Raw genomic sequence first — 1,007,547 nt, 5'->3', positions numbered from 1 at the left:
CTGTATTGCAGAAATAGAAAACCAATCCTAAAACTTACATCAAAGAGCGAGGGACATATAATAGCCAAGACAATTCTGAAAAAGAACAAGCTGGAGGGCTCACAATTCTCAATTTCAAAACTTACTTCGAAGCTACCGTAATTGAGGAGGCTCTGTCTGGAGCATGCCCATGCCTTTCTTCAAGTAAATCCATTAGAGACATGGACAGTAGATTAGTGGTTACCAGGGACTGGGGAAAGAAAAGAATGGAGAATGACTGCTAACAGGCATGGGATTCCTTTTGGGGATAATAAACATATTCTAGAATTAGATGGCGATGATGGTTGTACAACCTTGTGAATATACTAAGAACCACTGAATTGGACACCTTAAAATGGTGAATTATGGTATGTGAATTATATCTTAAAAAATCAATAAAATACAATAAAAATAAAGAACACTTATGTCAAAAACAAACATCAACAAAAAAGATTTATGATATCTTTTGCAATGTCAAAGCAGGAAAGGATCTTAAATATCTTTTGGTCTTCTGGTCTACTTTGATCATTACATTTTTTTTTCTTTTATTGATTTCAAAGAGAGGGGAAGAAAGGGAGAAAGAGAGAGAGAGAAACATCAATGTGAGAGAGAAATTCTATTGGTTACCTCCTGCACGTGCCCCAACCGGGGACCCAACCCACAACCAAACCCATGACCCTGGCATGTGTCCTGACTGGGAATTGAAGCCACAATCTTTTGGTCTGCAGGATGATGCCTGACCAGCTGAGCCACACCAGCCAGGGCCACCTTGATAATTTTAGAGAGAAGGAAATTGAGAACAAGAGGAAGGAAGTGACTTTTAAAAAGCAACACAGCTGGTCAGCTGCCGGGTGAGTATGGGTGTCGAGAACCTCTGCTACCAGTACACTGCTTTTCCTTTTTTTCTAAATTCTTTAACGTGTATGAAAAATTTCAATTGTACACAAAAATAGAGCAAATAGCATAAGCTCCCTGTATCTCTAACCCAGCTTTAATAATTCTTAGCACAGCCCTGGCAGGTGTGGCTCAGTGGATTGAGTGCTGGCCTGTGAACGGAAAGGTTATTGGTTAGATTCCCTGTCAGGGCACATGCCTGGATTGTAGACCAGGTCCACAGTTGGGGGATGCAAGAAGCAACTGATGAGTGTATCTCTTGCACATCGATGTTTCTCTCCTTCTCTTTCTCCCTCTCTTCCTCCCTCTCTTCCTCTTTCTCTTAAAATAAATAAATAAAATCTTTTTAAAAAATTAAAAATACATAGACTAAAAACAAATTGCAAAACAACATGAACATAAAAATGAGATTGCTTTGAAATAAAAAGGAAAACTGCTCATAGCATGGGGAGGGAGAGGGAGTGGGACTCAGAGGGTGGTTACAGGGATTTTTAGCTACATTCATAAGATTTTATTCCTTTGGAGGAAAAGAGATAAGGTACATATGACAAAAGTATAACAGTTAAAAATCTTGGACTGGGAGAATAGAGATGTGATATTATTTGTGTTTTTTATATTATTATCTGTGCTTACATTTTTAAAAAAATCTTATAAAGTTCTGAAAATTATATATATATTTTTAAGGAGAATTAAGGAGTCTGAAGAGATATTTATAATTTTGGCCTCATGTCATCTATGTTATATAAATAGTCCCCACTGAGATATGAATTTTATTGGAGCTATGCACCTGCTCCCCTGGAGGGACACCCATTGTTTCTGTTCTCCATTCTCTCATTTGTAGATTCTGACAAAATTGATCCAGATTATCTTGTCCTCACAGGTTTAACTCCAGAATAGGATTCAGGTCATTTAGAAAGGAACATTCTATTTGAAGTAAAATCCAAGTTAATATCTTAAATTAAGGAGAAATGTTTATCTACCATTTATATTTTGATATTTATCATATTAATATTGTCATAGTAGTAGGAGTGGATTCTGTTTGAGATGTGTAGGTTTGTGGGCAAGGGTGTAGTCAAATATTAAGTAGACCAAAGGAACTGAAGAAACAGACTCAGCTGCACAGGCTGGGCCTAAAAAAGGGCGTCCAGGGATTATGGCAAGTTCAACCATAAGCAGGGAAAACGTCAGCCCTGAGGACAAAGGACAAAGAGTTATTGGCAACTGTAGACAGTAACTGGGCTAAGAGTGTTAGTCATTGGGTGAGGTTAAAGGTAAGGCTGTGGCAACAGTGTAATAGCTGATGATCTGATCATTTATATCAGAATCCCAACTGGTAAACAGAACCAACATTCTGGGAGAGGGATTTGGTAATGACTAGTCCAGGTGATATGACTACATTCTAGGAGCTTAGGAGAGGTTTTAGCATTGGTCAGGACTTGTCTGTTTCCTAATCATAGAAACCCAACTCATATAACTGGGAGACAATGACTTCAGATGCAATGGGATCCAAGGCTTTAAATGATGTACTCAGATCTTTTTCACTTACCACCTGTGTTAGTCAGGTTTGCTATAATCATACTGTGTAACAAGTAGCCCCACAATCTCAATGTTATGTAGCAAGTAACCTCAAAATCTCAATAGCCTATAACATTTATTTCAGGCTTATAGGTCCACAGAATGGCTATGTTGAAGCTAATGTGGAATGGGCTTGCCTAGGCTCAGCTGGACTCACATATCTGCTTCGTGTCTTCATCCTGGGACCAGAGCAGAAGATGAACGGTTTCTCAGGGCCTAGTCTTTTAGTGGCAAATGGCAAAAGGTCCAAAATGGTTGGGGGAAATTCTTAAGGTCATTTTTATGCACAGTCCATTGGTCAAAGTAAGTCATATGGCCAAGTCCAAAGACAATGAGAAGGTCTATAAACTCCATTTGCTCTGGTGGGAGGCCCTGCGAAGTCACTTGGCAAAAAGATTGATAATAGATGACTGATTGGTAGATTGATAGTTAGATGGATCTCTCCATATACAAAATTTCAGAGAGACAATGAAAAGTTGGAAGCAATAATCCAATCCAACATACTATCTCTGAACTTTGCTTGTCTCTGCTTGGCTTTAACCTGTATGCGGGCTCTGTTGCCAAGGGCAAGATGGCTATTAGCTGTCCCTGTCTCACTTTCTCCAAGCTTAGCAGCCTGAATGGACAGAGATCATTTTTCCAGGTAGCTACAGTTAAAAAAAAAAAAAAGTCTTAGAATGGCTTTGATTGGTCTGGCATGGTATAGAACTATGCCTATCCCTGAACTAGCCACCACAATCAGGAAGGACAGAACCCTCTCACTGGCCAGGTTAGGTCACATACCCACACTTCATGATGTAGGGGTTAAGAGGGAGAGGTGGTCAACCTTGAGAGCCTCACCAGGATCACATAAAACTAGTGAGGGCTGCTTGAAGGAACCAGCACTTGGCAGACATAAGCACTACTCAATAGGAAACTGGAAGCCTAGATGAGGAAACAGCAAAAACCCAGCCCTTGTGTGTCAACATGAAAGAACTATGGAGGGGACAGCAGGCACCAGGGAACAAGAGTGACAAGAATGACAAGAGCTGTCGATGAAGTAAGAAATGTCCAAGCCTTGCACAATCTATTGGTCTACTGTAGGAAAATTTTGTAAGAGTGTATCCAGTCAAACAAGGGATATGCCTGGGAGCAAGATCTCAACAGACTGAGAAAAATGCTTCTAATAAATGACAGTTTGCATCTTGGATGCATTTGGAATTAAGGTGGGAATGTAGGGACGATTACATGAAGGTGGGAGAAAGCAAAGCGGGGAGCCAGTCACAGTACAGTATAAGCTTTTACGGGTTCTCTTGAAGGTGGTCACCTTTAGAAGGAAGGGGCCTGAAAAGAGGCAATTCAAAGAGGCATTAACCTGGATGCACAGAAACTTAAGGCAAAGGTAAGCCTTTTACTACCAAAGAAGCTAGACCTATGCCTGGGGCTTGGCTGCCCACCAAGACCTGCCCAGTTAGGAATGTGTGATCAGATGACCCTGTGAGGTCATTTTCCATAGAACCCCTTTTATCATCCATACAGCAGTGGGACTTAGGCTGAAGTTCCTGTGTACTTCTTATCCCTACACTTGATCTTAGCCAAAAGGCCAAGAGGCCATGTGCTTTTTATTCTTATCATGGATCTGGGATGGGCCTGGTGGAGACCTGGAGCTCTAGGAACATTCAACTTTACAATCTGGAAAAGATAATGGAGAACATATGGATAATGTAAGGAGAACAAAGTCTTTTCAGCTGTCTTAGTAAACTTAAAATGTTTTTTAAAAGGTAAAAAAGTAAGTGCGTACAAATCTCAGGGAAAAGCTATGCTGCTCCAACTTCAAGATTAAGACATTGGTGCTGGTCAAGAACTACAGGGTAAAATGAGCTCTGCACTTACCAAGAGTGACTATAGTGAGGACAACGTGGCTGACTTTTCACCAGGCAGCAGGTATACTGGCCTTGTGTAAACTCATGACTCAGAACTCTGTACTAGGTGTTGTCTGATAACAACTTCATATTGAAAAAATATATATTTTTTAAAAAGAGGGAAAAAAATAAACCCTGGCTGGGAAGCTCAGTTGGTTAGAACATCGTTCAATATGCCAAGGTTGTGTGTTCGACCTCCAGTCAGGGTACACACAAGAATCAACCATGGGTGGAGGACATAAGGGGAACACATGGTAATGGGGAAAAAAATAATGAAAAATAAATTTAAAAAGTAAAAGAATCAACTAATGGCCCTGGCCAGTGTGGCTCGGTTGGAGAGTCATCCTGCAACCCAAAAGTTGCAGATGTGATTCCTAAGTTAGAACACATGCAGAGATTGGGGGGTTCAACCCCTGGCTGGGGCGCATACTGGAGGCAACCCATTGATGTTTCGCTCATACATCATTGTTTCTCTCTCTCCCTTCTTTTTTCTCTAAAAAAAGCAATGAAGAAGTGTTCTGAGGTGAGGGTTAAAAAAAGAAAGAAAAGAATCAACCAATGAATGCATAAATAAGTGAAACAACAAATCAGTGTTTCTCTCTCTCTCCTTCCTTCCCTTTCTTTCTCTAAAATCAATTTAAAAAAGAAAAAAAGAACGATAACTTAGTTGAAGTGAAGTCATTTCAAATAAGATGTAAATAATACGATCTCTTAAAATAGTGGAATGAAGTCTAAACCTGTAGTGATTTTTAAGGTACATGCTCTGTAAATGCATGGTGAGTGAATGAACTAATTGTTGGGATTTCCTCCATTGACCATTTTTTTGGAAGACCTTTACCCTAAGGTGAAAGAGGCCATGATAAAAACAGAGGAGAATGAATAAGGGGGAGAGGGTGCTGTGTGGAGAATTACATGCAGTGAAAACACAAAAGCAGGCACTGATAAAGCTGAAAGCAAGTGAAGAGGTGATAACACAGTTCTTCCAAGGTGAAGAACACTTTCCTACAGACAGGGTCTCCAAGGCAAACTGTAAAAGGCCCAAGCCGACCCCTGGGTTCCTGTCCTGTCATGATTCCTTCTCCCTCTTTTGGGGAGCTGGTTCCCTTCCACCCTCAAATTCTCAGCCCTCAGAGGGATGTGATATTAGCACTTGACTCTCCAAGTTCTTCCAGGAAGAGGGTCAGATTTCAGTGTGGGAGAAGCCAAATATGACTTCTGGCCTGTGTTTTTGGAGACATCTAAGACTCCAGGATGAGCCCTGTGTTTTCTGTTAACACCAGAAAAAATGAGATGTGCTGAGGGGTTCTTTGGTCTGTGAAAACAAAAGGTCGTGATGTTTCTGGCAATTTATTAGAGGTTGTTTTAAGGGTGACACAAAGGGTGGTACAAATAAAAAAATAGTGTGTCAAGGATTCAAATTGTACCCAATTGTTGTAATAGTCCACTTCTCCCCGACCGTCCTCCCAAGCCTCCTATTTACCAGCTGAATAGACTGCAGCAGAAGTAAAAGATCTTTTAGACGAGGATCAAGTCAGATTGGGAATATTTTAGGTAGGCTGCCCAATCAGCATTTGGTGTTTCCATTTCTATGCCATCTGGGTTGGATGGCAGTGACGTTTTCATGAACTTAGGCCTGGTGCTGATCCAGTGGCGATGAGTGGGAGGCCCGAGGCCCAGAGGGCAGGCCTTTTGGGAACACCAGAGGCGCCCTGTCATGGGTGGAGGCCTGACAATGGGGTGACATGCCTCAGGACACTTTGGCTCCCACTTGGACAGTTAATTCAAAAATGAAAGCAGATTTATGTGGGCTGATCAGCACTGGGGCAAGCAGGGATTGGGCCATCAATACAGAAAAGTTACAAAACCAGTGTCTGGCTGGTGTAAGCGACAACATTATCTCTTTCAGATACCAGATTCCCTTTGCCCTAGTTTTGTTGAAAGTCCAAAGACAGGACTCTGCATACAGCCCAGAACTTGAGATAGCCGCTCACACATATTATGAAACTGTCTTTGAACAGAAGTTCAGTTTAGGGCACTGGTGAAAAGGTCAGAGCGGTGAAATGCCATCCACCCGGTCTTTAGCAAGGGGTGCAGCTTTGCATGGAAGGAGTGTGCGTATGGGGCACGGGCGGCGGTGGTCTCACAGTTGCAGCTTTTCTCCTGGCAGCCTTTGCAGAAAACAGGACTGTGTTTGTTGGACATTTTCACCTTGTGGAAAGGAAACCTGAGTACAACTCCCTTCCTTTCTCTCTTAAGGGTTGTTTTTAGTTTGATTTTGTTGTTGTTACATATATATATTTGTGTTCTCATGTTATATTATGTTGCGTTATGTATGTTCGTTAGTAATGTTGTATGTGTACATATACCTATATATGAATGTCAAAGTTGTATTTCACACTCTTGGCAGAAAATTTATAGGGAAAAAATAAAAGAGGGTTTGGTTAAACATCATGAGGCAATAATAAGACCTGTGAAGTCTTGTACCTGTAAATGTCCAGTTAAAGGATTTAGGCTTGTCAGGATAGTCATTCAGCTGTGTGGGTAACTTTTTTAAAAAATTGTGGTAGCCCTGGCTGGTGTGGCTCAGTGGATTGAGCACCGGCCTGTGAGCTTAAAGGTTACTGGTTCTATTCCCAGTCAGGGCACATGCCTGGGTTGCAGGCCAGGTCCCCAGTAGGAGGTGCGCGAGAAGCAACCACACATTGATGTTTCTCTCCCTCCCTTTCTCCCTTCCTTCCCCTCTCTTTAAAAAAAAGAATAAAAATAAAATCTTTAAAAAACTGTGGTAAAGTATACCTAACATAAGATTTACCATTTTAATCATTTCGAAGTGTCTATAGTTCCATGGCATTAAGTGCACTCACACTGCTGTGCAACCATCACCACCTCCCGCTGAAGCTCTGTCCCATTAAACACTCACTTGCCACCTGCATCCCACCTCAGCCCCTGGCAACCACTGCTCTATTTTCTGTCTCCCTGAATTAGACTATTCTAGGGACCTCAAAGAAGTGGCATCACATAGTATCTGTCCTTTTGTGAATGCTTTATTTCACTTAGTATAATGTCTTCAAGGTTCATGCATGTTGTTAAGATTTTTTTAGTCTGTCCTCTGTCGATTGAACTGTTTGTTTTTATTTTCTTTCTGAGGACTCTGACACTGAAGGCAGGAGGACGATCTGAAATGTTGCCTGGCCATGGGGCTCCCTTCTCATCACCTTAAAATATACTTATCTTTGCCACACTGGATACTTTTCAGTTTTTTTCCTGCCTTGTTCACTACAGAATCCGTATGTTATGAGCTGCTCCCAGCTCTCAGCACGGCCAGCAATGTCCGGGTGGAGAGTGCTGTCTCTTTCTCTCTGTCCCCCACCCTCTCGCCTCAAACAAAGATTCAGAAAAACCAAAAGCAGCCCTTTCCACTGCTCCGAGGAACAGGAGGTGCTCCTGACCCAGAGGGCAGGCCTGTACTTACCTCCCTCTCTGAGCACAGCAGGCTTTTAACACAGGCTTCTTGTTTGCTCTACATAATCATTACTTTTAAGTACTACATTCAAATGGTTAAAAACATACTCAGTAAAAATGTGCATCTCCCCCCACCCTTGACCCCACCTCAGGTCCCCCTTCCAGCAGTCAGCCACCGTCACCTCATCTCTCTTTCCAGAGACAGTTCACATGTAAACAAGCACCCTGGCGCCTTTTCCCACAAAAGATCTGATCTTATACCACTGAATTGTACTGTGCTTGTTGGAAAAATACAGAAAAGTAAGAGCATATTATACAAAGTTCCCACCACCCAGAACTGGTAAGAACAGTTTAGCCATAGCTGTTTCTTTTTCTTACATAAAAGAAGTAAACTGTTACAGATAAAGTTCAAATATTCTGTGACCTTCACAGCCCATCCTATTTCCCTCCTATCCCCAGAAGTGAGCACCATAATGAACTTGCTGTATCCTTTCAGACCACATGCATATATGTGTCTTAGGACAATCTATAGAAAAATCTATAGAATTGTTTTGTGTGACTTTTCATTTTATATAATGGCCATGTTTAATATTTATTCCCTCTATTGACAGGCATTTAGACTCTTTCAGACTTTTACTCCTCACATAATGCTGTAGGAAATTTCTTGCACGCACACTTTTGCACATATGTGAGTGTATGTGTAAGATCATTTTGGAGAAGTGGGTTCATTGGATCAAAGGACATGCACATTTTAAATTCTTATAGACTGTTCTAAAGAAGTGGTGCAGTTTTTGCTCCCACTAGCAACGTGTGGAGTGCGTACTTTCCCTATCCTCTCCCACACAGTTGTTTGTCAAAAGTGTTCATTTTTACTTACTTAATAGGTGAAAAATTATCTCTTATAGTTTGGGTTTATATTTCTTTTCTTTTAAATGGAGGTAAACTCTTTTTTGTATGTTTGAAAGTCAAGTGTAGTTTGTATGTAATGAAAATCAGCTATTCGTCATGGTATTGTGCTGAAATAGTTCCCCAGTTAATTGCTTATCTTTGGTCTTAGCTCTTTTTGCCATGTAGAAATTTTAAATTTGTATACAGTCAACTTCATCAAGAATAATGCTTTGAAGTGATAATGCACTTACTACTTTTTCTTCCTTCTCTTTCTCTCCTACCTTTCCACTTCTCCCAGATACCAAAATTAATCTGGTACCATAATTAATCTGATAATATTCTAACCCAAATCATATCTCATATTTCTGGGCCTTGGGTCAGATCAACAGCCAGAAGTGACCTGGAGTTAATCCAGGTGAACCCTGGAAGTTCAGCACAACTGCAGAGGCTCCAGGAGACCTTGAATCACCTTTTCCCCATGTGCATTTACGGGGTGTCCTCCATCAGTACTGGCAAGCACTGGGACTCCCTTCAGCTTGGGCGCGCTCCGTGGCCCCGCGGCCTACCTGGCTTCCCTCTGCCCCAGCCTGGCCCGCCCCTCGGAGGTGTTGCTGCAGGGTTGGCACAGAGGAGCTGGGACCATGGTGACCTTCACTTCTTTTTTATTTTTATTTTTTTACAGCTCTTTAAAATATTCCCTACCAGGCCCTAGCTGCTGTGGCTCAGTGGATTGAGTGCCAGCCTGTGAACCAAAAGGTCGCCAGTTCAATTCCAAGTCAGGACACATGCCTGGGTTGCAGGCTGGGTCCCCAGTTGGGGATGTGCAAGAGGCAACCAATCAATGTTTCTTTCACACATCCATGTTTCTCTCCCTCTTTTTCCCTCCCTTCCCCTTTCTCTATAAATAAATAAATAAAATCTTAAAATACTCCCCACCAGGGCCAGGTTTCTCCTTGTCAGGGAAGGGAAAGGGAGAAAATGAGACTGAACTTTACAGTGTCAGTTTGGAATTGGAATATAGTCATCAGCGTAAACTCACGATTCCCAATACCTAGAGAACGATCTAGAGATCAATGTAGAGATCAGATGTATGGGTGTGTGTGTGTGTGAAAATGTGAGTTTGCTCTTGTGTATTCTTTAAATGTTTCACACACGCATCCTTCCCCCACCCCATTCACTGAGCCATCCTCCAGGAGGCGTAAGGGCCGGGGCAGGGGGGGAGTGGAGGCCACCTGCCGGGGACCCATTTGCTGCATCGGTTTCTTCCCCAGGTCTCCTGGCCCTTGTACTGCCTTTCTAGATTGGTATTCCTGCATCTCTTTAGCACTGCAAATACACTCCTCTTGTACTTTGCTTTCTTAACTTCAAAGATTCTTCTAGTTCTTTGTATTCATCAGTAGGCACAGAGGGAAATAGACCAAAGGCCCCACATGTACATTGTAAACCTGGTCCTGGGCAAGGCAAGGGTAAAGAAGAAGACACAGTTCCTATCCTTAAAGAGCTAGTGATTTAAGAGGCTAAACAGATATGCAGACAACTCTACTGCTGTGGTGAAGGAAGCTCGTGGACTTATGAACAAAACAGCATGTCAGGCACCTCCTGGAATTCTCTCTTCTCCATACTGAGGGATCTCAGGGAGGAAGAGTAAAGTTATGGACAGGTTTGGAGAGCGGGGAGAAATTCATGGCACCTCGCACGGCTGAGCTAGAGCAGAGCAGGCTCAGTGAAGAAGACGTCAGGGGTGGGGGATGGGAAAGGGACTGCAGAGGGGTGGGGACAGCGAAGGGGCAGGGTGGTGAAGACCGCTGAGGTCAGGACGCCTGCATATCTCATGGGGAGAATTGGCCCAGGTGTGCGACTTTCTCCAGCAAACTTTGCACAGGAGAAAAGGAGAGAGGAATCAGACAGCAGGACTGGGGAGGAGGGAACCCTTCGAGGCCATGACCACTTAAGCACTTTGCGTATGCAAAAGCTGTGTGAACAGTGCCAGATACTGCTAATGTCCTGTGGGGGTCCAGAGTCAGGTTGCTCCCTAGCTCTGAGAAGGCTTTTTTTTCCTGGTGGGAGAGAAAGTGCACTTCCTAAGGGGCTGGATTCTGCCAGCTTTACCCTTGCTAACTCATGAGTTGCTAGGCGTGGCTCTCTTAAACAGGAGGTCCAGGGAAAAGGGGATTTGAGGAGCTAGCAGGGTGGAGTTGAAAGGACTGGTCCCTGTATGGGAGAGAAGAAAATGAGGGTATGAGAGGGCAGACAGGTCGGGAAAGGGGGCGATGAGGCCCGGGGCAGGATGGCACAGCAGGGGAGGAGGGATGGGGCCTGAGGTTGGAGAAGAGACCTAGGCTTTGGTGCTGCCAAATAAAGAAATGAGGTGATGACAAGTTCCAAGGATGTGGCCATCCTGAGGAGTTGTTGATATGGCCTAGTTTGCTGTCATGGGATGGTCTAAGAGGACATGGTAGAGCGTGTGTCAATCCCCCAGTGCCTTTGCAGAGGGGCCTCTCGGTGACAGCAGCCAAGACGGGAGAGTCCTCTGGCCGGAGGGCTTGCCGAGCGAGCGAGGTCTGTAAGGGCTGCGCAGGCAGACGGGAGAGGGCCACCGCACGGACTGAGGTTCACGCCAGAGGTTTTTGAACTCAGTGACCTTGTTGGGTAAAATCCAGAGCTGAGATCAAAGGAGGGAGTGAGAGTGTTTTAGGAAAAGTCATCTAAAGCTCGGGGAGGCTGCATTTTCCTGGAGTCTTCTGGGTGCTTCCCCTAGAGCCGGAGCTGGATCTTCCATGACGTGAGGGCAGCTGAAGCTTCAGGCCTGAAAGGCCCTAGCCATCATTTTGTATTTGTCCTTTCACACAGTGTCACAATCCCTGATTGTGTGACCTTCGGGCCCCACGAAAGCTTACTCTAACTCTGCCTAGAACTCTACCAGTTGGGAACCTGGGAGGACCTCAGGTTTTATGAGTAAGTCTCGGGTCGTAATGTACAACACGATGGCTATTGTCAGCACTGCTGCATCCCAAAAACTCTCCTCACAAGGAAAAATACATTTTTCTGTTTCTTTTTGTGTCTACATGAAGTGATGGGTGTTAACTAAACTTATTATGGCAAGCATCACACAACAGATGTAAGTCAGGTTATTATGCTGCACACCTTGAATTTATAAGTGCTGTACTGTATGTCAGTTATATCTCAACACAGAAAATTAAGTAAATGAATAAATAAATTACTTCTCTACATGCAATGCAAAAAAAACCCTCAGTGTTTTGATTTCCAAACAATTTCCCTACCCCTGCATTGTTAAAAAATGGGAAGGAACAATGGTGAGTGTTCCACCTGGGAGCAAATTTTATTTTTTATCCTTACTCAAGTATTTATTCATTGATTTTTAGAGAGAGAGAAAAGGTGGGGGGGGGAGAGAGAGAGAGAAACATTGATGTGAGAGAGTAATATCCATCAGTTGCCTCCTGTATGCACCCCGATTGGGGATCGGACCTGCAACCTGGGTATGTGCCCTGATTAGGGATTGAAACTGCAACCTTCTGGTGTGCAGGGTGATGTTCCAGTCAACTGAACCACTCAACCAGGGCTGGGAGCAAATTTGTGAAACATTTTTGGCCCTGATAATATCTGCAGGTGTATTGCTATGACCTTAGTAGAGGACACGCTTATCGAATATTCTTTAGCTCAGAGTAATGGTTGAGTGGCATTGGCAGCACCTGTGACAGTCACATGCACGGGGTGTGTGTCCCTTGTGTGTTCCTAGCAAACACTGGGACTTGAGTTTTGCAGCACCTCCCATTCTGTAGGGGTGACACCCTATCTCCTCCCTCTCCTGGAAACTGTGACTGCCCAGTAGCTGTTACTTGTACAGAATGTCCCCAATTTATGAATGGGCATTGTTCTCAGAAAGAGATTTGTAAGCCCATTGTTTAGAATTGGAAGGCATTTTCCCTGATAAACAAGGGTATGTTTAATCTTTAGTTCTTTAAAACCTAAAAGAACTTCTTGTGTCCCTTAAATCAAAGACTGTACAGTGAGAACAGAAACCCCACTCTGGGTAGTAAGCACCTGTCCCTCAGAAAATGCCTTCCAACTTCTAACTTGAGACCCTGGGAACCTCCCCTGGTCACAGACCCTCCGTTGGGCCTTCCCCAACACACAGCCTTCAGTGTGGCTGCCACAGTGTGGGTAGAGATCAGTGAGGAGAAAGACCGTGGGCCAGCCAGCCCCGGGGAGGGCAGGCGGACCCCAGGAACCCTGCAGGATCTCGCTCCCTCCGCCTCATCCGAGCGCCAGGACTCGGCCTCCTTCCTTTATGCTTCTAGTCAAGGATTCTTTGCTCTTTTGAAGTTTCCTGAGGTCACTGTACCCCAGAAACAATGGCAAACAAACGGGATGTTTTAAAATTGGGTCCTTTTTGAAGAAGAATGGAATTTTTCAGTTAATGGACCTCTGAGGAAAGACCAAGAGTGGACCTAGGGAAGGGTGGTGGGTTTCCAGGTATACAAAGGCCAAACAAATCCAGGCTAGAGTCACTGTGTTTGTAGCTGGCTTTAATAAAGAGATGATTCCCAAGATTTTATATGTGATAATCTTGTACTTTTTTTAAAAAAAATGTTTTCTTTGATCTTACCTTGATATAAGCTCAATGAATCTATATCAATATCTCAGTCTTTTAAAGGTTTATGTTTTACAAATGGCTTTTATATCTATTATATTATCTGCTTTATTGTTAAGGAAACTGCCTGAGTTGGTTGGAAAACCAGGCCATTTGCACCAAATCTGTGTCCTTGTTGATGTTTTGTCAAGGTTGGTTAATTCCCTACAGGGAGGCAGGACTCACAGAGTCCTGGAGCTAAAAATGAGTCTCCAGGGAATGTCTGGTTTTCTCCCTGTCTCCAGACTCCTCGGAATTATCCTCAACATCTAAATGCCTCTTATGTTCTTAATCTTCTCTAGGGAATGAAATCTGTAACTCTCAGTTGCCTGTCCTGGTGACAAATAGCCTCTCTCTGATTAAAAAGATGGCTTTATTTCCACCTTAGTTCTTTTTGTTACCAAAAAAAAAGTTATTTGGCAAAGAAAGTGTTTTTTTTACTACTTCGTTAGGAAAACACAATAAGGGGCTTTGAAAACAATGGCCCAGCTGGTCATTACTGGGTCAGTTCAAAACAGTCCACAGCACAACTGAAATAATAAGTAGTGCAAGACTGGGAGTGTACACACTTTCCATATTCCTTCCTCGTCTACGGCAGCCAAGCCTCACAAAAGCCCCGAGGGCTGGCAGAGCTGGCATCAGCGCCAGGCTGCGAGGCAAGCTAAAGCTTGAAAGGCCAGAGTTTCATCCAAGGCTTGAGCAGATCAACAACAGGGCTGGACTAGAATTCTGGTCTCTGATCCTGGAATTTAAAAGCCATGTCTCTACGCCCACCAAAAAGTCATGTTGAGTTCTTAATTCAGTGGCCTGAATTCAGGGCTGCTGCAGGCAGCAACAGAGATGCGCCCTGGGGACTTTCCTCATAGAAAGGCTGGTCCTGGGTCAAAGCCAGCAGAGTGTCGACTGTGCTGTTGCTGGCCTTGCCCTGCTTAGCTTGTGTGGGAACCAGCAACGTTCAGAGGCTTCTGTTCTCCATTAGGTCTGTCCAGATGTGCAGGTAATCCGTGTGTGTGTGTGTGTGTGTGTGTGTTTTAAAGATTTTATTTTCAGAGAGAGGAGAAGGGAGGGAGAGAAACATTGATGTGTGATATAAACATCAAGTGGTTGCCTCTTGTTCCCCCACAAATGGAGACCTGGCCTGCAACCCGGGCATGTTCTCTGACGGGGAATCGAACCAGCGACTTTTCAGTTCCCAGGTTGGTACTCAGGCCTCTGAGCCACACTAGCCAGGGCACAATCCGTAAGGTTTTGTACAATCTGAGTGCAATGCCTATTTTTTAAAAATATTTTTATTTTCTTCTCTCTTTCTCTCTTTCTTTCTCTCTTTCTTCTTTTTTTGCAATGCCACTCTTGATGCACACTGTGTTTTGTGCATCTGTCCAAAGCTAGAGAAAACAAAGACATAGGCCAAGCTTAGGGGTCAGGTTTGCTCCCCCCGCCCCCTAGAAAAAAGTAACCTACTCACCTAATCTTATAATGTGGTGCAACTGACCCAGTGAAAATTAGAATCAGGCCCAAGAAGCTACATTTGTACATCTTCTTATGTAGTAAATTTGGGGAGAGACTGTAGTGATATAGTCTCCTGGGAGACTCTAATGTAAGACAGTTTACCACTCTCTCTCCTAGATTCAATCTTGAGTGTGTAGACATTAACAATTTACTCCAAATCCCACCCTCAGACCTCTTAACAGCTGGTGCCCTGGTCTTGAGATAGGCTAGTAAGCCAGGACAGGTGGAATAGGGAAACTGAGACTTAGTTAAAAGGCCACGCAGTGTATAGCCATCTAGTAAATAGCAAAACACTATCTTTCCTAACCAAAGACACTTAAGAGTTAATGGTTCACACTTCCCCTCCCCAGCCTAAGGGTAAATAGCTTAAATCACCTTACTCAGGCAGGTAGGTAGCAGAAATCCCTTTAGGTCCATTTGTGCCAGACAGTACCAAGGACAGATGAAGGTTAGGGAATAAATCTCACTTTGGAGCATCAGCATAAAGCTGATGAATATTCTATTGAGATCACCCCCAAGACTTCCCCTAGACCGCCTCCCCCAAACCCCAGCCTTTTGAACCCTCCAGTCAGAGGGCCCAGAGCACACTCTCCCTCTGGGGAACACCCCCACACCTCCCTTCCCCCACAGGCAGGCGCCTCCTCAACTCTAAGGGTCCCCACAAGACTCGCCACTAGGGAAGCAATGGACAACATCAGCTCCTCCTGGGCTAACCCCTGCCCCTGACTCCAAGGCCTCCCATTTCTCTGACTTCCCAGGGAGCCAAAGCAGCCCTGCCCAGGCTCTCTCCTGATACCGCTTCCTGCCAAGCCCTTCCTGGTTTCACTGTCCCCAGCTTTAGTAAACATACTCTCAATCAAAATCACTTAGACTCACGTTGTGGAATTTTTCCTGCACAAAGTCAAGAACCCACATGCTACTGGCTGGCCAGAGGCAGATCTGCCCCAGGCCCAGTTCCTGTCTCTCAACAGTCACTCTTACCTGAAGCCCAACTCTTCCTGCAAACAGCCATCTCACTGCATGGAAAGCTTAATGTAGTCAGATGCACTGCTAGTAACCTATGAGCAATTCCCAAACCTAGCTTCTGAGCAGATTCATCCAAGGCATTTTTATTTTATTTTATTATTTTATTTTTAGTTGATATGAGAGAGAGAGAGAGAGAGAGAGAGAGAGAGAGAGAGAGAGATTTGCTATTCTACTTCTTTATGCATTCATTAGTTGCTTCTTATATGTGCCCTGACTAGGGATCAAACCCACATCCTTGGTGTATTGAGATGATGCTCTGACCAACTGAGCTCCCTGACCAGGGCCCAAGGCATCTTCAAAAACACAGATTCCCAGGCCCCACCCCAGACTCACTCAATCAGCACCTCTAGCTCTGGGTCCTGTAAGTCTGAATTTCCAAAGCTCCCCCGGTGATTTTAATTCAGCCAGATCGAGGGCAAGCAATTAAAGATGCGATGAGGACCTGGCTGGTGTGGCTCTGTGGATTGAGCGCTGGCCTGCGAACCAAAGGGTTGACAGTTCGATTCCCAGTCAGGGCACATGCCTGGGTTGCAGGCCAGGTTCCTAGTAGGGGGTGTACAAGAGGCAGCCACACATTGATGTTTCTCTCCTTCTCTTTCTCCCTACCTTCCCCTCTCTCTCTAAAAATAAATAAATGAAATCTTTAATAAATAAATAAATAAATAAATAAGGGATTTGTACTATATATGTCATACCTTTATAAAAAAAGAATAAATCAGGAAAATAATTTTTTTTAAAAAATGCAATGAACTCCCTCCTTACCAGTCCCACCAAAAGCGGGGGAAAACTGCTACTCTCACCATTTGCACACATTAGAGCACCACTTCAGACTCAGACTCAGCTGTAATCCAAGCTCTACTAAATACCCACCTCAGGCTTCCTCTCCCACACATATGAACACCATCTTGCTTTGACTTGCGTTCCTTTCTCTCTGAGCAGATAGAGAATGAGGAGCCCCCAAAGCTGCTCATCGCACAGCTCTAACACCTTACCCACCCCACTCTTGCTCTGAACCAGGAAGCCCAGGGGAGAGCTCTGAGGTAGGCAGCAGGAGCTGCTGGTCCTGCTCTTGGACTCTCAGTGGGCACACCCCGGGAAATGGGAGTCATAATACCTGCCTCCACTTCTTGTTTCCGGACACTTTAGTTCCTCATTCCAGGGCAACATGCAACTTCCATGCCCCATGGGACATTTCTGCCAGAAGAATTGGCTGCTTACTAACTGGGGAAAAGAATTCATGGAGAGATACTTAACTCCTCCAAAGTTCTTGAGATACAAGGGAATTCCAACAGCCAGGTATTCAGAGGGCCAGAAAGCCAACATTCCCAGTCTTGAGACCTCAGATGACCTTCTCAGAGGGAAGAAATGCTGCTCTGGCCCTGGGGGAAGAAGTCCTCACTCAGGAACTGTGTGACTTCCTCTTCTTACTCTCCTTTCTCACCAGCCTAATTCCACAGGTCCAGGGAGGGGCAAGCGATTAGAAACCTACCCCCTACCTCAGAGCTCTCTCTAATAAGTGAAGGAGGAGTATTTTGGAAAAAAAAAAAAAAGAGAGGTTTATTTTTTTTTTTGGGGGGGGGTTTTTTAAGCACCAGATTCAGGGTGGGGCAGTCCATCCTTATCCTTCTCATTGCTTAGGCCCTGACATCTAAAACCTTCCCATAGCTCATCGATGTAGCTCATTCCTTTCCTGCCAAGAGTCCATCTTTACCACTTCCTGCCAGTTGCCTTGGTTCTTTCTCCAAGTGCCATTGTGTCTGGCCTAGTCTGAGGATTTCAGTCCTTATGCTGTTAGTTACATCACCAAGAACAAATTAAAATTTTCAGAGAATAAAAAAAAGTAAAAAATAAAAAAATAAAAAAGAAAAAATCCAACTCTCCTGTGTAAAAGAACTACCATGTAGCAGCTCTTTAACTCATAGTGAATTGGAGTGAGCCACCCGGTCAGTCCCATAGTCCCAGGCATGGAGATCCCCAAGCTCAGCATTCCAGGAGTTCTCACTTTGCTTCAACATGTATGTCAGTATACTCTCTTCACTTTGCACATAATTTTCTGTGTCATTAGTCCTGTATACTTTGTCCTTTTACCTTAGATTCAGAATCACCAAATTCCCTCTGCCACCTATGTGCCCCTTTCAAGAGAAATTTCCCTAATCATTCTTCTCATTCAAAATTCATGGCGGCAACGTGGGGAAGATTATTTACACATCTTGAGGCTTAGAAGGAAATGGGAACCTTTTGTTTCAGGTGGCTAGAGCCTATAATTACCTGGAAATCCACTGAGAAAGAGCTCTGGAATAAGCATCAATTACCAGCTGTGTGAGTCAAATGCCATTCCTTAACCTCTCTGAGTCTTAGTTTTACCATCTGTGATATGCAGATAATAATGCCAACCTTGCAGGAGAACTGAGAGAATTATATAGTATAACATGCAAAGCAGCTGGTGTATAGTAAGCACTTGATAAATGGTAGCTATAATTATCTCCACCTGTACAAGGATAACCTTCAAGCATGCAAAGTATCCACTGCCTGGAAACTATTTAAGAGCAGGGAATAAACCATGGTTAATCACATACCTAGTGTGCAGTCACTTCCTAGCCCATACTCCATTGTCATCATTGAGGTCTCAGTGGACCTTGTTGAGCAGGACAAGGCATTCTTACCGGCACACCCTTTCACACTCAATATTTTAAAAATAAGTAAAATCAAACCAAACCAAACGGAAAAGAAAACACTGGCCTAACTCTTCCCAAATTTTCCAAATGAAACTCATATAACTCTGCTGCTGCTCAGATTCTGTTTCTGCTATCAATCCGCAAGGACCCCACTGCCCAGCTTTTGAACTGCGGTGTGAGCCAGACATCCGGCTACAATTGATGAAACAGCGACACCGTGTGGCCATACAGAACCACAGCCCAGGCCAGAGCAGGCGCAGACTGAAGAGCAGTCAGGTCGTCAGGTCCCATCCGTTAGAAAATAATTAACGAGGAAAGGAACAAAGCACCTTTCAATTGTGAATAGAATTACTTCCCACTTTACAAGTGTGTCCCTCTTGTCCACAGCCTAAGGTTTGAAGGCTGGATAGCTTGTGTTTCAAATCAAAAAGGACAGAAGGCGGCTAGCCACAGGGCATATGTAAAGTTTAAAACATTTGCAGCATTGTTCTCCAGGAGCTGTGGAAAATTTACAGAAAAATATTAGCAATCCTTATCCTGCTCAGATATTTCTTGGGATGTACTCAGACCTTTAAAAACTAAGAAAGCTACAAAGGAAGCAATTAATATTGTAGTTATACTGTCAAAGGGAAGATAACTTTGGATCATTAACAGGAATCATTGGTCCTTCAAATAGAGCTCAGTATAAAAAAATATTACTAAATCTGTACAATGGATGTCAGCCAGGAGTGGTCACTGAGTTTAGTCTAGTCATCTGTTAAGTAACTTGACTCCCTTAATACTATCAGACAAATGGGTATTTATCTCATCCCTGAAGTTATTTAGGAAACAGAGGGCTCCCTCTTCACACTAGTGAGCTCAGGTGTTTATCTCTTGAGAAAAGTCTCACGATTTGTCCCATAATTATGCATTTTCACAGATTAAAGACTACTTCTCACCAGCATTTCCAGGGGGAATTCTTAGGAGACCTTCATGCACAATAATAAACTGGATTATGTGTTCTCTGATCTAACCGTCAGCAGAGAAATCGATGACAGAGCAGCTCCTCCTACCTCCACGAATCCTTAAACCCGTCCGCTTCACTGACGTGAACCACTGTAAGGTCTTGGGCTGGTGGAGAGAGCCCTGGCCCGGGGGCTCCTCCTTGGGAATTTGGAACAAGGATCAGGAGAGATTCTGAGTCACTTCCAAGTTAGAACTGTAGCCTCTTAACTCTGAAGCTGCTCGCTGCTCTGTTTCCTACCATGAAGAGCTGAGGAAGCTGGTCTGCAGAGACACAGAGGGAAGCCAACTACAGAGAAGAGAGAGGAACGGGGTGAGCAAGGCAGAGGTGTTTCGGTCAGTTCCTGGAGACCCTGAGGTCTAAGAGACTCTCCCAGACCCTTATAATACCTCCGTCCTTTTAAGCTGGCTCAAACCGATTCCTGTTACTTGGAAATTTGAGATGACAAAGTTAGTCTCCTTATCCTGCAATTCCCTCATCTGTTCAGTGAGAATCATTAGTCATTCATTCAGCAAATATTTATTGAATACTTTCTCTGTGCTTGGCACTGTTTTAGGTTCTGGGAGACATAGCTGGGAACAAAAGAGATTTTTTAAAAATTCTTTGCTTTTTGAAACTTCTACTAAAAAGGCCTCTTTTTAGTAGATATATGAAATGAAGTAGACATATGAGAGGAGACATAACTTCAAATCAGGCACCAGGTAAAGGGCTAGTTGACCCAGAAAACAGCGTAAGCGCCAGGTCTTACAAGATGTAATAGAGAGCCAGAGCGACTTAAAACAGTACACAGTCCTTTTGACTTTAAAATAACATTGGGTTAAAAGGCTGGACTTTCTATAGCGTCTTTTTTTTTTTTACATCTTGGTGCAACCGCTGAGGGCCCCCTCTGATAGTTTGCTGGTAGGCGCCACACTTAGGCCAACTCTCCTGGTCCTGCAGTCTCCCACCTGCTTGGGCTGAGAACACCTTTGAGTCTATTCAGTTATCACAGGGAGCAACAGATAATGCACAAGAGTGACAAATAAATTAAATCCACAGATAATTTTAAAATCTAATTTTAGCCACCCCTCCCCCACTCAGTTATTTGTTAGTACTACTTAGGAAGCCTGAATTGACTGATTTGGTTTTATTTTTCATTGCTGCCTCTGGTAGACTGCAAGTGAACCAAGTGAAGACCAAAAGGCAGGGAGCAGGAGGGAGAAAGCAGAGAATATGGATAACCTGCATGATGAACACCCAAACTCTCACACAATCTAGAAAATTAACTGTGTGAGGACTCAGTCTTTCCTATTGTCTGGCCCTTATACCTGGGCTAAAACCTTCTTACTTTGGGAAAATTACCCATAGTTCTTTTTTAAAATCAGGAATGAAAGCACCCTTTATTTCCTTTATTTATTGTATTGGTAGAAATACAATGCAGATGTTTTTTTAAAGATTTTATTTATTTATTTTTAGAGAGTGGGGAAGGGAAGGAGAAAGGGAGAGAAACATTGATGCATGAGAGATACATCTATCAGTTGCCTCTTGCACACCCTAACTGGGGACCTGGCCCACAACCCAGGCATGTGCCCTGACTGGGAATCGAACCAGCAACCTTTCGGCTCATAGGCCGGCACTCAATCCACTGAGTCACACCAGCCAGGGCCAGAGATTCTTATATAATAAAGGACCAACCATAATACTTAACACTCTCAGCTCAAGTGGCCCTTCTCAGCTCCCCAGTACTCCTTCTCGAGATATGAAGCTTGTCATCATTAGCCAACCAGAGGGCAGGGATTTCCAATAAAGATAGACAATCCACGTTCTGCAGCATCTCAGCCAGAAGCGTTGACAGTTATTTTATATATTTTACATATTGCATGCCTCAAGTACCTCTCCATCTCCCCTCCAAAGTTAATGAAAAACATTTGTTCCTGTGCGCATGGGTGTGCATTAATGTATGTGCACACACCCACACCCGCTTCACGTGCGCACGCACACACATATACAGAGGGTCTCCCAAAATACATGTAACCAGTTCAGTGGAGGCTGGCAATGCATCAGAGCCTGTTTGAAGACAGAAATGACTATTTTTCTCTTACTCTTTCAGGATGGTGTGGCTCTCTGCCCAAGAAATAGGCTTCTTTCTTGATATACTACTGCTGCCCTAAAACCTCTATATTATGGAGCAATCTCAACGAAAGATGTCTTGCTAGTTCTTGGAACTCCAGGGGATGACAAAGTTAAATAATAAAATAATGATTTAAGCCCTGGCTGGGTAGCTCATTTGGTAAGAGCATTGTCCCAGTATACGAAGGTTGAGGGTTTGATCCCTGTCAGGGCACATAGAAAAAATAATCAATGAATGAAAAACAAATCAACAAGAAATCACTTTTTCTCTCTCTCTCCCCCTTATTATTATTATAATGATATAATAATAATAAATGATTTAAGATAGGAAGCAGGGCAGAATTTCAGAAGCAATAACTAATTTTGGGTATTAATACAAGCAGTAAGCTTTGTTTTCACATCAAAGAATGAATAGTGGTTGACTACTGAGTTCTGCAAATTAGGGTTTCTAATGCAAGTTCCCGAGACTTTCGTCAGAATGCCTTTGTGAAGAGGCCTGCCCTGATCTTAACTCTGGTTGTGACTGCCTTCCTATCCTCTCTTCTGCTCTTAGATGGAGACAGTCAGGCATACCTTTCTCCTAACTTTATCTTGAAGACAAGGTGAATACACTCAGACAAACAGCTAAGCAAATATTGTCTTACTATAGCCCTAATGGATCTGTAGGCTCCCCATACCAGTCCCAGGCAGAGGACAGAGGTGGAACATCCCTGGGCAAGTCAGTTCTGCTGCGCCAGAAGCCCTTTCCCTTCTTACCAGAAAGGCTCCCTGGAATTGCCAGGACTGCTTGGTCCAGGCATCACATCCAATGCAATGATCTTTCAATTAGACTACATGTTAACAAAAGTACATGTTAGGTCCTAGGGAATCCTACACAGGGTGGCCCAGAGCCTCGGGCTGGGCCTCAGGACCTGGCTGCCTGCCTCCTTATTGATCTTCAGCTCACTCCAATGACAATAGATTCAGTGTGGTCTTTGGACCACCAGCATGTTGTCACCGGTCCTTGTTAAAGGTGCAGACAATAGTCCCTGCTCCACTCCAGGCCAACTGAACAAAAATTTCTGGTGTTGGAGACCTAGGGACTCTGCATTTGTATAGCACCCTAAGGTTTGAGCACACTACTCAAGATTTGGAGGTCCTTACCTGGCCACCGAGTAGCTGGAGATCTGTCGCACACCCCCCTGCTCTGACATTCGATGGTCCTGGGTAGAGCTCATTTTTTTAGGTTGGTCTCCATATTCTCCAGCCACATTCCTACTGCATTACCACTCACTTCACAGACAACTGCCAGTTCACTGGGATTTAACAAGCGTGTGACAGTAAGTATAACTTCATCCCAAGCTACTTTGAAAATTAAGTATTTCCTACCCCTCACTGTCAGCAGATGCAACAATCACATTGGTATTTGAACATATGACTTGCTCCCCATGCCAGAAAGACACATTCAATATCTACCCCATCCCCTTGCCATGACTCTGCAGGAAGACCCCAACATAATAGGGATGGCCCGTCTTCCTTCACAAACACAGAAGTCACTTTTTAGGATTGTGGACAAGTCACTCTCAACTGATTTCCTATAGTTTCTAAGGATGAATTGGATTTCAGCCCTTAAACACTTTGAGCACCTGAGCGGAGGTAAGGTAACTTTCCCTCTTCTCCTTGCCTCTTCATGCGATGTGGCAAAGAGCAACAATGCCAGCCAGTGTTTCAGAACCCATATTATCACTGTTGATCTGTGGGGCCTGTTAGTTTATTTGGTTAAATGCTAATGAAGGCAAGGATGTGGTTTTGACCTTTTGCAGTCCAGCTGACTTCAAGCACCTTCTTTCATGGACCACCCGTCTTGAAAGTGTTGACCAAAAGAGTCTGAGTAACAGTGTGAAGAACAGTTACTGGTAAAATAACCCTACATTTGATATTCTTTGATGTCAAGTCAGAAGGTTCCTCTTTAGATACTAAAGATACAAGTAGTATATATGGCCATGGATACACTCAGGCAGAATAATCTCTTTTAGATTATTTTGCAGGATTATTTTTTCATTATAACTCACATTAATTCCATAGTTCCATTACTTTCCCAGAAATAAACTTCTAAAACAAAACGGGTGTCTTTATGTGGTTACTGGCTCACCTGAAGCCTGGTCACTCCAGTGCAGCCTGGATCAATCTCTCTCCCGGGAACTCCTTCCTCCTTTCCTGGGATCTACCCTCCCTGGACCCCCAGCTCTGCCTTATGCTGTCTCTCCGGCCGCAGCTACTGGAGTCCAGAACTGGAGCTGGCGATATCCAGAGCCCTGCAGGGAGCACCCCTATCACCTGGGCTTTTCCAAGGACCCAGGACACACACCACGGTTAGCTTAGTAGGCAGTAAGTGGAAGAAGAATGGAAAGGGAAGGTAAATGTGAGCTTTAAACTGAAATCTCCTAATTCTTTTGTTCATAATAGCAATATTAAATAGCTACCACTTAGTGAGTTTTTAATCTTCACCTGAAGATATGTTTACTGACTTTAGAGAGAGAAGAAGGGAGGAAGAGAGAGACAGAAACATCGATGTGAGAGAGAAACATCAATCAGTTGCCTCTCATACACGCCCCAGCCGGGGGGTCAAACCCACAACTTTCTGGTGTACGGGATGACGCTCCAACCAACTGAGCCACTGGCCAGGGCCATCTATAGAGTATTTAACTAGTGTTAGCCCTTAAGGACAGCACTTAAATGTATTACCTTATTCAATTCTCATAACATCGTCCTGTTCCTGTCTCTGATCACCAAATTAGAGCTCTGAAAAGTCTCTGTTTCCTTACCCTCTTCCACATGTATACCATGTATCAGGGTTCTAAGGATTAGGTCAAAATAAGAGGATACTCATAAAAGATAATCATGTGTCCAAATAAGGAAAGGGAGAGAAACTTCAATGAAGGGTATTTAATGTCAGAGAGAAGCTGTACATCTGGGGCAGAGGTGAAGAGACCATGCCAGGCCAGCTGAGCCTGCCCTAGCTACGCATCCTGTCATGCATGAGGCCTCCGCTGAAGGAGGAAGTGACAGCAGCAGCATCTCAAGGTTCCCCTCCCTGGGTGGGAGCACAGTGCAACGTTCACTCAGTCCAGTCATGCGCCCGGCTTTCTGCAGCTCAGGCATAAATATTCGGTTCGTGTCTTTTCTAACATGTCAGGCCAAATGGCCTCCTTTCCTCCTGGTGCAGGGAACTTGTGGCAGGAGCTAGTGAACTGTGGAAGGACCGTAATTCTCACTGGAAAGACAGACCAGGGAGGTGTGGGTCCTTTTGGAGTCACAGGTCAGAGATGACACCGGGCCACTCCTCATGTCTGCAAGTACGCACACAAATAAGAAGGTAGGAAAGCACTGGCCCTTTCACAGAACCCGTCAATACTCTGGGCAAGGCCCTGGAGATTTCAAGGTTTAAGCTGAGTTCCTGCTGCCTTCCATGGGCCTCCTGGCCCAAAGGCCGAGGTCACGGTCTAGTCGTCTACCTAACAAAGACTCTCAGACTTCCAGACAAAATCGTCTTCTCCATCTAACCTCCACCTCTCTCCTGAAGGGATAATGGATAGACAGCAAATATTCCCAAGTCCCTACATCCTGAGAGTGGCCACTGGAGAAAGGGAAGAAAGACCTTTGTCCTACCCACTGAGAGTTGAGAACCAGCAAAGTCCAGTCCTCAAAGATCTTTAGTGTCTCTTAAATAAGCTTTTCCTTTCCATTTTCTTCATTTAATTATCATCCATCTATTCATTTATACAAATATAAAATATATTTATATAGATTTATATAATATAATCTTCTGTGAGGCAGAGTGGAGAGGAAGCCAGGGGCATGGCCCCGGCTATTTGCAGACGTGCTGGTCGACAACCTCCGTGCACTTCCTGCACTTGACGAAGCAGCACCAGTGGAACTTGCAGTGGCAGCGCTCCACCTGGACGCTCTTGAACTGGTCATAGCCACGGCCGCAGCACATGAGCTCGCAGCCATCCATGCCCTCCGAGGTCTTGTTGCAGAGGCGGCCCTGGGTGCCCAGGGAGCCTGTGGTCTCGTTGCGCAGGCAGTAGTCAGGGCTGGGGTCCACGTACACCAGGTCCTCGGGGGTGGGCTGGTTGAAGCGGCTGTTGACCAGCTCCAGCTTGCCCTTGCGGGTGATGCGCATGGCGGCGGCGCTGTCATACTTCTCCTTCAGCTGGTCCCCTACCTTGCGGAACTCAGCCAGCTGGAGCCAGCAGGTCTTGAGGCTGCAGGACCCAGAGACGCCGTGGCATTTGCAGGCTACATCTGCCATCTTATACACAGCCTGGGGGAGGAGAAAGAAGGAAATAAGAAGGAGAGCCCCTGATGGAATATGTCAAGACGGTGGCTAGAGGACCACAAGCCAAGTATAGAAGAGGGATGATCAGGGAGGAGGAGGAGTTTTTCAATTAAAACAAAGATCTTTCCAGGATTTGCAGTTGCTCAGACTCACAGCAAACAGGGGAGCCCTAGGAAGACACACGCTGGCAAGGCATCCAGTAGTCTGACTCACCATGAGGGTGACACAGGGTGCTTGCATGTCCTATTTTACTCACTTCTTATTGCTTGAAATTTGTCACAATAAATTTCTATCTTGATCAAAAAAAAAAAACAAAACCCCAAATAAAAACTAACAAAATGCATCCAGCTTTCATATGATGTGGAGCACCAGGCAGAAAACAGAATCCAGTCAAGTTATAATCCTGTAACAGAAACTGCTGGAAGGGCACTGGCTAGCCAAAGCTCTCCCAACCCTTCCACATGCCCGAAGAATTTAATGGTCATTTAACTTAAGTAAATAAATAAATATTTAAAAATAAGAATAATAAAGAATCCAATGGTCATTAATGCTACAGAGTCATCAGGAGCCTCACCATAGGCCACATCGTCTCTGACTCCCCTGGGAGAGGAGGTGGCAGTGGAGGGAAAGGAGCATGGCCCGTGCAGGAGAACAGCAAGGTGCTGGGTCTGCCTATAGGGGCAATGCATTAGAAATCGAATCTAGCTTCCCTTGCTGCTTGAAGATCGGTAGCCATCATGAATGACACAGTGACTATCCGGACCAGGAAGTTCATGACCAACAGACTACTTCAACGGAAACAAATGGTCATTGATGTTCTTTACCCTGGCAAGGCAACAATACCCAAGACAGAAATTCGGGAAAAACTAGCCAAAATGTATAAGACCACACCAGATGTCATCTTTGTATTTGGATTCAGAACCCATTTTGGTGGTGGCAAGACAACTGGCTTTGGCATGATTTATGATTCCTTGGATTATGCAAAGAAAAATGAACCCAAGCACAGACTCGCAATGCATGGCCTATATGAGAAGAAGAAGACCTCAAGAAAACGGAGAACGGAACGCAAGAACAGAATGAAGAAAGTCAGGGGGACTGCAAAGGCCAATGTTGGTGCTGGCAAAAAGAAGGAGTAAGGATTCTTCAGTGACTTATCTGTGGTGATAATGCAGATTTTTCATGAGAGGATTAATAAACTAAGAATTTTTATGTGAAAAAAAAAAAAAAAGAAATCGAATCTACCCTGGAAGCCACTGAACCACAAACAATGTAGAGTGGATTTGAAGTTGGGTTATCCAAATCAAAATCTAACAGGTCACTGAGGCTCTCTGGAACTTCAATATGTTTTCCATTATGAAATAGTGGGAATAATTCCATATCAGAAAAAAGATGAGAAAGAGTGCACAATAGTAATATGATGATGTACCTGCAGTGATATCTGCATAGTGCTGAATAAAGACACAATCTGGGGCATCTTAAAAAGAAATATGAGAAAAACCCTTGAGAAATGAGTCCCTGCTCAATTGGCAACAGTAACTGTAGCATAGGGAGTTGTTCTGTGATGGGCTTGCACTTTTACCCTGCCATCTGCACCCTGGGCCTGCTACTGGAGTGATTTGACATGATGCATCAGTATGCTTTCATTGGAAAGCACTTTGTAAACCGCTTGTGATCTATTCTTTTTTTTTTTTTTTTAAGATTTTATTTATTTTTATAGAGAGGGTAAGGGAGGGAGTAAAAGGGGGAGAGAAACATCAATGTGTAAGAGGTGCGTCAATTGGTTGCCTCTTGCACACCCCCAACTGGGGACCTGGCCCGCAACCCAGGCATGCGCCCTGACTGGGAATCAAACTGGCAACCTTTAGGTTTACAGGCTGGTACTCAGTCAACTGAGCCACACCAGCCAGGGCAGGAAATAAATTTTAGTAAAACAAATCCAAGAGGAACAGTGTCAATGATCCTATTTAGACATTCATTACATCCTTCCTCTAGGAAGGAAGACATTGTAGAAACATAGTACTTGTATTTTAAAATATTTCACTATTGATAATATATGTTTCTCCTGTAGGAGAAGGGGGAGGGGGATATCCCAATTTTTGGCCCTTTCTGACTTATCTAAGAAAAAGAAGATCAGAAGTATGAACAGTAAAATGACAACAAACCCACAACTATCAACAACTGAACCTAGAAACAATGACAAACTAAACAAACAACTAAAACAGGAACAAAATCACAGAAATGGAGATCACATGGAAGATTATCAGTGGGGAGGGGGAGGGGGAGGGGAGAGAATGGGGGGAAAGGTACAGGGAATAAGAAGCATAAATGGTAGGTACAAAATAAACAGGGGGAGGTTAAGGATAGTATAGGAAATGGAGAAGCCAAAGAACTTATATGTACGACCCACGGACATGAACTAAGGGTCGGGGGGAATGCTGGTAGGGGGATGCAGGGCAGAGGGGAATAAAGGGGAGAAAAAAATGGGACAACTGTAATAGCATAATAAATAAAATATACTTTTTAAAAAAATAATTTTTGGCCCTTTCTGATAACTGAAAAAGCAGTACAATGTTTTTAAAAATGTTTTAAATTCTACATCTTGCCCCTGGCAAAGCCCTCTCTAAGTCCTCTTCACTTCTACCTAACGGTGTGATTTAGCTTGGTAACTGACAGGAATGTCACAGGATTAGGCATCTTAAAAAAAAAAAAAAAGATTTTATTTATTTATTTTTAAAGAGAGGGGAAGGGAGGTAGAAAAAGGGAGAGAACATCGATGTGAGAGAAACATTGATTGGTTGCCTCTTGCATGTGCCCAGCTCAGGACTAAACCCACAACCCAGGCATGCGCCCTGACTGGGAATTGACTGGTGACATTTCACTTTGCAGAACCATGCTCAACCAACTGACTAGGGCAGATTAGGCCGTTTTTAACTGGAAAATGCTTGGAAGCCTTTGAGTGACCAGGTAGTATCAATCCACTGCCCTTGCTGTCCATATCTAAAATTGAGTTACTAGAGACTCTTAAAGGCCAAGAGAAATTTCTTGTAAAATACATTCAAGATTTACACTGTGGTCAAGATGTCAAATCCTAGATATTCAGTTAAAAAAAAAATCTGTTCGTAAAATACCTGGTCAGGGAATTTTCCATCCCTGCTACCATTTAGTTTTTTCTGTGGAACTTTTTGTGTAGGTGTGAGGAGGTGACAGGTGAATATCTCTAGCCTCAGAAATGACTGATGGCTGAGGCCTGTTCCTTGGGAACAGTGTAAAAAACAGAGGGACAAGAATTCCCAACCCAGGGGATCCAAGATGGTGGTGGAATAGGTGGATGTACACTCACCTCCTCCTGGGATCAAACTGGAATTACAATTAAAATATAGAGCAAGCAAACTGAATAACCAACTGAAGACTAGCTGAAGAGGGGTCTTATAACCAAGGATTGACAGAAGAAGTCACAGGGAAACTGGTAGGAAGGATGGAGACACACAAAGGGCTGGCCTCGCTCTTGTAAGTGGCAGCTGAGTTTCTGGGAGGATATCTCAGCTGTGGGGGTTCCACCTGAGAAGTGTGGGGTCGCAGCTCCAAGCTGAGCTCTCCAGCCCAGAGCACCAGAGCTGGGAAGAGGCACCCACATAACATGTGGCTGTAAAAATCTGTCTGCCAGGAAGAGACAGGAGCCTACTAGAGACACAGGTACATTTTGAAAGGGCCAACACACAAAATCTCATTTGCAGCCACTCACCCTGGGCTCTGGTAGAGGGAGTTCAGAGCAGTCTACAGTCCTGTGAGGAGATACTGGGGTTTGTGGTTCTGGGGAGAGAGCTGAAGGGACAGCTACCAGAATTCCTATGCTGAGTCCCTCACTCACACTGTAGTCACTATCTTTCTTGTGTGGCGCACTCCTCTTCCTGTAGAATGAGCTTGGAGGAAAGCAATAGCTCCACCATATGGACTCCCTCTCACTGCATCCTGTGGAGCTTGCACCATGCTGAGGAGTCAGTAGCCAGGGCTGGGATGTAGAGGTCTGGGCAGACTCAGAGGGTATAAGTGACTAAGTTGGTGGCTTTGAAGTAGGGACCATTCCCACCATTTTCTCATGAACTGACCAGTGCTTCTTCCTCACGAATATCTGATTGCCCCTCTCTCCAGGCTCCCAGTGGCCCAAATCTCCCAGCTGCTGCCAGTTCCACCCTGCCAAGATCTGAGCACAATCTGGAACTGACTGAGTTGTGCATCTCTGGGACAGGGGCCAATCCTGTTACATTTTCCCAAGTCTTACCAGCATCCCCCCAACCAGAGCTCCCCTAACCCCACCTTCCCAACTCTCAGCAACCATGCCCAGCTGAGACTGGACTCCTGGCAGGATCTGGGACAGACTGAGTTGTGGGGTTCTAGGCTGGCGGCTGTTTTCCCTTGTACACCTGACTGGTGCAGAGCCCTCCCTTCACATAGTCAAATCTTGGTCTGTTTGGGTCTGACAAACTCTGCTAGCCTCACCCTGATGACTCCTTAAAACCCTAACCAACCACAAAGGTGTGCAAGCACCTAGAAGGTAGCAGCTTAACTTAGTATACCTGGAGACATTGGCTCAGTGGCCTCAGACCTAGCATTGGCACTGAGTTTGAACCTGTATCAATCTGGTGAACACACTCGCCTCCTACCTGGTGACTCACTTAGAAACTACCTTGTGCAACTTGAGTACCACCAGAGGCTTTTTTGGTGACTGAGCCAAACAGGCAGCTGGCAGACAGGGGCAGGTGGAGGTGGAGCTCAGGGTGCCTTGGAACTTATCATGGCCTTCCCCTGGGCCCAGTGCTGGTAAAAACCAGACTTGGTGAGCAGCTTGGTCCTTACTGCACACATGCAGACCCAGCAGAGGCAGCGACAAACTGGACTGCTGTGTAGGACTCCAAGCCGGATGCCCAGAGCCAGCCACAGGCAGTATGTGATATAGGTTACACCAGAGTCCCTCCCAACAGGCCCCAGAACCAATATTCCCAGTGGCCAGCTTCAGACAATCTAAGAGCAGTATACAATAAGATTCACAAGTGGCACATCCAAAGGGAGATCTAGGCAGGCCCCAGATGTTAAGCACCTGCACAGCAGCTCATACAATATGGTCTGGGTTGATACTTATAGCCAGCTAGCCTGAGGGTATAACCCATGCACAAATGGGTCAATAGCAGTCAAAACCCAATTACAATAGGAGGGCCCACCTAATCCACACAAGGGTCATTCTTGGAGTATCCAGCTCAGGTGATCAAGTAGACTGCACCACTGGGTCCCACAGGACACCTACTACATAAGGTAACTCTACCAAGAATAGAAATCATAATAGATCTACCTAATACAGAGAAACAAATACAAGAGGCAACCAAACTTGGGAGATCAAAAAACATACCCCAAATGAAAGAACAGGAGAAATCTAAGGGGGAAAAAAAAAAAAAAACAGGAGAAGAAAAAGAACTAAATGAAATGGAGGCAAGCAATTCATCATATACACAGTTAAAAAAATGGTTATAAGGATGCTGAAGGTACTTAGTGAGAACTACAAAAGCATGAAAAAGGACATAGAAACCATGAAAAAGAACCAGTCAGAAATGAAGACTACAGTATCTGAAATGAAGAATACACTAAAGGAATAAAGAGTAGGTTGGATGAAGCAGAGGATTGATCAGATTTTTGGACTAGGTAGCAGAAAACACACAATCAGAACTGCAAAAAGAAAAAAAAATTAAAAACTGAGGATAGTTTAAGGGACCTTTGGGACAACACAAAGTGTAACAACATCTGCATCACTGATGTACCAGAACTAGAAGAGAGAGAGCTAAGGACTGAGAATGCATTTAAAGAAAAAAAAAAATGACAGAAAACTCCCTTGACATGGAGAAGGAGAAAGACATACAAGTCCAGGAAGTTCACAGGTCCCAAACAAGATAAACCCAAAAAGGCCCATACCACAACACATCAAAATTAAAAATGCAAATGTTAAAGACAAAGAAAGGATCTTAAAAGCAGCAAAAGAAAGACAGTTACATACAAGGGAGCTCCTATAATGAGCTATTTCTCAACAGAAACATTTCAGGCTGGAAAGGACTGGAATGAAATATTCAAAGTGATGAAAAGCAGGACCTACAACTAACACTGCTTTACCCAGCAAGGCTATCATTTAAAATTGACGGAGAAATAAAGAGCTCCCCAGACAAGAAAAAGCTAAAGGATTTTGTTGCCACAAAATCAGTATTATAAAAAATGTTATAGGGTCATAATGGTGGCAAAGGTAAACACAGCTTAACTCTTCACAAAACCATATGGAAATTACAACAAAAACTTCTGGCCAAGATGGAGGCATATGTAGATACACTTTGCCTCCTCACACAACCAAAAGAAAGACAACAACAAATTTAAAAAGAAAAACAATCAGAACTGCCATAAAATTGAACTGTATGGAAGTCTGACAACTGAGGAGTTAAAGAAGAAACATTCATCCAGACTGGTAGGAGGGGCAGAGACGGACAGCTGGGGAGTAGAGGACATTTAGTGAGGCAGCGGCTGGAGGACCAGGCACACGAAGTGGCTGGCAGACCAGCAGTCCAACATTTGTGTGTGGATAAACCAGGAGAAACAGCTGAAGAACGAGACAGACAAGTGCAGTCCACGGTTCAAGTACAGGAAAAGAAAATCTCAAAACCTCTGGAGGTAAAAACCTGTGGGGGATGCGGTAGCAGGAGAAACTCCCAGCCTCACAGGAGAGTTTGTTGGAGAGACTCACAGGGTCCTAGAATGTACACAAACCCACCTACCCAGGAATCAGCACTAGAAGGACACAATTTGCTTGTGGGTAGAGTGGAGAAGTGACTGAAAGCTGGCAGAGAGCCAAGTGTGTGGCATTGTTTCCTCTCAGACCCCTCCCCTATATACAGCATCACAACACAATGACCTGGGTTGCCCTGCCCTGGCGAATACCTAAGGCTCCACACCCCAATGTAACAGGCACACCAAGACAAAGAAATACAGCCCAAATGAAAGAACAGATCAAAGCTCCAAGAATAGAACTAAGTGATGAAGAGTTAGCCAATGTATCAGATGCACAGTTCAAAACACTGGTAATCAGGACACTCACTGAATTGGTTGAGTATGGTCACAAAATGGAGGAAAAAGTGAAGGCTATGCAAAGTGAAGTAAAGGAAAATATACTGGGAACCAACATGAAAGAGAAAGAAAACGGGACTCAAATCAATGATTTGGAGCAGAAGGAAGAGATAAACATTCAACCAGAACAGAATAAAGAAACAAGAATTCAAAAAAAGGAAGATAGGAACATCCAAGACAACTTTAAACATCCCAACATCCAAATCATAGGGGTGCCGGAAGGAGAAGAGGAAGAGCAAGACATTGAAAACTTATTTGAAAAAGTAATGGAGAACGTCCCCAATCTGGCCAAGGAAATAGACTTTCAGGAGATCCAGGAAGCTCAGAGAGTCCCAAAGAAGTTGGACCCAAGGAAGCACACACCAAGGCACATCATAATTACATTACCCAAGAGTAAAGATAAGGAATCTAAAAAGCAGCAAGAGAAAAGGAGACAGTTACCTACAAAGGAGATAAGACTATCACATGATTTCTCAAAAGAAACCTTGCAGGCAAAAGGGGCTGGAAAGGAGTATTCAAAGTCATGAAAGGCAAGGACCTACACCCAAGATTCCTCTATCCAGCAAAGCTATCATTTAGAGGGGAAGGGCAGGTAAAGTGCTTCCCAGATAAGGTCACGTTAAAGGAATTCATCATCACCAAGCCCTTATTATATGAAATGTTAAAGGGACTTATCTAGGAAAAAGATAAAAAACTATGAACAGTAAAAAGACAACAAAATCACAATTATCAACAACTGAACCTAAAAAAACCCCAAAACATAAACAAACTAAGCAAACAACTAGAGCAGGAACAGAATTACAGAAATGGAGATCAGAGGGGAGGGAAAGGAGGGAGAATGGGGGAAAAGGTACAGGGAATAAGAAGCATAAATAGTAGGTATAACATAGACAGGGGAGATTAAGAATATAGTATAGGCAACGGAGAAGTCAAAGAACTTATATGTGCAACCCATGGACATGAACTAAAGAGCAGGGGAGTGCTGGTGGGATGAGGAGTGCAGGGCGGAAAGGGATAACAGAGAGAAAAAAATAGGACAGCTGTAATAGCATAATCAATAAAATAGATTAAAAAAATAAAAACAAAATTACAACTAAACTATAGAACAACCATCATTCAGAACTGTCAGAAATCGAGCTGAATGGATATTCTACAACTACAGAATTAAAGAAGAAACCACATCGAGACTAGTAGGAGGAGTGGAGATGCAGAATGGGCTGGTCCCACACCCACATGTAGCAAACAAAAATCAGGAGGGATATTTCAGGAGTGAGGAATCCCAGCCACACACTAGGCCCGCCAGCCCAGGGTTCCAGCGCAAGGAAGGTAAACCCATAACTTCTGGCTGTAAAAACCAGCATGTGTTTAGGCTGTGGAAGACAAGAAACTGCTGGAATCCCAGGCAGTTCCTCTTAAAGGACCCACGCACAGACATATTTGGACTCACTCCCTCTGAGCTCCAGTACTGGGGCAGAAGATTGAAAAGCTTCAGAGACATACAGGAAAGAACTGAATTGTTAGGCATCAGGGCGACAGCTGTGCGGGGGGGGGACAGTTTTCTCCCAGACAAAAGGCCATTGTTCATTTTCTGAGCCCTCACCCCATAGAGCCAGCAGCCAGGCACCATATCTGAGACTCTATCAACCTGTGCCCACCCTAGTGGTTCACTGAGGCCCTGCCCCACCTGACTTTGAAGCCCACCCAAGCTGTTTCCAGTGGCTTTTCATGTGAATGGCTTGTCTTGGCCCAAGCTTCAGATTTACCTAAATTCTCTAAAACAAGCAGCATTTGGCTTCAGCAAGCCCTGTACCTCTCGCTAAGTTGCTCCAAGCTCAGCACTAGTAGCAGCCGGCCTTGGTTCACAGCTTGGTCTCTCCAGGGCACCTCCAAGCCTAAAACAAGTAGCAGCCCCCTGCAGGTCACTTTGTACTTAATGCTCTGTGACTCTGGTCAGAGCATAGGTGGTGACTGCCCTTGGATGTGCCAATAGCAATCAAAGCTCAACTACAAGAGGAGAGTGTTAAGAGCCCACACAGTGGGTGCACCTTGAGTAGCCAGCTTGGGTAATAGAGGAGGCTGTGCCACTGGATCTACAGGATACCTACTACATTAAGCCATTCTATCAAACCTGATAGAATGGAGACATAGCAGCTCTACCTATACATAGAAACAAACACAGGGAGGTTGTCAAAATGAGCAGACAAGGAAACATGGCCCAAATGAAAACACAGAACAAAACATCGGAAAAAGAAATAAACAGAATGGAGAAAAGAAATCTCTCAGAGTTCAAAACACTGGTCATAAGGATGCTCAAGGAACTTAGTAAGGACCTCAACAGCATAAAAAAGATCCAGTCAGGAACAAAGGATATACTAACTGAAATAAAGAACGATTTACAGGGAAACAAAAGTAGAGTGGATGAAGCTAAGAATCAAATCACTGACTTGGAACATAATAAGCAAAAAACAACCAATCAGAACAGCAAATGACAAAAATCCTCCCCTCCCCAAAGAAAGAGGGTAGTTTAAGGAGCCTCTGGGACAACTTCAAGTGTTCTAACATTTACATCATAGAAATGCCAAAAGGAGAAGAGAAAGCACAAGAAATTGGAAAGCTATTTGAAAAAATGACAGATAACTTCCCTAACTTGTTGAAGGAAATAGACACACAAGTCCAGGAAGCACAGAGAGTTCCAAACAAGATGGATTCAAAAAGGCCTATTCCAAGACACATCATAATTAAAATGCCAAAGGTTAAAGATAAAGAGAATACTAAAAGCAGCAAGAGAAAAGCAGTTAGTTACCTACAAGGGAGTCCCGACACAACTGTGAGCTGACTTCTCAAAAGAAACTTTGCAGCCTAGAAGGGATTGACAAGAAATATTCAAAGTAATAATAAGCAAGTAACCTTCAACTAAGATTACTCTAACCAGCAAAGCTATTGTTTAGAATTGAAGAGCAGATAAAGAGTTTTCCAGACAAGAAAAAGCTAAAGGAGTTCATCATCACCAAACCAGTATTATATGAAATGTTAAAGGGTCTTCTTTAGGAGAAGATAAAAAATATGAATAACAAAATGACGATGAATACATATCTATCAACAATTGAATCTAAAAAACAAAATAAACAAGAAGAACAGAAACAGAATGACAGAGAGAACATTTGGAAGGTTGCCAGATGGGAGGGGTGTTGGGGGGATGGTTGAAAAAGGTGAAGGGATTAAGAAGTACAAATTGGTAGTTACAGGATAGTCATGAGGATGTAAAGTGCAGCATAGGGAATAGTACTCTATTCCAAAGAACATATATGCAAATAAACAATCTAACTTTACACTTAAAGGAACTAGAAAAAGAACAACAAACAAAGCCTAAAGTTAATAGAAGAAAGGAAATAATAAAGATCAGAGCAGAAATAAACAAAATGGAATCTAAAAAAATATAAAAGATCAATGAAACCAAGACCTGGTTCTTTGAAAAGATAAACAAGATAGACAATGCTTTAACCAGACTCATCAAGAAAAAAAGACAGTGACCCAAATAAATAAAATAAGAATGAAAGAGAAGTAACAACTGACATCAAAGAAATACAAAGGATTGTAAGAAAATATTACAAACAACTATAGGTCAACAAATTAAATAAACTAGATGAAATGGGTAAATTCTTAGAAATATACATTCTTCCAGAAGTCAATCAGGAAGAATAAAAAAAAATCTAATAGACAGATTACAACTAATAAAATTGAAGCAGTAATCAAAAAACTCCTAACAAACAAAAGTCCTGGACAGAATGGCTTCACAGGTAAATTTTACCAAACATTCAAAGAACTAACACCTCTTTTTCTCAAGCCATTCAAAAAACTCAAGAGGAGGAAAGATTCCCAAGCTCATTTTATGAGGCCAGCATTATTCTAACTCTAAAACCAGATAAAGACACTACAAAGAAAGAAAGTTATAGGCCAATACCCTTGATAAACATAGATTCTAAAATCTTCAACAAAATATTAACAAACCGAATCTAGCAATACATTAAAAAGGTCACACAACACAATCAAGTGGGATTTATTCTAGGGATGCAAAGTTGGTACAATATCCACAAATCAACAAATGTGATATACCATATAAACAAAATGAAGAGATAAAATTATGAGTATATCAGCCGTGGCTGGTGTGACTTGGTTGGAGCATCGTACTGCAAATGGAAAGGCTGCTGGTTTGGTTCCTGGTCAGGGCACATACCTAGGTTGTGCATTTGGTCCCCAGTTGGGGCACATGAGAGGCAATTGATCAATGTTTCTCTCTCACATTGATGCTTCTCTCCCTCTCTCTATCTCCTTCCCTTCCCCTATCTCTAAAATCAGTAAGCATGTCTTCAGGTGAGGATTAAAAAGTTATGATCATATCAATAGATGCAGAAAAAGCATTTGATAAAATCCAGCACTCATTTATGATAAAAAAAACAACAACAAAACTCTCAGCAAAGTGGGAATAGAGAGAACAAAGCTTAACGTAATAAATGCCATTATGAGAAATCTTCAGCCAACATCATACAAATGGGCGAAAACTAAGAGTTTCCCTTAAGCTTAGGAACAGGCCAGGATGTCCACTTTCACCACTCTTATTCAACACAGTACCAGAAGTCCTAGCCATAGCAATCAGATGAGAAGAAGAAATAAAAGGCAGCCAAATTGAAAAGAAAGAAGTAAAACTGTCATTATTTGCAGATGACATGATACAGTATATACAGAATCCTAAAGATTCCACCAAAAAACTACTAGAACTAATCATGGAATTCAATAAAGTAGCAGGATACAAAATAAATACCTAGAAATCAGTTGTATTTATGTACACCAATAATAACTACCAGAAAGGGAAGCTAAGAAAACAATCCCATTTATAATTGCATCAAAAAATATCTAGGAATAAATTTAACCAAGAATGTAAAAGACTTGTTCTCAGAAAATTATAAGACATTGAAGAAAGAACTTGAAGAAGATACAAATAAGTGGGAGCATATACCATGTTCATGGATAGGAAGAATTTACATCATTAAAATGTCCATACTACCCAAAGCAATCTATAGATTCAATGCAATTTTTATCAAGATACCAATGACGTATTTCACATAACTAGAACAAATAATCCAAAAATTTATATGGAACCAAAAAAGATTCTGAATAGCCACAGCAATCTTGAGAAGGAAAAACAAAATTGGAGGAATCATGCTACCTGGTATCAAACTATACTACAGGGTCATAGTAATCAAAACAGAATGATCCCAGCATAAAAACAGACATACAGATCAATAGAACAGAATAGAGAGCCCAGAAATAAACCCATGCCTATATGGTCAATATTTGACACAGGAGGCAAAAGCATACAATGGGGTAAAGATAGTCTATTTAATTAATAGTGTTGGGAAAATTAAACTGATATGGGTGAAAAAAATGAAATTAGGCCATCTCCTTACACAAGAAAAACTTAAATGGATTAAAGACAAATGTTATACTCAAAACCATAAAAATCCTAGAAAAAAACAGGCAGTAAAATTGTGGACATTTCTCACCGCAATATTTTTTCTGATATATCTCCTCAGGTGAGGGAAACAGAAGAAAAAACAATGGGACCATCAATAAAATGAAAAGACAATTGTGGACATTTCTCATTGCAATATTTTTTCTGATATATCTCCTCAGCTAAGAGAAACAAAAGAAAAAACAATGGGACCATCAATAAAATGAAAAGATAATGGAAGAACATATTCACCAAAGATACACCTGATAAGAGCTTAATATCCAGAATTTATAAAGAACTTACAAAACCCAACACCAAAAAAAGCAAACAATCTGATTTAAAAAAATGGGCCAGGGACCTGAATAGATACTTCTCCAAAGAGGACATACAGATGGTCAATAGATGTATGAAAAGATTATCAATGTCACTAATTATCAGAAAAATGCAAATTACAACCACAGTGAGATACCACCTCACACTTGTCAGAATGGCTATCAACAAACAACAAGTGCTGGCCAGGATGTAGAGAAAAGAAAACGCTTGTGCACTGTTGGTGGGAATGCAGACTGGTGCAGCCACTGTGGAAAGCATATGGAGTTACTTCAAAAAATTAAAAATGGAACTGCTTTATGACCCAGCAATTCCACTTCTAGGAATATACCAGAGAAACACAAAACACTAATTCAAAAAAATATATGCACCCCCATGTTCATTGCAGCATTATTCATAATCTCCAAGATACGGAAGCAGCGCAGGTGTCCGTCAGTAAATGAGTGGATCAAAAAGCTGTGGCACATTTATAAAATGGAATGCTACTCAGCTCTAAAATGTATGCAATCTTACCCTTTGTGACAGCATGGATGGACCTGGAGAACATAATGCAAGGTGAAATAAGCCAGTCAGAGAAAGAGAGGTACCATCTGAGTTCACTCACATGTTGAATCTAATGAACAAAATAAACTGACAAAAAAAATAGAAATAGGCTCATAGATAGAGAACAGACTGACAGCAGGGAGGAGGGTTGCGGGGCTGGGTGAATATAGTGAAGGGAGGGAAAGAAGGGAGGGAGGGAGGGAGGGGGCAAAAAGGAAAGATAGAAGGAAGGAGGGAGGGAGGAAGAGAACTCATAGACACAGACAGCAGTGTGGTGACTGACTACCAGAGAGAAAGGCGGGTGGGAGGGGTAGAAGAGGGTATGGAGGGATAAATGGTGATGGAAGGAGACTGGACTAGGCGTGGTGAACACACAGTACGATATACAGATGATGTATTACAGAGTTGTAAACCTGGAACCTATATAATCTTATTATCCAATGTTACTCCAAAAAATTCAATTAAAAAGAAAAAGAATTCCCAACAGGGAGCAGACAGAGGCAAAGGGAGAGAGATGAAGGACCACAGAAGAGGTGCGGAACTGGAGGAGAGGAGCCAAAGACAGGGAGACAGACAGGGGAAGGAGTGTAAGTGACAGCGGATGCCAGATGTGGCAGATGGAAAGGAAGGGGCTGCCAAGATAAGGGCCCAGTACAAACAAACAAACAATTAAGGGCAATAAACTGAGGAGCCTGCCAAAGTGGGGTCAAGACTGTGACTGAAATGGGGCCCAGATTAGGATGATGCCTAGTCACCTCCACATCTGTCACAATGCCCCAGAGACAGCTCAGAACAGCTCAGAGACAGGAAACAGCCCTCCATGAATTTGACCTCTGGCTAGGAGGCAATATGGGAATATTCGTCTAAATATGCACATGCACGCACCCATGTAAAACGCAGGGAGAATTGCTGCAAAGAAGCATACATGGTGGTCCCTGTCCTCCGAAACCTGCAGCGCCTGAGATGAGGTAGAATACGCTATACCTCAGGAAAATTATAAATGCTCTACTGCAGTTCGGAGCAGAGGCTACTACTATGGGGGATGGGAAAGATTTGAAAGAGTGGATGGTATTACACTGGGATCTTGAAAAATGGATACAACTTTGGCATTCAGAAGATAAAGTGAAGATCTTAACGTTTTTCATCACTCTCTCTCCAGGTGCTGTTAAACACCCAAAGGCTGCCCAAGGGACTGCTAAACAGAAAGGAAGTCCAGGAGATTGAGGCAGCCCCACAGAAGCCCTAAGAGTGGACAGTTGCCTAGGAGAGTTCTAGTCTCTCTGCCCCAGTTGATACCATAACACGCATAGTTCAGAGCATCGACCACTATCTCTCACACCATCACAGATCGATCTCACCTACCATATACCCGTATGTGGCCAAAAAAAAAAACTGGCCTCAGGATAGGTGACAGATAATGAAGGCAATGGGCAAGTGCCCAATTCTAATTTCTACTTCATGCCACACTATTGGTGATGCTACATTGACACAAGTGTACCATGCTCTACCAAGCCAGTGTCACAAGATCCATGTGAAACACATTTCCAATCCCATTTGTTTGCTATATACTCCTATGAAACCTGACTTATTTTTAAATTGATATACAAACACATTTTTAGACATATATTCATATTCCATTACCAAATCACCAATGAACCAACATTAAATGTCTGGATTTATTTCTCCTCAAGAAAACTCTGCTCTCATTTTTTTAATTAGTTTGTCTCTGCTCTCACCGAAGTACATGGCCTGGGCCCCCAATCCAGCTGATTTGGCACAGACCTGAATGTGAACAACACCCCCAAAAAGCAGTCTGAGAGAGGTCTGTGGTCCCCTGACCCTTTGTCAGGAGAGTGTCCCACCACTCAGCACTCAGACCTCAGACCGCCCTACAGGGAGACCTGAACGCAGGTCCACACGCCCCACCCCCACTGGCTATACTGAGCGAGTCTCCCACTGTCCTTGGGCAGAGGCCTCGCAGGGCAGCAAAGGAAAGAGGAGTCCGCAGCATGTGCCCAGAGGCGGGGTCTTCATGAACAAGGAGCAGGCAGAGCAGGAATGTGCTCCCCAGGACACCATGAAGGGAACCTAACGCTGGCGCCTAGGTATGCTCGGCACATGCAGTGAAGTAAGCTCACCTCAAAAGCTCCAGTTTAGTTTCTGTGGAAAATGAGGCTCAGAGGTCATCATACCTTACAGGTGATCAGTGAGACTGTCTACTTGAGCCTTCAAAGAATGGTTTGTCCTTCACACTTCCGCTTATGTTTATAACTCCTAACACACAAGTGTGTTTGTCATTACACCTAAATGAGCACTTGGAATGGGTTTCTGGACTGTGAAACAGCAGCTCTTAGATCAGCCCTGCTTCAGCCTGAGCCTTTAAGAAATCATAAACCCTCGGCTAATTCTAACCGCCTAAACTTCCAATCATTGTATCTGTTCAAATTACAAAGGATGGGTAGTCAAGACATGAAATCCACTCCTTATGTTTGAAACTCTGATCATAAGCCTGCAACTAAGCTGTATAGGGGACAGATGACCTGCAGAGAAATTAATAAGGTTAAAAAAATGACAAGTGCATGTGTCTGTTGGGAAATGGACCCTTTTGAAAGGGATTAGTTCAATAATGTGGGCATCTAGGTCAACAGTTGTAGGTAAAAATCTCCCTAAGCAGGCCCACCTCTTCCATGGCCGGGTCTCGGCTCAGAGCTCAGCCCAGGGACAGCCCAGTTCTTCTGCGGTGTGTGGGGAGAGGTGGGGGTGGGGCCAGCTCACCCTTCGACCCGCTTCATTGTTCTGCAGGTTCATGAGCACCCGGCCCTGCTCCTCCGATCCCTTGGCAAAGTTCTTCTCCCGCTCCCGAGCGTCCACAAACTCCTTAGCAAACCGGTAGCCGTACTCCACGTTGTCCCCACAGCCGCCCCACAGCCAGTCACGGGGCAGGTCCTTGGGCCGGGCTGTCCTGCTGCAGCCACATGTGGAGAGCTCACCCTCTCGGCAGGCCCGGCTGATGGCATTCACCACCCCGGCGGCACTCACGGCATAGGTGAAGGCCGTCTCGCGGCTCCCTGCAAGACAAGGCAAGACTAGTGGTGAAGGTCTCCTCTCAAGTGGAGGCCTTCCTTCCCTCTGCTTCCTCCAGACGCATGCTGCCGTAGCCTCAGCCATAACACTCGCAGGAGGGGAACGAGGGTCAGGAGGAGCACCTTTCACTTCCCATGGCTCCAGTGATTCGAAACTTCTTTTGATGACGAGCTGAAATTTGCCTCCTCTGCCCTAAAGACGTACCAAATACAGGGACTCCCTCCAGCCCTGGCTTAGACTAACATCCATTCCAGAGACATTTACATGACTGCTCGATTCCTAGGAGGCAGACCTAAAGGCAGGGGAGAGTGGACACTAAGGAATCTAGAAAACACGTGAAACCAACAAAATGAGACTGACTAGAAATGTGGGACCAAGAACAGGACGCTATCTTCTCAAACATCTCTCCCTCACAGATGTCAATTTTGCACCACTCCATGAACCCCACATCTGTATTTTTATTCCTGCCATTATCTAGCTAGATAGTGGCAGAGACCAGGAGTAGGAAGTGAACTACAGTTACAACATTCGGAATCAACCAGGCTGTCTTCCTGTCTTTCATAGAGTCCACACTGCCTCTCGACTCCACAGCATTGGGAACCGCATCTCTGGGACACTCAGCAGGGTCTCTCCAAATATCTACATCATTTCTAGCATTTCCTCTATTGCTGTGGAGGAGCCACTTCAAAACTCACATGAGGTATGCTCTAGTTCAATAAAAAGGTTTATAAAAAATAATACTAAGCCGCTGGGGAAATGCAAATCAAAATCAAAATGAGACGCCACTTTACATGCATGCGTATGCCTATCATCAAAAAGAAAACTACTAATAAGTTGAGGAGGATACAGAAAAACCAGAACCCTCATGTACTGCTGGTAGGAATGTTCAACGGTGCAGCTGCTTTGGGAACAGTCTGGCAGCTCCTCAAAAGGTCAGACACAGAATTACCACATGACCCTGCAATTCCACTCCTAAAAATATATCCAAGATAAATGAAAACATTTGTCCACACAAAAACTTATATGTGAATATTCCTTGTGGCATTATTTGTAATAGCCAAAAAGTAGAAACAACTCACATTGTCCATCAGCAGCTGACTAGGTAAACAAAAGGCGGCGTTATCAATACAATGGGATATTATTCAACCATAAAAAGTAATAAAGTACATATACATGCTACAACATGGATGAACCTTGAAATTATTATGCTAAGTGCTTCAACTTGGCATTTTGTATCTATATTGAACCTGATAGAAAATGATCCTGTTTACATGAAAAACATGTTCAGAATATGCAAATGCATAAAGACACATCACTGGTTACCTAGGGTTTGTGGAGGAAGGGGAATGAATGGAGAGCGACCGCTAATAGATATGCAATTTCTTTACAGGCTTTTGGAATTAGATAGCAGTGCTAGTTGCAGGATCTTGTGAATATACACCAAACTGTACACGACTAAATAGTGAGTTGTATGGTACATGAATTATATTTCAATAAAGCTGTTATAAGAAACAATAAGTAATACTCCTACGGACTCAGGTATTGAAGGGAGTGGTTCTTGGCAGGAAACTGGGAGTCAGCACTGAGCTCAGAAGAGACGCCCCACAATTCTGTCTCGGCAGGTGGCGAGGGAAGCGGTCCGCAATCATTAATAGGCCTGGAGTGATCTCACACCTTAGCCTACTTTTTGATTACCTATCTAGTCATGACAGAGTAAAGTTTGCAGCCAGGCCACAATGGGAAATCAGTTTTTCTGAGTTAACCAGGGGTCAGCTTCTGGTCCGCTGTGGACTGGGAGCAGCCCAAGAAAAACCCAGATGGTACAGAAGTCGCACTCATAATTCAGCCGTCAGGCTTAACATTTGGGTCAGTGCTGAACCACCGCCAGAGACCAGGGTGTCTATCTGGTCTAGGCGAGGCAGACGATGAGTGTGAGCTCCCAAGACAGTCAGCTGGTTAAGAGGCTCTTGGGGAGGAGGGAGTCTTGCCTGAGAAATCTTCCTGAAATGGGGCCTCGGCCCCCTGACCTGGCATCCTGGGGCAGGAAGGCCTCTCTGAAGCCACAGCCAAGAGCCACATTCCATCCACTGCGAGCACTCCTTTTACAACATTCCTCGGGGAGGTGGGTTGGGTTCTCAAGGCAACCCATTCCATCTTTTTTTAATGACTCTAATCACCAGAACATTCTCGTATTAAGCTGAAATAGGCCTCCCTATAACTTCTGCCTGCTGGAAATACACTATCTAATCCCTTTTCCATATGATAGCCTTTCAGTATTTGAAAACAACTAATATGCCTTTCATGTGTTCTTTTTCCAAGCTACATATGTCTGATTTCTTCTTCCTTTCTTTAGCAAACATGTTTTTCAGAACGGAATCACCCCTCTCAGAACTGCCTTTTAAAATAGCGCACTTACAGCTGAGTATATCGCAGACATTATGTGCTGTGATGGTCCTTGCCTATCAGCTTGGTTTGGGATCCGTCCCCGAGTGAATTAGCTGCCTCTTGCGGTCCTCCTGCCTCTCTGGGCCAGACACTCCATTAGGTCCTGAGTGCAGGGGGCTCTGCCTTCACGGGCTGCATTTGGGCACGTACGGGCTGCCAGTGCTACTCTCGGCCGGCAGGAGATAACCTGGGGCCTCAGAATGGACCGGCAATGCGCAGCGGGGGGAAGAGTCTCCATATGTGAAACAATTCAAAGTGGAAACTCAAACCACCTCAAGGAAAAAGGCTAGTAAACCAGCAGCGACTGGAGCTACTAGAGAGACCTTACTCTAGTAGGACAACAGGAAACAGCAGGGCAGTATCATGCCCTCCCCGTCCCAGCTACCAGGAGGGTGCCTCCATGCTCCTCTGGGTGGAGACTGGGGGAAGTACCAGTGGCTCCCTCTGAGCTGCTCAGCTGCTCTTTGGTGGTGGACCTTTGTAGCCACTTCCAAGAAGGAAGGAATCTTTTGGAAGTCGCACGGAAGATAGCAGTGAGAGGACTCACCGGGAGCTATCTGGGCTCAGGGGGAGGAATGGAGGACAGCTTCCCAGGTAGCATAAGCCTGCAGGGAAGCTACAAAAAGGAACAGTGAAAATGAGACAAAAAGGAGGGCTCCGTTTGTAACAGAATAGGGTACAGAATAGAGTCTGCTTTCGCAAGTCCTTCTACCATGCAAAGCTGTACCCAGCGGAGTTTCTATTCCTGACAACGCTTTTCTTTCTAAAGTAAAGCCGCATTCACTGGCCTTCACTCAAACAAAATAACACATGGAAAGGATCTAGCCAACATCGGCCATACATTAGGTTACTCCCTTAAAGTGACTAGGGGGTGCCTCTCTCTACACCTGGGCCATCCGTGTGTCCTCACTGGAAACCAGGGGCAGAGGGTGCTGCTGACCTAGACTTTTACCAGGAAGAAGGGACAGATACTAGGTATATTTGAGAAGAATTGATAAGTTATCATCAAATCCCATTTAACCCTCAAGTCTATTTGTCTGGGAAAGTTGCCCAGTAAGACTGTCATGGGAACACATGAGCATTCCTTTTTTAGATCTTGATTGACACTGAAGGAAGAAAGAATGAGATTCGAAGTGTGCTTTCCCCTGATCCTTACTTCGCAATACAGGGCAGGCGAGCCAGGGGAAAGAGGTCAGGAGAGGGAGGGAACCTTCCAAGTACCCACGATAGAGGGGAACGGGATCTCAAGTCTTAACTCCCCTGCTGCTAAAATCATCCTTGGGGAAAATCGCTGCCTTGGGTAACTCCAGAACGTCTTTTGAGGGGAAGCCGTTGTGAGGGAATGTGTGACAGGGACTTCAGGGCTCTGACACCTTCCTTTTATGGCCCTGGGGATAAGACCCAGTAGAATAGGGCCGGATTTCTCAATTTCTTGCCAGAAAGAAGAGAATTACATTTCAAAAGGACCTAAAACAATTAGACCCCAGATCACACCTCCATCTAAGCAGCAGAGCAGCCAAAGAATCCTAGACCAGGAGTGGGACAGGGGATAGAACAGGAATCTGGGAAGAGGTGGCCCTCTCTCTTTCGTCCTCAGTCTGGCCCCTTCCCCCACTTTCACACACACCCCCTTTCAAATGAAAAAGCCAGGCCTTGGTCTGGGTTAGGTTAATGACAACTATCACCAATTTGGCCCAAAGTTCCTCTCTCTCTCAGGGTCCAAGTGGAAGAGGCAAAAAGCCTGCAGACACCCAGGCAAGGCTCTCCAAGGAGGACCTGGTGCTGAGCGAAACAAAGGGCCCCGGGCGGTGGGCGGGTTTCCTCCTTCACTAACTCCGCTCAGAGGGTCCAGGCCCTTCCCAGGGTGAGTCGCTCAGGCTGCCCCAGACAGGGTTAGGCAGGAAGCAGAGGGCTAGCTGAGCCCTGCGCTGTGCGGCTCACACGTCAGCTGAGGCTCTGCTGCCTGTGCACCTCCCTTCCCTCCTTGAAGGCCAATTCCAAGCCCTGAGAGAACCCACCTGGACACTCAGGTGGGCTCTCTCTGCCCCCGTCCAGAGAGAACATGCTTGCACCCAGGCCAGGTGAGCACAGCTCCTTCAGCCAAGCCATGCCTGGTGGCCGCTTACCTATCTGCATGACCCTCCCAAAGACAGACGTGTCGTCCACCGTGCTGCAGTTCCATCGCCTCTGCCGGAACTGGTACTGGCACTCCTTGATGCCCATCTTGGCTCCCTCCCCTATGTAGACCATGTGCTCCTGGTACAACTGGCACAGCTTTCTCTGGCCAGGGGAGAGCCCGGGAAGCTGGCTGCACAGAGGCTGGGCACCGATGATGAACATCTCAGGTCTCTGCACCGGGTTCATAGCTAATGACCTACAGCAGCGATTCAGAAAAGGGAAAGGAGTGAGCGCATGCCTGTGTGCAGCAGCAAGTCATTCATTTAACACATTTACTGAGTGCTTTCTGTGAATAAGGCCCTGCACTAAGGGCTTGGAAAAGGAAATTGGGGAAACTGAGGCACCGACATAGGTGACATGGGAGATGTCAGCTGCCTGAGACAGACTTGAGCTTCAAGATCCAGAGCGATCAGAGAGGGACAGCTCTTACAGCTGGGGAGAAGCTGGTCCTTAAACGGTGCGGGGCAGGAGGAGGACACGCCAGACAGGGCGGGCTGTGCACTTGGGCAGAGGGTGGAAGGGACCGAGCCTCAACAGGAGAGCACGTGGCTTAATCACGGAGTGGGAGTGACTCGTTCCCTTTGGCCCAAGTGCAGAATATGTGATGGAAAGCAATAAATTCCCTTCAATAGAACTTCCCCTTATGCCTCTAAAGTCAAATCCAGTTTACATACATCGTACTATATTCTAAATGTTTTCTCTTCCGTATCTGACCCACAACCCCCCTAACCCACCCTTCAACAGTTCAAGGGCGCTCTCCCTTTTGCTCATCATCCACCAGATAGAATAAAGTGTTAAGTTAGATGAGAAAGCTGTATGTTTGCCATCTGAGTAAAAATGTGATCAGGGCACAGAGCAGGTGGTGAGTGCCTACCATTTCCATGTTGACTTGGCAATGACAATAGTCTCAGAAACAAAAAGAACCACACACGGTCCTGCAAATCCCTCATCTGGTCTTCAGACTTATAAAGTGGGAACGCTACTCTCCTTAGCCCCATCAGCAAAAACAAAAACAAAACAAAACAAAACAAAAAACAATAGTCTTACCCATCTAATAGCAACAAAAGAGATATTTCTAACCACCCACGGGGATGGAGGAAGAGCCAGGACAAGGGGAATGCAGACAGCATCAGAGAAAAAGACAAATGAACTGATCCTTTATCCTGTGGAACGTTTACCGCTAGGGGCATGAGAGAGGAAACGGACCGTCCTAGTTTTCCTGGGATAACAGAGGTACTTAGGATTCCTATGAATAAAGGAATGATCACGTCCCACGGTGACCTTATCCACATTTCAATTACCAAAGGAGGCGTAGGTTGTAGAGTAGGACTTCAGCCCCTCTCACTCACCACCAGGAGCTGGCTTCGGCAGGAAGCTGAGCCCAGCTGGAGAGCAGCGCAGCGGCGAGCAGCAGCAGGCCGGGCATGGTCGGCCTCAGCCCTCCCCAGTGCCCTGGGAAGGCCCCAGGGACAGCCGGCTTCCAAAGCTGGGCTCCCTGAGAAAACAGAAATGGAGGGAGAATCAATGTGGAAATGCAACAGACCGGGGAGGTCCAGGAGAAAAGGGAGCGAGCTCTGGGATGGATAACATCACTTTCTGCTCTTGCAAGGAAACTCAGCCTCTTTCCAGCCTCCATCTCCTCATGCTCATCCTCTCCCCACAGAATGCCTCGATGTCTCTGACCCCAAACTGAAGCCCCTACTCGGGGCCTGATTCCAAAGGAAACAATGAGCTGAGAAACTAGAGGAGAGAAATGAAATCGTTTCAAGAACAGAGCATGCTCTATGCAGAATTTAGGAAGAGCTTTGGCTCTTGCAACGCACACCCGCCCTTCCTGAAGGGAGAACCATCCCGTCGCCATTCCCTTTACCTCGCACTCCAGCCACAGGTGGATCTCTCTGACCACCAGGCTCTCTTGCGGGGCTAAAAACACAGTTGGTGAGTTGGCTTGATCCACAGGCCAAACACGGGTCTTCCTTCTCAGTCCGTACGCTCTTACTCTAAACAAGTTTTCTAAATCCCAACCTTGTTCACCAGAAATAACAGGGAGAAGGTGAGGACTTTTCTCTTTCTCAAGGCAACTTCTCTGAGAAATGTAGAAGCCCACAGCAAACTGGGGCTCCTAAAGCTCTGGAGGCCGGGCGTGCCTTCCCGGGGGGCGCTCATCCCCTCCCTGGCACCGGGGTACCTCCAGCTCCTCATCTGCAACTCTTGCCTCAAACATCTGTGCTGAGGACTCCTCTTCCAGAACAATCCCTTCCTTCTCTCGTAGCAGGAGAGCCTCCCGCATCTTTGCCTCCAGCTGTTTCTAACTACCGCCTACGTCTACATCCCCAGTGAACACCTTTTCTGGAGCCCTTGAAAACAGAATATCCTGCTGCTGGATCCTGGAGCAAGTCTATAAAAACACGCCCCTCCGGCTCACCCTCACCTCGTCTCTCAGCTTCCATCAAGGGTGTGTGACCCCTCGGCCCCAGTGAGTCTTGTCCCAACAGCCCGTTACAACCTCCAACCTTACACAGGCAAACACACGCGCGCACAACGCCCCACCCCCATCTCACCACGCAGTTCTGGGGCGCCGGGCTCTCAGGCAGGGGGTGGCAGGTGCTTTGAGTCATCAGCCTGGCAGATATTTTTTGCCTTGGGGCCACCAAGAGAGGAAGGTGGCCTGAGCGGGATCCAGGGAAGCTGGGCCACAGCCTGTCCCCACCCCCTTTTGGTTTTTCTCCGAGAGGTCTTAGCTGGGGCGAGGCCATCAACAGGCAGGTGTGTGGGGTCGGCAGAGGGCAGATCAAAGAAGAAACTTGCTCCTTCCCCTTTGTCATGCAGAACCAGCTCGGAAATGATCCGGTCTCTAGCCCAGCGGACTAACAGCTCCCCACACTCTACTTCCCTAACAGACCTCCCCTCCTTTAAAGGATGCCCCCTCCCCCTCTAACCTCTACCCCCCATAAATCCTCCCCGTCCCTCAGGGCAGGAGGTCTGTGAATGCACCGACTGGAACCGAGAGAGATGGAGCAGAGATAGGGCTGGCACCAGAAGCTAATGGCTTTATGGAGGGGAGGGGGCCGGGTCCAAAGTAGGGAAGAGAGAGGAAAAGCTTCAAAGAGTTTCCTTGTCCAAACATCCTCAGCTCCACCTACCAGTCCTTCTTGGGGAAGCAGAGTCAGAGCTGCCTCTACTCCTGGTGGCCCTCCGCCCTCCCACCCGCACGGCCATCCCCCCCACCATGCCGCCTGCCAACGCCCTGCTCCCACCAACACTCATCCTCACACATTTCCATGCCAGGTAGCTGGTGACGCTTCTTATCCCCACTGGTTCCCCCTCACACCGGTGTCTGTCACTTTTGTCACACCCTCTCACCAGGCCTCTGAAATCTCTGGCTCTGCAAGCCCTGGGTGCAACAGAGGCCACGCTGGGGGCCACTGTTTCTGAGCCAAGGACAGGAGTCAGTGCCAGCTAACGGTCACTGTGTCTTTGACGCCACAGCGCCAGGCTTTCCCGCTAGCTGAGGCCGAGCTCCCCCAGAGCTGCTAATCCCGCCCCACTGTGCTTTATAGGCTGAGACAGGATCAATCCCTGCAGCCGTTCCCACCACTCTGTGCTTTCCATCAAACTCTCAGTTCATTAAAAAAGATATTTTTAAAACTTAAAAAAAAAAGACGGTAGCACGAGCAGTGGCTTCTTTCTCTGGCTTCCAGATGTGAGCCACCCCTCTGAGCGGTCCCAGAACCACCGCCCGCATTTACATTCTTTGGTTTCCTCATGCAGGACTTGGGGGAGAAAGGTGAATGCGGGTGATTGGTTTCATTGGTTAGTGTGGGCAGAATGGAAACTCCTCGCCTCAGCCGGACTGGGGAGGAAGGAAACTGTGTGGGTACTGATGGTTTGGTCCTAATGAGTAGGACACATCTGAAGCCCTGTTCGTGTGTCACTGGCGAGTTTTACAGCAGGTCTCAACCACGGCAGACTGTTCTTTGTGTAAGAAGAATGACCTAGTAATCACCCAAAAGGCAGGGAGTGGGATTTCTCTCTGCTGCCTAGGTAATAACTAGAGATTTGCCCCCAAAACTAAATGGCTTCCCTTTCCGATGAGAGCTGTCATTTCAGACACACCAAACACAGTTAAGTATGAGCAAGTCCAGGGTCTCTCGTTCTTGGTAGTGACTGGGAGGTTGCAGGGAGCGGGGGATGCTGCGTTCTCCACCAGGACCCGCCAGAGGGCCAGGAGGGGCTGGCCAGACGCATCTGCTCACTTCCTCGTTCGGTCATCCATTTGTTCAATAAATTCAGTAATCCCATGTGCATCAGGGGCCTCATACATCCCAGTTACTGCTGCTCTAAGTGCCAGGGACACGGCAATGAACAAAGAAACATAAAACTGATCCTTGCACGAGGCAGAGTATAGGGACGCTGACCTCCTACCGAGTTCAAAATTTTTGTGTAACTTGATGACTCATAGCCTGCTGTTAACCAGAGGTGTCACCAAGAACACAGCCAATTAACACACATATTTTATATGTCACATGTATTATATGCTGTATTCTTATGATAAAATAAAGAAAAGAAAATTTTATTAAAATCATAAGGAGGCCTGACCAGTGTGGCTCAGTTGGTCGGATGTCGTCCTGCAAAGCAAGAGGCTTCTGGTTCAATTCCTGGTCAGAGTACATGCCTGGGAGGCGGGCCAGGTCCCCAGTTGGGCGGTGTGCAAGAGGCAACCGATGGATGTTTCTCTCTTACATCGATGTTTCTCTCCCTCTCATTCTCCCCCTCTTCCCTTCTATTTAAATAAATAAATAAAATCTTTTTAAAAATCATGAGAAAATGCATTTACAGTATTTAATGAAAAAAATCTGTGTATAAGTGAACCTGTGCAGTTCAAACCCATACTGTTCAGGGGTCAACTGTACATAATATGTTAGGTCCAGTGAATATTATGAGAAAAAAATCAAGCAGGGACAGAGATCAAGAACAAGAACGAACTAAATGAACTAGCAAGCAAAACAGAAATAGACTCATAGATACAGAGAAGAGACTGATAGCTGTCAGAGGGGAGGGGGAATTGGGAGGCTGTGGAAAAGGTGAAGGGATTAAGCGAAAAACAAACAAACTCATAGACACAGACAACAGTATGGTGATTACAGAGAAAAAAGGAGTAGGAGAGGTAGAAGAGGCAAAAGGGGATAAATGGTGGTGAAAAGAGACTTGACTTTGGGTGGTGAACCCACAAATACAATACACAGATGATGTTCTATAGAACTGTACACCTGAAACCTATAAAATTTTATTAACTAATGTCACCCCCAATATTTCTTCTCCAGTGATCAAGAGTTTCCTAAAAACACAAACTTACTTGTTCTATTTTCCATCTATGTCCCATGTGTCTAGTTTAGTTATACTAGGCAGTAATAAATGGCTCTGGGTTGATAACCAGTGACAATACCTAATATCAGTGAACATTTATTGAGCACCTACCACATGCACTGAACCAAGTGCTTTACATCCACTTCCCTCATTTACTCTTCACCAAAATTCTATGTGGTATATGCTGTTATTATCCTCACTTTAAATATGGGGAAACTAAGGTGTAAAGACGTTAAGTAGCTTCCTCAGACAGCAACTGAATGGTAGACCCTGGCTTGGAATCCAGATCTCTCCGCTCTTCCCCAATACAGGTGACTGCATCACATATTTGGTCATTCCTGCTTGTCCCTGGAACATAACATGCTCTCTGCTTTGCTTTTCCTCTTTTTGCCATTGCCCTAATGCTAGGGCTGTGAATAGTAAGACAGTAAATCAGATAACAACATTCTGATTTATAGGAAGTAGCACAAAAAGTAATGTTTATTTTTAAAAAACCAGGCTGACTGTAAAGTCATTAGTATAAACACAAACACCGTGCACGCACACTGCAGAGCCTTTTTTGGTGGGGGAAAGCCAGACTTCTCCCAACCAACATGATGACAGGCTGCTTAAAGCTGGAGAAATTACAATACAACAGTTTTAGTGAGTTGGTGTTTATGTTTTTCAAAGGTTCCCCGCCTCCACAAGGATGAAGTCAAACCCCATTACCGCATTATACAAGGCCTTTCAAAATCTGACCCTGCCAACCTTTCCATCCTGTTCCGTTTTCACTCTGTGCTCCAGCCCCCCAAACTGCCTGTATTACACTTCCATACTTACGCCCGACACCTGAGTGCCCTGCTGACTTCTGGGAATGGTTTCCCCTCTCTCTGTACAAAACAGGCTCCTTTGTCCTTGAGGACCCACCCTCAAAGACACCTTCCTCGAGCATCCAATCCAAAGCAGACACCGCCCCCATCATCCTCTTCCTGGCTTCTTGCATGTTTTTGTCATAACATTTACTGTAATAGGGCATAATTTGGCATGTTTGTGTTTCTGTTTCTTCCTTCAAAAGCTCCACTAATGGTCTTGTTCACTATTTTCTCCCAGTGACTGGGATAATGTCCAAGGGTACCTAGTAGATGCTCAATAAATATTTGTTGATTGAAAAAAGAGAATAGCCCTCTTTGGCTCTCCAGGATATAGGGGACAGGCCACTGAGGTCAGCCTCCCATGGAGACAAAGGAGTCCTTTTGGCTTCCACATGGCCCTACCCAATGACTGGCATACAAGGTGCTTTGACTGATGTATCCCCTTATTTGAGAATTTACTCTCAGCTGTTGATTGAGATTTTGGAGATTCCAGGTGCCAGCTCTGTCTCTACCTTTTCTTCAGAGACATGAGTACCATTCAACTTCTAATTCTGCTTATTATATAATAACGTGAAGATGCCAAAGACGTTGCTCCTTGAGGTGGTTTGGTCTAGCTGGGGAAATGGAAAACCTGCTCTGAAACGCGGGACACATGAAGTACCTGAGGGGCCCAAGGGAGTGATCATAGTCAGGATGTGGGATTGGAATAGGGCCTTGAAGAATGTGTAAGCTTTAAATAGGAGGAAAAGAGCAAGAAAGATTTCACATAAAGATGTGGTTTGGTCAAAAAGAGAAAATTTTGAGGTGCTTTTGGAAGAGTAGGAGAGATATTACAATACGTAAAGGAGGACTTTGAGAATTTCCAGTGTTCTCAGAATCATTCCTGTCATTAATTTTATGTAGCCCCTCTGAAATCTGATATTGAATTCTCACTGAGCATTCAATATCAACCGTCCAGAAAAACTCCGGTGATCATATGCTTATAGTTTCCAGGGGTATCACTGCAGGAATGGGACTCAGAGGATCAGCCACCTTTTGAGCATGAAAGGATGGTTGAGTAAATCTTCCTAGTCAGCCAAGAAATATAGAAGTTAAGATGCTGATTGATTATACTCTTTCCTCACAATCCTGCTTATTCTCTGTGCTCCAATCTCTTCTTGATCCAGGACTAATATCTTGGTGTCATTTTTGACCCTTTCCCCTCTTTTACCCTCCATGTCGAATCAATTGTTAAGGCCTCTTCACTGTGTCTCCGTAATATTTTAAAAATTTACTCCCTACTTGCCATTCCTACTGCCATACTCTGAGCTATACAAGAGCGTGCTAATTGCCCTTTTCTCCCTCCAACAAATTGCATCTTTTGTTCCATTCTCATCTATTGAATGATTGAATGAATTCTTTCCATACTCTTTTCTAATTTCCAAGGTAACAACCCACTACCAGGTTTCTCAAAGTATGGTCCCCAGACTAACAGTATCGGTATCACTTGGAAACTGATCAGACAAACAGATTCTCTCAAGGTCCTCCTAGACCTACTCCATCTGAAACTCTGAGGGTGGTGTTTAGCAATCTGTTTTAACAAGTCTTCTGAATCATTCTGATGTCCACAGAAACTTGAAAAACACTGTCATAAAGCCATCTATAGAATGTTATGAATTAAAGCACTAAATCTTTCAAGTACGTATATGAATGTTAATGGAAAATTTCTATATACCAACGTCTAAAGCCAGTGGTTCCCTCCCTGGGGGCTAAAGACTTCTGGGGGCCATAGAAGCACAAAATGGATACAGATAAAGCACCCTCTCTAGAACGAATAAACATGTCTACCTACTTCTACTCTGGTGCCCTACATGTACACAGACCCTTGTAATTAATAAAACACTAACTCATTTAAAAGTGCTACTGATGATTGTTGGCAATGGTTGCACAACTCTAGGAATATATTAAACAGTTGAATTGTATGTTATATGAGTTGTATCTCAGTAAAGCTGTTACATTTTTTTTAAGAAGCGTTCCTGATGATGCAGCCATTCCACCATCCTGGAGAACTGACCGTGCACAACAGAACAGCAGTGCCGTTCACACCCTCACGCTGGAAACAATCCGTCTACCACAGATGGGCTGATTCACTGTGATACAGAAATACAATGGAACAGTAGGCAGTAATGAAAAGGAGGGACCACAGTGACATGCAACAGCATGCATGGGTCATACAAGCATAATGTTAAGAATAGGCAAGTCACAAAATATAAGTTATGATTCTATTTGCAGCAAAATTGTACTGTTTAGGGATCCATATGTAAGTGGTTGAGCCATAAAGAAGAGGAAGGAAGTGTTTACTGTAGGTGTCAGGATAGCGGTTTCCTCACAGGTGGAAGAGGGGACTGTGAGGAGGATGGGGCTCGAAGGAATTCCCGGAGTGCCAGCCGTGTTGTATTCCTTAGTCTGGGTAACGGGTATGTGTGGCTTCCCTTTGAAACAGTTTACGAACTTGTGCATACATGTTCTATAAGCTTTGGGTGTGTTACGTTACACAACAAAAAGCATATAAAATGAGAAGAAGTCTCATTCATACCTAATGGTTTCGGGGGGATCTTTTTTTTAATATATATTTTATTGACTATGCTATTACAGCTGTCCCATTTTTTCTCCCCTTTATTCCCCTCCGCCCTGCACCCCGCCTTCCACCAGCCCTTAGTTCATGTCCATGGGTCATACATATAAGGTCTTTGGCTTCTCCATTTCCTATACTATCCTTAACCTCCCCCTGCCTATTGTGTACCTACTATTTATTCTGCTTATTCCCTATAACTTTTCCCTCATTCTCCCCTTCCTCCTCCCTTCTGATCTCAATTTCTGTGATTCTGTTCCTGTTTTAGTTGTTTGCTTAGTTTTTGGGGTTTTTTTTAGGTTCAGTTGTTGATAATTGTGAGTTTGCTGTCATTGTACTGTTCATAGTTTTTTATTGTTTTCTTTTTTCTTAGATACGTCCCTTTAACATTTCCTATAATAAGGGCTTGATGATGATGAACTCCTTTAACGTGACCTTATCTGAGAAGCACGTTACCTGCCCTCGCATTCTAAATGATAGCTTTGCTGGATAGAGTCATCTTGGGTATAGGTCCTTGCCTTTCATGACTTTGAATACTTCTTTCCAGCCCCTTTTGTCTGCAAGGTTTCTTTTGAGAAATCATGTGATAGTCTTTTCTCCTTTATAGGTAACTGTCTCCTTTTCTCTTGCTGCTTTTAAGATTCCTTATCTTTACTCTTGGGTAATGGAATTATGATGCGCCTTGGTGTTTGCTTCCTTGGGTCCAACTTCATTGGGACTCTCTGAGCTTCCTGGATCTCCTGAAAGTCTATTTCCTTGGCCAGATTGGGGAAGTTCTCCTTCATTATTTTTTCAAATAAGTTTTCAATGTCTTGCTCTTCCTCTTCTCCTTCTGGCACCCCTGTGATTCAGATGTTGGAATGTTTAAAGTTGTCCCAGAGGTTTCTAAGCTTATCTTCATTTTTTTGAATTCATGTTTTTTCATTCTGTTCTGGTTGAATGTTTATCTCTTCTTTCTGCTCCAAATCATTGATTTGAGTCCTGGTTTCTTTCTCTTTACTGTTGGTTCCCTGTATATTTTCCTTTACTTCACTTTGCATAGCCTTCACTTTTTCCTCCATTTTGCAACCATACTCAACCAATTCAGTGAGTGTCCTGATTACCAGTGTTTTGAACTGTGCATCTGATAGGTTGGCTTTCTCCTCATTGCCTAGTTCTATTTTTGGAGCTTTCATCTGTTTTTTCATCTGGGCCATATTTCTTTGTCTCAGCATGCCTGCTACCTTGGAAGGGGCAGAGCCTTAGGTATTCGCCAGGGTGGGGCAACCCACATTGGTGGAGTTGTGATGCTGTATGTGGGGGAGGGGTCTGAAGGGGAACAATGCTGCTTACTTGGCTCCCTGCCCACAAGCAAGTTGGGCCCTTCCAGTGCTGATTCCTGGGTGGGTGGGTTTGTACGTGTTCTAGGACCCCGTGGATCTCTCCAACGAACTCTCATGTGAGGCTGAGAGTTTCTCCCACTACCGCAAACCTCACAGGTTTTTTACAGCCAGAGGTTTTAAGGCTTTCTTTTCCCTCACTAGAACTGTGAGTTCTGCGGTCTGTCTCGCTCCCCCGCTGCTCCTTCCGGTTTATCCACACACAGATATGGGACTCCCTGGTCCACCAACTGCCACCTCACCCACCTGGTGCACCAGCCACACCTTGCTACATGTCCTCTCCACCCCGGCTGCCCATCTCTGCCCCTCCTACCAGTCTGGATGAACGCTTCCTCTTCAACTCCTTGGTTGTCAGACTTCCATACAGATCGATTTTCTGGCAATTCTGGTTGTTTTTTGTTTTTAAATTTGTTTTGTCCTCCTTCTGGTTGTGCAAGGAGGCAAAGTGTATCTACCTATGCCTCCATCTTGGCTGGAAGTCTCTGAGGGGATCTTTATATATTTCTTCAGTGGAAAGTACAACTATAGTCTCACAGGGCACGTGCCCTTTTGCAGGGGCTGGAAAAAGGGCCCTCACACCCAAAAAGAAACCCCTACCTTCAACACATGTTGGAAAAGTTAGGTACAGAGACAGCCGCATGGTATAACTACTTGAGAGAAGGTGGGGCTGGCAGGGAGTGCGGGGGTTCACTGCAAACCACACAGGAACTTACAGGGAGCTTGAGGCCCAGATTAACTATATGTGAAGCAGCAGCTGCCAGGACCATGCAGCTCAGTGTTTTGCTTCCTCTCTCTCACACCAGGAAATGAGGATCTGGCAAAACCACCTTCTGTCCCTCTTTCTTTCTCTCTCTTTTTTTTTTTTTTGTCAATTATTACTATTTTGTCCAGCTGTTTCTCTTACATGAATATTTTCAGATACTTTTCTTCCTTAAAAATATGTTTTTAAGTAGTGACCAAAGATTAATGCAATGATGTACCAGAAAATTTCATAACCTCTTAAAAGAATCCCCAGATGCTCACCTTTCTTCTCAGCTCAATTACCGCAGCCTTTCCCTGCCAGCCTTAATTATTTCTCCCAAGGGCTTCTCTCTGTCCCTAGGTCTCTCCAGTGCTTCCTTCCCAGCTTTGCTCACTGAATCCTCTTAGCCTGAAGGCACAACACTCCTTTGTGTGTCTACTTTCTGACAGCTGGTGAAGATGAAATTCAAAAGTGGGCTTTTGGAGGGAGTATCCCAGCTTCCACTACAGCCCTTACCTCCCAAATAGCCAGCGTCTCCTCTTGTGGTTTTCCAGCTTGATGAAGTAACAATGCCTTGGGGGCAGGGTGGGGGATGGAGGAGTGAGGAGATTTTAATTCTGGCCCTCAAGAAAGAGGCAAAATCACCCTTTCTCAGAAGTGTGTCTGTCATTCACAGTGATAAATTTCCCACGATTTGGGAAGAGGAGAGCAAAGCAGACCCAATCACAGCGCATGCTGGGAAGGACCCAGAAATAGATCCGGAGACCTCCACACTGAAGCCTAGTTCTAGATGTTTCAGACGAAAGTGACTCCCAAGCCTCCAGCTCCTTCCTAGCATCTTGAGAAGTGGCTGACTCACACTCTGCTAAACAAACCCCACAGAGCTGGCAGACCAAGTCCCCGAGGCTCCAGGTCCCTGGTGGTTCCCAGAAGTGGCAGATCCAGCATGACTCCTGATATTTGCAAAAGCACAGTTTTCTCCCTGGGTCCCAAGCAAAATGCCATTGGAAGTCTTATTCTATGCAGAAGATAAAAAAGAGGGATTTTTTTCCTTCTCCTGAATCCTGATAAATTAAAATACTTTCAAAAGATGCTTTAGGGAAAAAAAGGCAGAAACTTAGGGTTACAGACCAGTGTTTTGCAGGGGATTGCAGAGCAGAGGGAAAGCTGTCCGGGTGCTCTCACCTTTCTCAGAGTAACTGTTTCCACTGGGTCTGGTACTGTGGGGAAAGACATTTACCTGGGCAAAGGCCCCCCACTTCCGCAAATTCCCTGGTGTGAGAGAGTGAATAAATGAAATTCCGAATCCCTATCACAGGCAAGTTGATAACCTCTCTCTATGCCATGGGCTAATTAGAATAACAATGTATCTTGTGCTACCAAGCAAATGTGTTCCTGTGTTTGCAAACTGAAGCATTTTTTTTTTCAAGGACCTGAGGAAATCTTACTATTTAAAAAAAGCAGAGATCACCAACTGGTAGACACCAAATCTCAGTGGTTAACACAATGTTTTAAAAATTTTAGAATATAAATGCCTTGGTGGGTGGGAGAGGAAGAGCTCCTTAATTTCCCAAATCCCTTCTGCTCTCTACTGCATTTCCCCTGGCTGCTTGATGTGTTTATTTTGCTTTGTCCAAAGGCTTTTAAGTACAATACCTCACTCTGTTATTTAAAGAAAACTTAATATGGGCATTTTATATTATAATTAACATTACATCTATAATGGTCATTTTACTATCTGAATAATCACCCTGAACTATTTATAAATCTGGATTTGCACATGCAGGGTTTTCTAAAAGCAGTGAGACTAATTCTTCTTTTTTTTCTAGAACAATTCTGTAATTCCATCCCAGGAACCAGGTTTGGTTGACAGTCATTGCCTCACCTTATTCTAGCGTTCGTGCTTTCTTGAAATCTATTAAAGCTGCCAACCATCTGCTTCCAAAATTGGTGATTTCCATTAGGAAAAATGGGATAGTTATTTCATTTTTATAAACCCGTGGGAGGTGCCTATGGCTGTGAAAGGAACAGCAGAAGCAGCAGCTCTGGATCCACAGATGTCCTGAGTATTGACTGCCAGAGGCTGTCCTTTAGCTATCATCAGTCAGGTGCACCTGGGAAAGTGGCAAAGAATGACTGTGGCCACATGGGCCCCCGTGGCGCCGTGGGAAAGGAGAGAGTGCAAGCTAATTCTCCCTGTAACTTACTGCGCATGCAGAAACCACATCTGGTTTTTTTACTTGGAGGGAGACACTTGTACCTCTGAGTTATGTGCATCTCTATTTGCTGTCTCTAGCTGTTGCCCCTCAGTTTCACACTGATCCTCCGACTGTGCAAGAGTTCCGAAACCCTCAGAGAGAGAGAGAATGCCAAGGAGCTTTCTAATGAAAACCATAGGCAGAAAGAAGTCCAGCCCTCTCAGGCACAAGCCCACTTCCTTCCTCGCAGATGAGAACATTCAAAACCAAGCTGGCTCCCTTTTCATCTCTCCCTCATCAGTGCTAAGACACTCCCATTTCCTTTACCAAGGCTACTCACTGCCAGCTGCCTACAGACCAGGTAGATTTGTGGGTCTTGCAGGTTCTGATTTGGGGGATTAAATAACTTTTGTGACTGCCTCAGGAAGAAGCACGATCACCAAATTCAGGCCTGGGCAGGTTAAAGAGGCATTTGGTTCTCTCCTGAGATTCTTTTGTTTCTTTTATGGATCTGCCAGGCCTCTTTTCACAGCGCTCCCAGCACTGTTGCGAAATTGCTCCCAGGGCTGCTGGCTTTCCCAGCAAAGGCTGGAGGGAATGATGGGGCCAAGCCTGCCGCAGGCACTGCCTCCAGAAGGGGGTCTGGGAAAATGAAGGGAACACACAGATGGCCCCTGCCAGCACCTCGCATTCAGCAGCCGCTCAATAAATGTTAAATGTTCATCACTTAACAAATATTTATCATAGGCCTACTGAGCAGCTAGCACTCTATAGGAGATTACAATAAATTAATATGATGTTATTCTCCCAGGAGCTCAGTGTCTCTGTGCTCTCCAATAGGATAGCAGCCACTGGCCACATATGACTATTTAAGTTTTAAATGAATTAAAATTAAATATTTAGCTCTGGCTGGTGGGGCTCAGTGGACTGAGCACCAGCCTGCACACCAAAGGGTTGCCAGTTTGATTCCCAGTCAGAGCACATGCCTGTGTTGCAGGCCTAGTCCCCCCCGCCCCCGCCAGAAGGGGGCGCATGAGAGGCAACCACACATTGATGTTCTCTTCCTCTTTCTCCCTTCCTTTCCCTCTCTAAAGATAAATAAAATCTTTTTTAAAAAATTAAATATTTAGTTCCTTGGGAGCAGTGGCCACATCTCAATAGATATGTGTGTCTAGTGGCTATTGTTTTGGACAACACAGATTATAAACATTTCCATTATCACAGACAATTTATACATGGTGTTGGTCCAGAGTGGAAACCAAACAAGAAAACAAATCATGACTCACTCAAAACCAAAAGTACCATTTGAAATCTGTTGTTAAGTTTGGTGTAATAAGCATGGTAAGAGAGGTAACATGTAAAATACTATGGGCACTTGAGTAAGAGCAACTAACTCTGGAAGCCATGGTCCAGAATAAACACCCCATCTATGAGCCAGAAAATAAACATTTTCTATTCCAATGACAACCTCATTAGGAAAAAGCAGACACCGTAACGAAGTTGGGAGTAATTTCCCATTATCAGATATAAATCGGTAGCAATTTTATAATTGCAACTCAGGGTAAAATTTGTTTTTAAGCATAAGCTTCTTAAATGAATCAGTGACAGGATGGTCTATTTTCTTTCTAGTATTCTTTTTTTAATTAAAAAATTTTCTTCCCTTTTCATTGAATTTATTGGGGTGACAATACTTAACAAAATTCTACAGGTTTCAGGTGCACAACTTTACAACACGTCATCTGTACACCGTACTGTGTGTTCACCACCCCGGGTCAAGTCTCCACCCATCACCACTTATGCCCCCAGGCCCTCCTCCACCTCCACCCTCCCCTGCAATCACCTACTACTGCCTGTGTCCGTGAGTTTTTGCTCTAATTCAAGTCAATAAATATTATTGAGCATCTACTAGGTCTTATTCAAAGCCAAGTATGAGAAATTCTTATGATCTTGTAGGGGTGAGGCAAACGTGTATGAGATTACAATATTTAGCAGAGTGATAGGTTATAACGAAGGTACCAATTGCTATTCAATTGTTATCCAAAGAATTATAATCCAGTTATTAGTCCTAAGAAAGACTAATTAATTCCAAAGGAGGAGATGCTTCATAATGAAGGTGGTATTTGGACTTGCTCGAAAGAAGACAGGTAGGATCCCCACTGAGGGATACGGGAGGGCGAGGCCCCTCGACTGGGTAAAGGTACAGCAGCCTGAACACACACAACACATTTTGAGAATGACAAGACCATCATATAACAATCTATTTCATGTCCAAAATTCAATTGCAGAAAACAGAGAGAGAGAGAGAGAGAGAGAGAGAGAGAGAGAGAACACCAAAGCCAAAATTCAAAGAAAAATAAAAGTCATTGAATCTGGGTGAAGTAGGATCTCTTCATGGAAGACCTTGAGGCCCCGCCCAGGAATCTGGGCTTCATTCTGCAACCTGCAGGAACCACGCAAGGCATTTAAACAGGAGAGAGGCATCATCAGATCTGCATTCAGGAAAACTGCTTATAGTTGGCTGGCAAGAAAGAGGATGGAGTGTAGATAGCGAGAGGCTACAGCTTGGGAACCCAGCTGGGAAACCTAAGCCAGTAGAAACACAGAAAGGGGCAGAACCAGAACACTGTCAGCTGGGTGGAAAGGCGGAGAGGAGGTGTGGTCTGTGCACTAAGCAGCCATGGGAATGACAAATGTTAGCAGTGGGAACCAGCCACCAGCACAGGCCTTCAACTCACTTGCCTTGGTCACTACTGAACTGAAATAAAGAATACTGGTGGCAGTATATCTGCATGTGGCCTTGGGGAGAGCCATTATTTTTGTGCTCATGTCCAAGGCTGCACTGGGTGGTTGGAGCAGGTTTGACCTTCATGCGATCTGGCTATCTTGCAAACACCTGCCATTGATTGGAAAGAGTCGCCACTACTGAAAAAAAGAACAGCTGGACGTATACATACCACCTGGGATGAGTCAGCAGAAATACACTCATTAAATATAACAAAGATATATAGTTAACAGTAGAAATTATTAGTAATAGCTTCTGCATTCCTGGGTATATATGTATTTGTCCAAGGATTACTTCACCCTCATCTGATGTCTTTCCACTTTCGACCACCAAAGCGACTTGTGGCTGAGCTCTCTCCATAGTCGCTGCATTTTCCAGCCTCTGTTGCACTAAGAGGTAGTCCTCTGAGTGAGTTCTTCCTAGTGGAATGTTAGAGGAAATGATGTCTGCAACTTCTAGGCCTGGCCCATAAAAACCTCCAAGAAGCAGTCATCCATGCTCCCTCTCTGTGTTTCCGCTTGATGCAGGGCAGAATGGAAGCTTTCAAAGCGAGAGCTAAAGAGTAAAACAGAAGGAGCCCAGGTCCCAGAATCGCCACTTGGAGAACTGCCTGCCCGTAAGGAACATGTATTTTGGTTTTTACGTGGGCTGGTTTTAGAGCCAATTTACACTTCAGTGTTTATTAACTAGTACAAACTCTTACAATCCTTATTCTACTCTATATAAGGTTCATCTGTATATTTAAAACCTTTTAGACTGTAAACAACTTATTTTTCTTTGTAGTTGCTCAGGAAGTGGTTTCTAATTAAGACTATCAAAGGACTTCAGTTGTGGGCAAACTGCTATCCTTCTTAAAAATATAGGGTCTGGCAAAAACGATACCCACTTTTTTTTTTTTTTTTACAAAATTGTAAGCAAGTAATTCTGTAATATAATAATATCACACTCAAGTGCACCATGTGACATTTTAGGTGAAATGTTCAAATTAAAACTATAAATTATGACACCCCTATTATTACCCTACCAACCACACTGGAGCAGGCGTTCCTTCTGCCACACCCTGTGTGTCGAGGTGTCCAGCCACTCAGTCACATGAGGACAGAGTAGATGAAGAAACACTGCCTGAATTCCCATTCTTGGAGGACTCTGATAGAAAGGCTGTAAGGCACAAATGTCTTGAGGTATTAAAAAGAAAGTTCAATCCCATATGAAGCTGTTTGTCTATGGCAAGATCTAACTAACAGTGCATCACATTCTATTAATGCAGGTTCAGCTCTTCACAACTGTATATAACTTCTGTAGGCCCCTCATTTTTCTATTAATGAATGAAGGGCTGAACCACAAAATCTCCTAGTCTTTTGCATTTCTAACATCTCTGGCATCTATCTATTGATTAGTCAACCAATTCAGTTAAACTGGCTCATTAAATTTATTGGGCAATTTATTACTCTTTTAAAATAAATTATTTTTTTTAAAATTTCCAACCTTTAATGAAAGTAAAGCCTAATAAAACACTAAGCTAAGCTTCAGTTTTACATGACAAAAGTTAATCAAGATGTTTGGATAGTATCATTTAAAAAAGTCTTTTCTCATGATAAGTTAAAAAATGCTCTCATTTTACACTGCATTTCTTCAATTATTAGTGAGGGCATACACTTTTAGATGTTAATTAGTCATATGTATTTCCTCTTTCATGGGTCATTTAGTTTAAGATTAGAACATTGCAGTAGGGTCACCGAAGGGGGTATTACTGCCTGCATCTTTCAGCCAGTGGCCAACTAAAGGGGGCCAACGTGTCTTGCCCAGAACCGTCACCAGCTCAGCTGACGGAACTGTAGGACTCCTGCCATTGGCTCAGCTCTCTGCCTCCCAAAGTATGCCTGCCTTTCATGATGTGTTAACTTCAGTGGAATACAAGTGGCTGCAAGCATAGCATTGTGGGGTTCCATATTTATTCTCTTTCTGTGACAGCCGCATCCAATTTTCTCAGTTGAGAAGTCAAAGGGGTCACACCACCCAGGACCTGGAAATCCAGCTGGGCTATTTGAGCCTCTTTCGCCTTTTGCATGAACAAAGATTCTACAGAGGGGCCCTAAACAAACAACGCTGTTAATGATGTGTGAGGCAGATAGGTCCTCAAACTCAACTGGCCAGGGACACACTGGCTTTGCCTGGTTAACTCCAGAGCAAAAACTTGTTTTCACCAAAGAAACCCTGTAACTAGATACGCGCTGAAGTCACACGGAGGGTGACTTCCAAACTTAACCATGCTCTGTGGCCACAGCGCTGTCCTGACTTTACCCTCTGTGTTTAGGTGACAGTGCATGTGAGTGATTCAAAAGTTGGAAAAAACCAGCTCTCTCCTGCCATCTGGGTTCTATCAGCAAAATCAAACAACGCTATTTATTTCAAAGCATTTAGACATTTAGTTTGAAAAATAAATTTAAAAAACTGACAGGGACAGAGGGGAGGGGGTTTGGGGCTGGGTGAGAAAGGGGAAGGGGTTAAAAATAATACAATAAGTTAAATTAAAAATTGACAAGGAAATTTTAATGAGGATTGTCTGCAAAAAAAAAAAAAAAAAAAAAATTCCCATAGCCAGTTCCCCCCACTTTAAACCAAGGCAACATTTGCAGGAGCACGGCCGGTGCGCAGCCACTGGAACAGAGTAAGGGAGGAGCGCTCCTGCTTTCCTGCGAAAGGTCCTCGTCCTGTGGATGCCACTCCCTGGGATGAGTAATAGGCAAAGACAGCTGGATCGGAAGCTCCCACACACCGCAAGCAAATGTGTGTGGATGGTGTACAGCATCACCATGGTTTCCTTGTCTTCCTGGCTGCATACGAGAAGCTTCATTTTTTCTCCTCCCTATGAGCACAGCCGCTGCACACAGAAAGCCCACACTATGGGTGGCGGCCCCAGATGAAAGCAAGAACAGGAATGTGAAAGCGCATCCCAATGACAATTTCCAGCTAAAAATGACCAGTCTCTTAGGAAAATTTTGGTGGTAAAATATATTCATGTTTGTGCTGACAGAAACCACACACCCAACCCTAAAAGCCAATATCAACAACCAAAAAGTCAATGGAAAACAGCACAGCATTACACAGCAAGTATAATGTGACCTAATGTGGTTCAGTAGGGAACAGCATGGAATGATGTGCAGCAAATGATAAAATTACTGCATTTTTGCTTAAGAAAACATTCTCAAAGACTGAGGCAAACACAGAAATGTCTGTGTGTTTTCTATCCCAGCTCCTGCCCAATCCCAGGTTGCTTTCATGACAGATTCACCAATCTAGTCTTTTTTAAAAACTTCCTTTCCCCCTTTCTCTCCCACTCTACTCCCCACACCCATTACATACTAACCAAACAAAAGTGACCCGAATTAAAGTTGAAATTTATTGAGTGCTGACTGCATACACCGGACAGAAGGATGGTGGAGGGCAGAGGCCTGTAGGCGAAAAATAGCAAAGAGAGGCAAATCCTCGCCTCACTGCTAGCCCAGCAGTGGGAGCAGCCAGGCCAGGGGCGGCCAGGGGCAGAGTGCTGAAAGGTGGGGCCAAGTTCTCATCCCTGCTAGAGTCTGGGCAGCAGCTGCTGAAGAATCTCTACCTGTTTGGTTAGCCTGTTGAATAAACAGAACTTGTGATCATTGTATGCACAGAGGTAAACTTTCCTTGACCCATTAAAACCCCTCTGTCTTAAACAAACAAACAATTTTTTTTAAAATTCTCACCGGAGAACATTTTTTCATTGTTTTTAGAGAGGGAGGAAGGGAGAGAGAGAGACATCCATGTGAGAGAGAAACATTGATTGGTTGCCTCCCATTCACGCCTGGACCAGAAATCGTACACGCCTAGACCAGGGATCAAACCCACAACCTAGGTATGTGCCCTGACCAAGAATCAAACCTGCAACCCTTTGGTTAAGGGATTACGCTCCAACTAACTGAGCCACACCGGCCAGGGCCAAACAACTTTTTTACTGGAAAAACCATACACGGGGTAAAATGCACAAATATTAAATATCCAGCTTGATGAATTTTCATATGCAGGCATGGGCAAAAGTAGGTTTACAGTTGTATGTGAAACACAGAGTGTATTCTTATATTATTACTTATTAATTATTGTATTATTTATTTGTATTACAACTGTAAAGCCATTTTTGCCCACCCCTGTACGCATACGCCCAGGAAGCCACCAGCCAGATCAAGTACCCTCTAACCATGAAGCCAACCAAACTGATGAGCTGCAGAGAAAGGCAGGAACAGAATTTCAATTGCCTTGGATCTTTAATATGCCTTTCAAAAGTTGTCTTATTGTTGTTGTTGATTTTATTTTGATGTTGAGAAAGAGTTTACTCTTTCGTGGGGGAGGGAGGAGGTCCACTCAAGTAGGATCTGGGAAACATTCTCCTAGCAGGAGCAGGAGCCCTCATTCAGGATAGAATTTTCTAACATTTAAGAGATGTTTTAAGAATAAACATTCAGCCTTCAACCTACTGTTGCCATATATTTGCGTCTTTATGTTTAGGAACAAAGTGTGAAGCAGTTTAACTTTTATATGCAATCTGGATACTTGGTCTTGCATAACATCACAAACTTAACTCCCTCCAACTTTTTTTTTTCTTTGTGAGCCATATCTTTTCCAGGGTAGCACAACAATGGTAACAATGTTATTTTTAGGTCTTCCTCTTCCAGCTTTGTCTTAGAATTTAAATGAACAGGATAAAACCATTTTCTTTTAAAGAAGCAACCTTCCACTGGAATGTCACAAGTTTTTACAACATCAAATACCTGACTCTTTATTTAGTCAGGGGCACTGACCTCCTTTCCCTTAGATCGTTAAATAAAAAAATGTCAACAGCCTACAAAACAATAGCCCAGGAATCTGGTGTGAATGAATCAAAATTACACTTTTTTTTTTTTGCCAGATCAGCAAAAAAAAAATTTTTGGCATGCTGCAGACTTTCAGTAATTAGTTTATGTGTGCTGTGAGTTGAAAAAGGTTGAAAATTGCTGTTTCAAAGAAAAACAAACGAAAAACAAAACAAACCTGTTTGCAATATGATCCATGCATTGGAATTGAACAGACAGCTCTCTCTGAGATTCACATATAATTTAAGATGATAATGTTAACCATGTGATTCTTTGTTGGTCAATGATTAAGAAATGCTCAAATTTTAGGCACTTCCTATTTTATACCACAGAACATAGAAAAATATTAGTTATCATATTGATTCATGTAGTAGCCACAACTTTCTATCAGTTCGTAACACCGTACAGGGTGTTAGAATAAAGGCCATGTTTACATTGAACATCGTGACGGTCAGGATATTAAGTGTAGCATCAGGAAGCAAACGTACGCTGTCTACAGCGAGGCGATGCAGATGAAGGCATGCTGCCGAGGAAATCGCAGCGCAGGCTCTACCAGCTATGGTCACTTCTTAGTTTATATATTATTTTTCAAACGCTACCAACCTTTTTAAATTTAGAGACATGAAATCAGGAAAATAGAGCACTGAGATCCCATTTTGGAATGGATCCCAAAGATTCTGTTTTCCATTTTCCTGTGAAAGTGTCTCACGGCACTTTCACAGTCACTAACATGCCTGGGTGACACACGTAATCACGCTATTTAACATGTCTACTTCTTCTCCCTTATTGCTGTTATATCAATTACTAATCACTTAGTAGCATAAGTGATCAAATCTCTGTGTACTTCTATCAATGTCTGATTACCTTTCCAATCGCATGAGTTTTATTGACACGCCAAGTACAGTGGGAAGCCTGAAGGAGGGCATTCAAAGATGCTATGTGGGTCACAGGAAAGATGCACTCAATCTCGATTGTTCCCAGGACCCTGAGAAAGTCAATTCTTTATTTTATGTCTTATTTTCTCTACTTGTATACAAAAAAACCCCACCCAAATCAGCATTGTCATTAAGTGTCTATGCCAAGCTCTCAAAGCTTTAAAGAGGTGTCACCTAAGTACTAAGTTCTGTTACTATGCCAAAATGTTGAGAACTCCAGTTTAGTTTCTGTCAACCAGCTAAATCAAAGATTCGTGATGGTTAAAACAGCAGGCATTGATTACTTAAGTTACTTGGACTTTTTACACTTAAATGTAAATGAAGTTTAAGCATAAAAAAGTAAACAACAAACAAAGAACCTCACTAAATGCTAGGTCTCCAGATTGAGACAAGTGGTTCCAACTTTACAAAAAACATGAACAGAATTTGGTAATGTTTTCATGTCCCTCCCACCAGGGAGAAAAGCCAGTGCTTGGTATGTGCTATTGATTATCTTTGGGAATAACTGGTATTCAGGAAAGTAGCAGTATCACAACCTATAAAAATTGATTCTGTCTCATAACCATCTTTTCTGGAGTGTGAAGAGTTAACAGTAGCAAGGCTGGGACTTTGCTTCTTGACCCCTTGAGATTCTGGCTTTTTTTTTTTTAAACCATTAACCCTATATTATCCTCCTGGCAGAAAAAGGGAACCCAGCTGTGAACTCTGCCAACGGGGCCAGCCCCTAATACTCCTCTGGGTCTGGCGTTATGTAAGAAATGTAAATGCTCGGTTCATCCAAATAGGAGTTTCCAGCAAGGCCTGGTTCAGCGTCAGAACCTTTTCAAAGAGGGAATAACCTAGTAAAGCATTAGACAGCAGAGTCCCAGGCCTGATTTGGAGTTACAAACAAGTTCTGAGTAAGAATCATCTTGATCCCCTCCTTTCCTTTTGAATATTTATCAGGATATGACAAACTTATGAAGATCTTGCTAAAAATGACCTTTGCCAGCAGAAAGAACACAGACTCAGGCTATGGAGAAGCAGTCCCTAGCTGTCCACTCCGGGGTAGTGAAAGTTTGGAATTTAGTCAGCCTTTGTTATTCACAGTCTTTGCCTATTTCCTTTGGAAAAGGGAACCGAAACTGGTTAAAAATATTCCTTCTCCACCCGCACTCCAGCCCTCAGTACTGAAGCTCTGGAGAGTTCTAATGTGTTAACGGTCCCGCCCCATAAGTGCTATATAAAATGGCACTCAATAAAAACTGATATGCAGGCACAGCAGTTGAAACATCTTCCTTCCTCTCCCTCTTTCCAAATGTTCTGCCTTTTCTGCTTCCTCTTCTTCTCTCCCAAAAGTATTAGTATTTTGGTAGCACTCTTCCCTCTCTTAGGATCCTGTTTCTCTCTTCTTGCCTTCAGCCAGACTCTCTCCTCAGCGCGGCCTCTGCTAGCCAACTTCTCCCTGAGGTTCTGCTCATTGCCTCTCGTGGGAAGAGAGGTCATTGACACCAAGGGCGGGTTGTTTTAGGGATAAAGGGCAAAGGGGGAAGTAACCACTAGAGGGTGACATAATTACACACAAGCACATTCCTTTGGGACCCTGTAAGGCCTGAGCCAGCCAGGCCTCCAGCGCTGGGCCTGGAGGCATAAAGTGAATCGGCCGCGTATCTACCCCCAGTGTGCACACTCACAGCCTCTCCCGTACTGTCTCTCCCCGCTACACCCACACATAAATACTACTTTGTATTATGTTCCAGAGACTAATACTGTAAATAATGCTGCAATGAACACAGTGGTACACATATTTTTCTGAGTTATTTTCTGAGTTTTCTGATTTGCTGACCTACTTTGGTCAGCAAATCAACCAGGGCCTTCAAATGTTTCCAATGAAAGCCACATCTCACCAGGGTCCAATACTGCTCATCGTACAGTGACTCTCATTCACTGTTTGTATGTTCGGGTTTTTTTAGGGGGGGGATGAGGGGGAAGAAGGGGCAGTGTTGTAGGTTTGTTTTGTTTTGTTTTTTGTAGTTTTTGAAAGCGGATTTATCTTTTTAATTTTATTTTAAATTCTTTTAATTTTTCAATTACAGGTGACATTTAATATTATATTAGTCTCAAGTGTACAGCATGGTGCTTAGTCATTTATATAACTTAGGGAGTGTTTCCCCAATAAGTCTAGCACCCACCTGGCACCTTACATTGTTATTACAGTATTATTGACTATAATCTCTATGCTGATTTACCTCCCTGTGTCTATTTTGTAACTGCCAATTTGTACTTCTTAATCCCTTCACCTTTTTCACCCAGACCCCCAAACCCCCTCCCATCTGGCAACCATCTGTTTGTTCCCTGTATCCATGAGTTTGTTTCTGTTTTGTTCATTTATTTTGTTTTCTAGATTCCACATATAAGTGAAACCATATGGTATTTGTCTTTATGTTATTCAACTTAGGATAATACCGTCTAGGTCTGTCCATGTTGTTACAAATGGCAACACTGCATCCTTTTTATTGCTGAGTAATAGTCCATAGTAGCTATGTACCACATCTTCTTTATCTAATCCTCTATCAGTGGACATTTAGGCTGCTTCCATATCTTAGGTACTGTAAATAATGCTGCAATGAACACAGTGGTGTATATATTTTTCTGAGTTAGTATTTTGGATTTCTTCAGATAAATACCCAGAAGTGAAATTGCTCGGTAAGTGAAATTGCTAGGGAGTTCTATTTTTAATTTTTTGAGGGACCTTCATACTGTTTTCCAAAGTTGTGGCACCAATTTGCAATCCCACCAACAGAACACCAGGGTACCATTATCTCCACATCATCTCCAATAATTATTTGTTGATTTACTAAGGATAACCATACTGACAGGTGTGGGTTATATCTCATTGTGGTTTTATTTGCATTTTTCTGATGATTAGTAACCTTGAGCATCTTTTCATATGTCTATCGGCCATCTGTATGTCCTCTTTGGAAAAACGTTTATCCAGGTCCTTCTACCCATCTTCTAATGGAATTGTTTGTTTTTTCGGGGTTAAGTTGTATGAGCTCTTTATATATTTTGGATATTAACCTCTTATCTGATATATCATTGGCAATACAAGGGACCCCCCAAAAAGAATTTATTTGTAAAAAATTATATATTTATTCTTACATGCTTAAACTTCAGTCACCTCCAAAGTACTCTCCATCTGATGCAATACTCGTACACCTATCAATACATTTATTCCAGAGACTTCTGGTCAAGACGGCGGTATAGGCAGACATGGCTCGCCTCTTCCCAAAATCACATCAAAATTACAAATAAAATATAGAGCAACCATCAAACAGAACCATCAGAAATTGAGTTGAATGAAAGTCTGAAAACTATGGAATTAAAGAAACCACATCCATCCAGACTGGTAGGAGGGGCAGAGATGCAGAATGGGCTAGTACCACACCCACAAGTGGTGGATAAAAATTTGGGAGGGATATCTCTGGAGTGATGAGTCCCAGCCCCACACCAGGCCCCCCAACCTAGGGTGCCAGTTTCCCTTTCTTAAATCCTCCCCCTGCAGAGCCACAGAGCCAGCAATCTGGTGCTATATCTGAGACTCCATCAACCTGGCTAACACTGTTTGACCCCCCTTGGAGATCTCCAGAAACTCTTCCCCACCCAATTTAGGAACCCACCCAAGCTGCTTTTCCATATGAATAGCTGGTCTTGGCTCAAGCTTCACAACTTCCTAAATCCTATCAAATAAGCAACAGCTGGCCTCAGTGAGCCCCAGACCCAGCACTAGCAGCAGCCACCTAGATTCACAGCTTTGCTTCACCAGAGAATATCCAAGCCCAGCATAAGTAGCAGCCATCTCAGATGGCTTAATAGCTCAGGCAGGGTGGCCCCATGCAAAAAACAGGTGGAGGCTGACCTTGGCCTGTACTACCTGGGAAGTCCCAGGGCCAGCACACCCAGTGGACAGCTACAGACTATGTCAGAGCACTATCACCCTACCCCTGCACAGCGGACCCTTCACAGAGGGCAGAGGTTGGTGGTCAGTGGTCACAGCCAAAACTTGCAGCTAATCGGCCTCAGTAAGTCCCCTCCCATTGATCTGCCAACAGCAACCAAGGCTCTACTACAAGAGGAGAATATACTCAGCCCACATCAAGGGCACATCTTGAGTACCCAGCTTGGGTGATCAGGGAGGCTATGCCACTGGACCCTACAGGACACCTACTACATTGGGCCACACTACAGAGATGCAGAGTCAAAGCCACTCTTATTAATACACAGAAACAAACACGGGGAAGCTGCCAAAACAAGGAGACAAAGAAACATGGCCCAAATCAAAGAACAGATCAAAACTCCAGAAAAAGAGTTAAATGAAATGAAGATAAGCAATCTATCAGACACAGAGTTCAAAACACTGGTGATAAGGATGCTCAAGGATTTTAGTGAGGACCTCAACAGCATAAAAAAGGTCCAGTCAGAAACAAAGGTTACACTAATTGAAATATAGAACAGTTTACAGGGAAACAAAAGTAGAGTGGATGAAACTGAGCATCAGATCAATGATTTGAAACATAAGGATGCAAAAAACAACCAATCAGAACGACAAGAAGAAAAAGGAATCCAGAAAAACAAGGATAGTGTGAGCAGGCCCTGGGACAACAAGTATTCCAACATTCAGATCACAGGGGTGCCAAAAGGAGAAGAGAAAGAGCAAGAAATTGGAATTCTATTTGGAAAAAGATAGTGAAAGAAAACTTTCCTAATTTGGTGAAGGAAATAGACATACAAGTCCAGGAAGCACAGAGAGTCCCAAACAAGTTGGACCCAAAGAGGCCCACACCAAGACACATTATACTTAAAATGCCAAAGATAAAAGATAAAGAGAAGATCTTAAAAGCAGCAAGAGAAAAGAAGTTAGCTATGTACAAGGGAGTTCCCATAAGACTGTCAGCTGATTTCTCAAAAGAAACTTTGCAGGCTAGAAAGGACTGGCAAGAAATATTCAAAGTCATGAAAAGCAGGGCCCTACAGCCAAAATTGCTTTACTTAGCAGAACTATCATTTAGAATGGAAGGGCAGATAAAGAGCTTCCCAGACAAGAAAAAACTAAAGGAGTTCATTATCACCAAGCCATAATTATATGAAATGTTAAAAGGACTTATTTAAGAAAAAGATCAAAACTATGAACAATAAAATAGCAAAAAATATATACCTATCAACAAATTGAATCTAGAACACAAAGTAAGCAAACAAGAAAAACAGGGAGAGCCCTGGCTGGTGTGGCTCAGTGGACTGAGTGCTAGCCTGCGAACCAAAGCGTTGCAGGTTCGATTCCCAATCAGAGCACATGCCTGGGTTGCAGGCCAGGTCCTCAGTAGGGGGCACGTGAGAGGGAACCACACATTGATGTTTCTCTCCCTCTTTCTCCTTCCTTTCTCCTCTGTCAAAAAATAAATAAAAAATAAAAGAATAACCAATAAACTTAATAATTATTATTTAAAAAAAAAAAGAACAGAGAGAGAATCATGGATACAGAGAGCGTGTTGATGGTTGCCCGATGGTAGGGATGTGTGATGAGATGGGTGAAGAGATTAAGGGATTAAGAAGTACTAATAGGTAGTTACAGAATAGCCATGGGGATGTAAATTACAGTAGAGGAAATGGAGTAGCCAAAAACTTATACACATGACCCATGGACGTGAACAATGGCGGGGTGATTGCCTGAGGGAGTGGGAGGTGCTGGGTGGAGTGTGGAAAAGGGGGAAAAATCAGGACGACTGTAATAGCATAATCAATAAAATATAATTTTTAAAAAAGGCATTTTCCCCTCACTCAAAACAGTTTTTGAACTTGTCGATTCTGATATCTTTTAGCGCTTCTATCGGGTTTTTTTGTTTCATCTCTTCTGCATTGGCAAAATGTTTCCCTCTGGAGACTTTTTTCATCCTGGGAAACTAGAAAACGTTTCTCAGGGCTAGATCAGGTGAATAAGGAGGGTGAGGCTTGGGGGTCATGCCATTTTGGTCAAAAACTGCTCAACACTCAGCTCAGTGTAGTCAGGTGCACTTGTAAATCACCCATCATGAAATAGCAAATCTGTTGAAAGAGTCTTGGAAAAAATTCACTGAAGTGGAATGCAGCCTCTCGCAACACCAGCCGGTACACTGACACAGATGGGTCCCTAGAACACTCACCTAGTAGATGAAGCTTGTACTAAGAGGGGTCCACCCTCCAGAAGATAATTCTGGGTTTTTGGGTCCCCCTCCTATTTTCTCCAATTCGGTAGGTTGTCTTTTTGTTTTGTTGGTTTCTTTTGCTGTGCAAAAATGTTTTAGTTTGATATAGTTTCATTTATTTTTTTCTTTTGTTCCACTTGCTCAAGGAGACATCCAAAAAATAGCAATAAAACCTATGTCAAAGAGTTTACTCTCTCTGTTTTCTCCTAGGAGTTTTATGGTTTTAGGTCTTACATTTAAGTCTTTCATCCATTTTGATTTTACACTTATTTATGGTGTAAGAAAGGGGTCCAAATTAATTTTTTTGCATGTATTTGTCCAGTGTTCCCAACACCATTTATTTAAGAAACTGGGTTTTTTTTTTAAGAAATGTAATCACTTTATTTATTTATTGATTTTTTTTTAGAGAGAGAGAAGATGGGGGGAGGGCAGAAAATATTAATTTGTTGTTCCACTTATTTATGCATTCATTTGTTTGATTCTTCTATGTGCCCTATCCAGGGATCAAACCTGCAACCTTGGCATGTCCGGACAATGCTCTAAACATAACTGAGCTACCCAGATAGAGCTGAAGAGACTGTCTTTTTCTCATTGTATATTCTTATCTCCTTTGTCAAAGAATAATTGACATATAAGCATGATTTTATTTCTAGGCTCTCTATTCCATTGCATTGATCTACATGCCTGCTCTTATGTCAGTACCATTTTGTTTTGATTAATTTGGCCTTGTAGTATAGTTTGATATCAGTAGCATGATATCTCCAACTTTGTTCTTCTTCCTCAAAATTGCCTTGGCTACTTGGGGTCTTTTGTGGTTCCATACAAATTTTTGTATTATTTGTTTTACTTCTGTGACAAGTGCCATAGGTATTTTAATAGGGATTGCATGGAATCTATAGATTGCTTTGGGTAGTATGGACATTTGAATGATGTTATTTCTTCCTATCCATGAGCATTCTACATGTTTCCATTTACTTGTATCTTCAATTTCTTTCTTCAATGTCTTAAAATTTCCTGAGTACAAGTCTTTTACCTCCTTGGTTAAATTCATTCCCAGTTTTTTTCCCCCGATACAATTGTAAATGGGATTGTTTTCTTAATTTCTTTTTCTAATAGTTCATTACTGGTGTGTAAAAATGCAACTGATTTCTGAATATTGATTTTGGACAATGTTACTTTACTAAATTTATTTATCAGTTCTAATAGGTTTTTTTGTGGAAGATTTAGGGTTCTCTATATATCATGCCATCTGCAAATAATGACAGTATTACTTCTTTTCCAATTTGGAAGCCTTTTTTAAAAATTGATTTTATTTGGGTTACATTGGTTAATAAAATTGTATAGGCTTAAGGGGTACAATTCTATAACACATCATCTGTATATATTGTATTGTGTGTTCACCACCCCAAGTCATGTGTATTTCCATCAATTTGGATGCCTTTCATTTCTTTTTCTTGTCTGACTGCTGTGGCTAGGGCTTCCAATACTATGTTAAAAAGAACCGATGAAAACGGACATCCTTGTCATCTTCCTGATCTTTTAATTTTTCATGATTGAGTATGATGTTGGCTCTGGGTTTGTCCACATGCAGAGGTATGTTCCCTCTATTTCTGCTTTGCTTAGAGTTTTTAATCAAAAATGGATGTTACATTTTGTCAAATGATTTCTATGCTATTCATATAATCATACAACTTGTATCCTTCATTTTGTTTATGTGGTGTATCACATAATTGATTGCAGATATTGAACCAACCTTGCATCCTAGGATAAATCCCGCATGATCATGACCTTTGTAATGCGTTGTTGAATTTGGTTTGCTAACATTTTGTTGAGGACTTTTGTATTTATGTTCATTAGGTATATAGGCCTATAATTTTCTTTTTTGGTAATGTCTTTGCCAGGTTTTGAATTAGGGTAATGCTAGCCTTGTAAAACAAGCTTGGGAGCCCTTCCCTCCTCTTCAATTCTTTTTTTTTTTTTTTTTTTTTGGAATAGTTGAGAAGGATGGTTACTAATTCTTCTTTGAGTATTTGGTAAAATTCACATGTAAAGCCATCTGGTCCAGGACTTTCTCTGTTACGCATTTTATAATGACTGATTCAATTTCCTTAGTAGTTATTGGTCTGTTCAGATTTTTGGTTTCTTCTTGATTCAGCCTTGAAATATTGCATATTTCTAGGAATTTATCCATTTCTTCTAGGTTTTCCAATTTGTTGGCATTATAATTGTTTGTACTTTTTTAAAAAAAATCCTTTGTATTCCTGTGGTGTCAGCTGTTACTTTTCCTCTTTCTGATTTTATTTATTTGCATTATCTCTTTTTTTTTGATGAGTTTGGTTACAGGTTTATCAATTTTGTTTATTTTTTCAAAGAATCAGCTCTTGGTTTCGTTGATCTTTCATACCATTTTTTAGATTCTATTTTGTTTATTTTTACTCTGATCTTTATTATGTTTTTGCTTCTACTCACTTTAGGCTTGCTTTGTTCTTTTCTAGTTCCTTTTGGTATAAGATTAGATTACTGATTTGATATTTTTCTTGTTTCTTCAGGTAGGCCTGTATTACTATGAAATTCCTCTTTGAACTGGTTTGGCTGTGTCTCATAGATTTTGAGTTGCTGTGTTATCATTTTTATTTGTCTCAAGGTATCTTTTTATTTCTTCTTTGATCTCACTGTTAACCCATTCATTGTTTAGTAGCACGTTACTTAGCCTCTATATATTTGTCTGTTTTCAGCTTTCTTCTTGTAATTGATTTCTACTTTCATTACCTGCAACTGCAGAGGATGCTTGATATGATTTCAATATTTTTACATTCGAGACTTGTTTTGTGGCATAACATATAGTTTATCCTGGAAAATGTTCCATGTACATTCAAAAATAAAGTATATTCCGCTACTTTGGGGTGAAATGTTCTAAAAATATCAACTAAATCTATGTGGTCTAATGTATCATTTAAGGCTGCTGTTTCCTTGTTGATTTTATGTCTGAATGACCTATCCAGTATGCCGACAGGGTGTTAAAGTCTTCTACTATTACTGTATTACTGTTGATCTCTCTCTTATATCTATCAAACTTTGCTTCATATATTTAGGTGCTCCTATACCGGATGTATAAAATTTACAAGGTTTATACTCTCTTGTTGGGTTGATCCGTTTATCATTATAGAATCCTCTTTTTGTCTCATTATACTTTTGTTTTAAAGTCTATTTTGTTTGATATAAGTATTGCTGCCACTGCTTTTTTGTTTGTTTTCATGTTCATGAAATTTACTTTTCCATCCCTTTACTTTCAGTCAGAGTGTGTGTCTTTAGATCTGAAGTGGGTCTCTTGTAGGCAGTATACATATGGGTCTTGTTTTCTTATCCATTCAGCCACCTGATGTCTTATGATTGAAGCACTTAAACCAGTTACATTTAAAGTAATTACTGATAGGTATGTAGCTACTGCTATTTTATTATTTGTATTTTTAATCTTTTTTCTCCCTTCTTTTTCTTAAAGATCACTGTTTAACATTTCTTATAATACTGGTTTGGTGATAATGAACCCCTAAAGCTTTTTCTTGTCTTGGAAGCTCTTTATCTGTCCATTGATTTTAAACGATAGCCTAGCTGGATAGAGCAATAGAGTGATCTTGATTGTAGATCCCTAATTTTAATCACTTTGAATATTTTGTGCCAATTCCTTCTGGCCTGCAAAGTTTCGGTTGAGAAATCAGCTGATGGTCTTATGGAAGCTCACTTGTAGGTAACTAACTGCTTTTCTCTTGCTGCTTTTAAGATTCTCTCTTTTCTCTACTTTTTGCATTTTAATTATGGTGTGTCTTGGTGTGGGCCTCTTTGAGTTCATCTTGTTTGAAACTCTCTGTGCTCCCTGGACTTGTATGTCTATTTCCTCTGCCAGGTGAGGGAACTTTTCAGTCATTATTTCTTCAAATAGGTTTTCAATTCCTTTTTCTCTCTCTTCTCCTTCTGGCACCTGTATGATGTGAATGTTGATACTCTTGATGACCCAGAGGTCCCTTAAACTATCCTAATTTTTACATTCTTTTCTCTTTTTGCTGTTCTAGTTGGGTGTTTTCAGCTAGCATGTCTACTAAATTACTATTTGATCTTCTGCTTCATATAATCTGCTGTTGATCCCATCTAATGTATTCTTCATTTCAGTTATTCTTCATTCTTGACTGGTTGGGATTTTTTTGGGGGGGGGGTTCTCTTTGTGGAAGTTCTCACTGAATTCCTCTATTCTTCCCCTTAAGTTCATTTAACATCCTTATAGTCAGTGTTTTGAACTCAGTATCTGGTAGCCTTCATTTTGTTTATTTTTCTGGAGTTTGGTCTGTTCTTCCCATTGGAACATGTTTCTTCATCTCCTCATTTTGGCAGCCTCTCTATGTTTGTTTCTATGTATTAGGCAGATCCACTATGTCTCCTAGTCTTGGTACAGTTGTCTTATATTGTAGGTGTTCTGTGGGGCCCAGTGGCTCAATCTCCCATGTCACCTAATCTGGGTCTTCTAGGGGTGCTCCTTGTGTGGGTTGTGTGTGCTCTTCTGTTTTAATTGCGCTTTAATTGCTCGTGACACATCGGTGGGTAGAAATGACCCTCAGGCTGACTGGGAGGATTGGCTGTGACTATGGCAGAGAAGCTGTTGTTCAGGAGTTGACCTCACAGAGCAGGATTTGCTTTAGTGGGGCTCTGCTATCTGCCAAGCGTACCCTTTGCTTGTGTTATTTGTGGTGTAAACTGGGTAGTGCTCTAGTATGCTGTGAAGCTGGCTACTAAGTGTGTTGGTTCTGTGGCCTCTTGGGAGGGGCTCCTGGTGTAGGCCAAGGTAAACCATTTTCTGTGCCCAGCCTAGGGCCACCTGGTAGGAGCTACAAAGTGATCTGTGGTTGGTAGCTGCTGATGCTGAGCTTGGAGATGCCTGGCAAAGGATTTGCTTCAAACCAAAGCCAGCTTCCAGTAGTGCCATGCTTGAGCTTGCTTAGCAAGAGGTACAGGGCTCACTGAGGCCAGCTGCTGCTTGTTTGGGGTCTGTGGACATTTAAGAGATTTTAGGAAAGTCACAGCATGGGCTAAGGCTGCCACTTGTGTATAAAAGGCTGCCACTGCTGAAAGAGGTTTGGACAAGTGTGCCACTTGGGTTGGGTGGGGTCTCAGGGAATCACCTGCAGGCTGGGGGGGTGAGAGAGCTCAACAAAAGAACAGTGGTACCTGACAGCACTTCCTTACAGGAGAGACCTGCTGCTCCTGCCCCCACCCTGAATCCAGACAATTCAGTTCTTCCCTGACATCCTTGGTGCTTTCTGAGCTCCTGCACATTTGCTGAAGCTTAGATTGAATGCTCATGAATCTGTGCTCAGGCCTTTTAGAGGACACCTGGGCCTCAAACAGTGCTCTGTTTCACCCAGGTGGAGACCCTGCTGATTTTCACAGGCAGATGTTGCAGGACTTTTCTTTGCAGCACTGGTGCTCTGGGCCAAGGGGTCCAGTGTGGGGTTGGGATCCCCTCCTTCTCAGGGAGACTCCTCAGCCAACATATCCCTCCCTATTTTTAAGCACCACATGCATTTGCAGGACAGCTCATATCCTTTCTACCAATCTCAACATAGCTTCTTCTCTATATCCTTAGTTATAAAAGTTCTGTTCAGCTAGTCTTCAAGTGTTCTCAAGGGTAGTCTTTTCAATATTTTAGTTATAATTTTGACATGGTTGAGAGACAAAGCAAGCACAGGATTTATTTACTCTGCCATCTTGACCAGAAGTCCTCTCATTCACTGTTCACCATTGCTTTCATAGACTGCTCTTGATGCGTGTCAATAGTAACTGCATCCTAGCAAGATGCAAAGCTAAACTTATATGTTTTCTGGGGCTTTTTAAAGAATTTTTATAAGAGATTATTTGGGCCAAACTGACAACATATGCCAGGGAGCAAGATCTTAAATGCTCCGCAGAATAACAGTTTTGCAGCTTCTTTTATGCATTTGAAATTAATGCGGTGATATAAGGAAGATTGGAGAAAGCAAGGCAGGAAATGAATTACAAGATTACCTACTCTTTTGAAGGTTAACAACCTCTTTGAGGGGTATTACTTCTGGATTTCAAAGGTGAGTTAACCTAGATTCACATGAAAAATGGACAGGACTGGGTTAAAAACTTTTATCGAAGAAGTTACAGTAGACTATGGAGTTCAAATTCCAGTTCAGCCATCTGTTCTTCCATTCAAGTTACTTCTCTTTCTATGCCACAGTTTCTTCTTCTGCAAAATGGAAACAGTAATGAAAACTTCATAGGTTGTGGGGATTAACTCTTGTGAAGAATAGATAAGTTCATGTATGTGAGGCCCTTGAAGGAATGTCTAACATTCAATAAGTATTAGCTATTTTCATTATGGTCAGGAGCTGCACTAGGCGGTTACACACATTACCCCATTCAATCCTCACCAAACTCACAAGATATGGAAATCACAAGTCCTGTTTTACAGACAAGAAAACTAAGGCTCCAACTCATAAAATAATTTATCCAACATCACAGAGCTAATAAGTGATAGAGTCAAGATTTTAACCCCAACAAAAAAGATGAACAAAAAATAGAGAGAAAGAGAAAAGATTATAACCCAGAATCTGTCTGGCTACAAACCTATGTCATTTCACTATATCACTGGGGGGAAAAATTCAGTCTTCATATCAGGGGAGCTTATGATCTAAAAGACAAAAGGAGGGGAAAGAAAACATAGTTTTTTTTTAATGTTACTTTTACCAAAAAGTGAGAGACTTTAAGTATAATTTAACAAAAGTTTTAAAGGAGGAAATGCCAGCCGGTGTGGCTCTGTTGGTTGGAGCGTTGTCCTGTGCACCAAAGGGCTGCAGGCTTAATCCTAGTCAGGGCACATGCCTGGCTTGCAGGTTCAGTCCCTGTCTGGAGAACATACAAGAGGCAATGATCAATGTTTCTCTCTCTCTCTCTCTCTCTCTCTCTCCCTGGAATCAATAAATATGTATAAATTAAAAAAAAAAAAAGCAGAAGGAAGAAAAGTGGATGTAGGAGGTTGTCCTAACGAGTGGTTCTTGGTGCTGGGGTCCCAAGTCAGCAGTGTCAGCATCGCTAGCTAGGAATGCAAATTCTCACGCCCAACCCCAGACTGTCAGACTGGAAATCCTTCAAAGTTGTTCCAATGCAAATGCAAGTTTGAGAACACCTGCTCTAAGCAAAGGAAAGTGTGAGAATTGGTAGTGAAAGCATAGATCGAAGGCAACAGGAGGGATGTTTGGCAGAAGAGGAGTTTGGGCCTAATTCTTGGTGACTGAAAGGAACATGCTCCTCTTCCTGATGTACAGAGGAGAAAATGAGGAGCAGAAAGGCAGACTGCTGGCTCTCAGCAAGAGATCACTTTCTTACGCTCTTGCACTTTTGCTGTTTCCGTGCCTTTAACCTGCACATTTCTTAAAAACAGGAAATAACGTTTAAAAAATGTTTAACTGTCAGAAAATGTATATTTGTATGATGTTGGGGGCATATCTCTGTGGGTTTTTTTCACATGATATTTATAAAAAAAACAAACAAACACAGAAACAACATTTATTAGGTTCCTACTATGTGTCAGGTTCTACATTTGGGCTTTCCTTAGGGATTTTTTTTTTTCCTCCATGAAATCTCATAACAAGAATTATTTTGGCCCTGGCAAGTTAGCTCAGTTGGTTAGAACATCATCTCAGTATGCCAAAGTTGCAGGTTTGATCCCTGGTCAGGGCAGGTACAAGAATCAACCAATGAGTGCATAAATAAGTGGAACAACAAATCGATCTCCCCCCCCCCCCACTTCTTTCTCTCTCTAAAAATTTATAAATTAAAAAAAATTTTTAAAGAATTATGTTGATTTTATAGATGAGGATATTGAAGCTCAAAGAATTTAAGCCACTTGCCATAGGTCAGGCAACTCTAATGGGAGATCTAAAGGTTCAAATGCACAATTCCAGACTCCAAGCGTGCTGTAAATTTAGTTCAGAATGCTGCCTTGGAAACAGACGTGGGCTAAGGAGCCCCCCGTCACAGACACACAAGGGAGATGCGCATGGAAGCCACCCCGCACCTGCACTTTCCCAGGGGCCGGGCAGAACCCTGAATGGCCCCCTTTCTCTGTCCCTGCCTGGATGTGTAACACCAACCTCTACTGTCAGACAGAAACGAATTGAGCAAATGAGAGAGACAGACAATTTTTTAAAAGGTTTTTTTCAAGGCAATTTTAGTTGTAAAACCAATAGCAAAGTCCAAATCATGAACTGAAATTTTCGAACTTCAGATACTGAATCCCTCTAGATAAATAAGAGTTAAAGTTTCCTTATTCTTGAAAAGAGAAAAACAAGAATTCATGAAAATGTGATTTTTAAAAATTAACCTAACTAACACCTCAATATGGAAGAACCATAACAATATGAGACAATATATTGTTGCTATTACTGCATTCTTATTTTCGTCTAAACAAGGAAAGAAAAACTTCAGCCCGCAGCCCGTTCTTTAAGTTTCAACCCTGTGATGACCTTCCACCCTTCAACACCTATTCAAATTCTAGGTTTCCTTGTGGTGATCCTTTAAATTAGTGATTTTCAACAGGTGTGCCTCAAGAATTTTTAAAACATGTAATACCTGACTATTTGCTCAAGGGCACAGACCTCTTTTCCCTTAGATTGTCAATTAAAAAATGACAACAGCCAACACAACAATAGCTATTCAGTGTGAGTGCCCTGTCTTCAACCATAAGTATTATAAGTGATATAATAGAGTTGCACCTTATTGGTCACGTTGCATAATAAGGTTCTGTCTGATTGGTTAATTCTTGGTAGCAGAAATCCGTATATACAAGTATAGGCATCTGATATTTTTAAAAAGTCACTTTGGAGCAAAAAGAGTAAGTAATTACTACTACTACTATTATTATCATTTCTAAATCAATCAAAATTATAACTAATTTTTGTCAGATTGGCAAAAAACATATTTTGGGGTATGCTGCACAATTTTAGTAATTAGTTTATGTTTGCTGCAAGAGAAAAAAAGTTGAAAATTGCTGCTCTAAACCAAAGCACTTTATTTCTATCACTCTGTGGGAACTCTCACAATAACAAATAAGGTCACTATAAGAAGGTGTTCGCTAGCTTATTGTGGGTCTTAAATCCTTAAAGGCAGAAACACAATCTTTAACATCTTTGTCTACTTCACAGCACAGAACAGTAAACAAGAATTGTATTAATATTTTTCAAATGACTGAATGATTGAAAACCCACCTTTTAAAATGTCCACTGCTGTGAAAATGGCTTCATTTACAACACCGCTTATTTTTTTAAATACTTTAATTTTTTTATCCTCACCTGAGAATATGTTTATTGATTTTAGAGAGAGAGGAAGGTCGCGGGATAGGGAGAGATAAGGAAACATCGATGTGACAGAGAAACGTTGATCTGTTGCCTCCTGCACATGCCCCAGCTGACGACTAAACCCACAACCTAGATTTCTGCCCTGACTGGGAATCGAACTGCAACCTTTTTGGTGAATACCAGGACAACACTCCAACCAACTGAGTTATCCAGCCAGGGCCAGCTTATTATTTTCTTTAGGGTTGTCATAGCTATCTGTTTTTTAACAAGTACCTAAGGTGCTTTTTGGTGTTAACAAAAAATAGCTGCTATTTGGGATTAATCTATCAAAGTACTTCTAATCTTTTGGTTGGATACCTGAAAATATGAAAAAACACATTGAAGTTAACACTCATAAGTTGCAAATTACAAATTTCCCACTTCCAGAATAAAAAGGAGGGGTGACCATTCATGTAGGGGTAATTATTAGACTTCTGGCCAAGATGGAGGTGACCATAGGGACACTTTGCTTCCCTGCACAACCAAAAGAAGAACAAACAACCTGTTTAAAAAAAAAAAAGAACCAGAACTGCCAGAAAATAGAACTGTATGGAACTCTAACAACTAAAGAGTTAAAGAAGAAACACTCATCCAGACTGAGACACAACGCATCAAGTGGGTTGCCCCACCCTGGTGAATACCTAAGGCTCTACCCCTTACAACGTAACAGGTGCACTGAGACAAAGAAATAGGGCCCAAATGAAAGAACAGATCAAAACTCCAAAAAAAGAACTAAGCGATAAAGAGACAGCCAATCTATCAGATACAGAGTTCAAAACATTGGTAATCAGGATGCTCACAGAAATGATTGAGTACGGATGCAAAATAAAGGAAGGAGTGAAGGCTATACAAAGTGAAAGAAAGAAAAATACACAGGGAACCAACAGTGAAGGGAAGAAAATGGGGACTCAAATCAATGATTTGGAACAGAAGGAAGAAATAAACATTCAACCAGAAGAGAATGAAGGAATGAGAATTAAAAAAAAAATGAGGGGAGGCAGAGGAACCTCTGGGACAACTTTAAGCATTCCAACATCCAGATCATAGGGGTGCCAGAAGGAAAAGAGGAAGAGCAAGAAATTGAAAACTTATTAGAAAAAAATAATGAAGGAACACTTCCCCAATCTGACAAAGGAAATAGATATGCAAGTCCAGGAAGTCAGAGAGTCCCAAGGAAGTCGGACCCAGGGAGGAACACACCAAGACACATCATAATTGAATTACCCACGATTAAAGATAAAGAGAAAATCTTAAAAGCAGCAAGAGAAAAGGAGACAGTTATCTACAAAGGAGTCCCCATAAGACTATCAGTTGATTTCTCAAAAGAAACCATACAGGCAAGAAAGGGCTGGAAAGAAGCATTCAAAGTCAAGGACCTACAAACATCCAAGAGTACTCTATCCAGTAAAGCTATCGTTTAGAACAGAAGGGCAGATAAAGTGCTTCCCAGATAAGGAAAAGTTCAAGGAGTTCAACATCACCAAACCCTTATTATATGAAATGTTAAAGGGACTTATCTAAGAAAAAGAAGATGATCAAAACTATGAATAGTAAAATGACAACAAACTCACAACCATCTACAACTGAGCCTAAAAAACAAAAACAAACTAAGCAAACAACTAGAATAGGAACAGAATCATAGAAACGGAGATCACATGGAGGGATATCAACAGGGAGGGGGAGGAGTGAGAATGGGGAAAAGGGTACAGGGAATAAGATACATAATTGGTAGGTACAAAATACACAGGGGGAGGTTAAGAACAGCATAGGAAATGGAGCAAAGAACTTATATGTACAACCAAACGGACATGAACTAAGGTGGGGGAAATGCCTGAGGGAGGGTGAAGCAGGGCAGAGGGGGATAAAGAGGAGAAAATAAATGGGACAACTAATAGCATACTCAATAAAATGTACTTAAAAATAAAAATAATAAAAATAATCTGGGGGTTATTATTAATAGCACCCCTTCACTCTCATAACTTTTTCCAGTTTAAACAGTAAAATAAACAATAAAATATACAGTCATCCCAATGAGAGGCTCTAGCTACCCAGATTTCAAGCCCTTATTTTTAATGTAGTAAATAAAGCCCATGTTTACAGGATATAGCAAACTGACAGTTTGGGAAGAACACACAAATAATTAGAGGTTTTCTGGTAATTTGTTGATGTGAGATCAATTTTCACTTATTTTTCCTTTTTATTTACATCTTTATTTCAAAATGTTTTTTCTATTTAAATCTTTTCAGTTTTAAAAATTTTATTATTTAATTTTTCAATTATAGTTTACTGTCAGTATTATTTTCAGGTGCACAGCATAATGATTAGACCATCATACACTTTACAAAGTGTTCCCCCTGATATTTCCAGTACCTGCCTGGCCCCATACATAGTTATCACAATATTATTGACTATATTCCTAAAAGTTGTAGAACTTTTTCATTTTTGAGGTAAAATACATATAACATACAATTTATCGCCTAAACCATTTTTTAAGTGTGCAACTCAATAGTGTTAAATATATTCATGACACATCACCAAAACTTTTTCATCTTGCAAAAATGAAGCTCTAGGCCCAATAAACCACAATTCTCCCCTTTGCCACCCTCAGCCGCAGGGTGGCCACCATTCCACGCTCTGCTTCTATGACATTAACCACCCTAGGCACCTCATATAAATGAAATCATACAGTATTTGTCTTTTTGTGACTGGATTATTTCACTTAGCATAATTTCATGAAGGTTTATTCCTGCTGTAGCATGTGGCAGGAGCTCCTTCCTTCTTAAACTGAATAATATACCATTGCACAAGGGTGGGCAAAAGTAGGTTAAGTTACCAGGCATCATTACTTAAAAGATAAATCATAAGTTAGAATACAAAATAAGACAAATAATTAAATAATAATTAATACATAATAATATAGGAATAAACTATGTTTTGTGTACTCACAACTGTAAACCTACTTTTGCCCACCCCTGTATATTCCAAATTTGTTTATCCATTTATCGTATCAATGGACATTTGTGTTTCTTCCGACTCTTGGCTATTGTGACAGCGCTTCCATGAACACAGTGTACAAACAGCTCTTCAGGACTCTGTTTTCCTTTCTCTTGGGTATATATCCAAAAGTGGGATTGCTAAATTATATGGTACTTTTAATTTTTTGAGGAACTGCCACACTGTTTTCCACAGCGGCTGTACCATTTCACATTCACAACTGATACCAATTGGCACCAAGGTCCCAATTTCTCTACATTCTCACCAACCCTGGTTATTTTCTGTGTTATTAACAGTAGTCATTCTAATGGGTGTGAGGTGATATCTTATTGTGATTTTGGTTTGCATTTCCCTAACAATTACTGATTTTCAGCATTTTTTCATTTCCTTGTTGGACCTTTTTATATGTTCTTTGGAGAAATGTCTCTTCAAGTCCTTTGCCCATTTTAAATTAGGTTATTTGAGGGGTTTTTTGTTCCTGCTTAGTCTTCTATATGTGGTCAGTGAGTCAAGTTCCTCACTCTCTTTTATCTTTAACATTCTCTAATCAAGAGATGCCCCAAGATACTCTCCTGTTTTGAAATGCTAAGAATACAGACACCTTTGCTCTCAAGAATCTTGACATTGTAAAGGCACCATTTCATGAATCCGAGAACTCTTGGAGAAGTTTTGATATGTATGAAGTCTTCCATAAAGATATTATATTATTACCATTGTTCTCATTCATTTCAGTTTGACAACATTTACAGAGTACCTACTATATAGCATGCATTGCACCATGCATACGTTAGAATTAATATAAAACACAAAATATTTTAATTCCTTACCCACTAGCTAGACTCTGGGCCACAATTTTTGGATATATAATTGACCCTTAAACAATGTGGAGGCTGTGTTTGGCTTCAGAGAATTTTTTCTGAAGACTCTTTGAATGCGTTTGCCCATTTCATGACGCATGATTTACGAAGGCAACTGCCCACACCATGCTGAATGCTAAACAGTTTTTGACCAAAAACGGTATGACCCCCATACCCCACCCTCCTTATTCACCCTATCTTGTCCCGAGCAACTTTTTTCGCTTCCCCAGATGAAAAAAGTCCTCAAAGGGAAACCTTTTGCCGATGTGGAAGAGGTGAAACAAAAAACCAGCAGAAGCACTAAAAGACATCAAAATCAGCAAGTTCAAAAACTGTTTTGAGCAATGGAAAAAACATGTCGATAGCTGTATTGCATCAAATGGAAAGTACTTTGAAGGTGACTGAAGTTGAAACATGTAAGAATAAATACACCATTTTTTATAAATAAATTCCAGGTTTTCTGGGGTCCCCCCTCCTGTAGCCCCTCCTTATCCATGGGGTTGGGGGATGGGAATTGGTTCTAGGGCCCCCACAGGTCCCAAAATCTGAGGATGTTCAAGTCTCTTATATAAAATGGTACAGTACACACATACAGTTGGCATCATGTATTCCCAACTGCGAACCGAAAATACTGTTTCCGATCTGTGGTTGTTTGACTCCTCGGATGCAAAACCTGGGATTCAGGAGACTGGCTGTTTATTTATTGAAAACAAACAAACAAACAGAGTATATGTGGACACAAGCAGTTGAAACCCATGTTGTTCAAGGTCAACTGTATCTATTTTTGAATGAGGAGTTTAAAAAGCTGCAAATCTCTTTTGATCTTTTCTGCCAGATTGTCTCTCTCTGAATTAGGAAGTATATATCCTTAGGGAAGCCTGATCTTTGGGTGGGACCTTTCAATTTTCCCAGGCCCCGCCCCAGTGAAAAACCAGCCCTACCTAAAAATGTAATCTCTTTAAAATTCTTGGTAAAGTTTTGGAGTCTTCCTACACAAGTCTATCATTTTTGCTTCTAAACAGAAATTCATAGCTCATTCAGAAAGAATTTCATTCTGGTTGCAGGTTGTTGAATCATACAATCTCGACTTGTCCTTAACACATGCAGTAATCCACCGGACTTTCTCTGTTGGTATACATCTTTTCTATTCCATCAGAGTCTCTGATCCATAATAACGTTTGTCTGTTTTTGTGTCCCAAACCGAAGCCTAAACCAAAACCCCCAAGAAGCCACTGCATGTAAAAATATTCTTAATCTCTGGCCAGTGTTGGGAACAATGCATACTTCCAGGGCTGAGGCAGCAGGACTGACTCAGAGGAAACTGAGACCCAAAAAGAAGAGTCATTTCCTCAATAAAGTCACCAGGTCTCCAGACAGCGTAGGGCCCATTTGATGCCACACTTCTTTTTCCCCCACTAATGTTCATTTTCGTAGATGCTTCTTGATGTTTATTTTCCTACTTATTGAATGTGAAAGTAATCATATTGCTGCAAATCTTTGTATGTTTGAATGCCTTAAAAGGCTCTGTATTAATAAAATCCTAGAGTTCAACTCTAGAAAAAGTTTTGCTAGATCTGGGACAAGTGGGCCAACTTCTTTCTAGAGGAAGTACTTTCAGGCATATCTAAATGACCTTTTAAACTTGAGAACACAATCCTGTCTAGAGGTGGAAAAACCACTAAGGTCCTTCCCCTTAAGTCAGCCCTGTCTACAAATTCCCCTTCCCTCCCCAACCCCTGGTGTGGTCTAGCACTTTGTTTTGTGATCAGTAGGATTAAGGTGTTTTGGGCTGAGACCTTGACAGAAACACAAACACATCTACATCTATACAACAACAACAACCAAAAAAGTGACTTTCATGTAGAGTTCAAGGTAAAATTTCAGGCACAAGTGATTGAGACAACAATAAGCCTAGGTACACTCTAGGAAAAGAGTATTAGTCCAGGTACGCCCCAGAATTGTGAAACAATGCCACAGCACATCTGGAATCATCTGTATGACTAATTGTACAGTCTGTTATTACAGACAGGTTAGGAAAATCTATGGGCCTCACACCAAGTGTAACGTGGTAATGTAGCAAACTTGTAAGAATGTTCGCTTCTTCGTTTTCTTATTTAGGAAGAGAGGTGGAAGGGGTCTAAAATGCCTTATGCCTGTTAGTGATTCCCTGTGTACTTGGTCTAGGGCTGATTTCTTGGGCAAAAGAGAAGTGGTCAAAAGTTAACAATCTCATAGGCTGAATATGGAACCCATTCAAAATCTTGTTCAGGTCCTCAAAGGATCAGTAAAACCATTTTCCTTTTTGAGAATTAAATCAGGTAGTCTTATATCTTGTTGTGAGGACCCATAAATTCATAGAAATATAGAGGGTCATTTTCTGTGATTCAAAAATTCTTGGTTTGGGGTAGTTAACATGACTCTCTAAAGTCCTACCCTCTGCATGGGCATTGAAGACCAGGAGCCACATTTTAGAATAGGGCATTGCTGGGTTCGTAAAAACAGTTTCTAAACCAACAAACGATAGCTGGAGCACCTTAACCAAGTCCAATAGCCATCCTAGCTTATAAAGAAGTAAATTTGTGTTTGCACACACAAATATATTGACTATCAGCATAATTGGCCTACACAGTTTATGTACAGTTTAAAAGGCTGATGAGAAAGAAAAGATCATAAAACAAGGCTGCTGCCTTCTAAGTACAAAGCAGGCTGAGTAGGTGCCAGGGTATCGGTAGCACCCGGACAGTTCAGCAACAAGTGCAGAAATGGAGGGAAGCTTGGACGTATAAAGTACTGAGGGAGATACACTCACAGGGGTGTCTGGAAACACCCAGAACGTGCTAGAAGGAAGTAATAGCTAAGTCTCGAATGAGGACTAGAAAAGGTCAGTGTTAAACTAAGGTATGAATAAGTACATCTGAATTTTTTCATAATTTAGGGCAAAGCCTAGGAGAGAAAGGAATCGTAAACAACCCCAATTGGGAAGAACTGAGTGTGATAACAGAGACGTGTTAAGGGGCATTAGGGACAGTAAAAAAAAAAAAAAAAAAAAAAAAAAAGTCAGGGTGATGATTATTGAGTATTACAACTGGGAGGAGGGTCTTGCAGGGATAATAAAGGGTGAAGGGTGTGAAGTAAGGGTCAGGAATTGTCGGGGTAAACTATGGGAAAAGACTGTGCAGACGTCAGCAGCAAAGAAAAAGAGGACAGGGTTGGGGCGTGGCTCAGAAAGGGAATGGCTCAATAGTGGGCCTTGGGGTGAAAAGGAGAAGCGTGAGGAAGGGCTTTGCTGACAGCAGCTCTCAAACGGTGCCTACGGGGTTAAAACTCAGGGGCGGCGAGAAGAGGCCGAACTCGGTTTCCAGGGTAACGGCTCCGACAGTTCCGGCAGCGCAGGTTCGTACCACTGTGCCGCGCGCGGGGGGGGGCGGAGCGCGAAGGGAGGAGGGCCTAGCGAAGAAGCCTTGGAGCCGAGGGTACGTCCCGGACGCTACCAACCGCGCCGCCCGCCAGCTCGCCCCAGGGTCTGCGCCGAGCCGCGCTCCGGCCTCCTGGCCGCCGCGTCTTCCTTGCCCGGCTGGCAGCTTCCAACTGCCCGCGGACGGCGGGGGATTAGAAACCTGCGCCCGGTGGCCTGAGGTGGCCTCCCGGTCCCCCCGCCTGGGCGGCGGAGTGCGGGCGGCCCGGGCTGGGAGGTTTGAAAAGCGGGCGAGAGACAAAGGCAGCAGGAAGCCTCCACGGCGCCCGGAGCCCTTGTGCGCAGCCCCCGAGGCCCTTCGCGGCCCGCCGGACTGGAGCGGCGGCGGTGGCAGTGGCAGTGGCAGTGGCAGGAGGCGGAGGATGCGGCAGGGGGCGTGGGAGCGGCGGCGGCGCGGGCGGCGCGGCGCGGCCCGAGCGCGGCGTGGTTAGACCCCAGGCGGCGGCGGCCCTGCCGGCTCGGGAGTGAGTGAGGGGCGCCTACCCCGCCCGGGATGTGAGGACCGAGCGGAGCCCGGGGCGGGGGGAGGGAAGGGAAGGGAGGCGAAGCCGGCAGGAAGGAAGGAAGGACGGACGGACCAGGAGGAGGAGCGGCGGCGGCGGCCGGAGCCGGAAGGCGGGGAGGGGCCGTCCGTTGGGCCCCAGGCGGCGGCGGCGGCGGCCAGGGCCAACTGCTCTCGTCGCCTCCTCCCCCCGGCTCCGCGGAGGGGGGAGGAGGAAGATGGAGACCCACATCTCTTGCTTGTTCCCCGAGCTATTGGCCATGATCTTCGGCTACCTGGACGTCCGGGACAAGGGGCGCGCGGCGCAGGTGTGCACGGCCTGGCGGGACGCCGCCTACCACAAGTCTGTGTGGCGGGGGGTGGAGGCCAAGCTGCACCTGCGCCGGGCCAACCCGTCGCTGTTCCCCAGCCTGCAGGCCCGGGGCATCCGCCGGGTGCAGATCCTGAGCCTCCGCCGCAGCCTCAGCTACGTGATCCAGGGTATGGCCAACATCGAGAGCCTCAACCTGAGCGGCTGCTACAACCTCACCGACAACGGACTGGGCCACGCGTTTGTGCAGGAGATCAGCTCCCTGCGGGCCCTCAACCTGAGCCTCTGCAAGCAGATCACCGACAGCAGCCTGGGCCGCATAGCCCAGTACCTCAAGGGCCTGGAGGTGCTGGAGCTGGGGGGTTGCAGCAACATCACCAACACCGGCCTCCTGCTCATCGCCTGGGGCCTGCAGCGTCTCAAGAGCCTTAATCTTCGCAGCTGCCGCCACCTCTCGGATGTGGGCATCGGGCACCTAGCCGGCATGACGCGCAGCGCGGCGGAAGGCTGCCTGGGCCTGGAGCAACTCACGCTGCAGGACTGCCAGAAGCTCACCGATCTTTCTCTAAAGCACATCTCCCGAGGGCTGACGGGCCTGAGGCTCCTCAACCTCAGCTTCTGCGGCGGCATCTCGGACGCCGGCCTTTTGCACCTGTCGCACATGGGCAGCCTCCGCAGCCTTAACCTGCGTTCCTGCGACAACATCAGTGACACGGGCATCATGCATCTGGCTATGGGCAGCCTGCGCCTCTCAGGGCTGGATGTGTCGTTCTGTGACAAGGTAGGGGACCAGAGTCTGGCTTACATAGCGCAGGGGCTGGACGGCCTCAAGTCTCTCTCCCTCTGCTCCTGCCACATCAGCGATGATGGCATCAACCGCATGGTGCGGCAGATGCACGGGCTGCGCACGCTCAACATTGGGCAGTGTGTGCGCATCACCGACAAGGGCCTGGAGCTGATTGCTGAGCACCTGAGCCAGCTCACTGGCATAGACCTGTATGGCTGTACCCGAATCACCAAGCGCGGCCTGGAGCGCATCACGCAGCTGCCCTGCCTCAAGGTACTCAACCTGGGACTCTGGCAGATGACGGACAGTGAGAAGGTCAGGTGAGGGAGGCGGCACCAACTCCCCTTGTCCCGCCCTGTTCATCCTCCTCTCACCACCACCCTCCTTCCCCTCTCACTCCACATGCACACTTATACATAGATCATTGCAGTGGGTGAGATGGGACAGTGACACGGAGCCTCAGGCTTTTTTCCTCCTCCCTCCAGCATCCCTGCCCACTACATGCCCATTCATTGCTTCTGGGGTTCCTCTGCTACTCCTAACGTACTCCCTTCTCTTGTCCCTGAGGATGGGGAGAGGGACTCGGCTACTTACCCATCTACTTCTCCCCACTGGGGAATGGAGGGGCCAATTGAGCTACTGTATCCCCACTGCGTTGCATTTGAAAATGGGGGTGGGGGTGGGGAGTAACTAGTCCTTTCAACTCTGGGGAGTTGAGGAAAATGTCTGCCTTCACTTAAGCTTTCATTTGAATACTGTGATCTGGTTTTTATTTTGAAATGTATGAAAGCAAACCCAACTACAACGGCCTTTTCACCCTTCTTCCACTTTGTAACTAATCCCAGTCTCTTCTCATCACTTTTCTTTTTACAGTACTCTGCTGTTCATGCTCATTTCATTTTGATCGTCTTTTTTTTTTTTTTTTGGAAGAAATTTGAAATCATGGTCCTTTTTTTTCTGCTGAATATATTCTATATATTATATATATATAAATTTTATATTTATATATATATATATGTCTGGCTACCTCGTTTTAGTTTACTTTTTTCTCTGAAGCCCTGGAATTCTACAAGGGAGATATTTTGAGACTAAAACATTTTTGTGCCTAGACTGGAAAGATGCCCATTGGGTTTGTACGTCTTTTTTGTTTTGGCTTCTTCCCTAACCCTGTCCATCCAGTATGTCCCACTTCCACATTTTGGCTATACATAATTATTTTTCTCCTTGTCTATTGGGATTTGCAGGCCCAACCATGTTCCTAAATCTTGACTTAATTTATAGCACAAATGTGTGGGAGAAATGAGAGTTGAAGTGTTTTGTTTGTTTGAGATGCAGATTGTCTTGAAAATTATTATTATATATGCAAATTTGCTCTATCTGCACCCTCTTCCAAGTTTCCCCACAAAAAAGGTCACATAGTGAGGCTTCCTGTTGGAAGCAGAGGAGCAGAGTTGGCCTTCGGAGCCCCTGGGGCTGTAATGTGAAGGGAGGAGACAAATTCATGTCTTATCTCTGTTCTGTTAATAAAATGGGAATTTGTGGGTTTTAAAAAACTCTGTTTCTGAATGGAGGAGTAGATGACTTTATTTTGGTGGGGGTTGGGACTTGTGGCTTTCAAAAAATCGCTTTTCAGTAGGATGTATATTTTTGTTGGATTTTTTTTGTTTGTTTATTTTTTTAGACTCCTCCACAGCAACATTCGCGACCATGGCGTTAAAGAAACCCAGAGACCTTTATCAATTAATTGTACTGTTTGTGAATTTGTATAAATAATAACAAAGATCCTCTTAAAACGTTTATATTCTTACAGTAAAAGGTTAAACTGATATTTATATAATAAAAGAGGAAATATGAAGTATGTTTTTGAAAAAAAACAAAAACAAAACAAAACCTTGTTATCTGTGAATTATTTTGAAGACAGTGTGTGTTTGGGTACATGCCAAAGTCGGAGGTGCTGTTTGTGTGCTTTCAAGTAAAAGGAAATAGACTTCAGTGCATCCTGCGTGCTATGCGTAAGCTCACAGTTAAAATTTTATTCTGTATAAGGTTTACTACTAAATGTTTTGTTTTTAGAAATGTGGTTAGATAGGAGATTTATATAATTTTTGGTTTTCAACTGTCAAAAAAATGGAAATTTAAAGAAATTGAACAAAATGAAGCTTTTTTAAAAAACAGATCTGTAAGAGTCACAATTTCCCCAGGGTAGCCAATTTTCCTTTGGGTGGAAATGACATCTAGGGGTAATGTTCAAAATGCAAGTCATGAGATATGCAAGTGGGGAAGGAGGATAGGTTTCTTAACACTCTGAGTGGGTGTGGGGAGGATGTGAGACGGTGAAGGCTGGAAGGAATCGAAGCCATTGTTCAGGAAAGTTAAAAGAGGGCTGTCCTTGCTCCCGTGCTCGCTAGCTCAGTCATGCATACTGAATCTCACAGTGCGAGTGCGGGTCCTAGTGGGGAGGAGGGCAGTTCAGCCCCTCTTTTTAACATTCTCCTCCAGGCCTGGCTGTATTTGAGCACTTTCCTGGGGGATGGGGAGGTTGGCCAGGAGTTCTTGCACATTTGCATTTTAAGCACTTCCACTGCTGAGGGTGAGGGTTCTTAGACTGAATTTTGGGGCAGATAAACGAATGCCAACAATTCTAGCAAAGCATTCCCTTTGATAGACAATAACTAAAAAATCTGACACCCTGGGATGGGCTTTGGAAGAGTAAAACTGCTCAAACAGTGAAGTAATTCATATTCCTGGGTTCACACAGGTCTTTCATAGTTGCTTCTGAGATTTTTCTTTTTAAACAAAATAGTGATCCCAGCAACAGCTGATAAAGAGAGCAACTATGAATAGAGAGTATTATAATACTTCCCTGGATTGGCACCTCTTTCCAGGAAGAGAGCTAGAACCCAGGTTTCTCTTCGGGTAAGATTCTTTTGTACAATATCCCAAGCGTTCTGCTTGAGAATATCACAAAAGCTGCATTGTTCCTTTTTGGAGGGCTATCATAATTGGGTCTAATTGAGCCTGACACTAGATCCATCTTCCTTTTCTTTAGGGAAGGTGTGGATCTCTTTCTTTCTTCTTAGGTTACAGAACTTACTGCCTGGGGGGAAATGTGTGAATCCTAGTCAGCAGTAGGGACTCTGAATTAGGGTCAGCTTTCTAATTAAGCATTTGACACTATTACGCACGAAGGTTACACAAACTATAGGTTCTTAGACTGTTTTTCTTCTTCCAGGAGACTGCCTGGCTGTTGAGATTCAGTCAACAAAAATGTGAGCACCTCCTAAGCCCTAGGCTCCATGCTCCCTCTTCATTTTAATACCCAAAATAATCCAACTGGAACTGGAAGGATTTTATGCTTCTCTCTTCTGTTTGGTTTTTACTTTAAAGATTAAATACAACCTTGACTAAAGGTTAGTAAATTAGTGTTTGAAAGTTAAAGATCGTGGGCCCAGTGTCCTCATCCTGAACTGGGCATACTTAATATATCTGGAGCATCTCTGGAAGAGAGGAATAAACCACTTACTTCATCAGTCAAGGGTAACTCCTTGTCCCTCTACCTTTTTGGATAGACGGAGAAGAATATGTGTTGAGAACCTATGGTGTGCTTTGCATGGTACTTGTGAATTTTTCCTTTTAGTTCTCAAAGCAACCTGCTGAAACAGGTATCTTGTTTTCCAGATAAAGCATATTGCTCCCCTTAAGTCACCCCCGCCACTAGCTGAGGGGAGTCAGAACTCAAACCTGGTCCATTTCTAAAGTTCAGCTCCCTTCTGCTCTGTGAGAAGGTTCCGTTACTGATCACACCTTGGTTTCCAGCAGGGCAACCTCCCAGGTGTGGAAGCTGTGTTAAACAGTGTGGACAAGCTCATGCTGTACTTTAAAGGGCAGAGTGGTGGGTTCAATCTCCATCATACCTACAAACGTGGAAAACGCTTTTAAAGAATAGAAGCACTAAAGAAAATGAGTAGATACATAATTTGTGGGGGGTGCAAAAGTTAAAAGTCACTTCAGGGCAATTTTTAGAATAACAGAAAAAAACCTAGTTCAGGTATTTGCTGAAACTTCATAACTGAAAAACCAAAATAGGAAGTCTGTAAACTTTATCATCTAAAAGTAATAAACCTCAAGAGAAACCCTTTGGGTAGTAGTTTAGACAGGGCTCCACATACCTTTCTTTTCTAAGTCTCATTGGGCAAGAGCCCTGTAAGGTCTTTACTGAAAAGATTACTTATAAATGCAACTGTGGGGTTCAGATAGTTTCTCAGCCTCTGAGGACCATGGCAGGCCTCTAGCTAGGAGAGCTGGGCATCGTTGCGTAATTCTGCCTGCTGTGGACTCCTTCCTGCTGAATTCCTCACTCCTAAGGAGGGGGAGGTCCCACTTGATTGATTCCACATTTGGCAATAGTGACAAGGATGCCTGTCTAACTTACAGTATGTCCTTAAATAGTTAAGGACACTCAAGCTGATACTATTCTTTGATGATTTAAATCAAACAACAAGGATCTGAAAAAGCAAATGTTCCTTTTAATGGAGTTTCTTTTTAAAAGTAAGAGCTTTCTTTAATAAGGACATATGATATGTAAATTGAAGCCTGGCCTTTCCCCAAATGCTTCTGCTTCCTGCAGTGGTTACTAGATAGATGCTGGTCTTGGGATAGAAGTAAAAACATTTCACTTCGGGCTTAGAGAATTTGAATTCATGTTTTCCAAGGGGTAATGGCAGTGGCCTCCAGGGACTACTGTGTTTCCAAAGTATAAGAGCCTTTTGAGTAAAAGATCAGATTTGTGAAACAAAACCAAGACCTCACGTAGCTTCTGACAGTCCGCCCTTCCCAGACCCTGAAGGGAGAGCCTGTGGTCTCCGTTCTCAACTGCTCCGCTGTGGAAGGGAACTGTTGTTAGTCCTCCAGCAGTCACGCTCTCTGTTGTCATTCTCCTTCCTGCTTCAGATATTTCACAAAGTTAATTCTGTCCCTTTAGGAGAGGGCAGGACCTAAATTTTGTGCGACTGTGAACCCCTGAGGGTCAGGGGTGAGGCTTTTTGATTTAATAACTTGTATCATGGGTAAAGCACAGGATTTGAAATTGAAAAGCTACATTCAAACCTAAGCTGATGCTTAGACCACACATTTATCTCATTTTTGTCAATGGACTTGTCCAAAGATTAGGTAGCAAATAAAATTTTTTGAAGAAGTGAATATTAAACCGATGAGACAGTTACACTTGGATCAGTGCTATCAATGATTCAGACCTTACCGAAAGCAAATGCACAGCAGGACAAAGACCATATACTCTCAGGTCTGGGATAGAAAAGGGGTATTTCTAGGCAATTGATACACTTAAATGTCCACAGATGATCAGTTTCAGTCTTTTTCTCTTTTCCAGGGATTGCTCTGTTTCTGCCTAGTGGAGGTGCCTGTACCAACCCAGCACATTGGTACTATGTAAAGCCAGGCCTTCCAGCTAAGATGAGTGAGAAAGAAAGCTTGAGATCTTCACTGTGCAACACTAGAGTGAGGTGTGCTTAGCATCCCCCCAAATAAAGACAAGTTTTTATCATATCTTTTACTCTTCTACTTTGAAAGACAAGTGCCACATATTCTTGTACGTTTGGCTTTATTTGTGATAGTAGAAAGTAGTCTCAGTTACAAGGATGAGAAGAATGAGGTCTCCAGCAGCGAAGCAACCCAGGTGAGACAGCATCAGGTGAATTCTTCTAGGTGAACGTGGTCTGCTGGAAGAATTTAGTCCTAATACAGTGGTCAACTTCCCTTCTCAAAATCTTTATTTTTCCAAATATGGCAGATATTGTACATTTAATTTCATAAATGGCGAAAGAGGCTTGACCAGGTTGAGAAGATCCTGGCTAGGTGAAACAGAGCATCATAACCAGGGCTTCTCCAGACTAATGACCAGGTCAGAGAGTGATCACCGTGCAGACAGTTCTTGGATCTTTCCCTGGGACATTGCGAAGCACTGCCCTGAGCTCTTGCTTCAGAAAAGTGGTTAACCAGAGCACATTTTCTTTGGGAGTAAAATAAAACAAAACAAAAACCCCCAAACCTCCAAATGCTGAGAGTTATTACTATTTAATAAGCATTAAATTATGCAAACTCAAGAATATATTTTGCAAGCATTATATACATGGTTATTCAAGAAGCCAAAAAAACTAGTGCAAGTTGGCAAATGGGCCATAAGGTCCCCAAGTAGCTAGTAGCGTCAGATCTCATCTGTTATCTTCTGAGGACTTCAGCCAGTTTCCAAAAACACTTGCTTTGTCACAAATAGTAATGTTAAGTACAGACACTACAAGTCTGTGCTTGTAATAGCCTCGAACCTAAGAACTTATATTTACACATTTACAAATGTCTCACACAATCCTTTACTGAGGTAAAATCAGGTTGTGGGAACACTAGCTATTTTCATGCAAGGGTAAAAAGGCTAGACTTCACAGACGTTTTAGTTACAAATCCCTCTTGTCTAGAAGAGTAAAAGGGTCTAATTTGTTAATATCAGGCAGCCTCTTAGGTTTATTACTCCTCTATGTAATCCACACTCCAGAAACACCAGGCCCAGCACACAGCTGTCTGTCAATAATTACAACTCATATCATGGATCCAAGGTAATGGAATTAGACTGTGGGAAAATAGATGTTTGAGGCCAGATTTTTTTTTTTAAATAAATAGTGTGGAATTAATATGGCTTGGAAATCATTGTTTTCCTCCTCTAAAAAGAACATGAAAATGTTTACTAGAAACACTCATAATATTTATCCTTAGGAAATCTTTACCTCAGACTGGCATTTTTATGTACACATCTGTGTAAGAATAGCTGCCTGCTTCCAGTTTGCTTTTTTGAGAAGCGGTCTCTGAATATGGAGAAGCCAAGAAGAAAAAGTCCTGACATTCCTAAGAATCTTCAGTAAAATAACCAAAGCTAAAATTGGACAGATGAGTAAAGTGATGGAGGAATTACAACAGTTAAGCTCCTCAAATTTTTAATGTTCTTAGATGCCTTCCATTTCTACTTCAGTGTTTTAAACCTTAGCTTCATAGCTCAAAAGCCCACTGCTGTGAACTATCCTCCCCACCCCAAAAAGACCAGGAGGCGCGTCTTAAAAAAAAAAAAAAAAAGAAAATGATGAAGTTGAAATGACAATTTCTCAATTCTAGTTCATTCCAAAAGCTCAAATTTAGGCTGTTTAAGCAATCTGAAAAAAACAGTACAGCCAGGTTCTGTGGTCTCCCGAGCTTCATCAAACTTGCAACTTGTGTTGAAGACAGGAAACCAGGACTTCACAAATTCTGAGCCTGGAACAGAGATGACTGGCTCCGCCAGCCCTAGCTGCTGTCTGTGCACTTGAGCCAGATGCCCTGCCATTGTGCTCAGAGTCAAATGGTGACAATCAGAACAGCGTGCCCCAAAGGAAGGCAGCTGGCCTATCCTTTTCCCTCACATGTGGGGCTCATTTTCAGTGGAATCATAAGAACTGCAGAAATTCACCACAGTGAGCGCAGCACAGGATTTCAGCACACAGCCTCATCACTGCTTACTTTAGAAATAATGTGTACACATGCAAGTTAGGACATAGAGGTCAGGCACTGTATTGAAAGGCACGGGTGGAAAATCATTTTAGTCTCCTGGACTGTTCCTTAACCTTCCCCATTCTCCCTGAAAACAAAAAACCTCTCCGATCAACTCAAACACTTCACACTCCCAACTGCACTGCAGCTATGAATCAGTATCAGGGAAGCTAGAAGTCCCACCTTGTGTTTTTCTTTACCTCAAGGTTATTAAGATGATTTTAGGATCTACTGTAAGGGCGAAGTGTACAGTTAATGCAAAACTCTAAATATTTGTTTCCCAATATGGAAGATGGAAAGTGAAAAAAGTGAAAATTTATTTATTCACAAAGTTTGCAAGCCCTGCATTTTGTCAGCAGGTGGCAGCATTGCCTGTGAGTTGGCCATTTCCGGTGGGGAAGGACCCGCACCTTCCTTTCCTCTGACAAACGCCCTCTGATCACCTCCCACCCCTCTCCCGCCCTACACACACACCCAAAAAGGATTTCCCCAGGGTGTAAGAGTTGACAAAAGAGGAATTTCATGTTACCAAAAAGATGAACCAGAATTTTTAAAATATCAGTTAAACTACTCAAAGGAACCTAGGTGCCGAGCACTATGTTTCTGGAGCAAATTGAGAGATAACCTCATGGTTCCCAGGTTTAGCTAGCAGCTCTGCTTTTGGTGGCCGTGGGGATGAAACACCAACTTCCCTTTATCTTAAAGACCATCTCCTACAAATCCTGTTAGATTGCCATATTTGGGAAATGTGAGAGAACAAATGGGGGAAAATTTTACAATCATACATGGAGATAGAAATTTTAACAGCAAAAGTATGAGTTTATTACAAAAAAAAATAAAGTGTTGTCTGTGATGAAAAATTCAAGATCTTTTGAGAAAAAAAATTTAAAAAATTTTAAGAGTATATTTTCTTTAGAAAATTTAATATCTCTATTGCCCAGATGAAGCTATCTTCATAAAATCTAAAGCTGTCTATGAAACTGAAAATGATTAAGGGCCCTAATAAAGTAAGGTTGCTCATATTCCTAAAGTCTTCCTAACACAGACATTAGGAAGAGGCAGCAGAAATAACAACAAAGAGAAAGAACTTCTGAGCCACCTTGGCCAGATTCCATAAAATCCCACAATGAGGGACAGGCTGCGGGTAGGAAGGGCCTAGGGCCTCTGACCCTCTTGCAGCTCAGTAGTCTGTCCTCAGGGACTCAAAGCATGAATCTGAAAAGCAGCTGGTACAAACACGGAATAAAGAGGTGGAGGCGGGAATCCCCTGTGGCTCCTCTTGCAAGCTGTATTAGCTGGATGAGGCACAGCTCATTAGTTGTGTGATGCTAAGGTCATTTTTGGTTACAGAATGAGAGAAACGAAAGGCAAAGCTTCTGGAACTCAGGGCCCAGAGAAAAAGCAGATTACCGTTCCTGGCACCACCCATGAAGATCTTAAAAAGGCAGGCAATCTCCCTGGGTGCTTTCTGGACACCCTTGCTGAACTATGCCATTGTTAGTGACCACACCGAATGAATGCAGACTCGGGGGAAACCCAAATAAGGAAAAGAAGAGGTAAGAGAAAGAAAGAAATCATGTGTCTATCACTTCACACAAAGCTGAGGAGGAAAAAGCACAGGGCAGGCCGAGGAACCAGAGTGATAAAAGCACAGGACATGAAATTAAGCGAGGGGAAGTAGGAACTATTACCGACCAGCAGTTCCTAAAAGTGATCCGCAGGGTGAACCAGAAGGGTAGCTCTTTGATTTGTAGTCTCCAAGAACAGTTTTCCTGGGCTAGCACATGCCTTTAAGAAGATGGGCCCTCTGGTTGTTTGAATCTGACCTGAGACAAATTTCAACCAATAGACCACCAGGCTGGCCTGCAGTGAACCTGTGACTGAGGGACTGGATGGTTGGTGATGGCCCCACAGACCGAACATCCTGCTCAGGAATGTGAGCTGTACCGTCCCACCCTCCTCAGTCACCGGCGTCTCCAGTACCCTCCTGGCGTCAGAATGAATGTTGTGTTTGATCCCCTACCCCCTTTTCACAGGGAACAGGCTAGGACAACGTGTCTACAGGGAGAAACAGAAAGCACGTGTTTCCAGGGCCGGCTGCTGGGCGACATCCCTCACACAGGCTCCCTGGGCAGCAGCGGGCTCCGGGGGCCTCAGCACTGCCCACCGGCCCCTCACCCGCCCTGGCCAAGGGGATGTAACTGACAGCTCTTGTCATCACAGGAACACAGAGGCCCCATTTTGGGTGACGTTCCCCAAAGCCTCGCCCTAGAGCACAGTCACACATCCACACAGCCAGAATACTTCTTCGCAGACTGGGCAGCCACTGCTGCTGCGTCCCAACCTTCCTCTGTCCTCTTAGTCCCATCCCCACAAAAATAAAAGTGTCCACACAGGCATCCATTGGCTCTTGAAAGTAATCAGCATGGCCACTTCCCCGGTTCTTGATTTTCTATTGTCCCGTGTGTGGGGACTGCAGAGGGTTGGGGGCAGGGAGTGTTCCAAGTGACATGGATGCACATGACTGGTAATGAAGCAAGTCCTACGGCTTCTTTGCACACCACCGAGCAGGTGTCATGCATTACCTTGCAATTCTCCCTGACTTGGGTTGCCTCCACTTGATGGCCCCCAGGTGAAGCCCCGTGTACCATTCCCAAGCCCACTCGCTTCCACTCCTGTGTCCCTCGCACTTCTGTGCCTGCCAATAACTTGAGGAGAAACTAAGGCACTTGTGTGCGAGTGGCCGCAAACACCTTCCCACCCTTGCACTAGTGCCTAAAACAAGCCTGCTAATGCTAATCTACCCCTTCACTGGCAGCTCAACAGCTTTTTTCTCCTTTAAGCCCCTGATAATGGTTTTACTAAAATCCCTTTTTGATGGAAAAAAATCCCAGCTGGACATTTCAGGCCTCTGCACAATGTACAAGTCTGCAGGTCCTTCCCCTACCTCACAAAGGCCTCTAATCAAGTGGAAAATGTGCTGGAGGCCAGAGGTTTGGGTCTGCAATTACTTTTTGAGGGATTACTAAAGAAGAATAGGGGGCAGTGAGGGCCTCCCTCCCGCTTTGTCTTCCATTTGGTCCTGCTTTTAGATATACTGAGCCAGGGGTAGCTGCCTAGGTCTCCAGCACAGGAGCCATCCCCTCCTTCTCTGGTGGAAGGATGTCATCTTTGAACATCACTTCAAAAAGGTTTAGAGAGTTTGGAAGCAATATGCAGGTCCTATTCTGACCCTATTTAAGCCCTTATTTAGAAAACCGCTGTGGAAGGGGATCTTGTGTGTGGGGAGAACACTCATTCATTAACCTCTAACCCTGCTCTGTATGCAGAGGGGAGAGTCCATACCCTGCTAAGATTGAGAGCATTCCCTAGGTCTCCCCAGGCTGTGCAGGGCAAAAGGTCATGTTCCCAATCTTGCCAGATAGCCTTCGTCTTATTTGTACACATTGACCCTTCCCCTCAACACTGAGCAAATAAATACTTACGAAACTCCTAATGCAAAACATGGATAAAAACATAAAATGCGAACCATTTTTATTACCCTATTTGGAATCTTTGTTTAAAAATGTGCACTACAGGAAGGAGTCTGTCTTCTCCATCTATCATGAAGGACCTTCTTTGATGTCATTTTTACACAAATGTTCATGAAGGATTAACTGATAAAGATGAACACTTCAGGTTGGCCCTAAATTCTAATTCTCCTTTAGCATGGAGAGACTGCTCATCCTTCTAAACCTAGCTGGTTAGTGATGTATGCAAACACCCAGGAAAAAGGAAGTGATCACAAATTCCTAAACTCATTCTGGGATGATCAGGGATTAGGCAGATCAGCTCTGAAAGGTAAAAGTCAGTCTATATTTCAAAATAAATACCAGGCTGAATGATAATTTTCAGGTCCTTCCTTCAAAGTCCCTAAAATGCCTATGGCCAAAAATAAACAACCAAATGAACAAAAAAACCCCACAAAACCCCCAAAAGCCAACTGAAGTCTGCTTTCATCAGTATGGATACTTTATTGACATATTTGCCTTAATTTTTCAGTTCTCCCTCAGAAGAACCCTAAACAATTGAGAACTAGATGGAGAGAAGCCCAATTATTACATTTACCATATTACATTTAATACTTAATGCAGATATCATGCTAGTATTTTACTATGTTGACCTTCATACCTCTTTTGGTGTGTGCTACAGGAGGAGGGGACCCTACAGTTTCCCCAAAGAAAGCAAGCTGGGGGGAGTCCTCTTCCCCAATGATGACGGTCAGGTTTGCTGGCTGACTTCTGCTGGTCATCAAGGTGTTGTGACTGCCTTCTCCAGGAGTGAATAATCTCCCTACTTTAGATGAAGATGAACTTCTTTAGAGAGGTGAAGTGAGACATTCAAGAGCATCAAAGGAGACAGAGGACTGTCTCTAAGTGGAGCCTACAGGGCCTGACTTAAGATAAGTTTGCCTCGCAGGGAGGGTTGTTCCAGGCTTCTCTCCTGGGCCCCCTTCCTGACCCACTGCTCAGAATGTCCATGCACATTTGTGTGTGGCTTATCACCGTGATTTTGGTGTTCATCAATATTCTTATACTTCTCTGCTCTTTTAACAGACTACATTGAACAAAATACCAGTTGTTTTAGAAGTTGCTCTTCCTACCAACAACAATTAGGGGAAGAGTAAAATAGCAAATTAGCAATAATAATTTAATAAAATAGTGATAACAATGCATCTTGGATTTTTCAGAGCAGTGGAAAATTTAAATATTTTGGAATGTAAACATCTTTAAAACTCACTCCTACAGGCATCTAAAAACCAACTTCCTTAATTTCTATTCAAAAAACAAGATGAACATATTTAGAATTAACTATAAAGTATGGGCTTTCAAATGAAGAAAATTTTGTTAAAGGTCTAAAGTGAAAAAGAGATGATATCCTGAGGTCAAAATGGTATCAGTCCAAAGTTCATTGTGTCCAACTGGCATACCTGAAGTAGCTGGGAAATGCCCTTGAGTCCACAAGGAAGATATGCCATATTACGTCCCTAGGTAACACCAAATGGGGTCATGGACAGGCGGGAGTCTCACTTCTTGGTGGTATTTTTTTCAGTTCCTTCTCTCACACTCTTGATAACCAAAAGCTATACCTAACTCCTGCTCAGACTGTCTCTGCTGTATCGCTTCATATTCCAAAATTCTCCCTGTTCACTCATTATGTACGTACTTATCATCTGGGTTACCTGACTCTCTAAACCACCGTCCCCATGCCTAACAGTCTCACTTCAGCACCCGCGGACTCTACAGGAGCGGCTGCACTGCTCACTCTGGCTCTCTGCCTCCCCGCCCCCTCCGCCCGCCCTCCAGGTCCTCCGCTGGTACTGCCCCACCTTCCAGACTTGCGGTGGTCAGGTGAGTGATCATTGTCGTTACTGCGTCTGGTTGGCAATCTCGACACCACATTTTTAAAATACCGTTTTTACTAAGATATGCCTGCTTATTTAAGGCTGTCCTTAAAAGTGATGCATAATCCTTATTTTTTTTAATCCTCATTAAAAAGCAATTGCCCAGAATAAAAAAATTTGGATGAGGAAGCAAAACTGCCCATCAACCCTCCTGTAATGCCACTTCCCTCCCCGAGGACGGACCCAGGTGACAGTGGGCTGGATCCATGTGGGCCCAAGTCCAGCTTTCGGAGTGGCCAACAGTGGTGACAAATGCCTCCAATTTGGGTCTGATAGAGAATCTCATTATTGATTTGCATAAGATCTTGAAATTAAGCACTTGCCAGCACAGGTTAAGCCCTGAATGGATCTATGGTAATCAGAGAACATTAAGAGTATCTCCCCCCGATCTCCTGCGTAAGAATCCCTTAAAGTTCTTCTCTGGGAACCATTATGGGTTCATCTACACGGTGACCGTCAAGTGGCAGGACTGATAAAGCTTGTGCTTGGCTGTATCCATTTTTTAGTAAAGCACTAAAACTACTTTAAGAGCCTATAAAAATGTTAACAAATATTCCTTCTGACCAACCCATACAACACTCATCCACAAACACAAAATCCTGCTGGTTTATTGGGATTAACGGCTAACTAACAGTTACAATGCTAGAGTTTATGAATGACTTTTTAAAAGTGCAAATTAGTGTGGATTCAAGGCTGTCTTTCACTTAGTAAATATTTATTTGGCATCATTATAGGCTGGAGTCCTGTGCCAAGGGCTGGGGAGACAGAGTAACGTCTCACACCGCTTGCAGAGGTCTGCTCTCCCGAGGGGAGGAGAACGCAGTAGAGGTCCGCTGGGACCTGCTCCCAAACCACAGCCTGATTTATCTGTGCTGCAGCCTGTAATCTAGGTATGCCCATGGGAGTGTGTTCTACGTGTGCTTGTTAGGAAGAAAATAAAAGACAAGTTGGGGTTGCTGTTCTACTGAGTTCTCAGCACAGGAGGGAACTAGCCAGTGGTGGATGAGGAGGCCAAACCGAGGGTTAAATAAAAACGGAGCTAACCTCCCTCACTTCCCACTTCCCACTCTGCTGGGGGGTGACTCCCGCTCCTGTTCCACAGGAACGGTGCCTCTTGGTCTCTCCCCTACCTCCTCCCACCTGCTCTTGATGTCAGTTTCAACCTGACTTCATTCTTACAAAAATACTGAGTGAAGGGCCAAATGAGCACCTAATGGCTTGCACTGCCCGTACCCCACCCCCAGTCCCTGGAACGGTCACCTGCCTTTTGCCGCTCAGCTTAGCCTGCCTGGCCTTCATCAGCACAGCAGGAGCTAGAAAGTTTCCAAGGAGGGTCAAGCCAAACCAGGTACTTGACCTAAAAGATGACAGGGGTTCGCAAAAGTCGCTTTACAGCTGTGAGTATGCGAGTTTATTCTTGAATTACTATTTATTAATTATTGTATTATTCATTTGTATTAAAACCGTAAACCTGCTTTTACCCACCCCTGCTTCTGAATTATTTTCTGGTTCATCTCCAGTAATTGTTTTACTAGAGAAAGGGTCTGTGAAAAGAAAAGGAAATATTGAAGGTTTCCTCCTGCTGGTCAAAGCTAGTGAAATGTAAACAGAAAAAACCTGTTGGGCTGTCTTGAGGCACTGCACACAATCCGTCACGTGCTTCTCAGTGTTGGCACAAACACACGCGCCGGCAGCCTTCGCGGCAAGGGAAGTGCCCCTGTGCTGCTGCTTTAGGACAGGACCTTTTCTACCCAAGATCCTGCAAAGGAGAAAATTCGTGCCCAGCCTGCACACTGCTCTGTAATAATGCCCCAGGACCCAAGCACTGAGGTTCCCTAAAGCCCCTGCCCCAGAGACGGCAACCCCCTCATCACTCTTGCTCTAGCGGGCACGGAAACTGATCGCACACACTCCGCTCACTGTTCTCCTCCTGAGAAACCACCAGGTGCCTTCAGTCCGCTCCCACGACTGTCAGCCCCGGACACTGACAGAGCATGGACAGGCGCCAACCGCCACTCCAGGGGCAAGGATCGCAGCGCGCTGGGGCGGAGAGGGTGGATGGGGTCCCACGGAGCCCTGCTGAGCGTTAGGCAGAGTGGAGGCTGCAAGCACAGTGTCCGCACTGACCAGCGAGGAGGACTTCTTCCTCAGAAGACCCTGAACGCACAGTGTCAGCATTTATTCAAAGTACCATTAACATATTCAGGACAGAGACAGAGATATAGATAGGGAGTAAGGAAGGAAATGAAAGGAAAAAAAAAAAAAGGAAGGAAGGAAAGAAGGGGGAGAGGGAAATTTTTCTTTGTTCAACTTTAATCAGCATCTCCTGAGACACTGAACTACTTTTATCTCAAAGTGAAATAAAGAAACCCCAGGGAGCAAAGGAGGATAAAGCTGTGGGGGATGTTTAGTTTTATTTTAATAAAAGTTTTTTCTCCCTTTTTGCTTATCTGTCTATATATGTCCACAGGAAATATTATTCTTAGAGTCCAGAGTCTGTTCACATTTGTTTGTAGAGATTTTTAAAGAGCAAATAAAAGACAAGCAGAGAAACTTTTGATATGTACTGCTGTACTCAAACGATGTATTTAGACCTTTCCCATCCAGTTCAGGACCAATTTGTTCATCATTACTGGCCAAAATGTAGTTTTGAAATACACTCTTAAGCTCATCAAAGATGACTTGTAAAAGAAGATCCCCAACTTTTCCAATGAACTCCTACCAAAACCTTCCTGAGGGGCTGTGGCCAGACCATTTCCAGGGAAGGCAGGACCCTGCTGACTGCACGTTGGCATGACTGTGTCCCTAAAGCTTTCTGCCCACATCCAACCAGCAGCTCAGGCACAAGGCGGGACTGCAAGGCTTCGTGTGGTTTATTATCACCAATGCTCTGGGAAGAATCTTTGAGGTCCTGAATTTCAGATCCCACAGAAGAAGGTTCTAAAGACTCCTTTAGCTGCCCAGCAGGGTGGCTCTTGTCTGCCCTTAGCTGTACTCACTGTCCCTGCCTTCCAAGGCACTTCCTTTGCCATCAGCCTTAACTTACTCCAGCTCCTCACTCACACCACTGTTTCTCCAGATGGGTCTTCGGATGGCCTACAGAAGAGTCACCCGCGCGCCTGCTAAAAATGCATTTCGTGGTGGGCTCGGTGGGGGTGTAGTTCCCATACTCTCTACTCTTTCCCCAGAGATTCTTTTTCTAAAAATGTAATCAGATGATATTGCTATCCTGCTCAAAAACCTCCACTAGCTTCCTGTTGCACAAACATTCGAGTCCCATTTTCTTACAGGAGTGTACGCCTTCATTGTCCCCAGTTACTCATCCTCACTTCCTGCCAGTCCTCATCCTCCTAAAGTCCTGCCTCTGTTCTGATCACATATTGTGATATTGTGATTCTAGGCCTGTACCCTCAGGCCTAGAATGTTTTCCCCTCCCTGTTTGATTGGAGAATTTGTCCTTACCCTTCAAGGCCTGGCTCAAATCAACTCTGCAAAACTTTCTATTACTTGCTCTTCTGGTCTCTCCACACACGTTGTCTGAGGCTCTGATATCAGCGCTCTGGGCACTGTGCTGTGATGTTCTTGTGCTTGAATCCCTCTCCTTAGAAGGATCTCTTAGTCATGAGTGGTAAGGGTGGCCTTCATCTGACAAGTAAAAAAGTTTCTACTGGATGCTCTGCTCTGGTAAATAAAGCTTGCTTCCCGTCTCACAAAGCCTTGTACAGCCGTGTGTGTGAGAGAAATAATTACTAAATAATTTCCATGTGTGATGAGGATTTTGATTTTAAAAAAAGTACTTAGTACAGGTTGGGGGAGAGGAACCCAAATCAAGAGACCTAATTGGTCGAGGGTCAGAGACCACTTTCTTAGCACTGTTGCTTATACCCTGGGAAGCACTTCTGCACAAACATTCTTTTTAAAAATATTTTATTTATTTTCAGAGAGAGGGGAAAGGAGGGAGGAAGACAGGAAAAGAAACAAGATGTGCAAGAGAAACTGATCACTTGCCTCTTGCACGCACCCCCAACCCTGGGGATCCAGCCCACAACCTGGGCATGTTCCCTGACCAGGAGTCGAACCTGCCACCTTTCAGTCTACAGGCCTGCATTCAATCCACTGAGCCACACCAGCCAGGGCTGAACAAATTTTCTTAAGTGAAGTGTCATCCAAAGGCTGATCATCCTCAAATGTTCAGCCCAGACCTCTGGACCCACAGGCCCAACTATTAGACATCTCTTCTCTGTTTCCCTTCCAACACATCTAGAACTAAACACTTTTCCTCCCAAATCTACTCCACCTGCCCAAATAACTACAGCCAGGTTATATATGTCTGATTCCTCCCCTTTCCTCATTAAACCCTAGGCCCAACCAGCGGCCCTGTCAATTCTGCTTCCTAGGTTCCAAGTGCTTTGCCCGCTGTTCCTCCCCCCACGACTGCTCTAAGTCAATCCTCATCATTTTTAAGTTCCAAGACTGATTTTTCTAACATACAAATCTAATATATAAATCTTTCCCTTGGTCACAAGTCTCCAGTGGCTCCTTCTTGCCTCTGTGGTTCCTTCCTGGCACACTTTGTGCCCTCCTGTAGGGATGGGGCAGGACACCTGGACACGGTGGTCCAGTGTAAGTGTCTCTGTTAAGTACCAATGTGCTGAGAACTAAGGACAGCTGAGGTTGCCTGGTGCATCCTAGTAGCCAAAAAAGCCAAAAGTGTAATGAATAGTGTTTTGATCAGATCAAAATGGTCCTGCATTGAAAGAGGTACATTGTTTGCATTAAAATGGTCTCTGCATCAGACTGCAAAGTGGAAACTTTTCAGGAAAAGATACTCGCCATATTGAATATTTCATTTAAAAAAATTTTACTTATTTTTATAGAGAGAGTAAAGGAGGGAGCAAGAGAAGGAAACATCAATGTGTGAGAGAAACATCAGTTGATTGGTTGCTTCTTGCACACACCCCACCTGGGGACCAGCCTGCAACCCTGGCATGTGCCCTGATAGGGAATCGAACTGGTGGACCCTTCGCTTTGTTGCTTTGTGGGTAAATACTCAACCAACTGAGCCATGACAGTCAGGGCCTTAATGCATATTTTACTTTATATTTTTTAAAATATTGCTGTTTTTTATTTTTTTAAAGATTTTATTTATTTTTAGAGAGAGTGGGAAGGAGGGAGAAAGGGAGAAAAACATTGATGTGTGAGAGAAACATCCATTGGTTGCCTCTGACACGCTCCCAATTGGGGACCTGGCCTGCAACCTGGGCATGTGCCCTGACTGGGAACCGAACCAGTGACCTTTTGGTTTATGGGCGGGTGCTCAGTCAACTAAGCCACACCAGCCAGGGATATTCTGCATATTTTAAGTGAGAGCAGTTTGTTGTACTCTCAAGTTATATCTCAATGAAGTTGTTATAAAAAATGTTCCATCCACCAAAACTATTCAATGAATTTGCATACTCTCACCTAAAATGCTCTATCACTGCCTATCTGCCTGTAAATCTTCCTTTTTTCTTCACCACTCCATGAAGGCATTCCTTACTGACCTGGACAAATCTGGGGGCCATTTCTCTCATGGCCCACAGTGTTAGTCGTCTCTCCCCACCCTAGATGATGAGGTCTCTGAAACTCCCTTGGTAGATAAGGAACCTCAGACTTACAGAAATACTGGCATGGAGCAGTGAGATCTCAAGTTAGTAAAGTACAGGAACTGTCTTCATTTTGATAACCCCCGCATTCAGGAAAGTGCCTGATATATAGCAGGTGTTCAATGAAAATGTGAGGAAAAAGTGAAACAAAAGATACATACTCTCCACGTTAGACTCAAGTGATTCTTACTTGAAGAAGGCAAATGGAGCTATTAATAACAGCCCCAAATAGGGCAGGGTCATTTTGCACTAACTTAAGTGAGAAATCTATTAAAAAAACAGATTTATTAAAAAGGCACTCTTTGATAACTACTGTGTCCCAGTCCCAATTTTAAAGTCAAAGAAACAACATATATGATTAGAATGTTTCAAGTATCCATTTTTCAAATATTATGCACTTGATGAGCTATGTTGCTTAAGCTTTGCTGATTAAAAAGTGTCTTGTAACTCCTCCCATACAAAAACATGCTTTTGGAGATATACACAAGTGCAGCTAAAACTCTAAGCCATACACAGGATTCTAAAATAGTGATTGCAGGACTGTCTAGTCAAATGGTCATGGCAACAACTGATTTTTTTTTATTCTATTTTTTTGATTATGCTATTACAGTTGCCCTGATTTTTCCCCTTTTGTCCCCCTCCACCCAGCACCCCCACTCCCTCAGGCAAACCCCACCATTGTTCATGTCCACGGATCATGCGTATAAGCTCTTTGGATACTGCATTTCCTTTACAGTACTGTATATCCCCATGGGTATTCTATAACTACCTATTTGTACTTCTTAATCCCCTGACCTCTTGGCCTATTCTCTCACACCCCTTTCCCATCTGGCAACCATCAAAACGCTCTCCATATCCATAATTCTGCCTCTGTTCTACTTGTTTGCCTAGTTTGTGTTTTAGATTCAATTGTTGATAGACATGTATTTTTGCCATTTTATTGTTCATAGTTTTGAACTTTTTTTTCTTAAATAAGTCCCTTTAACATTTCATATAACAATGGTTTGGTGACTATCAACTCCTTTAGTGTTTTCTTGTCTGGAAAGCTTTTTAACTGCCCTTCAATCCTACATGAAATCTTTGCTGGGTAGAGCAGTCTTGGCTGTAGGTCCCCACTTTTCGTGACTTTGAATATTTCTTGCCAATCCCTTCTAGCCTGCAAGGTTTCTTTTGAGAAACCAGCTGACAGTCTTAAAGGAACTCTCCTGTAGGTAACTGAATTCTTTTCTCTTGCTGCTTTTAAAATTTTATCTTTATCTTTAACCTTTGGCATTTTAGTTATGATGTCTCTTTGTGTGGACCTCTTTCTGTCCAACTTGTTTGGGATTGTCTGTGCTTCCTGAACTTGTATGTCTATTTCCTTTACCAAACTAGAGAAGTTTTGTTTTTTTTTTTTCCAAATAGATTTCCAAGTTCTTCCTCCTTCTGGCACACCTATCATGTGAACGTTGGATCCCTTGAAGTTGTCCCAGAGGCTGCTTATACTGTCCTCATTTTTTGGATTCTTTTTTTTCTTTTTGTTCTGAATGGTTGTCTTTTGCTTCCTTATGTTCTAAACCATTGATTTGATTTTCTGTTTCATCCACTCTACTTTTGTTTCCCGTAAATTGTTCTATACTTCAATTAGTGCATTCTTTGTTTCTGACTGTACCTTTTTTATGCTGTTGAGGTCCTCACTAAGTTCCTTGAGCATCCTTATAAGCAGTGTTTTGAACTCTACATCTGAGAGATTGCTTATGTCCATTTCATTTAGCTCTTTTTTCTGGAGTTTTGATCTGTTCTTTCATTTGGGCCATGTTTCTTTGCCTCCTTGTTTTGGCAGCCTTCCTGTGTTTGTTTCTAAGTATTAGGGAGAGCTGTTTTGACTCTATGTCTTGGTAGTGTGGCTTAATGTAGTAGGTGTCCTGTAGGGTCCAGTGGCACAGTCTCCTCTATCACCAAAACTGGGTACTTGAGGTGTACCCTCCATGGGGGCTGAGCACACCCTCCTCCTGTAGTTGAGCCTTGGTTGCAGTTGGCAGATCAGTGGGAGGATTTACCCAGGCCAGTCAGCTGCAAGGACTGCCTATGACCACCGCCCACCAACCTCCACCCTCCGTGGAGGATCAGCTGTGCAGAGGCAGGGTGGTGGTGCTCCAGTGTGGCCTGTAGCTGTCCACTGGGTGTGCTGGCCCTGGGATTTCCCAGGTACTGCAGGCCAAGGTCAGCTTCCACCTGTGTTTTGCATGGGGCCACCCTGCCTGAGCTATTAAGCCATCTGAGATGGCCGCTACTTGTGCTGGGCTTGGATATTCTCTGGTGAAGCAAAGCTGTGAATCTAGGTGGCTGCTGCTAGCGCTGGGCCTGGGGCTCACTGAGGCCAGCAGTTGCTTATTTGATAGGATTTAGGAAGTTGTGAAGCCTGAGCCAAGACCATTGATATGGAAAAGCAGCTTGGGTGGGCCTGTAAATTGGCTGGGGTGGAGTCACTGGGGATCTCCAAGGTGAGTCAAACAGCTGGTTAGCCAGGTTGATGGAGTCTCAGATATGGCACCAGATTGCCAGCTATGGCTCTGCAGGGGAAAGGCTCAGAAAAGGGACAATGGCCTCGGCTCGCCTTCATGACAGACATTTCAGTTTCTCCCTGTATTATCACTGGTGCCTTTCAAGCTGCTACCCTGGTGCTGGAGCTCAGAAGTGAGTCTGAGTAGGTGAGTCCATATGTGGGTTTTTTAAAGGTAACTGCTTGGGGCTTGCAATCCCTGCTAGTGTTTGCAGCCAGAAGTTGTGGGGACTTATCTTCCCGGCACTGGAACTCTGGGCTCAGGCCATGATCACTCCTCCTTCATTACATACCACCACCACCTGGGAGACCACCAAAGGGATAAGCATCAAGAGAGACAGTGGAGAATACCATTTGGTCTTCATGCATATCATTGAAGACTTATTGAATATTTAGTGTATGCTCGGATGAAAACAGGCAAAAAATGGTAGAAAATGGGTTCTATCTTGTTTTGCTCATTTAGTCCCTGACCATCCCTTGCCTCATTTTTTCCTCTTGAAAAACCAGGTAAAATACTAGACTTAAGCCTCACTACTAGATCCAGGAAACAAGCATAGTGAATCATAAAGAGTGAAATAAATCTCAATTCAGCAAGTACGTTCTGCAGGTGTAGAGCCAGCAGTTGGCCGTTAGCCCAAATCCCCTCATTGCCACTGCTTCAGAGCACAGGAGCCCACCTTCCAACACCAGAGCCTGTATTTCTCTGTAAGCCCTTCCTGTTCGCCCTGATAGGAAGCCAACACCAGAATTAATGCTCCCTGGAACCACCCTCAGCCAATGACTGACAGGGTTTGGTATAGAGCCACTCCAGCCCTTGAAGCTGTGTTCTACCCTGGCTGAGGTCCCCAGGGTATTCAATCCCAGTAGCCCCCAGTGGTAACCAGCTTGGCAACCCACCCTTTATTGGCTACCTTCCCACTCCCTGACCAGTTGTTCCCTCACCTCGCAAATAATCTACATAAACCACTACCCTTTCTTCAACCTATAAAGGAAAGAAGAATGCAAAGGAGAAAAAAGATAAAGCAAGACAAAGAGACAGATGAATTCATGTTTTTGTTCCTTTGAGTTACATACAGTCTCCAGAAATACACATACATATGCATGTAAAGATAACACTGATTATGTTAGTATGTACCGATTATGTTAGTATGTATAGAAAGATGCATCCATCTTTTCCTTTTAGTTCTGTACAAATTTTAATATATTCTTTACACCCCAGTTATGAAAATGTTTTTAATATGATTATTATGATTACATTTTTAAATATAATTATTCTTGGTTCTTTCTTTTTAAAGATTTTATTTATTTATTTTTGGACAGAGGGGGAGGGAAGGAGAAAGAGAGGGAGAGAAACATCAATGCATGGTTGCCTCTCACGCACCCTCTTCTGGGGACCTGGCCCGCAACCCGGGCATGTGCCCTAACTGGGAATCAAATCCGCGACCCTTTGGTTTGCAGGCTGGTGCTCAATCCACTGAGCCACACCAGCCAGGCCTCTTAGTTATTCTTAGGGTCTTAGGACTATACTTTGTGTTGCTCAGCCCAAAGTGACCTCAAGGAAGCATGCTTTAATTATATATATGTATATATGTACTCATATGTATGTTCATATGTATACATAAAATGATATATATATATATACGTTCCCAAGAAAGCAAACAATGATTACACAGTGATAGCTAGACACACAAGGAATTCACAACTCCCTAGAGGCAATACATCTGGACGACCTGCCTAGCAAATCCCCCCTGAGATGTAGGAAGAGCTCCATATTTCATTCCCTGATCTTTGCCTGAAACAGTTTCAATCACTTGACAAATCATTATCATTCATTAATAATGCTTACTGAGTGTCCATATGTGAAAGAAATTCACTACACATTTCACAGATGCAATTTCTTTCCCCATGGAGTTTTTCATTTTAATGGGAACAATATCGAATATATATGACTTCCTTTTACATACTCTGTTTTGGTTTGTTGTTATTTGTTTTGTCTCTCTTTCTCTCTGTTCCAGAGGAATAATTTCCTAGTTTCATAAACTAAGTTGGATCATTTCACTTCCATGAGTCAGGAAACACTTTATGAAAGAATAAAGATCTAAAGTGGACTGGGGATAAGAGATGGAAGGAAGCTGAGTCGAGGCAAACTAAGCTGGCTGAGCCGTGACGGCTTCCCCTCGTCAGTGTGGAAGAAAACTCCTGGGGAAAACTACCTTCACCCTACACAGGGTAAAGGAAGAACCCCTGGGGACAAAAAGAGCACTCATCAGGAAGAGGTCAGACTGATAACAAGCAAATGTTAACCCATCATCACAGTTTTCATTGGTTCATCTCAAATTACCTTGTCAATTTGATGGGATCAAATTTCTCTAAGCCAGGGACTGAATTCATACCACAAGGCTTAGAAAGTCCAGACAGGTGGAATCTAATTTCCTAGTCCAAAGCTCTCTACTACGTCTGCCTTACCCCAGCTCTGATGGTCAAGGTGTTGGAGAGCTTTGTCTCTTTGGACTGTTCTAGAAACTTCTGCCTACGCCCAGACTTAGTCTGATAAGAATCCTCGCCCTACTGCCCAAAAGGACCTTCTGGCTTGTATTCTAGCTTAAGGGTCCTAAGGAATGAGCTTCCTGACATGCTGAACCTGGATGATTTGGGCTATGGGTACAGGGAGCTTCCCTAAAAACACCATCCAGTGGCATCGACAATTTGACGGGTAGCCCCTTATACTGAATCACAAAGGTTTAGAGGTAGTGATGTTCTAGTCCAGTGGTTTTAAATCTATTTTTTCAAAGAACTAGAACTCTTGTTTTCCCACTAAAAAGATATACTGAAGCAAAAGAAAAACATTTATGTAGCTGAAACTTGGGGAAAGGAAGGGACCACTACACAGGCCCCTAAGTAAGGACTGTCTAACGAAGTTCTGTCTTAAAAACCATTTATCTAGCTTAGTCCCTCCATGTTACGGGCACGCAGTTTCCTGATGCTTAATCCTTTGCTCTTTTTGCTATAACATCCTGTCTTTGAGAATCTATGCTGAACCTATGGAATTACGCATGGCAATATTAAGCCATTTTAAGCCACAAAAATTACTGACTCAATACTTTCATCAAAGACTCCTTCCTGTTCATTTCCTGAGAATGAGAAGTTTTTAGTTCTTTGTACCACATTAATTCCAATTGGTAATTTTGACTGCCTTTTGGCAGAAGTAATATAGTCAGATTCCATTAAACACATATTACTACAATAATAAAAAACCCTCAAACCCAGCTTATAGTCTACGTACTCCAGTAAGATTAATCAGCAAGAGTTTAGTATGGTACTAAAGTGTCTGGATAGTGTTTTAGATTTTACCATAAAAAGATTTTGTCTATATTGTATATATTGGCCTCATGTTGGTAGAGTCAGTAACTCAGTCAGTAGGTGGCTTCCAAGATCCTCGCCATATTATGAACTTCAACTCTATGACATACCACCCAGACCCTTGAGGACTTACTCCCACACTTCAAGCAGTTGCACCAGATAGTCAGATATGACATGTAATTTGTTATCCTGGCACAGAGAAGAGGACAAAGACTGGCAGCACGGCCCCCTGAGAGTGGGCTCTGTGACCCCAGCTTGGTCAGTAAGGACTCCTGGGTTATCCACAAGACCAGAGTTTTTATTAAACTAATTTTGTTCAAAAAGAAACTGCAAAATTCATTAATGCAAGCATTTTAGATCTTGCTTCCCGGCAACTATTGCCAGTTTTGGCTTAAATAAATTCTTATAAAAATTCCAAAAAATAAAAATAATTACATATGTTTAAAGCCTTTTAAAAGGAGGGAAGATAAGTAAGAATTTGAAAGAAATGCATGTACCTATTTGAAAAAATGAAGGAGAGGGTGGAAGTAGGTGTGGAAGGATGAGGTAGAGGTATCAGACTGTGAAAGCCTTTTGGGCGGGGGTGCCCGGTCCCTCTTACACATTCCCACACCCCCGAGACCGGAGGGAGGGGAGACGTTGAGGTTCAGAAAGGGTTGGTCACGGAAGGAACAGCCATGAAAAGGAGGCCACAGGAACGAGGAAATTGTGTCCATGGAGTATAAATTCAAGGCCAAGATCCAAGCAAAACATCAAATTGGAAAGGAAAAAAAAGTAACATTAACATTTCAGATGACAAAACTGAATCTCTCCCTCTGAGATGTGGCTACGCAGGTCTCCCTTTCATGCCCGACAACTAGAATCAGAGTCCTGTCATTTCTAGACACCGAGTCCCTAACATGTGACTCCTCTGGTACAGATGGAACCCACCTACTGTGCAAGTGGTCTGGGCAGGAGACTAGGCGGGTAGGGCCAACTCGCACCCCCTCCTCAGGTTTCTCAACCGTTAGTTCGCATTTGAAACCTGGTATTAGAGCAGTTCATGCTGGGACACTCTCTGAACTTTGCTTGACCTGTTCCTAGCACTAGTGCCCTGTGAAGGGAGAATTTTAATAGCACGGAAAACACAAGAGGAAGAGGATAAAATACTTGTAAAACTTTTGACACTATTGCATCTCACACACATAAGCATGCAAGTAGTAAGCGTGAAGCATGTTCTATAATATACACAATTAAACTTTCAATAGAACCACCTTTTACATTACCTCATGGAGCAGCAGGGCCAAGTTAGAGTTGAGAACCAAACTGAAGCCCCTGAACATTTGGGGTTTTTACGTACCCTTGTACTCTACATTAGTTTTAGAGTGACCCACAGCTTTCTGAACAGAACATGAAGAATGTATAAATTCTGCAGCAGTGTAGAAAGAGCTCCGGGGTTTAAAACTCAGTTATGCAAATTACTTGCTGTATAACCTTGACCAAGTTATCTAACTCCTAGTCCTCAGTTTCCTCATCGGTAAAATGGGAATATTGAAACCTACTTCATAGGGTTATGATTGGGGTAAATGAAATGGAGTGACCTATGTGTAGTACCTACTATAATGCATAGTATACAGTAGATGCTGCATTTATTCAACCAATATTAATTGAGCATCTTGCTATTTGCAAGGAACTATGCTAGGTGATGGAAATAAAAATTAGCAAAAATAGACTTGTACCTGTCCTCTTGCAGCTTTCAGCCTGGCCAGTTGTCTAGTGACTAAATAATAACACTCACTGCAAATCGCTTCTCTTGAGTGAAGCACACTGGTAGTCCTGCACAGGTTACAAAGATAGCAAGCAAGATACAGACTGTTCCTCAGCTGCTTAAATCTGGTTGAAAAGGTAAGAGAATTATGGCGCCAAATGGCTGTGCTATCCATTATGTGACCTTGGGCAAGTCATACAACACTTTTGGAGCTCAAGTTTCCCACAAGTAAAATAAGCAGGATGGATTGGATTAGTGGTTCTCAGTCATGGCCGTGTAGCAGAATCTCCTGGAGAAGCTTTCAAAAGTACAGATTCCGGGGCCTCACCCCAGACCTGCCGATCAGAATCTCCAAGTGTGGGGCTCAGGGGTCTGTTACAATTTTTAAGGTGTCCCTAAGTGGTCAAATGCAGACATCTTGGTCTTGGTCCATCTCCTAAGATCCCTTTTAACAGAAAAGTTCTGTGATAAATTACTGCAACACAGAGCCGAAGCCAAGCATGCCACAGAAAAGGCACCTGTCGAGTGCTAGGAGAGTTAGGGAATGGCAAGTGTCAGCTGGGGAGGTGGTATCATGGAAGTGGAACTTGAGCTGGGCCTTGGATGAGGGCTAAAATGTGAATTTGAGGAGACCGAGAAAGGGAACAGAATGGAAACTAGAAGCCAAATATTTCGCTTGAATGGGGATGATGGGACATGAGGTTGGCAAGGTAGATTGAGACTAACTTCATTATTTCCTCCCTTCCTCTCTCCCTCCCTCCCTCCCTCTCTCCCTCCCTTTCATTCATAATGGGAACATATTCAGAAATAGAGTTTTTATAGAGGTAATCACGTTAAAATGAGGTAATTAGGATGGGCCCTAATCCAATATAACTGATGTCCTTATAAAAAGGGGAAATTTGGACACAGACAGACATGCACAGAGGGAAGACACGGTGAAGAGACACAGGCCACTTGAGATGGAAGACTGGATGCAAGCCCAGGAACACCAAAGGCTGCCGGCAGCCCCCAGAAGCGAGGGCAGACGCTGGAAGAGATTCTCCCTCATGGCCTCAAAAGGAACCAGTCTCGTTGATGCCTTGATTTCAAGCTTCCAGCCTCCAGGACTGTGTAAGACAATCCATTTCAGTTGCTTTGAGCCCCCCAGTTTGTGGTACTTTGTAACTGCCGCCCTAGGAAACTAATCGGGAGTGTGATGGCAAAGGAAGTGGAGGCAAAAGGGCTGTTGGAGATTGTGTGTCAAAGGCCTGGCAGCTGATGTTCTGAATTACTTGACCAACCGGCTAATGACACGCCTGAAGCTGTGCCGGGCACATCTCATTTTAGTATCATCCAGTATCAGTATGTATTCGCTGAGTAATTAATGAGACATTTGGGATAAAAGGAGGAGTAAAGACGGATTCTTGGGGAGAAGGTGGGATGTGGGGGGAAGTGTAGGTTCCGTCTCAGACATGTGAGCTTCTCCAGAAAGATGAGGGGGGCCGACTGGGGCACAGTGTGCGCCAGAGATTACGTTTTAGGAACCATCCATACAGAGATAATAGGTTAGATGCCGTTAGAAAAATTATATAGAAAAAAAGAGAACCAAAGGCAGACGCACTGTAATTCAGGGTCTCAGAAAAGGACAGAGAAAGAGGAAAGGAAAACAAACAAGTCTGGTGGCACCGAAGACAGGAGGGACTTCCAGGAGGAGGAGGGCCTAGCTTCAACAGAAAAAGAAAGGGAGACACGAGTTTTGGCATGTTTCAAGTTCTTTTCTTTCTATGTAACAATAGTTTTTTTTTTAAACATAAATCAATGACAAGTCTTGAACAGTTTTAAATGGAGCAGCTTTTAAATTTCTTAAATGCAAGAAAAGCTTCAGGCAGAAAGAAGCGTTACTGTTAATCCCCAGTGTTTCACTACCAATCTTAACCTAAAAAGCTCCAAGAGTGTTGAATCAAGCAAATAATCTAGTAGTAAATGTTACCTCCCTAAAGTCACAGATAAAAAGGCTCAGAGCATAAAGAGTTGCAGCTCAATTTTACCTAGAAAATCAGGTTCACGTGAAGAGCTGGGTTCTGGTTCTTGGGCAAATATTCAAATCAAAGCATCAGCCAGCTCATCCACTTACTCATTCATTCAACACTTTCCTATTGGCTGGTACTGCAGCACAAGCACAAAGATAAATAAAGTCATCAAGGAGCGCACAGTCCAATGGAGAAGACAGAGAGACACATCATCAGGTAGTTTAAAAACATGTTAAAGACCCTAACTGGGCAAACTTTAAAAAACAATAATGTTGCACTGATGGCTGATTGGGTAAACAAATACGGTACACACAGACCATGACACATGGAGAGGCCAGGAGGACATTATACTAAATGAAATAAACCAGACACGAAGAAACAAATAGTGCGTGATTCCACTTATGTAAGATATACACTGAGGAGTCAAATCCACAGAGACAGAGAGTAGAATAGTGGTTGTCAGGGGCTGGGGGGAGGAGGGAGAAGATTGGGGAGTTAGGATTTAGGGGCACAGAGGTTCAGTGGAGGATAAGGAAGAAGTTCCGGAACGGGCAGCGGTGTGACGGCTTCACAACAATGTGCGTGGACCTGAAGCCACAGAACCACACACTTAAAAGTGGTTTCAATGGCAAATTTTATGCTATGAACATTTTATCAAAATAAAAAAGCCCAGTAAAGCTTGTGAACCTGCCCAGTAAGTGAATACGCCGGAGGTCTTCTTCCATGAGTCCCTGTGAGACCATAAAGCTCCTTCAGCTCAGTGAATGGCCAAGCTCTAATGCTACCAGATGCTACGTGGAAAAAGAAGTACTCTGCTTTCTACCGCCCAACCTGAGAGCCAGCAGCATCCCACAGACCTAAAGACTCATGGATGCCTTTGGACTGTGAATTTGTGTGTAACAGGTTCTTATTCTGCACAATTCGGGATCAAATGAAGCTTACACAGCATTCCAGGGGTTCAGGAGTTGCTGCCCATCATCGGGGAGAAAAAAGGACTCTCCCGGCCGGCTCCCTCCCTCTCACTGCCACAAAAGTGAAACTCCTAACACAGCCGTCTCGGGAAGAGACCAAACTCAGAGTGCAGCTAAGGACTCTGTCATTTCATTTAAATGGCATGTTACCATAACACTAACTATTAATACCGGTCTTAAAAGCTGGCGTTCTAAATTTTTTTTACTTAAAAAAATTTTTATTGTTTTATTACAGTTGTCTCAACTTTCCCGCCACCCCCTGTTGCTCTCTGCCACCCTGCCCCTCAACCCCCAGCCCCCTCAGTCAATCCCCACCACGTCTGCCATGTCCAGGGGGCACCTAAATTTTCTTTTAATACATAAAAAAGATATGGAGAAGTTAAGTGACTGACTCTATCAATAAGTTTATGGCAAATTCAAGTAAAGAAACCAGGTATAAGCTGCTACTGCAGAACATAAGACATATCAAAGTTTTTATTATAATTCATTAGCATTTGCATCTTTAAATATAACATTTGGGTTTTACTTTATTACATGTTCATGTCCAAAGATGTTAGAAAATGTGGCTAAGAAATGGGAAGAAACAGCATGTAAAACCCTATCACCTAGAGGGAACTACTAACACTTGAGCATACCATTTTTAGCTGGAACATGCCCTACGTTCATTTTTTAAAGTTCAACCCCTTATACAGGTATTTACCATCTCCCTCAGTACAAATGGCACCGTGGGGTCCAGAAGGAAGGCTCAGGTGGCTTTCCCAGCATCTCATAGCCTGTCAGGAGGGAAGTCGGAATTAGAATTCTACTCTCCTTGGTCACCTGAGCCTCTCTGCCACTCCAGGAACCATGTGGAGGACTGGATTCGTTGCCTACCACAGCCAGAGTCCTGGCTAAAAATACAGCCTCCTCTGAGATGGTTTCCGTTATTTAAATGTTTGAGAGCCAGCCAGAGCCTGGCCTGGGCATTGAGTGAACATCTGGGTGAGCGACTGGCCAGAGAACCACCCGGCAGCTGGAAGCCAGATGGGCACCGGGCCTCCTCAGCCAGCAAGGCTTCCGACCCCCACCCCCTCTCTGCATCTCTCCTTCAAAGCCTTACACTCCTTCTTTTGCCAGATCACAGCACTCCTTTGCACCCCTGTCCTCCTCACTTCCCCACTCTGGCCAGGATAATAATTTCTTCTGCCTTCCTTGTTCCTTTTTTCCTTGTCACATCTCTATTATCTTCCTTTTCCACTCTGCCTGCACCTGGAAGAATTTTTCCCTCTCTCGCTTGTCGGTCGGATGGTTTCCTCCGTGTCTCCTCAAAGTCCTTTCTCGCCGAAAGACTTCCATGGACTTGCCACTCTGAGGGCTTTCCTACAGCTTCCTCCGACCAGTCAGCCTCACCATAGAAGGGTCACTCATTTACCAGAGTCACCAAGACCAGTGCCGGGTCAAGCACTGTGCTGCTGCGGGCATGGGGATGAACGAATGGGAAGGGACCTCTGCCCTGAGGGCCTGAATCTGGTGAGGCGACAGCGGATACCAATAGTTGAAGAACTGTGCTAGGTTGCATGTTAGAATTGTAGTGTGTAAGTGGTCCTAAAAGCACTGAGGAGAAAGCAGCTTTGCCCAGGGAGGTCAGCGAGGTGGGAAGAAAGGGCCGTTCTGAGTGAATCTCGGTAAACTTGGTTGTCTCACGGGCACCCAGGAGGCACAGGGCACCGAGAACAGTGGGATGAGCATGTGCCAAGGCCCGCAGCCGGGCAGCTGGGCAGGACGGGCTTGGCACTCCACACGCAGGACAGCCACGGTGCGCGGCTCGTGGGTCCCTTGTGAAAGGGTCTGACACTGCTATGACTTCACCGGATTCTGTATCTAATTCTTTTTTCCAGTTGAGAAAGTTCAGAACAGATTTCCCTCGGCATCAATTCACAGCAGAGCTAAAGCCACGGCTGAATGCACGGTTCAGTCATCACAGTCTATGTAAGGTGAATAACCTCTGTGATTTGGAATCTCAGTACTTGCAAGTTTGCTCATCTACTAAACAGGACTAGGGATTAGCTCAGTGATTTGCTCTGACAAAGAGGGTTCCCTAGTCAAGCGAGTATGGGAAACACTCCTGCTCCTGAGGGATTTATGTTGCATATGAAATATATTAAAGTTCCATGGGGTTTTTTTTTAAGTGTTTAATTTGGGTTGAAACCAGCGTTTCTCAAACTTATTTGATCACTCAATCCTTTTTTCACCAAATACCTATTAACCTCCAGGGAGGAACACATGTTGGAAAGTGCTAGATTAGATGATTTCCAGCCTACCTTTCAGCCATTAGAATTCATTGCTCTATCGATTGAAAATAAGTCATTAAGCTGGAACCGGAGTAATCAAAATATAATTCAGTTCCATATATACTAACATTTATTCTAAGAAACAGGAAGTGGGACATGACTTTACAAAAGGGCGTGATGATGATGATGATGAGGGGTCAAGCGGGAGACCCAGAGGGCGAGAAGTGGGAAGGGAAACGCTGCGGAGAGCAGGGAGAAGACAGAGTCCTGGGAGGCAGAAAGGGGGCCGACAGATCAAGCCAGGAAAACTCAATCAGAAGTGCTGGGTCGGCCAAAAAGCCCATACAGTTTTTTTCCGTAAAATAAAACACACACTTTTCATTTTCACCAATAACTTCATTGATTTGGATATTTTGAGTATGTCGACAGTCTCCCGCATGGTATAATGTTGATTGCTCTCAATTAATGTGTCGATTTGATCGCTATCAACGTCAGCTGGTCTACCTGACCACAGAGCTTTGTCCGGCGAGAAATCTCCAGCATGAACTTTGAAAACCACTTCTGACACGTTCGATCAGTCACAGCACCTTCTCCATATACTGCACAAATCTTATTTTGCATTTCAGTTGCATTTTTACCTTTCTTGAAATAATAAAGCATAATATGCCAAAAATCTTGCTTAATTTCTTCCATCTTCAATATTAAAATGGCTACATAAAAATGCATCAATTTGGTAAGTTATTTTTTCTATAAAAACTCATTAAATTGAAAAATACATACTTCCTACATAACAGATACTGAAACATCTACACAACTTTTTCAACTTTCTTAACATACAAAAACATTACACAATGCAAAGAAATGCAGAGTGTATTATGAAGCCATGGATGCTCGTCTGAAGGTGCCTGGCAGCAATGGCTGAGATGATCAGGCTGCTAAATTATCTCCATAGGTTTGTTGAGCACATCGAAATATCTTTTCTCATGACATAAAGAAAAAAACAACAACAAAAGGTGCACTTGGTATGTTTTTTAAATACATGTTGATATGACAGCTGTCACAATACAGCCTAACAAAATCATTTGGAACGAAGTTAAAGACAACTAAGATCTACTTGAGCCATCGTACAGGAAAAAACCAAATAAACTTTTTGGCCAACCCAGTAAGTCAGGTAAGTTTGGAAAACATGAGGCAGTTTCACAAAAAATCTCTGGGCACCGAGAAAGGCTGAGACTGGGATCAGGAGGCCATGAGGAGATTAGCTTCTCCCAGTAAAAGAAACCCGTGTCCTCAGGGGCCGTGGCACGGGGAAGGAATCCTGACCACAGACAAACTACAAATAACAAGAGTCTAGTAAGAAAGCATAGCACGACTGCAGGAGAGGGAGAGGAAACATCAGATACCCTTGGGGTGAAAGGGAAGGGAAACAGAAAGGGCCAAAGAATACCTTAAAAGGCAGGAGCTGGTTATCTGCGATCTACTTAGTTGGAATAGTTACAGCTTCAACCCGTTCCCTCTATTCTCCATCCCTCCTCTTCCCGAGGCCTCTGGAACCTTGCTCACTAGCCAAACTCCTCTCTCAAGCCTCTTTTGCCCCTTTCTGACCTGCCTACAAGATTTCCCTGACTCTGCTACCCTCTCAAGTTACTGCCCAATTTCTATCCTTTCAAAGCCAAACTTCCTGAAAGACATGCCACAGTTACAACTTCCTGATTAGACTGGAACCCTCCAATGTGACATGTCCCAAAATGAATCCACCCACTTCCCCTTCAGTCCAGCCCCTAACTGAGTTACTCTCATGAGTGCCACAACCATGTTCCGGGAAGCCAGGCTGCTTTGGGAACAAGTCTGACAAAATCTACCTCTGTACTATCTCAGATCTATGCCACTCTTCCGGGTCTCACTGCACCAACCTGATCCTTATTACAGGGGCCTCCTAAACATCCTCCATCCTCTCATCCTGGGAGGACAAATCCTCGCACACAAGCCTCCTTGTCCTCTTCCTTCCTAGACATCAATTAAAAGACACAAACATGGATTAGAGCACTTCCCTGCTGATCCCAGACTTAGTCTCACAATTCTTCTTAACAAAGTATACAGTCCTAGGAGGCCATCAGCAGTCAACTTAAGTTGATACTCAAGGTGACACTCAAGCGTACACTTCATCACAGTTTAACTACTCGGAAATCTGAATGCAAATTCCAACGCCATCTGCCAAGCGAATTGCAATGACGCAGTGGTGCGGTCCTGATACCATGACTGCGTCGGAACGGCAAGAGCTTGGTCAGAGTTGTTCCTGTCGTTGTCACTTCAGCTGAGTAAGGCACTGCTGGTGCTACACACAGCAAGTTTAATTGCCATTTAAAACATTTGCAGGAGGATGACACCACGATTCAGCACTGAAATACAAAGTTCTTGGTACACAAAAAGGCATGGAAAGAGAATATAAATTTTACATTAGTAAACTAAATGTCATCAGAGGAATGATCAAAACTCCCTATGTTATTGAAAAACAATTACCAAAACCTTCATGGGACCTAAAAAAGGAAGCTACTCAGAGGCACGTGAAGCAGGGTTACTTCTTACTAAGATATGCTTATCATGGGACAGACAATTGCAACTGGAGGCAAGAGAAATGGACAAATACCTTGGAACAGATGAAAGAAATTGCAAAAAGAGGCTGGAATAAATCCATATGTTTCACAGGACAATCTTAAAGGCACTGTATCTTAAGCAATTGGCAGTGTTTTTCTTTCTTTACACATAGAAAATAAATGTATAGCATAAGACCAAAGACATTTTAGAATCAAAGAACTCTTGGTTCATGTCAGCTTTAACATCTCAGTAATTTTTTCATGGAGTCCTTGGCTTAAAAAAAAAAAAAATAAACCAAACACCACCCGGATAGTTCCATTTAGTAAGCTGTTAAGTCTCAACTACTTAGTAAGTATTAAAAGAAACCTGCGTGCTGAGGGGCCATGGGACTAGGAGGAAGGAATCCTGATCGATGACAAAGTACAACTTTGTAGCCATTTGAAAAGAAAAGATACACACAAACTGAAAGAAAAATATTCTTATTCCATTCTTAAATAACCTCACAATAACCCTTCAAGGTGAACTCATAACTCCCCTTTAGAGATGAGGAAGTTGAACCTCGGTAAGTTCAATGACTTTCCCGAGGTCTCAGAGCTAATACATGGTTCTGCTTCAGAAGATAGCGTTTTATGTAGTTTTTCTTTTTTGTATCTCCTGTAGAACATAAACTCCTTATAGGCAAGAACTATGCCTTAGTCCTGTGTGTATTCAGCAGATCCTATCACAGCATCTTGCCACAAAATAAAGAGCAAATAACTTGTTCTTGAATGAAATAATTTCTAACCAAGAACCCCTCTCATTGCAGCATCATTGGCATTTTTTAGTAGCTAACCCTGTGCTTGCCATATTGAAGGGAATGGTAAGGAAAAGGTACCAAAGGAAATGAAAAGAAGAACAGGTGATTGATTGTATGTATAGCCTGGACAGAGGTGGCCAAGAGCTGCCCAAGTGGTGCCCTCCTAGCCATCAGGGTGCCTGGGGACATCTCCCACTTACACTCCTGAGCAGTTCAGCCTCTGCAAAGTCTGAGGTGAGCGCCCAGCTCAGTTCTGGAGTGCCTGCCTGAACGCTCCTGAAAGGATGTGTGTCCTCAGCCACATAAGCTTGACAACCTTCACTGCAGACTGAGACACTGTGAACAACATGGGGTTAATCACATGTGTGAGAAACCACCTACCCCAACAGGCGAAGGCAGGTGCAAGGCTCCGGGACAGCCGGCAGCTCACCGTCGCGGCTTCAGAGCCAGCTCTGATGCCTGACTGTCCGCGGTGGCCGTTCTGGGCCTCTGCGCAGGTGACTGGTGAATTCACGTCAGTCCGTGGAAACACAAGTTTCCGTCACAGCAAGCACCACAGAGGTGCCTTTACGGTAGGAGCCCTGGCAGGACAACGCATTCAGTGGCTCCAGCTGTATTTCAGGGTACCCAGTGTGACTTGTGCTACAACAACAAAGCACAGTAAAATCCCAATCTGACACACTTAGCTATGGCCTGGGTGTGAGCCACGTTTCCCAGTTATCTGTCCTAAAAAGGGTTTTTATTTCTCCTCTGGAGAAAGATCACCTCAGAAGAAAGCGCAGAGTATGTTGGAGGGAAACGTCTCTCCACAGGAATTCACTTAATTCACTTCACCTTACATACCCTCCTCAATCCTGAACCTGAGGTATGCATATATGTTTAATATGGGGTGGCTGACAGAAAACGTGTCCCCAGGGAAGAGAGCACAGGAGAAACTCCATAAGGATTAAATGGATCTGCCGTGCTGAATGCTGACAAGTCTCTGCAGTGCTGAAATGACAGCCAGTTAAGAACACAGGATTCATAGATCTCCTGAGACCACAGACGTCATCCGGTGGAAGTTGCATGTGGGAAGAAAGCTTAGTAAACAGGACTGTACAGAGGCAATCCGGGGGCCTCACAGCCCCCTAGTTTGGAGACCTTGCACAGGCCTCAAGGGCGAAGTCCCCACATTCCTCGTCTCCTGGTCTTACTGCCCGTTCTGATGTGGGCAATTGGCTTACAAGGTGGCAAGTCCCTACCCTAACAGCGCTTCCTAGGATCCTTTGCATTTGGGCAAACAAGTGCAGTTTCAAGGTCTCTCACATCTATTACTTCACTTGGTCCTCACAACACCTCCCTGAAGTGGCAGGGCCCACATCAGCTCCCCAAGAAACTGTTACGAAGTGTAAGTACTGGCCCAAAATCAGACAGCAGTTCTCAAGTCCAGATCTCTCCAAGTCAGGACTCGTCTGCCTCATCTTTAATCCAAGACCTCAAAGCATTCTTAACACCACACAAATGGGCAAATGGCAGAATGAAGTGATTTGCCTGAGGTCACACACACATGCAAAGCATTATCATATTATCACCTGCTCTTGTAAAATGATTCCCATAAACTACAAGGTTGCTAGTTGATGGAAAGAACAGCCTGGCATGGAGACTTGACTCACCACCAATGCCAGACATGCCATTGAAATACGACTCCTAGAAATACTTTTCAGAATATTTAACAAGATGATAATATTCAGTTAGAATTTTGTGTCATCTCTAATTAGCTCCAATTATCTTAAGCAATATCATAAATACAAAACTAAATTAACTGCAATTCACATTTATTTGAAAGACATACACCATGTACTATCTTGGGAGAAGGAGAGAAAAGTTGTCACAACACATACACGTTTCGGTTCCAGAAAAGTTTACTTTTATTTTCAGACGGCTTCCATTCACACCCCTGAGCTTCTAAAATCATGCAAAGACACTACCGGCAAAAAGCTCAAGTTACTGTGGCATCTGAACATCCCTAAGACCCCTTACCTCTAACCCTAAGGCGCCTCACTCAGCCAGTGCCCCCCTGTAACAAGCCCCCTGCCAGATGGGGCTCTGATGCACAAGCCATCAGTCCCAGAGGAAAGTCCCGCAGCTTCTGAGTTCCTGGGACCCCGTCAACTAGTGACAATTACAGGATTTCCTACTTATTATACAATAAAATAACACTGAGTACTCCAAATATACAAAGATTTATAGTTTTATCAATTTATCATGGTTGGACTGGATTTTCTAAAGATGTTCATGTCACTTCCTCTATTGATAACTAACCAGGAAGCTTCAAGACCTATTAACAGGTTTCATACTTCCACCTTTAGTGGCCTAAAAAAATCATCCTGAAGTAAGTAACGCACAAAGCAGGAGAAAGTATTTGCAAATATGATAAGGTGAGATATAGTCACAATTCTTAGAACTCAGGAGACAGACAATCCAATTTTTAATTTTTATTTATTTTTTGCTGTATTGTTATTGTTATTTATTTTTAAATTTACTAAGTTTATTGGGGTGACCTTGATTCATAGGGCCATATAGATTTCAGGTGCACACGTCTATGATCCATGATCTGTATATGGCGTTGTGTGCCCACCACCCAAAGTGAAATCATCTTCCATCGCCCTATAACTGGCCCCCTTTACCCTTTACTACAGCCCATTTCCATTTTTCAAATGGGCAAAGGATGTGAGTAGAAGATATACAAGTGGTCAATAAGCACATGAAAAGATGCTCAGTATCATCAGACATTAGGAGAATCCAAGTCAAAACCACAAAGAAATCCTACTTCTTATACCTGCCTTAGCCGGCTCAGGCTGTCAAAACAATGTACCAGAGACTGGGTTGCTTAAACAAAGAAATTTATTTTCTCATAGTTCTAGAGGTTGGAAGTCCAAGATCAATGTGCAAATGTGGCTGAGTTCTGGTGAAGGCTCTCTACCTAGACTGTAGACAGCCAGCTTCTGTGTCCTCACCTGGCAGAGAGAGAAAGAGTGAACAGTCTCTCCAGTGTCTTGTAACAGTACTAATCCCATAATGAGGGCTCCACCCTCATGACCTCATCTAACCCTAATTACCTCCGAAACGTCCCATCTCCAAATACCACTACATTGGAAGTTAGGCTTCAACATGTGAATTTGCGGGGAGGCATACTTCAGTCCATAGCAATATCCATTAGGACGGCTATCACTAAAAAAGACAGATAATAACAAGAGTTGATGAAGACATGGAGAGACTGGAACTCTCATACACTGCTGGTAGCAGTGTAAAATGGCACAGCCGCTTTGGAAAACAGTCTTCCAGTTCCTCAGAAAGTGAAACAAAGGGTTCCCCAATAACCCAGCAATTCCACTCCTTAGTACCTGCATGAGAAAAATGAAAACATATTTCCACAGAAAAACTTGGACACAAGTGTTGATAGCATCATTATACATAATAGCCAAAACATAGAAACAACCCAAATGTCCGCCAACTGGTGAAAGAATAAAAAGTGGTATATTATTCAGCCATAAAAAGAAATAACATACTGACATATGCTTCCACATGAATTAACCTTGAAAGCATTATGCTAAGGAAAAGAAGCCAGTACAAAACTCCACAGATTATATGATTCCATTTTAATGAAATACTCAGAATAGGGAACTGCACAGAGACAGAAAGTAGATTAGTAGTTGCCTAGAACTTGTAGGGGTGTTGGGGGAAACTGAAGTAACTGCTAATGAATACAGGTTTCCTTTCTGGGGAGATGAAAATGTTTTAAAATTGACTGTGATGATAGTTGCACAACCGTGACTATACCAAAAACTACTGAATTATATATACATTTTAAATAGGTGAATTGTATGGCATGTGAATTAAATCTCAATATACCCTCATATATATAAAAATATAAGTGGTAGTTAACACCCCTGGAATCCAGTGGAGACATGCCTTAGGAGAAAAGATCATGCCCTGAGTAAAACTTCTTCTAGGCCCAACCCAATTAAATCTATAACCAAGCCCGAACAAGTTCTGCAGGAAAGATGGAGTTAGGGTTTGAGGCCAGCCAAATTAAAGTTTGTGCTTTCTACAGAGTGTCAAACTAAGCCTGCACCAGCACAAAGTGATCAGCCAGTAATTTAACTGTCTGCCAAAATAAGAACTAACAAACTCCAGAGAATGATAAAATCCAGAGTCTTTGAAATATATTATCACAATGCCCAATATTCAATGAAAAATCACTAGACAAAAAATAAACAGGAATAAGTTGAGGAAAAAAATCAAAATAAACTACATTTGACATGTCCTAGATGTTGAAGTTAGCTGACAAAGACTCTGAGGCAGTTATTATATGTAAGTCATTGAAGGAAAATATGTTCAAATAACTTAATAAAAATGTGGTCTTGCTCTGGCTAGGTAGCTCAGTCGGTTAGAGTGTTGTCTCAGCACACCAAGGTTGCAGGTTTGATTCCCCGATCAGGGAGCACACAGGAAGCAACCAATGAATGCATGGATGGGTGGGACAACAGAATCGATGTCTCTGTGTCTCTGTCCCCCTCTCTCTCTAAAAAAAAATGAAAAGAAAAAAGAAATCAATAAAAAAAAAATGGTCCTAATGTGAAAATAAAGGATCTCAGGGGATAAATAGAAACTATACAAAGAACCAAATGAAAATTTAAGACCCAAAGAGAATAACAAAATTGAAAAATTCACTGGATAATCTTAAAAGCAAACTGGAGATGGCAGAAGAAAGAGTTGGTGAACATTAAGACAAATCAATAAAAACTGCTGAATCTGAAGAACAGAGAGAAAAAAGAATTAAAGAAAAATGAACTAAATTTTAGGAACCTGAATGACAGTATCAATTAGCCTAATGTAAGTATAATAAACATATCAGGATATTTCACTTACATGTGGAATATAAATCAAAAAGTAAAAAACTAACAAAACCAACTCACAGATACAGACAACAAAAAGGTGGTTTCTCATGTGGAAGTGGAGTTGGGGGAGGCTGAAGTGGATAAAGGGGTCAGCTCTGTGGGAATAGACTCAGACTAGACTTTGGGTAGGGAAAACACAAATATCAAACTGTAATCTTGTACACCAGAAAATTAAATAATTAAATACTGTTATTAACCAATGTTACCCAGTACATTTTTTAAAAAAATCAGGATAAGAATGGGGCAGCAAACATATTTGAAGAAATTATGACCAAAAATTTCACAAATTTGATGAAAATCACTAACTTAGAGATCGAAGAAGCTCATGAGACTCTGAGAAGGATAAACATAAAAAGCAGCATGGCTCAGCACATCATAGTCAAACTGCTGGAAGATACAAATAAAATCTTGAAAGTAGGAGGATTGTGAGGATGGGGGTGGCATGGGGGTGGGACATTATATACAGGGAACAAAGATTTTTTTTAAAAGACAGCTGGCCCTGGCCAGGTACCGCAGTTGGTTAGAGCTTCGTTCCAATGCACCAAGGTTACGGTTCAATCCCTGGTCAGGGCACATACAAGAAACAACCAGTGAAGACATAAATAAATAGAACAACAAATCAATGTTTCTCTCTCTCTTTCTCCCTCTCTCTCCGCCTTGTTCTCTGTCTCTAAAAATCAATAAATAAAAGAAAAATTTAAAGACATCTGACTTCTCATCAAAAACTACAAAGGACAGAACACAATGAACAACACCTTTAAGTGTGGAAAGAAAAAAATGAATTTTACAGACAGCAAAAAAATCCTTCAAAAACAAGGATGAAATAGAGACACTTCAGGTGAACAAAAGTTGAGAGAAAAAGACCTGCACTATCAGAAACACTAAAGAGACATCCATTAGGCTGGAAACTTGGGTCTGTAGGAAAGAATGAAGAACACCTGAAATGGTAAAATAAATAGGAGTGTTAAGTATTGGGTTGGACAAAAAGTTAATTTAGTTTTTTCCATAGAAGGGCTCTAGTAGTACTTAGTTGTGTTTAACTTCATTAGAAACAATTTTGTCAGATTGCAGTGTGGTAGCTGTCATATCACCGTGCATTCTTACGAAACTTATCAAAATTGGTGAAGTTTTAGGCAGCCTCTTTAATACTGCAGATAGAAGAAGATATGCAACATTTTTGGCATATTATGCATTATTATTTCAAGAAAGGTGAAAACACATCTGAAAGGGAAAAAAAAGATGTGTGCAGTGCATGGCGAAGGTGCTGTGACTGGACTGAACTTGTCAAAGTTGTTTGCGAAGTTTCTTGGTACTACTGACATTTGGGCCCAATAACTCTGCTGTGGGGCTGTCTTATGCACTGGAAGATGTTTAGCAGCACCTCTGGCCTCTACCCACTAGACGCTGACTAATAGTGGGAGACGCCAACATACTCAAAACATCCAAATCAATAAAGTTATTGGTGAAAATGAAAAATGTGTATTCTATTGTACAGAAAAAACATAATGGATTTTTTTGCCCACCCAATATAAAAGACTTTTCTTTCTTCTCATAATTTACTTAAAGACAACTAACTGTTTAATGCAAAAGCACTACTATAAGAAGGGTTTATGGCATACGCAGAAGTAAAAGATATGACAATGTACTAAGACATGGCAGCAGGTAAATGGAACTGTCCTGTTTTAAGTTTATCTCACCTGTGAAGTATTGACTGTGAGAGGTACAGTTGACTCTAAAGAGATACTTTCATATACTGGTTAGTTAAGAATGTGTACAGTTAGCTCTAGAACAATAACAATGAAAATCAGGGAGGGGGGAATAAATGGAAAACAAATAGCCACATGATTGACTTAAACCAAACTACATAAAAATTACATTAACTGATCAAAACTTAACATCCCCAGCAGTTAAGAAACACCAGCATCAGGTACGCCCTAACATAATGCACCGAGAGGGACACAACATCACTTCTGTGGTATTCCTGCCAGAAATGCATACACAGGAGCTTAATCATGAGAAAACATCAGACAACTCAAACTGAGGGAGGAGCATTCGATACATGTACTCATCAAAAGTGTCAAGATCATGAAAAACAAAAGAAACACTGAGGAAGTGTCCCTGATTGGAGGAAACTAAGGAGACATGACAACTAAATGTAATGTGTGATACTGAATTGGATTTGGGACCAGAAAAAGACATTAAGTGAAAACTGGTGAAACTGGAATAAAATCTGTAAATTACTTAATACTGTTAAAAACGTTAACTTTCTGTTGTAAAATGTTAACATTAGGAGAAACTAAGTGAACGGTATACATACAGGAATTCTCTGAACCATTTTTGCAACTTTTCTGTAAGTCTAAAATGATTTCAAAGTAAAAAGTTAAAAAAATGGTATCAAATGTAAATAGACTAAACATCCTCATTAACAAACAGAGATTGTCATATTGACCAAAATTTAGAATACTCAAATGTCCATCAAAAGTGAATAAGCAAACTGTACCATATTCATTCAATACAACACTATTCAGCAATAAAAAGAAATGAACTACTAATACCTCAACAGCATGGAAAAATCTCACAGATACGCTGAGCCAGAGAAGCTGGACAACAAAGAACAAAGGGAAAGAAACTAAGAATTCAGGTATAATTCTGTTTATGTGAAATTCTAGGACAGACAAAACCAATCTGACATAAATTGGAAGAGCAGCCGCCTGAGTTGGGGGGTGTGGGAGGGGCACTCAGGAGCTGTGCGGGGGCCAGGGAAGTAGAAATACCTTGATGGGGGTTGTGGTTGCATGAGTGTAAAAATTTGTCCAAATTTATTGTACTATACACTTACAATTTTATTGTATGCAAGTTGTACTTCAATAAAGTTGATTAAAAAGAAAAAGCAAGTAACATCACCACCATTCAGCCATGTGAAAAAATAGAGGACAGAATATATGACATTTATGAGTTTTGACACCGCTAAGAATTTCCCTAACCCTCAAACGAAAACAGATTGTGCGAGCAAGTTCATGATATTTTTTCAGAAGCAGGCCTCCCAAGCTTTTAAGCATGAAAGTGAGGTGCTACCTAGGACTCTTCCTCAGCACGTGGGATGGTTGAGAGTGCATTGCAACAATGTGACTTGAAAGAAAATACTTAAAAACTGATAAGGTTTGACCAGGAGCCTCTTGATTTGGTTACAGTGTAACAAACTGTGCATTTGAAAATACAATGTGATTGAGATCAGATTACTGTTGAACTGACATGTTTGTGTAGCTTATTAATACCATGCTTAAGTATGAAAATAACACCAGTTCTATCCCTTCTTTCCAGACGTAACCAAGCTTTTCATTATGTCAGCAGAACCAGTCTCTAGATATTACACAGTAGAATTTTTGTTGTTTGGTTGTTGGTGTGGTTGTTTAGAAGCATAATTGAAGCAAACATCTACTGAGTACTCTCTATGCGCAAGACCCTGTTACATGCTTTCTGTGCGTTTCATTTAATCTTCACAATGGCTCCTAAAGGATTTTAACAGATGAGGAAACCGAGGTCAGGAGAGGTCAAGTAACTTGCTCCAGGTCACTCCCATGTGCTGGTCACTCTGCTGGTGAGTTTGGGGGCTGGGCCTGAGCTATAGCACCAATGGAGCTGCAGGACTTGATTTCTTAGGCATTGTGCATAAGAGATTAGACTTACTCTTTCATGATAAAGATATTTGTGCTAATGTTACTGATATTTTATCTGTTCTAATGCCAAGGCAGTAAACAGGAAAATATAAAATGGTGGGGGGGGGGGGGAAGCTCACACTCTAGCTATAGGACTTCTTCTTGATTCTTTTACATACTATTTCACTTCACCAAATAAGCTTCTATAATCTTTTCAAAAACTCTCGTATAAATACAGAAATAAAAAGACAAGTTCCAGGTACAAATCATTGTTGAGTCACCTGGGGCTGTGTTTTACCAGTGGATTTAAAAAGTCTCTGAGTCACATATCCATCCATTCTTCACACCCTACAAGCAGAAACCATGCCTGACATTGGTTATAAGCCATGGCAGCCACACTGTGAACCCATTTACAAATGAGGAAAGGGAGCCTTGCCCAAGTTCTATTTTGTCTAAGATCCCTGATTACAGGGACAGTGATCCTAGACTTGGGTTTCACAGGTGACTGAAGGGAGGGTGAGCATCCATCCTCACGGACTGGGCTCCAGGGTTCGCGGGACATCTGGTCTTTGCCTAGAATTTCCTATCTCAGTTTCAACTCAGACAACAGATGTTCAAATGAAGGTGCCACTCTAAATACTCTATTTTGCAAAACAACGGAAGTACATTTCCAAGGAAACACTATGGTAGGCTTCAGGAAATGACAACAGGTCATCTTAGTAAACAATAATCAATAACATTACCTTATTTCACTAAACTTAATATGCTACGAATTCTAAAATGCACCACTATTTTGCACCTAAGAAAGGAAAGTACTCCCAATTAGACAACAACACATTGATTTTAAGATGAATCCTGACCTCAGATATGTTAAAATGTGTCTCAGTATTGATGAAATATGGTAATTGAAGACCAGCTTTCTCCAAGTGGGGATTATAACCGTAGAAGTCACTAGCTCATTAATTTGTCAGTATCGCTGACTGGGATGAATGCTGGCTATTGGGACCGCTCATGGGGGGAGGTATGAAGATGCATAAACATCACTTCTGCCCCTCAGAACCCACCTCTCATACTGGATCCTGCCAGAAAAATTCCAAGGACCAGAAGCTGCTGAGCTTTTCACAGCTCTTTGGTAAAAGTAGCTGTCATATAAGTGAATTTCTGGGTCTCCTTTCTCTTCTCAATGTCAAACAAACCAAATTATAAAACCTTCAGTTCTTCTGGACCGCACTTTGAGCAGCTTGATATTTGGAGCATCAAGGTGACAATTTCCTGACACACTCATTTTTTTTCAGTGAAGAGTTAAAGAAGGGAGTGAACACTGAGTACGTACCATGTGCAGGAATTGTCCCAATTCAAGCAAATGATAACACTGAATTCTCAAAATAATCTTATGAGTTGGGCACTATTAACCCTGTTTAAAAGATGAAGAACTGTGAGCTCAGGAAAATAAATAGCCGTAGGCTGCATGCAGCTGGGTCAGGATTCAAACCCAAGTCCATTTGCCTCCAAGGGCCACATGCTTTCTACTGGACAGGGGACAGAGAGCATGGTGTGCAGAGGTTTTTAAAAACTTGGAACTGATGCTACACGAAACTGAAGTCTGGAGGGCTGATGTTGTACTTAAACTTGACAGTAAATAACAAAACCCCTTCTGCTGCAGGACACCTCACTCAATTTAGTTACCCATTTAATCAGTAGGATGGCTGTTCACTGCTCTGAGGCGATTCCCTGGTACAGCCCTAGCTGCTTATGGGGACTCACCTAAGATCTATCTGAGAAGACAGCCTAACCAGCCGCAGAAATAGGAGTAAAGATCAGATAGGAACTATGATAGAAGACAAAGTGCACAAAGGGCCCTCACAGTGAGTGTCCTCTGAACTATGATCGTCCATCAGGGAGCCAACTCCCTGCCATAGATCATTCTGACAAAGGTGATCAGGGAGGTGGCATCTGAGCTGTACCTTGAAGAACAGGTAGGTATGAAAAGGGAGAAAGGAAGGGGAAGGGGTCCTGAAAGGAGCAAATGTATGAGCCATCATTTGGAAGCAGGACTTCTGGTTTGGCTGCGATATGGGGAAGCAGGAGAGGAGTCTCAAAAGGTTGGTTAAGTTTTAAGATTTGGAAGGAGACCTCCAGTCAAGTTGGAGGCATAGGTAGACACGCTTCACCTCCTTGCACAACCACAGAGAGAATTACAACTATTTCTCAAAACAAAAACAACCAGAACCATCAGAAAACTGAGCTGCATGGAAGTCCAGCAACCAAGGACTTAAAGAAGCCATATTCATCGAGATAGGTAGGAGGGGAGAGTCACAGAGACAGGTGGAAAGGCACGGAGACGAGGTGTGGTGCAGAGAGGTAGCAGAGGCAGCAGCAGAATGGGTGGTCCCCCACCAGGCGGGATACCTTGGGAGTGAGTGATCCCAGCCCCAGGCCAGACCACATAGCCCAGGGTTCTGGTGCTGGGAAGATAAATCCCCACAACTTCTGGCTGTAAAAACTACTGGGGGTTGAGCCAGTAGAAACATGGAAGAAAATGCCAGATTTTCAGGAGAGTTCACATAAAGGGCCTGCACAGATGTAGAATGTAGGCAGGACCCACCCAACTGTGGGATTCACCACCAGGACAACAGCTAGAAGGGTATCAGTCAAATACAGGAAGTGGCTGAAATGACTGGAAATGGGGCAAGTGCTAGGCCAACCTCCAAAAGCCGGGCAGTGGCACTGTCCCCTCTCCAAACCCTCCCCCCACACAGAGCCACAAAGCAGTGAAGCAGCCTGTCCTGCCCCGGAGATTACCTATGGCTCCACCCCACACAATTTATAGGTGCCTTTTACAGAGAGTCAAAACAGCTCTACCTAATACACAGAAACAAACACAGGGAGGCTGCCGAATTGAGGAGACAAAGAAACATGGCACAAATGAAAGAAGAGAACAAAGCCCCAGGAAAAGAACTAAATGAAATGGAGATAACCAACCTATCAGATGCAGAGTTCAAAACACTGGTGATCAGCATGCTCAAAGAACTCACTGAGTACAGCAAAAACATAAGGGAAGAAATGCAGTTACACTAAATGAAATGAAAAATCTACAGGGAACCAACAGTGGAGAGGATAAAGCTGAGAACCAAATCAACAATAGGGAAAACAAGGAAAGAAAGAGCATTCAATCAGAAGAGCAGGAAGAAACAAGAATTCAAAAAAATGAGGATAAGCTTAGGAACCTCTGAGACAACATTAAACATACCAACAACCAAATAGTAGGAGTGCCAGAAGGAGAAGAGGAAGAACAAGAAACTGAAAACTTATTTGAAAAAATAATGAAAGAAAACTTCCCTAATTTCGTGAAGGAAATAGACATACAAGCCCAGGAAGCACAGAGAGCCCCAAACAAGTTGGCCCTAAAGAGGCCCACACCAAGACACATCATAATTAAAATGTAAAAGGTTAAAGATAAAGAGAGAATCTTAAAAGCAGCAAGAGAAAAGAAGAGTTACCCACAAAAGAGCTCCCATAAGATTGTCAGCTGATTTCTCAAAAGAAATTCTGCAGGTAAGAAGGGACTGGTAAGAAGTATTCAAAGTCATAAAAACAACCTAGATGACTCTATCCAGCAAAGCTATCATTTAGAATGGAAGGGCAAAGAAAGTGTTTCCTAGACAAAGTAAAGCCAAAGGAATTCATCATCACTAAGCCCTTATTAAATGAAATGTTAAAGGAACTTATTTAAGAAAAAGAAGAAGATCAAATCTATGGACATCAAAATGGCAACAAATTCACAATGATCAACAACTGAATCTAAAAATACAAACTAAGCAAACAACCAGAAGAGGAACAGAATCATAGATATGGAGATCATTAGAGGGGTTATCGGCTTGGAGGGGGAAGAGGAAGAATAGCGGAAAGGGTGCAGGGATTAAGAAGTGTACTTGGTAGGTACAGAATAGACAGAGGGATGTCAAGAATAGTATAGGAAATGGAAAAGCCAACAAACTTACATACACAACCCATAGACATGAACAATGGTCTGGGAGGACTGCTGGAGGGAAGGAGGGTACCAGACAGAGCGGGGCAAAGGAAGAAAAACTCGGACAACTGTAATAGCATAATCAATAAAATATATTTTAAAAAAAGATTTGGATGGGTACTGAACACCAGAGTAAAGATACCACATGAACTCAGTAGGGAAATGAGGAGTCACTCAAGCGTTTTGAGCAGGGGCAGGACCAAAACAGCAGCACGATCCGTGATTTGTCTGGGCGCAGGTGAGGGATGTCCTTCGGGGAGTAGGCTGGGGACAGCAGCTGGGGAGAAAGCTGAGGCCAAAATTCACTTCTGATGTATAACGGCACACACTCATACAGCAGCACAGAAATAAGATGAGAATTTCATAGCAATTCCAAAGGATTTAGGGGAAAATAAAATAAGGAAAGGTTGTCAGTATAAAATAGAGACACATTAAAACAGTAGTTCTTAACACGATGCAAGATAGCCTCCTGTGGGACATTTGACAATGCCTAGCAACTTTTTGGCTGTCATCACTGGTAGGCAGGTGCTACTGGCATCCAGTGGGTAGAGGTCAGGGATTTGGCCACATGCACAGAACAGCCTCCTGCAACAAAGAATTATTGGGTCCCAAGTAATAAACAGTGCCAAGATTTAGAAACACAGCCTTAGAACGGTAAGGAAATAAAAGTGGTAAAGATGTCGTACTCACCATGTGGCTCATGAACCCAAAAGGTAAAGAAACCGGTGGGACTGGCCCTGCCTAGACTACAACTACTTACCACATTGTCCATTCATTCCTTTAATCTACAATTTTGTGCACCTGCTATTCACCAGGCCCTGACAGGCACTAAAGATTGCCATCTTCATTACCCTCCAGAGGGAGACAAGCATCGAAGAAACACACGCACGGCCCTGACTGGTGTGGCTCAGTGGGTTGCGCATTGTTTCACAAACTGAAAAGTCGCCAGTTCCGTTCCCAGTCAGGGCACATGCTTGCGTTGTGGGCCGGGTCCCTGGTTGGGGGCGTGTGAGAGGCAACCGATCGATATTTCTCTTACACATTGATGTTTCTCTCCCTCTCTTTCTCCCTCCCTCCCTCCCCCTTTCTCAAAAATTAAATATTTGTTTTAAAAGAAACATACATGTGTTTGACAATGTATATGTGCTTGCACACAGATATGTAGAAAAGACTGAAATGGAGTACACCAAAATATCATCAATGAGTATCTCTCACTTTGAGTAATTTTTATTTTTCTTCATACTCTTCAATGAAAATATGAATGAACTGAAAAATGGAAAAAATGTAATGATTTTCAGTAAATGTGTCTTAATTTCAACCGTTAAATAAGTAGAGGTATGTAGTTGGCCATATGTCCTCACCAGCAGCCCAACCTCTGTAGTCTGGCGAGGCAGAAGGCAAGGACAGGGAGCCGACAGACCGGAGGACAGTCAGCCTCGTCTACCATTAGACTTGTCCATGTTGACACACATGTGCTGTCATTCATTCATTTAACTCCTTCACCCGCTATGTGTCAGGCATTGTTCCATGTGCTCCAGATACAGCAGTGAATAAAACAGACAAAAATCCCTATCCTCTTAGTTTTTATATTCTAGTAAGAGGAAGCTGACAAGAGAGCAAATAAGTAAAATATTTTTTAAAATGTGTATGTTCAATGGAGAAAAATAAACAGAGAAGAAGGCTCAGGAACAGGTGGGAGGGCGACAAGTAATACAGTGGAGCCCCAGAAGACCTGGCTGGGAGGACATTTGAGGAAAGGGGTGAAGAAGGGGCGCAGAGAGGAGGGGAGGGCAGAGAACAAGCAGGCGCCAACCGGCGGCAGAAGCGTGCCTGGGAGCTCACGGACAAGCAAGAGGCCAAGCTGCTAGAGTGAAGGACAGACTCAAAGAGGCCATGGAGGGAAGCAGCGGTCGGATCACCCAGGCCAGCAGGTACTCTCAGGGCTCCGCCTTCATCCTGCCCCAGACTGAAGGCTGTCAGAGGGCTCTGAAGCAAACAGCGGCCTGACAGATTTTAACAGAATCGCTGCAACTGACTAACGCAGGGAGACCAGTTAGGAGGCTGTTCCTATAATTTGGGAGGCAGCTTCTGGCAGAATGGGCCAGGAGAGGGGAGGGGGGCACAAGGGGAGAAGTGGCTAGGGCTCTGAGTTTCTTCCGAAAGTAGACTTAGCGAGATTCACTGGCGGACTGGATGTGGGCAGTGGAGGGAAGGAGGGAGGGACACCACAGGGTTTATGGCATGAGCAACCCGAAGGATGAGAACACTGTGCGAAGAGCAGGTTAGAGGGAAAGGTCAGAAGGTCAGGCTGGGATGCCTTTCAGATCTTCCGGAGAAGATGCTGCTTAAGCCACCTGAAGGGCCAAGGAGAGAAAAGGCACGAGATGAAAATGCGAGACTAGTGACAGTGTGGATGGTATTTACAGCCAACAGAGTGTATTAGAGGAGAAGGGGTTTAAGGAGAGAGAGAAGAGCAGGAAAGACACTGCCCGTGAAGAAGGGAGGCCACGGGAGCGAGGTGCCCGGGAAGCCACGGGAAGAACATGCCTCAAAGAGGAGGCAGAGGGGAGGTCTTCTCCTATCGGTTCTTTCCAGATTATATTCAACAAGACTTTACTGGATACTTGTGCTGGGGCAAACAGGGACCAAAGAGATGAGTTCCAGTAACTTCTAGATGGTGCCAGAAGTCTGAGAGGACAGCCAGGCAGTCGGGATGACTGTGCCTGGGATGCAAGGCACCAAGAACGAAGCTCTCGTGGAAACTCTAACCCAGTTTCTGCACCATCTCTCACTGGTCCGTCACGCATGAAAACTATCCTGCTGGTAATGGCGGCCAGAGGAACGCTCCAGGTCCTTCCGGCGCAGCCAAGGATCCGGCCTGAGCGACAGGCCACTTTGAGAGTGTTTAAGGAAAAAAGGGAGTGCCCCACTTTTCCCTTCCCTTCATGACAGCCAACCCTCAACATCTGTCCTCTCCCATCACCGGTCATTCCTCAAACGGGGACCCTCTATTAATGATCAAAATGACATCTACGCCTGACTGGATACAGTGGGTGTTCACGAGCGTCATTTCCCCCGGGACTGGCAAGCACATGCCGACACAGCAGTGGGTATGCTGTTACTGCCCCATCGAAAGCAGCCTGCGCGTTCAAACGCAGAGCGCGGCACGGCCAGGGGCCTGGGCGCTCTCACTGCCCTGTCTCCGGACCCCCTCCACAGTGCCAGAACAGCTAACACTTCGACAGCCCGGAGAAGTCCTGGACACGGTTTAGTACTTTACATACATGAACCCTCACCACCACTGTCTCACAGCAATCACATGCGAGAAGCATGAAATTACTGTGTGCATTTTACAAGTGAGGAACCCGAGGCACTGAGAGGTCAGGCCACCTGCCCTGGCTAAAGTCACAGAGCTGACTCCTGCGTGCGGGGATTCACACCCGCACCTGACTCTAAAGCCCTATTCTCTGTCCTTTCAGTTTCCTATGGCCTCTTTTCTCAGGGATTATCCTGATAGTATAATCGAGAAACCTCCTCCCATTCACCAGCTCCTGCTTCTGACTGTGAAATGGCATTTGCTAGGTCAAAACTTATATACAAAATCTCTTTAAAGGTTTGATTGCACTGATTGCACATCTTGTACCCGAAACAAGATGTATACAAAGTATTTAGTAAGTCATTTCTCAAATTTTCGTAGGAGAAACTAGGATATTTCTCAGTGAATATGGGTAAGATACACAATCTTAGAGATGAGTTTAGGAAGGGACTCAACTGTACTCCAAGCCCGTGCAGCAATGGAAATGTCCCATCCGCGCCAGTGTCTGCGAGGAAGGGAGCAAGGGGGGGGTGCGCGAACCCTGGCCCAGGCCCAGGGGCAGCCGCACGTGCAGGCACCCGGCAGTGGCAGAGCCCAGGCCCCAGGGCTGCTCTGCACTTGTCCCCTCAAAATCCAGCCCCGCTCTGAGGGCAGAGTAAGGCTCAGCAGCAAACAGGATCACCTTGGGCTAGAGTTAGTGTAGCTTTGTTACCATATTTTTTGCTTCCCCAGCAGGACTCAGAGCAAATTTACTGATTGAACATTCCAGATAATTCCAAAGTGACCTTTGGGGGCTCAGCTTTGTAGACCAAGAACTTTTAATCCACTGCCTTTTCCAACTTAAGCCGAGCTATCATTTTCCAGGCCTCAGGAAACCCACTCCTGACCCTTTATCAATTAGTCAGACAAGACTAACCTTTAAAGGGTGGGCATTTCTGGACTCAAGGAGGCTGTAGAGAAGAGAGGACTGGAAACTCGTTCAAGAACAACTCTGGGTGCCTCCCCCTGCACTCAGGCAGCAGCTCTGAAGTCACCCGAAGCTGGAGACAGAGCCTCCCCGTAATCCTCGGGCGGCTGGCTAACCACAGAGGCCCCTGCCAGGCCGGAGCCCAAAGCCAGGAGCACAACCTGAGCCTCCAGCTCAACCACAAACCCTGCCTGCGAGCCCACGATTTGTGAAACAGTAACTCTGTGAAAGCAGCAGGGCGAGAGCCGCGCCTCCACCCCTCTGGTGGGAACGCACCTCCTTTGGCTGGCTGCTTCCCCACCCCCAAGCCTGGTTCCCAGCAGAGGGATTTCCAAAACTGAGCCAGCTAAAGCTATTTAAAACGACAGAATGTGAGAACTGGAAGGGGCCTCTCGCACAGGCTAATGCGACGCCCTCACTTTATAGAAGAGATAACTGAGGCCCCAAGGAGACACTATAACGTGCCCCCGCACGCCCTTCCCGCTCTCCCTCCATTCCCCGCCTCACTACCCCCAAGCCTACCTGACAAACCCGCAAGAAAAGATGGTGATGCAAAGAACAGGACAGAAGGGAGGGTTAGGTTCTTTGGGGGTTTGGGGGTGCAAAAAGCAATTCTCAGGGAACACCCTGTGCCCCCCAGGGCTGCACTGCTGCCAGCCCTGGGCTCGCTCAGAGGGGACCCCAGAGCCCGGGCTGGGCGGGGCAGCGATGGCAGTTAGCAAGGCGGCCTGCGTCTAGGTTTCCTAAAACCTCATGCAGGGTGTACGGAGGGGTCAGGGGACAGTATTCCCCCAGTACCGGCCAGGTTCCAAATCACCCAGGAGGAGAAAGAGCTGGGAAGAAAGCCACGTGGGTGGAGAAGCAGGGAGGAGAGAGACCAACTTTAGAAAGTCTGGGAAGAGGGTTCGTGCAGCACAAAAAGGCCCAGCTGCAACCACAGGGGCAAAGACATCAGGAAATGCTGCCCAAGGAGCCAGCCCCGAGGCCAGACGGCCAGCCGGCGGGTCAGCTAGGATGGAGGGGGCGGAGGTTTAAATTTAGCCAGGTAAACAGAGCTGCTGGGTGGGGGTGGCCGGGTAGAAGCAGAGCAATCACCTGCTTTTTTCGCTGAAAGGGAAGTAGGGCCAGAACTGTACCCCCCAAAACAGCAGGTTGGCTTCCCAGGCTCCATCAACAGGGTTGCAGGGCAGTGAACAGTCTGCTCCACAGAAATGGGGAGAAGTTATTTTTACTTTAACAAATGGCTCACTTGCTCCGACTAAAAACTATCAGGCCTTTCATCTTTATCACAGTATTGATTCCCAACCCTTCTGCTGGATTTTTTCTGGACTCCTGGATACAATCTGAAGATACCCCATAGAAAGCCGGCCAAGGATGCCCTTAGGTGAGAGTGAGGAGCCCCTACATTCTCTCCTCACAAGGGGATTTTTACATCTATTGTTCTTATGAATCTTGAGAGACCTGAAGGAGTTACAAAAATCACCCCCACCACAACAAATTCTGAGGACTGTGTTCAGGTGTGGAGCTGGAACAAAGGCGGAGTCCGAAGACCTGTTAAGCAGATTAGGGACACAAATGACAGGCAGTCTGAAAGGGGGTAGGGAGAACAAAATCAGAACAGCCAAGAGAAAAGCTTTTGTGGACACGTTGGATTTTATTTCAGAGAAGGCAAGAAGTATTGCTTCACGAAAAAATGTCCTCTCCTGCTAGAGGTGCCAGGCCGTGGCAATCCAGAAACCAGCAGGACTATCCCAGGAGGTCAAATCAGAACAGGCTAGCCTGGTCTTCTGCCCTCTTGAAGAAGTGCAAATAAAAAAGTCTTCCAGCTGCCACTAGAGCAAGAGAAGGGTGAAATACACAGGTGAAGACAATCCCAGGTTTTTTCACTCACAGCATATGGCTCCCAGCAATTTGGCAATATCCCTTTAACTTAAACTTTGGGGATAGCAATTTTTTTAGAAAAGGGTTGTTTCAAGCCAAAGAGACACCCTTGGAGATAGTACAATCACCAAGTACACTAAAGAGAGAACTGGTTTTAGACACTCTGAGCAAACACCCTCCCTGCAACACACATCCTCCCTCACACATTCATACTCAAATACATGGGAAATTAGAGCCTGAGAAAGAAGGAAATCCATGGATGGAAAGGGCCAGCAAGCTCCTCCAAGGCTGGCTCCTGCTCCCCTGGCAGGCAGACCCCGCACACCCTCTGTCTGATTTTCTTTAGGAAAAGAAGGGGAGCTGTTGCTCTTGGCTGCCTTTAGCTATTTATCCACATATTGTCTCTCTAGGTCCCCCTGCTTCACTCCTTCCTACTCTGGTGGCAGCTCCAGCTGCGCCCTGGGCTGGGGGAGACCTGGCTTTGAGCTTGCCTCTTTGCCTGGGCTCCCGGGCCTGACAGCACCACGAGAGCCCAGCTGCATTGCTCCTCTCACAGCTGCGCAGAGATCTCAGCACACTGCCTTTCCTCCAGAGGAGCCCGGCAAACAACTTCTTGCTATTTATAACCACAGACCTTTTGTGTCACAGAGACAACAGACACTATTTTGAAAGGGAGGAAAACCACTGCTCAGCATTTCACCTTTCGTGGATCGCAGTGTTTGCCAGGACATACGTACGTGCGCGCGCACGCGCACACCTAGACAAGTGTGTGGGCACAAACTGGGGCCGGCACCCACTCGCCCAGACCTGGGATCCTGAGATTGGCAGTCTGGCCCCACGGGTGAATCAGAGCAACCGGAGCAGCTGGCACCCGGAGAGGGTCCTCAGGCTTTCTGCGGGGGTGCCCACTGCTCCCAGGGCCCCGCGGTCCCTGAGGGCCAGCCACGGAAGAGGTGCTCCTAAGCTTCTACCCATGTGTATGCAGGAATGCGGACATGTGGCCAGGAGTGTGGCCCTGCCCCACTGACCCAGCAGCGCCTGCACCCCACTGATGGCGCAACACAGAGGTCCCATCACATCTCTGTCAGGTGGGCACAGTCTTGGTGACTAAAACAGGTCAGGAGACTGGTGACATGATCCTGAGCCTTTCTCCTCCAGGTACCAGGCTGAAATTCTGACCAGGGTGGGAGTAACTGAAAGCTGTGACCAGTGTGGCCAGGTGGCAAAAGCCGTGAAGAAGGTGGGGGTGGGAGGATGGAGAGCAAGTCCCCCCCAGTCAGAGTTGGGAACCCCACCCGCCCAGGGAATGAGCAACCTCAGTTTTCTTCTCCGTAAACAGAACCAGTCAAGCCTCAAGCAAACTGAACGACCTCTCACAGCGATTTGAGGATGAAAATATCTAGGAAATCTGGCTCTGATTGAAGTGCACGGCCACCTATGCAAGAGGACCAACGAGAAAGTGGAGAAAAAGGTCATTTCCCCCTTTTCTCAGCGCAGGGACAGATGAGCGTTAAGGAGCGGAGAGGCAATGAAAGAAAACTGAAACCTCAGACCACCACTCAGGGCTTGACCTGCTCGGGGCTCAGGCAGGAATTCAGGCACCAAACTAACACTGCCCCGAGGGCTAAAATAATCCAGATGTAGTCCTCGCCGCGTCTGGCTGATGCGGGCGCGCACTTCAGGCGGAGCGTTCCAGCTGGGCCGGACCACGCCTGGGAAAGCGGGCCGGGAGGTCAGAGGGGCTCGCGCTCCCCGGACGGCCGCAGGCGGGACCCCGGGGAAGTCCCCGTGCACGCCGGCGGGCCGCACCGCCCCGGCCGCCTCCTCGGACGCCGGGAGCCACAAGCGCCCGAGCTGCCGGGGAGGGCGAGGCAGGTCTACCCGAGCTGCCCGCGCCCCGCGCCGCACACTGGCTGGAGGCGGACAGCGACCCCAGCTTTGTTCGAGGCCTGGGACGGGGGCTCCTCTTCCCTTTCCGCGCTCCCTACCCCACCTGACGGGGCTCGGCCGGCGCTGCGCACCCCACTTCCCCCAGCTCCAGCAGGTCGCCTCGCGGAGGGCTGGGCCCCGCTCCCCGGGCCCCCTCGTCCCCCCGCGCTCGCAGCCGCCGAGGGGGCGGGAACCGGAGGACTCTAGGAAGTTTCGGAGGCGGGAGCCGAGGAGGGGCGTCTCCGGGCGGCGAGTCTGGGGGCCGGGGGCCGGGGGCTGGGGAGGCGGCGGCCCGCGAGCGCCCCTTTCCCACAGCGGGCAGCGGGCGCCTACCTGCATGTCCCGCCGCTCGTCAGGCTCGCGGACTTCGGCTCCTCCAGCGACGGCTGCGCCGGGTCGTGCGGGCGCCGCGACGAACGGGGGCCGCTCCTCTCAGCGCGCGGGCCGCTCGGGCCGCCGCACCGGACTCTGCATCCGCGCCCGGGCGCTGCGCTCTGGGGTTCCCGCCGAGGCGTCTGCTGGAGCCCGGGTGCTGGGGCGACTTTGGCGGGAGGCGCGTTGCCTGGCCCCGGCGGCCGCGGCGCTGGGAGTCCCGCTCGCTCCTGCCTCCGGGAGGGCTCCCTCCCTGTCCGGCGCCCGGACCCCGCGCTCGGCCGGCGGCGAAGTCGAGTGCGGAGACCGCACCGCAATGAAGGGAGGCCTCGCGTCCTGAGCACCGGCTCGGGCCCCGCCGTCGGTCGTCGCTGGGCTGCACGCTCTTCTCCGGAGCGCGGGACCCCAAGAAGTTTCGGCCAAGTCGGCAGCGGACGGGCGGCGAACGGGCGGCGGCCGCGGCTCGGCTGGGAGTGCAGGGCGGGCGCCGGGCGAGCGGATCCCGGGCCCCGCCGCCTCCGCCCCCGCCCCGCCCCCGCGCCTCCTTTCCGCCCCCGGCCGCCGCACGGGCCCCGGCTCGCTCCTTCCCACCCGCGAGCCCGCGACCCCCCTCCCAGGGCTCCTTCCGGGCGCTGGGACCGTGACCTCCGCACCTGCCCCGCCGCCCAGCGGACGCTACTTCTCCCTCGGCCTCCGGGCCGGGCGGCCCGAGCCTTGACTGGGGTTCGGGTGGGGAGCCCCGCCCCCGAGGCCGCCGCCCAGCCCCCTCCCCGGCCCAGCGCACCCACTGCCTCCCGCTCCCGGAACTCGATCCGGTGCCCCGAGTGGACCCCCGGGGGCGACCAGCGCTCCCACCTCAGGGGCTGCGGAGCAGGAGGCCCTGAGAGGGGAGAGAGTTATAGTTACATCAAACTCTTACACGCGTTTTATCCTCCTTTGAATCCCCCCCAAAGCAGTAGAGTGTGATCTGTTATCTCCTCTTCAAGTCATTCCTCTCCCGGCCCTGGACCTTTTCCTACAGCACCCAGCAGAGAGATCTCTGGGACAGGAAATTTGATGGGGGTAGGGGGGCACACCAAGAAAAATGTTTCCAATGCCTTCCCTCATCACGTCTGTGACAGCTGTAGGGTTGAATTATTCACCTGGCTTTTGCGGCCCCATAGTCTCTTGAAAATATCAGTAGTCCAGTTTTTAGCCTTAGCTCAGACCAAAGCTTAAATACCTTTTTTGAAGTTCCCAAGTCCTGTTAGTATGTGCCTTATAACACCCCCGGGTGACCCTCCCAAGAGGGAGTTAGCCAAGGTGCCATGGCAGGCAGGCACTTGAACCCCGGCTCCTGGGCCCTGTTCCGTTCTCTGGTAACAGGGCGCCAACCAAGAGCAGCCAGCACTGTTTGAGGCCTGTCCTCCAGCTGCCTCTTCTTTTGAATTTTAAAACTCATCTCTTCCCTGAGTGAGTAGGAGGCTGCCTGGCTAAAGAAATTGCCTCTGAATGCAGTACAGGGGGCGGGGGGCTGGAGGGAACAATAGAAATAATGCCATGTTTTGCCTTTTCTTAATTAGTAACCAAACAAGACGCAGCCTTCTCCTTTCTGAGAGTGAGGGAAAAAGAGACCAGGAGCCCACCACATTGGGTTGGCAATAAGGAGCTATTGTCCTCCGGTTTTTACAATAAGGAAACTACAAGCTGTTTTAGCAAATACCAGACTAATTAGAGGGAAAAGCTTCCTTGGAATTGTGCTAGCTTGGGCCGGAGGTACACTATGACTTTCTCACCTCACAGTGAGCCCAGGTCCAAACCTTAAGTGAATGGTCTATAATTGCCCTCAGTGGGGAGGGGGGCTGCTTTCACCTAGGGGAGCTAGTTCAAGGCTTTATTTCTGGAGACAGATGAGACAAGGAGAAGAGCTGGCCTAAAGCAGGCATAAAGGCTTTGAATCCACTTTGTCAAATTAAAAGTATGCTCACTTCCTCTTCTCAGAATCAAGTGTGGGCTCTGAGGTTAAAGTCTTTGTGGGAGGTCAAGGAAAGGCCTTGTCCAGGAGGCCCCGGTCTTTCTGGAATGCAACCTGGGGGAATTTGAGCATTCACTCCATGCACGCATATATGGAGCCCGAAGCACACAGAGAGGACTGGGACTACCAGCTCTCGGGATGAATGAGTAGAGTTGGTGGGGAAAGCAGGCCCGGCTGCCTGCCACTACAAAAGCCAACACTCAGAGGCAGATGCTGATGTAAATAAAGTAAAGTGGTTTATATGCAGATGCCAGCCATCTGGAAGATGAAGGACTCAGGTCTCAAAGCCCATCTCCCTGGGAAGACGGGGGACTCTGGCCTCAAAGCCCATCTCCACCTCTCGGTGGAGGCAGAAATTTTCATAAGGAGGGAGAAGGGAACAGGAGAGAGAGATCAAGGGAGGGGGTTGCAAAATTCCCTACGTGTAAGCGAGCACAGCCCATTCTGATAAGGCAGGGGATGGCCTGGCTGCGTCAGCCTGGTTTAGTCATCCAGGCTTCACATCTCCCTGTCTTCCTGTCATCCTGGACCCGTGGCTGAAGGTCAGCAAACCTCCTGGAGCTGGAATGCTTGAAGGTGGGAGTCTGTATCTTTTGAAGTTAGTTCCTAGGATTCTTATACAAACAGGCTGTTTATCTACAAGCTACGTATTAGAGTCAGCACTTAGGGAAACAAGGTCAAAAGAATGGTGGGGTGGGTTACAAGTCCTCATGACAATTTTCCACCATTACATTGGGATGGGGGACAAATTTCTCATTTGTGGCCTAGAATGAGCGCAAGAAAGGACAACTTTGCTTGGTTTCCAGCTGACAACCTAGGAGAGCAGGTGACGGATGACAGCAATCTCAGCTGAATGTCCTGCACAGAGCCCTGCACCTCCCACCATCTCCATTCAAGATGAGTCAAAACTTGTCACCCAGGGAGGGAAACTAGTGCCCCCAGGAAAGGAGCTTGTGGCTGAGCAGCTGGGAAAACATCTGAATGAGGAGCCTTGGGCCAGCTTCCCAAGGGAAGCGGTGAGCGCCCATTGCTTGAGTCACTGAGCTGCTGGGGAGCCTGCAGCCGTCCCTGGAGGCACACGCTGGCGGGAATGAGGGAGGTATCACCATGTTTTGTCTGTGATTGCTGGGTGGGGTCTCTTGCCTTCTCCCCTCAAGAAAACATATCCCAACCTGGAATTTGTGGCTGAGACAAAGAAAGGAAAAACACGTATTTGGTCATTTGGACATTTGTGATGATTCCTGGTCTGTTTTTTGGAGACTCTGTTCCCCCTTTCTGGTCATGCCCTCCGAGCCACCAGCCACATTCAGAGGTCTCTTCCAAGCTAAAATGCTGAATAAAGATCCTGTCAGAAAGAATCAGAGAGAAACCAGCCTCCTTCATCTCCTTAGCTCTCCGTGGCCTCCCTGTGGGGGTACATCTAACACTGCCTTCCCACGCTGGGGCTGCGAATTTTTAGGGCGATTGTTCCCTTTCCCAGCCCAACACCCGGAGGAAGAGCTTCAGGTGGCACTGCTGTTCCAGAGCAAAGCACCCCTGTTTGGGGATAGTCCTCCATTCTGCCCCAATAGGCTTCTCTGGTCCTTTTCAAAAGGGTTATCTGGGGTGCACAGAAAGGTTCTTGGGGGAATGAGCTCGATGAGACTTTGAAGCCCAGAACGAGATGGAGAGGCAAAGCTAATAATCTTTTATCCCAAAATCATAACCTTTTATGCCAACAGTCACTTTACCTCTCTTGCCTGTGTTATTCAATGTGCGTTTCGCGCTGGTTATCTAGATGTTTTTCTAAAAACGAAGGCTTCAAAAACAGGTAGGTTATGACCCAAATATCCAAACGCTGTCCACAGATTACTCCCACAGACTCACAGTAGCTGAGACCATTTGAAACACCTGAATGAGGGGCATTCTAAAAGCTGAAAGCACAGGGTCGATAAGAAGGAAACTGCAGCTGACTTTGTAGGGAAAATCGTTTGCACCTAGAATCCAGCAGCTGAAGGAATCTGTATAAAGGCGGAAGAAGGGCTGAGCTATTGACAGTCTTAATACCTGATACTCGCAGAGAACTTAACCAGATTATAAATTACTTTTACATTTTTATCTTAATTGAGATCCATCAAGTGAGAATAGTCTTACTTGTCTCTCTGCATGCTCTCCTCTGATCAATTCCCCTCCAAAGAGAGGCGACTGCCCTCCGTGGAGGCGCTCTAGCGTGGGTACTGAGCAGGCGGTTCCGGGCCAGCCCACGGGGAACCCAGACTTGCTACCTTAGAGATCTTGGGCAAGACACTGATCTCTCTAAGGCTCAGTTTCCTCTTCGGAAGGGGGATGGTGGTAAGATAGCCTTCCTCGTGGGAATGTGAAAATGAAATAGGATAGTGCAGATGAAGAAACCAAGAATTGTCTTCCATATAGTGAGTACTCAATAAATATTAACGATGGTGTGATTATTATTAAATAGACATGACCTGGTTCTCCATTTTGACAGTCTAATATTACTCTCAGTCCTTGAACTCCTGGATTTTAACCCCATTTTTTTCTCCTATGAGAAGACAGAGCCGTAAGCAGTTCCTCGAACGAATCACTGCTTTACACATGTCTAGATGGAAGAAGCAGTTGCAGGTGTCACTGGACGCAGGCAAATCCAGGGTCCCCAGCTGGCAGGTGGGAAGGGCCCACCGCCCCGGCAGTGTCCCCTGTCGAGGTCCGAGAGAGAGAGATGGGGCAGGTCTGGCGAATGCGGCCCTGTTAATAAGCTGCTCCAGTGCTTGACTGAAAGATGAGTTGCTCTTTGGAATTGTCATCGACACAAAGAACTGCTTTCCTTTTGAGTCTCTAATGTCCCCATGTCCCTCCTGTTTGCCCTTCTCAACTTTGACTAAAGTCCTTCCATGTATTCTGTACTGAGGGACATTTCGGAGGAAACAGAGACAGGGTACCCATCCTCAAGGGCTCTGCTTTCACGGAGGCCCAGGGTTCGAGCAAATGGAAACATGCCCGTGTTCCCAAAAAGGGCAGATGCCCGTGTCTGCACCCCAGGTACCGAAGCCCTGCCAGCTCACAGCCTTCAGAACCCAGGTTGGAGGCCTGAACTCACAGCCTCCTCTTCCCAAGGGGCTCTTGACCTCGGGCCGGTCGCCTCCCTCTCTGGGCCACAGTGTCCTCACTGAACGAATCTGTGATTGACGCAAGGGGGAAATTGAGGAAGACGGATGTGTGGGTGGAAAACCATGAATTTGACTTCATATACATTTCGTCTGAGTGTCAGCGGGGGCATTCAAGCGTTGACAGCAAGAAACAGAGAACTGGAAGGGGGCTGGAGGTCAGGGTGGCCGGAGGGGCAGTTTCAGTGAAGTGAACCAACAACGCTGAAAGCCGGCTGGCCGGCCCGGAGTCCAGGCGGGAAAGGATGGTGAAGGACTGTGGGTAATCCCTGCATGTTTAACGGGAAAAAAAGAGTGGGGGGCTGAAGGAAGGGGAAAGGGCACGGGGGTCAAGTGATCAAGTGATGTGTTTTCCACGATAAGGGAGCCCTGGACACGCCTGAAAGCAGAAAGAAGAAAACTGAGGAGGGTGAGAAATTCCTGCTGTTAGAAAGGGATGGGAAAAGGCTGGGTGCAGAGAGGCCGGGAGCTAGGTGAGGGGTTCACATTCCAGAGCAAGAGACACCTCTCCTCTGTCCTCTCCAGAACCGGTTGGTTAGGAGAGTTAGGGTGACAGGGGAGGCCGAGGAGAGCGGGAGAGAAGAGGGCGGCAGGGCGCCTTTGCAGTGAGGAGCCCTCCCTGAGGAGCACTGACTTGCCCACATGGGAGACACCCCGGGGCTTCACGACCAGGGGGCATCTCAAGGTCATTTGATCTGAATTAGCTCCTTGGCACTGATGGGTAAATTGCTGTTTTATCAGAATCTCCCAGGAGGCAATGTTAAAAGCACAGAATCCCGGGCTGTGCCTCAGGTCTTCTAAATACGCACGGTTGTGGTCCGTAACTGTTGAGGCCGCACAGGCGATTCTGATCTTCAACGCTGTTTGAGTCCTGGCCACGAGGTTGCAAAGGTCCAGCATCCATCCAGCCTCCTAGGAGGGGAGTGACGCTCGCTCAGATGTACAGTGTAACCTGGAGAAGGCCAGGGCCCTCCTGGAAGCCCCACTGCATGTAGCTGTTAAGTCCCTCACGCTACACTGCAGTGGAGGTGGGAGGGCAGAGGGCGGGGAGACCCAGAATCTGCCTGGTTTTCCACCGGCCTGGTTCCTTACTCTACCTTGGCCTTGGCAAGAACCCCGTGCAGCGTGCTCGGCCTGAATAAGACTGGGCTCTGGGTTCTGCCTTTGCCATTGTGTTTGAGGGTTAACTTTTGCTCAGTGGTACTAATAAGGATGAGAAAGGAAATCTGCAGCTAATCCAAACATCTCAAGGTAAGTAATGGTTTGTCTCCTGACCTGTAATTATCAAAAGCGTTTATAAACTCCTGAATTCCTCTCTCTGAGTAGGGAGGCTTTGCCAGGCAGTTTCCTACCTGAAACGCCTCTTTGGCTTGAGGAAAACAATGCTTGTACCACAAGAGGCAAATGGTGACAAGTAAGCGTGTGAAATTGTTAAACATTAAGAATGCTAAATTTGCAGCATTTAACCCAACACCCTCCCTTGTTCTCTGAACTTTTCATTCTACATAGTTATGCAAGCATCCGGGTCCTAATACATAGTTAACTAGCACCCTGCATTAATCCCAGTAACAACGACTCAGAAAATTGCCATCAGCTGCAGTATCAATTAGATGCTACCATTTCTCCCTTCTGAGAAGACCTTCCTGAGACTTCATGCATTGCCCATAAGGACAGTGAGATAAGAAGGATGATTAAGAAAGAGACTGAAATAACACTCAGTATTTCCTTTACTTTCAGGATTCAAATATGGGCCTTAAACACCTTTGATGCATAGAGGAGAATGAGCAGAAAAATTCCTTTGGTTTTTATAGCCTCAGTAGTGTGCTGGAGGTGCTGACTTGCATTTCCCAAACCTGAGAAGGTGAGAGGGAGGTAAGGAGAGAACAGGCTAAGAGTTGATCTGCTCAGGGCGGGGAAAGGGCTGGTGACCTCGCCCTCATGCACCCGCTGCTGGCCTGCTTTATGCCCACACTCCTACCTCCCTTTTTAATTTTCTTTCTGCCTTTCTTGTATCCTGGTAACCATACCTGTATCCCCACCTGCATTTCATTCGGGGCGCTGCCATCTGTGGTGCATTTTATGCAGGAATTTCTGGAAACAAGAAAGCTACCAGATCCACAGCAGATGATGCTTCAGTGGTAGAATTCCAGGCCCCACAGCATCTGAGTGGAGGAGATATTTCGGGGCGCTGGGGTCGGAGGGGAAGCTGATGGAGCTGAGTCCGCCTTTGGATCTTACCGCCAGGCAGCTGCCTGCCTCCAGTCCCCTCCCGGAGGGGTGCTGCTCCTGCTCCCCGACCACCCCGGACAGCGGCAGGAGGCCCGGGGCTGCTTGCGTGGCTTCCTTAATTTCAGTGTCCGTCTAGGTTTGTAGAAAGTTTCAGGGACAGGGTCTCTAGAAGCTGACAGTGAAGGCCCAGGTAATCAAAACCTATCCCCAGTCCTCAGGATTTTTCCTCCCAGGGAGGGGTTCTGAGTGTCTGTGTTAAAGGTGCCTTCAACCTCAGTCACAGGATTCAAGCTTAGTGCCTCAGGCAAGCTTTCCAAAAAAGGCTCTAAGAGCTGACAAGGTTTGAAGGTACTAAAGCAAGAAATTGGAACTTGAAAATCCAGAGAATTCAAGATGCCTCTGTGTGTGTGCGTGTGCGTGTGTGTGTGTGTGTAAGATAACAGGTAAATAGAACTTGTCTGAGTACACTTAAAAGTTGATTGAACAACAACAACAACAACAAAAGAAAAGTAAAAAACAAAAGCAAAAAAAAAAAATGACTTCCTCTTAACAATTAAAGGATCAGAATAATCAGGACTTTAAAACCTTCCTTTGCACTTAGAGAACCCTCAGCATGACCCTGCTGGCCATGCTGGCTGATGACAGCGACCCAGGCAGGCAGAGGGTGCTCATTTGTTCCAAACACCGAGCACATAGGTATTTACAGAAGTCCAAGCACTGGCCTGAGAGCCTTCCATGTGTCCATGTGGCGGATGAGAAGAATTAAGCAGGCAGGTAGGCAGCTGGGCCACGGTGAGGAGAGGAAGAGAAGTTGGTCTCTGGGGAGCAGCTGTCTGTGAGTCGCCAGAAGGGGAGGGGGTCTAGGATTGAGATATTGGGTGTCTTGAGGAGGGGTAAGGAAAGGCAGGGAGGGTGTGCAGGGAGGCTTGCTCACCGCAGACCCCAAGGGCTAGAAGGGCCTGGGCTGAGCTTTCACCCCTCTTTGAATCGAAGGGTGTAATGTCAGCTTTGTCTTTGTCAGGGGGAGGGGAGGGTGCTGACAAGGCACCTCAGGGGTGGGGCCGCGGGGCTGCCCCTGCTGCGGGGAGGGTCCCAGCCCTGGGCTGCCAGGAGCCTGATGCGCCTTCTCCCACACAGGCTGCCTCACGCCCCAGCCCCCACTGCGACTGCTTCCAATCTCAGTGGGGCCACAGGGTGACTGGGAGCTGGTCGCAATAAAGTTTATACCTGTACGTTCAGCTGTTTTTAACAGCTGAACGTACAGATATAAACTTGGATCCTGGGGATGGCATCCTGGGTGTGCTGTCCTTTCTGTCAACCAAGTCCTTATCGCCAGGGCTGCTCCAGCAACTTGGGGAATTGCTTACCCTGTGGCTGTTTCTGTGACTCCCCGTTTGACCGCTTCTCTGCTCCTGAGGGCAGCTGAGAGAGAGAAGGAGGTGAAGTGCGTTCACCTGGTCCTTGTTCCCAACTTGGATAGGAGGAAGGAGATGGCCGGCTTCTTCCAAAGTAGGCTCCGCCCACCGCCTCCTCTCTCCTTTCTCTGGAGCAGTCCCTCTGGGTGTTCCAGGGCCTTCTACGCCGGGGCCCAGGCCCGGTGGTTGTGGTGGGGCTGATGGAACACCTGCTCCAGCAGAATCCAGCATTTGGTGGCACAGATTCTGGAGTCTGGCCCTCAGGGAAAGCTTTTGGATAGCAGTTTCCATGGTTATTAAATGAGGGCGCTTTGGCAATTGCGCAGTACCATATAAGTGTTAGTTTTTATATCTATTATATTGACATGTGGTGTGAGGAAGTATGTGGAAGGATACCTGCCTCGATTCAGGACTAACTTCTCCAGGAGAATGGTAATAACATCAGGACAGCGATAATAATAATAACCAATTCTGAGTGCTTAGGACGTGCTAAGGAATTTAATCCTCACAACATCTCTATGAGGCCGGCACAACTATTATCCCATTTTACACATGAGAAAACAGAGACCCGGTGAGGTCAAGTTCCCTACCCACAATTTTGCAGCTGGTGGGCCCAGGGCAGGCTTCACGCCTGTTCAGAAAAGCCCGTCTGGAGAGACACTGAGGAGAATCCCTGCAGCTGTTTAGGCCTAACTCTGCCCCAAATCACTACATATCCCCCATCTCCCTACCACTACCCTGGGACGGGGAGTTGACTCTGGCACTAATTCCATAAATACTGGAGAGGGAGAGTTGGGCTGCAGAACTAGACAGAAATGTTGGAAAGTAACATGCTTTTTACATGTAATTTGTTCAAGTTCACAATGAGGCAGGAAACCAATTTATCTAAGAATTGAAGAAAGGGTAATTCTTTGATTCTCACTTCAGTCTCTCACTCCCGAGGCCAGAGACACATTGCATTTAATAAAGCATTTTGAGGTGGTCCTTGGAACTCCTGGGAATAAGAACCCTAAAGTCTGCTCAAGCTGCGAATGGGTCACACCCGAGAAATGGCTTCTGGGAGAGTGGAAGGGCTGCTCTTTCCTTCACTACAATTTTCCTTCACCTTCACCTAGCAATTTCCTTTCTCACCTACACCGGACCGGAGGCTGCCGCTGAAGTCCAAGACCCCACCAAATCCCAGGGTGGAGAGCTCCCCCTAGTGGCCCAATGGACCCACTTGCTGATGGCCCCTAGGGTCTTGACAAAAGTGATCCAGAGTCTGGCATAAGAGAGAATGGGTCCACTTCTAGGTACATGCCCCAAAGAACGCAGATCAGGGACCCATGTTTATAGCAGCGCTATCGCAATAGACAATAAGGTAGAAACAACTCAAATGTCTGTTGACTGATGAATGGTGGACAAAATGAAGTATAAACATACAAGGGAACATTATTAAGTCTTAAAAAGAAATGAAATTCTGACACAAGCTACAGCATGGATGGATCCTGAAGGCTTGCTCAGTGAAATAAACCAGACATAGAAGGACAAATACTGTATGATTCCACGTGTACGAGGAATAGTCAAACTCAGAGAGAGAGAAAGCAGAGCATTGGTTGCCGGAGTGGGGGAAGAGGGAGTGGGCATTACTGTTTAAGGGGTAGAATTTTGGTCGGGGTGATGAAAAGCTCTGAAGACGGACGGTTGCACAGCGATGTGAGTGCACTTAACACTCTTGAACTGTACACTGAAAAATGGATAAAACGGTAAAATTTATGTTAGGCATATTTTACCACAATAAGAAAACAGAAAAAAGAGAAGAGGTGCTCATTCATTTTTGTGGAAGAAACACACATTTTTCCAGGTTCCTAAAAAAGAATTTTCCAAATCACTCAATTTATGCTGAAATTTCCTGGGCTTGTCTCAGCCTAGAATGAAATCGAGGGGGAGTACTCTCTTAAAATCCACTCAGTTTGGAAGAATAAAGTGGGAGAATTTTTGTACTTGATGTGAAAACTTACTATACAGGGTTGGGCAAAAGGCAGGTTTATAGTTGTTTGTATAGAAAATAATGCAATAATTTATAACCAATAATACAAGAATAAACTCTGTATTCTTCCTACTCGCAACTATAAAGCTGCAACTAGAGTAGTCAAGCCACTGTGGTCTTGGTGGACGGAGAGCTAGGTCAATGGCACAGAACAGAGAACCCAGAAACAGACCAATACAAATATGCTCAGCTGATTTTCGCCAAAAGCAGAAAAACAATTCAACAAAGCAAAAGTAGTTTTTCCAACAAATGGAGCTATAGCAATTGGATATCCATAGATTAAAAATGTGAATCTCAACCTAAATCTCATACTTGATACAAAAATTAATGTTTATCATTAACCACTAAGGACATACAGGTTAAAGCCACACCAAGATATTATTACTCACTATTAAAACAGGAAAAATGCAAGTAGTGACAACACCAAATGCTGGTGAGGATGTGGAGAAACCGTTTTCTCATACATTGCCAGTGGGGGTGTAAAACGGCACAGCCACTCTGGAAAAAGGCGCTTCTCTTACAATCCAGTAATCACACACCTGGGAATTTATCCCAGAAAAATAAAAACTTACGTTCACACAAACACTTTCATACCACTGTTCTATTTGTAATAGACCCAAATAGGAAATAACAGCTGAAGATTTAAACAAACAGTGGTATATTTTGACCATGGAGTACTACTCAGCAATTAAAAACAAAAACAAAAAAACCCAGCTATTGATACATGCAACAATTTGAATGAATCTCAAAGGCTCAAAGGTATTCTGCAGAGAAAAGCCAGTCTCAAAAGAGACATACTACATGACTCCAATTATATAACAGTCTTGAAATGACAAAATTATAGAGATGAAGAATAGATTAGTGGTTGTCAGAGGTTAGAGACAAGACAGGAGGGAGGGGAACCGGTGTGAGTATTAAGCGCAGGGAGAACTTCGTGGCAACGGATCAATTCTGTGTCTTGATGGACAAGAATCTATATATGCGATAGAATTGCAGGGACCTCCCTCTCCCCCACCCCCACCGCACAGACACAGAATAAACTGGTGAAACCTGAGTAAGGTCCACAGCTTGCACCATGTCAAGTTCCTGGTTTTGATATGTTCTGTAAGACGTAACTACTGGCAGAAAGCAGATGAAGGGGACCTCTCTGTACTACTTTTTGTAATATCTTGTGAATATATAATCATGAAAAAAAAAGCTAGGAAAAAACCCTTCAAGAGACAAGGAAGAAAAGGAAAGTCACGTATGGTGATTGCTGGGGGGAGGAGGGAGTAAGGGGAATAAATGGTAATGGGAAAAAAAATACAATAATGATTCAATTTAAAAAAAATAAATTTTTTGGCAGAAAGAAAGAAAGAAAGAAAGGAAGGGAAGGGAAGGGAAGGGAAGGGAAGGGAAGGGAAGGGAAGGGAAGGGAAGGAAAGGAAAGGAAAGGAAAGGAAAGGAAAGGAAAGGAAAGGAAAGGAAAGGAAAGGAAAGCTGGTGTCATGGAGCGTTTGCCCGGAGCCAGCTCTCTGCTGGGGTCATCTCGTGAACTGTGGCCCGTGGCCCTGTGGAGCACATGTTATCCCATTCCATGGACAAGAGACCAAGGCCCCAAGAGGCAGAATTGTGTTTCAGACCAAGTCTCTCTAACCTTAAAGCCTATTCTCTTCAGGAATAAATGGAATAAATGGTCAAGATTCTGCTTTGCCTGCCAAAGGTACCATCATCTCAGAGACAAGCCCTGTGCACTTCATTTCAGTCACTAGGAACTGAATGGTCCATCTCAGGTTGTCCTGTTTGATGTCATCCCTGTAAGCGTATCAGCACAAGCCCTGAAAGCTTAGGTCCTTCTTTAAAACCACTTTCTTATGTCACTCCTCTTCCTCCTCCACCCCTAAATCTAGGTGTTCATTGAATGAAAGCTAAATCCTTGGCTTGGTGCTGAAGCACTCACGGTCCTGCCCAATTACCTCCTTAAGAAATGTCCAGCGCCTCTTCCTCCTTCCCTCCATGTGAACTGTCTCCTGTGACTGAAATAGTTTATAGCCCCCACACTGCCTTTCAGCTCCCACCATCTTTAGCTCCCACCTATCCTTTCAGCGTTCTTAGCCCATGTAGCTTCTGTCTGTCTTTCCTGACCCAGCTTCACTGCCCACGAAGCCCGTCCTGACTACCCCAACACCTGGGGGCCCCGTGTTCCTCACACGCAAGAACCTAAGTCTCTGCCAGCACACGGTAGGCACTAGCAGGGGCTTACTGAGGAAGTGAATTCTGAACTTACCACATACAACCTTGTATTGATATTAAATATATATATTTCCATGTTAGTTTTACCTCTCTAACCAAATGGCAAGTTTCTTAGCTCACACTGTTTCATGTTCTCAGCAGCCCTTAGCCTAGTTTGTTGTTTTTGAAACAGCCACTAATAATGAGAGCTTATTTTCATATCCTCAGCTGGATGTCCGCCTTCACCCCTGGTCAGCTATTTGGCTGACCTCGCCTCAGACACACTTACTACCGGGGTTGCTGGTGGCTTGAAGACCAGCCACCACTGATTTTCTTCTTGCTTCTTTTCTTTGTGGAGAAGTTTGCATTGCAGTAGACCCATTCACCTACCTCTCTCCTCGGGATCAGTTCCTTCAGCAATTATAGCCTTCCTTGGGGGGCTGACTTGGCCTACGTCTGGAATGAACTCAGACGCCGGTGCTCATAGCCATGGTCATCTATCTCTCGGGATGAGCAAATTAGGAGGGAGCTACAGAGAGTGTAACTGAAGAAAAATTAGTTAGTGGCTGGGGAAAGGGCTGGGCTGTTGCTATGAGTGGGCCTGACCTCATTGCCTTTCATAACATCAGTCAGCGCTGAGGTTTTGAAGAGACACCACAGAGGGAGGAAGGTGTTTGTGAAACCCAGACGACTGGAAAATGAGCTTGTGTCAAAGACAGTAAGTAGGAGAAGCTGCCACTCCTTTCTACTCTCTCCTGCTTCTCAAAGGGCTCTAGGAACCCTCGTGAGACAGTAAGACATTGGGGTCATCTTCTCAAGGGGTGCCCTTCAGATGAAAGCTTTGGCCTGAGCCCTGGCGCTCAGGAGTTGCCCAGGACTCTGCCATCTAACCTCCCTCTCCAGGAAATCACTGCGAAGTCCATGCGAAGAGACTCTAGGGATGGATTCAGCCACATGTGTCAATGCCAAGGTCTCCAGGATCTCTCCCGCTCTCCGATCAGGCAGAATTAGATCCAGGACCACAACTCGGGAGAGAAAAGTGGCTTTGTAGAGAGAGGGAGGAAGAGAAAGGGAGCGGTGGCTGAACCTCCGTCTCTGCTCTCATTAGCTGAGTCAGATCTAGGGGGTCAGAAGGAACAGGCGAATTCCCTGCAGAGGTGTTGCCAAAGAGTACATTTCCATCCCCTTTACCACGGTGTAGACAGCTCTATTACTGATAACACCCCATTCCTGTACCAATACGGTGGCGTGCTAGCACAACCTGTGCGGAGCAAGCTTGGGAAATTCCCAGGTACTTGGGCCATTGTCCAGAATTGTGACAAAAGGAAAATTATGATATCCTCAGATTTCCCTCTAGGCCAAGGTCAGCAAATTATACCTCAGGGCTCACTGCATATTTTCCTATGGCCTGTAAGCTAAAAATGACTTCTACATTTGTAAGTGGCTGGAACATTTTTTTTAAAGAATATTTTACTACATGTGAAAATTATATGAAGTTCAAGTTTCAGGCTTACAAATAAAGTTTTATTGACACATACATTTGTTATATATTGCCTAGGGCTGCTTTAGGCCAGTTGAGCAGTTACCTGTGACTGCATGGGCGGCAAAGCCAAGATCAGCTCTGGCTACAAAATTTGCAGTACAAAATGAAAATGCGGGGCTTCTTGTTAAAAAAGAAATTATTAAGCATTCCACAATGGCACCAGTAGAGCATTAAACTAAATGTCGTAGTCCCTCTAAACCCAGGGTCCTGTGACTGTCTATGAATCTAGCCTTTATTAAAATACTTAATATCTGGTTCTTTACAGAAAAAGTTTGCCAACATATACTCTGGAGTTCAAACACCTACATTAAAACAAACAAGCAAGCAAGCAAGCAATTAACTCTGACTGGCATGGTTCAATGGGTTGAGCGTTGTCCCACACACCAAAAGGCCACTGGTTCAATTCCTGGTCAGGGCATGCGTCCGGGCTATGGGCCAGGTCCCCAGTTGGGGGCATGTGAGAGGCAACCAATCGATGTTTCTCTTACACATTGATATTTCTCTCCTTCTCTTTCTCCCTTCCTTTCCCTCTCTCTAAAAATAGATAAATAAAATCTTTAAAAAAAAATAAAACAATGTTAACCTCCAGCAAAAAATTTAGAGAAAATTATTAAAGTGTTTCTGGACACACTTTGAAAAGAAATTGTTGAACACCAGGATCCAATATGGGTTTCAATATGTTACTTTAGGGTAAGAAAAATATTATTTTGTATTTTCTCCTAAAACTCCTTAGATTTTACATATTGACTTTTAACTCCCCTGAATATTTGTTGTACAATGTGTGAAATAAGGATCTATTATTTGTTTTAGTTCAAGTAATAGCAGTGCATGCACCTTTTATGTTGAATAAGCCTTATTTTCCCCATTGATTAAAAATATCAATGTAATCATATATTACATTGTTAGATGGACATATACATTTGTTTCTAGAATGCTCATTTTATTTCATTGGTCTACTTGATTATTTCTGTGCTGGTGTCATGTTGTTTTAATTACTGAGGCTTTATAATGAATTTAAATTTTTTAATATTTCATAATGGACCTTGACATTTAAAAAAATAAGTAAATAAAATCAATCTGCATTTAAAAAAAAAAGAAAGAAAGAAGGAACTCCTATCTTTTGTGACAACATAGATGGAACTGGAGAATATTATGCTAAATGAAATAAGCCAGTTGGTGAAAGACAAATACCATATGATCTCACCTATAAGTGGAATCTATTCAACAAAATAAACTAACAAACAAAATAAACCACAGGCAAGGAAACATGGAGCAGACTGAAAGTGACCAGAGGGGATGGGGAAGGAGAACAATGGTGGAAAGAAGGGGAAGGAACTAAACAAAGAACATGTATGAATGACCCATGGACATGGACAACAGAGTGGGAACTGACTGTGGGAGAGGGGGGCGGGGTGGGATGGGTGGAGGCGGGCAAAGGGGGAAAAATTGAGACAACGGTAATAGAATAAACATGATTTAAAAATTTTAAAAAATTAGTCACTTTCTTTTGATTGGATTATCTGCTGTGGTGATAGGGGGACAGGGCAGGGGAGGGCAATGCTGTGGACATGCACACCAGTCCTTCAGTTTGGGTAGTCATCCCAAGTTCATGCCAAAATACCAGAGAAAACCTGTGACAGTCTCTTCATGCATTGAGTTAAAACTTAAAAGTATAAATGGACTTCTGGTCAAGATGGAGGCATAGATAAACATGTTTTTGCTCCCTTGCACAACTACAGAAAAAATTACAACTAAACTACAAAACAAATATCACCCAGAACTGTCAGAAAATTGAGCTGTATGGAAGTCTGAAAACCAAGGATTTAAAGAAGCCACATTCATCCTGATGGGCAGGAGGGGCAGGGATGCAGAGAGAGGTGGAGGGGCATGGAGAGGAAGCTGAACTGGTGGTCCCACATTCACATGTGGTGGAAAAAAACCAGGAGGAATTCCTCTAGGGTGAGAGATCCCAACCCAGACCACCCAGCAGCCCAGGGTTCTAGTGCCAGGAAGGTAAATCCCCATAACTTCGGGCTGTAAAAATGAGTGGGGGTTGGGACATGGAAGAAACTGCTGGATTATTAGGAGACCCCTCTGAAAGGGCCTTCATGGACTTGGACTTATGTACACCTACCACCTCTGGCATTCAGCACCAGGGCAACAGCTGGAAGAGCACAAGTGGCATATGGGGAGAAAGTGAAGTGACTGGAAACAGGGCCCAGTGCCAGGAGACAGCTTCCTCATAGGCAAACCTCCAGAAACCAGGCAGTGGCATTGTCTGCTCTCTGAGCCCTCCCCCAACAGAGGGCCACAAAGTGGTGAAATGGGTCTCCCTGCCCTGGAAATTAGCTAAGGCTCTGTCCAACACAATTTATAGGTCCCTTCTTCTATAATAAGCCACACTACTAAGATAGGGAGTCAAAGAACCTACCAAACAGAAACAAACACAGGGAGGCTGCCAAATTGAGGAGACAAAGAAACACGGCCCAAATGAAAGAACAGAATAAACCTCCAGAAAAAGAATTAAATGAAATGGAGATAACCAACCTATCAGATGCAGAGTTCAAAACACTGGTTATCAGGATGCTCAAAGAACTCATTGAGAATGGCAACAGTATAAAAAAGACACAGGCAGAAATGAAGGTTACATTAAGAGAAATAAAGAAAAATATACAGGAAACCAACAGTGGAGGGAATGAAGTTAAGAATCAAATCAATGATTTGGAACATAAGGAAGAAAAAAGCATTCAATCAGAATAGCAAGAGGAAAAAAGAATTAAAAAAAATGAAGATAGTGTAAGCAGCCTCTGGGACATCTCCAAAGGTGCCAACATCTGAATCACAGGGGTGCCAGAAGGAGAAGAGGAAGAACAAGAAACTGACAACTTATTTGAAAAAATGATGAAAGAAAACTTGCCAAATTTGCTGAAGGAAGTAGACGTACAGGACTAGGAAGCCCAGAGAGCCCCAAACAAGTTGGGCCCAAAGAGGACCACACCAAGATACATCATAATTAAAATACCAAAGATTAAAGATAAAGAGAGAATTTTAAAAGCAGCAAGAGAAAAACAGAGAGTTATGTACAAAGGAGTTCCCATAAAACTGTCAGCTGATTTCTCAAAAGAAACCTTACAGGCTAGAAGGGACTGGCAAGAAGTATTCAAAGACATGAAAAACAAGGACCTACAACCTAGATTACTGTACCCAGCAAAGCTATCATTTAGAATGGAAGGGCAGATAAAGTGCTTCCCAGATAAAGTAAAGCTAAAGGAGTTTGTCATCACCAAGCCATTATTTTTTATTTATATTTATTTTTAGAGAGAGGGGAGAGGAAAGAGAAAGAGAGGGAGAGAAATACTGATGTGTGAGAGAAACATCATTCAGTTGCCTCTCACATGCTCCCAACTGGGGACCTGGCCCACAACCCAAGCATATGCCCTGACTGGGAATTGAACCAGAGACCTTTGGGTCTGCAGACCAGTGCTCAGTCCACTGAGCCACACCAGCCAGGGCACCAAGATCCTATTATATGAAATGTTAAAGGGATGTATTTAAGAAAAAGATCATCAAAACTATGAACATTAAAATGGCAACAAATCCACAACTATCAACAACTAAATCTAAAAAAACAAACTAAGCCATCAAGCGGAACAGGAGCAGAATCATAGATATGGAAATCACTTGGACAGTTGTCAGCTGGGAGGGGGGAGGGGGAGAATGGGGGAAAAGGTGCAGGGCTTAAGAAGCATAAATTGTAGGTACAAAATAGACAGGGGGAGGTTAGGTATAGTATAGGAAATGGAGACGCCAAAGAACTTATAGGCACAACCCATGGACATGAACTAAGTGGGGGAATTGTTGGACGGAATGGCGGTACCGGCTGGAGGGAGGTGAAGGGGGAAAACTGGGACAACTATAATTGCATAATCAATAAAATATATTTTTTAAAAAAGTATAAATACTTTGTCTTCTTATTTTTAAGATACTGTGATAGCTCAGTTGAAAATCTATTCCATAAGCCTTATAGCTGGGTTGAAAAGTCATTTTCGAAAGCTATTTGGGCTTTTCCTCAAGCCATTACAGAGGCTGTGCATGAAGTAGAATAATTTTAGCCTCTTTGTCAGACACAGCCATTGAATTCGGTACCAAGGTAGGAAGCAGACAGAGTTCAAGGCTTCAAAATAGTGATTGGGTGAATTCCCACCAGACCCCCAAGATTCACGAATGCACTTGTAGCTGTGGCAATTTTAGAATCCAAGTGAACATTAGTCTGGAAGCTACATTGCAGTCATCTGCCATATCTGCTAGATGGCAACAGCTTATTAAATAAAATGAGATACGGCTTCCTTCAGAGGTCCCCATGAGGCATCCATTTCTAGATGGAGTAAACAGTATTGATCTTTGCTATTTCTGAGAGAACAGGATGATTCTTGCAGAGGTGGAAAGGGATGGGGGATGGGATCCTGGCCCCGCCCACATCTGGCCTCTAGTTCACTAACTCTGGGGTTGACCTTGGGATTGGCCCGTTCTTCACTGCCTCTGGGCAGGGAGGTTACCCTGGCTGCAGGGATGTTGTCAGGGCAAAGGCAGGAGAGAACTGGCTGCAGGGAGAAAACCCCAGCGGGCGGCTGTCTGATGCAGCTGGATCCAGGTTGGCCCAGCTCAGAGGTCCCGGGAGCCGTCCTGGAGGGAGCCCTGGGCTGGAGAGCAGGGAGCTGGGGCTGCCACGAAGTGGCTGTGAGATCTTAACCACATTGCTTAGTATTTCTAGACATCATTCTGCTTAAAATAAAGAGACAGGACGTGGTTGTTTTAAAGGTCCTTTCCGGTTCTAATCATCTATGAATCTATAAGGACATAAAAATTTGTTCAAAAATAGACCTGGCTGCCTTAGAGAGTGAGATGGGGAAGTTAGGGCAGCCCCCACTGCTCTCTCAGGATGCTCTTAATAGAAAGCAGCCTTTCTTTTCTTCTAATAGAAAGTGAATTTCTCAGGAGGTTTCTGCTCTGAACCAAACAAATCTAACCAAAGGTAGTTTGCTCGACCTCCTGTGCCCTATTCCAATTTGGAAAATAGAAGACACACTCAGGTGTACTTTTAGGGTAGATGGAAGGAGGTCAAAAGGGTGGCCAGACAGCCTGGGGCAGCAGGGGGCGGGGTGCTAACCTGGGCCAGGAGCAAAGGAGCAGGGAGGCCTGCGAAAGCCGGGGGCCAGGGAGCGGGGGGGGGGGGAGCGGGCTGGGGGAGCAGGGACCAGGCTGGGTCGGGCCTTGCTGCCAGGCCGAGGAGCCCGGGCTTTATCCTCTGCTGAAAGGAGCCTACGAGAGACTCTAGACTAAGGAGTGACAATAATCAAAGCAGTGCCCGAGACTGCAAGGATTTGGCATGAGAGTAGCCTTTAAACTATAAAACAGTTTTTATTGTGGTAAAAACTGCATAATATTTATAATTTTAACTATTTGCGAGTATACAATGCAGCGGCACTAAATGCATTCACAGTGTTGTATCACCAACACAGCAATCTACGTCTGAACTTTTTCATCATCCCCAACAAAAACTCTATTCTACATTCTGTCTGTATTTGTTATTTTAACATTAATTTTTATTGTGAAAAAAATTACATAACATCAAAGTTACCATTTTAATTATTTTTAAGTGTATGATTCAGTGGCATTACGTACATTCATAAGGTTGTGCAACCATCCCCACCGGCACCTCCAGAACTTTTTCATCAGCCCAAACTGAAACGCTGTCGCCATCAAACACCACCTCCCAGCCCTGCACCGTTCTCCTTTCTGTTTCTATGAATGGGCCCACTCTTGGTACCTCCTATAAGAAGAATCATACAATATTTGTCTTTTTGTGTCTGGCTTAATCACTTAATATAATGTCTTCAAGTTTCTTTCATGTTGTAGCATGGGTCAGAATCTCCTTTTTTAAGGTTGAATAATAGTCCATCATAAGTGTATTTTGTTTTATCCATTTCACCTATCGATAGATGCTTGGGTTGCTTCCACCTTTTACCTGCTATGAATAATGCTGCTATTAACGTGGGTGTATGAATAGCTCCTCGAGGCCCTTCCTTCCATTCCTTGGGTATATACACAAAAGAGGAATTGCAGATCCTATGGTGGTTCTAAGTTTAGTTTTTGGAGGAACCATCATACCATTTGGGGGCAGCCTTTGATAGAGCCCCGCACGCTATATCCAGGGGCGATACGGGAGGTTTGGGGAAGGCAGGGAGGGGGGACCGGGCTGGGGCCGGGCAGGCCTGGGCTCCCCGCGGCTGGCTGTGCGGCCACATCAGGGACATCCCACTCAGAGCCTCCGTTCCCTTCCCGTTCACTTACGGATCACATTTTATTGAACAGCTAGAATGCTCCAGCCACGTTTCTAAGCACAGGGATATAATGTTGATGAAACAGATGTGGGCTGCAGTCTCATTCAACATCTGTATAAAACGTGGACAGTGCTCCCCCATTACATATGTAAAGGGCTAGCTCAGTGTCTGACGCATCATAAGCACCTAATAAAGGACTCTCTCCATCCCTTTAACTCAGCAGCTGAATGATCAAGGATTCAGTATGTTCTCATATAAATAATGCCCTGTTGAAGTATTCATATAAATAACTCCCTTCTAATTCTCATTTTTAAAACTCAAAGAGGGCCACTGCAGAAAAAATAACAACAAATCCCAGGCTGCTTTGACAAGTCAGGGGAAGTGTATGTTTGAAGGGGGTGCGCAGTGAAGAAAGAGCAGCGGCTGGTGGGGGGGCGGGGAAGGTGGGGCTGGCGCCTGGGTTTGCTCCAGTAACGACAGCTACCCACAGGCAGCAGTGACTGACGCAAACCTGGAGACCAACACAGGTCAGCAAACCTCAAAGGCATCCCCAGAAAAGCTGGTGAGAGACACAGAGCATAAATAAAGGAGTCTGGGTCAGGACACTCCCCCACCAACCTGGCTCGGCCACCACAGCTGGGGTCTTGTGTCCTGGACCCCCAGACCAATTCCTCCCCAGCCTGTTGGGAACCGACCAGACCTTGAAACCGACTCTGGTGGGCACCCGCCTGAGCAGCTCTGGCCTGCGGGCCAGCGTGGGTCCCGGCTCCTGTGAGTCCTGATCTGGTTGCTACATGTGGAGAAGAGAAGATTTTTGTGGCAGGGTCTTTTTAAGCCAGGGTTTAATTTAAAGCCAAAGAGCCCAGTGTGTTACTCTGGAGTGTGTCCTCAGGAGTAAGCCAGGGTTGGTGGGGGGCGTGGAAGAGGAAGAGAGAAGGGTGGCTGGGGAAGGGCTTGACAGGCGTGGGGCTGGGGGAGCTGTCCCCACGGGGGTCGAGTGGCTCGCTTTGCTCAAGCGGCACCTCCCAGCTGTGCAGCCAAGTGTGAGCAGTGCCTGCAACCTGCGAGCCGCCTCGGGGTCTTGGCTTCATGCAAGGCCTGTAGCACGTGCCTCCCCTCTCTTTTCAGGAGGGAGGATTCAAAGACACTCCAGAAGGAAGTCATCACATTTCATCGAAGCCCTGGTTTGCAGACGCGTATCTCATCAAGAATATTTAATCGCTATTTACAGACACTTCTACCAACACATATATGTGGGAAATCATTCCAAGGGGATCAGCTGAAGTCCGGCCAGACCCACTTCCAGGCCTCAGAGCTTTGAAGGTCTCAGCGATTCTGGGCAACGGTCCCCCCTACTCCCAGGGGATTACACTCTGTAAGGATGTGGTAGCCAGTCCGAGTTGTGCTAATGATTTGTAACATCTTATTTTAAAAATTAATTAGTTAATTAATTTTAGAGAGATAGGAAGAGAGACAGACAGACAGACCGACCAATTTTGTTTGGTTCATCTATCCATATGCCCACTGGTCGATTCTAGCATGTGCCCTGACCAGGGATCGAACTCACAACCCTGGGGCATCAGGATGATGTTCCAGCCAACTGAGCTACCTGTCCAGGGCTGACTTTTAACACCTTATAATAAAACCAATACTTTTGCTAAGAAAGGAAAGATCAGTGGGTCTCCTGAAATTGTTCAACCACCACAGTCTTAACTAGCCAGAGAGAGAACGGCATGGCCGCGTGCCTGCGACCTGCTGCTCCCTGCTTTCCTCTAGGCACCATTGTTGTTTTTACATCCCAGCGGCTCCCTTGGGTCAAAGAGCTCTGAGGGGCCGGCTCAGGGAGGGAGGGCCTGTGTCGGGCGTGGAGTGGAATAGCGCCTCCCAGGGGCTGCAGCGCCCTGTGGAGATGGGCTCCTGTCCTTGGCAAGTTGTGTGAGGGAGGGCAGATGAGGTGTTTGCAAGTTCGATGATGTAAAAATCACAGCAGACCCTAGTGGTGCAAAAATGTCCTCGGGAATAGAAACAGATCAAGGACAGAAGCCGGGCCAGGTGTGAGTGAAGTGCCTGAGCTGAGCGGGTCACAGGGAAGATGGCATGGAGCTGAACTGTGGGTTGGAGGTGAGCGTGGTCCCCTCTGCACGGTGACAGCTCCTCCAGTTGGCCCCCTACCTTCTGATCCCGGTCTGAATCACAGTGCTTACTGTTGATTCACGTGTTCGTTCTGACTCCTCATCTGGATTTAGAGCTCCTTGCAAGCAGGGATCTTATTCATATTTCTTTGCCTTGTGAAATGCTGAGCGTGGTCCCTGCCTGCGGTGGAGGCAGTTAGTCTTTGGAGGAGAGGGTCGTCCTCAGGTTGGATGGAGAGGAGCCTCGCAGGTGAGTGGCCGGCGCTTCCCCCTTCTGCTCGTCTCTCGCATCCTACTCAGCGGACAACTTAGGCCAGAGTAGACACTGCCCTACCTTGCCATGAGTCTTTTAGGCAAAAATGAGGCTCTGTTTGTTTAGAAAATAGAATGAAGAAAGGTAGAAAAAAGAATCAGTAGTTTAAAGGCCTTACCTGGGCTCTGCTGTTTGGGGGTTAAGTCAGAATTTGGGGTGGGGATGGGGTGTTGGGGTCGGAGGGGCGGGGAGTGCGGGGGTGCCCCCCCTTCATAGGCCGATGCGGCCCCTCCTACCTGTTGTCTTCCATCACTTGATTCCTTCTGGATTAGCTCAGTGTAGCTTTACCCCAAAGACTGTCCAAGTTGGCAAGAGTAACACACTGGGCTGTTTGGCTTTTAATAAAGTTTATGATTTAAATCCTGTGCTCTTAACACCTTCTTTGCAAGCCTCAGAGGGAAACAAAAATGTTGAAGTTGTTTACTCATTTCCTTCATAACGTGGAGACCCTACCACTTGGCCGAAGCCCCTGTGTGTGTGTGTATTAATGTAGAGTTAGGTTGCACGGCTGCACGCACACAGGCGCACACACTCAGAGGGAGAGGAGGAGCCTTTAAAAACACTGGCTGCATTTCAGTCCCTGGCAAGCTCCCAAAACATCAAATGAGCCCTTCTGCATGAAGCTTTTCCTCTGAAGAACAAGTACCTGCATTAGATTCTGAGTTGTCCCTGCCTCACTAAGGTCAATGAGAAAAGGAAAGAGCCTTCTCAGAATTCTTAAGCGCCGCTGGAAGGAAATGAAAGTGCAAGGACGCCACAGGGACCAAGTGGGTTCTGGCACCGGAGAGAGTAGAGAAGGTCCGGGGCATCCTCAGACAGGATCCTGAGGCTCTGAGGCCAAACTCTGGTGGCTTCCCTCGAAGTCGTTGGCACAGGAAGGGCAGTCGGAGGGACCCGTGACATCAGGTCGTCCTGAGCGGGCTTGTTCCGATCTGTCCTACCCACAGGGGAAGTTCGGTTCATAGCAGATGTCTGTGCTAATGATACGTTGGGGACTTACATTTGTAGTGACATAGGCTAAAACTGGGCCAGCTGTGAAAAGTTTCCTGGAATACCAAGCTCAGGGGAAGCCAACCAGTGAGCAAATCAGTTTGAACCACTTGGTAAGTCATACCATAGGCATGAGCATGTGCCACTGGCGTGTAGGGAACCCAGAAGGAGTTAACAGATGTATTTCCTGCCCTCAGGGCACAGGTGGAAGAAGAGCAGGCCAGGGGGTTTGGGTGGAGGAAACAGAGATCAAAGTGTCCTCTCACTTCTGGGGTTGAGTGGGGATACCTCGGGCGCCTTTTGCAAGTTTTAGCCTGCGTACGAGGGCTCAGGGGTATTGGAGCCAGGGTTTGTTTGTACTCTGTGGCCTGAACTCCACAATGTGACTCCTGGCCAGAGTATCCATGTCGGGCTCCAGGCTCCCTGGGTCTCTTGTCACAGTGACTAACAGGCAGGGCAGACAAAGCCCGCATTCAGGAGCCCATCCCTGCGGGAGGGTAGCGCGGCCCCAGCCGATGAGGCAGGCACATTGGCATCTGGGTTTTTTCCTTCTAAAGCAGAAGCAACATGACTGTTGGCACCTGACTCCCCTGGGGGACGGGACTGCAGCCCAGGCCCAGAGGGCGGGCTCCCAGCGGGAGCCGGGAGGCCTGGAGGGGGCCTGGGAAAGGGGCCGAGGGAAGAGGTCAGCAATCCCTCCGCAGGGGACTGCCAGCTCTGGGCCTCAACGTCCCGACATGTGGACAGTTCCTGAGCTTAGGCAGGGTGCTAGACAGCAGGCAATGGCCCTCGGAGAGGCTCTGGGCAGAGTGCGACGCAAGGGATGGTCCCATTTTCGAGGCCTTGGGCAAAATAATGTGTGGATTCCCTCACAGGCCACCGGGACAGTCCAGCCCGCATATGGGGCGCGCTGCCCGGTGAGAGCTGACCCACACACAGACCGACTGGAGAGACAGCTGCCGGTGCCCCGGTGGCTGTCGTGGGGCCTGAAGCTTCCCTGCACCATCGCAGTTGCCTTCACTAAACACCTGTGAAGTGCGCAGTATGATATCTATTTTAAAAGTGAGAAAACTGAAGGTCAAAGTAGTCAAGGGAATTCTTCAAGGCCGCATAGCTCAGAAGCACCAAAGCCAGGGTGGGAACCCAGGCCTTTCAATTCCTGGCCCACCTGCCTTTATGCTCTAGGCCAAGGTTCCCACAGGTCAAGCCCTACTCTGCCCTGAAATGGAGAAGCTGGTCCTATGCCCATTCAGCGAGATAAGCACCTGTTCCCCAAACCGCCCGCAGCCTTCACGGAGGCTGTCTCTGGGTGAGGAGCCAGCGGAGCCTGGAGACAGGCAACCGAAGGCCGCACAGCCCTCAAGGCGGGGTGTTCTGTGGGGAGCTAGCAACGTGGGGACATCCAGCAATGAGCCGGCTGGTGAGAAAGGCTGACTGGCTTCCTGAGTTTTCTTCTCCCCTGAAGAGTCAGATGACTCCTAAAAGCTGCAGGGTCATGTTGACATCAATACTTGTAACAGAAACTGGATGCAACAACCTCCAGTCCCATATTCACCCTGGAGCCTGCCTTGTATTTGCAAGGTGCTGCCTAGTCCCTTTGGGTTTGCCGCGTACCTCGGCGCTGGCCCCGCTGCTGTGGGAGGGTGGCAGTGGCTGGGGCACCGTCACAGGGCTGTTCTTGGGCCTGGGTGTGTTTTTAGCACAAACACACAGGGAGGAGCCCAGGGACAACAAGCCATTAAAACGTGCACACAAGTCCAAGTTCAGATTGCAAACAGATGCCCTCCGAAGCCTCATTTCCGACAACTCCTAAGAACAAAATTGTAATAAAAAAAATTCAAGTTCAAGATGAACCAAACTGGAATCACCTCTGGAGTGTGAATCCCATCAGAGGTCAGAGACAGTTTCTTGGCATGGAAACTTTGCAGACATTTGATGGAGTTTTTCCTCACATGTCCAATTCTCCCTCTTAAAAGGAACCTGGCTCAGTTCTTCACGCTCACAAGCAAGGCTGAGGGGACTGAGTGTGGGGAAGGGGGAGCGTTAATTCAAGAAGGGAAAGATGGATGTCAGCGCTGTCATGGAGCAGTTGGAAGGAAGGCGTTGGTTTTGCAGGAAGACCAGCAAGAGGCTGTAGATGTCCCAGTCGCCCCGTGAACCACAGCTTATGGAAGAATAATAACTTTTTCCCGAGACAAAATGGCAAAGGGATGGTTGCAATGGATGGGGAAGGCTGATGTGGAATTACCAGGTGTTCAAGCCTCATTCCTTTCCCACCAAGGACCTGAGGAACTGAGAACGTTCATAGTGCCCCAGCGTCTGATTCTTGGGGAATAAATGGTGCCCAGAGCCCAACACAGCATGAACTCCCGATGTGACTCACATCTACCCTGCCGCACAAGCCAGGCTCCCTATTTCCCTCTTTCATCTGATACCTCCAGCCACCACCTGGCTTTGATGCCTCAAACCCTCCAAGGCTGGCAGAAGTCTCCTCAGGGTCCCAGATCACACATCAGCTTCCGGCCTGGCTTTGAGCCCTTCGACGGTGCTGTGAGCTAGCGAAAGGACTGGAGAGGAAGGTTTGGGAACAGACTCACCCAGGTTTGAAGCCCAGGTCCACTGCTTCCTGGCTGTGTGGTGTCCCTTGACAGACAGCTCCAGGCCAAGGCCTTTTCTTCACTCTCTGCAACAGCCCTCGGGAGCAGCAAGGCCGAAGACTTTGCAGAGCTGACACGCCCTGGCACTATTTTATTTTATTTTTTTATCTTATCTTACTTTATTTTTTTGATTAGCCTTGTACGGTGACTGTGGATAGGTCACTGGCCGTGCGGGTCATGCTCTCTCCCCCAAGCAGCCCTCCTGTCCGGAGCACTAGAGACCTCTCACAACATGGGCCCATCCAGCCTCCTTCGAGGCTGTCGTCCCCGTCCCCTTCGTGCTCTGAAGCAGACCAGTATTTGACCCGCGGACACAGGACTGTTTGCTAACCCGACACTCCCGTGTCCTTTCCTGCCTCCCTGACTCTGCTCAGGCTGTCCTGTCTGCCCCGCTCATCTTTGAGCTCCTGTGGCGAGCACTGCCTGCTCTGCTGCGCTCCCACTCGTTCTACCGGGATGAGTCCGCCCCTGGGGATGAGCTCCCCGAGAGGAGCGGCTGCAGTGGTGGGTCGAAGAGCGCATGCTCTGCAGAGGTGGGGCTTCCGTTCCAGCTCTGCCACTTCCTAGCTGTGCCACCTTGGAAAGCCGTTCAGCCACTTGTGCCTCATCCGTACGATGGGGATAATAGCACCTACCTCGTACGAGTGCCGTGAAGATAAGATGTGTGCAGTGTTGAGAACTGAACCTGGCACATGCTGGTATTATTTGCATGCCCAGCCCTGGTAACACAGGGGTGTGAATATTGAGAGTGCTGTGGTGGCAGTTTGTGAGTGTAGGTTGCTTGGCTCTGGGGCGGGTGGTGGGGAAAGGTTTATGTGTGGTGACTGAGCAAGTCCAATTGAAGGATGTGAATGTTACCTAGGAAAATTTCAAACACACACAGAAACATGGAGTAGTATAACGAACCCTGTGGACCCAGTGATCACCACCAATCATTATTGAGACTCCTGGTCAATCTTGTTCTATTTCCTGCTCCTTGCTCCCTCCCCAATACACATAGTGGATATTTTAAAGCAAATCGCAGTTGTGAAGAAAGCAATTCTATGCTTTACACTCTTAAAAGAGCTTTCAAGAAGGAAAAAAACAGCTATTTATTTTCCTCCTCCTATGGCTTGTGGCTTGTAAGCTAAATGACGGCGGCATCATTTTACAGAGGGAAAGGTTAGAGAGAGGTCGAGAGGTCAAGGGCAGCCAAGGGCCCCAGGATGCCAGGCCAGGGCTCTTCCCAGGACATCTGGGACAAACTAATCTTAATCAACTTTGAGCCAGCTTGAGATATCCCATCTCAAAAATCAAATAATAGCATCTTTTCCCAACTCAGAGAAAAAAAAAAATCAAGCTAATGAATGGAATTCTCAATGGCAAGTTCTCTCATATTTTCCTTAAACCTCATGGTCTCTGCATCCATTTTGTCTGCAGCTGAGTGCTGGTAGACCACAGAGTGAATAAACAAACAGTGGAAAAGATTAATGGAAAACCCTGGAAACAGCTGACCAGGGCAATCTGACAGCTTTCTGTGGACACATCTGCATGTGATTGTGATTATTTTGTAGTGGGGACTATACATGTTCTGCTGGTAAAATGGATCCTGCCTCGGGCTGAGATGATGAGCAGCACCAGGTTTGAGTCCTGCGTCTCCCAGGTGCCCTCCACCTGGTGGACTCCGGCTGCAGAGGGGAGGCGGGGCAGAGCCTGGCACTCACCTGGAGAGCCTGCCGGGGACTCCTGACACTCTAGCTAAGCGCCAATGCACAGTGGGTGACAGAATTTGCCAGGGAGGGGAGTGCAGCAAGCAGGTTGGTCCATTTCTGGGGCTGACACAGTAGTGAATCTAGCCAGGAAACAAGTTCTCATAACAAAAATTCCCCAGAATAATTTTTAAAAAATTTGACTTTTTTTTTTAAGGGATGAGAAAAGGGAAACATTGGTTTGTTGTTCTACTTATTTATGCATTTACTGGTTGACTCTTTTATGTGCCCCGACTGGGGATGGAACCCACAAACTTGGTGTATTGGGTCAACACTATAACCAACTGAGCTACCTGGCCAGGGCCCAGAAGGAGTTATTATTGAGCATCAGGCCAAAACAAACACCAACGCTGGGAACTGTTGAAGCACAGGTTCTCTTGGCTCCCTTTCACTGTTGGTATCCGCGCTTCTGTTGACTGATACCGCTCACCCATCCCAGAGTTAAAACATCAAAGTAAGAGCACACCCAGTGAAGCTCAAATCCCAGTTCTGAACAAAACCCTTTCAAGCTGTGACCTTCCCCACTGCTCTGCCATCTGAGCCTGAGCTGCAGCACGATCCCTCAGCGGTGGGCGCTCACTCTAAGATAGGACGCAGGCTGAGACCGGAAATGCGGAACCTGACTCAGGGTGCAGGTTGTAAAGAAGGAAGAAGGGAGGTGGACATTGACTTTCAAAGGCAATTAAGGGGGCTGCCAATCCGAGTTGAGGTGGGAACCTAAAGGAGGCTTCCTCTTCTCAGCGAGACCACCCAGCAAGGCCTGCCAGCGCACGGAGTGTGCCGTCAATGCCTCTGCCTCCCTCAGGGACCCGCACCGCTGGTTCTCAGGTGGCCAACCACTGGACTTGACCGCTTGGGGATGGCTGGTCTCTCCCTGCTTTTCCAGCATGTAAAGGCATATCTCACTTGAATTATCAAACTGGATGAGACTCAAAGAAAAACACAGCATAGAATTTTTAAATAATTTTATAATTTCCCAATGGATTTAGTTTGTGAATAAAAAAGAAAAAAATGAGCAAAGTGTTTACAATAATTATCAAGGCAAAATTGACTATAACACAATTTCTTTGTAGTGTCATTATCCTGTCAGTAACATGACCCAGCCACACCACACACACACACACACACACACGCGCGTGCACACACGCACACACGCACACACACACAGAGGAAGGCAGCGGGTGCATTTGCATCACAGAAACCACCATTGCGGCTGCTACTGTCACCAAAAGGAACTCAAGCTACAAGGAGTCAGTGACCAGTGCCCCCAGCTCCTCGCTGAAATGCAGCGCTTCTCTTCTGAAGCAGAAGGGTGGGAGCCCCAAGGAGACCCCAAGTCTCCATCCTGGACATCCTGGTGTGCGGGCAGGTTCGGGGCGAGTCCTGCACGGGGCAGGCAGGCCAGAGCGGGTGGTGTGCTGCCCCCAGGTGGGCCTCGCTGCACTGGAGGATGATGCAATACTGGTGTGGTATGGAAACAAGGGCTGGGCTCAGAGGGCAACTTGCTCTGGCCCAGGGTCTGATTCTCTGGCTTCAGCAAGGTTATGTCCTTTCCTGAACATGACATGTCAGGGGCCAAGACAGAAAGCCTGGGCCCAGGAGATCTGGGGTCTAAAAATCTTGAAGGGAAAGAATCTAGGACTGAAGCCAGAAGATCTGAGTATCATTCACTCCCCGGGACTGCAGGCTCTGGGCTGGCTGGCGCTTGGCCCATGTTAGATGGTCACTGGATGATATAGCACCAAGTGGGCAGGAAGGAGTTCTGTGGCCTGTAAGGGGCTGCTGCCAGGTGTGGGGCTTCATAGTGAAGCCCAGGTCACCACAGTATTAGGCACACTGAGCTTGGGCCAATGTGGGGGTGACAGCGGTAATGGGGTCATGAACTGAAACCTCTACCCAGAGGTCCTGAGGGTGCATAGGAGAGGTTGGCACAACCGGGGCTGAGCCCCAGATCCCCACTCCTTTCCTCAGCAGCTGTTGTCCAGCCAGGAGGTCACCTACCTGGACTGTGGTCCTTGCGCTTCCCAAGTGGCCAGCCCAGTGGCCACCTGAGCCAACTTGGGAGGAGAAGAGTTTAGTGGCCCCATAGCTTGAATTCCTTTAATATGATATTGGTTTGTATTTTTTTAAAACACAGCTCTTTAATTTTTCAGTTCTACAACTACTTTTTAATATCTTAATAATCTCAACAATGGACACAATGTAACTGCCCAAATTCTCTGAACCACACAGACAATATTGACAAGCAGAGAAACAGAAGAGGAGGTGGGATGGGACAAAACCCGTTCCCCTCAGGTCAGTCCCTAAAACCACCTCTCCTCCGACAGAGTCAGGAGGAGAAACACCTACATTAGGGTCACAGCACTCGCTAATACATTGGGAAAAAGTCAGGAGACACTTGGTTACAGTTTTGACACTAAAAAGTTTGGAAATAGTTTTTGCTTAAAAAGAGTATGTAAAGACAGCCATTTTGTTCAGAAGGATTTCCTTGTATGTTTTTTCTTGCCCAAGTATTCCCTTAGTTCACCTGGTGGAAAATTCTAGATTCTTTCAAAACATTTCTTTAAATGGTTCAAGTCACTGTCCTGAGAAGCCCAGGGACTGGCAGTGATGGATGGATGGGTGGCCTTTCAGGTTCTGCAAAGGGTGGCGAGCTGCCTGCATCCTCTTCTCATCTCTTTTCCCACAGTTCTGAACATTTGCAGGTGGGGAGATGAGGCGGGCGAAGCAGATGTGAAAGTTACTGATATTGCTGACACAGGGCCCACTAAAACTTAAGTGTCATGTGAGGGTCACATCCTGTGTGGTGACAAATTCCTTGATTTACTCTTTCCTCAAAGACCCTGAGGGTAGCCAATGGGCCTATGCCTAAGTAATGGGGTCAGACAGGAGGGTGGGGTGGCTCTGGGGTCAGCGGGACTCTCTAGCAGCAAATCCAGATGCCACTCATGGCCATCGACAGGGGAGGGGTTTATTTCCCGGTTGACTAAAACTCTGTGATGACGTCTCTTCCTTTTCTCTCTTTCACTCTTGAGGATGGGTGAGCTAATGAGCTCCTCGTGGAAAACCAAACACTTTCATTGCCAAAAAGGGCCATGTCACATTGCCCCTACCGACACCAAAGGTGGTCTTGAGTCCAGTTAGCCTTATTGGTATTTTTAAGCCCAAGTGTAAGAAAAAGAGAAAAGAACTTAGATCTTCTTTAGGTTGTAATGTATAAGGTCAAAGATTAGAATTGAGATGAATTGCAGGATTCCCATTCATATTTCGTAATATGTTAAAGCCCATTTAAAGTCTTTTCTATTTCAAATGGTATCCAATGTCCTTGTAAATCTCAATTCAGATACTTCATCAAGAACTCCATGAGTACCTGGGGTAGAGGTATATGAAAAGATGAAAGTCACATTGTATTTCTTTAGTCATGTGCTCCAGGTTGGATTGAGTGACCTTGTGAAACTCTGAATACCACAAGAAGGTCACAAAATGACAAGTCCTTGTGTGATAGGAATTGTGCATTTAGTTAATGCTAGCTCAATGAATGAGCTAAACTCAGTAAGATATTCTAAATGCTAGAAACTGTATTGACTTTGCCCCTGTAATGTAAATTCAGGTCATATTCACCATTAAGCTTTAGCTAGAGCCTATTTTCATCTAGGACTGGACAGTCCCCACATACTAGGAAGAATGAATGAGATCCCCCGCTATGGTTCATAGAGATCAGACAGATGATGTCTGGCCCCAGAAATTTTTCTTCTCAGCAGCACTTGTTTAGAGGACTTCCATAAAGTTTTAGAGAGAGAGCAATGGGGAGGGCTGAAATGAGAAGGGGAAGGAAGAAGGTGCAGTGAGAGTCACGCAACATGTGGGCAGGGGTGGCAGGAGTTGTATTTGAGGGTAAAGGCCGAATCGGCGGGACCCAGAAAGAGACCTGAGTGATGCCTTGTCAGACCAGCCAGACAACAGACAGCTGGTGCCAGGCCAGGCTACCCCTCTGGGCGTGGCCCCCTCTGCTTTCTCTGCTCTGCGGCAGTCCTGTGAAGGGTGCTATCATACTTCAGTTCTTTGCCTTATGGTATTTAAAGTGAGATTCTAATACTCCAGCCACAAAATACTGGGGGCTATCTACATGATTTATGGGCAGTGCAATAAATAAACAGAATTGAGGTAACTGACCGCAAATGATCACCAACTTAAAACCTAACCCCTGCACCCCCATTCTGGCCAGCCTTGCTATCAGGAAGCATCTCGGTAAGAAGTTTATGAGCAGAGTCCATTTAAACCTTTGATAAGGAACCCCCTACAACTTCTCACGGGGAGAGATCGTTTTAGAGCAGGGAGTCAGGACAGCTGGAGATCTGACCATGTGACTTAGTGAGACGGTCAAGGTTCGCTGGCGGGAAAGTACTGAACCGGTGGCTGTGACGTTACAGGCAGCATCAGATTCTTTTGGTTAGTAATTGGGAAAGGGCAAAGGAGAAAACGCAAGACAAAGACATTCAGCCGAGCAACTCTTCTCGGAAGATGTGAGCGCCTGGCCACAGAGGTGGTCAAAGGCCTAGATTTTGGTTCAGTGGCCTATGTCTTGGCGCCTGATGATGACTGCCATTGTCCACGCTTGGGAAAACCGCCCTTCAAAATGCCAATACCTCAAGTGGATTTGCAACTTTGGGGTCAATTTTCTGATTTGCAACATGGAGCTGGCCAAGTTTCATGAGGAGCACACAGATGTATCAGGAAAACACTGGCCACTATCACAGGCCCCTGAACAGTACACCCTTTCAGGGTAACAACATAAATGAAAACCCTCCATCACCAAACGGGGTCCTGCAGTCAAGGGAGTGACTCAGCTCCCAGCCCCGAAACTCATCAATTCCATTAGAGCGAGAAATGAGAAATGCTGTTTGTGAAAGACTGTTCTGGAAAAAGATACTTCTATTAAGATGGGGGAGGGGAAGGGGCCGCCTTTCACAGCTTTGACTTAAGCAGGTATGTCTCATAGACTCCTTTACACCTTTCCCTCACTGTTTTTCAAGGATGAGTGCCTAACAGTAGGCATTTCATAAATATTCTTTGAATGAAAGAATGGAGAAAGGAATGTGTGGGAGATGAGAAACATTCATTTCTGCCAGAAGGAGGTTCCAGGCAATGCATGAGGACAAGGTTCTAGGAGTGCAAATCATGAGGAAGGCTGCAAGAGTGGAAGGTGAGTCAGAGTTCAGTGAGCGCTGGGCTGCAAGAGCTTGAAGCACGGCGGGGGGAAGGCAGAAGCATGTTTTGCGGGGCTCAGGGGTGACGAGAGAGATGTTCAGGAGAAACCAGCCTGACCCCGAGGAATGCTCATCTATGGAAGCAGAGCTGGGGATGACAGTCCGCGTGTCAAACCCCTCTTCTCTTTCCATTAGATACATCATCTGACAAACTAAGTAAAAAGCCACAGGTCCTACACAAGAGGGACTAGGGGGAGAACTGCTTGCATTGCCCTCCTGTTAACTGGCTGAGGAGAGGGGCACGGCTGAGTGAGAAGGACAGGCTGGGGCATTAGTGTTCACGGGGCCACAGGGAGGCCTGCTTGCAGCTCGCCTGCCTGAAACACTGCAGATGAAAAGTAAACACAGAGACAGTAAAAAGAGGAGTTGGTTTTCTCTTTGTCCCTATTCCCTCTTTTCCCCTCTTTCTTTTTCTAATAATATCTCTGAGGTTTTTTTTATACCTTTTTAGGAGAAAGCACCTATTGTGATATTAGGACACTCAGCTCTCTTGTCCATGGGGAAGCATTCTCTCAGTATGTTGAGCTCCAAGCAGATTCCAGATTTAGTTCTCACATCAAGGGCAGAAGGTAAGAGGCTCCCTACTCCATGTCCCTCTGTGAGGGCAGAGCACCAGCTTCCAGAGTTCTTCACTGTTGACGACTAGATGGCAGTTCTTCACAGGGACTTGGCCGCTTACTCACCCAGGACATCAAAAAAATGAATGTAGAGAAAACATCCCAAGAAGAAAGGCAGAGTAAGGTGACAGACGTAGAAAGGTGCTGGAATCACACTTGCAGGACTAACCAAGGGAGGACAGAGTTCGTAGTGTTCGCACGGCACCTGTTCCTTGTAGCTCTCCTTCCTTGGCTCCTGGGTGCACTCTGTTGGGCTGCGGGGCTCGCCACTCTCCGTGGAGCAGGGTCAGGAGGACTCCTCCAATGCGTTGACCACCTGCTCCAGGATGTCGGGGCAGTGGTCTGCTATCTGCTGGAGAATGGCATTGGCAAACTCCTGCAGCTCTGCATTGTCCCGCTCAACTTTTTCTAACTCCTTTTGAAGCTGAAAGGGAAAGGAAAGATGGATTTCAGATCAAATAAAACAACACTATTTGCACTGAGTTAAGAATTCTTATTTATCAATAAAGAAATGACGTTTGCAATAACATGGATGAACCTGGAGGGCATTATGTGAAGTGAAGTAAGCCAGGCAGAGAAAGACAAGTGCTGCAAGGTATCACTTAAATGTGAAGTCTGAAAACAAAGAAAAAGCCAAACTCATGAAATCAAAGAGGAGAATAGTAGTTGCCAGTGTGCTGGGGAGTGGGAGAAATGGAGAGATGCTGCTAAAAGGGCACAGACTTTTGGATACAAGATGAATACAGTCTGAGGCTCTAAGGCTAAACAAGGTGACAATGTTGATTATACTGTACCGTATAATTGAAATTTGCTAAGAGAGTGTAACTCCAGTATTCTCATGAAGAAAAGAAGGAACTATGTGAGATAACGAATGTGCTACCTTGATAGTGCGAATCCTTTCGCAACGTATATGCATATCAAATCGTTGTGTTGAACGCTTTAAATACACTACACTTTCATTTGCCAATTACACCTCAACAAAGCTAAAGAAAAAGGAATGACAAAAGAGACACTCACTATGTCAGGCCTTCCTGTATCTAAATGAACAACCAGGAAAGTGTGAAAGTAAATATCAAATGTCTTTTCATGAGAATGAGGTCCAAGGCAGTTAGTGGCTCATCCAAGTCCCAAACACGGTAACTTGCAGAGCTGGGACGCCAACCCCGGGGCTCTCATTCGAGGGGAGCGTTCTCTCCCTGTGCCATACTGCCACGCATCGCATGGATGATCCCAGACAGGATCTTAATCTTGCATAATGGTCCTTGACCTAGGAAAACTTATGATTTGAAAGACTTCCCCTATTTCTATGTACCACTTTTATTCAGTGCATTAAACTACCCTACCGTAGGCCCGTTAATTTAGACATGAGGTAGTCTTTTGTTTGTTTAGGAGTAAGTATATTTCTAACTTCTTATTGTTCTAAACATCCTCTTAGACATTCCTCAGGTATTAAACCAACAATTATTAAGGGCCTGGATTTGGTTCTTGCCCTCAAGATCCATTTAGATTAATTAAAAAACCAAACATATAAACAGATAATTACAACCCAGGATGGTAAGGGCCATAATAACCAAGGCATGAACACATACTACAGGGTAGAGGTAAGAATGATGCTGTCGTCTTGGAGGAATCTAAGAAGATGTTACTAAAGGCAACATATGATTTGGATCTTGAGAGCTGAATAGGAGTTTGTCTGGGAGATCAAAGACAGCAGAGTCTTTCCAGAGGTGAAACAAGTACAGATACGTAGAGCTATGAAAGGGCTTGGCACAGATCTCGGGAGGAGTGAGGCATTCAGTATGGTGGGAGCATAGGGAGACAGTGGGTGGAGAATGACAGGAAATGAAGCTGAAGAGAGAGACTGGGGTCAGCCTATGTATGTGAAGAGAAGGGTTCAGATTTAATCTAGTTCAAACAAAAACAATAACAAAAGGAAGTACAAGAGGTTTTGAACAGTACAGAGACATGATCAGCTTCATTTTCTTAGAAGATAGCTATAAAGATAAAAACATGTGAGACTGAATGGAAAAAGAATGGTTCTGGGGGAGGAGAATTGTTACAAGCACAGGTGAAAGTTAAGGAGAGTTAAAACGAAGGTAGGGCCTGGGGACAGGGACAGGAGCAGCTGAATGTAAGACTTTCCAAAGGTGGGACTGATAAGAGGTGGAGTTACGTGACAGAGAATGGAGAATAATTTTGACAGTTCTAGCTGGGGATATTAGGCAAATAAAACTGAAAATACGGGATGCAGAGCAGGTTTCAGGGAAGGAGGGAAATTAAAAATTGAGTTTAAAGTGTGGTTAGGAACACAAGCTCCAGACAGTTAGGCTTCCTGGGTTTCAACGTCAGCTCTGCCAATTATTAGTTTGTATGACCTGGACCTCTCTGAGCCTGTTTCCTCATCTGTAAAATGGGGCAATAACATTTACAGGGTTGTTTTAAAGATTTAATGAGATGTTTCTATAAGGTGCAGTATAATGCCTGACACATAGAAAATACTTGATAAATGTTAGATGTTGTTATAGTTATCGTTACTGTTTCTAATTAATTCCGTAAGATTACCCAAAAGTCCATGTAGATTAAAAAGCAAAGAGAACCAAGTTCTAACTACAGTGCTGATAGACTCTAGAGGCTCTGAGCCAAGAACTAATATGCTGCTTCTTCAAATATATCAAAGAGCTAGGAACAGATTCAGTACCCTCCTTTCTGCTGACTATTGACTAAGATCAAGACATGCAGGGCTAACTTTAGACCACACTAAGTCTTGGTTAATAACAAGGCCTGGCTGTGTCGTATAAACATAAATCTCTGAAATGGGGAAACCAAGGAAGGCTGGTGCCTTGTCAATATAGCTGAGCAGAATATAATCCAGAAATACTGCTGTGTGGAAAGGCAAGTCTCTTCAGTGGAACTGAAGCCAGCCACTTAAAGTGAGTGAGGACAATGTCAGGCTGTATTGCTTCAGAGTATTCCCAGGAATATTCTGAATGACTTTGGTTTATATCCTGAGCCAGGTATCTGTACTTGACTCTCTACAAGTCACACATTTATTTTCCATGAAATATTTTAAAGTTTTATTTGGCTTCTGTTAAGTAAATTAAAAAGAAGTTACCAGTGGGTACATTTTATTTTAATAACACTTTTCAGGGTTTTTTTTTTTTTTTAAATTTAAGAAGTATTACATATGCATTGTAGAAAATTTGGATAAGAAAAGCACCAAGAAAAAAAACACAACATTAACATCAGGAGATAACCACTGCTATATATTTTGTCATATATCCTTTGAGGCTTTTATTATACATACATGTAATTTTGGAAACAAAATGGCAATGATATTACAGATTGATTTTGTTTTTACCTAAAAGTATACTATAGATATATTTCCAAATCAATTCCTAAAGACTCTTTTTGGAACTTGATAACTGATTCTAAAAATTATCCTGAGGTATAAATATATAAGAGGAGTCAAAAATATTTCAAAGAAAGAAAAATGACTTAGGACTTGTTCTACTGGATTATGAAACAGTACAAAAGTATATTAGTTAGAAGTATTATATTGATAAATTTTGATCAGTGGGATTTAGAATATGATCAGGAAACTTTAGAAATCAATGACTATTTTAGGTTGTCTGGGCCCAGTTGCATTTATATTCCTGCTCATACCATACATAAACATAAATTTCAAAGTGGCTCAATATCCAAATTTAAAAATTACGGTGTGAATACACATTCTTCTCAAGTGCACGTGGAATGTTCTCCAGGACAGATCATATGTTATACCACAAAACAAGTGTTCACAAATTTAAGAAGACTAAAATCTCATCATGCATCTATTCTGACCACAATGGTATGAAACTAGAAAGCAATTAAAAGAAGTGAACTAAAATAGTCACAAATATGTGGAGATTAAACAGTATGCAACTAAAAAACCATGTAGTTGAAGAAGAATAAAAAAAGAAGTAAAATACCTTGAGACAAATAAAAATTGAAATATTGTACAATCCACCAAAATTTATGGGATGCAGCAAAACAAGTTCTAAGAGGGAAGGTCGTAGAGATAAATGGGTACATTAAGAAAAGAAAAAGATTTCAAATATACAAAATAACTTCACACCTCAAGGAACTACAAAATGAAGAACAAACAAAGCCCAAAGTTAGTAGAAGGAAGGAAATAACAAAGATCAGAATGGAAGTAACTGGTTTAGAGACTAAAAAGATAATGGGAAAGATCAATAAAACTAACAGCTGTTTTTGAAAAGATAAACTAAATAGACAAACCTTTAGCTAGACTTACCAAGAAAAAAAAAAAAGACAGAAAGCTCAGATAAAATCAGAAATGAAAGAGATGTTATAACTGATAGCAAAGAAATACAAAGAATCATAAGAGATCACTATGAACAACTGTATGGTAACAAAATGGAAAACCTAGAAGTGGATAAATTCCTAGTAACATAAAACATACCAAGATTGCATCATGAAGTAATAGAAAATCTGAACAAATTGAACACACTACTAAGGAGACTGAATCAGGAATCACCTCCCAACAAACAAAACTCAGGACCAGATAGATGGCTTCGCAGGTGAATTCTACCCCACATTCAAAGAAGAATGAATACTAATCCTTCTCAAACTCTTCCAAAAAAAAAAGGAAGTGGAGGGTAAACTTCCAAACTCATCTTACAAGGCCAGCATTACCCTGATACCAAAAATAAACAAGGACACCATATGAAAAGAAAACTGCAGGCCAATATCCATGATAAACAGTAATGCAAAAATCCTTCAACAAAATATGAGTAAACCAATTCAACAATTCATTAAAAGGACCATACATACACCATAATCAAGTGGGATTTACTTCAGCAATACAAGGGTAGTTTAAAATCTGCAAACCAATACATGTGATATACCACATTAGAAAAGTGAAGGATAAAAATGTATGATCATCTCAATAAATGCAGAAAAAGCATTTGACCAAATTCAACATCCATTTATGATAAAAACTGTCATGGAAGTGGATATTATAGAGAAATGTACCTCAACATAATAAAGGCCATCTATGACATGCTCAAAGCTAGTGTCATACTCAATGGTGAAAGGCTGAAAAGAAAGCTTTCCTTTAAGATCAGGAGCAAGATAATGATGCCACTTTGTCACTATGATTCAACATATTATTAGAAGTCCTACCCAGAGCAATTAGACAAGAAAAAAAAAAAAAGGCATCCAAGTAGAAAGAGAAGTAAAACTGACAATATTTGCAGATGACATATTATATATAGAAAACTCTAAAGACTCTACAAAAAAACTGTTAAAATTCTTAAACAAAATCAATATATAAAAATCTGTTGTGTTTCTATATACAAAAAAAACAACAACTCAGAAAGACAGAGTAAGAAAGCAATCCCATTTATAATTGTATCAAAAGGAATAAAATATCTATGAATAAATTCAACCAAGGTGAATATTTCATCTTTCACAAGGTGAAAGACCTGTATACTAAAACTTCTAGGATGTTGATGAAAGAAGTTGAAGACATGAATAAATGAAAAGATCCCATGCTTATAGATTGAAATAATTAATATTATTAAAATGTCCATACTACCCAGAGCAATCTGCAGATTCAATGCAATCCCTATCAAAATCCCAATGGCATTTTTCACAGAAATAGAACAGTGCTAAAATTTTCATGAAACCATAAAAGACCTCAAATAATCCAAGAAATCTTGAGGAAGAGAAACAAAGCTGGAGACATCATGCTCCCTGGCTTCAAACTATATTATAAAGCAATAGTAATTATAATGGTAAGGTACTGGCATAAAAGTGGACACATAGGTCAATGAACCAGACTAGAGAGCCCATAAAGAAGCACTCACATATGTGGTCAATTAACTTATGACAAAGGAGTCAAGAATATGCAGTTGGGAAGGGATAGTCTGCCTCTTCAATAAAGGGTGTTAGGAAAACTGGACAGCCATGTGTGAAAGAATGAAACTGGACCACTATCTAATACCATACACAAATGTTAACTCAAAATGAATTAAAGACTTGAATGTAACACCTGAACTCTAAAATCTTCTAGAAGAAAATATAAGCAGTAAGCTCCTTGACATTGCTCTTGGTGATGATTTTTAGATTTGATGCTAAAAGCAAAGGAAACAAAAGCAAAAATGAACAAGTGGGACTACATCAAACTGAAAAGCTTTTGCACAGCAAAGGAACCAGTCCGAAAAGGCAACATTACTGAATGCAAAAAAAATCTGCGAATCAAATAACCCAAGGGGCTAATATAAAAAAAAAATATAAAGAACTTGTACAACTCAATGCTAACTACCCTCCCCCCCAAAACAATCTGATTAAAAAATGGGCACAGGATCTGAGTAGACATATTTCTGAAGAAGACATAAGGATGGCCGACAGGTACATGAGAAGTGGCTCACCATCACTAATCATCAGAGAAATGCAAATCAAAACCACAATAAGATATCAACTCATAACTGTTAGAGTGGCTATCATCAAAAAGACAAGAAATAACAAATGTTGCTAAAGATGTGGAGAAAAGGTAATACTCATGCACTGTTGGTGGGAATGTGAACTAGTACAGCATCTATGGAAAACAGTATAGAGGTTCCTCAAAAAATTAAAAATAGAACTACAATATGATCCATCAATTCTACTTCTGGATATTTATCCAAAGAAAATGAAAACATTAACTGAAAAAGATATATGCACCCCCATGCTCACTGCTCCACTATTTACAATAGCCAAGGATGGGAGCAACCTAAATGTCCACTGAAGGATGAATGGATAAAGAAAATGTGATATACATACATACATATATACATATACAAACACACAATGGAATACTATTTAAGCCTAAAAAAGAAGGAAATTCTGCCATTTGCAACAATATAGATAAAACTTAAGGGCATTATGCTAAGTGAAATAAGCCAGACAAAGACAAATATCATATGATCTCGCTTATATATGGAACCTAAAGAAAAACAACAATAAAAAACTCCAACAAACTAAAATCATGTAACAGATTGTTGATTTCCAGAGGTGAGGAGTGACAGGGTGGGGAAAAAGGATAAAGGGAGTCAAAGGTACTATTTCCAGTTATAAAAGAAATAAGTCCTGGGGATGTAATATATAGCACAGTGACTACAGTTAATAATACTGTATTGTATATTTGAAATATGCGAAGAGAGTAGATCTTAAAAGTTCTTGTCACAAGAAAAAAGGATGTGTAACTATGGGTGGCGAAGAATGAAAACTTGGCTTATGGTGGTGATCATTTGATATACAAATATCAAATCATTATGTTGTATACCTGAAACTAATATGATGGTGGTATATGTCAGTTATATCTCAATAAAAAGTTATTAAAATTGTATCATGAAAATATAGAAGCAAATTTAGGAACACTTTTTTATAATCTTGGGTTGGGGGACAGGTAAATGCTTTTTATTTTATATTTTGCAATAGACTGAATATTTGTATCCTTCGTCCCCTAGTATGTTGAAATCCAAATCTCAATGTGATGGTGTTTTAAGATGGGACCTTTGGGAGATAATTTGGTCATGAGAGTTAAACTTCCATGAATGAGAATAACGCCTTTATAAGAAGAATTTGGAGAGCTAGCTAGAGCTCTTTCCACCATGTGAGGATACAAGGAAAAGTAGGCACTCTGTACCCTGGCAGAAGGTCCTCACCAGAACCTGACCATGCCGGCATCATGATCTTGGACTTCCAGACTCCAGAATGGTGAGAAATAAATTTCTGTTGCTGATTAGCCACACAGTTTAAGGTATTTTGTTATGGAAGCTTGAATTGATGAAGACAGAGGGTAATATGTTTAAAGAAAGCTAAAAAGGGAAAAAAAAGGCAAATTTGACTGCATAGAAATTTAAAATGATTATATGGAGATAGAAGAGATATAACTTAAAATACAAGTGATGGCTTAAGGAACACTTATAATAAATAAGACAAAAAACAAAATGACCAAGGATTAATATCAATATATTATAAAAATGGTACTATAAGCCTAATATCCTAATAGAAAAATGACCAAAAGGTATGAACAAAAAACTCATGGAAGAAATACAAATCGCTGATAAGCACATAAAAATATGCAATTTCATTAAAAATTAAAGAAATACAAGTTAAACAAGATAGGGTTCTCACTCCCTCCTTATCACATTGGCAAAAGTTTCAAAGACCGTGAAAAATCAGTGTTGGTAAGATCTGGGGAAGTGAGTACTCTTTATACCACTACTGATGGGAATAGAGATTGGTACACAATATGGTCTTATCAACCAAATGTAATTGTATGTATCCTTTGGTCAAATAATTCCACTTTTAAGAGTATATTCTATAGAAATACCAGTAAGAAGTTCAAGAATGTATGCGTAAGTATGTTTGCCAAGGCAATTTGTGAGAGCAAAAATCTATTAACAAACTTAGTATCAAAAAAGGAGTGAGGGAGAACTTTATGCTTGGAGCTATATATAAAAAAAGTATGAAAGCAAAAACACAAAATTATTGAGTGGCTAGTTAGAGTGGATGGAAGGACGTTCAGTTTACTCTGTATACTTCCATATTGTTTAATACCAGAAGCACCATCAATTTTATGATAAGAAATATAAGTAAAAGTATGTGATATAAATATTCAAAGCTATCTGCATTTTTAAATGTGTAATTCTTGTATTTTAAGACACTGAGAAGGAACACATAGAAATGTATAAAATATTTACTCAAAATGTATTGACTGATTTGCCAATGAAAAGGAATGAAGTTTTGATACAAACTATACCTGCTATAACATGAACCATAAACATATTAGGTGAAATAAGCCAGTCACAAAGACCACATACTGTATGATTCCATGTTTATAAAAGGTCCAGACTAGGCAAATTCAGAGATAGAAAGTAGATTAGTGGTTGCCTAGGGCTGGGGAGAGATGGGATGATACGGAGTGACTACTACTGTGTATGGATTTCTTTTTGAAATGACGACAATGTTTGAAAATTTATTGTGGTGGTGGTTGCATAATTCAGAGAACATATTAAACCTACTGAATCATACACTTTAAATGGGTATATTGTACTGTATGTGAATTCTATCTCAATAAAACTGTAAAAAAGTAGTGACTGAATACTCCCTGCAAAACACTGAGTGGTAAATCAGAAAGGTGTAAAGCGCTACTGCCTAATCTGGGCCAAAAGGAGGAGGAGAAGGAATGTGGCAATTGATATGAGAGGCCAGAAAAAAGGGTCATGCCAAATGGAAAAGTAGTATGAGCTAATTAGGCATGAGGGAGGAAGTGCACTGGGTTGCTTATTGAAGCCCAGGTACACGGGAATTACTTGGTCTTGACAGAAGCAATACCAGCTTTCTGGGTGACAAAGGCCCTGGGCTGGCCAGGCCTGGGCACTGCCCCTCCGAGGACCCTCCACCCCAGTCCATTGCATGGCTGCCATGAAGCCACACCTAGGAACTGTGTTCCATTTCAGGCACCTCATTACCAGAAAAATGGATACAAACTGGAATAAGTTCAAAGAAAGGTGGCAGGCATGAGTAAGAAGCTGAAAGGATCCTTTTATGAGGCTGGATTAGAAGAACTAAACAGTAGACCTGACTAACTGAACACTAAGGGGAGGGAATGTGATTATTACCTACGAATGTCAGAAAGGTATAAACAAGAAGTGGGCAGAGTGATTAGCACTGAAGGAGGAAGTATAACTAAAGGTGCTGGAAAAAGATGAGGGGGACAAAAAGCCAGAGGAAGACCATAAGGCTATGCCTTTTCCAAGGTCTAATGAATGGTTTGCCTAGGAAAAGGTGTTTAAAAAAAAATAAAGGGATCAGAAGAATCAAAAAGTTTAGAGAAGGAAGTGTTCCTTCATTAACTGCAGTTGCTTTACATCTGGTAGGCCCTCCTCCGTTCCCCTGGGAGTCTGCACGGTTTGCATTTTATCTGAAAGCAGTATTAAATGTGGGCATCGCAGAGCACGGAGAGATTTTATTGGCACTTGATCCATTATAGGCTAAACTTTCCTGTCTTGAAAAAGAAATCTCAAAGATCAACCTTTCTTGTGAAACAGGAATTGCTTTTAAAATGAGGGCTTTTATTCTGACTTTGAAATGCAAAGCTTCAGTCATTCAGAAGTCAAAGGAGTACAGGAAAGCGTTGTTAAATCGTTTAAACCACTTAGGAAAGAAAGGTGGTGTGAACTAACCAAACTAAAATCTTACACAGCACAGGTGTGAAAACAAATCTTGAAACGCATTAGGACCTTGTTATTTTAAAGTATTTCATTAGCATGTGCATCACATGTAAAAAAAGGAAGTTTTTATATGGTTTCCATATGCAGCAGGTCCTATGGATAAATTGGTAAGGGTGTATTCCAGCTTCTGAAACTTAATCTACCAGATCTCCCTCAAGATATTCTCGTTCCCTCTCCCCTTTGCCCACTGCCCGATACACCCCTCCATGCCTGCCTATCCATCTCTCACCTCCTCTCCGAAGAAACGTCCATTTATACTCAACACTAAGCAAAGAATTTCCCCAAAGTACAAACATGTAATGTTTGGGATTTAATGAAAATGCTTATTATATCCTAGCTGCAATGAATTAAAATTCTCCTCCCTCTTTCCTTTCCTTGTTAAAGCTACAAATTCAAACTTAGTATATGTAAGACCCAGCGATCCAACAAGATCTTCCGTTTCCTACCCTCTGCTCTCTAATATTGGTAGGCAAATTCCAACACTGCAAGTAACTACAGTGAAAAATACTGTCTTACTTACTTTCTTAAAAACACTATGACTAGTGCAACACAAAAGTTTACACAATCCCTTCTCTGGATATGAACAATTTTCTGTGTATGTATTGAAAGCTTTGCATTAAAGACAAACAACAACACACTTAAAATCACTTCCGAAGTAAAATACTTTCCACTGAACTGCAAAACAAGTCTGTTCCCATGAATCCTGCAAGTTCCTTCTGTTATTTGTGCATTAAACTTCATATTTGAGCACCTTAGTTTCCTCCATATACAAAAGATCTACTATAAAATCTTCCTCAAGCCTCTTGGGCACCTTAAGATTTAGCGGAAAAACCCCTTTCCACTAAACCTTAATTTAAGATTCTCTGGAGGAAGGGACTACTGGAGTAACCAATGTACAGGTGTGTATCTCCATTATAGAAAATATAAAATAACATGCTGTGCTGAAAAAACAGGGATTTGAAAATGGGGATTGGAATGACCACAAGTGCACCAAGTCCGGCTGCTGCACACTTCCTGCCTGCGGGGTCTGGCGCTATAAGCGGCGAAGGGCACAACACTAATGGTGGCTCAGGGCCACTCGCTGTAGAAGCAACCAGTGATTCTGAGAAAACTATCTCAGGGAATGCAGCCACGAAACATCCTACCTCAAAATGTCCCACAACAGTGCATGACCCTCCCTCTCCGGGCCAACCTCAGCCACCCTTCCATGGCCCATCCCTTCAACGAACTCTGTTTCCAGTCCCTCCCCGCCCCCTCCCCCCTCCTTCCGCAGGGCTGCCAAGGGCACTCTCATTCTGAAAAGACCTTTTCCATCTATGTCTCCCACAAACGAGGACCAATTTTTCTCTTTCCTTTTCTATCAAGCATCTCAAGAGAACAGTCTCCATGTGCTGCCTGTTTCTCATTTCTGTCCTTAACATCTTTTAATTTTTGTCATTTCACCAAAATTGCTCTCTCAAATGGTTACTAAACTAAGATATCTACATGAAAACTATAACACAGTATTTGGAGAAATAAAAAATATGTTAGAGTTCACATATATTAATAAATCATATATTACCAGGCACATATCATATCATACATGTACCAGGCACATATATTAATAGTGCCTGAGTGGGCCCCCAGCCCTCATGCCTCTCACTAAGTGATCCAGGCCCAACACTAGCAGCTGCCAGCCTAGATTTACAACTTGGCTTCATCTGGGACTCTCCAAGCCCAGCACAAGTAACATCCATCTCAGGTTGCTTTAAAGCTCAGGCAGGATGGCGCCAGGCAGAACACAGGTGGGGACTGACTTCGTCCTGAACTACCTGGGAAGTGCCAGAGCCTGTGCACCCAGTGGAGAGCTACAGATCATTCTGGAGCATCACCACCACGTCCTTGCACAGCTGATCCTCCATGGAGGATGGTGGTCAGTGGTCACAGCCAGTCCTTGCAGCAATTAGGTCTGGTTAAATTCCTTCCATTGAGCTGCCAATAGCAATAAAGGGTCAACTACAAGAGAAGGGTGTACTCAGCCCACATGAAGGGTGCACCCTGAGTACCCACCTTGGGTGACTGGGGAGGCTTTGCCACTGGACCCTACAGAACACTTATTACATTGGGTCATAGCAGCTCTACCTAATACATAGAAACAAACACAGAGAGGATACCAAAAGCAGGGGACAAAGAAACATGGCCCAAATGAAGGAACAGAATAAATCTCCAGAAAAAGAACTAAACAAAATGGAGATAAAGCAATCTCTCAGCTGCAGACTTCAAATCACTGGTTATAAGGATGCTCAAGGAACTTAGTGAGGACCTCAACAGCATAAAAAAAATTCAGTCAGAAAAGAAGGATACACTAAGTAATATAAAGAACAATTTATAGCGAAACAAGAGTTGAGTGAATCAAATCAATGATTTGGAACATAAGGAAGAAAAAAACAACCAATCAGAACAAGGAGAAAAAACAATCCAAAAAAATGAGGATAGTGTAAGCAGCATCTGGGACAACTTTAAGCGTTCCAACATTCACATCATAGGAGTGCCAAAAGGAGAAGAGAATGAGCAAGAAATTGGAAATTTGAAAAAATAATGAAAGAAAACTTCCCTCATTTGGTGAAGGAAATAGACATGCAAGTCCAAGAAGCAGAGAGTACCAGACAAGATGGATGCAATGAGGCCATCTAAGACACAGTATAATTAAAATGCCAAAGGTTAAAGATAAAGAGAGAATCTTAGAAGCAGCAAGAGAAAACAAGTTAGTCCTAGCTGGTGTGGCTTAGCAGACTGAGCGTCGGCCTGCGAACCAAAGGGTCACTGGTTTGATTCCCAGTGTAGGGCACATGCCTGGGTTGTAGATCAGGTCCGCAACAGGGAGCATGAGAAATGCAACCATACATTGATGTTTCTCTCCTTTTCTCCCTCTCTTCCCCTCTCTAAAAATAATAAAATCTTAAGAAAAAAGAAAAAGAAGTTAGTTACCTACAAAGGAGTTCCCATAAGACTCAGCTGATTTCTCAAAAGAAACCTTGCGGGCTAGAAGAGATTGGCAAGAAATATTCAAAGTCATGAAAAGCAGGAACCCACAGCCAAGACTGCTCCACTCACCAAAGCGATCATTTAGTATTGAGGGGCAGATAAAGAGCTTCCTAGACAAGAAAAAACTAAAGCTCACCATCCCCAAACTATTTTTATATGAACTGTTAAAGGGACTTATTTAAGAAAAAGAAGATCAAACCTATGAACAATAAAGTGGCAATAAATACATATCTATCAACAACTGAATCTAGAAAACAAACTAAGCAAACCAGAAGAGCAGTAACAGAGATCATGGATACAGAGAGTGTTTTGATGGTCGCCAGGTGGGAGGGGAATATAGGGGAAAGCGTGAAGAGGTGAGGGGGATTAAGTACAAATAGGTATTTACAGAACAGCTATGAGCATGTAAAGTAGAGTATAAGATATGGAGTAGCCAAATAACTTATATGCATGACCCATGGACATGAACAATGGTAGAGGAATTGCCTGAGGGAGTGCGAGGTACTGGGGGAAAGGGGGCAAAAGCCAAAAAATTGGGACAACTGTAATAGCATAATCAATAAAATATAATTATAAAGAAAGTCAGGCCCTGGCTCGTGGGGCTCAGTGAACTGAGCACTGGCCTGAGAACCGAAGAGTCACTGGATTGATCCCCAGTTGGGACACGTGCCTGGGTTGTGGGCCTGGTCCCCAGCTGGGGCTGTGCGAAAGTCACATTGATGTTTCTCTCATTCTCTCTCCTTCCCTTTCTCTTGAACCAATCAATCGATCAGTCGATTAATCAATCTTAAAAAAAAAAGGCCAGCTGGCCATTGTCCCTTGTGGGGTGGAGTAGTGACTGGACAGGGGCATGACAAGACACTTCTGAGGTGCTGGTAAGGTTCTGCTTCCTTAGAACAGGTGTTCATGTTGAACTAGGTGCTCAACATGAGCATGCAAAAATTCGCCGAGTTGTGTACACATGATTTGTGCGCTTCGTGTATGCTTGTATACTTCAAAACTTCAATACCCCTCAAAACACAAACCTCAGTGTTTACCTAACAGCAGAATCCAATGGTCTTTACTCAGTCTTCATCCTACTTGAGCCCCTTCTGTGATATTTGTCCCTGATTAACACCCCCTTCTAAAATCGTCTCCCTTCTTGACTTTCTGGCTCTTCTCTGCCTGACTCTGTATTTCTTCTCTGTCCTGCTACTGCTCCTCTTCTTTCTGCCTCCTCCCACACATGTAAGGGATTGCTGAGGTCTGAGAGGTTTGTTCTTCTTCCTATACCCTGGGCTTGAATAACCTTGTCTATCTTAGCTTTATAAAGTGGTAATAATAATAGTGACTAACTTACCAGTCATTTGTTATGGACAAGGTATTGTCCCAAGTACTTTAGCACACTAACACATTTAATCCACTTTGCCAATTTAATTACTTCTGTTGAGGTGTGTTTTTTGAAATAAAACTTTTTATTTAGCACAGAAAATTCCACACATATAACAAAGAGAATAGTAAATATAATAACCCTTAAATGACCTAAACTTAACCATTATCAAGGCATGTCAATATAATTATAATGCTAATTCCCTTCTCTCCTGAGTGGCAGACTCACATTTTTCAAATGCCTGATAAACACTTCTTTGTGAATGTTGCACTTAAGGCATCAAATTATACTGTTTATACTATTTAATAAACTATTCCCTTAATAATTATCGCAAATAGTTTTTCATGTGATTAAATATTCTTCTAAAACACAATTCTCCTCTGAGATTCCATTACTGCTTGTTTCTGGCTATGCTTCTTTTGGTTTAGATTCTTTACTGCTGGTCACCTTCTGGTCACAACACTAAATACAAGCTCTCATATCCTAATATTTTTTTGCTGATTTCAATAGCTTCACAATCACTTCAACCCTGGTTTGTAAGAGCAATATTTCTAAAACAAGTTGGATTAGGTTCCCTCCTCTTCTTCCAATATCTTAAATGGTTTCCTTCTTATGAAATGGAGTCCAAATTTCTTCAGCATGGCAGCCACAATCTGGCAGCCCTATCATTCTTTTCTGATTTCCTCTCCTGGTATGTATCCTTGCTGTTCCCTGGCCTTAGCTTTTACTTCGATGCAGTTCTCTCTTCCTAGAATGTGGAGAGTCTTTCCTCCTACACACTTCTTGTTCCTGTTGTATTCGTCTTTCATGGCTGAGCTCAACTGCCCCTTTTCTCTGTGAAGCCTTTTCTGTTCAGAGGTGAATACTGCTAACGTATTAATTTTGTTTCATGTTTCAAGAGCTGGTTGTATGTTAATACCTCAACCCTTCTGCAAACTTCTTGATGAATTCTGTTTTATATACCAATGCTGGCTAGCAAAATACCCAACACAGAACAAAAAACTGAAAAACGACTAGTGAGTAAACTAAAGGAACAGATGCTAATCCTGGGAGGAAACACTGACAACTTTCCAAAGAACTTTACAAGATAAAAATTGAAGCATCTCCAAATCAAGACTGTCTCATGATGCAGACTTCATAGAGCACATAAACTATACACTGTAGAACCCTCCTTTGTTTAATGTTTCCAAAAGATGGAATAAAGGACAAGAACAGGATACCAAGGTGGCCTCTGGCAGGAATTTTCTGGCTTTGTCTGCTGAATGTTGTTATAATGTATTCTGTTCTTAGTAGCTATTCCAGCCCTCCCTGAACTCAGAGTAGTAATACGATTTCTAGAGGGCCCTGAGCCAAGAATCACAAATGTAACAGCAACTCAATCTGAATTGAGTTGCTAAAAGCAATGCACATTTGAAGTGTGTGCTGCAGAAGAAAAGAAAATACTTGAGCCTCTACCACTGTTCAGGGGAGAAATGGACAGAGATGATGTTATACAATCTCACACCCAGAAAAAGCACAGTTGTGAAAGGCTGGCTGTAAGGAAAACCACTTGTGCGCCCTTCCTGATTTCAGTGTTAGGATAACGGTTAGGGAACAGAGCTGATGGTGTGAAGAATGATAAGGAACATAGCCGGGTTGGATGGAGGAATGGAAGTATAGCTGAGGGATGGGCTGATTGAATCAGAGAAACTGCCCCAGAATGTTTACTGCTCAGCACAGGACTGATTTCACAATAGGTACTCCATAGCTGAGTGAGGGCATCAGGGAGAGCTAATAAAAATCTACAAAATACGAAAATCTTAAAAGAGAGAACATAGCCTTATTTCAAGGTAAACAATTCTCGAATCACATTCATGATTCATAAAACATGAGGTGTATAGATGGGTATAAAGAATAGATAGTTATGAGAGGTTACCGGATGAGTTCAGTTGTGGATAGCAGCAACTCAGATTAATTCCTTTCTGTAGAAAGTTTGGTGGTGGGCAAGAAATTATACAGAGATGATTAGTTTGATTTAAGCAGACAAGAACCTGAATTTGAACAGCTAGGTCCCAGGATGCACAGGCCATGAGGTCTGAGTTGAAAACTGCCATGATGATTGGAGCCTTTAGAGATGATGGGTCAAGCTGAAATGGTCCTTCTATCCTGTCCAGATCTGGGCTACAGCCCACATCAGCAGGCTGTTTAACTACAACTGCTTAGGAGATATGAAGACAAAATAACCTCTCAGTTTAGATTTTTAAATAACTAGTGGGGAAGGACTGAGGGAGGGAGAGGGGGGAGGTGGCAGGGGAAAGTGGTGGAGGGAAGGCAGAGACAAATGTATTTGGAAAAGTAAATAAATTAATTAAAAATAAATAAATAAATAGATTTTTTTAATAACTAGAATAAATGAAATATTTTGCAATAACACATGTTGACTAAAACAGCAAATATATAACTTAGGGGGTCAGAGTAGATATTTCTTGTCCAGTCATTTACTTTTCTACAGGTATTTGGGTCACTTGTTTACTGTGTAGAATGCCTCTAACATTTAGTATTATGGGAAACTGAAGTTACCCTTGAAGAATTTGTCCTGTGATTATTTCCCACAAATTGAGACGAATACTTCAAGTGTGAGCTTGCAGCTCGATTCTCCCTGCTTTCTAGGTCCCCACCCAGCTGCTTGTTGTGTGGAGCTGGAGGGAGCCGCACCACGGCCCTCTGGGCTCCGTGCAGTGCAGCTGGAAGTCGTAATGATCATGCGGTTGCCATTGGGCCTGCCCCTTCTTACTCCCCGACTTTGTAATGAACTCCTTTGCCAGGCAACATCTGAAATTTGTTTTTACAAGGAAAGGCTGTTGTTGCTTAAGCCAAAGGTAAATAGGATGTTATTGCTCTTCCTTGACTAATATTGAACAAAATATCATAATAAAAATAAAAGTTTAGCTCCATTCCACCAAGGGGGGGCTGTATATACATGATCCACAAAATTTCACTGCCGAACAGCATAATATTCCATAGTAAGCTCCTCAAGAGTCACTGGTGATATAAAGGAACTTCCTCTTTTCCTTCCTTTATGGCAGAAACATCAAGGTAGGAAAGAACCCTCAGTACTTCAGACTCTCAAAGAATGAAAGCCATAGAATTACTTACTTTCTAGTATTATCAAGAGCACTTTATGACTGGCATATAGTATACATAGCTCCCTAAATATTTATTGAATGAATGCTTGCCATATGCCTTAGGGGAGGTGAATTTTTAATGTCATATTGCCACATGTATTTTTACCTTTAGTTTTCAAAAGTTAAAAACAAAACAAAAACAAAATCAAGAGCTTCTCTGCTTTCCACCAACACACTGAAAATTCTGCGCTGTGATAATGACAACTCCCTGGTCCTGAAGGAAATCAAACAGTTAAGATTTTTAGTGAATCCTGATTAATACACAGCATGAAATAATTTCATTTTCTACATTAACCCCTTCCTACACAAAATGTCAAACCTGAAAGCAGGCCGTTCTGACATTCAGACTCATTAACCTGAAAGGGAGCAAACAGAACTACCAGTTCAATTCTCTGACCATACAAGTAAGACAGCTGAGGATTAAAGAGGTTAAGTGGCTTCTAGGGTGCAGACAGACAGAAGAAGTGTTTGCCTCAGGAAACCTTATGTATTATCCTTCAAGCCCACCCAGTGAGTGGTTAGGGAATCAAACTCTACTGTCTCCGGATATGCAAGTTCTCTGTAAAGAAAAAGAGTAAGTCTTCCTTGCCTCACAGGGAAGTTTTACAAGAAATCTAGTTTTGCTAGCTGACTACCAGACCTCTTAGAGTTGTCCTATCACTTGCTGCAGCTTATCATCCTTTTGAAGGTTAGAATCAGTCAGAATTTTGTGAAAGCCAACAACTGAGAAGAGGTCAAGTAATGCAGGTAAAAGTAGACAAACGACCTGAGGTCAGTGGCAATTTATGGGACTAGAACACATGCTTCTAACACCTGTCACTCCAAATTAATCTCCTTATGTATATCAGGAGCTGGAACCAGGCATGTACAATGGGTGTTAACAATCCAGTTTTAGACAGGTATCTGTACATAAACCAGCACCAACTTTTGCTTTCTAATGATTGTATTATGTATTGGCAGATGTCACCAACGAACTAATGCCTTGATTTCTAACTTACTTGTATGTCTAGACACTTCTAAATTGCTAGTTGCTTCCCTGCCTAAAGCATTCTTCCCTGGCTGAGATAATTTGGCTTTTTCTATGTGATAGTCTGTGCTTACAAGAACCTCCCAGTTTATCATCTTTCCTGAAAGATTATATCTTGACATAGGTAATAGGCCTTCTCTGAACAATCAATAGAAGGGAGCAGACTGAGAAGGAGTTTGGCAAGAAAACAGAAGACAGGACTACAAAAGGTAAGTGGGGACAGATACCTTACCTCCCAAAACCCAGTAGGAGACTTATATTGCTCTGATCGGCCTCCATACATTAAATCTCAAGAGCCATCTCTCATGTGAAAATGTTTCTGGAACACCAGTGGAACTGTGATGTAGCATGCCACTCAAAGAATGAGCCAATTGTGACTACAGTGATACCACTGTATTATATAATAGAAATTTGCTAAGAGTTGAACTTAAAAAAAAGGAAAATAATGAAAGGGTGCTCAGCATTACTAGCCATCAGAGAGACGCAAATTAAAACCACAATTAGACAGCACTTCGTATTAGTCAGAATGGCCATCATAAACAAAACAACAAACAACAAGTGCTGGTGAGGTTGTGGAGAAAAGGGAACTAGTCCACTGTTGGTGGGAATGCAGACTGGTGCAGCCACTGTGGAAAACAGTATGGAATTTCCCCAAAAAACTAAAAATGGAACTGCCTTTTGACCTGGCAATTCCGCTGCTGGTATTATACCCTAAGAATCATGAAACACCAGTTCAAAAGAATCTATGCACCCCAATGTTACAATAGCCACATGCTGGAAGCAACCTAAGTGCCCATCAGTAAATGAGTGGATCAAAAACTGTGGTACATTTACACTACGGAATACTATGCAGCAGAAAGAAAGAAAACCTACTCTTCACAACAGCATGGATGGAATTGGAGAGCATTATTCTATGTGAAATAAGTCAGGCTGTAAAAGACCAATAGCATATGATCTCACCTATAAGTGGAACCTGATCAACAAAACAAACAAGTGAGCAAAATAGAACCAGAGACATTGAAATAAAGAACAAACTGACAATAACCAGAGGAAAGGAAGAAGGCGGTAACAGAGGGAAAAAGGGGAAGGGTCATAAGGAACATGTATAAAGGGCACATGGACAAAGCCAAAAGGGGGTAGGATTGAGGGAGGGAGGTGGGGGTGGGTGTGGCAGGTGGGAGTGGTGACGGGGAAAATGGAGACAACTGTACCTTAATAACAATAAAAAAAATTTTATTTTTAAAAGGTAAATATGTTAGGTGATAAACATGTTAATTAACTCATGACAGGAATCTTTTCACAATGTATATGTATAATAAATCATCACACTGTACACTTTAAACATCTTCACTGCAGCTTATCATCCTTTTGCTTCAAAGAACTTAGTACGCATTTTTAGTATGGAGAGAAAAAAACTGCTCAAAAGTGAGGTAAAGATGAACTACTTTTCGGTGCACTCAGTAGTTACTTTTGAGGGTCTTTTTGTTTGGGAGAAACAGGCAAGTCAGGGGGAGCCCACAAAACTGAAATGAGAGTGAAGAGGCTTATCCTGGACGTTCCCACCACTCAATAGGAGTCAGAGTAGGCTCTGGTCTCAAATTCAAGGCGAATGTCCTGGTTTCTAAGGAGAGGCATTTACATTAACTGAGCCCAGAGGGACGGGGTGGGTAGGTGGGTTGGTGAAGCTCTCAGAGCCAGCTCTTGACAGAAGAGAAGGCAGGGATGTGGCCTTCGTGTGATGGGCAGCATATTTTTTGTCAATTATACCTCAGTAGAGCTGAAAACAAACAGACAGACAAACAAAAAACAAGCCCATCTGGGTGATGTGTTAGGATGAAGCATAGTCCTGAGGCACAGGGATGGATGGAATGGTCTCTACTAGGCTTTACCAGTCCAAAGATGTGTGAGGTAGGACTCAAGGCTTGAGAAAGTGAGAGTGTTAAAAACACAGAACCAGATTTCCCAGCTACGCAGAATTTTAATATGGTTGTCTAAGCTGATTTGGACATATCTCTTACAAAGCTATTAACTGATGTGAATAGACATTCAAATTAAGGGCCTGTCATTAGCAGAATGGAGACAAAATTTCCCTCTTTGCCAAAGGGATCCATCAGAACAGCGGCAGTGCTCTGGGAATCGCAGACACAGGCCAGCCAGCCAGCCCAACATATTTGGTTTGGCTCTCAGAAAGGAAAAGTGTCAAAGGGCAAAGGATGAAAAAAAAAAAAAAAAAAACCACAACAAAAACTAAACAACTTAAAGGAAATCTAATGCTGAAACTATCAGGGTGGTAAGAACAAGGCTCTGTTACAGCTGAAATTTGAGTGCTAAACCAGCACAAAGCCTAACCCATGTCCAGCTAATCTCTCTAACTAAGCAGGAAGTGAAGAGAAAGTTCCCTCCACCACAGTGGCACGTGCTCAATGCATGCTCATGGTCAGGACTGCCGTCTGCTGTTTCTAGCGCACAGTGTCCGATTCTAGGGCCAGTGTTACAGGAAGACTGCAAACAGTTCCACAGGTAACTATGGGTCTTGCTCTGACTGGCCCCACACATTAAATTTCAAAAGCCAGGAGCCATCTCTCATGTAAAAATGTTCTGGAACACCAATGGGACTGTGATGCAGCATGCTACTCAAAGAACAAGTCAACTGTGATTACAGTGATACCACTGTATTGTATAATTGAAATTTCCTAAATTCTTCTTTTGTTAGTACCAACCTGATACACTCCCTGGGTGGTGTCTCCTGACTCCCTGGTGAGATTACGAAATGGCCCGTTAGTGTGGTACAAGCTCCTGTCCCAGCAATTCAGAAGGAACAGAGAAGGGATGTCATTACTGACCACGGCTCTGGGGTCACACAGGCTGTTCTGAGAGATGCCCTAGGCACACACGACCGTCCATGGAGGACCATGTGATGAGGGGCAAGCACAATATGATGACTGACAAGATGTGCCTGATGTGGCTGATATGAAGAAAGTGGGGGGGGGGTCCTGATGTTGCACGCTACTGATTTTGGACTCTAAAAGGAAAGTGTGTAACGTGATTTGAAAGCTCTTGGGGAAGGTTGGGGTTGAAAGAAAAATATTCCCACAGCCCCCTAACTCTCAGAGCATCTCGTAGTCAGTGTTTATTTACTTAGGTGAAAGAGGGTGAGATTGTGACTCCAGGGACATTTCCAGTCCAGTCTGGCTTCGTGAATGCTTAAGACTCACTATGCTTGTCAGCAAAGTTCCCCCAGAAAGTATGGACAAACCCATAGCGTTTCAGGGCTCAAATGGCCTCACACAGCTATAGTTCCACATGGAAGGAATGTCCACCCCTAAGCTAGTATGTCTGGGAGGTTTCATCTAGCTTACTGAAGAGGGAGGTAGGCTCAACCTCAGAAATAGCCAAGTGAGAATGCAAGCTCTACATGGGCAAGAAAAGATGGAGATGCCATGGGTCACCGCACTGCACACATCTGAGGAAGTGATCCAAATGAACAGCCCCAGCAACGCCTGCATGAGGCGCTCTCTAGTGATGCCCGTGCCGGCAGGACGGCTGTATACCCAGTAGGGCTTCTGAGGTTCAACCGACAGTACAGGGAGCAAGAGGGAGGCTGGCAAAGCTTCAGCACTGAAGGAGGTTAGAGAAACTTAACACATCTTAAATTATGTATTATTCTCCTTTCTCCCCCAGAGAAAGTCACAGTGTTTGGCCAATACACTGTGCCCGGCACAGAAAAGCATCTTATCTGCCAGTGTCTATCACCAACACACACTCTGCTTGAGCTAGAAGGGAAGTGCCCTGCAGCATCCCGCGGATGATTTAGCATTGCTGCAGGAGAACAGTTACTACTAGAGCTCACTCTGCCGGGCTACAAGGATCTTCCTCCAAGGCATCTGCAAGGTGAAACAGTAGGAAAGGTAGGAAATGGAGGGAATGTCCAGTCCAACTCTGCCACTTAACTTTACCATCTTGGGCAAGTCACTTTCATGCTCTGGCCTCAGCTTATGTGCAAAAAAGAGAGATAAGAAGACATTCTCTAAATTCTTTTCAGGTTTTATAATCTTTGAATAAACAGAGCTCACTCTGGATTAAATAACATTAGAACAGGGACTTGGGCCAAGATGGAGGCATAGATAGATATACTTTACCTCCTTCCAAAACCAAAAGAAGGACAACAACAAATTTAAAAACAAAAAGTAACCAGAACTGCCAGAAAATCGAACTGCACGGAAGTCTGACAACCAAGAAGAAACAGTCATCCAGACCAGTAGGAGGGGTGGAGATGGGCAGCTGGGGTGGGGAGGACAGACAGCAAATTGGTGCCTGGAGGACCCACATTTGCGTGTGGATAAACTGGAGGAACAGCTAAGGAGTGAGACAGACTGTGCAACCCAGGGTTCTGGTGCAGGAAAAGACAGACTCAAAACCTCTGGAGGTAAAAACCTGTGGGGGTTGCGGTGGCAGGAGAGCTCCCAGCCTCACTGGAGAGCCAGTTGGAGAGACCCACAGGGGTCCTAGAATGTACACAAACCTTCCCACCCGGGAATCGGCACCAGAAGGGCCCAGTTTGCTTGCGGGTAGTGGGGGAAGTGACTGAAAGCCGGCTGAGAGCTGAGAAAGCGGCACTGTTCCTTCTCGGATCCCTTCCCCACATACAGCATCACAATGCAGCAACCTGGGTTGCCCTGCCCTGGCGAATACCTAAGACTCTGCCCCTCCCAACATCTAACAGGCATGCTGAGACAAAGAAATATGGCCCAAATGAAAGAACAGATTAAAGCTCCAAAAATAGAACTAAGCGATGAGGAGAAAGCCAACCTATCAGATGCACAGTTCGAAACACTGATAATCTGGATGCTCACTGAATTGGTTGAGTATGGTCATAAAATGGAGGAAAAAGTGAAGGCTACACAAAGTGAAATAAAGAAAAATATACAGGGAACCAACAGTAAAGGGAAGGAAACCAGGACTCAAATCAGTGATTTGGAGCAGAAGGAAGAGATAAACATTCAACCAGAACAGAATGAAGAAACAAGATTTCAAGAAAATGAAGAGAGACTTAGGAACCTCTGGGACAACTTTAAACATTCCAACATCCGAATCACAGGGGTGCCGGGAGGAGAAGAGGAAGAGCAAGAAATTGAAAACCTGTTAGAAAAAATATTGAAGAGAACTTCCCCAATCTGGCCAAGGAAATAGACTTCCAGGAGATCCAGGAAGCTCAGAGAATCCCAAAGAAGTTGGACCCAAGGAAGCAAACACCAAGGCAGATCATAATTACATTACCCAGGAATTAAGATAAGGAGAAAAATCTTAAAATCAGAAAGAGAAAAGGAGACAGTTACCTACAAAGGAGTTCCCATAAGACTATCAGCTGATTTCTCAAAAGAAACCTTGCAGGCAAGAAGGGGCTGGGGAAAAGTATTCAAAGTCTTGAAAGACAAGGACCTACATCCAAGGTTACTGTACCCAGCAAAGTTATCATTCAGAATGGAAGGGCAGATAACGTGCTTCCCAGAGAAGGTAAAGCTAAAGGAGTTCATCATTACATGAAATGTTAAAGGGACGTATTGAAGAAAAAGATCAAAAAGTATGAAGAGTAAAATGACAACAAACTCACAACTATCAACAATGGAACCTAAAACAAAATAAAACAAAAACAAACTAAGCAAACAACTAGAACAGGAACAGAATCATAGAAATGGAGATCAGAGTGGAGGGGGTGGGGGGAGAATGGGGGAAAAGGTACAGGGAATAAGCAGCATAAATAATAGGTACAAAATAGGCAGGGGGAGGTTAAGAATAGTATAGGAAATGGAGAAGCCAAAGAACTTTTATGTACAACCCATGGACATGAACTAGGGGTGGGGAGTGCCAGTGGGAGGTGTGGTGCAGGGTGAAGGGGAATAAAGGGGAGAAAAAAAATGGGACAACTGTAATAGCAAAATCAATAAAATAAATCCCCCCCCCCCCCCCCCCCCCCCCGCTCTCTCACAGTGATTGTCAACTGAGTGCCAGCAGGCTATTTCTAGATGGATTTGTCAGCTCTCAAGAGGCTTCCCGCTGCACCTTCTGTGTGCCTCACTATGGAGTGCTAGAGAAAAGTCAGTACTTTATTTTTGCCATGATTCCCTGCCTTCCTGTTAGTTGCATCCTGATACCCATCTGTGGTAAACTTACTTTTAGGAATAAATATATGCTGACTCAAATTTAGGCTAAAGACATGTAAAGGTTGATGTTATTTCCCATAGGCTCTAAACTCATCAAACAACAGGAGAATCAGAGAACTCTAAGGGTAATGAGCTTTATCATTAGGACTGGGGGACATTGAGGAAGAGATTAAGCTGGTTTTTAATCTGGCAGTTTTGTCAATTTTGGAACTCTTTCCCAGTCACTCACTGGTCTTATCATTCTAGTGTTCAGGTGCTGTACCTACATTTTAAAAGGCAGCACCTTAAAGAGATGCTTGATTCAAGGGAATAAATTGAACCACTGAAATTTGAGGCACATAGTCAGGAGCTTTATCAAATGTTTCATGCTCCTTTTGTTTTATTTATTTTTTACTATTTATTTACTTTTTTTAGACATAGGGGAAGGGAGGGAGAAAGACAGAGACAGAAACATCAATGCGTGGTTGCCTCTCTTGTGCCACCTACTGGGATCTGGCCTGCAACCCAGGCACGTGCCCTGACAGGGAATTGAACCAGTAATCCTTTGGTTTGCAGGCTGGTGCTCAATCCATTGAGCCACACCAGCTAGAGCTCATACTCCTTTTACACCACTACCATAGCATGCTTTTTGTTAAGTTGGCAAAAAAGTGTTAACGTCTGAAGTTTGGCTTAGGCTTTACATTAGAAAAGGGTAAGATTTTTTTAGTTTGATGACATTAAAACCACTACTCATCTTCAATGAGAATTCCATGAAAAATGCCATCAATGAAAACCAGATCTTTTGGGGGTACTCAGCATCACTGCAATTTACAGCAAGACTTGTTATCTGCAAGTGTTAAAATGAAAGGTTCCTTTCACCGGACAGCATATGCCGGGTAGGGGCATTTCTTTGTGCCTAGGTGGTCTTTTGTATAAAAGAGGTAGACAAAGCAGTATGACAGCATTTATATAGTGCAGGAGAACACCGCAATCTTATCTCCAGAAAATTCCTCATTTCACTCATTCACTAAACACTATGTCCGTTACACAGCTCTTTAAGAAAGGTCCAATTACTGAGTTCTTTTCACATAGTATTTGGGACTAAAGTAACCAGGCCCCACATCTCCCCTAAGGGAGTAAACTGTAATTATTGGGTGTGAATAACAGATTCTGCAGTTGTTTCTCCCATCCCCCATCATCAGTAGGGCCCTGGGATTTACTTGGAACGTAATTTCCAGAGTTTGTTTGGAAGTCAGTTGTTTGAAACCTTGAAACAATTACCTAAGTAGGAGCTGGGTTCCCAAGTAGGCCTCATGAGACTCTTCACCCATACGTGAGTTACGGGTTGAATCATGCCCCTTCCCTCAACTCTTAGGTTGACGCATTAACCCCCATAACCTCAGAATGTGGCTATATTTGAAGAAGTGATTTAAGGCGATTATTAAGATGAGACTGTACTAATGGGTTCTATTCCTATCTCAATAGTGTCCTTGTGAAGAAAAAATGTGGACACCAGAGAGACACCAGGGATGCATGTGCACGGAGGAAAGGCCACGTGAGGACACAGCAAGAAGGTGGCCATCTGTGGGCCAAGGAGAGCGGCCTCAGGGGGAACCTTGATCTGGGACTGCTAACTTCCAGAACTGTGAGAAGAGAAATTTGTGTTTTTAAGCCACCTAGCCTATGGTCCTTTGTTGTGGCAGCTTTGAAAACAAATACAATATTGTCACAGAACCTAACAACCATTCATAACACTTTATCTAGTGGAAGATGCCTTCTGAGTTCTAACTCCATACATCAGAAATACATCTTTGCTTGCTCCCGCGTCAAGGGAGTGTGTCCTAGTTCCGCCTTTTCTACAAAGCCCTGGGAGGAGCTCAGGGAGAAAACCTCATTTCTGTAGTAGTGGCCCCTGCAGCCGGATTTATTAAGAAGTGCTGGAGAGTCTCTTAGACACTTGGGATAACTAATAGCAACCATAGTTAGAATGCAGCTAGTGGCTGCTGTGGAGGCTGGGGCATTCAAGGAGCAGGGACTCTTCGGACTCGTTAATAATACAGGAAGGGAGACCGTGGCAGTATTTCTCCCAGATCTCTGGGGTCAGCAGGGCTTTAAGTTATGGGGCACAGGGGAGTCAGGTGGGAAGAGCTGTGCTGCCTTTGTATATGTAAACTGAAGACTGCTTATATTTCACAATACCCTTTTGATTTTACACCTGGGAAGTCATGCCTCACTGGGAGTGGGGTGGGGTCATACACTTTTTTTTTTTTTTTTAAGTTTATACATGTTTCCCTAGAGAATTACTATTGCACATAGTCACTGTTACTACAGGAGCTTTGTATTCTTCAGGGGTGCTGGGGCAAAACATTTTGTTGAGAGCCACCTGCATGTACCACACTAGATCCTGCCTATGAGAAATTTTTTTCTTTTTCTAGATTATTCCACTAAAACTTTTGTATAGAATTATATAGCTTGGAAGAAAACTAAGAACAATTTATTTCAAATGCTCTCACTAAACTGGAGAACTGTCAGTTCCGAGTTTCATGAGCTCCACTGGCTTTAAGTTAGCAGTTCTGACTCTGGTCATTTTTTTTTTTTTTTTTTTTGACATTCATAAGACTTAATTTTCTTCTTTGCTTAGATGGGAGAGCAAATTATCTCTGAAGTTGACATTGGAGAGGAGAGACCCATGTTTAATGTACTGAATTGTAGTAATTGTCGAGACTCATTAAAATTCCAAGGTGGTAAATAACTGCTCCTGCAGGAGCTCCAGGTAATCAAGAACGCTAACTTCCCTCTCCCATGGGAGCACTTTAAATATAAAAAATTACGTGCAAAAAGAGCAGCAAAAAATAAATACAAATAAAAAACAAAAAAAATCCTAGATCTCCATAAATGCAAAGTTTTGTTATTAAAAAACTCCACATTCATATTTTAGAACTCTAAAGAGTCCAGTACAAGACCAAGCTAATAAAAGACCAAAAAAATGTTCTTGCATTCATTGCTGCAAAGCCAAGGGCACAAGAGACCTGAATTCAGTGTTTTATGTTCAATCTTATTTAGTCCCAACAAGTTGGGGGGTAGACACCAGTCATCAAGTATCAAGAGCTGTCCCAGTCAAGAAGTAAAGACCTGTAGACAAAACAGAAATAGCAAAACCCCCCTTTTCTGAGACAGGTGAAGGAGAAAAATGGTTGGAGGGATCTTTTGTATCAAAAAAGGTTTGGTCTAGTTAGATCTCTTAATATTCTTTCTCTTTCCACAAATAAGATTATTTTACAGTTAGCAAAGAGTATGTAGTCTTGCCTGTATTTAAGCGTTATCTTTTTTGTGTACACCACAGGCTACTCTCACATCAGGAGTTAATTTCAATTAATACTTAATATCTGCATAATTTCAACTATGTAAAAGAGTTTCCTTCTCTCTATTTCCAAACCCTCATTTCCTCTTTCTTTACCCAATTCTTAGTTTTAGGGGATTTTTATCGAGAAGTAAGGGAGCAGCTTTGTGTCCTAGGGCCCAACTTAGTACCTTGTCTGCCCTGCTCACATTTGTGGTATCTGTCCAGCTCTTCTGTATCTTCCTCTTTTTTTTTGAACAAGCATTTCTTTACCATTTTTTCAACATGCAACTGGCAAGATACTCTGCTCTTTGCATAAAAGGGTTAATGGCAGCTTCCAGAGGAAGGGGAAAGGGCCAGACTGAGTGAGAGCAGAGAGGAGAGAAAAAAGTGAGGTTATTCCGTAGGGCTTTTCTTGTAAATTTGTTAGCATGCGCGCGCGCGCGCTCTCTCTCTCTCTCTCTCCCCTCCCCCCCCCCACCTCCCTCTCCCTCTCTCTCAAGCCCAGCCTGGTACAGACACACATTTATCTTCATGACTCTGCAGTTCTTTCTGCTGGATTGCTGGTCTTGCCCCTCATGGCCTCTCACACTCTGTTGTTCTTAGTTTTTTGACAAGAGTTCAACATCAGAGCTGAGGAAACAAGCTCAAACATCACAAAAAGAAGAAAACCAGATCAGAAACATTCAGGCTGGGAACCAGAACAAAGTTTGTTGCCCTACAAAGAACCATTCTTCTGTTTTCTTTCTTTTTTATTTTTTCTCCCTGCTTCCCCTTATCCCTTGCCCCCCAACAGCTCATATGTCCATTTGGCTCCCTTGTGCAGTACAACAATCTACAAATGCATTCAGGAGAGAAGAATGGAATGTCATGTCGTGACTCATGATTGATGCGTTCCCTGAGTGAGGGAGATGACTTTCAGGTTCTGTGCCCAGTTCTGCCCCAGCATTCACACCCTCTGTCTGGTTCACCACCTTGAAAAGACAGGGGTACAAGCCAAGGAGTGATTGATCAAAATCGAGAAAACAAATGGAAGGAATCCAAGGAGAGGACAAGGTCTGAGCCAAGTTTTGGAACAATACTTCCCTGAAAATTAAAAAATGGGACTGAGTGCTGGGAAAAAGGAGCTGGAATCCAAAGCCCCATGACCCACAGAACAGGCCAGCTGATACAAGTTCATTCCAGTGCGGTTGGCCCCTGATGGGAGGCTGGCATTCACGGTGGAAAAAAGAATTTGTACTCTAGGGAGATATTCCATTTTTAGTTTTTTAGCAGAATCTGCCCATCTGTCAAACTGCTTCAAAAAGTTCAAAAGGAGGCTGGTAGTGGGGTATGATTTCTTTCCATTTTGTTTTAAATTAAACTATCACTGACATACAGCAAAATGAACAGATTTTAAGCATACAATTTGATGCATTTTGATAAGTATTCTCAATATTCTTATCTCCATTTTCAGAAGAGGATGAAAATCTGAACCTCAGATTTACTGACTGAAATTTTTAACAACTTTTTGTTTTCAAATTTTAAACTTATAGAAAAGTTGTAAGAATACAAAAAACTCTCATACCCTTCTCCCAAATTGCTAACATTTTACTATCTTTGCCGTATCATTCATTTCTCTCTTGATATACAGATGTAGGTATGTGTATGTATACAAATTTATCTATCTTATCTATCTAATCTGTATCTATTGCTATATAACTTTCTATATATGTTCCCTAATTGTTAAATTAAGATTACATATTATTTGGCAGGAATACCTACCTGTGTTCTTCTCAATGCATATTATCAGGAAACACACAGTGTTGATTTGTCCTTTTACTGGTGATGTTAACATTAGTCACTTGGCTTAGATGGTATATTCCAAGTTTTACCAATGTAAATTAACTAAAAGAATTTTGTGCTAAATAATTGTGATATAATTTTTTTTTGTGAAGAGATACTTTCAAACTATGGAAATATCCTATTCTTCAACAAACTTTTGCCCGCTGGTTTTCACATTCACTGCCCAAACCAGTTATTATCTATGATGGATGCCAAAGAGTGATTCTCTAATTCCATCACTCCTTCTACATTGACTAGCTGGCATTCTATTATAGGACAGAGCTTTCCTTTCTTCCACATTTCTTTTTTCATTAATTCACTTCTTTATAACAGTACAGAGTCACATATTCCTATTTTATTTCTATTCTATTTTAATGGGTTATAGTCTGTTACCACTGTTATTTATTTTGCTGCTCAGATCTTCAGGATTTTGTCATTAGGAACCTCTGTGTCGTTCTGACATATCCTCAACATTTTTGGAATACTTTCCTACTTTCCAGTATATGATGTACTGGATTTATGCTGTACTGTGCCATATACAGCCCTATACTCAGCCATGTCTCCTGGAGCCATGATTCTTTTTGATGGAAAAATTACTGGCATATCTAGAAATTACTGATGTACCACTGCTCCTAGGTCCTCTCAGCAGATAAGGCTGGGAAATACATGTGTACATATGTATGCAGATGAACACACACATACATACATAGAGAAATCTAAATCAATCAATTAAAAACCACGAACCAATATCAATACCTGCAACAACAATCAAATATCATAGGGTTTGCCTTTACCTTTCTATACTTATCACACCCTTCTCCTACAGTGACAAATCTGGCTCTCATTATCCCCAATATACTTACTTATTCAACCTCCTTGTATGTAACCAATCTTGTCCTCATGTTTGACACCATCTTGGTCCTGGCTTACTAATTCCCCCATGCCAGATGAATTCTCAGCCCTGGCCATTATCAAAAATTCTGGCAATGTGGGTCAAATCTTTGGCCCCTGTCCACGAAACACATCAGGTGTGCTGGCAGAATCCTTGGTCCCAACAAATATATAGGCTCCAATCCTTGAATCCAGCTCTAGGCCAAATATTCCAATGATGCTGATCAAATCCTTAGTTTTTGTCCTGATAGTCATCTTGGTTACATCAGCCAAAGCCTTGGCTCTAGCCCCACTGACCATGCCCGCTGATTCTTCAGCCAAAATGAAGGGGAAGGGGTAAATTGGTTGACTGTATTTAAGAGGAACACAAAACGCCTACATACTAGAATCTGTCAGGAACTAAGTCCTTAAAACTACTACTACTTAACACAAAACTTTTGGTAAGGCTACTGATATTTAGGGTGTATTGCCTGAATACTTTCCAAAGGGTTGAAATTTATAACTTACATTAAATAACACCTTAGATATCTGAATGTTTGTGCAGCAATATTTAGGGCCACCTATAAAATGGTTTTTATCGAAATAAACTTTGGTACATTATTGAGATGTTAAAGAAAAAAAATAATCCTATGTAAGTCACTGTTGTATAATGGGAGGATGTTGAAGATGTTGCTTATAATTTGATTTTTACTATTTACTTATTTATTTATATTTTATTGATTATGCTATACGAGTTGTCAAAATTTTCCCCCTTTGTTCCCTCCACCCAGCACCCTACTCCCTCAGGCCACCCCCCATCATTTTTCATGTCTATGGGTCATGCATATACATTCTTTGGCTACTCCATTTCCTATGCTGTACTTTATATCCCATGGCTATTCTATAACTACCTATTTGTACTTCTTAATCCCCTCACCTCTTCACCCATTCCCCCACCTCTCCCTCCCATCTGGCAACCATTAAAACCCTCTCCATATTCATGATTCTCTCTGTCTCTGTTCTTCTTGTTTGCTTAGTTTGTTTTTGAGATTTAATTGTTGATATGTACTTATTGCCTTTTTATTGTTCATAGTTTTGATCTTCTTTTTCTCAAATAAGTCCCTTTAATATTTTATATAAGAATGGTTTGGGGATGATGAGCTCCCTTAGTTTTTTCTTGTCTGGGAAGCTCTTTATCTGCCCTTCAATTCTAAATGATAGCTTTGCTGGGTAGAGCAATCTTGGCTGTAGGTCCCTGCTTTTCATGACTTTGAATATTTCCTGCCAATCCTTTGTAGCCTGCAAAGTTTCTTTTGAGAAATCAGCTGACAGTCTTATGGGAACTCCCCTGTAGTTAACTAATTGCTTTTCTCTTGCTGCTTTTAAGATTCTCTCTTTATCTTTCACCTTTGGCATTTTAATTCTGATGTGTCTGGGAGTGAGTCTCTTTGCAAGCATCTTGTCTGGAACTCTCTGTGCTTCCTGGACTTGCACGTCTATTTCCTTCACCAAATGAGAGAAGTTTTCTTTCATTATTTTTCTCAAATAGATTTCCTATTTTTTGCTCTTTCTCTTCTCCTTCTGGCACCCACATTATGTGAATGCTGGAGGTGAGTCATGTTTACCTGTGTGCCATCTTGACTGGAAGGCCCAATTTGATTCTTTATAAGGAGCCATGGAGAAGAAATTGCTTTCATGGTCATTTCGATACATACAGAAAAAGCATCTGACAAAATACAACATCCTTTCATAATAAAAACACTCAACAAATTGGTACAGAAGGAACTTACTGCAACACACTGATCCATGTTACACACACTTGCAGCCAACACCATACTCAATGATAAAAGATTTAAAGCTTTCCCTCTAAGATCAGGAATAAGGCAAGGTATCCACTCTTACCACTCCTATCAACATGGTAGTTGAAGTCCTAGCCATAGCAATCAGGCAAGAAAATAAAATAAAAAGCCTCCAAATAGAAAGGGGAAAAGTAAAATTGTCTTTCCAGATAATATGGTTTTATATATAGAAAGTCCTGAAGACTCCACCAAAAAACTGCTAGGACTAATCCACAAATTCAGTAAAGTAGCAGGATACAAAATAAACATATAGAAAACAGTTTTGTTTCTATACACTAGAACAAAACATAGAAAAAGGTATAAAAGAAAATAATTCCATTCACCATAGTATCAAAACCAAAATACTTAGAAATAAATATAACCAAGTAGGTGAAGGATATGTTCACTGAAAACAAGACTTTGGTGAAAGAAACTGAAGAAGACGCAAACACACGAAAAGATATCTCAAGCCCATGGATTGGAAGAATAATGTTAAAATGTCCATGTTACCAAAAGCCATCTCTAGATTCAATGCAATTTCTATCAAAATTCCAATGGTATTTTTCACAGAAAGAGAAAGAAAACCCCTAAAATTTGCATGAAGCCACAAAAAAACCCCAAATAGTGAAAGTAATACTGAGGAAAAAAATAACAGAGCCTGAGGCATCATATTCCTGATTTTAAACTATACCACAAAGCTGTAGTAGTCAGAAACAATGGTACTGGCATAAAAATAGACCCATAAACCAATGAAACAGAATCTAGAGCTCAGAAATAAACCCTTTCATTTATGCTCATTTAATATTTGCAAAGGAAGTCAATGATGCTCAGTAAATGGTGTTGGAAAAATGGAAAGAATGTAGAAGAATTGAAATTGGACTCCAATCTTACATCATACATAAAAGTGAACTTGAAATAAATTAAAGAATTAAACAAAGACCTGAAACTGTAAAACTCCTAGGAGGAAACACAGGGAAAAAAAGCTTCCTGATATTAGTCTTGGCAATGATTTCTGGGTATGATACCAAAAGCACAAACAAAAGCAAAAATAAATTAACAGGGCCATACTCTGACAGATGTAGCTCAATTAGTTGGGTGTCATCCTACAGGGCAAGGTGTCACTGGTTCAATTCCTGGTTGGGGCATATGCCTGGGTTGTGGGTTCAGTCCCCAGTTGCGGTGCAACTGATTGATGTTTCTCTCTCACATCGATGTTTTTCTCCTCTTTCTCCCTACCCTTCTCTCTAAAAAGAAATAAAATCTTAAGAAAAATTAATAGTACCACATGAAGTTAAAAAGTTTCTTCACAGAAAAGAAACAACCAATAAAGTTAAAAGGTAACCTACAGAATGGAAGAAAATATTTGAAAACTATATATCCGGTAAGTAGTTAATATCTAAAATATATGTCAATAATAAAAACAAACAATCTGATTAGAAAAAATACTAATGGCCAGCAGGTACATAAAAAGGTGCTTAAAAAAAGGTGCTTAACATCACTGATCATCAGGGAAATGCAAATCAAAACCACAGTGAAATAGCAGCTCATATCTCTCATACCTCTCATGTTAGAAGAATGGCTATTATCAAGAAGATAAGAGATAACAACTGTTGGGGAAGAGAAGAGGGAACACTTGTTTGTACACTGTTGGTGATAATGTCAATTGACATAACCAGTATGCAACCAGTATGGAGATTCTTCAAAAAACTAAAAATAGAACTATCATATGATCCAGCAATCCCACTCTGAGTATTTATTTAAAGGAACTGAAATCAGGATCTTGTAAAGATACCCGCATTTCCATGTTCATCGCAGTATACTCACAATAGCCAAGATATGGAAACAATCTAAGTGTCCGTCAATGATGAACAGATGAAGAAGATATGGTACATATATAAACAGTGGAATATTATTCAGCCATGAGAAAGAACAAAATCCTGCTTTTGGGACAACTTGCATGAACACTGAGGGCATTATACTAAGTAAAATAAGTCAGATCAATGCTGTATGATATGACTTATATGTGAAATTTTAAAAAAATGCCTAACTCAGAGAAACAGGGAGTACTTTAAGTGGCGGTTTGTTGGGAACCGTCCTGTCTGGTTTCAGGGACTGTAGCCCCACTGACAGGTGAGACGGCCCCAAGGCTGGAAATAATCAAGGACGCCCTGGGAAAACAGGTCACTGAGGAGACAAAACCGGCCTCCCTGGCAAGGGTGCAGCCTCTGCCTCCCTCACATCACCCTGCTTGGCCCTGTGATGGTTGGTAGTCAATGATGGGTAAGATTCCTCAAGAAGAGGGGTGATGTAAGCCAGACACACCTGGTATGGCCAGCAGACAAGGACTTGGGGGATACGGCAAAAGGGCAAAAAGGCCTGCACCCCTCGGCTCGTCTTGGACGTGGCCAGAGTCCTCTTCATTCTATCTGAAAGAAGTCTCCTTATCTCTTGGTGGCTCTACCCTACTCGCCTGGCTCAGGCTTGAAACAATAGTAAAGGCAGGTACAGCCTTAAACTGGATCGGGCAGCTGCCAGGGGGAAATCAGGTCTAGAAGTAAGTTCCTGGAAGCATGATTTGTTCTCTCAAAAGCTATGATAACCAGCTCATACTGGGAAGGATATTTACATTATTCATAGAGCTTGACCTGAGGCAGATCTCTTGTGTTCCTTCAAGTGTTATCTATGATTTCTATCTGTTTTCTGTAAAAATAACCTTTTGACATTGATTCATAAGCTTTGCATCTATACCCCTGTGCATACAGTTCTCAGTAAAAGCCTTTGAACACAGGGGCTCGGGGTTCTCCACTAGAGGGAAGAGCCATGTCCCCTAACTTGGCAAACAGAGAAGTGTTTGCGATGACTCGTGTTTATTCCCCCCCATCCATGACAAGCCGGAGATGGGCTCTGCAGGATTCAGAGCCCCGCTCCCTCCTCAACTGGCTCCAAACAGTAACCCTCAGATCCAGGAGCCCCGTGTTCCACCGCAGTGCTCCCTGAGACAGTGGTTACCAGGAACTGGGGTGCTGGGGAAATAGAGAGACACTGGTCAAAGGGTGCAAGCTTCCCGTTTTAAGATCAACAAGTTCTGAAGCTCTAACATATAGAATAGTGATTATAGCTAGTAATACTGTATTATATACTTGACTGTTACTAAGGGAGTAGAACTTAAATGTTCTCACCATAAAAAAAGAAATGGTAATTATGTAATGGAATGGAAATGTTAGCTAATGCTATGGTAGTAATCACTTTATAATATATAAACGCATTAAATATACATAATATATACCTTAAATCTACTTAACTGTATGTTAATTATATCTCAGTAAAGCTGGAAAACAATTTTTTTCAGATCAGAGAACTAGAAATAGTCATGTTTTTGCTGAATTACTGGTTTGTTTTAATCTTGTAGAGCACTACAAATTCTATAACTAATCAAATTTCTTTCGACAGTGTCTGAGAGCTCTCCTGGATTCACCTTGTTTTTTTCTAACCTCCTTTCCCCTTGATTATTAGAATCAAGGAGTTGAGAATGGAGAAGGAAGAATTCTTTAGGAGATTCTGATATCCTTTATCCTCTCTGAGAAGCACTGCCCCAGAACTACTCACTCATTTTGGTGTATAGTAAGATTTAGAGCTGAGTTTCTGATTACTCACTCCATCATTCTGGGTCATGTTCCCCTTTAACCTTAAAGCTGACTGAGTATAAAATAGTGAATATAACTTCTAGTTATATGTAATAAATTAAAAGATATAATGTGAACTAGAAAAAATTATTTCAAAGAGATAAAATAATGGCTGTTCTTTATGTATACAAGACATTTAAAAACAAGCTGTCCTTGGCCATAATGTATCTGAAATGTGACTTGGTCCAGATTTATTTAGTTGGAAGTTTTTAAAAAGTTTTATTTTTCACTTACAATTTACCTTCAATATTATTTTGTATTAGTTTCAGGTGTACAGCATAGTGGTTAGATAATCCTATACTTTACAAACTGTTCCTATGACATTTCCAGTACCCACCTGGCACCACACATAGTCAGCACATTATTATGGACTATATTCCCAATTTGTACTTCATAATCTCTTCATCTTTTTTACCCAGTCCCCCCAACCCCTCTCCCCTGTGGCAACCATCAGTGTGTAGTTGTTGGAACTTGGCAAGGTTGCAGCTAGAGGTAAAAACGGTCTTATATTCATTACCTGAACAATAAATGCCATATTTGGCCACGTGTACTGTGCACTTTTTGCACAACTTTTTTAGGGAAAAATAAGCATGTGCATTATTCGTGGGAAGTACTAAGTCCCTATCTATATGAATGTTTTTTAATTCTTTTATTTATGTTTATGTGTTAAAAGTGTAATTCTTGTACCGTAATATGTTCAAAAATAAATGCTAAAATTCCTTTATAATAAATACGAAAACACGTATCTAAATATAAAAAAATAATTGAATTAAAAAATGGAAACAAAAGATTTTTTTCCTGAAAGTTTGGGCCAAAAACACAGGTGTGCATTATACACGGGAGCACATTCTACATGGCAAAATACAGTACTTAGTAAAGACTGGAGACAGGAAACCAAAAAAATAGGATACAAATACTTAAGGATTCAAAATATAATTTGTCTGTATCCACTCACCTGCAAACCAAAATACTTAAAAGTGCATACAATTAACTATAGGCACCCCAAATCAAATCTATTTAGTTAATGGTGACTATCTGGCTCTGGCCAGTGTAGGTAAAAATCACAATGCACAAAGTTTCTTCAAACTAAGATATATTTTGACTCAAGAACAATATTATGCTCCAAGTTAGTTACCACATTCACTTTATAACTGTATGAGCTATTGCTGTAGTTACAAACTGAAAAGTTGAAGTTTATGGCTGCAGGAAAATCATGTTATACAACACGGCAGAGTATGAATAAGAGGCATAGGAGACTTATAAATTTTCTTCACCTCATTCTAAAGTTGGGTACAATCACCTGGAGCAATGAGAAAGATTACATATATGAGTGTGGTCTTTCCAATATCTGCACCTGCAAATATCTGGAGTGTCCTACCTTGTTGCATCTTGCTAAAACTAAAAAACTGATATATAGCATATGTTCAGTATAATCTTTTAAAAACATACACAACATTTATGTTAATGTTGGACTTAATCTCCAGCCAAGATGGAGGTATAGGTAAATGCACTCTGCCTACTCACACAACCAAAAGAATGACAACAACAAATTTAAAAACAAAAAATAACTAGAACTGCCAGAAAATTGAACTGCATAGAAGTCTGACAACCAAGGAGCTAAAGAAGAAACATTCATCCAGACCAGTCGGAGGGGTGGAGACCAGCAGCCAGGGTGGACAGGACGTATGGCAAGGGGGTGCTGGAGGACCAGGCAGGTGAGGCAGTGGCTGGCAGACTGGGCGGTCCCACATTTGCATGCGGATAAACTGGGAAGAACAGCTGGGGAATGAGACAGACCATGAGATCCAGGATTCTGGTGTGGGGAAAAGAAAGTCTCAAAATTTCTGGCTATAAAAAACTGTGGGGGATGTGCCAGTGTGAGAAACTCCCAGCCTCACAGGAGAGTTTGTTGGGGAGATCTACAGGGTCCTAGAATGTACATAAACCCACCCACCTGGGCATCAGCACCAGAAGGGCCCAATTTGCTTGTGGGTAGCGGGGGAAGTGACTGAAAGCCGGCCAAGAGCTGAGCAAGCAGCATTGTTCCCTCTTGGACCCCTCTCCTACCTACAGCATCACAATGTAGCAACCTGGGTTGCTCCGCCCTGATGAATACCTAAGGGCTCACCCTTTCCAACATAACAGGTACACCGAGACAAAGAAATATGGCCTAAATAAAAGAAGAGATCAAAGCTCCAAAAATAGAACTAGGTGATGAAGAGATAGCCAGACTATCATATGCACATTTCAAAGCACAGGTAATCTGGATGCTCACTAAATTGGTTGAATATGGTTGTAAAATGGAGAAAAAAATGAGGGCTATGCAAAGTAAAATAAAGAAAAATATACAGGGAACCAACAGTGAAGGGAAGGAAACTGGGACTCAAATCAACAATCAGGAGGAGAAGGAAGAGATAAACATTCAATCAGAACAGAATGAAGAAACAAGATTTTGAGAAAATGAGGAGAGGCTTAGGAACCTCTGGGACAACTTTAAACCATCCAACATCCAAATCACGGGGATGCCAGGAGAAGAGGAAGAACAAGAAATTGAAAACTTGTTAGAAAAAATAACGAAGAGAACTTCCCCAATCTGGCCAAGGAAATAAGACTTCCAGGAGATCCAGGAAGCTCAGAGAATCCCAAAGAAGTTGGACCCAAGGAAGCACACACCAGGGCACATCATAATTACATTACCCAAGGTTAAAGATAAGGAGAGAATCTTAAAAGCAGCAAGAGAAAAGGAGACAGTTACCTACAAAGGAGTTACCATAAGACTATATCAGCTGATTTTTCAAAAAAAATCTTGCAAACAAGAAGGGGGTGGCAAAAAGTTTTCAAAGTCATGAAAGACAAGGACCTACATCCAAGGTTACTGTACTCTGCAAAGCTATCATTTAGAATGGAAGGGCAAGTAACGTGCTTCCCAGACAAGGTAATGTTGAAGGAGTTCATCATCACCAAGCCCTTATTATATGAAATGTTAAAGGGACTTATTGAAGAAAAAGAAGATCAAAAACCACGAGCAACAAACTCATAACTATCAACAATGGAATCTAAAAACAAATCAAACCAAAACCAAAACCAAACTAAACAAACAACTAGAACAGGAACAGAATCATAGAAATGGAGATCAGAGTGGAGGGGGTTGGGGGAGAATGGGGGAAAAGGTACAGGGAATAAGCAGCAGAAATAATAGGTACAAAATAGGCAGAGGGAGGTTAAGAATAGTACAGGAAATGGAGAAGCCAAAGAAGTTATATGTACGACCCATGGACATGAACTAAGGGAAGCGGGGAATGCTCGTGGGAGGGGCATTCAGGGAGGAGGGGAATAAAGGGAGAAAAAAATGGGACAACTGTAATGGTATAATCAATAAAATATATTAAAAATTTTTTTGTTAACCTCACTGTTATCACTCCCAGACACACCAGGACTCAATCCTTGAATGCTATGAAAATAACTACCGTATTTTTCCATGTATAATCTGCTCCTGTGTATAACGCACATCCATGGTTTTGTATGCATTATACAAGGATTATACCCATGTATAACATGCATCCTTATTTTTCCATAAAAAATTTGGGCAAAATAATGCACATTATACATAGCAAAATATGGTAAGTTTAAAAATTTAAAACCTCACATGTTCACATTTATACTGAAAGAAAATGCCATTTGTGAAAAGTTTTAGTTAAAAATTTCCCACAGTTTTCATGTAGCTTTAGAATACTCAACATAAGAACTGATAATTCCTTGGGTAGGTGTTGGGTCTTTGTTAGCAAGTGTCAATGCTAGTGTCAGGGAGACATTAAAAAAGGTTTCCTTCATGAGAGTTGTCAAGAGGGTGTGGTAAAGAAATGAAGGCATCTTATGCAGGAGGAGAGGGCAGAAGTGTAGGGTGAGAAACCTGAACCTGAAATTTTAATTATGAGCTATGATTCTGGAAGATAACAGACAGGTGTCAAATATGAGACTCTCCTGAAATAAACAGAGATGTTTAAATATAAAACTGAGTTTAATGCAAACTTTTTTCTCAGTACCAGATACTGTGTACTACTATGGTATTCTGCAATGACATCACCCCAATCTATTTCTTCAAAGAAAGCTTGTTTAGGCCTCCAGAACCATATGTAAAATTTTATAATTTTATATTTATCAACCATGTCTCTTCTTCCAATACAAGTGACCAGAGGGCCTGAGCTTAGTAAACAATCATGAACAAAAAGCATGAGTAGTATGATATGTTTCATACTGTTTCAAATTCATATCATATTAAGTATTCTATATTATTTATGGAAACAAATGTGCATTTAAAAAGGTGAAAATATGAACTGTAAAAATGCATACCAACTTAGGACAGTACTTGCTACTGCAGATGGAAAAGAAAAAAGGCAACTGAGAAGTGGTACTAAGAAGACTTTATATCAGTATTAATAATATCTGAAGCAGATATAACAAAATAATAATTGTCAAATCTTGAGTACAAAGGTGATGTTATCTTAATCTCTATACTTTTCCTGAGTATTTGAAATGTTTCATTAAAAAGTACAAATAGATAGTTATAGAACAGTCAAGGAGATGCAAAGTACAGGAAATGGAGTAGGAAAGAACTTATATGCATGACCCATGGACATGAACGATGATGTGGGGATTGTCTGAGAAAGTGGGAGGTACTAGAGGGAGTGGAGTAAAAGGGAAAAACTGGGACAACTGTAGTAGCATAATTGACAAATGCATATTATGTGAAAAATAGCAACTTTGGGTTTTCACAGAGGAAATATTCTTCTGAAATCCTCAGCAAAAAATTTTTGTGACTCCTAAAATATAAAATATTAAGATGGTTTTCTTGGATTACAATACAGATATAGAATGAAAGGAAGCTTGAAATTAAGAAAGCCCAGATATGACCAGAGATATAGGGTCAGAATTTTTCATGCTCAAGATTCTAGAATGAGGGAAAATTCCAAGGCTGATGTAGGGCCCATAATGCTGATTCTTAGTAAAATATTAACTGAAAATAATGATGGTGGTAATAGCAATAACAACTACAATTTACCTGCATTAATAATTCTCACAATATTGTGTCTATAGAAAGATGGAAGAACAGGTAGAAATTTTAAGAAAACTAAGATCAGCCCTAACTGGTGTGGCTCAGTGGACTGAGCACCGGCGTGCAAACCAAAGGGTCGCTGGTTCGATTCCCAGTCAGGGCACAAGCCTGGGTTGCAGGCCAGGTCCTTAGCAAGGGGTGCATGAAATGCAACCACACATTGATGTTTCTTTCCCTCTCTTTCTCCCTCCCTTTCCCTCTCTAAAAATAAATAAATAAAATCTTAAAAATAAAATAAAACTAAGATCAAACAGTCAGAAGTGGTAAAACAACACAAATTTACTTGAATATGACTCTAAAATGTGTGCCCTTCTCTCATACTCAAGCTGATACAAGTATTACACGGCACTATGTATATATGCCTGCCTGTCATTCATGCACTCGTCTATCAAGTTAACCCGATCAAAACTAATGTATCATACCCAAAGAAAATACCATAGAGTATAAAATTTTGGGGCACACTTATAAAACTCAAAAATTAAAATTCACTGCTATGAACTGATTTAAGAGTTTCCGCAAATGAAAAACAACAAAACACAAATCCAAGAGACTCAGAGATCCCAAACAGAATTTTAGCCCAAATATGAAAAACAAACATGACAAATTGGCACATTATTTTCAAATGGCTGAAAACAAAAGATAAAAATAAAATCCTGAGAGCAGTCAGAGAAAGAAGAAACATGACAGAGGGAAAAAAGAGATGGGGGGTAAGATGGAGGCAGAGTAGGAGGATCTATCTCACATAGTCTCCAAGAACCATATGGGAAATAAAAACAAAGAGGCGCATAGCCACCTAAAATAAACAACTGAAGGATACCTGAAGAGGAGACTTTTAATCAAGGACAGGAAGAGACCACGTTGAGATGAGTAGGAAGGGCGGGGACACAAAAGGGGCTTGCACCACAGGTGGCAGGGTGAGGTATAGTGCAGCTGGGGGATCTTCCCACTGAGAAGAGTGGAGCCTGAACCCCAGACCAGGCTCCTGAGCACCGAGTGCCAGTGCCAGGATGAGATGCCCACATAGTATCCAGCGGTTACTGCCTGACTGCAGGGTTTTTGTCTGTAGGAGAGAGACAGAGCTCTCTGGAGACAAAACCACTGCTTTATTTCAATGGGGCCAAAGCACAGGTTTGTTGTGTGCAGCCACTCATCTTGGGCTCAGGTGAACGGAGGGCGGTGGGGACTGGAGTCACCGGAGGAGAGTGTGGAGAGGGTGGCTTTGGGGAGAGATGTCAGGGAACAGCTGCTGGGCTGCCTGTGCCAAGACATACCTTGATACTGCAGCAGCCATTTTTCTTGAGAAAGGTAAGTCCCCGCCGAGGGGTAAAACAATTACCCTACCCTCTGGGAGACTGAATCCTCTAGAATTCTGCTCAATCACCTGCATCTTTCTTTTCCCTTTACTTTGCTCCACACTACATCTTAACTCCTGCTGTGGAGACAGCAATAGGCAGTCTCAGGGGGTATCAGAGACTGGCTTTAGGGCGTGGCCATTCCAAACATGTTTCTGGGAATCAGACCCATGTCTCTCCCTCACAGGAGAGCCACAGAAACACTCTCCCAGTTTCCGGCAGACCCAAACTCTAGGATCTAGAGGCACCACCCATTTTCCTGCTAGGAGTTCTGCCATGCCAAGTTCAGGAAAATAACCTGGGACAGACTCAGCCATGTGGCGCGGGGACAGGGAACAACCCACCATCTTCCCTGAAGTCTTATGGTACCTCCAATGTGAGATATAGGGGTCCAATCCTCCTGATTCTACCAGAGGCCCTCTCAGAAATAGTTGGGTCAGTGGCTAGACTAAAACTGACAGAAGGTCAGTAGGCAGAGGCAGGTGGAAGAGGATCCTATGGTACCTCTGGAGGATTGCTGACCTACCCCTGTACCCTGTGCTGAGAAAAGCAAGCCTGCAGTGCAGCAATGCCCATCCCTGGCACAGTCAAGCCTGAAAGAGACAGTCACGAACTTGGTGATGTGTAGATTCGAACCGGCTGCTGAGGGCTACATGGACATAATCTGACATTGGCTTATACCAGCTTCAGACAACATCAGAGCTCTATCAAAAGGAAGGACCCAGCAGACAAGTACTAAACTCTGCTGTGACAAAATCCACTTACATGGTTTTTACTATGTATAATGTGCACTTTTTTGAGGGAAAAATAAGGCTGAGTATTATGCATGGGTAGTACTAATTTCGTATGTATATAAATGTTTTTTATTCTTTTATTAATGCTTATGTATTAAAAGTGTAACTCTAGAAAGCTATAATGATATCTGTATGGAAAATAATACCCTGGAATAAGAATCAGTTTTGTTTCTAAATATGAATTAAAAAATTAAAATGAAAGATTTTTCCCCCTGAAAGTCTGGGCCAAAAACGTAGGTGTGCATTATACATGGGATCGCATTATACACTGCAAAATACAGTAGTTCTTTAATATTATTTTAATTTTTTTGAATAGCTTTTTTCTTTTTTTCATTTTCTTTTTTCTCTCAATTTTTCTTTCATATCTCTTGTGTTATTCTTCCCTTTTCTTACTCCATTTTTCTTTCCCTGTTTTTTAATTTTTTAATTTTTTTTTTACAGGCAATGCCCTCTTTCTATTCCTTACTCTTACTGCTTTTTCTTCTTTCTCTCCTCTCAGAACAATGTTTTCTTTCCTTTGGTCTTCTTGTATTCTTTTTTTTCTTTTACTATTCTACTTGTCTTTCCACTCTCATTAGTCTTTGCTCTTTTGTTGTTGATTTTGCTATTGTTTTGAGGGATCTTTTTTTTGGGTGTGTGTGTGTGTGTGTGTGTGTGTGTTGTGTTTTCTTCTCTCAGCAACTGTACAAAAGCATACAAGATGTGGTGGGGGTTGAACCTTTCAGTTAGCCAGCTGGAGGGAAGATCCCACTAATGAATGTGCCAACAACAGTCAAGATCCAAATACAACAGGGGAGCCCACACAACTCATACAAAGGACATTTCTAGAGCATCCAGCTCAGGGAATAAAGGAGAGGGCAACACTGAGTCTCACAGGACTCCTACCACTTAAGTCTACTTCATGAAGACAAGGAGTCAAAGCAGATGTATTGAATACATATATATAAACAAAAAGAGTCAGCTAAAATGGGGACAAGGAAACAACCCCCCAAAGAAAGAAAAACGAGAATCCCCAGAAAAAGAGCTAAATGAAATTGAGGCAAGTGATTTATCAGACATAAAGTTCAAAGTAATGGTTATAAGGATGCTCAAGGAACTTCGTGAGAACTACAAGTAACTTAGTAGAAATTACATAAGCATGAGAAAGAACATAGAAACTACAAGTAAGAATCAGCTGGAAATGAGGAATGCATACCTTAAGTAAAGAATACACTAGAAACAATTAAAAGCAGGTAGATGAAGCAGAGGACTGAATCAACGATTTAGAAGACAATGTAGAAAAAAACACCCAATCAGAGCAACAAAAAGAAAAAAGACTGAAAAAGAATGAGAATGGTGTAAGGGCACTTTTTGACAACATGAAACATTACAATATCCCCATCACATGGATACCAGAAGAAGCAGTGAACAAGGGAAAGAAAACATATTTGATGGAATAAAGACAGAAAACTTCCCTAACATGATAAAGGAAAAAGTCACACAAGTTCAGGAAGCACAGAGAATCCCAATCAATATAAACCCAAAGAGATCCATACCAAGACACACCATAAATAGAATGACAAAGTTTTTAAAGATAAAGAGATAATCTTAAAGGCAGCAAGAGAGAAACAGTCAGTTACCTACCAGGAATTACAATAATACTGTCAGCTGATTTCTCAACAGAAACACTTCTGGCAAGAAGGGATTGACATGAAGTATTCAAAGTAACAAAAAGCAAGGATTTGCAATCAAGATTTCTCTATTCAGCAAGACTACCATTTAAAATTGAAGGTGAAACAGAGAGCTTCTCAGGCAAAGGGGCTAAAGGAGTTCATCAACACCAAACCAGCATTGAAAGAGAGGTCAAAGGGACTGATTTAAGAAGAATACAGAGAGAGAGAGAGAGGAACATAGAGAATAGGAATATAATATCATTGAATAAATATCTATCAATAATAACCTTAAATGTGAATGGATTAAATGTTCCAATCAAAAGATATAGTTTAGCAGAATGGATAAGAAAACACAACTCAAGAGAAGTCAAGATGGCACTGGAGTGAGTGGAAGTCATATTGACCTTTACCTAGAACCAACTGGGAATTATAACTAAATTGTGGAGAAATTACCTGGAACAAACCACTGAACACTAGCAAGAGAGGACCTTATAACCTCGGACTGACAGAAGAATCACCTTTAGCACAACCTAACTGGTAAAGAGTGAGGAAGAGACTCGAGAAGGAGGACAGGGCACTTACGGGCGGCAGCACCAGAAGAATACTGAAATCACCCAGTTGGACCCTCCTGAGATGAGAAGGGTCTAAACCATAAGCGGGGACCTCCGGCCTACAGCACCAGAGCCCAAAAAGTACGAGATAACAGCCAGCTGTGAAAAGCAGCAGGCTTGCTCTCTGCTAGAGACAGGCGGCTGGAGACACAAAGAAGGGCCAACGCATACATTTTTATTTGCAACCACTTACCCTGGTCTCCAGCAAGGGCGGGGGCAGAGTGGGCTAGAGGCACACGAGGAGACTGGGGAAGGAGGCATTGGGGAGAGAATGGAGAGTAGCTGGTAGGATCTCAGTGCTGACTCATCCCCGATGCGGCAACAGCCATCTGCCTCAGGTATCCACTCCCCTGAGTGGCAACAGTATGAGAGGTCCTAATAAGCCCATCCACAGGAGGGACTCCGCCCCACCCTGTGGTGTTAAAGCTGGCCTGCTGAGTGCAGAGTGACAAGATTAACAGCTGAAGGAGACAGCCACAGACAGTAGATTCCTGGACGTCTCAAACAGACTGCCTAAGGTCAGACGGGGTCAACATCTGACATCATCAGAGGCAGATCCTGAAATAAAAACAGTGGTCTCCTACCATAGGAGTTCACACCACAAAGTCAGGAAATCAAGACAGATCAACTTAAGAAAAAGAAGCAAAAAAGAAGAGTCTCACAAAAAATGGGAAGACAAAGAAACACCCCCCAGTCGAAGGGAAAGGAGGAATCCCCAGAAAGAGAACTAAAGGAAATACGGACAAGTAAACTATCAGATATTGAGTTCCAAACAACAGTTCTAAGGAAGCTCAAAGAGCTCAGTGAGCTCAGAGAGAATTACCAAAAACTGCAGGAAAACTATGAGGAACTTACTGAAAACTGTATCAGCATGAAAAAGGACATAGAAACTATCAATAAGACACAAGAGGAAATGAGGAATACAATTTCTGAATTGAAGAACACAGTAGAAGGAATCAAAAGCAGGTTAGATGAAACAGAAGATCGAATCAGCGAGCTGGAGGACAGGGAGAAAAAAAGCTCCCAGAAAGCGCAAGAAAATGAAAAAAGACTAAAAAAAGATTGAAGAGGCATTTAGGGAAATGCAGGACAATCTGAAATATAATAATATCTGTATAGAAGGGATACCAGAAATAAAAGGAGGAAGAGAGAGAGAAATTGTTTGAAAAAGTAATAATGAAAAACTTCCCTATTTGAGGAGAGAAAAAGTCACAGAAGTCCATGAAGCACAGAAGGTCCCATTCAAGGAGAATCCAACAAGGCCCACTCCATGACACATCATCATTAAAATAGCAAATATCAAAGACAAACAGAGAATCCTAAAGGAAGCAACAGAGAAACAGGTAATAACATATATGGGAGTCCCAATATGGCTAGCAGCTGACTGCTCAACAGAAACACTACAAGCCAGAAGGGAATGGCAAGAAATATTCCAAGTCATGAAAAGCAAAGGCCTGGAACTAAGACTGCTCTACCTGGCAAGGCTCTCAATTAAAATGGAAGGCAAAATAAGGAGTTTCCTAGAAAAAAGAAGGCTAAAAGAATACTCCTCTGCCGTATCAGCATTGCAAAATATGCTAAAGGGACTGCTTTAAGAACATGAAGAAAAGAGTCTATGAATACCCAGTTCCTTTCACAGTCACTAATACTTGATATTAGCAATATTTTTAATACTTATTTATCTGATTGTGACAATGATGTGTTATTTTAATTGTACTTTATTATTTGTTGAAACAAAACATATTTTTGTATATTTCTTGCCTATTTCTATTATTTTTAAAAAGCTTTAAGTGACTTTTTGGTATTCTTTATACATTTATTGATTAAATGTTTGTAGAAATTTTTCCCTAAAAAAACCCCCCCAAAATATATTATATTGTTAGATATATATGTTTGTTTCTAGAATGCTCATTTTATTTCATTGATCTACTTGATTATTTCTGTGCTGGTGTCATGTTGTTTTAATTGCTGAGACCTTATAATGGATTTACATTTTTTAATATTTTATAATGGCTCTTGACATTTAAATAAATAAATAAAATCAATCTGCATTTAAAAGAAAGAAAGAAAGAAAGAAAGAAAGAAAGAAAGAAAGAAAGAAAGAAAGGAAGGAAGGAAGGAAGGAAGAAAGAAAAAGGAAACAACTCCTACCTTTTGCAACAACATGGGTGGAACTGGAGAATATTATGCTAAGTGAAATAAGTCAGTTGGTAAAAGACGAATACCATATGATCTCACCTATAAGTGGAATCTATTCAACGAAATAAACTAAGAAAATAAACCATAGGCTTGGAAACATGGAGCAGACTGAAAGTGATCAGAGGAGATGGGGAAGGAGGACAGTGGTGGAAATAAGGGGAAAGGACTAAACAAAGAACATGTATGAGTGACCGATGGGCATAGACAACAGAGTGGGAAATGATTGTGGGAAAGGGGGGTGGGGTGACGTGGGTGGAAGAGGGCAAAGGGGGAAAAACTGAGACAACTGTAATAGAATAAACATGACTTAAAAATAAATTAATTAAAACAAAACACAACTCACATATATGCTGTCTATAACAGACCCAACTCAGAACAAAAGATTTACACAAGCTGAAAGTGAAGGGATGGAAAAAATATTCCATGAAAATTGAGATGAAAAAAAGCTGGAAATGCAATACTTGTATTTGACAAAATAGACTTCAAAACAAAGGCCATAACAAGAGACAAAGAAAGTCACTCCGTAATACCAAAGGGATAAATCCAATAAGAGGATATAACTCTTGTAAACATATATGCACTCAAAATAAGGAACACTTAAATATATAACAATCTTGCTGGACTTTAATTAAGAGATTGACAGCAATACAGATGTTGTCGTGGATTTTAACACCCTACTGTCACCAATGGATAAATCTTCCAGACAAAAAATCAACAAGGAAACGGCAACTTTAAAGGACACACTAGTTTGAATAAATTTAATTGATATTTACAGAACATTCCACTGAAAAGCAGCAGAATACACATTCTTCTCAAGTGCACATGGATCATTCTCAATATAGACCGCATGGTAGGACATAAAATAGGTCTCAACAAATTCAAGAAAACTGAAATCATATCAAGCATTTTCTCGGACCATAATGGCATGAAACTGGAAAGGAACCTCAATAAAAACACTCAGAAACATTCAAATACAGGAGGTTAAATAGCATGCTATTAAATAATGAATGGATCAGTGAAATCAAGGAAGAAATCAAAAGTACCTGCAAACAAATGAATATTAACACATAACAACCCAAAACCTATGGAACACAGTGAAAGCACTTCTGAGAGGGAAGTTCATAGCATTACAGGCCTACCTCAAGATTAATGAAAAATCTCAAATAAACAATTTAATCCACACCAGAAGAACTAAAAAAAACAACCAGAAACAAAGCCCAGAGTGAGTAGAACAAGGGAGATTATCAAGATCAGAGCAGAAATAAATGACAGAGACTAAAAAAACAATTCAAAAGATCAATGAATCCAGGAGCTGGTTCTTTGAAAAGATAAACAAAATAGACAAAGCTTTAATGAGATTCATCAATAAAAAAAGAGAGAACTCAAATACATAAAATCAGAAATGAGAGAGGGGAAGGAACAACTGATACCACAGAAATACAAAGGGTTATAAGAAAATACTGTTAATAACTATATATCAAGAACATGGACAACCTGGGCAAAATGGATAATTTCTAGAAACATACAATCTTCCAAAATTGAATCAGGAAGAAGCAGAAAACCTAAATAGACTGATAACAACTAATGAAATTGAAGCAATAAAAAAAAAACAACCTCCTGGCACACAAAAGTCCTGGACCAGATGGTTTTACAGGAAAATATTACCAATCATTCAAAGAAATCCTAACATTTTTTCTTCTCAAACCATTGTAAAAAATCCAAGTAGAGGGGAAACTTCCAAGTTCTTTTTATGAGGTCAGTATTACCCTAATTCCATAAGCAGATAAAGACACAACAAATAAAGAAAAGTATAAACAGTAAAATCCTCAACAAAATATTAGTAAACTGGATACAGCAATGCATTAAAAAGAGATGCACCATGATCAAGTGGGATTTATCCCAAGGATGCAAGGTTGGTACAATACTCACAAATAAATAAACATGATACATCACATAAACAAAATGAAGATAAAAATCACATGAGCATATCAATAGGTGCGCAAAAAGCATTTCATAAAATACAGTACCCATTTATGATAAAAAGTCTCAGCAAAATGGGAATAGATGGATCATACCTCAACATAATAAAGGCCATATACAAAAAACCTACAGCCAACATTATACTCCATGGGCAAAACCTAAAAACATTTCCCTTAAAATCAGGAATAAGACAGGATGTCTGCTTTCACCACTCTTATTTAAATTAACATAGTACTGGAAGTCCTAGCCACAGTGATCAGACAAGAAGCAGAAGTAAAAAGCATCCCAATTAGAAAGGAGGAAGTAAAACTGTAATCATTCATAGATTACATGATATTGTATACAGAAAATCCTATAGGTTCCACCAAAAAAAACCCCCCCACAAAAAACCCCACCCCCAAAACTACTAGATCTAACAAATACATTCAGTAAAGTAGCAGGATACAAAATCAATACTCAGAAATTGATGGCATTTTTAATATAGCAATAATGAACTATCAGAAAGAGAAATTAAGAAAACAGTCCAATATACCTGTGAAAAAAAAAGGTACTTAGGAATAAATTGAACCAAGGAGGTAAAAGATCTGTACTCAGAATACTAAAGGGCACTGAAGAAAGAAAGTGGGGAAGATACAATTAAGTGGAAGAATATATCGTGTTCATGGACTGGAAGACTTAACATCATTAAAATGTTCATACTACCCAAAACTATCTGTGCCTTTTAAAATACCAATGGTATTTTTTACAGATCGAGAACAAATATTCTGAAAATTTATATGGAACCAAAGCAACCCTGAATAGCCTCAGCAATCTTGAGAAAAAACAAAGTTGGAGGGATCACAATACCTGATATCAAATTATACTACAAGGCCTCTGCCATCAAAACAGTCTGCTATTGGAATAAGAACATACACATAGATTAATGAAATAGAATAGAGAGCCCAGAAATAAACCCATGCCTTTATGGTCACTTAATATTTGACAAAGGAGGCAAGAGCATACACTAGAGTAAAAACAGTGTTTTCAATAAATGGTGTTGGTAGAACTCGATTAGTACTTGGAAAAAAATGAAACTAGACCACCAACTTATACCATACACCAGAATAAACTCAAAATGAATAAAGGACCTAAATATAAGTTGCAATGCCATAAAAATCCTGGAGGAAAACATAGGCACTAAAATTCAGATATCTTGTGTAGCAATAATTCTGCCAATACACATCCTAAGGTAAGGGAAATAAAAGAAAAAATAAACAAATGAGACTACATCAAATTAAAAATCTTATGCATAGCTAAATAAACCATCATCAAAATGAAAAGGGAACCCACTGTATGGGAGGACATATTTGCCAATAATACATTGGACAAGGGTTTGATCTCCAAAATATATAAGAACTCATACAACTCAACACTAGGAAGACAGACAATTCAATTAAAAAATGGGCAAAGGACCTGAATGGACACTTCTCCCAGGAGGAAATACAGATGGCTCACAGACATATGAAAAAGTGTTCAAATTACTAGCCATCGGAAAGCTGCAAACTAGAAACACAATGAGATATCACCTCACACCTGCCAAAATGGCTATCATTAATAAATCAACAAACAACAAGTGCTGGCAATGATGGGGAGAAAAGGGAATCCTAGTGCACTGCCGATGAAAATGCTGACTGGTGCAGCCACTGTGGAAAACAGTATGGAATTTCCTCAAGATATTAAGAATGGAGCTTCCTTTTGACCCAGCAATTCCACTTCTGGGAATATATCCTAAGAATCTCAAAACACTAATTCAAAAGAATATATGCATTCCTATGTTTATAGCAGTGCTATTTATAACAGCCAAGATTTGGAAACAGCCTAAATGCCCATCAGTAGATGGGTGGATAAAAAGCTGTCATACATTTACACAATCAAATACTATGCGGCAATAAAAAAGAAGGAATTCTTACCTTTTGCAACTGCATGGATGGAACTGGAGACTATCGTGCTAAGTGAAATAAACCAGTGAAAGACAAATATATGATCTCATTTATAAATGGAATCTAACGGACAAAATAAACTGATGAGAAAAACAGAATCAGAGGCATAGAAACATGGAACAGACTGACAGCTATATGAAGGTATGGCAGAGGTGGTGACTGACTGAAAGAAGGTGAAGGGAATAGTCAGAGAACATTTATGCATGACCCATGGGCATGGACAATACTGTGGGGATTGACTGTGGGAATGGGAGGGTGAGTTGGGTGCAGGGGGCAAAGGGGGAAAACTGGGATAACTGTAATGTATAAACAATAAAATATTTTTTAAAAAAGATAAATAGCAGATTTTTTTTACCAGAAACAATGGAAACCAGAAGAAAATGGAACAGCATCTTTAAAGTATTAAAAAACAAAAACGAACTGTCAACCTAGAATTCTGTACACAGAGAAGAGTATTTTTCAAAGTAAAGGTATATGGGAAGTTTGGGGGGAATGAAAGGATTGAGTAAAAAAAGAAAAAATGTATATTAGTTTACTAGGACTGTCATAACAAGCTACCATAGACTAGGGAGTTTATTGACAAGTATTTTCTTACAGTTCTGGAAGCTAGAAATTCAACATTAAAGTGTTGGTAGGGTTGATTTCTTTTGAGGCCTCTCTACTTGGCTTAAAGGTAATCGCCTTCTTGTTATGTCCTAACATTTTTTTTCCCCCTCTGTAAGCATGTACCCCTAGTGTCTCATGTATGCCCTAATCTTTTCTCATAGGGTCACCTGTCAGACTGGATTAGGCCCACACTACCAGTCTCATTTACAGGCCCTATCTCCAAATACAGTTATGTTCTAGAATTTAGGGCTTCAACATATGAATTTTCGTGGTCACAATTCAGCCTGTAACATCCCACACTCTAAAGCCCCCCAAATCATGTCCTTCTAACATGCAAAACACATTTAATCCCATCTCCAAAGCCCAAAAGTCTTAACCCATTCCAGCATCAACTCTAAATCCCAAATCTCATCTAAATATTATCTACATCAAATGTGGGAGAGTATCAAAGTGTGATTCATCCTGAGGCAAAATACCTTTCTAGATATGAACCTGTTGAAACCAAACAAGTTATCCACTTCTAAAATGTAATGGTTGGACAGAGTTAGGCCAGACATTTCCATTCCAAAAGGGAGAAATTGGAAAGAAGTGAAAGGGACCATGGGTTTCAAGCAGGTCTAAAACACAGAAGGGCAAATTCCATTAGCTTTTAAGGCTCAAGAATAATCCTCTTTTGTTGGATGCTCTATCCTCCAGGTTTTCTGGGGTGGCAGATCCAGCCCTTTGGCCCTCAGTGTCAGACTGGCCTATTGAAACAAGGAGGTAGCTCTACTCTCTGGAACCAAGGAAGAAGAGAGATAGTCTTGCACCCTAGACCTGTACCTCCTGAGCTGGTGGATATAGGCTGTATACAAGAAACTCACTTTAAAGACAGCTTAAAAGCAAATATATGGAAAAAGATTGACCAGGTACTCACTAATTTAAAAAGACATGTAATGGTTACATTAATATCAAAGTAGATTTCAGAGCATGGAATATTATCAGCTTTGAAGAGAGACATGACATAACGATAAAAGAGTCAATTCATCAACAGACATAACAATCTTTAACATGTATGCACTTAATAACAGAGCTTCAAAATATATAAAGCAAAAATTGATAAGGTAATAAAAATAAACAAATCCATAAATTTAGCTTGTATGGTAGCCAGTTTCTAAGAAGGCAAAGGAAACAAAACCACTCTGGGAAATCTTCAAAGTTAACTCCATTCAGGTTATATTTCTATAAGCCAGGCAGTTAGAGATTATAGGGTCATGACGCAGGATGGAGTCTAACTAGTTCCTGACATCAACAGATTATCTAAAGCTACTAAATGGCACTGAGGAAACTGTCTTGAGTCACCAAATAAATTATCAGTTAAGTATATATGAAGCATTCTCTGCAGGCATAGTACCATGCTAGGTACTTTAGAAATACAAGACATGGTTCTGGCAGTGAAGAAACTTATCTAGATGGAGAATTAAGAATCACAAATATAAAATACAAAATAATAAACTCACTAGAATAATAAAATGAAAGCACTCATTTAAGTTACTGAGCAGATAATAAGTACCTGGTACTAATTTTAAGATGAAAATGATCTGGTTCATGTCCTCAATAACAGAAAGTCCAGAATGGGAAGACAGACATGAAAACATGGAAGTCTAAATATTCTAGGTACTATAGAAGCCCTAAAAAAGGAGATGCACATTGAGCTTGGGGATTCAGGAACAGAATGCATGGAAAAAATTGTGTCTGAGGTGAGCTTAAAAACTCAGATTCTTACTTAGGCATTTTCTGGGGAGACAAGCTAGGGAAGGGCACTTCAGGCAGAAGGATCAGTATGAACAAAAGGACAGAAGCATAAAAGCTGTAAGTAGTTTAATAATTTAAAAAATTGTAAGCAGTTTAGTATGCTTCAAGGATAGGGTGGGAAGGGATGTGCATTTAGTCATTAGGACAAATGAAAGAAGGTTTTGTGTGGCATGATAAGGAACATGAACTTTATCGTATCTGCCTGCTTTCCTCTTCCTCTCTCTCATTCATTCAACAAATACTTATTGAGCAGATCCTACATCACAGGCACTGTTCTTAGTACAGAGTATACAGCACTGAAAAGGACAGACAAGGCTCTTGTCTTGTCCTCATGGGGTACCAGTTGAGGGAGCATGGTAGCAGTGAAATGCACCAGACATACAGAGTTGAATAACACAAATGTCAGCCACAGAAGTCTCTACATCTCCAAAAGAAAAATATAAACAGAACACACACACTCACACACAAAATAAACTACTATGCATATCTGGCAGTGATTCATATCTTATGTTTCCTGGGCTTCAAAAACTAAAGTCAAACCTTGATCTCAATACTTTCACAGGCAAATCATTTTGTATTATTAGAGGTCATTTTTCTCAATAGCCTAGTCCCTTAAATTTTTACTTGGGTCAAGGGGGCAGCATATTGGTTGGTTTCTCTAACAATCTTTAGCAGCCATGGAGAAGCTTGTAGAAGGTGGAGGTAGTTGCTGTATTCCTTTACAGATAAGCTAAGTTACCTGTTTACCAGGAAATCCTGTTGGAGATACTATTCCCCATATCTAAAGCAATAACTTCAGTAACTGAAACATATACTCAATCAAAGGGGAACATGAGGATATTATCACAATTTATGCATGTAAGGAAAATTGTCTTGAGAATCACAGTAGCTTGACTGTAACATAATGTGCAATGGCAAGTCATATTAATGAATTCCTGGTTTCATTCATTTTAAACTTTTGGAAAAATTCTTAGTTTGAAATTTTCTATCTTGGTCTCACCCTGAAGATAATTTTTCCCTTTGGAAAGTTAAGTCCATTCAGACATATTGAAAAACAGGACTGAGAATAAAAGTACTTTTTCCATTTCAAAGACAGCTGTTTACAAAGAAATAATTTAATGTTAATTAAATTTTGATACATCCCTATGTTAGTGTTTTAAGAAGCACTGTCTTTCTGCAAAATTTTGAAACAAAAGCTTCTAAAGTTAAAACCCATGATGCTCTGTTTCTGGTGGGCTTTCAGTTGCATGTTTCACTACATGGTTATTAATATCAAAAGGAGCTATTAGGATTCAATTTAGTTTTCTCTTTATACTTTTCCTCTTTCAAGAAGAGATAAAATTTCTACAGCAACATGCTAAATTTGAGAGGTATGCCTGATCTTTTCACATCAAATAAGTAAGGTGGATAACTAATTAGGCTGCTAAATATGTCTATTATTGGGCATGGGGAAGGAAGCACAGCTCTTAAGATTCCAGCTAGCATTTCTCCACCTGTGAGTTGTCACTGCTATATTTAACATCACATTATGAGAGGTTTTGTATTAAACACAAATTTCCTTCACATATTATGAGTAGCAAATAATGTTTTAACAAATAGGAAGTATTTGGCTGAAGAATAGTGTATAGCTTCAAAATACTGATGAAGAGTTTCAGTAAATTTACAAAACTTAAACTAAAAACAAAACGCGCTTAGAATTAATGTTTTAAGAACTGTTCTATTTATCTATTTTTAAGTGTTTATTCAATTTTTCTTTCTTTCACTTTGCATATCTGCTCTCCATCTTTATCTTCATTCTGTTTTCTCTTTCTTTAATTCATAGTTTTTGTGCCCTGGTTGGTGTGACTCAGTGTATTGAGTGCTGGCCTGCGAACTAAAGGGTTGCTGGTTCGATTCCCGGTCAGGGCAAATGCCTGGATTGTGGGCCAGGTCCCCAGTTGGGGATGCATGAGAGGCAACCACACATTGATGTTTCTCTCCTCTCTTTCTCCCTTTCTTGCCCTCTCTCTAAAAATAAAATCTTAAAGTAAATAAAGTTTTAAAATATTCAGATTTTGTCTCCAGATTAACCTTCTCATTTATTTATTGAACTAAAAAAAAAAAAATCACATTAAAAAAAGTAAACCAATGGAATTTAACAGGCAACGGTGATCAGAAAATACAGCATGGGGATGGTAACCTAAAGTAATGTATCTAATGGTTATTTTCTTAAAAACTTAGTATGTTGTAACCCATAGTTCCCTAGAGACAAGTAAAGATACATGCTATTGACTCGTCAGAAATCTCTTATCCAAGTATCCTTAACTCAGTCTTTCCTTCAGTGGCATAAGTATTAGTGGCCATCACTTCCATGATATAATGTATGGCATGTGAACAGACTGTCCTTAATCCTCTTCCATCTAAATTAGCCCTTTCTGACACTTCATCAAGTTATAATGAGGGAAGAATGAAGTAGCACTTCCTTTAAATGGTAATTCTTAATATCTGTTGAAGAACTAATCACTGCTAAGAATCTTGAATACGAGCACTAAATTCACCAAGGTAGCTCCTGTTATAACAACTTAAGTAGCAGTTGAATTTTAATAGGGTCTTATCAAAGTTCAAGTGACTTACCTGTTCCTGGGTCATCTTCTGCAGCTCATTCTCCCAAGTTGTCTGGTCATCGTCCAAGGTATAGGAAGCTGGTGGAGTGAGCCCACGAAGGATCAGGGGGTTTCGGTCATGGCAGAGGGCTGTCAGGTGTCCAATATACAATTTTAATTTGCTTCTATTTTGGTCAAGTTCTAAGAGGGGCTGGATGATCTGAGGTGAAAAAAAATGAGGAAAGTCAAGGTCAATCTGAAATGAGAAGTTCAAGTATCTTTATGCCTCCTAAGTCTAAGGAAACTGACCAAAGACTAAAGCTCTTCTAATGACTATTGACATCTTCAGGATCATAAAAAGAAACACGTACCTGCATGTTTACAGAGTCACACCCAATCACCATTCTGGGAGATGGGTAGGGGATGTTGGCTTAGTGTATCAGTATGAGACTAAGAGTTCCATACTTTGACAGGGGATTAAGCACAGGACTAACATTTATACAGGAATGACATTCCTGATAAAGACTCCAGTTACCTCACAATTTCTTTTCCAATCTATTTATGAGTAGGTTACAAAATACTGTTAGTGAAATTTGCTCCTCTGAAAACCTGGACAACATATACTTCATTTGTTCCTTCACCTCCTAGGATAGGAGAAAAATTCTCTCTCTGGAGAAGGGGCATGTTTTCTTTGGCCAAGAGATGTGATGAGTGAACTCATTACTAACCTGCTTCATCCTGGCTTAAGCTCCTCTCATTCATTTCATTTCACAGAGGCTATCTGATTTTCTTTTAAAACAGTGATTGATAAATCCTTATATAACACTGAATACCTGACTCATAGCCAAGGACTCTGAAATTCTCTCAGTTGTAACATTGGTTCTCTTTTTCCTGAATAGCAGTCCTGTTCTATTTTTTTTGAAATATTATATTCCCTTTGCCTTTGATGAACAACTATCCCTTTGACTACCTTTGGAAGCACGTTAAATGACAGATGACTTTTGCCCCAGAATTTCATTTAACAGCTCTCATGACAATACTCTGGTCAGGTACTTGGTAGTTGGTCAAAGCCTGGGGTGTCTGGGAACAGTTGGGTCAGATCTCATATCTCAGAACTGAAATGTTAGAGCAGCATCTGCTTGATACACAGCAGCTGTGAGAGCTGCAAAACATGGCCAAAATGCTGGCAATTCTCAAAATGTTCCCAGGGCTTGTAAAGCAGAGGTCTGCACCTGTTGCATGTCACTGGCTGGCATTTTTCATCATTATTACACCTCTGACCCACCTAATGAATAGGGAGCTCAATAATCTTACTTTCAACAGTGACACTGATTTCTCCCTGGCCTCCTCAGAGCACTGCTCCTGTTGCTTTCCTTTCTAAAAATTGTTTTAAAAAGAACATTATATACCTTCAAATTATGAAATCAATACATATTTTACTCTGAAAAACATGGGAAAACTATAAAATAAATAATAAAATAGCCTATAGGTATTTCATCAAGAATACCACCTGAGAACTTCTGGTCAAGATGGCAGCATAGATAAACACCTCGTTGCACAACCATATCAAAATTACAACTAAACTACAGAACAACCATCCTTCAGAACTGCCTGATACCTGGCTTAATGTAATTCCTAAACTATGGAATCAAAGAAGAAGCCACATCAGGACTGGCAGGAGGCGTGAAGAAGTGGAATGTACTGGTCCCACACCCAGGTATAGTGGATAAAAATGGGGAGAGAAATTTTGGCTGTGGAGGTCCTGTCTGGGGAGTGAGGGGTCCCAGCCCTACACCAGACCCCACAGCTCAGGATTCCAGTGCCAGGAAGAGAAATCTCCATAACTTCTGACTGTAAAAATCAGTGGGGATTGATGCTGAGGGAGACTGAGGGCCCCTGGAATCCCAGGCAGTTCCTCTTAAAGGGCCCATGCACAGACTTACTGGGACTCACTCATTCTGAGCTCTAGCCCTGGAGCAGTAGCTTGAAAGGCACCAGAGATGTACAAGGAGGACCTAAACTGTCCAGCATCAGGGCAAGAGCTGGGGTGGGGGCAGTTTTCTGCCAGAGAGAAGTGCTGGTAGAGGCCATTGTTCCTTTTCTGAAGCCCTCCTCCCCCAACAGAGCTGGCAGGCAGGTGCCATATCTGAAACTCCATCAACCTGGCTCACACTGTTTGCCCTGACCTGGTTCCCTGAGGCCCTGTCCTACCCAACTTTCAGGTCCACCCAAGCTGTCTGTGTGTTTTTTTTCACACAAATGGTCTGTACTGGCTCATGCTTCAGATTTTACTAAATCTCTCAAACAAGCAGCATCTGGCATCACTGTGCCCTGTACCTCTTGCTAAGTGGACATAGGCCTGGCACTAGCAGCAGCCCATCTTGGTTCACCGCTTGGCCTCACCTGGGCACCTCCTAGCCCAGCACAAGTAGCAACCATCTGCAGAATGCTTTGTAGCTCATGTCTGGTGGTCTTGGGCAGAACACAGGTGGCAGCTGACCCTGACTTGCACCTCCTGGAGGCCCCAGTGAACAGCTTCAGACCACATGAAAGTACCATGACCCAACTACCTCTGCAAGCAACACACTCAAGAGTACTGATGAAGTAATTCCTGTTCTGTGAGGTGGGCCTCTGTAGAGCTGATCCTCCACAGTGGTCAGAGGTCAGTGTTCACAACTGGTCCTTGCAGCTGATTGGCCTGGGAGCAAATACACCCTACTGATGTGCCAACAGCAATCAAGACTCAGCTACAACAGGACGGTGCACACAGCCCACACTGGGAGCACACCTTGAGGGCCCAGCTTGGGTGATTGGGCCACTGGATCCTATCAGACACCTACTACACATTAGGCTACTCTACCAAGCTTGGGAGATGTAGCCACTCTACCTCATAAATAGAAACAAATACAGGGAGGCTGCTAAAATGAGGAGGCAAAGAAACATGTTCCAAATGAAAGAAGAGAACTCCAGAAAAAGAACTAAACAAAATGGAGCCAAGCAATCTACTACATGTAGACTTCAAAACACTGATTACATGTCTACTCAATGAACTTATAACTTCAAAAAGTATAAAAATGGAACAGACAGAAATGAAGGAAACACTAACTGAAATCAAGAATAATTTACAGGGAATCAAAAGTAGAGTAGATGAAGCCAAGAATGGAATCAGTAATTTGGAATATAAGGAAGCAGAAAACAAACAGAACAGCAAAGAAAAAAAGAATCAAAAAAAAAAAAAAAAAGGACAGTGTAAGGAGCCTCTGGGACAACTTCAAGTGTACTGACATTTACATGATGGGGTGCTAGAAGGGGAAGGAAGTAAGGAATTTGAAAAAATAATGACAGAAAACTTTCCTAATTTGAAGGAAACAGACATACAAGTGCAGGAAGTGCAGAGAGTCACAAACAAGATGAACCCAAAGAGGTCCACACCAAGACACATTATAATTACAATGTAAAAAGTTAAAGACAAAGAATCTTAAAAGTAGCAAGAGAAAAGCAATTAGTTACCTATAAGGGAGTCCCCATAAGACTGTCAGCTGATTTCTCAACAGAAACTTTGCAGAAGGGATTGACAAGAAATATTCAAAGTGATGAAAAGCAAGGACCTACAGCCAAGATTGTTCTATCAAGCAAAGCTATCATTTATAATCAAAGGGCAGATAAAGAGCTTCCCAGACACAGTTCATCACCACCAAACTAGTACTATGTGAAATGTTAGAGGGTCTTCTTGAAGAGAAAAAGAGGATAAGAAACGTGAACAATTAAATGGCAATAAATACATATCTATCAGCAACTGACTCTGAAAAACAAAATATACAAGCAGAAAAACAACAAAAGAATAGCACCTGAAACATTTTAGTAATTTTCTTCCAAGTTTTTAAATAACTTAATCAACTTCTAATAGTATCAGACTTCACATTTACTTGGTATACTGTTTAATAATTCAATGTTATATTGTGAGTACTCTTCACAATGTTACATTATTACCGGAAATCATGACTTTTACAGTTGCTTTATAAATATATTACATTTTGTTTATTTCTAATACTATTTCTATGACATAATTAAAAGAAGAGCAAGGGCTTAGTGGCTTAAACAATCTTTAGCTTACTAAAAATATGAGAGTTCAGAGTTTAGGCCTACATATTATAATACAATACAGAAGTTAGAGTCTGACTAGACAAACTCGAGAAAGAATTAATTTAGCATTATTTTTTATTTTTTAATCTCTCATATATACAATTCTATAAGGGTAAAGGTTAAAACCTTAGGTGCTGGTGTGAAAAACTTGGGCTCTATAAGAGACCCACAATAAGCAGGCTCAAAGCACCAGCTCTGTGCTGGCATTTTTTACCTATGCTATGAGAGGCATATCAACACTGCCAATCACTGAAGGAAGACACTGGTTCAATAAAAGCAACAATTTGGAGAGTAGGAAATTGAACCGTTTTTCACAAACAATTTTAATCTGTCTCTCAAAAAATACTATTTTATTTCTGAAAGCAAATGCATACACTGTAGAAAATTCACAAAGAATTCCAAAGTATAATCTTTGAAGGCAATATTCTTTTAAATGCATGTATAATTTGCACTTCAATAACTAAACTGTCTAGTCCTGGTTCTACTACCACATCCTTCATGGCCTCCAACAGTGCTGCCCTATTTTAATTTCCTTTTTCTTTTCTTTTTCTTTTTAGCTTGGATTTCTCTATTTTTTTCACAGGCACATTGATAAAAAATGATAAATCACTTTTGAGATTTCCCCCAGGTTTGTGTAACTGATTCCCAGTCTGTGTGCACGCGCGCGTGTGTAGCTGTTACTACACCTGGGCTGCAAGGTTGAAAGATGAAAGAGATGGTTTAGGTAATTACTGTTTGAATTGGAAAACTGGCATAAAATAGTTTGACAAGTGAGGGAAGGAGGCAATGTGATAAATGGTAATAATCGAAAGGTCAAATTTCTCACAGTAAAGTGGAAAGACACAAGCTTTCTTCTCTTTGACTGAGGATGAAAAATAATTGACATTCTAGGTCCCTATCTTTAGTCAGGTGAATTTCAAGCTGATTTAAATGCATTTCATGCTGTAGTACTAATTGTTTAGAAAACACTATACTGTTTTGCACTGTAATTTTTCAAAGTCCAGTTGAAAAATTAAAAAATGATGGAATTTGAAATGTTTTTCTTAGGATAAAAACCTATTCTATGCAGTGGTCAAAATGTCTGTCCTTTCTCCTCATGTCAAAGAGAACTGCTTTTTAAAAAACAAAAACAAAAATCTATAGTTTACATTGTGAGAGTATAGGAAACTGTCCAACTAGCACAGTTCCTAAATCTACCCTTAAAAAAAATCACTCATGCCTCTCTGACAGGCCACATTTAACCATGTCAATCATGTGGGAAATGCCCTTATCTCTTCCCCTCACCCTCAATCTAACTTGGGGAGGCCACTTAGAAAAGAAATTGCATTTCCCACAAGGCAGGACTGCCACTGCCTAATCTCAAGAAGGAAGAGGGATACTTGTCAAGGAGAAAAGAGGATGCCTTACAGAATCTGTGTGTCTTCTGTCCACATACAACTTTAGTACATTGGCAAGGAGTCCTACCAAAAACAATCAGAAATATGGTCAAGCCACATTAGTTCTATAGCTTTGCAGAACTAAAGTTAAACAATGAACTTATTAACATATCCTCCACTTGTATCAAATATAATGTCACAATAGCCACATTCCCCCAATCCTATGTCTACCAAGTTGTTAAGGAAAAGAATTTAAATTATAAAAAGGGATAAGAGATTTTTGGTTAATGTACTAAGAGCTTTTTTTAAAAATTTTTTTGGCAAGGATTTCTTTGCTTATGCATTAGATCCTCAAAGGGGTTTTAAAGACCAGTATTAGATGACACATGGTGACAGAGGACACTGATCTTCTCAAAGTGTTTATTTTAACCTTCTTTTCTCTTAAGTAAGGTTTGGTGGCTAATGCCTTTTGAAGATAAATAAGCTGCTTCTGCATTGTCTGATACAGATTTAACTGGAAAATCTAAGTACCCCATTTATGTAGCCCATTCATCTATGAGATGTAAATATACTTTCTTAGAATATTTGCCTTCTCAATACCAGGATGGAATGGGCAGAGTCAAAAGCACCTAACAAGTTAATTATACGGCACGTTTTTCTCTTCCCACTCTACTGTTTCTGTATCACTTACTCTAAGTATAGGTTAGTTGGTTGCAACACATTCTAGGATCTCACTTTGGGAAGAATGGAATATCTGTATCACAAAGACTAGACTAACAGGTGCTGAAAATTATTTGGGACTTAAGGTATTTACCCTTGGGGTACTGATGTTTTATTGTTTGAAAGATGTTACTTCTTTTAAAGCTAACATTTACTGATCATCTATTGTATTCCTGGCAAATTATTTTTGTATTTTCTATGATTCTTCTGTGGTTAGCTCACTGCCCTCAACTGGCTACAAAATCTTTTTGTTTTTCTTTTCTGCAGTCTTCAGAGGCAAGTTCAACTGTCCACATAAAAACTGTATATATACTGTGTATATATATATATATATATATATATATACACAGTAACTATGGTAGTATTGACTTTTCATTGAGCTACCATTACACTTCTGTCCTCCAATGAAGGTACACCAAGAAAGTCCAGAACAATTAATATATAAACTTCCCAGAGACATTATTCTCTTAATGGTATTCTTGTCCAGAGGCCCTAACAGAGAGCTAAAGTCTAAAAAAGTAAAAAAAAGAGGCAAGAAAATAAAATTCATCAGTCCAGTCTCAGTCTTTTTCCTCTTAATAACTAAATTTATCTTCATGGTCAGTAACATATGTCAGGATGAGAAAGATGAAGCATAGTGTTAAATCTCTTCACAAAGGTTTAGAGCTTAAACGTTCTTGCTTAAATATAGCTATTTTGTAAAAGAATAGGATTCTTAAAAAAATAGTAAACCTTCATAAGATTTTTACTACACTGATCAGATATACTGGAAGTCAAATCACATATATTTAAACTGAAAAGTTACATAATTCACTTAACTAACATTTAGTGAATGCCACTGTACCATGCCATATCCAGATTTAGCTGATGGGAATATTAGAAATAAGATGTGGTCCTAAGTTACATTAAAAAAATCATGAAATAGTAGAACTAATATGTTGAGTGTATACCAGAATTAAAATGATAAACTCATGATTGCTTTAACTTTAATTTTGAAGTTTACTTGAAGTAGACATCTAAATTGCGAAGTAAACCTCTTTGCCTTGAGGTTTAGGCTTAGTCTGACTTAGTCTCATATATAAAGTTATGAAATTCAACAAGTTTTTTAATACTTAATGGGCTCTGAGATCCAACCTTTTAATCAGTCTCCCCACTTGAAGCATAAACAAAAGGATACTAATGGATTCCTCAATGTGTTTGGTGTTATGCTGCTTACTCCTTCTAATTCTAACAGGAAAAAATATATTTGAGAATAGTCCTTATTTTATACTTCTTTTGCAAGAGATACACTGGACAAAAACAGGCCTACCTAGTCAACACCCGAACAGTAACATAAAAAGAAGTCAAAACTTTGGACTAGGTTTTAAGGTACATCTATATTACCTCCAAAGAAGTCTGATTATTAACATTGAGAATCTGGAAAGTTTCAGTAGCTTTAGAGTGAGTTCAAGGGCTTAGCTAGAGAGCTACAGTTACGGAAAAAATTTTCTATTATAACACAGCTGTGTTTCTTTTAGGAATAGGTTTAAAAAAACCCTAAAATTTCAAAAAAATTAAAAGATAACCCAAAGTTAAAGGCAAGACACTTCAGAGCTCCAAATCCTAATCCCCATTTCAGAACTATTTTTCATGTATATCTATTTGACTCTCCAAACAAATTTTATAGAGTGTGACTGCCTTACATTTATCTTCCAAAACAGAAATAAAAATCGTGCAAAAAGAAAAAAATCTAGAATAATGTTACTTACGCTACAAATATTTACTAAATACTTAGAATATTAGTTCTATACTAAACAGAGTCCCTTCCTCAGCATCCCTTACACATGACTTACTATTATTACTTGTTTAGTTAATAAAATATTTGGACCAGGGAATCATTTAGGATCCATTAACTTTCTCATCCCCTTACCTATATTCTGGTGGCAAAGATTCTCTCTTTGATCAAATTTTAGACTTTTGTGTTCATCTCTATACTAATTCTAGCAAGAATTCTGCTACGTTGGCTTATCAAGAGTCTCTCATCCTCACCCTCACACACTACTGGTGGGACTGTAAATCGGTACAGCTACTACAGAAAACAGTATGGACATTCCTCAAAAAATTAAGAATAGAGTTACCATATGACCGAGCAATCCCTCTCTTGTGTATCTTTTTGAAAAGTTTGAAAACATTTATTTGTAAAGATACAAACACCCTTATGTTTGCTGCAGCCTTATTAATGGTGGCCAAAACAAGAAAACAACGAAAGTGTCCTTTGAATGATAATTGGATAAAGAAGAGAGGGAGGGGCAAGATGACAGAAAAGTGAATGGAAGTCACACTGACCTCCAACCAGGATGAATCTGGAATTACAATTGAATTGTGGAGAAATCACCTGGAACAAACAACTGATCAATAGCAAAAGAGAAGCCTTGTAACCTCGGACAGAGAGAAGAATCAGCTTTAGCACAAATGGACTGGTAAAAAGTGTGGTAGAGAATTGAGAAGGGTGGCTGGGTGCTCACAGGCAGCAGCACCAGAGTGATACGTAAACAGCCAGTTGAATCCACCTGAGAAGAGTGGGGTCTAAACCATAAGCAGGGACCCCCAGACTATAGCACCAGAGCCCAAAAGGTGCACAGGTAACAGCTAGCTGAGAAAAGCGACAGGGTTGCTCTCTGCCAGAGACGGGTGGCTGGAGACACAAAGAGCTGTTTAAAGGGCCAATGCATAAATTTTTATTTGCAGCCACTTACCCTGGGCTCCAGCAAGGGCAGGGGTAGAGTGGGCTAGGGTGGCCAAGGAAAAATGGGGAAAGGAGGCTTTGGGGAGAGAACTGAGAGAATAGCCTGGGGAGTGTCCCAGTGCTGACTCATCCCCCATATGGCAGCAGCCATTTTGCTCATGCAGACCACTCTCCTCTGTGGGCCAACAGCGTGAGAAGACACAATAGATCTGTCCCCAGGAGTAACTCTACCCCACCCTGTGGTGTCTAAGGCGGCCTGCTGAGTACAGAGCGACTAGATTAACAGCTGAAGGAGGCAGCCACAGACAGTAGATTCCTGGAAGTCTTGAAGAGACTGCCAAATGTCAGACAGGGTCAACACCTGACATCACCAGAGGCAGATCCAGAAAGAAAAACAGCGGTAAATACTAGAAACTATTGAGACAAAATCCACTGTGGTCTCCTCCATGATTTGCGATATTTTCTTTACTATATAGCTTTTTGACGTTTATTGCTGGTCCATCAAGTTTGTGCATATTAAATCATTAGATTTTATACTAATAGTTTATTTCTCTCCTTTCTTATAACAGTATTAATCTCTTTACAGCCTTATTAATACTGGTTCATTTGCTGTTGATAGTAAGATTGCAGCAGGTAGTTATTTTTGTGGATGTGGGTTTGTTTCCTAGACTTTGTGGTTTTGTTCTGGCAGCATCAGCACAAAAATACACAAGATATGGTGGACAGAATGACCCTCAGTTAACTGGCTGGAGGGTAGGAAGCACCAAAGAATGACCAAACAACAATCAAAACCCAATTATTTCCACAAAGCCAACATAAATGGCATAAAAGGCGTCCAAAGAGTAGCAAGTTTAGGAGATCAAGGAGATTGCACCACTGAATCTCTTTCCACAGAAGTTCACATCACAAAGCCAGGAAGTCAAGAGAGATCAATTTAAGGCACAGAAGCAAAAAAGAAGAGTCTCATATAAATAATGAGAAGACAAAGTTACACCCCCCCAAACGAAGGGACAGGAGGAATCCCCAGAAAGAGAAAGAAATGAAATAGAGGCAAGTGAACTATCAGATATTGAGTTCCAAACAATAGTTATAAGGAAGCTCAATTAGCTCAGTGAGCTCAGGGAGAATTACCAAAAACTACAAGGAAACTACAAGGAAACTACAAGGAACTCACTGAAAACTGTATCAGTATGAAAAAGGACATAAAAACTATCAAAAAGAGGCAAGAGGAAATGAAGAATACAATTTCTGAATTGAAGAACACAGTAGAAGGAATCAAAAGCAGGCTAGACAAAGCAGAGGATCGAATCAATGAGCTGGAGGATAACGTAGAAAAAAGCTCTTAGAGAGAGCAAAAAAATGAAAAAAGACTAAAAAAAAAAATGAAGAGGCATTGAGGGAAATGCAGGACAACGTGAAACATGATATCTGTATAAAAGAGATATGAAAAGGAGAAGAAGAGAAGCAAGGGTTAGAGAACCTGTTTGAAAAAGTAATGATGAAAAACTTCCCCAATTGGAGAAGAGAAAAAGTCACATAAGTCAAGGAAGCACAGAGGGTCCCATTCAAGAGGAACCCAAAGAGGCCCACTCCAAGTCAAATCATCATTAAAATGGCAAATATCAAAGACAAACAGACAATCCTAAAGGTGGCAAGAGAGAAAGAGGTAGTAACACATAAGTGGGCCCCAATATGGCTAGCAGCTGACTTCTCAACAGAAACACTGCAAGTCAGAAGGGAGTAGCAAGAAATATTCCAAGTCACAAAAAGAAAATGCCTGCAACCAAGACTGTTCTAACCGGCAAGGCTCTCAATGAAAATGGAGGGAAAAATAAGGAGTTTCCCAGACAAAAGATGGCTAAAAGAATACACCTCCATCAAACCAGCACTGCAAAATATGATAAAGGGCCTGCTTTAAGATGAAGAAAAAGAGTCTATGAATACCCAGGTCCTTTCACAGTTGCCAATACTTGTTATTACCAATATTTTTTAATACATATTAATCTAATTGTGACAATGATGTGCTATTTTAATTGTTCCTTTTTTATTTGTTGAAACTAAACCTATTTTTGTATATTTCTTGCCTATTTCTATTATTTTTAAAAAGCTTTAAATGACTTTTTGGTATTCTTTATCCATTTATTGATTTAATGTTTGTAGAATTTTTTTAAAAAACAAACCAAACCATTAACCCCTTTTCAGATGTGTTGAAAATATTTTCCTATTCTATTACTTGTCCTTTAACTTTTTTAATATGTATATTATTGTACCATCTTAAATGTTTAATATAGTCATATTGCTGATATTTTACTTGATAGCTTCTGGGTTTGAATATTTTATTTCAGGGTAAGAAAAATATCAGTTTGTATTTTCTCTTAAAACTCCTTAGTTTCTACATACTGATTTTAAACTCACCTGAATATTTCTTGTATAATGTGTGCAATAGGGCTCTATATTTATTTTATTTCAAGTAATAGTGGTCCATGCATCTTATTTGTTGAATAAGCTTTATTTTACCCATTGATTTGAAATATCAACTTAATCATATATTACATTGTTAGACAGATATATACATTAGTCTCTAGAATGTTCATTATATTTCATTGATCTACTTGATTTTTTCTGTGCTGGTGTCACGTTGGTTTAATTGCTGAGACTTTACAATGGTTTTAAGTTTTTTAATATTTTATAATTAACTTTGACATTTTAAAAAATAAATAAAATCCATCTGTATTTAAGAAATAAAGAGAAAAAAAGGAAGGGAGGGAAGGAGGGAGGGAGGGAACTCCTACCTTTTGCAACAACATGGATGGAACTGGAGAATATTAAGCTAAGTGAAATCAGCCAGTTGATGAAAGACAAGTATCATATGATCTCACCTATAAGTGGACTCTATTCAACAAACTAAACTAATGAACAAAATAAACCAGAGGCATGGAACCATAGAACAGACTGAATGTGATGAGAGGGGATGGGGAAAGAGGACAATGGGGGAAAGAAGAGTAAGGGACCAAAGACCATGTATGAATGACGCACGGACATGGACAACAGAGTGGGAACTGACCATAGGAATGGGGAGTTGGGGTGTGATGGATGAAGGGGGGTAAGGGGAAAAGCTGAGACAACTGTAATAGAATAAATATGATTTATAAATTTGAAAAAATTAAAAAATACAAAAAAATACCAATGATGTATTTCACAGATACAGAACAAACATTTCAAAAATTCATATGGAACCATAAACAACCCTGAATAGTGACAGAAATTTTGAGAAAGAAGAACAAAGTAGGAGGGATCACAAATCCTGACATCAAACTATATTACAAGGCCACTGTAATCAAAACAGTCTGGTACTGGCATCAGAACAGACTCATAGATCGATGGAACAGAATAGAGAGCCTAGAAATAAACTCATTTCTCGATGGTCAATTAATATTTGACAGAGGGTGCAGAAGCATTAAACAGAGTGAAAAACAGCCTCTTCAACAAACAGTGTTGGGAGAGCTGGACAGCTATATGCAAAAAAATGAAATTCGACCACCAACTTACGCCATACACAAAAATAAACTCAAGATAAATAAAAGACTTAAATATAAGTCGCAACACCATAAAAGTCCTAGAGGAAGACATAGGGAAGAAACTCTCAGCTATTCCACGCAGCAGTATTTTCACTAATATGTCCCCTAGAGTAAGGGACATAAAGGAAAGAATAAACAAATGGGACTTCATCAAAGTAAGAAGCTTCTGCACAGCTAAAGAAAATAACAGCAAAATGAAAAGGGAACCAACTGTATAGGAAAATACATTTTCCAATGATACCTCGGACAAGGGTTTGATCTCCAAAATATATAAAGAACTCATATGACTTTACTCTAGGAAGACAAACAATCCAATTAAAAAATGGGCAAAGGACCTGGACAGACACTTATGCAAGGGCCCAGAGACATATGAAAGGATGCTCAACATCATTAGCCATCAGAGAAATGTAAATTAAAACCACAATGCGATGCCACTTTACACAGGTCAGAATGGCCATCATAAACAAATCAACAAACAAGTGCTGGCGAGGTTGTGGAGAAAAGGGAACCCTTGTGCACTGTTGGTGGGAATGCAGACTGGTGGAGCCACTATGGAAAACAGTTTGAAATTTCCTCAGAAAGCTAAAAATGGAACTGCCTTTTGACCCAGCAATTCCACTGCTGGGATTATACCCTAAGAATCCCGGAATACCAATTCAAAAGAACCTATGCACCCCAATGTTCATAGCAGCACAATTTACAATAGCCAAGTGCTGGAAGCAACCTAAGTGCCCATCAATAAATGAGTGGATCAAAAAGCGATGGTGCATTTACACAATGGAATACTATGCAGCAGAAAGAAAGAGCTACTACCTTTCACAACAGTATAGATGGAACTGTAGAGCATTATGCTAAGTAAAATAAGCCAGGGAGTGAAAGACAAATACCATATGATCTCACCTATAAGTGGAACCTAATCAACAAAACAAACAAGCAAGCAAAATATAACCAGCAACACTGAAATAAAAAAACAAACTGATAGTAATGAGAAGGGAGGAGGGAGGGGGGATAACAGGGGAAGAGAAGGGGAAGGATCAAGTCAAGGAACATGTGTAAAAGACCTATGGACAAAGCCAAAGTGGAGAAGGATTGAGGGTGGGAGGCGGGGGTGTGTGGGGCAGGGGAAAGTGGTGGTGGGAAAATGGAGACAAATGTATTTGAACAATTAAAAAAAATAAGGTATATATATACAATTGAATGTGACTCAGCCATTAGATGAAATATTGTCACTTGTGACAAAATGGATGGATTCTGAGAATATCATGCTAAGCAAAGTAAGTCAGATGGAAAAAGTGAAGAACCATATGATTTCACTCAAATGAACACACAAAAACTCAGAGACACAGATAACAGTATGGTGGCTACCAGAGGGAAAGTGGGGTGAGGGAGGTAGAAAGGGTAAAGGGGGTTTTATATATATGGTGACAGAAGGAAACTTGACTTTGGGTCATGAGCACACAATGCTTATATAGATGATACAGAATTGTATACCTAAAACCTATATAATTTTATTAACCAATGTCACCCAATAAATTTAGTAAAATAAAAAAAACAAACCAAGAATATCCCATCCTTAATATTTGATCAAACTCAATGATAAGATTCTTTGTCCTCCACCATCTCCCAGGTGCTGTCTGATCACTCTGGCCTGTCTTAAGCAAGAATCCTGTGAGGTCTGTGTAACCAGAATCCCCCTCATCCCTGATATTTCCAGTTACCAAGTTTCTATCCAGTGACCTCCACCATGTTCCTCCACAATAAATTCTCACCTTCCCTTGTTGTATTTAGAGTTGAGCACAATTTCTCTCCCCCACACAAATCTCCCTTGCAGTGGTCCATACCCCTACCACAATGGTCCCAAATAAAGAAAGTCTGTCTTACTGTTCTTTAATAACTAATTAATATATATTTTTTCTTTAACACAGGGTAAAGGAGAGGAATAGTAAATACTCATTTACCAGGAGTTCAGGTCCAGGGACCTGTGGGTTGACAAGAGAAAAATTCTGAGATGTCCTAAATTAAATTACAGCAAGAGGGAGAGTGACAGACATAGACAAGAGTAGTTCTCGTTAATAGCTGTGGGCCAACTAACAATATAGGGCCTACATTACCAAATTCCATTCCTTGGAACTTTGAATCAACTTCCAAGGGGTCACCTATATTTTTTAAATTACATATTGGTTTCAGGTGTACAGAGTATTGGTTAGACAATCATATAGTTCACACAGTGTTCCCCTTGATACTTCCAGTATCCCAAGTGGCACCACAGATAGTTATCACAACATTGTTGATTATATTTACCATGTTTTACTTACTTCCCTGTGACTTTTTTGTAGCTACTAACTTGCGCTTCTTAGTTCTGTCACCACTTTCACCCCCTCCCATGTGGCAACTACCAGTTCTCTCTCTGTATCTATGAGTCTGTTTCAATTTTGTTTGTTCACTTATTTTGTTCTGCAGATTCCACATACAAGTGAAATCATATGACATTTGTCTTTCTCTGACTGACTTATTTCACTTGGCATAATACCCTCTAGGTCCACCAATGCTGTCTGTTGCAAAGGGTAAGATTTCATATTTTAAAATTATGTTGTGTATAGATAGCATAGCTTTTTTTACCCATTCATCTATTGATGGGCACTTGGGTTGTTTCCATAGTTTGGCTATTGTACAACAATACCCAACCAACTGAGCCATGCAGGCCAGGGCCATAGTTTGGCTATTGTAAATAATGCTGCAATGAATATAGGCGTGCATATATTCTCTTGAATTAGTGTTAACTCCCAAGGGGCAATCTAAAAAAAGTAATCAATCACCAGATACCACCACATCTTGCATATGCATGAACTTTCAGGACTTGCCCAGCACAAATCAACAGTAAATATTTGTTACTTAAGGACTGTGCACCTATCCTACAACTGCTCCCCCTCACCTTTTTTCCACCCTTTTATCTGTAGCCAACGCAAACTCTTCCAAAACAACTTATAAGTTTCTTCCCCAAAACATAGTGTATAGAAGAGTCCATGAACTCTGGGACAGAGGGCATGCTGCCTTCTTCATCTATCCCTGCTGTTGATGATTTAGACTGCACTCCCAGGTCCTGTCCTTTTCTGCCTAGCATTTGGCTCAATAAACCTTTTCTTTAAGAAAAGCTTTCTGCCATGAAATTTTTTTTAAACAAGGTCACTGAGAGGTATAGATGTTAATTAGAAATCTTACTGTAAACAGAAATACCTAGTTCTGAGAGTAACAACCAAAACTTTCAGACTTAAAGGGGCTTTATGGTTTGTTACAGTGCAGCTCTGTCTATGAAAATTATAAAAGGCTACAGGTTCTGAAATATCAAAAGAAGTGGGAATTGACATTAGCTGGCCAAGATGGAGGCATAGGCAGATACACTTTGCCTCCTCGCACAACCTAAAGGACAACAAATTTAAAAACAAAAAATAACTAGAACTTCCAGAAAATAGAACTGTATGGAAGTCCAACAACCAAGGACTTAGAGAAGAAACATTCATCCAGACTGGTAGAACGGGTGGAAACTGGGCAGCCAGAGTGGAGAGGACACATGGCAAGGTAGCAGCTGGAGGATTGGGCAGGCAAAGTGGCGGCTGGCAGACTGGGCAGTCCCAGGTTTGCATGTGGATAAACAGGAACAGCTGGGGAGCGAAACAGACCGCGCAATCCAGGGTTCCAGTGTGGGAAAAGAAAACCTCAAAACCTCTGGCTGTAAAAACCTGTGGGGGTTGTGGCGGTGGGAGAAAACTCCCAGCCTCACAGGAGAGTCCACTGGAGAGACTCACAGGGTCCTAGAATGTACACAAATCCACCCACCTGGGAATCAGCACCAGAAGGGTATTGGGAAGTGACTGAAAGCCAGTCGAGAACTCAGCAAGCAGCATTGTTCCCTCTTGGACCCCTCTGCCACACAGAGCGTCACAATGCAGCGACTTGGGTTGTCCTGCCCAGGCAGATACCTAAGGCTCTGCCCCTTACAATGTCACAGGGGCACAGACAAAGAAATATGGCCCAAATGAAAGAAAAGATCAAAGCTCCAAAAACAGAACTATGCAATGAAGAGACAGCCAACCTATCAGATGCACAGTTCAAAACACTGGTAATCTGGATGCTCACTGAATTGGTTGAGTATGGTCACAAAATGGAGAAAAAAGCAGAGGCTATGCAAAGTGAAATAAAGAAAAATATACAGTGAGCCAAGAGTGAAGAGAAGGAAACTGGGACTCAAATCAACGATTTGGAGAAGGAAGAGATAAACATTCGATGAGAACAGAATGAAGAAACAAGAATTCAAAAAAATGAGGAGAGGCTTAGGGACCTCTGAGACAACTTTAAACCATCCAACATCCGAATCATGGGGGTGAAAGAAAAAGAAGAGGAAGAGCGAAAAACTGGAAACTTATTTGAAAAAATAATGAAGAGAACTCCCCCAATCTGGCCAAGAAAATAGACTTTCAGGAGATTCAGAAAGCTCAGAGAGTCCCGAAGAAGGTGGACCCAAGGAAGCAAACACCAAGGCACATCATAATTACATTACCCAAGTTTAAAGATAAGGAGAGAATCTTAAAAGCAGCAAGAGAAAAGGAGACAGTTCCATACAAAGGAGTTCCCAGAAGACTATCAGCTGATTTCTCAAAAGAAACCTTACAGGCAAGAAGGAGCTGGCAAGAAATATTCAAAGTCATGAAAAGCAAGGACCTACATCCAGGATTACTCTATCCAGAGAAGCTATCATTTAGAATGGAAGTACAGATAAAGTGCTTTCCAGATAAGGTAAAGTTCAAGGAGTTCATCATTGCCAAGCCCTTATTCTATGAAATGTTAAATGGACTTACCTAAGGTAAAAAAGATAAAAAACTATGAACAGTAAAACAGAGGGGTGGGGAAGGGGCAAGAATGGGCAAAAAGGTACAGGGAATAAGCAGCATAAATAGTAGGTACAAAATAGGCAGGGGGATGGTAAGAACAGTTTAGCAAATGGAGAAGCCAAAGAACTTATATGTATAACCCATGGACATGAACTAAGTAGTGGGGGGAATGCTGGGGGGTAGGGTTGTATAGGGTGGAGGGGAAAAAAGGGGAGAAAAAAAGGGACAACTGTAATAGTATAATCAATAAAATATATATTAATAAAGTGGGAATCATTTAAAAAAATCATGGAGGATCATTTTCTCTTAGTTATACAACTCAGAAATCTGTTGTCAATTTATCTTGAAGCATACATTACCACTACAGCAAAACAGAACAAGAGAGTCCCAATTTCTTGATCCAGATAGGAAGAGAAAAGAATTCTGTACTCAAAGTTGTAAGGGGATAGGAAACAGGTTTAGAATAAAATAAATCTTGAAAATAAACAAATGGGACTACATCAAATTAAAAAGCTTCTATACGGCTAAAGAAACCATTATCAAAATGAAAAGGGAGCCCACTGTATGGAAGAACATACAGTGTTCTTCCAGGCAATGATATACCAGGCAAGGGTTTAATCTCCAAAATATATCAAGAACTCATACAACTTAACATCAGAAAGACAAACAACCCCATTAAAAAATGGGCAAAGGACCTGAATAGACACTTCTCCAAAAAGGACATACAAATGGCCAATGGACAGATGAAAAAATGCTCAACACCACTAGCCATCAGAGAGATGCAAATTAAAACTACAATGAGATATCACCTCACACCTGTTGGAATGGCTATCATTAATAAATCAACAAACCAACAAGAGCTGACGAAGATGTGAAGAAAAGGGAACCCTAGTGCACTGCTGGTGGGAATGCAGACTGGTGCAGCCACTGTGGAAAACAGTAAGGAATTTCCTCAAAAAATTAAAAATGGAGCTGCCTGTTGACCCTGTGATTCCACTGCTGGGCATATATCCTAAGAATCCTGAAACACCAATTCAAAAGAACTTATGCACCCCTATGTTCATAGCAGCATTATTTACAAAAGCCAAATGCTGAAAACAGCCCAAGTGTCCATCAGCAGAGTGGATTAAAAATGGTGGTACACATACACAATGGAATAGTACGCAGCAGAAAGAAAGAAGGAACTCCTACCCTTTGTGACAGCATGGATGGGACTGGAGAATATTATACTAAGTGAAATAAGCCAGTTGGCAAAAGACAAATACTGTATGATCTGACTTATAACTGGAATCTAAAGAACAAAATAAAGTAACGAGAAAAATAAAACCAGAGACATGGAGACATGGAACTGACTGATAGCTGTAGGAGGAGGGGGGAGAATGGTGGAAGGAATGGGGAGGAATTAGTCAAAGGACATGTATGAATGACCCATGGACATGGACGAGGGACAGGGGATTGACTGTGGGAGAGAGGGGTGGTCTGTGTGGAGGGGGGCAAAAGGGAAAAAAATTGGGACAACTGTAATAGAATAAACAAAAATTAAAGTAGAAAAAAAGGAAGAAGAAACTGGAAATAAAAAGAATAAAATAAACATTGAAATAGGAACTATTGAGCTGCTAACTGCATTTTGTCTACTTAAGTCTTCTTGCAGTGAAAACCTATCCTGTCTTATGCAGTATAATAAATACTACTCAAATGGACAGAAGTGTGTGTGTGGTGGGGGCTGCCCCCTGATGAGGGAAGGAAATTTCCTGCTGAGCCCATCTATTCATGTGCTCATGGAGGATATTAAGGCTCTAGCTATTTCAAATACTTGCTTTATTTAACACTTGAAGAGTTGTAAGGTATACAAAAATAAGATCATTAACCAACAAGGGGGCACACAAATATCTCCAGATAAAGATAGTGCAGTTACATGGAATTAAGTGCAGAGAATGCTATTATGAGGCGCAGAAGATATTACAAGCTAACCAAATAATGACACACATAGTACACACCCTGAAGGGATGGTCAGATGACAGACAGTGAGATAACTAGTATCAAGAAAGCCGCCCGCCCGACTAGATTCAGAACTGCGAGGAGCCGGTGTGCCAAAATTCTCCTTCCTTGCTCTAAGAACTAATAGAGATAGGAAAGCATCTTTGATTCAGTTCTTGGCTTGAGGCTTAGCTCTCCACAATAAATCATTTATTGTATTTTAATGAACACTGTAGGGATTACACACTAGTGTGTGTGTATAAAATAAAAAATAAAAATAAAAGTAAAATAAAATAATAGAATGACTTCCCTACTGTAAAGTTCCAGGGCTATGCACTTATGAGAAATTATAGGGGAGAAAGTCTGGCGTGGGGGCAAGAGGCAGAAGAGGAGAAAAGAGGTTAGTAAGCCAAATGAAGGCTGATGCTGAATTTAAAAGGAAAATCTTGGTAGGCAGTTGGCCACAGGCAAAATAAGGGCTTTCTGCTCCTTGCACGCCTGTGCACACACTCGAGTGCTGAAACTGGTAACTCACGATCCACTCTGATTCGCTGAGGTCTGATGCCTAAAGCAGCCCTGCTGTAACGGTGCGCTGCACTCAAGCACCACAGTACTTCTTGGTATTATTACATGTCTGTGAGACAGATGGAGCGGAAAGACAGCAACCTGCTTGTTGCCTCCTGGGCAAAACACAGTATCAACCTTACTACAGCACTTCATTTTCTTCTCTCTTTAAAGCAATGTACCAGTTGCACCGGGTGTGGAGAAGAAGGCCAGGTGGAGTTGCCCAGGGTAAACAAAAGGAACCTCCTAACCTTGACAGTATCTCAAAAAATAAGGAATAACATAACAGAGGATGTCAATCTAAGTTAGAGGGCTCCATCCACTGGCTCCTTCTAATAACCTATAGGAACAGATAGAAGAAAAGAGCCAAGTATGAGATGTGATAGCTTATCTGTAGAAGAGCTCCCAAAAAGAGGTCAGTCTCTGCAGGAGACTCTTCTGTGATTAGCAGTTATTTCAAGGTCAGGTTGAAGGTGTGTGCTTGCATGCTGTGTGTATACATGGAAGACTTGGAGAGTAAACAAAAGTATTTTGACATTAGTCATATTATCATTTCAACTCCGGTGTCAAATCAGACACAATAGATCATGCAGATATTTCAAAGTATACTACTGTGGCCACTGAGAGCCTCATTCTGTGTCTGAAACCTTTGGTAGACATGGCTCCTCATTCAATAGCACTTAACAAGAACGTGGCCTAAGAGGTTACTGGTGGGATGGAAAGAGAGTTTACCTATCACTTGGAATGCAGGGGGAAAATGGAAATGTACATGTAGCTATGTATGAACATCAGGAATGGGTACCTGTGCTATTTAGAGAAGAAAAATTACATATAGGGACTTGATCTCTTACTGTTGAAGTCGGAAACAGGAAAAAAATAGACAGGTCAGAAACATTTATGTTTGGGTATATATAAAATGCACATGCATATGGTTACAGTGACAAGGGGTGGGAGGGCAAGATGTGAGGGAGCATCTGAGTAGAGGGTCGTTAGCCATTATTTTCAGCTTAGAATTCTACAGAACTGAGAGCACAAAAGAGCCCCTCAAGAACTGAAACCATGTTAGGACAGGAGGCACAAAGGGTGTCTCCTTAACTTCCTCTCATTACTATGAATCTCAGGGAGCTGGCAGCCAATTCCAGGAAAGGCATTGGGTGTCTACCCCTATCCACCACAGCTTTGCTTTGTCTCTACACACTATTCTTCTTTTCCTTTCCTCTCTACCTCTTCTCTCTCCTCCTCACATACCCACGTGAAGAAACTTTATTTCCACTACACACACACACACACACACACACACACGCCCCCCCCCCCCCCCAAAAAAAAACCCTGTCATATGTCTGAGACTATAGGAGGGATCTTGGCTGCTCTGACTGAGTTGTCCTTCCTGGATTTATGTCTGCCACAGTCAATCAGGAAATCATATTTGAAAAGCAAATTCTTTATGAAATTTTTATATGCCATGAACAAATCCCATGGATTAACAATTTGCAGACATCACCCCCTTTTACCTTGGGAGTAATCAAGGCTTTGGGTGGGGAAAAAATATGTGAGAAAAACAAAAATGAGGAAGACTTTTTCCTACTCATTTCCTTTATTTGAGAATAAAATCTCCCATACAGTCAACAAATTAAACCTCCTCCTCCCCCATAACATACATTCTAACAGATATCACCATTTCTATATTACTAGTCATTGATACCTAAGGAAAGCTCTATTATTTGAGGATATAAAAGTGACTGTGACAAAACAGGCTCTGTACAGAAATACCAGAAATTCTCCAAGTTGTGACTGATGTTATATGTTGTAAGTAAACAGCCAGGGGATTCAGGATTAAATAACCTGGGCCATGCCAAGCCTTTTTGTGTACATATAGCCCAGTCTTTGGAAGAAGGACCCATGTGCCCTGATTCCCTCCATCTAACCCAGGGCTCCTCAGAAGCTAAAGGATGATCAAGTCTGAAGTGCAGTGACTCAGGAGAGCAGCTGCACTGGAATGAGAGAGACAGAATGGTCAGAAGGAGCGAAGCCTCGTGTTTTGACAAAGCTGACAGGTCCTGAGAGAGAACTAGCAAGTGGAAAAATAAGGTAGAGGCAGGCTGAGGGAGAAAGTTCCAAGGAACCAGAAATTGCCATACATCCAGACTGGAGCCTGTGAGGCTACAAGATCTGACAAAAAGTAGTTGCCTAGTATAGTTGTGAAATGTCCTGATAGTGGGAGGAGAAAAAGTTAAGTCTGTACAGAGTCTTTATAATTGTTTCATAAACCAGGTTCTAACCCTATGTTTCAGTACAAAGCTATCATACACAGACACCCACATCCAAATTTTGTAGCAGTTTTAGTGGGGAAATACAAAGAATCTCTTTTCAGGGAGTATACTGCTGGTATTATAGACTTTAACTGTGACCAAGAGGAAGAATAACTATCTCCATGCTTTAACTAATATGCCCAGATACATAAGCCACACAGTTTGGGGGATTCGTCTCATTTAGTTGTCTTGTGGGTTTCGGCTGCTGTAGTCCTCTTACATGTGAGATGCTACTGCTGACAAGAAATAGAAAGCCTTTCTTGGATTATCCACATTGCACAAAGCCTCTGCCATCTTATTCATCTAAGCACTAAGATCTCATGCTGTTTGGTCTGATACACTTCTGGTATTCATCTAATAAACCATCCACACGTCATTTCCCAGATGTACCTCTTCAAAGAGCACTGCAAAGTTATCCTAAGGTTGACACGTGTGTCTCAGACTATGTTGTGAGTTCAGTGCTGTACATTCAATATACCTGAAGATTTCATTAACATGTCCATCTCAAGGATCATATATTCTGCGCTCAAGAAAAAAGCATCAGGTTCACATGTTACTGAAAACACATATATGTGTACACACACAAATGCACACATGGTGTGGTCTGCTTGGCAGAGGCCAGGCTCTTCTGGAATTCCTGCATTTTCATGTCTCCTGGAGCAATTCCAACTTGTACCTTCTAGGAAAGCACAGTTGTTTGCCTGGCTGCTTGCCTTATGTGCTCTCATGTTAGTTACTTCCCTCATGAAAGTTTTTGTTAGTCAGCTATGGAATTAAATTAACTTAGGTAGGCGTCTGTGTCTCATGATCTTAACTAAAAATTTTATATTTGAATATTTCTATTGCAAAAGCTGCTATAGCCTCCCACATCTTACAGAGTGACATTTCAAGCAGACGCAGACATCTCTATTCTTTAGCGCCAGGGAAGGCAATGCGGCTGGCTGTGGCCACAGCCCTCACCATAAACATGCCCGACCCATTCAAATGCTGTAGGCATGAGCATACATGCCCTTCGCTAGTAATCACGTTAATTACTGGGCACCCAGTTTCAGAGGCTGTGATGAAAAAAGGCTTTTTACCCAGAGGCTGCCCTCAGCAGAGAAAGATTCGTATGATGTACATTATGTGCTATAAAATTCTTTGCATTGCCTTGATGGCTCTGTGAGGCAGTGCAGAACTACAGAGCAGTACAGGGCAGGAGTGAAGAGCATGGGCTTTAGAGACAGACTGCCTGGCTTAACTCCAGGGTCTGCAACATTCTAGCTGTGTTGCTAGTTACTTTTGGGACAGTGCATTTTATGGAATTGTAATAATCCGTTATATCTCCACATACTAAGCTTCTTCTATAATTATTAACTATTGTTATTTCCAAGAATCTGTTTCACCATCTGTAAAATGGGAATAATAATGTTCATCCTTGTGAGGATTTGAGTACATGTAAAAATACAAGTTAGCTGACATCTTAACCCTATCTTTATCCTTAACTTTATATTCAACGACTGTGGATGGTTAGATAATGGCATGGGAAGTAATGAGAAGAACAAAGAATTGGATAAGCAATACAACAGACCAGAGACTGATAAATTGTAGTCCATGGACCAAATCCAGCACTGCAAACTGAACAGTTTTCAAAGAGTGTGTGGTTCACAAAGTATAAAATATTTACTATTTGGACCTTTTCAAAAATGTTTGTCAATTCTTACAATAGACCAATTCCAGATAACAGGGTAACTATTATTTCTCACAATTTTCTCATAGATTAGTTAAAAATAAATAATTACTGTTTTATAAAAATTTAATTCATAATAAATGTTACTTGCATGCATAGCAATATCAACACAAAATAAAACACTGGTTAAACAGAAAACTGGATTTAGTAGTAGGCATAAAAAGAAAATTCACAGTTGCAGAAAGTTATAATCAGCAAAATTTCATATACACAAAAACCTGACAAATAAATCTTTAAAAATTTTACATATGGAAAAGAATTGATATTAAAGTGGCTTAATAAAATAAGAATACTGAAAAAATTGGATAATTTCAACTACATGTATGGGAAACTGATAAAGAAATTAATTGAATTAATTTAGTTTTAGCTCCAGGAAATATTCAGTGAAAATTCCTTGACACTGATTTAAATGTCTGTGAATAGGTGACATAATTCCATTGAGTCATACATTCTCAAACAAGTATAAAACACTAACTGGCTCAAAACAGCATCCTGTACTCATTTTGAGTAGAGAACATAAAAGATGTTAGACATTTTGGAGATCTTCGAGGTTGCTTACCGTCTTCTCCTTGACCCACTTTCTATATGAAAAATTTAAGGCACAGACTTGTAAATATGGTTAGGACAGAAGTTTCTTGCATCACAGCTTGCTGTTTTTCACCTTGACCAATTACAGACCATGCAGGCTTTGTTTCATTGCTTTTTATCTGAATAGTTCCTGTGGGCAAGTGAACTTTCTGAATTGTAAGTGGGCTTTCATATCGTGTTCTCTATTTTCTAAAACAAAGAAGACTAAAAACAATTTGGGACATTTGTAGAAGAGACAAAGCTTCTTGAGAGTGAATATATTCCCATTTCTTGAATACTTCTATTATTGTACCCACTTGGGCCAACAGTATTATTTTCCAGAACAAAGTAAGTAGCTTCTAACTGGCCTTGTTTCCACCCACCCTCCATGAACTGCAGTGGCATACTAAGGTCTCCATGATTACCTGCTGCTGACTACACCAGCCTTGTGACTTGTTGCCCCCAACCCTCACTCTGTGGTGGTTTTAAAATAAGTCTGCAAATTCTCTGACATTCCTCCCTTCAAAAAGTAGAGCCTAAGATACTCTGCTCCATTAAAAGTGGGATGGTCTCCGTGATGGCTTCTAAGGGAAAGAATGTGGTACAAGTGATGGTATGTAACTTCTGACTCTAGATCGGAAAAGACTTTAGGGCTTCCTCCTTGTTCTCGTCTCTTGAATCATTGATTTTTGTGGAATGTCCTTGTGACGCAGCCACTGCGTCACAAGGACATTCCGGCAGCCTTGTGGAGAGGATTGTAAGGTAAGAAATGGCAGGTTGTTGCCAACAGCCAGCATGAGCTGTGGGTGAGCATCTTAAAACTGGGTGCTCCATCCCCAGAACTGGGTAACTGCAGTCCCACCTGACAGCTTGTCTATAAGCGCATAAGAGACCTCAAGTAAGAACTAAGGATTAGTTAGTTGCAAAGCTTGCTCCTGAATTCCTACCCACAGAAACCACTGAGACAACAAAGGTTTATTGTTTTATCTTGCCAAGTTTCGGAGTAATGTGTTATGTAGAAACAGATAATTATTGACTATTCATAGTGAAATACTAAGATTATACCAAATTTGTTATTCTGCTTATGCTTCTGTATCTTTGCAAATGGTGTCTCTTTGTCTAAAATGGGACCTGCTTAGCAAATGCCTACTGCTCCTACGAGAGGCAGCTCATGTATCACCTCCTCTGTGACTCTCTTGTAGAGAACTGGGCTTTTCTATTGCATCTTTTACAGTGTTTTCTGTTGGACAAAATATGTTGTTTAGTATTTGTTTTGGGGTCTTGAGACAGGTATTTTAATCCATACATCTAATGCAGTGTAGGTAAGAGGTAGACTCCCAATAAATATTTTTTGAGTTAATTTTCTCATTTCAGTCAGTTTTTAAACCAAACAATAAAAGCATCAAACCACAATTGTCAATGATAAGGAGTGTAGAAAATGTGCTTTTCAGTTTGTTAAAACATAAATTTAGGGATAAACATCTTGGTTTGATTTCTGGAAGATATAACAATATGAATACTAGATTTTAAATAGCGACCCACCAACAAAAGGACTATGAGAATGTAAACTTTTAAGATGTATCATTTAATAACAAAATGCCCAAAGCAAAATATGAATAGCTTATTTTGTATTTACAGAAAAAGAAACCAAACCCAAGTCTAAGAGCTTTCTATGTTTGCCAAATCCCTTCTCATGCAAAAATTTGTGATTCCAGTCTTGAAATGGAGGAAGAATGGATGGTGTATATTCAGTGTTGACTCTCTTTCAATGAAAAGAAATGAAATCTTGCTAACATGTTGTTTGCCTTAAAAACTGAATTTTCACCAAAAAGAATCAGCCATCTGTTTTAAATATTTTAAAGACTAAGTCTCTATTTGTGCTCTGCTTTGATCTCCTAGGATAATAGGAAGACAGTGATACAGTCCAGCTACACCTCAATCAAGTGTGCTCATTTAATTTATCCCAGAAATGCTGGCTTCCAGAGCCAGCTGGAAACTTCAGCCTCATCATCCCAGGACCAGGAAGGAGGAGGAAGACACATCAAGGGAGAACAGCTCTTTTGTTTTGGTTGATGATGCTTTTTTGTGTCCAAGAAAATATTCCTTTAACCCAAAACAGATAGTAATCCTAAAGACAGAGAATATAGAAAATAACAAATTAGTGAAGAGCTGAGGACAAGTTAATGAAAGGAATACTGTAGAACTCTATTGTAACAATGTTATTGTTTAATAGTTAGATAAAATGTGAGTCAAATCATATAGTCCAGAACATAACTCTACAAAATAAAAATGTGATATAATAGGCGAGTGTTAAGCCTGTCTTCCAAAACTAGTATTAAAACAGGGTTCCATCATATAACTGAGGTCTGTGGGTAATGAACTTGATACATTCTAGAAGGTGCACTGGATACTGACTGGAGCTAAGATCTGTCTGGGAAAAGGATAAACGTGAATGGTGTCAGATTATAGGAAACTTTGTTAGGATACAGAGGAAATTAAAAGATTAAAAATAGCTACTACTAACACATAGAATTTTAATAAAATGCATAAAACTTTTCTTTAGGACAAAACTCACAAGTTTTTTTAAATAAAAACTTACTGAGCTCTGTGGGATCTCCATATTTTCAGATGACTGTGAAAAACAATCAAGTTGTGAAGAATTTTTTTGCACTAAGCACAAGAATATTTTTATTTTCCAGGAAAAGTGTCTAAATCATAACTAATACTGCAAGCAAGAGGAATAGCTCTTTCTCACATGACAAATGCTCATCATCACTAAGAAATAAACTCATGGATTTGAGAGCAAATGTTCCAGTGATGTTTAAAACACTATAATTTTCAGTCTAAAATAAATCAAGTGAGTCACAGGACAATGTCACCTTAAATCATTCAGCAGAAACTGCAAAAATGTAGGGTGTTCCTGTGGCACATTATAAATGCTATCTTAAAAATACATTAGGAGAAAGGTCTCTTCCACAAATTACTTACAACTGACTCAGGTGGCCTAAGAGGTCTTTGCCTCCACAGAGCGCATGTAATCACTGAGCCTGTCAAGAATCCCTTAGAACTACAGTGCAGAGGTGGTGTCTTCCGCTTCTTTCTATTGCCTGAAAATCACCTTCAGGTCAGAGGGAAAAATCACCTGCCACTATGGGGTGCTTCTTACAGGTAATTAGGTCTGACATTTGTGAATAACCTCTCAGGCCATGATACATTGGAGTGGTATCTATCTATATTGTTGCTCAGGCGGTACTGATGAATGTGGCAGTTTAAAAAAATACTTTTATTTTTTTTGGACCTGCATATTTATCTGTTTTGGAATGCAGTTGTTTCCTTATTGAGTTTCAAATATAAGACTCCTATAGTCACATCTCTCTCTCTCTCTCTCTCTCTCTCTCTGCTTTTAAAATAAAGAGTAGGTGAAAGAGAGTTTGAGATACTTCCTATTTTCCTCCCTACAACAGCCAGGCAGATAGTCTCTAACTGCTTTAAAAAAATCTTTAGAACCAAAAACAACTACTCTTTTCAAACTCTCATATGAATAAACTATTTTTTACAAAATAAGGTAACAGAATTATTGTATTCTATACTCTAAAAGGATGTTGGTATGGCTGAATCAGAAAATATCTTGAGACAAATAAAAATGGAAATGAATCATACCAAAATTTATGGGATGCAGCAAAAGCTGTTCTGAAGAGTTCATTGCTATAAATGCCTACCTCAAGAAACAAGAAAGAGCTCAAATAAACAACCTAACTCAAGTAACTAGAAAAAGAACAAACAAAGCCAAAATTTAGTAGAAGGAAGGAAATACCAAAGATTAGAGCAGAAATACATGAAAAAGAGACTAAAGAGACAGCAGGAAAAAACAATGAATTAAAAGCTGGTTATTTGAAAAGATAAAATTGACAAACCTTTAGCTAGTCTCACCAAGAGAAAAAGAGAAGATTCAAATAAATAAAATCAGAAATGAGAGAGATTTTACAACTGATACCATGAAAATACAAAAAATTATGAGAGACTACTATGCACAATTATATACCAACAAATTGGACAACTTAGAAGAAATGGGTAAATTCCTAAAAAGATACAACCTACCAAGACTGAATCATGATGAAATAGAGAATCTGTTCAAACCAATTACAAGTAAGGAGATTAAATCAGTAATAAAAAAAACTTCCAACTAACAAAAGTTCAGAACCAAAACTCATGGATGGATGGAAAAATCCACCATCACTGGTGGATTTTATCAAACATTCAAAGAAGAAGACAGACCAATCCTTCTCAAACTCTTACAAAAAACAGAGGTGAGCATGGAATGCTTCCAAATTATTTTACAAGGCAAGTATCACCCTGATACAAAAACCATACAAGGATGCCAGAAAAAAATTACAGGCTTATATCCCTGATGAACATACATGCAAAATTCATCAACAAAATATTAGCAAACCAACTTCAACAATACAGTGTAAAGATCATACACTACGATTAAGTAGGATTTATTCCAGGGGTGCAAAGATGGTTCAACATTGCAAATCAGTCAATGTGATACATATACCACATCATAAAAATAAAGGGTAAAAATATATGATTGTTTCAATAGATGCAGAAAAAACATTTGACAAAATTCAACATCCCTTTCTAATGAAATCTCTCAACAAAGGGAGATTTAGAGGGAACATACCACAACATAATAAAGGCCATATAGGACAAGTCCACAGCTAATGACTGTGAAAAGCTGAAAGTTTTTCCGGCTAAGGTAAGGAACAAGATAAGGATGCCCACTCTTGCCATTTATTCAACATAATATTAGCCTAGCCAGAACAATTAGGCAAGAAAAAGAAATAACAGGCATCCAAATTGGCAAAGAAGAAGTAAAAATGTCACTATTTGCAGAAGACATATTATATATAGAAAACTTAAAGACTCCATCAAATAACTGTTAGAGTAAGCAAATTCAGTAATGTTGCAGGTCAGGAAATCGATGTATAAAAATCTGTTATATTTCTATACACTAACAAGGCACTATCAGAAATAAGTTAAGAAAATAATCCCATTTAAAAATCATATCAAAAGAAATAAAATACCTAGAAAAACATTTAACCAAGTCATTATACAACTCAATAAAAGAAATTGAAAAAGACACAAAAATGGAAGGATATTTTGTGTTTGCAGATTGGAAACATTAATATTGTTAAAATGTCCATACTACCCAGAGCAATCTATAGATCAATTGCCATCCCTATCAAAATTCTAATGACATTTTTCACAGAAACAGAACAAAGAAATCCCCCTACAATTTGTATGGAACTATGAAAGCAATCTTGAAAAAGAAGCACTGAGCTAGTGGAATCGGGCTCCCTGATTTTAAACTACTGGGTTAGCCATAAAGACCATTTAGTTTTTCTCTAAAACAGAAGACACATTTTTCATTTTCATCAATAACTTTATTGATTTGGATATTTTGCATATGTCAGCTATCTCCCACATGGTATAACACTGGTTGTTTTCAATTAATGTCTCGATTTGACTGCTATCAACTTCAACTGCTCTACCCTACTATGGATCATTGTCCAGCATGAAATCAGTATGAAACTTTGCAAACCACTTTTGACACATTGGATCAGTCACAGCACCTTCTTCATACACTGAACAAATCTTTATTTTTGCATTTCAGTTGTGCTTTTTATCTTTCTTGAAAAAATACAGCATAATATGTTGAAAGTGTAGTGCATTTTCTTCCATCTTCAATATTAAAATAGCTACACAAAAATTCCCCAATTTTGATAAGTTTTTTAAAAAATGCATGCTGATATGACAGCTGTCACATACAGTCTAACAAAATTGTTTTGAATGAAGACAACTAAGCACTACTAGAGCCATCTTATGGAAAAAACCAAATGAACTTTTTGGCCAAACCAATATATTATAAAGCAATAGTAATTTAAAAGAATATAGTACTGGCATTAAAAGCAGACACAGAGAGAAACAGAACAGGGAGACCAGAAATAAATGCACACACATATGGTTAATTAATTTATGACAAAGGAGCCAAGAATATAGGATGCGGAAAGAAAAGTCTCTTCAATTATGGTGTTGGAAAAATTGGACAGCCACATGCAAAAGAATGAAACTGGACCACTATCTTATAGGTGGTAAGATCCTTGACACAGTTCTTGGAAATAATTCTTGAACATGACATTAAAAACAAAGGCAACAAAAGCAAAAGTAAACAGTAGGTCTACATTAAACTAAAAAGCTTTTGCGCAGCAAAAGGAAACCATCAACAAAATGAAAACATAACCTACCAAATGGGAGAAAATATTTTCAAATCATTTATATGATAAGGGTTTATATCTAAAATATATTAAAAAACTCACAGAATTCAACAGGCAATAAAACAAACTATTTGATATAAAAATAGGCAGAAGATCTGAATAGACATTTTTCCAAAGAAGATATACAGATGGACAACAAGTACATGAAAAAATGCTCTATATCACTAATCATCAGGGAAATGCAAATCAAAACCACAATGAGATTTCACCGCGTATCTGTAAGAATGGCTATTATCAAAAAGACAAGAAATAAGTGCTGGAGAAGATGTGGAGAAAATTTCACTATTGGTGGCACAGTCACTATAGAAATCAGTATGGAGATTCCTCAAAAAATTACAGCTACCCTATGATCCAGGAATTCCACTCGTATTTACCCATAGAAAACGACAACACTAAATCAAAAAGATAGACACACCCCCATGTTCATTGCAGTATTTAAAATAGCCACAGAAACAACCTAAGTATCCATTTGAGAAGTGGCTAAAGAAATTCTGACACACACACACACACACACACACACACACACACACACACACACACACATTTATACAATGGAATATTATTCAGTCATAAAAAATGAAACATAAATAGACCTTTGTGACAACATAAATGGACTTTGAGGACATTACACTAAGTTAAATAAATCAGACAGAGAAAGACAAATACCATATGACCTCCGAGCCTTGGCCTGGTGGCTCAGTTGGTTGAGTGTTGTCCTGTATACCAAAAAGAAAGGGTTTCATCCCTAGTTGGGGTGTGCATGAGAGGCGACCGATCAATGCTTCTCACATAGATGTTTCTCTCCCTCTCTTTCTTCCTCCCTTCCCCACTCACTAAAATCAATAAGCATGTCTTGAAGTGAGGATTAACCCCTCCCAAATAAACAACCCCCTTCCTAAAAAACAACACAACAAAAAAACACCCCAAGATCACAGATAAAGAGAAACACAGATTGGAGGTTGTCAGAGGCAGGAGTGGCAGGTGGGAGAAATGGATGAACTGTTTTTGTTTTTGTTTTTAAATTAAATAAATTGAATAATAATAAAAAGGAGAACATAACAGAATTGTTGTATTTTATACTTTAAAAGGGTGTTAGTAGTGGCTATTATCAAAAAGGAGATAGTGTTGCTGAGAATGAAGAAAAGGGAGCTCTTGTGCACTATTTGTGTAAATGTAAATGTAAACTGCATTTATGTAAGTGTAAATGTAAATGCAGCCACTATAGAAAACAGGTTCATCCAAAAATTAAAAGAACTATCAAATGATCCAGCAATTCCACTTTTAGGTATATATCAAAAGGAAAAAAAAAATCACTATCTCAAAAAGATATCTGCATCCCTACATTCACTACAGCAGGATTTACAATAGCTAAAACATAAAAACAACCTAAGTGTCCAATGATGGATGAACAGATAAAAAAATGTGGTACTTACAGACAATGGAATATTAATAGCCATAAAAATGAAATAAATGATGCTATTTGTGACAGCATGGAGGGACCTTGAAGGTATTAAGCCTAGTGAAGTGAGACAGAGAAAGACAAATACTGAATTATTTAATTTATATGAATTTAAAAAACTGAATTCATAGATACAGAAAACAGACTGATGGTTGCCAAAGGGGGAGGTTGGTGATATGAGGGAAAGGGACAAGAGGGTGCAAATTTCTAGTTATAAGATAAACTAAGTCCTGGAGATGTAATGTACAGCATGGTGACTATAATTAACAATACTGTATCATATATTTGAAAGTTGCTTATAGAGTAGATATTAAAAGTTCTCATGAGAAAAAAATGTAACTATGTGAGGTGATGGATGTTAACTGAACTTATTGTGGCAATCATTTGGCAGTAAATACAATATATCAAAACATTATGCTGTATACCTAATTCAAATACAATGTTGTATGTCAGTTATCTCTGAATGAAACAAGTATGGGGTGTTGCTATGTAGAGAAAGAACTCTGGTTTAAATAAATATCAGGAGAATAGTTTAAATGTAGCCAAAGTTAATTAAAGACATACATTTACAAATCTGTCCTTCATGGCATACTCCAACTCTTTTATTACCTCTCTATTAAGACCATCTTTCATTGTATGTACAATAAAATTATTATTTTTTCTTCATATCTACCTAGAGTGCCTCCTCACAATGTCATTATAACGTTGTTCTTGTTGTTTCTTCAATATTAAATATCAGAAGGCTAGGACCAATGCACAATTAATCTGGGAGGTAACTAACTTCCTAAAGTACTTTTTTATCCATAGCATCTCATCTTCTATAAGACATCTAAAATAAGAGAATTAAAAAGAAACACATATTTTGATATATAAAGGAAACAATCATATTATCTGGCAATTTGCCACTCTTATAATACTAGAAAGTCAATGTTCAATAAATATTCATTGAATGCCTATTACTGTGTTTTGCCATGTGTAATGTGCACTTTTTAGCCCAAATTTTTGAGGAAAAATGAGGATGTGCAATATACATGGGTATAATGATTACATACCATGGCTATAATAATGGGCATAATAATCCCACAAACAACACGCACAAAAATGTGGGTGCACATTATACATGGCAAAATATGCAGTATTTACCAGAGAACACTTAAAGTGACCTTTACTGTCACTTTGTACTGCTCCTTGTGAGGTAAGAATAATAAAGTAGATTTCCAGACAAAGAATATTTCAAGAAACAGAGGGATATTTCATAACGAAGAGAAGGTCAATTTATCAGTAGTACATAATAATCATAAACGGGTATGCAAATAATAACAGCTTTAAAATACACAAAGAGAAAATTGACAGAATTCAAAACACACGCAGAAAAATTTCAATTATACTTGAAGATTAACACTCCTCTCTCAGCAATTAACAGATTGGACCCCTCCACCCGAACCACAAAATTTTTTAGTAAAGTCATGGAAGACCTGAACTCTGTCAAGCATCTGGACCTTACTGATATTTATAGAACGCTATATGCAATAACTAAAGAATACCATTCCCTTCAAGAGGACATGGTATGTTTGCCAAGATGGACCATGCACAACTAAAATATAATCCTGTTCATGTTCATGTATGTGGGGGAGGCGCTTCCTGCTAAGGCATGCTGAGAAGTTTGTATGTTCTGTTAAAATAGACGAGGTAGGTTCACTTAGAAGAGGAGCCTGGAGAACAACATTCAACTATTGCCTGGACCCACATGCTTCATGATGACAAATACCTACCACTGTAGAACATGGAATGGGTAAAGAGAATTAGCACACCAGTTCTCTCAGCTTTAGCTTTGCCTGGCACGCAACATCCTATCTAGCCCATCAAGCTTTCTGATTGGTACTGTGTATTTCATGTTCTTACACATCCTCAGGATAAAGACATTTGGAAAGCTTCCCACCTTCACAGTATATGCCCCTTTTCACAACTTACCTCGTCATCCTTCTTGGCTGTGTTTGCTAGTGAGAGGTCTACACATGTCCCATCATTTTAAGAAGTATAACACCAAGACAGACTTTTCAAGGAGAACTGACTTGAAAAGAGTGAGATCACTAATAAGCATGGGCAGTGAATCCAGGGAGTGCAAGGGCACCAATACGTGTGAACTTATTAATCATAATTATTATTTTTTCCTAAGAAAAGGATTTCCTTAGTCAAACCTCCAGGGCATCAGATCAAAGGGAGATATTGCCACAGCTGGACTATGTTTTCCAGCCAATTGGCCTGGAAAGGAGAATCTAGACAGTGTCCTGGCAACTGTTTAACACAGCAGCAATCTGTAACTGACAGGGAAAGAATTCTTTAGGCTGACTTTTAAAAAAGTTTTCCTTTACTTCTCCTTATTTTTGAGTACAGTTTGAGAGTGATGTCAAAGTCCTAGGGGATATCCTTGGTAGGCACTCTAGAAGAATTAATGACCTTGAGATTTCAGACCATTCCTCTACAAATAGAAACAAAAGGTTTTAGTTCACAGTGCAGGTTGCTTTTTAAAAAAAGATTACATATTTGTATTTAATTATCATAAAAAGTATATCCCAAATTTACCGGCAGAGTACTTGGCCAATTTTCTATTTCCAGTTTCATGTAGGTCTCTCCAAACCTTACCAGGACACTGTAAAATCACACTAGATAGGATACTTCGTTAATAAAATCAAAACAGGAGAAATTTAGTTATGTGCCCTGGAAGTTCTCCCAAAATGTATTTAAAAATTATAAAAGTGACTATTAACATACAATGAGGAAAAAAAGCCACAAAACCCAAACCCTACTATGTCAGAAGCATAGCAAGACACACAGGAATCATGTGAAAATGAGAAACCAGACAGCACACAAAAAGATTTTATGAATTACAGAAAAACAAGATGTGAGAATGATTGTATAAAAAAAGAAAATGAGAGCAAACAAGCAAAAAAACATTTCTATAGTTAAGGAAAGCTGTTTCTCACCGTTCTGAACAAAATGGCTGAACTAAGATCATCTGATTGGCTATGCCCATATACCCTCCTCCTCATCCTATGGGGCAGGAGATGACAAAGGGAACAGTGCCCCAGAGCAGCATGGGAATGAAAAAGAATTGGTTAGTATTTAAAACAAAGACATAAGCATAAGTAGTAGGAGAAAATGGTCTCTAATTGCTTGCCTCTTTTTATATTAGATTCTAATTCCCGAAACTACCAAAATTAGTAATTAGTTTGTCCTTACACTTCCGTGCTTCCTATGTTTCCAAGATGCTGTCTCTGTCCCAGGGCTTATCTGGGCAAAATTATCAAGTTGGAGACTTTATTATTTGCCTTTTCTTTAGCCTTTCTCCATTTCTGTTTGCCTCCCACTAATACCCAGCATCCAACTTGTAGTTATTATCAAAACTTGTTTCAAGGAAAAGATCTAATACCCATATTGTATACACTGGCATAAATTTAATCCTAGGTATCCAGAAGCACGTGGAGAAAGCAAAATGACTTCTTGGGAGAAAAAGACTACTGACCTCAGGCAGAGAGCTCTCTATTTTGCATACACTAATGACTGGTTTGCCTAAGGTTTAGTAAAGGTCATCACACTCTGACTATACCTTCTGAATTTTAGAAAAGGAATTGCAGTTTAGATATTATTGCTGCTTTCATCTGTAATAATTCTTCTTCTCTTAACATCATGGCTCTATCATTTAGTGGAGATGTTTAGTGAGGGAGTTTCCCTTGACTTTTTGATCATATGGATGTAATTATTAAACTATTATTTTCCCCCCTCAGCTATACATTTTAAGATTGAGTGTGATGAAGATGTTGAAATCTGATTTTGGCAATGGGATATGAGGTAATCTGTTCACCACTCTCTCCCATCCATCATTTTCAACATCTTGAGAGTTCCCTTCTTTTAAAAAACTACAGTTGTATATGGTTCCCTTCAGACTCATCAATGCCTCTTTTGCATTGATGAGAAGTTGAAGGCAACAATTTTCCTTCAGAATGACATATACTGGAGGGATCCACCAAGGAAATGGAGTAAAGAAACTGTGTTTCAATTTTCATGTTTAATAGGTGATGAGCAGAGACTTTAAAATCTGCAATTACAGAATAGTTACCTCTACACAGTGTTGTGCCTCACTGAGCTCACAAGACTCTTATTTTTCTAATAAGGCATTATTTCTTTACTAAAAAAAGCAGGACAGTTACAAATTAGTATGCATCTCTGAAAAGATCAAGAATTTTTTTTTTCTCAACCTAATTCAAGAATTACCGTCCTCAAATCTCTTGAATACCTCCTCTTAAAACATCCAGAATAATCCACCACCTTCCTATACAGAAATTGAATTTGTGTTTTAAAAAATGTGAAGGAATTTTCAGAAACTGATTATTTTTATTTTTCTAACTTATGCCCAAGACTCCATAGCATTACAGTACACAATATATCAAAATTAAAGCATATTGGTTTTTTATAACACATTCAAGAGCAGACTTACCTGGTCTGGGGAGGGTTTATGATTGCTTTGATTGGAATGGGCAGATTTGAAGTGGTCATCCTCATAGTTGTCGGCCATTAGTTTCATTCGATTTTGCGTCTAAGAGGAAATGATCCATAAGGTTAAACTTAGATTAAAGTTCTATGACACTGCAAAGTAACGAATGTCTTAAGAAAGGATAAAACTAATCTTGTTTGAAATAAAATAAACAGGATTTCTGAGGATATTGGAAAAAAAGTGTTTAGACACAGTTATGGACTGAACTGTGTCCCCTCAAAATTCATTTTGGAGCGCTGGTCTCAATGTGACCATATATGGAGATAGTCTTTTGAAGATATTTAAGGTTAAATGAGATCACGGGCAGGGAGAGGGGTGGTTCTTAATCGGATAGGACTGTGGCCTTGTAAGCAGAGAGCTATCCCTCCCCTCCTTTTCTCTCTGCCCTGTGTAGACATAGTGAGAAGGCGTCTTCTCCAAGCCCAGAAGAGCGCTCTCTTCAGGAACTGATTCAGCTGGCACCCTGACCTTGGATTTCCTAGCCTCCAGAATTGTGAGAAAATAAATTTCTGTTGTGTAAGCCACCAACTCTATGGTATTTTGTTATGGCAGCCTGAGCAAACTAAGACAGGCACCTAAATTGGTACAGAAATTTAAGTGGGGAGAAGGAATAACCTTAAAGTCAGCACTTTAAGCACTACTTGTTTTTTTTTGTTTGTTTGTTTGTTTTTTTTTAAATAAAGACTGGATTACACTATACATAGGAGAGGACTTTGTCATTATTTTTTCACTTCATGATATACAAACCCATCTTTCCATGTTACTGTAAGAACTACTCATCCTTTTTAACAACTATTCCATTTTGGGGGGGAAGTTATGTAACACACAGACCATAAATATTAAGAAAAAAGTTATTAACTGTAAATGAAATGATTATATACCTAGAAAATCTTAGAAAATCAAGTGAGAAACTACTACAATGTATAATAAAGTTCAGTAATGTGATCATGTAACAGTGGGGAATTATAGCAGTAGAAAACTGTAACCTACCCCACCATTTTTGGCATTGTTTCTGTAAATGCTGACTCTAACATGTAGCTTATAGATGGACAGCATGTTTGTATAAGAATCCTAGGAACTAACTTCAAAATATACAGACTCCAACTTCAGGCACCCCAGCTCTGGGAGCTTTGCTGACCTTCAAACTTATGGCCAGGATGACAGGAAGTCAGGATAACTAAACCAGGGTAACGCACACCGGACCACCACTCCCCTTACCGGTATCTCATCTGCACACAGAGAACTTTTCAACCCCTTCTCTTGATCTCTCTGTCCTGTTCCCCTCTCCCATCTTATGAAAACCTTTGCCTCCACTCAGAAAGGTGGAGATGGGCTTAGAGATGATGGTACCCCGTCTTCCAGGCTGCTGGCGCCTGAATAAACAATGTTGCATTACACCAAAACCTGCCTCTTGAGTACTGGCTTTCAAAGTGGCAGGCAGCTGGACTTGCACTTGGTTACAATCAGACAGAAACTACGTGTAAAATATTCAATATCTTTTTTTAAACCATAAATATACAATTCGGGTTTTGAAAGTTAGTCAGAGATTCTGAAATCCTCTTCTTCAACCTGCGACTTGGAGAGAATTGTTACCATTACTTTCTCTTCTCAATGTTTGCCAAAAAAGGAGGACTAAATTGGTGATTCTATGTGACTGGTTAACTTAAGGCCTGAATACATGAAATGCACACACACACACGACCCCCCCAAAATCCTGGAATTTATTTATAAAAAATTGTGTATTAACGTGTTTAAACTTTGGTCACCTTCAAAGTATTCTCCATTTGATGCAATATACCTATCGAGACTTTTTTCCATCACTCAAAACAGTTTTTGAACTTGTTGATTTTGATGCCTTTTAGTGCTTCTGCCATTTTTTGTTTCATCTTTTTCACACTGGCAAAGCGTTTCCCTTTGAGGACTTTTTTTCATTGGGGAAACAAACAAAAAATGTCGCTTGGGGTAAGACTGGGTATATAGGAAGGGTGGGGCACAGGAGCCATGCCCTTTTTAGTCAAAACCTGCTGAATACTCAGTGGTGGTGTGGGTAGGAGTGCTCGTAAGTCACCCATCATGAAATGTGCAAATGTGTTGAGTCTTCCAAAAAATTTACTGAAGTGGGACACAGCCTCTCATAACAATCCCAACTGGTACACTAATACAATTGGGTTCTTAGAACACTCACTAGCAGGGAAGCCTGTATTACAAGGGGCTGCCCTCCAGAAGATAATTCTGTTTTTTGGGGTTCCCCTTCATATATTTTATATATTATAAATTAATATTTTATATATACATTCATATAACATTTTGGAAAATTCACTTTGCACAGCAAGCAATTCAGAAAATGCAGGATACACCACACATAAAAATCAAACAGCAAGATACAACATATATTGCATTAATAAAATATTGCTATAAGCTGAAGTTTTAAAAGCATTAAAAATAAACTTGCTAATATCATATGATTTAAAGGTTTCACTGTAGATAACCTGAAAAATAAAAATAAATCGCATGTAAATTCCTCTACTCAGTGACAATCATTGTTAATATTTAGGAGTGGCCATTCAGCCTCTTCCTATGAACATAAAAAGTGACATGCTTTTCTAGTTTATTCTATTTCTCCTACAATATAGTGATTTTAAAGTTACTATATCTTACAGTATATTTTGGTATCTGGTAGGACACGCTCTCCTTCCCCTCCACTAATTCTGCTTTAAATAAGATTTGGTACCCTCTATACATTTGCTTTACTAGATGAATTAAAAACATTTTGTCTAGTTCCATAGGAAACTTTACAGAGATTTCTCTCTGGTATTTTTTCATGTAATGATGCTTGTGTAAAAGCTTTAGAGCAAAATTGCCCAGATCTGAATTCTAGTTCTGCCTATCACCAGCTATTTAAGTTTGGACACCCTATTTAAATGCTGTGAGCTTCAGTATTCTCACCTTTAAAATGGGCATAACAACACTTTCTCCCCACAAGACCATTGTGAGGGTTAACCAATTAACCTAACACAAGAATTTAGAAAGCTACCTGGCAAAAAACAACACCCAACAAATTTTAGCTATCACCGTCATTAAAAACATTTTTGATGTTATTAAATATTATTCTAAAATATAATTTTAACTGGCTGCACAGTATTCAATTGAATGGATGTTTAATGAGTCCCATAGTGTTGGGTATTTAGTTCTTCATATTTTCACCTAATAATATATGCACATTTCTATGCCAGCTCTTCCCTCTACTATAAAATTAAAGCAAAGAAAATATGTATTAAAAATTATCTGTGATAGCAAATTTGTCTTCTGAGATAACTTACAGTGACCTTGAAAATATAAAGGATAATTTTTCTTACGTCTTGTGGTATTGTGTGACACATGGAAAGTCTTCTGCTAAGTAGCTCTTGGAAAAGGAGGAAGGAGAAAGGAAAGGGCAAAGCACTGTAACCAGAAAGTGAGCAAAACATCTGCATGTCACTCATTTGGTTAGGGAACTTTTCCATGTCAACTCTGATAAGAATGTGAAATGAGAGGATACTTGGCTAGTTATTTTCTTAGAACATGATGCACTTAATCTTTAATACCTGATAACTAGTGTAAGTTAAAAAAAACTTAAGAACTAATAAAGCACACACAAATTCCCCCTTTAAAGGCAGAATGCATTTTGAGTATTTCTTAGGAATGAATGTAAAAGCCTCCCAAAGAAATTGATCACATTAGACAGATAAGATCAAAGACTGCTCATCTGATCCATGTAAGAGAATGAAGAAATAATCATAAGAACTCCATTTTGAAAAGACACGAAGATTATCAGGTTTGGTGTTCCTAGGTCTGGTATTCAGGTATTCAGAAATTTTGTGTGAAGCCGGTTCTCTGTATAGTCATCAGGATTGAACACTAAATATCTGATGACTCACAGAGCCTTAGTATTACATTGTATACATGACTCTGCTCTTAAGGAGATCTTGTACTATGCTCTTATTAAGATAAGGTCAACAAAACAAGCAAAAAGGGATAATAAGTCCTTCATGTTTTTACTGATATGAAAGGTACTTTATATCCAAATATTTTCCCTCTTGAACCATGCCATGTGCATGTGCAGATAGCTGAACTCCCCTTGTTCCAATGACATAAAAAAAAAATAAGACTCTCGAGGAAAGGGGAAAAAAGAACTTGCTGAAATAACACTTCTTTAGTTGTAAATGCACATCTATGTATATAGGTGTAAATATCCTCAAAGAGAAAAAGGAGTTCACTGTTTATTCTGTTCATCTTTTCTCCTAAAACTAAGATGTCAATGCCCAAAGTGTTACAGAAACTATATTCCACAGAAAAATAGTACATGTTAGTATTAAAAGGTGTGAATTCTGATCAGAGCTACCTAGTTGATCATTAATCTTTGCTTTTTGGTTTGTGATAGTTCTATTAACTTACCTAAATAAGTTTTAGAAATAATTATATGGTGGGAATACAGATTGGTGCAGCCACTGTGGAAAGCAGTATGGAGATACCTCAAAAAGTAAAAATGGATCTGCCTTTTGACCCAGAGATCCCACTTCTGGGAATATATCAAAAGGAACCCAAAACACTAATTCGGCAGAACACAAGCACCCCTATGTTCACTGCAGTGTTATTTACAATTGTCAAGATATGGAAGCAGCCCAAGTGTCCATCAATAAATGAGTGGATAAAACAACTATGGGACATTTACACACTGGAATACTACTTGGCTATAAAAAAGAAGAGAGTTTTACCTTCTGCAAGAGTATAGATGGATCTGGAGAACTATGCTAAGTGAAATAAGCCAGTCAGAGAAGGACAAAAACCATATGATTTCACTCATATGTGGAATCTAATGTATAAACTGAGATAACAAGCAAAAATACAGACAGACTCATTGATGCAGGATGATAGCCATGGGGTGGGGAATAGAGGGTGGGGGGGATTGAGCAAAATGGAGAAAGGAGTCATGGACATGGACAACAGTGTATTGATTTCAGGGGGTGGGTGCAGGAGGTATAAGGGGACTAAATGGTAAAGGAAAAAATACAATAAAAATTTAAAAAATTATACTTACAAATATTCTGAGATATTTTAGAAAATGCATCAGAAATACATCTTGACCTTACTGATTTGAATTACTCCTGATGATAATATTATTTAAGCAAGTATTCAAATTATATCCACATATATTTGTTAAACCTTGAAAATAACTTTATTATAGTGAATTTTAACTATACTTTGTTCTATTGATATTTGATATACAAAATGAAAAAAACATAATCCCTATCAATTCTAGTGAGGTGAGTCAGATTCAGTATTAGTTATAAATTTAACAAAATCTCAATGTTACCTTTACTTAAAACTTTATGTCATAAAAAAATAAAAATTAGTCATTAATTATTCTTAAGTTGTTTCATGTGTTTGTCATTTTATACACATTGACTGAAGAGTTCCTTTCTAGCTTGGAAAGTTCCTTTTCCATCGGTTAGACAATGGAAGACTTGGGAGGAGCTCGTGAGAAGCAACATAGCAGGAAAGGGATGGCAACGGGATTAGAAGAAATAACTGCTGAATTTAGCCCAACAGCTGTCATGATCAGATTACCTTTACATCCCACCTTATTATCTCAACTGGAGTGTAAAATTTATAATAGAAGTGTGTCTTCTACTGATTTTTGTTTTGATTTTTAAATAAATCAGCTTGGTAGTTTAGTTTTGGTCCTGATGAGTACTTTTAGTTTACTGATGAAATCGTGAAACTTACTATCTTGCAAGTACTTTCTATGATAAAACCGTAAAGAATCTCAGCTGCAGCAATCCAAAGCTGACCAATTTTCCCCATAATTGCCATGTTATTTTTAAGAACTTTATTATTATTTTAAATATTTTTGAACATTTACCCAGTGTGAGAGTTTGTAACAGTAAAAGTAAGCCTACTTCCTAATCTTGACAGTTCCTCTACTAGGGGCTTACCGCAGTCACTACTCTCTTGCATGCATTTCCAAAGAGTTCCTGACATTCCATGGTTACATAAGTGTGTGCACACACATGCACACATACACTTTTCCCTCCAATAAATGGTAGCATACTCTAGTCACTATTCTGCACTATTTTTCCACCTAATTATATCTTGAATGGTCTTCTGTATCAGTAAATAAATGGCTGCCTCATTCTCTTTGCTGATGCACATTTAGGTTATTTCTAATATTTTTCTGTTAACAATGCTATAAAGAATAATTTTGCACATGTGAGAAACTGACTAATATCAATTGTCAAAACTAAGTATAATTATGTTATATATCACTCTTCCTCCAAATAACAGCTTTTCCATAATGTGAAAAACCTAAATTTGGTTGGTCATACAGCTGGAGTTGTTATAATATCCAGGTCCGTAAGATACACACCTGGTTTCACAGAAAAAAAGAGGGGTACAAATCTAAAGAACGTCCATATGTCTGGTGGACTTCTGATTTAAATAAAAAACAATGTGCAATGATGTCATTAAAAATGTATACAGTTGTTAGAAAAATTTATTCCTATTTGATATGGAAAGGTCAAACACATACAAATACACTACTGGTAATATTTCTGAAATTTATGGAAATAATAACATAAGTCCACATTATGTTTTCATTATTGGTAAACCACCTAAGAATTATAGTTGCAGGCTCTGTTTATGAGCCTATAAAAGGTTTCTTAATCCTTCAATAGAGACCTAAAGTGACATCAGGTTCAATCACTGTTAAAATTATTATACTTGTGACAAATAGGAATATGATAGAGGTAGTTTGTGAGGCTCCTTATGAATAAGAAGGTGTTCTTTTAAATTATTCTATTATTTCTTTTCCCTTGTTTCTTTTTATCAGTGTCACATCTTCATAATGAACATACACACACAGAGGACAGCATATGTCAAGTACATGACCATGCAGGGAGCACTGTGAGCTCCCCTTTCTATCCCCAGCTCTTCTTACCATTCATTCCAGGTATAACTCTCCATCTGTTTGGGTATTTTGTTTGTTTGTTTGTTTTTAGGTAAAGGGTTAGGATTAAGGATAGGGTTATAAGGTTGAGGTAGGTATAGGTTTACAGTTAGGTTTGAAGTTAAGTACATGGTTTTGGTTAGGGCTAGGGCTGTGGTTAGGTGTAAGATTAGGGCGAAGGTTAATATTAGTAGGGTTGAGGTTAGGTTAGGGTAAGGTTACCGTTAAGTTTAGGGTTAGGGTATTGGAGAAATTAGGTATAGGGTTAGAGTTAGAGTTAGAGTTGAAGTTGGTTTTAGGACGAGGGTTAGTTTTGAGGTTAGGAATTGGGTTGGAGTTACCATGAGGTTTAGGATTAGAATTGAAGTTAGACATAGGATTAAGGTTATGGTTAGGGTCCACCTGGTATTTTTTGTCTCCATGAATGTAGTCATTATTCATTGAGTTGCTCGATCTAAAAATCTCAGAATCATTCTTGACTTTTCCTTTTCCATTAATATCTACATCCAATCAAGCCACAGAGTCCTACTGAGTCTGTTTTCAAATATAGGGGTGAGCAAAATTAGGTTTACAGTTGTAAATACACAAAGTTTATTCCTGTATTATTATTTATTATTAACCTACCTTTTGCCCACCATTTTATTTCCCTTGTAAGTAGCTGCACCGTTTCACCTGTATTACCGCTGGTTTACTATTTTACTGCTTCTCTAAATTGTTATTACAGTTATCTTCCAATAGAAAATTTGATCTTGCCTTAAAAAATCCACTGACAGCAGGCAGCCACCACAATGAACAACATGGGAAGGCCCTTCCCTATCTGGCTAAATCCTACCATTACAGCCCCATTTTCTCCAGGCTTTTTGTAATATATTGAAATTACATTATCCTACTTTTCTCCCTCACTCTAAATCTAAATATTAAGCAATCCCTAAATTCTTAAGATAAACTGTACTTAGTAATAGTGTATATTTACACATTGCTGAAATTGCTAATATTTTATTTAGAATTTTTGCATCTACATTTGCAGATTATACGGGCTTCTGATTTTTTTATACTGTTTCCAGTTAGCATCAAAGTTATGTTAAACTCATGAAATGAGTCAGAGAACTTTCCTTTTATTGTATTTTTTGTAACAATTATTATAAGGTAGAAATTATTTGCTGTTTTATGGTTGGTGGAACTTCAAAAAACAACTAGGCTTTGTTTCTATCTACTGGTAGAAAAAAATTTTAAACTTAGGTTTCAAGGGGACCATTCTGCTGTGATAAATTACATAACTGGTATAAAGTTAATCTTATTTTCCTATGATTTTATTTTATTTTTTCAACTGTAAAATATTTGTTAAGAAATGCAGCTTCATTTCCTTCAAATGTAAGAGCTAACATGTAAAATGGTACAATACGTGAATGTTTCAAAAATATTTTAAATAATTCCTATTATATAAAATGTTTCAAAAACAAACTCTAACATAAAATCATTGTCTGATACAGATCTTTATGGCACGCTGAAAGAATGATCTATTTCTTTTTTAAAAATTTTAATTATTTTCTTATTGTGTTATTTCTCATTGCCATTTAGTCCCCTTTTACTCCACTCCCCCCTGCAATCACCACACTGTTGTTTTGTCTATGAGTCCTTTCTCCTTTTTGCTCAATCCCTCCACCCTCTCGCCACCACCATTAGCTGTCATCCTGCTATCTGAGCCTGTCTCTATTTTGCTTGTTAGTTCAGTTTGTTCACTAGATTCCCCATATGAGTGAAAACAAATGGTATTTGTCTTCTCTGACTGGCTTATTTCACTTAGCATAATGTTCTTCAGGTCCATCCATACGGTCACAAAGGGTAAAACTTTATTCTTCTTTACAGCTGAGTAGCATTCCATTGTGTCAACGCCCCATGCTTGTTTTACCCACTCCTCTACTGATGGACACTTGGGCTGCTTCCATTATCTTGGCGATTGTAAATAACACTGCAGTGAACATAGGGGTGCTTGTGTTTTGCTGAATTAGTGTTTTGGGTTTCTTTTGATATATTCCCAGAAGTGGGATCGCTGGATCAAAAGGCAAATCCATTTTTACTTTTTGAGGTATCTCCATACTGCTTTCCACAGTGGCTGCACCAATCTGCATTCCTACCAACAGGGCAAAGGGGTTTCCCTTTCTCCACATCCTTGCCAGCATTTGTTGTTTGTTGATTTATTGATGACACTCATTCTGACAGGTGTGAGATGACATCTCATCGTAGTTTTAATCTGTATTTCTCTGATGATTACTGATGTTTTGCATCTTTCATGTCTACTGACCACCTGTATGTCCTTTTTGGAGAAGTATCTAGTCAGGTCCTTTGCCCGTTTTTAAATTGGGTTGTTTGTATTTTGGTTTTGAGTTTTGTAAGTTCTTTATAAATTTTGGATATTAACCCCTTATCAGATGTATTGGCGAATATGTTCTCCCATTCTGTGCATTGTCTTTTTATATTGTGATGATTCCCTTTGCCGTGCAAAACCTTTTCAGTTTGATGTAGTCTCATTTATATTTCTTTTGTCTCCCTATTCAGGCGTGATAAATTACATAACTGGTATAAAGTTAATACTGTTTTCCCATGATTTTAAAAGTCTCTTTTGTAGTTGTAGATGTATTTCCTTTTCCTCTCCAAAGTACTGTTTATCTACTTCTGGTCTCTTTTTTCCTGAATAATCTGTCCTCCCATCTTTCATGTCCATTTGTACGTCTCCAAGAACCAACTTTTGATTTTGTTAATCTTCTCTGTGGTTTCTCTGTTTTCTGTTTTTATTTCCTTTTTTCTTTTTTTGAGGGGGTCAGGTTTACTGTCATGTTCTTTTTCTAATTTCTTGAGTGATGCTTAAGTCATTAATTGTCAGTCTTCTAATATGCATGTAAGGGTAAAAAAATTTTCCGTAAGAACTGCTTTAGCAGCATCCTACTAATTTTGATATATAGTGTTTTCAGTGTTCTAAATGTTCTCCAACTTCCCTTAGGCTTTATACTTTGACTTATGATGATATAAAAATGAGCTTAAAAATTTCCTAATGTACAGAATTAACTTGGTAAATTGTTTTTATTATTGACTTCTAAATTTACTACATTATATTCAAAGAACTTGGTCAGATTTGTATAAATTCATACTCATTGGTTGGGTTGTTGTAAGATTTAGTATGAGATCACTTTTTATAAATGCTTCATGTGTGCTTCCAAAGAATGCATATTTTCTTTTTTTAAGTGTTCAATTCTATAATACATCATCTGTATACTGTACTGTGTGTTCACTACCCTATAGAAATAGAATGCAGTTTCTAATTGTTGGTACAGAGATTTTTCTATATGTATCCATAGCTGAAGATTGTTAATTGTGTTTTTTTATATCCTTTTCTATTTTTCAACTGTTTGATCTGTTAAATTTCTCAATATAATTGTGAAATTTGTTTCCTTTTCTTTTTAAAAAATCCTTGCCTGAGGACATATTTATTGACTTTAGAGAGAGGGAGGAAGGGGTTGTGAGAGAGAGAGAGAGAGAGAGAGAGACATCAGTGTGAGAAAAAGATCAATCTGCTGCCTCTCGTATATACCTCGACCAGGCTTATAGGATAATGCTCCAACCAACTGAGTCACTCAGCCAGGGCTGAATTTCTTTTTTTAGGCTATGTTCTTGGGTCCACAGAGCTTTAAGTATATTATATCTTTCAGGTAAATTATTCCTTTTGTAATTATATAATTAATATTTTTATACCGAACATTGTTTTTCTGCTTTAAAGCTGATTTTGTAATAGTCATGAGCTCTATTGGCTTTCTTTTTTGTTAGTGTCTGCCCAGCATGTATTTCTAAAAACTTTTTACTTTTTCATACTGTATCATTTTGTTTTCAGTATGTTTCTCAAAACTACAATATTGACTCATTTATGCAACAATATTAGGTATCTGACATTGTTCTAGATGCTGTGATAAATAAAGTCCCTGCCCTCACTGAATTTACATTTTATAAAATATTGGACTTTTATAGAACATGAACTTAGAATAGCCTATAGCTAAATATTATATTTTTCCATTTGTCTTTAATGAAATTTAACCTATTTACACTTAAGGTATTGTTTGTATGGGAAAAAATGCAAGTTATGATTGTAATAATACAAGAATAAACTCTGTTTCATGTACTCACACCTGCAGACCTACTTTGGCCCATGTCTGTATTTAGCCGTATTTCTAACATTATTTTTGGTAATTACATACGTTTTTTTCCCACTACATCCATTTCCTGATATCTAGTAAATGGATCAACCAGTTTTTATTCAACCTTTCCCTTAATTTGAAGTTTTTTCTTCTATTTCTATTACATTGTTGATTACACGTAATATTTAGCATGGATAGATTGACAGTACAAAGTTATTAGATATCTATTCTCCTTCCTTTTCAATATAAAGACTTCATATAATATTCCAACTGGTCCCACTTAGCATTTACCGTTATCACTGTTTTAATCCTTCACCAAATTTATCATTGTTACTAAGTTAATGTTTATGCTCAATACTTATTTAGATTTGCCAATATATTCATTCTTCCCACCTACCAGCACCGCTTCTGGCATCTCACCTAATTTCTTATTGCTGAAGCAGTTTATTTTTAGTGAGTGAGCATAAATGATAAACTCTCTTAGTGCTTGTCTGAAAATATTATTTTGTTGATACTTTGGGTATAGAATTTTAGATTTGCAGTTATTTTTCTTCAATACTTTGAAGATATTTATTATCCAACCCTCTTAAGCCTTTTATTGATTCTATTGAATCTACTGACAAATTTTTGTGTTTTTGTAGGTAATGTTTTCTTGGCATGCTTGTACCACATCTTTCTCTTTAACGTTCGGCAGTTTCACTAAAACATTTCTATGTGTGAATATTGATCTTGTTCAAGACTTGCAGCGCTTTTTCAGTTTGAGATTAATGATTCATCAATACCAGAAATGTGTTTTCATCCATTCTAATATGCCTCTTCTGAATTTTCTCTATGATCTTTCTTAAAACTCCTATCAGATGAATGTTGCACCTTTTCATTCTATCTTAGATGTATCTTAATCTCTCAGATATTATACCCCATTTTAGCTCTTAGTGGTGATTTTGGATAATTTCTGTAGTTTTATCTTTCAAATCATTAATTCTCTTCTCAGATATGTTAATTTGTCCACTAAGTTTTTAACTGAATGGCTAGACTTTTTGTTTCATTTCATATTGTCTGACAAATCTACATTTACTTTTTAAATAGTCCATTTCTCCCTCAATCCTTACTATGTACCAAGCACTGTTCCAAGACCTTTAGGTAATACAATTAATTTAATCATCACGGCAACAATATGAAGTAGGTACCATGATCATTTCAGTTTTATAGATGAAGAAACTGGTGAACAGAAAGCCAAAATAATTTGGTACAGTTCACAGCGCTGGAACTCTAATACCATCTAGCTTCAGAGTCTGTATTATTTTTTATAAATAAAATAATATTTCATATTGAGAACTTCCAAACATACACAAAAGGAGGAACAGGAAGAACCCCCACATATCCACTTCTATCTTCAAAAACCATCAGTATGTTGATCTACTTGTTCCCTTTATCTTCCCCCTTTTCTTTATTTGCTGGGTTATTTCTTCCTTTTAATTAACTTTTATTTTGAGATAATTGTAGTTTTACCTGCAGTTTTAAGAAATAACACAAAAATAGCCAAAACATCCATGAAACAGAAAAACAAAGTTGGAGGACTCATACTTCCTGATTTTAAAAGTTACTCCAAAGCTTACGGTAATCAAGACAGCATGATATTGGCATAAGGATAGAAAAATAGATCAATGGAACAGAACCACAAGTCCAGAAACAAACTTTACAGGGGTACCAATACAATTTAATGGGGAAAAAAATACTCTTTTCAATTAATTGTGCTGGGAACAAAAGTGTACCCACATGCATAAAAATGATATTAGCCCTCTACCTTGCAACATATAAAAGAACTGCCCTAGAGAAAGAAAATTTCTGGGACTTCTGGTCAAGATGGTGGCGTAGGCAGATATGGCTCACCTCTTTGCACAACCACATCAAAATTAGAACTAAACTACAGAACAACCATCATTCAGACCCGTCAGAAATCAAGTTGAAGGGAAGCCCAACAACTATGGAATTAAAGAAACCACATCCATCCAGACTTGTAGGTGGGGTAAAGATGGGAAATGGGCTGATCCTTCACCCACATGTGCTGGATATTCGGTAGGGATATCTTGGGAATGAGGAATTCCAGCCCGACACCAGGTGCCCCAGCCCAGAATTCTAGGGCCAGGAAGATAAGTCTCCACAACTTCTGAATGCAAAGTCCAGCAGGGATTGAGTCAGTGGAAGAAACTTCTAGAGCTCCAAGCAGTTCCTCTTAAAGAAGCCACACTCAGACTTATTCCCTTGGAGCTCCAGCACTAGGGTAGCAGACTGAAAGGCAACAGTGGCATAAAGAGAGGAATTGAGGTGCCTGCCATCAAGGCAAGTGGAGGCCAATGTCCCTTTTCTAAACCCTCCCCCCACAGAGCTGGCAAGCAGATGCTGTTTCTAACTTCATCATCCTGGTTAACACTGTTTTACCTGCCTTGGGGATCTCCAGAGACTCGGCCCCACACAACTTATGGGCCCACCCTACCTGCTTTTCCAAATGAATGGCTAGTCTTGGCTCATGCTGCACAACTTCCTGAATCCTCCCAAACAAGCAACAGTTGGCTTCAGTGAGCCCCAGGCCCGAGACTAGCAACAGCCAGCTCAGATTCAAGCTTGGCTTCCCCTGGGAATTTCCAAGCCCAGCATAACTAGCAGCCATCTCAGATTGCTTTATAGCTCAGGCAGAGTGGCCCTGGGCAAAAACATGTGGGGGCTGACCTCGGTCTGCACTACCCAGGGAAACCCCAAGGCCAGCGCACTAAGTGGACAGCTATGGACCACTTCAGAGCACCACCACCCTGCCACTGCACAGCTAAACCTCTATGGAGAGCGGAGGTTGGTGGTTAGTGGTCACAGCAAGTCCTTGAAGCTGACTGCCCTGGGTAAATCCCTCCCATTGGTCTTCCAACTGCAACCAAGGCTCAATTACAACAGGAGGGTGTACTCAGCCCACATGAAGGGCATACCTTCATGTACCCATGAAGGTACATGAAGGTACCCATGAAGGGCTCGAGTACCCAGCTTGGGTGATAGGGGAGGCTGTGCCAATGGATCCTAAAGGACACCTACTACATTAGGCCACACTACCAAAACATAGAGTCAAAGCAGCTCTACCTAATACATAGAAACAAACACAGGGAGGCTGCCAAAATGACGAGACAAAGAAACATGGTCCAAATGAAAGAGCAGATCAAAACTCCATAAAAAGAGCTAAATTAAATGGAGATAAGCAATCTATCAGATGCAGAGTTCAAAACACTAGTTATAAGATGCTCAAGGAGCTTAGTGAGGACCTCAAGAGCATGAAAAAGATCCAGTCAGAAATGAAGGATATACCAGTTGAAATAAAAGGACAATTTACAGGGAAACAATAGCAGAGTGGATGAAGCCGAGAATCAAACCAATGACTTGGAACCTAAGGAAACGAAAACAAACAAACAAACAAAAACTAAAAAACCACAACCTATCAGAACAACAAGGAGAAAAAAGAATCCACAAAAATGAGGATAGGATAAGCATTCTCTGGGACAACTTCAAGAAGTCCAACATTCGCATCATAGGGCTGCAAGGAGGAGAAAAGAACAAGAAATTGGAAATCTACTTGAAAAAATAATGAAAGAAGATCTCCCTAATAGGGAATGAAGGAAATAGACACGCAAGTCCAGGAAGCACAGAGAGTTCCAGACAAGATGCTTGCAAAGAGACCCACTCCCAGACACATCAGAATTAAAATGCCAAAGGTTAAAGATAAGGAGAGAATCTTAAAAGCAGCAAGAGAAAAGCAATTAGTTAACTACAGGGGAGTTCCCATAAGACTGTCCGGTGATTTCTCAAAAGAAACTTTGCAGGCTACAAAGGATTGGCAGGAAATATTCAAAACCATGAAAAGCAGGGACCTACAGCCAAGATTGCTCTACCCAGCAAAGCTATCATTTAGAATCAAAGGGCAGATAAAGAGCTTCCCAGACAAGAAAAAACTATAGGAGCTCATCATCCCCAATCCATTCTTACATGAAATGTTGAAGGGACTTATTTAACAAAGAGATTAAAACTATGAACAATAAAATGGCAATAAATACATATCTATCGACAATTAAATCTCAAAAACAAACTAAGCAAACAAGAAGAACAGAGACAGAATCATGAATGTGGAGAGGGTTTTAACGGTTGCCAGATGGGAGGGAGAGGTGGGGGAATGGGTGAAGAGGTGAGGGGATTAGTAAGTACGAATAGGTAGCTACAGAATAGCCATGGGGATATAAAGTACAGTATAGGAAATGGAGGAGACAAAGAACTTATACGCATCACTCATGGACGTGAACAATGACAGGGGGATTGCCTGAGGGAGTGGGGACTGCTGGGTGGAGAGAGTCAAAGGGGAAAAAATCAGGACAACTGTAATTGCATAATCAATAACCTAGATTAAAACTTAATGTACCATTAAAAACTTCTCTTAAAGAAGTTTTGAGGGAATTTTATGTTTCCTTTTTATAAAATTGTGGTCCATGTGTGGAAAAGGAAAGAATGGCACTAACTCCAAATATACGTTAACTATAAACTGCACACACATATTCATGCACACTGAAGTATTTTTAAATAAACCCAGGGGATAGGAAAACATTTAGATTCTTACTGGAAACTATTCATACTAATAGCAACTGACATAAGGCCACATGCTGTAATACCACCTTTTCTTCCTAATCTGTGAGAATACATTATAAAAGGATGTTTCTGTATGTATGTGCTTGCATAGACTTTTATATGTGGTTAAATTGTTAAAATTGACATACAGTGATCAGTGCATTCTTGGTGTCTTCTCTATTCTCCAAGTTACTTCTTTTTTTGTATGTGGAATTGAGCTAAATAGCTTTTAGTCTTTTGTGTAAAGAGGGGACAAAAAGAAAAGTGACATTTATTAAAATCAGGCCTACGAAAAAGTTTAAATTATAGGAGAGCATCTTAAAGTTTAAATTACAGAAGAACATGTTAAATGATCTCATATTTTTATGGTTGTTTGATAAACTCAAGTATTTGAAAACTTTGATTTCTACAAATAAATAAGAAGCACCAGGCATACATAGATTGTAGTGAGAAAGAGATATCCATTAAGAGCCATTTAAAAGTTTAAACACTATACATATAATGCTATATCCCACCACAGACTCACCCACACACAAACATGAGAAAGATAGAGAGAAGATGGCGGCTTGTTTGGGGACATTAGGACCCAAACAATGACACAAATAAGTTTCCTGGATTTTCTTTTGCCTCTTATATCCAGATTTAGACCTGAGAAACTGGCGACCTGGAAATGACAAATCACAGATAACAAAAGCCTATGTTCTGCAGCCAAGAAGTCTAGAAAAGAAAGGGGCAGCCTAGCAAGATAGTACAGTTTTAGGGAATGATCACTCTACTCCAAAGACCACAGAAAAAAAACTGTGCCCCACTGCCGTCCATGGGAGCAAAGGTGAGCTGAAACTTCTACGGTCACTTCCCTTGTCCCCAGGGAAGGCTATTAGAGGAGGCCAAGGAGGGAGACATGGCTTTCATCCCCAGGTGGCAGTAACAAAGCCTCCCCTTCACAGTGTCAGTGGAGCCAGGGTGGCTCCTCCCCTGGGAATTGTCAGAGGAGTTGACAGAGAGTCAGGACTTCCACTATTATGCAGCAGTAAGGAGGCCACCCCTCACTCTCCACCCCATGGTGCCTGTGCAGGGATTCCTACCCCTCCCGGGCAGGGATACATCAGTGGAGACACACGGCATATAGGAACTCACACTTCTGTGTAGGAGTAACAGGGAGCCCTACACCTTGGGTGTCAACAGAGGCCAAGTGGGAAACCTTGACTTCTACCTTCACTGGGCAGTGATGAGGCAGCATCTTACTCTCCCTCTGCTGAAGTGTACCAAAGAAAACCAATTAAAATAGAAAGTTTAAACACAATTCAGAGTTGCATAATACAATACCCAAAATGTGTAGGCTTCAGAAAAAAAAGTACTCATCATACCCCAAACCAGGAAAATCTCAAATTGAATGAAAAAAGACAACTATGTTTAAAGGCACAGCCGGACTGAAAACATTCTTCTGGCCAGTAGGGTTAGGTACTTGGGAAACAGTTGATTAGCTATCAAAGCTACATTGTGCAGGGCAAGAAAAAGCCAGAAGGTGCTTCAGTTACTCCCTTCTCTATCATGTGGGTCCCTTCTCCACCATCAAGCCTTCTTTCATCTCCTTCCCATTCGTTCCTGGGACAGATGTAGTGAATCAAGAGGAGCTTAGAAGTGTAGGGCTGTGTGTTTTCTGAAGGGAGATCTCAACTCATATCAGCAGCAGCTTCTAGGAAGAAAACTTCTAGGTCAGGAGAGCCTACTTGGTCTCAGTTTCTGTAGAAATTTAACCATGGGTAAGCCATAACTGGGTTCATCTAATCACCCAAAACTCATGTCTCACTGTAGCTTTATTTTGGTGGCTAACTTCTATTTCTTGGAGAACTGACAATACCTGGATCTCCTAAGTATTTTCAGGTAGGTACTTTTGACTTTCCTTCCTGTTTTCAGGTTAAAAAAAATTCCTTGTTTGTCACACATGTAGCTCCTTCCCACTTAGGTTAATGATAATAATAAATATTAATTTTATCAACACATTGATTTATTAACAATATAAATGGACAATTATTTAATGTATAATTGATTTTTAAAAATTCTAACTTATGTCACTAGAGATTTTACTGTCCTAAAAATATATAGAAGTTTGTTGCCTGTGACTTTGGTGTTATATCCAAGAAATTACTCCCATATCCACAGTTGTGAAGCTTTAGTACTATGTCTTCTTCTAAGAGTTTTATGTTTTATATCTTACACTTAATTTCTTGATCTATTTTGAGCTGATTTTTGGATGTTGTGTTAAGAAAGGTACAATTTTATTCTTCTGCATGTGAATAGCCAGTTGTCCCAGTACCGTTTGTTGGAAAAACTGTCCTTTCCCATTGAATGGTCTTGGAACCCTTATCAAAAATCATTTGACCACTAAAAACACTTCCAGCCAAGATGGAGGCATAGGCAGATAGACTTTGCCTCTTTGCGCAACCAAAAGAAGGACAACAACAAATTTAAAAACAAAAAACAACCAGAACTGCCAGAAAATTGAACTGTAAGGAAGTCCAACAACCCAGGAGTTAAAGAAGAAACGTTCACCCAGATTGGTAGGAGGGGCAGAGAAGGGCAGCTGGCACAGAGAGGTGGCCAGGCAAGGCAGAGGCTGGAGGACAGGGCAGGAGAAACAGCAGCTGGCGCTCCCACATTTGCATGTGGAAAAGCTGGGAGGAACAACTGGGGACCTGGTTCAACCTAGGGTTCCAGCGTGGGAAAAGAAAGCCTCAAAACCTCTGGCTGTGGGGCCTGTGGTGGCAGGAGAAACTCCCAGCATCATAGGAGTGTTTGTTGGAAGGACCCACAGGGTCCTAGAATACACACAAACCCACTCACTCAGGAATCAGGACCAGAAGGGCTCAATTTGCTTGTGGGTAGAGGGGGGAAATGACTGAAAGCCTGCTGACAGCTGAGCAAGTGGCATTGTTCACTCTTGGACCCCTCTCCCACACAAAGTGACACAATGTGTGCTGCCCCACCCTGGGAAATACCTAAGGTTCTGCTCCTTACAATGTTAACAGTTGTGCCAAAACAAAGAAATATGGCCCAAATAAAAGAACAGACCAAAGCTCCAGAAAAAGAACTAAGCGATGAAGAGATAGCCAACCTATCAGATGCACAGTTCAAAACACTGGCAATCTGGATGCTCACAGAAATGGTTGAATAGGGTTGTAAAATAGAGGAAAAAGTGAAGGCTATGCAAAGTGAAATAAAGAAAAATATACAGGGAACCAACAGTAAAGGGAAGAAAACTGGGACTCAAATCAAATGATTAGGAGCAGAAGGAAGAAATAAATGTTCAACCAAAACAGAATGAAGCTTAGGAACCTCTGGGACAACTTTAAACATCCCAATATCCAAACCATAGGGGTGCCAGGAGGAGGATAGGAAGACCAAGAAATTGAAAACTTATCTGAAAAAATAAAGGAAAACTTCCCCAATCTGGCCAAAGAAATAGACTTTCAGGAAGTCCAGGAAGCTCAGAGGGTCCCAAAGAGGTTGGACCCAAGGAAGCACACACCAGGGCACATAATTACACTACCCAAGAATAACAATAAGGAGAGAATCTTAAAAGCAGCAAGAGAAAAGGAGACAGTTACCTACAAAGGAGTTCCCATAAGACTATCAGCTGACTTCTCAAAAGAAACCTTGCAGGCAAGATGGGGCTGGCGAGAAGTATTCAAAGTCATGAAAGACAAGGACCTACATCCAAGATTTCTCTATCCAGCAAAACTATCATTTAGAATGGAAGGGCAGATAAAGTGCTTCCCGGATAAGGTAAAGTTCAAGGAATTCATCATCGCCAAGCCTTTATTACATGAAATGTTAAAGGGACTTACGTAAGAAAAAGAAGATCAAAACGATGAATATTAAAATGACAATAAACTCACAACTATCAACAACTGAACTTAAAACAAAAACAAAAACAAAAAACCTAAGCAAACAATTAGAACAGGAACAGAATTACAGAAATGGAGATCACATGGAGAGTTGCCAGTGGGGAATTGGAGGGGTGAGAATGTAGGAAAAGGTATAGGAAATAAGAAGCATAAATGGTAGGTACAAAATAGCGGGAGATAACAAATAGTATAGGAAATGGAGAAACCAAAGAACTTACATGGTTGACCCAAGGACATGAACTAAGGGGAAGGGGAGATGTTGGTGAGAGGGGTGGTGCAGGGTGAGGGGGATAAAGGAGAGGAGAAAAATGAGACAACTGTAGTAGCATGATCAATAAAATATACTTAAAAAAAGAAACTAAAACAAAAACAAACAAAAAATCAGTTGACCATATATGCAAGGGCCTGATTCCGGGCCCTTCATTATAATCCTTTGGTCTACATGTCTGTCGTTATGCCAACAACATCGTTTTGATGATTGTAGCTTTGTAGTAACTTTTGAAATCAGAATATCTAAGTCCTTCAGATATGTTCTTTTTCAAGACTGTTTGGGCTATTTGGGGGTACACGTTAACAGTCCATATGAATTTTAGGATGGATTTTTTTTAAAAGCATGGGAATTGACTTTGGGAGCAGGGGGTGAGGTGGGTGGAGGAGGGCAAAAGCAGGAAAATCAGGACAACTGTAATAGAGTAACGATAACAAATTTAAAAAATGACAAAAAAAATGAGTGACCTAAAAAAATTTTAACAACTTTTGTGCTCACTTTATCAGAAATCAACTGTATTCCACTAAAATAATGAAATAAATTAAAAATTAAAAAAAGGATGGATTTTTTTTCCCCTGCAAAAAGCATCACTTGGATTTAAATGGAATTACACTGAATCTGTAGATTACTTTGGGTTACCAACAGTTAACAGTAGCTAACCCTTCAAATCCATGAACATGGGATATGCTTCAATTTATTTTTTATTTTTTTCCATTACCATTTATCTCCCTTATATTCTCTTTCATACCCACCTACTCCCTCACCCCACAATCACCACACTGTTGTCCATGTCCATGAACCCTTTTTCGTTTTTCTGCTTGACCCTTCCTCTCCCCAACTCCCCCTCCCCCACAGAGCTGTCATCCTGTTCTGTATGAGTCTGTCTCTATTTTGCTTGTTAGTTCAGTTCATTCATTATTTTCCACATATGAATGAAATCATATGGTATTTGTCTTTCTGCTTCCATCTACTTATGACTTTAATTTCTTTTAGCAGAGTTTTTGTAGTTTTCATTGTTCAAGTCTTTGCTCTCCTCGGTTAAGTTAATGCCTAAGTATTTTATTCTTTTTGATGCTTTTGTAAGTGGAGTTATTTTTGTAATTTCCTTTTCAGATTGTTCATTGTTTTGATAGAAAAATGCAATTAATTTTTGCATCTTGTTTTTGCACCCTGCTACTTTGCTGAAATCATTTCTTAATTCTAACAGCTTATTTTGTGGAGCTTTCGGGCTGTCTACATATTAGATCATATCATCTAGAAACACAGACTATTTTACTTCTTCCATTCCAATTTAGATGTCTTTCATTTCTTTTTCTTGCTTAAAAGCTCTGGCTAGAACTTTCAGCACTATGTTGAACAGAAGTGGTCAAAGCGCTTCTTTTGCTGATCTGTGAAGGAAAGCTTTCATTTCAGCCTTTTACCATTAAGTCTGTCCAGGAAGTATACAGCCATGTAATAGGAAAAAGAGACATTTATTGAAGAAGATACAAGAAACACTGAACGTAAGACAATGATGCCTCAGTCCCCTTCAAAGTGGGAGCCCTGAGACCTCCTACAGTTCTCCCAGCATCTCTTCCACTGTTCAAAACACTCTACAAAATCTTTTTTTGGAATTGCTATCAGTTGCCCCATTTTATTTCCTGCATCTCATTCAATGGTCTGAAACCTCTTCTCTTTCAAAGGTGATTTTAGTTTTGGGAAAAGCCAGAAGTTACAGGGTGCCAAATGTGGGCTGTAGGGGGGCTGCACCACCTGGGCGATTTGATATTTCACCAAAAAACTCTGCACTAGATGTGATGGGTGAGCGGTCACATTGTGGTGATGAAGCTGCCAGTCACCCGTTGCCCATAGCTGTAGTCATCATATCGCATCTCTCAACCAAGGAAGAACATTGAATTAATACTTCTTATTAATTGTTCAGCCTGAAGGGGTATGTATAATCATGATGGAAAACACTTTCCCAGTAAAAAAATTACAGTTAACATGATCTCAATCTTGCTGCAACTTTGCTATGCCTTCTTCGTGGAGAACCAGGTGACTTCAATTGGCATGACCCAGCCTTTGTTTCTGGATCATAGCCATAGACCCACGATTCACCTCTGGTTATAACCTTCTTAAGGAAATCTGGTTCACTGGTAGTGGTTTGAATCAAGTCATTAGCAAATGCAGCATAATGTTCCTTCTGCTCTGGCAGCAGAAGCTGCAGAATGAATTTTGCTGTGACCCATTTCATGCCTAGATCCTCTGTCAAAATCTCAGACACAGTAGTTTTTGGAATCCTCAGATCAGCTTCTAGTTCTTGCACTGTCAGTTACCAATCTTTGTTGATTCCAGCCCTTACACATTCAGTATTCTCAGGTATTCTGCGTCTTGCCAGCTTTCCAGAACATGGATCACTTTTAACTGATCCTCGACCACCTTTGAAGTATTTGTGCCACGCTTTTACTTTTCCTGCACTCATTACCTTATCCCTGAAAGCCTTCTGAATTATCCACATAGTTTCCGTGTAAGAACATTCAAGCTTAATACAAAATATGATGCAGATTCACTGCTCTATTCACTCAGTCATTTTGAACGTGATGGCCACACAGTACACATGCTCACTCAACGGCATCCACCACAGTGAAGTCGTCATTGTTCACGCATACGCATTCCAGTGCACTCTCCTTGGTTCCCATGTTACACTGATGTCACACAAACCATTCTTGTTATATTAACAATGTCTGGACTTTTTCTGGACATACCTTGTATGATGTTCGCTGTTTTTTTTTTTGGTTTTTTTTTTTTTTGGTATACGGCTCTTATTATGTCGAAGTAGTTTGTTTCTATTTGTATTTTGTTGAGAGTTGTTTTTTTTTTAAATCAAGAAAGGGTGTTGAATTTTGTCAAATACTTTTTATTCCTCAACTGAAATGGCTGTGCTTTTTCCCTTCATTCTGTAGATGTTGGGTCTTACATTGATTATTTTTGTAGGTTGAACTATCCTTGTATTCCAGAAATAAATCCCTCTTGGTCACAGTGTATAATCTTTTTACTATGCTGTTGAATTTTGAATGCTAGCATTTTGCTGAGGATTTTTGCATCAATGTTCATAAGGGATACAGGTCTGTATTTTTATTTTCTGATAATGTCTTTGTCTGCCTTTGGTATCAGTGAAATGCCGGCCTCACAGGAAGTATTCCCATGTCTTCAATTTTTGGAAAAGTTTGAGAAAGATAGGTATTAGCTCTTCTTTAAACATTTGGTAGAATCCAAGAATGAGGCTATCAGGTCCAGGGCTTTTCTTTGTTGGGAGATTTTTGATTGCTGATTCAGTCTCTTTCCTGGTTATTATAGGTCTACTCAGATTTTGTACTTTGAAATTTAGTCTTGGTAGGTTTTGTGTTTCCAGGAACTTGCCCATTTTTTCTAGATTATTCTTTTTTTTTTTTTTTTTTGGTGCCCAATTGTTCATAGTACTTTCTTATAATCCTTTTTATCTACAAAATCAGTACTAATGTCCCCACTTTCATTTCTGATTTTAGTAATTTGAGATTTTTTGATTTTAGTATTTGAGATTTTTCTTTTTCTTAGTCCATCTAGCTAAAGGATTATCAAGTTTGTTGACTTTTACAAAGAACCTAGTTTTGGTTTCATTAGTTTTCTTTACTGTTTTTCTACTCTCTGTTTATGTCTGCTGTAATCTTTATTATTTCCTTTCTTCTCCTGGTTTTGTGTTGTTTTGTTGTTGTTGTTGTTCTGCTTCTGTAAGCTGTAAAGTTAGGTTACTGATTTGAGATCTTTCTCGTTTTTTAATGTAAGCATTTATAGCTGCAAATTTCCTCCTTAGCGCTGCTTTCACTGTGTCCCATAGCTCTGATATATTTTAATTTTCATTCATTTCTAAGTGTTTTAGCATTTCCCTTGTGATTTTTCTTTGATCTATTAGATGTTTAAGTGTGTATTATTTAATTTTGACTATTTTGTACATTATCCAGTTTTACTTCTGTTATTAAGTTTATCCTATTGTGGTAAAAGAAGACACTCTGTATAATACATATCTTTTAAAAAATCTATTGAGACTTAATTTGTGGTCTATCCTAGAGAATGTCCCATACGTATAGGGGTAGAATGTGTATACTGTTGTTAGGTAGTGTTTTTATATATATAATCTAGCTGATTCACTGTGTTGTTTAAATCCTCTATTTTGTTACTTGTCTTCTGTCTTATTGTTGTTTTATCCATTATTGTTAGTGGAGTTTTGAACTCTCTCAACTATTATTGTAAAACTGTTTCTTTCTCCCTTCAATTCTGTCAGGTTTTGCTTAATATATTTTGATGGTCAGTAGGTATGTAAATATTTGTATTTGTTATAAGCATACTTTGTTTTATTAAACTTCACTTTATAGTGCTTTAAGATATAGCATTTCTTACAAATTGAAGGTTAATGGCAACCCTGTGTTAAATGAGTCTATCGATGCCATTTTTCCAACAGTATTTGCTCATTTCATGTTTCTGTGACACATTTTGGTAAGTCTCACAATATCTGTAATTAGTGATCTTTGATTTACTATTGTAACTATTTTGCAGTGCTGCAAACTCCACTCATACAGCACAGTGAACTTAATAAATGTGTGTTCTGACTGCTCCACCAACTGGAAGCTACACCATCTCTACCTCTCCTTGGGCTGCCCTAGTCCCTGAAAATCAGCAATACTGAAATTAGGCCAATTAATAATCCTACTATGGCCTCTAGGTGTTCAAGTGGAAGGAAGAGTCACACAGTTCTCACTTTAAATAAAAAAGCTAGGGATAACTAAGTTTAGTGAGGAAGGCACATCAAAGCTTTGACAGGCCAAAAGTCAGGCCCCTTGAGCTTGTAAACTAAGATGTGAATGCAAAGGGAAAGTTCTTGAAGGAAATTAAAAGTGCTATCCCAGTGAATACATGAATGATAAGAAAGCAAAATAGCTTTATTTCTGATATGGAGAAAGTTTTAGTGGTCTGGAAAGAAGATCAAACCAGCCACAACATTCCCTTAAGCCAAGTCCTAATCCAGAGCAAGGTCCTAACTCTCTTCAGTTCTGTTAAGGCTGAGTGAGGTGAGAAAGCTGCAGAAGAAAAGTCTGAGGCTAGCAGAGCTTGGCTTATGGTTTAAGAAAGAAGCCATCCCATGACATAAAAGTGCAAGGTGACACAAATTATCCAGAAACAGGATAATTAATGAAAGTGGCTACAGTAAATGACTGATTGTCATTGTAGATGAAATAGCCTTGTATTAGAAGAGGATGCCACCTAGGACTTTCATTGCTGCAGAGGATAACTCAATGCTTGGCTTCCAAGTTTCAAAGGACAGGCTGACTCTCTTATAAGGGACTAACACAGCTAGTGACTGTAAGCTGAAGCCAATGCTCATTTACCACACCAAAAATCCTAGAGCCCTTAAGAATTATGCTGAATCTATTCTGCCTGGGCTCTGTATATGGAACTACAAAGTCTGGATGACAGCACATCTGTTTACAACATGGCTTATTAATTATTTTAAGCAGTAGGTTGAGACCTACTGCTCAGGAAAAAAAGATTCCCTTCAAAATATTACTGCTCACTGACAATGCACTTGGTCACCCAAGGGCTTTGATGGAGATGTACAATGAGATTAATGTTTTCATGCCTGCTAACACAACATCTGTTCTGCAGCCCATGGATCAAAGAGTAATTTTAACTTTCAAGTCTCATTATTTAAGAAATAACATTTTATAAGACTACAGCTGCTGTACATAGTGATTCCTCTGATGGATCTGGGCAAAGTAAATTGAAAACCTTCTGGAAAGGATTTACCAACCTAGATGCCATTAAGAATATTCATGATTCATAGTAAGAGGTAGAAATATCAACATTAGCAGGAGTTTAGAAGAATCTGATTCCAACCCTCATGGATGATTCTGTAGGGTCTAACACTTTAGTGGAGAAAGTAACTGCAGATGAAGTGGAAATAGCAAGAACTAGAAGTGGAGCCTGAAGATGTGACTAAATTGCTGCAATCTCATGATAAATCTTTAATAGATGAGGAGTTGCTTCTTACAGATGTGCAAAGAAAGTGGTTTCTTGAGATGGAATCTACTCCTGGTGAAGATTCTGTAAAGACTGTGTACTTTCACTGGACTCAGGCCAATGAAGACTTCAGCTAGGCTCCTACATGTGTTTGATATAAGTCTTAATAGACAGTTTGGTATTGGTATTAGGTCTGCAATTTGGGTACACTTTTGAAGAACACATATGCATTTAAACATAGTACTATTAATTCAATCTTTGTATATTTCTAATGAATTGGCTAGTTAAAAACTAGGGAGTCCTGGAAAGTACACATTCAAAATTGTTTTCAGGAGAGCCCATAGTTTTAAGTTTGACCATTAGTAGCTTGCAACTTTATACAAAACCAGGAAAAACATCATATCTAATTCAAAATGCCCTATTCAGGAACATGATTGGATACGCCATAAACTTTAAGCATCCTTTACCTTAAAAACCAATTAGCACAAATATTGTTTTAGTACTAAAGCTCAACAATTTATATAGTAAACTGAAGTCTTATATTTTGTAAAACTTTTAAAATACAGGTGAAAAAAAACCCCTTGAATGTCAGGTATAACAGATGGTCATTCTTTGACTGTCATTATTTTCTAAGAGCTAATTTTTAATAACTTTCAGTCTTTAATCTTTATGAACTCTTTTTGAGAATGCAAATTTATTGGTTTTTAAAATTAGAAAATTCTTGAGTCCAAAAACTACTATAATAAATGCTGTATAATATTTTGGAGTCACATTTCCATATATCTATGTATGTGTATATAGATAGATAGATACATACATACATATATAAATATAATTTACTCATATTTCAAATTTGGCTGCCTAATAATCAGCTTATCTGATTTCAGATACTCTTTCAGTTCTGAATCAGAACTCTCTAACCCACAGCTATTCAATAATCTGGTCAACAACTTCTGAGATAATTGTTAAAATGAGAACACATAGTTTAATACAAGATGAGAAATAGATTTTCACCTGTCAAGATTATGAATTTTTAAAAATTAGCAGTAGTCTTTTACAGAAATTTATGTATTTTCACTATATTTTAAATAAGCATTGATTAAAGTACTCTTTATCATAAGAGAATTATGAGATCATTAAATATATGGCTGAAAGCCACTGAAATAGCTAACCTAAGCACATAATGATGGCGACACATTCTGGTGTAGTGATTAGTGGTGTTAACAACGAAGTGATATGCACTGTTCAGACACTTATGAGCAATGTCACTGGGCAAACTACTAACTCAGAATTTCCTCTGTAAAATGAGGATAACTACAAAGGATTATTGTAAAGATTAAATGAGTTAATTCAAGTAAAGCGCTCAAAATGAAGTTTAACTCAATAAAATGTTAGATATTATTATCTGTGAGATGACTAATGGTATGAAGAATATACTCTTTTCTAGAAAGTCATGTAGTAGTACACATGATTCAATTTGGTGATGTAAACTGCCCATATAAGGGGCACTCAATAACAGCTAATGTTGTACTTTATTTAATATTGTTCCTCTTGGCCTTGAGTGCAAATATCATTTAATTCCATATCACTTTTAATAAATATCCACATTAGTTCAAAAAAGACGAAAAGAGGCAAAGTAGGAGTATGTTCCGTGGAATGTATTTGTTTGAATAATTTCCATCAAGAGAAGTTTAGTGGGGAAAGGGAGAACCACCCTGAAACCAATCTTTCTAGATTTATATCTAATGGGATCCTCAGACCAAGGTCAATGGGCACAGGAAACACAGTTATAAATCATGGCACCTGAAAAACATAGAAAAAGCAGAAAAAACTCACCCCAGACACAGACGATAAATAGTACGGTGATTGTCGGAGGGGAAGAAGGGTGGGGGGAGGTGGTAGAGGACAAAGGCGGGATACATGGAAGCAGAAAGAGACTTGACTTTGGGTGGTGAGTGCACAATGCAGTATGCAGATCAAGTGTTATAGAGTTGTACACTTGAAACATGTATGGTTTTATTAACCAATGTCACCTCAATAAATTTAAAAAAAAGAAAAAAAGAAGAGGCAGAAATAGGAGGGGCACAAGCATAGGGGCAGGAAACTTAGGTTGATTTATTTGCATTGAGACAACTCAAGAGGGATCAGGAAACTCAAAAGATTTATAAATTCCCTGGGGCATCATAAAAGGCAGCAGTCTGACAACAGGAAGGGCAAGTTAGATTTGATGCTAGAAAAGAAGGGAAGAAAGAGTCTTATCGAATTTTTGTGAAGAATTTTCCTACATCTGGAACTGATGACAAAAAAGATGGAACAGATGGATGAAAGAAGACTGGGAGGAATCCAGATTTCCCCACATTTCCCAACCTCTGGACTTCACTTAACTCCAAGCAAGGAGAACTCATCAAAATACAATCTATTTCTTCATAGGATACAAAAAGGGTTTAAGGGGATAATAAGTAACCAGACTCTTCTTTGCAACTTCAAAATGAAATACTTGCTACTTTCATAGAATAAGCAAATTTCTATAGACAGATTTGAACAATACTTACATATGTGTTTGCTTATGCTTTATAATTGCTTCCTTTAAAACTATTCCTAATGTCAGCAATTAGCAGATAATTAACTATAGGTAAATATATCGATTAGTCAAAACCTGAAAAAAGAACTTTAGACCTCAAAATACAATATTATCTATCCATCCAATATTATAAATGAAGAAGATAAAACCCAGATAGGATAAATTAGGCAGCTTGTGGCCTGGTTTATACAAGAAAAGAAAAAAAGTGGCCAACACTCATATCAAGAGATTTGAAAGTAAAGAAGGTCTAAAAGTACAAACTTCCAGTTATAATAAGATAAATAAGTCACAGGAATGTAATGTTCAGCATGGTGACTATAGGTAATAGCAATGTATTGTATATTTAAAAGTTGCTAAAAGAATATATCTTTAAAGTTCTTATCATCAGAAAAAACTTTTAACTTTGTGTAGTGATGGATGGTAACTAGACTTATGGTGGTGATCATTTCATAATGTATCAAATCATTTTTGTACTCCTAAAACTAAAATAATGTTATAGGTCAGTTATAGCTCAACTAAAAAAAGAGGTTTATATAAAAATCTGGATTCTTGGGGGGAGGGATGGGTGCTTGGCTAACACAGGGCTTACATCTTGCATCATCACAAGCTAGAATTAAGGGTGACTGCCTCTACAGACATAGCATGTGGCCCCTACTTTATGATAGTTCTTTCTCTCCTATTGTCTTACATACTTCACTCACTTTATTTCTATCTGCCTGGCTCATGTAGCCTTAGTGTTAGGTGCTATAAGAAATGTGAATAGTATTTTGCAAACTGTGAAGAGATGTATATTAGTTGATGGTGATATTACTGCTCAAGATCATACACTCAGTTATCAACAGAGTTGGAGTTGGAGTTGGAGGTAGAGCTCAGGTCTCCTGACAGTCAGTTTAGTGCTATTTCTACTGTATCACACTGCTTCATACAAACCAGAAAACAAGCAACCAACAGTTACAGAATGGAAACTCCTATATTTGAAGAAACACACACACCAATGAGAATACTCTGGCTTAAAACAAGTAAAACTAACAACTGTGGTATATGGGAACAGTCTTTCTTTCCTCCTCCCATGTTTCAACTTATGCCCAAAGGAGGATGAATGTGTCCATGAAAAAAAGAAAAAAAGCACAGAACTGCTTTACTAATGATAAGGAAAATAACTGATTTCATGGCTAGAAAATTCAAAACTACAAAGATGAGTCTCGAAGTAAAGATGAAAGTAGGGATTAAGCTGAGGAAGTAGAGGCAATTCCAGAGTTGAGGACAGTAAGTGGAAAATGCTTTACATCCAACTCCTTTCAAATAAATCTGGATGCCATCAGCAGGAAGAATCTAGCTGATCTTAATGTCTGTATTGGTTTAGCGGAAGAAGTACATATAGTGAATATTTAATGCATAAAAATCTAGACTTGAGGGGAGATAGGATAATTAAAAAGATATTAACATTTGAATCTGACCAAGCCAATAAGGGCTGTTAAATAACTAAATACTGATTGAATTGTAATCTTATTCTGTCACCTTCTAAATACTGTAACCAGACAAAAGGTTTTCACCTTCTAGAGTCACAAAATAGTAGCCACTGTCAGAAGATAATGTCACAGAGGACAGCTGAGAGGGTGACATCTGTGTCTACGGCAAATACTGGAGAAAGCAGGCACTGTCAACTGCAGCATAAAAGGGCTCCCCAGCAATGCCCACATAAGAGTGTTCCCTGAGGAATGCCTGCTCCGTCAAGCAGAAGGTAGCTGGCAATACAAATGGGTGGTGAACAAATGGATGCTTGAATGCTCTCAAAGGCTGGTCTCATTATCAAGAATTTAAACTGCTTAGTGAGATGGATAAATGCCTATTAGATTGTACCTTCCACAAACAGCTTCTGTAGCACTCAAGCTACTTTAGCACTTGCTCCTTGTTTTCCCTTTGTTCACTAACAACTCAGGAGCTCTTTGTAGCTTTACTCATTACTATTTTCCTTTTACAGAATGAAAAATAGTTTTGCTGTTCGCTCTCCAATTTTAGATGTTACTTTTAAACTAGTTTTAATACTACAATGAATGGGTTCTTCCAGTTCCAGAATTGGTGACCAGGGCCCAGATCTGGAGAAAATAACTAAGCAAGCCACGTTACAAAGAGAGCTTAATAAGAGGTGGCAGAAAAATTAGTACTGTCCCTTAGTCCAATTCCTCAGCGTATGTCTTTTTTGGTTTGAGACTGGCATGAGGATGACAATAAGACTGATAGAATAAATCTTGATGTCATGGAGAGTATGAGGTCTGTATAGAAGGTATCCAGCCATGTAATATGAAAAATAGAGGCATTTATTGAAGAAGATACAAGATACAAGAAACATTGTACACAGGACAATGAGGCCTCAGTCCCCTTCATTGTAGGCACCTTAGAACCTCACACAGTTCTTTCAATTGCCAGCTGCCCTGGCGTATTTTCCTGAATCTCATTGATGGTCTGAAATCTTTTCAAAGGTTATTTTAGTTTTGGGAAAAGCCAGAAGTCACAGGGTACCAAATCTGGGCTGTAGGGGGGCTGAGTCACCTGAGTGATTTGATGGTTCACCAAGAAACTCTACATGAGACATGATGCATGAGCAGTCTCATTGTCATGATGAAACTGCCTGTCATCAGCTGTCCATAGCTGTGGGCTTCTGAATCATCCCAACTGTTTCTGTGGAGTAATGTTCAAGCTCAATGCAAAACTTGATGCAGATTTGTCGCTCTACTTGCTCAGTCATTTTGAATGCAACAGCCACACAGTACATATGCTCACTCAATGTGCCTACCGCCCCTACTGACTATTACAGTGAAGTCATCATTGTTCATGCATGTGCACTCCAGTCTACTCTCTTTGGCTGCCAGGTTACACTGATGCTGTGCAAACCGTCCTCATTATATTAACAATGGCTGAACTTTTTCCAGACAGACCTTGTATATATTCATGCAGAGAGGGTTCCCTTCGTCTAAGCTAAGTGAAAGAGCCTCAAAGAGAATGGAATCCTAAATCCTACAGTATTTAATCCTAAAGTTTGGGTGTGAGTACAAGAAAAGGAGGTTGGCACCAGGCATGTTGATATGCCTTGTGCTTATCTGAGGAGGAAGAAACACAATTGATGCAAGATGGCAGGATGGAGAAAGAAGCGCTGAGGTGCACGATATACTCTCACCATTGGGTATGGCAAGAATGGAGGAGTTTCCTGTGGGTCGAGTGACATTACAGAAAGCAACCAGGCTTGCTCTTTTGGTTCCTTGTTTCTAGGGGGTCAACGCTGGCCTGAGAGGCAGCAATTAGAGTAATGCAACAGTATCAGATGACCCTAAAACCAAAGGAGAAAGAAGGAGGAGGAATAAAAGAGAACATAACATTATCCCTTTTCTACTGTAGGCCCTGTGAGCTGAGGTAGGGAAGAGATGAAATGAGTTCTGCTTTGTTGTCTGACCTGCTTTCTGAGGTAATAGATTTAAATAATCTTTTGGAGTTTATTATAAATGTGAAATCATACAGTATGCACTTTTCTATGTCTGGAATCTTTGGTTCAGTGTTACTGAAACTCATCCACATTGTTGTGTATGTTTGGAGTTCACTGCTACTTACTGCTGAGCAGTATTCCACTGCATGTATATACCACAGTATATTTATTCATTCACTTGTTGTGGTACCCCAACCTTCAAGACGACCTGCAACCATCCCCATCTACCATTCCTCAATCATTGTGTTGTTCCCTCCCATACTGTGGAGGACTGGTCTATGTGATCAACAAAATAAGGTAGAGGTGCTGGAACAGCACTTCTGATACTACATTATAACGCACATTACAGCTTCCAACTTGGTGGCTCTCTCTCTCTCTCTTGACTCTCTTGCTAAGGGAGAAGCCAGCTGCCATGTCCTAAGAAACCCTCTAGAGAAACCTAAATGGCATGGAGCCAAGAGCTACATGAGTGAATTTTAAAGTGATTCCTGCAGCCCCAGTCAACTGTTCAGGTGACTGTAAATCTGGCCATGGGCCTGACTGTAAACTTGTAAGGGACCCTGACTCAGAGCAATGAGCTAAGCTGCCCCCAGGTTCCTGACTGTGTGAGATAAAATGATTTGAACTTGGCTTGCTTAGAATGAATATGAAAACAGCATTTTCTTTCATAGAAACTACAATTAAAAATAAAGAGAAAAAGTGTACCAATGTTGGAGCTAAACATGAGATAACATTTTGTTTTTGTAACCCTCTGTATGAACCAAAGGGAATTTACTGAACTTCCAAAAATTTATTCTACTTTGGACCATGAATAAGCATGAGAAATTTTAGTCCAAAGGATGATTTGGAAAGTTCCAGGTGCTCAGAATGGTTATGATAAAAGTGCCTTTTCAACCATTACTTCATTTAGCACATCAGGCTACTAAAATAGACAACAGCCTTCAATGCTATGAGAAAAAGACAGATGACGTATATGTGTTGAAAGGCGAGTCAAAGGCCAGCCATGTAACATAAAGGCCTAAAATCAAAGTAAGAAAGGCATTAACCTGTACATACATTCTATTCACTAAAAACAGGGGAGCAAAATAACCCCAAATAAAGGAAGCAAAGAGAACAAATCTGAATGAGATATGCGGACAGAGCCTTGACTACTGTCATTACCAGTAACCAGCATTTTAACAGGGATGAGGAAGTCTGAACGTATAAATGTGGCTTTACAGATGAATGAGTGTGACTACAGTAGCTACTGTAGCTAGACCACAGTACATGATTAATTCCTTGATATTACCTTCTGGGAGCTGGCATTACACTAATAATAATGTGATCCTAATAGGACATCTTGTTAGAAACTGATGACAGAATGCTTAACATTATAGATACCCAAAAGTATGTAAATAAAAGATGTGAGCTCTTCCTGATTTTATAAAAATCGTTTTAAAACTCAACTGAATTTTTGGTGTCAGTATCACCATAGATTTCTTGAGAGAGGTCTTATTACCTAATCAATGGGAATAGTTGTGATCCTGGAGGAGAAGGAGGCTACAGATGGTATAAACATTCACAGCTTTAATGCTGACAATACTTCTCATAATAAATTATGACTATGAGAAATTAATATTTGAGAAGGTTAAAGCCTAAAAAATTTTATGTGACATAATTCTGAAGAAGCCATTGATTTTTCAAATAGCCACCAATTAAAATTTTGAGCTTCTCATTATAAGATAATTGAATTATCTACTTATTTTCTTTAGACCTAACTTTACATTATCCTATTAGAGAAAGTAGAGCATTGGTGATGGAAGGAGACTGGGTTTGGGGTGGTGAACACAATACAATACAGAGATGATGTATTATAGAATTGTACACCTGAAACCTATATAATTTTATTAACCAATGTAACTCTGATACATTTTTTAAGAAGTAGAGCATTTGCCTATGGAACTCAAGAGTTGAAAAGTTCATAATGAATACCACCATCAAGCGCTAAGTTTCCAGGGTAATCTTTGATTAGGAAAGATTAGTATTTCAGAGGGGCTTACTTCAGATTATTTTTAATTAATTAATTTTTTAAAAAGACTTTCTTTATTTTTAGAGAGAGGGAAGAGAGGAGGAGAGAGAGAGAAAAAAAAATCAATATGTAAGAGAAACATTGACTGGTTGCCTCTTGCATGTGCACTGACCAGGGACTGAACCTGGACTGGGAATCAAACCAGTGACCTTTAGCTTTGTGGGATGACACCCAACCAACTGAGCCATGCTGGTCAGGGCTAATTTTTTAATTTTAATTCTTTTTTTAGAGTTTAAAGTGAAAGTTTATTACTGAAGCAGTGAGGCATAAAGTTACTCCACAGGCAGAGTAGCCCAGATTATTTTTTAAAAGTATAATGATTTTCTATTTTCTTTTCTCCATAAAGCAACTCATCCTGAAAAGCACTCAAATTAATGCAGTTGGAATCTCAAGTGGGTGGTCACTATTCTTTAAGAACAAGTGTTGAGCCAATATCCTGAAATGCCTATTCTGACTGGTTGCTCTCAGATAAAGACTGTAATTGCTCACTATATCGTGTATGTCATGTTCACAGGTGATAAAGGTTTAGCAGTATTAGAGTTGAAGTGGATAATTCTCTTAACCCCAGGTAAAGGTCAAGCAGATTGGCAAGGCAGGCTACTTCCTGGAGAGCAAGGTTAGAATATCTCTTCACTACCCATAGGTAGGGACCTAGGGGATCAAACTCTCCTCTGTAATCACTCTGAACTGGAACAGTCTCTATATACTCAGGGTGGTCAAAGCTTTTGGGAGGCTGGCTTCCAGCTAGCGGGTGCTTTTAGGAGTGATTTGCAGACTGCTCAAAGTAGACAGAATGTGAAGTGAAGCATTCCTGGGTGCATATTGTTTTTACCACAGCATGTTTAGTCCTGAGAGAGTACTGCCACCTCTAAACATAAAATAAGCTGAATTACGAGGGGGGACCCAAAGAAACCTGGAATTATCTTCTGGAGGGCAGGCCCCTTGTAGTACTGGCTTCCCCTGCTGGGTGAGTCTTTTAGGAACCCACCTATATCAGTGTACCAGCTGGTGGTGGTGTGAGAGGTTGAGTTCAGCTTCAGTGATTTTTTTTTAAAGACTCTTTCAACACGTTTGCTATTTCATAATGGGTGATTTACGAGCATACCTGCCTACATCGAGCTGAGTGTTCAGCAGGTTTTGACCAAAAATGTCATGACCCCTTGCCCCGCCCTCCCTATTCACTGGATCTCTCCCTGAGCGACTTTCCCCCCACCCCCCACAGATAAAAAATACCCTCAAAGGCAAACACTTTGCTGATATGGAAGAGGTGAAACAAAAAACGACAGAAGCACTAAAAGACATCAAAATCGACAAGTTCAGAAACTGTTTTGAGCAGTGGAAAAAACATCTCAAGTGGTGTATTGCATCAAATGGAGGGCACTTTGAAGCTGGCTGAAGGTTAAACATGTAAGAATAGATACTTTTTATAAATAAATTCCAGGGTTTTTGGGGTCTCCCTTCATATAATGTGAACATACTGGTTGGCGCCAACCATAACACATCTGGAGTTCATTTGATAACCTTTAGTTGTTTTGTTTTGTTTTTTTCACCAGCCCTGTCTCCTTTCTCTGATGCAGCCTCTGAAGTGCTGCTTTGCCATGAATGAGTCAGGGAGACAAGTCATCCTGGGGGTGTATGTGCGTAAGGAAACTGGGACCACCTCAGGGGTGATCTCCAAATCTGTGAACCCCCTGTTGCTTCACCTCTTTCTGACAATGGGAGTCACACATGAATGCCAACAGCCCATTAGGCAGTGACAGCTCCACACACTGGAGAGCCTGGCCAATGTTGACTGCTTCCTTGTTAGAAAATGGCCTTCAGACTGAGGCACATTCCAGCAATTCAAGGACTAGGAGCTTTATATTAAGATAGCATTGATGCCGCATCTTCTTTCCAAAAGAGGCTCTCCTTGTCGAAAAGTCAGTAAACACACTTAGAGAAATTAAAGAATCGAAATGTATTTGGCAAGACCAGTTCCTTCTGCTCACAACATCTTAGACACTTTTTTTTAAAAATTTACTCGAGTGACTTTGGATAATAAAATTAAATAGGTTTCAAATGTATAATTCTGACGCATCGTTTGTCTGTTGCGTTGTGTGCCCACCACCCACAATCCAATCTTCTTCCATCACCATATATTTGACTCCCTTTACCCTTTACAACTCTCTCCCTTCCCTCTGGTTTATGAATTTTTTTCGTTTTTTCTTCTGTTCATTTTTTGCTTTCAGTTTTATATTCTACCGATGAGTGATAGCATATGGTTCTTGACTTTTTTCAGTCTGCTTATTTTGCTTAGCATGATGCTGTCACAAATAAGATGTGGTACACATATAAAATGGAATATTACTCAGTCATGAGAAAAAAACTGAAATACTCCTTGACACATTTTGAGAGGGCAGATACGTAAAACTTTACATGGAAGGGAGACAGAAAAACACTGTTAGGAAGGGCTCCTAAGAACTACATCATTTTTCTTCATATATATATGTCACATCACTATAGAATATTCAAGGCATATAGTTAGATGTAAGATGTTGGGAATTTTTCAGCAATTCCTTTTTAACATTATAATCATGGATTAATTAATATTAATATTCACCTAATGAAAACATACAGTCTTGCAACCAAATAACCAAAAGCCACTGTGAATGAGATACAGTATTCTAGTCTGCTAGACATTTTTTTCTATTCTATTCTTAAGGTAGAGGGACCATGAACTCGTCAAATCATATGTCTGTATCTTCAGGCCTAACTACTACTTAAGAAAACTGATATTGCTAAATATATATACTCACAAACTAGTGATAGTCTTTCCTGCACAATAGCCTCCTATTTTATATTATCAGCTCCCCCTTCTATTAAGGTACAATTGACGAATATAAATTGTATGTATTTAAAGTGTACAGTGTGGTGTTTTAACACTAAATGTATACATTATGAAATGATTATCACCATGAAGCTGACATTTTCATCACCTAACATACTTACCATTTTTTTTGGTGTGGTGAGACCATGTAAGGTCTATCCTTCTAGCAAATTTCAAACATACAATACAGTATTATTAACTGTAGCCACCATGCTGTCCATTAGATCTCCAGAACTTTTTCATCTGTGTAACTGAAACTTTGTACCCTTTGACCAGCATCTCCCCATTGTCCCCACCCCTTGGTCAATGGCAGTGAGCACTGTACTCATATTATCAGCTTTGATAAACCAAATTTCAGTCTTGAACTACTGGAAAGATGTCTTTAATAATAAGCACATTCTTTCTGCTTTACTTAAACAGGCATCCAAATATTGGATGATGTTCTCTTCTTGTGAAAAATCACTTTAGGACATTGGAAAAGCTTTTTACACTTGTAAATGAGCAATGGGTTGGTTGTTTCTATTAGTCATCTATTAATACTATAGAAAAGGGACATCTTTTAGTATTTTCTCAGCAAAGGCAGCCATGTAAGTAAACATAAAGTCTATTTTTAAGCAGTTTTAATATTGGCCTACAAACAGAGAAAATATCTTCATTATGTAAATACGGTTTCTTGCTGATTTGGACATTACATATTATGCCAAAAATGCTATCAATTGATGACTGATCACCCAAAACAGAGAAGAAGAAATTCCTTCCCTTGAAAAACTCGTTCTTAGTCTGATTATTTCAGGCAGAAGAGCAACTGTGGGCAGTCGAAGTACACAGAAAACGTGACTGGGAATGCAAGGGGTGACACTGGAAGATGGGATGGTGGCCACCGCAAATCGTACGGCGACGGCCAGCGAAGAGCATTAACAATACAGAAGGGGACGCAGGTTTAAACATACATTTTTCTCCTTATTTTCAAAGAAGAATTTTCCCCCCAGTTTTTAAATTGTGGTAAAATAAACAACATAAAATTTACCATTTTACCCATTTTATTTTTAATCCTCACATGAGGACATGCCTACTGGTTTTAGAGACAGGGGAGGAGAGGGAGAAAGGGGAAGAGAAACATTGATTGATTGCCTCTTTTTCCCCGGGACAATGCTCCAACCAATTGATCCACACCAACCAGGGCCTATTTTATCCATTTTTAGTGTGCAAGTTCTGCCCATTAAGTATATTTACACTGTTGTGCAAACATCAAAGGACAAACTTAGCTTTTATTTTCACAGATAAAGGCCTTAAGAAATATTAATCATTAAATTTGGAAAAGGGCAAAACTGCTATTACCTTGAGAGTTTACCCAGCCCTGAATAACTGATAATCATATAAATAAAATACACTTATTACCTTTAGAGTTTACCCAGCCCTGAATAACTGATAATCATATAAATAAAATATACTTAGTGCCTTCTGTAGTAGGAATCTAACTGGCTATTAAAAAAATAAGCCTTTTTCATTTCAAATGGACAGAATTTCACTAATTTCATCCAATCATTGCACAAAGTTAAAGAAACACTCTCACAGAAGACTTGTGACATTTTCTAAACTAGTTCTCTTACCAAAAATACTCTGCTTTTCCTAGACATAGCCAGAGATTTGCAAAGATGACAACTCAGCTTATAAAGATTAACTATGCAGTATACAGTATATACACAATGCAATATACAGATAATGTATCATAGAGCTGTACACTTGCAACCTATATAATTGTATTAACCAATGTCATCCCAATAAACTTAATTTAAAAAAGGATACATGGAACAGACAGCTGTTAGAAGGTGGGAGGACTGGATGAAAGAAGGTGAAGGAATTAGCTAAAGAACATACATGCATGACACACAGACACAGAGAGCAGTGAGGTTATGGCCTGAAGGAAGCGGGAGGGCGGGGGCAGGGCCTGGGTGGAAGAGGGCAAAGAGGAGAAAAATGGAGACATCTGTAATAGTGTCAACAACAACCACAAAAAGACATAAAAGTCCAAAAAAAAAAAAAAAAGAAAATTAACTAGATACAAAGATCAGATGTCTGACATGAGACCCAAGACCTTAATATATAAGCTGGCAAGGACATGGGAGCTGGTCCCAGCGACCCTCCTGGCATTTAATTATACCTGCTGCTTGAGCTGCTGCACCAGACGATCCTTCTCCCGCTTTAGTGCAGCCACTTCCTCCTGAGTCTTTTTCTTAGAGGATGAAAGCTCCAAAAGAGCTATATTGGCATCTTTTTCACTAATGGCAGCCAGAAGAGCTTCTTGCCTGCAGAAGAAAGAAAATGCCAAGGCTTTCACTTAATCCTCAAACAATTCTTTGAAGTTCCTATTGTTATTATACCCATTTTATGGGTGATGAAACTAAGGCTTAGTGAGTTTACATAGCTTGCCCACATTTACACTTGAAGTAAAAAGGGTGCAGCCAGGAATCCCATTCAGGTTTTTCTTACTCTAAATATCTTTATCACGCGTTATACTGACATCTCAATAAAGAGTTCCTAGATGTAGTTAAATTTGAAAAGTAAACAAGGTTAATAATTTTTTTAAAGTAAGAACGATCTTGTCATCTATACACTTTATCCATTTAGCTCATTTTGATAACTATTCAGTTGCTTTCATGTAAAATAAGGCATTAGCGGAACTGAAAATATTTTTATGTATAGAGTGTACAACAAATTGTAAATGTTAGTAATAAGGATTCAGAAACTCAGCCCTCTGTTTCTGGGGAATTCTGAATGTCTATAATTCAATTCTTTTTATGTCATTAATGCAAATTAAATTTCCAGTCATGGCTTTTTTGGAAATGATTATGCACGCTTTGAAACAATAATTTAAACTTCACAGATTCCTTGTGGTTTAGCTAACTACTCTTTGGTTACTATCCAGAAGGAAGAGAAGGTGGGATTTAGTAGGGGGTGAACATGAGGAATTTATAAAATAATCAGAATGAAGTTGGTGAGCAATTAGTCTCATTGTCTAAAATGTGCTCCTCAATAGCTCATCTTTTATGTAAGTCATCTGTGAGAAGACAGATTTGATTTACAGGAACCATATAAGTGACCTAAGCTTATGACACAAGGAAATGAATCTGAGAATGCACTGCCCAAGTTTAACTTTGCTTCCGTCTTTGTTAAGATAATTATGCTTCAATAGCAGTCATATGGAAGAGTTTTAGTTTAGCCACAAACTGGAAGACTATCTTAATATTCTGAGAAGGATTTGTGTTCTGGATGGGTAGGTCTGGGGAACTCTGAACAAAAGGAGGCTGTAGATTAGTTTACATTATGGAAATGAAGATTTGTTTAATTAGACTTTGCTGTTAGAAGGGAAGAAGAGCCTCAACGATTTCAGTATAACTTTCCACTGTCTCCACACACTATATAATTCTAAGATATGGCAGATGGTGTATTCCATGAAGCTCCAGTCAACACCAAAGGGATAATGATGGTCTAAATATATCCACTGACCACTTGAAAAAAATATGTTAAGTGGTGAAATGAGCTTAAAGGTGAAGGAGTTCAAGATAGTGTCACTGTGCAGTTTCCTGTTGATTGCTATCATCTGTTCCTTTTTAGGAATCTCAAAGACTGACAAAGCTGAAATGAGAAATGTGCTTTCTCAATTAGGGTGCTGCATTTCTGTGCCCTGACAGAATTACAAATTAGCTGCAGGCAAACAAAAAATGAATAAAGATAGATTATTCTAATTCAGTTAGATTGAGCCACGAGCATTTTTGCTGGATGCAAGATACAAAGATGACGGGATCTCAGTTCCATTCTATGCTTCATAATATATAATAGTAAAAATTATTCTATATTGTTGAAACTTCTTGACTGAATTCCAAATTCTTTTATAAACGATATACCTGGCCAGCTAGTGTGGTACAGTTAATCTCTGGGGTAAAATGTCACATTCCCAAATAGCAACAGGTGACAATTCAGATTTTAAATTTTAAAATATAGGATGTAGCATGCGAGGCTGAGCTACAAAAGATATTATTGGAATAATGTCTTTTTAATAAGATATAATTTGAAGTCTTTTGTTTTATATACAATTCAAATAGAATTTTTATATCTATTTATCTTTTATTGAGCATTGATAATATACTTTGAACTGCACAGAATCATACTTTCTCTCCACACCCATGGCTTTCACCCTCTAAAAATCCCCTAATAGATGAACATACCACTGTCCTTCTCATTTTAAAGGTATAATCTTGACATTCATTTCTACATGTGTATGTGCCTAAAAGGGCAATTTATAGTCAAGAGAATAAAATGCTTTGATTACATATTGTACTTAAGGGTTAGGCAGTTAAACAGACATGAGTGGAGCAAGGACAATGGGCCAGGTACAGAAGGTCACCAGGGCGGAAAGCCCCAGGGCCTAGCAACAGGCGAAGTTGGGAAAATAAGGACCTTGCCCCCCAGCGTGACCTTTCCTTCTAGGGAACATCTGCTAGAGCACATCGCTGGTCATGCAGTAGACACCCTGATCTTTCACATTGCTGGTCATGTTTAGACCCTCCTCTGGCATGTGGCTAGTCATGTAGCAGACCCCCTTGAAGGAGGAACAAGGGGCTAAAGAGTGACCTCATTCAACTCCCACGAGAGCCCTTGTACGACCACTCCCTCAAGCGTTAACCCCTAGGGATATCACCTGGGCCTCAGTTGCGTTTCAGCTTCAGGCCCAGAGAAGCAGCAAACAGACAAGTGAGGATTCCAGGACCAGCTGCATTGACTAATTAGACCCCTGCCCTGGCAATGACCAATCAGTACAGTCCAGAACCCTAACAGGACACACCTGGAAAGCTGATGAATGTTCTATTGAGACCCTCCCCTTAAATCCCCACCTGTATAAGCCCTTAGGAAAGATCTAGCCTGGCTCTCTCCCTACAGAGCACACTCAAGCCTTTCCTCACCCCTTTCCTCCAGCTGTGTTTCTTGTGCCTCTCTCACAGTTTCAAGCGCTCTTTCCTTTGCGCTTGTTTCCTGAGCCTGTATCTTCTATGACTCACTTCTTCTACCTCTGTGACTTTCTAAATTGTCTCTTAAAGTTTGAGATTAGGTTCTGAATTCTTTCTTAGCCAGAACTTAAGTGCTGAGGTTGCTGCACCAAGGTATAACACCTGGTGCCATTTTCGCCGCCAGCACTTACACTCATGTAAACTCTAGGTGATGTCAGTAACTTTTATGGGTTTTTTAGCTTTTCTTTTGTTTTTGCAAAGAAATGGAGATAGTATTTTTTTTTTAATCCAAATTTTGGTAAATTTGAAATGGACATTGTAAGGGAGAACAATCTCTTGAAAAAAAAAAATAGCCACAGCCATGTAACTTTTGGGGAATAAGAAAAATTGTTGTTCCCTTAATACATCTGATAGAGAAGACCATGTGGTATAGTTGATCTTATGTGGTTAAGTGTTAAAGACAGCACTCAAAAGTATGTACATTAAAAAAATTTGTTAAGGACAGGTGGAATAGAATTCAGAGTGAAAAAAAGCAAATTGCAAAAAAAGAAAAAATCTTATTTTAGTAGCTACCTACTCTTAATTGCTTTTTTGAAAAAAGGTATTTTCTGATAAAATTCATATGCATTCATTGAAGAAAAACTGAAAGATACAGAACACTATGAAAAAAGAAAATAGGCCTGACCAGTGTGGATCAGTTGGCTGGGTGTACTCCTGCAAAGTAAAAGGTTGTCAGTTCGACTTCTGGTCGGGGCACATGCCTGGGTTGTGGGTTCAGTCCTGGTTGGGGCACGTATGAGAGGTAACTGATTGATGTCTTTCTCTCACATTGATGTTTCTCTCCCTCCCTTCCTCTCTCTCTAAAAATAAATAAATAAAAATTTAAAAAAAATAAAATACAAAATACCAGAAATAGTTCCTTTTTAAATCAGAGTCAATTGCTTGAGTACTGGAATTCACCTACTCTAATTCTAATACGGTTTGAAGAAAATGAACCTTGATGGGGATTAACAATTGACTTTCAGAAGTTTACCACATTCTGACTTCATTTCCCATGAGCCCTTAGGGAATAATACAAGCAAATAAAATACATGGATGCCACAAACCCAGAGCAACATAAAAACTGCAATGCTCCTCCCGTTAAATTACTCTCTTTGTTCTATTAGTTCTTTTCCTCAGTTAAAAAAAATTGAAAATGTGGACACAGAAACATTCAAAGTGATTAGAAACGCCCAAATGCATGACTAACATGCCATATTACCTGCATAATGAGTAGGTAGTAGCAAAAATCCAACTTTAAGCCATTAAAGTGGTCTATTCACTCCATTCTTGATGCTTTAAACTACCAGAACAGTTGAACCTGCCCTTTGACCTGCAAATTCTAATAGAATCAAGATGTCTCTAAAAGTATTCTGCTGTGGAATTTGAGCTTCAAGAAACAGTAAGACTGGGAAAAAAAGAAAACCCAACAAAGAAATAGTTACACCACCTTCTCAGTCCTCTTTCCCCTTCTGAGAAAATTTCAGAAATAGGAGGTAAATATCCAAAGCAAATGCAGCTCAAATTTTTTTTTTGATAATTCCTGAATTCCTGAGAACACCACATTAGCTTTCTATCACTAGTCAATAAGAGATATAATTAATGATGGAATGATGATGGTTAACAATTTAAGAGACACGTGTGTGTGTGTGTGTGTGTGTGTGTGTGTGTGTGTGTGTGTGTTTAACAGAAAGGTACTGGGTTGGCCAAAAACTTTAGTTTTTTTTCCTGTAAGACGGTTCTAGGACCACTTAGTTGTCGTTAACTTCATTTGAAACAATTCTGTTGGACTGTATTGTGACAGCTGTCATATCAGCATGCATTTAAAAAAAAAATCAAAATTGGTGAATTTTTGTGCAACCATTTTAATATTGAAGATGGAAGAAACTTCATAACATTTTGGTGTATTACACTTTTATTATTTAAAGAAAGGTAAAAATGCAACTGAAATGCCAAAAAAAAAAAAAAAAAAGATTTGTGCAGTTGTGCAGTGCCTGCAGGAGAAGGTGCTGTGCCTGATTGAACATGTCAAAGTGGCTTGTGAAGTTTCTTGGTACTATTGAAAAATTTGCCAAATAATTCTTGCCTGTGGGGCTGTCTTACGCATTGGAAGATGTTTAGTAGCACCCTTGGCTTCAACATACTCAAAATGTCCAAATCAATAGTTATTGGTGAAAATGAAAAATGTGTCTTTTATTTTATATAAAAAAACTAAAGAGACATTTTGGCCAAACCAATTAAGACATAAAAGAGTATGAATGAAAGGATGCTTCCAGGGTTTATTTTTCCCTCTTCCTCCAACTGGGTATCTTAAATTGAATGATTACATAATCATGTTTCACAAATTCCACAATCCTGAAAACATCCGTAAAGAGATCAGAAAAAAGAAGAATGAAATTAGTAGCTTTACATGCATTATTGTCATGGACATGTAATCAAAGTTTAATCTACTACAATTTTAAGATAAATTTAAAACTTCCAGTCAAGATGGCAGCCTAGGCAGACATGGCTTGCCTCTTCACACAACCACATCAAAATTACAACTAAAATATAGAACAACCGTCTCTCAGAACTGTCTGAAATCAAGTTGAATGGAAGTCTGACAACTATGGAAATAAAGAAACCACATCTACCTAACTGGCGGGAGAGGCGCAGGTGTGGAATGGGCTGGTCCCTCACCCATATGCGGAGAACAAAATTCAGGAGGGATATCTCCTGGCCCCACATCAGACTCCGCAGCCCAGGGTTCCAGTGCCAGGAAGATAAGCCCCCCACATCTGGCTGCAAAAAACACCAGGGATTGAGTCTGTGGAGGAAACTGCTGGAGCCACAGGCAGTTCCTCTTGAAGAAGCCACACAAGGACTCACCTACTCAGACTTATTTCCTCTGAGCTCCAGTACTAGGGTAGCAGCTTGAAAGGTGCGAGTGGTATACATACAGAAACTGAAGTGTTTGCCAACAAGGTGAGCAGAGGCCATTGTCCCTTTTCTAAACCCTTCCCCAGAGAGCCGGCAGGCTGGTGCCATACCTGAGACCCCATCAATCTGGTTAACAGTGTTTGACCTGCCTTGGAGATCCCCAGAGACTGGGCCCCATGCCACATACAGGCCCACCCAAGCTGCTTTTCCACATGAATGGCGGGTTTTGGCTCATGCTTCATAACTTCCTAAATCTTATCAAACAAGCAACAGCTGGCTTCAGTGAGCCCCAGGCCCAGCACAAGCAACAGCCTGCTCAGATTCACAGCTTGGCGTCTCCTGGGAATTTCCAAGCCCAGCATAACTAGCAGCCATCTCAGATTGCCTTACAGCTCAGGCAGGGTGGCCCTGGGAAAAACACAGGAAGGGACTGACCTCGGCCTGCACCACCCGGGAAACCCCAGGGCCAGTGCACCCAGTGGACAGGTACAGACCACGCTGGAGCATTGTCACTCTGCCTCTGAACAACTGATCCTTTATGGAGGATGGTGGTTGGTGGTCGGTCACAGCAAGTCCTTACAGCTGACTGGTCTGGGTAAATCCCTCCCACTGATTTTCCAACTGCAACCAAGGCTCAACTACAAGAGGAGGGTGTACTCAGCCCACAGGAAGGGCCCACCTTGAGTACCCAGCTTGGGTAATAGGGGAGGCTGTGACACTGGATCCTACAGGACACCTACTACATTAGCCCACTCTACCAAGACACAGAGTCAAAGCAGCTCTACCTAATACATGGAAACAAACACAGGGAGGCTGCCAAAATGAGGAGACAAAGAAACATGGCCTAAATGAAAGAACAGATCAACACTCCGTGAAAAGAGCTAAATCAAATGGAGATAAACAGTCTATCAGATGCAGAGTTCAAAACACTGCTTATAAGATGCTCAAGGAGCTTAGTGAGGACCTTAACAGCATGAAAAAGATCCAGTCAGAAACGAAGGGATACACCAACTGAATCTGATACAACGAAAGAATCTGATGTGTATTAAGGAATACACTGACATGAGAATGGATAGAAAAGTTATTTCAATATGGTCTATTTTTCAGAACTTCTTCAAAAGAATCAAAATTAACATAATAAAGGCAGATGCTGCTGGTTAGTTACAGCTCAGTAAATGAGGCCAATTGCACAAAATTTTGTGTGGAAATCTTATATTCAGTTTTTATCTTAACTTTTTCTGAAAAACAAAACAAAACAAAAAAACCATGAACATTTTTGATATATCAAACCCACTACAGATTACAGCTGCCTGCTTCCAAGAATGGCAAAAAACTGATGTTTGTATTTGTATGTGTTAGAAACAACAAAAGCCTGTATTTTCCCATTTGTTTAAAAAATATAAAAATACATGTTTTCCTTTGTTTAAAAAAATAAAAATTGTAATGTAATCTGAAAAGAAACAAAAAGCAGATCAGTGGCGGCCAGCGACTGGAGGTGAGGGCTGCAAAATAACTGGAAAAGGCCATGAGAGAACTTTCGAAATGTGTCACGGCTTGACTATGGTGGTGGTTACACAGTATAAACGTTTGTCAAAACTCACCATCTTGTACACTTTAAATGCATGCTTGTTATTGTGTGTACATTGTAACTCAAAAAAGTTATTTTTTAAATCTCCAGAAATCTGTCTCTCATTCAGTTATGCTGGACTAGGAAGTGGTGGTGGGAAGAGCTAAGAGCAGAGGGACTGAGCAGATGAGAAGGGTCCAAGGAGCACTGACAGGACGTGTGAATAATGGCAGGCTCGCTGGGGCCCTGATGCTCCTTACTAAGTCTAGTTCTAAACTAATGTATCACCAAGGCTTCAGTGCTGCTATATTGGATACAACTTAGAATTTCTGTGAACAATTTGCTGCTAAATGTTAAATGTCATTTATCGTGATATTGAAGATCTGTTCAAGAAACTGGAGGTGATATTCACAGGAGTTCCAATATTTGGTTAAATGTGAAATAAATATTCAATTATGGAAAAACCTGCCCAATCTCCTATAGGGACATAAGACAATGATACCCTGAAGTAAGAGCAATAGAATAAAGCCATTTAAAGATAAAAGGTCTAAACTAAAGAAAGAACCTCATGGGAAAAGAGAATGCCTTCCTTTCAAGAAATAATTGGAATCCAGCTCTACTTCCATGAATATTTTAAACAAAACTGAGCTTCCTTGACTTTAAACACGGGCATTCTTTCTATCTGCCACCTTCCCCGCCCCTACTCCCATGATTCATACAAAGAGTCATCTTAGTTTTATCCATTACTGTTCTGATTATTAGCTGATAAGTAAATGCCTTTCAACAACTATACCTTTAGTTTTTCTATGGATAGTCACTATCTTATAAATGCATTATGCAGTCTAATGTTCCAGAGTTTTGCTTTCCAGGAGGCACTTTCATAAAACAAATTTCATGAGAGATTTCCACTCCTGCTGGCTGGGATACAGTATGGTAGTGAGCCATCTTGGATTATGTGGGTAAGGCAAAGCAAAGAGGCAGGATGTCTCTGAACCCCTGATAACTTCATAGAGCAGAATTACAATACCAGTTTAACCCTTACATGAAAGAGACATAAGTTCATTTGTGGTTTACTCTATTATTTTTGTCAAAGCAGGTGAATGTATATCCAACCTAGTTTTAAATCTCCTTAGCATTTTGTATACATGAGGCAAAGTCTATGAAAAGTCTATAAATAGTAAAATACACAGTATAATTGAAATGTAAAAAACAGAGAAATTAAAGAGATCAAAATTAGCCTCAGAATACATTAAAAAAAGAAGCTAGAAGACAAAAGAATATCTTGTTAAGATAACGTCTGCTCATTTGGTATGCCATTTTACTTATTGGTTAGAATAAAATCCACTAAAAATTTACAGGATCCCTATTAATTTGTAAAATAATGGAACATCACAGCTTTCTTTAAAAGAAATCTAAACTATAAAATCAGTCAACTACCAAATTTATGTAAAATACACCTATATATATTCTCCACATTTGAGGATTCTAGTGATGTATCTTTTGTAATACCCAAATATGTAAAGACCATCATTCTTTCAATACATTATGCAGGGAGCTACAATTTATGGTGAAACACTCTACCAGAAAGGAAAACAATATTATTAATACAAGAGGCTTAGAATATACTCCCTGTACAGGCCCAGTTTATTAGAGTGAGTTGTCTCCATCTCTGGTTCAGAGTAGAAGTGATCCCCAGTTTCTACCTAAATGGTCGCCTATTTCCAGAGAAAACTCATACAACTAAAGAACATGTGTTTTATTTGATTGATTGTTCAGGCCCTCACCATGCTACAATTACTGATACTCATCTTAAAAGAAAAGAAAAAGCCTCCATGACACTACTTTCTCCTAAAGCTCCTATGCCTTTCTCTTCCCTTACCGGTCAGAAACTTTTTAGGCCTTTAATATAGTACGAATGACAGTTCTGAATTCCTGATTCCCAGATGGTAGAACAAAGACCCATAAGCTCCCTTCTCCACTATAAAATCACTCCCAAACAGCAGAGCAACAAACAAGCTCTATGTTTAATGATATAAATAGATTTATGTTGTAAGAAAAACTATAATATAAAAAGAGAAAATGGATAAGGAAATTCTTAGTACAAGAAAATCAATCCAAACTGCCTACTGAGGGAAATACCTATGAAAGAGAACTAGTTTCACCTGTGGAACACAAAAAGTGCTCAAGAACAATTAGGTTGGCCTTAGCAGGGTAGGTCAGTTGGTTAGAATGTTGTCCTGACCCACCAATGTTGCAGGTTCAATCCCTTGTCAGGGCACATACAAGAAGCAACCAATGAATGCTTTTCTTTTTCTCTGTAAAAATATCAGTAAATTAAAAAAAATAGGTCAATAGCTGTGGCAAGTTGTATAACTTACAAAAAAAAAAAATCAGACTTGCTTTACAAACAGTATTCTTAAACATAAAATAAATTATTAAAAATGGAAGGCTGTGTTTTACTCCTGACCAACTGAATTTGAATCTCAGCAGATGAGCATCTGTACTTTGAAGAAGCTCTCCAGGTAATTCTGAGACCCAGTACTTTATGGAAGATAAACTGATTTCAAAGACAAAGAGTAAGGTATTAGGTATTCCTGATTCTCCACATCCCTGCCAAAACTGGGTGTTTAGATTTGCATTTACTTCTCCTATTTCAATAAGTGATTATAAAACCTACTGATCCCACAGTAAAAATGATCATTTATTTTGAACTTTTAAAATTCTGATGATATTGCAGACACTCATAATATTGACTATTACTACACTTACAAATACCATGCAGAGATGACTTCTGTGGTGTTGGTCTAGCCAACAGATTGTTTGAAAAAAAGTTTAGGCAAGTATTTCAGAATGTATTCATAGGCAGATTTCCTCCTATCTTCAGGGCAAGGGCCATCACAAGACAGATGAATTTAGGATCTTCTGCTTTCTAAATCTCTGCCTTTAATAATAGCTGGCAAGCCAAGGGCATTTTTGTCGGGGATTTACTTAAATCCTATCAAAATCCCTAGAGAATATGTCTTAAACCCACTGATTTGTGTTGGAGGTCTGTGGGGAGAAACAGCTTAGCTTGAACTGCAAGAGATGAAGCTAAGTGGTGGGTCCATAATAACATCTGGGGATAATGTGTACAAAAAGATTTATACAGGCCTTTTCTTTCATTTTGTCATTACTATTTCACAATAGTATGTCCTTCCTGCCTCACATCTGACAGTATAATATGAACACAAAAATTTCAGAATACAAACCTCACTTATATGAAGATGTAGTCCCTTCAAAGTAAGGCACATCTGTCACTGTTATAACTCACACTTTTGGGCTATACCAGTGATTTTTAAATGATGTGCTGCAAGAATTTTTAAAACATTCAACACTTGACTATTTAGTTAGGAGCACTGAATTGTTTTCCCTTAGATTATCAAAGGAAAAAAAAATGACAAGAGCCAACACAGCAATAGCTGTCTGGTGTGAATGAATCAAAATTATACATATTTTTTTGTCAGACTGGCAAAAAATACATTTTTTTTGGCATGCCACAGAATTTTAGTAATTAGTTTATGTGTGCCATGAGATGAAAAAGGTTGAAAATCACTGGACTACACTATTTAATGTATCTTCTTTTCTTAGGAAGGCTATGTTTCCAAAGGAAAATAAAGTCTTCTTACATTATTTCTCAGAACTCAAACTCCAGAATACATCCATTTATTTAGATGTCTGTTTTAAGAATTATTGAATGCTTTAAGCAATTAATCTGCGTACTCTGTCACTGTCCCACTGTTTATATAACCTTTTCCAGTCATAGATGGATAATATGTCCATACCAGCTGTCCACACTGTGCTATTGGGGGCCTTTCTTGCCTTTTCTTTATCTTGCACTGCATTCCAAGTCTGTTTGCTATGATATATGTTAGAAGAATACCAATGGTATCATGACACTCAGTCTCCACTTTCTAGCACAATCAAGGGCTAAGTGTCTTGATTTCACAAAATAGCCAACATTATACCATACATCTAATGTTTGGAGATGTGGTACTCTGCTTGGAAAAAAAAATTAGACATTGTTCCAAAGAGCAAATATCCAAGATAGTCTTCAAGCTGTATATGAGGGATATGAAAGCTTTAGGGATGTACAGGCATGACTGTTGAGGTGTGCTGAGAGAGGACTCAGAACACCCGGGCTGCTGAGATCTTGACGGCCAAAATAGATAAAAACAAACTTTGTAATTTAGTACCTTCCTGTATCAATAATGATTCAACAATTCCATCATTCATTTGCTATCAGTTTGTTGGCAAAAATTATAAGAACTCCACTCCTACACAGGTTTAGAATGAAACACTGTTGCTATATTCTATAGAAATGGGCACGTGACCATGCTTGCATTTGTTAGATGAATTATTATTACTGTCAGCTGGGATGATCCCATATTCTCTGCATCCTCCCGTAGGCTGTAGCTGTTGGTCAAATGCCAGACATAATTTAGAAAGCATAATTACTCCACTTATTTTTCATGTGTATGTGTTATGGTTACAGTAGGTATAAAAGAATGGGAAATGCAGTTCTTCTCTAAAAGTGATTTAAAAAAAAAACTTGATGTTTTTCTGCATAGCAATATTATTATTTAATAAGAAAATATGATAAAAAATAGTAAAGTAATAACCATCACTGCCTGAGTCACACATATTTACTTCTCAAAGATACAGAAAAATGACAATTGAAAACATTATTTCAAGACAATTTTACTACATATAAACTAAGTTTTTAAAAAAACTTTAAAACTTTGCATAGTATGGAATACTACGCAGCAGAAAGGAAAAAAGAACTACTAAACTTCGCGACAGCATGGATGGAACTGGAGAGCATTATGCTAAGCGAAATAAGCCAGGGGGCGAAAGACAAATACCATATGATCTCACCTATAAGCGGAACCTAACCAACAATACAAAGATGCAAGGAAAATATGACTAGCAACGCTGAAAGGAAAATAAATCAACAGAGACAAGAGGGAAGGAGGGAGGGACGGGCAGGGAAAGGGAAGGGAAGGGGAAAGTCAAGGAACATATAGCAAGGACTCACGGACAAAACCAAAGGGGAAGAGCTGAGGGAAGGAAGGAGGGAGGGGGCAAGGGAAAGTGGTGGGGGGGAGGCAGAGACAAATGTATTTAAAAATAAATAAAGAAAGAAAGAAATAAATGAAGAAAGAAAGAAAAAAAGAAAGAAAGAAAGAAAGAAAGAAAAATAAAAAATAAAAATCACCACAAAAAGTACAAATACTTTTAAAGCAAAAAAAAAAGTATTTTAATAAGTAAAATAAAGATGTTAAAACTTTAGAAAATAACTGTTACTTCTTATATTTTGCATATAACCTCTGGAAATTTTCCTCCTTGACTGCGTATTTTACCTCTCTTAGAGCACCTCTATTTTGTCTCATGTTATAGCAAAGCACACATTTTTCATATTTCTGAAAGATGACCAATGGTATGGACTTTTATCATGTTCCCTTTCAATTCAGCCAATCTCTGACTCAGCTGAAGTGCCTAACTGGTGCCTCCCTTACAGTAGTAATTCCATTTTCCCAATTGCCATTCTCTGATCAGAACAAGAGTAATAAAGACAAGATAATTTTTCTTATTATTTCCGATTTGTTCCACAACCAAAATTTTCACCTGTAGGCACACAGTTATTCTCTCGGTCAGCATTTCTCAAAAGTTATTCCACAGAAGTATCGCAGGAGATGGTAACAAATGTCCCATGAAAAAAACATTTCCACGGTCAAATAGGAGGAACATTGGGCATAATTGCACACTGGTGTAAAACTTGTAAGAGCTTTTTATGGTACAGATTACACATGTTTCATAGGAGGCTGTGTTTTAAAGCCTAAACTACTGCCCACAGGCCAAATCTGGTCCACCACCTGTTCATGTACCTCTCACGAGAAAAGGATGGTTTTTATATTTTTAAATGGTTGGAAAAAAGGAAAAAAAAATTTATATTTTGTGACATTAAAAATACTATTTTGTTAAAATTACTTGAAATTCAAATTTCAGAGTCTCTAAATAACATTTCAACAGAACACGAACACATTCATTTGTTTATGTATTTTCTATGGCTGCTTTAGCACTACAACAGGAAATTTGAGAGCCTGTGACAGAGAATGAATGGTCCACAAAGTGCAATGTATTAACTGTCTGACGTTTTACAGAAAAAGTTTGCTAACCCTGTGATAAACCATTTTCCAAACTTAACCACGAAACACTACTTCCTCATTCTCTGGGTGGAACACCAATTCACAACTTGACATATACTAGTATTCCAAGAAAAGAGTTTGGAAAGTGGTGATTTAAGGCTAAGCCAATGGTTCCCTAAAAGAATGAATAAAAGAGTTTGAATGAAGTGAGTAAAAATTCACAATGATCAACACTTCCATCATAATTACTCTAGTGCCAGGTACTCTGCTAAGCACTTTACATGGATTAATTTAATCCTTACAACAACCTGAAGAAATTGAGAGGTCACGTATAGCAGGCAGTTGTATCGATGGGCCTGGAGCCAGGCCCTGAGATGTGGATTATGGAAATGATGAGCACAGAAGGTAGTTGAAATAACAGGAGTGCATGAGATCATCAAGATCAGAGGAGGAGCACACAGTAGTGGTAAAAAGAAAAGTCGATAAAGACCTTAGAGGGAATAGTCTTAGAGGTAGAAGGAAGGAGAGAATGGTATTTTGGAAGCCAGGGAAAGAAAGTTTTAAGAAACAAGAAGTAATCGAGTACTTTAAAGTGTTTGCAGATGAGTCAAGACAAAGCATGCAAAATTTCCATTGGATTTAAGCTTTTAGAATGCTACTTCGGGGAAGCAGTTTTAGTCCTGGGAGCAAAAGCCACATAGAAAAGCGTTAAGAAACAAACAGCAGTAAAAGAGTGGAGAGGGACCATAAATTAGTCCTTCCAGATGACGGAGAGCAAAACTAGAACCACAGACCCTAAGAACAGCAGAAGACCTTATGGATCATGGGTGGATTTAATCATTGCTTGATTTTGCTTTATCGCATTCCTATCAAGTTCCCCTCCAGCCTACTTTTAAACGCATTTTAAGACATGGTGCTCTGGCTATTGAAAAGCAGCGTATACTAGCTTTAATAACCTAATTCTTAGAATTACTTTTCTATTCCATTTGGCCACATTAAGATGTAATCAGTTTTTTACATGATCGTGAAAAAAAAAATTGGAAACGCTATTCTCTCCATAGTGTTAAACAATTATTTGCCAAATGAATGACCAAGGCACTGTGGCTTAATTTAGGTCTTCCCTAAGCCCAAGTAACTGAAAGTCTTACAGAGCCACACGATCTATAGGACCTGACATTTGATGGGCTGATTTGCTGATGAATTTCTAAGATAAGCAAATATGTCTAGATATTTTATTTAAAACAATCTGTAAGCTGTATCATGTGTGAGGTCTATTCTTAAAACCTCAGTTAAACAGAGTCAGCAAATGCTGGCCCATTTGTCTTGACTATTTTAGAGAACAAAGTAAAGCTTGAGAAATTAGTATAAAAAGTATAAGCAAGAAATGGGGAACTTCAATAGTTCTTTCATGATTAGACTGATAGGAAATTTAACAGGGGTTAAAACAGTACATTATTTGAGACTGCTCCTGCTTGACTCTGATGAGGCAAAATAAAATGACCTCCTGTGAATTGTGTAATAGCTGCCAAGGGTCTTAAAATGATCTTCTGATTGGCTAAGAGTTTCGATATCTTTTTGGTGGTAGTTCTCTGGCTCTCTCTGCAGAGCAGGAGTCATTAATGCACAATATCTCTGCTTCTACTGTAGCAAATTAAGGAAATTGAAAGCCTTTTCCGAAAGATAAAAAGCCCCCAACATGATATTATATCTTTTTTCTTCCTTTATTTTATTTATTGTATTTTTTGCATTACCATTTAGTCCCCTTATACAACTGCCCCCTGCAATCACCACATTGTTGTCCATGTGTCCCTCTTCCTTTATGCTCAATCTCTTCATTCCCTAACCTATACCCTCATAGCTGTCCTGCATCTAGTCAATCTCTATTTTGCTTCTTAGTTCAGTTTATTCATTAGATTCCACATATCAGTAAAATCACACAGTATTTTTCTTTCTCTGACTGGCCTGTTTCACTTAGCGTAACAATCTCCAGGTTCATCCATACTGTTGCAAAGGGTAAAATTTTCTTCTTTTTTACAGCCAAGTAGTATTCCATTGTGTAAATGTCCGATAATTGTTTTATCCCCTTATTTACTGAAGGGCACTTGGGCTGCTTCCATATCTTAGCAATTGTAAATAACACTGTATGGGGGCTTATGTTCTTTTGATTTAGAGTTTAGGGTTCCTTTGGATATATTCCCAGAGGTGGGGTTGCTGGGTAAGAAGGCAGATCCATTTTTAATATTTTGAGGTATCTCCATACTGTTCTCCACAGTGGCCGAACCAATCTGCATTCCCATCAACAGTGCAAAAGGGTTCCCCTTTCTCTATATCCTCACCAGCACTTGTTTGTTGATTTACTGATAGCCATTCTGACAGGTGTGAGATGATATTTCATTGGGGTTTTAATTTGCATTTCTCTGATGATTAGTGGTGTTGAGCATCTTTTCATATGTCTATTAGTCATGTGTATGTCCTCTTTGGAGAAGTGTCTATTCAGGTCCTTTGCCCACTTTTAAATTAAGTTGTTTGATTTTTTGGTGTTGAGTTTTGGAAATTCTTTATAAATTTTGGATATTAACTACTTATCAGATGTATTGGTCAGTATGTTCTGCCATTCTGTGGGTTTTTTTATTTTGGTATTTTCCCTTTTGATATTTTTCTTTGCTGTGCAAAAACTTTTTAGTTTGATGCAGTCCCATTTGTTTATTTTTTCTTTTGTTTCCCTTACCTGGGGAGATATATCCAAGAAAACACTGCTATGAGAAATGTTCAAGATTTTGCTGCCAATATTTCTGTCTAGGATTTTTACTGTTTTGGTTCTAACATTTAAGTCTTTGACCCATTTTGAATTTATTCTTGTGTGTGGTGTAGGAAGATGGTCTAGTTTCATTTTTCCAAACATATCTGTCCGATTTTCCCATCACCAATATTGAATAAACCATATATAGCCCATTGTATCTGCCTGCTTCCTCTGTGGAATATTGATAGACTATAAAGGTGTGGGTTTATTTCTGGGCTCTCTATTCTGTTCCATTGATCTACATGTCTGCTTTTATGCCAACACCATGCTGTTATGATCACTATGGCATTACAGTATAGTTTCATATAACGTAGAGTGATTCTTCCAACTTTGTTCTTCTTTCTCAGGATTGTCGTTGCTATGCGGGGCCTTCTGTGGATCCATATAAATTTTTGGAACAGTAGTTTTAGTTCTGTGAAATACATCACTGGAATCGTGATAGAAATTGCATTAAATCTACAGATTGCTTTGGGCAGTATGGACATTTTAATGATGTGAATTTTTTCTATCCATGAACACAGTATATGCTTTTACTTATTTGTATCTTCTTCAGTTTCTTTCTTCAGTGCCCTATAATTTTTTGAGTACAAGTCTTTTACATCCTTGATTAGGTTCATTCCTAGGTATTTTATTCTTGTTGAAGCAATTGTGAATGGGATTATTTTCTTTTTTCCTTTTTTAAAGTATATATTTTATTGATTATGCTATTACAGTTGTCCCATTTTTCCCTTCCCTTTATTCCCCTCCACCCTACACCACCCCAACTTCCCAGGATACCCCCATTTAGTTCATGTCCATGGGTCGCACATGTAAGTTCTTTGGCTTCTCCATTTCCTATACTATTCTTAACCTCCCCCTGCCTATTTTATACCTGTTATTTATGTGGCTTATTCCCTGTATGTTTTCCACCTCTTCCTCTTCCCCTTTCTTTTACTGTTCATAGTTTTGATCTTTTTCTTAGATAAGTTCTTTTAACATTTCATATAATAAGGGCTTGGTGATAATGAATTCCTTTAACTTGACCTTGTCTGGAAGTACTTTATCCACCCATCCATTCTAAATGATAACTTTCCTGGATAGAGTAACCTTGGATGTAGGTCCTTGTCCTTCATGGCTTTGAATACTTCTTGCCAGCCCCTTTTTGCATGCAAGGTTTCTTTTGAGAAAACAGCTGATAGTCTTAGGGGAACTCTTTGTAGGTAACTCCTTTTCTCTTGCTGCTTTTAAAATTCTCTCCTTATGTTTAACCATGGGTAACTTAATTGTGATGTGTCTTGGTGTGATCCTCCGTGAGTCCAACTTCTTTGGGACTCTCTGGGCTTCCTGAATCTCCTGGAAGTCTATTTCCTTGGACAGACTGGGGAAGTTCTCCTTCATTATTTTTTCAAATAAGTTTTCAGTTCTTGCTCTTTCTCTTCTCCTTCTGGCACCCCTACAATTTGGATATTGGAACATTTAAAGTTATCCCAGAGGTCCCTAAGCCTCTCCTCATTTTTCTGAAATCTCGTTTCTTCATTCTGTTCTCGTTGAATGTTTATCTCCTCCTTCTCCTCCAGATTGTTGATTTGAGTACCAGTTTCCTTCCCTCCATTGTTGGTTCCCTGTATATTTTTCTTCATATCACTTTGCATAGCCTTCACTTTTTTCTCCATTTTCTACCATACCCAACCAATTCAGCGAGCATCCAGGTTACCAGTGCTTTGAACTGTGCATCTGATAGTCTGGTTGTTTGTTCATTGCCTAGTTCTATTTTTGGAGTTTTGATCTGTTCTTTCATTTGGGCCATGCTTCTTCATCTCACGGTGCCTGCTACCTTGGAAGGGGCAGAGTCTTAGGTATTCACCAGGGTGGGGCAACCCAGATTGCTGTGTTGTGATGCTGTCTGTGTGGGAGGGGTCCAAGAGGGAATAATACTACTTGCTCAGCTTGGCCAGCTTTCAGTCACTTCCCCCCTCTACCCACAAGCAAACTGGGCCCTTCTGGTGCTGATTCCCAGGTGGGTGGGGTTTTGTTCATTCTAGGACCCTGTGGGTCTCTCCATCAGAATCTCCTGTGAGGCTGAGAGTTTCTCCTGCCACTGTAACCCCCACAGATTTTTACCTCGAGGTTTTGAGGCTTTCTTTTCCTGCACTGAAACCCTGGATGGTGCTGTCTGTCTCACTCCCCAGCTGTTCCTCCTGGTTTATTTGCATGCAAATGTGGGACCGCATGGTCCTCCAGCTGCCACCTTGCCACACATCCTCTTCACCCTGGCTGCCCATCTCCGCCCCTCCTACCAGTCTGGGTGAATGTTTTTTCTTTAGCTCCTTGGTTGTTGGACTTCAATACAGTTCAATTTTCTGGCAGTTCTGGTTATTATTTTTTTTAAATTTGTTGTTGTCCTTCTTGTGGTTCTGCAAGGAAGCAAAGTGTATCTATCTATGCCTCCATCTTGGCCAGAAGTTGGGATTATTTTCCTAATTTCCTTTTTTGTTAGTTCTTTGTTGGCATATGTAAATGCAACTCATTTCTGGATATTAATCTTGTATCCTCCTACTTTGCTGAACTCTTTTGTCAGTTCTAATAGTTTCTTGGTGGGATCTTTGGGGTTTTCTATGTAAGTATCATGTCATCTGCAAATAAAGACAGTTTTTCTTCTTCCTTTCCAATTTGGATGCCTGTAATAGTCTCCTTGTCTGACTGCTGTGGCTAGGAGTTCTAGTACTATGGTGAACAAGAGAGGTGAAAGCAGACATCCCTGTCTTTTTCCCAATCTTAAGGGTAATGCTTGTAGTTTTTGCTCATTAAGTATGATACTAGTCATGGGTTTGTCATATATGGCCTTTGTTATGGTTAGGTATGTTGCCTCTATTCATATTTTGCTGAGAGTTTTTTTTTTAATCATAAATTGGTGCTGGATTTTACAAATGCTTTTTCTGCATCTATTGATATGATCATGTGGTTTTTATCCTTTACTTTGTTTTTGTGGTGCATCACACATTGATTTGTGAATGTTGTACCAACCTTGCATTCTCACATAAATTCCACTTGATTACGGTATACGACCTTTCTGATGCACTGATGTATTCAGTTTGTGAATATTTCGTTGAGGATCAGGGATATTGACCTATAATTTTCTTTTATTATTGTCTTTATCTGGTTTTGGAATTAGGACAATGCTGTCTTTGTAAAATGAGCTTGGGAGCCTTCCCTCTTTGGAACAGTTGAGTAGGAGAGGTGTTATTTTTTTTCTCAGAATGTTTGGTGAAATTAACCTGAAAAGGCATCCATCCAGGGCTTTTGTACGTTAGGAGTTTCTTGATTACTGCTTCAACTTCACTAGGTGTAATCTATCTATACAGATTTTCTGATTCTTCCTGATTTAGTTTTTAAAAGTTCTCCCTTATATTCTTTTGGAAGATTGTATGTTTCTAGGAATTTATCCATTTCATCCAGGTTGTCCAGTTTGTTTGCATATAGTCATTCATAATCTCTTCTTACAAAACTTTGCATTTCATTGGTGTCAGTTCTTTTCTCCTCTTTCATGTCTGATTTTATTTATGTGGGTCCTCTCTATTTTGTTTTTTTTTTGGTGAGTCTAGTTAAAGGTTTGTAAATTTTATTTTTCTTTTCAAAGAACCATCTCTTGGATTCATTGATCTTTTGTATCCTTTTTTTTAGACTCTATTTCATTTATTTCTGCTTTGATCTTTATTATTTCCTTCCTTTTATTCACTTTGGGCTTTGCTTATTATTCTTTTTCAAGTTCCTTTAAGTATAGTTAGATTGTTTATTTGAGCTTTTCTTTCTCTCTCTCTCTCTTTTTTTGAGATAGGCCTGTAATGCCGTGAATTTCCCTCCTAAGATAGTTTCCCAATGTCTCACAGGTTTTGGATTGTTGTGTCCTCATTTTCATTTGTTTTAAGGTATCTTTTGATCTCTTCCTTGATCTCATTGTTTACCCATTCATCATTTAATTACATGCTATTTAGCTTCCATGTCTTTGTTTTTCAGTGTTCTTCTTGTGACTGATTTCTAGTTTCATGGCATCATGGTTGGAGAAGATGCTTGATATCATTTCAATCTTTCTAAATTTATTGAAACTTTTTTGAATCCTAACATGATCTCTATCCTAGAAAAGGTTCCATGTGCACTTGAAAAGTATGTATATTATGCTGCTTTGGGGTAGAACGTTCTGAAGATATCAATTAATCCATTTGATATAAGGTGTCAGTTAAGGCCACTGTCTGCTTGTTGATTCTCTGTCTGGGGGATCTATCTATTGAAGTCCATGGGCTATCAAAATTCCTGTATATGAACTATATTTCTGTTGATTTCCCCCTTTATGTCCATCAGGATTTGCTTTACATATTTAGGTGCTCCTATGTTGTGTGCATGTAAATGTTCATTAATGTTATATCCACTTGTTGGATTGTTCCCTTTATCATTATGCAGTGTCCCTCTTTGTCTCTTACTATAGCCTAGGTTTTAAAGTGTATTTTGTTGGATATAAGTATTGCTATCTCAGCATTTTTTTTCATTTGCATAAAATGTCTTTTTCCATCCTTTTACTTTTAGTCTGTGTGCATCTATTAATCTGAGGTGGGTCTGTTGGAGGCAGCATATATATGGGTCTCATTTTCTTATCTACTCAGCTATCCTGTCTTTTGTTTGGAAAATTTAGACCATTTATCTTTAAGGAGGTTATTGATAGATATGTAGCTATTGACATTTTACTGTTAGACTATTTTCCTCTGTTTTTTTTCCTCTTTTTTCTTCTTCTTCTTAAAGAAAGACCTTAAACGTGTTGCAGTACTTGTTTGCTCTTAATAGACTCCTTTAGCTTTTTCTTATCTGGAAGTTCCTTATTTTTCTTTTAATTTTAAATGATGGCCTTGATGGGTAAAGTAACCTTGGTTTTAGGTCTTTGCTTTTCATCACCATGAATATTTCATGCCACTCCCTTGTGGCCTGAAATGTTTCTGTTGAGTAGTCAGATGACAGTCTAATTGATGCTCCCTAGTAGGTAACTCCCTGCTTTTCTCTTACGGCTTTTAGGGTTCTCTCCTCGTCTTTAAGTCTTGCCATTTTAATTATGATGTGTCTTGGTGTATGCCTCCTTCAGTTCAACTTGTCTGGGGCTCTGTGAGTTTCTTGGACTTGTGTATCTTTTTCCTTTACCAAATAGGGGAAGTTTTTGGTCATTATTTCTTCAAATATGTTCTTGATCCCCTGCTCACGCTCTTCTCCTTCTGGTATTCCCATGATGTGGATGTTGTTATGCTTCATGATGTCCAAAATGTTTCTTAAGCTCTCCTCATTTTTAAAAATTCTTTTTACTTTTTGCTGCTCTGCCAGGGTGTTTTTTCATACCTTGTCTTCCAAATCACTGACTGGATCCTCTGCTTCATTTAACCTACTGTTTATTCCTTCTAGTGTTTCATTTATTTCAAGTATTGCATTCTTTATTTCTGACTGATTTTTTTAAATGGTTTCTCTGTCTTTTTTCATGCTGTTGAATATCTTATAGTCATTATTCTATCTGATAAATTGCTTGCCTCCAATTCATCTAGTTCTTCTTCTAGAGAATTCTCTTGTTCTTTCATTTGATGTCTACTTCTTTGTCTTCCCATTTTGGCCACTTCTTTGTATTTGTTTCTATGTATTAGGTGGATTTGCAAAATTTCTGGTGTTGGCCTTTATCAAATGCTGCTGGTGACTGGCCCTAGGCAACCTGTTTGGAGCTATCAGCGATCCACAGCTTGTGGCTCCCTCTGCTGGGCCTGTCTGTGTGCAGAAAGAAACAGACTGTGCAACAAGGCCGGCTTTTGCCAGCACTATGCCTGGGGGAGGGTCAACTAAAGTCTCAGAGCTCCCAGAGATCCACCTTAGTTGTTAAACTTAATCAGTGATAACGCCTCAAGCTGTACTCAATAGTCTGGCATAAGCTCCATAGGATGGGGCAGAGTAATTGCTGCAGGTGGGGCTATTGCTTCTCCTCAGGCTGATGCCACCTGGAGGGGAGTGCTCTGCCTGAGAAAGATGGCTTCTGCAGTATCAGGAATAACTCATAACAGGGGTCCTGGCAGTTATTCCCTCAGTTCTTTCCCCAGAGCCACCTGTCCCCCCTCTTCCAGAGCCTAGGGTAAATTGCTCCAAATGAAATTTTGTGCATTGGTACTTTAAGAGTCTCTCTTACTCTCCAGAACTCTCTTCAGACATCAGGTGGACAGGAACCTGGCTGCTTTTCACAGCTGGATGGTATCTGGGTTCCTTTCCTGGCTCTGGTGCTGTATGTTGGGGAACCCAGCTTGGGGTTCAGACCCCACATTTCTCACATAGAACCCCTGTGATGGCTGAAATATCCCTCCAGAACTTCAGCTGCCACACGTGGGAGCCCAGCCAGCCTTCTCACGCCTCCTCTGCACTCCCTATCAGTCACATTGTGAAGTGTTCTCTTTTGTCTGTCCTTGGTTATAAGGCTTCTCTCCAGCTAGTGTTCAGTTGGTTATTCAGGGTGATTTCTCTATAATTTAGTTGTAATTCCAGATAGGTTCTAGGAGGACATTGGCAAGCTTCTACTATACCTCTGCCATCTTGGGTCTCAGTATTATGTCTTAATGTATAAAGTCCATTATTTGATTTGTCCAAATACAGCTATGCATAATAAGATTGATTACTTCTCATATCCTATAATTTTATCAGAATTAGAACTAGAAGATCAGATTGAGAACACATACTTAAATGGCATTTAAGACTACATTTTAAAAGAAAAAGATATTTCATACTTAAAGTCGTCCTAAAGTAAATATATGTCTTGCATGAGGGATCATAAATGTAAGAAGTTTTGTTTTTATGCACTTTGAAAAACATAAAAAAAGAGAAAACAATGAAAAGAATAAAGTTAAAGCATGTGTTACAGTCTCTAAAAAGCTCCCAGATGATCTCTAATTACATGTATTATTTTAATTTTCACAAATTTCTGTGATGACTATGTGCCATGTGCCAGTATATTTGAGAATACATGCTTTAAGAGCCTAAGACTGAAGGTGTAAGAGAATGATAAATTACTTGGGAATCTACTGACAGATCTCAAATTGATATTTTCTGGATCACGGCAATAAATCTGAGGAACATTCTATTCTATTCAATAGTATATAGCCCGGGCTGGTGTGGCTCAGTGGATTCAGCGCTGGCCTATGAACCGAAGGGTCACTGGTTTGATTCACAGTCAGGGCACATGCCTAGGTTATGGGCCAGGTCCCCAGTAGGGGACACATGATAGGCAACCACACATTGATATTTCTCTCCCTTTCTCCCTCCCTTTTCCTCTGTCTAAAAATAAATGAATGAAATCTTTTTTAAAAGGTTAGTATATAAATTCACAAACTACACACAATGACATTCAAACCAGTCACAGTCTGGCTGCAATCCAAATTTTCCAGCCTAATGCTTTAGTCTTTTGGAAATTCTGATGTTCCCCAAATACATGCCTCATTTTTTGGTACCTTTTTAATCCTTTCCCCTTAAATGTAGTCTTCTAATCCCTCTTGCTCCTGCTGCTTCAGCTCAGTTCAGTGCACATTTAAATGTCTTTTGTATACAAAGGGCACACTAAGAATTGAGCCAAGATAACAACCCAGTCTTAAAATGTTATCCTGAGAAATCTCCTAGGTATCTGGAATGGAGTGGCATGATGAAGTTTTGTGATAGATGGAGCTTGCCAAGCTTTGAGAGCCCTGTAAGGCAATGAGGTGGATGAAGCCTTAGGTCTGCTGAAGCTCTGAGTAGAAACAGAGAATAGCAGTGTGTTGCACTGCATTAAAACTGGTGGCCCAAAGGATCTTTGTGCCTTTTCAGGCAGTATAAGCTAAGTAGCAATTTATCAACTGTTTAACCATATAAAAGAAAAGAAACTGGTTTTCTTCTAAAACGCTATTTGTAATTATTATATTTTGCTGTGTATAATGTGCATTTCCTCCCCCAAATTCTGGAGGGGAAAAACAAGGATGCACATTACACATGGGTATAATAATCCTGTGTATAATGCATACAAAGAGTAAATATGCATTGTACGTGGAAGTGCATTATACATGGCAAAATATGGTAATGCTTCTGAAACAGGAAAATAAACCCTCTCCAATTTGACTGGTTAATCATGTATATCTAGAAATTATTTTGCCCTACACTTCATTAATAATGCATCTCTATTACAACAAAAGAATAAAGAATTGTTTAATTTCTTTGAAACATACACAATTCTTTGTATTCTGGACACTTTTATTTAAAACAAACATGTACCGTTATTTTATAAAACATGTGTTTAAAAGTTTCAATTATCAACAGACTTAGAAGACAAGCTACAGACTGGGAGAAAATATTTGTGAAAGACACATCTGAAAAAGGACTATTATCTAAAATATGCAAAGACCTCCTAAAACTCAGTAATACAAAAATAAATAAAGGAGATACAATTATAAAGGAGACAAAAGGCCCAGACATCTCACCAGAGAAGATTTACATATAAAAAGATGTTTAACATCATATATCATTAGAATATTGAAAATTAAAACAATGAGAAACCACTATACACATAAGAATGGTCAAAATCCAAAACATAGACAACATGAAATGTTGACTAGAATAAAGGGGACTCTCAGTCACAGCTGGTAGAAATGCAAAGTGGTAGAGCCACTTTGGAAGACAGTTTGGCACTTTTTGCTCACAAAACTAAACATACTCTTTCCATTCAATCCAACAATCACACCCCTCAGTGTAAAACTGAATGAATTGAAAACATATATTCACACAAAACATTGACAAGGGGATTTGTAGCAACCTATTCACAAGTGCCAAAATTCAGAAATAATCAAGACCACCTTCAGTAAGTGAGTGGATAAATTTTGGTACACCTAGACAGTGGAATATTATTTGGTGCTGAGAAGAAATAATTTATAAAAGCATGGGAAGATGGCGGATAAACTTAAATGCATCTTACTAAGTGAAATAAGCCATTTTGAAGAGGCTATCCATACTGTATATTTCCAACTATGTAACATCCTGAAAAGGCAAAGTTATGATGGCAGTAAATAGATGAGTTGTTGCCAGGGGTTGGGGAGAGGGAGAGAAGAATAAGGAGAGCACAGAAGATTTTTAAAGTTGTGAAACTACTCTATATGATACTACAATGATGGACACGTGTCATTATACAGTGGTCAAAACCACAGAATGAACAAAGCTATGAGTGAACCCATATATAAACTATGGACTTTGGGTGATGACGATGTATCAGTGTACATTTATTGATTGTAATAAATGTACCACCCTAGTGCCCACAGTTAATTATGTGGGAAACTGTGCATGTATGGGGCAAGACAATATGTGAACTTTCTTTTTTCTGACCAGTTTTGCTGCAAACTTAAAACTGCTCTAAAAATAGTTAAATTAATGAAAGAAAAAATATTCAATAACTACAGTCACAGTTAAAAGTCTCTGTTGAGAGGGTGAATAGATAAGTCTGTAGACTGTGAAAAAATATTTACAAACCAAATACATAACAAAAGACAAAGTATTCAGGAAAAATACTCTCAAAATCCCATACTAAAAAATCAAATTAGAAATTGGGAAAAAGATGAAGATATAGTTCACTGTAAGAATATACAGACAGCAAATAAGCACATGAAAAGTTATCCAACATTCTGCCTCAGGGAAATTAAAATTAAAACCACATTGAGATATCACTATGTACCCATCAGAATGGCTAAAATTGTTCTTACTCACCTCCCTGAGGGCCAAGCTGGAATTACAATTAAAATATAGAGCAAACCCTTACAGGTGTGGCTTAGTTGGTCAGGTTTCATTCTGTGAAGCGAAAGGTAGCAGGTCTGATTTCTGGTCAAGGCACATGCATGGGTTGTGGGTCTGGCCCTTGGTTGGGGCATGTACTAGAGGCAACCAATTGATGTTTCTTTCTCTTTCTCTTTCTCTGTCCCTTCCCCTCTAAAAATAAATAAATAAAATCTTTTTAAAAATATAGAACAAGTAACCTAAATAACCAATTGAAGACCAGCTGAAGAGAATTCCTGTAACCAAGGGTTTACAGAAGCCACATCAAAACTGCTCCAAAGAGGTTGCCCAGGGCCAGTCACAGGCCGTGTCTGACATTGGTCTAAAGACACCCTCCCTAAAGATCCAGAATCAGCTTCAGACAACCTCAAAGCAGGACCCATTAGCTTCATAGGTGGTATATCCAAAGGGAGATCTCAGCAGACAATAGACAATGCTGAAGATAATTTAACTTCATGTAGTCAGCATCTGCAAAGCAGCTCATACACCAAGGTATGGGTCAATCCTCATAGCAAGCTAGCCTAAGGGTCCACCATCACACATAAACATGCCAACGGCAATCAAGAATCAATTACAATAGGAGGGCCATATAACCTACATAAGGGATATTCCTAGAGGACCCAGCTTAGGTGATCAAGGAGACTCTGTCACTGGACTCAACAGGATACCTACTACATAGGCCACCCTACCAAGACTGGGAGTCATAGGAGATCTACATAATATAGAGAAACACACACAAGGAGGCAGCCAAAATGGGAAGACAAAGATACAGGCCCCAAATGAACTTCAGTGAAAAGATAAGCATAAAACATTACATAGAAGCCATAAAAAAGAACCACTCAGAAAGGAAGAATACAATATCTGAAATAAAGAATACACTAGGAGGAATAAACAGCAGGGTGGATGAAGCAGAGGACTGACTCAGCAATTTAAAGACAAGGAAGCAGAAAACAATCAGAACAGCAAAATGAAAAAAGAATTTTAAAAAATCAAGATTGTTTAAGGGACCTCTGGGACAACATAGAGTGTAACAACATTGACATCATAGGGGGACTAGAAGGGGAAGTGAGAGAGCAATGACTTGAGAGCCTATTTGAAGAAATAAAGATGGAAAAACTTCCCTAATCTGGTGAAGGAAAAAAGAACACACAAATCCGGATAGTGCAGAGTCCCAAATAAAATAAACCCAAAGGTGCACACAACAAGATACATCATAATTAAGATGGCAAAGGTTAAAGATAGAGAGAGAATCTTAAAAGCAGCAAGAGAAAGACATCAAATTCATTATTTCCCTTGTGCAAGACAACATGTATTTACTCTAGAATAGGACTACTTTAAGTATGAAATATCCTTTTCTTTTAAAATGTAGTCTTAAATGCCATTTAAGCATGTGTTCTCAATCTGATCTCCTAGTTCTCATTCTGATAAAATGCTAGGATATGAGGAGCAATCAATGTTACTACATAGTGACATACAAGGGAGATGCTACTAAGAATGTCAGGTGATTTCTCAACAGAAACATTACAGGCCAGAAAGGACTGGCATGAAATATTCAGAGTGATGAAAAGCAAGGACCTACAACTAAGACTACTTTACACAGACAGACTTCATTTAAAATTGGAGGAGAAAAAGAGCTTCTCAGACAAGAAGTGTGAAAGGGAGAAGAAGAAGAAAGAAGGAGGAAGAAAAGGAGGAAGAAAAGGAGGAGGAGGAGGAGGGGAGGGGGAGGGGAGGGGAGAAAGAGGAGGAGGAGGAGGAATGAAGAAGGAGGAGGAGGAGGAGGAGGAGGAGGAGGAGAAGAAGAGAACCAAAGAGACATAGTTACAAAGAATAAAATGGCAATAAGTCTGTACTAATCAATTATCATTTTAAATTTAAATGTCTTAAATGCTCTAATCAAAAGACAGGGTAACTGAATGGATAAGAAAACCAGACACTTATACACACTGTCTACAAGAGACCCACCTCAGAACGAACGATACACACAGACTAAAATAAAAGAAATGGAAAACGCTATTTCATACCAATGAAAAAGAAAAATAAAACGGGGGTAGCAATATTTATACCAGACAAAATAGACTTCAGAACAAAGGCCACAACAAGAGAGAAAAAAGGACATTGCATCATGCTAAAAAGATCAGTCCAATAAGAGGATAAAACCCTTGTAAACATTTAAGCACTCAACACAGGAGCACCTAAAATGTAAAGCAAATCCCAGTGAACATAAAGGGAGAGACTGACAGTACCACAGTCATAGTAGTGGGTTTTAACATCCCATTTACCTCAATGGGTAGGTCTTCCAGAGAGAAAATCAACACGACGATGGCAGCCTTAAATGACAAACTAGATCAGGTGGATTTAATTGGTATCTTCAGAGCATTTCATCACAAAGCAGCAAAATATAAATTCTTTCCAAGTGCACATGGAACATTTTCTAGCATAGACCACATATTAGGATACAAAACAAGTCTCAATAAATTTAAGAAGACTGAAATTATATTAAGCATGTTCTCTGACCATAATGGTAAAAAACTAGAAATCACCCTGGCTGGTGTGACTCAGTGGATTGAGCACTGGCCTGTGAACCAAAGAGTCGTCGTATGATTCCCAGTCAGGGCACACGTCTGGATTGAGGGTCAGGTCCCCAGTAGGGGGTGCATGAGAGGCAACCACACATTGATGTTTCTCTCCATCTCTTTCTCTCTCCCTTCCCCTCTCCCTAAAAATAAAATAATTTTTCTTTAAAAAACTAGAAAACAGTAAGAAAAAAACACTGAAAACACAAAGGCACAAAGGCTAAATAACATGTTACTAAACAATAGTTAATAATGAGATCAACAAAGATTCAAAAGATACCTTGAAACAAATGGAAACGAGAATACAACAACCCAAAATGTATGGGACACAGCAAAAGAAGTCCTAGGGGGAAATTCATAGCATTACTGGCCTATCTCAAGAAACAAGAAAAATCTCAAATAAATTAACTTCACACTTTAAAGGAACTAGAGAAAAGAACAACCAAAAAAGCTCAAAGTGAGTAGAAGAAAGGAAATAAAGATCAGAGTAGAAATAAACAAAATAGAGTCTAAAAAACACAATGCATAAGATCAATAACCAGGAGTTGGTTTTCTGCAAAGATAAACAAGACTGACAAATCTTTAACCAGACTTACCAAGAAAAAAAAGAGGGAAAAACCCAAATAAATCAAATCAGAAACAAAAGAGAAGTAACAACTGACACACCCACACAAAAAAATACAAAAGATGGTAAGAAAATACTATGAACAACTATATGCCAACACATGGGACACTCTGGATGAAACAGATACATTCCTAGAGACATACAATCTTGTCAAAAGTGAATCAGGAAGAATAAGATAATCTAAATAGGCAGATTACAACTAGTAAAGCCAAATCAGCAATTAAAAAAAAACCAAAACAACTCCCAACAAACAGAAATCCTGGACTAGACTGCTTCACACGTGAATTTTACCTAACATTCAAAGAAGAACTAACACTTACTCTCTCAAACTATTCCAAAACGTTCAAGAGGAGGGAAGACTCCCAAGCTCATTTTATGAGACCAATTATTAGTCTAATTTCAAAACCAGACAGACACTACAAAGAAAAATAGTTAGTCCTGGTTGGCATGGCTCAGTTGGTTGGAGTGTCATTCCATAAACCGAAAGGTTGCAGGTTTGACCCCCAGTCAGGGCACATGGTTAGGTTCTGGGTTTGTGGGGGCCTGTATGAGAAACAACCAATTGATATTCTGTTCTCACATTGATGTTTCTCTCCCTCTCTCTTTCCTTCCTTTCTCCTCTCTCTAAAATCAATCATGCATGTTCTTGGGTGAGGATAAAAAAAAAAAAAAGAAAAGAAAAAAATTCTAGGCCAACATCTCTGATGAACATAGATGCTTAAGTCCTCAACAAAATATTAGCAAATCAGATCCAGCAATAGATTACAAAGATCATACACTATTATTAAGTGGGATTTATTCTGGGGATGCAAAGTTGGTACAATATCCATAAATAAAAAAATGTGGTACACTACATAAACAAAATGAAGGACAAAAACCACATGATCATATCAACAGATGCAGGAAAAGCATTTGATGAAATCCAGCACCCACTTATGATAAACCAATCAACAAAGTGCAAATAGAGGGAACATATCTCAATGTAATAAAGGCCATATATTGCAAATCCACAGCCAATATCATACCCAATAGGCAAAAACTAAAAAGTGTTTCCCTTGAGACTTGGGGGAGGTGGAGACAAGACAGAAAAGTCTGCTTTAACCACTTGTGTTCAACATAGTACTGGAAGTCCTAGCCACAGCAGTCAGATACGAAGAAATAAAAGGCATTTAAATTGAAAAAAACCACACCCATAAAACTGTCATTATTTGCAGATGACATGATATTGTACATAGAGAACCCTAAAGATTGAACCAAAATACTACAAGTGATAAATGAGTTCAACAAAGTGGTAAGATACAAAATAAATATCCATAAATCAGTCATATATACCAATAATGAACTATCAAAAAAGGAAATGAAGAAAACACCTATTTACAATTGCATGAAACAAAATAAAACACCTAGGAATAAATTTAACCAAGAATGCAAAAGATCTGTACTTGGAGGCTTAAAAGACACTGAAGAAAGGAACTGAAGAACATACAAATAGTTGAAATATATATTATGTTCATGGATAGAAAGAATTAACATCATTAAAATATCCATACTACCCAAAACAATCTATAGATTCAATGCAATTTCTATGAAGAGACCAATGGTGTATTCATGGAATGAGAACAAATATTCCAAAACATATGGAACTACAGGGCCCCAAATAGCCACAGCAATTGTGAGAGAGAGAAAAAAAAAAGATAGAATCATGCTACATGATATCAAACTATACTACAAGGCTATACTACCAAAACAGCATGGGACTGGCATAAAAAAAGACACAGAAATCCATGGAACAGAATAGAGAACACAGAAATAAATCCATGCCTTATAGTCAATTAATATTTGACAGGGGAGGTAAGAACATACAATGTGGTAAAAACAATCTATTTAATAACTGGTGTTAGGAAAACTGAAAAGATACATGCAAAAAAAATAATGAAACCAGACCACCTTCTACACCACACAAGAATAAATTAAAAATGGATTAAAGAATTAAATGGAAGAATCAATATCATAAAAATCTTAGAAAAAGACATAGGCAGTAAAATCTGGGACATTTCTTATAGCAATTTTTTTTTTCAGATATATCTCCTCAGGCAAGGTAAACAAAAAGTTAAAAATAAACAAACGGGACTACGTCAAACTAAAATGTTTTTACATAGCAAAGGAAACCATCAAGAAAATGAAAAGACAACACACTGAATGGAAGAACATATTCGCCAATGATACATCTGAAAAGGGGTTAATATCCAAAATTTATATAGAACTTATAAAACTCAACAAAAAACAAACAATCCAATTAAAAATGGGCAAAGGACATAGACAGACACTTTTCCAAAGAGGCCATACAGATGGCCAATAGAAATAGGAAAAGATGCTCAAGATCACTAATCATCAGAGAAATACAAATTAAAACCACACTGAGATATCACCCCACACTGTCAGAATGGCTATCATCAACAAATCAACAAACAACAATTACTGGCCAGGATGTAGAGAAAAGGGAACCCTTTGTTCACTGCTGGTAGGAATACAAATTGGTGGAGTCACTGTGGAAAGCAGTATGGAGTTGCCTCAAAAAATTAAAAATGAAACTGCCTTATGATGCAGTGATTTCATTTCTGGGAATATATCTTAAGAAATTTAAAACACTAATTTGAAAGAATATATACATCCATATATTCACTGCAGTATTTTTTACAATAGACAAGATTTGGAAGCATGCCAAGTGCCTATCGATATCTGAGTGGATAAAAGAGCCTTGATACATTTACACAGTGGAATATTACTGGGCCATTAAAAAGAAAGAAGTCTTACTTTTTGCAATAGCATGGAGCTGGAGAGCATTATGTCAAGTGAAATAAGCTAGTCAGAGACAGACAAGCACCATACGACTTTACTTATATGTGGAATTTAATGAACAAAATAAACTAACAAACAAAATAGAAATGAACTCATAGGTACAGAGAACAGACTGACAGCTACCAGTGGGGAGGCGGGTTGTGGGGCTAGGTGAAAAAGTTGAAGAGATTAAGCAAAACCAAACAAAAAAAACAACTCATAGGTATACCTTAATTACCAGAGGGAAAGCGAGTGGGGGGAGGTAAATGAGGGTAATGGGGATAAATAGTAATGGAAGGAGACTTTTCTTTGGGTGGTGAACACATGATGATGTATTATAGAACTGTATACCTGAAACCTATATAATTTTATTAACCAATGTCACACCAATAAATTCAATAAAAATTTTAAAATTAAAGAATTTCTAAAATAAAAATAGAGACAACATCAAATGTTGGCGAGAATGTGAAAAAATGGCATCTTCATATAATGCTGCTGGGAATATAACATGGTATTGACTGTCTAGAAAACAGTTTGGTACTTTCTTAAAATATTAAACATGCAACTGCCATATGACCTAGTAATTGTACACCTGGGCATTTATTACAGATATATAAAACTTTAAGCTCACACAAAAAACCTGAAGAAAAATGTACAGGAATGAACACTGATAGATACAACAATCTGGATGCCTCTCTAGATAACTATTCAGAAGGAAAAAATCTGAGATTACATCCTACATGTTTTCATTTATATAATACCCTGGAAATGACAAAATTATAGAAACGGAGGTCATATTAATGGTTGCCAAGAGATAAATACAGTATATGGGTGAGAGGGAAGAGGGTGTGTATATATAAAAGGGGATCTCTGTGGTGACAGAAATATTCTGTATCTAGACTATATCCTGGTAGTGATCTTGTAAAAATATTACATTTTGGTTTCGTAAGTTATCATTACTGGGGAACCTGCCTAAAGAGTACAGGAGATCTCCTGTATTATTTCCCACAACTGCGTATGAATCTACAATAATCTCAAAATAAAAATTTTAACTAACAGATACACTATTCAGATTAAAATGAAAAGGTAGAAGGTCCAGGATGTAGAATAATGCTGAACTTGCTGTCTTCCATAAGGAAAATAAACATACATGTATGTGTATATGACAAGGGCTGTCTGGAAAAAGTCCAGCCATTGTTAATATAATGAGAATGGTTTGCACAGCATCAATGTAACCTGGCAGCCAAGGAAAGTGGACTGCAATGAGCATGCGTTCAATAACAACTTCACTGTACTAGTCAGTGGGTGTGGTAGATGCAGTTGAGTGAGTATGTGTACTGTGTGTCTATCACATTCAAAATGACTGAGTGAATAGAGCAATGAATCTGCATCACATTTTGTGTTAAGCTTGAACATTTCTCCGTGAAAACTATCTGCATGATTCTGAAGGCCGCAGCTATGGACAACTGGTGATTGGCAGCTTCATCAAGGCAATGTGCCTGCTCATGCATCGCATCTCATGTAGAGTTTTTTTGGTGAAACATGAAATCACGCAGGTGACTCAGCCCCCTTTCAGCTCAGATTTGATGACCTGTAACTTCTGGCTTTCCAAAACTAAAATCACCTTTGAAAGGGGAAGACCATCAGTGAGATTCAGGAAAAATGCTGGAGCAGCTGATGGCAACTGAGAGAATTCTGTGAGGTCCCGAGGTGCCTACTTTGAAGGGGACTGAGGTGTCATTGTCCTCTGTATCCTATGTGTCCTGTGTGTCCTATGTTTCTTGTATCTTCTTCAGTAAATGTCTCTGTTTTTCATATTACATGGCTTCAAGACAGACCTTAGGTAGCAAAGAACAGCTTCCTGTGGAGAGCAGGAGTGTATATACATAAGAACAAAGAAATGAAAGTAAAAATTAAAGTCAAAGTCCAGATCCAAGTAAAGCATCATTGTGTGTATAAAGTTTGGAGTGAAGGTCAGGGTTATATTTATATTTATATATACATATATAGTGTTTTGTAACTGCTTTGTTCTTATATATATGGTTGTTATATTCTTTCAAGGTATGTATTGATTGAAAAAGCATATGAAATATATATTGATATGTTATCACAATAACATATATATTATATTCTTTCAATATATACTTTCAATAAATATAAATAGAAAGAACAAAGAGAAAGGAACCTAAACAAATGACTAGAGTAACACAGCAAATCACAGGGAATAGATCAAGAAAAGAAAAAAAAAATACAGGGTAACTATAAAACACAACCTAAAAACAATGAACAAAATGGTAATAAATACATACTTATCAATAACTACTTTTAATGTCAATGGGTTAAATACTTAAATAAAGACATATAAGGTGGCTAAGAGGATTAAAAAACATGACCTATCTGCCCGAGCTGGGTGGCTCAGCTGGTTGGAGCATAATACTGTACACAAAGGTTACAGGTTGGATCTCTGGTTCAGGGCATGTATGGAAGGCAACTGATAGATGTTTTGTCTCTCACAGTGATGTTTTTCTTTCTCCCTCACTTCATCTCTCTGTAAAATAAACATACCCTCGGGTGAGAATAAAAAAAAAATCCCAACATGATCCATCTATCCTCCTGTAAGTGAGCAGCTTACAGGAGACTCACTTCAAACTGAAGATGCACCCAGACTGAAATTTAAAGAGTGGAAATGATATTCTATGGAAAGAGAAACAAAAAAGGAAGGTGGAGTAGCAAAACTTGTATCAGAAAAAAATACACTTTACGACAAAAAATGTAAAAGGAAGACAAAGAAGGACACTACATAATGATGAAGGGGTCAATTCAAGAAGGGGATATAATAACAATTGTAGATATCTATATATCCAACAGAGGAGCACCTAAATAAATAAAGGAATTATTACTGGACATAAGGGAGAAATCTACATTAATACAACATAGTATGAGGTTTTAATACACTATTCATATACTGACTCCAGATAGAAAATTAGTAAGAGAATAATGTCACTTCAAATAAGATCAAATTAATAATCATTTATAGAACATTTCATCCCAAAGCTGCAGAATCCATATTTACTTTTCAAGTGCCCATGGAACATTTTCGTGGACAGATCATATATTACGTCACGAAATAAGCCTCAATAAATTCAAGAAGATTGAAATCATATCAAGCATCTAAATAACATGCTAATAAACAATCACTGGATCAAAGAGGAACTCAAAGAAATAAAAAACTATCTTGAAACAAATTTAAGAAAACACAACTTTTCTAAACTTATGAAATGTAGCAAAACCAGTACTGAGCGAGAAGTTCATAGATATATAGGCCTACCCCAAGAAACAAAAAAGTATCCCAAATAAACAATCTAACCACAGCTAAAGGAACTAGAGAAGAACAAACAAAACCCAAAGTAAACAGAAGATGGAAATGGTTAAGGTCACAGCAGAAATATACAAAACAGAAATTTAGAAATCAATAGAAAAGATCAATAAAACTAAGAGGTTTTTTGTTTTTTTTTTTTTAAAGAACAGATCAAGCACTCATTTATTTCTTGCTCATGCAAAGCCTAAAATGGCTGCCCTCATCAGTGGGCAGGTCTCCTATAAGCAACAACTCAGAGATCCAGCCTCCTTCCATGGTATGGCTCTGCCATCTTCAACACATGGCTTCCAAGTGTTGCTACTCTGCATCAAGCCATGGAAAAGGAAAACACCAAGAGCTGATTGTTTGAAAAGATAAGTAAAGTAGACAATACTTTAGCCAAACTCATCAAGAAAACAAGAGAGCCCAGATCTATGAAATCATAAATGAAAGAGAAGTTATAGTCAACACCAAAATAAATAAATAAATAAATAAATAAATAAATAAAAAGAACCATAAAAAAGTACTGTGAACAATTATAACCAACAAATTTTATAATCTAAAAGAATAAATTTCTAGAAGTATATAAATTCCAATACGGAAGAAATAAAGATCTAAACAGAAGAGTTAGTAGCAATAAAATTGAAGTAGAATAAAGAAAAAACTCACAACAAATTAAAGGACAGTATAAGATGGCTTCACAGGTGAATTCTACCAAACATTCACAGAATTAAAACCCTCCTTCTTAAACTATTTCAAAAAATTGAAGAGCAAGGAATGCTTCCGAACTTATTTTATGAAGCCAGCATTACCCTGATACCAAAACCAGACAGACACGACAAGAAAAGAATGTTACAGGTCAGTATCCTTGATGGACACAGATGTAAAAATTCTGAACACAATACTAGCAAACCAGACTCGACAATACATTAAAATGATATATGCCATGACCAAGTAAGATTCATCCCAGGGATGCAATGATGGTTCAACATCCGTAAATCAATCAACAAGATACATCACATTAACAAAACAAACTATAAAAACCCTATGATCATCTCGATAGATGCAGAGAAAGCATTTGACAAAATTCTGCATAATTTTGTAATAGAGCTCAACAAAGTGAATACAGACAAAACATATTTCAACATAATAAAGGCCCTTCATGACAGCCCACTACTAATGTCATATTCAATGGTGAAAAGGTGAAAGTCTTTCCTCTGAGATCAGGAACAAGCCAAGAATACCCTCTATTGCCACTTCTAGTCAACATAGTATTGGAAGTCCTAGACACAGCAATAAGAGAAGACAAAGAAATAAAAGGCATCCAATTTAGAAAGGAAGAAGTAAACACTCATGATTTGCAGATGACATGATATTGCAGATGACACTGAAGACTGTACCAAAAAAAATTATCAGAACTAATAATGGCATCAGTAAGTTGCAAGATATAAAATCAATATACAGAAATCTGTTGCTTTTCTGTACACCAATAATTAACAATCAGAAGACTAATTAAGAAAATGATCCCATTCACAACTGCATTAAAAATTATAAAATACCTGTGAGTTAACCAAAGAGGTGAAATCTGTACTCTAAAAACTATAAGACACTGAAGAAAGAAACTAAACCTAACACAAATAAATGGAAGGATATGCCTTGCTCATGGATCGGAAAGATTAATATTGTTAAAATGTCCTTATTATCTAAAGTAATATACAGATTCAATGCAATCCCTGTAAAAATATCAATGGTATTCTGAATTCAGAATCAGAACTAAACATAAAATTTATACACCAAAAGACCCTGAATAGTCAAAGCAATCTTGAGAAAGAACGAAGTGGTAGGGATCAAGCTTCCTGATATCAGGGGAGAATCAAGATGGCGGAAGAGTTAGTGGAAGTCACACTGACCTCCTCCCAGGACCAATCTGGAATTACAACTAAATAGTGGAGAAATCATCTGGAACAAACAACTGAACAACAGCGAAAGAGGAGACTTATAACCTCAGAGACAGAAGAATCAGCTCTGGTGCAATCTAACTGGGAGGGAGTGCAGTAGAGACTCGAGGAGATGGGCGGGGCACCCATGGGCAGCAGCAGCAGAAGGACATTGAAAGGGCCAGCTGGATCCCCCTGAGAAGAGTGGGGTCTAAACCAAAAACGGGGACCTCGAGCCTACAGCACCAGAGCCAAAAAAGTACACAGAAAACAACCAGCTGTGAAAAGCGGCAAGGTGGCTCTCTGCTAGAGACAGGCAGCTGGAGATGCAAAGAGCCTTCTAAAGGACCAACGCAAAATTTTTATTTGCAGCCACTTACCCTTGTCTCTGGCAAAGGTGGGAGCAGAGTGGGCTAGAGACACCTGAGGAGAGACTGGGGAAGGAGGCGTTGGGGACGGAACTGAGAGAGTAGCTGGTGGAATCTCAGTGATGACTCATCCCTGATGCAGCAGCAGGCATCTTGCTCAGGCAGAGACCACTCTCCCTGAGGGCAGCAGAGGTAGATGACCCAATAGCCCCACCCCCAGGTGGGATTCCACCCTGCCCAGCGCTGTCTGAGCTGCCTGCTGAGAGCAGAGTGGCAACCACAGGTAGTAGGTCCCTGGCTAAATGGGGAGCAGAGTGGTCTGGAGACACTTAAGGAGAGACTGGGGATGGAGGCCTTTGGGAGAAAGTAGTTGGCAGGATCCTAGTGCTGATTCCTCCCCCATATGGCAGCAGCCATCTTGCTCAGGCAGAGACCACTCCCCTGAGTAGAAGGAGCTTGAGAGGACACAATAACCCCATCCCCAGGAGGAACTTCACCCTGCCCTGAACTTCACCCTGCCCTCAGCTATTAATCTAGTCACCCTGCTTAGTAGGCTCTAAGCAGGCCTACTGAGTGCAGAGTGACTAGATTAATAGCTGAAGGAGATAGACACAGGCAGTACATTCCTGGAAGTCTTGAAGAGACTGCCTAAGGTCAGACAGGATCAACAGCTGACATCGTTAGAGGCAAATCCAGAAAGGGGGAAAAAAAAAAACCAGTTGTCTCCTACCGTAGAAGTTCACGCCACAAAGCCAGGAAATCAAGACAGATCAATTTAAGAAGCAGAAGCGAAAAAGAAGAGTCTCACAAATAAAGGGAAGACAAAGAAACAACCCTCACTTGAAGGGAAATGAAGAATCTCCACAAAAAAAACTAAATGAAATAGAGGCAAGTAAACTACCAGATACTGAGTTCCAAACAATGGTTATAAGGAAGCTCAATAAGCTCAGAGAGAATTACAAAACACCGCAGGGAAACTACAAGGATTTACTGCAAACTATATCAGCATGAAAAAGGACATAGAAACTATCAATAAGACACAAGAGGAAATGAAGAATACAATTTCCAAATTGAAGAACACAGTAGAAGGAATCAAAAGCAGGCTAGATGAAGCCGAGGATCGAATCAGCGAGCTGGAGGACAAGGTAGAAAAAAGCTCCCAGAAAGAGCAAGAAAATGAAAAAAGACTCAAAAAGAATGAAGAGGCGTTTAGGGACATGCAGGACAACCTGGAAAGTAAAAATATCTGTATAATAGGGATACCAGAAGGAGAAGAAGAGGAGGAGGAAGGGATAGAGAACCTGTTTGAAAAAGTAATGAGGGAGAACGTCCCTAATTGGAGGACAGAAAAAGTCACACAAGTCCAGGAAGCACAGAGGATCCCATTCAAGAGGAACCCAATGAGGCCCACTCCAAGACACATTATCATTAAAATGGCAAATATCACGGACAGACAGAGAATCCTAAAGGCAGCCAGGGAGAAGCAGGTAGTAACATACAAGGGAGCCCCAGTTCGTCTAGCAGCTGACTTCTCCACAGAATCACTACAGGCCAGAAGAGAATGGCAAGGAATATTCCAAGTAATGAAAAGCAAGGGCCTGCAACCAAGACTGCTCGACCCAGCAAGGCTCTCAATTCGAATGGAAGGCGAAATAAGGAGCTTCCCAGACAAAAGAAGGCTAAAAGAATACACCTCCACCAAATGAGCATGGCAAGATATGCTGAAGGGACTGCTTCAAGAAGATGAAGAAAAAGAGCCTATGAATACACAGTTCCTTTCACAGTTGAAAATGCTTGATATTACCAATATTTTTAATACTTACTAATCTGATTGTGACAATGATGTGTTAATTGTTCCTTTATTACCTGTTGAAACCAAACCTGTTTTTGTATTATTCCTGCCTGTTTCTATTATTTTTAAAAAGCTTTAAGTGACTTTTTCATATTCTTTACCCATTTTTTGATTAGATGTTTGTAAAATAATTTTTCCTAAGGGAAAAAAAAACTCTATTGAACCTTTTCTAGATGTGTTGCAAATACTTTCCTATTCTATTACTTGTCCTTTAACTTTTTTTATATGTATATTATTGTACCATCTTAAATGTTTAATATAGTCACATTGTCAATATTTTACTTTACAGGTTTTGGGTTTGAATATTTTACTTGAGGGTAAGAAAAATATTAGTTTGTGTTTTCTCCAAAAACTCCTTAGATTCTATATATTGATTTTTAACTCACCTGAATATTTGTTGTATAATGTGTGAAGTAGGGCTCTATTATTTGTTGTATTTCATGTAATAGTGATCCATGCACCTTATTTGTCGAATAAGCCTTATTTTCCCCACTGATTTGAAATATCAATTTTATCTTATATTACCTTGTTAGACAGATATATACATTTGTTTAGAATGCTCATTTTATTTCACTGATCTACTTGATTATTTCTGTGCTGGTGTCATGTTGTTTTAATTGCTGAGACTTTATAATGGATTTAAATTCTTTAATATTTTGTAATTGACTTTGACATTTCAAAAATAAATAAAATCAATCTGCATTTAAGAAAGAAAGAAAGAAAGCTCTTTATTTCTCCTACCTTTTAAACTCCTACCTTTTGCAACAACATGGATGGAACTGGAGAATATTATGCTAAGTGAAATAAGCCAGTTGGTGAAAGAAAACTACCATATGATCTCACCTCTAAGTGGAATCTATTCAACAAAATAAACTAACGAACAAAATAAACCACAGGGGACATGGAGGAAACTGAAAGTGACCACAGGGGATGGGGAAAGAGGACAATGGTGGAAAGAAGGGGAAGGGACTAGACAAAGAACATGTATGAATGACCCATGGACATGGACAACAGAGTGGAAATTGACTGTGGGAGCAGGGGGTGGGGGTGGGATGGGTGGAGGAGGGTAAAGGGGGAAAACTGAGACAACTGTAATAGAATGATGACTTAAAAATTAAAAGAAAAATAAAAACTTATCAAAAAAATGTTTCCTGATATCCAACTATATTATAAGGCTATAATAATCAAGACATTATGGTGCTGGCATAAAAAACAGAAATATAGTAAGTGGACTAGAATAGACAGCCCACTAATAACTCCTTGCTTATATGGTTAATTAATCTATGACAAGAGAAAGGCAAGGACATATAATGGGGTAAAGAAAGTCACTTCAATAAGTGGTTTGGCAAAATCGGACAGATACCTACAAAAAATTTTATTGGACCACTTTCGTACACCATATGCAAAACTAAACTTAAAGTGTATGAAAGACTTAAATGTTAGACCATAAAACTCCGAGATGAAACCATAATCAATGAACTCTTTGACACTGCTCTTGGCAATATCATTTAGGTTATATCTCCTTGAGCAAAGGAAGGAAACAAATACAAATGGGACTATTACCAAACTGAAAATTTTTTGCACAAAGAAGAAAATCGCTGATAAAACAAAAAGACAACCTACTGAAAAGAAGGGATTTACAAATGATATATAAGACAAAGGAATTATATCCAAAATATATAAAGAACTCATACAACTTAATACCAAAAGAAACCGCACCCAAGTTCATTTATATAATGGGCAGAGGACCTGAATAGACATTTGTGTCAAGAGGACATACAGAGGGCCGAGACAGCAAAAGATGTGCAACATCACTCATCATCAGGGAAATGCAAATTAAAAGCACAATGAGGTATCACTTCATAATGTAAGAACAGCTAGTATTTTTTAAAAATTTACTTATTTATTTTTTATTGTTCAAATACATTTGTTTCCATTTACCCACCACCACTTAGAATAACTAGTATTGATATATCAACAAATGTTTATGAAGATGTGAAGAAAAGGGAACCCTGGTACACTGTTGGTGGGACTGTAAATTAGTGCAGCTGCTATGTATAACAGCGAGGATATTCCTCAAAAAAATTAAAAATAGGGCTGCCATATGATCCATCAATCCATTTCTGGGTATTTATCCAAAGAAAACAGTAACACTAATTTGAAAAGATATATGCATCCCCATGTTCATTGCAGCATTACTAGGAATAGTCAAGCTATGGAAGCAACCTAAATGTTCATTAACAGATGAATGGATAAAGATGATGTGACTATATATATATATATAGCCCAGAAGGTATCGTCATGTAATATGAAAAATAGATATATTTATGGAAGAAGACACAAGAAATGTATATAGGACAATGATACCTCAGTCACCTTCAAAGTAGGCACCTTGGGACCTCACATGGTTCTCCCAATTACCAGCAGCTGTCCCATCATATTCCCTGAATCTCATTGATGGCCTGAAATCTCTCCCCTTTCAAAGATGATTTTAGTTTTGGGAAAAGCCAGAAGTCACAGGGTGCCAAACTGGGCTGTAGCGGGGCTGAGTCACGTGCGTGATTTGATGTTTCACCAAAAATCTCTGCATGAGATGTGATGCATGAGTTGGGTGAGTTGTCATGATGAAGCTGCGAATCACCAGTTGTCCATAGCTGCAGCTTTCAGAATCATCCAAATAGTTTCCATGGGGGAATGTTCCAGCTTAACACAAAATGTGATGCAGATTCATTGCTCTACTTGCTCAGCCATTTTAGATGCGATGGCCACACAGTACACATGCTCACTCAACAGTGTCTACCACTCCCACTGACTAGTACAGTGAAGTTGTCATTGTTCACTCATGCTCATTCCAGTTCACTTTTCTTGCCTGCTAGGTTACATTGATGTTGTAAAAACCATTCTTGTTATATTAACAATGGCTGAACTTTTCCAGACAGACTTTGATACATACACACACACAACACACAAAACCACAAACACACACATACACAATGGAATCTTAGTAATGAATCAACTAGAATAAACTCTTTCCAGTTGCTACAACATGAATGGACCTGAAGGGTATTATTCTAAGTGAAGTAAGTTAGAAAGACAAAGACCATATGATCTCATTTATATACGGAATTTAGAAAAGAAATGAATAAATGAAACATAACAGAAACACCTATAGATAGAACAAGCTAATGGTTGCCAAAAAGGGAGGGAGGGGTATGAAAAGTAAAAAAATATAATATGAAAAATATGTCGTCCATTTTGGTTCAATATTTGGCTACCCAGATAAATCCTAAGTGCAAATCTAACAGAATCTCTTTTTTAGTGCTGAGGAATCAAGTTCCAAAAGGTAGGCAGAAATCTAATCTTAGTGAAATACTGGCATCATAAACTTAGATACAAAAGAGGATGACTGATCATTGGCTTAGTAGTCCAATGCTGCAGTTTCCAAGCAACCCCCACCCCCCCGCAAAAAAAAAAAAGAGTTGCTTGAAAAAACATATGAGTAACAATCTAAAATATTCAAATCAATTCCACTTTAAAGATGTAAACACAAGAGAAAATATTAGGGACAACAGGACCAGACAGCATTTCAGAGCTATTTTTTAGATTTGTAAGTAAAGAAGCTGAGACTCAGTAGGCTAAAACACAGCACACAAAATATCCAAGGATACATTCCAAGGAGAATGCTGTACTTATAACCAGTTCTAAGACTGTAAATTCCTATAAAACAGGAAGAGATCTCTAGTATGTGAAATGAGCTGCAGCTTGCTCTGCCCCATCTCACTTTATGGATTTATGACAATTTTCCAGGTAAAGACCCATCCCATCCCAGAAACCATGTGTGGCTTGCATACTTGCCATTCCTACTATGGTATGGCATAAATAAATCAAGGGGCTTGGGTCAGGACAGCCAGCTTGTAAAGTGATTCATGGAGCGAGCAAAACCGTCCCCTAGGACTGTGTACTTTATTATAGTAAACCTCAGAACAAGATACAATTTCCTGACTCAAGAAGCAGCTTTTAAATCAGGACACCTGGACAGCCCTGGAATCACTTAAAAAATACAATAGGTCTCAATCCACCACGGTTTCTCAGTGTTGGCGTATTCTTGCTCCAGGCCTGTTCCTCTTAACACTAAATACTAAAATTTTCCCTTCTGAGTGAATTATTATTGTGACAGAACTATAGACTAAACTTAGATGAATCTCTTCCTTTTTTCTCCTTTGTCCGCTGATTTGCCTTGAATTTATTTACCCACTTAAGAAATAATGTTCTCCACTGTCAAATTTCCCTCTTAACCCTTCTCCCAGCCTTTAAAAGTCATAAACCAAGAAGAGCACGTTTTGGTGCCTAAAATAAAAAGCAAGGGCCAGTGAATCTCTAGGTAACTCAATAAGGAGCGTTAATAGGAGTGATTCTGGGTACAAAGATGCAAGGGCACTCCCTGGGCTTGAAGGCCTACCTTGTAATCAGTGTGATTTATGTAGACATTATCTCTATTCGAAACCATGACTGACCATTGTTCCACAGTCTTGTTTAGGAGAAGTGAAAATATAACCAGTTGTAAAGATTATGTGTTTGCTGAATTCCTAAGGGCTTTTTACATAAAGCTCTAAGTATAATCACCAAGCTATTTTTTATGCCCTGAGCAATCTGAATAAAATTCTTAGAGTGCTAAAACAAACTAAACCACATTCCTAGTTATCAAAAAGAAGTACTTTTAATCCAAGATACCAAACAGTTTTTAGCTAGACAAAAACCACTAATCTTAATCATTCTCACTTTGGATGTATTGAAGCCTCCATGCCACAGGCCAGTCACATACTAATACTGTTTTATGCTTCTTGGAGAATCTCTGGAGAGAAGGAAGTGTTGTAACTCTCTGTTATGACCATAGAACTACCTCCAATGCCCTGATCCTCTGGGGTACAAATGAGGCAAATTTACTTTTATTCAATAAAGACCTACTTGATTGCCCTCATTGGTTTGGCTCAGTTGGTTGGGCACTGTGTTTGGCATTGTCCTGCAAAGTGAAAGGTCACTTATTTGATTCCTGGTCAGGGCACATGCCTAGGTTGCAGGTTTGGTCTCGTATGAGGGAATGGGCACAAATGAGAGGCAACAGGTCGATGTTTCTCTCTCACATTCATGTTTCTCTCCCTCTCTTTCTCCCTCCCTTTCCCTCTCTCTAAAAAAAAGAAAGAAACAAAATCTTAAAAAAAAGACCTGCTTGATTAATCATTATGTTTTATGACTAAAAAGAGACACAAAAAAGCTGCAGTGCTTTACTTCATTCCTTGAAAATAAGAAACAGGCCAACAGAAAATATGGAGTCTAGCTCATTAGCTTCTTCACACCTTTCCAAGTCATTGAAATGAATGGAGTGTAGACAACCCAAGGTGTTAAAAAATGTGAGCATGGCAATTGGAGGTCAAGGTAAACTACAATAATTAAATCATAAACACTTAAAAGCTCAAAGCTTTCTTGTCAATTAAAAATAGAGGAAAGAAATGACTATGGGAATTCTCAGCAACTACAAACTACATTTGGATTACAATGTGATCTCTCATATATCTCAAGGGACACAGGTTTTTTAAAGTCCTGAGTAGAAAATCTTGTCATATTATATTGTAAGACATTTCCTTTTTTTTCTTAAGCTGATTCTTCATCATTGGCCATACCATCCAACAAGTTTTCCTAAAAAAAATTCAGTCACAAAAGTTCTTTACTTATATATATTAAAACTTTTGGAAACAACAGATGTAAACTTGTTTCTTCTTAATGACCTCTGTGGTGCACTTGCTGCATCTGTGTCTTCCTAGAACAGACATCCAAAATAGGAAGAGGCAGTGGCAGATCATTTACATTGGTCACAGAGTTGTTTCTCACTAGGAAAAGACAGAAACCTTTGCAGCCTGCCATTCAGTGGAAATAAAAACTGCAGACAGTACACCATAAAATGAATCACACTCAAGAATCAACTAGATGGAGGAATCTATGAGAAAATGGCATTTTAAAAAGTGTATATTTCTACATAAGGTTGAATTCTTATCCTGGCCGCACAAAGGATAGTTGTTGCTAATGTGAAAACTGGTACCAAATACAGAATTTATTTAGTATTTTGTAGTAAATACATTTTAAGGACCATCAAAATAGACACATTTAGGTTTTGTAGACTTTCTTTACACAGAAATTACCACATTATCTCAATTCACTTTTTCAAAGTGTTAATTTTGATTTGGGTGCACTTTAAATTGGCTAAATTAAGCGCACTTTGAGAAAGTACCTAGCACTAATATATATCTTACGATTTTGATGACATATTTCAAGATATGTCATATTTCATACATTTGTCTATGTATTGAAATATGTCATTAAAAAAACTGCACATTTACACGATAGAATACTATGCAGCAGAAAGAGCTACTACCCTATGCAACAGCATAGATGGAACTTGAGAGTATTATGTTAAGTGATACAAGCCAGGGGGTGAAAGACAAATATTATATGATCTCACCTGTAAGTGGAACCTAATCAATAAAACAAACAAGCAAGAAAAATATAACCAGCAACATTGGGGGAAAAAAACCCAAACTGACCGTAATGAGAGGGAAGGAGAGAGTGGGGTAATGGGGAAAAGAAGAGGAAGGATCAAATCCAGGAACATGTATAAAGGTCCCATGGACAAAGCCAAGTAGGGAAGGATTGAGGGTGGGAGGTGGGGGTGTGTGGGGCAGGGGAAAGCAGTGGTGGGAAAATGGAGACAAATGTATTTGAACAATTAAAAAAAAACTATTTGAAAAAAAAATAAAAGAAGATTGCCAACAGTGAGTCTTGACAAAGACAAATAAAGATGAGTAATTAGATTTGTCTCAATTCTATTACTATTTAAATACTGGAGTACAAAGTACTATCCTCAGCTGATCCTGACCCCAAGTCTAAAAAAACCAAAAAACAAAAACTTCAAAACCAGGGATGTGTAACCCGCAGTCCAGGATGGCTATGAATGTGTCTCAACACAAAATTGTAAATTGACTTAAAACCCTTTTTTTTTCCCTCATAAGTTTTCATTAGTATTTGTGAATTTAATGTGTGGCCCAGGACAACTCTCCTTCTTCCAGTCTGGCCCAGAGATGTCAAAAAGTTGGACATCCACCATCTATCAAATAAACAAATGTCACAACACACTCTATTTCTTATACACTACAGTAACTGCCAAACCACATTTGAACTGTGGATGAAGATTTCCTGGTATTTGCTATAGTAATAATCTCTCTCCAGTGTGGATTCTCTGGTGGTTAATAGCATCTGACCTCTGACTGACAATGTTGCCATACTCAGCCCATTTATATATAAGGTTTTTCTCAGGTGTGAACTCTGTGATAGTGAATAAGGTTGAAGCTCTGGCTGAAAGTGTTTCCACACTTCTTACAAATTTATGGTTTCTTTCCAATGTGACTTCACTGGTATCTGACGATATGTGAGCTGTGGACGAAGGCTTTCTCACAGTCACTCCATTCACAGGGTTTCTCCCCAGAATAAATGATATGATCTTTTACCACATCTGAATAGTGCTTAAAGCTCCTGTAGCAGGTGCTGCATTGATAAGGCACCCTTTCCAGTGCCCTTTGCCATCTGTTGCAGTGCCTGCGTTCAGGGTGATGCCTGACCTGCACAGACTGTTCTTATGGCCATTCTGCCCTCCAGTTTTCTCATACACAACTGGACCCAGAGGGGACTCTGAATCTCTCTCCAGTTTCCTCATTCCCACAAAGGTCTAGAAACCCCAGGGCCAGGGAGGCCCCTGGCACAGTATTTTCTCCATGGTGTTCCCCTTCTAAAGCCACCTGCTGGGGTGTCAACCTGTACTCTGGGCACCTTGCTCAGTAGCTGCAGCCGTGGAGCCAGAAACCTGGCCACCACTTGGTGCCTGTGCTAGGGAAGCTGTGCATGTGTCCATCAGGTGTCCCTCTCCATGGCATTCAGAAAACTAGACCTTGGCTCCCCTCCCTCCAGAAGCACCTGTTAGCTCTACTGTTGTCTTGCTCCACCAAGAACTAGCCCAGCACCTTCAACCAGTTCTCAAATGTCTGCAGCAAGGGCAGGTTTTCATATGGAAAACCCTTTTTTAATTAAATAAAAATTTTATTGTATTTTTTCATTACCATTTAGTACCCTTATAATCCCCTTCCCCCTGCGATCACCACATTGTTGTCCATGTCCATGAGTCCTTTTCCTTTTTGTTCAATTTGCACTGCACCCCCAACCCCAGCTGTCATGCTGCTATCTATGAGTTTGACTCTATTTTGCTTGTTAGTTCAGTTTGTTTATTAGATTCTACATGAGCAAAATCATATATTTGTCTTTCTCTGACTCACTTATTTCACTTAGTGTAATGTTCTCCAGGTCCATCCATACTGTTGCAAAGGGTGAAATTTTCTTTGTTTTTATAGCTGAATAGTATTCCATTGCGTAAATATCCCATAGCTGTTTTACCCACTCATCTACTGATGGACACTTGGGCTGTTTCCATATATTGGTGATTGCGGATAATGCTGCAATGAACACAGGGGTGCTTATGTTCTTTTGAATTAAGAGTTTAGGGTTCCTTTGGATATATTCCCAGAAGTAGGGTCACTGGGTCAAATGACAGATCCATTTTTAATTTTTTGAGTTGTCGCCATAGTGCTTTCCACAGTGGCTGCACCAATCTGCATTCTTGCCAACAGTGCAAAAGGGTTCCCCTTTCTTCATGTCTTCACCAGCACTTGTTGCTTGTTGATTTATTGATGATAACCATTCTGACAGGTGTAAGGAAAACCCTTTGGATGCTCTTCCAATGTTAGTGATTTCTATAGTTAAATACACAGCTAGACAGAAAGATGAACCTACTCTTGCTAGTCAAGTCCACTTCTCATCCAGACTACTTATTGTTAGAGAGTCTACCATGAAGGTAAGCTGGTAGTATGTAAAATCTAAGACTTTTAGATACATGTATAAAGAGAGAACATAAACATTTAATATGTAACATGAGCACTAGCTTATTAGAAATGATATTTTTAAAAATTGTATGAATAAAAGATTAAAGTTGTTTAAGGTTTAATGACATCCAGGGGCTGATAAACAGGAACAGGGTCAAATTTACCCTGCTGCCTAATTTTTTTTTAAATTTTTTGTATGATTATTATTATCATACATTTTAATTGTGGTAAAATATACACACATAAAGTTTATCACTTTACCATTTTATCAGTTTGTAATTCAATGGCATTAAGTACATTCACAATGTTGTACAATCACCTAAATATATTTAGAAATATTTTTTAATAGAAACTCTGTACCCATGAAACAAAAACTCTCTATTCCCCTATCCCTCAGTCCCTAATAACCTCTATTCTACTCTCTGTCTGTATGGATTTGCCTACTCTAAGTATCTCAGATAACATTTTTCCTTTTGTATCAGGCTAATTTCACTTAGCATAAGGTCCATCCACATTTTAACAAGTGTCAAAATTTCATTTCTTTTTAAGGCTTAATAATATTCCATTGTATGAACATATCACATTTTGTTTATCCCTTTCAGATGATGAACATCTGGGTTGTTTCCACATTTTGGCTATTGTGAATAATGCTGCTATAAACATTGGTGTACAAGTATCTTGTCTGAGTCCCTCCTGTCAATTCTTCTGGGTATATTCCAAGTTGTGCCACCTGTTTTTGCAAATAAAGGTGTATTGAATCACAGCCACCTGTACTTATTTACATATTGTCTATAGTTGTTTTTACATTACAATGACAAAGCTGTGTAGTTATGAGAGAGACTGTAAGTCCTATGAGTCCTAAAATATTTTCTATCTGGCCCCGTACAGAAAAAATTTTTTGACTCCTGTTACATTTCATTATAAGTACATGTGGGTGGGGTGACAAAGCAGCTCATTTTGTCTTATTAAGTTATGTGGGCTCTGTGTGTGGATGTGTGTTCAGGCACATATGTGTCTATTTTGAAGGGGGCAATGGGAAGTGAATCATTAGATCCTAATAATACTACCTTGAAAAATTATTCATATCTGTTTTCGCACCAAGTTAGGGTCACCATGCTAACTAACTAAATTAAAGCATTTAATTTAGGCTTTTCAAACTATACTTTGGGGCTTCACTAAGCTTTACATTTTGTGATTATAGATTAACTATAGTCCCTCATTTTTTCAGTGTTGCATTCTTCCTTGGCTTCTGTAAAAATCACACTTTCCTGGTTTACTATCTAATTCATACCATTTCTTTGCCTCCTTTGCTGGGTCCTTCCCCTCCCCATCACGTTCAACTCCCTAATGTTTATTGTTAGGCACTCCTCTCTTTTTACACTCTTATTCATTCCTTTTTGTTTGAGCTCCAGATCTACAGATAACTAATTGTCCATTGGACAGGCTTTTTTTTTTTTTTTTTAAGGTTTTACTTATTGATTTTTAGAGAGAGGGGAAGGAGGGACAAAGAAAGGGAGAGAAACATCATGTGTGAGCGAAACACTGACTGGTTGCCTCTTGCACGCCCCCAACTGGGGACCTGACTTGCAACCCAGGTATTTGCCCTGAGCAGGAATTGAACCACCAATCTTTTGGTTCATAGGCTAATGCTCAATCAACAAGCCACACCAGCCAGAGCAAGTTCTATCTTAATGTCTTACATCTTAAGAGGACCACATCAGCATATGCCTAAGAGACATCCTGAACTCCACTACTCCCTAACCCACCACATTCAATCAATAACCAATAAATTATGTCTTTTTTGCATTTCAAATATTTCTAAAAAAACCCCAACAACTCTTAAACGCATATAAAGTGTTTTATTTCAGGATCTCAACAGCTCTAGATTACTATAGTATGAATTAAAGAATTTTGTCCTTCACACCTCATTCCCCACAGCAGATCCATATATCTAAAATACAAATATGGGTATCACAAACAAGGTGGGAAAAAAGTAGGATTACAGTTGTGAGTATACAAAACAGTTTACTCCTATATTAGTATTTATTAATTATTGTACTATTTTCTGCATGGGCAACTATAGACTTACTTTTGCCTAATCCTGTATATGCTCAAAATATTTAATAGCCCCCAACATGGCCCCCAATGATCCCAATGATCCTCAGAGCCTGGTGATTCACGCCCTTTTCTAGCCTTTTTCTACGTTATACCAGTGCTGATCCGGTATAATGGAGATTAACAGAAGATGAATGAAGAGATGTATATCACTTCCAAGATTAGTTATAAAAGATATTCAACGCCCTCTCCCTTGGATCACTAGTTCTGTGGAAAGCCAGCTGCCATGCTGTGAGCTGCCCTACAGAGAGGCCCATTCAGTGAGGAAATGAGGCATCCTGCAAACAGCCATGTGAGTGAGCCATCAAACCATACCTAGCTCCTGAAGCCACGATACTGCTTCAGATGACTGCAGCCCCAGCTGATACCTTAATTGCAACCTTGTAAGAAGTCTTGGGCCTGAAGCACACAGCTAAGGCGTTACTGAATTCCCAACTATCAGGAATTGAGGAAATAATTGTTTTTACCTACTGAGTTTGGGGTAGTTTGTCATGTAGCAATAGATAACTAACATAGAGGATAAAGGCCAAATTCTTTAGAATCGTACATAAGGCCTTAGTACGTGAACTATGATTATAATTTTCTCTTCCATTATTCATTCTAATTTATGCTCCAATGTTACTAAATTTCTTGCAATTCTCCATGTCTTATCAGCTGCTATCCAGCTTTCAAAATCCTTTTCTGGTATCATGACCCCCTAGAAGCTGTACCTGGTAATCTTAAATTCTGTGCTACCTTTACATGTGGTACATTAAGGGCCAGCTACAGAGCACAGCTTGAGTTGATATGTGAATGGTTACAGTATGGCCACACACAAGTAGCTTTATGTATATGCTCTCATTTTTGACCTTGATCATGCTTTACTATATTTATGTATCTCTCTTGGTATCTATAATAGGTATTCAATAAACACCTGTTGAATAAACAGACTTGTGTTAAATTTTGGATATAATATTTCACAAACACTTAAAATGTACAACTTAAAAAAACAAGAATTGTGGACCCTGGCAGGTAGCTCAGTTCGTTAGAGTGTGATCCCAATACACCAAGGTTGTAGGTTTGATCCCTGTTCAGGGCACATAAGAATCAAGCAATGAAGACATAAATAAGTGGAACAACAAATCGATTTCTCTCTCTTTCTGTCTCTCTACCTACTCCTCTCTCTAAAAACAAAAACAAACAAGTATTTTACAGAACCTGCATTATAATTCTGATCTCTTGCTTTTAATTATTCTAACTCAAGATACAAAGTTTTCAACCTTAGAAAAGGGCTATAGAAATGTAGATAACATATTTTAGGCAATCCATATCCAAAACAAATTTTCTGTTTTAAAAGAGCAAAACGTGGATTTTAGATCCTGAACTTTAGACCAGTGTTTCTCAACCCTTTTTACACCATAGAACATAGAGAAAATGATACTATTTGCATAGGAAACTGAGATAAAAAGATGAGACTGCTCTTGGTCCATACCTGTAACAGTATTTTGTAGCACCCTGATTCATATATCTTGTATTCTCTTAGAATGTCTTTGAAATTAAATATAGCAATTTTACCTAAAGGTAGATTTCAGAATTTCTTTTCTAATACTCAGAAGAAATAAACAAAACACAGCAAAAGTCTGCAAAATACTCACCTGCAGAAACCACACAAGACAAAGGGCATAATCTCAACTTTAGCTGCAGGTAAGAAAATAAAAGAAATATTCTGGTGGGAAATAGAGAAGCTCTTAACTGTGTTCTAAACCTAGAAATAATACCAAGATCAGACATAAGGTTACAAAATTGTGAGAATTCTCATTAACCACCCCAAACTTGGAGGAAAAAAATGATTAAAAAAGTGAATTAACAGCTCAAGAAATTAAAATGAAGGGAACGATTTACCAATAGAAGCCTCAGTACAGGCAAGAAAAACAACCAGGAAATGCTGTTTTCTAGGGATTATAAAGAATTTTGCAAATGAACTGAACCTTACATCTACCACTATGAATAAATCACATTTTTCAAAATTGCAGAAGAAATAAAATGAGCCCAGGTAATCCTACAAAGGCTGTGCAAGGCCCTGGCTGAGCCAAGTCCCTTCTTGCTACATCCCGGAGGGTACAGAAGAGCAGACTGAAGTCAGTTGCCAGCCTTTACACTGTGTCTGGGAGGAGGGAGCAACCAGGTTTCAGAAAGGTGAGGGCAGGAAAAGAATCAGAGAATATTCACCCACTCTATATTAGGGGAAAAACATCCAATAATTTCATAGCCAGCTAAGTAATTCTTCAAGTATAATGTCAAAATAAACATTGTCAAGCATGCAAAAACAAAAAAACATTTTTTAAAAGAAAAATCCAGTGTCCATAAATCTTTCCTGAAAAAGCCAACTAAATATAAAAATCAATAAACCACAACAGAAGAGTCAAAGCAAAAAATTCAGAAAAGTAAAGAGAAAATGTGATGAAGGAGATGTGATAAGCACTAAATTTAAATGCAGAATGTAGACTATGTAAATTTGGGAATTACAGGTAAAAAACCAAATGTAAATGTTATAAAGTTTGGTGAAGCTTTTGAAATAAAAATGTATCTTTAAATACTGGTGAGAAAAAGTGTTAATTTCCTTATTTCTTAGAACATGGGATGAATTAATACTGATTACATGTTGGAAAACATAACCCTAATCTCAATCTTTTTTCTTATCCTTGAGAGGATATTTTAGGAATTCTTCTCCTATGAATAGTAAAGAAATATTCAACTGAACTCTCATTTGTTCCTTCTGTAAAGTCAAATTAACTTTAATGTTTATTGAAAATGTATGTCACAATCATCTAATTAATTTTCCCCTTATTCTTTTTTTGTAGATGTGCACAGAAATATGATAGGAATTAATACTCACCTATTACATATCATAATCACTTCCTAAGCAATTGATGTTTGGGCATTTTTTTTGTTTTTTGTTTTGCTTTCTTCTTTCTACTTTTTGCTATTGCTTAAATTGTTATAAAGAATAATAATTAATATCCTCTCACTTGAGGCATACTGTGAGGCATAAGAAAGAGCATGTGCTTTGGACTTCAACTTTATCATGTAATAACTCTGTTATGAGACAAGTTGCTTCTTGAACCTCATTTTCCTTATCTGTAAAATGGTGATATAAATGCCTAAACTTCCCAGTGGAGACAGTTTCAAATAATACACTTCTGCCACAGCTGTGAATCTGACACATGTTAGACACTTAACAAATGTCAGTTCTCCTAGAGAGCTCAGGCTGTGACAACAGAAATAGAAAGAGGAAACCCAATTATACTTTGGGCTTTATATTTCTCTCCAATTATATCTTCAACCTTTAGTTAAGAGTTAAATAGATACGAGGTTTCACTTCCTAAGATTAGTTTGGCGAAGGACTGCTTGCTTTGTTGCAATATGATGACCAAAATGTACCTGAAGGGATTTCACAATATAAATGTCCATATGGTTCCAGAGTCTTTCCTTTCCTCCTCTTAAGAGATCGATATCCTCTTGCCTCAAAGCAAAGAGAATGCTATATTTAAAGTATACTAAATATCCCCCCACTGAGATGTTGACAGAATCTACTGCACACTAGAAGTAAGGTTATGATTAACAAAGAAAACCAATCACCACAGGACTGGATCAGTTACCTTAAAAAACAAAACAAAACTATCCCTCCCCCAAACTGAACTTTCTCCCTGTTAGTCTCATAAACTATTTCAACATACTTATTTTTAAATAAAGATAAAAGTGTTTTTACATATGAAATCCATAATTTAAAAGATAAGCCCCAGAATATAGTTTATTTCAGTATATTATCATGTAGATTAGAAGCATTATTAAAGGTCATATAAAGAACATAACAGGAATTACATGATATGTTTATCTTTCCTAGTATTGTAAAGAATAAAATAAAAGTATCTGAGAACTTATTTGGAAGGGAGAGAATGAAGAAGATGCATGACATGTTCAGAGTGGGTAGAAAGAATAGCTGAGCGACTGATGAAAATGAGGAGGTGAGCACAGCTATACAATTTCCTAAAAAAAAGACTGAGTGTCAATACTAACCCAACTCTAAAGTTAAAAGACAATCTGCATCAAGGAAGAAATACCATGCAGTTTTTAGGTTAAATATAGTATTGCTGATGCAGCTTATTGGAATATGTTAAAGGAGCATGATGACCAAATGTTTTCATACCAAAATAAAAATGAGATGCAAAGATCCAAAACTGTAAAATACAAAGACTAATACCAAAGCTGCTATAAAATGAATGCCCCAAGAAATAGTTTTAAGTTGTTAATACAGATAAAAGGTTGAAACACTAGTAGCAACAAATGGTATTCTCTTTGCAGGGATGAAGTCTATGTTTGGGGGCGGGGGGGGAAAGGTCATTTACTTATGAAGCTTATTAGTGTAGAGCTCTGTTGATCTCATGCTGCCTACATGAGAAACCTGAAACCCACAACAGGGCTGTAGAGTCTGCCTAAAGTTCAGGTGCTCCTACTACTGTCTGTCAAAATAGGGACATTTTCTTAATAAACATTTCAAAGCTGCCTAGTGCCAGGACTGGTTAGTTCAGGGATGGAAAGAATTATAGACAGCATGAGTGACAGGTAAAAAGGCAGATACGTATATATTGGTATCTATTTCATTAAAGCTCTATGAATATACTTAATTCTTAAATCGAGAAAGCATTCCTGTCTGGACCCATGCAATGATTCCTTACTGGTCTTCTGTTCTAGTCTCTCCCCATTCCAATCCATCCTTTATAGAGCCATCATTATCTTCCAGAAATATGAATAGGATCATGTCACTTCCCTGTGCCCTAGCCTACAGAATAAAAACTGTTACTAGTAGCATACCAACACCCTTCCAACTTTATCCTTCAGAATTCACTTAGAATATTCCTTGCTCCAGTAGTACTAAACTTCTGAGAGTTCTTCAAATACATCTTAATATTTCATACCTGTGACTTTTTATCTTATATTTTCTCTATTAAGAATACTGTCAATGCTCTCTTCTCCTATTTTTCCTTTAAGAGATACAGCGAAAGGGTTCTATGAAGTCTGCCTTAACAATCCCAGGGTTCCTCTTTCTCTTTCACCTCCCAGTGAGCCCTTCTCATATGTCTTTTATATTATCACAGTACATTTGGATTTCCTGTTTTTCATGGCTTCCATTTATGAATTCCCAAAACAGACTAGTAACTGGCACAAACTATTTACCATTCTGTGAAATAAAAGAAGAAATTACTATACATATTTTTGTAAAGTTCGAATAAAGCTTTGAATTCCCTTCAGTGATTGAAAAACACACCTGACAACAGAATTACCTAAAGTATGCCAAGCTGACCTCAAAGCTTCAGATTCCTTGCATATTCAAAATATAAACCCTGGAAGTTTAGGAGAGAATGAAGATGGCAGCAGAGTGAATGGAAGTCATACTGACCTCCTCTCAGGACCATCTGGAATTACAACTAAATTGTGGGGAAATCACCTGGAATAAGCAACTGAAAAATACTGAGAGAGGAGCCTTATAACCTCAGACAGATGGAAGAATCAGCATTAGCACAACCTAACTGGCAAAAAGTGCGGTAGAGACTCGAGAAGTCAGGTGGGGTACCCACAGATGGCAGCACCAGAGGGACATTGATATGGTCAGTTGGATTCCCCTGAGAAGAGTGGGGTCTAAACGAAAAGCAGGGATCTCCAGTCTACAGCACCAGAACCCAAAAAGTACAGAGATAGCAACAAACTGTGAAAAGTGGTAGGATTGCTCTCTGCCAGAGACAGGCAGCAAGAGACACAAAGAGCCTTTTAAAGGGCCAACGCATAAATTTTTATTTGCAGCCACTCACCCCGCGCTCTGCCAAAGGTGGGGGCAGAGTGGGCTGGAGATGCCTGAGGAGAGACTGGGAAAGGAGGCTATGGGGAGAGAACTGAGACAGTAGCCAGTGGGATCCCGGTGCTGACACCTCCCCCATGCAGCAGCCATCTGGCTCAGGCAGACTGCTCACTCCCCTAAGCAGCAGCAGTGCGGGGGGACCCAATCACCACACTCCCAGAAGGGACTCTGTCCCACCCTGTGGTGCCTAAATCCGACTGCTGAGTGCACAGTGACTAGATTAATAGCTGAAGAAGACAGCCACAGGCAGTAGATTCCTGGAAGTCTTGAAGAGACTGCCTAAGGTCAGACAGGATCAACAGCTGACATCCTTAGAGGCAAATCCAGAAAGGGGAAAAAAAAAAACCAGTTGTCTCCTACCATAGAAGTTCACACCACAAAGCCAGGAAATCAAGACAGATCAATTTAAGAAACAGAAATGAAAAAGAAGAGTCTCACAAATAAGGGAAAGACAAAGAAACATCATTCAGTCAAAGGGAAAGGAGGAATCCCCACAAAGAGAAATAAATGAAATAAAGGCAAGTGAACTATCAGATACTGAGTTCAAAGCAATGGTTCTAAGGAAGCTCAATAAGCTCAGTGAGCTCAGAAAGAATTACAAAAAATTAAAGGGAGATTATGAAGAACTTACTGCAAACTCTATAAGCATGAAAAAGGACATAGAAACTATCAATAAGACACAAGAGGAAATGAAGAATACAATTTCCGAATTGAAGAACACAGTAGAAGGAATCAAAAGCAGGCTAGATGAAGCCGAGGATCGAATCAGCGAGCTGGAGGACAAGGTAGAAAAAAGCTCCCAGAAAGAGCAAGAAAATGAAAAAAGACTCAAAAAGAATGAAGAGGCGTTTAGGGACATGCAGGACAACCTGGAAAGTAAAAATATCTGTATAATAGGGATACCAGAAGGAGAAGAAGAGGAGGAGGAAGGGATAGAGAACCTGTTTGAAAAAGTAATGAGGGAGAACGTCCCTAATTGGAGGACAGAAAAAGTCACACAAGTCCAGGAAGCACAGAGGATCCCATTCAAGAGGAACCCAATGAGGCCCACTCCAAGACACATTATCATTAAAATGGCAAATATCACGGACAGACAGAGAATCCTAAAGGCAGCCAGGGAGAAGCAGGTAGTAACATACAAGGGAGCCCCAGTTCGTCTAGCAGCTGACTTCTCCACAGAATCACTACAGGCCAGAAGAGAATGGCAAGGAATATTCCAAGTAATGAAAAGCAAGGGCCTGCAACCAAGACTGCTCGACCCAGCAAGGCTCTCAATTCGAATGGAAGGCGAAATAAGGAGCTTCCCAGACAAAAGAAGGCTAAAAGAATACACCTCCACCAAATGAGCATGGCAAGATATGCTAAAGGGACTGCTTCAAGAAGATGAAGAAAAAGAGCCTATGAATACACAGTTCCTTTCACAGTTGAAAATGCTTGATATTACCAATATTTTTAATACTTACTAATCTGATTGTGACAATGATGTGTTAATTGTTCCTTTATTACCTGTTGAAAACAAACCTGTTTTTGTATTATTCCTGCCTGTTTCTATTATTTTTAAAAAGCTTTAAATGACTTTCTCATATTCTTTACCCATTTTTTGATTAGATGTTTGTAAAATAATTTTTCCTAAGGAAAAAAAAACTCTATTGAACCTTTTCTAGATGTGTTGCAAATACTTTCCTATTCTATTACTTGTCCTTTAACTTTTTTTATATGTATATTATTGTACCATCTTAAATGTTTAATATAGTCACATTGTCAATATTTTACTTTACAGGTTTTGGGTTTGAATATTTTACTTGAGGGTAAGAAAAATATTAGTTTGTGTTTTCTCCAAAAACTCCTTAGATTCTATATATTGATTTTTAACTCACCTGAATATTTGTTGTATAATGTGTGAAGTAGGGCTCTATTATTTGTTGTATTTCATGTAATAGTGATCCATGCACCTTATTTGTCGAATAAGCCTTATTTTCCCCACTGATTTGAAATATCAATTTTATCTTATATTACCTTGTTAGACAGATATATACATTTGTTTAGAATGCTCATTTTATTTCACTGATCTACTTGATTATTTCTGTGCTGGTGTCATGTTGTTTTAATTGCTGAGAATTTATAATGGATTTAAATTCTTTAATATTTTATAACAGATCTCAACATTTAAATAAATAAACAAATAAATAAATAAAATCTGCATTAAAAAAAAGAAAGGAGGATGGAACTCCTATCTTTTGCAACAACATGGATGGAACTGGAGAATATTATGCTAAGTGAAATAAGCCAGCTGGTGAAAGACAACTACCATATGACCTCACCTACAGGTGGAATCTATTCAACAAAATAAACTAATGAACAAAACAAACCATGGGCACAGATACATGGAACAGACTGAAAAATGATCAGAGGGGATGGGGAAGGAGGAATGACAATAGTGGAAAGAAGGGGAAGGGACTAGCCAAAGACCATGTATGAATGACCGACCCATGGACAAGAGTGTGGGAGCTGACTGCGGGTACGGGGGCGGGGGACACAGGATGGGTGGAGGAGGAGGGCAAAGGGGGTAACTCGAGGCAACTGTAATAGAATAAACATGATTTTAAAAAAATTAATAAAAGAAAAAATAGAAACCCTGGCACATGCCACAACTTGGCCATTTGCTAAATGATTTACGCCAGTCACAAAAAGATACATACTGCATGAGTCCACTTATATAAGGCATCTAATGTAGTGAAATTCATAGAAACAGAAAGTAGAATGGTTACCAGGGGCTGGGGGTGGGGGAAGGGAAAAAAGAAGAGTTGTTCTAGGCAGCATGAAATAGTTCTGGAGATCGGTTTTACATAAATGTAAACATATATAACCCTACAGAACTGCACATTTAAAAATAGTTAAGATCGAAAATTTTACGTTTTTTTATCTCAATAAAAATTGAATTAAAAAAAATGGAAGTTGAAAATACAAATACAATGCCTATGGAAGTAGATTCTAAAAAAATGCCTGACACATAGCAAACATTTCATAGTTTTAATGACAAAATGTGTTAAATAAAATTCTCTAGTAGAGAGTATGTATTTCAGGGATATAATATATATCTATTTCCTATAGTGTAGAATCAATGAAACTTCAAGGGAAAATAAAAATGTTAGTATCTACTGTTTTAAACCAACACATTTGTTTCTTTGAAGAACAGTAAAAACAGAGGTGGAATAAAATCACAATATACCACTGGAGTTAAAATAAAAGGAACTGGAAAACACCACAGTCTTAACAAAAGGGGACAAGAATATAATTCATGGTATATCACTCAGTGGAATATTTTATTACCATTAAAAATAATGATATAGGTCAACATTAGTTGATTTAGAAAGATGCACTTATTGCTAAGTGGAAAACACTTTATATGAAGATACAGAGGATGAAGTCTGAATATTCATTCATACAAATAATTAGATCTAGGTAGGATTGCGAGTTGCTTTCATTTCACTCTTTAAATATTTTTGAAATGTCTGAATTTTAGCGTATTAGCCAGCGTGCACTATTTTATAACAAGAAAAAAAAAAAAAACAAACACCCCAGACTTTCCACTTTGGTTCAAGTCCAATGTTTCCTTATTATTCTTCTAAAAGATTTATCAATTGTTAAAAGTGGGGCACTGAAGTACCCTGTTCTTACTGTACTATTTTCCCCTTCAGATCTGTTAATATTTACTTAACATACTTAGGTGCTCCTATATTGGGTGCATATATAATTACAACTGTTTTATCTTCTTGATAAATTGACCCCTTTACCACTACATAATGATCTGTTTGTATCTAGTTACTGTTTTTGGATAAAGTCTATTTTGTCTGATATAACTATAGCTGCTCTCATTTTGTTTCTACTTGCATGGAATATCTATTTTCATTCCTTAACAAGGAGTCTGTATGCTTCCTTAAAGCCGAAGTAAGTTGTTAGCAAGCAGCGTATTGCTGGGTTTCGTTATCTTATCTATTCAGCCATTCTGTATCTTTTGATTGGGGAATTCAATCCATTTATATTTAGAGTAATCACTGTAAGCAGGGACTTGCTAATGCCATTTTATTCATTGTTTTCTGGTTGCTTTGCAGTTCTCTTGTTCCATTTTCCCTCTCTTGCTGCCTTCCTTTGCGAGTCGATGATTTTCCATAGTAGTATGCTTTAATTTCTCTCTCTCTCTTTTGTGAATCTACTGTGTTTTTGCTTTATGATTATGGTGAGGCTTAAAGAAAACATAGAAAGATTTGTTTTAAGCTGCAACAAGTGAACTTTGATCACATATGAAAACTCTTATTCCAGACTTATGGGTTTGTTTTTTCATTTTTTAGCTGTTAATATCCATCATTACATTTTTTATGCAGCAGGGAATAATTTGAAGGCTTTTCTCCTGGAGAAGGTACTGAGCTTCCATGCTCTGAACTGACGCCCAGTCTTCTCCATGCTGAGATTCCTTCCCTCTACGGTTTCTGATAGCACATTTAACTTATTTTTATACCACGTATTCACTAACAAATTGCTGTATCTACAGTTATTTTTAATATACTTATCCTTTAATTTCAGAATTTTAGCACATATCAGAGTTAACATACTACCATATATATACAGTATTAAGAGTATTCTGAATTTGATTATATACCTTCTTTTATTAGTATGTTGTGTATGTTCATGTTACTAATTAGTATTCTTTCATTTTAGCTTGAAAAACTCCTTTCAGCACTTCTTGTAAGGTAGGTCTAGTGGAAATGGATTCTCATGGAGGTTCCCTTGTAAATAATAAACTTGTTTTCTCTTGTTGCTTCTAAGAGTCACCATTTGTTTTTGATTTTGACAGTTTTATTTTAAAGTTTCTTAGAGAGGATTTCCTTTTTAATTTTCAGTCTTTTTGAAATATAATTGACATACAACATTGTATAAGTTTAAGGTATACGGCCTAATGACTAGACATACATATACTCTGAAATGATTGTTGTGGTGAGTTTAGATTACATTCATCACCTCATATAGCACCAAAAATTTCTTTTCCTTGTGATGAACACTTTTAGGATATTCTCTTTGGAACTTTCATACTATATAGCAGTGTTAATTACAGTCATGTTACATATTACACCCCAGTACTTATTAATCTTATACCTGGAAATTTGAACCTTCTGACCACCTTCACCCAATTTCCCCATTCCCCAGACATTATACATATAAGTGAGATCAAAGAGCATTTGTCTTTCTCTGACTTATTTCATTTAGCATAATGACCTCAAAGGCCATCCACGTTCTCACAAATAGAAGGATTTCCTCCTTTTTATGACTAAGTGATACTTCACTGGATGTATCTACCACATTTTCTTTATCCATTAATCTACTGATGGACACTTAGATTATTTCCATATCTTGGCTACTGCCAATAATGTCACAATGAACATGGGGGTAAAGATACTTTTTAAAATAGTGATTTAATCTCCTTTGGATATACACCTGTAAGTGGACTTGCTAGATCCTATGGTAGTTCTATTTTTAATTTTTGGAGGAACCTACATACTGTTTTTCATAGTGGCTGCACCAATTTACATTCTCACCAGTGCGCAAGAATTCCCTTTACCCCACAAATCCTTGCCAACACATGTTATTGCTTGTCTTTCTGATGAATGCCACTGTAACAGACATGAGCTGGTATCTTATTATGGTTTTGATTTGCGTTTTCTTAATGATTTAGTGATGTTGAGCACCAATTTTTATTCCTGTTGGCTATCTGACTATCTGCTTTGAAAAAATGTCTATTCAGGTTTATAGCTCATTTAAAAAAAATATGTATTTCTAGAGAGATGGGAAAGGATGGAAGAAAAGAGGGAGCGAAACATCAATGTGTGAGGGAAACATCAACTGGTTGCTTCTCATATGCACCCTGACCAGAGACCGAACCCACGACCCAGGCATGTGCCGTGACTGGGTATCAAGCTGGCAACTTTTTGCTTTGTAGGACAACATCCAACGAATTGAGCCACACCAGTTAGGGATCTCTGCTCATTTTTAATTGGCTTAATTATTGGTTTTTGTTTTTGCTATTGAGTTGTATGACTTCTTTATATATTTTGGATATTAAACCCTTGTCAAATACATAATTTGCAAATATTTTCTCCCATTAAATTGCTTTTCATTTCATAGACGGTTTCCTTTATTGTACTGAAGCTTTTTGTTTGATGTAGTCCCACTTATTGATATTTGTTTTTAATTCTCACCCGAGAATATGTTTATTGATTTTAGATGGGGATAGGGACAGGGGAGAGAAATACTGATGTGAGAGAGAAACATGGACTGGTTTTCTTCTATATGCACCATGACTGGGGATCAAACTTGCAATCTTTTGGTGTACAGGATTACATTCCAACCAACTGAGTCACCTGGCAGGGCTGATTTGCTTCTATTGCCTTTGCTTTAGGTGTCAAATCCAAAAAATCATTACCAAGATGATGTCAAGTAGCTACCCCCTATATTTTCTTCTAGGGCTCTTCTAGTTTCAGGTCTTACTATCAAATCTTCAATGTATTTTGATTGCATGAATTATTCTGAATATCTAATATCTATTTGGAGTTGACTTTTGTACATGGCGTAAGGTTGTGGTTCAGTTTGATTCTTTTGCATGTGGCTGTCCAGTTTTCCCAACACCATTTATTGAAACTATCCTTTCTCCATGGAGTATTATTGGCTCTTTTGTCATAAATTAATTGACTATATATGCATGAGTTTACTTATGAGCTCTTGATTCTGTTCTATTGGCCTATACATCTGTTTTTATGCCAGTACCATAGTATTTGGATCAGTATAGCTTTATAATATAGTTTGAAATCAGAAAGTATGTCGTCTCCAGCTTTGTTCTTTCTCAGGATTGCTTTAGCTATTCAGGGTCTTTTGTGGTTACAAACGAATCTTAAGGCGTTTTTTTTTCCTACTTCTGTGGGGACCAAATATATGACGATGGGAGATGATTTGATTTTTGAAGGTGGGCACACAATGCAATATACATATAGATGATGTATCTTCATAGAAAAGTACACTTGAAACCTATCTGATCTTATTAATTAATATCACCCCAATAAAGTTAATTTCAAAAAAAAAAAAAAAGAAATGTACACTTCAAACCTAAAATAAATGCCATTGGAGTCTTGGTAGGATTATATTTATGCATTACATCTATGATAGCTTTGGATAGTATGGGCATTTAACAATATTAATTATTCTAGTCCATGAATACAGAATAGCTTCACATTTACTTGTCTTCCTCAATTCTTTTCTTCAATGTCTTAAAGCTTTCAGTGTAGAGATTGTTCATCTCACTGGTTAAAGTGTGTATCTTAAGTATTTTATTGTTTTAATGCTGTTGAAAATGGAGTGTTTTTTTAGTTTCCTTATCAGGTAATTTGTTGTTAATATACAGAAATACAAATTATTTTTGTATATTGATTTTGTATCCTGTAACTTTACTGAATCTGTTGATTAGGTTTAACCATTTTTTTAATGGTTTCTTTAGGATTTTCAATATATAAAATCATATCACCTACAAATAGAGACAGTTTTATTTCTTTCTAATTCTGATGCTTTCTATTTCTAGTCATTGTCTAACTGTTCTAGCTATGACTTCCAGTATTATGTGGAATAGGGAGGAGAAAATTTCTTTAGGTAACTTAGTTTAGTGACTTACGACCTTCATGAACTTGGATATACAAATCTCTCCCTAGATTGGATAAGTTCTCAGTTATTATTTCTTTAAATAAGCTTTCTGCTCCCTATCACTCTCTTCTCTTTTTGGAACTCCAATAACTTGCAAATTAATCTTTTTGATAGTATCTCATAGATCACATAGGCTTTCTTTATTCTTTTTTTATTTTTTAACTATATTTTATTGATTATGCTATTACAGTTGTCCCATTTTTTTTCTCTCTGCTTCATTCCCTTCTGTCCTGCACTCCCTCTCCCACCAGCATTCCCTTCCCCCCCTTAATTCACATCCATGGGTCATACATGTAAGTTCTTTGTCTTCTCCATTTCCTATGCTATTCTTAACTTCCCCCTGTCTATTTTGTATCTACCACTCATGCTACTTATTCCCTGTACCTTTTCCCCCATTCTCACCCCTCTCTGTCCCCGCTGATAATCCTCCATGTGATCTCCATTTCTGTAATTACATTCCTCTTCTAGTTGTTTGCTTAGTTTTTGTTTTTTTTATGTTCAGTTGATAGTTGAATTTATTATCATTTTACTGTTCATAGTTTTGATCTTCTTTTTCTTAGATAAGTCTCTTTAACTTCTCATATAATAAAAGCTTGGTGATGATGAACTCCTTGAATTTTACCTTATCTAGGAAGCACTTTATCTGCCCTTCCCTTCTAAATGATAGCTTTGCTGGATAGAGTAATCTTGGGTGTAAGTCCTTGTCTTTCATGACTTTAAATAGTTCTTCCCAGCCCCTTCTTGCATGCAAGGTTTCTTTGGAGAAATCAGCTGCTAGTCTTATGGGAACTCCTTTGTAGGTAACTGTCTCTTTTTCTCTTGCTGCTTTTAAGATTCTCCCCTTATCTTTAGTCTTGGTAATGCAATTATAATGTGTCTTGGTGTGTTCATATTTGGGCCCAACTTCTTTGGGACTCTCTGAGCTTCCTGGATCTCCTGGAAGTCTATTTCCTTCACTAGATTGAGGAAGTTTTCCGTCATTGTTTATTCAAATAAGTTTTCAATTTCTTGCTCTTTCTCTTCTGCTTCTGGCACACCTATGATTTGGATGCTGTGACGTTTAAAGTAGTCCCAGAGGTTCCTAAGTCTCTCTTCATTTTTTTGAATTCATACGTCTTCGTTCTGTTTCAGCTGGATGGTTATTTCTTCCTTTTGTTCCAAATGATGGATTTGGTCCAGTTTCATTACCTTCACTGTTGGTTCCCTGTATATTTTCCTTTACTTCACTTTTGATAGCCTTCATTTCTTCCTTCATTTTGGGAGTGAGCTCAATCAGCTCTGTGAGCATCCTGATTACCAGTGTTTTGAACTCCACACGAGATAGGTTGTCTATTTCCTTGTCCCTTAGTTCCTTTCTAGAGTTTTGTTCTGTTCTTTCATTTGGGTAGCCTTCATTTCTTCCTTCATTTTGGGAGTGAGCTCAATCAGCTCTGTGAGCATCCTGATTACCAGTGTTTTGAACTCCACAGGAGATAGGTTGTCTATTTCCTTGTCCCTTAGTTCCTTTCTAGAGTTTTGTTCTGTTCTTTCATTTGTTGTATTTTTTCAATTTTATTTCTAGATTTTCACTACTTCTGTATTTCAAATCTAAAATTATACTGTTCCCCTCTCCTAATCCATTCTGTCTTCATCCAGCCTATTCTTTTTCATGTCTCAAGTTTTAATTTTTCTCTGTTTTAGTCTGGTTTTCATTCCTCACTCTTAGAATTCCATACCTCTCTATCATCAAAATCACTTCCCTTTCCTCTACACACCTCTTAAGCTCTCGTTTCTTTTCTCCCTCTTATTCCCATCCCATCTATATTCATTTTAGCTCATCTGTTGATGATAGTGCTGTAGTGGATCCTTTTCTCTAATTTGGTTCCTATTTTTTAAAATTACTTATTTCTTTTTTTCCTTTTTCTTTCTCTCTCTCACTTTATTTTATGTACTTCTAAAATTTCTGTTTAAACCTTTACTATACACTTCCCTTCTCTTATTTCATTCTGTCTTTTTCATTCCCTTTATAAGATGTAATTTTTTTACTTTCTTTATGTTGCTCCAAGTCCCCCTACTCTTATTAGTGCTCCTTCCTCTACTCTCAAAATCATTTTTCTTTCAGTAGGTCACCTCATGCTCTCTCTCGCCTTTCTTATAATAGTCTTAATCTCTTTACACCCTTATTCATTTACTCATTCATTTGATGTTGATAGGGGGATTGCAGGTGGAAGTTATTTTTGAAGGGGTGGATTTTGTTTCCTGGGCTTTGCGGGTTTGTTCTGGTAGCACCTGCACAAGCGCATACAAGATGTGATGAGTGGAGTGACCCTCAGTCAACCAGCTGGAGAGAAAGACCCACAAAAGAATGACCCAACAACTTTTCAAACCCAATAATATCCAGAGAGCCAACATATATGGCATAAAGGGCATCCCAAGAGCATGAAGTTCAGAAGATCAAGGAGACTGCAGCACTGAATCACCCAGGTATCCTACCATAGAAGGTCACACCACAAAGACAGGGAGTCAAAGTAGATCAATTTAAGCAGCAGAAGCAAATAAGCAGAGTCTGCCCTAAAATTGAGAGACAAAGAAATAAACCCTAATCGAAAGGAAAGGAGGAATCACCAGAAAGAGTGCTACACGAAACAGAAGTAAGTAAACAATCAGACACTGAGTTCAAAACACTCGTTATAAGGAAGCTCAATGAGCTCAGTGAAAATTACAAAGAACTACAGGGAAGCTACAAGGAACTTACTGTGAACTGCACTAGCATGCAAAGGGACACAAGAACAATTACCAAAAGCCAGGGGGAAGAAGAATACAATTTCTGAATTGAAGAATACAGTAAAAGGAATCAAAAGCAGGCTAGATGAAGGAGAGGATTGAATCAGCAAGCTGGATAACAAGGTAGAAAAATCCCCAGAAAGAGCAAATAAAGGAGAAAAGACTCAAAAAGAATGAAGAGAGGTTAAGGGAAGTACAGGACAAAATGAAACATAATGATATCCATATAAAAGGGATAGCAGAAGGGGCAGAAGAGGAACAAGGGAAAGAAAACCAGTTTTAAAGGATAATGATGGAAAACTTCCCCAATTTGATAAGAAAAAAAGGCATAAAAGTCCAGGAAGCACAAAGGGTCCCATTCAAGATGAACCAAGGAGCCCTACTTCAAGACACATCATAATTAAAATGGTAAAATTCAAAGACAGAATCTTAAATGCAGCAAGGGAGAAACAATAAGTAACATAGAAGGGGGCTCTGATAAGACTAGCAGCTGACTTCTCAACAGAAACACTGCAAGTCAGAAGGGAATGGCAAAAGTATTGCAAGTAATGAAAAACAAAGGCCTGCAACAAAGACTGCTCTACCTAGCAAGGCTTTCATTTAAAATGGAAGGCAAAATAAGAGCTTTCCCAGACAAAAGAAGGCTAAAAGGATACACCTCCACCAAACTAGCATTGCAAAATATGCAAAAGGGACTGCTTTAAGAAGATGAAGGTATAGAGTGAGAGAAAGGAACACAAATACAAAGGGGAAAATGGCAATGAATATGTACCTATCAATAACAACCTTAAATGTAAATGGATTAAATGCTTCAGTCAAATGATATAAGGTACCTTGAATGGATAAGAAAACATGACCTGCACATTGCTGCCTACAGGAGATCTACCTCAGAACAAAAGACCTATGGAGACTGAAAGTGAAGGGTAGGAAGAAAATATTCCCAGCAAATGGACAGGAAAAAAAGCTAAGGTAGCAATACTTGTATTGACAAGAAAGATTTCAAAACAAGGCCATAAAAAGAGACCCAGAAGAACACTTCATAATACTCAGAGGTAGAGTCCATCAAGAAGACAAAAACATTGTAAACATATGCATCCAACATAGGAACACCCAAAAATATAAGAAAAATCTTGGAGGACTTCAAAACAGATATAGACAGCAACACACTTACAGTAGGGGATTTTAACACCCCAATGTCAACAACGGACTATCTTCTAAACAAAGAATCAACAAGAATATTGTGGCACTGAACGACGTGCTAGATCAAATGGACTTAACTGATATATATAGAACCTTTCACCCCAAAGAAGCAAAATACACATTCTTCTCAAGTGCATATCATATTCAAAGATAGAGGACATGACAGGACACAAAACAAGTCTCAACAAATTCAAGAAAACTGAAATCATATCAAGCATTTTTTCAGACCACAAGGGCTTGAAACTGGAAACCAACCTAAAGGAAAAAAATCAAAAACGGTCAAATTTATGGAGACTGGAAAACATGTTATTAAACAATGAATGGGTTAACAAAAAGATCAAGAAAGAAATCAAAAAGTTTCTGGAAACAAATGAAAATGAACACACAACAACCCGAAAGCTATGGGACACAGAGAAGGCAGTCCTGAGAGGGAAGTTCATATCAGAAAAGGCCTTCCTAAAAAAGATAGAAACATTTCAAACAAACGACATAACCCTACATCTACAAGAGCTTAAGGAATAACAACAAACAAAGCCCAGAGTGAGTACAAAGATGGAATTAATTGAGATCAGAGTAGAACTGAATTACATATACTAAAAGAAAATTCAAAGTATCAATAAATCCAGGAGCTGGTTCTTCAAAAAGATAAACAAAACTGACAAGTTTTAACCAGACTCATCAAGATAAAGAGAGGACCTGAATAAATAAAGTCAGAAATGAAAGAGAAGAAGTTAAAAATGACATCATAGAAATACAAAGGATGTAAGAAATTAATAGGAACAACTATATCCCAAGAAATTTGAAAACCTGGATAAAATGGACACATTTCTAGAAACATATAGTCTTCCAAAAATGAATCAAGAAGAAGCAGAAAGCCTGAACAGACCAATAACAACTACTGAAATTAAAGCAGTAATAAAAAAACTCCTGGCACTTAAAAAGCTCTGGACCAGATGGTTTCACAGGAGAATTTTATAGAACATTTAAGTAGGAGCTAACCCCTATCCTTCTCAGAGTATCCCCCAAAAATCCAAGAATAGAGAAGACTCCCAAACTCTTTTTATGAGGACAGCATCATCCTAATCCCCAAAACAGATAAAGACACAATAAAGAAAGAAAACTACAGGCCAATATTGCTGAAGAACATAGATGTAGAAATCCTCAACAAAATATTGGCAAACCACATCCAGCAATATATTAAAAAGACCATACACCATGATCAAGTGGGATTCATCCCAGGGATGCAAGGATGGTACAATATTCACAAACCAATAAACATAATACATCACATAAACAAAATGAAATACAAAATCACACGATCATATCAATAGATGCCGAAAAAGTACTTGGATAAGGAACAGCATCTATTTATAATCAAGCACTCAGCAAAATGGGAGTAGAGGGAGCATACCTCAACATAATAAAGGCCATATACAAGAAACCTAAAGCCAACATCATACTTAACAGGCAAAACTAAAAGCTTTCCCATTAAGATTAGGAACAAGACAAATGTGTCCGCTTTCACCACTTCTATTCAACATAGTATTGGCAGCCCTAGCCACAACAATCAGACAAGAAAAAGAAATAAAAGGCATCCAAATTCAAAAGGAGGAAGTAAAACTGTCATTGTTTGCAGATGACATGATAGTGTACAAAGAAAACCCCAGAGACTCCACCAAAAAACTACTTGACCTAATAAGTGAATTTGGTGAAACAGTGGGATACAAAGTCAATATTCAGAAATCAAAGGCATTTTGTACACCAAAAATGAGATATCAGAAGCAGAAATCAGGGGAAAAATCCCCTTTGCTATAGCAACAAGAATAATAAAGTACCTAGGAATAAACTTAACCAAGGAGGTAAAAGACCTGTACACAGAAAACTATACAACACTGAAGAAAGAAATTAAGGAAGACACAAATAAATGGAATCATATACTGTGTTCATGGATTGGAACAATTAACATCATCAAAACATCCATACTACCCAACGCAATTTAGAGATGCAACGCAATCTCTATTAAAATACCAATCACATATTTCACAGATACAGAACAAACATTTAAAAAATTTATATAGAACCATAAATGACCCCGAATAGCCGCAGCAATTTTGAGAAAGAAGAACAAAGTAGAAGGGATCGCAATACCTGAATCAAACTATATTACAAGGCCACTGTAATCAAGAGAGTCTGGTACTGGCATCAGAACAGACACATAGATCAATGGAACAGAATAAAGAGCCAGAAATAAACCCATGTCTCTAGGGTCAATTAATATTAGACAAAGGATGCAGAAGCATAAAATGGAGTAAAAATAGCCTCTTCAACAAATGATGTTGGGAGAGCTGGATAGCTACATGCAAAAAATTGAAATTTGATCACCAACTTACACCATACACAGACACACAAAAACTCAAGATAGATAAAAGACTTAAATATAAGTAACAACACCATAAAAGTCCTACAAGAGAACATAGACAGGAAACTCTCAGATATCCCACGCAGCAATATTTTCACCTATATGTCCCCTAGAGCAAGGGACATAAAGGAAAGAATAAACAAATGGGACTTCATCAAAAGAAGACGCTTCTGCACAGCTAAAGAAAACATCAGCAAAATGAAAAGAGAACCAACTGTATGGGAAAATATATTTGCCAGTGATACTTCAGACAGGGGTTTGATCTCCAAAATGTATAAATAACTCATGCAATTCCACTCCAGGAAGACAAACAATCCAATTAACAAACGAGCAAAGGACCTGAACAGACAGTTCTCCTAAGAGGACATACACAGGGCCCAGAGACATATCAACGGTTGCTCATCATCACTAGCCATCAGAGAAATGTAAATTAAAACTGCAATGAGATACCACTTCACACCGGTTAGAGTGGTCATCATAAATAAATCAACACCAAAGGGTGCTCGTGAGGTTGTAGAGAAAAGGGAACGCTAGTACACTGTTGGTGGGAATGCAGACTGGTGCAGGCACCTGGAAAACAGTTTGGAATTTCGTCAAAAAGCTAAAATTGGAACTGCCTTTTGACTCAGAGATTCCACTGCTGGGATTATACTCTAAGAATCCCAAAACATCAATTCAAAAGAACCTATGCACCCCAATGTTCGTAGCAGTGCAGTTTACAATAGTCAAGTGCTGGAAGCAACCTAACTGCCCATTAGTAAATGAGTGGATCAAAAACTATGGTACATTTACACAATGGAATACTATGCAGCAGAAAAAAGAAACAGCTACTACCCTTTGCGACACAATGGATGGAACTGGAGAGCATTATTCTAAGTGAAATAAGCCAGGTGGTGAAAGACAAATACCATATGATCTCACCTATAAGTGGAACCTAATCAGCAAAGCAAGCAGGCAAGGAAAATATGACCAGCAACATTAGAAGAAAGAAGAAACTGACAGGGACGGAAGGGAGGGAGGTGCGTAGCGGGGAAGGGAAGGGGAAGAGTCACATCAAGGAACAGGTGTGAAGGACACATGGATGAAGCCAAGTTGGGGAAGGATTGCAGGGGGGAGGAAGGGGTGAGTGGGGCAGGGGAAAGTGGGGGCCGGTAAATGGAGACGAATGTACTTGAAAAATTAAAAAAAAAGAAAGAAAGAAAAAATATATAAAAGGAGCATAATTGGTAGGAAAAAAATAGGAGGATGTTAAAAATAGGATAGGAATGGCAGAAGCTGAAGTTAATATGCACAATCCATGGACATGAACTAAGGGGTGGAGTATTGCTGGAGGGAAGGTGATTACCGGGCAGAGGAGGGTAAAGGGAAAAAAAAAATTGGGACTACTGCAACAGCATGATGAAGAAAATATACTTAAACATTTTTTTTAAAGATTAAGAAATAAGAAATGGGAGAAACACAGACAAGTTCATTAATTGTTCAAATCACGTAGCTAAAAAATGGCAGAGATTTTAACTCTTATTTTGTTCTGTACCTTTAAATATCAACTTTACCAGCAAGAATATGATTACTGAAAACAATTTAATCTGACAAACCTGTAGATCTGAGAATCAATTCATAGAAAATACTATTAATGGAGGAATTTTTCAATGTCTTCACAGTGATGCAGTTAGCAAAATCTAGACTGTGGGGTTAAGATTTTTTTTTTTTAAACAAATATACTGACAAGGTAAGAGATGGAGGGGAAAATTGAAAACAGATTTAAGAGACCTATAAGTCAACTGCAAATATGGACTAATTTGGATGCTGAGTTTAACAAACTATAAATAATCAAGAGTACAAACCATTTAAGAAACAACCTGGGCAAGGTAGAAAAGGGTAAAGGGGGGAAAAATGGTGATGGAAGTAGACTTGACTGGGGGTGGTGAACACAGAATACAATATACAGATGATGTGTTATAGAACTGGGCACTTGAAACTTACATGATTTTATTAACAGTACCATCCCAATAAAGTCAATAAAAAAAAGAGAAAAGAGTCACTGATTCAATGTCCCCCAACCCCGACAGAAACAATCTGGTAAGTGTTAACACTAACTTCAACTGAAATAAAGAACTACTGCTAATATTTTTTTTGCTGTGATAATACAACTGTTCCTGTTTTAAAAAAGCATTCTCATCTTTTAGAAATATATATGGAAAGATTTAGAATAAAATGATATGATTTCTATAATTTGCTTTCAAATAAAACAGATAGGGGAAGTGAGAATATAAATAAAATAAAATTAGCCGTAAGTTGATAATTATTGAAGATGAATGACAGGTAAATACAGAGGTTCACTGTTTTATTTATTCTACTTTTGATGATGTTTAAAATTTTCCATGTTGTGAACACTGAATCACATAAAATGTTATTATTACTTGAATTACAGACTGAGTATCACAAATTTAAAAACTATCTTATGCTTTCATTTGAGTGGCTTATTAAGAAAAATCAAGGAAACAACAACAAAAAGACCTAGCTGTCAAAGCAAAAGAAGAAATGGAGATCTTCTTGACTAATACCAGTTCATTATAGAAAAGTTTTCCTATTCTAAAGTAAAGAATTTTGGTTACAAGAATGTTTATAAAAGAAACATTGAGCAACACAGAGGGTAACATACAGCACAAAAATAATATTTATATTTTTATTACATATAATTGATTATTTTTAAATTTCAGAGACTTTCAAAACCCATCCATTTTTCGTGGGTGGTACTGTCCAGTAATTAATAAAAATTTTGCACATTTATATTGTTACCCGCTGTGTGGTTATAAAGTACACATGTTCGAGGGGCTGCCACCAATGAAGGCAGAGTATGTGAAGTGGGGATGGGGGCATGAGGAAGTAAGTACTTCACTGTGAAACCTGAAAAAAAAATGCTCAGTGGAAGTATAAACTCAATTTGGAATAATGGGAGATTCACCAGCATTCATAACTGAAAACAAAATGGGAAGATTTACTTTAAATATTGACATGATTTTAAATTGAGTTTAAGATTGTTAAAAAAAGATTTCCAGGAATCAAATAAACAGTATCTAATAATTAATTTTTGGATATCTAATTGGCATATTATATATATCAGATACTTTTTTAATGGGAGGAAAGTACATTTTTTCCCCCTGAATAAAATGTGTTTCTCTGAGTTAATTCTCTGCAACTAATTAATACACATGTGTGCCCTGACCAGCGTGGCTCAGTTGGTTGGGTGTCATCCCGCAAAGTGAAAGGTTACCAGTTGGCTTCCCAGTCAGGGCACATGCCTAGCTTGTGGGTTTGGTTCCCAGTTGGGGCACATATGAGAGGCAAATGACCAATGTTTCTCTCTCACATTGATGTTTCTCTCCCTTACCCCCTCTCTTTCCAAAAATAAATAAATAAATAAATAAATAAATAAATAAATAAGATCTTTTTAATTAACACACACACAAACTTTGTATTCAAGCCCTACTTTGCATGCTTCTTCATTTACTGAACTACTTAGCCCCAGTGACTGATAATAAGATCTCTGGTTTGCTATGTTGAGAGTAATATAACACATGAAACATAGTCTTCTTTGGTTTCTGTGACTGACAAGTTATAGTTCTAGAAAAACTTATTTTTCAATTACAGTTATATTCAGTATTTTGTATTAGTTTCAGGTGTACAGCAGAGTAGTTAAGACAGTCATATGTTTTACAAAGTGGTCCCCCCATTATTTCAAGTACTCACGTGGTACCGTACATATTTATGACAACGTTATTGACTATATTCCCTATGCCCTATTTTACTTCCCTGTGACTATTTTGTAACTACTAATTTGTACTCCTTAATTCCTTCCCCTTTTTCACCCAGACCCCTAATTCTTCTCCCCTCTAGCAACCATCAGTTTATTTTCTGTATCTATGAGTCTGTTTCTATTTTGTTTATTTTGCTCTTTGGATTCCACATATTAAATGAAATAATACAGTATTTGTCTTTCACTTCTGACAAGTACTCGGCAAAGTCTATCTGTTAGCCTCCTTGAATTGTATTCTACTAAAAAGTAAACTTCGGCAAGCTCTAGTGTGAGGCATGCTTAAATGCCTAGGTTCCTTTCTCACTTAGCCAGTAGGGTAGATTTTTGAGTTCATTATCACTTCATCAGTATGTCTGTCAGCTGCCAATGAGGAGAGAAGACTAAGCCACTCACTAACTCCTGGACTTTTTGACTTTTCTATAGTGAAAGTAAATTCATGACAGCTGGGTACTTTTTGAACCTACTATACACATTTACCCATTTTAATTTATTGGATCCATTAACCCAGCTAAGAATAAAAAATGACAAACACTAGATAGACCATTGTAAACAGGCAAATTCAAATACCCTCTTGTCAGGTCTAAGAGCAGGAAACTCAAGACGTGAGTTGAGGGGAGGCAATAGGACTGACCCACTTCTGATATAATGTGAGTAACAGCTTCAAGTCTGATAGCGATCCAGAGCTTAGAAGATAAAGCAGCAGAAGTGAAATCCTGGTAAAAGTGGTAAAGTATAGGAGGTAGAAATAGCTAACGATATAGGTCTCGCCATAAGAAGTAGTTTTGTGTTGCACATTTAAAGTAAGGAATAAGTATAGGTTTTTTATTTTGAGAAGACGAAAACAAAAATCAATCATTACTTCAAAGCAAAATATTTTTCCACTGTCTTTTCTATTTTGGAATATGGGTTCAATTCTTTAATTATTTTCTGGGAAATGGATAACATGTGGCCACAGTTAATTATCTACAATTAATCTGCTACACTTTGTACCCATACTCAGAAAAAAAAAACTATTTTAGAAATACTGAGGAAACAGATTTTAGATATAAAACATAAGACAATGTATTTTAGGTATGACTGTATTTTCATTGGACAAATACAGCATTTTGTTCCCAATGTTCACAATTATGCATGGAATAATAAGCTTTGAACTCTTTTTCTAATGGTGTGACAGCAAAAGAATCACAGACATTGACCATTTATTTACACCAAAATACAATTTTATTTATATGCATCTACCACACGTACATAAAAGTGCTTTGAGCACTCACAGTATGTAAGTGTAAGGAGTTGCTACTTTAAATATCTTACTTTGGCTGAGGGGAAAGCTCATACTCAAAGTGAAGGCAGAATACATGTAGCAACTGCAATGTTATACCTTTGGTTGTAAACTTGTTTTCCTGTCACCAGTTGCATAATACAAGTCGTTTACTTAAGTCTTTTGAATTTAAAATTAGAATTATTCAGGTTTCAGACACTATACACTTATACCCAACATTATGTGTTAAAAGTTGAATATTCATACTCTTCACAAAATATACAGCAACTTGGACTACCTTTTTAAAGATAGATTACTTTATAAATATAGTTCTTCCTATTGCAATGCTGAAGAAGCCTAGAAATAAGAAGAGAGATGGAAGAGAAAGGTCTCTCCATTCCTAGAGTTTTCTTTTTATCAATCCACTTTTAAGGCACACAACTCATTAATTTTTAATTGCCAAGACTAAGGAAAATCAGATGTGGGAAAGGAAGTGAAGATAATTGAATTAATACAGCAAAATCAAGCATAGCTGACTGTTCTAAAATAGACAAACTGAGGTTAGCAAACTGGAAAAACAAGTTAGAAGGGGGAAGGGATTAGTCAAAGAATAAGTATGAATGACCCACAGACATGGACAACAGTCAAGGGAGTGACTGTGGGAGCGGGGGTGGAGGGGAGGGCGGGGCGGAAGAGGGCAAAGGGGGAAAAACTGGGACAACTGTAACAGAATAACAATAAAATAAGAAAATATAAACATGCTCAAAATGACTACTGAGGCAAGTGATAGCAGATTTCAATAGGATATGAGTTCAGAATTGGAAAATTTTATTAGTTGAGAAGAGGTAAACTAAAAGAAACTGCTGAGAATTGTGGATTTATCATCAGAGAAGATGTTTATGCTAGTGCTCAATGCTCACCTTTCAGGAATGGAGTTAGTGTAAAGAATGCGTAATTCTTAGCAATTTCTGTAAGTACTACATTTTACAAAGATGGAAAAAATGGTCCAATAGTTTTTTTCTAACTGTAAATTGTATAGATGAGAATAAATGAATATAGCTGTTGCTTGTATAGGGGAAAGAATCCAGTGGCAATCCCAGTTGTCAGTAAACTGGCCTCCGACTCTACACATACCACTTAGCTATTCTGAATGCCAGTCTCCCTGAATGTAAAGCAAAAGAATGGAAAGGCAGAAAGTAAACCAACATGCACTGAGAGCCTACGATACACCATACATTCCTAGTTATTTTCACATGTTGATAATATTCATGTTATGCTTACAGCATTCTAGTGAGTTAGCTGTTAGTATGCTCATTTTCCTAAGTGATGAAAGTTGGTGCACACCTACAGAAAAGGCAGCAGAGCCAGGGTTTGTCTCCAGATGTTTGACTCTGAAAATATTAAAAGTATAGCCCATTGCCTCTCAAGCCTCAAAAGGTACCAGGAACCTTAATGCCCTATAGTTTTGCTGATGATGCCATCCCTATGGCCATGTGCTTACTCACGCTCTTTCTTTTGGCACTTTGTTCTAGTTCTCTGACAGGATCTCCCTGTCTCCATCACTATCCTGCCTCATCCACTCCCAATGGTGTGACCACAGTGACGTTCCTAAGACGTACAAAGTTGTTTTCACATCCTTGCATAATGGCTCAAAATATAGGGAAAATGCCAAAAATCTTTGGAAACATGTTAATGTCCTCCTAATGTACTTCTAACTTTCCCTCCTAATGCCATCATTCCAACCCACAATGAGCTTACTTGCTACCGCCCAAGCACATCTCTGCCTTTGGGAATGCTGAACGTTCTTCCTCTTTTGTACAGACAGGAAAATAAAGAAAAACCACCACCACCACCAACAAAAACACTTCCTCAGCTTTTAAATATAATGTGTCTCTACCAAGTAATTACCTCCATGCAGGTGGTTACCAGGCTGACCACCCAGAATGTATGCCCTCCTCTTTTCTATTGGCAAAATCTGAATCTTTAAGCTACAGCTCAATTGCCACTCATCTCCTCTTGTGATCTCCCAAGGAGCTGATTCTTCCTTTGAGCTCCCATATAGTATCTCATGCATACCTTTATGAAATAGTGTATTAGTTTTGAGCCTGTCTTCTCTGTTGTAAACTCTCAAGATTTCATTTACTTTTGTAATGTTCACCTCCCTCTTCACCTAGCAGTGTCAGCAAATAATAATTACTTAATTTAAGTCTGTTATATGAATTAGTCAATCTGAAAAGAGTAATGACTTCATCATCAGTAAACACAGGATGGGGCAAAAGTAGGTTTACAGTTGCTCATATTGAAAATACTACAATAATTCATAAGTAATAGTACAAGAATAAGCTGTTTTGTGTACTTAAAACTATAAGCCTACTTTTGTCCCACCCCGTATTATTCCTTCTTCACTGACAATGTAGTGGCCCATTTTGGGCACAAAATATATCAAACCACAAAGGTCAAAAATAATCTTGTTTAGGATGTTTGTATGTATGCTGCAAGGGAATGGGGAGGGAGAGCAAGAAAGAAAAGACAGTAGGAGGAGTGAAAAAGATAGTGTGGGGCTAGATTGTGCAGGATCTTACAAAGAGTTGAGACTTTATCCTGTAGGAGATGTGGTGCTACTGAAAGATTTTTTTAAGTTGGGAAATGACATTGCCATATTTACTTTGTGGAAAGATATTTAGCAGCAGCAAGAAAGTCTAAATCAAACGGTGGAAATAGGCTAAGACAGAGAATCAGTAGGCAGTTTAAATAGTTGAAGTGTGAGATGATGAGATACCTGAACTAAGGTAGCAAAGACGGAAGTAGGATGAAGTACAGGGGCAAGGAAAGTTAGGTGAGAGGAGAAATCATGGTTTTAATGGTTAGGAAATTGGATGGAGGCTAGTATCATTATTCAAGGTAGGAAATACAGGAGGCATAATAGATGGGCTGGTAGAAATAATGACTTGAGTTTTAGACACGTAAGTATTTAGAATTCCTACAGGACACAGTTAAAAATGTCAACCTGGCATATGAAAATGTAAGTCCAGAAAGCTTCACAATAAAAAGATTTAGAAGACAAAGATACACAGATGGAGGATGAAGCTGAAAAAAGGGAAAAAAATGACTATCATTACCTGACATTTATTAAGTACTTTTGATATGTCAGGCACCATTCTACAGGCATACATGCACTAATTCGTTACATCTTTATGCTATGAGGGGGGAATTTCTACTACTTTCATTTTAAGGGTGAGAAAACTGTGACAGGGAGTTAAAGTATAATCTTGCCAAGTTTACATGGTTGGAAATTGGTGGAGCTGGGATTTGAACCAAGCAGTATAGTTTCAGAGTTCTTCTCCCTTAACATAACCTTCAGGAAAGGCTACACAGAATGAACTTGTAGATAGGAGTTGTGAAAGGTCAGGATGGAAGGGAACACCAACACTTAAGGAGCAGAAACAGTTTATTTCCACAATATTTATTATTTCCTACATAATAATTAATATTGGGAGGTATAAAAATAAATAAGGAATAATTCACAGTCAAGTAGGGGAAACATTTACAAACAACTAACTAAAATACAGAATGATGATTCAACAAAAAGGGGCTACTATGATTAAAAGGAGTAGTTGAAGACAAAAGTATGAGAGCCAAGGTATCAGAACCTAAAAGGGAGGAAAAGAGTTTCAATGAAAAAAGGGGGAAGGTAATTAGTAGGGTAGCAAATACTTGCGGGGGTGCCTAACCTTTTGGTGTCTCTGGGCCACACTGGAAAAAGAAGAGCCGTCTTGTGCCACAAATTAAATACACAAACACTAATGAAACCTGATGAGCAATAAAAAGGCTTTAAGTAAGTTTACGATTTTGGGTTTAGCTGCATTCAAAGCCATCTTGGGCTGCATACGGCCTGTGGGCTGCGAGGTGGACACCCCTGCTTAGAGCATCCACCTAAAAAGTGAACCAAAAATATAATAGTTTGTTTCTTAACTTTGGTACATAAACAAATTCTGAAATTTCATATTGAAAAAGGTGGTGTCTCCAGTTACGTATTTCCCCCCAGGTACAGATGGGAAATTCCCATAATTCTAAATATGTCACATGACTAATTCAATTGTCAAATACTTTTAACTGTGTGAAATCTAAGTCTCTGACTGCATCAGGTAGGTAGATATCAATTCAAGTATATGAGTACAAGAACATTTAATCAATCACCTATTACAAACTTGGAAGTAGATGACTGATCACTTCTCCTAGCAGTAAAACAGAAAATGTCCTGATCATTGGTTCTAAGAGGATGAGCACTGCTGAACATGGTATGGAAAGAATCTCTTATTTCTAGGTACATATATGCCATTAATATGGGAGTGATCCCTAGTATTTTACTTAACGTTATCATTTGCACAACAGGAGAGAAATGTTTTGCACTGCATAGTGGGTGCAATGAATTCAATAAACTTATGCTAAAGAAGTAGGAAATGGTAAAAAAAAAAAGGCAAACATTTATTATATGAACACCCAAGTGTTATTTATAAAGGCTTCTAAAGCAACTGGACTTTCGTGGTATGTCACCAGAAACCATGGGTAAAAGATATTCTATTTGAACATGATGGAAATATTCATCAACAACAGAACTATCTTTAGAGGTCTCACATTTCTAGGAATAAAGCTGGTTTGCCTTTAAATTATACTCAGAAGTAAAACAGATAACTCAAAGCATAAACTGCATTTTCCATGCTGATGATTCAATACATAATCACTTAAATAAAAACACAATTGATAATAGGCTCCACACTGTACATAGGCAGCAGGAAACTAATACTTTTTATAAGAAATATCTGTGTTTCGGGAGAATCAAGATGGCAGAGGAGTGAGTGGAAGTAACGCTGACCTTCTCCCAGGACCAAGCTGGAATTACAACTAAATTGGGAAGAAATCACCTGGAATAAACAACTGAACAATAGCGAAAAAGGAGCCTTGTAACCTCAGAGACAGAACAATTGGCTTTAGTGCACTCTAACTGGTAAGGAGTGCAGTACAGACCTGAGAAGGCAGGCGGGGCGCCCATGGGTGTCAGCACGAGAAGGATATTGAAATGGCCAGTTGGATACCCCCTGAGGACAAGGGGGTCTAAACCAAAAGGGGGGATCTCTAGCCCACAGCAGCAGAGCCAAAAAAGTACACAGAAAACAGCCAGCTGTGAAAAGTGGCAAGGTTGCTCTCTGCCAGAGACAGGAAGCTGGAGACGCAAAGGACCAACGCAAAATTTTTATTTGCAGCCACTTACCCTAGTCTCTGGCAAAGGCAGGGGCAGAGTGGGCTACAGACGCCAGAGGAGAGACTGGGGAAGGAGGCTTTGGGGAGAGAACAGAGAGAGTAGTGAGTGGGATCTTGGTGCTGACTCATCTCCCATGTGGCAGCAGCCATCTTGTTCAGGGAGAGACCACTCCGCCTGAGTGGCACCAGCATAAAAGGACCCAACAGCCCCGCCCCCAGGTGGGATTCCACCCCGCCCTGTGCTGTCTAAGCCACTGGCTGAGTGCAGAGTGGTGGATCCCTGGCTAAAGGGGGTGCAGAGAGGTGTGGTGACACTTGAGAGATTGCAGAGGGAGGCTTTGGGGAGATAACAGAGAGAGCAGCCAGCGGGAACACCAAAAGGTTAGACACCCCCACAAGTATTTGCTACTCCTCCCAATTAGGGCAGCAGCGGAAGAGGACCCAATAACCCCACCCCCAGGAGAGACTCTGCCCTGCCCTGAGTTGTCTAAGGAAGCCTGCTGAGTGCACAGTGCATAGATTAACACCTGAAGGAGACAGCCACACACAGTAGATTCCTGGAAGTCTTGAACAGATTGCCTAAGTTCAGATGGGGTCAACATCTGACATCATCAGAGGCAGATCCAGAAAGTAAAAACAGCAGTCTCCTACCATAGAAGTTCACACCACAAAGTCAGGAAATCAAGACAGATCAACATAACAAGCAGAAGCAAAAGAGAAGAGTCTCACAAATAATAGGAAGACAAAGAAATGCCCCACTCAAAGGGAAAGGAGGAATCCCCAGAAAGAGAATTAAATGAAATAAAGGCAAGTAAACTATCAGATACTGAGTTCCAAACAACACTTCTAAGGAAGCTCAATGAGCTCAGTGAGCTCAGAGAGAATTACCAAAAACTACAGGTAAACAAGGAACTTACTGCAAACTATATCAACATGAAAAAGGACATAGAAACTATCAATAAGACACAAGAGGAAATGAAGAATACAATTTCTGATTTGAAGAACACAGTAGAAGGAATCAAAAGCAGGCTAGATGAAGCCGAGGATCGAATCAGCGAGCTGGAGGACAAGGTAGAAAAAAGCTCCCAGAAAGAGCAAGAAAATGAAAAAAGACTCAAAAAGCACAAACAGGTGTTGAAGAAAATGCAGGACAACCTGAAACGTAATAATATCTGTGTAATAGGGATACCAGAAGGAGAAGAGGAGGAGGAAGGGATAGAGAACCTGTTTGAAAAAGTAATGATGGAAAACTTCCCTACTTGGAGGAGATTAAAAGTCACACAGGTCAAGGAAGCACAGAGGGTCCCATTCAAGAGGAATCCAATGAGGCCTACTCCAAGACATATCATCATTAGAATGACAAATATCAAAGACAGAGAATCCTAAAGCAAGCAAGGGAGAAAGAGGTAGTAACATACAAGGGAGCCCCAGTTTGTCTAGCAGCTGACTTCTCCACAGAAACACTACAGGCCAGAAGAGAATGGCAAGAAATATTCCAAGCAATGAAAAGCAAAGGTCTGCAACCAAGACTGCTCTACCCAGCAAGGCTAAAAGCATACACCTCCACCAAACCAGCACTGCAAAATATGCTAAAGGGACTGCTTTAAGATGAAGAAAAAGTTTCTATGAATGCCTAGCTCCTTTCAGAGTTGTCAATACTTGATATTATCAATATTTTTAATACTCATTAATCTGATTGTGACAGTGATGTTATTTTAATTGTTCCTTTACTCTTTGTTGAAATTAAACCTGTCTTAGTATATTTCTTGCCTATTTCTATTATTAAAAAAAAAGCTTTAAATGACTTTTTGGTACTCTTTATCCATTTATTGATTAAAGGTTTGTAGAACTTTTTTCCCTAAAAAACCAAAACCAAAAACAAAAAAACCTTATTAACCATGTTTTCGATGTGTTGCAAATACTGTTCTATTCTATTCCTTGTCCTTTAACTTTTTTATATGTATATTACTATATAGTTAAATGTTTAAGATAGTCATATTGTCAATATTTACTTTGTAGTTTTTGGGTTTGAATATTTTACTTCAGATCATGAAAAATATTAGTTCTATTTTCTTCTAAAACTCCTTAGATTCTACATATTGATTTTTAACTCACCTGAATATTTCTTGTATAATGTGTGAAACAGAACTCTATATTTGTTTTGTTTCAATAGTGGTCCATGCACCTTATTTTACCTATTGATCTGAAATATCAACTGAATCATATATTATATTGTTAGACAGATATATACATTTGTCTCTAGAATGCATAACATTTCATTGATCTCCTTGATTATTTCTGTGTTGGTGTTATGTTGGTTTAATTGCTGAGACTTTATAATGGTTTTAAATTTTTTTAATATTTTATAATTAACTTTGACATTTAAAAAAATAAATAAAATCAATCTGCATTTAAGAAAGAAACAAAGAGAGAGAGAGAGAGAGAGAGAGAGAGATGGAACTCCTACCTTTTGCGACAACATGGATGGAACTGGAGAATATTATGCTAAGTGAAATAAGCCAGTTGATGAAAGACTAATACCATATGATCTCACCTGTAAGTGGACTCTATTCAACAAAATAAACTAACAAACAAAATAAACCACAGGCACGGAAACATGGAGCAGACTGAAAGTGTCCAGAGGGGATAGGGAATGAGGACAATGGTGGAAAGAAGGGGAAGGGACTAGACAAAGAACACGTATGAAAGACCCATGGACATGGGCAACAGAGTGGGGATTGACTGTGGGAGAGGGGGGTGGGGGTGGGATGGGTGAGGGGAGTAAAGGTATAAAAATTGAGACAACTGTAATAGAATAAACATGATTTATAAATAAAAAATAAATAAAGTAATATCCGTGTCTCATATCAGAATATATAGCAAAAGATACTGTAGTTTGAGATAAAGTTACATATATTCAATATTTGTAGCAAAGTAAAAGCCAATTGTTTTATAATAAGTGCTGGTGGAAAAAAGACTGAGAAAATAGGACTAAATCTAGCTTGACAATAGCAAGAGTAAAAGGCAATCAAGTGTAGTCAGTGCTCTTTATTCGTGGTAGCTATGGTCTATAAAGCCACTTAGAACTCTAAATTAGCAATATATTGAACCACTGCTCCTAAGGAAAAGTGCAAGGTTAGGTTCCTGCAAGCTTCTCATATTTTCATCAACCAATTAACACGTGTGTTTTTGTTTAAAGGTATCTCATTTAATATATACTGTTGATTCATTAACATTGAACTCATGGCCAGCAGCACTCTAACTCATACCTGAATGAAGTTTAATGGAAACTATTTTTTCTCTAAAGTACATCACAAGCTTTGTTTGCTTAGGAACACTAGACAACACTTTGGGCAAAAATGTGAAAATGATGGCCTGAAAAGACTATGAAAAGGACACTTGTTTACAGTGTGAGAGCTGAAACAAAAAAGTAAAACAGGAGTTGTTCAACCTCATCTGTTAATGTGTATGCAGGGCAAGTCAGAACGTTTTGCTACTCTGCTCATGTCCATGGATGTCTGTGAAATTGTCACCAGCACTGATTTTGGACTTACAAATACATTTTAGCAACTAGGTAAATTCGCAAATGTGGAACCCACAAACACTGAAGGTTGACTATACTTGTTACTCAACTATATTAAGTGAAACCAATTTTTATTTTCCGCCCCATTAATCAATCCTGCTTGCTACTGGGATAACTATGGTCTGACGGGGGCCACTACTTTTTGCTCAGTTTTTGTTTCTAGTTTGGAAAAGAGCAATATAGCTGCATATCAAGAAGCTAAACTAAACCTAGAACAAAATACCAGAGGCATTCACTATGCTTCAATCACAACATTATAACTTCTTGAATAAAAACCTGTGAAGAAAACTATGGATAAACTCAGTAAAGACTTGTTACTCAAATATATTAAGTGAAGACTGAGTTTATGATTGATCTGAACAAGAAATTAGAATTTATAATTCTCTATGAGCTCAGATTACCCTTTACAGGGTAAGAATTCTCTTTTGCCAGTTCTAAGATGAATTTCATTCCTAGTGGATTCCTGAGATGAAAAGGTACAGTTCTGATTCCGTTTGGTGTCAGTTTTCTCCCAGGAACTCTAAGAGCTTAATTTTACAATTTATGTGAATAGCTACCCTTGATTTCAAGTAGGTAACTTTGCTTCTGCAAGAATAAAAATGTGCTTAAAAGTAATATAAGGAGTGAAAGAATTTACTAAGTAGAGATATGGAAAAGTTACAGCTTAATAAATACTTTTTAAAGAGGTATTAAGAGTTCACTTTTCCATTAAAAAGACCTTCGAGTAAACACAGCTGCCGTAAGGAGCCTGAGAAATATAGGGCAAATTTTAAAAAATTACCATTTTAAGAATTACAGTGAGCATTATCTAATTTGTTACAACAGTGACGTTTCCCTCCCTCCCTCCATTCTTTCAAAAATCACTTTGCTGACATGTGCTAGAAAAGATAAAAATATGGTCTCAATAAATTCGTAATGTATTAGAAGAGATGCCATGAGGCAAATAAGAAACATAATGTAGTCTATTTTTAATATTCCCAAACTGGAAATAACCCAAATTTCTATCTATGGTTGAATGGATAAATAAACTGTATAGTTATATACTGGAATACTACCCAGCAACAAAAATAAATTAATTACAACTACATGTAGCAGTAGCATGTAGATGTGTAGCAGGGAGAGCTACACATCTAAGAGAAATATTTCTATGTGTGAAGAACATGATGGGGACACTGAAGAATTTTAAGTAGACTATTCAGCATACTTGGATTTTACATCAGTCACGATGGCAGGCAATGTGAATGAAGCACGTACCACAATGAAACAAGGCCACTGAGGGGGGAATTAAGAAAATCCAAGCAAAAATCATTACGAACGTACAAATTCTGGCAGTGGCAGTGATGAGCAAGTATATAGAACCCAAAGAACTTGGTGCCAAAATGACTATGAGCAGAAGGAGGAGTCAAAGATGATACCCAGTATCATTTTAGAAGAAGCAGGAGATATTTTCTTCTTTGTAATATATTTTTTGTGATATTAAAAAACTCTTTAAGGGTTAACTGAGTTTTGTAGCCATAGGAAAAATTCTAAAATAAAAATTGTAAAAGTTACCAGTAAGGTATTTTTGACCAGCTATAAATTGGACAGTTCTTATAGGCAGAATGGGAGATAACAGAAAACTGCAGATCTACTACATAATTGTGTATGTTGTAGCCCACATGTAGAAACTATTAGATAAGGCAGCCCATGTGCAGGCTGACCTTATAAGGACAACACCTGAAAACCACTGAAGTGTTACAACATCTTCAAAGAGTTAGAAATGCTGGTCACCAGAACTCGGGATAAACAAAGTGAAGAACACAGGAGTATCCACTAATACAGTGAAATAGGATACAAAATATGAAAATGATCTGCATGTAAAAAGTGTTATTAAAAGAGACTTTTCCCAGCAATATAGAATGCACTGTGTGTGTGTGTTACATGATTAGATAGTTAATGAATTTGAGCAAAGGGCATTTAAAGACTCACAGGAAAAAAGGGTAGATAGTGTATTAGCTTTAGAATAAGGTACAGCACTTCAGTATGCTTCTGAATATGAATTCTTATAATATTTCTAAGGAAGTCTAGGAGATAATCAGATTAATACCCTATTAAATCAATTTAAACCACCTAAAATCACTTTTTACTCTCTTAAGCAGTATATATAAAAAGAAGGGCTTTCATAGCTACATACTTATGTCAGCAAATAATTTATCTTTTATAATTGCTGATCATCTGAAGTGGCAAAGAGTGAACTGGGTAATCTGAAGCACACACAGGCATACTGATTCAAAGAAAAAAAAGATGGAAATGAAAGTACAAGATGCAGAATTTTAGGAAGAGCATAAAGGAAAAAAGAAAAAAAAAAGAAATAACTGCATGTAAGACCTCTCCAATTCTTTGGAGTTGGTGACCTAAGTTTAAGGCAACTTGGACAGCAATAGAAACCATTTGTTATTAACTTTCCAGTGGTCTTTCCTAATGTGACATCCTTAACAAAAAAAGTTTTATGATGTCTTTCAGGTAAAATGATTTGGGAGGTTAAACTAATGAAGTGAATCTGGAAGAAATACATATATTATAGTGATAGTATGGACTTGTCATTTTTTAAAAAGCTGAAAATTTTCTACTATGTGTATATACATCTCACTAACCCAAAATTTATCTCCATAGGAATTACCCAGAAAATATCACTGGTTAAACTGCAGTGGTTTATAAATAGATCAAGTTAACAAACACATACCAGTGCAAGACTGCAACCTATTTGCCTGATAATGTAATAAATCTGGCCTAAGCATTGCTTGTGTCCACCATAGCTTCGGAATAAAGTATTTTACTCACTGAAGCACTATAACAGGTCTGTTCTATGTGAGTGTTATCTGTATATGCCTATATATATATATGTATATGTATACATATACATATACGTATACATATACATATACATATAGTTCCCACACATGCTCAGTTGTCATTGTCTGGTAAAATAAAAGAAGTCACTGTCAGAAAATTAAGCCAGGGTAAAGATCTCCTTCCTAGTAAAACAAATGGTTCACTTCTGCCTCTGTATTCACATTTAAAGAGTGTGGAACAGATAACAGACATTCTGTGACTATGTTTAATACTTCTAAATACTACCCCTAAGGATTTCATATGACAGAAATAACTGTCAAGAAATCTAAAAAAAAATTTATAATGTATTCACATGCATCATGTGTTCACAACTGTGTTGTGCACTTTCCCACACAATTTCTCATTTAATTTTCACAACTCTACAAGACAAGCATTTACAGTTTTATTTACATATAAGGGAACTGAGATTCAGGATAAAATAGATGTTTATGCCTAAAGTCACGAAGAACACATTTAAATTTAGTAACTTGAAAGCTTGTGCCTTTAACCACTACATTCAAGAAATATTTAAATTATTTTATAGGCAATACATTCACATGGTTTAAAACTAAGAAATACTGAAAATTATGTATATATGTGTGTATATATGTATGTATGTTCAGTGAAAATGTGCCTCTGTTGTCTATCATTTTGTCCCCTTACTCAGATAATAATGTATTAAGTATGTGTGTGTCTGCCTATGTAATTCTTATGCCTCCTCCTTTTAAACATCGTAAAATACTATGCACTGTTTTCCATCTTGCAAAAAACTAGAATTACAGATGCATGTGCCATCTAACCCTACAAATTCACTTCTGGGACTTTATCCTACAGATATACTTACATACATGTGAAATACCTTTTATAGGTTATTATTATATTTATGAAATTTTTGTATTACTACAAATTTATTTTTGTAGCATTGTATATAAAATAGCTAAGTGACAGAAGTAACTTGAATGTCCACCAGTGGAGAAGTAATTAGATACAGTACTATGGAGTATCTTATTATTAGAGGAGAGAGTGAGTAATGATATGGAATATCACAAATATAAAAATAGATCAGCAAAATTTAAAAGACAGGTCATATATGGCATTCCCAAAAGTATGGGGAAATATATACTCTCATACACAGTTGGTGAATGCATATGTGATAGAGTCTTTTCTTAGAGCCATTTAGCCAACAAATATAAAAATAAAATATGCATTATGTTTTGATCCAGAAATCCCATTAAAGAATCTATCCTAGAGACTCATGTAAAAAGATGCAATTATAATAACACTCTTTGCAGTATTGTTTGTAATACTGCAAAATAGGGAATAATCTAAATGACCTTCAGCAGAGAAATGATTAAAAAATAATGTGATATCCACACAATGGAACATTTAACAGTTGTTAAATAGAATATATCAGATCTTTATGTTGATAGTTAAAATATAATTGCAGAACAATAAATCTAATGTTTTATATATATATAAAATCAGAAAAACAAAATGTTAAATGAAATGAAATAAAATGAAAACCCTCACCCTACATGAACAGACATACATATTCAATATGTTTTTCCATTTCTACCATAGTTTTGGCTACTTTGAAAATTCAAATTTATTATAAGAAATACATGATTTAAACATGCCAAGCGTATCTTTGTGATGGCCAAACATCTGAAAACAAGTCAGGTTATACATTTGAGGCCTTTATTTTCTAATAATAAACTCAACTCATAATGTTTCAGCAATGATATCAAAATGTAATATTAAGAAGCTAAATGGAAAGACAAAATCTGAAATAATACCTCATTACAATGAAGTCTTGCCATAAAATCCAAGTGATATATTTGGTAATATGAGTTTATGGGACTGTCTAGCTATTTATGTAAAGATACTAATTGGTAAATTACTTGAAAGAAAACAACACATATCCCATATAGCACCTAAAAACTGTTTTGCATACACAAAGGGTAGATAAGTAGCAAAAAGCAATATAAGAAACAAATTCTGTAATACAGTAACTCAATATGAGTCATGCGATATAGGTAATCACCTCTTTGGGAGCTTTTAAATCAGTAGCCAAATCAGAGATGGGGATGAGTGATTAAGAAAAATTCTACCGGTATGTAAAGCAAAGCAGAAACCTAACCAATAGAAGCAAATGATATCCTTACAGCATACATACAATAATATACACATACATAACATAAACAATATGGGGCGCATTAAATATCAAAATTCACTCTTAAATTATAACTTAGCATAGCTGGATAATATCACTGTCAACTTTTAACAACAGGCAATAAAACTGGCATTGACGACACAAAGGGACGAAAAATGAAGAACATGATCACTGCAGAATATAAAATAGCAGAAATAATACGACAGCTATCATAAAGCAAGAATCAGGAAGTTCAAATGTCAGGAACATGGAAAAAATATGGGCTGAAAGTTCTCTTCTTTGGGAACTTTTCCCCTTTTTTGTTGGGGATGACATATTCTGACACTTAATTACTCCCACAGAGGAAATGTTTTTCTATAAACTCTTCTTTAAAATTACAAAGAGCTGAGAACTACACAGTAAATTTTTGGCAGTTGAGCTTGGAGAGACTGTTGCTTAGAGCTGCTACACCCAAACACTAAGCTTCTCAGCAAACAGGGCCTGCTGTGGCCCGCAAACTAATCTCTGTGGAGGGCCCCGCTGAGAGACCCAAATGTTCTATAGCTAGTGCCAACACCCCTCTCAATGCTCTGAAGGTTCACTTGCAATTCTGCATAAATTGCCAGTTTCTTTTGGCTCCAGAGACAGCTTCACCTGCAGGGTTTCATTTTTCTGTTTGACACCTTAATGTTGATTTTCCTATATACTACAAAAGAGCCCTCTCCAGTGCTTCTCACACAATTACACAATCACTCCATTGTAACTCAGGAGAGGATTAATGATTGGGTTTTATTTGATTGTAGTTTTGATTAATCCTGACTTTGTTTAATTTGTGACCTTTGCTGGAATCCCAAGGGCTGGGAATTAGAGAACGCACACTGTACCACTGTTCGCTGAGCAGTTTCAGCTTGCCAATTTATTTCACGCCTCATTAGCCACAAAAGCTATGAAATTTTAGTCCAAAAACAGCTTCACAGTTTTTCAGGGTATGGGTACAAAATTCTGTATGAGCTTTTCATTCTGATTTAATTATAGTAAGCCAATAATTAAGTCTATCCTGGTTATGCCCATAGGGTTCTAATTTCAATTGGCAGGTATCTCAGTAAAATATTAAACCCAGGCAGCCATCATGATGCAGCTGTCTTGACTTCTCCAAGATTAGACTTAGTAGTTCTGAAAGGCTGAAGAAAACTCCAACATTTTACATTGCAAATAATTACAATATTTTTTGACAAATTTGTCTTTGGAATTAAAACCAAATCCATATGAATACATTTAACATAGTTTCTGTTAAAATCTTAAACATATCACATCATGGAAAAAATGTTGTAGTTTTTAATATTTACTACTTGAGAATCAAGTACTTGTAACATTTTTATAAGTAATTTATAATACATAACATTCTATATAAATGCTTACCCTTTGGAGTTTCCAGAATCAACAATTTATAAGAAACTGTAAAAGATACTCCTTTAGGCGATACTCAATTCTACTGACTAATTAAAAAGTTCATTAAAGAACAGAAAAATTATACATATAAATGTATACTGCTTCACTGATTTTTGATGTAGGCAAGGTTCAGAGCTTGGCATACGATCCAATGACTTAAATTCTGCATTGTCTCTTTTGTATCCTATTTCCAGTTTTTGTTAAAGTGGGGCTAGTACTTAATGACATTTCAAAGCAATTTTCATTTAAAAATCTCTTAGGTCGAGTCCCTCACTTTATTCAAATCTCTACTCAAATGCCACCATCCTGGATTAAGATGGTGGAAGAGTGCATGGGAGTCACGCTGACCTCCTCCCTCCAAGACCAAACTGCAATTGCGACTAAATAGTGGAGTAATCGCCTGGAAAACAATGGAACGATAGTGGGAGAGGAGCCTTGGAGCCGCGGACAGTGGATTCGACTCTCACACATCCCAACGGGTGAGAATTGCGGTAGAGGCTCGAGAGGGTGGGCTGGGTGCCCACAGGCACTGGCACCAGAGGGACATTGAAACGGCCAGTTAGCTCCCCCTGAGAAGAATGAGGTCTGAATCATAAACAGGGACCCCTAAACTACAGCAGCTAAAACCAAGAAAATACAGACAAAACGCAACTCCAAAAAGCTTAGGGGCACTCTCTACCAGAGACAGGTGGCTGGGGATGCAAAGAAACATTTAAAGGGCCAACACAAAAGTTGCAGTGGCAGCCACCCTCCTTGATCTCTGGGTAGAGGCGGCAGCAGGGTGGGCTGGTGCCTGGGAAAAGACTGGTGAGGAAAACTTTGTGAAGAGAACTGACACTGCGGCCGGTGGAGCCCCGGTGATAATGCACCTCCCACTCTGCAGTTACCATCTTGCTCAGGCATAAAGGAATCAATTAACCTGCCTTTTGTGCGCTCCGCACACAGCTTGTGCGTGTGTGAGCTGGGGGGCTGAGTGCAGACTGGCTGGGAGAGCCTTGAGGAGAGACTGGAGACGGAGGCGTTGGGGGAAGAATGGGAGGAGGAACCGGGGAGCCCCCACTCCCTCCCCGTTCTGTAGTCTCCATTGTGGGCTGCAAAGGCGCGCCCCCAAAGAGGCAGAAGAGGGGAGCACACAAACAAGATTGCCTGCGATTGAAACGCAGTCCGCGCAGGTGGTGGATCCTTGGCCAAAGGGGTCACAGAACTGCCCAGAGACCCCTGAGGAGAGACTGGAAACGGAAGCGTTGGGGAAAAAACGGGAGGAGGAACCAGGGAGTCCCGACTCCTCCTTGCCCTAGTCTCCATTGTGTGGGAAGAGGACACACCCCCAAAGAGCCAAAAGCCCTCCTCCTTGCCCTAGTCTCCATTGTGTGGGAAGAGGCCACACCCCCAAAGAGCCAAAAGCCAAAAAGCACACATAGACACACCAAAACCACTCAGTGCAGGCGCACACACTTGCGCCGAGTGGCCAGCGAGGGTTGGCGAGCATCTATGGGACCCACGCAGGCGGGTGAGGGCTCACGCCGGCTGGCAAGGCCTCCCACAGACTGGCACCGATATGGCCTGTGAGGGAGTGTGCAAAGCAGCGAGGGCAGGCATAAATTGATCCACCCCGCCCCCGATTGCAGAGCGGCTCACAGAATTAGTAGATCCCGGGCCGAAGGGGTCACAGAGCTGCCCAGAGTCCCAGGAGGAGAGACCAGAGACAGGATTAACCGGAGAGTCCTGGAGCTGACTTCCTCCCATTTCCGTAGTCTCCATTTGGCGAGGGCAAGCAATGTACCCAAAGAGCCAAAATTGGGGAAAACACACAATAGAAGACCCTAAACAGACCAGTGCCAGGGAGCCCGCTGGCCAGGGGGGCCAGACAAGTACGCGAGGTCGCGAATAAGCCCCCTGGTCTGGGGCAAGCATGCGCGAACCCAGGCAGGCGGGGGATCCTGCCCTGCCAGGGAGCGCGCTCAAGGAGCCTGTGTGAGAGTGCAGAGCGATCCCAAAAAAATAGTCCATCCCTGACCGAAGGGGTCACAAAGCTGCCCCAAGCAGGAGTCAGACACAGACAGTAGACTCCTGGAAGGCTCAAACAAATGACCCAAGGTCATATAGGGTCAACAACTAACATCATCAGAGCAGGCCCAGAAAGAAAAGTAAAGGGAAAAATAAATAAATACATAAATAAAAAGACCCACCTACTACCATAGAAGTTTAATCCACAAAGTCAGGAAATCTAGACAGCCCAATTGAAGCAGAAGCATAAATAAATAAATAAATAATTACTTAACAGACTCTCACAAAAATAGGAGAAAAAGAAGTTCCCCCCAAATGAGTGGAAAAGGGGTCTCCCCACAGAGAGAGCTAAATGAAATAGAGGCAAGGGAACTATCAGATATTGAATTCAAAACAATGGTTCTAAGGAAGCTCAATGAGCTCAGCCAGCTCAAAGATAACTATGAGAAACTGCAGAGAAACTATCAGGATCTTACAACAAACTATATCAACTAGGAAAAGGACATAGAAACTATCAAGAAGACACAAAAGGATATGAAGAATACCATTTCTGAATTGAAGAACACAGGAGAAGGAATCAAAAGCGGGCTGGATGAAGCCAAGGATCGAATGAGTGAGATGGAGGATACGGTAGAAAAAAGCTCCCAGAAAGAATAAGAAATGGAAAAACGACTCAAAAAGAATGAAGAGGCATTTAGGGAAATGCAGGACAACCTGAAATGCAATAATATCCGTATAATAGGGATACCAGAAGGAGAAGAGGAGGAGGAAAGGATAGAGAACCTGTTTGAAAAAGTAATGATGGAAAACTTCCCTAACTGGAGGAGAGAAAAAGTCACACAGGTCAAGGAAGCACAGAGGGTCCCATTCAAGAGGAATCCAATGAGGCCTACTCCAAGACATATCATCATTAGAATGGCAACTATCACAGACAAAGAGAGAATCCTCAAGGCAGCAAGGGAGAAGGAGAAAGTAACATACAAGGGGGCCCCAATACGCCTAGGAGCTGACTTCTCAACAGAAACACTACAAGCCAGAAGGGAATGGCAACAAATATTCCAAGTCATGAAAAGCAAGGGCCTACGGCCAAGGCTGCTCTACCCAGCAAGGCTCTCAATTAACATAGAAGGGGAAATATGGAGTTTCCCAGACAAGAGAAGGCTAAAAGAATACATCTCTACTAAACCAGCACTGCAAGATATGTTAAGGGGACTGGTTTAAGAAGATGAAGGAAAAGAATGAGAGAGAGAGGAACACAGGTGCAAAGAGAAAAGATGAGTAAGTTTCTATCAGTAATATCTCTCAATGTCAATGGACTAAATGCCCCAATCAAAAGACACAGGGTAGCTGAATGGATAAGAAAACATGACCCACACATATGCTGCCTACAAGAGACCCACCTCAGAGCAAGAGACCTACACAGATTGAAAGTAAAGGGATGGAAAAAAATATTCCAAGCAACTGGGCATGAGAAAAAGGCTGGGGTTGCCATACTTGTATCAGACAAAGTAGATTTCAAAACAAAGGCCATAAAGAGAGACCCAGAGGGGCACTTTATCATACTTAAAGGAGGAATCTATCAAGAAGACATCAACATTGTAAACTTATATGCTCCCAATATAGGAGCCCCCAAGTTTATAAGGAAATTGTTGGATGACTTCAAAAAAGATATAGACAGCAACACACTGATAGTAGGGGATTTCAACACCCCACTGTCAAAAATGGACAGATCTTCCAAACAAAACATTAATAAACACATTGTGGCGCTGAATGACACACTGAATCAAAGAGACTTAACTGACATATATAGAACCTTACATCCCAAAGAAGAAAAATACACATTCTTTTCAAATGCTCATGGCAGTTTTTCAAAGATAGACCACATGATAGGACACAAAGCAAACCTCAGCAAATTCAGGAAAATTGAAATAATACCAAACTTTTTCTCAGACCACAAGGGCTTGAAACTGGAAATCAACCTCAAAGAGAAACTTCAAAAACTTGCAAACTCATGGAGACTGAACAGTAGACTATTAAACAATGAATGGGTCAATAATGAGATAAGAGAAGGAATCAAAAAATTTCTGGAAACAAATGAAAATGAATAGACAACAGTCCAAAACCTATGGGACACAGCAAAGGCAGTCCTGAGAGGGAAGTTTATAGCAATACACGCTTACCTAAAAAAGATAGAAACATTTCAAATAAAAGACCTAACACTACAACTTCAAGAACTGCAGAAACAACAACAAGTAAATCCCAGAGCTAGTAGAAGGAAGGAAATAGTTAAGATTAGAGCAGAACTGAATGACATAGAGATGAAAAGAACAATTCAGAGGATCAACCAATCCAGAAGCTGGTTCTTTGAAAAGATAAATAAAATTGACAAGTCTTTAAGCACACTCATCAAGAAAAAAAGGGAGAGGACCCAAATTAATAATATCAGAAATGAAAGAGGAGAAATAACAACTGATACCACAGAAATACAAAGGATCGTCAGAAACTATTATGAACAATTATATGCCAAGAAATTCGAAAATCTAGATGAAATGGACAAATTTTTAGAAAAGTATAATCTTCCAACACTGAAGGAGGAAGAAACAGAAAGCTTGAACAGACCGGTAACAGCTGGGGAAATTGAAGCAGTCATCAAGAAACTCCGGGCACACAAAAGCCCAGGGCCGGACGGTTTCACAGGAGAATTTTACAAAACATTTAAGGAAGAGCTAACCCCTGTCCTTCTCAGACTATTCCAAAAAATCCAAGAGGACAGAAGACTCCCAGACTCTTTCTATGAGGCCAGCATCACCCTGATCCCAAAACCAGATAAAGACCCTACAAAGAAAGAAAACTACAGGCCAATTTCGCTGATGAACATAGATGTTAAAACCCTCAACAAAATATTGGCAAACCGCATCCAACAATATATTAAAAAGATTATCCACCATGATCTAGTGGGATTCATACCAGGCATGCAGGGATGGTTCAATATATGCAAATCAGTAAATGTGATACATCACATTAATAAAAGAAAAGACAAAAACCACATGATCATCTCGATAGATACAGAAAAAGCACTCGATAAGGTACAGCACCCATTTATGATGAAAACACTCAGCAAAATGGGAATAAATGGGGCATTCCTCAACGTAAAAAGGCCATATACGAAAAACCTACAGCCAACATCATACTCAACGGGCAAAAACTGAAAGCTTTCCCTCTAAGATCAGGAACACGACAAGGATGTCTGCTCTCACCGCTTCTTTTCAACATCGTATTGGAAGTCCTAGCCACAGTGGTCAGACAAGAGAAAGAGATAAAAGGCATCCAAATAGGAAAGGAGGAAGTAAAGCTATCATTGTTTGCAGATGACATGAGAGTGTACAGAAGAGAACCCTGTAGACTCTACCAAAAAACTCCTCAACCTAATAAGTGAATCTGGCAAAACAGCAGGATACAAAGTCAACATTCAGAAATCAAAGGCATTTTTGTACACCAGCAATGTAATAGAAGAAGAAGAAATCAGAAAAAAAATACCATTCGATACAGCAAGAAGAAAAATAAAGTACCTAGGAATAAATTTAACCAAAGAGGCAAAAGACCTGTATGCAGAAAACTATACAACACTGGAGAAAGAAATTAAGGAAGACACAAATAAATGGAAGCGTATACCGTGCTCATGGATTGGAAGAATTAATATCATCAAAATGTCCATACTACCCAAAGCAATTTATAGATTCAACGCAATCCCTATTAAGATACCAATGACATATTTCACAGAAATAGAACAGACATTTCAAAAATTTATATGGAACCATAAATGACCCCGAATAGCCACAGCAATTTTGAGAAAGAAAAACAAAGTAGGAGGGATCACAATACTGGACATCAAACTATACTACAAACCACTATACTCAAAACAATCTGGTACTGGCACAAGAACAGACCCATAGACCAGTGGAACAGAATAGAAAGCCCAGAAATAAGCCCAGGTCTCTATGAGCAACTAATATTTGACAAAGGGGGCAGAAGCATAAAATGGAGCAGTAATAGCCTCTTCAACAAATGGTGCTGGGAGAGCTGGACGGCTACATGCAAAAAATTGAAATTGGATCATCAGCTGACACCATACACAAAAGTAAACTCAAGATGGATAAAAGACTTAAGTATAAGTCGCAACACCATAAAAGTCCTAGAGGAGAGCATTGGCAGGAAACTCTCAGATATCCCACGTAGCAATCTTTTCACTGATATGTCTCCTAAAGCAAGGGACATAAAGGAAAGAATAAACAAGTGGGACCTCATCAAAATAAGAAGCTTCTGCACGGCTAAAAAAAACATCAGCAAAATGAAAAGGGAGCCAACCCTATGGGAAAATGTATTCGCTAATGATATATCAGATAGAGGTTTGATCTCCAAGATATATAAAGAACTCACTCGACTCCACTCCAAGAAGACAAACGATCCAATCAAAAAATGGGCAAAGGACCTGGGCAGACGCTTTTCCAAGGAGGAGATACAGAGGGCCCAGAGGCATTTGAAAGGATGCTCAGCATCACTAGCCATCAGAGAAATGCACATCAAAACCACCATGAGGTACCACCTCACACCGGTCAGAATGGCCATCAGAAACAGATCCACAAACAACAGGTGCTGATGAGGCTGTGCAGAAAAGGGAACCCTAGTACACTGTTGGTGGGAATGCGGACTGGTGCAGCCACTGTGGAAAGCAGTGTGGAATTTCCTCAAAAAGCTGAAAATGGAACTGCCTTTTGATCCAGTGATTCCCCTGCTGGGACTATACCCTAAGAACACCAAAACGCCAATACAAAAGAACCTATGCACCCCAATGTTCATAGCAGCACAATTGACAATAGCCAAGTGTTGGAAGCAACCTAAATGCCCATCAGTAGATGATTGGATCAAAAAGTAATGTACATATACACAATGGAATACTACGCAGCAGAAAGAAAAAAAGAGCTACTACACTTCGCGACAGCATGGATGGAACTCGAGAGTATTATGCTAAGCGAAATAAGCCAGGGGGCGAAAGACAAATACCATATGATTTCACCTATAAGTGGAACCTAACCAACAATACAAAGATGCAAGGAAAATAAGACCAGCAACATGGAAAGGAAAAGAAATCAACAGAGACAAGAGGGAAGGAGGGAGGGTGGGCGGGGAAAAGGAAGGGAAGGGGAAAGTCAAGGAACATATAGCAAGGACTCATGGACAAAACCAAAGGGGAAGAGCTGAGGGAGGAATGGAAGGAGGGAGCAAGGGAAAGTGGTGGGGGGTAGGCAGAGACAAATGTATTTGAAAAAATAAATTAAAAAAAGATATAAAAATCTCTTAGATTGAAAAGTTCTCCCAATATTTGTAATTATCTCATGTTTATCTAATTCAACAATTTTAAGTGACTTAGTTGAATCCTCCTTCCAAAATATCCAGCTTTAGTTTCACAGAAATATTTTTTCTTACAAGTATGTCATTTGTTTCATACAATAATAAAAACACAATTATAATATCAAGAATAATTGGAATAAACAAGTGTACGAACAAACAACTAATTTGTAGTAATTGTACAGCTCAATAGGTTAACTGGGATATATATTTGAGAGTGGTCTAATCACTCTTCTAGCATAATATTAGTCAGCATCTTTAGCAGAGTGAAAATAAAGCCTCAATTACTCTGGCAAGTAGGTTAAGGGGTTAAGGGGAGGTTGGTCAAAGGGCTTCTTTTGTATTTAACAGCAATGCTCAGTGAGCCTAAAACGGTCAATAGCATAAAAAAGATGTTTACCATGTCAAACTATGGATTTGTACTTTCAGAGATAATGTAATCGTTATCAGTTTTATAAAGTGCTGAGAAGTAGGAGCCATTCCTGTCTTTCTGAGCATTGCATTACACCATCTATCTCTTATCTTTCTCTGTCATTTCTCTGTCAGAATGTAGAACAGCACTAGAAAAGGAAAAAGTGAGAAGATAAATTTGGGAAGGGACACAGCTTCATATTTTAAAATCTTACATAAAAGTTTCTGAGTATATGTTGTTTACTGACTAAAATCCAATAGAGAAATAAAAGACAGAAACGAAGGCTTTTATGAAACGACCATTAGGCAAGTTTCATTTGAAAATACCTTATTGAGGTTTCACTTTAGGTAAAAAAGACAATACCAAAACAGACATATTAAAGTAAAAATAAACAAATGAACAAAGGAAACCATAAGAGTTATTTTATTTTTTAAAAGTTACATATTTGTATCTAATTATCCTCTAATACAATGCAAAAATATGCCATAAAAAGTTCATGACATATTTTCTTTGAAGGAAAAAGGTTTGACAGTAAATTTTATATTTCCTAGAAAGCTCCATGTCATTTAATTACTACATGAAAGCAAAAACTGGCTGGAGTTTAAAATATCTTGTATCAATTTACTGGATCAATTACTGTGCACCTGTCTAAATTTGGTTAAGAGAAGTTCCTTGAAGTAGAACTGCAGAGTGAAACGGTCTGCATATTTTTAAAGCTTTTGATAAATTTTGCCCAATTTCCCCACAGAAAGGTTTACTACTTTAGACTACTAAAGATACTGTAATGTTGAATTATCATACCTCTGTTACTGTTAGATGTTGAGAAGGGCATATTTTTAATTTAAATTTAATTTTCCTTTGTTGTAAGTGAGGCTTAGTATTGTTTATTGGCATTTGCATTTATATTTTTATGAACTGCTTGTTTATGTTCTCTGCCAACTTCTCCACTAGGACCAATGTTTTCATTTCACAGATGAAGAAATAAGAGACTCAGGAAGGTTAAATAACTTTGTTAAGGTTCTACAGTAAATTAATCGTATCTCTTAAGTTAAAATTTCATCTTTTTAATGCAATAGGTGTGTAGGTAGTACTGCTGAAATACTGCTATGCAGTAAATTTAGCATGTGAGCAAAGCAGGCTCACCACATTCTCCAGTCCATGAGCACCACCACAAAAAAAAAAAGACAAAAAAAAATTTTTTTTCAAGACTATCTGTTATTTTTGAAAAAAATACTGAAACAGCCATGGGAAAATTCAGAATGTTTCTGATCCTCTTTACAACACATTGTGTTCAATTTTTTAAAAAGTTTGAATTACATATGGGCTATAAGTAGTCTCTTTTCAGTGAGTGTTTAGTGTCACTGAAGGCCAGCTGAAAAATCTAATACGCTACGCAAAATGGAGTTATGTTATAGTATGTTTCAGAACAGGAGAGTTGTGGCAGACACTGCTAGTTGCTTGTTCACTATTCATTCCATCACTCTTGTTTACTAACAAAATCCGGATGTTGAAATGAAGAGTTCCTGCCCAGCTTAAAACATTTGATTTTCCAAGATCCCTTGTGACTAGCGTGGGGCGTGCTGCACAGTTCTGGTCAATGAGAAAGGAAACCTAGTGTGTGGGTCTTTGATAAAAGGGCTAGACTCAAGTTGGCAAAATATCTTTGGCATCTTTTATGTGGCTCTCCTCAGGGTCTGCAGTGTGCATGCAAGGCCTCAGTGCACAGCATTTTACAAGCATAAGGAGAAAATCCATACACTAAAGATACTGAAAAAGAGCCCAGATCCTTTTGGCATCATGGAACCACTAAACCTGCCCCACATTTCCTACCTCCACACCTTCTGTTATGTGAGAATAATAAAACCCTATTTTATTAATATGTTCTCATATTTTCTTGGAATAGGGGCATCATTTGGGTCTTCATTAAAATGAACAAAGACAATCATAAATTATATTGAAGAAACATGTCAAAAGTAATAATTAAAAAAATTATTCTAGCATTTCAATGTCAGAGTTGACAGAGTTAGGAAGACTGGTTGCAGTACCTAGAGATAACATGATAAATACTAAAATGGAAGTGATTGCAGTTGAAACAGAAAGAATACAAAAACTAAGAGACTACAAGTAAAATGTTTAAAAATAACTTATAAAAGTTAATGAACGAACTCATAAATATGGTAGACGATTCAAGCCTAAAAATGAATGTGATTTGACAGAGAGGTCATTATTTTAGGAGAAAGGAATCAACAAAAGTCAATATATTAAATATTTCTAAACAAAACAAAAAAACAAATAAGACTGCTTTATTTGTCTGAAAATAAGTACATTTTAAGAGTCATTGTCACCTCAGTGGGTTAGCAAACATACTACCTTCTTCAGGTATGCTTTCTAGTAACTGCTTTTGTTTTTTTAATCACCTTTCATGCCTAAGGCAAGAGTCAAGCTCAAGGTACTAAAGAGCATTCAGCAGCACTACATTCAGAATCGTACCCCTCTATGGAGTATGCAATCATATCCCTGATTACAGATAAACAGCCTCACTTACACCCATTATTGATGAGATAATAAAATAACCACATAGGAGAAAATGCACTGCTGGGAGAAGAAATTAGGTTATACAACCACTGAACTGACATGCAAAAGACAAAATGATATACCTTGGGGGGAAAAACGGTATACAGTTTTCAAACAATGCAATTATATATCTTAGGTAGCATAATAATAATTGGTGTAATTTCCCATAGTACAAAATCAATCATCTAAAGTCAATGGAAAATTTTTTATATTAATCAGACCTAATTAAATTCCGTATCATGCAGCTTTTGAAAACACTTATTTTTGGCTATAGATCCACAGGGAGAAAGAAAAGCATGGCTAGTTCAAGTGAAACAGCCAGAGGATTATTGATAACTCTACACAAAAAAGCAATTGCTCTTTTTTGAGGAAAAAAAAAAAGAATAGTGCTCTTAAATTTTCTGCCATAAATAAGAACCATTTCCAAGAATTTCTAGTCTAAAGTAAATTGTACCCAGAATCTTATATAGAAAAAGACACTGGTGTGTATGTGCATGTGTGTGTGTTGTTTGATGCTCACAGGCAACAAAAAGAAAGGTTCCCTTTAATAAGGCAACAATGGATCTATGTTAGAAGTGACAAAAAAAATTGTATTGGTCAATAATTTTCCTAGACATATCTGGTAACACCAAAGGCCAAAGGCACATTCTCTCTCTTGTAGTTCATAGGTCTTTCACACCTCCCAACTAGAGAAAAATAAAGATTCCTTACACTTGTCCATCCCATCTCTACTATTTTAGGCTGTTGTAATTGACTCTATTAACCAATAACCTCTGCCATATTAGACTTAAAATGACAGTAACCAACGTTTGACACACTATGTAGCTGAAAGCATTGAGTTTAAAGATATGATTAATTTCAAATAAAACCAGATAATTTTCATTGTGTTTCTTACAGAACAAAATATCAATGGAAAAATGAGACAGGAAATAAGAAACCATTCAAAAACAGTTCATCCAAGTCAACATATTATGTTAAATCAAAATTATAAAATTCAATCTCAAAGAAAGGCATAAGATTAAAGTTTAAGCAAATTATCTCAGGATTTATGCATAAAATTCTTGACTTGGGCTAATAGGCCTGCATGATGTAGGCATCTTGAATATATTTACCTCCTTTTCTGCACTTAGCCACACTAGCTTTCACTGAGGTCCTTGAATGAACTAAGCTCTTTACCACCATTGGACCTCTCTTTATGTCTATTTCCACTGATTGAAATGTTCTCCTCCTCTAATCCCTTACTGGCCTCCCTAGTCATATGGCACTTCTCATTCTTCGTGTCTTTTTTCTTTAAATCTAAATTGTAAAATAATTTATAATTTTGTTCAGCTTATTGAGATATTACTGATAGATAACATTAGTTTAAGGTGTACCACATAATTTGATACACGTATACCCTGCAAAATAATTACCACAATAAGGTTAGCTAACACCTCCATTGTGTCACATAATTACCATTTTTATTTTTAGTAATAACATTTAAGATAGACTTTCTTAACAACTTTCAAGTATATAACGGCACTGCTGTTTACATTCACCAAACTGCACCTTAGATTTCCTAGAGCTTGACTCATTTTACAGCTGAAGTTTGTACACTCTTACCAACATCTCCCCATTTCCAAAAGCCCAAGCCCATTGCAAACACCGTTCTGCTCTCATTTCTATTACTTCATCTTTTTTAGATTCCACAAAAAAAGTGAAAACCTACAGTATTTCTCTGTCTGACTTATTTCACTTAGTATAATGTCCTCAAGGCCTATCCATGCTATCATAAATGGAAATATTTCCTTCTTTTTCATGGCTGAATAATATTCCATGCGTACACACTTCCCCCAACCCAAAATTTTCTATATCCATTCATCTGCTGATGGACATATCAGTTGCTTCCATGTCCAAGCTACTGTGAATAATGATGCAAGGAACATAGGGTACAGATGTCTCTTCAAAAATAGTGATTTTTCCTTGGGATATATATGGTGAATTGGGATTACTGGATTATATGGTAGTTTTATTTTTAATATTTTTGAGGAAACTCCATAATATTTTCCACAGTGGCTGTACCAAATTACATTTCTACCAAAATACACAAGGATTCCCTTTTCTCCAGTATTTTTGATAACAGCTATTCTAACGAGTGTGAGATCATAACCTCATTGTGGTTTGATTTGCATTTCCCTATTTAGTGATTTTGAGCATCTTTACATTATCATGTAAGTCAGATTTTTTAATTTTTGTTACTGATTTATACAAATCTCTAATATGTTTGGGTATTAATCCCTTATCAAAATCCCTTATCAAAATATCAGATTTTCAGTATTTTCTCCCATTCTGTAGGTTCTTTTTTTTTTCCATTTTGTTGACTGCTTCTTTTGCTGTGCAGAAATATTTTAGTTTGATGTAGTCCCACTTCTATATTTTTGCTTTCACTGCTTGTGCTTTTGCTGCCATATTTAAAAAATCAGTGCCAAAACCAATGTCAAGGAGTTTTCACCCTAGGTTTTCTACAAGTAGTTTTACATTTTCAGGACTTACATTTAAGCCATTAATCCATTTCAAGCTAATTTTTTGTGAGTGGTGTAGGATACATGCCCAGTTTCATTCTTTACAAATGAATATCTAATTTTCCCAGCACCATTTATTAAAGAGACTCTCCTTTCCCCACTGAGTATTCTTGGCTCCTGTGTCAAATATTAGTTGACTGCAGTGGTTTATTTCTGGGCTCTCAATTCTGTTCCACTAATCTATGCCTGTTTTTATTCCAGTACCATATGTTTTTATTTTTAAATTGTATTTATTCTTTAGAGAGAGGGTAAGGGAGAGAGAAGGAGAGGGAGAGAAACATCAATGTGTGGTTGCCTCTCAGGTGTCTCCTACTGGGGGCCTGGCCGGAAACCCAGGCATGTGCCCCAACTGGGAATCGAACCAGTGACCCTTTGGTTTGCAGGCCGGCACTCAATCCACTGTGCCACACCAGCCAGGGCAGTACCATAATGTTTTGATTGCTATAACTTTGAAACATGAAATTGTGATGCCTCCAACTTTGATATCTTTTTTGGGGGATTGTTTTGGCTACTTGGGTACATTCATGTTCTTACTATTTTCATGAAAGATACCACTGGAGTCTTGACAGTGACTGTATTGAATCTATAGATGATTTGAGGTACTATGGACATTTTTAACAATGTTAATTCTTCCAATCCATGAACACAGGCATCTTTTCATTTATTTGTGTCTTCTTCAACTTCTTTCACCAATGATAAAATTTTCAGTGCATAGATCTTTCACCTCCTTGGCTAAATTTATTTCTAGATATTTTGTTATTTTTGATAGTACCATAAATGGGACTGTTTTCTTTATTTCTTTTACAGAGTATGCTCTTAGTGTACAAACAAGGGATTTTGTATGTTGAATTTTTACTGAATTTTTTTTTTATTCTAAGAGGTTTTCAGTGAACTCTTTAGGGTTTTCTATATATAACATCATATTACCTGCAAACAAAGACACTTTTACTTCTTTTCTGATTCGGATGCATTTTATTTCTTTCTTTTGCCTAATTATTCTGGTTAGGCCTTCCAGTACTATTAATAGGAGTCATGTAAGTGGGTACACTTGTCTTGTTCCTGATCCTAGTCAGAAAGCTTTCAACCTTTCACTGTTCAGTATAATGACAGTAATGGGTTTGGCATATGTGACCTTTTATTATGTTGAGGTACATTCTTTCTATACCTACTATGCTAAGAATTTTTATCATGAAAGGTTGCTGACTTTTGGCAAATGCTTCTTCTGCATCTATGAAAATGATATGGTTTTTATCTTCTATTTTACCAATGTGGCATATGACATTTGTTTTTTGTATATACTGAATCATCCTTGTATCCTAAGGATAAATGTACCCACTTTATCATGAGGTATGGTCCTTTCTAGAATTGTTGAATTAGGTTGGTTACTATTTTGTTGAGGAATTTCGCATCTATGTTCATCAGGGATACTGGACTATAATTTTTTTGTGGTTTCCTTAACTGGCTTTGGTATCTGAAAATTCTGGCCTTGTAAAATGAGTTTAGAAGTGTTTCCTCCTCTTCAGAATTTCTGGAAGTGTTTCAGAAGGATTGATGTTAATCCTTCTTTAAATGATTGATAAAATTCACTAGTGAATCCATCAGTCCTCAACTTTTATTTGTCGGGAAGTTTTTGCTTACCAATTCAATCACCTTATTCATCATTGGTCTGTTCAAATTTTCTATTTCTTCATGACTCAGTCTTTGTAGGTTGTATGTTTCTAAGAGTTGAACTATTCCAGGTTATCCAAATTGCTGGCATATAATTGTTCACAAAAAGCTCTTTGGATCTTGTGTTATTTTTGTAGTGTAAGTTGTTATATCTCCTCTTCTCAATTTTTATTTTGAGTCTTTTTTTTCCTTAAAGGCTTTTAAATGTTATTTCTTTTTGTTACCGTTTCAAAAATCTAGCATTTAGTTTAGTTGATCTTTCTATAGATTTTTTGGTCTATGTTTTGCTTATTTCTGCTTGTATCTTTGTAAAATTTGGGCTTAGTTTTTTTTTTCTCTATCTTTTAAGATATAAAATTAGGTTGTTTATTTTGCGATCTTTGTTTTTTAATGTAGGCATTTATCATTATAAAATTCCCTGTTAGAACTGCTTTAGGTGCATTCCATAAATTTTGGTACATTTTGTGTCCATTTTAGTTTGTTTCAAGATATTTTTTGATTAGCCTTTTGATTTTCATTTGTCCCATTGGTTGTTCAGAAGTTTGTTTTTTAATTTCCACAGATTTGTAAATTTTCCAGTTTTCCTTCTGTTGTTATTTAGTTCCATACCATTGAGACTGGAAAAGATACTTCATATGATTTCAACCTTCTTAAATTTATTAAGACCCATTTTGTGGCCCAACATATGACCTATCCTGGAGAATGTTCCATTTGCACATGAGAATGTATATTCTGTTGCAGTTGGATGAATGTTCTGCAAATATCTGTCAGGTCCATGTGATGTAACGTGCTGTTTCAGTCCAATGTTTCGTTATTGATTTTGCTGTCTGGATGCTATTTCCATTGCTGAAAGTGGGGTATTGAAGTTCCCTACTATTATTGTATTGCTGTCTGTTTCTCCCTTCAGATATCTGCCTTATAAATTTAGGGGCTCCTATGTTGGGTACACAAATGTTATATCCTCCTGATGAAGTGACCCTTCTATCATTTGTCATCTAATTAATTGCTTTCTGGTTGTTCTGTAGTTTCCCTGTTTCTTTCTTCCTATTTTGCTGCCTTTATGAACTGATTTTCTACAGTGGTATGCTTGGGTTCCCTTCTCATTATCTCCTGTGCATCTATTATAGGTTTTTGCTTTACAGTTATATTGAGACTTAGATAAAATGTCATATAGGTATAACAGTCTATTTTAAGCTGAAAACATAATTTTTGATTACATGTCAAAATTCTATCCTTTGGCTCTCTTACCCATGTTTTAATTTTTTTTACCTCTTAACTTACCTCTTTTTATTACTGTAGCTATTATCATTTTAATTACTTTTCTCCTTTAGAACATTAACCTAGAGTTAAGTGATTAATATACCACCATATTTCAGTATTAGAGTATTCTGAATTTAATTGTATACTTACATTTACTGGCATGCTTTATGTTTTCATACATTTCCAATGGTATTGATTAGCATTCTTTTGTTTCAGCCTGAAGGACTCTTTTCAGCATTTCATGTAAGGAAAGCCTAGTGGTGATGAACTCCCTCAGCTTTTGTTTGTTGAGGGAAGTCTTTATCCCTCCTTCATTCCTGAAAAACAACTTTGCCACATAAAATATTCTTTTTTTCTTTCAGCAGTTAAATATATCATCGCACTCTCTCTTGGCCTGCAGTTTTTGCTGAGAAATCCACTTACAGACTTTGAGGTTCTCTTACATATTTTAAGATTCTTTCTTTGTGTCTTTAATCTTAGACAATTTTATTATGAAGTGTCTTTGAGAAGGTAGCTTTGGGTTGAAATTTTGTGGTGACCTATTAGATTCATGAATGTAAATGTCCAAATATCTCTGCTTACTTGGGAAGTTCTCAGCCATTATATATTTAATAAGCTTTCTACTTCTTTCTCCTTCTCTGCTCCTTCTGGGAGTCCAATAATGCAGATTGTTTCTTTTAATGGTATCCCATAATTCACACAGAATTTTTCACTTTTTTTCAGTCATTTTTCCTTTTTGTCTCCTCTGACTGCATGATTTCAAATGACCTGTGTTATAACTAAGTAATTCTTTCTCTTCTTGGTTGAGTCTCCTGCTGAAGCTCTCTACTGCATTCTTCAACTCAACCAATATATTCAGCTCTAAGCTTTTTTTTATTGTTTCTATTTCTTTGTTGAAATTTTTATTTGTTTATGCATTATTTTCCTAATTTCATTTAGTTATCTGTGTTTTCTTGTAGTTCACGTAATTTCTTTAGGAGGATGGATTATTCTGAAATCTTTCTTAGACTTGCATTTCTTTAGGGCCAGTCCTTGAAGTTTTATCAGTTTCCTTTGGTGGAGTCATGTTTCCTTCATTATTCATGATCCTTTTAGCCTTATATTGTTATTTGTGTGTTTGAGGAAGTGGCCACCATTTTCAGTTTTTACAGACTAGCTTCTGCAGATGAGCCCCTTACCAAAGGGTTGGTCTGTGGTAGTCAGCTTTTGTGTTGGGCCTAGCTGGAGCTTGGGTTCACATGGGCTAAGTGGAAGCCTTGGGCCACAGGAGTCACCCATGGCCATGGGAGCCAGGACAGGGATGTGCCAGCAGCCTGCATTCATGGAAGCCCATCAGGAGCACTGGGTCACAGGAGCTGACTGGGGATGCAGAAGCTGGCCAGCACTGCAGCCTGGTTTTGCAGGAGCTTGAAGGAAGCACCTAAGGCTACAGGTATTGGTCAGGTGCTAGGGTGGACTGACTCTGGAGTACACACTGAAACTGCATGCATATTTTTTTCTTATTCCCACAGGGATGGTGTCTTATTCTGTGCTAGGCTGCCTGGGCTTGGGAGTAGTGTGAATCTATCTTTCCTACCCTCCTCAAAGTATTTTATTTCCATGCTTCATGCTCTAATATTTCACATGAATTCTTGGCTCCTCTGAAGGTATTCATATGCAGGGACAGTTGTTTAAATTGATGTTTCCAGCAGGGGCAAAAGTGCTAGAAATTCCTGTGCAATCATTTTACTGACACCACTCTCATTCCTCAGGTCTAAAATATTACTTCACAGCAAAGATTGCTGCAGGTTAGCCAGACTCCCTATTATATACTATCGTTTTTGTTAATTAGATATAATTAAATTATTATTTGCTTAATGTGTCCTCTCATCACTGAGGTATTAAATAGAAGGACTAAATATATCCTGTTATGTATCTATTTTGGCCTAGAGGTCATGAAAAATTTAATGACTGCCCTGGAACCAGAAAAGTTTGGGAACTTCTGCCCTACTTATAAATAAATGAACTTTTTAAAAGAAGTTACAAGATAAAATCTAGCATTTAAATTTGAGGAAATTTCAAACACTTTTTCGTTTTGTGCATGTGAAACAACATAAATGGCTTTTGTTTTTCATGAAAAATTCCTAACGTTAATATAAGTTAATATGAGCTCTCTTTTCTTTATCTCAGGTTTTTATCTGCTTCTAATCTGCTACAACACTCTGGGATCCAAGGGAAATTCGCCTATGAAGTAATCACAATTATTCATGCAAAAAAATAATCACTAAAAAAGAAAAAGAATCTCAACTGCAAAAATACTACCACTGAGTAGCCACTTACCTTTTATCCTACGTCTATCTCTGTCATAGTCTAGGACATTGCCCTACTTAATGGGCAAATACTGCTATTTTTGAAATAATAAAATAAGATCTTACATATGTACCATGAGTATTCACTCAAATGTGAGCACTGAGATTTATTTTGTGATATTTTGAACCATGTTGCCAGTATTCAGATGGGATTTACAGGTTAGTACTGTTCACAATATACTACATCTACAGTGAATGTCATATTTTCATTTGGTACTTTTTATTAGCTTACAGTTCAGTCGGTTCTAGTCAATTAAATATACAGTGCTAAGTTAAAAGCTCTATTTATAGTACTTCCTTAAGAAACTGAGATGAAGAGGAATACTACAGAGGATGTGACTCCTCTGACCTAAACAGCAAGTAAAAGATACTCAATTTTAAATAGAACATTTGGGCAGCATAAAGGAATCATCAACTTAGCCAAACTGTAATTGGTAACAAAAGGGGTGCTCTGGTATTAGTTTAAAATGAAAACTAAGCACAGCTCTGACACCTTCGTATGCTTTGAAAGTGAAAACAAAGATACAATTATTAGCAAAACGCAACGGGGAAGGATCCAAAGCTAAACAGTGGCAGAATGAGAAGGAGCTGCCATAGCAAAGAAACTCCTTCACACTAATGACACCCCAGAGGAAGAAGTCACTTCCTTTAAAACTCGATGTATAAATTCTTTCAGTCCAAAGTACTAAGAAACAATAAACACTCTAATTAACATTATTCTAGGGCCTGTAGACAACTTATCAAAGCATTCTGTTGAAAACCACAAATGTGGGGAAGGGGAAGAGGGGGTTGGGAAGGAAGAAGAAAATACATGATGACTCAACAGACCCATTTCACAAAGATCTTACTTCATGCAACATTTACTAAGTTGACTATTCCTTATTTATTCGCTCCAAATTAAGCGACTTCATTAACTTTCTTCAGGAAAAAAATTTAATTTATCCTTATTTTCAATCCAGAGGAGCTGGCATCTATTAAAATAGCTCTCATCTTAGTTATGAAAGAGAAGGGATACTAATGAACACTGGCATGTTATACAAATGGTCTCTAGAGTGGCTCTTGCTCTGGAGCCCATTGACACTTCCCCAAATGGTGATTGGGAAGAGGGTATTTGTCCAAATCATCTGCACATGAAACCTCCACAAAACAACCATGCCAAAATATTTCTATTGTTTGCATGTCATGGGTACATAAAAGGTTGTGTGTGTTGTGCAATTATTTGGATACTTTCTAACAGATGGAATAACAATAAAATGAGAGGAAAACACTCTTAATTACAACAGATCCAACTGAAACACAAGCATAACTCCTTTTATTGCACTTCACTTTTTGTGCTTCAGATATTTTATTTTATTTTTTTTTACAAACTAAAGGCAAGACACAGCACCAGCAAAAATATTATGACTTGCCTTATTGTGATACTTGCTTTGTTGTGATATTCACTTTATTGTAATACTTGCTTTATTGCAGTGGTCTGGAATGGAACTCACAATATCTCCACGCTATGCCTTTATGTGTATTTTCCCTGTTAAAGAAACTCTCAGATTAGGTGCTTTTCCACATCTGGAAATTATTGATAGCTTTGAACCTTATTACTTCATCACAGTAGGACTTCATCCCTAGCAAGAAGAGCTATAGAATCTACTTAATAATACAACAGTTTAATCCATCCCTTTGTGTCTTAGAATTTTAGTACTGAGGGTTTACTGCAAGTATAAAATATAAAAAAACAGACCTAGAATAAAATGAAATTTTCTCCAGCACAATTTTACATGGAGAGATGAAAATACATAAGCATAATATGACACTCTTATCTCTTCAGGAAATTAGTAGCCAAAAGGTACACTCTTCCAGTTTCTACTTCAGTATTAATGGGTTGAGCAATTCCTACCTGGAAAAAGTCCCTTTAATACCACCAGGTCTACTTCCCAGCAGTAAATTCCACTCCCAGGGTTGTCATGGCTCATTTAGATAGTACAGTGAGTTTCCTCTCTAAGTCTGCTCCTAGAGCTTACAGAATTTAAGATATAATGAGATATGAAGGTGTTTATCATGAGGTAAAATGGAACTCTGAGCCAAAGCAACAGGAGTTGGATGTCATGAGCAGTCTGAGAACAGAAACTTTTATTTTTCTTTCAAGCATACTGGAAAAATAAACTATTCTATAAAGTCTAGTAAAAATGAAACTATTCTATAAGGTTCAGTAAAGCAGAAATAGCTCTCCACCTTACGAAAATTTAAGAGAACAAAATAACATTTCAGAAATAGAGATGAAGAAGAGCAAACATATCTTTCATCCCTGCCCCTTGCTACCTTTCCACATAAAATTTTGGTTCAGGAGAGTTGTAATTTACCTAATCCCATAATAGATGGCATAAATTTTCCAAGAGAAACTCTAAAGTGTAGTAATCAAAATCCTTGTTATGGATTTTCAAGATTTCAGGAAGGAAAAGTAAAGGCCAACAAAAAATTAGGAAAGGAAAGAAAGAGAAGAAAACCCAACATACTAAAAATAAATTTGGTTTAAATCGGAACTTACATTTCTGAGAAATATTATGAACCAAGGTAACAACAACAACAACAACAAAAAAAACCCAAAACCCTCCCCTAATGTTCCAAACTCATGAAAAAAACTGCATTAAAATAGAAACCAACAGTTAAGTATGAAGCATGAGTTAAAGCAGAAGTGCCAATAATGGAGAGAGAACTCAGAGTCGAAGCACTGATGAGAGATTAAGTGGAAATGGCTCATGAGATGTTAAAAAAATGGGGTATAGGCCTTAATAGCTAAGGAGTAAGATGGAGATTTCAGGATTCAGGTTCAGGGGAAATAATAATCTATGTGTATGAAGCAAAAGAAATTCACAAAGTTGGGATCCATCTGTAAAATAGGGACCAAAAATACTCGCCTACCAACCCAATAGAGAAGTGAAGAATCGAGACCTAAGGTGAGGAAAGAATGACCTAGGAGAAATCACTGGTACATGACAGATACTCGGAATTCCAAGCACAGAAACCAACAGAAACTTACGTAACAATTGGTGAAACACACAGTTGAAACACACAGAAAAACTCCAAGTTGATCTGAAGAAATTAAACTCCCAAGGAAGGTAGCCCCACAGAAAGTGAACACATAAGCATTGATTATAAACCATATAAGAAAACAAATCCTCATAAAAAAAAAAGTTAAGAGTTACAAAAAAACAGATTCTAGTCAAGATGGCAGAGTAAGAAAATGCTGTGCTCACCCCCTCCCACAACTACATCAAAATTACACCTAAGTTATAGAACAATTATACTTTAGGACCACCTGAAGATTAACTGAACAAAACTCTTATAACTAAGGATATAAAGAAGAACCTATGTAGAGACTGAGAGGGGGAAGAAAGATGCCAAACAAGCTGGCCCCACACGTACATGTGGCGGTTAAGAATTGCAAGTGGAGGACTGGTCAAGATGGCAGCATAGGTAAATGCAGTACTCAGAACCTCTCATGACCACATCAAAATTACAACGAAGTTACAGAAAAACTGATTCATAACTGCCTGAAATTAAGCTGAAAAGAAATGCTACACTAAGGACATAAAGAGAAGCCACATCAAGACTAGTAGGATGGGTGAGGACACAGGAAGGGCAAAGATGCAGAACGGGCTGGTCCCACACCCATGTGTAGCAGTTTAAAATTGGGAGGGATGTCTTGGCTGTGAAGGCTCCCCCTAAGGAGTGTGAGGTCCAGGCCCACATTAGAACCCCCAGTCCAGGGTTCCGGTGCCAGGAAGAGATGTCCCCATAACTTCTAACTGTGAAAACCAACAGGGATTGTGGCTGAGTGCGCTGGAGGACTCCTGGAGTCCTAGATAATCCTATTAAAGGATCCCAGAATGGACTTACTCAGTCACTCATTCTGAGCTTCACCCTGAGGCAGCAGCTCAAGGGGCACAGGGTCATAAGGGGAGGAATGAATCATCTGGCTTTAGGGCAATGGCTGGAGGGGCAGCTTCCTCCCTGACAGAAGTGATGGTGGAGGCCATTGTTCCTTTGCTAAGCCCTTTCCCTCAGAGCCAGTAGGTGGTCGCCACATCTGGGTATTCATCAACCTGGCTAATGTTCGCCCAACCTTGGTCATGCCCCGAGACCCCACTCCACCCAACTTGTGGGCCCACCAAGCTGTTTCCAGTGGCTTTTCCATACAAATGACTTCTCTTGCCTCATGCTTCGGACTTCCATAAAATTTCTCAAACAAGCATCATTGGGCCTTGGCATGCCCTGCACCTCTTTACCTAGTGGCTTCAGGCCTGGCACTAGTAGCTGCTGGCCTTGGTTTGAAGCTTGGCCTCTCCTGGGAACTTCCAAGCCCAACACAAGAAGCAGCCATCTGCAGATTCCTCTGTAGCTCAAGCCGGTGGCCACGGGTAGTGGCTGACCTTGCACCCCCCAGGAGGCCCCAGTGCCAGAGTACATGGTGGACAGCTTCAGACCACGCAAGATTATCAAGATTATCACCCTACCACCTTGGTGAGCTTCATGCTCAGGGGTGGATGAGGCAGGCACCAAAGCCCTACTAAAGCAAGTCCTACTTTGTAGGGTCAATCACTGCACAGCAGCTCCTCCTTTGCAGTCACAGATGGTTATTGTAGCTGATGGCCCTGGGGGTCAATCTTCTCAGTGACATGACAACAGCAATTAAGGCTCAACTACAACAGGACAGTGCACATAGCCCTTACAGAGGATTCACCTGGAGCAACCAGCTTGGGTGGACAGGGATGCTGCACCTATAAGACACCTACTAAATAAGGTCACTCTACCAAGTGCAGGATATACAGTGGCTCTACCTAATACATAGAAACAAACACAAGGAAGCAGCCAAAACGAGACAAAGAAATAAGTCCCAAATGAAAGAATATGAGAAATCTCCAGAAAAATTACTAAATGAAATGGAGGCAAGCAAATTACCAGACACAGAGTTCAAAACAATGGTTATAAGGATGATGAAGGAACTTAGTGAAAACTTCAATAGCATAAAAAAGGACATGGAAACCATAAAAAAGAACAAGTCAGAAGTGATGAGGACGCTAACTGATGTGAAGAATAAATTACCAAGAATTATCAGTAGAGTAGAAGAAGCAGAAAAATGAATCAGTGATTTAGAATACAAAAAAGCAGAGAACACCCAAACAAAACAAACAAACAAAAAGAATTAAAAAAATGAGGGTAGTGTAAGGAGCCTCTGGGACAACTTAAAGCATATCAATATACATGTCACGGGGATGCCAGGAGGAGGGGATAGAGAGAGAGAAGAAAATTGAAAGCCTATTTGAAAAAGAATGATGAAAACACTCCCCTAACCTGGTGAAGGAAACAGATATACAAGCCCAGGAAGCACATAGAGTCCCAAACAAGATGAATCTAAAAAAGCCCACACCAAGATACATCATAATTAAAACGCAAAAAGTTAAAGACAAAGAGAGAATCTTAAAAGCAGAAAGATGAAAGTGGCTGGTTACCTGCAAGGGAGCTCCTGTAAGGCTGTCAGTTGATTTTTCTCAGAAACTTTGTTGGCCAGAAGGGATTGGCAAGAAATATTCAAAGTGATGTAGATCTTGGTTGGATCTACAACCAAAATCACTCTACTGAGCAAAGCTATCATTAGGAATTGAAGGACAGATAAAGAGCTTTCCATACAAGAAAAAGCTAAAGAAGTTCACTACGTATTACAAACCAAACCAGTATTAAATGAAATGTTAAAAGGTCTTCTTTAAAAAGAAGGCTAGATCAAAAAAATGAATAATAAATAGCCATAAAAAAAGAACAAAATTTTATCATTTACAATAGCAGCAATGGATCTAAAGTGTATTATGCTAAGTAAAATAAGTCTGTCATAGAAAGAGAAATACCATAGGACGTTACCTATATGTATCTAAAAAACAATATAAATGAACAAACAAAACAGAGAAAGACTCATTGATACAGAAAACAGACTGATGGTTGCCTGAGGGGTGAGGGGATGGGGACTGGGTGGAAAAGGTGAAAGGACTTAGAAGTGCAGATTCATAGTTATTGTACAAAATAGTTATGGAGATGTAATGTACAGCCTAGGAAATATAGTCAATAATACTGTAATTATGTATGGTGCTAGTTAGGTACTGTAAATATCAGGGAAACACTATAAAGTATATGATTGTCTAACCACCATGCTGTATACCTGAAAGTAATATGATTTTGAATGTCAATTATAACAGAAACTTTTTAAAAATTAAAAGGTTTATAACAAACAGTATACTTCACACTGTAAAATCTAGCCATAACTGAACTGGGTTAATGGGCATTTAAATAGATATAGCAGAAGCTTTCCTAACAGAATGCTATGTGTTAGACCCTCCGGATTAAATAATATCCCCTTTCCTCCTCCCAATAAATTAGATGATCTCCAAAGCACACTGAAATATAGCAACCAGAAGGCAATTTGACAAGACTCCATTGACAAGACTCCTACTATTAGTAGGCCTAATAGTTGGGTACTGGTCCATGGACTGGAGGTTGGGGACCCCTGTTCTAGATGATTTTGACATAGACCACTGAGGAGATTTTTGTTCTACTATACACCAGAACTTTAAAACAGTAATGAACTGGACACAGCAATAGCAAGTAGGTGAATGGAAATTACAGTAATAACAAGTAGGTGAATGAAAAACCGTACAGAGAGCCCAGAAACAAATTCAAGCACATATGGGAACTTACAAGCCTAACATTCACACTCCTACTTTCTTCCTTCCAACTTTTTTCATGTACCCACCCCGTCAACAGCACGATTCAAAGATAAAGACCCCATCTGCGGCCCTCAATGTAGATACTGATTAGTAAAAGACTGAAAAGGTAATTCCATTTTCTCTTCCCAATGACCTGACATGTGGCTCAGTCTGAAGGTTGAAGGAAAGCCTACTGTGGAGGAGGCAGGACAGAAGGATTTCTGAGAAAGACTTTCTTACATTTAAGAAAAAGAGACACAGGAATATCTGGAAATGGCGTCATCCTGATATCCTAAGGTAAAACCAATATACAGTCTAATACCAGTATGCTTGGTTAATGGATAATTTTAAACATTTGTACTGTAGTTGGACTTAATACCTCCTTTGCCTACCTTTTATAAGCTGTGTTTTCTCACTACAATGCAGCAATATTGTGAAATCAACACAGCAGACACCCCCCACTCCTGGTTTATGAAACAAAACCACCACACGCTGGAGAAAACAGGGATTAAGGAAAAAAAGCTCAGAAAACCAGAAGACTTTCATAATGTACAAGAAATTTCTATATATCAAAATTTGAATATAGTTAACTTGAGTCTTAGAAAAAAATTATCGCCTTCTATAATAACTGAAATTATACAATTCAAGTAATTTTGAAAAAATAAACATGGTAAATATAAGGAAAATAGAAGAAAATCAAAATAGAACAGAAGCTAAATAAGTAAAAGCAAATAGAGATAAACAAAATCCAAATCAGTCACCTTAAAAAAATACAGAATAGACAAAGTTCTACAACACTGAACAAACAACATAATAACAAAAAATAAAAGTTATAAAGCATATGGATAAAAACAAGGTAAAAATATAGTGTAGATTTTAAAAGTACCCACAAATCAGAAATAATAGCAATGGACTCTTAGGAAAGTAAGAAACAAACTTCTACTTTGTTAAGTCACAGAAAGCTTAGGGTGAGTTTTTTACAGTAGCTTGTGCTACTCTAATAAAATGAGTAAGGGGCAACAAGGGATGCAATAGCAAAATTTGTTTAAAAAAATAGCCTTTTTAATACACCAGCAATAAAAAGTTAGAAAAATTAACAGAAAAAATATTATTTGTGATAGCAGCAATTGAGGTATCTAAATGAATCTAGCATAGACATAAAAGAACTTTATGACAAAAAGGCTTAAGATATTAGGGAAGGTCATAAAAGAGAACGTAAATAAATTTCTAAATAAACAATGTTATAGATGACAAAAGTCACTACTGTAAAAACATCTAATTTTGCCTAAATTAGTCTTTAAAAAAAAAAATCAATGCAAATTCTTATCAAAGTCCCAGGAGGATTTTTTTAAAAAAGAAAGTAGTTGGAGTCATAAAATTTATAAGAGTTCTAGAGCATCAGTCCCAGCATTTTTTGTACCAGGGACCGGTTTTGTGGAAGATGATTTTTCCATGGATGTGGGGGGGGGGGGGGGGGGACAGTTTCAGGATGATTTAAACTCTTTATGTTCAAGCTCACCTCCTGCTGTGTGGCCCAATTCCTAGTAGGCCTAATAGTTGGGTACTGGTCCATGGACTGGAGGTTGGGGACCCCTGTTCTAGATGATTTTGACATAGACCACTGAGGAGATTTTTGTTCTACTATACACCAGAACTTTAAAACAGTAATGAACTGGGCACAGCAATAGCAAATAGGTGAATGGAAATTACAGTAATAACAAGTAGGTGAATGAAAAACCGTACAGAGAGCCCAGAAACAAATTCAAGCGCATATGGGAACTTACTGTATTATACAGGTGGTACTCCAACTGGCTTTCCATAGAGAAAAACTAAAATAAAAAAGTTTCTTAACACACCGCCAACATTTCAGATATATTAAAGACTTACATGTAGAAACAAAACTTTAACACATACAAAAACAATACTGTTAAAATACATTATCTCCTCTAGATTGTTTTATCAAAAGATGCATGCATCCCATTAATACTGGCCATTTGTTTATATTCACCTACAGAACCCAATGCTCTACAAAAATTGTGTGTATGTATAAGTCTATGAGCTCTGCGAAGTTAGGAGACATATATAATCTCAATGAGTATTTTATCCACAGTGTTTAGCAGTGCTGGAGCATGTAGTTAAGTCTAGAAACATGACATAAATAGTGTTAAATGCTTTAAACAAAGCAAAACAAAATAAAGGGCAAAATGTTGGGGGGACTAGTACTGACCGGAAGGATTTAGGCAGATTTCTTCATAGCGAATGTGATTTGGTATGAGCAATGAGAAGTGTAGAACCATAAAAGGAAGAATTATGGAGAAAACATTGACTGAATGCTTTGAGCAAATGCATGAAAGAGGGAGAATATAATGTAGGTTTAAACAGATGTTTCTGGAGAGTGGAGATAAGAAGTATAAAGCAAAATAAAGACAGAAACGTATCTAGGAGCAAAAATATTGAGGGTTGGTTGAGATATATGGCTTCTAAAGATTTCTGAACATAAGTGCAACATAATTAATTTATGTTCCCAGTGAAAGTAGTAAACTTATTTCCATTGAACTGGTTTGAAAAAAATGTTTTCTATATATATACTTGTATATTAGAAATGTCATGACAGTACTTTTATCCAGTTCATATTCAGTTTTGTGATCTGGATTATACTGATCTGTCCCAAAGGACGAAAAAAAGAAAATGAAAGCAGTAACACTTCTTTTTATTTCATGTTGTATTTCATGTTATGGGAGAGCAAACCATGGCATGAAATAAATATTTCTAATATCTACCTTTTAACATCAGAAAAGAAGTGACAATGAATAAAAATCTAGATTCTTTTTTTGAAAAGTTAATAAATAATGTGCATACAATCACCCTTTTATGAAAGAGTGATAGGATTTACAGTCTTATTTTTTTAAATCCTCACCTGAGGATGTGCTTATTGATATTAGTAGAAGAGGAAGGTGAGGGGAGCACATCAATGTGAGAGAGAAACATCAATTGATTGCCTCCCATAGGAGTCCTGAACAGGGATTGAACTTGCAACCTAGGTACGTGCGCTGACTGGGAATTGAACCTGCAACCTTTTAGTGTATGGGACGATGCTCCAACCGAGTCACCCTGCCAGGGCAGAACGATCCTGTTTTCACATTGTTGTTCTTTTTACAATTTTAACACCCAACTCCAGATTTTGACGATTGAATAAAGGCAGGTAATCCTGAGATTACAAATGTTTTATAAATGAACTAGGAAAATGCAAACACAAAGAAAATATAGACAACAAGCAAGAGAGTAAGATAAAAACAAGAAACAATGAAAGAAAAAGAAAGATGTAGCCAAAGACAAAGAAACACCAAAGGGACTACTACATTTTTGTAAAGCTTGAAAGACAACAAACAGGACACCATGGCCCTGATGAGGCAAATGTATTTTGGTAGGTTCATTCCAGATGTGTATGCTACCACCTGTGAAACTAAGTTTAATTTCAAGGTCAAAAGTGTCTGCTATCTTGGCTAGCAAACCACCTTGTTCTCTCTAACCAGAAAATGCATGGCCACAAACACACTGAGAAGAAATAACTTCATTCTGTATGGAAAATTACACCAATGTTAATAGGGTGTTATAAGAATGCATTAGGAAGAAAAGGTGAGGAATTTACTTTTAAAGTGCATAAAGTGCATAGCAAAGATATCCACTGCTAAAACAAAAGTTCATCTATTTTCCCTCTTGACAATAACTTATGTGTAAAACTGATGTGTATATCACAAATATTTTCTATAGCAACTAATCCTAAACAGGTATCTTTTATTTAATTTCCCAGAATATTAAGCCATAAAGAAAAGATGAACTTTTAGTCCGAATAATATTCAATCTATTTTGAAGATCTAACTTGTATAAAAGACAAAAAACATAAAGCCTATTTTTAAAAACCACTTATTTGGCTATATGTCCCCTCAGAATACTTACTATGAGGATGAAATAATTTAGTGTAATTCAAAAAATATTTACTGTCTGCCAGTGGACTATCCTAAGTGTTGAGAACAACAAAGCTGTCTCTGTTAATGAGGTGACTTCTGGACCCTACCCACGAGTGGGGGATAACTGCCATGAGAACCAATCACCTGATTAAAGGTTTGGAACTTTCTGTCACAACCTTGGATCTCTGGGAGGAAAGAGGAGCTGGAGACTGCATTCAATCAATAATTGCCAATGACTATGTAATAGAGCCTCCATAAAAAAACCCAGGAAGACTTCTCACTGTTGGCCTTTTTCAGGAGAGCTTTCATGTTAGGGAACCAGTAAGCTCCTTTGTTCAGGACCTTGTCTTACGTATCTCTTCATCTAACTGTTGATTCATATCCTTTAATATCCTTTTATAATAAACCAGTAATCCAGTAAGTAAAATGTTTCTCTGAGTTCTCTGAGCTGTTTTAGCAAATTAACTGAATACAAACCATATAGCAGTTGCAAAGAAGCAAAGACAAGAGCCTGGGCTCTGGGCTATCAAATGAGGTGAGTGTATGGGTATGAGGGTGGGGCAGTCTAGTAAGACTGAAACCTTAAGTGCGTAATGTGATGCTATCTTACAGCAGTGTCAGAATTGAGTCTTAGACACCCTGCTGATGTCTGAATATTGTTAATAGTGTAGGGAACTCTTCAAATCTTGGAAGTGGGTCAGGGAACTCCTAATTGTTGGGGACTCACAATGAGCAAATTTTGAATGTCAAAGCTCTAGAAAAAGATAAGAAAGCCTGCAAATAAATGAATGTAATACAATGGGCAAATCCAATACAGACACAGATTTAATAAAAATTTCACTATCATCAGAAAGTTCTATATAAAATCCTTTTCTCATAAATACCTGTCTTTTTCATTTTCATTTTGTGTTTTGCACAATTTTTTTAAAAAATAAATCTTTATTGTATTGTGTCCATTACCAACTAGTCCATTTATATTCTCCTCCTCTAGCAATCACCACACCGTTGTCCATGTCCATGAGTCCTTTTTCCTTTTTGCTCAATCCTCCCACCCCCTAACTGCTACCCACCCCCCAACTAGCTGTCATCTACTCTTCGTCTAGGAGTCTGTCTCTGTTTTGCTTGTTTGTTCAGTTTGTTTATTAGAGTTCACATATGAGTGAAATCATATGGTATTTGTCTTTCTCTGACTGGCTTATTTCACTTAGCATAATGTTCTCCAGGTCCATCCATATTGTAGCAAACGGTAAACTTCTTCTTTTTTATGGCCAAGTAAAATCGTATTGTGTAAATGTCCTGTAGTTCTTTTACCCACTCATCTACTGATGGACACTAGGGCTGCTTCCATATCTTGGCGACTATAAATAATGCTGCAATGCACACAGGGGTGCTTATGTTCTTTTGAATTAGTGTTTTGGGTTCCTTTGGATATATTTCTAGAAGTGGAATCACTGGGTCAAGAGGCAGATCCATTTTTAATATTTTGAGATATCTCCATACTGCTTTCCACAGTGGCTGAACTGATCTGCATTCCCACCAACAGTGTGCTAGGGTTTCCCTTTCGCCAAATCGTCACCAACACTTGTTGTCTGTTGATTTATGGATGATAGCCATTCTGACCTCATTTTGAGGTATGAGGTGGTATCTCATAGTGGTTTTAATTTGCATTTCTCTGGTGATTAGTGACGCTGAGCATCTTTTCATATGTCTATTGGCCCTCTGTATGTCCTCTTTGGAGAAATGTCTATTCAGGTCCTTTGCCCATTTTTTAACTGGGTTGTTTGGTGTTGTTTTGTTAAGTACTTTATAGATTTTGGATATTAACCCCTTATTAGATGTTTCAATGAATATGTCTCCCATTCTGTGGGTGTCTTTTTATTTTGATGTTTTCCTTTGCTGTGCAAAAAAACTTTTTAGTTTGATGTCCCGTTTATTTTTTATTTTGTTTCCCTTGCCTGGGGAGATATATCTGATAAAAAATTTCTACGAGCAATATCCAAGATTTTACTTCTAGGATTTTTAGAGTTTCGGGTCTCACATTTAAGTCTTTAATCCACTCTGAATTTATTCTTGTGTGTGGTGTATGAAGGTGGTCTAGTTTCATTTTTCTGCATGTATCTGTACAACTTTCCCAACACCATTTATTGAATAACCTATCTTTAGCCCATTGTATGTGCTTGCTTCCTCTGCCAAATATTAATTGGCTGTAAAGGTGTGGGCTTATTTCTGGGCTCTCTATTCTGTTCCATTGAACCACGTGTTGGCTTTTATGCCAGTACGAGGCTGTTTTGATTACCATGGCTGTGTAGTATAGTTTGATATCAGGTAGTGTGATTCCTCTAACTTTGTTTTTCCTTCTAAGGACTATTGTTGCTATGTGGGGCTTTCTGTGGTTCCATATACATTTTTGAAATATTTGTCCTAGTTCTGTGAAATACATTCCTGGAATCTGGACAGGAATTGCATAGAAACTATAGATTTGGGTAGTATGGACATTTTAATGATGTGAATTCTTCCTATTCATGAACACGGTATGTGCTTCCACTTATTTGTATCTTCTTCAATTTCTTTCTTCAGTGTCTTAAAATTTTCTGTGAACAGATCTTTTACATACTTAGATAGGTCTATTCCTAGGTATTTTATTCTTTTTGAAGCAACTGTGAACAAAATTGTTTTCTTAATTCCTCTGTTAGTTTGTTATTGGCATATAAAAATATAACTGATTTCTGGATATTAATTTTGTATCCTGCTACTTTGCTGAATTCATTTACCAGTTCTAGTAGTTTCTTGGTGGGATCTTTGGGGTTCTCTATGTCCAGTATCATGTCATCTGCAAATAAAGACAGTTTTACTTCTTCTTTTTCAATTTGTTAGATCATTCAGCTTTTTCTTGCTTTGTGAGATAGGCCTGTATGCTACGGATTTCCTTTTTAGAACTGCTTTCCCAGTGTTTCACAGATTTTGGATTGTTGTGTCCTTATTTTCATTTGTTTCAAGGTGTCTTTTGATTTCTTCCTCTATATCATTGGTGACCCATTCATTGTTTAATAATATACTATTTAGCTTCCTTGTCTTTGTGTGTTTTCCAGTGTTCTTCTTGTTGTTGATTTCTAGTTTCATAGCACTGTGGTCAGAGAAGATGCTTGATATGATTCTAATCTTCTTAAATTTATTGAGATTTGTTTTGTGTCCTACCATGTTGTGTATCCTAGAAAAGGTTCCAAGTGCACTTGAAAGGTATGTATATTCTGCTGCTTTGGGGTAAAACACTCTGATGATATCAATTACATCCACTTGATCTAGTGTGTCTTTTAAGGCTGCTGTATCCTTGTTGATTTTTTGCCTGGAAGAGCTATTCATTGAAGTCAATGGGGTGTTCAAATCCATAACTATGATGCCTATCTCTCCTTTTATGTTCATCAAGATTTGCTTTACATATTTATGTGCCCCTATATTGGGTGCATAAATGTTTACTAGGCTTATATTCTCTTGTTGGATTGTTTCCTTTATTATTATATAGTGTTCTTCTTTGTCTCTTACTATTGCCTTCATTTTAAAGTCTATTTTGTATAAGGACTGTTATTCCAGCTTTTTTTCCTTTTCCATTTGCATGAAATATCTTTTTCCAACTCTTTACTTTTAGTCTGTGTGTATCTTTCAATCTGAGATGGGTCTCTTGGAGGCAGCATATACGTAGACCTTATTTTGTTATCCATTTAACTACTCTATTATCTTTTGGCCAGAGCATTTAAGGCATTTACATTTAAGGTAATTACTGATAGATAAGTACATAGTGTTATTTTACTGTTACACTGTTTTCCTCTTTTATTTTTCTTCTTCTTCTTCTACTACTACTACTACTACTACTACTACTTAAAGCAAGCCCTTTGACATCTGTTATAGTACTGGTTGGGTGTTAGCAAACTCCTTTAGCTTTTTCTGGTCTGGGAAGCTCCTTATTTCTCCTTTGATTTTAAATGATAGCCTTGCAGGGTAAAGCAGCCTTGGTTTTATGTTCTGGCTTTTCATCACCTTGAATATTTCACACCACACCCTTGTGGCCTGAAATGTTTCTTTTGAGTAATCAGATGCCAGTCTAATTGATGCTCCCTTGTAGGCAATTACTTGCTTTTTCCTTGTGGCCTTTAGGATGCCCTCTGTGTCTTTAAGCCTTGCCATTTTAATTGTGATGTGTCTTGTAGCAGGCCTTTTTGGGTTCAACTTGTTTGGGATTCTCTGAGCTTCCTGGACTGGTGTGACTTCTTTCTTCACCAGATTAGAGAAGTTTTTAGTCATTATTTCTCCAAATAGTTTCTTGATCCCTTGCTTACTCTCTTCTCCTTCTGGTATTCCCATGATGCAGATGTTGTTACATTTCATGTTGTCCAAAATATTTCTTACTCTCTTCACTTATTATAATTCTTTTTTTCTTTTTGTTGCTCTGCTTGGATGTTTTTCATTACCTTTTCTTAAAAACACTGATTTTATCCCTTGCTTCATCTAATCTAATGTTTATTCCTTTCGGTGTATTATTTTCCTTTAAAGATTTTATTTGTTTATTTTTAGAGAGGGGGGAAAGGAGAGAGAAAGAAAGGAAGAGAAACATCAATCAGTTGCCCCTTCCATGCCCCCAGTTGGAGACCTGGCCCACAACTGAGGCATGTGCCCCAACCGGGAATCAAATCAGCAACTCTTTGGTGTGCAGTCCAGCTCTCAATTCACTGAGGCACACCAGCCACGGCCTCTAGTGTATTATTTATCTCAGATATTGCATTCTTTACTTCTAATTGGTACTTTTTTATGATTTCTATGTCTCTTCTCATGCTATTGAGTATGCTTATAATCATTACTCTAATCTCTCAGTCTAATAAACCGCTTGGCTCCATTTTATCTAGTTCTTCTGGAGAATTCTCTTGTTCTTTCATTTGGAGTCTTATTTCTTTATCCTCCCACTTTGGCTGCTTCTTTGTATTTTCCACCTTAGATATTAAATAATCAGTCATTAAACTGACCACTGTTAATGTAATCAAGCTGTAATCAGCAGTCCAGCTTAAGCACCATAGGGTGGAGCAGAGTAATTGTTGGGGGCAGGTCTATTGCTCCTCTTCAGGCTAATGCCACTTGGAGAGTGGTGCTGTGCCTGAGAAAGATGGCTTTTGCAGTATTGGGAATGACTCAGCAAAGGGATTGTGGTGGTTGTTCCTTCAGTTCTCTCCCCAGAGCCACTAGCCGCAGACTTTCCTCAAGCATCTCTAGTCCACTCTGCCTTCCCTCTGCAGGAGCCCAGAGTGTGACTGCAAATGAAATTTTGTGTGCTGGCCCTTTAAGAGGCTCTCCGAGTTTCCAGACGTTTCTCCCTGGCAGACAGAAACTCTGCTGCTTTTCACAGAGGGATGTTATCTAGGTTTCTTTCTGGCTGTGGTGCCCAGTTTGGGATTAAGACTCTACTTCTCAAGGGAAATTACTAGGCTGTTGAAATGTCCCCCCTGGAAGTTCAGCTCCCACCTGTGGGAGCCCAGCCAGCCCTCTCATGCCTCTTCCGCACTCCCTACCAGTCACACTGTGGTGAAATGGCTTCTCCCGTATGTCTGTAGTTATAAGACTTCTCTCCAGCTAGTGTTTAGTTGGTTATTCTGGATGACTTGCCTACAATTTAACTGAAATTCCAGATTGGTCCTGGGAGAAATTGTAGCTTCCACTTACTACTCCTCCATCTTGGATCGACCTTTCATTTTCTTAATGGGGTCTTTTGAAGAACAAGTTTTAATTTGATCAAGTCCAATTTATCAATTTTTTTCTTTTATGATTAGTGTATTTTGTGTACCACAAAATCTTTGGTTACTCCAAAGTTTACTGTTTTCTTCCAAAAGATTATGGTTTTATCTTTCTTGTTTAGGTCTATAATCCATTTGGAATTATTTTCTCCATATGGTATTGGGTCCTTACCTCATTTGTATCCTACAGACATCAGGTTGTACCGGCATCATTTACACTGAAAAGATGAGTGTTTCCTCATTTAATTACATTGGTAGTTTTGACCTTACATATGTGGGTCTATTTCTGTACTCTTTATTCTGCTCCATTATTTTATACGCCAATGTTCATGCCAATACCATATTTTTTTTATTACTGTCATTTTATAGCAAGACTTCAAATCAGATACTGTAAGTCTTCCAACTATGTCTCTTTTCAAAATTGCTTTAGTTCTGCTAGGTCCATTGTAATTCCACACACTTTTAAGATTCCAATTGGCCCTTTCTACAAAAATAAGCCCCTGTAATTTTGGCTGGGATTGTGTTGTAAATATAAATTAATGTGTATGTTTGTGTACAGGGGATAGATAGGCATCTTAATATTTGTTGAATTTAAATCAGAAACGAGGTATATCTCTATATTTGTTTAGATATGTTTTTAAATTTTTCTCTAAATTTTTTAATTTAGTAATGTTTTGTAGTTTTCATTATAGAGATCTACAACTTTTGTTAAATTTATTCCAGAGTACCTTATGCATTTTGATGTCACTGTAAATAATACTTTATAAAATTTCAGTTTCCATTTGCTTGTTGCTAATATATGGAAATGCAACTAATTTTTGTGTATTATCCTGCTTAGAAAATAATTTTTTTTGTAAATACAGACCATTTAACTATGACTTTTTGAATTTTATACTTTCTCTCCTTGAAATATAGCTTAACTAGGACCTTCAATATAATACTTAACAGACTGGTAAAATTGGACATTTTTATATCTTTTGCAATCACAGAGGGAAAGTATTTAAATGTAATTATTAGGTATGAAGTTAGCTATAAATTTTTCAAAAATTTTAAAATTTTTAAAAATCCAACAGCATATTGTAGAAGGGTGTACAATCTTTTGGCATCTCTGGGCCACACTGGAAGAAGAGCTGTCTTGGGCCACACATTAAATATACAAACACTAACGAAAACTGATGAGCAAAGAAAAAAGATTTTAAAAAAATTTACAATTTTGTGTTGGGCCGCATTAATAGCCATCCTGGGCCACATGCAGCTCATGGGCTGTGGATTGGAAACTCCTGTCAGTAGATTATACACTGCAAAGACTTTGTATTCTGTTATCTTCTTCTGGAAAGTAATGATTTTTAGTCTTGCAGGTAATTCACTTAACAGTTGATCTTGAACATGTGTAGGCTTTGGATTTATCCTTTGTTAGGGTGACCTGATGAAAGCTCAGGGTATTTCTCAGACCTCTCAATTCTATCACCTTTACAGACTTTACTGGAGCTTTAAGTTTTGTTAGGCTATGTCTATAGTAGGCTTTATTATAGGTCATGATCCGTACTCCTAAACCCTAGCTTTTCTGTTATCTTGGCAAAACATTTGAAGTTCTAACAAGGATTTTGCTACTCCAACCAGGCTGAAAGTCCTAATTCCCCTATACTGCTCTACCTCTAGTGTCACAAATCTACTTTCATCCCCGTACTAGCCAGTCTCTGCTAAGGCATGGGTAGTCTCATCCAGTGAATGAGCATCCTAATCTTGAGCCAAGAAGTCATGGATGTTTGACTCCCAGTTTATTTTCAATATATTGTTTATATATGCTACTTTACTCACTTATTTAGAACATTTACAACTACAGAATCAAAGGACCTGAGAAGGTTACCTAGTCAAAGAAACCACAGAAATCTTAGAGATTTAGAAAACCCTTTCATTTCAGAATGACAAGACTACAGACCTGAAAAATTAAGTGCAACTGGATTTTCAGTTGTATCATGTTTTTCAAATATCCGACCTCACCAATTTCAAAGTGTTTTCCTTACCACATTTCATTTGATCCTCAAAACCACCTCATAAGGTAAGTCTAAGTATTATTATCCCTTTTTTATAGGTAAGCAAACTGACGCAGAGTGTAAACATATTCTTAGCTACAAAAAGCATTTTATAACCCTCTTTTACTCAGGATCCTCTGATAAGAAAAGGTTATAATTAAACAGATGAATTACTATCTTCCACATCTAAGGCTTGAGGGAAGTTTTACCCATTTACAGAACAAGTAACTATCTTTTTGATATTCTTTGAAAAAACACTGAAAGAAAAATCCTGAAAGGAAAAGATTTTTAAAAAAATCACAAACCTGAAACACCTCTCATAGGTAGATTATTTAACAGCTTTTCTCACAATGGGTATTGCAATTAGTTTAAGGCAGTAGGTTATCTATCTGTAACAGTTAAACTTTTAACTGATTCATATGTACTTAGAAGAAAACACTAGGGTGAACCTACACCCCCAGCAGAGGAGACAATGAAAAGTAAGAAATAGTTCAGTAATCCCACTCCTTGCTTGTTTGGGAGAAGGGACAGCCAATATTCTTAATTTCATCCTGCACCGGTGAGAACATTCTTGCACACAAAACATATACTGAGGAAAATCAAGATGGCAGAGGAGTGACTGGAAGTCACACTGACCTCCTCCAAGGACGAACCTGGAATTACAACTAAATTGTGGAGAAATCACGTAGAACAAAGAACTGAACAACAGCGACAGAGGAGCCGTATGACCTTGAACAGACAGAAAAGTCAGCATTAGCACAAGCACTAGTAAGGAATGTGGTGGAGACCTGAAAAGGCTAGCTGGGTGCCCACGCACAGCAGCGTCAGAGGGATATTGAAACATCCAGTTGGATCCCAGTGAGAAGAGCAGGGTCTAAAACATAAGTGGGGACCTCCAGCCTACAGTACCAGAGCCCAAAAAGTACAGATAACTGCCAGCTGCAAAAAGCGGCAGGGCTGCTCTCTGCCAGAGAGAGGAGGCTGGAGATGCAAAGAGCCTTTTAAAGGGCCAACCCATACATTTTTATCTGCAGCCACTTACCCTGGTCTTCGGCAAAGGTGGGGCAGAGTGGTCGAAAGACACTTGAGGAGAGTCTGGAGACGGAGGTTTTGGGGAGAGAACAGAGAGAGTAGCCAGCGAGATCCCGGTGCTGACTCCTCCCACATAAGGCAGCAGCCATCTGGCTCAGGCAGATAACTCCCCTGAGCAGCAGCTATGTGAGAGAACCTGTTCCCAGGAGGGACTCTGCCCTGCCCTGTGGTGCCTAAACCTGATTGCTGAGTGCAGAGTGACTAGATTAACAAGCTGAAGAAGATATCAACAGCCAGGAGATTCCTGGAAGTCTCGAACAGACTGCCTAAGGTCAGACAGGATCAACATCTGACATCATCAGAGGCGGATCCAGAGAGAAAAAACAGCTGTCTCCTACCATAGAGGTTCAAACCACAAAGCCAGGAAATCAAGACAGATAAATTTAAGAAGCAGAAGCAAAAAGAAGAGGAGTCTCACAAATAATGGGAAGACAAAGAAACACCCCCCAGTAAAAGAGAAAGGAGGAATACCCACAAAGAGAAATAAATGAAAGAGAGGAAATTAAACTTTCAGATATTAAGTTCAAAGCATTGGTTCTAAGGAAGCTCAATGAGCTCAGTGAGCTCAGAGAGTTACAAAAAACTATAGGGAAACTACGGAGAACTTACTGCAAACTATATCAGTATGAAAAAGGAGGCATAACTATTGAGTTAACCAAGACTAGGGAGGAAATCCAAAAGTCCCAAGGGATAGCTGATTATATAATAGATAATACCAATTTTGCCTTATAATTTCAATTATGACTAGTCCCACTAGCGTTGTTTATTGCTATGCTGTACAGAATACCATTGTTCTTCTCTTTTCAATTCAAGTGTAGGGAATTTTTATATTAATTTATGTGATTTCCTACAAAACATTTAAACCTTAGAATTTTAGGTCACTGTGAAAAATGCTTTCAACTCTATCAATTGTCTAAAGGCATTTAGTGGAGTATAAATAAATGTGGCTTTACAAAAAGTACAGATGTTCTTATATTCTTACTAGGCTATAAGTCATATAATTATTTTCAATTTTGTGGTTAATTTGGAAGACTATTAAATCTGCAAATGTATTTTTCTTAATGCCAGAAACTCTACAATAAATTTTAAAATGAAATACTTCAGGATATCAAGAGATAAAATAATTTAAAATAAACTGTTTTAATTATTCAGGGTATAATAGATTGATCATCTAATTATTCCATCTCCAAATAGCCTGGACCATTTTCTATGGCTTTCTTAGTCCTAAGCATATTCTATTTTTCTCTCTTAATACGCAGTATTTTTCAAATGTCAGAATTCAGATTATATCACAGGACTCTTTTTAGTTACATATAAAAATTTATTTTGTTTTTGGGAAGTTAGATCTTTCCTTAGCCAAAAGGCACCTCTGGAGTACATAATTTAGCTCACAGAGGTTTAGGTTTTTCTGCCAACTTTAACAATGAAATGCTACTTACAAAACAGGTATGGATTCTCAATGAAGCTAAAGAACTCTTCTACCACTTCCCCTAACAAATCAGTTCTCAGAGCAGACAAATTCATAGTTTGATAAAAATTTATTCCAAGTGAAAAATTAGTCTTTTAAGCTTTATTTGTAATGCCAACATAGGGTGAGACTATAGTAGGAGTCTGAATGCAGAGCAGTAGAAAATGAGCTAGTACATCTAGGAATCTTAATAGTAAACTCATAATTTCAACTGACATTTAAAATTTTTTAAGGTTATTAGAGTTGTTGTTCATTATTTTTCCCCTTCTCCCATTCATCCTTTCTTTCTTACAGAAAGGGCTAACATAAAAAAGGAATAAAAAGGACTGAGTGGCCTAGATGGCGGCTGGCAGTCCCACAGTTCCATGCGGATAAACTGGGAGGAACAACAGGCGAGCGAGACAGACCACACAATCCAAGGTTCCAGTGTGGGAAAAGAAAGCCTCAAAATCTCAGGCTATAAAAACTTGTGGGGATTTTGACAGCAGGAGAAACTCTCAGTGTCACAGGAGTGTTTGTTGGAGAGACCCATGGGGTTCTAGAATGTACACAAACCCACCCACCTGGAAATCAGCACCAGAAGGGCCCAATTTGCTTGTGAGAAGTGGGGGAGGTGACTGAAAGCCAGATGAGCCGAGGAAGCAGCATCGTTCCCTCTCTGACCCCTCTGCCACATACAGCCCCACAATGCAGCAATGTGAGTTGCCCCGTCCTGGCAAATACCTAAGTCTCTGACCCTTACAATGTAACAAGTAGGCTGAGACAAAAGAAATATGGCCCAAATGAAAGCACAGATAAAAACTCCAAAAACAGAACTAAGCCACAGAGAGACAGCCAACCTAACAGTTGCAGAGTTCAAAATGCTGGTAATTAGGAAACTCACAGACATGGTTGAGTATGGCTGCAAAATGGAGGAAAAAGTGAAAGCTATGCAAAGTGGTATGAAGAAAGATATACAGGGAACAGTGAAGGGAAGGAAACTGGGACTCAAATAAATGATTTGGAGCAGAAGCAGGATATAAACATTCAGTCAGAACAGAATGAAGAAACAAGAATTCAAAAAAAATGAGGAGAGGCTTAGGAACCTCTGGGACAACTTTAAACATTCCAACATCTGAATCATAGGGGGGGCAGGGGGGAGGAGGGGGAGGGGGAGGGGAGGGGAGGAGGAGGAGAGCAAGACATTGAAAACTTGTTTGAAAAAATAACTGAAGGAGAACTTCCCCAATCTGGCCAAGGAAATAGACTTCCAGGAGATCCAGGAAGCTCAGAGAGTCCCAAAGAAGCTGGAACCAAGGAAGCACACACCAAAGCACATCATAATTCCATTACCAAGAGTAAAGACAAGGAGAGAATCTTAAAAGCAGCAAAAGAAAAGGAGAGAGTTACCTACAAAGGAGTTCCCATAAGACTATCAGCTGATTTCTCAAAAGAAACCTTGCAGGCAAGAAGGCGCTGGCAAGAAGTATTCAAAGTCATGAAAGGGAAGGACCTACATCCAAGATCACGCTATCCAGTAAAGCTATCATTGAGAATGTAAGGGCAGGTAAAGTGCTTCCCAGATAAGGTGATGTTAAAGGAGTACAGTATCACCAAGCTCATATTATATGAAATGTTAAAGGGACTTATCTAAAAAAAAAGATGATCAAAACTATGAATACTGAAATGACAACAAACTCATAACTATCAACAGATGAACCTAAACAAAAACAAAAACAAACTAAGCAAACAACTAGAACAGGACCGGAATTTCAGAAATGGAGATCACATGGAGGGTTATCAGTGGGGAGGGGGTGGGGGGAAAATGGGGGAAAAGGTATAGGGAACAAGAAGCATAAATGATAGGTACAAAGTAGACAGGGGGAGGAAGAAAAAATAGTAAAAAGTAAAAAAAAGGGGAATAAAATAAATAATGGCTAACAAGTCCACAGCATAAGGAAAAGAACCACCAATGTGGGAACTGCCAATAAAAATGTTCTTTCTCTTTGGAGCTAGCTAACCAACTCAAATGTTCCTACTGAACAACCGTGGGCAGACTACTGAAGTGAACAGTGTCACATCTTCCCAAACGCAAGGCCACCACTTATCTGTAACAGATACTTAATTATTAGGACATTCCTTTTGGTTTGACGAGGTTCAGGATTATTCTAAAAAACTAGACTATTCTATTGCTGTACTAAAGAATTTTCTGTACAAATGGGCCAACAGCCCCTTTCTTCAGGAAAACTTATTGTAGATTCAGATTCACCTACATGCATGTTTTGGTCTCTTTTGCACATTGTGTTGCCCTTGTATTTCTTCTTCATTTCAAATTTTCTCGTTATAATAAACAAGTCCTTTTATTTATTGAATTATCAATAATTAAACAATATAAATATTTAAAATATGATGGGTCCTGCCATGATTATAGAGTGTGGAATCCTGCTCTCATTGGTAATAGCCAAAAGTAAGATATTGTCTTTCTCCTTTTAAATTTTCCATAAATAATTTTGTTTTCCTACAAATCATCACCAGAAAATACTTATACAAAATAATAATACCTGCTATTAAGTGTTCCCTGTGCTAGGCACAGTTCTCAATTCTACATATTAATGATTTTTGTTTTATTGCCATGAAAACTTTATGAAGCAGGAATAATTATTATTACCATTTAAAAATGAGAAGACTGAGTCAGAGAGAGATTAAATGACTTGATGAAGTCACAGAGCTCATATATGACGGAGTTAGAATTCAGACTCTTATAGGAAGTAAGCTCTCAGTAGTTGCCATAAGTCATCAGAAGCATCAGAAGCAGGTATCATGGAGAACTACTTGGAGGGAGTAAACTCCTTACAAATTGACTTTGGAATGAAGTAAATGAAAAATTCCTGGGCAGATGATTAGCAAACTTGTTCAATATATGGAGTGGAGTCCCAACTATAGCAGAAAAATGTCTATTCCTTTGGTTAACTGCATACTGAAAAGGAATAGAAAGTTCACTGTATTAGAACCCACAACATGTTATTATTCACAGTGTTTTGTGTATATTCTGCTTAGGTTAACTGTACAGTTTTCAACTGAGGTTTTAGGATTGATTACTTTATATTTATTTGTACGGAAAACTTAAATCTACATTTAAGAAAAATAGGGGTTTTAATTTACTGCTGTAGATGAAAAGAGTAGAACAACTGTTGCTCCCCATGCTTGATGGAGAATTATGTGGGTTGTTTCACAGGGTATTTCAGACAGATCATTTGTTAAAAACCACCACTGTCTCAACAGATTAGGGATAGAGGATTAGGACAAAGTGCTGAGGTAATTTATTAACAGGAAGGTATTAAACAACCATGGTAAAATTGAAAATAAAAGACAAAAACAAGGGGAAATTTAAATTCAAATTAAAGGAAGGACTATTTTAAAAATTTAAGTTGATAAGAATACCATGATGCCACAACCATAAATCCTGAACAGTTGAAGAATGTGATATGTGATGTCAGAGTCAGGTTTTTACACTTCATTTTTAGAACTTTTGTTAATGTTTATTAAATTTCTATGTTACTTACATAAAATTCTTTATATATTTTAATTACTTATCCCATGCCTTATTGTATAAGTGCTTGATCCTACCAAAAATAGTTTTACTAATCATAGTATTTTTCAGAAATGTAATCTCCAACCTAAGTTGGCAAGGGAAGTTCATAATAAAGTTTAGTACTTTGATGCAAAAGACAAATTACACACAACTCCCTTTGCACGGTTTAAAGTCAAGCATTCTTTAAAAAAAAATATTTCATATTTTTTCAAAGTACTAATAATACAGGAAAATTCTTATACAAATTCACCACTATCTTGCTATAGTCATTTGAACTGAGTGGGAAAGATTTGACAAGTGAAGGCAAGATATTGATATCTAGGAAGACAGAACAAACAACACACACACACACACACACACACACACACACACACACACACACACACAGTTCCCTTAGCAGTACCAGTGTCTGCTTTAAAAAAAAAAACAACACACACATATGACACCTTGTTTTCCCCCAAATTATATCCACCTTTCTTCTATTTTCTTAATTCTTTTAAGCCTTTCTCAACTCCATCTTCTACCATGTTCTAGGAATGGTTTCCAGACCTCTTCAAATCAAATGATTTTATTCTTTATCACCTAAGAATTATCTCCAGTACTCCATCTCTAAAGTACCAAGCTTTGAATTTTACTACCAACGTCTTATACCTCTTTCATTAACTTGCTCCTAGAAGTTTATTTGCAAATTTTTTTTTCTCATGATGATACTAAGAACCCTAACTTCTCTGTATTCCCCCAGCATATCAATCTATTTCTGCTTCAAGTAATCATCACTTCCAACACCACATCATCTGTAATGCTTTGGTAAGAGGTTAGAATCTGTGAACCTTGCACTGTGGCCTAATAATCCACAAGCACAGGGGACACCATGACATGTGCTCAATTCTTAGGTGCCGTCATGATATCATAATGATGTACCATGAAAATTCACACTAAGGTATCAAGGCAAGATCCTCTGCTACCCTCTAATTCTGGTATTTAACATTTATCGATACTTCGAAGTAGCAAAAAAGATACTTCGAATGTTAGCTTAAAGCACTAGCTGGGCTGAGAAAAGTTTGTTTCCATTATGTCAGAGAGATTGCATATTATGCACTAATAGAAAGTGAGCAAGTGTTATGTGAGGTAAAAATTAATAGAGGAAGAACGCAGAAGAGGGACCACGGCTAAAAATCTGTGACAGAGATAAGAAGCTAGCATTATGAAGGAGAAAGAGTATCTCCTCTGAGAGAGAAGACAAAAACCAACAACAAAAACAGATAACTAATGAGGTAAAGGTAACTAAGGGATCCCAGGATAGACTTGGCTTCAGTAAAATGAGAATAAGATAATTAGTAAGGGTGAGGGTTGGGAATAGTAAAGGAGACAGTTCAACTGGACTGTCAAAGGAGATATGCTTATTTTAAAGAGAAAGATACCAGAATTTTTCAAAGTCACAGAGAAGAAAAAGAAGCATCTATTATGTACTACCAGATGTATATATGGTTTGCAACAGATTTTTATCTCAGGAAGCCACAAGATGTGGGGCAATTAGGAAAATAATGTACAGCAGAATTTTGCTAAAAGTAACAATTTTGTAAAAATTGGTGAGTATGGCAAAACGTTAATTGCTAAATATGGGAGACAGGTATATGAGGGTTTATAATGTGAGTCTCTCTACTTGTGCATAACTTTGGAAATGCTTATAATAAAAAAAATTCTTTAAAAATTGCTTAGCTATCATATGACCCTCAAGACCAAGAGTTATCTCAATAAGCTCAACAATTAGCCAAAACGTTCCAGAAGTTTTCAGAACTTTTAGAGATGCAACTGGATACAAATACATATACTCTAGAGGACTTTAAAATTCAATGAAGAGGAATAAAAAATAATTCTATTTGACCAGGATTGGTCACTAATTTATTCTGGGGAGTGAGAAATCCAAGTCAGCAGTAAAAAGGAGCTAAGTGTGTGAGAGCTAATAAACAGGTCCAGAAGAAGAAAGAAATGAAAAAAGTACTGCTATTAAGCACATGTATAAAGAGTAAGATTAAAACACTTACTTCATCTCCAGGACTTCCTCTAGGTGTTTCCTTCTTTCTGCCCGAAGATTGGTCAAATGAGTTTCCTTTTCTGCCAGAGACTGTTGAGTAGAGGACAGCTTTGCCTTCATGGACTCTAGTTCCTGCTTTACTTTTTCCATGGCCATCAGTAACTCCTCCACCTGTCAGAAGTAAGGGAAAGAGACAAACTGAACCTCTTGATCAGTTACAGTCAGAGGAAACTGTAACTGGGTCCAAAGAACTGAGTACACACACATGTCAAAACTTCTGTACACTGTCTGGATCAGACATATATATCAATAAGACACAGCAAAAAATGCAGTAAATTTCTGATCATCCCTCCACTATAATTCTTTTCAGTTTTGGTCAAATAGAACTTCTCTTTCTTTTTGATAAATGCAAGGACATATAAGTTCAGGAGGAACCCTTGGCCATACACAGTCCCTTTTAAGAAATTTATTTAGAAATGGCTCAGAAATTTCCATGGAAATAACAATATAACACAGGAAAACATATAAAGAACAAAATTGTAATTAATTTTTATAGAGGAATTTTGGGAAATGAAACAAACATGACAAATAACAGATTCAGTATAAACATAGATGATTTTTCTGTTTGCACCATTAAAAAGAATTTAAAAAAACATCTAGAATGCAATTAGATAATTTCTTGCTCTAAAGTCAGGAGATTTTTTTAAGAAAGGCAGGAATAAAAAACATATATGATTAGATAGGGTGGAGAGAGAATGCGTTAAGTAAAAAGACCTGGAAAAACACTGAGGAGACAAAAATAGAATGCTAAAACACGAAAAACTAAGAGGTAGTTATGTACCCTATAGTCATTTCCATTTACTCTGAGTGGATCCCAAATCAGATTTAAATAAACACGTTCATTCTAATTCAGAAGCAGAAAATAATGCTGCTAAAATATGTTAACAAAAAGTAACCTCGATGAGGTAATGAACCAAACAATTGCACCAACCATGAGTTTTTCAGGTTGCTGCTTACCAAGAAATAATTTTGGTGACAATAAACCTTTGAGAGGTAGAGGTAAGTGGAGGCAGAGATAGAGGGTCTGTCATTGATTGACTCCTACATAAAGCCAATTTGCATAACAGTAAAACAGAGCAGTCTGGAGACACAACTGCAGCATAACAAACCAGAGTTGCTGTTAACCTAATCAATGTCTCCGTGTTGATTGGTAACAGCTGCTGAACACTGATAATAAACAGATACATCTTGGTTTTTGGCACCTGAATTACTTTATTTTGTTTATCTTTTCAGAAGTGATCAAGTTAATGTTCTAGGCTGATAGCACCTTCAGTCCTAGCTGCTGTGTGAATATGTATTACCCAGATCTCAGCTATGTAGTCACATTAGCTGTATATGTATATGTATGTGTATGTGTATGTGTATGTGTGTGTATGTGTATGTGTGTGTGTGTATATTACTGTCTGTCCCCTTGAAACTGCCAATAGCGATGATTTAATTTTAACAGTTTAATTCATATAAAATCTTATCTAAAACTGAATTGAACTGCTCTGCAAAGGTATGTTCTTATGACACAAAATCAGTAATGGATAGTATCACTTATAAGAACTCTAATAAATGTGGGATGTGTCCATCTTTTATGAACTTATCTTAAAAATATGTCAAAATATCTCCCTCCCATCCTGTCTTTCACTACCCTAGGCAAGATGTGCTATCAATTTCTTATGTAACCTGGAGGAATATTTTGTACATATATAAGCAAGCATGTATAAATAACCTATTTCTCCCTTCTACACAAAAAGAAGCCCATTCTACACATATATAATATCTAAAGTTTTGGGTAAACATTTTACTGAAATATAAATACAAAAAAATACATAAATAATAAATGTACAACTTGAAGAATTTTCTCAAAACAAATACATATATGTAATCAACACAGACCAATAAACAGTACATGATCCAGTACCCCAGGAACGCCCCACATATCCTCTTTCCAGATAAAGAGTAGTTATTATTCTAATACTCCAGGGTAGTCTTGCCTATTTGTTTTAACTTTGTACAAATGAAATTACATAGTATAAAATTCTTTTCAGGGTTATGCCTGTGAGATTCATCCATGTTGTTGGGTATAATTATAGTTCTATAATTCTAATAACTGCATGATATTTCCAACTTTTATACTGCCTTCAATAGTAGATTGAATTAGTGGTCTCAATTAAATTATTCCTCTGTAGTACTAATAGATGTCCACACCACTGTCATGGCCTCATGATGGACAAAATACCCTAAATTTTGGCTTAGCTATGTGACTTGCTTTGAGCAATGGGATATTAGCAGATCAGAGAGAAGACGAGGCTCGCAATATGTGTGATTAGGTTGCATTTCCACCATTGCAAAAAAAATACTGAGTAGCTATTGCCTCTCAGGTGGGTCCTAGAATGAGCCGTGAGGATCACAGCTACCCTAGTCAGCAACCAAAGCACAGCCAAACATGCTAACCTTCCAATCTATGTGAATGAGAAATAAATGTTTATTTTATATATAGACACACACACATATATATGCATATATATAGCATATATGTGTGTGTGTCTATATATATTTATATTTACATATTCTCCAGAGAAAGAGAACCAAAAAGATATATCCTGAATACAGTGTATGTGTATGTGCCTACACATACAGTGCACAGATACACTGCATTCACTATACATCCTGTTGGTTCTGTTTCTCAGGAGAACCCTGATGAAAGAAAGAAAAGAAAGAAAGAAAAGAAAGAAAAGAAAGAAAAGAAAGAAAGAAAGAAAAATACACTAATGTTATACTAATATAATTATATTAATGTTATTACAATAAGTTAATATATAAAATATATTTTATAAGGAATTACATGTACTACATAAATATATAAAATATACTTTAATAATATGATTATGGAGGTTGACAAATGCCACGATCTGCAGAGTGAGTAGGTAAGCTCGAAACCCAAGGGAGCCAATGGTGTCATTCCAGTCCAAAGACTGGCAGGCGCAAGGCCCAGGAAGAGCCAATGTTTCAGGTCAAGTCCAAAGGCAGGCAAAAACTGGTGTCCCCGTTTGAACACAATCAGTCAGGATTTACTCTTACTCAGGAGAGGGGAATCATTTTTGTTCTATTCAGGCTTTCAACTGACTGGAGACTGAATAAAACAGGATGAGAGTCATCCACATTAGGAAGAGCAATCTGCTTCATTCAAGTCTGTGGATTTAAATGTTAATCTCACCCAAAGGCATCCTCACAAAAACACCCAGAACAGAGTTTGACTAGATATCTGGGCACCTGCGTGGTCCAGTCAAGTTGTCAAATAAAATTAACCATCACAATTCGCTATGTTCTTTTGTGATTGTAATACAATATTTGACTGAGAAGCTTTCAAAGAGTTTTAAGTATTATATTTCACATTTAGTCTTTAATCCACCTGGAAATGATTGTTGCTCATGGTGTGAGGTAGAGGTACAGTTTCAGTTTTCCCCACAGGGATATCCAATGTCTCGATACCATTTATTGAAAAGCCATTCTATCATCACCTTTGACATTTATCAATTTTGTTTCTGTACTTTTCTATTATGGTCTACTGGTTTGCCTAGTCCTGCACCAAAATCACACTGTCTTAATTGTTACAGCTTTATAAGGCTTGATATCTAAGATGCTTCTCTTAGCTGTTCTTGAATTTCTACAAAAAATATTTGTGTCTATCATGTTCCAGGCACTGTTCTAGAACAGTTCATGCAAAAGATATAGTTAGGACTTCAATATCTTTCAAAAATTTGTATAATTTTCTCCCTCAGCCGCTAATATTCTAATGATTTATTCTTAAGCACTTCATATGCTTTTTAAGTGTTATAGTAAATAATAACATTTTAAAAAAATTTTGTTTGGTGCAGATTAAAGAAGTGCAACTGATTTCTGTATATTGATGTTGCATCTAGTTGCCTTCTTAAATACTCTTATTTATTTATAGATTTTTTTTAATTTACTACACAGACAACCATAATATATCTGAATGATAGTTTTTTCTCTTTCTTTCCAATTTTTATAATATGTACCACTTTTATCTGACTTACTGCACAGCCTAAAATGATGATAGCATGAACTCTATTTCTGATTTGAAAGTAATGCTTAATAGCTTTATTCATAAATAAGTCCTTTATCAGGTTAAGGAAATGCCTTCTATCAGTAGCCAGTTAAGAATTTTTTAAATTATAGATTAATATAAATTTTTGTGCATATCATGAGATAATCATATGACTTTTCTCATATCATCTTTTGCTATGTTACATCATACTAGTAACTTACAACTTACTAGTCTTTTAATGATACCAATCTTAAAATCCTGGGATGAGCTAAACTTAAGAATATTTTTCTTTTTTATATGCATTCAGTTTTCTTAACTCTCACCAGAGGATATGTTTATTGATTTTTTATTTTTAAAGATTTATTTATTTTTAGAGAGAGAAAAGGCAGGGAGAAAGAGAGGGAGAGAAACATCAATGTCAGAGAGAAACATGAATTGATTGCTTCTTTCTTGCAGGTGCCCCAACCAGGAACTGAATTCACAACTCAGGCATGGGCCCTGACTGGGAATCGAACTGGTGACCTTTTGCTTTGCAGGACTATACTGAACCAACTGAGTCACAATGGTCAGGGCTACTGATTTCTTTTTATATAAGAGTGAGAGGAGCGGGGGGGATAAGGAGGGAGGAAGGGAGCGGAGGGTGGGAGGGGGGAGAGAGAGAGAAAGAGAGAGAGCGAGTGAAAGAAATATCTATATAGAGAGAAACACCGATTAGTTCCCTCCGGTATGTGCCCCAACCAGGATAAAAGCCACAACCTTTTTGTGTATGAGATGACGCTCTAACCAACTGAGTTATCTGGTCAGGGCAACACACACTAAGTCTTGATTGGCAATATTTTGTTTACAAATTTTGCATTTATATTCACAGTTGAGACAGACCTAAACCTTTCCTCTCCTCTATTAACTTTGCCAAGTTTTGATATGCAGTTACACTAGTCTTATAAAATACATTGTTGATTACGTGTTCCCTCTATTTTATTTTCTGAAATTGTTTGTTAGACTAAAATTATTTGTTCCTTGTATGTTTATTAAAAATCACCCTGGGCTTGAAGTTTGTGGGAAAAAAATTATTACAGACTCATTTTTTTCAGATTATCTTTTTCATAATTTGCTAGTTTTGCAAACTTCTATTTTTCTTGGCATTTGCTCATTTAAATTTCCAAAGGTGCTGGCAAAGATATCCTTGTATCTTTTTAATACCTGCAGGACTTACAGGTATGAACCCTTTATCATTCCAAAAATTGTTCCTGATGCCTTCTTTCTTTATCTTTTTTAGTGTCACAAAAGGCCGGTCAATTTTCTTAGTGTTTTCAAAGAACCAATTCTGGGCACTGTGTATACTTTTAAAAAAGGGCAAGGGTTAGCTGTCTATTTGATTTTCTACTTTGGGCTGCCAATATACAAAAAACCAATGTTCAAGTTCAACAGCTTATCAAGTGCTTACTTTTGCATTCTGTGTCTATTCCTCCCCTGACATGAGAATTTCTTAAATTCTTGCAAACTTATGAATGTATGTTTTATCAACTATTTTTAATTATTTCTGTGGTGAAGTTATTTTCCCAGCATCTAGTCTGCCATGTTTACAGACATGTTTTACCTTTCATTCCATTCTCTCATTTACATAATTTTGCCTATTAGTAAAATATAATTTTCTTAAAGGTTGCTTAATTTTCCCATCCATTTTAATGCCACTCCCTCAAGGTACTTCTACCTCGGATCATATTTACAGTTAAAATGCTCGAAAGCATTAGTATTTAGGGCGAGAATGCTGCCACAAACCATGATTTTCAACCAATCATCTGACTTGTACTCTGGCTCCAAGACAGAGAAACAGTTTCAGGTCAAACTGAAATACTTCACACTTTGTTACATTGCCACAACCCCGGAGAATACATCCCACTATCTCTGTTTGAATATCTATTCCTCTACACGCCTACCACACAGCAGTCGTTGTGTAGTTTTGGGTGTGCTACTGAGAAATGAAGGGAATGAAAGCTGAGTAAAAGAAGAGATAGATACCACACTAAACAATGAAGAAATTCTCCACAATTTAAAAATGTGCTTGAGGTCACAGTACAATTTTCAAAAGCATATGTCTTAAGACAAACCCCCCCCCCCAAAAAAAAAAACCAAAAACCAAAGAACAGGCCAGAGCTGGGACTCAAGTATGTAACTTAACTGCCTCCAGCAACATATTAAGGAGAAAACACAGGGCTTGATATTGAACAGTGCCAGCAGGACCAGATGGTTTGCTTAAATCAGAAACTAATAAACTTTTACTCAAAATAAGAAAGGAACAAATTATGACTTTACCACACACCCATCTTCCTTAAGAAAGCAAAGCAATCAGGAGCTTCAGGTGCTGGCAAAGGGTGCAACTTCAAATTTCCCACCTTCTTCTGTTCCACAACTGAGAGCAAAATACTTCTTGTAATTTCCAAGATGATTATAGAAAATCTTGTTATAGTTTCTTGGGAGATTAGGAGGCATAAATCTCCAAAGGAAGAAAACAATTGGATGAAAAAAGGAGTGGTATAAAGAAAACGTTATCTAGAGATTAAACATTCATAATATGTCATATTTTAATCTGAGAAGCCCACTATTTTCTCGACTTCAAGAAAATCCTAGATTAAAACTCACTCCATTTTACAATTACAAAAAAAAGTTACTAAGATTGAGGTGTGCAGCATTTTTGAAGTATCAGTGAGAACATACATATTATGTACATACCTGCACACACACATACATTTGACCATCCTCTTCTAACACACTCTTTTAGGTTGTCACAATCATTACTAACAAGAATTTGAATTTACAGAATTTCTAGCAGTTTCATGGTAGTATTTATACTAGAAATCTCTTCACTCCAATATGTACTTTTGGCCAATGTGTGGTAATTCTTTGACAAAATATATACCAACCGTATAGTACTTTATGAATATAGATTAGCTATAGCTATTTCAATAATAACAGTAATAGCAACTTACATTATATGAATTCTTTGTAGTGCTAAGTGCTTTACATGTATTGTCTCATTAAATCCTTACAATGATGCTATGAGGTACTATTATTTTCCTTTTTTTTTACAGAACATGAAACAATTTTAGAGTTTAAGTGCCATGATGAAAGTTTTACAGCCAGAATAAAGTGAGCTAGGATTCCAACCTAGACAGTCAGATGCCACTGTATTCACAGTTAATGCCACTTTGCTACAACATTACCAGTACTCAGAAAGTCTTAAAGCAGCATTCCACAAGTCTATCTAAAGAATCATTCTGGAGAGTGTTTCCATGCCCACTTTTGCATCTTTCCATCCTTCCTTTCTCTCCCTTCTCTCCTCCTTCAAAATATTTATTTCCTACCATGTACCGGGTAATATGTATTATGCACTAAGGGCACAACAGAAAGCAAAGCAGACATATTTCCCTATCCCTCTTGCGCTTACAGTCCATACAGAGATAGAGACATTAATTAATAAATTTCTTAAATATATAATTATAAATTGTGAATTTATGTAAGAAGTTACAGGATGACATAATATTAAGTAACATGAGGTTCTGATCTGTGTTTTGGAAGCCTAGACAGAGTTTCTCCAGGAAAGCCAAGGAGCCGATGTGGTGGAAAGGGGGATTCCAGCTTCAGGTCCCAGCATGTACAGCCCTGAAGCAGGAAAGCACATACCTACAAGAGAAGATAAAAAATGTCAAAGTATAACAATCCCTGAGAACAAAGGGAAGAAGGGGGCAAATGTGGCAGGAGAAGGAGGAAGGGAGCATATGTAGAAAGATCTTGTTGGATTTATTAGGGACTTTGGCTTTTATCCCAAAAGCAAAAGGAAAGTACCAAAGGGATCTGACTAAATAGTAGAGCAAGAGGATTCAGAATGTTAAAATCAGAATTGCTAAAATAATGGACGAAAGAATCTAAGCCAAACAGACAGGGAAGCAGAGAGGCTAACAGATTAGGATAGACCAAAAGGAACAAGTTCAAATGATGTAAAAACATGGTTGTAGTGGTAATACTTAAACCAGAAAAAAATTAAAATTATAGAAAATTCTGATTAGAGAGGAAGATGCTTAATGAGTGAAGCTGGAGGTAGACTAGATTACAACAAGGTCTACAATGACAGCTATGGAATGAAGAAAGTCAATGGAGGCAAATACCCTTGGTCAAAAAACTGAGACGACTAAGTAACAAATGGATTATCCATGTAGATTCAGAAGTCACTGAAATAACAGAAGTCTTTAATGAAAAGCTTCGATTCTATAGCTAAATGACATGAACCTTGAAGAAACAAGTATCCTTATAAAAATGTGACGGAATAATAAATGGCTTGAAAGTATAACAGTAAGCAAATATGTGAGCCCTACCTCAACTCTAAGTTCAGAAAAAATACTTATCACCAGAAAGGACTGTTGGAGTTTCCAGGGCAGGGGCTATATTACACTTCAGGCAAAGAAGGTGAAAGATGGTTTGAGAAGGAAATTAAACATGTTTGTGCCAGGCCCTGCCACAGAGTAGACGGATACTCAATGAATATTTGTTAAATTAATAAAAAAATGAAGATAGATGAATTTGTGAATTTTGGTCACTAGTAGAAATATGTTAAAGGGTTAAGACAAGTTGGAGAGCAGGGTTACGGCCAGAAAGTACTGAACAATATAGGGATGACGGCGCAGTAGAGCACAGATGATCGGGGTCCTGAAATCCAGAATGAGAGGCACAATGAAATTACCTCTACTAGGTTTTTTGAAGAGGGTGGGCCCTGGTCCCCTTGGATCATAACTTCAAAATAAATGAGATGCTATCAAAATAAGAAGTTAAAATTTTTATTTTTTCTTTTGGTCCCAATTTACATGATTTGACTTACATAATAGCACTGATTATAATTTTCTATCCTACTCATTGAAAATAAAATATTCTATGTGATTCTTGAGGTAACATAATGAAAAAAGATACCATCAACTTTAGCAGTATATTAAACTCAGGAAGTGTCAGGTACTATTATTGCTATCTTTTACTCCTGATTTTATGAAGGAGCAGAAGTCACAGACATAGTGCTGAAGAAGAAACCATAGAAACCTGTATTTCCACAATTCAGCTTTGGGAGTCACTAGGTTTTTCCTTTTTTTTTTTACATACTGTTGCATTTCTCCAATAAGTCAACACTGCTAAAGGTTTTGTGAGAACAAATAAAATCCATAAATGACACTTTAAATAATGAATGTGCTCCATGGGTGAGGAATTTATAAAATGTTTTTACCATCTCTCAAAATATGGTCGACATTCCCATGGGACACTTAACAATGCTGTATATGCGTATAATAGAATCCAGTTTGTAAGTAGTCACACAGTTAAGACTGACCGTAGATGCAGTAAATTCATACTGATTGGCTGCATTCCTTCTCTGGCAACCACCTTTAAGTTTCCAGTAATACTATGCTGTGGTAACAAACTTCCAGCTGAAGAGAAATTTTAAGAGTGGAAACACGACAATGTGAAAAAGAATTGCTTCTTTTGCAAGCCACCTCAATTTTCCTCTTTAAAAAAAATCAACTCAGAGAACATGGTGGATAAATGCTATAATAAGCATTCACCATTCCTAGGTGAAGCCTGAAAAATCAGATATCAAAAAAAATGTACATACACACATTCAAAGCAAAGCAAACATCCCCCTGCTGCTCTGACTCTCATGTCACTGACGCTGGGAAGGGGCCTTAAGAAAGGCCAGTGTTTATCTCACTGCCAACTCTATTTAGGCAATTTTTTAGTAACATAATATCAAAACTAAAAATCTGAGTTAAAACACTGAAAACTATTTTTAGAAGATTGTTACTTGATTAATGTCTCCTATAATTTATTTTTAGCAACAAGCAGGCTGTACCAGAATCAAGTAAAACAAAAATTAGTAATTTCCTGGGTCCACATAAACTCCATGGTTCCTCTCTAACTCTTGGAAGAAGTAATCTAAATAACATCACTCTTTTCTTTCTTTACTGTTGTAAAAAGAAGATGTGGCAATCATCATTTTATACTCTTCTTCATCTGGGTCTGAGACCTCTTTATATTCCATTAGGGTTTGTGAGAAATGAGTAATTCAGTAAAAGAAATACAAATAGAGGTGGACTGACAAGGCTGTCCCTGAACTTTGAGCTCTGGTAAGTTCTCTTCTGGAAAAAAATGTGGTTGTTTTTTTTTTGTTTTTTTTTTTTTACTGCATTGCTAGGAAGTCAGGAAAACAGGATAAAAAGTATGTGGTAGGAGGGCTGTAGAAGTTGTCCAGGTTTGGAAAAAATTTTCTTTCTTAAAATTTTTCACATGGAAAAAACATTAATTCCATTTTATTAGAGAAAACAGCAATCCCCTCAACTAGTGTAAAGTCACCAACAGAGGACAGAGCATTTAGGGCTTGAGCCCTTTTTCTAAAATCAGATGAATGATTTAAATAAAACAGCTTCATATTGTGTCCTTCAGTTTTCAACAATAAAAATAGAAGTTCACTGCCATTTTAATGAAAAATTTTAATCCTCATTTGCATTACTGAAAAATAAATCAAACAGTTAGCTAGAAGTAAACAGAATGACATTTCATTAATTAGAGATACTTTTTTTGTGGACAAAACATTATTTCAATAGAATCCCTGGAAAATGGTTACCAAGAAAATATTGGTAAATGAAATGATGGTTATTCGACCTCATCAAAAGCTAACTATTAGCTAAAAGAGAAAAGTAAAAGGGTGGAATTAAATCTCTGGCATTCCAAGAATACCAAGAGGGAACTCATAAGCACCATTTGAGCATGCGTGTGCGCGCACACACACACACGCAAGATTATTGTGGCTACAATAGTAAGGCTCAACATTTGTATACTGCCGTTAGAGCCTACCAAAGACAGTTGTGGGGATAACTTGCTCTACACCGATGAAGCTATAGAGCCCTAGAAAGAAGACAGAATTAACCCTGGCTGGTTTGGCTCAGTGGGTTGAGCCCTAGCCTGTGAACCAAAGGGTCTGGGTTTGATCCCTAGTCAGAGCACATGCCCGGGTTGTGGAGCAGGCCCTCAGTAGGGGGTGTTTGAGAGGCAACCACACATTGTTGTTTTTCCCCCTCTCTTTCTCCCTTCCTCCCCATCTAAAATAAATAAATAAATAAATAATTCTTCAAAAAAAAAAAAAGAAAGAAAGAAAAAGAGTACAGAACTTACCCTAAATCAACTAGTAAACAGAAGAAATAGAATCCACACCACTTAAACTGCTGGATCAATGCACTTTATAGTAACACTTATTGCTTCTTTATTCATTAAAGAGGGTGGAGATATGAGGAAGGGATAAATGAGTGCCAAAATAGAGCTTTGGACATGCCACACACAAAAACTATCTGTTGTGTAGGATAAATCCTGCTGTGCGAATTTCTCTAGGAAAATATGTTTCACTGAAAACATCCAAGAAGGTGCAGCCAAGTAGAACATAAACTGCATATAAAAATCAGTGGGAAGCCATCTGGCTCTCAAGATTTCACCTTCAGCCATATCTTGGATGACTGCCTCTATCGTCAATAACTTGGTTTATCAAACTTCTCAGTAGGAGATAACAAAGTAAGGGCCAAAAACCCCAAGAACTCATTACAAGCAAACTAAATATCATCTGTTATAGATCTGCCACAGAGATTCCAAGAGTACTTCCCAGTGCAACAGTGGTTATTCAGTTTAGACAGAAGTATATAAACATGTCTACTTTGAAAACCAGTATCTACAGACTGGCACTCATGTCTGTGGTTCAATTTTAGTGCCAAGGTTTTATTTCTTTTCCTCTGTAGTTAATTTTTTCACTTCATAACTTCTGAAAACATAGACATAGTTCCTTTGTTGACTGGAACAACTGTACTAGAACAACAATAAAATAAAAAATAAAATAAATAAAATAAAATAAAAATAACAAAATAAAATTAAATTAAATAAATAAAGGAAAAACATCAAGCCAAAAATTGGAAACATAGGTGTTTCCGGAACTTCCAGGACAATATAACCATGCACTTTTTTATCAAAAAATTTTCAAGAGGAAGAAACTATGATAACCAAAAAGACAAACACAAATGCATTAAACTACTCATGTATAGAGAGATTCCTTTTGGTCATATCATCATCACATGTAGTTATTTCCTGGGGGCTTCAGTTTTCCTTCACAATTTTTTAAGTTGTTGTCTACTGACCCCATCTGGTAAAATTATAGAGGGAGTTATTATACTGGCTAAAGCTTCTCCCAAGTCAACTTTTTAATTTTATGTAAGGAAAAGTTTTTAAGAAATAAGGGAATAGGAGATCATGGCAAAAGAATCTAAGGATTCTTAGCTTTTTATTCTTACACAATACATAGGATGAGAAGGAAAACATGTAATTAAGAAAAGACCATGTCACTGAGTTATAATAATTTTAAATTCTAGCTAATCATCACTTTCACTTCACATCACATTTAAAATCTTCATATTTTTTACTCCCATATTATTTATAAAGTTTATTTTTTCAAGTATACTAAACATGACTTCATCAAAGGGATATCTTTTAGGGCTTTCAGTATTGCCGCTTTTTCCTCATTATTCTTGAAGATGCTTGTTAATATTCTCCTTTTTTAATTAAGAGTTTTATTAAAACTCTGATCTTTTTTGTTATTGTTTAATACAAAGATGAGATAATTATTTAAAAATTGTATCCAACATAACTAAATAAGATTTTATACAACATAAGATAAGTTTAAAATTTTAACTGCAGAGTTACTAAAAGTAGAGAAATATCATTTTAAACTATGCAAATCAGCTTTGAGAGTACAGGTTTTAACCATCAGCCATTCTTACTATAAACACTCAGAATCTGATTCTACTTAAAGGGGGTTAAAATTACAAGGAGAAATTGAAGGAAAGTTTTGAAAACACATTGAGAGTTTCATTTATACACCACCTGACTTATTCCATATTTGTGAAGGTGGCTACTACAACATCAATATGGAGTTTCAACTTTTCTTTTGAACATTCATCCTCTGAGACATCTGAGTTTTTAGACTTGCTGTTACTTGAACATATTTGAGTAATTTCCATTAATAAGTGGAGTGAAATGCAGAATAATATTGAGTTGCCATTACTCCAGACTGTATCATTCCTTTAACTTAAAGCCCATTTCATACATCTTTTTAAGATCAAAAGAAAGAGAAGTCTAAACATGGAGATTGCTGCTATAGCAGGGTACAGCCATTTAACTTCTTTCAACAAGCCAGAGATGGCAGAACTCTCTTTGAAGTGGCAGCCCTGTTGGCCTTTGAAGTCCCTTGTCAATTGCAGAATAGCTCTGGTGGGGTTTGTTTTGTAGCCAGCTGTCACCATGAAGGCAGACATGACGTGTTTCCAGCAGTCTCACTTCAGGGTCTGTCAAATGACTGATTTCATAACCAGTCACCATAACAAAGGAGATTCAAACTCATTGACGTTACAGCAAGAGTCTACAAGGAAACTTACTCGGTTTCTCTCCATAGAGCTTGATTTAAATACTGAACTGATCATACAATGGCAAAGAGAAAATGATTGTGAATTTAACTGCTGTATCTCCTCAGATCCTTGGATGATTAAAAAGTACTCTTCATATATTTGTCAATAAAATGTTTCATAATAATATCTTACTTTTTAAAAATGAAATCTTTTTGAAAAACAATAGCTGCAATCTTTGGACTGACAAAACAGATGCCATCTGCAGAAGTCAGTAAACTATTTAAAAGCAGAGTTTATATTGCTGACTTACAACAGGGCTTTTTTATAAGACTGAATGATTCTATACAGCTCTCAGAAATATGTTTGTATTTGTACTACTTTTAGACTGCATAGCTACTCACCTCAGAAATTTGCATCACTTGTGACAAAGAAATCAGTTTAAGACTTTTAAGGGTAACTAAAGAAAAATTATAAATGTAGCTCATTATAGCAAGGAAACAGTCGTAATAATATCATAAACTTATTTTTAATGTGGGGAAAGATGAGATAAATGTTGAAAAACCTAATGTGAAACTTACCAATGACGATCAGAAGTATTAGTCCCACCAGAAGGAAATAAAGTAGGATTACAAAGATTTTCAAACTAATTTAATCTATTTTATACCAGTTATATTGAATTTTTTGAATTTGTACATATTTTTATGTATATGGTTTACAGTTATTTCAGAGTTGAAGACTAGATGCTCTCCATAAGACTTTCAGCTAGTTCCCGCTGGCCAAAAGATTAACAAGAGCAGGGCTAGAGTGTTGTACATTCATACTATAAGACACAATAAGTCTTTTGTTATCCACTGAAGGATAGGTAAAGATAATGATGATTTCTAAAGTTTCTTTTTCCATTCTGGCTACAATGCTTTAAAATCAAGCTCTAAAAAAAAAGTTACTTGCAAATAAATAGTACCTATTCTAATTCTTTAAATATGCAATTCTGAAATCTTTGAATTTTTCTGGTAGGATAAAAGTGCTTCATCAAATCCTATGGAGAGGAATTGTAACAAAGATTAAAAACATGTAAAAATTCAAATATTTTTTGGTAAATACTGTAAAAATGATAGAACTGCCATTAAACCTTGAACTGTTTAGTAAATAAAATGATGCTGCTATTATTAAAGGGTGCAAACATTCAGGAAGGTGGTCAGATAAAATTTAATTCATTCACTCAATAAACATTCACTGAGTGCCACTATGTACCAGAATTGAAAGTAGGTATTAAAGATATAATAGTTAAACAAGACACAGACACTGCCTTCAAGGAGTTTTCACTCTATTGGAGAAGACTGAGACAGTCCAGGCAACAGACAGTAAGTAAGAACTAACACAGTGTGGTAAACAAATAATATAGGGTGCTGATGAAAAACATGGAAGAGATATAATATTCAGACTTGGAAGGTCAGAGGTTTTATGAGAGCAGAAGGAAGATTTATCCATATAAGGGGAAAGGGGAAAGACGAAGACATTGCTTCAGAGAGGGAACGTATAGTTTAATAAATGCAAACCTTTCTTCATTCTTCTGGAAAAGGACTCAAGAGACCTTACGCATTTTTTCTGTCCAGGAAACTTTTAAAATGTATCTAAGAATTTATTGTTTAAATGATTAAGTAATATTATTGTTTTAATTAAGAAAGCAGTTATCAAGAAACAAGATGGCGGAAGAGTGAGTGGAAGTCACACTGACCTCTTCCCAGGACCAAAATGGAATTACAACTAAATTGTGGAGAAATCACCTGGAACAAATAACTGAAAAATAGCAAGAGAGGAGCCTTATAACCTCAGACAGACATAAGAATCAGATTTAGTGCAATCTAACTGGTAAGGAGTGTAGTAAAGGCTCAAGAAGGCAGGCAGGGGGCCCACAGCAGGCAGCACCAAAGGATTTTTAATTGACCAGTTGGATCCCCCTGAGAAGAGCGAGGTCTAAACCAAAAGCAGGGATCTTCAGCCTACAGCACCAGAGGCCAAAAAGTACACAGAAAACAGCCAGCTGCTAAAAGGAGCAGGGTTGCTCTCTGCCAGAGACAGGAGGCTGGAGATGCAAAGAGCCTTTTAAAGGGTCAGCGAATAAATTTTTATTTGCAGCCACTTACCCTGGTCTCCGGCAAAGGCGGGGGCAGAGTGGGCTAGAGACACTTGAGGAAAGACTGGGGAAGGAGGTTTTGGGGAAAGAACTGAGAGAGTAGCCAGCAGGATCCCAGTGCTGACCCCTCCACCATACAGCAGCAGCCATCTTGCTCAGGCAGAGACCACTCTCCTGAGTTGCAGCAGCGTCAGAGGACCCAATAACCCTGCCTCCAGGAGGGACTCCGTCCCACCCTGAGCTGTCTAAGCAGCCTACAGAGTGCAGAGTAACTAGATTAACAACTGAAGGAGACAGCCACAAACAGTAAATTCCTGGAAGTCTTGTTCAGACTGCCTCAGGTCAGACAGGGACAACATCTGACATCATTAGAAGCAGATCCAGAAAAAAACAAAAACCAGCGGTCTCCTACCATAGAAGTTCACACCACAAAGTCAGGAAATCAAGACAGATCAATTTAAGACGCAGAAGCAGAAGACAAGAGTCTCACAAATAATGGGAAGGCAAAGAAATACCTGCCACTCGAAGGGAAAGGGGGAATCCCCACAAAGAGAACTAAATGAAATAGAGGCAAGTAAACTATCAGACACTGAGTTCAAACCAGTGGTTCTAAGGAAGCTGAATGAGCTCAGTGAGCTCAGAGAGAATTACCAAAAACTACAGGGAAAACTATGGGGCACTTACTGCAAACTACAACAGCATGAAAAAGGACACAGAAGCTATCAATAAGACACAACAGGAAGCGAAGAATACAATTTCAGAATTGAAGAACACAGTAGAAGGAATCAAAAGCAGGCTCGATGAAGCCAAGGATCAAATCAGTGAGCTGGAGGGCAAGGTAGAAAAAAGCTCCCAGAAAGAGCAAGAAAATGAAAAAAGACTCAAAAAGAATGAAGAGGTGTTTAGGGTAATGCAGGACAACCTGAAACATAATTAATATCCATATAATAGGGATACCAGAATGAGAAGAGGAGGAGGAAAGGATAGAGAACCTGTTTGAAAAAGTAATGATGGAAAACTTCCCTAATTGAAGAGGCCCACTCCAAGACACATCGTAATTAAGATGGCAAATATCAAACACAAATAGAAAATCCTAAAGGCAGCAAGGGAGTAAGAGGTAGTAACATACAAGGGAACCCCAATACGGCTAGCAGCTGACTTCGCCACAGAAAAACTACAAGCCAGAAGGGAATGGCAAGGAGTATTCCAAGTCATGAAAAGCAAAGGCCTCCAACCAAGACTGCTCTACCCAGCAAGGCTCTCAATTAAAATGGAAGACAAAATAAGGAGTTTCCCAGACAAAATAAGACTAAAAGAATACACCTCTACCAAACCAGCTTTGCAAGATATGCTAAAAGGACTGCTTTAAGGATATGAAGAAAGTTAATACCCAGCTTTTTTCACAGTCACCAATACTTGATATTGCCAATATTTTAAAATACTCATTAATCTGATTGTGACGATGATGTTATTTTAATTGTTCCTTTATTATTTGTTGAAACTAAACTGGTTTTTGTATATTTCTTGCCTATTTCTATTATTTTGAGAAGTTTTAAGTGACTTTTTGGTATTCTTTATACATTTTTTTGATTAAATTTTTGTAGAATCCTCCCCCCCTCAAAAAAACCAAACTATTAACCCTTTTTCAGATGTGTTGCAAATACTTTTCTTTCTATTTCTCATCGTTTAACTTTTTTTATATGTATATTACTGGATAGTCTTAAATGTTTAATACGGTCATATTGTTAATATTTTACTTTATAGCTTCTGGGTTTCAATGTTACTTCAGGGTAAGAAAGATATTACTTGGTATTGTCTTCTAAAACTACTGAGATTTTACATATTGACTTTTTAAGTCACCTGAATATTTGTTGTATAATGTGTGAAATAGGGCTCTATTATTTGTTTTATTTCAAGTAATAGTGGTCATGCATCTTATTTGTTGAATAAGCCTTATTTCCCTCATTGACTTCAAATATCTATTTAGTCATATATTACATTGTTAGATATGTACATTTGTTTCTAGAGTGCTCATTTTATTTCATTGATCTACTTGATTATTTCTGTGTGGTGTCATGTTGTTTTAATTGCTGAGACTTTATAATGGTTTTAAATTTTTTAATATTTTATAATGAATCTTGACATTTAAATAAATAAAATCTGCATTTAAAATAAAAAGAAAGAAAGAAGGAACTCCTACCTTTTGCAACAACATGGATGGAACTGGAGAATATTATGCTAAGTGAAATAAGCAAGTCGGTGAAAGACAAATGCCGTATGATCTCACCCATAAGTGGAATCTATTCAACAAAATAATTAACTAACAAAATAAACCACAGGCATGGAAACATGGAGCAGACTGAAAGTGACCAGAGGGGATGGGGAAGGAGGACAATGGTGGAAAGAAGAAGAAGGAACTAAACAAAGAACATGTATGAATGACCCATGGACATGGACAACAGAGTAGGGACTGACTGTGGGAGAGGGGGGCGGGGTGGGATGGGCGGAGGAGGGCAAAGGGGGAAAAACTGAGACAACTCTAATAGAATAAACATTATTTAAAAGTAAAATAAAAAAAAATAAAGCAGTTATCATGGTGACTGGCAGTTAATTGGTAATCAATAAATATCAGTATCTCAAGTCTTGTAATTGCATTATGAGTAAGATGCTATGTACTTCTTGTGTTACATTTTCTAGTAACAAGCTTGTCACGGAGCCATTAAAAGCTTAGTTTGCAGAAATTTAGAGAGTAAGCAGGTACCCTCTCAGTTTATGTGCACTTGATAGTAACCGGAAGAAGCCTGTATATTGTGAAGGGCTAGCATGAAGTCAAAGCCAACATATGTTATCTTCCAAGTTTGTAATTTTTTATCTCAGAGCACTCCTCTGAGCTAAATCCATATAACGAACTGCCTGCATGATGTCTTTATGCAAAAGAGGACAAAGGCATCTCAAATTTACCCTGTACAAAGCTGAATCCTTACCTTAAACTCCTTCTCCTCCGGTTACCCCCAAAGTTCCATAAATGACACTAACATCCACTTGGGTTTTCTCAGCCTTGCACAGCTCCTTCCCTCATCTACCACATGCAATCCATCAGCAAGTCCTGTTGAATCTGTCCCCGAATCAATCTCTCCATTTCCACTGCCAATATTCTACTGTGCTCTGAATAATGCAACATCTTCCTATTCTCCCTATTCTACCTTTTCTCTCCTACTATTCATATAGCTGCCAGAATAATCTTTTAAAAACATAAAGTGGATTTTTTATTGCTCCTCTTGAGATAATTTAAAGGCTAACCATTATGATTAAGATAAAACCTAAAATTATTAAAATGACTACATAATCTGTTTTCTGCCTACTTCTCCAGTTTCATGTCAAACCATCTGCTCTTTCACTCATTTATTTACTCATTCACTCATCTACCTGTCCACTTAGCCACCAACTCACTCCTACTCAGTAGTCTCCACTAACTTGGGTTTTCTTTGAGTTCCCTGAGTACACCATGATCTTTACGTATCCACACATATGGTTTCCTAATGGCTAAAGTAAACTCTTTGCCATTTTTCTTTCTTTCTTTCTTTCTTTCTTTCTTTCTTTCTTTCTTTCTTTCTTTCTTTCTTTCTTTCTTTCTTTCTTTCTTTCTTTCTTTCTTTCTCTCTCTCTCTCTCTCTCTCTCTCTCTCTCTTTCTTTCTTTTTAAATATATTTATCTCTGCCTCCCCCCAACCACTTTCCCTTGCCCCCTCCCTCCTTCCCTCCCTCAGCTCTTCCCCTTTGGTTTTGTCCATGAGTTCTTGCTATATGTTCCTTGACTTTCTTAATCTCACTAATTCCTATATGCTTTTCACATCTCAATTTAAATATCAATGTCTTAGCAACATCTTTCTAGACTATTCATTCTAAATAAGGTCCCCTTGTTATGCTCTTATAAAATACTATATTGTTTTCTTTGCATGTTACAATTTTAAAGAATACGTTTATATCTGTGATCACCTGATTAATCTCCCTAACATATAAACACCATAAGGAAAGGGGTCATATTTGTTTCTTGTTTCAGGCACTGAAGTATTCACAGTTCCTCACACATAGTAGGCTCTCAATAAACATAAACTGAATAAATAATTCAGGAATGCAGTAAATGGAATAAATGATTATCTCTGAAGTGATTAAATTCAATGTTGGGATGACATATTCTCATGATGGACATACATCTCTTTCTTACTTATATAATATAATGACCTTTCTCCTTTTTCCTATACTAATTCTATCACTCAAGCTATAAACGTAAGTGATTATTATTATATGAATAGGTAACAAACACAACACACAATTATGGTATCTCTTGAAAGTGACTTAAATCCTTTACTAATCTAATTTTTCACCATTATTTCTTAAAGAAAGAATCACTTTTGACAAACATATTTTTAGACCACAGATGTTTTTCTAAAAACAAAAATGAAAAGTGGAACAGCTACTGTATATCAGAAAGTGCTTGTACTTGTGTATTTCAGTACAACTCTGTAGGGCTCAGGAGAAAAACTAAATGGTAATTGCTAAGTATGTATGTTTATGTAGGAATCTATCTATCTGACACAGTACAGAATTCAGCTGTCCAATACACTAGTCATTGTTAGCCAGATATGGCCATTTAAATTTAAGTGAAATTAAGTAAGGGTAAAAACTCAATTCTTCAGGTATTCTAGCCATGTTTTAAGTATTTCATAGAAACATGTCTCTAGGGGCTATCATATTGAATAGAAGGCACATTAAACATTTCCATTGTCTCAAAGGTCAATTGGCCAGTGCTGCTATAAATACTATAGAGGCTTCAAGTAACCTCTAAGCACTTGCAAAGAAAAATGTGCATTCATGGAATTAATGTGATGTCAAAAGGAAAACAGTAATTTGTTTGGAATTCAAATCCTTTTAATAGGGAATGGTGTTTAGATACCACATCCAAGCTACGGGACTATACACTGCTTCTGATATAATCGTTGCTATCCAAGTTTCAGTATACAGGAAATGTGTTGTGCACACATCTGTGTGTTTGAAAGAAAAAAAGTTATGAATATTCAAATAGATATTTCCAATTAAAATTTCAGACGGAATTATCTGAAATCAGGATGAAACACTTTAAATTTTAATCCTAAATTTTCTGTCTTCTTACTTGTAGGAATAAGGTCTAATAGAAATTCTATTTTAAATAGTGCTCAAAAAGTGTTTTTTCTTTCCCTCTCCTTCCCTTACTACTGTTTTTCCTAAAGGAAACACAGAATACATGACTTTGTAAAACAAAAATAGCATAAGGATTGAATTTTACAGCATACATTTCTAGCCATTTATGAAAGCTACCCAAACTATTTTTTTATTGAGAAAAATGTATAAGTAAATTGAAAAATAATGGACAAAGATTCTACATTGACCTAAGACAGACTCACAGAAAATAAATAACCAGGTGAAAAGAACAATGCCATCTACGTAACCTGTCAGTTGGCTGTAGCATTCTTGGTAGATGCAGATACGATAAATTCTAGGCTGGGCAAGGGGAGAGGACAAGGGTTTGCTTCAGTCTTAAGGATTAAAACTCACTATACGTAATTTCAAGGTATTTTTAACAATTTGGACAATGACAACAGGGAAGGTGGGGGGTGGGTAGGGCGAGGCAGAGTAATGGGGCAAAAATGGGGACAATTGTAATTGAGCAATTAAAAAAAGAACTATTTTTTAAAAAGTTAAAATCTTAAGAAAAAACAATAAGGATGTCATCACTGGTTCTAAATCAACCAGGTAGGGTCTACAGATACTAAGTTTCTCTGGGTCTTTAGATTGGTCATAGCAGCTTTTTCCCTTGGAGTTATTAAGGGCAGCGGTAGTAAGACCGCAAGTATCAGCAGAAGTTAATGTTTATTGAGTGCTTACTATATGCCAGAATCTGTTATAAGTGCTTTATACATATAACCTCTCTTTTATGTGGCAGATACATCTTTCTTTGACAGCTCAAGGAATTGACACAGAAGTAACTTGCTTGAGATCATAGTTTAAGTGATGAAATCGAAATTCCAACCATTTCTAACTTAAGTACCACTTTCATAGCTACTATGTAATATAGTTTCCCTAACATTCTGGAGTGGCCTTCTGAATTAAAGAAGCAAGGTATAAAATTTCTGTACCTAACCTATTACTTCTACCTTTCTTGAATTTGATTCTCCTAACAGTCATAATACCTAATTTAAGTTTTGTAGGATAAGAGTGGTTTCCCAGATGAGATGAAAAAGCCTGAGAGAAAAACTGGTTTGAGGGTAGGAATCAAGAGTTCTGGATTCAGGCTGGGATGTCAATTGGAATAAAGATAAGAGGTAGACTTAGTTTGGATCTCCGCAGAGAAAACTGTGCTGAAAATATAAATCTGATGAGGTAAGAATTCTACTACTAATGATAATATACTAATAACTAAACAGTAACTGCTAAATATGTAGCACAACTTAGCACAATTTCTTGGTTCTTATCCTGTAACAAGTTTTTCCATCAGGTTATCTCATCTCAGTAAAATCACCATCCTCTCAGTCGTCCAGCCAGAAATGAGAGTCATCTTTGTTTTCTCTTTTATCCTTACACATACATTCAGCTCACCAAATGTTTTTAGTTTTATTTCTAAAAGACATTCTGAAGCCATCCATTCTTCTCCATATCCATCACCGCTATGTAATTTACTTAGTCACTACCTAATCTGCTCAACTTCTTCCTAGGCTATGAGTCTTTATATAATTTTGCTAGTATACCTCCTAAGAGAGTTAATATAACTATGATTTTAACTTAATGTCTACTTTGTTTTTACCACATAAGTTTAGAGAATTGCAAAGAATGTAATTTCATAGGTATTTTTAAGGGGGATACATGGTAATTAAAAAAATACAATAAAGAAAGAAAAATAAAATTGTTTTTTAAAATTAAAGAATCACTTTTTTTAAAAAAAAAAAGAATGTATCTAATTAAATATAAATATTATGGTGGCTTGATATCCATTATTATATATTTAAAAACTATAAGAACAAACTAGCCATGGCCAGGTGGCTCAAGTGGTTGGAGTGCCGTACCGTACACCAAAAAGGCTGATGGTTTTGTTCCTAGTCAGGACACATACCTAGGTTGTGGGTTCAATCCCTGGTCAGGGTGAGTATGTGAGGCAACTGATTGCCTCTCTCTTATCAATGTTTCTTTCTATGTCTCTCCCCCCTTCCTTTCTCTCTAAAATTAATAAAAACATATCTTTGGGTGAGGATTAAAAAAAACACTATCTTTTAATGATTAAGTTTTTACATTTTCCTTTTTCTCTTTGACTTGTGTTTCTCTTTATCCCAGTTATTGTTCCAGAGGTTTTTCCTCCTCCCAGAGGAATACAGGAAATTAAGATTCCAGAGAGATGTGCCTATCGTTAAATGAGGGAAGGATGCGTGTCTATGGAAGAGGAATGATAAAGGAGAATCTGCACATCTTAGGTCCCTTCTTAGGCAATCAGTTTGAGGAAGAAGTATGTTTAGAAGCTGTGGACCTAGTCACATGCACTTTTGGGAAAATATTCATGCACTTTGAGGTGTATGTGTACCTCCGTCTGAAGACTTCTGGCCTATAATACTCTAATAACCCATTGGACCTTCTTCCTTTCACTGTAAGCCCTGTTGAATCTCTTTTCCAACTAGCAGCCAGAATCTTTTAATGAGAGAATGCCATACCCTTTAATAGCTTTCAATACTCTAAAAAACACAAACTTCTTGCCACCCCTTACAGAAGGCCCCAGATACCTTGTGTTGTTTCCGTCCATCACTCATACATTGATTGTCCTCACACATGCCCAAATCGTTCCCACCTTACTGCAGTCACAAGTGTTGACTCCTCCCCATTCTTCACATAGCAGCCATCCTTCAGGACCCAGGTCCATTGTTACTTTCTCAGAGGACCCTCTCTGAGTACTCAATTGAAAATATTCTAACTTCGCCAACCTCCACCAAATTATTGTCTATTGCTGAAAACCTGTTCTTACCACTACTAGCACTTTGTGATGACTTGTAATTAAATGTGATTTGTCAGGTTAGTGTCAGTGTCCCCCTGAGGACTGTAAACTGAGAGGAGAGAAGAGCTTCTTTTTTCATCATGATATATTATCCAGGACAACCACAACCCCACTGGATACTCAATGAAGATCTGCTCAATGAGTGAATCGGCAAGCAAACTCACGAATAAACACTGACCTCTGTCTAAAATGCTTCAATAGTTCTCCATTGCCTTGAATATAAAACCAAAATCCCGGAGTACGGTAGGTCCTCAAATAATGCTGTTTTGTTCAATGGCACTTCATTATAACATTGATGAGATGCTGTAGGAACTTAATTCTTGTTTATATCAATTAGCTTAAGGTAAAATTGGTTTCATTATACATAGTTTCCCTTAAAGTAACAGAACCTATGCATGACATTAAATGAGGATTTACTGCATAAGACAAGACTAAACATGCTTCAGCATGATCTGATTGCATGCCCTCCCTCCCATGAGATCTTGCCATTCATATCTGTCCTGAAATGTAGCTAGAATCACTATTTAAAGCTCCCTGGACGCTTCCAACTTTTACCTATGTTGGTCTCTTCATATGTAATACATTGAATATCCTTCACCTCTTCTTTGTCTAACTCTTTCCTTTTAAGACTTATCTCTTGGATTAGCCATCTCTTCCAGGAAGCCTATTTGCCTCTTGAATCTAGATTAGATGCCTGCCCTTCCCTTCTATCCTCACTCTCTATTCAGATCACTGCCATGGTCCTTATGAAACCGACAGTTTCATTCTTCAGTCCTTCCCAATAAACTATGAACTTTGAGGCAGAGGCTGTATCTATTACCTTTTTATTTCTAGTGCTTAGTATGGCAAAGTATTCGATAAATGTTTAATGAAAAGGTAACATACGTAAACATATAATCATTTTATTTTGAACATTACTGCCATTGACTTAAAAATGACGAAAAGAAAACTTATAAATGTTCAGATTAGTACAGGATAATGTTTATAAAACCAAAGAATTAATTGCTCATTATGGAAATAGCTAAAAGTAAGAAGGCAATGGGGAGGATTGGGGAGTGAAACTGTAATTCTATTACCGCACATCATCATCTATAGGCTACCTAGCTACCAGTGTTGCTTCAGCAGGGATAACTGTTCCATTTGAAAAGCACTTGGGTATCATGGTGAAAACTGCTGTGTAAGTGACTAAGGAGATTTGCAGCCAATAGCGAATAGAGGTTTTTATTTTTAATAAATCTTTAAGAATAAAAAAATGAGACACACTTGGTAGTGGCCACTGTGCAGACTGAACTCCGTGGCTCACGTGTCTAGCTCCACTTCCTATGCAACCACATCTAACAAACCAGACATGGCTGTGATTAAGAAATTCGATTAATTCAAAAATGAAGAGAGACACACAAGAGAAAAAGCCCCTGTCTTCAAAGGAAACAATGGAACAGGAGAAGTAAGCAGGCGAATCATACCGCGGTGTGTGTTGCAACATGCACTGTACATCCCACAAGCACTGCCTTCTTATTTTACTTCTTTTAGCTATTTAAGTGTAAGGTGCAGAGATGCTGGATCAAATTTAGATGACTGTGTTGCCCATTTTTCCATCACAGAATCAAGAACTGACAGTGAAAGCCATGCCTGCCCCTCCCATCTTCCTGTCTGGCTGGCAGGGAAGGGAAACACTTGCACATTAAAGGAAGTAGCTGGGTGGGACACCAGTGAAATCTACAGCAAAAACCAACGTGGTCCCAGGTGTCCTGCAGGCTGCAAAATGCAGTTTAACCAAGAGTGACATTTCTTTTATTTAAATGATTTTAATTATTGGAAGGCACAATTTTAAATATGCAAGTAAGTTTAAAAAACTGAATAAAAAGACATACTCCTTAAAACATACTCATTAATCTACTGCTATCTAGCAAATCATCAGCAAAATCTTATGATTTTTTTCTTTTTAAAGATTTTTATTTTTAGAGAGAGGGTAAGGGAGGGAGAAAGAGAGGGAGAGAAACATCAGTGTGTGGTTTGCCTCTTGCGTGTCCCCTAATGGGGACCTGGCTTGAAACCCAGCCTTGTGCCCTGACTGGGAATTGAACCGGTGACCATTTAGTTCACAGGCTGGCACTCAATCCATTGAGCTGCACCAACAAGGGCGCCTTATATCTTCTAGATCAAGGATTTACACTTAACATATAAGCCAAATAATGTCAAAATGGCAATTTGAAGAAAATAAGTAACCATTAAAATGAGTTTTTAAAATAAAAATCAAAACTCATATGCAAATGTTAATTATATTGGGAGGCTACATTTTACTCAAAATATTCAAAAACATTCTTTAGGATAAAAATAAATCTAACTTATTAAGGATATTGCTCCCTTACCTCCAGGTAATTCTGAGACTAATTTCAGAGAAGAAATTTTACTCTATGTTCATTTTAATAAAATGGGCTCTCACATTCAACAAAATACAAAACCTGTCAAAACTTGAATAGAGAGAAGTTTCAGAAGAAGAAAATCATGTGGAAAGAAACCCTGGGGTTTCCGCATAGGATTATTCCCTTTTATCTCTCTATTGGTCAACATAGTTTAGAAGACATCTTCCTTCATTGGATCATTAGACAACTTCGAATCTGGAGCAATATATAGCAGCATATACTAGGAACAAAGAATCTATAAGAGGATCCTATAAAGAATATAGGAAAGACATCAACAAGTGTTTTCTTCTGAGAGATTTTCCCGGCTCAAACTTTAAAAGGTTCTGTACTTTATTTTAATAAGAGACATGGTTCACAAACAACTTTATTTTGCACTTTGAGAAATCAAGAGATGCAGATCTCCTCCTCCTATCAGAGGCAGTCATTTCTTCTTAGAGGCTAAATTTAGGCAAGAGACAGATCTATTTTGGATATGAGAAAGATAATAAGAATAATGTCCCTAGCCAAAAAAAGCTTTGCCCCATTTTAAGATATTTCAAACGAATACTTGATGCATATAGCTAACCAACAGTGAGGTTATAGGACATAAAAAGATAAAAATAAGAGAAGAAGATGAGAGCAGGGGGACAATGAATGTAGTTCACACAACCCCTGAAGGATAAACATAAAAGCAGTTTCTTCATACCTTAAAAACCACTTAAAGCCCAAATGACTGGTCTCATGCAATATTTCACTCAATAGCTTCCGATAGGCAGTGTGTATCAGAATGGTGCAAAAAGATAAACAGGAAAGATAAAAAAGAAAAAAAGCATGCAATTAAAAGTAAATTACATATAGCAACTTTGGAAGACAGTTCCGCAGTTTCTTACAAAGCTAAGTATAGTCTTACCATACAATCCAGCAACCAGACTCCAAGGTACTTACCTAAAAGACTTACAAATTTATGCCTACACTAATGGATATAAATGTTTATAGAAACTTTATTCACAATTGCCAAAGATTGGGAGCAATCAAGACTCTCTTCAACAGGCAAAGAAACAAGAAAATTGTGGTACATCCATACAATGGAATATAATTCAGAGATAAAACAAAAGGCGTTCTTAGGCCACAAAAAGACATGGAAGAGCCTCAAATGCAGAGACTAAATGAAAAAAGCTAGTCTGAAAAGCCTACGTACTATGTAATTCCAACTATATGACACTGTGGAAAAGGCAAAATTGTAGAAATAGGAAAAGATCACACGCTGGGTAGATGGGGGAGGGGTGATTAGGCGGAGCATAGGTGATTTTTAGGACAGTCCAACTATTCTGCATGATATTGTAATGGTGGATACATGCCATTATACAGTACAACTTGAAGAGTGAACATTACAACTTGAAGAATGAACCAAAATGTAAACTATGGACTAGTTAATAATGTATCAATATTGGCTCATCAATTTTAATGTACCACACCAATGCAAGATGTTAATAATAGGGAAAACTGAGATGAAGAAAGGAGTGTATAGGAACTCTGTATCTTCTGCTCACATTTTGTGTAAATTAAAACGGATAAAAAAAGGACCAAAAAATTATAACCAGTTTACACAACAGTATCTTTTAAAAAGAAAATATAATAGTAGTCGATAGTCCATAATTACTAGTTGTCAAAATTTCCACAGAATATCTGATATGTAAGACTTATAACTAACTAATGATTCCCCAAACAGAAAGAAATCTTTATAGGAAGAAAAAAATGGGTTACATTTTGAAAATTAAATGTGTAAAAAATGTAAAATCAAGCTAAAAGAAGATCCCTCCTCATTCTGGAAGAATGGCTTATCACCGAGCCGTCTCTGAAGCACTCTACTACCCAAACTCTACTCAACTGTATACTAGGATATATTCAAAAAGAAAGTGGACTAAGGCATGTATTTATCTGAGGACAGGGCACTGAAAGATAGTCATTCTGAGAAAAGATCAATTTTCTTTCAGCTTTGCTAATATCAGTCTTTCTATACTTGAACTATACCTTCATATCTAACACAGCATAAAGGGTTCCCTTGTGGTACATACTACAATATGCCTGCTTTGAAATGTACCCTTCTTCCTTGCTATGCAACTACCTTAACTCACAAAAGTACTGGTGCTCTGATCAAGGAGGTCCCCCCCAAAATTCATGTTACCCTCTCACTGAACTTTTTTTTACCTGTTTAACATTTATATTTCTCCAACAAAGACATGGAAAAGAGATAATCACTGACAAATTAAATGCTATGCGTCTCTCTCTGTATGAGGCAGGCTCAAAACCTCCCATTACACTCTCAGAATGGAACTTGAGATTAGAGTCTTCACTAGTAAAACTATTTCTTCCAATCACATCCCCCATCTCTAATTATTCTTTCTAATAGAAAGTTACAACAAGGGTATGAGGATCTAAAAAGACATAAAGAAAACAGAAAAAGAATTCTTTAATAAGTCACTTCAAAAAGACATGCTGATCTGGGACTCTCAAGGGTCATGGTATTTATATTGTTCCTACTTGCTATTAAACTTAACTTGTTATAACTTCAACTGCTCCTTTGAACAAACCAGAGTATAAAATAAATAAACTATTGTCTATTTAAAATTAATATCTTTAACTTAGAAATGTTTGTGTTTTACCATTCAAATTCAAAGCAGGGTTGTGCGCAGTCTTATAACAAATAGACAGGTTCTATTTTCATCTCATCAGATATATGAGCATATACTACCTAAATATATCTGAAATCAGTCCCAAATTATTAATGCAGAGACCTCTGCATTAACATAAATCAATTCTTATAGTTATATTTCAATTCTTATTTAAGTCTAAGTACTTACACTCAATGAGCATTTTTGAAACCCTTTAAACATGTATAGTTTCCCTAGACTACACTGCTTGGGTTTTACCTTTTGTTTAACCAGCTGCATTGCCAGTAACTGTATAAAATCGCAGACCTGTTTTTCAGCACTGGTCCTGGCTGATTCCTCTTGTGCGAGCACCATTTCTCGCTCTGCAGTTATCTGTACACTCTCTCTTAGTGCTTCTTCCAGCTCTTCAATTCTGTCATCCTTCTTACGGAGACTGTCCTGGAAAACGATGGAAGACTCGGTGAAGAAGACTAATCATTTAACCCAAGGAGAGCCTATTTTTCAACAAGTCTTATTTGCTTATTAAATGTTCTTCCCTTCAGAAGAAAATCTAGGCCAAAAAAGTATCATCATAGAGGAAAAAGTAAAACAACAGAAGACAGACATAAAGGAGGTTGAATAAGTATATTATTAAGAGCAAAGGGTCAAGTTATTAAGCAAGAGAAACATGTGACAGGCTTGTTCTCCATACCATAGTGAGTAAAATTGTTTGCCCTGCGCGGCAAAGGTAACAAGGGTTTGATTATTGAGAAACACAAAGCTATTTTTGAACGACTCTCTATACTGGCTTAAACCCAGCTCTGAAGAAGCCTAACTAATAAGACTCAATGCCAAGGCATTCTTTTTTCCTGATAAGTTAAGCCTAGATGAAAGTTAAGTAAACCACATGGTCTTTCAGATTATATTCTTCATATAGACAATTGTTGGCAAACTAATTTAGAAAGAGAAATGAAAAAGGAATTTTTCCTAATGAATTCAAGAAAGCAAAGTTTTCTCTTAATCTTTTATGAGAAAACTGAAAGAAAAAAAACTGATATAAATGACTAGTCTGGCTAAGAATAAGTGATTTAGTTAGCCAACCAAAACCCACTGACTGATACTTAAGCAAGTTTAAAATGTAAACTTTGGGGAGGTAACTATGGATTTCTTTCAGAAAGACAAGCAAAATCTTACAGGACTTTAAAAGATCATGTAAGATAGGAGATCTTAGAATAAGAAGGATAAATAAAGCAGTTTTCAAGTAGAACGAAAAACTTAATTCATTTGGTTATTATAAGCATTTCCTCTTTAGATTCTTAAAGAAGCAGAAGATTAAGAATAAAGTTTTGTCTTGTCTTAACATATGAATCAAAAGAACAAGATTTGCTAACCATTCTCAAACTTTTAGAATGTTCATATCAGCAAGATATCAAAGGAGTGTGTGTTTTATCTATGCAATTCTCTTTAATTATACTGTAGTTCATTTTTGTTAAGTACAAGGTATAAGAAAGTCCTTTTTGACAACTTGTCTTCAGAAATCTATAACTTGAAATCTGTCTGATTTTGAGATGTCAGATTTTTCTTCCAACTTCGAAGGAATGGCATCTATATTTAACATCTTTCCTAATAAAAAGGTGATAAATCTTTGCTCTATCTCATTTTTCTCAACTTAAAAATAAATATTTTGAAAAAATATCAGAGATATACGTTATAATCATTTTAAAAAATTTTTCATTCTTCTCAGAAATAATGCCATAAAATGCTCTGATGTAGTCCCATAAGTAAGGTTCTGTTTTATGCAGAGCAGTTTAGCTGTATCAGAAAATGTTCAATGTTGAAATTTTAATGCTTTCAGTTTGCTTGCCATGGACTGCAGAATACAGTGAGGGTTTCTAAAACGATGCCTTCAGAGAGAGACAAGAAGTAATGTCAATAGAAACAAAGTCCAAGGTAGCTTCTATTGATTTGGAGAAAACGAAATTTAACAGAAGAATTATGCGGAAAGAAAATTATGTGGAATGCAACGATCAATTTATTCGGTTCTCTCAAATCCTCTCATAAGTAATATATTTGTACAATAGTAACATGGCATTCTGAATTACAATTGCTGTAAGCAAAAAACAAACCTAGTAATGTTTCCTATTATCAACTTGTATGTTACTCAATATTATGTCTTTGTCCAGTCTATTACATCCTTCACTCTTAAGCTGTCTTTTGAAGATCTCCTGAGAGGATTCTGTTATCTTAACCTGAGTTGAGGCTGAAAAAGTTATTCCAAATAAATTCCCAGGAACCGATTTCAAGCAAATGGGTTTATTTGCGCTTCTCCATGGGCCGTGACTTCATCAGTAAAACTTTTTTTAGAGAGAGGATGATTAGTAATTTGTCATAATACAGACGATTAATATAGGTTTTCCTACTGAGTGTTTCCTCAATACCAATGGTAAATCAGTCTACCAGATTAGCTCAGTGGGCAAGGACATTTATTTAAGAAAAGTTTTCTAGACTTAATGGCAGAGCCTGGTTCAAAATCTTTCTCTATAATGAGGACAAAGAACAAAAGAGAAGTACAGTCACAAATAAAATGAAAAGAGGACTGTTAATATTTAAGATATTATAAACTCATAACATCTCAATATAAAACTATATATGGAACCATCTGCTCTAAGGAAACTGTATTAAATCAGGGCAGTAACAAGAGAATGAAGATAGCACATAACCTCATCACCTTCATCAACAAAGTCCATGACTATTTAATGCATTTAAGAAGTTAAGTTTGGCTCAAGTTTTATTTTCAGAATCTTAATAGATATCTGCTAAGGTAAACCAAGGAAGTCTCCTTTGTACTGAACTACACCTTGAATCCATTTCACTTAATAAAATATTGAGCCAATGCCAGAAATAAACAAAATCTTTCAGTCCTACAAATACTGGAGCCCTAAACACACTGTGAGGCCATATGTATAATTACTTTCTTGTCCTCACTGTTTCATGAAGATTAAATACATTTTGCTGTACTTAGATTATATACACTATATTTTTTTTAAGTTTAGAATACTAGAGAAAAGAGCTTTAAAAGTTTTAGAAAGACCAAAATTGATCATTCACAAAGAATAAAATTTGGAAGGCACTGGGATTTTCAAGGGCAACACAGAAAACTAGAGGAAAATTGAAGTAATCCCTTCAAAGTTCTGAGGGGAAAAATGAGTTCTGATCTATAATTCTATATCCAAATTATCAATAAAGTGTGAGGACAGAATGCAAAGTCTGAAAACATTTATATCATATTATAAACTCAGAAAGCTACTAAAGATGTGTGCTATCAAACTGAAGAATTAACCTAGAAAGAGGAGGACATCGAATCCAGAAAAAAAGGGGACCTACTACAAGTGAGGCTGAAGTGGACCTGAGGGTGGCAATAAATCTAGAGAAAAAGTTTAGAGCAGAGAATAGATACTCAAGGAAAGATGTTTCCAAGAAAAAAAAAAAAGTGGATATATAGATTACCTGGGTTAATTAATAAGGGACAATGTATTTTACAATAGTAACAATATCAGGAGGAATGTTATAGTTTGAGAAAGGAAATCAGGAATAAACCAGTGATACATATACTAGTAACAAATAAACAAAAGACCCAAAGCAATGATTACCACCAGTAAAAACTAAAAGTACAATAAAGGAAATATAATCATAATATACTACGTGCCTTAGACATAATAATGTAAAACTTGGTATTACTATATTAGAAAGATAGAAAGATGGAAATGTGTGTGGTGGTTAGTGTAAAAAAAGCTAATTCCTCATAATTCATAATAAGAAGTTAATAGATAACTAATGTCAAATAAGAAAAATAATACAACAATATAAAAATGTGATTTGGAAACGTGGCAGTACAGAGCAGAAGAAAGCCAAAAGTGGTGAAAGTGGCTGTCTTAGGAGAGCAGGAATCAAGGTTCGATCAGAGTGAAGTAGACAACTATTTTAAGACATGTAGTATTATTTCATTCTGTACATCAAAGAAATATATATTGTTCTGAAAAAATCAAACTCAGATTTAAAATATGTTAAAACACTGCAAATAAACTGATGAGAATATAAAGAATTTCTAGAAATAGTTATAAATGTGACATTTCAGATACTGATACTCTGAACATATGGGTTAACTATTTATTGTGGAAAGAGAAAAGTAGGCTGGGTAAATATAATCTCAAGACAGCTATCAGCAAAAAAAAAAAAAAAAAAAAGGTTTAAAAGAAAAAAAATATATGAATTGTGCTCTTCAGTTTTTTTTATTCAAAGTTTCTTCATGCCCATAATTTGCATTAGTCAAAATTATGAGAAATTCCTTTTCAGTCTTTAGGTAACCATGGGATATTCCAATATATTTTTTAAAGACAATACATTGCAGATTATTATTCTGAGTACACCTAAAGTTTAAATATCCCAACAGCAGATGTCTGAGACACAGCACCAAACCAAGAGCTTTCAAAATTGTCTCCTGTCCCCTTTTCTCTGCAAATAGGTCACCCCCACGCTCACTGTTTTAAAATCATACCTACAAAAATAGTAGTGAGTACATTTTGGCGATAGTTTTACACAAATTTCTAGACACAATATTGTTCATCCATACTACTTGTATGCTTAATGGTGTATTCTGGTTTGAAGGAAAAGAAATATCTCTAATCTGTTCAATGTCTGAACTCTGAGTAGAAGTGGCAGTTATCACCAACTTCTCTGAATACATGTAAGCCAACAAAATGTCAGTTGGTAAAATACTGGACTTCACACACTGTGAAACGCAACAGATTTGGTTTACTTCTGTACTCAGGTCCAGGCTCAAAGAAGTGAGATGTGCTGAAACCCCTGGGAAGTGCTCCTATACCAGGTACAACCTAAAGGTTCTGAATTAGTGCTGCACAGTCTCAACTGTACTTTCTCTTTCAAAAAGTCTACATTCAGCATTCTTCAAGTTAAACAATGCAGTAGTCATGGCATTATGAGATCCTGGGGAAATCTACAGCACCTCTGATACCCCTAATCCCTTCTATCCCTAGGGTATTCCACAGGTTTGAAGGCTCTGAGGCATTCAAAAAATAAAAGATGAGTTATTGGAAACAAATGTAGATACGGATTAAAGCCAAAGCATGACATGTCACACTTAAGTTTGAGAAAAATCATTCCTGTTGTTTATATGCATTATTGATATGCTGCTAACTTGGAATAAGGCCTTTTAATATTCAGCTAAATTCATTATTTGTGCTATCGAAGGCAATGGCCACTAGCCACATGTAGCTACTGAGCATTTAAAATGTAGCTAATCCAAATTGAGATGTGCTATAAACACATACTAAGTTCTGAAGACTTAATACCAACAAAAAACGCAAAATATTAATCTTCACATTAATGATACATCAAAATGGTAATACTTTAGATGTACTGGATTAAAAATACATTATTAATTACATCCGTTTCCTTTTATGTTTTTTTAATGAAGCTATTAGAAAATTCAAAATTATATGGGTGCTGACATATTTCTATTGGACAACACTGCTATAGCAAGAATAGTTTTTACATATGAAATGTATCTATAAAAGGCTATACAACATATCATGTTTTATATAAATTCGTAACTTCTCTTAGCTCATAGCCTACTAGCACAGAAATATGAGTTACACAGGTGAGAATCCTTACGGCAAAAAGCTGCCAAAAGCTGTAACAATTCTCAGCACTTAAAATCACTGTGGTGCTAACATTAATAAGACAATTTCAAAAGCACTTACTCTTCTGCCAACAGAGTAAACCAAACTGTGGATTTAAAGGAAAAAAAATTCAGGCATATGGCAAATTACTTTAATACTTAGGATATCAAGTGCCTGTATTAGTTGTCTATTATTACATAACAAGTTACCTCAAAACTTAGCAGCTTAAAACAACAGTGAACATTTTTTTTATCTCACAGTTTCAGTGGGTCAGGACCTCAAAGGCAGCTTAGCCAAACAGTACTGGTTTCAGCGTCTCTCATGGGGTTATTGTCAAGATGTCAGCCAGAATTCAGTCCTCTGCTTCCACTTACATGGTTGGCAAGTTGGTGATAGCTCTTGGCAAGGAGCCTCTGTTCCTCTCTACAGAGCTGCTTCAGTATCATAATGACATGTCGCCTGGCTTTCTTCAGAGCAAGTGGTCCAAATGAGTAAGGCAGAAGCGTTAACGTCTTTTACGGTCTAGCTTCAGAAGTCACATACCATCACTTCTGACATTTTCTATTGTTCACACAGACTAACTCTGACAGTATGTGTGAGAGGACTGCACCAGGGAATGAATACCAGAAGGCAAGGATGATTTGGGGCCATCTCGGAAGGTGGTTATCAAAGTACCCAAGTGTGCAGCTCCAGTACAATGATACTGGATTATCAATGAAACAATGAAAAATGAAGACTGTGATTATCAAAACTGCTTCTGAGAGAAAAATATCTGTTAGGATAACAGGACCTTTACTACAAAGACATAGTTTTTGTTATGAGGTTATACTATAATGGAACCCAATTATACTACTTTATGATGGAAAGCAAACATACGTAAAATGTAAATAGCAGATATTAAGGAGACTGCAAAAGTGAGATATGGACCAGCATATCACTAAATATGAATTCATCAAAATTTTTTGCATTCTCTCAGGAATTAGTCAGAATAAAATTTGCAATTGGATTGAATTCTAATGAGATTTTTTTCTCATGATTATGGTAAAAGTCACAATAACCCACCTTAACTCATTAATAGTTCAGTACTAACAATGCTCCATGATATGCCAATCAAAGTTCAACTAAAAATATATTCGGCAAATGTTTATAAAGTTATACAATAGAGGTTTATTAATACATTTAGTCCTCATATTTTAGTGAAGTTTCTTAGTGAGAAATACAAAATTTCTTTTGAGAATCCACTCATTTTTTAAGATGAGAATGAAATAGTCATAGCCATATCTGCCCAAATGACTAAAGCCTCTCTTTAGATTCCTGTTCCTTCATGAATTCTCATAATTGAGTCTACTCTTAAGGAGGGATGGAGGAGGAGTCACAAAAGTTAGCTAAAAATGAGTCTAATTCAAAATAACAAAGAAAAGAATTATTTGTATTGTTTTGAGTAAGTCAATTTTCTAGCATACATTATTTGGAAGAAAAGCCTTAAATTGGCAGGGGGGAAAAAGACTAAGTAGAGAAAGAGACTTCAAATTCATTCATCTGCTGTAACTTGGATATTTTATGCTGTTTAACAAGTTCAGGCTATTCCAAATTCAGATATGTTCTGTGTGCTACAAAAAACTCACTTTGCTGGAAACAGCAAAGAAATATGCTTTACCATTCTAAATAGTTCATCATTCATTAATTATATCATTTAAAAGCAGTATCTTCAGAATTGTACTTCAACTGCTATAAATTATGTTTATACTCATCAAAACTAACACAGACCAGCTTTCCTACCACTGAATTAGGTACTAAAGCTTAGTTATTATGCTAATTATTCTTATTAACTGAGGTCAAATGAGACCGCAAATGAGATCTCATTCAGAGAATATAGGGATCGCAACAGATTTGTGTAACTAGTTTTGGAGGGATGGCAGAGAGTGAGAGAGAGGAACTTGGAAGTTATCAAAGAAGTCCTCATATCCTTAAATAAGATTTCTATATTCAAGCAAGATTAAGGCAAAGCTAGGACAGCTGTAACTATGAGTTCACTCAGGCAAGTGAAGAAGAAGACTGGACCCTTTAGCAAATCCCATATTACTACTCCCCTAATACATTACTCTGAACTTTGCTTCTTGACATCAGCTCTGTGAGCATTTGGCTATATATACCATTGCAGCTGTAAGCTTGAGTCTCCACTGCCTTTCCTTCAAATCCAACATTCAATAAGGAAAGCAAAGGCAAAAGAAAAACAGCAATTAAAAATAAATCTTTTGTTCTCTTCAAACATCTTCCTCAAAGCAAAAAGAAAAAAGGCTCAATAATACAGTAACATAAAAAGAAATCTCTTGGTAACAAGGGATCTTATTGAGCTTTTTCCCTTTTTCAATAGCAGAAAGAAGGCCACTGCAGATTTCCATAGATTATCCAAGATAACAGCTTCCTACGTTCACTCATCCCTTTCCCAACTCTGACTGGGCCATGGTTATGGAGGTCATTTATTTGGGTTAATTTTAAGAGCTGCTTCCTTTGGAGTAAACACCACTTACCAGAGAGACTTTAACATGTTCTAAAAATTACTGATGTTAACTGCTATCCATTATCCTTAACGTAAAGAGACAGTAATTCTTTATTACCCTCAACCCCACTGTTTATTCTTCCTCCCTCTTCCCTATCCCCCAAGTATACATACGCATGCAGAAGATTTCATTAAAATCATTCAACTTGTCAGAATTCAATTACCAACTGCTCAGATGTTTGGGGGGCGGTGGAAGGACTGAAGCCAGATGCATTGATGCAGTCAGTTTCAAGAAAAGAAAGCTAGCCTAACACAAAGGCAGAATTTGGTTGCATACCAACTACTTTTTATTTTAAGGAAATACTTTGTATTAAAATATTTTCTCCCCTTTCCCTTTAAAGTCCCTCAAATATCTTCCCCAGTCACAGCAGAATTCTGATATAACCTCAATTGTTAAATATCAGAGACAAAACAAAAGCAGATGGAGTTCATTAAAGAAATGGAAACATACCTATAAAATGATGCAATATATGCATATACTAATAACTTTTACAAAGCATCTAGTACAAGAATTCCACGTATCTTCGCCAGATTCTCATCTTGAAAATTCTGATATTTGGGTATCAGAAACTTAGGCATGGACATGCAGTTTACCTCATATAGGACACGTCTCCTCTGATAGGTACGCTTATAAAAATAACAAGCATACATTTTCAAAGTCTACCAAAAATCCCAAAGATAATCTTTTATTTATAATAATAAATAACTGATAGGGTCCATAAATGGTTGATTCTTGCATTGAGGTCTTGACGAAGGGGCTACATATACGCCTGCTTCTGCTTTCTCTTAAAAATAAAAAGAATCCTATTGGAGACTTCACTTTCCAAATGCAAGGGAGGAGCTTCCACAATAAAACAAAGAAAAGGATTAAACCATTTCATATCACTAAGGTGAGTACACAGTGCTTACAGAACACAGAATGTTACTGCCAAATGTAACTTTAACCATTATCATTTTACAGTAAGCAATAAGCTCAAAGGATGTGGCCAAAAGTTCCCATAGATTAGGGCTAAACTTAACTCTAGGACACATCTGAGCAGGCTTCATATTAGTACTATTAATAAACATTCTTTCAGTAAATTTAATTGCCTATCAAATGGAACTAAATTTTGGCCAAAGGGAAAAGTATCTAATGTACATTTCAAACACTGCAGAGTTTTTAAAAATAATTTTAAAACTTGTTTTACTCTTTTTCTAAATGGTAAAAAGTAGCACAGCTTGAGCTAAAAGCTTTAAAAAGTTGCAATACATGCCACCAATCTGAGTAGGTGCTTCACTTGCAGAAAAACAATTTTCAAGGTAATTTTAGCAACTACCCACAGGGTCATAAAATTAGACACTGATTTGTACATACACTTCTCTAGCGTAATCTTAACTCCATTTAATACCTTGTCAAGAGCACCATAAAAACCCAACCAGGCCCATATTCTAGATAGAAAAAGTTTTGTTTTGCCAAGAAAAAAATAATGAAAAAGGGACAAATTATATAGGATTAAATCTTTTTAAAAAGTCAAGGAGAATGTCTGTTAAGAGGAAACCAAAATTTATTTTTACCAAAAAAAAAAATATATTAGAGGTATCTAGCAAGTGACTCATCACATACTATTTCTAGAAAGAAGGTTTTCTTAAATGATTGTCCCCATGACCAATGTGAAAACCAGGGTAAGTAGACTTCATTTCAGAAAGGGAAAATAAAATCTTATCAAAATTAAAAATAAAATTTGTTGTAGGTAGAGTAAATCAAATCAAATTGTAGAGAAAACCACAAATGTTTCACTGATTCTCCATCTATGAGAATATTCCTATATATATAGTTGCTTCCTCTATTTCTATTTCAATTGTTTTCACTTTCTTTGAACTTTACTCATACTTTCATTGGTCTGAGAAGAGATGACTCTAAGAGCCAGTGTTCTTTCAGCAGTCCCATAAATCTCTCTAACAGTATCCTCCTTCAAGATTATATTCAGATATTTATCTTTGTTATAAATTAAATCAAAGCACCAAACCACTATGAATACGACCCCTTCTTCCAGTCCAGTCTATCTTGCTTTATTACAACATGACTAAAACTTATAGTTTTATTAAAAGAGAATGTGAGTGTTATTGCTTAAAGAGTAAAAATATATAAAATGAATATTCTCAACTGAGAGAAGAGGACATTTCCTTTGTTAAAACATGCAAGGCCCTTAAAGGGTAACCTATGAAATTTTAGAGAATATTAAATGTTAGTATTTAAATGTAATATCATCATACAAGTATTTTTCTAAATTTTGTTTTTATTATTGATGACAATTATAGCTGTAATTAATGAACAGCTACCTATGCAAAACAATGTTTAAGAAAAGGAAAAATGAAATTTTAAAAATAGTCCTTAATTAACCTAAGGCCAATACAAACTAGTTGAAAAGGGAAAATAAGAATTATTAAATCACACCGGAGCAATTATAAAACAATATAGTGCAATTAACCATAGAAGCTGAGGAACAATGGGAAAAACAATAACAATACAGGGTAGAGGTCATCAGCAAATGTTATTTTAAGAAATGAAACTGGAAATTTATAAGAATAACATTTTGCATAAGCAGAAGAGCATAAATTAATCAGGAAACCGATAAACTGTACTTAAGGAAAATCAACCCTAGCATATTGCTTAGAATAGAGTAACTTTGCCAGTTGAGTTATCTCATCTAAAAATAAGATTAGAAATACAGCTGACCCTTGATCAGCACAGGTTCAAACTGCACAGGTCCATCTACATGTGGATTTTTTAAAATAAATATATTGGATAATTTTTGGAGGTTTATGACAATTTGAAAAACTTGCATCTTCTAAAAATAGCTAAAAAAGACTAAGACAAAGTTATGTCATGAATGCACAGATAGACAATTCATCTTCTATCAGATTATGTAAACTTATAATATTGATATAGTACTGTAAATGTATCTTATATTCCTTTTTATTTTTATAACCCTTTCTTTTCTCTAGTTTACTTTATTGTAAGAATATATGTAACATACAAAATATGTTAATCAACTGTTTATGTTATTGGTAAGGCTTCCAGTGAACAGTAGCCTTATCAGTAGCTAAATATTTGGAGAGTCAAAAGTTATACGACGATTTTCAACTGTGAGGGGTGGTGTCAATTCCCGTAACCCCCACATTTTTCAAGGGTCAACTGTACTTAAAGTGTTTGGAAGATGGGAGACTCCAAAGGCCGGGCTAAGATGTCCTTGACATCTACTGATGCAACTGAAATCAATAGGCATTTTTTTTATGGAAAACCAACTATGTACAAAGTACCAAAGCATGGTTCCCAATTCAAAATACACAGGGAAAACAACACACAAAATCATTAGTAAATAATACAAAGAATAAATAAGGCCTGAAATCAAAAACAGAAATAAACTCTAATGGAATTTAAAACAGACAGTGTGATTAATTCCAAATTATGAGGATTTAGGCAGGCTTCCCAAAGGAGAGAACGTTTGATCTGAACCTCAAAACATGAGTAGGCTCTCATTGAGAGATTTTCTAATCCCCAAATCAGCATTAGTCAAATCAGTTATGATTATGTTTCCATATAGGAGTAATGTTTATTTGGGAGGTTCTGTTTGCCAGGATTAACCAAATTTCAGTTCTTCAAACAACAATTATTCTCTCAACTGCACCATAACACACCTTTTAATGTATCAACACAAAACAAGGTTGTAATGACTATATCTAATGTTTAAAGAGAAGGGAAAGCATATTTTTAATTCATCTCTCTCCTCACAGACTCAAAACTGAATTTAAGTATACAAAGCTAAATTTTTTAATTTAATTTTATTTTTCAATTACAGTTTACATTCAATATTATTTTGTATTAGTTTCAGGTGCACAGCAGAATGATTAGACCAACATGTACTTTACAAAGTATTCCCCCCAATATTTCCAGTGCCCACCTAGCACCATACATAATTATTATAATATTATTGTCTATATTCCCTATGATGTACTTTAAAACTCCATGATTATTTTTTAACTACCAATATATACTTCATGATTCCTTCACCTTTTTCATCCAGTCCCCCAAGCCCCCACACTTCTGGCAACCATTTGTCTGTTCTCTGAATCTCTGAGTCTGTTTCAAATTTGTTTGCTTATATTGCTCTTTAGACTCCACATACAGGCAAAACCATATGGTATTTGTCTTTCTCTGACTGACTTATTTCACTTAGCATAATACCCTCTAGATATACCCATACTGTTGCAAATAGTAGATTTCATTCTTAAAATCTTGAGTCAGGAAAACAAAGTTCAGCAAAACTAAATGCATATTAGAAAGGCACTATGATAGTAAAAAAAATTATTATAACAATCACCAATATGTGCCTCATTGTTTTTACTGTTCATGTCCTATGAGTGAATAGCACTGGAATTATAAATAATTTAAATGTGAGTGCATATGGGTCATTTTAGAAACACTTTTAAAAAAATCACTGTATAATCAAGTCTTAAAATAGTCATGTATATACCTAGAAGGACTTTGTAAGATCCAAAGATCCTGTGGGAGAGCCTTTTGTGAGCACGTTTCTACTTTCACAAACCACAAGGCTGTCTAAGGCTCACTGTGTATTTTCCCAGAACCGGCCCTGAAATCTACCACTTTTCCAAGAGATTTTGGTTCATTTTAGTGGAAAGAGGTATACAGAAATGAAAATTTGGTTCCCCCTCTTCCCACTTTTTCCCCAGCCACTCCCATGGATAAGTGGTCTCTTTAGTTCTTAGTCTATCCTTCCTGTTTTCTTTTGAAAATAAGATCAGATATATCTGTACTTTCTTATACCAAGAGTAGCATGCTATATCTTTTGTTTTTCCCACCAACTAGATAGAATGTCCTGGAAATCACAATATATCAGTTCATTAGAGATATTCCTCATTCTTTTTAAAAGTTGCCAGTGTGGTGATTGGCATGGAGGGATGAAGGTATAGAGGGGATAAATAGTTATAGATGGAGACCTGACGTGGTATACAGATGATATGTTTTAGAATAGTGCACCTGAAACCTGTATAATTTTGTTAATGAGTGTCACTGCAATAAAATGAATAAAAAGGAAAAAAAGAGGAACATCAATCACTAAGGCCTAGAATGCACTAATAACAATGCATGGAAACAGTGGTTGCCACAACAGTTTTGATGGGCATGACTAAAGGACAATGACAGCAGTGTGCCCAGAAACTGCAGTGTGGTCTACAAAAGTAGGACAAGTGCAAAAAGCAGGGCCAGAACTTCCAAGGCTCAGCTGATGGCAAACTGAATTTATTTTTCAAAGCTACTGGTGAAGTCATATATGGATGCCCAATACATGTGAGCTGAAAGAAGGGATGCTTGCAATAATGGAAGCAGACAGTTCAAGAGCAACCAGAGTTTTGCTCTTTTTCAACTAAGGCCATACCACAAATGAGCTATGAATAAGACTGTTAAATCATGTCTGCAGCTATATGGACGTTGTTTGAATTTTAAAAATTGCAACAAAAACTACAAACAATATTCTTAAGCGAAGTTCACTTTTGTATGGGGCAGCTCTTGAAGCAAATCATACAGTAGATAATTTATCATTAAATGAAATAGTAAAAAAAAAAAGAAAGAAAGAAATACTCCTGCACAAATAAAAGACACTATACCTACACCTCAAGACACTGGACTTTAATATTCAGTCTTCATAAAAAAAAAAATCTATGTAACTTCTAACTAAATCATTCCATCCTGTACTGTTCCAACTTATTCATTAGTAAAGTATAATTGGACCAAAAAAAATTTTTTTAAAGCTGATATCTTCAATGTGTGGATGTACCATGGTGGGTTCAAGCACACTCTTACCAATGGGCAATTAGCTTGTCTCCAATATTTTGCAATTACCAACAATATTGCAAAAAACCTTGTCACATACATATGTCAGATTAATTTAGATCAGGGGTGTCCAACTCATGGCCCGTGGGCCGCATGCAGCCCAGAATGGCTATAAATGTAACCTAACACAAAATTGCAAATTTACTTAAAACATTATGAGATTTTTTTTTGTAATTACAGGTCACAATGCCACACATGTAAAATAAACATATGTATGCTCCCACTATTTGTAACATGCATGACTTCATTTTACTGTGTTGTGTGGCTTCCAGTGTGTTGTTTTCAAAGCGCAGACAGAAGAATTAACACCATCAGAAGTTATATAGGCTCATGGCGACTTAGCAAGGCAGCGATTATCAGTAATATTTCAATCTACCATTGCAACATTAGGAGTTGAATATTATTTAGAAGTCAAAAAAGCATTCTTATTTGATTATTAAAAGTATTTCCACACCTCAGCGGTATCTCACACATTCCCTGCCACAATTAACAACTGGCCCTCTGCCTTGCCCTGCATCGGCAGCCAACAGGGCTGTGCAAGGGCCAAAACCTTGCATTTTATTTTCCTGTCAATTGATTTTCATAACAAAAGTAAATAGAAATTAACAACCAAAGGAGACAGCTAGAGACAGTAGATTCCTGGAAGTCTTGAACAGATTTCCTAAGGTCACACAGGGTCAGTATCTGACATCATCAGAGGCAGATCCAGAGAGAAAAAACAGTCGTCTCCTACCATAGAAGTTCACACCACAAAGTCAGGAAATCAAGACAGATCAATTTAAGAAGCAGAAGCTAAAAGAAGAGTCCCACAAATAATGGGAAGACAAAGAAATATGCCCCACTTGAAGGGAAAGGAGGAATCCCCACAAAGAGAACTAAATGAAATAGTGGCAAGTAAACTATCAAATATCAAAACAATGGTTCTAGGGAAGCTCAATGAGCTCAGTGAGCTCAGAAAGAACTACAAAAAACTACAGGAAGACTATGAGGAACTTACTGCAAACTATATCAGCATGAAAAAGGACAGAGAAACTATAAAGAAGACAGAAGAGGAAATTAAGAATACAACTTCTGAATTGAAGAACACAGTAGAAGGAATCAAAAGCTGGCTAGATGAAGCAGAGCCGGAGGATAAGGTAGAAAAAGGCTCCCAGAAAGAGCAAGAAAATGAAAAAAGACTCACAAAGAATGAAGAGTCATTTAGGGAAATGCAGGACAACCTGAAACATAATAATATTCATATAATAGGGATACAAGAAGGAGAAGAGGAGGAAGGGATAGGGAACTTGTTTGATAAAATAATGATGAAAACTTCCCTAATTGGAGGAGAGAAAAAGTCACACAACTCCAGGAAGAACAGAGGGTCCCATTTAAGAGGAACCCAGTGAGGCCCACTCCAAGACACATCATCATTAAAATGGCAAATATCAAAGACCAACAGAGATTCCTAAAGCAAGCAAGGGAGAAAGAGGTAGTAACATACAAGGGAGCCCCGATATGCCTAGGAGCTGACTTCTCAACAGAAACACTACAAGCCAGAAAGGAATGGCAAGAAATATCCCAGGTAATGAAAAGCAAATGCCTGCAACCAAGACTGCTCTATCCAGCAAGGCTCTCAATTAAAATGGAAGGTGAAAAAAGGAGTTTCCCAGACAAAAGAAGGCTAAAAGAATACACCTCCACCAAACAAGCACTGCAAAATATGCTAAAGGGACTGCTTTAAGAAGATGAAGAAAAAGAGTGAAAGAGGAACACAGGTAAAAAGGGAAAAAAATGAATAAGTACCTATCAATAATAATTTTAATGTAAATGGATTAAATGCTCCAATCAAGAGACATAGGATAACTGACTAGATAAAAAAGATGACCCACACTTATGCTGCCTACAAGAGACTCACCTCAGAACAAAGAACCTACACAGGTTGAAAGTGAAGGGTTGGAAAAAAATATTCCTACCAAATGTACAGGGAAAAAAAGCAGAGATACCAATACTTACATCAGACAAAAGAGATTTCAAAACAAAGGCCATTAAAAAGAGACCCAGAAGGACACCTCATAATACTCAAAGGGAGAATCCATCAAGATGACAGAAACACTGTAAACCTACATGCACCCAACACAGAAGCACCCAAATATATAAGGAAATCTTGGAGGACTTCAAGAAAGATATAAACAGAAACACACTGATAGTAGGGGACTTTAATACCCCACTGTCAACAATGGATAGATCATCTGAATAAAATATCAACAAGGATATTGTGGAACTGAATGACACATAAGATCAAATGGACTTACCTGACATACATAGAATCTTTCATCCCAAAGAAGCGAAATACACATTCTTTTCAAGTGCACATGGAAGATTTTCAAAGACAGGCCACATGACAGGAGAAAAAACAAGCTTCAACAAATTCAAGTAAATTGAAATCATAACAAGCATTTTCTCAGACCACAGGAGTTTGAAACTGGAAACCAACCTCAAGGAAAAAACTCAAAAACATTCAAAGAGTCTCATGGAGACTGAATAACACACTATTAAACAATGAATGGGTCAATAATGAGATCAAAGAAGAAATCAAAAAGTTTCTGGAAACAAATGAAAATAAACACACAACAGTCCAAAACCTATGGGACACTTCCTGAGAGGGAAGTTCATAGTAATAAAGGTCTACCTAAAAAAGATACATTTCAAATAAACAACCTAACCCTACATCTTCAAGAACTGGAGAAACAACAATAAACAAAGCCCAGAGCTAGTAAAGGAAAGGAAATAATCAAGATCAGAGCAGAAATGGATGACACAGAGACTAAAAGAACAATTCAAAGGATCAACCAATCCAGGAGCTGGTTCTTTGAAAAGATAAACAAAATCGACAAGCCTTTAGGCAGACTCATCCAGAAAAAAATGGAGAGGACCCAAATAAATAATAACAGAAATGAAAGAGGAGAAATTAACAACTGATACCACAGAAATACAAAGGATTGCAAGAAATTTCTATGAAGAATTAAATGCCAAGAAATTTGAAAACCTCGATGAAATGTACAAATGTCTAGAAAAATATAACCTTCTAACATTGAATAAAGAAGAAGCAGAAAGCCTGAACAGACTGATAAAAACTGGTGAAACTGAAGCAGTAATCAAAAAACTCCTGACACACAAAAGCCCTGGATTAGATGGCTTCACATGAGAAATTTACAAAACCTTTAAGGAAGAGCTAACCTCTGTCCTTCTTAGACTATTCCAAAATGTCTAAGAACAGGGAAGACCCCCAAACTCTTTTTATGAGGCCACCACCATCCTAATCCCCCAAACACCTAAAAACACAACAAAAAAAGAAAACTACAGACCAGTATCACTGATGAACGTAGACACTAAAATCCTCAACAAAATATTGGCAAACCGCACCCAGCAATACATTAAAAAAGGATCACCCCCCATGATCAAGTGGAATTCATCCCAGGGATGCAAGGATGGTTTCAATATTCACAAATCAATAAATGTAATACATCACATTAACAAAAGACGAAAATCACATGATCATATTAATAGATTCCGAAAAAGCATTTGATAAGGTACAGCACCCATTCGTGATAAAAACACTCAGCAAAGTGGGAGTAAAGGGGGTATACTTGAATGTAATAAATCCATATATGAAAAACCTACAGCCAACATCATACGCAACAGGCGAAAACTAAAAGCTTTCTCACTAAGACTGGGAACAAGACAAGGTTGTCCACTTTCACTACTTCTATTCAACATAGTATTGGAAGTCCCAGCCAGAGCAATCAGACAAGAAAAAGAGATAAAAGACATCCAAATTGGAAAGAAGGAAGCAAAAATGTCATTGTTTGTAGATGACGTGACAGTGTACATACTCCACCATAGACTCTGCCAAAAAACTACCTGACCTAATAACAGAATTTGGCAAAGCAGCGGGATACAAAGTCAATATTCAGAAATAGAAGGCATTTTTGTACACCAACAATGAAATATCAGAACCAGAAATCAGGAAAAAAAAAATCCCATTTGCTACAGCAACAACAACAACAAAAATAAATAAAGCACCTAGGAATAAACTTAACCAAGAAGGTAAAAGATCTTTACTCAGAAAATTACATAACACTGAACAAAGAAATTAAGGAAGACACAAATAATTGGAAGCATTGTACCATGTTCATGGATTAGAAGAATTAACATTATCAAAATGTCCATACTACCCAAAGCAATTTATAGAGTCAATGCCATCCCTATTAAAAATATCAATGTCGTACTTCACAGATCTAGAACAAACATTTAAAACATTATGTGGAATCACAAACAACCCCGAATAACCACAGCAATTTTGAGAAAGAAGAACAAAGTAGGAGGGATCACAATACCTGACATCAAACTATATCGCAAGGCCACTGTAATCAAAACAGTCTGGTACTCGCATAAGAACAGACACATAAATTGGGGGAACAGAACAGAGAGCCCAGAAATAAACCCATGTCTCTATAGTCAATTAAATTCGACAAAGCGGGCAGAACTTTATGATGGAGTAAAAATAGCCTCTTCAACAAATGGTGTTGGGAGAGCTGGACAGCTACATGCAAAAAATTGAAATTCGACCACCAACTTATTCCATACATAAAAATAAACTCAAGTGGATAAAAGACTTAAATATAAGTTGTAACATGATAAAAGTCCTAGAGGAGAACATACGCAGGAAACTCTCAGATATTCCATGTAGCAATATTTTTGCCAGTATGTGCCCTAGAGCAAGAGACAAAAGGAAAGAATAAACAAATGGGACTTCATTAAAATAAGAAGCTTCTGCACTGCTAAAGAAAACACCATCAAAATGAAAAGGGAACTAACCGTATGGGAAAATATATTTGCCAATGATGCTTCGGAGAAGTTTTATCTCCAAAATACATAAAGAATTCACATGACTCCACTCCAGGAAGATAAACAATCCAATTAAAAAATGGGCAAAGCACCTGAACAGACACTTCTACAAGGAGGAGATACACAGGGCCCGGGGGGCTGGGGGGAAGTAAATAAGGTCCCTTACCTATTTTTTTTTTAATTCCAGCATGGCTTCTACAATGTCTCAAAAGAAAAAAAAATCCCCCGCCCACCCAAAAAAGAAAAATTATGGATGAAGGAAGATTGTTCAATGAAAAGTGAACAGATGACTACTTTTTTGTCAAGGCAAATAGTAAGGCACTTCACTTAATTAGTAGGGAACTTGTGCAAGTTTTCGAAGACTTATCATAAAAGGTATTATATGCCAAAACATGCTGCCAAATTCAATGCATATGAAGCATTGTGCTCTAAGGACAAAATAGCGAAACTGATAAAACGTCTGTCTTCTCAACAAAAATTTTTTCAAAAAGTTACAACTTGGGCAGATTCCATTGTAAAAGCTAGTTATGTGGTAGCATATTTAATAGCAAAAAAATCAAAACCATTTACTGATGGTGAGTTTATTAAGCAATGTATAGAAAGCATGGCAGATATAATTTGCCCTGAAAAAAAAGCAGGATATTTCTAAAATCAGTTTGTCTCACCAGATGATAGCCAGGTGAACTGAACAAACTGGAAAATCTATTGAAAGAAGTTTGGAGAGTAAAGCTGCTAATTTTAAATTTTATGCTTTCGGGATAGATGATAGCACTGATGTGACAGATACAGCTCAACTTGCCATTTTTATTAGATGCACTGACGATGAACATAATGTCACTGAAGAAATGGCTTCTCTAGTGCCACTAACAGACACAACTAAATCAAGAGGTTTATATGAAGCAGTAAAAAATATGTTAAAGCAATTTTCTTTATCCGCTGTCAACATATCTGATATAGTTACCGATGGTGCCCTGGTGATGACAGGTAAAAGAGAGTGACTTGGGAAATTAATAGAAGACAATGCAGTTGCCATCCAAAACTGACATAGTACATCAAGAAAATTTATGCGCAAAAGCTTTAAAAATGCATAATGTCATGTAAATCATCATCAAGACTGTGAATTCGTAAGAGCCAAGGGACTGAATCATTGCCAATTCCAGGAATTCCTTAGAAGTATCAATGCTGGCTATGGTGACATCATTTACTTTTCAGAAGTAACATGGCTAAATTGAGGCAAAATGTTGAAAAGATTTTATGATTTGCAACACGTTACCCAGTTGTTTACAGTATCAAAAAACAAATTTGTGCCAGAACTTGATGATGAAAACTGGTTTACAGATTTATCATCTTTAGTGGATTTAACCTCTCATTTCAATGAGTCAAACATGCATCTTCAAGGTGAAAAGCAACTTATCATACCATGTTTCAAACCATAACAGCACTCCAATGAAACTGAAATTATGACAAGCTCAAATTAAGACAAACAATTTTATGCTTTTCGACACTTTGGCTAAATACAGTCTTGTGAACATCAAAAAATATGCAGCCTTGCTTTTCGATTTGGTACAAGAATTTGAAAACAGACTTCAAGATTTCCGGGAAAATAATCAATATTTTGCTATATTTGCAACTCCATTTTCAGTCAACATAAATATGTTACCAGTGAATTTTCAAATGGAATGCATAGAGCTGCAATCTGATAGTCAACTTAAAGAAAAATTTGATCGTGTGTCTTTACTGGACTTTTATGAATCCTAGTTTCCCAGAGACGAAATATCCCTTGCTTCACAATGAAGCCTTATTCATTGTTATTTTGCAGCACCTACATTTGTGAGCAACTATTTCCAAGAATGAAACATGTTAAGAGTAAAATTATAACCAAAATATCTGATGAGAACCTTGAGAACTAAGAATTGCAACTACTTCTATCAAATGAGACACTAATGTACTAGTTTCTCAGATACAATATCAAACATCCCACTAGTAGTTTTATGTTGCCCTCTTTTCTTTTACTTTTATAATAAAAAATATTAAAAAACATCAATGACATTTTATTACTTAGATACGTACATTTTTTTTTTATTTATGATCACAAACTTGGGACCTGCTTGACAATTTTAAAAGATTATTGAAAGGGCCACTGCATAATTAGGGTTATTATGTGAGGACTTTTTTGCTCCTCAGTGGTGGCAGATGTCATGAAAATTATGCACAGATCCTTCTTTTGCTCATCAGTTTTCATTAGTGTTTGTGTATTTAATGTATGGCCCAAGACAACTCTTCTTCCAGTCTGGCCCAGAGACACCAAAAAGTTGGACACCCTGATTTAGATGCTGGACAGCTGGGGCAATAAGTAATTGCATATGTATATAATAATTATAACCCACATAAAAATCACTTTTTGAGACTTTAATAATTTTTAAGAGCGTAAAGGGGCTTCCAAAACAGAAAGGTTGAGCCTAGTTAATACAAATCATAGTAATAATGTCCAAAACACAAAGACACAGAAAAGATATAATTGAGTGGCAACGCTATCTTAAGAAAGGGCATTCATAATTAAGGCCAGGATAAACTAAAGCAGTGTTCAGAGTTTGTGGGAGCACTAGAATCCCTCCATCTGGAGGTATCATTTTCATTTTATATGTAAGGAATTTGTTTAATCTCTTCAGAACATTTTTAATGTGTTGAGCCAAGAACAAAGAGCAAAGTAATCTATTTCCAAACTCACTTTCTGCCAAAGAGGAATACTTTTATTTCTATCTAAAGTCACCAAAAACTGGAAGATTGGAAGGAAACAGTTATCTTTTCAGAGCACTTTCAAGATAAAATATGGAATTTTGAATTAAAAATGAACCACACAGTACAGCAAGGACAATAAAAGGACAAATGCTAAGGGCAACTATCATGAATAAATCTCACACAATGTGCTCTCCAACTTTTTGACACCAGGGAACAGTTTTGTGGAAGACAATTCTTCCACAGGCAGGAGATGATTCAGATGCATTACATTCAAGCTCACCGCCTGCTGTGTGTCCTGGTTCCTAACAGGCCTGGACCAGTACCGGTCCATGGCCCGGAGGTTGGGGACCCCTGTGACATAAGATGTTGAACAAAAGAAGTCACAAAAGAATGAATACAATGACTCCATTTATAAAAATAAAAATATGCCTAACTAACCTATACTTTTTGATATATACACAGGTCGTAAAGAAAAGAAGAGAATAAAAGTCACAATAACAATTTCCTCTGAAGAAATCAAGGAAATAATGTGTGGGAAGTAATATATCTGTATGATTTCTGGGATGTCATTAATATCCTTGAGATTATTATTTTATATATATATTATTTACATTGTTTGTGTTATGTAATTTTTATTTTTTAACTGACTTTATTGATGTGACATTGGTTAATAAAATTATACAGAGTTCAGGTGTACAATTCTATAATACATCAACTGTATGTTGAATTGTGTGGTCACCACCCCAAGTTATGTACTTTTAAAACTATATCTCATTGTTCAATAAAGAAAGTAAATAAAAAACTGGTACTGCTATTTTGTGGCAAACTGTAACTTCTACCAGAGTGAAGCCAGGAATTAATTCCATAACTGGCAGTCACTGAATAACAAAAAGTGAAAATGAATGTTCAAATTTAAACCAAATTTTAATCTTGACAAACACACTATGTGTTTGTTAACATAAGCAGAATTAACCTTTGGCAGCATCTGATAAAGATTAAATATTCATTACTCAACAAAATTCAAAATGTTAAGTATAAATTATTTCTTAAGAATATATTTTAATCCTATAACTATTTTGCCATAGTGGAAACATTAAAATGCTAAAATAATTCCTTCTTTTTACTTCTATTTCATGAAAACATCAATAATTGGACCCAAATGTATATTCAGACATTTCAAACAAAAACAAAATAATCATAAGAACTTTTTAAAATACAAATCCTCAGTCAACTGGTTTTCTACTCTTCCATTCCCTCATGAATTACTACTATTAGCCATTTCTCCAAGAATTGCTAGCATCCTTAGTGGGGAATCATATTTAGAGGTCACAATCTTGATTCTATGGATAGTCACTATCTACCACTGGGTTGTTACTTGTAAGAAGCCAGTTAAGAAATTAGCAGCAGAGCTAGTTAGTAAAAGAACTGAGTTCAGGCCCAAAGTATCCTATTTGTAGTCCAGTGCTTTTTTCACTATATTTGAATTATATCATGTGGTCATCAGCTATCATTTTTCATTACTTTGATCCTTAATATTTATCACATACTGAATCACCTTGGAAAAGTCACTCATCCATTCTAAATTAGTTTTCTCTATACATAATATAAAATTAATATAGATATTACTTATCTCTTAGAGTATATAAGGAGGAAATAAGAGACTGCATATGAAAGCACTTTTGTTATCATAACAACTCGTAGAAGATTAAAAAGGCACCTTTTGGTTTATAAAGACAGGCTAGTAGTTGAGAACATTAAATTGCGGGTGTGGGGGGAGAGAGGGCAAGACAAATGAAACAGTTAAGGGACAAACATAAAAAAGGGCTTTTCTTATAAAATAAATATTTTCTACAATTAAAATAACAATTTGATCCTAGTTCAAGAAGGGAGGTTGACTTGAAACCCTAGAAACAGTCTAATTATTAAACAATTTCATAAACTATAAAGACAATTCAAACTTCTGAGTAATGAAATAATTCCCTATAGTGCAGTGCAATTGCTAGCAATGAAGAACAGCTAACACTGTCACTATACAAAACACCCTAAAATATTTTAAATTAAAAAGTTAAAGTAGCCCAGGCTGATGTGTCTTAGTGGAGTGAGCACTGGCCTGCGAACCAGAAGGTCACTGGTTGATTTCCAACTGGGGCACATGCCTGGGTTGAGGGCCATGTTCCCAGCTGGGGTCTTGAGAGAGGCAACTGATCAATGTATCTCTTGCACTCGATGTTTCTCTCTGTCTCTCTCTCTTTCTCCCTTCTTTCCCCTCTCTCTAAAAGTACATAAATAAAATCTCAAAAAAAAAAGTAAAAGTATAAAAAAGGCTACAACAATTTAAAAAGATTTATATGTAAATATTTATATGTTCTCAAAAAGGGTGAAACTGAGCAAAAAAATTCATGGAAATCAAGCTGCCGAGAGAGAGAGATTTGAATTACTTAAACAAATAAACTGTAAGACATGAAAAATACTTGGCTTCACTGATAATCAGAGAAATATAAATTAAAAGAAACATTAAATATTTTGCACTCATCAGATTTGGCACACACACAAAACTAAAAAAAGAAAAAGAAAGAAAATTGACTGTCAATTTTTGCTGGCAAGGGCGAGGGAAATTGGAATGCTGCTTTTTTTTCAAAAGTCAGTGCATTTAAGGAAATTTATACTGTTTCTATAAGGAGTATGTATTTTATAATCAGTAAAAGTCATATGAAACAAAATGAAAATAGGTATTAAGTGGAATTTTCATGTCTGAAATGAGTGTGCTGAAAGCCCCAAAATGGCTTCTATATACTAGATAACGCCTCTAAATCTCTCCAGGAAGGACTTCACAATTGTCATAATTGCACACTGTATCACACTCAGTTAGAAGTTATAATGAGAGAAAAAAAAAAATCTCGCAGTGGCTTAGCAGTCTCAGCAGAAGTTTCAGAGGTTTCTAACAAGTTTATGACATTCTTCTCTTAAAACTTAAATCTTCATTCTGACAGGCTGGAGATCCAGGTATCTCAGAATCATGACAGAGCCACTTAGAAAGCTGTGTGCATTTAGGTTAAGTAATTTAATTTCTCTATTTCCTCATCTGTAAAATGTGCACAAAACTGAAGGCACACTGGATCAGCGTGAGGGTTAGGAACGGTCAATGCCCAGGGCCTAGTTTCAAGAACTAGGCACATAACTGGCACTTATTTGGTCCCTGCTACCATTGTTATTGAACCTGGTCTAACTCAATCTGTAAATAATTAGGTTCACACATCAATCATCATTCCACTGAAGTAGAAAAGTAGTTTAGGTGTCTTGCATGACTGTGAAATATGTTCTCTAAACTGAATTTTTAAAAAGGAAGGAAATAAAGAAGGAAGGAAAAATGGGGGAGGAAGATGAGGGGGAGAGAAAAGGAAGAATGGAAAAAAGAAGGAAGTTAAAATAAGACATAAACCAAGACTAGCAATGCACTTTAAATAAAGAAAAATGGCAAATAGTTAACACTGACCACTCTAAAGTTCAACAGTATCCATTGACATTGAACTTACCAATTAAGTGTGATCAACTTGAAGCAAGATGAACTTTCTCCTATGCTGAGGTGTCCTCACAAAGCTGTGGAATAAAACTTGCCTTTTTCTTTTTAAAGCCATGCTTTTATTACTAAACAGCTGGTCTGAGAGGAAGGCAGTAAGCAGGGTTAGAAAGAGAAAAAAGAGGAGGATAAAGATGAAGAGAAAAACAACATGCAATTCCGGATCAAGTCTCTTCACCCCATCCTTGCAGATTCTCCTGTGTTCTCACCTGGAGTTGTGCAGAGCTGTCATTGAGACTGTCCTCCCTTCGCCGCGCCTCCTCTAGCATCTGTGCACTCTTCTTCTTTTCCACCTGTTCCTTGTGCTTCAGATTTGCTACCTTCTTATTCTGGTCTTTCACTTGCCTGTTGATAAATGGGGAGAAAAATCAAGCTATTCACATACGTGCATAGAACAAAATGTTTATTTACAGTGTTACACCACTGCCACAAAGGAACAACTGAAAACCAACAAAGAGTTCCTGCTACAAAGTGGTCCCAACCCTTTCAAGAGCTCTCCTACCAATAGTAGCAAATTATTAACAACAACGTTTCAGGAACACACATTTTAGCGTGTACTTTATGAAGCACACTGAAATTCTAAAAGAAAAGGAGGGCATGAGATAGTTTGAGATGACATGAAAAAGAAATCAAGCCAAAGATTTGTTGGCTATATGGAAACAGTCTCCAGATATCAATGCTATGAAATAGTAGAATGGCTGATTAAGAAAGGTTTTGTGATACAACTCTTATTTTACTATTGTTAAATATTTCACTTTCAAAAAGCATCAGAACGTTGTACCAAATTCAGAAGCTCCCTATCCTATATCACTGCCTCCACACTAAGATACAACTATATGCTAAAAATTTTGTGTTTATAATCCTCTTGCTTTTATTATAGCTTTGTTTCACATATGGATCCTTTATTTTGCATGTTTTTGAAATTTATATATAAATTTATTAATAAACTATTTTTCTTTTCAATATATGTTTTGAGATTCATACTGGTTAATCAGTGGTTTTTTTTATCTGCTCCATTTTCAATGCAGTAAAAAATGGCATATCTCAATTGTCTTAACACATTCTTGAGTTGATAAATAATTGGGTTTAGTTTTTTATTATAACAAACAATACATTCTGATATTGCCTGTGCTAGAGCTTCTCCAAGGTACAGCCCTACAAGCTGAATTGGTGAGTTGTGTTGTAGGTATACCTTCAAGTTTACTAATTATTTTCCAAGAAGTTATATTTATACTTATTATACAAGTAGTACAAAACAGTACTTCCTATACTTCTACATATTCGCTAACACTTGGTAATATAAGACTTCCTGAATTTTATCAATCTGGTATATATAAATAAATAATATGTCATATAATTTTAAAATGCATGTTCCTGGCTACTGAAGTGGAACATCTTTTTATACAGTGTTTGACTATTCCTGTTTCCAATTCTATGAAATAGTTAGTGTGCATTTTGCTCAATTTTCAATTAGAATATTTTTAAATGACTTATAGGTATCATAATCCTTTATCTGTTATATGTTACACAAATATTTCCTTCCAATATATTAGTTATTTATTTGATTGTTCAGGGGTGTTCAGCCCAGGATGGCTATGAATGCAACCTAATACAAAATCATAAATTTATTTAAAACATTATGATATTTTTTGTGATTATGTGTCACAATGTATTTGATGTGTGCCTCAAGACAACTCCTCTTCTTCCAGTGTGGCCCAGAGAAGCCAAAAGGTTGGACACCCCTGCTTTATGGTATGTTTTCATTTTGAAAATTTAAAATTTTTAATTGTTTCTAGTGCACCAATCTTCTTTATGGTTTGAAATTTTGTTATTTTTTAACAAAATCTTCCCCATACCAAATTCATAAAGATTTTGCCTGAAAATCTGTAACTTAGTCTTTCATATTGAAGTCTTTAATCTACCTGATACTTATGTTGTGTGTGGTGTGAGGCAGAGATACAATTTCAATTTGGGGGTATGGTCTGAGGTAAGAATAAAATTTCATTTTTTACACTGATAACTAATTTTCCAGCATTATTTATATGCACTGCTATTTCAGTTGTATTTAAAGTTTCTTCTATGTACATGTGTGCCTGTCATGTGGCTGCCTACTCTGGTATTTTGTATATTTCTGCACCAAATCTATACTACCTTAATTACTATACCTTTATAAGAAGTTTCAATATCTCTAAGGCAAGTCTGCCTACCTCTTCTTTTACAAGACTGTCTTGACTATTCTTGCCCCTTAATACTTCTCCTATAAATGTCAGAGCCAGCTTGTCAGGTTCCACTAAACCAACCAACCAATCCACCACAGTAACCAAAACCCAACAAAAGCCTTTTGTGATTTTGATTGAAACTGTACCAAATCTATTTATCAATTTGGGAAAAACTGACATTTTCATGCTCTTGACTCTTTCAATTTATTAACACCATGTATCTCTCCAGTTATTTAGTTCTCCTTAAAAGACTTTCAATAAAGAGTAAAGCTTTACTCAATAAAAGACTGACATTTATTTTTTCCATAAGTACCTTATATATTTTGTTGTCATTTTAAATTCCACACATCTTGTCACTATACATGGTTCCTGATACAAAGTAAGCATTCTTTAAAAAGTACTTTTCAACAATGTAAATATTAACAAAATTAACAACATGTAATTCCTTGTTATCATCTAATGCCCAGTCCATATTCAAATTTCCCCCATTGTCTCAAAAAATTTTTTTTAACGCTTGCTTGTTTTAATCAAAATCCAAAAGATCTGAAATATAATTGATGGTCTTATGTTTCTTAAATCCTAAAAGTCTCTATTAATCTAGAGAAAAGTCTCTCCCATCCTCCCCTGCCCCCTTTTTTAAATGCCACTAACTTGTTAAATACTATGAGTTTGGCAAAATGACTCATATTTTGGAATGTCTATTTGTTTCTTCATGATGTCATTTGTTCCATGTACTTTTTCTTTTTCAGGTACTGAAAGAACTTGTCTTTAAACAGATTCAGTTTCAACATTTTAGGTCAAAATAGTAAATAATGGTGCTGTGTACTTTATATTGCCTCACTGGTTTTTCATCAATGAATAATCAGAATGAAGGTAGTGATGGCCTGGTCTCTTCTTCTGTGTGTTATGTTTACCCTTCCATAAACTTTTGATCTAATGGCTCCATGCACTAATGAGCTTTTCCTGAAAATATTATTTCAATGACATTTTTAAGTTACATGGCAGATAGACATGCAGCTGATTTCTATACATAGGTTTTAAATCTGGCAAACTGGCAAATGCTCCTGGTAATTCTAAAAAATTTTTCTGCGGATTCTTTTGGGTTTTCTATGTAGACAGTTGTATTATACAAAATGATAAAGTATACAAAACCCTTTATACTTTCTTTTTTTTCTCATCTTATTGAACTTGCTAGAAGTTTCAGAACCATTATGAAAATAAGTACTGACAGTGGGTATCTTTGTCTTTCTCCTGATTCTAAAGAAAATTATTTTTACATTTCACACTATGACATTTGCTGCAGTTTTTCCTTTGAAAACTTTTTATCTATTCCTTGTCTGCCAGAAGTTGCTGTTATTTTTGTAATTGAGTGGTGAATTTACTGACAGCCTTTTGAGATTTTCTAATGTTAAACCAATTTTATCATGAGATAAATCTATTTTGTATTTTGTATGATATTTACCTCGATAAATTTCTTTACTTCCTTCCAACTCAACCATACATTTATAAAATTAATGAAAAATCTGGCATTTTTATTGTTTTGTTTATTGAAGGCTGCTCAGAGAATATAATTAATAATGTCAAAAACAAAACTGTGAAATCCTCTGTAAAAGGTAAACACACATTTTCTTTTGTGTAATTTGAATATGATTCTATCAATGTGCCAAAAAAATTTTTTTAGAATTTTAATTGAGGAATTATTCAAAATTAAATAGTAAATTCATGACACAGATGGTAAGATAAAAGTCATTCTCTGATAGAAGTGGTATTAATACATTACTCAAAAGCTACATTTCAGATCTTCATTTTCTGCCATCTTGAATATGTCTACTGAAAGATTTAGGCACAGAAAATATAATAAAACCAGTTGTCATTGGAAGAAATAAAAATGAAACTAATGTCTACATTTAAATCTCTTTGCATAATTGTGTTAATATTTATAATTTTATTAATCTGATATCAATCATATCAACTAGTAGGAAAGAACAGATTGAGATCTTTGCATTAGAATAATACAAAGAAAATTATGTTTTCAAGAATCAACCTGCTCTTTTCTAAAATTAAATTCCTTATAATCTTGGTTTATTACATGCAGAGATTTTACTCTCTGTTTTAAGTGAGAAAAAAATTTAAGGGTCCACAAATTCTTTTCACCTTGCATCTGTGAGTTATTCCAGAAGATGCTGGCCAGCACTGATACCTGTAGCAGAGCCTGGTTATTTGGAGCAACAGGACACATGAAATAAGGAACCTAATTAAAACCACTTGACTATTTTTCAGAAAAAGGCAGATGTTACAGGCTAAATGTCTGACCCAATCAAAGTCGATTTCACTCTTCAGCACTTTTTATCATAATTATATCTGAGAATGAGTGACTTTTTGCTCCCAAGTTTACCCCCAAGTCATAGAACTAGGTCAGGATATTTTTAGTTGCTTTTCAGGAAAGAACAAAAAAATCCATTCCTCCTATCCTATCTCAACCAACTCTCCACTTGTGGGTGTTTTTAAATTTTATTTATTTTGATCTTCACAATATTGGGCATATAATTTTAATGCTTACCTCCTTCAAATCCAAAGAAAATACAATAAAATACTAAGTAAAACATATAGAATATCAAGCTAAATACAGAGCATGGTCCTAAACATATAAAAGTTGGGGCAAAAGTAGGTTTACAGCTGTTCACATGGAAAAGAATACAATTTAATTAATAAATAATAATACAAGAATAAACTGTGTTTTGTGTACTCACAACTGCAAACCTACTTTGTATTACGCTATGTCTCAGTATGCATAGTCAAAAATATAATATTAAAAAGGAAAAATTAGTATTTTAACTTTTCATGGTTTTTTGCAGTTTCTAAATTTTCTACAATACACATACAATATTTTTAAAATACTTTAAAGTTTTTAAAAATGTGGTATGGTTGTATCTCAAAATAAGGTCTTCATCTAAATCAGACTAGATAGAAAGTCAGTAAGGCAGACTTGAGTTTCCCTTATTTATTTATTCCTTGGTTCTTAATTTTCCATTTTTCATACTTTCAATTTCCTTTCTTTAACTTAGTTTTATGGCTATTACTTCTATATTTTATTCCACAGACATAATTAAGTATGAAAATAAAATGATTTTATCTAAATAAGGAACCAAGAAAAGTATGGAAAATTGTAAGAGGATTAAAAGGATCCCTTTCAAATGGTTTTCTTGCCCACCTTCCTGCATTGTGTGTGTGCACGTGAGAGCGTGAACGCCTGTACAGTCCTGAATTCACAACGTAACTCGAACAGATGCACGCACAACTTTCTTATCTCACTAAAAGGCCACAAAAGGCAGTATCATCAAAACATGTTAGTAAAAATGGGGGACATTTCTTGAATCTACATGGAGGAATAAATAGTCTGTGACATTAGAATCTGTGAAGCATGGGATTTCCTTCTCTTCACTTATAAACAGATCAACATGTAACTGTATTTAAATCTGAGTTTACAAAAAAACCAATACCAGAAAGAAAAGGATTTAATAGTATAGATTTTTTAACTCTCTGACTGCTGTTGTACCTAAATTAATTTGAGTTAAATTCAAAAAGAACTTACATCTTTTATGATTCTTGAAGTAGGAAAAGAGAGGAAATGAGATTCATAAATAAATACTTTATATCAGATTCTTGGTTTATGAGTTCTCAACTATTATAATAAACAGTGAAATGATGAATAGACTTAACTCTCTTCATAAAGTATGAATAAATTTAAATGTAAAAAGAGAGAAAAGCAAAGATGGAAAAGGAAACAGTTTACTCTCTATTGGTCTCTGCCACAAGAAGTTTTATAAAATGTGGTCCACCATCTTGCTATTCAAACTGTGATCCAGAACTCACCTCCATCAGCATCACTGGGGGTTTGTCAAAAATACAGAATTCTTAGGCTCACACTAGATCTACTAAATCAGAATCAGCATTTTAACAACATCTCCAGGTGACATACTATAAATGCACATTAAATTAAGAAGCACTGGTCTACTGTATAGCTATGCCTGGAAAGCCTGCTCCTACTTACTTTATTGTTGCCTCTGCCTCTGTTTCTTAAAATCCAAACTCATATTTAGATCATAACTACTACTGACTCTCCCCTGCCCCCAAACTCCCACATCACTTTTAACTAAATGTATTTTATGACCTGTTAATTTGTTCCCCATATTACAGTGATCCATGTTCATGTCTTCGCACACCTATAAAAATGCCTTCCTAGAGTTTAAAGTCTATGTTTGGTATATTTTCATAGTTCACAATTTCTAGCATAGAAATCTACCATAAAAATCTCCCTCACAAATTTAAGAAAAAATAGAGTGCAACTATAGTCAAATTTAAAAAACATAGCAAAAATCAAATTTGACTCAGGTGTTTGAATTGGAGAACAGAAGTTTAAGCTAGACAGCTAAAATACATTTGTTAAGAGGCAAAATTTCACTGGTAAAGTATTATATGTTATACTAATATATATAAACATCTATATTATAATAACATGTTATATACAGAGAAAATAAATCTTACATATAGAGAATACATAGTGCGCGCGCGCGCACACACACACACACACACACACACACACACACACACAGAGTCTCTATTTCTCCTTCTACCATCCCAAGAGTAACTCCATTCACATTGAGTTAATATAAAAATTAAGATATGAAAATTTTATACCATTATCTACCTACCTAACTGGGTTTAAAAATAAGAATATCATATTATACCTGCCCAAAAAGTATTCAAGAATCTAAAAATAAAAATAATAATAGTTTAATATATCATGCCTAATTCAAATGTTTTTGGATTGTTTCAAAGCTGCTTTAAGAAGGACTTTTATGGAACTGTACCCCTAACAATCTAAAAAAAATAAGCAATAATAATAATAAAAAGAGATATCAATGTAGAATGTAAAATCACTAATAATGTAGGGTTTTATATAAGCACTTCTAATTTCTCCAAAAAATATTTTAAGTTATCAATTCAACATATTTTAATTAACAAGGGAGTAGCATGATAATTAGTCCCATCTTATGTTTAATTTCATTTATTTCCATTTTTGTCTCACTACCACACTGATCTCCTCTAGGGCAAGGACCTTATTTTGTATGTGTCCATACATGTTAACAAAGCCTGTCTCATAGCAGTTACTCAATTTATTGAAGTATTTTAACATAAAGCTCTTTTTTTTTAATGTGAGTCCTCAGAATAACTCTGTTACCATTAATTCAATAAATATTTCATGAAAGGTTGTATGTGCCAGATACCATCTTTGGGAATATGGCAGTGAACAAAGGACAAGAATCTCAGTCCTTGCCGGTAACAGCCCAAAGGGAATATACAGAGAAGTAAAATATACAGAATGTCAGCTGCTAGTAAGTTCAATGGGAAGAATAAAAGAGGAAAAGAGATAGGAAGGAGTGCAAGGATGGAGGATAAGAATGGTTTTAAACGAGGTGCCCACAAAAAACTATGCTCTGGGGGTAACATTTAAGCAAGCATGTGAATAAAGTGAGGAAGCCACAGCTGTGCATGTATAGATGGAAGAGTCTTCCACAGAGGAAATAGCAAAAGCAAAGCTCCTGGGCTAAGACTGTGAGCGGCCAACGGGAGTTAAGTGGACAGAGAAACGGTGGACTAATAATGAGGTTAAGTAGGTAATGAAGGGTCAGACCCTCCAGCAACAGTTAGCAAACAGCTTTTTGTAAAGGGCCAGATAGTAAATATTTTTACACTTTGTGAACCATATAACAGTATGTGTAACATAGTCTTCTTTTTCTCAACCATTTTAAAATGTAAAAACCATTCTTAACTTACAGGCTGTACAAAAATAAAGTGCAGGTAGGCTGTAGTTTGCTAATCCCTGATGTAGAGCTTTTTAGGTTGCTGAGGTCTTTTGCTTTAGGAAGCAATTGCTTGGTATCACAAATTACAAAGGAATAGCCCATAAATGCTAATAAAAATAAGTAACCTAATAAAAATTCAAGTTATTAACTGAGGCAAAGAAATATACTTGTTTATAATTGAAAAACCAGTATGCATTCCTAAATCAATTGCCAAATTTTTCAGAAAAGAGTTGGCTTTCACTTATTCATTTAGCAAATATATACTGAGCCAACCAAGGGCCACATAGTTTTAAGAAAGAACCTCACTGCCCTCGTAGAACTTATTTTCAAAACGGGGAGGCAGACAACACAAATTGACAAGCATCTGAATGCACAATGACATATGCTATGGGAAAAGTGAAAACAGACAATGTAATGGAGACTGTGATGTGACAGGGCAGCACATTTAGCTTCAATGGTCAGGGAAGGCCTTGTGGAAGAACTGCAATGAAGGGTGTGAAAGTGAGTCATGTATAGATGGGGAGAAGAGACAGAGAACGTAAGTACCCATGCTGTGAAAGAACTTGGCTGACTTAAAATAAAAAGCTTGGTATGGTGAAAGGGAACCAGCAGGTGGTGGGGTTGCACAGGTGGCAAGAAGTCAGATGGTGCAGAGCCTTAACCACGTTAAGGGGAGAACACAGCAAGATTTAAGCAAGGAGTGATGACATCTGCTTTAAGTTTTAAGAGTTCAGTCAACCAAGAGAATCAAGATGGTAAGGAGTGAGTGAAGGTCACACTGACCTCCTCCCAGGCCCAATCTGGAATTACAACTAAATTGGGGAGAAATCACCTGGAATACACAATTGAACAATAGCGAGAAAGGAGCCTTATAACCTCGGACAGACAGAAGAATAAGCTTTAGCACAATCTAACTGGTAAGGAGTGCAGTAGAGACTGGAGAAGGAGGGCAGGGTGCCCACGGGTGGCAGCACCAGAAGGATAGTGAAACGGCCAGTTGGATCCCCCTGAGAAGAGTGGGGTCTAAACCAAAAGCAGGGATCTTCAGCCTACAGCACCAGAACCCAAAAAGTATACAGAAAACAGCCAGCTGCTAAAAGGAGCAGGGTTGCTCTCTGCCAGAGACAGGAGGCTGGAGATGCAAAGAGCCTTTTAAAGGGTCAGTGCATAAAATTTTTATTTTTTACCCTGGTCTCCGGCAAAGGCAGGGGCAGAGTAGGCTAGAGATACCTGAGAAGAGACTGGGGAAGGAGGCTTTGGGGAAAGAACTGAGAGTAGCCAGCAGGATCCCGGTGCTGACTCCTCCCCCATATGGCAGCAGCCATCTTGCTCAGGCAGAGACCACTCTCCTGAGTTGCAGCAGCGTCAGAGGACCCAATGACCCTGCCTCCAGGAGGGACTCCGCCCCCCCCTAAGCTGTCTAAGTGATCTGCAGAGTGCAGAGTAACTAGATTAACACCTGAAGGAGACAGCCACAGACAGCAGATTCCTGGAAGTCTTGTTCAGACTGCCTCAGGTCAGACAGGGACAACATCTGACATCATTAGAGGCAGATCCAGAGAGAAAAAACAGTGGTCTCCTACAATAGGAGTTCACACCACAAAGCCAGGAAATCAAGACAGATCAATTTAAGAAGCAGAAGCAAACAAGAAGAGTCTCACAAATAATAGGAAGACAAAGAAATACCTCCCACTTGAAGGGAAAGGGGGAATCCCCACAAAGAGAACTAAATGAAATAGAGGCAAGTAAACTATCAGATAGTGAGTTCAAAGCAATGGTTCTAAGGAAGCGCAAGGAGCTCAGTGAGCTCAGAGAGAATTACCAAAAACTACAGGAAAACTACGAGGAACTTACTGCAAACTACAACAGCATGAAAAAGGACATAGAAACTACCACTAAGACACAAGAGGAAGAGGAGATACAATTTCAGAATTGAAGAACACAGTAGAAGGAATCAAAAGCAGGCTAGATTAAGCCGAGGATCAAATCAGTGAGCTGGAGGACAAGGTAGAAGAAAGCTCCCAGAAAGAGCAAGAAAATCAAAAAAGACTCACAAAGAATGAAAAGGCATTTAGGAAAATGCAGGACAACCTGAAATGTAATAATATCCGTATAATAGAGATATCAGAAGACGAAGTGGATGGGAAAGGAATACAGAACCTGTTTGAAAAAGTAATGAGGGAAAGCTTCCCTAATTGGAGGAGAGGAAAATCGCACAAGTCCAGGTCCTATTCAAGAGGAACCCAATGAAGCCCACTCCAAGACACATCATCATTAAAATGGCAAATATCAAAGACAAACAGTATCCTAAAGCAAGCAAGGGGGAAACAGGTAGTAACATACAAGGGAGCCCCGATACGGCTAGCAGCTGACTTCTCAACAGAAACACTACAAGCCAGAAAGGAATGGCAAGAAATGTCCCAAGTAATGAAAAGCAAAGGCCTGCAACCAAGACTGCTCTGCCCAGCATGGCTCTCAATTAAAATGGAAGGTGAAATAAGGAGTTTCTCAGAAAAAAGAAGGCTAAAAGAATATTCCTCCATCATACCAGCATTGCAAGATATGCTAAAGGGACTGCTTTAAGGAGATGAAGAAAAAGAGTCTATGAATACCCAGTTCCTTTCACAGTCACCAATACTTGATATTACCAATATTTTTAATACTTATTTGATTGTGACAACCATGTGTTATTTTAATTGTACTTTATTATTTGTTGAAACTAAACCTGTTTTTGTATATTTCTTGCCTATTTCTATTATTTTATAAAAGCTATAAAAGACTTTTTGGTATTCTTTATCCATATTTTGATTAAATGATTGTAGAATTTTTTCCCTGGAAAAAACCAAAAAAACAAAAACTATTAACCTGTTTTAGATGTGTTGTGAACACTTTCCTATTCTATTACTTGTCTTTTAACTTTTTTGATGTGTATATTACTGTAGAGTCTTAAATGTTTAATATAGCCATATAGTCAATATTTTACTTTATAGCTTCTGAGTGTGAATATTTTACTTCAGGGGAAGAAAAATATTATTTTGTATTTACTTCTAAAACTCCTTAGATTTTACATATTGATTTTTTAACTCAACTGAATATTGTTTGTATAATGTGTGTAATAGGCTTCTATATTTGTTTTCTTTCAAGTAATAACGGCCCATGCACCTTATTCGTTGAAAAAGCCTTGTTTCCTCATAGACTTAAATATTAATTTAATCATATATTACATTGTTAGACAGATATATACGTTTGTTTCTCGAATGCTCATTATATTTCATTGATCTACTTGATTATTTCTGTGCTGGTATCATGTTTTAATTGCTGAGACTTTATAATGGATTTAAATTTTTTAATAATTATAATAGATTTTGACATTTAAAATAAATAAAGAAAGAAAATAAAATCTGCATTTTAAAAAAACTGAAAAGAGAAAGATGGAACTCCTACATTTTGCAACAACATGGATAGAACTGGAGAAGAGTAAGCTAAGTGAAATAAGCCAGTTGGTGAAAGACAAATACCATATAATCTCACCTATAAGTGGAATCTATTCAACAAAATAAACTAACGAACAAAATAAACTACAGGCATGGAAACAAAGAGCAGAATGAAAGTGTCCAGAGGGAGTGGGGAAAGAGGACAATGGTGGAAAGAAGGGAAAGGGACTAGACAAAGAACATGTATGAATGACCCATGGACATGGACAACAGAGTGGAAATTGACTGTGGGAGCAGTGGGTGGGGTGGGGTGGGTGTGGGAGAGCAAAGGGGGTAAAATTGAGACAACTGTAATAGAATAAACATGATTTAAAAGATTTAAAAAAGAAAGAGTTCAGTCAACCTGCTATGGAAGAGACTGGCAAAGGAAGATAACAAAGAAGCAAGAATACCAGTTAGAAAGCTACTGCGGTAGTTTGAATAAGAGTTAATGGTTTATTGCAGGAGGTGGAGAAAATTTCAGACATATCTGTGAGATGTGACAGGACTTAGTGATTGATTTTATTAATGTGGGAAGAGGGAGGAGCGAGGAATCAAGAATTAGTTGATGATTTATTCCCCATTTATTGAACTGGGGAATATTAGGGGAAAAGTTTTGAAAGGGATAAGAAAATCAAGAGATCTGTTCTGGGCATAATTACACACATCATATAATTTATTAGTATATTATTCCAGAGGTCCTAAGGGCTGGGTGTTAAGTAAATTAATTTAGGAGTAATCAATATATGGTTGATATTGAAAGTCATGAGACTTGAAGACATTCTGAGAAGTTACCTGTTGAAAAGAGAATATGGCTGAGAATGGAGCCCTTCAGGCATCTAGGAGAATACGGTGGAACCAGAAATGACAATAGAGAAAGAATGAAAGGTGAAAGAGGTGGGGAAACAAAGGGAATCTGCTGCCAGAGATGCAAAATGAAAACAGTGTTTCAAGGAAGGGAGTGTGCAGAACACAGCAAGGTAAAGTAAGATGGAAACAGTGATTTTTGGACTTGATCAATGTATGCGTATGTATGTATGTATTTGTACACACACACACACACACACACACAAACTGACAACCTTGACAAATGCAGTCTCAGGGAAGTGATGAAAATAGATTTAAAAAATAGATAAAAATAGAGTCCTGTTTTGATGAACTTGAAGGAAGGTGAGGAAATGCAAATAGCAATTACAATTAATTCTCTTAACAAGATTTGTTGAGAAAAGAGAAATGGAGCACCAGCTAGAAGGGGATATCATGTCAAGGAAGGATTTTTAAAGATGGAGAATGGAAATTTTAAGGCACAGTCACAAATGTACCAGGAGACTGCAAAATCTTGAAAATAAAGGCAAAGGATAATTGAGGGAAAGGCATCCTTCATATAATTTGTGGACTTGGTTTTACCACAACAGTCATTGCTTGTTTTCCAAATTGAGTACAGATAAGACTTCAACACTGTTGATATATTCAAAATTAATGTATAAAGTCTGAGAAAAAATACAAAGGATATGGCACAATGCTATGATTGTGTTGTGCCATGAAATCTGAAAGTGCGGGAGAGAAACGATGAGCCAAAGAAAATCCCTGCGTTACAATGGTGACGCCTTTTGGGATCCGTAACAGAATAAATATATTGTCAATTATTTTATTTTTTTTCTTTTAAGTTAGTGAGGATGCTGCTGTTCTATGTTGCTCACTCTGGATTTCTCCCTGATTTATTCATAATGATAGAGGAAAGCACCAAGCACTTTTATGGAAAGCATCCATTTCTTTTATGCGTTAGCTTTATTTCTATCACTGCCTAAAACAGGACATACAACCCTAAACTTTTGAGTAAAATTTTGGTTCTAAAAAAAATACATATATCCTCATGTTCCACCTCTTTTTTCCTCTCTTTTAAATTTTATTGTTCTTCCCCAACATTCCTACTTCATTTAATTTTCTTCTCCCTTTCATATCTTTTTATTATAAGCCTGAGGCCTCATAGAATCAGTAGGGATCCAAACCTTGTAGGTCGAAGTCGGACCCGTGGAGATAGCTGACCCAATGACCTATGGAAAAGTATGTTCTAGCATGAACAGGACAATTAAACAGATAATAAGGCTTTTTATTTACTGCTCTCTTTTCTCTCAATCTGAAAAATGCTCTTGTAGACATCAGTCTATTTATAATCCCCTCCCTCAAATTATGTTTATGGTGAATGTTCTGAATACTACAGTTTAATCATGCCACACAACAGTTTATTAAATTGTATATGCAGAGTGCACCATCCATATTTTTTCACCTGGTGATGTCACAGGACTGAAGTTTAATAACTAATTTATTTTGGACAGTTCACCATAACACAGTTCACTATGCACAAGAGAGGTAATAGTTGAAGGCTAATGTGGGAATCAAGGCATTAACAAAAGTGTTAAAAATAAGCAGATATATTAAGTAGGCAATGGTAACAACTTTTTTCTGGCACAAATAAATGCTAGTGATCAGAAAACTTTATAAATGGGTTTCTTCATAAATTCTGGTTAAAATATAATGAAAATCATTAAATCAATTGGACAGAAGACAACTGCTAAAGCATTCTACTGAAAAGTAAGGAAATAATAAAATTTAAGGATTTCATTAATAAAGGATGGGCCTAGTGAAAAAGAGGAAGGCAAAAATATCAAAATTTTAACTTATAAATCTAAAAATCTACAGGGCAATTTACTTTCATTACAAACATTGATATTCCACTCCCAAGGGGTCCTTAACCAACGGAACTGTGATATTATGTAAAACATAATTTAATTTATAAAAATTCAGTATGCAGATAAATTATAAATTTATATTCCCTTTTTGTTTTTGTTGGATTCATACTGACTACATAATACAATCCAAATTCCCTTAATAGGCAGCAAAGACCCTTACAATCACCTGTATTTCTATTACTCCTGCACACTAAGTTGCTGGGTTTGTGTGCTTTTTTTTTTTTTTTTTTTTGCCTCTTCAGACATCTTAATGTCCTTACCTTTTCCCTTGCCCTGTTTCTGCCTAGCATACATGTACTCATTCTTCAAGATGAAGCTCAAATGGCAGCATCCTAGCAAAGATTTTCAGCACTTCCCTAAGCAGAACTGCTTCATCTCCACGACTGAAGTGTCTGTATCTAAACTACAGTGTAGTACATTATAGCATAACTGTAAAGGAAAATATTTTTTAGACTTCCTATTCATAAGTTTATAATACTTACTTTAAAATATACAAATATTAAATCTAGAATTTACAGATTAAATATAAGGAAAACTAAAATCACAGTGAAATTCAAATTATCAACATTAATTTAATATGCAGTTAAATCACTGCTCCCCATATACTCATCATTACTTACTAATATGGTCCAAGTTCATTTAAGTTACAAGATTAATTTGTCCCCAAACTTTTCTTTATCAAATTGTTAAAAATAAGTTTGTTTCATACAGTGTACTATAACATCATTTAAACTTTGCTTGAAATAAAAGCAACATTATCTATTGAGTCCACGATGTTCTTTTCTCATTAGCCCAAAACAAGTGCAGCAGTAACACTTGAGGACATCAAGATCATAACCTTAAAAATGGATGATGCAACTACATATGCCATTTAGTTATAGTAACCCAGATGATCCAACATATATACACAAATAATGGTTTTGATTGTATGTGGGTTGGCCAAAAAGTCTGTTTAGTTTTTTCTGTAAAATAAAAGACATTTTTCATTTTCACCAATAACTTTATTGATTTGGATATTTTGAGTATGTCAGCTATCTCCCACATGGTAGAAAGAAGACTGTTCTCAATTAATGTCTCGATGTGATTGTTGTCAACTTCAACTGGTCTACCTGACTGTGGAGCATCGTCCAATGAGAAATCTCTGCATGAGTCTTTGCAAACCACTTTTGATACATTTGATCAGTCACAGCACCTTCTCCATATGCTGCACAAATCTTCTTTGTTTCAGCTGCATTTTTACCTTTCTTGAAATAATAAAGCATAATATGCCAACAATGTTGCTTATTTTCTTCCATCTTCACTATTAAAATGTCTACACAGAAATCCACCAATTCTGATAAGCTTTTTTTAATGCACATTGATATGACAGCTGTCACAATACAGTCTAACGAAATTGTTTAGAATGAAGTTAAAGAAAACTGAGTGCTACTAGAGTCATCTTACAGAAAAAAAAAACAAAAAACTTTTTGGCCAACCCAATAACTGAAATGAAAATGACTTTGTTCTTAAGAAATTTCATCCTTCGGTGTTTCTTCCTTTCTCCAAAAGGACAGCACAGCTTGGCATTCTCATACTGATTCATTTTATTTTTTTCAAATGAACTCTAAGGTTAGTAGCTTTTCTGTGCACTTTGTCTTTTAAAAAGCTACCACTTTCTCTCCACTTGAAATAGAGTGTCACAGAATAAGCCTTTAGTTCTTTCATAGAATTTGTCTCTTCGTTTACATTAGGAGATAAAAGTGAAAGTGTGTTGTAAACTATTAGATACTAAATAAATATAAGACATTATGATTTTAGTTTAACCTTATGTGGACAGACAGAAACAAAGCCTAAGATTTTAGGCAGAAAGAGTCAGGGAATAATTTTACATCAAGAAGAAATTACCTCAAGGCCATAGGGTTACCAGAAAATTAGACCACATGCTAAGTTACAGGTAATAAAGATGAATGTCACTAAAGGATGGAATCAGGATTACCAACAGGATTATCAAAGAATTAAAAATAAATTTAAGGCACTGCCTGGGAGAAAATGGGCTCTGGAATGCAAGAGGATCTACATTTGTGTAAGCTTTGGCAGTCTGCTAAGTCTTTATGTTTTCATCATTCATTAAATAGACAAATACTTGGTTAAACTCACCATCATGTACCAAACATTAGGGATACAAATCCATAAATAAAAATAGTTCCTACTCCCAAATACCTTCCAGGCATCCAAGCAAATACAGTGCATACTAAGTGCTATGAGAGTCTACAGGAAAGAGAGCTAACCTAGTGCGGGCATAACTTAGTATGCTGGTGGTGATGATCAGAAAAAGCTTTATGAAAAATGATATATGAACTTTTCTAAGGGATTAGTTCAGGTTATTAGAGAGAGAAAACAGCATGAATAAAGCCCTGATGAAAAGGAGAATGTGTCATGTTGGGGAAAAACCACATTTAGTATGACTATAGTTTAAAGTTGGAGGAGCAGAATAGAGACAAAGGAAGCTAACGGTAAACAAAGCCCGGTCATTATATCATGCTAAGCAAGAAATCTATAGTTTACCTTAAGTGTCTAAGACTTTTGTAGGGAAGTGACATAATAAGATTTCCATAATTTGGAAAACAAACCAAAGAGGAATGATATTGTGGGGTAAGGGGGTCAAACAGACACATTTTACAGTAACGAAGAGGAGAATCAATTTGACAGTGTCCTAAAGTTGTGTCAATAAACTGAACTAATAATGAGAACAAACAAGCTAGTATGGTTTATATTTAATTAACCTCCTTTAAATTAGGTAATGACAGCCTGTGGTAAGTTTTCCTCTCATGATACATTCTGTAAAAAGTTGTTTTTGGGAGAAGAAGATGGTGGCAAAGTAGGTGGGAGCTGAGCCCACCTGCTCATGCACTCACTGGGACACTTAGTTGATCTTCCAAAAAAAAAAAAAAAAAGAGTAAACAGTCAACAGAATCTTAGCTGATTTGAAGTTTGGAAGCCAAAGTGTGCAGAGGACGCTTCAAAATGGGCAGTAAGGAGGTTTTATAGGCACACAGGGAAAGTCCCTGGGCATGGCGCCAAAACCCCAGCTGCAGCAGGGACAACACTGGAGGACAGCTGGGTCAGTGACAGCAGCCTAGTGGCTTCCTCCCCTTCTAGGACAGGGAAATCACAGACCTGCGCCACGAGCAACTTGAAAGCATTAAGTCACCGGGGAAAAACAGTACACACGCACACAGCTGGCAGCGCACCCAAGCTGGAGTAGCAGTCACTGCTGGGACTGTGCCAGAGATTGGGAGGCATCCTGGCAGCACCTGGAGCTGGAAGGAGAGGTGGGCAGTGAGTGGCCATAACTGAGACAGACTCTTGATTTGCCAGAGAGCTGGAGTGTGTGGAAGCTGGGCAGTGGCTCAGAGTGACAATGGCGTCCACAGAGACTTTTCTCAAAAGGGAAACTGAGACACGCTGGGCAGGGGACTCGTGTGTGCAGCTGCCAGGGAAACAAAGAGGGAGGATTGTGGACGTGATTTGCTCCTACTCAGTGCACCTCGCAGATTGATCAAAGGGGCGCAAAATGAGGTGGTTTACCGGCATCAGCCTGGCACAACTGCACACAGTAGAGAGTGTGGGCACACAGTGGTTTGAGGGCAGTGGGCTGGAAACTGTGGACTTGTGATTATTATAGCCCAGACTGAGCCCCCTTTTTGAAGGAACTACTGGAAATAGAAAACTGAGCCCAACTCCCCACCATCTGCAGAAGATTGGAAGATCTACAAAACCAGCTGGGCAGGCTTAGCAACCAGCAGGGGGCTCCCCCCCCGCCCCCCCCCCGCCCCCCGCTGGCTGCTCCCACCAAGAGTATGACAGCAAGGCTAATGCCTAAAAGACCCAATTTTAAACTCCCCACAGGGAGACAAAATACTTTAGGTCCTGGGGCCCTATTTCACTGAGGCCAGCAAAAAAGGCAGTTAAGAAAGAGTACTACAAGGGGATCCAGGGCACCACGCAGACTTGGCTCTTACACAGACCACACCAAGCAGGAGAGAGATGACACTCTTACATAGATTGTCCCCTGTCCCCCACCCCATGAAACAGAGAGCTATTTAAGCAGAAACTATACATTATTAGAAATAAACTGTGACAGAATAAGACTGGAGGTGTAGGGCAGAGGGAACGTACCTACAGTTTTCCTGAAAGACTGAACAATGCCATCCAGGCAAGACTCAGAGATGTCACCCTCTCGAGAGCAACAGAAGCTCCCTCCACGGGGAGGGGAAGGACCCACAGGTTAGATTGACAAAAGACGGATGACCCACCCAGCACTTGGAGCTGAGAGAAAACCAGACATGGATCCAGAAAGAAATCAGAGGGTAGATACCAACAACTAAGACAAATTTCACCTGGCTCTTCATCAGAACTTGTGTGTGTGTGTGTTTTTTAATTTCTCTTTCTTCTTTTCTTTTTGTTTGCTTTTGGTTTTTTGTTTTTTGTTTTTCCTTGTTTTTTAAATCTCCCTTTCATATCGCATTTTTCTTCTTTCACTTCACTCATATTCTAAATAACTCACCACTCTTAGTCCTTTACTTTCTATTCTTTATATCCAGGTTGTATATATTTTTTCATATTATTGTTATTCCGAATCCACACAGCACCCTTCCCTGGTCTTAATCCATTTTGCCATCTTCCTGAGCTCTATTAATGTTGTTGTAAACTGTATTTTCTCTCACACTGCACCATGTTCCTATCCCTTACTCCCACTATTTCTCCTCTATCTAACCTTGCATCAGTGCTTTTCTTTCTTAAATCAGCTCACATTCTTTTTCCCTTCTTATAATAGTCTTATTTCCTTCCTACCCTTTATAAACAGTGGCTAGCTGGGTGAAATACCACAGTTACTGCTCTACTTCTCCAAAGGAACTCCTATTTGGTCACTATTTGTTTGTACTTTAAATCCCAGAGAATACTCTCCCACTGTCTTACTCCATTTTGCCTTCCCTGTGCCCCTCATCAGTTGAGTGAGGAATTTTATTTCATTTTTCTTCTCCTCTCTCAACCTGGGCTTTACTCCTTACTCTTACCTGTTTTCTTACCCTATCCTATCAAAATCACTTTTCTTTACAGTAGGCACTTCATACTCACTTTTCTCTTTTGTAAAATTTTCTTATTTCTGTTCCATCTTCATTAAACTTCATTTAGCTGTCATTGCTGTCGAACCTGCTGTGGTTTTTCTTCAATTTTGCCCCTGCTGGTCCAATACCTTTTTAATTTTACTTCAAACCTAAAAGTATACTCTTCCCTTTTCCTGCCCCATTGTTCCCAGAGCCCATCTGTGTTTTACTTAAGTTTTAACCTTCGTTCTCTCCCTTTGCCTTGGTCCTATCCCTACTCTAATCAATTCCCCTCCTTCTCCCCACTCAATATTTTCCCCACTTTGGTCATCTCGTATGTCCTTTGTCATATCTTATAATATTCATAATATCTCTTCACCTTTCTTAATCATTGCTCAATAGCAGTTGAGACTGATGATGTGGTAGGGGGAATCTGATTGCTGACATAGTTTTGGTTGTCTGGTAATACTGCTTTGTTAACCAACACCTGTACAACAGCATACAAGACAAGGCAGGAGTTGTGACTACCAGTAAGCCTACTGAGGGGAGAAACCAACAACAAAACAGCCACCAACATGCAAAGCCCAAGTACACACAAACAGAAGAAAGGGCAACCTTAGAGCATCCAAACAAGGAGATCAAAGAGACTGCACCACTGAGTCCCACAGAAGCCCTACCACAGAAGTCCACCCCACAAAGACAGGCAGGCAAAGCAGAGCACTCTGAGAAACAGAAACAAACAAAAAGGCTCACTTAAAATGGGAAGAAAAAGAAAGAACCCCCAATTGAAAGGAGTGGCAAGATCCCCAGCAAAAGAGCTAAATGAAACTGAGGCAAGCAAGCAATTTATCAGACATAGAATTCAATAAAATGGCTATAAGGAGGTTCAAGGAACTCAGTGATACCTACAAGGAACTGAGTAGGAACTGTAACAACATGAAAAAGAAAATAGAAACTATAAACAACAACCAGGAAGAAATGAAGAACACAATATCTAAAATAACAAATACACTAGAAGGAATTACAAACAGGGTGGATGAAGGAGGGGACCAAATCAGCCAGCTGGAAGACAAGGTAGAAGGAAATACCCAGGTAGAGTAACAAAATGAAAAAAGACTCAAAAAGTACTAGGATAGTTTAAGGGAACTTCAGGACAACATGAAGCATAAAACATTCACATCACAGGAATATCAGAAGGAGAAGAAAAAGAGCAAGGGATAGAAAACCTGTTTGAAAAACTAATGACAGAAAACTTCCCTAACCTGGAGAAGGGAAAAGACTCACAAGTTCAGGAAGCACAGAGGGTCCCAATCAAGATGAACCCCAGGAGGTCCACTCCAAGACACATCATAATTAAAATGGCAAAATCCAAAGACAGAGAGAGAATCTTAAAGGCAGCAAGAAAGAAACAGGAAGTAACAAACCAGAGAGCTCTGAGAAGGTTAGCAGCAGATTTCTCAACAGAAACACCGCAAGCCAGTAGGGAACGGCAAGAAATATTCCAAGTCATGAAAAACAAAGGCCTGCAACCAAGACTGCTCTACCCAGCAATGTTTCCAATTAAAATGGAAAGTAAAATAAGGACTTTCCCAGACAAAAGATGGTTAAAAGAATACACCTCCACCAAACCGGCATTGCAAGACATGCTACAGGGACTGCATTAAGAAGATGAAGGAAAAGAGTGAGAGAGAGAAAGAGAGAGAGAGAGAGAACAAAGGCACAAAGGGGGAAAATGGTAATGAATAAGGCTATCAATAATAACTTTAAATGTAAATGGATGAAATGCTCCAATCAAAAGCTACATGGTAGCTGAATGGATACAAAAACATGACTCGCATATGTGCTGCCTCTAAGAGACCCACCTCAGAATAAAAGACCTACAAAGACTTAAAGTGAAGGGTTGGGAAAAAAATATTCCAAACAAATGGACAGGAAAAAAAAATCCGGGGTAGCAATACTTATTTCAGACAAATCAGACTTCAAAACAAATGCAATAAAAAGAGACAAAGAAGGACACTTCATAATACTCAAGGGAAGAGCCAATCAAGAAGACGTAACCATTGTAAACATATGTGCACCCAATATAGGAGCACCCAATATAGGAGATGTAGGGAAAATCTTAGATGACTTCAAGAAGATATAGAGAGCAACACAGTTATAGCAGGGGATTTTCACACCCCACTATTAACAATGGTTAGATCTTCCAAACAAGACATCAGCAAGAATATTGCAGCCTTGAACAACACCCTAGATCAAACGGACTTTATATATATATATATATCTCCTTTCATCCCAAAGAGCAAAATACACATTCTTATCAAATGCACATGGAACATTTTCAAAGACAGACCACATGACAGGACACAAAACAAGTCTCAACAAACTCAAAAAAACTGAAATTTTATCAAGCATTTTATCAGACCAAAAGCACCTGAAACTAAACAACAACCTCAAGGAAAAAACTCAAAAACATTCAAATTCATGGAGATTAAATAGCATGTTATTAGACAATGAATGGGTTAATAATGAGATCAAGGAAGAAATCAAAAAGTTTCTGGAAACAAATGAAAATGAACACACAACAGCCTAAAACCCATGGGACACAATGAAGGCAGCCTTAAGAGAGAAGTTCATAGCAATACAGGCCTACCTAAAAAAGACAGAAACATTTCAATTGACCAACCTAACCCTACATCTATAAGAACTAAAGGAACAACAACAAAAAGTCCAGAGTGAGTAGAAGGAAGGAAATAATAGAGATCAGGGAAGAATAAAAAGACATAGACACTAAAAGAAAATTCAAAGGATCAATAAATTCAGGAGCAGCTTCTTTAAAAAGATAAACAAAATTGATAAGCCTTTAGGCAGACTCGTCAAGATAACGAGAAGACTCAAATAAATAAAGTCAGAAATTAGAGAGGAGAAATTACAAATGACACTATTGAAATACAAAGGACTGTAAGAAATTACTACAAACAATTATATGCCAAGAAATTTGAAAACCTGGGTGAAATGGACAAATTTCTAGAGAAATATAATCTTCCAAAACAAAATCAAGAAGCAGAAAGCCTGAACAGATGGATAACAGCTTGTGAAACTGAAGTAGTAATCATAAAACTCTCAGCACACAAGAGCCCTGAACTGGACGGCTTCACAGGAGAATTTTATAAAACATTTAAGGAAGAGCTAACCCCTGTCCTTCTCAGACTATTCCAAAAAATCCAAGAACAGGGAAGACTCCCAAACTCTTTTGATGAGGTCACCATCATCCTAATCCCAAAAACAGATAAATACACAAGAAAGAAAGAAAACTACAGACCAATATTGCTGATGAACACAGACGCTGAAATCCTCAACAAAATGTTGGCAAATCACACCCAGTAACACATAAAAAAAATTATACACCATGATCAAGTGGATTCATCCCAGGGATGCAAGGATGGTATGATATCTGCAAATCAATAAATGTAATATATCACACAAACAAAAGGAAAGTAAAAAATCATATCATCATATCAATAGATGCAGAAAAAGCATCTGATAAGGTACAGCACCCATTTATGATAAAAATACTTACCAAAGTGTGATTACACAGAGCATACCTCAACATAATAAAGGCCATATATGAGAAACTTACAGCTAACATCATACTCAAAGAGCAAAAACTAAAAGCTTTTTCACTAAGACTGGGTACAAGATAAGGTTGCCTGCTTTCACCACTTCTATTCAACATAGTATTGGAAGTCCCAGCCACAGCAATCAGACAAGAAGAAGAAATAAAAGACATCCAAATTGGAAAGGAGGAAGTAAAAATGTCATTGTTTGTAGATGACTTGATAATGTACATAAAAAACCCCATAGATTCCATCAAAAGACTACTCGAGCTAGTAAGTGAAATTGGCAAAGCAGCAGGATACAAAGTCAATATTCAGAAATAGAAGGCATTTTTGTACACCAACAATGAAATAACAGAAACAGAAATTAGCGGAAAAAAAATTCCATTTGCTATAGCAACAAGAAAAATAAAACACTTAGGAATAAACGTAACCAAGGAGGCAAAAGACCTATACTCAGAAAACTACATAACATTGAAGAAAGAAATTAAGGAAGACACAAATAAATGGAAGCATATACTGTGTTCATGGGTTAGAAGAGTTAACATCATCAAAATGCCCATACTACCCAAAGCAATTTATAGAGTCTATGCAATCCCTATCAAAATACCAATGACATATTTTACACATATAGAACAAACATTTCAAAAATTTATATGGAACCATAAATGACCCCAAATAGCCTCAGCAATTTTTAGAGAGAAGAACAAAATAGGAGGGATTACAATACTTGATATCAAACAATATTACAAGGCCCCTGTAATCAAAACAGAACAGACACATAGATCAAGGGAACAGAATAGTGTGACCAGAAATAAACTCATATCTCTGTGCTCAATTAAATTTGACAAAGGGGGCAGGAGTATAAAATGGAGTAAAAATAGTCTCTTCAACAAATAGTGTTGGGAGATCTGCACAGCCACATGAAAAAAATGAAACTCAACCACCAACTTACACCATACACAAAAATAAACTCAAGATGGATAAAAGACTTAAATTTATGTTATGACACCATAAAAGTCCTAGAGGAAAACATACAGGAAAATTTCAGATATCTCATGCAGCAATATTTTCACCAATACATCCTCTAGAGCAAGGGACATAAAGGAAAGCATAAACAAATGAGACTTCATCAAAATAAAAAGCTTCTGCATGGCTAAAGATACCATCAGCAAAATGAAAGGGAACCAATCATTTGGGAAAATATATTTTACACCTCAGAGAAGGGTTTTATCTTCAAAATATGTAAAGAATTCACAAGACTCCATACCAGGAAGACAAACGATCCAGTTAAAAAATGGCCAAAAAGAAATGAGATACTTCTCCAAGGAGGACGTACAGAGGGCCCAAAGACATATGAAAGGATGTTCAGCATCACTAGCCATCAGAGAGATGCAGATTAAAACCATAATGAAATACCACTTCACACTGGTCAGAATGGCCATCATAAACAAATCAACAAACAACAAGTGCTGGTGAGGTTGTGGAGAAAAGGGAGCTCTTGTACACTGCTGGTGGGAAGGCAGAATGGTACAGCCACTGTGGAAAACAGTATGGAATTTCCTCAAAAAACTAAAAATGGAAGTATCTTTTGACCCAGCAATTCCACTGTTGCGATTATACCTTAAGAATCCTGAAACACCAATTCAAAAGAACCTATGCACCCCAATGTTCATAGTAACACAATTTACAATAGCCAAGTGTTGGAAGCAACCTAAGTACCCAATAGCAAATGAGTGGATGAAAAAACTATGGTACATTTACACTATGGAATACTACACAGCAGAAAGAAAGAAGGAGCTCCTACCCTTCGTTGACAGCATGGATGGAACTGGAGAGCATTATGCTAACTGAAATAAGCCAGGTGGTCAAAGACAAATACCATTTGATCTCAGCTATAAGTGGAACCTAATCAACAAAACAAACAAGCAAGCAAAATAGAACCAGAGACATGGAAATAAAGCACAAACAGCTGGTAACCAGAGGGGAGGGGAGAGGGGAATAACGGGGGAAAAGAAGGCGATGGGTCGTCAAGGAACCCATGGACAAACCCAAGGGGGGTGTAAGATTGGGGGTGGGAGGTGTGGGGAGAGTAGTGGGGGGAAAATGGAGACGACTGTACTTGAACAACAATAAAAAAAAAAGAAAGAAAAAAGACAGTTTCCAATTACTTTCTGCCAGTTTCTCTTACTAATTTACTTACTAATGAAGATATAAAGCTTCTAGATACTGCTTCTGACACACATAAATAGCAGTAGTGGGGGTTGGTTTTGTTACATCAGCAGAATCAAAAAACAAACTCAAAATTTTTAAAGATGTGTGTGTAGATTTGCACATGTGAAAAATTCAAAAGGTCTTATATAAATCCATACTGTGGCAACTTTCCCTCCATGATTCATGCTGCAATTCATCCTGCTAATATGCTGTTATTAGCCAGAATGTTTCTGATGAAATTTTAATTAAATTAAAACAATAAATTTTTCCCTCCTCATTCCCCTGGTGGCTCCTTTCATTTTCATTTCTCTCAGTCAAAACCTGGTCAGTCTGATTCCTGCTTTCTGACCATTTATCCTATCTTTTGAGGCAAAGAACTTCGAGTCCACTCTTTTGGTAATCTAATACTCCTACCATTTATGCACTCATAACTAGATTTCTACACATCGCTTTCCTGGAATAAGTTCTATCATTTCAGGTCAAGATAATGTTAGCATACAACGCTCTATCACATGCCTTCATTTTAGTACAATCATACTGACCTTGAGGTGAGACTGAAGGAAACAGCAAATCCAGGAAGAAAATGTGAAAGAGAAAGTTAGAAAGAATTAGTAAGGACAATATTCAAAAATATTATTATTCATAGACATAGACAAAACATAAAGCACAGGGTTAGAGAAAGGGAAGAGATCACAGATTACTAAAAATTAGTAATTTCAGATTTTCAACTCTCAACAAATGTATTTTTACAGTAGATTACACCACTGTACCTTAATGTGAGTTTCTAAAGAAAAAATTTATTTAATGTATACCACTTCCTGGGGCAGGGAAAAAAATTATTTCTTAAATACAAAGGAAAATAGGAGAAGGTTAGTGCTCCCCATTTCCATTTAAGTAGCTAACTATGATTTCACAACTTTGGTCAGCTTAGCTGCATACACATATGCCTTAAAACTGACCATTCCTTTTCCCACACCACTCCATTTCTTGGATCCAAGTTATCCATAAACAAAAGCGTAAAAACACTGACAACTTTGGTTATGCTGTAGAATTATAAGACTCTAATTTATTTGGCATAATTTGATATAATTTTCTCAAATGTGAAAACAAAAAATATTTTTCCCAATTACAAACAATATTTCTATTTTCAAATCATCCTCAAATGATACAATCTAAAAGCAATAAAGAAGAAATACATAAGGCTCTATAAACATCAATTCATTTCCAATACTGCTCAGCAGTAAAAGAACAAAGTAGCCATGCTTAATATTCCTACGCAGCTTGAAACTTCTGTGGTTCACTACTGCTTTTTATAATAACAGGCAGTTTACCTTTTTAAAAATTAATCAATCTCACTGAAATTAGTATTATCCTCCAAATACTTAGATTTTTAAGTACCATCCAGACTGTCTCCAGGATCTAAATTTTACCTTACGTGTACTTCATGAACACAAGCACTATTTCAAATTGTACATTACTTTTTTGTAATGTTTCAATACTTAAAATGAGTTTTTACAAGTTGTGAGAATAATGAAATAAGATTTATCATCCCCATTATATAAGATAAAAAAATGAAAAACAAATTAAAAAATTAACGTCCTCACAATCACACTGATTAAGGGTAGATCCAGGATAAGAATATAGGTCTACTGACATACCACCTGGGTGTGCTTCATATGTTCTGTGACGCTTACAGATTACTACCTATAAAAATCCAAGATCCTTTGATATATATATAAAACAGTGTGGAATGCATGTTCAAAGTTAAAAAGAGGCCAATCTTGATTGTTTACAATCATGTTTTTATTTTTACTTGTTATTGAAAGAGAAACTAAACTCAAAGATTGGGTATTATTTTCTAGAGCTTGATAACTATAAATATCAACTGCAGTGTTTTTAGAGATGCATATTTAAAGAAAGAGTAACCAAGCCCCCTACACCACCCATCCTCAAAAAAAAGAATAAAGAGAACTTCAGGGCTTTCAAAGATTAAAGGCTTACAAGAAAGTATGTCTTTTCTTCTCATTTGTTAATCCCTCTGCTAAATTTTAAAGTACCCCAAAACTAAACCTATATCCATTAAAATCCAATTTTTATATTCCCACAAATTGAGAAACACAATAAATCCACATTTTTATTAATTATTAGGTTATATAATAATAGATCCCATTATTCTTTAGATCAGTGAAAATTCCTAACTTTGATACACCAAAGGCAATTCTTGATAGCCAAATGACATGAAATTCATATGACTGCCAATTCTCTACATATAAAAATTTCTAAATAAGTTGAATCTAATCTAAATGACCCTCAGAGTAAACTGAGGGTTTCCGCTGCAAACAAAATTAATTTTTCTATATTACGAAGCAAAACACAACATGGCATAGAGGATAATTCTCCCAGTGTACTGCCATGATATGAGTATTTAGGTAAAAGGAACAGCATGAGCGAAAAAGTAGAAAATGAACAATTTTTTTAGGAGTCTGAAAAGATGCTAATATCATAATTCTATCAGAATTTTAGTACATCACTAAATATGTTAAATATTATGTCAAAGAAAAGCCCACTCACTATGAATCTTTTTAAAACCCTGTAATAGTTTCTCTTTAGAAGAGAAATTCTCAATTACATTCAGGGTTCCTGAAGCTATTCCAAATTGATCCATTTATATGAGGACATGTCAAGTTCTAGTTTTTGTGGGGGGGATTTCCTTTAAATTGATCTATAAAGACAATCCCGAATCACCAAGTGGTGATTTTCTTGAAGTGTGAACTTCTCAACGCTACAGTGCCCAGTTACTTAAACAAACACTAATCTAGATGTGATGGTATTTTGCAGATATAACTAAAGCCTGTAATCCATTTAAGTTAAGGAGATTATCCCAGATAATGAAAATGAGCGTAACTGAATCGTTTTCCTAGGAGAGAAAAAAATTCTGCCTGCAGATCACAATTTTGGCCCATACCCATGGGAGTGCTTACCCTGCTAGTGATCTTCTCTTCGCGACAGCTTACCATACAGATTTCATACTTGCTTAGCCAGTCTCCAACAATAACTCAAGACAACTACTTGAAATAAATCTCTTTATATATGTGTGTATATATAAATATACATGTGTATAAATATACATACTATTGTACAATTCTTTGTAATAAATGTATATATATGGTGTACATGTGTTTATGTATGCATGCATGTATGTACGTATCTCTCCTCCTGGGACTACCTCTCTAGTTGAAATCCAGCTGATATATACCGCAGTATGGAATATGAATGTATAAATAGTAATTCTTAGATTTAATTGGAAAAAATATATTTGCAGATGTACAGGTGGTCTTTTAAAATCTTTGTAAAACTGCAGTAGGTCAAAACAGTGGTACACTACTAAGTCATCTTCTGATAGTAACTACTATAAAAGCAGTGTAAGGACTATTCATTTTTCTCAAGACCATGAATAGGTCTGAGAATTTTTCATGATGTAATCTAAACCTTTTAATATTGGGTATCCTTCCATAAGACGCATTAGGAAATGTTAAAAGAATGAGAATTTTCTTTAGTTCAATAATTATAACAGTCTACCTTTATGCACTTATGAACACCCTTTAGAAATTAATTCTACTTCCTGAAGTGTGATGCACACAGATGCATCAGCTAAGAGGACTTAGAGGGCATTCCAGCATAAGAACGACCACATAAACATGGGCTAGAAACAAAGACTAAGAAAATTATAACGAACAGTATCAGAATCTTACCAGAGAAGTACACTCTTGATCCACAATGTACCTAAGAAGTACAGTTAAACTTGACATACAACTAGCTGTTCTTTAACTCTGATCAAGCCAAATCTCCAGCAAGCCCCAGCAGTAACAAGAGCAGCAGTAGCAATTCAGTTAGTACAGCACTGCAGCCTTACAAAACACTCACTTTCCCGGGAAGTCCCAAACCAATCCCCAGATGGTGCAGGGACGGAAACCTAACATGGAAGGTACAAACTGCAGTAGACTGGCTTTCTGAGAAACAGCATGGCCACATAGGAACACATATATAAACATGTAGATACCAAAATCCCAAAAGAATACGATCATGGCAAGACAAACCAAAAGAAAAGAAAGTCAAATTATAAATCATTGGGCCTCTGATACCCACACACAGGAAATACCAGAATGACAACATAAGAAGTAGATAGTGAGAAACACAGCAACCACACACATGCACCTCAGTACTAAATCTGGGAGCAATGGCATTATATAATCCCAACCATCCTTGACAATTTACTCCTATCTTAAACTATGTTGCTCAGTAACAAATTACAAAGCCAGTAAGCAAAAACTGAGTTTAAAAACTGTTTCTTTATGGACTCATGGACAAAACCAAAGGGGAAGAGCTGAGGGAGGGAAGGAGGGAGGGGGCAAGGGAAAGTGGTGGGGGGTAGGCAGAGACAAATGTATTTGAAAAAATAAATTTAAAAAAATTTTTTTAAAAATTAAAAAAAAACCAAAAAACTGTTTCTTTCCCTTGGCTGGTGTGGCTCAGTGGATTGAGCCCCCACCTGCAAACCAAAGGGTCATGGGTTCAGTTACCAGTTAGGGCACATGCCTGGGTTGCAGACCAGGTCCCTAGAGCGGGGAGGTGGGGGGTAAGTGGGGGGAGGCGGGGAGGGTGTGCATGAGAGGCAACCACACTGGTGTTTCTCTCCCTTTCTCCCTCCATTCCTCTCTCTCTAAAAATAAGTAAGTAAAATCTTTTTTTTAATGTTTCTCTTCTTGGCAGCTAAGAAACTTTGTGTCAAATCCTGAAACAAAATTACAACCTTGAAAGACCAGTAATTTATAAAACGTGGTACATTCCATGGAAAAAGTAGGTCATTTCTAACTCTCAAAGTGTGGGAAATACAATAGCTAATAAAAGTTATTTGGATATCAAATATAGATTTAATCCTATGCCTTACTCTCATTCAAATCACATCCATCTACCAAAGTCAGTACTGGGTCCAAAATGAAACGTTTGTCAAGCAAGCAGTAATTTTCACATAGATTTCCAACACAAAAATCAAACCAAATACTAAAACTTTATCAAGGAATTTCTTTTCTGAAATATTGAAATATATTTAATGGGAATTCACTAATCCATCAAAAGTATCATTTTAAAATCTATGCAGTGTTGCTACTAATTGCAGGCTGACACAGTAGCAAAGAGAGGCATGTATGTATTCATGAGAACATGTTGGGGTGTGCGTGACGCATGAGCATGCATGCAGGGGAGATGCAGCACAAACACAAAGGAAGACATACAAAAACATATAATGTAACCTTGAGAATCTTGTAATTGTTAATCCTGATGTAAAGAATTTATCCATTTGTCTTAATATAACCAGGAAATATAAATAAAGTTAGTATCAAGATAAAACAAGTGAACAGGTAATTAGACCATGTTTTTACATTTTTAGAACAGTGAAAAAGAACTGTAGGATTGGACTTGGTTTTTTCTTTTGTTTGTTTGTTTGTTGAAAATCAAAATTCTATCGATATAGAACAAGAGAAATAATTTCTAGGGGAAAATATCAGGTCTACCAGTAATCCAAAAGTTTAAAACGAATAAATAATTTATGGAAACAGTCTAATACTTCCCAACCTTAAAATAAAAATATTCATAAGAATCAGGCTCCAAGAAGCCACACATATTAGTGATTTCATTCTGTCACTGTCAGTCTCTCTGTTCAGAAAAATATGTGTGATTAATGAAGTTCTAGTAGAAGAACTATTTCTATGTACTTGTGAATTTATGTTAACTATATGGTGGGTATAAAAGAAGAGGCCAAGAGGCATATGCTTAATCTTTAGTATAATATTGTCTAATAAGAAAAATAGACAAAAGAAATTCCAAGAGAGCTGTCTGGTTGGGTCTGTTGAAACACAGCTCATTTTGAAAAATTCAAAGTCAGAGCTCCATAAATATCATAACCAAGTCTCCTAAACTGTCCTCAAAATGTCTTCCTTCTTCTAAATTTGGCCTATACACTGGTGTAATAGTATGCTTTTCTATAATTCAAGTTGTAAAAGTCTAAAAATGTATAGCCCAAAGAAACATCAGCTCAACAAAAAAAGCTCTAAACCAATGAAAAGGTATTTACTCTTTGAACTTGAGGCTCATTTGCTCCTTGGGTAGATAAATAATTAAGGAGCAAGTGGCTATTTGTACTCTCTTGATTTGTCAGTAGAAAAATTTAATTTCTTAGTCAATGAATACTTTCTAACCAATAATGCTGAAGCCCATAGCTTCCCAATTTACTCCCATTCCGTGTTGCCTTTTAAAGACTGCAATAATGAATTTACACTGACCTAGAAAAAAGTAGATAATAAAGTACCATCAAGCACTCATGAACCTAAATTCACAGAGGCAGGTATACTGAAAAGCATGCCCCCAAAAGTATACATAGTTTTAAAACAATATTTTAGCTTTTTGAACATAGTGAAGCCCTGTTTAGTTTCCCTTTCCTTACCTTTCCAACTCAGCAATCTTCTTATCTTTGTCATTCTTCTCATTTTCTACTTCCTTCAAAATTTCCAAGAGGCGGTCAACTTCTGCCTGGGCCTTGCTGGATTCATCTTTGCACCTTGCAATCTCTCTCTCCAATTGCTGTATTCGGTCACTCATCTCTGGACTAGCTCTGGCTTCCAATGTTGCCTCGTGTGCCTACAAAGAAAAGTGTTCAAATTCTATCAGATATACATACAATGGCGAACCATGGAGACAAATATCCTAACTGACATACAAATATTTCAATAAGATATTATCAATTTCAATAAGGTATTATATCAATTCAAATTTTGTCAGATATGCATACAGTGGGCAAACCATGTATGTATGTATGTGTGTATATATGTCAATTTCAATAAGATATCATCAGATATCTGATAGCTAGTCTTCAATTTATAAAGTTTTGCTCCTCTTAAATGCTTATAGATGAAATCTACCTTTACACCTCAAGGAACTAGAATGAAAGAATATAACCAAAGTTATTAGAAGGAAGAAAATAGAGATCAGATCAAAAATAAATGAAATCAAAACTAAAAAGACAATAGAAAAGATCAATAAAACTAAGAGCTGGTTCTTTGAAAAGATAAACAAAATAGACAAACCTTTACCTAGACTTACTAAGAAAAAAAAAAAAAGAGTACTCAAGTAAGTAAAACCAAAAATGAAAGAGAAATTACAACTGATGCTACAGAAATATGAAGGATCATATGAGACTACAATGTAAAATTATTCACCAACAAATTAGACAACCAAGAGGAAATGAATAAATTCCTATAAACTTACAATTTTCTAAAACTGAACACTGAAGAAACAGAAAATCTGAATAGACTGCTTACTAAGAAGAAGATTGAATCAGCAATAACAAACCTCCCAACAAACAAAAGTACAGGACCAGAAAGCTTCCCTAGTGAATCTACCAAACATTCAAAGATTAAGTACCCATGCTTCTCAAACTCTTCCAAAAAACTGAAGGGGAAGGAACACTTCCAATCTCATTTCACAAGGTTAGCATTACCCTGGTATCAAAACCAGACAAGAATACCATAAAACTAAAATACAAATAATTCTGATTAACATAGACACAAAAATTCTCAACAAAACATTAGATCAAATTCAACAATAAATTAAAAGGACCATTCACCATGATCAACCAGGATTTATTCCAGGGATATGAGGATGATTCAACATCTGCATATCAATCAATGTGATATACTGCATTAACAAAAAGAAAGATAAAAATCATATAATTATCTCAATAGATACAGAAAAACTATTTCACAAAATTCAACATCCATTTATGATAAAAACCCTCAACAAAGGGGGTACAGACAAAATGTACCTTGAATAAATGAAGGCCAGATAGGACACACCAACAGCTAATATCATACTCAATGGTGAAAAGCTGAAAACTTTTCCTCTCCAATCAGGAATAAGACAAGAACGCCCACTTTCACCACTTTTATTCAACATAGTATTGGAAGTCAAAGCCACAGCCATTAGGCAAGGAAAAAAAAGTAAAGGCATCCAAATTGAAACAGAAAAAGTCAAACTGTCACTATTTGTAGATGACATATTATACATAGAAAATTATAGAGACTCCATCCAAAAATTGAAATGAATTAAGTGAAACTGCAGGATACAAAATTCATATACAAAAATCTGTTCCATTACTATATGTGATAAACTACCAGAAAGAGAAATTAATAATCCCATTTACAATTGTATCAAAAAGAATAAAACACCTAGGGATAAATTTAACAAAGAAGATGAAAGACCTAAACACTGAAAACTAAAGACACCGATGAAGAAATCTGAAGACAAAAGTAAATGGAAAGATATTCCATGGTCATTGATTAGAAGAATTAATACTGTTCAATGCAATCCCTATCAAAATTCCAATGACATTTTTCATAGAACTAGAACTCCTCTAAAATTTATATGGAACCACAAAAGCTCCCAAATAGGCAAAGTTACCTTGACACAAAAGAACAAAGCCAGAGGTTATCCTGCTCCCTGATTTCAAACTATACTACAGGCAGTGTTAGGGATGCTCTAGACCAAGAACTAACCCCAGTGTTTTCCACCTTCTGCAGCAGCAGCAGCCAGCAGTACTGAGCAGTGGCAACTTGAGGCTGCAGCCAGGCAAGCCCCCAAGGGTGGTGCTCAGCTGAAGGGGAGGCTAAGCACCCCAAAGCGGTGTGTGTAAGGTGGGGATGGCCAGCTGGGACCACGCTTCTCACACACTGACCCCCACACAGCCCTTTTGTATTGCAGGCTGCCCCTCCAAGAACAGAGACAGTGAGAGGATATGTGAGCCTTCGAACAGTCCGCTGGGGGAGAAGAGCAGGGACAGAAACTAGCACTAGCTCCTGGTCTTCCCTGGAGTTTCCAGGTAAGACTTGCTGGCCAGAAAATCTAGAGTTAGAAGATGGAGGCCAACTAGGTGAAAGCTGAGCCCACATGCTCGTGCCCCCCTAGCATGGATTTTCAGCATACCTTCTAATAAGAGACCTGAACAATCAACAGAATTTTAGCTGATATTAATTTTTGAAGCAAAGGAGTAGAGAGGATGCTTTGCACCGTCCAGTGAGAGATTTTATGAGTTGAAGGGGAAATACCCTGTGTGAGGTGTCTGCAGAAGAGGAGAGAACAGACAGAAAATGCAGCTTAGGAGCTCCCACCCCTTCCTGAGCAGGGGACCCCGAGTCCTGCACAGGGAGCCCCCAACCCTAACTGGGAGAGACTTGGGAGGATATACCGAATCTGGGACACTCAGGCTGTACACACACAGAGTGTAGCACGTCCATAGCTGCAGCACCAACCGGGAGAAGTCAAGAGAGGAATTCTATCTACTAAAACTGTTGGAGGCACCGGCAGGCTGTGGCCAACCCCGACCGAGAGAGACTTTTTGCCTTTTGGGAGAGGTGAAGTACGTGTAGAGCCAGACACTGGCTCCATGCTGCAGTGTGGGTGCTACACAGGGACTTTTTTAAAGAGGGGAGCTGAGGCATGGCTGGGCAAGGACCCCACATGTGTGTGCAGGGGCACTGCCAGCAAAGAGGCCAGATTGAAAGTGCAGTTTGTGGCCACTGAGTCCAGCTAACCAAGAAGAGTAGAAGGCTGCAGGGAGAAGGGGTTATGGGGCCCCACCCAGCATGGATGCATGCAAAACAGAGGGTGTGGGTCTGAGCCTCTTGCAAGAGCAGTGAACTAGGGCTGGATGGGCAACAGCTGAGCACCTGAGATTCTTTGCAGCCAGGCAAGAGCCACTCACATCTCGGAGTACAAACCTCTGGGAAGGCGGATGCATACCCAATCCCCACTTGCAGGACTGCAAACTCCACAGAACAGTAAGGCAAGGCTCAATAACCCCTTGACAGGCGCATATCCACAGGCGAAAGAAAGAGAATCTCCAAAGGAGCCCTTTATGAACTTTTACCATACACAATGCTAGCTCCTCCTTGGGCCCTATTCCACTGAAAACAGTTGAGCAGAGAGATTAAAAATTGCCACAGCAAGAGGTATTCAGGGCCCTGCCCAGCCTTGGCTCTCACACAGAGCTGCCATTAGCACCAAGCAGGAAAGAGCTGATCCACTTATACAAATTGGCCCCTCACATGAAACAGCTAATTCATCAGAAACTACACATTATTGGAAATAATCTGGGACAGACCAAGATGTGTGGTGCAGGGGTGGGAGGACACATCCACCACCTTCCCTGAAGACTGAACAGAACATCCCAGGAGAGAACCAGGAATTACACCCTCCTGATTACAACGGAAGTCCCCTCTAGAGGCAGGTGGTACATGCAGTGCTGTCAGACTTTAAACAAACCCACCCCTAGGCCTTCTGCTGATAAAAGGACAGCAAGGCATAATAGCGAGGACCAGTCAAACCTGAAGGAGACAAGCACAGACTGTGGATAACTTGTAGCCTCAAACAGGCTGCCTAAAGCTAGACTGGGAAACCAGCTGATATTACCAGGGACAGGCCCAGAAGGAGAAAAAAGTAGGCAAACAAATAGATTCCGCAGAAATGAATACCACCTTGTTCTTTTCCATTATTTGTTATTTTTCTCGTGCATAACTTTTTAACATTGTTTCTGTCTTAAATTTTGTTCCTATTATTTCATTATTTTTATTTTTATATAATTATTTTTGTTTTAGTTTTATTTCAAATCTCATATTTTACTCTTCCCTTCACTTACTCCATTTTGCCTTCAACCTTCTCTTTCTTATTTTTGTTTTAGATTTTGTTTTGTTTTCCCTTTCTACACCTTGTTTCCATTCTACACCCCTCCATTCTCTCCAAACCATCTTTCTTTCCATTAGTCACCTCTCATTCTTTTTCCCTTTCTTATAATATCCTTATTCTCATTCCACCTTTATTAATATTTGCTTGGATGTCATTGATATTGGCACTTTTGTTGCATTTCTTCAATTTTATTCCTAGTTGTTCATTACTTTTTTTAAATTTAAATCAAATAATACTCTAAAGCTATAGCACTCAAAACAATATGATATTGATATAAAAAGAGACATATAGATCAGTAGAACATAACAGAGAGTCCAGATATTAACCCATGCATATACAATCAATTACTATACAACAAAGAAGTCAAGACTATGCCTTGGGAAAAGGACAGTCACTTCAATAAATGATATTGGGATAGCTGAACTGTTACATGCAAACAAATTAAACTGGACCACTCTCTTACACCACATTAATAATTAACTCAAAATGGATTAAAGATCTGAAGGCAATATCTGAAAGTGCTAGAAGAAAACATAGGTGGTAAACTCCTTGGCATCAATATTAGTAATGATTTTGGGGGGGGATCTGATTCCAAAGGCAACAGCAACAAAAGCAAAAATAAACAAGTGGGAATACATCACACTAAAACACTTCTGCACATCAAAGAAAATAATCAACAAAATGAAAGATAAACTGCTGAATGGGATAAGATACTTGCAAACCTTTTATCTAATAAGCGGTTAAATAAAAAAAATAAAAAACATGCACAACTCAATAACAAAAAAACATTTCATTCAAAAATGGGTGTTCTAAATAGACCTTTCACCAGAGAGGACATACAGATGGTCAACTGGCACATAAAAAGATGCTCAATATCATTAAATAATTAGGGAAATACAAGTCAAAACCACAATGACATATCACCTCACACCTATCAGAACAGTTATTATCAAAAAGACAAGAAATAACAAGTGGTGGCAAGGATGTAAAGAAAAAGGCTCCCTTGTGCACTGCTGGTGGGAATGTGAACTGGTAAGCCACCATTTAAAAGAGTATGAAGATGCCTAAGGAAATTACAAATAGAACCACCATATGATCTAGCAATTCCACTTGTTGGCATCTATCCAAAGAAAACAAAGACAGTAATTCAAAAAAAATAATGCAAATCTATGCTCACTGCAGCATTATTCACAATAGCCAAGACATGACAACAATCTAAGTGTCCATAAGTGGACAAATAGATAAAGAAGAAATGGTGCACGCATGCGCACACACACACACATACACAAAGGAATACTACCCAGCCATAAAAAAGAATAAAATATTGCTATTTGCAACACTATGAATAGACCTGGAATATTATGCTAAGTGAAATAAGTCGGAGAGAAAAAGACAAATACTGCATGATTTCATTTCTATGTGGAATCCAAAACAAACAAAAAAAGACGAAACACAAGCAAATAAACATAAAACAAAACCAGACTTATATACAGAGAACGAGTTAGTGGCTGCCTAAAATGAGGGCAGTTGAGGCTGGGATGAGGCTGGGATGGGCCTGGGACGGAAAAGAATATTATTCAGCCATAAGAAAAATGAAGAAAATTCTGCCATCTATAACAACATGGATGAACCCAGAAGACATTAGGCTAAATAAAATAAGCCAGACACAGAAAGACAAATACTGTGTAATCTCACTGATACTTGAAATCTAAAAGACTGAACTCAAAGCAGCAGTGTGGAATGGTAATTGACAGGGTCTGGGAATGGGAAAAATAGAAAGACGTTAAATTAGAAGGTACAAACTTTCAGTTATAAGATCAATTAAGTTCTGGTGGCCTAATGTGTAGGATAGCGAAAAATTCTTATGCACACCAGTGTGCCTGCCCCTGCATACCAGTGGAAAATCGCTGAAACAGAGAACCTACTGGTGGTTGCCAAATGTGGTGGGAGCGGAAGAAAGAGAAGTGCAGATTGAGTGAAGGGGGCAATAGGTGCAAACTTGTACTTATAAAATAAGTAAGTCTTGAGAATATAATGTACAGTATGGTGACTATAGATGATAATTCTGTATTACATATTTGAAAGTCGCTAAATAGTAGATCTTATGATTCGCATCACAAGAAAAAAAGTAACTTGTAGTTATGTGTGGAGACAGATGGTAACTAGTCTTATTGTGGTGACCATTTCACATTTAGACCAACATCAAATCATTTTGTGCAGCTGAAACTAATATGATGTTATAAGGCTACTGATCTCATTGTTTTTAAAAAAGTGTTCTTACCACATTAAAAAAGGCAAGTATATAAGACGGTGGATATGACAGTTAGCTTGACTGCAGTAATCATTTCACAGTGTATACATGTATCAAATCATCATGTACACCTTGAATGTACTTTTTGTCAATTATATCTTAACAAAGATGAAAAAAGAGTCACAAATATATACTCTAGGGCAGTGATTTTCAACCCATATGTTGCAAGAATTTTTAAAACATGCAATACCTGACTAAATAGTCAGGGGCACTGACCTCTTTCCCCTTAGATTATCACATTAAAAAATGACAACAGCCAACACAACAACAGCAGCCCAACGTGAATGAATAAAATTATAGCTACTTTTTGTCACATCAGCAAAAAACATATTTTTTGGTTTGCTGCAGAATTTTAGTGATTAGTTTACATGTGCCATGACATGACATGACATGAAAAAGGTTGAAAATCACTGCTCTATGGCAATCTTTTTTTTTAATTTAAGAAATACAACTGATATAAGAGCAGAGAAATAAAATCATATAAAATGTTCAATTAAAACAGAGAAGGCAGAAAAGAGGTGAAAAAGAGATGAAGAACAAATAAAACAAATACAAAACAACAATAGCAATCTCCCTCTTGAAGAAAGGCATTGTGGAAGCAGTACAATAGAAAAGCATCAGCCATTAATTAAAATAAAAGTTAACACCTTCTAGAACTATGAAATGAAAAATGCCCATGGGTAGAAAAACAGATAATATCGAAGTGGGGAAAGCCATTAACTTCTTCTACCCAAAGAGAACTTTATTTTTCTCATGAACCTAATTATTAAGCCTAAACTATATGAGACGATATAAATGGCCAGCTATCATGGTAAAGGAGATTAAAAATAAAGAAATAGAAAATGTGTGATTGTCATAAACAGAGATGTTTGGAATGTTAATACCACATTGTTCTTGATATTTACTGCTCAGTTTTACTAATCCTAAATACATCACAGTTTTATCTTTCATATTCAGGTATTACATAAAAAAATCACCTCTGCCTTTTTAGTGAAGGGGGGGCGGGGGGGGGGAAACAGCTACAAAATCTGAACTGGTTATAACCAGAATCCTTGATCTCAAAAAAAGTAATTTACTACTACCGCTCAAAAGTAACTTCAAGATACTGATTTTTTTCCTTTCTTTAGCTTAAGAATATGATTTTACTTTTGGTATACTCTACATGATGATTCAATATGAGTGTATTATATTGAATATACCCAATAAATGAAAAGAACAAAACCTGAAATCTTAAGAGCAGGCTGTACCCTTCTTTCATTAGTATTCATATGAACTGGACATAGCTAGTATAACGTTCACAAGTTTCAGTTCAAGTTCTTAGAAGTTAGGAAAGTGCTTTGAAAACTAAACATATAAATATTAGAGAGGCAAAAATCAAAGAAATGAATAGTAAATATCTAAACCATATCCTAATATTCACCAATGTGAGCCACTATCACTGTTACATTATCTCCTTCTTGGAAGCCTGATGTTAATGGAACAAAAATATCAGATAACTGAGATTAATTAATACACTGTGGTTTTATATTTCATCCATGTATATTTTAATCATCTTCTGAACTGTCAATTTTCTAAGAGTTTGGGGATTCGCAGGAGTAAAATAAACAAAACTAAGATAAGAATTCTAAGAGAATTAATGAAGGTAAAAAATGGTATTTTGAACTTTAGGGGATTATCACATTATACACATTGTACAGTTTTCTACTATGTTCTTATTTAAAGCAAAGCAAGAAAACAAAATTTTTCTTTAACCTTTTTCAACTGTGATTCCATTTTCAGACATTCCTCCTTCTTCTGCTCCAAAGCAATCTCTAATGTCTTTAACCGGGAGTCTTTTTTCAGTCCTGAGGAAGCCAGGGAAGAAGCATGCTCTTTCAGATCCAAGAGTGAAGCCTAAAAGCAACACATCCAGAATAAATACTAACTATAAACAAAATGGAGATTTAAATCTTTTAAATTATTTTCTTAGTGGCTTGTAGTTTCTTTCCACTATCATATACTCACTTTATTTCGATTTCAAGAACATGAAAAATAAAATATTAACTTTAGTGTTCAAGTCCTAACTAAAGTAAGATGAATTCCCAAGAAATACCAATTGAATAATGATTTAATGAGTTCAATCAATATACATCCATTCCCACAAAATAACTGTGAAGTAGATCAACCTTTGTGAATGTAAGAAGTCAACCTCAGTAGTTACACTGACTTAAATACTATAAAACCTTTTCCCTTTTAGAAGAAAAATTCTACTAGAAATTTGTTTCCATAAATTTTCTTAAAGATATTAGAAAAAAAATTCCTGAGGATGTCCCTAAATCTCATGCATTACTATCTGATCACAAGGCAATAGTCATTTTTGCTATTTAGGTCACATTAGTAGAATTCCCCAAAGTAAGACGAAAGTAGACATTAATAGAATTCCCAAAAGTGACCCAAAGTAAGACACTTAATTAGTCAACATTTAAGATTTCTCTGCCAGTGGTAAGATGCACTTTAAGAGCTGTTATAAATAAATTGTTCTTCTGCATATTCCTTTCCTCCATCACCTTTCTTACTATTAGCACACTTCTTCAAATGTAAATGGTCTTCAGTTATTTTAGGATCTTCAAAAATGTCATTAACAAGTGAGAAATTAATTTATAACACAAAGATATAGGAAATAAATGATCCAATCTCCTGTGTCTCTGAAAAGCTTCCTTAAATATACCTTAAGGTCTTCCCAAAAGGCCTGCTATAAGAATATTAAGAAAATGGGTGGGGGGAAGGCAGAGACAAATGTATTTGGAAAAATTTTTTAAAAAATAAAATAAAGAAAATTGTTCATTAAATACTTTTTGATATGCATTATGTAAACACCAACAACATTTACATACAATGCACTGACTAAGCAAACAAAAAATTCCATTTTGGTGATCTTAACCTCTTTCTCTGAGAGGTCGCCTTGCAATAGGCTGACTTTTTCTTTCAGGTCTTTAAGATCTTTTTTGTAGTTATCAATTTCCTCTTGCTTCTCTCGCTCATCTCTGTCCCGCTGCTCCTTTAAGCGTTCAATTGTCCGTTCCTGGTGAGACAATCAATAAATGAGAAAATTCCTTTTATACTTGTATCATATGACTATAATTCAAGATTTAGCTCATAAAATTTCACACTTCCATCCTCCATTCAAAAGACAGTGATAAGCTGTCGATAGTTTACTTTTTGAAGAATTCATCCTTCCTATCTATCTTGCTATAACAAATATCAGGCTTTGTTATTGATTCCTTCAGGTTTCTTTTCACAATCTCAACGACTATTAAAAATCCCTCAAGTACGTATTCTTTTGGAATAATCCCATTTATTCAACTCCCAAGTAACAAAGCACACATATGCACACACCCTACAACAATAAGTAACAAATATTTGTTCTCTCTATATAATTTATATGTTATCTACAGGCAATAGAAACAACCCACAATTCACACACCAAAAAGGGGTGGTGAGGTTCAGGAGATTATGATATATTGAGTTTAAAACATAAAGAACATAAAGAAAAGAAAACCTATTAAAGCTTTTTGTCAACAGATACACAGGAAGTTTGAAAATTATGTAATTTAAGTATATTTCTTGGTATTATTTGTGAATATATTCAGTAATCAAGATTTGATTCTTTTTTTATTTAGTCAACCATTACTGAAAACCTCAATTTGCTCATAAAGGCAAAATACAGCACCAAGGCCAATATTAGAAAAGCAGCAAGTACATTCACTGTATTAATAATTAAAACCCATAAATGTATTAAGTACCAATACAGCATAGTAAAGGAGAACTAATTATATATTGCTTTCCTAATGGTCAGTGTCTGACATTCTCACATCCCCAAATTCTAGCTGACCATGTAAATAAAAAGAACTTCTTTTTTTCTTCACAAGATTATAAATGGGAAACTTATAGCTAATTCTAGAAACTTTAGCCACTGCCCTTTAATGTAGAATCCATCTTGCCTAGCAACAGATACTTAAACTGGCAATGATGAAACGGATTTTCTTTTCTCTTATACTAAGTGTGTCAGCAACAGTACAGGGAGCTCTTTTTCCTTTGTGCCCAAAGAGATTTTTTTTTTCTGTTTTCTATATCCAAGTCTCATCACTAGAAAAAAGCATTAGATTAATGAGAAAGCAGAAGAAATGTGTCTGGGAATAGGCTGGACCAATCACTCACTTTCTCTGCCAGGGCCTCCTCCAAAGTCGTCAAGGCAGTGTCAGTGTTGGTGGTATCAGCTTGCAAGGATTTGACTCGTTCTTTTAAGCTGCTCATCTGCTTTTCCTTATCTCTAAGTTGCTCTTGAAGATTTTCAATCTGTGAGCATACATATACAATTAAGGAATAAAAAATGAATTAAAATAAATACAGCTAGACAGTACAAAAAACAAATCAGCTATATAAACGAAAAGGTCTTCTTAAATACTAGTGTTAAGTTTGATTTTTTTATCATTTTTTATCTTAACAGAAAGCATTTTCTTTTTTATTTTTTTATTCTTACCTGAGGACATTTTTTCATTGCTTTTAGAGAGTGGGGGAAAAGGAAAAACATTGACCCAAACAGAAACTTCGACTGGTTGCCTCCTGTACATGCCCAGACTGGGGGTCATATGCACCTGGACTGGGATCAAACCCAAACCTAGGTATGTGCCCTGACCAGGAATCGAACCCTCAACGTTTTTGTTATGGGACAATGCTCCAAATATCTGAGCCACATTGGCCAGGGCAACAAGCATTTTCAATAAAATTACTCATTGTAGACTTCCAGCCAAGATAGAGGCATAGGTAGATAAACTTTGCCTCCTCGCACAACTAAAAGAAGGACAACAAATTTAAAAACAAAAAACAACCAAAACTGTCAGAAAATCAAACTGTTATGGAAGTTCAACAACCACAACCAAGGAGTTAAAGAAATATTCATCCATTCTGGTAGGATGGGCAGAGAGGACCTGTGGCAAGGCAGCAGCTGGAGGACTGGGCAGGAAAGAGGGCTGCTGGGAGTCCCACATTTGTGTGCGGATAAACTGGGAGGAACAACAGGGAAGCAAGACAGATCACGCAACCTAGGGTTCCAGTGCAGAAAAAGAAAGCCTCAAATCCTCTGGCTGTAAAAACCTGTGGGGGTTGCAGCAGTGGGATACACTCCCAGTTTCACAGGAGTGTTCACTAGAGAGACCCACAGGGTCCTAGAACATAAACAAACCCACCCACCCAGGAATCAGCACCAGAAGGGCCCAGTTTGCTTGTGCGTAGCAGAGGAAGTGACTGAAAGACAGCCGAGAGCCGAGCAAGTGGTATTGTTCCCTCTTGGACCCCTCCTCTACATACAATGCCACAACTCAGCGAAGTGGGCTGCTCCGCCCTGGTGAATACCCAAGGTGCCACCCCTTACAATATCACAGGTGCCTAGAGACAAAGAAGTATGGCCCAAAGGGAAGAACAGATCAAAACTCCAAGGAAAGAACTGAACGACAAAGAGATGGCCAACCTATCAGATGCAGAGTTCAAAACATTGGTAATCTGGATGCTCAAAGAAACGGTTGAGTATGGTAACAAGAGAGAGGAAAAAGTGGAAGCTATGGAAGGTGAAATAAAGAAAAATATACAGGGAACCAACGGTGAAGGGAAGGAAACCAGGACTCAAAGCAACAATTTGGAGGAGAAGGAAGAAATAAACATTCAACAAGAACAGAATGAAGAAACAAGAATTCAAAAAAATTAGGAGAGGCTTAGGAACCTCTGGGACAACTTTAAATGTTCCAACATCTGAATCAGGGTTGCTAGAAGGAGAAGAGGAAGAGCAAGAAATTGAAAACTTATTTGAATAAATAATGCCCTGACTGGTATAGCTCAGGTGATTGAGTGCCAGCCTGTGTACCAAAGGATTGCCAGTTTGATCCCAGTCAGAGCACATGTCTGGGTTGCGGGCCAGGTCCCCAGTTGGGGGCGCTCAAGAGGCAACCATTCATTGATGTTTCTCTCCATCTCTTTTCCCTCCCTTCCCCTCTCTCTAAAAATAAATAAACAAAATCTTTTAAAATTTTATTAAAAAAGCTAATGAAGGAAAACTTCCTTAATCTGGCAAAAGAATTAGACTACCAGGAAGTCCAGGAAGCTCAGAGAGTCCCAAAGAGGTTGGACCCAAGAAAGCACACACCAAGGTACATCATAATTATACTACCCAATGTTGAAGATAAGGAGAGAATCTTGAAAGCAGCAAAAGAGAAGGAGACAGGCACCTACCTACAAAGGAGTTCCCTTAAGACTGCCAGTTGATTTCTCAAAAGAAACCTTACAGGCAAGAAGGGCTGGAGAGAAATATTCAAAGGGGCTGGAGAGAAATATTCAAAGTCATAAAAGGCAAGGACCTACATCCAAGATCACTCTATCCATCAAAGCTATCATTTAGAATGGAAGGCCAGATAAAGTGCTTCCCAGATAAGCCAAAATTAAAGGAGTTCACCATCACCAAGCCCTTATTATATGAAATGTTATAGGGACTAATCTAAGAAAAAGAAGAAGATCAAAGCTATGAACAGTAAAATGACAACTCATAACTGTCAACAACTGAGCCTAGAAAAAAATACAAGAACTAAGCAAACAACTAGAATAGGAAGGGAATCACAGATATGGAGATCACATGGAGGGTTATCATGGAGAGGGAGTGGGGGAGAATGGGGAAAAAGATGCAGGGAATAAGAAGCATAAATGGTAGGTACAAAACAGGGGGAAGATAAGAATAGTATATGAAATGGAGAAGCCAAATAACTTATATGTACGACCCACAGACATGAACTAAGGGTGGGGGGAGATTTGCCAGTGGGAGGAGGGTACAGGGCAAAGGGGAATAAAAGGGAGAAAACAATGGGACTACTGTAATAGCATAATCAATAAAATATACTTGAAATTAATAAAGAGGAATAATAATAGTAAAAAATAAAAAGTAAAGTTTATTTCTGTTAAAGAAATTTCTCATTGTAGTTATTCCTTCATATTAATATGCATTCATATACTCAAAAAAGTATATTCTGAATTCTGTTACATGCCAGACATTAATGATACAAAGAAAAATGACAAGACCCATTTTTATTACATTATAAAATGGTAAGAGAACTCCCAATTATGTAGTTGAATGCAAAGCTCTGATGGGGTTGTGAGACATCCTAAAGAGTAAAAATTCTATTCTAGACAGATGGATTAGGAACTTTTAAGCAAAGAAATGATCGGGTCAGTTCTGTATTTTATATAGATATTTCTGCTTGCTATAAAGAAGAAATTTAAGAGGACTTGCATAGAGTCATGGAAAACAATAAGAAGACTATATCAATTCAGGTAAGAGATTTTGGAGAGAAAATGAACCAAGAGAAGTGGAAACAAGGGAATTTGAGAAACACTATGGAAATAGCATCTGATCAACAGGTAGACTCAAATACACATAATGAAAAGTACAAAGCAAAAATATGAAGGTGTTGTAGAGAGATTCTTCTTTAAAGAATGTTTTACTTTAAAGAAGGTGGGAGGGAGAAAGAGAGAGAAATACTGATGTGAGAAAAACATCGACCTGTGCACCTCAACCAGGGACTAAACCTGCAATCCAGGCATGTGCCCTGACCAGGAACCGAACCAGTGACCTTTTGATTTTCAGGATGACACTCAACCAAGTGAGCCACACTGGCTGGGCAAAGATATCCTTTTTCTTTAGAAAAGGAGAGGGAGGGGAAAAAGAGGGAGAGAAACATCAATGTGTGGTTGCCTCTCGTGTGCCCCCTGCTGGGGACCTGGCCTGCAACCCAGGCATGTGACCTAGACTGGGAATCAAACTGGCAACCCTTTGGTTTGTAGGCCAGCACTCAATCCACTGAGCTACAACAGCCAGGGCGAGATACTCTTAATAAACTACAGAAAACATAATAAATAAGGCAATTATTCTAGAACTCACAGACATTCAACATATATTTGAGCTCCTGCTATACATCATTTTTCTAGGTACTGAAGATATAATCACAACAGACAAAAATTCCCACCCTCAAAGTGTTTACATCCTAGTAGACAGAGAATAATTAATTAGTAACATGAACATATGATGTAGGGTGGCCATAAGTTCCATATAGAAAAATGAAGCAGGTTTACTTCATTTTCATCAAAAATGGGTAAGGTAATCATATTCTTCTCGAGCTAATACTAGAATTAGCAGGTTTACACTACAGAGTTTTCAAAAAGCAACAAAAATGTTATCTCCTTTGGGAAGACTCTCTTGCTCTTATTCCCCTGAAAATAAGATGATCACTGTCTGTACTCCATCACACTTATATATATTACACACACACACACACACACCTCCATTCTCTCACCGATCCATATACTCATATCATATTTACCTCCTTTCTTACATCTATCTATATAATATAACACAAATGCCTAAGCATATTCTAATTATTTGTTTTATACCTGTCTCCACAAGTAGATTGGATCCTGACCAATTATCCCATTTTTCTATTTTCATTTCTAGCATATGTCCAGTCTATAATAAATATGGTTAATTCATCAGTAAATGAACAATATATAAATTTAGACTTTTATAACTGTAGTTAGGCATATACATAAAGTTCTGCCAAAAAAGAAATGACCAAAAAAACCCTAAATCCAACCTTCAGATAATTTCCTGTTACTCAATTTAGTATAAGCTCTTTAAGAGCCTGCTTCATTCCACAGAAGAAGAAAAAAGAAGTCTCTGTCTAGAGTGAATGAGAATGTCACAAGCAGAACAACAAATAAACAAAGCAAAAATATTTGGCAAATTTAGAATAGGGTGCCATGAATACAGGTGAACCACTGATAGGCCTGAAATGGGTTTCAGTCTGTTCCAATGCCAATAAAAGTCCAAAGCCTATCATGAAAGAAAAGACCATCACAAATGAAAAGCATTAGTTTTCCTTTAGTTAATTAGACACTATTACTGGAATCTGATATGTAACAATACTTAGGTTGAGATCTCACACCCACTAAAGAGAATTTTGCCACTCAAAAATCTAGTGCATATTCATATACATACAGAATGCAATGCCCTGGTGTTTACGTGTTTAAGCAGCTATGCAAGCCATTCTAGTTGCTAAGATAAAAACCTTACATATATAGAAAAAGATTTGCTCATGCTGTTGATTAGAATTTCTTACCAAGAAAGAGCAGTACAAGAACTAGAATTTAAAATGAAATTTCACAGAGCCAAGTTTTATATACAAGAAAACAGAGATTTGTGTTATGAGCTTACCTTATATACAAATAGCCCCTACATTCATAATAAAAATAATACCCTTCTTTTTCCTCCATCATTAGCATCTGAGAAAGAAATTACTTAAATTGTAAAAATTCCACATGTATAATTTCTATGCAGTAAAACTATTAAAACAATCCATTATTCTTCACTGACAAAAACTTTTCCTGATAGTACTCAGGTGCAGAAGCTGCTAAACTAGGTAAAAACCCCATTAACGAGTTCTCCCTAAACTATTCTTCAATTACCTAAACAGATTGACTGTTGCTGGGCTGTAGGGGAGGAAAAGAATGTCTTTTCTTGGAGTCCTATTTATTTTTAAAGAGGAGGAATTACATAGTGAAAGGCACTAACAAAATGAAGAAAAGAAAGTGGACACTAAAAATACCTCCTTTGGGGAACTTGCCATCAGGGAGGAAGACTTGAAGTAGACATATATGTGCAAATTAGATGTATAACCATGGAACAAACCAAAAGATGCTGTGAGTGACGTGTGGAAGGAGAGGCATGTACAAAAATAATGTTTCCTTTATCCAGCTTCATGATGGATAACAGTTAACCCCTACTAAAGTTCCTGTTACATACATTCACTTTGCTTGTGATTCAAACTTGTGCTTTTATTCATCAGGATCTTTGATTTATATGTTTTGTTAACCAGTTCGTAGATGAATGCTACCATATTATTGCCATATTCACTTCTTTTTCAACCTAATGTTGAGGTTGTAAAAGCTGTTCAGGTTAATAGTCCCATATCATATCACTTCAGTATTTATTATGTAATTTCTATAAAATTTATAGTGGAGATCTTATACCATACTAAGTTTAACTATCCACAGGATCTGAAATACATGACTTACAAAATGTTTGAATACAACAGCCAGGATAAAAACTGTATCTGTTATTCATATACTTAAATAATAATGATAAAAGATGATTGAAATCATGTTAAGGGGAAAAATATTCCTTTAAATATGCTCAGAATATCTAATCCCCTGCCTCCCGAAAAACCCCAGCTCTCCATTTTGTAGGAACAGTAACCACAGAATCCCTAAAATGCCAACATGATACCAGTTAACAACAAAAAGTAGTAATAATGGTGGGGGTGGTAAAGAGGGATAATGGTGATAATAACAGGGACAACTAATTCTTAAAAAAAAAATAGTATAATAGTATGTGGCAAGCAGTGTTGTAAGAACTTAATATGTAACAACTATTTAAGCATCACCACAAAACTATGAGATAATTACTAGTGAATCTAGCTACGGAATCCTACTCTTTCTCACTATACTATGTTTTATCATGAAAAAAAATCACACAAAAGTGACTCAAGCATCTTTCCATAAACTATTCCTTACTATTAAAGGGCATTTGTTAATAAACAGTATATTATTAATATGGTCATATATTAAAATATTATTATCCCCTTCTAAAGCAAAGAATAGAGGTTGGAGGTAGCAAACCACTGCAAATTGAAAAGTACATCTTCCATGGGAAAAAAAACATGTATTTAAACACAATACACTAAAGCTGGTGGACAGAGTCAAAGATACTTGATATCAGAATTTGAGCATCATGATATTAAAATACTCTGTATAGCCTGCCTTTCAAGGGGTAGAAGTAAGGCAATTTATTTACATAAACTTGACAATGAAACAGCTAAAAAGCTTTTCTTCTTTTACTTAAATGATTTATTGTTAATAATATTAAAAATTAATACAATGATTATTGCATAAAATATATTTTACAATTCTATGGGCTTTTTTCCACTTTATACATAAACTATTTGATACAGAAAGTATTCATTAAGTACCTATTAGTGTGTATTCAATTTCTATAAGAGTAAAGTTTTGTAGCAATCAAAGGAATTGATGTTTATTATATATATCTGTTGTCCTTCATGATAAATAGGGAGAGGAAGGATCAACCAGATTTACACATACAGTTTATTATCATAAAGAAGAACTAACAATGAAGATTTCAAGCACAAAATATTTTTTAATTAACCATTTAGAGAAAAGGCATTTTCCTTAAAGTGATCTCTCTAATCATAATATACTTCTGTTAAATGGGTTGTAAATATAGAAATAATTATTATATGAGTCTTTCTTCCCCTCATACAATTTTTATTTTTCAGAGAGTAAAACCAATGAAACCAGAGGAAGACGAATGCTGACCACATGCTACACATAAATTACTCAAATCGGCATACCAATTCCACACTGGCACAGATTGCTTGACATCTTTTGTTTTGGTTTTATCAGCATTGCCAGTTGTCAAAAACTATCATGCTTCACTGTGGGTGACTTATTTCTCTGAGTCAAGTGGAACTTACTCTTCTGCCTTCAAGGCCCTAATCACTGACAAAAAGGTAAAAGAGACTTCCTCTATGATACAGTTCTAAGGACAAGGAATCCTAAAACAGTTCTTAAAATCACCTGGCTACTTTAAACATCATTTAAGGGGAATAATTTTTTTCGTGATGCCTCCACAGTTCTAAGCAGCCATCAGCATCAAATTTGTTAGGTGAAGCAAGTTATTCAGAGAAGCTCTCACTTTTACTTTCTCGGTTAATAATACTTTTCAGTATCAGTGGTAGAAGTACAGTGTGGATGAACTAATTTGGAACAGAGAGATCTACAGTGATTAACAGAATCTAGAAAGGAAAATTTCAGAGTCCCCTAATGTCCAGGCAATTGTTTGTCTACCATGCTGTACTCTGGGGAAATGTAGAAACAAGGCACAACGATAATTTACCAAAATGAGCAGGTTTTGCCCAGACCATTTACAGGATGGGACAAAAGTAGGTTTATAATTGTTCGTATGGAAAATAATACAATAATTAATAAATAATAATACAAGAATAAACTCTGTTTCAGTTACTCAAAACTGTAAAGCTATTTTTGCCCCACCCTGTATATTTGCTTCTAAATTTTACTTGTCTAATCACTTACTTGCTGGGAAATGCCCCATCTGATTTCAGGAACTGTAGCCCTGCCGACAGGCGAGAGGGCCCCACGGCTGGAGCTAAACAAGGAGGCCTTGGGAAAACAGGCCACTGGGAGAAAAAACCTGTCTCCCTGGCAGGGGTGCAGCCCCTGCTTCCCTCACATCACCCTGCTTGGCCCTGGAGGATGGCTGGTTAGTGAATGACAGGTAAGATCCCTCGATGGAAGGGGCAACCTAAGACAGGCACAGCTTCAGTGAGCATCAGCTGCAGTGGGGACACAGAAAGGGCGAAAGATTGTCACCCCTTGGCTTTGATATGGCCAGGGTCCTCATTCTACTTGAAACAAGTCTTATTTCCTGGCTGCCTTACCTTCCCCCTGCCTGGCTCACGTTTGAAACAATACTGGAGACAGCCCTAAACTGGATCTGGTGGTTCCTGGGGGGAAATCAGGCCTAGAAGTAAATTCCTTGAAGCATACTTTGTTTTTCCCTCAAAAGCTATGATAACCAGCTCATGCTGGAAAGGAAATGTCCATTATTCACAGACCCTGACCCTAAACCCTTTGGTGCTTTATGTTTACTCGTTTCCTCTCAAACCCATGTAAATCAGTGTGTTCCTGACATTTGTTTTCTTCAAAATACCACCTATTCTCTGTAAACATTAACGCACTGATGTAATGAGATCACCTGTACATTCCTATTACCTAGCCCCATTGATAACCCTTTCAATAAAAGCCTTTGGACAAAGGGACTCAGGTTCTTCACTAAAGGGAAAAATCATTCACCTCTTCCGGCAGACAGAAAAGTTTTTGGGATGACTCATTTTATTTCCCATCATCTTTGACAACCTTGGGATGGGCTCTGCAGGATTCAGAGCTCACGCTCCCACCTCAGCTGGCCCCTGAAGAGGGACCTGAAGAGTCACCCCGTCATTTACTTGTCCAATCATTAGAAGACACAAGAGTAATAAAGTCAGATAAAACTTTAAGCCATGTTTTAAATTCAATTTAGGTTGTTAAAATCTTCCGTATCTATAGTCTCAATTACTGTTTATGGTCTTTGGTAAGTACAGCAAAGCTTTTGATTGGCAATCAGTTCTTACTTTCATTTCGTTTCCTTCTCAATAGCTATTCTCTTGTTGTATAAGGTATGGAGTGGATAACTATAATGAATAAGCACATAGCTATGTCACACTGGACAAGTTAACTTGCTTTTTCCAATTACCTGTAAAGCCAAAGACCACTGATATCCCTTTTAATTATAAAATACAACTATATTTTTATAATAGGGAAAATGAGAAAAATCAGAGTACTATTATTTTTATCTTAAAAACTGTTCAAATTTAACTATACAGGAAATGTAAGTATGATCTTTAGGAAAATGCATCCATAAACCACAGCTCCAGCAGGTTTTATTAGTTGCTGGGAGGCAACCTAAGTTCCTTAACAGACTTGCTCATCAGACGGATAACGGAATCAGGGACCACTTACATTAAAATAACTGGATAGTATGAAGCAAAAGCTGGTGACACCAAAGGTCACTGCCAGTCAACATCTCCTTTATAGACAATTATGGAAATAGCTCAAATACTTGTTTTGGTATCTGGCAGGTATATATAAAAACTTGACAGTACTTCCTGTACTAAAATCGCTCAGAAACAAAGAGGATCCATAAATCCACAATAGCAATCCTTCTGAAGTGTAGCAATGGTGAGAATGCACTCGGGACCTCAATTCACATCAATGTGAATGGTATCCCTGGAGTTGTACAGTGACAATGGCTATCTAGGTAGAAGTGTGAAATCTAATAGTTCACTGCATTTTAGTGATGAAAAAAATCAGTATTTTTAAATAACTAAAGCAGATGCACTAGGCTTAATGTAAAAGAAAAAAAAAAGAAACCACTATCCCCTATTGTTTATTTATTAACAATAATAGTTGAGAAAAATCAAATAATTAATAATACAAGACTAGCTAAATTATATATGACCTGGATAGAGTATTATACAACCAGTATAATTCAAATACATGAGGATTAAATAAAAATACTTGAGGAAACCTCATCAAATCAAATAAAATTTTTCAGAAATTTGGATTTCTAATATGGAAAACTCTTCTATGAACAAAAGTGTTAGGAGACAAAAGTAAGGTGGTCTGGTAATTACAGGAAAATAAAAGAAATAAAGGACAAAACACGCGTCTGATGCTTGAAGCTATTTTCTGTCTGGTTAAGGTGTACATATTGGTGTGGCAGAGAGAAGGAAAGGCACAAAAAGCTACTTCATCCAAGTCTGATTTAACAACTTCTTCAAATGGTTATTTCAATTTCTCAACTAGAGTTGACAGGTACCTGGGCATCTATCCAATATCCAAACAACCATTCCCACAGGCAAGAAGGCAAGTTAATTCATGTCAAATTATAGGCAGTTTAAGCAAAAGAAAATATTTATCGACTGTGCACTGCATCAAAACTTTGATCAAGCATTCTTTTTTCAAATCCTCTGTCCTTTTTTATAATAGATACTTATCTAGGTATTTATTACTCTGACAAGTTTCTGCTATAATATCTTCTGAGATACCACTAAGAACAACATTTGTCACAAAAGAAGATTCCATATTGACTTGTTAACTGCCATTTCTCCAGTGTATAATGTTCAAGTCAAAGGCACTCTGAACTAGAGCTCACAAGACTCTGAGAATATTAATATGGCACACTATCAATAGAAAATGATGCACATAAACATAAATCCTCGAAGTTTTCACTAACTACCTAAATGTCCAAGGAAATGTTGTTTTAATAAAAAGACAAAATTACTTTTATGTTGTACAAAGCATTACAATATAAGCCTTTGAACAGTTCTTATTTACATTATATCCTAGAACTCAAAAATAAAGCATTTATCCAAAGGATTTGTTCTCTCAGGTCCAATCCCTATTGCCTCGATGATAATGTTGGTAACAACAGGTGAAAAATTTCCCCAGATGAAAAATACAAGGCTATTTAAAAAGACAACCATCCTTCTCCCAGGGATGCATGATTGATTCAACATATAAAAATCAATCAGTATAATGTACCATATTAATAAAGAAAAAAAAACTACACGTTCATCTCAATAGAGACAGAGAAAGCTTTTGAGAAAACCCAGCACTTTTCATGATAAAAACACTCAATAAAGTAGGCATAGAAAGGAATTGTCCTAAAACTGATAAAAGGCCTTTAAGAAAAACCCACAGTTAACATCATACTGGTGAAAAATGAACGCCTTCCCCAAAGATAAAGAACAAGATAAGGATACCCGCTCTCGCTATTTCTATTCCTCATTACACTGGACAATCAGGGGAAGGGCCATTAAGGAAGAAAAAGAAATACTGGAAAGGAAGAAGTATAACTCTCTCGATTTGCAGATAAAGAACACTAAAGAATCCACTAAAACACTTATTAGAACTTTTAACAAAGTTGCAAACATAAGATCAATATTCAAAACTCAGTTATGTGTCTGCATACAAGAAATGGTTAATCTGATAATGAAATGAAAACAATTCCACTTACAATGGCATCAAAATTAATAAAATATTTAAAAATAAATGTACCAAGTGTAAGACTTGTAAATTTAAAACTACAAAACATTGATAACAAAAATTAAAGATGATATAAATAAATTTAAAGACATCCTATGTTCAATTGAAAGACCTGATGTTGTTAAGATGGCAATATTCCTCAAACTCAACACAATCCCTATCCAAGTTCCAAATACCCTTTTTTTTTTTTGTACAGAAATGAACATACTTGATCTCAAAATTCATATGGAATTACAAAAAGCCAAAACAATCTTGAAAAAGAACAAAGGGGACTCACAGTTCCCAATATCAAAGCCTATTACAGAACTACAGTAATCAAGACTATGGTATGGCATAGACATATAAATTGATGGAATAGAATTCAGAATTCAGAAATGAATGTGCCTTTGTCCAGCTGAGTTTTAGCAAACATCCCAAGACAATTCAATGGGGAAAGAAGAGTCTTTTCAACCAATGGTGATGGGTCTAACTGAATATCCACATGCAAAATAATAAAGTTGAACTCTTACATTATACCATATGCAAAAATTAAGTTGGAATGGATCGAAGACCTCAATGTAAAAGCTAAAACTATAAAATTCACACAAGAAAATGTAGGAAGGAATCTTCATGACCTTCAGTTAGACAATGTTTTATTAGATATAACACCAAAAGCATAAGCAATGAAGAAAAACAAAGATAAACTGGACTCATCAAAATTTAAAAATTCTGTGCATAAAAGGATAATTTTAAGGAAGTGAAGAGATAAGCCACAAAAATGGGAGAAACATTTGCAAATAATGCATCTGATATGGCAGAAACTCCAGAATACATACAGACTTCAAGAACTGAACAATAAAAAGTAACTCAATTTAAACATGGGCAAAAGATTTGAAGAGATATTTCTTCAAAGAAGATATACAAATGACCAAACAAGTAGATGAAAAGATGTTCCACATCATTAGTCACTATGGAAATGCAAATCAAAACCACAATAAGTTACTAATGCACACCCATTAGAATGTCTATTTTAAAATTAAAAATAACAAGCAGGAATGTAAAATTGTGTTGTGAAGCCACTCAGAAATAGTTTGGAAGTTACTTATAAACATGAATTAACATGAATTCCATTCCTAGATATATACCCAAGAAAAACAAAAAGATATATTCATACAAAGCCCTGTGCATGAACATTCAGAGAATCATTATTCATAATATCTAAAGACTAGCAACAGCCTAATTTTCTATAAACTGATGAAGAGATTTAAAGTTTGGTATGTTCATTAAAATGGAATGTTTAGCCACAAAAAGGAATAAAATACTGATGCCTGCTACAACATGAATGAATTCTGAAAACACTATGGCAAAGAAGGCAGACACAAAAGCACATATTGTATGATTACATTTATATGCAATGTCCAGAACAGGAAATCCATAGAGACAAAAAGTTGGTTAGTGGTTGCCAGAGGATAAGGGGCTGTGAATGCGAACAGGTATTAGTTTTCTTTTTGGGATCATGAAAATGTTCTGGAAATGGATAGTGCCGATGGTTGACAACCTCATAACTATACAACAAAAATGACTGAATTATACAGTTTAAAATAGTAAATTTTATGGTGTGTGAAGAATTACACCTCTTAGGGGGAAAAAAATCCTAATTAATCCCTTAGTGCTAGCCTAAAAGTCAAAGTTCCACAATACCATTGAAGTGTGAAACTACTTAAGCATTAGATTTAGCCTGCTTTAGTCCCCAAAGAGCATAAACAAATTTAGCCAAGTTTGTCTGTTTTTAACAGACTTAGATATTCCTTTACATTCAATGTATCATCTATGCACATATTCAGCCTGGTTATCTTCTAGACAGCAGTCTCTCCCATGTTATATCACTAATATCCAAAAGTTCTCAGTTGTGCATCTCACATCAGGTTAATTTCCAAAATTAATACATAGCATAAATTCACCTTCTGCTGTTAGTCCATGCTTTCCATACATCTTATTCCTCTGTATCCTTTTCCTATAAATTATTTTCATACCCTGTGATAATTTCTGGATCAGGTAAAACAATTTTAAACTGTTTACAATTCCTTCTGGTTTACGATGACTTCTGTTGGGAGCACTGAATGATACAGAAACCTTATGAATAATAGACTAAATACTGAGTTGAATGTGGAAATAGAAAAATTCCTCTTTGTTCTCACTAAGAAGGCTGTAACATCTCAAGACAACTAGAATAAAAAAAAAGAATAAGAGCCTTATCACCATACCACACACACAAAAAAATCTCACCCTCATATTCTCAATTCTTTATCCAACATTTTACTCAATGGAAGCATACACTGAGCAGAGATGGCCAAAATATCTCCCACCTGACATGCTCTTCTGCAATGTGGCACTGAAACTCCTCCATTGACAAGTGGAGTCTATTTCTTTATCCCCCTAAATCAAGGGAAGTCCTGTGATTATGAGCAAAAGGATTCAGCAAAAGGAATCCTCTGCTACTTCCAAGCCGGTTCCTAGCATAACCCTTAACTGACCAGGCAGCTTCTGCTTCTGTCGCCTATGACAGTAGAAGTCAGGCGCCACATAAGAAGTGTGACTAGTATCACCATGCTGTGAAATACCCTGAGCATGTGCAGAAGCCCTGAGGCAAAAGATGCCATGTAGCCATATAGCCAGAGGCCAGGAGTACCTGAGCAGAATGTATGCACATGAAGAAACCATCTTGGTAGTGGATTATCCAACCACAGACACCCACCGCTGTCACCAAAGCAATCAGAGAAAAAACTACCTAAGAGATTCCTTCCTGAATTCCTGGCTCACAAATAAGTGAGCAAAATAAAATTATACACCTGAAACTTATATAAACTTATTAACCAATGTTACTCCAATAAATTTAACAATACTTTAAAATAAATAAATAAAAGGTAATTTATAACACATATACTAAGATCTTCCCTTTTTTAAGGAGTAATTTTTCAGTCATTATAAAATGTCACTTGTATAAGATCAGCTTCATTTAAAAAGAGTTGTCTATTAACAAACTGGAAGTTAAATTAGACTTTGAAAGTTCAACTATCTATTGGGTTGACCCAAAAGTCCATTATGTTTTTTCCATACAATGGCTCTAGTAGTGCTTAGTTGTGTTTAAATTCATTCGAAACAATTTTGTTAGACTATTGTGACAGCTATCATATCAGCATGCATTTAAAAAAAATCAAAATTGGTAAATTTTTGTGTAGCCATTTTAATATTGACAATGAAAGGAAATATGCAACATTTTTGGCATATTTGCTTTATTATTTCAAGAAAGGTAAAAATACAATTGAAACACAAAAAAAAGATTTGTGCAGTGTATGGAGAAGGTGCTGTGACTGATCAAACATGTCAAAAGTGGTTTGCAAAGTTTCTTGGTACTACTGACATTTTAGCCAAATAACTCTTCGCTGTAGGGCTGTCTTATGCACTGGAAGATGTTTAGCAGCACCCCTGGCCTCTACCCACTAGAAACCAATAGCAGAACATAGCTGACATACTCAAAATATGCAAACCAATTAAGTTATTGGTAAAAATGATAAATGTGTCTTTTATTTTATGGAAAAAAAAAAACCATACAGATGTTTTGGCCAACCCAATACCTCCTTAAGATTTACTTGAAAAAAAAAAAAGGGTAAAAAAATTTTATAAAGCAAAGTAAATCCATACAGAGTATATTCTCCAGTAGAAATATCATCATCAATCAGTCTTCATTCATTGTGCACTGTTTTATTCCAATAAAATAGTATTTCAAGAATTAAGCTATGCATATTCTCCACAGATTAAAAGGGAAAATTCTAATGCCTAAGTATATTAAATTTCAACTTAAAATTTGATTGGGACCCAACTTGGTCTTCTCTTATCATCTTCAACATTGGGTTGTGACTTAAAAAATAATAACAAAATTTAGAAAACACTACAACTGGTCTGCATGTTAAAAAGAGAAACATTTTAAAAACAAAATAGTAATATTTTTAATAAATTAGTAAATATTGTTTTTAATGATAAAACATATTCTCCTTTCCATTTTATGATGGAGAAGAAATAAAGAAACTAACAGTGTCTTGGCCAACATGCCACAGAAAACTAATAGAATATATAAAGAACCTACTCTTTCTGACTTCCTACCCAAAACAAAATAACAGAAGAGACCGAAAGAACCAATCTGGGAAGCCCCTCAGTACTCTCCCTAACACTTGCTTAATTCTCTGTATCAACTGCTACTACTAAATCTAAACTCTAATTACCAAAACCCAGGAAACTGGAGAAGCAAGCAAGGTAGAATAAACAGGAGCACAGAAGGGGATAATAACACAGAAGGGAATAATGATAACATCTGCATCAGCACATTAAACTCCAAGCTACATTATAGTTTATAGTCAATCAAGAAGCTGTACAATTTTAACACAGATTTTGAGCGCAGCTCAGATCTAAATGCTCAATTATATTTTCCAGGCCAGTGATTTACTATAAAGATAAGAAATTCACTATAAAACAAAAACTACTTTAAACCTTAGGGGAGAACCCTGGTAAGAAGGAGGGAGCCCAGTGCTAATCTCATTGTACAGCACAGCTAGCCACCTGCCATTGTGCTGGTTCTTTCTCTGACCAGAGTTATTCCAGTACATACAAATACTTGCACTACCTAGAAACATGGGGGATGATGGGTGGGAAGTAGTGCCCAGACAAACCCAAAGATAGTCCAGAGTATATGTCTCACAATCTAGCCATTATCCTAGCTGCCACTGTTCTGAGAAAACAGTGTTTTTAAAAATGCATATATAATATGCTAAAAGTAATGCCAAAGCAATATATTATTTCCTGGTATTTCTCCTTAACTATTACAATATTATGCAACTGCCAAAACAAGAAAAGAATGAAAGCAGAGCTACCATATTCCTCTTCCTTATGTGTCTGAATCAAGAAACAAAGTAGGTTAAGTGTTGTGCAGAATTAAGATGTCTCTCCAGAAATATCTGAAGTTCTACCAGAAAAGTTATATTTCAATATTCTACTGTAGATAAATTACTCAAGTTATTGATTTAAAAAAATCTTCAGGACAAGAAAAAAGAAATGTTGAAATCTATTTATTAGTTTCCTGAACAAACTTACAGGACAATAAAAATGAGTATATTTGCTGAAAATTTTACCAATATGTAACACTGGAAAAAAGTTTTCCCAGTGACCACATAATATGAGAGTTCATAATAAGAAAGAAAAGATATTCACAGACAGAGTACTACCAGAAGTTTTCAAGAATCATATTACAAAATGTTTTAAGAACAAAAGTGAAATTCCAAGGCATGTCACTCTGAAAAGGAACACTACACATTTTCACTTGCACTGCTCTCTCAGCTTGGGGTGTCGTACCTCTTCCCCATCTGTCTAACAAATTTTCATTTATTTGCAAGACTCAGCTCCTAAGACTTTCTTGGACTCTTTTCACACAAGGTCAAATCTAAAAATTCTTGCTTTGTGCCCCACAGTACAGCATTCGCATCATAACGTCTTTAAATCCCACAACTCTGAGACTCTGAGAACAGAAACCCCATCTTATTTGTCTTTGTATTGAGCATAGTGCCTGGTATATAGCAGGAGATACTATGTTGAATGCATGAATGAAGACAGTTCAGGAAAACTGCGAAGCCTAAAAGAATATAATTTTTAGTATACAACTATAAATGTAGACAGAAAAGGGGAAAAGGAGAAAGAGCAAGTAATATTCCATTGCCTAAATATATACATTGCTTAGAAAACTAGGAAAATGTGTGGTGGTGGAGGAGGTCCTGAACAGCCACAAACAGTTGAGTGTATCAAAGGGCCATAATCCCATCATCATTATAAGAAAGAATTATATGGAGTGACCACTTCAACTGATGCATTTTTTTTAATATCATAACCCGAGGGCATTTTTTCTTCTTCTTTTTTTTTTTAGAGAGATGGGGAGGTAGAGCAGGGAAGAGAAATAAGAGAGAAACATTGATCAGCTGTCTCCCATAGGCACCATGACTGGAGATCGGACCTGTAACCTTTCAGTTTATGGGATGATGCTCCAACTAACTGAGCCATACTGGCCAGGGCAACTGACATATTTATAAGGCCCTGGATGAAGAACAAACAGAAATGTAGATTTATAAAAAGGGCTAGACAAACTGGGCTTACAAAAAATAAAAAAATCTACAACCAACAGAAAGAGCTTTTAAAATTACTTTGATAAATACCCACATATCCATTTGAAAGAGACTTCTTACAAAATACCACAAAAGTCTTTTCTGGGTCTATTCAACATTGTATCACTTACATAGAAGTATAAAGCATATGCTCATAAATGGATAGAAGGCATAAAACTGAAGGTTGAATAGACTATATAATCAAATCAAGATTAAAAAAGATCCTCAAAGATTAGGGTAATTGGCTTAAGTAAAATTTAGTAAGAATAAACAGTATTAATACCTGACATCTACAGTATGTAGCACTTTATCGATTCCAACATGCTATTTTAAAAAAACACATTATTTAAAAAAAAACAAAACCCTGAGGTGACTATTATATCCTGTCTATAGATGAAGAAACTGAAAGTTAATGAGTTTCAGCGAGTTGACCAATGTAACATTTCAGCTAGGCCAAGAATATTAATAACATCCTAATCATCTCTTTTGCAATTAGATACAAAATTCCAACTGGACTAAAGTATGGAGGAAAAATGAGTTAAGACAAATAACTGCCATTAGAAAAATTAATCAGGACCAATAAAAACAATGAAAGAAAAAGAAATACTTGCCCTAGAACAATAAGATTAGAGGGGTGTCAAACAGCAAGTTTCCAATATCTAAAACACCATCCTGCAGAAGGATTACACTTGTTCAGTATGGTCAAGTTAATCTCAATTGGCAAAAACTGTAAGTAGCCAAATTCTGGTTCAAGAAAAGAGGGTCAAAACTTTCTAAGTCATTTATGCATCATAATTGGACATATTTGACCATAAGCTAAATAAATCCATTTGCCAGAATCTTTATAAGAAAAATTAAACAGACAGTTGGACTTCATCAAATGAGACTCTACAATGGTATCAGACATTATTTCAAAATGTACAAATGAACTTCTTGGAAAAGGTGGTTTTAATTTCAGGATTATAAAATTATTTCTAAGAACAATTCTTTTTCAGTGAAGATAGGTATGTATAGAGAGGGCTTTTTTTCCCCTAAGCATTTTTATTATTAATATTTAAACAAAAGGAAACATATAAAGTATATAATAAACACCCATGTACCAACCATGCAAATTTAACAAGTTACTCTGTCTCCAGTTATTTTAAATATTATATTACATACTATTACATATTACATAACTCTTAATATCTATATGTTATGAAGTATAATAAATTAAACATATGAATGCACTACCCATCTAAAGAATGTGAACACTACCTAAATCACTTAATATTTATCTATATATTCCCCCTTACCCTATCTCTCTGCCTTCCCTACCTTCAGAAGACTTTGCTGAATCTTTATCCTACATATTCCCTTCCCTTAAAACAAAAAATTATATGTAATATTTGACAGAGGAAACAAAAACAATGGACTAAAGATAGTTAATTCAATAAATGCTGTTGGAAAAATTAAACAGATACATGCAAAAAATGAAACTAGGCCACCTTCTTACACCACACACAAGAATAAACTCAAAATGGATTAAATATTTAAATGTTAACTCAAAACCATAAGAATCCTAGAAAAACACGGGCAGTAAAATCTTGGACATTTCCTGTAGCAATAATTTTTCTGATAAATCTCCTCAGGCAAGAGAAACAAAAGCAAAAATAAACAAGTGGGACTATATTAAACTAAAAATGTTTTGCACAGCAAAGAAAACATTAATAAAATAAAAACACAACATACTGAATGGGAGGACAAATTCACCAATACATCTCATAAGGGTTTAATATTCAAAATATATAAAGAACTCAAACAACTCTACACCAAAACAACAAACAATCCAATTAAAAAATGGCCAAAGGACCTAGATAGACAGTTCTCCAAAAAGGACATACCGATGGCCAATAGACACATAAAAAGATGCTCAACATTACCAATCACTGGAGAAATGCAAATTGAAACTACAATGAAATATCACCTCACACCTGTCAGAATAGCTATCAGCAATAAATCAATAAATAACAAGTTCTGGCAAGGCTGTAGAAAAAGGGCAACCCTTCTGGACACCCCTTCTGGTGGGAATGCAGACTGGTGCAGCCACTGAGGAAAGAAAGCAGTATGGAGTTACCTCAAAAAATTCAAAATGGAACTGCCTTATGACCAAGTGATTCCACTTCTATGAATTCATCCAAACAAACCCAAAACACTAATTTGAAAGAATATATGCATCCCAATGTTCACTGCAGCATTATTTACAATCATCAAGATTTGGAAGCAACCCAAATGTGCATCATTAGATGAGTGGATAAAACAACTATGGGTCATTTACACAATGGAACACTATTTGGCTCTAAAAAAGAAGAAAATTTGACTCCTTGCGACAGCATGATCAACCTGGAGATCATTATGCTAAGTGAAATAAACCAGTCAGAGAAAGACAAGTACCATATGATTTCACTCATATGTGGAATCTAATTAACAAACCGAACTAACATGCTAAATAGAGTCAGTCTCATAGATAAAGAGCAGGATGAAAGCTTGGGGCTGAGGGTTGGGAGGCAGAGGGTTTGAGCAAAAAAAAAAAGAAAGAAAAAGAATTCACGGTCATGGACAACAGGGTGGTGATTGTGGCAGGGTAGGGGGTGGGTGTAGGTAGAAGAGGGTATGGAAGGACAAATGGTAGTGGGGGAAAAAAACCAATAAAAATGAAAAAAAAATTCTCCATTGTGTGACTGTACCACAATTTACTTAATTCATTTTTCTGTCAATGAACATTTGCATAGTGTTCGTCAGTTTTTGTTTTGTTCTGTTTTGAATCCAAGCAAGTTTGCTATGAGCATTCCTACACATGTACTGGAGTTTGTCAATGGTATATGGATCTGGGTATGCTTATTTTTAATTTAATAAGGTTAGTGCTTTCCAAAGTAACTGTACCAATTAAAAAACCCCACATTACTGAGTGAGAAGTCCAGCTGCCATATTTAGCAACACTTAATATTGTAAGATTCCTTACTTTTTCCCAACATAGCATAAAATGGTACATTTAACATGTTTTCTTAATCTGGTCTTATTTACCTTCTCTTGATTACAGTGAGGGTAATTAACTTCTTATATTTATGTGCCTTATGTAATTCCTCTAATTTTATATATTTTATTAATACATATTTTATTTTACATAGGTTGTAAAAGTACAAAACATACATCCTCCTGACCTAAACTATGGAGCATGCATAAACAGAATAGAAGGGAACACTATCAAGGAAAGATATGCCAAGAAACTTCAACTGTATTTGAAATTTTATTTTTTTAAGTTATTACAGTTTTTTCCATTACCATTTAGTCCCCTTATACTCTCCTTCCCTAGATAATCACCACCCTGTTAGCCATGTCTATGAGCTTTTTTTCCTTTTTGCTCAATCCCTCCACCCCCTAACCACCCCGCAAAAAGCTGTCATTCTGCTCTCCATCTATGAGCCTGTCTCTATTTTGCTTGTTAGGTCAGTTTGTTCATTAGATTCCACATATGAGTGAAATCATACAGTATTTGTATTTCACTGACCTGGTAAATAATGGAAAATTATCTAATTTCTTGCATATTGTCTATTTAAATGTGGGGGCATGCTGAGCATCTTTTCATAGGCTTTTCTACATTTTGGAAACTATATATTCATGTCTTTTTCACACTTTTCTATTAGATGATTTATTTTTTTCCTTATTGATTTATAGTTCTCTCCCTACTGAGTGAAATTTGCCTCTTGTGTTTTACAAATATATTTTCTTGTGATTTTTTTTTTAATTTACTTAATGGAACTTCTTTTAGAATTTATGTGTCAAATTTAGAAGTCCTTTCCTCTATGTCCTCTCAATTTTAGGTCATGCTCAGACAGTCCTTATACATGCATACAATATTAAATAATTCATACATCCTTGACTCTGTTCTTTTTAAAGTTTCTTTTTTCTTTATACCTAAAAATTGTTTTTTAAAATGTATATATCAGTGTAATGACTCAGTTTTATATTTTATATGTGGCCATTATTTACCAGGTCAGTAGAAATTTAAAAAAGTTTGGTTACAAATATTTAATGAAGCTGAGTAAAAAAACACTCAATATAAACAAATACAAAAGTTTTGGAGAACAATTTGCCATCTTGTCATCTATCCATGTTTTTTTAGATGCACACAATATCAAATCATGAATAAAATGTAGTTGTATTATTATCTGTTAAACCGTTATAACAAATATAAATAAGATAAAGCTTATAATCATCTAATTGTACTTAAAAATTATAAGACATTAGTTGATCAAATTATGGTACAAGTATGACACTGAAAAGCATGCAGACATTAAAAACAATGACAACGTCACTGATCAGCAGAGAAATCCAAGGTAAAACCACAATGAGATACCATGTCACACCTGTCAGAACGGCTATCATCAATAAATCAACGAACAAGAAATGCTAGCAAGGATGTGGAGAAAGAGGAACCCTTTTGCACTGTAGGTGGGAATGCAGATTGGTGCACCACTGTGAAAAGCAGTATGGATACCTCAAAAAATTAAAAACGGATCAGCCATTTGGCCCCGCGATCCCACTTCTGGAAACATATACGAAGGAACCCAAAACATGAATTCAAAAGAATACGTGCTCCCCTATGTTCACTGGAGCATTATTTATAATCACCAAGATAGGGAAGCAGTCCAAGTGTCCATCAGTAGATGAGTGGATAAAACAACTATGGAACATTTACACAACTGAATACTAATCATCCATAAAAAAGAAGAAAATTTTAGACTTTGCAACAGCAGGTATGAACCTGGAGAACATTATGCAAAGTGAAATAAGCCAGTCAGAGAAAGACAAATACCATATGATTTCACTCGTATGTGGAATTTAATGAACAGACTGAAATAACAAGCAATATAGAGACAGACTGACTCATAGAGTGCAGGATGACAGCTATGGAATGAGGGTTAGCGGGTAGAGGGATCAAGCAAAAAGGAAAAAGGGCTCATGGGCATGGACAACAGTGTGGTGATTGTGGGAGGAAAGAGGGGATAAGGCGGATAAATGGTAACGGAAAAAATACAATTAGAAAATAAAAACAATGAGATCAAGCCACTTATAAAAGGCATAAAAATATATCTATTTTTAAATGAATAAAAAGAGTAATTCTACTAGACTTCAAAAAAGGTATGTAACACACATATGCCTATATGCATTGACATTTTATAAAAGGGTAAAAGAGAAATTGTTATAACAGTTACATCTCTAAGAAGCTACACTGAGAGAGTCAAAAAATGGGGGAAATACTTTCATATGATTTTGTAATTCGTTAATTTTTTAACCTTGAACATAAATTACTTTTATAAATTTAGAAATAGTTGATTTTTTTAAAGCCATATTATCATTTCTTAGTGCTTCTTAAAAAACTGGGATATAATTAACATGCAACATTATATTAGTTTCAGGTGTACAATATAATGAGTCAGTATTGGTATACACTGCAAAATGATCATTACAGTAAGTCCAGTTAACATCAATTAACATACACAGTTACAAAAATTAGTTTTCTTGTGATGAGAACTTTTAGGGTCCACTCTTTCAGCAATTTTCAAATATGCAATCTAGTATTATAAACTATAGTCACCACACTATACATTACATTCCCATGACTTGTTACCTTTATTAACTGGAAGTTTGCACCCTTTGAGTCCATGATGAGGGCATTAAAAGAAATATTTATCTAGATTTTATTTTATTTTTTTCATTTTTTTTCATTTTTTTTTCCTTTTTTTCCTTTTTCTTTTTTTTTCTTTTTTTTTTCATTCCATTTCAAATATATCAGCGGTTCTACATTATATGTAAAAATCACTCAAAAAAAGCTTTTCCTTAAACGAACCAACAAAGCCCAAAGAGAGTAGAAAAAGGAAATAATAAAGATTAGAGCAAAAATAAATGAAATAAGAGTTTTAAAAAAATCAATCAATGAATACAAGAGCTGGTTCTTTGAAAACATAAACAAGATTGACAAACCTTTAACCTTATTCATCAAGAAAAAAAAAGAGCCCAAATAAATAAAATCAGAAAGGAAAGAGGAGAAATAACTGACACCAAAGAAATACAAGGAGTTGTAAGAAAATATTATGAACTATATGCCAACAAACTGGAAAACCTGGACGAAATGGATAAATTCCTAGAAACACAAAATCATGTCCTAGTCAAGAAGGCAATGTATGGAAACAAAGCTCACCTCACATAACCACATCAAAATTACAACTAAATTATAGAACAACCATCACTCAGAAATCGAGTTGAATGAAGTCTGACTAATATGGAATTAAAGAAACCACATCCATCCAGACTGGTAAGAGGGGAAGAGACACAGAACAGGCTTATCTCACATCCACAGGTGATAGATAAAATTCAGGAGGGATATCTCAAGAGCATGGAGTGCAAGGACCACACCAGGCCCCAAGCTCAGGGTTCGAGGGCTAAGAAGATAGGTCCCCATAACTTCTGGCTACAAAAAAAACAGCAGGGATTGAATCAATGGAAAAAATTTCTGGAGTCACAAGAAGTTCCCCTTAAAGAACTCATACATGGATTTACTCAGACTCACTCCTTCTGAGGGTGGCCCTGGGCAGAACACAGATTGGGACTGACCTTGGCCTGCACCACTCGGAAAGCCCCAGAGCCTGCACACCTAGTGGACAGCTACAGACCATACTGGAGCACCGCCACCCTGCTCCTGCACAGCTGATCCTCCACAGAGGGCAGAGCTTGGTGGTCAGTGGTCACAGCCAGTCCTTGCAGCTGACTGGCCTGGGTAAATACCTCCCATTTATCTTCCAACAGCAGTCAAGGCTCAACTACAAGAGGAAAGTATATGCAGCTCACTCAAAGGGCACTCCTCAAGTACCCAGCTTGGGTATAGGGGAGGCAGTGCCCCTGGACCCTACAGGACATCTATCATACCAGGCCATGCTACCAAGAAAGGAAGTCATAGCAGCTCTCCCTGATACATAAAAACAAACACAGGGAGGCTGCCAAAATGAGGAGAGAAAGAAACATGGCCCAAATGAAAAAACAGTTCAAACTTCAGAAAAAGAACTAAACAAAAGGGAAATGAGCAGTCTATCAGATGCAGAGTTTAAAACACTGGTTATAGGATGCTCAAGAAACATAGAGAGGACCTCAAAGTATAACAAAGATCCAGTCAGAAATGAAGGATACACTAATTGAAATACAGAACAATTTACAGGGAAACAGTAGAGTGAATGAATCTGAGAATCAAATCAATGATTTGGAACATAAGGAAGCAAAAAACAACCAACCATAACAAGAAGAAGAAAAAAGAATTTTAAAAAATGATGATAGTGTAAGCAGCCTCTGGGGCAACTTCAGGAAATCCAACATTATCATCCTATGGGTGCCAGAAGGAAAAGAGGATAAACAAGAAATTGGAAATCTATTTGAAAAAGTAGTAAAACTTCCCTAATTGGGTAACTTAAATAGACATGCAAGTCCAGGAAGCACAGAGAGTCCCAAACAAGATGGATGCAAAGAGTTCTACACATCAGAATTAAAATGCTGAAGGCTGAAGATAAAGAGAGAATCTTAAAAGCAGCAAGAGAAAAGAAGGTAGTTACCTACAGGGGAGTTCCCATAAGACTGTCAGCTGATTTCTCAAAAGAAACTTTGCAAGCTAGGTTTGGCAAGGAATATTCAAAGTCATGAAAAGCTGGAACCCACAGCCAAGACTGCTCCACCCAGCAAAGATATCATTTAGAATCAAAGGGCAGATAAAGAGCTTCCCAGACAAGAAGAAAACTAAATGAGTTTATCATCACGAACTATTATTATATGAAATATTAAAGGGACTAATTTAAGAGAAAGAAGATCAAAACTAAGAACAATAAAATGGCAACAAATACATATCTAACAACGACTGAATCTAAAACACAAACTAGGCAATCAGGAAGAACAGAGACAGAATTGTGGATTCAGAGAGTGTTTTGATGGTTGCCAGGTGGGAGGGGGGTGTGAGAGAACGGGTGAAGAGGTGAGGGGATTAAGTACAAATAGGTAGTTACAGAATAGCCATGGGGATGTCAAGCACAGTATAGGAAACAGAGTCACCGAAGAACTTATATGCATGATCCATGGGCATGAACAATGGTGTGGGGATTGCCTGAGGGAATGGGGGGGGGTTCCAGGAAGAGGGGTTACGGGGGGGGGAAACTGGGACAGCTGTAATAGCATAATCAAACAAAAGCCCTGGCCTGGATGGCTATCAGTAAAATAGCAGGATACAAAATTAATATCCAGAAAGCAGGTACATTTTTATATGCAAATAATGAACTAGCCAAAAGGGAAATTAAGAAAACAATCCCTTTCACAATTGCTTCAAAAAGAATAAAATACCTAGGAATAAATCTAAACAAGGATGTAAAAGATCTGTACGCAGAAAATTGTAAGACACCAAAGAGAGAAATTGAAGAATACAAATAACTGGAAGCACAAACCGTGTTCATGGATAGGAAGACTGAATGTCATTAAAATGTCCATACTACCCAAAGCAATCTATAGAGTCAACGCAATCCGTATCAACATTCTAATGACGTATTTCACAGAACTAGAACAAATATTTCAAAAATTTATATAGAGGCCAAACTTTTTGAATGGTGGTACAACTCTCTCTCCCAAAGACAGTTCAGTATTATTATTTTAACTAAAAATAACTGCTGACACATTGAAAATCAGTAGCAAAGTTATAGCAACAGTCTATAGCGGAAATAACAGGAGGTTTGAAGGCAAGCAAAAACTCAAGTTCCATAACATGTTTTGCAAAGCTAAAGTGTTTCAAATTCCCCAGTTAAGAAGCAATATAGGGAGTTTCTTACAAGCTAACCATATATCCAGCTGTTGTGTTCTAAATGAGTTGCAAGCTTACATCCACACAAAATCCTGTATGTGAACATGTATACCAGCTTCATTTTAATTAATAAAAACTGGGAAAAAAACAAGATGTCTTTCTTCGATAATTACATAAACAAATTGTGGTACATCCAGACAATGAAATATTATTCAGAGATAAAAAGAAGTGAGCTATCAAGCAACAAAATAAAATTGAGGAATTTTAAACGCGTATAGTAAGTGAAAGAATCAAGTCTTAAAACAGGTACATACTGTTAATTCCAACTACATGACATTCTCGTAAAGGCAAAACTGTAGAAGCAGTAAAAAGATCAGTCGTAGCCAGGAGTATGGAAAAATGAAGAGGTGGAACACAGGACATTTTAATCCAGTGAAACTATACTGTAATGGTGGATCTATATCATTAAGCACTGTGGGGCAAAGGTGTCTTTACAATTGTTTGTATGGGAAATAGTACAATAATTAATAAATACTAATACAAGAATAAACTCTGTTCATGTACGTATAACTATTCACCTACTTTTGCCCTACCCTGTACATTTAGCAAAACCCACAGAGTGTACAACACAAAGGCTGAAGCCTAATGTAAACTATGGGCTTTAATAATGATGTATATCAAGTCCTGGCTGGTGTAGCTCAGTGGACTGAGTGCCAGCCTGTGAACAGAAAGGTCACTGGTTCGTTCCCAGTCAGGGCACATGCTTGGGTTGCAGGCCAGCTCTCCAGTTGGGGGAATATGAGAGGCAATCAATTGATATATCTCTCACACATTAATGTTTCTCTCCCTCTCTCTTTCCCTTCCTTCCCCTCTCTCTAAAAGTAAATAAAATGTATAATTATTTTTTAAAAAATGATGTATCAACACTGGTTCATCAGTTTTAACAAATGTACTGCAACAATACAAGATGTTAATAATACATAAAAGGGGAAACTATGGTCAGAAAGGGGGAGACTGCCATATTTTGCCATGTATAATGCGTACATTTTGCGCAAATTTTTGAGGGAAAAATAAGGATGCGCATTACATATGGGTAGTACTAAAACATGGGAGCACATGCTGCACAGCAAAACACAGTATATGAGAACTGTCTGTACTTTCTGTTCTATTTCTCTAAAACCCCAAAAATGTTTAAAAAAGAAAATCCATGAATAGCAAAGCTATATGGGGGATCTCAAAGGTCCATGAAAGGGAAGATCCCAGAGGAGTGTGGCTAGGAGTTCTAGTTAAGGTGAGACAGAAACAGGAGATAAGAAGTAGCATCGGAAGGGTAGGCCCAATACCAGATGCACTAGCTTGGCTGGGGAAGGGCCTTGTGAACAAGGGATACTCTTGGTAAACTCACATTGATCCATATTTTGGATCACTTATCCAAGCTCAGGCATTCTTCAAGTCTTGGTTAACTGGAATGTTTCTCACTTCAGGGTCAAAAGTGGCCAATGGAAAGGAACCAAAATAAACACCTAACTATGTGTCAAGGTTAACCTGGGAAATTATGTGAGCTGTTAACTGAACTGCTTCTCTGAATCAGCAGGTACTCTAGTTTTAGAATCTCACAGGAGGCAACCTGAAGTTCGGATTCTTCTCAGAATGGAACGAGGCAATTCTGAATATATCATAAAAAAATAAGAGTCTCAAGCTTTGGAAAGAGCCAAAATGTCAGAGCTTTGTCCACATGCATGTGACAACCTGATAACTATCAAACAAATTCAGCATGTGTCCATCAGAATCCCAGACTATTGATAAATCTCAGGATTCATCTGATTTAAGAAAAATCTTCCTGAGTCACCTTGGTGTTCTTTACCTAGTCAAATCTGAGTGTCTTTTCCCTGTATCTGTTCATATGATATATATGCCCCCCACCAATGATAAATGAAAGGATGACCTTGCTCTTTGGGAAAGACAACTGTGAAAGAAGTAGCTATGAGTGTGGAAAACAAAAGCCACCTAAAATTCCCCCACCAAAACAGTCTGTGGAAGGCCTTTATCTGGAGGCCTGGAACAGATCCTGAATCCTCAGAACCCCAGAAGCTTGTGATATGGAACCTCAAGATCTCTCTTGATGTGGTTCTTTAAATAACCATACCAACCATGGTCTTCTCCAATGCCTTTGTTCTTACCACCATCTTTCTTACTACGAAGTTCCACACTCCATGAGGCAACTATCTCATTGCCTCCTTGGCCATAACCAACCTCTTGGGTTTCATCTTGGCCACATGCATCGACATCACATATACCAGCATACCCACACCTAGAAATGGAGCCAAATCCTAGGTGACATCTGACTGTGTTCTGGCATCTATGTGCTGCATGTCCTCCACCTTGCATTGTGGTATCATTGCTCTGAACAAGAACTGAGCCATCACCCATGCCAAGGAGTACAATAAACGTCAGCAACAGGTCCTCCATGGTCACCGTCGTCTGGGCCATCTTCATCTGCATGCATCCTATCACTCTTCTCTCAAATCTTCTACACTAACTACTCCACATGTGCTTGTCTTCTACATCCTGTCCATGCTGCATATCATCCTCTACACAGCCTCCTGAAGCCACCATCACTTCACCAGCGCCCAATTCGCCACGGTTCACTCTACTCCCACAACCCTGGCCTCTAGAAGCACTCAACCAACTCCCCCTGTTTGCCAACCACATGAAAATCAAGTATGCTAGTAGTATCCTAGAGCAAGAGTGTATTTGTAGCTCGAGAAAAGAGAGCCATAATATAATTAGAGTTCTTTTGAACCATAAACTGTCTCTAAAACCACCGTTCCTTTTGTTTATTTCACATGAATCTAAAAACATAGGCTATTTTTATTTAATCCCCAAACAATGGTCCAAAAATACATCAGAAATGCTGATTGTGCTCATCTTCATTTATATGGCAAAATATGTAGACAGAACATAAAGGCTCTAAAAACTAAAAATGACAGGCACAGAGGTAAATATCTAAAGAAAATCAGTAATAATTTACACCAGTTTTGAAAGCAGCTGTGTTATACCTATTTAATAACTATATGAAGACAAATATGAGTCTGTAAGATGACAAATCAGTGAGACAGTATAGTGCACTAGAAAGAGCAAACATACAGGCCTTCCATGCCTCCTGTAAAAAATAAAAAGGACAAAGAATAACACACACGACATTTTTATGATGTTCTAGTGTCAAAAAGTTTTAACACCAACTTCTGGTAAAGATGGCAGAGTAGAGCTCTGGCCTGTGTGGCTCAGTTGGTTGGTAATCATCCCGCAAAACAAAAAGTCGCCAATTCAATTCCTGGTCAGGGCATAAATCTGGGTTGCAAGTTTGGTCCCCAGTCAGGGCACATATGAAAGGCAACCTATCAATGTTTCTCTCTCACATCAGTGTTTCTCCCCTTCTCTTTCTCCCTCCCTTTCCCTCTTTCTAAAAATAAATAAATGAAACATTTTTTTAAAAAGATGGTGGAGTAGGTAAACACTGCACACCTTCTCCCATTACAACTAAATTATACAACTGCCTTGAGAACTACCTGAAGACTAGCTAAACAGAACTATTAACTAAGGATATAAAAAAGAAGTCACATCAAGACGGGTGGAAGGGGTGAAGACACAAAACAAGCTGATCTCACACTCACATGTGGCAATTAAGAATTGGAAAGGATGTCTTGGCTGAGGAGTTATCCACTGAGGAGTAAGGGGTCCCAGCCCCACAATGGGTTCCCCAGACCTGACTACCAGTATAGGAAGAGTCCCCACAGTATCTGCCTATAAAAATCATTGGAAATTGTGTCTGGGTGAGAAAGAGGGATGCTATAGACCCAGGCATCCTCTTAAAGGGTCAGAGCAAAGACTTCCTCACATATATACACTCACCCTGGGCTCTGGGAAAGAAACAGCCACTCAGAAAGTACCAGGGACAGATGGGGAGGAACTGAACTGTCTGTGAAATACAGGGGTGGGCAAAACTAGGTTTACAGTTGTGACTACATGAAACAGAGAGTCTCTTTCTTTGTTGAGCTCTCCCCCCACACAACCAGCAGTCACAGACTGGTGCCAAATCTGAATCTATGTTAACATGGCTAATACTGCTCTTGCCTCCCCCTGGTGATTCCCTGAAACTCTGCCCCACCCAAATCATGAACTTACCCACACCTCTTTTAGTGGCTCTTCCACACAAGTGACTGGCCTCAGCCCACACTGCAGACTTTCTTAAAACATCATACAAGCAGCAGGTGGCTTTGGTGTGCCCTGTACCTCTTGTTAAGCGGCCCTACACCGGGCACTAATGTCAACTGGCCTCACTGCACAGCACAGCATCTCCCACAAGCTTCCAAGCTGAGCACAGGCAACTGCCAACTACACATTACTTTGTAGCTCTTACCAGGTGGCCCTGGGCTGGGGTTAGGCAGCAGTTAACCTACACCAAAGCCCCTCCCCAGGGGCCCCAGAACCAACACACTCAGTGACAGCCTTCAGACCAAACTAGACCAGTTGATTAGCTCCAAAGTGACAAAGCCAAAGGGTGAACTCAGCAGGCACCAAGGCCCTATTAAAGTGAGCCCCACTCCATGCGACATGTGCACTGTAGCCATGGCCACTCCTCACAGCCAGGTCAATCCCATTTACTAACGTGCCGATAGCAATCAAGGCTCAGCTACAACAGAAAGGCATACATAACCCATCAAAGAGACAACCCTGGAGAACCTGGCTCAGATGACCAGGGAGACTGCACTTTAAGTCCACTCTGGCAACACTGGGAGACATAGCAAATCTACTTAACTAACAGAAGCAAACACAGGGAAGAAGCCAAAATGGAGAGACACAGAAACATGTCCCACAGTGAAAGAACAGAACTCCAAAAAAAGAACTAAAAAAAATGGAGGCAAGCAATCTTAAAGATACAGAATACAAAACACTGTTTATAAGAATGCTCAGGGAACTTAGGAAAAGACCAGATGAACTCAGTGAGTACTTATACAGAGATAGAAATCAGAAAAAGAAACCAGTCAAAAATGAAGAATACAATAACTAAAATGAAGAATACATTAGATGGAAACAACATCAGATTAGATAAAGCAGGGGATCAAATGAGCGACTTGAAAGCCAAGGTAGCAGAAAACACTCATTTAAAACAGTAAAAACAAAAAAGGAATCGCCCTGAAAAAAACTGAGGATAGTTTAAAGGACCTTTGGGACAACATCAAACACACCAACATTCACATCATAGGGGTACCAGAATAAGAAGAGGGTGAGCAAACATGAGTTTATTTGAAGATATAATGACTGAAAATTTCCCTAATCTGGTGAAAGAAATAAACATGTAAGTCCAGGAAACACAGAAAAACCCAAACAAAATAGAGCCAAAGAAACCTGTATCAAAACACATCATATTTAAAATGCCAAAAGTTAAAGACAAAGAAGGAATATAAAAAGCAGCAAGAGAAAGATATTTTCCTGCAAGCATTTCTCAACACAAATTTTGGAGGCCAGGAGCAATTGGCAGGATGTGTTCAAAGGGATGAAAAGTATATACCATGCTCACAGATAGAAAGAATCAATATCCTTAAAATGTCCTTACTACCTAAAGTAATACACAGATTCAGTGAAATCTTTATTAAAATACCGATGGCATTTTTCACAGAACTAGAAGAAAAATCCTCAGATTTACACAGAATCACACAAAAAAGCCCATAGCCAAAGGAATCTTGAGAAAGAAGAACAAAGAAGAAGGTATCACATTACCTGAAATCAAACTGCACTACAAGGTATAGTATCAAAACAGCATGGCACTGGCATAAAAACAGACGCATAGATCAATGCAACAGAATAAAGATCCCAGAAATAAACCCACACCAATATGGTCAATTATTTCACAAAGGATCCAAGAACATACAATGGGGTAAAAAGAGTCTATTCAATAAATGGTGTTGGGAAAATTGGATAGATACATACAAAAAAAAAAAAAGAAAAAAGAAACTTGGCCACCTTCTTACACCATATACAGGGATTGGCAAAGTGGGTTTACAGTTGTTCATATGGACAAATACAAATTAATAAATAATACAAGAATAAACTCTTGTACTCACAACTATAAACCTACTTTTGCTGATGCCACATAGCAATAAACTCAAAATGGATTCAACACTTAAGGCTTGAAACCATGAAACTCCTAGAAGAAAACATGGGCGATAAAACCTCTGACATTTCTCTCTTAGCAGTATTTTTTCTTATATATATCCTCAGGGACAGGAACAAAAGAAAAAGTAAACACATGGGACTACATCAAACTAAAAAGTTTTTGCACAGCAAAGGAAACCATCAATGAAACAAAAAAGACAGCCTACTGAATGGGAGAACATATTTACATATGATACATCTGATAAGAATATCAAAAATCTATAAAAAATGTATATAACTTAACATCAGAAAAACAAACAATCCCATTTTAAAATGGGCAGAGGATCTAAGTAGACACTGCTCCAAAGAGAAGAGACAGATGGCCAACAGACATGAAAAGATGCTTGACATCATTAATGGTCAAAGAAATACAAATGAAAACCACAATGAGGTATCTCCTCACTCTTGTCAGAATACTTATTATTAATAAATCAACAAACAGGAACTCCTGGTGAAGATGTGGGAAAAGGGAACCTTTATACATTGTTAGTGGGCACATTGGTGTAGCCACTATGGAAAACAGTACGCAGGTTCATAAAAATTTAAAAATAGAACTACCATATGAACCAGCAATCCAGTTTCCAGTATTTAACCAAAGAAATCCAAGACACTAATTCAAAAAGACACATGCATCCCACTATTTACAATAGCCAAGATATGGATATAACCTAAGTGTCCATCAATAGATGACTAGATAAAGAAGATGTAGTACATATATAAAATGGAGTATTACCCAGCAATTAAAAAAAGGTGAAATCTTACCATTTGCAACACTGTGAATGGACCTAGAGGGAATTATGCTTAGTGAAATTAAGACAGAAAAAGAAAAAACACCATGATTTCACTTACATGTGGAATCTAAAAAACAAAATAAACAAACAAAACAGAAACAGACTGATAGATACAGAGAACAAACTGATGGTTGTTGGAGGGGGCTTAGGGACTGGGTAAAAAGGTGAAAGGATTAAGAAGTACAAAATGACACAAAATAGTCATGAGATGTAAAGTACAGAATAGGGAACAGAGTCAATAATATAACTATGTATGGTGTAAGGTGGATACTAGACTTACTGGGGGAATCACCTCATCAGTTATACAAATATCTAACCATTATGCTGCACACTTGAGACTAATATAAAATTAAATGTCAACGGCAACTTCGAAAATTTTAAAATTAATTTTAAAAAGAAAAATAAAGAAGTATTAAAACTAGACAGAAGTGGTGGCAGTACACTAAATGCTTTTTTGGATTGTTTAAAATGATTTATCCTGTTATATGTATATTTCACCTCAGTAAACAATAAATACATTAAAAAGTTTATTTAAAGTAATGTTTTAATGCTTATTGCCATCTAATACTACAATGGGGGAAGTGCTGTAAAGGGAAAAAGCTGCCTTTTGGAGTAAGACCAACCTTATGTCAAACTATGAAGTTACCTCTTTTTAAAAGCTAAACAAATTTGTACAAATTATGTCTGAAGTTTCTTTTGGGTTTCTTTTTGTTTAGGTGATAGGAATAGAGAAGCATGGGGCGTAGGATGCCAAGGTGTAAAAGTGTTTCCTTAGTAAGTACTGAAATTATTTAATGGGTCAGGACCAGCATTTTTTAAATTCCTTTAAGAAATGGTAAAACATAGTTCAAAGTATTCTCATAAGTTAAAGTATATTTGATGAAAGGTTTAGCTATAGCCTCTAAAGACCTATACTACATGTGGATACAGATGAATGTGTCCACTGAGCCACATGTAAAATACATGACTTATTATGTGTCATGGTCTAAAAATTTAGCTCCTGATTTGAGATAGATCAATCAATATCTAAAGACACTGCCAAATGAATGGATGAACTAAACAAGATTAGAGATATAAAGTGGCTAGCATAAGTATTGCCATTCTATTTTTGGGAATTGTGATTATTTCAGGAAAATAAGTTTTAATCCTAACTTCTAACCTCCAGTCACAGTTAAAAATTTTTTAAAACAATGTATACCTAGTTAAAAATAAGATATGTATCACTTCCAAACAGCTTTTGGGTTCTAACCTATATACTTGTTACTTAGCAAAATCCACCATTACAAATGCATGTCTTCTCATGTAACAATTCTGCTTCAAGGAATTTACCTATAAATATACTCCATATATGTATACATTAAACATGTACAATACTTTGTAACTGCAGCATTACTTAGGTAAAAGCAGAAATTTTAAGCAAACCAAACATCCCCTGGTAGAAACCTTGTTAAACACATTAAAGTATGTCTATACAGTGTTTTCAGTAACAATGAGTAAACCCTTGGAAGAACTCCAAAATATATTAACAGAAGAAAAAGAAAGAAACAGGCCATAAGGAATGGTAACATCTGGGTTAAAAGAAACATTTTTGTGGAAAAAAGTAAAAAGAGGTAAAAGTAAAAAGAATATTTCTGTGTATAGGTAGACTGTTTCTGGAAGAATATATAAAAAACAAGTAAGGGAAAGTAAGCAGTTGGGAGAAAACAGTGAGGAAAAATATATATATATATTTATATCTAGACACACATATACATACACATGCATAAAAATTTAAAACATATTAGCATCAACTAACAAGATGTATTCAACTGATATTTAGAGGGATCAAATTTTTATGTTTACCTATAGGAAGTAAATGGAAAACCAAACTAATATAAAATAGGACAAATACAGGACATGGTCCTCTGTATATAAAAGAAAAGCTGATCTTGAGGTTTAGAAAAGAGTTTTATTCCCTGGCTATTGTTAAAAGTTAAAAATAAACTAGGATAATGTCAAATATTTCTAATCCATCATATCATCTCAATGGAGATGAATAATAACTACCAGTGTCCACTATACTGTTACCTCAAGGGCATCCATTAATTAAGCTAAAAAAGAAAAAAATAATTAGTACTTATTTATTCCAAAGTTAGCCTCTTTCCAATAATGATTAAGGTAAAATGAAATTCTTCCTTCCTTTGACACATGTACACTATATATTAATTTTAATAGCATGTTTTCCATTCAAAACTTTAGTGTTATTAATCATGTAGATAAGTTGCAACCATCCCAAGTCCATGTCATTACAGTTCCAAGACAGAAGTAGAAGAATGTCAATGTAAACACTGACAATTTACAAGGCACTTTTCAGAAACAATAGCATGCAAAATACTAGTGAAGATACGAATGGTGTTTACTCAATAATTCTAAAAACTGAATATGCTGAGCAGTTTTAAGAATTTACCTATTGCAGTAATAGTTTCAAGTACTAATCACAAAAATATAAACAGAAATGAGAAAGACATTTTGACAACATTTAGGTACAACTCAGTGGTATGTATATATGATGTATGCCAGATGAACACAGAACACCTGCGCTTACCTTCTTCTGAAGAACATTAACCTTCCGCTCCTTAACATCCAGCATGTCCTTGAGGTCATGTATTTCACCAGCTTGTGTTCCCTTCTCCTCAGCCATATCCTGAATTTGTTTTGTCTTCTTATTAAGCATGGTTTCCTTTTCTTCCAAACGCAATCGAAGAGCATCCACCTGAGAATGTAAGATTTTTACAAATGATAAAGAGAACTCCCTCCAAATACATGTGTTTAGTTGCCTAAATGCTACTTTAGAACTTTCATTAGAATCAAATAAAATGCTACTCTAAAAATAACTATTACTATTTAGAAATTAACCTTAAAATTTTGTGAGTGCTTTTATAATAAAAATAAAATTTATATCCATTAAATTACCATCAGATGACAGCAGGATAAATAAATCTGAATCAAGAAGATAAAATGGAGAATTGTTACAAAGCTGTTGAGTTTTGCTATTTCTATAAAAGTAGCATAATCTAGAACTAAGTTTCTCAAACTTTATGTGCATTAGAATCACTTGGAGCGTTTAAACAGACTGCCTGTCAAGACATCAGAGTTTCTGTTTCAGGAGGGTTGGGGCTCAAGAATTAGCATTTCTAATTTCTGTTCCCAAATGATACTACACTGCTCTATAAAATCTAATACTGGAAAGAAACCATAAGCATTACCAAGCATGACACTTGCTGTATCAGATAATACAATCTCGCAAGAAGACATGATGCTTTAAGTCAATCCCGTAATGCACTTAGATATGTGTACAAGGCAAAGCAAAGGTCTACTTTCAGGTCACAAGACTAGTCAGCTGAAGTCTCATATCCAGTTCCCTTTTTTCCCAAAGTTGAACAGCTTTTGTTGGATATAACTGTAAAATAACTAGACATCTAATGATAAAACTTATTTTTAAATCTACCCACAGCAAATTTCTTTAAGCATTCTCATATACCAAAATTTTTTTTCAGTTTTTTGCTTTTCCACTAAGAATTTATAATTCAACAAGTAGTTACACATTTGGTTACAGTAAAAAAAAGGGCGGTAGATTCCTTACATATTAAGAAAGTGCTGTTCAGTGGGAATATGAGTCATATATGAAAGTCACATATGAAATTTTAAATATTCTGTGATAATAGCTACATTAAAAAGGAAAAAAGGAACAGGCAAAATTAATTTTAATAATATATTTTATTTAAACTAACCTATCACAATGTTGTCATTTCAAATGTTTAATCCATATAAAAAACTATTCATGAGCTATTTCATATTCTTTCTTTCACTGTCTTCAAAGTCCAACGCATACTGTATTATCACATCTCAGTTTGGACTAGCCATATTTTGAGTGCTCAATAAATACATGTGGCTGGTAGCTACCGAACTGACAGTGCAAATCTAAGACATCAAGCATGTTTCTGTAAAACATCTTTAATCTTGAACTTGTCCTGTAATATTGTTCGTATCTGAGTATGGATTAACCAACAAAGAAAACAGGTAATATAGATAATGACTCATATTTAGAGTAGAGCAAAACTCTCAAGAAAGATGCAATATTGTAACGAAACTATAAGTTATCTGAGAACCAATACTGTGTGTATTTTGGTAATGATTGCTCATTATTACAGAAAATGTCCTAGGTGACTAGTCTCATTTACGACTGCTATAGTTAAGTCATTATGTACTTACAAATCACATTGAACTATGCTGGAAAGGAAAAAATGTAAATTAACCAGCTTTCACTCTGTTATACTACATTTCTACCAACCACTTAAATGCCATCAAGCCAGAAATTGGGGAAGCAATCACTTTGGGTACCACTTATAATTCTTCACAAACCCTATCAATAAACCCTCTTTAACCTCTAATATTCCTCTACTTTACCTTAATAAATGATACATGGTTAACCATGTTATTTTCTGGAAGGGTCCACCTAAGAACTTTCAAACTCTGAAAATCTTATTTTTGAAACAATTCTTTTCTTTCTTCCATGACTACTAAATATATTCTTTGTCCACAAGGTAACCTCTGATCTATCATCCCTATCTTTTTCGTTATTGATCTCTATTCTGGTTTCCCTTGTTTTTCTCCTAGCCTGAGCAATCCTCTCAAATACAGCCTCATATCATCCCTTTTTGGTCATATTTATTTTACAAATATTGAATTCTATATTAAACCATTTTCATTCTATCTTTTAACTTCTGAACCCTCCTGTATATGGTCATATACTCATATGCTTGCCAATTGTAAACACAGTGTATTAAAAATTCTCACAAATTCTATCCTCAAGCATTCTCCCTGTGGAAAATTTCACTCTCCCATGGCCACCTGGGAAACTAGGCCTTAGAGAGGAGAGCAGGCCCAAGATATCAGAGCTATAAATAAGTGACAGAACAGGAATTTAAGATTAAATGGTCTGTCTACAGATTCTACAATCATAATCACTAAGTCTGAATTACACTCCTCCCTCAGAGCTAGACAAAAAGAGTATATAGTGTATGATTTCATATATATAAAATTCTAGAAAATGCAAACTAATTGCAGTAATAGAAAGCAGATAATGGGTTTCAAGGGATTGAAGGAGGAAGAGGGGAATAGTGAAGAATATCAGAGAGGGGCAAGAGAAAGGATCACAAAGAGGTACAAGAAAACTTTAGGGATAGTATTATCTTGAGTGTGGTATTGAATTTACAGGTGCATATGTCAAAACTTACCAAATTGTACATTTCAAATATATGCAATGTATGTCAATACATTTGTGCAGTTTTTTTCAAAGCAAAATTAGAAAGCATAGTATTACTATAGGAATGAGGCAATAGCCCTCTGCAACAGAACTCAGCTGCAGATTCACACATATGTAAAACAGAGGTGACACTGTAATCAGTGAAAAGAAGACAATAGAGTATTCAGTAAATTGTTTATAGAGAACTGACTACCCATATTGAGAGTGGGGCAAAAATCCCTAACTCATATAATACACAGAAATGAATTCTGGGTGAATTAAAGGTTTATGTAAGAGAAGCAAATCTTTAAAACTTCTAAAAGGAAATATAAGAAAATACTTTTAGAACATCGATGCATGAAAGGATTTTTTTTTAAGTCACAAAAGAGATATATCATGAAGAAAAAATATTGATAAATCTGGCTAGGTTAAATTTAAAACTTCTGCACATCATGATACCATTTTAGTATTTATTATTTTATCTAACAGAAATCAGATTGATGGTTGCCAGAATGGAGAGGGGCTGGGGGACTGGGTGGAAAAGGTGAAGGGATTAAGAAGTACAAATTGATAGTCACAAAATACTCACAGGATGTAAAGTAGAGCATACTGTAATAACTATGTACAGTGCCATGTGAGTACGTGAAATATCAGGGGAACCACTTTGTAAAGTATCTGATTGTCTAAACACTATGCTGTGCACCTGCAACTAATACAAAATAATACTGAATACAAGCTGCAATTGAAAAAAATAAATAAGTAAAATGTAGAAATTTTGTGAACTGGCCAAAATTAAATATGACTCAATATTAAACTTCAGTTTTCAAAGCTTATGACCATTTACCATTGCTCCCCCAAAATTCAGTACTTAGGTATAAATTTAACAGAAGATGTATATAATCTATCTGTTGAAAATTACAAACAGCAAATGAAAGATATCCAAGAATATGATATGGACGGTAAACTTGACGTGTTAAGATAGCAGTCTACTTAAAGTTTTCGTCAGAGACAAGGACACAGAAAAGAATATTCAGCAGTGATTTTTTTTTAAATGCATTTTACTGACATATAGCAGAACCACAATAAGCCAAGCCCAGTGAATCCAAGAGATGTTACACTAAAAAGGTCCAGTTTGGGTGCCCAAATTCAGCACTGAAAACCTCAGCACAAGAATTAAAATCCAATGGAAAGATGAATTATGTGATTTACCGAGTTTTCTAATGATCCTTTCTATAGTGCAAGAAAACAAAATCTTTAAGCTTTCCTCAGTTGCTTTTCATGAAATGCAGAATTTAAATGTGCTGGTCCAGAGCTCTGACATAAAACAACCACAAAAACCACTTAGCTACTACTATATTAATTGCTCTAAATTCTAAACTGATTTTTTGGTTTGGAGTGAATTAAAATTCATAGTATAATTTTGTGTGAGGTCCTTATTTTCCAGACCACAAAAAACATACTCAAGAAAGCACATCAGAGACTAGCAGGACACAGTCATCACCCTAACACCGTTCCCAGCAGGAGGAGTAAGACCTTGTTTATTCACATCAACTGTGCTGGAGTAGCAGCATGCACCCAGCACATACATGCACATATATACATGCATGTATATATACATACATACTTTTTAAAATATCTTCTTTATTCATTCACCTATCATGGACACCTAGGTTGCTTCCATATCTTGGCTATTGTATGTAATACTCTAATAAACATACAGAAACATTTCTCCAAAGAAGACATACATTAATAGATGGCCAACAGACAAAATGTAAAGATGCTCAACATCACTAACCATCAGAGAAACATAAATCAAAACGATAATGAGATATGACCTCACATGAGCCAGAATAGCTATTATTAAAAAGTCAACAAATAACATGTGTTGGCAAAGATTTGAGAACAGGGACACTTTGTGCACTGTTGATAGGAATACAAACTGGTTGGCCCCTATAGGAAACAATGTGGAGATTCCTCAAAAAGCTAAATATATGATCCAGCAATTCCACTTGTGAGTATTTATCCAAAAAACAAACAAACAAACAAAAAAACAAGTAAGCCTTTTTAAAAAGGCTATTTCAACAAACTACATTAAGCTCTGTTTGATGCCACATACATGACAAAAACCTGAAGAGCTCAGAAAAATATCAAAAAGACCATTTCACAGTACAGTTTAATTGTACTTTGTTGACCAAAAATAAAGCTGCAAATTTATATAATCTAAAAAACCAACATTAACATCATCTCCACCCACTTTCCCTTAAAAATGTAGAGCAAACAAAAAAGACACAAATTGGCTATATAAAGTATATACTGTAATAAGCTATGCATCCCCAGCGGAAATGTTAATACTCTTGGTCTCTGCAAATCCAATAAAGCAGCCAGCCAACCTAGTTCTATCTTGACCCCTCTAAGCCAACACGTCAGTAATATCAGAATTAATATCAACTTAGCCTTAAAGCCCTGTCTGTGAAAACCCTTAGAATCAATGAGAAATTTCCACACTGGAAGGACCCTTAAGGTCACATGATTGAGTCTCTCATCTAAAACCTGAATCTCTTCATACAATATCCCTTTTAAGCAGGCTTCTAGAGTATTTTAACACCTCCAGTAAAAACCAGGTAAGTGGTTCCTCTCTAGAGTATGCCCACACTCTGCTTGTAACAGCTATAGTTAAAAAACAAAACAAAACAAAACAAAAAAAAACCTCTCTCTTATCTTGAAGTAAAAAAAAAAAAATGCATTTCTGTAGTTTTATCCATCAGCCCAATTTGGCCCAAGTTTGACCCCACAGGCCACATTCTCTTCCACTTAACAGTCATTTAGATACATTCAGGCTAGCATGCACTCCAAAGAGTGTTACTTTTCCAAGCTAACCTTCAAGTGTTCCTTGACATGCCAAGGTGTCAGATACTTTCAGTCTGAACATGCTTAAATATGCCAATGTCTATTAAACCATTGTACCTAGAACTCAATATTTTAAGTGTGGTCTAATCACCTCATCTTTATTCCCAGACACTTCAAGTACAATCGAAGATTAAAGATTTGTTGGGGGGGTTTTCCAAGGGAGGGGGACAGCCACTAGGATTACTTAAGTAGACTTTTGTTTTGCTGTTTGTTTTTTTTTAAACCTAGATTATTTTTGGCATCTCTTTTTTTTCAGAGAGAGAGGAAGGGAGGACAGGGAGAAAGAGAAAAACATCAATTGGTTGCTTCTTGTAGGGACCCCGACTGGGAATCGGGCCCGCAACCTGGGTATGTACCCTGACCAGGAATCCAACCCGCAATATTTAAGGCTATGAGACTACACTCCAACAAACTGAGCCACACCAGCAAGAGCAGTGCTTTGCTTGTTTTGGTCTCTATGGTTTTGTTTCATTTTGGTTTTTGCTAGCTCTTTGCTGAAGAAAGGGATAAAAAAAACCCAAAGATTTTTATAGTCACCCTTTTAAATTTTATCCTGCTTGACTTAGCCCACTAGTTTGCTCTTTATACATCTTCTGGAATGCTGAATTTGTTATTAACATGCATATTATGCACTCCTCTCCCATATTTTTTTCCAATTCATTAATAAAAATATTTGACAAGAAAAAGTCAAGGTTAGAGAAATAAGAGATACTACCAGACACTTACATGTAGGTTAACATACATGATTAGACACCATCTTTTGGGAAAAGTCATTTTACAGTTATGAAGAAACCTAATTATCCTTTTACCCAGCTTACATTTCCTCATCTTATTTGCATTGTATTGCCAATGCCTTGAAAGGTATAGATCTACTGTATCTGCCATATATTCCTGATCTTCCAGTCTTCCTTGCAAAGAAGATAAAATGAGTCTGAGATGACCTAGTTTCAGTGGTGATTTTTTAGTAATCACTACTTAATCTTGAAGGTCTTCCAATATTCCATTCTAAAAATGAACTTAGGAAAAAAGTATATTGTGCATAGATGTGGCAATACCCTTTCTTCCTTTTTTTTTTTTTTTTTGGAAAATGAAAATAGCATTTCCTCAAAGCTAGCCTCAAAAACCTCTCTTGCCTTCATGACTGAAGTTATGATGATCAATAACAGATCAGTAACTTTATTTGCACCTGGGATTTAACTATCCTAGCCAAAAAGACAAAAAAATTCGTAACACTTCTCAAACTGAGGAGACTGTTATGTGAAAATACAAACTATGGATACATAATACCATAGGTAGTAATGTTGTAATAAAATATAAATGAAATCCAAAATCAAAAATGTGCAAACTCTGATTCAATAGATCTAAAGTAGCTCAAGATTTAGAGTTTCAAACAAGCTCTTATATGAGCCAATACTGCTGGTGTTTAAATCACACTTTGTGTAGCAAGGTTGTAGATTTCTTGGACGCTTTCTTATAATATCTCTTCACACATCTCAGGCTTCATTTTCATTTTTCCACTCTTGAAATATACATCCTACCCTATTCAGCCCCATGATATTCTTCTTAATGGGAAAGACAAAAACAATCTAGATGTGAAATGTTACCTGCTCTATCATCTAGCAGAATTACTCCAACAGGTAGCAGCAACTGATGAGGTTTTCCTTTTATGATCTTTTTCCAAAAGTCTTCACTTTTATTGGATTAAACCTCAACTGATTTAAGAGCTCAGGTTGAATGGTACTGTTGTTGTTATGCCTGTGCCAAACTATTATTTTGATGTGTGATTATTTTCTGTCATATTAATGTCCTTTTTCAACTATTCTTTCCTGCATCTCATTCCTTCCTTCTAGATAAAATTTTTCTTTTTAGCAGTTCTTCCTATTAGAAAATTCTCTTGGTTTTTGTTAGTCTGAAAAATGTCTTTATTTTATATCTACTAAAGAATGACAGTTTAGCTGGGTACAGAACTGTAAGTTGCCAGTGTTTTTCACTAAACTTCAAAGATTTTACTCTACCATACTCTTGCTCCTGTTGTTGTTGAAAAGTCTGCTGCTGTCCTAAATGTTAGTCCTTTATCACTAAAGTTTTCTCTCTGGCAGCTTTTAAGATTAGCTTACCTATGATTTCATTAGGATGTACGTAGGTGTGGATATTGTCCTGCTCAAGAAAGATTTGCTCCTGACCTGAAGATCCTTTCCTATTATCAAGTCAGAAATACCCTCAGGAAGTATCTCTTTTAAAATTACCTCCCATCATTGTACAATAAGTTAGACTTCCATTTTCACAAGCTTCTCTTTAGTAAATTGTATCTTTTTATCTGTCCTTCTGCTCTCTGAATAGTATCTCCTTAGAGCTGTCTTCCAATTCACTAATCATCCCTTCAGCTCTTTTTAATTTTCAATTTTACTAATAACAGTGAATTATTTGTTATATATTTCATGTCTAAAATCCTGTTTTATTCTATTACAAACTGCCTGCTATTATTTATAGTATTTTGCTTTTTGTCCGTGTTTTCAATCCTTCCTTCATTCATTTAATAATAATAAATACTGAGTGTATTATGTACATATATAAAGCCATTTAATTGTCATGACACCTGTGAGGTAATGCTATTATTCTTCTCATAGTTGAGAAAACTGAAACATAAAAAGTATGAGCTTATGTAACAAGTGGCAAAGCCAAGATTAAAACACACTAAACAGTGAGTGCTACCTTTACTACACTGCATCAGCTTTTACTCTCAAACAGTCCTGAAACAACACTCCAATAAGTTACATCTGCTCATCCATTCTGAAGAGCGCTCCCATGCTTATTAGTCCATCCTTTAAGTCATTAAATTTACAGTTTAATTCATTATACAATGTTCCTAAGGGTCTATTTGTTTTGAATCTTTTTCTTAATTTTTATATAATTTATTGGGGAGTCATTGGATAATCAAATTATATAGGTTTCAGGTGTCTCATACTATAATACAATATCCATATACTGTATTGTGTTTACCACCCAAAGCCACCTTTTGTCAACATCCTTTTTACCCTCTTCTACCTCTCACTGCGCCCCCTTCCCTCTGGTAATCACCATACTGTTGTCTGTGTCTATGAGGGGTTTTTTTGTTTGTTTGTTTGCTAAATCCTTTCACCTTTTTAACCCAGCTCCTCAAACCCTCTCTCCTCTAAAAGCTATCATTCTGTTCTCAGTATCTATGAATCTGTATCTATATTTCTTAGTTTATTTTATTCATTAGATTCCACACATAAGTGACACCATATACTATTTGTCTTTTTTCTGACTGGCTTATTTCACTAAGCATAATACTCTCCAGGTCCATCCATGCTGTCCCAAAAGGTAAGAGTTCTTTATTTTTACAGCCAAGTAGTATTCCATTGTGTAAATGCACCAAGGATTTTTATCCACTTGTCTACTGATGGTCACTTAAATTACATCCCAATCTTGGCTATTGTAAATAACAATACAATAAACAGGGATGCGTATATTTTTTCAAATTAGTGTTTCAGATTTCTTCGGGTTATATTCCCAGAGGTGGAATTGCTGGGTCATATAGCAGTTCAATTTTAAGTTTTTGAGGAGAAACGCCACACTGTTTTCCACAGTGGATGCACCAATCTGCATTCCCACCAACAGTGCAATAGAGTTCCCTTTCCTCGAATATTCACCCAACGCGATTTATTGATGATAATCATTTTGATAGATATGAGGTGATATCTCATTGAGATTTTAATCTGCATCTCGCTGATAATTAGTGACATTAGGCATGTTTTCATATGTCTGTTGGCGATCTGTATGTCCTCTTTGGAGAAGTGTCTATTTACCATATTTTACCATGTATAATATGCTCCCATGTATGTGTGCACCCAGGTTTTTTGCCCAAACTTTCAGGAAAAAAAATCTTTAAATTTTTTTAATCCAAAAATGTACTTATTTATTTCTATTTAGAAACAAAACTGCTTATAGTATTCCAGGGTATTATTTTGCATATGGATATTGTTATTGCTTTCTACAATTACACTTTTAACATAAGAAAAATTTTAAAAATTATATAGATACAGAATTAGTACTACCCATTTATAATGCACATTCATATTTTTCCCTCAAAAATTTGGGCAAAAATGTACACACTATACATGGCAAAATATGGGAGGTTCTTTGCATATTTTTTCAAATTATATTTTATTAATTATGCTATTACAGTTGTCCTGATATTTCCTCCTTTGCCCCCCTCCACCCAGCACTCCTCCACTCCTTCAGGCAATCCCTCCACTTTATTCATGTCCATGGGTCATGCCTATAAATTCTATGGCTACTCCATTTCCTATACTGTACTTTACATCCCCATGGCTGTTCTGTAACTACCTATTTGTACTTCTTAATCCCCTCGCCTCTTCACCCATTCTCCACAGCCCCTCCCATCTGGCAACCATCAAAACCTTCTCCATTTCCATGATTCTGTCTCTGTTCTTCTTCATTGCCTAGTTTGTTTTTCAGAGTCAATTGTTGATAGATATCTATTTTTTTAAGCCACTTTCATGTTCACAGTTTTGATCTTTTTCTTAAGTCCCTTTAACACTACATATAATAATAGTTTAGTGATGATGAACTCCTTCAGTTTTTTGTCTGGGAAGCTCTTTATCTGCCCTTCGATTCTAAATGATAGCTTTACAGGGTAGAGCAATCTGGCTGTAGGGTCCCCGCTTTTCATGACTTTGGATTATTTCTTGTCAATCCCTTCTAGCCTGCAAAGTTTCTTTTGAGAAATCAGCTGACAATCTTGTAGGAACTCTCTTGTTGGTAGCTTCTTTGCTCTTGCTGCTTTAAAGAGTCTCTCTTATCTTCAACCTTTGGCATTTTAATACTGATGTGTCTTGGAGTGAGGCTCTTTGCATCCATCTTGTTCAGGTCTCTGTTCTTCCTGGATTTGTATGTCTATTTTCTTAACCAAATTAGGGAAGTTTTCTTTCACTATTTTTTCAAATAGAGTTTCATTTTCTTGCTCTTTCTCTCCTCCTTCTGGCACCTTGCAAAAGTTGGACCTCTTGAACTTGTCCCAGAGGCTGCCTATACTATCCTTGTTTTTATGGATTCCTTTCTCTTCTTGTTGTTCTAATTGGTTGTTTTTTGCTTCCTTGTTTTCCAGATCATTGATTTGACTCTCGGCTCCATCCACTCTACTGTTGTTTTCCTGTAAATTGCTGTTTAATTACTGTACCCTTTGTTTCTGACTGGATTTTTTTATGCTGTTGAGATCCTCACTAAGTACCTTGAGCACCCTTATAACCAGTGTTTTGAACTCTGTATCTGATAGATTGCTTATCTTCATTATGTTCATTTCTTTTTCTGGAATTTTGATCTGTTATTTCCTTTGGGCCATGTTTCTTTTGCTCTTCATTCTGGCAGCCTCTCTGTGTTTGTTCCTATGTATTAGGTAAAGCTGCTTTGACTCCATGTCTTGGTAGTGTGGCCTAATGTACTAGGTATCCTGTAGGGTTTCAGTGGCACAGCCTCCTGTATCACCCAAGCTGGGTACTGGAGATGAACCCTTCATGTGGGCTGAGTACACCCTCCTCATGTAGTTGAGTCTTTGTTGTGGATGGCATATCAATGGAAGGGATTTACCCAGGCCAGTCAGCTGCAACGACCAGCTGTGACCACTGACCACCAACCACCACCCTCCATAAAGGATCAGCTGTGTAGGGGCAGGCTGGTGGTGCTCCCAAGTGGTCTGTAGTTGTCTATTGGGTGCACTGGCCCTGGGGTTTCCTGGGTGGTGCAGGCCGAGGTCAGCCCCACCTGTGTTTTGCATGGGGCACCCTGCCTGAGCTTTAAGGCAATCTGAGATGGCTGCTTTTTGTGCTGGGCTTGGAGATTCCCAGGCAAAGCCAAGCTGTGAATGTGAATTGGCTGCTGCTACTGCTGGACCTGGGGCTCACTGAGGCCAGCTGTTGCTTGTTTGAGAGGATTTAGGAAGTTGTGAAGCATGAACCACAACCAGCCACTCATATGGAAAAGCAGCTTGGGAGGGACCAAAGTTGGGTGGGACCAAGTCTCTGGGGGATCTCCAAGGCCGGTCAAACAGTATTAGCCAAGTTGATGGAGTCTCAGATATGGCACCAGCTTACTGGCTCTGTGGAGGGAGGGTTTAGAAAAGGGACAATAGCCTCTGCACACCTTGATGCTAAACCGCCAAACACTTCAGTTTCTCCCTGTATACCACCGGTGCCTTTCAAGCTGCTATCCCAGTGCTAGAGCTCAGAGGGAGTGAGTCTGATTAGGTGAGTCTATGTGTGTGTTCTTTAAGAGGAACTGCTTGGGGCTCTAGCAGTTTCTTCCACCAACTCAATCACCGCTGGTTTTTGCAGCCAGAAGTGAGGGGGACTTATTTTCCTGGCACTGGAACTCTTGGTTGGGGGGCCTGGTGTGGAGCTAGGACTCCTCGCTCCCAATAAATCCCTCCCAAATTTTTATCTATGACACATGGGTGTGGGCCCAGCCTATTCCATGTCTGTGCCCCTCCTACCAGTCTGGATAGATGTGGTATCTCTAATTCCATAACTGTCGGACTTCTGTTCAACTAGATTTCATAGTTCTCAGACTTCCATTCTATTCAATTTCATAGTTGTCAAACTTCCATTCAACTTGATTTCTGATAGTTCTGAGTGATGGTTGCTCTATATTTTAACTGAAGTTTTGGTGTGGTTGTGCAGAGAGGTGAGCCATGTCTGCCTATGCTGCCATCCTGACAGGTAGTCTGGTCCTCTGCATATTTTTTAATTGGATTGGTTGTTGTTTTGGTGTTCAGTAGTTTGAGTTCTTTATAAATTTTTGATATCAACCCCTTATTAGACGTATCACTGGTAAATATGTTCTCTCATTCAGTGGGTTGTCTTTGCATTCTACTGATGGTTTCTTTTGCTGTGGTAAAACTTTTTGTTTGATATAGTCCCATTTGTTTATTTTTGTTGTGTTTCCCTTGCCAGAGGAGATATATTAGACAAAAATATTGTTAAGAAATATCTGAGATTTTACTGCCAATGTTTTCTTCTAGGGTTTTTATGGTATTGAGTTGCACATTTAAGTCTCTAATCCATTTTCAGTTTATTCTTGTACATGGTATATTAAGGTAATTTAGTTTTGGGGGTTTTTCTTGTTTGTTTTGTTTTTTTGCATGTGTCTGTCCAATTTTCCAAACACCATTTATTTAATAGGCTGATTTTACCCATTGTATGTTCTTGCCTCATCAAATATTGACCATATAGACAAGAGATTATTTCTGGGCTCTCTTCTGTTCTATTTATCCGTATGTCTGTTTTTAAGCCAGTACCATGCTGTTTTAACTACTGTAGTCTTGTACTATGGTTTGATAACAGATAGCATGATTCCTCCAACTTTGTTCTTTTTCAAGGTTTTTGTGCCTACTCACAGTCTTTTGTAGTTCCATATAAATTTTTGGATTATTTGTTCTAGTTCTGTGAAATATGCCATTGGTATTTTGATTGAAATTACACTGAATCTATGGAATGCTTTGGGCAGTATGGAGATTTTTATGATGTTAATTCGTCCTATCCATGAACATGGTATATACCTCCATTTATTTGTATCTTCTTCAATTTCTTGCTTCAGTGTCTTATAATATCCTGAGTATAGGTCTTTTACATCCTTAGTTAAATGTATTCCTAAATTGGGTTGGGGCTTTTTTTGTTTGCAATTGTTAATGGGATTATTTTTTTGGGTTCTCTTTCTGATAGTTCATTCTGGTGTACAAAAAGTGATTCTGAGTATTTATTTTGTATTCTGCTACTTTTAAATTTATCAATGCCAATAGTTGGGGGGTATTTTTGTTTGTTTTTTGTTTGTAATCTTTAGGGTTCTCTATACCCAGTATCATGTCATGTACTATCCTTACTTCTGATATTGGGTCAGGATAGATTAAATTCTATAGGTGATTAAGAAATCTGTGATTTTAAGTTTACTGTAAACTAGGCTTTTATCTATAAAATCCATTTGAACTAAGCTGAAAGCATGTCCCCTATGAGCAGCTATGTATATTCAAACTCAAAAGTGCTTGAGAGCTTTTTCCTTCAACTCAAAGGCTAGGTGATTCTGTCATACTTTCTCATACTGTCATACTGTCAATGTTGGTAGAACTTTTTTTCTCATCCACCCTTTCTCAGGAGTCCTGGATTTATGCAAGCACTTCAGTTTCAACCTCCTACCCTATTTAGGGCCAAGGTCTATGTGCTATGCACATGTCACCATTGAAATCCAAGCTCCTTGGGTACCAAAACTAGTAACCCCTCAGAACAATGCAAGTATGTTGTCCTTGTTGACAGATGCTCAGTGTTAGAAATGAGAAAAAATACAAGTATCTGCTCTGTCACAGATATCAGACAAATCAATTCTGATGTGAGTGTGATAACAGACCAGATTCATCTTACTCTCACAGTAGTTACACAGTCAGAATTTCTACTTTCAAACTTTTATCAACTTGGAAGAAGAACTAAATTACTCTTATCTCTCAATTCAACTGAAATTATCATTGGTCCATGCAAAGGTCCACTATTGTTTTATTTTTCTTTTTCCATTCATATCCAATATCTATTCTGCCTTCAATATACAGGCACTCTAACATCTTTAATATGTTCTTGAACTGCATGTATCTTAGAAACATAGTTTATTTTGTATACATGTTATTTATATAAGTGCTGTATATTTCATTCTGTGTGTATATATTACATCATATATACACACACACATATATACATATATGTGTGTATCTCTCTCCCCCCGCCCCAGTCCTATGAATATTTCTAGAACATTGCTTTTGACTTTTACATAGTATTCAAAGGTATGCATCCACTGAATTTTACTTTTCTAATCTCTCTAGTAATAAACACTTTGATTGCCTTCAATTCCCTGTTCTGTAGTGAATATCCTTATATATGTCCTTACGTAAGCCAATGGAACATTTTCTCCAGGGAATATATTCAGAAGTGGTATTACTGGGACCAACTATGCCACCTATGTTCCTGTTAGCTCAAACCTTTACAAGTAATACACATTATTTCATTTTCTAATGTTTATCACTCTGATGAATGGAGTGTAGTATTTCACTGTCTTTGAAATTTATTTTTGTTTACTAGTAAGACTGAGGATCTTGTGCTATATCTTAGGTTTCCTTGTCTTTTAATTGCATATTCAAATCCTCTCCTCCCTCCCTATAATCTCTGTCTTTTCCTTACTAATTTGCAAGCTTCTTTTTTTAATTCCGTGTTTCAATCTTTGGTATTCTCAGAGGTACTGAAAATATTTTCTCCCAATCAGTCACCCATTTGTTAACTTTTTCAATGGTGTTTCTTTCTTGAAAAGAAATACTTAAACTTGAGGGAATCGCCTAAAATATGCTACCTAAGATATAACATGTTTGTTGATTAACTGTGTACAGTTCTTCTTTTATATTGAGGTCTTGAATCAATCTGGAGTTCACTGTTTTATCTGGTATGAGACGGGTATGTCAGTTTTCTAAGAGTTGCTCAAGTCTTACTAGTTTATGATATCCTCTCAAATACTGACTTCAAATTTCTTATTTTTTTCACAGGTATTCTTGCCCATTCCTATGTCAGTACCACACTGTCCTATGGTATAACTATGGTATAGTGTTTTCTTTGGTTTGATTTATTATTCTGTGATATATTGTCAGACTTAACAGAGCAGGTTTCTCCGTTTTCTTTTCCTTCACTTTAATGTTATTTGCCCATAAAAATCTTTCAAATTTTTCATTGTAGTAAGAAAAACATAACATAAAATTTGCCATCTTAACCATTTTTACATGTATAGTTCAGTGGTGTTCAGTACATTCTTGTTGTTGTACAACCTCCAGAACTCTTTCCATCTGGGACAAAAATAAAATTCTGTACCATTAAACAATCCATTCCCCCCACCCCCAACACATAGCAACCATGATCCTACTTATCTCTCTATAAATTTGACTTTTCTAGGTATCTCATATGAGTGGAATCACACATCTTTTTATCACTTATCGATGTAAATTCTAAAATATAAAATGAATTCTAAAAAAAATAAGATATTTTCACTGCAATTTCAAAAAAAGAGAAAGAATGAAAGAAATTATATTAACTTAGGGAGAAGTGATGTTCTTACAGTATTAAATTATACCACCTATTGATATGGTATATCTCTGGATTTGTTTTTCTTCATATCCTTTGTACAGTCTTGGAATTTTTGCATTTTCTACTTTTGGAACAGCTTAAATTAAAAAATGATTACCAATTTTTTAATGTTTCATAAACTTCTCCTGGAAATCCATCTGGGCCTTCAGATCTGAGAGGGAGTTAGGACTGACACTGATTACCATTTTAAAATCTACAATGATTGTTGTTCATGTTTTCTATTATCTCTTGTAATTACCTTGTCATTTTCCATAAATGTGTTTATTTCTCCTAAGTTTTTAGCTTATTAGAAAATAATTATGTATAATTGTCTTTTATTATTTTTAAATTCTGATACTATTAGTTATTTCTCCTTTATCATTCTGTAAGACATGTTCCTATCTGACCAACCTTTTAAAATAACTAACTCTTGGTTTGGTTTGGTTTGATCTGATCCTCTATTGATTTCTGACTTAATATCAACTACTTCCTATTTCTTTGGATTTAATTCTGTTGCTTTTTTCCCAGTATACTGACTTAAATGCTTAGCTTATTTGCTTTCATTCTATCTTATGGGGTTAAAAAAAAAAAAAAAAAGGTAGGGGATTAAGAAGTACTAATTGGTTGTTACACAATAGGCAGGGGGATATAAGGTACCAGATGGGCACTTGAATTATCAGAGAAACACTTTGTAACCTACATGAATGTCTATCCACTGTGCTATATACCTGAAACTAATACAAAATAGTGTTGAATATAAACTGCAATCAAAATAATGATTTAAGTAAATAAATAAAGACATTTCCAGCATCATGGTAGAGTGAGAAAGAGCCATCATTTTGCCCCTTAAATTTACAAGTCAAACAACTATAGCTCAACAAAGTATATCCTGCTCAACACACAAACACACCTGAAAGATCCACGCCATCAGAACATCTAAGTGGGTATTGAAATGAGTAGGGGAGGCAGAACAGGGGAGGGAGGATAAGAACAGGGACAGTGGCCAGATATGCAACTTGGTGCCCGCTGCAGCTCCAAGGAGCAGGGAAGCAGAGAAACTGGGCTGCATCCCCTACCCTACAGCCTGGAGCATAAGAGAGGCAGAAGCAGCTTCTCTCACAGAAAAGGCATCTCAGTTCTCTTCCCCATTGTGGCAGAACTGTGTGGAGATGGCCGGGAACCTTTAAAGAAACCAGCAGAGGTCACAACCATTATTGGCAGGGATTGAAACTGCAGGATGCCCACCTATCCTGCCTCTCCTCCCCGACACATACTCCACATACCCTAAAAGAGTCAGGAAAAGCCAAAAACACAGCAGAAAAGGAGACAGCTCTGGGGGCTCGCAAAACCAGTTCTCCACAGTCTACCACATACCCCCCACCACAGGGGTGTGCTCCATAACCAAGGGGAAGTGGGCGCAGAGAGGACACCCAATAGTCCACTTTCCTTCATCATAGCCCTCAGGCCGTGCAATCCCAGAGGCACAAATAGTACAGCTAAAACAAAACAAATACTTGCGCTTTGGCACCATCTACTGGAAAACAAAAGAAATTACCCTACGTATCAACCTGCTGAACTGTCCAGAACAAAGCAAAATCTCCACAAGAAAAGAGATAACTACCTCAAATGTGAAAACAAAAAAATCAATCCATCAAACACTGTGAATGGCCAAGTTAACCTGGGAGTGCAGGGGACAAAAGGTCTTCAGAAACCAAACTCAAAACCATGGAAGACTGTGATTTAAATGACAGAATTCAAGACCACAGTTATGAAGATCCTCAACAAGGAAACAAAGTTTCCTTAGTACAAGGAAACTCAGACATACAGTTCAATAAACTCAGGAATAAAATTAATGAACAAAGAAGTACTTTATTAAAGAGACTAAAACTATAAAAACAAAAACAAATTCTGGAGCTAAAAGAACTCAATAAATGAGACAAGGAATGTATTTAGAGAGCACTGGAAACACAGCAGCCCAGGTGGAGAGAGAATTAGTGAACTCAAGTATACAAACCTAGAAATGAGCCCGCAGGAAGAAGAAAATTAGTTAAAAAATGAAACAACTCTACAAGAATTATCTGACTACATTAGAAAAAGGAATCTAAGGTAATAGGTATACCAGGTAGAGTAGAGGGAGAAAGAATAGATAGCTTACTCAAAGAAATAGTTGATAAGAATTTTATATGCCTAAGGGGGAAAAAATGGACTTTAGAATAGAAGAAGCTAACATAATACTTAATTATATCAATGCAAAAAAAAAAAAATCATCTCCAAGATGGACTTCATTCAAACTGTCAAAAATTAATGACAAAGAATTCTTAAAGCAGCCAGTGAACAGGGACGGTGGGGCTATTGCGGGGGGTCGGGTTGGAAGACTGTAACCACACAAAATAAAACCATTACATTATCAGATTTCTCAGCAGAAACATTACAAGGCAGAAGGGAGTAGAAGAAAATTTTCAAAATATTTAGAGAGGAACAAACAGCTGAGGATATTATATACAGCAAAGTTATCCTTTAGATATAAAGAAGGAATAAAGGCTTTCCCAGACATACAAAAGCTGAGCAACTTTGCTGCCAAAAGACCTGTACTACAAGAAATGTCGAAAGGAGATGTTCTACGAAAAACAAAAGTATACAAAACTTTGAGCAAGATAATTAACAGACAAAGGTATGAAACTACGAATATACTTCAGAATGGGTTATTAAACACTCAATTACAACAAAGTTTAAAGGGGGAAACAGGGCATTAACTATATCTATACCATGTTGATAACAAATACATGATATAATAAGGGATAATTTGTGATAATAAAATCATAAAAGGGGAGGAGGAAAACAACTGAAAGGTATGGATGAAAGAAAATAAGAGTCAATCAGGAAAAAGATTATTGTATGCATGAGACATTACATACAAACCAACTTAAATGGTAACCACAAAACAAAAATCCAAAGTTGAGACAAGAAATACAGAAAAAAAGGAGAAATGGAGAAAAAAAATCATAGAAAACTGCCAACTAAAATAGCAGGCAGAATCACAAGGAAAAATAAATGATGGAGATAGATAACAACCAGAAAACAAAAAACAAGATAGCTGTAGTAAGTCTTCATATATCAATAATCACCCTAAGTGTAAATGGACTGAACTTATCAAAGAAACAAGGCCTAACTACATGCTGCCTAAAGAAGACTCATCTCAGCTCGAAAGACAAACACAGGCTCAAAGTGAATGGGTTGAAGATGATACTTCAATAAATGGCATCCAGAAAAAAAGTAAGTATAGCAGTATTTATAGCAAATACAATAAGATTCAAGATTTTAAAAAAGCAACAGGAAACAAAGATGAATATTTTATAATGATAAAGAGAGCAATTCATCAAGAAGATATAAGATTTATCAATATAATCTACACCCAACTTGGGAGCACCAAAATACTTACAGCAATTACTAACAGACGTAAAGGGAGGAAATGACAAAAATGCAATTATAGTAGGGTAACTGGATATCCAGACACATAGTCAAGTAGAAAATATTAGCCTTAAATGACAATGACACATTGGAGCAAGTGGACTTGATCTATATTTTTAGAACTTTCCATCCCAAAATGACAGAATACACATTATTCTCAAGTACACATGGAACATTCTCAAGGACAGACTACATAATGGAACACAAAATTAGTCTCAATGATACTAAGGATGAAATCATACCAACTCTATCTTCCAACCAAAATGGAATGAAACTAGAAATTAGCCATAAAAAGAAAGAAAGAAAAACCTCATATATGTGGAGATTAAACAACATGCTACTAAACATGCTAATTCATCAGGTCAATGAAAAAATAAGATATCAAAAAATACATAAAGAAAAATGAAAATGCAACATACCAAAGTCTTATAACAAAGGATTTACAGCAGAAGCCACATCAAGACTGGTAGGAAGGGCAGAGAAGCAAAAGGGCTGGCCTTTTCCTATGGGCAGTGGCTGAGATTCTGGAGGGGTATCTCAGCTGCAAACCCCTGAGGAGCTGGGGTCTCAACCCTACACCATGTTCCCCAGCCCAGAGCACTAGAACTGGGAAGAGGCATCTGCATAATATCTGCCTGTAAAAATTAGTGGGGTTCTGTCTTCCAGGAAGAGATAAAAACCTGCCACAGATAGAAGCATACTCTTACAGGGCCAATGTACAAAATATTGTTCATAGCCACTAACCCTGGGCTCCAGTGGAGGAAGGTTGGAGTGGAATAGAGTCATGTGACAAAAGACTAGGGTATACAACTCTGGGGAAAGAGCCGAAGGAACAGCCAGGCCTGGCAGAGGCAGCCACAAGCTGTGTATCACTTTGCAGTTCCAAACAGGTTGCCCCGGGCCAGTCACAGGCAGCATACAACTTTGGTGTACACTAGAGGCCCTCCCAAATGGTCCAGAACCAACACACCCAGTGACCAACTTCAGACAACATCAGAGCAGAATCCAACTAGCTCCACAAGCGGCATATCCAAAGGGAGATCTCAGCAGGCACCAGACCATGGTGAAGCAAATTTCACTTTGTGTGGTCTCTACTTTTATCGGAGCTCCTACACTGTGGTATGTGTTGATCCTCACAGCCAGCCAGCCTGAGGGTTGACCACACACACAAAGAGGCCATCAGCAATCAAGAATCAATTACAACAGTGGGCCCTACATAACCTATATATGGTACATTCCTGGAACATCCAGCTCAGGTGATCAAAGAGATTGCACCACTGGATCCCATAGGATGCCTATTGAGTAAGGCTACCCTACCAACACTGGGAGTCATAGCAGATCTACCTAATACTTAGAAACAAACACAAACAGGCAGCGAAAACTATAAGGAAGGGAAACTAAGAAAACAATCCCACTAATAATTTCATCAGAAGAAAAATACCTAGGAATAAATTTAACCAAGGAGGTAAAAGACCTTATTCAGAAAGTTGTAAGACACTAAAGAAGACAGAAATAAATAGAAAAATATACCATGTTCATTGATAGGAAGAATTAACATCATTAAAATGCCCATACTACCCAAATCAATCTATACATTCAAATGCAATTCCTATAAAGATATCAATGGCAAATTTCACAGAACTAGAACAAATGTTTCAATAATTTACATGTAACCACAAAAGACGCTCAACAGCCATAGCAATCTTGAGAAAAAAAGAACATAGTTGGACAAATCATACTACCTCATGTCAAATTATACAACAATGCCATAGTAATCAAAACAGCATGATGCTGGCAGCATGATCAATAGAACAGAATAGATAGCCCAGAAATAAACCCTCACCTAGAGAGTCAATTAATATTTGACCAAGGAGGCAAGAACATACAATGAGGTAAATACAGTCTATTCAATGAGTGGTGTTAAGAAAATCAGACAAATATGTGCAAAAATGTGAATTTAGACTACCTACTTACAACATACAGAAGAATAAACTCAAAATGGATTAGAGACTTTAAGACTTGATAGCATAAAAATTCTAGAAGAACATACAGGCAGTAAAATCTCTTAGCTGTAATTTTTTTCCTGATCTATGTCCTCTGGCAAAGGAAACACAAGAAAAATAAACAAGTAGGACTACATCATCCTAAAAAGTTTTTGCACAACAAAAGAAACCATCAACAAAATGGAAAGACAACCCACTGCCTGAAAGAACGTATGTGCCAATGATACATCTGAGAAGTGGTTAATATCCAAAATTTATAAAGAACTCAAAAAAGTCAACACCAAATAACAAACAATCCAATTAAAATATAGGCAAAGGACATAAACAGACACCTCTCCAAAGAGAATACAGATTGCCAACAGACACACGAAAATATGCTCAATGCCACTAATCACTGGGGAGATGCAAATTAAAACCACAGGACATATCACCTCACACCTGTCAGAAGAGTTATTATCAACAAAAAACAGTATTGGCAAAGATGTGGAGAAAAGGGGACCCTTGTGCACTGTTGGTGGTAATACAGACTGGTGCAGCCACTGTGGAAAACCACATGGAGTTTCCTCAAAAAATTAAAATTGAACTGTCGTACGACCCAGCAATTCCACTTCTGGGAATATAACCAAAGGAACTCAAAACACTAATTCAAAAGAATATATGCATCCCTATGTTTATTGCAGCATTATTTACAATAGCCGAGATTTGGATGCAGCCCAAGTGCCCATCAGGATACAAGTGGATAAAAAATGCTGTGGTGCACTGACATGATGGAATACCACTTGGCTATAAAAAAGAAGTCTTAACTTTTGGGACAACATGGATGGACCTGGAAAGTATTATGCTTAGTGAAATAAGCCAGTCCAAGAAAGAAAGATAGCATATGATTTCAATTACATGTGGAATCTAGTGAACAAAATAAACTAACAAAAGTAGAAACAGACTCACAGATACAGAGACTGACAGCTGTTAGAGAAGAGAGGGTTTAGGGAGATGGGTGAAAAAGGTAGAGAAATTAAGGAAAAAAAAATTCTGGTAGACACAGACAACACTATGATGATTACTAGAGGAAAAAGGGTTAGTGGGTGGTAGAAGAGAGTAAAGGGATAAATGGTAAGGAAAGGAAACTTGACTTTGGGTGGTGAACACACAATACAATATACAAGTAACGTATTAGATAACTGTATACCAGAAACCTATGTAATTATATTAAGTAATGTCATCCCAATAAATTCAAAAAAATTAAAAAATAACATAAAATTTAAAAATTAGGAACAAGAAAGTGGGCATAAAATAGAAAAATACCAGAAAACAATGTAGCCAATGTTAAAAATCCCTGGGTTACTAGTGAGATTAGCCCCAAGTGTCAGTCAAAAGTAATGTGCTACACAATTTACATAATTCTTAACTGCAATGCAAGAAAAATGTCTTGCCTAGCCCATACCAAGATTCTAAATACTAAGTTAAACAACAGAGATCAAATAAAATTACCTGTAAACTCTAAGGTATTTAATTATAACCCACTGATAGTTAATATTTCCCTCCAAATTCAGATGAGACCTACACAATTATACATCTATTCTAGCCATATTAAGCTCAGGCAGTTGGTGTATCATTATCATCATTTAAAGATAAGAAAATGAAGTATTAAAGAGGTAAAATAACTGATCCAAAGTCCCATAACTAATAAATATAGAGAGTTCTGTTACAAGCCAAGTCTAACTCCAAAGCTGATGCTTTTCACCATTATGTTACTAAGTTCTTACCACCTCTGTGCAGGTCAACAGATTTAAAGAGGTGTTCATAAAAAGAAGCAATTCCACTGACACTATATATTGTGCATTGCCCAACATTAGACAGCCTCATTCCCTGGATCCTTAACAGGAAAAAAAAAAAAAAATCACATCTTTTCCAATGTCCCTTTTTCCTTAAAGAATGTTAAAATTTAAAAAACCTTCTTGGTCCACATTCTTTTTCATATGTGCTTAATTTAGTAATTTGAGAGTTAGATCAAAGTCTAGGATAGCTGCAAAAAGAAAGACAAAATCAATTAATATTAAATTACAGAATTATGTGAGAATTTTCAAAGAGTTGATTCAAACTACCTATTATGGGCCCTAACATGAAAAAGCTGCTTTGACTGCTGTCAAGTGTCATCAGAGTAATTTAAGGAAAAAAGGTAAATGCTAATAAGAAGGTACATTATATTCATATAATCATCCGAAATTCAAAGAGAAGTTGTTAGCTTATAGAGTGTTACATTTTAGGGTTAGACAGACATATCTGAGCAGTTGTCCAAGTAACTTATGAGGTAATCACTGAAGTTCAGTTACACTCACAATGGCTAAAAGCAAATATAAAAACCATTCAAGAATGACCACAAATACCGTCTTTATTCTCTATGGTACAAGAGACCAATTGCAAGCCCATCTGTGTGAGACTTAGTTAATAAAAGCATTATTTGAGAGGGACACAAAGAGAAGGATGGATTGCTGAGAGGAAAAAGTCATTTATTAGAATGTGACAAGCTTTTAAATATTTGCACTATCATTGACTAACTGCCTGGTTCTCTGGTTCGCACACCTGCTGCTTCCATCCGAAATTATCACAGCAGCAAACTTGAAAGTAGGCTCATGTTTAAGACACTCACACCCTCTTCTGACCCTTTTCAAGTACTGCATGCATACCAGTTACTGAAGGGAAAAACTAATAAAGCCATAAATTAATAATTCTGAAGGTAATATTTTCCAGATAATTTAAATTTGAAATTACCTAAATAAACCTAAATTTAGCTTAATAAAAATATGAAAGAGCATATCTTTCTTTTCATTATGCTAATGGAAAGAAAACCAACTATGTTCTCTTAACATTTTAAAAGTTTATCTATTACCTGATTTTATTACAAAAGAATTCATGGACATGGATAACAGTGTGATGATTGCTGGGGGGAGCAGAATATAAGGGGACTAAATGGTAATGAGGAAAAAAATACAATAAAGATTAAATTTTTAAAAATTACCATGATGACAGCTGACTAACTGTGTGTGTCAGCTCCTGTGTGTGAACAAACTAGTTTAATCCTAACAACAACCTTATGAAGTAGGCACTCATCTTAAATATGTAAAGTGAGGCACAATGAAGTTAAAAATAACATACCCAAAATCGTGCACCTACCTGGGTAGTAAGTGGTAAAGCTAAAGTTCAAACTCAGTAACTGTGACTCTTACTAACTGTGAGTCTTACTTATACCCAAAATATTCCTCTGAGGTGGAATGGAATTGATACAATAAAATAAAACATGATTAAAGTAGAAAAGAATTTTAAGTTGTAAGGAAAATTATAAGTAAGCCATCCAAATCTCTCGTTTTCGACAAAATACCAAAAGGAACAAGAACATTATGTGAAATAGTCTTGGTCGTTTTCACATTCGTCTTCACTTGAAAATTCTGATCTTCTGGGCGTCTATGATGTTTTTATGCATTCTTTTTACTCCCCATTTCTTTTTTCCTGCAAACTATGCCCTTACTTATCTAGATCTGGTTCATCAAAGGAAAAAACTAATCCATACTGTATGCTTTATTTTTCTTCTGTAAAGCAGAACTACTTAACTATTCCTACCTCAGTGAAATACTGAGATCTTTTAAAAATATGTACATTAAGACAGTAAATCCAAATAGCATCATCAATTCCTCCTCGTTGCTAATTAATATATTTTTATCTGTCAGGAAATACTTAAGAGTATTCCTACTTGAAATCAGGGCTGACAGACTAGGTAATCTAAAATTTCTAAAAATCCTAACTTTATTTTCAAATAGAATATGAAGGTATATTGTCCAATGATTGCAGTTCAAAACAAGCTCTATCTAGAACATTTCTAGATTCCACAGTTTGCCTATTTAAAGCTATTTATAATATCAAAAATTCCGAACACTTAATTACCAAAACATCAGGTAAAGAAGCTCACTGTCATTCATGACCAGAAAGTTTACCATGGGTAAAGAACAAAAGCTTCATTTAAATTTCTTTTTCACAACTATATTTTCATTTCATAATGTTAATTTAAAGTGTACTTAGAAGAACAGACTTAATGAAAATCCAAAATATTAAAAACATATAAACTGCACCAGTGTTAATTTGTTAGATCCAAAAACAAGATCGTTATATTTTACTACAGTAACAGATCACATTGCTAAAGAATTAATCGTAAGATTATTCTTATCTCCCAAATTTAAGCATACCGAAAACAGCCCAGGTAACACAAAGGAAAAGATGCCAAGGAACCAACTCCTTGCAAATCCCAGAAGTATTTTTACCTCGGTCTGCAGGATGGCAGCCCTTTGTTCCTTAGCAGTCAGGGACTCCTTCAGCACTTCAATGTGTTGCTTACTGTCTGAAAACTGGTTCGTAAGAGTTTCTAGCTTTGTCTGTAGAGCTAGTAGTTCTGTGTCCTTTCTGGAGAGCTCCTGTTTCACCTGACCAATCTACAGAAGAAAACAAACTCTGTAAGGAAAAAAGAAATGAAACAACCACCTCTGATCTGGATCTCTGAGAGACCTAAGTCACAAGATATGAAACTAAAAGCAGCATTAATTAATCTGTTTGCATCATCCAATTTTAGATAACCGCCCCCCACCAAAAAAAAAGCTTATTTGATTAATAAGGAAATTTCTAGTTTTTATTTATTGTATCTCCTACACATTTTTCAAAATCCCTTAGAAAAAGAACGGAAAGAGAAAAATCCCAATTCAATTAGATGACTATGAGAAAGCAGTAGACATATGAACAACACTGTTCTGATAAAACAGTTTTTCATTTTGTGAAGTCAAACATCTTCAGAACATAAAGCAGGATTAGTGTAGACATAATTCAGAAGGAAAAAAGAAAGCTCCTAGTATTGCTATCTAAATTTAAATTCAAAACCTGACGCTGATGTATTTTTATTTTTTCATTAATTTTTTTCTCAGTCTCAAACAAAAGTTTACATAAAATTCTTATCACAAAAGCTACTTTGTATAAGGCAGCATAAATATGTGCTTTTTAAAAATCCTATAATTTTGATGAGGTAGGACTTTCGACCTATAAAAAAGATTCCACTTACAAAGTTATATCATTTACCACATGCCATTCTAACTAAATGAAGATGACCTAAATAGAGACTGCATAAATCTCATTCTGTAAGAATCTACACATGTAATTTGACAGAGTAATCCATAAGTCAGTAGGTGCATTCATTCTATAAATTTCTCAACTTAGAAAAAATTTATTTCTAACATCTCCTTTACATTTATGTGTTTCTAAGATTTTTAAAGTAGTCTTTTATTCTAAATGTAAGTTGAATTCACAGAGATCAGATTTGCACTTTCATTATGTCTACTACCTAGCAACGTTAACTGCACTGAAAGTTAGATTTATTATTTAAAGTATAAATATGACAACAGGCCAGTAATTTTAGTATCACTGATGAAACAAAAAGTATTTTTTATTTTTTTAAATTGAATGTATATAAAGTACTTTATTGTAATAACCTTATGTATAATGGACAAGCTTTCCAGACCTATTTTCCATGAGGAAATATAAATTTCAATTAAAACTAGAGTTTTTAAAAACCCTACAAATAAATCTCTAATTTCCTCTTCTGTTTCAGCAAGAAGACAAGCATTTTTCTCATATGTATGAAATCTCCATTTACAGAAATAGTTATTCGATCAACGAATATCTGTTTACTTATTGCATGCCAAGCAGTTGAGGACACTAAGTACATCAGTGAAAGGTAATGGTAAATGGCAACTATTTTCATTCTCTTATATAGATATGTAGCAGGAGTTACCACATCCTCTAATGGTATAGTATCTCTCATGACATTCCTTTATTAACAAATATCAAACATTAATATTATCCTAACCCTAACATACACAATGCACCAAAAATGCACTTGCATGAATGAATATTCAGGAGGAATGTTCAAAGTATTATCACTTCCTCAGCTAAACAACTATGTATGGCTTAAAGATTACTCAAATTTCTAATCATGTGATCAAAAATAAATTTAAAATCTCAGTTTCCACCCTGGGCAGTGTGGCTCAGTTGGTTGGAGCATCGTCTTGTACACCGAAAGGTCATGGATTCAATTCCTGTCAGGGAACATGCCCAGTGACAGTTCAGTTCCCAGTCGGGAATGTACGGGGCAACACACTGATCTCTATGTCTATGTCTATGTCTCTATGTCTCTATGTCTCTCTCTCTCTCTCTCTCTCTCTCTCTCTCTCATCAAAAAAACAAATCTCAGTTTCCTATCATCTACATTATTAATCTTCTAATAATGTTACACTAACCATAAAAACTGAGAAAATATTCTAAATGGAAAGCAGAGTTTAGAAGCACAAATTCTGCTTAAAAGTTAAGAATACCAGGCTTTGCAGTCACTTAACGCATGTGGATGAGTGTTTCTTTTACTAGTTATTTTACCTCTCTAAGCCTTGGCTAGGATCCTAATCAGTAATATGGAGAGAGTAAACCAGTGCCACTGTGTTGCTCAGAGATTAAATAAAATAACGTATGGAATGTGTTCAGCCTGTTGTTTGACTAAAAAAAAAATGAAGTTAATTAATAGTAGCTGAGAATAAAAAAGTGAAGTTATGGATTAACTTCTCCTCTAGACTATACATGGTTACCACAAACCAAATTAGACCCTTTCAGACAAAACATTTCCCTTCTCTATCTATACTATAAAGTGGTCCATCAATAGCAAACACACCAAATTAGCAAAAGGTATTTTTTAATGCTGCATTCCAGTCTTATCCCACAATTATTTTAAAAAGTGCAGTTTTTTCTGACACTTGTATGTCAAATGTGTACACAGCCTAGGCAGGAGAGTGAAGAGCTTAGAAGCACAGGTTCTGGAACCAGATTACTTACATAAAAATCAAACTCTGCCTCTTACTAGCTGTGTTTCCTAAGCACCACTCTATTACCTCAGTTTCGTCATCTATAACTTGGGGTGGATAATACATCTATGTTAGTAGGTTATATAATCTTATAATAAGTGCTCAAGGGTTACCTATTTTATTATTATATTTTGTAATGAATTTTAAGTTCCTTAGAAAAAAGAATGAACTAGATTTAGAGACTTTTAATAAGTTTCATGCTTATTCTAATTTACCAGATAACTCTAAACAAGCTAATCACTTTCTACACATCTGTTCTAAAGGAAGTAACATTTGTTGCAAAATCACCAAATGGGGTCCTAAAGATGATGTCTACACATGAAGATAAAGCACTTTACTCCAAAATTTCAAATTCAAATGAGTACTAGGTGATGGACCTGGAACATCTGCCTACACCTAAGAAGAAAAAGAGACTACCATTCTCATAAACCAACAAGTCTCTAGTAACAGGAAAGAAGTTGAGAAAAAATAAGCTTTGAAGTACCATCCATACAGTGAACACAGCAACAATAAAGAACCAGGTATAGGGCTTTCCGAACACAGGAGGGCTCACTGCACACAAGGGACATATGGTTCAAACTGCTAAAGAGGAGTTGGTTAAAGAGCAGAGCAGCCTGGTTAGTGCCAGTACTGGGCAAAGCTGCCAGCCATAGAAAATGAAAGTATAAGCCACCCAGAAGCCAGAGCTAGCAGGGTCCCACTGTGGGATCACTGCACACAAAAGGGTAAATCTTACGGCAAAGACCTCAGCCTGAAGACCAGCTGCTTTCTTTTTCAGCTCCTCCCCTTGAGCCTCTTTCGAACTTAGTTCCTCCTTCAGTTGCTCTACCTGTCACGACATTGTTATTCTTTTTTACTTATGTGTCAATTTAGATCTCATTATCTGCTTTTGAGTCAGAGCAGTAACTGGAAATAACAACAACATATAACACAATCAAATCTGTTACCCTAATTCCCTCTTCAAAGGACCCTGTATGGCTTCTCTATTTTTGCAATGTTTTTAAAATGAACATTCCAATGTTCTAATCAGCAAATGGGAAGCAGAGCTTATACTTTAATACATTTTGTTCTCAAATAGGGCTAAAACTCCAAACTAACAGTAAGTTTGATATGTGAATTTTTAAGTTTCAAGTTTATATGAATTGGCAGAAATCACTGACAACAGCTTCTTAAAATAATAGAGAAATATTCTGCAGATTTATATGCCAGGTATGAGTAACATAGTAAGAAGCCAGAAACTGGAGTTGGAGTTATAATTGTATCATTCATTCCCTTAATTTTCACTTCTGAGAAATCAGGGAGCTAATACAATTGGTATATGGCAGGGGGAAGGGAGATACTCATTTTCTAGCTAATATTTTATAATTACAATTACAATTTTTAATTAAGCCACAAAAACCTGATAAATTAGTAACTGTAATAATTAAATCCTCCAATTTGCCAAAAATGGCTTTAGATATAAAGAAAGAATATTGTGACTGAACTTATAAGTACAGACTGACATGTCTCAGTGACACCTATCTTACTTTACATATACCTCAAGCACACGAGGGAAACAATAAACTTGATACAAATGGATCTTCTCCAAGAGACAGAGCAAAGGGCTTTCCTTTATGGAATTGTATTTGAAGAAAAAACATGATTTTATTTAAGCCATTTCTGGGGAAAAAGGGGGGCAGTTGGTGGGAGGGAGCTGGGTCCACCCTCTGAGGGTTTTGACTTTCAAAATGCTTTCCAAAGGTAAAGAACTCAGCCCTGGCTGGGTAGCTCAGATGGTTAGAGCATCACCCCCGTAACATGAAGGTTGCAGGTTTGACCCCCAATCAGGGCACATACAAAAATCAACCAATGAGTGCATAAATAAGTGGAACAATAAATCAGTGTTTGTTTTCCTCTCTTTTTTCCTCTAAAATTAATAAATAATTAAAAAGAAAAGAGGTAGAGAACTAGATGTCTCACTTGAAAGAATTATTTTAGAAGTATTCTTCCCTGAAGTCTGATAAAACAGTGTGAAGTTCTCCATCATCTCTAAGGATGTAGACAGAAATAAGAATCAATTTTTCAAATGCTGTTTTAAAACTGCAGTATCACACACCATTACCTTATTTTTCATAAATTTGGAATGACTCCGATAGACCTCCATTTGCTTCATTTCTTCCTCCCGTTCTTCAGTACTCAAAGCCCCATTCGATTTCAGCATCTGAATTTCCTCCTCCAAGTCTCGGAGCCCACGTTCCATAGAGGAAATTTTTGAATCCTAAAGTTAATGTAAGATTTAGATATTAAAGTATTCTCAAAATATCAGAGAAGTTAAACAACCCAGTCTTAAAGATGTTAAATTTAATAAAAGTAAATGTGCAGGAAAACTGCTGTCTAGTAACTGATGCCTTCGTTCTAAACTATATCCTTTATGGTAATTTGTGTGAAAAGAGAAGGACCCATATCTATGGTATGATTTTTTCCTCTATCTCTTCCTCCCATCTGCACCCTTTCAATTAAAGTTGAGAGAATTAACTAAAGAAGTAAAAGCAATAGAAAACTGGTTAAAGTTTTCCTGTCCTTTATGGTCAACAAATATCTAGTAACAATTTTTGTAACATTAACAGTAAAATCTTTTCTAGATATATCTTATCATTTTATTTGTGACTCCATAAAGGTTTATTTCTGCCCACAAAGAAAGGGGGAGAGGAAGAAGTGTTAGAGGGTTTCAAAGATTTATACAATGTGTATAATTATATTTATGATAATTAAGATTTTATAACATCCCACTGCAGAAAAACAAAGGAATAAATAATCACATTAACAGTTACAGTTTATTGTAATAATTTTTTTTAAAAATCACTGTCCTTGTAAGTCACGACCACCATAAATATATAGTAGTAGAACATCTTTCCATATTCAATTTCTTGGTTTTGTTTGTCACAATATCCAGTAATTATTTTAGATGCCATTAATAACAGGAAGATTATTTTAGATGTTGTCAATTACAGAAAAATTCCTACATAGAATAGCTATATTTATAGCAATAGTTGCATATGCTTGTTCACCTAAAAAATAAAGACCTTAAAGGTAATCAATTAAGTATAGTTTTATTTTATTTGGAATTTAGAGAAGCCATTCCTTTAGAATGGTAATTTTGAGAATGACTTCCTGTTGCACTTTAGCTCAAGGACTGCTGGGTTGATTTTCCTTGCTATCATAATTCTTAGAGCATCCAGATTAAGGATTTATATCATGAAACAACTACAACTAGCTATTTTCAGATTCAAGGAATAAAGGAAGAGCATGTACTCCTCTGTCCTGCATTACTTTACCTTTAAAAATATCACAATAAATACTTTCTTTTACAATCTATTCGAACTAAACTTATATTTAGTTCAAAATTAAATCTATTAATCAGTACAATCACAGACATTCTCAACCTAAGCCGGAAATTTTTTTAATTATTGATATTCATTTCTAATCTTTTTTTTAATTGTTCAAATACATTCGTCTCCATTTTCCCACCACCACTTTCCCCTGACCCACCCACCCCCACCTCCCTCCCTCAATCCTTCCCCACTTTAAGCCAGGATTTTTATTTGCTCATTTAAAATTACTGGCCTCAGACAACTACTTCAATCGTGCTATCTGAAAATTCACTTTTGAAATGACTATAAATCTTCCTGGAGGTATCAGGATGTAGTCCCTAGAGAATGACTAAAATACTAGGCATATGTACGTGATTAACCCACAAATGAAAAAGGGTGAAATACAGTTCACCTCTGACATTAGCCTGGGTGTCAATGAAAGGGGGCCCGTGGAACAAACAAATGTATTTCTAGTACCACAGGTGCTCCATACAAGGCAAAAATAGCCTTTAGCTAAGAACTCCAGCTCTGCATATCATAGGCAGATTCTACCTCTACAACGTCCCTACAAGGAGCTTGCCAAGATATCCATTATCTCCCCTAACACCAACACAGATAGAGTGGCAGCTCTTGACCAAATCAGCACCCCCACTACCAAGGCATGTACCATAAAAGCTTCTCCCCCGCAAAAAAAACCTGCCAGGCTATTCTCTGAAATCAGGCCAGAAAATGAATGCCTGATATGCTCAACTAGTTCCAGCCCCAACTCACCAGTACTCAGGCTGGCTTTACTGGGGACAGGCCTTTCGATTCCCTGGCCCTGGTTCTTCCATCATTAATCAACCAATCTCACTAAATATACTGAAACCCTGTTCCTTATTATATTTCCAATTCCTCAACTCTTTTTTCAAAAGTTGTCTCCCTATTCCAAGTAATACATGGCCTTCCCAAAAGATATACTGTCCCCAAACTCTTTCTGGTGAAGGTCCCTTATCCCCCGGTACCACAAAGGAACAAGGGAAAAGTGTAGGCATCCTGGTTCCTTGATGCTGTTCCCCTTTAAAGCTCCTTTTTACTCTCCCTTCCTCACTGCTGCCGTCAAGGGACTGCCTCGTCACTTCTGCCCATTTTAAGAAGCCTTTGCCGCCAGACCTTGGCGCCAACCTTCTCTACAAATGCCTCCTGCCACCATGTTAGGGTTTCCTTGTCTGAATTCTTTGATGTCCTTAATCCCAATGACCTCATCCTCCAGTCCACTTTAGCTATCTAGTTTATAAGACTCCGGATCCTTTTGTTACCCAGGACTCTCTTCCCAGGCCTGTCACACTGTGACTCTCATTATCGGCTTTTCTTCGACCTCACAGAGATCTCCACTTCCCTAACTTTTCTATTTCTCGAGCCCATCATTTTAAATTCTCTTCCTTCCTACCCAGGCTACATTCCTGTGCTGATCATCCAAACAGCTCCTTCACCATCACTCAGTTTATTTGCATCCCAATACTTCTGCTATACCTAGCCAGTAAAACTCTAACCCTAGAGACATAGAGTAATTCTCTTTTGCTCCTCCACTGCTAAAGGAAAAAGAAAATAATAGAGAAAAAAGAGATGATGAAGCATGAGAGGGAAGAAGAGTAGAGAGGGAAAAGATGAAAGGAGAGAAGAAGCTGGGAGAAGGGAAGAGGAAGGGGGTAAGAGGAAGAAGAAAAAAGGGAGGGACGAAGGAGAAGGAAGAAAATTACATCACCTCAAAGATGATTTCTGGGCTCTTTTATTGTGTATCAATTATCTTTCTTTCCCATTTCCCTTGACGACTACTCTAGATCTTCAGAATTCTCTCAAGCTCATGCCACAATCTCAGCAACTTAACTACTTCACTTGTAGTTTCAGCAAAACATCCACCTGAACCAACTGTGCCATGAGAATCTCAAAATTTCTTGCTTCTTAGCAGAATGGCTAAAGGTTAACAGAACTTAAAATAGACCCACTACCAATTAATACCATTAAATTTCCTCATTTTTTCAAAAGATGAGTAAAATAATTCTGTGACTGTAGGTAATGATTCCAGACTGTGTTTTAGTCTTAGGTTTTAATAGGGATCTGGAATTAATATGTATAAATAAACCTGTGGGAAATGTGAACATTGAATTAAACCTTTCTAAAGGTTCTTTTCAAGACTACTGATTGTCTAACTACAAAGAATCCAGAACCTACTAATTTGGAACTCTTATCAACAAATTTTAAATGAAGGCCCACAATGCAAAACACAGTGTCAGATTTTTTAAGGGATATGAAGGAGAGAGAGAGAGACAGAGAAAAAGAGAGAGAAGGAGAGAGAGGTGTCCCTATTGGTAAGAATTTTTTAGCTTTCTTAAGAAAGAACATGTTAATAAAAATAATAATAGCAAAGCAGCAGCTTTCACTGATTGAATGTTTACCATGTGCCAGGTCCTCTCCAAAGTGTTTTACTCTTTTAACTGATTAAACCTCAAAACATCCTATGGGATGGGGTACTATTATTATCACCATTTCTTGATAAAGAAATTGAGGTGGAGAAAGCTTAGGTAACTTCTTCTGTGTCATTCAGTTGATCAAATAAAGCCAGATTCTGAATCTAAGGAATTTAACTCAGAAGGCAAGCTCTTCATCACCAGTTGCCATACTATATAACCTAAAAATTCTAACCACTCATTAACTGAAAGCAGAGGTTTTCAAGGTATGGCCATGGAACCCTGAGGGTATCCCCCAGATCTTTTCAATAAGTCTGCATAATCAAACTATTTTCTTAATAATATTGGATTGGTTTTTTCCATTAAATCTGTATTTAGTCTGTATGGTTTCTTCCATTAAATAAAATACACATTTTTCATTTTCACCAGTAACTTCACTGATTTGGATATACTGAGTATGTAGGCTACCTCCCACAAGGCATAACATTGACCGTTCTCAATTAATGTCTCAATTTGATCGCTATCAACTTCAACTGGTCTACCCAACCACGGGGCATTGTCCAACAAGAAAGAAACTTCTCAAACCACTTTTGACACGTTCAATTAGTCAAAGCACCTTCTCCATACACTGTACAAGTCTTTTTTTGTGTTACAGTTGCATTTTTACCTTTTGAAATTATAAAGCATAATATGCTGAAAATCTCGCTTATTTCCATCTTCAATATTAAAATGGCTATACAAAAATTCACCAATTTTGATAAGTTTTGTTTTTAGTGCATACTGATATGACAGCTGTCACGGTACAATCTAACAAAATTGTTTCTAATGAAGTTAAAGACAACTAAGCACTACTAGAGTCATCTTACAGAAAAAAGGAAAAACACAAACTTTTTGGCCAACCCAATACTATGATTTTATTTGCTTTTTCTACTGTGTTAACGTTTTGACTCAAGGTATAAAAGTACTGGTGGGAAAAACCATTAGTGCCTTAGGACAACAGGGAATAGCGCCACGGGGTGGCGGTGGGGGGAAGAAAATTTTTTTTTTTTTTTTTTTTTTTAAATATGGGTTTGGCAGGGGCCTCTATTTCTGTTCGTCAATTTTGTATATGTGCTCCCGAAGCGAGCACGGAAGAAAAATTTTTAAGACTGCTTTTAAGACTGCTTAACTTGACCCCGGTTGGGTAGCCCAGTTGGTTAGAGTCATCCCGATACGTCAAGGCTGCAGGCTCAACCTGTGGCCAGGGCACATACAAGACTCAACTAATGAATGAATAAAGGAGTGGAACAACAAATTGATGTTTCTCTCTCTCTCCCCCCGCCTTCCCCTCTCTCTCTAAAATCAATACGTAAAAATAATTAAATAAATGAGCACCTACCTTAATATCCTGGGTAACTTTATTACTTCTATTAAATCTCAACCCTTGAGCACACATCTTTTTGATATTCTATGTGATAAAATGGGAAGAGCTAGGCACTTTTGCTGCAAGAGGTATGATGACTGTTCCCAGGAACAGCAGTTGTATGCTTCTTTGAGTTGCAAGCTAAATTAGGTACTTTTTTCATAGCACACTAATTTTACTAGAAAGAACATCTAACAGACAACTATGGTTACTCAGACTTGATATTTGGCAGACATTTTCTTTAAAGTCAAGGAAATGAGCATGTCATTTTAAGAGTATAAAGGGGTCCTGAGATCAAAAGATTTGAAAATAGCCGAGTTAAAGAAATTGCTGGACGACCCTTTTGGTTCAGTATGAGTTATGTATTACAATTAAAAGGAACTGAGACTGAAGTTCTTTTAAAATATCATTTTCATTAAGTATTACTATTTCTTTTCAATTTACAAAATGACTAAAATATTATTATATACTACTTTCTAAAACTCATACGTGACAGACTATGATCACTTACAGGTGTACTGACTCACAAGATTATTAGACTCTCACTTACCTTCATTTCAATAACAGTTTGCAGAGCTTTTGTCTTGGCAGAATCAGGAGCATTCTCAAATCTCCGATGCATCTCCTATACAAGAGAAGCCAAAAAAAAAGGTAAGTATCCTCTTTTTCACTCTCATTTAAAAAAAAAAAAATGGCTGGGGGGAGAGGGAATAATTGTGTACAAAAGATGATCACCCCAGCCCTATAAGAAACCCTGATCCCTCTGTGTCTCCCCGACCATTCTCTGTGACGCAGGTAACCCAGAGACTATATTCAGGCTAAGAAAGCATATGAAGGTCCCAATCTCTGAACACCTAGTTATTTAAAATTAGTCACACAGATCCCAGCTACTGCAACAGTTGAAACTACAGGACATCCCCAGGTTGGTGTGTCAATCTCCACATGACTCCAAAAGACACGAGGAATATAATCAGAACTCCAAATGATCCAAAATGAGAATTAGAAATATCCCATTTTTAAAAAGAGAAAAATAAGCAGTCACAATGTCTCTGCGTTGCACAAAGCTACCGCAAGCGTTCACATTAACAACACCCTTTCCATAGCTCCCACCCTCTGAGTAGCAACCCTCTAGCTACCTATGATGAAAATCTCTCTCCAGTGGGGCTACAAGTAGAAAGAAAAAGAAGCTAAGACTGTTAAATAAGTTTCCTAAGTAGTTCCTGTTTAGAAAATGTCAGAAAAACATGGCTATTTTTTAATTCAAATTTTAGTGAACTCAGGTTCCGGAAAAAAGGAAGTGATGGTAGTAATATCACAATTAGGGTCTCCAAGGACCACCTGAAGTTACCAGAACATCTCGGGCTATTTTCTTGTCCTATTTTGTGAATGTCTCTGAGTTAGTCAGCACTTCCAAAGTACCCTGGGACAGAAGCTAGTGACCCGAAAGAATACACAGGAGAATACTTTCCTACTGAGAGTGCTTAACCATAATAAAAAGAAATGTATATACTTTAATTATACCTTTCACCTAATTAATTCACTCTTGCCTGACGAGGAAGAATAGTTTGAAAGAACTAGAAAATAGAACTGCAAACTTCATTGAGTAACCTCTTCCTGAAAGAGTAGTCGTAATGAAATGACAGAAGTGCTAAACTATAAGCAGTCAACAGTTTAAACACCAATAATTTATGAACATCCACACTCCCCATCTGATTGCTGATACTATGGCACAAATCACTATTAATACATACCACCCTTTTGCTACCTCTCTTCCTAACTGAAGCCTTAAATACAGGGTCAAGCACAAATAATGTCCTTTTTTTATTGCAAAATCTTTTATTACAAAATCATAAGCATGTAATTCTATAATATAACAATATTACACTCAAGCACACTATATGACATTTTAGGTGAAATGTTCAAATTAAAACTGTAAGTTATTACACCCATATTATTACCCTACCAACCACACTCAAGCAGGCCTTTCTTCTGCCAGACCCTGTGAATCCCACTTGTGGGTGTTTAACAAACACCTCACTCTGCCTGCCCAAGACTAAGCACTGGTGGTGCCCCCCAAGCCTGCTCCATCCCAGTTATTCCGGTCAAAAACCAGTGAGTCTTCTAGATGCCTCTCTTTCTCTACCAAGCCACAGCCAGTCAGGAAATCCAGTTAACTTTATCTTCAAAGCATGTCCAAAATCCAAGCACTTCTTGACATCTTCAGCTGCTACTACCTGGAGGAGCCATGAACAAAAATATACCTTTTAATCCAACAACCTCCTTCTACTCAGTGTCCCCACTCTTTATCTTGCTTCCCTACAGTCTATTCTCAGAGCACTCAGAGTGCCCCTTTTAAATATAAATTTTATTTTGTCACTCCTTTGCTCGAAACCCTGTCACGCCTCACCATCTGACTCAAAGTAGAGCTACAGTCCTTCCAGTAGCCTACAAGACCCCACCTCTCACCACTCTTCCCTTAGTCACTGTGCTTCACATTAGACTCCTTGCTGTTCCTCAAACATGCTAGGTATTCTCCAGTTCCTTAGGGCCTTTACACCAGACGTTTTTGTTGCCCAGTCTCTTTTTTTCTCCTTCAAGTCTTGGCTCAAATACTTCTTCTATGTTATTAGGTTTATTAGTTGTGATAATCACATTGTGATTATGCAACAAAATGTTCAAATGTTTTAGAGATGCATACTAAAGGTTGTAGAGGTAAATTAGAACACGTCAGGAATTTGCTTTAAAATCTCTGGTGAAGAAAAGAAGAAAAAGAGAAAAGGGCTACATGAATCAAGTATAGCAAAATTTTGGTAACTGGCTTATCTGAGTGATAAGTATACTGAAATTCATTATATATTCTCACTACTGTTTTGAAACCTTCCATTAAAAAACTGATGTTTAGCCTTCTCAGTGTAACCTATCCTATTTTAAAACTTAAAACTGACAAAAGAACCCACATGTCCTTTCCCTTTTACCTTACTCTACTTTTTTCCCTTATAGTATGTATCCTCTATCATATTATGTAATTTGTTTACTTGTTATGTGTTCTGTTTATGTTCTACTTCCCTCTATAAGAATGTAAGTTCCATGAGGGCCAGTGTCTTTGTTTCATTCACTGATGAATCCAAAGAGCCTACAATAGTAGCTGGTACATTGGTAAGTGCTTAACAGATATTTGAAGAATGAATGTCCAATGTATGAATAATGAATGGCTACCAAATATTCAAGAATTAGGTAAAGAGAAAATCTTTTAACCCCTTCCTACTCCTGTGCTGTATTATATGCACTTCCTCTTTTTTCTCATACAGAATGCTACATAGCTGTCCTTTAACACTTACTACATTATATTTGAAATAATTTTCTTCTCTAACATACCAGACTGTGGACTTTTTTAAGGCAAAACTGTCTTTTGTGTTCCTCAGACACTGTATGATATGTAAGCAATCATTAAAAATTATTTCTCCTCTACATCCATTCTCTTTTGCTGAAGGAATGAATATATAAATAAATGAATAAATTATCAGCTGGTTTCCATCTTCACCATTCTACTGGACCACGTCCTTCACAATATCAAATAAAGGACTTCCTTGTTTCTAAACTTAATAGCTGCTGTCAGTCTACATCCTCTCTGAAATCCATCTATTAACTTTTTCTTAACCATATTGGGATTTAAGGGTGGGACATCTTTACAATTTTTGACTGGTTTCCAGTACAGAATTAACCTAGCTCTAAATGTATATTCTCTGCTCCTTCCCCTATCCTATCCACAGACACACATTTCCTTGGAACTCTTCTCAATCCTAGAGCCCCAATCCAGGGCCTCCACTAGCCCTCAGAGTAACAAAATGTGAATTAGAGAAAAGTACCAGCTCTGGGGTATATGTAACCTCACCATGAAGCATGGGTTAAGTTTCAAGCCCCACGTCTTCCATCAACAGGTAGCTCTTGTTCAGTGAACAACCTACACATGTAACCCTCCCAAGGTAGCCCTTCCCCAAATCCCACAGATCCAATTATAACCCTTCCAAGGATAACCTGCAAATCTATTTTCTAGCCCTGCCGTGGATGATCATCTATCACCCTCTTGTCATGTGATATTTGACCTCTAATCTTTGTTTGGGACTCCAAATTTTAAGACAGAGTCTACCTTCCACATACTTGTTTTCTCAACCTTTCTTGCAGTTAAAGCCCAAACACATAACCTGATCACCCTAATCAGACACATACATCACTTACTTTGAATCAGAATCTTATAACATGAAGAAGTAGCAACATGAATATCTAGAGACAATTCTGGCAATGAGTGGCAGAGGCAGCGGTTACCTCAAGCTTCCAGACTCAGGAATGACAGAAGTTCCAGTGGTTGTGAGCAGTGTCAATGACATCAACGGAACAAGCCACTGTGCCTGTGCCCTTTACCAATAGTAGCACTCTCCTCACCAAACCAATAAAAGAGCATGACTGAGGTGAGGCACTGTATTTAGCTATATAACTTCTGACCCCGTTCTACAGCCCACCTAGGGATTCTGGGACCTACATATTCATTCACTTATTCATATCAGGAACTGTGCAAAGTCTGGCAGATATAATAGTGAGAAATAACAAAGGTGGTCCCTATTATCATAAAATTTTTAGTCTACCATGGAAAAAATAAATTTTAATCAAATAATCACATAACAGTTCATTAGAGTCACCAATGACCTCCACATTGCTAAAAGCTATGATTCATCCTCTCTCTTCAGCTTACCTGATTTATGAGCAGCATGTGACATAGTTACTCAGTCCCTCTTCTTTATTATACTCTCTTCCCTTGGCTTCCAAGACATGACACTTTTTCCTCCTATTTTACTAATTTCTTTTCTACCTAACTCCTTATGAGTGCCCTAGGCATCAATCCTTAGTCGTCTTCTCCATCTTACTAATTCCCTTGGTGTTCTTACCCAGCTTCGTAACTTTCAACACTACCCACTTAATAATAACTCTCAAATTGTTCCTCCCGCTAAAATCCACACTTGTAATATACCATTGCCTCCTTAGCATCTTCATATATATATCTAATAGGTATCACACTGTTAATATGTCCAAAACTGAGCTAATTTTTCCTCTTTAAACTTACTTCATTTATCCCATCACAATTAATGGTACGTGCCCACCCAGTTGTTTAGGTCAAAAACTTAACAGTATCCTCTTTCTTACGCCTGCATCCAAGCCATCAGGAAATCGTGCTGTTCCTATTTTCAAAACATCTCCAGAAACTGACCACGTCTTATTATCTCACTGACATAATGATCTGAGTCACCATAATCTCTTGCCTGGATTATAGTAACAGTCTCCTGAAGTTGACTTCCCAGTGCACAATAGGACAGTTAGAGTGTTCTTTCTAAAACAGAAGTCAGGGCACACGCCTGGGTTGTGGGCAGGTCCCCAGCTGGAGGCATGCAAGAGGCAAATGATCAATGTATATTTTGCACATTGATGCCTCTCTTTCTCTCTTACTCCCTTTCTAAAAATAAAAAAATATTAAAAAATAAAAAATAAAATAAAGCAGAAGTCAAACATGCTTGACATTGTCAAAAGCTCCTCATTTCACTCAGCAAATGTCATAGTCCTTATGCTGGCCTAGCAGGCCTACATGATCTGGTCCCGTTACTTGCCTGGCTTCATCTCTCACCATTCTCTTCCCCTTGGTTTCCAGACACATGAGCCTCCTTGCTTTTCCACAGTACATCGGTCCTGCTCCTGACTTAAGGCCTTCACAATCATTGTTTCCTCTGCTTAGCTCTCTACTTCCCTTAACTATTTAAGTCTGTTCAAAAGTCAAATTCTCAGAGGCCTATTCTTATTATTTTATTTGAAACTGGAATTCACCTCTGACATATACTTCCAATCTCCCTAACCAAGTCCTACTTTTTTCTTAGCATTTATCACTTTCTAATAGTATATTACTTATTATTACAAACATAACAACTATCTCAGGGGTCTTTTTTCTTTTTTCATTGTCTGATATAGAGCAAACATTCAAACAATATCTAACACAATGGTATACTCAAGTATTTGTGAAATGAATAATTTTTTTAAAGTTTTATTTATTTATTTTTAAAGAGAGGGGAAAGGAAGAAGGAAGAGAGGGAAAGACACATAAATGTATGATTGCCTTTCATGCACCCCCTACTGGGGACCAGGCATGTGCCCTGACTAGGAATTGAACCAGTGACTTTTTGGTTCGCAGGCCTGAGCTCAATCCACTGAGCTATACCAGCCAGGTGAGTAAATACTTTTTAAATAACTGTATGATTAATATGTGAAAAGTGTTACAAAGAAAAATGTCCACAGTACCATAAGAGAAAAAATGTGATAGATCTTGATCAATTCTAGAGATCTTGGAAAGCTTCCTAAAGAATAAGTGAGAGCTGAAGAGTGAGTAGGAGTTAGAGCGGACAAAGTTCAACTGTAAAAAGGAAGGAGAAAAAAGAACTCAAAGTTATGTTGTCAGCCAACTAAAATGCAAGTTGTGAAGACAAATGGAAGTTGAGAATCTGGACTTGTCCTGATGCAGCTCACATACCCCCAGAAAGTCTTTGTGAACTCCAAAGTGCACAAATATCCTAGCTGACAGACTTCTGGTCTATACCAGCTCTTTCTCTTTCTTCACTTCCCATTTGCTCTTTTGTTTTAATTGTAAAATATTTCACACATACAAAATCCCTTTACTAACCTAACTTCTTTCACTACCTCTCCACTCAAACAACTCATCAAAATCACCAGTGAATCCCACGTTGCCAAACCCAATGGACACCTCTTTGTCTTCGTCTTCCTAGAACTCTCAGGGGCATTCACAGCAGTGGCCCACTCCCTTCTACATATAAGTTTTCTCTTGACTGCTATGACACCACACTCTCTTTTTCTACCTTTCTACTTCCTTCTCTGTTTCTTTAGCATGTTCTTGCTTCTAAATTAGGCCCCTAAGTACTATAGTGACCAGGGGGTCAGTCCTAAACCCTTTACTCTTTTTCTTTAAACACTAATCTACTATATTGCTTAAAATTCAGTTGAGAGTCTAGTGAATTTCTAGGCCTGCCTTCTGTTTTAATTTCAAGACTCACATGTCTAATTGCTCTTTTGCTATTTCTCATTGGATGTCTAATAGAAAACTCAAACAATTTAAAAAAACAACAACAACAACAACAACAAAAAACCACACCTCTTGATTATCTCCTTCTTAATCTGGTAAGTCTCATGAAAGATGAGTTTTTCTCCTCTGGTTAAATATGGCACTATCCTCCCAGTGGCTCAAGTCAAACACAAGTGTCTCATTTCTCCAAGATCTTCATTTCCCACAAGCACTTCCAAAGCAGGTCCTAATTGTTCTATGTTCAAAATATTTCCTGAATTTATCCATTTCCCTCCATTCCCATTCTAGTTTAAGTCTACATAACTACAATAGCCTCTAGCTACTTTTCTTCTAATTCCTCTGTCCATTTTCAAGAGAGCACTGGGATAATCTTAATAAACCATCAAGATATAATGGCACTAATTTGTTTTAATGCTTCAGTTTCCCATTTACTTCTCACTCCCTACAAAATCAACACAATTTGATCATAACAGAAAACTGGCACTCCTGTCCTAAACTATTTTAAAATTAGACAAAATGAATAACTGTTTTCAGACCTTAAAAATCAAGCAACAGATTCAGAGAGGAATCAAGATGGCAAAGGAGTGAGTGGAAATCACACTGAACTCCTCCCAGGACCAACCTGGAATTACAACTAAACTGGGGAGAAATCACCAGGAACAAACAATTGAACAATAGGAAGAGAGGAGCCTTGTAACCTCAGAGACAGAAGAATCGGCTTCAGCACAATCTAACTGGTAAGGAGTGCGGTAGAGAATCAAGGAGGCGGGCAGAGCACCCACGGGTGGCAGCACCCGAAGGATATTGAAATGGCCTGTTGGATCCCCCTGAGAAGAGAGGGGTCTAAACCAAAAGTGGGGATCTCTAGCCCACAACACCAGAGTCCAAAAGATACACAGAAAACAGCCAGCTGCGAAAAGCGACACGGTTGCTCTCTGCCAGAGACAGGCAGCTGGAGATGCAAAGAACCGTTTAAAGGACCAACACATACATTTTTATTTGCAGCCACTTATCCCGGTCTCCGGCAAAGGTGGGGGAGAGTGGGCTAGAGACGCCTGAGGAGAGACTGGGGAAGGAGGCTTTGGCGAAAGGACTGAGAGTAGCCGGTGGGATCTTGGTGCTGATTCATCCCCCATGCGGCAGCGGCCATCTTGCTCAGGCAGAGACCACTTCCCCTGAACAGCACCAGTGTCAAAGGACCCAAAAGCCCTGCTCCCAGGCGGGATTCCACCCCGCCCTGCGCTGTCTAACCCGCCCGCTGAGTGCAGAGTGGCAGCCACAGAAAGTACATCCCTGGCTAAAGGGGGGCACAGAGAGGTCTGGAGACACTTGAGGAGAGACTGGGGATGGAGGCTGTGCGGAGAGAAGGGAGGGAGTAGCCAGCGGGGTCCCAGTGTGGACTCCTCCCCCATAAGGCAGCAGCGTGAGTGCACCCAATAACCCCACCCCCAGGAGGCAATCCGCCCCGCCCTGAGCTGTCTAAGGCGGCCTGCTGAGTGCAGAGTGAATAGATTAACGCCTGAAGGAGACAGCCACACACAGTAGGTTACTGGAAGTCTCGAAAAGACTGCCTAAGTTCAGACAGGGTCGGCATCTGACATCATCAGAGGCAGATCCAGAAAGTAAAAACAGAGGTCTCCAACCACAGAGGTCCACACCACAAAGTCAGGAAATCAAGACAGATCGACTTAAGACGCAGAAGCAAAAGAGAAGAGTCTCACGAACAATGGGAAGACAAAGAAATACGCCCCACTCGAAGGGAAAGGAGGAATCCCCACGAAGAGACCTACATGAAATCGAGGCAAGCAAGCTATCAGATAGTGAGTTCCAAACAACGGTTCTAAGGAAGCTCAGTGAGCTCAGTGAGCTCAGAGAGAATTACCAAAAACTACAGGGAAACTATGAGGAACTAACTGCAAACTATATCAGCATGAAAAAGGACATAGAAACTATCAATAAGACCCAAGAGGAACTGAAGAATACAATTTCTGAAGTGAAGAACACAGCAGAAGGAATCAAAAGCAGGCTACATGAAGCTGAGGACCGAATCAGCGAGCTGGAGGACAAGGTAGAAAAAAGCTCCCAGAAAGAGCAAGCAAATGAGAAAAAGACTCAAAAAGCATGAAGAGGCATTGAGGGACATGAAGGACAACCTGAAACGTAATAATATCCGTATAATAGGGATACCAGAAGAAGAGGAGGAGGAAGGGACAGAGAACCTGTTTGAAAAAGTAATGAGGGAAAACTTCCCTAACTGGAGGAGAGAAAAAGTCACACAAGTCCAGGAAGCACAATCCAGGTCCCATTCAAGAGGAACCCAATGAGGCCCACTCCAAGACACATTATCATTAAAACGGCAAACATCAAAGACAAACAGAGACTCCTAACGCAAGCAAGGGTAAAGAGCTAGTAACATGTAAGGGAGCCCCGATAGGGCTAGCCGCCGACTTCTCAGCAGAAACACTGCAGGCCAGAAGGGACTGGCGAGACACATTCCAAGTATTGAAAAGCAAACGTCTGTAACCAAGACTGCTCTACCCGGCAAGGCTCTCAATTCAAATGGAAGGCGAAATAAGGAGCTTCCCAGGCAAAAGGAGGCTAAAAGAATACACCTCCACCAAACCAGCACTGCAAAATACGCTAAAGGGACTGCTTTAAGATGAAGAAAAAGTTTCTATGAAAACCCAGTTCCTTTCAGAGTTGCCAATATTTTTAATACTCATTAATCTGATTGTGACAGTGATGTTATTTTAATTGTTCCTTTAGTATTTGTTGAAACTAAACCTGTCTTAGTATATTTCTTGCCTATATCTATTATTTTAAAAAAAAGCTTTAAATGACTTTTTGGTATTCTTTATACATTTATTGGTTAAAGGTTTGGAGAACTTTTTTCCCTTAAGAAAAACCAAATTAACCATGTTTTAGATGCGTTGTAAATACTTTCCTGTTCTAATCCTTGTCCTTTAATTTTTTATATGTATATTACTATATAGTCTTAAATGTTTAATATAGTCATATTGTCAATATTTACTTTATAGCTTCTGGTGTTGCATATTTTACTTCAGGTCATGAAAAATATTAGTTCTGTTTTCTTCTGAAACTCCTTAAGATTCTACATACTGATTTTTAACTCACCTGAAAATTTCTTGTAGAATGTGTGATATAGGGCTCTATGTTTGTTTTATTTCAAGTAATAGTGGTCCATGCACCTTATTTGTTGAATTAGCCTTATTTTATCCATTGATTTGAAATATCAACTTAATCATATGTTACATTGTTTGACAGATATATACGTTTGTCTCTAGAATGCTCACTATATTCCATTGATCTAATTGATTACTTCTGTGCTGGTGTCATGTTGGTTTAATTGCTGAGACTTTATAATGGTTTTAAATTTTTTTAAGATTTTATAATTAACTTTGACATTTAAAAAATAAATAAAATCAATCTGCATTTAAGAAAGAAAGAGAGAGATGGAACTCCTACCTTTTGCGACACCATAGATGGAACTGGAGGATATTAAACTAAGTGAAATAAGCCAGGTGATGAAAGATTAATACCATATGATCTCACCTATAAGTGGACTCTATTCAACAAAATAAACTAATGAACAAAATAAACTACAGGCACGGAAACATGGAACAGACTGAAAGTGACCAGAGGGGCTGGGGAATGAGAACAATGGTAGAAAGAAGGGGAAGGGACTAGACAAAGAACATGTATGAAAGACCCATGGACATGGACAACAGAGTGGGAATTGACTGTGGGAGAGGGGCTTGGTGGGCTGGTGGTGGGATGGGTGGAGGGCGGTAAAGGGGTAAAAATTGAGACAATTGTAGCAGAATAAACGTGATGTATAAATAAAAAATAAACTTTAAAAAAAATCAAGCATCAAAGGACTATGATCCTTTAGAGAAAAGAAACAAACAAGGTGATGGCCCAGACTTGCTATCTGGTATGTGATGCAAGGTGAGGAAACCCAAACAGAAAACAGCAGTCTTGCAGAGCTCAAAAGACAGATTAACGTGTAAGACTCCCAAAGACAGTGGAAGTGTATAGAGCAGAGTAACACAGAGAAGCAAGCTAGCCAGAAAGGCAGTAGTGTCTAATCTGACAGGGGTCCCCTTGAGTCTTTAGTCACATAGTAAGTGTGCATGCACAGGGCAAGGCTCCACAATGTCAGACAAAGAAAAACTACTGAGGACAAAACAACTACCACAGAGCTACGAGTTAAGCAACTACCTGCACTGACATGGGGCTGGGAAAAATTCAAGTTCCAAATAGCCCAAGTGGAGACAAAATCAGAAGCACTCAGTAGAGATACCTGAAAGGCCAAGTCTTAGGAGCAGAGCTCATCCAGCTCTAGATGGAAAGCTATCTAGAATAGCCCTAACAGAGTATTCAAAAGCAAGTCTTAAAAGGATCAAGTTAATTCACAATTACATTAACTCTTGCAAGACAAAACACTTCACTAAGGAAGACAGTAAAATCTAGAACACATTAATCCAGGACAAAAATCTGAACACGTTAGTTCAGGTCACAATAATCTCTCACCTGCATTAAAACAAACAACTCTTCAGCTTCCTCCCAGCCTCCAGCTTGTCCACATTTAATCAATCCTCCACACTGTAAACAAGGTAATCAACTGGGTACACAGGAGGTATTTCACAATATTTGTTCAATAGATGAGTATAAAACTTTAAAATGTACAAGCTAAAATGAATACTGCTAATTATAAATAATCTTTATTAATAAAATCCTGTAACCTACACATTGCATTTTTATTTTGGTATTTCTGTATCTACTTGAAAATATTAAAACTGCATTTCTTTGAAATACCTCATAATTCAGATACTGAACTATTTTAATTGACCTCATTCCCATTATTTAATTCCACATTAGGTAAATTTGCAAATGCTTTAAGGTGAAACTATTATAATTTCATTTTTAACCCTAGTAAGCATGTAAGCAAAACATAAAGAAAACAGAAATCCATTTGAATAAAAAAAAAATCCTTCTATGCTAAGGAACTAGGATGCATTTTGAACCATGTAGGCATAAAGCTTTCCTATGAAGACATTTTAAAACCTATATCATTCATAACAAATTTCCGTTCAGAGGCCTACATAAAGATCATTACGAACACACCTTGCAGTCAGTGAGCTGATAAACCTCCCCTTTCCCAATGAGCACTTCAAGCCTCTGACTCATGCACTATTAATAATGAGGAAAGACTCTGGAAATAGAAGTGAATGTACTGTTCAAACAAATGCAAGAAGAGGAACATGCTACTTGCTCACTTCATTTAGTTTCTTTTGGCCTGAACGTTTTCATTCAAACAAATTTAAAGTACAGGTAAAATTATCTGGCTCTTGTTCCACTGTCAGTGGTGGTAGATAGTAGAAAATGTGTTCATTTTCTCTCATTAACTTACTAAAGAATAACGACTAATCTAGAGTTAGAAACAAAAATTTCATTTATCTCCTTCTTTAGTAGTTTCTTTCTTTTCAAAAATAAGTCAACTTTTACTTACACAACCGAGAGAAAGGGTTATTTGTGATTAAAAAGTCCTGCTTACATCTGAAATTTATTTTCTTTAAGTTTCAGGTATCAGCCTCCAAAACCCTTGGTTCAAGGGTAGAAGCTCCAGATTGCTTTTGAAGTCCTTTCATGGATTCAATCCTTCACACAAGTTCTAGGTTTACTATACTCACAACCAAGAGAAAACAGAAATAAAGAAAAAGGGAAGGGTAAACAAAAATAATCCTCACTACTTTTTCTGTATCTTAACTCAGCCAAGGTCAGACAGCATTGTACTTTAGCCTTTTACCATCTCTAGTAACAGCATTAATCTGAGAAAAATGTGTCTTCTGTCAAAATGGAAATGAGGCACAAATTACAAAAATAAGGGAGGAGAAATAACTTGAATAAATAAAATGCTCATTTTCCAAAATCACTACGAAAGAGCAAACCCATTAAGGGACTCCTTTTTTCTTTTTTAATTCTTCCTATTCTTTGTTATTTCTAGGGGGGGGGTTTCTATATGTACATATATCTCTATTAATTTTTCCCCTCCCCTCTCCTCTGCTTATCTCTTAGAAATACCAATAATACAGACAGGCATTCTTCAGACATGCTAGTTAGATTCAGGAATCCTAGCCTAGAACCTAGTCAAATATTAAGAATTTTAACATCGAACATTTCTGCAAACCCTAACATGAGGGCAGTTGTGCTGACAAGATTTGCTGATTGAAATATCTAGAGACAAAAACTAGCATAAGTGTTATAATGTTTTAAAACAAAATCATATTTTATTCATCATATAGCATCTACATTTTTAAAAAGAGGAGCATATGTAGGTCTGAAATATATTACTTTCTGGCCTATAGATAATACTTGATATGCATCTGAACTGCAGATCCAAAAATTCCATAGCCTACTTAGGTGATGTTCTGCCAAAAGACAGAAAACAAAAATTTGGGTCTCAAACTTTGGTGTATAATACAATCACTATAAAACTTGTTAAAGCTCCACAGGCACAAGCCCCAAGCACTAACCAAGACTTGCCTGTAATTCAATATTTGCCCAATAGATGTCTTCACTCTTCTATCAATCAAAAGAAAGGCTACACTAAGCAATATAAAATCTAACAGTAAGTAGTCACATAATGTAATTTTGGTACAAAGTGAAAAGAGAATGCTTAATTTAATTTTTTTCTTATTTGGCCTTTATTTGGGGTATTTACCAGTCATCTACAGAATCATGTTCATAAAGTAACAAACTAATCACAAACATTACTGGATATAAATGCCATTTTTATGTGATCGTATTTCATCAAATCTAAGATGCCACTGATTTTAAAACATACCCAGTGTTTTATGTGCTGGAAAGAAAAGGAGGAAATGGCTTCAAATAAATCATGACACAAAGCTTTATTACTCTGAATGTGTATTTTATTCTGATTGTAAGAGTCCTTTTTTACTTATTTAGCCATAGAGTTAAATCATGTATCATTTCGAGTTATTTTTATGACTTTGTCCATACCAATAACTTTTTCTTTAAATGTTGATTCACAGTGTAACGTTCTAAAGACATGCTCAACAACAAATTAAAAGTCAACAATAAATACCATGATGCTCGCACCATCAACTAAAGTGATAACAAAATGGACAGCTATGATTATGTTTGTGAATGCAGAGGCAATCAAATTTAGGAGGAGTGCAACATTGCTGGCAAAGACTGTAAAGTGCTACCAAGAGTAAGACTTAACTCAATTTCGCATTGTTAAAATGGGAGAAACTCTGAGTCTTAGAAGTGATGAAACACACATTTTTAAAAGATGGACAATGATCCAATAACTAATAAGACCTCTGATATCCTGGCACTGCCAATTCATTAAATTCTTTTCGCCCTTCATGAAACGCTAGTGATATAATGTACAACAGTCATTCCAAGTCACCATTCACCTAACCTAGATTAGAGCTATTAGGTTTTTTACTAGACTTCCTTATTTACTTGACTATCCCTTTCCCATTTATTTGCAACACAACCAAGTAAATTTCAAAAGCTAAATGAGATCTTATCACTACTCTAATTAAACACTGGGATGGTTTTCTCCTGTACTTTGAATAAAATTGTTGCATCATCTGCAAGTATCATGAAGGCAAGTGCTCTGTCTCCTAGAGGGCAGGTATTTTCTTTTATTCACTGTTATCTCTCTAATGTTTTGCACATGGTTAGTGCCCAATAAATATCTGATGAATGCGATGAATGAATCTGGCCCTGGGTACCTCTTCAAACTCTCATCTCATGCCAGCGTTCCCCTAGGGCAATATACTTCTGCTCTCTAGCCTCCTTGCTCTTTGCTCAAAATTATTTCCCATCACCCCTTTGAAATTACTAACCCTTCTTTATGAAATGATTTTACCCCATAGCTCGGCAAGACTGTCTCCTTGTCTTTTTTCAGATCTCCCTTAAAGGGCACCTCCTCAAAGATGCTTACCGTGTTTAGAGAAATCCCCTTCCCCAAAATAATTAGATTCCACTCAATTTGTTTATTTTATCTCATAATTATCAGTTTACTGTCTCCCATTAAATGTTTAAGTTCTAGGAGGGCACAAACCATGTGTTCTGGCATGAAAAATGTATAAATGGTCCCTATTCCAGAATTAAATATATTGTATATTAAAGGCTCAATAGATATTTGTTGAATAAGTGAGAAAGGAAAGGTGATACCAAGTCTGTGGCACCTATCTGTTTTGGAAACAATCTTTTTATATTAGTCTAGTCACCTGTTACTAAGCTTTACCCCAAATTATGATTTCAACTTTTGTTAATTTTATTTTCTGACAAATTTAATTCTTTAAGGTTCTTGTGATGGCAATAAAAGAGCCTCTCCTATCTCAAGATTATATTAAAAGCTTTTTACTTACATTTTCTTCCACTGCTTTTATTTCTTAAATGTAGTTCTTTATTGCATCTGGAATTTAATCTAATATAACTATGTAACTGTTTTCCAAATGGATGGCCATTATTCCAAAACATTCATCATATACTTAAAACCATATTATTACTGAATTCTGTTCTATTGATGTATCCATTGCTGTGCCAGTTTCATTGGGTTTAAAATATATATACAGTTTCAAGATATGCTTAATCAAATATTCCTGCATTGTTCTTATAAATAAACTGCAACATCACTTGGGCATGTTTCAGGAATATTCCCTTTGGGGTTACATTGAATTTACAGACTTGGGGGAAAGTGGCATCTTTACATTAATGTACGGTCTACACTGCAATGAAAATTTAGACCTGTCCTTTCTGTTATAATTACTGATATTATTTATTCCATTTCCTAATTCTAATTGCACTGCCTAACACTTCCAGAATAATGTTAAGTACTGATGAATACAACCATCTTTGACCTCTTCCTGACTTTAATGGGTATGTCTACTATGCCACAGTATGCATGATGTTGGTTCTTAATTTGAAATGTGTTTACAGTATGTATTTATTGTGTTATTTACTTAGATCATGTTGTAAAAGTATCATTTGGTTCATATTTTTAGTTCATTGGTTTAGTTTACAATCAAAATGTCTGCAAGCTTTGTCTAATGTCTTTGAGACAGCCATCAAATCCCACAAGGTTCTCTTTTTATAACTGTGTGTAATATATTGAGCCATTGTGGCATTCCCGGAATAAATTCCTTTTGGTCAGAGTAGTATCCTTTTATCATAATGTTGACTCCCTCTGCTAATATTTTATTTGTAATTTCTATATCTTAACTCATAAGCAAAACTGGTTTGGGGATTTAGTTTGCTTTCTGCCTTTCATCAGATTTTAATATGCAGGGGTGAAAAACTGGACATGCTATCCTTCCTGTAAGCTCCAGGTATAAACTTCTTTGCCTAGATTTCAACTTACTCAACTAACATTTCTTGAGTACACACTTTTAGACACTGTCAATATAAAGATTAAAAGACAAAAACTCCTGATGCAAAAAAATAAAATTATGTGAACAATGAAGAAACATATGTAAATATACTATAACATGATTGTTTCATCTATATATGTGTATGAAGCTGCACGAGGAAGACTTCACAGAATCTAAATTTGAGCTAAATCTTAAAGGTAGTGGGAGAAACAAAAGAACAAGCTTTCTAAACATTTGTTTCTGAAGCAATCATCTTCACTTGCTCTTAAATAATTTTAATTTGTATGACTGTTTCCTATAAGATGGTATATATTACTAATGGCAACTGGAATTGAGTGTTGGTATGACTGACAAGACCTATATTTCTTTCCACATTATGTACGTAAGTGGGACTTGGTATTTGTAGAGCTTGTTATTTGAAAATCAATCTTCAAATAACCAGTCCGATTTAAATTCATGGTTTTTCTACCACTTATTCAAATTTACCACATTGATTGTTCTCTGCCAGAATAACACAGTAGCTTTTCACAATACTTAACTATTCACTATTTATTAGCCCCAAAACTCAAAAATAAATGGGTACAGGTTGAAATATTCAGAAGAGATGCTGTAAAAATGTAACATTCAAAATCCATCATGATGATGGTATAGTTTTCATGATACATGCTATTTGAAATTATTATAACTTCTCTAACAATGTTATATGGCCAGACTCTGACTTATCTCATTAAAATATAAAATTTTTAAAGTAAAGTGAAAGAAATTCAGAATGTGCCTATAACATATAAGTTGACAGAAAATTTTCTGAAACAGAATGATGTGGTAATTTGAAGAGCATAACAAATACACTGCTAAAGATTAATTATAAGAGTATAGTATATGCTGTTGGGAGGATGAACTGGTCCAATCACTCTAAAAGACAAGATTATTCAAAGTTTCAAAAATACTAACACTCTTTGAAAACATTTATTTACAGGAATTTATCCTTTAAAAATGATGTTCAGGGATATATAATTAAGGTCAATGCAGCACTGTTTATAATGCTGAAAAATTAATAGTGATCTAAATTTTCAACAGTAAGAGATATTCAAATAAATGCAATGGAACATTATACACGCATCTGAAATTATAAACTCTAATATAGTGACAAAGAAAGATGGTCAAGATAAATTACCAAGAAAAGCAGGTAATATTACATTACGCATAGCTGCACTAATACAGGAGCCACTAACTGCAGGTACATGCTTAAACTGAAATTTGATTAATTAAATTTAGTGTTAAATTACTTATATTTAAATAAAATTTAAAGGTCAGTTCCTCGGTCACCCCAGACACATTTTAACTGCTAAATAGTCACATGTGGCTAGTGGCTGCTGTAGTGGACAGAGCCCATATACATTTCTATTATCACAGAAAGTTATATTAGACAATACTGATAAATAGTTTTCAATCTTTTCAAGGAAAATATAGAATTAATGAAAGAATATATATACAACAAAAATGACTGCAAACATATACATAATGAAAACTGACAGTTATCAGGAGGTAATAATACTTTGGTTTAAGTTTTTGCTCATCTATTTTCTAATTTTACTGTAATAAACTACAACGGATTTACTGTGTAAAAAATTATTTTTAAAAAACAGTGAATTTCTCTTTCAAAAATAAAAATGTTTTCACAGTGAATATTTCAGACTTTTTTGCAAAAGGAGAAATTATGGAACGAACTGTAAATTTAAAAGTATTCTTTTAAAGTTGCTATTTTGCTATTTGGTGAATACTCCTGTTTTTCAACCTCCTTCATCAAATTTCATTTAAAAAGGAATCACTCACACTGGCACTAATACAGTTCTAGGTTGTTCTCTTCCCTATCCAAATCCTAACGTTACCTGCAGACTCTGACCACACAAAGAGAATTACAGCTATCAACTTTTTAAATTCAGTGGAAGGTGAGTTCTTCACTTATGCTTTTTTTAAAATGAAGCATTATCTAGAAAAGTAAAAAATTACTTTTTTTTACAATACTCACAATGGTCAGCTGAAATCTGAGTTTACTCTCTAAAAAATAAGTGACATTGTGCCTATACAGCATTCTTTCTCATTGAACCTCCATGGCAGCAAATGACTTTTTACCTCATATATTTTACAGCAAGGCAACTTCCATGAAGCCACAAGGCAAGCATCCATTACTGCTGCCAAGAGCTTTATAGGCACACCGAAACTGAAGTTACCACTCATTTTCTCTAATTTATATTTTAAAATTGAGCAATAGTTAGCTACTCTGATTCTAGTTTTGTTGTGTGCATCTCTGAACACATCAGAAGATAAGTAGCAAACAAAGAAAATTCTGTGCCCCTCTAGCAACAAAATGAGTCTAAAAAACCAGGAAGAGAAAGAAAGGACCGAGAAAGTCATCAAGCCAGTATACATATACGAGTCAATGTCATCTCATACAAGAGAACAAATCAGAATACAAAGCAGCAAAACACTTATGTACCAAAGAAAAAATTCCCTTTCACTAGCTCAGTAGAGACTATAAATTTATCTAGGCCAAGATGCTGACTAATCATGGATAAAAAGCCAGTTAGTTATAACAATTGAAAAAAATGGTACTCACCTCTCTCAACATACTGTTCTCTTTTTCCTTCTGCTCCAAAAGGCTTTCTAGGTGGTGGACATGCATCTCTGCTTCTGCCAGTCGTCTTGTTCGCTCATGGTCTTCCTCAGTAGCCTTAGCAGAAAGTCCTTTGCTCTGCAACATCTCCAGAAGTTTCTTGATGGATTCATCGCGAGCATTCAGGGTTTGCTTCTGAGTCTCAATGCGCAGTTCCATTTCCTCCAGAGTCTTTCGAAGAAGGAATAGCTCTTTGGCCTGTCTTTCATGTTCAGCATGTAGCCTCTGGAAGTTCTCTTCTGTTAGCTCTGCCACACAAGGTTCACCAGTCCGACTGCTGCTATCTTGCTGAAATAGCTGATTCAGGTCCCTCTGGATCCGTAATTCATCTTGGAGAGCCTGGATTGTCATCTGCATGTGCTAGGACCGAGACAAAAAGCAAAATCCCAAATCAGCTTTCCTCCTCAAGCATCAGAAACAGGGTAGATTGGGGAACCCAAAAGCAATTATCAGGTTTCTCAGAACCCTGCATTTAGCCAATCAGAGTTCACGTTATTCTGTTTTACATTGTCTTTTAAAAAATGATTGCAATAATCTGTAAAATATCAGTAATTTAACTTATGTTTATCCCCAAAAGGAAACATGTATGGCAGCTCCTCATTTTATATAAGCCATGACAAAAATAAAGACACTGTTCAAAATAAGTATTATTACATAAAACTGAGGGGAGGGGAGAGAGAGACATGGGAGATCCACAGGAATATAAAAATATCACACAAAAAAAATTTTATCAAAAAAATGACTTTTAATAATTTACCATTAAATTTACACCTTAAATAATAACCACTAGCATTTAATGAGTAGTTTCTACATACCAGATTGTGCCAAACACTTTTTATGTGTTAATTCCTTTAATCCTCATTTTGAGACATACACTATTATTTCAATTTTATTGATGATGGCACTAGGCTTACAGGGATCTAAATAACTTGGCCAACATCACACAGTAAGTGGTACATCTTAGATTTAAAACAAAGCAATTTTCTCAGACCACTGAAACAAAGATTACCAGAGTTAATAATCTGAAGCTTTAAAAAAGGCTCTGCCTATGTAAGCTCTTTATACAGGGAACACAACAATACCGGAGTGTAATTAAATGAAGATGTGCAGTTAAACTATTAAAATATTTGAGAGGGCACATCTTTAGCCTATACCCCTAATGAACGTATATGAACCTTTAATCTCAATAAATAAATTCCAGCACATTATACAAAGAATCTAAAATATGTAACATCAACAATCTTATGTTTAGAAAGGAAGAAGCAACAATAAAAGATCCCTCTTTGTATTTAAGGTATCAAGGCCTAGCACTGCCACAGTAGAAAGAATACCAACCCATAATCAAAAGATGTAAATTTTAGTTCCAGGTCTCATAGTAACTACCTACGTAATTTGGGACACATTGCCAATTTTCTGGGTTTCAGATTCCTCATATTTAAAATGAGGATATAAATACCTGTACCATATTTTCACAGAGTTAATAATATCATGAAAATCTTTGTATTGTATGTTTTAAAACATACCTTACTTATTTTGGCATACTGCAAAAGGGCAGTTATAGTAATTATCTCAAAGAAATTATTTGCCAAGTGTATGAGATGTATGTGCAGAGATCATCACTGTTGTTTATAATAGTGATAAAATTTTTAAAAATCTAAATGGATATTAATAGGTGACAAGTAAATGAGGAACATCCACACAATTTAATACCATATATCAATTAAAAAATAGCAATACAAATTTATATTTACTAATGAAAACTATGGCCACAATATATTTTAAGTGTAAAAAAGTAGGGTATGTATTAGCAAGTATAGAAAGATCTCAATCCTGATATTTAAAAGAATATATACATGCAGAGAAAAATCTAAAAGGATATAAACAATTACCAATGACACCTCTGAGTATGGGTAACTTTCACGTTTTTTCATACTCTTTTATACTGTCTAACTCTCCTACAGTAAGCATATAAACATTTTGTAATTAAAAAAAAAAAGCTTTTACCAAAAATTAAAAAAACAGACTTCAAAGATTTCTGATAGGTGGAAACACCGTGTTCAATCTGCTACCACTTTTGTTTTCTTTTTAAAGAACTATAATTACTATTTATTGTAAATTTTGAAATAGTCACTAGAAATAAAAAATACTTCTAGAAAGTTATATAAGCAATAATTACAATTAATGATTATTTTTTTAAAATAATCTGGAATGACTGAAGGACAAATTTTAAGAAGGCTGTATTATATGTATTCTATTCCTCTTGAAAATTTTTAACTGAGGTATGGCTGACATTGAAATTTTTAAAAAACAGCTTTATTGAGATATAATTCATATGCCATATAGTTCACCTGTTTTTTCACCTATGGTTTTCAGCATATTAAAAGTTGTACATCAGTTCCTACTGTCTAATTCTAGAACACTTTTCATCATTCCTAAGAGAAATTCAGAACCCATTAGCAGACAGTCACTTCCTATCTTTCCTTCTCCTAATCTTCCTTAAGAAGGAATGAAACTCTGATACATACTACAATATGGATGAACCTTGAGGATATTACACTAAATGAAATAAGCCAGTCACAAAAGGCAAATATTATATGATTCCACTCATACGAATTATCTATAACAGTCAAATTTATAAAGACAAAAAGTAGGACAGTGGTTGCCAGGAGCTGAAAATGGGGAGTAATTGTTTAATTTGTATAGAGATTCAATGTTACAGGATGAAGAGTTCTGGAGTTTGATGGTAGTGATGGTTGCACAACAATATGAATGGACCTGATGCCAGTGAACTAACAGTATGCTTGAAAGATGTTAAAGATGGGAAATTGAAGATGATATGTAAATGTAAGGCATATTTTACAACAAAAAATATGGGTAAGATGCCTCCATAGAATTCCATTTAATTATAAAATAATTTATTTATAACCATTAATAATATTTATGTTGGTTCTCATTTATCACTATTGTTACAGGCACCTTCATATGTATATCTTTGCACATGTATCCAAATTTTTCCTGGGAATCAATTTTCATAGGCACAACCACTTGACTGGAGGGTAGGCAGCTATAATTTTGATACATATTACAAATTATATCGAAAGGGGGTCTGTACAGATTTAAACTTCCACCAAACAGTGTCTGGGAGTGACCATTTCCCTATACCTTTGACAACATTAGGTGTTTTCTCCTCCCTTCCTCCCCCCCTCTTTCTGGCATTTCTTTGATTGCAAGTGAGGCTGAATATTTCTTCACACATCTACTGGCACTTTGTATTCCTTCCTCTGTGACTTAGTTGTTCTTATTCTTTGCCCATTTTGTTATTGGGACATTTAACCATTTTCCTAATCCATTTTAAGAGTTTACATAATCTTTTGCCTGCTGTGTATGTTTCAAATATATTTCCAAGTCTGTCATTTTTCTTCTATCATAGTTTATAGCAGCTTTTAAATAGAAAAAGATTTTAATGTAACAATATTAACTTTTTCTTTTATAATTTCTGGTTTTGATTTTATGTAAGAAGTAAACTTTTAATTCTGACAGTCTTTGAACTCTTGAAAAGCATTGCTTTTTCTCACCAAGAATAAATTTACAATAAAATTAATTCATAAATTAAAATTGATAATTTTTAAATTATGATTTTTAAAATGCACTTAACTGTCAGCATTATATTTTAAAGATTCTTAACAGCTGCTGGAGTTCAAAATCCTTAATAAAATAGTATGTCAAAATGCTAATCCTCTGAAGTCTATAATCAACCCTAATTTCCTTCTTTCCCTTTGGAATTCAAAAAATTCAGAAATTAATTTATCCCAAAGGAAAATATCAGAAGTTAAATTCAACAGTGAAACTGATTTCTAGGTACTAGTCCTCCTTTTTTGGATATTCATCACCATTCATTCAAGTCAGGATAAACTGTTGATGACAGCTAACAGTCTCACATACACTTAAGCATTCATGATTAAGTCTAGTAGGGCAATTACTATTTTGGCGAAGAAAAAATGCAACTACTGCCCTGGCTGGTGTGGCTCAATAGACTGAGTGCCAGCTTGCGAACCAAAGTGTCACTGGTTCAATTCCCAGTGAGGGCAAGTGCCTGGGTTGGAGGCAAGATCCCCAGTAAGGGGCGCATGAGAGGCAACCACACACTGATGTTTTTCTCCCTCTCGTTCTCCCTCCCTTCCCCCATCTCTAAAAATAAATTTAAAAATAGAATCTTTTTTAAAAAATGCAATTACCAATGCATCTGACTTCTTCAGATCCACTCACACTCATTTTACTATGGTATACAATCAAAACAATGCTAAGGGCACACAGGAATTTTCTCCATTGAAATAGGAAAAAACATTCCTGCTCTAGGCTATATTCAAGCTAGATTTACTTTATAAAAGTATTGCTAAACCCTTGGGAAAAGAAAGAAGGAGGCTAGAAGCCATGCTATTCTTTTTCTAGCACGTTTGAACAGAAGATAAAATGAGTACATCTGTACATCTCAGAGATGTTTATAATGGTTAATTTTTTTAAAAAAAAGCATGTATTGAATTTAGTGGAAACATTTCAGCTGTAAGATATTAGGAGAATTTCTCTTTGGGAATTCTGCTCTTGACACTCTCCAAAATGATCTCATGCTTTTCACATTCTAAAATTTATACCAACACACACTAGTCAACTTTTCACTCTAACACTCAGCTTGATCTGGAAAGACTGGAAAGTGTTAAAAATTTACTCCAAGAATTGTGTAATTATTACACCAAACTACAGCTTGATGAAATATTGTGAACAATAGCATTGAAAATTCTTCAATCTCTGAGAGGAACGATGACTTTTATTTAAAAAATAATACATCTATAAATATGACAAGATCTCAACTACTCTTTGTATATTTTAAATAAATATCAGAGGCTCTTATGAAGCAGAACTTTCAACAAATAAACTATCATTAGGTTCTTGGAACAAAAGAAATGTTTTGATCCAATTTATCCTGAGTTCTAAAAGTTTTAGTTACAGAAAAAGAATGTCGTAGATACATAAAATTGGTCATCATTTACAAACAACATATCACAAAGAACTAAATGAATGATTTGTAAAGGTGACTATGTTAAATTAAGGATAATTTTTTTCTGAAACATGTATATACATAAACTTTATTAACTCAAGATGCAAAGGAGCTCATAATAATTCTTACTAAAGTCATCTGAGTCAAGCTTCCAGCTTTCACAGACTATTTGATGCTCTACTCTGTGCTGAAACAACAATGTATCTCTAAGAACAGCATTTATCCGACTAATATGCAATTTATATCTTTGTATGTATCTTCAGTAAAAACATTCTAAAACTTAGGGCTGTCATCTTTTTACTCTGAGGAACAACACAGTGCTTAATATAGTTAGTATTCAAATTTTTAATGAAAGGTTGACAAAAACAAATTTTGAGCAATTATTTTGAAAATAAATGGTTACTGGATAATAGATGCAAACCAAACCCCTGTAAGAAAAGAAAGATTTTCCCCTCTAATACAGTGAATTACTCTATTCTATAACAATCACTTCTTTACCAGCCAACACAAATAATTCCATCTTAAATTTAATCTAGACAAAATACATAGTACAAATGTTAATTATAAACTCTGAGTTTATTTATGTTTGATCTAAAGTAAATAGATAATTTTCAGATAATTAACAATCAACAAGACTCTTTCATACTTTTAGTACTACAAAGTACACAAAAAGAATAGAGCTCCTATCTAAAAATAAAGCTTATAAATTTGTAAACACAACAATTATATACATACACATGCTTACCTGTACTATACCCTATTATAAGTTTTAAATTAACTATATTCAAAAAGAGAAATGTGACACATTAAGCATTTACTATACATGCAATATATTCAAATAAAATTTAGAACCTATGAGCTGGACTCATGAATATTTACTATGAAAAGAAAGTGTTCTAATTTCTATCATTTTAGAAGAACCTTGGTAAGTAATTTAATGAGTCTGAAGCCCAGAGGCTGTGAAGGAGAGTCTCTAAGGTAATTCCTTTCTTCTAATGATTAGTCTAGTTGTCTTTCAGTTGATGACAAGGATTTATTTTCTATACAGCAAAACACACTGTAAACTCTCAAATATTATACCAAAACCAAGTCCTCAGTTAAATTTAAACAACAGCAAGAGACACACTACAATGCAAGAAACAATCACACCAGAACTTGAAGCTTATTCTCCTTTTAAGGAAAAAAAAAAAAGAAGACACTGGAATCAAGCAAATGAACAAGAAATTACACTAGAATTTTAGAAGCTACTCTCTGCTACTGAATCCAAGAAAAATAGGAGTTTCTACCATTAGGCTAGCATAACCCAGAACTGAAGTTAAAGACATTTTTTTTTAAATGCTATAAAAATGGAGAAATCCTAAGATGGTAGTACAGTCTATATGGTATAGGCTCAACAAAATAATCAACAACTCAAGTAACAATAAGCAGCTTTTCACAAGAGTTCTAGTAATCCCAAATAGCTTTTAGTTACCCAAATCCCATACTATTTATTTACCTCTTAACCTCTTCCTATGCAATCTCTTCTGCCCTTTCCCTCTCTTTTTTTTCATGCCTAGCTAAATCCTCCATTTTCATTTTTTTAAGATTTTATTTATTTATTTTAGAGAGACAGGAAGGGAGGAAAAAAGAGAGGGACAGAAACATTGATGTGAGAGAGATATGTAAATTGGTTGGCTCTCACACGCCCCCAACTGGGGACCTGGCCCGCAACCCAGGCATGTGCCCTGGCTGGGAACTGAACCAGTGACCTTTCAGTCCGCAGGCCAACACACAATCCACTGAGTACAGTAGCCAGGGCTTGTGCTTTCATTTTTAGATCAGGCATCACCTCCTCTAGAAAAGCCTGTTCTGACTCCCAAACTGAAAGAGCAAGGAAGGAATTGGTAAAGTACAGAAGTAAGAAAAGACAGTACTCCAGGAGAAATTACAATATTAAAAATATCATACTAAACAATGTCAAGATTGAATAGATTCATTCCATTAAAATAACATCAAAATATTTTTTAAAAATCTTTAAAATAAAATTGACTAGTAAAGGGATCCTATAACAACTATTTCTACAATGTTTAAAACTTGAGAATGCTCTGCAGTTACAGCCTTTGCAGAACTGCAATGAACCATAAAAATACTATTGATTCCAGCAGCATTCTAAGTATCAAGCTCACTTCTTTTCTAATTCTGTACAACCCAAAAGCTTTAAACACCTGAAACAAAAACAAATGAGGTTAACTAAATTCCCAAATTTAGTCACTGAAATACTGGTAACTGACTCAACAACAAGAAAGAGGGTAATGAAAAAAGAGGTGGGCCTGGCCAGTGTGGCTCAGTTGGTTGGAGCACTGTCCCCTAAACTAAAGGGTCATGGGTTCAATTTCCAGTCAGGGCACACACCTAGGTCGCAGGTTCTGTCCCTAGTTGCGGTGCATACAAGAAGCAACTGATCAATGTTTCTCTCTCACATCAATGTTTCTCTCTTTCTCTCTCTCTCTCTCTCTCCCTCCCTACCTCTCCCTCCTTTCCTTTACCTCTCTCTAAAAATCAATAAACATGTCCTCAGGTGAGGATAAAAAAACAGAGAAAATAAGAAAGAAGTAGGTGAAACCAATCAGCTATGAAAGTGTTAACAGCTAACACTGACAATGGCATTCCTGGGAGTGAATTCTGCTGAATGCACACACACATTGGAGGCGAGAAGTCTGGCTAAGTGAAGGCAGTCCGGCTACATTCAACGGTAGCACATAATAGAAGGCCTGCTGACAGGAGTTAATGTCTGTGTAAAGCACTGAAGTCACTATGTACCCAAAGCTTATCATAAGCTATAGAATTTCTTTTCCCCCCCTCCTTTTCCTCCAGAGAACTGGAAGTGAGAAAGTCTGATACTGAGAAAGTACAAAAAGATCATGACCTGACAGTCTTATAGAAAAGCATTCATGTACAGAGCTATTATTTAAGATGCTTTCACATACACTATAACAAAAAAATTTAAAATTAAGATGAAGCCCAACAAAATTAGTTGCATAAATAATTCTACCTGAGGGAGAAAATAGCATTAAATGTGTATTGTATAAACAACATCAATAAACCCGAATAAACTGACCAAAATCATTCACATCTTTGTTCAAGACATATTTTTAGTAATGTACTTTCCTATAAAAATAAAATCTAGAGGCTTCCAGTCAAGCTGGCAGAGTAGGTAATGCTGTGCTCACCTACTTCCATGACCACATCAAAATTACAACTAAATTACAGAGCCACCACTCTTGAGAACCAGCTGAAGACTAACTGAACAGAACACCTATGTAACTAAGGATGTAAAGAAGCCACAATGAAACTGGTAGGAAGGGTGGAGATGCGAAATGGCCAGGTCACACACCTACTGCATGGTCGTTAGGAATCACAGGGATATCTCGATTGCAGAGGTTCCCCATGAGGAGTAAGGGGTCCCAGCCCCACACTGGACTTCCCAGTCTTGGCTATCAGTGACAGGAAGAGAAATTCCCATAACATCTGACTGTGAAAACCAGCATCAATTGTATCCATGAAGGAAAGGGAGCAGCTGAAGACTGAGGCAAATCTCTTTAAAAACCCATGGATGGACTCACTAGCTCACAAGTACACTTGCTCTGAGCGCTGGTGCTGGGGCAACAGCTCAAGAAACACCAGGAACACATGAGGAGGAAATAAACTGACTAACTTCAGGGTAAGCGCTAGAGGGGCAGGGGTTGGAGCAACTTTCTCTGGAGTCGGAAACGCTCACAAGTGCCACTATTACTCTGTCCTCCAAAGTAGCTGATGCAGCAGAGGCAAGTACCAAATCTGTGCTCTCCATTAACCTGGCTAATACCATTTACTCCACCCTGGAGATTCCTGAGATCCCACCCCAACCAATTCAACCACTAAGTGTGACCCTCTAGGTTCCTCCATAGGAGCATCCTGCTTTAGATTGTACGTCACAACTTTCCAAAAATCTCTCAAAGATGCACAAGCCCTAAACAAGCAGTGGGTGGCCTCAGCATGACCTATAGCTCTTAATTAGCAGCCCCAGGCAGAACAGAAAGGGCAACCAGTGTAAACGTACACTGTAACTCCCATCAGGTGGTGCCAATTCTGACATAAGTAGCAGCCATCCTGGGCTTAAATATCACTTCAACTAAGCAGCCGCAAGCCCAGTACAAGGAAGAGCTGGCCTCAGCTCATATTGTGGTGCCCACCTAGATCAATCCCACAGAAAGTGGCATCCAGCCTCTGTTCACAACATAGCCACTCCGAAGTGCCTCAAACCCAGCAAAAGTGGCAACCTAATACACCTCACTCTGTAGGTCCTACCAAGAGGCCCGAAGCCAGGTACAAGCAGCAAACCTGGGCCTGCACCGAACCACCTTGAAAAAGTCTCTAGAGGCAACACGCCAGTCGCCAGTTTCAGACCACACCAGAGAACCACACAACCAGCTCCACAAACAATACTTCCAAAGTACAAACTTGGCCTAGCTCACTAAAGTGACTCCCACTGAGGGGTCAGCCCCCAAACAACAGCTTGTCTGTTAATCATGACCAGTCCTGATACCCATTGACGTGCCAACAGCAATCGAGGCTCAACTACAGCAGGAGGGCGCACACAGCCCACAAGAGGAGATTCCATGAAGGACCCAGCTCCAGTGAGGAGGGAGTATGCACCACTTGGCTCCGCAGGACACCTTATACATAAGGCACCTCTGCCAAGAAAAAGAGACATAGCAGATCTACCAAATAAATAAAAACAAAAACAGGGAGTGAGAAAAAATAAGAAGAGAAAGAAACATCTCAAATGAAAGAAGAGGACCAAACTCAGGACACAAATGAAAGAACAGGAAAGAACTAAACAAGGTGGAGGCAAGAAATCTACCAGATACAGAGTTGAAAAGAGTGGTTACAAGGAAGCTTAATGAACTAATGAAAAAATAGATAAGCTCAGTAAGAACTTCAACAAGCAGGAAACATATAAAAGGACATAGAATCATAAAAAAAAGAACCTGTCAAAATAAAAAATTCAGTATCTGAAAAGAAAAATAAATACATAAGAAGAAATAAACAGCACATTAGATGAAGCAGAGGATCAAATGAGTAATTTGGAAAACAAAGTTGTAGAAAACCACCAACTGAAACAGTAAAAAAATAAATTCTAAAAATGAGTAGTTGAAGGGACCTTTAAGATAATATTAAGCACACCAATATTTGCATTATAAAGATACCAGAATGAGGAGAGAGAGAGAGACAGCAAGGGATTGAAAAACTACTTGAAGACATAACGACTGAAAAAGTCACTAAAATGGCACAGGAAACATACAAGTTCAGGGCACAGAAAAGACCCAAATTAAGACGCATCGTAAATTGGATTTTTAAAGATGGCGGAGGAGTGGAAGTCACACTGAACTCCCAGGACCAACCTGGAATTACAACTAAACTGGGGAGAAATCACCAGGAACAAACAATTGAACAATAGGAAGAGAGGAGCCTTGTAACCTCAGAGACAGAAGAATCGGCTTCAGCACAATCTAACTGGTAAGGAGTGCGGTAGAGAATCAAGGAGGCGGGCAGAGCACCCACGGGTGGCAGCACCCGAAGGATATTGAAATGGCCTGTTGGATCCCCCCTGAGAAGAGAGGGGTCTAAACCAAAAGTGGGGATCTCTAGCCCACAACACCAGAGTCCAAAAGATACACAGAAAACAGCCAGCTGCGAAAAGCGACACGGTTGCTCTCTGCCAGAGACAGGCAGCTGGAGATGCAAAGAACCGTTTAAAGGACCAACACATACATTTTTATTTGCAGCCACTTATCCCGGTCTCCGGCAAAGGTGGGGGAGAGTGGGCTAGAGACGCCTGAGGAGAGACTGGGGAAGGAGGCTTTGGCGAAAGGACTGAGAGTAGCCGGTGGGATCTTGGTGCTGATTCATCCCCCATGCGGCAGCGGCCATCTTGCTCAGGCAGAGACCACTTCCCCTGAACAGCACCAGCGTCAAAGGACCCAAAAGCCCTGCTCCCAGGCGGGATTCCACCCCGCCCTGCGCTGTCTAACCCGCCCGCTGAGTGCAGAGTGGCAGCCACAGAAAGTACATCCCTGGCTAAAGGGGGCACAGAGAGGTCTGGAGACACTTGAGGAGAGACTGGGGATGGAGGCTGTGCGGAGAGAAGGGAGAGAGTAGCCAGCGGGGTCCCAGTGTGGACTCCTCCCCCATAAGGCAGCAGCGTGAGTGCACCCAATAACCCCACCCCCAGGAGGCAATCCGCCCCGCCCTGAGCTGTCTAAGGCGGCCTGCTGAGTGCAGAGTGAATAGATTAACGCCTGAAGGAGACAGCCACACACAGTAGGTTACTGGAAGTCTCGAAAAGACTGCCTAAGTTCAGACAGGGTCGGCATCTGACATCATCAGAGGCAGATCCAGAAAGTAAAAACAGAGGTCTCCAACCACAGAGGTCCACACCACAAAGTCAGGAAATCAAGACAGATCGACTTAAGACGCAGAAGCAAAAGAGAAGAGTCTCACGAACAATGGGAAGACAAAGAAATACGCCCCACTCGAAGGGAAAGGAGGAATCCCCACGAAGAGACCTACATGAAATCGAGGCAAGCAAGCTATCAGATAGTGAGTTCCAAACAACGGTTCTAAGGAAGCTCAGTGAGCTCAGTGAGCTCAGAGAGAATTACCAAAAACTACAGGGAAACTATGAGGAACTAACTGCAAACTATATCAGCATGAAAAAGGACATAGAAACTATCAATAAGACCCAAGAGGAACTGAAGAATACAATTTCTGAAGTGAAGAACACAGCAGAAGGAATCAAAAGCAGGCTACATGAAGCTGAGGACCGAATCAGCGAGCTGGAGGACAAGGTAGAAAAAAGCTCCCAGAAAGAGCAAGCAAATGAGAAAAAGACTCAAAAAGCATGAAGAGGCATTGAGGGACATGAAGGACAACCTGAAACGTAATAATATCCGTATAATAGGGATACCAGAAGAAGAGGAGGAGGAAGGGATAGAGAACCTGTTTGAAAAAGTAATGAGGGAAAACTTCCCTAACTGGAGGAGGGAAAAAGTCACACAAGTCCAGGAAGCACAATCCAGGTCCCATTCAAGAGGAACCCAATGAGGCCCACTCCAAGACACATTATCATTAAAACGGCAAACATCAAAGACAGAGACTCCTAACGCAAGCAAGGGTAAAGAGCTAGTAACATGTAAGGGAGCCCCGATACGGCTAGCCGCCGACTTCTCAGCAGAAACACTGCAAGCCAGAAGGGACTGGCGAGACACATTCCAAGTATTGAAAAGCAAACGTCTGTAACCAAGACTGCTCTACCCGGCAAGGCTCTCAATTCAAATGGAAGGCGAAATAAGGAGCTTCCCAGGCAAAAGGAGGCTAAAAGAATACACCTCCACCAAACCAGCACTGCAAAATACGCTAAAGGGACTGCTTTAAGATGAAGAAAAAGTTTCTATGAAAACCCAGTTCCTTTCAGAGTTGCCAATATTTTTAATACTCATTAATCTGATTGTGACAGTGATGTTATTTTAATTGTTCCTTTAGTATTTGTTGAAACTAAACCTGTCTTAGTATATTTCTTGCCTATATCTATTATTTTTAAAAAAAGCTTTAAATGACTTTTTGGTATTCTTTATACATTTATTGATTAAGGGTTTGGAGAACTTTTTTCCCTTAAGAAAAACCAAATTAACCATGTTTTAGATGCGTTGTAAAATCTTTCCTGTTCTAATCCTTGTCCTTTAATTTTTTATATGTATATTACTATATAGTCTTAAATGTTTAATATAGTCATATTGTCAATATTTACTTTATAGCTTCTGGTGTTGCATATTTTACTTCAGGTCATGAAAAATATTAGTTCTGTTTTCTTCTGAAACTCCTTAAGATTCTACATACTGATTTTTAACTCACCTGAAAATTTCTTGTAGAATGTGTGATATAGGGCTCTATGTTTGTTTTATTTCAAGTAATAGTGGTCCATGCACCTTATTTGTTGAATTAGCCTTATTTTATCCATTGATTTGAAATATCAACTTAATCATATGTTACATTGTTATATATATACGTTTGTCTCTAGAATGCTCATTACATTCCATTGATCTAATTGATTACTTCTGTGCTGGTGCCATGTTGGTTTAATTGCTAAGACTTTATAATGGTTTTAAATTTTTTTAAGATTTTATAATTAACTTTGACATTTAGAAAAATAAAATCAATCTGCATTTAAGAAAGAAAGAACAAAAGAAAGAGAGAGATGGAACTCCTATCTTTTGTGCCAACATAGATGGAACTGGAGAATATTAAGCTAAGTGAAATAAGCCAGGTGATGAAAGACTAATGCCGTATGATCTCACCTATTAGTGGAATCTATTCAACAAAATAAACTAATGAACAAAATAAACTACAGGCCTGGAAACATGGAACAGACTGAAAGTGACCAGAGGGGCTGGGGAACGAGAACAATGGTAGAAAGAAGGGGAAGGGACTAGACAAAGAACATGTATGAAACACCCATGGACATGGACAACAGAGTGGGAACTGACTGTGAGAGCGGGGGATGGCGGTGGGATGGGTGGAGGAGGACAAAGGGGGAAAAATTGAGACAACTGTAATAGAATAAACATGATTTATAAATAAAATAAAAATAAAAGATGCTACATTTAAAAAAAAAAGACGACGCATCATAATTAAAATGACAATTGCTAAAGACAAAGAGAGAAAAGCAGTGTCATTGCATACAGGGAGACTCCAGTAAGATTATCCGCTGATATCCCAAAAGAAACTTTGCAAGCTAGAAGAGATTGGCATAAAATATTCGAAGTGATGAAAAGCAAAGACCTACAACCAAGATTGCTCTAACCAGCAAGGCTATTATGTAGAATTAAAAAAGAGATAAAAGAGTTAACCAAACAAAAAATAAAGTTAATGAAATTCATCACCACTAAACCGGTGTTTTTGAAAAGTGTTAAAAACACTTCTTTAAGAAGATCAAAAATATGACTTGAAAAATATAGGAAAAAAAGGATTTTCATTAACCAAGACAAACACTTAGTAAAAGCAGTGGATCAACCAACTATATTGCTAGTACAAAAATTAAAAAGCAAAAGTAGGAAGATCATGTGTATTACAACAATAAAGTAAGAAATACAAACACACACAAGAAGAAAAAAAAAGACAAAAACATAAACATGCAGGGAGTAAAAATTGTAGTGAATTTAGAAAGTGCTGAACCTAAGTGACCATCAACTTAAAATAGGTTGCAGTAAAGATAGTTTGGTATATATGAAACACATGGTAACCACAAACCAAAAAATCTACTAGAGATATACAAGAAATAAAGAGAAAGAAATCCAAACACAAGTAATAAAGAGAAAAAAAATCCAAACACAACAGTATAAAACGTCATCAACATAAAAAAGAGCAAAAGAATTTTTAAAAGGAACACAGAAGAACTACAAAAGCAAACACACAAAAATATAGTGATGACTAATCTACCTATCAGTAATTACAATAAATGTAAATGGACTAATTGCTCCAAATCAAAGACCTACCAGAGACCTACTGCAGCTCAAAATGGATACAATCTCAAAGTAAAGGTTGGAAAAAAGATATTTCATGGATATGGAAATGAAAAAAAAAGGCTGGGGAATCAATACTTATATAAAATATAAGACAAAATAGACTTAAAAACAAAAGCTATAATAAGAGACAAAAAGGACATTTCATAATCAAAGAAATCAAACTAACAAGAGAATATAACCCTTGTCAACATCTATGCACCTAATGCAGAAGCACCTAAATATGAAAAGCAAATATTGACAAACATTAAGGAACAGATCAATAATAATAAGGGACTTGAACACCCTGCTGCGAACCAATGAACAAACTATCCAGACAGAAAATTAACAAGGAAACAGTGGTCTTAAATGAGACACTGGGCCAGGTGAACTCAATCGCTATTTTTAAGATATTTCACACAAAATCAGGAAAGTATATATTCTTTTCAAGTACACATGGAACATTTTACAAGATTAACCATGTTAGGCCACAAAGTCTCAATAAATTTAAGAAGTATGAAGTTATATCAAACAATTTCTCCAAAAACAATGGTAAAAAAACTAGAAATCAATTACAAGATAACTGAAAAACACACACAAATACAGAGGCTAAATAACATGTAACTGAACATGTTATTTAATGGGTTAACAATTAGAAAAAAATAAAAGGCACCTTGGGACAAATGAAAATTAAAACACAATGACCCAAAAACTATGTGACACGGACAAAGTAGTTCTAGGAGGAAAATTCACAGCAATGCAGGACAAACTCATGAAACAAGAAAATCTCAAATACACAGTCTAACCTTGCAACTGAACTAGAAAAAGAACAAAGCCTAACGAGTAGAAAGGAAAAAATAATAAACATGCGAGCACAAATAAACATACTAGAGTGTAAAAAAAACAACAGAAAATACTCATAAAACCAAGAGCTGGTTCTTTGAAAGGTAAACAAAACTGATAAAACTTTAACCAGACTAATCAAGAAAAAAAACAGAGGGCCCAAATAAACAAAGTCAGACATGAAGGAGAAGGGACAACCAAAAGCACAGAAAAACAAAGAATTTTTAAAATATTCTACAAGCAATTATATTCTAACATTGTGGAAAAACCAAGGAAAAAAAATGGATCTATTTTTAGAAACATACAATCTTCTAAGACTGAATCAGGAAAAAAACAGTAAATTTGAATAGACCAAAAACTACTAATGAAATAGAAACAATATTTAAAAACCTTCCAAAACAAAAAACAAAAGTCTTGGACGAGATGGCTTCACAGGTAAATTTTACCAAACACTCAAAAAGAATTAATACCAATCCTTCCTAAATTATTAAAAATATTGAAGAGGGTGGCATACTCCCAAACTCATTTCATAAGGCCATCATTACCCTGATACCAAAACAAAACAAAGACATTACAAAAAAAATTACAGACCAAAATCACTGGTAAGCATAGAAATTTTCAACAAAATATTAGAAAACCAAATTCAGCAACAAATTAAAAACATAATTTGCCTGGCTGGATCCTCAGTGGGTTGAAGCATCATCCTGTACACAAAAAGGCTGCAGGTTAGATCCCTGGTCAGGGCACATACAGAAGGCAACCAATCAAGGTTTCTCTCTCACATCAATGTTTCTCTCTCACATAAATGTTTCTTTCTCTCTTTCTCTCTCTCTCTCCCCCCCCCCCCCCACTCCATTTCCTCCCCAACGCCCCACACATACATCTTCTTCTCTAAAATCAATAAACATATCTTTGGGTGAGGATTTAAAAAAAAAAAATCATTCACCACGAACAAGTGGGATTTATTCCTGGGATGCTAGGTTCGTTCAAGAGCTGCAAAAACATTAATGTAATAAAACATATAAACGAAAGGAGAATAAAAATCATAGGCTTGTATCAGCAGATGCAGAAGCAGCATTTGAAAAAATTCAACATAGATTTATGATTTTAAAAAACTCTCAGGATGGAGGAAAAGAAGTGACTATGGTAAACATTCCTTCATAAAGGCCATACATGACAAACCCACAGTTAACATCATAGTTAATAGTGAAAAGCATAAAGTTTTTTTCTTTTTTAAAAAATTGTATTTTATTGATTATGCTATTACAGTTGTCCCAATTTTTCCCCCTTTAACTGCTCCACCAAGCACCCCCACTCCCTCAGGTCACCCCTCCACCGTTGTTCATGTCCACGTGTCATGCATACAAGTTCTGTGGCTACTCCATTTCCTATACTGTACTTCACGTTCCTATGGCTATTTTGTTAATTCCCTCAACTTTTCACCCATTTCCCCATACACCCCTCCCATCTGGCAACCATCAAAATGCTCTCCGTATCCATGATTCTGTCTCTGTTGTTCTTGTTTGCTTAGTTTGTTTTTAAGAGTCAATTGTTGATAGATATGTATTTATTGCCATTTTATTGTTCATAGTTTTGATCTTCCTTTTCTTAAATAAGTCCCTTTAACATTTCATATAATAATGGTTTGGTGATGATAAACTCCTTTAACTTTTTCTTTAAGACCATGAACAAGTCAAGGATGCCCATTCTCACCAGTATTATTCAATGTAGTACCGAAAGTAATAGACACAGTATCAGACAAGAAAAAGACGTAAAAGGTATCCAAATTGAAAAGGAAAAAAGTAAAATTGACATTATTTACAGATAACATAATACTATATCTAGATAATCCTAAAGAGTCCGGCAGAAATAAATAAATAAATAAATTCAGTAAAGTAGCAGGATACAAACTATCCAGAAATCAGTTCAATTTTTATACACCAATAACAATCAGAGAAAGAAATTAAGAAAAGAATCCTATTTACAATTGCATCAAAAAGATTAAAAATACCTAGAAAAAAATTAACAAAGGAGGTAAAAGATCTGTACTCAGAAAGTTGTAAGACAATAAAGATACTGAAGGCACAAATAAATGAAAGGCTGTACCATGTTCATGGATTAAAAAAGGTAATACTGTTAAATGACCATACTACAAAAATAAATGTAGATTTAATGCAATCCCTATCAAAACACCAATGGCACTTTGCACAAAACTAGTGCATACAGGAGGCAACTGATCGATATTTCTCTCTCACATGATATTTCTCTTTCTCTGCCCCCCCACCCTCCTCTCTCTCTAAAAGTCAATGACATAGCCTCAGAAAAGAACTTAAAAATAAATAAAATAATAATACTGTGTTTCATATTTGAAAGCTGCTAAGAGAACAGATCTTCAGATCTTAAAAATTCTCATCACAAGGGGGAAAAAAAGCGTTTTTGTACTTATGTATGGTAACAGATGTAAATGAGACTTATTGTGGTGATCATTTTGTAATGTATACAAATATTAAATCATTATGTTGTGTACCTGGAATTAATATAATGTTATACATCAATTATAGTTCAATGTTTTAAAAAATGTATTGGAGATTTATCCACAATGATACACGTAGCTCTAGTTCATTCATTTTATGAACTGCGTAACACAGGTTCATGAAATCTTATCCAAATTCTAAAATCCAAAACACTCTAAATTTTTTCCTTAACTTATTTAATGGAAAAACTTGCCTCAGTGGTTATAAGGCTATTTATCATCTATTTATCCAATTTAATAAGAATATTCCTAAGTTTTACTACAGATACATTAATATGTTTGATTATTGGGTATTGCCCACACCTTAGTGGGAGTGTTGTTACACAGCGTACAGTATATATACTGAATTATCTTTACAAAATCTGAAAAAAATCTAAAATCCAAAATACATCTTCCCTAATTATTTTAGAGAAACAGACTGTATACCGATATTCCATTTTATAAGTAAATACAAATTTATCTACTCACCTAACGAAGAGCAATTAGGCATTTTTCTACTTTTTTCACTATAATACAATAATGAACACATGTACATCTATCTCCCTGTGCAGTCACACAGAAATGGAACTACTCGGTAGTACAGTTTGTCTTAAACCTTACCAGTCAATTAAACTTACCTATTTCAATTTAATACCAAATAAGGTACATAATGTAGATGATAAAAGGAGTCGGATATCTAGCATGGAACTTTCCTATCTATAAAGCCTTTAATCATGAAATATTTTCTATTCATCATATAACCATTTTCCTAGGAAGATCTTTTGGTGGAAATGGATTAAGGTGCTTTAAAAAAATTTTAAAAAGCCAAATGATTCTGTATTCAATTCCATCAATAAGGAATAAAGGCAGAATATTTTTAAAGAAAGCTGTTAATTGTGAAGCTGCTTTAGCAGAGCCCTAGCTTCATTCTGAGGCTTGAGATTTTTTTTTTTTTAAAGAAAACATTCTAACTATAGAATCTTTTCTCTCTGTAAGAAGGAATGACAGGAAGAAAACAAAAAAAATTGGAAAGAATTTCAATTTCTCTCCTCTAACTCTATATCCTAAAATGACATCTTTCCCTGAGGATCCCCCCAAAAACAACTACTTTTAATCTTAGTACCAAAATTTTGATCTCAAATATTTCTATAAATCTATTTTAGAGAGAAAAACCCTGAAGATTTGAAAACAATGATAATCAACAGTTTTCCCTTTGTCCCTTTAATAGCTGCAAAAAAAAAATAAATAGGTTTCCTACTGAATCAGGTACTTGAAAAATAAGTCACCCAGGGATACCTGATTCAGTTACTAATGTTTAAAATATTTTTAAACTAAGTATATGAACTTGGAGCGATGTGTCTATAATTCTTTTTTCTGACAGTTTTTACAAGTTCTTTGATCCCCATGGTATAGGAAAAACTGGTACTTTAAATGAAACTACTTATTTAACCAAACACTGAAGAACAGAGAAAAAATACTAATGTATAACCCCTTGTTGGTGGAACACATATTTTAGTAGCTATTATTTGTCAAGCATTTATGCTCCCTGCTAGAGCTCCCTACCATGGTAGGTAGGCATAATAAACATGGTCTGTGTCCACATAAAGGTAGGTAAGATAAATAACAGTAGATAAAATAGTTGTTAATCAAAATACACACACACATGCACACACAATTATAACTGCAAACAAGGATAAAAGCTACAACTACAAGGTAATAAGTAAACAGGGAACAAAAAGATCTGACCCGCCTTGGGATGTTTAGAGGAAGTTTATCTAAGAAAGTGGTTTGGGGACTGAATGAGATTTGAAGAATGAGTTAACTTCTGTTAACCATTTAAAGACACTTTCCTATGAAGAGAGGATACTTTTGTGAAAATCCTGAAGCATAGTACATCTGAGGAATTAAGGACACTAAAGTAAAAAGGACTTTAAGAAAGTGTGGCAAGAGTTTTAATGAACTTTAAGGGCAACAGGAAGCCACTGTAAAGTTCTGAACAGTGTATTATCATCGCCATCACCATCATTAATATTTATCAAGTGCCTGCCACTTGCCAAGCACATATTATCTCATCAGATTCTTACAACAGTCACATGAGATAAGAATTATTATAACCATTTTACAGATGAGGAAGTTAAGGTTTGGAGAGACTTAGCAACTTGCCCACTGTCACACAGCTAAGTGAGTGGTGGAGCCAGGATTCAAACATCACATGTAGATTCAAACATCACATGTACGTTTTTAAAAACTAAAACTGGCTGCAATGTGGCTACAAATTAAGGAAAAAGAGAAAGACTGTAGGCAATTGGAAAGCTGTTGCAGTAATCTAAGCTACCAATGATGAAAACCAGACTAATGTAGCAGCAGTAGGTATGGGAAAATGAATGGCTTAGAGAAATACAGAGGGAAAAAAATCAAGAGGATTGTACCAGCAGGGTGAGAAATGAGCGAGTGAGGAAATCAAGGAAGATTCTAGAGGTTCTGATTTAAACACCCTGGACCAGTGGTGGTGTCTTATAAAGAAATGGGGAAAAAATAGGAAACAACCAGAATTGAGATGAGCTCATCAGTTGACGTTAAAGTGCCTTCAAGATGTTGAGAAAAGATTTCAAGTGAGAAATTGAGTATGTGGGTCTGGAGTTTGAAGGAACGATATGAACTAAAGATAAAAATGTGGAGACACTGACATACAGATGTTAATTGAAGCCACAATAGTAAGTAAGCCTCCCTAGGAAAAGAAAATGCAGTAAAAGGAGAAATCGATAGGACTGATCCCCCATTAAATGGATATACAGTATGAGAAGTTGGCAAAGGAGTCAGGGAGTGAGTAGAAACAGAAAACATCATCACAGAAACTAAAAGAAGTAGAAGGACCCTTTCTCTAGGTTAAGTGGAAAACAAAGACCAATAAGATTTGCCTCTGGATTCAATTCCTGGTCCTATCAAGAGGACTTTAGTGAAGTTACTTAAATACTCTTGAGTCTTAATTTATTAGTCCATATACTTTGAACATCAGTATAATCTGCAGGGTTATTATAATAATTATCAATAATCTATAGAGAGGGCATCTTATCACATTGTAAATTATCAATAAATGGTAGTTACTGTTGTTGTTGCTTGTAAAATCAAAAGGTGTAATTGGTGGCTGACCAAACCAAACTCAGTGAAGCCTAGGGGTTTTGAAGAGCATCTTCTATGAATGCCTGACAGAGCAATACTGGGGGATCTGAACTCCCTATTTCTGTCTCCATCAGAACAGCTGTTTTCTTTTTATTTTACTTCTTAAAATAAGTTCTATTTATTTATCAAAATACTTGTTTGAAAATAAGGGCCTGCAGCTTTAAAAAATTTTTCAAAAACCACTGACTAGATCATCTCAACAGTCCCTTCAATTCATTTGGATTATAGCTTACAATTCTGCACCAAAGTAAAATATGTAAAAATTTTTTTAAAAAGCCTGTCTAGTAACATAATCCTCAACAGAAACTTTACAACTTATGAAAATTACTTAATTAGAATAATGCTTATAAATCAATTAGCTGTTGACTGAAAAATGAACTCCTTCAAAAAAGTAGAAGAGAAAATTAGAAGCCAGAGACATAACACATGACCCACATTACCTTTAAATGTTTAAAATACATACACATACTTATAATGGAATCACTGTGTGATATTCCACCACAAGGAAAACTGAAAGCAACTAATTTATTACCACAAATTTGTTCAATAAATAAATGTCCTCATTAACACAGTATTTCCTTAGTTGCCAGTATAACACAAATAAACCAATCAACCTTTCAGAAGTTATTTCCTTCAACATATTCTTCATGAGGTGAGCAGTTAAAACGAAGAGAACTATTGATCCACTGTCATCTCTATTAAGTGCTCAAAATGTTTTTCATTCACTATGTCATAAGAATCCCAAGAGCAATGCAAATGCACACAATTTAATTTATTTTTATTTTTTTTTAAATCCTCACCTGAGGATATGCTTACTGATTTTAAAGAGAAAGGAAGGGAGGTGAGGGGGAGAGAGAGAGACATCAATGTGAGAGAGAAATATCGATCAGTTGTCTCCCATATGCACCCAGACTGAGGACTGAACCCGCAACCTACATATGTACCCTGACCAGGGATTGAAACCACAACCTTTAGGTGCACGGGACAATGCTCCAACCAGCCGAGCCACCTGGCCAGGGAGAAAAGCATGCGATTTTAAAATACATAAAAGGAAAAATACAACTAAAACCTTTACACATATAAAATCTGTCTTTGCTGATTTGCTGACTGATCTGCCATTGGATATTCTAACTATTAGCAAATGCTATCATTTAAGAGAATAATTTAATATTACTAGAGTGTAAATTTCAAAGTGGTACTTAAAAAGGATATTATACAGTATATATATGATTACATCCTAAATGAAAAAGACATCCAGTGTCTGGGATCCAAAATCTTCAAGGTTCTATAAAACTTCTGTCCCATTTTAAGACAAAGTATTAGGATGTCTGTGCCACAGAGTTTCACGCTAAGTGTCCCTGAGAATTTTCAGCTGCACCAGAGGAGCAACTGCTCAAAAGACAGGACTAAAGAATTTATGGGATCATTACCACAAAGAGGGCCAGCCAGACACAATGATAAACATGAAAAGGAATTATATAAATAATCAATGGAATAGATTATTTCCATAAGAAAACGGATATTAAAGAAAATTTTAAAGGTACTAACTTCTGTGGAAAAGGCTGGTGAGATTTTTTGCTCTAATTAGCATTTTCCTTTACGCAGACATATCAAAACTACAAGTAATCTGAGCAAGTTAACCAACGTTATTTTTCATGCAAAAGAAAGATCTATGTGAGTTTAAGGTGGCTTAAGTCTTTTTCTTCACTGTTCACACAGTTGCAATATTCAGCAAACAAATAAAAAACCACTGATTATAAGCCTGAGGTGTTTCAATGGCAATATGACACCAACCATAGTGCTATTAATCCTTTATCCTCAAAGACAAGAATAATAAGAACTATCAATAAAGACCAAACTGTGGGAGTAATAGGAGCTCAGTAATCCTCCTCTAAGCATTTGAGTAAAGAAATTTATTGGGATTATGCACAAAGTCAGCAATTACAATGAAACATTTAGGAAGGGAAAGTCTGAAAAGAAGAAAAGCTAATGTGTTAGAGAACTGAATTAATAAAACCTAGAACAGTATTTCTTTTCCTCACTCAAGCAATTTTAAATCTTATAGCTGGACTATTAGCACATTTTAGTAAGAGCACACTATGAACTCGAAGGAAAATACTCTAATGCCACAACTTTATAATATTTAAAACTAATTGTGTGAGTAGTTTTTTTAGTATATTTCATTATATCACAGTTGCTCCAATTTTCCCCCTCTGTCCCCCTCCTCCTGGTACCTCCTTCCCTCCAGCAATTACCTCCCCTTAGTTCCTGTCCATAGGTCATGCATATAAGTTCTTTAGTTTCTCCATTTCCTATACTATTCTCAAGACTATTTTGTACCTACCAATTATGCTTCTTAATCCCTGCACCTTTACCCTTCCCCCCCCTAATCTCCCCCTTCTCCCTCCGAGCTGATAAAACTCTAAATGATCTCCATTATCTATGACTCTACTTCATGTTCTAGTTGTTTGCTTAGTTTTTTTAGATTCAGTTGTTGACAGTTGTGTTTGTTATTTCACTGTCCATAGTTGTGACCTTATTTTTCTTAAATAAGTCCTTTTTATATTTCACATAATAATGGCATGGTGATGATAAATTCTTTTAGCTTTATCTGGTCTGGGAAGCACTTTATCTGCCTTTTTATTCTAAATGATAGATTCGCTGGATAGAGTCACCTTGGATGTAGGTCCTTGCTTTTCATGACTTTGAATACTTCTTGCCTGCAAAGTTTCTTTTGAGAAATAGGCTGACAGTCTTATGAGAACTCCTTTGTAGGTAACTCTCTCTGCTTTTCTTTTGCTGCTTTTAAGATTCTTTCCTTTTCTTTACCCTTTGGCAATTTAATTATCATGTGTCTTGGCGTGGTCCTCTTTGGGTCCAACTTGTTTGAGACTGTGTTTCCTGGATTTTTATGTCTATTTCCTTCACCAAATTAGGGAAGTTTTCTTTCATTATTTTTTCAGATGGGTTCAATTTCTTGCTCTTCCTCTTCTCCTTCTAGCACCCCTATGATTCGATGTTAGTACATTTAAAGTTGCCCCACAGGTTCCTAAGCCTCTCCTCATTTTCACATTCTTGTTTCTTCTTTCTGTCTGGTTAAATGCTTAGTTATTCCTTTTGTTCCAAATCACTGACTTGAATCCCAGCTTCCTCCCCTTCCTTGTTTGTTCCCTATATATTTTCCTTTATTTCACTTAGTGTATCCTTCATTTCTTCCTTTATTTTGTTGCTATATTCAATGAGTTCTCTGAGAATCCTGATCACCAATGTTTTGAACCTTATATGCGATAGGCTGTCTATCTCTGTTTTGTTTAATTCTTTTTCTGGGGTTTTGTTCTATTCTTTCATTGGGGCCATATTTCTTTGTCTCAATTTGGCAGCCTCCCTTTGTTTGTTTCTGTGTATTAGGTAGAGCTGCTTTTACTCCCTGTCTCATTAGTGTGACCTATATAGAAAAGACACCTGTAAATGTGCGGGGCGGAGCCTTAGGTAACTGCCAGGGCAGGGCAACCCAATTCACCACTTTGTGGCTCTGTGGGGGGTAAGGGGGGTTGGCTCGGAGAGGGGTCCATGCCATTGCCTGGCTTCTTGAGGCCTGACAGGCATCTGCCCCACTTCCAGTCACCTCATCCACCTCACTTATGCGACTGGCACTCTTTCAGCAGCAGCTGTGAGGTTTGCGTAAGTTCTAAGCCCTCAGTGGGCCCTTTAAGCAGCAAAAACCCAGCAGTTTCTTCTGCCAGCCCAGCCCCAACTGGTTTTTAGTCAGAGGTAATGGGGGTTTATCTTCCCAGTGCTGGAACGCTGGGCTGTGAGGCTGGCCTGAGGCTGGGATCACTCCCACACAAGGAATCCCTTCCAGTTTTTATCCACCACATATGAATGTGGGACTGTCCACTACACTGCCACCGCCACCTCTCCGCACCACCCCACACCGCCTCCTCTCTGCCCTGGTTCCGCAACTCTGCCCTTCCTACTGGTCTGGATGAATGTGGCTTCTTTAAAACCTTGGTTATCCGACATCCGTACAGCTTTGATTTTCTGACTGTTCTCAGTATTATTTATTTTTGAGAGCTGGTTTTAATTCATGTTATGGTTGTGTGAGAGGCAAAGCAAGTCTACCTATGCCTCCATCTTGACTGGAAGTAGCTACATGTGTTAGTAATTTTAAACTCAGATTACTTTTTGTTTTAGTTGATAAAACAAATTTTATAGTTTGTTGTATAACATTCAGACACACCAGGTACAGGGCCTCCGCAGTGATGGGAGAGTGTCACATAGAGAGAAACTGATTAATTATGCAAATATATTAAGGATAAGGGCAGCCAAGTTTCTCACTGTAGAAAAAAGGGAATTACCAATGTAGAAAGTTAAAAAAAAGAAAGAAAAACCCTAGAATGAATCCTCCAGTGTTGGATTGCAAATGAAAATCTCAGTGTGAACTCATGATTTCCAATATATAAAGATAAATATTATAAATATAAATATAAATGTGTGTAGATATATATGTATATGTATGAATATACTCATGAGTGTGCACCCATGTACGTACACACATGTTCCATAGCTCTGTCCACTGTGAGCTACTGGGAGTAGCAAACTCTAAATAGCAGTAAGCACACCTTAAGTTCAAAACTTGGCTTCTAAATATATTCCACTGAATGGAACCAAGGCTCCTTAAGGGAATGGCTAATTCCAGGCTGAGGCATGGAAGGAAGTACAAGGTGAGTTTGGAATCTCCTATTATGCCAGAAAGAAAGTACTTAAAGAATATTGATAACTTGTCAAATAGACATAGGAACAAGGTTAAACAGACTCGAAGTGGCAAATTCCAGGACAAACTAAGCATTAAAATAAATAATGATGGTTACATACAACCCACTGAAGAAAACAGGATCCCATAGGTTCACATAAATACAGAGAGTTTGACAAAGAATGTGATATTTATATAGTCTTGAAGTATCTCCTCATAAAATACTTATTACAAACAGAAAGAGAAAGTACAGAGTAGAGGAACCCTGACCTTAAGTGATCAAAGAGATCCTAATCAGTAATGGGATGAATCAAAATCATGAGCCACGTCACAGGAATACTGCATTTACTTCTGTGATACTCTGTCCAATAATATACAACCTGAATATATCATGAGGAACTATGAGACAAACCTAAAGCATAGTCTATAAAACTAGTGATCTGTAATCTTTAAAAGTGTCAAGGTCATGAAAGTCAAAGAAAGACTGAGGAACCATCCTAGGTAGAAAGACACATGCAACCTACACTTCTGAATTGAATCTTTTTCTATAAAAATCACTATTACACCTACTGATGAAACTTGAGTAGAGTCTGAGGATTAGATGGTAGTACTGTAATAAAGTTAATTTCCTGAATTTGATGGTTGTATTGTGGTTATGTAGGAGGATCGCCTTGTAGATGGACCTTTCTTCAAACTGGAGATTGCAATTTTTAATTACTCAAAAAATATGATGGGAAGAAATTCCATCCAAAGTAGAAAAAATTTAAAAATTACACTGTAGTAACCCTGACCAAAAAAAAATGTGCATAACTTAAATGAAAAAAAAAATTTGCTGGAAAATGTAATGAGGTTTTAATCAGTAGAGAAATACACTATAAATAGTTCCAAAATAATTTGTAGGTTTGACAAAAAAACTGAGTGTGATTGAGAAAAATGTTTCTAAAATTCATCTGTACTTTATTCAGTAAATCTAAAAATATTTATTGAATGCTTACTACAAACACCTCAGGTGCTAGAGACACAGCAGTAAAAGCAAGGAAAACAAGGTACCTTCAAGGAACTGATATTTCAGTGACACAGACAGTTAAAGTGCAAAGAATGTTACTTACTAATTGTGATTAATGCTATTGAAGAAACAGGGTGTGGCAGATTAGGAGCAGAATGTCCTTTAGACAAAGTGGTTAAAGAAGGCTAAGAAAGTAACATTTAAGCTGAGACCTAAAACAGCCAGCACATAAGAAGAGTTGGGTAAAAATATCCGGCAGCGAAAGAGTTGAGAATGGCAAATATACAGGGTCGGGCACAAATAACACCTCTTTTTTTATTACAAAATCATAAGCATGTAATTCTCTAACATAACAATATAACACTCAAGCACACCATATGACATTCTAGGTGAAATGTTCAAATTAAAACTATAAAATATACCGATATTATTACCCTACCTACCCAACACCGCTGGCCTTACTTCTGCCAGACCCTGTATGTATGTATGTATGTGTGTATGTGTGTATGTGTGTATGTGTGTGTATACACATACATATATATATTTTTTTTAAGGGAATTATTTTCAAGGTCTAACCAGTCATGTAATACAAATTATAAACCTGTAATAATTAAGTCAATGTTATGCTGGAAAGCAGATCAATGGAACAGATCTCACAATAATTATGCACTTAATAATGAAAAAGGGAAAGGTGTCACAAATCAAAAGGACAATTGGTAATGCATTGCTCAATGTTAAGTTTTTCAATTATTAGGAAAACATCAAAATAAATATATTTTCCTCACAAAAAAATTACAAACTTAATTCCAGAGAGATTAAAGAAAAACTATAAAAATTCAAATTAATTAGGAAATAAAAAGACATAATAAAATACAGACATAATTATATTCAGATCAAGAAGGCCTTTCTAGCCCTGGCTGGTGTGGCTCAGTGGACTGAGCATTAGCCTGTGAACCAAAGGGTTATTGGTTCAATTCCCTTTAGGGCACATGCCTGGGTTGTGGGCCAGCTCCCAGTGGGGGCCGCTCAAGAGGCAACCACATACTGATGTTTCTCTCCCTCTCTCTTTCCCTTTCCCCTCTCTAAAAATAAATGTTAAATATCTTTATTTTAAAAAAGGACTTTCTAAACAAAAATGAAATGTGAAGACTTCCAGCCAAGATGGAGGTGTAGGTAGATACAGTCTGCCTCCTCGCACAACCAAAAGGCCAACAAATTTAAAAACAAAAAATCACCAGAACTGTCAGAAAATCAAACAGTATGGAAGTCTAACAACCCAGGAGTTAAAGAAGAAACATTCATCTGGACTGGTAGGAGGGGCAGAGACAGGCAGCCAGGGTAGAGAAGACGCTCACAGCAAGGTGGCGGCTGGAGGACCAGGGAGACAAGTCACAGGCTGGTGGTCTCACATTTGCATGTGGGTAAGCCACGAGGAACAACTGGGGAGCAAGACAAACTATGGAACCCAGGGGTCCAGTGCGGGGGACAGGGGGGGAAGAAAGCCTCAGAAACCGTAGAGGTAAAAACCTGTGCGGGGTGCAACAGGAGAAACTTCCAGCCTCACAGGGGAGTTCATTGGAGGGGCCCACAGGGTCCTAGAATATACACAAATCCACCCACCCAGGAACCAGCACAAGAGAGGCCCAATTTGCCTTTGGGTATCAGGGGAACTGACTGAAAGCCAGATGAGCCAATCAAGCAAAATTGTTCCCTCTCGGACCTCTCCCCGACATACAGCACCACAATGCAGCAGATGGGTTGCCCTGCCCTGGCGAATACCTAAAGCTCCACCCCTTACAATGTAACAGGTGCACCAAGACAAAGAAATATGGTCCAAATGAAAGAAGACATCGAAACTCCAGAAAAACAACTAAGCAATGAGGAGATAGCCAGCCTATCACATGCAGAATTCAAAACACTGGTAATCAGGACGCTCACAGAAATGATTGAGTATGGTCACAAAACAGAGGAAGAAGTGAAGGCTATGCAAAGTGAAATAAAGAAAAATCCACAGAGAAACAGTGAAGGGAAGGAAACTGGGACTCAAATCAACGATTTGGAACAGAAGAAAGGAATAAACATTCAACCAGAACAGAATGAAGAAACAGTAATTTAAAAAATGGAGGAGAGGCTTAGGAACCTCTAGAACAACTTTAAACATTCCAACAACTGAATCATAGGGATGTCGGAAGGAGAAGAGGAAGAGCAAGAAATTGAAAAATTATTTGAAAAAATAATGAAGGAGAACTCCCTCTGTCTGGCAAAGGAAAAAGACTTCCAGGAAGTCCAGGAAGCTCAGAGAGTCCCAAAGGAGCTGGATCCAAGGAAGCACACACACCAAGGCACATCATAATTATATTACCCAAGAGTAAAGATAAAGATAGAATCTTAAAAGCAGCAAGAGAAAAGGAGACAGTTACCTACAAAGGAGTTCCCATAAGAGTATCAGCTGATTTCTCAAAAGAAACCTTGCAGGCAAAAAGGGGCTGGCAAGAAGTATTCAAAGTCATGAAAGGCAAGAACCTACATCCAAGATGACTCTATCCAGCAAAGCTATCATTTAGAATGGAAGGGCAGATAAAGTGCTTCCCAGATAAGGTATAGTTAAAGGAGTTCATCATCACCAAGCCATTATGATATGAAATGTTAAAGAGCCTTATCTAAGAAAAAGCAGATCAAAACTATGAACAGTAAAATGGCAACATACTCACAACTATCAACAACTGAACCTAGGGGAAAAAAAAAAAAAGGGAAACTAGGCAAACTAGAACAGGAACCGAATCACAGAAATGGAGATCAGAGGGGAAGGGGCAGGGGAAGAATGGGAGAACATGTACAGGGAATAAGCAGCATAAATGGTAGGTACAAAATATACAGGGGGAAGTTAAAAATAATATAGGAAATGGAGAAGCCAAAGAACTTACATGTACGATCCATAGACATCAACTAAAGAGGGGAGGGGGGGAAATGTTGGCAGGAGGGGGGTGCAGTGTGGAGGGAAATAAAGGGGAGAAGAAAATGGGACAACTGTAATAGCACAATCAATAAAATATACTTAAAAAAACAAATGTGAGAAATTACCAAAAAAAAGTTTCCTTTGCCAGATTAAAAAAATTTTCAGCCATTATTTCTTCAAATATACTTTCTGCCCCTTTCTTTCTTTCTTCTCCCTCCCAAACCCCTATAAAGTGGATGTCAGAGCACTTGATGTTGTCCCAGCAGTCTTTTATTCTATCCTCATTTTTTAAAATTTTGTTTTCATTTTGCTGTTCTGATTGGGTGATTTCCACTATTCTGTCTTCCAAGCCACTAATCTGTTCTTCAGTATTAACGAATCTTTTTTAAATCCTCATCTGAGGATATTTTAATGATTTTTAGAGAGAGGAAAGGAGAGGTAGAGGAGGGGAGAGATTAAAACATCAATTGCTTGACTCCTGTACACATCCGACCAGGGATCAAACCCACAACCTAGGTTATGTGCCCTGAACAGGAATCAAACCTGCAACTTTTGGTCAATGGGACAACACCCCAACCAACTAAGCAACCTGTCCAGCACTGTATTAATTAATATTATGTCAATTCCTTCTGGTGTAATTTTTATTTAAGTCATTGTACTGTTCATCTATGATTGGTCCCTTATTATATTTTCTCTTTGCTGAAGTGCTCTCTGGATTCCTCTATTCTACTCTCCAGTTTGTTGTCGTCTTTATGACCATTTCAGTGAACTCTTTATCAGGCAAACTGCTTATCTCCATTTCATTAGAGTTTTTCTCTGGATGGTTTTCTTGTTCATTCATTGGGGCCATATTCTTCTGTCCCCAATTTTGACTTTGTGTTTTTCCTGTAAGTAAGATGAAACAGCTCTCTCCCCTACTCATGAAGAAGTAGTCTCTGTGTAAACTGTATGTACTAGATGGATTGGGCAGGCTGGTTGTATTTGGGGAGGCCATGTGGAGTGCCTGATGTGCCACCAGACCATAAGAAACGGGTTCCAGGCAGGACAGCCAAATACACATAGATGCAGCAGCTCCTTATTATTCTGGTTGTCCATATCCAGAACGGAGTCAGAGCAGAGCAGCCTGATGTGTGCACACTTCCTGCTGATCTGGGCAGGGTTGTCTGATGTGCCCTCAGCATGCTGTGTTAACTATTGCCTGAGCCAGGTCTGGGCAGAACTGCACCCTACTAGTTCCGTACTTGCTTCATACAGGACAGCTCCATGTGCACACATCACAGCCCTTTGCTAGTGCCGCACGTTCTCTTGGTTAGGCAGCTATATGTGCTTATGAGACTTCACCCTACTAGTTCTGCACTTTCCCCAGGCAGGAGAGCCCCACGTGTCACGCAGCAGAAACCCACTATCTCTGCAGCCCAGCATATGGGCTTTGCTAGTTCTCTACTCTTCCCAGATTGAGGGGGTTGGGGGGCCTCACATGCACAACCCAGTAGGTATGTGCAGCTGCACCCTACCATACCCACCAAATCAGTCTCCAGGTGGAGGGGCCATGTGTACATGTGTTATGGCACCATCCTGTGCCTGCTGGCACTAGCTCCAGAAAAGCTGGGTAAGGAAGCACTACAGCAACCTATCAAGTTGGACAGAGCACCAAGTGCAAGAAAAATGTAAACAATGGCAGTTACTGGGTCCTCCAGTACTGGAGTGTTCCTTCAGCTTTTATGGTGCCCAAACTATTGGGCTGGTGAAAAAGTGCATTTGGTTTTCTCTGAAAGATGGCTCTAGTAGCACTTAGTTGTCTTTAACTTCATTTGAAACAATTTTGTTAGACTGTATTGTGACAGCTGTCATACCAGCATGCATTAAAAAAAAAAAAATTGGTGAATTTTTGTGCAGCCATTTTAATACTGAAGATGGAAGATAATAAGCAACATTTTTGGCATATTATGCTTTATTATTCCAAGAAAGGTACAACTACAACTGAAACACAAAAAAAAGATTTGTGCACTGTATGGAGAAGGTGCTACGACTGTTCGAACATGTCAAAAATGATTTGTGAGGTTTCGTGCTGGAGATTTCTCACTGGTGATGTTGAAAGCAATCAAATTGAGACATTAATTAGAACAATGAATGTTCTACCACATGGCAGATAGCCAACATACTCAAAATACCCAAATCAATAAAGTTGTTGCTGAAATAAAAAATGTCTTTTATTTTATGGAAAAAAACCACACGGACTTTTTGGCCAACACAGTATCTCCATGTGGTCTTTCTCTTCTTTGTTATGCAGAAGCTGTTCAATTGGCCCTTGGTGTCTCTTAGGAGGAACTACTCTAAATACTGGCATACATTTGATGTGTTCTTGGGAGGGGGCGAACTCAGCTCTTATGCTGCCATCTTGAACCAAAATTAACCATTTTAAAGTGAAGGTCAGTGAGGTTTAGTACATTCACACGGTTTTATAACACCACCTTTTCTTGTACCAAAATATTTCCATCACTCCAATGTAAAACTCCTTATCTGTTAAGCACTTTCTCCCCACTCTTCCCTCTCCACAGCCACTGGCAACCACCAGCTGGTGATTTATTTCTGTGGATTTACCTATTGCAGCTATTTCATGTCAGTGGAACCATACAATATGTGACCATTTGTATCTGGCTTTTCACTTAATATAATGAAAGTTTGGAGGTATATTTGCATCATAGTATGTATCAGAACTTCACTCCTTTTTACATCTGAATAATATTCTACTTTATGTATATACCACATTTTGTTCATCTATTCATCTATTGATGGATATCTGGACTATTTCTACTTTTTGGTTAATGTGAATTATGCTGCTATAAACATGTATATACAGGGACTAATTTGAAAATTGGTTTTCAATTCTTTTGGACATATACCTAAGAATTCAGGGTCATATGGTATTTCTAGATTTATCTTTCTGAGGAACCGCCAAACTGTTTTCCCCAGTGGCTGAACCATTTTACATTCTCACCAGCCATGTACAAGGGTTCCAATTTCTCTACATCCTTGCTAACATTTGTTATTTCCCTTTCTATTTTTCACCATATAACCATCCAAATGAGTGGGAGGTAGTACCTCAATTGTGGCTTTGATTTGCATTTCCCTAATGAGCAATAATGTTGAACCTCTTTTCACAGTACTCATAATCTTCATACATGTAAGAAATCCCCTTGTTATGAGTCCTGTTTCCACAAGGTGAGAGTGGAAACTCATATTCCCACATTTCCTTGTGGCTTGACCCAAGCACGTGATCTAGACTCTGGCAAAAGAAAATATGCATATGGGACATATAGAATTGAGAGCAAAGAGATTCTATTTCCATTTGTACTTGTGCAGATGGTGACAAATAGAGGACTCCAGCTCTGGGAGATGGGAACAACAAAGTTTCCCAGTGATTATAAGGTCAATTTTTGGCTCATAAATAGCATCAAAGCATCAACTGAAATATTTCCTTCAGGGTCCAGTGAAGCAACAGCAATGGTGGAGGTTTCCTCATCAGCATAGTGTAGAACACTGTAGAAGCTAAGCCTAATGCCTAATTCTCTGGCCCTACCAGCAATTCCATGAGCTACTAAATATCCATTTGATAAACTCCATTATTCTGGAAGAAACATTAGATTTATTTTACCTAGCTCCACACTGAATACCTAGAATAAATGTCAAGTAGTTACATAGAGGCAGATTTGGTTAAATCTAAGACAATTTCCTAACATAGATGTCTACCATTTTTTTTTAATTGAATAAATTACCTTAAAACAGGGTAAACAACCAGTCACTGCAAATTTAATGTTGATATTACATCTGCAGGAATAGTGTGAAGGTGGATGGAGAGTTGAACAAGACAACCTTTAGTTCCTTTTCTCCTCTGTATTATACAATGTTTACTATACAAATTTAAAGATAAATATCACACATTTGTAGCCCATTAAATGTCACTCAAATATTTACTAATTTATCAGCAACTAATTCTAAAATCACATAAATGTTTAGACTAAACCTTACTCTTCATTATCCTTTACTATATAAAGGGAAAAAAAGGAAATTCAGATAAACAAAGAGGAAGAAATCCATAATCCTACTTATCTGAGAAAATTACTGAAAATATTTTGGTGGATATCCTTCAAAACATTTTTTCTGATGCTGAAATTCACTTATAAAAAAAGATTACAATAAAAATAAAAGTAACAGCTAACATGTTATCAGTGCTTACCACAGCCCAGTCCCTGATCCAATTTTTCCCCCTTATCCCCCTCTACCCAATGTCCCCCAACTCCCTCAGGCAATCCCCACACTGTTGTCTGTGTCTATGGGGCATGGACATATGTTCTCTGGCTAATCTCTTCACCTTCTTTCATCCAGTCTCCTCTCCCCGTCGCCTCTGACAGCTGTCAGGTCTGTTCCATGTTTCTATGCCTCTGATTCTATTTTGCTTGTTCCTTTACTTTGTTCATTAGATTTCACATTAATTGAGATCAATCACATGGTATTTGTCTCTCCCTGGCTGGCTTATTTCACTTAGCACAATAGTCTCCAGGTCCATCTACATGGTTGCAAAAGTCTCCTACTTTTTTACTGCTGCATAGTATTCCACTGTGCAAATATAGCACAGCTTCTTTATCCACTCATCTACCGATGGGCACTTAGGCTGTTTCCAGATCTTGGCTATCTCAGGTAATGCTGCTCTGAACATAGGAATGCATATATTCTTTTGAATTGGGGTTTCAAGATTCTTAGAATATATTCTAAGAAATGGAATCACTGGGTCAAAAGGCAGTTCCATTTTTAATTTTTTGAAGAAACTCCATACTGTTTTCCACAGTGGCTGCACCAGTCTGCATTCTGACCAACAGTGAGTACACTAGGGTTCCCTTTTCTCCACATTATTGCCTGTTGTTTGTTATTTATTGGTGGTAGCCATTCTGGAGTAAATGTTCTATGTATTTTAATTCGTAATTTCCTCACATCTCCATCATGATGCACTATTATTATTTTCCTTTTACCAAAACACAGAGAAGAATAGTAAACTGCCCTAGCTCAGTTGGATAACAAGTGACAAGGCTCTCCGCTGGGACAAGGGCTGGCACCACATAGTTCTAACCAATTCTAATTGTTCACCTAACAGTCTAAATACATACTTTGCACTTTAACATTATGACTCTATACTGCTTCCAAAAAACTGATCATAGTATATATACACCAAGGATATAATATTCCCCTAATATATATAATAATATATATATTATGAATATCTTTGCATTTTAATAATTTTTTCTAAATCCTGAAAATGTGGGAAATACACTGCATAATTTAAGATATACTGATTTTTTAATCTACAATACATTTGAAATACCAAATTTAAAGAAATCCTTAACATTAAATAATATCTCAGTTATATGAACAAGTTGAACCTCAGTGAGGACACAGTTTACTCATGATCTTGAAGCTAGTCTAGGCCAAAATACTCCAGAATTCTGCCCCTTCAAAAATTCACCTTTATGAATCCCTCTTGCTATATATATGTCATGATAACATGGTTTGCTTTTTTATCCTCATCCAAGGACATGCTTATTTATTTCAGAGAGAGAAGAAGGAGGGAGAGAGAGGGAAAGAAACATCGATCTGTTGCCTCTCATTCGCACTCCAACCAAGGACCAAACCTGCTACGCAGGCATTTGACCTGACCAGGAATCGAACCAGAGACCTTCTAATTTATGGGACGATGCTCCAACCAGCTGAGCCACACCAGCCAGGGCCATGATAACATGGTTTTAAACTCCTCAAATGCATACCTGTTTCTCTCTTTCTCCCCCTCCCCTTTTCTTAAAAAAAAAACAAAAAACAAAAACCACTGGGCATTTATGGTAGGCACTCAATAAATACTTACTGATAGTCTAGTTAGACAATATTATGTTGAAACAGAAAATATGCAAAAAACAAAGGTCCTGTCAGTCTCATCCTTTCTCTCATTAAGAAACCATACAGATACTCACAAAGCATTCCACTCCAGATAATACACAGTGACCTACCACAAGAAAAACAGCTAACACTGCCACCCACTTTGCCTAAATGCTGAATCGGCTGCACTAAGTTCAAGTAAATATACAAACAGGCAAGGTTCAAATAAAGTGAACGTTTTAAAGAGAAGAATGGAGCAAGAACCCCATTGACACACAAATGGAAGGCAAAAACAATTACCTTAAAGGGCTGGCACCACGTAGTTCTAACCAATTCCAATTGTTCATCATACTACACCATGTGCCCCTGTCCTGGACAAGCATTCAGCCTTAGAGCAGAGAAGGCCTTTGCGGCCTTTCCACAAAGAAGGAAGTCAGTTACTTACTGATGTTACATTCAAAGTTTGGCTAATCCTCATGGATTGAGAATTTTAATAGTTCAAACTTTGAATACGTAATTTTTATAGCATACAACATTTAAAGTAATATCCTCTCTGTAACTTCTGAGATTCTTATCCATGAATATGGGAGATTCAGTTAAAAATAATAAGCTATATATTTTTTTCTGGGTCTAGAAGACCAGTACACTAAAGATAATACAGCTACTGTTCTTTGATATGCTGGTCCTAATTATTGCAAACATTTTAAAGATGAGCAAATACCTAAAAAGTCAAAGTAACTTAAAGATCACACTTCCATTTTCAAGGAAGAAAAAAAAGTAGCGACTTCCAGGGAGAAGAGACCATATCCCCGGACTGTATGAAAACTGAAGCAAACACCTCAACAATTTGCAAGTTCTCTGCCTTTACCTGTCTTCTACTCGCTGCATATACTTACTATGTGAGCTGCAAATACAAGCTGATCTCCCTGTTCAAAGAAAAATGGAAAGGATACTTTGTGAGTAAAGAGAAAGAGTTCTAACAAGAGGGAACAAAAAGGAAAGCAAACAGCAAAAGAGACTAGAAATAGAAACAAACAAGTGTGTCAACAGGATAATTACAGGAAAGGTGATATAAAGAATGGATGAATGGGTAGGAAGGGAACAAACGGAAGTTATACAAGGATTTTCATCAAACAATAAGTTCATACTTTCATAAGTCATGTACAAATCCTCACTTCAAAGAACAGTGAGGAAAAATCACAGAAGTTAGCAAGTTCAAGGAATCCTGTTTTTAACTCCAAAATGAAAAGATACATAGAGGTGATTAATAATGTCCTTCAGAAGATTATTAAAAAAAAACAGCATCGCTTCTAATTCACAAAACAACATGGCTGGGGAGATCTCTATCATATTGAATCACCTATTTAATTCATGACCAAAAGCTAGGCAAGACTAATCAAAACTACCTTAACTGTTCCAGAATGAAACTGACAGCCCTGATTATAACTTCAGTGTTTGTTGAATTAATAATACCATCAATACTTTTTTCCTCTCAACCCATATGTCAGTTAGTTATATTTAGGGAGAATAAGCTGTTTTACAACTGAACAAATGTACAGTAAATGGAGGTAATCTGGGGCTTTCTCACCCAGGTGTCTGGGGAACTAAGATAAGTAGTGTTCTCACTGCCTTGAGACTGGGCCCAATAAATGGTTCCCATAACACTGAGCGGGCTCATGTGCACAGAATCTCTCTGTTACACAGGTTGCCTGCTCCCTGCCAACTTTTGTCTGTCTTCAGTATTTAAGGGGGTAGGAGCTCCCCGCTGGGACACAGGAGAGACAGGGGACATGCAGTGTGACATGCTAACAGTTTGCAGCATGCGTGGATGGCCCACCCTTGAATAAAGGCATGTCAGACATCCCAACGGCTCCATGAATATTGTTCCGTCTGCCCAAATCTTGAGTGAACCTGTCAGGTCTTGAAAGGTGGCAACACAACATATGATACAGATACCCCTTCAGGTCATGAGCTCCTACGTTTTTCACAATATTGTCGAAGTTTTTATACCACCGTATGTAGCAGCTTACCTTTCTCCTCCCAGGTTTCTAGACACACAAGTAAATTTAGCTTATGAAATCTGTGGACTATTCAAATAAATTATTTAAATAGAAAAACAGGATAAAATGACTGCATCTTATAATTTCATTTGTAAAAATATGTAATATTTTTTAATGTTTTTCTCAGATTGAACATATAATCCAGACTGTATTTTTTCTTTGTCCTTATTTCATTTTGTTGCCTAAAACACTAATCAAACAAGCTAAAAGAGCATAGTTGCCTCCTCAAGATTATAGCAGTTTAACCTAAAAAACACTATCCCCCCCCCCGCCCAGAAAGTTGCCAAATTTCACTCACTGTACTCAAAAGTGCAAATTAAGATACATCAGCCTATTAAAACCAAAAAGGAAATGTTAATTCATAATGAATGTTTCTCCACACACCATTAACATTTGCTAATTCAGAGTAATGGATACATGGGTTTATGGTGTTTATTTTTAAAGTGTTCTGGATATATGGAGAGAAAATACATCTAAGTTTATTGTTCTAGGTTTCTAACTTCGTTGACTAGATTAGTGTTTCTTCAAGTGAGATGCCTGGACAGCAACACAAACATCACCTGGGAAACTGTTAGAAATACAAATTCTTGGGCCCCACCCCAAGCCTACTCAATCAGAACCTCTGAGGGTGGGGCCCAGCAATTTGTGTTTTAACAAACCTTCCACATAATTATGATTCACACTTAAGTCTGAGGACCTTCTGACTACATAAATATCTTATCATTCACCAAGGCCAGAAAACAGATAAGCAAGCTGGAACAGAGGAGAAAATTAGGATAAACAAAAAAGTCTTGGTGCTTCACCAATTCACCTCTTTTCCCTCCATCCTGCCATACTGCTAGGTGGCCACTGTTCCTTATTTCTAATTCTACCCAGAAGATTCATGCAGCACTCAAGAATTTGTTTCTTAGTCTATTTACATTGTACTTTTTTAAATCTCTAAATTCTCATCCCAAAATATACATTATGATTATATTACCAGGGAAAGTTTTAAAAATATTGACACCCAGGTCCTATCAATTACCAATAAAATCAGGTTTTTCTAGGGGTGGGGACTAGCCAAAAGTATCTTTCAAAGCTCTTCATGAAATTCTAGTGTGCAATCAGAACTGAAAACCACTCAGTCTAAATGAAAGTTTTTATCTCTATTTGCATGTATTTGTCTATATTTCTAAATGCAATGAGAAAACTACTTGTATGAGAATCACGAAAGGCATATTTCTCAAAATGGTATTCGAGATAATATCCGGTGATACATTTATGACCTTTTTTTAAATAGCTATGTATTTACTTTTCCAGTTATTTATTGTATGTAATATGTTTTCCATGTAAGACAATGAGAGTTCCATTTAAAACAAGATTCCATTTTTTAAGAGACAATTATTTTTTAAAAAAACCACACAAATACACTAAATGAAGAATGGTACAAAGGACAGGGCAACACTGCAAAGACAGTAAGCCAAAAAAAAAAAAAAGTCTGATAAACCTTGACCAATATGCTTATTAAAAATACAGATTCCTGAGTCCTACCCCAGCAATCCTAAACCACAAACTTTGGGAGTAGAGCCCCAAAACTTACATTTTTAACAAGTGCTCCCAGGTGATTCTTATTCACTTACGCTTGAAAAATGCCCCAGTGAGAGATATTTGAGCCTTCTGCCACGAGGCAGAGAACAAGCTGAAATGCAAAAGGCAACCCCTTCATTCCATTCATTTTACCACTACCCCTTCCTGGTCTCACAGACGGGTACGCTGCAGCTACATCTGTGGGGCGAGGAAGAAGTACAACTTCTGTTGCAAGACTTAGATCCCATCCTGACTTCCCATTACATCCTTTTATTGCAAGTCTCCCAGAAACCAGAGCTCATTCTAATTTCACTCTCTTCTTTTCACCCTCATCCTCCTTAACAACAGCCCTATGCCTGGAATATTGCCATTTCAATATGACCTCCTGGTCCATGCTCATTCATCCTTCCAGCTATACTCTGTGAAGCCAAATCTGTAAAATTGTCACAAAACACTGGTGCAATCTAATCACCCTCAGGCTATATTCGTACTCTCAAATTCCAATGATTAAGAATCTCTATCTATCCAAATTGTAAATTGTTTTTTAAATGTTCGTATATCACCTCACTAGGCAGAATATTGAAATAAATTTCAGTTCACATATCATTAGTGATAGCCAGTGGTTCTCAATCTTGACTACACACCAGCATTATCTAGGGAGCTTTTAAAAATCCCCACATGGAGGCATGTTCTAGCCCAAATTAAAGAATCTCTGGGGGTGAAGGTGAGGCAAGGCATCTCTCATTTTTTTCTTAAGAGATGCCAACATGCAGCCAAGGTTAGAACCATGAGCTATTTTTTCAGCTAGAAAGATTACCAAGACAGATTTGGAGACTGTCTGCCATGTGCAAGCAACACTTTTACCATTACTGTACTCGATTCACTTAGTCAAATAAAGAATTTCACAAAACAGTGACTTTTGAGGACTGAGATTCCAAGTTCCAACAGTAACAAAGGCAATATACAAGTATTTGTTTATATTTATCTTAAGCACTTTTTGTCAAGAAATACCCTGCATTTGTTTACTGATTTAGTGGGTATTTTTTAAAGCCAAACACCATAGCTCCAAATCTGAACAGAATTTTTATAGAATTAAACTGGCTCAAAAAATAAAATAAAATAAAAATTAAATTAAATAGTGAAATTCAAAAAACAAAAACAACAAAAGAACTAAACTGGCTCATATTTTGACTAAGATAATGGCATTTATATCCGCCAATGGACAAGGGAGATACTGAGAAAGAAAATTAAAATGGACAGGTATTACTGTCCATTTCTATGTACCACAAAGCACATTCAATATAAGTTCAATACCACACATGACAATTTCAACTGTTTTTGGAGTCTTTGTTATATAAATCTGGTTCATGATCATATTCATTATATTCAGTAAAACTAGATCTACTTATTCAGTATCCTGTGCAAAGAGACTGAAATCTAATATACTATAAATCTTTTGAGTATGTAAAATTCAGATTTAGAAACCTCATGGTAATAAATATGCTACCAAAAAATACATACTATACAACATAAAGTGAAAAGCATATTCTAAAAAAAGTAATAAAATTTACTTTACTCTTGACATGGCAAAGAAATAATGTTGAATTTAGGAAGCTACAATTCTTCTAATAAAAGAACACCTGGCAAAGACAGTCACAGTTGTATCCACTTCCTGCCATAAATGCCAGCAGCAAGTACATCCAATTTCAAGTTCCTTTGAAACCAATTGAGTGGGCAGAAGACAATCATAGCCAAAATGAGGAACACACGGTATTCATTCTTTGGAAAAAATCAGCAGTGAATTACAACCAGGAGGGGAAGCCATCTGTCACAAGAAAAAGAAATGCCAGTAGCTGTCCAAAACTACAGTATGCCACCTCAACCTGAGCAGAGTCAAGCTTTAAATTTTAATTCCAGCTAACTCTTGTGATAAGCAACAGTTTTTAAAATCATTGAGGAAAAAAAGACTACCAACACTGTAATTCTACCAGTACTGGAAACTCTCTCTCACTATTAGTAAGAGCAACAACACAGCAAATAGAAATCATACATATGCAAAAATTCAGAAACAAGTCAACATTTAAACAAATTCAATTCTCTCTAGTATAGAAAACACTGGCAGTTTTATCTGCATTATATTCCTAGCCTATGAACATCCATCCCCCCCCCAAAAATGTCAAAATATAAAGGTAAAAATGACCCACAAGGGGAAAAAAAATCAACTTTTACTACTGCCCTACCCCACGCCCCAATCCCCCCTCCAACCACCCTAATTATCACTTTCCCCCCTGGAAAGCACTGTAGTTCATTCTTCAGGATTCCATCTTTAATAAGGTAAAATCATTGGGCAATTAAATAGATGTATTTGAGAAAAGATTCAAAAGTGCCAGTCCTATCTTCTGTACGGTCTTAAATCCACTAAAATCAGTTTCAGACATAGTAGGTTTCTAGGCATCAGAAGATCACAAAACTAAGTGTATTTATTCTTTCATGACAAAACATTTTTAAATTTCAAAATACAGATGTTTAATTCATAAAAAGTATAGCCGCTAGATCTCAATTTATTTGAATCAGCACTTTATATTGTCATTAAAATGCATAAAAGATTTTTTAAACACAACCTATTATTTGTGAAATTAGAATTAGTCACAGTAATTCTAGTTCAGCTATTTATTTGCTAATGTTCCTTCCTTCATTTAAGCAGTATTCGTAATCATACTTCCTCCCCTCAAAGCCTTATTCTCTTTAAGAAAAACAGTAATTTCTTTTAGAATAAATTCATCTAAATATCCAACTACTGGTAATCTAATTTTTCTTTAGCATACAAAGCCATGTTTATTCTGAAAAAGAATGGCCATGAAATTTTTTTAATTAAGCTATATATGCATACTTCACTCCTAGGAACATCATAATAAATATTGATGATGATGATGAAGAACAAAATTAAGTTATCCTCCACGAAGTTAATAATACAATTTTACTGTTCTAATTATACCAAAAATAAAGTCAATTTAGGGTCCTAAAAAGACATATATATTTGCTCAAAAGTTCATTAAGTAAGACAACAATAAGCAGATCACCTCAATCAAGAAACCTCTTGGAAAAATCCAGAGTCAAACAAAAAAAAAAAATGTTCACGTATCATGAAGTAATTAATGTTCACTTCTTTTATTCAACTATTCAATCATAACATTTGAATAAAGTTACTTCCCTTTCTTTAAATAATTAAGGTAAACGTGAAGAACATATTCAGTGTCCTAAAGTGTCCTCTTTGTTTCTTTTTTCTGACAGCCTAGGAGTACAGTAGGAAGCAGCACAGACAATGGAACACACTGCTTGAGTTTGAATCCTGCTTCTGCCACTTTAACAGCTGTGTGACAGTATCAGTAAAATAAAAATAACAGTAACTATCTCATAAGATTGTTATGATGATTAATAGTATAGGCAGAGCACATAAAACAGGGCTTGCTCTTTAGTAAGTGGTAGTAGTTGTAGTCTGTTATCATCAGCTATTCTGTTGTCAAAGTACTCTCCATTTGATGCAATACACCTATCAAGACCTTTTTTCCACTGCTCAAAACAGTTTTTGACCTCATTAATTTTAGGCCTTCTTCTACTTCTGTCATTTTTGTTTCACCTCTTCCATATCAACAAATCATTTCCCTTTGAGGACTTTTTTCATTGGGAAAACAAACAAAAAAAAAAGTCGCTTGGGGAGCAATCAGCTGAATAAGGAGGGTGGGACACGGCGGTCATGCTGGTTTTTGGTCAAAAACTGAATGTTCAGTGCAGTGTGGGCAGGTGCACTCATAAATCACCCATCACGAAATGGGCAAATGCGCTGTAAGAGCCTTCAAAAAAATTCACTGAAGCCAAAAGCAGCCTCTCACAACACCAGCTGGTACACCAATACAGATTAAGTCCCTGGAATACTTACCTAGCAGGGGAAGCCTGTACTACAAAGGACTCGCCCTCTAAAAGATAATTCTGGGATTTTTGGGGGTCTCCTCTCATATTAAATTTTTCAGGTTTAGCACGTCGAAACTATGCAGCTACACCGTCATTGTGGGGAAATGGTTATACGTAAATAAGTAATCATGACTGTATTCCAAAAACACTTTATTTTTTAGACATCGAAGTTTGAATTTCATTGTGCCACAAAGTATTATTCTTCTTTTGATTTTTTTCAATCATTTAAAAATGTAAAAACCATTCTTAGCTCATGGGAGATGTACAAATTCTACAGGCAGCAGAATTTGGCCCACATGTCAAATGTGATGGCCTCTGTTATAAACCCAATGCTTCTTCAATACCAGTACATGAACAAGTTTTCATCAATCCTCAATAAAATTGTCACTGTAAAATTAAAAGCTATATATTTTCTTAAGGAGAATTGTCCTATATTTTGAGGTTATACAATTCCTACTCCTTAAGTGTTAAAAATGTCTTTTTCTAGCCCTTGCCAGGTGGCTCAGTTGGTTGGCACATCATCCCATACACCAAAAGGCTGCCAGTTTGATCCCCGGTCAAGGCACATACCTAGGCTGTGGGTTCCATCCCTGGTCAGGGCACGTATGGGAAGCAAATGAATGTTTCTCTCTCACATTGATGTCTGCCTCTCTCTCCCCTCCTTCCTCTCTCTCCCACTCCCTCTCTCTAAAATCAATAAATATATCCTCAGGTGAGGATTTTTTTTAAATGTGTTTTCTTTTATAAAATGGCAGTAGGAATATATGGTCATTATCTTTTTTTAATTGTCTTTATATGACAATTCCACGTCAGCTTCCATCCCCCACCTTTTTTTACAGGGTGTTGTTCATTTTTTCTTTTGCTAGTGTGTGAAATCCAAGTCTGGGACTCATTAATTCAAAGCTTCCCACCTAATCAAAACAAGAGAAGTACTTCTCAATGTGTAATTTACATATGCCAATATAGATCAATTATTTAAACTAATCAAATTACATCTTTACCATCTGCACAACTGATCACCTATACGTCTTCTCTGTCCTTTCTCTTAGCCTAATGTTAACTCCTTCCCAGAAGTCTTTGGATCCAATGAAATTCACAATCTTGTGAAAGTTAAATCTTCTTCATAGCAGGCACATAGTTTAAAGTATTTGTGGAGAATTTTGGGTCCAACTGACCAGCCAGAAACTCCTTACCACAGAAAGAAAGTAGAGCAGTAAAAACATTATTTCCAGAAATATTACATTCCTTTTGGGAAAGCACTCTATAATTCATGAATGAGTCATTGTGGAAATGAAAATGTTAAATAATGGGTATGACTGTAACTGAAAATCCTGAGAGCTAATTTCCCTGCTCACAGTTCTTGGTAGCTCCTTCAGGAATATCATGCTACTCTGGTAGTGATTAGTTATCTAAATGAAACTTATTATTCATTGTGACCCACTTTCTAGAAATACTGTATAGGTGCCATGCTACTATTTCCATTCTCATAGCAGATTATAAAGTACACTTTATTCTTTAAAGAATGTTATATACTATTATTTGAGTTTATAAAATAACTGACTTCATTCTAATTCAATTAACATTTATTAATGTCAGGTAGTCTTACGCATCATTTTATACATATTATTTTCTTTAATGTCATTTAACTATCACAACAACCACAAAAGCATCTTCTCCATTTGACACCTGATTAACTCACATGAAGGCTCTTTGCTCTTTATATGCAAGCATTGATTTTATGCTGCCTACTTTGGAAAGAACATCCCTAGTCAAGTATTTCTAATTCCCAGGAGCGCTTAACTTAGTTAATATGAATCAACTGAATTAGGGCCTTAAAATCAAGCTGAACATACGCTCAGAAAATTCCATTAGAATAAATGACAAAAAAAAAATCAGATAATTTTATAAGAAACAATCTCTAGAGTCTACCTTTGTCCAACTCTCTGTGCTTTTACAGATGAGAAAACTGGGTCTGAAAAGATAAAACAGTGTGCCCATGATCATAAACCAAGTACTGATCGGCAGAGCAAGGATCAAAATGAGAATGTCAGTCTCCTTTTAAAAAATTCAGTGTCCTAGTGATTCTTAAGCTCATCAGACCCAATGCCACCCCTTTCCTTTTATAACAAATATTTTAAATGTGCCCTTTACTACCCAGAAATTTTTAGATATTAATCCCACATGCAATCACAAAAATTAGAGAGGAATGGCAGCCAGAGAGGTCACCTTGATCTCTCCCCTTGAAGTTTCAGTAACTTGAACATCTGTAACTCAACAAAGGATTCCCTTGCTCAATGTACAAACATGCTTGAGAAATCTGAGGACTAAACTAAAAGTGAGCAAGTGGAAGCAAAAGGAGGAAGTGAGAAAGGAGGAGGGCTGAGATGAGCCACAGTGCAGCCCTGCAGCCTGGAGCTCATGGCGGGCCTCACACAGACAGGGGAAGAGCCAGGTTGTGGCTGGCACTCCCTCGGCCAGGAGTAGCATAGAGATTCGATGGTCATTCCTGTAAGACTAAGCAGGACAAGCTACAGCTGGGCCCAGAGACCTGAGCAAGGATACAGCATGAAGATTTAGCCAGTGGTCAGCATTTTTGACAGAGAAACAAAGCCACAGGGCCTTGCCACCCCATAGCCTCCCAGAACTTGCCTCCATTAACCCTTGGTGTTAGGTTGCAGAGCATATTATCTGCAAATCAGAGAACTAGTACTAGAGAGTAACTTTTTTCCCTCAGCAAAAGATGCACTCTATGATCAGTGCTGGGGTTCAGGTGCAGGGGGGGAATCCACAGAAGTGCAAGTTTGCCATTAACAGGAGGGCAAAACAACAAAGAAGCTGGCCATTTCCCCCAGTGCAGCCCGCCCCAATGCATCATGGCTACTCTGACTGCAGTGCCTGGCTGTGGGATCTCACTTCCACTGGAAAGTGGAAGACCTCTTCATAATAATCTGCTAGAGAAGTGCCACTCATACATGGATGCCTAGAAAGAGAAGAAATCTGTCAAATACAATGGAACTTTGGTTCTCAAAACTTAACTTGTTCCAGAAGACTGTTTAAGAACCAAATTATTCAAGATGGGAGATATTCAAGAACCAAGGTTTGACTGTATCGGCAGAACACGTTGTCAGGTCAAGAACCAAAGATTTGTTCAACTACTGAGACATTTCTTCCGTGAACCACTTGGTCGAGAAATGAACTGTTCAGGATGGGAGACATTCGAGAACGAAGGTTTGACTAAACCGTGAATAACCATGGTGGCAAAGCATCTCAGAAAGAATATGAAAAATCTTCAGAAAGCAAACTTAAAGACATGTAAATATGTGATATAAATGACTGAGAATTCAAGATTTCAGGTCTGTAAATACTCAACAAGATGCAAGAAAATACTACAGGCAATTTAGTGCACTGAGAAAACAAATCAACAAACAAAATGAGTACTTTATCCACAAGACAGAAATCTAAAAATGATGTAGAGGGAAGAAGAAAGAGACTTAAGTATAAAAAAATTACTTTATGAGAACTATCTGACTCCATCAGAAAGAGCAATATAAGAAAAATAAGCACCCCAGAAGAAGAGAGGGAAAAGGGGACAGCCTATTCAAAGAGCTAATGAGAACTTCCCAAACCTATACAAAGAACTAGATCCTTGAATGCAAGAAACAAACGGAACACCTAGCTGCCTCAATCCAAAGAGGCCTTCTCCAAGGCACATTGTATTAAACTGTCAAACATGAATGACAAAGAAAGAATTCTCAAGACAACGAGGTGAAAGAAGAAAGTAACATAAGAAGAAAGTCCATTAGGTTATCATCAGACTTTTCAACAGAAACTCCACAAGCCAGAAGAGAGTGGAACCAAATATTCAAACTACTGAAAGAGAGAAATTACCAGCCAAGAATAATATATCCAGCAAAGTTATCCTTTAAATATCAATGAGAAATAAGGACATTTACAGACATACAGAAGCTGAGGGTATTTATCACTAGCAGACCTCCACTGCAGGAAATACTCAACAGGGTATTTTACCTGAAGCAAAGACCAATAGGTCACAAACTACAAGTAATATCACCAACAAACCCACAGTAAAAAGAAGGATAATTTGTGACAATAAAAACATAAAAGGGATGGAGGTAAAGGTCTGAATTTGCCAAAGAGGATTGAGATCACAAACATACAAAACAAAAAGTACTACTGTATATATAAAATTTTATTTTCATAAACCTAATGGTAACCACACACCCCCCCCAAACTGAGAAACTGAGACACATGGCTTAAAAAAAGAGGAAACAGAGGAAAGAGTAGAATACTACCAAACAAAAACAATAGACATAAACACGAAGGAAAAGAACCAATGGAGGCACAGAGCTCAACAAAATAAAAGACAAAGTGGCTATATGAAATCCTCATACATCAGTAATTACCCTAAAGGTACATAGGCTGAAATTACCAATAAAGAGGCAAAAAGTAGCAGACTTTATCAAAAAACAAATCCCAACCATACACTGCCTTCAGGAGAAATACAAATGGCCAACAGATATATGAAAAGATGTTCAACTTCACTAGCTATTAGAGAAATGCAAAACAAAATTACAATGAGATACCACCTCACTCCTGTTAGAACTGTTCTTATCAACAAGACAGGTAATAATGTGTTGGAGAGTTTGTGAAGAAAAAGGAACCCTCGTTCACTGCTGGTGGGAATGTAAACTGGTACAGCCACTATGGAAAACAGTAACGGTGGTTCATCAAAAAATTAAAAATAGAGTTACCATATGATCCAGCAATCCCTCTTCTGCGAATCTACCCAAAAAAACTCGAAAACATTTCCTCACAAACATATATGCACCCTTATGTTCACTGCAGCATTATTTATGGTGGTCAAGACATGGAGACAACCACAGTGTCTTTCGATAAAGTACTGGATACAGAAGATGTGGTATCTAAATATACAAGGGAGGAAACCTCCAAAACAAAATTTAAAAAAAAAAATGTGTTATTTACTCTTACATGTTTTAACTTCGGTCACCTTCAAAGTACTCTCCACTGATGCAAAAAACATATCAAGATTTTTTTTTCCACTGCTCAAAACAGTTTTTGAACTCATCAATTTTAATGCCTTCTAGTGCTTCTGCCATTTTTTGTTCACCCCTTCCGCATCAGCAAAGTGTTTCCCTCTGAGGACATTTTTCATCCAGGGAAACAAACAAACAAAAAAAAACTCACCTGGGGCAAGATCAGGTGAATAGGGAGGGTGGGGCACGGGGGTCATCCTGTTTTTGATCAAAAACTGCTGAACACTGAGCACAGTGTGGGCAGGTGTGCTCATAAATCACTCTTCATGAAACGGGCAAATGCACTGAAAGAGTCTTCAAAAAAATTTTACTGAAGCCAAATGCAGCCTCTCACAACAACACCTAACAAGGGGCCTGTACTCCAGAAGTTCCATTTTTTTGCGGGGGGAGCCCCCCCGCATACACTTTGAAATACCACTCAGTAAGAAAGAAAAGATGAAGTAGTGCCATTTGCAACAACATGGATGGACCCTGAGAATATTATACTAAGAGAAATAAGCCAGTCAGAAGACGCTAAGAACCATATGATTTCACTCACATGTAGGATATAAAACAAACTTACAGACACATACAGCAGCATGGTGGTTACTAGAGGGAAGGAGAGGGTAAAGGATAAAGGGGGCCAAATATATGGTGATGGAAGATGATCTGACTTTGGGTGGTGGGCATATAATGTATCATAGAAATGTACAGTTGAAACCTACATGATCTCATTCACCAATGTCACCCCAATAAATTTAATTTAAAAATTAATATAATGTTCTATGAAATAAAAAGAATTTTATAATAAAATAACACGTATGTTAATGTGTAAATGCTGCAGACAGCTATACTAAGACAGATGTACACACAAGGAGAAGCTGAACTGGTGGCCAAACTGGCCAAAAACGCAATGCTGCTATTGAAATAATTTTCTAAAATGATAAAAACACTACATAACATTTAAACAACAGAACATATAATCTTGCATCACCTTACACAGTAGCCCACTGTTAAAAAATTTAGTGCATACTGTAGCCATTGAAGAGATGCCAATGTAATTATGTACATTTATGTAGTTGGGATCCAGGCTTAACTCATTTTATAAACAGATTTTTCACCTACACAAACTTCTGGCAAGACATTTGAAAATCATATGGAATGAGGGAGAACTTTTCAATATGCAGGGCTTCCCTAAGCGCTGCAGGGTATCTAGCAACCCAAGGCCCTCTCTACCCTAAATCCAAGAAATGCCTTCTGCCTCCAAGATATTTTGGCAGCCAATGTTACCAGAACTTTCCAACAATTGAGAAAAAATATACTACAGCTTGAAAATAAGTACCTATCTTCAGAAATACCAAGGGGAATTCAGGAATTTATCTATTACCATTTAAGTAGGTCCCCTTTTACCTGTTTTCTATCTCTTGTCTTATAGAGAAACAAAAAATATAACCCTTGAATTTACTTGATAGGAAAGACTGGAAACACTCATTAAAGTATGCTTCTCTCTGAATGTAACTGAACAAAAAAAACACAGGTTCAGCTGCCTGTCACCACAAAAACCAAACTCGTGAGGCAAATGTTGATACAAAAGGCAAGAGGTTTTACTCAGATGTTGCATTGTCTGGAAAAATGGCAAGCTCCCGTCTCAAAGCCCATCTCCTCTTTCTGCCATGGAAAACGTCCAATGGTCCTCAGGATGACCAGGACATAAGCCAGTGTGCAGAGTCCTTGCTCCCACTTAAAGTACAGTCCTTTGGAGCCTGTAGGCAGCAGTTAAGTGGTCACAGTCCCCATCCAGGTAGTTTAGCTTGTTTCTAAGCTGCTGTTCTTTTCCCAGTTCCTCCTGGAGCCTGCGTGTGGAGCCCACACAACCATGACCATGCGGCTGCAAGGGCTGCAAGGTCTCATACTCCTGGGAGAGCATGTGAACATACCGTCCAATGCACCACCCCATGGGCAAGAGAGACACAGAGAGTCCCTCCTGGAGGCCCTGGACCACGTGGCCCATGAAGAGAACAGGCAAGTACACTGTGTAAGTCCAGGTCTTAAGCAAGAGCAAGAGCCAAGACTGTTTCTTTGTTCCCCTGGGATTATATTAGTTTGAGAATGGGATGAGCTAGTGCTTTCTCCAAATGACTAGTCAACTTCCCAAACTTTTCCACATTTCAAGTTGGGCCACCTCCCAATCAATCCCTTCTTTTCCCAGGCTAGTCTGACAGGCCTCTCTGGTCCAGCACCTCCCGCCTCCTATGCCATTTTGATTTCTATGACACATGTGCCAGCTTTCCCCTGGTCCCATCCCTAGTCTGGTAACAGAAGGAAAGCAAGTGCTTTTCCTAACCAATTATCCTGCTGGCTCTTTGTACACCTGGGCCTTACCCATTGATCTTTCTAGCTTTCTGCCTCTCAATCTTGGAACCTTCCCTGGCCATCATCTTGGCCAGGTGGGGAAGACTCCCAGGCACTATGGACAGACTGTCTACAGGTAACACTAAGAATTTGGCACTTATTCTAAGTTCCTATGCCCATAAAAGAGAGAAGAGCCATGTGGAAAGAATAAATTACTAATTATTCAGGTTATCAAATCTCTGAAAGATAATCAAAACTAAGAACACTTTCTGAATATAACGTTTCTATTTCTCAGCAAATTTTTAAATCCTATGCAACAGTTTTCACTTAGCTCCCAAAAATTATTTTCTTTGTAACAGACGAATACTATAGGTTTATAATGTAAACACAATGCGATCACGTAAAAAGTTGTATTATGCTTAAATAAATATTTACCTATAAATAACTAATCAAAGTAGTTTCGCTTTCATTTTAATATCACTATCTCAAACCAACAACAGAAATAATACTGGTGTACAAAGAAAAAAATATACAGGGTCTAGCACAAGTAACACCACTTTTTTATTACAAAATCTTTTATTACAGAATCATAAGCACGGAACCCTGTGAGATAACAATATCACACTCAAGCACACCATAAGGCATTTCAGGTGAAATCTTCAAACTAAAACTATAAATTATTACACCCATATTATTCCCCCACCTACCACACTCAATCAGGTGTTAATTCTGCCAGACCCTATAGAAAGTACCTGTCCTAAACTCTTTACCCAAACAGATAAACTCTAGCATATCATTATTTATATTTTTGACAATGAAAATGCCTGTATTAGACACATATCTCCTCCTATATTACACAAAACATGAAAGAAAAAATCAATATAAACAATGAAGAAACTTAACCTGAAAAAATGCTTCCTTCACTTATGCTTTTAAAATACTATAAAAATTAAGGACTAAGTCTCTTCACCCGAAAATTTTGCAGTATGAAGGAAACTTAGAGGTTAATTTGCCCAAATCCCTGCTTCAGAACAAGAAAAAAAAAAAGTATAACAAAACTGTGACAATCTCTCATAATATCTTATACTGGCAGTACCAGAAAATAAAAATGCATAATTTCTATTTTTTACCATACAGAGAATTTTAAAAACCAAATTAAAATGAAACATACAAACTAGTATGCTTAAACATGTATAATGCAACTTTAGCAGAAGGCAGCAGGTATCATGGACTCAACCCTCAAAAACAGCCTCTTGCTCTGGCCACTGCGGCTCAGTTAGTTGAAGCACTATCCCATAAACTGAAAGGTTACAGGTTCTATTCCCATTCAGGGCACATGCTTGGGTTGTTGGCTCAGTCCCTGGTCAGAGCATGTATGTGAGGCAACCAATCCATGTTTCTCTCTCACATCGGTGTTTCTCTCCCCCAATTCCTCCTCTCTGAAATCACTGAGCTTGTAAGTCCTTAGGTGAGGATTTAAAAAAATAGCTTCTTATTTTAAGCTTAATGGGATGGGGAAAGAAGATATTACATTCCTCAAACACAAATTAGGTAATAAAAAGTTACAAATATTTCCCATGGGAATGTTTTACTATAAACTGTCTGCCAATATTCTTAATCTTTAAAACTGAGCTCTTTTAGAATTTTGTAGTGCTTACTAATTGTTTAGCAATACTAGTAAGAGATTCCCACTGTCAAGAAATTCTTGATGATTTGCTCTCTTCTTTTTCAGGGCAACAAATTATAATATTCAAGTACCTCTCACAAGATAATTTTTAAAGTATGCAGTGATTCTTTGAAATTTAGGTCCTCCTTTATTTATGAATGTGGTTGTATTAAACAGCTCCCAGAGAGCGTAGGAACAAAACTAAGTATTAGGAAGGACACAATTACAACCAAAATTGATTAATACATCCTTTTCCTTTTTTAACTTCTTCACAGTAAGAACTGGGTAACTGATGAGACAAAGAGGAATCCTTACCACAAAACACTCAATAAAGTAAAGAGTTACTAGTTAGCCAACTATAACTACTGGCTAAAATAGCCCACCCTAGGAACCTCTCCAAGGACAAAGAACTCTATACCATCAACAAAACAAACATCAACAAAGAAACACCTATCTTTTGACCACTTTCTCTTTTTTTAAAGATTTTATTTATTTATTTTTTTTAAATAGAGGGAGAAAGAGAGGGAGAAAGAGAAGGAGAGAAACATCAATGTGTGGTTGCCTCTCACATGCCCCCCACTGGGGGGACCTGGCCTGCAACCCAGGCACATGCCCTGACTGGAAGTTGAACCAGTGACCCTTTGCTTCGCAGTCTGGCGCTGAATCCACTGAGCCGCACTAGCCAGGGCCTTCTGGCCACTTTCAATTGGTTCTTTCTTTCACTGATGTTTCTACTAAGGCTTACGAAGTATTTCCAGAAATTTATTATCCTCATATCCATTTTATCCTACAAAATAAGATGTAGTTTGAAAGGAAAAATCCAGGAAAAAATAAAGGTATTCTTTAAATATGTTTTCTAAATCTAAATCACTTTAATTTTAATGTTATTTTGGGAGTCCAAACACTCAAGAAAGCAAGTTACCACCTCCTAAATTTTCACATTGCTTTCAGATTTATTTCTAGTTAAGGCAATTCACCAGAAAAAATATATATAATGGTGCAAAGTTGGTACTCAATATTTGTTAAATCAATGAGTAAATATTAAATATTAAACACTAAAACTAATATTTAACAATGGGTGAACAGCTTCATGGCTTGTTAGAAAAAAAGCTGGCATCTCTAATCACAGTTAATACCTGAGAATGCACAACCAAAAAAACATTAATAACAGGTCTCAAAGCAGGATTTTTATTCAATGTGCATGGATAAACTCTTTCCAAAACTTTGAAGTACTCTTTTTGGCTTTCTAGAAGCTATCTCTATTATGTTAAATTTTGGCCAATGAATTTTGGCCAATGAAGTTTATCTAGTATTTTCCCATTACTCTGTGTTACTGAAGAAATAGTGTAATTTCCTAAACCATGGTAAAGAAGTAAAAGCCTGATTAATGTCAGACACCATGATATTTTATTACATTAGTAAACAGATAAAAAAAGAGGGGCATTATTTAAAGAATAATCTAGTCAAGACCTTTAGTGGAAACCTCTTATCAGAGTCATAAAACTCCTTTAGAATCATCTCTTCTGCCTGGAACATTCTACCCCAGACAGTCACAACATTAATGTCTCTCTTTGCTCAACTAACATCTTCAAAGAGACATAAAACACTTTTTCTACATGCGTAAATATAATGGTTGTCTCAATGATCACCATTTTAACTTAAAGGACTGAACTGACAACCTATGATTTATTCAGTCTCAGTGATAGGCTGAATTTTTCTCCAAAATTAAGAAAACATCTCTACCAAACCAGCACTCCAAGATATGCTAGGGGGACTGGTTTAAGCAGATGAAGGAAAAGAATGAGACAGAGAGGAACAGAGGTACAAAGAGAAAAGATGAGTAAGTTTCTATCAGTAATATCTCTCAATGTCAATGGACTAAATGCCCCAATCAAAAGACACAGGGTAGCTGCATGGATAAGAAAACATGACCCACACATATGCTGCCTACAAGAGACCCACCTCAGAGCAAGAGACCTACACAGATTGAAAGTAAGGGGATGGAAAATAATATTCCAAGCAAATGGGCATGAGAAAAAGGCCGGGGTTGCATTACTTGTATGAGACAAAGTAGATTTCAAAACAAAGGCCATAAAGAGAGACCCAGAGGGGCACTTTATCATACTTAAAGGAAGAATCTATCAAGAAGACATCAACATTGTAAACTTATATGCTCCCAATAGAGGAGCCCCCAAGTTTATAAGGAAATTGTTGGATGACTTCAAAAGAGATATAGACAGCAACACACTGATAGTAGGGGATTTCAACACCCCACTGTCAAAAATGGACAGATCTTCCAAACAAAACATCAATAAACATATTGTGGCGCTGAATGACACACTGAATCAAAGAGACTTACCTGACATATATACAACCTTACATCCCAAAGAAGAAAAATACACATTCTTTTCAAATGCTCATGGCAGTTTTTCAAAGATAGACCACATAATAGGACACAAAGCAAACCTCAGCAAATTCAGGAAAATTGAAATAATACCAAACTTTTTCTCAGACCACAAGGGATTGAAACTGGAAATCAACCTCAAAGAGAAACTTCAAAAACTTGCACACTCATGGAGACTGAACAGTAGACTATTAAACAATGTATGGGTCAATAATGAGATAAGAGATGGAATCAAAAAATTTCTGGAAACAAATGAAAATGAACAGACAACAGTCCAAAACCTATGGGGCACGGCAAAGGCAGTCCTGAGAGGGAAGTTCACAGCAATACAGGCTTACCTAAAAAGGACAGAAACATTTCCAATAAAAGACCTAACGCTACAACTTCAAGAACTGTAGAAACAACAACAAATAAATCCCAGAGCAAGGAGAAGGAAGGAAATAGTCAAGATTAGAGCAGAACTGAATGACATAGAGACAAAAAGAACAATTCAGAGGATCAACCAATCCAGAAGCTGGTTCTTTGAAAAGATAATAAAATTGACAAGCCTTTAAGCAGACTCATCAAGAAAAAAAGGGAGAGGACCCAAATGAATAATATCAGAAATGAAAGAGGAGAAATAACAACTGATACCACAGAAATACAAAGGATCGTCAGAAACTATTATGAACAATTATATGCCAAGAAATTTGAAAATCTAGATGAAATGGACAAATTTTTAGAAAAGTATAATCTTCCAACACTGAAGGAGGAAGAAACAGAAAGCTTGAACAGACCGGTAACAGCTGGGAAAATTGAAGCAGTCATCAAGAAACTCCCGGCACACAAAAGCCCAGGCCCGGATGGTTTCACAGGAGAATTTTACAAAACATTTAAGGAAGAGCTAACCCCTGTCCTTCTCAGACTATTCCAAAAAATCCAAGAGGAGGGAAGACTCCCAGACTCCTTCTATGAGGCCAGCATCACCCTGATCCCAAAACCAGATAAAGACCCTACAAAGAAAGAAAACTACAGGCCAATTTCGCTGATGAACATAGATGCTAAAATCCTCAACAAAATATTGGCAAACCGCATCTAGCAATACATTCAAAAGATTATCCACCACGATCAAGTGGGATTCATCCCAGAGATGCAGGGATGGTTCAATATACGCAAATCAATAAACGTGATACATCACATAAATGAAAGACAAAAACCACATGATCATCTCGATAGATACAGAAAAAGCATTCGATAAGGTACAGAACCCATTTATGATTAAAACACTCAGCAAAATGGGAATAAATGGGGCATTCCTCAACGTAATAAAGGCCATACATGAAAAACCTACAGCCAATATCATACTCAACGGGCAAAAACTGAAAGCTTTCCCACTAAGATTGGGAACACGCCAAGGATGTCCGCTCTCACAGCTTCTTTTCAACATCGTATTGGAAGTCCTAGCCACAGCGGTCAGACAAGAGAAAGAGATAAAAGGCATCCAAATAGAAAAGGAGGAAGTAAAGCTATCATTGTTTGCAGATGACATGAGAGTGTACATAGAGAACCCTGTAGACTCTACCAAAAAACTCCTCAACCTAATAAGTGAATTTGGCAAAACAGCAGGATACAAAGTCAACATTCAGAAATCAAAGGCATTTTTGTACACCAGCAATGCAACAGAAGAAGAAGAAATCAGAAAAAAATACCATTCGATATAACAAGAAGAAAAATAAAGTACCTAGGCATAAATTTAACCAAAGACGTAAAAGACCTGTACGCAGAAAACTATACAACATTGAAAAAAGAAATTAAGGAAGACACAAATAAATGGAAGCATATACCATGCTCATGGATTGGAAGAATTAATATCATCAAAATGTCCATACTACCCAAAGCAATTTATAGATTCAACACAATTCCTATTAAGATACCAATGACATATTTCACAGAAATAGAACAGACATTTCAAAAATTTATATGGAACCATAAATGACCCCGAATAGCCGCAGCAATTTTGACAAAGAAACGCAAAGTAGGAGGGATCATGATACTGGACATCAAACTCTACTACAAAGCCACTATACTCAAAACAATCTGGTACTGGCACAAGAACAGACCCATAGACCAGTGGAACAGAATAGAAAGCCCAGAAATGAGCCCAGGTCTCTATGGGCATCTAATATTTGACAAAGGGGGCAGAAGCATAAAATGGAGCAGTAATAGCCTCTTCAACAAATGGTGTTGGGAGAGCTGGACGGCTACATGCAAAAAATTGAAATTAGATCATCAGCTGACACCATACACAAAAATAAACTCAAGATGGATAAAAGACTTAAATATAAGTCGCAACACCATCAAAGTCCTCGAGGAGAACATTGGCAGGAAACTCTCAGATATCCCACGCAGCCATTTTTTCACTGATATGTCTCCTAAAGCAAGGGACATAAAGGAAAGAATAAACAAGTGGGACCTCATCAAAATAAGAAGCTTCTGCATGGCAAAAGAAAACATCAGCAAAATGAAAAGGGAGCCAACCCTATGGGAAAATGTATTCGCTAATGATACATAAGATAGAGGTTTGATCTCCAAGATATATAAAGAACTCACTCGACTCCACTCCAAGAAGATAAACGATCCAATCAAAAAATGGGCAAAGGACCTGGGCAGACGCTTTTCCAAGGAGGAGATACAGAGGGCCCCAGAGGCATTTGAAAGGATGCTCAGCATCACTAGCCATCAGAGAAATGCACATCAAAACCACCATGAGGTACCACCTCACACCGGTCAGAATGGCCATCAGAAACAGATCCACAAACAACAGGTGCTGGCGAGGCTGTGCAGACAAGGGAACCCTAGTACACTGTTGGTGGGAATGCGGACTGGTGCAGCCACTGTGGAAAGCAGTGTGGAATTTCCTCAAAAAGCTGAAAATGGAACTGCCTTTTGATCCAGTGATGCCCCTGCTGGGACTATACCCTAAGAACACCAAAACGCCAATACAAAAGAACCTATGCACCCCAATGTTCATAGTAGCACAATTGACAATAGCCAGGTGTTGGAAGCAACCTAAATGCCCATCAGTAGATGATTGGATCAAAAAGTTATAGTACATATACACAATGGAATACTACGCAGCAGAAAGAAAAAAAGAACTAGTAAACTTCGCGACAGCATGGATGGAACTGGAGAGCATTATGCTAAGCGAAATAAGCCAGGGGGCGAAAGACAAATACCATATGATCTCACCTATAAGTGGAACCTAACCAACAATACAAAGATGCAAGGAAAATAAGACCAGCAACACTGAAAGGAAAAGAAATCAACAGAGACAAGAGGGAAGGGGGGGGCAGGGAAAGGGAAGGGAAGGGGAAAGTCAAGGAACATATAGCAAGGACTCATGGACAAAACCAAAGGGGAAGAGCTGAGGGAGGGAAGAAGGGAGGGGGCAAGGGAAAGTGGTGGGGGGGAGGCAGAGACAAATGTATTTGGAAAAATAAATTAAAATAAAATTTAAAAAAATAAAAAAACAACAAAAAGTGGTTATAGTAGCAGATCATTTAAAAAAAAAAAAAAAAGGAAAACAAACCTGACACTTCAAAGACAATAATTTACAATATTTCTTCCCATGATAAAATTTGAGCTTTCAAGCAAAAATTAGAATTTCGAAAAACTTTTATCTCTGGGAAAATTTGAAAACTTTGGGAATCTGGTAAGGTTGACAGCTTACAAATACTTAGTCTTTTCTGATGAGACAGGAAGTAATATTAATAAATGTGAATTTTTTGAATTTGTCTAATGAAATGTGTCAACATTTGGAAAATCTGCATAACTCAATGAACCAATATTTTCCAAATGACCGATACACAATGTTACAAAATTAGGAAAAAGGATATGTATTGTTCATGTGTATATTCTACATGTAAAAGAACTATTCAAAGTGCAAGACAGACCACTGTTTCGTAATGTAACAAAGTATGGAAAGCTCAATGACAGGGTTTGGGATTCCACACTGCAAATAACTTACCACCTGCTGATGAAAATGTTCTAAAACTGGGTTATGGTTATGGTTGAACACGTTGGCAAATTTACTAAAAAAATAAATCACTGAAGTACATACCTAAAACTGATGAATTTTAAGGTATATAACAGCATACCTTAATAAAGTGTTAATGTTAAAAAAGATACAACCACTTGTCAAATTCTGGTCTGGTTTCAAAACAATTCACAATTATTTCATTTTTTTTTAAAGGTTTAGTTTATTCTCATTTGAGAGATAAAGGGAGGGAGAGAGAAAAACACTGATCAGCTGCCTTCTGCATCTGCCCCAACGGGGAAGTGGCCCACAAACTCGACATGTGCCCTGACTGGGACTCGAATGGGCGACCTTTTGGCTGTGGAACTATATTCCAAACAAATGAGCCACACTGGGTAGGTCAAAACCCACAAATACTTTAAAAGTCTTTTAAAAATAATTCTGCTTTAACTTACATATTTATGTAAGACCTAATTTTCTTCATATACTTCAAGCAAAAAACAAATTGTAGCAGACCACTGAAAGTACTGAGTTGGCCAAAAAGTCTGTATAGTTTTTTCCACAAAATAAAAGAAACATTTTTCATTTTCACAAATAACTTTATTGATTTGGATATTTTGAGTATGCTGGCTATCTCCCGCATGGTAGAACGCTGATTATTCTCAATTAATGTCTTAATTTGATCACTATCAACTTCAACTAGTCTACATGACCATCAAGAGCATCAAAGAGTGAGAAATCTCCAGCAAACACCTTCGCAAACCACTTTTGACATATTTGATAAGTCACAGCACCTTCTCCATACACTGCACAAAACTTTTTGTGTCACCTGTGTTTTTACTTTTCTTGAAATAATAAAGCATAAAATGCCAAATATGTTGCTCATATTCTTCTATCTTCAATATTAAAATGACTACACAAAAATTTACTAATTTTGGACTTCTGGCCAAGATGGAGGTGTAGGTACATACATTTTGCTTCCACACACAACCAAAAAGACAACAATCAATTTAAAAACAAAAAAACAACCAGAACTGCCAGAAAATCGAACTGTATGGAGGTCAACCAAGGAGCTAAAGAAGAAACATTCATCCAGACCAGTAGAAGGGGCAGAGCTGGGCAGCTGGGGCAGAGAGGACATGCAGCAAGGCCATGGCTGGGGACCAGGTGGGTGAGGCACTGGCTAGCAGACCAGGCAGTCTCACATTTGCATGCAGATAACCAGTAGGAACAACTAGGGAGCAAGACAGACCACAAACCCAGGGTTCCAGCACAGGGAAAGAAAGCCTCAAAATCTCTGGCTGTAGAAACTTGTGGAGGTTGCTGTGGCAGGAGAAACTCCCAGCCTCACAAGACAGTCCATTGGAGGGAACCACAGGGTCCTAGAATGTACACAAACCCATCCACCCAGGAATCAGTACCAGAAGGACCCAATTCACTTGTTGTTAGCCAAGAAGTGACTTAGAGCTGGCTGAGAGCCAAGCAAGTGGCACTGTTCCCTCTCTGACCTCTCCCCCACATACAGCACCACAATGTGAAGTGGCTTGTCCTGCCCCAGCAAATACCTAAGGCTAAGACCCTTACAACGTAACAGGTGCACCAAGACAAAGAAACATGGCCCAAAACAAAGAACAGATCAAAACTCCAGAAAAAGAACAAAGCGACAAGGAGATAGTCAGCCTATCAGATGCAGAGCTCAAAACACTGGCAATCAGGATGCTCATACAAATTATTGATTACAGATGCAAAATGAAGGAAAAAATGAAAGCTATACAAAGTGCAATAAAGGAAAATATACAGGGAACCAACAGTGAAGGGAAGGAAATCAGGACTCAAATCAACGATTGGGAGCAGAAAGAAGAAATAAACAACCACAGCAGAATGAAGAAACAAGAACTCAAAGAAATGAAGAGAGACTTAGGAACCTCTGGAACAACTTTAAATGTTCCAATATCCAAATCATAGGGGTGCCAGAAGAAGAGGAAAAGCAAGAAATTGGAAATTTATTTCAAAATATAATGAAGGAAAATTTCCCCAATCTGACAAAAGAAATAGACATGCAAGTCCAGGAAGTTTAGAGTCCCAAAGAAGTTGGACCCAAGGAAGCACACACCAAGGCACATCATAATTACATTACCCAAGAGTAAAGATAAAGAGAGAATCTTAAAAGTAGCAAGAAAAAAGAAGACAGCTACCTACAAAGGAGTTCCCATAAGACTAGCAGCTGATTTCTCAAAAGAAACCTTGCAGGCAAGAAGGGGCTGGAAAGTATTCAAAGTCAAGAAAGGCAAGGACGTACATCCAAGATCATTCTATCCAGCAAAGTTATCATTTAGAATGGAAGAGCAGATAAAGTACTTCACAGACAAGGTCAAGTTAGAGGAGTTCATCATCACTAAGCCCTTATTATATGAAATGTTAAAGGAACTTACCTAAAGAAAAAAAAGATCAATACTATGCACAGTAAAATGACAACAAACTCACAACTATCAATAACTGAACCTAAAAAACAACAAAAACTAACCAAACAACTAGAACAGGAACAGAATCACAGAAATGGAGATCACATGGGGGGTTTTCAGCAGGGTGAGGGCCAGGGGAAAATGGGGGAATAGGTACAAGGAATAAGAAGCGTATTTGGCAGATACAAAATAGACAGGGGAGGTTAAGAATAGTATAGGAAATGGAGAAGCCAAAGAACTTATATGTACCATCCATGGACATGAACTAAGGAGGGAGGGGAATGCTGGAGGAAGGGGTAGTGCAGGGCAGAGAGGAAATAAAGGGGAGAAAGAAATGGGACAACTGTAATAGCATAATCAATAAAATATACTTTAAAAATTCATCAATTTTGATGTTTTTTTAAACGCATGCTGATATAACAGTTGTCACAATACAATCTATCAAACTTGTTTCAAATGAAGTTAAAGACAACCTAGTGCTACTAGAGCCACCTTACGGAAAAAAACAAAACAAACTTTTTGACCAACCAATAGAAGCTGACAGGAGAATCTGCTATCTTCTATTAAGCCAGACATTAGAGACCTGCAAAATGATTTTTCATTAAAAATGTTATTTATGTTTACATTTAATGGGTTTATTTTTATATATACTAATTTTCTTTAATTTCTATTTTAGTCCCTAATGTGGCAAATAATGATAGGTAAAGCCTATATAAAGAAAAGCTGCTTGGGACTCCTTAGTAATTTTTAAAGATGTACAATTTTCCTGAGGTCAAAAGTTTGAAAGTTACTGCTAAAGGGGACCATAAAAGTGCTGAGGGCTCATCCAACACCAGAATGGTTATACAAGGGTGATTTCAAAGCAAAATAGCTCACTGCATATCACACACTCTGGAAGTATTTAAGCCACCAACTACTGTTAAGAGATGGTATACAGTGTGCAGGTCAAGGCTAATCTTTTTTCAGTCTAAGGTCTCCACAGATGAAATGAAGCTGGACAGGTGTCATTTCAGCTCCACATTCTTCACCAATTGTCAAAATGTAACAGAACTTACCATGAGCCTATTAGGTAGAAAGCACTGCCAGAACAAAGACAAAGGGAGGTAGTTTCAGTAACCATTATTGCTAATAATAAAGAAAAATAAAAGGAAGATCTATGTTAAAGACTAACTTCCCAACTCCCGAAAGAAAAACGAGTATTTTTAGAAAGGCACATGGCAGCACAGAAAATGAAAAAAATACCTACAGTTCATAAAAGCATTTCTAATCTTAACCATAAAGGAAGAACTAAATATTTCCAATACAAAGCTAAGCATTTCCTTGCTGAACGTACTTTTTCTGCAATATTTTTCTTTTTGAAAAATTTACTCCAAATTTCTCACTTATAGGTGCATGATCTTCAAGAACTTACTGTTAACTAACATAAAAAAAAGGACATCAATTGTTGGGGACCACTCTGTGTGGTATCGGAAATTGCAACCCTGCACGAGCCAGGTGTTGAAAAGGGGCCTATAAGTCTCGGCCGAAAACTGGAAATGCTAGGTGGCAGACAGGACCTGATAGAAGCACCAAGGGTGCCCTGGGAAATCTGGCCTAAACAACGCATTATATTCACTGAAGCTTGCTCTGTTTCGCACTGCCCTGATGAGGAAAACTCAAGTGTTTAGTCTCAAAACAGGAGAAAAAATTCCTGAGCCCCTGAGTCTTAGTTTAATAATCATCTGGCATCAATACATCTAACAGACCCTAAGCCAAGGCTGATCTATGTATTCCTCTTACTGTTATCTATAGCCCTCTAATGTGGATTGATAAAATTTGCACGTATGCTGTATACCCTGACCATATCATTCTCAATAAAAGTCATTTCAGAGAAGGGCTCAGGGCATTCCCACTAGAGGGACTCGCCACCCCTTTCTCTTGACAGGCAAAGATGTCTGGAACAACTTGTTATTTCATCTGCAGCAAACTGCGGGACTTCGTGGGATGGGGTCCCCCACAGTCTATAACCAGAAGATCATTTATCACAGGAATATAAAATATTATTGACCATTTTAAATGAATAGTAACTTTCAGGAACTGAACAGTTCTTGAGTGAATCACAAGTTACTTGCTTTCAAAGAAAAATACAACAGAGATAGAAGACCAAAACACAAAAACTGCTGGGTGAGAAAATACATATAAAATGTGTACCATTTCATTTAACAGCTTCTCGCTTCCTCCCTAATCCTTACTCCCACAAGCAGAGCTGTAAGTTAACTAGATCAGTACATTTTCCAACATTAACAAGCATACATGTAATAACATCCCTGTGCATGTGCTTAAGATCACGATCATTAGGCTCTTATTTCCAAATGCTTATGAAAATTTTCTACTCAAATCGTTAAAACTAAATTCACCATTTCTTACTCTGTCTAATTCTACTTTCTAATCTCTATCCATTTTTCCTCAATGGCAAAAACATATCCCCATGATTTTCATTGTAATCTTCTCTCTTGCCATCATAGTCCATATCCATATATTTATTTGAAAATACCTCATGGATGTGTACCTTCTTCTCCACTCCCATTGCCCAAATTAATCTAGACCTTCTACAACAAAATCATTTGCTCTCCTTGCCTTCTTTCAATCCACTCTGCTGACAGCAATATAAGCTGCCTCCTAAATAGTGTCTATTGTTATGTCATTCAAAATTCTTCTTCAAATAAGTCAGATTAGTAAAAATATTATGTCCTGGCTGGTGTGGATCAGTGGACTGAGCTCCAACATAAAGGTCACCAGTTCAATTCGCAGTCAGGGCACATGCCTGGGTTGTGTGCAGAAGAGGCAACTAATCAATGTTTCTCTCTCTCTCCTCCCTCCCTTCTCTCTAAAAAATACATTAAATCTTTGGGGGAAAAGTATTACATACTTATAAAGGATAAACTGAATTATATCTTAATAAAATTTCACAAAGGGAAAGAGGGAAGGAGGCAGTAAGGGATGGGGGGATAAAAAGGAGCGGGAAGGATGGTGGGAAATTCTAAATGGCTCTCCATGAAGTACCACTTCACGCCATATCATTTCAGGCATTCTGAAGAACTGAAAGACACAGAGCACTCACGCAGCTGTCAGAGTGACCTCCCCATAACTGACCCTCGTAGTGGTCAAGGATTACTTTGTGAACTGACTCTTCCATCAAATAGATACAACTTTGTGAGAAAATATATTCCTCCATGGAGCCAAAACCTAAAACCCTAATATTTGCACTTATTTTTCCAGTGTCAACCTTCCAAAGAAAACACCAAAAAAGAAAGAGAAAAAAACTCCCTTCTACATGGTTGCCCATCAAATACAGAGTATAACTGAAATGTCACACATTTCGTCTTCTTTAATTCCCTCAACCATCTGTTATACAGCATGGAGTCTAGGCCCTTCAAATACTCTTCTGGGCAGAAAAAGCACCTGTACCATGATGTCAAATTCCAAAGCAGTATGATTTTAAAAAGTAAAATGGAACTATGACTGCCCTTGATCAATATTAATGTATCTAAAAGCTAAGTTCATATTCTGGTTTCTTTTGCCCAACAGAATAGTGGGTTTCCCAACTCATATTTAAGTTGCTATCTGCAAAGTAACTGTAAATTAGCAAATCCCTAAAAACAATTCCACTTCACTGGTATGAAATCACACACTAGACTGCACTGTGAAATGCAAGAAGACAGTAAAGGAAAAAACAAAACAAAGCCAAAAAAAAAACCCTGCACTCCTCTGGAAAATTCTCTTATTTCCTCACAAATAAGCCTTCTCAGATATTTGCACATTTTTAATTAAATTCACTGAATCATTTTACATAGTACTCCACTACATCTCAGATAAACAAACTTACCAACTCTACAAGAAGCCAATTTTCAAACCTACTTACACAGCTGCGTACGTGACAAGATCCAATGGATGGGTTGCTTAAATTTCTGTAAGTCACATATCACATGAACATCTGAAAGTGACTGTTAACTCCTCCCCAAAAATATGTATCTAGTTTACATCTGATTTAATTTCTTCAGGTCATTCTGCATAGTTTCTTTAACATATCCCATATCTGGCACTCTAAAAAATACCAAAACTATCTGGAAAATAAACTAGGCTACTGATTTACCCACAATACTCTGAATAACCATTCATAATTCATCTCTATGTTAAACCAGAATTATCAAACAGGAAAGTTAAACAAATAGTCCAAGACACAGATCCTAGGTTTTAAGATCAAACTTTCAATGACAATGAAACAATTAGCAACTTCACAAAAAAGCTTAAATTCAAATAATAATGGCTTTTATCACGTGACAAATCTAGACACAACCTAAAACTATAAAAATATTAATAGTCTCCTGTGTCCAAATAGTAAGAACAAATGACAACACAAAAATTCACACAGGGTAAGTTTATCTTTTCACATTTGTGACCTTGAAATTCTCTTGATCCCTAAATAAATAAAACCAGAATCAAAAAACCTGAATCCTAAATAAAATCAGACTCTAAAAATAAAAAAATACAAAACAAAACATTAAACTCTCTTGCCACACTATAATATTAAACAGAATGTATTATGACTACACAAAATTCCAATGGAAGGGCTTTAAAATAACCAAAATAAGCTTCCAACTATAATCAACGTATAGAAATATCACAAGGCATAATAACAATAGAGGAAGTATGACAATATCTCATTCGATGTTGTTTAGAATAAAATAAAAAATATAAATCCTCCAAAGCCTTAGCTTTGGCATTCAAGCACACCCACAGCTAGATTTTTATTCTTCATCAAGCAAACATACTAAAAGCCTTCCTCACTGTCAATTTTAAAAAAGAAAAAAGGCCTTTCCTGTTAAAACATACATTGTTCCATCTTTACAACGACCAATATTGAAAGTTCAGTAACAAAAACAGTATGAGACATAAAAACAGTTGGGTATTTATTTTAGAAACACTCGTCTACAAGGACTCCACAATAATGAAGCATACACATTAGGCAATTCTGACAAACGTGGTTTGGCATTTGATAGGATTCTAGACCAAGATCTCTAAGGCCCAAGCAGAACAAACACTTAGAGTGCATCTACATCCCCAGTCTCAAAATGGAATGGGGATATTTGTTTAATTATTGTAAATCCTATTAGACCAATCTTCTTTTTAAAATAGAAAATGTCTGATCTTGAGGGCCATGGAGGGTATAATGAACAGAGTTTAATTGGGCCCACTGCTGGCTCACTATAATCTATTAATTAGCATTCTCAGTTCTCTATATCTCATTGCAGTATTTCACTTTACTTTAAAATTGCACCCTTCGTTTTTTGGACCAAAGATATACAATTTTAGGACTGCGTGATAATTATAGTGGGTGCAGGAATAATATATTCCTGCCAGCCTTGGTGTTTAATTAGGGCAAGGGGCGGAATCTAGATAAAGCAGTGTTCACCCTCCTTCAGTACATACGGTTTTTTTGGCATCATAGTCCTACGGGCTGTTTCACTTTCACTAGGCTGAAGTGCTGAGTCCCTACTATAGTCTTTCCAGAAGATTCGAATATTTTATCTTTGAATGTAGCTTGATAATTAGGAAAGAATTGCCATTGCTTTTTATCCACACAGCTTTTGAAGTATAGGCATTAAATAGCTTTCTTAATTTTTTGAAAATTGAGAAGTATACCAATAATTTTTTCCTCGTTAAAATAGACATTTCCAAGTTGCTTCATAATAAAAACTATCTTGGTGATAGACATATTTTCAGCATCATCAGAAAGGTACATTGGAGGCTAACTAATTCAGCGATAAAACCAGTAAACTCAATTTGACTTCCACCAAAATACACTTTTAATTATTTATTTATATATAGATACATATATATGTACACGCACATATACACACATTATATTTACATTTATACATACACATAATCTATTCTTAAAAGGTATAACTTTTAAAGGAAAAGTATTTATTCATGCATAATTTTTACACAATATTTATAAGTTATAGTTCAGCCACTTTTGGGGTCAATGAAAATAAATTGTGATTTTTATATTAATGATACATTTGAGATTGGACAATACTCAAGTATGATGCACTTTAATGCTTCACTCTCTAAATAAAGTATTTCATATTTGAGCACTGATATGCCACCAGTACATACTCCAAATTTATCAGTCTCTAAAAGAACCTAATATCCACCCAGTCTCTAAGACCTAAGCTACACTGATACTTTACCACAACATTAAATTAAGCAAACTCCACAACATTAAATTAAGCAAATTCATTGCTCCTCTCTTGATGTTTACAATTCAATGCCAAACTAGAAAAATTTTCAGAATGTACCATTACTTTATATTTAAAAATGATCAACTTTTCACATTGTACTTCACTTCCTGCAACTTAAAGTTTAATTGAAGAAATAGTATTTCCCCAGTCTGTTGACATATCCTCAAGTATTTTATCTTGATCATCAATGATTCTCACGGTGAGGAGACATCAAGACCACCTGCGTGGCTTTTTATACCTAAACATATCTAAGCTTTTAAACACCTTTTTTCCATATACACATTCCTTCTACTGAGGGTCACTGTCACAGTTAATAATCATTATGTATAGGAGTCTGTCACAACCCTGAGATGTAATATGGCAGAAAAAAAAAGATGAACAGCACTGAGCCAAAAGTGAGTCTGGGGCTTACCACCCAAAACAATCCAACTCCGTATCTTCTTTAAGTAACCAAAGTAGTAGATCTGAATGCCTGAGCTGAGTACTAATAATGGATAATAGAATAGTAAAACAATCATTGTAAATTAGATTTACTTCATCAGAGACAGAGATCATTTGTAATTCCTTCTTTACTTTTTAAGCATCATTCATGAACACTGCAGAAATCCTAATAAGTTTATTACTTTTGTCATAACTTTATTAATCTAACCCAAAAATAAAGTCTAATACCAACAATGAGGTAAGAACTTTAAAATTCTCCCTTAACAGTATAGAACTTTTTTAAGAAGGCAAATAATTCAAACTTGTAAGTTTAAGAAAAGTTCTAAAAGTGTTTTAAATATAAGGTATGATTAAGATTTTAATTGCTGCAGCTTGAATATGGTTTGTCCACAGCTCTGCACTTACATGTCACTGAATGTAACATGTCTACGGCCAAAACATAAACTATTACCTGAAAGAGGGCAGAAAAAAATAACAAATGAGTGTTTCTTATATCTAATAAGACAGCACTTAGCTCCTGAACTGCAAAGCCCACAATTGTAATGCCTAGTTATCTCATTTATTTTCTAGAAGCAACTAATCACACCAAGTTGCCTTTCTTCCAACTTAAATTTGTTAACTAAATAAAAAAGTTACATAAGCATCCTGAAGTTAAACTATCATGAATATCGACAGAAAGAACAGCTCCTCATTGTTGTCAAGAAGAGATGGCAAAAAGAAAAAGAAGAAAAAAAATATCAAGGCACAGGACCAGATCTGATAAAGAACAAGAAACAGAGGACAGAAAATATTAAATAATAAACAGAAAGAAAAAGGAACCAAGAAGGGATAAACCTTAGAAAGAAAAAAAGAATGGCTCCATTCACTTACATATATAAATTCAGAGAGTAAAAGTAAACATACATGTAAAACTAACCTGGTTTTCCTCCTGCACAACCCTATAGTGTTCCTTCCAAATAGTGATTTTGGAAGCTTCATCTTTTCTGAGGGCTCGTTCTTTCTTCAGCTCTGGGCTCCAGAAGGTCTTGATGCTATTCATTGAAGAACTTAATTTGCTCTCCTTTACTTCCACATCCTTCCGCAAGAGATCATTTTCCCTTAATACTTCCTTTAGCTGTGTCTGCAGATCCATGATTGTGTTATCTCTTGCCTGACGAAGAGAGTGCGGAACAGTAGATGCCATACTCACAGGAGGGAGGTGATGCTCTCCAAATGCTATGGTGTCACTAGCAACCCCACTGCTAGCTATATTGGGACTACTGCCCATAGCAGTCATCCTAACACCATAAGGAAGACGTCCCCCAGAACGGCCAAGTGTCATGGTGCTTTTAGGGGTTTCTGAACCCACATTTTCATGGTCACTTAGGTACATAGGGCCAGACGTGGCATAGGCAGCATTTAAGGACTGGATATTCTCCATTGAAAGGGTTTTCCCACTGCCACCTCCAACACTGCTTCCAGAACTCCCTCCTGTACTATTGGTTCGACGATGACCCAATCGAGGGGAACGTGGAAGCCTAGGTGAACGCCCAGGGCTCTGGTTGCTTGGTTCCACCTTCCCAACTGAGCGAGCGCTTCCATACATGGTTACAAGATGAATTTAGGTTCCAGGAAAGGTATAAAGCGAAAAGCAAAATATGGAACTCCGTGAGGTTTCTCTTTGACTGCAAGTTTGCTTAAGGCTAATCAGAAATAACAGGTCCTCAGATGTCCAGTCTTGAAGAAATATCTTGCACCATATCTGTAACAAAAAGATCACACAGTAAATTCTTCAATAATAACCAATTTCTCTTCTAAGAAACTTTTGATTACCTCCACTTGAGGAAGATCTCCCTTCTATCCTTTATTTACTCATGCATTCGAAATTTGTGTACAGCACAATTTATTTTGTAGAAAAAATCGTTCTAAAACTATTTCACATGTCTAAAAACTGAATACTGAAACCATATCCTGCAAATGGAAAAGAAAAAGTGATTGACAAGGAGAAGATGAAACTGTTTGAATACCTGACTTTCTAACTAGAAAACCCAAGACTATCAAATGGTAAGTTATTAGAACTAATAATAAAACTCAACAAATTTGACAGACACAAGAACAGTAACATCTTCCTGCACAGCAATAATAACAATTAAAACATACGATTTTTTAAAAATCCATTCACAATAACCATAAAAATACTTCAATATAAATCTAACAATAATATGAAAGAATTTTTTTTAAAAAATTACAAAACTTCACTGAAAGAACACCGGAACAAAAAGAAAGATACCCATGTTCATGGGTGAGAAGACAAACACTGTAAAGGTGTCAGTTTTTCCCCAACTACTTCAAATCCCAATGAAAATCTCTACAGGATTCTTCACCTAAGTTGACTCTAAAATTCAAATAGAAAAGTAAAAGTACAAGAATAACCAAAATAACCTGAAATAAAAGAACAAAGAAGGAATATATCCCCTAAACAGAAAGATAAATTACAGGTCTACAATCCTTTATTTGCCATCCAAAAATCCAGAAAGATCTAAATATAAGGGTTTTTTTTTTTCCCTTTTTAATTCACTTAGTAGCAAAACCTGACCTGATCTCAGGTCACTTATTGTTAATATGTATCTCACTTAGTGTGATCATTCTTACACTTCACTAAGAAAACAATGTGTAGGATTACAGAATACTGCATAATGCCCACTGGGTACTTGTGGGAAAAATTCTGGACTCCAAAAATTATATCTGACCCCCAATCTTTATCATAAGGACTTACAGTCTCTTAAAGCTATAGAAACTAAAAATGTATAGTACTGGTCCAGGAACAGTCTAAATTATATATGAGTTTAGTATATGCTAAAAGTAACATTTTCAAACAGTGAGAAAAGGACAAATCATTCAGTAATGGGGTGTGAACAACTGGTACCCTTGGAAAAAATATACCTCATCCCTACTTCACACAGTACAGAGAAATAAATTCTATGCACATTAAAAATATAAATTTGAAAATTATTAAAAGTGTTAAAGTAAAACTTAGAATAATATCCTGTGAACCTGAGTTAAGGCAGGGCTTCTTAAATAAGAAACAAAAAGCAAAAACCATTTAAAAAAACAACAAATATTTAATTATATCAAAATGACAAAATATTACACACAAAAAAACACTATAAGTGAAATTAAAAGGAAAACCAAAAACTGGGTAAAAAAAAATATATCTAACATGTGTATAATAGATCTGTACACAAAATATATAAAGAATTCCTACATGGGAAATGCCAAATTTGAAAGAGAGGTGATTAGAAGGGAGGGGAATTTAAAGGGAAGTTGAGGGAGCGGGGGAAATGTTTGTGGAGGTTTTAGTTTCACTTATAAATCTTAATACTCATACTACAATAAAACTTTAATTTTTAAAAAAGAAAACATGTTTGTACACTACATGTTATACATGTTTAAGTATAATTAAAACAAATTTTAAAAACATACATCACAGTCATCCTGCTTGCCGTATCTCTCTCAGATAAAATCAATACAGATCTAAACTAGATCTCTGTGATTTCCTACTATCATTCTATCAAAGAACTGCCTTAGGTCAAATAACAGGTTTCAGAATATTAAAAAATGCTTTCCAAAAATCCACTGTTGTGTAGAATTGATCTTAAAAGTACGCCTTTATTGAAAATGCTATCCAAGCAAATCACATGGTCTATATATTCTAATCAGATTTTAAAGGGTCTGTCCTGGCCTGGTAGTTCAGTTGGTTGGAGTACCATCTCATACACCAAAAGGCTGAGGGTTCAGTTTCCAGCTAGTGCACTTATCTAGGTTGTGGATTCGACCCCAAGTCAGGGCACACATAGGAGGCAACCAACTGATGTTTCTCACATGGATGTTGCTCTCTTTCTGTCTCTCTCCCCCCAACCCCACCTCCAGTGAGAATTTAAAAGAAACAGGTTAAAATAAAGATCTTCAGAAACATTCATATGAATACATTGACAGTCTCATTTCTACTTGGCCAAAAAGTTCATTTGGTTTTTTCCCTAAGATGGCTCTAGTAGCACTTAGTTGTCTCTAACTTCATTCGAAACATTTTTGTTAGACTGTATTGTGAAAGCTGTCATATCATGATATATCAGCGTGCGTTTTTAAAAAACTAATCAAAATTGGTGAATTCTTGTGTAGCCATTTTAATATTGAAGATGGAAGAAAATAAGCAACATTTTTGGCATAATATGCTTTATCATCTCAACAAAGATTAAAAACGCAACTAAAACGCAAGAAAAGATTTGTGCAGCATATGGGGAAAGTGCTGTGACTGATCAAACATGTCAAAAGTGGTCTGCTAAGTTTCATGCTGGAGATTTCTCCCTGGCAATGCTTCATGGCCGTTTAAGTTGAAGTTGATAGTGATCAAATTGCGACATTAATTGAAAACAATCAACGTTCTACCACGTGGCAGATAGATGACATACTCAAACTGTCCACATCAATAAAGTTATCGGTGAAAATTAAAAACTGTCTTTTATTTTACGTAAAAAACTAAACTGACTTTTTGGCCAAACCAATACATGTGATCCAGGAAAGAAAGCATTAGGGTAACAATAAGCAGAACAGGAAATCAAGCCCAAACTTTTAAGGTTTCATTAGAAAGAGCAAAATTACACCAAGTTCAAAACTGCAACATTCTAATGTTAATAATGTTATGAAATTCCTTTCCAGGGCTAACCTAGCTCATGAAGTAAAAATTCCTTTTCATGATAAATCTGACTGCAAGGTAGGTGACAAGTAATAATAATCTACATATTACCGTTTGAGTGAATTCTATTTCAAGATCAGAGAGAGATGCAAAGCTTTTTATTCTTCCTTCAGTAATCTGAATAGTGCTTAAAATAAGAGCCTTTTCTTTTCCAAAACCTTTGGAATAGTAACAAAAGCTAACATTTATTTAGTGACTGTTTACCATATGCCAGGCACTGTGCTAAGAATTTTATAAGATTTCGTTTACTATTTATAAGCCCCCTATAGCTACTGTTATGTCCATTTTACAGATGAAGAAAATAAGACCTATATTGTTAAGTGACTTATCGAAAGTCATGTAACTCTTAAGCGTAGGGTCAAGATTTGAATTAGGCTCTTTACTACTATGCTTAACCACCATCATGTGCTGATGTTAACATCTCAAATGTTCACAGGATATTAAAGGTTTTCCCAGTTTTAAGGCAATGTGTCCTGCTAATCTAGTTCTAAACCTAAACTTAAGGGCGCATCCCAGGTTTTCCAGGTGTAAAGTTCAAACCATCACATTTATCTTCTATTACAGAGAAAGCTGGGGATCACTTAGTAAGTTATATTAATGTCTAGCCACTATACTGTACATCTGAAGCTAATATAATATTAAATGTCAACTGTAATTGAATTGTTTAAAAGGATACTTTTAAAAGATGGTGTACAAAAGAACAAAATAAGAAAAACCAACAAAATAAGGAGTAATAATTCAGTCTCAGCCACCATACCATCAGAACTTTAAGCTGCCACATTCAATTTAAAAATTCTCAAGTGTGCTTTGTGAAGAACTCTTTTTTTCATGTAGTCCAGTAACTAAATCACACCGAATAAGCTAAGATTCAATAACAAAAATCCACAATAAGCTTTCAGTATTAGCAGGGGCATTCTAATGTTCAAGTCACTTTCAGGTCCAAATAGCATTTGCATTTAGAGTCTTTGTTATTATCAGAACTATATTCATTTATAAAACAAGAGGAGAAAATTCACCAGCTCTATCTAAAGCCCTCAAACTGGTTTTTTAATCTCATGAGCTTCAGGAAGGATAGTGTTTAAAAATATAAATTTCTTTTAACAATATGCCAGAAACACAACCACAAAATAATAATTCTTCCACTTTGAACAGATGACAAAACAGAATTTTGGCCAAAAAAAAAAAGTTATTCTGTATGATTCCATTGATACAAAATTCTAGATCTAATCTATTATGACAGCAAATCAATTTGAACCTGGGGATGGGGATAAGGAGGAGGAGTGAATCATAAGTAGAAGGAAACTTTTGGGATGATGAAAATGTTCATAATTTTGACACTGGGTAAAAGTTTCACAAGCACGTACACATCAAATCTCATCAAACCGTATACTTTAAATATGTTCGGTTAATTGTACATAAATTATATCACAAAAGCTTGAAAAAATAATTTCACATTCCAAACTCCCTTGCCCATGATTAATCCAAAAAGAAAAAGAAAAATTCTTTGCTGACTGTATGCCTGGAATCCTAATTGCTGCTGGAGAAAATCATGCAGCTGTTCAGTTTGAGCCCATTATGTTGCCGTCAGAGACCTTAAGTCCCTCAGCTTCCTATCCAATATTTTGTTAGTCCCTTTCTAGTATCTGTTGTGGTGGTGATTTCAAACTGTCTGCCTCTGCCTATGAAACAGAACATGCTGCTCTTGGCTCAGAGATAAAGAACTTTATTACTTAGAGCAGCACAGCAAGCAGTATAACCATCAAGTCTGCAATGGCTCCTTATCACTCCCAAGTCCCATAAGGTGACACAGAGTGACCCAGATAGATGCTACATAAGGAGTGGATTTGCATCACAGTTGAGGAACAATAAGCCTAGGGAATCCATCAATTTTATAATAAGCAGTAAGTAAGCCTGTCTCACCCAATGGGAGACATTACCTCCTCCATCAAGGTGGCTTGCTGCAAACACAATCCTGAGAAACAGCCCAGGTTGAAAGCAGTCAGGGTCTCACAGTCTTAGTACACCCAGCAAGGTATGCAGCAAAGAAGAGCACCATGGAGGAGTCACTCTCTTGACAAGTATTTGTGGTAGTCTTAAGGTATCTCCACTAGTTCTCTAGTACTCCCTTAAGAGAGGAATCAAAATTCCTCTCTCTCTGAATGTGGACTAGACTTAGTGATTAGCTTCTGATCATGTATCATTTCCAAGACTATCCCACAACAGACAATGGGGCTTCTGTCTTGGTCACTCTCCTGGATCATTTGTTTGGAAGAATTGCCTGCCATATTGTAAGGATATTTAAATTACCTTACAGAGTGAGCCACACAACAAGGAACTGAGGCGTCCAGCCAACAGCGATGTAAGATAGCTTGGAAAAGTATCCTCCAATCCCAGTCAAGCACTCAGATGACTGCAGACTTAGCTCACATCTTGATTGCAACCTCATGAAATACCTTGAGCCAGAACCATTCAGCTACACTCTTCATCAAAACTATGAGATGTTGTTTTTTTTTAATCCAGCAGGTTTTGAGGTAACTTTTTTATACAAGAGATAATACAGTGCTGTTTCCTAAAACTCATTCCAAGTATACATATGCATACACATGTGCATACTGAATCACAATTTAAAATGTGTTTCTTTTTTATAGGTTCTAAACACCACTGCCACAATTATTTTGTAATATAAAGATTTTCCAAGTGGGTCAGGAACCCACAGGAGTCTCTAAGGCCCTTTCTGGACATCCATGAGAACAAACTTATTTTCACAATACTATGACGTTATTTGTCTTTTTCACTGTACATTCTCACAAATGCATACTATTGTTTTCCAGAGGCTACAATAAGACATGCAGTATTATCCCGATGATAGCTAATGGAATGTGTTTTTGTATACTGTTATGTATTAAAATTTTCTCTGTTTTACTCTCTAATATGATAAATAGTAATAGATATAGGCTATATAAACATAAGTTATTTAGGGTTCTCATTAATTTTTAAGAGTATATAGGGATGCTGGAACAAAAATGTTTAAGAACCACGGCACTAAAATTTAAATGACAATCTCACACACACCAACACGCCTTTAGATTGCTTCCCAAAATAAGAATCTATATTCCTTAGCTGTGCATACAGGATTTGTCATGATTTGGGCTTTGCCAACCTCTCTTTAGGCAGGTTACTTTTGAACCACTCTCCTTAGCATGTGACAACTATGACCAAGTACCTAAAATTTACTGAAATAGGCTCTCTTGCTTTCATGACCATCCTCTTCCCCATCAACTGTTTACTACTTATTCTTCCAAACTAAGTTTAATAGTTACAATCCTAACACAAACCCTTAAATCCCTTAGTCAAATTGAGATGCCCCTCTTATGGAACCAGCAGCTTTTAAAATAATGTATTTACTATGGTTAGTAACTTCCACAAAGGCAAAGGAATGTCTCATCTGCAAAACCTAACAGAATGCCTAACACAAATCAAGTATGCAATAAATGTTTGCTGAATCTACAAGTTAGCCTAAATTCAAGTAAAAATCACTAAGATAGTTTATTATATATTCAGAAGATGGTAGTAATCTTCAAATGTGTTTATGGAAAGTGCTACTAAATGCAATGTAAAACAAATATAACAAAAGTCTTTTATCATTTCCATTATTTTAATAAACTTTGTTTTTAACTGTAACCAAGTTCCATGAATTGACAACCTCCTTCTCTATATGCATTACTATGTATTTTTGACCCTAATATTATGCCCTGAAAACGTACTGAATGGTCAAGATTTCAATTTTTAAAAAAATAAACTGTTCTTACATGAATAAAAAGAGAAAATTCTGTAGCTAAATCTTAATTCCAAGAAGACAGTATAAACTCAACAAGAACAGACTAATGCCTCTCATCTCCTGAGTAAAAAAAATTAAAATTCACACAACAGAGCAATCGTAATGCAGAAAATATGCCTATTGATACCAATCTGCTCTCAGTGGTGAAAGCCTCTATGAAACAATCTGTCAAGTTAATGCTATAGCCACAGACATATTAAGTACTTAAAATTAGTTTTGCTATCCTATATTTTAAGTCTTTAAAAATACTAAAATATATCAGCACAGTATTTAAGTCTCCACAACTTTGCCCAGATTTGTTTACAAAAGTTTCCTAAACTCTAACTCTGACAAGAACATTAGCAGAAATGTGGTTTATCTTAACTTCAGTGCTTGTGAACACCACAATTCTACCATTAATTCATATTTCCATGTTCCCATAAAAAAACTATGATTTGGGGGCTTTTCTATTTTTCACCAAAGAAGCTTTCTTAACTCAAAGACAGCCTAAAAGTCTCAAAATACTGGGTTTCCCTTTCAAGAGAAAGCACATGTTTTTCTCAGGATCAAGAAAACTAAAATTAATTCCATTTTGGTGATAAATACAAGCAAAGTTTTTTTTCAGGTATACAAGAAAATCAACATTTAAAGAGACTGGACTTATTTTTTAAACAACAGAATCATTTTTTTACTTTCCCAAATGAAGTGGAATGTCAGAAGTTAAAAACACAATTCCAAATCACGAAGCAACAACAGTGCTCAGAATACATGGACGTAGTAGTTTTTATATTATCTTCCCTAATGGTGTTGCCCTTTGTATTAAGGCATATTAGTAACAGCCCTTTGTATTAAGGCATATTAGTAACACTGTGCTCAAGTGTGAAACTTAAAATGTGACCTGAAATCTTTTCTGTAGAGTAAGTGTAAAAATGTGCAGTAGCAAAAATGCGAGGCATAGATCTTAAATACATTTCATCCTAACGAGCGCCCTGTGAAATAATCCTTACTGCGCTCCTGAGACTTAGTCGTCCAGTGACAAGTAGGAAAGGCTTAGACAGGCTCAGCTCCACTATTTAAATGTACTGTCTTCAATAAGTGACCATTTCAGAGCCTCTGTATTTTCACCTATGAAATGGACATAATATCTTTTTCAAAGGATAGATAAAAAGATCAAATCAGTAAATAAATATAAAATGCCTGGTTCTTGATAGGTTTTTAGTGTCAGTCATTACACTTCTAGGAATTCCCTACATATATTTTCACAAAAGTGAAAAACTAAATAACAATAAACTGCAGAATTCTTTGAAATAACAAGACTCTGGTAATAACCTATAAATTATGGGAATAATGTGCAGCTATTAAAAAGAATAAGGAAGTCTGTATGTACTGGTAAGAAAAGAAATACAAGATATATACAATATATTTTTTAAATTTATAAAAAGAAGAATACAAGAATCTGTGGGGAAATTTTTTCATTTTTCTTTTCTGTACTGAGGTTTTAATATGAATTAGTTTTATAACTTTAAAAGTAATTATGGACCCACACTTATTTAGACTACTCATCTTTGACAAAAGTGCAAAGGCAATACAGTGAGAAAGTAAGGCACTATTCTGAACAGTACATTATCATGGCCACTGGAGTCCGTTCTTGCATTGCATAATCACTTCACATGGGGACAGAAAGCAGCTTCTCCATGATTCTCATAGGCCTCTGGTCTTGATGGGAATCAGAAGAGGAGAAAGCTTTACTGGAACAAACTACAACTGCTGTTTTTCTGGAAGTCACAAATAGTACTCTCTTCTCCCTCCCCTACTCTTCCAAATTGCTGTTTTCATCTCAGCGTATCTTAGTGGCTTATCCAATAGCAACCCAAACTTTCATTCCTATGAGTCCTAAGCCCTTGAAAATCATATTCATCTCATGTGTCCATTGAGGCAAGAGAGTACCAAAAGGTACCCAACTGGATCATGTAGATTCTACTATGTGCATTAATCCCTGCCCCCATTATGTTCATAACAATGAAAAATTACAATCTAAATGTTGAGCAATGTGGCATTGGCTATGTAAATTAAAGAACAACAATAAAGTGGGTTATTAATTGTAATGGGTTGAACAGTGTCGCCCAGAAGTTCATGTCCACAGGCTTATGTGGCCTTATTTGAAATAGAGTCTTAGCAGATGTAACCAAGTTGAGTTCATATTGGATCACGGCAGGTTCTAAAGTCAATGACTAGGTGTCCTTCTATGAGAGAAGAGAGCTTGAGATTCAGTTACAGACACACATGAAAAAGACCATATAAAGACAGGAGCAGAAATTAGGTGATGCAACCAAGCCAAGGGATACCAAGGGTTGTCAGGAGCCACCAGAAGCCAGGAAGAGGCAACAAGGGATCCTCTCTAGAGCCTTCAGAGGGAGCAAGGCCCTGCCTACACTAGTTTTGGACTCCTAGCCTCCAGAACTGTAAAAAAATAAATTTGTTGTTTTATGCTACCAGGTTCTTAGTATTTTGTCACAACAGACCTAGAAAATTACCATCTCATTATAAATAATGATGTGGCTCTATACTTAATTTTAGAGAAAGATGTTTGTGATCTATTGTCAAATCAAAAAGGAAAAGAAAAAGTTATAAACACAGATCCCACCTGAGGGTTGTTTTGTTTTGTTTTTGTTTCTTTTAGGTCTTTTAGGTCGTGTATACCTAGAGGTATACAACTCTAGGTAGTAAGGTTTCTGGTGACCTCACTTTCTCTTCAACTATTTTTCTTTGCGCACACACTATTTTTATAATCAGGACAAAAGAAAACTATTTGGGAGATAGGTGGTTTAAAGATATAAAACTGAAAGGGTATATTGCCATAAGATAGGGTTCTGGATACTAAATTCCCACTACCACTTCTAAAATAAAGCCAGAATCATTTCCTTACAGCTAAATTCAATGGATTCTCTTTACTTCTACTGCATTTGACCTACTGACCGCATCCATCTTGGGTCTCTCTATTCTGCTTTTCTGGTTTCCCTACTGTCCTCCAAGCCAATTCCTTTTTCATACATTTTTCTGACTCCTCGTCCTCTGTCTACCTTTAAAACACTGGTATGTACCTTAGAGCTCCTTCTTCAAACATGTCATTGCCTCCCACTATTTTACTTTCCCTGGGAAATCTTATCCACAGCCATTGTTTCAACTGGTTTCAACTATTAACTACTTTAGGTAGGTACTTATTTTAGTTTAGGTTTTCTTAATCAATATTCCAAACTCTGGCTTCTCCCTTGGGCTGCAGACTTACATGACCAACTACTCATTGTACGTTACCTGCCAAGATTTCCCATAGACAACTAAACAGTTCTACCTAAGTGCGTATTTTCTCTACAACATGCCCCTCTTCTCCTATGTTCCCTAATTTGATAGAATTCATTTTAATCCTCCTTTTTCACTCCTCTATAAAACTCCCCTTAACTAATCAGCCACTGTGTACCATTAATTGTTATCTTTCTAATATACTTCTTTCAGCTCCCTGCAACTACAACCTCATCCTTTCTAGCCAGTACTATCACAGCATAACCTCCTAAATAGCCGCCTTGCCTAAACAGTGTTGCCTCTTTTCAATCTATTGATGATTCTTAATTTTTCCCAACCCAACATAGTAAAGGGATATGACATATTATCTTCATCCGTAAGAGCAGTTATTTTGATATACATTCTCAAATTGAGGGTAGGGGGCATATTAGAAACTCCAGAGGCCAAAGGGTCATTTTTCATTTGATAAAAGCCTCATATTCTAATATCTTCTGTTTTCTCCCTCTATACCCCACTGAGAATCAACATACATTGTATGCCTTTTCATTTTCATTCCAGTGTTTTTAAGTGATATAATTCACATAAAATAAAATCCACTATTTTAAACCATACAATTTTATGATTTTTAGTATTTTCACATGCTGTGCAACCACACCACTATCTAATTGCAGAATACCTTCATCATGGCAAAAAGAAATACCATTAACTCATAAGCAGTCATTCTCCAAGTCTCACTGGCCAGGCCCTAACATACATCCATACAATATGAGGCTTTTTGTGTCTGGTCTCTCTCATTCAGCATAACGTTTTCAAGGTTCATTCATTTTGTAGCATGTATCAGTAGCTCATTCTGTTTTGTGATTGAATAATATTTTGTTGTATGGATAGCCTACATTTTGTTCACCTATTCATCAGCAGATGGACATCTGGGTTGTAGCAATTCTGAATACTACCATTGGGTTGGCCAAAGAGTTTGCTCGGTTTTTTAGTTAAAAAAAAAAAACAAACTAAACACATTTTCATTTTCACCAGTAACTTTAATGAAGAACATATTGACAGTTTTGTTCCACTACTTGATGCCATCTTTCAGACAACTTCATAATTCCATCTTCCCAAAACTTTTTATCTTTTTGAGCAAAGAACCATTCCAGGTGCCTTCTGAAGCCTTCCAGGGAATTGAAATTTTTTTCCATTGAGAGAATTTTGTAAAAACCAAAATAAATGGAAACCTGAAGGTGCAATGTCTGGTGAATACAGCAGATGAAGCAGAACTTCTGGGCCAAACTCTAACAATTTTTGCCTGGTCATCAAAGAAACATGTGGTCTTGCATTATCCTTATGAAAGATTATGCATTTTCTGTTGACTAATTCTGGATGCTTTTTGTCAAGTGCTGCTTTCAGTTGGAACTAATCATTTTGTTTTCCAGAAGGAGCTCATATTATAGGACTCTCTTCCAATCCCACCATATATACAACAGCACCTACTTTGGATGAAGACCACCTTGTGTGGTTGGTGGTGGTTCATTTCACATGCCCCGCAATCTTTTCCATTCCACTTATTGTAAAGTATCCACTTTTCATTGACCATTGCAATTTGTTCTTAAAACAGAACATTTTCCATATGTTTAAGTAGAGAATTACATGCAGAAATAGAGTCAAGAGGTTTTTTTTCACTTATGTGGCACCCAAACATCAAAGCGATTAACATAGCCAAGCTGGTGCAAATGATTTTCAACCCTGATTTGGATATTTTGAGTATATCAGCTCTCTCCCACATGGTATAACATTGACTGTTCTCAACCAATGTCTCAAGTTCATCACTATCAACTTCAACTGGTCTACCCAACCATGGAGCATAGCCCGTCGAGAAATCACCAGCACAAAACTTTGCAAACCACTTTTGACATGTTCAGTCAGACACAGCACCTTCTCCACATACTGTACAATCTCTTTTTGCATTTCAGATGTTTTTACCTTTCTTGAAATAATCCAGCAGAATATGCCGAAAATGTTGCATATTTTCTTCCATCTTCAATATTAAAATGACTACACAAAAATTCACCAATTTTGATAAGTTTTTTTAATGCATGCAGATATGAAAGCTGTCGCAATGCAATCTAACTAAATTTCCTAAATGAAATTAAAGGCAAAGAAGCGCTACTAGAGCCATGGTATGGAAAAAAACTGAACGAACTTTTTGGCCAATCCAATACTATGAGCAAGTTTTTGTGTGGACATACATTCACAATTCTCTTAGGTATATAACTAAGATTGCAATTGTTTGGGCATATAAAAACTCTGTTTAACTTTTTAAGGAAATGTCAAATTGTTTTCCAAAATATCTGCAATATTTTACATTCTCATTAGCAATGTTTGAGGGTTTCTAATTTCTCCACTTACTCATCAACATTGTTACTATCCATCTTTTTTATTATATCCATCCTAGTGGATGTGAAGGGTTATATTATTGTGGTCTTGATATTATGACTTTTCATTTAAATAATACTCTTCAAAAAGTTTGGGGCCAAATATATTTGATATCCATTTTGGTGCCATATGGTATTAATATACTTAACCTGTGACATTAATATTATTATTACGTAAGTAATACATGCATATAGAAATAAAAACTAAAACAATAAAAAGTCTCCTATCCTCTCAGTCCTCTTCATTAGAGATAACTATTTTTGACAATTGTTTTTAATTCTATTAATTATCTGCATAACTCTAAATTAGTTAACTTCTGCTTCACAGCATTTATTACCACATAATATGCAATTTGCTACACACATCTCTGTTTTGCTTATTGTCACTCTCCCTCGCTTGAATGAAGGCTCCATGAGGACAGTAAATTTTCCCTTATCTGTTCACTGCTCTACCTCAGCACCTAGAATCAGGCCTGCACACAGAAGGTAGTCGATGAATATACAGGGGTGGGAAAAAGTAGGTTTACAGTTGTAATACAAGTAAATAATACAATAATTAATAAATAATACAAAAATAAACTGTTTCATGCACTCACAACTGTAAACCTACTTACCTTTGCCTACCTACCTTTGCCTATTCCTGTATATTAAATAAAGGAATAAATATCTATTTCTTTTCATCTAAATCTTTAAATACATTTCTTGAGTCTCACCCCATAAAAGGTGAGGAATTTTGTTCATAACCCCTTCTTTACCCAATTTTTATTGGATTACAGTTTATTTTTACTTTTTCTAATGATTCACATAATTTTAACTAATATAACTTCTGTTTCTTTTTTTCTCTATCAAATTCAAACTTTTAAATCACCACTCCAGTATAAGATGAGGAATCTAGGATTCAATACACCCTGCTACATCCCATTAATCACATACACCATTACTTTTACATTGTCGCAACATTTAATTTTTTTATTTATAACTGTCTCCTTTACTTTGTCTACAATTCTATAAATAGAAAGCCAATAAATAATTTACATATGATAGAATATTATAATATAAATATTATTCACTGCAAAACCAGGTAATAACTGGGACTATAAAGAATACAATTGTTTGCTCCCTAAGATTTATTACAACTTATAATTACTTGCTTTACATGTTTTGTCAGTATTTCTTAGTATAACATAAACTCTGTTAAAATAGGGTTGTTGGCCTTGGCTGGTGTGCTCAGTGGGTTGAGTGCTGGCCTGCAAACAGAAGGTTGCAGTTCGATTCCCTGTCAGGGTACATGCCTAGGTTGTGGGCCAGGTCCCTAATTGGGAGCATGCACATCAATGTTTCATCTCCCTCTTTTTCTCCCACCATCCCTTCCTTTCTCTAAAAATAAATAAAATCTTTTAAAAAATAAAATTAAAATAGGATTGTTATATACAGAGACACACCCCTTGTTGATTAGTGTGTTATCCACAATACTACCATACATGGCACATAGCATGGATTCAATAATTATATGTTTATAGACAGGTGGATACTTTGTGGACGGAACGGGAGGGGAGAAAAAAAGAGAAAAGATCAGGCCATCAAGGATGTCAAAGACAGTCAGCTTTAGATATTAAGTATCAGAATATAACATCCACTCTCCAGTATCAATCTGCAACAGAGTTAATAAAAGGAAATAAATCTGTATATCCTATAAGCTCTACCAGTCCAGCAAATGTCAACTTAGGGTTAGAACAAGAAAGAAGTACTCTGTTTCTGTTATTTTATAATTTTTACAATAAACATTTATTGTTTTTAATAACCCATTTCTTATTTTTAAAAGTCATCTATATGTTGGGGGGAATGAGATACTGGGTTTTCCTCACTTAGTTCTTTTAATAAAGTTCCTTCTAGAAAACTTCGATTTTAACTCCAAACAGGAAAAGTACTATTCTATCCCGTAACAAGAATATACAGATGGCCATAAAAAAGTAGTAACAAAATAACCCACCCCAAAGTCTCCAAAAGGATGCAGAAAAATGCTTCTGAAACAAAAAAGGAAAACATGAAAGGTGGAAGAGACATAGCTATGGAGGTCAATTCTTTGTGATTTAGGGTTTTTAATGTCTAAATCCTACTTCCCATATTCATTACAAATCTCCATGAAGTCTTAAAACAAGAACAAAACTGAGTTCACCCCTGGCCACTACTACGTATGCACACACAGAGCTTGTCAGCTAGGTGAGAAAAACCATTAAAAGAAAAATACTAGAAAATTCCAGAATCATTTTTCCCTTCAAGAACAGAATTGGTCTCAATACCTATATTGAGAGAGAACACCAGCCAGCCTGGCCTCACCCCACAGACACCCATATACACCCACTCAGAATCCTGGAGTATACCCAGAAGCCTAAAAATAAAAACACTTATACATACGATGATTATACATCAGCCTTTAATTCTCACTCTTCCCACAAATAGCTATAAGCATAACATTCAACTGCAAACAGTAGTCTCTCACTCCTTTCTCACAGATTAGAAGGATAATAATAGCTTTCTACAACCCAAGTCTTCAGTAGAACACCAAATATTCATAAATCAAACAGGAGCAGAAAATCCTTTAATGGCAACATAGTAACCTACGTCAAATTAATTACAATTAGATAGGCAGACACTGATGTGCTATGACATATTTTTAAATTGAACTAGAAAATATAATACAACAGCCATTAGCTACTTCAAGTATTATATGAGAAATTCTGACCTAAATCTCAAAATTACCATGCAACATGATGTGATGGGTTATACTAATCACTAATTAGCATTTATTATCAGAAAATGAGTTGACTATTTTAAAATACTGTATTTCAACATTTTTAAATATTCTGTCCATTTTGTTAAAGGGTTATAACTGTCACTAGGGGCAAGAAATATGCTGCTATCTTGGGGACTCTATGAAAAGATTAACAATAGACCAAAATTTTTAAATCGCATTCAAGTACAATTTGACAGAATCTATCAAATAAATATTAAATGCGCATACCCTCTTACCTAGAAGTCTCTCTTTTAAAATTATTCTCTATAAGACCTATTTCACATGTTCAAGGTTATATGTGCAATAATGTTCAATTATTACATTATTTATGCCAGCAAAAAAAGAGAGAAAGAACTAAAATTTTCACCAACAAGAGGTGATTAAATAATGGTATCTCCAAACCATGGAATAAAATACTACCAGGAAAAAAACAAAAACAAAACCAAAAAAAACCTTCGGTAAATGTCTATATCTGACTACCTCCAAAACAAATCTATGATATATTGTGAAAGGGTGAGAGGAAGCAAGTTACAGAACTATATATAATATAATCCCACCAGTATACAAAAGTACATACATATGTATGTTTATATATACACAGAAGTTATTTGGGTAATAAGCTATTTCTGAAAGGTCAGACGAAGCCAATATTTCCCTCACATGTATACTTTTCTTTCTTTGTAAATTACTTTTATACACACACACACACACACACACACAGAGTCACTATAAACTACTTTTACACACACACACCGTCACTATAAATTACTTTTATACACACACACATACACACTGTCATTATAAACAAAGTTTAAATGAGGACCTCAACCATTCACCAGTATTACATGATAATTATTGGGCTAGGCCCGAGGCGGATCAAGTCTCTGTGAGTAGCAGGAGGTTGGGGCAGGGGGAGGGCGGGGGAACCTACAAGTTAAAGAGCACAGATGTCTCTGCTTCCACCCTCAGAATGTAGCGTATCAGGTTTCCAACACCAGACATTCAGGTTGTATGACCTTAATCTGATTCTTCTAGAGACCTAAAATTACAGAACCCTGTGGCTAACGCAGCACTGTTTTGGTGGCATACCCACCAAAAAGAGCACCTCTGCTAGGAGCAGCAATGGCACTTAAAACTATAATCAAGTTAATTGTGTTTTTTTTAACAATTCTTACCAATCAGTTAATCAAGTTAATTGTAAGGTCTCACCATGAGTTCTCAGCAGGACAAATATCTTGTCAAGCAGAAACTTAGAAGCAAATACAAGGCTATTTATTAATCATAGCTGTTCTCTACTTACATCAGCAATCTGTGCCACTTTGAAAGAGTCAAGTTTTAGGTTGTGTAGCCTCCCCAATGGCTCCAATCCTCACTGATATCCTAATTTCTTAAAATCCTAAAATATTAAAAACTGTCTGTATTGTAGTCATATTATCTTTCGTTTTTATACCCACATCTCATACATTATGATCAGTTCCACACAAAGTTCAACAAATCCTACCAGACTGATTAAACTGTATGAACAAACACAGTGAAAAGATACACACGTTCACAAGCCAATATCCACAGGTCTGAACTCCAAAAACCTCTAAAAACCCCTAAATTTCTGAAACTAATTTGGTGGCAAATGCACACCTGAACTGATACATCAATACCTATGTGTTTGATGAAGGACCTGGGAGACACTCCCAACCTTGCTTGGAAAATTAGACACTATATAGATATGCAGCATATCAACTTTCTTAAATTAGAAATTCTGAATTCCGGCCCAAAAGATCTTGGCTATAGATATTTTTGGATAAGATAAAACATCCACATCATAAAGACATATATAATCAGGAAGAGCTACACAAGTTTTTAACTCTAATATTGTGTATCTTAAACCAAGTGGTGGGTATACAGGTAGCAACTGTATAACTCTTTTTGAATGTATGAAACACTTCCTAAATTTTAGAATTTTAAGTGAAAAATTAAAAGTACACAATGTTTTATCTTCTTCCTTAATAAAAGCACTTAAAGTGTTTGTTTTTTCCTTTGAAATAATAAAAGCATTTAGGAAGCAGCAAGTTTGAAAATGGTTAAGGGTCTTAAAAACATTCATATTTTTTGATCCAATAATTCCATAAACAGGAAACCAATATACTTAAATGATCCAAAATGCAGAGAAAACCAGCTACATTATGAATTATGATATACCGGCTTTATTAGTAAAATTCAACTGGGAAATGTTTACGTGAAACCTTTATGACTTAACATGGCACCTATGAAAAAATGTATTTACAACCAATGTCTGATAAAAAAAAGTTTATAATACAGTAAATGAAAGTGGAAATACATTTAACATACTCATTATTTTGTAAATATATATATATATATATGAACAGCAAAAAAAAAGGGGGAAATGTTTCTTTTCTTCTTAAAAGTTGTCAAAATTTTCCAAGGGGGCCTCAGTTCATAGCAAAACCTCTCCTTGTTGTTTCCAATCCCAGTTCAGGCAGCTACCAACCACAGATCACCCTGCAGCTCCTACTGGCTGGTCCTGGGCTGGACACAAGCAGTGGCTGACCTGGTCCTGCACAAGAGCCCCTCCCAAAAGGCTCAAGAACCAACACACCCAGTGGGCAGCTTCAGACCAAAACAGAGCAACCACCCAATTAGCTCCACAAACAACATCCAAAGACTGGTCTCGGCACCAAACTACTGGGGCACACCACAGTTCGTGCAGTCAGCCCCGACGCAGCAGTTTGTCATCTGCAGTTACGGTTACTACTCACAGCCAGTCAACCTGTGGGTCAGTCCCATCCACAACATGCCAAAAGAAACCAAGGCTCAACTACAACAGGAGAACACACACAACTCACACAAGAGATACTCTTGGAACACCCAGCTCAGGAGACCATTAATACTGAGCCACCGAGCCCCACAGACACCTACTGCATACGGCCAAGACTGGAAGACGTGGCAGATCTACCTAATATATAGAAACAAACCCAGAGAGGCAGCCAAAATGAGGAGACAAAGAAACATGTCACAAATAAAAGAACAGGACAAAAGGGGGAAAAAAAAGACAAAAAGGAAGCAAGCAATCTACCAGATAGAGTTCAAAACACTGTTTGTAAGGATGCTCAATGAACTTAGGGAAAGAATAGATGAACTCACTAAGAACTTCAACAAAGAAACAGGAAACACAATAAAGGACACAGAAACCATAAAAAAGTCAGAAATGAAAAATTCAATTAAGAATATACTAGAAAGAATCAACAGCAAATTAGATGAAACTGAGAATCAAATTATCAATTCAAAGACAAGGTAGCAGAAAACAATCAGAATGAAAGAAAAAGGAATCAAAAAAAAAATAAGGATAGTTTAAGAGACCTCTGGGACAACATCAAGCATACCAACATTCACATCATAAGGGTAGCTGAAGAAGAAGAGAAAGAGCAAGAAACTGAGAACGTATTTGAACAAATAATGATGGAAAACTTCCTTAACCTTCCTTAACCTTGAGAAGGAAATAGACACACAAGTTCAGGAAGTACAAAGTCCCAAATATGATGATCCCAGAGAGGCCCATACCAAAAGATAATTAAAATGCCAAAGGTTAAAGACAAAGAGAAAATGTTTAAAGCACCAAGAGAAAAGCAGTCAGTTTCCTACAGGGGAGCTCCCATAAGATCGTCAGCTGACTTCTCAACAGAAACTTAGCACACCGGAAGGGACTGGCACAAAATATCCAAAGTGATGAAAAACAAGAAGCTACAATCAAGGTCACTCTACATAGCAAGGCTATCATTTAGCATCAAAGAAAAGGTAAATAGCTTCCCAGACAAGAAAAGGCTAAAGGAGTTCATCACCAGCAAACCAGTATTGCAAGAAATAGTAAAGGGACTTATTTAAAACTAAGGGGAAAAATTTTAAGTTATGGATGATAAAATGGCAACTACATAACTATCAATACTTGATTAAATGTAAATGGATTAAGTGCACCAATCAAAAGACAAAGGTGACTGAAGAATAAGAAAACAGGACCCACAGTTATGCCACCTATAAGAGACTCACTTCCAATCAAAACAAAACACAGACTAAAAGTAAGGAGATGAAAAACGCTAATTAGTACAAACAGAAATAGAAAAAAAAAACTGGGGTAGCAATACTTACAGCAGATAAAATAAACTTTAAAAATAGCTATAAAAAGAGACAATGAAGGACATTACATAATAATAGAGATGAGTCCAACAAGAGGATATTACCCTTGTAAACATTTACATACCCAAAGCAGAAGCACCTAAATATATAAAACGAATTTTGACACACATAAAGGGAAAGAATGACAGTAATACAGTCATAGTAATAAACATTAGCACCCCACTGGCATCAATGGATAGATCATCTAGACAGAAAATCAATAAGGAAAAAAACAGCCTTAAATGACACCTTAGTCCAAATGGATCTGATACTTTTAGAATATTTCACACCAAAACTGCAGAATACATACTCTTTACAAGCACATATAAAACATTTTCCAGAACAGACCACATGTTACACCACAAAACAAGTCTCATTAAATTTAAGAATAATGGGATCATACCAAGCATCTTTTTCAATCACAAGGCTAAATAACATGCTATTAAAAATGAGTGGGTTAACAATCAGATCAAGGAAGAAATCAAAAGATACTTTCAGACAAATGAAATAAAATTACAAGAAACTAAAACCTAAACAGCCAAACTAAAACAGCCAAAGCAGTTCTAAGAGGGAAATCTGTAGCTGTACAACCTACTTCAAAAAATAAACAAACCAAAAAAAAGGCAAATCAACAATGTAACCTTACACCAAAAGTAACTACTAGAAAAAGAAGAACAAACAAAGCCCAGTCCTCCAGGGGATTAGCACAGGGTGAGTTCACACCTCAGGCTGCCATTTCTGGGCATCTCTGCAGGAGCCATCGCCTCCTAATCTCATTCAGGACCTCTCCCCGCTGGTCACACTGCATGGTCATCCCAGCCCAGTAACAGACATGCTGAGCTTCTTCCAGAGAACACTCAGGCGTTGAGCAACGCATAAAACGCTGCGAAGAAAGTACTCTGAGAAGCTCAATGAGGGGCTACACACATTCCTGCAGCTGGAGAGTCTAAGTCCACCATCATGTGTTGGGTGTCCCCTCTGGATGGTAATGATGTTAGTGTGGACTTGCAGAAAATAGCTAAAGGTCAAGAGCTGTTTTATCAGATTATTTACCATTTGGACCTTAATGAAAGCTACCATTTGGACTGAGATTTATGGATTTGGCACAAGCAGCACATTGGTTGGATGGCACAAATAGTATCAAAATGGCCCTGACCAGTATGGCTCAGTTGGTTGGACATCATCCTTAAAAGCAAAAGGTTGCCAGTTTGATTCCCAGTCAGGGCACATGACTGGGTTGTGGATTCGGTCCCCGTTCAGGGCACCTACAGGAGGCAACTGACTGATGTTTCTCATGTCAATATTTCTCTCCCTCTCTTCCCCTTTCCCTTTCCCTCTCTCTAGAAGTAAATAAAATCCAAAGTGTAGTAAAAAGCATGTAAAAACTGGTTCACCCTATTGTCTGTATTTTCAAGGTAAGTTTTATTCCTTTGAACCAAATAATCTTCATAAAGAGCTAACTCAGTATTATTTGTTCTTCAATTAATTAAAACAAGATATTCTCAGTGGAAAATTAGAGTGTCCCTTTGATAAAACAGTTCAGTTGGCAGTATATAATCTGCAAGCTTAATCTGGTAACTCTTGCTAAGCATAGTCCTGAACATGTAGCTGAGTGATATCTCAGGAGAAGATTTCTCAGGATATCTCAGGAGATTTGTATTTGTGAATGAGATGCCCATTTTCACTCCACCCCATGCCATCCAAATAGATCGAAGTTAAAAGAATCAGACACACTAAAAGCACACTCAAAATGAAGCATATCCAGATGTGATATATCAGTCTTTAGTGATATTTTTCTAAGGTGACCCATGCCTTAATTTCAGTTAAGTGCATAAAATTCTATACTTTCAATTAGTATAATTTTCCATTAAAAACACCTATATGTTGAGAAACACAAGTATTTTCATTTCCCAATGGCCTAGAAATCACATTAATAATGTGATTCATTTACAGAGATAAATCTGAATGGTTACTTTTGCATGTTTAACTAGTTAATCAATAGTTACCTGAATGGTTCCATTACTACTGGATAGTTGTACAAAATGGAAAACGTGTTTACTTTTGTCTTTTCAATTTTCTCTGTTTTCTCTTTTATCTCACGAATTTAATAAATTTCCCAATTTGCAACAGTCTAATAATCTGGCCTTGTACAACCTTTAAAATAAAATTCTGATGCCAAAACAAACAAACAAACAAACAAAAAACACAAAGCCCAAAGTGAAGAGAAGGAAGGAAATAATAAAGATCAGAGCAGAAATTAAAACAGCATCCAAGAAAACACTACAAAAGATCAATGAAATCAAGAACTGGTTCTTAATGCAATAAACAAAATTGATAAACCTTTACCCATCAAGAAAAAAATTGAAAGAGGACCCAAAATAATAAAATCAAAAGTGAAAAAAGAACTGGCACCACAGAAATACAAAGAATTGTAAGAAAATATTACAAACAACTATATGCCAATGTATTGAACAACCAGGATAAAAAGGATAAATTCCTAGAATCATCCAATCTTCCAAGACTGAAGAAACAGAAACAGAAAATATGAACAGATTAATAACTACGAAGGAAATCAATCATTAATCAAACTCCCAACAAACAAAAGTCCTGGACCAGATGGCCTCACAGATGAGTTCCACCAAACATTCAAAGAAGAATTAACACCTATGCTTCTCAAACTAATCCAAAAAATTCAAGGAAAAAATGCTCCCAAGCTCATTTTACAAGGCCAGCATTACCCTGATTTCAAAACCAAAGACATTACAAAATAAGAAAAATATAGGCCAATATCCCTGATAAACATATATGCAAAAAATCTTCAACAAAATATTAGTAAACCTAATTCAGCAATACATTAAAGAGATCATACACCATGATCAACTGGAATTTATCCCTAGGATGCAAAGTTAATATCTTGCAAAATCAATTTAATATCCTCAAACCAATCAACATGATACATCACATAAATAAAACAAAGGATAGAAATGGTATGATTGTATCAATAGAGGCAGAGAAAGCTTCTGACAAAATCCAAAATCCATTTATGATATTTAAAAAAAAAAAAACCTCTCAGCAAAATGAGAATAGAGAGAACGTACCTCAACATAGCAAAGGCCATTATGACAAACTCACAACTAACATCATACTTAACAGTGAAAAGCTAAAAGTCTCAAGATTAGGAACAAGCCAAGAAAGACCACTTTCACCACTTCTATTCAATGTAGTAGCAGAACTTCAAGCCATAGTAATTAAACAATAAGAAGGAAAAAAAAAGAGATTCAAATTTTTTAAGTAAATCTGTCATTTGTAGATGGCATGATACTATGCAGAGAGAACCCTACAGAGTCCACCAAACAATATTCAAAAATTGGTAGCATTTTTATACACCAATAATAAACTTTCAGGAAGATAAGAAAACAACCCCATTAAAAATTGCATCTCAAAATAAGTTTAACCAAGGTGGTAAAAGGCCTGTACTTGAAAAATTAAAAAACACTGAAGAAAAAAATTTAAGATACAAATAAATGGGAGCATATTCCATGCTCATAAATGGAATCAACATCCTTAAAATGCCCTCACTATCCAAAGCAATCTTAGATTTAATGTAATCCCTATCAAAATACCTATGACATTTTTAGCAGAACTAGAAAAAATAGGCCTAAAATATATATAGAATCACAAAAGAACTCAAATAGCCACAGCAATCTTGACAAAGAAGAAAAAAGTTGGTGATGTCACACTACCTTATATAAAACTATACAAGGCTATAGTAATCAAACAGCGTGGTACAGGCATAAAAACAGACACATAAATCAATGAAACAGAATGGAAAGCCCAGAAATAAAAGGTGAATTAACCTATGACAAAGAAGGCAGGAATATACAATTGAGTAAAGTCTATTCAATAAATGGTGTTGGGAAAACTGAACAGATACATGCAAAAAAATGAAACTAGACCACTTTTTTACACCATACATAAGAATAAATTCAAAATGGATTAAGGGCTTATATATAAGACTCGAAATCATAAAACTCCCAGAAGAAAACATAGGCAGTAAACTCTCTGACACTATTCTTAGTAATATTTGTTGGATATGTGTCCTCCAGCAAGGGAAAAAGAAGAATAAATAAATAAATGTGACTGTATCAAACTGAAAAGGTTTTGCACAGCAAAGGAAACCATCAACAAAATGAAAAGACAACCTACTGAATGAGAGATTATTTACCAATGACACATCCAATAAGGGGTTAATATCCAAAATACATAAGGAACTCATACAACTTAAAACTAAAAAGACAATCTCATTTAAAAATGGGCAATCTGTATTAACACTTCTCCAAAGACAATGTACAGATGGCCAACAAACAAGAAATGTTCAATGTCACTAATCACCAGAGAAATGCAAATTAAAACCACAATAAGGTATCACTTCACACCTATCAGGATGGCTATCATCAATAAATAACAAAAAAACAAGTGTTGGTGAGGATTCAGAGAAAAGGGAAGCCTTGTGCACTGCTGGTGGGATTCCAAATTGGTACAGCCATCATGGAAAACAGTATGGAGGCTATTCAATAAATTAAAAATGGAACTACCATATGACCTAGCAATCACACCTCTTGATATTTAAAACAATAATTCAGAAAGATAATAATGCAAAAATTTATATGGAACCATAAACAACCCCGAATAGCCTCAGCAATTTTAAGAAAGAAACACAAAGTAGGAGGGATCACAATACCGGACATCAAACTCTACTACAAAGCCACTATACTCAAAACAATCTGGTACTGGCACAAGAACAGACCCATAGACCAGTGGAACAGAATAGAAAGCCCAGAAATGAGCCCAGGTCTCTATGGGCATCTAATATTTGACAAAGGGGGCAGAAGCATAAAATGGAGCAGTAATAGCCTCTTCAACAAATGGTGTTGGGAGAGCTGGACGGCTACATGCAAAAAATTGAAATTAGATCATCAGCTGACACCATACACAAAAATAAACTCAAGATGGATAAAAGACTTAAGTATAAGTCGCAAACCATCAAAGTCCTAGAGGAGAACATTGGCAGGAAACTCTCAGATATCCCACGCAGCAATCTTTTCACTGATATGTCTCCTAAAGCAAGGGACATAAAGGAAAGAATAAACAAGTTGGGACCTCATCAAAATAAGAAGTTTCTGCACGGCTAAAGAAAACATCAGCAAAATGAAAAGGGAGCCAACCCTATGGGAAAATATATTTGCTAATGATACATCAGATAGAGGTTTGATCTCCAAGATATATAAAGAACTCACTCGACTCCACTCCAAGAAGACAAACGATCCAATCAAAAAATGGGCAAAGGACCTGGGCAGACGCTTTTCCAAGGAGGAGATACAGAGGGCCCAGAGGCATTTGAAAGGATGCTCAGCATCACTAGCCATCAGAGAAATGCACATCAAAACCACCATGAGGTACCACCTCACACCGGTCAGAATGGCCATCAGAAACAGATCCACAAACAACAGGTGCTGGCGAGGCTGTGCAGAAAAGGGAACCCTAGTACACTGTTGGTGGGAATGCAGACTGGTGCAGCCACTGTGGAAAGCAGTGTGGAATTTCCTCAAAAAGCTGAAAATGGAACTGCCTTTTGATCCAGTGATTCCCCTGCTGGGACTATACCCTAAGAACACCAAAACTCCAATACAAAAGAACCTATGCACCCCAATGTTCATAGCAGCACAACTGACAATAGCCAAGTGTTGGAAGCAACCTAAATGCCCATCGGTAGATGATTGGATCAAAAAGTTATATACATATACACAATGGAATACTACACAGCAGAAAGAAAAAAAGAACTAGTAAACTTTTCGCGACAGCATGGATGGAACTGGAGAGCATTATGCTAAGTGAAATAAGCCAGGGGGCGAAAGACAAATACCATATGATCTCACCTATAAGTGGAACCTAACCAACAATACAAAGATGCAAGGAAAATAAGACCAGCAACACTGAAAGGAAAAGAAATCAAGAGAGACAAGAGGGAAGGAGGGAGGGGAGGCGGGAAAAAGGAAGGGAGGGGAAAGTCAAGGAACATATAGCAAGGACTCATGGACAAAACCAAAGGGGAAGAGCTGAGGGAGGGAAGAAGAGAGGGGGCAAGGGAAAGTGGTGGGGGGTAGGCAGAGACAAATGTATTTGAAAAAATAAATTAAAATAAAATTTAAAAAAAAAAAGAAAGACTCAGAAACATGGAAAAAAAGAAAGAAAGAAAGAAAGATACTGCATCCCTTTGTTCACTGCAGCTGTATTTATGATAGCCAAGATATGGAAGCAACCTAAGTGTCAATCAACAGACAACTGGAAAAAGATGTAGTGCATATGTAAAATGGAATACTACTCAGCCATAAAAAAAAAAAAAATGAAATCTTACCATTTGCAAGAACATGAAAGGACCTAAAGATTATTATAAATGAAGTAAGTCAGAAAAAACAGATTTTATTTCACTTATATGTGGAATCTAAAAAACAAAAATAAATGAACAAATGAACTCATAGACACACAGAACAAACTGATGGTTATCAGGTGGGAGGGTGCTTGTGGGGGCTGGATGAAAAGGGTAAAGGAATTAAGAAGTACAAAATGGCAGTTACAAAATAGGGGGATGAAAAGGACAGCACCGGGGATACAGGCAATAATATTGTGAAAACTATGTATAGAGTCGGGGGTGTACCAGACTTATCGGGGGATCACTTCCTAATTATATAAATGTCCAACCACTGCACGGTACACCTGAAACTAAAATAATATTGACTGTCACCTGTAATTGAAAAAATAAAAAATCAGTCTAAATTTTAAAACTGATAATTCAATTACTGGAAAACTTTTAAACATGTCTGGGACTAGTTGGGCATGTGAATCCACTTTTTCAACAGTAAATTTTATAAAACTTAAAATACAAATCAAATATTTCTGAGAAAAACCTAGCATCTGAATTAAGATATGCTATAAAAGTGTACAATTGATCTCAAAGACTTAATTTGAAAAAATAATGTAAAATTGCCCGTTAATAATTTTTTAAATATGTTTCAACCTGTGGAAATGACATTTTGGATGTTTTGGGTTAAATAGAATACATTATAAAATTATAAAATCTAATAGTTTCTTTTTACTCTATAAATGTGGTCCCTAAAATTTTAATTACGTGTCTCACATTACATTTCTACTGGACTTTCTAGAGGTTCCTGTTGCCCCACAATAGCCATCAACAGGCCAAAGATGGCATCGCCATTCTAGCTCAGTGCAGCACCTTCTCTGACTATGGAATTGGTCTACATCTGATGACGACTGGGTGGTGGTAGTGCTGACTGTATCTGACTCACAGATCCCTTAAGATATTCTGGAGCCAGAGTTCTGGGAGACTGGAGAATACCATCTATTATTTCGACTCTTCTCTGGGGGAAAAATAGTAGGTACAGATACTGTAGACCAGTGCTGTGCACCAGAACTTTCTGTGACAGTGGAAATGCTGTTTATCTGCACTGTCCAATACAGAGGTCACTAGTCCCATCTGGCTATTGAGAACATGCAATAGTGCTAGTGCGACTGAGGAAGTAAATGTTAAATCTTATTTCATTTAAATTAGAGTAAATTTAAATAGCCATATATGGCTTGTAGCTACTGTACTAGCCAACACTGCTTCTAGCCCACCTTCTCCATCTCAAAGTCTGGGAGTCACCTTAGTCTCCTCCATCCCCATCAACTCTCCTTTCCCCGCCAGAAGTATACACACACATACACACACAGATACTGAATTACCCAGTCCTGTGTTCTTTAAAGCTTTCAATTCTGTACTCTTCTCTATCTCCACTGTCACTGCTTTCCTACCCAATGCCTCTTAGTTGACCCTTAGACTCAGGAAAGAGGTAAAAGCTAAAGACAGAAAAATGAACACCCAACATACAGATAAAAATGAAATATAAGAAATGAATCACATCTCTTCCACAGAAATTCAAATACTTAATGAATGGGTAGAAAAGGTTCAACAAAGGTGACTGAGAAAGAGAGCCTAGAGACCCAGGAAGAAAATCTGAAGCGTAATCTAAAGACCCCAAAAGAAGTGAGTTTTACAAAAGAAGAAGAAATCAACTGTGCCAAAGGCTGCTGTAACAGGCAATCTTGAAGAGGGCTCTGAAATATCATTCAGATGAATACATCTCTGCCTCCTAATATTCAAGCTCTTGTGGGATCCTCCTCACCGCCATCCCCATCCATCCCTTGTGTGTGTTGGACCAAGTAACTTCCTTCTAATGAACAGAATACAGCAAAAATGCTAGAATGTCACTTCCTAGATTAGGTTACAAAATTACTCTAGCTATTATCTCCCCTCCCCAACTCCTCCTCAAAATTCTCACCCTAGGAGAAGCAAGGTCCCGCGTAGCTAGTAATCCTACGCAGAGACCCAAATGGCAAAGAGACTGATTTCTCCAGCAACAGCTAGCAAGGACCTCAAACCTGCCAAAGGGCAAATGAGTGAGCTTGGAAGCAGACTCTCCCCCAGTCACCGCTGAGATGACTGCAGTGCTAGTTAACATTTGATTGCAGCCTTATGATTGACCCTGAATCAGACACACCACACTCAGATACCTGAAACACAGCAACACTGAAACAGTATATATTTGTTGTTTTAAATTTGGGGGTAATTTTTTCCTCAGCAATAGACAACCAGTAAGCTGCTAAGAGGACAAAAAATTGCCATTGTCTTTAAAGACATCAGTAATCCTAGCAAAACAGTTTTCAGTGAAATTGTGGAGACAGAAACAAGACAAAAATAGTCTGAGAAGAGCATAACTGGTGCAGAAATGGAGATGTATAGCAAATGTAGACGATTCTTTCAAAAATGTCTGCCTGTAAAGGAGAAAACAATTTACAGCAAGAGTTAGAGAAAGTATGAAGTTGAAGAGTTTTTTGTAAAGATGAGAGAGACTTTTTAAAGTTTAAGTGATGATAATAAAAAGCTAATAGATGGAAAAATACATTCTCAAAGAACTTTACTGCATTTTCAAGAAACTGCTCTAAAAGTTCTCACTATCTCTCTGCCTTAACTGAAAACTGGATTTCCCAGGACTCCTCTTTCCACGCAGCCCTTTCAAAGGGAGGCTATTAAAGCTCTCATACTCCATTCCCAATATTGGAAAAAGAAGCTGTTACCCATCGTTCTTCCAATGCCAACTCCAGACTATCATTCCTGAATCGTCATGTAAAATCCTTGTTACTCTGATTCTCATGCTACTCGGCAAGTCTTCTACCTCTGCCTCTTTACTACGACCTAATAACCACCTGGACTTCCTCCACACTCATTGAGGATATGCTGACTACTACTTCATATTGTCACTATTTTCTATGCCACCACTCCTGGGTCATTTCAATACACACAAGAACGAGTCACCTAACACCAGTTCCTCAAAGCTATCATCCTCAGTAAGCAACTCTCTAATGTCTGGGTATAGCCATTTACAACCAGTTGTGAAGTCAGTTATATTATTATCCATTCATTCATCAAATATTTAGTAAGTACCTATTATTTGCTCAGTAGAGAACACATCACAGATGATCCCTGTCTCATTAAATCTAAGACTTACTTTTTCATATCTTCCACAAGAATAACATAAAAAATAGCTTAAGTGTAGATACACCACAACTATTACATTTGTTTATTTATCAGTCCAGGAACCACATCAATTCTAGAAAACTAGAATTACTGTCTGATGTGACCTAGTGAATACATGCTGAATCCTAGTGAACACTATTTCCCTTGACAAGGCTTCCAAAACTACCTTTTAAATAATCTATTCTAAAATAGTGCCAGAGTCCAATATTAGATTCATTAATCCATAAATGTATAACCATGCTGCCCAACACAGTAGCCACTAGTCACAATAGCTATTTAAATTAATTTCAATAAAATTAACAATTCAATTTCTCAGTCACACTAGCCATAGTTCAATAGGTGCAGGTAACGAGTGGCTACTATAATGAATGGTAAAGATACAGAGCATTTCTATCAGCACAGAAAATTCTACTGGACAGTGTTGACCTAACATTTTTGGCATCCACATCCTTCCTCCCAGAAAAAAACTTAAAATGATAGGTGTCATTTTCCAGTCTCCTGAAAACTCTCTGGGGATCCACAAACATCCTAAGAAATTCCATTCCATCATTACCATCAACATCACCGCTCGTCATCATAAGAGCAGTTAATTTTTATTAATTACCTACTATATTCCAAGCACTTTATTAAAAGTTTTGTAAGTACTATCTGCTTTATTCTTCACAACAGTTACATTCCCATTTTATGAGAAAATTCCCATTTTAGAGATGAAAAAATTAACTGAGTTTTAGATAATAAAGTAACTCACTCAAAATTAAACACAAAGAAGTGACAGCTACCCATAGGCAGTTGAAGCGAATTAATAATGTAATTATTTTGCCCTTTTTAGACAACACGCTTTTAACAAAAAGACGTGATACCAACACCTCACGCCGGCACCTGACATTTCAAATTACTTTCAGATCCCCTAATCTGCCCTATAGCTTTCTTGCCTTAGGGTTCCTCGAATGCTAAATTCCCTCTGCTTGCATCCTTCTCATTTGACCAAATCCTACTCATCCTTAAGATCCCATCTTAGATCTTCCCACAATCCAGTCGAGGGATCCATTCTGTGAGCTGATGTAGAAAACTCTGTATGTCACCAATTGAACACCACAAAGTCCTGCTAATTTTTCCTCTTCTCATACTAATATGAAACTCCTCAAGAATAGGGGAACCTATCCCTTATTTATCATGAAATCCCTCTGGTCTAGCTCAGGACTTGGAATACAAATGGTACTCAATAAACATTTGCTAATTGAAGGAATAATAGAACAGGACACTAAGATAACCAAATCACTTCACCAGGATCATGGCCAGGCAGCTCAAGTGGTTATGGCATCGTCCCGCTTCACCAAGGCTGCAGGTTTGATCCCTGTCAGGGCACATACAGGAATCAACCAATGAATGTGTAAGTGTAAAAAAAAACCTAACCCTCTCTCTCTTAAGTAAATAATTTTAAAAATCATTTCACAAGTATTTACTCAAATAAAACGTTATCTAATTTGACTTTTACACAAATCTATGCTTCTATTCTATCACGGAATGTTAAAAGTATGAACTAAATGGTTTCACTGCAGATTAGTTGGTAACAAAGTATTTCACATTTTTCCCCACATAATAAGCAAACCAATACTTAAAAACCAAAGGTCAGTGGGGTGACTGTTCATGAGTTTGGGATTTGTTTTGGGGGTCATATAAATGTTCTAAAATTGGTTGTCAGGATGGTTGCACAAACAAAATTGAATTATACTCATTAAATGGGTAAATTGCATGTCATGTGAATTATCTCTCAATAAAGCTATAAAACAAAGTTATGAAACAAAAAGTCTGCATCTAGATTAAATTATGAAAATATATTAACACTTCAAATAACACCTGAAAGATAAAAATACTTGTTATATTTATGCAATTTTTAAATAGCTAAATGCCATATTATTGCAAAATATTTCACTGATCAGGAAAAAGAAGAAACTGGAAATAGTAATTACCTTCAGGATGGATGGGATAGGACTTACTTTTCCCTGTGTATTCATTTATACCTTCTGATTTGGTACTTGTATTACCAATTTAAAAAAAAATACACATAAGATTAATAACGAACAAAGTCATATCTCTGCTTAGTGCAGTAAAAGTAGGTTCTCCCAGGCTGCCTCCTTTGTTCCGAAAAGAATATATAAATCAATCCAGGAATATCTGTCTCATCTCACACTAACAAGCATTTAGTTATTTCTCTGGTATTAGACATTATAATCAAGCAGCATTCTCTCTTATTCAACACTCTGACATACACTTAAACAATGATACAGTTGATAATTCCCTCCTTGAAAACTTCCTTTCCTTCACTTCTAGTACATCACACTCCTCCAGTTTTTCTAACTCAATGCCTCCTATCAATCTCCTTTACTGGGTTCCTCCTCATTTCCCAAGAAGATAGCTAGAAAGTAAGTTCAATGAAGGCAGAGATTTTTGTCAGCTTTATTCACTACCATATCCCCAAAAGCTAAAAAAAAGTGCCCAGAACTATACTCAAAAACTTTTAAACAAATAAATGAATGAAACACTGTACCAAGACATGTTGAAGGCATAGTGAAGAGCCATAGAAATACATTGCATACAGCCTGTATTTTGTTTACTTGTTTACATTATCTTTCTCTGAAAATTGGTAATTCATGTACTAATTATTATTTGATTAACCAAAATACTTCATTCCCTGGTCTTTCTCCCTCAATGGTTTTGACACAGTATGTGTAAAATGAGCATTTAACAGGTCTTATACTACTTCTAAAAGCATAAATATAGTGTAGAAAAAGAGCAGTTGTTGCTATTACAACCTTCACTGTTGTTTTGTTTCCAGTATTAATGTTGAATTAACAGGCTGACATACTCATCCAACTTTAGTAATGAAAAAAAAAAAAACCAACAACACTTAAGCAGACTCAACAAGGATATCACAGTAATGACCAGCAAGTGACATTTCTTGAAAAGTAAATTGTAGGAGTTTTACTAAATCAAAAAGAATATATGTGCCTGTGTTCACTGCAGCATTATTTACGATAGCTGAGATTTGAAAGCAGCCGAAGTGCCCATCAGTAAATGAGTGGATAAAAAAGCTGTGATACATTTACACAATGGAATACTACTGGGCCATAAAAAGCAGCGGGGGGGTGGGGGCGGCCGGGTGCAGGGGAGAGAATCTTATCCTTTGCAACAGCATGCAAAGACCTGGAGAGAATTATGCTGAGTGAAATAAGCCAGTCAGAGAAAAACAAGTGCCATTTGATTTCACTCATATTTGTAATCCAATGAACAAAATAAGCTAAAAAAAATAGAAAAAGGCTGATAGAGAACAGGCTGACAGCTGTCAGAGAGGAAGGGGGTTGAGGGTCTGGGTGAAAAAGGTGAAAGGATTAAGCAAAAGAAAAAGAGAAAAAAAAAACCTTCATAGACACAGACAACAGTATGGTGATTCCAGAAGAAAAGGGGACCTGCGGGGGATAGAAGAGAGTAAAACGGGAATAAATGATGATGAAAGGAAGCTTGACTTAAGGCACTGAACATACAATACAACATACAGATGAAATATTACAGAACAGTATACCTGAAACCTATATAATGTCATTAACCAATGTCACGCCAATAAATTTAATTGTTAAAAGTGCAGGGGGTTTTTTCAGGCATTAGAGAAACAGATAATTTCTACCTTTACATTGTCCCCAAATCATATGATTTCATTCCCACAAGGAGAAGAAACACATCTTATTGTCAGCTATGCAAGTGTCATTTTAGCAATATATACTTTCACCTGGAATCTTCTCATTTGTCCCCTGTAGACCCAATTAAATCAAAGTATAATTTAAAACCCAAATCTAAACATGTGAATTCACATTTTTCCTTCTAAGTAACTAATCCAAAATCAAAATTACTCATGATACCAACTTACAATTTGATCTATATGAATACAGTTAAATATTTTATTTGTAATTACAATTGGACCACATCCTTTCTCTCTTAATAGCTATTGTAGCCTCTGTTTCTTGTAAGTCTCTTCAGGCAGAAGTATTTGCTAGAAGATAATAGTCTGCTCATTAAAGAAGCATGTTAAAAGAGGCAATGATCTGCAGCTACTGACACTGACATCTGTATAGCTCTCTCTTGGGTTACAGGAAAGCACTTCCCTGGCTATCTTCCCAAATAAATTGAGTAAGCCTTGGGAAAGTCACTGCCTAATTTCCATTTCATGACGGTTTCTCTTCCTCCATAAATGAATTATTGAGAGTCATGTCTACTTCATCCATTACATAATGCATGTCCATCACAGGACCTGTTTCTGAGCAAGAAATAGCTTACATTACACTGGTAGGTAAGGCTGTTGAATACTATAATCTCACGTGGAGCAGGAATCCAGAAGAGATTCTGATTTAATGTGCTAAATTGTGAAAGAATGATGTGAAGAACGCTGAATACTGTTTACTCTTAGTAATCTCTCTTTATGAAATGACAGACACATGCCCCAAATACGTCATTAAACAGCATTTTAAAGCTCTTGACTCCAAGAACATTTCTCAGAAATTGAGGGGTCTACCGAAAGGAAAAAATTATTCCACTTGATTCTTAAAGTGTTTAATAAAGACATCTGCAACTGGGAAATAATAAGTAATAATAGTGTTGAACACATAATGTCTAAATGTCAAGGTCTACTGAAAAACAAGCTGTTAAGGACAGTTGTACTTTAAAACATTTAAGCATTTTTCACATAATTAGTTCAACCGAATTGTTCAAATTGTTCCTTTTATCCATCCAAAGCAGTCGATCTTGACACGACCTGCAGCTATTACTCAGAAATGTGTCTTCCAAAGCAACCACCTGATTCTCAGGCCTTCTCTTAAGGGGCCAGGATAGAGCTTGTACACGTAGTGAAAAGAAGTCTTTTCTGCAATGAAAAGACTGGAAGGTAACACCTTTAAAGATCAAAAAGTGTAATGAGACTTATTTCCCTAATATTGCTACCTGAATGAAGCTGTCTTAACGCAAGATCTCACTCTTCTTGAAGGGTGTAAAACTTCAAACCCATCCACGCTCACAATTCACTCACTGAGCTAAAGCATAAGAGAATTCTCTTCCCTCCCCAACCCATCCACCCACCCCGTCAGAAGGAAAAATAGAAAAATAACCAAAACCCGAAAGCAGAAATGTGAAACCTAGTGCAGTAGCTTCTCCAACTGCCTCATAGGCAACATCCACAGCTCATCTTCCTTTTCAAATACAATCATCCGTCTCCTATCTTACATTTCCCAGAAAAAAAATCTTCATCTTCAACATTTTGTATCAATCACCCAAACCCACATATCCACCCTGACTGCACCCCAGTCTACACGGATCCCCAATTTCTCCATCTCGCGACCACCCTGCCCGCAATATCACTTCTCATCAACCTTCCACCGTCGTTTCTCCAGGCGTCCAGAGCCCCTATTTCCCACCTACCACCTCCCGCCCCGCGTTCCCCATTTCTATCGCCTCTGCTCCCGCCCAATCCCGGAGCTCGATTGGGTGGAGCCCTCCGGTGGGCTGGGGTGGGTTAAAATCGATTGGGGGTGGGGTCGCCCCTCCCTGGACTTCCCCATCCCCCCCCCGCCCCGGCCCCGAGCACGGATTAGTAGCAGAAGGGGTCTTGAAGCCTCACCTACAGCTCCGCCCCTCCCCGGGGGAGCGCTGCCCAGCCCCAGCCAGGGCCGTAAGGAAGAAGCAGAGTAAGAAAAGGCAAAACGCCTCAGGGCCAGAGACAGGCGGGAAGCTCTAGGTCCCGCCCGACTTCCAAGCTGCCGCCACCGCGGCCGTCTCACCCTGCTCAGGGTTGCTGCCGTTGCTGCTGCTGCTGCTGCTGCTGCTGCTGCTTCTGCTGCCGCCGCCGCCCCGGCGCCGCCACCGCCGCCGCCGCCACCACCACAGCCACAGCCACTGCCACAGCACGGCCCGGCGCCCGCCGACGTCACCGCGCCCCGCCCCCTGCGCGAGACACCTAGCCCCGCCCCCAGGCTTCGGCGGCCAGATGCTCGGAGCTCCACCTTCCCCGAGCCGGGGCACCTCGCTTCCCCGTGCCCTCCGTGAAGGCGTCTCCGTAGCCTGCAGGCCTCCGGCCCCTTCCAGAGAAAGGGGGGTTAGGGCCTGGGAAGCGAGGGTGACTCAGGCTCTGGCTATGGCTCCGCGCTGAAGCTGAGTCACGGGCGCGGGGCGTCCACACATACACACCCCCATAGGCGGCCCCTGTGGCCACGGGAGCGCAGAGCTGGATCCCGCTCGGAGAAGAGGCAGTAGGTGGGAGCTAGGAAAAGCGGTGTTTGTCTCCTCCTGCTTGCCGTAGGAAGTGGACCAGCCGGGCACGAAGAGCGGAATCGTGGCCTTCCCAAACCTTACGGTCGCCCCACCCCCGCTTTGGCAGGGCCCGTTACACAACCCGGAGACCCGCGCCGCAGTAGCTCGAAGGACTGGCAGTGCATTCCCGCCTGCGCTCTCACAGCCGCAGGGAGCACCCCGTGTCCGAGGGAAATTGGATTTTCCCCCACCCTTAGCTTTTGCGAAATGTGTCTCCTGAAATAGTAATATGATCTGAGACACGGCCCTGGGGAAGAAACTTAGGTGTCGCAGGAGACTCACACCAGCGTAGGTCGTTTTCCTGTAGTGGTTCTGATGCGAGAAAAGAGCCGGGGCGGAAATTAACGTCCACGTGCAGTCCGTGCGATGTGCCTGGTACTGTGTGCTAGGTTGTCTTACTTGGTCCTCACAACAGCAAGGCGGGTCTACCGGACAACTGGGGCCGTATTTTAGGGAACCCAGTGTTCCTGTATCACATCGCATTCCGGTTTCGTTTGCTGGAGCCGTGCGAAGAGGGTAACTGCATCCACTAATTTAAGAATGTGGGTAAGCTATCTCTAAATCAAGAACGTAAGAGTGATGTGAATTATATTTATTCCCAACCTTCTAGTATTTAGTAAAAGAATGTGAAATGCCCCTGAAAGTAGAATCATTTTACCCCTGCTTACACTCCACCACTACAACTAAGCAGTTTACACCTCATAATGCCCTAACATTTTCCAGTCTCTGCTCAGTGTTTACATCCATTCATTCACCAAATTCTACTAGTTCATCCTGCTGACGCTCGCTAATTGTTCCCTCTAGTGATCGTTAATGCAGTTCCCTTTCTTGCTGTATAGTCGCCCCCTTCAGTACACTCAGCATATGGCTACCAATGGTTAGGCTACCAAGTAAGAATCCTAAAATAACTGATTTTGTTGGAAATCTATTTACCCAGTAACAGCCATCGTTTGGCTGTTTTTCAAGAGAACTGAGTCATATCTTTCTAGTTTCCATTTTGCCACTTTCTACTTGTAGAAAATCATTTTACTTTTGAGTCCTACTTTTCTTAAGTGTAAAATGGTGTGTGAACAAGATGTCTTGAGATCCACCATATCCCTAACATGTGTGGATCTGGAGAATTCAGATGCTAAACACTAAGTTATGCAAACACAGGAACACTGTCAATATTACAGACTTAGAATTTTGTCTTTTATGTTTTGTTTTGTTTTGTTTTTGTCATTCCATTGGTTTTTTCTTATTTCCTACTCTGCCCCCAATATTTTTTTTAAACCTACATTTAGGATTTGTTTATTAAAGCTGACTAACTGACACACAAATTCATTGCCTCTTCTTCCTGAGACCCCATTAAAATACTTATAAAGCAATAAAAAAATCATACAAAACCATACAAAATAAAAAATGGGAAGGGGGCCCTATTTTTTTAAACTTCACACACCAAAACTAAGTGCAGTCTGACTAAACAAATTGAAGGAACCATAACGTGTAATAGGTGCACAGAGTGCTGCAGCCGAGAAAGGGGTCCATCTGCCAGAAGTGATTTAGAGACTGAATTTTGGAGACACAAGACAGCAAGAGTGAGAAGCAGGGCTGAAGCACAGGAAAACTAAATAAAGGTCTGTATGTGGAACAGCACAATAACTAGGCATTTATCCCAAGCTAGAAATCAAAGAGTTCTCATAATCTCCGGGGAGGAACCTGGGCAGCTATTTGAGCATTTATGACTAAGTAAAGCATTCTTCATTCTGGCAGACACAATAGCCCATTTCCTACCCATGCAATCTACAGTGAACTTGTGAAAGATGGCAGGACCCTCTTAAGTTCAAAACATTTCTAATCAGCATTCTACCTACTTCATCTTAAATATGAACAACCAACCAAGGATTATTAGATATTTAAGGGAAGTCTCCAACTTGAGGGAAAGGGGGAAGATAAACAGAAAATACAGGCACAGAGGAAACAGAGAAATGTATACAGTACATTAAATTTCTGTATTTTAAAGAAAACAAATATACAAATTGCAAGAGAAAATTAAAGAATTCGCAACAAAACTCTTTATAAAGTACTTCTGTCAATTAGTAGAAAACATGCCCACTCAGATATCAAAGCCTAACTTACCCAATACAGACATTTACTAAGAAATATATTAAAACCTTCATTATCAGAGCCCTCATTCTGCATCAAGAAAAATAACACTAAATTGCATCACTCTTTAACAATTGAGGGTGAGTTGCACAGAGTGTAGTATCTGTTACCCTGTGCCAGAATATTGTATTTCTAATAAAGTTCCTTTCCTCACTGGAGCTCAGTGTTCTTCTAGATGAGAATAAAAAAGCTTAAGTCATAATTTCTATGTGTATAAATTTAGGTAACTATAGGCAAAACTAAAATTTTCAAGATCTATTTAATTTTATTTGAGCATGTATCTGAAGAATATTTGGATATGTAATAAAATTGCATCATAACAAAAATGTAAAATTAAAGAAAAAGAGAAAATAGAAATAACCTTAGAGGACTAATACTACAAGAGAAAGAGAAAACAAAGTAAATAAAGGATGGAAAATTGTCCCAAAAACAATGGAAGAAATTTCCCAGAGCTGAAAGTATCCACTAGTACAAAGCACAAACAGAAGAAAAAAAAAGTGCAAAATATAATTAAAGAGAAGATCCTAAATTTCCAAAAAGGAAAAAAAGTGACTGAGTGGGCATTAGAATTCTTACCAGCAACACTAAGTATGAGAAGATAATAGACAAAGACCTTCAAGTTTCTGAGGGAAAAATTTCTTGAACTTCAAAATTCTTAGGAAAAAATTAATTTAAAAACTCAGTTTCTGCTGAAGTATTATTATGTAAAATAGCAGAATGAAAATATTTTCAGAAATGCAGAAGCAAATGAAGTTATCAGTTGGTTGGAGCCATTGTCCCACGCACCAAAAACTTGAGGGTTCAATCCCTATCAGAGGGTATACGTAGCTTGTGGGTTCGATCCCCAATCAGGGCGTGTACAAGAGGCAACCAATCACTATTTCTCACATCTCTCTGTCTCTGTCTCTCCACCCACCCCCACCCCCAGTCAATAAAGATATCCTCAGTTAAAAAAAAAAAAAAACTTGCTTGAAGATGTGCTTGAACAAAATGAGGTAGAAAATACAGTATCTGCACGCATTCAGAATCACTACATCTAATTCAAAAAGTCCCAAGCCCTAGGCTAGATTGTAATGGAAGGATAGGAGTTCTAGAAGAGAAATCTGAAAAAGAGGGAATTTGACTGAATAGTTAATTAGTGTGAAAGAGCTTAGAAAATGCTCTTTTCCGGTATTCACCTTTTAGATCCATCCTATTAATAAATTATAATCTTGCTATAGTTCAGGTGTAGCTTATAAATTATATGAATATTAACTCTGTACCCTAACATTAAGTCCATCTTCCCCTTCTCACTCCTCCACTCTCGCACTCTTCGCTCCTGGCAACTACCCTTCTACTTTCTGTCTCTATGAATTTGGGAAGATGAAAAAGTTCTGGAGAAGATGATGGTGACGATTTCAGATCAATGTGGATATACTTAATGCCATACAACTGTACACTTAAAATTATGTAAGTGGTAAATTTTATGTATATTTTATAATTAAAACTTTCTTAATCTTTTGTACTTCAAGGACAATGTTTTGGACTGAATTGTGTTCCTTCAAAATTCCATGCCCTTTCCCAAAAGGATAGGGTTCCAAGAACTTTCAAGTTGGTGAATACGCAAGGGTGTAGGGAAAATAGTAAGACTGCAGAGGTCATGGAAGCTCTGCACCCTTTTCCCATTCTTTGCTCTATGCTCCCTTCCATCTGGCTTTCCTGAGTTCTATCCTTTTAAAATAAACCAGTAAACTAGTAAGTGAACTTTTTCTGTGTTCTGTAAATCGCTCTAGCAAATTCACTGGGCCTGAGGAGGGGATCACGAAAACCTCTGATTTACAGCCATTTGTTCAGAAGTACAGGTAACAATCTGAGCTTAGGATTGGCATCGAGAGTTGGGAGGGAATCATTGGAGCCTCCAGTTAGTAGCCAGTTGGTCAGAAGCACCACTAACAATCTGCACTTGAAACTGGCATCTGAAGACACGGGGTGCAGTGTTATGAACTGAGCCCTTAACCTGTGTGGGATCTGATGCTATTTCCACATAGACAGTGTCAGAACTGAGTTGAACTTAGGACACCCATCTGGTGTCTGGAGAACTGCTCCTTGGTGGTGTGGGAAAACCCACTTCTAGGTGTATACCCAAAAGAATTTAAAGCATGTCTATACAAAAATACAAAAATGTATATGTGAATGTTATGGCAGTAGAAACTAATCATGAATAAATTACCCCCAGAAAATATAATTTTAAATAAATTCCTGTCTTGTGAGAAAATAAAGGAATTGTCCTCCAAGATTCTGGCTTATAAACAACGAATATTTATTTCTCACTGAGCTGGAAATTGACAGCTGGAAGGAGAGGTAGTTGGATGCTGTGTCTGTGCTCTAGGTACAAGTCAAATTCAAGTCAGTTCTACATGTCTCACATTCAAGGACCCAGACTAAAGGGTCAGTAGTCACCTGGGTTATATTTTCCTCATAATGGAAGGCAAGCACAAAAGAATATCAAGCCACAGAAACTCATTTGAAGCCTCTGCTCAGATGTGTCATTTGTCCTGTGTGCTTGGATTGCATGAACCAAAGCAAGTCACAACACCAGGTCCAACATAAAGGTGTGGGAAAGTATACTTTTCTCATTGAATAGAGGAAGGGAAGAAAAAAGGGAAGGAAAAAACATACCCTTGTATTTAAGAAAATTTTCTAAAACTTGTGCATACTACCTTGGGTTATATCCCATGGTAAAAGCTTAGTAAAGGGTCATTCCTTGTTCAAGGGAAAATTGGAAATATCGCCATTATTGTGGATGGTCCTGTACCGAGTTAAAATTAAGAAGTTCTATTACTGTAATAAGGAGGAAATGGCTATTGAAAGACAAATATCAATCTCTGCCACAAATTTCTAAAGAATGACTAAAGTTTAAAAATGTAGTAGACATATTAGATGCATCTCAAGAACAAATGAAGTGAAAGATACAGCTGAAGAAACTACCTGGAATGCAGCACAGAGAGACATAGAGATGAAAAAAAGAAATGGCAGGCAGAAAAGGCAACTTCCTCATTTAAATCTATTGAGAGTCCCAGAAGGAAAATTGAGAAAATGGAAGTAAACGTATATTCATATAAAGGTTGAGGAATTTATCCAAGCAAAGAACGACATAAATCCACATATTAGGAATCACTAAGAATGGTGGGCAGGATAAGGAAAAAGAAATTCAACCTAGATACATAGAGATGAAATTAAGAAAATAAACGACAACACATTTTTTTTCTTTGGACAATACATCTTAAAATCAGTTGTATATTAGTTTCCTATGGCTACTGTAACAAAGTGCCACAAACTGGGTGGCTTAAAATAACAGAAAAGTATTGTCTCACAGTTCTGGAGGCTAGAAGTCCAATATCAAGGTATCAGCAGGACTGTGTTCCCTCTAATCCAGTAGGGAAGAATCTTCCTTGCCTCTTTCTGTGTGATTTGCTAGCAATCCTTGTCATTCCTTGGCTTACAATGGGCAGCACTTTAGTCTCTGATTTCATTATCACTTTGTGTGTCTGTGTCTCTTTTCCTCTTCTTATAAAGACACCAGTCATGTTGGATTAAGAGCCCATATTCTGGTCTGCATAGCCCATGGACACAGACAACAACGTGGTAAAGGCTGGGGGCAGGGGACTGGGTGGAGGGGGGCAAAAGGGAGAAATGGGGGACATCTGTAATAGTGTCAATGATAAAAATAAAAGGTGAAAACATTGTAAAAAGAAAAGAGCCTACATTCTGCAATATGACCTTATCTTAACTAACTATATGTGCAATCACCCTATTTCCAAATAAGGTCACATTCTTAGGTACTGGGGGTTAAGGCTTTAACATATCTTTTTGAGGGATACAATTCAGCTGATAGCATCAGATAAATAAATAACCAGTTTACTTACAAAGGAACAGTAATTAGACTGACATCAGATTTTTTAACTCATGGCAGAAGCCACAAGACAGTAGAATAGTATCTTCAAGTGTTGAAAGAAAAGAACTGTCATCTTAGAATTGTGTACCCAGTAACTCTATTTTATAAGATCAAGGAAAAAATAAAGACGTTCAAATAAACAGAAGCACACAGTTTATTAGCAATGGATCTTCATTTTAAAAAATATGAAGATATTTCAGAAGAAAAACAATTCTAAAAAAAGGTCTGAGATACAGGAAGTTTGTGATCAAAAAAATTAGTAAACATGCAGGGATATATAAATGCACATTGTTTGTTTGCCCTGGCTGGTGTGGCTCAGTGGATGTGTGGCCTGCAAACCAAAGGGTCACTGGTTCAATTCCCAGTCAGGGCACATGCCTGGGTTGCAGGCCAGGTCCCAAGTAGGAGGCGCATGGGAGGCAACCACACACTGATGTTTTTCTCCCTCACTTTCTCCCTCCCTTCCCCTCTCTCTAAAAATAAATAAGTAAAAATCTTTAATAAATAAATAAATATACATTATCTGCTTATAACTTCCCAAAACGTATTGAAGAAGAAATGACTGTTCCAATAACAGATAAATTTGATATTAAAAGCTCTTCCTGTTAATAAAACCTAGAAGGTGTTACAGATCAGTTCTACAAAATATTCAAGGAACAATTGATTTTAAACTTATTCCAACTCTTCCAGAGAATTTACCAAAAAATATATATATATATGTATATCTATGAGAGAATATGTCCCCACTCCAATTCATTTAGTAAAGTTAATAAATATTGATGCCAGAGCCAGACAAGGACAGTAAGAATACTAAATTATAGAGCAACCATACTCACAAAGAAATGTGCAAAAATATTGTTAGTAGCAAACCAAATATAACAATGTATTTAAAAGATAGTATATTATAACTAAGTTGGATTTACCCAGGTATACAAATATGATTTAACATTAGAAAATCAATCATTGTAATTCACCACATTAACATAGTAAAGAAAAAACGTCAATAAATGCAAAAATTTTGTAAAATTCAATTCCCATTTATGATAAAAAAATTTAACCAATTACAAAGGAGAACTTCAATTTAATAAAAAGCTATTATTAAAATGCCTATAGAAAAACACTATCTTTAGTATAAAAGCATTTAAAAACATTAAAATGTTATTTTCAAAACCAGGAATAAGTGTGCACAGAAGTACAACCACATGAAGAAGCAACAAGAGGATAGACATCTGCAAGCCAAGGAAAGAGGCCTCAAAGGAAACCAATCCTGTGGACACCTCAATCTTTGACTTCTAGCCTCTAGACCTATGAGAAAATAAAGTTTTGTTATTTAAACCAAAATATATATAAATATATAAATGAGGAACAAGACAAAGTCATTATCGTTTCTTCCATTTAACATGTTATCATTGTCCTAACAAGAAAACTAATACAGGAAAAGAAATTTATAAGGATCAAAAAGGAAGAGACAAAATGTTATTATTCACAAATAGTATAACCGTTATCTGTAGGGGTATTTTTTTCTACACAAAAGAATTGACACACTAAACATTAGACTTAATGAAATAATTTAGTAATGTATCTAGATACAAGATAAATATATAAAAATCAAGCATATGCTACAGCCTGGTTAGAGAGAATAGTTTTTTAAAAGATTAGCAGAGAAAAAGATATGTAACTACCCCTAAACATATGACAAAGATGCTCAGCTTCAATTAAGATCAAGTAAGTGTAAATTAAAAGTACAATGAAATATCATCTCTCATCCTACTGGCAAAAATCCAAAGGCTTGAATTTTTTAACACACCGTTGGTGAGATAGTGAGAAAAAGTCACTAGCATGCATTTGTTGCTGGTGAAACTATTGGAATATAAAATAGTACAATACCCTTTTTGCCAGTTTACACTGCTGAGAAAGCATTGCTGAGTTCTCCCCTCCTGCAGTCATCATGTCTAAGTGAGAGTCTCCCAAAGAACGGGAACAGTTGCAGAAGCTCTTTATGGGAGGTTTGGGCTTTGAAATAACAGGTGAGAGTCTGAAGAGCCATGTTGAACAATGGGGAACACTCACAGACTACTTGGTGATGAGAGAGCCAAAACACCAAACACTCCAGAGGCTTTGGGTCTGTCACATGTGCCACTGTGGAGGAGGTGGGTGTAGCTATAAGTGCAAGGCCACACAAGGTGGGTGGGAGAGTTGTGGAACCAAAGCGGTCTGTCTCAAGAGAAGATTCTTAAAGACCTGGAACCTGCAACTGTAAAAATGATTTTTGTCTGTGGTATTAAAGAAGACAGTGAATAACATCACCTAAAAGATTATTTTGAACAGTATGGGGAAATTGAAGTGATTGAAATCATGATTAATGAGGCAATGGCAAAAAGAGAGGCTTTGCTTTTGTAACCTTTGATGTCCATGACTCTGTAAACAAGATTGCTATGCAGAAATACTGTACTGTGAATAACTACAACTGTGAAGTAAGGAAAGCCATGCCTAAGTAAGAGATGGCTAGTGTTTCATCCAGCCAAAGAGATGGAAGTGGTTCTGGAAACTTCGGAGGTGGCCATGTAGGTAGTTTTCGTGGGAATGACAACTTTGATCACGGAGGAAACTTTAGCAGTCAAGGCGGCTTTGGTGGTAACGGTGGTGGGGATGACTATAACGGATTTGGTAATGATGGAAGCAATTTTGGAGGTGGTAGAAGCTACAGTGATTTTGGCAGTTACAACAATAAAACTTCAAATTTTGGACCCATGAAAGGAGGAAATTTTGGAGGGAGAAGCTCTGGCCCCTATGAGGTTGAGGCCAATACTTTGCCAGGCCACTAAACCAAGGTGGCTACAGTGGTTCCAGCAGCAGCAGTAGCTATGACAAGGGCAGAGGTTTTCATTATTGTCAGGACAATAAAGCCTTCACAGGACAGGAGAGCCAGAGAAGTGACAGGAAAGCTACGGTTTGCAGCAGATTGGTGAACTCAGCTAGGCACAGTGGTAACAGGGCCTGGCTGCATCAAAGAAGACATGTTTTAGGCAATACTCATGTGAATGGGCAAAAAACCCAAGGACTGTATTTGTGACTAATTTTATAACAGGGCATTTTAGTTTTTGTTCTGTGGAAAGTATAAAGCATTCCAACAAAGAGTTTTAAAGTTTTGGGGGTTTTTCGCACCTGTGTTGTTGATTGCTAAATGTAATAGTCTGTTCATGACATTGCTTAAATGTGTCTTTTTTAAAAATGTGCTGTGTAGAGTTAATCTACTTTGAAGCCATCTTGATAAATTACCCCAACAGTATGAAGTTAAAATTCCTTCAGGGTAATGCCAGGTTCCATTTGAAATTTATTTACAACCTGCTTAAGCACCCCAGCCATTGTCTTCAGAAATCTTGGTGTAGTTAAATTGATAAGTTACTGTGCTGTGACCTGGAATTTACCATTAAAAGGGTCACCCAAGCAGAGTCATGGAGTTTATTTGGTTATTAATGATTGTTGGTACATCCTATGCAATATATCTAAATTGAATTATGGTACAACAAAAAATTATAGATGTGAATGAAGCTTATGTGTCATCTATTAGCATGTGTGATCAAAAAATGATTTAATATCCTCCTGAAAATAAAATAGTGCAATACAATAAAGAAATATAAAATAGTGCAATACAATAAAGAAATGGAATTAGAGAAAAGAATGAGGGAGATTTCTGTAGACTGATACAGAGAGACTTACAGAACATATTAAGTGCAAAAGAATATATACGAGGTCTGTCCAGAAGGTATCCAGCCATGTAATATGAAAAATAGAGACATTTTTTGAAGAAGATACAAGATACAAGAAACATTGTACAAAGGACAATGATACCTCAGTCCCCTTCAAAGTAGGCACCTTGGGACCTCACACAATTCTCCCAATTGCCATCAGCTGCACTGCCGTATTTTCTTGAATTTCACTGATGGTCTGAAATCTCTTCCTTTTCAAAGGTAATTTTTAGTTTTGAGAAATGCCAGAAGTCGCAGGGTGCCAAATCTGGGCTGTTGGGGGACTGAGTCACCTGGGTGATTTGATGTTTCACAAAAAGACTCTGCAAAGACGTGATGCATGAACAGACACATTGTTGTGATGAAGCTGCCTATCACCGACTGCCCATAACTGTAGCCTTCTGAATCATTTGAATAGTTTCCACAGAGGAATGCTCAGGCTTAAGGCTAAATCTGATGCATATTCGTAGTTCTACTCGCTCAGTCATTTTGAATGCGATGGGCACACAGTATACATGTTCATTCAATGGTGTCTGCTGCTCCCACTGACTAGTACAGCGAAGTCATCGTTGTTCATGCATGAGCATCCCAGTCTACGCTCCTTGGCAGCCAGGTTACATCAATGTCATGCAAACCTTTCTCATTATGTTAACAATGGCTGGACTTCCCGCCCCCCCCTCCCCAACAGACCTGGTAGTATGCTATTTTTTTGTAAGAAAAAAAAACTATTTGCTTATTTCCTCAAAAAGAAACACTGGGTGGCTTAAAAACAGAAATGTATTTTCCCAGAGTTCTGGAGGTTAGAATTTGGTTTCTGGTAAGGCCTCTCTTTCTGGCTTGCAGATAGCATCTTTCTTATTGTGTATCCTCATATGGCCTTTTTTCTGTGTCTGTGGGGGGAGGGGAGGGGTAGAGGGAGAAAGAGGCAGAGAAAGAGAGACGGGGAAGGGAGTAGGTAGAGGGAAAGGGAGAGGGAGGCTGGGAGAGAGAAGGAAGAGGAGAAAGGGAAGAGGAGAAGGGGAGAGAGAGAGAGTGCATGCTCTGGTGTCTTTTTCTCTACTTATAATGACACCAGTCATATCTGATTAAGCCTCACGCTTATGACCTTATTTAATCTTAATCACCTCTTGAAAAGCCCTATCTCCAAACATAGTTACATTGGGGGTTAGGACTTCAACATAAGAGTTTTGGGGAGCACAGTTCAGTCCATAATTGTTACCTCTAGGGGGTGAGTGGAATGCAAAGGAATATTGAGACCTTTTTCAGGTACATCTTTGTAAAGTTTTCTATTTTTAATCATGTATTTTCTATATTTTTCTATATTTTTAAGAAATTAATTCAAAAATACTGAAACAAATAAACCTAATTATATCAAATCAATATTTAACCACATTGACAAAAATTTCAATCATTTGAAGATATTTGACTACACACCCTTAGTGGTATGTAGTCTAATAATTACTAAGAAATTTTTAAAATTACTTAGATTTGTGTTTGATGGTATCAATAGAATAGTAATTTTGACATTATTTTGTTTTGCTTGTGGGATAAAGCAAATGTGTAAATATAACACTGTTATTATGGGAGATAGGACATTCAAATATGAAATAAGGAAAGATGAGAAGAAACCCTGTTGTGTTAGATTTAGAATCACATTATCAGTGTGAACTCAATTTTTCCTCCTAGTTCTGTCCACTAAATGAGTCTAGAAGCAAATAAATTCTAGCAGCAATGTACACATCTAGGTCATTGTTTCTAAATACTATTCCCCTCTAAATCAAAACAAACAAACAAAACAGAGCTCCTTGGAGAAATTACAGGCTCCAGGTTTGGGGGAAATATTAAACAATCTGAAGAATAATATTCTGAGACTAAGTGAATGAACTGAATAAAGAACTACAAAAGTGAAAAACTATTTTGACAGAAGAGAGATCTGGCAGACATCAACTTAACCAAGTGATTAAATTTAGCATGACTAATAATGGAACAAAATGACATTTTATACCTTCATGTGGGTGCAATGAAAAGTATACATCATCTACTTAGAATTCTTGACCAAAAAAAAAAAAAAATGGCTGAATCTAATCATTAGGAAATAATCATTTGGGAGGTGATCCCAGGAAACACTAGCAGAGGAATGGGAAAGTGAGACAGGAAAAGAAGGCATACAATGAAAGGATGTGTTATCAAGCTGGTTACCGCTTAAGAAACCACTTTATACTATTGGGGAATTCAGGAAATTAGTGTAAAATATGTATTTCAGAGTTATCCCACTCAAGAAGTCAGGGAAACTAAGATATTTATATGCTAACTTTTATTTTTAGTGATATAAGCATCACTGGGAACCTTGACAGAAGCAGTTTATTTGGGCGGTTGAATTGAATATGGATTGATTAGTTAATCATTATCAAAAAAAATAAGCTGAATCTAATCATTAGGAAATAATCAATCAAAGCCACTGTCAAAAACTATGAAGGTCCTGAGGTTTTACCCTACTTATAAGGCGGCAAATTAGCCTGTCACAGTTTTATGATGCAAGCAGAAGTTACAGGAATTTTGGGTGGGTCAGAGACCAAGGACAGATTCTCACAGCAATAAGAGTTAATCACAGTGTCATTATTTTCTTGTGGCAGTTTCCCAAACCCCAGTTCCCACAGGAAAATACAAGAGCCAGGTGATGTCTGCACACACTGTGGGTTAAATTACAGGAGAACGATCCCAAGCTTAAGCAGCCCACATTTTTTATAATGGGTTGTAAGCAAACGTGCCTGACTTTTGCATTAAAGGGAGACATTACCTTTATTATACTGGATAATAATAAACAAATCTGTCCTGATGGGATACATTATCCAAAGCTATTCACTATCCAAATATCTTTGAAGTGATAATCCAGAACAAAAGGACAGTGCCTCTGCTAACAATTACGAGACCACAGAGAACTATGGTCAGTAGCCAGTGCGTGGGACATTCTACAAAACAACTGGACTGGAATCATTAAAAATGTTAATGTCTTAGAAAATGCTGTCAGTGTTTCACCCGTATTCCATTAGCTTTCCCACTTCAATGTGCTCTAGTGGATGTCTCACTCCTAGTTTTGCATTTCTTTGCCTGACAGCTTTTTTCTTAAAACTGTCTAAGGCAAACCAGTGGGAAATTGGCCCTTACAGGAGCAGTCCTCAATCAATGACTAATAAAAGTTAGCATATAAATATTTTAGTTTCCCTGACTTCTTGAGTGGGATAACTCTGAAATACATATTTTACACTAATTTCCTGAATTCCCCAATAGTATAAAGTGGTTTCTTAAGCGATAACCAGCTTGATAACACATCCTTTCATTGTATGCCTTCTTTTCCTGTCTCACTTCCCGATTCCTCTGCCAGTGTTTCCTGGGATCACCTCCCAAACAAGCTACTTGTACTCAAATCCTGTCTCAGAGCCTGCTGTGGTAGAACCCAAAATAAAGCATGTCCTCATGGAAATGTCAGATATGCACATAGATATGAATATGAAATTCAGAAGAGAGTTTTGGGCAATTTGTGAATCATGGGCAAAGGTGGTATTTGTTCTGTGTATCTATTGCTGCAAGGAAAGATTACCCCAAAATTTAGTGACTGAAAACAACCCTTTTTTTTTTTTTTTGGTAGCTCACAATTTTGAGCTGGGAGATTCAAAATTGTCTCAGCTGGGCGATTCTTCTGTTCCACATGGCATCACCTGAGGTCACTCACTACACTGTATTCAGCTGCAAGATTGGTAGGTTCAGCTCAGATCTACCATAGCATGAGCCAAGATGAGAACACCAAAGGTGTGAATGAGGTCGAAGTCCAAGCACTGAAACTTTCAATGTTGAGAAATCAGTGGCTGAGGAAAAAACCAGCAACAAAGATTGGGGAATAGGTCATATGCTGCTGATAAATCAATAAGATGAGATATAAATATGGACATTGGATTTAGTGATATAAGCATCACTGGGGACCTTGACAGGAGCAGTTTATTTGGGTGGTTGAATTGAACATTGAACGATTAGTTAGGGAGAATGGGATGGGTGAATATGAAAGTTGTGAGTGTTAGCAATTTCTTAGAGAATTTCTATTATAAACAGAAGTGGGGAAATTCCTCAGGCACTGGTAGAGAGAGTGAGGTCAATGCTATTTGCCTGTGTTCCTTTCTCCTATTCCCAAATTCCACTTGATATCATCCACTTCTGGTCACTTCTGGTTTGGGACTTATGGGTAGAGGAGCACACTGGTTGGTATAACAATAGTTTGGGATCCTCCTTTATTATCTAATTTATTTCCAAACTGGTAAGATAAATAAACTTGCTTTAAGTATCTCCTAAAGCATTTTAAATCCAAAATTGCAAGGAGGAATATGAGAATTTTCATTGTATAGTCATACATAATATTACCTAACTTTACCCTGTGTATCTGAAGTTTTTTTACTCCTGATAAATGTCCATACTGTTCAGGTTATATAGAATTTGCCACAGTGAGGTTTATAGTTGCACTTTTACACTGAATTATATAACCGCAAATACTGGAAGGCAGTGTAGTGGAGTAGAATGGGCAAGGACTCTGGAATCAGACTGCATAAGTTCATATTATGGTTTAACCTCTCCATGCTTCAATTTCCTTATCTAAAATGGAAATAATAATAGTAACCACCTCATAAAATTATCATAAGAATTAAATGAAAAAAAATATGTGAAGTGCTTAAACCAGTAAGTACTTATTTGATATGTAGTAAGTACTTGACAAGGTTACCTACCACTATTATTGAGTAGTGAATCAGCTAGGATTGCTTTCAAGTGTAAGAGAATACCTAATTTACAGTGGTGTAAATTAGAAAGGTTGGTTTCTCTCATATGGAAGGCACCTTGGACATAGGTGGTACTTAAAATTGGTTCATTTCTACAATGCCAGGGGTTGGCCTTCCTTCAATTCCCTCAGACTTTCCATGATGGCTCAATGCCACCAATCATCATATTCTCAAACAAAGGCAATCACTGGCAGAAAGCAACGGGGCGAGGAAGGGCCGAGAGTTTCTTCTCCTGTGCTTTTCTCTTACCAGAGAGGAAGCCACGCCTCTGTGCCTTGTGTTTTGGCAGTAGGCGATCAGGATGTCCTCAGTACTATGCAGTGATGCAGTCGATCGATATGGGTGGAGCACATATTTACTGCTACTTCGGCTCTGAGGCCTCTGAAACCTTACATGTTCAAGAACAAACTTTGGACTTCTATCCCCAAATCTGCCCTTCCCACAGCTTCCCCATCTCAGTAGGTGGCAAATCCATTCTTCCAGTGGTTCAGGCCGAACACTGGAGTCCTCCTTAATGCCTCTCTCTTATACCTCACACTCATTAATTAATAAACCCCATCAGCTCGACCTTTGGGCTATGCCCAGAATCAACCACCCCCATCACCCCTGTCATTACCACATTAATCCGACCCCCCATCATTTCTTGCCTGGATTATTTCAATAGTTTCCTAACTGCTCTCTCTGTTGTCTTCACTATATCATCTTCTTGCTCAAAACATTCCAATACCTCTATTCTCACTCAGAGTAAAATCCAAATCATTACAATGGCCTATAATTCCTGCAAGATTTGATCCTCTCTGACTCTTTGGCCTCAGTTGCTACTCTCCTACTAGCTCATTCACCTTCGTGTACACTGAGTTCCTTGCTATTCTTCAGTCATACCAAGCACACTCCTACCTCCAGACCTGCTCCTTCTGATGGGTAGCCAAATAGCTTCAAGGCTTGTTTCCTCGTTTCCTTCAGACCTCAAAAGTCACCCCCTCGAAGCCTCCCCTGACCCATATACAGAAGAGCCATCTCTCCATGTACTCTCTTGACCTCTTATTCTGTTTTAATTTTTCTCCATCTGACATACTATTTATGTATATTTATATTTGTGAATGTACTATGATTATTTATTTGTTTATTTTCTATCTCCTCCATTGGAATGTAAGTTTTATGAGGGAAGGGACTCTGTTTTATTACATTTTATGCCTAGGGCTGGGAAGATAATAGGCACTTGGAAAAAACTTGCAGAATGAATGAATGAACAAGCAAACAATATTGGACATTTGAGTGGTTTCAAGCTTTATGTGTACAAAGTTTTGTGCGTACTCCTTCCATATTTTAAAATTCTTTTGTATATATTCCCCAAATGAGATTATTGAATAAGAAGGTAGGGACATTTTTGGCTTTTAATAAAAATTATCAAATTACTTTCAGAAATAATTAAACCAGTTATATAGTGGGTACCAGTTATATGATGCCTTTGCTAGGCATTATACATTTTTTTGAATTGTCACCTGAGGACATCTTTTCATTGCTTTTTAAAGAGAGAGGAACGGAGAGAGAGAGAGAGAGAGAGAGAGAAATATCAACATGAGAGAGGAACATTGATTGGTTTATTCTTATAGGCTCCCCAACCTGGGTTCGAATCTGCAACCTAGGTGTGTGCCCTGACCAAGATCAAACCCATAGCCTTTCAGTGTACGAGATGATTCTCTAACCAACTGAGCCACACTGTACAGGGCTGCTAGGCATTATACTTTTAAACTTTAAACTTTTAAAGGACAAGAAAACTTGATTATTTTTCTATATTATTTTAACCATCAATAGTACTTTTAATATAATATAATATAATATAAAAATATAATAGCACATAAATAGTACTTTAAAAAAATAAAATCTCACCCACAAGCTTTCTCACGTTTATTCACTGATTTGGCTCCGACCTATCCTTGGCAGACTATAATTAAAGGTGACCTTATTAACTTACTCTAAACACTGCTTACCTATTTTCCTCTATTAAGTTTCATAGAGGCCTCTCAAGTTCAGGATTTCAAATCCTATTTATTAGGTTTTATCTTAGGTAACGAATCCTCACACTAGAGGAAAAGGCAGTTTTTTCTGCCTCCATGACTAACCTTTTAAAAAAATGCCATGCCCCTCCTCACTGGGTTTTCTGTATGTATGTATGGATGTATGCATGCATGCTTATATATGTCCACTTAAGTATACATGATGTAATTGTATTTTCATAGACAGTAGTTATATATAGTCATATTTTTATTTGTTTCAAAGTCTCAGCAGGGGATGTGCCTGGCTTCGGTGATTGCTGAGAAAAGTAGATAATGTAACATTCGAATTATTTCTTCAGATACCACCTTGTCGTATGAGCCACCTACTCCCAAATGTTATTCTAAATTACCATTTGCAACCATTTCCTCCCAATGCCCACTCACAACTGCATTTCTAAATCTACAATTCACAGTTTATACTTTGTTATTGTTCTTTCCAGTTGTCATTTAAACCTAAGAGCTAATTATCTTTGTCAACCACTGTTCCTAATAGGCCCAACTTTCAAATTGCAAGAATTTTAGCAAGTTTTTTGGTTAAAAGAAATGTTCTCTCACTTTTTTATTTAAAACTATGGAAGATTCGTTACTGTATTTTAGTGTGCTAAGTAAGAATCCAGTGACCACGTTGAGCAAAATGAGATAATAAAATAACAACAAAAATCCCGGGTCATGTGGCTCCATTGGCAAGGGTGTTGACATGATGTGCCAAGGTTGCAGGTTCAATCCCTGGACAGGGCACATACAAGAATCAATCCATGAATGTATCAATGAGTGGAACACCAAGTGCCTCTCTCTTTCTAGTCAATAAATAAAAAATGTCTTAAAAATCAACAATAACAACAACAAAAGGAATGTGACTCTGGAAATAAAGACTTACTTAACATTATATCACTGGAAGTGTAGGTGGGACATATGAAGAAGATATTTCTCAGTTCTCACTGATATGACATGTAAGTCAATAGAATGGCAGCAAAAGTTTCTAAACTAATCACCATAAAAATATATAGATACAGTGTCTAGTGAACCTCTACATAGTTTTTTTCATTGTAGTCCTCCCAGATTTTTACTTCATACTTAATATTGTAAAACTATACTAAAATTCTTGTAATATTAACAACTATAAGAAAAAGTATTTGTGAATCTATAAAACAAATAAAATATTTATATATTTTTATAACATATTTGACATATGTAATACAATTAATACAATCCCATCAGATTCTCATTTAAATAAAATCAATAATTTTATCATTATGCTTTGGGTATGAATTAATTCTCATTGTTAGAACTCTAAATCATTTTTTGATTGGTGTTCTTGGGATAAAAAAGACTCATGAATTCTTCTTAATTTGTTCAACAAATATTTATTGAATTCTACTATGTGCAAAGTGTAGTCCATGGCAATGAGGATACAGTGAATAAACTGTCCTCACTGGGCTAATGTTCCTAAAGGGAAGAACTGAGCATGAGCACAGTTTTAAGCTTGTGTTGGTTTTCTACATTACCAAGAATGTGTCAGAGCTTTTCAAAGTCCCCTAGCTTTTTCTTTTAAGCTTTAGGTTAGTCTATGGTTGCTTTAATATTATCCACCAGCCCAGGCAGCAATGAAGTTAAACAATTACCTCTAAATATTTTCAACAAATACCTCTGGGGAAAAGGTGTTTAACCCTGGATAAGATTAAAGTCAGGCAAATGAAGGCAGCCTTGCAAGGGGGTCTTCTAGGGAAGCACCAGACAAATTAAGTGAGACATGCCCCAAAATTTTTTTAAAGCCAACAAAAGGCAAAAAACATGAGTTGCAGACATATAACAGAAAACTCCAAAATAATTATGGCTTAAACAAGATAATATTTTTCTTTCACTTAAGAAAAGGATGGAAGTAGATAGTGCAAAGACAGTATGGCAGCTCTTCCGTGTCACCAGGTGCCCAGGCTTCCATCTTTCTGCTTTGCCATTATTAGTTCACAGTTTCTAGTGTCAGAATCTCCCCAGGGTCCAATTTAGACACTAGTACTTACCTTCTCATATTCAGGAATAAAATGGTAGAATGAAAGAAGAGCACATCCCTTTATATTAAGGAGATTTCCAGAAGTTCCATGTAACACTTCTACTAATATCTTAGTAGCAAGGACTTAGTCTACTGTTCAGATCTAGATATAAAAAAAGTTGGGAAATACAGTCTCTTAGCTGAGTGTCTTAGGATTCTGTTCATGGGAGTGAAGATGATAGATTGGGAAGGTAATTAGCAGTCTCTGCCAGAGGGACAATTTAATCAGGAAGCAAATAGAGTTACCTATATGCATCAAGAGGCCTTAAACACAACACACATGCACACGCACATGCACACACAAAGTAACTATGTGAGGTGATGGATGTGTAAACTAACCTTATTCTGGTAATCATTTCACAGTACAAATGTATACCAAATCATCACATTATACATCTTAAACTTATAAAGCTAGAGGGGGAAAAAAAGAAAAATACAAAAATGTATATTGGTCTGTCTGTAGTTTCTGGCACAGAGCTTCTAAATCCTTTGTATAATATTCTCCTAAGTGATAACAGCCTTAGGAGCATCTTTTGTTCTAATGTTTGGTTCCTTACACAGATTTAGGAATCCTCTGGAATTCCCTGGGTGATAGGAGTGATTTGTTGCTTTTATTACATTTGCCTTTGTCAGTGAGAATTTTCTTTGCACTATTTTCTTATTCATATTCTTGATTATTTTTCTTCTTCCCCTTCCACCACCCATTCCTTTGATCACTTTTATGGCACTTGTTTAATGTGTAGTCTGTAGGGGTCATTTCTATTTCCTCACTTACCATTTTCTTAATTCTATCCAGGCTTCCACAGAACTGCTCTTTTCAGTCATCAAGATACTTTCTTAATCATTTCTCCATCCTTATCTTATCCCACCTCTTATCGATGTCTCACACAGTTGAACATTCCCTTCTGCTTGAAACATTTTCTTCTCTTTACTTCTGGAATAAAACACTATGTCGCTTTGCTGGAGCTGCCATAACAAAAACCACAGACTGGGTGACTTAAATAACAGAAATTTATTTTATCACTGGTCTGGAAGCTAGAAGTCCTAAGTCAAGGTGTGGGCAGTGTTGGTTTCTCCTGCGGCCTCTCGCCTTGGCTTGCAGATGGCAGCTTCCTCTCTACCAGAGTACCACCTGTATCTCTGCTGCGTGTCTCAATTTCCTCTTCCCATGAGACCAGGTAGATTGGATTAGGACCCACCCTAACAGCCTACGTTTAACTTAATCACCTCTTCAAAGGCCTTATCACCATTTACAGTCACATTTTGAGGTACTGAAGGTTAAAATGTCAACCTATGAATTTTGGGACAACACAAATCAGTTCATAATGAATACCTTCTTTGCTTTCTTTCTTACCTCATCGGCCATTCTCTTTCAATTTTATTTGCTTATTCTTTCTCCTCTGTCTTGCTTCTACCTGTTAGAGCACTCAGGATTCAGGCTTAAGGTTCCTTTTCCTCTTTACATATATTTTATTTTTATATTATCTCATCTACTCTTGTGGCTTTAACTATTATCTATATACCAATGACACCTACATATGTATTTCTAGCTCTGACCTCTCCCCTGGCTCTCTATTAGTATATTAAGTTGACATTTTCATTTGGATGTCTAAACAGATAATGTATTAAAATACTCAAAATACAATTCTTGATTTCCTCCAAAACTGTGCCTCCCCCTCTCTCCCCCATATCAGTAAGTTGCACCATCATCTACTCAAGTCAAGGACTACATAATATTTTCAATTCCTTTATTTTTATCTCCATTATCCAAACTGTGGTCAAGTCCTACGCATTTTCTATGAATGCATTTCCTGTATTGTTATCTTTTCTCCAACTTCACTAAGCTACTATCAACTCCAAATGGGTCACCCTCTATTCCCACTTGTTCCCCTATAATCCATTCTCTACACAATAACTGGAGTGATGTTTTTACCCACATTAGATCATTTATCTGCTTAAAATCTTTGCAGCGCTTCTCATAACACTTAGAATAAAACCCAAAATCTTTACCCTGATGTTATAAAGCTGATATGATCTGACCTCTGTGCCCTCCCTCCCTACGTCTTGTATTAATTTCCTTTTGGCTCATTCCCCAAACTCCTTCCTGCCTCTAGACCTTTGTATTTGCTGTTCCCAGAGAGAATTGCTCTTCCACCAAACTTAGCCATGTTCGTCTTCTTGTTATTCATGTATTGACATCATATATCACCCTCATTCAGTGTCATCATAACACTTTACTCAATGTTATTATCACTCTTTTCCCAGGAGAAGTAATTCTCATGACAGCATACACTTTATCTTCTTTGTTCACAGATGTGTTCTTAGTGTCTAGAAGAATTCTAAGTCATTATAGGTCCTAATAAATGGTTTAAATAAATAAAATTATACATTTAAATATAATAGGGTAACAGAGCAAATTTACGAGTTACTAAAATCAAACTTGGGTTTGACTTCCTACTCTGATACTCTCTAAGCTTGCCAATTACTTCATCTCTCTAAAATGCATTTTCCTTATGAAATAGCGATGATAACAGTAGGTTTGAAAATTAAATGAGATAATGTATATTAAACACATCATGCTGTTGAGTAAACAATGTTAACATTATATTTCTTTCTTTTTTTATTTGCTTATGCTTTTCTTTATTGTTATTCTATTACAGTTGTTCTAATTTATCCCCCCGTAACCTCCCACAGTCAATCCCCACACCATTGTCCATGTCCATGGGTCATCCATACATGTTATTTGACTAGTCCCTTCCCCTTCTGTCCACTCTGATCCTCTCCCACCTCCCCTCTGGCCACTGTCAGTCTGTTCCATGATTTCATATCTCTGGTTCCATTTTGCTCTTTAGTTTGTTTTGTTCATTAGTTTCCTTTTATAAGTGAGATCTTTTGGTATTTGTCTTTCACTGACTGGCTTATTTCACTTAGCGTAATAATATCCTCCAGTTCCATCCATGTTGTCACAAAAGGTAGGAGTTTCTTTCTTTTTGTTGCATAGTATTCCATTGTGTAAATGTACCACAGTTTTTTAACCCTCTCATCTACCAATGGGCTCTTAGGCTGTTTCCAGTACTTGGCTATTGTAAATAGTGCTGCTATGAACATTGGGGTGCATAAGTTCTTTTGAATTGGTGTTTCAGGATTCTTAGGGTATATTCCCAGCAGTGGAATCTCCAGGTCAAAAGGCAGTTCCATTTTTAACTTTTTGAAGAAATTCCATACTGTTTTCTGCAGTGGCTGCCCTAGTCTGCATTCCCACAAATAGAGCACTAGGGTTCCCTTTTCTCTACCTCCTCACTGGCACTTATAGTTTGTTGATTTATTAATAATAGCCATTCTGACAGGTGTGAGGAGATATCTCATTGTGGTTTTAATTTGCATCTCTCTGATGGCTAGTGATGTTGAGCATCTTTTCATTTGTTTATGGGCTGTTTGTACATCTTCTTTGGAGAAGTGTCTATTTGGATTCTTTGCCCATTTTTTAAATTGGATTTATTTGTCTTCCTGGTGTTGAGTCATATGAGTTCTTTTTATATTTTGGAAATTAAACTCTTATCCTATGTATCATTGGCAAATATGTTCTCCCATATAGTCAGTTCTCTTTTTATTTTGATCATGGTGTTTTTAGCAACGCAGAAACTTTTTAATTTGATGTAGTCCCATTTGTTTATTTTTGTTTCCTTTTTTCCTTTGCCCTAGGAGATATGTCAGCAAAAATATTACTATGTGGGAAGTTTGAAATTTTACTGCCTATGTTTTCTGCTAAGACTTCTATGATATCATGACTTATATTTAAGTCTTTTATCCATTTTGAGTTTATTCTGGTACATGGTGTAAGTTGGTGGTCTAGTTTCATTTTTTGCACGTACCAATCCAGTTCTCTCAACACCATTTATTGAAGAGACTATGTTTACTCCATTGTATGCTCGTGTCCCCTTTGTCAAATATTAGTTGACCCTAGAGACATGGGTTTATTTCTGGGCTCCCTATTGTGTTCCATTGATCTCTTCAAAATTTCTCTGTGAAAGGATTAAATCATATGCCTAAATGCATCTTTCTCTGGTGAACAGAGTGACAGTGACTTGATAAGCTGCCATCATGCAATAAACAAGGAAAGGAGACCAAAAGAATACTTATCCCCTGGGGATCATGAATGAATTCAAAGCAACAATTTTATTATTAGATTTGGAACCTGGCCACATTACTAATGCTACTATAGTGATACTTGAGGAAAATGCCACCTAACATGCTGAAGCCAATCTTTCCTATCACTGAAGTACACGACCCAACTCCAGTTTATGTAAAATAAAAGAACCTCTGAATCACCACCTCAATTTCACACCACCCGGATCCTTCCAATTTTAGCTTGCATTAAGCATGGAGTAGGTAATAGATTTGCCTACTGATTAAGATCTTGGCCCTAATCACTAGTATTCTGCAGTATAGTATTTTCCAAAACTGGCTGTCACTATATTTTTCATTATACACATTCTTCTTACACTGTGACTTTGCCACTCTTCCCTGAGAGGGGAGTTCCCTTTGGATCTGGGAGAGCTATGGCTAAGATAGATGTTGAGTGACTTCTAAAGCTAGGTCATGAAAGGCAATATTCCTTCCCACATCCCTGGAATGCTCACTCTTAGAGCCCGGTCATATGCCATGAGCAATCCCAAGTAGTCTGTAGAAAGACCATATAGAAAGGAACTTAGGCTCCCAGACCCTATTCACAGCTGAAATCTGAGCTGAAAGTCAGCACTTCCTTGTGTGTATGTGTATGTATATGTGTGTATATGTATATATACATATATGAGTATGCTATGTATATTATGCTATATATAATCAAATATATATATAATTGATTATGCTATTACAGTTGTCCTAGTTTTTCCCTTTATTCCCCTCCATCCTGCACTGCTCTCACACCTGCATTCCAGCCCCCCTTCTTAGTTCATGTCCATGGATCATACATGAAAGTTCTTTGGCTTCTCTATTTCCTGTACTATTCTTATCCTCCCGCTGTTTATTTTGTGTCTACCATTATGCTTCTTATTCCCTGTACCTTTTCCCCCATTCTCCTGCCACCTCTCCCCACTGATAACCCTCCATGTGATCTCCATTTCTGTGATTCTGTTCCTCTTCCAGTTGTTTGCTTAGTTTGTTTTTGTTTTTATTTTAGGTTCAGTTGTTGATAGTTGTGAGTTCGTTGTCATTTTACTGTTCATAGTTTTGATCTTCTTCTTTTTCTCAGATAAGTCCCTTTAACATTTCATATAACAAGGGCTTGGTGATGATGAACTCCTTGAACTTTACCTTATCCGGGAAGCACTTTATCTGCACTTTCATTCTAAATGATAGCTTTGCTGGATAGAGTCATCTTGGGCGTACGTACTTGCCTTTCATGACTTTGAACATTTCTTGCCAGCTCCTATTGCCTGTAATGTCTTTTTTGAGAAATCAGGTGATAGTCTTATCAGAACTCCTTTGTAGGTAACTGCCTCCTTTTGTCTTGCTGCTTTTAATATTCTCTCCTTATCTTTACTCTTGGGTAATGGAAAGATGATGTGCTTTGGTGTGTGCTTCTTTGGGCCCAACTTCTTTGGGACTCTCTTAGCTTCCTGGATGTCCTGGACGTCTATGTCCTTGGCCAGACTGGAGAAGTTCTCCTTCATTAATTTTTGAAATAAGTTTCCATTTCTTGCTCTTCCTCTTCTCCTTCTGGCACCCCTATGATTCAGATGTTGGAAAGTTTAAAGTTGTCCCAGAGGTTCCTAAGCATCTCCTAAATTTTTTGAATTCTTGTTTCTTCATTCTGTTCTGGCTGAATGTTTATTTCTTCCTTCTTCTCCAAATCATTGATTTGAGTTCCAGTTTCCTTCCCTTCCCTTCACTGTTGGTTCCCTGTATATTTTTCTTTATTACATTTTGCATAACCTTTACTTTTTTCTCTGTTTTGTGACCGTACTCAACCATTTCTATGAGCATCCTTATTACCAGTGTTTTGAACTCTGCATGTAATAAGTTGGCTATCTCCTCATTGCTTAGTTATATTTTTGGAGTTTTGATCTGTTCTTTCATTTGGGCCATATTTCTTTGTCTCAGCACCATCTATTATGTTGTAAGGAGCAGAGGCTTAGGTGTTCCCCAGGGCAGGGCAACCTACTTTGCTGCCTTGTGGTGCTGTATGTTGGGGAGGGATCAGAGAGGAAACAATGCTGCTTTCTTAGCTCTTGGCAGGCTTTCAGTCACTTCCCCCAGTACCCACAAACAAATTGGGCCCTTCTAGTGCTGATTCCCATGCATGTGGGTTTATGTACATTCTAGGACTACACAAGCCCCTCCAACAAACTCTCCTGTGAGACTGAGTTTCTCCTGCCACCAAAACTCCCCACAGGTTTTCATAGCCAGTGGTTTGGAGGCTTTCTTTTTATGCACTGGAACACTGGGTTGTGCAATCTGTCTCTTGCCCAAGTTGTTCCTCCCAGTTAACCACATGCTTCGTAGGACCACCAGCTGTCGTCTTGCCTACCTGGTCCTCCAGCTGCCACCTTGCTGCATGTCCTCTCCACCCTGGCTACCCATCTTCACTCCTCTTACCAGTCTGGAATAATGTTTCTTCTTTAATTCCTTGGGTTTTGGACTTCCATACATACAGTTGGATTTTCTAGCAGTTATGGTTGCTTTTTGTTTTTAAATTTGTTGTCCTCTTTTTGGTTGTGCAAGGAAGCAAAGTGTATCTACCTATGCCTCCATTCTTGGCCGGAAAAACCAGAGTAGACATTTTCCTAAAGAAGACATACAAACAGTCAACAGGCACATGAAAAAATGTTCAACATTACTAATCATTAAGGAAATGCAAAGAAAAACACAGCGAGATAACTCTTCATGCCTGTTAGAATGGCCAATATTAAAAAGACAAGAAATAACAAGTATTAGTAGGGGCTCTGGAAGGAGAAGAGAAAGAGCAAGAAATTGAAAATATATTTGAAAAAATAATGAAAGAAACATTCCCTAATTTGATGAAGGAAGTAGACATACAAGTCCAGGAAGCACAGAGTCCCAAACAAGATGGGCACAAAGAGAACCACACCAAGACACATCATAATTAAAATGCCAAAGTTTAAAGATAAAGAGAGAATCTTAAATGCAGCAAGGGAAAAGCAGATGGTAATCTACAAAGGAGTTCCCGTAAGACTGTCAGTCGATTTTTCAAAAGACACTTTACAGGCTAGAAGGGACTAGCAAAAAGTATTTAAAGTGATGAAAAACAAAGATCTATAACTCAGATTACTCTCTCTAGCAAAGCTATTGTAATGGTGTGCAGAGAGCAACCCCCCACAATCCTTGATGGGGGAAGGGAAGAGTGGATGGTATGTTTAAGATACATTCCATAACAATGGAAAGCTAATAACCGTGCCCTGCTGAAGAGAAGGAGGCTGCCACCCAGGGCAAATTGTGTATGTTACTGTGAGAATGTTCATTGCCTCCTGACATAGCTGGGGCGGGGAGGGAGTGGTTCATGCTGCACCTGTGTGAGATGCAAGGGGCAGATGTGCACTCCAGATGCGCGTGCATCACTGGGAATTTTTGTCCTGAGTAAAGATGGCAACCAAAAGAAGGTAAATGATACTGGGGAACTGGCAAAAATAGCACACACTAATACACTACACGAAGGCCTGAATATGAGGCCACACAGAAAGTTCTGGGCCAAGGATTTAAATTAGGGTAGGCTAAAAGAGAGAAGAGAGAGGGCCACAGGGCCTGGAGTGAGAGAGGAGGTCCACCGGGAGGTCTGAAAATCAAGGAGGGAGTCACGAGGTGGTGGTGAGGAGGTCTGACTGGAAAAGACGGCAGCAGAGTTGGTGGTGCTGCTGCACAGAATCTGCTTAGCCACCCAGATTCCTGAGAGATGCTTGAAGCAGAACTGTGACTGGGAATGCTGACCTATAGACTTCTGCTTTTCTGAAAGACGGTACCTTTGAGTGGCATATTCTGAAACTGACCTGGCTTGGAAAGGAAAGCAGGACTATGTGTTTTGGGGTGTTTTCAAAAGGAGCAGGACTCAATGGCAGAAATATTCCATTATTTTAAACTTGTATAACCTTTAAATAAATAACCCCTTTCCTTTTTAACCACACTCTTGCATTGGGAAGTATGCTTCTTGGTGGTGGGCAATCAAACTTCACAGCTGTTCCAGAACAGCATTGGCAGGGGTCTGTAACGCTATCATTTAGAATTGAAAGGCAGATAAAGTGCTTCCCAGAGAAGGTAAAGCTAAAAGAGTTCATAATCACCAAGGCCTTATTATATGAAATGTTAAAGGCACTTATTTAAGAAAAAGAAGATCAAAACTATGAATATTAAAATGGCAATAAATTCACAACTATCAGCAATTGAACCTAAAAAACAAATTAAGCAAACAAGTAGAACAAAAAAATCATAGATTTGGAGTTCATATGGAAGGTTATCAGTTGGGAGGGGGAAGGCAGAGAATAGGAGAAAAGGTACAAGGAATAAGAAGTACAAATTGGTAGGTAATAGAATAGATAGGGACATGTTAAGAACAGTATGTTAAGGCACATGTAGATGCATAACTCAAAATCAGTTCTGGCCTTCTCCCTTACTAACAGAATCCTGACTTCGTTCAGGATGGTAACATGCTTGGATGGAAATACTCACCTTTCCAGGTAGCAGTGTCCCTGTGACCTTGTTTTGGACACTGTGACGTAAGTGTAATGCTTAATGGGGTTTCTACAAAAGCTTCTAGAAATTGTCAGACTCAGCTAATATGCCCTTTGTTTTTTTACTGTCTGGAACATGGATGTGAGGCTGAGGTGGAACAGCCACATAGTGATCTGGAAGCGAAAAGCCTGCAGATGAAAGGCACATGTTAAGAGGGTGAGTACAAAAGAGAGAAGGAGCCTGTGGCATTAATGACTTTATGAAACTGATATTCCAGCTTTAGATTAAATCTCTATACTTATTATGTGAGGAAAATCTACTTCTATTCAGTTAAGCCACTGTAGAGGGGTTTCAAAAATACACAAATAGATGCAATTCTCATTTCAATGACATAAATCAAGTTGATTCTTTTATTTTTTTATTGAGATTCATTAACCTATAACATTGTTTAAGTTTAAGGTGTACAATATGTTGATTTGCTACACTTATTGTGATATGATTATTACTATAGCATTAGCTAACACCCCGATCATGTAATTATCATTTTTTAAAAGTTTTATTTATTGGCTTGAGAGAGAGAGAGAAAGACAGACATCAATTTGTTGTTCCACTTTTTTATACATTCATTGGTTGCTTCTTGTATGTGCCTTGCCCAGAGATTGAACCTGCAACCTTGTGTATCTAGACGATGCTTTTACCAACTGAGCTACCTGACCAGGGCACATAATTATCATTTCTTTTTCATGGTGAATACATTTAAGATAGAGTCTCTTAGAAATTTTCAAGTACATACACTTTAATATTTAGTTAAATACTGTTAACTATAACCATAACACTCTGCATTATGTACCCAGAATTTACTCATCTTCTAACTGCAAGTTTGTATTTATTAGCTAACATTTCCCCAATTCCTGTATCTTCCAGCCTCTGGTAACCACTATCCTCTCCCTGCTTCTACAAATTTAGATTTCTTTAGATTCCACATATAAGTGATAATCATACAGCACTTGCCTTTCTCTGTCTGACTTATTTCACCTAGCATAATGTCTTCATGCCCCATCTATGTTATTAAAAATGGAAGAATTTCCTCCATCTTTATGGCTGAATAATATTTGACTCTGTATAAACCGTATCTTCCCTGGCTGGCTTGTTCATTTGGTTGGTGTGTCGTCCTGTGTACCAAAACGTTGCAGGTTTGATCCCGATCAGGGTGTCTATAGGAGGCAAATTATCGATGTTTCTTTCTCTCTCTCTCTCTCTCTCTCTCTCTCTCTCTCTTTCTCCCTTCTTCCCTCTCTCTCTAAAATAATAAGCATATCCTTGGGTGAAGATTAAAAAAAACAACAACACTGGCTGAGTAGCTCAGTTGATTAAAGCATCCTCCCAATAAACCAAGGTTGCTGGTTCAGTCCCTGGTCAGGGCACGGACAAGAATCCATCAGTGAGTGCATAAATAAGTGGAACAACACATCAATGTTTCTCTCTGTCCACCCCCTTCCTCTCTCTCTCTCAAAAAAAAAAAAAAAATCAGTACATAAAAAAATAAATAAACCACATCTGCTTTATCCATTCATCTGTTGATGGACTTGGGGTTGTTTCCTTATCTTGGCAATTGTAAATAATGCTGCAGTAAACATGGGAATGCAGATATGTTTTTTTATATCTGTTTTCATTTCCTTTGGATATATATACAGAAGTGGAATTGCTAGATCATACGGTATTTTTATTTTTAATTTTTTGCAGAACCTCCTTACTGTTTCCCACAGTGGCTGAACCAACTGACATGTCACCAACAGTGCACAAGGGCTCCCGTTTCTCCACGGCCTCACCAACACTTACTTTTAACTTCTTTTGACAATAGCTACTCTTTCATTTGGTTTGTAATATTTTTAATAATTCATAAACATCTTAGAATATGAATGGGATTATCATTTGATTTTTTTCACCTCATACATCAGCTTAAGTGTAAGAAAATTTTATGAAAATATTTTCACTTTACCAACTGTTAAGCAATAAATGAGATTCTCAAGATAAGTACAAATTACCGAAGGGGTCATCAGTTATTAACACTGTGGAAAAAGTATTATACGTTATATAATCTATCATACAAATGATAAAATAGTACTGAACCTTAAAGCTTCTTTTATCTTTTATTCTAAATAAACAATGACTCACGGAGAAAGGACATTTAAAAGAATAATCACATATGTATTATTAAAGTAGAAATGGTGAAACTTTCAGGATGACAATGTATTTAAATAATAACATTGTTGAAATTTTCCATCTATATTATCATGATATATTTATCTGATGAAGCTAAAACCATGAAGCTAATGCTTGAACAAGAATTGCATTAAAAACAAATTTATGTCTTTAAAATTTTGGCAAAATTTCACAACTTTGTCCATTTTAAAGCTGTTCTTCCTTATTTAGTCCAAAAATCAAATCCCAACCAGCAAGTACTGTTACCTCATCAATTTAAAGTTCCATCCACCAGTATTCCTGACCTATATGTTGCAGAGAGCATTCATAACATCCTCAAATAAAAATATACATATTTTATGAACATCAGGCAATCTCAAAGCTTAAAAGCTAAAGAAATATATTTTATTTTTTATCCATTTATTTATTTATTTATTTATTTTTAATTTATTTACTTTTTAAATACATTTGTCTCTGCCTCCCCCCCACCACTTTCCCTTGCCCCTTCCCTTCTTCCCTCCCTCAGCTCTTCCCCTTTGGTTTTGTCCATGAGTCCTTGCTGTATGTTCCTTGACTTTCCCCTTCCCTTCCCTTTCCCTGCCCCCCCCCTTCCCTCTTGTCTCTGTTGGTTTCTTTTCCTTTCAGTATTGCTGGTCATATTTTCCTTGCATCTTTGCATTGTTGGTTAGGTTCCGCTTATAGGTGAGATCATATGGTATTTGTCTTTCGCCTCCTGGCTTATTTCGCTTAGCATGATGCTCTCCAGTTCCATCCATGCTGTCACGAAGTTTAGTAGTTCTTTTTTTCTTTCTGCTGCGTAGTATTCCATTGTGTATATATACCATAGTTTTTTGATCCAATCATCTACTGATGGGCATTTAGGTTGCTTCCAACACTTGGCTATTGTAAATTTGTCTGTTTTCATTAGCTTGTTGCAATGGCACTGCTACGTATGTCCACTTATGTTTCCTAAATTCATTCTTCACTTAGTGGTCGCCAAGGGCTTTGAGATCTGGGAAAACAACTAACTCGATGCTTCAGTAAGATGCACCAGTACTAGGCCAAGGCCAGGACATGCTAGACTTGCGGGGCGTGCAGACCATGCCTGAACAAAGGACTGTGTGTGCCACTTACACTTAGAAGGTGGGTATTAATGAACTTGAACGTGGAGTATAACAACCATTCTAATAGGTATGGGGTGATATTTCATTGTGGTTTTGGCTTGCATTTCTCTGATAAATACTGATGTTGAGTACATGTTTTCTCATGTACCTGTTGGCTATCTGTGTCTTCTTTTAAAAAATGTCTATTTAGTTCCTCTTCCCATTTTTTAACTGGACTCTTTCTTTTCTTTGCTTTTTTTTTTTTTTGCTACTGAGCTGTATGATTTCTTTATAATTTTGGATATTAAGCCCTTATCAAACATATGGTGTTAAACTATTCTCTCCCATTCCATTGGTTGCCTTTTCACTTAAAAATGTTTTTATTTTAAGAAGTCTTTTAGTTTAATGTAATCCCAATTGTTTATTTTTGCTTTTCTTGATTGTGCTTTTGAAAGTTCATTCTTTTAAATGAAACATAAAAACTGAGATATTAGAGGGACAATTTATGAAGGCTGTGTTGAATATTTTAGACTGAAAGATAAAAATACTTACATTAAGTCATTTGTTCTCCTTCCTCCTCAACCCTCACATTCCACACCCTTCCCCCATAGGCATTTATGGGTGGATTACATGCCCTGGAATTCACAGTCTTAAGGAGGATACATACAAGTAAAAAAATAAATTACAGTACAACACAGTGAAAGTCTTATATAAATAAGAAATTTGTCAACAAGAAAGATTGAAATGATACCAGGCATAGAGCCCAGATTCTTGCAGATTTCTTTCAGAACTTAAACAATGGCGCCTCAGTTTTTCTTTCTGCCATTGATATGCAAATTATTTTCTCTGACCTTTGGTTAGCTTAAGAACAATTGCATACAGCCAACTCCTGATTTTAGTTTTTAAAATTTTTATTATTGAGTTGAGGGAAAGAGAGAGAGAGAGAGAGAGAGGGAAAGAGTGAGAGAGAAACATCAATTTGTTGTCCCACTTATTTATGCATTCACTGGTTGATTCTTGTATGTGCCCTGATCAGGATTGAACCCACAACCTTCGCATATGGGGATGCTGCTCTAACCAGCTGAGCTACCAGGTCAGGGCAACCAACCCCTGATTTCACTTGATAACAAAGGGAATTGATATTTCATGAATAATTAAAATCTATAGGAATTTCCAGATCACACTGAAAGAAATAATGTCAATCTAATCTACCTAATGTTTTACCAGAACTGCGGCAACAGAATAGGTTGTAGTTCTTTGCCCACTTTCTGGTAAAGGTATTAATGTATTGTAAAGGGCCAAACTGTAGTCATACAGAGGGAAAGGGAAACAAGCAGCCTGAATAATCCAACACTGAATATATTTTAGTGCCAGAATAAATAAATAAGGTGTACCTCCTAATATGAATAATAGATTAGCTCAACTATAAGTTCAAACATAAGAAATTGCTGATATGCAACCATTTTTGACCTGTAAAAATGGCTAATTCTTATAATTTAATGTCAGGCAAAAGAAGAAACACATCAGCAATAGGGAGGGGAAAAAAAAAAAACCTAGAGCAAATTTGCAAAAGTTCTGAACTCTGCCTTCTAGCGTTCATTTATTCAATAAATATTATTGACAAAAAATAAAGAAAAAACAAAAATAAAATAAAATAATAAATAATAAATATTATTGAGAACCCTACTGTGTACCAGGCTATTACAGTTCAGTCAATTAGCATATAGTGTTGAAATTAACTTCCACACCTGAGATGGAGCTGCTTTCCCCAGGTGCCATGTCAGCAAACCAAAACTGAGATAACCTTTGTGTCCCTGTAAATGCTTTGCTTGACCAGAAACCCAGTGTATCTGGTCAGCCAATCCACAAACACCAAGCCAACTCTGGGCTTTATACTTATTTCCTTGTTTCTTATTCATTTTCTATTTTTTTCTTCCTCATTCCTCATTTTTTATATAAAATCTTCCTGACTTCCCCCATTTTGCAGTTCTCTCTGCCCTTGGAAATGTAGGCTGTTGGTTTCACGAAGTGTTGAAGTTTGTTTTTATCACCTGAATTGTCTTCTTTAATCCTTTTAAACAACAGTATCTAAGAAGGCAGCATCATAGATCACCTGTGGAATGACACAGAGACAATTTTTAGCTTTTCTGAATTGCTTTTGTTAAATCATTAAATTCCAGTGTTGGAAAGGGACTTGGAGGGTATTAAATCTCCAGGAGTAAATACAGAACAAGAGACAATTTTATAGGATACAGGTTTGATGTAATAAATGAGGTAACCAAGTTACTATTGATCACTGACCCTCCTAAAACAATGAAGCCAAAGGGCAATCCTTTTTGACTGTAAAAAGCCTTCTCGCAGAGGAGAAAAAAAATAAGTTAAAGGTTAGAGAACTAGACTTAGTCCCACTTTTGTTGAAACTTAAAAAAGTCTGTAAAAATGATTATTTTATATTCTAGAGAGGCTTATATTTTATAAACCTCTTTCCATTAGTAATAATTTAGTTTTACATTTGCAGAAAGACCTACAGTATACAAAACTCTTTCACTCACAAGATTTTATTTGCTCTCCTCAAAAATGTTGTGAAGTGAATAGGCAGGTATGATTTCCACTTTAAAAGCATTTCATTTTATTTTATTTTTAAAATTTAAATATTTTATTGTTTATGCTATTACAGTTTTCCCAATTTTTCCTCTTTTGTCTCACTTCACTCAGCCCACCCCCTGCTCCCACAGTCAATCCCCACACAATTGTCCATGTCCATGGGTCAAAAAGCATTTCATTTTAACATAATTTCATTCTTAAAGAAAAGTTGTCAATAATATAAAGAAGTTCCGTATATACTACACTCAATTTCTTCAGCTGTTAACGTTCTATCACATTTGCTTTATAGCTATCTGTCTGTTGGTGTAAAATATTTTTTTTTCTGAACTATTTTAAAGTTTTTGTTTCCCTGGCTGTGTAGCTCAGTTGCTTAAAGCATAATCTGGATGTGCCACTGTTGTGGGTTCGATCCCTGGTCAGGGCACATGCAAGAATCAACCAATGAATGCATAAATAAGTGAAACAACAAATCAATAGCTCTATCTCCCACTCTGTTTTTCTCCTTTTCTCTGAAAATTGATAAATAAATTAAAATAATAAAGCTGTAGTCCTTTACTTCTAAATACTTCAATGTATATAAATATTTTAAACTAAGTATATTCTTTTACATAACTAACCCATACTTTCAAAATCAGGAAATTAACATCAGTATAATATTATTAGCTAATTTACAGACAGTATTCAAATTCTGACAATTTTTCTAATACTATCATTTATAGAAAAAGAAAATTCCAAATCACAAACTGCATTCAGTTTTCATGCCTCTTTAATTTTCAATCTGAAACAGTTCCTCAGGTTTTCGGCGGGGGTTTTTTTTCATTACCTTGACACTTTTGACGAGTACAGGCCGGTTATTTTGTAGCTATCCCTCAATTTGAGTTTTTCTGTTTTTATTTCTATTATTTAAAGTGAAAAAGATAACATTTCAAGTTTGGAAGATGGACAATAATTGGCACAGTCAAGACTAAAATTTGAGTTTTCTAATTTCAATATAAGATACTTCTAAAATAATAATAACTTAATTCATTTATACATGTTGTATAACTTAATTTTACAAATATTATAACAATTTATTATAAAAATTAATAAACAGATAACTCATTCAAAATGAAGTCAGGAAGCCAGAAGGGAGGGCTCTCATGTCCTGTATCAGTCTGGGACTACAGTCCATAAAAGAGCAGCCCTCTCCTTTGATTTTGTGGACTTGTGCATGGTTCACAATTAGACCACACGTCATGAATTGTAATTCTTTATTGTTCCCAAGTAAACCCATTTTACTAGAGAATATTTGGCTATATGTTTATGGTCAACATTATTTAGTGGCTTTTATAGGAAACCAAAGAAGACCCCCAAAAGCGCTGAGGCTGGTAGACAAACAGGTGAGGTACCATTAAGTAAAATGAGCTCACTGCTTCCTTGCCCAACCCTGAGTTTAAAAACGCGTTCTCTTCTTGATCTGAGTTTATACTCTCTTTGCATTTGGAAGCTCTCCAGGCTCTACTTGGAATCTAATATAAAGTTGTGACCTTTGGTGATCAAGGGCCTGTTTGTCTCTGAATACTCAGTTGGCACTTCAGCCTGACTCCTTATGGACCAGGATATTCCCACTGGAACTGTACTGGTATCTAACCTCCAATCTGTTTAGACATTTATGCAAAAAAAAAAAAAAATTAAATCGTTTAAATACTTTGAAGGTTCTCCCCCTCCCCACAGAAAACCCAGCAGATATATGTTTAAAAAGTGTGGTCCCTCTTTATGCACATTTTTTTTTCATTTTATCACAGTATAATATTTTGCATATTTTGTCTACCTGATACAGCTCATCTGTCCCCTTTTTATTTTTTAAATATATTTCATGGATTATGCTATTATAGTTGTCACAATTTTCCCCCATTTCCCCCCTCCATTTGGAACCACCATTCCCTCCAGCAATCACTCCCCCTTAGTTCATGTTCATTGGTCATGCATGTAAGTTCTTTGGCTTCTCCATTTCCTATACTAGTCTTAACATCCCTCTGTCTATTTTGTACTTACCAATTATGCTTCTTAATCCCTGTGCCTTTTCTCCCATTCTCCCCTTTCCCCTTCCCAGATGATAACCCTCCAAATGATCTCCATATTTATGATTCTGTCTCTGTTCTTGTATGCTTAGTTTGTTTTTTTTAGACTCAATTGTTGAAAGATATGTATTTATTGTCATTTTAATGTTCATAGTTTTGATCTTCTTATTTTTCTTAAATAAATCCCTTTACCTTTCATATAATAGTGGCTTTGTGATGATGAACTCCTTTAGCTTTACTTTGTCTGGGAAGCACTTTACCTGCCCTTCCATTCTAAATGATAGCCTTGCTGGATAGAGTAGTCTAGGTTGTAGATCCTTGCTTTACATCACTTTGAATACTTCTTGCCAGCCCCTTCTTGCCTGCAAAGTTTCTTTTGAGAAATCAGCTGATAGTCTTATGGGAACTCCTTTGTAGGTCACTCTCTCTGCTTTTCTCTTGCTGCTTTTAAGAATCTCTTTATTCTTAACCATTAGCAGTTTAATTATGATGTGTCTTGGTGTGGTCTTCTTTGGGTCCAACGTATTTGGGACTCTGTGCCTCCTGGACTTGTATGTCTAGTTCCTTCACCAAATTAGGGACATTTTCTTTCATTATTTTTTTTAAATAAGTTTCCAATTTCTTTCTCTTCCTCTTCTCCTTCTGGCATCCCTATGATTTGGATGTTGGTATGTGTGGAGATGTTCCAGAAGCACCTTATGCTATCCTTGTTTTTTTTTGAATTCCTTTTTCTTCTTGCTGTTCTGGTTGAATGCTCAATTCTTCTTTCTGTTCCAAATTTTTTATTCGAATCCTGGCTTCATTCCCTCCATCCCCTCCATACAGGTTACCTGTAGATTTTTCTTTATTTCATTTAGCATAACCTTCATTTCTTCCTGGGTCATTTTTTATTTTGTTGCCATATTCAGTGACTTTTTTGAGCATCCTGATCACCAATGTTTTGAACTCTGCATATGATAGGATGGTTATCTCCATTTTGTTTAGTTATTTTCCTGGGATTTTGTTCTGTTCTTTCATGTGGGCAATATTTCTTTGTCTCCTCAATTTGGCAGACTCCCTGAATTTGTTTCTGTGTATTAGGTACAGCTGTTTTGATTCCCTGTCTTAGTAGTGTGGCCTATTGTAGAAAAGACACTTGTAAGTTGTGTGAGGAGGAGCCTTAGGTGATCGCCACAATGGGGCAATCTCCTTCAAAGGGAGCCACTTTGTGGCTCTGTGTAGGGGGAGAGCTCGGAGAGGGGGCAATGCCACTGCCTGGCTTCTGGAGGCTTGCCTGTGGCACTCACCCTGTGACTGGCGCCCTTCCAGCTATCGCCCTGGGGCTGAATCCCAGAGCGGGTGGGCCTGCGTAAGTTTGAAGTCCATGCAGGCCTTTTAAGAGGCGTCTCCTGAATATCCAGCAGTTTCTTCCACCACCCCAACCTGCACTGCTTTCTACAGCCAGAAGTTACGGGGATTTATCTTCTTGGTGCTGGGACCCTGGACTGTGTGGTCTGGCCTGGAGCTGGGATTCCTTGCTCCCCAGATATCACTCCTGATTTTTATCTACCACGTGTGAATTTTGGACTGCTTGTTCTGTTGCCACCATCTCTCAACATCACACCATGTCTCCACGCCTCTCTGCCTGTCTCTGCATCTCTGCACCTACTCACCATCTGTAAATCCTCCGTTGCTGGACTTCCATTCAGCTGGATTTTCTGAGTTTTGGGTATTATTTATTTTGAGGCCTTGTTGTAAATCTTTCTGTGCTTGTGTGAAGAGGCGAAGCATGTTTAACTATGACTCCTTCTTGACTGGAAGTCCTTACGCACATTTCTAAACAAATGGACCAATTTAACCAAAAGTAATTTGAATACCAGTGGCCATTATGGAAATTTTTGAAATTTCCAAACTTACTTTTTTAAAAATTGAATTGGAAAACCATAATTCTGAAATTGGTAAAACTGAACAGAACATCTATTTCAAATGGTATTTTGAGTCTCCAAATGTTACCCAGAGTCTACCCTTGTCTCTTTGCAAAATAAAAATGTAAGATTAACTGAAGCAAACAAATGATGAAAGAAAGACAGAATGGCTCCCCAAGCCTCATGCTCTCGTACTCCTGCTTTTTGTCTCAGGCTCTGCCTCCAGAGGCATTTTCCCCCTCCTTTGAACCTGTACTGGTTACCTGTCCCTTTAAAATTAAGTCTACTGAGGATAATAATAAATCCTACGTCTCTTATGTTTCCTGGACTAAGGCCAAATTGTGATCCATAGTTAAAGAATTTTCTAAACTAAAGGAGGGCCCCCAACCTAGTTTCTCAGATTTACATTGGTTAGTCCACATGCCTGTTGGTGAAGGTCAAGCCAAACATTGTAAAAAACTTGTCTGATGCCAACATCCTGAAAGGGATTTAGAAAAACAAAGCCCTAACTTTGGGCAAAATGCTAGAAGACTCCGTGGAGACTGCCATCAAACAATTACAGTAGCTTTCCCAAAGCCTGTCCATTGGAACAAAATTCAGCCTTGCTCACAAAAGTCTGATGAACCCATTCATGATAACTACAATTGACTTCAGATTGTTTTCAAAGAAAATTCTGATCTTTTTTCAGATGCTGATTCCACTTCAGCAGCTTTTAATTCTGTTTATTAACAGGCTGAACCAAAACCTTCCTATTTTAATTAAAAGGACCAGGATGGAATGGGAAACAATGTCCACTGTAGATTTGGTTAATTTGGCAAATCAGCTTGGCCACACCGTAAACGAGTCACCTAAAATTAAGAAAAAAAATGCTAAAACCTTAATTTTCAATTCCAGCAAACGAAGGCCCCTATAAAGTAAAAAACTCCTAGTTTCTGCTATTACTTCAAAGAGCCAGGACATTGTAAATGAGATTGTCACAAATTTAAGCACTTTAGGTGCCTTCAGCCTTTTCACCAGCCTTTCCAACATCCAAATTCCCAATGACAGGGCTTCCAAGAACCACAAGGGTTCTTCCCATTCCTCTTCCTTAACCGGCTGGGAGAAACCACTCTCCAGTTTAGGAATGAATTTCTCTCTGTCTTTATTGACACTGGAGCCACACTCTTGGAGCTCGACCCCACTACTACTATAATGCAGCCCTTACCTCTGAGCACTAAACAGTTCAAATGAGGGAACCTCAAATAAACCTCAACAGGTGCTGGTCTCTGAACCCATCTCCTTTTGTTTGGACCCTTTGAGACATACTCACCCTTTTCTCCGTAGCTCCTCTGCCCCTATTCATTTTTGACTTCTTAGAAAAGTATCATGCCAGGATTTCTTTCTTTGAAAAGTGGAAAATAATTCTAGAATTTGACAGTAGCCATCAAAATAGTCAATCAGGGAAATTAAATGACCCTTGGACAACTTTTATTTGCCCATGTCTGGTGGCACTGTAACTGAATCTGGGAGCAATGATCATTTGTCCCTATTGAATCAGCCACCATCCTCTTTATGGGCAGAATCTTCAACTGATATTGGCAGAATCCACCGTGTACCTACTATCAAGACTCAAACAGAGCACTGAAAACCCCTTTCCAGAATCAATCAATCAATAATAGAAGATTACAAAACTCAGGGCCTCACTTTCCCCCGCAGCAGTCCCTGAGCAGCCCCTGTAATACTCCAGTGCACCTGTGAGAAAACTCAAGGGCTTGAGGGTGGACGTTTGTGCAGGACTTCCAGGCAGTAAACAACACTGTTCTCCCTTGACACCTTATTGTACCTAACCCTCATCCATCTCAACCGAAGGTAAAACCTTTACTGTAATTGATTCGTGCTGTGCATTCTTTAGCATTCCCACTGATGAAGAGAGCCAATACATTGTTGCTTTCAGTTAGGATAGAAAACAGTGCACCAGGATAGTAACGCCTTGGGGCTTTACTGAGAATTCTTATTTCTCACAAATTAAGAGGCTGATCTGGGGGATATAAAGTACCCTAGGAAGGCCTTGACCAGTGTGGCTTGGTTGGTTGGGATGTCATCTAGTGCACCAAAATGTTGTGAATTCGATTCCCAATCAGGGCACATAACTAGATTGTGGGTTTGGTCACCGGTCAGGGTGTATACAGGAGGCAACTGATGAATGTTCTTCTCTCTCTCTCTTTCCCTTCCTCTCTCTCTGAAATCAATGAATGTATCCTCAGGCAAGGATTAAAATATATAAATAAATAAATACTCTCCTAAAAATATAAATAAAAAAAAATAAAGTCCTTAGGGATTCTACTTTGTTGCAATATGTGAAAGCCACTTGCTTCTTTCCTTTTTCTCCCAAGTCTCCTCACAGAAAGACAGCATTCACTTGCTTAAGCTTTTAGCCTTTAAAGGACGTAAGATGGCCAAGGAAAATTGTGGTTGTGCAAACCCAGGTTAAATATTTAGGGCATCTGATAGCAGAAAGAAAAATGGCTGTATCTAGATTCAGATAGGCTTCAGGGTGTCCTAAGTTCACCAAAACCCAACACTAAGCATCAGCTGTGAGGTGTTCTCAGGCTAGTTGGTTATTGCCAAGGTTGAACTCTAAATATCACTCTTGTGGCCAAACCTCTGTCTATTTTCCTTAAGAGAAACAACCGTTATCCAATTTTATGGGAAAAATAGGATGACATGGCCTTTAAAACCTTAAAAAAGAATTTAATGAACTCACCTGTCCTGGGGCATCCTAACCATCAGATTCACTTTTTCCTTTTTATATATAAAAAGGAAGGGTACTCTCACCCCCAAACATGGGGATTACCACTGACCCACAGCGTATTGTGTCCGGCAACTGGAATCTGTGGCATGGGGATACCACTGCCTTTTTGGTTAAGGCCGCTGAGCAAATCATTGTGGGGTCCCCTTGTAGTAGAAGTCCTGAATTCTCACACCCAACAATTTTCAGTCAGCTACCCCACCTCTTATGAATTTTTTTTAAAGAATTTATTTATTTATTTTTAGAGAGAGGGAGAAAAAGAGGGAGAGAAACATCAATGTGCAAGAGATATATCAACTAGTTGCTTCTCCAATGCCCCCAGCTGGAGATCTGGCCTGCAAACCAGGCATGTGCCCTGACTGGGACTCAAACTGGCACTCCTTAGTTTCGCAGGCTGGCACTCCATCCACCGAGCCACACTAGCCAGGGCTGAAATCGTTTTACTTACTGCTCCTCACATAACTCTTTCATGTTGTAATAACCTTAAGCCTACTGCTTTTCCCTCTCATTATCAACAAAGCCCCTTGTGACTGTTTAACTCTGATGGATCAACTCCTGACCCCTCATGATGCTCTGCCGGAAACTCCTGTGAGTGACACCAACTTCTCATGCTTCTCTGATGGTTTTGTTTAAAAGGTGACAAATGGTAAATATTGTGCTAGATATGCAATATCAACACTCTTCGATGTAACTGAAGCAGCACCTTTGTCTTCGGCTACTAAATAAGGCCCGACAAGCTGAATTATATTTGCTACTAGGGCCTGTGCCCTAGCCAAAGCCCTACGTGTTTTATTTATCCTGATAGCAGATATGCTTTTGCAGTAGCTCATGATTTTGGAGTGTTGTGGAAGCAATATGGCTTCCTTACTTCCAGCAGAAATTAAATTGAATATGTGCCATGTGTTCAGGAACTGCTGCTTTTACCTGCTGCTTTGGATATTATTAAGATACCAGGGCATCCTAAACTTGAGCCTCGGGACCTAAGGATGTGTCACCTTGTTGATGCACTCTTAAGGAACGCTACTCTTAAAGGGACCAAGAACTGTCAATCTTCTGTCATTGTCCAAAGGGATATTTTGCCAAATGATAGCTTAGATAGAGAAGGCCTCAGAGAAGGAAAAATAAGGTTCAAAATCCAACAATTATCGGTCTGATTAAAAAAAAAAGAACAAAAGAAAAAGAAAGATCTGGTTTGGATCAGATAACAACCCTGTTCTACTGGACTCTAAAATGCCCCTTCATAACTACCGTACGTGCATTAAACCATTCATTTGTCACTGACAAAAATGATAGCATTTGTGAGTCAGTATTGGTGGGGAAATATTAATAAGGCCACAAAAAGTGCCTACCTCACTTGTCCCATTTGTCCAAAGTACAACTCAGGGAACCCTGTTCACAGTGCTTCCAGGCATTTTAAATGGCCTCATGGACCATTCAAAGACGGGCAAATGGATTTTATGCAGCTTCCCCTATCTCTTGGATATAAATATGTTTTAGTCATGTTTTCTCACTTACTGAAGCTTCCCCTTGTACACAGGCTACTGCTTCTTCTATAGCTAAAGTCCTTTTGAGAAAGATTATCCCTACCTGGAGAACTCCTCTTGGACACCACAGTGATGGGGAAACACATTTTACTGGTCAGATGATGGGACAAGACTTTGTTGTTTGGCTGGTTTTACAGCACTTTCCCTGTGCTGTAAATCCTCAGGTTTAGTGGGATGCACTAATGTCATTGTTAAGACTCATGCCCTGACCAGCATGGCTCAGTTGGCTGAGCGATCATCCAGCAAAGCAAAGGGTCACCAATTCGATTCCTTGGTCACAGCACATGCCTGGGTTACGGCTGGTCCCTTGTTGGGGCATGTGCAAGAGGAAACCCATTGATGTTTCTCTCTCACATAGATGTTTCTCTCCCTCTCTTTCTCCTATCCTTCCCATCTCTCTAAAAATAAAGGAATGAAATCTTTAAAAAAAGACTCAATTAGGAAAATTTGTAGAGATTCTCCAAATACTTTGGCAAAAACATTGCTCTTGGTCCTTCTGAATCTTGGGTCTACCCCTTTGGAACTCATAAGACAAAGACCATAATGTTCAATCATGGACTGCCTAACTATTTTCCAGTTAAACTTAACCATCGAATAATTAGGGAGTGTGTAGTGATCTTCATTGCTCTGCAGAGGTGGCTCAAGGCCAAAAGCTCAAGGCTCCAGGTTCCTGCCCCAATTTCACTGGAACAGAACCACTGCATTTCTCTATTTGGGTCACATCTACAATTTAATCTTTTAAAAAGTATTCTAGCCCTGCCGGTGTGGCTTCATTGGTTGGAGCATCGTCGTGTAAACTGAAGGCCACGGGTTTGATTCCTGGTCAGGGAATCAATAAATGTATCCTTGGATGAGAATTACAAAAAATTAAAAGGATTCTATTTCTAAGATTTTGAAAATATTAAATGAGATCATCTTTAAGCTTATTTCAATAGTGCTGAATGGAGGCATATGTAAGAGAAGCAGAGGTAAAGAACTATACACAGTTAAGCAAAAGAAAGAACAAAACCCAATGACTAAAATTATCCAGAAAAAGCAATTTAAAAAATTCAATAAACTTCAAAATAATATTTATGGGTTATTACATTAGGTCTAGTATCTATATCTACAGCATAAGTTCTGATATCAGTCCAGACAGATAGATATTAAATTCCAGTTTAATTATTGCTTTCTCCATGAAGTCTTCCTGCTTACTTTTTAGAACATCTTCATTCATCTAAATTCCATTATCTGGACTTCTCATCATTTACTTTTAGTCTGTGTTGTAGTTATCTCTGTACATGTCTATTCCCTTACTATATTGTAAGTTCATTAAGAGTAAGTACTGTGTTTCATTCTCTTTGGATTCTCTATAGTTCCTTGTACAGAGTTTTGCACATACTAAGAGCTCAATAAATACTTGTTGAATGACCACAGTAAAATGAGTCCCAATGAGTAAAATGAGTCATTATTTGGGAAACTAAAAATAAAACACTATCATATGAAAGAGGCATTCAATTTGTTCTGCATGGTCCCAAAGGACTGATCAAGAAGCACAAAATTTTGATATAGAAGCACTTTTTTCCAATTAGAGTTGTCCAAAAATAGATTTGCTGACTTGTGATGTGATGTTCCCTATCCTGAATGGTTTCTACCAGTAGAAATGGGATGGTTTGAAGATGCATAGGACTGAATTTTATTCACCTCTTTAGGTCTCTTAGTGGCAAAAGCATTAGTTCTGAAGCAGACCACCTGAGTTCAAAGTCTGGCTAAGCTACTACTACCTGGGTGAGTTTTGGCAAAACCACTAAATCTCTCTGTGTTTCTGTATCTGCAAAATGGGCATAATTTCTTTGATTCTAAGATGCAATTATTTTAACATTTCTGAAATCAGGATGCTTGTAACAGTTATTGTCAGCCAGATGGCAGTTGTGACATAATTTTCAGTTCATTTGTTCATACTTGAAATGAGATGTATGAATCTTAGTATACTGCATGTGTTGAGTTTGACTTCCTATTAAGAGATCTCTCATAGGATTACAATATAAATTAACATTAAAACTAAATGTTTTTGTATATGCAAAAAGACAAGGGGACAGCAGTGGGCTATAAATTTCATATTAGTGAACAAGTATTTACTGTCGATAGGAATTTTTTTTTTCTTTCTTGATGGTAAATAAAACAATGGTAAGTCTTAAATTTGACAACACATTCAGTGAATCTGGTATCTCACTTGTTACCTCAGGAGCTTATTGTAAAGGCTGTAAGAATTAAATGAGTTAATACATGCAAACTGCTTATAACAGGACCTGGCAGAAAGTTACTGCCATGTAAGTACTGTTGTTATATTTTTACATATTTAATCATTATTAATTTCAACAGTTATGCCCTCTAATCTAGCTTCTAGTAAGGTGTCATAAGTGATAAGGCTAAGAGGATTGCAAAAGGAAAACTAGGGGTTTCTCCAAGGAAAAAGAGCCTTGGAAGTTAGGAATCAGTGCCATTGAAGTAGAGGAAAGCAAATGAGAATACAGTGAGTCCTTGTAGGACAGACTCTCTAAACTCTTCTCAGTCAAACTGAATGTAAATGAAAAGACTCCAGAAATAAAAGCATCAAGGCTATGGTGGCAGCACTGGCCTTATCTCTCTTTCTCTTACTTTCAGCAGTTTCTGGATAGACCCACATTTCTCTTCTGTCATTTCCCTGCCTGGCAGGAGTTCCTCCAACTTCAAGTTAAATTGCTTGTAGAAGACTCACTTCATTCTCAACAGTAACTGATTCTGAAGCAACAGGAAAAGAGCTAGTGCTTCTCCAAACTTCTTTGCCTGCCCTGCCTCAAATTCAGCTAAATAACTTTTCCCAGGGAATAGATTTATTGGCAAAAGATGTTTTGCATTGAAGCAGGGTAGTTCTGATCCCAGCTGGCTCAGTCCCAGAACCACTTGTTTAGATATTCAGTCCACAGTGTGCTTTGTGGAATGATAATTATTGAAAGAATGCAACATAGAGATTTCCACTTGACAACTGCTGCTTGGAGTTCTCAAAGCCCCTTGTTTCCTCATTAAGAAACAGTCAGGAGAATGTATAGAAAATTAAAGGCTTATTGGGTGTACTGGTTTGGCTGAGACCACACCTATGTATTAATCCTCTCCTAAAATGTCAGCTCCTGCTTTTCAACAAACCACAGTTAAGCCATCATCTATTAAAATGTCATTTATTTTATTCCAAGCATTAAGTTCACTCCTATGGCAACTTCAATAGGATAAACAGTGGGGGAAGGGAGGTAGAATGGAGGGAGTCTCTTTTGCTCAAGGATACCAGTGGGCTACAGAAATGAAGGATCAGTGAGCTCTGAAAGTATTTTAGATTGCTATCTTGCCTTCTCCACGTCCCTATCTTCTGGCCCTAAAAGCATAAGAATTACCCTGCAGTGACAACCCAGGTAGGAAAGATTTATTTTCAGTATGGCTGGTTTAAGTGTGTGCTTGAAGGCAGTTAATAAAAGCATCAGCCCTACTGGAAGCAGGTAGAATTTGTGCTGTTCACAGGAGTGCACTCTAAGACTATGGAATAATGTCTCTGTTACAAGGTGTGACTCAGCCTGTCCTGTCTCTATGTCAAAGACATATGCTTAGGATAAAGTATAATTATAAAATCCCGAAGCATCTTAGAAGATGCTTGATAAACACCAGGTGTTTTAATATGGCTAAGTTGATTATTGCGAGGCAACCTGAGGGAGTACCAGGACATCAGTCTGCTCTGAAATCATGTAGGTGGTGCTGAGGGCACTTTCTAGGAGAAAAACAATGTCTCAGCTGCCACTTAAACCTATATTTTTTCTCTTTATACAAGACAATACCTGCTTATTGTGAGGGGAGGAGATACAGAAATGTGTAAGTTTATAGCAAAAATAAAATCACCTATATTCCAATCACCCAGAAAAATCTGATGTTCCTTTTTGGTTTTTCTAAAAAATGAATACATACATAATATACATGATACAAAATTAGCAAAATATTGCATATATAGTATTTTTAAAATTTTTATTTGGAATTTCAAACTTATAAAAAGTTGCAAAAATAAAAATAGCACAGGTAATATCTGTATAGCCTTTGCCTGAATATGCTTTCTAGTTAAAATTTTACTCCATCTGCTTTATTATTTGTTCTCTCCATCTACCTACCTACCGACCTATCATCTATCTACCTATAATTTAAATGTAGGTTACATATAGTATGGCTTCCTAAGCCCTGAATACTTCAGTTATATTTCCTAAGAATAAAAATTTTTCTGTAACATAACCACATTTATCAGCTTTATAAATTCATAAATTTACATTGATTTAAGAATTTTTTTAAAAAAAGTTATTTTATCTACCATCCATATTCCAATAGCATCAACTGAGTAAAAAAAAAAATGTCCTTTATAACATTTTCCCCACTAGCACAGGACCTAGTCTAAGGTCAGATATTACATTTGGTTGTCAACTCTCTTCAGCCTCTTTTATTCTGGGACATTTTAATAGCCTTTAACTTTTCTGACATTGACAGTTTGAAGAATGCAGTGCCTCCCACCCCTACCCCTCATGCACACTAAAAAAAATTCACCGTTTCTCATGTTGTGTGTTCTGGGGTTGTGCATTCTCTGTTGGAAACCACATAGGTGATGCTGTGTCCCTCTCAGGGTGTCACGTCTGGAAATACAGTGCCCTGCTATTCTTCACTGGCAATGTTCACCTAGTCAAGGTTTGTACAATTTTTTCACTGTGTTAGTACGGTTTTCCCTCCTTTACTTATAAGTCTACAGGGAGACAATTTAAGATCATGCAAATATTTTCCTCCTCATCAAGATTTCCCTTTAGATTTAGCATTCATTGATAGTGCTTGCTTAATTCAATCATTACCATCATGGCTGCCAAATGATAATTTTCTAACGTAAGCATTTCCTTGTTTGGTCCAGTAACATGAGACCTCCCTTTTCCTCACTTATATATCTATTATTTTATTGGGAAAGACTCACTCATTATTCTCAATACACTTTTCCACATGTCAAAAAAAGGCACATAATCTATTAGTACACTCCCCCCTACCCCCACTCCGTTCACATTTTATTTGAAGCTCTTCATCTTCCTTTCCACTGCGGACAGCTGGCTTTCCAGCCTGCTGCATAGCTGCTTCCTGAGATTTTTGCTTCTTATCATCTTAGGAATTTCATGACTTTTTTTTCTGTTTTGGATCTCTTTTCTGAATCATGTGCCTTCTTCTTTCTGAGCTTCTTCTTACATTTTGATGGAGACAGTCTTCTCTAAACTTCTAAGAAAAGGTAAGCAATACATTAAATTTCTTTTGAGCACATGTGTTTCTAAAAATACTTTTACTTTAAAAAATACAAATATCTTTACTTTTTCCTCACTTTATTGAAAGTTTTGATACTGAATTCTAGGTTAGAAGTTATTTTCCCTCAAAATTTGACAGCACTGCTTTAGTGTCTTTGGCTTATTGCTGGGGTGAGGTCCAATGTCATTCTGGTTCCTGATAACTTTTGATGTTACCTGATATTTTGTATGTAATGATACTTTTTTTTGTTTTCATTTAAGATATTTACTCTACATTTATGATCCAAACTTTCTCAGTATAGCTTTGTTTAAATTCATCATTCTGAGCCCTGGTGTGGGACCTTTCAATATAAAGATGTCTTTCAATTCTGAAAAGTTTGTGTGTATGTTTTTCTCCTTGTTAACTGCTTCCTGCTGTTTTCTTATTCTCTCTTTCTGAAACACCTATATATCAGATATTGAATTTCCTTGATTGATGCTTTAATTTTCTTATTGTTTCTCTTTTATTATCCATCTTTGTGACCAACTTTCCAAGTTTCCGTAAATTTATCTTCCAACCTTATAAATGGCATTTTTGTTAGTTATACTTTTAATTTTTAAAAGCTTTCTTTATCTAACAAATTTTTTTTCTTAAAACATACTGTTCTATTAATGAACAAAATACAATATCTTCTTAACTTAGAATATTATTTGTGTATATAGTATTTGCCATTTTTAGTTCATCATTTTTATTTTTATTTTATATCTTTATTGTATTTTTCCATTAGCCTTTAGTCCCCTTATACCCCCCTCCCTCCCGCAATCACCACACTGTTGTTCCTGTCCAGGAGTCCTTTTTCCATTTTGCTTAATCCCTTCCCCTCCTCACCTCCCCCCACTTAGCTGTCACCCTGCTCTACGTCTGTCTCCATTTTTTTGTTAGTTCAGTTTGTCCTCATTTTTCTTTGTTAGTTCAGTTTGTTCATTAGATTCCACATATGAGTGAAATCTTATAGTATTTGTCTTTCTCTGACTGGCTTATTTCACTTAGGATAATGCTCTCCAGGTCCATCCATATTGTCTCAAAGGGTAAACCTTTTTTCTTTTTTAAGGCCAAGTAGTATTCCATTGTGTAAATGTCTCATAGTTGTTTTATTCTCTCATCTACTGATGGACACTTGGGCTGCTTCCATATTTTGGAGATTGTAAATAATGCTGCAATGAACTTAAGGGTGTTTATGTTCTTTCGAATTAGTGTTTTGGGTTCCTTTGGATATATTCCCAGAAGTGGGATCACTGGGTCAAAAGGCAGATCATTTTTAATTTTTTGAGGTGTCTCCACACTACTTTCCACAGTGGCTGCACCAGTCTGCATTCCCACCAACAGTGCAAAAGGCTTCCCCTTTCTCCACATCCTCACCGCCAGCACTCCCTGTTTTTGAATTTGCTGATGATGGCCATTCTGACATGTGTGAGATGGTATCTCACTGTGGTTTTAATTTGGACTTCTCTGATGATTAATGATGTTGAGCATCTTTTCATATGTCTATTGGCCACCTGTATGTCCTCTTTGGAGAAGTGTCTATTCAGACCCTTTTTCATTTTTTAATTAGGCCATTTGTATTTTTGGTGTTGAGTTTTGTATATACTTTATAAGTTTTAGATATTAACCCCTTATCAGATGTATCAGCGAATATATTCTCCCATTCTGTGAATTGTCTTTTTATTTTGTTGATGATTTCCTTTGCTATGCAAAAACTTTTCAGTTTGATGTAGTCCAATTGTTTATTTTTTCTTTTGTTTCCCTTGCCTGAGGAGATATGGCCCATAAGAAAATACTACAAGCAATGTCTGAAATTTTTGCTACCTATGTTTTCTTCTAGAATTTTTATGGTATTGGGTCTAACATTTAAGTGTTTGGTACATTTTGAATTTATTCTTGTGTGTGGTGTAAAAAGGTGGTCTAGTTTCGTTTTTCTGCACGTGTCTATCCAATTTTCCCAAAACCATTTATTGAATAAACTATCTTTAGCCCATTGTATGTTCTTCCTTCCTCTGTCAAATATTAATTGACTATAAAGGTGTAGGTTTATTTCTGGGCTCTCTAATCTGTTCCATTCATCCATGTGTCTGCTTTTATGCCAGTACCACACTTTTGATTAATATGGTCTCATAGTATAGTTTCACATTAGGTAGTATGATTCCTCCAACTTTGTTCTTCTTTCTCAGGGTCACTGTTGCTATGCAGGGCCTTTTGTGGTTCTATATACATTTTTGAAATATTTGTTCTAGTTCTGTGAAATGCATCTTTGGAATCTCGATAGGACTTGTATTGAATCTATTGATTGCTTTGGGCAGGATGGACATTTTAATAATGTTAATTCTTTTTATCCATGAACACAGTATATGCTTCCACTTACTTGTATCTTCTTCAGTTTCTTTCTTCGATGTCTTATAATTTTCTGTGAACAGGTCTTTTATATACTTGGTTAGGTTTACTCCTAGATATTTTATTCTTTTTGAAGCAACTAGGAAAGGGATTGTTTTCTTAATTTCCCTATCTGTTAGTTTGTTATTGGCATATAAAAACGCATCTGATTTCTGGGTATTAATTTTATATCCTGCTATTTTGCTGAATTCATTTATCAGTTCTCGTAGTTTCTTGGTGGACTCTTTGGGGTTAGCTATATATAGTATCATGTCATCTTAAAATAATGAGAGTTTTACTTCTTTCTTTCTAATTCTAATGCCTTTTACTTCTTCTTGTCTGATTGCTGTGGCTAGGACTTCCAGTACTATGTTGAGTAGGAGAGGTGAAAGCAGACACTTCTGTCTTGTTCCCAAACTTAAGGGTAACGCTTGTAGTTTTTGCTCATTGAGTATGATACTGACAGTGGTTTGTCATATATGGCCTTTACTATGTTTAGGTATTGTGCCTCTATTCCCACTTTGCTGAAAATTTTATCATAAATGGGTGCTGGATTTTACCACAAGCTTTTTTCTGCATCTATTGATGTGATCATGTGGTTTTTATCCTTCATTTTGTTTATGTGGTGAGTCACATTTATTGATTTGCTAATGTTGTACCAACCTTGCATTCCCAGAATAAGTCCCACTTGATCATGGTATATGATCTTTTTAATGCATTGCAGTATTCGGTTTGCTAATATTTTGCTGAGGATTTTAGCATCTACGTTCATCAGAGATATTGGCCTATAATTTTTGTTCTTTATAGTGTCTTTATGTGGTTTTGGAATTAGGATGATGCTGGACTTATATAATGAACTCGGGAGTCTTCCCTCCTCTTGAATTTCATGAAATAGTTTGAGGAGAGGTATTAGTTCTTCTCAAAATGTTTGGTAAAATTCCCCTGTGAAGCCATCCAGTGCAGGGCTTTTGTTTGTTGAAGGTTTTTTGATTACTGCTTCAATTTCATTATGTGTAACTGTCTGTTCAGATTCTCTGATTCTTCCTGACTTAGTTAAGGAAAATTATATGTTTCTAGGAATTTATCCTTTTTGTCCAAGTTGTCCAGTTTGTTGGCATATAGTTGTTAATAATATTTTCTTAAAGTCCTTTGTTTTTCTTTGGTGTCAGTTATTATTTTTCCTCTTTCACTTCTGATTTGATTTATTTGGGTCCTTTCTCTTTTTTTCTTGATGAGTGTAGTTAAAGGGTTAGTCTTGTTTATCTTTTCAAAGAACAAGCTCTTGGACTCATTGATCTTTTGTATTATTTTTTTTTATAGACTCTCTTTCATTTATTTCTGCTCTGATCTTTATTTTCTTCTACCCACTTTGGGCTTTGTTTGTTGTTCTTTTTTAGGTTCCTTTAAGTGTGATGTTAGATTGTTTATTTGAGCTTTTTCTTGTTTTTTTTTTGAGACTAGCCTGTAACGCTATGAATTTCCCTCTTAGAATTGCTTTCCCAGTGTCTTACAGATTTTGGATTGTTGCGTCCTCATTTACATTTATTTCAAAGTATCTTTTGATTCTTTCTTTGATCTCTTTGGTGACCCATTCATTGTTTAATAACATGGTATTTAGTTTCCATGACTTTGTGTGTTTTTCAGTGTTCTTCTTGTGATTGACTTCTAGTTTCATAGCATTGTGGTCAGAGAAGATGCTTGATATGATTTCAATCTTAGTAAATTTATTGAAACTTATTTTGTGTCCTAACATGTGGTCTATCCTAAAAAATGTTCTATGTGCACTTGAAAAGTATGTATATTCTGCTGCATTGGGGTGAAATGCTCTGAAGATATCAATTAAATCCATTTGATCTAGTGTATCATTTAAGGCTGCTGTCTTCTTGTTGATTTCCTGCCTGGAAGATCTACCCATTGAAGTCAATGGGGTGTTAAAATCCTCAATCACGACTATATTTCTTTTGATCTCTCCCGTTATATCCATCAGGATTAGCTTTACATATTTAAGTGCTCCTATGTTGGGTGTGTAAATGTTTACTAGGGTTATATTCTCTTGTTGGATTGTTCTTTTTATCCTTATGTAATATCTTTCTTTGTCTCTTGGTTTTAAAGTCTATTTTGTTGGATATAAGAACTGCTACCCAAATTTTTTTTCTTTTCCATTTGCATGAAATATCTCTTCCCATCCCTTTACTTTTAGTCTGTGTATCTTTCAATCTGAGATGGGTCTCTTGGAGGCAGCATATGTGTGGATCTTGTTTTCTTATCTATTCAGCTATCTTATGTCTTTTGGTCAGAGCATTTAAGCCACTTACATTTAAAGTGATTATTGATAGATATGTATGTAGTGCCATTTTATTGTTATACTGTTTTCCTGTTTTTGTTCCTCCTCTCTCCCCCTCGGCTCCCCCTCTCCTCCTCCTCCTCCCCTCTTCCTTCTTCTCCTTCTCCTTCTTCTTCTCCTCCTCCTTCTTCTTCTTCCAAGCCCTTTAACTTTTGTTGCAGTACTGGTTTGGTATTAACAAATTCCTTTAGCTTTTTCTTGTCAAGGAAGCTCTTTATTTCTCCTTTGATTTTAAATGATAGCCTTGCTGGGTAAATTAGCCTTGATTGTAGGTCCTTGCTTTTCATCACCTTGAATATTTCATACTGCTCCCTTGTGGCCTGAAATGCTTGTGTTGTGTAATCAGATGACAGTCTAATTGGTGTTTCCTTGTGGTAACTATCTGCTTTTCTCTTGTGGCTTTTAGGATTCTCTCCTTGTCTTTAAGCCTTGTCATGTTAATAATGATGTGTCTAGGTGTAGACCTCTTTGAGGACTCTCTGAGCTTTTGTGGACTTGTGTGTCTTTTTCCTTCATTAGATTAGGGAAGTTTTTGTTCATTATTTCTTCAAATATGTTCTCGATCTATTGCTCACTGTCTTTTCCCTCTGGTATTCCCACAACACAGCTGTTGTTACACGTCATGTTGTTCAAAATGTTTCTTAGGCTCTCTTCATTTTTTAAAATTCTTTTTTAGTTTTACTGTTCTGCATGAGTGTTTTTTTCCTACCTTGTCTTCCAAATCACTGATGTGATCCTCTTCTTCATCTAACCTACTGTTTATTCATTACAGTGTATTATTTATTTCAGATATTGCATTCTTTATTTCTGACTGGTACTTTTTTAATGCTTTCTATGTCTTTCTTCATGCTTTTGAGTATCCTTATAATTATTACTCTAAATTCTCTATCTGATAAATTGCTTGCCTCCATTTTCTCTAGTTGTCCTTCTGGAGAATTCTCTTGTTCTTTCATTTGGGGTCTGTTTCTATGTCTTCCCATTTTGGCTGCTTCTTTGTATTTTCCACCTTGGCTATTAAACTAATCACTCATCAAACTGATCAGTTGTTAAGCTAATCAAGCTGTCATCAGCAGCCTGATGGCTGAGGCAGACTAATTCTTGCAGGAGGGGCTCTTTCTTCCCTTCAGACTGATGCCACTTGGAGAGGAGCACACTTCCTGAATAAGGTGGCCTGTACTGTATCAGGAGTAACTCAGCACAGGAATCCTGGTGGCTGTTCCTTCAGTTCTCTCCCCAGAGTCACCAACCCCATGTTCTTATGCATCTCTAGTCTACTCTGCCCTCTCTCAGGCAAAGCCCAAGGTGAATGGCTGCAAAAAAATTTCTGTGTTGCTCTTTTAAGAGGTTCTCTGAATCCCTAGCCATCGTTCCCTGACAGATAGAAATCCTGCTGCTTTTCACAGCTGGACGTTACCTGGGTTCCTTTCCAACTCTGGGGCTGTAGTCTAGGGAGCCCAGCTTTGGGTTTAGACCCTACACTTCTCAGGGGAACCCCCTGGCTGCTGTAATATCCCTTAGCACTTCAGCTGCCACTTGTAGGAGCCCAGCCAGGCCTCTCACACCGCCTCAGCACTTCCTACCAGTATCATTCTGTGAAGTGTTTCTTCTGTCTGTCCTTGATTATAAGGTTTCTTGAACTTCTGGCCAAGATAGAAGCATAGGTAAATATGCTTTGCTTCCTCATACAACCAAAAGGAGGACAACAACCAATTTAAAAACAAACAAACCAGAACTGCCAGAAAATCGAACTGTATGGAAGCCCAACAACCAGGGAGTTAAAGAAGAAACATTCATCCAGACTTGTTGGAGAGGCACAGGTAGCAGCTGGGGTGGAGAAGATGTGCAGCAAGGTGGTGGCTGATGGACCAGGAGAGCAAGGGGGCAGCTGGCAGACGGAGCAGTCCTATATTTGCATGTGGATAAACTGGGAGGAACAACTAGGGAGCAAAACAGACTGCAGGACCCAGGATTCCAGTTTGGTAAATAAAGCCTCAAAACCTGTGGAAGTAAAAACCTGTGGGGATTGCAGTGGGAGCAGAAACTCCCAGCCTCACAGGGGCGTCTGTTGGAGAGATCTACAGGATCCTAGAATGTACACAAACCCACCCACCTGGGAATCAGCACCAGAAGGACCTAATTTGCTTGTGGATTGTAGGGGAAGTGATTGAAAAGCCGTCTGAGAGCCAAGCGTGCAGCATTGTTCCCTTTCTGACCCCTCGCCAACATACAGCGCCACAATGCACAACAACGTGGGTTGCCCCACCCTGGCAAATACCTAAGTGCACCAAAATGAAGAAATATGGCCCAAATGAAAGAACAGATCAAAACTCCAAAAAAAGAACTAAGCAGCAAGGAGATGCAGAGTTCAAAACATTGGTAATAAGGATGCTCACAGAAATTATTGGGTAAGGATGCAAAATAAAGGAAGAAGTGAAGGTTATACAAAGAGAAATAAAGAAAGATATATAAGGAACCAACAGTGAAAGGAAGGAAACCAGGACTCAAATCAAAGGCTTGAAACGGAAAGAAGAAATCAACATTCAGCCAGAACACAATGAAGAAATAAGAATTAAAGAACATGAGGACAGGCTTAGGAGCCTCAGGGACAACTTTAAATGTTCCAACATGTGAACCATAGTGGATGCCATAAAGAGAACAGGAAAAGCAAGAAATTGAAAACTTATTTGAAAAAGTAATGAAGGAGAACTGGCAATCTGGCAAAGGAAGTAGACTTCCAGGAAGTCCAGGAAGCTCAGAGAGTCCCAAGGAAGCTGGACCTAAAGAGTAGCATACCAAGACTTATCATAATTACATTACCCAAGAGTAAGATAAGGAGAGAATCTTAAAAGCAGCAAGAGAAAAGGAGATAGTTAACTACCTATAAAGGAGTTCTCATAAGACTAGCAGCTGATTTCGCCAAAGAAACCTTGCAGGCAAGAAGGGGCTGGAAAGAAGTATTCAAAGTCATGAAAGGCAAGGACCTATACCCAGGGTGACTCTGTCCAGCAAAGCTGTCATTTAGAATGGAAGGACAGGTAAAGTTCTTCTCAGACAAGGACAAGTTAAAGGAGTTCATCATCACCAAGTCCATATTATATGAAATGTTAAAGGGACTTATCTAAGAAAAAGGAGAAGATCAAAACTATGAACAGTAAAATGACAACAAACACAACTATCAACAACTGAACATAAAAAAACAAAATTAAAAACAAACTATTGTAGAGAAATCATCCTCAATAACCAAATGAACACTAGCTAGAGAGAAGCCTTTTTTAAATGTATTTTATTGATTATGCTATCACAGTTGTCTCATTTTTTCCCCCTCCTTTCTCCCCCTTTGCCCTGCACCTCCATCCCTCTACTATTCCCCACCCCTTAGTTCATGTCGATGGGTCATACATATAAGTTCTTTGGCTTCCATTTCCTATGCTATTCTTAACCTCCCCTGTCTATTCTGTCCCTTCCAATTATGCTTTATATTTGCTGTACCATTTCCCCCATTCTCATCCCTCTCCCTCCCTGCTTGATAACCCTCCATGTGATCTCCATTTCTATGATTCTGGTCCTCTTCTAGTAGTTCCCTTAGTTTGTTTTTGTTTTCAATTCTGTTTTTTAGGTTCGGTTGTTGATAGTTGTGAGTTTGTTGTCATTTTACTGTTCATAGTTTTGATCTTCTCCTTTTTCTTAGATAAGTCCCTTTAACATTTCATATAATATGGACTTGGTGATGATGAACTCCTTTAACTTGTCCTTGTCTGAGAAGCACTTTACCTGTCCTTCCATTCTAAATGATAGCTTTGCTGGACAGAGTCACCCTGGGTGTAGGTCCTTGCCTTTCATGACTTTGAATACTTCTTTCCAGCCCCTTCTTGCCTGCAAGGTTTCTTTGGCGAAATCAGCTGCTAGTCTTATGGGAACTCCTTTGTAGGTAGTTAACTATCTCCTTTTCTCTTGCTGCTTTTAAGAGTCTCTCCTTATCTTACTCTTGGGTAATGTAATTATGATAAGTCTTGGTATGCTACTCTTTAGGTCCAGCTTCCTTGGGACTCTCTGAGTTTCCTGGACTTCCTGGAAGTCTATTTCTTTCTCCAGGTTGGGGAAGTTTTTCTTCATCATTTGTTCAAATAAGTTTTCAATTTCTTGCTTTTCCTCTTCTCCTTCTGGCACCCCTATGATTCAATGTTGGAACATTTAAAGTTGTCCCAGAGGTTCCTGAGTCTCTCCTCATTTTTTTGAATTCTTGTTTCTTCATTCTGTTCTGGTTGAAAGTTTATCTCTTCCTTCTGCTCCCAATTGTTGATTTGAGTCCTGGATTCCTCCCCTTTACTTTTGGTTCCCTGCATATTTTCCTTTATTTCACTTTGTGTAGTCTTCTTTTTTCCTCCATTTTGCGACCATACTCAACCAATTCAGTGAACATCCAGAATTACCAGTGTTTTGAACTGTGCATCTGATAGGTTGGCTATCTGTTCATCACTTAGTTCTGTTTCGGAGCTTTGATCTCTTCTTTTAGTTGGGTCATATTTCTTTGTGTCAGCACTGCCTGTTATGTTGGGAGTGGCAGAGCCTTAGGTATTTGCCAGTGGAAGAGGGGTGGGGGGAGACCCAGGTTGCTGAGTTTTGATGCTGTTCTTGGGGGAGGGGTCTGAGAAGGAACAATGCTGCTTGCTCTCGGCCAGCACTCAGTCACTTCCCCCACTACCCACAAGCAAATTGGGCCCTTCTGGTGCTGATTCCCAGGTGGGTTGGTTTGTGTACATTCTAGGACCCTGTGGATCCCTCCAATGGTTTCTCTGGTGAGGCTGGGAGTTCTTCCCGCTGCCACAACCCCCACAGGTTTTTACCTCCACAGGTTTTGAGGCTTTCTTTTCCCTCACTGTAAACTTGGATTGTGCCATTTGTCTCACTTCCCAGCTGTTACTCTGGTTTATCTGCCCACAAATATGGGACTGCACAGCCTGCCAGCCTTCACCTCATCTGCCTGATCCTCCAGCCGCCACCGTGTCACGCATCCTCTCCACCCCAGCTGCCTGTTTCTGCCCTTCCTACAAGTCTGGATTAATGTTTCTTCTTTAGCTCCTTCATTGTCAGACTTCCATGCAGTTAGATTTTCTAGCAGTTCTGGTTATTTTTTGTTTTTAAATTTGTTGTTATCCTTCTTTTGGTTGTGGGAGGAGGCAAAGTGTATCTACCTATGCCTCCATCTTGGCTGGAAGTCTGTCCTTCAGTTCTATATGATAACTCTGTAGGGTAAGCTTGGTTGTAGGTCCTTGCTTTTCACCTCTTTGAATATTTCTTGTGAATCCCTGCTGGCTTGCAAATTTTCTGTTGAGAAATTAGCTGTCAGTCTTATGGGAGCTTCATGGAAGGTAACTAACTGCTTTTCTCTTGCTGTTTTTAAGATTCTCTCTTTGTCTTAAAATTTCTACATTTTCTTAATTAAAAATATTTGTTGTTAAAAATATTTTTATTGATTTTAAAGAAAGAGAAAGGGAATGTTTCTGTATGAGAAAGAGAAATGTCGATTTGTTGTTCTACCCACGTACGCAACCATTGGTTGATTTCCGTGTGTGCCCTGATCAGGGATCAAATCCACAACCTTGGTATATTGGAAAAATGCTCTAACCAGATGAGTTACCCAGCCAGGTCAACATTTTGCACTTTAATTATGATGTGTCTTGGTGTGGGCCTCTTTTTATTCATCTCATTTGGGACTTTTTGTGTTTTCTGGACTTCTGTGTCTATTTCCTTCACCGAGTCAGGGAAGTTTTCGGTCATTATTTTCTCAAATAGGTTCTCAATTTCTTACTCTCTCTCTTTTCCTTCTGGAACCCCCATGCTGCAAATGTTGGTATGCTTGAAGTTGTCCCAGAGACTCTTTATACTATTCTCATTTTTTTAAATTCTTTTTTCTTTTGCTCTTCTGACTGGGTGTTTTTGCTTCCTTATAGTCCCAATTGTTGTTTTCATTCTCAGTTTCTTTATTTCTGACTGGTTCTTTTTTATTGTGTTTAAGTTCTCACTGAGTTCATTGAGCATCCTTATAACCACTGTTTTCAGCTCTGCATCTAGTAGATTGCTTCTCTCTGTTTTGTTTATTTCTTCTTTTGGAGTTTTGTTCTGTTCTTTCATTTGTGACATGTCTCTTTGTCTCCTCATTTGACAGCCTCCCTGTGTTTGATTCTGTGTAATAGGTAGATCTTCTATGTTTCCTGGACTTGATAGATTGACCTAATGTAGGTATCCTGTAGGGTTCAGTGGCACAGCTTCCCTATTTGCCCAAATTGGGCATTTCAGGTGCTCACTCCTCATCACCCCATGTGGGCTGTGAACATCCTCCTGTAGTTGTGCCTTGATTGCTATCGACACATCAATCGGATGGATTTACCCCCAGGCCAATTGGCTATAAGGATTGGCTGCAACCACAGACCAGTCTGGAGGGTCAGCTGTGTAGTCACCTACTGCAAAGAGGACTTACTTCAGTAGGGCTTTGATGCCCACAGAGTCCACACCTTGAACAGGTTGCTTATGGTGGTGATTGGGTAGTGATTTGATGTGGCCTGAGCTATCATCCAGGTATGCTGGCTCTGGGGCCTCCCAGAAGGTAATGGCCATGGTCAGCCACCATGTGTGTCCTGCCTGGGGCCACCTGGCATGTGCTACAAAGTCATCGGCAAATGGCTGCTACTTGTCCTGGAGGTACCCAGTTGAGGCCAAGTTGCAAACCGAGACAGACTGCTGGGTCCACTTAGTTAGAGGTAGGGACACGTCAAGGCCAGATGTTGCTTATTTGAGAGATTTTAGGAAAGTCTGAAATGTGAGCCAAGACTAGTCATTTGCATGGAAGAGCCACTGGAAACAACTTAGGTGGGTCTGCAAGTTGGTGGGGCGGAGTCTCTGGAAATCACTAAGACTGGGCAAACAATGTTAGCCAGGTTGATGGAGACTCAGATATGGTACCAGCCTGCCATCTTTGTTGGGGGAAGGCTCAGAAAAGGAGCAAGGGCCTCTGCCAACACTACTGTCAGGCAGAAGGCTGCATCTCCACTTCTAGCCCTGATGCCATACAATTCATTTCCTCACTGAATGTCCCTGGTGCCTTTTGAGTTGCTGCCTCAGTGCTGGGAGAGAGTCAGAATAAGTCCATTTTTTAGCCCTTCAAGAGGAACCATGGGTCTCCAGAAGCCCTCCATCTCAACCATAATCTCTACTGGTTTTTACAGCCAGAAGTTATGGGGACTGTTCTACCTGGTACTGGAACCCTGGGCTGGGAAGCCTGATCTGGGCCTGGGACCTCTGAGTCCTCGGGGAGGGGATCTTTGCAGCCGAGATAGCCTTCCTAATTTATATCTGCCACACATGGGTATGGGACCAGCCCATTCCATGTCTCCACCCCCTCCTACCAGTCTTGATGTGGCTTCTTCTTTAAATCCCTTGTTGCAGGACTTCCATTCAGATAGGTTTCAGGCATTTCTGAATAATGGTTGTTCTGCAGTTTAGTTGTAATTTTGATGCGGTTGTGGGGAGATGTGAGTACCGCATTTACCTTACCTATGCTGCCATCCTGACTGGAACTCTCTATATTTTTAATATATATTGCCAGATTGCTTTCCTGAAGGTTGCGTCAGTTTATATTCCTGCTAGCAGTGTGAGAGTATCATCTACACTAAATATTATCAGAGAAACTTATATAAATGTGTTACCAGAAAGGGGACCAGCCTGGAGCAGCCTTCCTAGGGTCAGCTGGTAGTATGTGGGTTCTTGACTTAGTGCAGGAAAGATTTTTACAAAATGAGTCCAGGTGATTTTGAGAATACATTTTTTAAAGCTGGGGAGAGTGAAGTGAGGAAGGGCCTAGAAGAGAAGCAGCAACAGCAGAGAGCCTAGGTGGGGCTCCTCTGGCTCTCTAGAGATGTTATAGGAAAGAAGTGAGCTGATTCAGGGCTGCTTTAGCTCACTAAGTCAGAGAAAGAGTGGCTTGGAGACAAGCTGCCACTGTCCATTGCTGTCCTGGTTGCAAGTCTCATGGGGACCCTTAGAGTTTAGAAGATGCACACCTGTGAAGGAAAAAAAAAAAAAATTGGGGAAGGGAGAGCGGGCATTAGGTCCTTTGTTTTGAGTCTTTTAAGGCTGGGAGTTTAGGGAAGGTATTCACCCCCTTTCCAGGTGTGCTCTTTCAGTGCTGGGGTCTCCACTCATAGGGTGGCACCTGGGCAGGGGGTCGTTAGTCATTTGCAGCTGGTCCTGGTGTCACGCACCTGGTTTCGCTGCTTTTCTGGGCCTAGAGCTGAAATACAACTGAGGTCTAGATAATATCTCTAGGGAGGTGACCTTCTGTACCTGGCTGTAAATTGCTTGGCCAGTTTGTTCAGCTGTCTCAGTTTTCCCATTTCACTTGCCAAGGAATTTTCCTAGCTTCTTACTATCATGCCTCAAATGTATGAACATCATACAAGGTCAGCAAGAATATACATCAACTGATAACAATAGGTAAGTCTGAGCATAGGTCTGCTTTTCATGTATGAATTATCAAAGAACTATTTTAATTTCCTAATTTAAAATAGAAATGGGTACAATGATATGCTTATTTTAGTATGCATGCTTTTTACTTTTATTAAACTTTTTTCACATTATATTTCTCCTTTCGTGAAATACGCACTCATTTCATTTATCTATTTTTCTTGAATTGTTAGAACTATTTAAGTATGAACTCTCTTTACCATACATGGTAATGATATCCCCCCACCATTTTCTTCTTTACTTTTAAAATTTTATTTTCTACTTCCAGAAGTAAAAGTTTTATGTAGGTACTTATATCCATGTTTACAATTTATTTCTCGACTTTTTTACTTAGAAAAACTCTTCTCCATTCTGAAGTAGGATATTCATCTGTATTTTACTTTGGTTTTTGAGTATCTTTGTGTTTCAGATTTCACCCTTGAATTCAATTGTAATTTATTTTAGTATATATTTTGATAAGGAATCTCACCCAAATAGTTAACTAAATACCCCAACACCACTTTAAAAAGTAAGCGTTCTCTTCTTGGTTGACTTGAAATGACACCTTTATCAAATAAATTATTTATGCATTGGATCCGATTCTTGGCTTTTTACTCAGCTTCCCGTGGTGTTACTGGAAAGATTAGTAGTCATCCAGGAAATGAGTTGCTCTTAAGTGTTACTGTTTAGATAATGAACAGTCCATTTAAAAGGGATTTATTGAAACAACCAATTTGAAAACGTAATTTTTTTGCTATTCTTAGTACTTAATTTAGGGGTGTGTGATGACTACACTTTTTAATCTTATTTTTGATCATTGCTAATTGGATGTGCAAGCATCACCAGATGGCAAGGGACAGTTCCCAGGGATATTCTAAAGGACTCCTGTTTCACAAGTCCCACACATTCATTTCCTTTCTGTCCTAGCTAATCTAAGAAGTCATTAGGTGATGAGTGGTGGTGTGCCTTGGTTTACTGTACCTATCGGGGTGGAATCTATGAATGGCCCCGAGAACCATGTCTTTAAAAAATCTTTTTTTGTAAAAATTAATTGATATGAGCGTGGGGGAAGGGGTAAAGAAACATTAATTTGTAGTTCCCCTCAACTATGCATTCATTGGTTGTTTCTTGTCTGTGTCCTGACCCAGGATGATAACCACCTTGGCATATCCGGACAACAATCTAACCAACTGAGATACACCGCCAAGGCTGACAGCCTTTTCTTAGTGAGACTTAACATGTTTTTTTCTTGCCGTACCCCTACCGTGCAGGGATATGTATTGAGAAGTTCCTCCTCTGACCCACAGCTGCATTCTAAACCTGGAATGGGTTTGTGAAGTCCTGTAGGAAGACACGCAAAAAGTGGGCCCCAAGAAGCTTTAACGCATGCTCACTGGGAGCTTCCCCCCACCCCACCCCCACCTGCCCAGAGGCACCGGAGATCCGGGCACCGCGAAAGGAGGAGGTGCAGTCGGGGACTGCAGGCAGCGGGAGCGACGACAGCCCGGTCTAGAGACTGGAGGTCAGCATGGGCTCCCAGCTTGCTTCTGGCTTTGGACAGATTGCTTTGTGGCTGTTCTCGGATGTGATTTCCGGCTTCTTCCCCTGCTGTTGCTGTTCCTGCCCCTGCTCCGGGCTTGCTCTCGTAAGGGACCTTCTTCCCAGAGCGCCCTTGCGCTTCCTTCCCAGTCTCCTCCGCGGCTCCATGTAAACTCCCTTCCCTTGCGTTTAGCCTAGATTGAGCTCCCTGCGTGCACCGCGCGCTGCTGGAGGCGCGTAAGTGAGGGGGGAGGACGGCCCAGTGGGGTGGTTCTGGCTGGGGGCTGTGGATCTAGGGCGCCTCAGGTTCCGGGTAGAGTACCGGAGTGATGGTGGAGCTCGTCCTGCGGGTCCCAGCATCGTGATCCTGAGTCCAGAGGCCTGTAGTCAAGTACAGGAGGGGTTCAGGATCACGGCTTCTTGAGAGTTTTGTTCGGAGGGGCAGCGGTACAGGAAACTTGCACCAACCCCCGAAGTACAAAGCCCAGGCCCCCACCACAGGATGAGGCCCCTTACTGTTAGCCGTGGCGGTCCCTGTGCAGGCGCAGGGCCGCTGAAGGCTGCTTGTTGAACGGAGGGAAGGGTGCTGAAGTTTGCGTCAGCTGAAGGGCGGCGGCAGGAGTGGCGGCTGTTTGGAAAGAATGACCCATTGAAAAGGAATTTGACAGTTTGGCCTCGTACTCATCCTTTTAGATCAGTTTTTTAAAAATGGAGTACAATTCATAAACGATTAAATGTATCCTTTTAAAGTGAGCGATTCAGTGGTTTTTAGTATATTCACAAGGTTGTACAACCACCATTATATAATTAAAGAACATTCTAAGAAACCGGGGACTCATTAGCAGACACCTCTAATTTCGCCTTGCCCCCAGCCCCACTAATCTTTTTGTCTCTATGAATTTGCCAGTTCTAGATAGTTAACATAAGTGGAATCATACAGTATTTGTCCTTTGTGTCTGGTTTATTTCACATAGTATGTTTTCAAGGGTTGTTCATGTAGCATGTGCCAGAAATTCACTCTTTTTTTTTATTTATGACTGAATAATACAATAATAATCAGTTGTAGGGATATACCACATTTTGTTTCTCTATTAGTTTACAGGCCTTTTTCTTCACTTTTTGGCTTCCTACCTCTTTTAAGGTGTATTCCTTCACAGAACTCTGAGTCTGAGATGCAAACATTTTAAAACTAAATTTAACTCTGGGATTGGGTCAAGTATTTCAATGACCCCATGTTAGGAAAGTTTGTCTTTCTGAAGTCAGAACTGATGAGACCGTTAATTGTAGTGGGAACTGCGTGCAGTTCCCATCAGAGATGCTGCTGTGTAATGTATGCCATGACGTGTTACTTGTGTATGAATTGGGTGTGGTTGCAGATGAGTGTGTACGAAAATGCAACTGAGACAGCTGTGGAGAGTGGTTTTACCTTTTAAAAAAACCCATACCGCGGCCCTGACTGTTGTGGCTCGGTTGGTTGGAGTGTCCTCTGGTGAACGGAAAGGTCTCAGGTTCGATTTCTGGTCAAGGCATATCTGGGTTGGGGTCCGGTCCCCAGCCTGGGTGCATGCAAGAGGAAGCCCATTAATGTTTCTCTCTCACGTCGTTGCTCCTCTCTGTCCCTTCCCCTCTCTCTAAAATCCATAAGCATGTCCTCAAGTGAGGATAAAAAAAAAAAAAAGCCTATACTTGATCTTTACAAATTTATTCGCTAGGATTTCTTTGAAACCCCAAATCCCAAATTAGTACTCAGGGCACTTTTGCAAATGTGCAGAGCGCTGAATAATTTCAGTTGCCCAATGTGCCTGTTCCCAGTTGAGGTTAAACCAGGGAAACCAGGGGATGCTCTGTCTTCTTGTTTCAACTCTTATACTGGAAACGAGAGTCCTTGTTGCAGGTATATTTAATGCCAGGGTTTTTGTTTGTTTGTTTTTTTCCTTTCACATTTTGTGCTTTTTGTTGGTGATTTCACTGCATAGAAAGGACTCCAATCATATTACTGAAAGGCTGTCTTGTTTAGCAAGAAGGCTGTGATGTGCCTTGCAAAGACAAACTTCTTTTAGATAAGCTTTGTTCAGCAGAGAATGCAATGTTAATGAATCAATAATATATATTAAATAAGGTGCCATTAAACGGAAACACACATAAAACAAGGTTATGTATTGACTGGTTGGCAAACTGTCGTGTCTAGAGGCTTGCAGGAACCTAGCCCTTTATTTTTCCTAGGAGCAATGGTTTGGAATTTGATCATTCAGCATTCATAGAACATAACTGCTGTGAATAACAAGAATTGATTGTATTGCCAATTTAAATATTCAAGGCAGAAAGCCTGGTGTGAATATTTTTAAATCTCTGTAACTTTTAGCATTTTTTCACTTAAGATATTCATTTTTAATACCATACTGGCAGTTTTGAAGTGGAGAAGCTAAAATAAAGCTAAAATGTTCTTTATACTGTGTGCTGGGTAGGGACTACATTAAGTGCTGGAGATTCAGTAGTTAGTGTGTGTCCCCTCTGTTCTCGAATGACTGAATCAGAATTATGTGTGCTACATGATTTCATGTATGTCTAACATGATCTGCAAACACAGGATTAATTCTATTTAGAATGTAGTTAGGAGATGACATCTTGAGATACAGTTCCTTTTTCTTACTTAAAAAAGATTTTTCCACTCTTGTTAAACTATTTTTTGTATCACAGTGATAGCAGCATGTGTATAAATGAAAACAGAAGGGAAAAACCCCCTCAATATCCAATCCTGCTATTGATCCGCATCCATCACTGAGTCTTGTCAGTTCTGCCTCCTGTGATGCATACCCGGGGCCATCCTCTCTCTACATTTCCATGGTCCTTGAGCCTTTATTATTTCCGTTCCGGACAGTTGTAACACAGACTCCTAACTGATCTTTCCCTCAATTATTTGCTGTTGACAAAGACCCTTCTGAGGCATAAATATAATTTTATCACTCTCAGCTTAAAATTCCCATTGTTTTCCATGGTTTACAAACTAAAGTTCTAAGCTTTTGAAGGTGATTTTTATTACTCTTCATGATTATGCCCTCTCCTGTATTTAATACAAAGAAAAGAGGTCAGACAAAAGAGGAAAACTTCCTTATGTAATATGCTTCATACCCTTATTCTTTCCTCCTTCCACATGCAATTAGGAATGTTTCTAGGTATAAGGAAATGGATAAGAATAAAAATGTGTCCAATCTTATTTACCTTCCAATATCCCTTGAATTCATCTATTTCATGCTCACAGCCACTACCCTAATTCAAGTTCTTTCCCCTTACCCCTACAAAGCTTTTATTTTTTTCTCCTACAAGTCTTTTTTTGGTCATTTTTATTTTCTGGGGAGAATATCTATCAGAAGAATTCTTGGGTTATGTGGCAGAAGCATATTTAATTTCTTAAGTAGTGATCAGATTTATTTCCAGAATCATAAAACTGTAAGGCTTCTAGAAAATATAGAAGAATATCTTCTTGACCTGAGAGTGTGCAAAAGATTTCTTAGCCAAGACCCAGAAAACAATAACCACTTAAAAAAAAAAAGATAAATGGGATTAATGAAAATTTAAAACTTCTCATCAAAGGCAACTCTAAGAAAATGAACAGGCAAGCACTGACACCTCTCTGACAAAGGGCTGATGCCCAACGTATAGAAAGAGCTGTTAGGTTCCAGGCCTGGGACCAGGGGTCTGTGGCCTGCCACTCACCCTCTGGATCTATGGCTCTGTCTTCGAGTTATTCCCCCCTTTTTCAAGAAGGGTAACGTGTTTGCAGCCCAGTAGTTTTATCTCCCTATTGCCTGCCAACAGTGTGTGAGAGGTCTAATTTCTTTACATCCTGCCAACTTTGGGCATTGTCAGTCTTTATTTTTAGCTATTCTGGTGGCTATAGCGCAGTATGTTACTATGATTTTAATTTTAGTTGTTGATTAGGATGATATTGAGCATTTTTTCCTGCACTTGCTGATATTTGTTTATATTCCTTTGTAAATGCCTATTCACATCTTTTGCCCAGTTTTATTATTGAGTTGTAGGAATTCTTTATATATCCTGGATATTAGTCTGTTGTGGTTGCCTATTTATTTTCTTAGAGTTTTTTAAATAAGAGAAGTTTTACATTTTGATGTAGTCATATTTCTAATTTTTTTCCTTTTATAGTTACTGCTTTCTGAGTACTTTTTAAGAAATCTTGGCTACTTCCAGGTTGTGAACACATACTTCTGTATTTTTCCTGGATATTTTATAGTTTTAGCTTTCATAATTAAGCCTATGATCCATCTCTAGTATCTGTGAATAGTGTGAAAATATTTTGTGGCAAAAAAACAAGTAAAATTTTTTTCCCATATAGATTGTTGTTCCAGCATTATTTGTTGAAAATGCCATTGTTCCCTGGCTTGGTGGCTCAGTTGGTAGGAGTGTCATCCAAAAAGGTTGTGAGTTCAATTCCGGTCAGGGCACATACCTAGGTTGTGGGTTTGGTCCTCAGTTGGGGCACGTACAGGAGGCAACCAATCGATGTTTCTCTCTCACATCGATATTTCTCTCTCTGTCTCTCTCCCCCTCTCTCCCTTTCTCCGTTCCTCTCTCTAAAATCAATAAACATATCCTTGGGTGAGGTTAAGAAAAGCCATCGTATTGTAGTGGTCCCATTATTAACGTTCAGATGACTGTATAAATGGCCATTGGTTTCTGGACTCTCTTTTGTTCTTATATATATATATTTTTTTTACTTTTTGTGGGGAGAGAAAAACTTTGATTTTGTTGTTTTGCTTATTATGTACTCATTGGTTGTTTCCTGTATGTGCTCTGACTGGTGATTGAACCGCAGCCTTGGACTATCAGATGCTGGTTGGCCAGGGCTGTGGACTCTTTTCTGTTCCATTGATCAGTCCTTATCACAGCCATACCGTTGGATAGGATTGGCCAAAAAGTTTGTTTAGTTTTTTCTGCACAATGACTCTACTAGCATTTAGTTGTCTTTAACTTCATTCAAAACAATTTTGTTAGGTTTGTCTTGTGACAGCTGTCATATCAGCATGCATTTAAAAAAACATCAAATTGGTGCATTTTTGTGTAGCCATTTTAATACTGAAGATGGAAGAATATGTGCAACGTTTTCAGCATAATATGCTTTATTATTTCAAGAAAGGTAAAAACGCAACTGAAATGCAAAGAAAGACTTGTGCAGTGTATGGAGAAGGTGCTGTGACTGATTGAATATGTCAAAAGTGTTTTGTGAAGTTTCTTGGCACTATTGACATTTTGGCCAAGTAATCCTTTGCTGTGGGGCTACTTTATGCATTGGAAGATGTCTAGCAGCACCCCTGGCCTCTACCCACTACAAGCCAATAGTGGGAGATGCCAACATACTCAGAATATCCAAATCAATAAAGCTATTTGTGAAAATGAAAACTGCAGTGTCTTTTATTTTACAGAAAAAACTAAAAAGACTTTTTGGCCAACCCAATCATTATTGTAGTGTTATCATAAATCTTTACATCATGCAGTGTAGGTCAGTAACTTTGTTGTTTTTGAAGTTTGATTTAGATAATTTAGATCCCTTACATTTTCAACATAAATATCAGAATCATCTTATCAGTTTCTCCAAAAAATACCAATAGGCTTATGATTGGGATGGCATGGAATCTTTAGGTTAATTTGGGAAGAAATAACATCTAAACAGTATTCAGTCTTCAAATATATGAACATGGTACATCTCCCTTTTTAGATAGGTCTTCTTTTACTACTCTTCTGTTTTCAGTGCAGCAGTCTTACACATCTTTCATTAAAATTACTCCCAAGTATCTTTTTAAAACTCTATTGTCAATAGAGCCATCATTTGTATTGTTACTCTGTATATAATGTGCCCTTTTCCCCCCCCTACTGCTTTCAAGATACTCTATTTTTGGTTTTTAGCTGCTTGCCTATGATGTGTTTAGGTGTGGTTTTCTTTGTATTTATCGTGCTTTGAGGTTTACTGAGCTTCATAAATGTATACATTTATGCCTGTCACCCAACTTGGATGTTTTTCAAGCCATTATTTTTAAAACAAATTTTTTTCCCATTCTCTTTACTCTCTTCTTTTGCGACCTCAATCATATGCATATTGACCATTTTGATATTATCCTACAGAACCCTGAAGCTGTTTCATTATTTTCAGTCTTCAAGTTCACTGTCTCTTTTTTTTATCTCTACTTTTTTCATTCTGTGAACGGGATTGACAGTTGGGATCATTTATGAAATTCCTGGTTCAAGAGAAGTTCCTGCTGCTTTGTAAGTGTAGTGAGTAGAAGGCTTTTGGGGGAAGATAGTGTCATGTCCTCTGACTTTTGAATTTTCCCTTGTATTACACAAGATCCTGTATTTCCCCTCCTTTTCCCTGTATAGTTTCAAAAGGATTCTTGACTCCTTATAACCTCTTCTCCCCAGAAACATTGACTTTACAAGACTGTCTCATTGAGTTCTAGATTATTCCAGTCTACCAGAGTGCTTTGTCAGTATCTTCATACTTCGTGTGGATTTTCTTTCTCTAGGAGTGATTTTAATTTCACTCAGGCTCACCATCATCCTCTTCCCTCTTCTAAGCATTTCCCTTCCAATCTGGGGCCCACCTTCCTCTCTGTAAAGCCTTGGGATGAGAGTTTGAGAAATATCGTCACCAGAAATTGATGTTTACTTTTCCTACTTCCAGGCTAGTTGAAGCTTGTAGTATTTTCAGTCTTCTAATTATGTTAGAAGATACAGGCTATTTGTGATTTTAGTAGTTTTTCTTTTGGCCTGTATAGCTTTTGGAGGATGTATTGGGATGTTTGGATTTATGTAGCTACCGTAACCTTGACATTCAGGGATACTTTTCTAATATTTTATTTTGAAAAATTTGAAGACTTCAGGAAATTACACAGTGAATACCTGCATATCTTTCATCTAGATTCATAAGTTTGATACTTTTCTTTATCTTTTTCTCTTCCTCTCTTCACGCGTGCATGCATACACACACACACACACACACACACACACACGTTTTTAGTTGAATGATTTGAAAGTTGCAGAAAACACTCCAGTTTACTCTGATACTTTATTTTGTATCTCCTATATAATTATGATAGAATCATCACAACTCAATCAGTTTAACCAGCATCTAATATGCAGGCTGTCATCAGACTTCCCCACTGTCCCGATAATGTCCTCTATCGCCTTTTTCCTGAGGTAAAATCCTATCAGGGATCACACAATGCATTTTAGTTGTCATGTCTCTTTAGCCTTCTTTATGCTAGAAGACTTGACTAGACTTTTTGTTTTACTTTGTTCTGTTTTTTGAGACGTGGACGTTTTTGAAGAGTCCAAGCTTGTAGATTTGAACTTGTCTGATTATTTCCTCACGATCAGAGTCATGATTAGATTGGCAGCATATGACCTAAGTGATGTTGGGACCTTCTCGGTGCGCCCTTCAGAAAGCACATGGTTTGACCATTATTGGTCGCACTATGTTTAATTACTTGATCAAGGTGGTCACCTGCTAGATTTCTCTATTGTAAAGATATCTTTTGCTGTTCACTGCTCCACCCCCTGCATTTTTTTCTTCAAGTGAAAGTAGGTTATTTGGGAGATAAGCCCAGGACGTAGCGGCAGAGAAGTGAGATGGGAAAGAAAAGTCATTCAACAAAGATATGTCGTCAAGCCAGTTACCACTGGTGGGCAACTAACCCTAATGTCACTGGGGGATCTCTGGCGCCAGTGTAGAACTCATGTTCCACAGCATCTCACAGAAAGGGTGAGAATATGGGCTCTTTACACACCAACTCCTGTCAGTCATTGTTTGAAGCTCCTCCCAAGGACATCAGTTCTGTGGTGCGTTGGAAGCATTAACAGGTGCAAAATGGGCCCTGAACGCCAAAGGATGCCTTTAGGTAAAGATGAAGATGTTGGCATTTGGAAGTTAGGCCAGGGTGCCCTACTGTGGTAGGAGCTGAAGGGAAAATTGGCAGAGCATTCATAGTGTCTGCTGTACCTGGGTACCCCAGAACCTGGAGCTTGAGGCAAAAACTTGTATGCCATTATGTTTTCAGGAAGTGCACTTCCAGGAAGCAGAAGTGAGGGAAAGAGGAATGGAGAGATGGAAGATTAAATCAGTTCTGGGGTACATTTCCAAGCTGGCGACCCCTTAGTAACAAGTATACAACTGATTGCTTGATTTCCTAATGCTGTCTCCTAGGAAGATGTGTAAAGCACTGAATCCCAGGACAATCCACCCAAACGAAGGAGATTTGCCCCTTTGCTTCTGTATCTCATTGGTAAAAGCTTTGCTCCATGGTACATTTACTCCCCAAAACTCTCAGATTGTGCATGTGCATCAGGTGGGTCCCCCATGGAGGTGAGAGGCATCTAAAGTGAGCAATTGGGTTGTGCCTCTGTGTAGTTGGTTAGAACCCATGCATATCTGGTCTGCCTCATCAGCTGGGATGGAAAAAAGTAACCAGGGACCTCAGACAGGCAATGCCAGGGAGGCTTGAAGTGCTGCTGCATAAAATGCACTTGATACATTTGGATTCTACTTTTGTTAAACAAATATACACTTACATACACATAAAACACATACACAAACATAATCACTTATAAAAGTATAACATTCATCTCTTGCTGGTGGGGATCCAACGAAAGTTTATTTCCACCCATATTTTCTGATATGTGATTGAAGCTTTCTATAAAAATATATTTTAATTTTATAATAGGAAAGTAGTCATGGACAGTTTAGAAAGGAAGGCAGAGCAGTAAGCATTTTTTCAAAGTAGAAACTGGGAAAAAAGTGATTCCATGCTTTATTTTATGGGCAGAGGCAAGGATTGTCCTTTTCTTCAGCAAAAGGTTGAATCTTTTATGATCTTGTGTAGAAAAGTAGCAACAATTGCTTTTTAAATGTAAGAAGTATAACTGTTACCTTATAAAATTAGTTTCTAAAGAATTAGAATAAAGAAGAATAAAAAATTTAAAAAAAAATTAATTCTAGGCAATTCAGAAAAAGAATTAAAACATAATTTGTCTGTATATCCTGCATTATGTATTGGGTTGGCCAAAAAGTGTTTGGTTTTTTCCATAACATGGCTGTAGTAGCGCTTAGTTATCTTAAATTTCATTCAAAACAATTTTGTTAGATTGTATTGTGACAGCTGTCATATCAGCGTGCATTAAAAAGAAAACTTATCAAGATTGGTGAATTTTTGTGTAGCCATTTTAATATTGAAGATGGAAGAATAGATGCAACATTTTCAGCATATTATGCTTTATTATTTCAAGAAGGGTAAAAATTCAACTGGAATGCTAAAAAGATTTAAAAAGTGCAGTGTGTGGAGAAGGTGCTGTGACTGATTGAATGTGTCAAAAATGGTTTGTGAAGTTTCATGCTGGAGATTTCTCGCTAGACGACTCTCCACGGTTGGCTAGACCAGTTGAAGTTGCTAGTGATCAAAATGGAGACAATAGCCCTGGCTGGTGTGGCTGAGGGGATTGAGTGCTGACCTGCAAACCAAAGGGTTAAATTCCCAATCAAGGTACATGCCTGGGTTGTGGGCCAGGTCCCCAGATGGGAGCATGCAAGAGGCAGCCGCACATTGATGTTTCTCTTCCTTTTTTTCTCCCTCCCTTCCTCTGTCTCTAAAACTAAAAAAAAAAAAAAAAAAAAAAAAAAATCAAGACATTAATGAGAACAATCAACATCACACCACGCAGATGATAGCTTATATACTCAAATATCCAAATCAGTGAAGTTATTGATGAAAATGAAAAATGTGCCTTTTGTTTTATGGAAAAAAAACCCTACGGACTTTTTGGCCAACCCAATATTTCATTCATTCCTTCATTTATTAATTTAATCACTAACCAGACACTTATATTCTTGACCCCCTTTTATAGGTAAGACACTATGTTAGTCACTGAGGTGCCAAGATAAATCCAGAGGAATCCCCCACCTTCTAGGAGCTGACATTGGAGTGGGAGAAAATGATTGTGACAGAGACAGTACTCACCAAATATGCAAATATTTGCTTATATTTCCCAGTCTCCATCGCAGTTGAGTTGGGCCATGTGACCAGTTCTGTCCACTTCTGGCCTAAGTCAGCTATGACCTGGTGTGACTCCTTCAACTTTCTCTACTCCTGACTCAATGACTTTGGAGGTCACAGGCGCTACGTGACACAGCTATGAGATGGACTAGGCCACCAGATTGCAGTAGATTGTTATGGAGCGAGATATAAAACTTTATTGTGTTAATCAGTTCCCTCCTTTTTTTATAGAGTAAAATATACGCAACATCAAACTTACTTAACCTTTTTAAAGTATGTAATTCAGTGGCATTAAGTCCATTCACAATGTATATGCCCTTTCACTTGACGGGTGCTCAGTAGAGACTTTGTGAGTATCCTGTTCCCCCACAACTTTGAGCGTCCAATGATGAGTCTTGCTGGATGCTGCTATTGCCACAACATTTTAATGTGATAAACTTATGAAGTTGATCTTACCAATATTCCCTTTTACAAATGAGGAAACTTGGGCACGAAGAGCTTAAGTAATTACCCAATTTAAGTAACTTACCCGACGGAGCTGGATATTGAGCCACATCTGACTTAACATTCAATGCATGCTTTATAGCAGGAATTGGCACACTATAGCCTGGGGGTCAAATCTGCCACCTCTTTTTTTAATAAAATTTTATGGATTTTAAAATCCTCGGCATTGCCTGTCTGAGGTCCCTAATTACACGACTGTGCCCATTCATTTACCTCTTGTTCACGGCTGTTTTCATGCCAAAATGCCAAAGTTGAGTGGTTGTGGCAGAGACCAGATAGCCTGCAGTACCTAAAATATTTACTGTTCAGCATTTTACAGAAAAAAGTTTGTTGACTTCTGCTTTATAGAGTAGGTATTTACATTTTATTTTTGTTTTTATTAAAATAATACATGCACATGTTTGAAAATCAGATAGTGTTAAAAGCTTTGTTTTGTAAAGGAGGCTCCTGCTGCCACCCCTCTTCCCATCGCCGCGCCTCAGAGACAGATGCATTGCAGTCTTTTAACTGTCTTTCCGGGCCTTTGCAGTTAGTTACACCCTAAATAATATGAGTGTTCCATTGTTTCTTGATGTGTCCATTTTAGATCCTAACTATTAACTGACCTAGTTTAGGCCACTATCCTACTTTTTAGTGCTATATCATAAATAAATTAATCATTCTTAGCTGATATATAATGTTTTATGATCATTTAGTTTTCTGCATTTTCCTCATAATGTATATAAGAAAATTAACATGAATTTAACAATAACTAACATTTTACTACTTAATGTATGCCAGGCACTATTCTAATGCAGTTTCATGTAGTAAATAAAAAAATAAAGTAGTTTCATACATGAATGTTTATAGTACTGTTGTTATCTCTATTTTCTATTCTAACTGATCATCAGTTAGAGGAATTATGTGATTTTTTTTCCCCCTTGGTCAAGCACCTAGTAAGTGATAGAGCCAGAAGTGGACATTTATAACTGGAGCCCTTAAACATTATGTTATAATGCCGTGTGGAGAATCATACTTTTTGGCATTCGTAGATGGGTAGTTCTATTAGCAAATCTGAAGATTTATAACACCTAGGTTTGCTGATGCGCCCGCTTTGAATCTGATTTGGGACGCATTTAGGAGGAGTCAGGTAAGCGGATCAGCCAGTGGCAGGTGCTTTTCCTGAGAGGAGTTCGATTTTCTGATGGATTATAAGTTTGTACAGCCTCAGTCTAATGTGCTGGCTCTCAAACTTGAGCTTACATCAAAATCACCTGGTGGGCTTGGTCAAGCACTAATTCCTGGGTCTCACATATACCTTCTGATTCAGTAGGGCTGGGGTGGGGCCTGAGGTTTCCCATTGCTAACAAGTTGCAGGTGAAGCTGATGCTGCAAGGGACCAAACCGGGCTAATTCCTGGGTGTGCGATGTCTTCTGTGTTGCCTGCTCTTGCTCTCTAATTGTTTTGTGTCTGTTCGTCTTCTCCTGCCAACCAGCTCGTTGGCTCCCGGCCAACAGCTCCGTCACTGGGGCCGACATTCTTTTGTTGACTCCGCAGAGGCCAGGATCCTGTTGCACAAATAGTAGGTCGTAATAAGTTGATTGCTTGCTCTCCTTTAGAGTGTTTTGTGATTTTGAATTTTTCATTTATAAACATTATAATTGTAATGTATATTTATAATGCATTCTCATTATAAAAAATAACCTTTAATAGCACTACCACCCTTGCAAAAATTTTAGCAGAAAAGTAGAAGCAGCTCCTAAAGGATTTTCAGGGGATATGAGATTGTAGCTAAGCACTGAGGAACTTAGTCCTTGATTGGCGCAGTGTTCAGAAGTATGTAAAGTGACTTGTAGGATATCACATGTAGATGTTTTACCTGATTTTTAGTAGGGGATCTTGCTAATGGCATTCTTTGAGATCTTTTTTTAATCTTCTGTTTATATAGAAGTCAATCAGAATCAACATGTCTGGGACTGAGGAAGCATTGCTTGGAGGCCGTGACAGCTATTCTTCTGCTGGTAGCAGCTCTGTATTATGCTTTGGACAGGTAACTGGGTTTTTCACACCTGCAAAGAATGAAGTTAAATGAAAAAGCTATGAGGGAGCAATTAGTAGAGCACCATCACGTACATATGCATAAGCTATTTATTATTATTAGTTTTTCCTATAGATATATTATTTCAGAGCCTTTGATGAACTCTCAGGGTATTTTGGAACTTTAGTATCAAAAGACTAACAGTACTGGGGATTACATTTAGCTTTAAATTTTATTTGTGTTTGGGTAGATTATATATTCATATGATACAGCATTCAAAATGAGACAAAGCCTCTTAGTGAACAGCTGTACTCTTTCCCTATCACTCCTGCCCGCCTTTCACCCAGTTGTCTTTTTTGGAGGCACCCAGAGTTTCTGATGTCATTCTTTGTAACAATATTGTGCATATTAAAGACCTTTTTGCTTTGTCCAGTCATATTCTTTACCGGAAATCTGTTTGTGAGTATTTATTTCATCTAAATGGGACAAAGGGGGACAACAACCAAGGGGACAAAAATCCAAACATGTTGTAGTATATTTATCTGTGAAGGATGAGAAGCTGTTCAGTGGAAGAAGAGGTACACAACTTTGGAGAAGACAGTGGAAGGAAGACTCCCTGTCAGCTTTCTCTCTTCTTCCTTTTTGCCTGTATAAATGTCATATGCAGACTTGGAAGTGGGAATTTTTAGTTTCCCAATTCTGGCATGAGAAAATTTTGTAGGGATGGTAGTAACAGCTAAGGCAGTGGTTCTCAAAATGTGGTTCACTGACCCCTGAGGATCCATGAGACCTTGTCAAAGTCCATGAGGTTAAAAATATTTCCATAATAATACTAAAATACTGCTTGCTTGTTTTCATTCTCATTCTCCCATGAGTGAATGGTGGAGTTTTCCAGAGACTGCATAGCATGTAGTGATACTGCTCTGATGGCAAGTGGAATGTGTGTCAGTTTTGATTCTTAACATTGACATATAGAGCCTACATAAACAAAAGCTCTTAGGGTCCGTGATTCTTTTTAAGTGTGTAACAGACTGTGGAGTCCAAAAAGCTGGAGACTTGCTGACCTAAAGAATACTGGAAATGTCAGTTTAATTTTCTTTCTGTATTATAGTACCGATACACAGCAGAGGAGTACCAGGCCATCCAGAGTGCTCTGAGGCAGAGGCTGGGCCCAGAATACATAAGTAGCCGCATGGCTGGAGGAGGCCAGAAGGTAAGAGAGTTTATATACCTGAACAGTGAGTTGCCCGTGTGGCTGACTTCTTCATTATTTTTTAATATATATTTTATTGATTATGCTATTACAGTTGTCCCATTTGTTTTTCTTCCCTTTGTTTCCCTCCGCCCTGTACTCCCCTTCCCCTATCATCCTCCCTGCCCCCTTAGTTCATGTCCATGGGTTGTACATACAAGTTCCTTGGTGTCTCCATTTCCTATACTGTTCTTAACATCCCCCTGCCTATTTTATACCTACTATTTATATTGCTTATTCCCTGTGCCTTATCCCCCATTCTTCCCCCTCCCCCTCCCCTCTGATCTCCATTTCTGTGATTCTGTCCCTGTTCTAGTTGTTTGCTTAATTTATTTTTGTTTTTGTTTTTGTTTTTTTAGATTCAGTTATTGATAGTTATCATTTTACTCTTCGTAGTTTTTTGATCTTCTTCTTAGATAAGTCCCTTTAACATTTCATATAATAAGGGCTTGGCGATGATGAACTCCTTTAACTTGTCCTTGTCTGGGAAGCACTTTATCTGCCCTTCCATTCCAATGATAGCTTTGCTGGACAGAGTGATCTTGGATGTAGGTCCTTGCCTTTCATGGCTTTGAAAACTTCTTGCCAGCCCTTTCTTGCCTGCAAGGTTTCTTTGGAGAAGTCAGCTGATAGTCTTATAGGAACTCCTTTGTAGGTAACTGTCTCCTTTTTTCTTGCTGCTTTAAGATTCTCTCCTTATCTTTACTCTTGAGTAATGTAATTATGATGTGCCTTGGTGTGTGCTTCCTTGGGTCCAGCTTGTTTGGGACTCTCTGAGCTTCCTGGATTTCCTGGGACTCTATTTCCTTGGCCAGATTGGGGAAGTTCTCTATTATTTTTTAAAATAAGTTTTCAATTTCTTGCACTTCCTCTTCTCCTTCTGGCACCCCTATGATTCGGATGATGGAACATTAAAGTTGTCCCAGAGGTTCTTAAGCCTCTCCTCATTTTTTTGAATTCTTGTTTCTTCATTCTGTTCTGGTTGAATGTTTATTCCTTCCTTCTGTTTCAGCTCTTTGATTTGAGTCCTGGTTTCCTCCCCTTTACTTTTGGTTCCCTGTATATTATTTTCCTTTACTTCATTCTGTGTAGTCTTCTTTTTTCCTCCATTTTGCGACCATACTCAACCAATTCAGGGAGTATCTGATTACCAGTGTTTTGAACTGTGCATCTGATAGGTTGGCTCTCTGTTCACTGCTTAGTTCTATTTTTGGAGCTTTGATCTGTTCTTTCATTTGGAGCATATTTCTTTGTCTCAGCATTCCTTGGAAATCATTGGAAGGGGCGGAGCCTTAGAAGTATTTGCCAGGTGGGGCCATCCAGGTCGCTGAGTTGTGACTGTGTGGGGGAGGGATCCGAGAGAGAACAATGCTGCTTGCTTGGCTCTCAGCCGGCTTTCAGTCACTTCCCCCGCTACCCACAAGCAAATTGGGCCCTTCTGGTGCTGATTCCCAGGTGGGTGGGTTCGTGTACATTCTAGGATCCCGTGGGTCTCTCCAGTGGACTCTCTGGTGAGGCTGGGAGTTTCTCCTAACACCGCAAGCCCCACAGGTTTTTATCTCCACAGGTTTTGAGGCTTTCTTTTCCTGAACTGGAACCCTGGATTGCGCGGTCTGTTTTGCTCCTCAGCTGTTCCTTGGTTTATCTGCACGCAAATGGGGTACCATCCAGTCCACCAGCAGCTGCCTTGCTGCGCGGCCTCTCTGCCCCTCCTGCCAGTCTGGATGAATGTTTCTTCTTTAGCTCATTGGTTGTTGGACTTCCATACAGTTAGGTTTTCTTGCAGTGCTGGTTATTTTTTGTTTTTACAGTTGTTGTTGTCCTTCTTTTGGTTGTGCAAGGAGGCACTGTGTGTCTACCTACACCTCCATCTTGGCTGGACTCGGCTGACTTCTCCGATGATCTTGCCAACTCCCTCTCTGGCTCCTCATAGAGTCAGAAGGCTTCTTGTTCATTGTTGCTGGATGTTTTCTAGTGTCTTTGGGAGGGGATGGCTTCTAGCCTCTTTTGTCAACTGAAGTGACCCAAGCATTGTCTTGAGACTTATATGCCTGCCATCATAGGATTTTTACACAATCTTTTAAAAATACGTCTCATGCCATTTGTTTCTAGTTTTAACTCTTTGTGTGTTTTTGGTCCTCTGTAACACATGTCGACCTGCGATGTATACTTTTTTGGAAACTGAGTTTTGGAGACTTAGGCCAGTGGATATCTTTACTCTTGTCTAATGCCTTGAGACAGGACATTGCTTCTATCTGGCTCCTTCAGGAAGGATCTTTGAAATAAGTTCACTGAGATTTTTTCCTGGAATGTTTAAGGGCAATTTTGCCGAAAAAGCTGGTAAGGAGTACTTTAAGTAAATTTTGATATACATATAAGTATGGCAAGAAATTTTAACGAGTTTTTTTCTTTAATTTTTTTTCAGGTGTGTTACATTGAGGGTCACCGGGTAATTAATCTGGCCAATGAGATGTTTGGTTACAATGGTTGGGCCCACTCCATCACACAGCAGAATGTCGGTGAGTATGCTTCCTGGCAGGGTAGCTTCCTCATTTCCCTTACTTGGCATTGTCTAATTTCTGATAAGAGTGCTTTGTGGGTGAGGATGTCGGGTAGGTGTATTTGGTTTCCAGCAGGAAGAATATGGATGAAGCACAGGGATCAGTATCTTCTCCTACTGGTTTCTTTCCCACTCCCTAGATTTTGTTGATCTTAACAACGGCAAGTTCTACGTGGGAGTCTGTGCATTTGTGAGAGTCCAGTTGAAGGTGAGGGTGATGGAATGGACTTGCTGCCTCCAAGAGTCAGGAGGGTGGTGAGAACGAATGTGCAGGTAGGGGGGTCTCTGGGCTGGGGCACAGCCCGGCTGGAGAACAGGCCCCAGGGCTGGGTCCCAGCCAGTGTCCCTTAGGATGGTGGTATTCAGACCTCCTTTCCCATGTGACCCCTGAAAGAATTTTGAGAAACTCTTTTCTGTACATTTTTAAGTTGATACTTAAAAGATTTCACCATAAATATAAATAGTTGTAAGAGTATATTTTTAAGCATATTGTGAAATTTGGCATTCTAAAATAAATCTGTTATGTCTTTTTATAATGTACCAAATGATTCTAAATATCATAGAGGATTAAATACTGTCATCTGTTTAAAAAACACATAAGCAAGCTATTCTTTAATCATAAGAAATTTGATATTGTTTCTTTTGCACTCATATTTTCATTCTATTCCTCCACTGGTTTTTATCCTAATATAATATATATTTATCATTGAAGTCTTTTTTTATTAATAACTTTATCATACTTCTCTGCCTCTGTGTGTGTGTATAAAATTAAATTTTGGGGGGTAAATTTGCAGTGACCTGAAGGCTCTAAATAATAAAAAGTTTCTTTTGGACTGACTTCATGTTACAGATATTATTAGTACATAATTGATCACTGCATTGTGTTTACGTGGAAGAGACAACATAACTTCATCAAAATTTTTATACTTAATAAAAATTATATGGAAAATGCATTTCTTAATGAGATGGATGACGCTGTTTTCTTCTTTTTCATTCACTTTATATATCCATAGTTTAATTTTATTCCTAGACAGAACATTCAGCATTAATTCTATTCTGACTTTTTATTTGTATGAATAGTACCGAAAAGCTTTATTCACATAAATAAATGGGGAATAGAAAGTTTGTATAGTGCCATTCATTTCTTTGAATGCTTTCTGAGTTATGTCTCCAAATCATCGAGCGCTGCCATCAGAAATTATATCAGTTCTCTAGATGCTAACAGCTTGATCAGCTCCACCTTCGCTGTTGGCGAAAGTCAAAAAGTAGATACCACATGTCTTGCGAAAGGATTTTCTGTCCAATCATTAGAGTCTGTTAAATACAGTACTTAAAATTTTCCGTTAACTTGATGTGCTGGGGTTTTTATTCCTTTGGGTAGTGCACCTTAGTGAGATGTGGGGCAGGTTGGATATGCACATTTTTATGTAGAAGAGGAAGCAGGAGAGGAGAATTGTCTTGACCACAGCCGCAGGTCCAAGCAGATCAGGTCTCGGAAATAGCACTGGAGATTGATTCTTCTCAACTCATTGCCTGCGTGCCCTTTAGCAGCAGGGCCCTGGGTTACGTGTGCCCAGTCTGGGCACTGCTGTTTGAGGAAAAGAAGAGCTGTAGCACCAAAGGGACAAGTGCAGCTTTTCACGTTAGACTTTGAACGCCTTTTCTACCTCCAGGACGGTTCCTATCATGAAGATGTGGGCTATGGTGTCAGTGAGGGCCTCAAGTCAAAAGCCCTGTCTTTGGAGAAGGCCAGGAAGGAGGCAGTGACAGACGGGCTGAAGCGGGCACTGAGGTAAGCAAGAGAGGCCAGAGTCCACTCTGTTGCGTTTTAGTGCTGGTTTCAAAGTGGTTTTGTTTCTTTAAAAAGGTAATATATTCACATCATTCAAAAATCGAAACACTGAAGTTCGCCCTGCTTTCCTGCTTGCTCTCTCTTGTATTTTCCCAGTGCTACTCTATGCTTTGGTGTCCCTTTTTGGGAAGAAGTGGTAGGATACTATGTTCTCTGTTCTGTACTTGATTTTGCACTTGCTTCTCTTCGACTCAGTAATGTATTTGGGGCCCTTTCCACATGAGTACATAGAGAGCTTCTTCATTCTCTTTAACACACCTAGATACTTCTCGTTTTGCATATGTCACTTAGTTGACTTAGTTACATAGTGCAGGGTCATTATCCGTTTTGGGTCATAGATACCTTTGAGATTTGAGGTGAATTGGGTCACCAGAAAAATACATGTATAAACATTCACCAAAAATTTGCAGCACCATAGCCTGTATATCCCAAGTAAAGAACTTTGGTCATGGAGGACCTCACCCCTAATTGTGTGTGGCTCACTATTGTTGGGGTGGGGGCAGGGAATCTGCTCTGGAATTTGCGCCCCACATCAGACTGTGTACTGGGGTTTCATGAGTGGTTTTTTAGTCTTTTCATATTCATTACCTCTTGCTGAGGACAGCGATTTGTGACTGTCATGCCCACTGATGTATTCTGACAGCCCAGTCCCGTGCAGGAACATGGCAGGTCCTCCGTGACGAATTTTGAAGGCATATTAGGGCCCACTCTTCTGCTGCCATTGAGAAGCAGCTTGCACAGAGTTGTAGCTTTCTTCTCTGATACTGACATGTAACAGTCCTCAACCCTGTTTCTTTTTTTATTTCTTACCCATAGAAGCTTTGGCAATGCACTTGGAAATTGTATTCTGGACAAAGACTATCTGAGGTCACTAAATAAGCTTCCACGCCAGGTATGTTACAAATGAATGAATGGAACATATTACAGTAAAGATATAACTAATTCCCTTGTGTCACGGGTTGAGTGTTTGGGATTGAAGAGAGAAGTGAAGACTCAGCTACTTAGAGGGTCTGTGGTATGCATTTCAGACTTCTTTAACAGAACTTGCAGGAACTCATCGCCTTATTTCACAGCTAAAAAGAACCGAAGCCTGGAGAATTTGTGTCACGCCTCTCTCGTATAGAGAGGACTGTGGCTGGGAATGGTCTGTGAAACCTTAAAGGGAGCACACAACCCTCACCAGCACTGCTGCTGTTTCTTAGAAGCACTCAGAACCTCCCTTTCCTGTTCAACCTTCTTGCTTTTCCTTAATTCTGGTGTCTTTCCGATTTAGATCTCCCTTGTTTTTTGTCAGTGATCTGATCACTCGCCTTTGGAGAATGGGGTCTGGAGCGTTCCTGTGGCCTGGTGCAGTGTAGCTGTTTCCTCTGGCCCCCGCTGAGGTCCCCCAGTGCCGCCGCCTGGGCAGCGCTCCCGCTCCTGTACTGGAGGGTTCTTCTTCTTGTGGGGCCCCTAATAGACGTGTGTCAATTGGCATCTGTCAAAACTCCATTTATTTCCTTTTTTAGATTTTTGTTTTGTTTTAAAAGATTTTATTATTATTATTTTTTTAGAGAGAGGGGAAGGAAAGGAGAAAGACAGGGAGAAAAACATCAAAATGAGAAAGAAACATTGATTGGTTGCCTCTCATATGCACCCCTACCGGGGACCAATCCTATAACCCAGGCATGTGCCCTGACCAGGAATCAAACCAACAACTTTTCGCTTTGGGGGATGATGCCTGACCAACTGAGCCACACCGGTCAGGGCTTTTAAAAAAAATTTTTTATACATTATTGTACATACTGAGTTTGCTAATGTTTTGTTAAGGATGTCTGCATCTATATTTATAACAGATATTAGTCATAGTTTTTCTTTTCTCTTTTTTTATGGTAAAAAACACATAATAAAATTTACCATTTTAACCGTTTTTCATTGTACAGTTCAGTAGTGAAACAGATCTCTAGAACTTTTTTTATCTTGTAATACTGACACTCTATACCCATAAAACAACTTCCCCTTTCTCCCTTCTTCCAGCACTGAAAACCACCATTCTCTGTCTGTTTCTAAGAATGTGATTACTTTAAATGCTCATCTAAGTGGAAACACAGTTTTTGTCCTTTTGTGATTGGCTTATTTCATTTAGCATAATGACCTCAAGTTTCACCTATGCTGTATGTAGCACGTCAGAATTTCCTTCCTTTTAAAGGCTGAATAATATTCCATTGTGTGAATATAGTATCATATTTTAGGGTTGCTCCTATCTCTTCACTATTGAGAATAGTGCTGTTATGAACATGGGTGTGCAAATACCTCTTTAAGACCCTGCTCTCAATTCTTTTGGATACATATCCAGAAGAGGAGTTGCTCATTCATTTCAGTGTTATATTTTTAAGGGAAATACTGTTTTCTATAAAGGCTGTACCATTTTTCAGTTCAATGAACAGCACACAAGGGCTCCAATTTCTTCACATCCTCTACATCCTCACCAACACTTGTTATTTTCTTTTTTTTTTTTTTTTTGATAGTAGCCTTACCAATGGGTGTGAGGTGATATCTTATTGTGGTTTTGATTTCCATTTCTCTGATGATTAATGACGCTGAACATCTTTTCATACGTTTATTAGCCATTTGTATATAATCACTGGAGACATGTTTGCTCGAGTCCCTTGCCCATTTTAAATGGGCTATTTTTTTCTTTTTTTTTAATATATATATTTTACTGATTATGCTATTACAGTTGTCCCATTTCTTTCTTCCCTTTATTTCCCTCCACCCTGCACTGTCCCACCCTCCAACATTCCACCTGCCCCGCCCAGCTTAGTTCATGTCCATGTGTTGTACATAGAAACTCTTTGGCTTCTCCATTTCTTATACTATTTTTAACCTTCTCCTGTCTATTTTGTACCTACTATTTATGCTGCTTTTTCGCTGTACCTTTTCCCCCATTCTTCCCCCTTCCTTTCCCCTCTGTTTTACTGTTCATAGTTTTTGATCTTCTTTTTCTTAGATAAGTCCCTTTAACATTTCATATAGTAAGAGCTGGGTGATGATGAACTCCTTTAACTTGACCTTGTCTGGGAAGCACTTTACCTGCCTTTCCATTCTAAATGATAGCTTTGCTGGACAGAGTGATCTTGGATGTAGGTCCTTGCCTTTCATGGCTTTGGAAACTTCTTGCCAGCCCCTTCTTGCCTGTAAGGTTTCTTTGGAGAAGTCAGCTGATAGTCTTATGGGAACTCCTTTGTAGATAACTGTGTCCTTTTCTCTTGCTGCTTTTAAGAGTCTCTCCAAATCTTGGGTAATGTAATTACGATGTGCCTTGTGTGTGCTTCCTTGGGTCCAGTTTCCTTGGGACTCTCTGAGCTTCCTGGACTTCCTGGAAGTCTCTTTCTCCAGGTTGGGGAAGTTTTTCTTCATCATTTGTTCAAATAAGTTTTCAATTTCTTGCTCTTCCTCTTCTCCTTCTGGCACCCCTATGATTCAATGTTGGAACATTTAAAGTTGTCCCAGAGGTTCCTGAGTCTCTCCTCTTTTTTGAATTCATGTTTCTTCATTCTGTTCTGGTTGAATGTTTATCTCTTCCTTCTGCTCCCAATTGTTGATTTGAGTCCTGGTTTCTTCCCCTTTACTTTTGGTTCCCTGTATATTTTCCTTTATTTCACTCTGCGTAGTCTTCTTTCTTCCTCCATTTTGTGACCATACTCAACCAATTCAGTGAGCATCCGATTACCAGTGTTTTGAACTGTGCATCTGATAGGTTGGCTATCTGCCCATCACTTAGTTCTGTTTCTGGAGCTTTGATCTCTTCTTTTATTTAGGCCGTATTTCTTTGTCTCGGTGTGCCTTGGACATTTGGAAGGGGCAGAGCCTTAGGTATTTGCCACGGCTGGGCCACCCAAGTCACTGAGTTGTGACTCTGTGTGTGGGAGGGGTCCAAGAGGGAACAATGCTGCTTGCTCGGCTCTCAGCCGGCTTTCAGTCACTTTCCCCGCTACCCACAAGCCAGTTGGGCCCTTCTGGTGCTAATTCCCAGGTGGGTGCGTTTGTGTACATTCTAGGACCCTGTGGGTCTCTCCAGTGGACTCTCCTGTGAGGCTGGAAGTTTCTCCTGCCACCGCAACCCCCACTGGTTTTTACCTCCACAGGTTTTGAGGCTTTCTTTTCCTGAACTGGAACCCTGGATTGAACGGTCTGTCTCGCTCCCCAGCTGTTCCTTCGGTTTATCCGCACGCAGATGTGGGACCACCCGGTCTGCCAGCCGCTGCCTCACCCGCCCGGTCCTCCCGCTGCCGCCCTGCCGCGCGTCCTCTCTGACCCGGCTGCCCGTCTCCGCCCCTCCTGCTGGTCTGGATGAATGCTTCTTCTTTAACTCCTTTGCTGTCGGACTTCCATGCAGTTTGATTTTCTGGCAGTCCTGGTTTTTTGTTTTTAAATTTGTTGTTGTCCTTCTTTTGGTTGTGGGAGGAGGCAAAGTGCATGCACCTTCGCCTCCATCTTGGCTGGAAGTGCTTAGGCGATTTCAAATGACCTGTCTTCTTTATTCTTCCTGTGAAAGTCTGCTGTAGAACCTCTCTAGCGAATTCTTCAACTTTGTTATTGTATTTTTCAGCTCCAAAGTTTGCTTCCTTCTTTTCTATAGTTTTTCTTTGTTGATTATCTCATTTTGTTCACACATCATCTCCCTCATTCCGTTCAGTTGTCTGTGTTCTCTTTTAGCTCACTGGGCAACTCTTGACAGTATTTGAAACTCTTTGTCAGACAGTTCATAGATCTAGATTTCTTTAAGGTCAGTTTTTGTTTGTTCCTTTGGGCCATGTTTCCCTGTTTCTCTGTATGCCGTGTGATCTTTTGCTGAGATTTGGGCATTTAGAAAAACAAACACTTCTCCTAGTCTTTATGTACTGATTTTGTGGGGGGAAGACTTTCAATAATCAGCCCAGATAGAGGTTTTAGGGTGTCTCAGGGCTTTTATGATCTCTTTTTCCTCTTGCCATCTGATTGCAGAACTGCAGCTCCGCTGGACTATGGTGCTCACTTCTGTGTTTAGGGGCTTTCAGACTCTGACACTGGTTCCATTAATGTTCTGAGTCTGGTGAGACAGGAACCAATGCTTTGGGCAGCCCCCAGATAAGCCAGGACATTGGACACACAGCCCACTCTTTGTGTCCATACTGAGGGGAGAGCCCAGTGTCGGAGGTTTTCTCCTGGTTGCACTGCTCTGTACTGGGTAGAGGCAGGGGCACAGGTGAGCGTGCAAAATGCTGTGAATTTCCTACCCCTTTTGCTGGAATCTTTTTGAAGTTAAAAAAAATTTCAAGTACAGCTGACATTCAATATTATGTTAATTTCAGGTGTACATCATAGTGGCTAACATTTATACAATTTATGAAGTGATTCCCCTGGTAAATCTAGTTCTCAGCTAGTGCCATGCATAGTTGCTACAGTATTATTGCCTGTACTCCCTGTGGTGTACTCTATGTCCACCAGATTATTTTGTAACCACCCATGTGTGCTTCTTAATCCCTTTACGTTTTTCACCCAGCCCCCTAACCCCCATCCTGCCTAGCAACCATCAGTTTGTTCACTGTATCTGTAAGTTTGTATTTGTTTTGTTTGTTTCTTTTTTTTTTGAGATTATACATATAAGTAAAATCACATGGTATTTGTCTTTCTCTGTCTGACTCATTTCATTAGCATAATACCCTCTATGTCCATCCCTGTGGTTACAAATGGTAAGATTTCACTCTTTTTTATGGCTAATATTCTGTTGTATATATGTACTGCATTTTTATCCAATCGTCTATTTATAGATACTTAGGTTGCTTCTATATTGTATATGGCTATTGAATATGAAATGTCCTTCTTTGTCTCTTGCTATAGCCTTCGTTTTATAGTCTATTTTGTCTTATGTAAGCGTTGCTAGGCCAGCTTTTATTTTGCTTCTATTTGTGTGAAGTACCCTTTTCTATCCCTTTACTTTCAGTCTGTTGTGTCTTTTGATCTGAAGTGATTCTCTCATAGGCAGCATATGTAAGGGTCTTGTTTTCTTATCCATTCAACCACCCTGTCTTTTGATTGGCGCATTTAATCCATTTACAGTTATGGAGTTACTGCAGTCATATTTTTGATATTCTGTTCTTCTTCTTACAGAAGTCCCTTTAGCATTTCTTGTAACTCTGGTTTGGTGGTGATGAACTTCTTTAGCTTTTTTCCTGTCTAGGAGCTCTGGAATGTTGTCTTGGTTGTCTGTTGGACTTAGTGCTATAGCTTCTGAGCTGGTCACTGGAGTTCTCACAAAGGTATCCTAGTCCGTACATTGTTGTTAACCCAGTGTCTCTGTCGGGGAAGGAGGGCCTGGAGCTTCCTAGTCTACCGTTTTGCTGACATCACTCTATTTCTTTTCTACTCTTATTTTTTTTAAATGAATTTCTTAAATGATACAAAACATACACGCAGAAAACCGTATAAAACATAATGGCACAGCCTGATAAATTTTTAGAAGTGAACCTATTTGTACCCCCAATAGAGAAACAGACGTTCCCAGAACCCCACACCCCATTTCTCCCCCATTCACTACCTTGAGTTTCTCTTTTCAAAAATAACTTCTGTCCTAACTTCTCTCTGACTTCTACCCTCAGAGAGTATTTTTCCCATTTTTGAATTTTATATAAATGGAATTGTACATTTGAGCATTATAAAAATTGCAGTATTAGAAAGTACATGGAGACATGTAGACAAGCGCACATAGCATGGAAGGTTCAGCTTGAGGAATTCTAAAACTGAACACACCCACGCACGCAGCATCTGCATCGACAGAACATGACCTGTATCCCAGAAGGCTCAGTTGTGTCCCTTGCAGTCACTGCTAACCCCTCCCCTTGGCACTACCAAGGAAAACCACTTTTCACAAAAGATTAGTTTTGATTATTTTGCACTTTTTGAAATCAAACAGCTTTGTGTCTGGCTTTCATTCAACATGTTGACGAGATTCATTCCTGTTGCATGTAGCTTTTTCATTGCTGTGCACTTTTCTGTTGCATGAGCACACCGTAATTTTTTTCCCATTTTGATTTTAATTCATCTTTGAGATGATTGTGTAGCTTTAGCATTCTTGTACGATGTCTTTTGGTGCGCGCACACACATATTTATCTAGGGAATCGCTGGGTCGGGTCAGAGGACAGGCAAACACTCAGTTTTAGTCGAGCCTTCCGGTTTCCCACTGCGGTGCTAATGTTGCCACATCACAGTGTATCAGAGTTTCAGTTGCTCCATCTCTTTGATAGCACTTAGCATTGTCCATCTTTTAAATTTTTCTCAAAACTCATTTCTTGTTTTTTTCCAAATTTTTTTATTGTGGTAAAATATACATAACACAATTTACCATGTTAACTATTTAAAGGTGTACAGTTCAGTGGTATTAGATACATTCATCATGTTGTGCAGCCATTACTACCATTTATCTCTATAACTCTCTCTTCTTGTAAAATAGAAAACTATCATTAAATAATACCTTCCTACTCCACTAATCGTACAGCCCCCTTCATAAGCAAGAAAAATCAACCACCAGTCCACTTTCTGTTTGATTTTGACTGCTCTGTGTACCTCATATAAATTGAATCATATGTATTTATCTTTTTGTGACTGTTTAACTTAGCGTGAGGCCCTCCATCCATGGTGTAGCATAAGCCATTTCTTTTTAACCTACTCATTTACTTTCCAATGTAGATACTTCATTTTCAGGTTATTTTTATCAAAAGGTTGTCAACTCAATCCCTCATTTTCAATTATTGTATCAGTATCCATATTATGAACTGAGAGAGAAGTTCCCCCAAGTGAAAAAACACTTAATTTCTGTAGGGCTCAAGGCTTGTTAGTAAAACAATCTGCTGTGCGCCACGAGACACCCCGTCTTTCTTCTCTCACTCCCTCGATGCAGCAACAACTGCAATGGGAGGGTTCCCTACAGTCGTAGCTCACAACCTACGTCAGTGATTTCCAGGTTTTCTTCTTCCTGTTACTTGAAGAGCACTTAATTGTGCCACAGCCCACCTGGGCCTTTTTCTGTGATGCCTTGTATTTGCAGGAGGAAGTTCTGGCAGGAGGGGCAGAGAAGGTGTAGGCCGCCACAACTGCTGTGATAATTTCCGTTAAAAAAAGAGAAAGATAAAAAATAGACAGCACCAGATTCAGTTGCCACGGAAAGATTTAAATTAGATTTTATAGACCATTTGCCCTAAATCAAAACTAAAATAAATTTTTTTTTTCAAAAATCATTAATAAAGTAAAATTGTTTTATTCCTCATTTAATTAAAAATATTACTTGAAGTGTTGGATCTTTTGTCTCAACTTCTTAGGACCTAGAAGGCATGATGGGGAAAGGATTTTCAAGTGCTGTTTTCTAGGACTCTCGATCTTTAAGGCAGGGGGAGGGGAAGCGCAGTTGGAAGAAGTATCCACCCTCCTCTCTTGCCTCATTAGTTACCTCTTGAAGTGGATTTAACTAATGCAAAGAGACAAGATTTTGAACCATATGTGGAACAAGCAAGATACAGCAGCTGCCGACAGAACATGGCTCTGGGACCCCCAAAACCACAGGAGATGACCTCCCCCTGCCGACCAAGCCACTCAGATGGTCCCCATGTTGTGATACAGGGAGACAAGGACAGCAGCTCCCGGTGCGTGTCCCGAGTTCCCCGCTTTCCTCTTCTGCCTTCTCTACCTTCAGAGCCAGCACGCTGGGTTGTGTGGCCTCTCCGGAATTGGGTGCCGTATTCCGTTAACTCAGGAACTCATTCCTACCTGTTGCTCTTCTGCTGCAGAAGCCTGGCGTCCTCTGCTGTGGGGAGGGATGCCACCTACCAGCGGAAGCTCCGGCAAAAGCAGTTGCAGCAGCAGTTCCGGGAACAAATGGAGAAACAGCAGCAAGTTCAACTCTCAGCTCCATCCACTGAAAAGAAGAATCAGGGTTTGTGAGAATCAGGATGGGAGCAGAGGCCCCAGGGAGGTGTACTGTACCTGGGGGCTGCTTGTCAACTGAGTCCCGATCCTCTGTGGTCTGGTCCAAGCTGGAGCTCAGTAGGCCTTCCCTCAAGTTGCCCAACTGGATAGATGAGTCCAAAAAAAATTAAGATAGTGAAATCCTGCCACGTATTTCCCCATTTCTAAAGACACTAAGGAAATGGGCCTTGACAAAACCTGGAACTAGAAATTTCATTGTACACAACGTTTGCTTCATTTTCTTTGGCTGTCTCTGCATTACAAAGCCTTTCTGAGCTGTCTGAATATAAGGAAAATTTGCTTATGAAGGTAATGGCTTTGACAATTATTTATCTATGAATTTTAGTTTATTTCAGAGTCCAGATTCAGTGGGAGCCATGCATAGAGGTTATTTTTGGTCTTTCCCAGAGTAGAAACAGGAAGGGCTAAGCCCAGACTAATTGGATTTTTGCCCAGTTTCTCCCTAAGAATGATGAAGGAGTTCATAGAGGATTCGCTTTCATTAATATTTCCCTCAGCACTGAGGCTGAAATTAAGTTGGGGGGGAAAAACAACTTACTGTGCTGGGGATGTTCTTAGTAAGAATTATTCTAGACATATACCATGTTGTGCTGTGTATAATGCTTTCCTGTGTTTAACATGCACCCATGTTTTAGGCCCAAACTTTCAGGAAAGAAAGTTTTCATTTTAATTTTTTAATTCAACTTTTTATGTATTTATATTTAGATACTTGTTTTTTGTATTATAAAGGAATTTTAGCATCCCTTTGTGAACATATTATAGTACAAGAAATTTTATGTAACAAATAATTACAAAACACAAGAACAGATACAAGGTATTTTAGGTGCTGCCCATGTATGATGCGCATCCTTCTTTTCCCCTCAAAAATTTGGGCAAAACAGTGTGCATTATACATGGCAAAATACGGTAGCTTCCAGACCGTTGCAGAAGCCCGTGGGTGGGAGAGGGGCCCAGGGTGGGGAGTCCTCCAGGCCTTTTCCCTACCCACATGACCATTCATTGTTTTTATTGTTTTTTTCTATATTGAATTTCTATTAAAGATTTTCTTGGAACAAGGGTTATAGCTTTAAGAAGTGTTCTAGTAACCCTTCTATTTTTGCCACTAAAGGAGAAGTAAACTGTTTCCCCCCCCCAATTTGGTAGGAAGACAAAAGGTGGTTTTAACAGGTAGGACTGGAATGCAGGAACCTTGAGTTCTGCTACTGGCTGCGCTGTGAAGCAGCATACTCTAGGCAGCTTTGCACTTCTGAGGCTGCCCCGTCCAGCTGAGTTCTGTGGTCTCTCCCTCTGAACTGTCGCAGAGCTGCCTGCACCTTCTTTGAAGGACAGCACTTCCATGGCACAGGGTGCAGAACCACTCTTTGAGAGCGACTTCCCTGAAGGTGAGTAGGGCCTAAAGGAATGCTAAGTATTAATTAGGACATACTTGTGAAATGCATGTAAGTTACTGTGCTGGATACCTCTGGTACTTAACAAATGTATTTTAAAAGCAGCATAGAAGTCCTTTCTGTTTTATAGCCCCATGAAGTTTTAGGAAAAAGAGGGCCCAGAATGGGTTGATGGCAGTTTTGCCAGTAGCACAGATTCAGCTCCTCTATTTTCCTAACCTGAGGAGCTTCAATGTACTTTTAGGGGTTGGGGACAGAAATTCTAAAAACTATCATAGGGCCCTCATGGCATAGGATTTCACATGACCTGTTGTTTCCAGTGCTTTATGTGAGAACACTTCCTTGTTTGCCGATGCTCCATTTTTCTGTGCTCTCTGTCCTTGCAGACAGTTTTGAAATATGGGCTATGGCTCCAGATGCAGGGGACAGTGTTGCCAAGCCCTTGTCTACACCAGAGCCCCAGCAGACTGCCGCCATGCCAGTCCTGAAAAGCCAGATGGTGACCCAGAACAGGACCCCACAAAGCCTTTGCCACCAGAACCCACAAGCAAAATCTGAACCTTGGCACCTCCAAACTGCCAATGTTAACGTGACAGGTAGCAAAGTGTTTTAGGAACAAAAATTGGAGAACCTGGGTTTAATCCTATGAATTTTGAAGGAGAATATTCTACTTAAAAAGTAGGATAGAATCATGACGAAGTGTTAGCAATATAACAGACTGACAACCATCAACAACTGGAACTCAAACAAAAACAAAAACAGAAACAAAAACTAAGCAAACAACTAGAACAGGAACAGAATCACAGAGATGGAGATCACATGGAGGGTTATCAGCAGGGAGGGGAACAGGGAGAATGGCGGAAAAGGTACAGGGAATAAGAAGCATAAATGGTAGGCACAAAATAGAGAGGGGGAGGTTAAGAATAGTATAGGAAATGGAGAAGCCAAAGAGCTTTTATGTACGACCCATGGACATGAACTAAGGGGGTAGATTGCTGGAGGGAGGGGCGGTGTAGTAGGGAGGGGGATAAACGGGGGGAAAAAAAATGGGACAACTGTAATAGTATAATCAATAAGATATACTTAAAAAAAAAGAAGATAATTGGTTTGAGAGCCAGAACTTGTCCTTTGAGGTATTCACTTGAGCCCTTGATGGTAGTGGGACATTCTGACGTGATCGCATCAGAGATTTTCCTATGAAAAGTGGGCCTTTGTGATTATTAGTGCAACTTGGTCTAGAAAAGTTAACAGAAGGGTATGTTCCTCATAACAATTTTCAGGCTTAGGTTTTTAGTTGAAATTCAGATCATTACCTAATACAATTCAGAAATTACTAACTGTGAGTTGACTTTAAAATCAAGGCAACTATATCTTAAAAGCTTTTTCTTCCATAGGCAACTGTGATTCCTACAGGAAGAACCCAGACACGAAAAAAAGGAAATTGGATCCATCTTAAAGAGCTCAGGTTACATCACTGGACTGTCACAGAGGGACATTAGAGAACTGCTTTTTGGCCATGAAATTATTCATCATTCCTAGGGAATGAGCTTTACTGCCAAGAATTTACTTGCTTCATTCTGAGCTTTCTCAAAGGATTTGACTATTGGAGCCTACTGCAGGTAAAACTGAGCAGTTGGAAAACAAGTCCTTTAAAAAAGCTTACCACACACTGCAGAAGGCTTTGGGGGGAGATTAAAAACCTTTTGAGTTTTTGAGGCTCTTTATTATTTATTGCTAACTATTGTTAATAAATGTGTAACTTTACGGAATCACCAGTGGCTACAAGTAATGTAAGCACTGGCTTTTTTAAAAAATTTTATTTGTTCACTTTTTTTTTCCCCACTACCAGTTATTCATTCCCCAAATCCTCTTTTAAACAACCACCTGCATTAATTATTGTTGAGTGATCTCTGTCTTCTTTTGCGTTAGGGCACCAAGTTCTAACGTTGTCCATGTGAGGGCTGTGCCACGTTCAGGACAAAGCCCACAGTGGGGTTTTACTACTGTGCATCAACCCAGGCTACTATCCCCTTCTATGACAACCTCTTGTTTAATTAAGGAAACAATGACCTGAGGCCAAAGAAGACACATTTCAAGAGCGCAAAATAAACCCTTTACTTCATAACAAGATAGAAAATATAAGTAGCTGTTTATTTTTTTCCCTTTTCAGATATGTTACAACCCACCTTAACATAAGTTGTTTTTCCATGGTGCTTAATAGATGTTTTAACAATTCTTTCTCTTAAATGAGTTTGTAAGTTTACTTTTTTTTTAAGATTTTATTTATTTTTAGAGAGAGGGGAAGGGAGGGAGAAAAAGGGAGGGAAACATCAATGTGTGGTTGCCTCTTATGTGTCCCCAACTGGGAACTTGGCCCGCAGCCCAGGCATACACTCTGAGTGTGAATCGAACTGGCAGTCCTTTGGTTTGCAGGCCAGCACTGAATCCACTGAACCACACCAGCCAGGGTACAAGTTTACTTTTTAAGGTGCATTTTGGGCTGTACCTCTCTAATCTTGAGGGAGTGGCTTTCATTATTTTTTTGGATAACAGATCCATCTGTGGGGAGCTGGGAATCTGAGGCAAGGAACTCTTAACAGAAGGCTGTCAAGCCATTTCTACTCCTTGGGAAAATGAAGAGGCAGATTCGGTCACATAGTCCTCTTTTGATTTTGATATCCTTACTGTCTTCTTCAGAGTAAACATTTTTATCTGCAGTATAACCTCACTACAGGTCAGAATTGTGACTAAAAACAGTTCTTGAAGTTAGGAATCCAGTTATAAATTGCACACAAAACAGGGCTAATGAAATCATGAAAAAGGAACTGGCTGGAAATGAAACCTCACAACTCAACAAAAGCAAGTTTGGTTTATTTGAATGGTTTCATTAAATAAGTCTACAAAGGTAACAAACTGAAGCACAAAGTGCAATTTTACAAGAAGCGCAACACCCAGAGTTAGTGCAAAATGTACAATTAACGGCTGCGGAGAAACCCAAGGTTTGAATTCAGTTTATTCATTTTTTAAAACAGTGTACATTGTTAAATAATGTAAGGAAAACATTTATAATTCAGAAAGATTTTTTTAATGTGGAAAAAAGATACTCAAAGTGTACTATTAACACAAAAATAATTTAAACATTTCAGTAGCACTAGTTCATTCCTCTAGGCTTCAGTTATTTCATCCACAGGAGGGAAAAATAATCAACAGTAAATAAAACCAGTTACTTTTTTTGTGAGTGAAGAGATCTCAACATTATTAAACCAAAATAACAAACAATGTGCTGCATTTGGTTTGCTCGTTTCTCTAGTAGAAAATATTGTTTTATTCATCTTAGGTGGTCCATTTCTTATTTATTTGGCCACCTTCTTTGTTCTAGCCTTACTCTTTCCATCTCCCCAAGAATTGTAAGCAAATAAGTAAACAATTTTGAAGGAGGGCTTGGAACCCCTGCCCTGTTCATTTCTACCTTTTTAAAATCTTCAGCTTTCATTTGTATCTTTGGGGCCTAGGCTAACTTAAGGAGACAGGGCCGACAAAGGAACAGGACCATTGAGGTGGGTAAGAGGTTAGAATATGTCAATTTCCCAACTCAAGAGTCAAGACAAGAAGCACCCCAAAATTAAGGTTCCTAGCTCCCCCCCCATCTTCTGAGATAATAAAGATCCCAACATAGCCAATTAGGAGAGTATTTCCTGAAAGCTCTGAAAATAACAGAACTGCCCATTACAACTAGGCATAGCTAAATAATACTGGTTGGTTGCAGTTACTACTTAAGGAGAATATTGTTACTATGAAATGCAAGAATATCAGTTGCAATTGCAGAAATAAAGGTGGCATGAAAGATGTGATCCTGCAACCATTTGAACATTATACAGGAGAAGAGCAGGAAGAAAAAGCATTCTTTCCTACAGTGCTTAATTCAGATGTGGGTCCACTTTTCGCAAAAAATAAAAAATATAGTACCCCCAAGCTGAGAAATGCCTGGTACATTTGCAACTAGAGGAAAGCAACCCAAATAGTTCTTAGAGCAACTTTCTCCATCTATGACTTTCCACTACCACGTTTCCCAGCTTAAAAACCAGCTCCCATTCGCTTCCCTTTATGTTCAGCCATTTCTTCTAGGCCTGTTCAAGCCCAGCTCAAACGAGTAAGGCTTATGGCATCCATTGGCCAAGTATCACATATCTTCTAAACAAATTTGTTCTCTCACTTTTAGTCTTTTTCTTTCACATATCACACATCACCTTATCTTCAATTGCTCAGTTTTGTTCCAGTACCCCCTCCTCAAACAACGTTCTGCTTTCAACCACTGATGTCAACTTAACTTCTCACCCTGCTCATCTTACACCTGCTCTAGACAAAATTGTTAAATGACTTATTTAAAAAAAAAATTGTTCAATTTCCCTTTGGCATCATCCACTGCTGGGGTCACGTGGACCTTAGATTTCCTTCCATATGCCCTTTGCTGATCTGGGGGTCTGATGAGAAGTTGATGCTAATGGCAGAAGCAATAGAAGTCCAAGGCACTAAAAAATCCAGCAAGCAATACTGGTTGAACAGAAGTATTCAAGTACAGTAATTTATACAATTTTACATTCACATTTATTTATCTAATACAATGGAAGTACAAAGGAAAAAGTTAAAGTGTCTCAATAAGTAAAGGACAGAGCTAGCTTTTTTTCCAACGTTTTAAACCTTTCATATTTTCATCTTAAAACTACTGTTGTCCAACAACATTCATACATCACAGTGTTTCCACATCAAAACTGATGGCAAGTTACATGTCCGCAGGGAACTCTTTTTCTTTTTTTTCCTAATTGCTAATGCTGCAGTCAAAGCTGCTAATATTTGCTTAAAGCACTAATGACCTATCTTAAGAAAGGGCTAAAACCTCAGTCTCCTGGTGTTTTCCACTGGGTTCTAAAGAGAGAAAAAAGGAAAGGGAAAAAAGTGGGGATTGGGTGGGGGAACAGGGTAGGAGAGAGCCCAATACTTTTTTTTGTCTTCTGGTTTAGATTTTTGAGGGAATAGGGACTTGGGGCGGATACCCAAATTAAGAGCTCCACCCACTTGAAAATACAGATGGGGTTTCGTTTTCCATTGAGTGCTCTAGTAGCTTTCTGATAAAGCCTTTCTCTTTGCTGGCCCTCGCTGTGGGTACAGGGAAACAGGAAAACACAATCTGAAGCTGCCCCACCACAAGAAAGCTGCTCCTTCCTTCTTGTCCACTCCAGCTGATGGCGAAGGGGGAGAAACACTCTCCACCCTGAGGGCTCTAAGCAGTATTAAACACATTCTTTTCTGGCAAGAAATAATCAGTTAAATGAAGCACTAGTAGTTAGCAAATAATCAGTTAAATGCAGCACTAGTAGTCAGCATTCCCTCTCCTGCCCCCAAATCTACTCAGTGAATGTCTCTAGGTCTGACTAAGTGGTCCGCAGGTTGGAACCTGGGGGGTTGCTGATGGATTTCTGCAAATTGCTGATGTTGAAATTCTGTAAGGAAGCAGTCCCTACAGGCGGGAACTGCCCAAGCGGCTGCGGTGTGGGGCCACCTGTCCCGCTCCACTGAGTGCTAAAGGGTGGAGCCGGAAAACTGTACTGCTGCGGTGGGCACATGGACTTGGTGAAGTGACCTAGAGAGGTAGCTGATGCTGCAGAGATGGGGGCAGAGCCGCCCAGGTTTGAGGTCATGGAGATGCACAGCTGACCGGGGGCGGAGAACTTCCTTGCCATCGCAGGGCCCTGAAAACAAAACAACTCACTGTAAAGTATGGTATGAGCATAATGTGCACGAGTGTGAAGTGGGCAGTACTACAATACAACTTGACCACAGGGACTACTGTAATCTTACAAAACCTTTCAATTATTATTGGCTCTTTACATTTACCAAACAGGGGTGAGAATAGCCATTCTGACTGGCAGGGGGCGGTGTGGTGCGTGCGTGTCTGTGCAGTGGCACGCAGTTCACGGTATCAAAGGAAAAGGGAAGAAAAAATGGAATCGACCAATAGGGAGAGAAGGACTCAGGGAAGGAAAAATCAAAGGGTACCTGGGTGATTTTTTTCCTGTTTTTCTACAAGTGTTAAACAGTTTTAATTAAGCACTAAAGAAGGTCATGACCTGAAATGTTAATAAGCACTAGGCCAGGTAGTTTATATCGTCTCCAACTCAGATGTGCTAACTGGAACAAAAGGGAAAACTTACCTCATAGTTCATATGTCCCTTGCTTCCTCTCCTGCCTGAAAGATTCATGGCATCTCGGGCCCAATTGTCTACCAGCTTGTGCAGGTCATCAGTGAATGTGCCCTTCCTGCTGGAGGTCAGGGCAGGAGGCTGAGCTTGGGCGGCTTGGCTGTTCACTGTTCCCCCAACAGTGTTTGTGCTGCTGGTCCCTAGGGTTAGAAGCAGCAATAGAATATAACCATTAAAAGGCATTTGAATTTAATTTAATGAACAGGAAAAGCACCACAGAAGGATGACTGGCAAGCCACAAAATGGGGAGAGGATGGACTGGGAAGCCATGCAAGAAAGGAAGGGAGAGTCCAAGGTCTTACTGAGCCAATGCTTTGGCATAACGTAATGAAACCAGATTCTCTTCAGGGCTGCAGGAAGGCTCAACAGCTCAGGATGACGGTCGGCACAGAGGGCAGGGACCTCTTTCAGCGCCTCACGCAGCGCCTCAGAGCACTGAAGCTCACTGCCAGGGAGCGTTCCCAGCCTCGCACGGATGAGGGAAGCGTGCGATGGTCAGTGAGGCTAGCTGCTCTAGAATGTTGCAGAATGCAGGGTAAAACAAGGTGATTTCTTGAGCACTGGGGCAGGATTCAAGTAGGAGTTACAGAAATGCGAAAACAGGTGCTTGCCCAGGAAAAGAAAGGTTTCCCAAACCATACTGACACTGCGGTAATCTTTAGCCATTCTTTAGTAGAAAGAGGTGGTAAAGAAAAACAGCAAGCTCTGTTCAAAAAAACTTTCACCTGGACTCATGAACACAAATTTGTAAACATAAACTTGGGAGGAATTAAGGCTTCAACCTCTCCCAGTTTCCTATGAGTGAAGGACCCAAGGTCGCTCGCAAGGAAAGTTTATTGTGTGCCTGAATCTTTCAACTCCAGGAAGGCAAGCTATTCCTGAAGATGACCTAAGTTTCAACTGATTCAAGGATTCTCAGCCCTTCCGCCCCCCACCTCTTCCCAGAAGAGCGAGCAATCTCATGTGGAAGCAATGGGAACATTCCGCTGAGGTAGGGGTGCAAAGGGGAGGAGGAAGCTTTGAGGTATGAGGAAGGAGCTCTATTTCTATGGTTTGATGAGAAAGAAAGGAGTCTGTATCCTGCCTGATTTCGGCTCTGCTGGAGGGCACACTGAAGATTATGCGAAGAGGCAAGTTTTAGGGAAGAGGGAAAGAAGAGTCATGGTCTTGTTTTATAACTCTCATCCCCACTTTCTTACCAAGTTTCACATTTGCTGCAGAATAAATAAAAGGTACTGAAGTTGTGAGCCAATAGGCCTTAAGATATCCAAGTAATGCTGGGGACTCAATAAATGCATCCATCTTCCGGCTTTCAAGGTCAAAGCAGCACCAGAGCGCAGCAGCATACCTGAAGCAACTCTGCCATTGAAAAGCCCTTTATGATCCATTGCTGGCCAAGTTTATACCACACTACCCAGGGAATGGCACACACAAGCATGTCTGTACTTGAGTAACAGCTAATTCTGAGGTGAAGCTGCAGAGGAAGGTCACATGCTTCTTAACACCAAGGCAAGACATGGAACTACTGCAGCGTGTGTCTTAGTTCCCTCTCAGTGCCCGCTGGAGCCACAAGGGGATTGCTATTGCACATACAGTGTAAAGGGAAGAATAAGTTCCCCTACGGTACAGGAAACCCAAGTAGACAAGTATACAAGCACAGGAAACAGCCTTCCTCGGCCTGCAGGAGGGAGACAGCGGTGGAGTGGGAAGCAGAGGCAGCGAGGATGGCAGTGGTGATGGTGAAACCCAGAAGGCAAGCGTCGGGCATGCATGAGGACTAGCATCCTGCTTGAGTGATTACTGCTTGGTGGCCTGATGCGCTTGATCAGACAATCAAAACAAAAACAGAAATTATCCCAAGTGAGCAGGGTTGTCAAAAGCCAAACACAAGAAGCTCTGTCGAGGTGAACACAGCTTACTCACAAAGCTCATGCTGGGAGTCACAACTCTCTAGTCTCATGCTGTCGCCTTTCATGCTCTGAGGCCCCTTTATTAACCAACTTTCATTTTTCATTTTAATCTATATTATACAATACTGGGTTCTGAAAGTGGGGCCTATAACATGAGGAAGAGTCTACCGAACAGCTGACCTTCTTGTACTGGCTTCTGAAACAGACCTTCCCCTTTAAGAAGGAAACAAACACATTCCCTTCCTACCAGAAATTAGCTCCTGGGAAAAGCTGACTATAAAAACTAGGAGAATACATAGTGCATTTAGTCCGTTTTAGTAATAAAATGTTTAAGAACATCTGTAATACAGATATTTCTGAGAACACTGTGCGCCTTCCAGTATATGCTGACTCACCTCTAAACCTTTCTCAGTTCTGCTGTAAAGCTCTCAAAAGTAGTGTATGCTCTACCACCAAAAATCTCTTTTTCCATTTTCTTGTGCCATAATACCTGTCCCCATGTTGCCAGAGCCTAGTAACAATAACCTATTAGCAGCCACAACTTACTGCCCAGTATACCCTAAGTAGAGTGTTTTCTGGTTGACCCTCTGGGTGGCCTGCAGGGTTGGTGAACCGTCTGCACTTTAATGAAAGAGCAACAATCTAAGAAGCCAAACTCTATAGTGTCACGTTTCTTGCCTCACCAACCTAGCAGACATGTGTGCTTTGACCACTGCTGATTTTCCAGTGGCGGGCACATATTCGCTGACTAAAGAACTCTTTCTCCAAGGAGTCAGGAACCCGGGATCTCTGTGCATATCCATGGACACATCCAGCCATAACCGTCACAGAGGCAGGCTCCTGGGTCACCACTGAAAACACTGACTGTGAGGTGGTTTCTTAATCTGGACGGATAGCCACTCGTCAGCAATTAAGCATGTTAAAGAATATTATTAGAAAAGGGTACGGAACTAGAGAGATGGAAGTTGAGAATCAGTGAGTTGTGAGGCTTCAGGGTTCAAAGAGCTCATGGATAACAGGCTTTGCGATCAAGGACCAAAAATAACAGAAAAAAAAGATAATTACTACAGAGCTGGTTGCAAGGACAGACTTTTTTCACCATCTTCCCTGAAGCACAAAGAGAGAGCAATGTGTTAAAAATAAAGAAACATCAGTGTAAAATATTTAGATCTCCAAACAGCACACAAAGTCCCAGCAAGAGAAAGCAGGAGGGGAGACAGACTGGTAGGACCTGGAGCCCTTGCCAGAGATGTAGTTCTATGCGCTGTACCTTCCTGGCCTTTAGCCTTAACTTGGTTATCTGATGGACTGTGGTACCTGGCTGACAGAAGCTGAGTTTCCATACCCAATCTTTGTATCTAGAAGAGTAATGCCCTGCATTAAGGTTCTGGGATGGAGGGTGGGGGGCGGGGGGCACTCCAGTCTCTCAGATCTCACTGCTTGAATTTCAAATACCCAAGCAGTCTTTCCATTGACCCTGTCCCACTTTCTGTTTCTCCTGCTGGGTTGTTAAAAAGCACTCAATTAAATGCATTAGCAATTCCACCACAGTAGGCTGAGAGTACCACTGTTACAGTTTTCACATAATTTAAATTGGCTAATACATTTCCACATCCTAGACATACATACTAACGCTTTCCCCTCTAGAAAGGTCTTTAAAAAGTATATGGAAAACAAGCAACTTTTGAACATAAATAAAGCATTAAGGCAAGCCATGCTTCCAAACCATTATCTATTTTGAGAGCATAGAATAATGCATTCAAAACTATTAAGACCTCCATGCCTATAAGCACCTGTTTTTTCTTTCCACATTTGCTTTAAATCTGCCTCTCACAATTCGTTCACCAAGGCTTATAAGATATACACTGATGTGCCTTCAACAGATGGTAGGGCCTCATTTTAGACCCAGAAGGAAGAGGTAAGAGTTAATATTTTGAAACACTTTCATTTGAACAACAGTGTAAAATACCACCTACCTTTAAGAGTGTGATGAGGCTTTACTGAACTAATTTGAAGTGGTACATGTCACATTACAAAAGGCCTTGGTTCTCATTATTCCCTCTTAGACATTTCAGGGGATATAACATAGGCCAGACAGGTCACACTCTACTTTGAAACACTTGTCTCCTGTTAACATCTTTTCATCTTTCTAGCTGGACATATTCATTATATGCTTATTTAAGTGTCACGATGCTGATATGCTTGGTCCAGGCTAGTTTTTCCAGAAAGTTATTGATCCGAATGCTGAAATATCACACATGCTTCCAAAACTACCAAACTGGCTAATGTCTTCCACATCCTTTGTCAAATAGCTCTGGACTAGTGATGTGTGAGGGAGGCCCAAGGACCTCAGAACCATACTCAGAAACAATGATGGCCTCTTAGCACATGCATTTAACAAGCACTTCAATAACCACATCAGAAGTTTGAGGCCTTAACAGAGATCTTTATCTAAATTCTAGCAAAAGGTTTTCTACATGAACCTTATTTTTGTTTATTAAATTTCATTTCAATATACATTTACTGATTACTATGCCACATAGACACTGGCCAATCATAGGGAAATTGTGAGCTTCCCCAGTGCTGCTTTAGCAACTTTATCTGATTTGTACAACCCTAGAAGACAGGCATCATCTCCATTTCACAGATGGGGAAGATGGCTGGAGAAGTTGGGTGACTTGCTATTGTGTCTTATTTTTAAGAAGAAAGCTGGAAAATCCCAGCAATTACTGCATTTTGCCATGTATATAATGCATACTTTTTTTGCCCAAATCTTTTGGGGGAAAAATAAGGATGCACATTATACATGGGCAGTACCTGAAATACCTTGCATCTGTTCTTGTGTTTTGTAATTATTTGTTACATAAAATTTCTTGTACCATAATAGGTTCACAAATAAATGCTAAAATTCCTTTATAATACAAAAAACAAGTATCTAAATATAAATAAATACATACATACATACATAGATACACACATAATTGAATTTCAAAACTGAAATGAAAGATTTCTTTCCTGAAAGTTTGGGCCAAAAACACGGGTGTGCACGACACACAGGAGCGCATTATATACAGCACAATATGGTAAGTTAAAAAGGCCATTTTCACTTGCAGGTGCTTGGTTTTGGTCTTAATAGAATAAATGCTTTATAAAATAACTACACTGGAACCCTTTCAACCTCTGATTTTATGAAGTTAGAAGGTAGTGGTGGTGAAAGGATTCACTGAAGAAATTCTAGCATCTTTTCAACTGACAGGTGGTTAGGCTTGGTCGATCAAAAAAAAATTCCAACCTCCTCTGAAAAATAGAAAAATAAGGTAAAACTTCTACCTGCTGCCAGAATCTAAGTGCCTCAGTGGTCAAGATGCTTTCTCTCACTTCCAGTGACAAAGCAAGGGACAGCACTGAAGGGACTATGAAGTTCAGTCTTCATTATTCTAAAGGCCCCAGCAGTCTATGTAGCCTGACACTGTATCTTCCCTGTCATGGATCTATAAAAAAGCAATTCTGCCAGAAAATTGTTTTGAAATTTATAGAAACCTATTATTTCTACATCTTTTATCATAATTAACACAGGGACCCAAACTTCTGAGGGTAACAGTAGTTCAGCCAAGCCACGGAGTAGATGATATACAGAGACAAATGAAAATGAACTGTATGAAACAGCAGATCCAAGCAGCAGAAAAACAAGGACAAGGAAGGAGTAAAGGTGTTACACACAAAGAGCCAAGCAGGGCGTACTCAGAAATCGGGTCCTCCTGCCACCAGGTTTGAATGTCACCTGCTCAGATGCACAGTTAAACTTCGCACAGCCTGTGAGGGGGGGAAAACAGGGAAGAACAGAGAGAAGAGACAGAACACAACTACATGATGTTAGAAACTGGGGGCTGGAGTGGTGAAATGCACTACAATGGCACACAGAAGAACAAGCTTCTAGGGAAAGGTCAGATATACAGGATAGGAAAATTAGGCCTCAATTCCCTCCATCTGCAAAAAGCTGAAGCTCTTTACAGTGGGAATAATGCTAGCTAGTTCGCACTCTTACCAACAAGTCCATTTATCTTGTGAAGAGACAATCTAACCTCTAATTTTCAGCAATATTGTGGCAAAAGTATCTACACCAGCTATCCATGTTTTTTTCTATTCTTTTCCACCCAGACACCCAACTCCTTTCAAGTCTCCTTCTAATGTTACTAGAAGCTCTTTCCTCTTCAGGAATGTTTTGAATGAGCATTAATAAATAAAACCAAATTGGAAAGGTAGATTTTATACATAAAATTGAGTTGTAGGGCTATGAGTTCATCTTTGCATGCTACTCCTATACTTAGAAGTTTAAAAAGTCTACAATGGCAAATCCCAAATGAGTCCTTCATATTGGTCACAGATGGTAACTTTTTGCTGGAATCCCTTGAAAAGAAGCTATCTCACCTGATGGAGTGCTGAGCACACCTCATCTAATCATCACCCTCCAACCATTCAGCCCAAAGATCCTTGGAAGTGTGCAACACCCAAGCAATGATCTGGTCAGGTGGTCTTCCAAGCCACCTTAACAACAGGCTACTCCTCATGCTTTTGTCCTGGATATGGCAATATCTCCTTTTAATGTTTTTGGAAGATGATGGTTTCTTTCATTTCTTACCTTGACCTGGAGCAGAAAGGCTTGGTACTGAAATGGCACCATCACTGGTGAAGGCTGAATAGAGGTTGTCACTGGAGGGAGATGGCTTAAGGGGCTGTAAGAGCTGATTCTGCCCAGTCTCTGGGATGCTGCCAGGAGGCTGGAGCGTCTGCTGGGGGTGCAGGACTGAAGCTGCTCCCTGGCCAGACGAATTACCTGCCAGAAGATAAGATGGCATGAGGAAACCTGCAGAGCTTTCCCAACGCACTTAACGGGCACTGTCCTTATTCCTCCACTTTGTCTCACTGAGTGATTAATGGGTCAAAAGCTATAATGAATGAACTAGCAGGAGGGGAAGTGAGGGATAACATGGGAATCAACAGTTAATACGGCGACAGGAAACTACCCTGAGAGATTTGTATCTTTAGATAACCTAGATAGTTCACAAATCTCACCTGCATAAGACTAGGATATGTAGTAGATACGAGAGAATTCCATTTCGCCGTTCCACAACTGCCTTTTGGATCATCATACAAATAGGTTTGGCAAGCAGTATCTACTTAATTTTTCTTGTAAGCAGGTGTCAGATCAAGTACAAAAGAGGAATCAAAAACTGATGTAGGTGACTATAGTAATGCATATTTAAAATTATTCTTGGTAGCTGGCCTTTGGTCACTAGTCAAGTGCCTTGAAATTAACTAATTTCTCCATTCCCTAGTAACTAGTGGAATAGAAGTCCACTCCAAAAAATATGGATCAGAATCTGAATTAGCTGGTACTCCTATAATCACATCTACTATAATCTCTACTACTGAATTGTTTCTAATATATTAGAGGAAAGTTGGGTCTCTAAAAGCTTCCAGAGAAGGAAAACTGTTAAGGAGTTTGCAACTGTTCTCCTACATATTTATATTAGACCTGCAGAGCAAATATGAGCATAACTATTTTAGACTTTCTCATTTTTCAACTGATTATCTGTCAACATTACCATAATCACATCAGAGGGTAAATAAAAATTGTCTATCACAATCAAAATATACCTAATATTCATTATAAGAGATTATGATTTAACTATTTCTTTTCAATTACAAACACCGAGAAGTTCCTTATTCCAATGCAGGTAAATGAAATAAAAACTTCAAAGAAATTACCACTTAAGACATACTCAAGTACCTATATGAAATTTATATTCATCCCAATTGCAATTATGACCCAGTTGCATTCATTAAAAGAAAGAACCTAACTGAACTCTACTAAGTAGAAATCAATGTACTTTCTTCCAAGTGTCCAAAAGTTTGGGGAAATATATGAGATATGAGTTACATTTAGCAAATATAAATATAATTAAAAGCTAAATGTTTTATCCATAAGAACAATGATAAATAAAGACTACTAATAGATAGCAATACAGATGACAATGGAATAGGCCATCGTACTCGCCTAGTCTACTTCCACAGACTAAAAAAAGAGGTACTATATATATATATATATGGGGAGTAGAGAATTAAGGAAGTAAGAATATTAGGAAAGTCAATCAAGCTCTTTTGGAATTTAACAAAAATAACAAGTGTTCAATAGGTTATATTTACTGTTGGAAACAGAAACAACAGATAGGACAGCCACAGCAGACCTGGTCCAGGGCTGTTTACCTGAAAGCTGGGGGCTTTTATTCCCCAAGGAACTGTTGCGACTAGATTTGCTGCCTTTGCTTTTAGTGGGTCGCCTCCTTCTCCCGGAAAGGGGGGCAGCTGGGGGAATAATGACGGCAGGGGGAACCTTGCCCAGTTTGGTATACAAAGATTCAATTTCATGCTTCTGGCGACTTTGCAGGTCTTGAATCTCTTTAAGATGTCTATGAAAGATAACCAAACATAATTAAAAAATATTACAACCACCTTTGTTTAAACAAAAATCAACCACATATTCTTTAACCTCCATTCAAGTGTTTCCATACTTTTGAATCTTTTCCCCAAATGTATTTAATCTAACTTCTACTACCATGAGATTCTAGTTTGTCTACTACCACGGAGGCCTTGCCGGCCTCCATTACTCAAGTCAAAATCCAACAAGTTCCCAGCCAGCAAATGGTTGATGTGTTAGGAGAAAAAGATTTCCTGGCTTTTGAGACTATACACAGGAGTACTGCATTTGCTACTCTGATTTAGTCTGTCAAATACGACCAACAAAACCTTCCAACATAATCTACATTAGGCTAATGGTGATATAAAATGATATTAATAAAATAATACAGTAATGATAATATGAAGGTGCTGACGAAGTTCTATAACTAGAACTGCTGTGGGTCCTTATGAGTACGGGAGCCCCAGTGAGAACTGCATTCGTAACTACCTTATCACCCTCTCTTTAAAAAAAATGAGACATAAGCATATTGTAGTAAACAGAATACTAATATAGGCACCAGGAGTTAGGTCTTAATTCTGCCATTATTCTTTTGTAAGAGAAAACATACTCACTTTTCTCGTAGCCGTCGCAGCTCTAACTTTAAGTCTTCATCTTCAATATCTGACTCATTGTCACTACTCATGTAAGAGGAATTGAGCGAGTTACTAAGGCTTTGACTTAGATTTTGGATAGGGAGGCTCCTTGAGCTCAGTTGATGGGGGGAGTGTGGACTCCCTGAACCATCATCCATATCCCTACTTAAGAAGGCAGCCTCCAAGTCAGAAGATGGCCCATTCAGATGTGAAGGCTCTGATAGTTCAGGCTTTTCTTTCTTTGGTATCACAGCAGGAAGAACAGCTTGTTCCAAATCCACAAAAGGAGGAGATGTCATTGGTCCCTCTTTCTTTGCCTCAGTGGTCTTATCTTCAGTTCTTGATACAGAGAAACGACCTACTTTGTTTGCTGTCGTTGTCACCTGAAAACGTCCAACCTTGGTAGGCTGCCCAGTTTCTGACTTTGCTTCTGAGGCAGGAGTTTTGTGGACACCATCTGGGATATCTGAAGAGATACCATGGATGGTTAGCCCAGCAGGGTCTGGCTTCACCAGGGTACTCTCTGGACTACTACTTGATAGCACTGAAGACTCTGAAGTGCTGGATTCAAAATGAACAGACTTTGTATCTTCTGACTTATTTTTACCCTCTTTCTGGGCATCATCCATTGCAACTGAAACCTGACAGAAAGAGACCAAAGTGAGACTTTAAAAAAAAGGCCCCAATATTTAATTTTTAGAATGGACCATAAAAATAAACAAATAAATAAAGGAATCACTTTATTTCCTAGTCAGTAAGTAGGCCGATTATTTGTTTACATAGTCCCTCCATTTTTCATTGTGAAAATAAACAGAACACCATTACAGAGAACCATGTATCTTTACTGAGATGTACAGTTTACACATAGATTCTGAGTGGCTGGCTAAGCGTACTAAGTAAATTACTTTCATGTCACAGGACTCACATTCAAATCTTAGTAAAAATGTAAGTAACAGCTGGTCACAGAGTTTTGAAGGTTGCTTGTAAATAAGAAAAACTAGAAAGATTAAATCCAATGCATGTTAAATGCCAGCTAAGTTTCAAGAATCAACATGACCAAATGCTATCCACAACTCTAAGTGCTATCATGAAAATGTTAACCCTGAGAAAGATACCAACTGAGAAGGGCTCCTGGTGGCTAACTGGTCTCAAATTAAAAAAAACAAAACAAAACACAAAACACAGAACCTAGCAGCCATTTATTCCTACATTAGGGCCTCTCATGGAAACTGTAGTCTAGGGAGAAGCCTGTACTGACCTACCTCCTTCTGCACTACCTGTCTGCACTGTGTTTTTGCCGTCTGAGCCATCCCTTATAAAGGAGTTCCTGGAGTCCTGTTTCAACCAATAGGACTGAGGCGCTCCCCATCCAATGAGAGCTGAGCAGTTATAGGCCCATCAACTTCTTCAGCAACCAATCAGAGCAGCTCTATCCTGACCAATCAGGACAGTGTCTTTTGGATAAAACTTCCAGGATTTGGAGTACTCATTTGCATAAGGATGACCAATCAGTGACCAGGGGCAGGGACTTCTGTCCATCCAAGTCAGCTCCCTTCTGGCTCTGGGAGTACACTTTCCCTTTCCAGTAAAGACTGAAGACTGTGTTTCCCTGATTGAGATGAAATCCTAGAGATATCCTGCTGGAGAAGAACAGGGAAGACCAGAGCAACACAGCGCAGACCAGCAAGGAGCAGAGCAATCTAGCAAAGAGGGGCCTGGCACCAGTGCTGCCTTGTAGGCATTCTGTACTGTATTACAACCGTGCTGTTTTGCACTGAATAAAGTTTTTTTTTTTCATTGCACTCTAAACTGAGGCTTCCTATTGGTGTTGAATTGGTGCTAACCATAGGTTGACGAGAATAACTGGAAGGTAGTTGTTAAAGCAGTATTAAAAATTATTTTCAAAGCTTGTTTGGCACTACATGCTAAGAACCAGAAAATGTTCACTCATTGGGCCAAATGGGAAAATAAAATGATGTACCACTTGACGCTGACCCAGTATTTTCACTTCAGAAATTAATCCTAAAATGGTAATCCTAGATGTGAAAAATATTTTTATGTACAAAGATGTTTATTGCTACTTTAGTTATGTAGGAAAAGCAACCTCATGACTAACAACTGGATAATGATTAGGTGAAGCAGGGTCAATTTTAGATATACACATGTACAGGAAAAAAGGAATGGAAGGAAATATATCCCCAAGAATAATCCTGGGGGAAACAGTAAAAGCTATAAAGTGCTATACAAAAGAAATATATTATCAAACTGGCAACTTTGTCCCAAAAGGTAGGTAATAATTTTATTGAATATACATTCCCCCCCAAAGGGAATCAAAGCAAGGAAAAGCGACTCTTACCTGAAATCGCCCCGTCTTAAAAACACCAGTTCCTGAACTAGTTGCTGTGACTTGAGACACTGAAACAAATAAATGAAGTAGGAAAAGAACTTAAATTAGTATCTTTGGCTAGCTTCTTTTCCCTTTGGCCAGAAATACAGCAAAAGGAAACTACGTATCAGATGAGGACAGTTGTTAGAGGCAAGCAAAGTTTCTTTACCTCCCTTTATCCTTAGGTTTTGTTCAACAAGGGGAAAGTTTTTGTTTGCTCTCCTATACAAGATCCCTTTAGTATGAAAGATTATATTGGTCGGGAAAAATTGTCCAAGTCTGAAAATTTACCATTGACCCTCTACCTTTACTTATACATGTATGTTGATATGGTATTGTTTGAAGGAGTAAGTTACCTACAGAAGTCCTCCTTATCCACTGGTTAACTTTCAGTGGTTTCAGTTACTCATGGTAATTCCAAGTATATATATAGAGAGAGAGAGAGAGACAGAGAGAGAGAGAGAGAGAGAGAGAGAGAGGACATTCACCTATCTTTTATTATAGTATATTGTTAGAGTTGCTCTATTGTTTATTAGTCATTGCTGTTAGTCTCTTATTATGCCTAATTTAAAAATTTAAACTTTATCATTCATATGTATGTATAAGAAAAAAACCACAGTATAAATATAGGGTTCTGCACTATGGAGAGTTTCAGGAATCCACTGGGGATCTTGGAATGTACCCACCACTGAAAAGGGGGAAGTACTGTATAACCAAAGCAGCTTAACTACAATATTAAGAGACACTATAAAAACTAAGGTTAACAGACAGATATACTTGGTTATTCATATTCAAAGATATAAATAAATGAAGGGAACAGTAAGACTTTTACCTAGGATATTAAGACCCATTTTTAAAACAAAACCCAGCTATGACAAACAAGTTAGGTAACACTTAGGCAAAATTCTAGAACAAGACAGTAAAGGTGTCAGAATCACCAGTAAGTAACTTGGAAGTCACCTACGTCCTCTCTAGGGACAATCACTTGTTTGAGTTTCTTTCCAGAGATAATGTAGAATCTATACTAGCATTTTTTTTATTTTATACAACCAGAAGAACACTGATTTGGATATTTTTATTTAATGATATAACTTAGAGATCATTCTGCATCAATGTCTCATTCTCTTTAATGGATGCATAGCATTGTACTATATGCACACAACATTTAGATACAAATTTTTATTTTATTTTAAATTTTAATTTATTTTTTCAAATACATTTGTCTCTGCCTCCCCGCCACCACTTTCCCTTGCCCCCTTCCTCTTTCCCTCCCTCAGCTCTTCCCCTTTGATTTTGTCCATGAGTCCTTGCTGTATGTTCCTTGACTTTCCCCTTCCCTTCCTTTTCCCCACCCCCCCCCTTCCCTCTTGTTTCTGTTGGTTTCTTTTCCTTTCAGTGTTGCTGGTCTTATTTTCCTTGCATCTTTGTATTGTTGGTTAGGTTCCGCTTATAGGTGAGATCATATGGTATTTGTCTTTCGCCCCCTGGCTTATTTCGCTTAGCATAATGCTCTCCAGTTCCATCCATGCTGCCGCGAAGTTTACTAGTTCTTTTTTTCTTTCTGCTGTGTAGTATTCCATTATGTATATGTGCCATAACTTTTTGATCCAATCATCTACTGATGGGCATTTAGGTTGCTTCCAACACTTGGCTATTGTCAATTGTGCTGCTATGAACATTGGGGTGCTATATAGGTTCTTTTGTATTGGCGTTTTGGTATTTTTAGGGTATAGTTCCAGCAGGGGAATCACTGGATCAAAAGGCAGTTCCATTTTCAGCTTTTTGAGGAAATTCCACACTGCTTTCCACAATGGCTGCACCAGTCTGCATTCCCACCAACAGTGGACTAGGGTTCCCTTTTCTGCACAGCCTCGCCAGCACCTGTTGTTTGTGGATCTGTTTCTGATGGCCATTCTGACCGGTGTGAGGTGGTACCTCATGGTGGTTTTGATGTGCATTTCTCTGATGGCTAGTGATGCTGAGCATCCTTTCAAATGCCTCTGGGCCCTCTGTATCTCCTCCTTGGAAAAGCGTCTGCCCAGGTCCTTTGCCCATTTTTTGATTGGATCGTTTATCTTCTTGGAGTGGAGTCGAGTGAGTTCTTTATATATCTTGGAGATCAAACCTCTATCTGATGTATCATTAGCGAATACATTTTCCCATAGGGTTGGCTCCCTTTTCATTTTGCTGATGTTTTCTTTTGCCATGCAGAAGCTTCTTATTTTGATGAGGTCCCACTTGTTTATTCTTTCCTTTATGTCCCTTGCTTTAGGAGACATATCAGTGAAAAGATTGCTGCGTGGGATATCTGAGAGTTTCCTGCCAATGTTCTCCTCTAGGACTTTGATGGTGTTGCGACTTAAGTCTTTTATCCATCTTGAGTTTATTTTTGTGTATGGTGTCAGCTGATGATCTAATTTCAATTTTTTGCATGTAGCCGTCCAGCTCTCCCAACACCATTTGTTGAAGAGGCTATTACTGCTCCATTTTATGCTTCTGCCCCCTTTGTCAAATATTAGATGCCCATAGAGACCTGGGCTCATTTCTGGGCTTTCTATTCTGTTCCACTGGTCTATGGGTCTGTTCTTGTGCCAGTACCAGATTGTTTTGAGTGCAGTGGCTTTGTAGTAGAGTTTGATGTCCAGTATCATGATCCCTCCTACTTTGTGTTTCTTTGTCAAAATTGCTGCGGCTATTCGGGGTCATTTATGGTTCCATATAAATTTTTGAAATGTCTGTTCTATTTCTGTGAAATACGTCATTGGTATCTTAATAGGGATTGTGTTGAATCTATAAATTGCTTTGGGTAGTATGGACATTTTGATGATATTAATTCTTCCAATCCATGAGCATGGTATATGCTTCCATTTATTTGTGTCTTAATTTCTTTTTTCAATGTTGTATAGTTTTCTGCGTACAGGTCTTTTACGTCTTTGGTTAAATTTATGCCTAGGTACTTTATTTTTCTTCTTGCTGTATCGAATGGTATTTTTTTTCTGATTTCTTCTTCTTCTATTGCATTGCTGGTGTACAAAAACGCCTTTGATTTCTGAATGTTGACTTTGTAGATTAAAATTTTTAAATGTACCACATTTTAAGAATGTTTCTACTGATGAACATTAAGTTATTCAAACTTCTTGTCATTATAAAAATGCTCTAATAAACATTTTCTTTTAGATATGTGGAGGAAATACCTAAGAATGGAAGTGCCAAGTCATTTCCATTTAAAACTTTAACAGACATTACTAAATTTATCTCCATAGAGGCTGTGCCAAATCATCGGTGCATATTAAATTTCCGAATTTACCAATGAGAAATAAGAAAGGCTATCACTTGTAGTTTTACTTCCCATTTCTGTTATCATAAAGGAAGTTAAATATTTTCATGCCTAAGTTTCTTTTTTCTGTATCTTTTGATTATTTTTTGGTCCATGCTAAATTTATAGAACTCCTTATATTAGCAAAGTACCCCTTTTTGTGATATGAATACACACATACATTTCCCAGTTTTCATTTATCTTTAGACCTAATGGCATGTTTTTTCCATGCAGAAAAATTTAAATCTGTTAGCGCTTCTGGGTTGTGTATTAAACATAACACCTTTCTCCATATGAGGCATCAGGCAGCTATAATGTATGGACCAAATTCAACCCACTGCTTGTTTTTGTAAATAAATTTTACTGGAACACAGACACTCACTTATTTAGGCATTGCCTGTCAATGCTTTTAGGCTACAATAGATCTGAGGAGTTGTGACAGAGGCTGTACTGCTGGCAAAGCCTGAAATATTTACTTTCTTGCCTTTTACAGAAAAAGTTTGTTGATCCTGCTCGAGTTTAAAAACAAAATTCCTTTTATGTTTTCTAACAGTACCATTTTATGATACCATTTTCTATCTCTGATCCATTTGGAATTTATTTTGGTCTAAGGCTGGCAATCTATCCTTGCTTTTTCCCAGATGGCTGTCCAGTTGTCGCAAACCATTTAATGAAATATCCCATCACTTTATGAATTAAAAGGCCAGCTTTTTCATATTCTACATTCCCTTATACTTTTTCCATTCTTAGACTTTATAATTTGTTCCAGTGATTTTTGAGTCACTTATTTTAAAAAGAGAGCCAATTCCCTTGAAAATATTTTAAGGTTTTAAGTGAAATTTAGCATTTAAGAAAGACAGGAAGAAGAGCATTTAGGTAATCTTATTTATAGTTATACAGGAAGTACATTTGTGTCTGGTGGAATTGAGAATAGATATATTATAAAAAAGGGAAAATTAATATTAAGCATGTGCTATTTAAAAACCACACTGCGTAAGTATAGCTCACATTTAAGTATTTTCACTTTTAAATTTGATTCTGAAGGAAAAGGCAACAAAACATAGAACTTTCAAATTTCCTAGGTTCTGTGGGACTGATGATTTTGTGTAGAGACTCACTATAAAACTTTAAAACAGCAGTAATTGATGTGAACTTATGACTAAGCACATGGTGAAAAAAGTCCTAATAAAATATTTAAGTTGCTGATATAAATAACTTTTGCAAAATTAAGTTGGAACTATGCCTTCCTAAAGAGATTATATTTTATGGGCATGCCAACATTAAAGACTCAAAAAATAGACAAAAATAATGTTTAAATTGATTAATTGATATCTTACATTTGTATTTCTACCATCCATGCTATTCAAGTTTATCTCTATCTCTATATATTCAGTGTCACAAAAGCCAAGAGGTTATCGGTAAATTAACTTTTATATATATGTGTGATCTTCCTTGTCTGTCTTAGCAAGAATCTAGCCTAGTTAATAACAAAGGGTTTTATGCTAAGAAACTGCCACTACCCCTTGCATTGTTCCCCTCAACAATAAAAACAAACAAAAAAAGTAAAAGATTCATTAATTTGCTAATATTACATGCTCTTGGATATTAGCATCAGTGGTCCTTGGTCATGAAATACATAAAAATGTGCTTTAAAATAGTCTCAAGTACACCTACATTCTGAAGAGTGTGTCTCTGAAACAGTAACCTTTAAAATCAATTCTAGGGAAGTTTGGAAGTGGTAATATAAGAGGAAGAAGGGTGCTTCTCACCATCCTTCTGAGGCTGTGCTCCTGCTTCTGTAACTGCTGTTGGAGCCACCACGGACACAGACTGCAAAACACATACAGAGACACCACAAAATCGTTAGCTTCAGTCACTCTTCAAGTTTTATCCTGCTGCCCTTCCTCTGGTGTTTATAAAGGGCAGACAGAAAGATAGTATATTGTGAACAAACACTTATGCCTGAGGAAATTTTCTTTTTCTTTTTTTTGACAGCCTAAAAATAAGTCTAATGTAAAAAGAGATTTTAAAGAAGAAATTGAGTCTTAACCCTTCTATACTGCTTTATTAACTTTTTTCTCTGGTATACTTTTGAATATATCTTCAATATTCATGGAAAAAGTAGTTTTAATCAGAACATTATTGTGTCAACACACCTAAAAGGAAGAAGTTAAAACTTTAAAGTATAGCTTCCTCCAAAGCACAAATACGAAATTCACAGGATTGGTCTGTGGTGTAATTCTACACCACAGAGAAGAAAGAAGAGCATCTTTCAAATTATGTATTTTCCAGTTATACTACTGGGTCAGTGTTCATTTTTCATTAAACTCTCTCATTTCTGTTGGCAGGAACAAGCAAAGACTAAATAGGTGTTGAAGGTATTAACAGTCTAGGTTACAGTTTATGTTCTAGGAATACAATGTATTAGGGTTATGGAAATATTTCATTAAGATTTTCAAAACTTACACCCGCTGCAGATGTCACCGCAGTAGTCTCTGGACTAAGTGCTCTTCTCAGCTGAGCATCAAGGTCTTCCAGAGGTTGCTGAGGCTGAATGAAAACAACCACAGTAATTATAGGTCTTTGGCATATTCAGTCTCTGTATATGCCCCCTTTATGTAGAACACACTGTTGTATGCTTTAGATTGACCCAACATAACATGTGTCCATTCACTGAACATAAAACTCAGCATACTAAGTTCAACTCAGTTGTATTGCTTGAATGATTTACCAGTCTCTCAAAATTTTATTTCAACCTTTCAAACCTTAGAATCGTCATATATTTTTTACAGTTTCTAAGTCTTCTTTTTCACTTTTTATGTTTAATGTTACTTTAAGTGTTAGAAAAGCTGTTTATTTGTCCTCTCCTTAAAAATATGTTCTGAAAAATGTATCAAGATCTGTTGGTAGAGTAACTGTATCACCTGTTCCCTATTTTCTTTTTCAGTTTGGTACATCTTTCTGAGAACTTGTACTTACAAATAAAAGATGGCATTAGTATATTCTATCACTATCAAAGGATATTATTTCTTTCTTTAGCTATTAACAATCTATACTCTTATACCCTATAGATGGCAGCAAGGAAGAACTGGACATCTAAGTATTCGATCCTATTTACCAGGCCTTATTACCACCCACCCCAAGGCCGTAACTTTTATCCTTTGCTAGAGTCTAAATATACATCTGTATTAGCTTCCATCATCCTATTCTTCTATAGTCTTTACTTATGTTTTTCCCTGTTTATATGCAGGCACTACCCACTTACCTTTCCCCTTCCATGTCTTATTGCTGTTTCTTATCACACTTAAAGCCCTCTTAGAAATCTGAATACATGTTTTTTAATGAGAAAACAGATTTAAAACTCCTAATTTACAGAGTTCCACAATGCAATTTTTTTCAAAGCTTAGTGGCTGATGGAGTGGGTTCTCTTTTGGAGTTATTACTTTATTATGACGAGTTCATTATATTAGGTTTTACTGTATATTTGAAGTAGAGATAAATTCAGACTTCTCAAATTAGCAATTTACTATGTTTTTCTTATATATGATTCTGAAACTAAATTATTTTAGGTTTTTAGTGTTAAAATTTCCTAATCTAGTTTTAACATTTACTAGCTTGATTCACAGAGAAACTTTTTATGGTTACATGGATGCATCATCAGTACTTCCTATGGGAATTCAACTAAATGTGTGGGGTGGTAGAGTAGAATGGGAAAGGGAAAAAAGTTTAAATACTGCAGGCAGGTCTGACCACCATATCCAATGGGCAGAAATGAGTGTGAGAAAGGAATCTCACATTCATGTCACTGGTCTCAGCTCCTCTATGAGGAAATCTCATGTCAGCTGAGCTCTGTGATTTTTGTATTTAAAGATAAATATATATGAGGTGGGATGCCCAAGAAAGTGAAATTATCTTCTAGAGGGCAGGCCCCTTGTAGTACAGGCTTCCCCCACTAGGTGAGTGTTTTGGGAACCCATCTGTATCAGCGCATCAGCTGGTGGTGTTGTGAGAGGCTGCATTTGGCCTCAGTGAATTTTTGTAAGACTCTTTCAATGCATTTGCCCGTTTCAGGAAGGGTGATTTATTAGTACACCTGCCCATACTACGCTGAGTGTTCAGCAGTTTTTGACCAAAAACGGCATGACTCCATGCCCTACTCTCCTCTTCACCTGATCTCGCCCTGAGTGACAAATTTTTTGTTTCCCTGTATTAAAAAAGTCCTCAAAGGGATAATTTTTGCCAATGTGGAAGCGGTGAAACAAAAAATGACAGAAGCACTAAAAGGCATTAAAATTGACAAGTTCAAAAACTGTTTTGAATGGTGGGAAAAAAGTCTCATAGGTGTATTGCATCTAACAGAGAGTACTTTGAAGGTGACTGAAATTGAAACGTGGGAATACACAATTTTTAATAAATAAATTCTGTTTTTTTGGGGCTCCCCTTGTATCTTTCACGAAACAGTACCCTTATACCCACCCATCTGTATGTAAGCCAATTACTTACTTAGGTGGTCGTTGAAAGAAATGTCAAATTCAAGAAAAAAACTGGCTGCACTTAACTCATAGAAAAAGGGTATTATCAATTATTAGTATGGTACCCTTTCCTAAGGAGCTTTCTAAGTTACTTTTGTTTACATGTAATTCTTTACTTCCATGATGATCTAGAATGAATTAGCTCATACTTGAGAGCAGTTATATTTCTCTGGCAAAATATCAACTTAGCTATTTTCTTCCTTTGTCAGATATGAAAAAATGTTAAATGTTTTCTAGATGACTTGAAGCAACATTATAAACAAATAATATGAAGCTTCTCACTTTAAATAGGGCCTGGGTCAGTTAGCTTCACTGTTAAAAGAAAAGCTGTTACAAAGTCAAAACCAAAGAGAAGCCAGAAGCCAATATGCCACTGTGGAGAAGCTTTGTGAAAGAAAGTAATAGGGGTTCAAAAAGAAATCTGCCCAGTCTTAGGGCACCTGAGTTAGTGATGGTCCCGGAAAAGGTGGCAGCTGCTCACTGGATGGAATACCAGCTGGAAGTTCAGTACCCAATGGCAGCACCTACAGACAACAAAGGGAAATTCAAGTCCATGAGACAGTAAGAGTAAAGACTGCATATTGGAGAACAAATCAACTAATTCAAATTCAGAAGCATAACAATAAATATATCTAGTTAAGGCATGCTTGTCACCTCGGTTACACTCTGGTAGCTACAGTAAATAAAGGACATTATAATCATGATGCTATTGGAGGCATTACTATGACATACCAATAAAAGGGATAGCAAAATTTAATAAGACGTTATTTTCTAGGGAAAATGGAGAGAACAAAGGCAGTGTTGACATGAGAGGCACAGTCCAGATATTTGTGAATCACTAAATTGGTTAAATAAGGCTTTTCCAAAAACAAACAAGACTTTTCTGAGAAAACAAAACAGTTCAGAAATAACAAAGGGGCAGATCTGGTAACAAAAAGCATCAGAAATCCAATATTATCAAATGATTTGTTCTTTTGTCTGAGAGAAGCCTCTATATTACCCTACTGTGAAAAGAATCTCCCATCAATGGCAATGCATAACCGCAGTGGAAAAAAAGTACAGCCTTGTTACCAGAGGTCAGAGAGAGTGAAAGATGGCAGAATGAGATGAAATCCACCATAACACAGTTAGAAAACACAATCTAGAGTATTTTATTCTTAGGAGTAGATTCTTTTCTTATCCTCTGAATCAAATTTACCACCAAGTTCCAATTTTTTATAAACCTCATATTGTACATCTGTGGAATCTAAGCAAAGAGGAAAATTTGCTTCATACTCATTTTAAAACAAAGATCACAAACTGCTGCTACTATATATAATTACCAGCGGAAGCATTTAGCTCTTTTCTGGGATACAGATTCCTTCAGTTTGAACCGATTAGGAATAAATGCCTATAATTTTACCTATTATAAATTCTTAGAAAATCATACAGTACAACTAACCCCAAAATCCTGCCATATTTCAAAAGGAAAACTCTCTCATGTTTAACATACATATATCCTAAAATCATCTTCAATCAATTTATTTAATAAATATCAAGTGACTACTATCAGCCAGGCATTTTTATAAATTCCTTTGTAATTTGCAAGGCTGAGTTGAAAAAATGCACTTATTAGAAGGAAAAAGTGACCATATTTATCAAACTATTTCAAAACAAGAATCTTACCGGAGCCTTAGTTAAAGGTGGCTTTGATGGAACAGTCCCAGGTTTTGCTCCTGGAGTAGTGCTGACTGGGGTAGAAACCTGCCCAGGTGTGACCACTGGTAAAACGGGCAAACCAGTTGCTCCTAAGGGCAAACTAGTTGGTGGTAAGCAAGTACTTGTAGTTGAAGTCATGAGTTTGCTGGGTGCAACAGCAGTGGTTGGGATGCTTGGTGTGATACTGGTCTCTACTACTAGTGATGTCTCCAAAGAGACGGAGGCATGCTGAGTTCCAGATGAGCTGTGTTCACTAAAGAGTGACCGCAGCTTTTCTTCTAGAGTCTTTATGTCATCAATCCCAGCTTTTGGTTGTTGTGTATCCGCATCTATTTCAGGACAGTGCGTATGTGGCTGGTTGGGAAGCAAAGCTGGTTGAGGCTGACTATGAATTAGTGTCTGCTGTACGGCAGGCACATTGGCAACAGGCTGTACCAAGGGTGGGACACTAGGTACTGGGGGTAATAACGGTGTAGAAGTGGGCCCTGCTGCTTGGGAGAAGACGGGAGTAGAAGCCATAGCTGAGGGGGTGACCAAAGGGTGCACTCCACCAGGCTGAGAAACAGAACTAGATACTAGTGCTCCAGTGGAAGAGGAGGAAGATGATCCAGAGAGGGATAAAGCCAATCCAGTTGAACTGCTATGAGATGTTTTATCAAGTGAGTGTGCACTAACCACCACTGTTTCAGCCAGAGTGGGAGCAGAGGTGCTGCTGCTAAGCTGAAGAGAAGGCTGTGGAGCTATGCTTGGGAACGGAGTGGTGGCAGAAATTGAGGTTAATGTGGCTGCCCCTGTAGTGCTGACTGCTGACTGCTGAGATAATACAGGTGAAGGCTTGGCCTCCGGGGCAGTAGCACTGCACGCTGCAGAGGCTGAGGTTGTTGAAACTGGCATAGAGGGAAAAGTGCCTGTACTAGAAACAATGCTCCCAGCTGTCAGAGCCTGAACTGACTGGGATGTTGCTGATGTTGAGACAACAGTAGGTATTGTGATGCTTGAGACCACGCTCGAAAGGACTGGTGATTCAGACGCAGGTGGTATAGGGAGACCACTTGAAGTTACACCTGTGCAGGTGGCAATCCCTTTCCCAGGAGGCACTGTAATCTCAGACTGAACTACTGATGTGGAAATGTCATTAAGAGGACAGCTAGTTACAGGCACTGATGCTGAAGGTGTGGTTCCCGCTGTAGTTGGGACTCCAGCTATGCTACCCATGGAAGGAGGCACTGCTGGAAATGTTGGTCCTGTATGACTAAAGTTGGGAGGCGCTGTATTGGGTCCTTCTGTCATCTGGGCATTTTTAAGTTCAGAAAAGGCCTGCTGTAGACTAAGGGATGAAGCAGAGTGAGACAAGTTCACTCCAGCACCATGAGACGTAGAGGCGGCAACTGCAAAGGAAAATAAAAAATTCAGAACCAGTCCATTTTAAGAGTGAATTTCAAAGACTGTCCTAACAATGTATTTTTGGATTATCACCACTGTGATATACCAACAAGGTTTAGAACCTCTCCCAAGGAAATGACAAGTTCTAAAACTGCAAAGTAGTTTGATCAAAATCTAAATCAGCATGTATATGAAGTAACTTCAAAGGACATACAATAGTACTTAAATGGAGAAACAAACACATACTACTGTCTGTATCTAGCTATGGTTATCCTTTTTGGCTCTTTCTCTTTAATCTTCTCTATTCATTACCTATTTCCTTCCTCCATATGTTTCTCTGTTGGTTAGAATACCAATTTTCTATTCTTCTTCATTGTCTATGTCATCATTTGAACAACTGCTAGATGACCAAGCTTCCTGTACAACAGGGATGCTGCAGAATTTATAGAACTATGTGGTAGAAGCAACTCCTTACCCGTATCTGATGTTTCACTGGTGAAAAGTTTTGACTCTCGTAATCGACTTTCTGGCACAGGACTTACTATAAACCGTCTTCCGGCAGAATGAACAACTTGAGTTAACGAACTGGTAGTAATGCCTGGTTTAAAAGAAACAAATCACTTCATTGCACTATTTTTATATATATTGCCACTGACATGAACCTTCAAAATTTCACCATTAGCACACAACTGCTTTGGTCAATGGTAAAAGCAAACATGGAAAGAAAAGAAATTCACCTATTTGCTGTGGCATGGAAGATGCAGGAAGTGGTTGTTTGAACTCTCCTTCCAATTTCTACAACAAACAAAAGTAATTCAATTCATTCTCAAATGTAAACTTAATTAGGCAAAACAAAGTGCCACACGCAAAGAGAACATAACTGTCTGATTATCTCAGAGGTGTAACGATATCACTGGACATTCTGCAGGGCAAATTCGGCACTACAGTAATATTTTAAACAAACAAACCAACCTTCGCTACGGGAATGGTGAACCTACTTGAGAACCTGAAAAGCCATAGTCATCCTTTCCCTGTAGACTCTCCAATCCCTGGTCACCCTCTGGTTCCACACTGACATCCTCACTGAGCATTTCATCAGCTTTTTCAATAATTTCCCGCACTTGATCCACAAAAGACTCTCTCTCCATTGCTAGAATAAAGTCATTGTTCACCTGTGAAAGAAATGTGATGTCAGTCTGATTAATACACTGTTTCTCAAGCTGTAAGTCATTCAATTACCAATTTCATGACTTCTGCCCTATCTGCATACCACCTATATTTTTATTTACTTAATATAAAAATTAGTTCTTTAGTATCTACTGGACACGTTCTCGACAAAAACATCCTAAATCACAAGTCTGGTGTACTAAGTTATATTCACATCAAATCAAATGTATAACTTTAAGAAAGATTACAAAATACTGCATATTTGCCCTGGGCACTGGATATTTAGATCAAGTACTAAGGTAAAATTGGAACTCTAAACGTAGACATACCATAATTGTTGCTATCTCCTCAGGGTTGTCGCCATCTAAATCAAATTTGAATGTAACCATTTTCCTATTGTGAGTCTCTAATTGACATTCTACTACCCGATCTCCTTTATTTGAAACCTAAAAAAGAAAAAAGAAACAGCACTTCATACCTCAGAAGACCACATTCATTGACCTTGATTATTGAATTTGAGAAAAAGTAAAGCAGATTATCACTTAAATTTAAGCCTGATGTTACCACTATTCCTGTCACTGGGACTCTGCTTCTTAAACCGGTAGCAAGAAAACCTTAAGAAACTGTCAGCCTTTGAGATACATACTTATCTTCTACTGAAGAGTCTGGAAGAAATGTAGGGCCCTTGTTTTACAAATTAAAACCATTCTTTTTCTAAAAGGTTCATAGAAATATGAAATTTAACAGTATCGTTTGAGTGATTAGGCGATCCTGAAGTTTCATCAGTACACCTGAGATGTGAAATATTTAAAGACTTCCAGTTAAGATGGAGGCCTACGTAGACATGCTTCGCCTCCTCACACAACCATAGAGAGAATTACAACCAAACCTCAAAACAACACCTAGAACTGTCATAAAAGTGAACTGTATGGAAGTCTGCCAACCAAGATTTAAAGAAGCCACGTTTAGGACTTCTGGCCAAGATGGAGGCATAGGTAGATAAACTTTGCCTCCTCGCACAACCACAAGAAGGACAACAACCAATTTAAAAACAAAAAACCACCACAACTGCCAGAAAATTGAATTGCATGGAAGTCTGACAACCAAGGAATTAAAGAAGAAATGTTCACACAGACTGATAGGACAGGCAGAGATGGGCAGCCAGGGTGGAGAAGATGCATGGCAAGGCCATGGCTGGTAGACCGGGTGTTCCCACATTTGCGTGCAGATAAACCAGGAGGAACAACTGGGAAGCAAGACAGACCAGTCACTCCAGAGTTCAGCGTGAGAAAAGGAAGCCTCAAAACCTCTGGCTGTAAAAACCTGTGGGGCCTGTGGCAGCAGGAGAAACTCCCAGACTCACAGGAGAGGTTGTTGGAGAGACCCACGGGGTCCCAGACCTACACAAACCCACCCACCCAGGGATCAGCACCAGAAGAGCCCAATTTGCTTGTGGGAAGTGGGGGAAGTGACTGAGAGCCAGCAGAGAGCAGAGCAAGCGGCACTGTGTCCTCTCTGACTCCTCTCCCACATTCAGTGTCACAACACAGGGTAATGGGTTGCCCCGCCCTGGTAAATACCTAAGGCTCTGCCCATTGAAACATAACAGGAGCTCCAAGACAAAGAAATATGGCCCAAATGAAAAAACAGATCTAAGCTCAGGAAAAATACAACTAGGCAATGAAGAAATAGCCAACCTATCAGATGCAGAGTTTAAAACACTGGTAATCTTGATGCTCAAAGAAATGGCTGAGTATGGTTGCAAAATAGAGGAAAAAGTGAAGGCTATGCAAAGTGAAATAAAAAAACACAGGGAACCAACAGTGAAGGGAAAGAAACTGGGTCTCAAATCAACGATTTGGAACAGAAGGAAGAAACAAGAATTCAGAAAAATGAGGAGAGGCTTAGGAACCTCCTGGACAACTTTAAACTTCCCAACATCTGAATCATAGGGGTGCCAGAAGGAGAAGAAGGAGAGCAAGAAATTGAAAACTTATTTAAAAAAAAAATGAAGGAAAACTTCCCCAATCTGGCCAAGGAAACAGACTTCCAGGAAGTCCAGGAAGCACAGAGTCCCAAAGGAGCTGGACCCAAGGAAGAGAACACCAAGGCTCTTCATAATTATATTACCCAAGATTAAAGATAAGGAGAAAATATTAAAAGCAGCAAGAGAAAAGGAGACAGTTACTTACAAAGGAGTTCCCGTAAGACTATCAGCTGATTTCTCAAAAGAAATCCTGCAGGGAAGAAGGGGCTGGAAAGGCAAGGACCTACATCCAAGATTCCTCTATCCAGCAAAGCTATCACTGAGAATGGAAGGGCAGATAAAGTTCTTACCAGATAAGGTAAAGTTAAAGAAGTTCATCATCACCAAGCCCTTATGATATGAAATGTTAAAGAAATTTATCCAAGAGAAAGAAGATGATCAAAACTATGAACAGTAAAATGACAACAAACTCACAGTTATGAACAGCTGCACCTAAAAAACAAAAATAAACTAAGCAAACAACTAGAATACAAACAATCACAGAAATGGAGATCACATGGAGGGATATCAGGAGGGAGCGGAAGGGGTGAGTATGGGGGAAAAGGTACAGGGAATAGAAACATAATTGGAAGGTACAAAATAGACAGTGGGAGGTTAAGAATAGTATAAGAAATGGAGAAGCCAAAGAACATATATGTACAACCCATGGACACGAACTAAGAGTGGGGGAAATGGTGGTGGGAGGGGTGGTACAGGGCAGAGGTGTATAAAGGGGAGAAAAAAATAGGACAACTGTAATAGCATAATCAATAAAATATACAAAAAACAAAACAAAAACACCTAAGCAAACAACCAGACCAGGAACAGAATCATAGATATGGAGATCCTTTGGAGGGTTATCAGCTAGGAGAGGAAGGGAGAGAATGGGGGAAAAGGTTCAAGGATTAAGAAGCATAATTGGTAGGTACAAAACAGACAGGGGATGTTAAGAATTGTATAGTAAATGGAGAAGCCAAAGATATTATATGCATGACCTACGGACATGAACTAAGGGGCAGGGGAACTGCTGGGGGGAAGGAGGGTACGGGGTGGAGGGGAGCAAAGGGGGAAAAATTGGGACAACTGTAATGGCATAATCATAAACATTTTTTGAAAAAATAAATATTTAAATAATATTAATGATATGAAACCCACAAATTAGCAATACTTACATTCAAAATTCTCAATTTTGGACGTGAAGTCTTTTCATGACGAGAGCGACTTCTTACAGATTTTCTGTAATGCCGTTTTGTGGTTCTCCCTTCATGCCTTCCACTGGATGATGGGACATTCTCATTGCCATCGCTCATACCAGAAGCAACATCTGAATGTGCACTTCAAAAAAAAAGAAAGAAAGAAGTTCAGTTTACAATATGAGATTTAAGATTCAGTATTTTGAAGTTTCATGGCATCCTACCTACCAGTCAGGGATAGAGAATTTCACTTTTACATACCTGTCTATAGAAGAGACCACAGTGGTAGGCTGGGTAGGCTGTGGCAGTGCTACTGGAACTGGCTCTGGAGGAGCAGCAACCTGAGAGACTCCCTGAGTACCCTGTGAATAAAGAGAATAATTCAAATCTTGGTAGTAACAGATTTTATTTATTATTCACTATTCCAAAAAGCTACTCATTTTTTTCTTATCCCACCCCTCCCAAGTCCTAGAAGCACTAAATTTACTAGTAATTCTCAATATTCAGCATCTACCAACCATGGTCTTAAAATTCCAAAGGAAGTTTCTAAAGCTAGTTTCTGATATAGACTGCATGGTGTGATATCAGCCAACATAGTTGCTATGTAGTGAGAAACTATAATTTGCCATGCAGCCAGCATCTTACCAGAAGTGTGCAATAGGGCAGGCAGAGCAAAGTGCAAAGATGATTCAGATCTTTCTCCTAGTAGGGCAAAAATGATTACTGGGAGCACAGCAGGATAAGATATTCTTACGACTGCCAATGGCAAGAATTTGTGAAAGGAGAAGAATAATGGCTAAAGTACTAGCTAGAGAAGTGAAGTGCTAATAGGGTTAATCTTCTCCAAGGCACACTCACTTCCCAACAGAACAGCCAGTGGCAACAAGGCCCCCACATTGGCATTTCATTATGCTGTAAGAAAAAGTCATTCAGAAGTTAGTTTGAAATAGTCTCCAAAATTCTAAACCAGGGAACCTATGTTTCTCCTTTGTAACTTTTATCCCATTATATACATATATGTTTTGGATATGAACATGCAGAAATTCCATTTACCTCCAGAGCTGCTTGCTGGGAGGATGTAGTGGGGGCTTGTGCTAAACTCACTGATGGCTGGGACACTTGAACCTGTCCTCCTATACTGCCCACAGGAACTAACAGATTTGATTCCATATAAGGCTGCACCACTGTAGGAAAGTAACCTGGTGGAGCTAATGCTTCTGTGGGCATGGGAGGGGATAAGACTGTAGAAGGGATGCAAGCAGAAGCCACGCTGGAAGAGGGAGCAATATTTGAATCTCCTGGGTATTGTGGTGGCAGTCGAGGTGGGAAGCCCTGTGACAGAAATGAGGAAGGTGAGTTAGTGCAGGTCGGGTCATCAAATTAGCAAAACAGAAAGACATGCCAAAAAAAAAAAAGGAATGCACACAGCAAAGAAGAACAGTAGTAGCCCAATCTTTTTCTAATAATATAAAGAAGATTTAAAGATGATTCTTGAAATGAAATGGCAGACCAATTTCCATTTAGGGGACAGGACTCTACACCTATACATTAAATTGCTGGGTTTTTCCTCCTAGAGACTGTTTAAATAGGAGGAATAGACACAAGTCCTTTTAGAAAAATATCTGCTTTCTAGTCCATCTTAAATGAGAGAATGTAAAAACTCTTCAAGGTGTTAGTCATTACAGTCATTTCCTGACCTGCTAATCTTCTAAATCCAAGCCCTAAAGCTTTTTATTGATGCCATTTTGGCTACTCTATTTATTCTTCTTTTTAGAAAAGCAGCCGGATATACTCTTTATCTAGCATTCAGTTACCTTATACTGAGTTTTAAAGAGAAATATTTATCTCCCAAGAGATGTCATGAGAAAAATGGAATTGAATCATTAGACATCATCACCCTATCCTTTCTCAGAATTTCACTGTTTTAACTTCTCTAGGTGAGATCAGCAGCTATTGTTAAAGCTAGTTATTTTAATAATATTCCATTACTAGATTTTCAAGTCCTTGATGGTCTACTATTACAACCAAACCCTCTGGTGCCCTCCTTTTTGCTAGCCAACACAATACCTGGTACAGAACATCTCCAGAGGGAAGTGGAACCTCAGCAGCTTGTCCAAGGTTAGCTGGTATTCCCATGGACTGAACTGCTGGCTGTAGAAGCTGTGGCTGAACCTGACTTGGCAGCTGAGCCACAGGCTGCAGAAGGGTTGGAAGCTGACTAGAAGCCACAGTTGGCCCCCCTGCGATCGTAGCTGCTGTAGCCGATGAAGCCAAGGTGAGCAGAGGCTGATTAATGCCAGCTGCAATTGTGATGGGAAGGGCTGAGAAGCCTGTTTGAGCTGCAGACACATGAGGAGCCGATATAGGAATTTGAGAGACAGGATATTGAGGGAGTAAGGAAGTAGGGAGTGGCTGTCCCATAGGGAGGAAATGAGCACCAGAATGGACTGGAACAACTGAGGGTTGTGTTGCAACTGGGATCTGAGGTTCGCCTTGGATAGTTGGTACTGGCTGGGAAACTGGAAGCTGAGAAGGTAAAGAAAAACAAAACAGACGGATTTAAAAAAAAAAAAGAAAAAAAAAAAAAGCAAGGCCACCAAAGCAAGATTTATGTATTAGCCAAAAAGAATGAAAATTTAAAAAACAAAACCCTGAATACATTAGTGTAAGTTAATATGCCACATAAAAATAGGGAAAGGATAGCAGGATACAAAGAGGCTTATAGATTGTTCCAAATCTTTGTGGAAAAGTTTGCTAATGCTTCATTGTTCAACAACAAAACATGGACCCTTCCACCGGCAAGGTCTTTTTAATAGCTTTTGTTGAAAGATATTTTCCAGACCATAATTTACTGGCATGTTTGCTGTCTCTAAATCTATGACTACTATTACAATATTTACCAAAAATGCAAATAAACTTCTTCCCAGTGGAATTAGATTTCATCCATATTGCCTGTAACACAGGCCTATAGAAGTAGGTATAATTATATTTCACTGATTCTAGGATGCAGTCATCCCTCTCCATCACCTTGTCATTTTAACATTTCTGAACCTGAGAGATATCTTACAATTAATGGTGTGTCAGTACTCAGTGATACATAATATAATGGTGCATTTTACAATTGATAGTATCTCAGAGCGATTAACAGTATGACAGAAACAACACGTTGTATCACAATAGAAGCACAGCAAGCACCAGTGTTGAAACTGGAAAAAAGGCATTCAAAAGAGCATAACTTCATCTACAAGGCACTTTTCAAGTGATTGGAAGGACGTCTTAGAAAAAACACCATTCCATATAAGGGGTTTTTATGACTTACTGTCAGCAGACAATGAGGGACAAAACAATGCATAAATCTACATGAAAATAAAGCATAGCTGCAGACTTGGAATATTAAACATAGCTGATATAATTCTCAATAATGTCATAGGTTCAGTTACCAAAGCATATTTATTAGTCTATCAGTTCAATTCTTGTCAAACTGATTTTAGACTGATAAACCTAAAAGTTAATCTTTTTTAGATTGCCCCTGCTCTCAGTATGTATCCATTTATATTAAGCAATGCATATGCACAAAAGGAGCAGTTTTTCACTTTTTTTTTTTGCAGGAAAAAAACAACCAACTTCAATATTTCACCATTAGAGAAGGCAGAAGCCTATCCACATGAAAGACAGGTTATGTGGAGTTCCCTTTTATCATACTTTTAGAAATTAAGTATTTACCTGTTTTCCAGCTGATACTTGAGGCAAGACCTGTGGAGCTGGAGGCTGACTCACTGGCTGTATAGTAGCGGCCTCACTGGAGGCTGATGTCTGTGGAAGTGAATACTGTACTGTCTGTTGCGGAGGGGCTGTCTGCTGTATTCCTTGCTGCTGAGAATAAAATATAATTGTTCAGTTTTATTTCAAGTCATTAATACCATGTTTTTAAGAAAGTATGTTTGCCTAAGTCCTTCAGTGTCCGTAAATAATAATAATTTTAGTAATAAAGACATACACACACTCAAATTCATCAATTCTCCTTTACATTTCTCTTCTCTTCTAGCGTTCTTTACTTGTGATGGTACCACCAAGAACAATTACCAATGTTACAAAACTTGAGTCACCACTGGTCCTTCACCCAACATTCCCTCTTACCCCAAGAGCAGGTCATTTATAAAGATCTTTAGATATCATATCCAAATAGGTCCTCCCTCCATCTTCCCACTCATTTTTCCTATTTCTTGGTATTAGCTCACACTTTTGTCCTCTATTAAAATTAATCCAATCTCCTCCTTCAATCTTTTTCCATTCATCTATTTTATACACCGTATAAATAATTTGCTTGAAAAAAAATAGCTCTGATTATAGCTACAAAATAGTGAGAAAAGCATTGTACTTGGAATTTTTGCTTTATAATTTACTAGCTGTAATACCTTAGAGATCGTTCATTTTAATGCCAAAATGATGTGCCCTTCTTTGAAAATAAGAACACTATCACTCAAGTCAAAGCAGGACAAAAAGAATGACACTTGGGAATCAAAGCATATGCTGGGCACTATGGTATAACACACCTGAACTTAATGATGATACATAATTGTACCCAAATCCTAAAATTTGTAAGAAATTAATGGCCCTCTTTCGTATAACAAAAATCTGACCTTCAGAGCTGGCTCTCAAGACTTTGTAATACTTATAACTAACTTAAAATTTTTAACACAAAAATACCTGTTTGTAATAAATATTTTAACCAATTCATCAGATTATAAAGTTAAAATGAAAATACCCCAACTTCATTTTTCAGTGGCAACCACTATTAGTGGTTTGGTGCAACACCTTTATGAAATTATTTTGTATGTATAAATGGTCATTTACACACAAGTACATTTTTCTTTGTTAAAAAAACATGCCTATTATTTAAATACTGTTTTCTAACACATTTTCATTTCAGTTATCAATGGCATCAATGTCCTAATACTGAATATTTTGGTTGATTTTTAGCAAAATAAAATCACCAGTGGTCATGTTCATTTTATTCTTAATTATTTCTGATAATGTATTTTTTTTTTAAGATTTATTTATTTTAGAGAGAGGAGAAGGGAGGGAGAAAGTGAGAGAGAAACATTGATGTGCAAGAGATATATCAATCGGTTGCCTCTTGCACATCCTCAACTGGGGATCTGGCCCACAACCCAGGCATGTGCCCTGAGAGGGAACTGTACTGGAGATCTATCATATCACAGGCTGTCACTCAATCCACTGAGCCATGCCAGCTAGGGCGAATGTATTCTTATTTTAACTTAAAAAAATAGGGAACAAATGGCCACTGAATTATATAAAATTTATTTTAAGCAGTTAAGATATAGCATACATGTAACAACTGCAACACAACTCTGAATATAAGAAAATTTCCCCAGTTTCCCACTGAGAAGAAAAATGAAAACCAAAAAACCTTTTTGGTCTACTTTACTATATTTAAGCTTTAAGGAATTTACATGAAAAAAACTAAAATTATCTAAGGCATTAATTTACACACATCAATAAGACTGCATAGTACATAAATATAGTAATTTAGAAATATCGCTTCCCCTCCATCATTAAAACTCTTCACATGTAACATATCAATGTCTTTATCATCAGTGGAGCTATATGCTACAGTATTCTGGAGCACACTTTCCCTTTGTATCTTGAGGTAAAACCTGCAGTGACAATTGATTTTTTTTGCATTTGTCTTACAGATTTATATGCATGTTATCTTTGTAGTAACTTCTTAAAGTAAGTAAGTTGTTTACAGTGACATATAAACCTGGAATAGTGAAGGTTTGACCTGGAATAGTCACTGTCCTAAGAATAAGAACCAAATCTATGTTTAATTTCCTGACTTTTATTTTAAAACCAATTCTGTCAGATGTTCTCTCTAAACATGTCCAACCACATACGTTATTTTTCAGGTTCTTACACTTGTTCTCGCCAGTTTTATTCCATTAATAATTTTTGATTATTGTTCAAAATAAAGGACATTGAGGGCCCTGTTATATGAAAGTATGATAAAAGCTAAAAGCTTGAATGTATGGTGATTCCCTTCTTTACCAAGGGAAAAGGATAATTTGAGGAGAAATCCCCAGCTTATATTTGGGCATATGATATTGTCCCCCCTGCCCCTGTGCCCTGCAAGTGCGGAATGATGCTCACATCAAGATTTGGACACAATTGGCTCATTCCTTTCCTTTTTCTTTTGGCTGAGAACAGTCTTTATTTTTACATCTGAGACTAACTCATAATCAGAGTCTAGTTCAAATTGTATCTTTTTCACATAGCCTTCCTGACATCCCCCTCCTTGCTAGGAAGTGATGTCTTTCCTTTCATGACATAATTGGGTAGCAGTTAAATGGGGAGTTGTAGAGTCAGACTACTTGGGATTAAATTGTGTCTACCTCTTATAAGCAGTATAAGATTGGGTAAATCACTCAGCTTCTTCAGATCTCATCTCAGTTTTTCCATCTGTAAAATGATAGTACCTTCACTTACAGGGTTCAATACAGATTAAATAAATATACAGGTTAGTGCTTTGTACATTGTATATAATGTTAGCCATTATCTTACTTGTTTTGTAGGAGTTGACATATCTGGTACATCTTGGGCCTCACGTCCTAACCTGTGGCTCTTCAGCACATGAACTCAATCAGGAAAAAACTTCTTAATTAGTTGGGGGTGTGTGTGTCTGTGTGTGTGTAAACAGTCAAAGATGAACAGTTTTATACCTATAAACTTTCACTCTTTGCTTAAAATAACTGAGAGCCATGCATGCTAATTGTACTGTAGAGCATTTAGGGAGAAGTGGCTCCTTTGGGTAGGCCAGTAGTATATGGTGGTTTTTTTTTGGTGTACAATCACACTGGCTAATAATCAATACATCAGCCAACCAGGCATTGTTTAGCAGAGTAACTTGGCACCAGCTTTGCTCATGAAACCAGTTCAAACCAGCCTGACTGAATACTATTTGTTGGACTACTGGATTAAAAAAATATTCATGATAAGAAATACCTAAAGACTCCACATGTGACCTATAGAAGAAATGATGACGCAGTGTAGCTCATTAGCTTTCTGTGGAAACAAAGTTTTCCAGTAGGAAGAAACTATTTTTGGTACCTCATTGAGGTATGTATGGCATACCACTAGAAGGGACTCAATAAAAAACATGAAAAGAGCAATCCCTTATTCATTATATTTCAAAAACCCATGAAACAAAGTAAATTTCAGCCAAAGTACATTTCTTGACTCACTCTAATAAAACTAGAGACATAGTTTCCTAAGGGATTGGGACCTAACCATGTAAAACAAAAATTACATCTAAAAATACACTACTTACATAGTACCTAAGGTTTACAATCTTTCTCTTTTATTTATGGAACCTCTGTAGCTAAAATAAATAAATGCAGCTTCTTGGGTACCTTTGCACAATCTTAAGTCCCCAGAGAACTTTAATATAGAAGAAAGAACACTATTTTAGAAATCTTGAATTCTGGCTTGTAATTCTTGGTTCTATCCACTTATAGGCTATATGACCCTGAAAAAATTAAATAGTCTAGACCACATATACTTGGCTCAATTTTATGACTCTGCTTAAATATTATGCTATATTTAAAATATGTCACAAAATAAAAGTTACCTAAAAGAAATCACGAACAAAAATTAATTTCATTTGTACTGTTGAGATAGCCATTTAGTCATATTTTTTCCCAGAAGAGTCAACAATCTAATTATTTTAACCTGACATTTATGGAATTACCCTCCATTGCCCCTGCACACTTTTCTCACCATTGAACTCAATGACGTTGTTTCATTGTTTTCTTTATTTCGTACTAAGTATGTATGTATATGTGCTGAAATATAAGATATACAGGGCCTGGCACAAATCACACCCCTTTTATTACAAAATCTTTTATTACAAAATCATAAGCATGTATGACTCAAGGACACCATATAACATTTTAGGTGAGATGTTCAAACGGCTGTCCACCTAGTGCAAGACATTCACGTACTCTACCAACCACACTCAAGCAAGCCTTACTTCTGTCAGATCCTGTATAACAAATTACCTTGGAAAAGAAAAAACAGAGCACACACTTGAATTTGCTGTTTATTGGTGTTTGCTCTGTGTCCAAAGACACACAAATTAAGAGAATGGTATCCATGAAAGTGCCTCGTCATCAACCCACTTTATATAACTTTCAATTTGATTTATTTTTATTTTTTAATTTATTGATTTTAAAGAGAGGAAGGGGTGTAGGGGGAGAGAGTAGGGGGTGGGAGAGAAGAGAAAAACACTGATTTGTTGTTCCACTTATTTGTGCATTTATTGGTTGATTCTTATGTTCCCTGACTGGGGATTGAACCCTAACCTTGGCTTACTAGGATGATGCTCTAACCAACTGAGTTACCCAGCGAGGGCTTAGTTTGTAATCCTACTGGGAGTTGTTAATAAAATTATACTAGAATTTAAGGTTGACACAAATGTGACTGTTCTGTTGATTGGAGTATTGTCCCATACCCCAAAAGCTTGTGGGCTCCATCCCCCATCAGGACACACACCTAGGTGGTAGGTTTGATCCCCAGTTGGGGTATGTGTTGGAGGCAATCAATCCATGTTTCTGCCTTCCTCTCCACCCTCCTCCCCCCTCTTCCTCTCTCTCTCTCTCTCTCTCTCTCTTTTTAAGGTTTCATTTATTTATTTTTAGACAGGGGAAAGGAGGGAGAAAGAAAGGGAGAGAAACATTAATGTGTGGTTGCCTCTCACATGCCCCAAACTGGGGACCTGGCCCACAACCCAGGCATGTGCTCTGACTGGGAATCAAACTGGAGACCCTTTGGTTCGCAGGCCGGCACTCAATCCACTGAGCCACACCAGCCAGGGCCACTCTCTTTAAAAATAATTAATAAAAACATATCCTTGGGTTAGGATTAAAAAAAAAGTGACTACTCAACTTAACTATAAATATATTACATTCAAATGCACATCTGGAAGAAAGGGCAGGAGCAAGACAAAGCATATAATTCCCAGCCCTTAAATTCTATAAGATGGAGGTGTTGATCACAGGGTTAAATATATGTATAACCAAACTAATCTTGCACAAGGAACATCTGATGATCTTAGACTAGTATCTTATGACTACATGATCACATGCTGGACCAAAAGCAGGCAATTTGTAATAAGACTTAAAAGATTTGTTTAAAAAATTAATAGAAACAGTAGCCAATCTACTATTTGGCGATTCAGAAACACTTTATAGGGAACTATCAATGAAATAGTTCACTGTGAAGTTTTTGTGATACATATAGTAACTATAAATTTTATTGGAAAGTTAATAAATATTCCATTGTGCCAAAAAAGCATTATTTCCATGCAAATAATTAACTAATATAATATCAGCAATGAACTACAAACAGTTAATTTTAGAATTACCAATGTTACTGTTAAGCACATCAACATTGTACTAAACTCTTGAGTTCTTGGAACCTTTGGGAACAAACTCCCCAAATCAGAAGTTGAAAAACAATTTTTTTAAGTTTCTGAAGTAGCTGTTCTTAGGCTTTTATCCAGTGCTTTTTAGTATAGAGTTTGATAGTCTACCGCACAAATTAGAAATAATTTGAAAGGAATGTAGTGTCATTAGAGTCAAGTACAATGAAAGCAGTGACAAAATGCTGGTAAAAGAATAAGTCATAAATGTAAACAGAAACAAAACTGATATTCTTTGTATTGTTAAATTATGTATAGAATTACCTGTTTAAGGCAGGTAGATTATATCAGTAACAATGATTCTTTTAAATTGTAATCTGTCAAATCTAGTAAATTGTTCAAAAATACATTAAACAAAAGAAGATTTTCTAAAATGTTACTGAACACAATACATGTTATGCCTCTTGATTTTCCTTTCAAAAACTTAGCAAGCCATTTACATCAGAAATCTAATTCAAGAAAGATGTGAAACAGTGTATTGGCTACAGCTAATCCGTAACATGTAGCAATGAGTTGTTCTCACCTGCTGAGAATGTTGTATGGTTTGGGAAGATGAAACCCCTGTTACACCACTTGAGGATGGCTGGCCCTGGCTCTGCCCCTGCACCTGAAGGAAAGAAGCAAATACAACAAATTAGAGAAGCCCTAAAGAAAATGCATGGAGAGGTCAGGCTTTTGCAATACATATTAAGATCCTGAGACTTTGCTGAGTAAGATGAAACATTAGCTTGATAAAGCATATATGCAAGAGACCACTGGGGCATCTTTTTAAGAAAAGTTTAGAGAAGAACATATTCTGACCCCAGGCAGAACTGCTGATAGTTAAAACTTAACCTACCACTTCTGCTCAGGCTATAATTTTAGCAAAAATGTAACATTCATAATAAAATTGTTATTGACAATAATCAAGAGAAAATGTAGTAAGACTGTCAATGTAGGGAAAAAATCTCAGTATGTGAACAATTACAGAAAAAAGGGTATTTGATAATGCTAATTTGGTTCCTTTTGCTATTTGTTGTAGTGCCATGATGACTTTTATCAAAAATGTAAAAAATCTGTTATCATCATTAACTGCCTAGAGTAAGTTCTCAACCAGGGGCAATTTTGTCCTCACCTCAGGGGACATTTGGCAATATCTGGAGATGTTTTAGTTTGTTGCAATTGGGGGATGTAGTAGCTACTGGCATCTAGTAGAGAGCAGCCAGGACGCTGTTAAACATCCTACAATGTGCATAAGAGCTACCCAAAATAATTATCCAAACTCAAACATCAATAGTTTTGCATGAGAAAATCTGACTTACAAAAGTCTAAGTTCAAAATAACAGAATATGAAAAACGAATGCAGGGCTTTGCAGAGGTAAGTTAAGAAAAAGGCAAACCTTTGCTGTTCCATTTCAGTTTAGAGAGGTTTCTTTGAAGATTACATGGATATGACATGACATTTCACTGCATCTTAACCACTCTAAGTATTCATTCTTTCTGTAATATGTCTGTAAATTAACTACCTGATATACATAATTTTATTTTGTGAAGTTTGAGGAATGGCTGGCAGTGCATTAAGATTTACAGTATAGGCTGACAACTAGTGTAATGATGTGAGGATACTGCATATCCATGCAGTATCATTTCCAAGTTTCTGGATCTTTTTGATCCTTGGTACTATTCTAAACAACTGATACTTTATGTACACTTTCAGGATTTTTTATGCACACATAGGAAGAAAGTATGAAGAATATATACTACTTTATAAGAGTGGAATATATAGAAGATCCAAACAATGTCTTAAATATATAATTTCAGTCTCCTACATAGATTTTATAAGGCTTATACTTTTGATAAAATGTATCAAAAATACATGAAACAGTTAATACTGATTCCACTTCTTGAATTCTATTATGTCCATTACTTGGTCTTTATTTGCAAGAGTGCTTAAGCTAATAAACATAGGTAACAAAATTTAAATTTGTTGATGTAAACACCAGGGCCTGAGATATCTAATGTTCCTTAGCTTGCAACATGCATCACAAATTCTCAAAACAAATTAAAAAAAACCCCCACCACCAACACTAAATTCTAACTTAGTTGCTAAAAATTAGAATTAGTCAATTTTATGGATGAACGTTTTATTTGGACATATAGTGACTTGTTCAATTGATGTCTTTTTAAAAAGGCATCTTCATTTTGTTAAAACAAATTCCTAAGATGTTCCCTTTCTGTCTTTTAAAATCTTTCCATGCTAATGAAAATTCTATGCATTGTTAGCATTACATAAAAAAAAAAAAAGGTACCCCCCCCCTTTTTTTTAAACTAGCCATGTTTATTTCTGGGGAGAAAGAAATATTTCACATTAGTATTTGTAAATAATGCTAAGTCAACTTTACATTATAGACATTTGCATTTTCACTGCTGGTTTTAAACATTCTACATATGGATAGAATTGATTTTGACAACTGACTAAAATTCTAGCTTTTGTGTTCTCTTTTCCAAGGGTTTGTATTTAATAGGTAAGTTACAAAGCTTCTCCCTCATTTTTTGGTCTTAAACACAAGTAGTTTAGAACACCCCTACATGGAGAAACTCTATTAATAAAATTAAATAATATTCCTCATAAATGGAAAGGAGGGATAGAAAACTTAAATGTAATGGTTCATAGTAGGGTAGCTTAAAAGAATAGTGGAAGTCTTCCTATAACCTGTGGATGGAGTGCAGATCCTCCTGAAGAAAATGAGGCAGATAAAACCTGCTGAGATGTGGTTCCTTGGGGGAAACAGAAGAAAAGTGGGGATTCTTGTAACAATGTCTGAGGCAGACGGATATAGGGTAATGAGACGTCAGAGCCAAAAGGTGCAGCTGCTCCCCCTGTAGGGGGAGGTGATTGAAAATCACTGGGGTCTGAAGAAGTAATTTGTGAGGAATCACTGGAATACTCTGGGCTTCCTATTGGCCAGTTCTGTCCGATAGGCTCTACCACAGACACGGTCAATTCTGGGGAATAATTATGCTGTTCTTCAGTCACAGGCTGCAGGCGGCCATGTAATCCAACTGATGGAGGAGGTGGTTCTTCCTGATTCAAGTCCACTGCAACCTGTCGATTTCGGTAAACACGCTGAGGCAAAACTCCCCCTCCTTCTCCTGAAGAGGAGCTTGGAGTGTGAACATGAAATTCAAATACACAATTGCTTCTGCTCTCATTATTATGAGTTAACACAGCAGGCGCAGAATGAGGAACAAAGACAGGGTGAAATTTCAAACGTGTAGCATCTGTACTGATAGGTGCAGAAATACTAGAGAGGGGAGATCCTGGACTCAATCCAGAATCTAATCTTAAATTCTGAAGGTGTCCTACCAAGAAAGCCTGTCCAGATGGAAATTCAAAGACAGAACTTGAGGTAGGACCCCCTTGTACTGGCTTCTGTTCAGGTATCTGTTTCATAGGACTTGACAGTACTGGTGAGTTGTATGGAATACCCTCATACTGTTCTGCCACCTGGGCCTGGTACTGTACCCCAGCTACACACAATGCTTCCTGAGGAATAAAACAGTGAGCTTCTTCTGGAAGTACTAGTCCAGGTCTATAGTCACTGTAAACTTGAGGTGTTTCAAACATAGACTTGACCTGTATCTCACATGGCTCTCCAGTTATTCTACTGGTTGTAGTACCCAGCATAACTATGGCCTCTGGTGTCCAGTTAGTTGGGCTGCCACCAGGTGGAAGAAGATTTTGGCCAACAGTCCTCAGCAGGGGTTGGAAGTGGTGAGTTTGGGCTTCCAGGAAGGAGGTGCTCTTACGCCGCTGAGAAATGGCCACCTTCGGTGGACAGGTGGGAGGTGGTGAAAAAGAAACTGGACGTTCATGAATAGTTGGGAAAAATATCTGTGATTCTGGGTATGTTGGGGTCCCCCCACACGGATGCACCATGGACTGAGGCTGTATCAACATGAATAAGACAAGTAATTCATACATTCATATGTGAAATTACATTTGACATGCACAACTGGGTAGCTCTGTGTAACCCTATGAAGTGGTTACACCAAATTTATAATTAATAAATAAATAACAATACTTGTAGAAATTATGTGCATAGTAAGAATCCATTAAATACATCCAGGGTCCATCAAATTATATTCTGTGGGACTCTGCATCAGATAAAAACTGCTTTTCCGTAACTTTCCTTTCTCAAAGGCAATGGAAGAATTTAACTTCCTAAGTGGTTATTCTATTTCTACCATACTTAATATTACTCTTAAGACAATATAAATTACATCAGTGGAAAAAGACTTAAAGACTAAGTGTTAAAGGAAGACAATAAAACCAACAATTTTAATAATTGAAGAAATGTGCTTCCATTTAAGATACCGTACAAAGTCTACCTATATTCTATATTCTTATTACCCTCTCCTGTTCGAGGCTTTAGAGTTATTTTCTTATCAAATAATTTTATGTCTTCTAAGTAGAAATCAGAAGAGACTTTTGGTGGACGATAAAAAATATGCAACCGAACTAGTGACAATGATGTCTTCCCCTGATCTATCCCAAACTCAATGTAGTGAATTTTACTTCATGAAATGTGACAGATGCAATATTACTAAATATCTATTTTTTGGGTACTAGTTAAGGGCTGAATAATTTGGTGTTCAAATCAGACAAAAAGGATAATATAAATAACAGTTGACTTGATTTAACAGGTTTTCTGGGGGTCCCAGAAGAGTTCAGCATTTGACTCTACATTTAGAATCCTACCTTGCCAAATGCAAACAGTGCACACTGTAATAATTCACTTTTATGGACTGTTTTTTAAGAGATCAGTTTCATTTTTTCAATAGGGAAGACCCCTATTAAGTTAGCAAAATAGCTCTATTGGTACTTCTTCGTAACAGCTAAAAGAGGGTTTCTATTACTATCCTACAGCCATAGGAACACTACACTGTTAATCATTCTCCTTGGTAAAAATCTGAAGATTTGGGGGTTGCTAGATCAGAATGTTAACTATATTCTATATCTGGAAAAGTAACAGCAAGGTCCCACAGTGTTTAAAACTTTAAAAGACAGACCTTTAATATACATGAATGGGGCCAAAGAAAATCATATGTACTACATATGTGTTTAACGTACTCATTAGAGTCAAGATCCCACCTTACTCAATCTAAGAGAAAAAAAAACTTTCATGAGGGAACATTATGTTGGCTTTTTAGTTTGCTGACACATCGTTTTAAACAGTTAACAAATTAAAACCAATTTTCACTCTTCAATTATTCTTCACTGACTATGGGATAAAAGAGATTCACCCAGCTTTATTAGCATCTCTTTAGAATAAAGTGAGGAGAAAACATGTTTGGGTAATGTATGATAAAGAGAAAATTTGCCTTTGATTAAGCCAACATTGAGTTTAAAATTAAATAATACACATATTCTTTACTAGCAGATGAAAATACAAGATTTTATATATGTCAGTGGGGGACAGGAGAACATTAAAAAAGCTCAATTTTATTGCACACACACTAATATGTGTGAAGGATGTTATAAGCATTCTCTCTCATTACCTCCTTGCTTTTTCCCCCTTACTGCCTTGTAACAAATAAATTCCTACAGCAAGAATTGGTATCCTAAAGCATAACATAGTACTAAGTTTAGTTCTGTTCTTTATTTAATTTTTATGAAATTATGAAAACTCTTTATGCCTGGATGTATTCATTGGTAATAAGTTTTCATTTGTCAGGAAGTTTATGGTTACATACAGTACTGACAAAGAGGGAAGGCAGGCTGGAGCGTCGGTGCTTGCGCTGAGAGGCAGAGTGCATAGGCAGGACACTCTCCAATGCTTTACAAAGCTTTTCGGCAAAAGTTTCCTCAGGGGCAGTCCGAAGGAGGGAAGGAGAAAGAGGTGCAGACAGCACTGGTGGTGGGGTGGAAGGAGCACTGGGAGAGATGCGGGACAGAGAGGGAACAGCAGAAAGATGGGGAACACAAACTGACATGCTACGGCCACGACGAGGCTAAACAGAAAACAAACACACACATGAAAAACACAGTACTTTGAAAACAAAATAACCAAATGTACAATGATAACAGGGCATAGTTGACATAAAGAAATGTTCTTCTTTTCCCCCCAATCCAATTTTTTGGGGAGAGATATAATTCCACAAAGCACACCTGGCAGATCACATTTATTCTCTCTACACTGTTGGTCAAGCACAGGCTTTTTTAAAAAAATGAACAACCATGATAATGATCAATTATCTTCCTAAATATTCAGAAATAACATGAATTGTTATGTGTATGAATAAGAATGAACGACTGAGGTAGCAGAACATACAGGGTAAACAATGAATGTTGGTTTGCAGTTTCTGCAAACTACTAGAGATTAAACAAGAATGAATTCTATTAGCTTAATGTACAATGTAAGATGTAGATTTTAAAACTGGATTATTCTGCAGGAGCTCTGGAAGCCTCAGAAACAGTTTCTCAATTTTATTTTAGAAGGCATCAGGTTAAAAAAGTTTTGGCTCACAGTATTTTATTTGTTACATTTGCTCATTTTTATCTATAAAGGTAAAAAGTCATTTTCTACTAGGAAAAGCATTAGCTTTCTAGCAGTAATTCATAATAAATATAGGAAACATTCTGTCTTTATACTAAAGTTGTCAGTAGAAAAATACCTTGCATGTGAATCTCTGAAACATAACTTTAAAATTTTTTTAGGCATATCAGGGATTCAATTTAGGTTTACAAATTTTAAGGTACCTTAACATAAAGGTTATAATATAGCTTATATAATATAGTAATATAGTAGTACATCTAATACTATAAGGTTGTCCTGGGCAAAATTTTTATTTCCTTTCAGATATTATAAGCCACACCTAATTTTATTTCATTTTCCAAAAACTGGCTGCACAGAATGCTTTGAGCCAAATTTGTGGCCCACCAGCAGCAAGTATGTAAGTACCATCCTATGATTACCTAGTTTCATTACTGGTTCTATCTTCCTCCACCCTTATTTCTCTTTTATTTTACTTTTAAAATTCCACATATAATTGATATATTATTATAAGCCACAATAAAATCTTTCTGGAATAAGAACAGAATTATACAATTTTTTAAAGTCCTCAATATTTAATAACTCTTCATGATACCTACAGAATATTGTCATTAAAAGGCAAGTCTGTCACTAACAGACTGCTTCAGAGCACCAATAAATATAGCTATGTTTGTGGCTCAAACATTTAAAATATTCATAAATGATTATTTCATTTCCTTTTCTAAAGTAGAGACTCAATGTTTATAACCCTGTAATGGCTGAAGCCAAAAGATTAAAAATAGTTTAACAAGTCTAGCGTGATGTTCAAGGGAAAAAATAACAAGATTAGAAACTGACAAGAAATTCTGACAAATCTTATTTGTCAGATCACAGAAATACATCTATACAGTCTTTATAAAGTTCTTCTAATCTACCTAATTATTTTAAATGTTAGGAAAATAGACTGTTAAAACATTAGTACATTAGTAGTTTTCTGTGTGTTACTGTGGCCATTCATCTTGAGACCTAGCCAATGTAGGACTGATGAATGGACTCTGAAACAAACAAACACTTCTTATCCCAAGCTGTAGGATAAAAGACCAGAGCAAGCAAACATATTTTCTTAACAGAGAAAGATTTTCACTTATTGAAGAGCAAGAATTCCACAAAATTCAGATTAAAAGCTTTCTGAGAAAGGGAAAATCTGCCTCTCTAAAGATCTCATAAACAAGTGCTATACACTTGTTTATTCTCCAATTATTCTCCAATTCTTTCCTGAGCCAGGTGGTGTATTTTATTTACCTCAGAAGACTTCACAAAGGGTCACCAAAAGAAATGGGATATTCTCTGATGATCTACTTTAACATTCTGTCTGTCAGAAGCAAGAGTGGCTAATGTAAAACATGGGGTAATAAATGTGTTTATGTGTGTGTGTGTGTATACATAAAGGCATAAAATACTTCAGGAAATAATCTCTACAAGTTGATTCTGAAAATAAATCAGTAAGAAAACAGATACCAAATAAAGGGGAAAAGCAAATGAACATATAACAGGGAAGGAACTTGTGTCCAACACAGACTTTAAGGAGGAACACACATAGCAATCGATTAAACACAAGCGCTAAATTAAATGGTCATACAAATAAGGGATTCCTTCACTCTATAGTACTTACATGCAGCATTCTATAATGGTCTGAAGGTTTTACCTGTGTTTTATACAGTAAGAAATCTTACAGAAAATACTTAGTAATTCTTTTAATAAGTAAACTTTTGAAAGACTCTTCTCAGCCCCAACCCCAAAACATTTGTATATCCAACTTAGGTTGCTCTGAACAGTTTCAACTCTAAAGTGCTAAAGAGAGCATTATCTTTAATCAACAGTCTAAATCTTGTACATAGCTGAACTTTCTCTGTGAAGAAATTAATTTCCACACATTTATTTTTACTCTATATCTATCCCCTCCCCTGCTGGAACTACTCTAATTATACTCTATAGTAAACCTATTTCCTTCAGAAATAGACTATTTGTATTTTCTACTTCAGGCTCATGCTGATGCCTGACTACTAAAAGAATTTGAATTTCAACGTATTATCCATTGGCTCTCATCATAGGCTTACACTCTCTTATACTGTTACTTACCATACTTGAGGGTGGATATACCCCATGGGGTTGAGATTGTGCTTGGACAACAGAAGCTGTGTGCCCGGGGAGTGTGCCAGTAGAATGTGCCTGTTCATGTTGTGAACCATATGAAACTGTCTGTTGGCTGCTCACTCGAGATTCTGTGAAGACAGAAGATCCCTGACCACTGTCAACAGTCCCGTCAGCTGAAGGAGAAATGAATTGCCAAAAGACAGAGAGACAAATCATAAAAAGGAAGTTCACATTTTCCCCATCACAAGCAGCATCAGATTTTTCCTTTGCATAGACCTGAACTAAATAAAAAATGAATGCTAGTTATTTTACTAAGTATATTTCTTTATTTAAATGAGGGTTCCATATGGAAAAAAGTTTTAGTATCTTTAAAAAAATTCCCTGGTTATCACAGACTCTTATTCTCTGACAAATAAGGGAAATAAAATGGAATGCTGTTAGTGTTAAGTTTGACAACTTTCAAAGTCTTGACTTTGGGGATCAGTGGGTTCTTAGTATTAGGCAGGTAGTTCTATTAATTTTTAGCAGTCTCATTAGTTTCTAATTTATACATTATTCAACTTTGCTAAAAGAACTGAATCAGATTAATGGGTTTAATTATAAGTGGCTCATTTGTTCATTTTTCATTATTAATTATATTTCATTTTAAGGAACTGAGAATAGTAGAAATCTACAAATTGGAATTTCCAAGATGAAGGGACCTATAACATCATCTTATATCCTAATCACATTTCTTCACTGTCCCATCCTTTTTTTCTATTAGTCATGGACATAAGAAAAGAAAAGGTAGATGGCAACCATATCAAACTTACTATATGTTGGATTCATAATTAAAAACCAAGAGGCCAGTGCAAAAGCATTAATAAGATAAAAAGTCAATTAGGAGTATCCTTAGCATGTGTCTCCACTTCCCAAAATACTTACATAACACAGATATGCTAGGTTGTTGGTACTGTAGTTGTTGATGTTGGTCTGCCTCAGGTTCTTCAGGCTCTACTTGTGTAGAAACTGAAGCTAAAGTGGCAGAGGCAGTAGGTATGCCAGTGCTAGCCGAAGGGAGCTGCTTGATTCCTGCCTGGGAAGCACTTGATTGTTGTTCTCCTTGCTGTTTGAAACTGCTCTCTTCTTGCTTTCTTTTTTCTTGTTCCTCCCGCACCAACTGCCGCTGCTCTCGTTTTCTCTTAATTAATGACACTCTATCTTTGATGGCTTTCGCCATGGTCTTGTGATCGCCTTCACAGACATACCCAGACTCTACCTACAGGATTAAAAAGTGCATTTAGCAAGCTGTAGGGTATCAAAAGAAAACAAACCAAATAAAACAGAAAAGGCACTTTTGGGGAGTAGAGAAGAAAAGGAAGAAAGGACTCTCTAAGACATGGTTTTAACCAAACTGTGAAATTATTGGTCTACATTATGCATTTTGCCACCATTTTTGTAGATATTCATAATGTGGGTGCCAGGATCTTTGTAGAAAACAGATGGGTGGGTGTAGCTTTACTTCTTACAACAAAACAATGGGGACCCTCAAACCAAAGTTTTTTTTAACCAAATAGGACTCATTCTATCCTATTTGCTCTATTTCCCCACTTACACATAACCATTAATATTAACCTGTGTTGCTTTTACTTCCTGCCACTAGGTAACCACTTAATCAGAATAAAACTACTGTGGTAAATATGTAAAGGTGAAAAAAAAAACCCCAACAACTAAAAAACCTCTAACAGTGCAAAAAACTAACAAAAATAAGCTCTCTTTCATACCTAAGCAACTGTTATTGAATGGTTCTTATAAATTCTAATATATATACTATAAGTATCTTTGCACAGTAAATGCCTATTTCAGACATTATGGCAGCCTAAAATTGGGGGAGTGTTTCTTTTAAAAGTAACCTTTTAGACATACTTTAAACAATGATTCACCAAAGGTAATCTACATAATTTATCTTGAAAACTCCCTTCAAAATAAAAAAAAATTATGATCTACTTATGGGGTTTATAGGGATGACTGCTTTTTTTGTTCAACAGTATCAATGTATGTAAATTTACGTTAATTTTTAAATGGCTAATTACTGCTAATTTACCATTTCTTGAGCAACATCTTCTGGTACATCTCTGTCCAAGTCAAAGGAAAACTCAATAGCTTCATTGTCTTTGTATTTTCCCTTTAATTTCTTAATATCTTCAATACGTAGCCATAATTTAATAGCTATCTTTTCTCCATCATCTTCTTCTGCTAATTCTACCCGCACCCCTGTTTCCTCCTGGAAGAAGGCATGGTTCAAAAGGTCTTTGATAGAGTATCTTCCAAAGAGAGAAAGAAAACAAAACAAAACATACAAAGTGCAATTAGATTGAAAGAAAATTTTCAAGTGTATCTGATTATTGTTATGCTTGAAATAATAAAACAAGGACTGTAAAAAGAAAAACAAGGGAAATTTTATATATCATTTCTACATTGCTCCATTTGAATAGTGATTATAGAGTTTTACTCTCATGTTATAGAATGTTATAAAAATCTCATATGTAACAATCTCATTTATGAATTAAGAACGGAAAGTGTTACTTTTTTTAATCTAATGATCCAATCTCAGTTAACAGTATACTAACAACAGCAAGTAATACAAAGAATACCAGAGTTTCAAAATACCACATAATCATTTATATAGCATTTATTGTTAACAAAAAGTCCTCATATGTACGATTCTATCTCATCATTGACCAATATCCAATGAGATATCCTAATTATTAGTAAATGGAGGTTCAGAGAGGTTGAATATCTTGTTCATAGTTACAAAAATTGTAAATGATGGAATTAAAACTCAAAAATAAAACTCCTCATTTTAGAATCATTACCTTCTACTATAGTAACCTTTATTTACTCCAATAAATTCTCTCAATTCCTTGTTCAACAATCTGTGTACTAGTTAAGCAGAATTCTAATTGTGGAACAATCTTTAGATAAATGGTCTCAAAATACCAGTAATCTAGTAAACTGTTCCATCCAGAAAAGAAACAGAATAACCTGTTTGAAGACTGGAAACAAATATTCTTTTGTTTATAGTTTAAAAAAAAAAAGTTCTTAAAGAGATTAAGTACTCTCCTTTCCAATCAGTGTATATAAAAAGAGAAACCCAAACTAAATTTCTACTAAAAAGTCTTAAAGATCATGATGTTATGCTCTTCCAAATAATGAAGTTACAAAAAAGAATATGAGACTGGAGAAGTGAAGATATGGAATTCTTTAATTTGGTTGATATATCTGATTGCTGACATTCTTTGGAGGTTGACTATGCTCAATTTACAATTTATGTTTGTACTGGCTGATCTACTTTTTTTAGGGGGGGCGGTGTTATTTTTCAAAAACAGACATTGGATCTTTGCCATGCCTGACGGGTGATGAATCAGCTATACGGCAGATCAGATACTTGCCACTCCTCTGAGAGAAGTCCTCTGTTAGTACAAATGACTAAGCCAGATTTCCTCCTAAGCTTTGGGCGAAGTTGTCTCTTTTTACTCAAAGAAATTTTGATGTTTTGCTCTTCTTCAATTCTGGCATAATAAAAGTAAATCAAGACCTGTATAGCTGAGTTGATTTTAAAGAGCCAAGATTTTATTTCACCTTTGAATTCAATGGGCAAAAAACGAAGGAACAGATATGCTGTGTTAGAGACTGAACCCTGAGTTTTATCGTGCTGATGCTATTCAGGGGGTGGGCAAAAGGTGGTTTACAGCTGTGAGTACACAAAACAGTTTATTTAACAAGTAAACTACAAGAATGGGTAAATAATGAGGGCCGGTAATTGAGCACTTATGGGACTGTACTATAGTGCACTGTGCCATTGTTACGTTCTTTTGAGTTAACAAAGCTATTGCAATTGTCATAACCTGCAAATCTTTTTCCATAATAACTGTAAACCTACTTTGGCCCACCCCCGTAATTATCACTGAATGTAGTAGTTATGTTTCAGGTGGTTCTTGTTTACTTAAACTCTACTAGTCCACAGTTATACAACATTTCAGTATATCAAATTTGAATACTACCTTCAATGGACAAAACTCTACTTTTGAAAGATACTACATGACATAAGTGGAGAAACTAATCACAAGTAAAATATTAAATATACCTCATATTGAGCACTGTATTCAGAACATGTTACATTTTAGGATTTCGTTAAAGCAACAGGTCAAAAGAGACACTTACCTTTCATCTTTGTTTTGCCGAATGCATCCTTCGATGATTTCCTTCACTTCAGGGATCGCTACTTTGTCAAAACTGGCTGGCTTGACCCCCTGAAAAACCATAAAAAGGGGGACAAAAACACATTATAAAAGCAGGGCCTTTGAACTCTGACTTTCAAATGAATCTTAAGGTTCCATTAGATTGCTTTCTTATCAACTTGGCTTTTTTCTGATTTCTCTGCAGGAGCTGGTTAGTGCATGCTGAGTTGAGTAGTGACAATTTAACTCTCATGAGACAACAAAAAGGAACAGCAGCAGTCACTTACTTCCATGGCCTCTATACGCAGCTGGGGAAAATGTTACGTTGTTGTCAACATCTTCTGCTGTGTTTCAAGTAAAAGGCCAAATATTCTAACTGGTTAGAGTATCTTATTCAACTTTGTTCACTAACACAGTAATCAACACACCATTTAAATGTTTTGAACAGTGAACTCATGTGTAGGCATGAATTTACATGCTCAGTTTGGCAGGTATCCTATTATTACAATAGTCTTTAACAAACTGAACAAATATAGAGGGAGTTAAAGGATATGGACTGGTTTGGCATGATGACTAAAGAGCAAACTGTCTTATACATATGAAACATAAAATGAAAAGTGACATATCAGACCCATATGAAAGACAAATTGTCCAATTCATTTCAGAAGAAAACTCAGTATCACTATTACATGCAATACTAAATAACAACACAATATTTTAGATCTTCATGAAGTGTAAATTTTTGCAAAGAAAAATTTCTGCAATGTGTTGAAAATATACTTAAGATATGAGAATAACAAAATACCTCTATCTGAGAAGTGGTATAGATAAAGCCATCTCATTACCTATACCTGACTCATGAATTGAGCTGAAGTAGTGACAGTGATACATTATCCAAGCAGCACCATAAGTCTATAAACACACAAACACCTGGAAATAGGGCAGATGAACTAGAAGTCAGAATATACATAAATTCGAATCATCTATAGTCTCAGTGACAAAATATATTAAACCAAAATTAGTGATAATTTGATAGACCAAATAAATGCATGTAATCTCTCCTAGATTGAAATAAAAAACAGTTGACCCTTGAAGAATGTGTGTGTGTGTTGGCAGGGGGCAGGAAGAGGACACACTGACCCCCACCCTGGAGGTTGAAAATCCACTTGTAACTTTTGACTCCCTCCAAAATTAGCTACTAATAGCCTACTGTTGACCTTACCAACAACATAGGTAATTAACACATATTTTGTATGTTTTATATATATATTACATACTGTATTTTTATAATCAAGTAAGCTGAGAAAATGTTATTAAAATCATAAGGAAGAACAAGTACATTTACAGTACTATATTTATTGGGAAAAAAAGGATTCGATATGTGTATAAAGGGACCTGTGTTGTTCAAGGGTGAACTAGTGTACATCAAATGGTTAGCTATAGAAGAAGTCTTTAAAAACTAGAGTTGTGGTGAAATAATTTTCATTATTTGTTCACTGCATTATTCAAAAGTCCTAATTTGAAGGATTCTGTCTCTAGAGCTAACCTTCCACGGGAAGAAACTAATAGGGCTGATCCTAAAGTTAAATCAATGTATTTAAATAGTTCACTTCTAAATAATGACTACAAAGATCACAATTTGTATTTTCCTTATTTTTCAAATCCAGCAAATTAAGTTTTCTACACTGGTCTTTGATTTCACATAATAATTCTAATGAAAACAAGAAAATAATGTTGCTGAAGCAAAAGGCTGCTTTAATTGAGAAAGATGGTATGGTATTTCAAACTAAGGCTTAAGAAAATAGAAACTGTTTTAAGAAAAAAACTGATAATGTACACTACAGTTCTCTGGTAGTTAAAACACTGCAGGTTTTGTTTTATATTTGTTTATAATTTTGTACAATAAACATGTTAAGATGTATAAAAGTAAATTTTAAAAATGCTACATATAGATATAACAAGAAAATAACCTAAAATACTGTATATTCAATTTGTAGAACATTCACTATTGGCAGAAAATTTTCTGAAAGACTGTTCTTTGGTAAAATCGGACACTAATACATAGTTGACATTTGCATGTAAAAACATTTTAAATGTACAGGAAAGTGGCTAAAGAGAATATAGAATATGATTAGGAAAATGTTCCTTTTTCCATAAATGTGATTTAGGGGAATAGTTTGACCTTCTAGCAGTAAACTCTACATATTAAGTCAATAAAGTACACATACACTGATTATATTAAAAAGACTTCTGTTTCAATTTACATAACACATTGGAAAGATGAAAGAATTTAACAGAAAAGTTGAATTCAGTGTGAATTGGACAAGCAGAAACAGCTAAGCTTCCAATTCCTTGTCTAGCAAATGAGAATACCTGTATAACCCACCTACCTATATTTACAGCACCCAGAATCAAATGATATATAGATTGAAAGCTCTCTGAATTAGGTTTGCTGATCTACGGCCATTTTGGAGTTCAAAGGTAATCACCAAAGATAATAAAGTTAGGGGGTAAAAAGCAGCAGAGAATTCTCTTGAATAATAATCACCAAGATCTACTGTGAACCTTGTTCCTCTTGCTAATACCACCCATGCAAATACATACACATTCATGACTTTACAAATAAGATTTCCTATTTACAAATAGAAATACTAGTTGGACAAATGAGTTATAAAGTCATAAATAGCAAAACCAGCAACTGTGTATCATGTAACACCTTGAATCTAATAGATTAAGCTACTTTCTCAACCTATAGCCAACTTTTACATATGAGAAATTCCATACCAAAGCTACTGAACATACACTTAGAGGAATGTAGTTTGGCCTTCTGGCAGTAAAACTCTACATATTCAGATGACACTGCTGCCTTAAAAAATGTACTGCAGGTGCCAAGGTAGCCCAATAAAACGGAGACACACCTTACCAGTCCAGGGGCTGGCACTGAAAGATTAAGGCTGTTTACTGTTACTCACTTAGATAATGAAAAAAGTAAAAAGAAATTTCACCAGTAAGCTACCATCAAGAAATCAGAATTATGAAAATATCTAGCAGAGGTATTCTCAATCATTTGAGAAGCAAGACTAGATAAGGACTATATCTTTTAAAAGACCCAAAAATGTAAAAATGAGTATGAAACCTCACTGACCCTTAAAGTGGTCTACAGAAAAGTCAATTGGGATATATAAATAGAAAGTTGCTTAGAATAAAGAGTACAAGTTTTCATATCATACTCATAGGCTTCCTGCTCTAAGAGATGAGAAAAGCCAATGTATTTTTAAATTTTTTTATAAATAATTTTTAATTTTAAAATGTTGGTTGAGGGTTTGAGGGTAAGTCAAGGGTAAAGGGGACCAAATATATAGTAATGGAAAATAATTTGACTTTGGGTGGTGGGCACACAATGCAATATACAGATCATGTATCATAGAAATGTACACTTGAAACCTATATAATCTTATTAACCTAACCAATATCATCCCAATAAATCTAAGACTTAAAAAAAGTTGATTGAGATTATTCTGAAACATGATTTTAAGCACCAGACAGAACAAAGTAATGATGAGAAAATGTTTTAACAATAAAAGGTTTATATATATCAATAAGAGTGATCAACTTAGAGCCTAAAAATCCTGTCACATCTTTTCTTTACTCCCTAATTTGGCCTCGCACAGTCCTATTCTAGTCCTGTTCTGACCAGTAAAAAGTTTTGCTCACCTATTCTGAATGAGGTTCAAAAACACAAAGAACACAATAATAAATTTAGCTAATATTTTATACATAAGAAAAATGAATAGAGACACACATCCTCTTATTCCATTCTTCCAGAGCCAGCAACCCACTGGCTTTAGAAATATTCTTGCTTACATTTGTAATTCACAGGATCCTTCTCTAGGCAGTAGTGCCGCATTATGTCTTTTGACATGGCACAGTAGCATGTTTCTCTGCATTATACAAAAGTACTTCTTGAACAACTAATGTATATACATTTAAGATATTTTTGGGACTACACAATACTATGCATTCTCTTAAAACAAAAAACAAAGGCCACTCTTAAGCAGAGTACGAAAAACCAAACAATTGCACAAGAGTTGATATAAATGATTACAAAATATATTTTTATTTGAACTAAGAAAAACATGCATTTTATAGACTGAGTTTCTCTTTGAATTCTTAGTACTTATGGTTTGCCAACTAGTATGTTGGAAGAATAAAGATGACTCATAATACAGAATTCTTCTGGTTCAATCTTCTAGTTCTTAAAAATTATCAGTACTTGCTTCTTAAAAGCTTAAGTTTCAAATGTGGTGAGTAACATTTAACTTCTAACCAGCAGGAATTGAGTAAAGTCTCCTTCCTCTTCACACAGAATGTAGTGTAAGTTAACTAAACTATAAAACTTCATTTTAAAAAGCATTCTGAAATCAACAATTTCGATACTTTAACTGAAACTTTCTACACATACCACCAAATGGCTATAATATACCTTTTATATATATTGAAAATTCTTACCCACCTCATTTACACAATCCTTTTGAGAGCAGCAGCAGCAATGAGAATTAACGATGAGAAACACTGAGCAAAAATCTGTCTTTGTAAAATCCATCAGAAAAGGCAAAATAGACTTGTTACAGTTAGAAGAAAATGAAGGTGAAAAACGGGTAAGATGTAAATTAACAGGGTAAATTAGCCCACAGCACAAGCAAGGCAGACATCAAAGTCAGACTGAAATATAATTTGTTTCACACTAGCCATGCTTCTCCAATTCTCAGATACGAATTTGCTTTTTTCAGCCAAAAGTCTTACTTATCCTAGACTAGCCCTTTAAACAAAACTACATTCTACACAGCCAGAAAACTGTTCTATTACTATTCTTCCTGCTTCTCCTCTAACAGCAACAGGTCCCTACACAAGCAAAATTAGATTTTTACTTGCTCAAAGCTCCACCCATTATGTCCACAAGTTCTGCCTCCTTGACATCAAAACCTACACTAGAAATCTATTTATCTAAACACTCCCTTCCCCCAATCATGTTGAAACTGCTTTTAAAAGAAAATGGGGATCGAGTTCAATGATTAAAATGTAAACTCAGAATATGTAGCCAAAAGAACACTGGATAGGAAATCATAATCCCTCTCAGTTTAATCTCTCATACACCAAGTCTATGTATGAGAGATTATTCTGGTGTAAGGGATATACACCATATCCCTTAAATTCACTTGAAAAGTTCTTCTGTTTACCTAACTTAAAAAGTGGTTAATATTAAGGTAAATGCCTAACTATTCTCTCATGGTACACTAAAAAAAATAAACAGCTCTGAAATGGTACTCAGAAGTATCAATAATGAGAATTTATTCTTCTTCCTTCCCTTCAATTAAAAAGCCTCAATATGCACATCTACTTAAAGACATTCCCATTTGCCAGGAAGAGTTCATGGGCCCTGGTAACTCCTTCTTTGAGTTTAGTGATTAAGAAAAGGTTTTGTTCACGGCATTAACAAAGATGGTAGAAAAAGTGCTGTTCATTGCATTGTTTTACCAGGTAATGAATAAAATCTTATCCCTTGTAATTTGGTAAGCTTGAATCCCCATCAAGACAGTGGGTACTAAGGCTCCAATTACTAAACAACAGTAGCATAAGATAAGGGCTTGGCAGGTATTTAAGAATACTTCTACTCTAACAACTAGAAATAACTATGAATTCTAACAAGCTATTTCAAAGTAGTTACCACCAATCTCTGGCTCAACACCATTCATCACTACCAAGTAGGGAATCTAGGATGTCAGGTAATGGTCCAGAAACATAGCAATGTGGTCCAGCATTATCTCTAAGTTACATGTCTGAACAAGACTGTTTAGGATATGGTTAACTAAATGAAAATGGAAGAGCTAGAGAACAGGTGCCTTACTTGATGCCTGCTTCATAGGTTTATCAGATATAAAGATGCAGGTAGAATTTTAAACTCTACTGAGCAAGAAACAAAAACAAAATGAGGTAGTTTTCAATATATACAATAAAAATACTGTTCACGTACAGATAACGAATTACATGTCTAAACTCTAATTTCTCATTCAGAAAGTCAGTGCCTATCTCCGGATTTCCCCATTTCCTTCAATGGCATCATCATTATTTCCATGTTCCAGACCAGAAAACTTACTCATTCTTGGATGCTTCTTCCCACAATATTTAAGTACTATTTTGCCTATGAGTTCTTTAACAAAGATAAATGTAAAAACTTCTGATAAGCAGTTCTGCAACTAATACTCTTACTGACTCCTCCAACAGCCAAAGATTTCTGGCCAGGCAAAATGTGGTTTTTACTGACTTGTCACCTCTCAAAATTGTCGCTTCCTTTGCATAATGATTGTGACCACCAAAGTCCAGATAATCAAAACTGTAATTACCTCTTTAATTAAGCTTAGACCAACTTAAGATATACCTCACTGTTTCCATTCTCTCCATCTCCAATTTGTATTTTACATTGTGGCCAGCTCAACCATTCGCCTTCATTTAATCATCTGATATTTAACCATTTCCAGTCATCTGACACCGTTTAACTCACATCACACTGCTCATAAATGGTTAACACTTCACATCTACAAGATGGCCACAGAATCAGAGATCTAAAAAGAAACTGCTCCCTGGCCAGGTGGCTCAGCTGGTTGGAGCGTCCTCCCATTCACCAAAAGATTGCAGTTTTGATCCCTGGTTAGGGCACATGTCTAGGCTGCGGGTTTCATGCCAGGTCTCCGTGGTCTCTCCAGTCTCCTTGGTCTCCCCAGTCTTCCCAATCTGGGCACATATGGAGGCAACTGATCAATGTTTCTCACAACGATGTTTATTTTTTTCCCCTCTCTCTCTCCCCCTTTCTGTCTCTCTAAATTCAAAAACAAAAAAACAAAACAAAACAAAAACCTTCAGGTGAAGATTAAAAAAAAAAAGAGTGAGAGTCCCCCCTACCTTGCCCAAATAACAAAATTGTGGGCCATAAATTAATACTATGTCAAAGTCAGAATTAATCCATTAATTCAACTGGCATGCATGGAGTGTCTAGTCTAGCCTAATCTAGCAGGTATCAGACACCTACTATATATACTGCATTATCTTCAGCACTAGGATAAAACAAAAGGAGTCTATATTCCACTGGCTAAGGGCCTAGTCGATGCTAAAGCAAAAACTGGAATCCAAATTCCACAATATCTGGGGTTCAATGTTACTTCTAGTCCATGTTAAAGTATGTTTAATGTCTCTAATCTGGTGTATAAAGCCCTCATAATCCAACTTCTCCCTACTTTTCTACTCCTGTCTACCTAAGATAAGTCTACTCAAATTGGTTACTTGTTCATTAAATACTTAATGCACATTTTCACTGACAAGTAGGAATACTCTTCCTATTCCCCCTTAAGTCAACTGAGTCCTACACTTCTTTCAAGGTATACCTCAAATCATATAAATCATATATAATGAGAAGGCGGAAATATGAATCTTTTGGTATATAAGATACCAGGAAACTCAAATATTATTACAATATACTTAAATATAGAAACCATTTGTTTATGCCCCACCAGTTTTTATTCTATACTCTAATGCTTTGTGAATTATAGATCAACATTCAGTGTGAAAAAGTAAAACCAGCTTTTCTGAGAAATCATGAAATAAAGATTTCACAATTGTTCTTTAGCACCTAAGCCACTGGGAATGATACCTAGAACTATTTGGTTTAAGATTAACAGTCTGATTAATATTAACAACCTTTAATCTTAATCAAATCACAGTAGAGTAATGGAATGACTCTGAAAATCATTCACAATGTTCCCAAGATACAGTTCATGATACACAATTTTCTTTTACATGTATAATCCAAATTTACTGAAATAAAATTTATAAAGGAACCATTTCAGCTAATTCCAGTGACTTAGATCTGTGATACTGCATAAAAACTTCATCTGCTAAAGAAAAATACACAACGTTTTCCTCAACTTTTCAAACCCTATCTAATCAGGAATCACCAGCCTCAACTGTTTCTGTAAAAGAAAAAAATAGGGTAAACTGCAATCTGTTATATAAAAACTAAAAGGAATTTTGCCCTAACTGCTTTAATTCTCTTTTCCCAGACAGAATGTTCAACCTTGCAATCCAAAGGCTAATAGAATCAGTGACAAGTAAAATTACACAAACAAAGTAATTAAAAATCCCCATTATTTCTAACTTGGTTGTTATAAGGCTGGATTCAGCCAGGTTCTTACTGGTTTGAACCATTAGTTTAGAAGAATTTGAACATACCTTACTATTCCATTGGAAAACAAGCCTCTTCAAACTCCCTACCAAATCCAGCTAGTTCTATCAAAGAAAATTAGTTTACCTCATTATTCCCCAAGGTTCATTACTCTCTGATACATGAAAGCTTGTATATTGCTCCAATCTAAAATGCACTACCCTTCATATATCCTTCATTGATGCTATTGCTTACTGTAGTTTCTATTCTTTTAACAGCAGACAAAAATTGTGCCAAATATACTACTACTCTTATCTGGATCTTCTCATTATGAACAGCAAAGATTTTTCAAGATAACTGAAGTTTTTCTCCTTTGAACTGAGATCTTGAATCCTTTACAAAGGGCTCAAAACTGTGATACAAGTCTCATGCTAATCATGTACTCAAAGTTTTTTCTCCTTTAACATCTAGAAAAGGTTAAAAAAACAAAAACAGGTAAAAGAAATAATTCCAAGGTTTGCATTTGTGTCATGTTAGCAATGCTTGATTTCTGACATTATTATTATTATCATTATCATTATTATTTTCTCCTGTTTTTTCCTTGGGCAAAATGCTTGCCCCCTGAGTCGACTTTTTTTCTTTTTTTCTTTTTTTACTTGTGAAGCTATTATCTACTGACTACTTATTTACCTGGATATAAAAGATTAAAATAAGATAGGATACTAGAGCATTTTCAAGGTGATTGGCAACAAGTAAGATGACACAAAAATGTAAGCTCATTTGCTCTCAATTAAAACTTTAAGTTCATTAAACACATTTTAATCACTGCAATTTGCTGAATGTCACTGGATAAAAGACTGGTACAATAGACAACTAATTTCACTACTAAGCACATCATAATGATGTTAAAGATAAGAATGACAAGTACTGACTGATAAATGTGTATCAAGTACTTTACTATGTTCTATATCCTTAGTCCTCATAAATAGCTTAGGCTCTGAGAAGTTAAAGAACTTGCCTAAATTATCATAGATACGAAATTCCAAGCAATGTCAGAATTGAACTCAAGCAGACTCAATTCCAGAGCACATTCCCTCCACAGGCAACATAAAATTGTGTTTCACCCCCTACAATTCTGTATTCATGTATTCATTTCACAAATACTGAGTGCCTATAACTTGCTTGTTTCTAAACACTAAGGAATACAGCAAAGAACAACTCAAATAAAACCCCCAACCCATAGAATTTGTATTCTAATTGGGGCTTTAGATAAATGCTGTAAAGCTGTGATAAAAGGCTATGAAGAAAAATAAAATCACAAAGGAACAGAAATAAAATGTATGAGCACTTAAGAATGTTTTATATAGGGTGGGTGAGGAAGGCCTCTCTGAGCAAGTAACACTTAGAGACTTGAATGAATTGCATATACAGAACAATGACATATAGCAGTTTATCATCAGTCTGCTATAGAATATGATTACTGAACAACAGTTCACATTTACCTCCTTCACATCGTCACTTACACAGACACGTTTAAATGCCCTCAGGTCACAGACTGTCATTATAATTGACATTTATGGATTCAGTATAGTATTTTGATGTAAACAGGAGATCTGTGATCATTACTACTATTTTGTAGATACATTATCGTGGGCTAGCCATCCTGGGCTTCAGACTGTTTATATATAAAGTATTGATAATAGTAGCATCCCCCCTCCTTCTCCCAAGAGTTGTTAAAAGAATTAAAATACATACGCAAAATGTTCAATGTAATATCTGGCATAGAGGGTGTATATTTATTAATATTTACACTGCTATAATCTACTATTTGCATGGCAGTACCACTGCAAGGTCAAACAGACTGTATGTAGTAAATTGATCTGCAGAGGAAAAGAGAAACCTGTCCTTCAGAGGCTCAGTTCTAATGGGGGGACAACAGTTAACATCAACAGAATTATTATTATGTTAATAAAACAGAGGTAGAATATGGTGGGATCACAGAAGAGGGAATGATATTGGCATGACTTTCTTCTAAGAATCCTAGAAATACTAAGGAGTACCAGAGCACTAAGGATACTGACTCATAATTTTGTACAGATTTGCCTCAGTATCCCTCTCATAGCAGGCCAATGAAGCACTCAGTTTAAATATACCTTCTCAGAAATACTATCTTGGACCCTTTCAAGGAGTTCAAAACTCACTACTTCATTATGTCTATAACATCCATCCACTTTATTGTAATTACTACTTCAGTGTTTACCTTCTCCACTAGAAAGTGGAGGAACAATAAAACATATTATCTCATTAACTGCTGTATCCCCAAACTGGCACATAGATGATGCCTTGCATTTAGGAGGGGTCAATTTACTAATTGACTAATTGGTTATACATAGTAAATCTGGAATGAAAACCAGAAATCTGAAGTGTCAGGGGTAAGTTTATATCAGGGAAGCCTATGGATAACCAAGCAGATTTCATTAATAAATGTGCAAATAGGTAGACTGATGCTAACATATACTTTTTAAAAGCAGACTTAAAAGGCAGACTTAAAAGAAAATAAAATACTTCAATGCACTTTTCAACAGTAATTACTATCATTTATATAATGATATAAATCATTGTATAGTCTAGACACTTAACTTGAATCCCCCATTTATATCAGCACCCAAAACAAAACTTCAGAGAATTAACAAAGGACATAGCCCTTTTATTCCTCTTTGGAAGACAGAAATGGAGGTTGGTGAAATCAAGACAGCTTTACTCAGTTGAGAAATATAACCGACAGTACAGAATAACAGACTGTAGGTAACACCAAACTAATTTTCACGGCTGAGAGGAAAAATAAAGTATAAGTATATGCCTGCAGTATACTTAGAAACTAATGATTCTAACAGTTCCTACTAACTTAAAGAACTATCAAGCTTTTTATTCCTTTTTGTACCCTGACTTATGTTGTTGTTTTTAGATGAGACGAGGCACGTTCAGGCTGGTATTGTCATAGACTTAGGTTTCTTTTTTTAAAGACAGAAATAATGCAATTAAATAGGGTTAAATTTCTTTGTCAATTTGGTTACTTAGTAAAAAGGTTCCATGAACGATGGAATGATAATTTATTCCAATAACATTTGGTATTGCATGATTTAGCCTACTTTTTATTTATTTAACCAAAAACAAAGTTACACAAAACTGAAAGTGACCTTAGGCGGTCACTGTTCCAGATCATTTCTCAAACTTTAATGTGTACATGAATCATCTTTGGATCTTATAAAATGAAGGTTTTGATTAGTTCATCTAAGATGAGGCCAGAATTTTATCTTTTTAACATGTGCCCTAAGGATGCAGATTTTGCTGGTCTGAGAACTGTACTTTGCATAGCAAAGATCTAAATACTAGTGATTCTCCAAAGTGTGGTATTAAGACCCTCAAGGGTCCCCAAGATTCCTTCAGAGGGCCTGAAAGGTACTTCCTTTTCCAAGGACATATCTGCACAAGGCCAGATTTTCTTCATACATTTCAAACAAAACAATATATTGCAACAGATTAAATGAAGTAGCAGGTATGAGAATCTGGTTTCTTTGCACAGACATTAAAGAGATCTGCAAAAAATGTAAAAATGCCACTCTTTTCACTAAATTTTTAAAATAATTTTGGAAAATGTTTTTTTTGTAAAATGCCAACAATGTCAGCATGTATTGGGCTTATTATGTTATTTCTTAATAAATTCATTACAAAATTCTGTGTTAATATTTAATATGGTAAACTAAATATAAAATAAACAAACAAAAGCTCTTTGGGGTCCTCAATAATTTTTAAAGAGTATAAAGGAGGATGGATACAAAAGACTCTGTGAGCCACTGAGCTTAATCATTCAAATCTGGTAGCTTCTATCTTGATCCTTTCTCAAAAGTTCTCAATGGACAGATCTCAAATCTCTACAAGTAGGCCTTTGCAATGTCTTAAAATAACCTTGCCAAGCTCTTTTATTTTTTTTACTTTTTAACAACTCACTGAAGTAAAATGTACACATTATATTTTGATACATATAGACATTCATAAATATACAACCACAATCAGGAAAATTATATCCACTATTCCAACTGTTTCCTTTGCCAAGTTCTTCATGTTCACTTATAATTTTTTGTCCTTATTTAGTCTCCTCTAAGTAAAAAAAAAAAATTGGGAGCACTCCCTCTTCCAATTATGCATGCAAACCCCTACCCTCAAGAAATGAAAAAGAATGGTTCTAAAAATGGAAAATGATGGGTCTCAATCAGAAAGGATTCACGACATCAGGACTATCTTGAAACATTTCGGAGATTAAATGAGAAATTGTGATTTGGTTCGTCCCCATGAAATCTCACGCCAAAGTGAGAGTAAACATAGGATAAAAATTATGCGGAAATAAATCAACAAAACAAAACACAGACCTAGCTCCATAATGCCGAGTTACTTAAACCAGTTATTTAGAAATTACAACTATGAGAATTAAGAACTGATAGGCAGGCATGTAAACAGATGGCATTTTTTCAAATACCTTGTAGTTCTAGAATGTTGACTCTATTATTGTTTTCTGCTCTATTTGAACCAACTATTTCTCCTAGTATATAAAATGTATTGCCTGTATATGTGTATCAGTTTCTACTTGCTACTATTCAATTTCACTTTAGTAGGATAATTTTGTTAATATTTCAAAGGTGACCTTAAGTTTTATTCCTCTGTTGCAGGGCAAATTCAACTCTCCCAAACTTACACACTGTCTAACTGACAATACTTACGATTCCTTTCTTTGAGATGTTTACTCTTCAAAATATTACTGAATGCCTACAATGTACCATATGCTATGTTATGAACACAATATGTATAAGCAAAGATTTAATAAACTAGATTGTACAATATGCCTTTTAAGACACCTGTTACATTCTTCCTGTTTCCAATTCTTCTGCAGAAGTGAAGGTGTCTATAGATTCATATAACTTCACAATGAGAGAAGGGAAGAAACTACAGAATTCAAAGGAAATAAAATTTGTTGAACATAACAATTGTGGTATATCCATAAAATGGAATTGTATTCAGCCATAAAAAAGGAATCAAGTACTGATTCATGCTACAAGAAACATAGATAAACCTTGAAAACATTCTGGTAAGTCGAAGCACCAGTCCAATCAAATCCATGGAGACAAAAGTAGGATATTGGTAGCCAGTGGCTGAGTAGAAGAGGGAATGGGGAATAACTGCTAATGGGGATGGGTTTTTTTTCTGGGGCAGTGATGAAAGGTTGTGGCCTTGGTGGTAATGACTGCAGATATACTATTATAGATATACTAAAAACCCCTGAATTGAACACCTTAAAATGATTTCAATGATGACTTTTATGATGTCAATTTTATCTAAAAAAAAAGAAAAAAAAACACTGAAAAACTGACAACAGGGTAAATATCCTACTAAGAATATAGAAACAGTGATATTGGTCTTTCTAGGTTCTATTAAACTAACACCAAAGCCTTCTTTCATTTGAAAAGGGGATTTTCTTCTCAACTGTGCTGGAGTTTACATTTGCAAACAAAGATACATTTGTTTATTAGACATATCTCAACTGCTTTCTCTTAAAAATCAACTTGTTTTCTTTACTTTTATCAAATAATTGCTTACATAAATTTTTATCTAATATCATGGTAGTGCTGTGCCCAACAGTCTAAAACATACTGCTTTTAGCCTGAGCCTCTGGTAAGCAACTTTTAATTAAGAGAGCTTAGTCATGTTTTTCACCTACTCATCCTACAGTCATGATTTTTACCCTGTTAATCATATTTGCACGGTTTGGGTTGATATACTATTCTTCTCTTGATAGATTTTAGATAATTGGTTCTATCATAGAATTTAACTTGACTTCTTTAAATAGCAGCATTATTTTTATACTTCATTTTATATAAAGAAACCTAAAATTCCATGATGCCCTGAAACATTTTTAGTACCAACCATTGTTTAGAGAAATGATCAGGAAGTGAATTCACAAGATTGATCAAAGACACTTATCACTAACTAATAGAGACAGCCCAAGCAATGCCTAATCAGTGCCTCTAACAGCAGCCTACAAAACAACAGAGCCACTGTCTGCTAGTTTACATAATGAAATCGACCCCAGTTTCAAACTGGAAATACTGCAAGAGCAACAAAGAAGGCTGGTGGCTGAGAGAGAGCAGAAAATATTTAAAAATGGATCTCTCTTATATATACTTTTCTCCTACTCTGTTCGGTATCAAAACATTCAGCATTGTTAGAAGGCAAATAAAGGATACTGATTCATAAACCCTTTTTAAAATCCGGAATGACTACCTCCAACTGTAATACTAGGTTTAAGACGTTATTTATTCTTAGGCCAATACTAAGAATAAGTATGGCCAGTGAAAATGGTTATTATACCAAAACCTCTAATGTTTTCACCAAAAAATTAAAGTGATAGTTCTATTCTTAATAGAAAGAAGACTGTACACAAATTTTCAGAGCTAGGAATTTAAGTAGCTACCTGCTTGCACCAAGATTCTCATATAGATTCTAAGTACAGAAGCTGGCTAGTAGCATTCTAAAAGAAGAATATTATCACCATATTTGCAGATTGGAAATTACTTACAGAACTCCTTTTTAAAAGATTTTATTTATTTTTCAGAGATAGGGGAAGGGAGGGAGAAAGGGAGAGAAATATCAACTGGTTGCCCCTTGAACACATCCTGACCAGAGGCTGAACCCAAAACTCGGGCAGTATGCCCCGACCAGGAATCTAACCAGCGACGTTTCAATTTTGCAGTATGATGCTCAACCAACTGAGCCACACTGGTCAGGCTACTTACAGAACTCTTTAAAGAAAACAAAAATTTAAGAAGCTCTGGCAACATGAGTTAAGAACTTCTTAACAGCAACTTCTTCTGTTAAAAGCCAGGCAGTACATATTTTAGGCTTCTTGACCCACACAGTCTGTTGCAATTACTCAACTATGCCATTATAATATGTACAAATAGACATAGATAATACAGAAACAAATCAGTGTGGCTGGGTTTTGTTAATTTATTTATGACACTCAAACTGAATTTGATATAATTTTCACACATCATGACATATTATTCTTCTTTTGATTTTCACCACTTAAAAAATATAAAAACCATTCTTAGTTGATGGGATGTACAAAAATGGGCAGTGGGCTGGACTTGGCCTGTGGATCATGGTTTGTAATCCCAGGTTTAGAGTATGATATAATGAAGAAAAGTAATAGACTGTAAGTTAGTAAATAAAATACACAAAGCATTCCACATACAAAATGTAAATTTTACAGTCTAAAATTTAAAGTTATGTACTTAAGCAAATAATCAGGTCTGTTGTTCAGTTAGATCTTATCTTCCTAGAAGATAAGTATTTACAATAGGTATTTGTTTTCATAAATATTAAATGGAATAAACAGCAGGCAATTATATAGTCCTATACACACTATTCTAAATGCTTTAAAATAATTTGGTTTTTGAACTCATAAGTAAAATAATCAATTACAAATAAAATTCAATGATTCAGATCAACTGAAAAGCTCTGCTCAGAGAATGCAAAGATCATCATGCAGTAAAGTCAATCACATAAAATGCTGTGAGGGAAGTCTGCTTATGTACAGTATAAGGATTCAATGGATAGCAGAAGAGCATGTAGAGAAGATAAATAGCATGTACAAATGGGTAGGAATAAAGAAAAGGATGTGACATATATGCAAGATACAAAGAGGACTGGCTAAATAAATAAAGTGTTTAGATGAAGATGAGGAATAGCAAAAGAGAACATTAAAAATTTGTACATGCTTTGGCAAAGTGGTATCATACAATGTAAGCTACCAAGAGATAGCAAGAAAATTCATAAACCACTCCTGAAAAAAAAAAAAAAGTGAAATTAGGCTTATGATGAGAATGCTTGCATCTTAAGAGTTATTCTTAAGTAAGAATTGCTAAACTGTAAGTAATAAGAAAAAAACAAGGAGTCACACCCTGGCCAAGTGGCTCAGTTAATTGGAGTGTCAGCCTGTAAAACAAAAGGTTGTGGGTTTGATCCCTGATCGCGGCATGTACAAGAGGCACCTAATCAATGTCTCTGTCTGTCTGTCTCTCTGCCTTTCAAGCCGATAAACATATCCATCCTCAGGTGGGGAAAAAAAACGATATGAAGAGTCACATACTTCCTACGGTCTCAAGAATTCTAAATAAAGGGGAAAAACATCCAGTAAATAGCCCACCCTATCCGCTCCCCTTCCCCAAAAAGGGGAAAACATAAATTATTATGCTCTGAGGGAAGAAAGGGTAATAAAAATAAAAAACCTGAACTTAGAATACAGATATAGAACTCTAAGAGGCAAAACACATGAGCTTTCTAAGGGCAAAACTGTGGAATAGTGTTTAAGACACTTATTAGAATTAAATGAAGGCTAAAGAAACTACATTTCCCACCTCCACCCAATCTGAGTTGAAAATCAATGCTTCAGAGAGCCCTATTATGAATTAGAAACCAGGGTGGGATGGTGTATGTGGCATTGAAAAGAGGCTGATAAATAATAAAGGCCTTAGGAGAGAGACTTGGAGACAGTAACAATAACGGATAAAATACCACTACTGTTAGAAAGTCAGGGATAACTTGAGAGTAATACTCTTTTTTATACAAACAATACCTATTTTCTTTTTATTGGGTATAAAGACCCTAATAGTTCTTACCATTCATGCTGAATAAAATAAATTAACTGCCCAAAGCAGTTCCACACCTACCACACAGCCAACTCATATAAACATACAAAAAAAGATGTTATAGGAATATTTACAGCAATTATAATTAATGAAGTAATCAAAGATTCCTCCCAAACTTTGTGAAGATATAAGAACTAATTTGATCTACGGGAAGCAAATGTTTCCTGTAAGTTTTTAGAAATATACTAAATTACCATTCTTATCAGCTATCCAAATCTAAATAAACACTTTATAATAACATCTTATATCAAAATTCAATGAAATCGCATCTCTAAAAATGAGTTAATTAGATACTATGTGCCTCTTGATGTAATATAATATGAAATACACAGAACCATGTATTATTCTTGCAAAAAAACCCTAAATTTTACCTAATATTTGTAAGTGTTTTCAAATTTGTTTCTATTAGGACCCCCATTATACCTTAAAAATTATTAAGGACCCCAAAGCCTTTTGTTTATATGTTATATTATTGCTATTTATCATATTAGAAATTTAAAGCTGGCAAAGTTTTTACGTATTAATTAAAAATTATAACAAACCTCATTAAATGTTGATAATAATAACCCTTAAAATAAAAAACCCAGTATTTTCCAAAAAAACACAAAAAACAAAAACCCAGTGAGAAATGTAGTATTGTTTTAAATTTTTGTAATCTCTTTAAATGTATGCCTTAAAAGAAGACAAATGGAAGGTCATATCTGCTTCTGTATTTAATCTGCTGTGATGACACACATCATTTGGCCTCTGGAAAACTACACTGCACACTTTGGTATGAATGTGTGAAAAAGTAAAATTATTTTTACATCACTGACAGCCCTCCACTACTTTAAAGTAAATTTGTGTTTACAAAAATGGAGAAGAGTAGAATAACAATTAAATGACATCATAAAAGGAAGCAAATCAATAAATCCAGAATGTGGAACATGCCTCAAAACAATTCATCCAATTCTTTCAACATATCAATAGAGCACAGAAAAAGAAAGTGGGAGCAATAGTTCTAGATAAAGAGAGAACAAAATGTCTTCTGTGGACCTTGATGGACCCTATTTTGAACACTTACTGTAAACAGACATCTCTGAAACAATAGAGAAAATATATGTATAGGTAGGATATTAAATGATCCAGAAATTACTGTTAATTTTTTTAGGTATGATATGGTTATACAAGAAAAAAAAATCTTTAATTATTACAGAAGCATAACAAAGTATTTAGTGGTAAAATGAAACAAAGAAAGAGGACAGATGAAGACAGTGTAGCAAAAATGGTCCTAATATTCCTGTTGCATGGAATAAGTGGGAATTCATTGTATGATTCTCTCTACTTTTATATATGTACCAATTTTTCATAAAAGAAAAAGTTATAAAAATATTCAATAAAATTACTTGGCTTAACTTTTGTGCCTTTTGTGGAAAGCCTCCACGTTCTTACAGTAAACTTCTTTCAGGGCTTTATATCACAGACCTAACAACTATGCTTCAGGTTTCAACTGGACAACTCTAGGAAATCTCTCTTTTGGCAGAGATGAATTACCATGTGTAATTTAAACTAGAAAAAGGTTTTAATTTATACCTTAAACATTGGGGGTACTTACAAATGATTTAATAATTTAGTATCTCCATTTTAAAGCATTCGGCAAAAAGTCTGTGAACAGAACAGCTTAATAGCATTACTTTTTTTTTTTTTTTTTAATTCTCACCTGAGGACATACTTAGAGGGGAAGGGACAGAGAGAAACAGCAATCAGTTTGCCTCTCATGCCAAACATGCAACCCAGGCATGTGACCTGATGGGAAATTGAACCCTCGACCTTTCAGTTTACAGGACAATGCTCCAACCAACTGAGCCATACCAGTCAGGGCTACGAGCATTATTTTTAACTCTGAAAATAACCTTTATAGTGGGAGAAAATGAGAACTTAGACATCTTATAATGAACATTTAAGTGAATGCAAGGAGGGCCCAGGATAAACTGGTACATCTTTGATCTTTGTTTGTTCTCACGGTATCATGAACAATCAATAACTCAACTTTCTCTTCTCCCAGCATCTCAGTATCCTCTCTCTTACTGCTCCCTTCTGCATGGTGTGATGTTCTACATCTTGGGATTCCTTCTTAATGTGACCTAAGCTCAGGAGTCATTGAGGGGAAGGCTTACACTGGTCACACGACGGTAGATCTGCGCAGCATTCTGGCACTCCGAGTAAGGGTATTCAGACGTGGCCATCTCAAGCATGCACATCCCAAAAGCATAAACATCAACGGATTCATCGTATTTCTCTTCATACATCTCAGGGGCCATGAACTCTGGGGTGCCTTGAATTAAAAGAATGATTCAGACTCAATACAAGTAAAAGCTGCAGGTGTTACTCACCTGGGGAAGAAGCAGAGAAGTTGATCTGCGAGACAGAATAAAGTGGAAGAAGGAAAGAAGGGAGGGGAATTAGGAAGAGGAACAAAATCTTAGTCTGTTTATCAATTATCTTAGAGGTCTTCTACTGCAAGGCCTTTATAGAAGAAACTAGAACAAGGTCAAGTGTCTTTATTTACTATTTCAAAATGGATTATTGTTGTACAAAGTCAAAATAGAGACTTGGATAAAAGATAAGCTGATATAACTCATAACAAAACAAATGAAAGGAAACGGTAAGAAACTAACAAGGAATAAAGTGAATATAATGGTATCTACCTGTAAGGATGATGGGTTAAAAAAGATCAAAATACTTGTCTGCCCCCTACTGTATGGTAGCTGTAAGGTTAATATTTAGCAATTTCCAGAGACATTTTTGGTTGTAACAACTAGGCAGGGGATAGAGGGTGTGCTACTGGCATCTTGTGAGTAAAGGCCAGAGATGCTGCTAAATAATTTTACAATGTACAAGACAAGCCCTTAAAACAAAAATCCCAGCTAACCCAAAACATTATAGTATTTAAGCTGAAAAACTCTGTTTCAGATATATCCTATCTTCTGAAGAGTAGGAGTAAGGAAAAAGTTGATAAAAACCAAACTTTCAGAATGAACTCGTATTTTCACATATTAAAAGAAAGTCTTAATAGACAGATATTTTTAAATATACATATATATCCAACAGACAATTTGAAAAACTAAAATACATATAAATCGTTTCTTTTATGTAGAAAACACACTATTATGTAATTATGTAATACTAAATAGCAATAGAATGATCTACTAAGATTGATAGTTATGTAAAATTTTGTTAAGAGTTTACTTTACTTTTCTTTATATAATTTACAAAAACACTGATAGTCTTCAAGATGACTCTAGAAGCATTAGGATAGAGAACTACCTATCTTATAAGTAGAACTTATTGCTTCCTAAGTTCAAATTATAAATTTTTGAAGGTTTTTTTATGTAATAAAAGCTCTGACAGGGCCCAGCTTCTAAATAAAAGGAATGTCAGAAAGCCAGTTAGTCTGCAAGGTACACTTGAAACATACCTATCACGCTCTTGGCAAAAGAAGCCCGCTTCAGGGTTGCCAGACCTAAGTCTCCAATCTTGACGGAGCCTGTAGGGCCAGTGATAAAGATGTTGTCACATTTAAGATCTCGGTGAATAATAGGTGGAGTTCGAGTATGAAGAAATTGAAGTCCTTTAAGGATCTGTCGGCACCAGCTTCTTAGAACTTTGATCTTCATCACCTTAAACCTTTTCAGGTACCTAGAAAAGGCAAGGTATACCGAACAGGTTATCAACGATATGAGTTTGCTGCTTTGAAGAATTCCATTAAATTCTAGCATATCTGAGATGGAAATATCAAATTTAAAATATTAAGATTCAGTAACCTTAAAGGCTCATGATACTTTTAGTAAGGTTAAAGGGGATGGGATAATAAGTGGTTGGAAAGCAAATTCTGATGACAAAGCACAAAAAAAAATTAATTCCTTAAAGTTAAATCATTACTAAAATGATTTTTAAAAAGTAGAGTTCAACTTCTGGTAAATGGTGAAGCAATTCTTACTGGACACAGATATAATTGATATAATTATAAACTCTAAGAAAAATATATACAAAACAACTACTTGAAGGCCCTGAGAGCAATCAAAATCAGGTACAAATTGGAAGGGAGTTCACATGAGGAAAAACTAGAAAGCACTGCTTTGAGCTTCCTACATTCTATACCTGAGCTGAGCTATGACTCCAATCTGACTATGTAAGTCAGCTCAAACCTAGACAGAAACCTGTAGCCTTATTTGCTGAGAGAAATAAAGACAGAGTTCAAGATAACCACAACATCTAGAACAGTGATGCCCAACAGAACTTTTTGCAATGACAGTCTATCCAAAACAGTATCCACTAAACAAATGTGAATATTTGTATTAAATGGAGATGAATTAAAATAAAAAATTCCATTCCCCAGGCACACCAGCCACATTTCAAGTCCTCAACAGCTGTATGTGGCAAATGGCTACCACATTGTGAATAGGGCATATTATAGAACATATTTATCACCACAGAAAGTTCTAATGAGCAACAGAAATCTAGAAAGTAAAGGGGGAAAATCCCATAAAGTATAGAAGGGGAGCCTCGTATTCTGCATATTGACTCTGCTCAAACCTCTGAAATATGTACATATGGGGAAGATTCCAAGCAGCCCAGTTAATGCTGAAGGAATGGAACAGAGATTTCTGTTGATGCTACCTATACACTATAAGGAGGATAAAATTTTGAACACTGAGTTCAGACACATTTTATCTGGAAATAGTCAAGAAAAAAATAAGGAGCACAAAAATGGTAAGATTACATTTTCCCCTCATTATTTTAAAAATACATGGCTAATTAAAGGAAAATTCATTAACACTGTATGCAGGGTCTATACAATATGTAAATGTAACATGAAAATTACAGCATAAAGAATAAGTATCAGGGATAAATAAAACTATATTTGAGCAAGTTTTCTTTGTTTTACAAGAAATTATATAGTATTAACTAAAAGCACACTATAAAAAGGTAAAGAATAGCTGCAATCTATAGAACAACTGCTTTAAAGTTGTCTATTGGATAGTAGATTAGAGACAGCAACCCTCAGCCCCACCCCGCCAAGGATGTTAACTAAGAAGCTAATATAGGAACTAAAATGAAATTCTATCCATTTTTATAAAGAAAACTAACAGTAAAGTTGCCTTTATGGTTAAGAAAAATATCAGATTCCTATCAGAGTGGTGGAGCAGGTACATGCCAGACTTGCCTATTCCCCCAACTACATCAAAATTACAACTGAACTACAGATCAATCATCATTGAGAATGGCCCAAAGACTAGCTGATGTCCTATAACTAAGGATACACAGAAGAAACCAGATCAAGGCTGGTAGGAGGGGCAGAGATATGGAACCAGCAGGTCCTACATCCGCATGTGGCAGTTAAAACTTGGAAGGGAAAATTCAGCTGCAAAGGTTTCCCCTGAGGAGTAAGGGTTCCCAGCTGCACACCAGGCCCCTGAGTCCATGGCTCCAGTGCCTAGAAGAGAAGTCTTTATAATTTCTGGCTGTGAAGACCAGTGAAGACTGTGGCTGAGGGAGACAGAGGGCTTCTGAAGTCCCAAGAAGTTCCTCTTAAAGAACCTGCTCACAGACTTACTTAGATTCACTTGTTCTAACCTTCAGTGCTGGACAAGCAGCTTGAAAGGTACTAGGGACTTAGGGGAGAAAATGAAACATCTAGCTTCAGGGCGAGGGCTGGAGGGGTAGCTTCCTCCCAGACAGAGGTACTAGCAGAAGCTGTTGTTCTTTTGCTAAGCCCTCCCTCTGCAGGTGCAGGTGGGAGCCATCTCTGAGTCTCCATTAACCTGGCTAACACTGTTCCCCATCCAAGTCGCTTCCAGTAGCTTTTCCATGCAATCTGTCTATGCTGCAGACTCTCCGAAAAACTCTCAAAGGTTCACAAACCCCAAACAAGCAGCACCTGGCCTCTGTGTACCCCAAACCTCTTGCTAAGCAGCCCCAAGCCAGACACTAATGGCAGCCAGCCTCCGTTCACAGTTTAGTCTTTCACAGGCACCAGAACAAGCAGCAACCATGTGCAGATCATTTTGTAGCTCCTACCAACTAGCCCCAGGCAAGGCACAGGCAACAGCTGACCTTGGCGTACACCTCCCAAGAGGCCCCAAAACCAATGAACATGGTAGCCAATTTCAGACAAGAGTATCTCCACAAAGGACACACTCAAAGTGCAAGCTTGGCGGGCACCAGAGCCTGAGCCTGTCAAAGCAAAAGCAAATTCAGCTCCGCAGGATCAACCCCTACGCAACAGCTCTTCCACTGTGAGCACGGCCAGTCCTCACAACCTGAGCCTGTGGGTCAATCCCTCCCACTGATGGGCCAACAGCAATCAAGTCTCAACTATAAGAGGAAGGCACACACAACACAAACAAGGGACACACCTGGAGCACCAGGCTCAGGTGACATGGAAGATTGCACCACTGGATCCCATAGGACACCTGCTACAGAAGGCCACACTGCAAAGTCCAGGAGATGTAGCAGCTCTACCTAATACATAGAAAGAATACATGAAGAAAGGCAGCCAATACAAGGACACAAAGAAACATGTCCCAAATGAAAGACAGAACTCCAGAAAAAGAACTAAACTACATGGAGATAAACAACCCACCAGATGCAGAGTTCAAAACACTGGTTATAAGGATGCTCAATGATCTGGGCAACAGCTTCGACAAAAAGATATCATACACAAAAATGGAGACAGAAAACAAACAAACAAAAAAGAACCTCTCAGAAATGAAGACTACAATAACTGAAATGAAGAATGCATTAGATGAAATTGATATTAGAGGAATTGAACTAGATGAATTAGATGAAATAGATTAGAGGCAGCAAAGGACTGAATCAGCAATTTGTAAGATAAGGTAGGAGAAAACACCCCATCAGAATGACAAAAAGAGTAATAAGGTTAGTTTCAGGGGCCTCTGGGACAACATCAAGTATACTAACATTTGCATCATAGGGTTGGCAGAAAGGAGAGAGAGTGCTAGGAACTGAAAACCTATTTGAAGAAATAATGACAAAAAACTTCCCTAACCTAGCAAGGGAAATATATATATATGAGCCCAGCAAGCACAGAGTCCCAAACAAGATGAACCCAAAGAGGCCCATGCCAAGATATATCGTAATTAAAATGCCAGAGGTTAAAGACAAAGAATCTTAAAAGCGGCAAGAGAAAAGCAGTTACCTACAAAGGAGCTCCCATAAGATGCAAGAAAATCTGCAGTTTATGATGATTTCTCATCAGAAACTCGCAGGCCAGAAGAGACAGGCATGAGACATTAAAAGTGATGAAAAACAAGGACCTGCAACCAAGATAACACTACTCAGTAAAGGTACCATTTAGAATCAAATGAGAGAGAAGGATCTTCCCAAGCAAGAAGAAGCTAACAGAGTTCATCACCACTAAACCAGTACTACAAGAAATAGTAAAGGGACTTCTTTAGGAAAAAGAAAAAAAGATTAAAAATATGACTAATAAAATGGCAATAAATATCTATCAACAATGACTTTAAATGTAAATGGATTAAATGCTCCAATCAAAACACACAGGGTGGCTGAATGGATAAGAAAACAAAAACCCTTATATATGCTTTCTACAAGAGGCTCTTCAGATAGAAAGACTCATACAGGGTGAAAGTAAAGGGATGGAAAAAGGTATTTCATATGAAATTCACAATGGAAATGAGAATTTAAAAAAGCTGGGGTAACAATATTACAGAATAGATTAAAACAAAGGGTATAACAAAAGACAAAGAACGATCCAGCAATTCTGGGTTTTTATCCAGAGAAAACCAATACATACATATCCACATGTTCATTGCAGCATTATTTACAATAGCCAAGATATGGAAGCAACTTCAGTGTCCATCAACAGATGAGTGGATAAAGAAGAAATAGTGCACATATACACAATGGAATATGACTCAGCCATAAAAAATAATGAAATCTTGCCATCTGTAACTAAATAGATGGACCTAGAGGGTACTGTGCTGAGTGAAGTTAAATCAGAAAGAGAAAGAAAAATGCCATATGGTTTCACTTATATGTGAAATCTTTTTTTAAATTTTCTTTTTATTGAGTTTATTTGGGTAACACTGGTTAACAAAATGATAAAGGTTTCAGGTACCCAATTCTACAACAAATCATCTGTACACCGTACTGTGTGTTCACCACCCCAGGTCAAGTCTCCTTTCATCACCATTCATTCCCCTATACCCGATTACACCTCTGCCCCACCACCAGCAATCATTACAGTGTTGTCTGTGTATGTGAGTTTTTTCTTTTTTTCCTTTTTTGCTCAATCCCTCCACACCTCCCACCACTATGCTCTCAAGAGCTGTCAGCTTGCTCTCTATATTTGAGTCTGTCTCTATTTTGCATGTTAGTTCAGTTTGTACATTGGATTTCAGATAGGAGTGAAATTATATGGTAAAAAACAAAATACACAAATGAACAAAACAGAAACAAACTCATAGACACCGAGAACATTTTCATGGTTGCCAGATGTGGTGGGGCTTAGGGGAACAGGTAAAAAGGAGGAAGGGATTAAGAAGTACAAATTGGTTTACAAAATATTCACAAGGGTGTAAAGTATAGCATAAGGAATATACAGTCAATAATATTGTAATAACTATGTATGCTGCCAGGTGGGTAATAGTTTTATTGAAGTGATAAGTTAGTAAGATATATAAGTATCTAATCACTATGTTGTACACCTAAAACTAACATGATATTGTATGTCAAGTGTAATTGAGAAATAAAAAATTATCTATAAATAAATAAATAAATAAATATCAAAATACAGTCACCTCTGAAGGGGGAGGGAAAGGCTGCCTGGGAAGAGGCATAAAAGCATTTAATGAGATACTGGAAATGTTCTCATATCTTAATAGAGTTTTGATTACATGAGTAAATGACATTGTCAAAACTCATTCAATGATACAATCATAATTTATGCTTTTCACTGTATGTAAATTTTATCATAAAGAAAAACAAAACACAAATATTGAAACTTTCACAAAGTAGATACTGAAGAGTTTACAGGTGAAGCAGACTAATGTCTGTAACTTACTCGCGATGAATAAAATTAAAGTAGATGAATAGTGGAATAATTAGATGAACATTATGTTAAAGAAAATGCAGCAAAAGTTAACAAATTAGAGAAGCTGGGCAGTGATTATATGTAGGTGTTCACTGTATAATTCTCTCAACTTTTCTGTGCAACTGAAAATTTTTATAATAAAATGGAGAAAAGTTGACACTGGCTTGTATCTCTTGCATCTATAAAATAATAAAGCATATAAAATGTAATAGATTATTTGTAAAGCTTGTATCTTATAACTTACTAAAATTAGGTAGAATCACTAGGATTTTCTATGTTAACAGTTACGTAATCTGCAAACATGGACAGTTTTAGTTCTTTTTTCTAATTTTATGCCTTTTACCAGTTTTCCCGTTTTTATGCTTTATTGCAATGTGGGTGGGTCCTCTAGAACAATACTAAATACAAACTAGGAAAAAGGCATCTTTGTTTTTGTTCTAAATCTCAGGGGTAAACAGTTAGGTATGGCCGTCAGATATGACTTTAGCTATAGGTTTTTCCGTGGATGTTCTTTATCAGAGAAAGTTCCCTCCTATTTATAGTTTGCTAAGAGTTTTTAGTCATGAATAGATGTTGAACTGTCGAATACTTTTCCCACATGTACTGAAATGATCATATGATTGTTCTCCTTTATTCTGTTAATGTGATGAATAACACTAGTTTACTCAATGTTGAACCAACTTTGCAATCCTGGGATAAACCTTATTTGGTACCGATGTATTGTAATTGCTGGACCCAATTTGCTACTACTTTGTAAAAGATTCTTCTATCTATATTCAGAGGGACATTGATCTAAACAAATTTCTTATGCTACAGTATCTAAGGTTTTGGTATTAGTGTTATGTTGACCCTATGAAATGAACTGAACAGTAATTCTTTGCCTCTATTTTTTGAGAAAATTCAACACACTGGATCGCAACATTTTATTATGATAAAATACAAATACCATAAAACTTACCATTTTAAAATACACATACCATAAAATTTACTATTTTAAGTCATAAGTACTGTATTTTGCCATGTATAATATACACTTTTTTGCCCAAATTCTTGAGGGAAAAATAAGGAAGCGCATTATACATGAGTAGTGCCCGAAATACCTTGTGTCTGTTCTTATGTTTTGTAATTACTTGTTACATAAAATTTCTTGTACCATAGTATGTTAAAAAATAAATGCTAAATTCCTTTATAATACAAAAAACAAGTATCTAAATATAAATAAATAGATAGATGGATGGATGGATTAAAAAATTAAAACACAAGTTTTTTTCCCCCTGAAAGTTTGTGCTAAAATCGTGGGTGTGCATTATACACAGGAGAATATTATACATCGCAAAATACAATATTCATATTATTTGCAATTATATCACCACCATCCATCTCCAGGAAATTCTTTTCATCTTGCAGAACTGAAATTGTATATACATTAGACAATAATTCCCCTTTCCCTCAACTCTTGGGCCCTGCCAACCACTATTCTACTTTCTATGTCTATAAAGTTGACCACTCTAGGTACCTCAAGAAAGTGGAATCATATATTCATCTTTTTGTGACTGGTTTATTTCATTTAGCATAATATCCTCAAGGTTCATTCATGTTGTAGCATGTGTCAGAATTTCCTTCCCTTTTAAGGATGAAAAGTAGTCCATTGTACATGTATATCACATTTGCTTCCACTTTTGGACACTTGGAATGCTTCTATCTTTTAGCTACTTGTGAATAATGCTGTTATGAACATGGGTATAAAAATATCTCTTCAAGACCCGTTTTCAATTATTTTGGGTATATATCCACAACTGGAATTATTGGATCATATGATAATTCTATTGATTTTAAAATTGGGATAAAATTGACATATAACATTATACTAGTTTCAGGTGTACCACACGATGCTTCAGATTTGTATACATTAAAAAATTATCCCCACAATTAGTCTAGTTCACATCTATCACCACACAGATTTATTTTCTTGTAATGAAAACTTTATAGAGCTACTCTCTTAGCAACTTTCAGATATACAACACAGTATTAAATATAGTCAACTAAGCTGTCCATTGAATCCACAGGATTTATTTATTTTATAATTGGATGTTTGCTGACCTTTTGGTCAGTGCCACCCATTCCCACTCCCAACACTACACTCCCCACAACCCGTCAACCACAATCTGTTCTCTGTCACTATGAATTTCTTGGTGGTGGTAGTGGTTTGTTTTTGTATGGATTTGGGGGAGGGGTAGCTTGGCTGTTTTATAGTTTTTACATATAAGTGAGATCCTACTGTAATAGTCTTTGTCTCACTTAGCATTAATACCAACAAGGTCTATTCATGGTGTCACGAGCAAATGGCAAGATTTCCTTCTTTTTTAAAAAAAAATTTAAAATTTATTTTGAGAGAGAATGGTAGGGAAGGAAAAAGAAGGAAAGAAACATCTAGGTGCAAGAGATACGGTACATCCATCAGTTGTCTCTCACACCCCACCAACTGGGGACTTGGCCCACAACCAGGCATGTGTCCTAACTGGGAATCAAACCAGCAACCTTTTGGTTTGCAGGCCAGCACACAATCCACTGAGCCACACCAGGCATGGCAAGATTTCCTTCTTTTTGAATAGCATCCCACTACACACACAGACACAGACACACACACACACACCCCGCCCCCGCTTTTATCCATCCATTGATGGTCACTTAGGTTGTATCCATATCTTGGCAACTGTAAACAATGCTACAATGAACATGGTGGTGCGTATATCTTTTCAAATTATTATTTTCATTTCATTTGGACAAATACTCAGAAGTGGAATTGCTGGATCATATGATAGTTTTAATTTTTGAAGAACCTCCAAACTGTATCCCATAGTGGCTATACCAATATATATTCCCACCAACAGTGCACAAGGGTTATCTTTTCTCCATATCATAGCCAAAACTTGTTATTTCTTGTCTTTCTGTTAACAGCCATTCTAACAGGTACAAGGTGGTTTTGATTTGCAAATCTCTAATAACCAGTGGCCTTGGAGCATCTTTTCATGTACCTGTTGGCCATTTGTCTATCTTCTTTGGAGAAATGTTTATTAAAGTCCCTTGTCCATTTCTGAATCAAGTTGCTGGTTTTTATGTCATTAAGTTTAGGGAGTTCTCATTATAGTCTAGGTATTAACCTCTTTTGAGTTAAATGATTTACAAATATTTTCTCCATTCTGTGATTTACTTTTTATTCTATTAATGTATCTTAATGCACAAAAATTTTTCATTTTCATGAATTCCACTCTGGATTTCAAAACATCTGATCTGGCATACCTTTCGGGCAATGCTGATAAACAAAATCATCTCCACTTTTGGTAGACAGTATTAAGTTTCTTTTTACTGATGAGAATAGTGACCCCAAGGTCACACAGCTAATTTTGAGACAGAGATGGCAATTGAACTCTTAAGCTTATTCTACTGCTATTGACTGACTGGCCACCCTATCTCTTAATATGCTATGATACCACCATCAGATAAATCTTTCTAAAGAAATGCTAATACAGTCCTTGACACATTAGGTACTCAATTGTTTCCTGAATTATTCAATGCATTGTATCACTACTACATCATAATCCGTTTCAATGGTTCCCTACCATCCTTAAATTAAAGCAGTAACTAATCTTTTGCCCTGCATTCAGAACTCTCTACATTTTTATCTCTAACATATAATATCTACTGGAGCCTTTTTCTTGTCATTATCTCTCTTTATAAATTTCCTATTGTTAACCAAAAGAGTTAACCTACAGCTAACTTTTTATTCTCTATTTTTGTACAACTCCCATAGCACCAGACCATTTAAAGAAAAGCCATCTATATTTAAAGCCTAATTTTAATCCTATTACTCTGACAAAGATCTTCAAGTTTACTCTAGCCACTAGGAAGTATCACTGTCTTCTCAACTGCTATTAAAATGAAAATGCTATTAATCAGCCCCCCCCCCCCCCCCCCCAAAAAAAAAAAAAGGACAGAATCTTGCCATTTGCGACAATGCATGAACTTTGACAACACTACAATAAATAAGTGAGACAAAAAGAAAGAAACCACAGAAAAAAACCCCAAGCTCATAGATATAGAGAACAGACTGGAGATTGCCAGAGGCAGGGAATGGGGTGAACAAAAAAGATGAAGGGAACCAAGGTAAAAACTTCTAGTTATAAAATAAGTAAGTCATGGGGATGTAATATATAGCGACTATAGTTAATAATACTGTATTGCTTATGTAAAAGTTGCTGAGAGTGATATTAAAAGTCTTCATTATAAAAAAATGTTACTATGTATGGTGATAAGTGTTAAGTGGACTTACAGTGATGATCATTGTGTAATATATAAAAATTTTTGAATCATATTGTACACATGAAACTAATATAATGTTGTATGTCAATTGTGTCTCATTTTTTAAAAATTTAAAAATCATTTTAAATTTTATTATTACAATTTTTAAAAAACTCCTCACCTGAGTATATGTTTACTGACTTTAGAAAGAGGGAGATGGAAAGAGGGAGGGAGATAAAGGGGGGTGGGAGGAGGAGAGAGACAGAGAGAGTGGGGGGGGGGAGGAGAGAGAGAAAGAAATCGATGTGAAAGAGAAATATCAATCAGGTTGCCTCCTATAAATGCCCCGACCAGGGATCGAACCCACAACCTAGGTATGTCCCCTGCCCGGGAATCGAACCTGTAACCTTTCGGTGTGCAGAACAATGTTCTAACCCATTGAGCCACCTGGCCAGGGCTATTATTATTACTATTTTATATAACAAATAAGAATATTGACCTGGCTGGTGTGGCTCAGGGGACTGAGCACTGGCCTGGAACCAAAAGGTTGCTGGTTTGATTCCCAGTCAGGGCACATGCCTGGGTTGCGAGCTTGGTCCTCATTTGGGGGGCGTTTGAGAGGCAACCACACATCAATGTTTCTCTCTTTCTCCCTCCCTTCCCCTCTCTCTGAAAATAAGTTAATAAAATCTTTTTAAAAATAAAATAAAAATAGGAATATTATCTAAAGTCACAAGAACCAAACTGGAAACGTGACAACTAGACATCATTTGTGCAGGAAAGACTTAACTAATTAACTGATAAATAGATAGATAAATAATCTTCTTGACACAGCATCTTTGAGTCCTTCATTACAGTTGACTCATGCCCAACTGCACTGAAGAAAAGCCTAGTAGCTGGAAAGTTCCAGCCTCATAACCATAACTCCTAATCAGCTTTTCATTGCTAAAGCAGTTTATATAAACTGACAACCAACTCATGGTTAAATGGGGTAAATGAGCATACTTATCCCACAGAACTGGAAGACTAAATGGTAAGAACAATGGCTGCTGAATATTACAGTATAGGAAGTTTTAGTTCATCAAAAACAAAATATCAATAAAGAGACAGAAATTGTAAAAAAGGAACCAAACAGAAAATCTGGAGCTAAAATGTAATGATAAGAATTTCACTTAAGGGTTTCAAAAATAGATTTGAGCAGGCAGAAGATAGAAGCTGCAAACCCAGAGATAAATCAATTGAAATTATCTAGTGTGAGGAGCAGAAAGAAAAAAAAAATAAAGAAAAAATCCACAGAGCCTAAGAAACAAGAGACATGTGGAATACCACTAAGTGTATCAACATATATGAAATGGGAGTCCCAAATAAGAGAGGAAAGGAGCAGAATGAATAGTTTTTAAAATATTGGCCACAAACTTCCCAAATTTGTTAAGACGTGAATATACAGAACTAGCAAAGCTCAACAAAATCCAGTGCAAAGAGATCCACAATGAGAAATGCAGTCAAACTGTTGAAAGCCAAAAACACAGAGAGAATCTTGAAATCACCAAGAAAAGCAACTCCACCTGTGTAAGATACACTGTGTAGGAAGAGGAATGGGCATTATTAACCTCTTAATGGGTACCAGGTGTTCTTTTGATGGTGCTGAAATGTTCAGGAACTCGGTAGATGTGGTGGTTACACAACAATGTTAATGTACTAAAATGTCACTGAACTGTACACTTTAAAAAAGTTGATTTTAGCCCCAGCTGGTATGCTCAGTGGATGGAGTGCAGGCCCGTGAACCAAAGGGTCACTGGTTCGATTTCCAATCAAGAGCACCTGCTTGGGTTGCGGGCTGGGTCCCTGGTTGGGGGTGCACCAGAGGCAACCACCTATTGATGTTTCTCTCCCTCTCTTTCTCCCTCCCTTCCCCTTTCTCTAAAAATAAATAAACAAAATATTTTTTAAAGGCTTTTAAAAAATTGATTTTATGTTAGTGATTTCACCTCATTTTTTAAAAAAATCTATTTTATTTCCATCACCTGAATGAAATTTTCTAAACCATATATTTCCATCTTATTTTTTATGTATGGGTGTTTGTTTCAATTTAAGTATTTATACATATGTGAAACAAAGGTAGAAACTAAAAAGGTCCAAAAAGCATATATTTTGGAATTAATTCTCATTCCTTTTGCCCCACTTGCCTCTGCAAAAGCTACCACGTTCCTAATTGTTCTAGATTCTTCCAGGTATGAATGTAGATTTGTTTTAAATCTATTTGCTTAGGACTATCATACAGTCGCAATTTGAACCATCCTCTGCTCAAATTTTGTCTTTCCTTATTTTCTTAACATTTTTCCTTTTAGAGTAAAATTAAATCTAATTCTCATTCCATGTCTCATCTTCTTTTCTCATATTTTCCACATTTTTCTGCTTTCTGATTTCTTCATATTTATTATTTTCTATCCAATCTAGTCAGCTGTTTTAACCTAACCGCTTAAGGTTTAATTTTAATGATTTATTATTTCTAGTTCTTTGGATCTCTTCTAATTATGCCTGAATTTTTTTTAATGACATTATATTTCTTCATTATGGTTTCTATTCCTTTTTTTATCACTTTATATTTGTATATACTTTATATACCTACATATATCTTTACTGACATCTTTTTATAGTTACATACTTACTTTGCAATCACTTTCAGAATTGTCTATAGTATCTTTAATTACTGTGGTACTATTTTCCAGTTATAGCTGATCATCTTTACTGGTTTATAATTTAACTGTGAGGTAATTTAATTCTACCTCACTAGAGACTGTTTTGTCCATGGATACTATGCCCAATGAAATACAAAAATGTCCCTTGGAGTTGTTGGATTCTGAAACAATTATGTTCATTCCTAGTCTTGGGATTCCTGCACCAAACAAGTAGTATAAATATAGATTAGAGAGCCATCTACATATGACCTGGGCATCTAGATATTTTTCCTCAGAACTCCTCTCTCATCCAAAGTCCTGCGGAGGGGGGCAAAATTCCTTGCAACTTTCACTCCCTGGGGTGCAGAGTTCTCCTTTACATGGATAATTCAGTAATTCAGTTTTTGGACACAAGCTAACTTCCAGTTTCCCTTTCTACTGAATTCTAAGGCCTTTAGTCCTGGCACAGACATTGAAACTCTAGTATTCAATCCTCAAGCTCCATAAGCAGTGTGAAATCCCAACAGAATGCCAGGGCATCAGCTCCTGTTTTGGCCTTCAGTTACTTCTTCTTTGCCTTTTATCTGGAGATTAGCCCACCCCACCCCCTTTTTTGAAGCTTAGATACATATTGAAAGAGTTTTTATTATATTTCACATTTTAATTTATTGGTAAGGGGGAGGTCATCCCATAGGGACTTAGCACATTCTGTTAACTAAAGCCCCTCGTTACAGTTTTTAAAAAAAGTAAACTGTTGTAGGGTATTCTTGTAGGGTGTGCCTGATAGACTGTGGACAATCCATTAAGTATCCAAATCAGTGAAAAGAATCTCAAGATGTAAGTGTACACAAAATTACTGTCATATAATTCAAATATTCAATATTAGAATATTTAATTCATTCAAATATTTAAGTTTCAGGCACAGTGGTAGGGAGAAGAGTCTAGTGGAAAAACAGGCACGTGAATGACAAGAAGTCTGGATGACTAGGATAAGGGCGTTGCCATCAATATTACAGAAGTTGGGTGGAAATTAGAATTTGCAGTGGGGAAATAATTAGTCAGCTTTCCAACATGTTAGTTTTAAGCATCCAAGAGCACATGTGAGTGACTAACATCCAGAAGATACAAGACTATGTTTCTAAGATAAGGGATTAATGAGCTCTGTAGCATTAACTAAAGAAAGTAATATATAAAATATACAATACACACTATAAAGACAATTTTTAAAAGTTCAACCCCTCTACAATAAATAATCGACACCATATAATTTACACTAGTTTCCCCTCTAAGTACAAATAGATACTCTAAAAGACCTGAGATTCCAGAGGCATACTCCAACTATTATCTTACAATTCTCTATAATAGGGAACAGGGAATTTCTGCATTTGACCTACCTGTATTTCTGAAAGAGATGATAGGTCTAGCTGTTTTGCTTCAATTTCTAACGCTATAGAAATTGAATTACCTAGTGATAAGGTTCACGATACAGTGTGCAACAGTTGCATAGGTACAGAACAAACTGCCTGATACAAGGTGATGTAGTAATAGGTAAAGCTTCTCAATAAGTTTCAACCTCATTTTAACCACTAGAGGGCTACCTTGTCAGTCATTTAATTTCTGATCCCTTAGCCATTCAATTTTAGAAAAACCAAGTTCTATGACTTAAAAAAAACTAGATTTATTCTGAAATAATAGTGTGTCATTTTAATACTTACCAATAAATAATCATCGAATCACTTTATACACCAGATGACGTTGTAGGCAGAAAAATGTTCTAATATACTAACAGTTAAAGGGACTATTCCCTATTTAGGACAACAAAAGTAGGACTGATAAGCCTAAAATAAGAGAACAAGTTTTCTCATACTTCTTGGTCAGTTTTTATATTGATGAACTTACGTTTTAAGTGTTCCAGATGTCATAAGTTCAGTCACCAAAACAATGCACTTCTTTCCTTTCACTGTGGATTCCCAGGAGTCATAGAATCGAACAATATTGGGATGCTGAAGACCCTTTAACATTTCAGCCTCTTCTTTAAATCTCTGCCTCTCAGACTTTGTTAACTTTCGATCCTACAATCAAAAATAAAAACAATGTGGTTTAAAATAATAAAACACCAAGTTACAGTTAAATTTAGATGGTGAACATACTAAATTATAATAATCAACAGTGTTAAAACAGGAACAGTGTAACACTAAGTTTACTAATAACTAATAACTTCATCAGCCTATCACGAGTGTGAAAACAGGCTAAACTATATCAAAGAAAATTCTGCATTATAAAGTCATGCTTGAGATTATTTTATTATCAGTACTATTAATGTATGCCTCAGATACAGTCTCATTCTGTTTGTGCAGTTAACTTGCCACTTACGAAACAAGTCATCTATTGCTAGAGATATGCAATTTAATAACATTAAACAAATATGGGTTTTGGATGTAGAAAGATGTAAACAAATTCTGGTTCTGTCTTTGCTTTGTTCAGAATTTCTCTTATGAATATATACCTTCACCTCACAGGGCTGTTTTAACAATTAAATAATCGACTTGGTATGTTTTCATCACATTTAAAGTACCTGGTGCTTCACAGGTTAGTTCCTGAGGTAAACTGGGGGGAAAGCACTTAATTTGTTGTTTTTCCCTTGACAAGGTCTCATATACAAACTCTGAATTGTTCTGTAAGTTAAAATTGGAACTATCTCTTTCACATTAATATTCTGTCAAAACATGTAATACATATTTTGATAAAATATTCTGGGCATACAATAAAGTAATGTGTCCATCATACAGTAAAAAAATTAAACATCACAGATAATAATTTAAAGTCCTCATCTACCATATTTTGCCATGGATAGTGTGTACTTTTTTGCTCAAATTCTTGAGGGAATATAAGGATGCACACTATACTTGGGTAGTACTACTTCCGTATCTATGTAAATGTTGTTAATTTTTTATTTATGCTTATGCATTAAAAGTGTAACTCTAGAAAGCAATAATGATATCCATATGTAAAATAATACCCTGGAATGCGATAATACGATAATCGGCTTGTTTCTAAATATAAATAAATAATTGAATTTAAAAATTAAAATGATTTTTCCAGATAGTTTAGGCCCACCTTGTGGGTGCACATTATACAAAGGAGCTCATTATACATGTCAAAATATGGTAATTAGATTGCCCTTCCCATTACAATTCTTTACCCTTGAATAACTACTACCCTGAATTTGAACATACCATTCCAAATGGGTTTTTATACTTTATATGAAATACTAAAATTTCATAAAATGATGTTACAAAGTACATACTCTTTGGAAGCTTGTTTTTTTCACTCAATATTGAGATCATCCATGATGGTATATAAGGAGACATTACAAGATAGCTACCATATCATTATAACTTGGATCTACTCATTATCACTGCTACACAGTTATTTGTTGTCTGAATATACAGGGCTGGGCAAAAGTAGGTTTATAGTTGTTCATATGGAAAACAATACAATAATTAATAATAATATAAAATAAACTGTTTCATGTACTAACCACTGTAAACCTATTTTTGCCCCATCCTGTATTACAATTTATGAAATCTCCTACTAATGAATCTCTAAGTTGTTCCACATTTTTTTGCCACTACCATACTGTACTGGTGTTGTAATATTAATCTCCTTGGACATACATTCAATGGTATCTATAGAACACATGTTCTTAAACTTGGGGTCCACAAAACCCTTTGAGGTAAGTTTGTGAACATGTGTGAAAACAAATCTTTATTTTTCATTTACCATGAATTAAAATTTAGTATCTCCTTTAATTATTCAATGTATACACCTAATAGCATTCAGTAGTACCTGTGATTTTTGGCACCAACAGGCCTAGATTATTTCCCTGTCACATAACAGTGGTCACAGATCATCTCAAAACAGCATTTACACAAATCATTACTTTGAAATTATGATAGTTATTAGACTTTCAGTAGCTTTTATTACTATGTACTAGTAATGCACAGTAATCACAAACTGAAAACTTTTTGATAACTATTCAATATTTGTTTCCATTATAATCCTATTTTATTACATGAACTTAAACACTATTGCGGCTTTCACCAGCCTTGAAAAGAGATCTGAAGCAGAAAAAAATATGAAGAATAACTATTAGGATACAAGGCTAACAACAGAATTGTTGGATCATAGGGCATAGGCATCTTCAATTTTCATAAATATCAAGAGATTTTTTTTCAAAGGGACGGTACCAACTGACTCTCCCAATAGCATGGTCTCCAACACAACATTATCAGACAATAACTTCTGTCAATTCAATGGGTGTAAAATCATATCCTGGTGCTTAATTTACATTTTTAGAATCAATAATAAGCATGAGAAACTTTTTGTTTCCTCGCAGACTACTTAAAATTACTCTTCTGTGAACTACCCAGTAATACCATTTGTTGATTTACTACCTTATTTGTATAATTTCTTAATATATTCTGGATACTAACCCTTTATTGATTTTATGAGTTACAAATATCTTTTTTTCAACTCTAGTTTGTATTTTCACCTTCTTTATGATGTCTTTTGATTTACAGATGTTTTTATTTCACTGTAGTTCATCTAACTTGTACTTTGTAGTAGGTAGATTTCATGTCTTCATAATTCTTCTGGACACTGAGACTGCACTTTTTCTTTCTAAAATATATATTTGTTTGTTTGCCACATTTTGGAACTTATCTGTTGAGGAATTTATTTGCATGGATAAAAGGACCAGCTATTACTTTTTTTTTCCCTGTATCAACCAATAACCCCAACACCATCTGGTAACAAGCCGTCTTTTCCATGTAAGTGCTGTTCTATTTCTGAATTCTATATTCATTTCCAATGGTCTATCTATTCCTGCACTAATAACACACTTTCTTAATTGCTATAGTTTTAAAGTAATTCACACTTGGTAGGAGGACGACTTTCTGTAGCATTCTCCCCAAAATTATGTTCTAAATTATGTTCTCATTTTTCCCATGAGACTTTTATTTTTTTAAAAGAAATATATCACAGGCCAACTAAAACTATCAGAATATTATCAAAAATTTTAATTAAAGGCATATTATTTGGGATGACATTGTAAATAACCCCTTTTCCCAAGTAACACATATTAATTTTTAAAACTTTACTGATGCATAATTTTTGTACCATAAGAAAATCACTAATCATCCTTCTATATCTTATACATTATTCCCCAAATTTTTTAGTTCTATACTATCTTTTTACTCCTTAAGCAGACACCATTATAATCATTATAAGTATTAAACAGTATATGCTTACATATCTTTGTTCACCATTCCATTTTGCTCCTTACTCCCTTCTCTGGGTTTAATTTTCTTCAATTTTGAAATGTATTTTTCAAAATTCTTTAAGTAAACATCCATTAGTAATATAATCCTAGGTTGTCTGAAATATTTATTTCATCATCTCTGTTAAATCATAGTTTAGATGGATCTAGATCATAGGTTGGTTTATTTTTCTTTCAGCACTTTTAACATATTGTTTCACACTGTTCTGGTATCTACTGTAGCTGTCAGTATAAACATCCTCCTTGTAGATTATATGCATCTTTCTCTCTGGTTTCTTTCTTTATTCTTTAAAAAAAAAAACAAAAAAAAACCCCAGACTTTTCTTTTGTTTAAATTGTGCTCTGCTGCACTTACTACCATGCCTTTAGTTTTATGTATGCATAATGTGGTTATTTATGCTTTTAAGCCAAAATTTTCAAGTATTTGTCCTTAGGAAAATTCTCAACTAGTATCTCTCTGAATATTGCCTCCTTCTAATCTCCATTCACTTCTTTGTAAGGTTACATATGTGTGTTTTTTTGTATATGGGGGGTGGGGGTGGGTGGGTGGGTGGGTGTGTGTGTGTGTGTGTGTGTGTGTGTGATGTTACTCTGTCCTTAATATTTTTTAACTTTTCTCTCATTTTTAATTTCTTTATCTTTGCTACTTTCTGGGTAATGTTCTTGGACCTACCTTCTCGTTCACTGATTCCATCTTGAGTTATATCTAATCTGCTTATTACCTTTTTTTTTAATTGATCAATTTTTGCAGTCTATAGGAGGCAGGGATGCAAAGGACATGTGTTAAGGTCTCAGCCCTGATCCAGAAATAAGAGATGAACACAAACCAGGTATGCACTCCCAACTGACCATACAAGTCTTAAGAAGGATCGGTATACAGCTGAAAGAGGTATGTATTTTAACACCCATAAAGAAAATAAAACCTAAATTCAAACAGCCAGTCACCAAAAGTACCCGCTGAGGGGTTTGATAAAGGAAATTCAGTCACCACTCCAGTCCCTACTTTCTCCCTAACATCATTAAACAAAGGTGGGGTCAGGGGAAGGCTAAGCACTTACCGAGGGCTTCAGTACAGAAAGAATGCTCCTGCCACTGTACTATGTGCAATGCCTGGAGAACAGGTTATTCCCTCCCCCTCAGATGTAACCCTACAAATGGGGTTTTAAATGAGTCATGTTAACTGACAGCTAAAATCGCAATCATCTCCTTCAACCTCCACAGGCCATGCCTACTTCATGAATAGGCAGGCTTTCCCAGCATCCTCCTCGGAATTTCTTCTCTCCCTGGGTCCTGCTCCATCTCCAAATTATCAGTGCAAGACTGGCCTCTCTCAAAGTTCCATAAAAACCCCTTTCACAGTTCTTTATCACTTTATTCCCACTCCCCACTAGAGGCTGTGACCATCTACAAAATCACATACCTTGTCCACTAAGACTGAGATTCATGGCAGCATAGCTATGTCATCCTGGATTATCCTCCTAAAATGTTCCTTTCCTGGAGGACTGACAGCCAATGGACAAGTCAATATAACTGAGGCCAGATGATGGAGGAAGTTGGTACTTAGTGAGTTTGTAATCAAAATGCATTTTCATTTCTTGAAGCTCTGTTTGGGTCTTCATCAAATCAGTCATTCACTACCCCTTCCAACACCATCTTGATGTTTTTGTTGTTTTTAGTCTTTAGTCCTTTTTCTTATAATATGACTTACTTTACAGACTTAATTCAATACCACTTTTAAGTTACTGGGGATCTAATTTTGCCTACTGTTTTGGCTGCTGGTATTCACTTGTGTGGTTTGTTTATCATGTGGTTATCTTAAACTATGATTTGTTTGTTGGAATATCTTCAGTTGTGGGTGTATTCCACAATCTCTAGTCTGTCTTTTCATTTCATTTTCCTCTTCAAAGAACAACTTTATTGGATCTCAATTCCAATAACTGCTTGGGCTTGAGATTTCATCTATCCTCAAATAGATAGTAAAACTATGCCTCTTAGTTAACAAGACTGGCTATTGTCTCAGAAAAGCCCTAGTGTCAATTCACACTTTTCCCACTCTGGTTTTAAGTTTCTTCTTCATTTTTAGACACTGGAGATTATCCTTATTCTAACAAGCTCAGTTATGCATTGAAAATAATAGGCTTTTGTTGTTCATTTCATCAAAATTTTCAAAACAGTATCTGGTGTTTCACAGTAGGAAGTTTTCAGCTTGTTTGGTTTTTCATGTACTGACAACAGGGTTTCCCCATGTTTTCTAAAAATCTTGTTTACCATACATTCTTAACTATTTTTCATAAGGAAAATTTATATAGAAAAAAGAATAAAAATCTAGATCACTTGTTGACTCCTTTACATATTACTGAACCTTACAGCAGCTGAATTAGGAAAAGTTATTTTAAAGAAATTATGAAAAGTTAGTTCAGTCTCAAAACAATTGGAAGACAGTGATTACACAAACCAAATAAATTTTATTATACCTATCATTAAGTGATATTTAATTTTTATGTTTTAATAAAAGTCTACCTATTTGATTGCTTTGATAAGTACTTTTATCTGTGTAGCACGCAATATTCACTTCAGTTTTAACAATTTTTGAACATCTTGAAAAATGTTTACTTAAATTTTAAACAAATGTTTGCATTCCTTGTGTCAGACAACAGGATATGATAAACACCAGAAACAAAATTTCTGCTGTTATAGACCTTCCAGTGTTAAGAGGCAGAGGCATTAATTTTATTAAGTATGATGAACAGAAAAGCATTAGGTACTTTGAGAGCTATCATAACAGACCCAATTCTTTACTCACAAATGTGCATTAACTAGAGGTAGCCATGTGAGGAAAAAAATGACTACCAGCAGGTTACCCCAAAGATTAAGTGAGATCCTGGGTATGAAAGCATATGAAAGCACCCATAGTTCTAGTCACATAATACTTGAAATGCTTAAGATATTTTGCTAAAGGCAAACTTGGGAATGTAGGATACATAATGGAAACATGAAGATTCAAAACATTATTAATAGTGAGCTATAAAATTAAAATTTATTGATTTAAATGTGTTTTGTCACTCAGTTTAGATCTTCTGGAAAATATATCAGACCACTGTAGCTGAAACATGGAATATCTATTTATTATACAGGATAAGGCAGTATATAATGCTTATTGGTAAGAGCTTAAATAAATTATGTAAGGACATATATTCACTGTTGTACAAATAAAAAGTTAACTTTAAGTCTCTTTTTTTTTCTTTTTTCTTTTCTTTGCCTTGGCTGAGTAGTTCAGTTGGTTAGAGCATCATCCCATATGCCAAGGGTGAGGGTTCAATCAACCTTGGTATATGGCTGGTGTATGTGCCCAGTCAAGGTGCATACAAGAAGCAACCAATGAATGCATAAATAAGTAAAACAACAAATCAATGTCTCTCTGCAAACCACTTTTCACATGTTCAATCAGTCACAGCAGCTTCTCCATTTACTGCACAAATCTTTTTTCACTTCAGTAGTGTTTTTACCTTTCTTGAAATAATAAACTATACTATGTCAAAAATGTTTTTTATCTTCAATATTAAAATGGCTAACACAAAAATTCACCGATTTTGATAAGTTTTTTAACTGTTACATACAATCTAACAAAACTGTTTCAAATGAAGTTAAAGACAAGTAAGTGCTACTAGAGCTGTCGTACAGAAAAAAACTGTATGAACTTTTTAACCAACCCAATAGATTAAAAAAAATACTGAACCTTTAATTGTAAAATGTTTTCTCTCAACTGATTGTATATAACGAGACAGAAATTGTTACTAAATATGAACTAAGACTGTAGCATAAATCATTCTACATTATTTAAATTTTAATTGTAATTTAAAATCTACTTAAAGATTTTTTCTATCTATAATCCCAAATTTTTAACAATGTTCTAAAGTGCACAAGGCTTGTAAATTCTTTCTGCTGAAAACTTGAAATAATTTACTTATGTCTTTCTCTACTACCACTACCCTATTTCATGCTATCATCATCTCTTCTAGATTCCTGCAATAGCCTACTAAGTTATTTCCACACATCTAATCTTATTCTTGTACAATGTTCCCTACTCTGTCCATATACAGCCAGAATATTTGTATGATTTTAATCAATTCTAAGGTATGTCTATTTAATTCTTAGAAATACAACTTGTCCTATTTTAACATTTTTGAAATTAGAATGTGTCATAAGATTAAGAGTTTTAGATTCAATGAAATATTATGTCCTGTTTAAAACTTTTCAAGAGCTTGCTAACAGCCTGTAGGATAAAGATGAAAATAATTGTGACCTACAAGGTCCCATATAATATATGGTCTTTGCCCACTCTTAAAGTCTACATTTCTTGTCATTCCAATCTCTTCCATTCTCAAACATGCCATACTTCTTCCACTTGGGTCCTTCAAGCATGCTGTTCTTTCAATCTAAAATGCCCCTCTATCCATCTTTATTTGCCTAATGTCCAGTCATCATTGAAAGATCAATTCATTTCCTAAGGAACGATAGGTTAAATCATCCACCCTCCACACTGATTTTTCAGGTTGGCCAAAAAATCCATTTAGCTTTTTCTGTAAAATGAAAGACAAATTTTTCATTTGCACCAAAAACTTTACTGATTTGGACATTTTGAGTATGTTGGCTGTCTTCTGCTATTGGCTTCTAGTGGGTAGAGGCCAGGGGTGTTACTAAACATCTTCCAATGCATAAGACAGATCCATAGCAAAGAATTATTTGGCCAAAATGTTAGTAGTACCAAGAAACTTCGAAAACCACTTTTTAAATGTACAATAAGTCACAGCACCTTCTCCATACACTGCACAAATCTTTGTGTTTCAGTTGCATTTTTACCTTTCTTGAAATAATAAAGCATAATACACCAAAAATGTTGAGTATCTTCAGTATTAAAATGGCTGCATAAAACTTCACCAATTTTGATAAGTTATTTTTTAAATGTACGCTGATATGACAGCTGTCACAATAAAATCTAACAAAAACTGTTTTGAATGAAGTTAAAGGCAACTAAACACTATTAGAGCCATCATATGGCAAAAACGTAATGGACCTTTTGGCCAACCCATTATATTTTTATAAACTATGTATATACCTCTTTCACAGCATTTAATCACAAGTAATATTACACTGAGGTTTATTCTAAAAGCAGTGATAAATGCTTTTTCAGTGTTCTCTCTTTAGCATCTTAGCATAAGGACTTGTTAATAACCATGTGTTGAATGAATCCATAAATGTGCCTTCCAAATACAAGAGTCTGTGTGTGTCTTTAACAGGCAGTTAGCATTCCCTCTGGGATAAAAGAAATTCCTACTCATAGGACTTAAAAGAAAGGTAAGAATTGAAATTGGGCTTCTGAGTCTCAGTAAATCTAACACAACTCAAACACAATGACCAATTTGTAAGAGTCACAGCTATTAGTTACCATATTGATTTTTAAAAATAGTGTGTAAAAACTCATTGTTAAAAAGATGCCAACTACTTATTTATAGCATAGTATAAATAAAGAGGAAAAACAAACAGACCTTCTTCCTCACCAATAATCTACAACCATTTCTTTGTGAGAATACAGTATATGGCAACCTTAAATCTCTATAAGGTTAACTTTTATAAAATTTGCACAGAAGTCACATATACTGTATATAGGAGCTATTTTATATATCATAGATTTTTATACTCCTTAAAATTATTTATGATTTTAAGGGGTCTGAGAACTATGCTTAAATCTTTAATATTAGAAATATTTTTTAAAAAGGAAAAAAATATACAAGGTCTGTCTGGAAAAAGTCCAGCCATTGTTAATAAAATGAGAATGGTTTGGCCAACACTGATGTAACCCAGCAGCCAAAAAGAACAGAACGGAATGTGCATGCGAGAACAATGACAACTTCACTGTATTAGTCAATGGGGGCAGTGGATGCTGAGTGAGCATGTATACTGTGTGGCCATCACATTCAAAATGACTGACCAAGTAGAGCAACAAATCTGCATCAAATTTTACATTCAGCTTGAACATTCCTCTGCAGAAAATATTTGGATGATTCAAAAGGCCACAGCTACAGGCAACCAGTGATTTGCAGCTTCATCACAACAGCATGCCCATTCATGTATCACGTCTTATAGCCCCCTTTACAGCCCAGATACGGTGCCCTGTGGCTTCTGGCTTTTCCCAAAACTAAAATCACCTTTGAAAAGGAAGAGATTTCAGACCATTGATGACATTCAGGAAAATTCAACAGGGCAGCTGACGGCGATTGGGAGAGCTGTGCAAGGGCCCAAAGTGCCTACTTTGAAGGGGTCTGAGGTCACTGTCCTTTGTACAATGTTTCTTGTATCTTGTATCTTCTTCAATAAACATCTCTATTTGTCATATCACATGGTTGGATGCTTTCTGGGCAGACCTCGTATGAACAGACTCAAAAAACTTTAGTATCTCCTTCAAATTTACATGAAAAGCAGAACAAGAATTACATGAAGATTTGATTTAAAGCTCATGTCTTATTCACTATACAAAACAAACATATCTTAGAAATTTGTAACGCTTCTAATACAATTTTCTTTTCTGAAAATCTATGTTGATATTTGTTATTAACTAAGGATCATTGAAAAGATCTAGGTACTCTACTAAATTTCTGAAGGTAAAATAAGAAATCAAAGAAAAAAGAAAAACAAAGAAAATATATTGTTTAAATGTTAGGAACTGTTAATCAAATTATCATGAAGACAATGGTATCAATCAAATTAGTTTTAGAACCGATTAGCCACGATTGCTTTTTAGTAATTGTCTCCAACATTATCAAACTGGATATTCCTGGGGGCTTGCTGAAATATTCCAATCACAGCATTCATTACCTTCAGTGCAAACTAGAGCTGATGCAGCTAACCTACTGTATTTGTTTCCTTCATTTCTATCCACCTACTTAAAATTGTTTTGACAGGCTAAATGAACAAAACCAAAGATCACTGTCACATGACCTCCCAGAACATGCACAGTTCCAAGCTGCTGAGAGTTGGAGGAGGGAGCTGGGCAACAACTAAAACAATTGTTTATTTCAGTACCATCCAAATAACAGTGCTCAGTAGATTATTTGCTGATGTAATTTCTTCTTGGGTGAGAAACACAATGCTAATATTTGGTAAAATGGCCTTACAGCAATTTGCACATCTTCAGTTCCTTGTTTTTAATAAGTTATTTTATTTTAAACATCCTCCAGAGGCATTTTTTCTTTTCATTCCTTAATTTCAGTATTTTCTAATGTAGCAATCTTATGCCTTCCTATTGCTTATTTTATTAGACCAAGAAGCAAACCTTCCAAGTAAACTGTGACTGAAACAATGAGATTGGTTATCATTAACTAATCCTGAAATACTCTAACTAGCTAACATCTGTACATTAAAAAACAAAATCTCATCGTCAAGTCTTATGAACAGTTAAAGGTCAGCAGCATCTTATTTTTAGCAATGTTCAAAGTTTTACTGCTAATTAAGACCTCATATGATAAGTCTACCTATCAAAACATGGGTGGAGAGAAGTGCCTGGAATCCCTTGATTAAACTATTTTAGGTCAATATTGGAGTCCTCCCTCCTTATCTTTTTTAGCACCACACTGACTTAGCAAAGACCTGGTTACCTATGCCATATTTCAAAGTGATACTAATTGCTGAGTGTTGGGATATACAAATAAAAACTTGTCTTCAGACAGAAAGAACAGCAGTTTGATACTCTTCTTTCCAATGAAGCATGGGTTACAGTTACCATTAACAGGGAAAAAAAAGCAAAGAATTACTTTGTATTTTGAAAGAAAGGAATCATATAAAAATTACTTTTCTGGCATATTTATCTCTCATAAACCCACATAATCTAATAACAATTTAAATATAGTATTTGTTTTTGTACTCCTAAATACTTCTATCTACCAGATATTTTACCTTTCCATCTATAGGTAATTTCTTCCTTCGAAAACTTCAGAATAAGTAGAGACTGAAAGCCTGGGGAAAGGTGGAAAAATAACTAATAGAAGAAAAATTAATGACTCCCATGCCAAAACTCTTAACTGTTAACAACAACAACAAAGAAAAGATTACCAGGGTTTTTAAGGTGTTTTGAAATAACAGTATGAAAATTAAACATGGATTTTATGTGGCCAAATCAACCGAGAAAACTGCTAATTCCAATTTCTTTTATGACCTTCCAATCTGGTACCCTTAGAGAGGAACTGGGCCTATCCCACAGAAAAGAGAATCTATTAGTTCAATTTTCTTCAGTAGGTCAACAGATCCATTATGGGGGTGAAGGGAGCAAAGGGACATTTAAAAAATGACATTGTGTTCCTTGCTTCTCCATTGAATCTTTTAAGAACTGTTACAAAATAGCACTAGTTTCAGAAGGACAATAAAGGTCATCAAAATAATAGTATAAAGTACTGGTTGTTTGAGGACTCCTCCTTCCATCCCTTCTTAGCAATCTAGCTCATCTTTATTTGCATTTCATTTATTAACCAAAAGGTTGTTTCAAAACAGCAAGAAAATATGACCTACTTATACAAGACGGATGGGAGCTTTCTAAAACCAGATATGTACTAATTTATAGTTTTCTCATTAAGCATCCTCCACTTCTTTCTCAAACTGGGACCACAAATATGTAAATTTGAGGCCTGAGAGATTCTCTCCACTCCTCTTTCCTAGAGGGGCACAAAAGCCAGAGATAATTCAAAAACACCTAGAACCTGGCAGATATAGAAAGCTTTAAATTAATGCTAAAACTATAGCAGACACATAGCTGCATCACAAAAAGACAGTGAACACATTCAGTCCTATTAGAAAATGGACAACAATTTTCACTAAATGATTTATAATATCCATTACAAAATTCAGAACACTCACTATCTAGCTATTAACATAAATTCAAATATTTTTTATTGAAATAGATTAAATTCATCTGAATGTGAAGGAAATTAACTGAGGGGGTAAATGCCAATAGGTAGGGACTTACATTAAAATTTTCTAAAGAAAGAAAATGCCCAGAAGGGCACAAGAAGGGAAGTTGAATGAAAATGAGAAGACGGAAAAATTTTTGCTCATTATAGAAAGGAAATTTTACACTTCAAAGACAACTGTTACTCTGCCGAGAATAGAGAAAACAATTTCCAAAGTTTTTTGAATGGGGTAATGAAGGGTTGCCAAAGAGGAAAGCAACAAAACAGAACTGAAAAAGTCAAATGGATTTCTTAGCACTGGAGCTTAGTGAGTTATCCTGTTAAGAATCTGCCGCCACAGGAAAGCATATGTGTGGGCACACATCACAATGACAGAATTTCATCAAAGAATTCACTGAGTCTGATACAACTGTTTCATTTTGCTCAGGGCAGAAATCAATAGGAGCTTCCGGCCAAGATGGAGGCACAGGTAGATACACTTCGCTTCCTCACACAACCAAAAGATGAATAATGACCAATTTAAAAACAAAACACAACCATAACTGCTAGAAAATCGAACTGTATAGAAGTCTGACAACCAAGGAGTTAAAGGAGAAACATTCATCCAGACTGGTAGGAGAGGCGGAGATGGGCAGCTGGGACAGAGAGGATGCCCAGCAAGGAAGCTGGAGGACCGGGAGGTCCCACATTCCCATGCATATAAACCAGGAGGAACAAGTGGGGAGTAAGACAGACTGCACAACCCAGGGTTCCAGGATGGGAAAATAAAGCCTCAAAACCTCTGGCTGTAAAAATCTGTGAGGGTTGCAGCAGTGGTAGAAACTGCCAGTCTCACAAGAGAGTCTGCTAGAAGGGCCCAGAGGGACCTAGAATGTACACAAACCCACCCACTCAGGAATCAGCACCAGGGCAGCATCTGAAAGGGCACAATTCACTTACAGTAGTGGAGCAAGTGACTGAAAGTAGGGCAAGAGCCAAGCAAGTGGCATTGCTCCCTCTCTAACCTCTCCCTCACATTCAGCACCACAATGCAGTGAAGTGGGTTGCTCCACTCTGGCAAATACCTAACGCTCCGCCCCTTCCAACGTTACAGGTGTGCTGAGACAAAGAAATATGACCCAAATGAAAGCATACATCAAAACTCCAGAAAAAGAATTAAGTGACAAGGAGATAGCCAGACTAACAGATGCAGAGTTCAAAACACTGGTAATCAGGATGCTCACAGAAATGACTGAGTACAGATGCAAAATAAAGAAGTGAAGGCTATACAAGGTGGAATACAGGAAAATATACAGGGAACCAACCGTGAAGGGAAGGAAACCAGGACTCAAATCAATGATTTGGAACATATGGAAGAAATAAACATTCAACCACAACAGAATGAAGAAACAAGTTCAAAAAATGAGGAGAGGCTCAGGAACCTCTGAGACAACTTTAAACATTCCATCATCAGAATCATAGGGGTGCCAGAAGGAGAAGAGAAGAGTAAGAAATTGAATAACGAGAGAGGATCCTTATAACCTTGGAGACAGAAGAATCAGCTTTAGCACAACCTAACTGGTAAGGAGTGCGGCAGAGACCCAAGAAGGCAGGCAGGGCACCCACGGGTGACAGCACCAGAAGGATATTGAAACAGCCAGTTGGATCCCCGAGAAGAGTGGAGTCTAAACCAAAAGCGGAGATCTCCAGCCTAAGGCACCAGAGCCCAAAAAGTACACAGATAACAGCAAGCTTCAAAAAGTAACAGGGTTGTTCTCTGCCAGAAACAGGGGGCTGGAGTCGCAAAGAACCTTTTAAAGGGCCAACGCATAAATCTTTATCTGCAGCCACTTACCCTGGTCTCTGGCAAAGGCGGGGGCAGAGTGGGCTAGAGGTGCCTGAGGAGAGACTGGGGAAGGAGGCTTTGGGAGAGAACTGAGAGAGTAGCCAGCAGGATCTTGGTGCTGACTCACCCCCATGTGGAAGGAACCATCTTGCTCAGGCAGAGACCACTCCCCTTGAGTGGCAGCAGCGTCAAAGTCCCAACAGCCCCGCCCCAAGGTGGGATTCTGCTCCGCCCTGTGCAGTCTAAGCCACCTGCTGAGTACAGAGTGGCAGCCATAGATGGTAGATCCTTGGCTAAAGGGGGTGCAGAGTGGTCTGGAGACACTTGAGAGACTGGGGATGGAGGCTTTGGGGAGAGAACTGAGAGTAGCAGGCAGGATCTCGGTACTGACTCATCCCCTATGTGGCAGCAGCCATCTTGCTCGGGTAGAGACCACCCCCCTGAGCGGCAGCAGTGTCAGAGAACCCAATAACCCCGCCCCCAGGAGGGACTCCACCCTGCCCTGAGCTTTCTAAGCGTGCCTGCTGACTGCAGAGTGACTAGATTAACAGCTGAAGGAGAGAGCCACAGACAGTAGATTCCTGGAAGTCTCAAACAGAATGCCTAAGGTCAGAGAGGGACAACATCTGACATCATCAGAGGCAGATCCTGAAAGTAAAAACAGAGGTCTCCTACCATAGAAGTTCACACCACAAAGCCAGGAAATCAAGACAGATCAATTTAAGAAGCAGAAGCAAACAAGAAGAGTCTCACAAATAATAGGAAGACAAAGAAATACCCCCTACTTGAAGGGAAATGAGGAATCCCCAGAAAGAGAACTAAATGAAATAGAGGCAAGTAAACTATTAGATATTGATTACAAAACAATGGTTCTAAGGAAGCTCAGTGAGCTCAGAGAGAATTACAAAAAACTGCAAGGAAACTACGAAGAACTTACTGCAAACTCTATCAGCATGAAAAAGAACATAGAAACTATCAAGACACACAAGGAAATAAAGAATACAATTTCTGAAGTGAAGAACACAGTAGAAGGAATCAAAAGCAGGCTAGATGAAGCAGAGGATCGAATCAGCGAGCTGGAGGACAAGGTAGAAAAAAGCTCCCAGAAAGAGCAAGAAAATAAAAAAAGGCTCAAAATGAATGAAGAGGCATTTAGGGAAATGCAGGACAATCTGACAGATAATAATATCCATATAAGAGGGATACCAGAAGGAAAAGAGAAAGAGCAAGGGATAGAGAACCTGTTTGAAAAAGTAATGATGGAAAACATCCCTAACTGGAGGAGGGAAAAAGTCACACAAGTCCAGGAAGCACAGAGGGTCCCATTCAAGGGAAACCCAATGAGGCCCACTCCAAGACACATCATCATTAAAATGGCAAATATCAAAGATAGAGAATCCTAAAGGAAGCAAGGGAGAAAAAGGAAGTAACATATAAAGGAGCCCCGATACAGCTAGCAGCTGACCTCTCAACAGAAACACTACAAGCCAGAAGGGAGTGGCAAGAAATATTACAAGTCATGAAAAGCAAAGGCCTGCAACCAAGACTACTCCACCCAGCAAGGCTCTCAATTCAAATGGAAGGCGAAATAAGGAGTTTCCCAGAAAAAAAGAAAGCTAAAAGAATACACCTCCACCAAACCAGCACTGCAAAATATGCTAACGGGACTGCTTTAAGATGAAGAAAAAGAGTCTATGAATACCCGGTTCCTTTCACAGTCACCAATACTTAATATTACCAATATTTTTAATACTTATTAATCTGATTGTAACAATGATATGTTATTTTCATTGTTCCTTTATTATTTGTTGAAATGAAACCTGTTTTTGTATATTTCTTGCCTATTTCTATTATTTTTAAAAAGTTTTAAATGACTTTTGGTATTCTTTATCTATTTACTGATTAAAAGTTTGTAGAATCTCCCCCCCCCAAAAAAACCCCAACTATTAACCCTTTTTTAGATGTCTGACAAATACTTTCCCGTTCTATTACTTGTCCTTTAATTTTTTTATATGCATATTATTATATAGTCTTAAATGTTTAATATAGTCATATTGTTAATATTTTACTTTATAGCTTCTGGGTTTGAATATTTTACTTCAGGGTAAGAAAAATATTATTCTGTATTTTCTCCTAAAACTCCTTAGATTCTACATATTGATTTTTAACTCACCTGAATATTTCTTGTATAATGTGTGAAATAGGGTTCTGTATTTGTTTTATTTCAAGTACTAGTGGTCCATGTACCTTATTTGTTGAATAAGCCTTGTTTTGCCCATTGATTTGAAATATCAATTTAATCATACACTACATTGTTAGACAGATACATACATTAGTTTCTAGAATGCTCATGTTTCATTGATGTACTTGATTATTTCTGTGCTGGTGTCATGTTGTTTTAACTGCTGAGACTTTATAATGGCTTTAAATTTTTTAATATTTTATAATTGACTTTGTCATTTAAAAAAATAAGTAACATCAATCTGCATTTAAGAAAAAAGAAAAGAAAAGAAAGAAGGAAGGAAGGAAGGAAGGAAGGAAGGAAGGAAGGAAGGAAGGAAGGAAGGGCGTTAAGACGGAACTACCTTTTGCGACAACATGGTTGGAACTGGAAAATATTATGCTAAGTGAAATAAGCCAAGTGGTGAAAGACAAATACCATAGGATCTCACCTATAAGTGGAATCTATTCAACAAAATAAACTAATAAACAAAATAAACCACAGGCATGGAAACATGGAGCAGACTGAAAGTGACCAGAGGGAATAGAGACAGAGGACAATGGTGGAAAGAGGGGAAGGGACTAGACAAAGAACATGTATAAATGACCCATGAACATGGACAACAGAGTGGGAATTGACTGTGGCAGCGGGGGGTAGGGGTGGAATGAGTGGAGGGGAGTAAATGGGGAAAAATTTAGACAACTGTAACAGAATAAACATGATTTAAAAATTTTTAAAAAAGAAAAAAATGAAAGAAAACTTCCCCAATCTGATGAAGGAAATAGAAATGCAAGCCCAGGAATCTCAGAGAGTCCCAGATAAGCTGGACCCGAGGAGGAGCACACCAAGACATATCATAATTAAATTACCCAAGATTATAAAGATAAGAGAGAATCATAAAAGCAGCTAGAAAAAAGGAAACAGTTACCGACAAAAGAGTTAGGTGACTATCTCAAAAGAGTTAGTCTCAAAAGAAATCTTGGAGGCAAGAAGGGGCTGGAAAGAAGTATTCAAAGTCATGAAAGACAAGGACCTACATCCAAGATTACTCTATCTAGCAACCTTAGAATTGAAGTGCAGATAAAGTGCTTCCCAGATAAGGTAAAGTTCAAGAAGTTCAACATCACCAAGCCCTTATGATATGAAATGTTAAAGGGACTTATCTAAGAAAAAGAAGATCAAAACTATGCACAGTAAAATGACAACAAACTCACAACTATCAACAACCGAACCTAAAACACAAACTAAACAAGCAACTAGAACAGGAACAGAATCACAGAAATGGAGATCACATGCAGGGTTATCAGTGGGGATGGGAAGGTGGGAGAAAAGGGAAAAAGGTAGGGGGAATAAGAAACATGATTGGTAGGTACAAAATAGATGGGGGAGGTAAAGAAGAGTATAGGAAATGGAGAAGCCAAAGAACTTACATGTGCAACCTGTGGACATCAACTAAGGGGGTGGAATTCTGGAGGGAGGTGGTGCTAGGTGGAGGGAGATAAAGCCGGTGGTGGGGGGAATGTGACAACTGTAATAGCATAGTCAATAAAATATACTTTATAAAAAGGAAAACAATAAAATAAAGTAGTATATAAGAACAAAAAGCATTAGCTTTTCAGTCTGCATAACAAGGTATTCACTTAAGGAAATAAAAACAATACAAAATTTTTTAATCTTTTTTAAAACAAGAAAGAGGACTCCAAATTTAACAAATCCACTTACATTAACTTTAAATATCAATACTTTTGTGTCAACTTTTCTTCTAGGATCCTCTCCTAATCATCTCAGTCATAACTTCTCCCTCTTACCCATACCCACTTGGGAGACAAGGAATAAATATTTCAATTTTACAGTGAGACCCAGAATATGGTAAGCAGTAAGATTTGAAGAGTCAAGAAAAACAAAAACAGAAAGCCTGATTTGCACCAGTGCCCCTGCATTATCAGGCTTTTATATTGAGAATAAACACTTGATACGTTCATGCTTGGCAAAGTCTGACTAGTTTAATGTAACTTTAATGTAACTAAACTAGTACTTTAAATTACTAAATTAAATTTAATTTAAAGTACTAGTTTAGTACTTTATGAATTCTGGAACTCAAATTAATATTTCTTTAAAATAAATATAAAAATACTCCTCTCCCCCTCTCCCCAGAGCTAGCCACTGTCAGGGATATGGCACTTATCACTCCAATGTGTATTTTTATAGTTTTATAACATATGTACACATTCATGAATGATGAACTGTATTGTTTTAAATATTTTGATTTTATACAAATGCTATCTCTGAACTTTTCCTCAACCTTATTTTGCTTGTTATCTTTTTAAATGAACTAATTTCCTATCTCAACAGAGGCTATCCTCAGAGTGTACTGGACTAAATAAAACATACATACTTGTCAAAAAAGCAGCAATAACTATGGCTATTCAAAATAACCATTATTTATCTAATTATAGGTTAAAATTCATAAAAACTAACCTTTGAATTAACATATTTTTAGAAGCTGCTTATCAGTTGGGGGGACATGCACATCTTCTTTTAGACAAATTTTGCTCATAATTTTCAAAATATCAATATGGTGAAAAAAGTTACAAAATTAGATCTGACTGCATTTTATATATGGACTTGGGCTGGCTAGAAATATTTTCTGATGAAAAGCATCAGTTGCTGCTTCAAAAGTATCTTGTTTACTACCCATCTGGGCAATGAAGTTTAAATTTATGTAAAATCATAATACCTTCACTTAGAAGCAAATATAATTGCCCAGTCCTAACCATTAAATTCTGCCATTTAACCTCCAAACTGCCTTAAGAGGTCAGTTCCAATCCCCTATACCTCCAGACTTATAGTCAAAGAGTAAATGAAAACTAATAAACGATTTTTTTTCTATTGCCTTCTTGTATTTCTAGAAGGAAGATTGAAATTGAAGCAGATTTGTTTAGAATCATGGTTTCAGCAACAAGTCAAAGGCATCTCTATAATTAATGATAATGAAACTCTATGTTATTAACTAATATGTTATGCCTCCTAAGGTCAGCTTTGCAAAAACAAATTCTTAATGAAATTATATATAGGATTATTAAGCACCACGCTAAAGCACAAACAATTCCAAGTATGAGAAAGGGTGTGGCACGTACTCCTGAGAAACTCATAAGTATGTGGGAGTGTAGGGGCTTCAGGATTTAAAAAAAAATCTTCATCCAAGTATATGCTTATTGATTTCAGGAAGTGGGGGAAGGGGGGGGGAGAGAGAGAGAAACATCGATTGGTTGCCTCTATGCACCCCTGACTCAGGATTGAACCTACAACCTAGGTGTGTGCCCTGATCAGGAATCGAACTGCAACCTTTTGGTGCATGGGACGATGCTCCAACCAACAGAGCCACCTGATCAGGGTTTCAGGAATTTCTTCAAAAAGGAAATACAATGAACCACATTATAAGCCTGAACCAAATACAATGTGATTTTTGCCAGTCATAATAGTTGAATATAGGCTATCTCAACCTAACATACAACTGAATTATTTTCCTTTTCATATCTTCTCCCAATAGTTTGGAAGATACCTTATTTAATTCTATCAGTGCTTACTTTAAGTTGTCCAACTACAGCCCTAGCCGGTGTGGCTCAGTGGGTTGAGCCAGCCTGAGAACCAAAATACCACTGGTTCCATTCCTGGTCAGGGCACATGCTGCAGTTGTGAGCCAGGCTCCTGGTTGAGGAGTGTGCAATAGGTAGCTCATCAGTGATGTTTCACTTGCACATGGATGTTTCTCTCCCTGTCTTTCTCTCTCCCTTCCTCTCTAAAAAATAAATTTACAACTCTTAAAAAAATTATCTCATTTAAAAAAAAGTTGTCAAACAACATTCTTTAACTTACATCTACTTTGGAATGCCTTACATTTGAGTTCAAAACATGTCTACCACCTTTCTTACCCACCTCTTGTTAATCTGGAGACTGATTATTGCTTTCTTTCTGATGCCATAGATTGTTGGTCACAATAACATAATATTTACATTCCCATTACAGCCACATTTCCTATTTTAACCACTTCATACATAGTGTCAGTTATTATAAAACGACTTTAATTCTTAATGTCTTAATTCCTGTTTCAATAATTCCTGTGTCAGTAATCCCTTTAAACAAAGTAGATTCCATTCTCCTTCTGGTATCTAATATTAAAGTGAAGTAAAGATTTTAGGTCTTCAGTAAATAACAGTATTTCTCTACAAGAATATTTATAAGACGACCTTCTCAATCTTTAAAGTTCAATTTTTCTGCAAGAATGTGTCGAAATGTGGGTCTTTTTTTTGGATTAGAATAAAGTGACTTTTTTCTTCTCTGTATCTGTAAAAAAGAATCACATTTTATAACTCAGAAATGTTTTCTTCTATCAATTTTATTGGTTCATTATAAATGTCAATTATCCATATACTGTTTCTCTCTTCTCAGAATTCACTTACTACATGATTATCTTTCTTTTTTTGATATACTATGGCATTGGCTCTTTTTTTTTTTTTTAACAAAGTTCAAGGTGGATTTAAATTCAGCTTTTATCCTCTTGATTTGCTTTCTTTACCCCTTAATATATTCTGGTTTACTTTCTCACATGTCATAAGCCAAGCTTTCATGCATCTTACTGAATATGTTGGCATTTTAATTTATGATTTCAGATCCCTCATTATTCTTCTGGATTCTTATACCTACTCTTTTTTCTTTGGGCTCCTCAAACAAGAACAGATATTCCAAACATAAGTGTTTATGGCCCAACTATCTGTCTCACATGTGGAAATCAAATTCCCTTCTCTTATTTACAATTTTGATATGCATAAAGAGCAGTACTATTGTCAGTTTCTAGTAAGCTCTTATCTAGTAAATGTTTCTCAAACTTCTGTTCTTCTATCATCTTCATAATTTTTTGCCAAAACTGATATCAGCTATAATAATACTTATTGTTATTTTAACATCTCTCTTAGCCAATTAATATTGCTGGTTATTAAACTGTTCATATATTGCTTAAAAGTGACCTTTATCTCTAGAAGTATATGTGCCATATTTTGTATAACAATGCCCAAGTACACTACATGCATAGTATCAGTACCACATGCATGCCCTCTCCCCCAACTTCATTTATAGATATGCAAACACATAGAAAATTTGTGAGGGACACACCAGAGGCATGGCAAAAGAATAGCATATAAGAATGGGTAAAGTTTATGGCTGTCCAAGTCTGACTTTTGAGCAAGTAATGGGGATAGGTAAAGTTTTTTCCTACTGGTGGTCACCATTTCAATAAAAAAAGTTGATATATATATTCTCTGTGCTGAAATCTACATAGTATTTCTCTAACTGGTTCAATCTGCCCCTTCATTAGTGCCATTCATTCTCAGTTCTGTCTTTATGTCCATTAATTTTAATTTCTAGTAATGTTAGGCATTTTCATTCATTCCTGATTTCACAATTATTTTAGAGAGAAAAAGAAAGGATGTATTTGAAAATGCTAGTCAGTCACCATCTTGAAACTCCCCGTCCCAGCACAAACATTAAATTTTTGGCTTTGCTAAGCAAACAAACAAAGAGCTACACAACTGATACCAAGGAACAAGCTTGACATACCATATAGAAAATTGATTCATCATTAACATCATTCAAGAAGTTCACAGAGGGTTCCAACTCAAGATGGCAGTATAAACATCTTACTACTGTTACCTACTTTTCCTCCAGGCACAACAACATGATAACCCAAGAAAGTTATGGAAATAAATACTAAATGCAAATGATGACATTGGCCCAAGAAGTAATAACCTATAACATAGTTGAAGGGTACCTAAGAAAGGAGCAAACTCTTTCCTCACAAAGACTGAGACCCAGTAAAGGAGAAATAAGATAGAGTTAAAAAAGAAATAGAAAGTGTGTAGGTCAAACTAATCAAAGCCCCTTTGCTTGTTTGCACACATGATGCTCAGCCAAGAGGTCAGTCAACCTTGGTGGGGGAGGAGGGAATTATGGTTCTACTCTTAAGAAGTCAAAGCAACTAGAAGGGACATTGAAAGTTAGCATCCCAAACAAAATTCCTCACTTTCTATTGTTTTAGGGGCTCCTTGATTATTCATGGGAGAGTGAAGTCTGAGAATGAACAAACCTACCCATATTCAGAGTTCACAGTAAAACTCATTCTTAAATATCAGCAGGAAATCACTACCTTTGAGGAGAATCTGCAAAGATAAAATTCCACACCCCATCAAAAAAACCATAGGTGATAATGGAGGATTACTTCAGAGAAACAAAGAATGCAGGAACTAGAACACACTTAAAAACAACCAACCAACCACACCTCTCTGTTTATTGAGTACAGAGTTTCTGTTTGGAATGAGGTTAAGTTCTGGATAGTGGTAATACCATATTTTGCCATGTATAATGTGCACCCATGTTTTTGGCTCAAACTTTCAGGAAAAAAAAATTTCATTTTAATTTTTTAATTCAATTGTTTATATTTAGAAGCGAAATTGATTATCGTACTCCAGGTATTATTTTGCATATGGATATCATTATTGCTTTCCAGGATTACACTTTTAATGCATAAGTATAAATAAAAGAATTAAAAACATTTATATACATATGGAATTAGTACTAACCATGTATAATGTGCACCCGTATTTTTCCCTCAAAAAATTTCTGCAAAAAGTGTACATTATATAAGGCAAAATACAGTAGTTACAAAATATTGTGAGTGTAGCTAATACCACTGAGTTGTACACATAAAAATAATAAAATGGTGTATTTTGTGTTATAATTTTACCACAAAAAATATTATTACAGGACTTAAGGTCAAGATGGAGGCGTTGGTAAAAATGGCTCACCTTCTCATACAACTACAGCAAAAATTACAACTAGACTACAAAAGAAATGTCATCCAGAATCATCAGAAAATCAGGGTGGAGATGGGGAGATGTAGAATGGGAGGTCCCACACCCACATGTGGTGGACAAAAATCAGAATGGATAGCTCGGGAGCAAGGGATCCCTGCCCCACACCAGACCCCAGCCCAGGGTTCCAGTGCCAGGAAGGTAAGTCCCCGTAACTTCTGGCAGTAGAAACCAGTGGGGGTTGGGCTGGTGAAAGAAACTGGAGGTTCACCACTGTCATCACCAGACTCCCTAAAGATTTAGAGGCTTTGCTGATTGTGCTCTATTGCTAGAAGTTCTTAGGTATAGGAGGATGATACAGGTGTTTTCTGGCCTGGTTTATTAATCATAGTAGCTACTATCACATATTAGTTTATCAAGAACTAATTACCAGGCTAAGAAGTTCATGTGTAATATCATTAAATTTCTGTAATAACCCTGAAATGTAGATGTTATCGTGATCCTCATTTCACAAATAAAGAAAACAGAGACTTAATAAGCTAGCTGGTATATGGATCCAAACTCTTTTCCTTAGGGTTCCATAGGACCTGATAAGATCTCCAAAAATTAAAAAAGTCACAAAATAGTATTACGACAAATTCTTTTCAATGTGAGCATATATTTGTGTAAATGTATAGAGAAATGGAAGCACATACAGTTTGGGCAAAGGTGTGAAAACTAGAGGGTAGGGGCAAGAACTTTTAGGTTCTACTGTAAACATTTATATGTGGCTTTAATATAACAATGTAAACAAATTGAAAAATAAAATTAAAAAATTAAACAATGTAAATGGTTTCCTATTATTTTTCTTAGGTAGTAACAATCTTACAAATATAGAAAAAGTTTTATTAATCAGAACTAATACATATACTACTGTAATTCTGTGACAAGCTCTCTCACCTTTAGACCTCAGCCTGTAACATACATTATCCCCACCTCATCTCTTTCATGTGGTTAATTTCTTCCTTCAGAAAACTTCCTTAACAAGTTCTCTCACTTTTGGTGGGGATAGAATAGTAGCAGTGTTTAGGTATTAACAGCAAGATAATTAAGGAAGCTCTTGTCCTTAGGTGTAGGTGGGGAAAAGAGTGAGTGGGCAGGCAGTTTGGTGTAATGGGAAATTAAATAATTCCTTTCCTCCATTGTGGGTACTCTGGCTATATAGATCCTGAGTAGAATAAAACTTCTTTTCCCCACTGGAGCCTGAAAGTGAATGTGGGAGTACAGCTGACCCTTGAACATGGGTTTGAACTTATATGCAAATTTCTTTTCAATAAATACACAGCTGACCCTCCATATCCCTGGATTTGCATTCACAAATTCAACCAACCAGGGATCCAAAATGTAATTTCACTCCACAGTTGGGAATCTGTGAATGCAAACGGCTAACTAAGCACTGTTGCATGCCACCTTATATAAGGGACTTGAGATTCCCTGATTTTGGTATCCTCTGGCGCCCTGGAACAAATCCTCCCCATCCCCATCCCAGCAATACCAAAGGACAACTGTGGTTAAGTTTTGGGGGAATCAAAAGTTATATGCGGATTTTCAGGAAGGTTGATTTCCCTAGTCCCCACGTCATTCAAGGATCAACTGTATTATGATTTTTTAAACCAAGACTAACAAATGACTCTTGCATTGCCATATGTATAAAAATAAAAAGACTAAAAAAAGCAAACGTCCTTCTCAAATTGAAGATTAGAAAAGGAAAGAAAATGATCAGAAAAGGGCATATCAATCACATTAAGAGTTAATGTTATATACTTTAAGTACAATGTCCTGAGCTAAGTTAGCAGTAAACACAGACAATTTTATTGCTCTCCTAAGTATCTTCCACAAAGTGAATCATTAATAAATATCTGATGACCTAAAATGACTTACCATGTTAGGGTGGCAGATTACATATGAAACAAAACCTTTAAAAACAAAAACAAACAAACAAACAAAAGAGCCTGACCAGCATGGCTCCACTGGTTGAGTGTCATCCCACGCAGTGAAGGGTCACCAAGTTTGATTCCCAGTAAAGGCACATGTCTGGGTTGTGGGCCAGGCCACAGTTGGGGTATAAGAGGTAACCGATTGATGCTTCTCTCCCTCTCCTTCTCCCTCCTGTCCCCTCTCTCTAAAAGTAAATATAAAAGACACAATTTTTCACTTTCACCAATAACTTTATTGATTTGGATGTTTTGAGTATGTCAGCATCTCCCACTATTGCCTTCTAGTGGGTAGAGGCCAGGGGTGCTGCTAAACATCTTCTATTGTATAAGATAGCTCCACAGCAAAGAATTATTTGGTCAAAATGTCAATAGTACCACGAAACTTCGCTAACTACTTTTGACACATTCAATCAATCACAGCACCTTCTTCAAACACTACAAATCTTTTTTTTGCATTTCAGTTGCATTTTTACCTTTCTTGAAATAATAAAGCATAATACACCAAAAATGCTGCATATCTTCTTCCATCCCAATATTAAAATGGCTGCACAAAACTTCACCAATTTTGATGTTATGTTTTAAATGCACGCTGATATGACAGCTGTCACAATACAATCTAACAAAACTGTTTCAAATGAAGTTAAAGACAACTAAGCATTATTTGAGCCTAAACAAATTTTTTTGCCAACCCAATATATACTTTAAGAAGCTCTCTTACAGTATCTCTGGGGTCAAGTATAAACTTAAACCAAGAATTATAGAAAAGCACAGATCCAGGTGTTAGGTTAAGTTAAGAACTATGGTGTACACACAGTTCTTATCAAATAGTGTTCCAAAGAATCAATATTTATAACAGGAGTCTGATATCACTAAAATTTTGTGTATACACATGAAAAATTCCAGATAGGCCTCACTACTCAATGTGGGAATTATCTCCTTTATTTTTTGAGGGGGTGGGTGGGAGTGGTTACAAGAAAGACCTTTTTTATATGTTCACAGTTTTTTTTTAAACAATAGTGAAGATCTGTTACTGAGAGTTATAAATTTATTTTCCAAATGTGCTACTTAATTACTATATTATGACATACATAAAATTTATAATAACACACCAATCCTAACAAAAACAGCCTTATATTCCTTTTAAAAATATCAGGCTCTCTTGGGTTTAGAGATCACAAGAGAATTGCGCATAGAACCTTAATATAACACATTTCCCTTAGTTTTCCACTACAGCTCAATTCATTTCCTTAAACAATCTGACTTCTAAACCTAGCTCTATTAGCCAAAGTGATCTGGAGAAAATCATTTAATCTTTTTGGGTTTCTACATCTTCATCTCTAAGATTAAAACGAGATCAGGTAGAGAGAACCAAAAGATGTACTTAAGTTCCATTCCCCCCCCCCCCCCCGCCAAAAAAAAGAGAAAAGAAGAAAACAAAGACAAGGAAGAGAAGAGAGGGAAGGAAGGAGGGAGGAAGAAAGGGAAGAAAGAAGAGAGTGAGAGAAAGAATATAAACAAAACAATGCTCAGGCTGTAAATTCATATCTCCCAGAGTTAAAAAAAAGGCTAACACTAATGTATGGGACATCAAAAGATCTGTCATTTTAAAACAGTAATTAGCAGTTTCCTATAAGGTCTTTATCTCATAGACCATGTTTCATTCAACTCAACTGGTTACTGCACGTTACTTTTAAATAAATCCATGACACAGCTTTTACACATACATATATACACAGGTCAAGGTAGATTCCTAGGGAAATACGTTATACATGTTTTTTTTCTTAAAAAGAAAAACAAGCAACAATGAGGTGGCTTAGAAGGATAAGGAAAAGTCTTCCTACTAATATCCCCTTGTCCACAAAACTCACATTGGAAATTACTTTATGCAAAAAGTTGTTTCCTTCTACTCTATTACTTCCTCCCCATCCCTCAAGACTGAGTTAAGTGGCAGGCACTGTCAATGACTGTCTACCAGCCATTCCCCACCCGCCTTGACTTTGTGAACCATAATCACTTATTTGGTTCAAGTATCAATCCTGTGCTAGAAGAAAAGTAGGCCGCACTTCCAGTCCAAGGAAATAAATGATTTCCCTAAGCCAATCACAGAGGTCCCATTGCCAGTACTTCATTTAGGCTTGGGCATGACCACAACTTGGGCCAGTGAGACATCAAACAATTTGAAAGAAACTGTTTCTTCCGCTGCTGAATGCTTTCCAGGATGTATGTGACACTTGGGAAAGAGAGAGTAGGGGCATTAGTCTGAAATACATGCTAAGAATGGCAAAGAGATCTTTAATGATGTAACTAAATCAACCAATGGGAAATGCCCTATCTCTTAAGAAACATTACCAATTTTTATTGATTTTCTGCTACTTGCAGCCAAAAACATTCTGAACTTGGTGCTTTCAGAAGAAACTTTTGATTCAAAATAAAAGTAACACAAAAAATACTATCACAGCTTTTCAAAAGTTATTTGCAATATAAAGGCAAAGATGCCTTCTTAATCTTTACAGTGTCTACCAGGGGTGTCCCAACCTTTTGGCATCTCTGGGCCACACTGGAAAAAGTGTTGTCTTGGGCCACACATTAAATATGTTGTGACATGTATTCACAAAAAATAAATAAATAAATAAATAAAAATCTCAGAACATTTTAAATTTACAATTTTGTGTAGTGCTGCATTCATAGCCATCCTGAGCTGCAGGTGGTCCACAGGCTGCAGGTTGGACACCCTGGGAGAGCATATCCTCAGTATGTGTTCCTTGAATAACTATGCTAGTCAATGTGAGTAAGGCAGGAAGGAGATGGAGCTAAAAATGTTGGCTGGGACAAGACTAAAAATCTGACCGAGCTAAGGAACTTAGGCTTTATCTTTTAACAGGCCAGGATTTCACAAAATAATGTCACACAAAACACTGTTCTGACATACTAAAAGACATAACACATACCAACAACAGTATCAAATGCATTTGAAAAACACTGATAAAACTAAGTAAAACAGGTTTCTACAATGCAGGACTTCTTATGAACCTACAATATGCAATTTGCATTCTCAACTCCCAAATGTTAGCCAGGAAAATGCAACTTTAGGTAACAGCAAGTAACATGAATGAAACATGAAGTTTTATTTCATAAAAATCAGTCTGATGGCAGTATAAAAAAATAACAGATTTATAAGTATGATTGGATGGGGTAGTGTGGGTACATGCACAGTGGTAACACAACTGAAAGCTGAACAGTTTCAATTATCAAAACACCAATATGAGGTGATGGCCTAAATTAAGGCAATAGAGATGAAAGGAGAGAACAGAAAAGACACATTTCTAACACAGAAAATAACGGGTTTAATGAAATGGGAAGAGACAGAGGTGAGTTATAACTACAGTTTCTACCTCAGGGAAATGGAAGGCAAAAGTGATACAATTAATCTGAGTACTGAATAGAGAAAGGAAGACTAATACAGGTAGTAGAATTGAAGACAGAAACTAAATTTTGTGACTGGTAGGGTGTATCATTTACCACAGCACACTATACTGGTTAAAGGTTACGCTTTATCAATTTTAACAGCAAAAGAGCCTGTGGTTTTTATTTTATTCTTTAAGGTTACTATCTATACATAGTACACTGTCATGGTACTCAATAACTAGAATGGAAAAACCATTGGAGTTTTGTGCTTAGCTTTTTCCAGATTTATGAATCTTATCATAAATCAGCAGCCCTGTTTGGTGTCATCAACAGCAACACAAAATAGTACCCTCTCCCAAAGTTATGGGCGGTCTATGAACCTTACATTCTAACCTCCCAATCTATTTTTATTGCAGTTTCACTACCCTTTCCTTCATCCCTCAGTCCACCAACAAATACGCTGTGTAAGCTCAGTATTCCCTTTCATTATTATGTCTTAATTGAAGAGAATATATGGCCTTCATCTCTAAGCATTCAACTAATAAGTAGTCCCACAGAAACTGTTATAAACAAAGATTAAAGTCTAAACATAATTGGCACCAAATAGATGTGCAGCATTTAATCTTGGACTCATCCATTTTAAAATAGGTTTTTCTTCTATATTTAATATATTTCAGATAGTGCGTACGTATCATCTTATGCTGGGTATTCTAGGAAGTCATTTCCAATACTAACATTATAGGCCTTTTTCACTTGGAAGTCAGCAAATGAACCCCAAACTTTTAGAATATAATTCACAGGTACGTAGATTGACCTCATGTTAACAAGGTCTAACTATAAAGTATATTTTACTAAAAACCTGGATAATGTTTAATTTCCATGTAGTATCACACAAAATAACTTGTTTTTAATTTCAAGAATCTGATGGGTAAGGATAATCAGTCAGTCCTGAAACAACATGACCATCTATGATGGTTTAATGTGTCTACTTCTCTGTAAAGTGTCCACTTGGCTAGAGGACCCACTTATTCATTCAAATACTAACCTAGATGTTACTGTAAAGGTATTTTGTAGATGTGGTTAATATCTACTATCAGTTAATTTTAAAGTAATTAGGAGACTATCCTCAATAATTGAGTGGGTCTTGCCCATCATTTGAAAGGCACTAAGAATAAAACTGAGCTTTCTGAGAAAGAAGAAATTCTGTCTCAAGATTGCAGTATCAGGTCCTTCAAGAGTTTACGATCTGACGGCCTACCCTGACCTATGAATTTCAGACTTGCCAGCCCCAACAATCACATAAACTTATTCCTTGAAATGAAATAAATCCATAATATGTGATGTGATTTATAATAAATACGTATTTGGCATAGAGTTCCTGAAAGCTTTGGAATTTCCTAAGTAATGAAAACAATTTAAAAAGCGCCTTTTGCTATGTTTATGATGTGACTTTTGGAAAGCCTCTAGGAAACCTAAGAATGGTGGCTGATTGCTAGGGGAACCACCCATGTGATTAAAATGTTGGAATTTTCAGTGTCACCACTCCCCAACCTCCTGGGAAAAAGAGAGGGACTAGAGACCGAGTTCAATAATAAGTGGCCAATGATTGAGTCAATCATGTCCATGTAACGAAGCCTCCATAAAACCCCAAAAGGACTGGGTCTGGAGAGTTTACAGGTTGGTTAACATGTAGAAATGCAGGGAGAGTGGCACACTGGAGAGGGCATGGAAACTCCATGCTCCTTCTCCAGACTTTGCCTATGCATGTCTTCCATCTGGTTGCTCCTGAGTTATATTATTTTAATAAACTGGTAACAAAGTAAATGTTTTCTTAAGTTCTGTGAGCTGCTCTGGCAAACTAATCAAACTCAAGGAGGAGATTGCTGAAACCTCTAAACTACAGCCAGCCACAGAAGCATAGGTAACAATCTGGACTTGCAATTAGTATCTGAGTGTGGGAGAATTCTGTGGGACCCTTAACCTGTAGGATCTGACACTAGAGATAGTATCAGAACTCAGTTAGATGGTAGGACATCCAGGTGGTGGTGAAAAATTGCATGGTGGTGTGGATATCTCCTACTAGTTTTTTTCCTCTGGAGAACCCTGACTGATATACTATCCCTCACACCCAAATCTCTCTCTCTCTCTCTCTCTCTCTCACACACACACACACACACACATACACACACACACCCCTCCCCCCCCCATGTAACTAGAGTATTAGGATACCCATGACAACATCACACCAAACAAGAGGTTAATATTTTTTGGTTGAACCTGTCCAGAGGTTGAGGAGGGGATGGAAGGAGAAAAAGAAGAAACACATAAACAAAGGTCAAAATAAAAGAAATAAAAGAAAACACAGCTGAACAGAAAACAGACTTGAGTTTGTATATACAGCAGCCCACACACATTACAGAATAATGAAAACAGAACTATTAAAATAGGGAAGCAAATGCAGATTAAGAACAGGCAACCAGTGAGACCCCCAATAACTATGCTAACTAATGAAGTTTCAAGTTTTTGTTAATTACTGACAGCTAATAATGATAATAACATTTATTGAGTTCTTAATACGTGCTGGTGCTGTACATATAGCAACACAGGCAACCTAACAATACCCCTGTGAGGTAGGTACTGTTATTATCCTCTGTTTGAGGATGGAGACAGAGACATAAGTGAGTCACCATCAAAAAGTAGCAAAGCCAAGCCAAGATAGAAGCACAATCCATCTTGATCTAGAGTCTCTGCTCTTTTCATTAAACACCACCACCTAAGAAATAAAGGAAACTGTATTATTTTTTAAACAACCTAGTCCTAAAATGTTAGATTTCAAAATAAACTTTAGGGTATTCACTTGAACAATAACAAATATATAATATAGAGACCACTAGGAATAAAAATGCATCAAAGAAAATCAGGCTAAGGAAAGGAAAGACAGAAATAAACACTTAGTAAGCAAGAAGACTGACTCCAAACATATCAATTATTACTATGAATATGAATAGGTTAAAGTTATCTATTAAAAGAGACCTTTGGAACAGACTCCCCCCCCCCTTTTTAAATCTAGTTAAGAAACATATCTAAATTAAAATGATGCAGGAAGGAAGAGGGAGCAAAAATAAATGAGATAAATGCTAATAAAAGAATAACTATACAAAAAAGGGAATTTAAGTAAAAAAATTGAGACTATATTTTATATTGATGAAAGGTACAATTAATTATTCAAGTACAGTTAGTCCTCAATGTAGTAAATAGGTTCTGTCACTTTAACTGAAACAGCATGTAACAAAAGTAATTTTACTATAGGCTAATTAATATAAATTAATAGTTTTAAGTTCCTATGGCATCTCATTAAAACTATAACGAAACTACGATGAAGAAAATGACATTATATGAAAACCTGCTATATAAAGGACACTCCTGGAGCATCCAGCTCAGGTGTACACAGAGAATACATAACTGGGTCCAGCTCCACAGGACATCTACTACATCAATCAACCCTGCCAAGACTGGGAGACTAGCAGATCTACCTAAGACAAGAAACAAACACAGAGACGCAGCCAAAACGAAAAGATATAGAAATGTGTCCCAAAGGGAACAGATCAAAACTCCAGAAAAAGAACTAAGTGAAATGGAGGCAAGGAATCTACTGGATAATCAAGTTCAAAACACTAGTTATAAGGATGCTCAATGAACTTAGGGAAAGAATAGATGAACTCAGAGAACATAAACAAAGAGATAGTAAACACAAAAAAAGACATAAAAACCACAAAAAAAAAAACAAGTCAGAAATGAAGAATACAATAAATGAAATGAAGACTACACCAGAAGAAATCACCAGAGTAGATGAAGCAGAGGATTGAATCAGCAACTTAGAAGACAAGATGCAGAAAACACCCAATCAAAACAGCAAAAAGTAAAAAAGAATCAAGAAAATGAGAATAGTTTAAGGAATCTCTGGGACAACACAAACCATACCAACATTCAAATCAGAGTTACCACAAGAAGAAAGAAAGAAATTGAAAGCTATGTGAAAAAATAATGATGGAACAATTTCCCTTGTGAAGGAAACAGACAAAAAAGTTGAGGTAGCACAGAGAGTCCCAAACAAGATGAACCCAAAGGGGCCCACACCAAGACACATAAAAATTAAAATGCCAAAGGTTAAAAAGGCAAAGAGAGAATCTTAAAGGCAGCAAGAGAAAATCAGTTAGTCCAGCAAGAGAAAATCAGTTATCTACAAGGGAGCTCCCATTAGATTATCAGCTGATTTCTCAACAGAAACTTTGCAGGCCAGAAATGACTGGCATAAAATATTCAAAGTGATAAAAAGCAAGGAACTACAACCAAGATTACTCTACCCAGCAAGACTACCACTTAGAATCTAAGGAGAGATAAAGAGCTTCCCAGACAAGAAAAAGCTAAAGGAGGGTGTCCCCACCAAGCCACTATTACAAGAAATGATAAAGAGATTTCTTAAACAGAAGGAGGGGTGGAAATTATAAATATGAATAAAATGGCAATAGCTACCTACTTATCAATAATTTTACTTTAAATGAAAATGGATTAAATGTCCCAATCAAAAGACATAGGATAGCAGAATGAATAATAAAACAGCATTTCACCACCTCAAAGCAGCTGAATATACATTCTTTTCCAGCACATATGTACTGTTTTCCAAGACAGTCCATGTTAGGCCACAAAACAAGTTTCAATAAGTTTAAGAAGACTGAAATTATATCAAGGATCTTAACCAACCACAATGGTATGAAAACAGAAATCAGTTAGAAGAAGCTAAAAAAACACATAGAGACTAACATGCTACTAAACAATGAATGTGTTAATGAGATAAAGAAAGAAATCAAAGGATCCCTTGAGGCAAAATATATAAAGAATTAATATAACTCAATGTGTGTGTGTGTGTGTGTGTGTGTGTCTCTAATTTAAATATGGGCAGAAGACCCCAATAGACATTTCTCCAAAGAGGATATACAGATGCCTAATAGGCATTCGAAAAGATGATGTCACTAATCATCAGAGATATGCATATTGAAACCACAAAGAGATTATCACTTCGAACCTGTAAGAATGGTTATCATCAGTATATCAATAAACAAGTGTGGATGAAGATGTGGAAAAAAGGGAATACTCTTGCACGGTTAGTAGCATTGCAAATTGGTGCAGCCACTATGGAAAAGTCTGGAGATGCCTCAAAAAGTTAAAAATAAAACTGCCTTATCACCCAACAATTCCATTTCTAGGTATTTAACCAAAGAAATCCAAAACAGTAATTCTAGAAGATATATGCACCCCTATGCTTGCAGGATTATTTATAATAGCGTGGAATATGGAAGCATCCTCAGTGTCCACTGATAAACAAATGGTTAAAGACATTGTAGTACATATATACAAGGGAATATTACTTGGCCAGAAAAAAGAATGATACTTACCATTTGTGACACCACAGATGGATCTAGTGGATATTAAGCTAAGTGAAATAAGTCAGACAGAGAAAGACAAACACCATATGATTCTACTTATATGTGGAACCTAAAGAAAAAATAAACAAAAACAGAAACAGGCTCATAAATACAGAGAACAAACTGATGGCTGTCAGTTGGGAAGGGAGTCTGGTTGGAAGCTGGGTGAAAAAGATGAAGGGATTAAAAAGTACAAATTGGAAATCAAAAAACAGTCACAGGATATAAAGTACAGCATAGGCAATATAGTCAATAATATTGTAATAACTATGCATGGTGTCAGGTGGGTACTAGACTTATCAGGGGGATCATTTCATAAGTTATATAAATGTCTAACCACTATGCTGAACACCTGAAATTAATATTCAATTGGCCAAAAAGTCCATATGGTTTTTCCCATAACACAAAAGACACATTTTTCATTTTCACCAATAACTTTATTGATTTAGCTATCTTGAGTATGTCAGCTATCTCCTGCATGGTATAAAGTTGATTGTTCTCAAATAGTATCTCGATTTGATTGCTGTCAACTTCAACTAGTCTACCCAATTGTGGAGTAACATCCACCAAGAAATCTCCAGTGAGAAACTTCGCAAATCACTTTTGACATGTTCAATCAGTCACTGCACCTTCTCCACACACTGCACAAATCTTTTTTTGTATTTCAGTGGTATTTTTACCTTTCTTGAAATAATAAAGCATAATATGCTGAAAATGTTGCGTATTTTATTCCATCTTCAGTATTAAAACGGCTACACAAAAATTCACCAATTTTGTAAGTTTTTTTTAATGCATGCAGATATGACACCTATCACAATACAGTCTAACAAAATTGTTTCAAATGAAGTTAAAGACAACTAAGCACTACTAGAGCCATCTTACAGAAAAAAACCAAATGAAGTTTTTGGCCAAACCAATAAAATATTGACTGTTGACTGTAACTAAAAAATAAAAATTTGAAAAAGTCAAACTAAGAAGGAATATAGATAAATATATGTAAATAAATATAGTTAATTCCACCTACATTTTATTTTTAATGTGGCTACCAGAAAATTTAAATCATATATTTGGTACACATATTTTACTGGAATGATGATTTAAGACATTTACTTTTTAATCAACTTAATTTGTCATAGATAAAAACATTATGGTTTTAATTTGCATGTCTTATGATTTAGTGACTTAAGACAGATTCTCTCACTACAATTTTATTTCCATCATGTTTTCCTTGGATTTTCATTAGATTTCTAAATTCTAATCAATTTCACAGATTTGGGAATCCCAAAATGATGTATTCAATGATACACACAACTAAGCCCCATGAGGATCCCCAATTTTAAAAACATTTTTCCACCCAATAGTTTCCTTGGATTTCTCATCTATAAATAGAAATGGCAATATACTATATATGTATGGGGTTACTCAGAAAATTCAATGAGATGAGGTACTACAGAAGTAGGTGGCACTGTTTGAGACTTCCTAGATTAAATAGTTAGGAATGTCACAGCTTCTAGTATTTTCTCACAGAATTCAAGATTCAAAGCCTCAAACAAATGATAATTAGGTCATGAACCGTTATTGTTACTTTAAACAAAATCTCCCAAGTTGATTTCCAATATCAAGTCTATAATAATGACTTACAATTATATAAAATTTTATACCACACTATGAGTGTACAGCATTTTTTGTTATTTCTTTGTTATTTAAAATAATTCAGTCAAGTCCACAAGTTATCATTTTCAGATGAGGAAAAAGACTCAGAATTTAGGTGACTGGAATGATCAAGGTCACAAAATTATTAGGCATAGGTTAAACATGTCTTGCTTCCTCACACAACCACATCAAAATTATAACTAAAATATAGAACCACCATCACCCAGAACCATCAGAAATTGAGCAGAATGGAAGTCTGACAACTACAGAATTAAAGAAACTACATCCATCCAGACTGGTAGGAGGGGCAGAGACAGGGAATGAGCTGGTCCCACATCCACATGTGGTGGACAAAAATTTGGGAGGTATATCTTGGGAGCTAGAAGTCCCAGCCCCACACAAGGCACCTCAGCCCAGAGTTAGTGCCAGAAAGATAAGTCCCCATAACCTCTGGCTGCAAAAAACAGTGGGGATTGGGTTGGTGGAAGAAACTTCTAGAGTCCCAAAAAGTTCCCCTTAAAGAAGCCACATATAGACTCACCTACTCAAGACTTACTCCCTCTGAACTCCAGCACTGGGGTGACACCTTGAAAGGCACCAGTGGCATACAGGCAGTAATTGAAGTGTCTGGCATCAGGGTGGAAGCTGGAAGACAGCTTTCTCCCAGAGAGAAAGGTAGGCAGATGTCATTGTCCCTTTTCTGAGCCCTCCTGGCCATAGAACCCCAGAGCTGGCAGGTGGGTGCCTTATCTGAGACTCCATCAACCTGACTAACACTGTTTGCCCAACCTGAGAGATCCCATCCCACCCAACTTATGGGCCCACCCAAGCTGCTTTTCCATATAAATGGCTGGTCTTGGCTCAAGCTTCACAACTTGAAAGTCCTCTTAAACAAGGAACAGCCAGCCTCAGTGAACCCCCAGCCCCAACACCTCCTGCTAAGGGGCCCCAGGGAGGACACTCGCAGCAACCATCCTAGATTTACAACTGGGCTTCGCCTAGGAATCTCCAAGCCCAGCACAAGTTATAGCCATCTCAGATTGCTTTATAGGTCAGGCAGGGTGGCCTGGGGCTAAACACGGGTGGGGCCTGACCTTGGCCAGCACCACCCAGGAAACCACAGAGCCTGCGCATCCAGTGGACAGCTGAAGACCACCCTGGAGCACCACCACCCTGCTCCCACACAGCCAATCCTCCATGGAAGGCAGAGGTTAGTGTTCAGAGATCACAACTAGTCCTTCCTTACAGCTGACTGATCTCGGTAAATCCCTTTCATTGACCTGCCAACAGCAATCAAGTGGCTCAACTACAAGAGGAGGGTATATTCAGCCCACAGGAAGGAGCACCTCCAGTACCCAGCTTGGGAGACAGGGGAGACTACGCCACCGGACCCTATAAGGACACCTACAACATTAGGCCACACTACCAAGACACAGAGTCAAGGCTGCTCTACCTAATATGTCGAAAAAACACAAGGAGGCTGCCAAAACAAGGAGACAAAAAACATGGCCCAAATGAAAGAACAGATCAAAACTCCAGAGAAGGAGCTAAACGAAATGACGATAAGCAATCTATCAAATGCAAAGTTCAAAACACTGGTTATAAGGATGTTCATGGAACTTAGTGAGCATCTCAACAGCATAAAAAACATTCAGTCAGAAACGAAGGATACACTCATTAATATAAAGAACAATTTACAGGGAAACAACAGTAGGGTAGATGAAGCTGAGAATGAAATCAATGATCTGGAACATAAGGAAGCAAAAAACAACCAATCAGAACAACAAGATTAAAAAAGAATCCTAAGAAACAAGGATATTGTAAGCAGCCTCTGGGATGTCAAGCATTCCAACATTCATGTTACAGGGGTGCCAAAAGGAGAAGAGAAAAAACGAGAATTTACAAATCGATTTGAAAAAAATAGTGGAAGAAAACTTCCTTAATTTGGTGAGGTAAATAGACATGCAAGTCCAGGAAGCACAGAGTCCTTAACAAGATGAATACAAAGAGACCCACTCCAAGACACATTAGAATTAAAATGCCAAAGGTAAAAGATAATGAAAGAATCTTAAAATCAGCAAAAGAAAAGGAGTTAGTTACTTACCAGGGAGTTCCCATAAGGCTGTCAGCTGATTTCTCATAAGAAACTTTGCAGGCTAGAAGGGATTGGCAAGAAATATTCAAAGTCATGAAAAGCAGGGACATACAGCCAAGATTGCTCTACCCAGCAAAGCTATCATTTAGAATTGAAGGGCAGATAAAGAGCTTCCAGACAAGAAAAAAACCGAAGGAGTTCATCATCACCAAACCATTATTACATGAAATGTTAAAGGGACTTCTTTAAGAAAAATAATATCAAAACTATGAACAATACAATGGGAATAAATACACATCTATCAACAATTGAATCTAAAAAACAAACTAAGCAAACAAGAAGAACAGAAACAGAATCATGGATATAGAGAATGTTTTGATGACTGCCAGATGGGAAAGGGTATAGGGAAATGGGTGAAGAGGTGAGAGGATTAAGAGGTAGTTACAGAATAGCCATGGGGATGTACAGTACCATATAGGAAATAGAGTAGCTCAAGAACTTACACGAATGACCCATGGACATGAACAATGGTGTGGGGATTGCCTGAGGGAGTGGGGGGTGCTCGGTGGAGGGGGATGAAGGGAGAAGTACTGGGACAACTGTAATAGCATAATCTCTAAAATATAATTTAAATAATTAAAGAAAATAAAAAGAACAAATCCTTTAAGAACTCAAACGAATCTGAAAGAACTAGAATACTGGCAAGGTTTTTGTTTTTTTTTTTCCCAAAATTTATCATCATAGTTAGAACACAAAAGCAAACCTCATTTAAATTAACCACAAAATACCTTTCAAAACTCAAATCCAAAAAGGTGCTTACAAATTTTAGCCCCACTGGTTTGGTACAGCTAATGCCAGTATTGTGTCTATTAATAAGGGACTAAATAATAAAAAGCAGAAATAAAACTAACAAATCATTAAATTATCTACACTGAAGGTCAACATCTGTTGAACTTTACATATGCCCAACTTAGCTATTATTTAAAATCATCATCATTTGTTCCTCCCAAGAATGAACACTGTTCAAAGCTTGTATTACAATTAACAAATAATGGAAGAAGCTAAAATTCAAATAGCTGCTATACTGTTATTTTGCGGCAAGTATTTAATCTTGCTGCTCATTTAACTAGCTAAGAAAAAACAGTATCTAACACTTCAAGTTTATACTCTACATGAAGTATTTTTCAGAGAGTGGACTGTAAATAACCTTTTTTTTAATGAAACAGAACAGAAAACCCAATTCATCACTAGTAAGGTAATTTGTGAACTTTTACTTAACTTTTAACTTAAACTTAACTTTTGTCTTATGTGTGCGTGTACTAGGTCATAACGTAAAATTTATTTCTTAGAATATGTCTCACTTAAAAAAGTTTGAAAGCCACTGTAAAGCAGTCTATCTAGGGCAAATCCATCATATACATTTAGTAACTAGAGGAGTATTAGGGGAAATTAGACTGAATCAAAGTAAAAATTCTCCTTTTTGAATGTTCAAGAGAATAAGCTGAAAAGATTCTTAAAAATAATTCTACTACTCATTTACTAGTAAGACAACATACTTTCCCAAGGTCATTCTTCTAATAGTTAGCATTAGAACCAAGTCTCCCATTCTAAATCTTTTTTGGCTCTAAACTGAGCCACAGAAAGGCACTTAAAAAAAGAACAAAAAACTCCCGTATCAGCATTTAGGTGATAATTCTGAATTTCCTATTTTGGTTTCTAATAACCAAAAGAAATTGCATTTTAACACAGGGAACTATTTCCTTAAGTACTATTCTACCAGATTAATGACCATACCAGCTCTCCCATTAAAAGCTTTTTCCAGCTAGTTACCTGGTACTTAGCTTTTTATGGCACTTTTCTTTTCACATTATGCTCAGCAGTGCATGTAATATACTACCTTTAGGAATGTACCACACTGCTTTTGAAAATGCATGGCTGGGGCTATAATTTAACTAAAATTTTCTAAATCTCTATATTCTGTCTGAATTTTAAAAGCAAAGTACTATAAAATCTAATTAAGAACATACTTTGTAATCTTCATAAATAAAGCAGTTTTATTTATACATCCTCTCCTGATATCCATAATAAAGTCATAACATTTCTTGCGAAGAACCCAAAAAAGGTACCTTAAATTATTTCTATAAAGAACTTTGTTTACACTTAAACCATTTTGTTAATGATTACCAGCAAACTTCCAGGTTTTAAAATTACTAAACATTGGAAATGGTATATATGAGGGGAGTGGGAGGTGGAGACTGGTTGAAACAAGGTGAAGATATTTAGCTAAAGAACATGCATGCATGACCCATGGACATGGACAACAGTGTGGTGACTGCCTAAGGGAGTGGGGGAGGGCTGGATGGAGGAGGGCAAGTGGGAAAATTGGGACAACTGTAATAGCATAAACAATAAAATATTTAGTAAAAAAGAAAAAACACTGGAAATGTCAGATATGAAGTTGTTTCTTCTGACTGCTGAGACTAACAATGACTAGTCAAATCAGTGAAATACATTAATAATTTCGAACAAATGCAGGAAAGAGGAATTAGAAGCTGACTAATGTAAAGTATCCTTCACACCCAGACAAACAAAATGTCTTAGTTATTCTTTATTTCTTACACCTGCAGTATATAATAGTAGGGACCTTTATAAATCCAGTATTTTTATTCTACAGTTCAGTCAATTCACAGGATTACATATGAATTTTTCTCTTAGAAGACTAAGGTAATTTATAAATAACTATATGTGCATTAAGACTATATTTGTAAATTATATTCACAACAACATAACCTTGATTATTTTCCCAAATGGGAATTCTAAATCGGAAAGCAAGTACCACTCATATGCTAAATGAGCTACCAAATTTCATTCACTAATTACTCTAAAATATAATGAAAAGACGCTGAGAGTATTTTTCAACTCTTATTTTTTAAAGATTTTATTTATTTATTTTTAGACAGAGGGGGAGGGAGGGAAACATCAATGTGTCGTTGCCTTTCACATGCCCCCTACTGGAGACCTGGCCCGCAACCTAGGCACGTGCCCTAACTGGAAATCGAACCAGAGACCTTTGGTTTGCAGATGGGCACTCAGTCCAGAGTGACACCAGCCAGGGCCCAACTCTTGAGAAATAGTAACAATATGATCATCAGTGCTAAGAGAAATATAGTCCGTGGCAGTTTTAACAGAAAAGAATGCTGTCCTCCTGAACTGAGGGGGTTGGAAGTGGGTGGTGGCAGGAATCAGACTCCATCCGTTGTTCAAAGAATATAAACCTAGTGGTTCTTTTCTTAAAATCTTTCATTTTTTTCCATACCTTGGTTATGTTACTCTCTTTAAAAAGTGAACATGTCTTATGCTATATTATTAAGTCTTTCGTATTCTCAAGCACTAATCAGGAGTGTTAACACGATTGTTTCCTTCCAGTTTCCACAAATCACTTTTTAATAACAAATTATTCACCTGGTATGATAATCAAGTAGTCACAATGTTAACTTTTCTAGGTTTAAGATATATTTAATATCTCATTTAAAAAATCTTACCACTAGCATATCTGTACAAATCTTAATATCTTTTAAGATTTTTTAAAAATTCAAGCACAAATCTAAATATTAAGTACTATAATAGCCCTCTTCTGGTATCCACAGCTCAAGTAAACCATTTAAACAAAATTTAACCCTAATTATAAGCAAAGATGTGAAATCACTTAAGTTGGAAGATAATTTCAACTTAGTTAACTCATTAGGAAACCATGAGCCAGCTACATACTGATTTCTAGAGGACCAAAGAAGTGAGGATTGAAATCCTTCTAAAGCAACTAACAAGGCAATGAAACTCATCGCCAAAAGTTCTGAACTGTCTGAGTTATATTTACCTGTAGCTGCAACTCAAAATTAAGTACCACTCACATCTTAAATTTAATAGTACAATTCTGCCATATCTCAACAGGATGCAAAGACAGATGAAAAAAATATTGTAAATTTTTGGAAGCTAAACAGTCTAAAGTTACGTAAGTCCATGGTAAATGATATTTAAAAATAGCTACCATGTAATATTATTTTTTTTTCACTGAGCAACTATAGTAAATTTCAATACTAAATATTTACCACTGGTCGTTTCAAAAGAAATAACATACTTCACAGCAAGCGTAGATTTCACTACTTCTCTTCAAGTATTAATACCTTAATACTTGAGAAATTGCACAGCTGGGTAATAATTCCATGGTAGACCATATCTAGCTCTATCTCAAAATTCTAGGAGACTATCTTGGCTCAAAATAATACAAGTATCTAATTCCATGACAAAATCTTGTCTTTCATGCAGAAACAAATCTAACTCCTCAGCTATTTAAAAACTGCAAATGAAAGGCACAGATGCTAACTGATTTTATCAAATGAGAATAGTAACTAAAAGTAACAATGCATATCATGGAATGAATATAACTATAACTATACACTTAACTATACACTCTCAAAAAAAATTACTAAGTAGTAGTAGTAAAAGGGTCATTTATTTAGTCCAACCTTCTATCTTTAAAACTTCTGAATGAGCATTTATTCTGTGTGACTAGGTCTTTACAAACATTTTAGTCAACAATTATGATTCAAACACAGGATTACTGGTTAATTTTTCTGCATTTACTAAGCAAAAGACAATCTGAAAAGGCTTCACATACTACCTGATCTCAACTATGTGACAATCTGGAAAAGGCAAGACAATGGAGACAGTAAATAAGATTAATGGTTGCCAGGGGTAAGGGTGAGAGAAGGATGCATATGATGTACCAATGAAGGTTCATCCTTGGTTTAAAAAAAAAAAAATTACTGTTTTGGTGAGTGATGTTGACAATGGGGGAGGCTGAGGCCAGCATGTTGGGGAGAGCAGGGGGTATGTGGGAAATCTCTGTACCTCCCTCTCAACTTTGTTGTCAACTAAAACTGCTCTAAAAATTCTGTCTTGCTCTTTTCCTGTTTTTATAACATGAGGAACCATGAGCAGCAAAGTCTCCCAAGGCACCCTCTATGAGCTGGTATGGGGATCCTGCACGGGAATCAGCATGAGTGCCAGAAAGTTTTTGAAGAGGGTTGATCCGCAGATCAGATTGAAGAATGGTGACCCTCAGAAGGCCAGTCTTGGGCATCATCAGGCTTAAGTCCACTCCCAGCCCCAAGGTCTCCATAATGTGTTCTGGGGGAACAGCAGCCCTGTAAGGAGTCCAAGGCCATAGATATCCCTCATGTTGAAATCAAGAAACTGAAGAAACTCAGCAAGAATAAGAAACTGGGAAGAGGCTGGCCAAGAACTATGATGCCATTTTGGCTTCAGAGTCTCTGATTAAGCAGATCCCACAAATCCTGGACCCAGGCCTCAAAAAAGGCTGGCAAGTTACCTTCCTTGCTGACCCAATATAAGAAATGGTGGCCAAAGTCAATCAAGTGAAATCCACTGTCAAGTTCCAGATGAAGAAGATGCTGTATCTGGCAGTGGCTGTTGACCAAGTGAAAATGACAGATGATGAGCTTGTGTACCTCCACTTAAGCTATCAATTTCCTGTTGCCATTGCTAGAAAGAATTGGCAGAACATCTGGGCTTTATACCTGAAGGGCACCATGGGCAAGCCCCAGTGTCTGTACTAAGGCATAGCTTAATAAATCATATTGCTATAATTTTAAAAGAAAATAAAGTATTAAGAAGAAATGAATATTATACCATTAACAGTCAATTCAGAGCACAGAAAAAGATCTGCCAAAAATATAACAAAGGATCATTAATTTTGATATGAAGAATTTATGAAAACCCTGATCCGTGTGACTCAGTTGGGATTTATCCTGCAAAGTGAAAGGTTGCTAGTTGGATTCCTAGTCAGAGTACATGACTGGGTTGTGGGTTCAGTCCCCACTTGGGGCATATTCAAGAGGTAACTGATGGATGTTTCTCTCTCACAATGGTGTTTCTCTCCCTTTTATCCGTCCCTTCCTTCTCTCTAAAAATAAATGAATAAAATCCTATCTTTAAAAAAAACAAATTTATGAAAATTAATTAGGACAGAAAAGCATCTAAAATTAGACAAAATACATAAAAAGACAAAAGAGGATATACAATTTGTTATCAAGAATATGGACGAAAGTTCTGAAGAAATAAAATATAAACCAATGAGAAATTTTTAAAGATAATATTGATAAATGAGGCAGTGAAATAAGAACTCTCACTTGGGTCACTGAAAATACAAATCAGCATATTTCTTTTGGAAAACACTGTGACAATATGTAAAAAGTATTTGCATGTTCATATTCTTGGAATCAACAAATCCATTTCTGAAATTTAATCCTAAGAAAATAGTTCTAAACCAGGGGTGTCCAAACTTTTGGTGTCTCTGGGCCACACTGGAAGAATATGAGTTGTCTTGGGCCACACATTAAATACACAAACATTAACAAAAACTGATGAGCAAAATAAAAGTTTTAAGTAAATCGATGATTTTGTGTTGAGACGAAATCATAGCCATCCTGGGCCACATGCAGCCCGTGGGCTGCAAGCTGGACACTGTTTGAAACAGTGAAATCTGAGGTGGTAGCTGTGTGTTGTTCGCAAGGCAATAGATAAGTTCTTTTCCCCTTTCCAAGCCTTTGTGGCCCCTAATCTTGGGATCTTTTGTGTTATTTTAGAACCAGAAATTAGAAGACAATTCCCTCAGCTAGCTTCTGTTAAAGAAACCCAGGCCCAAAGAAAAGAGTTCAGCTGGACTGTACCCAAGAGGCAGGGGATTGAAGGAATGAAGTTTTAAGAGAACATAAACTGGGGGAAAAGAAGAAGGGGATGAGAGATCTGCCAAGACCAAGATCAATACCCTCATCCCCACTGGGAGTTGTGGGGTGGTGGAAGGGGTGATGGAGACAATGATGGTGAGAAGTTTGTTTTAAGAAAGTTGTGCAAAAGACATTCTGTAACCTGGCCTTCTAGAGAACTTTTCAGGCTGTTATAAATGAGCATGTCAATGACAAACAGTAGAGGTAGAAGACTGGAACATTCCTGGTAACATTCTGGACTGTATGAAGCTATCCAAGGATTTGTGCAGAATAACCACCACCTAAATTAGGGGAGGGCACAACACAGATTTAATCTGAGTAAAACAGGAATATAATATTTCATAGTTACAATCATACAGAATAAGACTCATGCCTACTGTATAATAGAAAAAAATAACTTAATACTTGACAACACTGGAGATAAATTATGGTATTTCTACATAAGGAACTATCAAAAAGCTGTTAAAAGTATATCAATTCATATGTTACAACAGATTATAATATTATCACCATATAATATTATACATATACATAAACCTACGATCCCAGTAGAACCTAAGTTCCATGAAAGCAGATCTCTTCCCACTATTTTCCAACTGAGGCAGTACCTGACACATAGAAGTTTAATAAATATCTGTGGAATAAATATAAAACCAACTTTGAGGGAAAGGGAGAAACAAAGGAAAAATATTCAAAAAATGATACATCAGCATTGTCTTTTAGTGATGGAACTAAAAGTGGGATTACTTTGGTTTCTATTTTTCCCCTCTTCTGTCACTTGAGTATACATTACCTTTATAATGGGAAAAAAACCCAAACCCCTCAATTAGGAAGTACTTCCCTTTAAACGCATTAAGAATTTTCTATATTTTCAAAACATCTTTGGTATACTCTGGAGTAGATTTAGCTGAAAATTTAAATAAAGGAAGCAAGTTTAAGTTATCTTGCATGAATAGGAAGTGGAAAAAGCACACTAAGCCTTTTTCTCCCTGTTTAGTCAAAATACAAAACTAAACTTCCTCAAAGAACTTCCAATGTACTCATTAAAACCCCTAAAGCTTGGTTTTTACAAAGTTTTCAATCACAGTACCATATTCTAAAAGCAAAGTATGGATCTAAAATATTCTTACCATGCCCAAATGCATGAGGCAGAGAGTTACATGGAAATTAACTCTCTAAACTAAGACTGAAAATGAAAGACATAATTAAGTTTTGCGATGTATCACCCCTGACTTTAAGCTTCTGTTCAGAGTGATCCAATGCATGAATAATCAATTTTAAGGATTTAGTTGTAACTAATGTAGGCATTTGTGGGCCAAACAATTTAATTAATTTTTTCTTACTGGGAATTAAAAGGAAACAATACATGCTCAAGTAGGAATTCAAGTGTTATACATACTAGCTTAAGATCAAAATGTTAGTTCAGAAATGGATGATTTCACACTGCACGTGCAATACAAAGTATTGAAAACAATTTGTTCCAATATACAAACAACATATAAGTATTATAACTAAAATTTCAAAATTTTAGTAAATATACACATTAATTATTATTACAATATATAAAGAGTATTTATTTTTTTTAATTTTAAAACCTCAAATTTTCAAATGGGAAATGCTTTTCTATGCAATAAAACAGGCAAACTGTACCACCATACAAAATGATCATAACTATAAAAACAAAAACCAAACATACAGAAATTAGACTATTACAAATGGTATCAATGCTTTCATCTCTGGATGAAGGGACTGACTGTAGGTTATTTTTATGTCCTTTTTTCCCTCTAATTTCCTAATCTTTATTAAAAAACTTTCTTAAAAATATTTTCACTAAGGTTGAAATAAATGAAGTTTATAACTTAGGAAACAGTCAAAATCAAATTAGCATGTAGCTCTAAACAATGACTATCAAAAGTCCATTTTACAAAAGGAAAGTAGGTTTCTGTGGACATTATATTACCATTTAGAATCTGAAAAGCACTGCCTTGGCATATCAAATATCCTACAACTTTATTGAAGCAGTTAGCTGTATTCGCACTAATCTTTTCATCTTTATTTATTGTACAGAAACAATGAGTCAAAAAAATTACTGTTTTGGAAAAACTCAATGAAAATAAACAGTTGAACTATAGTGTCTTTTTATAAGCAAAAGATATCAAAACTCAATTTAACTTACCATATTTTGCTGTGTATAATGCGCACTTTTTTTACCCAAATTTTTGAGGGAAAAATAACAATACACATTATACATGGGTATAACGATTACATACCATGGGTATGATACCAGGCATAATAATCTCATGCATAACGTGCACAATTTAAATGTGGGTGTGCACTCTACGCAGGAGCATATTATACACAGCAAAATACGGTATTTCTCAATATCAAAAAAAGATAAATCTGGGCCCTAAATTGTTTAACAAGTTTAAGGAACCACAATGGCCAGAAATTTTTAAAGAATATAAATAAAGCAGCAAGTTGACACATTCAGTTTACATCTAAACATACATTAGCAGTTTATCTGAAATATAAAATAGTCAAAAATATGTACAAAACACCTCAAGATACTCTCTTGGCAATAACTAAAGCACTGAAAGGAAAGGACCATAAAAAATATTATTTCGGATACAGACATACTAGTAAATAACAAAAGACAAGATAAAATTTTAAAGGACTAAATGCCAATTTTCGTAATAATCAGGTATTAAAATCACCAAAACAAAAAAGAAAAAAACTAAAAAACAAATTTCTGTGTTCAGCAATAGCAAAACAATTACGGTTTGTAGAGTGCCAATGAAAGAAAACACGAAAATAAAGTTGCTAAGATATCTTTTAAAGTAGTAAATTTAATTTACTGCAGCATCAGTTCTTTTACAGCATCATTTTAACAAAATAGTCTAGGTCAGAGGTGGCCAGCAGAAATATAATGCGACATATACATGCAATTTGAAATTTTCAAGTAGCCACATTTTTAAAAGTAAAAAGACACAGATGAAATTAATAATATACTTATTTACCCAATATATCCAAATGTTGTCTTTTCAACATGTAACCAATTTTTAAATTGGAATATTTTAACTGTTTCTACACTAAGTCTTCAAAACCCAGTACGTATTTTCTATGTAGCATATCTCAATTTGAATGCTAAACTTTCATCAGAAAAACTTTAGAACACGAATACTGAATTTGATACTAAGACTAAGAGAAGTTATCCATACTTATTAGAAATGATTACGAATGTGGGTGAAAGGAAAAAAGAAATCTCCTGTATTACTGCAATCTTTTTCTACAATGATAAAGCCAGGGCAGTTTATATCACCTCTTTTCCCCTAAGGCTAAAGAGCCTTATTCCCCAAGCAGCAGCAGAAAGAATGTAAAAGGACACAGTAAATTAGGAGGAGCTAACATTGGCTACTCTGAACTGATTTTACTCTCAACACTTTTGATAACAAATGCATGTCCAGTTTTCAATTCTCTGGACACCAACTGGGTGTCCTATAATTCAATTCATTTCTGACACTAACTACCCACAAAACCCACAGTTTAAGGGCTCAATCCCATTAGATTGCCCTGATTTCATATATCCCAGTAGAGCTGTCGCCTATATTTCTGACTGACAAGCCATAAAGCAAGGGTTCCTATGACCATCCCCCTCCCCACGCCCCCACCCCTACCCTGGCCCGCCCCAACTCAGGTTTGATTATTTGTGGAGTGGCTCCCAAAACTGAGGAACACAAAATAAAGAGATGCACAGGGCTAAATGTGAGAGGAGGGCCACAGAACTGCCATGATCTCTCAAGGGCCTCACCCTCCCAGGGCTCTGATGTGTTCATCAACCTGGAAACTCTTTGAGCTCTGTTGTCCAGGGTTTTTTATAGAGATTTCATTACATAGGCATGGCTGATCAAATCATTAACCATTAGTGACTGACTCACTCTCTAGCTCCTCTTTCCCTCTCCAGAGGCAGGGATGGGAGCATGACTGGAAGTTCCAACTCTAGTGACCAGTCCCTGTACTGAAGCTATCTAACCACAACAGGAATATTTTTAAAAACTTCCCCTATTTTGAGGTGAGCTCTTGGTGTGCCCAAGTATGGATTACCCCTTGTATAACAGGGCATAGAATTGTCTGACTTCAAAGAACCATTTTAGTCTAAAGAACATCCAGGAATCCAGGCCTATGAGGTGATATGCTTATTATTAATTAAGCATAATAATAATATGCTTATTATTACAGAGGCAAATAATATCAACAGATACACTTTAAGAGTTTTCAAAATCATTAATACAAAGTCTTGCTACTTCCAGAAAACTTCATTTATCTGGAAATATTACTGGAGGTGAGGTAACATCTTATTCCCATACCAATGCTGAATTAAATTTAACATTTGAGAGGATTTCAAGACATAATTATGAAACTTAAGTGAGATTTCTTTTGGCTCTCAGACAAACAAGAGAGCCAAATCCTTCTCAGTTGCATATATAATATGTCAAAATAAACAGTAGAGAAAAAAAGAGGTAACAAGATTTTTTAAAAATCAAGGGAAAAATTCAGTTTATACTGTCAGTATCTAGAACTAAGCTAACAGCCCTGGCTGGTATGGCTCAGTTGGTTGAAGTATCATCCAGTACACCAAAAGGCTGGGGGTTCAATTCCCCATCAGGGCACATTCCTAGGTTGACGGTTCTATCCCAGGTCAGGGCACCTATGAGAGGTAACCAATAGATGCTTCTCTCTCACATTGATGTTTCTCTCTCGTGTGTCACTCTCTCTCCTTTTCTCTCTCTCTCAAATCAATAAACATTTTTTTTTGTTTATTGATTTGCTAAGATAATTGATTTGATAAACTAAGCTAACAAATTATTACCTCAATCTCCAAAGTAATTAAAACTAAATCCTGTAGAAATTATACAATAACAATTAATATGTCAATCTATTTATTGGTACTCCAGTATCCTTAAATCTGCTTTCCTGGTGAGGAAAAAAGTAGCATTGGTACCTAAAAATTTTAGAAATATAGGAATCCTATTTTTTCTTACATTGTAAAACTTGAAAATGAGCAACATTCTTTATATATTAGATGTCACCTAAGGTCCACTGACCAAAATCCTACTAACACTATAGTCATTCAATTTGTCCCTAGTAGATGGAAATTTGATATACAGAGACCACTAGAAACATTATTCCTCCTCCTTAAATACTTAAGTCTACAGAACATTTTCTACGGTAACCAATGTAAATAGCATATAAAAAACTCTGAACACACCAAGAAATTAATAAAACCAACCTACCATCTTCTTTCTTATGAAATCTACACATGTACACTGGCTAAAATGCCATTTAAGGGGAGATATACACTCATATTTCATGAAGTTCAAGTATAAAAGGTATAAAATGCTCAAAGACAAATTATAACTGCTAGAGAGCAAAGTGACTTAGAATTCCACTAGAATTCAAACTCTTTTTCCTGGTCTAATAAAGTCTTCCGCAGTGGCAAGAACAAGGACTCTAATATACCATGTGATCTTAAAACAAGTTTTTAAGCTCGAGTTCATTTCCTCAAATATAAAATTGAGAAAATATCTGCCTTGCACTGTTTTTGTGAGAATTGCAAATAATATCCTATGGGCAAAGAATTGTGCCTGTCACAAATAAGGGGCTCGTATTAGATAAGTATTAGTTGTTATTAATAGCTTTCCAAATTAATTAGCAATAGGAACACTGCAAAAAGACAAGGTTTGAAGAAATATATGCAGTATTTAGGCTTTCTGTTGTATAAAAGTCCATTGTGACCACAATCTAGAAGAGTATAATAATAAGAGTAATGTAATGGAATTACAAGAAATCTGGTTGTTTCCTCAAGTGACAAACAAGGATGATTTCAGAGATGCTCCACTTGTAAAGTATATATCACCATACTGACATGCAAATGTAGCATAAATGCCAGAGATTATAGGAGAGAAACAAACTGTTTAAAAATTTGACCACTGCACCCAACACTTAAGTGAGTACTCTCTATAAACTAGTTAATAAATGGCATAAAGTGTGAAATCTTATTTGGATTGAATTTAACCACCCACAAAGAATAACCAAACACTACATTTCAATGCTTTAACTTTTAAAGATCTTTTCTTGATCACCTATCTACCTTATCCTTGATCACATCTCCTACTTACTCAATCCTTTTTGCTCTATGTTCATTCAAATTTATCTAAAGAAATCACCTACTCCTGCTGTCTCTACTTCTTAACCTTCCTCAACTATTCCTTAAATCCACTGCAAATTTCCCATTCTTTAGAAACTGTAAAATCACCAAATATTTGGAGATGTGATATAATGTTAATCCTTGTCAATTCTGCATGTATATGTGAGTTTGTGATACCATCCTTTGTACATCTTTTCCAAAAAGGGAAAGGCTATTTTTTTTTATTACTAATACATGATACATGTTTTATATGTGTAACTTAAGTTATAAAAGTAACACATTGTATATTCTTATGGTATGTGAATTATGTATCAAAAAAGCTATTTAGAAAGCACACACAACTCATGTCAAGATCTAGATACTGATTCTAATAGAACCTTCTACAGTGATGGAAATGTTCTATGTCTGTGCCATCTAATACGGTAGCCACATGTGGCTTTTGAACACTTGAAATGTGGCTAGTGCAACTAAAGGGCTGACTCTTTAAACTGTTTCAAAAAATAAATTCCATTTTAATTTAAATTTAAAAAGCCACAAGAGGCTAGTGAACAGTGCACAAATTTAGGATATTACCAGTTACTTATATCTATTTATGTACTTCTCCCTTACTCAACCTAGTTCAGAAATAGGATATCACCGGAGACATCTACTTAGGTGCTCCTTTCTTACTCAATCTTCCCTCTCTCTTAGGTAATCCTAAATTTGGTTGATAATGACTTAATAGCCAAATGTAATATAAAATTTCAATAATCTAATCTCTACTCTTTTCTCCTCCATCAAAAATTCATTCTCTACTATTACTACCATGGAAATTGTACTTACCTGCTACATTCTTTTCTTAAAATTATATTCCCTTAATATTACCATTCTTCTAGTTCTATTTTGTCTAACCCCTGGGCCCTTTTATCCTTTCCCCACCCATTTGTTATTCCTATTTTGCCCTAGGACCATTATTCCCCCAATGTCTCTTCTATTTCTTTCTCTTGCTATATACATATCCTCTTTTTAGATGATTTCATTTACTTTCAGCTATGACTAATGTAGACATTTGGGAAGTATCAGCCTCTATCTGTACCTCAAACCTATTCTTTGAGGTTCAGTAATATAACCAACTGACATTTGAACTTCCTGGAGGTTTCACAAGTACCTCAAACTCAGTATCTTTAAAAAACAAAACCCCTATCCTTTTTTATGCCCTCCCTCTATTGACAGAACCATCATCTATCCCCACCCTCTTATCCATCTTTCATTTTTACTCCAAATTGAATTAATCATTAAACCCTGCATATTGTATCTCCTAAATATTGAAAGATGCCACTCCTTTATTAATGCCCTTGTTCAGGCCCTAGAAATCTCATCCTGATACACTAACTAAGCTCTATGCATTCATTGTACTGTTTAAACCCACTGTTCACAATTACTACTATGCAAATCTAACCAATTTACTTCCTTACTTAATGCTTTAGCTACTCTCCACTACCTATAGCTGAGTATTTGTGTGGGAGGGGGAAGTGGAGAGTTCAAAGAGCATATAAGTATGATAATGCCTTGAACTCTTCAAGAGGTAAAAAAAGATGATCTGTTCCGTTTTCCCACTTTACCTTAATCTGCAATGACCTACCAGTCCAAATAGTGAGAGTATACACATAGAGATGAATGTATTGTTATTAACTTCAAAAATTATTAGCCATGAAGATAATCTTGTTATTACCCTAAATAATCTATTTACCTATATTTACTGATAGAGAAAATGTGTAAATTATTTTTTGATTCACTAATCAGTTTCATTTTTCACTGTTTGGGCGGGGGGTGGGGTGTGGGTGTGTGTTTGATTAACACAAGATCATCCACCAAGTACATACTGACCAAAAAAAAAAAAAAGTCCCTGAGACACTGAACCTTGGCTACACAAAAGACATCTACAGAAATAATCAATATGGTTTTTCTTAACTGACTTGAATATGATGATATACCAATTAGATTTCCAAACACTCATTCCTAAATTATTCTGAAATTTCTTAAGAATTCTTGAGCTTCTTCTCTGAGGAAACACCAAATGGTGGATGACCCCAGCACTAAAGGAGGCCCGGAGGCCCCAAGGCACTGGAATGGGAAGCCACAGCTGCAACGAAGGATTTGGCTGTAGCATCAGGGCTGAGGTCTTAGTGGGGGCCAGGAGGCCTGGGAGCCAGAGCTCATGGAGGCAAGACAGAGGACAAAGAATGAATCTCCTTCACCAAGCTGGGTCACCTGGTCAAGGAAATGAAGATCATGTCCTTCGTGCAGATATATCTCTTCTCCCTACCCATCAAGGGATCTGAGATAACTGACTTTTTCTGGGGGCATCCCTTAAGGACAAGGTTTTAAAGACTGTGCCTTGCAAAAGCAGACCTGCGCTGGCCAGAAGACCCAGGTTCAAGGCATTTATCACCATTAGGGACTACAATGGACAGCTGGTCTGGGTTTTAAGTGCTCCAAGGAGGTAGGCACTGCTATCACAGGGGCCATCATCCTGTCCAGACCCTCTATTGTCTCTGTGAGTGAGGCTACTGGGGGAACAAGATCTGCAAGCCACACACCATTCCCTGCAAGAAGACTGACCTCTGTGACTCTGTGTTGGTGTGCCTCATCCCCACCCCCAGGGGACTGGCTTTGATACCTTCTCTAAGACCTAAAGCTATTTCACCCCTGACCTCTGGAAAGAGACCATGTTCACCAAGTCTCCCCATCAGGAATTCACTGACCGTCTTGTAAAGACCCACACTACAATTTCTGTGCAGAAGAGTCAGGCTCCAGCTGTAGCCGCTACAAAATTTTATATTAAAAATAAAGTGAATTAAGCCTATTTAAAAAAAAGAATTCTTAAATTCCTGGGAAAACTATTTGCTTCTGATGAAAACATCTTATCAGATGATCCTTCTAAATCTGAAGATTTAGATTTCTTTAGATTTAGATGATTTCTAAAAATCATTAAGCACATTTATTTAGCATAGTACATTTAATAAATTAATCTTGCAATGCCAAGATTCAAGTCATAACATCAAAAAGTAAATTCTATATGAAACTTCATCTGAAAAATCTAAATATAAATTAATGTGGAGATATTGAACGATCAATTAAATCAACCACAAACCCAAGCATTTTACTGAGTTTTCCTCTCATGCAGATTGCATCAACAACCAATCTTTTTTAAAACCACATACAAAATGAAGTTTGACACCTGTGAAAGGCACAGTCCTTGCACAAATAAAAACACTCATAAAATGAGTTCTGGTAATTTCTCTTCAGTCTGAAAAGCTATTTCCCTGTTGTCTTAAGATTTAATAAAATCCCTAAGCTAACAAAGCAAAATGCTCCTAAAACCCAACTTTAATTAAGACATTTTAAATACTCAATTTGTAACATGTGATAACTTACGGCCTTCAAAATGGATTTTTTAAAGCACCATTATCCTCTTCTTATATATAACACTTTACAATTTTCAAAAGTACCTTCATATAGTATTTCAGTTGATCCCCAACAATCCTATTAAGTCAATAAGACATGTTACTCATAAGTCAGCATTACAGACTGAGTTCCTTAACTCAAGGTTAGGTAATAGGGTAACCTAGAACCCAAGTGTTCTTTCTTAGAGCTCTTTTCCATTATAGAGTACTGTATTATACCATGCTGAACTCTCCCAATACAAGATTAGAGAATCTACTGTGGACCAAAGAAAGGCAAGGAATATGGATGAAACAACCCTGACATCTATAACTATTTCTAACTTGATTACAAAAATAATTTTTATTAAAGTATAATGAGCCTTGACCAGTTAGCTCAGTTGGTTAGAGCACTGTTCCCAATACGTGAAGGTTGTGGGTTCGATCTCTAGTCAGGGCACATAACAAGAAGCAACAAATGAATGCAAAAATAAATGGAAAAACGAATCGATGTTTCTCTCCCCCCCATCTAAATATCAACAAAATTTTTAAAAATAAATAAAATAAAGTATATCGAGCACCTACACATATCTTCAGAGAGCTCAATAACTAGTGGAATAGACCAAAAAAAAAGGTAAATTATTTCAGATCAATTTGAAGACTATTATAAGAATGATCCCCAAAGGAAAAAGATTTTAGCAAATTCTGGAAACTAGTAATTCAGAAAGACTGGCATTTGGGAAAGTGACAGGTTGTGAAATTAGAAAACTGGACAGAATACAGGCAAAGAAATCTGAAAGTACTGATGACTCCATGTTCAACTCCAAACTTCCTCCTACAAGGTTAGCAACAATAAGTTTCACTACATAATTTTTCAAGCATAAATGTAAACAAATCAAACAAAATTTTCATAGATACCTGAAAAAAACAGCCTAAAAGAGATGCTGTATCATCATAGTTAATATTTATGTCCCAGGTCCTGTCCTAAATGATTATATAAATATAATATATATCAATGATTTTGAGCACACACATACATATATAAATTCACTTAACAATCACAATACTACAAAATAAGTATTTATTACATTCTATTTAGAGATTAAAAAAAACTAGCACAGAAATTGCTCTCAGTGACACAAATATTAGCTGAACCAGGCAATTTAGTTCTTAACTATTACATTTTACTGCAGAAAACTAGTGCCCTCTTCAAATCTAAATTCCGGTTGTGCTGAGTCTTACCCATTCCTGCAAACTAGACTGGTCCTTTTTTTAAAAAAAAAAAAAAAAAGCAAATAAAATGCAAGATGCTAAAAATAAATAAATATAAAGAACTGTTACAGTAAAACTTAGTAATTGTAAATATTATTCTCAACATTCCCAGAAATTTTTATTTGAGCATAACCTCTCCAGCTGCTTTTACATCTTTATCTTAAAAACTTAAAAGCTACCAGAAAATACAAATAACAGGTTTAGGATGATTTCTGAAAATGAGGGCCCGGTTTTACTTGAATGTTTCCCTAGGATTTAACTTGGATGATTTTTCACATCACCAGTCTTGCACTAAAATCTGAATGTAAAGAAACAAACTCAGTCACCAGGTGACAATAGATTCCCAGTATGTTTTACAAAAGAAACAAACAACAAAAAAAAACTTTCCAAGCTCCTACATTAGGAACAACTGTGATACTAAAGATGGAAAAAAAAAGGTAAATAAAAGAAAAGGAAAACATATATACTCCTAAAAATAAGTCAGAACTAACTATATCATTAATAATCAACCTAAATGTAATTCTCAGTTCCTGTACCACAGATGTTACTTCCTGAAGCAATAAATCTACACATATTTTAAGTCAAATCTTACCTAGCCAAAATTATTTTGTCCTTAGTTCTATTGTGCCCTGTTTAGAAGTGACAAAAGATTTCAAACAAGCCACCAATCATTTTTTTTTTTTTAGAGGGGAAAGGAGGGAGAAAGAGGGAGAGAAACATCAACGCATGGTTGCCTCTCGAGTGCCCCCTACCAGGGATCTGGCCTGCAACCCAGGCACGTGCCCTCGACTGGGAATCGAACCCGCAATCCTTTCGTTCGCAGGCCAGCACTCATCCACTGAGCCACACACATCAGCCAGGGTATCACTAATGATTCTTTGATATACATAGCAGCTACCCCTGAGTTATCTGAATTTGCCCATACTCAATAAGGGACTTAGAATTAAAAACAAACCAACTAACAAAAACTCCAAAGACTATTCCCTGAAATCTAATTCTTGGGACTGCAAATTCTCTCCTAAAAAACAAGGAATATCACACAAATGTAAAAAGTAAAGGTAAAAACAATCCTCAACTTGCAAATGGAAAGATTCAGTTCTATTAGTTATTTTAAGAACTACAGCAAAGAAATGTTATGGTTTTTTAATCATAGAATCACATCCTATTTCTGAAGCACAGTTAAATTTTTTATAAAACATTAACATCACATGCCTACATTGAGACATGAGACTTAACTTACTAAAAGCCAGAGAAAAACAAGCATTGAATTTATTGGAGCTTCAACAAAATCTATGATATGACCTCTCCCTTCAGGTGGATATGGAGACAATTTCATCAATACAGGAAGTGAGCCCTGGCTGGGTGGCTCAGTGGATTGTGCACCGGACTGCAAAGCAAAGGGTCACTGGTTCGATTCCCAGTCAGGGCATATACCTGGGTTGGAGGCAGGTACCCAGTAGGGGGTGCATGTGAGGCAACCGCACATTGTTTCCCTCGTCCCCCCCTCTCTAAAAGTAAATAAAAATCTTTTTAAAAAATGCAGAAAATGAATATATTGTGTGTACTCTGTATTTAGAAGCAACTTGAGGAGCAAAATGCTTGGAGAGAAAAGATTAAAGACTTAAAAGTCTGAAATCTATCTACCAACAGGTTTTCTTAAAGCCAACCATGCTGATTCTTAAAAATAAGATCCTTCCTAGAACAGCAATGTAAACTCTACAAAGACCAGTCTAACATTTTCTTATCAAGGTACATTATTGCCTAATAAAACCAGTTAAATAAATTTGCATATTAAAAGATCTCAGTTATCACTTACGATCTTGTGGTATCAAAACATTACCTATGTATTGTTTAAAGACTTGATACTTGCTTGTTTTAATAGATAGCTATGCATACTGTGACTCTAAAATAAGCTTGATGGAAACAAGTTTGATTTATATATTCCATACTTACCCATTCTCCATCCCAAAATGCCTATTTCTCCATTTGAAGTGATAAAATCAATTAACTTGATCAAAAGTTACAAATCTGATGTCTTCCACAGAACGGAATTGCTTCATTTGAGATTTACTAATTAGCCATCTACTAAACTACAAAATGCTCTAACATTTCCCAAATTATTAGGTCCTAATCAGTTTAATTTGTGTTCTTTACCAATCTAAGCAAGTCATTTTCCTGCTCTATGATTTCAGGTTCTTTATCAAATAAGTGGGAAGAATAAACCAAGATTTCTTCCAGTTTTAATACACTAAGACTTTTAACTCAACACATGAACACAATATTTCTCCCATCTTCCTACAGAACAATACATATATTAGAAGTGTACATCTAGTGAAAAGAGCTTTCCTTTCTTCCCAATAATTCAGTAACTCCTTGGTGTGTTCTTTAATTTGGATCCTCCTGCCCCTCAAAAAACAATCCTCAAATACTAATCTATTGAATAGGTTACTAGGCAAATGCCCTGGTCAAAAAAACAAAAACACTGCCCACCTACTGCTATAAAGGATCCTGGGGCCAGAATAATTACATTTTTAAAAAATAAAATGAAAAATTATAGAAGCAGGATTAAACAACATTTGGAAGTTTTTAAATCAGGGTACCACTCAAGGAGCTAGAGTTCTGCAGCCAAATTCTGATATTCTTTAATTTGACTATGTATACGCCTAGACAGAGAACAAAATTCCAAAAAGTCATGAGTTCTAAGAAAAACTGAGGTGCTTGGACAAAATTCCTACTGTGACTTAGACAAGCTGAGTTTTGTCCACTGTACATTAGTTCCAAGACAATAAACTTATTAGAAAACCCTAGATGATAAAGAAAAACAAACACATAGAAGTCTTCAAAGTTAAACAATTGAAACTACCAAAATTAATCCATAAAGTGCTCAATATTTACTAGGGTCAAGTCTTAAGAGGGTTAGGTAGCTAATTAATGAAAAAAATTGTTAAAAACCACCTATTCAAATATGAAACCATAACAAAAGAATAAAATCCAGGATCCATAGCAATAGGCACCCCAGGTACAAAAAAGAAATAGGAATATGCCTGTAAACAAAATTTTTCCTTGTAAACCTAAAGAAATCAGACCTAAATTTTTTAATAAGGCTGACCAACAGAAACAAATTATAGTTTAGCAAGTTTTTGTTTTTTTTTAAAAAGGTCTGCCACCTTTCCAATTCTAAACTTCTATAAAATTGAGTAGTTATTTCACAATGCCTTACAAGTTTGATATCATTAACAGTAAAACCTAAGAAACTATTTTCTAAAGAACTTGTCAGTTTTAAAGTTTACTTCCTTCCACATGTTAATTTCCCTTCACATCTGATATGGTCATGGTCATTTGGAAACTGACATTCAAAGAATTAAGTATTATTAACATAGATAAAATAAAATTCCTAGATCATTCTGTTACTTTCATATCCTATTTCGGCTTGGTCCATTTTCTTGGCAAGAATATTATGGATAATTGCATTCTTCACGTATAATATAGCTGACATTTTTCATTCAGGGTTACTCTGCTTCTTCCAATAACCCGTGTTCACTTCCTGGTGAGGAAATCAAGCTGCTATAGGTCAAGCAACAAGTGGCCCAAAGCCAGCTATTTAAACCTAGAATATACTTGTCAACGAGAGAATGACACACCATTATTTACATCATGGCAACCTCCCTGAGAGGTTAAAAAGTAAGCTTTGTGACCCCTATAGGCTCTTGGGAAAGTTTGGCTTAAAAACCTTTTAAAACAAAATTAAAACAGTAACAACACAACTCTCAAAGCACTTAACACAGTTTTGCGCGGACTGGTGCTTTTCACTGTATAGTGAATGGGCTGAAGACATACATATTAGGTTTCAATTAACAATGTCATCTCACTATGAGCTACGATAAGGCTTAAGCATCATTAGGAGGTACAATATCAAAGACCTATCGTACCTTACTAGTCCCAAAGCATTTAGCAGAGGAGAAAGTCTTTTTTATAGTAGTTATTATTAAACGCCTGTAGAACCACCAAGACATAGCCAAAGGAAGGTCATTCGTGAACAAGGTCGTTCTTACTTAAAAACAACCTGATCTCAGGGATGGAAATATGCATGTCACACAGCAACTCATCACCGCAGAGCCTCGATGAAACTGAAATGCACAAGTCAAGAAAGCTGTACTTTCTTAACTAAAAAATGTCCCCACTAATTCCAAGTTTCCTTCCATACACTTTAACAATAACAAATGGGTAATGCATTTGCACCGACGATTTCCCTATCAATAATTCCTGGTACAAGAGGCAAAATCTAGTTTCAATGTCTTTCCAAAGTTGGCCTCCTACTCAGGGCGAACAGTTAGAGAATGACAAGTAAAAGGGTAAACTCAATAAACTGGCTTAACCGAGCCACATCTGATATTCAAACCACCCTAAAATAAAGAAGTAGGCGGGGCTATACCTGCAGTTCACACCAGGCGACCTCCACAGTGGTTTCAGTGTCCAGTCCTTTGTAGACTGTCTTAAAGGACCCTCTGCCAATTTCGATGTCAAATTTGAGAAAGCGGCCATCATTGGACATTCCCACGGCCTGGGTCTCCAGCTCTTCGATATCGTCCTGTTGCTGGCTCCGTTCCTCTTGCGGTTCCTTGGCGCTGCCGCCACCGCTGCCGCTCCTCGATGGAGGCTCCTCTTTGCTCCCCACATGATCCGGCTGGGAAACTTGGCGGTCTCTGCTGGCACTGCTGGGGGCAGTCGTGGCCGCAGGGCCCGCGGCGGGGGGTTCCCTAGGGGCAGCAACAGCGGCGGGAGGCTGCTGGGCTACCTGGGCAGCGGCGGTAGCGGTCAAGGTCTCCTCGCGTTGGGGCTCTGGGGGAGTACTCTGCGGACCCACCGGGGCGACGCTGGGCTGAGGGAGAGAAAGCGGGAGACCGGGCAATTCCAGCGCAGTGGCGTTGGAGTCGCAGATGACGCTGCGACGAAAGAAGCGATGCTCGGTGGTGGTGGTGGTCGCGGCCGCCCCACGGCTGTCCTTGTCCATAGTGTGGCGGCGACGCCGGTACTCCTCAGTCCGGCCACTTCCAGCGTCCGTCCCCGCAGTGCCCAGTTTCTCCCCCACAGAGGAATCGGAGCTAGAGCCATTCTTGGGGTTAGGCACCGGCGGCGAGAGGAACAGAGAGCTCGGAGTGCCGCTCTGTTTCTCCGCGGCGCCGCCAGACATGGTCGGTACGCTGGAGCAAGGCGAGCCTGCTCGAATTTGTGAATGAAGAATAGGTGAGGGGCCGACTCCGAGGAGCGGTGAAGGTCGGCAGATTCCGCTGCGATGGCTTCTGATCAAACCGGACGACTCCTAACTCAGCACTGACAAGTCACCTCGAAGGCGAGGCGGGACACGGGGCCCAGCTGCGACGGCTGCTTCGGCTCACAAGGCGGGCTCGTCGGCGAGCTATCGAGGAGCTGAGCCACCGGGGTTAGCGCCTCGCGACCCGCATCCATCCTGCGGCAAGCGGTGGCCGGGAAGGCTGTAGCAGCAGAGGCGCCGCAGTCATGAGGGGCAGGGCAAGGAGCCGGCACCGAGTAGAAGCGGATGCGGCGGATGCGGCGGATGCAGCCGCAGCTCCAGCTCCCCGCCGCCGCCGCTGCGCGGGCTGGGCGGGCTAGGCCCGGAGGGCGGCCGTAACGCGAGGCAGGGACTAGCACGGACTCCCGAGCGGTGGCTGCTCCAGGGCCAAAAAGAGTGGGAGGGGCCGGGGAAGGCGAGGGAGGGCCGGGCCCAGAGGCTCCCGGACAGTCAGTCGGTCGCCGCCTCCCAAACGCGCCCCCAGCGAGGGGCACCAGTCTCACAAGGCGTCCATCGCCCGGATGTGAAGGGTCGAAGCCTCGAAGCCTCCGTGCTTGAGGAGCGGGCCCCCCCTTCCCCGAGGCCTCCCCGCCCGCCCCGGGCCTGGCAAACCCCCCTTTCCTCCCGGGCCGGTTGCCGGGGGCTGACAGAGGGAGGGAACGGTGGGGAGGGAACGGTGGGGAGGGGAGGGCCGCTCACCGCGGGGCCCGAGCTCCGCTGCTTCTCTGGGCCGAGAGCAGAAAAGACCGAGAGGACTGGATGAAGGGGGATTGGGAAAGAAAAGAGTAGTCACCCCAACAGGCGCCTTCTGTCACCGAAGACAGGGGTGCAGAGTGATCGAGAGTGAAGAGCCGCGTCCGCCGGAGAAACTCGCCGCGCTAAATGGCGCCGGGCGTCTGAAGTCTCCACACAGCCCGCTTGGACCCCGCCCCCCACCGCCCGGGGCAGCCCCACCCCCACCCCACCCCGCCTCATCTTAGGGCTCTCGCGCAGGCGTGCCAGTACCGAGGCTCCTGGGACTTGTAGTTTACTCAGTCAAGGAATGGAAGGGGCTCCGGGGGAAGGAGCCTACGACGTCCATGATGCCCGGCAGCTGCTTTATTTTTATGCCTCATGGGAGTTGTAGTTTTCTTTTGGAAACCGCCTCCAGAAGAAGGCTGATGGGAGCGTCACCGTGAGTCGCTAAACTCCATCCTTAAATCAGAGATAGCTGGGAAAATCATTATTTAGAGATTAATTGTGGAAGACGGAAATGAAGAAAAATAAAACGTGGCAGGACGAGAGGAGAGATTCCCATCAGTGCTCCGCTTGTGCTAGAGAGAGCTCTCAGCGTTGCCATGCAAAGAAAAATGATCTGTTGTTCGTCTTTAATGGAGAAAGCTGCAGTAGTGTAGGGGTGTGGGAGTAGAAGGGAAAGGCAAAGCAGCGGAACCAGAGCCTGAACTCAGAGAGCCAGAAACGCTAAAGACTCCTTCTGTAGGGCAAAAAGAAGCTATGGGTTGCGCATGAGATTAATTTTGATTAAATGGGTTGGGGAAGGAAACAGAATTATCGGCTATCCTCCTCCCTTCCGTAGCAATTAAGGTAAGTTGTGGGCATTCTCCTTTCCAGCCCCAAGACAGACATCTGGCTTTCAAAGATGGGCTGCCTTACTGAAATCAAGGATCATAGCGAACTGTTTGCCAGAATAAAATAAACGGTGCGGGGAAGAGGGGTGAACTTTGGGTCTTTACCACAAACCTGAGAAAGCTGAGGATTTTCCGTCTTTGCTTGGTGGCTTAGTAAAACAACATCCCCTCTTTCTCTAGAAGTTTATGAAAGTACGCATGTAATTTATACCATGGCTTTGGACATAGAGGAAATCTGGATCCATACAGTTCACAGTAATGGAACGCTTTTCTTGAAAGCAACCTTCAGCTCCCTGAACCCCTTTGCTTCTCTCAACTACTCAAGATTATACAGGTGATGAGCACTAGGAGGCACCAGACTTGAGTAGGAAGCCAGATTACGGAGCCAGATCGCAGTGAAAGTCTAAGACCAACCGGTAAGAGCGGGAAGCACTTGAACGTACCAAACGGCATCAGCCTCTCCGTACTCCTGCTTCTCATCAGCGCCCGCTGTGGAACGAGCTCAGAAGCGCACAGCCTAGCAAAGGACCTAGATAAGACAGTAGTTCGGAAGTAACTTGACAGAAGATAGTTTCCTAGGAAATGCTCACAACTTACCTGGATGAAGTGCAGTTAGAGAAGTTTGCTATACAATTCATATTACTTTATCTGATATGTAAAATAGTTACGCTAATTTACAATTTTTGTCTATAAAAAGCTAGCCTTTTAGATATACAAAAAACTTCTAAAACCAATGGTTAGGTTTCATGAAATTAGCAGATTATGAACATTTTAAAATACAAGGTGGTAGGGGCAACTCGAGTACTAAAATATTACAGTTATATTGTTTTAGAAAATATATCCACTCGTTTGCTATGATAATGGTAAATCTCATTATGGTATATGTAATTAGTGGTTTGTCTCCAACCTTAAACTTAATGTAAAGCGAGGAAAGAAATGACATTAAAATGCATTTTTATTGTACTTCTTGAAGCAGGTTCTTAGAACTAGCTCAGCTGTTGATTTACTAGGAAAAATAGTCTGTTTTGAACAAGAGGCAACTAGCTATAAATTGGTGAGTTAAAAGGAGATCAGTAAATCACTATGTTCACATTTTGACATCACAAAAAAATGCTGTTTTGGTGTGAACAGTCATTAAAAGACTTTATTATTGTCTGTTCCTGCTTACTGGACACCGAAACTTTGGCCACATTGCACTGGACACAAATCCCTTCACAATCACCATATCCTATCAACACATTATCTCTACCAGGAATAATTAAATTTATTGTAAATAATTAACTGTTGATTCAAAGCCCTGCTTGCCCATATGGTGATTTTCCTACTTGTGCAACATTAGCTTCACTATAAAAACAGGTACAACTATGAATATAACTATATTGTGTACAATGGTTAGATTTAAAGGTTAAGCTGTTTAATGTGATTATTCTTCTACAGACACTTTTTTGCTCCATTCCCTTTTTAATGCTTACCAACTTTTAATTAACATGTTTTCTATTACTCATTAAAATGATATTTCTAATAGTACTTTTCCTTTCTGTGTCATTTCAGTTATCAAGTAAAGAACTGACCCCTCTAGAATCTATATAAAACCTCAAGTGATATAAGTAGAGGTAGCAGAAAGACCCCAGGACACAATGGATGCACTAAGCTCAGAGATTTGATTTCCTGACAGGTTAGTCCATAAAAAGAATACATGTATTTTATTTTCTCTCACCATGTTCTTTGTTCACTTTAGTCCTTGTTTATTTTCTCACATAGGTTCATGTTTCTCTTTACCATCCATTCACATTTTATATTTACTTTATCCTTGCCATTCTTAACAGGCTAGCAGTGAAAGCTAGAGCCAGCTTTGATTTAGACTTTGGCTGAACACGTAAAATCTATCTTATTTCATATGCAGATAATTCACAGGGTAGCTTCTTGAAGTGTAAGGGGGAAAATACCATCTTGAGAGCATTTCTTTCTTTTTACTCCTTTCCCTGATTTCCCATGCTCCTTTGTCCTGCCTGTGGATAATTTTAATTTTACCTCCTTGTCATCTGAAACTCAAGGAAGACTGGAGAATCAGGAAGTTAAACAATGAAGAGTAGACTTTTTTTAAGACCTTTTTTATTATAAATGAAATAAAAGGGGTGGGACATCCTATATCAAAGCATATTATAAAACCATAAGAGTAAATCTGTATGGTATTGAGATAAGCATATAAAATGGGAAAGAAGGGAGTACAGAAACAGTTTTATGTATATATGGGAATTTCATATATAAGGCATTTCAAATCAGAAGAGATTAATAAACAGCGTCTGGACAGTTAGTTATTCATTTGAAAAACAAATTAGGTTAGATGTCTACCTCCCACCATTCACAAAATTAAATATCCACATAATTGAGAGAGCTAACTTTTTAGAGAGCTCTAAGATTTTTCTATTTAAAAAAAAAGAAAACATGGGATAGGAAAGGACTTGAGAGAAAAACCATAAAGAAAAATAGTTGACTGTCATCAAACTTGACAATTCTGTTCAGTGAAACACAAATGATAAATTGGCAGAAAAACATGGAACCTGTGCAACAAAAGACTGATATCCAAAATATATAAAGTAACACCTTGAATCACTTGAAAAAGAAGACAACCCTTTTAAAAAGGGGTAAGGATATGAAATCAGTTGAGACAGGAGGAAATGTAAGGGACAAAAATAAGCTTGAAAAAATGCTGTAACAGTAGCTAGGGAAATACAAAAAGTAAGGTATACAGTTTTCACTCATAAAATTAGCAAAGTTATTAAGGATTTATAATAGCAAGTGTGGAGAGCTGCAGAGAAACAAAGGTACTATTAATGATAGTATAAATTAGTACAACATTTCTTAAAGCAGTTTGTTAGTGCTCATTAAATTATATAATTTGCATAGCCTTTTGCCCAGCAGTTTCCCTTCTTGACACCTACCTTAAAGAAATACTTGCCTATGTGCACTAAAAAACATCTATAAGATCTACAGTTTTGTCTATTATCCTCCCCCCAAAAAGAAACAATCTGCATGTACAACTAAAAGAAAATAATTAAAATATGTTATATCTAATCTGAGGAATACCATGCAACAACAGAGGAGAAGGAGGAGGTAAATATATATTTGGTGCTATAAAAATAATAAGTTAAAAATTCAAATTGCAAAATAATATATACTAGATCATATGTTTTATTAAAAATTATGTCTCTATATATTTAAATGCACAGAGAAAAGTCCAGGCAGTACACATCAAAATGAAAAGGGGGTACTTAAAGGGGGTTCTCTTAATTGTATTAATACATTCTTGCTTATTTCAGACAATTTGGAAAAAAAACCATAATAGAATGTGAAAGTAAAAATCACTAGCAGCTTTTCCAGCCATAGATATAAGTCAGCCATTGATACTTACATATCTTTCTTTCTAGACTAATAAAAAGAGTTTATAATTATGTTATAAGCATTTCCACTGTTGTTAAATGTGCTTTGGAAGCATTTTTAATGGCTGGAATCTAATCCATTATATAACATTATTAAGTGTAAGTATATTATATAGAAGAAATTTTGGGGGAAATATGTAAAAATGGGAATCCATATCATGTCTAGCCCTTAACAAGCTCTTATAGGAGAGACTTATCAGAATCACCTAAGAAGCTATTACAAAATATACCCATTAGAGTGTTCCACCACCACCACCCCACCCAATCTAGGTGTATTTCTGGTGAGATAATTCATTGCAAGCAGACCTATACTATAAGAAAAACTTTTATAATTCTTCATCAGAGAAGACATTGACAGATTGGATTTTTAAAAAGCAACATCCTATTATATGCTGCCTATCTTTTTAAAGATTTTATTTACTTATTTTTAGAGAGAGTGGAAGGAAGGGAGAAAGAGAGGAAAGCATCAATTTGTGGTTGCCTCTTGCACACCCCCTGCTGGGGACCTGGCCTGCAACCCAGGCATGTGCCCTGACTGGGAACGGAACCAGCAGCCCTTTGGTTCACAGGCTGGTGCTCAATCCACTGAGCCATACTAGCCAGGGCTGCCTATATTTTTTTTAAACCACTTTAAATATTAGGACAAATATTTATCCTGATTTATCCAAGTAAAAAAGAAAAAGGATGAAAAATAATACAATACTAATTAAAATAAAACAATAGTGAATATATTAATACAAAATAAGAACTATCAACAGGGATAGAGAGAGAGATCCCATAATGATAAAGGGGTCAGTTCATCAAGAAGACATTTCAGTCTTACATATGTGGGCATCTAAAAACAGAACTTAGAAATTAAATGAAAACTCTGAGAAGTAGACAGAGTCTTATTTCCAACTTCCTCTTTCATTATTTAATAGAGAAAATAAACAAAAAAAGTCATTAAGAATATCAGGTACAACATACCAGAATTTGCAGGATTCAAGCTAAAGCAGTGCTTAGAGGGAACTGTATAACATTAAATGCTTATATTGAAAAAAAAATCTCAAATCAATTATTTAAGATTCTACCCTAAAATTTTTGAAAGAGAATTAGAAATTAACCCAGAGTAAGCAGGAATAAGAAAATAATATATCAAAAATGGAAATCAGTAAGATAGAAAGTAGAAAAACAAAAGATTAAGTCAATAAACCCTCAAACTGTTTCTTTGAAAAGATTAATAAGATTGGTAAACCTCTAGCCAGAATAATCAAACATAGAGAGGATTCAACTGACAAATTTCAGAAACGAGACGGGACATCATTGACAGATACTATAGACATTAAAAGGATATTTGAAACATATCATGAATAACTTCATGTCAATATATTTAACAAATAAGATGAAGAAATATCTTGAAACACAAATTATCAAAGTTCATTCAAGGAAAAAAAAGAGAAAGAAAACCTGGTGCTCTATACCAAAGAAATTTAATTGGTAGGTAACCTCACAAAACTCCAGGCTTAAATGGCTTCATTGGTGAATTACAGCAAGCATATAAGGAAGAAATAATACAAATGCTATACAAACTGTTCAGAAACAGAAAAGTGGAAAATTATTGTATCACACTATAAGGCTAGCATTACCCAGTTATCAAAACCAGACAAAGGGCATTACACAAAGGCAAACTATAGACCAAAATTCATGAACACAAAGCAAAAATTATGAAAAAAATTTTACTAAATCATATCCAGCAATATTTTTAACAATGGATAATACATTGTATCCAAGTCAGATTTATCTCAAGATGCAACAATTGATTTTTTTTAAAAAATCAGTGTAATTTGCCATGTCTACAAATCAAAAAATATATATATGATCGTCGCAATAAATGCATAAAAAGCATTTGACAAAACTCAACAACTATTCATGATTTAAAAAAAAAACTTCAGCTGATGATAAATGAAATGGAACCTTATCAACATGAGAAAATACACTGAACAAACCTAGAGCTAGGTGGCTTTGAAGGCAATATGTACACCATACACATGAAACAAAAAACCTAGAGCTAACATCATACTTAAGAGTGAAAGAACAAGTGCTTTCTCTTTAAGATGGCAGACAAGGTAAGAATATTTACTGTGTATAACATGGTCCTGATGATACCAGCCAATGCAATAAGAGAAGAAAAATGAGGCACACACACCACATAGAAGTAAAACTGCCTTTATTCACAAATATGATGATGATATACATAGAATATCCTAAAGAATCTAAAAAAATGAAAAACCTATTAAAACTAACAAGTGACTTAACAAGGACATTGGATACAAGGTCAACATTACAAAAAATCTTATTACATTTCTATGTACAAAGAATGGACGATTGGAAATTAAATTTAACAATATATCATGACTTTCTAACTTCAGCAAGTTTCCAATGGTTGTTCCATTGCAGAAACATTAATTTGAACAAATATTCACATGCAAGGCCAACTTCACGAGATCTAAGAATTCCAGGTAGGGATGATAACACCTGGGTGGAGTACAGACATAAGAAAAAATACATTGAAGAAGGTAGGAAATACAGTTTCATATTACTCCTGTCTCCCCTTTTCCAAGCCCAGGCAAGCAATGGGGAGAGAGACAACCTTGCCCTGGGAGGAGAATCAGCACTCCACTGCAGACCCCAGAACCAGGCCCACACCAGTGCGCAATTGACACCTATGGCTCCAGGCCCAGCAGAACCAGAGTCAAGGCCCACCCCAGTAAAACTTTATTTCCCAGCCACCATGGACCCAGGCAACAAGCCCACCCTTACAGGCCTAACATCACAGTCCTAGACAGCACCCATGCCTCTGTGAACCCAGGTCCAAGGCCTCCCATGGTGCACTTAGATGCCAGGCAAGACCTGTGAATCCAAGTGCCAGGCCCAACCCAGAGAACCAAGACTCCAGGCCTAACCTCCATGGAATCAGGCACCAGGTGGACCCCTTGGACCCAAGAACCAGGCCTGCCCACCTGCTGACCCTGGCACCACATCTGCCTACCTGAAGACACCAAAAGCAAACCCACCCACACTCACCACCAGACAACCCACCCAGAATCTCTGGAGAGCTGATTGTTGAAGGGCTTTACCTGCCAAAACTAGCCTGTAAAGCTTGGAAGAGGTACCAGCTTCTTAAAATGCACAAGCACCAACACAAATTCATAAGGACCACATATAAACTAATAAAGCTTCAGTAATTGCCTTGACCAGTGTGGCTCAGTTGGTTAGGTGTTGTCCCACAGAGCAAAAGGTCACAGGTTCGATTCCCAGTCAGAGCACATGCCTGAGTTGTAGATTTGGTCACAGGTCAGACCACGTGCAAGGGGCAACCAATAGTTGTTTCTCTCTCACACTGATGTTTCTCTCCCTCTCTCCCTCCCTTCCCCTCTTTCTAGAAAGAAAGAAATAAAATATTTAAAATATGTAAATATAAAGCTCTAATAACTGACACTAAAGAAATGAAAATGTATAAACTATCTGACAAAAAATTGAAAGTAATCCTTCCTCTTAAAGAAATTCACTGAATTACAAGAAAACACAAATAGACAACTAAACAAAATTAGTGATTTCCTGGGTATGACACCGAAAGGAAAAGCAACAAAAGCAAAAATAAACAAGTGGGACTACATTAAACTCTGAAGCTTCGGCACAGCAGAGAAAAGAATAAAAAGGCAGGCTATTTTATCAGCTAAGCCTCATAGGCAGCCAACCTCAGTCCAAACTGGAAACTTTCTTAAAATTTCTCCAAGGTCTACAGGCCCCAAGAAGGAGGCAGCTAGCTTCATTGTGTCCTGTATCCTCTCCCCCTTGCTAAGCTGCCCCAAGGCTGGCATAGGTGGCAGCCTGCTTCTCCTACATACCTCTGGGCCCAGCACAGGCAGCTATCAACTGTGGAACCCTTTGTGGCTCCTACCAGGTGGCTCCAGGCCAGGTAAAGGCAGCAGCTGAGCTTGGCCTGCAACAAAATTCCTCCTGAGAGGCCCAGAATCACAACACTCAGTGACTGGCTTCAGACTGAAACAGAGCGCCACCCAATTAGGTCCACAAATGGTGTACTCAAAAGGTGGTCTTGTAGACACAAAATCCCATTCCATAGAGTCTGCGCTTGCTGTGGTTGTGGCCCAGTGTTGACAGCCAGTCACCCCGAGGGTCAGAACCATGACTGATGTGACAACAGCAATCAAAGCTCAACTACAACAGCAGGGCACACACAACCCACACAGGAAACACTCCTGCAGCACCTGGTTCAGGTGAAAAGGAGACTGTGCCACTGGGCCACACAGGGCACCTACTACATAAAGGTACCTTGCCAAGACTGGGAGTAGTAGCAGATCTACCAAATACATAGAAACAAACAAGGAGAAGCAGCCAAAATAAGGAGGCAAGAAACAAACAAACAAACAAAAAAACCTAAATGAAATGGAGGAAAGCAATCTATCAGATACAGAGCTCAAAACACTGGGATAAGGATGCTCAATGAGCTTAGTGGAAAGAATAGATAAACTCATTGAGAAACCAACAAAGAGATTAAATAAACTTAAAAAAGGACATATAAACCACACACACAAAAAAGAGAACTACTTAGAAATGAAGAATACACTAGAAGGAAACAACATCAAGTTAATTAAGCAGAGGATCAAATTAGAGATTTGGAAGACAAGGCTACGGACAACACTGAATCAGAACAGCAAAAAGAAGAAACAATTGAGAAAGTAAGAATAGTTTAAGGGGGGAAAAGAATAGTTTAAGGAATCTGTGGGACAACACCATGCACACCAACATTCACATCATAGGGGTACCCAAAACAAGAGAGCAAAGGATCAAAAACATATTTGAAGAAAAATGAAACTTCCCTAACCTGGTAAAGGAAATACACATAAAAATCCATGTAGTACAGAGAATTCCAAACAAGGTGAATCCAAAGAGGCTCACATCAAGACTCATTGTAAATAAAATGCCAAAAGTTAAAGACAAAGAGAGAATCTTAAAAGAGCAAGAGAAAAACAGTTACCTACAAAGAGCTCCCTTCAGACTGTTAGCTGATTTCTCAACAGAAATTTTGCAGGCCAGAAGGGATTGGCACAAAAATATCAAAAGTAATGAAAAGCAAGAAACTACATACACAAGAATAAATATAAAATAAATTAAAGACTTAAATGTAAGACTTAAAACAATAAAACTCCTAGAAGAAAACATAGGCAATAAAATCTCTAACAATTTTCTTAGCAATATTTTTTTCTGATATATCTCCTTGGGCAAGGGAAATATAAGAAAAATTAAACAAATGGGACTACATCAAACTAAAAAGCTTTTGCACAGCAAAGGAAACCATCAACAAAATGAAAAGACAACACACTGAATGGGAGAATGTATTTGCCAATGATGACATCTGATAAGGAGTTGATAATCCAAAATTTATAAAGAACTCATACAACTCAACACCAAAAAATATCCAATTTTAAAAATTGTCAGAGGACGCTTGTCAAAACAGGATATATATATATATGAAAAGACATAAGATGCTCAACATCACTAATCATCAGGGAAATGCAAATTAAAACCACAATGAGATGTCACCTCACACTTCCAGTCAAGATGGCAGTGTAGGCAGACATGGCTCTCTTCTTCATACAACCACATCAAAATTACAACTAAAATATACAACAACCATCACTCAGAACCATCAGAAATTGAGTTGAATGGAATTCTGACAACTACAGAATTAAAGAAACCACATCCATCCAGACTGGTAGGAGGGGTGCAGATGCAGAATGGGCTGGTTCTACACCCACATGTATTAGATAAAAATTCGGGAGGGATATTTCAGGAGCAAGGAATCCCCACACCAGGTGCCCCAGCCCAGGGTTCCAGTGCCAGGAAGATAAGTCCCCACAAGTTCTGGCTGCAAAAACCAACAGGGACTGAGTTCGTGGAAGAGACTTCTGGAGCCCCAAGCAGTTCCTCTTAAAGAACTCACACATGGACTCCCCTGCTCAGACTGACTCCCTTTGAGCTTCATCACCAGAGTAGCAGATTGAAAGACACCAGTGGCATACAGGGAGAAACTGAAGTATCTGACATCAAGGTGAACAGAGGCCATTGTCCCTTTTCTAAACCCTCCCCACACAGAGTCAGTAAGCTGGTGCCATATCTAAGACTGCATCAGCCTAGCGAACACTGTTTGATGCGCCTTGGAGATTCCCAGAGACTCTACCCCACCTAACTTCAGGCCCACCCAATAGCTTTTTCATGTGAATTCCTGGTTTTGACTCATGCTCTCACAACTTCCTAAATCCTATCAAACAAGCAGCAGCTGCTTCAGTGAGCCACAGGCATGGTGTTAGCAGCAGCCAGCCTTGATTCACAGCTTGGCTTTGTCTGGGTATCTCCAAGCCCAGCACAAGTAGCAGCCATCTCAGATTGCTATATAGCTCAGGCAGAGTGCCCTGGGAAAAACACAGGTGGGGGCTGACCTTGGCTTGACCACCCGGGAAACCCCAAGGCCAGTGTACCCAGTAGACAGCAACAGACTATGTCAGAGCACCACCACCTGGCCCCCGCACAGCTGATCCCCCATGGAGGCCAGAGGTTGGTAGTCAGTGGTCACAGCCAGTCCTTGCAGCTGACTGGCCTGGGTAAATCCTTCGCATTGATATGCCAACAGCAACCAAGGCTCAACTGTAAGAAGAAGATGTACTCAGCCCACACAAAGGGACATGTTGAGTACCCAGATGGGTGATAGGGGAGGCTGTGCCATTAGACCCTACAGAACACCTACTACCTTAAGCAACACTACCAAGATAAGGAGTCAATGCAGCTCTACCTAATACATAGAAACAAACACAAGGAGACTGCCAAAATGAGCAAAGAAACATGGCCCAAATGAAAGAACAGATCAAAACCCCAGAGAAAGCTAAATGAAATGGAGATAAGCAATCTATTAGATGTAGAGTTCAAAACACTGGTTATAAGGATACTCAAGGAACTTAGGGAGGATCTCAACAGCATAAGTTCAAGGAACTTAGTGAGGATCTCAACAGCATAAAAAAAGATTCAGTCAGAAACGAAGGATACACTAAGTAATATAAAGAACAACTTACAGGGAAGCAACAGTTGAGTGAATCAAATCAATGATTTGGAACATAAGGAAGCAAAAAACAACCAATCAGAACAAGAAGAAGAAAAAACAATCCAAAAAAATGAGGACAATATAAGCAGCCCCTGGGACAACTTCAAGTGTTCCAACATTTACATCATAGGGGTGTCAGAAGAAGCATCTCAAACAAGATGGATGCAAAGAGGCCCACTCCAAGACATATCATAATTAAAATGCCAAAGGTTAAAGATAATCAAAGAATCTTAAAAGCAGCAAGAGAAAAGGAGTTAGTTACACACAAGGGAGTTCTCATAAAATTGTCAGCTGATTTCTCAAAAGAAACTGCAGGTTAGAAGGGATTGGCAAGAAATATGCAAAGTCATGAAAAGCAGGACCTACAGCCAAGATTGCTCTACCCAGCAAAGATATCATTTAGAATGGAATGGCAGATAAAGAGCTTCCCAGACAAAAGAAAACCAAAGGAGTTCATCATCACCAAACCATTATTACATGAAATGTTAAAGGTATTTATTTAAGAAAAAGAAGATCAAAACTATGACCAATAAAATGGCAATAAATACATATCTATCAACAATTGAATCTAAAAAACAAATTAAGCCAACAAGAAGAACAGAGACAGATTGTGGATACAGAGAACATTTTGAAGGTTGCCAAATGGGAGGGATGTGTGAGGAAGCAGGTGAAGAGATGAGAGGATTAAGCAGTACAAATTGGTAATTACAGAATAGCCATGGGGATATAAATACAGTATAGGAAATGGAGTAGCCCAAGAGCTTATATGCATGACCCATGGACATGAACAGTGGTGGAGGGACTGCCTGAAGGAGTGGGGGTCTGAGTGGAGGGGGACAAAGGGGAAAAACCAGGACAACTGTAATAGGATAATCAATAAAATATAATTTTTTATAAAAGAGATTCACCTCACACCTGTCAGAATACCTATCATCAAATCAAAAAACAAGTGTTGGCAAGGATATAGAGAAAAGAGATCCTTCATGAACTGTTGGTGGGTTTGGAAATTGGTGCTGCCACTATGGAAAAGAGTATGGAGGTTCATAAAATATTAAAAATAGAACAAGCTTATGACCCAAGAATTCAACTCCTGGGTATTTATTTGAAGAAATCTTAAACACTAATTTGAAAATATATTTGCATCTGTATGTTCATTGCAGCATTTTTTATAGTAGTCAAGATATAGAAGCAACTTAAGTGCCCATTAATGGATGAGTAGATTAAAAAGCTGTGGCACATCTACAAGGAATATTATGCAGCCATAAAAAGAATGAAATCTTACCATTTGCAACAACATGAGTGGACTTAGAGGGTATTATGCTAAGTGAAATAAATCAGACATAGAAAGACAAATACCATATGAGTTCACATCTAAAAAACAAAATAAATGAACAAACAAAACAGAAAAAGACTCACAGATACAGGGAACAAATGGACAGTTCCCAGATTGGAGGGAGGTTTGGGGGATGGGTAAAAAAGGTGAAGGGTTTAAGAAGTACAAATTGGCAGTTACAAATTTGTCATGAGCATGTAAAGTACAGCATAGGGAATATAGTCAATAATATTATTATAACAACGTGTGGTGTCAGGTGGGTAGATTTATAGAGGGATCACTTCATAAGTTATATATATATGTCTTACCATTATGGTGCACACCTGAAACTAATATAGTATTGAATGTCAACTCTAATTGAAAAAATTAAAATTAAAAAAACGATGGACTATAAAGCTGTGGTCATCAAACAGTATGGTACTGACAATTGATTAACAAGCAGAATAGAAGTGTTAAGACACCAACTGACAAAGGTGCCAAGATAATTCAATGAGAAAGAGCAAAGTTTACAACAAGTAACACTAGATCAACTGGATGGCCATATGGGAAAAAATGAACTATGATCTTTTCCTCATACTAGACACAAAATTTAATTCAAGATGGGTCAAACACTTAAATATATAACTATAAAACTTCCAGAAGAAAACAAAGGAGACAATCATTGTGACTTTGGGTTAGGCAAAGAATTCTTAGGACACATAAGGACAACCCATAAGACAAAATATTGTTAAGCTGGACTTCATCAAAATGAAGAAGTGTTGCTCTTTAAACAAAAGGTTACAAAAATGAGAAGGCCACTTACTGGGAATAAATATTGCAAAACAAATCTAAGAAAAATATTTGTAAATATACAAAGACTTATGTATAAATTTTTATAGTAATTTTATTCATGATAGCCAAAAGTGCAAACAAACCAAATTTCTATCAACAGGTGAATGTATAAGTAAATTGTAATATTTCTATATAATGGAATGCTACTCAGCAATATAAACAAACTACTGATATATACAATAAGAATGAATCTCAAAAACACTATACTAAGTGAAAGAAACCAGACACAAAGACTGCTAGTTTCATTTTTATGTCAACCAAGAAAAGACAAAACTATAGTAACAGATCAATTCTCAGGTCAGGGAAAGGAGAAGGGATTGACTGCAAAGGAGCAGGGAGTTTTTCAAGTGTTACAGATGTTTTCTATCTTGATTTTGGTAGTGGTTTCATGAATGTATTCATTCAAAATTCATTGAACAGTGTACTTTTAAATGGATGATTTTTTATTCTACATACATTGTACTTCAGTAAAGCAGATTTTTTTTAAATGGTTTATAATTCTGCCAAAATTATTGAAACATAGTCTACAAAACACCCTAATCTGTTTACAACTATTTGTCTTAACATCCAAAACATGTAAAACGTAATTCCCAAGTCTATATAAACTTTATTGGTGAAAATGAAATTACTGGTTCAGTTAGAGAAACCTCTGAGCAGTGGTCATTTTCACCCATTTTGATGATTTGTTTAGAGAAATACAGATAACTGCAATGTGAAGAAAAATATTGATAATAATTATGAACATAGTCACTGCTCATCTTCTGAGTACCGTCTTACCAATAAATAGAAAGATGAGCTTTCCAACTCCCATGATATCTCTTAAGAGTTTGCTGACATTATTTAGTCATTTATGATGAAGGAAAATTATATGTACTACTCTAATATTCATAATTTAATAGTCAGTGATAACTTTCTGAATCTTAAGACAATTATTTTACTGATTATACTTTGCTTAATTATACTTTGCTTAACCTTCAGAGTCATGTTTACTCTGCAACTAGAAAGAGTATTTAGCAGATTCAGCGACAACCACAATAATATTATCATCTACCAAATACCTGTATGCATTTTGGCCAGTTGGAGGTATTGTAAATTTGCCATCTTAGAATGGCTGAGAATTAGGAAAAGAGCTCCAAGTTCTATACTGGGTAATGCTCTGCAGTGGACAGAAATAGGTATTCTTTTAAGATAGTAATAATAATCTTTAAGTAGTAGTCTCATTTTTCTCCATCTTAATCACAAAGCTCATAAAATTATACACAATACAAGGAAAAATGGGGTGGGGGGGGTGGATAGTAAAAAAAAGGAGCCCAGGGTAGATGAGGCCTTAACAAATTTGCCTCCTCAAAGCTGGACCCTTCTTTGAATTGAACTAATAATAAATTAGTATTCCATTTTCAGAATTGCAAGTTACCTCAACCTGTTTCTTTTGGGACTTCCTGTGAAGCTTCTTAATACTTTCTCTAGAAAATTCTAAAATGATTTTTTCTTCCCCCTTCTGCTGCTTTTCTACCCCCATTCTCTCCTAAAATACTTCTAAATTTGTTTTGTGTGCATCTCTAGATTAGGTTCTCACTGGAGGGAAAGCATATATAATTTCAAATTTTGTGTGCAGTATAATTTTAAATCTTCGGTAAGGGTGCTGAGCAATAACAGTCATGATGATAACAGGGGCCAGGTTAGGGATATTCATGTGGAATCTAAATTTGTGTGTGAGGGGCAGTGCGGGGGAGGGATGGCTAGAAAAAGGCAAGATAATGTTGCCTTGTATCTTACTACATACTGGGAGTATCTTCTCAAAATAGACCCTTTCAATTGTTAGGCTGATTTTAGCTGTCTGTACATATTTACAGCTCTTATCACTGAGGTATTAAGTTATGGCAGAATAGGATTGAAGAATCTCATCACTTGTCTCTGCCTATACCAAACCAGGGCAGGCTGAAGTGTTGAATTAGCTATGAAAAAGAACCAAGGCACAAGTGCCAGGCCTTGCTTAAAACAAGTAAAGTCATGGATAGTAATTAGAATGGGTCCCAAAAGGCTGAACACAGGCCCAAAGAGAAATTTTAAACCACTATAGAAACTGAGCTCCTCTTCTATTACCAAATCAATTTCAATTCAGTTAAAAAAAAAAAAAATTTATCCTCACCCAAGGACATTTTTTTCATTGCTTTTAGAGAGAGAGAAACATCATTGTGAGAGAGAAATGTCGATTGGTTGCCTCCTGCACGCGCCCAGACCAGGGATTGCCCCACCACCCTTCCATTATGGAAGACGCTCCCACCAACTGAGCCACACTGGCCAGAGCTGATTCAATCTTTTAAATGGAAAAATATGTGTTACCTCTTCAGATTCCTGTGATACATGGCTATTACCAAAAGTCAGATAACATTCCAAAAAAGATTGACTGGGATGTTCTTAAGTATACAGTCTTCTCAGAAGTATCTTCTGGTCATCAAGTTACATGAATTAAATATCACATAATGACTTGTGGAAGAAGACACCAGCTAGCCATAGGTATTATTATTGACATTCCCACATGTTTACACTGTATTCCCACAATGAGATGTAAGCCTGCTGAAAACAAGGGCTGAGTCTCATGACAAATTGTCCTCTAGAATATCATTGAGGAAACCCAAGTCACGGCAGATGGTAAATATGCGATTAATTTTTTAAATTTAATCTTGTGTATCCAAGACCTCCTCCCACACACATATTTATATACACACAACAAACTAGGTTTTTAATAAATTCTGTTCATTATAACAGTGGAAGATATATTACTTCAAAATCTATTTTTCTTTTATTGATTCTTGAGAGAGAGGAAAGGAGATAGAAAGAGAGGGAGGGATACATCGATGTGAGAAACTGATCAGTTTCCTTCTGCACGTACCCAACCAGTGACCAAACCCACAACCCAGGCATGTGCTCTGACTGGGAATTGAACCTGGAGCCTTCCAGTTTGCAGGACAATGCCCAGCAACTGAGCCACATCAACCAGGGCTAGAAGACATACTTCTAAAATTACATTATTTTTCAGTTTAAAGGACAGGAAACATTTATTGCACTCTTTAAAAGACTAACCTTTATTATTGTCTCATTTTGGAAATATACAGTTCATTTTTAAAATTTTAGAAAATAAAGATAAACAAAAAAGGGAAAACCATTCATAATTCTAACACAGAGAGATAACCACATTAACATTTTGATATATTTTTTCCAATATTTTTCTGCTTTTATGTGTGGGTATATTTTCCTTCTTTTTTTTCAGTACATGCTGTTTTATATTTTTTTACTTAGCAAAATAATCACATTTCCCTAAAATTATTACCTTTTTTTTTCTTACAAGATAATTTTACAATAAATTATAACATAGGCTTTCATCACATGGCTGAACTAAAACTTGTTTAAACACTACCTCAATTTTGGACTTTTGAGTTGTTACTAATAATTTACTGTTATAAATAAGATGATTGTGGGAAATCTGTCTCTATTCCCAGGTCCCTAAGTGGAAGTTACTTGCAATGGGCAATAGATAGGGTAGAAATTTAAACTGACTGCACTATCTCTGAGGCCTCCTTCTTCTCTCTCAGACCTGCTATATGTAACAAACTTCCTTTAAGAAAGATTTTAAAAATTATTATTTAATTACTAAATATAAGATATAGAGCTTCATTTTCTCTACCCCTCCATTTCAGCTCTACTCTCCCAATTTGCCCTAACTCATCTTACATTCATTCCTCCCCTCTAAAATTTGGTTTTCTCTCTTCATACTAATACTAATGATAGTTTACTTCATAAAATGACCACTTCAAATTTTATGCAATCTGATAATCCTGTTGTATTTTAATTACATGTAGAAGATTTATAATTGGACTGGATATTATCACTAGAGCATTCTCTTAAGGGTCAGGGGGAAGACCAAAATGAACTTCTTAATGATATTCTCTTTGTTGGTACAAGCTTCTTGTTTAAAAGACCTTTATTCTTACTGTTAGAAGCTTTATAATGAGCCCAATGAGAAATAGTTCAGTAAACAAATATTAACTAGCTTTATTGTGGTAATCATTTCACAATATATACAAATATCAAACCATTGTGTTGTATACCCAAAACTAATATAAGTTTGTATGTCAATCTTACCTTAGTTTTTTTTTTTTAAAAAAAAGACATAATTCAGTAAGGAAGAGAGAAGACCTGCCAAGCTATGTTGTTTTTGTCACAGTGAGGCCATCATGACCTTTTTTTCATGACCACTGAGAATAACGGGAGTTGACAATGGGGAAAAGGTGGAGAAGGAAATAAGTAGGAAATTGTGACAAATAGACATGAGAGCCAAGCTCCATTTTAAAGGTCAACACATCCATTTAGATATTATGATATCTTGTCACCTTCTGACACACTATTAGTTTTTAGTTTTTATTTAATATTAGCTGGGGTTTTTAAAAGGTCTCCCCAGTATGCATGTATATATAATGTTGACAGTCACTCTTGTGTCAAATGCAGTCTGACCTGCCTAATCTTGATAATTCAGTCCGTAGTTAAAATTCCTCAAAATAATACCTGAATTTGCAGCTGGCAATTTGTTGGGAACCGTCCCCTCTGGTTTCAGGAACTGTAGCCTCGTCAACAAGCAAGAAGGCCCCACGGCTGGAGCTAAGCGAGGGGGCCTGGGAAAATAGGCCATTGAGGAGACAAAACCTGTCCCCCTGGCAGGAACACAGTCCCTGCCTCCTTCACGTCACCCTGCTTGGCCCTGGAGGATGGCTAGTTAGTCAATGACAGGTAAGACCCCT

At 38.3% G+C, this 1,007,547-nt stretch overlaps 6 protein-coding genes and 3 pseudogenes across 24 annotated transcripts; 6 read left to right on the top strand and 3 right to left on the bottom strand.

Moving 5' to 3' along the window:
• Positions 1–25,450: 25,450 nt before the first annotated feature.
• Positions 25,451–48,714, bottom strand: WNT5B (Wnt family member 5B). Its single transcript, XM_054577071.1, has 4 exons — positions 48,623–48,714; positions 47,222–47,469; positions 42,342–42,634; positions 25,451–26,017 (listed from the first exon to the last, which is right to left on the bottom strand). Exons 1-4 carry the CDS (start codon positions 48,697–48,699, stop codon positions 25,559–25,561), a joined length of 1,077 nt encoding a protein of 358 aa, XP_054433046.1. The 5' UTR covers positions 48,700–48,714; the 3' UTR covers positions 25,451–25,558.
• Positions 26,708–27,264, top strand: LOC129073425 (40S ribosomal protein S24-like). Its single transcript, XM_054577072.1, has one exon. It carries the CDS (start codon positions 26,770–26,772, stop codon positions 27,166–27,168), a length of 399 nt encoding a protein of 132 aa, XP_054433047.1. The 5' UTR covers positions 26,708–26,769; the 3' UTR covers positions 27,169–27,264.
• A 43,909-nt stretch (positions 48,715–92,623) lies between the features above and the next one.
• On the top strand, positions 92,624–95,455 carry FBXL14 (F-box and leucine rich repeat protein 14). 5 transcript variants are annotated; one of them, XM_054577187.1, is made up of 3 exons: positions 92,624–93,838; positions 94,439–94,694; positions 95,247–95,455. In XM_054577187.1, the coding sequence occupies exons 1-2, from the start codon at positions 92,687–92,689 to the stop codon at positions 94,649–94,651; spliced, it is 1,365 nt and encodes a 454-aa protein (XP_054433162.1). In that variant the 5' UTR covers positions 92,624–92,686; the 3' UTR covers positions 94,652–94,694; positions 95,247–95,455. The 5 variants fall into 5 exon arrangements, with proteins under 5 accessions (XP_054433162.1, XP_054433163.1, XP_054433161.1 ...); XM_054577188.1 differs by having other exon boundaries at positions 94,439–94,698; XM_054577190.1 differs by having other exon boundaries at positions 92,639–92,776; positions 92,878–93,838; positions 94,439–95,455.
• Positions 95,456–181,320: 85,865 nt separating this feature from the next.
• On the bottom strand, positions 181,321–747,012 carry ERC1 (ELKS/RAB6-interacting/CAST family member 1). 6 transcript variants are annotated; one of them, XM_054577182.1, is made up of 19 exons: positions 746,994–747,012; positions 710,374–711,198; positions 641,325–641,741; positions 622,692–622,766; positions 617,044–617,199; positions 615,679–615,771; positions 612,312–612,479; positions 586,743–586,910; positions 550,488–550,625; positions 549,211–549,351; positions 548,043–548,183; positions 539,688–539,881; positions 508,174–508,309; positions 482,937–483,068; positions 453,776–453,936; positions 317,612–317,756; positions 278,376–278,474; positions 241,541–241,729; positions 181,321–184,709 (listed from the first exon to the last, which is right to left on the bottom strand). In XM_054577182.1, exons 2-19 carry the CDS (start codon positions 711,040–711,042, stop codon positions 184,572–184,574), a joined length of 3,360 nt encoding a protein of 1,119 aa, XP_054433157.1. In that variant the 5' UTR covers positions 711,043–711,198; positions 746,994–747,012; the 3' UTR covers positions 181,321–184,571. The 6 variants fall into 6 exon arrangements, with proteins under 6 accessions (XP_054433157.1, XP_054433155.1, XP_054433158.1 ...); XM_054577180.1 differs by lacking the exon at positions 746,994–747,012 and adding an exon at positions 746,183–746,298; XM_054577183.1 differs by lacking the exon at positions 746,994–747,012 and adding an exon at positions 746,183–746,297 and having other exon boundaries at positions 615,688–615,771.
• A 7,726-nt stretch (positions 747,013–754,738) lies between these two features.
• LOC129073472 (heterogeneous nuclear ribonucleoprotein A1-like) lies at positions 754,739–755,863 on the top strand (annotated as a pseudogene).
• Positions 755,864–808,359: 52,496 nt separating this feature from the next.
• Positions 808,360–839,216, top strand: RAD52 (RAD52 homolog, DNA repair protein). Of its 2 annotated transcripts, none has more exons than XM_054577177.1 (12): positions 808,360–808,437; positions 820,948–821,049; positions 822,149–822,250; positions 824,715–824,808; positions 824,990–825,057; positions 826,523–826,641; positions 827,518–827,593; positions 835,163–835,359; positions 835,504–835,649; positions 837,004–837,084; positions 837,477–837,686; positions 838,485–839,216. In XM_054577177.1, exons 2-12 carry the CDS (start codon positions 820,966–820,968, stop codon positions 838,544–838,546), a joined length of 1,239 nt encoding a protein of 412 aa, XP_054433152.1. In that variant the 5' UTR covers positions 808,360–808,437; positions 820,948–820,965; the 3' UTR covers positions 838,547–839,216. The 2 variants fall into 2 exon arrangements, with proteins under 2 accessions (XP_054433152.1, XP_054433154.1); XM_054577179.1 differs by lacking the exon at positions 808,360–808,437 and adding an exon at positions 808,636–808,691.
• A 743-nt stretch (positions 839,217–839,959) lies between these two features.
• On the bottom strand, positions 839,960–988,642 carry WNK1 (WNK lysine deficient protein kinase 1). 9 transcript variants are annotated; one of them, XM_054577168.1, is made up of 30 exons: positions 987,485–988,630; positions 927,428–927,600; positions 912,891–913,111; positions 911,590–911,747; positions 892,443–892,531; positions 890,323–890,542; positions 889,164–889,497; positions 888,225–888,412; positions 880,094–880,177; positions 873,795–873,944; positions 872,139–872,597; positions 871,125–871,403; positions 870,333–870,433; positions 870,051–870,213; positions 867,182–867,298; positions 866,684–866,857; positions 866,423–866,480; positions 866,161–866,283; positions 864,270–865,690; positions 863,045–863,128; positions 860,539–860,622; positions 859,842–859,902; positions 854,727–854,785; positions 852,350–853,011; positions 851,525–851,727; positions 849,897–850,091; positions 848,978–849,070; positions 846,323–846,364; positions 843,300–843,487; positions 839,960–842,837 (listed from the first exon to the last, which is right to left on the bottom strand). In XM_054577168.1, exons 1-30 carry the CDS (start codon positions 988,241–988,243, stop codon positions 842,520–842,522), a joined length of 7,260 nt encoding a protein of 2,419 aa, XP_054433143.1. In that variant the 5' UTR covers positions 988,244–988,630; the 3' UTR covers positions 839,960–842,519. The 9 variants fall into 9 exon arrangements, with proteins under 9 accessions (XP_054433143.1, XP_054433145.1, XP_054433144.1 ...); XM_054577170.1 differs by having other exon boundaries at positions 848,999–849,070; XM_054577169.1 differs by having other exon boundaries at positions 873,795–873,941.
• LOC129073516 (60S ribosomal protein L10a-like) lies at positions 970,338–970,983 on the top strand (annotated as a pseudogene).
• Positions 972,235–986,622, top strand: LOC129073447 (40S ribosomal protein S2-like; annotated as a pseudogene).
• Positions 988,643–1,007,547: the final 18,905 nt, after the last annotated feature.

This window comes from Pteronotus mesoamericanus, unplaced genomic scaffold (genome assembly GCF_021234165.1).
Source record: "Pteronotus mesoamericanus isolate MK-2021 breed Mesoamerican mustached bat unplaced genomic scaffold, CSHL_Meso_final contig_41, whole genome shotgun sequence".
Lineage (NCBI taxonomy): Eukaryota > Metazoa > Chordata > Mammalia > Chiroptera > Mormoopidae > Pteronotus > Pteronotus mesoamericanus.
This window is presented reverse-complemented; position numbering and strand designations above follow the sequence as displayed.

Excerpts from the sequence above, each read along its gene's own strand:
- WNK1 (XM_054577176.1), bottom strand. The coding sequence starts at position 988,243 with ATGTCTGGCGGCGCCGCGGAGAAACAGAGCGGCACTCCGAGCTCTCTG. Across the intron at positions 927,601-987,484 it reads TCGCCTGGTGTGAACTGCAG|GATCGAAAGTTAACAAAGTC; the intron begins GTATAGCCCCGC and ends TTTTGATTGTAG. Across the intron at positions 873,945-880,093 it reads CCATACAACATTCTCAGCAG|CAGCAAGGAATACAGCAGAC; the intron begins GTGAGAACAACT and ends TTTTATTCTCAG.
- LOC129073425 (XM_054577072.1), top strand. The coding sequence starts at position 26,770 with ATGAATGACACAGTGACTATCCGGACCAGGAAGTTCATGACCAACAGA.
- ERC1 (XM_054577182.1), bottom strand. The coding sequence starts at position 711,042 with ATGTATGGAAGCGCTCGCTCAGTTGGGAAGGTGGAACCAAGCAACCAG. Across the intron at positions 615,772-617,043 it reads CCAAATTTATGAAAAATAAG|GTAGAGCAACTGAAGGAGGA; the intron begins GTAATGGTGTGT and ends ATGTCGTGACAG. Across the intron at positions 549,352-550,487 it reads AGGAGGCCCTGGCAGAGAAA|GAACGGACAATTGAACGCTT; the intron begins GTGAGTGATTGG and ends TTGTCTCACCAG.
- WNT5B (XM_054577071.1), bottom strand. The coding sequence starts at position 48,699 with ATGCCCGGCCTGCTGCTGCTCGCCGCTGCGCTGCTCTCCAGCTGGGCT. Across the intron at positions 42,635-47,221 it reads TGGGAGGGTCATGCAGATAG|GGAGCCGCGAGACGGCCTTC; the intron begins GTAAGCGGCCAC and ends CTTGTCTTGCAG. Across the intron at positions 26,018-42,341 it reads ACAATGAAGCGGGTCGAAGG|GCTGTGTATAAGATGGCAGA; the intron begins GTGAGCTGGCCC and ends CTCCTCCCCCAG.
- RAD52 (XM_054577177.1), top strand. The coding sequence starts at position 820,966 with ATGTCTGGGACTGAGGAAGCATTGCTTGGAGGCCGTGACAGCTATTCT. Across the intron at positions 821,050-822,148 it reads CTGTATTATGCTTTGGACAG|TACCGATACACAGCAGAGGA; the intron begins GTAACTGGGTTT and ends TCTGTATTATAG. Across the intron at positions 824,809-824,989 it reads CATCACACAGCAGAATGTCG|ATTTTGTTGATCTTAACAAC; the intron begins GTGAGTATGCTT and ends CCCACTCCCTAG.
- FBXL14 (XM_054577187.1), top strand. The coding sequence starts at position 92,687 with ATGGAGACCCACATCTCTTGCTTGTTCCCCGAGCTATTGGCCATGATC. Across the intron at positions 93,839-94,438 it reads CGCAGCTGCCCTGCCTCAAG|TACTCTGCTGTTCATGCTCA; the intron begins GTACTCAACCTG and ends TTCTTTTTACAG.